Source organism: Anabrus simplex, chromosome 1 (genome assembly GCF_040414725.1).
Source record: "Anabrus simplex isolate iqAnaSimp1 chromosome 1, ASM4041472v1, whole genome shotgun sequence".
Taxonomy (NCBI): Eukaryota; Metazoa; Arthropoda; class Insecta; order Orthoptera; family Tettigoniidae; genus Anabrus; species Anabrus simplex.
The window spans coordinates 1492384683-1493538115 of record NC_090265.1 but is presented as its reverse complement, the minus strand read 5'-3'; the positions used below and the strand labels follow the sequence as shown (position 1 = coordinate 1493538115).

The 1153433-nt window shown below is 39.8% G+C and overlaps 3 protein-coding genes and 1 long non-coding RNA gene across 4 annotated transcripts; 2 read left to right on the top strand and 2 right to left on the bottom strand.

Annotated features, from left to right (window-relative positions):
* Positions 1–445853: 445853 nt before the first annotated feature.
* Positions 445854–804808, bottom strand: Smg5 (Smg5 nonsense mediated mRNA decay factor). The gene is made up of 15 exons (XM_067137979.2): positions 804640–804808; positions 782905–783127; positions 782339–782504; positions 765265–765422; positions 741626–741729; positions 733809–734028; positions 721609–721828; positions 700348–700743; positions 693907–694440; positions 685484–685650; positions 685265–685405; positions 471509–471770; positions 456293–456464; positions 451087–451253; positions 445854–447456 (listed from the first exon to the last, which is right to left on the bottom strand). The coding sequence occupies exons 1-15, from the start codon at positions 804708–804710 to the stop codon at positions 447389–447391; spliced, it is 3069 nt and encodes a 1022-aa protein (XP_066994080.2). The 5' UTR covers positions 804711–804808; the 3' UTR covers positions 445854–447388.
* On the top strand, positions 794508–795743 carry LOC137502042 (uncharacterized). Its single transcript, XR_011018692.1, has 3 exons — positions 794508–794849; positions 795165–795323; positions 795611–795743. It is a non-coding gene; the product is annotated as an uncharacterized lncRNA (long non-coding RNA).
* An 80-nt stretch (positions 804809–804888) lies between the features above and the next one.
* Cbp80 (Nuclear cap-binding protein subunit 1) lies at positions 804889–996823 on the top strand. The gene is made up of 16 exons (XM_067137981.2): positions 804889–805105; positions 805373–805461; positions 822857–823042; positions 832742–832921; positions 843886–844077; positions 855875–856090; positions 868622–868719; positions 872789–872960; positions 877756–877823; positions 877946–878083; positions 890968–891071; positions 962198–962436; positions 962522–962700; positions 977892–978171; positions 995623–995736; positions 995825–996823. The coding sequence occupies exons 1-16, from the start codon at positions 805066–805068 to the stop codon at positions 995936–995938; spliced, it is 2409 nt and encodes an 802-aa protein (XP_066994082.1). The 5' UTR covers positions 804889–805065; the 3' UTR covers positions 995939–996823.
* Positions 996824–1037804: 40981 nt separating this feature from the next.
* On the bottom strand, positions 1037805–1152574 carry fbp (fructose-1,6-bisphosphatase). The gene is made up of 7 exons (XM_067137978.2): positions 1152328–1152574; positions 1083642–1083786; positions 1077419–1077525; positions 1071452–1071602; positions 1061389–1061526; positions 1043779–1043895; positions 1037805–1038122 (listed from the first exon to the last, which is right to left on the bottom strand). The coding sequence occupies exons 1-7, from the start codon at positions 1152501–1152503 to the stop codon at positions 1037934–1037936; spliced, it is 1023 nt and encodes a 340-aa protein (XP_066994079.1). The 5' UTR covers positions 1152504–1152574; the 3' UTR covers positions 1037805–1037933.
* Between the last annotated feature and the right edge of the window lie 859 nt (positions 1152575–1153433).

Genomic DNA, 1153433 nt, shown 5'->3' with positions numbered 1-1153433 from the left:
CCCATTTCTTGTGAACTCGATGAATTAACATACATTTTCAATCCTAGGGAACTTGCTCAGTATGTTAGATGTCCTATCAAATTTCTTGAATATTTTGGGTCAGTCTGTCACTAATTATTTTCAACATTTTGGCAATTATTCCATCTTCTCCTGGTGTTTTGTCTTTCAGTTCATTTAATATGTGTTTGAATTCTTCTAATGTGGGGGGTTCTGAGTCTGGATTTGGTGTGAGGTTTTCAAAGGTAGGTTGTCTTTTTCTGGCATTCACAGTTTAGAAGATCCTTGAAATAATTTGCTAGGAGTTTATAATTTTCCTTATTATTTGTTTCCAGAGTCCCATCCTGACGTTTCAAACAGAGACTAGGTGCTTGGTAATGTGACAATTCCTCTCTGAATGTCCTGTAGAAGTTCTTAACGTTGTTTTTCTTAAAACAAGGTTCAATTTATGCCAGACTGTTTTGATCATGTTTTCGATTTTTGGATCTGATGATTTTTGAAATTCGTTTCTAGATTTTGATGGATTCATGTCGATTTTCATCAGTTCGACGGGAATTCCAGTTTTTCTAGTCTCTTAATTCTAAGCTATGTGTCCTTGTCACAGGTGCAATTCCACTATATGTGTTTGTGTTTCCTGGGGGTGGGGTATTTGATATTTTGGAAATCTTTCAAGAATGTGTCTTTTGGTTCTATCTAGCTGGAAGGGGAATCGTTGGGGATGTTCGCAAGAAAAGTGTCTGAGTTTTGTTTAAGAAATTCCAGGTCAGCCCGTGGATTTCTTGTTGTGTGGGATTTGTGCCTATTGGGTGGAAACTTTACATAGGTGGTGATCGGAGTCAATGATTCCCTCTTTTGACTTTAACCTAAAATCGTAATTTACTTTTCGTTTAAATTAATGTTTTCATGATGACATTATTTTTATTATTATTATTATTATTATTATTATTATTATTATTATTATTATTAACGATCCTAGGAGTTAAATTGTGCAGATTGGGGTGGAACAACTTATTTAGCGCGAGAGTGTGATTTTAAGCCACTTCTTTACCGTTTATGAGACTCAGTGCGCCCTCACATCTGGAATTACATTTGGCGCAGACTCCTAGACCAAGGCGGTAACAAAGACTACTTTAGTTAGATGGAATACGAGATTCAGTATCCAGTAGTTGCAACTGTTTAACAATTAAGCCCTACTTTGCTAGGAGGTCCCTAATTGATTTATCCAGATATGAACATGATTTTGCGAGCGAGTGATTTCCTAGAGGTTTTGGTTGCTCCAGGTAAAGTTCACTCATCTGGAGGACTCAATCCTCCGTAGGTAACTCGGCCACAAAGAGTACTTCAGAGAATTATGTTTAGGCCCATTGCTTGTACCGAATATTGATTCCAAAATTAAGGCATAACCACTTCGTGGATGGCTGAGGTTTGAATCGAATGACCTCCTGAGGCTGAGTAAAACATGTTCCAGCCCTCATATCCACTTTAAATTTCGTGGCAGAGCCGGAAATCGATCCCAGGCATCCCGGGATGGCAGCTAATCACACTAACCACTACCCCACAGATGCGGTTCGACATGATTATTCATTTCAAAGATCCCACATGCACTAGCCGAGATTCAAACTACGAGTGCCTTAGTGAGAAGCCAGTGACTAAATTACTCGGCTTAGACGCACCCCCCACCCCCCACCCCACGTCCATCTTTACAATATTTTTCGATATTTCTTCCAATGCACGGTATAGACTTCGGATTGCAGACCGGTTATCTCCAGCGAATACAAGATTAACCGGTCATTACAGGAAGTTTCAAGGCACCTCGTGAATTTGGAAACTCGTTAGGACAAACTTACTGGGCTACTTCTCTTTGACACGCAAAGTTCTTCACGTCAATGAACCTTTAACACAGATAAAGCTAATAAATATATGAAATATTACATCAATTGATAGAGCGAGAGCGCTCACGGTCTTAAAACGTCCATTAATCATGTCCGTGTTTCCAATAAGTGTAGCCATTAAAGGCTGGACGCTGACGGAATATAAAACACTGCAATATGTTTCGGGAAGTGCCTACTTAGCAGTACTATGGTATGAACAGTAAAAGGGGAGTAGTTTCCCTTCCTTTTTAATATTCGCCGCTATGGCCAGCACGCAATAAACTCGGCATGCACCTCTCTAATCGTGACCGAGCCAAATGCCAACTCATCGTTGTAACTGGGAGGGAGGAATAAAAATATCAGGGAAATAACGGACTCTTTAACACAGGCCGAGAGGAAAAATAAAAGACATAACGACTTTCTTTCTACAGTTTGAGGGAACCTCGGTTAACATTACACTACGTGACTGTACGTAGGTTGAGGCTCAGTCCGAAGAATGATTCGGCAATCAAAAGTTCCTCCGTCGGCTGTCACTGAAGAACTGTCCTACGAAAACCATTCGTGAGATAATTTAGATTGTATTAAACATTAATAATAATAATAATAATAATAATAATAATAATAATAATAATAATAATACAATTGAGAGTGCGGTTAGGGGCGCGCAGCTGTGAGCTTGCATTCAGGAGATAGTGGGTTCGAACCCCCACTGTCGGCAGCCCAGAAGATGGTTTCCCGTGGTTTCCCATTTTCACACCAGGGAAATGCTAGGGATGTACCGCTTCCTTCCCACTCCTAGCCCTTTCCTATCCCATCGTCGCCATAAGACCTATCTGTGTCGGTGCGATGTAAAGTCAATTGTAAAACAAGAAGAAAAACTTATAATGTTCGACTCCATGGCTGAATGGTTAGCGTATTGACTTTTCATCCACTTGGACGGAGTTCGATTCCCGGCCTGGTCGGAGATTTTAACATTCATTGGTTAATTCCTATGGCAGAATTCATCACAGGCAAGGCCACATCCCCACAGGCGAGTAGACCGCCTATAAGGCGTCAACTCGAAAGACCTGTATCAGAGCCTTTCAGGAGGCAACACGCCATTTATAATAATAAGAAGAAGAAGAAGAAGAAGAAAAAAAGAAAATCATACTATTTTTAAACTGCACATCGACATTGATTCTTAATATACAATATTTCACAATTTTACAATCGGTGTTGATTACCTCTTCAGAACCAGAAGTTGTATATACCTATACAGTATAATGCAAATACAGTAGTTGCGTAAGTTTCCTGGCTGTGCGGAGTGCGTAGGTTAAGTCTGTAACCCTCAACAGATCCAGAGTGACAGAGAGAAACATCTCGCTGCGCTGCATGAGACTTTACTCAATGTTTTTTTTTTCTTTTTTTTTTTTTTTTTTTTTTTTTACTTATTGTCGCTATAACTTAGAAAGTCATATCGCGACATTCATAATTATACATACAGGATTGTTACATTGATTACATAGAGTTACAATTGTAAAAATAACAACAGTACATATTGATCAGATAGTTATTATATGTCATTGAATAGATTTGTTTGTCTAAAAAACTTAATGATGTTTTTACTCTATCTTTGTTGAAGATGTCACATACTCTATTATTCTGGTTTAAATTACACACCTGTCTTTGTTGATCGTATAGATGACATTCTAGTAAAATGTGGTCAACAGTCTTTCTTTTTTGTCAGGTGTCACATATTGGTGGAGGTTTCTTAGAGAAGATATGAGCATGAGTCAGTTTGCTATGGCCTATACGTATTCTAGTAATGAGCACTTGTTCTCGACGCTGAAGGAATGAAACATCAAATTTATCTGTAGATCCACGCCTGATGTCATGGAGTCTTGTGGGTTGTTCCCTTGTCCACTCAGTTAACCACTGTTTTCGGATCTTTGTAGTAAGAAAAGGAGCAACGTCGGTGCAGGGGATTAGAATGTTTGGATCATGTACAGGAAGACGAGTTGCTTCTTTAGCTGATATGTCAGCTTGTTCATTGCCTTTTATTCCCTTATGTGAGGGAATCCATATTTTGGTAACTTGCTGTCCTTTATTTTTCACGGTATTGTAAGTTTGCAGTATGTCTTGTGCTAATGTATTTGAGGATGATGCATTTTGAATGAGTTTTACTGTTGATAAAGAATCACTAAGGATTAGAAAAGGTTCTTTTTTGGGGGGAACTCTTTATGGATTCCATAGCTTTTAGGATAGCATACAGTTCACATGTGAATATGGAGCATGTACCTGGTAGTGCATACTTCATTGTATGATCGGGATGGACAACAGCACAGCCGCTACCATATTCGGTTTTTGAGCCATCAATGTATATAGGAGTGTGTCTGGGCAGACTTTCACACTTTTCAGATAGCATTTGTTTAAATACGGTACTGTCTGTTGTTTCTTTACTTAATTCACTTAAATCTAATATTATTGGTGATGGTTCAGCTTTCCATGGAGGGAATGTGATGTCTTTTTTAGTTCATGAAGCAATCGGGGGAAGTGAAGAATTAATTTCCTGTAAGTATTGCGTAAACCTAATGTGGAAGGATATATGTCTCTTTTGTTGCGAGGAATAGCGTTGAGGCTGATAGCGTGGGAAAACATACTCGTATGCTCTGGAGTGAGGAGAGGCCGCTATCTTCACTGCGTAGTTGATAGTCAGTTGTTTTCTGCGAGTCCGAAGCGGGGGTTCATTAGCTTCTATAAACTTGAGATCGGGCTAGTTTTGAATGCTCCCAGGACAATCCTGAGAGACGTGTTTTGAATCGGGTCAAGCATTTTCAATGAAGATGCTGTAGTTGAATTATATATATTAGAGCCATAATCCAGTTTGGTGCGAATTATAGATTTGTAAGTGCACATTAATACATGAAGATCTGCTCCCCAGTTGTTAGCTGTCAATGATTTGAGTACATTAATTCGATGTAGGCAATCTTTTTTTTTTTTTTTTTACAGTTTTTAGATGGGAGTTCCATGTTAATTTTCTGTCAAAGGTCATTCCTAGTATTTTTATTTCATTTACTATCTCAATTTTATTTCTCTTGAGGAACAATTCTGGGCAGTTACTATCACTCTTTTGTTTGGAAAATAAGATGTATTTGGTTTTGGTTGAAGAAAAGGTAAAGCCTATGTGTTTTCCCCACTTGGCAATATCTTCAAGAGAATTTTGTATAATTGTTTGGGTGGTTGACAGGTTGCGACCTCTGCAAAAAATAGTCATGTCATCAGCAAAGAGGCAAGTTTTTACAGGAGGGTTAACGCATGACGTGATGCCATTTATAGCTACTAAGAATAGTGTTACACTCAGAACTGAGCCTTGTGGGACACCATTTTCTAAACTGACTTCTTGGGACAGGACACCATTAGCTCGAACTTGAATGCGTCGGTCTTGCAGGAAGTTATAGATAAAACTGATCATGTTTCCCTTGATATTATGTTGCAGTAGAGTTTTAATAACGTGAGTTTTCCACACCATATCATATGCTTTATGAATATCTAGGCAGACAGCAAGGAGATGTTGTCCATAATGAAAGGCATCCAGGATTTCTGACTTTAATACTACTAAGGTGTCAGCTGTTGAGTCAAACTGTCGGAAGCCACACTGTTCTGCAGTGAAGAAATTCTGTTGTTCTAGAACCCATTTTAGTCTTTTATTTATTATTTTTTCCATTAATTTGCACATAGTGCAGGTTAAAGCTATTGGTCGATAGTTATCGGGTAACATGTGGTCGCAGCCAGGCTTAGGTATTGGAATTACTATAGCTTTCCTCCAAGCTACAGGAAAGACTTTCTGTGTCCAAATGAAATTAAATATTTCAGTGAGGAATGCTAGGCCGAAGTTCTTTCAAGAAGTCATATATAATATCGTCAGGACCTGGGCTTGTACTTAGACAGCTACTAAGTTCAAATAGTACTTCAGTAATACTGATATTATCGTTGTAGCATTGGTCAGCACTTAGGTGGATGTGTGACTGTAAATCAGGACAATCTTCACGAGAGGATAAAAATTCTTGTTCATAGTTAGAATCACTTGAAATTTTTGCAAAGTTCTCTGCTAATGCATTTGCAATATCGTGATGTGTAGTTGTAGGCTACAATACGTGAGGGTTTTTTAAGCCCTCTGATTTTTCGTAGGTGTTCCCAAATTGTGTTTTGTGGGGTCTGATGAGAAAGAGATGACACATACTTCAGCCAAGATGCTCGTTTACTCTCTTTTATGACTTTTTGGGCTGCAGCACGACTTTCTTGGAACCGTAATTTGTTTTGCAAAGTGGAATGGCGTTTATACTTGTAGAATACTTGGTTTTTCTTTTTAATTGCAACTTTACAAGAATCATTCCACCAAGGAACTGATTTTCTGTAAGTTGTATTGTTGGTCCTTGGAACAGAATTTTCTGCGGCTTTAAGTATGATATTGGTGAATTCTCTACCAATATAGTCAATGTTGTAATTTTTGAAATGGGTAGGTGGTGGTAATCTATATAACTCTACCTTAATATTTTCTTTATATTCTTGCCAATTAGCATGTTTAGTATTCCATTTATTTGGGCATACCCTTGGGTGGGGCTTGTTGTTTCCATCTATTATGATAGGAAAGTGATCACTTCCGAAAAGGAGTTTTGCTAGCTGATGATGTATATATCGTTGCTGCATCTGGAGTGCCCAGACACAGATCTATAGTACTAAAAGTTCCGTGCTGGATATCATAATGAGTAGGACCATTCGAGTCTATTAGGATCAAATTTTCAGAATCTAGCAACGATTCAATTATTCTTCCTCTTATGTTAGTGTAGAGACAATTCCATAGGGTGTTATGGGAGTTGAAATCTCCTAAGAGGAGGAATGGTTTAGGAAGTTGATTTATGAGATCTACTAATTCATTTAAATCCATGTTCTGGCTGCTGGGCAAATAAATATTACAGATGCATAGGGAAAATGTTAGATAGACGGTAACTGCTACTGCTTCCAAATTGGTTTTCAGTGGTATTTCTTTTCGAGGAACATTGTTACGAATGTAAGTAGCAACTCCTCCACTTGCATGAATGGGATTGTTGCGGTTTTTGTGATATGCTGTGAATTGTCTCGTATTAGCATCGTATTTATCTCGAAAATGAATTTCTTGTAAGCAAATTATTTCGGGTTGGTGTTCATTAATAAGTTGTTGTAGATATTCGTATTGCGGGTAAAATCCGTTCATATTGCACTGCAGTATCCAAGAATTCATGATGGCTTTTTAAAGATGTATTTACCAGATTTGATCCTTATCAGTTATTGGGATTGTCTGATCTGGGGCAGGTCTATTGCTTTCTCCGTTTATGGCAGTAAGTAGTTTCTTAACAAGTCTGGTACTCTGGTTTTTAATTTCTTTGTCCTGATAGTAGGGGTATAGTTTATGCAGGGTCTCGATAAGATCTTCAACATGGGAAGTGTAAGATAATGCAATGGGTAAGATTTTTGTTGCTGATGTTTCTTTAGTATTTTCAAATAAACTTTTGAGTTGTGTGAAATTAAGAATAAAATTTGAGGGATTAGCTTCTATTACTTCCTTAACATGAAGTAGTTGTTCTTCAAGACTGAGGGGATTTAATACCATTAGCTTCTTTAATGTCTTGGGTTTTATGTGATCCTAGAACAGGAAATTCATCATCTGTTTTATCATCTCCCGATATAGAAGAATTATCTAAGAAGGAATTATTATCAGCCTTGGAAGTGTTATTTGAAGAGTCACTTGAAAGGAAGGGTCGTTTTATTCCTTGAGGTTTAGTTATGAGTGATTTTGTTTGTTTGTTCTGGGGTTTCAGGATTTCGGTACGGGGTCATAAACCGTGGTGCAATACCATAACCTGCATCCCCAAAGAGAAGGGAATTTGTACGATTGCCTGCCATTACTCTCCAAACATCAGAGTTTCTCCAGATGAGGGAATCGTGCAGTGAACCAGGTCAAGTGACATCGACACTAGTAAACCCTTCACTCGCGTTGTGGCTTGCACATTTATGCCGGGTACCCCTTTCCTATTAATATTCATCACCCTGCTGTTGTGGCTTTTTTTTTATAAGAACATAGGTACAGTCAACAGCCCTTATAGCATGAGGGAAATTATACCTGTCCTGCCACTGAATTTTGGCAGTCTGTAGAGCTTGGGTTGTCACTGGAAAATTTATCCAGAAATTAACTTTCAATCGCAATCGAAACTTCAGAAACTGTACGGGATACTGTACTTTGATTAACACATATGCCTTCAGCCACGCCACTCTGAAAACTAGGATCGTTAACGTAGCGCCAAAAAAAAAAAAACCTATATTTTCTTCATTGCTAAGAGCACGGCCTCTTGATTCATCATTTTCTTGCAGAAAATACTACGCCATCCAATGCACGTTTTCCATTGCAAACGTATAAATTTCTTTATAATACTAAGGATGTCAGAGTCTCGGCGAGGTTTATAGGTCTTCCTTCTTCCTGGAACATCTATATAACACTCCATTACTGTGCGCGTAGCCCTTATAATTACTCGTCAACTGCAAAGGTAACTCGCTGATTTCTGAGTATAAACTATGGCCATTCAATTTTATGCATACCACTCTGGAGCAAGCAGTGATTCTTTATTTACTTCATATATTGGGCCTGAAGTGTTCAAGTTCAAGGAGACTCCCTGTTGAGGGAGGTTTCCAGAGGAAGATGATGTGTCATTAGAATGTTCAATAATTTGCTGAGGGTCAGTAGTTGACTGAGGATTCATAGTTGCATTTGCTGGGTTGGAGGTGTCCTCCTTGAAGGAAGTTGAATGTTGATCAGGTGGCTGGTTGTTTTCTTCTAGAGTCTCAGATAGTGAGGGACATACTCGGGCCAGGTGGCCTTCTTCTTTGCAAATAAAACTCTGTACCTGAAAGCCTCCTAGAGAAGAAAAATGCTGCTGATAGCCTGTATTTTGAAGTCACACCAGAAATTTAAAAAACGGAGAAGTTTATTGACCAGGGTAATTTGATTTCTACTTTCGTTTGTATGACAGTCACCTTGAGTGGTTTTTATTCTCTCAACATGGAATGAAGCGTTTTTCTGTTTAAAGAAGATGTCGAGTATCTTGTCATATAAAATCTGCTGTTCGATGGATTGCAAATCAATGCAATCTCTCTGTTTCATTTAGGCCTTGACTTTCTGCTAAGAGGCCCTCCTTTACTAAGAGTGTTATTCCAGTTTCAGAGTTTATATTTCCTACGTAGCGTGAATGTGTGGATTTACTCGGTGTGGCGAACATGTAGTTCGATGATCTCGAATTTAAATTCGACGAAAAATCCTTTCTTGAAATAACATTTAGCCATTCTTGGCGTTGTTGTTCTTTCAAAGGAAATTCATGAAATGAAATCCCATTGCCCGATCTGCTTTTGCTCTTAAAATAAAGGCACACAGCAGTGAACCATACTATGTACATAAACACTAAAACAGTTCACGACTAAGGAAACAAACCGAATAAGAAAAATACTGGCTCAAAGTACACCAGCAATCTTAGCATTGATCACTGAACGTGTCTCGTCAAGCAGACTAATGGCAGCTTCTCAGCGCTCCAAGCGCCTAAACTGGTAACTACGCCGTGTTCGCTCGTTTACATGTGGGACCGGGCTAATGAGAAGGCGTATTAGCGCAGTCATAGAAGAGGGCGATGGTACTACAAACTCAGCAGAGAGGATATCTCCGCCGGGAGATAAAGAGGCGGGGTTTCGGCATCATGACATCATAATAACAATGCATGGCAGTCTATTTTATTAAGTGAACTACAGAGTGTGAAGCTAGGGAATATTTCTACGTCCCTCTTAGTATGTAAGTGCTAGGTCACCAACTCCAAATTAAATTTAGGGCTTTCTCTTTCAAGAACAAACGTAATCTTTCTTTTTTATTTTCTATACTTTCATTTTCCCTGGGGAAATTGTTGAAATGCAAGGAAGCACGAGTGTTTACCCTCGTTAACCTTCCTCTAAATTTGTGTAGGGTGACTAAGCTTCCAACTATCTAAATTTTCTTTCGGTTTTTCAACTTAAAATTTCAAATACTTCATCATCCGGTAGCATGGAATTAGCCTGTGTGTCACTGAGCCGGATGCCCTCTTAGGGATCTTGCTTCTTAAATTATTTTTGAGTGCTTGAACTTCGCCTCCATTTCACTGTGTACTTTCTGCCTTGTAAATTTCAACCGTATTTTCTCTTTCTTCGGCCGAGTAGCGTGGCCCTTATGCCTCTGTAAATCTTTTCTATTTTTCGGGGGTAACTTTCATATTAGTCGTGTAGGGGGTAATTGTACAGCAAAGTGCTACTGCTTTTTAGTGTGATGATGAGTGAGGCGGCCATGGTTGAAGATTCATAGCCCACAAGGGGCAAACTGTAATCTGATGTAAAACAAGCCCTCGGGGTTAGAAACCCTGCGTATTGTAAACATTGGGGAAGCTAAAACTTCTGTTGTGTGTGTGTGTGTGTATGTATGTGTGTGTGTCAATTCCAGAAGGGGTTACCTCCCCCTTGCTAGTTTCTGAAGACCTGCGGTTCAACGATTTTAACTGTGCTACTCAAGGCGAGTTGTATTTAATTCATTACACTATTGTAAAAATTTTGAGCCTTCGAGCTCCTCATGTGTAATTTTTCCGGATAAATCTATGTAAATTCTAGAGTGGCTGAGTTCTTTTGTGAATGACTGAAGGTACCTTCTCAACTGCAATTATTGTTAATTTTGTTCAGAATGGTGAAAGAAGAGAAATAAACTTCAAATGTGATTTTGTTAGCTATAGTATATGGGGGAAAATTCCGTTCCCGCACCTAATTTCGTCCCCCTGGAAATTTCCAGTCTGCATAGTTAGTACTTAATGTTCAGCCGCGCGCACACCCCTAGCCTCATTCCGTTGTCTTGTAGTAAGAGTTGGTTGTGAGCACCACATTTAGTTTCCGTGTACAAGGAGGATTCATTCTTCATGCTGAGCTGAGTTAATGCAGCATTCAAATTAAGAACTCGTTATTCCTGGAGTGAGCACTGATATGTGTATGAAATACCGGACTGCATTTCAGTCATGTGGTATAGTTCCTGGCATGTGAATGCTGCAGTGAGGTGATTGGCGTTATTGTAGTGGCCATTATAATAAATCAGGGAATGTTCCTAATTTCGTCCCGGGGACGAAATTTGGAACTGTTATTAAAGTTTCGTTTTTGTTTGCTACTTATGAAGTTTATTATTGTTTTCAGATGAGAAAACGCAAGCAGTGGGATAAGGAGTCTTACGAGAAAGGCTATTAAGGCACTGAGAGACAAGTTAATGGGTTACAAACGTGAAAGTAAAACGTTTAACATCCCACGAGCAACACTGAAGGACTATGATAAAAAGAATACCAAGAACACATTTTTCATAAATCGCCTTGAACTAATTCACTATAGGGAAAGTGTTTGGTAAGTACAGAAAGGAAAAATATATTAACATTAATTGTACTTTTCATAAATTTAATACGGGACGAAATTACGTATACATTTTTGGTAGTTTAGTTTTTGCAGTGTTTATGTTTGTTTAATATTGATTGCCTTGCGTTATAACAGTTTCATTGTAACTTTCCCGTGAGTGGAGAATATATACAGTAACATATATACCAATTTTAGCCTTGTCCATAATATTCCTGATTTTCTACGAGTCCAAATCTGCTAAGGGGACGAAATACGGGCCTTACTTAAACTCTGGATAGTCCTTGTCCATAAATTTACCCCTCACGCTTCTTTCCCCTCTGTCATCCGAGGAAATACGTATGTATCAATAATAATAATAATAATAATAATAATAATAATAATAATAATAATAATAATAATAATTAGACTTCGGATTTTTAGGTGGTAATAGGTTAGAATTCAAACGGATTAGGTTAATAAGAAGTGTCGCACAACCCGCTCTTCCATACTGTAGCAAGAGTAACATAAATTCTAGGAGTTCTATAGGCCGTTCTCCTAATGTCTATGCAAACCTCATAGCATGACTGTCGTACACGGTAGGGTACACTTCTTATTGGCTTAAATAAGTTTGTAGTCTAACCGATCAGCACCTAAAAATCCGGGCTCTAATAATAATACAGTATCAAATAACTGCCAAAATATAGACACTAGCATACAGGAGATAATTTCATCACATTTAAGCTTGATTCCATTTCTTGAGAGCCATGTGGCATTGCCATTGGATTATAACCAAGCCGGTTGTTCTTCGAATCTTGGCCAGTAAATATGAGATTTTTGAAATTACAGTCGCGAACCTGTAGTTCGGATTCCATGCAAAACGAGTGATCCTGTTCCTATGATCACAATATTAGAAGTCATATTCAACTACAAGCTAGTTCATCATTGCCATCATATAATAATAATAATAATAATAATAATAATAATAATAATAATAATAATAATAATAATAATAATAATAATAATAATAATAATAATAATAATAATAATAATAATAATAATAATAATAATAATAATAACTAGCATTTGTGCCCGTTCTTCACTCGGGAATTTGCAGTGGATTACACGTTACATTCAGGAATTTATGCGAAGTAACGTGACTCTATTCGCACGTTTAAAGCGACATGTTAAAATGGTATTTTCGTACGAAAGCACGTGAAAGTAACGTGAAGTACGATGAAGGTGAACAAAGTCGAGAGAGAGAATGATGAACATTTCCGAATTTATTTTTCGGTACAGTTCCTGGTCCGAAGTTGTGCGAAATTCTCAGTGGTTCTCAGGTTGCATATTGTACTGTGTACTGGGCGAGTTGGCCGTGCGGTTAGGAGCGCGCAGCTGTGAGCTCGCATCCGGGAGATAGTGGGTTCGAACCCCACTGTCGGCAGCCCTGAAGATGGTTTTCCGTGGTTTCCCATTTTCACACCAGGCTGTACCTTAATTAAGGCTACGGTCGCTTCCTTCCCCTTCCTAGGCCTTTCCTGTCCCATTGTCGCCATAAGACCTATCTATGCCGGTGCGACGTAAAGCAACTAGCAAAAAAAAAAAAAAAAAAAAGTGTACTGTATTTCTGACCACTGGCGTGGCGCTCTGACATTGATGAAATGAAATGTCGTATGGCTTTTAGTGCCGGGATATCCCAGGACGGGTTCGGCTCGCCAGGTGCAGGTTTTTCTATTTGACACCCGTAGGTGACCTGCGCGTCGTGATGAGGATGAAATGATTATGAAGACAACATATACACCCAGTCCCCGTGCCATCGGAATTAACCAATTAAGGTTGAAATCCCCGACCAGGCCGGGAATCGAACCCGGGACTCTCTGAACCGAAGGCTAGTACGCTGGCCGTTCAGCCAACGAGTCGGACTCTGACATTGATGATACCTCCCTTAATATCTGTCCTGTCGAAAAGAATTAAATGGCTCTTAAGTTTTTCCCGTTACCCACCTTGAAGTGACATACACGACATGTTCCACGGGACTTGGGCTAAAATCCAATTTTTCGTAATCATCTGCGTTATCCGTCGTTCGATATATACGCACATGATAAAGGAACGGAAATAACATACTGTATTCTTAAACGTATGTTTTATAAAGTCTTTTGATAGACCTAATGTTGACGTAAACATTTGAGAATAATCTTCCTATAAATACCAACTCAACATGATTTTTTTTTACAATTGGCTTCACGTTGCACCGACACGGATAGGTCTTACCGCGACGAAGGCATGGGGAAGGGCTAGGAGTAAGAAAGAAGCGGCCGTGGCCTTAATTAAGGTACAGCCCCAGCATTTTCCTGGTGCGAAAATGGGAAACCACGGAAAACCATCTTTAGGGCTGCCGATAGTGGGGTTCGAACCCACTATCTCCCGCATGCAAGCTCACAGCCGCGCGCTCCTAACCACTCGGCCAACTCGCCCGGTTCCACATGATTACCATTATTATTATTATTCATACACTTCTCCACAAGGAAATATGGGTAGTAATGGGGCACGGGATGCACCAAGTGCCTTACATAATTAAAGTATTTACACATTATAATACAAACGTTGATGTACAGGTATATACAAAACTGTAGATCACGGGATCTTCATTCTTGCGAGAGGAACGATCGCATAATGTTGCATGTTGACAGGAGGACAGAATGTTGCATAATTCTGTAGATGTTCGGTGGAAGACCCAGTTCTCGCAGACTCTTGTGAAGTGTATGTGGAATGAGGCCGTTGACTGACAGAATCACAGGAACTATTCGTACCAGTTTCATCTTCCAGATCCTCTTTATCTCTTCTGCAAGTTCTTTGTACTTGGAGATTTTTTCACTGTACTTCCTGTCAATATTGGTGTCATTGGGGATAGCGATGTCAATAATGAAAGTCGTCCCAGTTTTCTTGTTTACCAGTATTATGTCTGGCCTGTTATGGTTGACTGTTTTATCTGTCACTACAGCAGTGTCCCAATAAAGCTTAATCGACTCGTTCTCCAGGAATGGTGTTGGATGGTACTTGTAATAAGGGATACGCTCCTGAATTAATTGGTTTTCCTGAGCAAGTGCCTGGTGTATGATTCCCGAGACAAGATTGTGTCGTCTCGTGTATTCTACGGGGGCAAGTATTGGGCAGCCCGCAGTGATATGGTCGATGGTCTCGAGATGAACGGAGCATCGTCTGCATTTGTCGGAGAGTACGCTGGTGTCTTTGATGATGTACTTTTTGTAATTGTTTGTAGCTATTACTTGGTCTTGTATAGCAACTGCAAATCCCTCTGTCTCCCCAAATAAGCGCCCACTTTGTAACCACATACACGACGCATTCTTGTCTATGCTCTGTTGGTTTAGATTGCTGTAGTATTTTCCGTGGAGGGTCTTCTCTCGCCATGTCCTTTCTTTCTCCTGCAGGGATACTTGGTGATTTGCATGTGGGTCAGAGGCATTGTATGGATACAGAACAGTGTACTTGTCAGCAAGTACTACAGCTTTATGGAGAAGGCTGTTTTCTTGCTTTTTATGGAAGTATCTCCGTAGGTTCTTTATCTGATTCAGGAGCATGACTTGAAGATTCAGTACTCCTCGGCCTCCCAATTTTCGTGGGAGAGTGACCCTTTCCATGCATGAATTGGGATGATGTAATCTATAGGTGGTGAGCAAAGTTCTCGTTTTTCTTTCTATGCTGTCTATTTCTGTAGCAGACCATTTCAGAATTCCGAATGAATAAACAAGTGTTGGAATAGCGTACGTGTTTATTGCTTTAATTTTGTTCTTGGCATTTAGGTAGCTGCGCAAAATCTGATGCAACCTCGATGTATATTTATCAGTGAGTTCCTGTTTGATTTTCTTGTGCTCCAGAGTTGTATTCTGAGCAAATCCAAGGTACTTGTATGTCTCTGTTTGTGTCATTCCCTCAATTAAAGATCCGGTATGGAGCTCATATGGTTGGGAGTTTGTGTACCGACCACGTTCAATTGTTAGCAGCTTACATTTCTTTACTCCCAACGTCATTCCCACATCAGATGAGTAAGAGTCTATTAAATTCAGTAGGGCGTTCATTTGTGTTTCATTGTGGGCATACACTTTCAGATCATCCATATAAAACAAATGAGATATTCTGTGTTTCCCATTGTTATATTTAATATCAAATCCAAAACCAGTAGCTTTTAGAAGATTGGATAGTGGATTCATTGCAAGGCAAAACCACAGAGGACTTAATGAATCTCCTTGAAATATACCACGTTCAATTTTAATTGTGTCGGACATGATACATTTATTTTCTGTCTTAGTGCAGAGCATTGTCTTCCAATTGTTCATAGTAACTTCAAGAAAATGAATTATGGCAGGACTGATCTTGTACACATGAAGTACCTCTTTTAACCATGAGTGGGGAACTGAGTCAAATGCTTTCTGATAATCTATATACGCTGTGTACAGGTTTCTTTGTGAGTGCATTGCCTGTTGTGTTACAACGGAGTTTATGATTATCTGTTCTTTGCACCCTAGTGATGACTTTTTGCATCCTTTCTGCTCCTCAGTGAGAATGTTATGGTTGCTGATATGTTTATACATTTCTTCTGTGAGTATGGATGTAAAAAGTTTGTAGATCGTTTGTAGACAAGTTATTGGTCTGTAAGATGATGGATCTTTAGCATTTCCACCTTCCTTAGGTAGGAGGTATGTAATTCCTGATGTAAGAAATTCAGGACACTCTTCAGGATGATGCATTAGATAAGTGAATTGTTGGGCTATTTTCTTGTGGACGCAAGTGAAATGTTTATACCAAAAATTTTGTATTTTGTCTGTACCTGGTGCTTTCCAACTTTGAGTTCTCCTGACAGCATTACTCACATGGCTTTCTTTTATGGTATCAAAACTCATTTCTGCATAACCATTGTTGTTTTTCTCTTCCTTAATCCATGTTTTGTTTGTATTGTGGACTGTTTTGGTACACCAAATACGTTTCCAAAAGTCCTCCGTGTCCTGCATACTTGGAGGTTCTTCTGCCTTAGTTTGCCGATTTTTCTTGAGCGTTCTGTAGAATTGGCCCTCATTCTTGGAGAAAAGTTTGTTTTGCATTTTCCTAGCTCGAGACTCTTTGTACCTCCTGAGCCTTGCTGCTTTTGCACACAACTTTTGTTTTTGGGTGTCAATGTATTCTTTGACCTTTTCTCTGTGCTCGGGTTCATTTGTGTGGGTGTTGATTTTCCTGAACACATTCCTCAAGTTTCTGTTAGTTTTTGTTTTAGTTTTGTTACAGAGGTATGCGGAAAGTTGACCAATGGTTTTTCTTAGCTCTTGGATATCAATTTGTAATCGACGTTGCCATGGTGGAATGTATTCTGAATCTGCATTCTTACAAGAGCTTCTGGAGATGGGTATTAGATTTTGGTTGTTCATCCTAACCACAGTTACTGCTGCGCAATAAACGAGGGTGTTTGTTTCCTCTATGCTACTGGATTCTTCTATATACTGCTGTAGGATGTTATTTACAGTACTTACAAGGTTTTTGCTCAGTGGTGTTTCTCGAATTTTGGGCAGTTTTGGTCTATAGTTCACTTTGAGACCCACGAACTCCGCCATCGCCTCTTTAAACATGTCTTCAGCACGACGTGCTTCATCAGCACCTGAGAAATCACCAGTTTCTCTTATTTCCACAGATTTGTCTTCCTGTGGTTCTTTTCTTCCAGAATCATCCTGACGAATTTGAGGCATTGAGATAGAGTTGCCTTCACTGCTCGGCCTCGTAGCTAGAATTTTAGCAGCTTCTTCCTTAAGGTTTTGAATTATTGTGGCAGGAAGTCTGTTGTTGGTTACTATTGCACGTCTTTGGTCTGCAACTCTTTGTTCTGTGACAAAAGAGTACTGGGGGAATTTGTCTACAAACAACCTGTGCATATCTTTCCTGTACGTTGTAAGGTCTTTCTCTAAGTTCGTAGTTATAAAGTAGGAGCGCATTATGAATTTATTCATATCATCTGTCCATTTCAAGCGCTGCCTCGGTTTACCTGCCTTGGTGGTCAGCTGAACTTCTGAAACATCTTCGGCAGGAGGAGTAGGTAGCTGTTGAGTTCTCCTAGCTGAATTGTCGGCTGTAGAATTTTCGGGTGACCCGACATGTGCCCGCCTGATCAGCATCATGTCACTGGTGGCTTGCCTGCTGTCACGCTCAGCACCAGCTCCAAGCGTGCCCCGACGACCCTCGGGTAGCGTCCTTTTCCGAGGCTCATTTCTATTATTCATTTCCTCCATCAATGATGGGTTGCATTTTATACCTACTGCCAGGATTTTAATGAGGCCGCCCCTAACATGGGGTACAGACGCCTTTCACAGCCGCCTCTAACATGAGGTACAGACGCTGCTAGATGGTTTGTGTTCAGTAAGTTCATCCGCCCTCTCTGCCATTGGGATATATCCTCTTCTGCCGTCGAGGCCGTTGACCATATTCGCATTCCCTCAGTTGATCCGCGGGTGCTTATTTGGCTAGGCCTTATTCACACCTGTCCTGCATATCTGCAGGAACTTTCCCTATCAGCCATTGGGACGCGCCGTGTCGGGGTTGAGGGCCCCCGCCCCAGTGTCTCGCGTAGGGTTATGCCTAACCCCTACTCAATTCAGGGCTAGACCCCTACGCAAGCATATTATTATTATTATTATTATTATTATTATTATTACCATGACATCATGTACACGTGATAACACAATCCTTCCAAATACGTAGTTTGGTTGAAATAAGTCCAGCAGTTTTTCACTTTTAGGAATATACAGAGAGGCAGACAGACAGACAGACAGACACCAAAGGGAAAAGTTCTACCTCATGTTACCTCGGTGTTCAGATACATTAGGTGGGGTTAATTCTAAAGCCGAAAGAAATATGATGCATCCTCTAATTTTCTCTTGTTATGGATCCTTCAAATAACTGTAGGTCTGCCAGAATGTCCGCCACTGGCTGCAGAGTATGAAGCCTGTAGGAAATAGTAATTTTCTCGTCATTTGAAGAGTAAGCGAAACTATGTACATAACAAAAGTTATTTACAATGAAGTGGTGTTTCCCATATAGTCTACAGATTTTACATATAATCAATAGTGTAAGAGAAAATTGAAAAATCTCTTCTGGTCTTCCTTCAAATCCCCAGTCTATGTAGTAATTTTTTAATGATATGCATATTGAATCCTGATCCTGGATGAGTACACTCCAAATATGAAGTTTGGTCAAGATATAATTAATCCGTAGTGTAAGAGAAAACGAAAAAACTGTTCTTGTCTTCATATAAACCCCCAGTCTACTTAGTGATTTGTAAGTGGTATGCATAACTGCGCTCGGTTGAGTAGAATCTAAATATGAATTTTGGTCGAGATCTATTCAGCCGTTTACCCGTGATAGTGGAACAAACAAACAGACAGACACTAAAGCTAAAAACTACTGATACGCTCTTGAATCGACCTGAAATGGATAAATGATCAAAATTTGGCGAAATAATGACATTACAGACAACGGACCCCTAAGAACTTTATAAGATAATAATTACCAGTCGGGAGACAGTGGGTTCGAACCCCACTTTCGGTAGCCCTGAAGATGGTTTTCCGTGGTTTCCCCATTTTGACACAAGACAAGTGCTGGTGGCACTGTACCTTACTTAAGGTCACGGTCGCTTCCTTCCCACTCTTAGCGCTTTCTTATCCCATCGTCACCATAAGACCTATGCGTGATGGTGCGACGTAAAGCAGATTATAAATAATAATAATAATAATAATAATAATAATAATAATAATAATAATAATAATAATAATGTCGCCCGAGTCCTTGGTTGAAGCACAGAGGCCTTCGGTTCAGAGGGTCCCGCGTTCGATTCCTAGCCAGGTCGGGGATTTTAATCGCGTGTGATTATTTCGTCTGGCTCGGGGACTGAGTGTTTGTGTTCATCCTAATACTTTCCTATTCCTATTCAGACAACACCCTACGCTACCAACCACTACAGAAACACGCAATAGTGATTACATCCCTCCACATAAGGTTGGCGTCAGGAAGGGCCAAATCCACATGTGCAAAGTATGAAGTTTGGTCGAGATCAATAGTGTATAGAAAACTGAAAAAAGCTCTCACAGTCTTCCTAGAAACCCCCACAGGTGTGGGAAAAACGGTATAATAATAATAATAATAATAATAATAATAATAATAATAATAATAATAATAATAATAATAATAATAATAATAATTTTGCATGGCATTAACTATTTTATGGTATTCAGAGACGCCGAGGTGCCGGAATATTCTTCCACAGGAGTTATTTGATTTGCCAGAAAATCTACCGTCACGAGTCTAACGTATTTGAGCACCTTTAATTAACGCCGGATTGAGTCAGGATCGAACCCATTAACTTGAACTCAGAATGCCAACGCTCTACCTCTTAATCCACTGTAGATACTGGTTAACTTCATCAACATCACACTGAAATGCAGTGGTGTAATCTTATTAGTGAACAGAATTGGCATGTCATGTAAGCGCTGACCCTTGTCTGCAAATATATAATATTGTTTTCTAGAAGGTTGGACAGACACAAAGGAAAGACGTTTTCGTGGCGCGACGCTGTAGTGACGACGCTACATTAATATCTATTAGCTTAATGTGTCCGTCGTCTGGCAGACCTCGTCATTAGTACTAAACATGCGGACAGGAGAGCGAATGACAAGTCATTTGTAGCGGTTCTGGACATTAACGAGAGCAGCTACTAATGGTCTGGAACGGTTCTTGTCCACTTGCTAGATCCTGCAATTAATTAGGATTTTATCGCTTCAGAAGGAAAGCACTCTGCAGACATTACATTAAGAATATCTAAACTGAGATACCTTGACATCTTACTTGCTTGTTTTTCAGGCCTCCTTGAAGAGACCACTAAGCGATAACACAGCGGACTGTAATTATCCGTATCAAGGAAAGTGATCACGTACAATCAGAGAACATCCTATTATGAGGTCTGTGGCTACTTTAATACATGTTATGTTATTACCTATGTATCATTAGTGGATGTTGGCTATTTGTTTCCAAGATCGCGCGTTCTAACCTGGCAGAAGATGGAAGGAAGTCCATTCTACACTCCATGTGGTACGACGTCGGCAACTAAAAGATATATGGTGACACACTTCGTGTTTACTGGATAAAATTAAAACTAGCGATGGGTCCTCGATACTTTCGACCGAGCTCGATAGCTGAAGTCGCTTAAGTGCGGCCAGTATCCAGTATTCGGGAGATAGTAGGTTCGAACCCCACTGTCGGCAGCCCTGAAAATGGTTCTCCGCGGTTTCCCATTTTCACACCAGGCAAATGCTGGGGCTGTACCTTAATTAAGGCAACGGCCGCTTCCCTCCCACTCCTAGCCCTTTCCCGTCCCATCGTCGCCATAAGACCTATCTGTATCGGTGCGACGTAAAGCAACTAGCAAAAAAAAGAAAAAAAAGATACTTTCGATACCTCGATACTCACGACACTTGCATGGTATCGACATCGAACGGTACAAGACCATCTACACTATATCAGACCTTATCGATTTTAGCTGAAATGGCGACGCGATCGGTTTGTTCAAATGTAAACATGAGCATGTGCGAAGTGTCAGTTTAGTTCTTTCTGTTTGTTTGGTTTGATTGGGAAACGTTAGTGTAGTGATGTATTTATTGAAATTTGGTTTTAAAACTATTTTGATATATTAGGACGTGTCGATCGTATTATGTGCAGATGCACTCACATTCGGATCTAGTGTATTAATGCATCGTGATGATTTCGTAGTTACAAATAATTTATTAAGGTGCATCAAAACATTCGAGGATAAATTTGTCAATAGGGAAGATGTTTTCCGTGTACTTGATGAGCTATTTTTTTTTCGGATACGGCCAAATGTCTGTGTTGGTGCCTATCCTAGTGCATTTCTCAATTACTATTCCTTTTGAGGTTTTTAAGGTGAGGTTATAAAAAGTGATAAAGCTATTTATTTTATCTGTGAATGAAGATCATATTCTCTTTGTTAGAGAACAAGGTATCAACTGATATACTGCCACTTATAGTACGTATTTACGTTGCCAACGATTTCTGTGTTAAAGTGCTTTATACAAAAATGCATATGCCACCAGAGAACTTCTAATAGATTCTCCTATTCATTATCTGAAGTGAAGGAGATGTAGTGTATCAATGTGGTGAGTCATTATAATAATCATTGTTATGAGATAATTGAAATTCGTGATAAGGCTAACACATTTCTTGAACGAGGTAGGCTATTGTATTTAAAATCGTATGGTAATATAAAGGCCATTCAAATAAATGTATTTCTAAAACAAGTATTGATTTATAGGGAGAAGAATTACGATCTGGAATAATTTACCAATATTGCCCCCTACTATATCTACATCAATTTGATAAATTTCCAACTTCTTTGAAATTATTTAAGAAAATTCGAGGTAAACAATTGATACGTAATCTGCCACTAGGACGACAACCCTAAATTCAGGTCATTGATTGATAGATTGAATTGAAACTGCCACACTTTAAAACGCATCAGATATTCCCCCCAGGACTGATATTTTAGAATGCAAGCCTATATTACCTATTTCCTGGACCATCCTAGTTCATAGGAAAGACTTATATTTTGAATTTTCCACATATGCTTATCTAAATATAGGCTATTTCTAGATGATACTGGTCTATTGCCCAAAGTAAAATATTTTTTTTCGTACTTATTGACAATTTAGCAATTCAATATAACAATCATAAGGTTACGTTTATGTATCACAGGCTTGTTTACATTCAACCGATGCGTCGGCCATGTTGATTTTGTATTAAGGTCTGATTATATTGTAGATGGTCTTGAACGATACTTCAGAAAATTCGCTCGATACGTTTTCGATACTTCGGTGGTATTTCTGCAATTTTTATTTTATTTTAAAATCACAAAATATAATTGCCGCCAGTAGAACATTTTAAATTGGTCGCAACGACCGCGTAAACAGTAGAGACGAAGACGGAGATACGGTCAGGAAGACCCTTATTTCAATTTCTGCTTATTCATTGCAAACCCAAACATTTAATTACCTCACTGCAAGTCAAGCAAGAACCTGACTAATTACATGTTGAGGTGAATTTTCTAGGAAGTGCTTCTTTGTGATTTTCTAACAATAGATAAATTACCTTCGTTTTCTTGTGGAAGAAATTAAACTTCTCCTAAAAGACATATTTGATGTTACAGTTAGAGCTTTCTGGTGAAAGCACGTCACTTGATTATATTATCGAATCATAAAGCCGTCTATTTCGGTATGATCTTAATTGTTATGTTTGAATGCCAGCGCTGACAGTTGTGGGGGAGCATCACCTGCAGGAGCTCTGCTGAAGCTGCTAGGAATTTCCCCGCGGCAAGGGTTGGTTCTCATTACCTTAATTTCTGGATTTTCTCATTTGCTTGTCTTGAGATAACTAGAAATGTCAATGCAGGTAAACAGACAACTTCTTCGGGAAAACTAAATTTAAGGTAAGGCCTAATGAGGCTGACCGCCTGCTGTGAGCATTAGTTTTTCCCCCTCCCTCAAAAACTCACCAAACTGAACATTCGTGGGCTTTAGTACGGCAGAGATAGCGGATATGGCAACCATCAGTCGTAGCGCCCATCCCAGTGTTGCCAACTTAGCGGATTTTGCGCTAAATTTGGCGGAATTAGAAGACAGTCGGCGGAGAAATATATAATTTAGCGGACAGCGGATATTTTGGTGGAATTCTAGATATAATAGCGGAATTATCCATTTTACTTTTTTAAAAAAAATTGTGCTCCAGTCTGTCTCTGAGCTATTCCGTATTTCTTGTCAGGAGCTAGCAGTCACATGAGGAAAACTTGCTATTTGGATTTGATGTTATGATATCATGGTATCATAAATTTGTAATGCGTGGGGAAAGGGGACTTATCTCTTCGTTGACGAATGACGACAGATAATGAAACTGATAGAGTAGCATTTATATTTACGCTATGAAGGAAGACCGTTTGAACTGGCCTGTTCTGTGTTTGGCCCTTGAGGTAGGGGATTCACCTAGTTTGCATCCGGCAGTAAAACGCCTACAAGTTTTAGCTCACCGGCTCACGGGCAGGGGGTTAATCCCAGTGAAACTCACAGATCAGGTGAATTCAGACATTTACTTTTGTTATTATTATTATTATTATTATTATTATTATTATTATTATTATTATTATTATTCCTCGTTTTTATTGCTCATTATTTGAAATCGGATTTCTTGGCGGAATTTTAGCGGATTTTTAGTAGTATCTAGCGGATCTTGAAAATATAAGTTGGCAACACTGGTCTGTCCTCCAATGGAGTGGCTACAGAAGGCGTCTGCTCACCATGTTAAAAACGGCTTGAATAATCGCTGGCAGTAGCTCTAAAATGCCTTTGGAAGTGGCAACCCGTTCGTAAACTCCTCACACCAAAGCGGGACGCGGAAAGCGGAAGCAACAGTAAAACCTACAATCCCGCGGTCACGACGAATTTCGTCTCTGTCTTCACATCATTTCGGGAAACAGTAGTTGAAATGCATTCGTCTGATGAGGAAGTACTTCTGCTGAAGATGATGATCACAGGTTCGTATTATCATTAATTGTTACTACTTTCCTCTGCTCCCTGCTGTCATTTCTTGATGGATACAGTACTTTTGTATCCATCTCTTGGCATAGGCCAGAGTAAAGTGTAGCTTCCACCGAAATCCCAGTCAACATCCATGGCTGTGACAATATGGAAGTTGCTGGGGTATGGGTGGTGCTGAGTAATGACATTCAGAGCATGACCAGTGCATCTGAGTGTTATGAAAGGTGCTGCTCATAGGGTCAGTCGTGCTGCAATAGTACATTCTGACCCAGTGAGGAAAGCAATGGCAAACTACCTCACTCCTCACCTTGCCTAGTACACCTCATTTTGGTGCTGCCATTGGTTTTTGAGGTTTCCTTATAACAGCATAACCTTTGGTGGTGCTATTTGAGGATCCAACCAGCCTCTGGGCTGATGACCTAACAGACAGACTTTCCTCTGGATATCCTAGTTATTTCTGAGGTCACTGAAGCCAGGTAGGTTCATATTAGTATTATGTATTTTTAATATTATGATATTGCGATGGAGCACTAGATAGCTCAGTGACATAGATGCAGGCATCCGGCCCTCAAGGCCCCGTCAAAACTCAAACTGATCCGGGTTCCCACGATCACACAAATGGCATAAGTGGATATGTTTCGCAGTAATAGTAGTAGTAGTCGTAGTAGTAGTATGTTTCTTACCACACTCTATCAACAGCTCAGCCACCATTAACATAATGAACACGGGACGCGGGAGAACGCTTCATGCAGGGAACTGAACATGTTTCGCTGCAGTCTCACCTTGGCGTGAACAGACCATTAAGAGAGTAAAATCTGAGTACATTTGTATCAGTATTGGTGACTGAAAGAAATCTGTATCTTAAAATTGGATTTATTTTATTTTACTTTAAAGTGAATAAAATTCACTATAATAAAACTTGAAACACTTATGATGGGGAAAAAACACTGAGAACCGCCTTTCTATATGTTCATAAAATTCAACTTCTGAAATTGTAGGCAACTTCTAAAAGCTGTTTATTTTGTTTAACTTGCAGCAAATAGTCCTTGCAAGAATCAGTTAAGTACAGTGATTTCACTCCAGCCAAGGTAACTTATAATAATAATAATAATAATAATAATAATAATAATAATAATAATAATAATAATAATAATAATAATAATAATAATAATAATAATAATAATAATTGTACCAGGTGGTACACCTCCACGCCGCTAATTCAAACTTTGCGCCAGTTGAAACTCCTCTACTGGAGGAAGCCTGAACTTTGTCTACAGTGTTAATTCTCAAGTTTCTCAGGAGATGTCCCTACTTGTAAATTTTGAAGTTTCTGAACTGGGTCGTTACGATGTATTTTTGTTTTGCCTGTAGTAAGAAGTGTGGACATTCTCTTCTAGATGGCACTACTGAAGGACTACAATTATGCACCCTAGTGCGAAGTGAAAGAACTGTGTTTTTGGAGAAATTTTGGGTTCATAAGTTTGTTCTTTGTTAAATTTCTTTCAGACATTGTTTAAGTTGGCAATATTAACCCTTTCTTTCCGCCAGTTTTGAATTTGACCAATAAGGAATTTCTGTAATTAATTTTCCACCAATAAGGTGTTTCTTCTTCGTTTAGTGTAGTAGTTTTTGCCATTATCCAATAAAAGGCTTGTGGGCGGGTGTTCTCATTCCTGAAACGCCTCGAACTTTCCACGAGGGTATATAAACTGCTGATTTTCGGATCTCCGCGCCACTTCAGTAACATCTATCATTGTGTAAATTATGTAGCAGGGGGCGGGAAGCGCCTCTTTCTTCGGGCAGCAGTTCAACCACCAGGTAATGGCCTTTTAATAACTTCGTTTCTTGCTAGCTCAGCAGTTTAACTCTCGGGGCAGGTCCGAAGCCTTTTACCATGTAACTTTCCTTTAAAATGTAAAGACACTTGGTATCTATTCTATCTTTTTAAACTACAAATTGGAATAGGGAGTGCTTAACCCTCTCGAGCTCCCACTCATATTACTTTGAGGTGAACTTATTTTCACAACCGTTCCTTCCCTTCTAATGTAATGTAAATCGTTTTCTTATATAAGTCACTAGTATGGGATTAGCCCTGGCATTAGCGGCCTAGTGCCAAGTAGGTTTTAGTAAAGTATATTAGGAGTGCAGTTTCGCCTCCTCTCAAGTTAGTATTTTGGAGGCCACATAATTGTCCTGTTTCTTCACTGAATAGGCCTCAGTAGGTTGGGTATTTTTACCCCTGTGTTATTTGTGTTTGGAGGTCAACTTGAAAGTGGAGTTTGGTGTGGCCTTTGATAGGCTTGAACTTAAGAGCGGGTCGCTCTTTCTTAAAATTTGTTTCTGCGTGCCTCGAGGAGGCTTTACTGTGTAATTGGGAGCAAGAGCTCCTGGGCATGATTGGGGTCTTCTGCCCCTTTGTTGAATCTTGTATATAGTAAAGTTGGGCTCATTGCTCAAGAATTATGTGTCTGGCTCTCGGAGCCCAAATCCTGTAACACTGTAATTGTACATTCTCGATTGGTTGCTTTGCTACTCTGTACCTGCCACTCTTGTTATTTCTTGATTTTGCAAAGAAAATATAACCTTGTTAAATTAACTTTAATTTCGTATTTTGAGACCTGTTCACCCCAGCACCTTCTTTCACCTCTGCACATCCACAATACTCCGTAACAATAATAATAATAATAATAATAATAATAATAATAATAATAATAATAATCGTATGGCCTCAGCTGCCGTGTGCAGATATTTCAATTTTACGCCGTCTGGCTGTCTGCTCGGCAATTTTGACGTTCCCTTTTACTCTAGGCCCGCTAGATGGCAGACCGAGTAAGCCGAAACTATCTTGAGCGTCTATGGCTGAGATTTAATGAATTTTGTCGGGTAAACACCAAATGTGTCACCAGAGATCTTTTACATGCCGACATCGTACGACATGGAGTGACGAATGGACTTTTTTCCGCCCTTCAAAAATCTGACTACCTCTGTCTTGGGATCTGAAGGCCGATACTCTACCACTGATCCACAGAGACAGCTACTTAGAATAATTAGTGATAAATCCAACAAATACGGTAGATCGCATAAACAGGTTACAGAGGTTGTTCAAATTACCAATTTCATCGAATCACAACGACATACGTCATCATAGCGTAATTTAACCAATGAGACCACCCCGTCCGCCTCCGTGGTGTAGTGGTTAGTGTGATTAGCTGCCACCCCCGGAGGCCCGGGTTCGATTCATGGCTCTGCCACGAAATTCGAAAAGTGGTACGAGGGCTGGAATGGGGTCCACTCAGCCTCGGGAGGTCAACAGAGTAGAAGTGGGTTCGATTCCCACCTCAGCCATCCTGGAAGTGGTTTTCCGTGGTTTCCCACTTCTCCTCCAGGCAAATGTCGGGATGGTACTTAACTTAAGGCCACGGCCGCTTCCTTCCCTCTTCCTTGTCTAACCCTTCCAAACTTCCCATCCCCCCACAAGACCCCTGTTCAGCAAGACAGGTGAGCCCACCTGGGCGAGACACTGTTCATCCTCCCCAGTTTTATTCTCGACCCAGGGTCTGAAGCTCCAAGACACTGCCCATGGGGCGGTAGGGGTGTGATCCCTCGCTGAGTCCGAGGGAAAAGCCAACCCTGGAGTGTAAGCAGATTAAGAAGAAAGAAGAAGTGAGACCACCCCAATTCACAAGTAATATTTTTGCACGACACACTTTATGGATACAAATGTATATGTGAATGTTGCTGACAGGTCCAGAATTTCTTTCACACCATTGTAAGTATTTGGGATAATTGGACTTTTCGCCATATGGGTGTAGTAGAGTTCGTAATTAAGCCACATGTAAAATCGGATCAGGCGGCAGGTTTACTTCCTTGTGGGGTGCAGAGTAGTGTAGAGTATTCCACTGATAACAATGATGTTTGTTCCGAGTACACAGTTGTGCCAGCAATAACGTACAAGCCCTTAACGGTATTACGCTCTCAAATTACAGTGGTGGGCGTGGTGAGGAAGAAGCACGCAGCCTCAATTTGCCACAAGTCGCGTGCTATCCATCCAATTAGCACCACTCAGCGCCTTTGTGCCGGCTCCAACACGAGTCGGAGATAAATCTGTGAGAGGTCGAGATGCCGCCATAAGGACAGTTCAAAAGTAGCGCTATCAGCTGTTGCTTTTTGTTACCACTGTCTTCGTTCATTGGTTCTTAAAGCCGATGACATGTAACTAGCAGACCTACAACACATGTTCATTTCTTACAACAACAACAACAACTACTACTACTACTACTACTACTACTATAAATAATAATAATAATAATAATAATAATAATAATAATAGTAATAATACCGAGCAAATTGGCTGTATGGGCTGGATATCTGTAAGCTTGAATTTGTGAGATAGTGAGTTCGAATTCCGTCATCGGCAGCCCTGAATATAGTTTTCCGTAGTTTCCCATTTTCACTCATTAATGAAGGCCATGGCTTCTCCATTCTGTCCATCATCGTATTATTATTTTAATAATAATAATAATAATAATAATAATAATAATAATAATACATCATTATGCCTTTCAGCGTGCAGTCTGCAAGCCTCTGTAAATTTACTAAACGCCGCCACAATCATCTATTTGCAACTAGTGCTGTGGCCTAATTTTGTTCTATACCTCTTATCTTTAAGTCGTTAGAAACTGACTCTAACCATCGTCGTCTTGGTCTCCCTCTACATCTCTTACCCTCTATAACAGAGTCCATTTTTCTCTTAGCTAACTTATCCTCCCCCATTCGCCTCACATATGAATCCACCACCGAAGCCGGTTTATGCGTACAGCTTCATCCATCGAGTTCATTCCTAACTTTTCCTTTATCCCCTCATTCCGAGTACCCTCGTGCCATTCTTCCCACCTATTAGTACCAGAAAACATTCTCGCTACTTTTATGTCCGTTACTTCTAACTTATTTATTTCATTCCAAGTACCCTCCTGCCATTCTTCCCACCTGTGTGTACCAGCGAACATTCTCGCTATTTTTATGTCTGTTGATTCTAACTTACCTATTTAGTTATTTATTTGATAGTACTAAGGTACACAGGCTGAGCAAAATTACGTTCCTTCATGACATATGACATATGGGATTTAAACTTAAAAATAAAAATATAATAAAATAAATAAAATAAAATGATAAAAATAATAAAATAAAAAGTAATAACAATAGTAACAATAATAGCAAGAAGAAGGAAACTAATAAGCAGAACACAATATAAAATTATTACTACAAATGAATAATATAATAATACAGGTCATTCATCAGCCATAGAAAATTACTGAACAAGTCAGAAAAAAAGAACACAAACCAAACCAAAACTTATGAGTACCTAGCATTCCATCAAAAAGGAATTTAATAATGATTATGATTTAGTAAAAATTGCCTTTATTTGCTTATTGAACAACCTAGCGCCAGCAAATACATCAACATGTGCACTAATTGAATTATAAAACGATAATGTTTTAACGAGTGGAGAATTAGAGGGATGAACGCTTCAAGATCTTGGGATGTGAAATAGTACTTGCTGTCGTGATGTGACTTGTGGTACATGAAATGGGATGAAGGTAAGTAATTCATGACAGTAAATTTTTCCATTCAAAATTTTTCCGTTCAACATTTTTCTCAATATCTGTAATGAAAATGTTCTCCTGTTTTCAAATTCGTGAAACTGAACACATTTCTTAAATACTGGATTGAAATGTCAATTGGATAAAATACATTTAAAGTTTTATGATACAAATATCTTAGAAATTTATTTTGTACAGTCTCAATGTGACGTGTTTGGTCCTTATAATGGGTCTGCCAGATTACCGATGAATGTTCCAACTTGCTTTATGCTAAACTTATATACAACTTAATAATTACTTCCGGTTGAGTAAGTAATTTATAATTTCTAATAAAAAAAAAACAAGTATATTGTTAGATAGACTGATTACTTTTGCAATATGGCCATTAAAAGTTAATTTGCTGTCGAAAATAATTAATATACGTACAATTTCAAGTGTTGTTTCGCCAATATAATATGTCGGGTTTACACATTTCTTTTTTCGAACCAAGGACTATCTACTGAAGCACACTACGGTTAGTTCTATCAATAATGTTAATGGTTTTGCGCCCCACCAACTACTTACGGATTTCGGAGACGTCAAAGCGCCAGAATTCTGTCCAGCTGGAGTGCTTTTATGTGCCAGTAAATCTGCTGACACCAGGCTAGCTTAACTGGGAACCTTCAAATATCACAGGACTGATCTGGAATCGAAAATACAAACTTGGCTCAGAAGGCCAGCGATCTACCGTCTGGGCCCGGCTATCAACTTGTTCTGTTGAAACTCTTCTCTTTAAAACTAGAATGTTCTGCCTTCACATGAGTAAAATACTTGTTGCAATGTTATTAAAGCTAGAGTCAGACCTGTGTAAATTGGTCACCCCTAGTGACGCTTTCTCCCACTTGTGCAACAATAATTAAACATGACTTACTGAAAGCTGCCGGACAGCTCGTGTTCCTGTTATTTCTATTCGCTTGGCTGGTACTTCAAATGCGTAGCCCCACTTCATAATATCCATCTGTCACGAAGTCCCGTTTATCAGGTATAATGAAGTGCCTTCTGTTTCTCGGTGCCAAAACAAACTCGTCTAACGCCAGGACTTTTCGTCAACTAGTGTGAACCGCCATCAAAATGATATATCTCTTTGCTACACTGGACGTTGCAGCAACATAAACTTTCTTCTCATAGAGATTCATACTTCACGAGTCTCGACTCTTATTCATCATCATCATCATCTGTTTACCCTCCAGGGTCGGCTTTTACCTCGGACTTAGCGAGGGATCCCACCTCTACCGCCTCAAGGGCAGTGTCCTGGAGCTTCAGACTCTTGGTCGGGGATACAACTGGGGAGAATGACCAGTACCTCGCCCAGGCGGCCTCACCTGTTATGCTGAACAGGGGCCTTGTGGAGGGATGGGAAGATTGGAAGGGATAGGCAAGGAAGAGGGAAGGAAGCGGCCGTGGCCTTAAGTTAGGTACCATCCCGGCATTCGCCTGGAGGAGAAGTGGGAAACCACGGAAAACCACTTCCAGGATGGCTGAGGTGGGAATCGAACCCACCTCTACTCAGTTGACCTCCCGAGGCTGAGTGGACCCCGTTCCAGCCCTCATACTACTTTTCAAATTACGTGGCAGAGCCGGGAATCGAACCCGGGCCTCCGGGGGTGGCAGCTAATCACGCTAACCACTACACCACCTCGACTCTTATTACTATGTTTAAAAAGGACCAAATGTGCACTTTAACGAGTAAATAGTTAACTGCTAAAAATACGTAACAAATGGGTCACTATTCTGCGTGAAATGGGAAGCGTTTTCCGTTGCGGTCGATTTTATGAAGTAAACATATTTTAGAAGCTCCAGCACACTGCCCTTGAGGCGCTAGAGGTGGGATCCCTCGCTGTGTCCGAGGGAAAAGCCGACCGTGGAGGGTAGACAGATGATGATGATGATGATGATGATGAAACATATTTTAGCCTGTCGCAAGTGATATTTAAATCAGTGAAATTATCCCGTGGAGGCAGCACACAGAGTGGGTGCGATAACGCAAAAACATAGCGCACCCGCTTATTTGGACAATTCCAGGTAGTCTGTCGAGTACACAGCGCTTTCCAAAGACTATAACATTTTCAGTCAGCGTGTGCTTGGAATCTTATTCAAGTAGGATTTCATCGTTGTATTAGCTGCCTCTGTGGATCGGTGGTAGAGTGTCGGCCTCCGGATCCCAAGACAGCGGGTTCAAACACGGCATAGGTAGTCGGATTTTTGAAGGGCGTAAACAAGTCCATTCGACACTCCATGTCGTACGATGTCGGCATGTAAAAGATCTCTGGTGACAAATTTCGTGTTTACCCGACAAAATTCATTAAATATCAGCCATAGGCGCCCAAGAGAGTTTCGGGTTACTCGGTCTGGCATCTAGGGTGCCTAGAGTAAAACGGAACGTCAAAATTGACGAGCAGACAGCCAGATGGCGTCAAATTGAAATGTCTGCACACGGTAGCTGAGGCCATACGATTATTATTATTATTATTATTATTATTATTATTATTATTATTATTATTATTATCATCATCATCATTGCATTGGCGCCCTGATGTTAAGATACAAAACATAACTTGGGTGAACTCAGTTTTCAGTTAGACGCTTTTACAAAGTTTGGAAGGAGAGAATATGAAATGAAGTATTTCAATTATTTTGACATGGGCGAAGACACTGTCGTCCGCCTCTGTGGTGTAGTGGTTAGTGTGATTAACTGCCACCCCCGGAGGCCCGGGTTCGATTCCTGGCTCCACCACGACATTTGAAAAGTGGTACGGGGGCTGGAACGGGGTCCGCTCAGCCTCGGGAGGTCAACTGAGTAGAGGTGAGTTTCCCAGTTCCCCTCCAGGCAGATGCCGGGATGGTACATAACTTAAGGCCACGGCCGCTTCCTTCCCTCTTCCTTGTCTATCCCTTCCAATCTTCCCATCCCCCTGCAAGACCCCTGTTCAGCGTAGCAGGTGAGGCCGTCTGGGCGAGGTACTGGTCATCCGCCCCAGTTGTATCCCCGACCCTAAGTCTCACGCTCCAGGACACTGCCCTTGAGGCGGTAGAGGTGGGATCTCTCGCTGAGTCCGAGGGAAAAACCGACCCTGGAGGATAAACAGATTAAGAAAGAAAGAAAGAAAGAAAGAAAGAAAGAAAGAAAGAAAGAAAGAAAAGACACTGTCAATCAAGTCGAGTTTCAAAATCAGCCGAACTGACACACTACGCATTCCCAAACAGGGAAAGGCTGACTGTAATATGAAGAGAATAACTGTCAAGGAAAAATATGAATTGGCGTGTGGTTTTCAAGTACCGCGAGTGTCCGAGGGCAAGTTCGGCTTGGCAAGTGCAGGTCTTTTGATCTTAAGCTCGTAGGCGACCCGTGCTTTGTAATGAAGATGACACATACAGCTGGCTCGTGCCAGCGGAATTAACCCATTATGGTTAAAATTCCCGTCATTGCCAGGAATCGAATCGAACTCGGGACCCCTGTGGCCAATGAGCAAACCATTTAGCCATGGAGCTGGACAATGTCAAGGAAGACCCGTCACCAACGAAGAGGTACTCTGTCATGCCGGGAAATCACACCAAGTGGCAAAAATGGAGGAAAGCCGCCTATTTCGGAATGGTTAATACTGCCTGATAAATCAGGATTGCCGGAGTACGATTTTACTCGGAACGTTACAGGTTTTTATATCTTCTTGTACCGCGCACAACGTGCCCTCTAAGCCATGCGCTGAATGTTCCGTTTTTCAGAAAACAAGTTCTCTACTTTAAAATCTCTCCCTTTAGTTAGACCATGCTCCCGTTACTGAAAAGTGCGTGGTTTCGAACAATGAGTACAAAATATTTTGTATAACGACTATCGATTCCAATCACAAAGACTGTGTTGTTTACGTCACACCCGTTGAGGGTAGCGTCTCTGGCAGCGTACTAGCGTGGATCTCGTTCATTTTGTTATCGGGTAACTTGGAGGAATGAAAGAAACAGACGCGTAGGCCTAATTTAAAAATGAATTGTTTGTGTACTTCAACTATGACGAGAACTGTAATGAATTTCAAAAAAGTGATTTGTTGAACAAGAAACTGTTAAATGCGGCATGTTCTAGTGAAAAGTACTTGTGAAATGTAATTTTTCACTAATCAACTGATTAATAGTTTGTAATAAATATTTTATTCTGGTATATTACTTTATGCCGGCCCGGTGGTGCAGGGGTAGCGTGCCTGCCTCTTACCCGGATGTCCCGGGTTCGATTCCTGGCCAGGTCACGGATTTTTACCTGGACCTGAGGGCTGGTTCGAGGTCCACTCAGCCTACGTGATTAGAATTGAGGAGATATCTGACGGTGAGATAGCGGCCCCGGTCCAGAAAGCCAAGAATAACGGCCGAGAGGTTTCGTCGTGCTGACCATACAACACCTCGTAATCTGCAGGCCTTCGGGCTGAGCAGCGGTCGCTTGGTAGGCCAAGGCCCTTCAAGGGCTGTAGTGCCATGGGGTTTGGTTTATATTCGTTTGTATTAGCTAATATACATCAGGGTCTGCCTGGCCGAGGCGGTAAAGGCGTGCTTGGTTCACCCGGAAGGAAGTGGGTTCGATTTCCCGTCAGGAAGTCTAAAAGTTTAAGAAACGTGATTTCCACTTTCGGAGGAGCGTAAGGTTCACTCAGGCTACACCAAAAAATGAGTACCAGGATAATTCCTGGGGACAAAGGCAGCCGGGTGTAGAGCTAACCACTCTACCCTATCAAGTGCCGAGGTTACGGATAGTGGATACCTTTACTTACCACCCCTCCAAGGGCCTCCATGGCCTGTATGGAGATTACTTTACTTTGCTTTGCTAATATACAGGTTTATTCACCTAACATGTTATATGAAAATAACTTCTAAACCATTAAAGATATCGGCATTCTAGTGATTTAGACCCCGGACTCTCAAACTGAGTGTCCCAGTTTCCCGGCGATTACGAATGAGGTTTTAACCAGGACGAGCGTGCGGCAGCAAGAAGGACATATGGCCTTAAACCCCCAGCCAAGTCCTAATTGATCCTGGGTGCTAAAGTCACACCACATAAATGTAGGAAGGTGGTGTGAAATGTTATTTAAAATTCATAATCCACGATTTCCTCCACTGCCATAGTAATCATTAAAACGAAACTGGATTATGTGTCCTTACTTTACGGTGGGGGGTATTACTTTCGTTGGCAAGAATTTAGTAAAATTATTTCTTTTATATCTAAGATAGAAAAAATAAAAATATTTCATGCTTCACATACATTCATCACCATGAAATAGTAAATTTTGAAAATGTCTGGGAATTACCTGTGTTTGAAAACAAATCAGATTTGCATATCGTCACTGTTACTCCAAAATCTCGCAACTTCAGTATCTTTCGAGAGTGCACTGAATGAAAAATATCGATCGGCAGATGTCGATGTAATCTCACGATGCCATAAATATTAATTATCATGTTAATGGCAAGAAAAAAAAACCATCAATGGTGTAATGCTCATATTTCTGTTACTTCAAATCCTCGTAAATTGGGCATACAACAAGGTTTAGATGTTTTAAATTAACACAGAAACGTCGTAAACTGGACACTCAAGGTGTTGATGTTTTAATGCGTTTAATCTGTAAATTCACGACTTGGGCATGAAGCTAGTCGCAAAGCCCCGTGTCTGTAAATGACCTGATAATGAGTTAATACCAATACCTCGTATATCTATGTTATATTTTATATTTTTAATTATTTGCATCACAATAGTGTACGCTATGTTCATTAACACGACATTTATGAACATTTTTCTAATTCCTACAGAAAACTTGGGTTTTATCAGTATTTTTGTCCTTCCTGAAAACTTTAGCTTTCCGGAGATAAGAGATTTTAGATTGATAGCTACGATATTATTGTATGGCTCCTTGGTTGAAGATGTGCCACATTGTTGTTAACAACTGCGAGACCTTATCCCTCAACCGTTCATGCTGGAGATCATTAGTTCATCGCGACACACTACTTTTTGAAGAAAACCTCCAATTCTGAAGGTTCATTGTACGAGTTCTGGCCTGGCCGGACACTTCAAATGTTGTTAATTCCTCTAACTCAAGAGTTGGATGTTCATGATTTTCTCTGTAAAAATCTTCATCTATATACTGTACAGCGTATCACTCTACCAAGCACAAAAGAAACACGACACAGTGAATACATCCCTTCACTTAGGTTGGCGTCAGCAAGGGCATCCAGCCGTAAAACTGCGCTCAGTTTGCATTGCATTGCATTGCAATGCAATGCAATACAATGCAATACAATACAACACAATACAGTACACTAAAAAACGAGTAGGTTGGCCTACCAAGGGGAAGAGTCCGTAGGTAAGGGAGGCACACAATTTGCCACAGATATGGCAGATAGTCCCTGGTGGAGCAGCCACTGTTCTCCTATTTCGTTCTTTTTCTTTTCTAGGTTGGCTCTTACCGTTCGCTATTCGCCTACGGTTTTCTTCAAAATGTAGTGTGTGGTGATAAATTAATGATCTCCAGGATGAACCGTTGAGGGATAAGGTCTCGCAGTTGTTAATAACAATGTGGCACATCTTCATGTTAGCGTTCATTACATCCTTAAATCGCTTTCTTTGACGTCCCAAACAACTTTTATCCGCTGTTAATCCAGAGTAAAACACTTGCTTGGGATGCGATTATCGGACATGCGAATTACATGTTCTGTCCGTCGTAGCTGACGTCTTAAGACCCTAGCTTCTATACCGGTGGCCTGTGCCTCTGTACATTGACATTAGTGTGTTGGTCTTGCCAGATTGTATGCAGAATTCTCCTTAAACCTCGCTGGTGATATTCTTCCAGCTTTTTAAAATGTCATCTGTAGCATGCCCAGAATTCAAATCCATATAGTAAGCTGAGAACTATAACTGAATTGTATACGAGGATCTTCGTTACGACATTGACATCCTGACTGTCAAATAGTCGAGATCTTAGTTTAGCAAAGAATACTCCAGCATGGTTGATTCTAAATTAGATTTCCGAATCTATTTTTGCTCTTGATGAGAGGATGCTGCCAAGGTAAGAAAAGGTGTTTACTACTTGAAGGCTTACTTCGTCGATGGAGACTATGATCTATGTCCTTCTCCAGGGTCTGGTTGATAGAGAATCTGTATCTATCTGTATGCAATTGAAAAGGCATCAAGTTTAAGACTATTTTTTCTCCAAACTGAGCTATAACTGCATTATCGTCAGCATACTGTAACTCGAGTAATACCACAGAAAGTGTATGAGTACTTGCCCTTAGACGGCTCAAATTATACAGTTTCCCATCAATTCTTTCCATCTATATTCCTGGAGAAAGAACGTCCTTGAAAAGCTGCGTGATAGAGGATACATATGATGAGACGCCAGATAATTGGGAAAAGGTCAGGAAAGAAGAAGGTAAGTGCATATTCATGTTTTGTTGCTAAATAGGTTTGCTCTGCAATATGAATATTTGCATAATTATTTCTCCCAAACGATTTAAAGATATCAGCAACATACTTTAGATTTAGAACATCTAAATACTGTGACCGTTCATTACCATGCCGTACACATGTTAGGAGGTTTAGTCAATCATATATGCCGTTTTCCGCAACATTCTGCGACATATAATGTCGTAATTAGCAGTCTACATGCCGAACCGGGATGTGAGCTGCGATACGCCAGCCCAAGGGGAGCAGTTTCCTGCGCTGTATCGAGAAAAGGATAGCGCATTACTGCTGAACCTTGAAATCGCGCTCTCTTTTCGTGCGAGCGAGGAGGAGAGATGACGCTACGCGTGGAAATATAGGTTGTCGGAGTGTGGGCTGAATTAAGGTGTGTTAACCCCGAAGAAATAAATATCTTTTACTAATTCAACACCGCATTCATTGGTGCCACTTTACCATAATTAACTAAAAAGAGGAAGAAGAAGAACACCTTCATCTGAGATAATCTATGGACATTTATGAGTCAGGTCGCATTCCAACCGATGTATTTAATGCTAATTGTTGATGCATATAAATGCAGTAGTGGATCGGTAATGACGCCTGTCATATAGTGGTACGCAGACTAAAGATGACTACCGAGATCCGGCAACATGTGGAAAAAAGTGGGAGGTCTTGCGAGATCAACCATTACGCATGAATTTATAAAAGGACGCTTTTGAGATAGTGAACGACCCGCTTATCGTATGGATTTTAAACAAGATCAGTATAAAATAGAGGTCACGAGCTATAATTTGATCGCTTTCACGTCACTGTAAGATTCCGTTTACCGGAGCTCCATTTCGACCAGAGGCGTGGTTTACCTCCTCCACAATCACTCAGCCCAGATACTATAAATAAGACCCGGACTTAGATGCTGGATCCCATTGTAATTTGTGTAGCCGCAGTACTCACGTGTTGGTAGTGAATTATGGATATCAGTGTATGAAGTGCTGTGTTGAGGAAGAAAAACACATCAATGCGGTGTAAAATATCGCGAAATAAGCCGTATGGTACAAGATAAAGTACATTGGTGATGAACAGAAGTCTTATCTCAACATTTAATCTTTTAAATATCGACGACAGTCAGTCGCGGCTCATGATGCAATCATCAGTGAAAGGGCAAACGCATCAGGTTGTTTAGAAGTAGTGAGACAACTAATTACGTTCAGTAATTAACAGTGACCGATCTAAAGCATTTTCAGAGTGAGTGACGTTCAGTAAAATTAAAGAACGGTATTCCTGATAAAATTAGCTTTCGCATACTCCATGGACACTCGTGGTGATAGTCAGACTGTGTGATCAATGGGGAAATGAATAGAAATTTATACAAACTTGCCACTATTTGGATTAATCTATTTAAAGTTATTAGTGGATCTAATCACTAGTAGATTCTTTGAAAGCACATAAACAGTGTTTAGTAACTGATTTTCCCATTTTCCTGTATGTTCGTGAGTGATCATCGAACCCGAGGACTGGAGCCTACGAGAAACGCGCCTAAGTGCCTGCAGTCATTTCTTCAGGGAACGTCTGGAGACTCCAATAAGAAGACCACAGTTCGAGACATGGATCGTGTCAGGATGAAGAGGAACCAAGGACTATCAAAGGAGCAGTCATCATGATGGTTTAAAGTGTACCTCGAGATGACAGCAAACCATATCCAGCATTCGATGAGTACATTTAATTTGAAAATATTAAACCACGAGATTTGCATGCCAGTAGCAATTTTATTTTGTAAATATTAAAATGTTATAATTAATGATATTAAATGTAGTAAACACTAAACGCGTGTGACTGGGAAAATATTATTTATTATTTTAATTAGGATTCAAGAATAATCATTAATATTTTAGTGGACTTATTTGCATGAATTAGTATGTAGATCCCATAAATTCTTAGTGCATATGAAGCACATATTTTGAGAAGAATAGCGCTATAGCTAAATTTATAATTTCTTCGTAATGTTATTATCTGGTAAAGATTTTCATAGTAATTTGAAAATACACTATAGTTTGCTTCAAGGTGATTCAGGTATTTATAAATACCATATAATAATAAATGATCATTGACGATGTTCAAACCGAGGTAATACGTGAATTATATAGATACGCGAGTGAAATTTAATTAGTTAAATAACCTGTGAGAATGGAGTCTTCTCTGTAAATTAATGGAACGGATTTGAGATGCAGTGGTATGATGTGGGAACGTGAGGCTTGTGAAATGTTTGAGATGTTGGAATGATAAAGAATTATCATAATTATGGCTGTCGTGATGGATTGAATTAGGCTGAATATATAACCAGATAATAAATAATAAGTGGTGGCTCTCAAATGAATGCGTACTTGAGAACGAGCCCAGATGACAGAAAGAAAAGAAAAGAAAGAAAGAAAGAAGGAAAGAAAGAAAGAAGGAAGTAATATAAGGCGTCTTTGTAGCCGCAGAGCCGGACACACAGCTATTGTCATAGAATGACGGATTTACGATGTAATGATTTGCACGGTCTGAAGGGAGACTGTGAAGTTCCCAAGAGTCTTAACATCTACCTGCAAGCCTTCTTTCATTCGCCAGTGCAATGATTTGGCGAAGGATGGATTCCTTCCCATTTTTATGTACTAAATTAGCTCGTGATAGGAGTTTCAGATTTTTACCTCGGAAGCTGAACTACATGGGTTCGACTCACTTTGGAACCATGGATTTAACCTGATACCATGGCTTGATTAGGCCATATCTTCAAGATGTATTGTGTGCTATATGTTTGATATTTTTCTATGTAATGTGTATATGTGTTTTATTATTCCCAAGTGTTTTATGGTGATGGGTTCGATACCAGCGTTGGTTTATTTTACTTTGAATGTAATAGGAATAGGTTAACCCAGGATACGCGTATATGTTCAGTGTAATATGTAATTGTTGTGGTCAAATAGACCATGTGTTTGATATACGGCGATGTAATCTCGTGCGTTAAAAAGAAAATGTACTAATAAGATGCATAAATTCCACAACCATGATAGTTAATTAACGATATGATTTAACGAGAAAGTGCCATCTTCGATCAGCCCATTTAAATAATAAATATCATCGAGTATCACTGTTATAGATAAATAAATCTGCGTATGTGAAATATGTATATAATATCAGTGCGTATTAATAAAATGATTTAAGGTATGCCAAGCAACAACTACAACTTTGGATAAACTGAACGGACGTTAAGGCATACTATATATATGTATAATTATTGCTTCAGTTTTGATTATTTCTTTGTTTATGTGTTGTAATATGGCATCATCTCGTGTACTTACCGAGTGATTTTATCAGTATAATAAAATGTTTAGCAAAATATTCTCAACAAAGATTCTTCTCATTTAGTAATATTAGTTTATTCCTCTTACATTATAAAGAACCCTACTTTCGTTATATTTTATGTAGTGCCCATTTTTCTCTTACGAACATTCCATTGCCCATATGCTTTTGAGCTCTAGCCGTTGACGCAATGAATGTAGGGAGGATGAGACTTCGACCCTGGAAAATACTTCCGAAGGTTCGCATCCAACAATTCCATTTATACATCTGTTTGTGAATCCGAATTATGTAATTGTTACCCTGATATGCCCGGGATGGGTACAATACCTTATTCTATACTTTTCATATGAATATTTAGAATATAATTTTCGTGTTATTAATTATTTGTGGAGAATTTCTTGTGTCAAATAAATGTGCGTTCTTTGCATACAAAAATAAATTTTAATTCAAAATATGAATAAATTCAATATATTTTGAAAATCACGTGTAAAAATATGTTTTTCTAAAAGAGCAAAGAGCAAAGTGTGACATATACGTGGGCACTTACAAACATATGTTTTGAAGAATTACAGAACATTCCTTTCACCAGATTTAAAAAGTAAAGTAAAACACTGTATATTCTATGAATTAAAAGATAAATTTAACAATGCAATTTTGGAATCATAAAGGTGTGCCTCATACTATTTGTCCGTTCGGAAGTTCGTAAAACCCGTGTAGAAGATTTTCTGTGCGAATGAAAACGTATTTAATATATTTTTCGCATATACTCGTATTTGGGTATCCTAATACAACAGAGAAGCGCTACTAAAGAACAGTGATTATCACTTAATTTAATAATAATAATAATAATAATAATACCGGCCGAGTTGGCCGTGCGCGTAGAAGCGCGCGGCTGTGAGCTTGCATCCGGGAGATAGTAGGTTCGAATCCCACTATCGGCAGCCCTGAAAATGGTTTTCCGTGGTTTCCCATTTTCACGCCAGGCAAATGCTGGGGCTGTACCTTAATTAAGGCCACGGCCGCTTCCTTCCAACTCCTAAGCCTTTCCTATCCCATCGTCGCCATAAGACCTATCCGTGTCGGTGCGACGTAAAGCCCCTAGTAAAAAAAATAATAATCGTTTGGCGTCAGCATCCGCGTGCAGACATTTTAATTTGACGCCATCTGGTTGTCTCCTCGTCAATCGATGTTCAGTTTTACTCTAGGCATACCAGATGAGAGGGTAAGCTGAATCTCTCTTGGCGTCTATGGCTGAGTTTGAATTAACTTTGACGGGTAAACACCAAATGTGTCACTAGAGATCCTTTACATTCTGACGTCGTACGACATAATGTGTCGAATGGCCACCCGCTGTATATATTCCCCCATTGTCACTATTATCAGACTGTACCCCAGCGCCTATTTGCGTTCCACGCATGTTCCTAGTATTACGACAAGCGGAGTCTATACGAACCTAACTTGAACTTACCCTACTTCCTTCCCGTCCTCTCCTCCTTTCTGTACCTGCTTCTTCATCGTCATCAGAGCATATCAACCCAGATAATTACAACAATGTCAATATTTACATGGTACGAAAGCAGAGCTTGAGCACAGAATACTCTGTGTGCAAGGGAAGCCTCAAAGTGACAACGCGATGTATGCGCGCAGTAGTTGAAGCAACACATACATTGCATGGAAGACACACAGTATTAATTCTGAAAGTTCAATATGTTTAGAGGGATTTACTACCAATCGTATAATCACGGTGGTTCGAAGGAATCATATTCCCAACTGGAAACATTCAAGGTCAAAGTTGATTCCACTTTTTTTAAAATTTGCTTTACGTCGCACCGACACAGATGCGATAATCTACGCAGAAACGTAGTACCGTAAAGTGAAAAGCAGTGGAATCAACTTTGACCTTAAGGCGACGATGGGTTAGGAAAGGCCTAGGAATGAGAAGGAAGTGGCCATGGCCTTAATTAAGGTAAAGCCCCATCATTTGCCTGGTGTGAAAATGGGAAACCACGGAAAACCGCTTTCAGGGCTGCCGACAGTGGGGTTCGAACCCACTATCTCACGGATACAAGCTCACAGCTGCGGGCCCCTAGCCGCACGGCCAACTTGCCGCTGGCAGTTTTTTAAACTGCTTTTCACTTTACGGTACTACGTTTCTGCGTAGATTATCGCAGCTGGTCACCTTGGTGACCGTGGTTCAATTCCCAGCCAACGTATGAAGGTCTTTTGAAATGAAATGCCATGTTCTTGTGGTTAGGATTCAACGTAAACAACAGTATAAATAGATACGTGAAACCACTCGCTTCCATTTCTTTTTTTCTTCTTCTCATGCTAAAGTCTGGTCGAAACGAAAGAAAAACATGAAAGGAAAGGACAGAAAGTTTTTCAGCTTATATTTTAGAGGCTTGTAAACACATGAGGCATACGAATATCCTCAAACGTCTCAAACCTCTTAAATCTCACGACCTTATCAATAGTATTTGTTTCTCCTTTTTCCGGATACGGACTGGATAGTCCGTAACAGCCCGGCTGATCGCAAGTTCGGATAGCTCGTATCCAGATCAGGTGTCCTTTTCAGGTGGACTTCTACCGAATGGTTTTGTGATGTTAAAGAAACCAGGTATCACATAGTACATACTTTATAACGTTATAACTCTGTCGTTGTACAACGTCGCTAGTTCCCCAAAGAGAGTGCAGAGGGTATAACATTCTATTAGCCTCTACAAAGACGTTTCTCAAATTCTTAAAGATGGCTTTCTGTGTTTCACCAGTTTCACACCAGGCTAATATCAGGGCTTTCTCAAACACATCTTATTCTTGATAGGTGGAGAGGGGAGGGGGTATATGCCTTGTGTCACTATTTCTACTGTACCTTCAATTTACAAGACGGAACCAAACAATAATTAAAAATAATAGCAATGTCTTAAATCATCACAGTAGTACTTTTATTGCTTCTCTTAATTTCGCACAACTGTTCTCATCAAATTCATTAATTATTTGTTTAATACAATTTGTTACAAATATTATCATTTAGTCCAGAACCAGCTTTCAAAAACTATGTTTCATCTTCAGTAGATCTAGTTAAAATTACAATGTTTCAAAATACTAAAATCACATAAGTTTGTCGTCGAGATTTTTAAAATGTTAAGGACAATTGTGCTTGTAATAATAATAATAATAATAATAATAATAATAATAATAATAATAATAATAATAATAATAATAATAGTAATAATGCCGTGTAGACTCCGAAGAGGCCTGGTGAAGGTCTTTTAGGATGGAGCCCTACCCTTGATGAATCCTAATGCTGAAGACGGGACACACACCCAGCCGCCGAGCCACTGGAATTAACCAATTAAGGTCACAATCCCGACCAGGCCTGAAATCGAACGCGGGGTCCTCTGGTCGGAAGGCCAGCACGATAACGATTTAACTATGGAGCCGAACGTGACAGGAACGGCTGTACATGTTACATAAGCTGAGCAGCTGAAATGTTTAAATAAACAGTTACTAGATCTACCGCACGGATGCCTGAAGGTTTCCTGATACATTAGGTTTATTCAGGTAACCTAACAAAGGTGCTTTACTTCATAATTGTTTACAACAACAAATTCATTTGCTTTACTCTTTTAATGACCTTCTCATACATTTCCAGTTCAAGGAATATTCAGTATTCCTGCTCCAAGACATATGACTTCGCCTTGATTCAGTGTTCAAGTTTCGGAGTTATATAAAGCAAACATCCAAATAAAAGCGAATAACATCCTAACTGGAATAATGAAACTAATCTTATACTTGCAAAATAAATTGTTCAGTCTAGCTTAGGCGAGCGAAGGGAACAGGCGTGCTGTGTGGAGTGTGCCAGGTGAGTGGAGGAAGAGTGAGAAGCGGGCAGGTCGAACCGAGTCTGACAATGAAGATGATTGGCGTAGAATAATATAGGGCCAGTATAGGTAGATGGCAGGGAAGTAAGAAAAATGAAACAGCCAAAAGTAAGGAAGGTAGACTGGAGATGAGATTGAAAGGTGAGATGCTGATGGCGGCAGCGGTGGTCACTGTCCTGCTGGTTATTTGGGGGTGTTGAAGTAAATCCAGGCCCCGCAGAGCAGTGGCAACATGTATTGGGTGTACGTAGAAGTAATAAGGAAAGTGGTTAAGGAGGTAGTGGAGGAACTCTGTCCGTTTGATCAGTTAAAAAGGATGATACAAGAGCAAGGTAAGGAGCACGCAAAGACGAGACGGTGGATCCAGAAAAACACTAATGAAGCTAAAGGAAAAATGGAAAGCAGTGAGGGAGATACAGTTTTTCTAAAGGAGAAAATAAAAATATGAAAGAGAAGGTGATGAATTTGAAGAACGATGTAGAAGTCCACAGAAGAGAAAGCACGAAGAAAGCCATACATTTTATGTTTACAAGAAGAGAAGGCAGAGACTAAAGTGTACATTATCTACAAGGGGGTAGATATCATACCAAAAAAAATCAACTTCAGTGAGGTCGATATAGAAGACGTTAAGAGGATAGGCAGGACAAGGGGGCGCAGACCTACAAAAGTCCCGTTGCTATCCTCACAAATGGCAGATATAGTAATCAGAAACGCCGGAAACCTGCATACAGAAAAAATGTGGATTAAGAGAGACTTGGGAAGAGATGACAGCAGAAAAATCAAAATTTTGAAGAAACATATGATCAGGGTAAGGCTGCAAGGATTGAGAGCTCATATCAAGGGCCAAATACTGGTGGTGTCCAACGGGAAATGGACTCGAAATTGGGGAGTGTAGAAACTTTTGTCCATGGAGGAGTGTTTAAATCAGAACGAAATGGGTAGGGCCGCCGAGGACATGCTTGGTGGAGCACCGAGTGCGGGATACAGCGGCGGAGACGACGGGCATGATGAAAATGGCAGAAAGAAGGGAAGCAGTGAGTTGTGTGATATTAATGTGGCATCGACTTTGGAGGAAAGAAAGGGAAGCGAACAAAGTTTCGATGAGTTTTGGTCTGACAGTGGGAAAACGAAAATGTGGGCCAGGCAATTAGGCAGAGAAATACGTATGGAATGTGATCGTGAAGGGCAGAGAGAAGTGATTACTGAATTAAGAGGGGAGACTGGTGTGGAGGGCTGTTCAAGCCCCGGTATGAGTGAATGTGTAGTTCAGAGTGATAAAGTTTATAAAAGTGATGCTCTACATAAAGGGAGAAGTAGGAGCTTAAATGATTTATGGGGGAAGAGAGATAAAAGTGAAGAAGGTATAGTAAGCAGGAATCATAAGTTAAGTAAAGTTAGTAAGTAATTTAGGGCTAAAGTTGGTTGAGGGTGGTGTGGGTTTGATACGTGCAATGGAGATAAAAGTGTTGAAGTAGTGAAAATGGTGTATTGGGAATGTGCTCATTTATAGCTGTTATTGTATTTAAAATTGTTCAGTAGTCTTGTTGGTGTTATTAGAATTGAATGATGGGTAGAGAGATGATGAACGTGATTATGAGTGGTATATGCCTGGTAAGATGTTATAGTACCTGAAATTTCTAGTGTTTTGTATATATAGTCTAACGATGGGTATGGTAATTTAGGTGAATGTGATGATTAGAGAGAGGATGAGAGATAATTGATTGTGATGATCGATGGTTGAAGAGAGTGGCTAGAGTTATTGTGCTGATTGGTGTATGGAGGTTGGTCACTAGGATGATCAAAGTTTGTGAGCTTGGTGATATAATAAGAGAGCGATCAGAGTTATTGTGGTTGAATGAAAAGAGAGATGTGATGGTTTAAGTATTATGGAGAATGGTGAGGTGAAAGTTCGGAGGATGATGAGAGTGGTAATATAATGGTAAAATGAAATGGCGTATGGCTTTTAGTGCCGGGAGATCCCAGGACGGGTTCGGCTCGCCAGATGCAGTTCTTTTTATTTTACTCCCATAGGCGACCTGCGCGTCGTGAATATAATGTTGATATAATAAGAGAATGATTAGAGTTATTTTGGTTGATAATTTTTATGGGATTCGGTTATGATGAGGTAAATGGTAAAATATGATGGCATAGTTATAGTTGTTATAAGTAGGAATAGAAAGATGAGTAATGCTATTTTATTGTATGTATAATGTGCGGAGTGAAGGAGTTCATACAGGAACTGATAAACGAGGAGATTACGGCACACTAACGCAGCAGATTGTATAATGCTTCGTCTGAATCAGCGAACCGGAGTAGGTCAGCGAGTGTGGAAGGCAGTAGTTACGGAACGTGCGAGGTTCGCGAGTTCAGCCAGAAGGCAGGTGGAGGTCAATAAACCTCCATGTGCCATATTGCCATTCTTATATTTTACCTTTGTATATGTTATTTTCCAGTTCATGTATTGCCAGGTCTAACAGGTCTCCATATAGGAGTCGCTGGTGGGCCACTTAATTTAGTTTATTGTTTTGGTTATACAATTATTCTTATTTATTATTATGCTTATTATTATTATTTCATTGTTATTTTATTTAGGAGAGTAAAAGTTGAAGGTGTTTGCCTAGGTTGGGCAATTTTATTTTTCTCCATTAGGGATCACTAAGGTAGAAAATACTGTAGATCTGGAGGGAAATAATAATAATAATGAATAATTAAGAATAAAATAAATTGTTCTTATTCATAGATTATGTTTTCAATCGTATTACTCGGCATTTGTGTTCCGTGGTACATCTCGCGGCCTTAGCTATTAAGTAATGCCTTTGTCAGTTGTTACCTCGTTCGGTGGAAATTGGTCACTGAAGTGCATCTGAATATTTTTTCAGAATAAATATAACACGTTAGCTATTTGTATTTTTATAGGGATTTTTGTAAAGTAAGCCTAAGAGTACTTGCTAATTAAGATACTTAAATATGGTAGATGCACTCATGAATTCACCCAATTGTAAGTTGGGCGCTATACAAATTACACAACCGACACTAGATAAAATGGAATGCAAACTCAACAAATTAGTAACATTAAAAGCTTGAGAGTACTTGGATTAATATTCCTTTGCGAAACTTAAGCCTTCCTTACCATTCTAGAAATAGGGAAGGAAATATTTCCTATTGCATTAATATCATCATCAGTGTCACAAGGCAATGTCTTGCCCATCCAACCATTTTTTTTCTGTCCTCAGCTTCTCGTTTCATAATGGAGACCTGGAAAGGCTTGTTCAAGTGGCAGAGAATATTTTCTGGACTGTAATCGACAGTTTTAGAAAGAGAAGGAAATAAATAGTGTTATTGGTAGATCAGGTGAATTCATTTTATAATTCCCATACCATCACTGGACAGATGTAAGGAATTTATCAACATAAAAGGAAATCTTTCTGTTGGAGCCCTGAAGAATGGAGTTCTTTGGAACGATAACAATGATGGTAGTGGAATTACGCAGGGGAAAATTGAAAGGATGGTAAATAAACTACATCATCTGACCATCTTGTGAAAGTTGTGACATTAAGTGCCTGAGAATGCGAAACAAGAATATGAGCGTTGTACTCCTTTCTGAGAAGCGGAAATCTAAGCAGAAAATTAAAACTGACTTTATGAAGAAGAAACTAAATATCTGGGAAAGGAAAGTGCTGAGGGAGATATTCGACGCCGTGAAAAAGGGAGACACATGGATGATTGGAACCAACGAAAACATAAGGCCCTTATATAAAAAGCCTGACATGGTAGCCTCTATCAAAATGGAAAGATGATCATGGTTACGGCATGTGAAACGGATGGAAGCAGAAAGGTCCCCAAAATATCTCTGACACGGTAGAACAACAGCCCCGTATGAGATGGCTGGACGTTGCGAAGACCGAGTCAATTATCAATCTGTGTTCAAGGAGGCCGAGGTTCTCAGAGGACCGGAGCGACATGGAGTAAGTACGTAAATAGGAAAGCGATATGGATAGAAATAACACGAGATGTCAGTCCCATATACTCACTGCATTTACTCAGAATATACGTCTTTGTGTTAACAGTTACAGTGGGTGTGAAATGCGTTCGTTGGGGCTAACTGGACATGGATTCAAGGGTCATCTTAACATTTTCATTGATTCAGCTGGAGAAAACTACACTCAGAATGCAAAAAATGTCGTAAGATAAACCATTACGCTCAATACAGCAGTATGATAAAGGAGTAATATAGTCATCGATGACTCACCAAGGTGGCTGTGGTTCGAATTCAGTACATGCTGTTTTGGATTTATAAGCTAAAGCAATAATTTCGAATTTCGCGCAAATATGGCTATGTTCTTGACAGAGTTACAGAATGGCTTTCTCGTCTCACCAAATGTTCTGCCTCTAAGCAGAGACATAGTTCTTCAACAAAATAATAATGTAAGGTGTTCTGCATATTGATAAGATCACTAGTCCTTGTTGTGTATCGGCGTAGTATGCAATCACAGCATTAAACCGGTTATTCAGTGTTAACAGGAACACACGACCTTCGCGAGCTCTACAGCATTGCCACGTTATTATTAGTAATCTTCAATAACAGAATATACGTACTCGTGTTCTTAAAAAACAGAACATCCTGAAAGAGTAGAGATAGGAAGTTCATATTCACAGGACATGTTCATTAGTATTTTCTGCAGAAACGATTAGCGTCTCAGTAACCTAGGATCAGCATGAGTCCTCTTGCCTAGTAGGCACTGGGTCCTCCAAAGGGCACTGATAACTTGTTCCATGCGTGATTGCATCGACGCGTATAAGGCGCGAATGGCGTCCTGGAGAATAGCCATCCATGCTGCATTCACCTGGTTTCACAGTTCATCTTTGGCGGTTGGCACTGGGTCACAGCGCGCAGCCGTCGTACCATATCGCACACATTTTCGATTGTCAAAAGGTCCGGTAATCGGGCGGGCCAGAACAACAGTCTGACATCCTATGACAACAAGAAGACACGTGTTCGTGCAGCAACATCTGGTCGCGCATTGTCCTGCTCAAATATGGCGTCTGAGGTGTCGTTTGGAAAGGGTATGGCTACGGGTCGCAGGATGTCATTCACGTAGGTCAAAGTGGTCACAGTGCCCTGGACACGCATCAACTGTGATTTGTGGTTGTACCCAATAGCACCCCGCAGCATAAGGCCTTGAGTTGGCGCTGTATGTCTTGTGCGAATTCAGTCAATGTGATTCCTCTCCCCCTGTCTGCGGCGAACCAAAATATGGCCATATTTCAAACAAACAGAACCTGGATTCGTCCGAAAACTCTATCTGCTGCCATTCCTATCCCCAGTGACGTCGTTCCATACACCATTGCAGTGTAGCATGTTTATGCACATTAGTCAAAGGTAGGCGGAGAAGTGGGCGACGCGCCGGTAACCCAGACCGTAATAAACGGTGACGGACTGTCACTGCTGGTAGTGTACGATGTGTTACACTGTTCCACTGTTGCGCCAGAGCCGAGGAGGACGCAGATCTGTCCTGCAATGCCATTCGGATGAGGTGTCGATCTTCTCGGGGAGTGGTTTGGGTAGTGACACCAGACCCAACTCGTCGTATTCTACGGCCTTCTGTGAACCATTCTGTACACACCCGCTGCACTGCCGACACTCTTCGTCCAGCACAAGCAACAATTTCCCGGATGGATGCATCACGTTCTCTCATGCCAATAATGCGCCCTCTTTCAAACTCACTCATTTGAGGGTACGGTTCTCGCATACGTCTGCGAGGCATCCTGAACGTATGTTCAACTCACACTGATCCATTACCTTCGATTTTTAGCGACAACGAGAGCCACAACCACATTTTACCAGTCGGTGGTGGTGCTCCGATATATCGATGTGGACCTTGAACCTGAGGGCCGACATCGTTCAAATGCTAATGATTTTTTCAAACATACTAATGCACATGTACTGCGAATATGAACTTCCTATCCCTAGTCTTTCAATTTGTTCTGGTTTTTATGAACATGGGTGTAGTTCGTGGTTTGAATAGTAAGGTGCGTTGCATATTGATAAGACTACTATGTTTTTGTGGTGTATTGACGTAGCATGTAACCGATTATGAAATGTAAACAGGAAAACACGACATTTGTAAGACATGCAGCATTACTACAATATTTGTTTATTGATAACAGAATATGCGTACTTACAGGTGTGCCAACTACTGTTACAAAATAACATCGCCCCCTTCCCTTCTTAGGAATACTGCCTCTATTTTAATTTATTGGCTACAGTTGCAGCGTGAGCCAGCTTGTACATTTCGTGTGCGTGGAAGTTATATTCCAAAGTTAAATCACTCAGAAGACACAGTATTGTACTACTTCGAGGAGGGTCTGTTGGCAGCCTATAAAGAAGGAGATTACATTTCCCGGAAAGTAGCAAGGAGAAGTGTTAAATTACCTACTGTGTTAAATACAAGTCTTTCGGTCAGACTGTACGAAAGCCACAGAAACAGTCTGAAGACCACCTTTTACAAGTTGCAGAGGATATTGGCACAGAGTCCTGGGCGTTCCTACAAGACAAAGCATCAACATATCGTGCATATCAGTTTGCCTAGCCCACTGAGCACCAATCGATCCTATTAGCGACACTTCCACATTGTAACAGGGACTGGCTGTATAAAGCACAATATTACTAGCATTGCTCACACGCCAGTCACTTTCACATTTTCAAAACAAAGGGTGAGACTGAAACAGGCCAGTGAAGGACACATTTTTTCTAGCCCATATCAATGCACATAGTGCACAGTAGACACAATGAATATAAATTGATGTGTGCAACGGTAGATATACCGGGACGTAAAAGCAATCTTCTGGGTCAAAATACAGAACTTCGGCGTCTTGAAAACCGTAAAAGTTTTAACGGGACGTAACACCTATAACATTATTATTATTATTATTATTATTATTATTATTATTATTATTATTATTATTATTATTATTATTATTATTATTATTCAGTGAATTTCCATGGTCAGGAGAGGTAAAGAAGTGTGTGGGGTAAATGGCTGAACAAAGATGAACCGAAGATTTCATTCTGACATATTCATTTATCAATTATTTATTATTTTCTTTCCTGTCCTTAGCGGAAGGAAAATGTTTTCAGAAAACAACAACAACAGTGATAGAGATTTAACCACATATAACAGAACGGACAAGCTTAGAAGCTTAATTCACAACCAGGGGAAAGGGGTTCCCATTTCCAAACAAGACTTAAGAGACGAAAGTAGACCAATAGGTCTACAGATCTTTGGAACAACTTAGTGAGGCCCTATCCTTTACAATAGAAGTCCCTCAGCAGAGGGAATCTACCCAGGCAGAACCATTCTTTGTTAAAAATGAGAAGCCGTATCTTCTACAACAAAATTACCAAGAGGGGAATCGAGCCCTCAAATTTATACTAGACCGCCTTTGCTCCCGAGAATAAACCTGGTACTCATTTCTATTGCAGACAAGTAAATTGCAGGACTATGATCCTGTCTGAAGTGTCAGTCCCGTTTATAAATTTGACGACTTCGTAAACTCACGTCCTCCCGGAAGAACCAAATTTGCCTTTACCGCTGTTATAATACACTGACTGACAGAGCAAATGCAACACCTAGAAGGAGTGGTCAGAAATTTATGCCAATTGCAGGGTAGACTTACGTCACTGAGGTATGCTCATGATGTAAAATGCGCCGCTGTGCTGCGCACGTAGCGAACGATAAATGGGACACGGCGTTGGCGAATGGCCCACTTCGTACCGTGATTTCTCAGCCGACAGTCATTGTAGAACGTGTTGTCGTGTGCCACAGGACACGTGTATAGCTAAGAATGCCAGGCCGCCGTCAACGGAGGCATTTCCAGCAGACAGACGACTTTACGAGGGGTATGATGATCGGGCTGAGAAGGGCAGGTTGGTCGCTTCGTCAAATCACAGCCGATACCCATAGGGATGTGTCCACGGTGCAGCGCCTGTGGCGAAGATGGTTGGCGCAGGGACATGTGGCACGTGCCAGGGGTCCAGGCGCAGCCCGAGTGACGTCAGCACGTGAGGATCGACGCATCCGCCGCCAAGCGGTGGCAGCCCCGCACGCCACATCAACCGCCATTCTTCAGCATGTGCAAGACACCCTGGCTGTTCCAATATCGACCAGAACAATTTCCCGTCGATTGGTTGAAGGAGGCCTGCACTCCCGTCGTCCGCTCAGAGGACTACCATTGACTCCACAGCATAGACGTGCACGCCTGGCATGGTGCCGGCTAGAGCGACTTGGATGAGGGAATGGCGGAACGTCGTGTTCTCCGATGAGTCACGCTTCTGTTCTGTCAGTGATAGTCACCGCAGACGAGTGTGGCGTCGGCGTGGAGAAAGGTCAAATCCGGCAGTAACTATGGAGCGCCCTACCGCTAGGTAACGCGGCATCATGGTTTGGGGCGCTATTGCGTATGATTCCACGTCACCTCTAGTGCGTATTCAAGGCACGGTAAATGCCCACCGCTACGTGCAGCATGTGCTGCGGCCGGTGGCACTCCCGTACCTTCAGGGGCTGCCCAATGCTCTGTTTCAGCAGGATAATGCCCGCCCACACACTGCTCGCATCTCCCAACAGGCTCTACGAGGTGTACAGATGCTTCCGTGGCCAGCGTACTCTCCGGATCTCTCACCAATCGAACACGTGTGGGATCTCATTGGACGCCGTTTGCAAACTCTGCCCCAGCCTCGTACGGACGACCAACTGTGGCAAATGGTTGACAGAGAATGGAGAACCATTCCTCAGGACACCATCCGCACTCTTATTGACTCTGTACCTCGACGTGTTTCTGCGTGCATCGCCGCTCGCGGTGGTCCTACATCCTACTGAGTCGATGCCGTGCGCATTGTGTAACCTGCATATCGGTTTGAAATAAACATCAATTATTCGTCCGTGCCGTCTCTGTTTTTTCCCCAACTTTCATCCCTTTCGAACCACTCCTTCTTGGTGTTGCATTTGCTCTGTCAGTCAGTGTATAATCTTGCACAATCTCACGAAGAACCACCCTAAATTTAAATACGGGCCAATAACTCTAGGGGCACGGGGGTAAACATGAAAGATTGCTACATTGGAAAACTATTGCTATAATACCAATAACCGACATCCTATAGAAAATAATGAGTGCAAAAGGAGTGGTTTTATTATTTGTCTTATCTCGTTAGTGCGATGTTAATATGTCACAATTCAATAAATCATTCAATCAGTCAATCACCACCCGATCTGCATTTAGGGCTGTCACCAACGTGGCAGATTCCCTATCGTTTGTTCACCTAGTTTTTTTTTTTAAATAATATCAAAGAAATAGGAAATTGATCAAACATCTCCCTTGGTAAATTATTCGAATCCCTAACTCCTCTTCATATAAACAAGCATTTTCTCCAATTTGTCCTCTTAACTTTCAACCGACACGTAGAATATCTCCACTTAAGATTATTCGTTTACAAATGTCATCCTAAGCCATCTCTCCACTGACAGTTTGGAACATTCCGCTTAGTCGAACTGTTCGCCTCCTTACTTCAAAGTCTTCCCAGTTTGCAATATTTTTGTCAAACCACTCGTTTGACAGAAAACCAACCTTAACAAACAGTGCTGCTTTCCTTTAGATCCTTTCCGGTTTTCGAATCAACTAATCCTGGTGAGGGTCCCATACACTGGATCCATACTCGAATAAGAGTCTTGGTCACTTCAATACAGAACGGTGAATGGAGCTTCAATCACGCTGGCACAACTTTAGATTAAGTGTCCAAATTTGATGGTATTGCACCTCCCAGTTTTCATCAATTATTTTTTGTTAATTATGAGATTTATATTTTTGATAACGAGGCTAGTACTAATAATAATGTTATTTCTTCAAGGTTCTTTCGAATACTACAGTCTTCTATCATTGAGGGAAATACACAAAATTATCAGATAGGTTTCATAGATAGTAATTGTGTCTGGTTAATAGCTTGAGGATGCCTAGTTTCTACATAAAATAACAAAAAATCTGTAAGAATATTCGCATAATATACGAAACTGGAAATAAAAGCATGGAAGTTGGCCTCATAACATCGGGAAAATCCGTCAGAGCGGAAGATAACATTTTCAAAATCTAAAATGGGTGGTACCTAATCTATTAATTCCTCATTGTTGTTGATTAAGAACTATGAGGTGAATTTACTTCTCAGAAGACCGAGTGACTTGGCTATGCAATTCGGGTCACATAGCTCGAAGCTTGCTTTCGGGAGATGGTGGTTCCACCTTCACCGTTGGCAGCAATGAATATAGTTTTCCGTGGTTTTCAATATTCACTATAGGGAAATGCTGGTGCTAAACCTTAATTATGGCAAGGTACGCTTCCTTCCCAGTCCTAGCCTTTTCTTACCCCACCGTCGCCAAAAGACCTAACTGAAAACGAGAAAAATATCTCTAGTCGATCGAGTAAAATATATTACACAGAATATTGAGTCTCAAGAGCTGTAATAAAGGACGTTATTAACCATAGAATGATATCTTATGGCTATTCAAGTGGACATCGTAAAAGCCCTCGTATTAGAAAAGATTATGAGGTGTAAATAATAATTTTGTAAATACTTTTATATCTTCAAGACCTTTTTTTCAGTTAGTTGGAATGGAATACACACTAAGTATAGATCTGACCCAGTATGATGGTCGGATGAGCTTCCTGATACCAACCCTGTGATGTACGTTTAGTAGTTAGCCCGGAGGTTGGCTGGAACCTCAACAGCTCCGCTATCAGTGGTCATAAATGGCTTAGGCGTCACTGAACGAGTGTGCAAGGGAAATGAACAGTGAGGTAGTTCCCCGTTGCTTTCATCACCTGGCCAGAATTTGATTGTACATATCCGTTTGCCAAGCCCACGGATATTTACGCATTAACTGACCCTATGAGCAACACTTTCACACCATTCATAACAGGGGCTGGCTGCATAAGGAAATACACTGACTGACAGAGCAAATGCAACACCAAGAAGGAGTGGTTCGAAAGGGATGAAAGTTGGGAAAAAAACAGAGACGGCACGGACGAATAATTGATGTTTATTTCAAACCGATATACAGGTTACACAATGCGCACGGCATCGACTCAGTAGGATGTAGGACCACCGCGAGCGGCGATGCACGCAGAAACACGTCGAGGTACAGAGTCAATAAGAGTGCGGATGGTGTCCTGAGGGATGGTTCTCCATTCTCTGTCAACCATTTGCCACAGTTGGTCGTCCGTACGAGGCTGGGGCAGAGTTTGCAAACGGCGTCCAATGAGATCCCACACGTGTTCGATTGGTGAGAGATCCGGAGAGTACGCTGGCCACGGAAGCATCTGTACACCTCGTAGAGCCTGTTGGGAGATGCGAGCAGTGTGTGGGCGGGCATTATCCTGCTGAAACAGAGCATTGGGCAGCCCCTGAAGGTACGGGAGTGCCACCGGCCGCAGCACATGCTGCACGTAGCGGTGGGCATTTAACGTGCCTTGAATACGCACTAGAGGTGACGTGGAATCATACGCAATAGCGCCCCAAACCATGATGCCGCGTTGTCTAGCGGTAGGGCGCTCCACAGTTACTGCCGGATTTGACCTTTCTCCACGCCGACGCCACACTCGTCTGCGGTGACTATCACTGACAGAACAGAAACGTGACTCATCGGAGAACACGACGTTCCGCCATTCCCTCATCCAAGTCGCTCTAGCCGGCACCATGCCAGGCGTGCACGTCTATGCTGTGGAGTCAATGGTAGTCTTCTGAGCGGACGCCGGGAGTGCAGGCCTCCTTCAACCAATCGACGGGAAATTGTTCTGGTCGATATTGGAACAGCCAGGGTGCCTTGCACATGCTGAAGAATGGCGGTTGACGTGGCGTGCGGGACTGCCACCGCTTGGCGGCGGATGCGCAGATCCTCGCGTGCTGACGTCACTCGGGCTGCGCCTGGACCCCTCGCACGTGCCACATGTCCCTGCGCCAACCATCTTCGCCACAGGCGCTGCACCGTGGACACATCCCTATGGGTATCGGCTGCGATTTGACGAAGCGACCAACCTGCCCTTCTCAGCCCGATCACCATACCCCTCGTAAAGTCGTCTGTCTGCCTGAAATGCCTCCGTTGACGGCGGCCTGGCATTCTTAGCTATACACGTGTCCTGTGGCACACAACACGTTCTACAATGACTATCGGCTGAGTAATCACGGTACGAAGTGGGCCATTCGCCAACGCCGTGTCCCATTTATCGTTCGCTACGTGCGCAGCACAGCGGCGCATTTCACATCATGAGCATACCTCAGTGACGTCAGTCTACCCTGCAATTGGCATAAAGTTCTGACCACTCCTTCTTGGTGTTATATTTGCTCTGTCAGTCAGTGTACATTATTAGCATCGCTCATACCTCAGTCACTTTCATGTTGTCAAAGCAAAGAGCGAGAATGAGACAGGGCAATGAAAGTAACAAGGTTGTTCTAGTCCATACCAGAGGACGCAGTCCACTGTAAACACGAGGTCTCGCCAGCAAAGGCGAGGAGGGAGGTGTGCACTATTGTGTGTTCCTGTGGTGATTGGTAGTGTGGTGTTTTGTGTGTATGTAAATAGGTGTTAACTAAGGCGAGCACAAACACGCCTTACCCGAGCCAGTGAAATTAACACAGTCCTCAGGCCGCTACGCTGTCCATTCGGCCATGGAGGGAATCTTTTCTAATAAAACGTGAATATAGTTCTCAATAACTGCAGTGCAAAATGGAGTAATAGAGGAAGTCATTCATGATTAAGAGCAAGCAGACAGGTTCAAGGACAGTGGCTGCTTGCTAAGATGTGTGCGTGTGAGGAGGAAGTGAACAGGGGAGTGTTGCTGACAGGTTATGTACCCCACAGAGTGCGGATGTGTTTTTATTCATTCTTATATATATATATATATTCTTATATTGCCGAATGGCATTTATTTTCCTTATACAGTGTTGTATTGCCAAGGTCTCCCAGTAGGAGCTGAATTTTTTCTCTGTTTTTAAGAGTTTTATATTTCTTGGGGTAGATGTAAATTAGTAATTATATATGGTAGAAGGCGTTAGGAGGAATGGTTCATTTTGCTTTATGGGTATTGTGAACATATATTTGGGTGAAAGCCTGCAATGTTCAATGTGCAATAAATAAATAAAACTAACTGCACTACCCGTGGTTGGCGGGACAATCATATAGCAAGTGCGAAGTTATCTAACTCCCCAGCTACATTCAGGCATGCAGCAGTAATCCCATGTATCGGAGATGAGTGGCAGCTGCAAAGACAAATCGCATCACAACAATGGTCAATGTAATGTTATTGCTGATCACTTTTATGCGCTGTCGATATGGTAGGCCTTCATATTTAGTTTTCTTCCGACTGTACGATATTAGGACATCTAATGTGAAGGGAGTCCTTCTCCCTTCTTTCTAGACTCCCTCGTTCCTCAATCGTTCCTTTACTTTTTTTTACTATTTTTACAAACAACTTCACAATTTTTCCTTGCCGATACGGACCGATGACCACTAGCTTTTACACCTATCGCCAGTGAACACGACTAAACAATATCTCTATGTCAGCAATGCTCGGCATTGATATGGACTAAACACCAACAGTCTAAATTCATCAAATCTATTATCATAGTCGGTATGGTAACACTGTATAAGACATAAATTATCGGAAATTGTATTCTCTATAACTTCTGGTATCTAGTACTTTTCGATGGGGCCAATAACATACGTATTTAAAAATTAAATTTTTGACGCCTTCGCCTAAACTACCATTTTATCCAGAGTGAATAAAATTATTTATAGCCAAGACTATAGGGCCTTGGACTTAGCAATAAAAATCCAAATTCATGAATATCTCTGTTATCATAGCTGGTAAACCTTTATAAGACATATATGATCGGAAATGTAATTCTATATAACATAGATATTTGAGAATGAAATTTTAGGCCTTCTCCTAAACTACCATTTCACTCAGCGTGAATATAATTATTTATAGCCTAGATCATAGTGCCTCATTCCCCGACTTTACATACCGAATTTCATTAAATATTCTTCAGCCATTTCCTCGTGATGCGTGTATATACATACATATTTATAGACGAGATTTTATGTTTTTATTGTAATTTGAAGTAAGTACCCGAGGAAGTCCACTTGATTGGATAAAATATGTCATTCTGTTAATAACACATTTCTCTTATTTCAGTTCTTATAGCTTAATATCTTTGTTATAACACAAACTAAATTCGAACCCCTGGAAGAAATTTTTCACATCATCATATTAATTTTACTACGAATACTTCACTCAATCGCGGTTTATAATAATGTTGTGGAAGGTAAATCTTCATTATGTTAAGAGTCTGGTGACAGAACACAAAGAGAGCTCTGGTTGTCTGTCACTGTTTCCCTGGGTGATCTCAGGACCTTGCTACTTGTTGAGCAATAATCCAGTTAGTCCATATTCCCCAGTTCCCTTGTGTCCTTAGTGTGTGCCGTGCCGCATCATCACAAGGCTCACAGAGAAGAGAGAGGAATTAGTCTATGGATAAAATCTATTTGTGTGCAAAACAGACATCATAAAAAGAACAAATAAGGCAAAGGAAAAAAAATGGAATAAACTGGAGCACTCACAATGCGAACAGAACACAAGAGAGAGAGAGATAGAGAGAAGCGTTATGGGATGGCGCTGGAAGCCTATCAGGATATGCATTCATTTCTGTTGCGTGCGACCAACTGTGAATTTATATGCCTCCTTTCCACTACGTTTTTACAAATTAATCTCTACGCTAGAATGATCACAACCTCGGCTGTTTTTATTTTTTATTATTAATTTAAAAAGTACAGACAGAACCGAATGCTAATTAATAGTATTACGCTCCTGACGCTAGCAGTCTCCAACCGGTCACGTTTTGTTTCATTTATACACAAAAAACGAATAAATCTGCGAGTACTTGATGTTTGGGGGAATATTTATTAGGCCTATCTGCAGCACTACAAATATACATAGCCTTTATCGGAAAATATAGAAGTGTAAATGATTCATAAATATAAACACGATTCAGTTATCCTATAATGCGATCAAAAATTATTTATTCGGACGTTTCAAAAGCGAGATTGATTTATCCCCAGCAATATGAATTCCATAGAGGTGAACAAAAAATATAGTTACCATTTGTAAACGGAAAACATAGGGTGGGGTGAGAGGATGAAATGGGATGGGAGATAGATTCGTCTGGACAAGAGACACACAATGGACGACCTAGATAGAGCACATTATTTTTACACCAGGTGGAGTCCATGTTTCAAGTCTCTTCCAGTACACACACATTAATGAATCGGGAATAAGATACACTTCCATACGTTGGCTCAATTTCTTATGGTACAAGAATTGAACCCAAGAACTCGCTGGTACCATCCTGTATATGATGTTTTCCCAAACCTGTTCACTCTCATACTCCAGGAAAACACTACGATTATGTATTCGTTTGAAGCCAAGGGCCCAGACTTCAATTAAATGATATATGTCTTGGTGATAGCGATTATTGTTGTATGGGGACAACCTCTCTTCTTATAGTAATAATAACAAGTGTGACGTCTGAACCTTTGAAGAATGACGATATCAACGGGCTTGAAAACTAGAGATCCCTAGGCCTTGCAAATCTAATACCGTTGGCGTCAGAAGAGAACAAGAGTAGACCAAGTGAGGTCAGACAGGAAAGATAGAGTGGACTGGCATAAGTAAGTTTAAGCAACGTCAGACTGAACTAGGTGTCCTGTGGTCGCCAATCCACGCTCGTTAGTCGAGAGGCTTTGATCGCACCGTTCTTTACAAAATGCCAGTAAACATCGTGCCTGGTATAGTATTCAATGATACTAGCTGTAGTACCCGGCGTTGCCCAGATAGCTTTTGAAAGTTTACCTTTAAGATGTGTAATACCAGTTAGTTATGTGTGAACTGAATGTTTATAGAATTCCATTTTGAGATGCTGATTGACATTTTGCGACCTATTATGTAGTTTTAGAGTTATTTAGATGTGTTTGATTTCAAGTTTTATATTACTTAATTTTCGAGTAAAACTTTGTCCTTGCGGAAGCTCGAATGTACTGGGAAGTATCTGATCCTTAAATAAAAAAATATAACTACGTGTATTTACCCGTCGCACTGTAGATACGATGTTCACGATTTCAACTGTCTTTGAGACTGTCACTAATCAGCCTTGCAATTCCATAATCAGTGGATTCAACTCTCATCTCGGTCACTTTATACTACACACTTTTAAGCCCTTCTCTGCCCCCCGGATCAACGGAGGCTGAACGTGGATTTAAATGGTATCCATAGCGTCACAATTCGTCTCAGTGACACCTAAACAATGGATTTCACATTAATATCTGTTATTTTCAATTATTGGGTTGGGTATCTTTTATCTCCATTGTATTCTTTTCTAGTTGGTAAGTTTTGTTGAGAGCTATTCTGGAACATACCGACATACATCCGTAATCTCGGTTATGTTTACATTCATTTTCACCCCTTCTCAACCTGCATACTGATTGCGGCTGAAGTATGACGTATCGCAGTTCTAGTCAGTGATCTCGTATACAATGCATTCCACATTTACTGTATATCAGCCATTTTCGTTTAATCTTATACTTCACCCGCACCCCTAGGAGTGCTACGGGTATTTTACCCCAACAGTATGTTTTCAGATAGTAAGTTATATGTGTACCTATTTTGTATGAGGGTTATGCTGGAAGAAACACACATACATCCGTAATTTCGGTTGGTTTGGTCATTTTCTTTTCCACCGTTTCTCATCTCCATGCCGATGGGGGAATGTCATTATTCACCTTAGCGAACCCGAAAAATATGGACTGTTAATTAATATTTGTCGTTGTCTACGTCACTCCTCTTGTATAATTCACCCCCGCCTCTAGGAGTTCTAGGGGTATCCTACCCACATATAAATTTCTTCGAGATAGTACAGGTAAGTCATACGTGTACAAGTTTGGCTAAGAGGTATGTGTATACACATACGTCCTTAAACTCGGACATATTGGACATTTTCTTTTCTTCACCCGTTCTCCCTTCCCCCCCCCCCCCCCCCACTCACTCCTCAGCCGATGAGAACTGAAATTCACCTTAAACGGCATTTTTGGTTGATAGCTACTGGAACACATATACATTCATAATCTAGGTCATTTGGGCATTTGATTTTTTCACCCTTTCTCTCCTTTATGCCAAACGGGGCTGAACGTGGACTTTAAAAAATCCGGAGTGTCACTATTCATCTCAGCAACCCCAAAAATTTTGGATTCGACACTATTTTAGATTTTTTATCTCACCCCCACCCCAAAGGGATAAAAATCCGGAGTGTCGCTATTCATCTCAGGGACCCCGAAAACTAAGGATTCGACACTTTTTTCGGATTATTTTGTACCTCACTTGTCCCTCGCTCTCCACCCCAAAGGGGGCTGAAATTGTACTTTTAAAAAATCCGCCGTGTCACTATTCATATCAGCGACCCCGAAAACTATGGTTTCGACACTAATTTCGATTTTTATATCTCTCTGCCCCCTCGCCCTCCACCCCAAAAAGGAGCTAAGTTTGGATTTTTAAAAAATCCGGAGTAGCACCATTCATCTCAGAGACCCAGAAGACTATAGATTCAATAATATTTTCCACTTTTTTATCTCACACCCCCGTCGCCCCCCTGCCCCCAAAGAAAGCTGAACTGGACTTTAAAAAAATCCGGATTATCACTATTCATCTCAGTGACCCCTCAAAGTATGGCTCCGACGTCATATTCGATTAATTTTATATCTCATTCCCCCCTCGCCCTCCGCCCCAAAGGGGGCTGAACTTGGCATTAAAAAATCCGGTTTGTCAATATTCATCTCAGTGACCCCGGAAACTGTGGATTTCACACTATTTTCGATTATTTTATATTCCACTCCCCACTCGGCGCCTCAAATCCCTCTCGCCCTCTACCGCAAAAGGCACCGAACAATCCGGGTTGTCACTATTCATGTCAGTGTCCCCAAAAGTATGGATTCGACCCCATTTTCGATTATTTTCATATCTCATTCCCCCGCCCCAAAGGTGGCTGAACTTGGACCTTAAAAAGCCGGATTGTCAGTATTCATCTCAGCGACCCCGAAAACTATGGATTCGACACTATTTCCGATTACTTTTAAAATTAATTCCCCCATGCCCCCAACTCCTCCTCAACCACCGAACTCCCCCTCGCCAACCATCCCAGAGCGGGGTGAACATGAGCTTTAAAAATCCGAATTATCACTATTCATCTCAGCCACCTCGAAGGGTATGGATTCGACACTCTTTTCGATTATTTTTATATCTTACTAATCCATTCCCCCACCCCAAACGGGGCTGAACTAGGACTTTTAGAAGACCCTGAGTGTCACTATTCATCTCACCGACCCCGAAAAGTATGGATTCGACACTATTTTCGATTATTTCTATATCTGACCCCCTTGTCCCCGCCCCTAAGGGTGTTTGGGGTGTCTTACACCCACACGGTTTGTTTCCTGTCATAAATGTACCAAATTTGATTGAAATCGCTCCAGTGGTTTAGGAAGAGATGTGGTACAAACCCACCTACCCACATACATACATACATACATACTATAACCTTCCAATGTATGTCAGGATGAGTTTGGTGAACACATTGGAAGTTTATGTTGAGAAATAATGTCAATGAAATCTTATGTCCGGTTATCACACCTCCAGGTGAATTTGAGTTCAGTTGACTTGTCTAATTATGTGAACGGCATCGCTGAATTGAAGATAGCGGCGGATTGATATCAAGCTCTAAACCCCGTGGTGCCTTGGAAATATTGGTAGACGATTAAACATCGTGGAAGATAGGGCAGGATTAAATGAATAATACACATTTCTCAAGTAAAGTTTCTGAAATGCATGAACGGCAGAATATCAATGATAGAATGTTACTGAGGGCCATGAAATGTGCGAATAATAAGTTTATATGAGAGGGCCATACCTTGTACATCTAGTCTCGCACGTTTCGACGATCGAGATGAAGAAATGAAACTGTCGATTACTAACCTAAATACGAGGCGGCAATTATTAAATAAGTTCCTTTGCTAGTACAGCTGATTTATACGAGATCATTACACATTATGTGTCAAATGTTTCCAATTGTCAAGAACATATGGGAGCTGGAAGCAGAGAAGAATTCTAAAAGCAAACCGTCTGCGATTATTATGTTGTTGTAGAATTTGTTTTTGTCTCTGAGGAAGTTGACTTTCAATCTGTATCCTAGAAGGATCGGAAGCAAAAATTCGTAGCGAAAAGATTGTGTTGAAGAGATATATTAGCGTGATATTGGCATATTATAAACACTTATTATATTGTAAAACAAGATATCTTGTTATTGAAAGTGCCAAGGCAAGTGTATCAATTGAACTGTAAAATTGTATCAAGCTGTATAACTCTGTCCTAATTGATATCTCTGAGTTTCAGGTAACATGGAACCGTCAGTTATTGGTTATACATATGAGATGACTGCACGTATTAACATGAACAACTAAAATAGAGGGACCTCGAAGGATCTGGCCAGGAATGTGATGGATATTAATGAATAATATTTATGGTCGAGAGCTGAACACGGAAGGTGACACTGTCGTGGAGCAACAACCCAGGATGAGTACTTGAATATCATCTATATATTCCGCCACTTAGTTGCTTATTTTAGATGTAGAGTAGTATTTATTTTGAATGTCGATTTAAGACATGTTCAATTTTCAACTTGAAGGCGACCGTTATTTGTTAATCATTGCGTTATATTAATTATGATCGTTGCGTTTAGTGCAGTGAGTCAATCTACGTTGTGATAATATGCGATGGGTCGTTTAAGTTTTCTTTTAATATCTGCTAGCAAGGTTTTACGGAATGGTTTTTCGGCATCGATGTTATTGGTACCGTAATGGTGTTATGGTGATGAGCATTATCCTAACTCATGGCTCAAAATATCCCGGAGGAGCTTAGTATTTGCGACGTGCGATTCTGTGGTCTTCAAATATTATGTGCTTGTGCAGAAATGCGGTGTTTGATAATGGAAGTGTGATATTCTTGTGGTGATATGGTGTTAATGCGGCAATGTATTTAGTAGTTTGACGTAATTGCCTGAATAGATTATTCCTAAGTATTGTGAATTCACTGTGCATGACGATTTGTGCGACGTGATAAGGTGTTTGATACGGTAGGATCTTTGAAAATATGTACGTGGATAGTGAGATGTGGATGGTTATAGACGTGTCATTAGGATTGCGTATTTTATGATGATGTAATGTGAAGGTCCTGATGATGGCATTGGCGTTAGGAATTGTGTTGGTCATGCGTGAATTTTGATGTTGTTGTGATGAATGATTTATTTAGGCACGAGGCCGTATTTTAGAATAATGTTATAGAATTTTTGCACTCACGAACACTAATAGATGGTCGTCACATTTATCCTATTTAAATACAAGATTGACCAGAGCGCACGGTATTAAAGGGATGTTTAGGATCTTCACAAAATAAACGATAACGTATAGATATTCGGTCATGTCGCAAAGGGAATATGATCTCCTATGGTAAGTAAATCATTTCTTTGCTAGTTGGATATTTTGTAGATCATTTGAGTTGACGCCTAGTGCTGATGTAGTTATTTCAGGCCAAACGTCGCAGCGGAATACGGAAGCGCAGAATCAAGGTAGTTAGAGAAGGTTATCGTAGATATTGCAATGTCTATTGATGTTCTTTATCTAGGTGCAGTCTTCGATGAATGTTCGAGAGGATCGAGTCTGTCTTTTAAATGCATGATTTTGGTGGATGATATATTATGTTACGATCCTGTCTTTCAAACATTTCTCTTGCATTCATGATGATTTATGAATTTAGAATAACGGTGTTTTCAAGTTGCTAGGTAGACAGTTTACCGATAAATAATGCGATGATTTAAATTAGAATGACGGAATATTATGAGATATTTGAGTAGGAACAGCATTCTGTAGTGGACGATTCTATAATTCCCAGTTATTTATTTCGAAATGCGTGATGGATAATAGATCTTTCACTGTAAGCCTTCAGCAGTGGGACACTTTGTCTCTTTTTTTTTTTTTTTCGATTTTCTCTTGATTGACGATATTATAATTTCTTTGTAACAAGAGCAAGAAGTTAGGTGTTTATTTCAATTTAAACGTAACATTTTTTTTTCTCTTTTATATCCGTTTGTGTTGCTAATAATTTGCTCATTATGTAACTGGCATTCGAAGTTATTTGAAGTCATTAAACGGAAAATCCTTCCATAAATGAAACATTTTACAGAGTTCTCATTTGATGTAGCGTAGGAATACTAGGATAGTTATTTAATTTAGGATAAAATGAAATGATGGTCAATGTATCTTGATGAATATACCAATATCCTAGATCTCTTAATATTCTGTTGCGGAATAATTCACGTAATTTTGGGCAGAAAATGATGATTACTTTCTACGTTTAAACCATACTGATAACAGTCCACTATATGAACCTGTGACCCGACTCGTCGGACTTGCACGTCCCTAGAGTGGAGGCTTCATGGATCTCCGACTGCTTTGCTTTGCCGCGGCGCTACCCAACACTGAGATATAGAATTGAAACGTGCAAAAAGGTCACAGGGATGCTGTCAGGGCTCAATACATACATACATACATACATACATACATACATACATACATACATGCATGCATACATACATACATACATACATACATACATGCATACTGTACATAGGTACAAATAAGTTTTTATATATATCCGGATTGTCACTATTCATCTCAGCGGCCCCGAAAGTAGGGATTCGACCCCATTTTAGATTAGTTTTATATCTCATTCTCCCGCACCAAAGGTGGCTGAACTTGGACTTTAAAAATATATATATATATATATATACATGAAGCCATTCCATCCCAGCCCTCCCAATAAATTTCACTACTTCAGGTGTTATATAATTTATTCGTGCTGCTTTATACATATCAGTTTATTTACTATTCTTTCCACTTCCTCAAGCATAATTTCACATGAGCTTGGTTGTTCGTTACGTCGACAGAAATATTTCATTTTACATTGAGAAGATTTTTATAATATTCCCCTCACCTGTCCTGTGATTCCCAGGGATCTCCTATTGAGTTCAACTTATTCATTTCCTTTCTTTCTCTCCTTCTAAGCGGCAGGGAAACCTTTCTGACAGTAATAAAGTTGTCCAGAAAGGTTACCCTGCCGTTTGACCTATTCCTCCCGGGTTTTCTTCTTGGATTCGACAAATATTAGTTTTCCTTTCTTTCTTTCTTTCTTTCTTTCTTTCTTTCTTTCTTTCTTTCTTTCTTTCTTTCAAGTACGTACAGTTCCCATTCCTTCCATATCCTCCCCACATTTACCAACCACATTCTTAATCTTTGTTTGGAGCCATTTCTGACATGCCTTCTTTTTACGTTTATAAGCTGCCCTCACTTTATCATTCACCAAGAAGTTCGCTTTTTCCCATCTTTACACACAACCGTTCCTACGCATTCCCTTGCTGTTTCCATTACAAAGTCCTCTACCCCACTCGTCTCTTTCTATATCCTGAACTTTCCTACTGTCTACTCTTTGGAATCCTTTACTAATCCTGTCCATGTACTTCTGTCTAATTTCCTCATCCCAAAGATTTTCTACTCGTATTCGTCTGCATACAGATTTCAGTTTCTGTATCCTAAACCTACAGGTACTTAGTTCACTACAGATCTGATATTGTTCTGTATCAACGAAGCATCTTCGGTATACCCACACATTAATAATAAAAACGGCGTGTGGCCTCTGTAGAGGACTGGTGCAGGTCTTTCGAGCTGGCACCTATAGGCGACCTGACCGTTTATACTGATGGGGCCCTACCTAGGATGAATTCTAATGCTAAATACGATTGACACACTCAGCTCCCAGTCCATCGGAATTAACCAGTGAAGGTTAAAATACTGGCCTGGCCTGGAATCGAAACCGGGACCCCTTGGACCAAATGCCAGCACTCGAACAATTTAGCCATCTAGCACACTAATCATTTAGTACAATACAGCAAGTTAGATTTGGTTTGTCACTTCCATATACAGTAGAAACACTTTAGTTGGATAGAGACATGCAAGTTATCTTGGACCTCGTATTTATAATACTTTACCCTACTCACGTTAATAAGGAATTGAAATAAAGGTCCACCTATTCAGTACCAGTTCAATTCAATAAATATTGAATAGGTGGACCTTCATTTTTAATTAATGTTTGTCAATACGTATCATGACGAAATTTATATCGTACGATTACCCCACTCAGTTACAAATGTCAGAAACAATCCCTGAGTAGCAAAAATTTTGATTACCTGGCTCCTGCAGACATATGTAACAAAAAGAGTACATTTTCCTAAGATGATTTTGTTTTTGGAACTTAACTGAAGGGCAATGGAAAAGCTGACAGAGAGGATTAACTTACTTTTTTAATGTTAATATAAATATGTATCTAATTTACTGTTATAGACAATTCATGTTAAATATTGCCAACACTCATTGCTTACTGTCTATGTAATTGAGCATTTATACATCTCTGGGTGGCGGGAAAAAGCACATACGTCAGTCTGGTTTCTTATAAAAATATATAACTGATAAACACTATCACCTGTTTCAGAACTGTACATATATGGTAGAGGAAGGAGAACCGCTTAAGTCAATTTGTGTATTTTTTTTTTTTTTTTGCTTCTCTGTTGCTCCAATTTTGTGTGACAAGTGATTTTCCGCATTTGCATAGGAGCTATAACCTACTTCGTTGTAATATTGCAAGTAGGCTGAGATTACTGAATTATACCTAAGCATACAATTTTATAAGCTTAGTTTACACAGTGACTAAATTTACAATCATAAAATTATTCATGGTCTAACAGTTGTCAGTACAGAGTAACATTCCTATTAATTTTATTCCCTTAGTGTGAATTTGTCTTTGTAAGCATCAGTTTGCAAAAGGTGTTTAAGACACTATAAACTGATGGAACTAGCATTAGATAAGCTGAAAGGTCGGGGTGCCAATCAGGTGCGTCTTGTTTTGTCGTAAGTACGCCATCGTATGCATAACCTAACTCTCGTAAAACCTTCAATTATAATGTATAATATATTTTAATTATATTTTATTAAATGCTAAGTAAGACTATACTCTATAAATATCTATTGTACATTTGTATAACCTCAAATACACGTATTGTGAATACGTCTAACCTCGAAACCTGTATAGTCGAAAACTGTAGGAAGGCCTGTAATACTGGGTATAATCGACTATCATTCTGATACACATGGAGGTTTCAGGAAACTTACTGTAACGGTTATGATTTATTATCCAGATACATGTAGAAACACTAGGAATTGTATAGATGTCTTCGTGTTTGTTTATAAACTGTAAAGAACATTCGAGTTTGATTTACTCCAATCGAGAGGCCGATCGATCGATTGTTCCTTGTATGTTCGTATGTGTTCCATTTAGAGTGTTACAAGAACATTTCCAGAAGTCGATATTTCTAGATTTTTTGTCGAACGTTCGCCAACCCCCTACCCATACAGTCTCGGACGAAAAATCTACGGGGTTGATAATTGGGTATAAATCAAATGGACATCAAAAATATATAAATAACTTAGCGGCATAAAGGGCAGGAGTATACGGGCGTCATATAACTACAATCGAATGAGAATGATATTTTAAAATTTTAAATCAGAGAGTTTATTATACTCCTGATAATGATGGAAAATGACGCAAATATACATGGTGAATACATGATCGAATTTCAAAAAATTGAAATTTGGATACGTTGAGTAATGTTCAAGCTTTGGAAATAAGGCCGAGTATAACCATTCAAGAAGAATCTATTTCATGAGTTCACGTGTACGGAATATTAAGTATTAATCACCGAAGCTACTCCCAATTTTACTGGGCAAACAAAACTATGGTACTCAAATAGAAACAAATCTGAGTGACACCTAATCTTACATCAACAAAATTTCCCACTGAAATAACCTTAATAATATAACATAAACATACACAAACTTCAGATGCTTTGGGTCCAAATCGAACCCCACCCATATATACACGAACACGTCGCACCTTTGGTTGACACCAATGTCGACGCTGAATGACATCACAATACAATCAACACATAAACACTCAAGAGAAAAGAAATTACATACACAACACAGATGAACGCTAACCACCAATCCCAACATTTGTGGGTCTGCCAGTTGCTCACCTAGTTGCTCACCTAGAACCAAACCAAGGATCTTCGACGTTTGCAGAGGGCCTGAAATTCCTACTACTAATTTTAGATGCATGAAAACAACTAAAAAAGGAACCAGGTTATTGATTTTTGACATTCATTTAAGTCATCTGAATACATGGATCAATTAGCACTCCACATGGGAACAATACTAGAAACCTTTCACCCGTCACAATGCGGACCACGATTTGACGGTGTGGGGTCGCAAACAAAAAATACACAAAACACACTCTTAACGACGAGACTCCGTTCACTCACACTCTCGACCGTAGGCGTCGTAAACGGGACATAATTTGACGCTGTCAAAGGAAGACCATTTCGTCCCTTTAAATATCACTTTCAATTATCAATTCGCTTCATATACTAACAAACTCATTGCAGCTAGGTGATTCTTAATTCATTTCTTGTTTCTCAATTCAAAAAGCATTCACATGTGTCCACCCAAAATATGACTTCAGAAATTCGCACCGTGAGTCCCGATGCCGCCAGACGCATTTTTCAGCAGATTATTTACTTTCCTCCGCACAATCTATCACACAGCTGGAACAATAGTAAACCAGAAGACACAGAAATCTAAATAACAAAACACCGGCTTCTATTATTATCATTATTATTATTATTATTATTATTAATAATAATAATCTTTAAAAATGGGCATAATCTCTACCTGGTGGACCTGCGTCACTAATTCCTTACTTTACACTTGCTTCAGGACGATAGAAACTCACACGTTAATTACAAACAAGCACAATTGTAACTCCACACAACTCAAAGTGTAATTAGGATCCTACTGTTTTCGAAAACACACGTTATAGTCGTTCACAACCAAAAATGTAACCTAGCTATACATTTCATTGGAGTCGCCGATTTGGCTCGCTAGGTGACTCACTGCAACATTCCTTCTTTCACACAGGATTATCTACACTAATATTACTTGGCGTTCATGATAGGTTTGCCGGTTAAGTACCAGCCCCCCTACACAACCAATCCCAAGAACTAATGATACTCACAATTATATCCAAATAAACTACACAGAAATGAAACCCCAAGGGATGCTAACAGTATTCGTCCAAATAAAATGAAATAGGAAAACCTTCCCAAAAACAATTCCCATATCTACAAATTGTCACTCAGACTTATTACTAGAGTAAATTTTGTGCCATGTCTTTGCACATTTACAATTTAACAAACTAAGAATCCCTATTAATTATTAGCTACAGCATTATAAAATGAATTCCCCGTACCCCTCACGTCATGCATAATAGAATGGTATTGCTCAGCCTTAATGTCCCTCGATGATACCTCGGTTAGCTATGGGGCGTCCATCCTGGTTTTGGTTTTGACTCATGTCCATGTTGCTAGCAGGAGATTCCATCTGCTGGCTGCGACTGCTCATAGTCCTAGTCACTGGAAATCTTCAGTATCTATGGCAAATATACACATACGGTTAGTATCCGTTCCGTTCGTCCGCGTCACCGCGCACTAATCGACCCGACCTTTGATTAATGTCCCGAATCAAATATATTAATATATTAATCGTATCATACAGCCTATTGATAACACGATTCCGATTCCGAATTATAGTCATTATAGTGGTGCTTATATTATTACCCGTCTCCCTTCTTTGTCTCGGGTGACGGAGGTAATATTAATAGTCCTGAGTTAAACTTACTGTTCAAAAATCGTCAAAATAATTCCAACGCGCACTTAATTATACCCATTGTTAGTTCTACTTATACACCACTTGAATTAAGTCGTTTCGACTATTCTCTGGATTAAAAGTTCGCACAGAAAGGGAACTTTATCCTGATACCGACACAAATCTGTCCCTCGCGACATAAAAGCACAGACTGCCCCGGAGTGACGCTTCCCAAACCTTATATTAGCTGAGAAGTTTCCCCCTCTCAAATTTCCTATACACCCTATTCTCGGTGTATTTGAGGCACAATAGTGTGATAATCAGGTGACCAGTGATTTTATAATGTGGTTAAGAGTCGCCCGGACGAAATCTGATCTCAAAATCCCTGTAATGAATAAATAACTGTCTTCATTTTTCGGCTGGCTCACGGGAGTCCCTCTGTCAAGTGGGCGTCAAGACATTTGACACATGGCCTCTACAACATTCCGCTGTTATGTAATCACATATTCCTTCTATTACCAGAAGATTATCATCATAAAGGACGTCACACACTCTAAATAAAATCACAAAGCAGAAAAGCTCTTTTGAATCGTTGTACAATGTATTATTATTAAAATCGTTAATTCCTTTAATGTATACAAAAGGAAGTTGGCGAAGCTGTTTTAAAAATGGTTCCAAGATTACGATGCTAAAACGTGTACCTCTCCCACTCACCAACGACTTGTGGTGGGGATAACGTTTTCCTCCATTCCATCCAGGGATTCCCTAGCTCTACTTCAGGGAATTACATTCTAGCCTCACCCGTGGCGTTCCCAGCTTCGAGATCCCGCCTGCTCGCTCCCAGACAAAGACATGCGCGTCCACGTGATCACTAGTCCTTGGTTCATGTCCCTGTCGGGTACAATACATAGAGCTGACAGGCCGAGAAACCAGTGCAGTAGGAGAATGTAGAGTCTGGATTAGAGTGAGTGTTACAGTGAGCTGAGGAGTTGGTTGATATATGAACTTGTCAGAATCGACTTGAGTGAGAGGATAATCACTCCTGGCTTGTAATGGTAAAGTGAATAATCAGTGTGTGAACTTGTAAGAGGGTAATCATCAGTCCTGTCTTGTAAAGTGAATAATCAGTGTGTGAACTTGTGAGAGGGTAATCACTCCTGCCTTGTAATGGTAAAGTGAATAATCAGTGTGTAAAATTGTGAGAGGGTAATCATCAGTCCTGTCTTGTAATGGTAAAGTGAATAATCAGTGTGTGAACTTGTGAGAGGGTAATAACTCCTGCCTTGTAATGGTAAAGTGAATAATCAGCGTGTGAACTTGTGAGAGGGTAATCACTCCTGCCTTGTAATGGTAAAGTGAATAATCAGTGTGTAAAATTGTGAGAGGGTAATCATCAGTCCTGTCTTGTAATGGTAAAGTGAATAATCAGTGTGTGAACTTGTGAGAGGGTAATAACTCCTGCCTTGTAATGGTAAAGTGAATAATCAGCGTGTGAACTTGTGAGAGGGTAATCACTCCTGCCTTGTAATGGTAAAGTGAATAATCAGTGTGTGAACTTGTGAGAGGGTAATCGTCAGTCCAGTCTTGTAATGGTAAAGTGAATAATCAGTGTGAGAACTTGTGAGAGGGTAATAACTCCTGCCTTGTAATGGTAAAGTGAATAATCAGCGAGTGAACTTGTGAGAAGGTAATCATCAGTCCTATTTTTTAAGGGTAAAGTGAATAATCAGTGTGTGAACTTGTTGATATATCTACTTTCCAGAATTGATTGTGTTATGGTGAAATGAACCATCAGTCTGAGGACTTGTTGATATCTGTACTTTTCATAATCGAGTATGTGATGGTGAAGTAACTGTTCAGTATGAGAGTCGAACTAGCCGCCAGCGTCTTGGGAAGGTGTAGCAATACAACTGATGAACCCACTGCTACACTGGGGGCGAAACGCTGGTAATTTCACGATTGAAAAGACCTAAATAGATTAAAGGTTTTTAGCCTTTGCAGTGAATGAAATTAAATTATGGATTCCTTCTAGGAACCTGATTTTTGATATTGTCCCCTTCAAAAGTGGTAATAATTTAGTAAAAAGGAAAATTATTTATTTCATCAGCGTGTTGGAACATTATTTAATCGCCAAGAGGGTGAGATTCTGTACTTCCGTGCTAGTGCGAGCCAGCCACTTGCGGACCGGTTTTTCCCGACCTACCAAGAGAACGAGGAAGCAGGGTGAAATTCCTGTTATGTGGCCTTCAAACACATGTGTGCGTACCACGTGACCCGGCGAGCAGCCTGATCTCAATCGATCAATAAATGGAAAGTCAAGTGACGTGAAACTGGAGCAGCCAATAAAAATGACAAACTTCACAGGAATGCAACAAATCCACCAATTAGATGTAATTAAGGGGCGCACCTACGTCTTAAAATAGGAAATTAATGGTAATTCCAGAGGAAAATTTTATAGAGACTTTTGTACTTCGGGACGCTAAATTTGAGCATTACTCTGACTGCAGCTACGGAAGAGACTGGACGTCGTTTGCTTCATTGGAAGACTTTACATTAGAGAAAGCATCGAGGACTGTATAAACAGCAATTCAGACACTCGGAAAATTTAGCTACGATTTTATTTAGGGTTATCCTAGGATAAGTGTCTACATCCAAATTATAAAGCATCGTGTGTGTATCCTGGGCTATTGCTAAGACTTTTGTTAGTTTCAGCTTTCTACGAGAACTTGGAAGAAGGAAGGTCCTTGGTTCGAGTTCACTGCAAGATGGTTATCCAGTTCCGCGAAGAATACTACAAGTTCCTGTGTATCTTCAGCTCCTCCATGAGTCACTAAACATGTAAGGCGTCGGACATGGGCGAGACTTTGTTCGATGGAAGGTGATGTGACCACGTGCTAGGTCATCAGCCAGAATCCAGTTCACACCAGCCACATGAGTATTCTTTAAGAATTCAATTTCTTTCTATCTTTGTAAAATGTTTGTAAACGTAGCCTTACCTTATTCATTTAGATTTCTGTTAGTTTTGCAGTAGTTAGACCTTTCATTCTTCTTTCTTTGGTGAGAGGTAGTTAGTGCTCTGGAATGAGTGTGTATTTGTTCTATTAGTTAGAAATGAGTGTATGTCATCGAGAGAGACCTCAACTGTCCTAAGAATTTAGAAGGCAGGAGAGATAAAAAATAAATGAACCCCGCGTTAATTTTGATTGGTTTTGAAATAATTTGAAAATTAATTGAGACAAATTAGGACAGTGTTCTAGTGTTTTTCTTAGTGTAGAATTTCATTCTACGATTGTACGACATGTTTGTGGGTTCGAGTTTGTTTAGAGTCATCCGAGTAACTTCATACGACAGCTTGGCGAGTGAGATTATGCACGGTCAGGAATATAATAATAATAATAATAATGAGTAAAAATAATTAAACCTAATTACGGGCTAAAATGATTTAATAAGGTCATGGGTTTAATGTTAGTTATTCTTGGAAAGTATTATCGTGTGCTCACTTTATGTAAAGTAAGCCTGGGACATGGCAATTCTCCAGACGGAGTAATGACGAATTATATGTATGTTTTCTGCGCTATAAATTTGAGTATGACTTGCAGATGGGCATTATATTTTGAGTAATAATTTATGCATCCATTAGAGTCAAATTTGGGAAGAGATGTGTCACTGGACATGATTTCTTCGAACTTCAGTGCAGAGTAATCGAGAGCCACAACATCATACGTGAATAAAAATAAATGCCGCAACCCATGTACCGTAAGCGCGTATTCTAATATTTTGACCTGTGTTGTAGTTATTCTACTTGCTTAATTGGGATGATTTCTGTTTAAAATATTCCTTGAACATCGTTGTATAGTTAATTTCTACGTTTAAGTGATAACCTTAATTCCATCACATTCTAAATTGATACCTGGGATGTGCGTGATAGTGTCATCTAGAGAATGGTTTCCCTAATTTGCAGTAAATCCTGAATTTAATAATAATGGGTTAGTGTTCGTGTAAATAGTATTATAATAATGCCGTGTACCCATGTGTGAATGTGTGATGTGTGATTTGATCCTATTCTGTGTTTTTTTGAATATTTCTTGTATGATTTTGTGACGATATTCTCCATTATGTGCGTCAAATTTTTGACCGATTTGTATTATTTCGCGTGTCCGTGATTGGATCAATTTTGAATCTTTAGAAGATTTTATTGTAATTTAAGGTAGATTAGGGCCCAATTCACTAAGTTAAAGTGAATAAGAGAAGGCAACATCCGTGGACTGATGTCACGAGATTTAATTATTAGTTATTGTACAGTCACTTTCTGCATAAAATTGAGTAAAATTTAGGTTGATATAAGTTCAAGTAAAAATTTTTTACAAGACGTTTATTCAATTAATAATTATAAAAATGAAGTAATTGTTAAAGGGAAAGTCTAAGGAAGACTTGCTAACCATAAATGGATGAATTAAATAATTTTCAATAATTTAAATAAGGAAGAGAAAATAATCATTTTCTTGTAAAAATAAGCGAAATCCAGATGGAATATTTTAATTTAAACAATTTGATTATCATTATAGGAGAATGATATCAGATATTATTTTGTTTTTCAATCAATTTTTCAGTAAATTAATGATTCCTATATTTATTATTACAGAAACGAACAGTCGTTGAACTTTAATTTGAGCGAGATCCCTCATAAGTGATAGCACGAGGAGAAGATATTTCAAGAATCAAACCCAGATTTTGTGAATTTAATTGTTTTATTTAAAAGAGTGTCAGTTTTAATAAATGTGTAAACCTATTTTAGTCTCCTTTCATTTGTCGCTAGTCCTTCATCTATCCCTGCCTTTAAAAATTTCTGTACAGCCGATAGCGAACGGTCCACCACTGAGACCCTCGCTCTCCGGCGAGCTGAGCCCGGCATGATGGGGGCAATATAAAGGCCAAATGCAGGCATTTATACAAGTGGAAGCACATGCTTCCCCTAATGCACCGTCACTGTATTGTCCTACATAAGAGGCTTGCAGTGGTGTCTCATCGGCGCACTAGCCGCCAGCGTCTTGGAAAGGTGTAGCAAACCACCTGATGAGCCTACTGCTACACTGGGATGAAACGCTGGTAATTTCAAGATTGATAAACCCTAAAGAGCTTAAGTGTTTTAGTATGACGACTTGTTGATATCTGTACTTGACAGAATCTACAGTAAATTGATTCAGTGTGTTTCCATAAATAGTGTAGTGTTGCATGTGTGTTGTTAATGAATAGACGTAGCGACAATAAAGTGATTTTATGCAAGGAAGTGAACGTATATCGTGTGGTATTTATTTATACCCAAATAAAGTCGCACTGGGTACGATAGTTTACACCAGTTAGCTCTCCAGTTCCGTACTTTCTACTTACAAGTGTCTCGCATGCACTAATGACTAATCGGATGCCCAGTAGCTGGTTTACAAAGGAGCGCTGCAACGTGCTGTATTTCTCTTCTCTTCTTATGACGCCGTCTCCCTCCGAAGGTTTACGATCTAATTGATTATGATTACACGCTAAACGGCAGCACAGAAGATTTCTATCGACGTATGCCCATACCACCGCCGCAAGTCTTTCAGCCAGGAATTTCTCCGTCTTCCCACATATCTTTTCCCATCAATCTTCCCTTGAATGATCAGTCGGAGAGGTTCATATCGTTCACCTCTCATGATGTGCCCGAGGTAGCTCAGATTACGCTCCTTGATGGTTATGAGAAGCTCTTACTTCTTGTTCAAGATGTTGAGGAATTCATCATTTGTCTTCTTTTCTACCCAAGATATTCGGAGCATTCTTCTTTATAAGTACATTTCAAAAGATTCAATTCACTTCTCCAACAAGGGGCTGAGCGTCCACCCTTCGAAACCATACAGAAGGACAGGATATACATAACAACGTTGCATTCGAACGCTGAGCTGGAGGTTGAGTTCTCGGCTGTTGAATAAGGTCATCATGGTACTGAACATAATTTTAGCTTGTCCAATCCGGATAAGATTTCACATTTTGTATCACAATGCTGGTTCACTAGAGTTCCAAGGCATTTGATGGAAGATACTTGTTGGATGATGTTCTTGTTGATGTAACGGGAGGCCTGTTTCGGTGTTTTCGAGAATACAATCAGCAAACGTGCTGTATACTGTAGGTGAATGTGAAACAAATACCAGCCATTTTACTACACACTTTCCGTAACCGAATGTATTTGTAAACACGTCAAAAATGCAGAAGATAAAGTTTAATAACTCAATAATTTATACACGTACAGACATTCCACTCTACCAAAAAGTATCTTCTATGTGGTATGTGCGTTTACGGATCCAGTAGCTCTTAACTGTAAGTCTTTTCGGCAAAATACGAGTAAAGAAGGCAGGCGGCTATTTGGAAACTCCTGCGCAGACCGTCTGCGAGCTTCGGCTCTATCGAAACCAGATTTTCAGTACATAGAAATTATATCCGAAGATTCGTTGTTTCTGAACTCACCAGCCATTGTTGTAGCAGTAACTGTACTACTACTCTACCAAATACCAGGCTACTACAAGCGTTCTAACTCTGATCTTTCCTATCGCGACCTATGCAGCAGAAACTTGGACGATGAAGACGGTTGATCGCCGCAGGATTGATGCTCTAGAAATGTAATGCTATAGGAGATTACTGCGAATACCATGGACAGCACACCGTACTAACGAATCGATCCTGCAACAGCTCGGCATCAGAACAAGACTGTCGACCCTTATCAACCAAAAACAACTCAGATATTTTGGTCATATTGCCAGAAGACAGGAGGCAATAGAAATATATATCATAGAGGGAAAAGTCGATGGCCGGAAAACCTAGAGGACCTGCACCGTTACGATGGATGAATCAGATCAAGAGCTTGACCAGGATGAGCTTACAGCAAGCAAGTCACCATGCCCAAAGCAGAGACTCCTGGAGGAAGATCACCAAACAGATTGTCGCGTGATGCCACTACACCCTTACGAAGGATTGGATTAAAAGAGAGAGATAAACGTTCAATAACTAGCCTTACTAACGCAAGAGGGCACATTTGTCGGGTATCACGATCGGCCGTTCGGTTGTTATGTACTCATATTCTGACGTAAGTAATCTATAGGAAGTAATACCCCTGTGAAAATGAGTTACTTGATATTCCGTTCATCACTAGTGCATGTGAGACACTTATAAGTAAAAAGTACGGCGCTGGCAGGCCGTCTGGTACAAACATCATAAAGGACTTCTATTATGATACATGTATAAGCTATGTTTACCGAAGTATTGCAAGAAGTCCAAACATCCTCACTACAAGCACAAATTTATGGTACATAGTTAAAGCCACCTGGAGTTAAATTCATAGCATTCTGTAATTTAGAAGAAGATAGTAGAGCAATAAATATATCATGTACATGGCTGGTACCAAATGGTTCGGTCTAATAGTACTTGTAGCAAACAACAGGATACAGTCACTGACGTGGTAGAAGTTTTTAATTAGAATTGCATAGGCCTATTACTAGTAGGCTGAAATTACTGAACTGTCCCTGGGAATATCATTTTTATATGCTTAGTTTACACAGTGACTAAACTTGCAATCATAAAATCAGTGATGTTCATATTCACTTTTGAAGTTATTTTATGTTACATCACAACATTGAACCTGAGCTATAATGAGGGAACGATTACTTACTGTGAGTCAGTGCTAACGCTTGAAAAAAATCACCTTAGCAACCCATTTCTGTGCAAACCCTAACATTCCTTTCCGATCATGCGTTTAAATAAATTTGCTGTACCTGAAGAAGATATCTATATACCTTTGCAATCTACATTCCTTGTAGTCATTAGAAAAATATGTATCCTGAAAAGTTGCACGTTTTGACTTATGTACCTTTAATTAAGATCATTAAATTAGTTTACTAGTCCATCTAAAAATTCATCTCACTTTACAAGTGAAAATACACTTATTCTTGGTTCCATTTTTCTCCAACATCCAAAGCTACAGCTCGACTTTCAACTTTTAATCAGCACACTGAAGCTAAACCAAACTTCAACATTTTTATAAAGAAGGATTATATTTGTATGTTCTTTTTAACATGTAATTTTGAAATTATTCCACGAAAGTCGTAGAACAGAACTGCAACAAAGCGACTTGTACAGGGAAAACTGTCTTAAGATATCCTTGAGAGGACATGTATTCAGTAGTATTAAGTCATTGAACAGTGATATTGGATATTGTATTGAGACTCTACGGCTGGGGAGTTTTTCAAAAGAACACAAAATCTGTATCAAATGATGTGTAAATAATTCAAGAATCAATGTATTTTCAGTTGTAAAGTGAGGTTTATTGATTATATGGACTAGTAAACTAAATTAATATTCCTAATTAAGTTGTATCAATACGGACCAATGAAATTGAAATATGTTAATTGTAATAATTATGTGCCTTTTCCCGCCACACAGAGTTCCAGTAGATTGTCACCATTGTACTGTTAATTCATTCAAGGCCATGCACAAGCATTGCTTCGGGTTCAACGTTGCTTATTATCATGTAAAGAAGAAACATGTACACAAAGCTGTGAATAAAATGTAGTGTAGTGCTACTACTAAAGCATAACTTGTCTGACGAAGATTGCTTATCGTGAAGATTCACAGAGGCCACAGCTGATCGGGTACACTATGGTGGGGTCGCGGGTGTCATACATGTGGACTTGGTCTTGTTTTACGGCCGGATGCCCTTCCTAACCAGGCATATTCACTATTGCGTGTTTCTGTGACAGTAATAGTATGGTGTGTTCTGTGTGCGTGTGAAGAAGTGCGTATTGAGGCACAGCATTGAATCGGTTGTGCCTAAAATCTCGGACCCGACCGGCTAATGAAAGCGCGATCTACCTAACTGCGTTGCTGATCATTCAACCAAAGGGCTGGACTGACGGGTACTAATTACCTAAGTAAAGATAAGTTCCTGTTTGTTCACTATCACCTCTTTGCCCACTTCCCATTTCAGCTCAACTTCAACTGTGTTTAAATGTCCTACACACTAGGCAAAGTGGTATAGTTTGTCATTGCTTTCCAGGAAACGTCATAATATATACATCAAGTGACTTCACAAGTAACACCATAATGCAGTTTCTCAGCACCACTCGTACCTCATTATCACATATTATCACAAGCATACATGATGTTCATACACCAGAGAAAGCTACAATTTGCTCTAGCTAGTACTATTGGCTAAGTGCAAGAATGTTACTTTTATAAAGAGATGAAGCAGACATTGAATATACAATGAATTAATTATATTTCGCCGCATCATGTTTAAGCTTCACTTGAGCATATAAAGATGATCCAGAACACTGCCCCTCAGCCATTCGAGCTCATTTCACCGTAATTCATAACCTCAATAATTAGCTATAACCGCAGGCATGTTACGTGCCATTCTATTTTCATACATGTCACAGAAAGCCTCTGAGTGCTCGTGAAAGGCAGGCGTAAGAGAAATGCGGTTTACTCTTTTCATCCCACTCAAATAACTGGCATGATCCCCCCCAACGTACGTAAAAGATAAAAAGCACGTGTGTCATTTCCACAGCCAAGCCCTAAGGCTCTAGCTTTTAAAAAACTTTCCACTTTTATGAACTCTTGTTGCATACCCTCATATTCGTCTCTCTAAGGCTCTTCAATATTATATATTCCACATACACAAAATCTATTATTGCTTTTTTGCGTAGTATTTAATAATGATCCCTCCCTGTCTGCTTGTAACTAGACAGAGATATACGTATATTGCCCGCTAAAAATGTATGTACTCACATCACACACTAACAAAAAATAATTAAACGAAATGATATAGAGGTAGGTTCGAACCCATCACAAAAAATACCAGCATAATACACTGTAAACACATTGTTTCATGTTATCACGAAAGAGCTAGAAATGCATAAAACAATTATTTTGGAACGGGGTTTGAATGCAGTGTAGCATCGCATCGCCCGTCTGATTATTTGTTTGTGTGCTGTTTTATGCATTCATTCCTCCAGTGATAACTGTTTGCACCAAGAGCCTGATCACAATCAAATGTTGGATAACGGTAAACAGTGATCGACAAACATAGCTACTGAGCTTTTAATTTGCTCTAGTTGCAACCACCATCACCAGCAACCACAGCCGTGTTTTACAAGCAACCAGGGTGCAATAGCGTACACGTGCTGTCAAAACTCATTTTAATTGCGTTCAAGATCTATGTTTACTGAAATTCTATGCGGACCAGATTTATCGGAAAATTAATTTTAAATACTCTAATAATTAGTCATAGAAATGGAAGCTTCAATCGGTACTCAGATATTAACTATTAAATCGTCGATTCGTATTTCTAGGAGAGAGTATTGTGTTCAATATCCTATAATTCGACATTACCGAATTTTTCATTGGTGGTGCTGATTCTTTTTTTTTTTTTTTTTTTTTTTTGTTACTTGCTTTACGTCGCACCGACACAGATAGGTCTTATGGCGACGATGGGATGGGAAAGGCCTAGGAGTTGGAAGGAAGCGGCCGTGGCCTTAATTAATGTACAGCCCCAACATTTGCCTGGTGTGAAAATGGGAAACCAAGGAAAACCATCTTCAGGGCTGCCGACAGTGGGATTCGAACCCACTATCTCCCGGATGCGAGCTCACAGCTGCGCGCTCCTAACCGCACGGCCAACTCGCCAGGTGATTGTTGTTTTCAAAGAGAATTAGAGTATAGGGTGCGGCAGAAACAATCTGCAACTTTCAGTGGTTGATAGAACGTAAAGATCCCCAATGATGATGAAACCGTGCAGGGCAGGTTGTTGCAGAATGGATGCCATTAGTAACAATGGAGCGTTGGACTTCTTTTGTGCTTGAGGCAAATTTCAAAAGTAATGATAGTGTACTTGCCAAGCAGTGGAAGTTTCACATTGAGATATGGAGAAGTGCCAGAACGACCTAAAATATTATTATTATTATTATTATTATTATTATTATTATTATTATTATTATTATTTTACCATTTGATTTACGTCGCACCGACACACACAGATAGGGCTTATGGTGACGATGGGATAAAGGCCTAGGAGTGGGAAGGAAGCGACCGTGGCCTTAATTAAGGTACAGCCCCAGCATTTGCCTGGTGTAAAAATGGGAAACCACGGACAATCATCTTCAGGGCTGCCGACTGTGGGGGTTCGAACTCACTATCTCCCGAATGGAAGCTCACAACTGCGCGCCACTAACTGCACGGCTAACCGTGATTAACTATTTGCGAGACGTTGTATAAGCATGTATTACTGTTGTACTTATAACCGAATCGAAACGGAAAGAGATGGATTCGGTATGATAATTAGCTGCAAGAAATATTTATTAGTATTAATAAAAATGAGATGATGTTTGTCTGCTTGTTTATTTGTTTGTTCCGGATAAGCTCGAAAACTGCTGGACCGATCGAACTGAAATTTGGTAAGAATATGGCTTGAAATACCGTTTCGCGCAAGGGATAAATTAGATTTTGATATATTTCACCGTTTCAAACTAGTGGGGAATTTTACAGGGGTATGTCCTAACTAGGCACCACGATAAGTTTAATTTTACATTCTGGCGTTTACTCACTTTTTGATAGATCCAGTAGGTTTTCATGAACTAGCTGTATCGGACATGACGTTCATCCGACCACTTTGCACCAGTTGTCCACTTCGCATCCCGGAAGGTCCCAAACGTCACGATGCTTGTTCTGAAAAGGTCTCGTTTATGCGAATCTTCTGGTCGTAGGCCCATTTCTTCGAGGTCTTTCTTGACGTTAACGTACCAGAGATTTTTTTTTGTTTTGAGTCAAAACTATTAAAAATACCTTTTGTCCATCGAGAGTCGTCCATCCACCGTAGGTGACCGTAGAAGCAAGCCCTGCGTTTGCGCACTGTGTCCGCGATCTTCTCTATCTTAGAGTAGATTTCTTGTCTGGATTTTCTCATGTACCAGTACATACCGTTTTTGTATTTTGGGCCAAGAATGCTGTGGAGAATCTTTCTCTCCTTTTGCTCTAACTTAGCGAGTGCCTATTTCTGAGAGATGATAAGGAATTCTGACGCATAGAAAGATACCAGCTTGACGAAAGTGTTATAATGGTGAATTTTGGTATTTATAGAAAAGCACCTTTTGTTATGTTCCGGGTGGTTTGGAAAGTTGGGGAGATTTAATTATGTTCGAGAAATGCAGCTCTATCTAAGATATAAAGGATTGAGATACGACAAAATGTCATATGACCAAACTTGTAGATCTCTACAAATCGAGCGGAGATTGTGCGAGTTGTTTTGTGATATGACTCACTGTTTAGCCACCAATTACCCTGAAATGAAGGTCTGCACCTTCATAAAATTGCCTCCATATTTCGATATCTTTCGGGGCCAAAATATTATGCAATTGAACAGCTAGGAATTTTTCCTCAAAGGAAAAAGAGTCCAGTTTTCCCGATTAGCACTCGCATACATACGGATAAATTAGGGAAGAAAGTAATACAGTTAAGAAAGTTGACATAAATTGAAGAGAGGATATTAACTGAAGTCAGCCAGATAAGACAAATACGTAAATACCAAGTGGATGTATTGGAAGAAAAAATGTCCCTCACTAAATTGTAATGATATGAGAAACGAATTTAAGAAAGCAGTAACAGAGGAGAAATTTAGGCGCTGGGATTCTTAGGTAAACAGATAAGAAGATGATTTATGTTATTATTACTTAAGCCAAACGAAGTAAAGCAGTGTCAAGAAATTAAAGCAGAAAATGGAGGTAGAAGAGAAATACAGTAAAATTACAGCAGATGCCATAAAAGAAATAATGGGCTACACTAAGCGCTACTGTTGATATGTTAACAGCCACCCTTAGTGCTATTCGAAGGCAATTGTAACCTCTAATGATATTTCGCAAATATCTCGCAGAATAGCAGCTTGACGTCTCTCTCTCATTCTACCCAAGGAACAACCACGAGTTTACAGGAATGATGACGAAAATGACAATACGATGCTTCCCTGCTGACAATTAGCTTGAGACGTTGCCATGGAAAATGGTAGGTTCGTTGTCGGTCTGCGAAGGTGTCCGGCATCCAACGCAGAGCACAAAACCTGCAGAAAATAGTAAATGTCTCCGTCTCTAACCATTCCCAGTTTCAAAATATATTCAGTAGGTGGCAGAGCGTTCCTCATAACTTTAATAACCTAACATTGTGCTAAGAGAAAAATGTCTACGTACAAACAGACCCCATCATGACATACGCTTTAGACATTAGAGTAAGCGAAATTGTGTACATAAAAAGTAGTTTAAAATGAAGAGATGCTTTGCATACAGGTTACGGATTGTACAGAAAAACAATAGTATAAGAGAAAATTGAAATACTGTATCCTGTTCTGGTTTTCCTATAAACGCCCAGTCTGTTCACTGTTCCTGGATGAGTAAACTCTAAATATGAAGTTTGGTCGACATCTATCCGGCCGTTTCGCCGTGATGATGGAACAGACGGACAAATAAACACAAGAGCTCAAAACCACTGCTATGGTCTTGAGTTAACCTAAAACGGATAAGTATATGAAAAATTGGCAAATCAGATGAAATTGCAGACAGTGAACACCTAGCAACTTCATTTGTATAGATATGTGATTTATTTGATTTTCTAACCATTCCCAGTTTCAAAATATATTCAGTAGGTGGCAGAGCGTTCCTCATAACTTTAATAACGTAATATTGTGCTAATAGAAAAATGTCTACGTACAAACAGACCCCATCATGACATACGCTTTAGACATTATCTGGGAACACCTATCGAAGGATAACCTAGTTACATTAGAAGGAGTGAAGGGCATATTTCTTTTAAAAGCTTTCTGCCTGGCAATAAACGCTCATTCGAAACTAATCTATGAGCTCAAAAAACAACCGTTTTCTGTAGAAGAACTGCGATTAAAAATGCAATTGTTTTCTGCGACACAATATCAAGCTTTACATTAAGAACTGCAGAATAAAAAAGCGAATATATGGATAAATTTTTACCAACATGATAACGTCAGAATGGATGAATTCTGACTACGAACTACGGTGTATTATAACGCGCTTCTTATTAAATGTTCACAAAACCATTGAAAAGGGCGGGAAAAACAATATGACTACGACAGGCATATTATAACCTTCCAATGTATATCAGGATGAGATTGGTGAACACATTGGAAGTTTATGTTGAGAAATAATGTCAATGAAGTCGTATGTCCGGTTATCACACCTCCAGGTGAATTTGAGTTCAGTTGACTTGTCTAATTACGTGAACGGCATCGCTGAATTGAAGATATCGGTGGATTGATAACAAGCTCTAAGCCCCGTGGTGCCTTGGAAATATTGGTAGACAACTAAACATCGTGGAATATAGGGCAGGATTAAATGAATAATACACATTCCTCAAGTAAAGTTTCTGAAATGCATGAACGGCAGAATATCAATGATAGAATATTACTGAGGGCCATGAAATGTGTGAATAATAAGTTTATATGAGAGGGCCATACCTTGTACATCTAGTCTCGCGCGATTCGACGATCGAGATGAAGAATGAAACAGTCGATTACTAACCTAAATACGAGGCAGCAATTATTAAATAAGTTCCTTTGCTAGTACAGCTGATTTATACGAGATCGTTACGCATTATGTGTCAAATGTTTCCAATTGTCAAGAACATATGGGAGCTAGAAGCATAGAAGAATTCTAAAAAGCAAACCGTCTGCGATTATTATGTTGTTGTAGAATTTGTTTTGTCTCTGAGGAAGTTGACTTTCAATCTGTATCTTAGAAGGATCGGAAGCAAAAATTCGTAGGGAAAAGATTGTGTTGAAGAGATATATTAGCGTGATATTAGCATATTATAAACACTTATTATATTGTAAAACAAGATATCTTGTTATCGAAAGTGCAAAGGCAAGTGTATCAATTGAACTGTAAAATTGTATCAAGGTGTATAACATTGTCCTAATTGATATCTCTGAGTTTCAGGTAACATGGAACCGTCAGTTATTGGTTATACATATGAGATGACTGCACGTATTAACATGAACAACTAAAAATAGAGGGACCTCGAAGGATCTGGCCAGGAATGTGATGGACACTAATGGATAATGTTAATAAGTGAGAGCTGAACACGGAAGGTGACACCGTCGTGGAGCAACAACCCAGGATGAGTACTTGAATATCCTCCATATATTCCGCCATGTAGTTGCTTATTTTAGATGTAGAGTAGTATTTATTTTTAATGTCGATTTAAGACATGTTCAATTTTCAACTTGAAGGCGACCGTTATTTGTTAATCATTGCGTTGTATTAATTATGATCGTTGCGTCTAGTGCGGTGAGTCAATCTACGTTGTGATAATATGCGATGGGTCGTGTAAGTTTTCTTTTAATGTCTGCTAGCAAGGTTTTACGGAATGGTTTTTCGGCATCGATGTTATTGGTACCGTAATGGTGTTATGGTGATGAGCGTTAACCTAACTCATGGCTCAAAATACCCCGGAGGAGCTTAGTATTTGCGACGTGCGATTCTGTGGTCTTCAAATATTATGTGCTTGTGCAGAAATACGGTGTTTGATAATGGAAGTGTGATATTCTTGTGGTGATATGGTGTTAATGCGGCAACGTATTTAGTAGTTTTGACGTAATTGTCTGAATAGATTATTCCTAGGTATTGTGAATTCACTGTGCATGGCGATTTGTGCGACGTGATAAGGTGCTTGATACGGTAGGATCTTTGAAAATATGTACGTGGATAGTGAGATGTGGATGGTTATAAACGTGTCATTAGGATTGCGTATTTTATGATGATGTAATGTGAAGGTCCTGATGATGGCATTGGCGTTAGGAATTGTGTTGGTCATGCGTGAATTTTGATGTTGTTGTGATGAATGATTTATTTAGGCACGAGGCCGTATTTTAGAATAATGTTATAGGATTTTGCACTCACGAACACTAATAGATGGTCGTCACATTTATCCTATTTAAATACAAGATTGACCAGAGCGCACGGTATTAAAGGGATGTTTAGGATCTTCGCAAAATAATCGGTAACGTAAAGATATTGGGTCATGTCGTAAAGGAAATGTGATCTCCTATGGTAAGTAAATCATTTCTTTGCTAGTTGGATATTTTGTAGATCATTTGAGTTGACGCCTAGTGCTGATGTAGTTATTTCAGGCCAAACGTCGCAGTGGAATCCGGAGGCGCAGAATCAACGTAGTTAGAGAAGGTTATTGTAGATGCTGCAATGTCTATTGATGTCCTTTATCTAGGTGCAGTCTTCGATGAATGTTCGAGAGGATCGAGTCTGTCTTTTAAATGCATGATTTTGATGGATGACATATTATGTTACGATCCTGTGTCTTTCAAACATTTCTCTTGCATTTATGATGATTTTATGAATTTAGAATAACGGTGTTTTCAAGTTGCTAGGTAGACAGTTTACCGATAAATAATGCGATGATTTAAATTAAAATGACGGAATATTATGAGATATTTGAGTAGGAACTGCATTCTGAAGTGGACGATTCTATAATTCCCAGTTATTTATTTCGAAATGCGTGTTGGATAATAGATCTTTCACTGTAAGGCTTCAGCAGTGGGACACTTTGTCTCTTTTGTTTTTTTCGATTTTCTCTTGATTGACGATGTTATAATTTCTTTGTAACAAGAGCATGAAGTTAGGTGTTTATTCCAATTTTAACGTAACATTTTTTTTTCTTTCTATATCCGTTTGTGTTGCTAATAATTTGATCATTATATAACTGACATACGAAGTTATTTGAAGTCATTAAACGGAAAATCCTTCCATAAATGAAACATTTTACAGAGTTCTCATTTGATGTAGCGTAGGAATACTAGGATAGTTATCTAATTTAGGATAAAATGAAATGATGGTCAATGTATCTTGATGAATATGCCAATATCCAAGATCTCTTAACATTCTGTTGCGGAATATTCACGTAATTTTAGGCAGGAAATGATGATTACTTTCTACGTTTAAACCACACTGATAAAAGTCCACTATATAAACCTGTGACCCGACTCGTCGGACTTGCACGTCCCTAGAGTGGAGGCTTCATGGATCTCCGACTGCTTTGCTTTGCCGCGGCATAACCCAACACTGAGATACAGAATTAAGATGTGCAAAATGGTCACAGGGATTGCTGTCAGGGCTCATATAGGGTATAATTTTATTTGTCACCCAACTGTGGGGCTAGAGTTGAATTATTTTATTACCCAACGGCTAGAGTCGAATTATTTATCGCCTGGCAGTGGACTTGAGCTGTATACATCATCGTTTAATGCTTATGAGTGGAATCCAAGATGAAGAGAACAGAGCAGAGATTATTTCACTAAAAAAAAAAGAAAACTTGAGACGACATTGGTAATCAGAGAGAACATTGAATTTATGACGTCGTTGGTGAAGGATGTTTGAAATATTTATTTAATCGTATATTTTATGAGTAATATTGGAAGGATTTGGCCGTTAATCAGTACTACGATTTTACTTAATTTTATTTTATGACATTATGGAAGGATATTCCGTAAAACTTCAGCTCTTGTTAATCGGGATAGTGAGTCATTTAACTTGGATAGCACGATATGTTGTTCCGTGTCACTTATTGTTGGATGTCCGTCATATTTCGGGTCAGATCCGGAGAGACCCATACGTTCAATTTATTGAATTTAATTCGTGAGGTGTTAGGCAAGTATAAGTGTTGTGGGAACACTGGCTAAGGACTGTATAGAGAGATTGAGAGTTATATATTCTTAATAAGGAACGATATAGGAAGTTTGGATGGCGTCTCTTGCACAAGTAAAGTTATTATTGGAGGAGCTCGCTGGGAAAATGAATAAAATGCAAGAATCGCAAGAAAGTACAGAAAAGAGAATTCAAGAAGTACGAGAATCGCAAGAAAGTACAGAAAAGAGAATTCAGGAAGCACAAGAGAGTACAGAAAAGAGAATACTGGAAGTACGCGAGTCACAAGAAAATACTGAGAAAAGGATTCAGGAAGTACGTGAGTCGCAAGAAAATACTGAGAAAAAGATTCAGGAGGCACAAGAAAATACGGAGAAGAAAATCCAGGAATCACAGGATACTACTAGAGCAGAAATCCACGAATCACAGGAGAAAATGCAAGGAACTTTTGACAGAATCACTGATATGGTGCAAGAAAACATGAAGGTAATGCAAGAAGAGATTGTATCGTTAGGATCGAAAGTCGCTGAAGTACAAGGAGAAGTATTAAATTTAAAAGAAGAAGTGAATGCGGCAATGAATGAGAATAAGAGAAATTTTCAAGAAAAATTTGAAGAATTGAAGGATGATTTTAAGTCGAGCATCCGAGAGTTGCAAGTCCAAGTTGACTATGACCTTAAAGAGCTCAAAGAAGAAGTAGATGTGATGCAGGAGAAGATGAGAGAGTCTGATAATAATTGGGACGGAAAACTCAAGAAAGTAACGGATGAAGTCAATATCACCAATGAGAATATACGGAAGGAGGTAGCCCAAGCAAGAGAACAAATCAATGACAGATTCAATTTGATAACGGAAGAATCCGACGAGAATAAAGCCTCGATGAATCAGCAAATAAAAGGATTAAAAGACGATTTAAATGCTATTCAAAAGGACGTACAGAACTTGAGGATTGAAAGTGAAACAAACAGAAATTTGGTATCATCTTTGACCGACCGACAGACAATAATTGAGGATGGAAGGAAGACTGAAGTAAACAGTCAATTTGAGATACCGCAGCTTAGCGTTGATATTAACGACAACGGGACAGTTCATACAGGAAGCGGAACCCAGATTGTTAACATTATACGTACTTATGAGGATAGACCTAAGAAATTTAACGGGAACATAGGATCCAGTATGACTCCTCGTGGTTTCCTCAGAGAGATAGAAGAGTACTTTAGGGAAGCGAAGGTATCTACGGAGCGTCAGTTAAAGACAGTGGAGAAACACCTAGAAGGAGCACCACTTTTTGGTTTAAGGCTTTCCGCTACGTTTTTGAGGACTATGCAGGCTTCAAACAAGCTTTCTTGGACAAATTCTGGGGGGTCGATGTTCAACAAGGAATCAGACTCGAACTATACTCAAAGAAATATTCTCTATCGGGGCCGAGTAGATTTGCAGAGTACTTCACGATGCAATTTCATCGGTTGAAAGAGCTTGATTCTCCACCTACAGAGACAGAAATGGTACGGGCAATAATCAAACAATTTCCCGCGGATATACAGAGATTATTGACGGCGGCAAACATTCAATCAGCCGTGCAAGCGGAGTCAATACTTAGACAAATTGACAGCACGACAACGCATACTAATAGCCGCATAGTAAGACACGTCGATCCGACGGTAAATGTTGTAACACCAGCAGGAGATGGAGGTGTAGAAAGAAACGAGAGATATAACAGTCATGGTCAAGGAGATAGACCTGTGGCGAATGAAGGCTACAGAAGAATGGAACATAGGGATGAGAAGAGTGATAAGACACGCCAGAAGTGGACACCGTTTCGAAACGAAGAACGAAGATATCCTAGGTACTACAGAAATACAAGGTGGAATCGGAACAGAGACAAATGGCCGTATCGCAGAAAAAGGTATCGAGAAAATTCGAGACAGTCAGATATTCGACAGGACGAGGAGATAAATAAAGAAAGGGAAAGGTACCTTAGCGAATTAAGAAAACAGCAGGAAGGCAAACAATGGGAACGAGCAATATTAAATCAAGATATGAATGCTGATTGCGTGGGCGCGACTAGTCTGTTGTATCAGCAGGAGCAAAGAAAAGAAAGCGCCGAAAAAATGTTAAATCCCACAGCCACACCATTTGACAAGAATAATCAAGGCAATGACGGGGTGAAAAAAAACAAAACTTCATTTTGGAATCAGCAATAGGTGATAGAATTAGTAAATTAAATCCAAATTATAAGCAACACGAATGGGTTATAGCTGGAATCGAATCGTGGGAATTTGAATCGGAGGAATTGCTGCACGAAGACGGTCAACCTGAAGGAACGAAATTAAAGAGAGGACTACCCGTTATTTATGTCACAATATTGGGTATTCGAGTGTTGTCATTATTGGACACTGGAGCGAGTATTAGTATCATCTCCAAGCTATTATTCTCAGAGTTACAAGACAAAACACACTTACCTGTAATTCCGATAGCCAATATGAAAATCAAGGGCATAATCCCAGACAAGGTTACGAAATGCAAGATACAAACTTATTTGCCAATAGAGATTGGAGGAAATTTAATGGAACACCCATTTGTAGTCATGGATAAAATCCAATACAACTTAATTATTGGATCCGACTTCATCAGGGAAAACAACATAATAATTGATTTAAATAAAGAAGAAATAAGGATCAGATGTGACAGTGAAGGAGGACAGGATATTACAACTAGAATAGAGAACAAGGAAACGAGTGAGCTACAGAAAACCATGAACATTTCAATAAATGAAGCTGCACACGTTGCCGAGAAGATAATGGAAAGATATGACACAGAAGATGCTGTATGTGGACACACAGTTGACAGTGGAATAGGAGGAAGTCCTGAGGGTGAAATACAACTCCGTATTATTGTATCAACCACCGATAGCTGTAATACCAGACCGTCCTAGGGAAGTATACGCCATGGACTTGTATGGGAGTTTACCCGTAGGTAAACGTGGAAACCGTTTTGTATTGGTAGTCCTTGACGTAATGCCAAAATTCGTATCACTTCAACCCATTAGGAAGGCCAACTCTAAGTCCATTATTAGGAGTTTAGAAAGAGTAACGATACCAAAAATGGGTAAACCGAAATGCATAATAACGGACCATGGAACGCAGTTTACGTCAAACGAATTTGCGGAAGCTTTAAGGAAAATGAACATTCAGCACCGGTTTAGTTCCATAAGACACCCTGAATCCAATGCGGCTGAGAGGGTCATGAAGGAAATTGCGAAATATTGTAGAATTTTCTGCCATGAACGTCATTGGACATGGACTTCATGTTTACCGACAATAGCCGATTGTATAAATTTTACATGGCACGAGTCTATCGGCAATATTCCAAGCATTCTTCACATGAATGAACAACCAAGACGCCCTTGGAACGAGATCATTGCTAGACCCGTCGAAGAAAGTCCTAGCATCGAAGAGAACATAAAGCAAGCTCAGGCGTGTATGAAAAGGCAGGCCGAAAAACGTCTCAAGAAGTTAAGGCATAAGAAATTTCGAGAACCTTTGGAGGTTGGAACCTATGTTCTCGTAAGAAAACCAGCCGTATCCTGTCCTACGGAAAAATTCTATTCCAAATTTGCACATTTGTACATCGGGCCATTCAAGGTTATTGAAGCGTTGGGCAATAATGCATATAAAATACAGAGTTTGGATTCCAACAACGTTTCTATTTTCAATGCTTCGAGTCTTAAGCAGTACAGTTTCCCTATCGTTAACGAGGAGGAAGTTAATGTCATTGTGGAAGACGAAGGAAACGGAGATGCTTGGGATGTTTATTGGCTGACCGACGGATCAGATGACGAATGATGAAGTTTAAACAAGACTGGAAAGCAGGATATTGTATAACAGTATCTCAAGAACAGAGTTATTTTCGATCGTTTCAGACGTGATAAAAGACGATTTCATTGAAGAAGAATTATGATTGGATCTTGCATAAACATGAAATTTCTCCTTTCATACGAAATTTCATTTTTGAGTAGAGGGGGAATATAACCTTCCAATGTATATCAGGATGAGATTGGTGAACACATTGGAAGTTTATGTTGAGAAATAATGTCAATGAAGTCGTATGTCCGGTTATCACACCTCCAGGTGAATTTGAGTTCAGTTGACTTGTCTAATTACGTGAACGGCATCGCTGAATTGAAGATATCGGTGGATTGATAACAAGCTCTAAGCCCCGTGGTGCCTTGGAAATATTGGTAGACAATTAAACATCGTGGAATATAGGGCAGGATTAAATGAATAATACACATTCCTCAAGTAAAGTTTCTGAAATGCATGAACGGCAGAATATCAATGATAGAATATTACTGAGGGCCATGAAATGTGTGAATAATAAGTTTATATGAGAGGGCCATACCTTGTACATCTAGTCTCGCGCGATTCGACGATCGAGATGAAGAATGAAACAGTCGATTACTAACCTAAATACGAGGCAGCAATTATTAAATAAGTTCCTTTGCTAGTACAGCTGATTTATACGAGATCGTTACGCATTATGTGTCAAATGTTTCCAATTGTCAAGAACATATGGGAGCTAGAAGCATAGAAGAATTCTAAAAAGCAAACCGTCTGCGATTATTATGTTGTTGTAGAATTTGTTTTGTCTCTGAGGAAGTTGACTTTCAATCTGTATCTTAGAAGGATCGGAAGCAAAAATTCGTAGGGAAAAGATTGTGTTGAAGAGATATATTAGCGTGATATTAGCATATTATAAACACTTATTATATTGTAAAACAAGATATCTTGTTATCGAAAGTGCAAAGGCAAGTGTATCAATTGAATTGTAAAATTGTATCAAGGTGTATAACATTGTCCTAATTGATATCTCTGAGTTTCAGGTAACATGGAACCGTCAGTTATTGGTTATACATATGAGATGACTGCACGTATTAACATGAACAACTAAAAATAGAGGGACCTCGAAGGATCTGGCCAGGAATGTGATGGACACTAATGGATAATGTTAATAAGTGAGAGCTGAACACGGAAGGTGACACCGTCGTGGAGCAACAACCCAGGATGAGTACTTGAATATCCTCCATATATTCCGCCATGTAGTTGCTTATTTTAGATGTAGAGTAGTATTTATTTTTAATGTCGATTTAAGACATGTTCAATTTTCAACTTGAAGGCGACCGTTATTTGTTAATCATTGCGTTGTATTAATTATGATCGTTGCGTCTAGTGCGGTGAGTCAATCTACGTTGTGATAATATGCGATGGGTCGTGTAAGTTTTCTTTTAATGTCTGCTAGCAAGGTTTTACGGAATGGTTTTTCGGCATCGATGTTATTGGTACCGTAATAGTGTTATGGTGATGAGCGTTAACCTAACTCATGGCTCAAAATACCCCGGAGGAGCTTAGTATTTGCGACGTGCGATTCTGTGGTCTTCAAATATTATGTGCTTGTGCAGAAATACGGTGTTTGATAATGGAAGTGTGATATTCTTGTGGTGATATGGTGTTAATGCGGCAACGTATTTAGTAGTTTTGACGTAATTGTCTGAATAGATTATTCCTAGGTATTGTGAATTCACTGTGCATGGCGATTTGTGCGACGTGATAAGGTGCTTGATACGGTAGGATCTTTGAAAATATGTACGTGGATAGTGAGATGTGGATGGTTATAAACGTGTCATTAGGATTGCGTATTTTATGATGATGTAATGTGAAGGTCCTGATGATGGCATTGGCGTTAGGAATTGTGTTGGTCATGCGTGAATTTTGATGTTGTTGTGATGAATGATTTATTTAGGCACGAGGCCGTATTTTAGAATAATGTTATAGGATTTTGCACTCACGAACACTAATAGATGGTCGTCACATTTATCCTATTTAAATACAAGATTGACCAGAGCGCACGGTATTAAAGGGATGTTTAGGATCTTCGCAAAATAATCGGTAACGTAAAGATATTGGGTCATGTCGTAAAGGAAATGTGATCTCCTATGGTAAGTAAATCATTTCTTTGCTAGTTGGATATTTTGTAGATCATTTGAGTTGACGCCTAGTGCTGATGTAGTTATTTCAGGCCAAACGTCGCAGTGGAATCCGGAGGCGCAGAATCAACGTAGTTAGAGAAGGTTATTGTAGATGCTGCAATGTCTATTGATGTCCTTTATCTAGGTGCAGTCTTCGATGAATGTTCGAGAGGATCGAGTCTGTCTTTTAAATGCATGATTTTGATGGATGACATATTATGTTACGATCCTGTGTCTTTCAAACATTTCTCTTGCATTTATGATGATTTTATGAATTTAGAATAACGGTGTTTTCAAGTTGCTAGGTAGACAGTTTACCGATAAATAATGCGATGATTTAAATTAAAATGACGGAATATTATGAGATATTTGAGTAGGAACTGCATTCTGAAGTGGACGATTCTATAATTCCCAGTTATTTATTTCGAAATGCGTGTTGGATAATAGATCTTTCACTGTAAGGCTTCAGCAGTGGGACACTTTGTCTCTTTTGTTTTTTTCGATTTTCTCTTGATTGACGATGTTATAATTTCTTTGTAACAAGAGCATGAAGTTAGGTGTTTATTCCAATTTTAACGTAACATTTTTTTTTCTTTCTATATCCGTTTGTGTTGCTAATAATTTGATCATTATGTAACTGACATTCGAAGTTATTTGAAGTCATTAAACGGAAAATCCTTCCATAAATGAAACATTTTACAGAGTTCTCATTTGATGTAGCGTAGGAATACTAGGATAGTTATCTAATTTAGGATAAAATGAAATGATGGTCAATGTATCTTGATGAATATGCCAATATCCAAGATCTCTTAACATTCTGTTGCGGAATATTCACGTAATTTTAGGCAGGAAATGATGATTACTTTCTACGTTTAAACCACACTGATAACAGTCCACTATATAAACCTGTGACCCGACTCGTCGGACTTGCACGTCCCTAGAGTGGAGGCTTCATGGATCTCCGACTGCTTTGCTTTGCCGCGGCATAACCCAACACTGAGATACAGAATTAAGATGTGCAAAATGGTCACAGGGATTGCTGTCAGGGCTCAATATCAAGACGAGTTATCTGACCTATTTATAACGAATGCTGCTCTATTATTATTATTATTATTATTATTATTATTATTATTATTAATATTATTATTATTATTAACAGTTATTTTGTTCCTTACCCTGAGGTAAATACCCTCTAGGACGGTGCCTCCATTCCTGTATGAACATCCGACTAACTCAGGGTTGGGCAGAGAGTGGGTTGGTCGTCATTGGGTCAGGCTAAAAGTCGAAGTTCCTCAATAAAATATAAGTAAATGGCAGGAAAATGGAGGTACAACTCGAATGAGAAACACTAATAAGGGGTATGATGAGTTTATTCACAAATATCCCCGAATCATACTAATAAAAATCCAAATAAATCCAAGTAAAATGTCATTAACAAAATCTCAAAATTAAAGAAAGAAATGTACATGAAAAACGTTTATTGATCAAAGAATCAAATGTGTAATTAAGTATCAAGCACAACAATGAATACTTGAATACTTTTAGAATTAATCTTCTTCTTATTGTCCATTGTTCATGTCATATGATAACATATGTACCCATATACTAATACGTATTTAGTTCGGATGGAGTCACACTTGAAAATATCACATTGATACGGATTTGTAATTTAATTTAGATTAGAGTCGTTGCAAGATTAAACGTTAAAGGAAAATTACAATATAAAAAGTTACGATGAAAAGAAAAACTAAGACGCAATGGGACATGATATGAATTAGGAAAAATACTAGTGGCATTTCCCTACGCTATATTTACTATGAACAAAATAAGCAAAATATCACATCTATTTACATCGGATAAAGAGAAAAGGATCTTACATACTACACTGATTCTGTGTGAATCATGGTTCACCACAAAGGATCTAGTGAGAACTAGATTGACCATCAATATAACTCAGCACTCGGGCTGTTCCCCATTAAACAACAAGACAGCATATTCAAACAACAATAAACATCACAAAACACCATCCTGTAAGAGAAAAACATATAATTATCCATCAATATGCATGTGTAAAGCAATGGGCAACATTGCCTTCTTCTGCTGCATTTGCGCACTCAACAGCGCGATCATCCGTCATGTATTTCCTGCTATGCTGTGAGCTGAAAGGAAATGTTGGAATTCAACACTGTACTAAGGCTTGGATTCTGTCCGCCATGATTGTAACACGGAAATACCATCTCAATCACGCCGTCTAAGTAAACACGGCAAATATAGCCGCTTGCAATGCGATTACATCTTTCTTCGGCTATACGGAAAATCACGTACAATCATACTCCTTCCTAGCATGCTTCGACAATTTATTATACACATCAGACTCATTGGTCTGGAATCAATTCCGTCAATTCTGATAATTTATATTCTCTCAGAAGACAATAGCAGGTACATATCCACTGCACATAGTTCTTTCAGTTATCAGGCATGCAATCGGCCTGCATAATCACTTTATAACTCCGCATGCATTATAACATCTCATATCTCTTAAAAATCACATCAGCCTTTTACATTATGAGACCGGGTTCGTTTCCTGTGCAAATCATTGGGCAAAAACAGATTCCAACCTAAATTCGAAGATCCTAATCTTTCAACGTTGCTATGCAGCTTCTTACGTACAGCTTCTGAAATACCATGCGTCATGCAATTTCAACTATTACTAACACTCTAAATGACCGAAATTGAATAACGTAGCAAGTGTTTAACTTTGAAATTAGAGGAACTTGTCAATCTAATCCTCCTAGCACTAATATACAAGGAAATATCGGAATAATACTAAACTAAATTATCATGCATAAATTCACAACAAATAATCCTAACAATTCCCTCATTATCCCAACTAGCTAGTCATAAATCAAAATGAAAATATAGAGAACATGCATTTCTCTCTTATCCGTATATACAACAATATAAAAATGAAATAAACGCATGCCGTCAGGCTTACTTTACGTTAAATAAAATCCCTATTCTAAACTGCACTAGTATTTTAACATAACCCATATAACATGCTATAATTAACACATGTGCCGTATCTTGGACGACTCTCTGGATACATGGCAGCGGCTCACATCCCCGCCTCGTTGGGTGTCTACTCCATGTCGATCACAGCTTCAACACATAGAAATACACTTCCTTCTTCCATAAGCGAAGCCATCTTCTTGCTGAAAGTTATTGAACACTGCAACACAGAAGGCTTTGGATGAATATCTCTTCACCGCTCAATTCTGCACGTGCTGAACAACCCTTTCTTGGCTATAAACTCAGCCAACACACTGACATATAAATACACTGTAAATTTTACATTTGAGGGTTTATGTACACAGTTATTGACGGCGGCGCGCGGTACGTATCGAGAGTTTCTCGCGAAACGCGACCGACACGAAATTATGAGACCACGGAACGTTTCTCCTGCACTTTCCAAACGGCGGCTAATTATCACCGTCTATATATTGGTAAAGAACTTTGCGATAATATGATCTTCAATTAACTCTGCATCAGTTAATCTATTCAACTGCACGACTGAAACACTGTTTATTGGTCTTAAAGACCATATACTGGTACTGATATATTCACGTGGCAACTTTCAGATACAATTCTCGGAGCACATCAAACAACGTCCACCTTACGTCAGTATCCGCGATCAGCGCGATCAGAGAGATGCTCTTCTTCACTATCCAAACTGCGCGATCAGAGTGACGCTCTCCAGAGCTTGGGGTGCCAAGGAAGTGTGGCTAACGCCGTTCGTAACTATGGGATTCCCGCTTGTCTAGACAAACCACCAATTAGAATGCTTGCCATTCATAATGACACAATAGTAATTATTACATATCAATAAAACACAGTTCAAATAATATCAAATCTCTTCCTATAAATTTTTATATCGTGTTCCTGATTATATTTCATTTATAGACCTGTGGAAATCCGTCAAATGCAATTGTTTTCTGCGACACAATATCAAGCTTTACATCAAGAACTGCAAAATAAAAAAGCGAATATATGGATAAATATTTACCAACATGATAACGTTAGAATGGATGAATTCTGACTACGAACTACGGTGTATTATAACGCGCTTCTTATTAAATGTTCATAAAACCACTGAAAAGGGCGGGAAAAACAATATGACTACGGCAGGCAAATCAAGACGAGTTATCTGACCTATTTATAACGAATACTGCTCTATTATTATTATTATTATTATTATTATTATTATTATTATTATTATTATTATTATTATTATTATTATTATTATTAACAGTTATTTTGTTAATAACGGGCGTTGGTGGTAAGTTGTTATAATGAAATGTCCCATAATCTTCCCATCTGGTGGTCGGTTCCTGCTGCATGGTAGTAGCAACCCACGCACTACTCTAGTGGTGTGAAACTTCTTTGCTAATCTCTAAATAACAAGCACTTCCATGTTCATTCATTATCTGACTGCGCAAAGTGAATTTTTTTAAAAAAAATCAAAAGAGAACAACAAAGGAACTTACAACGAGCGTATCAAATGTAATTTACTTTCACTGCTTCTAAAGACCCCAGGCCGGGTCATTACCGGTGTTAGTCACTCGCCATTTGCTCAAGAATGCGGTATCGAATTCTAGCATAACTGCTTGTCATTTGAGTGTTTACATGTGAGAGACCAAAATCAGAGCGTGTGTAAAACATTTCTCAAGTCTTTGATTTTTGACGGTCCTTTCGACACGCTTTCTTATTAATCAATGTCACACAGCACAAGAGAAAGAAAGAAAGAAAGAAAGAAAGAAAGAAAGAAAGAAAGAAAGAAAGAAAGAAAGAAAGAAAGATATATTTTTGTTTATTGATGAGTCTAACAGCCACCGTACAGTTGTAAGCTGGATTAGAGCATTGGTAGTTGGTTCGAACCCCACTGTCGGCAGCCCTGAAGATGGCTCTCCGTGGTTTTCCATTTTCACACCAGGCAAATGCTAGGGCTGTACCTTAAAAGGCCACGGCCGCTTCCTTCCCACTCCTAACCCCTTCCTGTCCCATCGTCGCCGCAAGATCTATCTGTGTCGGTGCGACGTAAAGCAACTTGCAAAAAAAAAAAAAAAAAAAAAAAAAAAAAGCATTGGTACAGTCAATGGTAACACATTTTTACGCTAGTTTACTTTCGAAGAATTGAGACTGTAAGGCGTAAATATTAGCACAGGAAGTTGAATTAATTTCTTGTTATGTGGCAGCTTCCTAAGCGCTGTGAAATACATCTGTGAGTAACATTTTCTACCTTTAATACAGCTTTAAAGTTGGCCAGTAAGTGCGGAGGCAAAATGTTTAAACGGAATATTTACTAGAATATGTAGGTCTAGTTATTTGTTTTTAATTCGAAATAAAAGGATATCACGTGAACGAATCGTATCCATGAAGTTCTATTATAGTTTTTGTCCTGAATGGAAGGCAATAATTGCTTTTACACAAATCAAGAGTGAAATTAGCCGTAAATTAATAAATACCATTAAGACTTAGAGAAATATATGCATACATACTTTGGTACATTACGATTATAAATTCTACTACGTCACAGTGCTTCAGTAAGTCTTTTGTTCACGTAACACTTTTGTGTGTGAAGTCTTTGATCACTTCACTTCTTTGAACTTCTTTGCTTTGCTTGATTTTAAAAGGTGGAAGGAGTTGTTGATTTGTGCCCGTAACTCATTTATTAATATAATTATTGGTCCAGAGATCATGCTATTTTTCTTTCAACAAAAATCATTCTTGTGTTACTTTTCACCTACATTTTGCCATTTGAACTGCCCGCGCTACTTATGATGGACAAACGTATTGAGAATTCACAGATATAGCAGTCGCATTCGTCCGTGACGACTCATTAATTAATATAATTTTTGGTCCATATTTATCTAACATCTCCCTGGGTAAGTTATTCCATTCCCTAAGTCCTCTTCCTATAAACGAATGTTTGACCCAATTTGTCCCCTTGAATTCCAACTTTATCTTCATATTGTTCAACTTCTTCTGTTTACCCTCCAGGGTCGGTTTTTCCCTCGGACTCAGCGAGGGATCCCACCTCTACCGCCTCAAGAGCAGTGTCCTGGAGCGTGAGACATTGGGTCGGGACCCAGGCGGCCTCACCTGCTTTGATGAACAGGGGCCTTGCGGGGGGATGGGAAGATTGGAAGGGACAGACAAGGAAAAGGGAAGGAAGCGGCCGTAGCCTTAAGTTAGGTACCATCCCGGCATTTGCCTGGAGGAGAACTGAGAAACCACGGAAAACCACTTCGAGCATGCCTGAGGTGGGAATCGAACCCACCTCTAATCAGTTGACCTCCCTAGGCTGAGTGAACCCCGTTCCAGACCTCGTACCACTTTTCAAATTTCGTGGCAGAGTCGGGAATCGAACCCGGGCCTCCGGGGGTGGCAGCTAATCCCACTAACCACTACACCACAGAGGCGGACATGCAAATAATTACAAATTGAAAATAAGTACTACTAACTACTAAACGTTTTCATTCCTTCCCTGAAGGGGGAGGCGGGCCCCTTAGACGGTGACGCCGTCTCTCAGGCCGGGAGATTGGTTACGGTGAAGGAGATGTGCGGAGAAGGCGAGGGGGTAGGCGGCCGTGGCCTATACTACGAACTGTCCCGGCATTGAAAATAAAGATGTGCCGGTATTAATGATGCTTGATAATACTTACTGTTTAAAGGGCCTAACTGTATCGATATTAATTCATTATCAAGTCATTTGGAGACACGAGTGTTTGCAGCTAGCTTCACGTCCAAGTCGTGAATTTACGGGCTTTTGTGTTAACACATTAAAACATGTAAATCTCTTTGTGTGTCCAATTCATGAGGTTTTGTAGTACCAGAAGTATTGGTGATTTTACTTTTTGTCATTAGCATGAAAATCGATATTTATGGCATTATGAGATTCCATAGACATCTGAGAATCGATATGCTTCATTCAGCACACTCAAAACCTCGATTTCGATGATCTTGTTAGAAAGTTTCTAGGAAACAGCGACGATTTACATGCATATATTCCACACAACATTTCTAGAAGTATCTTGCAAATATTAATTACAATATTAATTGCAGATTTTAATGAAGTATTCCCATACTGCATCTGTCCGACCCGTTAGCTGGATGGTCGGGGTATTGGCCTTTGGCTCACAGAGTCCCGGGTTCGATTCCCGGCCGGGTCGGGGCTTTTAATCGCTTCTGATTAATTCTTCTGTCTCGGGGACTGGGTATATTTGGCTGTGCCAACACTCTTCTCTTCATATTCAGACAACATATCACACCGACAACCAGCACAGAAACACGCAATAGTATTACATCCCTCCATATGGGGTTGGCGTCAGGAAGGGCATCCGGCCGCCAAACAGGGCCAAATCCACATGTGCGACGCATTTCGCACCCGCGACCCCAAACGTGTGGGGGGGGGGGGAAGCGGTAGCAAAAGAAGAGAAGAAGAAGAAGATTCCTCTACTGTATCTGTGTCGCGGAGTCTAGGATACCTCTTACGACAGGCTGAGCAGCTCAGACAATAATAATAATAATAATAATAATAATAATAATAATAATAATAATAATAATAATAATAATAATAATAATATGGTCAGCATCCACACCAGTTGACCATCGAGCCGGACAACATTTAACTAATATACTGTAGGTAAATAACATGTGCTTGTAAATGAGGAAGTCACCCCTATAATTGAGTTTTCCACGCACCAAAGTGTTCTGTGAAGTACAGAACATCTATGTGGATGGGACATTCAGTACTGTCCTAAATACTTCAATCAACTCTTCATCACAGATTGTATATTTTTTAATTGTAATAGCCGTTGGCCAGATGGGGCGGTTCCCTTGTGGAAGAAACTCCGTAACGCAGAATGGTCACCTAGATACTGTATTTGGACGGCACTGATTCCCACACAACGTGGTCCCATCAGACAGCGCTCTTTCAGGATATGAAAGCGATATGTCAATTCTTATGGTGCTGCCAGTAATGGGTGACATTTCCCATTGCAGTCCCATAACTCGTCATCACTGTGGGCGAAAAGTGACATAGCGCTTTTTTCTAAATTGAAATACTGTCGTGTGAAAACATTTCACATTATTACTGTGAAAGAGAGAGGGAGAAAGAGAGAGAGAGAGACTTCACGTAAAGTTGTCAATAATATTTGTCGTGTCCACTGCATGTACTCGGCACAGTACATACACATATTTTTGTATCCCGGCCTGTAATGTCAGTTTGTCCGTTAACAGCAGTTTTAAACAGGCCCAAATGATGCTGAATGTCCTCACACGCCTCTGGGCGGTTCACACGACATGCCGTGTCTCTCATCTCCCGGATATTACTGTAACAAAACATCCATTTCGAAATAGAATGTGTCGGACACGGAAAACAACAAAAATATATACACTTTTTTAACTCCGCCCTATACTACCACCCCTTGTACGCCGCCACTCCTCTACATGCTATTTTCAAGTGGAATGGGAGGTGTCTGTATCCATATTTGTAGGCAATTGTCGGTAGAGTGGACATGTTGAACATTGTATGTACATGATAGAGGTAGGGGTGGGGGATGGACGTGCTAGAGAGAGTATTTCATAAATGAAGTGTCTGTCTGTCTAGTTGTCTCCTCGTGCGCATGCGCCGTGCTATATACTGTAATAATAACAGCGGTAGCAGCATATTGCCTGTGTGTTAGACGGAGAGCGAGTATAAGTGCATGCAATCCGCATCAATTAACATGCTTGTCACGCGGTGAGTTTAATAGTGAGTTCAATTCATGTTTTACCACCACACACTCCCTCTATCTCGCTACCTCATTATCGTCCCCCTCCCACCTCCCTTTCTCCTCTGTCCGCAGCCACATCATTATCCTACCTAGCTAGCTCCCTCTCTCCATACTCCGCATTACCCCATCCCCTCCTCCTCCTCTATAGCCGCTTCGTTAGCGCTATTATACCGTCCCTGGGCCGTATCTCCAAATGTTCTCCCACTATATATTATAATTGCATAAACTGCATGTCATAGTGGTGTAATATATAGACGCTCTACTGTTTTTCCACTCAAGTTGATATACTGGAAATGACGTATACAATTCTATCGCCCTTTCCCTCTTTACACACGTTTAATAATTGCTTGCTGTCTCATTACATTCAACTTGTGATTGCGTGGATAAACCGTCCATCTGTTTGCCTACCTCCAGCTAGGGTACATACACACACTGCTCACTTGCAGATAAGTCTGAAAGAAACTACGAAATAACTTAAAGACGTATTTAATTTAGAGATTTTTTCTTCCGTATTGACGTCCATTAAACAATAGTGATACAGTCTGGCAAAGACCGGTAATTTCACTGCTGTTTTAATGACAAACTATTTCGTTAGCCAGTCCCAGGGCGTAAGAGCACCAGGCTTGCCTTTTGCTAGAGGCTCCGGGTTCGATTCCCAGCCCATCCATGTGTTTTAATTCTACAGTGAGGACTGTAATGTGGGTCATTCAGCGAAATCAAGCCAACCAAGGAGCTCTTGATATGAAAGGCAGTGAATCCGGTTACGAAAACCAAGCAATACGCCTGAGAATATCATCCAAGTCCAAATCCAATACTCAGACCACAATGCAAAAAAAACATGGCTGCCGTACCGGGCCAAAGCTGACATGGCGACGAATAACCTAATAATAGTCGTAAGAAATTTGTAGTACGAAAATGTTTGTCCATGGTTATCAAACACGCAATATTTGAAACATAAAATAACAGTGGTAATTTAAATTGTACTTTTTCTATGAGAGTATGTCACATAGAGCGGACTTTGAAAGCTTTACAACAAAGAGTAAGTTATAAGTACGACTTAATTTAAATGTAAACACATATTCAAGAAAATTACAGACTAGGCTAAGTAACACTACACCAACAAAAAAATCAGTTTTCCTTCTCTTAACACTAGCACAACATACCTATTAGGTCATCATTCACCCTTCACCAAAATATTGCTGTCGAACAAAACTAGTAGTGCACACATCCAACATACAAATTAGGCCTACAGACTAAGCAACATAACACCAAGCAAAGAAAAAATCAGTTTTCCTCCTAACTTCCTAACTTAATAACACTAACACAACATACCCATCAGCTCATAATACACCCTTCACCAAAATATTGCAGTAGAACAAAACTATGTTATTTGTTTTACGTCCCACTAACTACTTTTACGGTCTTCGGAGACGCCGAGGTGCCGGAATTTAGTCCCGCGGGAGTTCTTTTAACTGCCAGTAAATCTACCGACACGAGGCTGTCGTATTTGAGCACCTTCAAATACCACCGGACTGAGCCAGGATCGAACCTGTCAAGTTGGGGCTATAAGGCCAGCGCCTTAACCGTCTGAGCCACTCAGCCCGGCAGAACAAAACTAGCACTGTGCATATCCAACAAACAATTTTAAAGACAGTTTCTACAACAACAAAAAATAAACATTAGTTAATGACTCAAAATTAATTAATTTATTACCTTGAAGTTACTTGCTCCTGAGTTTTAATTCTTTCCTAATGTGCTCTTTCTTCCAGAGAGTTGTTTCATCAGTCTTTCTCTTGGCACCCTGCTTTTCAAGTTTCTTGCCAATTTATTGGGAGATTGTCTTTTCATTTAAGAACTTTGTGTAATTGTTAATAAAATATTGGCCAGAATTTTCACACACACTTCATAATTCTGGTCAAAGGAACACCACACTCGCATACAACACTCGCATTATCAACACTACTTTCAAAGGCTTCAACTACTAAAGCAACTACTGCATCACTTTGGTTTTCTAATTTTGAAAATTCTGCTTCATAAGCACTACTTACGAAGCAGACCTGAAAGAGCATGAATATTTTACAACACATGGAAACCATGATCGGAGATGGGTACTTCAAGCCACCTCTGTTTAACTGCCTAAAATATGAGAGCATTTGGTCAACATCACAGTGTATCACTATTTCTTCTTCGTACTGTAGCATCTCAACACAATCAGCACAGTTGTTATACTTCTCAAGCTTCTCAATAACCCATACATACATACATTATCATTATAGACTGTTATGTCTTTCAGCGTTCAGTCTGCAAGCCTCTGAGAATTTACTAAACGTCGCCACAATCCTCGATTTGCAACTAGTGCTGTGGCCTCATTTAGTTCTATAACTCTTATCTTTAAATCGTTAGAAACCGAGTCTAAACATCGTCGTCTTGGTCTACCTCTACTTATCTTACCCTCCATAACAGAGTCCATTATTCTCCTAGGTAACCTATCCTCCTCCATTCGCCTCACATGACCTCACCACCGAAGCCGGTTTATGCGTACAGCTTCGTCCATCGAGTTCATTCCTAAATTAGCCTTTATCTCCTCATTCCGAATACCCTCATGCCATTGTTCCCACCTGTTTGTACCAGCAATCATTCTTGCTACTTTCATGTGTGTTACTTCTAACGTATGAATAAGATACCCTGAGTCCACCCAGCTTTCGCTCCCGTAAAGCAAAGTTGGTCTGAAAACAGACCGATGTAAAGATAGTTTCGTCTGGGAGCTGACTTCCTTCTTACAGAATACTGTTGATCGCAACTGCGAGCTAACTGCATTAGCTTTACGACACCTTGATTCAATCTCACTTACTATATTACAATCCAGGGAGAACACACAACCTACTTTAAATTATCTACCTGTTCTAGCGTTATATCACCAATCTGACATTCAATTCTGTTGAATTTCTTACCTACTGACATCAATTTAGTCTTCGAGAGGCTAATTTTCATACCATATTCATTGCACCTATTTTCAAGTTCCAAGATATTAGACTGTAGGCTTTCGGCACAATCTGCCATTAAGACCAAGTCGTCAGCATAGGCCAGACTGCTTACTACATTTCCACCTAACTGAATCCCTCCCTGACATTTTATATCTTTCAGCAGATGATCCATGTAAACTGCGAACAGCAAAGGTGAAAGATTGCAACCTTTTTTAACCCCTGTAAGTACCCTGAACCAAGAACTCATTCTACCATCAATTATCACTGAAGCCTAATTGTCAACATAAATGCCTTTGATTGATTTTAATAATCTATCTTTAATTCCATAGTCCCCCAGTATAGCGAACATCTTTTCCCTCGGTTCCCTGTCATTTGCTTTCTCTAATTTTTCAATTACCTGGCGCATACTGAAAATCTGATCCTGACAGCCTCTCTGTGGTCTGAAACCACACTGGTTTTCATCCAACTTCCTCTCACCGACTGATCGCACCTTCCCTTCCAAGATGCCAGTGAATACTTTGCTTGGTATACTAATCAATGAGATACCTCGATAGTTGTTGCAATCCTTCCTGTTCCCTTGCTTATAGATAGGTGCAATTACTGCTTTTGTCCAATCTGAAGATACCTTACCAACACTCCATGCTAATTTTACTACTCTATGAAGCCATTTCATCCCTGCCTTCCCACTATACTTCACCATTTCAGGTCTAATTTCATCTATTCCTGCTGCTTTATGACAATGGAGTTTACTTACCATCCTTTCCACTTCCTCAAGCGTAATTTCACCAACATCATTTTCCTCCTCCCCATGATCTTGGCTGTTCGCAACACCACCAAGATGATTTCCTTTTACATTGAGAAGATGTTCAAAATATTCCCTCCACCTCTCCAGTGATTCCATGGGATCTATTATGAGTTCACCTGAATTACTCAAAACACTGTTCATTTCCTTTTTCCCTCCCTTCCTAATATTCTTTATTACTGTCCAGAAAGGTTTCCCTGCTGCTTGACCTAGCCTTTCCAGGTTATTAACAAAATGTTCCCACGATTTCCTTTTGGATTCAACAACTATTTGTTTCGCTCTGTTTCTTTCATCTACGTACAAATCCCTGTCTGCCTCGGCCCTTGTTTGGAGCCATTTCTGATAAGCCTTCTTTTTACGCTTACAAGCTGCTCTCACTTCATCATTTCACTAAAATGTTCGCCTTTTCCCATCTTTACACATAGTTGTTCCTAGGCATTCCCTTGCTGTTTCTACTACAGCATCCCTGTATGCCACCCATTCACTTTCTATATCCCGAACCTGCATAATGCCCACTGTTCGAAATTTCTCACTAATCATATCCATGGACGTCTGTCTAATTTCCTCGTCCTGGAGATTTTCTACCCTCATTCATTTGCAGACAGATTTCACTTTCTCTACCCTAGGCCTAGAGATACTTAGTTCACTACAGATCAGATATTGGTCTGTATCATCGAAAAATCCCCGGAAAAGTCGTACATTCCTAACAGATTTTCTGAATTCAAAGTCAGTTAAGATATAGTCTATTATGGATCTGGTACCTCTAACCTCCCATGTGTAGCGGTGAATAGCCTTATGCTTGAAGAATGTACTCGTAACTGCTAAACCCATACTAGCACAGAAGTCCAGCAAGCGCTTCCCATTCCCATTAGCTTCCATATCCTCCCCACATTTATCAATCACCCTTTCGTATTCTTCAGTTCTATTCCCAACTCTCGCATTGAAATCGCCCATTAGCACTATTCTATCTTTGCTGTTGACCCTGACCACGATGTCACTCAATGCTTCATAAAACTTGTCAACTTCATCCTCATCTGCACCCTAACAGGGTGAATACAAGGAGATAATTCTAGTCCTAATTCCTCCAACTGCCAAATCTACCCACATCATTCGCTCATTTGCCTGCCTAACATAAACTATGTTGCGTGCAATGGTATTCCTGATAAAGAGCCCTACCCCAGACTCTGCCCTTCCCTTTCTAACACCCGTCAAGTACACTTTATAATCTCCTATCTCTTCCTCATTATCTCCTCTTACCCGAATATCACTTACTCCTAGCACATCCAGATGCATCCACTATGCTGACTGAGCCAGTTCTACTTTCTTTCTTCCATAAGCCCCATTAATATTGATAGCTCCCCATCGAATTCCATTTCGTTCGCCAAGTTGTTTCCAAGGAGTCCCTCGCCTATCAAATGGGAGTGGGACTTCATTACTCCCATAGGTCCGAGTCTTGCTTAAAATGTTCTGAGCTCGGTAAATTCATGAAGCAGGATGCCACCCTACTTACACATAGTCCAAGTGAGGATCCCTCCTCTAACGGGTTATGGACGACCGGTGTATTGTATAGTCCTAGCCGCCTGAGCACAAGGAGGGCCATGACTCAGAATATGTCCGAGATGCCCACTCCCATTCCATAGCAACTGGTATCCCGACTCTCAGGACCACTTACTAGGCCACTCAGCCGTTGCCCATGGTTCACGAACTAGGACGTGACTACAGTAACTCACACCATGAACCACCTCAATAACCCATGTTAATCTAAAATATGTACATTACATTACATTCTAAAACGACACTAATAATATTAACAATAACACACGAACACAAAGATACACAAACACATAACCTATACGAGACCACGTGTAAACAGGAAATAACCTATACTTAGTATATTAAACCTCCAGGAAAAAATAACCGGACGACTCCTATACTTCCTTGTCACTATTGAAAGCTATTAAATGCAGCCTCAAAAGCAGACCCGAAATACTTCAGCCTTTCCAGGTTATTACCGAAACCTTCCCATGACTTCTTCTTGGATTTAACCATATTTGTTTCGCTGTATTACTTTCATCAAAGTACAATTGCCTGTCTGCATCAGTCCTTGTTTTGAGCCATTTCTGATACGCAATCCTTTTTACGTTTACAGGCTGCTCTCATGTCATCATTTCACCACGATGTTCGCTTTTATCCATCTTTACACACAGCTGTTCCTGGCATTTCCTTGCTGTTTCTACTACAGCATCCCTGTATTTCATCCATTGTATTTCTATATCCTGAACCCGCTTACTGCTCGTTGTTTCGAACTTTTCACTAATTATATACATGTACTTCTGTGTAATTTCCTCGTCCTGCAGATGTTCTACCCTTATTCGTCAGCAGACAGATTTCACTTTCTCTATCCTAGGCCTAGGGATACTTAGTTCACTGAAGATCAGATAGCGACCTGTATCAAAAAAATATCCCCGGAAAACCCGCATATTCCTAACATACTGCCTGAATTCAATGTCGGTTAAGATATAGTCTATTATGGATCTGGTGCCCCTACCCTCCCATGTGTAGCGATGAATGTGCCTTATGCTTGAAGAATGTATTCGTAACCGCTAATCCCATACTAGCACAGACGTAGCTCAGTAACCCACACCACAAACCACAAGGAAAGTTCAGGAAAGAAACATTAAAGAAGATAGGGATGAATACCACGATAAGCTACTGAGAGGTCACGTTCTGGCCTGTACGGTGTGATAAGAAATAGAGCATGTTTGACAAGGACTAGGAAAGTAGATGTCATAGTCTGTGAGGTACATCCCCACTCAGCGGGATCGGCAGTTGTACAGGTTAGAGAAGGATTTGAAAGAAAGTCAGCGTAGTCCGTGGGAAAGGTATATTCCTGCTCATTGGGATCAGAAGTATGATAGATTAAGCAAGGAACTGGAAAGGAGTCCAGCGTAGTCTGTACCAAAACTCTACTTAATAGAATGTGCTGAACGGTATGTTACACAGCGAACTGGAAAAACACCACAGCCTGAGGAAAATGGTTCATCCCTGCTCACTAGGATCACTAGATTGGGCAAGAAATTGAAAAGAAGTCCACCATAGCCTGTGGAAAAGGTACATTCATACTTACGCCAATGGACTGTAGGGTATATTGGATAAGGAATAGGAAAGTAGAACCATAGTCTGTGGAAAATATACATATCTGCTCAGAAGTAGGATATGCTGGGTAAAGTATTTGAAAGTGTATACCACAGTCTGTGGAAAAGGCACATTCCTGCTCATTGGGGTCAGAAATAGGATAGGCTGAGCAAGGTATTGGAAAATTCTGTGGGAAATGTATGTTTTTTCTCATCGGGGTCATTAGTAGGTTAGGCTGGACGAGGCATTGGCAAGCAGATACTATAGTCTGTGGGAATGGTGCATATCTATTCACTAGGGTCAGAAGTAGGATACGATAAGCAAAGTATTGGAGAGTAGATACCATAGCCTTTGGGAAAGGTACATTCCAGTTCAATGCGATCAGGAATAGGATGGGAGGATGGGATAGGCAAATGATTGGAGAGTAGATATAATAGTCTGTCCCTGTTCATTGGGGTCAGAATTTCGGTAGGTAAGACAGAGTATTCGAAAGGAGCTCAACTACTCTATTCGCAGGTACATCCCTGCTCGCTGGAATCGGACGTAGGACACGTTACACCTTAAATTGGAAAATGGTAACTGTAGTATGTTGAAAAGGTACATATCTGCACACTGGGATCAAACGTAGGATAGACTGGACAAGGAATTGAAAGAAAAGGCACCTTGGTCTGTGGAAGAAGCGCATGTTGGAAAGAATTCGCTTTAGTATGTGAAAAAACTTTACATCACTGCTCAAAGAAATCGGAAGGAGGATACATTTAACAAAGAATTAGAAAGCTGATCACCGTAGTCTGCTGGACTTCTCAGTGGAATCAGAAGAAGGACAGGTTGGGCTAGGAACTGGAAAGAAGACCGGCGTAGTCTTTGCATTTTTCTGGAGTTTTATGTTTTTGTGAAGAATAGCGTAAAACTCTTCAAACGATGCTCCTCCGAAACGCAAACGTTGCAGGCAGGGTCTCTGCACTAAGGTAACCTGACGAGTTCATTTGCGCATATGCAGCATAATGAGTTTCTCTGTGCATTCAATTATATTTGCAATAAATAGGAGCTGGAATGGTTGGCGTCGAACATTTGGATATTAATTTAAGGTTTTATTAAATGAGCTAGGCTTCTATATTGATATTAAACTGCACGAGCAGATAATGCAGTTGGATTCAGCGTTAATCAGCTCACTGATGGATTACAGTTAATAATGTAAATACACACTACACATTTTAAATCAATTTTATTTAATGGCACGCATGATTAGAAATATAATGTCATTCGGGGATATCAACTAAGAGCAATGGGTGGAAACTAAACTGCCATGAGATCACCCCTCGCTGAAAATATCCGTCCAATTTTCTAAAAGATGATTCGATCAGGGTCGTTCAGCGTATTCACACACTGGCCAGCGTTATGGGTAGGGGGTTGAGTGGTTCAGACGGTTAAAGCGCTGACTTTCTGATCCTGGTTCGATCCTGGATCAGTTCGGAGGTATTTGAAGGTGCTCAAATACAGTACGTCAGCCTCGTGTCGGTATAATTTACTGGCACGAAGATGAACTCCTGTGGGGAAAAATTCAGGCACCTCAGCATCTCCGAAAACCGTAATAGTAGTTAGTTAGACGTAAAACCAGTAACATTGTCGTTATGATTGGTAGCCTTGTGCAGAAGGACTCGAACCTGCCAAACTTGAAATCCATAGGAACTGCTACGATGGTGCTTTTGCCAGGGCTAACGTAGCTTTATTACTCATTATTGTCTCCGAAAATATCAAATATCTCACTAGAAACAAATAGGAAACAAGATAGTAAAGAGATAACCCCGATGTGGCGGTGATTATTTTTTGAAAGGGAAGTGCAGCTAAAAGCCATTTCCTTTTAACATTCATCAGAGTAAGAATTGGAAGAGTTCAAACACTTGGAAGAGTTGTGTGTCGGCAATAGAAAGGGAAAGACTGCGAAGGGTGTCAGAGTAAAAATATTCTTCAGGTCCCGCAAACTTAATACCACTGGGCTCAGAAAAGAACAAGAGTTGACCAAGGGATGTCGTATAGAAAAGTTGAAGGTAAGGAACCTGGCATATGTAAGTAGACACAATGCTAGATTTTACTAGGAGACCCGTAGCGGCCAACTCACACTTTGAATTTGTGAGCCCCTGAAGTTAAACTTTATAGTCGACTCTTACACCAGGCCGCACATACTACGGATATATTTTTTTCATCCTCAACCACAGGGCGGCAAGACCACAGTGTTTTAAACTGAGTATGCTATTACTGAAAGTGTAACACGACATAGCCATCGTGAAATACTGAAATTAGTGAAATTCCGGAAGTTACGTCAATCTGACATGGTCGACTCTTAGACCGCGGACTACCGTGCTATTGGCTGGAGAAAGAGAGAAAAATACCCTGACTATTCTACTCCAAATACCCGTCTCAGTGTTTCCTGGATGGACTGAGGGCATCATATGTATGCTGGTCTGTATTACTGTAATGTCTCAATTTGTATTTAACGGACGTAATGAACCCATAATTCTACGATGAGAATTTTTTTAAAATTTCAAATATTTATTTTTTGAGAGTAGCCATGTTTTTATTTCAAGAGTCTGGCTCTCTCGTGGGAACAGAACTCTCCGTGACGAGCGAGCCACGAGCTCGTGAAATGCCGGGACACTTCGGTGGACCTCGAGTATTGGATAATTTGTCAAATTCAAGAAATCCTTCATAACGAGAGATTTTGACGACATGGTAAATCGAGGAATAAAGGATCTAAATTATTCATAAAACGTATGTAAAGATATAACCCCCAGGGTAAATATAAATGCAGTTAAGCCTGGAGAAAAGTTTGCGTCCGGTTCCCGAATTAGCGGTACGTGGCAAGGCCAATGGATGACGAAAAACCCGCGAAACGCCAAGGCAGAAATAATTCATTTCGCCCGTTGCAAGTATGGGACAAAATATGAAATTAACACCGTAATGAATCGTAAGTCTGTCCGAAGTTATGGAGCAAATTTCAAGAAATTTGGTCCATTGGATGTGGAATTAGCAGATGGTGCAATCAAGCCTCGTGGAGAGGGTGGCGTCCCTCCCAGAGAGTATAAAAGGAACCTCCCTCCGTCTGTTTTACACTCTATGTCTGGTTGTCTGAACGGCGAAGCTCACGTCACTCGCCTGGAAGAAAGTGCGGAGTTTTGTTCTCCAAGTAACTTGTTACATGTTGCTGTCAAGGGTTCAGTAAGATTAGGAAAATTTATGACGCGCTTGTTGGAGAATTATTGTTCATAATTACAGTCAGTATGCACGTTGAACGTCGATGTGATATGGACCAAACCCAAGTTCTCCTAAGACGTTAGTGAATACGTATAACTATCGAAGTCGAAAACAATTTCTTTCTATACTATAATATGATTGATATGGTCGAGAAGAGGGAAAGGGTGCTTTTCTATAGTATAGTCACTCGTCTTTCAATCCAAGTGTCTTGGGCTCGAATTCCGGCACTTTAGGGCATTATATCTCATTAGTACGAGCGTATGTAAGCAAAAGCTGGCATCTGCGGTTAAACGTGGCCAACTGCTAAACTGACCTCTTTGCTACATCGACCCCATATTTTAAAAACTGGCAAGTCACACTCATGGAATGTAACGTTTATGGTTGGTTAGAAGAAAATTACGGGAAAATACAAATGTTCTACTGAAGACTTCAATTCACATTCACAATTATAATGTCGACGTATCCCGTCTCTGTAAGTGTTAGTCTTTTATCCCATCTAGGGTTGAAGGTGTTAAAGATCCATGACACCGCATTGTACTGGTGGTGGTGACTGCTTCTTTAAGGGGAATCAACATCTAGGTCAGGGATGGCGAACCTATGCCACGCGTGTCACTAGGTGACACGTGAGCAGGATTTCGGTGGCACGCCACATGAACATATTAAAGTTTTTATATACGTCTTGTGTTACAGACTATACAAGATCATATGGATCGTATAGTCATAGTGTTTCACGTGTAAGAAATAAATATCGAAAACCTGGCCGTCAGTCAGTCGGTGAGCGAGGTTTGACGTGTGTGTGGTAGCCAGTAGCGCGTAGTTATTCGTTGTGTCTTACTGTTTATTGAATGTCGTTTGTATACGAACCTCACAAATATGTTTTCGGTGCCGAAAAAACAGAAACTTAACAAAAGTAGTAACCGGATTCTTCAAGAACAGTGGACACGGAATTCAGAGTGATGGAAATAAGCAATAACGCTTTGTGTTGCCTGTGACTGAAAACCGTCGTGTCCCGCACATTTAATGGAGGCCAAAAGCACCATTTCAGGGACGAATCATTTAAATGTTCATTCCATGTCAAATGAAGAAAGAAGAGAGCTCGTTTCACAGAAAAACGAACAATACACAAAGCAAACTACCTTTTGTATCATCTTTCAGTCCAAGGAATAATATCATTTCGAATGTTTTCCATCTGTCTCACTGCATATTAGAGCATGGGAAGGCGATTTTTGACGGTGAGTTCTTGAAAGAGACTTTTTTATCGACGTCCGATACATTAATTGAAGACTTTCCTAACAAACAGCAAATAATTAACAGAAGTGAAGAAGTGCCAGCCAGCCGAAATACTGTCAAGGGTAGAATAATAAGAATGAGTGAAGATGTTTCGGAGCATTTGAAAGCTGATTCGGATAACTCCCAGATGTATTCAGTATGTCTTGATGAAAACACGTATGTGACCTTACAAGAAAGGATTGCTGTTTTGTGTGATTTCCTGGTGAAAATATGATGAGGGGAGGGAGGAATTAGTAAAATTGTTGAGTTTACGAAATACGACAATAGGTAAGGATATAATAAAGGATGTGAAGCAAGAACTTGTATTAAAAATAGGCTTTGACTTACAGAATAGCCTCAAGTATGGTGGGTATTCGTAATGGGTTTGTGCAATTTCTTAAAGAAAACGTTAAACACCCTACAATGAACGTTGTGAAGTCAACAGTTAGAATCCGTCTTGGTTCAGACCCATGTGTTACTGAAGACAAGAAGTTATGAACCTAATATAAATGACATGGGTACTAAATGTGAGAACGATATTGCACTCGAAGTTCATTAGCAATATTAGTATTTAATTGTTATATCTAATAATATTTAATGACGAGGTGTGTTACAATGGGAGCTTATTATATATTTTTACAAGTAATGTTAGGTATTTTCTAAATATTTAAAAATGTATTTTTGATGTTTTTGCAAAATACAACAACGAAACGTGCAGTCAAATATACTTACAAGATATATATTAAATAAGTAAATAAATCACTAAATGAATAACTAACATATTATGAAACATAATTGGGAATTAAGAAAGGAAGTCGTCCGGGAGGGAGGTGTATAGCCATTCCTTAAAAGAAAATAACAAGTGGCACAGTAAACAGTTGAGAATAATAATAGACTTAAAATGGCACACTAGCTGGAAAAGGTTCGCCATCCCTGATCTAGGTATTCTGCCTTATGGCAGGTCTTGTCATGGGATAAACCTCTTCCACTGTTGCCTGTCCTGCGCCAAGTTTTTCATGTCCGAATATTTATTTCCTTTGATATTTCCCAACATTTGATATTTTTTCCTCCCTCTTCCTCGTTTTCCTTTCACCATTCCTTCTATTTCTTTTTTTAGTAAACAGTCCCTCCTCAAACAATGTCCGATCCAATTCATTTTTCTCCTTCTAATGATTTGCAACATCCTTTGTTTTCTACAACTCTTCTTAATACCTCCTCATTCCTTACCCGGTCTTCCCATTTCTCTTGTTCTATTCTCCTCCATACCCACATCTCTAGTGCCTCCAATCTTCTCTCATCTTCCTTTCGCAATGTCCAATTCTCTGCGCCATACAGCGCTACGCTCCAAATATAACACTTAGCAAGTCTTTTCCTCAAATCTTTGTTTAGTGGTCCACAAAGTAATTTTGATTTTTTTATTATTTTGCTATGGCAATTCTTTTCTTAATTTCTGTCGTGTATTACATATCACCTCTGATCATACTTTCCAAATACTTAAAATTACTGACTTGCTCTATTTCTACTCCCACTATAGTAAAACGACCTACCTTTTCCTGTAATTATCATTCTTTCGGTCTTCTTCTTATTCATTCTCATTCCATATTCTTCTAGTTTCATGTTGAGTTTATCTAACATTTGTATCATTTCACGTTCGCTTTTTCCCATCACAACCATATTATCCACAAATCTTATACATTCTACTCTCCTACCTCCAACACAAACTCCACGTTTTTCATTAAAACATTCATTGATTATTTCTTCGAGATAGATGTTGAACAGTGTCGGTGATAAAGAGCAGCCCTGTCTTGCACCTCCTCCCAACACTGTGTACGAAAAGAATTGTTAGTTCTCAAATGCTGATAATTTGAAAATCGTATCTCATTGCTCGTGAAAAAATTTCCACACATACCCGATGCGAAGTCGCACTCCCTGGAACTGAAAACAGGAGTATCTATAACATGGTTATTTGGACATGACATGGCCCTCCTCTACTGATGTTGCACAGATTTGCCTTTCGAGGTCAACAAACACAGTTAGTGCATATGAAGTTGGTCTGTGTGGTTGTGAGAATCCGTGGAGGTGTAAACCCTTTTCACCACGCGATATTTTGCACAGATAATTACTGTATAGTCGATGGTCCGACTCCTTGGCTGAATGGTCAGTGTTGAGGCCTTCAGTTCAGAGGGTCCCAGGTTCTATAATAGGCCGGGTCGGGGAATTTAATCACATCTGTTTGATTATTCTGGCTTGGGGACTGGGTATTTGTGTTTGTCTCAACATTCTCTTCTTCATATTTCCCCAACACAGCACACTACCAACCACCGCAATAGTGATTATACATCCCTCCACATAGGGTTGGCGTCAGGAAGGGTATCCGGCCAAATCCACATGTGTGACACTGTTCGCACGTGCGACCGCACACGTGTGGGAAAAGCGGAAGGAGAAGAAGAAGTCGATGGCAGGAAAATTTAATACATACATATATACAAGAAGAAGAAACGTAAATCTCTCCATGAGTGGCACATCTTATTGTAGTTGAATATCGAGCTATTTAAGCCACTGTATTGCTTCATCTGTTGGTCTGAGAAAGTTTCCCCAGCTACCTGGATAGGCAGAATTATTTGTCGTGGGGTGCCACAGCCACACACTGCTGTTGAAACACACTTCCACTTGTAAAGTGAGTCCTTACGTCTTGCATACTTCGTACTGCCTCTGTTTAGAGTGGTCCAATTCTTACGCGGTAGATGGAAACCGTACGGACTGAGCAGCTCAGACGGTAGAGCGCTGGACTTCTGAGCCCATCTTGACAGGTTGAATCCTGGCTTAGTTCGGTGGTTTTTGTAGGTGCTCAGATACGTCACCGATCTCGATAGCTGCAGTCGCTTAAGTGCGGTCAGTATCCAGTATTCGGGAGATAGTGGATTCGAACCCTACTGTCGGCAGCCCTGTAGATGGTTTTCCGTGGTTTCCCATTTTCACACCAGGCAATTGCTGGGGCTGTACCTTAATTAAGGCCACGGCCGCTTCCTTCCCACTTCTAGCCCTTTCCTGTCCCATCGTCGCCATAAGACCTAACTGTGCCGCTGCGACGTAAAGTAACTTGTAAAAAAAAAATCAGATACGTCAACCTCGTGTCGGTCGATGTACGGGCATGCAAAAGAACTCCTGCGAGACAAAATTCGGGCACCCAGGCAACTGGAAATCATCAGAAGTAGTTAGAATAGAATACTCCCATCCCCCAGTTTCGGATCACCTCAAACGAGGGAGGAAGTGATCATTTATTGTAATCCAAAGTGTGTTTTGATGCATGCACTCTCTTCGCTATTACTATTTATCTATACTACATTAAACTTATTAACTAGTTTAATCCAGGCCCTAAATTGTAGTTTATGATTTAAAGTTTATTTATTTATTTTATCCTAGACGTTAACAGAGCTATATAATCCAGGACACACACGTATCTTACTCTCCCTAAGTTGTATTCGTGCTTACTCTTGTGTCATCGGTCTTTATAGAATTATCCTAGAATTGCAACATACATTTTGAATTAATTGAATGAATGAATGAAAGAATGAATGAGTGACTGTATGAATTGATGAGAGAATGATCTCATGATTGACAAAAGAATTAGTTGGACGTAAAGCAATGCCATTATTAAATCATTCTTCATGGAGATCTTGAGTCTCATGAAATCATCAACCTGCTCCTTTTAACAGCCATTGTCGCCTACGAAGTAGCTCGCAGCAGAGTGTAAAAAGTTCAAAATACACATAAAGTGTTCTATGTTTATTCGAACAGACCTCATAATTCATTCTGTTTCAGGTCATGTGTAATTGTGACAGAGGTTTGATATATATTACTTTGCTTGTAACATCAACATCTGGCTTCATCTCCTCACGGGAATTGTAAACAACTGCGGGCGAGTTTTGTACAAACAAATTAATAAACAATGAAAATAAGCACAGGACAAAATAATAATCATTGTTATTGATTAAAATTATATTTTCATTTTAAAACAAAACACTGCATTTCCATTTAATACAGTCAGTTCTATAAGTAAGTAAACTAAATCGGTGTATCCGTCTCTTCATTCTGCGAAAGAATGCCAATGTTCTACTGTGCTCAACGTTGTAGGTTTGAATTCCACCTTCAGGCAGTATGTTCGAATAATTATTGAGATACACATTTTAGAAGAATCCCTGACATGTCAAGGCAGCACTTTCAAAGTATGATATCGTCACTTGCTTCTCACCAAGAAACTCCCGGTTCGAAACCCAGCTAATGACTGCACACGTCCGTGTGGCTTAAGATTCCTGAAGGTCCCGTGGCTGGAATTATAATATCAAACCCCACGGTACTGCAGCCCTGATGGGCCTTGGCATATCAAGCGACCACTGTGCAGTTGTCTCGGCCATTATTCTTGGCTTTCTATACTATCGCAGCTATCTCACAATCAGTTAGCTTCTCAATTGTTCTTACATACAGTAGGCTGAATGGACCTCGAACTACCCGTCAGATATAGATGTTGATTCCCATATGACAGGGCTTCTCAGGGTACATGCACTGTGCACGGTGCAAAAGACGACTTCTCCTGGTTTGACTAGAGTGCAGACCCCCACTCCTCGATTTGGAGCAACAGCGATGTCTCTCTCTTTCCACACGCCTGTTTCGCTCGCTCCCCCTGTCTCCCTCTTCCTCACTTTCTCCGTAGCGCTCCAAATCCGAGATGAGTTGAGCCGAGTTGAGCCGAGCTTAGCCGAGTAGCCCAGAGACGAAGCGTTGGTCCGAGCCGAGCCGAGCGGGACCGATGCACAGTGCACGGAGCTCTTGCGCCTCGATTTGCACGCGTGAGATTTTGGGCGTTTGAGAGACCCTGCCATACGAGAATCATATCATATGATGGCCAAGCAGGCATCAATTTTTGGTAAAGAGACAAAGTCTCTCATAGTGCATTGGACTGCCGGTAGCTCAAGTAGCCTACGCAGTGGCCACCACGGTATGCACTAGCCATGCGTCTTGGTAGATGTGCTAAGTTCCAACTGATGAGCCCAACTTGGCACACGGGGGCGAAACGCTGGCAACCAGGAATGAGTTAGCTGGAAAATTCATAATGTCCAATAACGGACCATTTATATTGGTATTTTACCCGTCAGATGGCAGGGAACTAAACGCAAGACCTCTGAAAGAGGCAGACTCACTGACATAATGACGATATCAAGTCAAGTAAAACTGCAGACTTCCTCTACCACGTTGAAGGCAATACCATGAAGGAACATGAATACATATGATTATTATTATTATTATTATTATTATTATTATTATTATTATTATTATTATTATTATTATTATTATTATTATGCCTTTGCTCGCGAGACGTAGTGTTTACTGTGCACTGTGTATTCTGGTATAGGCTAGAGCAATTTTGTTGCTTTCATTGATCTGTCTCTGTCTTATCCTTGGCTTTGACAATATGAAAGTGACTGAGGTATGAGTGATGCTAGTACTGCCATTCCTCATGCAGCCAGTCCCTGCTATGAATGGTGTAAAAATATTGCTCATAGGGTCGGTTGGTGCACGCATTTCAGTGGGCTTGGCAGACTGATATATAATAGCAACCCCTGGCTCGGTGAGGAAAGCAATGGGAAACTACCTCACTCCTCATTTCCCTAGTATGCCTCTTCAGTGATGCCTAGGCCATCTATGACAGCTGATGGCGGAGCTGTGGAGGATCCAACCAGCCTTAGGGCTGAGGATTGAACATACATTATTATTATTATTATTATTATTATTATTATTATTATTATTATTATTATTATTATTATTGGCTCTACGTTTTTCGGAGACGCCGAGGTGCCGGAATTTAGTCACGCAGGAGTTATTTTACTTGCCAGTAATTTGGACATAATTTGATCACCTTCAAATACCACCGAACTGAGCCAGGATTGAACCTGCCAAGTTGGGGTGAGAAGGTCAGCGCCTCAACCCTCTGAGCCACTCAGCCCAGCACTATTATTATTATTATTATTATTATTATTATTATTATTATTATTATTGTTGTTGTTGTTGTTGTCGGGATATTCTGTACGAAACAAGTAAGTTCTAGGACTAAACTATCTTTACATCAGTCTGTTTTCAGACCGGCTTTCCTGTGCTGAAATGAGGCTAGGAACATTCTCGTTGATTCTCCAAGAAACTCACACCTAAGCCAGTCGACGAGAACAATACACGGAAATGCCAGCCATGCCCTCCAGGCCGGCTGGAAGCTCGCCGGTCGGCTGACTCACTAGTCTCTTCCAAAGTGTTGGGCACAGTTTTTATTTGCAGGGTTATTAATCCAAAGTGCCATCTGAAATAAGTGCCTAAAGCCTTATAGGCCTAACATTTTCCTCAACAGAAGAAAAAGAGGAAAGACAGATCTAAAGTTATAACAGAATATGATTCTCCGAGAAACATTCCATTCCTCCATTCCTAGTAGCATGAGAGATATAAACGGATATCGTCTATACAGGCATGTCAGAGATGACAGGAGAGGAGGAGGAATAGCTTTATCATGTAGAGACGATATCAGTTGTAAATTAGTTTACACATCTGACCACTCCGCTGAGCCGAGACCTGAGTTCATGTTCGCGGAGGCAATTATTTCCCCAGTAAAGGTATTAATTAATTAAGGCACTTATTTCAGATAGCACTCTGGAATAATAACCCTGCAAATAAAAACTGTAGGGCATATGACTGACTTTGAAAACATTCTACATCAACTATTACCAACTTATGAACACGTATTAATATTCGGAGACTTCAATACCGACATATTACAGCAGACAAGTGAAACGAAGCAACTGCTAAACAATATTCCAGCCGTGTAACATGACATTGTTACCACTACAACCGACTAACCACACTATCGAAACCATCTCATCATCACATGCCCTTCTTGATTTAATGGTTACGAATAATCCTCATAAAATTTTGTCTCATGGTCAGATTCCTGTTCCATGCATTTCTAAGCATGACTTGATTTGCCTGTCATATTATCATAAAGTATCAGAATATAAAACGAAATATATCACTTACAGAAACATTAAACATATAAATATGAGTGACACTAGACTGGATACTTCTAATCCTTGGGATGACATAATTATCATAGATGATATTGATATGAAACTACAAAATTCCCTCTTACTTGGTCTCCTCGATAAGCATGCTCCGAAGCAGAGTTTAAGTATCTAAACCTTTCTTTCCATGGCTAACTGATGACATTAAACGCATGATGTCCCATCGAGATTCATTACATCGGCTGTGTAGACGAACCATCTCTCCTGATGTGTTTGAACAGTATAGGTCTCTGCGCAATAAAATTAAGGTAGTGATCCGAAATAAGAAATTATTTCACGACCAACGGCTAGCCAATAATAATATTAATGCACGAAGCACATGGCGAGAGCTTCGCTCAGTGGGAATAGGGAAACTTGAATCTAACCCTTGTTACCCAGATATATCACTTGACGACTAAAATAAGCACATCTGTGACGTTAAAATTAAGCACCCACTACAAATTATAACTCATACAATTAACAAATCACTGACAAAACCGTCACCAAATAGACCAATGTTCAAATTCCTTACTGTTAATGAAACTGAGGTGAAGCGTGAACTGCTTTCGGTGAAGTCAAATGCCACTGGAGTTAATGATCTCCCTATCATCATGATTAAACGCATTCTAGATAGTATTTGCGCAGTAATTGCCCACGTATATAATTTCTTTCTCAGTTCTGGAACATATGCAAGGATATGAAAAGATGCAATCATAAATCCGGTACCAAAAGAGTCTCCAGATGTTTCCCTTTCACACTATCGACCTGTGTGTATACTTTCATCTCTCCCCAAACCCTTAGAACGGATAAACCATCGGCAACTAACCGAGTATCTTAACAAATATTCCTTGTTTGACCCATTACAGTCAGGCTTTAAAAAGGGACACAGGACGACCACTGCTCTATTGAATATTACAGATGACATTAGATACGCAATGAGTGAACAGAAAGTCACACTACTTAGGCCTACTCCTCTTGAGTTTTATAGTGTATTTGACACTGTAAACATCGACATACTTCTGGCCAAATTAAAATCCCTTCATCTAAATCAGACCTCTTTACATCTCTTTAGCTCTTACCTTACAATCCGCAGGCAACAAGTCGTTATAATGAATAAGATTTCTCAATGGGCAATGAAACACACAGGAGTATCCCAAGGTTCTGTACTTGGACCATTGCTTTTTACTTTGTGCATATACGACATATCATCTCGACTGAAATATTGCAAATATCTTATATATGCAGATGACCTCTAAATATATTATCATACAAAACCGGGAGATATTCGTATACCAACTGACAGAATGAATGCTGACTTACAAAATATATCATCATATGCTTGCGAAAACTCTATATTAATAAATCTCTCCAAGACAAAAGCTATTATAGTTGGACAATTGAAATTAATAAACATGACAAAAACTTTAGACATCCCTCAATCACTTTATCTGGTGCCAAAATTCCGTATAAAAGTTCGGTAAATAATCTAGGTGTTGTTATAAATGAAAACCTAAATTGGACTGAACACGTCACACGTATCTGTAACAGAGTATATGTCTCACTCCATCCTCTGAAATACTACCATAACATTTTACCGGTAAATATGAAAGTCAGGCTTATAAAAACAATTCTCCCATTTTTATATTATTGTGATGCCGTATTCATAGATGAAACGAAGTAACAAATTAGAAAGAAACAAAGGACCATGAATTCCTGCATCAGATTTATATTTTCGTTACACTGTGGAACTCATGCCACACCTTATTACAAGCAACTTTCCCTCCAGAAACTTGAAGAACTCAGAAATCTTCATATAGCCGTGCTGGTGTTGAGATCACTAACTGAGAGAACTCCCCATCACCTGTCATCATACTTTACACACCTTTCCTCTTTTCACCAGCATAATACACGCTCTGTTACTACATTTTCCATTCCATTTAGCAGGCCAGCTGCCTAATAATCGCTCATTTATTGCGAAGGGAAGTAGATTATGGAACTCTGCTCCAAATAACATCCGAAGCAGTAACTCACTAGAGACTTTCATGTCTTCCTGCAGATAGTACCTCTTAAATGCATAAACCAATGGTATGGATCTTGATGGGTGAATTGGTGTGTGTGTGTGTGAGTGTGCGCGTATAATTTAGTTAACTTAAAACTTAATTTTCATTAAATTTCATTTAGTAGTTTGACAAATTATATGTACATATTGGTATAATTATTACGTTGCATTTATTTTGAACTAGTTGTAGTACCGGCGTGCCGGGATAGTTTTTGAATGTTTACCTTTAGTATTTGTATTACCAGTTAGTTAAGTGAAGTGAATGCGTATTGAATTCTTTTTGAGATGTTGATATTACGACCTATTTTGTAGTTTTAGAGTTATTTAGATGTATCTGATTTCAAGTTAGAGATTATTTAATTTTCGAGTAAAACTTTGTCTTTGTGCAAGCTAGAATTGACTGGGAGGTATTTGATTCTTTCCAATAAAATCAAAGTAAACATAGTATGTATTTACACTTCTCACCATACACAATGATGCACACGATTTCGGCTGTCAATGAGAAGGTCACAATCAGCCTAGTGACCCCAAAAGCAGTGTATTCAACAATAATCCCGGTCATTTTATGTTGTTGTTGTTGTCGTTGTTTGAGTCATCAGTCCGTAGACTAGTTTGATGCAGCGCTCCATGCCACCCTATTCTGTGCTAACCTTTTCACTTCTACTTAACTACGTCATCCTACATCTGCTCTAATCTGCTTCTCATATTCACACCTTGGTCTAACCCTACCGTTCTTACCACCTACACTTCCTTCAAAAACCAACTGAACAAGTCCTGGGTGTCTTAAGATGTGTCCTATCATTCTATCCCTTTTTCTCCTCAAATTTAGCCAAATTGATCTCCTCTCACCAATTCGATTCAGTATGTCTTCATTTGTGATTCGATCTATCCATCTCACCTTCAACATTCTTCTGTAACATCACATTTCAAAAGCTTCTATTCTCTTTCTTTCTGAGCTAGTTATCGTCCATGTTTCACTTCCATACAATGCCACGCTCCACACGAAAGTCTTCAAAAACATCTTTCTAATTACTATATCAATGTTTGAAGTAAGCAGATTTATTTTCTTAAGAAAGCTCTTCCTTGCTTGTGCTAATCTGCATTTTATGTCCTCCTTACTTCTGCCATCGTTAGATATTTCACTACCCAAGTAACAATATGCATCTACTTCCTTTAAGACTTCATTTCCTAATTTAATATTTCCTTCATCACCAACCATCGTTCGACTGCACTCCATTACTTTTGTTTTGGACATATTTATTTTCATCTTGTACTCCTTACCCAAGACTTCGTCCATACCATTCAGCAGCTTCTCTAGATCTTCTGCACTCTCAGATAAAATAACAATATCATTGGCAAATCTCAAGGTTTTGATTTCCTGTCCTTGGATAGTGATTCCCTTTCCAAATTCCTCTTTGATTTCCTTTACTGCCTGTTCTATGTAAACATTGAAAAGGAGCGGGGACAAACTGCAGCCTTGCCTCACTCCTTTCTGGATTGCTGCTTCTTTTTCAAAGCCCTCGATTCTTATCACTGCAGACTGACTTTTATACAGATTGTAGATAATTCTTCGTTCTTGGTATCTGATCCCAATCACCTTCAGAATCTTAAATAGCTTGGTCCAATTCACATTATCGAATGCCTTTTCTAGATCTACGAACGCCATGTACATGGGCTTGTCCTTCTTGATTCGATCCTAAATTTCTTCTGAAGCCAAATTGATGTTCTCCCAACTCAGCTTGTTTTTCCATTCTTCTGTAAATAATACGGGTTTAAATTTTGCATGCATGAGATACTAAACTAATGCTGCGATAGTTTTCACACCTGTCAATACCGGCTTTCTTGGGAATAGGTATAACAACATTCTGCCGAAAATCGGATGGGACTTCTCCTGTCTCATACATCTTACACACTAAATGGAATAACCTTGCCATGCTGGTTATCCTAAGGTAGTCAGTAATTCAGGCGGAATGTCATCAATTCGAGGTGCCTTGTTCCTATTTAGGTCGCTCACAGCTCTGTCAAACTCTGACCTCAAAATTGGGTCTCCCATTTCATCAGCGTCAACAGCCTCTTCTTGTTCCAGAACCAAATTCTCTACATCTTCACCTTGATACAACTGCTGGATACGTTCCTGCCATCTTTCTACTTTGTCTTCTTCCCCTAGAAGTGGTTTTCCATCTGAGCTCTTAATATTCATACACCTAGATTTCCTTTCTCCAATGATTTCCTTGATTTTCCTGTATGCAGCATCTACCTTTCCTAGGACCATACAACCTTCGACATCCTTGCACTTCTCCTTCAGCCATTCTTCCTTAGCTACCTTGCACTTTCTATCCACTTCATTCTTTAATCGCCTGCATTCTTTTCTGCCCTCTTCATTTCTAGCATTATTGTATTTTCGTCGTTCATCAATCAGGTCTAGTATCTGCTGAGTCATCCACTGATTCTTAGTTGATCTTTTCTTCCTTCCTACCATTTCTTCAGCAGCCCTGCGGACTTCATTTTTCATGACTATCCACTCTTCCTTTATTGTGTTTCCTTCAGCCTTTTCATTTAGTCCTTTTGCAACATGTTCCTTGAAACAATCCCTCACACTCTTTTCTTTCAACTTGTCTAGATCCCATTTTTTTGCATTCTTTCCTTTCTTCAATTTCTTCAGCTTCAGATGGCATTTCATGACCAACAAGTTGTGGTCAGAGTCCACGTCTGCTCCTGGGAAAGTTTTGCAATCCAACACCTGCTTTCTGAATCTCTTCCTAATCATAATGAAGTCTATTTGAAACCTTCCAGTGTCTCCAGGTCTCGTCCACGTATAAAGCCGTCGTTTGTGGTGTTTGAACCAAGTATTGGCAAGGACTAAATTATGATCAGTGCAGAATTCAACCAGTCGACTTCCTCTTTCGTTCCTTTGTCCCAATCCGAATTCTCCTACTGCATTACCTTCTCTTTCTTGGCCTACCACTGCATTCCAGTCTCCCATGACAATTAGATTCTCGTCACCTTTTACATATTGTATTATATCTTCTATCTCTTCATATATTCTTTCGATTTCCTCGTCATCCGCTGAGCTAGTAGGCATATAGACCTGCACTATTGTGGTGGGCATTGGTTTGGTGTCTATCTTGACGACAATAATTATTTCACTATGCTGGTCGTAGTAGTATTTATACTAAATGCCTTTAAGCCCTTCTCAGCTCCTGTATCAATTGAGACTGAACGTGGACTTAAACGGTATCGAGAGCGTCACAGTTCGTATGAGACACATAAACAATGGATTTCGATATTAATATCGGTTATTTTCCATCATTTTTGCACGTCAGCCCCTCTCATTCCCCACCCCCAGCTGAGGCTGTGATTTTTCATCTCCATAGCATTTTTTCTAAGATGGTAAGTCATATGTGTACCAAGTTTCGTTGAGAGCAATTCTGGAACATAGCCACATACAGTACATCCGTAATACCCGTTATATTTAAATCATCTTCACCCCCTCTCAACCTCCATACTGATTGCGGCTGAAGTACGACTTAACCATCCAAGGTGTCACAGATCAACTCTGTGACATCGTAAAGAACATATTCTACATTATCAGTAAAAAATCGTTTATTTTTATATTTCACCATCTCCCCTAGGTGTGCTGGGGGTGTTTTACCCCAACAGTATTTTTTTCAGATAGGACGTCATACGTGTACCAATTTTATATGAGGGCTATGCTGGATGAAGAATACATCCATATTTTTGGTCATGTTGAACATTTTCCTTTCCACACCTTGTAATATCCATGCCGATAGGGGCTGAACAACGACAACCGGAGTGTCATTATTCACCTCAGCGACATCGAAAAGCATGGTTTGTACACGAATATTTGTCGTTATCTATTATTATTATATTTCACCCGTCTTTCTGTGTTTTTTATAATTCACCCTCGCCCCTAGGGGAGCTAGGTGTATCTGACCCCCACACTAATGTTTATTATATAGTAAGTCATGTGTATACCAAGTTTGGTTGAGAGGTATGCTAGAGCATACACACATACGTCTTTAAACTCTGTCCCTTTGGGCATTTTCTTTTCTTTACCGGTTCTAATTCACTTGCCGATTAGGACTAAATTTAACCTTAAACGGCATCCAGAGTGTCTCAGTTCATCTCAGCGATCCTCAAAACTATGGATTGGGCACAGATATCGGTCGTTTTCGTTTAATGTTAACATTTCAGCTCCACTTTAGAGGCTAGGGTCCTCTTACCCCAAAGGTATTTTTTTTCCAGACAGTAGGTCCAATTTTGGTTGAGAGTTATGCTGGAATATACAAATATACGTCCATTATCTCGGTCATTTTGGAAATTTTGTTTTTCACTTCTTCTCACCGCTATGCGAAAGGAGGCAGAACTTGGACTTCTAAAAAATTCGGAGCGTTACTATTCATCTCAGCGACCCCGAAAGATTGGATTCGACACTATTTTCGATTATTTCTACATCTCACCCCCTCGTGGGTGTGCTAGCGTTGTCATACCTCCACGCACTTTGTCTCCTGATAATAAGTCATAAGTGACTAAGTTTGCTTGAAATCGCTCCCGCAGTCCCCAAAAGTATGGATTCGACACTAATATTGTTACATTTCGTCCCCTTTTCTAAGGCTTCTAGGGGTGTCTTTCCCCCACAGTATTGTTTTCTAGACAGTAGGTAATATTTGTACCAAGTTCAGCTGACAATTATACTGGAACGTACACACAAACATCCTTAAACTCGATCATTTGAATATTTTCTTTTCTTCACTTATTCTCACCCGCCTACCAATTGGGGATCAACTTGGACTTAAACGACAACCGGAGTGTCACTATTCATTTCAGCGCCCCGAAAACAATTTTGATGTGACCCTATTTTCGATTATTTTTATATCTTACCCTTTCCAACACCTACCCCTGGGGGTGCTAAATTGTCATAACCCCACGCAGTTTATTTTTGAATCGCTCCAGTGGTCCGGAAAAGTATTATTGTTCGCTTTAAGTTACGTATATAAATCACCCCTCCTATAGAGGTTCCAGGGGTGTCTTATCGTAAACAGTACTTTCTCCAGATAGTAAGTCATACTTGTATCAATTTTGGTTGAAAGCTACGCCGTAACATACATAGGCTACGGTAGTCCATTAATTCGGTCATTTTAGAAAGTTTCTGTTTTACCCCTTCTCCCCCTATGCCAAAGGGGGATGAAATATGATTTATAAAAAATCTGGGGTGTCATTATTAATCTCAGGGACCCCAAGATTATGGATTCGAAACTATTTTCGTTCATTTATACTCTACACTTCCCCCGCGCCCCAAACCCCAAAGGGGACTGGACTTGGACTTGAAAATATTCGGAGTGAGACGAATTATCTCAGCGCCCATGAAAACTACCGATTCGACACTATTTTAGATTACTTTGTATATCACTCTCCCCTCTTCCCCTCCTCGAAGGGGATGAACTTGGACTTTAAAAAATCCGTAGTGTCACTATCCACCTCAGTGACACCAAAACCTATGGATTCGACACTATTTTCGATCATATTTATATCTCACTCCCCCATAGTCCCCACCATATGAGGGGATAAACATGGACTCATAAAAAATCCGGAGTGCCACAATTCACCTCAGCGACCCCGAAAACTATGGATTCGATACTATTTTCGATTAATATTTATATCTCAAATCCCCTCACCCCCCACAATAAAGGGGCCTGAATTTGGACTTTAAAAAATTTCGGAGTGCCACTAATCATCTGAGCGACCACGAAAACTGTGGATTCGACACTATTTTCGGTATTTTGTGTAACTCTCCTCCCTCGTCCCTCCCCGCCCCCCCCCCCCGAAGGGGCTGAACTTGGTTTATAAAATTCTGGAATGTCACTGTTCATATCTGCGACCCTGAAAAGTATGGATTCAACAATACTTTCGATGATTTTTATATCTCACCCCTTCTCCACACCCACCCGTAAGGATGCCTGGGGTGTCTTACCCCCACGTGATTTGTCTCATGATACTAAAAATCCGGAGTGTCGCTATTCATCTCAGCGACACCGAAAAGTGTGGATTCAACATCTCACGTCCCCCCTCGCCCCACCCCCCCTAAAGTGAACCTGGGATGTCTTAATCCCACGTGGTTTGTCTCATTACACCAAAAATCCTGAGTGCCGCTATTCATCTCAGCGACCACGAAAAGTATGGAATCGACACTTTTTCCGAATATTTGATATGTCGCCCCCTTGCCCCCCCCCCCCCACCGCCACAGTGGGTACGTAGGATGTCCCACCTCCACATGGTTTGTCAAAAGAAATCCGGAGGGTCAATATTTATCTCAGCGACCCCGAAAAGGATGGATTCGTCACCATTTTCGGTTATTTTGATATATCAATCCCCATCGCCCCCACCCCAATAGATGCAGAACTTGGACTTTAAAAAATTCCGGAATGTCACCATTCATCTCAGCGACCATAAAAATTATGGATTCGACACTACTCTCCAATATTTTATATGTCACCACCACCTTGCGCCCCCCCCCCACCCCCACGCAGTTTATCAAAAGAAATCCGGAGTGTCACTATCATCTCAGCGACCCCGAAAAGAATGGATTCGACACTATTTCCTATTACTTTGATATATCAATCCGCCCTCTCCCCCTACCCCGAAAAGGATAGATTCGACACCATTTTCGGTTGTTTTGATATATCACTCCCCCCTCGCCCCCACCGCAAAGGGGGCAGAAATTGGACTTTAAAAAATTCCGGAATGTCACCATTCATCTCAGCGACCATAAAAAGTATGGATTCGACACTACTTTCGAATGTTTTATATGTCACCACCTTGCGCCCCCCGCTCCTATGGGTACATGGGGGTCTTACCCCCACGCGGTTTATCAAAAGAAATCCGGAGTGTCACTATTCATCTCAGCGACCCCGAAAAGGATGGATTCGACACTATTTCCTATTACTTTGATATAGTCTATCACTACCCCTCTCCCCCCACCCAAAATGGGGCTGAATTTGGACTTAGAAAAATTACGGAATATCACTATTCATCTGAGCGGATCCGAATATCACTCCCCCCCCCTCGCCCCGCATCCCAGAGAGGATGAACTTGGACTTTTGAAAAATCCGGAGTGTCACTATTAATCTTAACGACCCCGAAAAGTATGGATTCGACACTGTTTTCGATAATTTTCTTGTATCACTCCCCCCTCGCTCCCACCCCAAAGAACTTGGACTTTGAAAAATCCGCAGTGTCACTATTACCATCTTGGCGACCCCGAAAAGTATGGATTCGACATTATTTTAGAATATTTTCTTATACTATGTCACTCCCCCCTCGCCCCCACCCAAAGGGGGCTGAATTTGGATTTTAAAAACTTCCAGAGTGTCATTATTCATCTCAGCGACCACAAAAAGTATGACTTGGACACTTTTTTCGAATATCTTTTATGTCACTCCCTCGCCCCCCCCCCCCCCGCCTCAGTGGGTACGTGGTGTGTCTTACCTCCACGCGGTTTGTCAAAAGAACTCCAGAGTGTCAATATTCATCTCAGCGACCCCGAAAAGGATGGATTCGACACCATTTTCGGTTATTTTGATATATCACTCCCCCCTCGCCCCCCACCGCAAAGGGGGCAGAAATTGGACTTTAAAAAATTCCGGAATGTCACCATTCATCTCATCGACCATAAAAAGTATGGATTCGACACTACTTTCGAATATTTTTAATGTCACCCCGCTTTGCGCCCCCACCCCTATGGGTACATGGGGTGTCTTACCCCCACGCGGTTTATCAAAAGAAATCCGGAGTGTCAATATTCATCTCAGCGAACTCGAAAAGGATGGATTCGACACTATTTCCTATTACTTTGATATATCACTCCCCCTCACCCCCCAGACAGAAGGGAGCTGAATTTAGACTTGGAAAATTTCCAGAGTATCACTATTCATCTCAACGAATCCGAAAACGATGGATTCGATACTAATTTCGTATATTTTTATATGTGACCCCCTCGGCCCCCCGCCCCTAAGGGTATTTCAGGTGTCTTACCCCCACGCGGTTTGTCTCCTGACACTAAGTCATAAGTGCTCCAAGTTTGGTTGAAATCGCTGTAGTGGTTTAGTAGGAGATGTAGGAGAAGTTCGATTCTTGATAGCACGGAACTGACACGTGGCGAGAGGGTGGTTGCCTTCTGTCCCACGCTCTGGGATACGTGACGTCATTCGCACGTGTCGACGGCGGAAGAATCCAAGTCATTTTGTGAACTATTTCAGAGGAGCGCGGGTGTATGGCGTGCCCAAGCCTAGTCGAAAAAATAGTGCCTATTAATTGAGGTCATTTATCCAGCTAATTGAACATGTATAAATTTTAAATGTCCATGAACACTACCGCCGGAAATGTAGCAAGTATGTAGTCACCTTCAAAACTCTTGTAATTACGGTTTAGTTAAGTCAGAAAAGTTACAGAAAAATCCTTGGCGGCAAGGGGAGATGCCCAGAGAGAGGGGGTAGTGTCTATAAATATGAAGGGACGCCATGACAAAGCCCTGCATTTTGTATCACGAGGCTGAAGACAAGAGGGTTGAGCTGCTCTGTAAAAATCGAACGACAAAAGTAGACTAAGTCCAACCAACAGATTTTAGCCGTTGTGGCTGGGGTCTTGACTCCATGTGGAGACAGTTTTCTTGAGTGAAAATAATTGTACCAAATAGGACGGTCAAGGTACCGAATAAATTTGTAGGTGATAAAGTAATTCGTGTGCGGAAATAATTACAGTCCATCGTGTGCGCTCAACAAGAACAAGTGAAGGGCATTTTCTTTTTTTAATGCTTTATTTCCAGGAAACCGGAAGAATAAATTAACTGTACAGCCAAAAATGTAAAAATGGCTAAATAAAAATGCCAGGGTCACAGGTGAGCCCAATGATGAACGATGGCGTAACTTAAGGTATGCGAGTTACCATCTTACCACCTATTATATCTTGTTTCATGATGTCTAAAATATGTGTAATTGAAGGGAGTATATACGACGCAGTTGGTCGTCCCTATGTGCTTTTTTTAAATGTTAGAACTTGGATAAATTTTTGAAGTCTTGCGAGTGCCATATGATGTTTGAAAAAGATATTTAATAGGGTTTCGAAGTGATATCACGTCCAATGTAGATCGTCATTTCCGTATGTTTATTGCCTATATTTTGTGATGTCAAATTAAGATGGTCATTCGACGTAAAATTTTTCTGTCTGAATTTTGACGTAAATAATATAAGAAATCCATAGTTACCCATTTTCAATCGAGTGGAAGCGCGCTATCGGGTGAGAGTATAGAGTGATGAATTTGGTCACGGAGTGAAACGTTTTTCTAGGCCCATTTAAACTTTGTCTGACTGACAATAAAAAAAGATTTAGTAGAATTTTACAGTCATTTGCGTGAAAATCCAGTTATTAAAATACGATATCATTTTATGCAAAGTTGTTCATTATTAAAGCACGGTGCGTTATTAGACGTCGTGGATTCTAGTAATGATTTTATTCCAGTCCTTTTGTCAGTGATAATAGTGAGTTTGGAAAACAGAGGTTAGTTTTGTCGTGTGAGTCGAGATGAGATTTTTGAATCAGGTGTTGGAGACTTGTCAATGAAGCCGGGACTTGTGGAAGCCCGAGGAGGATTTTATAATGTTGGGAATGGAAAGCAGTATACAAGAATCCGCGCCGGTATTAATTTGCGATGTGTACAATTATTGTGGGCATTTTGAAGTATAATCTATGTGCATTTTGTTGGTTAGATTAACGTATTTTTTGCAATTATGTCGGCAGAGTTTAAAGGTTGCATTCTGAGAGGCCAGTCAGGTAGAACGACCAGATGTCTCATATCACTGCCAAGCAGGGTTGGAGCGAAATGCCGTCAGCTGATAGGGGTTCGCCGATCGGATAACGGGACATGCAGAGTGTGTTACGCATGGAATTGAGATTGCATTTCTCGGCAGAGGATAACGTTAAATGTTGGATTTAGTTGAAATTTTCATCTGGGAATAACGTGTGTGTTATTAGATACTGTAAATTTGTTTAATTGGGAACGTAATGTTCATTTGAGACCACGAACTTAGAGTATAATGAACAAGATTAGCCAAATTCAGGGTTGTCCAAAATATAGAGCGATGGTAGTGATTATTGTTTGTCTGTGAGGGGTGCGCAAACTTTATAAAATGTTATGACGAGATATGACATCGTAATTGGCTTACATTATACGGTGAATTACTTTGGTTTGTACGTAGATTATTAGGGTTATCCAAGTGTTAATAATGGCTAGGGTTAGATTAGATTTAAAGTGTGAGGTCATGAAACAAGATATAAACTGGACATGAATGATGTAATAGTTCTTTTCCAGCTATCGGAATCAACAGCTTAACATCACAGGATTAAAAGTTTTACGTCACAATTGCGTAGGAATTTGTAAAGAAACCATTAGTCCGCGGAGATAGAATTCGTTGTTCATTAAGTTTTCATTAAAACATTTAAATTTATTTAATTACTAAATTCAGTGAAAAGCGTATTTTGAAATTACTTTAAATCAAGCGAATAACTTGGAGATGCATTCTGGAAATCTTAGTTTATTTTCTGGGGAATATGTAAATGTTAACGTAACGATTAAGGGGACATATCCGAAGGTAATGGATTTTACTGCCACAAAGTATTGTGAGCATTGCTATTGTTGTATTATTTAACTTTGATTGATTGAGCAGTGAATGTGCTGGGGATAGTAAAGTGGAAACTTTGGTCATCAACCGATGTAGCTTAAGTGTTTAGCCTTCAGCTTAGAAACTCCGATGGTCAGGGGGTCATCAACCCCAGTGACTTAGATTAGGGCCTTATGCCACTGTAGCATCATATTTCTTGCGGTCATCATCCGCAATGACTTTAAAGTAACTTAGAAGTTTAGATGTCGGTCCATGACATAGTCGTAGGTCACATCGATTCAATTAAGGGTCCATGCCGTATAACCACTGTGTGGCACACACCGATTGGACTGCCTTAATTATACCCAGAGTCCAGAGTTCGTGTTACGAGGTCTGGACCATAAAGAATCACCATGATGGTACATGTAGTCTCACATGGGAGCCGAATTGAAGGATTTCCAGACTTTCCTTTCTTTAATTAATAATTGAGACAATGGTTTCGAGTAAGGATGCCCATCAGGCAGTTACGTCAAAGGCTCACACCAGTGTTCTGACCCTCTATGTAAAATAATTGTGGTGTCCAGTGGACACGATTAAGTAAAATGATACCGTTGATATAGCAGAAATGCTTCATGAAATACTTGAATGAATAGGAACATTTTTAAACAAACCTTTCATTTGAGTAGATAGATTAGAATTACTGAACCCTACCTTTACCTCAGCAAGTGACGAAGAACCCGATACGACCCAAGAGACAGATCTCATGAACATTGCTGATAGGTAAGAAAGGTAGGTATCCTTCGGTATGGACCAAAAGGGTTCAATACATACATACATACATACATACATACATACATACATACATACATACATACATACATACATACATACGTACGTACGTACATACAAACATACATACAGTGACATTTATATAGAGAGAGATTTATGGTACAAATTAGTTTCTATTAAAATATTTACTATTCTCCACAGTTTTTCTGTACAATGGCGTGGTTAACTGTGGGAGAGGATCATGAGTCCTAACTTCACCAATATTAAAGACAAAAAATAAAATTAATTCCTCTGCAGAAACGTACTGTTACTAATTATTTATTGAATTCATTTTGTTTTAGTAAATTTTGTCTGATGATTACGAACTGTTGAGTCGATATTAGCGCAAGCATTGCACTTCTGTTGATCATTATTTCCCATTAGTGCTGAAATACATAAGACTCTCACATTTCCTACGACTTCTGGTTTCCTTGGAGACCGTCTAAATGAATATTGTTTCTAATATGGCAGTTTTTTTTTCAACATAGTATTTTTATATTTGAATATCGTAACCAATTTTGTAAATGCATTTTCCTCTAATATACATTTTGTTGTAGAATCTGAAGCCTTTTCTCTAAAGCTACAAATTCCATAGCTATGATTTTTCAGTAGTTGTTCATTAGACATCGTAGAACATACGAAACTACAGAATAATTGCAATTATTACTTATTTACATTTTTATTGATAAGATATTATGTGATGAAAACATGTCTTATTTTTGCAGTGATAAGTTCAAAAAATGGAATTAAAAACTAATATGCATATGTATTTTATTATAGTTCAGCATTCATATTGCATACAGTAAAAATTTAAAATGAATTGCATAATTAAAATTCATCTTATTGCTTTCATTCCGGAAGGGCATAACTGTTAAATATTTTATAATATTTGCATAAATGCCTGACATGTAGGTCTCTCATTATATTTTTTCACGTACTACATTATTTTATCCATACACACACAAAATAACATGTCTCTAATTCAATAACTATGCTTGTACTGATTTTGTAAAGAAAAGATTGCTTTTCCTATAACACCCCCACCCCCCATTAAAGAGGCAAGCACTTCAGCTTTGCCCACTTTGAAGCACCACGGCAGCGTGTCGCCAGTCATTTACATGCTAAACGAAGCGAGTGTCCATACTGGCGTTGTATAGTATCAGTTACAGAGAGAAAACATGAAAAAAAGCCTTAATCTTCACTTACTACAGTTATTGTTTACCTTAAATAGGAGCGTAAGAGGGTACAAAGAGAGAATGAGAATGCAATCTCTATCCACCTCTTCCCATAGACAAGATTTATTTATTTATTTATTTATTTATTTATTTATTTATTTATTTATTTATTTATTTTATTTATTTATTTATTTATTTATTTATTTATTTATTTATTTATTTATTTATTTATTTATTTATTTATTTATTTATTTATTTATTTATTTATTTATTTATTTATTTATTTATTTGACTCTCCTTCATTTCTCAGTATTTCTGCGTTGACACGCCGTGAAACAGGTCATATAAAATTCATTTTCTCACATAGCTTTGTATACGTTTGTTGAATTTCTTTAGGGTCTCTGATAATCTTGCAGTTATGCTCCTTAAAACAACAATCACCACTCTCATCACTATCAATTATCTTTGGATGACCTTAGTCAACCATATTTACTTTTCCTATTTCCTATGGGTTAATGTGGGACAGTTGCAGGTTTAGCTACATAGTTCACTTTCGGTGGTTTACATTTTCTAGTGGCATTTTCGAAAATACTTTAGAATATTGTCCACTCTCTAAAAACTTTGCTACATTGTTTCATTACAACACAGTAACGTGTAGTATAACGTTACGTGTAAGACAGTCTGAGACTATACTTCTATACTGTTTTCAGAATGAATATAGGCTACTGGATTGTATATTTCAATAAATATTCAGCATTTAATCACCCTTTCCTCTCCTTACATGTGGGTTTAAATCTCCAATTTTAACAAAACGAATTCATGAGTTTCATTTCTTCAACACGAATTATCAACATCTTCAGAGCATTTCCAGTAAACAGTCCAATTTACACACAGAGATTTCGAAAACAATATAATTTACCAGAAATTGAATGACACATTCATTGGAGGATCGTCAGCTGGCAACCTATCCTCATTACCATAAAGTATTGAATGTAACATGTTGGTTTATTTTCTACAAAACCTTCCTAATGAGAAGCAAAACAATATGCGAATGTGGCGCCTTCGTTACTTTGTCGGTCGTCAAAAGTGTACTGTACAATTAGAAGTAAAAACACGAAGTTACAAATATAACTTGTTCGCTACTTTACCACGGTCACTTCAAGCAATCCTCATGTTCGTCAAAGGGCAAGATTCATTACGGCTCTTCAGCTACGGCAAGTTCACAGACGAATATAAAGTGATATTATAATAAATAGACTGACCCCGTCGAAGTAAGACGGATGATACCACTTGATGTGTGACCCACAACAACACTGAAAAAATGCATTTTTGCACATCTTTGCAGATCTTTGCAGACGATGTTTGTGCATTCTGCACACCGAACTCTCTATCTTGCACCATAATGTTTCCATCTACTGTATTAATCTAGCTTTATTAACTGTTCTCTTCCATAGACTTGCAATATTAAAAGCTAGCAGTGTAAAATGGGTTTCCTACTATCTTGAATTAGTCCTTGTGCAAAACATTCCTTGAAAGTTTCGTCATATCCTTTTCCTTCAGCTTATCTACTTCCCATATTTTTTGTTCCTTTCTTTCTTGATATCTGTTTGCATTTCATGACCATGAAGTTGTAATAAATGTCCATATCTGCTCCTGGTAATGGTTTATATTCCATGGTCTGATTTTTTTAATCTTTGCCTAACTCTTATGAAGTCTACAACTAAAGACATAAGAGCCGAGTGATGTTGTCATTGGCTTCACTCCAAGGCGGCCTCCGTTTGATTTCCATTCAATACATGTGGGTAATTTCAAATGAAAATTTGTGTCCTAATTGTTAGGATTCCACATAAAACGGGAGATACCCTGACTATGATCATGATATCAACAGTGACGTAGAATTATATCTGCTCACTTTTCTTAACCAGTGCAAGAAAGGACTGATTGTAATCAGAGCAAAACGCTGTTAGACTTCTCCGACAGTCATTTTTTGCAGTTCGTATTTTCCTACCATATTATCTTCGCTTCCTTGAGACCCCAACCACGTTTTTGTTTACTATTTTTCTTTAAGTCACATCGACACAGAAAGTTCTTACGGCGACGATGGGATAAGAGTGGGAAGGAAGCGACCGTGACCTTAATATTTGCCTGGTGTGAAAATAGGAAACCATGGAACCAGGGGTGCCGATAGTGGGGATCGAACCCACTCTCTTCCGAATGCAAAATGACAGCTAATTAATTAAGCCGCTCGCTCGATCTTTCTTGAACCAACACTATTATAGAATTCCTCACCAATTATTTCACTTCATCATCATAGTCGGGTAGATATGCGCTGTTGTGGTGAGCTAAGTTGGCAACAATCAGTTCATATTGATCATAGCAACTTAACATTATGTATGTCTATTTATTATTCGTTGTTATATACACGACATTGGCAGGTATTTTTTTAAATTACAGCAGAAATGCCTGCTTGTGGAGATGAGTGGTGGTAGAAGAGACAGAGCTCGACTCAACTGACATTAGTCACTTAGTGCAATGTTATTGCTGTTAAGCTCTTCAATATTAAGACAATGACCTAGTTAGTGCAACCCCACCCCCACCCAATTTACAATTCATTTTCCCCTAATTATCTTCTTCAACAATAGGGGCTAGTGACCACATGATTTTCCACCTCACAGTCGGGCTCCATGGCTAAAGGTTAGCGTGCTGGCCTTTGGTCACAGGGGGTCTCAGGTTCAATTCCCGCCAAGGTCGGGCATTTGAACCATTATTGGTTAAATTCCGCTGGCACAGGGGCTGGGTGTATGTGTCATCTTCATCATCATTTCATCCTCATCACGGCGTGCAAGTCATCTAGTGGTGTCAAATTATAAGACCTGCATCTGGCGAGCCGAACTTTTCCTCGGACACTCCCGGCACTAAAAACCACACGTCATTTCATTTTCCCTACTACATACAAACAATCACCACCAGCCCCATTGCTAGTTAGTTCTTAACCACGGCGACTGTACAACAGCTCCATTCAGCGCTGTTTGCCTATGATTAACTTTTAAGTTAATGAATATCCCCCTCATCTTAAGAAAAATGCTATTTGTTCGGGGCGTCGACCTATAGAGATCTTTTGCCCCTAGTTGCATCATATGATATGAACCTGTGTGTAACTGGAATTGCGGAAGTGTAGAGTGTTGAATGTGAGGAAAGGGACGTTAAGGACGAAATAAACACCCAGTCCCTACGCTACGGATATTAAATATTTACAATTAAAAACCCTTGACCCGGCCGGGAATCAATCCCGGGGCCGCCAGGTGACAGGCGGACGCGTTGCCCCCTCGCCCTCATCATAACTCGCACGGTAAGTACGTAGGATATCAGACATAAAAGATTGGTGAGTTCAGTTTCTGCAACACTTGTCACGTGCATATTTTAGATAGTAAAAATCTCTTATTTGCGGAGATATTTGCAAGTGTGAAAAAATATATTCGGGAATATATCAGTATTATTCCACGGACGGTAAAAACGTATCGAAGCTAAAAGATCGAACATTTTTCACAATTATTAATATGAACAGTTATTCAATATTGCTAATATGAACGGCATTATATTTCCAATAAAACATCTGTAAACAAATACATAATCTAAAATGTTGCGATTACACAGCAACTCTATAAGAAGCAAGGAATATGGAGAAGTTCAATGGGAGAAACACCAGTCAATCTGTCTTCTTTGAGTAAGGAGAGGAACTCGTTGCTGGTCACCTTAGTGACATAGTGTAACCTCTCCACCAGTTGGTGAACTAAGTAAACATGTACCGAGCGTTTATATAATAAATGGCAATTAATGTAAAAATCATCAGTTAAAACATGTTCCGATTGAGTATCTGTAGGTAGAAGGTTTTAATGTTTTAAAATAATTGCATATATCGATTCAGCAGAAACCGCAGAAGGAAAAAACCCCTCCGCCCCCCAAACAAAGTCGCCATATGTTTGAAATATGTAGATGGCATGATGCTTGGTGAATGTATTTCTAGTTGACGCACATGGGTGCACTGCGCGTTTGTGAGGATGAGATTCTGCCTACGATGAATTGTAACGTTAAAGAAAGCACACACACAGCCGCCGATTAAGAGGAATTAATTAAAGTTAAAATGACCGACCCGGTCGGGAATCGTCCCGAGACGCCTTAGATCAAATACCAGAGCATGGAAACCAGTTATCCACGGAGCCTCACAGATGGTATTATGGAAGACTCCCGGTCTAACTAGCTGTCTTTGCAAGAATTTCGAAAAAAAGCCTGTCTAAAGACCAGAAATATTCAATAACGTTACATGCTGAATCCTCAAACCGAAGACTGGTAACAGCTCCATCATCAACTGCCATATACATCATAGGCGTCTAAGGAGAGGCGTATTAGAGAAATGAAGAGTGAAGCAGTTTCCCGTTGCTTTCTTCACCGTTCAGAAGATGCTAGTACATATCAGTATACCAACACCATTGATATGAACGTACCAACAGACACCACGTGCGAAACGGTTGCAACATTGATAATAGAGACCGGGTGTATAAGAACATACTGTAGTTCATACGTCAGTCATTTTCGCATGGTCAAAGACAAGGATGACCGAGCGAGTTGGCCATGAGTGGTCGCGCAACTGTGACCATGCATTCGGCACTGTCGGTAGCCTTGAAGATGGTTTTCCATTATTTCCTATTTTCACAGCAGGCAAATTAAGACCACGACCGCTTCCTTCCCACTCCTATCCCTTTCCTACCCCATTGTCGCCATAAGACCTCTCTGTGTCAGTGCGACGTAAAGGAAATGATAAAGAAAAAAGAAAGACAAGGATGAGATTGATTCAGGTGGTAGAGAATTTGTTCTAATCCACAGCAGAAGACATAGTGCACTATAAACGCTATGTATCACTAGAAATAGAACCAGGCAAATTGCAGATGGATCAGGGTGGAGAAGCTTCAGGTCGAGGAATAGTACATAGACGAAAGACAGAGTTACGCAACTGATCTAATGGAAATTATGGAAAGACATTCGAAATAATCCAGAAGGCTAAATCACAAGGCAGAGAAACTTTCTGGTGTGTATTAGAGAATCATAGAGGAAAGGAGAATGACTAGCATTTCGGGTAAATCAGGTGAACTCATCTCGCTGTATAAAAGTGAAAGCCCTGACTCCGTCATTCTCACATTTCTCAAAAATCTACAGGGCTAACATTTGGTACAGGTGTCCCTTGTAAGATAATTAGGAAACATAAATATGTTTTATTCCGAAGATTTGTGACAAAGGGGGTTGAAATTGTGCTAGTTACCGTAAATACAATACCGGGTCAGTCAGCCGCGCCTGACTTTTCTGCTTTTAGGCATCCCAACGAACGTCAGTGTGGTGATGGTCGAATTTCCTTTGCCGTATACTAAGCTACAGTAAAGCACTTACTGCGTCATCACTGCATGCCTTTTGCAAAATCATGTATGTGACAGGTATTTACACAATACATCAAAATGTCATACGATTATGTAAAATATACGTGCCAATTATAAGCATACGTTTGGTTATAAAATTATCGCTAAAAGCGATGGCATACTGATAGTAAACGTGTGTGTGTGTGTGTGTGTGTGTGTTTGTGAAGCGGGACGTAGTCTTACACCAAACTGGAGGCAAAAATCACCGTGGTGTAGTGGACTAACCACAGACGTGTTGACGCATGTTGCGTTGGTACATGGGTTCGAATTCCACGAGCGATAAATACTTTTATTTACATTTTTCACTTTGAGGATCAAATAAGAGGCCATCCGTGCCACAGTCGACCAATAGCATGCATGCTGAATGTGACACTTGGTGTAGCCTAGCAGTCGTGGTCATCTCTTCGCTATGTATTCAGCAGGTGAGTATGTTGACATGCTCCTTACCTACGGTGAAGCAAGGCAGAACGCACAGGAAGCACAGAGCCTGTACCAGGAAAGATTTCCACACAGACAACCAAACGCAAATATGTTTAAGAGGGTGGAGCGACGTTTGCGTATAACTTCGTCACTTTCCCGAACAGGTCCTGTTAGAGAGGCACCGGTCACGTCCGGTGAAACTACTGAGATGGTTTTGTACATTTTCCTGGAGAATCCTCACACGAGTACCTGGGCAGTAGCACAACAGACCAACAACAGCCAGTCGTCTGTTGTAAGAATATTGCATACCAGATTTTTTCGTCCTTATCACCTGCAACTACATCAAGAACTCCACGGACGAGATTTCGAAACTCGTGTTGATTTATGTGCGTGGATAATGACGCAAGTGGCAAATGGTACAACGTTTGTATCTCACATTTTATTTTCGGACGAGGCAAGATATCATAATAATGGCTCTGTGAATCGTCACAATATGCACTACTGGAGTGTTGAAAATCCCCACTGGGTAAGGCAGGCAGCATTTCAGGCACGATGGGGAGTAAATGTCTGGTGTGGTATACTGGGCGATCACCTAATTTGATCATATTTCTTTGAGGATCATTTGACAGGAGCCCGGTACCTACAGTTTCTTCAAGACCAACTACCATTGCTGCTAGAGGATGTGCCCCTGGGTGGGCGTGTAACCATGTGGTATCAACACGACGGAGCTCCCCCTCACATATCAGCAGATGTTCCCAACTACCTGAATGTTACACATCCCGGTCGATGGATAGGAAAGAGATGGCCCTGTCACCTGGCCTGCTAGATCGCCCGTATTGACGCCACTGGACTTTTTCTTATGGGGCTATTTGAAGGATGTAGTGTACGCTCAACAACCGGAAAATCCTCAAAGCCTTCGATACCTTATTACGGAAGCCTGTAAATTCGTAACATCTACAATGCTACAAAGAGACCGAATGGCAGTTTCAACGGCGCGCTGAAACGTGCATTACTGCAGTAGGCCATCGATTCGAACGCTAACAGGCTGTTGCTCAGTCAAGCGGATTCAAACACCCACCCCTGCTTTCCTCGTGCAGCCCTGTTTATAAAACATCCACATAAGCAACCTTAATGGCCTAGAACAATGCCAAAATTATTTAATTAATTAATTCATCATTAAATAACCCACGACGTGAGGGCATTCGGATACATTGGCTCTGTGGATGATTCTCTCAGTACAATAAGAGAATAAAATTTACAGGCTCAAGTGTGATTCGAACTCACCTACCGAGCGCCGCTGTATTAACAGCACAACAAACAACAACAATAATCAGCACCGCACGTAACCTATTACACCACGGCGACTCCAGCGAGCAAGTTTGCAGAAAGCTACTAGATGGACTACTACTTCCTCTTCACAAATGCACACACGTTTTCTATCAGTATGCCATCGCTTTTAGCGTTCATTTCATACCCTACTGAAAGCTCATCACGGGCGCGTAGCTTTTACATAACTGTATGACAGTTTTATGCATTGTGTAAATGCCTGTCGCATGCGGTACATTTATTTGCGAAGGTAATGGTGCAGTGAGTGATTAAAGACGATTGTTGCTTGGTAAACGCCAAAGGAGAATAGGCCATAACGACACCACTTTCGGTGGGATTTCTAACAGCATAAAACGTCAGGCACGGCTGACTCACCCGGTGTGTCTAAATCAATTACTTCCCACGAAGCCAGAGAGCTGCAATTTGATACATTTTTTCTTATAAGATATTTAAGGCAATTTGTGATTGAAGGGATAAAATATGCTTAACTCACCTAGGCTAATTACAATATTTAATTCTCGTACTTCCCACAAAGCTAGTGACCTAAAATTTGGCACCAGATATTTCTCATAAGCTAGTTAAAAAAAGAGAAGATGTTTCACTCCGATGCTTTGTGAAAAAAGGGTTAAATTGTCGTAATTACCTTAATTACAATAATTAATTCTCACACCACTCACAAAGATAGAGGGTTGAAATTTGGCACATGTATTCCTTATAAAACAATTAGGAAGACTAAAGATGTTTTATTTCTATGTTTTGTAATAAATGGAGTGAAAGTGGAGTAAATACCACAAACACGAGAATGTAAGTATGTTTTATCCCGATATTTTTTATTAAGGGGATGGAATAATGTTAAATTTCTTAATTACAATATTTAATTCCAACACTTCACACGAAACTAGACAACCATAATAGGGCACATCTTTTCCATAAACAAACTTTATTGGGAAAAGTGGACATTTTTCATTTCGTTTCTTTTTTTGTGACTGATGGGGTTTAATTAGGGTAAGTACCCTAATAATATTAATCATTAATTCTTACACTTCTCGCGAAGCTAGAGGGCTGAAATTTGGCGCAGATGATCCTTGTAAGTTAGTTAAGAAAACTAAATATGTTTGATTCCTATATATTGTGATAAATGGGGTGAAATTGGGGTAACTACCTTAAACACAATATCATTAAATCGCACATTTCACAAAAAGGTAGAGGACCGAAATATGGAACAAGAGATTCTTACATGGTAATTAAAGAAAGTAAGGATATTTTGTGATTATGAACTATAAGATTACACATTATCCCGTGCGAAGAACGGGTATTCAGCTAGCTCAATAATATAGGACAAAGAGGGCAATAACTTTTGAAATTACGTATTCACGTTGCTTTTTTGTGCAAAATACAATAATCTCAATTTATTAAGGTATATTAAGGTATTCTATGGTCTATTACATGGTCATACTTTCCAATTTAGTACTAAAATTACAAAACTAACACCTTTCACTATAAGAAACTTGCACGAAGGAGTAAATCACTAAAAGAAATAGAACACGAATCCCTGTATTGTTCCATACCATATTTTGCTGCCATATTACCATGTTCTTATATACATAACGTCACACAACAGTTTCTCGAAGTTTCCAAACACGTACTCCCTTCTCACAATCATTTAGCTTTACAAGTCGTTCAACGTAAGGGCTCTTTTAAGGGAGACCCACCAAGCCTCCTTGAAAATATACAAGCCCGCTTGCCAAATCAAGATGTACGCTTGACGGGTAGTCTATACAGCCGTCACTCGACATTTTGGTCTGTCTTCGATCCCCATGTCTGGTTGTGTAAACTTATGGCTGAAGTAAATTTAAAAACTCATTCGGTGTGCTGTTTGGTCCTTTGGTGTATTTTCCTCAAAATGAGGAAAACTACAACCTAAGATCGTTTCAACCTGCTGTGGGTTACGATTACACAACTTCCTTGACTGTTGATGTTCTTTCTTTTTACGCCAATACTCCTTCATTCTCTGGCTCGCTTTTGCTCGTTCCTCAACCGAGAACCGAGCTCGATAGCTGCAGTCGATTAAGTGCGGCCAGTATCCAGTATTCGGGAGATAGTAGGTTCGAACCCCACTGTCGGCAGCTCTGAAGATGGTTTTCCGTGGTTTCCCGTTTGCACACCAGGCAAATGCTGGGGCTGTACCTTAATTAAGGCCACGGCCGCTCCTGCCCAGTCCTAGCCTTTTCCTCTCCCATCGTCGCATAAGATATATCTGTGTCGGTGCGACGTAAAGCCAATAGCCAAAAAAAAAAAAAACCTCATCCGAGAACACCCTTCTTGTTCCCTTGAGTTTCTCTACGCACAGATCCTTCACCTCCACAATCTTCCTTCTGAACACTGTTCTGTTTGCAACATCTCCCTCCTCAATGCCACATTTTTTAACATCGTGATGGACTTCTTTCAGCCATGGTACTTGGGTCTTTCTTCATTCCTGGAAGATGAGGATCTTGTTTGCTAAGCGTTATGGTCCCATTCTTCTCAGGTGTCCATAGAAAGTCAGTCGCCTCTTCCTTATCAAGGTTTAAATGTTTTCACATTTTCATGCAGCTTTTGATTTGATCTCAAATGGAAGGTACACTCTTTCTTGGGTCCCAGAATTTTCCTCAGAAATTTACGCTCTTTCTTTTATATTTCGGTAATCCCCTTTCCGGCAATTGTCTCTGCTGCATCGAGGCATTCGGGTTTCACCACGGTATTATAGTGTCTGAGTTTGGTTTGATAGGAAAGGGATTTGGACTTACAAGTTTCCTGGCATAGTCTGAATGCAATCTCCATCTTCTTTGCTCTTACTTCGAAAGCTGGCTTCTCGTTGTTGTTAGGAGTCAGAATCTCCCCTAGAAATTTGAATTTGTGGACTCTCTTTATGTCACCATACTTGGTCTTCGTTGCCCATGTTCTTTGGGATCTATGTCCATGTACTTGGTTTTCTCAAAGGATATTTGAAGTCCTGCCTTTTCTGCTGTTTCTTGCAAAACCTCCATCTGTGCAGTGGCAGTCTCTAGATTTTCAGCAAAGAACATTAAGTCGTCTGCAAATGCAAGATATTCGAATTTAAATCCAAACTTTTTGTGTCCTATCTTGGTTCATTCGGGCTATTTTACTGACTTATTTCTTTTCGCGATTCCCTTATCACCTTCTCCAAGACACAGTTGAAAATGACTAGGGAAAGACCATCTCCTTGCCTCACACCTGTCTTGATTTCAAACAGTTCTGATAGCTATCCAAGGAATTTTACTTGTGACCGTGTGTTTATTAATGTATGTTGTATTATATTAGCTGTATTGTCATCATTTCCAAATTCTTTTACCAATTTTATTAATGTGTCCCTATCAACAGAGTCATATGACTTATTTAAATCTGCAAATGCCATAATTACCTTCTTGTCTGCTGCTAAATGTTTACTTTTGATAAAAGTCCTGATGGTAAATATCTGCTTCGCACAGGACCGTCCTTTCCTGAATCCTGCTTGGTAATCCCCCAACTCTTGATCTACGTGATTCTCTATTCTGTTCTTGAGCGCTTTAGACAATATCTTGTATGCGACTGACAGAAGTGATATGCCTCTATAGTTGTTACCATTAGTTTTTCTCCTTTTTTTATGTAATGGGTATCTGGTATCTTTTCCGTTTCAAAATCTCTTACAAAAGTCTCACTAACTGTTCTAATACTTTGTTCCCTGAGTATTTTAGAAGTTCCGCCACGATTGAATCTTTACCGGACGTTTTGTTGTTTTTGAGGTTCTTAATGATTTGTTATACTTCCTCTTTGTCTGGTGGGGCTGAGTCGAAAAGTTTGGATTCGGGTTCTTGGAAGGACATCTCTTTCTTTGGAAGTTCACAGTTCAGTACTTCTTTAAAGTATTTGGCCAAATGTTCACAATTTTGTTTGTTGTTCAGAATCAGTTTACCAGAATCATTCTTGAAGCAGATAGTGGGTGGAGAATATTTTCTAAGTGTTAATTTGAAGGTCTTATAGAAGTTTCTTGTGTTGTTCTTCTTAAAATTTTCTTCAATATCCCTTAAGTGGTCTCTTTCAAGTTTTCCTTTGGCGTTTCTGAAAACTTTCGCCGTCAATTTCCTTTGAGTTCTGAACCCATCAGAATTCTCTTTGGTGGAGTTCTATATATTCCATGCCTCAGAACGTTTCTTTAGAGAAGCTTCACACTCATAATTCCACCATGGATGCTTTTCCCTTTTAGCGAGAAATATTGTATGTTTTGCAGCTTTTTGGATTTTTCGAGCCATTTAACCCCATTTATATGTGTTCAATAAATCCAGGTTTTTCTCTTAGTTTTCTATTATATCTTGGTTTATATTCATTTCTTCAATTCTGTATTTTTGTATCCTGAAAGATTTTTTCTTGATGTTGTTAGTTTTAATTTCATTTTGATCCTAGTCAGGTAGTGGTCTGAATCGAAGTTTGCTCCTTGTTGTACTCTAACATTATTATTATTATTATTATTATTATTATTATTATTATTATTATTATTATTATTATTATTATTATTATTATTATTATTATTATTATTAATTATGAATTATTATTACATTCCTCCTTATCTGAATGGTCAACGTAGAACCTGTGGCTCAGAGGACCCTGGTTCGATTCCTCGATGGCCCAGGGGTTGAGTGTTTGTGTACATATTATTATTATTATTATTATTATTATTATTATTATTATTATTATTATTATTATTATTACGGAAGAACAACGACAACAGTAAGCAGAAGAAAAAGAATCACCATGATGATTGTTATCATAATAATCATTACAAGAAAAAGAATAAGAAATGGAAACCACCGTACAAAGAAAACTATAATATAACCTGAAATACGGGTATAGAAATACCATTGTCTAGCTATGACAAGGACGTTATTTGTTCAACCTATTATCAGAAGTTTTTGGGTTGTAAATAAGCTCTTGACGAGTATAATGTTGTCAAACAGAAAAACATTGCTGCAATCGGAATACGTTGTCATTTTAGCACTACGGCTGATATTCATAAATCAATAGTATTTTCTTATTTGTTTGCATAAGTGCATTTCAGTGAAATATCATAGCTGCTGTGAAAAAATACCTTCCGTTGACAATGATTTATTGCTTTGTGTATGGCAATAATCGTTGAACTGCTACATTTGTTTGGATTCACTGTTGTCAATGTGTTGAGAAATTGAGTATACATTGGATTATAATCCCATACATGCGGAACAAATTCGTATACATGAGGGATAAATGTTCACCCATATTTACTAAACAAACCAAGGGTTTTGGATGGCTCTCGTTTACCGTCTGCATTATTGTTTAATCAATATGGAAATTATTATCATTTACACAGCATCACATTAAGGAGATATCGGAGATATTCGAGTTCAAGGTGATGTTCATACAGATGAGAGTATAATAGTAAGCAAATCGTAGAATTGAACACCCTGACTTTTCTAGTTTCGGATGTCCACAAACTGAGAAAGGAGGATTAGTTTAGTGTAACCCAAATTTTAGTTACTGTATGATGACGATCGCTTTTCGTATCAATGCAGATACATACACTATCTGATCAAATGTACCCTTATACCCATGTGTTATAATAAACTAAAGGCTAGATGTCACTATGGCTCAAATTCATTTGTATTTACAATGTGAAGCTAGTAGTAAATTATTGTAACACTCAATCTATAGTATAGTTAAGGCATTGTAAATATTTTTGTGTGAATTTAAATGTATGTTTAATGGAAAATTTTGTGAATTTTGGGTGAATTTCTAATTGTCTACGTCGTTAATTATGTTACGCTATATGCAAAGGAATAGTTTGAGTTATATTCCGCAATGTTCATATTAATTTCTTTGTGATTACTTGCAATAATTATGTTACACTACTCCTATGTCTTTAATTGTAAGTCTTCTTTGTTTCTTGTTTCAAATACTTCCTTTTTTACTATTCTTTTGTAATTGTGACATTCCGGTTTCGAAATCATTTCTTGTAATATTTTGTTTTCATGGAATTATTGATGTTGTTGTTCTCAGGTAGTTCATGTTTCAATTTCACCTCGTTGTCATGCTTTTCTAAACAACTACTACAACAAATAACGGGAATAATTCTATCAGAATAATGACCGAAAAATGCATTCATGATTGAAGGTTAAAAATTAATCTGTTTCAATCATAAACCATGACGAGTGGCTGATTCATTTTTAGTTTTAATCCATATTCTTCTTCCGTTTCGTTTTCTTTCACGGCTTTACGGAAATGTTGATGGGCTTGAGGGTGCAAACTAAATCATTCGTGTGAACATGGCCATGTTTAAGAACCGGATGCCATTCCTGATGGCCAATCTACGTGACGGGATATAATCTCTGTTGCGTTTTTCTATGTGCTATGTGTAGATAAAGAGATATACACTTCAACAAAAAAATACTCAGCCGCCGATCCTGAGGAATTAATCAGAAGCAGCTAAATCACGCATTAAGACTAGAATTGAACCTAGGACTCTGAACCAAAGGCCACGACGATGATCATTCAAATAACCGGACAGTTTTAAACGATCAATAAATCAATCACCATTGATCTGTATTTAGAGCTGTCACCCAGGTGTTAAATTTGCTATCAATTGTTTACCTACGTGTTTTATTAAATGATTTCAAAGAACTTAGATATCTATCGAACATCTCCCTTGGTAAATTATTCCAATCTGTAATTCCACTTCTTTAAACTGAATATTTTCCCACATTTGTCCTTTTGAATTCCAACATCCTATGGTCTTTACTACCTTTAAAAGCTCCACTGACATCTCTGAACATATCGCTTAGTCGACCGAACTCCCAAGTCTTCCCAGGACGAAGTTCGCAACAATACTATTTTATCTGAAATCACCCAGAACAAATCGTGCTGCTTTCCTTTAGGTCTTTTCCAGGTCTCGCATCAAGTAATCATGGTGAGTATCCCACAGACTGTAAACATACTCTAATTGGGGTCTTACCGGAGATTTATATCTTTACTAAAACCCCTAAATACTCTCATAACCTTATGAAGAGTTCTATGATCTTTACTTACAACCTCAGTAATGTGATTACTCCAATGAAGATCTCTCTTAGTATTAAAACTTACCAGGTGTATGCATAAGTTTCTGCCGGGTTTTGTGGTAAAGAGATCATGTAATTTTCAAGGGAAATTCCTTTTTTTAAATTCAAAATATTGACTATCAACTTATGCACACATCGCCCATCTTTCAGGTAATTTATGAATACCATGCCAGAAAAACTGCTTGTCTTTTGCTGCAAAACATTTGTCAAGCCATTTTCCAACTTCATCGAAATTTCTGAAGTAGTGCTCTGCGAGTGCGTGCCCCGTTGATGCGAAGAGGCGATAGTCGGGGCAGTACGGCGGGTGCGGAAGGATGTCCCATCCAAGCGATTTCAAGGTGTCTTTCACTGGTTTTGCTATGGGAGATGGCGCAATGTCGTGTAACAAAATCACTTTGCCATGCCTTCTGGCCCATTCCGGTCGTCTTTCGATCAACGCGTGATTTAATCATTTGTTAGCGATAGCGTTGCGCATTAACGGTTTTACCGGTCGTCAAGGGTTCATAATACACAATACCGTCTGGTCCCACCAGACAGAAAGCATGGTCTTCTTGCCGAAGCGATTTGGCCTTGGCGTTGAAGGACCGACTTCTCCAGATGACAGCCGCTATACAGAATGGGAAGAACGTGGCAGTGAAGCAATGTCAGATATCATCTTGGCGATTTAACCCTCGGAATTAAAACAGGTAAATGTTTGCGTCACTTCGCGCGAACTGTGGCTAAAACTAGAGTCGATTTACCAATCGAAGGGACCAGCGCGGAAAGCAACATTATTCAAGCAGATCGTGCTTCAAGGAATGAGTGAAGATGGGGAAGTACGCGATCATTTGCGGAGATTTTTCGACGTCGTGGATAAGCTTAGTGGTATGGAAGTGGCAATCAACGATGATTTGTTATCCGTATTACTTCTGTATAGCTTGCCAGTCAGTTTCGAATACTTTCGGTGCGCGATAGAATCTCGCGACCAACTTCCAAAGCCCGAGGTATTATGCATAAAAATTGTCGAAGAAAGTGACGCGAGGAGCAGTGTTGAAACAACATGATGCAAAACTGTATGACTGTTGAACGAAAATATAAGAACAAGAATTATAAAAAGCCCACACGCTAAGTCGATAAAGGCGAGAAAGGAGGATCCACATCTCTTCGTTGCTATCGTTGCAAAAAGATAGGTCATAAGGCGAAGGAGTGCACATCGAGTAAAAATGACCATGACAATGCTCACAAGGCCGAAGGAAGTCCCTCGCAATATATTACATCAGAACTGAACTCGTGCAAATTCGTGACGGACCGCGGCGCAGATACAGTGTGGTGCCTCGACAGCAGCTGTAAATCGCACGTGTGTAAAAAGTCTGGACTATTTTTCACAAGTAGAATCCGATGTTTCTGACGATTTAAAGTTAGCGAACAGCTCTACAACGAAAATAAGTGCAAAAGATGTTGTGACAATGTCAATGAACGTTGATGGTTGTGATAAAAGTTTCAACCTATGCGGTACATTATACGTGCCTGACATGCGTACTAATCTACTCTCAGTCGGGATGATCTTAGACAGGGGTCACCGCGTAGTGTTTGACAAAACATCCGCTCGAGTTACAGATGCGAACGACAGTACCTTATTCATTGCACATACAAAAGACGGAATATATTACTTTAATGGGTCGTACACCGAAGAAGACGGAAAAATTGCCCGAGCTGAAGATACGCGCAAAGGGTCTATTATGGACTGGCACATTCGATTGGGACGTCTAAACATAATGGATCTACGAGAGGCAGTGAAGAATAAAATGATAGAGGGAATCGAAGTCATCGACACTGTAGAGGATTTTGAATGTGAGATCTGTCTCCAAAGAAAGATGACACGTACCCCTTTTCCGAAGAAGTCCGATAGGAGAATGGAACCAGAGGAATTGATTCATTCCGATATTTTTGGCCCAATGAGGGTTTCCTAGAATGGAAGCGCGGTTACTTCGTCACATTCGTCGACGACGCGACTGGATGGTGCGAAGTGAAGTTTCTTCGTCAGAAAAATGAAGTCGTTAATGAGTTTCAGGACGGAGTACGTGAATTCCCAATTCGACGCATTGTTGAAAAGCTGCGGGTTCCTACGACGCCTGACGATTCCCCGTAATCCGGAACAAAATGGAGTAGCGGAAAGGAAAAACCGTACACTCGTCGAGATGGCCAGATGTTTATTAGTGCAGTCCGGACTTCCTCCTTCTTTCTGGGCAGAGGCTGTTTCAACAGCGAATTACATTAAGAACATATGACCTACAAGTAAACCGGGTGGACGAACTCCTTACGAAGCCTGGACTGGAAAGGTTCCAAATGTTTGTAAATTCGAAAAAATTGGATGTGAAACCTACTGCCTAAATCGATCGCCGAACATAGGAAAATTCGACCCTCGGGGACAAAAGGGCATATTCCTCGGATATGCAGAGCAGTTCAAAGGTTTCAGAATTTGGATACCACAGGAACGAAAAGTGGAAATCTCACGTGATGTCAAGTTTTTGAAAGGAGACAGAAAAGAGCAAAAATACGATCTTGATATTTTTCCCAGTCAGCGCCCAAATGTAGAGCACTTTGTTGAAGATCATCCCAGGATAGAGCCAGAGCAGGTTGATCCTTTCATCAATGTAAACATAACTCCTAGAGACACAGAACGTACAGAAAGCACCAGAGATCCATTTAGTTCTGAAGAAGAATTTCTTGGTTTTGAAAATGAACCAGAACCAGAAATACGACAATCTCGACATGCTTCAGGAAGCTCAGAAATGATTCGTTCGGGAACACGAGGCAGACCTCGAAAGCTTTACCGGGAACACGGTGGAGGACAAATTGATTCGGTATGTCTGGCTGAGGTTCCAATTCAGATGGCATTTTCAGATCCAAAGAAAAATGAGTGGATGCTGGCGATGGCAAATGAATTAGTCTCTATTCTAAGAAACAAGACCTGGGATGTCGTAGACCGCCCAGAAAATAGGACGACAATTGGAAGTCGTGTAGTCCTTAGGAATAAGTACGGAGCAAATGGCGATATCACAAGAAGGAAGGCTAGAGTCGTGGCAAGGAGATTTTCCCAGATGCCATGTATAGATTATACTGAAACGTTCGCAACAGTAGCACGACTCAGCTCAATACGAATGGCTTTTGCGCTCGCTGCTCATCATGGAATGTATGTCCAACAATTCGATGTAGCAACTGCATACTTAGATGGAATTGTTGAAGAGGAAATCTTTATGGAAGTATCAAACTACACCAGAGAAATACTCGAATTCATCGTAGAGGAAAACAATGCAACATCCGAGATCATAGCTGAAACCAAGAGGATGCTGAAGATGTTGAAGAAGGATTGTGTGTGCCGTATTAAAAAGGCTCTGTATGTCTTGAAGCAGGCTGGCCGCTGTTGGCACCAACGCTTGAACGAGCAACTACGAGGTTCTAAAGCTTAGTGTCAAACCAACGTCCGGTGATTCGAGCGTCTATGTGAAGGGTTCTGATGCTGATGCTCTCCTAATCATAGTTTATGTTGATGACATTTTATTTTTGTCACGGAACTCGAGAGAAATTGACGAGGTAGACAAATTTCTACAAAATTCGTTTGAGGTCAAAGACCTAGGAGACATTAAGTACTGTCTCGGGATTGAGTTTTCTCGAGATGAAACCGGTATCACCTTGAAACAGAAAGGTTACGTTATGGACAACTTCCGTCGCTTTCGAATGTCTGATTGCAGGCCCGTGGCCACACCAATTGAAGCTGGAATTAAACTGTCAAGATCAAGTACTTGGTTCAAGGATGATGGCGAGAGGCCCCTCTACAGAGGGCTCATAGGTGATCTTATGTACCTATCAACTGCAACGCGTCCAGACATAGCTCATGCAGCGAGTGTCTTAAGCCAATACAATGATTCTTTTGGCGAAGAACACTGACAAGTGACAAAGAGGGTACTGAGGTACCTGAAGGGTTCATCTGATGTGGGAATCACCTTTGGAAGCGATACCAGTAATTTAACTGGCTATGTAGATGCTGATTGGGCTGCATGCATCAACGATCGCAGGTCATACACTGGCTTTGTCTTTACAATATATTGCGGAGTCGTATCTCGGGAATCCAGGAAACAACGGACAGTGGTATTGTCCTCAACGGAGGCTGAATATATGGCCTTGAGTGAGGCTTCAAAGGAGGCAGTGCACGTATTACGACTAGCAAGGGGGATAGGAATTAACAGCGTGTCGACTGTACAGCTATATAACGACAACATAGGAGCTCAGAAGCTTGCTGGAAATCCTGTTTTCTACTCTCGGACTAAGCACATTAATGTGCGACATCATTTTGTACGAGAAGTTCTTTCATCTGGGGACATTCACCTCGAATACTTGTCAACTGAGAAGATGCCTGCAGATATATTAACCAAGGGACTATCGAAAGATAAGCACTGGAAATGTTTAGAGTGTCTGGATGTCAGAAGACTGAAACGTTGAAGTAGGTTCAGCCTTCGAGAGGGGGTGTTGAGAATATTTATATATATTCCTATGACTCTGGCTGAGGTACAATCAAGTAGCGCCACCTGCACACTACGTTTTCTTTGTCCATTCAGACATGTCACGATTGCAATCCCCATGTCTATTGTTTTCACTGCATCCATCTATGATACACGTATGTAATAAATAGTGTCATTCTAATATAAACCGTGCTGATCTCATTACTTTCCAAAACATCGTGCCTTTTCAACACCCAAAATAAATATGGAAGACTTACCAACTAACAAAAGCCAACAATAAATACGGAATGCTTACATAATAACAAAATCCCGCAATAAATATGGAATACATACATACTAACAAAATCCCACAATAAATATGGAATATTTACATACTAACAAAAGCCCACAATATATGGAACACTTACATACTAACAAAAACCCACAATAAATATGGAATACTTACCAACTAACAAAAACCCAAAATAAATATAGAATACTTACATACTAACAAAAACTCACAATAAATACGGAATACTTACATGATAACAAAAGCCCACAATAAATATGGAATACTTGCATACTAACAAAAGTCCACAATAAATATGGAATACTTACCAACTAACAAAAACCCACAATAAATATGGAATACTTACATACTAATAAAAGCCGACAATAAATATGGAATCCCTACATACTAATAAAAACACACAATAAATATGGAATACTTACCAACTAACAAAAGCCCACAATAAATATGGAATACTTACATACTAATAAAAGCCGACAATAAATATGGAATCCGTACATACTAATAAAAGCACACAATAAATATGGAATACTTATCAACTAACAAAAGCCCACAATAAATATGGAATACTTACATATTAACAAAAGCCCACAATAAATATGAAATACTTACATACTAATAAAAGCCGACAATATATATGGAATCCTTACATACTAATAAAAGCACACAATAAATATGGAATACTTATCAACTAACAAAAGCCCACAATAAATATGGAATACTTACATACTAATGAAAGCCGACAATAAATATGGAATTCTTACATACTAATAAAAGCACACAATAAATATGGAATACTTATCAACTAACAAAAGCCCACAATAAATATGGAATACTTACATACTAGCGAAAGCCCACAATAAATATGGAATACTTACATACTAATAAAAGCCGACAATATATATGGAATCCTTACATACTAATAAAAGCACACAATAAATATGGAATACTTATCAACTAACAAAAGCCCACATTAAATATGGAATACTTACATACTAACAAGAATCCACAAGGATTACGCTTTACTTTCATTATAACAACAGAACACAATGAAGGGGCCGATGACCTAGATGTTAGGCCCCTTTCAACAACGATCATCTTTATCCAAAGCCCACAGTGATTATGCAATACTTGCATACTAATGAAAGTACATTATAGTTATCCAGTCTTTACATACTAATGAAAGTCAGCAATGAATATATAATACCTACATCCTCACAAAAACCCACAATAACGCAAGTCATCAATGTCATTACAACTACACGTAGCTGATGTACGAAATATATGTTAATCTCTTAACAAGTAAAATATTTAAAATATTTAAGCTCTTTAGGCTTTTTCAATCGTGAAATTTTGAAATTTTGAAGTAAAATATTGTTCATGACCTGGGTTAAGAGTGACAAATACAATACACAGTTTATCTTTTGACTTTAATTTGCACCTCAAACGAACTAAAGGCAATTAAACTATATGTCTGTGTTGTATGTAGCACACAGTGTGTACATTCAAGTTTGTGATTATATTTTGCTTATTTTATGCAATTCCTTGTTTTAACAACAGCGCTCAAGTCTTTGTTCTATTGTACAGCAGCGGAGTTAGGAATAATATTGCACATTTGTATTGCTTTACATTATATTATAGTCTGGAAAGTATTTGGTGGTTTGCTTCTATTACTTCCAGTCCAGCCTTTTGACGATAGCAACGGAAATATCGTGTATAAATTTATATATATATATATATATATCTATAATAAAACATAATATGAATATCATAAACTCTTGTTCGGGTATCGGCAAATTTCGTTCAGATTCCAGCGTAAGTTATTAGAAATGTCGTGGGAAATATTCCGTGTCTATGAATAATAAAAATAAGCGTCATAAATTTTGTGCGGGTATTGGGCGAACACACAAGTCTTCTCGACTTCATCTCGGAATAAGACACTATTCTTCTCTGTTCGACTTCAGTGATGATAAGACGCTCTTCTTGTTGATTGCAACCTGTTTATTATTTTTCATTGCAGCCTTTCGAATGCTCACTTGGGCCTGAGTTTGGTTTATAAACCAATCACTGTTTAATTATTTAACTGACGCTACCATTCATTGCATTTTAGGTAAGCATTTTCCCTATTTGTGTTCAAATTTATTTTTCAAGGGTTTAGTACTTATTTTAGAGAACAATGCACTTTATCGACAACGGCTTGTTTTACGATTTCTTAGTAATATTTCTACTTCTTCCAACCTCCATTTTATTTAATAACAATCGCACTTTAGTTACAATTTATTGAGGACGTGACTATGACCAATGAGCTATTCTGGAAAGTTAACCCATAATCTCGCACATTTTGGACATTTTCTTCCCCACTCCATCTCGTCGCATACCGATTGGGACTGAACTTGTACTAAAATGGCATCTAGAGTGTCACGATTCATCCCAGTGACCTCCAAAGCTATAAATTTGACAATAATACTGTGTGTTTTTGATTATTGTTACATGCCAACCCCTCCCCATCTCCAGTCCTAGGGTCGTTAGGATGTCTTACCTGCTGGAACAAACATCCATAATCTCTGATATTTTAGAAATTTTCTTTTTCACCTCTTATCGCCCTCCATGCCGATGGGGGCTGAACATGGACTTAAATGGCGTCAATATATCACAATTCATCTCAGCGACCCCAAAAATTATGGATTCGATACTAATTTCGGTCGTTTCGGATTAATTTTACGTATCAGACTCTCCCCACTCACACCCCTAGGGGTGTGTTACCCCACAGTATTTTTTCTAGATAGTAAGCAATTTGTGTGACAGCCATGCTGGAACATACATGCATATATCCATAAACTTGGTTATTTGGGACACATTTTTCACCACTTTTCATCACTCATGATCATGGCTGCTGAAATTAGACTTAAACTGCATCCGGAGTGTCACTATTCATCTGAAAGTCCGTGAAAACTGTGTATTCAACATTAATTTTAGTCCTTTTCGATTGTTTTTACATGTCAACCCTCTTAACCCACTTTAATCACACGGAACTTTTTTTCAGGTAGTAGGTTGTATGTTTACCAAGGTTCGTTGAAGGAGAGAGCTATGCAGGAACATACATACACACACACACACACACACACACACACACACACACACACACACACACACACACACACACACACACACACACACACACACACACACATGCACACTGTTTGGAAGAACGGTAACCTCTCACGAAAAACCCAGATCATACTTTTCAATACGAACGTGAAACCCGTTGTCCTTTACGGCTGTGAAACATGGGAGGTCACTAAACAAGTCACACACCAACTCCAGGTGTTCGTAATTCGCTGTCTGGGCCGTGCCATCACTATCAGATGGCCTTAAGTGATCGCAAATAAAACTTGCGAAAGAAAACCAACCGGAAACCTACTGGTGTAGAAATAAGGAAAATAAAGTGGAGACATGCATTAAGAAAACAGGGCGGAGCGGTTAAAAATTCGGTTTTAGAATGGAATCCAATAGGAAAGAGTAAGCTTGTAAGACCTATGAACACTTGGAGGCGAACAGTTAGAGAAAAACTGATTGGAATAGGGAAAACATGGCACGACGTAAAAGAGCTGGCTGCAGTACGTAACGAATGGAGAGCTTTCCTGGGTGCCTTTTGCTCCACAAGGAGAAATAGGAAGTAGATTAGATTAGAAAGATATAATGATGAAATATTTTTCAAATTTCTTCTGATGATCCCTACTTTACCAACACGATGGCTACTTCGGCGCTTTATGAAGAAAACGCAAGAAATTAAAACAATTTTTCCTTAACTTTTGCACTGTATGTTTATAAATACATCGTTATCATTATTATTACTATTATGACGTTACTGAGGAAAAGATGCCTGACCTTTTATAGAAACATTACAAGGATGAATCTACATAGAGAGGCTGGCCAACAGAATATTACTCATGCAAGAAAAATTGGGAAACGTAATCTGAGTGGCAAACACAGCAGCAGAATGACCTAGCAGAATTAAGTGACAAGGAGGAAGAGATACAGGACAGGACAACATTATTAGGAAAACGTTTGCTGGAATGGGAGATGCACCCGGAAATCCACCGACCAAGCCACGGAACATCTCGGCGGAAGATAGAGAAGGAGAAGCCAAAGATTTTAGGATTTTTGGCAAGAGTGCAGACAGAAGTACAGTAGTCTGCGTGTGAAACATGGACCACAAATCGTCTTATCGATGAATGAATGAATTAATAAATGAATGAATGAATGAATGAATGAATATAATAATAATAATAATAATAATAATAATAATAATAATAATAATAATAATAATAATAATAATAATAATATACCGGGTGAGTTGGCCGTGCTATTAGGGCCGCGCAGCTGTGAGTTTGCATCCGATAGATACGGGGTTCGAACCCCACTGTAAGCAGCCCTGAAGATGGTTTTCCGCGTTTCCCATTTTCACACCAGGAAAATGCTGGGGCTGTACCTTAATTAAGGCCACGGCCGCTTCCTTCCCATTCCTAGACCTTTCCTATCCCATCGTCGCCATAAGACCTATCTGTGCCGGTGCGACGTAAAGCCAATTGTAAATATAATAATAATAATAATAATAATAATAATAATAATAATAGTAATAATGTATTTACGTCCCAGAAGTTACATTTACGCTGAGGAGGTGGAAGTCTGTCCCATACGAGTTCTTCCACGTGCCTGTAAATCTGACTACAAGAGACTGACGTAATTGAGCAGCTTCAATTACCACTGCACTGAGCCGGGATCGAACCCACCAACTTGGGTCCAGAACGACAGCACTCTATCGCCAGAGCCACTCCAACCGTGGAAGTTCCAAGGCTATGATTCTCACTTACTGTAAAACATTATAAAAGTTTTTAGTAACCAGAATTAACGACAGAGATTTGTCGGGTGTTTAATTCTTTAAAAACCGAGCTCGATAGCTGCAGTCGCTTAATTGCGGCCAGTATCCAGTATTCGGGAGATAGTAGGTTCGAACCCCACTGTCGCCAGCCCTGAAGATGGTTTTCCGTGGTTTCCCATTTTCACACCAGGCAAATGCTGGGGCTGTACCTTAATTAAGGCCACGGCCGCTTCCTTCCCACTCCTAGACCCTTCCCGTCCCATCGTCGCAATAAGACCTATCTGTGTCGGTGCGACGTAAAGCAACTAGCAAAAAAAAAAAAAATCTTTAAAACATAAATAGAGAAAATTAGGAATGCGGGTACGAATAGGTGGGAACAGTGGCGATAGGGTATTCGTAATTAATTAAATGTAACTAATTTAAAATAGATTTCGGTAATTAGGTCAATATGGGATAAACCATGGTGCCTAAAGTTGCGTATGAACCGCCTTTAGTGTCAAAACAATGTGATGTAAATGAACAGTGTCTTGCAGTGGAAATGCTTCGTTCTTTCACAGAGATTTGCATACTAAATACTGAAAGACATAACATTTTTAAAGATCCCATTTAAAAGAATTAAGAAACTAAGTTAAGACTATGACGAAGCGAAACGTAGCTACAGCAGAATAGCTTCAGAGCTAACAGTAGTTCGAAGCGAAACCGCGTTTGTGCATGTAGCCGTACAGCCGCCCATCATCATAATCATCCATTGATTACATGTGCGGCGCACTCGTCTGTATACACAGCCAAGCGCACATGATGTGATGACGTGTGTATACTGTGGTTTTGCGGCCCGCGTAATGGGGAAGGCGCGGTTAACCAGCGCTCCCACCGCAATGTTATACAATTCGGCCCCTCACTCGCCTGCTTTGTTTACGCTAACGCACGGATTCCAATGCCAATAATGTATGATAAAGGCTATGTAATATTCCACTGGCATGGAACAATAATTATTATTGACGTGATGAGCTTAAAACTGGTGGGGACTGGCGGTGTGTGTGTGTCTGTGTGTCCTGGATATAGACGTGTACATTAACGCCAGGGATAAATAGATGGCTCGAGCCAGGTCAGATACCCAGTAAGAGTTCAACAAGTATATTCTAATTACTTTGTAACTAATTTTAATTTCAAAGAACAGACGAAGAAGCTTGAACGACACAAGATGTACTGTACCAGGAATCCGTCCAGTCGATATTTTGCTGTTGTTGATGTTTTTGTTGTTGTTGTTGTTGTTGTTGATGTTGTTGATGTTGTTCGAAGCTAAGGATATGTACAGCTTGATGATGATGATGATGGTGATGCTTGTTGTTTGAATGGGCCTAACATCGAGGTCATCGGCCCGATATGTACAGCATCAACCGCATTTACCTCTATGAGAACTATACAGAAGCTTGTATTACTGCTATCCCTGTACTTGTCTATTATTTTTAATGTTCATTTATTTGGCTTTGGGCTCCGTGGAGCCATGCAGCCAGCGATCCACAATCATTATATAATTACATAACAGCTGATATAACAAAACTGAAGAGGACTCAAAACACACAAAAGACAACAATACCTTTGGAAAAAAAAACATCTTGTGAACTACTGATCAAACTAAAATCTTCTGTCAAAATTAGTCCTTGCGACGTTCTGATAATAGTAAATAAAAAATATGATAATAGTAAATAAAAAATAGACATTCCTCACAAAATTGATTTACAAATGTATAATAAAACATAACCATATACAATTACTCACTTATATTACAGTATGTTTCATAATAATGTTATTAGTTTTATGTCCCACTGACTACTTTTACAGAGTTTAGAGACGCCAAGGTGTTGAAATTTTGCCCCACAGGATAAGTGCCGGTAAATCTACCGACACGAGGCTGACCTATTTGATCACCTTCAAATACCACCGGATTGAACCGGGATCGAACCAGCGAAGTTGGGCTCTAACAACTGAGCTACTCATCCCGGCTCTTTATTTCTGTAATTGAGGTTACAAATGGGGAAAAAAGCCGCCATCACTTCAAAATAAGATCTTAGCAAAAGTCATCTGCGCGTTAAAATAGGAACGAACCATTTTACGGGTGACCAACATCTGTGCTCCAGTCCATCTGCAGTATTTTAACACTGATCTACACTATGCCAGCTCCGTGGTGTAGACTGAGGGCTGGAAAGGTGGTTCACTCAGACTTGTGACACCAACTGTACGATACGAGAGGCAGCGGACCCAGTCGTGAAAGCCAAGAACTACAGCTGAGTATGTCATCACGCTGACCACGAAACACTCCAGGACTGTTGTACTGCGGGTGTTTTCTTTGGCTTGTTTTGTTTTTATTTATTCATTTAATCTTCCAGGGTTGGATTTTTCCCCGGTCTCAGCAGGGGATCCCACCTGTACCACCGCAAGAGCAGCGTTCTGGAGCATGAGACATTTGGTCGTGGATACAACTCGAGCGAAGGATTAGTACCTCGCCCAGGTGGCCTCATCTGCTATTGTGAGCCTTGCGGGGGATGGTAAGATTGGAATGGATTGGCAAGAAAGCAGCCGTGGCCTTAAGTTAGGTACCAACCCGGCATTTGTCTGGAGAAGGGTAGGAAACCACGGGAAACCACTTCGAGGTTGGCTGAGGTGGGAATCGAACCCCCTGTACTCAATTGACCTCCCGAGGCTGAGTGGACCCCGTTCCAATATTTCATATTTCGTGGCAGATCCAGGAATCGAACTCGGGCATCCGGGAATGTCAACTAATCACACTAACCACTACACCACAGAGGCGGACACTGTTTTGTTTTTGTTGTACAATCGATTAAGCAAAAACAAACTTGTATTTTTATGTGACTGTGCCATAAAAAGAATGGAAATGGCGTGTGGCTTTCAGTGCCGGGAGTGTCCGAGGACATGTTCGGCTCGCCAGGTGCAGATCTTTTGATTTGACACTCATAGGTGACCTGCGCTTCGTGACGAGGATGAAATGATGAAGACGACATATACACCCAGCCCCCGTGCCAGCTAATTTCACCAATGATGGTTAAAATTCCCGACCCTATCGGCAATCGAACCCAGGACCCCTGTGACTAAAGGCCAGCATGCTAACCATTTGCCCATGGAGCCCGACATTGCTGATATCGTGGTTATAGACATACGAAATCAAGTTTTACGTGGACAACGAATCACAAGGATGTGGTTATCCAACACAAGATTCTCACATGCATTGGCAGGATTCGAACCACAGCCGTCTTCGTGAGAGAAATAAATGATTGTACCATTCGGATGTTACGCCCCTTTAATATTAAACAACGAAGACATAGGTATTGTTTAAAATGATCAACAGACAAGTTTTACATCTTAGCTCATCATTAAATGAAATATCCGACTCCATGGCTAAGTGGTTAGCATGCTGGCCTTGGTTTCAAAGGGTACCGAGTTCGATTCCCCATCGGGAATATATATATTGTATGTATGTATGTATGTATGTATGTATGTTTTTTGTTACTTGTTTAACGTTACACTAACACATCGAAGGTTTTCGGCGACGGAAGGATGGGAAAGGGAAGGTACAGCCCCAGCATTTGCCTGGTGTGGAAACGAGAAAACGCGGAAATCCGTATTGAGGGCTCACGATAGTGCTGTTCGAACCCTCGATATCCCGAATACAAGCTCACAGCCGTGCGCGCACCTAACCGTACAGCCAACTCGCTTGGTGGAATAGTAATTGTGCCTCTGTTTGCGGCTGCCAATGTGAGATATTTAAAGTGAGGTTGGTTCGTCCAGAAGGACGTGGCCTCAGCTCCTCGTCAGGAAGTCAAGCAATTTAGAAACATAACTGAAGAAAGATCAGCCTCTGTGGTGTAGTGGTTAGTGTGATTAGCTGCCACACCCAGAGGTCCGGTTCGATTCCCTGCTCTGCCACGAAATTTAAAAAGTGGTACGAGGGCTGTAACGGGATCGACTTACCCTCTGGAGGTCAACTGAGTAGAGGGGGGTTCGATTCCCACCTCAGCCATCCTCGAAGTGGTTTTCCGTGGTTTCGCACTTCTCCTCCATGCAAATGCCGCGATGGTACCTAACTTAAGGCCACGGTCGCTTTCTTCCCTCTTCCTTGTCTATCCCTTCCAAACTTCCCATCCCCCTACAAGACCCTGTTCAGCATAGCAGGTGAGGCCGCCTGGGCGAGGTACTGGCCCTCTTTCCCAGTTTTATCCCCGACCCAATGTCTCATGCTCCACGACACTGCCCTTGAGGCAGTAGAGGTGGGATCTCTCGCTGAGTCCGAGGAAAAATACAACCATGTAGGGTTAAAGGATTCCCTCTCATGCACAAATTTGGAAATAGAAGTTTTAAAAAATTAATTCTCATGTTATCCTTTCGGTGCTGCAATCTGTCCCACGCTCATGAAACTATAAAGTGACCTCACCTAAAGTCTATGTGTAGTAATGGAAACGTAACAGAAAACATCTGTTGTCATGGAGACTTAGTATGACAATTCAAATATCAATTAATTTCAGGCCTCATATGAGACTATGATGAACCAGTGTGTTACTTACCAGCAGCATCAGAAAGTGTATGAACCAGACGAATGGCATGCTAAAGAAGAAAGTTGTCTAACTTCGCAGCTATTTCCCGCCAATATATATTGCCAATATATATATTCAGGCAGACTGTTATACTCGGCAAGCAGCAGTAATTCCATCTATCGGAGATGAGTGGCAATATTAGAGACAACGAATATCACATCAAACAATGGTCAATATAATGTTACTGTTGATCAATTTTATGAGCTTTCGATATTGTAGGCCTTCACACTTCCGACTCTGAAATAGCACTCTTATCATAGTCGGTACGGTAAAACTGGATGAAACATAAATGATTGGATATTGCATTCTCTATAACGTTTATAGTTTTCGATAGGACCAATAACACAGGTATTCAAAAATTAAATTTTCGGCGCCTTCCCCTAAACTATCATCTCATCCAGGGTGAATAAAATTGTTTACATCTTAGACTGTAGTTTTATTATTCCCTGACTCTATTTATCGATTTTCATTAAATTCTTTTTACTCATTTTCTCGTGGCTTGGCGTTGATATGGGCTTAGCAACAAAAACACAAAACCATGAATATACCTGTTATCAAAGCCGGGACGGTAAATATGTATAAGACATAAATGATCGGAAATTTCATTCTATATAACTTTAGTCATGTAGTACTTATCGAGAGGATCACTAATAAAATAAATATTTGAGAATTAAATTGTAGGCCATCCCCTAAACTACCATTTCACTCAGCGTGAATAAAATTATGTATAGCCTAGATTGTAGAGGCTCATTCCTCGACTTTACATACCGATTTTTATTAAATTCACTTCAGCCGTTTTCTCGTGATGCGCGTACATACATACAGACAGACAGACAGACAGACAGACAGACAGACAGACAGACAGACAGACAGACAGACAGACAGACAGACAGACCTTACGGAAATAAAAAAGTGCATTTTCTGTTAATGTGAACATGACCGCTACAGAAATACCATTATTTTTAAATTATGAGCAATGTACAGACAAAACTCTTATTTGATATAAATAGATGTGCCACTTTATGATACATGGGGAGTTGAAACGCGGAAACCTCGGATAAATATTTTTGTGAAGGGTCGGGAATGAGATATTAGCCTACTCCTCTTCTCAGTCACATTCCCGTTCAGGGGTGGATTTAGAGTGGAGGGACAATAGCACCCTCCGTCTACCTCCCTTTGAGCTGACTACAATTTGTATGTTTCTATCTGTTTTATGAAAATGCAGCTATTTTGGTGAAGAAGAGATATTTCGATATAATAAATATTAACAGTATTTTTGTCGCTTATAGGCAGGTATTCTCCTATTGCAAATACAATAATATTCTTAGTAAATTACCGAGCGAGTTGGCTACGCGGTTTGGTCATATAGCTGTCAGCTTGCATTCAAAAAATAGCGGGTTCAAATCTCATTGAGTGCCGATGACCTAGATGTTAGGGTCCTTTAAAGAACAAGCATCATCTTCATCAAACATCGCTTACGGCAAACCTGAAGATTGTTTCCCATAGTTTTCTATTTTCACACGAGGCAAATGCTGTGGCACTGCTTTAATTAAGGCCACAGTCAATTCCTTCTCACTCCTAACCCTTTCCTTATCCTATTGTCACCATAATGTGAATCTGTGTCGGTGCAACGTAAAACAAATTATTGTAGTCTTAGCAATTCTTTTTTTACCGGGCGAGTTGACCGTGCGGTTAGGGGCGCGCAGCTGTGAGCGCGCATCCGGGAGATAGTGGATTCGAATCCCACTATCGGCAGCCCTAAAGATGGTTTTCCGTGGTTTCCCATTTTTCTCACCAGGCAAATGCTGGGGCTGTACCTTAGTTAAGGCCACGGCCGCTTCCTTCCCATTCCTAGGCCTTTCCTGTCCCATCGTCGCCATAAGACCTATCTGTGTCGGTGCGACGTAAAGCAAATAGCAAATTATTTTCTGCAGAAGCCTACGTTACCGCGGATCAGACGACTTGCCATGTACTGTTGTCCATTGTAATGGATGGTTCAGCCTACCTGCTTAACTTTGGGTTATCCGGCTCGTCACCACCTGCAGTTGAATTACTACGTCACACGACTCAGCGTCACCAGACGCGAACGAAATATTAATAGGGTTAATGACTGACAGATGAATTGAAATGATATTGAAGTGTTGCTGGAATGAAAGATGACAGGGAAAACCGGAGTACCCGGAGAAAAAACTGTCGCATCTCCGCTTTGTCCAGCAAAATTCTCACATCGATTTACCGGGATTTGAACCACGGAACCCAGCGGTGAAGAGGCCGGCGCTCTGACGCCTGAGCCACGGAGGCTCTTGCGGCACTAAATACATGATTCCTAAAGATTGTACACTCAATTCTTTCATTCCTTTGCCCTTTTTCATCCCTGAAATACCTCTGCTTAGCCCACTAAGTGCGCATTCGTCATCATAATGTTATTGGCTTTACGTCGCACAAACTACTTTTACGGTTTTCGGAGACGTCGTGGTGCCGGAATTCAGTCCCACAGGAGTTCTCTTACGTGCCAGTAAATCTACCTAGCGTACATCACTACGCTGTTAAATTGTTTGCGTCCTCTCAATTAATTGGACTCTTAATTGCGAGGATGGCGATGAAGTATTTACCTTTGAGTACATCATATTTCCGACCTTGTAATCACATCAACACACCATATATTTCTTTTATACCCTCGTTCCATTTTTGTGCTTCCGTGCTACATGGTAATCACTCCACACCAACGAGACTTTATACAATAATGGCGCGAGACTCTCCGTTAATTTTTCACGTTGCTCTTAGAAAATATCCGTATGCAACAAGATGATTTAATATAAAATTAAAGTCATTTTTGTTAACAGTGTGATTTTCTAAGAAGTAAGAACAAATGTTTGTTTTGCTGTCTTGCACAAGCTTATTATTTGAAATGAGTCGTTGATATTGCAAGAGGTTTAAAGGCAGCAGTGAAACACGTGGGTGACTTACCTGGCATGGTTACTGTACTGAGAGGAGAAATCTATTCATGCTAGTCATACCGGAGAACTACGTCGTATAGTGAGAAACCCAAAACAGCTGCCGATGGGTTTTCATTCACTGGGAATGGTTGTTACCCTAATCTAATGTCTCTTATATAAATAATTGTGATTTCTCCAGTAACTACATGTTCACCAAAAGTCTTTTTCTTCTCTTATAAGTTTGAAAACTACGACTGAAGAGAGAATCAATGGTTTGACACTTTTTCACATACACGAGGACATTGACGTTACTCCAAGAGAAATAATTGAAAGTCTTTGCACTGAAACACCATCGCCGGTTGTAATTCGTACATAATTATGTAAATGTGTAGTTAGTATTACCAGTAATGAGACGTGTTCTAATTCTATTGTTAATCTCTAGTGTTGTAGAGTATATGTTCCTTTTAGACGCCTTATTAATATTATGGTGACATACTGAAACACTGTTACAGAAGTCCCTGGACAAAAGCAAGAGTCGTTGTAGTGGGAGGAGAACTAACAAAGACCATAAAATACGCAGATGATGTGGCGGTATTAGCGGAATCAGAAGAAGATCTGCAAGTCATATTGGAAAATATTGAGAGAGTGAGCAAAGAGTTCGGAGTAAAGATAATCATTGGGAAGACTAACGTGATGAGAATAGGAAAGGAGGAGATTGCTGTTAATATAACAGTAGAGGGAAAGAAATTGGAACAAGTGAAGTCATTCAGATACTTGGGAAGTTGGTTGACATGGAATGGAAGCTGCACAGAAGAAATAAGAAGCATAATATATATGGGAAAAGATGCTTTCGAAAAGGCGAGAGGGCTTTTGACATCTAAGGCAATCCTTATTGATTTAAGAAAGGGGTTCGCAAAGTGTTTTGTGTGAAGTGTAGTGTCGTATGGAACTGAAACATGGACATTAAGGAAGAAAGAAACAAAGTATTTGGAAAGTTTTGAAATATGATTGTGGAGAAGAATGGAAAAAGTGAAGCGGACAGATAAAGTCAGAAATGATGAAGTGCTAAGAAACGTAGGAGAGAAGAGACACGTGATAAGGAAGAGGAAAATATCCTGCTTGGGTCACATATTACGTAGAAATTGTCTTCAACAGAGGGTGATGGAGGGAAAAATAGATGGAAGAAAAGAAAGAGGAAGGAGGGGTTTTGGAATGTTAACAGATCTCAAACAAGGGAGAAGCTATGAACAACTGAAGCAAGATGCTCAAGACAGAGAATCATGCAGGATGTCCAGTTGATACCTGTCTCAAGAAGAAGAAATGTATTGGTTTTACGATTGGCTTTAAGTCGCACCTGCACAGATGGTCTAATGGCGGCGATATGGCCGGATACTGTATATTTATATGACTAGTTCTTGTGTGAAAGAAGTGTCTGCTGAAATTGAGATTGGCATTGGGCGAGCAGAAATCTACAGCATACCATATTTATCACTTCTACAATCATAAATTATGTTTTTGAATGTGTTGTTGTTTGGATCAGCAGTCCATAGCCTGGTTTGATGAGCCCTCCGTGCCACCCGATCCTGTGCTAAACTTTTTATTTCTACTGCATCCTACATCTACTCTAATCTGTTTGTTATATTCCGGCCATTTTACCGTCTACACTTCCCTCAAAACCTAACTGAACAAGACCTGGGTGTCTTAAAATGTGCCGTATTATTTTTACTCTTCTTCTGGCCAAATTTCACCAAATCGTTCTCCACTCGCCAGTTCGATTCATTACCTCTTCATTTGTGATCCGTCTCACCTTCAGCATTCTTCTGTAACACTACATTAAAAAATCATCTATTATCTTTCTTTATGTCCATGTTTCACTTCCATACAATGCCACGCTCCAGATGACATTTTTTGAACATGTGCAGTAAAGCGTATAAGACCCTCGTATCCTGGCCCTGCATCGTAATTCCTCTCCTCAACATGTTTACGGATCCACCTCTGTTTCCATTCCTGAGTGCACCATTAAATCAGAGCCAGGAATCAAAGTCGAGTAAACTGCACAGGAATATGCCATGTTCATTTGGCTATGGTGGAGGACTCAATTGCGTACTACGTACTCTATCATTCCTGTACATTGGCTTAAGTTTACATTTTTCATCGCCTTGAAATTAGTCAGCTTTACTATCATTTGATAGTTTGATCGGGGCCTTATTGAGGGTTTTTGTGGATCCTGGGGAACGTGTCGTGCAATTGCCAGCCATATGAGGCATTTAGATATCACAGTGGCTCGATACTCGAATGAATGAATGTATCCGTGAGGGTACACAAAGGCGTTTGAAAGGTCCCGGTAGACAAATACAGTACATACACCAAGGGAAGATCGCTGTATTGTGCGCCGAGCATAGCCCAACCCCACGATCAGACATCGGAACAAAGTTATTGAACCCACTAAAACACCCCGTCTCATCCCTTACCATATCTCGACGACTTGCATCAATTGCACTGTGAATTCACCGTACAGTGTTAGGCTAGCTTTACCACCAGAGCTGATTTGTGTACCCTCACGTATACATTCGTGCGTAGTAACGACTCTAGATTCTGCAATACCGCGGATGTCCCTCTTGTGTGAGCATATCAGCACGTGGGGAGTGTTGAAGAGGTATACATCATATTACACATTGCATCATGGTGTTGGGAGCCTTAAGGTAAGTTAGCCCATCTCTGCCAGATTTCACTCTGGGCATTGTACAACCTGGCGTGTATCGTTCACCTAGCATTCGCCACACCCATCTCTGGTATTGCTTAAGAGAACCCTGACTGCTCGTCCGCTTCTTCAAATATTAACCATCATGAAGCAGTAACCTGGTACAATCTATCAAAAAGGCAATGCTCGTCTATACACGGTATACGTCTCCACGGACAGCCTGCGTCATGCAGAAGTACTCCTGTGAACAGCAAGTTTCTTCGATCTGTCTGCAATAGAACAAGTGTGGGGGTTATCTCGGACGTCAACTCTGACCCAGTGCTGAACTGCAGGATATCGAGGGTCAGTGACAACAGTTGTGGCCTGACAACTCCCTACCGATGTTGCTGTCAGTAAAGTATAGCACGTCCTTCTGGTCTTATTATTTGGTTCGAAGGAGAATTGTACAGCCGTTGTATTGTATCCTGAGAGAAGTCAACCCAAAGCTGCTCGTAATGCCAACTCGATTATCCGTTTCATCCGATATTATAATCTTGCAACACAGCCATACAATCTTTCAAATTGTGAAGCTGCATTTCATTTCCACCTATGTTTATAGGTGATTACATTTTTTATCAGTAAATGTATTTTATTTATGCGACTGAGGAGGAGAACTGAAGAAGTAAAACTGAATATTGAAGATAATTTCGTTGCATCCTGATGGAGAAAAGGAAATTCTAAATTATGGGAATTGCAATAAAACTCAAGCAGACCCCACTCTGTGTAAAATACACTACACTATGCGATCCAAGGTATCGAACACCTACACGAAACTGCCCTCTAAGTGTTCCTGGGATATACTAACAAGTAGTAGACATTAAAATAGGGTGGGTGTAGGCCCATATTACTGGTTGAACTCTGCGAGACTATACCGAGTGTCAGAACGACTCCGGGCGAATGGCAAATCATTCTTCCTGCAGTGTTGTAGCAAGTGTAATTCGTAATGTGGGTCGTTATGGTACGTGATGAAGTCGCCGTTCAAGTTCATCCCAGAGTTGTTAGATTGGAGTGGATTGAGGTCGGCGCTTTGGGTTGACTAGTTCATTTCTGGAGCCTTCCTGCCCGCAAAACACTCACGAATAGAACCCACTTTATGAAGGGAGCGTTACCATACCGAAACACTCAGCGATCATCTCCGAACTGTTCTTCTTCCGTAAACAATAAGCAGCTGGTCAAAATATTCTTATGTCCTCTCACCTTTGATGTGCACTGTAGTGCTAGGAGAAGACAAATACCTTGCATGAAAAATACCCCCCACACTGTCACCCTGCATAAACCCTCCTATATGACTGCTATATGGTATCGCGCGATTCATCACTCCAAATCACGCGTGTCTAGTTGACCACGGACCAGCGGCGGCGCTTTGTAACACCACTGATCGACGCGCTCAACGAACACCGGCGAAATACTCGTAGGCCCTACGTAGTTCATGGACGGGTGCCTGAGTCTTCTGCCCCAGTCGTCATATCTCGCAGCGCACATTTACAGTGACACAGGTTGTAAACGGTATTGCTTGTACACCAAACGCCGTCGCGAAACACGCCATACAGTTGTTTAGGATTATGGTTTCACATGACGTTACGCTATTTTCCCGTGCCACCTTCTTCGATGCTTAACGATTCGTGTCGGTCAACACACGAGACCTACCCGTCCATGGTTTTGTTTTGGTTATGCTTTCCCGTTTCCACTTCCTACTCACAAGCCAGATGGCTCACATCGGAAATTTCACAAGGGTGGAAATAGCTGTGATTGCTGTTTTACTGATGTGGTAACCAAATAACCAGGAAATTTAGAAGTACTAAGTTCTCTTGCTCCACTCATTCTGCAGGTATCTCGCAGCAATGAACAACATCGAGCACTCAACCGCCTTTTCTAGCAGTAGCGATGGTCGTGATGACACCTAGTCTCTAGTCCACGTGTAAAGATTGCCATTCAGAAACTTTTTTCAGACAGTGCATGTTCCAATGTCGAGTATTACATTCTAAACCCAGGAGTAATAAATATCCTTATCTGGTACATTTTCACAAATATATTCACAAACGTGGTGAAAGTGACTATTGTTTTAAAGAGGAAGTACAACTAGGCAACCATCCTTTATTAACACTATGCAGATGTGAAAATATGGAAGGGGTCTAAAACTTCGAAAAATGAAGGAATCAGACAAAGAAACTCTTGGGCCACGAAGGGTGTAAAAATGAAAACTCCCTAGGACTCGACACCTAATTCCGTCGGGGTCAAAAAGGAACAAGAGTTGACAATCAATCAATCAATCAATCAATCAATCAATCAATCAATCAATCAATCAATCAATCAATCAATCAATCAATCAATCAATCAATCAATCCATCCATCAATCAATCAATAAACCAATCAATCAGCCAATCAATCAATCAATCGATCGATCGATCGATCAATCAATCCATCAATCAATCACCACTGATCTGCATTTAGGGCAGTCACCTAGGTGGCAGATTCCCTCTCTGTTGTTTACTTAGTCTTCTTAAATAATTGCAAAAATTTGAAATTTTATTGAACATATCCCTTGGTAAATTATTTCATTCCCTAGATGAATATTTGCAAAAATTTGTCCTCTTTAATTCCAACTATATCATATCTTTCCTATTTTTAAAAACACCAATCAAACTTATTCATCTACTAATGTCGGTACACGCCAAGGAAGGTCGGACAGAATTGATGAAAGCAAAGAGCCTGACACAAGTAAGTGGAGGCATTGCCAGGACTCAGCTAAAGGTCCCGTAGTCACCAACCCACGCTCCCAATTTAAGAGGCCCTGAGGCCCCTTTTAGTCGCCTCTCACGACACGCAGGGGATACCGTGGACGTTATTCTACTGCCTCCACCAGCTGGAAGATATCTTCACATATCGTAACCAGACAAAACTTTTCACACCCATACTTTGAGGCGACAAGCCGTAAGTACATTGTGTTTCCCACACTGGCACAGTGATAGGCTTACATGCACTGCACACAGTTAGACCTAAAACATATCTAGATGTTTACAGATTGCATAAATCATTGTGTCGCTATTACATCCAGTACAGACTATGATTATTCGTAGACTGGACCATCATCATTTGACACGTATTCATTAACTGTCGATAAATTCCGAGTAATTTAATAACCGTCCCATGGTTTATAACATCAGTAGTTCCAAGAGACATAGCGTGATTACATTTTGTTCTGACTGTTACAGCTGTGACAAGGTAAACCTGTTTGATAGCTCTTCAGTTTAACGCGTTAACCATTTCAATCTCATTCTCATCATGCACTGCACATCAGATTAGGATCATACAAAATACTGTACATTCAGTTAATATTGGTTTTTGCACAGAGGAGGGTTTGTACGAGACCTACATTATGATGAATAATATTCTCGGACTAGATAAATCATGTAAATTAAATGTACGCTGATAACATTAAATAAAAGTCATTGCCCTGGAAGAATGGTGCTTTCACCACTCGTACCCACGTACTAAGGTAGGATAGAGCTGTAAGACCAGTCGCCTTTGCCTTCAAGTATGGTATCATTTCTGATGCCGGATGAGTTATGTCCAGAAGACGCCTCTCAGAAGTGAAATATTCCTTCGTAAATTTATCGACTTCCTGATGGTGCATTCAACCCGCGTCCCTCCATGTGAACCACCATACTATTATTATTATTAGTAGTAGTAGTAGTAATATTAGTAGTATCATCGGTTTTTGGCCATTTAAGGACGGGTAAAGTAACCCTATGCATTCGACATCTCGTGCTTATTTTCTTGCTTTCCAAGAGTTCTGCATCATTTCACTTTGTTGTTTCCTTCTCTTTTCTTCTTCTCCGGAAAACCCTTGAAGTTTTGCATCAATCTTCGCAAATTTGATAATGATAATAATAATAATAATAATAATAATAATAATAATAATAATAATAATAATAATAATAATGTTATTTTCTTTACGTCCCACTAACTACTTTTACAGTTTTCGGAGACACGGAGGTGCCGGAATTTTGTCCCGCAGGAATTCTTTTACGTGCAAGTAAATCTGTCGACACGAGGCTGACACCTTCAAATACAACCTGCTAAGTCGGAGTCAGAAGGCCAGTGCCTCAACCGTTTGAGCCACTCAGCCTGGCGGAAAATTTTATCCCTTTTGTATTACATCATCCGTTATCCAGATTATGCCATACCTTTCCTTATTTCTTGGGTCCACCATTGCCACCCTTGCTCGTGTTTCGTAAGTCTGCTGTTATCCGTTCTCATCATGTGACCAAGAAACCTGATTCTCCTTCTTCTTATTGTGCCTTGACACCCTTTCGTTTTCTTCGCACTCATAATACTTCTTTATGCCCCCTGTGCCTAAACATTCCTTTCTCCGTTTTCAAAGATCTCCAGACTTTTCTCAGAATTTTTCTTTCCTTTCTCTCTCTCTCTCCCTCTCTCTCTCTATTTATCTCTCTCTCTCTCTCTCTCTCTCTCTCTCTCTTCTATTTCTCCTTTTTTCATGGACAAAATTCTATGGTGTGGATACTCTCTGGCTTGATGACTGTGCTATAGTGTTGGAGGTTCAGATTTTTGAGAGATTATTATTAATGATATCCTTAGTAATTTGGTATGCTAGTTCCAGTTTTTTGCTCTTAGTTTGCTTGCTTCCTTGCCTAGACCATTGATCAGAATTATTTCAACTAGGTGTTAAAATGTAGCGCCGGCCCTGTGGTGTATGTGTAGCTTGCCTTCCTCTTACCCGGAGGTACCGGGTTCGATTCCCAGCCAGGTCAAGCATTTTTACCTGATTCTCAGGGCTGATACGTGATTAGAATTGAGGAGCTATCTCACGGTGAGATAGAGCCGCAGTCTAGAAAGCCAAGAATAACAGCCGAGAGGATTCGTCGTGCTGACCACACGACACCTCGTAATCTGCAGACCTTCGGGCTGAGCAGCTGTCCGTTGGTAGGCTAAGGCCCTTCAGGGCTGTAGTGCCATGCGGTTAGGGTTAGTTAGTTAAAATGTAGCAATTTTATTGATTTTTTCGTTCTGTTTTTAGTTTTATTGTTCATGAACTTAGTCTTCACGAGAGATGTCTGAAGTCAAACTTTTAAAAGTGTTTCTTTCAGAGGGTTGATTTGTTGTTTTATTCTGCATCTATACATCCAAAGAAGATTCCAGTCAGATCTCATCAGCGAAGGACAAATAGTTTACATAAATATCTCTGTGTTTCGACAATAATTTTACCTGGTGACGAAGTCACCTTTCTTTTAGTTTTCCTTGACATACTCTCGTTACCTTCTCCAGAGCATGTTTGAAGACTATCGGGGAAAGTCTTTCTCCCTGTCTGACACCAACTTTAATTTCCTCTGAGACATCTCCCAAAATTTCACTCTGGTCATTACGTCAGTAAGGGAATGCCAGATTATGTTGATTGACTTTGTATCGACTTCAAATTTCTTTAACGTATATTATTATTATTATATATATATATAATTCGCTCGGGCCATCAAGGACCACGTTAAGTCTTGTTGAATTTGACACTGAACTTGGCCTTCTTTAGAGCCCAAATTTCCCTCATTCTTTGTGAGTGGGCCTGCTTACGCTCCTCTGTCCAAGGGGCACCGTGTCTTCTCTTCGGTTGCTCGCCTCGGTTTAGCCCGTTCATCAATATTTTCTTGCGGAAGAGATCTCTGTTAAGGGCGTCTTCAGCTGAGATATGTAGCATTTGAAGGTCTTCTTTGGTATTTCTAAACCAGGGAATTGTGGTTTTGGGGTTTGAATCAAAAAAGTGAAAGATTTCTTTAGTTAACTTTCTTCCGTCCATTCTTTTCAGATGACCGTAAAATCGTGCCCGTCTTTTTCTGATTGTGTCGGTAATTTTCTCTATTTTGCTGTAGACTTCCTTGTTGGATCTCTTTTGATGGACTCCATTTCTGTACTTTGATCCCAAGATTCCCCTCACAATTTTGCGTTCTCTTTTCTCCAGTTCTACAAGGAGTCCTTTGTTGGCATTTAGAGACAGGGTTTCGGCTGCATATAGAACTACTGGCTTCAGAACTGTTTCATAGTGACGTATCTTGGTGTTTTGGGAAAGGCATTTTTGTTGTAGATTGTGCGGGATGTTTGGTAGGCTATTTCCAGTTTGCGTACTCGCTCCTGAAGTGCTTCTTTGTCCAGTCCATTTTTCATGATGATCTCACCCAGGTATTTGAATTTGTCTACTCGGGTGATGCCCCCGTATTTTGTATGGAGTTTTGGTGGAGCCTCTTTCATGTTAGTCATTACTTCTGTTTTCTCAAACGATATCTGCAAACCAGTTTGTTCGGCAATTTCCTTTAAAATTTCAACTTGAGCTCTAGCGGTTTCTATGTCGTTTGAAAGAACAGCAATATCATCGGCAAATGCTAAGCAGTCTGTTGCGATCCCCTCAGATTTGGTTCCTATTCTCAATGGACTGTAGTTGGTTTCCTGTAATCTCACCCGCCAGGTTCTGATGATCTTTTCAAGAACACAGTTGAAGAGTATCGGGGATAGCCCATCACCTTGTCGGACTCCTGTTTTGATGGCAAAGGAATGCGAGAGACATCCGTGGAACTTCACCTGGGATTTTGTATCGGTCAGGGTGGCTCTAATTAATGCCAGCAGTTTCAAATCAACTCCAAATTAATTTAAGATGTTTAGCAGGACTTCCCGGTCAATGGAGTCGTACGCTTTCTTAAAGTCCACAAAGACAGACACATACTGCTTGGACCTTAGTGTACAATATCTGATGATCGTTTTGAGATTTTGGATCTGTTCAGCTGTTGAGCGACCTTTTCTGAACTCTCCCTGGTATTCACCTATTTGATGATCGACTTGTGCTTCCAAACGCTCCAGGATGGCAAGTGATAGAATTTTGTAAGTCACGGGTCGCAAAGATATTCCTCTGTAGTTGTTGATGTTCTTCATGCTGCCTTTTTATGTAATGGATGGATCAAAGCTATTTTCCAATCTTCGGGTAGGGTCTCCTTGTTCCAAATTTCTTCTATTTGCCTTTGCAAGATATCAAGTGATTCCTCTGGGGCATATTTCCATAATTCTGCTACTACTGAGTCTTTTCCCCCGGCGCTTTGTTATTTTTTTTGAGACGGGCAATGTGGCGCTTGATTTCATCTCTGTCGGGTGGTCTGGAATCTGGGTACCTGAGTAGGAGTTCCTTGGTTTCAATGGGGCTTTGCGGTTTAGGGCAATTAAGTAAATTCTTGAAGTAGTCTGCAAGAATGCTGCCATTTTCTTCATTTGACGTCGCCAGTGAGCCGTCCTTTCGCTCAAAGCATAGAGATGGTGGTTTATAGCCAGTGAGTTTGCGTTTGAAGGCTCTTTAGTACTCTCTGCTTTCATTCTTCCTAAAGTTTTGTTCTATCTTTTCAATGAGAGATTTTTCGTATTTACGTTTCTCAGTTCTGAATACCCTAGCTGCTTGGGCACGTTGGGTTTTGTAGGTTTCCCAATCATTTTCTGATTTCGTAGAGTAGTACTGTTTCCACGCATTCAGTCTTTCTTGGAGGACTGATTCGCAGGCACCATTCCACCAGGCATGCTTTTTGCTTCTCTTGATTTCTGCAACGTCTTTGGCGGCCTCAACAAGGAGACTTTTGGCGTTGTTAAAGTCACAGGCATTTGGTCTAGCCTTCTCCTGGAACTTCTCGACCCTTTGCCGAAGTTTATCATTGTCGAAGCGTGTGATCTGTTTGGTTGTCTTCCTTGTGTTTGCGGGAATTGGTTTGAATTTGATAAGAGACATATAATGATCTGAGGCCACATTGATGCCTTTCTTTACCTTGACATTCATAATCTCAGGGCTGTTTTTCCTGGAGATTGCAACATGATCAATTTGGAACTCTCCGAGAGCTTGGACGGGAGAACGCCAAGTCATTTGCTTCCTGGGTAGATGGCGAAAGTGGGTCGACATGACCTGCAGGTTGTGATTTTCGCAAATGGACACCAGTCTTTTGCCGTTTGGATTGGTTCTTTTGTGAGCAGGGTAATTTCCTATAACTTTCTTGTACTTCTGTTCACGACCTAGTTGGACATTGAAGTCACCCAAAAGAAGCCTGACATGGTGTTTATTATTATTATTATTATTATTATTATTATTATTATTATTATTATTATTATTATTATTATTATTATTATTATTATGTAATGTCTTGTTCGACAATTGTATATATGAATTATAGATTTACAAACGTTCCTACATTCAATACAAACATTCTTTTCCGGCAAGTATGTATAACTCTACTTTTTGATGGGTGGGTGTAATTTTGCTCGTATAACTTAATTATTAAGTTAGCTTACAATCAGTACACCTCCAAGTGAAATATCACAATCAAATTTTCAGACTATTTACATTTTAAATTTGAATTTAAGAAGTTTGTTCTTTGTTTCATATACTGGATTTAAATAATTTTAAAGAATCTTGTTCATAAACCTTGTATTACCTATTAATGAAAACAATCCAATCACTGCTCACATAGACCATCATAGTAAAACAAAAACAGATGAGTATGAGATTTTACGAGTCATTTAATGATAAAATACTTAGGATTAACAGTGAAGATATGACAGTATACTGACAGTAGAAGATTTCGGCGCAAGAATTGGGTGCCCAACTTAACAATATGGGAAGTAGCGAAGGAATAAATAATACCAACATGAGATTGGTCTACCCAATTCGTTCTTTAGGTAGAGGGCAATTTTGCACATTGTGTACATGGTTGTATTTTAGGCACTCTGAATAATGGACATAAATGTAGACAAAGTAGCTTATTTTAACCCATAAGTGCCCAAGGTATCTCCCCGTTGCGAATGTCGGCGCATCTTAATACACCCTGTCTTAAAACTTCAGTTCAAGTGTGATATAGCGACTTTTTTGCTCCTTAAGCATTGGATGTACTTGGGGACTTGTTCGCACAATTTATTACCGTCTTCATTTTTATAATATCAAAATATCCCTTTCAAGATTCCATTTATTAAGGCTGTATAGCATGCCGATATTAGGCTTGATTCGTTTTCAACATAAAAGTCATGTATAGTAGCCAAGTTGCGTGTCCTGTGTGCATACGACTGCATGCATTCAGAGGAAGGAAGTTGCCTATAGTCTAGACATTCGACGACTTCATGAGTACCAAATAAATGCATGAACAATGACAATGTCTATGACACTAGCTATGAACTCAGGCAGAAACTCAGGAGAGAGTATTTCTTCATTGTAACATAAATGTTTGTTGATACATACATTTTAATAATTTTTTATAATTACGGTATTACCAGGCGAGTTGGCCGCGTGGATAGGGGCACGCAGCTGTGAGCTTGCATCCGCGAGATAGTGAGTTCGACTCCCACTGTCGGCTGCCCTGAAGATGGTTTTCCTTGGTTTCCCATTTTCACAACAGGCAAATACTGGGGATATACCTTAATTAAGGCCATGGCTGCTTTCTTCCCACTCCTAGCCCTTTCATATCCCATCCTCGCCATAAGACCTATATGTGTCGGTGCGGCGTTAACCTAATTATTTTTTTTAAATTACGGTATTTGTGTCTATTATCAGATTAATCTTATGATTACTTTTAAATAGTGCTTTTATACTCATTCTACACAATATAAGACTGTTTTAAGCCGTAGATGTTCATCAAGGAATTGATAACTGCTGCATCATAACTAGCGTGAACATTTTAGGCACTGATCTTTCTTATGTCTACGTTTACTCTAAGTATAGGACTATTACTCTATGGGTGATTAAGCGCACTGAGTTGCACTGTTTGGAATATTTTAAGTCTTATTTAGTCTCGATTTGAAATCCGACTCCTTAGCTGAATGGTAAGCGTTGAGATCTTCGGTTCAGAGGGTTATTCTGGGTTCGATCCCCGGCCGTCTCGGGGATTTTAATCGCCTCTGATTAATTCTTCTGACTCGGGGACTGGGGATTTATATTTGTCCCAACACCATTCTCTTCATATTCAGACAACACACCACACTACCAACCACCACAGAAGTACGCAATAGTGATTGCATACCTCAATATAGGGTTGGCGTCAGGAAGGGCATCAGGCCGTAAAACAGGTTGAAATTCACATATGTGTGACACAGTTCGCACCCGCAACTTCATGGTTGTGGGAAAAGCAGCAGTAGAAGAATAATAAGTGTCGATTTAAAATAGGTGCCACACACAAAAACATGGTATAATGAACATTTGCAAACATTGTCCACTGATTGAAGTTATGTGTAGTTATACTAATTTATATACGAATATTCGCTATGAGCAAAAGGGTCCCATTCACAATTTAATATGCACCGCTCTCAGTACTTTTGGGCCCAGCATTGAGCATTTTTTTTTTCAGCTTACTCTCGTCGAGCAAGCTTTTTTGCTGCCAGTAATTTTATACAAAATCAAATTGAATTGAGGCTTAGGTGTCATTGTGGCCGTATTGTCATTATTAGAGAAATGTGCTCATGTCCTGGCTTGGGGATTGTGACTATATAATCTACCTCTAACAATAGTGCATTCTGCTTATTGCATGGTCAACAGATGTGACACAATGTCGCCATGTGCAAGTGCTAGCTCATGGTGGATAGGCAGGGTTTAAATCGAGTGCAACCTGTTACATGGCGTATGCGTGTGCTTTCACTGGCCTTCAACTGATGTGCTCTGTGTTACATACGCTGAGTAATTCTAACCCTACGAGCTCTGGCACTGTAAAAATAATCCGTATACATAATTCTTAATTCGTCTTATTTTCGAATAACCCAACATAACCTTCACAAAATCTGCAAACAGTTAAAAGACGAATTTATATCAATTATTCAAATGTAATGTAATTCATGTTATTTTTCTTAACTCGTCAAGCCACACAATAGTTTTATCCTCAAATGGCACATGGAACATGGAAAGGAGTAGTGTAATAAAAATGAAAGTAATAATAATCATTTAATATACCAATTCAAGACTCGCGAATTTGGGCATCTTCGGACTGATTCGGGGTTAGAACACGCCAACTTGGACTCGGAAGACCAGCACTTTTTCCGTATGAGCTTCTATGTGCAAATATTTATATATATATATGGTCAAGAATAAGGTCCTTATTACGCATCACCGATGTTTTCTACATTTCCTCCAATGATTAGTTGGCCGTGGCCCACGATATAATTCCAAATTCTGCGCGGCAAAATAAGTTTCTATGGAGATTGACCCTAATTTAATAATTTTTTGCTTAGTGGGTTGTAGTAATGAAGTATAGTAAATAAATAAATAAATGATACAACAGAATACTTATTCTTTGATAGGCATTCGTAATTAGTCTAATACAGAACAAGGTTAGGTTAACATAATTAAATGACATCAACTATGTCATCTTTCATTCTACCGTCAGAGGTAGTACTGGACCCATGACCTTTGTGTCATAAGGAACCAGAGTCTTAAAGTAATTACATGAGGTCCCATATAAATTACAAGTCATTAGATCTAGCTACATTTTTATCTCTGACCAGAAACGGCACGTGGAGGAACATGTGGTGGTGCTCATTGTCACGCTAAAGAAATTACGTCATCCGCACGTGTAGAAGGTGCATGGATATGTCGGACTACTTTTTCTAATAAAGAGTGGATTTTAAGGAGTTGGCGATGAAACTGCCGTAGTAAACGTTAGAAAATTGTAAGTGAAACAATTTGGTCATTAATGGTAAAGATTTTAAACCGCTAAATAGCTCCAGAAGGAAATTCATCAAATGACGCGCCTGTTCGTTCAAACTCTGTTACATCGACCAAATATAGGGCCTATCTTATGAGGTAATTTAACAATTTAGTTGGTTAAGAGAAATTTTTAAATGTTTATCATCAACACCGCTACTAAACTAATCAACTATGTGTTACATCGTGATCTGCCATCAGTACATTTTTATGGGGTAGAAAAAGTGTCTGCAAAAATTTTGGCGGTAAATGCAAATGGCATGAGAGTGGGAGTAAATGGTATAAAAGAACGGTGCGCCATTTGCAACCTCGCATTGTGTCCAGTGAATTCGAGGCGACTCCACGCATTTCAGAGAATAACTTTGCAAACCAGCGTTTGGAAGACTAACTCCCAAAAGGGAAGATAGGTTTTGTGCGAAGGTGGCTGTAACATCATTTCCAAGTGGAGATAGTTTTAAAAGGTACGAAATCGCAAACATTCTATGAAATGCGATTTAAACTGTTGTGTTGTAGGGTTGAGGTCGGCAGTTGCCGAAAGTTGCGTAACGTAAATCAGTCGAAGTATTCTTCCGATAAAGGTAATCGACGGTATTCCAAATGTGGAATCATTTTTAAAATTACTTCGGGATGTCCATAGCATGTTATGATGAGTTATTAAGTAGTCTTCAAAATCACATCACAAGGCAAGACACACGTATTAGGAACAGTATCACTGCAGAAGAAAGGATTGTAATAACTCTAAGGTAAGTAAAGGCACTATTTTTCCAGTAGGATTTAATATGAGGCAACCATTACAAATTTATGGCATAAAAGGTATAAAATAAGTGTCTTTGGCAGTTCTAAAAAAATCTTAATACAGCCATGTATTTGATTCCTGAGAATCCACTGAAACTGGTGACGACATAGGAAAACGTGTTTATAAGTCTTTTTGCGTTGAGTACCCATATTATGCCAAAGGAAAGTTTTGAGAAGGCTGGAACCTCATAGTTGTAGATAGGGCAGGAATAGTTGTATTCACGGGAGTTGAAGTAATCGGGTTCAAACGAGCTGAATAATTTGCATGACTGCTATACTGTCCTGTAACTATCTGATAGATCGTTTCTTTTGTATTTCTTCTGCACATTTATGATTTCCCATTTAGCATCCAGTTTGTGATGTTCGGGAACAGACTTGAGTTCTGGCAGTAGAGATAACAAAAAATGTATTTCAGCTTCATCATTTTGGTTAACTTTTTCTTTTTGTTCTCGATGCTTCTTGTGAAGGCATGTAATACTATTTGGTCTTCGGTTAGTTTCCGTTTTTTACCACTATACGCCTGTGAAGAACCAACCCGTGAATCATCTTGTAACTGGTTAGTATCTGTTTCCTCTCTGGGTGTTTTGACAGAGGGTTTTGTGTCACATACAGGAGACAAGAAGGAAAGCTGTTTAAAAATATGTATTGCTTTCTGCTCTTTGCCTCCGAATTACTTTTATTTCTCTTTCTGCTTACTAAGCTCCCTAGTGTAGAAATCTTAATACGCTTTTATGCGACTACAATGCTGAAAATAAAAATAAAACGTCATTTTCAGGTACCTTGTATCCGGCTGTACATTTACAGACCTCCATTATGCGTACAAATATGGAATTTCAACAATATCAAGTGTAGTAAGAGATAGATGTCATTTGTTTCGTTCTTGAAGCCACGTGCTATGCCAAACATGGCATGCTTGGGAGCTATTGATGGGAAGTACATCTGAACAACTTTTCAACTTCATTGTAAAAAAGAGGCACTACCGCAATACAATGTTTGAAAACCCTACAGTTACAGAAATTGCTTAAGAATTGTATATAATAATATTCCTACCTTCTTCCAGTCTTCAACACTCCAATCTTTTAAGGAATTTGCCCACTGAAGTCTCTTAGCTGCTATTTTTGGGGTGATCTTGGCTTTTCTTCTTGGTCTCCTTGCCTTTAAACCTGAAAGGCAAAGTTGTCTTCTGACTGTTGAAGGAGATATCTGTACCCCACACTCTTCCATCTTCACAGACAGATCCCTGCTAGTTGCTTTCCGGTTAGATATTTCAAGATTATTGAGTTTCCTTTTGGATCTTGGTGTTAGTTTTGGCTTTCTGCCACATTTCCCAACACGTCTTTGGTGGTATACACAACCAGCGTCATCACTTTTCTTAATATTACTCATGGCCTGTTGAGAAATACAGAGTCTTTCAGCTATCTGCTGCTGTGTATAACACCCCTCTTGCAGTAAGGTCCTTGCAATACCTATTTTTCTTGGTGAGAGGTCCTTCTTACGCGCCATAACCTATAAATTCAGTTCACTTCAAAGAATCCACGTTCCTGCAAAAGAAATACCATAAACTATAACAAAACAGTCTAACAAAACCAAATAACATCATATTATACATGCCTCAACTTAACCTCGACAATAAAAGATCATATAACTTCACAAACTTTATGTAAGCAACACATTGTAAAATGGAAGCTCGACAGATGAAGGTCAATAATTGCAGTTCAAGTCAGTGTTGCCACCATTTGCACCCAATATGTTATAATAAGTAATATATTTGCTGCATAGTATCCCTGCATACATATTATGTGTCATGACTAATTTGTCAACCAAGAAATTGTGCTTAAGAGTTACTAGTGAGAAGAAAGAGTAGACCAAAGTGTTTCACCATAACAATTTGCACACCTCTGTATGTGCGCCTAATTAAACCCCATCAGATTGGATCTCTCTATTACATCTACAAACATTATTGTTCAATAATTCTGTTATCAGCGTGTGATTCAAATTATAGGTTTGCACTTTTTGTTGCTGGGTCTTACGGAAAAGCTATGATTCAAAAATTTACAAAAAGTTATTTATTTGGAAAGTTCGCGGGAAACAATTTGAACATTCCAAGTCCAAAGCCAATATCTAGTTCTGGAAAACTCTAAATTCGTGGATATTTTCTCTACCATTAATCATACGATAAAAATGTATGAGACATAAAGATCGGAAATTGTGATTTCTATAACTTTTAATCGTTTACAGTTTTCTGATATAGCTAATATTAGCGGAGAAATGTATCATTATCAACAGCAAATGCTGCGATCATAAATGCATCACACTGCACTTTCCCTGAAAAGGAAATCAATAGAAGTTGCAAGTATTCTGTTAAGTGTTCCTCAAACTAAAACTGGAAAGAGTGTTGTTTGAACGAGAACATAGATCATTATTAAATCGTAACACACAATTTATTTTGAAGAGAATGATTCTCCCTTACTTGCAAATGTTAAAGCTTCAGTCTGACTTTCATAGACCTTAGCATCGTATTATTCCAATAAATTACTTTTCTACGGATATAAAGTACACTCGAAGTACATGCCCATGCCAGCGGAGCCGGCTTTCCCTCATCTTTTCAGTGACTGGTGCCACTCCATGTCGCTTGCGAACTTCATTGTTGCTAACATGATCATGAAGTGTCAAAGCAGATGTCCATCTGAACAGCTTTGTTTCGACCACACCAAGTCGCTATTCCCTCTCCTTATTCTGCACCATACAGAGCAACTGGATGCACTACAGATCGATAACATTTATTTAGACTTTGGTCGGCCTGGAATTTTTGTATCATATAGGACACCAGCCAATGAGCGCCACTTCAGCCTTGCGCTCCTCACACGATTTGATATTTCAGGATTGAGAGTACCATCTGCAGTAATTGTCGAGCCAAGATATTTAAGTGGCATAGTACCTGTAAAGTCAACTCCATTCATTTGAATCGTATCCAGATCATTTACATCTGTTAAAAATATTCAATTTTCTTAACGTTGAGCCGTATTCCAAATTCTGCGAGGCAGCTAGTCCATGCCTGGACTTTTGGCTGGAGGTGTCTTATCCTCAGAGGCCAAAAGCACATCATCAGCATAGAGCAAAATCCAAGGCACAGCCTTCTGTAGATTTCTTGTAACAATAATAATAATATTATTGGCTTTACGTTCCACTAACTACTTTTATGGTTTTCGGAGACGGCGAGGTGCCGGAATTTAGTCCCGCAAGCGTTACAGTATTTTACGTGGTAGTAAATCTACCGACACGAGGCTGACGTATTTGAGCACCTTCAAACACCACCGAACTGAGCTGACAGGTCGGGGTCAGAAGGCCAGCGTCTCAGCCGTCTGTGCCACTGAGCTCGACTCTTATAACAGTATCCATGACTGTAATGAAGAGGAGATGTGTGAGAACAAATCCCTGATGGACACCAACGTAAACAGGAAAATCTCCAGATAATCCACCCACTGATTGTACTTGGCTCCTTGGGATGTGATAGAGCAGTTTGACTCAATCCATCAGCTCTTAAGGGACAGCACGACCATGGAAGGCATGTCAGGTCAAATCCTATAGCACACGATCAAACGCTTTTTCGAAGTTAAGGAAAGGAAAGGAAAGTGTAGGCAGCCTCTATTTCTCACGGTGCTCCTTGATGAACAAGCGAGCAGCATGTATAGCATCTATTACACCACATTCTTTGATGCAACCGGACTGGTTGATGGTGTGGTGGACAATTTGTCTGATTCTGCGTACTGGGCGATAATTGGAACAGTCAGTTAGCCTACCCTTCTGCTTCCAAATTGGGATTGTTTTACTAGACATCCACTCGGTTGGTATCCGTCTATCTTCAGTTATCTTACTGAAGAAACATGCGAGCAATTGTGGAGAGTCCCACTGCTTTGATTTCCAGAGTTCTGCAGGAATATCATCTGTTCCATTTGGCTTCCAAGACCTCATCTTGCCAGTAGCTTCAACGACTTCTATCTTGGTAATCGGGCTAACGGGTCCCTGTGTTGGTTGATAATTTAATTAAAGTACTGCCTCCAACGCTCTGATACTTTCTTTCGGTCGGTGCAAAGTTTACCCGTTTTGTCATTTATAAAGCAAAATGTCTCAATATCAGCTGGCTGTCTGTGGCGCTGCTCAGCAAAGCGGTAAATTTCTCATTCGCCACATGGTGTGTCAAGTTTGTTGTGATATGACTTTGCTATTGCAACGGCTTTCTTTGCTTCACTTGTGACATATCGATAAGAAATCCAATTTTCTGCTGTCTTTGAAGCAAGGAACTGATGATGGAGTTTCTTTTCCATCTGTATCTTGCTCTTGATTTCATTTGTCCAGTGCCACGTACGACGGTCGATTTTGTGACGTGCGGGCTTTGTAATGCCTAGATGTTCATGAGCAGTTGCGATGAAGCACTTCTTCAGAACATTCCACGTTGTTTCAACATCAGTAATAGGTAGAAGGGTGATGTCCGAAATTATGCTGGTTTCCTTCTCCTTATATCGTAACCATTTTATTCCTATATTTAGTATACTATTTATTTTATGTATATTAAACGGTATAGTAGGGTATGAGTTAGATTCAAATGTTATGGCACATATATATGAACTGATTAATTTAAAGATTGACCGAGCGAGTGGCTGAGTGATTTGGGTCACGTAGCTGTCAGCTCGCATTCGGGAGCCCTGAAGATAGTCTTCCACGGTTTCCAATGTTCACATCAGGCAAATGCTTAGGCTGTACCTCAATCAAGACAACGATCGCTTCTTTCCCACTCTTGGCCCTTTCCTATCCCATTGTTGCCATAAGTCCTATCTGAGTCGGTGTGACGTAGAGCAAATTGATGTTTAGAAAATTGGGACAAGTATCCCTAAATTTGCCAGGTAAAATAAATCAACTCTATATCTACAAAAACCGTATTCATTTATATAATCATCTACAATCTTTATAACAAAACAATGGAGTATCAATACGATCAAGTTTGAAATCACAGATAGAAGACCATATCTGTTCAGTTATAAAGTATCACGTTGAGTGTATTTCAACTTTCCAAATATCAACATTATCATCATCATCATCCTAAACCATCTCCAATTTCCCGGGTGTGGTATATGAGCCTCCTCCATCTCATCCTGTCCCTGTACCGTTCCTCCTCCACCAACTTGTCCCAATCATGACCTCTCAGCAGTACATGGTTCTTAACTAAATCTATCCATTTCCTTCGTGGCCTTCCCACGGGTCGTCTTCCTTCTACTTTTCTGTCAAATTCCTTCCTTGCAATTCTGTTAACTGCCATCCTGTTCATGTGACCAAATATAGTCATGTTAATTCTACATTTCTATCATTCTAACTCCGCCTTTGCTGGCAGAACCTAGTGTTTACAGTGCACTATGTCTTCTGGTATAGGCTAGAGCAATTTTGTTACTTTCATAGATCTGTCTCTGTCTTATCCTTGGCTTTGACAATATGAAAGTGACTGAGGTATGAGCGATGCTAGTAATGCCAATCCTTATGCAGCCATTCCCTGCTATGAATGGTGTGAAAATGTTGCTCATGAGGTCGGTTGGCGTATGCATTTCAGTGAGCTTGGCAGACTGATATGTAATAGCAACTCTGGCTCGGTGAGGAAAGCAACGGGAAACTACCTCATTCCTCATTTCCCTAGTACGCCTCTTCAGTGATGCCTAGGCCATCTATGACAGCTGATGGCAGAGCTGTTGAGGATCCCACCAGCGGCATCGCTGACGGACTGAACATACATACATTATTCTAACTGTATAAATTGTCGGTCTGTGGTTCAGGTCAAGAATATAATTAAATCTTGTATATATATTTCTGACGACCACGTGGTGTAGGGGTAGCGTGCCTGCCTCTTAACCGGAGGCCCCGGGTTCGATTGCCGGCCAGGTCAGGGAATTTTACCTGGGCATGAGGGCTGGTTCGAGGTCCACTCAGCCTACGTGATTAGAATTAAGGAGCTATCTGACGGTGAGATAGCGGCCCCGGTCTAGAAAGCCACGAATAACGGCCGAGAGGATTCGTCTTGCTGACCACACGACACCTCGTGATCTGCAGACCTTCGGGCTGAGCAGCGGTCGCTTGGTAGGCCAAGGCCCTTCAAGGGCTGTAGTGTCATGGGGTTTGGTTTGGTTTTATATAGGTATTTCTAACAGTAAATGTGTAGAATATCTGAACCCCAGATTCAAAGCTACAACTTCATCGCTAGTGTTTCTTCCCGGCAATAAAATATTTGTCAGAAATTACATGAAAATTATCTGCGGTAGTTTGTACAGCGTGTGATTTGTTGGTAATATTCGAGTACTGTGAGTGTCGCACACTGGCGTGTTTCTCACTCACGTTCAACTTAACTCGTAATAGCGGCTTATCGCAGACCGTATCTGATCGTCATGCGCTAAAGTTGCTTGAACAAACTCATGTGTTCCGTGAACAGTTCTGGGACAAAGTGCAGCTGTTATGTAATGGCGCAGGAAAATTTTGAGAATTATAAAAAACTTCGAAATAAAACCACGCAGATGATAAGAAACGCTAAAATACGCTACTCGTACGAAATTTTAAATACACATGACTCTGCTGTTGCATGGAAGACTCTCCGAGATATGGGTCTAAGTAAAACGAAGACAAAGGACAGTAACTGTAATGTACCTTTGGATGATCTGAATGAGTATTTTAGCTCAAGAAACGTCCAGACGAACGGAAATACCAAGAGAGCCACTATTGACAGAATATTTTCAAAGGGAAAGCATGGTGGTGAAACATTCTACTTCTCTCACGTGACTCCAGGTGATGTAAAGAGCGCCCTTAATGACATAAAATCAAAGTCTACTGGACACGATGGAATAAACCTGTCCCTTTTAAGAAGAATTCTAGACATCATTCTTCCTACAATAACGCATATTATTAACACCTCTCTTATGACGGGAATCTTTCCTGGGAACTGGAAAAATGCCATCATCCGACCCTTGCAGAAAAACAGTACCCCCACAACCCTTGACGATTACCGCCCTATTAGTATTCTCCCTGTACTAGGAAAAGTACTGGAGAAACTAGTACACAAACAAATGACAGCCTATCTCTTACATCATAACTTACTCGACAGATATCAATCAGGGTTTAGATCGAACTACAGTACCAGCACAGCATTAGTAAAAGTAACTAACGACATTCAGCTAGCAATGGATAACGGACAAATGACAATTCTTACTCTTCTCGACCTTACAAAGGCATTTGATTGCGTAGATAAAGACATTTTACTAGCTAAATTAGAAATGATGAAATTTTCTAATAATGTATTATGCTGGGTACGTTCCTATCTCAGTGGACGTAAACAATGTGTGTCAGCGGGAGACAATGTGTCTAGGTGGCGAAATACTGAGATGGGGGTAGCACAGGGTGGGGTGTTATCACCACTTCTGTTCTCCCTATACATGAATGACCTATCAGAACAACTGACGAACTGTAAATATCACTTATACGCTGACGATATCCAATTGTTTATTCATACCAAGCCGAATGACATACAAGAAGCAACCATGAAATTAAACGAAGACTTATTTAACATTAACGAATGGACTAGTAGCCACTGCCTGAAAGTAAACCCATTAAAATCGCAAGCCATCATAATAGGATCTAGAAAAGCGCATGCCAAGTTAGAAAGCATCAACGTACCGGTTGTCAAGATCAATGAAACACCTATAGCACTGAAAGACTCTGTTAAGAACCTTGGAATAATTTTTGATAAGTATTTAAGTTGGTCAGAGCACGTAACAAAAATTTGTCAACGTGTATTCGGTTCATTACACTCACTATACAAACTGAGAGATTTTCTACCTGTCAAAACCAGGAAACTGCTCATTCAAGGACTAATACTACCAATATTTGATTATGGTGATGTAGTCTATAATAACATAAGTTGTTCACTTGGTTCTAAACTTCAACGGGCGCATAATGCCTGCATTCGATTCATTCTAAATGTTCCGCTCCATTCCCACATCAGCCCATTCCTCCATCAGCTGTCCTGGTTAAGATTATGTGATAGACGTAAATACCATGCTGTTTCTCTTCTTCACAAAATACTGCGAACAGGTAAACCACATTATCTGAGAACAGATTTCAACTACCTCTCTCCCTCAAGCAGAACACCCTCAAGGTCATCAGTACAAACCCTGCTGTCCATCCCCACTCATCACAGTAGTACGTTTAACAAGTCATTTGTACCGGGGACCATACGTTCCTGGAATTCTCTCCCGGCTGAAATTAGAGACATAAGCAACCTAAAGCTATTCAGAAGAATGTGCTGGAAATTTTACCTACACTCAGATTGATTTACTCTTAGAAGTACCCTTAAATTTTAGATTATTAAGTTAAATGAATAAAATGTCAATGTAAGGTTAGAAACATTATAGTTTATATTTTTCGAGATATAGCTCTAATAATAGTAATTATTATAAATTAATTTTAAAATGTTAAAATGATTTTTATGATGCTTTACATTTCATACAAATTACATTTCACATTAACTTTAAATTATAATTAACTTATTTTTTAAGTAGTTATAATGTTCAGTATATTATGTTTATACAGGTGCATAATTATATGGTTTGGCATAATAGCAGGCTTCATAGCCTGAGCCCCGCCATGTACAGAAAGACATTAATAATAATAATAATAATAAATACAGACATTAATGTAGACATTATACAACTAGAGAACATTCAAATAACATATTTATCCTTCATAAAAGAGCAATACCAGTTTGTTTGGTTAGCACCCCTTAACAATAAACATTATTATGTACATTAAAGGAGAAATGCTAGTTGAGAATATCACCGGGCAGAATAGCTTCGGCTAACAGTGGCTACGGCTTTACTGTGGCTTTAAAAGTCTGCATCCGAGAAGTGGTGGGCTGGTCTCAAATCACTGCAGCACATCCCCTGGCCTAGGAGGCCAGCCATACCCCATCAAGATACGAAAGGAAAGTTTTAAGTAGTAGTATTTTAGGGAGTGGGCGTGGCCCTCCTCATCCCTTGGTTGAGGAATGGAATCAGATAGATAGATAGATAGATAGATAGATAGTGTTTCACTGTAACTATCCCACTGCGACGTTGTGAGGTGTGGCAATCCAAGAGACGAACCCACTGTCACCCACACTAAGGCGAAACGCGGCTAAATTCATGACCGAAAAATTCTAAAGACCCAATTCTTGTTGACATACTTAAACAATTTAGACAATACCCGAATGTAGTCAGTATAGTACACAAATGGGAAAATAAGAAATGGATTAATAACATTCCATATACGCCGAATCTCTTGACTTCGAACCAACTCAAGAATAACTATTGAATTGACGTTCTTATGTAACTCGTGGTGGTTGATACAAATAAACATTGCAGTTACGCCTTGTGGTAAGGTGTAACACAGAAGTTCTTAGGATAAAATCAAACACATTTCAAGATGGTCCAGTTAAGTACTTCCTTACTATTGTGTTACAAACCATAATGCCAAAACCTTTCTATGTTGGCTCCAAGAGATGATTAGTGCAAATACCATATTGTAATACAAGAGAATGAAAACAGCGTTGCTGAGTTGCTCAGACGGAAGAGCAAAGGAGGTCTTTAATCATTGTTTTAGTTCCCCTACGTTAATTGCCTGTCTGTAACTAGCTAGGCCTGCTAGGTGAGATGTAATATCAGTAACGATCACCAGCTATCAAATATGTCTGTTATAAAAACTTATTACCACTCTGTATCATTACGAATGATAAGCGCCGATATAACTCCGATATTCTCGCTCACTGATGAAACTTACTGTACAACAAACACTTTACAATTTGTACCCTCATACAGAGGAGGTACCTAAAAATGTTCATTTGATATACCTTTTGACTTATTCAAGTTGGGCCACAACATGTGGTTTTCTTGAATGGCAAACCACTAACGACGAAAGATAAATTCAAGTATCTAGAATTTGTCGTCACTGTTTATGTTGCATCAGATGCTGACGTCAATCAACCCAGTAACGTCGGTTGTATGAAATTGAATGGAATGGAATGACAGATGCCGGTCAAATGAAGAGCAAGGCGTATAATGTATCATCCGTCCTGCTCAGGTATGGCTCTGAATATTGGACCAGGAAAAGAACCCTGATCAACAAATGCATGTGACGGAGATTCGAATACGGCGGTTGTCATATGGCATCGCTTTGAAGGATCGGCTCCAAATTGAACACCTGCGAGGAACGTTTAAGGTCAGCGATACGTTTCAAGGGAACCAGTTTCGTTGGCATGGTTATATTTATTTTATTCATTTATTATATTGTTTCAGATATCCCATGAGCTAATGCTCGTTTTGGGACAGTACATTAAATAGCTTGTACAGTTAAAATATTAAAGATAAACTAAATTACTGATAATACAGAACTGATCAACATTTATATTAATTTAAATCGTACCAAAGAGTATACAATAGATAACCCAATCGGAGGACTCTCTCTAGGACGCACTCAGATGCCTTTCTTCAGAGGACAGCACCCAGTAACGAAACCGTGCTTGAGCCGTGGACTTAGAAAAGGAAGTTCCCTGGCAATAACTATGAACATAGCAACGAGAGGGAATGTTTAAACAACATGGAAATACTGAAAATGTAAATAAAATCTGGGAGCTCAGGCAACTGCGGTGTAATAAATCAGTGTATTATTTTAAGTTTATGGGTGTTTAGTGGCAGTAAAGGGCCTATCCCATCATTTAGTCATCTCCTGGCAGGATATCTGTTAATGCGCTGCCAGTGAAACTACACTATGTTCAGTAATGTGCGTACGTGTCGTTCGATAGTTACTGAAAGGTGAAGAGTTCATACAGCTTATGTCTGTGAACTGCCAGTCCCTGGATAAGACGTACATTACTCACGCCATAGGAAATGAAGACACAACGACAACACTAGGTTCGAGTCTCCGCAGGTCAGCCAGACAAATCATATTTCAGGTTTATATTTTATTTCCTGTTTCTAATTGAACACACAATGAAGGAAACTCAGCGTAAATTGTTAGTTAAGCAAAGAAACTCGGCTAAGGCCAGCTTAAAACGAATTGAAAACTTCGTTAAAACTTTCCAAGACAGTCAAAATCTAGAGCACATTCGTAGCCGTCTAGATCAAATGACAGATATATGGCAAAAGTATGAAAAATTTCAGTCTGAGCTTGAACTATACGATGAAGGTCAAGATCATGGCGTGGACAGGGATGATTTTGAAAAGTCTTTATATGAACTTAAGGTTAAGATGATTGCACATCATTTGATTCCAGTTCAAGTACAGACTGTCATTCGGCACCCGCTACTGCTGCTTCTAGTAACAACAGCGTACGCTTGCCTACTATCAATCTCCCCTGTTTTTACGGTAACTACCGGACATGGGTTCATTTCCGTGATACGTTTGACAGCTTGAGAGTTTCCAATGAATATTTATCAGATGTACAGAAGTTTCATTATTTACTGTCTTCATTCAAAGCAGAACCTCATGAGTTGTTACAAAATCTCACAATAAGTAATCTCAATTTTTCTGTAGGCGAGGTTTAGTAAACCATCAATACAACGATCCTAGATTAATAGTTGTCAAATACGCGGCTAAATTAATGTCACCTCCTAGTGACAGCAAAGATTCCCCTTCAGAATTGCGCCAGCTTGTCAATCATGTGAGGCGTAATCGCAATGCGGTAGAAACCTTTTGCCCTAAGACTCAACTTCATGAAGTACTGCTAGCACAGGTGACGCTAAACAGTGTCGACTCCACTACTAGGAAGGCGTGGACGAATTCACAAGATATTCCAAACATAGGGTAGATGAGTCCCTAACATTTCTCGCAACCGACTTTCTCCACTGATGTATGTTGATCCAAGAAGCTCAGCAGTCACAAAGCGAGAAGTGTCGTCTGCGGTCACATCTGTTTTAGATCCATTGGGGCTTGTGAGTCCTGTAGTCATCAATTACAAAGTCTTTCTAGAACAACTACGATTACATAACATCGCCTGGGATGAGAAACTTGGTACAGACCTATATACACGTTGGCACAAAGTGAATTCGCAACAGTCAATACTCAAAGATATTAATGTTGACAGACATGTATTAGTCAATGGAACACCATCTCAAATACAAATTCACGGCTTCTCTGATGCTAGCGAGAAGGCGTATGGAGCTTGTCTTTAAATACGTTCTATATCGCAACAAGGGGAGGTGGAAGTAAGGTTACTTTTTTCTAAATCCCGCGTAACGCCGTTCAAACAGTGAACACTTCCAAGACCGGAGCTTTGTGGAGCTCTGTTACTTGCTCGACTTGTACACAAAACTAAGCAGATCTTGGAATTAGAAATCTCTGAAACTATATTGTTGACTGATTCAGCTATCGTACTTTCATGCTTATCATTACCAGCTAGCAGGTGGAAAACATTTCTTGCTAACCGAGTATCACAAATTCAAGATCTCACTGAAGGAAGCACATGGATGCATGTACCATCTTCATTGGACTGGCCAACATATACTAATGTAACAGACGTAGACGCACCAGAACAACGAACGTCAATCATTGTCGCTTTATCCGTGCAATATGACAAGGACAGCATACTGTTAAAATACTAATCGCTAAGTCGTCTACAGACAGTCGTCAGTTACTGCTTCCAATTTATCCATAATACGCAACATCTAACCAACAAGAGAACTGCCAAAGAAATGCAAAATATATTGCAGTGGTGCATCAGAAAGACACAGCAGGAAGCCTTTGGAAAGGATATAGATTATCTTCAAAGGCACAAGGAGAATTCACCCAAGAGCGAACTTCGGTATCTCCATCCCTTTTTGGGCAATCATGGATTTCTTCGCTTAAGTGGACGGCTTCGCCAATCTCAGCTTTCTTACGACAACAAGTATCAGCTTATTTTACCACCAACCCACCACTTTACTACATTGATCATCACAGCTGAGTATAAACGTCTCCTGCATGCTGGGTTACAACTGCTTATTCCTTCACTACGACAAGGGTATTGGATCCTACGCATTCGGCAAGTGACCCGCCCAGTCATCCACAAGTATCTGCCTTGTTTCAGGACGGAGTCAGCCACTATCCAACAACTCATGGGTCAACTGACTGCAGCAAGAGTTAAAACTTCTCACGCCTTTCTTCACAAGGGCATTGACTACTCAGGTCCTCTACATATCAAGACTGATCCTGCCAGGAGCCGGACAACTATGAAGTGCTATGTAGCATTATTTGTCTGCTTAACCGCGAAGGCAATTCATCTTGAATTAGTCAGCTCGCTAACTTCAGATTCATTAGCTACTCTCAAACGGCTCATTGCTAGAAAAGGCAAAGTTATCGATTTGTACAGCGATAATGGTACCAACTTTATTGGAGCTAATAAGGAACTACAAGAGCGCCGAAAGCTACTCCTCGCAGATGAAAACGAGAAAGAAATTCAGTCATTTGTAGCTGCGGAAGTAATCAGTTGGCATTTCATTTCCCCCCAAGTCTCCTCATTTCGGCAGATTGTGGAAAGCCCAAGTGAAATCAATGAAGTACCATCTCAGAAGAGTGGCTGGAAACTCCCTTCTTACACAGGAAGAAATGTGTACAATTCTAACTCAGATAGAATCCTGTTTGAATTCCAGACACATCACCGTTCTCTCCAACGAACCTAGTGATCTAAGCCCTGGCCACTTATTGACTGGTGGTTCCCTCATGATCTTTCCTGAGCCTGATCTGTCTGACTTGTCCATGAATGCTGTTTCTAGGTGGCAAAGAGTTCAGCAGCTTAACTAGCAGTTGTGGGTTCGATGGTATACATACTACCTCAACTCACTCCAACAGCGGAGGAAGTGGTATTCTGCCTATGCTAATCCTCAGTCAGGATAAGTGGTATTGATGAAGGAAGACAACATGCTTCCACTGTCTTGGAGGCTAGCAACGATCAGTGAGGTGTTTCCAGGGAAGGATGGTCTCGTTCGTGTGTGATAAGTGTCCGAACCTCAACGGGAAATATTGCAAAAATACCATTAATTAAACTTGTTTCCCTCCCTTATGAATAATTTTATGGTATTTAGTTTCCTTTTTTGATGGATATGCTTCATTTCTGTACTATTTGTGTATTACATTTATACATAATTGTGTTATTTGTGTGCTATTTTGAAACTAATTGTTTTAAAGGGGGAGCATGTTCACAATCAGCAGCTCTTCTCTCTCTAGGACGCACTGAGATACCTTTCTTCAGACGGAAGCACACTTACTGTAGTATCAAGGCCGAACCTAGGTAACTAAACCGTGCTTGGGCCATGGACGTAGCAAAGGAAGTTCTTTGGCCGTAACTATGGATTTAGCAACCAGAGGTTATGTATTCTACCCGTCCGTGGTTCGTTTCTGAAGGGATTCGAAGATAATGTGAATACGCCTCGTATGGAGTCAGCGGAGATACACGAGTCTCCACTCATGGCATGGACATTCAACGATCACCGGTTAGATCCCATTTTCTACTTAACGCTAGGCTCTTATTGTCATAGCAAGGAATTGTTCAGTTAATCATGTAAGGCTAAGATAATTCCTAATTAAATAAATGAGGATATCGAGAATGTTAGTTTCTTGGGAGGATTTTCCCAATTTAATTAAATCAAAGTAAGTATAACTAGACGACAATAATCTTACATCACAACATGACTGGAAAATGTGAAAAAGTAAAATCGAGATTGAATTCTTTATTGGGTGATACTATTACATAACCAATCACACATTAGTAAACATTAATTTAAACTCAACATTAACTTATTATAATAAAATCAAACATGGAACTTGCTGAAGGCTTAGTATCACAATCCATAAAATTATCCCGTTATCATTAATTTTCCGCCAATCATAGAATTAAAATGAGAAAGTCAATTATCTCACTTGTCTTTATCACTCACTGATCCAAGATTTCATCTTTCTACATTCCATCATTATTGTTTCTCGCATAAACTTGAGTTTCCTAATAACCTGTATCCAACGTAGCCGTTCTTAAATAAGTGATCATATATCATTCAAATACATTGCAACTAGATTTAATAATAAATTCAGTCGAATGGGAACAGCATCTCCCAGTAACTCATATCCGCCACCTAAAATGCACAATATCTAGCTAATACCATCATAATAAACAAAAGATCTGGAAATAATTTAACAGCATCTGTCTCGCCTGAATTATCCACCTGAAAATTGTGAAGATCTACCATTACTACGAAAAATCCACACTACAAAGCAACTACTCAAATGAATACAACTTATGCACTGCGTCAGGTGACAACAACTTGCTTAAGTATGATGCTTCACTACATCCATGTCAACATTATTTATTGTCGAAGACCACCTATCAGTGATTATCCATTCAAATATTTAATATCCGCATCGTGTCGCGCCACAAATTAATATTATGATGACTGCATACATGTCAACACTTATAACCTTCGGAAACATTACATGAAAACATTAACATCAAACCTTATTGCGTGTCTACCTCTGGAGTCTTTTCACTTTGCATGATGAACACTTTAATCAATCACTCTCAACCCTAGATTCATTAAAAATCTCGAAGATTATATATTGCACTCTCGCAATACCTATTTTCAACAAATCATGCACAATAACAACCTTATTTTTTACCATATAAACACTTTATCGACGAACTTATCATTTATAATTCACAATACCTTCAAGCGCACCATGCTTATTCATAATTATCCATTCCAAAGAAATACAGAAGCATCTTTAGTCGAAGAACCATTTCATCATTACAAAACATGGTATAATCATCATGGTATTAATCTGAAGAAACACTCGCATCTGTACAACGTAAAATAATCACGTAAGAAGACTTTTAAAATCGACATTAAAATCACATCACCTCACAAGATTATCTGCGCAGTATTAATATATGATTTAAATTATAAAGAAAACATCTCTTTATATTCACGACAGTTACAAAGAAATCCCGGGATAATTTATAACGAAATACGTTTCTACAAGTTGAACATTGCACGGGACAAATGACTCTAATATCTCCACATTAAGCTTAGCTGCGATTACGGATATCACTGAACGTTTGCGACGATCGCATTAGGTTACTCAAGTTGTCTCAATTATGTCACCTCATGACAAAATGAAAGAAATGAATCTCCGTCCTCGTTTTGTATCCATCCAATTTCTCATTTAAATGACCGAGTAATCTCGGCTATCAGACACAATTAGACGTATAACAACTGGACATATAACTGCTGGACGTATTTTTCCGAGTAATTTTCTTTGATCTCTTCTTTAGCATAACCTTCAATGGCTCTACAACTGATCCACATGCCATTGAACGGTTATAGTATAAACAACACGAAAATCCTGAAAATGTAAATAAAATCTGGGAGCTCAGGCAACTGCAGTGTAATAAATTAGTGTATTCTTTTAAGTGTATGAATGTTTAATAACAACATCAAGGGGCCTACCCATCTATGAGTACATTATTTGCCTGGACATTAACAATGGAAAACTACAAAGGGTTCTGAGTGCGTTATCTATATATATAAAATAAGAGTTTTGCCTGTACATTGCTCAAAATTTTAAAAGGATGGTATTTCTGTATCAGTCATGTCCATAGTAACAAGGAAATGCATTTCTTAATTTTCCGTAATGTCTGTCTGTCTGTCTGTCTGTCTGTCTGTCTGTCTGTCTGTCTGTCTGTCTGTCTGTCTGTCTGTCTGTCTGTCTGTCTGTCTGTCTGTCTGTACACGCATCACGAGAAAACGGCTGAAGAGAACTTAATGAAAATCGGTATGTAAAGTTGTGGAATAAGTCGCTACAATCTAGGCCATAAACAATCCTTTTGACGCTGAGAGAAATGGTAGTTTAGGGGAAGACCTGAAATATAATTCTCAAATGTTTATGTTATTAGTGGTCCTATCTTAATGAAAACCGGTATGTAAAGTTATAAAATAAGTTGCTACAATATAAACTATAAATAATCTTATTCACTCTGAAAGAAATGGTAGTTTAAGGGAAGGCCTAAAATTTTATTCGCAAATATTTATGTTATTAGAGGTCCCATCTTAATTAAAATAGGTATGCAAAGTCGGCGAATAAGTCGTTACAATATACGCCATAAATAATATTATTCACGCTGAGAGAAATGGTAGTTTAGGGGAAGGCCTAAAATTGAATTCTCAAATATTTATTAGTTGTCCCATCGTAAATAAAATCGGTATGCAAAGTCGGGGAATAAGTCGTTACAATGTAGGCCATAAATAACTTTATTCACGCTGAGCGAAATGATAGTTTAGGGGAAGGCCCAAAATTTAATTCTCGAATATTTGTGTTAATAGTGGTCTTATTGACAATTACTATATCAATAAAGTTACATAGTATTAAATTTCCGATCATTTATGTCTCATTCATTCTGACGGTACCGGCTATGATAACGGAGATATTCATGAATATGGATTTTTGTTGCTAAGATCATATCAGCACCGTCACGAGAAAATGGGTAAACATAATTTAATGAAAATCGGTATGTAAAGTCGGGGAATAAGGAACTACAGTCTACGCTATACTTATAAGACGGCCTTATATTACAGAGTCGAAGGAAAACTGAATGTGAAGGCCTACAATACAGAAAGGTCATAACATTGATCAACAATAACATTGTTTGTTGTGTTTTGCTTTGTATCTCTGTTGCCATTCATCTCCGATAGATGAGATTATTGCTGTATACCGAGTTTTTTTTTAATTTGCTCTACGTCGCGCCGACACAGATAGGACTCATGGCGACGATGGGATACGAAAGGGCTAGGAGTGGGAAGGAAGCAGCCCCTACGTTAATTACGTTATAGCCCCAGCATTTTCCTGGTGTGAAAATTGGAGACCACAGAAAACCATTTTCAGGGCTGTCGACAGTGGAGTTCAAATCCACTACCTCCCGGATTCAAGCTCACAGCTATGCGCCCCTAACCACACAGCCAACTCACCTGGTCGTACCGCGTATAACAGCCTGCCTGAAAATTGGCGGGAAGTAGCTGGGGAGTTAGATAAATTTCTGATACTACTGATACGTAACAAACTGGTTCATCATAGCATTCGAGCTATTCAGTTCCTACTCTGAGGCACTGATTGGAATGAGCAGTGTGCATATATAACGGAATAATGGCAGAGAAGTGTTCACGTCTGTCTGCGGTCTGGTCATTGCAGCACTGGAACTTTGGACTGTTAGATCGGCACCGTAGTACTGTTCGTTAAAAGTGAGAAAATGTGCGTTTTTATTAATTTGATCGAATATTTTATATAACATTGCTTTTAATCACTACAGTCCTGACGACTTCAGGTAGGAAAACCACAAAGACAGCCTTTCTGAGAATCCCCTAGCGAAGCACGGATACATAAGCTAGTTTTGAATAATTTGAAGTTCTGCTATTTGAACTGGGGTGCAGCAACTCCATACAAGTGTGTTGTAGATGGCTATGAATTAACGCATAGTGAATGAGACGAGATGCATCCCACCCTGTACTTCATTCCTTGGACATGGAGGAACTGAGCAGAGGCACAGGAATAACCTGGAAAACCCCTATTGAATCTGCTTTACAGAAAATATGGTACCAACAGATCTATTTTTATCCATGGTTGAACATATCCTTTCCATGGTAGCATAACAACTGGCACACTACAAACTCCCTACAGCTAGAGCAGCACACATTGTCTCTTCTTCTCTATGTTGTGCCATGTCCTGGAAGTTATTGTCATCCATTGCAGTGCGATACTTACAAGGGACGGTTGCGGAATTGTCCACGAGAATCTCGACGACAATTCCGCAACTGTGCTCAGAATACATGGCGTGAACAGAAGAGGGAAAGTGTCCACCGTCTAACCCTCCTGTTAACATTCCGCAACTGACTGAAGCTGCTATCCAAGAATGGGATAATCCACCTCAAATCAAGTTGTATTCGTTGGTGATGAGTATGCCTCGCCTTGTTGAAGCATATTTTAAGGTCCATCTGCTACATAATGACCGATATTTTTATGTTCAAACTCTTACATTACCAACTTTGAACATTTGTTTTGTTTCTGTTGTTATTGTATAGCTAACTGCATGTTGTTTTTCTCTATATATGCCCTTCGTAATGTGTAATGTACAGTAAAATAGAAATTGGTCTAAATCAGTTTTGGATAGTATGCTCTTCTGCAGTACCATATTGGGGGCGACGCAATCGTAGTGGAAGAACAGACATTGTGATGTGATGGTGATGTAACCTGCGACGAAGAATCTGATGATAGTGAGACAACAGGCTTATCGGCACCGGGTGTTTCGGAGCACAATGTACAAAGTACCCCATGTTCTTACAAATCTTCCTCTCTCAAAATATAACGGGTCAGATTTCTGAACGAGCCATGCAGCAAATCTACAATAGTGAAAAGAATGAAAAGGAAACGATTTCTGCAACTGCTAAACACACAAAATAACACCGGGAAAACTTCTTCAAGTTGGACGGGCTGTAGGAAAATGTGGTACCATCCAAAACAAAATGGCACAAGTTCACCAGTGCATGTACTGAAAGTTTCAGGAGGTACGTAAAATGGGAAGTTTAATTCACTGCTGGAATTTGAGGACGTGGGCGAAAGAACCGGCAATATCCAAGGATATGTGCCTACTCAGTTTTAAAGACGGTTATTAGTTTCTGTAACCCTTCACACCCCGCTATAAAATATCGTCATGGAATATTACAAGGTTTTTCTCCAGAAGGGTTACAACACTACAGTAGATTCTCGAGAAACTCGCACGCAACATGCAATATATACGATTTCAATAAATACATACATTTCCATTTTCGACTCTGTAGTGAAGAATCAGTGTACAAGTCTCCGTGAATGAAATAAGCGTCTCTATTATCGCCAGCACTGCAGTCTCCTATGTAATCACGTTTCTTACTTCCAATTAATTTAGCACAAGGCACAGTTATCGTTTCATCGGACTGTGTAGGTAGGTTGAATCCTCAGCACGAAGGCTGGTTGGATCTTAACGATTTCACCACAATCTGACTTAGCAGGCATCCATTGAAACGAGTACTGGTGTATTTTGCCGTTGCCTTACTTATTGAACCGAAAGATACTATTAAACTTCAGTTTTCGAAGCCTACTGAATGGTGTATACCATAGATGGCAAATATTTCCGAACTAGTATAGCATTTAAAATCTGGCTCATTATTTTCACGACTAAGTGGCGATTCCTGACGGCCTCTTGTGAAAATACAGTGAGATTGCTCGCAACAATAAGGCAACAAAAAGTTTACAATTGGCTTTACGACGCACCGACACAGATAGATCTTATGGCGACGATGCGATAGGAAAAGGCTAGCAGCGGGAAGGAAGCGGGAAGGAATCGTTTCCTTTTCATTCTTTTCACTATTAAGGTACAGCTCCAGCATTTGCCTGGTGTGCAGATGGGAAACCACGGAAAACCGTCTTCAGGGGTGCCTAAAGCGGGGGTTTCAATCCATTATCTCCCGAATGCAAGCTCGCAGCTTCGCGCATTTAACTGCACAGCCAACTCGCTCGGTAACAATTAAAGAGATGACTCAAGAAGGGAGATGGGACAAGACAATCCATGGCCGATACAGAGGCACTTAACAAGGAATAGAATGCAGATATCTCTACTGCGATATGATATAATGTTTGCCGTGCCGGAGAAACAAATGTGTTGGTTTAAATCAATATTTAGTGAAGCAGAAATTTCATATACTGTCCTATGTAATCACTGATTCAGCTGATGATATTCTCATTCGTGTGGATATCTTGAATGATGTTTAGGTTTTAGTAAACTAATAACTAGAACTATGACCACAGGCTTGGTCCTTTCCAGTCCACTTTCAAAAATCCTGCCATGTTAGGCGTACACCAGGCTCTTGCTTTAAATTAAAATCGTCCGAAATGTGCAATCCCAGTTATGTTAATTTTTACTGATGAAGGACCGCAATGCATTAATAAATCAAATGAGCTAAGTTGCAATATCAGTACGTATTCTGTAGTAAAGATTCTTCAAAGTCACAACGAAAGCAATTCACACGTTATCTTCTGCTATTTATTATCAAAATTCGAAAATAACTACTTTTCTTCTATTTTCTAGTCATATATTTTACAAGTTACAAACTAACAGGTAGGGGCATTTTCATACATTTTCAGGATATCATCAGCCTACATTTTCTGAAAAATGAAAATGGTGTACGAGTAGCATGACCCCTCCTTATCAGAAGATCCTAGTTCGATTGCTAACCAGTCCAGGAATTTTTGCACTTGGACTGAAACGAGAATCACTCAGCTGTATGATATAAGAAGCAGAGGACCTGGTCATCAAAATCAAGCAATAGACTGAGGATGTCATAACGCTGACCCATGTCACTCCAATAGCAGTAGTGGTACGAGCACCTAAATTTCATAAGAAGATTCCGTCTATGGAGATTGTGTCTGTCAAAGTCACGTTTACATGATAAGGAAATTCTATATGTTACTTTTTTCATCCCCTTTTGGCCCGTTCACAGACTTTGCCAGTCAAATGTAACAGAACGTTATTGGAAATGGGAAAACGTATTTCTATGAACGTCAACACAAAGATTAGGATTTTACTATTTTCTCTACGTCACACCGTCACACCGACACAGATAGATCTTATTGCGACAATGGGATAGGAAATGGCTAGAAGTGGGAAGGAAGAGGCCGTGGCCGTAATTAAGGTACATTTGCCTGGTGTGAAAATGGAAAGCCACGGAAAACCATCTTCACACTGCCGACAGTGGGGTTCGGGTCCACTATCTCTCGGGTGCAAGCTCACAGCTGCGCGCCCTAACTCCATGGCCAGCTCGCGCAATAGACGAAGCTTTCAATGAACATACGTCTAATATTCTAAACTGAAAGAGTGGACAACGAGATTGCGGAATAGCTGTTTGTATTTTCCGCATAATTATGTGTACTTCACATTTTTTTTTGTGTGTGTGTGTGTGTGTGTGTGTGTGTGTGTGTGTGTGTGTGTGTGTGTGTGTAATAGCAACGAGCGAAAGACACGAGTGCTGATTTATTATTAATATATACGTATTGCCAGATAAAAAGAAACGTATTACAAGGAAAAGGTTAAAGTACGTATTTTATACGATGATTAAGTCTTATTTTTATTGCTTGATGTATGAGATGTGATAACTACAGAAATATACTTTTCGCTCATATAGTATTCGTTATAATCGTCTGCTTTTGATTAAAAAGTAAAAAGAAGTATTTGTAGATACTAAAGAGGAAATATTTGCAGACCCTAAGATTAACACGATTTAAAATCGATGCCTTGAATGAACTAGTAGTACTAATATTCTTCCACACGAGAAAGAGAATAATAAAAATCAAGCTGTCAAATTTTTGATACATGAGTTGCTAATTGCGTATTAGAGCCAAATCTTGACGATACAGCTCATGATCAAATAAATGGCCCATCAAGACATTTCAGGGTTGCAAGAGATTTATAAAGGTGAAAGTACTTCAATGCCTTTCCATTCGTCTTATGTGTAATTATTCGAACGATAATGGCTCGGTATTAGAAAAAAGTGCATGTTCAGCGTGTGTAAATTTCTCAGAAAGTTTCACACAGAATGACCGTTCGCACCTCAGACCTCTTGTATGTGGAGCTCTGACCACCAGGTCTTTCTGCTCTCTTCTTTAATAGATGACCAAATAATGATGGTTCTATAGATATGGGAATATGGTCAGAGGCGGACATAACGCAATCACCCTCCGTGGTCAAGGGAGTCCCCGAGCATGGTGTGAGCAGCTCATTAAGCATGTACCATCTGCGAGGTGAGTGGCTCTTCCCTAGGGGATTCCCCTGCGCTATATCCTCATGCAATATGAGGTAAGCTTCGCTCTAGATCCATTTTGTACCTTTAAGTGCACCATTATCATGTTGCGATTTACAGCTCATGCTACACTGGCCGAAACATTATTAGAATATTAGATTGTCCTATCGTCGCCATAAGACGGTGTGTGTCGGTGCGACGTAAACCAACTAGCAAAAAAAAAAAAAAAAAAAAGAAGATTAGATTAGGAAGGAGGAGGTTCATTAGTTTCCATGAATCTCCCATAGCAAACTATGTATTGGGGAATTAGTGCGTCGCATCCATCGTGTGACAGAGTCCTGAGTTTCCTTCCAGATTTAATTTTGGAGATAATTTTTAAATATCTCTCGGGCACGGATGTTGGAGGACTGTTCTACTTAAGACATTTTCAAATTTCAACACAAATCTTATCTTAATAATGAATAACAAAATAGGACAGCGGGTAAGCTACTATGACCAGCATTGTGGTCAAAATAGACACGAAGCCAATGCCCACTACAATAGTACAGGACTATATGCCTACTAGTTCAGCGAATGATGAAGAAATTGAAAGAATATATGAAAGGAAAGAAGATTTAATGCACTATGTAAAAGGTGATGAGAATCTAATTGTGATGGGAGACTGGAATGCAGTGGTAGGCCAAGGAAGAGAAGGTAATACAGTAGGAAATTTCGGATTGGGACAAAGGAATGACAGAGGGAGCCAACTGGTTGAATTCTGCACCGATTACAATTTAGTTCAGACTAAAACTTGGTTCAAACACCAAAAACGATGGCTGTATACATGGACGAGACCTGGAGACACTGGAAGGTATCAAATATACTTCATTATGATTAGGCAGAGATGTGTTTTTGCTATCTGTTTTACGTCGCACCGAAACAGATAAGTCTTATGGCAACGATGGGATAGCAAAGGAATAGGAATAGGAATAGGAAGGAAGCGGCCGTGACCTTAATTAAGGTACAGGCCCAGCATTTGCTTGGTGTGAAAATGAGAAACTACGGGAAACCATCTTCAGGACTGCCGACAGTGGGGTTCGAACGCATTATCTCCTGGATGCAAGCTCAAAGCTGCGCGCCCCTAACTGCACGGCCAACTCGCCCGGTACAGAGATTTACAAACCAGGTGTTGGATTGAAAGACTTTCCCAGGAGCAAACGTGGACTCTGACCACAACCTGTTGGTCATGAAATGACATTTGAAGTAGAAGAAATAGAAGAAAGGAAGGAATGCAAGGAGATGGGATCTAGACAAGTTGAAATAAAATAGTGTGGGGGATTGTTTCAAGCAACATTTAACATAGGGCCTAATGAAAAAGTTTGAAGGAAACACAGTAGGGGAAGAATAGACAGTCATGAAGAATGAGATCAGTAAGGCTGTTGAAGAAAAGTTAGGAAGAAAGAAAAGATCACCTAAGAAACAAAGGATAACTCAAGAGATACTATACCTGATTGACGAACGAAGAAACTACAAGAATGAAAAAATGAGGAGGGTAGAAAATAATACAGGCGAATAAAGAATGAAACAGATAGAAAGTGCAGGACAGCTAAGGAAGAATGGCTGGCAGAGAAGTGCAAGGATGCTGAAGGTTGTATGGCCCTAGGAAAGGTAGATGCTGCATACAGGAAAATCAAGGCAACCTTTGGAGAAAGGAAAAGTAGGTGTATGAATATTAAAAGCTCAGATGGAAAATCACTTCTAGGGCAAGAATACAAGTCAGAAAGATGGTAGGAACATATCCAACAGTTGTATCAGGGTAAAGAAGTAGATGAAAGTGTTCTGGAGCAAGAAGAGGCTGTTAATGCTGATGATATGGGAGACCCAATTTTGAGGTCAGAATTGGACAGAGCTTTGAGAGACCTAAGTAGGAACAAGCCACCGGGAATTGATAACATACAATCAGAATTACTGACTGCCTTAGGAGAAACCAGCATGGATAGGTTATTCCGTTTAGTGTGTAAGATGTACGATACAGGAGAAATACCATCTGATTTTCGGCGAATGTTGTTATACCGGTGCTGACAAGTGTAAAAACTACCGCACCATTAGTTTAGTATCTCATGCCTGCAAAATTTTAAGACGTATTATTTACAGAAGAATGGAAAGACAAGTTGAAACCGAGTTGGGAGAAGATCAATTTGGCTTCAGAAGAAATGTGGGAACACGTGAAGCAATCCTGACTTTACGTCTGATCTTAGAGGAGCGAATTAAGAAAGACAAGCCCACGTACATGGCGTTGGTAGATCTAGAAAAGGCGTTCGATAATGTTGATTGGACCAAGCTGTTTGAGATTCTGAATGTGATCGGGATTAGATACCGAGAAAGAAGAATTATCTACAATCTGTATAAAAATCAGTCTGCAGTGATAAGAATCGAGGGCTTTGAAATGAGGCAGCAATGCAGAAAGGAGTGAAGCAAGGTTGCAGTTTAACCCCTCTCTTTTTCAATGTTTACATACAACAGGCAATAAAGGATATCAAAGAGGAATTTGGAAAGGGTATGAAAGTTCAAGGAGAGGAAATCAAAACCCGGTGATTTGCCGATGATATTGTTATTTTATCTGACTCTTCAAAAGATCTGGAGAAATTGCTGAATGATATGGACAGAGTCTTGGGTAAGGAATACAAGATGAAAATAAATAAGTCCAAAACAAAGGTAATGGAGTGTGGTCGAACAAAGTCAGGTGATGTAGGAAATATTAGATTAGGAAATGAAGTCTTAAAGGAAGTAGATAACTATTGTTACTTGGGTAGTAAACTAACTAATGATGGTAGAAGTAAGGAGGACATAAAATGCAGACTAGCACAAGCTCGAACACTGATATAGGAATTAGAAGGATGTTTCTGAAGACTTTCGTCTGGAGTGTTGCATTATACGGAACTGAAATATGGATTATATCCGGCTCAGAAAGGAAGAGAGTACAAGCTTTTGAAATGTGGAGTTACAGAATAGTGGTGAAGGTGAGATGAGAAGATCGAGTCACGAACGTAGAGGTACTGAATCGAATTGGTGAGAGGAGATCGATTTGGCTAAATTTGACCAGAAGAAGGGATAGAATGGTAGGGCACATCTTAAGACACCCAGGTCTTGTACAGTTGGTTTTTGAGGGAAATGTAGGTGGTAAGAACGGTAGGGGTAGACCAAGATATGAATAGGACAAACAGATTAGAGCAGATGTAGGATGTAGTAGTTATGTAGAAATGAAAATGTTAGCACAGGATAGTGTGGCGTATCAAACCAGTCTATGGACTGATGACTCAAACAGCAACATCTTATTATAAAGATTACAAAGTGAGATTTAAAAACAGATTAAGTAAAAAATAAAGAGGATATGACTATGTGTTTCTTTCACTATTAAACATTTCAAATTACACATAAATTAACATTAAACTATTTCCAGTGAATATTACAAATATTACTATTAACACGTTATTTTAAAAATATGAAAAGTTGGTATGGTATTTTCATTTTCTGCGAGAAGTAGGCCGCCCGACTTAGTTGAAAATATAAGTTCACAACAAAAGATAGCACGTATAATAATGCTAGACGCTACAACGATTGAAATGAACAAGTTAGTTATTCGAAGAAATATCTTCATCTAATCACTCACTCATTTGAGCTATGTATGAAATTAAAAGTAGAGGAACAAGACGAAATCATATATTTCATAAATAATAAGAAGAAAATGGATTCCCAGTTGTAATTCCTCTTCAAACGGTATTCACCACCACCTGTGTTTAAGCAGACCTCACCCATCTCCGTACGAGGTTCTGCTTTACAAGCGCTGCACCAGGGTGCGAGAGTCACAATTATTATTATTATTATTATTATTATTATTATTATTATTATTATTATTATTATTATTATTATTATTATTATTATTATGCGTATCGAGATGCGCCTTTATACATTACGTGATAACCAATTTCATTTCAGTGTCTAGATCTTGTACTTCTTTCGACTTTGACTCCTCCCAGTATTTCTTGAGTACATCATCCAGCGCCTCCTTGTGCTCTTCGGGTTGAGGATCTCTCCGTCTTCGGGGTTTTGATTCCTTCTTAACGCATTGATAGCCCTTCATCGTCTGTCTAAATTTGAGCCTGTCATTAATTTTATGTTCTGGAATACTGATCTGTCCCAGAACCATTTCACATTCCAAACCACCTCGGCCTTGTTTACTTTGGTTTGATGAAACTCCATTTTGTTTTTGTTAGTCGGTCATCTGACATCCTGAAAATGCGTTCGTAGAATAGCAATCACTTCTTAATCCTTGCTGTGATTGGTTCTATCTTGTTGTACACCTCTTTATTAGGTCTCAATTGAATCTGCCCAGGAACCCATATGTTACCTAGGATCTTTCTTAATATCCTGGGTTCCCTTTTCTTCATTTGACTGTCTTGTCCCTGCCTCACGATCAAAATTTCTGATACATATAATCCCTTCGTTTTAACAACTGTATTGTAGTGCCGGGAACCTGGCTCCTATACTCATTGTTTTTTGTTGTTGTACGTGTTCTTCGTAAGATGGTCTAACCTACACATCCTGAAGTTATTAGCTTCCTCGTCTAACCATTCTGCTAGATCACTTCACCAAAATATCTTAAATTTTGACTCGTCTAATCTTCCCATACTTAGTGATCATCCAGTTCGGTCCACCACTGATGTTTGTCTATATTTTGTCTTCACATATGAAATCTGAAATCTCGGCTATATCTGCCAACCTCTTGATCTTACTGATTGCTGAATCAATATCGTTATCAAAAATGACGAAGTCATACGCATTGACCTGCAGTCTGGTGCCAAGTCCGAACCAATCTTCGTTTGTTTCTTATTGGCTCAACATTTTCCTCAACTCTCGAATGACCTTTTCCAGAACACAGGTAGAAAGGAGTGGAAATAGTCCGTCACTTTGAAAGGCATGTTTTGATCGTAAATGGTTCCCAGGTATCACCCATGAAATTCACTTTCGACATTGTGTCGTTGAGCGTCAGTTTGATCAGGTTTCTGGACCCCAAATTCTTTCCGAACTTTTATTAGTGAGTCGCAGTCGATAAAGTCGTATGCCTTCCCGAGATCAATAAACATGACCAATTGTACCTTCCTGTCGTCTTGTATTTGATGACATTCTTCAGGTTGAAAATCTGTTCTCGGCAGGAATGGTCTTTCTGGAAGCCAGCCTACTATTCTCCAACCTGTCTATCTAGGTGATCTTCGACTTTGTTCTGGAACGCCTCGGAGATAATCTTATACGCAACGGCCACTGTTGAAACGCCCCTGTTGTTATTGGCATCTTCTCGTCGCCTTTCTCAGGTAGAGGATGGATCAGTGCCGACGTTCATTCGGATGGTATCCTCCCGTTCTCCAGATCTCCTCGAAGACCTCGACTGCTTTGTCTAGAGTTTCCTCATTCGCCAGTTTAAGTTCTGCCACAATTGAGTCCTCTCCGGTTGTTTATTATTCTTCAGGCTGATTAAAAATTCTTTAATTTCCGTTTTACTGGGTGGGCTTGTGTTCGATGGTCCATGGATCGGCTGGACCTCGGTAATCATTCTTTGGTTCGTCACAGTTGAGTAACTTCTCAAAGTACCGAGCCACAATAGTATAGTTTTCTTTGTCGGTCAGACCCAGATTTCTTTTTTTATTATTATTATTATTATTATTATTATTATTATTATTATTATTATTATTAATTCAAAAAACATGTCGATTTCGTAATATTATGAGTAAAATACTGAATTAGGAATTACGTTTTCAACAGAGGGCTCAAAAATAACGTCATTTCATATATATATATTCATCTCCCTGTAGCTTGAACAGCAACAAAAGTGAGAGAAAGGCAATTTTTGGCCTCCCCGGTTCATTACTAACAGCATGATATTCATAGCCAGTACTAATAAAAATTATGAAAAATAACAATGCTCTCCCAGTGATTGAAGCGAAGCGTTAAACCCGGCCGGCAATGTTCGCCATAGTATTCATAAAGCGGTGATGCTTCTCTGTGTTAACATTTTGTATTACAGCAAGTAAATAATATTTCCATAGCTACCATGTTGTTACATATTAAACAGTCTTTACTCGACGCGTTGGAATTTTGCAATCACGGTTTTCAAATATTTACATAACAGGATATTAGGTCGCTCTGACCATAAAACTAATTGCATGTACATCCCTTTGCCTTTAATATCTCATAGAAAGGATAAACTACTATTTTTAACATAATCAGGTGTATATTTACAAACCGCGACAAAATAGTAAATTAGGTAATTATGAATCTGTGATCATCTAATTCCTATTAGAAGTTTAATTTGTGCAAGTTTTAAAACATAAGGGATTTGAATGTTATTTATAGAAATTAAAATATTAAAACTCAGAATATTAATAAGCAGTTCGGTAATCCTAAAATTGTTTATTTACGAACAGAGCTAGATTATATATTCATTCTGCATTGTTATTCTCCCTATTGGTGAAGGAAGGATGAGGTGAGTGATTTTATTTATCTTTTATATATACATAAAATGAAAATAAAACTGCCCGTCCATTCACTACCTTGCATTCTATTTAATTTGTAAATAATCTGATAATTTATACTTGCTACCCTGAAGTTTAATCACGAAAACTAATAACATGAAGTAAATAATAACAGAGCTAAACGATATAATTACAGTTACGACGATGTCGTTCTGATTTATGATTAACAGGATTTTCACTCTGGCCTACAAATCCGATGGGAGTCTGCTTAAAATATTTATTTATTTATTTATTTATTTATTTATTTATTTATTTATTTATTTATTTATTTATTTATTTACTAGCGAATGTACCCGTGCTTCGCTACGGTATTCTACATTGTATTCGAATATCGAAGTAAATAGTGTACATGCAGTAAATAAGATTGTTTTAAAATTGCATGTCCCTTAGCGTTATCCGAGAAAGAGCATGGGGAGGTCCCCGTACGTTGTTTCCAATGTAAAGTGTTTGTTACGGATTTGTGATATAACGGCAGGCTCACTTGCCTACTGCCATTCACAATCGAGTTGGGAAGTTTACATTATAATTGCAGGCCCCATTGCGTACTACGCGGACAGAATCGATTTGGGGAGTTTTCGTTAAAATGGCACCCCCCTTTCCTACTTCCAGACAGATTACAGTTGAGGAGTTCTTATTATAATGGCAGGCAATTACCCTACTATCACTCGGAATTGAGTTGTGCAGTTATCATTATAATGCCAGGCCCATTTTCCTACTGCCAGCCAGCTTACTGCCAGTCACACCAAGTTGGTGAGTTTCCATCAAAATAGCAGGCCACTATGCCTAATGCCAGTCACATTTTAGATGAGGACATTTCTTTATAATGGCGGGCACCCTTGCCTACTGCCAAACACAATCGGGTTGGGGAGTTTTACACAAAACTGCATGCTCACTTGCCTGCTGCAAGTCAAATCGAGAAGTGAACTATTCATTACAATTTTAGGCCTTCCTTACTAATGACAGTTACACAGGAGTTGGAGAAGGAACCCTTTCCTACTGCCAGTCAAAGTCGGTGTGGGGAGTACAGATTACAGACCCTTACTCGATCGCTACAAATCGACATCAGTGAATATATATAGACCGACATACGAAAGTATATGCGTGTTTACAATATTGAAGACCTTCATTTACAGATTAAGTGCTACTAAACGTACGTCATATCGACAAAGGATTATACTATAAGACACGCCGGATTTAGTGGCCTAAATGGCTGGTCCTATGATATGTCATCTATTCTTGGGTCAGATTGAGTTAGAAACGTGGAACAGGGTAAAGGTTTTGTAAGATTATCTCACATTACATTACTTTTCGGATAATTATCTGACAGCTACATACATAGCATTTGGCTCACATACGGCTACTGGGTGGGCCAATTTTCGTGAAGAGTTTGATGATTCTGTATTTCATATAAGTAATTGAAAGTATGAATTATGCATGTGAAAATTCCTAATTGACTTAACATCGATTAATAAATCAAACGTAAAAGGGATACAGATACGGCAAAAAGTCATAAGACCAAGGTTGTAGATCATTCCAAATTGAACGGAGATTGTGCAATCCGTTATGTGATAGGAATTTCCGAAGGTCTGCACCATCATTAAAATTGCCTGCATATTTCTATATTCTTCGGGGATAAAAAGTAAAAAATTTAATGATCTAGGATGTTTTCCGTTCGTTACAGGCTAAAACGTATAATTTTGTCAAATTTCAATTATCTTCTTTTTCTTCTGGCAGATTATGCCGCAATCTGGATTTTGGGCGAGGCGGGTAAAAATTAGGACTTTCAGGAAACTAAGCCAAAAATTATGGAGGTGGTCATTATTACCCTTTAAACGGAAAACTGTACGAAAATTTCGCCAAAATAGTCAGTGCAGAGGCACACAGTCATTACGATTTGATTTATATAGATAAGGAATCTGCTCCATGTAAAACACCTTTTGGGCTATGTCCGCTGGACTTAACCTGCAAAAGTGACCATTCATGGTATCTCCCTTATTAATCCTCCTGACAAAAAATGCACATGAAAAAAAGGTTTAGAGGTGGAATTCCATCACGTTTGGTCGATTTCCAGTCAGGTTGGTCTTGTTCTGTATATATTGTGAAAGAGTAAAATCACCATTTGTGTTCCCTATAAACCGCCAGTCCATTCCGGAGCATGAAATGTTATTTACGTTTAAAACCTACCTTTGGACAGGTGGATGCTAAATATAAATTTTGGTTCGAATGTCTTCAGTAGTTTTCAAGTTGTAAGGAATACGCTTTACACGCACCCGCTCGTGAGTTAAGTCTCCCTTATTAATCCTCGTATCGAAATGATGCACATGAGAAAAAAGGTTTAGAAATTAATTTCTACCAAGGTAGGTAGATTTCCATTAAGTTTGGTTGTGTATATTTTGTGGAAGTGCAAAATCACTGTTTCGGTTTCGTATAAACCCCCAGTCAGTTCAGGGATTTAGAAATAATATTTGCCCTAAAACCTATCAAGGACAGGTGTATTTTAAATATGAGTCTTGGTGGAAATACATCCAGTAGTTTCTAGCACTCGCGTACATACGGCGTAATTAAGGAAGAAATAATACAGTTAAGAAAGTTGAAAGTAATAGAAAATGGATTATAACTGAGGATAGCCGGATAACGACAAATATGTAAATGCCAAGTGAATGTATTGGAAAATCAAATGCCCCTCAATAAATTATGCTAGTGTGAGTTATGGATATAATAAAGCAGTAACAGAGGAGAAATTTAGGTCCAGTGATTCTTAGGTAAACAAATAATAAGATGACTAATGGTGTTATTACTTAATCTATTCGAGGGCGGTTATAACATCCAACGATATTCCGCCAACATCCCGCAGATAGGCCGTTTGACACCTCTCTTACCTTCTACCCAAGGAAAAACCACGAATTTAAAAGCATGATGAGGAAAATGACAATACGTTACTTCCCTTCTGGCATGCAGTCAGAGACGTTGCCATGGTAACCTGTAGGTATGTTGTCGGTCTGTCGGTCACTGAATGCAGAGCATGATACCAGCGGAAAATTGTAAATTTCTCCGTCGTGTGAAGAGTAAGGTAAATTACGAACATAACGAAAGTTGTTTATAATGAAGAGACGTTTCACGTACGGTAAACGAAGTTTACAGAAAATCAATAGTATAAGAGAAAATGGAGTTCCTATAAACCCCCGTCTATTCAAAGATTTTAAAATGATATGCATATCGAAACCTTCCCCGGGATGAGTATACTCTAAATATGAAGTTTGGTTGAGATCTATCCAGCCGTTTCGAAGTGATTGTGGTAAAACCATTCTGGTTTTCGTATAAACCCCCGGTCTATTCAAATATTTTAAAATAATATGCATATCGAAACCTTCTCCGGGATGAGTATACTTTAAATATGAAGTTTGGTTGAGATCTATCCAGCCGTTTCGACGTAAGGGTGGAAAAACCATTCAGGTTTTTCTATAAACGCCCCGTCTATTCAAATATTTTAAAATGATATGCATATCGAAACCTTCCCTGGGATGAGTATACTCTAAATATGAAGTTTGGTTGAAATATATCCAGCCGTTTTGACGTGATGGTGGAAAAACCATTCTGGTTTTCCTATAAACCCCCCGTGTATTCAGAGCTTTTAAAACGATATGCATATCGAAACCTTCCCCGGGATGAGTATACTCTAAATATGAAGTTTGGTTTAGATCTATCCAGCCGTTTCGACGTGATGGTGGAAAAACCATTCTGGTTTTCCTATAAACCCCCCGTGTATTCAGAGATTTTAAAACGATATGCATATCGAAACCTTCCCCGGGATGAGTATACTCTAAATATGAAGTTTGGTTGAGATCTATCCAGCCGTTTAGACGTGATGGTGGAACAGACAAACAGACAGACAGACAGACAAACAGACACGAAACGTAAAAACCACCGATTCGGTCTTGAGTTGACCTAAAACGGATAAATATCTGAAAAATTGGCAAAACAAAAGAAATTACAGACAGCGGACCCCCTACAATTTTATTTATATAGATTTATTTATTTATTTATTTATTTATTTACTAGCAAATGTACCCGTGCTTCGCTACGGTACTCTACATTGTATACGGATTCCTCCGTAAATTACTGTAAAGGCAGTGAGTAGGCCCGTAACTTGGCAGGGTGGGCTCGCGACCACGGACCCTTAGGTGAGTCTCCAAAGCGACTTCAATTTATTAATATATGTATTATATTTCACCCCCCTACCGAGGGGTTCTAGGGGCGTCTTGCTGCCACAGTACTTTTTCCACATAGTAGGTTATATTTGTACGCCCCCACCGCAAAGGGGGCTGAAGTTGAACTTTAAAAAATCCGAAGTGTCAGTATTCATGTCAGCGACCCCGAAATCTATGGATTCGACACTATTTTCGATTATTTGTATATATCACTCCCCCCCTCGCCACAAAGGGCGTGAAAATGAAAGGCCTCCACACGTAATACCGTGCGAGTTGAAATAGAACGAAAGTTGACCAAGGGAGGTCGAAAAGGATAGATGAAAGTGAGAAGCCTAGCACAAGGAAACAGAAGCAATGTCAGGACTCAGCTAAGGCCCCGCGATCGCCAACCCATACTCCCTACTTAACAGCCCCTGAGGTTGCTTGTAGTCGCCTCTTATGACACGGCATCATGATAGCACTCGAATTCGACTGCGACTGACAGTAGTAAAGGGAACGTGCCATTATAATGAAAATACCTTCCCTATTTCCAGTCATAGTGTAGTTGGGGAAGTATCATGAAATCGCAGGTGGCCTTGGGTGTTAGCAATCAAAAACGTGATGGAGTTTTTCCGTTTTAATGCCAGGCCACCGTGTGTACTTCCAGTCGCTGTCGAGTTGGAGAGTTCCCATTACAATGGGATATCTTGTTTCCTATTTCCAATGATAATCAGTTGGGGAGTTTTAACTATAATGGCAAGCGGACTTGTCTACCGACAGTATTAGTCCAATTGGGGAGTTCGAGTAGAAGTCAGAGTCGAGTTGGGAGTTTTAATTATAATGACAGTTCTGCTTACTTATTTTTTTGCTATTTGCTTTAGGTCGCACCGACACAGATATGTCTTATGGCGATGAAGGGATAGGAAAGGCCTAGGAAGTGAAAGGAAGCGGCCGTGGCCTTAATTAAGGTACAGCCCCGGCTTTTGCCTGGTGTGAAAATGGGAAACCACGGAAAACCATCTTCAGGGCTGCCGACAGTGAGGCTCGAACCCACTATCCCCCGATTACTGGATACTGGCCGCACCTAAGCGACTGCAGCTATCGAGCTCGGTTGCTTACTTAGTGCCGGTCACAGTCGAGGTGGAGGGTTTCCGTTATTACGGTAGATCATTTTTGCTATTCCCAGTCAGATGAGTTGGAAAGTTTCGGTTAGAAAAGAAGGCCCATTTGTCTACTGTTAGCGAAATGTATTTAGGGTTCTTCAATATAATGGCAGGCCCACTGGTGGGCAGGCGGTCACAATCGAATTTCAAGGTTCCCATTATCATTATAGGTCGTCTTTGCTATCCCCAGTCACTGTTGATTTGCGAAGTTTTCATTGAAATGGCTTTTCCGCTTGCCTATGGCCAGTTAGTATCAAGTTGGCGACTTTTCATGACAATGTCAAGCCTTCTTGCCTATTACCAATCAAAAATGTGTTCGGGCGTGTGGGTTATAAAAGTAGGTCCCCTTGCTACTGCCAAACCCAGTCAATTTGGGGGTTCCCATGATAACGGCAGATCTTCTTTCCTATTTCCGGTTATCGTGTTTTGATTATATTGCCAGGCCCCCTTGCGTATTGGCAGTCACAACGAAGTTGGACAGTTTTCATTGTAATATTATTCCAGTTTGTCTACTGCGAAAAACATTGAGTTGAGGAGTTAAAATTATATTGGCAGGCCCCCTTACCTTCTGCCAGTCACAACCGACGTGGGGTATTTTCATTACAGTGGCAGATCCTCTTGCCTATTGCCAGTCACAGTCGAGGTGGAAGGTTCCCTACCGCTACAGACAGTAGATTTGAGCAGCTTTGGTTATGATGACAGCCAACGGCCGTAGCCGTGTTGAAGCACCGGATCCTGTGAGATCTCCGAAGTTAAGCAACACTGGACGTGGTCAAGATTTGGATGGGTTGCCACGCGCTGTTGGGTGGGGTTAAGGGAATGGAGGAGCGGAAAGGGACTGGCCACCCTACCGTACGTAAACTCCGGCTCAGGCACACCTCTACGGAGGTTCGGACCTGCCTTCGGGCAGAATACACCCTTTAGTTATGATGTCAGGCATACTTTCTCTTATTGCCTGTCACAATGGACTTGCGCAGGTTTCATTATAATGGCCGGCCCACTTGCCTATCGATAGCCACAGCCCTCTTTCCTATATTCAGTCATAGTGTAATTGGCGAGGTTTGGTTATAATGGTAGTCCCGCTTGCCTACTGCGAGTCAGAATCGAGTTGAGGAGTTTTAATTATAGTAGCAGTTCCCCTTGCCTACTACCAGTCACATTCAAAATGGGGAGTTTTCATCATCAATGCTGGTAGAGTTTACCAGTGCTAGTCACAGTCGAGTTTGAAGTTGCTATTATAACGGCCGATCTCCTTTCCTATTTCCAGTCATAGTCGAATTGGGAAGGATTTTTATAATAGCAAGCCCCTTACCTACTGCAATTCACAATCGAGTTGAGGAGTTTTAATTATAATAGTACTCCCCCTTGCCTACCACCAGTGTCAATCAAGCTCGAGAGTTTTCATTTTAAGGGCAGACCCCCTTACCTAGGGCCAATCGCAGTCAATTCGGAGAATTCCCATTTTAACGTAGGTCTTCTTCCCTATTCCCAGTCAGTGTCGATTTGGCCAGTTTTCATTATGTTGGCATGCCCCCATTTCTATTTCCAGATAATCAACAGTGTGCTTGGAAAAATTAAGTAACACTGATGATCTTCCCATAATTAGGAGTCTATTCGTTTATGGGATCAATTTCATTTAATTTGTCACCAGTACACGTACTGAAGCGAAGGAAGAACAGAGTCATTGAAGAACCTCTTGATAAACAATGTTTCGTGTTTTATTTTCTGGTGCACATATAAACAGGGACTTGCTGCTGCTGACTCGGGAACATGCGACGTACAGTTGCCCGTGGGAAAAGCAGGGTGATCTGAGGTCAAGTCCAGCAATACTCAACGTCTGGCCCTGGGATTTATTAATAGTCATCGCAAAGCAGAGGCTGACTGGAAATTGCAGACGCTTGAACTCAAACGGGTAGTTGGTTGGGATTAGTGGTATCCGCGGGATAAGAACTGACTCTCCTTCACCGCATCCAGTCATGATAGTTGCCTCTATCACATGTTTGTGGAGGGCGTTTACCTGAAGTCTTGTCCCATTGCACAAATTAGGTGGGCTGAGATTGCGCATGAGTATGATTGGTGCGCCGATCTTTAAGGTAATTTTGTGCGATGGAAGCCCCGGAGCCGTTATAGAATTCAGGAACTCAGGAGGATAGTGAACTGCGTCGTCAGAGTTGATTACTTCATTGACAGACGTATAAACTGTCTCCTCGCCGTGGAACATTGTGAGGATAGTCGAATTAATGTACGCCGCTTGTTCATTAGTTGGAGTTAAGATCGCTCTGCAGCAGAGCCATGAGATGGGTTTGCTCCTAATATTTTCTACGTCCGGGTACACCGATGAAATGAGAGCTTCAAGGTTAGAAAGCGACAAACAAAATTCATCAGAAAGAGTAATGATCCCGTTACTGTCTCCCAGTGAGCCGTTCCCAATCGACAACAATATTTCAGTGAATGTATGTATGTTTTCATCACCACCTAGATGTACCCTCATATTCTGTGTCAGAGACAGTTTTTTGATATTTGGCCAAAGTGATGATCTCCTTAATGAAGCGTTCACTTCATCTGCTCTGCTCCCTCTTGGAACAACCGGTAACGTTTGACGAAAATCACCAGAAAAGAGGATAGGGACACCTCCAAAGAAGTTATCACTGTTTCGGATGTCCCGCAGCGTTCGGTCAACTGCTTCAATCGCCTTTCTGTGAGCCATAGTGCATTCATCCCAAATTATAAGACTGCAGTCTTGCAGAACCTTGGATATGTTACTTTGTTTTGTGATGTTACATATTGGTGACTCTGTGCAGTCAAGATCTATAGGCACTTTAAACATCGAGTGAGCAGTTTTGCCACCGGGTAAAAGAGTGGCTGCGATCCCCGAAGAGGCTACTGCTACAGCAATCTTACTATCCTGTCTGATCTTAGACAACAGTAAGTTAATCAGGAATGTTTTTCCAGTTCCGCCCGGAGCGTCTAAGAAAAACATTCTACTTTCCTTATTTCTAACACAGTTTAATATTTCCCGATATACTACAGTCTGTTCATCTGTAAGTTTTGGTTCATTTAATAGAACAAAAGACCTTAACGCTTCTTTATTGTAATTTGTTTCCCTGAGATAGTCAGCATTTAACGTTTGTAAGATCTGAGGGGAAGGAAGGCCGTAAATGTTCAAAGGCTGACCGCCAATCGATAGAACGTATTCTTCGAGGTCTTGAAGACATCTGTCTTCCACATGGGCGATCATTTCATGAGCAGTACCGTCGTTACAGGGGGAAAGTTGTCGTAAGAAATCTTCTGCTAGGCTCTCCTTATATTTGTTCCACAGATCCAACGGATCAGAGAGACTGCAAAAGACTAACAATATGCCAAAAAGCCGGCGAAGTTTTGCTGGGCTTTGTGAAACTATCGCCTCCTTCAGTGTCTCTTCCCATTGAGAGTCATCCAGGAGTAATCCATGGGCTTTGCATGCACTCCGATATGTAGGGTGAAGTATGCCATTGACGGTGCGAAGGTCAGTGAAGGATGTTGGTCCCCTGACAGTGAACAGAAGCATGCGTAAATAGAAGCACTCGGAATTATTAGGATGGACTGCATACACTCGGCTAATTACGTGCTGCTTTCTAACGCCCGAAAATGCTACCACAGGTACTCCTTTCTTTCTTCTTACAAATGTACCTTGCTGTTTGTTATACGTATAGTAAGAGGGAACGTCTTCATACAACAGTGTCTTAGCAAAATCATCTGTCTGACATAAGTTAAAGAATGCCATTAAGGTGGTGTTACGTGGATTTTCTACTATGTCATGAGCCGTTTCTGCAGTAAAGACAATTCTTTGAAAATTTTGTAGATGAACATCTAAATGCATTACTGGAGGATACCTTTCATGGATAGGAAATGAAAGAATTCGCCAAACTGCTTCTGAGCTGGATATGTACCTTCCGCTCTGATACTGGCACACTTCATCATTTTTGTCTTGCAAACCTAAGACTGCCTGATCGCTTCCTTTGTTGATGTACTTACAGATGTATTTGATGGACTTAACACTGCTACAGTATTCAACATTGATGTGTGTTTTGAATACCCTAGACAAAACAGGACAGTATGGCACTATCCATCTATTATCCACTTCCATATCCTGTCCATTTATCATAAGGCGTGCAGTGAAGCCACCCATAGAAGGAATCCTGCGCTTGTAGGATGGGTACCCATCGTTCCCTGTGACAGTTTCATTGACGAATGCTCGTGGGTATCGTTTTGAGCATCGTCCACCTTTCATACATGGTGAGCCTACGTTGAAAGATCCGCATGGTCCATGGACCATGTGACATTTAACTATGTTAAAAAGCTGTGGATCTTTATCAGGATCTGGAAATTCAGCACTAATAACCTTATCAATATCGACGGGTCGTATCTTGTCCTCAAGCCATAATAATATGTGGGCGTGAGGCAAGCCACGCTTTTGCCATTCAACAGAGTACATAAAACAAAGAGTTGGCCCAAATATTTGTTCTCTGGTTAGTAAGTCCATGAGAGATTTTAATTTCATGTGAAATACACGTGTAATAATGTCGTGACGATCATTCGCTGACTGACCATTATATACGGCATTACCAATTTCTTCCCATTTTGGATTAGTTGTAGCTGTAATAAAAAGATCTGGACATGAGTATTTTCGCACATAACAGAGTGCATCTTGAGATCGCTCGTGCATATATCGGGGTCCTCCAGTGAAAGTGGACGGTAAAATGACTAACCGTCCCAAATCTGCCATGTTACCCTCGTCCTTCCTCAGGGCGTCTTTAAGGTGAATGTAGCTCTCAGCCCTTAATTCCCTTTGGTGTGTTCTGATATAGACTAACCTTTCAGTCTCTATTTTAGCATACATGTCTACCCAGAACTGATTGGACAGTTGACGGTAACAATGTAAGTAGTTTACCTCGCCTTGTCTTATCATTATACGATAAGAATAAAACTGAAGAGAAGATGTTTTCTTGAGAGGGGTCTTTAGTTCTCCGGTTCGTGGGTCTACGTGGTACAGTAGGAAGTGGTAGCCATCATCTCCACGAGGGAACATCAGGGGATATTGAAGAGCGTCGTATGATCGGTGGGTTTCAGATATTCGTCTCAGGCCCTGGTCTCTTGTCCGAAGCACGATGTCTCGCTTATCACATTCGTGTCCAACCAATATGACAGCTATCTCGTTTGTTGTCGGCTGATTATAACAGCCTCTGTGCTCACCAGCAGGAACTCGGTCGGCGTGGATCACAATCTTGTGGGTGTCACCGTCCGGCATTGTCTCTAGAGTTGTCTTCAGTTCCTTGACATATGGGTTCACATCATGTAACATGCCCTGCAAATCATTAACTAAATGGGTTTTTAAATTTGGTATTATTGCTGTTCTTTGATCTACCTGTGCTTTGTGGTCTGCAATGAAATATATTTGAAGATATTTAGAATTTTCATTGTTTGCAGGGAGAAGTGAACCTATTAAGTGGTATACTTGTCCTTGAATTTTGAATGTTGGCATAAAATTTCCTTCCACTACTTTAGTAGCTCCGAAGCTTGTCATTTGGAATGCGCTGTTGTAGGCTCGCACAAATTGAAGAAAATGGCGAGAGTCAGTATGCGTCCCATTTAACAGAGAAATAAGAAGTTCCGGTAGAGGAGTTAGATGATTTAATTTAATTTTTCCGGAAGAGCAGCACATTCCCTCTGGCTCTTGCTTCCATTTGAGAGCCCTACAGAAAGGGCACACTTTACTCAAAGACCCTATATGGGCTCTTGGATGGTAGTCGATAAGAGGGTTATAAGCAAATGCACTTCGCTGCTTTTCATGCCATGGAATCATATTAGGACACCTAGATTCAATTGACGTTGAATGTAATTCTCTAACATTGGCATGTCTCACTCTATCTTCATCTAACCGTCTGAGATATTCATCAGTGGTCTCTGATGAACGTCTTTCTGCTGCACGTTGTCTTTTCTCTTCCTGCTGGACATTTTGCATTTCGTTTAACGATGCGTAGGTACTTCGTCGTTGTGTTAACGCCTGAGAATATTCCTCCGCAGCTAGATTTTCGCGTGTGAGGGAATGGTGCTCTCTGTCATGCTCCATTCGAGCCATCCGCTGATCCTCTGATTCTGTTTCTCTTAAACGCATCTGTCTAAATCTTTGCGATCTGAGTATTGCCTCGCGGTCTGAAGCAGTCTCAGAAGCCCTAGATGTGGACTGGCGTGCTCTCTGTGAGCGAAGCCTGGCCTCGCGCTCAGAAGCAGTCTCCGAATCACGGTCAGTGCTCTTCCTCAGTCTGTCTGCATTGAGTCTGGCTTCGCGGTCTGAAGCAGTCTCTGACGCCCTAGATGTGGATTGGCGTGTTCTCTGTGAGCTAAGCCTGGCCTCGCGCTCAGAAGCACTCTCCGAATCACGGTGAGTGCTCTTCCTCAGTCTGTCTGCACTGAGTCTGGCCTCGCGGTCTGAAGCACTCTCAGACGCCCTAGATGTGGACTGGCGTGTTCTCTGTGAGCTAAGCCTGGCCTCGCGCTCAGAAGCACTCTCCGAATCACGGTGAGTGCTCTTCCTCAGTCTGTCTGCACTGAGTCTGGCCTCGCGGTCTGAAGCACTCTCAGACGCCCTAGATGTGGACTGGCGTGTTCTCTGTGAGCTAAGCCTGGCCTCGCGCTCAGAAGCACTCTCCGAATCACGGTGAGTGATCTTCCTCAGTCTGTCTGCATTGAGTCTGGCCTCGCGCTCAGAAGCACTCTCCGAATCACGGTGAGTGCTCTTCCTCAGTCTGTCTGCACTGAGTCTGGCCTCGCGGTCTGAAGCAGTCTCAGACGCCCTAGATGTGGACTGGCGTGCTCTCTGTGAGCTAAGCCTGGCCTCGCGCTCAGAAGCACTCTCCGAATCACGGTGAGTGCTCTTCCTCAGTCTGTCTGCATTGAGTCTGGCCTCGCGGTCTGAAGCAGTCTCGGAAGCCCTCAATATCTTAACTTTTTTAGCTTTTGATATGGACCGTCCAATGTTAATTCGCTTCCTAGCAGGCATGGTCAAAGGAACAGTCACAAAAGTGTCGAAACCCAATCAGTAACTCTGTAATGGGCAGCAAAGTGCATGTGGTGGTGATTATTTTCTGTTGGTGACGGTGGTGTTGGTGATTATTGTTTTAACAGGACGTACAACGGGGCAACTATCCTCTATTAACACTAATCAGAAGAAAACTGAAAGAGATCCGATACTTCGAAGAATGAAGTTATCGGCAAAATAAAGGGAAGGGCCGCAATGAGCTCGAAAATATCAAAAACAGAAACCCCTCCCAGAGCAGAAACTGGGAAGGCAGGAAGTACTAAGGGGTAATAGTCAACAAAATAGAGGTAGTTGTGATTATTGTTTCGAGAGGTAGTACAAATGCGCAACAATCTTCTGTTAACACTAATCAGAACGAAATATGAAGAGATGCGATACTTCGAAGAATGAAGATATCGGAAAAGGAAGATAAAGTCCACAAAGGGGTTAAAAATCGCAATCAGCAACAGAATTGAAATGGCCGTATTGGTGATTGTTTCAAAAGGGACAACTCCTCAACAATCCTGCCTTATCACTAATCAGAACGAAATTGAAAGAGATCCGATACTTCGAAGAATGAAGATATCGGCAAAAGAAAGGGAAAGGCCGCAAAATGCTTCCAAATAACAACCACAAACCCCGCCCAGAAAAGAATTTCAGATGCAGTGGTTCCCAATGAAATTAGAGTATCCGAAAATTTCTAAAGTGGAAATAAATTAACGTACCGTCGCAACACTTCTGAAACAGGAAACAATATTTCAGATATTTTTAAACGCAATAACTGACATGAACACTCACATAGATATGTTAACAATCTCAGTTAGAAAGTAACAATGTAATACAGAGAAGAACTAAGCGCCACCAGTGTGAATACCATTAAGCAGTCAAGTTCAATTTGCTCAGAGCAATATTGATTTCGGTTACGCTTATCGACATGGATGATATAGACTGCTGAAGCTGACCGAAGTAGCTGTTGCCTGTGACTCACGGGTGGCCCAGATTGGTTGCGCAGTAGTGTCGTAGGACAGGTATCCTAATTAGGATAAAACCTTCAATACTGGTATTTTGAAGGTTAATGATGAGCCGAAATTATTATGTTATTATATTTATGTTTCGTGTCCATGGACGTATAACGTGCGGACGTACGGCACACAGATTTCCAATATGGCGTCAAGGAACAGCACCATTAGATCTCTGATGTAAAACATGTATAAATTCTATGTAGATTGTTTTAGAGAGCGATTGTTTTCTTTTTTGTATTCCGAGAGAGGCACTGAATGTTTTCTTCTATCTGACAGGATAAGTTCGTAGCGATAATAAAGTTGCTTTTAGAATACGTAAAAGTGTTCTCGTGTGATATTTTTATTGCGTAAAATAGAAAATCGCATATAGAGAACGACAGTAGATGTTGGTTTTCCCCACAGGAGCACCGTGACTGTGTAGCACACAACCGCACGTGTATCTTATTTCTTTGTTTATAGCTGTCTCTCTTATAAAGGAAAGATTTCCATGTAACATCTGTACGTAATTTCTTTCCTTATATTGCTGTTGGTGTATATAGTGACCTACTGTATTTTGCGTAGCGTGTGCATCGTAGTTCGTTTCTGTGAACCGCCTGTTGCGTGGTGAAGGTGGGAGGGGGGGGGGAGGAATACATCCGGGTTATTCCCTGCCTGTCGTAACAGGTGACTGAAATCGCCCCAGGGGTCCTTAACTTGGCAGGGTGGGCTCGCGACCACGGACCCTTTTAGGTGCACTTACTTATGCCACGCTCCTCACTTTAGCTATATTATCCGAACTTCCGTGGTCTATTCTTGTTCTTTGCAGACTCCGACGGCATAAGAACATTCGAGGCCTCATTTCCACGCCCTTCGCGGATAACTTAATTTCGGAAGAGTCGGATTCCTCCATTTTTGTCACTGATTACTGTTAATATAGGATGGTTGCCCCGTTGTAGTTCCTCTTGAAACAAAAATCAGCACCATCACCACTCTCTTCTCTCATCCGACTTGTGTTCTTATGTTTGAGAGATCTCGGGAGTTGGCCCAATTTTAAGATCGTATGCCGTTCCTGAGGCCAACCGAATGTGGAGGATTGTATTGAACAATTACGCCTTTCTGCTGGGATTCAATCAATCAATCAATCAATCGATCAATCAATCAATCAATCAATCAATCAATCAATCAATCAATCAATCAATCAACATACATACGGAGTAATTAAGGAAGAAAATAATAGTTAAGAAATCTGACATTAATGGAAAATAGATTATAATAACTGAGGAGAGCCGGATGACGACAAATATGTAAATACCAAGTGAATGTATTGCTCTTACTTATGCCCCTCAATAAATTATGCTGGTGTGAGTTATGGATATAAGAAAGCCGTAACAGAGGAGCAAATTAGGCGCAGGGATTCTTAGGTAAACATATAAGATGACTAATGGTGTTATTACTGAAGCTGTTCGAGAAAGGTTATAGGCCTAACCTCCAACGATATTCCGCCATTATCCCGCAGAATGGCCGATTGACACCTCTCTTGTTATTCTACCGCCCCCACCCACAGGGGGACGTTGTCGGTCTGTCGGTCACTCAATGCAGAGCATGGTACCAGCAGAAAATTGTAAATTTCTCCGTCATGTGAAGAGTAAGGTAAATTATGAACATAACGAAAGTTGTTTATAATGAAGAGACGTTTCACGTACGGTAAACGAAGTTTACAGAAAATCAATAGTATAAGAGAAAAAGGAGGAAAACCATTCTGGTTTTCCTATAAACCCCCCATCTATTGTAATATTTTAAAATGATATGCACATAGAAACCTTCCCCGGGATGAGCATACTCTAAATATGAAGTTTGGTTGAGATCTATTTAGCCGTTTCGACGTGATGGCTTTCGTATAAACACCCCGTGTATTGAAAGATTTTAAAATGATATGCATATCGAAACCTTCCCCGGGATAAGTATACTGTAAATATGAAGTTTGGTTGAACAGACAAACAGACAGACAAACAGACAAACAGACAAACAAACAAACAGACACGAAACGTAAAAACCACCGATTCGGTCTTGAGTTGACCTAAAACGGATAAATATCTGAAAAATTGGCAAAACAAAAGAAATTACAGACAGCGGACCCCCTACAATTTTATTTATATAGATAATTTCGCTACTGTAGAATCCTGGAGCTGACGTTGCCATGGTACGGTATTCTACATTGTATTCGAATATCGAAGTAAATAGTGTACATGCAGTAAATAAGATAGTTTTAAAATTGCATGTCTCTTAGCGTTATCCGAGAAAGAGCATGGGGAGGTCCCCGTACGTTTCCAATGTAAAGTGTTTGTTACGGATTTGTGATATAACGGCAGGCTCACTTGCCTACTGGCATTCACAATCAGGTTGGGAAGTTTACATTATAATTGCAGGCCCCATTGCCTACTATGCGGACAGAATCGACTTGGGGAGTTTTCGTTAAAATGGCAGCCCCCCTTTCCTACCTCCAGACAGATTACAGTTTTTATTATAATGGCAGGCAATTACCCTACTATCACTCGAAATTGAGTTGTGCAGTTATCATTATAATGACAGGCCCCTTTTCCTACTGCCAGCCAGCGTACTGCCAGTCACACCAAGTTGGTGAGTTTCCATCAAAATAGCAGGCCACTATGCCTAATGCCAGTCACATTTTAGATGAGTACATTTCTTTATAATGGCGGGCACCCTTGCCTACTGCCAAACACAATCGGGTAGGGGAGTTTTAAACAAAACTGCATGCTCACTTACCTTCTGCAAGTCAAATCGAGAAGGGAACTATTCATTACAATTGTAGGCCTTCCTTACTAATGACAGTTACACAGGAGTTGGAGAAGGAACCCTTTCCTACTGCCAGTCAAAGTCGGTGTGGGGAGTACTGATTACAATAGCAGACCGACCCTTTCTCGATCGCTAAATCGACATCAGTGAATATATATAGATCGACATACGAAAGTATATGCGTGTTTACAATATTGAAGACCTTCATTTACAGATTAACTGCTACTAAACGTACGTCATATCGACAAAGGATTATACCATAAGACACGCCGGATTTAGTGGCCTAAATGGCTGGTCCAATGATATGTCATCTATTCTTGGGTCAGATTTAGAAACGTGGAACAGGGTAAAGGTTTTGTAAGATCATCTCACATTACATTACTTTTCGGATAATAATGTGACAGCTACATACGTAGCATTTGGCTCACATATGGCTACTGAGTGGGCCAATTTTCGTGAAGAGTTTGATGATTCTGTATTTCATATAAGTAATTGAAAGTATGAATAATGCATGTGAAAATTCCAAATTGACTTAACATCGATTAATAGAGAAAAATCAAACGTAAAAGGGATACAGATACGGCATGAAGTCATAAGACCAAGGTTGTAGATGATTCCAAATTGAACGGAGATTGTGCAATCCGTTACGTGATAGGAATTTCCGAAGGTCTGCACCATCATTAAAATTGCCTGCATATTTCGATATTCTTCGGGGATAAAAAATGAAAAATTTAATGATATAGGATTTTTCATTCGTTACAGGCTAAAACGTATAATTTTGTCAAATTTCAATTATCTTCTTATTCTTCTGGCAGATTATGCCACAATGTGGATTTTGGGCGAGGCGGGTAAAAATTAGGACTTTCAGGAAATCAAAAATTATGGAGATTGTTATTATTACCCCTTAAACGGAAAGCTGTAGGAAAATTTCGCCAAAATAGTCAGTGTAGAGGTACACAGTCGTTACGATTTGATTTATATAGATAAGGAATCTGCTCCATGTAAAACACCTTTTGGGCTATGTCCGCTGGACTTAACCTGCAAAAGTGACCATTCATGATATCTCCCTTATTAATACTCCTGACGAAAAAATGCACATGAAGAAAAAGGTTTAGAGGTGGAATTCCATCAGGTTTGGTCGATTTCCAGTCAGGCTGGTCTTGTTCTGTATATATTGTGGAAGAGTAAAATCACCATTTCGGTTCCTTATAAACCGCCAGTCCATTCCGGAACATGAAATGTTATTTACGTTTAAAACCTACCTTTGGACAGGTGGATGCTAAATATAAATTTTGTTTCGAATGTCTTCAGTAGTTTTCAAGTTGTAAGGAATACGCTTTACACGCACCCGCTCGTGAGTTAAGTCCGATGGGACTTGTACAGAAAAACGGTCCTTTAATGATATCTCCCTTATTGATCCTCGTATCGAAATGATGCACATGAGAAAAAAAGGTTTAGACATTAATTTCTACCAAGGTAGGTAGACTTCCATAAACTTTTGTTGTGTATATTTTTTGGAAGTGCAAAATCACTGTTTCGGTTTCGTATAAACCCCCAGTTAGTTCAGGGATTTAGAAACAATATTTGCCCTGAAACCTATCAAGGACAGGTGTATTCTAAATACGAATCTTGGTGGAAATGCATCCAGTAGTTTCTAGCATTCACGTACATACGGCGTAATTAAGGAAGAAAATAATACAGTTAAGAATGTTGAAACTAATAGAAAATGGATTATAACTGAGGACAGCCGGATAACGACAAATAAATAAATGCCGTGAGTTATGGATATAATAAAGCGCTAACAGAGGAGAAATTTAGGTTCAGTGATTCTTAGGTAAACAAATATGAAGATGACTAATGGTGTTATTACTTAATCTATTCGAGGGCGGTTATAACCTCCAACGATATTCCGCCAATATCCCGCAGATGAGCCGATTGATGCCTCTCTTGCCATCTACCCAAGGAACAACCACGAATTTAAAAGCATGATGAGGAAAATGGCAATACGTTACTTCCCTACTGGCATGCAGTCAGAGACGTTGCCATGGTAACCTGTAGGTTCGTTGTCGGTCTGTCGGTCACTAAATGCAGAGCATGATACCAGCAGAAAATTGTAAATTTCTCCGTCATGTGAAGAGTAAGGTAAATTATGAACATAACGAAAGTTGTTTATAATGAAGAGACGTTTCACGTACGGTAAACGAAGTTTACAGAAAATCAATAGTATAAGAGAAAATAGAGGAAAACCACTGTGGTTTTCCTATAAACACCCCGTCTATTCAAAGATTTCAAAATTATATGCATATCGGAACCTTTCCTGGGATGAGTATACTCTAAATATGAAGTTTGGCTGAGATCTATCCAGCCGTTTCGACGTGATGGTGGGAAAACCACTCTGGTTTTCCTATAAACCCCCCGTCTATTAAAGGATTTTAAAATGATATGCATATCTAAACCTTCCCCGGGATTAGTATACTCTAAATACAATGTTTGGTTGAGATCCATCCAGCCGTTTCGACGTGATGGTGGAAAAACCATTCTGATTTTCCTATAAACCCCCCATATATTCAAGGATTTTAAAATGATATGCATATCAAAACCTTCTCCGGGATGAGTATACCCTAAATATGAAGTTTGGTTGAGATCTATCCAGCCGTTTCGACGTGATGGTGGAACAGACAAACAGACAGACAAACAGAAACAATTTTATTTATATAGATTTTTACACTCGTTCTTCACCCCCTTTCCATCCCCGCCCAAAGGAGTCCTATGAGTGCCTTACACAACAGTATATTTTTTTCCCAGATATTAAGTCTTATTTGTACCTATTTTGGTTGACAGCTATGCCCAAACGTACATGCATAATCTCACTGCTCTAGAATCCTGGAGCTGACGTTGCCATGGTTACGGCAGTTCATTTCTTTATCCGATTCCTAGAGCAGGGGTAGTGTGGTGCCAATATCTCCGTAACGGTTGGTTTTAGGGCCTTAAAACATGGTTTTCGGGCCCGTAGGGCTTACCGAGTTTTGTTCTTTGCGTCAAGAGGATTAAATTGAGCTTTGTCTCGTCCTTATACGACAAATTCGATATTTTGCCTATAATAGTATAAGAGAAAATGGAGGAAAACCGTTTTTCCTATAAAACCCCCGTCTTTTCAAAGATTTTAAAATGATATGCATATCGAAACCTTCCCCGGGGTCAGTATACTCTAAATATGAAGTTTGGTTGAGATCTATCCAGCCGTTTCGACGTGATGGTGGAACAGACAAACAGACAGACAAACAGAAACAATTTTATTTATATAGATTTATTTATTTATTTATTTATTTATTTATTTATTTATTTATTGTCAATATAATAGGTCATGAGTCCCAATTACAATGTAAACGATAATATTGTTAAATAATTAAGTAAACTTATTCGTTTAATTAATTTTCAGTAACCCACAACTAAGTATAACTTCAATATCACATCGCAATATAAGGTGCTATTTTTATCTCTAACAAGAAAAGCGAAAACATATTTTTTAAATACTAAAACAGGATGTTTAATTTAGGATATTATTGAAGGAAGTTATTTTCAAAGTTAATGCTGGATTATTGTATCCCTTTCTCACATGACCTGCATGATCTTGCGGATTAGATTTCAAACATTCTGGCGCGTTGAAGAGTCGCTTTTACGGCATTAATTCGGACTGCAATGAGTGTGCAGGCTTATTTAAATTGTTTCTTTGCTGTGATTTACCATCACGTGGCAGGCCTAGATTTTTTCGATTGAAAAGTAGAAGAAAAATCGCTGTGTGAAGTGTGATGTTCACCTGTGCTTCTTCAAGGAAAGCAACTCTTTTTGTACAGTAGTGGTTTAACGTTGCACGAATACATATACACTAATATTATAAAGAGGAAAAATTTGTTTGTTTGTAACGAATAGACTCAAAAACTACTGAACAGATTTTAAAAAATACTTCACCTATAGAAAGCTACATTGCAAGTGAGTAACATGGGCTGTATTTTATTTTCAAAACAGTTCGAGGTGGAGGGTGCTGGGGGGAGATATAAAAATAATAAGCTAATATAGGCAAAATATCGAATTTGTCTATAAGGACGAGACAAAGCTCAATTTAATCCTCTTGACGCAAAGAACAAAACTCGGTAAGCCCTACCATGCTTTAAGGCCCTAAGACCAACCGTTACGGAGATATTGGCACCACACTACCCTTCCTCTAGGAATCCGATAAAGTAATGAACTGCCGTAACCATGGCAACGTCAGCTCTAGGATTCTACAGCAGCGAAATTATCTATATAAATAAAATCGTAACGACCGTGTGTCTGTACATTTATTATTTTGGCGAAATTTCCGTACAGTTATCCGTTTCAGATGTAATAATGACCATCTGCATAATTTTTAGCTTTGGTGTCTGTTTGTCTGTCCTTCTATAACTTGAAAACTACTGGATATATTTCCACCAAACTTCATATTTAGAATCCACCTGTCCTTGGGTAGGTTTTAGCGCAAATATCGTTTCTAAATCCCTGAACTGAGTGGAGAATTTTACGATACCGAAACCGTGATTTTGCACTCCCTCAAAATATACACAACCGAACTTAATGGAAATCTACCTGCCTCAATGAAAATTAATTTCTAAACCTTTTTTTTCATGTGCATCATTTCGATAACAGGATTTAATAAGGGAGATATCATTAACGGACCGTTTTTCGGTACAAATCCCAGCGGACTTTACGCAAGAGCGGGTGCGTGTAAAGCGTATTTCTTACAACTTGAAAACTACTGAAGATATTTGAACCAAAATATATAGCATCCATCTGTCGAAGGGTAGGTTTCCTTGGTGTTTGTTTGTTTGTTTGTTTGTCTGTTTGTCTGTTTGTCTTTCTATAACTTGAAAACTACTGGATATATTTCCACCAAACTTCATATTTAGAATCCACCTGTCCTTGGGTAGGTTTTAGGGCAAATATTGTTTCTAAATGCCTGAATTAATTGGGGGTTTATACGAAACCGAAACCGTGATTTCGCACTCCCTCACAATATACACAACGAAACTTAATGGAAATCTACCTGCCTTAATGGAAATTAATTTCTAAACCTTTTTTTTCATGTGCATCATTTTCATACCAGGATTAATAAGGGAGATATCATTAACGGACCGTTTTTCGGTACAAGTCCCACCGGACTTAACGCAAGAGCGGGTGCGTGTAAAGCGTATTTCTTACAACTTGAAAACTACTGAAGATATTTGAACCAAACTTTATATTTAGCATCCACCCCTCCAAGGGTATGTTTTAAGATTTATACCATTTCAAATTCCCGGAATGGACTGGGATTTTATAGGGGACCGAAATGGTGATTTTTACTCTTCAACAATATATAAAATATCTATATAAATAAAATCGTAACGACCGTGTGTCTGTACATTGATTATTTTGGCGAAATTTCCGTACAGTTATCGGTTTCAGGTGTAATAATGACCATCTGCATAATTTTTAGCTTTGGTGTCTGTTTGTCTGTTTGTTTGTCTGTTTGTCTGTTTGTCTGTTTGTCTGTCCTTCTATAACTTGAAAACTACTGGATATATTTCCATCAAACTTCATATTTAGAATCCACCTGTCCTTGGGTAGGTTTTAGCACAAATATCGTTTCTAAATCCGTGAACTGAGTGGGGATTTTTACGAAACCGAAACCGTGATTTTGCTCTCCCTCAAAGTATACACAACCGAACTTAATGGAAATCTACTTGCCTCAATGAAAATTAATTTCTAAACATTTTTTTTTCATGTGCATCATTTCGATAACAGGATTTAATAAGGGAGATATCATTAACGGACCGTTTTTCGGTACAAATCCCAGCGGACTTTACGCAAGAGCGGGTGCGTGTAAAGCGTATTTCTTACAACTTGAAAACTACTGAAGATATTTGAACCAAACTTTATATATAGCATCCATCTGTCGAAGGGTAGGTTTCCTTGGTGTTTGTTTGTTTGTTTGTTTGTCTGTCTGTTTGTCTGTTTGTCTTTCTGTAACTTGAAAACTACTGGATATATTTCCACCAAACTTCATATTTAGAATCCACCTGTCCTTGGGTAGGTTTTAGGGCAAATATTGTTTCTAAATCCCTGAACTAATTGGGGGTTTATACGAAACCGAAACCATGATTTCGCACTCCCTCAAAATATACACAACGAAACTTAATGGAAATCTACCTGCCTTAATGGAAATTAATTTCTAAACCTTTTCTTTCATGTGCATCATTTTGACACCAGGATTAATAACGGAGATATCATTAAAAGACCGTTTTTCGGTACAAGTCCCACCGGACTTTACGCAAGAGTGGGTGCGCGTAAAGCGTATTTCTTACAACTTGAAAACTACTGAGATATTTGAACCAAACTTTATATTTAGCATCCACCCCTCCTAGGGTATGTTTTAAGGTTTATACCATTTCAAATTCCCGGAATGGACTGGGATTTTATAGGGGACCGAAATGGTGATTTTTACTCTTCAACAATATATAAAATATCTATATAAATAAAATCGTAACGACCGTGTGTCTGTACATTGATTATTTTGGCGAAATTTCCGTACAGTTATCGGTTTCAGGTGTAATAATGACCATCTGCATAATTTTTAGCTTTGGTGTCTGTTTGTCTGTTTGTTTGTCTGTTTGTCTGTTTGTCTGTTTGTCTGTTTGTCTGTTTGTCTGTCTGTTTGTCTGTTTGTCTGTCCTTCTATAACTTGAAAACTACTGGATATATTTCCATCAAACTTCATATTTAGAATCCACCTGTCCTTGGGTAGGTTTTAGCACAAATATCGTTTCTAAATCCGTGAACTGAGTGGGGATTTTTACGAAACCGAAACCGTGATTTTGCTCTCCCTCAAAGTATACACAACCGAACTTAATGGAAATCTACTTGCCTCAATGAAAATTAATTTCTAAACATTTTTTTTTCATGTGCATCATTTCGATAACAGGATTTAATAAGGGAGATATCATTAACGGACCGTTTTTCGGTACAAATCCCAGCGGACTTTACGCAAGAGCGGGTGCGTGTAAAGCGTATTTCTTACAACTTGAAAACTACTGAAGATATTTGAACCAAACTTTATATATAGCATCCATCTGTCGAAGGGTAGGTTTCCTTGGTGTTTGTTTGTTTGTTTGTTTGTCTGTCTGTTTGTCTGTTTGTCTTTCTGTAACTTGAAAACTACTGGATATATTTCCACCAAACTTCATATTTAGAATCCACCTGTCCTTGGGTAGGTTTTAGGGCAAATATTGTTTCTAAATCCCTGAACTAATTGGGGGTTTATACGAAACCGAAACCATGATTTCGCACTCCCTCAAAATATACACAACGAAACTTAATGGAAATCTACCTGCCTTAATGGAAATTAATTTCTAAACCTTTTCTTTCATGTGCATCATTTTGATACCAGGATTAATAACGGAGATATCATTAAAAGACCGTTTTTCGGTACAAGTCCCACCGGACTTTTCGCAAGAGTGGGTGCGCGTAAAGCGTATTTCTTACAACTTGAAAACTACTGAGATATTTGAACCAAACTTTATATTTAGCATCCACCCCTCCTAGGGTATGTTTTAAGGTTTATACCATTTCAAATTCCCGGAATGGACTGGGATTTTATAGGGGACCGAAATGGTGATTTTTACTCTTCAACAATATATAAAATACAAGACCAACCTGACTGGAAATCGATCAAACTGTTTGGAAATCCAATTCTAATTTCTTTTTCCCATGTGCATTTTTCAACGGGAGGATTAATAAGGGAGATAACATGAAAGGTAGGTTTTCAGGTTAAGTCTAGCGGACATAGCCCAAAAGGTGTTATACCCGTTTGAGGGGTAATAATGATAGTCTGCATATTCTTTGGTTTAATTTCCTGAAAGTCATAATTTTTACCCCCTCACCCAAATTCCAGATTGCAGCATAATCTGCCAGACAAGCAAGAAAATTGAAATTTGGCAAAATTATACGTTTCAGTCTGTAACGAACGAAAAACTTCACAGATCTTTAATTTTTTCATTTTTTATCCCCGAAGAATATCGAAATATGGAGGCAATTTTAATGACGGTGCAGACCTTCGTTTCGAGGCATTTCGTGGGATAAACGGGAAGTCCTATCACATTTCAGATGGCACAACCTTCGTTGAATTAAGATTGACCTTCAACCTTGGTCTTATGACTTTTTGTCGTATCTTGAGAACTTCCTAACTGTCTGACTAACTTTACAACATATGTAAATCTGGATTAAATTGAAAAATCTGAATATCTGCATTTAAAATGGAAAATCTGAAAATTAACATTCATTAAATAAAATACACACTCGTCTGACCTTGTACTCACACTTACTTGTTACCTGCTTACTTACACATACGTTATTTGAAGGGCGCCAGCTGTCACTCAGTACAGCAATAATAGAATGAGACTCTTGACCATCTCTAGGGTGTGGGGTAATAAGCTTACTTTTGACAACATACCATATAAGTTCTGGGAAAAGGAGATTGGCGTTCGGTTTCCCCATTAATTTTGAGGTTAAGATATTTTACTGTTAATGAAATAAAACCATGAATTCGTTTGATAGAACAATATATATTCTTTAAATAATATATCAAAAAAATAGTGAGTCTTGTTGCGATAAAACAGATGAGAATATGAAATTATGACATTGCAATTGAAAGAAACTAGGCATGAATTTGAATTCTTCTTGACCGGACATTTAACAATTTATACGAAATATTTCCCTCACTGATTCACTTGACTGTACCTTCAACACTTTTAGTGTAATTACGACGTATTCCTTTGCTCTGGTGTTTACTGTAGATGTGTCACGCCTAACGTGGTGATACATCCTTGCGACTGCTTCTTCTCCATATCATCTGACTTCTTTGTAAGTCACTATGGTATGACCTCTTGGCAGGTCCAGGGTTGCCCTCTCTGACTCCTTGGTAAGCCTTGCGTCCGCGTCTTCCACTAAGTGACGGACCAACCATTTGGTCTCACTCTCTCAATGACCAATAATGGCTCACTGAGTCTTCACCATCTCTCGTTCACTGGCCAACTAAGGCCTCTTGATCTAGTAGACTTGTTCACTGTACTGCATCCGTATAACTAATGACTGACGCTACAATATGGAGCTACCTTATATAGACTTTGGTTGACACAACTACGTAATCTCCAGAAATAACAATGACATACTCCCACCTACGCGACAGATATTACATCCAGTGGTGAAATAGCCCCGCGGCTATGACACCGTGCGCGCATATTCTAAATAAATACAATGACGTAGCCATGGCGCGGCGATGACTTGGCAGAATCGCCATATCTTGCACAAGGTACCAACGTCACATCCCATCTCTGATATATACAACAATTCTCACTGTACAGGTATTGAGTGTTATACTACACATACGTATATATGCATACATCTAAGTGCAATCTTGCAAGCAACAGGCAATTGCAAAATTGAATAAAACGGATAATTACAATAATAGTACAATATCACAGATAACATAATAATAATACTGACATAATAATAATAATAATAATAATAATAATAATAATAATAATAATAAAATACAGATAAAATCATACAATAATAAAAATACAGATATCATCTTGTAACGGGATTTGAACCGTTACAATTCGCCTCCCTCATAAATAAATCGAAGAACAAAGAATCGATTGATTTATGAACAACATAATAGAAATATAACACTGACACATATAAACACTTTAAATGAGTATACAACAATAATTTTCTTTTTCAACATCCATACATTTTATAATACATCACATATATGAGAATTTTTCTCGCACATTGTCATCGTAGATAACTGTTCAGTGTCCCATTCTCATACAATTCACAAGAGCATAGCCCTTAATTTAACACACACAAATAATTTTCAATCAATATACAACATTCTTCTCCCTTTTTTAACATATCCAAATATTTTGTGAAAATTCACTTATATGAGAACTTTTCTCGCATATTGTTATCGTAGATAACTGTCCAATGTCCTGTTCTCCATTTTTTTTGTCACACAGTACATGACAATGTAGCACTTATTCTTCCAATACACCAATACGACACTTGGTTCACACGCCAATCGCAGATGTTAGTTTTATTTTGCCAGTTTCTTACAAAAATTAATCATCTTATTATTATCTCAACAAATCTCGCGTGAAATACTTCTTTAAGTTCTTAATGTTGTAAGTACCGACAATCTTCCCTTCCTGATCTTTTAAGGAATATGCACACTTCCCGATACGGCTCACAATAGTGAAATACCCCTGATACAAAAGAAAGAATTTAGACATATTTCCCGCCTCTGCAGATGATGGGAATGGAACTCTGAGTAGCACCTTGTCACCCAAACTGAATTCGTCCAATTTTGCCCTTTTCTGCTGGCGAATACGTTTATTGCCTGCTTTGATTAAATTTTCCCTGGCCAGCTGGATGTAATAATCCTTAGATTTTCCCTCTCCCAAGTCTAAGCCTAACATACTTGCAATATGATCGGTTGGCTTCCTACCAAAATGAATTTCATACGGCGTACATCCCGTAGACTCGTGTAACGTAGTGTTACACCATCGTTCTACATCACCCAGTCGTGAAAACCACGAACTGTGCTTATCATGTACGTATGCTCTGAATATTCTCCCGATCTCTCTCATGACCCGCTCGACCATATTACCTTGTGGGTATCGAATAGACGAATATATGGCCTTAACACCCAGTTCATTCAACTTGGTAGTCCATATCTTTGAACTGAACTGACTGCCGTGATCTGATAATATTCTGAGTGGACATCCAAACTCAGGAATATATCTGTCAATAACCTGCTTTAGGCAACCCCTTCCCGTAGCTTTTCTCAGGGGATACATTTTGACATATTTGCTGAAGGCATCAATCAAAACGAACACATATCGGTATCCATACCGAGATTTTACTAGTTGCCCGAACAGATCTACGCATATAAGTTGGCCTGGCTTGTCTACAATGACTGCTTGCCGTGGACCCTCTAACGTCCTGTTAGGATGCTTACTACGTTGACATAGATCACAGGTCGCAAGTAATTTCCTAATACTCCTTCCCATATTCTTCCACACAAAATTCCCTTGAATAGCATAAAGAACCTTGTTTGCCCCAAAATGACCGAGTTCTTTGTGATAATACCAAATCATGTCTTCCTGTAGTGCCTTTGGTACACAAACTTTAAATTCTCCAGAATGACACTTCCTTGACAGGAAACCACTACTTAGTTTGTATTCATGTTTACCTTTCTTCACAAGAACATCTGCCTCCTTATCTCTTAACCAGGTCAAGATAACATTCATCTCATCGTCCCTCTCCTGTTCCACCATGAGATGACGTAATCGATCTCGTTCTGTCATGTTGTCCGTCACATCACCCACACATACCAGTATTCCTTCTCGTATATCTACATACCTTGACTCAGTATTGCCTGATAAATTCCTACTGAGGAAATCGGCTAAGACATTATCTTTACCTTTAATATGTCTAATAGTGAAGTCATATTCACTGATAGCTAAAATCCACCTTGTCATTCTATTACTTGTTAACTTACATGTCTTAATAAATACTAATGCCTGATGATCTGTCCATATCTCAAACTTATTTCCTAATACATACATCCTAAATTTGCTTAATGAATAAATAATAGCCAAGAACTCAATTTCTGTGATGGTATACCTTTTCTCAGTCAAGCTGAGTCCCCGACTCGCCAAAGAAACAATACCCAAATTTCCTTCGTCATCCCTCTGACACAAACATCCGGAAATGCCCTTTTCTGACGCATCGGTCATGAGTACGAACTCGCGATCAGGCATAGGGTATTTTAACATGACGGCATCATTAAAACCTTTCTTCAGCCTAAGAAATGCCTCATCATGTTCAACTGTCCACTTCCATTTAGCTCCACCTTTCAATAAGCCTCTGAATGGCTCTAACAACGCTGCATATTGGATGACAAAACGTCTAAAATAATTACAAACCCCTAAAAATGATTTTAACTGTTTACTATTACGTGGAGTACTCGTGTTGTTAATCTTCTCTAATCTCGTTTGTTCTGGTTTTACTCCCTGTGCAGATACAGTGTGCCCCAAAAATGTAATCTGTTGTGTGCAAAATGTTGATTTATCCAGTTTTAATGTGAAGCCTCCCTCTCTAACTTTCTGTAAGACTATGTTCAAATGTTCCATGCGTTCTTCAAAAGTGTGAGATGCTATTACTACGTCATCAATGTACATGGTAACAAAATCCCCTGTATCCCGACCTAAAACTCTAGACATAGCACGAATCAACGCTGCCGAAGACGTTTTTGTACCAAACGGGACTCTTGCAAATTGATACAAACAATTCTTATATGCGAAAGCTGTGAGAGGTCTGTCCTCTCTTCTGAGGGGAATTTGCCAAAATGACGAAGACAAATCCATGATGGAAAACCATGTTTTTCCTTCAAAACGCTGAATGAGTTCTTCCACTGTTTCAGGCCTCTGTTGGTCTGCCTCAATCCTCTGATTCATAAGCCTGGCGTCAATACACAGCCTGACTGACCCGTCCTTCTTGGCAACGATAATTAAAGGATTAATACTATGGCTACAAGATGGTTCAATTATTCCGTAATCCAGCATAACGTTTATCTGTTCTTCGACAGCACTAGCATATTTAAGTGGAATGGGGTACTTAGGTCCCACAAATGATGAATGGTCATGTACAACAAATTTGTGTTCATATACATGTGTTCTTCCTGGCTTATCACTAAATACATCTCGATGCTCACCTAACATCGAACACAACTGCTCCTCCTGTAATTCACTCAAATTACTTCTCGCCACTGTCTCATACAGACCATCCCTTGGATCCTGTCGTATACACACGTGACACACGTCAAAGCATCTCCTCTCACTAGGAACACCTTCACTCACCTCCCTAATACCTTTACCAGAACACACGTTATCAACACTTACCTCAGACCCTTCATAATTCACACATACTTGTTTGCTAGTTTTCCCCCAGGACAAACACACACTACCCGAATCAAAGTCTAATCTAGCTCCATGATTTGTAAACCAGTCAGCTCCTAAAATAACTGAATACACCAGATTTGGCACAACAAGGCATGGTTGAAAGTTACATTCATTTTCAATCGTAATTGGTACTGCTATCATTTTATTTACTCTCTGTGACTTGCTACCCACCGCTGTTATAATGAAGGTTTGCCTCACAGGAATCTCTGTTATATTCTGACTTTCTTTCAGAATTTCCTCGTAAAGCTTGGAGCTAATACATGACCTTTCACTACCAGAGTCTAATAATACCTTTACTTTTCTTCTCCATATCATAATTTCTATCGTCGGAGTCACTACCTCACTACTTATATCCTCAGTATTATAACTACTTACATCACTTAATAAATCACTCCTTATATCTAGATTAATACTACTATTTCTTACTTTATTATCTATGACTACGTCATCACTTAAAACATTTGACTTATCACTACTTAGGTCACAATCACGTTGTTCTCTTAAATCTACTTTCACTACACAATTATCTACACTACTTACCTGTTTTTGACAACTTTTACCTTCGGACTGTTCACGTGACCTGTTTATGCAGTCCGCTGAGAGTTTAAAGTGCGCTGGCTCAATGATGGATCCTGAATAATACTCGTGTTAGGCCTATTTTCATCTCTATGACTCAAATCCCCACGCCTCCCATTGTCGGATTGTCTCGGGTAACTCTGCTGGCCTCTATCACTATTAAAATTCCTATTAGCCCTCGTCTGATCATAATTGTTTACTCTCCTCTGATAATTATCTGACCTGTTTCCCGCTCCCTCTACATTTCTACTTTGTGGTCGATTGCCACCTATGCTACTATTCAGAGCCTCAAAACTATCTAGCAATACCTCCATTTCTTTGATAGTACTGACTTTCTGCATACACGCAGCTTCCCTAATCCTATCAGAATAATGTTTTAACATGATCCTTACAATATCAACTTCTGAACCAATACTATTAAGATTTTTCCAGATAAGCACGTGTGCCAGAAAGTATTCTGTCATAGACACCCCCTCCTGTTGTCTATATTTACCAAACATAATCCGTTCTCTTTCACGACCCTGGACATTCTCATCCCAAAACTTATTAATAAACTTCTCTTTAAATTCTTCCAAATTCGACATATTATTACGGTACACTTGAAACCAGGTTTTACTTTCACCGATGAAGGAATTAGACAAGATCTCTAACACGCATTCCCATTCGATAATATTATCCCTCAACTTATTTGCAAATCTTTTCTCAACTAATGTTAGAAATTCCATAGGATTAAATTGTTTTCCAGTAAACTTAGGCAAATCTTGGTCCCTATTGTATAAACCACTCGTTACTACTATTTCTCTTGTAATCTGGCCTTCTCTCATTTCTTGCCGTAGTACTCTCTGGCAATTCAAAACTTTTTCTTCCGCCACTTTCTCCGCATTCTCTTTCATTATTCTCAATTCTTCCTGTAATTTTTCCTCTTTCTCGGTAACCTTCTGCGACAAAGTTTCTTGTTTATTCTTTAGTTCTCTGACCTGCCCAAGCTCTTTTTCAAACGTTTCTACCTTACTGACACATTCCTTCATATCTTGCCCCACTGCATTATGGATCTTGTCTAGTCTTTTATCTATGATCTCGTGAATTTCTTCCCGATTACTAGAAATCTTATTACTTAACTCTTTGATATTCTCTGTACAAGTTCCTTTGACATGTTCAATTTGAGTATGAAGATCGCTCCGATTCAACTCCATTTCACCTCTAAGGTCAACACACTCTTTATTTACCTTATTTTCTAACTTAGATATTTGATTAGTTACCTCTACTATCTTAGTATCTATTTTATAATTTAGTGATTCACTTAGAGCATCTATTTTCTCATTGGTCACATTAAAATTTTCTTTATTACTGCCAATTAATTCTTCCATCTGTTTCTTATTATTTTCATTACTAATACCAATTAATTCTTTCATCTCTTTCTTATTATTTTCACTAATGATCTCGGTAAATCTGGCCATCATTAAATTGATAGAATCTTGGTTCATTCCCCCCGCGATTTCTTTTTGGGTTTCAGCGTGCTTCTCAATTTCTACACTTTCCTGAATTATCTCAGAACCTTCCATCGTGCTCACCTGCTCCCTATTTTCAATCTCACCTTGGATGTCCGCAGAAGCAATGACCTCGTCCTCACATGACTTGTTATTGTCTTCCTTGTCCATCTTTGGTTCACTAGTGATAGTACGCGATCTCAAATTAATTTCCCTCTTCAAATCCCTTGACATATCCCCAAAATACAAATATATATCACAAAATTACACTCTTGACATTTACCGGTAATAATTCCGTTAGCTTAAATGTGCATATTCTTCCCAAATGAACCTATGATATGCTGTCATTCAGAACAAATTCTGAATTTATTCGAGTCCCACGTTGCGTCGACACTTTGAGAACTTCCTAACTGTCTGACTAACTTTACAACATATGTAAATCTGGATTAAATTGAAAAATCTGAATATCTGCATTTAAAATGGAAAATCTGAAAATTAACATTCATTAAATAAAATACACACTCGTCTGACCTTGTACTCACACTTACTTGTTACCTGCTTACTTACACATACGTTATTTGAAGGGCGCCAGCTGTCACTCAGTACAGCAATAATAGAATGAGACTCTTGACCATCTCTAGGGTGTGGGGTAATAAGCTTACTTTTGACAACATACCATATAAGTTCTGGGAAAAGGAGATTGGCGTTCGGTTTCCCCATTAATTTTGAGGTTAAGATATTTTACTGTTAATGAAATAAAACCATGAATTCGTTTGATAGAACAATATATATTCTTTAAATAATATATCAAAAAAATAGTGAGTCTTGTTGCGATAAAACAGATGAGAATATGAAATTATGACATTGCAATTGAAAGAAACTAGGCATGAATTTGAATTCTTCTTGACCGGACATTTAACAATTTATACGAAATATTTCCCTCACTGATTCACTTGACTGTACCTTCAACACTTTTAGTGTAATTACGACGTATTCCTTTGCTCTGGTGTTTACTGTAGATGTGTCACGCCTAACGTGGTGATACATCCTTGCGACTGCTTCTTCTCCATATCATCTGACTTCTTTGTAAGTCACTATGGTATGACCTCTTGGCAGGTCCAGGGTTGCCCTCTCTGACTCCTTGGTAAGCCTTGCGTCCGCGTCTTCCACTAAGTGACGGACCAACCATTTGGTCTCACTCTCTCAATGACCAATAATGGCTCACTGAGTCTTCACCATCTCTCGTTCACTGGCCAACTAAGGCCTCTTGATCTAGTAGACTTGTTCACTGTACTGCATCCGTATAACTAATGACTGACGCTACAATATGGAGCTACCTTATATAGACTTTGGTTGACACAACTACGTAATCTCCAGAAATAACAATGACATACTCCCACCTACGCGACAGATATTACATCCAGTGGTGAAATAGCCCCGCGGCTATGACACCGTGCGCGCATATTCTAAATAAATACAATGACGTAGCCATGGCGCGGCGATGACTTGGCAGAATCGCCATATCTTGCACAAGGTACCAACGTCACATCCCATCTCTGATATATACAACAATTCTCACTGTACAGGTATTGAGTGTTATACTACACATACGTATATATGCATACATCTAAGTGCAATCTTGCAAGCAACAGGCAATTGCAAAATTGAATAAAACGGATAATTACAATAATAGTACAATATCACAGATAACATAATAATAATACTGACATAATAATAATAATAATAATAATAATAATAATAATAATAATAATAATAATAATAATAAAATACAGATAAAATCATACAATAATAAAAATACAGATATCATCTTGTAACGGGATTTGAACCGTTACAATCTGTATCGCTTATACGTTAGATCCGTCTCTATTTCTCGATTTTAAGTAAATTTGGATTCTTTACCTATATAATTCATAATTTCAATCACTTCCAGGAAATATAGTATGACCAAACTCTACACGAACATTGGCCCACCCAGTACCCATATGTGAGCCAAATGCTATATCACATAATTATCCGAAAAGTAATGCAATGTAAGATAATCTTACACAAATTTGCACCTATTCAACGTTTCTGACTCAATCTGGCCCATGAATAGATGAGATGGGAGAAAATATTGTAGGACCAGCCATTTAGATCGCTAAATACTGCGCCTTACGGTACAATCCTTTGTCAATATGACGTACCGTTTAGCAGCAGTTAATCTGTAAATGAAGGTCTGCAATATTGTAAACATGCATATACTTTCGTATGTCCATCTATATATATTCATTGATGTCGATTTGTAGCGATCGAGAAAGGGTGTGTCTGCTATTGTAATCAGTACTCCCTACACCGACTTTGACTGCTGGCAGTAGGAATGTGGTCCTTCTCCAACTCCTGTGTAACTGGCATTAGTAAGGAGGGCCTACCATTTTAATGAATAATTCGCTTCCCGATTTGTCTTGCAGAAGGCAAGGGATCATGCAGTTTTGTTCGAAAGTCCCCTATTCTATTGTGTTTGGCTCTAGGCCAGGGTGCCCGCCATTATAAACAAATGTTCCAATCTAAATTTGACTAGCATTAGGCATAGTGCCTGCTATGTTCATGGAAACTCACTAATTCCGTGTGAGTGGCAATAAGCTGGCTGGCAACAGTAAAAAGGGCCTGTCATTATAATGATAACTGCACAACTCAATTTTGACTGGTGGTAGGGAAGTTGCCTGCTATTATAATAAAAACTCCTCAACTGTAATCTGTCTGAAAGTAGGAAATGGGTCTGCCATTGTAAATAAAACTCCCCAAATCGATTGTGACCGCGCACTAGGCAATGGGGCCTGCAATTATAATGTAAACTTGCCAACTCGATTGTGAATGGCAGTAGGCAAGTGAGCCTGCCTTTATCATCACAACTCCGCAACCCTCACTTTACATTGGAAACAACGTATGGGGACCTCCCGATGCTATTTCTCGGATAAGGCTAAGGGACATGCAGTTTTAAAACAATCTCATTTACTGCACGCACAGTCTTTACGTCGATATCCGTATACAATGTAGAATACCGTAGCGAAGCACGGGTACATTTGCTAGTCTACAATAAATCACAAAAACCTAAAATGTTACAGACATGAAAATTGATATTTGGAATCTCCTTTAAAAATAAAAGAACACAAATATTCGTTTTCAGAAAATCCGGTTAAGAGGGAGGGGTGTGAAAAGAAGTGAGGAAGGAGTTGAATTATTCATATCAGGATGCATATATCTCAAAAAATATATTACAGACTTTAAAATTGGTACATGGAATCTCCTTTAAAAATGAACACACTTTCTTGGAAAAGCCACTTAAGGGGGTGAAAAGAATAAATAAAGTGGGTAAATTTTTAAAATGAGTATCTTCTTCTTCTATCGCTTTACCCACACCTGTGGGGTTGCGGGTGCGAACTGCGTAGCACATGTGGATTTGACCCTGTTTTACGGCTGTATGCCCTTCCTGACGTCAACCGTATGTGTAGGGATGTAATTTATACTTCTGTACTAATATTATAAAGAGGAATGTTTTAATATTTGTTTGTAACGGATAGACTTAAAAAAATACTGAACCGATTTTAAAAATTACCTCACCTATAGAAAGCTACATTGCCAGTGAGTAACATGGGCTGTATTTTATTTTCAAAACAATTCGAGGGGGGCAATGGGGGGAGATATAAAAATATTAAAATAATAGGCTAATATGGGCGAAATCGAATTTGTCGTACAAGGACAAGACAAAGCTCATTTTAAGCTTCTTGACGCAAAGAACAAAACTCGGTAATCCCTACGGGTCCGTAAACAATGTTTCATGGCCCTAAAACCAACCGTTGTGGAGGTGTTGGAACCACACTACCCCTGCTCTAGGAATCGGATAAAGAAGCGAACGGCCGTAACCATGGCAACGTCAGCTCCAGGATTCTACAGCACCTAGATTATGCTTGTACGTTTGGGCATAGCTGTCAAACAAAATTGATACACATATGACTTACTATCTGGAAAAAATAAACTATTGGGTTAGACGCTCATAGCACTCCTTTTGGTGGGGATGGATAGGAAGTGAAGTATAAAAATAATAGCCCCGGAGATCTCCGTAGTACGGCGACCAGCGGTTGCCGACGGGCCTCCGTTTTTACAAACTGGGTTAGGTTTCAGCATTTTGCGGAGTCTGTTACCTATAGTTTAAACTACACTGTTGTTTGTAGAAAGTGAAACACCAAGACCGAGTGCTGTGATCACAATACAATTTATTCCACATATTAGGGACATGACAAGACACAAATGATTACAATTACAGAACTGTACATGCACGGTAACCGTGGAAATTCAGTACGGCGTAGTGCCACCACGCGCTGCAATCAAAGCCGCTAGACGTCGTGGCATGGAATCAAAGAGCTCCTCAATATGTTGCTGGGGAATACTTTGCCACGGGGTTTGTAGGCACGACCATAAATCATCAAAAGTGGCTGTAGGAGGACCTGAACGACCAAGGTGCCGACTGACCATATCCCAGACATGTTCAATGGGTGACATATCCGGCGAACGTGCAGGCCAGGGAAGCAGTGGTATCCGTTGTTGTTCAAGGAAGGCTTGCACATTCCTCGCCACATGCGGCCGGGCATTGTCCTGCTGGAATATGACGTCTGGAACGGCCTGCAAGAGGTTCAGTGCCTCGACCTGTAAAACCTCCCTGATGTAGCGGTAGCTGTTCAGATTGCCCTCAAGACGTAGGAGGCGAGATCGCATGTTATAGGCAATTGCGCCCCAAACCATCACACTTGACGTTAGTCCGCTATGCCGCTCAACAGTACAGTATGCCCGATGGCGTTCACCACGGTGGCTTCTAACGCGTATGCGGCCATCACTGTAGGACAAGTTGAAGCGGGACTCGTCCGAAAACACTACATTTTGCCACTCAGCACGCCAGTGTCGGTGTTCACGTGCCCATTGCAGTCTAAGGCGTTGGTGGTTGCTGGTCAATGGAAGCTGGCGCAATTGCATGCTTGCCACCAGTCCGGCCCTCAGAAGACGGCGTCGAACCGTCGATGCAGACATCCTCACCCCCGTTGCAGTGCCCTAATATCGAGCCAACACCGTGGACGAAGCTGTTCTGTCCGTTACGGCGAAGAGGACAAGATGGCGGCCATCTCGCGCTGTGGTCAAATTGTGTCGTCCAGTACCCTGTCGGCATTGTGTATGGCCCTCTTCTCTACACTGGTTCCATATACGCCTCACTGTTGAAGCAGCGTACCCTGTGCGAGCCGCAATGTCACGTAACGACAGATCCATCTCCCGGAGCCCTATCATTTTGCCCCGTTCGAACCCACTCATATGCAGATATTCCCTCCTGAGATGTCGGCGAGGCATACTGGCACTTACTAGGTACACGTTTCCACTTCGTATGACGGCTCCGCACTGACTGAGTGCTGCGTAACACTGCCCTGGCCGGTCACACACAGAAGGGCACTGCTGGGCCTACGTGCACACCATCTCTCTGCAATTTAAAACACTTATTATGGTTCCACTGTTCTACACGTCCCTTGATTTTGGCGTGTTTGAGACCATTGCTTTTGAGTGTTTCACTTTCTACAAACAGCAGTGTATTTTCTATCAAATTATGGAGTAGTAGGATCACTGATGTTATTAGTGCCGATATTTTGGTCCTGACTTGAATAAATTTCTCAACATTTATACTCAGATTCATTATATGATGTGCGACATGAGTGACAAGCACTGAGTATTATAATTCTCGACAATTATAGTAGATTATACGCATCGCGTATTTCCTTGATAATTTGTAATAGTTACGAAATATCGGCTCAAACAAATACATTCAATAATATATATATTTGTGGTACTATCTAGCGGAAGTATACTTACACTAAAGCTGCAGCTTTGTGAAGGGAGCATGTATATCTAGGTGGGAATGAAGGAAAATCATGGTAGCAAAAGATCCTAGAGGTCGACGCTAATTAAGAACTAATATTTAGAGGTTCCCATGAAGAAAAGAAGAAGAAGATACTTAAACTATAATTCCAAACATGGCAAATAATTTCTACGCACCGTACTTAAGTAAATACACCAGTGATATACATATCTAAAAAAGTCAGCCACACCGATAGTATGAGTAACTAAAGCCAGGTTCTGATAACCCGTACGAAGAACGGGTACTTCTGCTAGTCTAAAATAAAATGGCGTATGGCTTTTAGTGCCGGGAGTGTCCGAGGACAAGTTCGGCTCGCCAGGTGCAGGTCTTTTGTTGTGACTCCCGTAGGCGACCTGCGCGTCGTGATGAGGATGAAATGATAATGAAGACCACGACAATACATCTAAGATTTCCAGTGATGCAAGGATTGGGAACGTAGCGTCCGTGGCCTTAATTTAGGTACAACCTGGTGTGTCTGGTGTGAAAATGGGAAAACCATGGAAGGCAACACTTTTTTTTGCTATTTTCTTTACGTCGCACCGACACAGGTATGTCTTGTGGCGACGATGGGAGAGGAAAGGCCTAGGAATGGGAAGGAAGCGACCGTGGTCATAAGTAAGGTACAGCCCCAGCATTTGCCTGGTGTGAAAATGGGAAACCACGAAAAACCATCTTCAGGGCTGCCGACAGTGGGATTCGAACCCACTATCTCCCGATTACTGAATACTGGCCGCACTTAAGCGAGTGCAACTATCGAGCTCGTTGGCAACACATTTAAAATGTTCCTCACACCCCATTAATGTTTAGAAACGACCTGCTAGAAAAAAATGAAATTGGACATCTTACAATCTATCTGTGTATGTTAAGTGGTCAGCCCGGAGGCTGGTTTGATCCTCAAAAGTTCCATCATCAGCTGTTATAGGTGGCCTAGGTGTCACTGAAGAGGAGTACTAGGGAAATGAGAAGTGAGGTAGTTTCCTGTTGCTTTCCTCACTGAGCCAGAAGTTGCTATTACACAACAGTCTACCAAGCCCAGTAAAATGAACGCACCAACTGACCCTATGAGCAATATTTTCACGCTATCCGTAACAAGGACTGGCTGCGTAAGGAATGGCATTACTAGCTTCACTCATACCTCGGCCACTTTCATGTTCCCAAAGCTAAGGATAAGACTGAGACAGGTTAATGAAAGTAACAATCTATCTACCTATATATTACAACGGGAATATTTTGTCGACATTCGTCCTTAAAGTATTTCTTACGCTACTCGCGCTAACACCCGTCTACTAACATTTGGAAAGACCGCTGAGCGCCGGCAACGAATGTGACAGCGGGGCAGGTGATCGCTCGCTGCAGGGAAACAGCCAAGGCAAGTGACGTCACGATCGAACATTCCATCGCTTCTATTTCATTATTTTCATAATGGAATTTACGATCGAAATTTTAACCTCGTCATCATGTAGACCCTTACAACAGATAATAATGTACCAAATTTGAAGGAAATCGGCGAAAGAATAGCCGAGTTATTGAAGGTTCAAGAATCTTGTATTTGAAACATCGCAGTCTGACGCGTATAAAAGAAGCGTGCTGGCTCTGTAAAATTCAGCAGGACGAGCTTGACTGTGGAAGTGAAAGGACGTACGTGCGTCTCGCTCCGCTCTCCCTCTCCTCGCCAGGCGATCTGTGCTTTCTAAGTACAAGTTAGGCAGCTGTACTTGTTAGTACACTTCCGAAAGAGCTTTTGTCAGAGCTGAGCACTTCTCAGTGCTCGCTTTCTCTCTCTTTCAGGATTTCTTTTTCAGGAGGACCAGGATGGAGAAGCCAACCATCCCAGAGAGACCGGCCGACTGCGACTGCAAGGGAGACATCGAGAAACTACAAGGGGTACTGAGCTCGATGGTTGTCCCCATCCCCGATGTTAGACTCCCGGCGCTGATGGTGTACAACCGCATACTCAATGTCCTTAATGCGATCGCGGAGTCCATGGGAGAGGAGTCGATTGTTGAGCTCATCGACCCGGTGATCCTTGGCTGGGCGGTCATCATCCGCCCTAAGGACGCAAACCTCTTCATGATCTACAAGAAGCTGGCGTCCGAACTATTCCAGGTTGTCCGGCTACCAGGACTCAGGGAGCAGCTGGGCGACACAGGCAGCCAGGAGGCAGTCACCCGGACGGAGCCAAGGACCGAAGACGACGGCGGTGCTCCCGAACGCCGCGACGGCGCGACCCCAGCTGGAAAGTTGTCCTTTACGAAGTACACGCAGACCAAAAAGGCCGCCAACCAGGAACGTTGACCACCTGCAAGGGCGAAGTGGACGCAGACCCAGGCCTACCAGGAAGGGCCTATAACCCGGGCGCAATCAAGGAAAGCGCCCGCGACGGCGGACGGCACCACAGCAGTGGAGGACGCCCCCTGGCGTACAGAGGCTGCTGTCCAGGCCCAGCCTGCCAGTGTGACTGTCGAGCTGCAGACATCGATGTGCCCCACAGGACAGAGAACGCAGCCGAGTGTTAGCACCGACCGACGCCACCGCCTCCAGCCAGCAGTAGGAAGAAGATGGCGACGCAGCGGAACCACCCGCTACCCCGGGGTCACCAGGCCTGGAGGAGGGCCACCAGGAAGAGGCCTCTTCCCCTGCCGAGAAGAGATCCCCGGGAAGAAGACGCCGCCCCCGGACCAGGAGGAAAAAGAAGACGCCGGCCCACCAGGAGAGGGCCGCCCATCCGCAACCCAGGACTGCTCCCAGGGCAGCAGCCGAACGAGGAGCCAATCAGGAGAGGATCTCAGCGGGTAGCGGCAATCAGGTGAGATCGAAACATCCTCCTCAATAGCTCTTGCAGTGTTTCCGCTGTTTGAGATGGGGCCACCGGCAGGAGAGGTGTGGGCTCTAAGTGAGGTGCAACCGTTTTGGGGGTGATCACCATTACACGGCCTGCGAAACACTTAAGGAGGCGCCGGTGTGCGCCAACTGCGCAGGGGGCCACCCGGCCTCCCATCGCAGCTGCCCAGTTTACCGGGCCATGGCGCGGGCAGAGAGAAAGGAGGCCCGGCGTCATGACCCACCCCATTCCAGGAGGCCCCCGCCCGGCGGGCTTGGCCTCATTCTCCGCGATCGGAGACTGGGTACGAGGGACCCCAAGGAGGTGGCGCTGTGTGGCGGGCGCTAGTAATACTAGACGCATGGATCCGCAACTGGCAAGGCCCGCGCTAGTCACGGCAGTGCCCAGACGGACTGATCCCCTGGCAGATGGAATGGCAAGACTATGGTTCATGGCTGGTGCATGATACCTCTTCTCAACTAACACAACCACCGGACCTTTCTAGCCCACATCCTTGCATGTGCTATCACAAGATGTCAGGTTTTATATGTAGTCTCTTTCTCTTTTCTGCCTATATGGATTTCCACCTTCAATACCACACCTTAACACTTACTTACGAACACAAACCTTGCCTGGTAATGCGTCTAACGTACAAACAAGCTTGCCGTAGTAGCGAGTTAACTCGGAAACCGGCAGATACCCCTTGTATCACTTCCTACTCTTCCCTGCTATCTCTTTCTTCTTAGAAATTTATAGCATGTCGGAGGCCATGTAGACTGAGTCGATGGTCACGCGGGGAAGCGGACTTCGGCTCCCCCCCCCCCTGAAAAAGCCCTGTAGAATTCAGTGTAGTATGAGTTGCAGTTGTGTGTGTCCCAGCTGCCACGTCGCGCAGGTCAGCTGTGGAAGTTGTACTTGGGATCGTTACTATGTCCGGCCGAGTCCCGTTGACCAGACGTGAGTGATACAGTAAAATTTTCTAAGTGTTAAAAGTGCGATCTTCGAACTTTGTAACTTCGTGCGAGATTGAAGGAAGTGAATTATTTCGAGTTATTGACGGTGACTAATTTTACAAACAGTAATAAAGAGTGATAGAATCGGCTTCGTAATGTGTCGAACGGGAAATGCTTAGATGAATGATGTTTTAAACCATCACGAAGTGACTTCGGAATTTCATTTCGCAAAGATTGTACTTATTTTACGGGACTGTTCCCCACGGAATTTTCTATAAGACTGTGTTCTTCCTAAGACTGTGCTTAACTCATTTCATAAAGACTGTGCCTCAACGAAACCTTGTTTTCTTCATAGAACTTTACTTAACTCATTTCATAAAGACTGTGCCTCAGCGAAACTTAGTTTTTTTCTACAAGACTGTGCTCAAATAAGACTGTGCATTCGTGCAAGGACTGAATTTCTTTACATTCAATTGTGAGTGCTCTAGCTTGTAATCCTAGAACTGTATATTTATTATCGCGCTGTGTCCTAGCGACTTAATTTATTTCTTTTCATCGGACTGTGCCAAAGTGATGGTGTTTATTTCATTTCGTGAGACTAAATCTTAAAGTCATAGAAAGATCCAGAATAATTTCGAGTTCGTCGACGAGTGCATCAGATGAGTATTCTTTCATATTTTGAACTGTGCTAATTTTCCTGTTTTTCTTCAACGTATTCGTGCCCAGCCCTACTAATTGTGGAACTTGTGATTTTTCGAACAGTGACATATAACAATCTTTAGTGCAGTGCGGTGGAGAAGTGTCGTATCAGATTCTATTGACATTCTGTGCGAAGTTCATACATTTATCTACTTTCTTCATGGGATTTCGGTGGAATAAAGCTAATTAAATATTCCATGCTGCACGCAGACATCACCGGACGTCAGACTCCCAGGTTCGAGTCTCAGCCGAACTTCGAAGGTCGTCAAACACCGTGGGATAACGTGGTGCCATGGTGCTGAGAGTAGTTCTATGGTGAGGGGACAACGTGGGACGTCACCGACACCGACGCTGAAGGACGACGTCTCTCCCTATTTCTACCTGGACATTCAAAACCTTCACTGCTAGTCTGTAAAAGGTGATATAATTTGTCGTCTTTTTAATAAATACAAGTTCAAACTTAATAGGAACTTATTATACTACCCATCTCTCTCTGACTCTCTGAACATGGACCGTACACGCCCTGGCGTGAATCCATGCTCTCCACTGATCTCAAGTACGGGCATTACTCTTACAATATATATAATAAGAGTTTTGTCTGTACATTGCTCAGAATTAAAAAATAATATTATTTCTTTATCGGTTGAGTCCACAGTAACACGTAAATGCACTTTTATTAATTTTTCATCATTCTGTCTGTCTGTCTGTCTGTCTGTCTGTCTGTCTGTCTGTCTGTCTGTCTGTCTGTCTGTCTGTCTGTCTGTCTGTCTGTCTGTCTGTCTGTCTGTCTGTCTGTCTGTCTGTCTGTCTGTCTGTCTGTCTGTCTGTCTGTCTGTCTGTCTGTCTGTCTGTCTGTCTGTCTGTCTAACCGAATAACTAAAGGTAGAAGATTCGTGAATTTGAAACCACATGGTCCGGCCTACAGATATTAAAAGGAGCCCGCTGGGCTAGCAGAAATCAGTGTCTTCTTGTATTCCCAGCTGCCACCGTGTGCGGGCCAGCTGTGGAAAGTTATATTCGAGGTCGTTACCTTGTCCGGCTGAGTGCCGATCACAGACGTATTATAAAGTACGAGTGTTCCAGTTTAAATTTCTAAGTGTCACAGGAGAGAACCTATGTCTCTAACTTCGTGTGAGATAGGTGATAAATTACCTCAAGTTGTTAATAGTGATTGACTTGTATAAACTGTGACACAAGAGTAATATAATTCGTTTCGTAAATGGTCGAACTGAAAGGGCTTAAATAACTGACATTCTTTCTACAAGTAAACGATCGCGAAATGACTTGCATAATTCGTTTCAGTTCGTAAAGACTGAGCATTAAATTATTTCGCAGGACTGTTTCGCATGAACAGCACTTTAACTTATTTCACAAGACTGTGCCTTCGTGAAAGAACTGAATTCCTCTTCGTAAGACAGTGCTTTAGAATATTTCACAAGGCTATGCCTCTGTGAAAGAACATAATTCCTCTTCGTAAGACAGTGCTTTAGAATATTTCACCAAGACTGTGCCTTCGTGAAAGAACTTAATTCCTCTTCGTAATACAGTGCTTTAGAATATTTCACAAGGCTATGCCTCTGTGAAAGAACTTAATTCCTTTTCGTAAGACTGTGCTTTAGAATATTTCACAAGGCTATGCCTCTGTGAAAGAACTTAATTCCTCTTCGTAAGACAATGCTTTAGAATATTTCACAAGACTGTGCCTTCGTGAAAGAACTTAATTCCTCTTCGTAAGACAGTGCTTTAGAATATTTCACAAGGCTATGCCTCTGTGAAAGAACTTAATTCCTTTTCGTAACACTGTGCTTTAGAATATTTCACAAGGCTATGCCTCTGTGAAAGAATTTAATTTCTCTTCGTAAGACTGTGCTTTATAATATTTCACAAGACTGTGCTTCGTGAAAGAACTTAATTCCTCTTCGTAAGACAGTGCTTTAGAATATTTCACAAGACTGTGCTTTCGTGAAATAACTTAATTCTTCTTCGTAAGGCTGTGCTTTAGAATATTTCACAAGGCTATGCCTCTTTGAAATAATTCCTCTTCGTAAGACTGTGCTTTATAATATTTCACAAGACTGTGCCTTCGTGAAAGAACTTAATTCCTCTTCGTAAGACAGTGCTTTAGAATATTTCACAAGGCTATGCCTTCGTGAAAGAACTTAATTCCTCTTCGTAAGACAGTGCTTTAGAATATTTCACAAGACTGTGCCTTCGTGAAAGAACTTAATTCCTCTTCGTAAGACAGTGCTTTAGAATATTTCACAAGGCTATGCCTTCGTGAAAGAACTGTAACGATTGCTTACATTCTTTACCCGATACCTCCATTTCGAACTCGTAGTTGGACTGCCTAATCAGATGAAATGGGGTCGCTCAGCGGATACCTCAGGGTGTTCAGATGCCAAGTAAGACATGAAATCTTACTTCAAGTTACGCTTTACGTGAGTATGAAAAGATTAACAACGCACGGGAGACGCCTATAGAATCTCATGACATAATAGTAATAATCATCAACCAATTTCTTAAATAAAAGTATTCAACGACGTGATAACTGGTCATGACTAAATGGAGTACTTAATTAATCAACAATTCACTTAGCTAAGCAACTAACTTACCAACTAGGCTATAATGAAAGAATTCATGACACATAAAATTGTAGAATAATAAACAAGATATTTATTGACTAAATATTGGACTATTAAATTGGAATTTATCCATGGCATTACTTGTCATTGCGTATTTACAAGTGTGGATTGTGAGTCAGCGCTGGCTCGTAGAAAGAGAAATAATATCTAGTATTAAACTATGCAGATCAGTTCCATCATGAAATCGAAATTGAGTATGTACATATTTACAATTGATCACTGGACATCTAAGGTCCATTCTGAAGTTAAGTCATAGATACAACACCAATATAATTAAGTTGTTACGAGAGCTCATTTGCTTTAATACTAATTAAACAAGTCTGAATAAAACACCCGGTAAAGCTGAAGTGTATATAAAGTCCACTAATAAGCTCAAATTTGAAATTAAACCAAATTATAACTTTAAATTGCAGGACTGAACTGTATATCACAGTTATATTTAGTCACCAATCATATTAGAATTGAGCGTTGAGAATATTAAATAGTAAATCGTAGCTGATACTCAGTAAATGACGAGTCACTAATAAGTAAATCCACGTAAGTAAACACGAATAAGTAAATCTGGATGCGTAAATTTGAATGCATAAATCCATATGAATAAATCCGAACTCATGCTTTATTACTTCTTTCACGTTGTGCATGGACAACTACTTACGGACTAAGGCATTTTTTCCTAGTGCCTGTTAAATTTGGCTCCTACTCTAACATTTCCCTAGGTGTTGTTCGTTGAGAAACTGTAAGTTCAAACAGAGTATATGTTAATCTATTCAGCTATCTATCTAACTTCAACATAATCTTTGGCTGTCATACACATGTCTTTTAGGCTCAATGTCCCTTTGCTTCGTTATATTCCATAACATTCTACTTCAATGCAAGCTATTTTATTCATACGCGCAGGTACAATGCAAGTGCTATGTCGTTGTATTCAGAAACATAATATCATATTTATCGGTGTCGTGAATGCATTTGGTGAAAACACAGCTATAAAACGTATCGTAGTATTCCGATATTCATTACAGCACATCTAAAGTTGACATACGATCCCGTCACAAGCATAATTCTACAATAGTAAATTCTATTCATACCTTGACTTAGGTCAATCCTGCGGTGTGGGCAATCTCACGTATACGAATCTAAAGAATGTAGCGTGGCATATCTTAAACTGCAGGCACTCAATGGCCCCTACGTAGTGCGTATAAATCTCCTCATATCACTATACAACTCATACTTTTCCTCAAGTTAGCACAATTGTAACCTTATTTCAACATTCATATAATATCTTAACATCATAGCCTCAATATTAACTCGTCGCGTTCCCATATACATGACCATGTCAAAACTACCACACTATGTTTCTTACAACAACATTTTAAAGTTGCTATATATCATGACCTGTGATTGAGTTCAATGCCCTTATTGCGAAGCAAAATAATGCGTGATGCCATATGTTTATTTTACACCGCGCGCAACCAAACGTGACGTCGACTTGTAGCATTACCAATACGAAATCTCTGTAATCTGCCAGTATGTCATTACTATCAGCTGTTTCCAAAACTTTTTTCAAACCCCTCGCTACATACGTGTATTTTGACCGATATACGATGACGTATATATCCAACACATTAGAATCTTATGCTATATTGCTAGTTCATGAAACTACGGACTTAAGTATCTCACACTTCACTGGTAACACTCACTTGCATTTCTTATATATCGGTATTATATTCAACCTATCGGCACATGCTTAAGGCACATGTGTAGGCAAACCAAAAATTATGCGATTAAGTATTGTAAATTAGCTCGCTCATGGTTGGTCCTGGTCCAGCTGTTCTGCTTCCCAAATGGATGTAGTTGGGTCTGCGGTCAGGTCATGCGTTGGACATCTGGTACATCATCTGCTTCCTCATCACGGAATTGCGTCTGGTTTCTCATTCCCTTCCTCATCATGGGTTGGTCGAATGGTTTCCCGTCGCCTTCCTCATCATGGCTCGGTCGTATGGCAAGATGTACTGGTCCCCAGCTTGGTCCAGCATGTATATTTAGCACATCATCTTCATGGTATTCTTGTCAGCAACTAAAATATGGATTATAGCGCAGTGAACAGCCATTGTATAATCCTTTTTGAAGTTTGTAATCCTTGAATTATTATTTCTTTTGTTGGTCTCCGCCGAATATCTTCGGTCTCGTTGGTGTTAATTCCAGTGAATCTATCTCTGTCGGCTGCTTCTTTTGGATCTTGGAAACTTATTTTTATTCTGTTTCAATAAATCGAGATGTATCTCTTCTTGTATGAGATCCTTTTCTTTTAGATGCTGGCTTGGTCTTCCTTTGCAGGGTATATATCAAGTGCGCTCCGTATCCGCCGACGCGTATTTCGTGGTACTAGCTGATTTCTTTTTTTTTAATACCTCTAATCAACTCTGCTTATTTTCCGGTGAATTGACTTGTTTTCTTCCCTTTTTCCGACGCTTTTTCCTTTAGTATAGCCTCAGATCGCTTCTTCTTCCTTTAAAATTATAGCGCGGTCGGCAGTTCCGTCTTCACTCTCCGTTGAAAAAATTAAGATGGAGTTTTCTTAACAATCGTAGTTTTCTACTTTTTCCGTAAAACAATACAGTAGACAGTCCACTGTCCGTTTCGCTCTCAATACCCGACCGTTCCATGACGTGTATGGCCTTCTATGTCACCGCAACTGGTGTCTATTCTTTGCTTCCTATAGATCAAATGGGCCATACCTTCACTCGGCGCCATTTTGAAAGCTGTCGCGGATGTGTGAACGGGCACAGAACTTAATTCCTCTTCGTAAGACAGTGCTTTAGAATATTTCACAAGACTATGCCTCTGTGAAAGAACTTAATTTCTCTTCGTAAGACAATGCTTTATAATATTTCACAAGGCTATGCCTTCGTAAAAGAACTTAATTCCTCTTCGTAAGACAGTGCTTTAGAATATTTCACAAGACTATGCCTCTGTGAAAGAACTTAATTTCTCTTCGTAAGACAATGCTTTATAATATTTCACAAGGCTATGCCTTCGTAAAAGAACTTAATTCCTCTTCGTAAGACAGTGCTTTAGAATATTTCTCAAGGCTATGCCTCTGTGAAAGAACTTAATTCCTCTTCGTAAGACAGTGCTTTAGAATATTTCACAAGGCTATGCCTCTGTGAAAGAACTTACTTCCTCTTCGTAAGACAGTGCTTTAGAATATTTCGCAAGGCAGTGCCTTCGTGAAAGAACTTAATTCCTCTTCGTAAGACAGTGCTTTAGAATATTTCACAAGACTGTGCCTTCGTGAAAGAACTTAATTCCTCTTCGTAAGACAGTGCTTTAGAATATTTCACAAGACTCTGCCTTCGTGAAAGAACTTAATTCCTCTTCGTAAGACTGTGCGTTCTTAACTGTGTTCATTTCACAAACTGTGCCTTAATTTGTATTCATAAGACTGTGTCTCAGTAACATAATTTGCTTCTTTGCATTAGACTGTGCCAAAGTAAGCGTTCATTTCATTTCGTAAGGCTGAGCCTTAGTGTCAGAGAAGGTTCCGGACTTCGTAAATTGTGTTGCCCCATTAACTTAAATTTCGTCGACGAGTTTATGGGAGGACAAATTATTTCATATTTTGGACTGTGCTAATCCTTCTTTTCATCATAAGCTGTGGTACTAAATTAATTTGAATTTCTTCAATCGAATGACTAACATATTATTTGCGTTGAACCTTACGAACTGTGGAACTTGTAGGATATACGAACAGTCTCGTGTATAATCTTCAGTGCAGTGCGGCAGAGAAGTGTCGTATCAGATCCTATTGTCATTATGTGCGAAGTCTACACACTTCTTTACTCGCTTCATGGGATCTCAGTGGAATAAAGTCTAAATTAATTATTCCACGCTGCACGCTGACATCACCAGACGTCAGACTACCGGGTTCGAGTCTCAACAGAACTTCAAGGGCCGTCAACCTCCGTGGGATAACGTGGCGCCATGGTGCTGAGAGGAGTTCCATGGTGAGAGGGAAGGAGTACGACAACGTGGGACATCACCGACGCCGACGCCGAGGGACAGCGTCTGTCCCTACATCTGCCTGGACATTCTAAACCCCTACTGCGCGTCTGTAAAAGGTGATATAATTTGTCTAACTTGAATAAACGCAAGGTTCAACTTAAAGGAACTTATTATACTACCCTTCCCTATCTGTTTTTCCTGGCATGGACCGTACACGCCCTGGTGTCAACCCATGCTCTCCGCTGAATTAAGGCACGGGCGTTCCGGTTACAATGTATATGTATGTATGTAAGAATGTATGTATGTACGCGCATCACGAGGAAATGGCTGAAGAGAATATAATGAAAATTGGTAAGTAAAGTTGGGAAATAATGCAATAAAATCTAGGCTATAAATCATTTTCTTCACCCTGAGCTTAGGGTCTTCTTCTTCTACCGCTTTTCCCACGCCTGCGGGGTCGCGGGTGCGAACTGTGTCACACATATGTGGCTTTGGTCCTGTTTTACGGACGGATGCCCTTCCTGACGCCAACCTTATATGGAAGGATGTAATCACTATTGCGTGTTTATGTGGTGGCTGGTAGTGTAGTGTGTTGTCTGAATATGATGAGGAAAGTGTTGGAACAAACACAAACACCCAGTCCCCGAGCCAGAAGAATTAGTCAAACACGATTAAAATCCCCGTCACGGCCGGGAATCGAACCCGGGACCCTCTGAACCGAAGGCCAGTACGCTGATCGTTCAGCCAACAAGTCAGACTCACCCTGAGCTTAGGGTAAGGCCTAAAATCGAGGCCGAAGAGAAAGACAGGCCGCGGCGCGCACGTCACACACTGAATGTCACGTGACTTGGCCGGTCTTGCTGTAGAGAATGCATCCCCAGGTTCACGCGAGAGACTATCGTAGCGTGCTAAAAAAAAAGTACATTTCAGCGTACTTCAACCTACTAAAATAACACTACTGAACTACAGATCAAATGAAACATAGTGTCTCTTACTATCCTTGGTTGAACAAACACTAAAAATCTTACTCAGGTACAGATATGCACACTCAATAATGTTAATGGTTAATGTACAAGTAATCCTATATTCGCAGTAACATTCATGTTCGAAATATCTTATTGAATCCAGGGTGAAACGTAGGCCTACTCTAAGCTATTTACAAGCCTTACATTTGTTCCACTCCATACCTGGCTTCAGCATCATATCTAATACGTAAATTTTGCTACCTTCGTGGAAGTTACCTTGGAACCACCCTATTCTTTTAGAAATTAAATAAAATACAGTGTATCTTAGTAGCCTTGGTTGACAAAATCTAAAAATCTTAATGATGTAAAGAGATGTACACTCAGATAAGTCAAATGTTGCTAATGAAAGTGGTTAATGTACAATGAAGCCTATATTTACAATAACATTCATGTAAGGAATATCTTATTGAATCCAATGTGAAAGGTAGGCCTATTGTAAGCTATTTACAAATCTTATATTTTTTCCAGTCCATACCTGGCTTGAGCATCATACCTAATACTTAAATTTTGCTACCTTCCTAGAAGTTATCTAGGCCTATTTTAAGCTATTTACAAGTCTTGAATTTGTTCCACTCCATACCTGGCTTCAGCATCATATCTAATACTTAAATTTTGCTACCTTCCTGGAAGTTGTCTTGGAACCACCCTATTCAATAAGAAATTAAATGAAATGGAGTGTATCTTACTAGCCTTGGTTGACAACATCTAAAAATCTTACCGCTGTAAAGAGAAGCACACTCAGATAAGTCAAATGTTGCTAATGAAAGTGATCAATGTACAATTAAGCCTATATTTACAATAACATTCATGCAGGCCTAAGAAATATCTTATTGAATCCAAGGTGAAAGGTAGGCCTATTATAAGCTATTTTCAAGTCTTATATTTGTTCCATTCCATACCTGGCTTGAGCATCATATCTAATACTTAAATTTTGCAACCTTCCTGGAAGCTGAATTTGTTCTACTCCATACCTGGCTCCAGCATCATATCTAATACGTAAATTTTGTTACCTTCCTGGAAGTTGTCTTGGAACCACCCTATTCAATTAGAAATTAAATTAAATAGAGTGTATCTTACTAGCCTTGGTTGACAAAATCTAAAAATCTTAATGATGTAAAGATATGCACACTCAGATACGTTAAATGTTGCTAATGAAAGTGGTTTATGTACAATTAAGCCTATGTTTACAATAATATTCATGTAAGGAATATCTTATTGCATCCAGGGTGAAAGGTAGGCCTATTGTAAGCTATTTACAACTCTTACATTTTTTACACTCCATACCTGGCTTCAGAATCATATCTAATAATTAAATTTTGTTATCTTCCTGGAATTTTTGTCTTGGAACCACCCTATTCAATTAGAAATTAAATGAAATGGAGTGTATCTTACTAGCCTTGGTTGTCAAAATCTAAAAATCTTACTGCAGTAAAGAGATGCTCACTCAGATGAGTCAAATGTTGCTAATGAAAGTGGTTAATGTACAATTAAGCCTATATTTACAATAACATTCATGTAAGGAATATCTTATTGAATCCGGAATCAAAGATAGGCCTATTGTAAGCTATTTACAATCTGGTTTCAGCATCATATTTAATACTTAAATTATGCTCCCTTCCTGAAAGTTATCTTGGAACCACCCTTTTCAGTTCGAAATTGTGTCTCCTACTAGCCTTGGATGACAAAAACTGAAAATCTTACTGCAGTAATGATATGCACACTCAGATAAATCAAATGTTGCTAATGAAACTGGCTAATGCACAATTAAGCCTATCTTTAAAATAACATTCATGTAAGGAATATCTTATTGAATCCAGGGTGAAAGGTAGGCCTATTGTAAGCCATTTACAAGTCTTACATTTGTTCCACTCCGTACCTGGCTTCAGCATCATATAAATTTTCATTTTCATATATCTGTAATTAAATAGGATATGAACGCATTACCTCTAAATCGTCAGCACTGGTGTTGTAATTTATCCAACTCGTGTACTGCAGCCCAACATTGCTGAATGATGTGAACAACGTTGAGGTTATATACACATTTTTGTAAATTAATACTTACACTTCCGCACACAACACTATGAATGTAAGGAACTGTTGCACAACACCAACATATTCACATAAACACAAAATCTCCGTTATTTCCTTCCATAATCCACAACAAACTAGCAATAACACCGCAAGAACACATGTAATAAACGGATTCACCCTACCATTGCTGGGACTGGACTTGTCACGTGAATTTAACGGGCCGCGGCCTGTCTCTCTCGTTGGCCTCGCCTAAAATGTAATCCTCAAAAATCTGTGTTATTAGTGGTCCAATTGTTAAATACTACATAAGTTATACAGAATTAAATTTTCGATCACTTATGCCTTATACATTTTTACCGTACCAGTTATGATAACAGAGATACACATGAATTTTGATTTTTGCTGCTAAGTCCACATCAGCTCCAAGCCACGAAAAAATGAGTGAACAGAATTTAAGGAATAAGTCACTACAGTTTACGCTACAAATAATTTTATTCATGCAGGATGAAATGGTAGTTTAGTGGAAGGCACCTAAAATGAAATGTTTAAATACCTATGAAAGTCCCAAGAACAGGTAACTAACTCCATAAACTGTAAAGAGAGTTGTCGTGGAGATCATTTTGGCGACGGTTAAAAGGATTTGTACACCTGTGAGTATTTGTGTAATATTAACCCGATACTTGGCTCCTTTATACGTGAAGGAGGAGATGAAAAGAAATTTGAAATTGCAAAAAGCCCGAGAGAGCAATGAAGCGAGTACGTCACGACAAACCATTGGCAGGGAGAAGCATGCCCACCTATGTGCCTTAGAATACGCGGAACAGTTTGAGGAATGGGCAAAAATGTATTCATGCACATACTATGTGATTGGCCATCAACGACGAGAACTACAGCTAGTTTCATAGAAATTGTTAAAAATGTTTAAAATGTTAGCAGTGTAATTTGTTTTTATTAGTTTTTCCTCCCCAAAGAATTAGTTACAAACCATTTTATAGTGTCAAGTATAGGGTAAACTTCTTAAAGAAACACGCAGCCCTCCAAAGAACACGTAGTAATGGCAGTAATGTCAGCTCCATGGCTAAATGGTTAGCGTGCTGGCCTTTGGTCACAGAGGTCCCGAATTCGATTCCCGGCAGGGTCGGGAATTTTAACCATCATTGGTTAATTTCGCTGCCACGGGGGCTGGGTGTATGTGTTGTCTTCATCATAATTTCATCCTCATCACGACGCGCAGGTCACATCGAAAGACCTGCACCTGATGAGCCGAACATGTCCTCGGACACTCCCGGCACTAAAAGCAATACGTCATTTCATTTCCAATGGCAGTAATGGTGTTCTCCAAATCTCGTACCTATCCCAAAAATATATATTTAAAGAAATTCAACAAAAAAGAGCGTTGTGTTTCCTCGACACTACATGAGCTCACTGCTGTCAACTTCGGGAGTAGATTGTCAATTTTTTAGTGTTATTGGGAAATAACTCCAAAAGGTGTATATGTGCGAGAAAAAGTGTCGAATGTTAAACTCGCATAGTATCCGCTAGTTAGCATTTATTTTTTGTCGGTTTATCTTTGTTCACATTGCAAATAAGATCATGGGGAAGACCATCACAAGTCAGTTGTGTCTTTACTATCGTTGTGGCTGCACCGCATTTTTCCAGAAGAGTGTCGCAATAAGGCAAGGGCAGTTTCTTGGATTATTTTTTCTCTCTAATGTATCATTTGGAGATGTTCCAGGTTTTTTCTCAAAGTTATTTCAAACCGATTGAACTCCACATGTTATATTTAGAGATATGCCGTATTTGATTGTTAAACATAATCATGTAATGTAACAGTATTCTGGAACAAAAATCCAAAGAATTAGCTATACTGGGTATCACGTGGATGAGGGGCAAGTACACAGAGTCTGTTCTTGCGTGTGAAAATACTTGAATAAGTTGCAACGGGTCAACAGAAGAGAAATCAATGATAGATGTGATATTCCACATTGACAACTGTGCAGGACAAAGTAAGAATAGGGTTATTGTTGCCTTTTACATCCATGTCATTTCAAAACTGAGTCTATACGATCAATTTTTAGTAACACGACACACACAGAATGAAGGTGACAGCACCCTTTCAATTACTGAGAGACATATCAGCAGATGTAAGAAATCTGGACCTATCTGTGTGCCAGAGCAATAACGCGACCCTATAAGAAAAGCAAAGAAGACGGAAAAACTTTATTCTGTAGAGGAAATTCGTCACGAATATTTATTTGATCTCAAATATCTTGCACGCAGCTTGGTATCAAGAACTTAAGCAAACACACGGAAGATGAACAGGTTAGATTGTCAGACGTAAAAGTGCTGATGGTATTAGGAGGGGCACTCCAGGACACCAGTTTAAAAAATTCCACTGTGCATCTCCTATCTTCAAGGGACCAACAAGCCGATATCCCTTCTGTGAACCTCAATAAAACTTACAGACACAAAAAAGGAATTACAGTGGGCAAAAAGCAGGGATTACTCTCCTTGTTTAAAAAGAACGCTGTAACAAGATGCTGCTATGACTTTTATAAAAATTGTGTACTTAATGTGGCCTTGTGGTTATTACATCTGGTTCATTTCTGATGTATTTTTCACAAAATAAACTGGATATTACAGTTTCTTGTGATTATGTTCTGTTTGCTCCATATTATTAACTGACAAAACATAATATCCACTTTTTGGAAAGACTATCACAGACCGAAATTAGAGGTTTTATGGGGAATCATGAGGTTGGGTACAAAAGCTAATATAACTAAATATTGAGGATAATACATAATTTTTCTCATCAAGTCCCTTGGCTCTTGAACGTAAAACCTTTGAGATATCTAGATTTTAAATATACACTAATTTCAAATGCTTCTCCTGAATATTAACATTTTTGAGTTGAGACGGTCTTCTTCCAAGCCAGCGATAAGTACATGGACATGATCAAAGAAACGTCCCAAACAATACACAGTAAGTAGGTTCAGGATATAGAAATAAAATGGGTGATATACAGGAATGCAGAAGTAGAAAGAGCAAGGGTATGCCTAAGAACAACTGCGTGTAAGGATGGGAAAATGCGAACATCTTGGTAGAGTTATGAAGTGACAGGAGTTTGTAGACGTGTATGTTTACCTTTTACGTCTACAAACTCCTGTCTTGTATGTTTACAAGAAATGGCCCCAAACAAGAGAGATACGCACAGAGAATTCTACGTAGATGAACAAAACAGAACGAAACAAGTAATTGCTGAATCTAAGAAGCCGCGGGAAGATTTCGGTAATACCCTGGAAAGGCTAGGTCAAGCGGCAGAATCGTAGAAAGGGAGGGAAAAAGAAATGAACAGCATTTTGAACAAATCAGGTGAACTCATAACAGATCGCAGGAAATCCCAAGAAAGGTGGAAGGAATATTTTGAAAAAACTCTTCAACAAAGAAAGAAATCTTACAGTTGACGTAACCAATAATCAAGCTCATGAGGAAGAAGACAATGATATTCGTTAAATTATGCTTGAGGAAGTGGACAAGATGGTAAAGAAACTCCATTATCATAAAGCAGCAGGAATTGATTAAATGTGACGTAAATTGGTGAAATATAACGGAAAAGCAGGGATGAAATGGCTTCGTAGAATGATAAGATTAGTATGGAACATTAGCTAGGTAACTTCTGATTGGACTAAAGCAGTATTTGCATCTATTTTTAAGCAACAGGAAAGATTGCAACAATTATTGAGGCATTTCATTAATCAGTATACCAGACAACGTGTTCACTGGCATTTTGGAAGAAAGGGCAAGAATAAGTTTAACGAAAACAAGTGTGGTTTCAGACCACAGAAAGCCTGCCAGGATCAGATTTTCAGTATGCGCTAGAAAATTGAAAAATGCTACGAGAGAATTTCGTAGATCTACAGAAGGCATGTAACTGAGTTCCAGGGGAAAAGAGATTCGCCATTCTGCGGGGCTGTGGAATTAAGAGTAGATTACTAAAAACAATCAAGGGCATGTATGTTGACAATTGGGCTGCGGTGAGAACTGATGATAGAATGATTCGTGGTTAGATACTTACAGGGGTAAGACAAGGCTGTAATCTTTCACTTTTGTTGCTGAAAGCTATATAGTGGCAGGGATGGATTCAGTTAGGTAGAAATGTAATAAGCGGTTTGGCCTATGCCGATGGCTTGTAACGACGACTTGCCATTAAGGCACATTATTCCGAAAACCTGCAGTCTAATATCGTGGAAGTTGAAAATAGATGCAACGAGTATGATATGAAAATTAGTCTTTCCAAGACTAAAATGATGACAAGAAGTAAGAAACCTAAGAAAATTGATTATCAGGTTCGGAATACAAAGCTGGAACAGGTATTGCCGGACTGAGTGGCTCAGACGGTTGAGGCGCTGGCCTTCTGACCCCAACTTGGCAGGTTCGATCCTGGCTCAGTCCGGTGGTATTTGAAGGTGCTCAAATACGTCAGCATCGTTCGGTAGATTTACTGGCACGTAAAAAGAACTCCTGCGGGACTAAATTTCGGCAACTCGGCGTCCGAAGACCGAAGAAGTAGTTAGTGGGACGAAAAGCAAATAGCATTATTATTATTATTGGAACGGGTATTTCAAGTATTTCGGATGTGTATTCCCATGACGGTAGTATTGTAAGCGAGATTGAATCAAGCTGCAGTAAAGCTAATGCAGTGAGTTCGCAGTTGTGATCAGCAGTATTCTGTAGAAAGGAAGTTAGCTCCCGGACGAAGCCACACGGTCTGTTTTCAGACCAAATTTGCTTTACGGGAGTGAAAGCAGGTTTGACTCAGAATATTCTTATTCCGAAGTTAGAAGTACCAGTCATGAAAGTAGCGAGAGTGATCCCTAGTACGAACAGGTGAGAACAATGGCAGGAGAGTACTAGGAATGAGGAGATAAAGGCGAAGTTCGGAGTGAACTCAATTGATGGAGCCACTCAAACCAGCTTCGTAGGTGGAGTCATATAGAGCGAATGGAGGAGGCGAACTTTCCTAGCAGAATAATGGTCTCTTTCACGGAAGGTAACAAAAGTAGAGGGAGTCCAAGACAACAACGGTTCAGTTTATAACGATTTAAGGATAAGAGGTATAGAAGTGAACGTGGTCACAGAGCTTGTTACAAGTAGAGGATTGTGGCAGCGTTTAGTAAATTCACAGAGGATTGCAGACTGAACGCTGAAAAGCATACCAGACCATTATTATTATTATTATTATTATTATTATTATTATTATTATTATTATTATTATTATTATTATTCCGGATATATCGTGGAGCAGAAAGAGGTGAAAGAAGGTGCGGGTGTTGAATGGGTCTAACAACGATATAAGAAATTGAGTTAAAACTTTAAATGAAGGTTATATTTCTTTCAGAATTTCAAACTTAACAAATTTTTTCACTCAGTGAAATAATGAGGTTACAGGTACAATGACAATTCCAAAAACTGGAAAATCAAGATTCAGAACTTTAACAATTCTGGGCTTCAAGCCCCTAGTTTACAAATTTACAATTTCAAAGTGATATTGTTTAGGCAAGGGCAGAAATCCCCCAATTCCAGAGCACTTTGCTCCAACAGGCACTCCTCAATATTACAGTGAACTAGAAAAGAGCTTATACGCTCTCTAACATTCATCCAGTTTTAACCGCCCGCTTAAGGCAACATTCCACAAAACTTTATGATCTCTAGCCTCTCAAGGCACAATTTACAAAATTTGTTTTACACAGGGGTATCAATTACCCAACCTACTGGGACTTTGTGGGAAAAGAACAGATTAAATAAATGTCCCGAACACAAGCTGAATGGAGGCGTACACTTGCGCTCCTAGATAATGAAGTATTAAAACCCTAACAGGGCTTTCGGTCCGATGATACAGGGGCTAATCCCAAGCTACTGAGGTGACTCGAATGAAAGTTAATTTAATACATTACAGGAAAGAAAAACAGCACTAAATCGTAGTCACCTCAAACCAAGTTGAAGGGGAACTCGAGAGGGTAACGCACTCTCTATCCCCGATTTACAGTTTTAAGAACTGGAATTTTACATGAAAAGGAAGAAGTTTACATCGAACGGTTACATAGTTAGAAATTCGGACCTTCCCCTCGTGTGAGTCGGCGGAGGGGACTACAGAGAGATAAAACTGATGGCAATTACCTGGACTGATGAACTGTCTGGCGAAGAATGAGGCGCCCCGCCTCCTGTCTTAACACACACTCCTAGAAATTCGGCGATCAAAATGACAAGGTAGCCAGAGCAGCCGCAGTTTATATACCCGAAGGGAAGGTTCGAGAGGATTCTGGACTAATCCGGACACACCCTCTCAATTTTATTGGCAAATTCAAAGTTACACCCAAAGAACCAACAGGAAGCCTGTGATAGGCTGAAAAATAATTACAGAAAATTCCCATTGGCCAGATTCAAAACTGGCGGAATGAGAAAGAAGTGTTGCAAACTTTGATATATATGATAAAAACAAATGAAAATTGATTTACTAGGGAAAACCCATGAACACAAAATTTCTTTCAATAACAGCTTCTTTTACCTTGCACCAGATTGCATGACCATAGTTTTTGGTAGTTACATCTATGGAGAAATGTCCAAACTTCTTGAAGTAAACAAGCACAAAGCAAATAAATCCAGTCAGTTTAGGCAACTTCACAACAACACCATTACTCAATACTTCAGTAGTGACATCTTCTGATTAAAGTCCCAACTTCTTATAATAGCAGTTTCACATTTTGTTGGATAGATAGAGTTCACTAAGGCGCTTCTTTTGAATGTGCGGTGTTGAGGTGTACCTCCCAGTACAATTATTATTATTATTATTATTATTATTATTATTATTATTATTATTATTATTATTATATTAGAAGACACTTATTAATTGTAGTCACTCCATTACGAGTTAAAGGGAATGGGAGACAATGCACATATCTACTATTTTGGGTAAATATATATTTTCTCCTTCATATTCTTGGATAATTTTCTCGATCATTTCAAGTCATATTTTTTTAGTATTTTTAGACCATTTTAAGGTATTTTTCGGCATTTATTAGGTCATAAAATCCGATCCCTAATAACAGCAGTTTCAATCAGCGTTTTTTAGTTCCGCCTGGTCACAATATAACAAAATGAAGGTAGAATGAGAGCAATGCTGTTCCACTCCACATCTTCCCTGAACAGTTCATAGCTATTAAATTATAATATGATCACAGTGGTCGACAAAACATCGGCGAGTTAATAAAATTGGACACGAGAGGCAAATAGATCTACATTGTTTTTCCCAGTTAATTTTTCAGCATACTTATGAAGTTCATGGATAACTGAAACAATTTCCAGATGCCAATGGAAATTACAGTGCATATATGTATGACGATTTGAATTACGTTTGGTTGTAACACATTGCACTGACATGACAATCACCACCTCTGACCTTTTATTTAGTTACTAAGCATCACAATGGCCATCAAGTTCGCAAAATATGAAGTTCGTTTCTAATTACAATAGTCTGCATATACTGGAGTTTTGAAAATAGTTAGTTGATAGTGGAACACAACAATTTTCCACAGTTGGAAAGGCTTTGCAACCTCTGCACATATTCACTTTGCGATTCAGATCATATTGAGCCGGAAATTTAGTTTTGTTATCAAAAATAGAAACAAAAATATGTTTCGCTCAGCAGCAGAGGATACCATTACATTCTCGTCCGGTCATAAAAGTTGAAGCCCCACATATAATCGACTGCCTGCCTGCTAGATAGACAGCCCATGCTGTGGAACCAACAGACTGTTCTAGATTACAAAGCTCAGGGAAGCCTAGTTTTCGTTAGGTCAGGCAGATTTACAACAGAAACAATGTGTAATACTAAAATTATCTGTACAGGTCTTCCGGTAAATTGTAGGCTGAATCCACTTCAGGTTCATGTGCTTCTCCAGGTTTGCAAGTCCCTATTCTTAATGTTTCTAGGAATCGAACCTACGTTCTTCAAGGTGAACACAGCTACCTCCTATGTGTAAGATAAACAGGTCACTGCATATACTGGAGTTTTGAAAATAGTTGACAGTGAGACACAACAATTTTCCACAGTTGGAAAGGCTTTGCAACCTCTGCACATATTCAGGTCACTAATAAATACGAGTGAAAAGACAAGCAAAATAGACATTTTCCAATCCAAGAAGTTGCTTTAAGTCCCACCGACACAGATAGGTCTTACGGTGACGATGGAACAGGAAAAGGCTAGGGGTGGAAAGGAAGCAGCCGTGGCCTTAGTTGAGGTACAGCATTTGCCTAGTGTGAAGATGGGAAAATGGGAAACCACGGAAAACCATCTTCAGGACTGCCGACAGTGGGGTTCGAACCCACTATCTCCCGAATACTGGATACTGTCCGCACTTAAGCGATTGCAGCTATCGAGCTTGGTAAATAGACATTTTTTTGCTATGTTGCTTTACGTCGCACCGACACAGATAGGTCTTATGGCGACGATGGGACAGGAAAGGCCTAGGAATGGGAAGGAAGCGGCCATGGCCTTAATTAAGGTACAGCCCCAGCATTTGCCTGGTGTGAAAATGGGAAACCACGACAAACCATCTTCAGGGCTACTGACAGTGGGGTTCGAACCCACTATCTCCTGGATGGGAGCTTACAGCTGCGCGCTCCTAACCGCACGGCCAACTCGCCCGGTAATATACGTTTTAGTGCTATTATTTACTGAAACATGGTTTGAATACAAAGAAACAGTTGAACGTTCTTGGTGTAAATTAATCGTTTCCAACAGAAACAATGTGTAATATTAAAATGAAAGCTATATCTGTACAGATATTCCGGGCTGAATACACTTCAGGTTCATGTGCTTCTCCAGATCTGGAAGTGCGGATTCTAAATGTTTCGGGGAATCGAACCTACGTTCTTTCAAGTGAACATAGCACCCTCCTTCGTGTAACATAAACAGGTCTCAAGGAATATTTCACTAATAATTACAAATGAAAAGACGTAATAAATAGACATTTTAGTGTTTTTATTTGCTGAAACACGGTTTGAATACAAAGAAACAATTTAACACTCTTTGTGTAAATTAAGAATCAAGAAGAGTGTAAAATCCTACGAAAATGTGATTGTACTAACTGTTAACATATGACTAGAAATACAGTAAATAAAGTCAGGTCTGCTCGGGCTCGCGTCACGGTGGCGGAGAAATGTGTACGTACAATATATAGAGTGGAAAGGATGCCGCATTTTGGCAGTGACAGCCGTTGATTATTCTGTTGATGGTGCCAGAAAATTTAAAAATTGGAAGTAAATCTTTCAAAGTTGCAAGTACAGACAGTCCATATTTACCAATGCTGTAATTACATTATTTACCTGTGGTGTTGTACACGACCGTTCTGTTAATGAAGTATCAATTGAAACGAATTTAGACGTTAACAAGCTAATATAAGTATTTACTTTAATCCACATGCATTTTTCTTAACATTAATGTTTTAAGGAAATGATTGATAAAATTTACAAACTGTCAGAAAAATGGCGAAGAAAGCATATTTAGGGCTTACTCGCCAAAAGTATTTGTTCCGAAACGTCATCTTCAGATGAACTAATAAGAACGGTACTGAAAGTAACACATGTTTGCCCCACTTAGGAATAAATAAACCTGGGTTTGGAAAGTTGCCGATGTCCGGGACAAATGAATCATTAACACAACAACCCCTCAGTATTCACATACACCATGGTGCCATTGAACACAGTCCTTGAGGATGTGGCATGTTTTGTTCGCGGAAGTGTATTACTAGAACAGTTCATGTGCACTGCCTTAACTCAGGTTACCTCAGCCCGGAGCGCTGATACGTGGTGGTGGTGTTGGTGGTGGTGATTATTGTTTTAAGAGGAAGTACAACTAGGCAACCATCCTCTATATAACACTAATCGGATACAAAAATGGAAGGGATCCGACACTTCTAAAAATGAAGGTATCGGCCAAAGGAACACAAGGGCCACAAAGGGTGTGAAAATGAAAGACACCCTAGGTCTCGAGTACTCTGGTAACGTCGGGGTGGAAAAGAAGAAGAGTTGACTAAGGAAGGGCGGATAGGATAGTTGAAAGTGAGGAGCCTGGCACAAGTAAGTGGAAACAATGGCAGGACTCAGCTAAGGGCCCCATGGTCGCCAATCCCCGCTCCAAAGTTCAGAGCCTCTGGAGCCCCTATTAGTCGTCTCTTACGACAGGCGGGGGATACCGTGGGTGTTATTCTACCGCCCCCACCCACACAGGGGGTGATACGTGGGTGCTTGCCACCCTATATACCTTTGACTAGCTCGTCGGCTCGGGCTCAGAGTTACATGTTATCGTCGGAATAAGATCAGACTCGGGCCTCAATGAATCTTTCGTGATCTTTCTTTCTTTCTTTCTTTCTTTCTTTCTTTCTTTCCTTCTTTCTTTCTTCTGTTGATAAATTGTAGAAATAAACCGCAGATGATAACCAAAGATATCATCTTACCTTCAAAGTTACCATTTGTGTGTTCCCCTATTGGGGTGACATTCGGTTATTAGCTTGGCAGTGGGGAGTATTTTTCTTTGTTGTTGTGGTACATTGTCGTCTATGTTGAGCGGTTTGTTTACGCGCCATTCTAAGATTTTTCACTTTCTAAAGTGATGTAACAACAGTATGTAGCAAGAAAGTAATAATATACTCCAATTCACATTATATTCCTTACCACTAATAATTGAATTCTGATGGTTGCATAAAGGGGGTGTGGGTGATAAATGTCAGTGAAATTCCATCGTCTGTTGTGCAGAGGCGGGAATGATCACTGCACTCTATGAACACCTTTCGAGAACACACAATACAATGCAACACGACGGCCTAGTTCTAATACTACGTATCTGACAATGCTGTCCCTATGCATTATTATCATTAATCACGCCTTCCAGCCACAAATGGCTATGCAGTCCGTCACAACAATTTTCGTTGGTGTTCATTTTCCTATGCTGTTGTGTAAAGGAAAATTAAAAATTTATGTCGTGCCGTACTCTAGGAATGTTGATTGTATGATGTATTTACGAACTCCTGCAGAATGATGTATTTGAGTTTCATTTTCCTTTACATATGAGCATAGGAAAGTGAACACAAAGACAATTGTTCTTAAGGAAAACAATAGATAGAAACAGTATTGTCAGATACATTGTATTAGAAGTAGGCCGTCGAACAGCATATGGTAGCGGCAGTTTCACGTGAAGCCCGGACACAGTACCGTGTCACCCCATGAGGTGTATGAACGTCCGTCACCTCACAAGGAATGACATCGTCCTCAACGTATTATAGTTATGTCAAGTGTGTTAGTGTATTTCTTCATTTGATGTGTGATTTGAGATCCAGTGTAAAGATATGCAGATTTTGTAGAGAGGATCTCGATTTAAAACCAGGTCGTATATGTGACATGCGGTAACTTTCATAAATTCTTCGCAAGTGGCAATCCAGTGATAATTAGGAGGATTAATTTCAGATGATCATTACATAATTAGTAATTGATATTCCACCATAAAAGATATGTTTGTGTCTTTAAAAATTAATAGGGATAATTAGGACGTGTTGAGTTAGTAAATGTCACTGTTTGTTTCGCGTCAAATTAGTGGGAGTTGTAACTTAAATAAGTTTAAGTAGTACTTCAGTAGGGAGTTTCAATTTAGACTTGTCGTAAATTGTAGACGTGAATTTTGTTCGGTGAAATAGAGCACCGACGATACAAATAGGGCTCTTCAATTAAGGCCAAGTGATAGTGTGTTATTGTGGTTTACTGTAGTTCGACAGACCTTGGTAAAAGTTAGGAATTATTGGCGGACTAATGTCCAGTTTGTATAATTGTACCCCATACTACGACCTAAATGGATTAGGCTAGTAATTTGTGTGATGTTTGACTACTGATAGTAGTATAATTGGACAGTTCTAGCGCCACCTCCACCTCAGGCTCCCAGATGCCTCCTCCACCTCCTCCGCCGCCGCCTCCGCCTCCGCCGCCGCCGCCCGCGGGAAATTTGAATTTTGGCGGGAAATTTGAATTTTGGCGCGAGATTTGAATTTGTAAACAAAGCCACGTGCTTTTTGACAGCTGTCATCGACAACAACGCATCGCTAACCTCACTGCTGCCATCTTGACGGGCCTAAACCTCACTAGTGCCAACTTAACCTAACTAGCGCGAGGTAAACAAAGCCACGTGTTTTTTGACAGCCACGTGCTTTTTGACAGACAACAACGCATCGCTAACCTCAGTACTGCCATCTTGACGGACCTAAACCTCAGTAGTGCCAACTTAACCTAACTAGCGCGAGGTAAACAAAGCCACGTGCTTTTTGACAGCCACGTGCTTTTTGACAGATTTGTAAACAAAGCCACGTGCTTTTTGACAGACAACAACGCATCGCTAACCTCAGTACTGCCATCTTGACGGGCCTAAACCTCAGTAGTACCAACTTAACCTAACTAGCGCGAGATAAACAAAGCCACGTGTTTTTTGACAGCCACGTGCTTTTTTGACAGCTGTCATCCGCCATCTTTGAGCACTGTGCTGCCCTCTATATCGCAGTAGCTGCAAAATTCATCACCTGTCATCGGCAGTGCTGCCATCTTGACGGGTCTAAACCTTAGTGCTACCAACTTAACCTAACTAGCGCGAGGTAAACAAAGCTACGTGTTTTTTTGACAGCTGTCATCCACCATCTTTAATCTATAGAGCACAGTGCTACCCTCTTTAGCTACTTACCTTTGAAATGTGGTGGCGGATAATTTGAAAAATGCTTTTTTGACAGCAGCCATCTTGCATCGCAAACCTCAGTGCTGCCCTCTTTAGCTAGATACCTGTGGTGGCAGACAATTCCACGTGACAGCAGCCATCTTTAATCAAGAGAGCACCGTGCTGCCCTCTATGTGGTGGTGGTAAATTCCACGTGGTCTTGTTTGGAAACAAACTCACGTGCTTTTTGGACAGCCGTCATCCACCATCTTTAATCAACAGAGCACAGTGCTGCACTCTATGTGGTGGCGGCAATTTGAAAAAATCTATGTGCTCTTGTTGGGAAACAAAGCCACGTGCTTTTTTGACAGCTGTCATTCGCCATCTTTGAGCACTGTGCTGCGGGCAATTTCGTCAGCTGTCATCCGCCATCTTTGAGAACAGTGCTGCACTCTATGTGGTGGTGGCAAATTCCAAGTGCTTTACAAACCTATGCGCTTTTCTGACAGCCGTCATCCGCCATCTTTGAGAACAGTGCTACCCTCTATGTAGCGGTGGCAAATTCCAAGTGCTTTACAAACCTATGCGCTTTTCTGACAGCCGTCATCCGCCATCTTTGAGAACAGTGCTGCCCTCTATGTGGTGGTGGTAAATTCCACGTGCTTTACAAACCTATGTGCTTTTCTGACAGCTGTCATCCGCCATCTTTGAGAACAGTGCTGCCCTCTATGTAGCGGTGGCAAATTCCAAGTGCTTTACAAACCTATGTGCTTTTCTGACAGCTGTCATCCGCCATCTTTGAGAACAGTGCTGACCTCTATGTAGCGGTGGCAAATTCCAAGTGCTTTACAAACCTATGTGCTTTTCTGACAGCTGTCATCCGCCATCTTTAATCACCATGCTGCCGGGTGACGGCAAATTCCACGTGCTCTTGTTTGAAAACAAAGCTTTTAATCCAGAGAGAACAGTGCTGCCCCGGTGGCGGTAAATTCCACGTGCTTTACAAAGCTATGTGCTTTTTGGACAAAAAAAAATTCTGCTCTCGAGATACTTACCGAACAAGACGATACTATACTTACGAAACTGCTCATCACCTTCTTTCTTCTTCTATGAGTAATAAACAAAAACTCTATCTTGCAAATAAGGAGTGGGAGGAAGGTAATACCTAACCTAAAATAAAAGAATATGCCAATTCTACATTATTTATTTACATCTTGTATGTAAAAGTTTTATCTCGAATCATTTTACCCTAGTGATGTTTTGCGTACTTCTCGATGCAATTCTTGAATGTACAAGTTTAGACTTGCCGTACTACACTCTCAGCGTACCTCTTTGTAATGTAAGACAGCGTAACGTAAGTACACACACCTCTAGCATAATGTTTATGTAAAGTAGTACTTATCAATACTACTATGCCCCCAGGCTAGCGTGTTGGTAGAATTTGGAATGACAAACCGTTTACAATCATCGCTATTAAGGGCTACCTTACTAATTAAATGTGTGTACAACTGGTGCTTCTTGCTTCTAATGACAGACATTTGCTTATGCAAAACAGGTGGATTACTTTTAATGCAATTGTTATAGTTTTCAAAACTTAGCTGATTCTGAACGACATTCTTTTTAACCCCCTTCAATCTCTTTATTTGTAATTCATTTAAGAGTTTTATGCAATATGACTTGGATTTAGTACCTACAAATGAATCGATAATATTCCCAGCACATTCATCTTTCATTTTACCTAGAACCTTTTTGTTCACTAGCGGTAGATGATATTGATTATCTGCAGGATAGTTACTTGTATCAAACCTACCCAAGTCAGGCTTTATATCATTGTAATAGTCATCAGTTTTGATTTGATAAATAAACGAATCGGTATCTGTGTAGAGCAATTGCGCATTATGCGCGTACTTCTTCATCATATAATCGTAATGGAATTCATACATGAGTGTTTTAGCCAATTCAAGTACTGCAAAGCCGACGTAGGTAGGTTTGTCATACTTAACCTTGACACGATTCATCTGTATAATAACTAAATTCTCATGTATGATGGTGCAGCTGTGGAAATTTGGTTTACTTATTAAATAGTTAGCACCATACCTTTTCTTAATATTATCCCAGTTTGTAATCAATTTTACATCAACGCGTTTGTCAACATTCTCCATAGTCTTACCAAACACACTGTTATTCATGAGCTTGTAGAAATCTTTTTCAAACTCGTTAACCGCATTCGTTCTTAAATTATTGTTCAGATCGATATATGGCTTTAGCCACGGTGACTGATTAAATTCTAGTACACGATGAATTTTGGATAACTTCAAACCATGCTGCAAACACTGTTTTAAATTTCGGTAATGAATGATATACTTAGATTTATCGCATAAATTAGCAATGAGCATTTTCGTCGTTGATGCAATGTACGGGGACTTCATATTTTCAGGGCAGAACGGTAGGTCATTATGAGAAGTGTGTAACTCTTTAGGATACTGTAAGTCAACTTCGAGGAAATAACCTTTATCAGCTTCATCGCCTAGGGCGTGTAGCTGTAAAGCATCAATTTCGCACTGCGTCAGCCAGCGGAAACCACTCACCGGTAGATGCTGACTCATCGCCCACCCATACTGATTATTAGCATCCAGATAAACGATATACTGGGATTCCTGACTAGAATCGAAACTCGGCATGTACTTATTATTAGCCCTCGAATATCGTCCGCTGCACTGACTCAGACCGCCTCGAATGGATGCTTTTATAAAGTGCACCATATTGATATCGGTTAGCAGTTCCAAATTCACATGCGTGTATTTTAACATCGCGTCCCAACTTAACCCAGGTGCAGTAAAATACTGACATGGGTCAAGGCTGTAGGTGTTCATGCAAACACAGCGAAAATTTTCAAAAACATCAGCTAACAAAAGTACATCTGTCTTTAAATATAAATCGGAGTATTCACCCAGCGTTTGAATGTGGAACTGCTCCCAGATATGTTGTGCATGTAAATAGTCATCATCACTAATATCTGCTGAATTCAGCGAGCTGTAAAAGGATTGTTTCGATGGTAAGGCACGTTCTTCGAGGCGGTCTAAGCAGTCGAGATATTCGTAACAAAAAACACCCTTACGCCGAAGTAAATTAAACTGCGCTTCTTCGGGGAAAACGCGTCGAATTTCTGTAAATTGTTCAGGCTGTAAATGACTAGAAAGTTTATCGAGGCTACTCGCCATAAAGCGAAACGAGTCAAGGAATCTCAGTTTTATAGAATGCTCAGCATCTACTTTTACAGACTTTGCAAACGCAATGTACCGCTCTTTATTCTGAGGGATTATATCTACTTTTTCATCTGAAGCTCCAAATTGTGAAATGATGAAATGAGAGTCGTAACCAGATAAGTTATGAAAAATTACAGGGATGAATTTAGGAACTCTATACTTAAGATTACAGCTATAATGAGCGGCACATCTGTAGAAACCAGTTAAATGATCATGATCAAAAACTTTAGGGTCATTTTCGGAAAATTCCCCATCACAAATGCTACACTTTGTAGCACGTTCATGATCATTTAACTGAATGTCGGTGAGTGGCTTCATAGGAATATTACTATTCAGAATACGACCGAGACGAACTGCATCACTTTCAAGTCTTTCTAAAAATACTTTAGCAGCATCATGTCCTCGATACAGCTCTAACTTGTTAAGCGTACTATCGTAACTACACTTGATGTAATACGCGAAGCTATACGGGACATGCATGTGCGTAGTATTAGTGAAAGAGTTGTCAGGATTAGGTGAGCATGTGTTGCATGGCGTGAGGATGGCTTCAAAGTCTGCATAAATCACGAACGGTACCCACATCTGCTTGTGAAAATTTGTAAATTTTAAAACATTATTGCCTGTAGTAGGTATCTCTGTACGTACATGATTGCAGTCATTCTTGGAATGCTTCGTTAACTGATCTTCAGTTCTAAAATACTGCAAGCATCCATCACATAGCCACTTTTTACCATCATGTTTTGACAACTGACTGCCAACAAGTCTACTCAGATTTTTAATCCAGCAAAAGTGGCTATTCTCACTGTTTTCAATATAGAGTAAATTAACGTGAGTACTCTTCTTATGATATGTATAATACAGAGGACCTACTACAGACTTTTTCTCTACACTATACACATTAATACTAATGTTATTTAGTTCCTCAAAGCGCTTAATATCCTTTATCTGCACAGGAAATTCTATACTATCGAAATTTAGTTGCGTTGAATAGTGTAGATATGATGATGTTCTATTCGCTACATTCGATTTAGCAGGATTTAAAGCCGACATCACCGCCCATGCAAAACATGCTTCGTCATTGTTTTGGATGTTTACAACAGCTTTTCTTTGCTGAATCCATGTCGGCAGCTCGATGTGCGAAGATCCACGCATAGGATTGTACTTATTGATGTTAACTTCTAGATACATTATTTCAACTAAAGCCCAGCCTGATTCCTTTTCCTGAAATTCCTCGCTCTTAGTTGAAATAATGTTAGAGACATCCCTAAGTACATCACCAAAATTAGTCGACTCACTTATGACAAAATTCTTCGTATTAAATGATTTAATGTCCGTTATTTCGGATTCATCCGTGCTTTTAATGTACAAGGCGAAAAGTTCAAAATTAACTTTAAATAAACTATGATTGGACAAAGATTTAGCAAGAAGCTGTTGTACATCCGGTTGAACGCGATTTAAAAAGTTTGAAGTGCTCTGAAACTTTTGACTGGTGCGAATTCGGTAACTAGCAATCCTACTTTTAAATGCTGTATTAATTTCCTCGATGTTTGCGTTACTACCACTTCTACACGCATTATTTTTATGCGCATTACTCCGTAAGTGCCCCTGAAAATGCGAAGATGGTACATCAGTGTTACAGTGCTCGCAGTGAATAGTTTGAAGTTCATTTTCCTAGGTTTTTTACTACTAGTACTTTCTACAGCTACATCAGTAGCTGCACGCTTTTTCCCTACTACTACCTGAGGGCAAGTAGATATTTGATGTACCTCTGCTAAGTGAGCCTGGTATTGCTCTACATTAGCGAAGTACAGCCCGCAAACATCACATAAAGCAGATGTTATGCTAGGGTGTTTTGATTTTATATGGCGCATGAAGTTATCTCGCCTTGTAAACGATGCCTCACACTGCTCGCAGGTGAACGTAGACGCTTCTCCATGTTTGATTTGTAAATGCCGTGTAAGAGCATCTCTACTTGTAAAAGTTATATCACACTGCGAGCAGGGAAACATCTGAAAAGAGAACAACCAATAGAGATTAGCCTAAAGTTGCGATGTTCAACCTATAGAGGTCGGACATGACTGTGAGTTTGAAATTATACGATTAACCTCTCCTATGGCATGCGGATTAAAGAAAATAACTATTTATCAATAGACTAAAGTTACGATGTTTTAGAAGAAACCAAGTTTCAGCCTGCTGAGGTCAGACATAGCTATGTGTGTGTTTGAAATTATAAAATTAACCTCGTCTATAGCATGAGGATTAAAGAAAATGACTATTTATCAATAGACTAAAGTTACGATGTTTTAGAAGAAACCAAGTTTCAACGAATAGAGGTCAGACATTGCTGTGAGTTTTAAATTATAAGATTAACCTCTTCTATGACATGCAGATTAATGAAAATAACTATTTGTCAATAGACTGAAGTTACGATGTTTTAGAAGAAACCAAGTTTCAGCCTGCTGAGGTCAGACATAGCTATGCGTGCGTGTTTGAAATTATAAGATTAACCTCTTCTATGACATGCAGATTAAAGAAAATAACTATTTGTCAATAGACTAAAGTTACGATGTTTTAGAAGAAACCAAGTTTCAGCCTGCTGAGGTCAGACATAGCTATGTGTGTGTACGTGTTTTAAATTATAAAATTAACCTCTCTATAGCATGAGGATTGAAGAGAACGACTAAAGTTACGATGTTTTAGTGAAACCAAGTTTCAGCCTGCTGAGGTCAGACATAGCTATGTGTGCGTGTTTGAAATTATAAATTTAACCTCGTCTATAGCATGAGGATTAAAGAAAATGACTATTTATCAATAGACTAAAGTTACGATGTTTTAGAAGAAACCAAGTTTCAACGAATAGAGGTCAAACATTGCTGTGAGTTTTAAATTATAAGATTAACCTCTTCTATGACATGCAGATTAAAGAAAATAACTATTTGTCAATAGACTGAAGTTACGATGTTTTAGAAGAAACCAAGTTTCAGCCTGCTGAGGTCAGACATAGCTATGCGTGCGTGTTTGAAATTATAAGATTAACCTCTTCTATGACATGCAGATTAAAGAAAATAACTATTTGTCAATAGACTAAAGTTACGATGTTTTAGAAGAAACCAAGTTTCAGCCTGCTGAGGTCAGACATAGCTATGTGTGTGTACGTGTTTTAAATTATAAAATTAACCTCTCTATAGCATGAGGATTGAAGAGAACGACTAAAGTTACGATGTTTTAGTGAAACCAAGTTTCAGCCTGCTGAGGTCAGACATAGCTATGTGTGCGTGTTTGAAATTATAAATTTAACCTCGTCTATAGCATGAGGATTAAAGAAAATGACTATTTATCAATAGACTAAAGTTACGATGTTTTAGAAGAAACCAAGTTTCAACGAATAGAGGTCAAACATTGCTGTGAGTTTTAAATTATAAGATTAACCTCTTCTATGACATGCAGATTAAAGAAAATAACTATTTGTCAATAGACTGAAGTTACGGTGTTTTAGAAGAAACCAAGTTTCAGCCTGCTGAGGTCAGACATAGCTATGCGTGCGTGTTTGAAATTTTAAGATTAACCTCGTCTATAGCATGAGGATTGAAGAGAACGACTATTTATCAATAGACTAAAGTTACGATGTTTTAGAAGAAACCAAGTTTCAGCTTGCTGAGGTCAGACATTGCTGTGAGTTTGAAATTATAAATTTAACCTCATCTATAGCATGAGGATTACAGAAAATGACTATTTATCAATAGACTAAAGTTACGATGTTTTAGAAGAAACCAAGTTTCAGCCTGCTGAGGTCGGACATTGCTGTGAGTTTGAAATTATAAGATTAACCTCTTCTATGACATGCAGATTAAAGAAAATAACTATTTGTCAATAGACTAAAGTTACGATGTTTTAGAAGAAACCAAGTTTCAGCCTGCTGAGGTCAGACATAGCTATGTGTGTGTGTGTGTGTGTTTTAAATTATAAAATTAACCTCTCTATAGCATGAGGATTGAAGAGAACGACTAAAGTTACGATGTTTTAGAAGAAACCAAATTTCAGCCTGCTGAGGTCAGACATAGCTATGCGCGTGTTTGAAATTATAAAATTAACCTCGTCTATAGCATGAGGATTGAAGAGAACGACTAAAGTTACGATGTTTTAGAAGAAACCAAGTTTCAACGAATAGAGGTCAGACATACCTTAAAATCTTCGCGCTGCAAACTGTTACTCGGATGAATAAAATGCGTGCGTTCAAGCCTGAAACTCGAATGATAATATTCTGGTCGAATCTAAAAAGAAAAGAACAAACATATATGAATGCAGTGTAGGGTGTATCAGCTAGCCTAGTTATCTTTACAACTCAAAGTTCGAAAACATACCTTAAAAATGAATGTGCTGCAGACTGTTACTCGGATAAATAAAATGCGTACTTTCAAGCCTGAAACTCGAATGATAATATTCTGGTCGAATCTAAAAGAAAAGAACAAACATATATGAATGTAGTGTAGGGTGTATCAGCTAGCCTAGTTATCTTTACAACTCAAAGTTCGAAAACATACCTTAAAAATGCATGTGCTGCAGACTGTTACTCGGATGAATAAAATGCGTACTTTCAAGCCTGTAACTCGAACGGTACCTAAAAAGAAAAGAACAAACATATATGAATGTAGATGTCTATTACCTAGCGTAGAAGTTGCTTTGCAGACAGTAACTAACAGTTCTAGCTTACCTTAAGATAAAGGCTGAAGAATAATATTCACAGCAGACAGTACTTAGACGGGAGATGTGTACGTGATAAACGCATACAGAGAACTGTGAGCACTTCACGCAGACTGCAGCGAGTAAATATGCTGCTTGTTACCAAGCGGATGTAAAAATCGCTGACAACTGCAGTACAGTCGGAACGAAGTGTTTATGCAACAAGAGCACTCCTGTAGTCCCGCAGGCTGACGTATTTAAGCCGGAATCGAACCTCCTGTTGATGCCGAGGTGTCAGAATTTAAGAGTTCTGCAGTGGATCGAGCCTTGGAAAGTTAGCGCGCGATCCTCGACTTCTGGACTTAAACGGGAGGGTACTAAGCTACATCCGCGGTATTCCTTACCTGTAGGCACTTAAAGGTATTGGGCTAAAACTACATTTAGCTAGATCATGTAATGACGATCGCGCAGGCCCCTCGCCTAGCATTTACGGCTTCTAGTTCGAACCCGCTATCTTCCGAAGTAGCGAGAATGATTGAAGAGTGTTTGAGGGTGATTCATTTGTTGGATGGAGGTGTTAAGCTGGCTTCTTCGGTAGGAGTAGGCTATGTCGGGATATCGATTTAAAATCCTAGTCAGGAGGGGCAACCGGTCGTATAAAACTATGGTGTGAGGCGGGGTGTGCAAAAAAAGCTAGCAATAAGTAAGGGCTGTTGATGGGGACGTTAAACCTTGTGCAGACTCCTTCGAAAATGATTTTTTGAGTACAAGACGTTGAGGGTGATTCATTTGTCGGATGGAGGTAATAAGCCTTGTGCAGGCTTCTTTGGTAGGAGTAGGCTATGTGTCGGTACCGGGATATCTAGTTATAAAACCCGCTACAACAAATTTATCGCGTATACTGCGATTTAAAATCCTAGTCAGGAAGGGCAGCCGGTCGTAAAACTATGGTGTGAGGCGGGGTGTGCAAGAAAGCCAGCATTAAGTAAGGGCTGTTGATGGGGGCGTTAAACCTTGTGCAGACTCCTTCGAAAATGATTTTTTGAGTACAAGACTTGACGGTGATTCATTTGTCGGATGGAGGCAATAAGCCTTGTGCAGGCTTCTTCAGCGGGAGTAGGCTATGTGTCGGTACCGGGATATCTAGTTATAAAACCCGCTACAACAAATTTATCGCGTATACTGCGATTTAAAATCCTAGTCAGGAAGGGCAGCCGGTCGTAAAACTATGGTGTGAGGCGGGGTGTGCAAGAAAGCCAGCATTAAGTAAGGGCTGTTGATGTGTTTTAACCTCTCCGTACAATCATAATAGTTTACGTTAGGAACTTACATAGGCTAAATGCTACACATTCCGTAGCAGAGCCGGGAATCGAACTCGGACCTCCGAGGGTAGCAGCTAATCACACTAACTACTACACCACAGAGGAGGACTATTTCAGAATATTTTACAACCTTAATTAGTACTGTGTTTTAAGAGCTTGAATGGTACTCAGCTAAGAAGACCTTCGCGAGTTACAAGCCGCTTATCAGCATACAGTGTCCTCGTTCAAGGTTACTACTACAGCAGGAAGATACGTGTACAATTTCAGCTAACACACGCATTCCGCGGCTCGCTCTGATACAACTTCAAGGACTGTAGAACAAACCCATAGCCTACAGTATGCATGCCTCTCACCCGGTAGTCACGGGTTCGATTCTCTTGGGAATAAAAATGTGTTTAAATCGCAAGAATTTGTTGAGTTGCCCTTCCTAACGTAAAACTAGCAGTATCTAACCTCATACACTATAGTTTTCAACCGGTTGCCCTTCCTGACGTCAAAGAACTCGGATTAAGAATCTGTCGAGAATCGGGGGTTTTACAGCTAGATTTTAAATCGCTGTATCACGAACTATTGTTTTACTACCGGTTGCCCTTCCTGACTAGGATTTTAAATCGCAAGAATTTGTTTTAAGACTAGTTGCCCTTCCTAACACAAAACTAGCAGTATCTAGCCTCTTACATCATACACTATTGTTTTCAACCGGTTGCCCTTCCTGACGTCAAAGAACTCGGATTAAGAATCTGTTTTACAACTTCTAACACGAGAATCGGGGATTTACAGCTAGATGGTCTTCTTAGATTTTAAATCACTGTATCACGAACTATTGTGTTACAGCCGGATGCCCTTCCTGACGCAAAACTAAGATTTTAAATCGCAAGAATTTGTTGAGTTACCCTTCCTGACGCAAAACTAGTAGTATCTAGCCTCTTACATCATACACTATTGTTTTCGAACGGTTGCCCTTCCTGACGTCAAAGAACTAGGATTAAGAATCTGTTTTACAACTTCTAACATGAGTATCGGGGGTTTTACAGCTAGATTTTAAATCACTGTATCACGAACTATTGTTTTACAGCCGGATGCCCTTCCTGACGCAAAACTGGCAGTATCTAGCCTCTTACATCATACACTATTGTTTTCGACCGGTTGCCCTTCCTGACGTCAAAGAACTCGGATTAAGAATCTGTTTTACAACTTCTAACATGAGAATCGGGGATTTACAGCTTAAAGATGGCGGATGACAGCTGTCAGAAAAGCATATAGGTTTGTAAATCATGTAGAATTTACCGCCACCACATAGAGGGCAGCACGGTGATTAAAGATGGCGGTTGACAGCTGTCAAAAAAGCACATGGCTTTGTTTCCAAACAAGAGCACGTAGAATTTGCCGTCACCACATAGAGGGCAGCACGGTGATTAAAGATGGCGGATGACAGCTGTCAAAAAAGCACATGGCTTTGTTTCCAAACAAGAGCACGTGGAATTTGCCGTCACCCGGCAGCACGGTGATTAAAGATGGCGGATGACAGCTGTCAGAAAAGCACATAGGTTTGTAAAGCACTTGGAATTTGCCACCGCTACATAGAGGGCAGCACTGTTCTCAAAGATGGCGGATGACAGCTGTCAGAAAAACACATAGGTTTGTAAAGCACGTGGAATTTACCACCACCACATAGAGGGCAGCACTGTTCTCAAAGATGGCGGATGACGGCTGTCAGAAAAGCGCATAGGTTTGTAAAGCACTTGGAATTTGCCACCGCTACATAGAGGGTAGCACTGTTCTCAAAGATGGCGGATGACGGCTGTCAGAAAAGCGCATAGGTTTGTAAAGCACTTGGAATTTGCCACCACCACATAGAGTGCAGCACTGTTCTCAAAGATGGCGGATGACAGCTGACGAAATTGCCCGCAGCACAGTGCTCAAAGATGGCGAATGACAGCTGTCAAAAAAGCACGTGGCTTTGTTTCCCAACAAGAGCACATAGATTTTTCAAATTGCCGCCACCACATAGAGTGCAGCACTGTGCTCTGTTGATTAAAGATGGTGGATGACGGCTGTCAAAAAAGCACGTGAGTTTGTTTCCAAACAAGACCACGTGGAATTTACCACCACCACATAGAGGGCAGCACGGTGCTCTCTTGATTAAAGATGGCTGCTGTCACGTGGAATTGTCTGCCACCACAGGTATCTAGCTAAAGAGGGCAGCACTGAGGTTTGCGATGCAAGATGGCTGCTGTCAAAAAAGCATTTTTCAAATTATCCGCCACCACATTTCAAAGGTAAGTAGCTAAAGAGGGTAGCACTGTGCTCTATAGATTAAAGATGGTGGATGACAGCTGTCAAAAAAACACGTAGCTTTGTTTACCTCGCGCTAGTTAGGTTAAGTTGGTAGCACTAAGGTTTAGACCCGTCAAGATGGCAGCACTGCCGATGACAGGTGATGAATTTTGCAGCTACTGCGATATAGAGGGCAGCACAGTGCTCAAAGATGGCGGATGACAGCTGTCAAAAAAGCACGTGGCTGTCAAAAAACACGTGGCTTTGTTTATCTCGCGCTAGTTAGGTTAAGTTGGTACTACTGAGGTTTAGGCCCGTCAAGATGGCAGTACTGAGGTTAGCGATGCGTTGTTGTCTGTCAAAAAGCACGTGGCTTTGTTTACAAATCTGTCAAAAAGCACGTGGCTGTCAAAAAGCACGTGGCTTTGTTTACCTCGCGCTAGTTAGGTTAAGTTGGCACTACTGAGGTTTAGGTCCGTCAAGATGGCAGTACTGAGGTTAGCGATGCGTTGTTGTCTGTCAAAAAGCACGTGGCTGTCAAAAAACACGTGGCTTTGTTTACCTCGCGCTAGTTAGGTTAAGTTGGCACTAGTGAGGTTTAGGCCCGTCAAGATGGCAGCAGTGAGGTTAGCGATGCGTTGTTGTCGATGACAGCTGTCAAAAAGCACGTGGCTTTGTTTACAAATTCAAATCTCGCGCCAAAATTCAAATTTCCCGCCAAAATTCAAATTTCCCGCGGGCGGCGGCGGCGGAGGAGGTGGAGGAGGCATCTGGGAGCCTGAGGTGGAGGTGGCGCTAGAACTGTCCAATTATACTACTACTGATCTTTTGTAGGGTATAGGATTCCCTTGTTATGTATGCGTTTAGTCGAGAATTTTTCTGACTTGATGATTATTTTATGCTACCAAGGAAATATTTGGTCTGTATTAGTGTGGTGCGTTTAGTTGTATCCACTTGTCCATGAAAACCTGATTGTGATAATGATTATTTCTTACTACAGTGATTCTATTTTTTTGTGTTGTATTTGCATGTCGTAGATGATTTAATATTTTGGAAGAGATGTTCATGATTGGTTTGTTGACGTGCTCAGGATTACAACGTTGACATTCATTTTGGATAATTTGTTGTTGTTTATTTTGGGGTGTCGTGAATTCATTTGAAATATGCCATTGCCAGCAGTGTTACGTTCTGGTGACCGTTGGTCAGGTTTGGTTCGTCGTCGAGATCACACTCATTAACAGGAGGGTTGATTATCCCAGTAATGTACAGACTGACTGAGGATGGTTGCCTAGTTGCACTTCCCCTTAAAACTAAAATCACCACCACCACCACCACCACGTACAGACTGCCAACATGTTTCAGATTATCCCAGTAATGTACAGACTGGCTGAGGATGGTTGCCTAGTTGTACTTCCCCTTAAAACTATAAAATTTGCCGGGCTGAGTGGCTCAGACGGTTAAAGCGCTGGCCTTCTAACCCCAACTTGGCAGGTTCGATCCTGGCTCAGTCCGGTGGTATTTGAAAGTGCTCAAATACGACAGCCCCGTGTCGGTAGATTTACCGGCACGTAAAAGAACTCCTGCGGGACTAAATTCCGGCACCTCAGCGTCTCCGAAGACCGTAAAAGTAGTTAGTGGGACGTAAATCAAATAACATTATTATTATTATTATTATTATTATTATTATTATTATTATTATTGTTAAAACTATAATCACCACCACCACTACGTACAGACTGCCAACATGTTTCAGCAAGTGTTTATATATTTGTAATTGTGTGACATAAATGAATTTGTGTTTTGTTGGTGTCTGAATTTACCAATCAGTTGTGTGATGTAAGATTACATAAAGTTTAGTGAACATCTCCGTTAGTGTAAACACTAGTAAAATTAGATAGTTACAAGGTGAAAACTCACGCATAGGTTAGAATCTACCCGTGGTGTGTCACGGGTATGAAAGTGAACATTTTCTCTTCCAAATTTAAGTGGCAATAACGATCATGCTACCAGCCATCAAAGTCCTTTAGACGCTCGTATAGTTTTATCAAAGTTTATTTAGTGTAATAAATTTGTGTTCTGTCTTTTAAAATTAATCACGCTTGTTTCCTTGTAGCTGTTGTTTCACCCTGCCGTAGGGTTTCCCTTATCCGAAAATATGTTCCCCGTATACAGAAAACCCCGCTAAATTTAAATATAATTAAAAACCAGGCACGCTTGGGTTCAGAGTCTCATCCGGTACACTATAAATTGACATAGACGGGGTCAGGGTGTCCACTCTCCCCTTATCTGTTTAAAATTTTCACAGAGGAAGCAATAAAAATCAGTAAATTGAGAACAACTAGGATCAAAATTAACGGAAAACAGATACACTGTATAAGGTTTCGCGACGACATTGCTATATTGGCAAAAACAGAAAAACGAATGGACAAAATGTTTAACTCAAAAAAAGTAAGGCAAATGAAATCTGGAAATTAATATCCAAGAAAACTAAAAGCATGATAGTATGTAGGCCCAGTCAAAAACACGCATCAGATATCAGAATAAGCAAAGAATACATTAAGCAAGTAAACCAGTTTTGCTACCTTGGAAGTCTGACCACGGGATAGGATAGTAATGGCTAAGAATGCTATCCTAAAGAAGAAGTATTTACGGACCAAACAGCAGATATATAAAGAAACACGAAAGCTTTTCGTAAAAAACGCTTCTTGGAGCGTTCTTCTCTATGGAAGTGGAAGCTGGGCATTGAGAAAGCAAGAAAAAGGCAGACTAAAGCAGTAGATGTGTGGATATGGAGGAGAGTGGACCGTATAAGCCAGACAGAAAAGAAAATCAATAATTAAATACTGCAAGAAGTAGGATAAAGAAGAATCGAACCTATGTTCTTCCAGATGAACACAGTTGAGTGACTTCCTCTGCAACATCATTGAGGGAAGAGTGGCTGGGGAGAGAGGAAGAAGACGATCAAGAGAGAGCTATTTTAGCAAGTTACTCTTCGAGATGAGTTGTAGATCTTTACTGTGAGCTCAAACGACTAGCTCAGGACAGAAACCTATGGCTGGAGCAACAAGGCTTTACAATTTGATTAATGAAGATATGGCTGTAAAACTTTCCACTCGAATTTCTACATAGCCCAATTAGTACAGAGAAATATTTTATCTAAATATCAGCAATAAGAAATACAAAACATTGCGCATGTACCAGGCATATGTACTCTTATGTTCGCTGCCAACAAGTTAACCTCCAGCAGTAAATCACGCATACACACACACAAAAGGAAAGGGCTGACTTGCAACCTAAAACATGGAATATTTCCAAATTCCGCTTAATTGTATTCAGCTGCGATGCCATGGCTCATACTTATTCGCTCTCTAGATAGCGATGAACACAATACACACTGATTTAATTTCCTCCCTCAAGCCGTAGGCTGCGTTATGAATGAATAACTCCAATAATATTTTACCGACATCCCCATTACAAAAACATCACTGTACTTTGTCTTTCTGTTCTTATATTAGACTTAACACTACTCAGTGCCGAACAAGATAACAAAGCATGAGAGAAGAGAGAAAACCGTATTTCAAAAGAAGACTTTCAAGACAATATTATATCACTACAATCGAGCAAAGTCCCTACAGGGTACTTCTTTATCCGGTAGACAAATTCTGACACATGAAGTTGACTTTGTTGATCACATAATTTCGGGGAGTAAACGATTTTGCGAAGAACTACTTAATCCATTCTGACCTAGTGTCTATTATTCTGTACACTTGCATTCAGAAACTCTGGCTCCACCCAGCCCTCACTGCGTCTCTCTACTTCCAGCTGGAAATAAATCCGGCGAAACAAATATGAACCAATGAACGATGTCGTATTCAGTGTAAACTGAATAGTGGGTCAGAAATAGCCTCCCTCTATGAAACTTGCTTTGATTAGGGAAAAGTAAAAGTTAATATGATTGGAGACGCCACCTTGTAGAGCAGGGCCTCTCAGGGTGCATGTGCGCACGGTGCAAAAGACGACTTCGCTTGATTGACCAGAGCGCAGACCATCACTCCTCGATTTGGAGCAATAGCGCTGTCTCTCTCTTTCCCCACGCCTGTCTCGCTCGCTCCGCCTGTCTCCCACTTCCTCACTTGCTCCGTAGCGCTCCAAATCCGAGCCGAGTTGAGCCGAGCTTAGCCGAGTAGCCCAGAGACGAAGCGTTGGTCCGAGTCGAGCCGAGTGGGACCGATGCACTGCGCACAGGAACTCTGCACCTCAGTTTGCACGTGTGAGATTTTGAGCGTTTGAGAAGCCCTGTTTTATTTATTTATTTATTTATTTATTTATTTATTTATTTATTTATTTATTTATTTATTTATTTATTTATTTATTTACTTATTTATTTATTTACTTATTTATTTATTTATTTATTTATTTATTTATTTATTTATTTTTTTATTTATTTATTTATTTATTTATTTATTTATTTATTTATCTATTTATTTATTTATTCATAAATTATCTTCGACAGAGTGAAGAACCTAACAATTATAAAGAAAAGTATCTAATGAAAGTGCTAGCAATTTGCTTTACGTCGTACCGACACAGATAGGTCTTATGGCAACATGGGATAGGGAAGGGCAGTGAGTAGGAAGGAAGTGGCCGTGGCCTTAATTGAGGTACAGCCCCAGCATTTGCCTAATGTGACAATGGAAAACCATCTTCAAGGCTGCCGGCAGTGGGGTTCGAACCCACTATCTTTCGAATGCAAGCACACAGCTGCGCGACTCTAACCGCACGGCCACCTGCTCGGTAAAATGAAGATGTATATTATTATTATTATTATTATTATTATTATTATTATTATTATTATTATTATTATTATTATTAGCTTTGAATGTAATCTTTGTGAACAAAACGTGCGGTATGATGGTGATGTTTCTTTTACAGGAATATGTCAACATGACTAATACCGCCAATTAAATCAACAGAAATCAAATACACCGTGCGCATTTCTAGAATTCGTTTTTTCAGGTATCCTCTTTTCATCCGGTAGAGGATCAGTCAACGCATTTCCCTCTTCATTACAACATAATCGTGATGGAACACGCTCATATAGCTCCATGAATGTGAAATACGGATCTCCGATTAATTAAAAAATGTAATCGAGGACGGAACTGGCACATTCAACTTCCAGATGATTAGTGCTCTGATTAAAAACATTCCGCGAGCATTTTCTAATCGTTTAGGATTGGAAATATCAACAAATTGGATTGTGACGTCACGTTATACGTATTTTTTAATGCATAGCAGTGAAGCACTTTGGATTCATCGAACAGAAATGTGTTTTTTGCCAGCCCTGCCTTTTAGAAGTATCTCTGCCTCATACACAAAAACCGAAGTTCGATCCACGGCCAGTCCAGGGATTTAAATTGTAGATTGAGGGCTGGAACGCAGTTCACTCAGCCCCGTTAAACAAACCGAAGAGCTTAAGTACCAGTGAAGGTTGGCGTCACGCTGATCACGTAAAACTCCAGTAACTGCAGGCCATATTGTTGGAAAGCAATCGTACTGACAGGCCAAGGCCCTGTTAGGCAGTGGCTCCATTTTCTGAGTTGTTCCATTCATATCCTTCAAAGCCTCGGCATGTTGATCTTTACAGTTCCGTGTCACTCGGTAGATCTTATAAAACCGTCTGTGGATCAGCAGTAAAATATCGGCCTCCGGATCCCAGGATCGCAGGTTCTTATCCGACAGAGATGACCGGATGTTTGCACGGCAGAAAGTAGTCCACCCGGCACTCTATGTCGTACAAAGTCGGGATATAAGAGATCTTGGGCGACACATTCGGTGTTTACAGGACGAAATTAATTAAAAGCTAGTCACAGAACCCTCAACCGGGTTCTGTTTTCTTTGTTAAAATTGACATGGAAGCGGTCTGAATGCCATCAAATCAAAATATCTACACTCAGCAACTAAGTTCTTATTCTTATTCTTATTCTTATTCTTATTCTTATTCTTATTCTTATTCTTATTCTTATTCTTATTCTTATTCTTATTATTATTATTATTATTATTATTATTATTATTATTATTATTATTATTAATTCATTAATTTTATAAGCTGTACGTCCCGCTAACTACTTTTAAGGTTTTACGAGACGCTGCGATGCCAGAATTTGGCCCGCAGGAGTTCTTTTACGTGCCAGTAAATCTACCGACACGAGGCTGACGTATTTGATTACCTCCAAATACCACCTGTCTGAGCCAGGATCTAACCTGCCAAGTTGGGGTCAGAAGATCAGCGCCTCAACCGTCTGAACTTCTCAGCCCGGCATTATTATTATTATTATTATTATTATTATTCCTAAGGGAAAAGAACTGGTCCTCAAACATCGGAGTAAGTAAACGAACTTGCAGATTTACGAGACTGTTAATTTCTTCATCATAAGTTCAGAGGAAGTAAAACTACAGATTTACGTAGAATCTGATATCATTGGGAAGGGGAAGCCTATTGAAGATAAATTATGACTTGAATGAATTTCTCTGTGAATTACGGTATTACTTATACATTCATCTGGACCTGAATTAGCAGTTTTCATCCGGGTTAAAACCCGTCGTCGTTTTATCGAATTTATGTACCTTACTGGTCGCCGATATTTCGAGTACATTGCAGTAATCATTAGGAAGATGTCTGAATTAAACCTGCTCGATCCGAGATAATCAGTGACTACCGACTACGATAATTTCCTAATATCAGTAGCCTGAGAATAATGTCCATAAAACTGGGACGTACTCCAGTCTGAACGGTGAATGTAATTAACCTGAAATGAACTTCCAGCTTATTAGGTCGTGCCTAGTGCGTGCAGTACATGTGAGAGAGATGTTAATATAGTGTAATCGTGTGTGGTCTCCGGAAGGGCCAGGTGCAGGTTCTCCGAGTTGACGCCTATAGGACGACCTGGTGCTCTACCTAGGATAAAATACACTGACTGACAGAGCAAATGCAACACCAAGAAGGAGTGGTCAGAACTTTATGCCAATTGCAGGGTAGACTGACGTCACTGAGGTATGCTCATGATGTGAAATGCGCCGCTGTGCTGCGCACGTAGCGAACGATAAATGGGACACGGCGTTGGCGAATGGCCCACTTCGTACCGTGATTTCTCAGCCGACAGTCATTGTAGAACGTGTTGTCGTGTGCCACAGGACACGTGTATAGCTAAGAATGCCAGGCCGCCGTCAACGGAGGCATTTCCAGCAGACAGACGACTTTACGAGGGGTATGGTGATCGGGCTGAGAAGGGCAGGTTGGTCGCTTCGTCAAATCGCAGCCGATACCCATAGGGATGTGTCCACGGTGCAGCGCCTGTGGCGAAGATGGTTGGCGCAGAGACATGTGGCACGTGCGAGGGGTCCAGGCGCAGCCCGAGTGACGTCAGCACGCGAGGATCGGCGCATCCGCCGCCAAGCGGTGGCAGCCCCGCACGCCACGTCAACCGCCATTCTTCAGCATGTGCAAGACACCCTGGCTGTTCCAATATCGACCAGAACAATTTCCCGTCGATTGGTTGAAGGAGGCCTGCACTCCCGGCGTCCGCTCAGAAGACTACCATTGACTCCACAGCATAGACGTGCACGCCTGGCGTGGTGCCGGGCTAGAGCGACTTGGATGAGGGAATGGCAGAACGTCGTGTTCTCCGATGAGTCACGCTTCTGTTCTGTCAGTGATAGTCACCGCAGACGAGTGTGGTGTCGGCGTGGAGAAAGGTCAAATACGGCAGTAACTGTGGAGCGCCCTACCGCTAGACAACGCGGCATCATGGTTTGGGGCGCTATTGCGTATGATTCCACGTCACCTCTAGTGCGTATTCAAGGCACGTTAAATGCCCACCGCTACGTGCAGCATGTGCTGCGGCCGGTGGCACTCCCGTACCTTCAGGGCCTGCCCAATGCTCTGTTTCAGCAGGATAATGCCCGCCCACACACTGCTCGCATCTCCCAACAGGCTCTACGAGGTGTACAGATGCTTCCGTGGCCAGCGTACTCTCCGGATCTCTCACCAATCGAACACGTGTGGGATCTCATTGGACGCCGTTTGCAAACTCTGCCCCAGCCTCGTACGGACGACCAACTGTGGCAAATGGTTGACAGAGAATGGAGAACCATCTCTCAGGACACCATCCGCACTCTTATTGACTCTGTACCTCGACGTGTTTCTGCGTGCATCGCCGCTCGCGGTGGTCCTACATCCTACTGAGTCGATGCCGTGCGCATTGTGTAACCTGCATATCGGTTTGAAATAAACATCAATTATTCGTCCGTGCCGTCTCTGTTTTTTCCCCAACTTTCATCCCTTTCGAACCACTCCTTCTTGGTGTTGCATTTGCTCTGTCAGTCAGTGTATTTGAGTCATTGGGTGTTCCAATTTTAATTATAAATACTGTAAAACTGTTTATTAAATGATAAATCCTCATTATTGTCAACATAATTGCATCAATTACATCGGAGTTTAAACGTTTAGCTGGACTATGATGCAGCGTGCGCGAGCGGTGCCTGGATTAGCGAGTACTCGCATGACGTCGCAAACTCGTATGGCACTCCACAGCAAGCCAGTAGTAAGGCCCAGTGTTCCATGACAGTAAACGAGAAATAGAACACTAGAAGCTGTTCTTTTTATTTGTTTACTATGCAGTTCGCACCAATATTTTGATGATTCGTGAGAATGAATTGCAGAGAGCGAACCGAAATATGATCACACGCTACAAGCTAGTCTACAAACTGTGGGAGGACATATTTCACACTTGCTGTAATCAAACATCTAGAGCACAAAATAATTCGCTGTTAAAGACAATTCAGAAGCCACAAATCTCACTAACTCGATTATTACTGTTGTATAAGAAACAATCTTGCTCTACGCTGTGCGGAACTTATCGCAGACTAGCTAAGACCATGACATCATTGGACGAGCTGCATGGATCAGGCGGCCAGACACGGGACAGGGAATAACCAGCAACTCGACTGAGGTTTGCTCTGTACATGTATCAGCGGCATGACAGTATACGATCTGTATTCTCCATTCCCAGCTCTTCAGCTTCGCAAGCGACGCCGGCGCCTCTGCTGCAGAGGTATAAAAAAAGGGGAGACGGGCAACGCTTATCCATCGGCACTCAAACAGTTCGGCAAACATCTGATCTCTCGGCCACTTGCTTGCCCGTTAGGGGGTGATTTATGACGGTAGTGGGCTTTGAAACAGAATTTCTCATTCCCCAACAGAAATCCTTACAATTCTGTTGCCAGTGCACCTCTTATTAAATAGAACTCAGTCTCTTCTTTTTCAGCTCAGACAATTTTCACGTGCCAGTGCACAAAAACGATCCTCAACCGAGCATCAGTAGCACTGATACTCGACCAAATAGTACTGGTTCGGTACCCATGAATGATACTCGACAGAGTAGCAATGGTTCCGTGCCTACGAGTGATACTCAACCAAGTAGTAATAGTAGTTCTGCGAAGAAAAGAAAGGGGACTAAAACTTTAAGTAAGCAAAGTCAACGGCTCATATGTAATGCGCACGAATACGTTTCGAAGAACAACGTAGGCTATTATTATTATTATTATTATTATTATTATTATTATTATTATTATTATTATTATTATTATTATTATTATTATTATTATTATTATTACATCGTTTTGCCCAACTGAGGAGCACGCTTGAACTTCTTTAGCTGATTATTTTTCTTTCTTCTCTTCTCAAAATCTCTTCATCTCACTGAAATTCTTCTTACGTTCTTCTGTTCAGGTTTTATTAGTTCTAGAATTTGGCTCCGCGAAACAATTAATATTAATCAGTGTTCTGAAAGTAGGTCGGTTCTACCAACTTTTCTGGTTGATGTTGATTTCCTGAATATCTGATTCTATCTCATTTAGCCAGTTGTTCTTGACTTTCAGTGTGAGGGCAAGATTTAGAATTTTTTGATCAGTCTATCATTGTTCAATCTGAGAATGTGACCATAGAATTTCAACCTCCTTTTTCTGAGATTTTTTCAGTACGGCAATATATTTCATAAGATTTCCTTTTCATCTATACTCCGTCTGTGCAGACTGGGCCGAAAATTTTCCGTAAATTTTTTCTTTCTTGCTTTTTTATTGCTTTCTTTTATTTTATGAGTGATCCACCGCCAATGATTAAGGTTTCGGATGCGTATAATGCTTCAGGTTTTCTTACTGTATTATAACGTCTTAGTTTTGTTTTCCGAGATAATGATTGTCTGTTATATGTGTTCTTTGTGATTCGATATGCTTTCTGTAATTTAGTAATTATTATTATTTTTTTTGCTAAGGGCTTTACGTCGCACCGACACAGATAGGTCTTATGGCGACGATGGGATAGGAAAGGCCTAGGAGTTGGAAGGAAGCGGCCGTGGCCTTAATATTTTATTATTATTTATTATTATTATTATTATTATTATTATTATTTATTATTATTATTATTATTATTATTATTATTATTATTATTATTATTATTATTATTATTATTATTATTCCAGTCCATAATTCGTGCTTTTACTTTTCATTTCTTTAGTCAAAGCGTGACACTAATATTAGATGCATTAAAGTAATATTTTAATAGGTTTATTTTCTTTGATATGAATTCAAGATAGTGTTTACGGAGACCTGCTATTTGTATTTAAAATAGTTCATGGCGATCATTTACGGCTACTTGAAAGTTCTTTGTTGAGTTTATTTGCCAATTCCTTCTGTTTTCTTTCTTTCTTTCTTTCTTTCTTTCTTTCTTTCTTTCTTTCTTTCTTTCTTTCTTTCTTTCTTCTAACATCTGCGACCACTGCACTGGTTTTCCACGAAACAAAATATTCTGCGATATTGGTTTGTGCTTTGGTTCGTGATCGGGTTTTTATATTTATTTTATCTTAAGAATAAATTAAATGCTAACACGTTAAAATAATCGACGTAAAATATGACAACCTTACTCTTGACAGTACTCACTTATCTCTTAAACGATACACCCCCCTTGTCTCCAGAGGAGAGAAACCGCCTGACAGCCCTCGTTATCACTAGGGCGGGCCAAGTTTTGGGATCAGAAGCTGCAGCATGGGTATGCGTTCAGCGTCAGGAGTATACACAAACGTCAGCGCATTCACTCACTAGTGCTAATAGAATAATATCTACTGCGCTCATATGCAAATATTAAGGATAGTGAAGGTCTTTTATATTTCTGCAGACGAGGTAGGCCTATAACAACAAGATATCCTAATTTAATACAACAGCATATACAAAGATATTCATTATAGCACGTTGTCCATAAGGGCCGTCTGGTGATAAGAGATCGCATGACGTCCCACTCGGCCCAAGATATACCATCGCCATAATATGACGACACGTAGAATACAACGGACTCGATGCTGAGAATAAAATTTCCCAGTTAGTATTCGGGTATGGAGTTTTAAGATACTCATCCTATATTGGCGTTCCTGTCTATCTACACTGCCGGTGAAGGGAAATGTTTTCTATAAAGATGAAAATGATGTTTCTACTCCGATATTAATTAAAACGCCTCTAAACTAGAATGTATGATAGTAACATAGAGCTGGACAAATAGCACCATGCATTAATTACATATTCCATGTGAGATGTGTGTTGGACAAAACGGAACCGAGACAGGTTTTTCTCCGGGTACTCCGGTTTTCACTGTCATATTTCATTACAACAACACTCTCCAGTATCATTTCATTTCATCTGTCAGTCATTAATCATTGCCCCAGAAGAGTACGACAGGCTTCCGCAGCCGGCACAATTCCTATCTTCGCCGCTAGATGGGGGCTTCATTCATTCCATTCCTGACCCGGTCGGATGACTGGAAACAGGCTGTGGATTTTCATTTTTCATTTTTCATTAATTACATGTGTAATGAGACCGACAGGAGTAGATAACTATGAGGTTTTAATTTCAAAATCTCAACTCTAGAGCGTGGACTATCAACCGTAGCTGAGTCTGTTTTCTCTTTTCCTTATGCCGGCCTGTTCGGATCCATATTTCCTACATTCCTATTTGGTCAACCCCGATAGTGCCCGTATAAGGTTTGTGTGGGAGTATTTTATTTTCCCGCTCTTTCTTTCACCATACATTCATCGAATGGTCACACCTCTTTCATGTTTTCGTCGGGTTGGAGTTAAGAGAGGATTATTGCCTAGCTGCGCTTCCCACCACCATCTTTAAGTTCACTCATGTTTGGGCTCATAATGTGATTGCAAACTTTGTTTTGGGAACTGAAATATGAAGGTCTGTAATACTAGAAATCTAATATGTAAATCAGTTCCTAAAGTGAAAGATGGTGACAAATACAGATACTTTTATGAGATTTCTAGAATTCTAAAATTTAATTCATTTTTGCTTGATTCATCTTTGTATGTTTTCCTTGGATTTATCTGTTTTTCCTTCTTTCCGTTTATGCTCTGCAAATATCATTTATTTGTACTGCTATTTTTCCTCAGAAATGTCTTGATCAAACTCGTGTATTTCTCTAAACATCTATTTGATTTCGTGTTAATTCCGTAATCATCTGACCAAACTAGACAATGTACCTCACTTAAACCTAATAATTCGAATCTTAGCCTATCTATTTCTTTCCTATTTTCTTAATAATTATACCAGTTTCTTCAGCTTTTTAACAATCCATTCTCTGACTTGTAGAACATTCATCTTTGTGATGATGTCTGCCCCTTGGGCAGAGTATTTTGACTCCAGAATTATTATTATTAATTTTTTTTTTTTTTGCTAGTTGCTTTACGTCGCACCGACACAGATAGGTCTTATGGCGACGATGGGACAGGAAAAGGCTAGGGGTGGGAAGGAAGCGGCCGTGGCCTTAATTAAGGTACAGCCCCAGCATTTGCCTGGTGTTAAAATGGGAAGCCACGAAAAACCATTTTCAGGGCTGCCGACAGTGGGGTTCGAACCTACTATCTCCCGAATACTGAATACTGGCCGCACTTAAATGACTGCAGCTATCGAGCACGGTCCAGAATATTTTACCTGAGGGGAAGTTATCACCACTATATTCTACAATCAGAGAGGTATATGTTTAAGACGGTAGATTCCCTCCACCCCCACCCCCTGATTTTAGTTATGCAGCAATATTAACAAAGCTAAGACACGTCAATCTTACAAAGCAGTCAAAATCGAGACTGCCGGATTTTCAAATTGTGGAATGAAAATTTTGCTCCTTCGATGAAACATTCGTTAATATGACCCTCATACAGAGCCTATGCCTGATATAGATTCAACTAGGACTTGCTTCGTGGAGATTACAGGGCTCTCCACATAGCAAGATTTGACAATTTACAGAGCAGCCTCATTCCGTTTAAACTGCAAAATTCCTGCGGGGCAAGATTCTGCACCTCGGCGTCTCCGGAAACCGTAAAAGTAATTGGTGGGATGTAACACCAATAATATTGTTAATATTATACCATTATTATTGAATAGGCAACGGTATATAAAGAGATGAAAATGGTGATATCATCAAGGAAGTTTTGGGTTTGAGTACGGACAATTTCCGTTATTCTTATTTCAACCCATGCGCCAAGTTGGAGTAAAAATATCCTCGGGGTCCTTTCACACATTCGATAGCTGCAGTCGCTTAAGTGCGGCCAGTATCCAGTAATCGGGAGACAGTGGGTTCGAATCCCACTGTCGGCAGCCCTGAAGATGGTTTTCCGTGGTTTTCCATTTTCACACCAGGCAAATGCTGGGGCAGTACCTTAATTAAGGCCACGGCCACTTCCTTCCCATTCCTAGGCCTTCCCTATCCCATCGTCGCCATAAGACCTATCTGTGTCGGTGCGACGTAAAGCAAATAGCAAAAAAAAAACCTTTCACACATGTCACTTATCCTAAACTGGATGATTGAGAACTACTGGCCTATTTGATCCGTTCACAGGAATATTCTACAAAGACAACAATTGTTTGAAAACCTCGTGTGTTCACAAGCCGAGGTAATGTAACTACATTTCTAAACAGGAATCGACACCGAGCCCTGGGGAGAGGTTCGTAATGAGAAGCACCAATTACACGTATCATTGGTTATGTGGCTCCATGATTAGACGAATGAAGAGGTGGACCTGGCGTAGATAACATGGTTTGACGGCTTCGGCTAATCATGGGTTATGTGAATCGTTGATTAAATGAATGGTCATGTGACAATCAAATAATGTGATTCGGCGATAACTGTATCACATCACATCACAGATTATTGGTGGTCGACCGGCCGGCTTGTGCTAGGGTGCCAGCGGTCATGCAACGCTAATCAGCTTTGCACTATGAATCGCACGTGGACAGTTAAACCACTTCCCAGTTATACAAGTCTCGGTTAAACAAACCACATAGCGGGTTAGTTGTCCACCTAAATCACATGTTAGTTTGATATTATAATTTATCGAATGCTAAATTGGTTTCAAATGAGCTACTATTACAAACGGTGCAGCAGTTCTGCATTCCTAATTCTACTATACATTCACTGTAATCGATAGATATTAAGGCTATAAACAGATGTATCTCTATAATAAACTACACCGCAAATCTGAAGAAGTATTTCAGTGATAAAATGTTTATTCCAACCGTTCAAGATTAAAAATTCAATCAGAGACAGGAGTGCAGATGAACACAGAAAGAGTTAGTGGATAGCGAGTTCTTTACTTCGGCTGCTACGTCTGAATCGACAAAAACATGTGCATCTTTTGCGGAGAGACGTCCATAATACTGATGTAAAAATTGAATTTGCTGTGAGCTTGCATCCGGGATATAGTAGGTTCGAATCCCACTATCGGCAGCCCTGAAGATGGTTTTCCGTGGTTTCCCATTTTCGCACCAGGCAAATGCTGGGGCTGTACCTTAATTAAGGCCACGGCCGCTTCCTTCCAACTCCTAGGCCTTTCCTATCCCATTGTCACCATAAGACCTATCTGTGTCGGTGCGACGTAAAGCCCCTAGCAAAAAAAATTGAATTTTATAGACATTTTTAAAAATTTTAAAAATTTTATAATTAAGTGTACCATCTAAATTCTCATCTTTCGTTAAATTTACTACTCATCGCAAAGTAATAATGCAAAGCCATCTCCTTGCAAGTCCTCTGGAGAAGAAGGTCAAAACCTCGTCACTGAACGGGGAAGGGTGATAAGCTCTATACTGAACCACCTCTACCTGGCACTAATTTGTGGGGTGGGCTGAATGAATCTAAGGGCCATGAACCTAGCCAGAAGTGAAAATCTTCATTCTAAACATTTCCACTTCCTTACGGGAAACTGGACTCACGTTCTTCTGAGTGAACCGAGTTCGACTTTACCGCCTTAGGTACGCTTCCCCTAAATTAATTGACAAATGGGTAAGCGAAAGAAACTGGCGCACAGCATCCACCCCTGTCAGTCATAAGGTGTTATGAGCTCATTGATCCACAGTATTTCAAACAAATATTATTATTAAACTTTAAAGTCAGGCGTTGGAGTGGTTATTGTTTTAAGAGGAATAACAACTGGACAGCCATCCTCTCTCAGCACTACACGTCAAAGAATGAAGGTATCGGTAAAAGAAAGCGAAGGACCACGAAGGGCGTGAAAATGAAAGGTTTCTTAGGTCTTGCTAACCTTATACCGTCAGGTTTGGAAGAGAACAAGATTTGTCTAAGGGTGGTCGCATAGGAAAAATGAAACAAGGAAGTGGAAGCAATGTCAGACTCGGCTAATGGTACCGTAATCGCCAACACATGCTCGCAATTTGAGAGCCCCTGTTTCCCCTTTTAGTCGCCTCTTACGATAGGCCGGGGATGCCGAGGATGTATTCTACCACCCCCACCCACAATCATCACTTAAAGATCATCAACATCATCATCATGTCCGACTCATTGGCAGAATGGTCAGCACACTGGCTTTCGGTTCAGAGGGTCCCGAGTTCGATTTCCGGCCGGGTCGGAGATTTTAACCTTCATTGGTTAATTACAGTGTCTCGAGGGCTGGATTATTGTGCTGTCCCCAACATTCCCGCAACTCACACACCACACATAACACTATCCTCTACCACAAAAACACGTAGTTACCTACACATATCAGATGCCACCCACCCTCATCCGAGGGTCTGCCTTACAAGGGATGCACTCGGCTAGAAATAGCCACACGAAATTAGTATTAATCATCACCATCATCACTTAAAAGTGGAAACTTTAAAATCAGTGTGCCTCTCCACGCTGCAGCATGTGAAGGAACTCTCCAGTGAAATTTATATGTATACTGTCAGAATTTGAACCCCTTGTGGGTAGGGGTGGTAGAATAACAACCATGGTATCTCCTGCCTGTCAAAAGAGGCGATGAAAAGACCCCAGATGCTCCTAACTTTGGAGCATGGGTTGGTGACCACGGGGCCCTTAGTATGTCCTGGCATTGCTTCCACCTGTGCCAGGCTTCTCACTTTCGTCTATCCTGTCCGACTTCCCTTAGTTAACTCCTGTTAATTTCCGACCCCGACCGTATTAGGTCACAGGACCTAAGGATTCTTCACTTTCACGCCCTTCGTCGCTCTTGTCTTTCTTCATTTTTTCTAAGTGTCGTATCCCTTCCAATTTTTCCCTGTGTTAATGTTAATACAAGATGGCTGTCCAGTTGTATTTCCTCTGAAAACAATAACCACCACCAGTGTCAAAATGTGAGAACGTTCCTGGCAGTACAACACAATTCATGAAATAAAAGTTAACCAATCTTAAAGAACGAACCTTAACAGAATCAAATGGAGATATTTAGATTCATCAATACACATTTTCCTTGCTTCATGTTTTCTTTCTAATTTTCATATGAAATTATATCCGACTGACTAGAAAGATTTCATATTTTCCTTATTCGCAAGTCAAATCTGAAAATCATGGGTACTGTTCAAACAAGTGTTTCACAACTGTAACAACTTCACGGATAAAGGGGCCAGCCACAATCTTGTCTCCAATTCGAGTCGCAGTCGCTCTTTATACTAACGAAGGTACCATAATGACAGATGTTCCAGGACAAAATAACATAATAACAGTACAGTAGGGACGCAATGTTCATGAAGAGAATGGCACAAAATTTCACCCGCGATTATTAACCTTGTATCACTCTGTGCCTGGAATCGTCTGCCCCTTAACCTAGTATCCTCCCTCCACTTTTCTAGAAGTATGAGGTAAATACATGTGTAAGTACACAGGAGTAACAGCAAACTGCCTCGTAAGTGAAGTCCGATAATCTTCCTACGCTTCACTGTCCCTCCCGCTAGAATTGTCTTGTTGGTTGCGTATTATAAGGGGCAGTCAAATGAAAACCCATCACCCGCCACAACACACATTACGCGCGAAATTTGGCAACAGTGTTCTTACGTATCGATACTGCCATTGCTGTGGTAAGAGAACTGTGTCCAGCTATAGAATTGGAAGCAAGCAAACAAGAACTGAGAAGTGTGGTTCGTTTTCTGGTGGCTGAGGGTTCAGAAGTACGCGAAACTCGTCGTCGCATGCCCACTGAGTATAGCGGACACTACATGTCCATGACGAGTGTGCAAGAGCGAGCGAGAAGGGTGCACATCACTGCAAGACGATTCGGACGGGGAAATGCAAGAGTGGGTGCGGTTGTGTATCCCTCAGTGACTTACCTCTTTCTATAAAACTGGAATTGATTGTCCCGTGTCCCAGTGGGATAAAGGTATTAACGCGTTTGGTAACTACTTTTGAATAAAAACATTAAAAGGTCAAGTTGTAGCGCGTGTTCGGTTTTCATCTGACTGCCCCTTATGCAAGATCGCACCATCCAGACCAAACCTTACGCTTAACCTCACAAAGTAATACGAACACTTACTACGGATGCGAAACTTGGGCTACTTACACAAGACATTTAAAATGTCTGAGATAATGCTACCAACTCTGCCTTAACAAGAATCTTCTCCTTCTCCTTCTTTTTTCTACCGCTTTTCCCACATCTGTGGGGTCGCGTGTGCAAACTGTGGTGCACATATGGATTTGTCCCTCTTTTACGGCTGGATGCCCTTCCTGACGCCAACCCCATCCATCCATCCATCTATCTATCTATCTATATCACTGTTGCGTGTTTTGTGGTGGTTTTTAGTGCAGTGTGTTGTCTAAATGAAAAACCTACAACCTTTTTCCAGTCAGTGGCCGGGTCAGAGATGGAATGAATGAAGCCCCATCTTGCGGCGAGGATAGGAATTGTGCCGTCCACCGAAACCTGTCGCACTCCTCTGGGGAAATGACAGATGGAATGAAATGATAGTGGAGAGTGTTGCTGGAATTAAAGATGACAGGGAAAACCAGAGTACCCGGAGTAAAACCTTTCCCACCTCCGCTTTGTCCAGCACAAATCTCACCCAGCGGTAAGAGGCCGACGCGCTGCCACCTGAGCCACGGAGGCTGTTGTGTTATCTAAATATGAAGGGATTCGACCTCGCAAGAAAAAGATTGGGTCGCCTGAACAAACTGAGAACTGGGCATGGACGCTGCAATTTCTTACGCCATAAGTGGGGTTGGATGGATTCTCCAATGTGTGAATGCAATGAAGAGGAGCAGACCATGGACCATGTCATCCTGCGCTGCCCCCTTCATGCCTACTCCGGAAGCCCCAGCGACCTGTTTAATCTTTCAGAAGGTACTATAGAGTGGCTGAAACACTTGGACCTGGACTTATAAATTTGTAGTTATAATCACCATACGATTAAATAAATAAATGAAAGTGTTGAAACAAACACCCTGTCCCCGGGTCAGAAAAATTAATCTGATGCGATTAAAAAAAACCGACCCTGGACTCTATGAACCGAAGGCCTCAACGCTGACTATGAATCACACCGCTGCTATAAGAATAATACTGAGAGTAAAATGAACGGAACGTCCAACGAACATCAGTACCTTGGAAGAGGTCAGTACCAAGAGCATTGAGGCGATCATCATCAAACCTTAACTTCGTCGATTCGGCAATGTCGTCCGCATTCCAAACCAAATGGTATATTTTCAATTTAAGAATGGACAACATAATCAGGAAGATCAATACATGGATATTCTCAAGTCTGTGCCATATTGACGTCGGCATCTGGGAGGATGCATTATCTGATCAGCTGATGTGGTGACGTATTGTCTATAAGGACACACAGCATTTTGAACAACAGCGACGAAGGCAGGAATCCGGCAAAGGACCTTGACGCACTCAAAAGAAATCATTATACATGCCAGCGAATGCATGCCTATGATGATAGTGATGACAAAAGCAATTGGTAGAAGAAAAGAAATGAGTCTTATGCTGAATACAAACCAATAACTCCATTCCAGTCGAAGTCAGAATTACAGGCTTAATTCAAATACTTTACTCAGCATACAGCAAGACCAATTACCATAGAGGGATCGAAAAATATCTGCCTAGAACTACGCAAAGGCAAAAGCAATGTATGTGGCTATGAAATTCATAATGGATATTTAACATGATCACAGTGAAAATGTCGTTAGATATTTGAGTGCAATAGCAGTCATCCATACTTCCCGCCTGGTGGCCATGATCGTTAAGGCGATAAGTCTATATGGCCTGACACTGTGCTTAGCCGGTTCGAGTCCCGTTGGTCGAAAAATGTTCACCATCGAATTTTGGTCGGCAGGGTAGGAGAGATGGTGGTATACAATTTCTAATCACTCGATTGCGTGCCAAAAGCCTGGTTCATATACAAACATCTCCACAGTATCCATATGGAGTGAGGGCATATGGCGCTGTTGATGGTGAATCGTCCATCAAATGGGGACATAAAGCTTTGTGCAGACCACTTGGTGATATTCAACAGGAGTAGGCAACGTGCCGACACCGAACTTCACCCTCTCCCTACATCATCATCATCCTACATCCATACGCGCAGGTTACACATGGGTGTCAAATAGAAAGGCCTGCACCAGACGAGCCGAACATGTCGGACTCTCGCGGTACTAAAAGCCATACGATAAGTAAGTGCACTCGAAAACCCCAAATTGTTGTCTTGTCAAATTATCTGAGCCACAACGTTGCCAGATATGGAATTTTAAATTCTGCCTTGTGTCCGCCTCTGCGGTGTAGTGGTTAGTGTGATTACCTGCAACCCCCGGAGGCCTAGGTTCGATTCCCGACTCTGCCACGAATTTTGAAAAGTGGCACGAGGGGTCCACTCAGCCTCGGGAGGTCAAACGTGTATAGGTGGGTTCGATTCCCACCTCAGCCATCCTGGAAGTGGTTTTCCGTGGTTTCCAACTTCTCCTCTAGGTAAATGCCGGGATGGTACGTAACTTAAGGCCACGACCGCTTCCTTGTCTATCCCTTCCAATCTTCCCATTCCCCTGCAGGCCCCTGTTCAGCATAGCGGGTGAGGCCGCCTGAGGTAGGTACTGGTCATTCTCCCCAGTTGTATCCCCCGGCCCAGAGTCTGAAGCTCCAGCACACTGCCCTTTAGGCGGTAGAGGTGGGATCCCTCATTGAGTCCGAGGGAAAAACCAATCCTGGAGGGTACACGGATTAAGAAGAAGAAGAAGGAGAAGAAGAAATTCTGCCTTGCAGATATTTTAGATAGTCTTATGTATGCTATCAATATATTTATTCATAAAGGTATTCTCCAGTGTTCTTTATGACGTTACTCCATCAATCTGGAAATATCAAAATTCCGTTCAGATAGAAATGGGCTAGCATGCAGGTGAAGAAATTACCTGGATGCTTTGTCGAAATCGCCGAATGTGGCGAGATACACCACCCAGCTTTCATAGGAAGGCCTGAGATACATAACGCTTCCCGTTGTCTTGGTAGAACCGACCATTCTCCATGTTGACTCATTCTATTCCCCATGCCACCTTTTGAGCAGACTAAACCGGAAGAGAGGGTATAGGCCAGGAGAAGACGCGGGTGAGAAGGGCTGTGCCTACGGTGTTGTCACATGGTAGTAGAGGGGAAAGGGGGCGCGCGTTTCATGCCACCTGTCAGCACGAGTTACGGCAATGATGTTCCCAATGCGGAGGTGCCATACTTACTCAGTAGATGTCTTGACCACGTGGGTGCAGTTACTGTCATAGTCCGTTCAAAACAGCAGTGTGGGTATGGGACTCGACTGATACTAATACGTCGACGCATTAATTCTTTCAGATGTGCTCAAGTTACAACCGGTGAGCTGTGCTGTGTTATAGTGTTGGAATACGTCTTTCAATCGCGAGCCGGTTCACTTGGCAACTAAGGCGAGTCTGACGAAGCAATGACGTTAGTCTGTTCAAAAGGCGGCCAAAAGTATAGCGTCTACTAAATCTTTTGGTTTTACTTCTCCAACTGATTGCATTAAACATGGGAGTAGCTCATAATAAAGGATATCGAAAACTCACCAGGTACAGAACACAACCGTATTAACATGAACATTACGCAAGCTACATCCGTAAGACTCTTTTCTCATACCCTTCACATTCCTTCTACATGTTGACGTCGATGACGCAGTCGGCTAGTCGCTTGCCTTTCTGTTTCTATGATCGTGGATTCACCCCCAGTTGAGGTCGGTGTCTTTTGAAGCTGATTACATCTGACAACACTGTTCGTTGATTTGTGGGACGTTGGGGAATAATTCTTCCTTCGAACAAAATTACGACATCCCAGCTCCTCCTAAAATCTACAGCAACTAAAGGGACATTGAATATTTATTATTATCATTATTATTATATATATATAATTCGCTGGGGCCATCAAGGACCACGTTAAGTCTTGTTGCATTTGACACTGAACTTGGCCTTCTTTAGAGCCCAAATTTCCCTCATTCTTTGTGAGTGAGCCTGCTTACGCTCCTCTGTCCAAGGAGCACAGTGTCTTCTCTTCGGTTGCTGGTCTCGGTTTAGCCCGTTCGTAAATATTTTCTTGCGGAAGAGATCTCTGTTAAGGGCGTCTTCAGCTGAGATATGTAGCATTTGCAGGTCTTCTTTGGTATTTCTAAACCAGGGAATTGTGGTTTTGGGGTTTGAATCAAAAAAGTGAAAGATTTCCTTAGTTAACTTTATTCCGTCCATTTTTTTCAGATGACCGTAAAATCGTGCCCGTCTTTTTCTGATTGTGTCGGTAATTTTCTCTATTTTGCTGTAGACTTCCTTGTTGGATCTCTTTTGATGGATTCCATTTCTGTACTTTGATCCCAAGATTCCTCTCACAATTTTGCGTTCTCTTTTCTCCAGTTCTTTAAGGAGTCCTTTGTTGGCATTTAGAGACAGGGTTTCGGCTGCATATAGAACTACTGGCTTCAGAACTGTTTCATAGTGACGTATCTTGGTGTTTTGGGAAAGGCATTTTTGTTGTAGATTGTGCGTACTCGCTCCTGAAGTGCTTCTTTGTCCAGTCCATTTTTCATGATGATTTCACCCAGGTATTTGAATTTGTCTACTCGGGTGATGTCCCCGTATTTTGTATGGAGTTTTGGTGGAGCCTCTTTGATGTTAGTCATTACTTCTGTTTTCTCAAACGATATCTGCAAACCAGTTTGTTCGGCAATTTCCTTTAAAATTTCAACTTGAGCTCTAGGGGTTTCTATGTCGTTTGAGATAACAGCAATATTATCGGCAAATGCTAAGCAGTCTGTTGCGATCCCCTTGGATTTGGTTCTTATTCTCAATGGACTGTAGTTGGTTTCCTGTAATCTCACCCGCCAGGTTCTGTTGATCTTTTCAAGAACACAGTTGAAGAGTATCGGGGATAGCCCATCACCTTTTCGGACTCCTGTTTTGATGGCAAAGGAATGCGAGAGACATCCGTGGAACTTCACCTTGGATTTTGTATCGGTCAGGGTGGCTCTAATTAATGCCAGCAGTTTCAAATCAACTCCAAATTCATTTAAGATCTTTAGCAGGACTTCCCGGTCAATGGAGTCGTACGCTTTCTTAAAGTCCACAAAGACAGACACATACTGCTTGGACCTTATTGTACAATATCTGATGATCGTTTTGAGATTTTGGATCTGTTCAGCTGTTGAGCGACCTTTTCTGAACCCTCCGTGGTATTCACCTATTTGATGTTCGACTTGTGCTTCCAAACGCTCCAGGATGGCAAGTGATAGAATTTTGTAAGTCACGGGTAGCAAAGATATTCCTTTGTAGTTGTTGATGTTCTTCATGCTGCCTTTTCTGTGTAATGGATGGATCGAAGCTATTGTCCAGTCTTCGGATAGGGTCTCCTTGTTCCAAATTTCTTCTATTTGCTTTTGCAATATATCAAGTGATTCCTCTGGGGCATATTTCCATAGTTCTGCTACTACTGAGTCTTCCCCCGGCGCTTTGTTATTTTTGAGACGGGCAATGTGGCGCTTGATTTCATCTCTGTCGGGTGGTCTGGAATCTGGGTACCTGAGTAAGGATTCCTTGGTTTCAATGGGGATTTGCGGTTTAGAGCAATTAAGTAAATTCTTGAAGTAATCTGCCAGAATGCTGCAATTTTCTTCATTTGACGTCACCAGTGTGCCGTCCTTTCGCTCAAAGCATAGAGATGGTGGTTTATAGCCAGTGAGTTTGCGTTTGAAGGCTCTGTAGTACTCTCTGCTTTCATTCTTCCTAAAGTTTTGTTCTATCTTTTCAATTAGAGATTTTTCGTATTTACGTTTCTCAGTTCTGAATACCCTAGCTGCTTGGGCACGTTGGGTTTTGTAGGTTTCCCAATCATTTTCTGATTTCGTAGAGTAGTACTGTTTCCACGCACTGAGTCTTTCTTGGAGGACTGATTCGCAGGTACTATTCCACCAGGCATGCTTTTTGCTTCTCTTGATTTCTGCAACGTCTCTGGCGGCCTCAACAAGGAGACTTTTGGCGTTGTTAAAGTCACAGTCATTTGGTCTAGCCTTCTTCTGAAACTCCTCGACCCTTTGCCGAAGTTTATCATTGTCGAAGCGTGTGATCTGTTTGGTTGTCTTCCTTGTGTTTGCGGGAATTGGTTTGAATTTGATAAGAGACATATAATGATCTGAGGCCACATTGATGCCTTTCTTTACCTTGACATTCATAATCTCAGGGCTGTTTCTCCTGGAGATTGCAACATGATCAATTTGGAACTCTCAGAGAGCTTGGACGGGAGAACGCCAAGTCATTTGCTTTCTGGGTAGATGGCGAAAGTGGGTCGACATGACCTGCAGGTTGTGATTTTCGCAAATGGACACCAGTCTTTTGCCGTTGGGATTGGTTCTTTTGTGAGCAGGGTAATTTCCTATAACTTTCTTGTACTTCTGTTCACGACCTAGTTGGGCATTGAAGTCACCCAAAAGAAGCTTGACATGGTGTTTGGGATTTTGTTTAATTTTTCATCCAGTAGGTCCCAGAAATTATCAACTTCGTCTGGATAAGACTTGTTCTTATCGTTTGTAGGAGCATGTGCGTTAACTAGGGCGTAGGTTTTGTTCGGCATTTAATTGTGAGTATTGACAATCTGTCATTCACAGGTTCGAAATTTGCAACCGATTTAAGGATCTTGGTTGTAACAGCAAACGCGGTTCCAAGCATCACAGCTCCATTGAGGATTCCTCTTTGCGCTTTGCTCTTGAAGAATCGGTAGCCTTCGGATTCAAATCTCTTCATCTGGGTACCTTGTTTCCTGGAGGGCCTTTATGGATATCTGATTTTCGTGAAGAGCTTTGGTGAGGGTTTTCAGCTTGCCAGTGTAAGTAAATTTATGTTGAAAGTTGCTAGAAAGGTTTTAGATTTTGGCCTGAGGTTTTGACTCTTCGGGGTACACCGAGACGCTCCGACTCGTCTCTTGCATGATGTCGAGTCTCCCCCAGAATCCGAACGAGACTCGTGCGCCGTGGCATTCACGACGAGGGATTTATCCGAAGATTTACCCCCTGGGGTATATTTCTTGAAATGTTGTGCCATCATGCTTTTTGACTTGACTTTGCTTTGGACGGGTACCCATCCTTTTACAACTAGGGTTGTTAGCCCTAGAGGTTGCCTCAAGATGTTTTCTGGCTTCTGGTCATTTACCAGTCTTCGCCGTAACCCTGGCAAGGGACCAGGTTTTTTTCACGGTGGTATTTTATTTCCCTACTACCCTCTGACTCTGCTGGCGGCAGACCCAGCGAGCTTCCCCAATTCCAATGGGACGCGCCCGATGGAGGTAACCGGTAAATCCCCACACGGGCATTATTATTATTATTATTATTATTATTATTATTATTATTATTATTATTATTATTATTATTATTATTATTATTATGATTATTATTACAGTATTATTCATAATTCTCGACGTAAAGGTTGCGTAAAATCACGTCACGGGACGAAAAGCCGAAGTGAAGACTTCTTATTATTCTTATTCCCCTTCTTATTGTTCTCCTTCATCTTCTTCTTGGCCCTTTCCCAACTATGTGAAGTAGGCACTATGTGAGGATTTAGCCATGTTTTACGACCGGATGCTTTTCCTGACGTCAATCCTATGTGGAGGAATGTATTCACTATTGCTTGTTTCTGTGGTGGTCTCCAGTGTGATGTGTGTATGTAAATGGGGATGTGTATTACGACGAACAAAAACACCCAGTCCTCAAGATGGTGGAATTAACGAGATAGAGTGAAATCCCCGAACCGGCCGGGTTCGAACCCGAAGCCCTCTTAACCGAAGGCCACTACGCTGACTATTCAACCAAGGATCCGATGCCCAAGGAAACACTGATTCTACTTTATTCACTTACTCTAGGAAATACACAATTCTATGGTACAAGTGGAGAAGAATACTGATTTTTCATTTTAATGTAAGTATTCTTCAGCAGGCCACGTTCTGCGAGATTTTTCACCAGCTTTTTGACAACAATTCCTGTTGAAGATGATGCGAGGGGGGATGATTCAAACCTTCCTGATCTTTCAATTTCTTTAGGCCAATCCGACATATTTTCTCCTTTTCCTTCGAATGTCTTAGGATGTTCTTTGTGGTTGTCACAGTCGAGTTTTACTGGCTTCTCACCAAAGCGTTCACGGTTAGAATTCCGGTAAATGCATGTTTTTGCGATTTGAATTTCTCTAAAGGTGGAGAATCTTGCCGGTATGATCGTCATATCTACAGTCATGTACACTACAAACTTGCTGGTTTTTTGCATATGAAAACCAGTTATAGTCACGGCGCCGGTCCTTACTCAGTATTTTGGTGGTTAGGTCGACCAGCATCCGCCTCTCACAATAAAGGTTGTGCTGTTGGTTTCCAAATGTTAATTCGGGATTGTACGAATAGTACGGAGTTATATTGTTTATGATTTTCAAGCTCTTGGCAAGTTTCTGTTGTGTGATGTTTGCAGCTATGTTGTGACGCTATGTATCATCTGACTGAATCAGAATAGTGCAGCCATCTGTGGTACGATCTATAGTCACTGACCATTGATTAGTATTTGCTCCAATTATATGTTATAACAGAGGAATACAAAAATATACTTAAATAATAATGTTACTAGCTTTACGTACCACTAACTACTTTTACGGTTTTCGGAGACGCCGAGGTGCCGGAATTGAGTCCCGCAGGAGTTCTTTTACCTGCTAGTAAATCTACCGACATAAGCCTGACGTATTTGAACACCTTAAAATACCGCCGGATTGAGCCAGGTTCGAACCTGCCAAGTTGGGGTCAGAAGGCCAGGCCACTCGGCTCAGCAAAATATGCTTCTGATAAGTTTTGTGTACATTATTTGGTCCCATATTACAAGCATGAATCCATTGGTATCACGCAATGGATTCACTGAGCTCAGTCTTTAGTTGGTTTTGTTGTTGTTTTCACAGGTCTATGCAGTGTTACTATCTTTTCAGAAGAAGACCATCACGTCACAGTAAGAACACACAGCTTTTGCTCTCTCTCTCTCTCTCTCTCTCTCCCTCTGTCTTTCTTTCTTATCGTTCCCTCAGTTCTGAGAATCGTGATTTCCGACGAGGCTATTGGTCAATTGTCTCCGTCCGTTGCGGTCCTCGGCCAAAGATGTTCAACCCAGTTATAATCTTGATAATAATCGACCATCCACAATATCTCTTGCCGGGAATATATCCAAGAATGTGAAGTTTTCTGTGCTGTCATTCCAACGTCGCATAGCATGTCCAAAGAATTATAAAACTCTTTGTTTATATATTTATGATAACCTTATTCTGAAGTTGATCTGGTTTATAATGGAATCATTGATGCGAAATGTTGTCCAAGGTATGCTTAGCATTCTTCGCCAACACCACATTTCAAAAGAATCGACTTTCTTCAGGTCTGTAGCACGAAGAGACCACATCTTGACTCTACAGAAGAAAACTGAAAGTACCAGACTGGATGCTACTCTAATTTTCCGAGGTACCATAAACGGAGCCGCCTCTGTTGTGTAGTGGTTAGCGTGATTAGCTGCCACCCCCGGAGGTGCGGGTTCGATTCCCGGCTCTGCCACGAAATTTGAAAAGTGGTACGAGGGCTGGAACGGGGTCCACTCAGCCTCGGGAGGTCAACTGAGTAGAGGTGGGTTCGATTCCCACCTCAGCCATCCTCGAAGTGGTTTTCCGTGGTTTCCCATTTCACCTCCAGGCGAATGCCGGGATGGTACCTAACTTAAGGCCACGGCCGCTTCCTTCCCTCATCCTTGCCTATCCCTTCCAATCTTCCCATCCTCCTCCAAGGCCCCTGTTCAGCATAGCAGGTGAGGCCGCCTGGGCGAGGTACTGGTCATACTCCCCAGTTGTATCCCCGACCAAGAGTCTGAAGCTCCAGGACACTGCCCTTGAGGCGGGAGAGGTGGGAACCCTCGCTGAGTCCGAGGGAAAAGCCGAACCTGGAGGGTAAACAGATGATGATGATGATGATGATGATGACCATAAACGGAATAAATTCTTAATTGCATTATTGGCCATAGCTGTTCTCTCAATCTCGGGAGCGCAGCTACCTGAACTGGAAATGACTGAACTAAGATACAGAATTTCTGAGACGTTCTCCAATTCCTTGAAGAGGTCTGTGCTCGCTAGTTTCTCGGCTCTATCAACAATAATTATTTTCCTCTTCTTTATGTTTCTTTGTAGTCCCATTTGAGCACTGACATTTTTGATGTGAGAAATGAGTTTCGTCATTTCCTTCTCATCGCTAGCAGTGAGTACAGTATCACCTGCATAACGGAGGCTGGATATTTTCTTACCGTCAACAGGAAACCCGCCATCCCATATCTCAATTGTAGCTCCCATTACGTACTCGCCATAGATATTGAAGAGCACAGGAGACAGACATTTCTGAATCTTAAAATTCTCAGACATTTTGCCATTTATTTTAACCATAACTGAGTTGGCTTCATTCAAATTCTTTATCAACCAAACCAGATGTGCAGGTACACCTATTTACAACAAAACTTGCTACATTTTCTCCCACTGAACACAGTCAAAAGCCTTCCGGTAGTCTAAAAGGCAGATGATGAGAGGAAGTTGAAATGCTTTCCATTTTTGAATCAACTGACGGATGTTTAATATCTTTTCTCTTGTGCCTTTACTTCGGACAAATCTAGCTTGTTCAGGAGGGATCTTTGAAGCAAGGAAAGCTTAAAGGCTCTCTTTAAAGTATATATAGTAAAATCTTACTTGCATGGAAAATGTCTGTAAAACTCTTCATATGCAGAGGGTCAAAAATGGATGCAACCCAGTCAGCTGGCCAAATGCCATGACTCAAAATCTTGTTGAAAATATCTGTGATGATCTGCACGCCTATGTCAGCTGTCTCCTTCAGGAACGCACCTGCTGCGTCATCTGGGCCAAGTGCCTCACCCAGTTTTAATAACGCAATTGCCCGTTTCATCTCTTGAGGTAGGATGTCTGCTTTCATTTCAAATCTGTGCCCAGAGGATCATGTAATGCTTCTCCCTTGTAGAGTTCCTCCCATTATTCCTTCCATTTATTTCATATATTCTCGAAGTCTTGGATTTTAATACAACTGACATCTTCTATTGGCCGTATTCCGGGTTTATATTTATTTTATAATAGCCTAATTTAGCGGTAAAGGTGGTGGTGGTTGTGATTATTGTTTAAGACGAAGTACAACTAGGCAACCATCCTCTTGCGGTAAAGGTCACGTGTTTCGTTACGATCATTGTGTGCCATTATTTCTTAACAAAGGCTTGTTATGTATTTAAGTCTGTCTTGACAATTTTGTTGAATTTCACGACACAGTTTAGCATGTCTTTGCCGATTGTATAACCCAGACCATTTGAGGTTTTGCTGAGGAGTCCAACGAAATATCTTCTTGGAAGTGGTTTCAATATATCAAGAGCTTATTTTAACAGAACAGAATGACAATGAACAGAAGACTGAATCTTATACCTCTTAAAATCAATCGGAATATTAAGAACAACCTAAACTTTTACCTGCTTATATTGGAAGAATCATACACCAGGTTGAAATTTACAGAGGAAAGTAGTGTAGTAGAATTTAATAAACGTCATGGAGGCTGTGGCTATCATACCACGTTTCACGAAAACCCTCCCTAACCATAGCTATGTAGTGACCACACACCATGTTTTATTGGATTCTCTCTCATACAGCGGATGTGTGTCTATTGCTAATTGTGATAGCGTAACCGATAATTACTGTGCTGTCTGTCTTTATTTTATGTAAATACAATTACTCACTTTTATATGAGGTTAATGAAGTTCGGATTAGTCGTCATCATCATCATCATTATCATCATGATATTTAATGTCAAATTATGCTCAATTTAAAAATTAGTTTATGTAATTTGGTAATGCCAGCTGTGAACTTTAATTGCCTCATAAGCCGTAGTATCAATTGATTGGTGAGATTAGTGTTAATTGTACGCTGATCGGAGTGATTACTGCAGTAAGGGCCACTCTAAATGCATACACCCTTCGGATTATTAGTCCTCTAGGTTAATCCTACTCGTAGTTCACGCGTCCGCTGCCTGTGCACATTCGTTTAGAAGGAATGGTGTTTTAAGGTTTACAACTTAAATTTCCAAACCTCACTATAAACTGTAGGCCTGTTTCTACAGCAACGTACAGGAACCAGCCAAACGTTCCTGTGCTATCAGACTAACAAATGCTGTGGTGAAGGAAGAAGCTGAGGATATGTGAAAGCGTAAATATTATTACATTTCAACAAAGTCGTATAAGTATCATCATGTTAAAATGACGTTCTTCGTCCGGATTGGAGTGTGTCAATAATACATATTATGAGCAGGTTACTGATATTCCAAATTCTTTACCAAGGCGACTAACAAACACCTACTCGATCCCAAAGTAATTAGGCAGCTAATGCCTTGTATCCGAAATGTAACGCGCTACGATGAGGTACACCTGTGGTGTCGTGTGAGAGTACTCTTCCGAAGTATTGCACTGTGAGGCTCGTAGTGCAGGGGATATTGTGTAAGTGTTCGGGATATATAGTGCAGTAACTGTGAATCAGTATTGATAACAATATGGAAACAAGATGTATACAAAATAAGACTCTAAAAGATGCGTTCGAGAAGGAAAACAGACCGAATGCATGGGATATTCATGACTGGATCCAGACCTTCATGAAGTCGCCCGTTGAGGGCTAAGTCAATGAAGATTGAATTTTCACGACCGCATTGTAATCGAAGCCGATTTTCAACCTATTAGGTCGTGTTACGTACATTTAGTACGTGTTGACGATATATTACGTGGCTAACCGGACACCAGTGCGATCCGAACCCACAACCTCCCGAGTTCTCGTCGGTTGCTCTACTAATTTGCTCTACCAAAGTAGCGTTACAAAAGTGTTGCAAAGTTTGGGCTGGGTAGACTTGGGAGAAAGGAGACGAGCTGCTCGATTAAGTTGTATGTTCCGAGCTGCCAGTGGAGAGATGGCGTGGGAGGACATCAGTAGACGAATAAGTTTGAGTGGTGTCTTTAAAAGTAGGAAAGATCACAATATGAATATAAAGTTGGAATTCAAAAGGACAAATTGGGGCAAATATTCGTTTATAGGAAGGGGAGTTAGGGATTGGAATAACTTACCAAGGGAGATGTTCAATAAATTTCCGATTTCTTTGCAATCATTCAAGAAAAGGTTAAGAAAACAACAGATAGGGAATCTGCCACCTGGGCGACTGCCCTAAATGCAGATCAGTAGTGATTGATTAATTGATTGAACTCAACCAGGACCAAATACAGATAATACAGTTCGATAACATCGAAACGACAGCAAACATTAAGGTAATCTCCCCTGTTTTGTATGAAATACAACTATTAAATTATTATGGATTTCTTGAAAGATGGGAAAATCTGAAAGCTAGACATTACTGCAGCGGATACCATACTGAAAACGATTCGTGTTCTGAACTTACCCCCAGGAGTTCCAAATGAATTTATTAATATTGTTATTTGCAGGTATGGGAAAGTAGTGGAACATAGTAAAGAAGAATGGTATAAGCAGGAGGTTTCCTTTTTGGTTTCAAAATAGTACTGTATACGCGTGTTGCGAATGGAAATTAAAGTGGCAATTCCTTCCTTTATTCATATATGAGGTTATCGTAATTTTCTTCATGAGTGTTGGTGGTGGTGATTAGTGTTTTAAGAGGAAGCACAACTAGGCAACCATCTTCTACATAACACTAATCAGAGAGAAAATTTGAAGGGATCCGACACTTCGAAAAATGAAGGTATAGACCAAAGAAAGACAAAGGCCACGAAGGGTGTTAAAAAGGAAAAACTTCATAGGATTCGCAACCAGGGGAGGTCGGATAGGATAGATTAAAGTGAGGAGCCTGACACAAGTAAGTGGAGGCAATTTCAGAACTCAGTTATGGGCCCCGTGTTCACCAACCCACGCTCCAAAGTTCAGGGCCCTGGGGCATTTTATGTCATGAGTGACCCTTGTGACAGCAACATATAGCGGAGTGGAACATTACTGGTACAATATAAGAAAACATCACGTAGGCCTCGGTTAGTGGGGAAGCAAGGAATAACAAACGCCACCTAGATTACAAAACTTCCCAGCTCTGTACTATAAAGCTGGCGAACGTATGTTCCGTCGTCGTATTGTCAAAAATACTCAACTACACGTGGCATTTATTTTATCAATGGAAATGTTGTTATTATTTTATAATTTTATTGAAGTGTATAATAATGATTTTTAAGTTGTGCGTCCCTAATTGCAGAGAGAATTACGGCAATACAAACAAAGTGCATATTTTTAAATTTCCGCAAAATGAACATTGGAGGAGCAAATGGTCAAGATGCATCAAGAAGAATGATTTTGAACCTACAAAGCGTTCCGTGCTGAGTACAGTCATCGACTTTATTTATCATTATTTATTTTATAGTGTTCGGGACAAAAAGTGCCTCTCTCTCCCAGACATGAGCAGGTTCGTATCACATACAATCATTGATAAGAGAAGATATTCAGCGTTGAGGTTATATCTAGATGATACAGGCCAGGCGTCTGCATTACCTGCCGCAAAGTGTAGTCAAACTGGCTCATATAGACAAAAACTGACGTTCTACCATTCCCTGAGTTATTTTATTACATAACAGGAATTTATTTGGTTATCGTAATGTGCCTATCTAAAGCCATTTTATTAGTCTTCCACATATGTGTCACTTACATTTCATAGAAAATGGCATATTATAGAAATCCAAATCTGTAGATTCAAAGACTGGGAAGACATTAACTGTGCTATTAAGTAAACTATTAAGTTAAATAAAACAGCTGCACCATGTAAACTTCCAAACTGTCCATCATATTTGAACAAGACATCCATATTCCACCGAGATGCACTATCATAAAAGGAAGAAAAGCTAGAAGCAAAAGGATTACAGTCGAGGTTTTGCTGGCTTCTCGTCAAAGCGTTCACAGTTAGTATCCAGGTAAATTCATGTTCTTGTGATTTGAATTTCTCTAAAGGTGGAGAATCTCGCCGGTATGATCACCATATCAACAATAATGTAATCATACAAAGTTGCTTGCTTTTTGCGTATGAAAATCCGTTATAGTCACGAAGCGCCGGTTCTTGTTCAGTATTTTGATGGTTAGGTCGACCAGCAACCGCCTCTCACAATAAGGATTGTGCTGTTGGTTTCCCATGCATTTGGTCTGTTTTCCTTCGTTTGAAATCGATTTTGCGACTGATTTCATAGCAGGTTTCGCTTTATCTGTCCACCAATCCATAACGTTCCGAAAAGGGTTCTGTAAACCTTTGCACTGTTGGTAGGCTGATATACAGTAAATCGCTCGATATCCTCTTTCTCTCGATAACTGGTTTATCCTATTCCATAACCCTCTTCCCGGGATATATCTAGGTCATCTTGCTGCCCTGAGTACGGAATTACTTTACGGATTACAATGTTACTAGCTCTCGTTCGGGAACGTTTAAACTTGGCAATGGCTGTTAGAAGGTTCGTCTTGGCTGTATATTCCCATACTGGGGCTGCATACACGATAATTGGCCTGATTAAGGCTTTATACATGTTGATGGCTATCTCTCTGTTTATACTGGATCTACTAATCAGTATCGAGTACAGTTTGACAAGTCTTACGTGTTCTTTCCGTATGACATATCTGACGTCATGTAGCATTGTAAGTTTCTTGTTTAGGATTACCCCTAGGTACTTAGCATTTTCATGCCCTGTGTTCCTTTGTTAAATACCGTCAGAGGTTTGATGCTAGCAGGTCTGTGTATACGTCGGTTTTTCCTTGTGAACACTGCTTGGCGCTAGTCTACGTTGACTTAATGCGCCATTTAGTAAGCCAGGGTTCTAGCGTGTGTAGCGCTACCTATAATCTCCTTCTTCGGGGTCCTCATAAGTTGATGGTGCTGGACTGATATGGAAATACTGTATAATCCACATAGAGGTATGTGTTAATCAGCTCCGCTGTCAGCATATCGTTTGTGCAGAGGACAAACAGGATTGGGCCGATAAGTGATCCTTGGGCTTCGCCTGCTCTGATATGTCGTGTACTTGACAGCGTGTTGTGCTAGTCTGTTTGAAGTTTCCTGTCTGACACATATTACTTTATAAGTCTTACGTGACACGGATGGAACTCGTAGTCTATCAGTTTTGCCAGCAGGCCTTCATGCCAAGCCTCTCCAGAGGCAACACACCAATAGCGTCAAGGGGGAACAGCGCTACTCAGCATAGCAGTAGAAATTACTCCTTAAGTCAAAAACCTACAGCCCCTACAGTTGCAGCGCGAACAGTTTGTTGGTTCTGAATACAACGTTTTAATCTCAAAGTGATGTAAACACTACGGTGAGCTATTCGAATTTCCTAGGGTCCAGATCTATAAGCTCGAATAGTTAAAATCAGAAATTGTGTCTACCAGACACTAGAAACAGAGCATTACGCATCAGCTCAGAAGCTAGCGCAGTTCACTCCACGTTTGCTCAGCTCCGTGTCCCTAACGTAGCCCTCCAGAGTTACATCCATATAAACAATGCATACGTATATGCCCTTGAGCCAGTTCCCTACTTATCAAAGCAATGTATAGCCGCTATCTTATTCAAAATTCCCAGCTCAGCTCCGAGACCCCAAGCTGGCCCTTCAAAGTTAGTCATATGTAAGCAATGAATACATATTAGTCCTTACACCACCTCTCTAGTCCCATAAGATCAATGTATAGCCACCATCATGTTCAAAAGTAGTGCCACAGCTCCGAGACCCTGAGGTAGCCCTTCAGAGTTAGTCCTCAATAAGTAATGCATACGTATTAGCCTTTCCCTAGTCCCATACGAACAATGTATAGCAGCCACCTTACCTAGTTATGTTAAACCTGTAAGGTTAAGCTTACACTCTTACGTGATTAGCTTCTTCGTGAATCGAACTGTGATCTGTTAAGTTAAGGCCCTTGTAGAGTTAAATCTGGAGTCGAATCTCAGCCTGTAAGGTTAAGCTTGCACTCTTTTCCATACTAACATTCGCTGTTAGGTTAAGCTTGCATTATTGGGCATCGAAATTGGGTCTGTAAGGTTGTCGTCCCTGTGAGATTAAGGCTGGGGTCGAACCAGGAGCCTCAAGGTCAAGCCTTCACACGTAGCCACCGTTAGGTTATGACATCATGTAAGGTTAAGCATGCACTCGTAGCCAGCAGCCCAAATTTTAAATCGCCTGCAATGTGATATCGGAGTGTGGGGAAGGGCAGCCGGTGAGGACTCAGGAAGCTGCCAAAACTTTCAAAAGACACTACGGTACTTGAGGAGATATCAGGATCAGATTTTCAGTATGCGCTGGGTAGTCGAAGAATCCTACAATAGGGATAGACAGTTATGCCGATATTTCGTTGATCTAGAGAAGTCATATGACAGAGTACCAGGGGAAAAGTTGTTTGCCGTACTGGGGGACTATGGGATTAAGGGTAGATTATTAAAAGCAATCAAAGGCATTTATGTTGAAAATTGGGCTACAGTGAGAATTGATGGTAGAATGAATTCGTGTTTCAGATACTGACAGGGGTTGACAAGGCTGTAATCTTTCACTTTTGCTTCTCACAGTTTACATGGATCATCTGCTGAAAGGTATAAACTGGCAGGGATGGATTCAGTTAGGTAGAAATGTAAGAAGCGGATTGGCCTATGCCGATGACTTGGAACGACGACTTGTCATTAAGGCAGATTATTCCAAAAGCCTGCAGTCTAATATCCTGGAACTTGAAAATAGATGCAATGATATAAAAATTAGTCTTTCCAAGACTAAAATGATGTCAGTAAGAAACCTAAGAGAACTGAAGATCAGGTTCGGAAGACAAAGCTGGAACAGGTAAATAATTTCAAGTATTTCGTATGTGTATTTTCCATGACGGTGGTATTGTAAGCGAAATTGATTCAAGGTGCAGCAAGTTGTGATCAACGGTATTCTGTAAAGATGGAGTCAGTTTCCGAGCAAAACACTATCTTTACACCGGTTTGTTTTCGGACGAGCTTTGCCTTACGGGAGTGAAAGTTGTTGGCCTGGGGATGTCCTATCCATAAGGTAGAAGTAACAGATATGAAATTAGGGAGAATGTTCGCGGGTACAAGTAGGTGGAAACAATGGTAGGAGGGCACTTGGAATGAAAACATAAGGCTAATTTAGAAATGAACTCGATTGATGAAGTTGTACTCAAAAAACCGGCTTCGGTGGTGGGGTCATGTGAGGCGAATTGTGGAGGATAGGTTAACTAGGAGAATAATGGACTCGATCGTTGAGGGTAAGAGAAGTAGAGAGAGACCAAGACGACGATCCTTAGACTCTTTTTTAATGAATTAAAGAAAAGAGGTATGGAATTAAACGAGGGCACAGAGCTAATTACAAATAGAGGATTCTAGCGGCGTTTAGTATATTCACAGAGGCTTGCAGACTGAATGCTGTAAGGCATAAGGCAAGTTCAGTGTGTTAGTGAGAGCGTCACAAAATGGAAGTCAAGAAGCAGGAGCAACGATCGTATGTTAAAATAACAGTTTCCACGGTAGAAATTCACGCCAATGTGATGCAGAGCTGCGGGAAGCATTAGGTGTGCAAGCCACGCCCTATAGAACAGTGGCGAGATGGGTGGGGACATTCAAACAGGGTAGAGTATCAACTGCCGATTTGCCTCTCCCAGGCCGTCCAGTGCCCATGAACAAAGTGGACACCTTGGGTGATTATTTCGAAGGTCTGTAACCAGTGGAGACCTGTCCTTTGTACGTAGTATTGTGTACTTGCTGTCTATACCATAATAAAACAATGTTTACCAATGGCCTTTGTTCTGTCACTTTCCTATGAGAATCTCCTGAACTCAGAATTTGTCTTCATGTACTATGCATAAGTTTATGCCCTATATTTCCAAATGCATATCTTAGATGTTCCGTGTTGTCTCCTGTTCGCGAGAAAAAAAAATAGTTGCCATGACTCATGACTCAACCCTCGTATGTATGTATGTATGTATGTATGTATGTATGTATGTATGTATGTATGTATGTATGTATGTATGTATGTATGTGTGTATGTATGTATGTATGTATGTATGTATGTATGTATGTATGTATGTATGTATGTATGTATGTACTGGTTTAACGTCGCACTAACACACTGAAGATTTTCGGCGACACAGGGATGGAAAGGACTCGGATTGGGATGGAAGCGATCATGCCCTGAATTAAGGTACAGCTACAGCATTTTCCGGGTGTGAAAATGGGAAACCACGGAGAAACATATTCAGAACTCTCGAACGTGGGATTTGAACTCACCATCTCCCGAATGCAAGCTCACAGCTATGCGATCCTAACTGTACGGTGAACTCGCTCTGTAACGTTCAGTTTAAAACCGTAGCAAAGCACGGGTATCTTGCTGGATATCCAAAAGTTAATCATGAAGCAGCAAAATCAATGCAGTTCTGCATCAAAAAAAGAAAAAAGGCGATTAGCTCTTTCTTCAAGAAACTGAGATTCACATAAGGAATGCACATCATCTATTTATTGTGATTTTGAAAGATTATTCTTCCAGTCTGTATTCGTATTGGATTGTTCATTTCTAACAGTTTTAAATGTATATTTTAATAGTTTAGGTTTAGTAGCCTCTCATCATTGCAGGAAATATGATTGGATAGGATTTTCTTCCGGACCCAAATATTCAGTGTAGAGGTGGATTTTTCTCTCACAGAATTTTGCAAGTTCATTGATGAAACGCACACTTTTTTTACACAACCTCGAGCACGCTCTTATGCGGAAGAATCTGCTTTAAACTTAGTATACCTCGCTCGTCCAGTCCTTCGTACTAAAATATTTCTTGGCTTTCAATTTAACATACACTTACCCAGTACGCGCTTAGCCAATGGCCCTGAGTAGATATACCTACATTATAATAATGATGACAAGGAGCACTCGAATGAGTATTGAGTTTAGTGAATTCACTCATTGCTGTATTCAGTCAATGTTTTTGTCTATTTTTTGTTACATTTTTCATTGGATTGTAGTTTTTTTCACATATTTCGTGGTGGAAGCCATGTATCGTATATCTAGTTATAATAATTTATTTAACGCGCACAATGTGCAAAGAATTAATATACAAAACATTAATCTTCGTTACAAAATTTCACCAGTCATTCCGATCGCTGTTTACAACTTAAAACATGGTACCTAGTACAGTGTGCACCGCATCTTGAACATACACAGTTCAAACCTTGCTGGAAGTAACAGTTGTAACCTTAGCTCCTCCACATAAAATCCCTCTCTGGATAGCTCATACACGAGCCGGGAAGGGGAATATTTGGAGGGGCACAGAGCCCGTTTCAAGTAGATTGCCTTCAACGCCTCGATTTTTTCTAACTGTTTCATACTCAAATGTTCCCAAATGTTTTCCAAGCCATATGTTGCTATAGGGCTGATTTTTAGATGAAAGAGTTTTATGGCTGTTTCTAAAGACAAGTTCCCCAGGTGCTTAATGTCAGATATTGCTGATATATGCATTTAGACGGTCCATGAGATGCAGGGTAAAAACATTACCTTGGGTTTGAAAAATTACACCCAAGTATTTAAAATGCTTTACGGACTAAAGTTCTTGGTCTCCATAAAAGATTTCATGAGGCCCCCCTCTTCTAAACGTCATGGAAACTTGTTCTTTCTACATTCAGTTTGAGATCATTTTTATTCATCTAGCCTACTATTTGGTTGAATGATTCCTGGAGTTCCTTCTCTGACGTTGATGTTAAGACCATATCGTCAGCATACATTAATAGTTTGACGCTTTCCTGGTTTACCAAATCTACTATGTCTGCTGTCCCAATGATGCATAGTAGTGGACTTAAATGGGTTTCCCTGTAATACCCCGGTTGTTTGTTCCAAAATATTAGATTTGGTAATGCCATCATCTACTTCTCTTGAATTGTTGAGCAATAGGTTCCTAATCAGCGGTATAAGGTAGTTCGTACTACCAATGATACTCTCCAATTTTTCTAACACTATAGTTCTGCTTATGGTGTCAAAAGCTTTCGAATAATCTATAAAGATGGCATGCATTTTACCCCCTGGTTTCTTTAAGGCTTCTTCTGTGTCAGCCTGGAGACGACGGACAGCTAAAGTCGTTGATTTTCCTTTTCTAAATCCGAATTGCGACTCCGGTAGTTTATTTTCAACGAGTTTAATGAGACGTTTACCTACTAGTGAAGTTAAAGTCTTTAGTAGAGTACATTCTAGCGCTATTCCTCTATGTGAGTTGGGATCTGCGGTATCACCTTTGCCTTTATATAGCATTTTAATAGTAGTTTTCTCCAGTTGTCTGGTATCCTACCTTGCTGCAAGCATTCATTCATTAGGTGAGTGATGGATTCACCCAATTTTGGAAGAGCAGCTTCAAGATGTTCATTAAAAATGTGATCTGGGCAAAATGCCTTGTAATTTTTAAATGCTGTAATAGTTGATACAACCTCATTAATTGAAAATTCATCAATTTCAGGGATTATTTGAAAAGCTGGTACGAAATAATTAGTAGGTCGTGTGTCTCTCTCTTGAAGCACTGCACTCAAGTGCTTTTCCCAAACTTCCATTGGTAAGTTCCTGGAGAACTTCGGTTGTCGAGGATTCAGAGCCAGATAAGGATCTAGACTGGCACGTTCTATAAGTTTCTTCTCTTCTTCCTCTCTATAATGATTTTTGGCTTCTTTTAGCAGAAGTTTGTATGCTCTCCTTTTACTGGCATATATTTCAATTAATTCTTTAATTCTTTTGTTTTCTCTCTTCTGGCTGTATGTAATGCTTCCAGTATATCTCTACGACATTTATAGCATTCCTTGGTGAACCAGGGTTGAGATTTCCTGACCACAGATAATGATGGTAGAGTAGCATTCTGGAGCAGCATTTCTAGATAAAATGCAGCCTAATTAAGATTACCCTCTCGTAATAGGTTAAGTATCGTTTGATTATCTTCTCACCGCTCACCACCATCTAGGAACCCGATACCACCTAGGGGTGATGAGGTGAAAAACCTTATCCACCAGGGAGAGAGAAAAGAGAGAGAGAAAAAAAAGGACGGAGAGAGAGAGAGAGAGAGAGAGAGAGGGAGAGAGATAGAGACCCTGGTGAGAAGGTTGTTAGCGTGTCCGCCCCAGAATGGGAGTAATAGCGAACACGAGGAAGAAGATGGGCACAAGAAGAAGAATAACAAGTACAGTCACAATATTAAAAAACAAGAAACCATGGAAAAACTTACCGGAAACAGCGAGGAAGACAACTTAAGGCCGTGGAACTCAATGCACAAGAACAACGGTGGCAGTGCTCCACCGAACGTGGCGAATGAAAATCAGGATTTACATAAAGTTAAAAAATTTAATGGAAGGGCAAATAGTAGGTAACAAACCAAGTCATTAAGATGATAAAGCCTAAGTTTATTTTTAAAACGTAATGGCAAAATGTAAATAAAATCAACATAAGGTTGAAAAATGGAAAAGGAAGTTAACAATAAATTAAATAAATAAGAATATACCCAGGTAGGGTTTAAAAGAAAATTAATTCATTACTAATTGACAATTAATGGAAAATAAATACACTTTAACAGATAATAAATGGGAGCTTTATGAAAACAACAAAGAAAGGAAAGGGGTGACCTCCGTACCAAATAAAATGTGATCAGAAAACAACGGAAAACCAATAGACTCTCTTACATAAGTACAACTTGAAATAAAATGTGATCGATCACGGATAGTTATTTAATAAAAAAACTAAGTTAACAATTATTCAATAAACTGGATCTTCAACGCGGTCCCTTCACCTAATTACCAAATTTGAAAACGTTCAGTTTACACCAAGGACAGTTTCCAAGGCAAACAGAATTTTACGTAAAAAATACCTCCTCACGCGGGGCAAGGAAATGGTAACACAATATTAAAAGAGGAGAAAATAAATAAATTAATTTAAACAGTAAACGATGCACACAACCCCGAAATATATAAATCAAGATCCACACAGGCACAACACGCCAGACAACAATTCACCCGACAACAATCCACACCAACCGTTGCCAAGGTCACCACAAAAACACAAGCAAGGCCTCCTAATACACGGAGGAAAAACAGGCCAGAGAAAATGATAAAATTCACCCAAACCCCAGAAGGGGGGGGGGGGAGAAGAAAACATACCAAACGAATTAGAAAACAAAACACAGGAAAGCAAACAGAAAGCCGAAAGAGGTAAGGTTCGGTACCTTGGAGACTGTACCTTGGTTTACAAGGAAAGTTACAATTTAAATGCCCAAAGTAGATCAGTAAAATTTTAAATTAATAATTCCAATTTAGTTCATGGTGAACCTTCCACATTACTGTGATTAGTTGCCGAAACTGTTTTTCAGATTTTCGATACCACACACGCAAATAGGAATTAATTTAACGGCGAAGTCCAAATATTTATTATTATTATTATTATTATTTTTCCAGAAATTTCCGAAAATATCAAAATCCTCTTCAGGACGACGTTTAAAGTGTGTCAAACACTGGTACGTACCTTAGGTGATGAAGAAATGAGAAGAATTTTTAACCTGACATTGTTGACGAAGAAATACAGTCAAGCCACCGGGATCCAGACCTCGTTGTGAAGTATCCAGACGAAAAATAAAACCAAAACAAAATCAGAAGGAATGGCAGGAGGTCTCCAATTAGTTCATCTGGGGCAAATCCCCGTTATCGTGGAGATTACGGTGGTTTCCAGCTACTCCACGACTCCATGACGCCGGACACAAAACCACACGAGCTCGCCATCATGTCTGACTAAAGCGAACTGACTCTCGCGTCGGCAAGCAAGCGAGGAGGAGGCTAGTTTTGCCTGGTCGTAGGCCTGCGCATGCGCGGCCAAACAGAGCTAGGAGAAAGGCGCGCGGCTTACGTTAGCTTAAAACGGGAAGTCGAGCATTCAATTGACACAGACATTCTAGGGCTCACAGGCCAGTTCAAAATTTTTATAAGGGGGAGGCTCACATTATTTAATACTGTCTCAGCCCTCCCGCCCCGAATCGACGACAAAATCTCATGCACATGCCATCAATGATGAGGTGGTCACACATACACTAAATTTGGGCGGAGTTGTCCAACAGAAAACGACCACCAAGATTAACTCGTTTTAGTCAGGAGTTCACATGACCAGGTTAATAGTCCAAGACACAGTTCCATATCACATAGTTTTTAGAAATAATAGGCGGGGTGCGATCAACATCAGTGTCCAGAAACGTTAACCGAGCACACGGTAAATCACCAGAATAATGTTTGTCATCAAATAGAGAGCACAATGACCAGAGTTCGCCAAATATTCAGTTTCACCCAATACACATTGTTTCAATGCATCACACTATGATACAGTTTATGACACATGACACAGTTCACCTTGAGGTTTGGCAACTCCCACACTAATCACAGATATACTGACCAAAATTAAACAAAACCACATGATTATAAGTCCACGCATCCAGGTTATTTTCTCAAGCACGGTGGTAAATTGATTTTAATGCACGAATACCTTTACAAGTCTCCTTTGATATTAAGGAAACGCATGATCTTGTGTTGCAAAGGGAGACTACAGGGGAAATGAAACGCACCGGAAAACCCGAATGGGGGCAAAACCACAAGAAGAGGGAGGAACAAAAACCAAATAAGGAAATTAAAGTAGGTGAGTATTCAGTTACAGGATCCATAGATCCGCCAATTAACTTTACATAGGCTAGTTACCAACAAACTAGCTGAAGCCCAGAGCTCTCCACTTGGTCCAATATAGTACCAACGACAATTAAGAAATCAAAGGGAAACTACATAAAATACACCATGTTACACTGCCACGAAGGACACTTAGCCATGACATGTAGAGAAACAATGAACAAGAACACATAGAAATATAGGGTACAATCCAGCACATAATACCAACTAGGACAAAGACAAATATCCCTAAGGATCAAGAACATAACGAAAGGGAAATCAGTAATATTACTCAAGCACAAATCACCCACAAGAAAAATATATAAGTAAAGGTACAGGACCACTCCAAAGAATAGACGTCCTTGGAACATATGGTTTAGAATACCAGACGTTAAACTAAGAGGACACATGAATGACCTATCAAATTACACTTTTAGATATTGGAGTGACACACACACAACCACAGAGTGGCGAACTCGTCAATCAGTCCAAGGGTCAAGAACGAGGGGTTGAGCAAAATACCAACCACACTGGGATCGGCAACTTATCCAGGATCACCAACAAAACACAGGTAAGGACTCAAGCATAGAAAACTAATTTTTGAACAGACCAACGGAAAACCATCAGAGAGAAGAGACGCAGAAACCACTCGAGTTACCGAGAGGTAAGACAGGCAAGAGTAGCATCGATGGGCAATCGGGAGACTCCTATAGGTTACCAGATGGAAAAATCGCGATCAGTCAGTCATCCACAACGGCCACATCAAGATACAACTACCCAAAATAAATGCACCGGGCAACGTGGTACAGAATAGTAACCACGAACCTAATTCTGCGTGAGGAAGAACAAGTCGAAAATCCCAGAGCCAAGAGATAACTAAGAATGGCCCACCCTAAGGTGTGCTTCTTCGGAGTAGTGGATACCAAACCAACAACCAGATCTACCGTGACACAGAGGTAAATTAAAGGACGAATCGCATCCCAACCAAGGTGTCTTGACAGCCAAACAACGTAATCCAAACACGATTACCTAAATAATGACAAGCTAGCAGCACGGGTTATAAATAGAGAGGTAAAGGATAACTATCCTCAACGCGTGCTCACAGACCACAACCTAACAGCACAATACAAAGCAGAAATTACAACAGCAAACCAGGTACAGATTAAGGACTAGGTCCATCCCACAGAAGCACAAAAGGAGAAATATCCTCAGGAAGGAAGTCCGACAGTACCACCGAAAACTCCACACGCCAACCGGTAGATAAGGAAAATTACACAACGTTACTAACGGTCCACATTTCAAAAGGATCCAAACAACTCACAACAACATTACCAAGTTACAACACAGGAGATACAACCATAATGCTGGCAGGAGTGCACCAACCGAACGCCCACAGGAAAAATCGGAGACAGATTTTCTACATAACCCCAAAACCAAAAGGTTAGGAAGATAAATTCAGCCCAAAAACCCATTACAGGAAAAATAATATAGAGGGTTCACGCACAGAAAACCACCTTTAGAACAGCCGCGAAGAGTGCCCAAAAGTAGGAGGGTCAGATCTCTCAATCATGGATGAATACAAACATCAGTATCCGGAACAGAAACACCTTTAAGACACGGAGTCCATGCAGAAGGCAAGCAGGGAACTTTTCCGACACCAATAGATCGAAACACACCACAATCAGAAATCGTACAATACTAAAATGGCACAAATAGCAACCCAATCATGACTAAGCACCACACATCATCAGACACGCGCACACAATGAAAGGATGACAAAATGGTAAACACTCAGGCACCAGACACACTCCCTTACATTCCATCCCAGGCACACCATAGCTCAGCAATGATTAAGTCACAAGATGATCGAAGGGTTCAGCGGAAGGAATCCGATGCGGAGCCACAGAAGAATCAAAACTTTGAAATTACATAAGCCTAGAGAAAACAGAGGGACAACAAAGCACAATTTAAGTTAGATGTCATCAGATTTCCCCAACGGAACTTCGTTAGCGCACTACATAAGCATAAGGTTAGATAACGAGGATATCAATTCCAAGGTATTAATTAATACCACCATCACAAGACAATTAAGGAAAGACAATTTCTAATTACAAGAATCCACACCTAGAAACAGTAACATACAAGAAGTACTAAATTAGAGTCACCAACACGAGGCACAGAAAGGACCAGATTGACTCGCTCGCCATCCCACAGTATGCGTGCTAAATTCACTAACGATACAGGTCAGCTACCAAAGGTGCATCCATCCAGCGGAAGATGCAGTACAATTTGCCAGATCAACCTGGTTTAATTTGAGAAACATGAACGCGCCTAATACGTTTTGCTACAGGGTCACTTACTAAAATAGAAACGGGAGACAAGAACTCCAATACCGTGCACGGGCCTTGGTACCTAGGGGCAAGTTTTGCCGAAAACTTATTCACAGCTTTACTCATTGGGTAGCACTTAACATACACGAGATCACCAACATTGAATTTTGACGGTTTCCTACCTTTATCGTGCTGCCTTTTGACCTTTTCGTATGACACAGCTAGATTCCTTTTTGCTTCGTTCCAGATCTTTTGAACATCATTAGGCCTAGATAGGTCTGGGAGAAGATCCTCAATACATAGCAGGTTAGACATAGGGGAGTACGGAGTATAGCCAAACATTAAAGACATAGGCGTCTTACCATGGGACTCATGAGTAGCGGAATTGAAAGCATGTGCCAACCAATGCAGACAGGAGTCCCACTTGGACTGGTTGTCATGATGATACGCTATCAACGCAGATTTTAAGTTCCGATTCAACCTCTCTGCATAAGAAGGATTTGGATAGTATGGAATAGTGGTGACATGTGAAATGCCCAACTCAAACAGATACCTTTTGAAGGAGTTACTGGTGAAAGAACTAGCGTTGTCAGATACTAAGAACTTAGGTGGGCCAAATGATGCAAAGATGGAATTTAGACAGGAGATAGAGGTACGTGAATTAGTGGACCTGGTGGGAAAGATCCAACAGAACCGGGAGAAGGCATCAATACAGACAAAAATGTGGGTGTTTCCCAAGGAAGATCGGGGGAGGGGTCCTACGAAATCTATGAACAGTCGTTCCATGGGGCGCGAAGCTTGTGATGAAGACAATAATCCCACCCGGTTATTCAAATTAGGTTTGCTGATGGCGCAAGATTTACAAGATTTGACCATGTTCCTGATATCACTATCCATTTTCTTCCAAACAAAGAATTGCCTGATTTTCAAACGAGTTTTGAAATTTCCTAGATGACCGCCAAGGGGTGAACAGTGGTAATACTTGAAAATGACCGGTACCAGAACCTTAGGAACGACAATTTTGGAATTATGGTCCTTGCGACCCTTACAACAGAGAACACCCTTAGATAAGGAGTAAGGTTTCACTTCGATCCCGCTACTGATTGTATCAATGATCCTTTTCAGATCCGGATCAGTTTTTTGATGATCTCCAATTTCTTGATATAGCAATGGGGAGTCGGTGAGGATGGCACTAACTCCAACGGTATTGACAGCAAGCTCATCGACACATGGGTTGGCTTCCGCACAAGGATGACCTTCAAACATCCTGCTCAAGCCATCGGCGATGACGTTCTCAGACCCACTAATGTGGCGAACATTAAAATTAAAGGATGAGATCCGTAATGCCCATCTAGTTATCCTACCGGTCCTTTTTGGTCGGTTCAACACCCAAGAAAGAGCCTGATTATCCGTTTCCAGATCGAAGTTGACGTGTTCAATGAAAGATCGAAATTTCTCCAGTGCAAACAGCACTGCTAGACACTCTAATTCATAAATGGAGTACTTAGACTCCAGATCATTGAGGACCCTAGATACGTAGGCCACGGCCCTACGCCCATCTTCATGTTCTTGTAACAGAACGCCAGCAATAGCACGCCCAGAGGCATCAGTTTGGACAATGAAACGTTTCTCAAAATCAGGAATAGCTAACAAAGGTGCATTAACCAGTGCGACCTTCAATGAATTGAAAGCTTCCTCCTGGGCTTTACCCCAAGTAAATTTTACATTCTTTTTCCTAAGGTCGTTCAACGGGGCAGCCACTTCAGCAAAGTTAGGGATGAATTTTCTAAAGAAATTGACCATACCAATGAATCGAGCAACGCCCTTGACATCTTTGGGAGGTGGAAAATCCCTAATGGCTTGAGTTCTGGAATGATCTATGGAAACGCCTTCAGAAGAAACTACATGTCCCAAGAAAGACATGCTGGGTCTGGCGAAAGCTACCTTTGATAACTTCACTGTAAGGCCGGCTTTCCTTAACCGTAGCAATACTTCCCTAACGTGCACCATATGTTCCTCGAAGGTCTTCGAATAAATTAATAAATCGTCCAGGTAATTAAAGACATAGCTGAACTTAATGTCAGAGAGGATGGAATTTAACAACCTTGACAACACAGCTGCTCCACAGCTTAGCCCGAACGGGAGTCTGAGGAACTCATACAAGTTCCAGTCGGTGATGAAGGCAGTGAGGGGAATTGATCTCTTCGATAAAGGCACTTGGTAATAAGCCTGGTTCAAATCCAGGACAGTGAAAAATTTCGCACCTGAGAACCATCCAAAACAAGTATGAAGGTCGGGTAGGGGAATAGATTGGAGTACAATCTTACTATTTAGAGACCTATAGTCAATCACAGCACGATAACCACCAGAAGGTTTGGGTACCAAGAACACAGGGGACGCATACGGGGAAGTTGAAGGTCTGATCACTCCGTCTCTCTCCATTTGATCAATGATTTTCTTTAATTCCAACATACGGGGTGGGGAAAGGCGATAAGGAGGGGATCGAACAGGCTGCAGGTCCGACAACTCAATGTCATACTCGAGTACGTTGGTCAAGCCTAACCTGCTAGTGAACACATCGGGAAATTCCCTGCAAAGATCACGAACTTGCTGTGCTTCGGCATCTCCTAAATGATTCAGGTCAAGCCGATCGATGTCACTAGACTCATCTGACTCAGGGTAACCCACACACAAAACTTTAGGCATTTTCAAGGGAACGTTAATCAATTCAAATTTCAGGTCAGGAGAAAATTTAAAAAAGAAATTTCGACACTGAGGATCCAAAACGACACCAGCCCAAGATAGAAAATTGGTACCCAGAATAATGTTACATGATAAATTGGATGTCACCAAACACTTAATCTTCCAAGTGAAATTCCCAATCCTCAACTTGACCTTCACAGTCCCCAAAATATTTAAGAACTGACAATTAGCCGAAACGCATCTTAAGTTAGTGGGTTTTATTTCCGGAAGTTTACACGAGGATTTCTTTTGACAATACCAGGCATAATTCATCAAGCATACTACGCTTCCAGTATCAAGAAGGGCATCTACAGGTTCATTGTTGACTTCGACAAATGTGCACGTGCCAGAGGAGGGGGCATGAGCAGAAATACTATTGCACCTAGGGGGACACACCGGTTTCTTACGAGATTCAGGGTTTACAAACTTAGAATTGGCAGACTTTGCCCTTTCCCTTTCTAGTCATTGAGTACCATTTCTGTCTACCAAGGGGCAATTTCTTTTAACATGCTGCCTAGAGCCACAGGAATAGCAAGCGCCTGGACCACGTCTAACGTCAGGGCAGGAATTTCTTAGATGATTTCGGGACCCACAGTTGTAACATTTACGGGCATTCACTACCTTAGGTGTTGACGGAAGGACGGGACAATTGGTAGTAGTAGGGGGAGGGAAATTCACAGGTCTGGAGGCATCCCCATGTTTGACATCTTCAGCAAAGGAACAGGCCTCTTCCAATTCTTGAAAGGTAGTAGGGCAACGGGTTAAGGAAAGATAGGAGCGGTACGCAGGAGATATTCCTTTTAAAATTCTAGAGACCATTTCACATTCTGGCACAGAAATTCTAAAAACCTTGCAAAAGAATCGCAGATCCAGCACATAAGTTAGCAAGTTCTCATGCAGGAACTGGGTCCGAAAACAGTGTTGGGGCACAAGACTTTGGAGAGCAAGAGAGGGAATAAATTTGGAAAGGACAAGTTCATGAAAGGTACTAATCGATAAATTCTTAGAGATAGCTTCAGAAATTTCTCTCTTTAGAATCCCTTCACAATGAGGGAAGAGGGCGCGGAAAATCCCCAAATCGTCAACTGAGTACACATTACCAGTCTCGGTCAACTCCACCAGAAACCGTAGGAATCGAATACACTCATCGATAGAATTTACAGAAAAGGACTTCACTCCCCGAAAAACTTCCTTTAAACAGTTAGGCGATGACGCCGAATTTAGCTTAGAGGCTAAGGTTTCCAGTAAAGGAGCAGTCACACAACACGGACCTTGGACATGGGTCGAGGACGCAATTTGGTGGGAAGAGACACTCTGGGTAGGTACAGAAGGGTTAAGTGCAGTAGAAATAGAACAATTCTCCATATCTCTGTTAATCAACAGCAAATCTAAATCAGAGGTGATCCCAGAAACCACCGTTAACAATCTAGCACATTCTGACACAAAAACAGAATCAGGCTTAATAGATAATATATCCTGAATTCGGCCCGAGTAGTGGTCAGCTCTGGCCCTCAGCCGGTTTACTTGGGCTTTGGACGGAGGCAATTCAATAAACTCTTCGCGAATAATATTAATTTCGTTAAGATTGTCACAGATCAGGTTAAGGTACTCACCCACTCGACTCCTGTCAATAGAAAATACATTAATGGGGACCTGGGAGTTGGCTGATAGCAAGGCAGCGCACTCAGCAACAGTACGGGCAGGTTCAAGGCCACGAATGGATAACTCGTACTCCAATTCGGCACGACGCAGGAAGGAGGGGTTCGTAACGGCACGCGCCATGGTAGCAAACATGGAACAAAATAATCAAAAAATTACACAAGATCCTTGCACTCCCTTTTACAATAGTTATTGACAATAACACTTTTAGTTTTTCAATTTTTGGTTTCCATCCACCAACATTCGCCACAGCACTGCACCAAGCAAGGGTAGGAGGGGAGGAAAGTTAGGTTGCGCAAGGCAGAAACAACAGAGATTAGGCAGCAGAGCAACAACAGTGGAACAACAAACAACCACGCTCTGATACCACTCTCACCGCTCACCACCATCTAGGAACCCGATACCACCTAGGGGTGATGAGGTGAAAAACCTTATCCACCAGGGAGAGAGAAAAGAGAGAGAGAAAAAAAAGGACGGAGAGAGAGAGAGAGAGAGAGAGAGAGGGAGAGAGATAGAGACCCTGGTGAGAAGGTTGTTAGCGTGTCCGCCCCAGAATGGGAGTAATAGCGAACACGAGGAAGAAGATGGGCACAAGAAGAAGAATAACAAGTACAGTCACAATATTAAAAAACAAGAAACCATGGAAAAACTTACCGGAAACAGCGAGGAAGACAACTTAAGGCCGTGGAACTCAATGCACAAGAACAACGGTGGCAGTGCTCCACCGAACGTGGCGAATGAAAATCAGGATTTACATAAAGTTAAAAAATTTAATGGAAGGGCAAATAGTAGGTAACAAACCAAGTCATTAAGATGATAAAGCCTAAGTTTATTTTTAAAACGTAATGGCAAAATGTAAATAAAATCAACATAAGGTTGAAAAATGGAAAAGGAAGTTAACAATAAATTAAATAAATAAGAATATACCCAGGTAGGGTTTAAAAGAAAATTAATTCATTACTAATTGACAATTAATGGAAAATAAATACACTTTAACAGATAATAAATGGGAGCTTTATGAAAACAACAAAGAAAGGAAAGGGGTGACCTCCGTACCAAATAAAATGTGATCAGAAAACAACGGAAAACCAATAGACTCTCTTACATAAGTACAACTTGAAATAAAATGTGATCGATCACGGATAGTTATTTAATAAAAAAACTAAGTTAACAATTATTCAATAAACTGGATCTTCAACGCGGTCCCTTCACCTAATTACCAAATTTGAAAACGTTCAGTTTACACCAAGGACAGTTTCCAAGGCAAACAGAATTTTACGTAAAAAATACCTCCTCACGCGGGGCAAGGAAATGGTAACACAATATTAAAAGAGGAGAAAATAAATAAATTAATTTAAACAGTAAACGATGCACACAACCCCGAAATATATAAATCAAGATCCACACAGGCACAACACGCCAGACAACAATTCACCCGACAACAATCCACACCAACCGTTGCCAAGGTCACCACAAAAACACAAGCAAGGCCTCCTAATACACGGAGGAAAAACAGGCCAGAGAAAATGATAAAATTCACCCAAACCCCAGAAGGGGGGGGGGAGAAGAAAACATACCAAACGAATTAGAAAACAAAACACAGGAAAGCAAACAGAAAGCCGAAAGAGGTAAGGTTCGGTACCTTGGAGACTGTACCTTGGTTTACAAGGAAAGTTACAATTTAAATGCCCAAAGTAGATCAGTAAAATTTTAAATTAATAATTCCAATTTAGTTCATGGTGAACCTTCCACATTACTGTGATTAGTTGCCGAAACTGTTTTTCAGATTTTCGATACCACACACGCAAATAGGAATTAATTTAACGGCGAAGTCCAAATATTTATTATTATTATTATTATTATTTTTCCAGAAATTTCCGAAAATATCAAAATCCTCTTCAGGACGACGTTTAAAGTGTGTCAAACACTGGTACGTACCTTAGGTGATGAAGAAATGAGAAGAATTTTTAACCTGACATTGTTGACGAAGAAATACAGTCAAGCCACCGGGATCCAGACCTCGTTGTGAAGTATCCAGACGAAAAATAAAACCAAAACAAAATCAGAAGGAATGGCAGGAGGTCTCCAATTAGTTCATCTGGGGCAAATCCCCGTTATCGTGGAGATTACGGTGGTTTCCAGCTACTCCACGACTCCATGACGCCGGACACAAAACCACACGAGCTCGCCATCATGTCTGACTAAAGCGAACTGACTCTCGCGTCGGCAAGCAAGCGAGGAGGAGGCTAGTTTTGCCTGGTCGTAGGCCTGCGCATGCGCGGCCAAACAGAGCTAGGAGAAAGGCGCGCGGCTTACGTTAGCTTAAAACGGGAAGTCGAGCATTCAATTGACACAGACATTCTAGGGCTCACAGGCCAGTTCAAAATTTTTATAAGGGGGAGGCTCACATTATTTAATACTGTCTCAATCTTCACCACAGATAAGAGACGGATTTATTTTTCTACTTATTTTTGCACGGTCTCTAACTGTATCAAGCATACTAGGTCTATTCTCCATCTGTAAGGAAGTTGCAACTGGTAGGTGTTTCCATTGCGCCTCGAAAATGACATCCTGCTTGATCGCCACAAACTTGGAGTTTGTAAACATTAGATCTATTGTGCTAGCACCATTATGAGACATGTAAGTATTCATGTCAGAGGCATTAACCAACCGAAGACCTCCCTCTTCAAAGAAGTCCAAAACTTCTGTTGATTTTCGATGTTCTGTATCAATGCGACAATTTAGGCCTCCGGCAAGGATAATGGCATCATCTCTAGTAGTGACAGTTAAAGCTGTCCGACTCGTTGGCTGAATGGTCGGCGTACTGGCCTTCGGTTCAGAGGGTTCCGGGTTCGATTCCCGGGCAGTTCGGGGACTTTAACCTTCATTGGCTAATTCCAATGGCCGGGGGCTGGGTGTTTGTGCTGTCTCCAACATCCCTGCGACCCACACACCACACATAACACTATCCACCACCACAATAACATGCAGTTCTCTACACATGGTAGATGCCGCCCACCGTCATCGGAGGGTCTGCCTTACAAGGGCTGCACACGGCTAGAAATAGCCAAACGATATTTCTTACAGTTAACTTCCTCAATAATCTCAGTTGATGAGAAATTTGGATGTAAATATACACATACACAAACACACGGCTTGGTTCGAACTACTAAACCGTTCGTAGACCTGTATTGTACACTAAATGGTGAGAATTGATCAGTGAACAGACATGCAATGCCTCCTTTGGGTCTCCCTACTGGAGATTATTTTGTCATGACCAATGTTGAATACTGTCTACTAGTTTGCCACGCATGCGTTAAAAACTTTTCCACTAGGATTATTACATCAAATTCCTGCATCATCTCTTCTAGTGTGTTTGTCATGCTAAGCAGTCTTTCAATATTCCATTATAGTAGCTTAATCTTGATGTAGGCAAAACGTTGTCGCCCTTATCAGAATTTCGTTGAGAGCATTGTACCCGAGCCGTTATGGGGTCGAAAATTATACCTCCTGACCAACATCCTTCCTGGCCAGAATTCTGGGTTATTTACTTTTTTCTAGGTGGTCAAAACCAATACCAATTCGAAACGCCTTCTTTATACCTTTTGTGTCTAATTGGTCACAAATAATGTCATCAGATATATTGTTATCTCGAAAGAATTTAATAATATCCTCTCTCTCCGTGTTCTGATGAAGTTTGCCTATGTACAATCAGGCTGTTCTCTTAGTCGCTCTTACGTTGCTAGTTTCATCAGCCTTTCTCAAATCTATGATTACTTGTCTACGATGCCGGTTTCGCTTCACAGCCTCCGTCCAAGTGCCCTCTTCGGTGTTATCAAATGACGGTTCTTTGTCTTCACTTACTTGAATGTTCTGTTCGTGACTACTTGACTCCACTTGTGGGAGTTTCGTGGCCGACAGCCCCTGTATATAAAGGAAAGGGTGATAGGCATAAAGATGAAAATTACAGGCAAGTCAGTTTGACATGCATTGTATGTAAGCTTTGGGAAAACATTCTTTCTGATTATATAAGGCAAGTTTGCAAAATTAATAATTGGTTTCACAGAAGGCAGTTTGGGTTTAGGACAGGTTATTCCACTGAAGCCCAACTTGTAGGATTCCAGCAAGATATAGCAGATATCCTGGATTCAGGAGGTCAGTTGGACTGAATTGCGATTGACTTATCTAAGGCATTTGATAGGGTAGATCATGGGAAACTACTGGCCAAAATGAGTGCAATTGGACTTGACAAAAGAGTGACTGAATGGGTGGCTCTGTTTCTAGAAAACAGAACTCAGAGAATTAGAGTAGGTGAAGCTTTATCTGTCCCTGCAAAATTAAGAGGGGAATTCCTCAAGGCAGTATTATTGGACCTTTATGTTTTCTTATATATATATATCAATGATATGTGTAAAGAAGTGGAATCAGAGATAAGGCTTTTCGCAGATGATGTTATTCTGTACAGAGTAATAAATAAGTTATAAGATTGTGAACAACTGCAAAATGACCTCAATAATGTTGTGAGATGGACAGTAGGCAATGGTATGATGATAAATGGGGATAAAAGTCAGGTTGTGAGTTTCACAAATAGGAAAAGTCCTCTCAGTTTTAATTACTGCGTTGATGGGGTGAAAGTTCCCTTTGGGGATCATTATAAATACCTACGTATAAATATAAGGAAAGATCTTCATTGGGGTAATAACATAAATATGATTGTAAATAAAGGGTACAGATCTCTGCAAATGGTTATGAGAGTATTTAGGGGTTATAGTAAGGTTGTAAAGGAGAGAGCATATTTATCTCTGGTGAGACCTCAACTTGAGTATGGTTCCAGTGTATGGGACCCTTACCAGGATTACTTGATTCAGGAACTGGAAAAATCCAAAGAAAAGCAGCTCGATTTATTCTGGGCGATTTTCGACAAAAGAGTAGCGTTACAAAAATGTTGCAAAGTTTGTGCTGGGAAGACTTGGGAGAAAGGAGACGAGCTGCTCGACTAAGTGGTATGTTCCGAGCTGTCAGTGGAGAGATGGCATGGGAGGACATCAGTAGAGGAAAAAATTTGGATGGTGTCTTTAAAAGTAGGAAAGATCACAATATGAAGATAAAGTTGGAATTCAAGAGGACAAATTGTGGCAAATATTCGTTTATAGGAAGGGGAGTTAGGGATTGGAATAACTTACCAAGGGAGATGTTCAATAAATTTCCAATTTCTTTGCAATTATTTAAGAAAAGGCTAGGAAAACAACAGATATGGAATCTGCCACCTGTGCGACTGCCCTAAATGCAGATCAGTAGTGATTGATTGATTGATTGATTGATTGATTGATTGATTGATTGATTGATTGATTGATTGATTGATTGATTGATTGATTGATTGATTGATTGATTGATTGATTGATTGATTGATTGATTGATTGATTGATTGATTGATTGATTGATTGATTGATTGATCCTTTCTTGGAAATGATTCGAGGATGCTGAACTATAACAGAAGTACTGGTTCCTTTAGAACTGTTCTTATGTTCTTCATTTTGTCTAGGCAGCGTTTTATTTATCTCCTCCGCAACCGCTAGTTTGATACTTTCCTTAAGACTTCTTATTTCTTCCTGTATTGATTTTAATTCCTCCTGTCGACGTTTTTATCAAATCATCTTTGCATATCTTGCACATCCATAGTAATGCAGTGCTAGTCTTTTTGAGAGTCGCGAAGTCACCCGCATTAACTCCGAAACACTCCTTGTGAAACCACTTACGGCAGCTTCCATCACAGCCCACGAGCACTGGCATCTGTTATCTGTTTTCCACATTCTCCGCACGCGGTGCTGTCTCCTGTACTCTCGGTATCGTCCTTCCGTGGCATTAGGAACACAGCTTCAAAGACGTTGCAGAACAGAGCTATATGGCTACCCCACTAAAAGAATCGTGAAGTGCTCGTTTGGCTGATATTTACTCCACTACACAATGAAACTCGAAGATAGCACTTATTCAGATAGAAATTCACTCTAGAAAATAAACTTTACCGTAACTGGATACACTGGATCTAAGTAACAAGCAGCGTTTAAGACAATTTATACCTAATGTTATCATATTATTATTATTATTATTATTATTTATTTTCCACTAATTGTAGTTACAATTTAGGGATGGTGAATGGAGAAAGGGCATAGCCCCATATACACAAAAGTGCCTCCATCACCACTTAAAATTATAATATACAAATATACAATTACATTCTACATGATGTTCTTATATACAGTTAAAATATTTACATAGGCATATTTACATACAGTAATACTCACAAGACCTGTTCAACATTCAAGTCATTCGACATTCGGGAACGCCGCTACGGAAGCGAAGTTCGAAGTATGTTTATTAAACTTCGCACAAGGCGGAAGATACGCAGCCCGACGAACTCAATGACGTACGCAGCGAGTGACGTAGCCGCCTCAGGTGTCCTCTACATGACCATATATGGTCGTGTTCCAGCCTACCTGCAAAAGTCTATTTTGCGTTAAAATATTGCTATTTTGACACTGCCATCATACAAACCATGATAATGGACGCAACCTGTCAACATTTCAGGGAAATCCACCGTACACTTTAAGAGTTATAAGGGTAGATAATACCCACGTTCTAGATACTTCCACACAATCGGGTATAAAAGGAGGACGACTCGGACTACAAAATCAGTATCTGTCACTCCACCGTCTCTGCAGCACGGGTGACGGGAGGAGCGCTGTGAGTGCAGACCGAACCTATAGTTGGAAAATCCTTTGAAATCCGAGTGTTGGAACTAAGTTATTTTCTTAAAGTGCCGCGTTGGGACTTTGTTATTTTCTTCAAGTATCACAGTGGAATTTTGTTATTTTCTTAAAGTGCCGCGTCGGGACTTTGTTATTTTCTTAAAGTATTGCGTTGGAACTGTTATTTTCTTCAAGTGCCATATTGGAACTTTGTTATTTTCTTCAAGTGTCGCGTTTGGACTTTGTTATAGGGTGACTATTGAAGGAACATAGAATTCTCGTGAGTGTCGTGACTTCTGCAAGTACCACGTTGAACTTATATTTCGAACTTGTGCTTTCGTGGATCAATTTCAGGAACATAGAAATTCTCCGAGTGTGTAAGTTGGACTTGTGTTCTATGGCAAGCTGTGTTAACGTAAACTTTCGTGTGAATGGTATGTTTTTCTTCCAAGTACCACATTGAACTTATGTCTTATGACAAACTGTGGAACATAAGGTATGTTTTATCATTGCGTTCGATTGTGAAAATATGAAATACTTTCCGAGTACTGCATCAGAACTTGTGCTTAGGCTCGTGTCAACATAATAGACTTTGATAACTTAGAATACACATGCCATGTTCCGAGGGTACATAGAACTCTCTAGCGTTATAAGTGAACTCACAATTTGCGGAGTTAGACTTTTTCCAAGTACCATTTTTTCTTTAATGATTATTTACTTTGTTTATCGATGGAATAAGACATTTTCCGAGTATTATTTCATTTACTAAGTTTATTGCAAATGAGCCAATGTGTTCCGAACCTTCATAAACTGTGCATTAAGAACTGTGGTGACTATAAACGGCAATCCTATAGAACATTCTAGTTGACCGTGTCTGTGTTAGTAAGCTCACGTCACGAACTTAACATTTTGCATATTAATTCCACCAGTACAAGGACAAATATTTAATGCAATCATCCTGTTTTTCAAGTGACTGTTTAGGAACATTTTCGATTCAATGAAGTGTCTGAATTAAGGATTTAGTAACACTTGTCACATTTCATTGTACGAGTGGATGCAATCATTGAAAGGTCCTATCTATTTAACAGTGCCACAAATAAATGGAGTGCCGTACAGGGACTTGCACGTGAATCACGTCTTAAAAAATCGAACCCCGGAACGTGTACGTCCAGAACTTCAAGAAATTCCAGACCTTCGAGAAATTCCAGAACTCCACATCCAGGCGGGCGTGATTCCAACCCAGGCCGTATCCAGCGCCATCGCAGGACCCGGAGTTGCCAACCGGCCACGACACTTCAATTCTACTGTATGAAGGTGATATTAACTTGTTTTCAATGATCAATTAACTCAGATTATCCAACAAAATTCTAAGTTCGATGAACTATACCCCTCTCTGTACCAACTCCAATGTTTAAGCCACACCCTAAGATATAGTCCATGCTCATCAACTTAGTGTCAAGCGCCTCTAAGATAAACATCATTTTCTGGTACAGAGAGGAGGTAGAATACGTGGCGCCCAAGCTTCAAGGGCTCGATTCCATTGGAGTGTTAACATAAGACATTAACCTACAGCCCAAGCTAAGGTGACCAGTTTCAATCAGAATAGGAGTGCTTACAAATTTTAGTGGACGCCATCCTAACTGAAAGTGTATAATTTAAGTGACTTGGTAGGAGAGATTTTCATTAACTTCAAAAGACTTGGTTTAAATAATTTAAGCTGAAACATTGGCACTAGGACTTAAGAACTTTTTGAACATTTGACAATGCAAGTTCCGAAAAATCTTTAATTATTTTTTTGTTCTGCACTTGGTACTAGCGTTATATATTTTAATAAAATGGAGGAGATTATGGCAGCGATAGAAGCTCTTAGGCTCAGTATGAGATAACAACTTAATGAGTCTAGTTTTAATATTGAACATCGACTGAATGAGTCTAGTTCTAATCTTGAACGGTCTTTGAGAGAACAACTTAATGAGTCTGGTTCTAATCTTGAACGGCAACTTAAGGAATCCGTAGTTCAGATCAATGCCGAAGAAATTTGTGGAAGCGAATGCCACCTTAGAACAAAGACTTACTCAGGCTGGTGCTCGCATTGAACAAAAATTTAAAAAGTCCAACGCTAGGGTAGATGCAAAAACTTCCGAAATAAATTACCAATTGGAAAATAACATGGAGGTCATGAAAGAAGAAATTAAAACCCAGGTTGTAGTCCTTCTCAAAGATGATATCAAAGCTATTCTTCCAAGTTCTCAGGAAATTACTAAAGAGGTAGAAGACTTAAGAACTCAGTTTCAAGAATCACACTCACAATTATCCTTAGCCCAGGTTAAGATAGCCTCCAGTCAGGAGAATCTTAGAGACACGCTTAAAACTGACATTCAAAGAGTAAATAATGAAGTCAGTCTTATAAAGAGTAAACACGGAGAGTTTGATAAAAAGTTTTCATCTCAATTAGATACTACGCATACTCAGGTTACGCGTATATGCCGAGATGTATCTGAACTAAAAAGGGACCTTCAAGAAGAAGTTAAGGTGGTAGAATGCACTATTAAACAACAAGTGGAAGACGTTAAAACAGAACTACAGGGACAAATAGAAACCCTTGGTAGTAAGGTCTCTAATTTAGAACTAAAAGATATTCCCTCATTTTCATCAAGTTTACTGGAAACTAGCGACAACACAAATATTACCACTATCATCCGAATGGCAGATGAAAAGCCTGCTAAATTCTCGTTAAGGAGGAATACACCGCTAGGGAATTTTTACTCAACACTGAAGAATATTTTCAGGAGAACAAAATCGGTCCTGATCGACAGCTCCGTGTCGTTTCCAAGTTACTAGAGGGACGCGCCCTATCATGGTATTCCGCTTTTAAATCTTGCTTTAACACTTATTCCGAGTTCAAAGAAGCTCTACTGAAGCGTTTTTGGAATTCAGAGACGCAACATTTAATTAAGTTGCAGTTATATGCTAAGAAATATAATACTTCTATAAATACGTCCCGTTACTCAGATTATTTCATCGGGCAACTTAAGAAGATGCAATTTTTGGATCCACCTTTGTCTGAACGAGAACTGATCCAAGCGATCATATTACAATTCCCAACCCAAGTCCAGGAGATTTTGGTAGCTGCTAATATACAATCTTTAGAACAAATGGATGGGATACTTCGTAGATTAGACACAGCCCATGCTCAATCTTTACCCAAAGAGGGTAAGGCTAAAGAAATGACTACCAGTCCTGTCGCTATTGTGACACAAGGACGTCCAGATCTAGAAATACCAGAGGAACGGCCTACACAACGACACACACCTATCCGATATCGAGGGTATAAAGGATGGCCGGACCGAGGGAAAGTGCCATACCAAAATAAATAAACATCGAAGAAGCCAACAGAGGCCCAACAAGTAGAGGACAGGGTTTCTTATCGGGAAGAATTGAACAAACGATGCCGAGATACTCAAGAGTACTTGAAAGAACAGCGAAAAGGCGAGGATCAAGGAGGAGCCGCCTCGTTAGAGTATCAGGAATCTGCTGGTAAAATAAACGAAACACCTGCCCCGAACCCTAACGCAACGGGTGCAAAAAACTCCAATGTCCTCTTAGGAAGATTGCCTGAAAAAGGAAGGAGGGAAGAGCCGCTCTGCGTGACTCAGGTACATTATTGGCACGTAGAGGACTCGGAACTACTCCATGAAAACATGACACCATCTAGGCTAAGAATCCAACGTAGCCTGCCAGCAATCGCCATTAGGATTGGCAACATCAAAGTTATGTCGTTGGTAGATTCAGGAGCACAAGCCTCCCTCATTTCAGCTAGACTATTGGAAGCCATAAAGGAAAGACATGATGTACTTGTGATGCCTGTTTCCCAGCTTAGGATTAAAGGAATTGTTCCAGATAAGTGCATTAAATGTAAATTACAGACTTTTGTGGAATTCATCATGGTACATGTTCAATTTGAGCACGTTTTTCTAGTGATTTCTCAGAAGAAATTCAATGTTATCCTTTGTTCGGATTTCTTTATCAAATATGGAGGAGTGATTGATTATACTGCAAACGTCATTACGTTTTATAATGTTGACCCTGTAGAATTACAGCTGATCGAAGGAGACGATGGCCGGATACAAGGGATAGACACCCCACAAGAAGAATTCGATGGTGGGAATAGCGATGCCGCACTAGTCGAAAGTGAAGAGGGTGATCCCGATGAAGTGGGATCCGTCGAAGATGTACCCCTGAAAGATGAGATGTACGACGACGGTCCAGACTATGTCAGCTCCATAGTCAGTGTAATTGAAGACCCAGAGGCCAACAAAGACGTTGCAGATTCAGTCGAGGAAGTCTTCAAAACTTATCCAGACGTGCTCAATGACAAGCCCGGAGAGATCCGAGATTTTAGATATCATCTGAATGTCAAGGATACTTCCACATATAAGAAACGGCCCTATACCATACCAGAGAAGTATAGAGCCGAAGCAAGAGCGCTCATCCAAGAGATGGAGCAAGATGGGATAATATCAAAGTGCGTCACACCATACGTCAACCCTTTGGCTATAGTCCGAAAACCCAACGGTAGTTTGCGGGTATGTTTGGACGCTAGGACCTTAAATGAGAGACCCACCTTTACTTAGAGACATTATCCGAAAATTTTATGGAGAAAATACTTCACTCTATTGGATATGACTTCCTCTTACTTTCACATCGTGCTGGACGATGAGAGTTAAGTGTTTACAGATTTCATTTTTGACAATATCACGTACGCCTTTAATCGCCTTCCATTAGGAATTCGAAATTCAGGAGCCGTATTAATAAGGGCGTTAGAAAACCAACTATCTGATGAGGTGAAGTCTATTACCACCATTTATGTTGATGACATCCTGATCGCCTCTGAAACATTAGAGCAACATCGAGAAGACGTCCATAAAGTATTGCAAGAACTAGAAGCCAAGAAATTCAAAATAAACGTGAAGAAGGGTCAGTTTTTAAAAAACAAAAGTTCTGTTCCTTGGCCACGTAATTAGTGGAGATGGCATCAAGCTCAACCCAGCAAAAATTGAATGTATTTTAAACTTTCCAAAACCGATTCGGATTAAGCAGGTCCGACAATTTTTGGGTCTATGTCAGTTATTTTCCCAGCACTGCCCGAAGTATACAGAAACGGTAGCTGCGTTGCAACAGTTGTTGCGAAAGAATAATCGATGGAAGTGGACAGAAGACTGTGAACAATCATTCCTAGCCACCAAGGAAATGCTTAGCAATTGTGTCAAATTGTCCTATCCGAACTTTGAATGGTCCTTCAATATCGAATGTGATGCTAGTACGATTGGAATTGGGGCGGTGCTGTATCAAATTGACCCAGCCGATCCCAATTCCAGATTCTTCATTTCTTTCATGAGTACAAAACTCAAGCCTCATGAGAAGGCATACACCGTGACAGAACTGGAGGCATTAGCAATTCCTTATTCATTGCAGTACTGGCGAAAGATTGTTTTCAGATACCCGGTCACAATTCATACCGACCATAAGGCCCTCACATTTATAACGTCATCAGACCTTACCAGTGAGAAGGTGACCAGGTGGGCGCTATTCATCCACTGTTGTACACCGGCCTGGAAGAAAGAACACACTCGCGGACTCCTTGAGTCGCAATCCCATGGAAGAAATAACGGTCCAGCCCATTGAAGTACTGAATGATGATGATGAGGAATTTCTAAGGAAACTTCGCTACCTTGCCCAGATGCAAGGAAGGGATAGGAATACCCATGAGCTCATCAGATACTTTAAAGGATCTATTCCTGCTGACGATGACGAATACCCTCGCATCCGTCAACTAGCTAAGTCATTTTGCTACTACGGTGGACTTATATGCAAATATGTAGATCGGGCAAAAACTAAAGGTAGGATCTATGCCCCACCTAAATTGCACTCTGCAATAATTTGGCACTGGCATTCTATTACAGGATATGCCGGCACAGATAAAGTCACCAGCGTTATCCAGGAGAAATTCACTTGGGAATATATGAGAAGCGATGTCCGCAAGGTCATCAGAACTTGCAACCTATGTCAGAGGATTAAGCCTAACAACCGGCTACTGCGAGAGATTCCTAGACCGATCATCCCAGAGCAACCGCGAAAGGTGTCGGCGTTAGATATCTACGGTCCCTTGCCTAAGGCAACTCGAGGCAATAGGCACATAGTCGTAGTGATTGATGTGTTCTCTAAATAACGATGCTTTTGCCTATACAAAGATCCACCGCCGCCAATAGCCTGCGGCGGCTCAAGAGAAACATTATACCAGAGATCGGGAAGCCTGAGTCCCTCTTGACCGATCACGGGACTCAGTTCACATCCGAAGATTTTCGAGTAGCATTGGAAGACATGCAAATACGACATATCATGAATTCGATACGACACCCCGAGGCCAACCCTGCCGAGAGGGTAATGCGAGAAATCGCTAAGTTCTGCCGGATCTACTGTGGATCCCAACATTGGAAATGGATAGAGGTACTTCCAATCATGCAGGAAATCATAAACTCTACGACCCATGAATCAGCTCAGGACATTCCACTAAGACTTCACAGAGGTATAAAACCCGACCGACCATGGGACCAATGGTTTCACGCTCCCTCTGAGGTGGACGTTAACCAACAAACAAGGATAGGAAATGCCTTAGACAGGCTGAGATATGCAGCACAGCTCAGGGAGAGAAGACAACAACGTCGTGCTTTCAGACAACCACTGCAGGTCGGTGACCTAGTACTCATCCGCAAACCAGCCGTATCGCATCCTGAAAGAAGAGTCTATGCAAAGTTTTGCCTAATGTTTACAGGACCTTATAAAATTGGAGAAAACCTCGCCAATGGCGCGTACAGAGTGGATAAACTAGATGGAACCACCGAAGGCATATACAACGCTTGCAGCTTAAAAACATACTACGAAAGAGAAGCATAAAGAAAATCCTGATCGAATTTTCTTTGCCCTGAGAGGGAGGGGACATGTACCGGGAACGCCGCTACGGAAACGAAGTTCGAAGTATGTTTATTAAACTTCGCGCGAAGCGGAAGATATGCAGCCCGACGAAATCAATGACGTACGCAGCGAGTGACGTAGCCGCCTCGGGTGTCCTCTACATGACCATATATGGTCGTGTTCCAGCCTACCTGCAAAAGTCTATTTTGCGTTAAAATATTGCTATTTTGACACCGCCATCGTAAAGACCATTATAATGGACGCAACCTGTCAACATTTCAGGGAAATCCACCGTACACTTTAAGAGTTATAAGGGTAGATAATACCCATGTTCTACAGTAGATTCTTCCACACAATCGGGTATAAAAGGAGGACGACCCGGACTACAAAATCAGTATCTGTCACTCGACCGTCTCTGCAGCATGGGTGACGGGAGGAGCGCTGTGAGAGAAGACCGAACCTATAGTTGGAAAATCCTTTGAAATCCGAGTGTTGGAACTAACTTATTTTCTTAAAGTGCCGCGTTGGGACTTTGTATATTTTCTTAATGTGCCGCGTCGGGACTTTGTTATTTTCTTAAAGTATCGCGTTGGAACTTTGTGATTTTCTTCAAGTGCCATATTGGAACTTTGTTATTTTCTTCAAGTGTCGCGTTGGGACTTTGTTATCCGGTGACTATTGAAGGAACTTAGAATTCTCGTGAGTGTCGTGACTTCTGCAAGTACCACGTTGAACTTATGTTTTGAACTTGTGCTTTCGTGGATCAATTTCAGGAACATAGAAATTCTCCGAGTGTGTAAGTTGGACTTGTGTTCTATGGCAAGCTGTGTCAACGTAAACTTTCGTGTGAATGGTATGATTTTTCTTCCAAGTACCACATTGAACTTATGTCTTATGACAAACTGTGGAATTTAAGGTATTTTTTAACATTGAGTTCGATTGTGAAAATATGAAATACTTTCCGAGTACTGCATCAGAACTTGTGCTTAGGCTCGTGTCAACATAATAGACTATGACAACTTAGAATACACATGCCATGTTCCGAGGGAACATAGAACTTTCTAGCGTTATAAGTGAACTCACAATTTGCGGAGTTAGACTTTTTCCAAATACCATTTTAGTTTTTAATGATTATTTACTTTGCTTATCGACGGAATAAGACATTTTCCGAGTATTATTTCATTTACTAAGTTTATGCAAATGAGCCAATGTGTTCCGAACCTTCATAAACTGTGCATTAAAAACTGTGGTGACTATAAACGGCAATCCTATAGAACATTCTAGTTGACCGTGCCTGTGTTAGTAAGCTCACGTCAAGAACTTAACACTTTACACATTAATTCCACCAGTACAAGGTCAAATATTTAATGCAATCATCCTGTTTTTCTAGTGACTGTTTAGGAACATTTTCGATTCAGTGAAGTGTCTGAATTAAGAATTTAGTAACACTTGTCACATTTCATTGTATCAGTGGATGCAATCATTGAAAGGTCATATCTATTTAACAGTGCCACAAATAAATGGATGCCGTACAGGGACTTGCACGTGAATAACGTCTTAAAAAATAGAACCCCGGAACGTGTGCGTCCAGAACTTCAAGAAATTCCAGAACTTCGAGAAATTCCAGAACTTCATATCCAGGCGGGCGTGGTTCCGACCCAGGCCGTATCCAGTGCCATCCCAGGACCCGGAGTTACCAACCGCCACGACGCTTCAATTCTACTAACTTGTTTTCAATGGTCAATAAACTCAGATTATCCAAAAAAAACTCTAAGTTCGATGAACGATACCCCTCTCTGTACCAACTCCAATGTTTAAGCCACACCCTAAGATATAGTCCATGCTCATCAATTTAGTGTCAAGCGCCTCTAAGATAAACATCTTTTTCTGGTACAGTATGTATGTATGTATGTATGTATGTATGTATGTATGTATGTATGTATGTATGTATGTAAGTATGTATGTATGTATGTATGTATGTATGTATGTATGTATGTATGTATGTATGTATGTATGTATGTATGTATGTATGTATGTATGTATGTATGTATGTATGTATGTACTAGCAGAAGTACCCGTTCTTCGTACGGGTTATCAGAAACTCACTTTAGTTACTCATACTATAGGTGTGCCTGACTTCATTAGATATTTATATCACTGTGTATTTACTTAAGTACGTAGAAATTATTTGTCATGTTTGGAATTAGGGTGTATCTTCTTCTTCTTCTCTTCTTCATGGGGGCTCTAAATATTAGTTCCTAATTAGCGTCGACATCTAAGATCTTTTGCTACCATGTTTTTCCTTCATTCCCACCTAGATATAACTGCTCCCTTAACAAAGCTGCAGGTTTAGTGTAAGTATACTTCCGCTAGATAGTACCACATACATAAATATTACTGAATGTATTTGTTTGATCCGACATTTCGTAACTATTACAAATGATCAAAGAAATACGCGATGCATAAAAGAAACTACTATAATTATCGAGAATTATAATTCTCAGGGCTTGTCACTCATGTGACAAATGGCACATCCAACAAATGGCCAACAAATGGCAAATAAGTTAATATGGGAAGGACAGCTGATTCAGAAAGTGATGGAACCAACCAGAGGGAAAAATATCCTGGATGTCGTGCTGATAATACCAGGTGAGCTCTATAGGGAAACTGAAGTAATAGATGGTATTAGTGATCATGAAGCTGTTTTTGTCGTAGTTCAAAATAAATGTGATAGAAAGGAAGGTCTTAAAAGTAGGACTGTTAGGCAGTACCATATGGCTGATAAAGCAGGCATGAGGCAGTTTCTAAAAAGTAACTATGATCGGTGGAAAACGGTAAATAAAAATGTAAACAGACTCTGGGATGTGTTTAAAGAAATTGTTGAGGAATGCGAAAACAGGTTTGTACCTTTAAGGGTGCTAAGGGATGGTAAAGACCCACCTTATTATAATAGAGAAATAAAGAGACTAAGAAGGAGGTGCAGACTGGAAAGAAATAGAGTTAGAAATGGCTGTGGAAGTAAGGAGAAATTGAAGGAACTTACTAGAAAATTGAATCTAGCAAAGAAGGCAGCTAAGGAAAACATGATGGCAAGCATAATTGGCAGTCATTCAAATTTTAGTAAAAAATGGAAGGGTATGTATAGGTATTTTAAGGCAGAAACTGGTTCCAAGAAGGACATTCCAGGAATAATTAATGAACAAGGGGAGTGTGTATGTGAGGATCTTCAAAAGACAGAAGTATTCAGTCAGCAGTATGTAAAGATTGTTGGTTACAAGGATGCTGTCGAGATAGAGGAGGAGACTACGGCCAAAGAAGTAATAAAATTTACATATGATAACAATGACATTTACAATAAGATACAAAAGTTGAAAACTAGAAAAGCGGCTGGAATTGATCAGATTTCTGGGGATATACTAAAGACAAAGGGTTGGGATATAGTATTATATCTGAAGTACATATTTGATTATTGTTGGGTCGAAGGAGCTATACCAGATGAATGGAGAGTTGCTATAGTAGCCGCTGTGTATAAAGGAAAGGGTGATAGACATAAAGCTGAAAATTACAGGCCAGTAAGTTTGACATGCATTGTATGTAAGCTTTGGGAAGGCATTCTTTCTGATTATATTAGACATGTTTGTGAAATTAATAACTGGTTCGATAGAAGGCAATTCGGTTCTAGGAAAGGTTATTCCACTGAAGCTCAACTTGTAGGATTCCAGCAAGATATAGCAGTTATCTTGGATTCTGGAGGTCAAATGGACTGTATCGCCATTGACGTGTCTAAAGCATTTTATAGGGTGGATCATGGGAGACTACTGGCAAAAATGCGTGCAATTGGACTAGACAAAAGAGTGACTGAATGGGTTGCTATATTTCTAGAAAATAGATCTCAGAGAATTAGAGTAGGTGAAGCTTTATCTGACCCTGTAATTATTAAGAGGGGAATTCCTCAAGGCAGTATTATCGGACCTTTATGTTTTCTTATATATATAAATGGTATGAGTAAAGGAGGGGAATCGGAGGTAAGGCTTTTTGCGGACGATGTTATTCTCTATAGAGTGATAAATTACAAGATTGTGAGCAACTGCAACGTGACCTCGAAAATATTGTGAGATGGACAGCAGGCAATGGTATGTTGATAAACGGAGTTAAAAGTCAGGTTGTGAGTTTCACAAATAGGAAAAGTCCTCTCAGTTTTAATTACTGCGTTGATGGGGTGAAAGTTCCTTTTGGGGATCATTGTAAGTATCTAGGTGTTAATATAAGGAAAGATCTTCATTGGGGTAATCACATAAATGGGATTGTAAATAAAGGGTACAGACCTCTGCACATGGTTATGAGGGTGTTTAGGGGTTGTAGTAAGGATGTAAAGGAGAGTGCATATAAGTGTCTGGTAAGACCCCAACTAGAGTATGGTTCCAGTGTATGGGACCCTCACCAGGATTACCTGATTCAAGAACTGGAAAAAATCCAAAGAAAAGCAGCTCGATTTGTTCTGGATGATTTCCGACAAAAGAGTAGCGTCACAAAACTGTTGCAATGTTTGGGTTGGGAAGAATTGAGAGAAAGAAGAAGAGCTGCTCGACTAAGGGGTATGTTCCGAGCTATCAGCGGAGAGATGGCGTGGAATGACATTAGTAGACGAATAAGTTTGAATGGCGTTTATAAAAGTAGGAATGATCACAATATGAAGATAAAGTTGGAATTCAAGAGGACAAACTGGGGCAAATATTCATTTATAGGAAGGGGAGTTAGTGATTGGAATAACTTACCAAGGGAGACGTTCAATAAATTTCCAATTTCTTTGAAATCATTTAGGAAAAGGCTAGGAAAGCAACAGATAGGGAATCTGCCATCTGGGCGACTGCCCGAAATGCAGATCAGTATTGATTGATTGATTGATTGATTGATTGATTGATTGATTGATTGATTGATTGATTGATTGATTGATTGATTGATTGATTGATTGATTGATTGATTGATTGATTGATGTCGCACATCATATAATAAATCTGAGTATAAATGTCAAGAAATTTGTTCAAGTCATGGGTGCACCATCTTGACAATTCTGTACAGTATATAGGTTGTTTTCATAGTTACAATGATCGTATAAGTGGACCAAAATATCGGCACTAATAACATCAGTGATCCTACTACTCCATGATTTGATAGAAAATAGTTTAAACTATAGGTAACAGACCCCGCAAAATGCTGAAACCTAAGCTAACACGTAAAAACGGAGGCCCGTCGGCAACCGCTGGTCGCTGTACTACGGAGATCTCCGGGGCTATTATTTTTATACTTCACTCCCTTTCCATACCCGCCCAAAGGAGTGCTATGAGCGTCTTACACAACAGTTTATTTTTTCCAGATAGTAAGTCATACGTGTATCAGTTTTGGTTGGCAGCTATGCCCAAACTTTCATGCATAATCTAGCTGCTGTAGAATCCTGGATCTAACGTTGCCATGGTTACGGCCGTTCGTTTCTTTATCCGATTCCTAGAGCAGGGGTAGTGTGGTTCCAATATCTCCATAACGGTTGGTTTTAGGGCCTTAAAACATGGTTTTCGGGCCAGGAGGGTTTACCGAGTTTTCTTTTTTGCGTCAATGGGCTTAAAATGAGCTTTGTCTCGTCCTTGTACGACACATTCGATTTCGCCTGTATTAGCCTATTATTTTAATATTTTTATTTTTATATCTCCTCGAATTGTTTTGAAAATAAAATACAGCCCTGTTACTCACTGGCAATGTAGCTTTCTATAGGTGAAGTAATTTTTGAAATCGGTTCAGTAGTTTTTGAGTCTATCCGTTACAAACAAATATACAATTTTTTCCTCTTTATAATATTAGTATAGAAGTATAGATTAAATCCCTACACATACGGTTGCCGCCAGGAAGGGCATCCAGTCGTAAAACAGGGTCAAATCCACATGTGCGACAGAGTTCGCACCCGAAACCCCACGGGTGTGGGTAAAACGATAGAAGAAGAAGAAGATACTCATTTTAAAAATTCTCCTGCTTTTTTATTCTTTTCACCCCCTTAAGTGGATTTTCCAAAACGAATGTGTTCATTTTGAAGGAGATTCCAAGTACCAATTTTAAAGTCTGCAACATCTTCAGTTTTTGAGATATATGTATCCTCATATAAATAATTCAACTCCTTCCTCACTTCTTTTCACCACCCCCCCCCCCCCTTCTTTAAGTGAATTTTCTGAAAACGAATATTTGTGTTCTTTTATTTTTTTAAAGGATTCCAAATATCAATTTTTATGTCTGTAACATGTTAGGTTTTTTTTAATTTATTGCAGATAATTTCGCTGCTGTAGAATCCTGGAGCTGACGTTGCCATGGTTACGGCAATTCATTACTTTATCCAATTCCTAGAGCAGGGGTGGTGTGGTGCCAATATCTGCGTAACGGTTTGTTTTAGGGCCTTAAAACATAGTTTTCGGGCCCAAAGGGTTTACCGAGTTTTGTTCTTTGCGTCAAGAGGATTAAATTGAGCTTTGACTCGCCCTTATACGACAAATTCGATATTTTGCCTATATTAGCCTATTATTTTTATATCCGCCCCCGTGCCCCCCCACCTCGAATTGTTTTGAAAATAAAATACATCCCATGTTACTCACTGGCAATGTAGCTTTCCATAGGTGAAGTAATTTTTAAAATTGGTTCAGTAGTTTTTGAGTCTATTCGTTACAAACAAACAAATTTTTCCTCTTTATAATATTAGTGGGTGGACGGACGAAAGAAGACAGGCTGCCAGAGAGAGGATGCTGAAGTTCTGGGCTGTGAGGAAGGCTTCCAGAAACATGTAATTGTTATCTAACGTGGTCTCTAATGGCCGTAAACGAATATATATATATATATATATTAGTATAGATAGTATATATATATATGTAATCGCTTATGAGGGAAGGATATGGTACACGTTTAAATTAAATAATTAGATACGAAATACGTAATTATATCTGTCTTGCGACATTCTTCCATACATTTTGTTTAATGAACTCTTTTGATTATATTTCTCTTATGTGAGAGGTTTGATTGAGAGTGTCTTAAACTCGTAAACTCATACATTGTTGTTAATCTGCATATGAGTTTTATTAAACCGTAACCATGAAAAATAATACACTATATCAGTTATGCATGTTGTGAGGGGATACGAGGATCGATCATTCTCTGACAACAGTTTAGTGTGTATGGTAATATAAATGAAATGAGTATAATATTTGCGTAAATATTTACCCGTTTCCGGAATAAGCGCACAAATATTAAATTAGTATTAATGTGAAATTATATTGCTACATTATTTTGCTTGCAATTCATGTTGAGTAAACAATCATTTCATAAACATCACTTACAGCATAACTCACAACAAACGTCATAATTGCGACATGTCTATTTCCATATCATACTAACCTTATTTATAAAAAGGGTGGCTCTCTGTTCTTTGATACATAGTAAATTCATCATTGCTATGGACGTCAAAATTTGAATTATGTGCTGGGTGAGAGATTCGAAGATGTGTATGTAAAGTAATTGTGGTAGAGTTTAAGAATATTCAACTAGCGACGGACACAAATTCCAGACGACAAGAAGATTACAAAAATGAGATGTTCAGTGATCAATTTTCAACAAATTGCACAGAACCTTGTTTCTGAGAGTCTTTATTATATACTAAATTTACTTATATATTTCTCCTAAACATTTTCCGTAAGTTTCGGGTTAGTGGACGATGAGATATAAAATTTCCGAGCTCCTTTCAAGAAATAACGTCTGTCTGTCTGTCTGTCTGTCTGTCTGTCTGTCTGTCTGTCTGTCTGTCTGTCTGTCTGTCTGTCTGTCTGTCTGTCTGTCTGTCTGTCTGTCTGTCTGTCTGTCTGTCTGTCTGTCTGTCTGTCTGTCTGTCTGTCTGTCTGTCTGTTCATTAGTCCTGAGAACGGTATTGGATCCCCGAGAGCTCTAATTGATAATTCAACGTTGTAATATGGCTTCATGGCTTCACAATCTCGACGTAAATCGGAGACACAGGAAATTTTCAAGTTAAGATGATTGTGCATTCTGAATCCGCTATTGTAAGATAAGAATATACTGGGGAGAAAATATTTCATTTTGAACTTTCTGAGTATTGACTTTAAAAATTTAAGTTACTATCGACGGAAATAAAACTCAATAGCCATACTATCAAAATAATGGCGAGGAAGTAAGGGATAAACATAGCGTATCTGTTATGGTATGCGTATAATATTTGCGTAAATATTTCTGTTTTTTTTTTTTTTTTTTTTTTTTTTTTTTGTTAGTTGCTTTACGTCACACCGACACAGATATGTCTTATGGCGACGATGGGATAGGAAATGGCTAGGTGTGGGAAGGAAGCGACCGCGGCCTTAATTGAGGTACAGCCCCAGCATTTGCCTGGTGTGAAAATGGGAAACCACGGAAAACCATCTTCAGGGCTGCCGATAGTGGAGTTCGAACCTACTATCTCCCGAATACTGGATACTGGCCGCACTTAAGCGACTGCAGCTATCGAGCTCGGTTATTATTATTATTATTATTATTATTATTATTATTATTATTATTATTATTATTATTATTATTATTATTATTGGTGTATTAAAGTAAAAATATTTGAAGCTGGAAGGTCTCCATGTCAGATCCTAATAGTTTATTTTGTACAGGCAGTTTGGAAAAACACAGCTATTTCCAGGTTTGGTAAACATCCAGGGAAAGTTTGGTGAATCATACGAAAAATCCAAATCTGAGACATGGATATCCTGAAGTCTTCCCTCGCTCATTATTGGACAGAGACGACTGAACGTGCTGGACACATCGAGAAGGAGTGGGGATGAGGAAGTCGGGAGGACGCGATCCAGCGAACATAACTAGGAATTATTGACTATTAACGATTGATTATTGATGAACGGAGCATTGTTGTAGTTTACCGAGTAACACTTAAACAACTCTTGTGCTACTGTACTGAACTAGTTACTGGTCTTCTATGTCTCATGGCAACTTTCACTAATCTGCGGCCTTCTTTCGAAGCATAGACCAACAGCGTGTGTTTGTGCGAGCGAAAGTATCTCTAAAATCAAGTGTTCGTGTCGGTGCTTAAAGAGGTATAGTATTAAAGTCGTGTTGATGGTGAGAGCCGGCAATTTGTTTTGATACACAACATATATATGCTTTATAACTATTGGTTATCGGGCTCAAATGGTAGTGCAGTCCTGACTGTCGTTTCCCACTGATTTTTGGTCTAGGATTGTTGAATGTACATGGGGAATCTTCCAGAAGTTGTAAATGAAGTGTATATTTTGTGTACTGATGTGCTCTTCTTTCTTTCTTTCTTTCTTTCTTTCTTGCTTTCTTGCTTTCTTTCTTTCTTTCTTAATCTGCTTACCCTCCAGGGTTGGCTTTTCCCTCGAACTCAGCGAGGGATCCCACCTCTACCGCCTCAAGGGCAGTGTCCTGGAGCTTCAGACTCTAGGTCGGGGATACAACTGGGGAGGATGACCAGTACCTCGCCCAGGCGGCTTCACCTGCTATGCTGAACAGGGGCCTTGTGGGGGATGGGAAGATAGGAAGGGATAGACAAGGAAGAGGGAAGGAAGCGGCCGTGGCCTTAAGTTAGATACCAGCCCGGCATTTGCCTGGAAGAGAAGTAAGAAACCACGGAAAACCACTTCCAGGATGGCTGAGGTGGGAATCGAACCCACCTCTACTCAGTTGACATCCCGAGGCTGAGTGGACCCCTTTCAGTCCTCGTACCACTTTTCAAATTTCTTGGCAGAGCCGGGAATCGAACCTGGGCCTCTGGGGGTGGCAGCTAATCACACTAACCACTACACCACAGATGCGGACATTGATGTGCTCATGCACTGGTATTTTCAGAATCCATGGAGAAGTTATTGGGGAACCTACCTGGTTAATCATTTTCAGAGTGTTAATTAAGGCCCGAAGCAGACGTACCAGTACACAACTTTATGTGCACGCCCTGGGAGAAAGAATGAATATGCTCTATCAAAATTCGAGAAATCCATTTTGGTGAACTCCGGCAGCAAAATGTCTTACACTTCAGTTAAATATTCCATTCATCTGATGTTTATTATATGTAATAGCAGCCTCTGTGGATCAGTGGTAGAGTGTCGGGCCTCCGGACCCCAAGATAGCGGGTTCAAACCCGGCGGAGATAGTCGGATTTTTGAAGGGCGGAAAAATGTCCATTCGACACACCATGTCGTAGGATGTCGGCATGTAAAATATCTCTGGTGAAACATTTGGTGTTTACCCGACAAAATTCATTAAATCTCAGCCACAAACACCCAAAAGAGTTTCGGTTTACTCTGTCCGCCATCTAGTAGGCCTAGAGTAACACGGATCGTCAACATTGACGAGCAGACAGCCAGATGGCGTCAAAATAAAATGTCCGCACACGGTAGCTGAAGCCTTACGATTATTATTATTATTATTATTAATATTATATTAAGAATTCAATTAACGCCCAAGCATGAGGCGAGTATTCTATTTTATTTATATTACTAATGTCGCCCAACAGAGGGCATATTTTATTTATTTATTTATTTATTTATTTATTTATTTATTTATTTATTTATTTATTTATTTATTTATTTATTTATTTATTTATTTATTTATATTTAATATTTTGTACCAAGTAAGAAAATTAAACATATTCCAAGTGCTTTTCTAGAATTTAATTCATATTTCCAGCATTGCTTACTGATGAACTGGATATATTTTTTAGTACTTTGAATAATCCTTCTTAAGCACGCTAAATGACCCAATAACCTTCTTTCTGCATAGTCGTCAAATAATGAAATTAGCCGGAAAAGTATCAAGAAGTTTGCATTTCATACACTGGTTATAAACTCAAAATATCGACGAACTATTCAGTCGATAGTCCTAGACATTCGTACGTTTCGTTCACTACAAAGCAAACGTAAAACCAATGCTTTCTGAACATACGTAGCCTATATATGATAAATTAAAGAAGGAATAATAGGACTGTTGCGTGAGAAACAAGTCGTCCTTTGTGATTCATTAATCATTTTTGAGCCAATTCTTAAATCTGAATTCCCACTGTTGTAGCTTAATAAGTCAAGAGTGATTACGTTACTTGAAAGTAACTATCATACATTTTGCGGGTTAATTAATTCTAATTCCCCGAGCTGAGTAGCTCGGGCGATAGGGCGCTGGGCTTCTGAACCGAAGTTGGCGGGTTCGATCCTGCCTTAGTCTGGTGGTGTTCGAAGGTGCTGAAATATTCCAGCCTCGAGTCGGTAGACTTATTGGTACGTAAACGAACTGCGGGACAAAATTCCGCCAACTCAGTGTGTCACAAAACCATAAAGGAGTGATTAGATGTATGGTGGACGGTTACAGGCGTGTTGTGTGTTCCTGATAATCATCGTGCTTCTTGTGGTCCAAGTGCTTTGATCGCGGTTACGTGTGAATGAAATTGAACCGACTAGCGTATCCTTTGATGTTAAGTGCGGTATACCTTGTTGGAAAGATATACTCTTCAGTAATAAGCTGCAAATAAGTGCCCACGTGTTGTGTATTAACGGCAAGCAGCAGCGAATGGAGTCCAGTCAGCATCAAACCCTTTGACCAGTGACACATCTACTTCCATCCTGACGCTGAGTATTCTACTACTAGCAGTTACCGGCGATGTCCAGCTGAACCCAGGACCGGAGGTAAATACTAGCCTTAGCATCTACTGCCAGAATGTCTGTAGTCTTAAGAAATCACTCGAGGACTTTAACGTCGCTCTGAGTGACATGCATTACGACTGCGTGTGTTTAGCGGAGTCCTGGCTCGACTCTTCAATCGATAATAGTGAAATACTGCACGACAGTTATGTTATTTTCCGCCAGGTTAGACAAAAATATCATAACTAGTAAGAACAAGGGAGGTGGGGTTTCAACAGCAGTGAACTCTGCTTACGGCCCAGTGCAACGACCCGACCTAGCGAGAAACTGGGAATGTGTTGTTGTAAAAGCCACCCCTTCCCCTGGCCGAGCCCTGTACATAGTCTGCTCTTACCCGCCCCCGGACGAGGTAAAAATACGGCTCACAGATTTCCGAAAAACCCTGGCTCGAATCAATCGCGTAGCAAAACAAAATGACACTATTACCGTGTGCGGTGATTTCGATATAAGTCAATTAGCCTGGGCCTCAGACGGTTCGGGATCTATTAATCCTATCCTCGCCCATGTCAACGAGGAAGCCTGCTTTCTATTAGAGATCACCAATGAATTTAACCTTCGCCGAGCTTGCGGTTTTCCAACACGAGAAAATAACTTCCTGGACCTTGCTTTCGTGTCTGAAAAAGTCACTAATAATAACCTGTGTGAAACAACTGAACAGTTACATTCTGCGCTTGAGCTCAGACTTCATATTTCTCGGGTTCCTCGTTTACCACAGGCTACAAAATCATCGTTCGTATGGACAAAAGCAGACTTTCCTCATCTACGAAATATCTTATCCCGCTGTCCGTGAAACTTGCTCGAATCCTGTCCATCTCTTGATGCCGCAGTTGACTTGTTTTATGACTTACTGCACAGCGCTCTCAAGGACATCGTACCTTCACGCATAATGAAGACTAGGCATCTTCCCTCTTGGTATGATTCCGAACTTACAGACAAAATGCGGGCAAAGGAAAGAGCAAGGAAACGAACTGCAAGATCTTCACTTCCCTCAGATTACATCGAATTCGCGACGCTAAGAAAGGAATACAAACAAATGCAGCGGAGCAAGTACAGGGATTATGTCGGGTCTGTTGAAGAGGATATTATCAGACATCCACAAAGATTTTTGAAATTTACTAATAATCAAATCAAAATCTAGGCGGCTACCCTCTAAGACAAGGAAATTGGCTCACTGAGAGAAATTCTGGATAATTTTGCTGACACTGTCAAAAAATTCCATCCACCCATTGTACGCTGTAATTCTTACACCGAACAATTCGGGGAAATTATCATCAGTGGTAACTTCAGCATCGGAAGTCGATGGATACAAAGAAGTCATATGGCCCAGATCACATTCCAGGAATTGTGTTACGTGAGTGGGCTGAGGATCTGGCAACGCCACTAGCCACGATAATCGACTGGTCTCTTTGTACAGATAATTTCCCATCCGAATGGAAGAAAGGATATGTTAATCCAGTCTTTAAGAAAGTGACAGGCCTTTATTTGTCAATTGCAGACCAGTAGTTCTTCTTTCACTCATTTCCAAAGTAGCGGAAGGAGTCGTGTACAAAGCCTTGTACAGTAGAGTCAATGGTTTAATTTATATTAACTAGCATGGTTTTGTCCAGAAACGCTCAACTACCACCAATCATGCTGTGTACTCCCACTATATATCTAACGTTCTGGACCATTGCAAGCAGATTGATGCCCTGTTCACGGACTTTTCCAAGGCTTTCGACACTGTGAAGCATAATGCTCTTCTGACTAAGTTGTCAGCATTAGGCATTCATGGAAGCTTGCTTGAATGGTTTGAATGCTATCTTTAAGCCAGGAGGTATTCAGTAAAATGCGAGGGTATCATTTCTCGTCCTTATCAGCCCATTAGTGATGGGACATTCGATTCATTTTACTGAATCGATTCATTTGATTCCGTTCACGTTACTGAATCGATGCAGTGATCCGATTCACGGCTCATTGGTCACCGCTCCTACTGCATCTGTGTAGTATGTGCTGGTAAGACAGCAGCAACAGCATTCAGTGCTCGCAGCTGCCATCTGATCTTCATACTATGAACTCCTTTCTTAGAAAAAATGCTAGTTACTCTAATACATCGAAAGTTTCCGGCGACGCAGGGTGGGAAAGGTTAGGAAGGTAGCAGCCATGGCCTGAATTAAGGTACAGTCCCAGCATTTCCTGGTGTAAAAATGGGGAAACTACGGAAAAACCATCTTAACGGCTGCCGACGGTGGGATTCGAACCCACCATCCCCCGAATGCAAGTGCATAGCCACGCGATATTAACCGCACGACAACTCGCTCAGTCATTTTCTTAAAAAAAGTATTTTTCTATCAGCTGAGGATTTTTTTAAATCGTCATATTTTGTATAGGCTACCCGAGATGTACAGTAGCCCGCTGGTTTTCTGATTCAACATACTGTTATTGCGTCTGTCCACATATGATTGAAGTCTTGTTCAACGATGTGACATATGAACTGAGAGAATACTGAGCCGTTCTTCCCAATATAAAACAGGTACTTTTGAGTGGTCATGACTCATGAGCGTGACTCATAGTCATAGGGCAGGCTAGAGTCGAGTTTAACTGTCAAATGTCAACTAAGTTATAATACTAAGATTCATTAAACTAATAAATAGTATAACCTAATAGCCTACCTACTTACGAGCTACTTCAGAATTATGTTGTGACTACCTTTTTAACACTGCAAATAAATCCATCTATTATTTAAACCTCCCTGTAAGAAGAGGACAGTGAATGCAAATGGGTATTATTTTCAAATGAGCTGAGCTCGAGAGTCCATTATAGCATACGATTCTTTCAGTCTAGCATGGCTCACTGTATGTCTCGCTGCAGCGGAAGCTCGGCTCTCCGCGTGTCCAGTGAGCCGATAAGGAGCCGTGTGTATCATGTGTCTCACTGAGCCTCGCTCGTTCACGATTCTTTCGATGTGCCATGATTCATTGTATGCCTCGCTGCAGCGGAAGCTCGGCTCTCCGCGTGTCCAGTGAGCCGATAAGGAGCCGTGTTTATCATGCGTCTCACTGAGCCGCGCTCGTTCACGATTCTTTCGATGTGCCATGATACACTGTCTCGCTGCAGCGGAAGCTCGGCTCCCCGTCAACGTCCAGTGAGTGCGCCACTCAGCACTGTCCGCTGGGAGTAAGCTGAATCGTGTGCCGTGAGCTCGCCTTTCCTGTGAATCGATTCACTCGGACACTTGAATGAATCGATACACTGCTTCGAATCATGCATTCAGTAGCCAACACTACAGCCCATGTCTGGCGTTCCACAAGGTTCACTACTGGGACCTTTGTGTTTCCTTCTATTTGTGATCTGACATCACAAATCCATTCGAGTAACTACCTCCTCTATGCTGATGACCTTAAACTCTACATGGTAATTGAAAAGATGAGTGACTGTGAATTGTTACAGTATGATATAAACCATATTAGTGATTGGTGCAAAAAGTGGCATTTAAACCTAAATATTTCAAAGTGCAGTGCAATATCCTTCAAGAGAAAATCGCAAGTCAATATATTCAATCATCATATAAAGGATCAATAAGTGAAGCGTGTTAATAAAATTAACGATCTTGGTATTTTTTTAGCAATTAAAATGGTCTATCTTTCAATGATCATGTGTCAAATATCGTCAACAGGGCATTTAAAACGTTTGACTTCAACAAAAGAAATGGCAAGAGTTTTAAATCTGTTGTCCCATTGAAAACCCTGTATTTCTCGCTTATACGATTTAGTCTAGAATACTGCTCTGAAGTGTGGATCCCCTCACAGCAATACTTAGTTAATGCCTTAGAGCAAGTACAGATGAGATTCTCAAAATGGATCAGTAGAAAGTGTTTGGGTATCAAGCTGTCATCGATAGATTGTGATTTGTTTTGTACAATAATAATAATAATAATAATAATAATAATAATAATAATAATAATAATAATAATAATAGTAATAGTAATAATAATAATAATAATAATAATAATAATAATAATAATAATAATAATAATAATAATAATCGTATGGCCTCAGCTACCGTGTGCAGACATTTCGATTTGACCCTCGTCAATTTCGACGTTCCGTTTTACTCTATGCCCACTATATGGCAGACCGAGTAAACTGAAACTCTCTTGGGCGTCTATGGCTGAGATTTAATTCATTCATTCATTCATTAATCATTATTATTATGTGTTGTACAAATTATGTGTACTGAGTCGCTTAGGACTAGGCGCAGGTATGTCAACGTACGTCTCATACACAAATGTATCGGTAATTTCCTTGACTGTCCCAATTTATTCCAGTTGCTACCAATTCATGTTCCTTCCCGCAATACCCGACAGGCTGTCACCTTTCACTTACCCAGGTGCAAAACGGAATCACACAGGAACTCTTGGTTTATGCAGGCCCTAAGTTCCCTGTACGAAATTAGCGGGATGGTGGATATATTTCACTCGTCAGCTAGTGAAATTCGCAGACATGGAAGTTTCATAGACAGTGTGTTCCTTGTATCTTGTTCTGTGCATTTGGTAACTGAAAGTTATACTTCTTCCTTCGGTCCTTTCCAATGTATGAACACTTTTCTGTTTTCATTTCTTCCTTACGTGTTTTGTAAATGTGTATATATTATACAATGCTTAGTTATAATTAGTAGTAGTAGTAAGTGTTGTTAATATTGTTATTATTTGAATGTATCATATCATCTGTAATTAGAGAATTAATAACTCTGTTGATGATTAAGTAAACAAATCAAATCAAATATTCTTCTTGACCAAAATATGGCTTCCGATTGAGATAGCTAAAAATAAAATTCAGGAAACTCAATCGTCAAAAATTACCAGTGTTTCGCCCAGAGTGCGGCATGGGCTCATCAGTTGGATACCGCACCTTTTCCAAGACACTGGCCGGCTACCACGCCGGTAGCGACACCACTGCAAGCCATACATGTGATAAGCACAATGCAGTGCCGACGTACTAGGGGATAATTCCATCTCCACTTGCTAATAGCGGCGACGAAGGCCCAGACTCGTAGACGTCGTTGTCCCAGCGTCAGTTGAAGTAGCGCCTCTTTCACGACAGGGATGGTGTCTCCTGAAGCCACTCACAGCACGTAGGGGTGGTTGGGTTCCCTTTCTAGCTGTCCCTCTATGATGTCAGACCTGGCGATGGATAATGGGACCCCCGTGTCTATCATGATCCACCACGGCCTGTCTCCGAGCCACCCGTCAGTGATCAAGCTGTCGTCACTCCACTCGGTGTCCACATTTACCGTTAAGCAAGGGGATGGTAGAGATGGCGCCGACGAGCCCCTCTCCTTGTTGGCCCTTATTCATTTTCCTGATCAGGTGCCGCCTCCACACGGCAGTTCCTTCGCAGGTGGCCACGCTCACCGCAGTTCGAACAGGTGATATAAGAGCGCCGGCGTCTCGGCGGTGGCGTGCGTCGTTCTCCTGTCACGGGGTGGGTCTCCGCCGCTTCCTCGCTTCTTACGGCTCGTATCCTTAGCGACGACACCGCTGTTACCTTCCTGCTCCATCCACAGGGCTAGCGTCAGGGCCTCCTTCAGGTTATGCTCCCCGCTGAACATCAGCCTTTGGCGGACCTCAGTGTCGTGAAACCCATCGATGCAAGTACCCTGTCACCTTGTGCGGACCCATCTGGTCGTGCCGTCACCATCATCTCGCTGTCGACTGGTATCACTTCGTCGCTGGCCAGCGTTAATCGCGCTACTTGAGGTTGCGTCCCTGGACGTCGGAGCATTACCTCTTGTCTACCGAGCCACAACACACGTCGTCCCTTCCGCTAAATGTGTTCCTGAGGCAGCCCGTCTAGAGCCTTATGGGCTAGCTGCTCCACAACTTGTGCTAACTCCTGCTGCGTCTCGTTAGCGTGCTGGGTCCCCTTTCTCATCTGGACTCGGTATGTGGCTGCCAGGTGGTGATCACCGTATCGGTTATCAAGCGCTCCCACAATCACTTCGTAAGTGGCACGCAGTTGGAGCTGTATAACACTTCCGTTGCTAATCCATGCAGTCCGCGATTAGGTGTACGGCCCTTTCCTCCGATGTCCAACCTTTGTACACGCACACGGTCTCGAATTGGGTCCGGAAGGTCCTCCATGAAGTAGTCACATCGATGCGAGAGGCTTTACCTTCGTGGCATTTGAGCCACAGTGGCTGCTGGTGGGCCTAGCACAAGTCTTCATAGCCATCACTCTCGTACGCAGGGCACTCACTTCCTCTTTTAGGCCTCGAACCCCACACTCCACAACCTGCGTTATTTCTTTAACCTGTTTTTCTACGAGTTCCCGAACATCCTATATATTGCCACTCTTTACTTTTATTTCAAGAGAGTGCATTTCCCGTTCTAATTTACATTGTCCACCTTTAAGTTCATTTAATTCTGGTTTCAGTTCGCACTTGTTTTCGTCCTGTGCGGATGAAAGTTCGCTGAACTTATTAAGAGGAGCCTGAAACTGTTCGCTATCCATTTTACCATTCACTAGAAGTTATTAGCTACAAGTCCGATCCCCATTCTGAAACCGATTGTCGCGTGTTAACTGGTTAAGTAAATGAGAAGTATCTGGTACCGTTTTTCACGTTTAAGATTTATTAATTAATTCTAGTAATCATTTACACCTCGGTACACTGTCACTATTTCCGTGTACACACTTGCGGTAAATGTACTTCTTGACGCAATTACACAGTCCACGCTCACGTCACCTTATACTGTTTTCTTTTCTCTCTTTCCCGATCACCGAGTCTTCCACAGAGTCGAAGAGTAAACGGGCGGGCCAAATGATGACGTCACCAGTCCCTCTCAAATTGGCATGGCGGACGCTGCAACCATTAAATTATAATGGGAGTTTGTAATTTTAGATGATCACTGCAAGCACTCCTTCATCTAATTAGAGTTACACAGGCATACTCTAATCTACCATTCACCAAGTAAAGATCTGCTACAAATTAACATAAAATATTATATCTGTGAAGAATATCATACTACATTCTACTGAAATTGAAGGAGTATGATAAAATTTGGTACTTATTTATAGCAGACGGGAGTCGATGCTCTGTCCGTTCTTCCTGGTGTTAGTTTGGTTACATTATGGCTCATGGTCGGTCCGCTTTACGGTCTCGGCTGCGTATTTATATTCAGACGGTCTTCGTTGAGACAATATCTCTCGAGGTAGGCTCCAATTGTACTATGAATGCTCGAGTGGATCGGAAAAAGGTATTCCCTCTATGGTGTTGATTACAGCAAACAGCGTTCACAAAGATTAGCACGTCCATAGCTGAAACTAACAAATAACTTCAATATTTGCACACAACTAGGTTATAATACGATATTGAGTGGTTTTCAGGGTTAATACTCAACTTATAACTTCCAAATCGGATGTCAAGTTGTATAAATTTTCTACACAGTCCTATTGCACTTTAGAAGATATCCTTCTCGCCTAACACATGTTTAAAATTGCATGATGTCTTCATGAGTTAAAGTCTTTACTCGTAGAAATATTACGAACCTGTTGGCTTCGTAACTTGGAGAATGTTCTCCAACATCTTTCTTGAAAGCATTTCCAAGTAAAAGTAGGCTTCCAACACAGCAAAAGTCCGTAAGATGATGTACATGTTCAAATAGTAGAGAGCTGCAGTGTAGTAGAGTAGATTAGAGTGGCATAGAGAACGATTCTGGTCTACATTCGTTTTTTATTAATTACAGTACTGGGAGGCGTGTATGCTAGTTTACTTTATTATTGGTTGTTAAATTAATTTCCAAATATCATTGTTTCGTTCCAAGACCCTGCAGATGTTTCGAGAATAGTAGAGTTGATTTTCATGTGCACACGCTCGGGATGGTCACATAGTTTACATCTCACTCGCTTGTCTGACGCACAGCTATCCTATTTGAAATCGATATCGCTCGTCACATCCAATAATAACCTTACAACATATTTCATCACCAAGTAATTATCGCTTTGCGAATACTGAATGAGAAAATTAGACCGCTCTATAAACTTACGTTAGCACGCGCGCTCGATAGAAATTACCTGACACTGAAATCAACATACAAACACATCAACAGCTCGAATAACACAGACTCAAGGAAAATATCAAGACACCAGTCTTGAGCGGACATATGTTACCTTGCCGTTTACTCGGTCAAGGACAAGCGTCCAGCTGTTCTCCTTCTCGCCTCGTTAACAGACGAAAGAATGAATCACGCGTACAATAATTAATTGGCTGAATAGCTCAGGCGAGAGCGCACTACCCTTGAGTTCAAGTTGGCGCGTTCGATTCCGACTCACTCCGATGATATATGTCAACTTGGTGTCGTAAAATATCACTTTTGTGGAGCAAAATTCCGGCATTTCGGCTTTCCGAAAACCGTAAAAGTAGATCTGAGACGTAATACTATAGTCCAAATACTTAGTTAACGTCCTTCTGTGTGATCATCGCGGCGTCGTCATGTAGATAGGGTGGAAGGTCTGCTTAGCGCTCTCTCTCCTCCCGGTTCGTTATCACTTAACTTTCTTGTTGACACGTTGTGTTTAGGCACTGCGTACACATCTTGTAAGCAACGTTTCAGCTGACATTGGCTACTGTCCTGTTACCCCTAATAACTATAGACATGATACTGTATGGGCAAATAAGGTGAAATTCTTTACGTTTTGAAGAGAACAATTGTTTAAACAATGGTTTAAGAAGCCTTTCTCGTGGACAGTCGAGATTTTCTTCTAATGGCGCAGAGCACAGATTCACAATCCATTTTGCCGAGGGTAAAAAGTAAAGAATATCCGCGTTCTGATGTGCTTGGAACAAGATATTACCTTTCCTGCTTTTAAAAAATTTAAGATGAAGAAACAAACAAAGAAATGAATGCACATATGTTCTTGTTGTTTTATGAAAGGGGCTTGGGACATCAAGGTCAACAACCCCATGTATTCTGTAAGTGTGAAGATTTGTCTGATCACCTGTGTGACTGTGATGACTGTACTAATGTGTGTGTTTGTAACTGGGGAGAGGATTGGGAGGGAGGCTGACACCATATGCTTCCCTCAGTGATAAGATATTTCGGATATGAAGGGGTATCACAGTTTCGTTATAACTAAACTAACAAAAATAAACATAAGGCGTACTTCTGCTAAAACAGAAACAAACGGACAATACGTTTTACCGGTATACAAGAATATTATTGTATATTGTCCTGCCCTCGCAGAGGCCTCACTGGTTTTTAGAAGGACTTTGAAGTCCTGTCCACTACGTTTTACAATAGATTCGAACAACTAACCAGTCTGAAGTCTATATCACAACAAAATATTACCTTACATCATTACAAAACCAAGCTATAGAACTAAAGATGCTTATTGAAACTGTGCGAACTGTGTGATGTAGGAGCGAGCAAGGAGCCTGTCAATCATCCATCGTAACACATTCGAATGTCAGCTCAACACGATGTGAATACGAAGACTGAGCAGCAGGAGGACTGGGAGACAAGGCAGCCCCCCTCGATTGCCCCCCGCCACAATGTGCGGTCGATTCCCGCGCAGGACGTTACTAAGTATTTGAACTATTATTATTATTATTATTATTATTATTATTATTATTATTATTATTATTATTATTATGTGCGAATATTCAGTCATCAGTCCAAAGGCTGGTTGGCTCCTCAACAGCTCAACCATTAGCTGCCATAGATGGCCTAGGCATCAAATGAAGAGGCGTACTAGGAAAAGTGAGGTAGTTTCCCGTTCCTTTCCTCACTGAGACAGAAGTTGATATTACATAAATCAGTCTGCCAAGTCCACTGAAATGTATGAACCAACGGACCCTATGAGCAACATTTCCACTCCATGTACAGCAGGGAATGACTGTATAAGGAATGGCAATACTAGCATCGCTTATACCTTGGTCACTTTAATATTGTCAAAGCCAAGGATGAGACTAAGACACAGTGCACTGTAAATACTAGGTCTCGCCAGCAAAGGCATATTATTATTATTATTATTATTATTATTATTATTATTATTATTATTATTATTATTATTATTATTATTATTATTATTATTATTATTATTATTATACAAGGTCGGAATCGAAAAATGTAAGCAACAAGATTTCCACTTTCGGAGATATAAATGGCCCTGAGGTTCACTCAGCCTACACCCAAAATGAGTACCAGGTTAATTCCTGGAGGATACCGGGAGAGTTGACCGTGCGGTTAGAGGCGCACAGCTGTGAGCTTGCATCCGGGATAAAGTGGGTTTGAATCCCACTGTCGGCAGCCCTGAAGATGGTTTTCCGTGGTTTCCCATTTTCACACCTTGCAAATGCTGGGGCTGTACCTTAATTAAAGCCACGGCCGCTTCCTTCCAACTCCTAGGCCTTTTCTATCCCATCGTTGCCATCAGACCTATCTGTGTCGGTGCGACGTAAAACCACTAGCAAAAACAAACAAATTCCTGGAGGCAAAGGCGGCCGTACTTAGAGCTAACCACTCTACCCCACAAAGTACCTACGTTACGTATAATGGAAGTCTTTACCTTCCACCCCTCCAAGGGCCTTCGTGACTTGTACGGAGATGGCTTTACTTCGCTGTACATACATGCATACAACCCGACGGGGTATTCTAGAAGTTCGTTACAAACAATAAGTAACAATAAATCTCACTAGAAATGAACTTATCTTTCGCTGTTCATTGGTGGTTCCCTCTTTACGAAACGAAAAGGTCGTACATTCGTAAAGTTCGGTGTCACTTGAAGTATTTTGGTATTAATAACCGTCTGCTTGCATAATTAAATAAATACACAAAGAAAGAAATACATGCAGTGACTGTATAAAGCACATGTTTCACTTCACCATATATGCCATATCCCAGTAGAGAAATTGTCGAGAACATCCCCTTGTTAACAACTTGTCAACGACTCTGGCCTAATTTCTGCAGGCTGTAAACACCAAATCTTTACCCAAGTTATTTTCGTGTTCATTACCGGCGCAGTCTTAATGAGTTTACGAAGCGCCGCTGTCTATACTTCTGCACCGTGACTCAATCGCGCCATAATTACATCTTAATAACGTACTAACGCCCCGGAATTTTATGAATCCATTACTAACACGTGGAAGTTTCTCGGAAGAGTACGGTAGGTAGTAAAATATCACGTTAAATGTAATGGTAATATCAAGTTAATGGATTTAATTATCCTCATGGGTCACTACAATATGACCACAGCGCCTGACAACAAATTGATAAGCACAAGTCTTTCACAACAGCGACCATTTTAAAACCAAAAAAACGTTTTAGCCTCACCCATGAATCTTCTATCTGGAGCTTATTCAGTTCCTCTTGCTCCCTGAAGATCCTATCTACTTCATCTCTCTGGAGTAGTCTTCTTCTTCTTATTATTATTCTTCAGTTTCGGACGTAGGCTTTCCATCATAGCTGTGTCTATCTTGCCAGTCACTACGCGGAATGGCTGTGTGGTTGTTTTCCGTGATCAATTTTTTAACCCGGAGGTGCGTATGGCGCTGAGGTTCACTCAGCCTACACCAAAAATGAGTACCAGGTTAATTCCTGGGGGCAAAGGCGGCCGGGTGTAGAGCTAACTACTCTACCCCATCACGTGTCAAGGTTAACAATGGTGGAAGCCTTTACCTTCCACTCCTCCAATGGTCTTCAAGGCCTGTACGGAGGTGACTTTGCTTTAAATTTTTTAACCAGGAGATCCTCCTTCACCTAACCCTTATCTTTTCTAGTACCTTCTCTTGCAGAATGGATTACACTATCTGCTTATGTTCCTCATAACGTGATCGAGCTTCATTGTTTTCACAGTGGTCAGTACTTCCCTGTTTCTCCCCATACTCCGTAGAATTTCGTTACTGTCACGTGATCAGTCCTCGGTACACCAAACATCCTTCCATACAGCCACATCTCAAAAGCCACCAACTAGCTAATTGTCTTCGTTTCTACGCGGTCTGTTTCTATTAAGTTGTCCATTTAGGGCTTGATGATTAAGCCCTCGTTCCACAAAATATGGTGAAATCATCTCAATAGCCTGCTTCAAATCACAGCAATTACAGCTGGTTTATTATATAAAATAGTTGTAATCTCATTAACCATGAAACCTCCAGGTGTTATCACAGGGCCTAAATATCGCACAGAACTTCGTTTTATAATGCATTGTGTATTTCTTAAGGTAGGGCCTTGCGGCATCATGTCTATATATGATTTGCAAACAGTTTACGATATCGGTTGTAGGCTCAGGCTAGAGAAAAATCACTTGCACAGACTACCTCAAGCAATTCTGAGAAAACTACGTAACGAGAATTGCCACTCCTAACGACTTTCCAACGATATATTCATAATTGTGGTGCTCATAATTGAATATGGCGCCACCCACCAGCGTGAGATGCTGTGAGATTTCACCGTATGTCGGAAGATCTTATCCTATAAGGAAGAAGCTACTACAAGCCAGGACACCGAGAAAGGAGAAGAGAAGAAGAAGAAGAGGAACAAGCAGAGAGAGAACAGACACGAGATGTTACTGGAACACGTGACAACGTCAGAAAGTGGGAGTAATCCTATCCTATAAACAAGGTCTCTCACATAAACTAAGACCGAACGACTGTGTCTGTACTCTGCGCTACGGCAGCTGCTTCAGCCGAACTTATGTCGCGCGCATAAGCGTGTATACAACCTTATATGAAATCATACCTTATAAAGGCCAGGCTCCATTGCTAAATGGTATGCGTGCTGGCCTCTGGTCACAGGGGCCCCGGGTTCGATTCTCGGCAGGGTCGGGATATTTAACCACCATTTTTTAATTTCTCTGACACGGGGCCAGTGTTGCCAACTTAGCGGATTTTTCGCTAAATTTGGCGGAATTAGAAGACTGTCGGCGGGAAAATATTTCATTTAGCGGACAGCGGATTTTTTGGCGGAATTCTAGATTTATTACAGCGGAATTTAGTGTTTTATTCATTTTACGTTTTTTTTTAAATTTGTACTCCAGTCTGTCTCCGAGCTATTCCGTATTTCTTGTTAGGATCTAGCAGTCACATGAGGAAAACATGTTATTTGAATTTGATATTATGAGATCATGGTATCATAGAGTGGTAATGCGTGGGAATGACGAATGACGACAGATAATGAAACTGTGAGAGAGTAGCATTTATATTTATGCCATGAAGGTAGACCGTTTAATGAACTGGCCTGTTTTGTGTGTGGCAATTGAAGTAGGGGATTCACCTAGTTTGCATCCGGCACTAAAACGCCTACAAGTTCTTTTTTTTTTTTTCGTCACACCGACACATATATGTCTTATGGCGACGATGGTATAGGAAAGGTCTAGGAAGTGGAAGGAAGCCTTAATTAAGGTGCAGCCCCGGCATTTGCCTGGTGTGAAAATGGGAAACCACGGAAAACCATCTTCAGGACTGCCGACAGTGGGGTTCGAACCCACTATCTCCCGAATACTGGATACTGGCCGCACTAAAGCGACTGCAGCTAACGAGCTCGGTGCCTACAAGTTTTAGCTCACCGGCTCGCAGGTAGGTGTTAATGCCAGTGAAACTCACAGATCAGGTGAGTGCAGACATTTACTTCTATTGTTGTTATTATTATCATTATTATTATTATTATTATTATTATTGCTCATTTTTATTGCTCATTATTCGAGATCGGATTTCTTGGCGGAATTGTAGGGGATTTTTAGTAGTATTTAGCGTATCTTGAAAATATAATTTGGCAACACTGCACGGGGCTGGATGTATGTGTAGTCTTCATCATCATGTCATCCTCATCTTGACGCGCAGGTCGCCTACGGGAGTCAAATCGAAAGACCTGCACCTGGCGAACCGAACTTGTCCTCGGACACTCCCTGCACTAAAAAGCCATACGCCATTTCATTTTTACCTTATAAAAGATGCCGGAATTGTCGTCCTTCCTGGGTTATACAGGCATTGTATCAGATAACCACATTCTGGCTGACGTAAGTAAGTTCTGCCACTGTAATATTCCTATTCTTTTTACAAGTTGATATACGTCGCGTCGCACCGACACAGGTCTTATGGCGACGATGGGATAGGAAAGGGCTAGGAAAGGGAAAGAAGCAGTCGTTGCCTTAATTAAGATACAGCCCCAGCATTTGCCTGGCGTGAAAATGGGAAACCGCGGAAAACCATCTTCAGGGCTGCTGACAGCGGGGTTCGAACCCACTATCTCCCGAATGCAAGGTCACAGCTACGCGCCCTTAACCGCATGGCCAACTTGCTCGGTGTGTAATGTTCCTGATTTTATTCGTAAAGTTTTCTTTCATTTCCTCCAATGTGTGAGGATTTTTTCGCGGGTTCACTAGGCTAATTGATGACAGTCCCAATAACAGGTGGAATCGTGTGCATCATTCTATTACGCGACGCGTAAATACAAACAACCATCACTTGAGATATTTTATTATTATTATTATTATTATTATTATTATTATTATTATTATTATTATTATTATTATTATTATTATTATTACGGGCTGCAACAAGGACAAATCGCCCCTCGAAAAAATCTAAAACTTTAAGAACTTAAAAAAAGAAATAAGACTTTAAATTAAACACACAACAATAATTCTTAAACTACAAAAATTTCGTAAAATATCTGAACCAAGGGTACACATTCCCCGGCCAGTTAAACTGCGCGTCTTCTCTGAGGCCACCTATGTAAACAAACTTGAACTGGTGTACTACAAGAAACTTTGGTCTTCAACTGTTACATGTCTCTACCATCGGCTTAATAGCTCCCCCTAGCGGGCTAAACTCTAATTAGTTCACAAAGAAATCTTTATTTTTGAAGTTTATTAACCAGGTTCTTGGGATTGTTTTTTATGTACCGCAATTGTCAACGCTTCAGCTGGTTCCTCCTTGATTGTAATCAACCCTATGAAAACTTGGAAAGATTTTCTCTAGCCAATTAAAACCGGGGGTGCGTATAGTAATCCAGCCTATCAGTAAAGAGTTCTGGAAGCTTCCCCTTAAAGTACTACTGTATAAAAGCAAGGCGCTTTAGGGCCGTATGGTCTGAATTGCTCCAGTGATTGTGAGTGTGGCGTGTCCGAAGAGAGGCAGGGGTGCGGCCTGCGTTAAGAAGACCCAGCGACTCAAGGTGTGACTACTATTCACTGATTTAAAAATATGAAATAGAATTAAAAATGAAAAATATTAAAATAATCATGAAATAAAATACTCTATCGTCGGACTATGTACTCAAAACTCACACTTAGTTCTCACCTGATTACTTACACATACAATTGTTGATGAGCGCCAGCTACAAATAGATGTCGCGATAATAGAATGAGAGTCTTGAATATCTCCAGGGTGTGAGGTTCTGAGAAAAGGAGATTGGCGTTCAGTTTCCCCATTAAAATTTGAGGTTATCTGAGCTACTATAGAAATGAAACAATGAATTCTATTTGGTAATGAACAAAATATATTCTTTAAAATTGACTTTAACGAGTGAGATTTATTGCGATAATACAAAATAAAATATAAAACTCTGACATTGTAACTGAAGGAAACTGTAGGCATTAAATTTGAAATCTTCTTAACCGGACATTTAAAAGTTGTACAAGAAATGTATTCCTCACTGGTTCACTTTACTGTACCTCAAACACTTTGAGTGTTATTACGACGTATTCCTTTGAGTTGGTGTCTGCTGTAGGTATCTCAAGCCTAATTTGGTGATGTATCCTTTTAGTTTTACTAACGAGATATGTCCTGGTTTGAAATTATATTCACACTTCACAATCAAATTTACAAGTAACTCACTGATAACTGTTAGTCTGCATAACGACGACTCAATATTCGGCTGTCACGAACTGACACAACAACTCGACCTAACAGATGCACGAAACACACTCCGAACATATAATCCATTTGGTCACTGACGATTACGTATCCATATCACTATCTCCATCCAAATGACTGACCACTACCATCTCAGTAGTACTCCGTATGGCAAGGCTCTGTATCTAGCTGACTTCACTGACCATCTGTGGCCGCACTCTCCAAATGACTAACTGCCGCTATAAGATCCGACCAGCTTACAGTATATAACCACCAGTTGACACCCACACTTAATCTCTAAAAATAGCAATGATGTCACGCCCACCCAACTCAAAGTGTTACAGGTTGTTGTGAAAAAGCCTAAGGCGATCTAGGTGTTTCCTAAAAATGATGTCATCGCTAAATGCATACAATGACAGAGCGATGACTCGACAGTTACGGTAGCAGTATTGAACAATATTATAATGTTTTAAAAGGTAGTATCACAAATAACATATCCATATCTGATATTAGGAATTAAGTCTCACTCTTACATTATCTTGATGCTAATACATACACACACACACACATACACATATATATAATAAATTAAATACTATAAAATAAGCGATAATTAATTCATATATAGCGAAATTAGAATATAAAATTGAATCAAACAATAATATAATGATAATACAGACACAATAATAATAATAATAATAATAATAATAATAATAATAATAATAATAATAATAATATAATAATACAGATGACTGCTTGTAACGGGATTTGAACCGTTACAAAGGTAATGGCAGACTTTTCTTAGACATGTGATAGCTCCTGCGGATAGTTTGAAGGGAAGGTTTCAACCTCTTTTATTTGATGTAAAATTCTAAATCTGGTGGTTTAAATGCAGAATTTCAGCAAGTCTGAGGACCCTGTTCTATTCCCTACTGGGAAATTATGTAATGTAACGGAAAAACGGGTGATGATCCTCTCTCCGTTCCCATTCAACCTTGCATGGTGTGACTAAAGATTTTAAAACCTCTAAATTTTTTAAATCTTGTTTCGCATTAATGTTTCTCATTTAGTCATCCCGGTGTAGTATAGCATTAGCCTCTGTATCTTTGGGCCAAAAGCCTATTAAGGGTTTTAACTATTTCTATAAGGAGGGCAAGTGCTTCGCCTCCTAGGTTTTTTTGTTTATGGCCTGTCATGTGCAACTCTTTCTTTTTACACTAAGGCCATTTAGTATGAGCAATTATGCCCCTGTACATTAATTTCGGTGTGTAAGATTTTTTCTGGTGTTAGTTCCCTTTGGGAACAGTGAACCCTATGACTGTTGAGCAATAGATAAGCCCACATCGGGGCAACTGTATGTAAATACTTTAATAATTGAGGACAGCCGATAGGTTGTCAGGTGGAACTTAAGTGCACTATAAGAAAAGGATGCCTCTGCGAGGCTGGCCTATGGTACTTTTGGAGCATAGACTCCCAAGTAGTGTAAATGATCGCAGCAATAACGCTCTTTTCTATGTAAACCAACCAATCTGTTAATTATCGAAAATTGTGTACCTGATTTTCGGACTTATAAGTCAATGTTCATTGATATTGTTGTTATTCATTCAGGTTTTCTATTTCTCAGTTTTTAACTAGAGAAAAAAAGGAAAGAAATATAATTTCAAAAATGTTGTGTCAAGTTCTGTTCTAGTTAATTCCTTGTCCAGCCATTCAACCCAGATGCTTCTCATCCCTCTGTGAGCCACGGTATGCCCATAACAACGTCACAATAAAAACTCCGCAAAAATTCACTAGACACATTAACAGATAATACAAGTCGTGAAAAGAACTTTTCAAAAAGAACCAGAGAAAGGCACGAAGCAATTTCATATCAAAACACGTTATTTGTGGAGCAACACGCGTCCTCTCGTAGAAAGCCCTATTTGCGCTAATTTTGTGAGTGATTTATTCGGTGACCAATGTCATCTAGCTTTTAATAATAATGTTATTGGCTTTACGTCCCTCTAACTACTTTTGTTGTTTCCTGAGACGCCGAGGTGCCGGAATTTAGTCCCATAGGAGTTCTTTTACGTGCTAATAAATTTACCGTCTCGAGGCTGACGTATTTGAGCACCTTCAAATACAACCGGACTGAGCCAGGATCGGACCTGTCAAGTTGGTGTCAGAAGGCCAGCGCCTCAACCGTCAGAGCCACTCAGCCCGGCCCATCTAGCTTTCTCTCTGTTAAAACTTTTCCTGAGCGCGCATGTTTTTTATTGACCACTGAGCCAGTAATTTCAAATATATTTAAGTACGTGAATCTGTGCTCATAAAGATGGCACTTGACCAGGAAATTGCTGAACAATTGCATCGCGTACCCGTCAAGACGACTCGTACTTAAAATAACTTTTACACGTTAAAATACGGTGTTGCAATGATAGCTGTCTCACCATGTTAACAGCTGAGATTCAGACTTGCGACTGATGCTTGCGCGGTCAAACATGTGCTCGCTGCTTGCAAGGTCAAAAGCTCTGAGCGCGCGTCCAAGGCTGCTGCTTACGTATCGGAGAGTTAAAACGCCGCTTGGGCGGTCGTGGTTTATATGAGAGGCCCTGTTTATTCGGACTCGGTCAAGAAAATTTATATTATCACCTACTGGACTAGTCCACGGAAGCATTTCGTGCCATTAGTAAAAGTTCTTGTTATGATCAACATGGTCATTCGACGATGTTGTAAGGCAGATACTGCAATTTTACTCTCCATCTTCTGTTACAATACCAACTAGGCATTCTTTCCGCAAATTCATGGTGGTATTTTTCTGACGAGGGAAGACATTAATTTTAGAATATTGGCATAATAGCTGGTGTTAAGTTAGAGAAAGTCATCGTTTCAGTTAATGATCTGATGCACGCTGTGAATGTGGGAATGGACGGCGGTTGCTGAGTTCACCTAGGTGAGTTCAGATGACTATGATGATGTCCAGGACTACTGATGGAAGCCCAGCTTTGATAACTACAATTGGCGAGCCACTAACGTAAAATTGATGCAAGTCGCCACGCGAGTAACATTTATTTGATGTTAAATTCGAATTTCAACGTTCAATCCGATTCTGTTTTCATCTTCCTAACTTCACTTTATTTATTTAATAAACATATTTTCTTAAATAAGTTATTTTTTAATATGTCTACTAAATTTTTTTCCTTGCAACGCAAAGAATCATTTAATTATTTGCGTTCCGTCACCTCACCCTGCGCGTAATTAAGTCTTTTATAATAAATTTTATCTTTGAGCCTTCAGCTCGTTATTGCGCCCACCCATAATAAAGATTAATTACCTTAATGGTTTATTAATGATAGCGCACCATGACAACAAGACCTGTCCAAGTTGTTGTTGGTGTTGTTGTTGTTGTTTGAGTCATCATTCCACAAAATGATTTGTTGTAGCCCTCGATGCCACCCTATCCTGTGCTAACCATTTCATTTCTACGTAATAGCTACATCCTGCATATGCTCTAATCTGATCGTCATATTCATACCTCGGTCTACCCCTACCGTTCTTAACGCTTACACTTCCCTCAAAAACCAACTGTACAAGTCCTGGGTGTCTTTAGACGTGTCTATCATTCTATCTGTTATTCTGTTCAAATTTAACCAGATCGATCTCCTCTCACCAATTCGATTCAGTCTCTCTTCATTCGTGATTCGATCTATGCATCTCACCTTCAGCATTCTTCTGTACCACCACATTTCAACAGCCTCTATTCCCTTTATTTCTCAGCTTGTTATCGTCCATGAATCACTTCCATACAATGTCATGCACCAGACGAAACTCTAAAAAATATCCTTCTAATCCCTATATCAATGTTCGAAGATAACAAATTTATTTTCTTAAGAAAGGTCTTCCGTGCTTGTGCTATTCTGCATTTTATCCCCTCCTTACTTCTTCCACCGATGGTTATTTTACTACCCAAGTAGCAATATTCATAGGCCTAAGGCAGGCATTTATACAAGTAGAGGCACATGCTTCCCCTAGTGCACCGTCACTGCATTGTCGGATATAGGAGCCTTGCAGTCTCAACGGCGCACTAGAGCCAGCATCTTGGAAAGGTGTAGCATTCCAACTGATGAGCCCACTGCTACACTGGGGCGAGACGCTGGTAATTTCACAATTGAAAAAGCCTAAAGACTTAAAGAAGTTAAATGTTTTTAACATGTATTGCAATCGATGAAATTAAATTACGGTTTCCTTCTAGGAATCGTATGTGTTGATACAGGCCTAAGGCAGGCATATCCCCGCCTGAGTAAACGATCCGTCTGGTTTCTCCAGTGTCCCCACCTGATTTATATGGGTTGCTTTAAGAACTTTCTGGAGCCTTGCTATTTCAGTGTGTGATTCCACTTTCTCACAGAACAGTCTCCAAGATTTTATTTTTGCTTTCCGTATCTCTAGGTTATACTCAGTGAGTTTCCTATGATATACGTCCCACATGCCATTTCTAGATGATATTCTATACAACATCCTATTCTCTTTTTTAATTTTGGCTTGTTTGTTGTTCCACCACCTGACTTTTTTGGTGTTTTTTCTTTTCTTTGAGAGGACACTTGTCATGGAATGAGTCTATAATGGCCTCATCTAATAGTTCCACTGCCTCATTCAATTATCTCTGTCCTCTCACGTTAGTTGGAAATTTTGTACAGCCTTCCCTAGAACTTCTCTGTATCTATCCCAGTTAGTTCGTTTTGGGTCTCTGTACATCTCAATCCCACATAGTCTCGCATCTGTTGCAAATTGGATGTGATGGTGGTCTGCCAATGATGGTTCCTCCAGCACCTTCCAGTCTTTAATAAAGTTTGCAATATGCGTAGTGTTTAGTGTAATTCTTGTATAAGCCACATGGATAGCCTCGGACTACCTGACGAAATTGGCCACAGCTGATTTTTTATGTTGTAGGTTGGCCTTTAGAACTTTCAGTACCATCCTTGCCAACGCTAGGTTTTGTTTTTCCCTTAATTATTTGAAATTTGATCTGCCCAAGTTCAATCTTGGCCTTAAGGCCTCTCTTCTTGAGTTCTTCAAAACCTCTTTCATTAAGGGCCTAACAATTGTCCTTCCTGTATCATCAGTAGTTGTTGCATTCAGTACTCTCCACTCTCTCGTCGGAAGTTTGGTGTCATGCTGACAAGCACATCAACCACCTACATCTTGTCAAATGGAGGATGAAACTTGGTGATGACCTTTGTAGTATTCAGCACCTTCTTGGCTTCTGCCACATCCAAATTCTCCCCTGTCCAAGGGTTGCAATTGGCCACTGTCTGTTCCAAGCAGCTTTTAGTTTCTGGATTTGCACAGATCAGTACCATTGCCCCACTTTCCAGCCTTGAGGACTCGAGGAAGCCTGGAAGGCATCCGTCCGGCAGCGGTTTCATTTGCGCTATCAGAGCAGATGAAAGTTCCTTCACGTCTTCCTCCTTCAGTTTCCCGTCTGGAAAGGTTTTAGGTATTATTGATACCTTGATTTAAGTTAGTCTTTCCGTAAAGGATATGGCCGTCTCTTCTTTCTGTTTCTTGGCGGGCGGTTTTGTAGCCGGACATGATGGCGTACTATCCCCCGACATTGGCTGTTTGGGCGTTGTCGGAGGGGTAGCCTCTCGCCGATCCCTGTTCCTCAGCTTCTTCTCCGTCCAAGTTCCAGCTGCTATTTTTGCTTCCTTCCTCGCTCTCTTCCTTTCCTTGTAATATGCACTGTTGCGAGGTGGTCTGTCGATATGAAATCTGTTGATTTTCGATGCATAAATCTTCAGTTCTGTCTCTACAGACGTTCCTGGTTTGCTTGGGGTAGAAATCTGCTCTACTGGAGCTTCTGTTGCCATTTCTTGTTTTGAGTCGACGACAGCCTGTCCAATTGGTATTTCTGTCTCCATTTTTTCATCTTGCGCTTGCTCCCGGATATGCTCTACTGGAGCTTCCATGGCTTCCCTTGATGTTGAAGTTTTTGAAATTAGTTCTTTATAAGTATCCATACTTCAATCAAGCATAGGGTTTTTGCTAACTCTAGGGTCCTGAGCGTCGTTCTCACCGTCCGTGGTGAGGCATACAGCCAGACATTGACCTCCCGCAACTCAGGCTCTTCGTAGCAGAGACCACGCCCCTCAGTCGTCCATCCAGCGGTCCGCCCCTGGCCCGTACCTAACCAGGTTTGTTCCCCCTTCAGTAGAGCTACTCACGTGGTCTCTCCCTAGGTTGGGATTGCCCCTTTCCCAACCCGCGGCTCGCCCAGGCTACGTAGAGCAAAGTAATGTGTTGGTTCCAGCACCCCACAGTGAAACCTTCACCTCGATCACCAGCCCCACGTCACCTGAACCACCGTATCACCCATGTGGAGGAACCATGGATGCCTCTCCAGCATGTGTGGGCGAGGCCTCCACTTCCAAGCCTTGACTTGGGCTAGTAACAAACACAATGCCTCCAGGCGTTTTCTGGCAATACCTGTTTTTGGTCCGCGAGAGGGTATTTTATTTCCCTCAGACCCTCCAGACAAGTCCGGAGGGCCCCACTATCCGCCACCTGGGACGCGCCCGATAGGGGAACAGGTAAGAAAACCCCCACGGGAAGAATGAATATATTTAGTTAAGGAGATAGCGAGAGAAAATGCAGCTATGTGTATCACGTCAAGGGAGTTTTGAAAGATAAACGTTTACTCTCAAGTAGCTGAGCTTCCTTGCGACCGTGTCTGACTGAGAAAGATTACGTCTTGTTGAGACAGGGCCATCGAAGAATATTAAGTACGTTACTTTCATAAATATTTCCAATTGAATAAGTAGGACCACAGCACAAGTTTATTTAGTTAAGTATCCGACTCGTTGGCCGAATGGTCAGCGTACTGGCCTTCGGTTCTGAGGGTCCCGGGTTCGATTCCCGGCCGGGTACCACACATAACACTATCCTCCGCCACAATAACACGCAGTTACCTACACGTGGCAGATGCCGCCCACCCTCATCGGAGGGTCTGCCTTGCAAGGGCTGCACTCGGTTAGAAATAGCCACACGAAATTAATAATAACTTAATTAAGTAACGTCATCTGAACATCATTTCTGGTTTGAAGCCATAGCATTTCAGATATGCCGTAATTGGATATCTTGAGGGACATCGCTTCGACTCTCGACCGGGTCACTGGACTTGGGTTTTCACTGATGGTTGTGTGGTTTACATTTCTTGTATTTGTATTTTGACAACACAGATTCCACTTTGCGGTTGTGGTAACTTTGTTGATTATGGACTCAGTCCCGTGTGGTTGCCATGTCTTTGAGGCAGGGGTTCCATTCCTACTGCAGTAAAGCCAGTTCAGTTATAAGTTTTTAGGGAATGTATTTGTTTATATCACGTTGGATCCTTCGGTACAAATTTATTATCAGTGTGATTTTGTTAACGTAGATTTTTCTTGTTGGTGAAATAGAGTTATTAGGCAGCTAGTTGTGTTTGTTAATGTGTTCGAATTTTTAGTTAGATCTACTCATGTCAGTGAATAAGATCAGATATACTCGTTCAGTCCGTGTTCTGTTCGCATTAGTAAATGTAAGGAATGATTCGGTAAAATGGTGATTTAATTTTAAAAAGATAACACAGGTCAATTATATTTCGGATTAATAATGTTAATAATTTCAATAATGAAGCTCAATTAGAGGGCAAACAAACTGTGATGGTTTGTAATGATTCATGTCGGTATTTATTTCTTTTGTAAAGCAGAACGTGAAAATGTATTTGAAAGTAATGTAAACCAACCTTAAACCACTCGATGAATATTTCTCTTTAGGATTTCAATATATTTAGGGAGTGTTGTATTGTGTTAAAGAAGTAATGAGTGGAAATGAGATTAATGTAAAACCGATTTTAACATATTCAAACAAGTGATGCATTTGTGCTTAATAGAACAATAAGACTCCGAAGATGTAACAGAACGATTCAATATTCGAATGGATGTATTTGTGTAACTTTCATGTGAACCTGTGAATTTTAGCAATGATTTTATTATTTCTGTCGTACTGCCAAACTTACATAAACTTAAGTTTACCAAAGGTTTTCCTGCCGGCTTGACCTAGATTTTCCATGTTATTACAGAAATCTTCCCATGACTTCCTCTTGGATTCTGTTATGGAAATATCGTGGGTCACAAAGGTGTAAGAAGCGGCTGGGGTGAATGGATGGACAAGGAATTAACTAAAACATATGTTAACACAACATATTTTGAAATATTGTATTTCTTTCCTTTTTAAATTTAAAATTGATAAATAGAAAATCTGTAAAAACAATAATAATTTGAGTTCGTCATCTCAAAAACATTGACTTAATAGTCCAAAAAATCAGGTACAAAACTTGAGTGAATTAGAAATGCTAATTTACACAGAAAAGAGCTGAATATATTGCTCTTGGCAGGTACCAAATTCATTATTATTTTTCCTTGGCTATTAATTTAAGTTTTTGTTTTATTTTAATTTCGAAATATCACCTAGGATCACCTGTATTCGACCCTGGGACGAGCAGCCGCCGCCCAATATATAGCCTGGAAGGGTAGAATATATATAAGAAAACATAAAGTTCCAATAATACTGCCTTGAGGAATTCTCCTCTTAATTATTACAGGGTCGGATAAAGCTTCCCTTACTCTAATTCTCTGAGTTATATTTTCTAGAAATATATCTACCCATTCAGTCACTCTTTTGTCTAGTCCAATTGCACTCATTTTTGCCAGCAGTATCCCATGATTGAACCTATCAAATGCCTTAGATAGGTCAATCGCGATACAGACCAGTTGACCTCCTGATCCAAGATATCTGCTATATCTTGCTGGAACCTTACAAGTTCAGCTTCAGTGGAAAAACCTTTCCTAAATCCGAACTGCCTTCTATCGAACCGGTTATTACTTTCGCAAACACGTCTAATATAATCAGAAAGAATGCTTTCCCAAAGATTACATGCAATTCATGTCAAACTGACTGGCCTATAATTTTTAGCTTTATGTCTATCACCCTTTCCTTTGTACACAGGGGGTACTATAGCAACTCTCCATTCATTTGGTATAGTTCCTTCATGCAAACAATAATCAAATAAGTACTTCAGATATGCTAATATATCCCAGCCCACTGTCTTTAGCATTCCTCAACAACTGCTTTAAACCAATCCCAGAGTCTGTTCATATTTTTATTTAGCGTTTTCCGGATCTACTATGAGTTCACCTGATTTACCCAGAACACTTTTCATTTCTTACTTTTCTAGGATTCTTTGTTACTGTCCAGAAAGGTTTCCCTGCCGGATTGACCTAGATTTTCCATGTTATTACAGAAATCTTCCCATGACGTCCTCTTGGATTCTGCTATAGAAATATCGTGGGTCACAGATGTGTAAGAAGCGGCTGGGGTGAATGGATGAACAAGGAATTAACTAAAACATATGTTAACACAACAAATTTTGAAATATTGCATTTCTTTCCTTTTAAAATTTAAAATTGATAAATAGAAAATCTGATAAAACAATAACAATTTGAGTTCGTCATCTCAACAATATTGACTTGTCTGTCTGTTAGGTCATCAGCCCAGAGGCTGGTTGGATCCTCAAATAGCACCACCAAAGGTTATGCGGTTATGAGGAAACCCCAAAAACCAATGGCAGCACTAAAATGAGGCGTACTAGGCAAGATGAGGAGTGAGGTAGCTTGCCATTGCTTTCCTCACTGGGTCAGAAAGTACTATTACAGCACAACTGACCCTATGAGCAGCACCTTTCATAACACTCAGATGAACTAGTCATGCTCTGAATGTCATTACTCAGCACTACCCATACCCCAGCAACTTCCACATTGTCACAGCCATGGATGTTGACTGGGACTTCGGTGGAAGCTGCACTTTACTCTGGCCTGTGCCAAGAGATGGATGAAAAATTACTGTATCCATCAAGAAATGACAGCAGGCAGAAACATTGACTTATAGTCCAAAAATTCAGGTATAAAACCTGAGTGAATTAGAAATGCTAATTTACACAGAAAAGAGCTGAATATATTGCTCTTGGTAGGTACCAAATTTACAAGAGCACTATTTGCTCCTATCCTTCACACAACAGAGGAGTCTGCGCTCCAACTATATCATTGTCCAGCCTCTCAGAGGCATCAGTTTCTAATTGCGCACTTCTAACCTATCGGTTGCTCTTAATTAACGAATTTACACAAGGTAGCCTCGAGGTGGGCTTGTCTATTGCTCAACAGTTTATAACTTACTCTCACTGAAGGGAACTTCACACCAGAGTCATTTCTACGCACCACAATCAATTTACATGAGCAAGAGAGCCCATACTAAATGACCTTAATGTAAAAAATAAAAGTTGGTTGTACTCAGCCATAAAAGAAATGCAAAGAAGGCGAAACACTTGCATTCCATCTAGAAAAAGTTAAAACCCTAAGTGGGCTTTTGGCCCGACGATACAGAGGATAAGCCTATTCTACAGCGGGGTGATTAAATGAGAAGCATTAAAAGAGGGTTAAGAATTTTAAAGGTTTAGAAACTTTAGTCACCCCTTACCAAGTTGAATGGGAATCAACAGAGAGAAATCACTCTATGTGTCCTTACATCACATATTTCCCAGTAGGGAATAGAACAGAGTCCTCAGACTGGCCAAAAATTCTACATTTAAACCACCATATTTAGAAATTTACATGAAATAAAAGATGTTGACAGTTTCTCCTCAAGCTATCTGGAGGATCTTTCACATGCTTATAAAAATTCTGTCATTACCTTGATTTCTGAGCCTTACGAACGCCGCCCGCTTCTTCCGCGTCCCTTAGGACACGCCGCACTCAATTAACTGGAGCAAGAAGAAGATAATACGGCCCTAAAGCGCCCAGCTTTTATGGTACTTTTGAGGGGAAGTTTCCAGAACTCTTTACTGATAGACCGGATTCCTGTACACACCTCCGATTATAATTGGTTAGAGAAAATATTAACAAAATTCTGATAGGTTGATTGATACTGGAGAAGGAACCAGCAGAATTATTGACAACTTTGAAATATGAACAAAACAATCTTCAAAATCTAAGGTTAGCCAACTGTGGAAATACACATTTCTTAATATAATTAAGAGTTCGACCCGCTAGGGGAGCAATTAAACCGTTGATAAAGACATCTAGCGGTTGAAAAAACAAGTATCTTATAGAAGGCGCGCAGTTTAACTGACCGGAGATGGTGCACCCCCGGTACAGATTTAATAGTTATTTGTTTCGCTCTGTCTCTTTCATCTACGTACAATTACCTGTCTGCATCCGTCCTTGTTTGGAGCCATTTCTGATACGCCTTGTTTCTACGTTTACAAGCTTCCCTCACATCATTCCACCAGGATATTCGCTTTTCCCCACTATTATACACAGTTGTTCCTGGACATCCCCTTGCTATTTCTACTGCAGTATCCCTGTATGCCACCCATTCTCGTTCTATGTCCTTGACCTGCTTACATTCTATTGTTTGGAGCTTTTCACTAAACGTATCCATGTGCTTCTGTCTAATTTCCTCGTCCTGGAGCTTAGCTACCGTTATCCGTCTGCAGATAGATTCACTTTCTATATCCTAGGCCTAGAGATACTTACTTCCCTACAAATCAGATTGTGGTGCGTATCATAAAAGTATTACCGGATTATCCGCAAATTCCTACCAGATTTCCTGGATTCAAATTCGGTTACGATATAGTCTATTATGGATCTGATGCTCCTACACTTCCATGTGTAGTGGTGAATAGTCTTATGTTTGAAGAACATATGTGTCACTTCTAATCCCAAACTGGCACAGAAGTCCAGTAAACGCTTCCGATTCCTATTAACTTCATATCTTCTCCATATTTACCCATCACCTTCTCATATCCTTCAGTTTTATTCCCTATCCTTGCAGTTGACCCTGACTACGATGTCACTCAGTGCTTCATAAAAATTGTCAACATCCTCATCTGCACTCTCACATGGTGTCTAGACTGAAACAGTTCTCGTCCTAATTCCTCCAACAGATAAATGTGCCCACATCATTCGCTCAGTTACGTGCCTAACTCCTGTTAAGAACACTTTATAATCTCCTATCTCGTTATCTACCCTCATCCGAATATTATTGACATCTAACACATCCACACGCATCCTCTTTGCTGACTCAAGCAATTCTACTTTCTTTCTTCCGTAAGCCCGATTAATAATGATACAAAGGGCACTAGGAAAGTTTTGCAATGTGAGTGAAAGCATTAGACTTTTTCCAAGCCAGAAGCTTCTCATCGGATGCAAAACGCCGCCCTTTCAGCTTCATCTTCACTTCTGGGAAGAGTGTGAAGTCACATGGGGCATGATCAGGACTGTATGGAGGGTGATCAAGCACAGTCAACCCTGATCTGGCAAGAAAATCCATTGTTACATTAGCACGATGTGCTGGAGCATTGTTGTGTTGCAAGAGCCAAGTGTTGTGACCTTAGACGGTGCTGTTTGAGAGCCTGGATGACCTGAGGTAGACAAGTCTCACTGTACCACTTCGCAGTAACTGTCCTTTGTGTTTCTAGCACAACCCGAGTCAGAACGCCCCGTTTAGTGAAGAATACTGCAATCATCCTTTTCTTCACTGACCTTGACTTTCGCACAGTCACAGGAGTACCCTCATCTTCAAATAGCCACACCTTGTTCTGGGATTTTGTTGGGACATCGTAATGATAAAGCCAAGTTTCGTCACCTGTAACGATGCTATTGATGTTACGCGAAGTCCCATTTTCAAACTGTTTTAGCATTTTTCGGCACCATTTCACTCGATATGCCCTTCCTTCCTCTGGAAGTGAATGGGGCACCCAAAGGGAACAAACCTTTCTAACATGTAGATGGTCATGTAGAATTGAATGAATAGCTGGTGCAAGGATGTGGAGGGTCTCTTCTACCTGCCAATATGTCAACCGCCTCTCTTGCTGCAACATTTTCCTCACAGCTTCAATGTTTTCCTCAGTCACTGATTCAGCCGGTCGCCCAGAACGGGGATCGTCTTCAACCTTCCCCTCTGGAACTCTTTGTACCAGCGGAAAATTGTTGTCCGATATGGACAGTCTTTCCCCAGCAAAGGAGTCATTTCCTCCAGGCACTGGTCAACAGTTAATCCACGAGCAAAATTGTAGCGGATAATTGCGCGATATTCACCTTTAGACCACACTGACATCTTAACTTGCTTTCAATCCCACTGCTTGGTAACAACTGGTGTGAAGGTAGCGCCTTGCTGTCTTCTAGATAGGTTTCCACCCCTCTTTTCATCCCTCACCATAACAGGGGTGTCCAGCCAACCGTTTTTGCGTATTGAAAAACTTTCCTAGTGCCCTTTGTAGCTCCCCATCGAATTCCACTTCGTTCGCCAAGGTTTTTTTTTCCAAGCATTCCCTCGTCTGTCAAACTGATGTGGGGCTCCGTCTCTCCCATAGGTCCGACGCTTGATTAAAACGTTCAGCGAATACTCGATAAAGATTCTGTGAACAGGATGCTGCCCTACTTACACATAGTCCCAGGGAGAATCTCTCCTGTAACGGGTTAAGGATCACCGGTGGATTGTATAGTCCTAGGCGGCTGAACACAAGTACGGCTATGACTCAGAATATGCCCTAGTTGCCCACTCATATTCCATAGCAACTCTGTTTCCCGACTCTACGACCACTTAAGCCGCTCAGCCGTTGGCCATGGTTCACGAACTATGACGTGACTATAGTATCCCCAACCATGAACCACTACAACAATCTGTGACAGGATTTTGCAACAAGGTATTAAATACCATCGATGGAAACCGTCGCTTTTGTAGTAAAAATAGCGCATGCATTAGTAAAATTTCGCAACGTGAGAACAGCAATATTGCAAAAATCCTCTACCGTACTTGAGCAACAAAAAAAAAAAATGTTCTCTTTAAAAAGTGCACAGAAAATGACCGTTTGTTTTAAAAACGCATCATTATCCACCAATGCGTTCCACTAATTCTACGCAATAGAATTGTGATACAAAGCAATCGTACTCCATTTAAATGCTAATTAAAGCATAAATTATTTTTGTGAACAGTTGTTATTATTAGTAATACGATGAATTACCTACAATTCAACATAAATTTCAACTCTGCGAAATATTGTGACAATTATACAACTATCCATTCTGAAAATATCACATTATAGAACAGTGACAGACTAATAAATGTGCATCCATATATGATACAATTGATGAGAGCAATATTGTTAAGCATCTCATATAAAAACATGGAGTGGAATGGGAGGGGGGAATTTATTCCAAATAGTTCACTGTGTAAACAAAATATGGACGAATGGACAGCTTAAATCCTATTTACCTGATGCAGTGGTGTCGACCATGTCAGCCATGTTAATGCAGCCCAAGAAAAAAAAGAATATAGAGTTGAATTTAAATAGGCCCTCCTTAAAACATAAATACTTCGTAGAGTTGTAAAGGAGTCTATATTCTAATTAAAAATTAAATGTACAAAGCAAAGCAAAGCAAAGCAAATTCGCCTCCGTACAGGCCATGAAGGCCCTTGGAGGAGTGGAAGGTAAAAGGCTTCCACCATTGTTAACCTCGGCACGTGATGGGGTAGAGTGGTTAGCACTACGCCCGGCCTTCTTTGCCCTCAGGAATTAACCTGGTACTCATTTATGGTGTAGGCTGAGTGAACCTCAGGGCCATATGCACCTCCGGAAGTGGAAATCTCATTTCTTAAATTTTGCGACTTCCTGGCGGGGATTCGAACCCACGTCCTTCCGGGAGAACCGAGCACGCCTATACCGCCTCGGTCAGGCAGCCCCTGAAATTAAATGTACAATATTTTATAAAGTCCGCCTCTGTGGTGTAGTGGTTAGCGTGATTAGCTGCCACCCCCGGAGGCCCGGGTTCGATTCCCGGCTCCGCCACGAAATTTGAAAAGTGGTACGAGGGCTGGAACGGGGTCCACTCAGCCTCGGGAGGTCAACTGAGTAGGGGTGGGTTCGATTCCCACCTCAGCCATCCTGGAAGTGGTTTTCCGTGGTTTCCCACTTCTCCTCCAGGCGAATGCCGGGATGGTACCTAACTTAAGGCCACGGCCGCTTCCTTCCCTCTTCCTTGCCTATCCCTTCCAATCTTCCCATCCCTCCACAAGGCCCCTGTTCAGCATAGCAGGTGAGGCCGCCTGGGCGAGGTACTGGTCTGCCCTTGAGGCAGTAGAGGTGGGATCCCTCGCAGAGTCCGAGGGAAAAACCGAACCTGGAGGGTAAACAGATGATGATGATGATGATGATATTTTATAAAAATTAAATTGATTTCACGATAATATTTTACTGGTAAAATCTTACCCCCATCGGAGAGGCTTCAACAGTGTACATACTCAGTAACTGTCCATTTATACAGCGTGTTTCTAAATTCATATTACACACTTTGAGAGCTTGTGGCAAGGACCAAATAAATGACACTTTCAATAGGAACCTATGTCCACGAACTTACCGTTTCCCCGCGACGAGTAAACCACCAACACGCATTTAAATGTTCCACGTCATTGAGCGGAGGAGAGTACGTACGATACTGTTGCGTCCCCTTACAAGAATGGCTCAATGTGATGACCACTCACTTCGATACAAACATTGCATCTGCGTATCATGTTCCAGAACACTTGCTCACAACCACTTGACCGACGACACACTACGCAGTGAATGGCGTGCTAAGAAGCAAACAGGACGTATAGCAGGCATGCCGTAACATCAGGTGATCATCGTCGAATGACTTCAGTATTCTTTTCTACTCACTGAAGCAGTGGATGCGGGCCATTTAAACAATTGTTGGTGTTTTACTTGTAGTGAGGAAACGCTACATTTCCAGACGTGGATTCCTAGTCAAACTGTTATCTACTCGATCCCCCTGACAACCCCTTAAATTTTGTAATAGCAATTTAGATACACCCTATATGATGTAGTGTGAGTGGTGGTGGTGGTGATTTTTGTTTTAAGAGACATTACAACTAGGTAATTATCCTCTCTGAACAAATAAAGTGCAAAAGAAATTTACAATAAAACAAAATTATTTATTCAAAGAAGAAACGTTGAAATGAATTGCAAAACAAAACAAAAATTATTGTAGATTTGACTAGGTGTGTGCGGGGTGAGGCCTGATGACAAAAATATTCATTTCTCTCAAACCGTTTGACATACGAGTTTGAAGTTTTACATGATGGTTGCTCCTCTATGCCTTAGATTTTAAATAAGAATTGGTCTTAAAACAATGCTAACTTAAAGGGTTTTGACTGGGAGGTTATATCTGATGACAAAAATATTCATTTCTCTGAAACCATTCACTCAACCTTTTACATGACGGCTGCTCTACTATGTCTTAGAATTTAAATAAGGTCTTAAAACAAATCAACCCTAAGGGGGTTTGACTTGGGAGGGCTTAGGCCTGAAAACAAAAATATTCGTTTTATCTGAAACCCTTTCCCTGACAAAGTTAAAATTTCACATGTATGTTGCTCATCTATGTCTTGGATTTTTATTAAGAAGTAACCTTAAAACGATACGCCCATAAGTAGGTTTTACTGGGAGGGGGGTATGGAGGAATGAGGCCTGGTGAAAAAATACTCATTTCTCTGAAACCATTTGACGTACGAAGTTAAAATTTCAAATGATATCCTAAGTGTTAAATAAGGGAAAGTTTGAAAAACTGCCCCTTAAACTCGCATTCAATGAGTTCTATTTTAACATGTTTGTCAAGGGGAAACTCATGATCTTTATCTTCAAGTTCGACTGAAATACTCTTTCTTATAGCACAGAAAATGAGTTATTTTTTATTCTTGTGTTGGTCTTCAAAAAGTTTCAATTTGTTTTCAAACGCCCTTACATAAGAGTACACGTCGCTTAAAAAATTTACCAATTTCCGATGGTTCTAAATTTAAGTCGTTCAAGTGACGAGTCATATCTACCAAGCAGGCAAGACACATACCCAATCCAAGTCTGCAAGTTCTTCCAAGGGCTTACATTTTTTCAGTAAAAAGGATTCTATTTCCAAACGCAAGTTAAAATTCCTTTCGAGGACCTTTCCATGGCTAAGCCAGCGCACCTGAGAATAATAAATAATATCTCCATATTCACTATCTAGTTCTTCCAAACACTCCTGAAATTGCCGATGATTAATTAATTCTCAAAAGATGCCTTGTCACGGACTGTAGTTTCCTCTCAGCAGTGGCGCGATTGTCAGTAAGCTCCGGATGTCTTTTCTTCCATGACAAGTGCATTTCTTGCCCCTTCTCTTCATTAACAAATAACCGTAATAATTGTGAGACCATCTCGTCTTTCTGCACCTTGAATTTGGGTTTCGATTCCACCGGATCTCGAATTCTTAGCCTGCCTAATTCCCACAGGTCCTCCAAACTGAAATTCACATCAGTGAGCCCAACCGTAACAGGCTATGGCCCAACAATTTAACCACCATTTGTATTCTTTCTGCATCCCATGATGGTCTAATCTAATCGCGACTCATTTGGCATGGTATCATCATGGTAACACCAGTCTATAGTTTACCAACGATGTCAGGGGATCTCAATGTCTCGTACGGCTACCCTGATCTGTGAGGAAGTATCGTCTGCGTTTCCAGTCGAGGAACAAAATTCCATACTTTTTTGTGGTTTAATAGCGTCAAAGTCGAATGAAACTCCCTCTTTAAACTTTGCAACCTGACCTCAGGTTAAATGGTAATTTATGAGTTACTGGCGATGTTACGAGGTATAACTGCTGAGAATATATACAGTAATACTGGATACATGTTCTGATTGGTTAGTACATACTGGATGCCAGACTGATTTAAGGTTGACATTATTGAATGTCCTATATTTTTATTGACCTGGTTGATAGATATCAGCATTATCATCACACCTGTATGTGTTGATTTGGTCATGGTGTGAATGATTTACAATTTAAATCGAGTAGATTTCTTATGCAAAGTATTAGCTATCTTACTCAGATGGAATTGTCGGTATTCCTACCCGCCGACCTTATTGTTAAAATATTTTGTCACACGAGTCATTATTTGTCCTTTCATTCAAGTTCACATTCTTTTAATGAGATAAACAGAGAAGCCTCCCTCTCATTAATAAAAGTTGATTGTTACTTAGTAGTTTGATGACCTGTCACTTGATTATTAAGGCTATACTTAGGTGTCAGCACTTTTCTTAGAATTGTATATTCCAATTATGTGCTAATTATCTGAGAAATGCTATAATCTATTGCTAAGAAACCTACTCCCTGGAAATGGAATCTTTTCTCTCGTATCTGACTGTATTAAACCTACGGTATCCGATGAGTAGTCGAGGGTGACATGTGCTCACATTGAAGCGATACGGTCGCTTCAACATTGCTTTCCACTATTACATTCATATATGTGATGGAGTATTTTCGACCCCCTCCCATTGATCTTCTTTGACAAAGTGATTCGGTGGAGAAATGCTACCAAATACCAGGGCGTTACCCTAGACAGAGTACTCACCTTCAAAGAACATATAAATTCGATTTGTTCCAAGCGAACCGACGCTTATCTGAAATTATACCTCGTATGAAAACTGATCAAGACCTCAATCTACGAAACAGGCTCGCGCTGTAAAAAAAATAAAAACCTCCCTCAGACCAATCCTACTGTAGAATATGCCAGTCCAGTCTTGGGAAGGCAGCCAAAACTCACCTGGATAATGTGCAGCGCATACAAAATCGTGCGCTGCGTCTCATCTAAGGTGCACGCTGGTATGAACGGAATCAGGACATCCATCCGATTGATGAGATTAGCACCAGAAAAAAATAAGACGTCCCAGAAATTCTATTTTTGACTAATTCATAAGCTTAACATACCCCATCTCCACGTTGGGAAACTACGACACCAGTGGTCTTCGCTATAAGCGCCCCAAGATCATACTCTGACTAGTTCGATCAGAGTCGTGCACAGCGGCCCAGAGACCGCGATGAGTTTTGAAAGGCTCGAACGTACGAAGCGCGTGACGTCATCGCACAGGCCGGTCTGGGCAGCGCTGCCATTCGTACGCTGTGAGCCAATGACAGCGCTATGGTAGTTCTATGGGCTGACTGCTTCAGTGTGTACAGTGCACTGCGTGTCAGCTGAGTGGGTTGCATTTCGGTCGAGAGGAGTCGATCAGGTATACTGTCGTTTTCTGTTTGACTACCCTCGTCTATCCTGTTATCGGAAATGAATGCCGACTGTGGTTCCAAAGAAAAGGAAACGTGAAGTAAAAGAAAAGCTAGAAACGGGACAATACAAGACTTATGAACCGGATCCTAACCTTAAAGTCGTATTTGGTCGGTGATGGTTAATCTTGTGTGCTGTACGATCTGCGGTGAACTTTATGTACACACTAAAGGGGTATTTTCTACTGACTACAAATGGCGTAAGGTCTCGGACGACAATGCGGCCAGTATTTACAGAGTGAGCACACATTTATGAAACATACATTTTGTGGTTTAAGAAAGAGAAGCATATCTCATATATTAATACTTCAGTCTGATAAATAATGGTAAATTGCAGCGCATAATTGTGGAGTTAGGTTTGATAACAGGATGGCAACTGAAGTTGTTAGTGGGGTATTAGACTTCACTAAAGAAGAGTACAGATGGTTCTGTTGTTGGGAGTACTTCTTACGTGACAGTATGATGTGGTTCAAGTCGCCTATTGCTCCAGGGTCTTCTGGACAGTGAGGGTGGTCGAAGACCTTGATCCTGTGTTGATGACTCGGATAGCATCCATGCCCCAGACGCAATCTTATTAAAGATGAAAGGTGCCTGCGAGTTAGTTTCAAATCCTTGAACCATATTTGCGTCGGTATGGTGGACTGAATTTTAGCATAGTGCTTTCTTCTTTTAAGATGTGACATTTCCCTGTTATTTGATTATGGGCAGGAAATCAGAACATGGTAACTGTTTGTAAAGGCGGAGTTCACAAGTTGTAGTTTCTTTAGCTACCTGGTCTACTATCTCGTTAATCGCTACACCAGCGTGGACCTTAATCCATAGCAGATGTACTTCCTGAGCTGATTTCTGGGCGGTATAGGCTAAGTTCAAAATGTCTAACACACAGTTGAAAAAAAATAGGGGAACATGCATTTGGACGTACGCCATGCTCCACAAAACAATACCTCACACCCAGGTATGTTACCAACTAAACCTTTATTCTTTACCGTCGAAATATACAAAAGAACATCGATGGATTCGCGTTCATTTTCAGAACACAAACGGAAATGTCCACATAGGGGCAAAAACAAAGTGATAGCACCCTCCAGGGTGGATTTTTATCACAGTTGGAGAACTTCAGTATGGTGTAAGTCCTCCACGAGCATTTACTACAGCTTGGAACCTACGTGGCATGCTTCGTATAAGTCAACGGAGGTCACGTTGCAGTATCAGGTCCCATTCTTCAATGAGAGCCTGTTCGAGGTCTTGGAGAGTCTGTAGTGGAACATGATGCCCACGAATGCTTCTGTCAAGCCTAACCCACACATTCTCGACGGGATTAAGGTCGGGACTCACTACTGGCCATTCTACATTAGCCCTAGCATTGTCGTGCATGAGTACGAATTCAGGGCCAACGGCGTATGCAGCAACCAACACATACTGTAGCAGTATCTGTTCGATGTACCCCGCATCGGTAAGATTACCACTGACGACGACAAGATCCGTACGGCCATCGATACCAATGTCACCCTACACCATCACAGAACCTTGTCCGAATCGGTCGCCTTCCTGGACAACTTTTGGCATGTTCTGCTCACGACGGCGTCTCCATACACGTTGACGTCCATCACACTGTTTCAGAGGAAATGTGGACTCGTCTTGAACAACACAGGTCTCCATTGGCGAAGTTGCCAGTTGACGTGGATACGGGCAAACAGAAGGCGACCTGCGCGATTATGCTGCGTTAAACGGGGCACTCGAACAGGACATCTGGGTCGTGAGGACACTTCTCTTAACCTGTTCCTAACTGTCCGGTTAGACATCGTGACTCCAGAGACCCTCCTGAGGTCTTGTTTCAGTTCTCTTGCAGTTGCTAAACGACGCCGCAACGCACAGATGGTCAGATACCGGTCATGCTGTAGGGTTGTCATACATCCACGACCTAATCCAACCCTCCTTGTGAACTGGCCGGTCTCACTGTAGTGATTCCACAAGCGTTGAATAACTGACGAAGAGACATTGAGATCCACAGCAAAACGACGAAAAGTCCATCCTTCCATCTTCCCTTGAGACCTAAACCTCGTTAAGGTGACTCATGGGATGTGCTGGTTGACGTACAACGTGCTCAAATGACCGCAGTAGTCTGTGCACCTCGTACCCCCTGTGGGTGGGGGCGGTAGAATAACACCCACGGTATCCCCTGCCTGTCGTAAGAGGTGACTAAAAGGGGCCTCAGGGGCTCTAAACTTTGGAGCGTGGGTTGGCGACCACGAGGTCCTAAGCTGAGTCCTGGCATTGCTTCCACTTACTTGTGTCAGGCTCCTCACTTTCATCTATCCTATCCGACCTCCCTTGGTCAACTCTTGTTATTTTCTGACCCCGACGCTATTAGGTTTGCGAGGGCTAGGGAGTCTTTCACTTTCACGCCCTTCGTGGCCCTTGTCTTCCTTTGGCCGATATCTTCATTTTTCGAAGTGTCGGATCCCTTCCATTTTTTCCCTCTGATTAGTGTTATATAGAGGATGGTTGCCTAGTTGTACTTCCTCTTAAAACAATAATCACCACCACCACCACCATCTGTGCACCTCGCAACGGCACACGAACGTGTCGCTATTCACTTTGTTTTGAGGGGTCACGTGACAGTTTAATGCATGACTTCGCCTACTGATGGAGTATAACTTCGATTTGACATACCGTGAGTAGTTCAAGTCTCGAGGTATGCTTTACGACCGTTGTAACCACATCTACCAAATTAATGTCCACATATCAAACGTTACAAAATATTTTCCCCTAATTTTTGAACCGTGCATATACCGAAGTGTAAACAGGTCGCAACGGGAATTTTGTAGCTTTTTAAGGGCACATTGTGAGTCAGAAATATTAGAATTTTGCGGAAGTGATGAATTCCATCGCTAATGGCTGAGTGGATAGCTAATATTTCTGCAGTAATAACAGACGTCTGTGGTGTAGTGGTTAGCGTGATTAGCTGCCACCCCCGGAGGTCCGGGTTCGATTCCCGGCTCTGCCACGAAATTTGAAAAGTGGTACGAGGGCTGGAACGGGGTTCACTCAGCCTCGGGAGGTCAACTGAGTAGAGGTGGGTTCGATTCCCACCTCAGCCATCCTGGAAGTGGTTTTCCGTGGTTTCCCACTTCTCCTCCAGGCGAATGCCGGGATGGTACCTAAGTTAAGGCCACGGCCGCTTCCTTCCCTCCTCCTTGCCTATCCTTTCCAATCTTCCCATCCCTCCACAAGGCCCCTGTTCAGCTTAGCAGGTGAGGCCGCCTGGGCGAGGTACTGGTCATTCTCCCCAGTTGTATCCCCCGACCAAGAGTCTGAAGCTCCGGGACACTGCCCTTGAGGCGGTAGAGATGGGATCCCTCGCTGAGTCCGAGGGAAAAGCCGAACCTGGAGGGTAAACAGATGATGATGATGATGATGAATAACAGACGTCTCTTGAGGTTAGGGGCACCTTCTTGACACCTGATATGCAACACAGAAGAATACATAAACCACGCATATTGGTGTCTTGGATGCGTCATTATAAATATGAAAAATTTCGTCCATGTGGTATTGAGAAAAGCTGATAAACTTTCATTGATGGAAACACTGTTAGTAATGCAGCATGGTAAGAAGAATATGGAAGGTGTAAATATAAGAAGTTCATACTTTTATTGAAATTGTGCCGCACCAAGCCTACCTTCGTGATGCACTTCCTTTACTTTTACTTCTCCTTGACTGTTGTTGTCGCCATTAGTGATAACATTACAAAAACGTGACGCGAAACTTATAGTTTCTCCTTGAAGACGGCGCTCTAGTCATCTGTGTTGTGATTCAGTCTGTCTCTTGCTCCCCGAGTGTTAAGTTCGTCTGCCCGTGAAACCAACAATGGAGGGATCGAAAATGATGAGCAAGCAAACTGGGATTTAAAATGTGCATCTTGATCTACTTCTTGATCTGCTCCCAGGTATTTCATTTTATTTCTCGTGCCATAGTTACAAGAATTCTATGTGATTGCATTTCTGTAGTCTTTTATTGCCTGTCTTTCCGGGCTCTTAGTTAATTTATTTTGTGTGTATTTTAAATTTTTTCCTTTGTTTGTGTGCACACGCGCGAGAACGGAGAGTGGTATTTACCTATCCGTTTGTTTGAATCTGTGTGTTTATGGGTTTTGAGACCATGCACTTCTGTTTTCTCGTCGTTTTGAATCATCTTTGACCATTGGTATATTGTATGAATTGCCGGACTGAGTGGCTTAGACGGTTAAGGCGCTGGCCTTCTGACCCCAACTTGGCAGGTTCGATCCTGGCTCAGTCCGGTGGTATTTGAAGGTGCTCAAATACGTCAGCCACGTGTCGGTAGATTTACTGGCACGTAAAAGAACTCCTGAGGGACTAAATTCCGGCATCTCGGCGTCTCCGGACACCGTAAAAGAGTAGATAGTGGGACGTAAAGCAAATAACATTAATTATTATTGTATGAATTGACGCTAAAGGGTTTAATCCATTTTTGTCCATGTGAGGCTATTTAGATGTCCTGGGTAGATGGTCGACGAAAGTTATGACTGCTACGATTATATTTGGATCAGCCTTGCCTATTTTTGCGCCGGTCCAGCATTGCACCTGTGGTGTTCGAACCAAGCTCGTGAGTCCATGATATCCGTCGCTATCCTGTGCGAACGTATACGTCGCGTACCTTGACGCGCCGACCTAGTCTGGGTCGATTTTTATACTGGGTCTCTGTTCTTACCCGTATGTATGTGTGCGTGCCTGTGCTGCCTGCCTGAGTGCGGTTTATAGTACTCTCCGTATCTCGTAATTTCAATTTTAATTTGTCTTTCCTTTTTCTTTTCTGCTTTCGTTTTACTTGGCCGGTTTGGGCCTGTGTGATGTGTTATTTTATATTTCTATTCCGTTATATGCCCTATTGTCGGCGCTTGTGTTTTTGTAACAGTGGCAACATCTTTTTGAATACTGATTCTGCTCCTTTGGGAGGCTGTGCTTTTGGCATTCTTGTTGTGACGCGCTAGCATCGAGTTGACGCTCGTTTGGAGTACGGGAATACTAACTTTTGATTAGTGCGTGATTCGTTTTTATACGATTATATTATCCCATGGTGATTCCATTTTCTGGTTCCTTTGGTAACGTGTTCCACGTCAAATTTCCATGCATTTTCGGAGTAAGTCTGTATTCGTATGTGGTTGTACTGAATGGAATTGGGCGACTCTGTGCACTCTCGCCGAGAAATACAGAAACCTACTATGTTGTTGAACATGGTCCTATTCAACATGCATTTTGCCCGCAGTTATGCCGTTGAAGAGCTGTCATTCAACCTTACATTCTCTCAGTATTACAATGTGAACGATGTTTACGGTTCAACCATTCTACGTCACAATGTCGTAGTAATCAACGTTGCAGTCGTCCTAGTGGCCCTCACGACAACCTGCTCTGCCGGCTGTACACTGTAGACTGACACTAAAGAGTTGACCGGCACGTCGCATATTTCCCATCATCCGTGCTCATCTAACAGAAAATTATCTCCCGTAAAAGAAAATTATCTTCCTAAATCTGCTCAGGACTTGATTGTTGCTAAATTTGTTGGTATTTGTGCTCGAGACTTAAGGTCATATGAGACATTTCGATGTGATGGCTTTCTAGTTCACGTTCAGACATTGGTTGAGACTGGATCGATGTATGGAAAGGTATCCGCAACAGTTATCATTTTCAACCAACAACCGTGTCCCTACACATAGCAGAAAGTGCTAGAACTCTACGAGATTCAATTACGCCGGAGGTACTTGACCTTATGAGTAGAAGGGAATTCGCAGCGGCCACGGATATGTGGATATTTAGCGCAAACGGGAACCATTATGTAACGTGCACGATTTCTTATTTTGTTGAATAGGAACTCAAGTCTCGTGTCTTGTTCACGACCAGGTTTCGAAACGAGCCTTAAACAGGTGATAATATTAAAGGAGAATCGCTGAGACGATGTATTGTTCTCGGTGTCACCGAGACTGTAACAAAAGATATGCCTATTACAACTGGTCAAGGCGCGAACATAATCGCAGCACTGCGTGATTTTATGGTGATCTCGATACACAGTTTAACTAAGCCTATTTTACAGCCCTTCAAGGAAGCATCAAAAGAATTTGAATGCGAGAAGTCACCCACACTTCATCTTGTCTTATCATGGAAAATACGCTCCTGTAGCATCTGTCTCAGAAACCTCATACGGAGGAGGCATCTAAAGTAGACCTTTTGCGGAGTCGCATCAAATTGTATATGGAAGAAACGTCCATCATTCATAAGTACGATTTTAATTTTTAATTTCGTGTGGCTATTACTAGCCGAGTGCAGCCCTTGTAAGGCAGACCCTCCGATGAGGGTGGGCGGCATCTGCCCTGTGTAGGTAACTGCGTGTTATTGTGGTGGAGGATAGTGTTATGTGTTGTGTGTGAGTTGCAGGGATGTTGGGGACAGCACAAACACCCAGCCCCCGGGCCAATGGAATTAACCAATTAAGGTTAAAATCCCCGACCCGGCCGGGAATCGAACCCGGGACCCTCTGAACCGAAGGCCAGTACGCTGACCATTCAGCCAACGAGTCGGACATAAGTACGATAAGGTGGCGACATTCCTGTGGGCACCATTTCGCCATCAGAAGATGACATCTGACAATGAAAGATGTGAAGTAACAGCAGAGGTAAGGCACGAAATACACTCATTTGAATACTGACCTATGAGTTCTTCAGGATAGTAGTTTATTCAGGAATCAGATGTCTAAGTACTTTCATTCATACTGATTAATTCCAAGTTTCTTGTGTGGAAGCAGAGTAGGAGTTGATGAAATATGTACTAATTTCTACACCTCTCTGTCCTGTTAGCAGCCGCTGTTTTCGTCACTGCAGGACTCTGGTTCCAATTCCGTTTCAACAGCCGCTCATCCTCCCACATCAGTGCAGTTCCTGACTTAAATGATTCAGAAATAGCACCCAATACCCAATTCTGGTCCAAGGGATAAAATCCTTAACAGAAAACGGTTTGTCCGTATTCTGCTTTGTGACTTGACACGTAACTTCGGTGCACCCTAGTAGCAATCACTACTGATCTGTATTTAGGGCAGGCGCCCACGTGGCAGATTCTCTATCTGTTGTTTTCCTGGCCTTTTCTTAAATGATTGGAAAGAAATTGGAAATTTATTGAACATATCCATTTGTTATTCCCAGCTCAAACTTTGCAACATGTTTGTAACGCTACTCCTTTGTCGGAAATCACCCAGAAAAAATCGAGCTGCTTTTCTTTGGATTTTTCCAGTTCTTGAATCAAATAATACTGGTGAGGGTCCCATACACTGGAACCATACTCTAGTTGGGATCTTACGAGAGACTTATATGCCCTCTCCTTTACATCCTTACTACAACCCCTAAATACCCTCATAACCACGTGCAGAAATCTGTACCCTTTATTTAAATCATATTTACGTGATTACTCCATCGAAGATCCTTCCTTATATTAGCACCTAGGTACTTACAATGATGATAGAACTGTACATATGAGAAACAGTCTTCTCTCAAACCGAAAAAAAAGTTTTATTTTTAAAAGAGGTTCCAAATACCTATTTACACGTCTGTAACATCTTTAATTTTTGAGATATAAGTATCCTCAAAAAAAATTCAACCCCTTTATAAGTCCTTCCCCCATTCACACGCCACCCCCATCTAAGTGCATTTTCAGAAAATAAAAAGTACATGTTTGTTTATTTTTAAAGGAGAGTCCAAGTAACAATGTTCACGTCTGTAACATCTTCAGTTTTGAGATATAAGTATCCTTATGAACTCCGATCCTTGGGCACGTGTTTATATATAGGGGCGCCCGATAAGTTACAGTATATAATATATTCACGGTCAGCTGACATTAAGGAGTTCTGAAGCTGATAATCCACCATACAAATGGAAGTTTTATTTGCTTGCCAAGTTCTTATATCTTGGTGTAGATTCCATGCACATAATTAAAGTGGTCCGTAGTAGAATCAAAAATTACAACAGATAAACTATTAATGAAGCATCATTAATTTTCAAATATATCACTGACAGAAGACTCTAGTGAAGAGTATAGTACAATTTCAACTCGTACTTCTATTTAACTGAATTAATAAATTCACCCTTCCCGAGAAGAAGCACATATAAAGCGAGGTTTTATTTTATAATAAGACATTTGATTCACATTTTATCAGGTGAAATACACTCCATGTTACTTCAAAACGTGTTATATTATTGAAAAGGTAGTTACATAAAATATGGCTGCGGTTTTTTTTTTTTTTTTTGGAGACAAGCATTGGCCATTATCAGACAAGTAGTGCTTTTCAGAGAATTTGGGGAGGGGAGCTGTCTGCCGAGAGCAGCATTAATGATGCAATAATATTTGTGCATTAGTAAAGCATCTGGCTGGACGCTTGCCTCTCAGTCCAACAGGAAAATAAAACACTATCCACGAACGACATTCGTCCGAAGTAATTGGAGTCCTTTACAGCCTCTTCGTTTATTTTTAACCAGAAACGTCATATCTTTTTACCTCACAATAATGTTTTATCATTTATGTTTTATAATTTACATACTGTACATATGAGATAAAACATGTTTATTGTCAAGTTCAGAAATTATGTAGGATCTGAAAAAAGTCAGAAATATCATATGTTGCCAACACTTAAGAACATTTTCATTTTAAAAAACTTACTAGATATGATCTTTTTTGCAAAATTCAATTGTTTTTTAAAATTATCAAATTGAATTACATGTGTAAAATCCATTACTTTCATTACTTTCATATAAATCTCCTTTGATGTGAAGGACTATTAGCAATAAGTAAACTAAATCTTTAATAAATTGTAACGATATAGGGACTCAAACTTAATTTTGCTATTATACCTTCATTATTTGTGCACATATATAAGCATATTTTGTTTCAATTTTACCGCTCCATCAGAAACAGTATAAAAGCCTCTCAAGATGTGCATATGTTTTCGCTAGAAAGTGGGGACATCCATACGTTACTGCAACAGTGACTTTAGTACTTAGATACATTCACATCAAATATAAGGTGAAAAACTGACTGTTCCATGAAGCTAAAAATGTTATATCATGAACCGAAACGAAAGCATTGCTGCATACAGGAATTTCAATTATTTCACTATCTCTCTCTCTCTTCAGCTGGACCTTAGAGCCAAGAAAGTTGTCATGATATTTAATATTTACCTCACACACTCTAGATCTCCTGCGTTGTACTGATGCAAACAAACAGACATCAATGATATGCATTTAGGGCACTCGCCCAGGAGGCAGATACCCTACAAATTGTTTACCTAGCCGTTTCCCAAATGTTTTCGAACTTGTAAATTTATCGAACATTTCCCTTGATAAATTATTCCAGTCCCTTATCTAGCCCTATAAATTGATATTTCCCCAATTTTCCCTCTTGGATTCCAGCATTATTTTATATCATGACCTTTCCTACTTTTAAAAGAACTTATCACGCTTGTTCGTCTACAAATGTTATACCACGCCATCTCTCCGCTGACAGCTCGGTCGGAACATATCGCTTAGTCAAGCAGTTCGTCTCCTTGCTCCCTAGTCATCCTACGGAATAGGTAATACGTCCACATAGATAGAAAGTTTGTTCTTTACAAGTTAACTGGTTAAAATGTCGTATGACCTATTTTCTATCAGAATTTGTTTACACTTGGACACTTGTATCTTAGCATTTTATGGGTTAACTGGTTAACATTTCGTATGATCTAGTTTCTATAACATTTTTTTGAAACTTAGACACTCTTGTATCTTCAGCATTTGCAGTCTTCGCCAGTGACAATGCTTTATGTCAAGGTTTTTTCTTAAAACCTCTTAATCTGCCTAGTTTAGCTCATTTCTTCCCCCTTAAAGAGTTAATCTGGTTTCCTCACTGCTGGAAGGCATTCCTTTTAAACTTACAGTTACCTCCTTTTAACCAGGATTTATGTTGAAGAACTCTGGTTTATAAACTCATCGCCTAACTAAACATTTGAAAGAAAATAACAGTCTATATATTCTTGAAACATTAACTTGATTAACTTTTAAGATTGCCAACTTCAATATCAACTGCTCAAAACATGCCCCTTGTTTCGTATAATCACTGGGGCAATCCCCGTTCTTTGAATAAACAGCAAAACAAAACGAGGTGATATCTCTGTAACAATGCCAGCTTCTGCAGAGAAAGCAACAGATGAAATTTAAAATCGCATTTTCCGACTGAAGTGGACAATCCTCAATCAGTCACTGCTGATCTGCATTTAGGGCAGTCGCCAAGGAGGCAGATTCCCTTTCTGTTGTTTTTCCTGGCCGTTTCTTAAATGATTTCAAAGAAATTGGAAATTTATTGAACATCTCCTTTGGTAAGTTATTCCAATCCCTAACTACCCTTCCTATAAACGAATATTTGCCTAGTTTGTCCTCCTGAATTCTAACTTTATCTTCATATTGTGATCTTTCCTACTTTTCAAGACACCACTCAACCTTATTCGTCTACTGATGTCATTCCACGCCATCTCTCCACAGACAGCTCGGAACATACCCCGTAATCGAGCAGGTCGTCTCATTTATTCCAAGTCTTCCCAGCCTAAAATTCACAACATTTTTGTAACGCTACTCTTTTGTCGGAAATCACCCAGAACAAATCGAGATGCTTTTCTTTGGATGTGTCCAATTCTTTAATCAAGTAATCCTGGTGAGCATCCCATACACTGGAACCATAATCTAGTTGGGGTCTCACCAGAGACTTATATGCCCGCTTCTTCACATCCTTACTACAGCCCCTAAACACCCTCATAACCATGTGCAGAGATCTGTACCCTTTATTTACAATCCCATTTATGGCATTACCCCAATGAAGATCTCTCCTATTATTAACACATTGGTACTTACAATAATTCCCATAAGGAACTTTCATCCTATCAACGCAGTAATTAAATCTGACAGGACTTTTCCTATTTGTGAAACTCACAACCTGACTATTAACCCTGTTTATCATCATACCATTGCGTACTGTCAATCTCAGAACATTATCGAGGTCATTTTGCAATTGATCACAATTGTTTAACTTATTTATTACTCTATACAGAATAACATCATCCGCAAAAAGCTTTACGTCTGATTACACTTCTTTACTCATATCATTTATATATATATAAGAAAACATAAAGGCCCAATAATACTGCCTTGAGGTATTCCCCTCTTAATTATTACAGGGTCAGATAAAGATTCGCCTACTCTAATTCTTCTGAGATCTCTTTTCTAGAAATATAGCAACCCGTTCAGTCACTCTTTTGCCTAGTCATGTTGCACCGCTTTTTCCAGTAGTCTCCCATGATCCACCCTATTAAATGCCTTAGACATCTCAGTCAGATACAACACATTTGACCTTCTGAATCCCAGATATCTGCTGTATCTTGCTGGAATCCTACAAGTTGAGGTTCAGTGGAATAACCTTTCCTAAATCCGAACTGCCTTCTATCGAACCATTTATTACTTTCGCAAACACGTCTAATATAATCAGAAAGAATGCTTTCCCAAAGCTTACATGCAATGCATGTCAAACTGACTGGCCTTTAATTTTCAGCTTTATGTCTATCACCCTTTCCTTTATACACAGGGGCTACTATAGCAACTCTCCATTCATTTGGTATAGCTCCTTCATGAAAAAAAATAATCAAATAAGTACTTCAGATATGGTTCTATATCCCAACCCATTGTCGTTAGTATATTCCCCGGTATCTTATCAATTCCAGTCGCTTTTCTAGTTTTCAACTTTTGTATATTATTGTAAATATCATTGTTTTCATAGGTAAATTTTATTACTTCTTTAGTATTAGTCACCTTCTCTAACTGGACATTATCCCTCTAATCAGCAATCTTTACATACTGATGACTCACATACACACTCCCCTTGTTCATTAATGATTCATGGAATAGCCTTCTTGAAACCTGTTTCTGTCTTGAAGTACCTATACGTGCTCTTCCATTTTTCACTAAAATTTGTATGACTGCCAAATTATGCTTGCCATCATGTTACCCTTAGCTGATTTCTTTGCTAGATTCAATTTCCTAGTATGTTCCTTCAATTTCTCCTTACTTCCACAGCCATTTCTAACCCTATTCCTTTCCAATCTGCGCCGCCTTCTTAATCTCTTTACTTGTCTGTTATAATATAGTGGGTCTTTACTATTCCTTACAATCTTTAAAGGTACAAACCTATTTTCCTATTCCTGAATAATTGCTTTAAATCCATCCCAGAGCCTGTTTCTTTTTCTTTATTGACCGTTTTCCATCGATCTTAGTTACTTTTTAAAACCTCCCTCATGCCTGTTTTATCATCCTTATTGCTTATAGTTCTTTAAGTACTGATTATAGTAGAATTGTTTATTTGTTCAATTACTTTCAATGTGGTAAAGGAAGTGAAATGATATGCTCCGATTTGCCAAAAGACTTGGAAAGGCTTTTACATACCCAAGATAATTTCAGTTGTAAGGTGGTCATCCTGTCTCTCAGCTCCTCATTTAAAGGCGACGTAGGTAGGTTATCCAAGTACTCAAATGAAACTTTGATTTATCATCCCACGGTGTCACATGTGCTTCAGGAATATTCACCGAAGGTATTACGATCCTCTCCGGACCGTAGTTTGGACAGTTGTTCGATAACTGTGACCAGAGGTGTTTGGCTAGAACTGTCTGACCGAAGGAGTAGTGTCGTAACGCTTGTTCATATCGGAGTCACATTAAATTCGGGTGGAACCGGACGAATATACCAAGTAAATTATCCGAAAGTACTATCGCAAATATTTCCCAAAGGGGATGTGAAACTGATGGAAGTACAGACAGGGACTCACAAATATAGCACACACAGAACTTCCAGCGATGATTAGGTAGTGTTTTATAGCACATAGTGTGAGCTTCTTAAATGGTGGTGATGGTGATTATTGTTTTAAGAGGAAGTACAACTAGGCAACCCTCCTCTATACAACACTAATCAGAGAGAAAAATGGAAGGTGTCAGACAGTTCGAATAATGAAGATAGTGGCCAAAGAAGGACAAGGGCCAAGAAAAATGAAAGACACCCTAGCCCTCGAATACTCTAATAGCGTCGGGGTCGGAAAAGAACAAGAGTTGACTAAGGGAGGTCAGACAGGATAGATGAAAGTGGGGAGCCTGGCACAAGTAAGTGGAAGCAATATCAGTACTCAGCTAAGGGCCCCGTAATTGCTAACCCACGCTCCAATGTTCAGAGCCCCTGGGGCCCGTTTTAGCCTCTTACGACAGGCGGGGGATACCGTTGGTGTTATGCTACCACCCCCCACCCACAGGGTGTCTTCTTAAATGGAGCATTGCCTATTGACACAGAATAAAACCTGCGCAAATAGTTAATGAATTATTGTCACCTGAATCTGCTTCATTAGAGCTGCCATTAACAGAATGTGCACTCCTATTTCGATAATAATGGTGGTGGTTTTTGTTTTAAGAGTACTACTATGTAACCATCCTCTCTGAACAAATTTAGTGGAAACAAGAATTGAAATAAAATAAAACTATTCATTCAACGGAGGAATTTCAAAATAAACTTTAAGAAAAGTACTTTATTAAGCCGAAAAGGACCAGAACACTTGAAATGCATACGCCCTTGATTAATCCACCTTTACACATAAAGCGAATGTCGAGATCAGCCACGGTGAATTCGGCACCACATGAACACACTGGGGGTCTTCTCTCTTTAGTACTTTGAGAGCCAGATTTTCGAAGCATTGACGTACTCCACAATTTAGGTTTATGAAAATTATTAAAAATCAACAAATCTCAAAATGTTCATAGTTAATAACGTTTTTTGAGTCGTATTTCTCGAAATATGGTGCTGGAGACATAGTTTTGTTACAGTAATTGCCGTGGTAAACTGTCTTATTGGTATCTTGTTTTTTTTATAGGCTGAATTTGTTGAGTTTGTCATCTTGAAGTTGGGAACTGTTTTCAATGAAGCGAGAGAACTACATAATTGCTGCTCACATTCATGCTGAAGTAGTAAAGCGATTAAAGATCATGAGCCGTGAAAATATAGGAGTGTGGATGAGTGAATCAGTAGGCAAGTATTATTGTTCTTCCATGTATAACGGGCGAGTTGGGCGTGCGTTTACGAGCGCGCAGCTGTGAGCTCGGATCCGGGAAATAGCAGGTTGGAACCCCACTGTCGGCAGCCCTGAAGATGGTTTTCCGTGGTTTCACATTTTCACACCAGGCAAATGCTGGGGCTGTATGAAAGGAATAATTAAGGCCATGTCCGCTTCCCGCACACTCCTAGGTCTTTCCTATCCCATCGTCGCCATAAGACCTGTCGGTGCGACGTAAAGCAAATTGTAAGGAATCTTCCATGTACGTTTGTTTACATTACCTATTTCCATAATAATTCCTAAAAATAAATGCATTACTTTCATAGTTATATCAGTCAATTTCTGTACTCGGACTGAGGGAGGAATTCGTGGATATTTATTTTCCACGAAATGTGCACGATACTAGGTTTTAACCTCTTTGCATGTTGTGGTTATAATTCTTCTTTGTCACTATCACTTATTCCTTCATACTTGATTACGATATTTTCAGGAAGGAAGTAGTCATCACCTTCTTCATTCGTATGAGCAAAATACGAGGCTCGCTTCCATCGTTCGTCAACATTTCAAACACTTTCTCACTATCTAGTACTACTTCAACACGAATGTGAGCAGCCATGTTCGTCAGCCAGCAGCTGATTCTTGAAAAGAGAACACATTCAAAAACTAAGCGCAAGCTTCAGTAATGTGGCCAATAGATGGCAGATACCGTAGGTTTTTGAATCATTGCTGACAGATATAGAGAAGCAAAAATATGACGCTCGGAAGTTCGACACTCAGTATTATTGTGTCGTAACCGAAGAGACATTTACCGCGGGACGCACTTTATTGGGCCGTGGCTCTCAGTCGATTACGAGGTAAGAAGAGTACGTATATCTTCCATGGCATATCTCAGCGTACACAAAACCACGACGTCTCTCCGTGAAAGCCGGAAAGAGGACCTCCACACAGCAGTTGTCTTCTCACTTGCTCTCAGCTTGTTGGGAGAATGTATAGCTAGCCACTCCGACTCTCAAGACGCCAAGATGGTTCCACGTAGCTGAGAACAAATATCCCTAGCAGGTACCGGTACATTCGTTGGTCTAGGTGGTAAAAGTTCTGCTTCCTTTGCACCTTGATCTGCAAGCTCCTTTCCCGCAAATCCAACGTGGCTTGGAAGCCACGCGAATGTGAGATTGGTATCAGTGGGTGTTTCGGGAAACAGATATCGATAGACTGCAGAGAACTTAGCGAGTCTGGACGTACGAGAAAGTGGCCTCCTTCTTCACAAACTGCAGAGTTTCCAAGATGGCGAAGAACTCCGCAGTATACACGCTACAGACACTAGGAAGCGAGATCTTCGTGCGAACCGTCCGTGGAGACGTGTCACGCATCCGGATATTGGTAAATGAAGTCCTGGAAATAGCTCCGATGAACATAGAGGCATCCGTATTAATTTTGGATCCACGGAGTATATTTAGCCATTTATCCAGCCGCGGAACTAGTCACGGAAGTACCTCGCTAGGGGTCCACTCAAAGCAACCACTGATAGCCACATCCAACTCACGACACAAGCTATCAGTTCGAATCCCAACCGGTCGTGCGGCATTCGGTCGGTGTTCATATCTCTGGTAATGTTGGGTACTAGCATTTGTACCCATCCTTTTCACGGGGATTTGCAATGGGTTACATGTTTATATTTCGTGAATTTATGCGAAGTTACATGCCTCTATTCACACGTTTAATATGTCATGGTAAACTGACATTTTTCTTCGAAAACAGGTGGCAATAACGTGAAGTACGATAAACCTGAACAAAGTCGGGACAGAATCACGACGATTTCAGAACTTATTGTACGGTACGGTTCCTGGTTGGAAGTTGAGCGAAATTCTCCCACTTTCTCAGCTGACTAGTGGCGTGGCGCTGTGAGTGAAGACTCACGAAACACGTCGTTGATGATACCTCCTCTTTTATCTATTCTATCGAGAAGAGTAAAATGGTTCCTTAGTTCTTCCCATTAACCCACCTTGAAGCGATATGCACCAAGCGATCTACGGGACTTGGACTAAAAATACAATGTTTCGTAAACATCCCCGTTATATTCCGTCGTACGATAAATGGGTATACGGCATAAACTAGCGAAAATGACATATTCTTAAACGTTTGTTGTATACAGTCTTTTGATAGACCTAATTTAACAAAGATATTTGGGAATAATATTCCTATAAAGCCTAACTCCAAATGATACCTTGACGTCATAACACAATCCTGGATGAGAAGATTCCAAATACGTAGTTTGGTTGAAATATGCCCAGCAGTTTTCCAGTTTTAGGAATACAAGCAGATAGATAACCAGACAGACAGGCTGACACCAAAGGGAAAAACCATTTAGATGATCAGTATCACGTAGGAAGCAAATAATTATAAGGAAATGTTGCCTTTTGATTATGTGCATTACAGTCTTTCATAAATGAGAATTGATGGTGGGCATCTTCCTAGTCTATATTCTGTGAGTCTTGAGATGAAATTTCAATGCAATCAGATGTAATGCAATAAGATGTGTGTTCCTATGCTGGAATTGTCATGTCATTGTCTTCCTATTAAGACTGATATTTAAAAATGAACTCCAACATATTTAAAAAGCATTGAATTATTAATACTATGCTTCATTTTATTAATATAAATGAATCTACAGTCACGAAACCATTGAAAAATTACAATAATAGAACCCAAGCCGCGTCTGATAGTAACAAGCCATTGCCATTCTTATAAAGCGATTCTTCCTTTGAAGTTCCATGCTGTGTCTACCCGAGACAACAATGATAGCTGATGTGTTTTATATTATAACTAGGTGATGTACCCGTGCTTCGCTACGGAATCCTACACTGTATACAGAATTCTAAATGAAGTAGTGTACACGTTGTGAATAAGAATTTATTACATTACATAGCTCTTAGTTTTACCGAAGAAAAAAACACGGCGGGAAGATCGCCATACGTCATTTCTCATGTGGAGACCGTTTTAGGGAGTTTTCATTGTACTGGCAGGCCCTCCTGCATGCTACCAGTCACAATTGAGTTGGACGTTTTTCATTACAATGGCGTAAAGATAATACTTAGAGAGTCAAGAGAATCGAAGAAGAGTACAAAAGAAGACAATACACCAAGGCTAATTCTAACTAAAATAAGACAATGACTTCAGTATTAATGTTAGATACAACATTAACCGAGTGAAATGTCGTGGTTAAAAACAATGCTCTCATACCAAATGTTCGATCGAGTTAAAAACGGCACAGTTTCGTGCTTTTCACGAGCAACACTGTACTACGCTGCCGTTCAAACCATGCCAAGTTTCAGAAATGGAAGGATCCAGCCACAACCAGCGCTGAACACTGCTCTACTGCTGTCGATTAAGTGAGCGACCTCCTCATTCCTATAACATATAACATAGCAGAGATAATAGCTGAAATACTGTGATGAACCGGTGTGTCGCATACCAGTAATATATCAGACCATGTATGAACCGGAGGAAAGCCATGCTATAAAAAGAAAGTTACCTAACTCCCCAGTCACTTTCCGCTAATAGTTAGGCAGGTCATTCTACTCGGGTAGCTAACTCCCTTCGCTCACGCGGCCCGCAGAAATAATGTCATCTATTGGACACGAGCGGCAGCAGAAGAGACAATGCACTTCACAACAAACAATAGCCAATCTAATGTTATTGTTGACCAATTCTACAGGCTTTCGATATTCTAGGCTTTCTCGCTTTCACATTTAGTTTTCTTCCTTTTCTTCCGACTCTCTGATATAAGAGCATCCAATATAAAGGGAGTCCTTCTTCCATTCATGTATTCCTCTTGTCTTATTCTTCAAGGGAGCATTCCTTTACGACTTTTTTCTCATCATGATAGTCATCTTCACAATTACCCTTCTCGATATGGGTTGATGACCATGCGGCTTTTACCTTCAGACAATCACGACAAAAACCACAACCATCGCCAGTTAACATGATTGGACAACATTTCCATGTTAACTGTGCTCATTGTTGATATGGACTAAGCATTAAATGTTAGGCCTTCCCCTAAACTACCATTTCACCCGTTTATAGCCTAGATTGTAGTGCCTTATTCCCGACTTTACATAACGATTTTCATTAAAATTCTTTCGAGTCATTTTCTCGTAGCTCGGCGTTGGTATGGACTACGCAACAGAAGTTAAAATCTATCCATATATTGAACCGTATCGTTCACGGTCAGATAAATGCAATATTTAATACATCAGTAATTATGCTGTGAGTCAAGAGCAAAAAGGCGCCAACGGTAGTCAAAGTGCGCGAGGGAGAGTCGGAGCGTCCGTTTGGGCGTGGTGCTCTGTGTGAGAGAGTTAAGAAGGACAAAAAGAAATGAAACGACTCAAATGCTGTCTGGGGATTTACTTATACCAATCCACTAGCAAGAAAAGTGGTAGAATGCAGGGCTGACGAGATAAGAAACTTGAAGTGTATATTCACCCAGAGACTGAATCTAGAAAATGTAAAATGACGGAAAAATCAGGAATAATTCTCTGGGTATCATTATTTGTTACTCTAATTATCATTACATGCAATTATAATGTATTCGCGGTAAACCCGTGGGAACCGACTCTGCTCCTCACAAAGAAGTCAAGTGGACTTCAAGTGTGTATCTTGGGGATTTACACGGCATGGCTTGGCTTGAAGATCTAATAAATAATGATCTCCGAGAGAAGAAGGGCCACTCGACTCTACTCTTTGGAACTGCGTGACGTGTGTCGGCTGCGCCGAGGCTTAATCGTGAAGTGAATTTTATTCATTGAACAGTCTTTGATAGTTGAGAACCATTCTATTGTTTGAACGTGTAGGACACAGATCAGCTACAGTGAGGCTGAATCGCGGAGCGAATAGCAACTATAAACCCATGTTTATAGATAAATACATTCTCTATCTAGCTAGAATCGTACGCTCTGTAGGCTCTATCACGGAGAATCTAGACCGCAAACTCTTCGCTCTATAAGAACGGTGCTCACACGAGTTATAAGTCTCATCGTTTGTGCTATCTTAAATTGGACAGGAATTAAAATACCGAAAGGTAGAGCTATGGAACTAGCCGAAGCTTGGACTGTGTTTAATGAATAACACCAGCGTCCATAAACATAGCTGCAGGTGGATAGAACTAGCACTAATCTTTGCCTAATAACGCTCCATGATAGGCGAGTGTGTGCAGTGGTGCACTAAACATTGCCAAATAACTTTCCTTGAGAAGAGAGATAGGAGCAATAACGTTATGTTCTAGTAAGGGGAGATAATTATAGACGAGAATAGACGTTAATTCTGTGTCTCCTTACAGTCAATGCTAAATCTGTATAGGAGTGACCCTCATAAGCGTGCTGATGTCCAACTGCGCATCCAGGTAGTGCGAAAGGGCGTAAAGAAGACAACAGGTGCCGCCAGCAGCAGAATATCAACGGGTCAACACGATCAAGTAGTAGCCAGACGATGGTGCGACCACAGGTGCTGAACTGAGGACTGTGTGCCTATGACGACTGCAGTGTAATGGAGGGCTTAGGCACATCCGGTGTCCGAAATGGAGGATCGCTGAAGGTCATATAACCAGATAAGTTTGGGCAGTCTCTATATTGCATGGGTTAGAGACAGGATTAGCTTTGCATATGTTTGTAAATAATTAGCTTAAGCCCGTCAGGCCAGTATGTTTTTTCACACAGGACGTGGCATGCTTAGGAAGTGTATAGTTTTGTTTCAGGTATTGTTTTGTTTGTTTCTTATGAGGGATTTAGGTTAGACGTAGTGTTGTATTATGGTTGATCGATTATGTGTCTTACATAGAAGTATATGTTATGTCTTGCAGTAATAGATCATTAAAAGGAAGGGACCGGTACGGTCCTATAACATCGAAAGGGTGACCTTATGGATTAAGTCGGCAACATAAGCACAGCTTTGCATGTCATTTGGGATGCATGAATTTCAGGTGCAGTTATGAAAAAGGCAGATGTCCTCAACGTTGTGATATTGAGGGTCATCCCAATTGTTATACCGAGTTTCTCTTAAACATGAGCGTGACACGAACCATGGACGGTAGAGTCCAGAAATAAAGGTATACAGACGAGATGTCGTAATATTTGAATGGCCTTATAGATGGCCCGGCAGAGAAGCCCATACATTTGGTGAGTGCGCAAGGAAATAAGTGAGAGAATGTATATGATTTGTATTTTTTTGCTATTTGCTTTACATCGCACCGACACAGATAGGTCTTATGGCGACGATGGGATAGGAAAGGCCTAGGAATGGGAAGACCTTAATTAAGGTACAGCCCAAGAATTTGCAGGTGCAAAAATGGGGAAACCACGGAAAACCATCGTCAGGGCTGTCGACAGTGCGGTTCGAAGCAACTATCTCCCGGATGCAATATGATTAGTAAAGAGCCAAGATGCGCTCATGAAGTGTCTGTGTTTACGGAAGACTGCTCTCAGCTGTTGTGAAGGCAAGAGCTTATTAGAAGCTGTAATGTGTTGAGAACTCGAGAAGAGGGGAAACTCGGATGACGTAGTGTTTTGTTTTCACTAGCAAGGGTAACGGTCTTGACTCACCCCTCACGGCAAGGTCGACTGCCAACCCCGTCCAGAGGCTGCGGGAAGAATGTTTACTTTCCCCATGCTGCAAGATGACCACATTTATTGTATATTTGTTACAGGTTCTATTGAAGCCGTGTGCATTTGTATGTGGTATGTACTGGTATTATTTTATTTGTCTTGGTTTGTGTTGCATTAAGAGGTGTCGCACGTATGCGAAACGGGGTCTTGAGTTCGCACCTGAGCTGTGCGCGATTGTTTAACTTCTGTGTGTGAATTTTCCTTTCCTTTAGGGTGTGGCGGCATCAGGAAGAATGAACTCGCCCCACATACAGAACGCACCCTTGTGCACGATGCAACATTGCATCAGGGTATAGCTTGCTAAACTAGCGTCATTCGGCTGCGTGGAGTGAGCATGAGCATCACGCCTGTTTGTGTCTTGTTGGTGTAATCAGTGTAACCTATCTCACATGCAAAGGTGTACTAAAACTGTGTGTGGTGTAAATAAATCTTATTATCCATGAGGACTGGTTTATTTATGAACGATGTGGAGCTGTCTACAACCAAGACTCCATAAATGGTGACCCCGAGTATGGAGAACACGCTCATACCATAACCTATCTTGGACCACGTGCTTCACCACAGATCACGGTATGTTACCACACTCTATTTCAAAGAGGCATTAGACTGTTTACTTCATTGGAACTACCACCTCTTCCGAGTATTAAACCAAATCGACAAACGACAAAAACAGTCGCCAGAATCCTAACGGCCGTCGGTGATACGCATCGCTTCAGTCCGCACGCGGCAACTTTACGCCACTTCTCTCTGTTACGCCGCATCTGCTAATCTTCAAGAACGCAACACATCATCTAAAAACTTGTATGTATATAACCTACGTTTTACTTGTTACGGAATATTGCAAATTATTCACAACATAAATTCGTTGTGAAGTTGTACGAACATCACAAAGAAATGTATAGGCCTACAATGGACAGTACCTAGTTTTCTAACCATAGTTACAATCTTGGTGTTAAATTGATGTACGTAATCCAGCAATCTTCTGTGCAATTTTCTTTCTCTTTTTGCTAATTAAGGCCTAAGATACAGACTACTCCACAACATAGGCCTACCCTATTTGCTGTTCAAACAAGTAAAATTACTTTAAAATAACCTACTTCTCATGCATTACTACTGCTTGAATTGTTGTACTATATATATATAAATCGTAATCGTGCCTTTTAGTGGTTTCTAAGTTGTTACATTACAGGTATAACATACAATTGCATTATATGGACATTCCTCAAGACTTAAAATGGACATTGGAACTCACGGTTTATGCTTAATATTTTCATTTATAACCAAAATCAGTGTGTAACATCTGCAAGATTATTTTGTTAACTTATAGTTTATATGTTTGTGAATCTCTTATCATATGCTAGGCCTACCTGCATAATATTTTGTCTCCAGCTAACCTATAAGATTGTTTCAAACCATTTGTAAATTTGTGCTTGTGTTGGTCATCCTCACATCTTCATTCACTTACACACACAACTACACATCGTACCTCTGACTACTTCTTTGTCACCTTGTCCGGTATTTTCAGAATTCTTTTTCTCCTTGCCCTTGTGTTGTGTACCCATCTTGATTATGGCGGAGGATCGATTAAAAGCTTTGGAGGTACAAAATAACAACTTGCAGAACCAACTCCAACAACTTATTGCTTTGACGAAGCCTTTGCAAGAGCAGAACGAAGCATTACTAGCCAGGCTCCAGGAGCATGAGTCTACTGGTACCGATGCTACATCTAGCAATGTTGGCCAAGTTGCCAAAATCTCTGCAAAGCTACCACCGTTTTGGTATGACAGACCAACTGTTTGGTTCGCCCAGGTTGAGACTCAATTCAGGCTCGCAGGCATCACGGCCGACCAGACTAAATTTGATAATGTAATTTCACAGCTTGACACCAAGGTCATAGCCGAGGTAGAAGACATTGTCATTAACCCTCCTACCACAGGACGTTACGAAAAACTAAAATCTGAACTAGTCCGTCGTCTTTCCGTATCCGAAGAGCAACGAGTTCGCCAACTCCTTGGTGACGAAGAACTCGGCGATAGGAAACCATCACAATTTTTACGTCACTTAAAGTCATTAGCCGGTAGCTCACTTCATGACGAAAGTATATTAAAACAACTTTTCATGCGTCGACTACCCCAGCACTTGCAGGCTATATTAGCGGCCCAGTTAATGCCTCTAGCTGATATAGCAGAGCTTGCAGACAAGATCTTGGAACTTTCACCTACTGTCACACCACCATATAGCCACTTGGCCGTACATGCTACAGCTGCGCCGAACACTTTAGCTGCCCAGATGGAGGAATTGACACGTAAAGTCGATGCCCTGGCCCGTAACCAGCCCCGAGGCAGGAGTCACAGTAAAAGGAGATCTAAAAGCCGTGACCGTTCCCTTACTCCACAGAGCCGGCTTTGTTGGTACCACAAAAAGTTCCAAGATAAAGCTGTAAAATGTACTAGTCCCTGTTCCTGGCAGGCGGAAAACGGAACGAACAGCCAGTGAAGACGGCAACTGTCTGTTCTACATCGGGCCGCCGTCTATTTATTTTTGATCAGAATACCAAAGCAAAATTTCTGATTGACACCGGATCTGACCTTTGCTGTTTCCCGCGTAAGCTTCTGGGAAGCACTTGCAAAGCTTCTGGGTATGAGCTGAGTGCTGCAAACGGTAGTACAATCAGGACATACGGTAGCGTTTCCATGAACCTCAACCTTGGTTTACGTCGTGACTTTCGTTGGCAATTTGTCATTGCTGATGTTAGCACAGCCATCATTGGTTCTGATTTTCTGGCTTACTATAACTTACTCCCTGACTGCCGTAACAGATGCCTCCTCGACGGCACCACCGGCCTACACGTTAAGGCATCTGTAGCCTCTATCGAACAGGCCAGCGTAAAGACTGCTGCAGTATCCACCGACTCACCTTTCAGCATGTTGCTCGCTGAGTTTCAGTCCATTACTCGCCCACCTGGGATCCAACGTGATATTAAACACAATACTGTACATCACATTAGGACAACCGAAGGCCCACCAGTCTCTTGTCGACCTCGTCGTTTAGGACCCCAAAAATTGCAGATAGCGAAGAAAGAATTCGAGGACATGGTAAGGTGTGGTACAGCGAGACCTTCTAATAGTCCCTGGTCCTCACCCTTGCACCTTGCACCTAAGCGGGACAACTCATGGCGTCCATGTGGCGATTACCGGGCATTGAATGCAAGAACAATACCCGACCGCTACCCGGTACGACACATAGGAGATTTTTGCCATAAGATTGCTGGGTCAACCATTTTCAGTACATTTGACCTTATCAAGGCCTACCAACAGATTCCAATTCACCCCAGTGACATTTGCAAAACAGCCATAACAACCCCTTTTGGGCTGTTTGAATTTCCCTATATGTCGTTTGGGTTACGAAATGCTGGACAAACCTTCCAGCGTTTTATGGATGAGGTCACTAGAGATTTAAACTTCTGTTTCCCGTATATCGACGATATCCTGGTGTTCTCACGGATGCTGAAGAGCATATGCACCATCTCCGCATACTTTTCCAGAGATTAGCTGATTACGGTGTAGTCATAAATCCATCCAAGTGCGTATTAGGTGCAAGTGAGGTAACCTTCTTGGGCTATCGGCTCTCAAAGGACGGTACAAAACCTCCACCAGAGAGAATCCAGTCTCTCTTGGAATACCCTCTACCGAAGACTGTCCAGGGCCTCCGCCGGTTCCTGGGCATGGTCAACTTCTACAGACGTTTCCTACCACATGCGGCTGAATTGCAGGCGCCGTCCTAGCCAATTCTAAGCTTAAGGGTTCTAAACCTGTCCCCTGGACTCCAGAATTGCAACGTGCTTTCCACGAATGCAAAGAAAGCCTAGCGCAAACCACTCAACTCGCTCATCCATTGCCAGATGCGCCTCTAGGTCTCTTTACCGATGCATCAAATACTCAAGTTGGAGCGTGTTTGCAACAGAAAGTTGGACACCATTGGCAGCCCCTAGCGTTTTTCAGTAAGAAGCTTTCAGCGCGTCAAACAACGTGGCCGGCCTATTACAGGGAACTGTTAGCTGTGTACGAGGCTGTCCAGCATTTCCGCTATATACTGGAAGCACAACAATGCACCATATATACGGACCACAAGCCTCTGCTTTATGCATTTTCTCAACGCAGAAAAAAACTACCCCCAGCCCAACTAAATCAGCTGTCCTTCATATCCCAGTTCACAACTGATATTCAGCATATAAAGGGAGCAGATAACGTTGTCGCCGATACAATGTCTCGTGTTGAAGCCATCTCACTAGAAGATGACTACGCTGCGCTGGCTCGATCCCAAGCGGACGATGATGAACTCGAAGCCTTATTGCATGGTGGTACGTCGCTGACATTAGAAAAAGTAACCCTTCCGGGCACCACGACTACCATTGTATGCGATACATCAACAGGAAAACCTCGTCCGTTCCTGACACTTCCTTTTCGACGCAAGTTCTTTGACAAGCTCCATAACTTAAGCCACCCAGGTATTCGAGCCACCTCTCGTCTAGTCTCAGATAGATTTGTTTGGCCATCTATTCAGAAAGACACTCGTGCCTGGACTCGTGCTTGTTTGTCCTGTCAACGCAATAAAGTGACGAGGCATAATATATCTCCTTTGGGGAATTTCGGAGCACCCACAGGCCGTTTCAGCCACATTCACTTGGATATTGTTGGTCCACTGCCTGTCTGCGAAGGCTATAATTATATCCCCACTGCTGTTGACAGATTTACTCGCTGGCCAGAGGCATGGCCGATGCGCAGCATCACTGCTGAAGAAACAGCCGATACGCTAATAAGTGGTTGGATCTCCCGATTTGGTCTCCCAACTCGTATAACTACTGACCAAGGAAGACAATTCGAGTCTACACTCTTTCGCAGACTTATGACACAATTTGGTACAACAAAAATCCGTACAACCAGCTACCACCCATCCGCTAACGGTATGGTGGAGCGTCTTCATAGACAGCTAAAAGCTTCTCTGATGTGTCATAGTGCAACGTGGATAAAAGCCTTACCCCTAGTGTTACTTGGCATGCGTGCGGTTCTTAAGGAAGATCTGAAAGCTTCCCCCGCCGAACTAGTTTTTGGGGAGCCTCTACGCCTCCCTGGGGAAATGGTTACTTCTTCGACCAGTCCCCCTACTCCACTTGACCCTGCGGATTTTGTAAATCACCTAAGGAAGGTAATGGCCGAACTAAGACCTGTTCCTGCCTCCCGCCATAGTCAAGAGAAAATATTCGTCTTCAAAGACTTGGCAACTGCCTCCCATGTTTTCCTGAGAGTTGATCATGTGAAGCCTCCCTTGCAACCCCCATACTCTGGTCCTTACCCTGTAGTCAGCCGTAATGAGAAGACTTTGACGCTAATGATCGGAAACAAAGAAGTAGTAGTGAGTACAGACCGTGTTAAACCTGCATACATAGAAACAAACCTTGCTCTTCCTACCCGCACCAACACACCTGACACATCTGCTACCCCCATTTCATCCGGTCAACCTAGCACTTCTTTTACACCTGACTTACCTGATGCGTCATCACCACCCAGAAAGTACACAACACGATCAGGACGCAGAGTTCGCTTTGCCCGTCCATTCGATTTGTGAACTTTCCTTCTCCGTGGGGGGTGATGTGGCGGCATCAGGAAGAATGAACTCGCCCCACATACAGAACGCACCCTTGTGCACGATGCAACATTGCATCAGGGTATAGCTTGCTAAACTAGCGTCATTCGGCTGCGTGGAGTGAGCATGAGCATCACGCCTGTTTGTGTCTTGTTGGTGTAATCAGTGTAACCTATCTCACATGCAAAGGTGTACTAAAACTGTGTGTGGTGTAAATAAATCTTATTATCCATGAGGACTGGTTTATTTATGAACGATGTGGAGCTGTCTACAACCAAGACTCCATAAGGGGAAAGCCGTCGGTCCTGTAGTACATTGTATATATTTTTCCAATATATGGGAATTGTTAGTGTAAGTGTAAGTTCATGCACTTTCTGTGTTTAAGCGGTTATATATAATGAAATTTGAGGCGAAGCCTGCTCAAACTTACTGCCATCTCCAGCACTCACCAACTTCTCCGGCGGAATTAGTAAGAAGATAGATGTTGCCACTTCATGGGTGTACAGATTGTTTTTATAATTATTGTTGTTCGGGGGTTTATTATCCAAACTTATATTTATATTAAAATATAGTTTGTAATGTGATTCCTCTTTCACTCACACAACGACGAGTCCTGTCCTGTTTAATTTCATTTTATTTCGTCACCGAACCGAACACGAATCTCTCCGCTGTGCAGCTTGGGGCAGAAGAGGACAGGAATTAATGATAAGATGTGCCACTATATTAGCGAACCACGCAGGTAGGTATTTCTACGTTAATGCAGTACTTCCGATACATTTTCAGCATTTGACGCGTATTGGAGTCTGTAGGGCACAATATATAAAATAAGAGTTTTGTCTGCACATTGCTCAGAATTTGAAAAGGATGGTATTTCTGTATCGGTCATGTCGACAGTAACAAGGAAATGCACTTTTCACTTTTCCGTAATTTCTGTCTGTCTGTCTGTCTGTTGGTATGTATGTACACGCATCACGGTAAAAAAAGGCTGAAGATAATTTAATAAAAATCGGTATGTCAAGTCGGGGGATGGGCCACTACAATCTAGGCTACAAACAATTTTATTCACGCTCAGTGAAATATTAGTTTAGGGGAAGGCCTAAAATGTAATTCTCAAATATTTATATTATTAGTAGTCCTATCGATAGATACTACATGACTAAAGTGATATAGAATTACATTTCTGATCATTTATGTCATACACTGTTACCGTACCGGCTATGATAAAACGGATATTGATGAATTTGTATTTTTGTTGCTAAGTCCATATCAACGTCGAGCCACGAGAAAAATGGGTTAACAGAATTTAATGAAAATCGCTATATACTGTAGAGTCGGGGAATAAGAAACTAGTCTAAGTTATAAACAATTTTATACACCCCTGGATGAAATTGCAGTTTAGAGGAAGGCGTCTAAAATGTAATTTTAAAATACCTATGTTATTGGTCCTATCGAAAAGTATTACATAACAAAAGTTGTAGAGAATACAATTTCCGATCATTTATGTTTTATTCACTTTTACAGTACCGACTATGATAAGAGTGGTATTTCAGAGTCAGAAGAAAACTAAATGTGAAGGCCTACAATTTCGAAAGCGGATAACATTGATGAACAAGAACATTACATTGACCATTGTTTGTTGTGATGTTCTTTGTCTCTTATGCTGTCGTTCAACTACGATAGATGGGATTACTGCTGTATACCGACTATAACAGCCTGACTGAATATTGCCGGGAAATAGCTGGGGAGTTAGAAAACTTTCTTATTTAGCATGCCATTTCTCTGGTTCATACATTTTCTGATACTACTGGTACGTAACGCACTGCTTCATCATAGTATTCCAACTATACGATCCTTACTCTGACGCGCTGTTTTGAATGAGCAGTGTGCACACTTAATAGTAGTTGTATGACCTGGTCTAGAATTACAATTACCGGGCGAGTTGGCCGTGCGGTTAGGGGCGCGCAGCTGTGAGCTCTCAACCGGGAGATAGTGGGTTCGAATCCCACTGTCGGCAGCTCTGAAGATTGTTTTCCGTTGTTTCCCATTTTCACACCAGGCAAATGCTGGGACTGTACCTTAATTAAGGCCACGGCCGCATCCTTCCCATTCCTAGGCCTTTCCAATCCCATTGTCGCCATAAGACCTAACTGTGTCGGTGCGACGTAAAACAAATACAAAAAAAAAATTACAATTTAGGCCTGTTCCAAATTATAGCACCACAATTCACTAAATAACTCAAAATTCAACCCTGAAAAAGAGCCGTTTTTTAAGAAGAGCTTCTTCCTCTTCACTTTAAATTCTACATTCATTTTATTCCAAATTGGCAGCGAAGAGGGGGTTTCTCCTCCGTCTTGGAGGATAAATTTGCCTCCAAGTCAGATAGATTTTTCTGCCGCCAGTATAGTGAATTGAGATTTTCCAACTCATCGGGTACTCCTAGGAAACAGATTAATAAAAGGGCATAGTTTTTACCCTGGAACTCTCTACTATACGACTCCCACCCCCCGAAAAAAGACGAAGAGCGTTCACGGGTCACGGCTGTCTGCGGTCTGGTCATTCCAGCTCTGGAACTTTTTCTGTTAGATCGGCAGCGTAGTACTGTTCGTTAAAAGTGAGAAAATATGTGGTTTTTCATTTGATCGAGTATTTCATATGAAAGTATTGCTTTTACTTTTTTTACTATTTGCTTTATGTCGCACCAGCACAGATGGGTCTTATGGCGACAATGGGATAGGAAAGGTCTAGGAGTGGGAAGGAAGCGGTCGTGGCGCTTAATTAAGGTACAGCCCAGCATTTGCCTGTTGTGAAAATGGGAAACCACGGAAAACCATCATCAGGCTGCCGACAGTGGGATTCGAACCCATTATCCCCCGGATGCAAGCTCACAGCTGCACACCCCTAACCGCACGACCATTCCTTTTACTCGCGCCATTCTTACTGACGTCATTGTAATGACGTATGTTCATTTCAGTTGGGAAAACCACTAAGACAGTCTTTCTGAGGATGTAAACAGGCAGGTGGAGAGTGAGTGTCTGCCATTATAATGAAATTCCCCAACCTGATTGTGACTGATGGTAGGCAAGCGGGCCTACCATTGCAATGAAACTTCCCTAAGCCAGTCTTCATATGAGAAAAGACGTTTGATGACTTCCCCATCGCGTTTCTTGGGTAACGTTAAGAGCTATGCAATTTAATAGTCTTGTTCACAACGTGTACACTACCTAAACTAGAATTCTGTATACAACGTAGAATTCCGTAGCGAAGCCCGGGTACATCGGCTAGTCATGAAGATATTGGTTATCTAGGCCGGTACGGCAAAACTGTATAAGACATAAATGATCGGAAGTTCACTCAGTTAAACGATACAATGAGGGCTATATCAGGAACCATCCAATCCACACCTTTGGAGTGGTTACCAGTTCTTTCAAATATTCCACCTCCTCATCTCCGAAGACAAATGGCACTGAAGAAAGAATGGGTTAAATGCTGTGACAATCCTCTTCTACCAATACATCAAGACTGCCTACGTGAAGATCTCAGGCTGAAATCTAGGAAACCTTCTTGGTTACTAGGAAAGAGGCTAGTCCAAGATGAATTTCATACTAACACTGCCTGGCGCTATGGGTGGGCAGCTTCAAACCCTGACAGATTAGGTCTAATTTCGGATCCAGTTATGCAACCTCCTGGTTTCAACTTACCCAGAAAAATCTGGTCATCACTTAATCGGATCAGAACTCAACATGGCAGATGCAACTTCTGGAAACACAAGTGGAAGATTACCAGCGATCCTTATTGCGACTGCTCTGATGTGCCTCAGACCGTTCAACATATCGTCACAGAGTGCCCACTCCGAAGATTCAGTGGGACAATAAAGGATATCCACGAGGCCAGTGATGAAGCTGTGAGTTGGCTAACAAAACTGGACATTCAGCTTTAGCAGCAATGCAGATATTGATGAGCTCAAATGTATAAATATAGTTAATAACCAAATTGTAACAATGTATCCTCATGTCATACGAAATAAATAAATAAAATCGGAAGTTTAATACTATACAAATTTAGTTATGTAGTATTTATCGACAGGACCACTAACAGCACAAATATAATATAAAACGTCCTGCTATATAATAAGATGGAGTGTGGAGATTCTGAGGATCATAGTTGAGAAACCATCCATCATGTGCAGGCTCATTCGGCAAAGGTAAGTGGTCTCCATTCTTCTATTAAGCAGTCATTTGTGTGCAGATTCCTTTCATTTCTAAGTGTTATTTTTATGTAAATAATATTTATTTAAGCAAACTATGAGCCAAAAAAGGAACTAATTTGAAGGACACTATAAATTAATTATTTCAGCTACTTGGTATTGAGGCAGTGATATTTTGATCAATTGGATGCGCTTGTGAATTGTGGACTGTTGAGAGTGCTCTTGCATTATCGTAGTTATAAAATAATTAAAAACTATTTAAATAGTTTAATTTTGTGTGTGTGTGATCCATTTATTAGTGTTTAGTGTCTGTTGGGAGAAATTGGGAGTAGTTATATTTATTTTAATTTTATATCAAGTAGTTCAGTTGGTGTTCAGCAGACTATGTTTTCTAGGTTAAGTAGGCTAGCTAGGTATACTTTGTTTCGAATTTAGTTTTTGGAAATAATTTAGGTAATAATATTAACATTTAAATATCTGTAGATTCGTTAGTATAATATTTACAAAGACAGATTATGATGATGATGATGATGCTTGTTTAAAGTATTTTACAGTGCTAATATATTTCATATTCTTCAGTCTACACATTCACACGTTCGTTTTAGAGTTTGTGAATACAGTTACATTGATGGTCTTATACGCAATTCTTTTTCAAGAAGAGGGAGTGTGATTGTGCTTTTGGAGTTTACGAGAATATCATCCATTAAATGAAATTATGTATGTTACTTGTGCTCCAATTCTAGCTGCCCGTAGTGAGCTCCTCTCTAACACGCCCCACTAACCCCGACCTTCGAGCACGTTGTTCACTCACGACCAGCATTCGGGGGTGCGACTGCGTAGTTGTTTCTGACATTCTCTCGTTCATACTCGTAATGCTATCTCTGTTTTGGTTCCTGCTAATATCCAGCTGCATACACATGAATCTGCACATTACTGAACAATATTTACAGGGACGTTATCACTTCCCTGTATTGGACTAATTACTGAAGATTCTGTAAATCAGACTGCAGAACTAAAAACGTACAGCGAAAGAAAACAACATATCTAATGTACATTCTACGAGTGCAACTTGTAGCCGGACTGAGTAGCTCGGTCTTCTGAGTCCAACTTGGCTGGTTCGATCGAGGCTCAGTCCAGTGGTATTTGAAGGTGCTCAAATACGTCAGGCTCGTGTCGGTAGATTTACTGGCACGGTAACGAACCCCTGCGGCACAACTTTCCGGCATCCCGTCGTCTTTGAAAACCGTAATGGTAGGTAGTGGGGCAAAATCAGTAACATTATTTATTACTGCACCTTGTAAACCATCATCTACCTTCAATTTATATAAATAATCTAAGATAAGAATATTTTTGAACAACCAAATTTTAAACCTAATGTGTTGTGTACACTAATATTTTATAATAAAGGAATTTACCTACATTTACATAGTTTTTACCTGGAGGAATGCGGAGTAAAAGATTTCGATAGCTTACAAGGAAGGTTCAAAGTTACTGCAGCCAAAAACAGCACAAACCTTGCAAGAGACGGTTCAGTGCTTGTCTGTTCGTATTTTCAAAATTTTCTGTCCGCGCATAAATTACATTTTCACGAAAAGCTTCGCGTTAACGCAAATCCAAGAACAAAATTTCGCACACCATTAGCTGATCGGTATCACTACAACACTCCGCCTTCCCAATGCAAGGCCTGACCGCTAGGCGCGCTGGCTATCAATGTCTTCCGATATCTCGCTAAGTGGCACGTATCCTCTGTAGCAAGACCAACAACAATATATCAGACCAAGACCGACTACAATATCTCAGACCTTAATGTTACTATCGATTGACGGGAAAATGGTGGAATTCGTAGTTGTCGTAAGGGATGTGTGGTTCGTACATTATTGTTTGTTTTCAATGTTTTTAAGTATAAAGTATATACGCAGTCATTAACGAGTAATTCATATTGTGTAGGCCTAGTGTTAGATGTGTAAATAATTATTGTGCATAACAGAGTCTACTGTTGTACTGTAACGGCTGTAGCATTTGCTCGCATGGATCGTTCGTGGTGCGTACTAGGTTGTAGATTAAATTAAATTATACTGTTGCAGATACCTCAGTTTTAAATTTCCTGAATATAAATATTTAAGGGAGAAATATATCCACCGGAAAAGCTAAGTCAAAGGCCAAACCGTTTAACGTACTGAACCAAGATTTGTGGTTAGGAAGTACCTCTTTCCAACAGAAAATGGTAGTAATCTAGTGAGACGAGGTGAATTTTGCTAAGATTTGATCTACTTTTGATGACCTCAGAACAGAATCCTGGTTCCACTTAACGTGAATGATAGTGCTTCTTTTATTAAGGTACACGATGATGGTAGATTTCACGATACTGTATCTGTTAAGAAATGCCTGTTTCGAAGTGTCGAGTACCTTGAATGTAAAGGTCTTTTATATATAATATAATTTGGTGTGCTATTTCTAGCCGAGTGCAGCCCTTGTAAGGCAGACCCTCCGATGAGGGTGGGCGGCATCTGCCATGTGTAGGTAACTGCGTGTTATTGTGGTGGAGGATAGTGTTAAGTGTGGTGTGTGAGTTGCAGGGACGTTGAGGACAGCACAAACATCCAGCCTCCGAGCCATTGGAATTAACCAATGAAGGTTAAAATCCTCGAACCGGCAGGGAATCGAATCCGGGACCCTCTGAACCAAAGAAAGTGGTAGTAATCTAGTGAGACGAGGTGAATTTTGCTAAGATATGATCTACTTTTGATGACCTCAGAACAGACTCCTGGTTCCACGTTAAGTGACCATTCAGCCAAAGAGTCGGACAGGTCTTTTATAAGAAAATAGGTGTGTGTCAACGAAGAATTTCTGTATGACAGCTGGGATAAGTTGTACAGTTTGATGAGTCAGTTTACAATTACGAACATCTTTTCTCCTCCAATAGGATTTATAACCTAGTGAGTATTGTAGAGGATGCCTTCGTTCGTGATAGTGATATGGATATAGTAAGATGTAGGAAAATAACATTTGCTTTGGAATGATATTGCAGTTATTAGTTTCAACTTAGGGCACAGTTTCCACCAGAGCTTAGATATGGACTCCTATAATTTCTCACACATATCCAGGAGCCTATCCGTTGATACAAAGAACTAACATCATGGTTCTGTCTCATCATGTACCTACATCTTTGATGGAATAGGTTCGTAAGAATACTATTAAAGCTTGCTCTAAATTTGACCAGGAACCCCTTGTATCCTACACCTACCGGGGGGCAGCTCTATGAGAATATCTTAACGTATCATAAGATTTTATATAATGAGTATACTGTTATTTCTGAGGGCACTATCCAATTTATGATAATAATGTTATTTGCTTTACGTCCCACTAACTACTTTTACGGTCTTCGGAGACGCTGAGCTGCCGGAATTTAGTCCTGCGGGAGTTCTTTTACGTGCCAGTAAATCTACCGACACGAGGCTGTCGTATTTGAGCACCTTCAAATACCTCTGGACTGAGCCAGGATCGAACCTGCCAAGTTGGGGTTAGAAAGCCAGCGCCTTAACCGTCTGAGCCACTCAGCCCAGCATCCAATTTATGAATGTAATGTCTAAATAGTGGATCAACACAGGTGTGCCCAGCCTATAAGCTCACATTAACTTACTTTGAATTTCCTACCGTAGAAAATCTGTCTTAATATTTCTGTAAATGCTCAGTCAGGATTGCATTGATGGATATCGTCATATTTACCGCCATCGTGTACCTTAATAAAAGGAACGCTATTGTCCTTTATTACTATGTTAAGTGGAACCAGCTGTTTGTTAGATAAAATTGATCTATTGCATGTCATATTTACTTACATGTTTCATTATATCAGTGTTGTGTTTTTTATATTTTAAACGATGCTAATGTAATGCATTAACCTAACTAATGCAATGGAAATTCTAAGTTTCCAAGGAGGGAATTAGATATTTTTCCACCAATAGAGCATGTCAAAAACAGATCAGATGTAAGGCTTTTCAGGCGTTTGCTCTATTAACCAGCGTTTCGTCTTAGGTCTGACACTAGACTCATCAGAGTGGGATGTGTCAGACCCTACCCACTGACAATAGAGCAAACGGAGAAAATAATGGAAGAGGAAGGTGGACAGGTGCTATAAATGCCCCGCCCTGGCAGAAGCTGGATAAGGGGAAAGGAGGAGGAGGAGAGAGTCATAATTTCAAGAGGAACAAAAAATAAAACTTTCACCATACAGCCTTTTATACACCGCACATAAAGTACTAAAGTACCACTTCTTCAACAGAAGCTTCATCTGTTGGCACATTCAACAAACATAGTTATGTTTGTAAAGTTCTCTAGTTAATCCTTTTCTTAGCACATGACAAATTCAGCACATCCTTTGTTGTTTCCAAACTCATTTTTCATTTCAACACCTAGTTTGCCTGACAATGCAAGCAAACCTTTAACCCTACAAGTGCCATGCAATATAGTCTGTAGTGCCAGGTGAATAATGTAGAAAATTACTTGTTGGAATAATAATTAATTTGAATCACTTTTAATGGGCACATTTTTATGAATGATACAGCATTTTAAAGAAGGTTTGTGAATTATTTGCAACATCAATACAATATATATATTCCAAAACATTTTGACAGAAGTCTTCTTTTAAAATTATTTTTAGATTCAAAGTTTGAGGTGTTTTTGTGAAAAAAATTGCCTAGTAAGTAAATACTTTTGGAATATACAATTTGTTGAAAATATCATGAACTAACATCACACAATGTTTCAGGCTTGTAAGTCTGTACCTGTGTCCTGAACACTGAAGAAGATTCGAATTGAACACTACATAGAGATTCAACAATTTTTAGGTCCCTAGCCTTTAGTCACATGGCAACTTCCTTTTAAGTCCTTTTGGTCTGTGATAGTGCTCTAATTGCCCCAACACTTCTCATGGATTCCCACATTGCACCCTGGGCACCAGTGTGATGATCTTCCCCTCCTTTTTTGTTGGACCACCTACCGCACACGTTTGCATAGTAATGGCTACTGTCTCCAGACGGTTCAGGTGATGGCTTCAGAGGAATATTAGGCATAGCTGGGATTGGTTTCTTTGCCACTCTCTCCACTACTTCAACAATGTAGTCATGATGATTCATTTGGAGGCAGATGTCAGTATTGTCACAGTAAGCAATGTACGAATGTAGCATTGTCATGTAAAGCAAATTTTGAAGTATTTTTCTCCAGTATCTCCTTGTGGCATGTTTTGCAGCAACATGATGCACCTTCTGGTCCTTCAGGTCTAGTCCACCCATGTGTTTATTGTAGTGTTTGGCATTATGCAATGGTTTGGATACCTCCTTACCATTTGTTTGTCTTCACCAACACAGTTTCAGCATGACATGAAGTGGAAAGGCTATATACAGGCTTTCTGGATTTCTTCTCTTTGAATCCACAAGCTAGCCCCTCCCCCTTTCTATAAGAGAGGACATCACCAGCTTGCAGTTTTGTTTTCATGAGCTTTTTAGGAAGGCCCTTAGAATTTGCTTGGACTGTTCCCGTGAGCATGACCCCTTTCCGATGGAGAACATCTGCCAACTGACAATTTGTATAGAAAATGTCAGTAAACAAATGGTACCCCTTATTATATTATATTACCAACAGTTTCGGTAACTACTTTCCATGCCATGCATTCTGGGTCACCTGAGGCAAAAAAGTACTTGCCATTGTACAGCTCAGTATGCAACACATATCCAGTTTTGCTTTCACACAGTTCAAACTTTTTCATGCCAAATCGAGCATGTTTCTTGTTTGGCATGTACTGTATGAAAGCAACTCTATTTTTCATTCCAATCAAAGATTCATCTAGTGAGACTTCCTGTGCTGGGATATACAATTTCTTACACAAAGAATTTAAGAAGTCTAGCAATGGTCTCACCTTGTGCTGAGAATCATACCCAGGTTCATCCTTTGGAACTGCTGTGGCATTTGAATTCAAATGTACCACTCTGTTAGTTAATTGGAAATCATTCCTGGACACTGCATTTGAAAAGAATGGCATATACTCGGAAAACCTAGTGTCCCATTGTTTCTTCTTATCCTTTTTGGGATTTAAACCCATATTCATAATAATGCCTAACCACTATTTTAGTTTTTCCTTATCTACAGATTTGAACATTTTCAGTCTGCTGTGAGGATATGTCTCCAGATAATCCGAATGCTGTTCTAACAATTCAGCAGCATAATGGTTTGTTTCACTAGCTATCATCCCCCACAATCCTTCAGGAAAAAGAGAGATCAAAATAAGACATAGCATTTGAATTTCTCGCGATGTTAGCTTGGAAGCCAGTTTTTTCTAGGCATAAAATCAATACCATTTTTTACAGACTCTGGTCCGCTAACTTTCTGCCACGAGACATCTGAATGACTGACTGTATCACTGATGGGATCAACTGGCTTACAATTAATAATACGATTGAGGCGTACCTGCAGTGGTACATCATCTTCATCATCAGGGTGTTCAAATGTTTAGACATCCCTAAATCCACTTCCTTGGGCATCCCTAGAATCATGTATGCTGTTATCTTCTTCAGAATCATTGCTATTAATTTCACCGTCTTGCACATCACTAAAATCACTCTCATGTTCCAATAAACTACTTATTCTCTCAAGATCTCCTGCAATGTTTCCAATTTGGTCAGCCATATCTGTTTACAATGACTACATGGCCCATGCATCTTCAATGAGTAAATAAAACAGAAATACATATCCTATTAGAGTACACACACATGTAGTCAGAATCGATTTTTTTTCGGCCCTGGCACTACAAAGCAAAATGGAAGAGTTGAAAAAATTGACTCTTGGCACTAGTATGGTTAAAGTCAGAGAATGGCTTGTTATTCTCAGATATGCTGTTATGCCAAGATAAAGTATATTTTTCAAGTATTCTTACATCTTTTCATTAATTTTCTTTGCACACACTGCCAAAGAAGTGGATTCTGCCAAATTTGCTGCCATGCCTGCAGTAGCACGCTTTTGATGTTGAAGCTATTTATCATGCTGTTTGAAGGAGAAGAATGGAGTTTCTACTCTATAGATATGAGTTCAATCAGATACAAGATAAGAGTTTGGAAGGGAGGGAAATTCCAAACCTTATAAATTAATATCAGCAGCTTAGCTACAAAAGGTAGATATACAGATGGTACAAATTTCATAAGTTTTGTAATGTTATCATACTTAAGCCTTCTTTAGCTTCCTGCCGTTGAGGTACTTTGTGTTCAACACATCGTGTAGTACAGCTGGTTTCCCCTTCCCTTTTCGTAGCTTATAGTGTCTTCTGAAGCTCAGTTACTAAAACAAAATTTTATACACATCCACAGGTTTGCTCTACTAACCAAAACTGACATGTACCTACTATACTTCGTGTTTGTCCACAGTCACATTTCTCTTAATGAACATTTTAAGTTTGTAAGATCTTTAAAATCTTCACTCCCCATTTTGATAACAGTGAACAGTAGTGAACAGTTTCTTCACTCATATCTTCCAAATAAGATCACACCACGCGGAAGGTAAGTGTGACCTGGCACAAGAAATTCATGTTCAATTTCCTCAAACAATTCACAATCATTCATACTAGTATATAGCCAGAGCCCCATTATTGCAAAATTCTTGTTCTGATTAACACAAATCACTATACACAAGTTTCATTTTGCCAACCCTTTCCTCATTCAATGGTATAGCTTTCAATGAACAACTTGCAATTTCATCTGTACCTCTGGAAGCAGCAGACTCAGACACATGACTGCAATATCACTGTTGCAAACGTGAATGTTAATATTGTAATGCACGAGTTGTTGCTTATAGAATGCAAATTTGGTCAACAATTGAGTAGTTCGAAGTGCATGCTGAAGTCCATTGGCATCATTGTCTGTGGCTTTACTTGCTATAGCTGATTCCACATTACAAAAACAGTATTGCTCTTATGGACCTACAAGGAGTGAACACACCCCCTCTCAGACACCCCCAAAACCGAGCTCGATAGCTGCAGTCGCTTAAGTGCAGCCAGTATCCAGTAATCGGGAGATAGTGGGTTTGAGCCCCACTGTTGGCAGCCTGAAGATGGTTTTCCATGGTTTCCCATTTTCACACTAGGCAAATGCCGGGGCTGTACCTTAATTAAGGCCACGGCCGCTTCCTTCCAACTCCCAGGCCTTTCCTATCCCATCATCGCCGTAAGATATATCTGTGTCGGTGCGATGTAAAGCAAAATAGCAAAAAAGAAAAAAAAAAGACACCCATAATTCCTCGTGAATAAAGGATATTATACTGTACTTTGTAATGAATTCCGAAAGATGGATAAAAAAGGATGAGGCATTTTTGCCCGTGAGTTATTGAAATGACTACATAACATTTTATTTTTCATAAATTTATTCGTAGGGAGGAAGCACAATGGCAGGAACAGCCATCACTTCATTGCCTTTTTTCATGTTCCTTCTTATGTGTTGCTTTGTACAAGAATCGTGTAGTCCCTCACTCTGAAATGCCGCCAGCTCCTTCAGTAGTGAAGTCATCTACAGTATTAATTGTCACGTGTGTTTTTAGGCTTTAAATCAGTACGAACTTGTCTTGTTTTGAGTGAGAGTTGGTTGTATATGGCTTAGTATTTGTGGGTATTCTATTATTTTCGTACTGTACAGAAGTTGTTACTGAAGAATTTGGGTGTTGTGGTGTGCAGAAATACTTGTACTCATAAAATATTTCCATGTGTTGTATTTGTGCTTGGTTTTGTTATTTATCTCGTCTTGTCTTTGTGAGTGATATGGCAGCACAGTAGTACACACGTTGCCTGGGGAAATTTATTAAAAACAGTAGGAGTCCGTTATAGCGAGAATTCATAATCGCGAAAAATTTACTCGCTATAACGGATTGTCGTTATATCCCATTTTTGTATAAAAGTCGGAAAACCCTTCATGCACTTTAAAATCGGTATGAAACGGCAATCAGTTTGTTCAAAACTTGAGTTTCCGCAGATGATATCCACACTACGGCTTACCTGTTTGTTATTTTTCGTAATCCGATACTACGTGAAAGCGTATGTTTAATTTCAGTCTGAAAAAAATACAGTTCTGTATTTCTCCGAATCCAAGATGAACCCCACTTTTTCCTTCAAAAAAATGTAATCAGGCTCAAAAAGAAGTTTGTAAAATCATACCGCATATTTAGACGCCGAACATTGACTTTCGTCACGCCGTATTTCATTTTTTTTTTTTGCGGCTGCAAATTATTCTTTATTTCCGCGGGTTTAAGGACCATTAACTTAACATTGGCATCATAATACCGAAGAGAACTCGTTGAAAATTTTCCAGCAATACCTATTCTATGCGTCTCTACAATACAACGATCCATCAGAAAATTATTCGTGCTGTCTATAAAACTGTCACTTTTACGCAGCGTAGGATATAACCGGCTACCGCTATACGCACGTCTCGCTTGTTGGGTGCGGCCAAATTCAACGGCTAGCGATGTATAGGCCTAATCGCGAACGTTGAAAGTCAACGAACGAGTTTATTGCGCCCTTTTGTTTTTCGTGCACATACCTCACAATTTCATCATGGACTTCTTTAAAGCGTCCTTGCTGCGGACCACTGAATCCAATTTTTGCACAGTACGCATTTTTTAAATTCATATTTTCATTTTTTTTTGTCTTCACATAACGCCAAATATTGGCTTTAGTTAGGCCTATGCCGTATTTTCTTCCGGCTGTACAATTATTCTACATTTCCGAGTGTTTAATAATAATCATAATATCGACTAGAACCCGTTGAAGATTTGCCGGCAATACCTTTTCCACGTATCTTTACAATACGACTATCCATCACGCAAATATTCCTGCTGTCTATAAACCTTAATTTTACCAAGCGTCAAGTGCAATAGACGCGTTATGACTCTGCCACTGAGTAGCCATGGCTTTTCTAAGAATTCGAAGGGTCGCATGTTTTGATGCCATTCTGCAGATTCGCGAAACACACAGGCACTGTACACTACAACCGGTAGCGATGTGTAGTAAAGAGGCGGTCGTTTATTGTCATCGAGTTCTGTGCGCGTGTGAAAAGAAGCAGCGTGGTTACCGCGGTAGTTGCCAGTGGTATCCATTAACTTACTGTTAGGCCGCGAATGCAACAACCCTTGAGTTTTCGCATGAGATTCGGAGAAAAAAAAGTCTTGGATTCGGAGAAATACGGTATCACTCCAGAGATTTCTGTGGCAAACACCTCAGCTTTCTTCTTCAAACAGCGTCACCTAACCTAACCGTATATGTAGCCTATCATCAAAACATATTTGAAACGCATGTAGAGAAATAACCTCCTCGCGAAAAATTTACATGTAAATAGCCGTAACTAGACGCGAGAAGATATGAAATATCCTCTGAAATCAGTGATGTACTTTGCCATATCTTGAGGTGTATGACATTCTTACGTAATTTCCGCATATAACATTAAAATTAAGATATCGTTTATTCAGTCTTTATTTTTACGAGTTAACAACTGCTATCGGCCACGTCATTTACGCATTTAATACGAAAACGTGTTATCCTCTTTCATTTCGAATTTTCTTTCGAGAACAGCAGTCGATTGGTATTACTAATCAACTACAACATCGCCTTTGAATGTCAACGAGAGAGCTCGCAAATGTACAAAGTGAGAAAACTATACCGTACCGGTACCGAAGATGATCGATCGCATTTTGTTGCAAACGTTTCAGTTTTCTTATTCAAACCGTACTATACGTATGATGAAAACACACTTCAAGCGCCGGTAGAGAAATTATACTTTTCTCGCTATAAATTTTCATAAAAGCCTTTCCGTAATTTAACCAGACGCGACAAAATAAAATCTAACCTATGAAATCAATTAAGCACTCTGCCATATCTCCAGGTGTATCCCATTCTTAATTGCAGTATTTAGCCTCAAAATTAAGCGGTCGTTTAGTCAGCCTTAATTTTTAACGAATTAACAACCGTTATCGGACACGTTATGTACGCATTTATTACGAAAATATGTTCTCTTTAATTTCGAATTTTCTTTACGGAACAGCTGTCGACGGATATTACTAATCGACTCCGACATCGCCTTCGAATGTCGACGAGAGAAATCGCTAGTGCACATAGCGAGGAAACGATGCCGAAGGTAATCGATCGCATGCAATATCATCGCTGCGGTGCATACATATTGGTAACGGAAAAAATCGCGCTTAATAGCTCGTAATAACGGATGCGCCAGTGATAGGGTTCTAGCTGTAACCGAAGGACGATACACAGTTTAATATAGGAATTTTGAAGGGACAGAAAAAAAGTCGCCGCTATAACGGAGTTCTCGTTATATGCAGTACTCGCTATGACGGACTGCTACTTACAATTAAATGCATCCATCACCCCTCGAGCTCATAAAAATAGATGTTTTTCTATTTTCTCCCCCAGTTTGCCTTACATTTTAATGTTGAGGTATTTTATGTGCCGTAGTTTACCTCTGATTCTATACAAACCAAAAATAGCTCCTGTAAAACCACGTTCCCTTTAATTCATAAAAATAATTTCTTCTGCTTTTCATCTTGAACTTACATACTGAATTTCACAAATGTATGTGTGCCGCCGTTTCCCCGTGATGGTGTTGCCATTCGATATGGCAACCCTGTTATCATAAGAGCAATACTGTTTTCTTAACATTGAATGGACTATAGTTGTCTCAGTCAGAGACTTTAAAAGCTGCTTCACCCTTCCGTAGATGCACTTCATATTCTGGTGGTTTTGGCTGCCTTTGCTGTGCCTTCTCACACATTTAACAGGTATCTGTTGAGGGGAGCTTAAATCAAATGTTAAATTCAGTATTGAAGATATCACAAAAAATATGCTCCTTCACAAACTCTTCATTATTATTTTCACATTTCTCCAGATATAGTTTCGAGAGCTGTGATATGGAGTGTACTGATGTTTTGTATAATTTATTGGGGTTAGATTTCTGGCTGTAATGTGAAGTATATCTGGGAAAATTCTCTATTGCCTTTCTCCCGAAGACTTTTCTTTCTTCAATTATACAGTAGTGCATGGTTTGATTTTATGGGTGCCACACTGGTAAATGAGAGGGTGTTCGAACCTATTTTTGAAGAATTCTCTGCATTTTGGTTGCTTGTAATCATAAAAAGGAAGTACATAAAAAATATATAATAAAATTAGGCCTATACAATATATTAGCATTTATAAAAATAAAGTACTATTTACATACCTCTCACAGATGTATGCCAGATATGCCATGTGCTGTACACAATATTGTCCTGCATAACTGATGTTTACATCCAGTTTTTAGGTCCTTGACATAGTACGAGGGCCATCCGGAAAGTAGTACCCGTTAGCGCCGCATGAAGCGCTGACGACGTGGGTAGCCGCTGGGCAAGGTCAGACCGCGTCAGTGGCTTGTCTGCCTGCTCTGTGCGAGGTTGTGTGATGCTAGCATTGCCAGTGTTGTGTCTGTGATCGTTTAAAATGTTTAAACAAATTGAGAACCCCGCGAGTTGTGAAGTGAGGTCCGTGATTAAATTTCTTAATGCACGAAACGTTCGACCTTGTGATATTCATCGCCAATTAACGGAGGTATATGGAGACAATGTGATGGACGAGTCATCTGTTCGGCGCTGGTGTCGCAACTTCAACCTGGGGAGGGTGAATACACACGACGAGGAGCGTTCAGGGAGACCATCTGTCATTACAGGCCAACTGATGAGCGCAGTAGACAAATGCGTGAGGAACGATCGGCACGTCACAATTGATGAACTCTGAGAACATTTTCCTAATGTGTCTCGAACAATTGTTCATGAAATTGTCAAAGACCATCTGCATTATTAAAAAAATCTGTGCAAGGTGGGTCCCTCGCATGCTTACAGAGGAGCACAAAACCAAGCGTATGGCTGCAGCACTGACGTTTCTGGGACGTTATTCCGATGAAGGACACTCTTTCCTGACTCGCATCATTACTGGGGACGAAACATGGGTTTGTTATGCATCAGCTGAGAGTAAACGACAGTCAATGGAGTGGCATCATGCTCATTCACCAACCAAACCAAAATAATTCAAGACAGTTCTGTCCACCAGGAAAGACATGGCAGCCGTTTTCTGGGATCGCCGAGGTGTACTGCTCATTGATTTTATGGCCCGTGGAGACACAATTAATGCTAATGCGTATTGTGAAACATTAAAGAAATTACGGCGGGCAACACAAAATCGACGGCGAGGTCTATTGTCTACAGGCATCATTCTCCTTCATGACAATGCCAGGCCTCATGCAGCTGTGATAACACAACTTTTGCGGCAATTCAAGTGGGAAACCTTCGACCATCCCCCGTATAGCCCAGACTTGGCCCCTTCGGATTTTCATCTCTTTACGAAGTTTAAAGATTTTCTGGTGGGAAAAAGATTTGACAGCGACGAAGAACTTAAACGAGCTGTGACTACGTATCTCAATGCGCTGGCGGCGGAGGACTATGATGCTGGAATACAAAAACTCGTCCCACGTTATAACAAATGCCTAAATTTGCTTGGAGATTATGTGGAGAAGTAGTGTAAAGTATGCTCTTTCCAATAAAAATGTGTATGGCTCCTGTGTCTTTATTGCGCAAACGAGTTCAACTTTCCGGATGGCTTTCATATTTATAAGTTGCATTCTGTTGCAAAAAATCAGGATGTAACCTATCTTTCTCATATGGTTTTCTAAAGTTATGTTTTGCTATAGGACCAAATACTTAGACATGCAACTTACATACTGCAGTTTGGTAAATTTGAAAAAGAAAAATCCTATACTTTCCTGAGAAAGTGTGCCATAAACACAGTAATGCTTTTACCAGGAATAACTTTCCCACATACCGAAACATACTCTTCTCCACTGTTTCGTTGAATCATTTTTATTTAATCCACTCCTGCACTATTGTTTTCCATTTTTTTTAGGCTTTGTAGCATTTTTCCGCATACTGCAGATGCCAGCGATATGCTTCACACTGCTGCAGCAACGTACGGTCACATAGTGGGAGCAGGGATGGGTCTTTATTCCACTTGTGCGAGGTACAGTTCAAAACATAATGTTACAAAGAATATGACAAACACCACCTATTGAGTAACGATTGAAGTTTTTAGCTTGTGAACACTGACAGCAGAATGATGGCTCCAAAAACTGAAATTTGACTGTTGGGAGAGAGGCCCTTATCCACTGAGTCCCTCAATTTTATTACTACACTGAATATTGTCATCTAAATTTATACTCTTTGATGACATATAAAAAATACAGTAGAACCTTGATAATTCAAAATCGGTTTAATTAAAAAACTTTCCTAATTCGAAGAAACTCTCGTTCCCGGAAACATGAGGTACGGTTTTGTAAGATATTTAAATTGCTTAATTAAAAATACGGATAGTTCATAATTCAAAGAACAGTGTTGGTCCCATTATCGAAATTCAGACTTTTAAATCAAAACTGCCTTTACATTAAAAACAGAAAGTATTTTAGGGAGTAATTTAAATTTGAAATTTCTCCGCATCATGAAAGAACGCATCTTCCGAAATGTGCAGGGGTAGCTTCCGCACTTTCACTCACTTCGGTGTGTCTAAAGTGTGCTTCATATTTGCTAAGTTCGAGTGAAATCCTAATTCTTTTGCATTCAGCATTTTAAGGAATGCCACAATATCACGTAGCAGGCAGTGTGCAGAGAAGCAGAATCCGCGAACACTAGCAATGCTGACAGTTGGTGAAAAAGCGTGGCTCATACATCATACGCACCAAACAATATTGTCAATGCTGAGCCCAAATGGACTTTTGGTTTTAAAGGAGAGAAGTGCCAGCCGGGAAATCGTACAAGGGTGGGGGTTACTGTACTGTGTTGAAAATTGCAATGCACATGGAAGCGAGAGACTTCTTCCCCTCTTCATATGGAAGTTCGATAAGCCACGATGTTGTAAGGGCGTCGGGCACTTCTCGTGCAAGTACAAGGCATCTAAAAATGCAAACAGTACAGTAATCCAAGCGATAAAGCATTTCCGCAGGGGAGCCAGCATAATTTATCCTCATCTCTGAATTGTGTTTTTTTGTCTTTCGTTACATGAGGTTATATTTACCAGTGCATTATTTGAATAATGTAAATGCATCCTGCTGTTGAATACATTTTGGATATAGTGTTTTCCATGGCATTTGAAAGGTTTAAACTGAGAATCAAGGTGACTGCATACATTAATGGGTCTTAGACTATTTTGTGATGCGGCGTGGGTTGGCATTTCTGAATTATGAGAGAACAGAGAAGTGCCATGACCGGAAATCATACAATGATAGTCACTGTACTATGTTGTAATGCAGACGGAAGCAAGACTTTCTCCCCTCGTAATACGAAAGTTCGATAAGCCACGATGTTTTAAAGGCATCGTGTACTTTCCGTGCAAGTACGAGGCATCTAAAATGCATACAGTACAGTAATCCAATGAATAAAACACTTGTACAGGGGAGCCAGTATAGATTTCTCCTCGTCTTTGAATCGGTTTCTTTCTCTTTTTATTCATTGTGTGAGGTTATGTTTGCCAGTGAGTTATCCAAGTGCATTATTTGAATACTGTAAATGCACCTTGTTGAATGGATACATTATGGATATAGTTTTTTCCATGGTATTTGAAAGGTTTAAACTGTGAATCGAGGTTAACTGCATGCAGTAACGGGTCTTAGAACATTTTGTGATGCCGCAAGGGTTGGCATTTCTGAATTGCGATTTGGCAATTAATTTGAAATCACATAATTCGAAGTCTGATTTTTGCGTCCCAACGACTTCAAATTAAAGACGTTTTACTGTAAAGGGTGTTTCAAAGATGAAGTAGTGGATATATGGAACTGCTGCATTTTGATGCTACTGGTAACCGGCATAAATAAATTCCATATGAAAAATGACTTGTGTTCCTCATATTCCTCTAGGCGGTGCAGCTCTCTTCAGGCAAACCTCCCATGAAGGTGAGCTGCAAGTACATTTTAACCACATACCAGCCCTCCTGCCAATCCTAAATCTCTGACAGTACCAGGAAATGAAATCGGGCCTCCCAGGATGGTATGTAATTGCACTAGGCATCATATTACAGAGGTGAACGCCTCAAACATAAGGGAGAGGTAGGGAACATGATGTTTATTTCAAAATTAAACACTCATAATTGAAATACATTCTTCATTGTACCTTGGATTTTCACAATACAGAAGTGAACTGCAGTATTACAGAGGTATTAAACCATCCTTCATACAAACATTGTACAAGCAGTACACAATTTTATCTATCATGTTGATGATCTAATAAACAAGGATAGCCCCTGAAGTAAACATAATGCTAATGAAAAATAAAGTAGCAAGGTATTTTTAAGAAAAATATATTTTTGAAAGCACTCAGACCAAGAAAGAAAGAAAAAAGGAAATAATATTTCTAAAACTAGACTGCAGTTAATAAATTGAATCCGATGTATAGATGTATGGCTGTAACTTAAGAAGATTTACCTAGTTTACTATTAATAAGCAAGTGTCCCATTGACTAAAATATGAGGTAAAAGTCAACTCTCATACAATGTAGTTGCCAATATAAGTTACAGGTCAATCAATCAACAACTGCTCCTATTTCATTCCACATAGTTTACTGAAAGACAAATTACCATTAGTAACAAATTTACTTTCGACTTAGGAATGAGCTTTGAACAATAGCAATTTTTCTACAATGTGTCCCAAAAAAAAAAAAAAAAAAAAAAAGCAGAGATGAAAATGACTCACTCACAAGGAATGTGAGCAGGCAAGATGCAGGCTCCTTGGTAAACATTGGAAAATAAAGATTCAACAAACAAGAATAATTTAAATTCACAGGAATTTTACTAGTTATAGCAATCAGCAGATACAGTAACAGAATGGACTTGACCTTCTTAGTGCTCTGTACCTATCACAGCATATTTTTATAGGATTCTTTTGGTAATATAATGTTCATTTTAATTATGCAAATTCTGATGGACTTCCTACAGAAAAGGAGCAATAATATTACTGAACAGAATTTCCAAAGTCTGGACAGTAACCAAATATGGAAAGTTCATGTTAAAGATACAATTTTCTTTGTTACTGTCTCACTTGTACATGCAATTTAAGAAATGAAATTTTGAAAGACTGAAGCAGAAAAATTGTAATAAGAAGTACAATAGATATGGATAACCATGACCAAAAAACATTATGCAAATAAAAGATCTGGTAACAATGAGGGTTTGAGTCACAAGCACTTTACATTTTTAAAACCAATCACATTGCAGAAGGAGAAAACTGACAATGACTAATTGACGTCAAAGCAGATCATAGGCAATTTTAAGTCCAAGTATTAATGATGAACAGCTACAGCAGAGAACTTGCATTTTCTCAGAGATGTATGTGAGTTCTTTACCTAAATGGAATATTTTGATAAGGGAAACTTGATTAAAATACAAATAAAAATAAACAATATTTTCATCAGCAACGCTCCACCCTTCCTGTTCCGTAGACTTACTGTCCTGCAACCTGTGGAACGGCTGAATGCGTTTGCTTGTTTGTCTTCTCGCTCGTACTATCATCCCATCACCCCACTGCTTTGCTTTACTCTCCATGACTTCTCCTCAAGGGTGGATGGGGATGGTTGATCATTTGTATTGGTTCCATGTCATGGATAGGCCCAGGTAGTTCAATTCTCTATCATCCATGACTCTTACTTGATGTTTTCCATTTGGCATGAAACACTTCAATGTGCTCCAAATTGATCCCTACAAAAAATATACTACATTTTATTATCTTGAGAAACAAAAGTACAGTGAGAGAGAGAACAATGGAAGCCTGTTTTTTCACATAAAATTAATTTTCACAGTATATGTCAATTAGGGCTGACAATTTAGAAAGAGAAAAGAATGGTAAAAACTAGAAGATTTTAACATTTTAAAGAAGGAAGAAAGAGAAAAGAAAATGTATGTATCCGCAAGTAACCTCACACCATAAATATGAGTCCATGTAGAAGTGATTATTGTTTAAAGGGAAAAACTACAAGATTACTGACTCCTCTAGACACTTTACAGCAAATTATTAAAAGGTTTACAATTTCTATTAAATCATTAATTTAAAAGGAAAACCAATTCAATTTTACACGAAAAACATTTATGAAAATGTAAAAAAAACTTTAACTTTCAGTTATACCAGTATACCTTTCTGCCTGCTTAATTTTCCATAAGTAATGGAACATCAATTTAATATAAATTAATCATAGTTCAGAATTTCATACAATGGATTACAATATACTTTCACAGAAATTACAAAATAATATGATTCTGATGTTCTGTTGATTGTGCATCAGCAATATAAAAATTTCCAAAACAATAAAATTGGTACAACACTTTAGACTACTACAGAAAGACACTGACAGTGTTACAAAGGAATGGAATAAATCATTTATACTTCAATATTAACAAATACTTTGTTACAGGTTAGTTCAGTGTGTTGCAGCATGGGCAATTATGGCTGCAAACTCTGTACTTGGGAGGACAGGTGGGTTTAGAAACCCCAACCGCCCATCCTTGAAATGGTTTTCTGTGGTTTCCCATTTGAATTCCAGGTAAATGCTGGAAAGGTACCTTTCACAAGGTCATGGCTGCTTCCTTCCCATTTCCAGCCCATTACAATTACACCTACACCAACAGACAACACCCTCACAGAGAGTGGTGTTCAACTCATTTGTACCAAGCAGGTTAGAATACGGTACTACCATTTGAAATCACTGGTATTCCAAATATAATCTTACAAGTGAAATAGAATAGAGTAACACAGTTACAACACTACCACAAAAATTTATATAGAAGTAACTAAAATGACTGAAGTATGTCATTTATAAGTGTAGAAATGCTGTATTTATTCACACACTGGATGCCACCACATAATGGACACACCTCAATCTTTCCCTTAAACTTCTGGAAAAAAGTAATCTCTACTTAAGGAATGAATTTAATTTTCAACAAATATTTAAAATCAGATGGATTGCAGTATGAAACTAGTAAATTGTGAGTTTGCCACACAGTTAGGGTTGTGTAGCTGTGAGTTTGAACTTGGGAGATAGTGGTTTTGATTCCCATTGTTGGCAGCCCTGAAAATGGTTTTCTGTGGTTTCCCATTTTCAAAGCAGTTAAATGCAGGGCTGCTACCTTTCTATCCTTATGTTGCTGAAATCCTTCACAAAAAAATAAGAAGAAGATTCAAGCTATATTGTGTACAGGCCGCAAGCAGTAAGTAGGCCAGAGGAAGGCGAGGTGTAGCGGGGTACTGAACATTACGTTGCTACTTGGTTACTACTGTCGGCCAGGAGATGGTCTAGTGGGTAGTGGGGGGGAGGCTGTGGGATGAAATGGAGTAACACCTAGTTTCCTGAACACATGTTAGCGGAGCCAGGTTGCCAGCCAGCCATTTAGTTTGCCATTACAAACATAGCAGAGTGTGTATTTGTTTCAATGTTTCATACGAGTGTATTTATTTATTTATTTATTTATTTATTTATTTATTTATTTATTTATTTAGGGCATTAGTTAGCCCTGTAATCGACATGCCAACCAACACAAGTTCACCAGAATGCTTCATGAAGAAAAGAAAGACTTTGTTGAGTCGTGAAAAACAAATGGCCGTTCATGTACAGTATATTACACCCTGTGTAAAACAAAGGATGATAGTAATGGCAGGTCTGTCAGACTGAGCCGTGCAGAGATTGCTAGCCTTATAGATGTGTCAGTCGTCATGTTTGCTACGGATGAGATGGAAAAAAAAAAACCACAGCAAAATAATTACCCCACAAAAAGATGAGTCCTAATGACCAAAGGAAGCAATGTCTTGATATTTATTTTGAATGTATCACTGTTGAAGCAATCAGGCATATCATACACACATGGTTGCTGCAGAAAAACAAAAACAAAACAAAATAAAAGAATTGCCAGCATAATTTATTGCCTTATTAATGAGGACCCAGACATTTCTAACTTTTTAAACTACTTTATGGGTCACTTGTTGCTCTGTATTGGATTTAGGTTTGTAAAACATCACCAAAAGTCACTATTGATTGACAGAGAGGACATTATTGGCTGGAGATATAAATACTGGAGAAATATTTGAGTTTAGAGAAAGAGAAACCAGGCCTGCAATATGGTTTATTTGGATGAAACTTCGTGTAATGCAGGCTACACTAAATCCTGATTGTGGACAGATACCACTGTTAAGTCATCAGGCTTGGCAGAAAGGACTTTCAGTGGGGGCTGAAAAAAAAAAATCTGATTTTTGATATGCTCTATTGGTGGAAAAATATCTAATGCCCTCCATGGGAACTTAGAATTTCCATTCGGAATTGCTAGGCGGGCATTAATTCCATTGTGGAGTTTTATCTCCCGTATGAGTTATCGGATTGTGCCTGTTAAATAGGCTTCTGATAAGTTCACCTGCATACACCCCATTGTCAGTGGGTAGGGTCTGACACATCCCACTCTGAAGAGTCTAGTGTCAGACCTAAGACGAAACGCTGGTTAATAGAGCAAACACCTGAAAAGCCATACATCTAATTTTTTAATCTGATTTTTGATATGCTCTATTGGTGGAAAAATATATAATTCCATCCATGGGAACTTAGAATTTCCATCTGTGAAGGATGTCGACAGTGCTGCTGGAACTTACGAGCAAGTGAGGTTAGGTCAACGAGTTAATAGTAGGAATAATAGTAAAGTTTTGTTTCACCAATAATTACTGTTCAAAGTTTTGAAGGAATTTGGAACAGATAGGAAGACGAGTAATTATACAGCAAACACTGACAGGAACTATTTCTCCAAGTTAAATTTCTAGGTGAAATTTCGGACCCTTCCAAAATTCAGACAGGTGTTACACTGAAGATGGTCTGTGACTGATGTATTTTAACAGCATTTTGGAAAAAATAAAGAGAAGAAGACTGAAGTAAAAGAAAAAGGAACAGAAGGGATATATTTGGGCCCAAACTAGCAGAGTCTCCACATCTCATATGAAAAACAAGAGAATGTACAGTAGAATAAACACAAGATAATGAAAAGAATTTAAAAACAAAATTTGGAAAACTTGAGTTGACAAATTTATATGAATCCAACCAAATGGACTTCATAAGGAAACAAATAACTCAAGTTACTTCAGTTAAAAAAAAAATACAAGGGGAGCAATGATAATCATTTGCCTCACCAGGAGTAGATTCAGCCTGTACTTTGCGTGGAAACTGAACAGCAACTGGAGATTTTCCACAACTGAACTACATATTTTTTAAAGCTTGTATCAAATATGATATATTTAAACAGGCATAATGGAACATAATTTACAAAAGAATTCCAATGTTGCATAAAATCTATAATGCTTACCTGCAGACTTAGCTACTCCCAGAGGACTGAAAGATTTACTGGCATCATCTTTGGTAGCACGCTGTCCAGTTAGTAAAGTCACTACTGGAACATTCAGTTGCATATCACGCAAGTTATTGCTGCTCTGACTGAAATAGTAGCAGCATTCAACAATGTTGAAGAATAACCTAAAGAAAAATTAAAAGGAAAATAATGACTGAATTATACCAATGAGTGCAACATTTAAAATGATTTCAAACTCCCTATTATTAAACAGCTAACATGCAGAAGAAATAGAAAACATGCAAAATAAAAATATCCAACTAATCAACTATTAAAATACATAAATAGAACTCAACAAAATATAAAAATTTCACACTTTAGTAACAATTATATACTGTATATTTAGATAATAGTGATCCTTACTTATAAGATATACTTTATTAAACCACCATATAAAATACTTTCAATTGACACATTATTAATATTAGCACAATGCCATTATTAATGATAGCTTAATTAGGAAGTTTCATAGTGTGTGTTGTTCTAGTCACATTCTAGTTCACGAACTGTGGAGAACAGCTGAGTAACCTAGCAAGTGGTTCCGAGAGTCAGAATACCAGTAGCTATGGAATAGGGACTATATAATCCACCGAAGAGCTCTAAACTGTTAGGGGAGAAATTCTGACTAGGACTACCTATCCTACTTCACAGGAATTTAGCAAGTATGCTCAGAATGCTTTAAGTAGACACTGAACCTATGGAAGTGATAAGAATCTCACTTTCATTTGACAGGGCAGGGACTTCTAGGTAACATCTTGGTGAATGTAATGGAATTCGATAGGGTGCTACTGATATTAACTAGGCTTGTGAAACAAATAAAACAGAACTAGCTGAGTCAGCAAAAAAGGATGCATCTGGATGTGTTAAGAGGAATATTCAGGTAAGGTGAGATAACAAGATAAACATAGGAGATAATGAGGTGTTAAAAGGAGAATAATAGAGTGTGGGGCAGACTGTTAATTAGGAAAACCACCATATTTTCTGTCAGGCATGAAAATGAGTGAAGGATGTGGACAGATTTAGCAGCTGGAGGAAATAGGACACAAATCATCTCAGTGTATCATCAAGTGAGGGAGTAGATGAAAATGAAGAAGACAACTTTTAAGTGATATCGCAGTCTTGGTCAACAGTAACGGCCAGATAGTGCTAATGGGCAAAAATTCAATGCGAGAATTGAAAATACAACAGAAGAATATGAGAAGGTGATGGGTAAATGTGGAGAAAATATGGAAGCTAAGTAATGAGAAGTGTTTACTGCACTTCTATGCTAGTAGGGGATTAGCAACTGCAAACTCATTTTTCAAGCATAAGGCTATCCACTGTTACATTTGGGAGGGTAAGGGCACCAGCTTCATAATAAATTACAGTATATTGAAACTAACTTCAAATTCAGAAAACCTATTAGGAATGTGTGGATATTCCCGAGATTTTTTGACAACACAGACCACTATCTCAACTGCAGGGAACTATATATTACTTAGCCTAGGCTACAAAAAGTCTGTCAGTATTCAGACACTGTCGGCAGCCCTGAAGATGGTTTTCCGTGGTTTCCCATTTTCACACCAGGCAAATGCCGGGGCTGTACCTTAATTAAGGCCACGGCCGCATCCTTCCACTTCCTAGGCATTTCCCATCCCATTGTTGCCATAAGACCTATCTGTGTCAATGCGACGTAAAGCAAAAAAAAAAAAAGTATTCAGACAAAGGTAAAAATTCTTCAGAACAAGGAAATCAGTATATGGATAAGATTAGTGAAAAATTCCACCAAAGAATAGACAGTCAGCAGGTTCAGGACACAGAAAAAGAATGGGTGGCATATACAGATACCGTAGCAGAAATGGCAAGGGAATGTTCAGGTACAATGATGTGCAAAGACGTCCAGGTGACCCTTGAAATCTACTGTTTTGTACTCTGTCTCATGCTTTGTATATTATCCTTTGCAGGTTTTTGCATACATCTGCATCACATATGCTGAAAAGGCACTCTTTACTCCATGTGAAATACTATTTATAAATATAGCATGATAGGCTTACTCCTTCAGAAAAGCTGTTGTCTGTCTCCTGGTTCTGCTGCGACTGCGCCTGTGCTTTCTGTTACACGCGGACCCATCTAAAGTATATAAGATGGGCCTCTGGAGAGCATAGGAACAGTCGTTGCAAGGCATATGCTATATAGCTTGACTCAGCATTAGGGGATACACTGATATACCTGCTGTCTGGAATTCAGTTTCAAGAGCTTACCTCTGTCAGTCACAGCAATGCCTGCTGAGGAAGAGGTCACAGTGCATGAGGAGCCAGAGGGGACCCAGCAGTAAGCAGTAGGAGCAACAAAGCCCAAATGACCCAGCAGACTCTTCCCCACTGAACCATTCTATGTGTCCGGCTCAGCTTTCAATCCACCAGCCTATCCAAGAGATGAGCTGCTACCAGGTGATCCACTAAATCTACTGTTTTGTATTCTATCTTGTGCTTTGTATGTTACCCTCTGTATCATGTATGCCAATAAAGTACTCTTTGCTCCATAAAATATTATTTATAAATAAATCACAAAAGGTTTTCTACTTCATAAAAGCCTGTCTGTCTTCTGGCTCTGCTACTGCTGCACCTATTCTTTTTATTACACACGGATCCATCTAAAGTATAAATGGGCCTCTGCAGAGCACAGGAACAGTTGTTGCAGGATGAGGAGACCGATAGCAGACAGGAATAGACAGTCATGTCTGGGTATATTTTGTCTTGGTGGAATGATGAGGTCAGAACAGTTTGTTAACATTTACAATACGTGTTTCAAAATTGTCTTGAAACAAGAACTGACGTAAATAAAGCATGAATGTAGAAAAATGAAATAGAGCAGAACAAATATTTTCAGAGTTCAAAAAGAAATCATAGGTTTATGATTTTAAAAAAACCTGAAAAGGTTAGTATCAAAGGGCAGAGAAAGGTCCACCTATTCAATACCATTATCTTAATATAGTGTCCTATATAATTGGTACTAGTTTCGACCCTACAGTACATACAGTACAATGGGTCATCTTCAGCTCTGATCTAATTGGAAACATATGTTTATGTACAACCAATAATAAAGAATACAATATGGTATGTCTTAATTAAAATCTAAGTTTTAAACATTGATGAAGTCAGACTACACGTTTAAAATTGAAACTAAAATGACATATTAAAATTGTTGTGGTAGTTGTTGAACTATTCAATGTCCTTATAGTAACCAAGTGTTCTTGAGTTGGTATTCCTTATCTGTATTAGTTGAACCGTTTGATTTATAAATTATTTCTTGCTGAATAGTAATAGTTTATATGTAGGTTGAACGGGACATTCACAACTTGAATAAGTGTTACCTTTCATCAGATGTAGTGATCTACTGTTTAATTCGGTTTGAAGGGAATGTCTGAAAAAGAAAATATTTGAATTATTTAGAAAAGAAGGGAAGCTAGAAGATTGAGATTAACATACAGCTATATGAGACTTACCCTATGTTCCTCGTAAACTGTATGCACTTGGCATGGATACCAACACCAGACTAACTGTTAAGAGGGAGCAGGCATACAGCTTATGATGGCAGAGGTTGGAGGAGGGATGTGTGAGGCTAGGCGGGTGCGGGCGGATAGGTAGGGATGAACTGATTGGTGGACTTAAACGCGTCTTTTTTATGTTTATTCTTTGTGTATATAGGAATGATATATCAAACAAAATATTAGGTTTTTCATTGATTTCATTAATATTAGGGTTAAAGTACTGTTCTAAATGAATGTAACAGTTCTCCAATATGTTCAGCAAAGTACCCTTCTTATCCACTTTAAGCATATTTTAAATTAAGACATACCAAACTGTATTCATTATTACTGGTTGTACGTAAACATACGTTTCCAATTAGATCATGGCTGAAGATGACCCATTGTAATGTATGTACTGTAGGGTCGAAGCCAGTACCAATTATATAGGACACTATATTAAGCTAATGGTATTGAATAGGTGGACCTTTCTCTGCCCTTTGATAGTGATCATTGTCAATACGGACCATAATGAAAATCATAACTTATGAAAAGGTTAGCTCAAGCAGCAGAGAAACTCTCCTGGACTGTAATTTAAAAAATTAGAAAAGGAGGAATAAGGAAATTTATAGCAATTTGGGTAAATCAGGTGAACTCATTGTAGATCCCAGGGAATCATGTGACAGACGGAAGGAATATTTTAAAAATCTTCTCAATGTTACATGAAATTTTTCTATTAAGCACATACAACTAATTTTAAGGAGAGGAGAAGAATGAATGCAATGAATTTACTCTTGAAGAAGAGGAAAGGATAGTGAATAAACAACAGTGTCATAGAGAAGCAGGAATAGGTTAACTGAAATATAGTGAAAAGGCAAGAATAAAATGGTTTCACAGAGCAATAGGTTTGAACTGAGTTTGAGCACGGTACCTTCAGATTGGACGAAAACAGTAATTGCACACAACTATAAACATGGGAACAGGAAGAATTGTAACAACTACCGAGATATTTCTTTGATTAGTATACCAGCCAATGCTCATAGGCATTTAGCAATGATGGTACAATCAATGGAAAATAAATTGGATGAAAACCAATGCAATTTCAGACAACAGAAGGACTGCTACAATCACATTTTCAGTATGCGTCAAGTAAATGATAAATGCTCTAGAGGAATTGAAAGTTACATGTGGATATGTTTCGAGATCTAGAGAAAGCATATGACAGAGTGCCAAGAGAAGAGATGTTGGGCATACTGAGGGATTATGGGATCAAGGGCAGGTTATTATTACGGGCAATATAAGGCACATATGTTTATAATCAAGCTGCTGTGATAAATTATAAGTTCATAGTTTGAAGTAGTTACCTGGGTTAGAGAAGACTTAATCATTCACCCTTATTATTCATAGTTTGTAGTGTATGTATCATTTAGATATTCTGTGTCACTAACTGCTAGAAGTCGGTTATAACCATAAAAGAGGCTTGGAAAAGAACTAATTAGTAGAAAATTATTCAAACAAAATAGCACACCCTTACTACACAGGGTGAAGTGGCTAAAATTACTTCTAAATACACTGACGAACAGTAGAATTTTACACATTAACTGCAATTTTTCAATACTTAACAAACAATTTATCACCCACAAAATTAACAAATCATACCATGCAGCTTCCTCCTTCTTCTTAGGGTATTTGATCAGTGGAAGAGGCAGTCGTTCATGTGGCCTCTGGGCTCGCAGAAAGCGGTTCCCATGCCGGAACTGAGCATCTAGCCAACGAATTGATTCACGCACACGGCCAACTTCGTTCTTTTTACTATCAAAGAAAGTCATCACTGCAAAATAAGAAGAAATATTTTTAGTTTACATTATTAACCATGGTAGTTTATGAATCTAAACTATCCCATTCCTAAACAAATTAGGGCCAAATTTATTAAAAATATTTAAATTCTAAACTGAACCTGTGATAAATACAACACATTCTGGTGATGCTTCTAATGGTGTGAAGATTTTATTGTTTAAATTAATCAATGAAAGCTTGATATACAGTGGTAGATCCATCAAAATTTATCTTGTAATCATTCATGTCTACAAAATTCCCATCATTAAATCTCCCTGAATGAATCTTCTCAGTACCACACAGTTGCAGGATATGAGGTTGAGGTAAAGAATAAACAAAGGTTAATTTAAAGATATGTAAGGTCTAACAACAGTACTAAGCTAATTAAGAGAAAGGGTCACATCAAAAACTAAAGAGTAAACAAAGGTTAATTTAAAGGTGGTAATAATGATGATGATTCTTGTTGTTTAAAGGGGCCTAACATCTAAGGTCATCGGCCCCTAATGGTATGAGATGTACAACATGAGAAAATAATTAAAAAAGTAAAATATTAAGATGTATCCACTGACTAGAGTTCAAAATAAATGGTGATGAAAAATGATTATGAGATTAAAACAATCAGTGGATCTAATTCGCAATGCCTTATTTTCTAATGAAAGAACAGAAAATAGAGGTGATGATGAAATAAGGCATTGCCTGGACAGTCAGATATATATATATATATATATATATATAATTCAAGTTATGAGTTAAAATAACACATTAAAATACGCAACACGAACTAAAATAGAGTCAATGGGATAAAAGTGCAGTTCACAGAAATATACTAAGATAAGAACAATATTACACACGAAAAAAACCACTAACCCCCATAAAACGGATGACGAAGTCTGCTGAATGTTCGTCATCGTGCAGGATGAGGGAGATGGTACGTGGGAGTTTTAGACTATGGTGCAGACCGATCAGGTCCAAGCACTCTGTAAGGATGTGTACCACGGTAAGAAGATCGCAAGTACACACCAGAGGGGTTCTCCTTTCAATAAATGGGAGTGCGTTAGTATACCGTGGCCGATCCGAAGACGACATAATACCACTACTTCCCTCCGAGAAGCCCAAAGGAAAGTCCCCCATACCTACGTTGTACCATTTATCGCCCTCAGCTTATTTGGAAGTGGAGTGGCCTGTCACTCCATCTCCCAATGGGACATAACCAAATGTCTCAGCCGAGAGCGAATATCACTTGCTGGAACCTTGTAAGGTAATGGGGGCAGTGTAGCTGCCTCCTTGGCAGCCCTATCTGCTAACTCATCTCCCTCTACACTCATGTGGCTAGGGAGCCACATAAACGTGATTCTCGTGCCGGCATGCGAACACCCGGTCAGCAGGTCCTGGATCAGCTGCACCAGAGGGTGCCGAGGGAAACAGGTATCAATGGACTGTAGCGAGCTCAAGGAGTCAGTATACAGAAGAAAGTGTCGGCGCTCATCAGACAGTGCGCACCGCAGAGCTTCACAGATAGCATAGAGTTCTGCTGTGTACACACTACAGGTTTCCGGGAGAGCACAAAGAAACCTATCATTGTCGACAATAAACGCACAGCCCACGTTCCTTTCTGTCCTTGAACCATCCATGTAAACGACGACAGAACATGGATACTGGTCAACAATGGACAGAAAGAGCCTCCGATAAATCGAAGAGTTCGTATTTTCCTTCAGGCCAGTGTGCAGATCCAGAATTATTTCAGGTCGTCGTACTACCCATGGAGGAACCCCACTTGGTTGTCTGACAAGGCAAGGAACCGAAGGTACGTGAAACAATCTATGACTCCTATCCAAGCGAATTCCAACCAGCCGTGTTGCTCGAGGACAAGCAGCGTACAGCTGACAGTGTCCATTGTTGAATACACAAGGTTAGCTTGGGTGAAATGATATCTGTCGCAAATTTGTAGCATATGACAGAAGGAGCTGCTGGCGCTCAGGTGTAAAGGTGGCACACCCGATTCAGAGAGCAGGCCAGCTATGGGGCTTGTACAAAAAGCCCCCGTCACCAACCTAACCGCGCTGTGGTGGATGCTGTCCTGTTTCGCAAGGACGCTTGGTCTTGCTGAGCCATATGCTGCCCTGCCGTAGTCTAACCTGAATAAAATATGTGCCATATAGAATCGTAGGAGCACCGTGCGGTCAGCTCCCCAATTAGTGCTGCTAAGAAATGTCAAGAGATGGAGCTTCTTGGTGCAATGCACTTTTAGCTGCCACACGTGTGGCTCTCACAATAATGTACTATCGAAAAGGAGCCCAAGAAATTGGTAAGTATCAACTACAGAAATAGCAAAATTTCCTAAATAAAGTTCAGGAGAAGGGTGAAGAGTACGTTGGCAACAAAAGTGGACAATAGAAGTCTTTGTGGTGGAAAACCGAAAGCCATGTTCTAAGGTCCACTGCTCCACTCTCCTAACAGCTTGCTGTAATTGTCGCTCTGTAACTGCCATATTACGCAAGCTATAGCGCAGAGCAAAATCGTCCACATATAGCGACGGTATTACTGCTGAAACGGGAGGAGCAACAATATTGTTTATGGCAATCGCGAACAGAGTGACACTAAGAACCGATCCCTGTGGGACTCAATTTTCCTGAAGGTGATATTGCGAATAAGTCCTCCCTACTCGGACACGGAATAGACGGAGGGACAAAAAAATTTGCAATAAATACTGGCAAGTGACCTCGCAATTTCCACTGATGCAGGACTGAAGGAATACCATATCGCCATGTGGTGTCATAGGCTTTTTCTAAGTCAAAGTGAACAGCTACCAAATGCTATTTGCGGAGAAATGCATCCTGGATAGAGCTCTCCAGGTGTACCAAGTGGTCACTAGTCGAGCGAGCGGCTCGAAAACCACACTGGTACTCAGGAGTCGGCGATTGACCATCCTCTCAAATAGCTTACACAGGCAGTTTTTAAGACAAATCGGTCTGTAACTTCCTGCATACTTAGGATATTTGTCAGGCTTGAGGACAGGAATGACTATACCCTCCCACCACTGAGATGGAAAATCACCCTCTATCCAGATTCAGTTGAACCCACGAAGGATATATAGTAGACTATCCTCACTAAGGTGTTTCAACATCTGGTTATGTATATTGTCTGGTCCAGGAGACGTGTCCTTGCAAAGCACTAAGGCACTGCGGAGTTCCCACTCCGTAAAGGGCACGTTGTAGTCCTCTGGAACTTGAGTGGCAAAACTAAGGTGATGGCGTTCTGCCCCCCGCTTCAGAGCGAGGAAATCACGATGGTAATTCCCGGAGCCAGATGAAAATCCACAGCCTGTTTCCAGTCATTCGACCGGGTCAGGAATGGAATGAATGAAGCCCCCTTCTAGCGGCGAGGATAGGAATTGTGTCGGCTGCCGAAGCCTGTCGCACTCCTCTGGGGCAATGCTTAATGAATAACAGATGCAATGAAATGATATTGGAGAGTGTTGCTGGAATGAATTATGACCGACAAACCGGAGTACCTGGAGAAAAACCTGTCCCGCCTCCACTTTGTCCAGCACAAATCTCACCTGGAGTGACCGGCATTTGAGCCACGGAATCCAGCGGTGAGAGGCCGGCGCGCTGCCGCCTGAGCCACGGAGGCTCCTCCCGAAGCCAGATACATCCGCGAAATGACTAGCTAGATGGTTAGCAATCGAGAGTGTTTCAGTGACGACAATGCCTGCAATGGAAATTCCCGGTACAAAAGATGAAGACGCTGCGCGGACCAACCCTCCCGTCTCACACACTCTCAGTGGTGGTGTCGACCGGTCCAGCTCCACCGGGGTGAAGCTCTTTTCAGGAGACGCGGCGGAGTTTTTTAAATGCTACCAAATTGATCAAAATAGGCTGCCTACGATAACGTTTATGAGCGCGACGGCGTTCTTGGATAGCTGCGGCAATTTCGGCGTTCCACTAAGGAACCAGTTTTCGGCGAGGAGCCCCTGATAAGGAGGAAATGGACTAATCATCAGCAGCAAGAATAACTTGTATGATGTAAGTTATTTCCTCGCCGACGGTCCGCCTGGTATCGTCGTTAAAGACAGCTAGTGATGTGTACTTTGGCCAATCAGCATGTTTAAGAATCTATCGAGGAGGAGCCTCGACGGATTTTTGTTTCAACAAAGTAAGGATGATGGAAAAATGGTCACTGTCACAGAGATCATCGTGTGTATTCCACCGAAACAGCGGGACCAACGTTCGGCTGCATAGACTTACACCTGTGCGGGAATATGTGCCGTAACGTACACTACACTGAGCTGGTTCCCCTGTGTTCAAAATACATAAATCTAGCTCTGTTACTAATGTTTCCAGCTCTCTTCCCCGGGGGTAAGGCATCTCAGAGCCCCATATGGGGCGATGGGCGTTAAAATCGCCGAATAAGAGGAAGGGAGGTGGAAGCTGATCTATAAGATCAGTGACATCATTTATGTTAAGAGGCTGGCCTGGTGAAAAATAAACGTTACACACTGTTGCTATGACAGGCAGCGGTACCCGTACCGCAACTGCTCCCAGTGGGGTCCTCAGAGGAACCTCTTAGCTATAGGTATTAGAACGAACAAAAATACCCAAGCCACAAGACGCCCGGTGAGCATAATATCGTTCTGTCGAGTATAGTCTGAAATTTCTCAAGACCGTACGATGACCTGGTCTGAAGTTTGTCTCCTGAATACAGACTATACTCGCCGCGTACTCACTAATGAGCTGACGCAGCTCAGCAAAATGTCTGTCATAACCGTTACAATTCCACTGTAACAGTACCACAGTGCGGACTATGAAAGGAGTGTTAGGTTATGAGGGACAAGATGCTCGTGAACCTAAACAATATCAACATCTACATCCGTAGATGTAGATGACAGCTCGACGTCCATCGCGCCATCGACAGAGGCGGGGTTGACGCCCAGAACATCGACGCTTTCCGGGGGCGGAAAGTTCTCCTACGAGGGGAGCGCGCAGGTTTTGGAGCAGGAGTACCTGCTGGCGCAGACTCATACCCTCCAGATGGAGGGCATGATTTCCTTTTCGCAGGAGAAGGGCAGGAGCGCCCGGTAGGGGCGTTCCTCTTCGCCGCCTTCTTTTCGAGTTTAGACGGGCCGGGAGATAATTTCCCAGCCCTGGTCTACGATACCTCCTCCGCCGGCTAGGGCACGGCTTTCGCCGACCTCTTAGTGGGGAGGGGGGGCGGGTGGAGACTTAGCCTTCCCCCTACTGTGCCGGCTCAAGACTGCCAGCCAGCACAGACTTCTGGTTGGTCGAAGGTGGGGTGGGCCTTCCCTTCGAGCTTTTACTCTTTACGACTTTGCTCTGAGGAGCAACAGTCACCTTGGGCGCAGCGATCATCGCCGGTAACGATGTCGTGAAAGACGAACCCGGGAGACTCTGAGCTATCATGCTGTAGTCGAGTGTACGGGCAGGTGTATTCGTGGAATGAAACTTACGGCGCGCTTCCTGGTAGGAAAGACCATCCAGGGTCTTGATCTCCTGGATCTTCTTCTCACTCAGATATGTCGGGCAGTTCAGAACCCGAGGAGAATGCAGACCAGAGCAGTTAGTGCACTTGTACGGAGTTGTGCATTCATCCGCGCCGTGAGTTACTCTTCCACATGTACCACACACAGACTGATTCGAACAACGAGATACCATATGTCCGAATCTCTGGCATTGATAGCATCGCATAGGAGGCGGGATGTACGGCCTCACATCGCAACGATGTTGTGACCTTGACTTTCTCTGGTAACACTGACAATTTGAAAGAGAGAATGAAGGCACCAGGGGCAACTTCTTCACCGTTGACCTTGCGCGTAATGGGCCGGACGTTTGTCACACCACGGTTCTTTGTCTTCTATCAACTTTTCGTCAGTGTTCAAAATAAGGTTGCGGTGAAAGATAACTCCGCGAATCAGATTCAAGGATTTGCGGTCCTCCACTTTAATGGGGATTTCGCCAAAGTGGTCGCACTTAAGCAACTGATCGGCTTGCAGTGCTATACGAGTCTTCAAAAGCAAACTACCGTTGCGCATTTTCTTGAGATCCTCAAGTTCGCCGTACACGCCTTCAACGTGTCTACTAAAAAGGATCGACTTTACCAGCTTAAAATCGTGCTCTGCCCCTACCGGGCGAGTTAGCCGTGCGGTTAGCGGCGCGCGGCTATGAGCTTGCATCCAGAAGATATTGGGTTCGAATCCCGCTGTCGGCAGCCCTGAAGATGGTTTTCTGTGGTTTCTCATTTTTACACCAGGCAAATGCTGGGACTGTGCCTTAATTAACGCCACGGCCGCTTCCTTCCAACTCCTAGGCCTTTCCTATCCCATCGTCGCCATAAGACCTATCTGTGCCAGTGCGACGTAAAGACAACAGCAAAAAAAAAAATCGTGCCCATCGGTTCTGGTAGCAACCAGAAACCTAGGGAAGCTGGATCCCATTCCTTCACGCTGCGCATGTTCCCAGGGAGTTGAACCTCTCAGGTCCGGTTTCATCAACACATATTAGTTCTTAACAAGGTGTTAAATCATCTTAACAAACGATTTAAGGAAATTTGCGTTTCATCAACAACTGTTAACGTTAACATATGTTAAACTGCGTATTAAAGTTAACATCAGCCATTTCCCATATTAAATGGCTAACATTAGCATTTAGCAACTTGTTCCAAAATGGCTGCTGTGAATCTCCCTTTGGATGCGGAATTGCTCTATTTAGATCTTTTACACAATAATCCTGATCGAAGAAGAGTTCAGCGACGTAATGACTTTTGAAAATTTGACGGATGCAGAATTTCTTTATAGATACAGGTTATCGAAAATAGTCGTTTGTAAGGTTGTTGACGAAATTCGAGTGAGGTTGGAATATCCTACGAAGATAAACTTACCTCTTTCTCCAATGTTGCAGGTACGATTTTTTGCTACTGATTCTTTTCACATAATGGTCGGAGACAATGCTGGAATTTCTAAAGCCACTGTTAGTAGAGTTGTTTGTCGAGTGTCTGCATCAACAGCATCCATGAGAAGGAGGTATATAACATTCCCTTCAGTAGAAGAGCGTCAGCAAATTATCCGCGACGTCTATGAAATAAGCCGTTTTCCTGGTGTTCGTTCTAGGTGCAATACATTGCACACATGTAAGAATCCAATCACCTGGAGGCAATTGGGCCGAAATATATCGTAATCGGAAGGGATATTTCTCTGTTAATGTTCAGGTGATTAGTAAGCCTAACCTCCAAATCAGCGATATACTTGCTAGGTGGTCTGGTTCTGCACACGACAATACAATATTTAATAAACCGGGCGAGTTGGCCGTGCGCGTAGAGGCGCGCGGCTGTGAGCTTGCATCCGGGAGATAGTAGGTTCGAATCCCACTATCGGCAGCCCTGAAAATGGTTTTCCGTGGTTTCCCATTTTCACACCAGGCAAATGCTGGGGCTGTACCTTAATTAAGGCCACGGCCGCTTCCTTCCAACTCCTAAGCCTTTCCTCTCCTATCGTCGCCATAAGACCTATCTGTGTCGGTGCGACGTAAAGCCCCTAGCAAAAAAAAAAATATTTAATAACTCCCATATCGGAGCAGAGTTTGAAGTGGGGAGTTAGAGCCTGAAGGGGCAATACTGTGAGTATGGCGATTGATCAAAATTCCTGTGTGATCACTAGAGACGGGAATTTGCTTATTTGACTGTTTTATTCCTGTGTTCAGAAACGTAGGCTTTTGAGATATGAATCCGTTTTAGGGTCTTTTTAGCTAAATTTCGTTGGTTCTATTGTGCCTATAAATGCCTATTTCAGTGGGTTTGTGCCTATTTGGAGTATAAATGCCTATTTGATGCCTTCTGACTGTATTCTCAAAAAACCGATTTTCTTCCAGTGCATTATATTGTAGCTAGTGTGCTCGACAGAACATTCTTCTCTTTTTTTAATATCTGTTTACCCCACGAACAAAAATGGGAATTCTCAGAAGTCACCAGAAATAGTTCTAGGGAAATTTCCATCAGGAGAAACAAGGAACAATGTGACCTCGAAGCCTTCAACCCCTCCTCCTCCTCCTAGGCATACGCGAGAACCAGCCAACGTCGAACTATGTTGCACAACCCATATGCCCTGTACCCCCCTTTCGATGCGAACTGTTGTACGCGTACGCTTTTTGTTCAGAACGTGTTGTGATTATTTTATTGCGATGTGGAAAAGAAAAAGAAGTGTGTTTGCGGCAATGCCCCGAGAAAAATCGTCCGAAGTCCTACTGGCTGAAGTAGTGGATCACAGGGGATCCCAATTTCACTACGGGTGGAAGGGTAGTCTGTGAAGTTTGCAGTAACGAGGTAAGTTTGTTTGTTCCTTATATATATATATATTGTAACCGTACAACAGGGTTACAGACTCCATTCTGTATTTATTATTATTATTATTATTATTATTATTATTATTAACCTGATTCATTAGATTTTATATATTCTGTTTCTCATCATTTAGACTGTAATAATTAGGTATCGCGTATATTATTGTATTTAATCATAGGTTAAGTGAATATGTTTGTAATTATTCTGTATTGTAGTAAGTGAGATTTGTTGGTTTTATATTGTCATGATGTGGCTTGTAACTTTGGCTAGATGAGCTGGCATAGTATTTTGCAATCGAGGCTATGTTTAACTGTGCAAGGAGATTTCCCGGTGACGCATTCGGCATAGTCATTCTCGGACCGCTTGGGTACGCTTAGACGACACATGACTGATGACATCAGTGCGTGGACACGTGATTGCGACCAAGTGTCAGTATTCGCCAGCTACTGTATGTGGAAGTGGAAGGGATGAACAGTGAGTGGGGAGATGAGTCGTCATCGCGAGGTGATATAAGGTGATGCTACGGTAGGGAGAGGTACTCAGTTCATCAGATCTACTCAGTTCATAAGCAGTTGATATCGTGCAGATCATATGTAACAGTCAGATGTATCAAATGGAAGAAGTGGTCTTAGTGTGATGGTCAGAGCTAAGAGTTGTGTTTGAAGAAGTAATAATCGAGGAGGTCTACAAGTGGTGGTTGTATCCGAGCAGAGACGGGTACTATGCTGATAAAGAAACATCATCTTCTTGTGAGGATGGACTTCACAAGGTGCTTCAAGAATATTTTACAATTTCTTATAATATATTGAGTGGACGTAATTACATTGGAGCTCCCTACACGCGTACATGGTATGTAGGCCAACTCCTTGTTATATAAGAAGATTACAACAGACGGCTCCCGACTTCAGCTCACAGGTTTTCCCAAGAATTTCAAGTTCAACAGCGGTGTATGCAGACAACAGGTAATTAAAGCATCAGACATGTTATGCATTCATAACATGAAGAAGAATGTAATCAGTAGCGAGATCACATCTCACTTCAAGTTCATGCCAATAGTTTTTTTTGTTTAGATTAAATTTTCCTTTTATTAGTACCGCAAATCTCACGATATATTTCTTTTGTTAAATTAAAAGACGTCAATGATTGTTCATTGTGACGTAAATTTAGTCATAAACTCAGTTTTATTTTTTAATTATAATAAGTGATTCAAGTTCCATGTACAATCCTCAATTGTGGAAATGCAACAGTAATTTAATATTGTCCTGATCCATATCCCTGTATATTGCCAAATATGTGAGTTTATCACCTCACGCCTTGAGATAATTGATATAAGAGGTATGCTCTACCGAATTTTGTTGTTTTTCTTAAAAAAGCAACTGGCGCTCAAACAAATTTTATTTATATTGTGTGGAAGATATGAAGGTATAAGAGTAGTGGTCAGAGTAGCCACAATATATATATATATACTGTGATTGAGAACTATCATCGTATTTCATTGTAGCATATATAGGCCTCTTAATTTATGTATTGTGGCAGGTTGTTTTGTTGCATGCTGTATTTTATATTGATAAAATTGTTACGTGAAAATGGGAACTAATATTTATTGGACATAACTGAATTATAACATCAAAAAATTTACGAGATTTTTTTATTTATCTGGCATGTCTGCTTGCGTATCGAGCCGTTATCTACATTATCGGCCATTGTTGGAACTGCTGCCTAACTGTGGAATTTACCATCAGCATTTAATTCAAAACTATATCCCTAATTGTTACGTATTTGCTGGACATTTGGCTGGACTAATGTGATTCGCTGAATTGCCGTTTGATTTCTGCGCGCCTTCGTGGTGCGGGCTTTGAATCATGGGAATTCTGCCACTTCCGCCTTCTCTGTGAGAGAGACCAGTCGGACTCTGGTGGTTGAGTATTCAACATGGCTACGTTAAGCCGAGCTGCTGAAATGACATCGTTGCGGGATCGCAGCGCTTTAATAATGGAGCTTGACTCTGAAGGATAACGTCGACAACCTCAGGGCTATGCCCTTTAATTTTTTAAAAATATTTATCAGTGTGCTCCAGCCTTAATTCCTTGTTATTGGTGTAAGAAGAAAATTTCATATGAGTGTTTACCGTTAACTAGATGGGATGTGCAAAATGTGTTGTAAGTTGGATATCTTAACCCTACCCAAGTAAGTACTGTAAAGCATAGTTTATTCAAGTGAGCTTGTACAGCCAAGGAGCACATCTTCGAAATGTCTGTTGGTTAATCAAAAGCTGTAAACGTCTGGTAACAAAATTTACCGTAACGGATAGGATTTAAATTTGTAAAAGTATGTAACAAAATTTTACGGGAACTTGGAATCGCTAGGTATGCGTGTATGAGGCTGTAGTTCGTGGGTGTTGTTTAAACTTACTGTGTTGTGGTTCGTATCTTGTTTGCCTACTCATTCTTGGTGGTGTTTATTATCATTATTATTGTCGACTTTATTATTATTATTATTCTGTTCATTTAATTATATTTACCTCCCTAATTTTCTACGTTGTTCGTATTTACCTTCTACCTGTTACTATTGCCTCAACTTGGTTATTATTTAGATGTGATCGTTATTTGCATTGTTGGGACTTACATTAAATGACACCTCATATATGCATCTTGGCGTGATCAAAAGCCCCCTCCATTCTAAATTATTTAGGCAGTTGGCATACTGTTTAACAGAAGTAAATGTAATTTCGTATTGTAACCCATGGGAGTAATGAAAAAATTTATTATGATTTTAATAAGTTTGAGTCTGTAAAAGATTGAAATTTGCTGGTCGATATTGAACTTTAAATATGCCAAATTCCTTACGTTTGCCTGTCTCATTCTGCTCTTTGTTTGCGGCTTCTTGCCATTGTTATTATTGCATGATGGTCACCGCTTTCTTATCTTATCTGATGACACGTTATTTATTTTGGTGGCTTTGATGATTATGATGAGAGGATGGCTTGGCGTCTGTAAATGTCAGTCCTGGGGTGTGCTCCGAGTTCTATTATTATGTGGGAACGCATTATGTATCTTTTCCATTGATATTTTCTAATTTGGTTGGGATAGTTACCCACCTTGTTTTATTATTATTTAATCTGGTTTCCTTTAATTATGTAGTTTTTTAATTCGCGGTTGGAGCCACTGATTTTTAATTGTACGCTATTGTGTGTGTTTTTCTTGTCCGTGTATCCTCTTTCCTGTTTGTAGTGTAGCAAATTTCAATTTTAAACAGAATTTATATCGCGGGCCCGCATATCGGTTGCAACCAAATTTTAAATAAATTTTTAATATTTCTGTACGTCAGGTAACAAGTTAGTTATGAATTTTCAAACCTTAATTTTGGTGGAAGCCTATGTTTAATGTGATATTCATTTCACCTTGATTTCCATATTATTTTAAAATCCTGTTTCTCTCTTAGTTTAATTGATTTTAATTTTTCTAAGAAAAAGAATATATCTATTTCTAACTGTTCTTATATTATACCGATTTTCAAATTTTATTTACTAAGTAAATTTTTCTTATTTTAAAATTTAATCTGATCTCTCATTTGGTAGTTAGCAATATATACCTGGCAACAACCCTGGCCTTTTTCCTTTATGCTTATGTCCTCTACGCTTCATATTTTGTACTACTGCCCTTACGGTAAGTATTGTGCTGGTTTTCATTTTGATGTTTAGTGTTCTTCTGGAATGGTTGCAGTAGTGTTTGGTAGCAGACGCTTTCAGACATTGTCGTAATATGTTGAGATACTCCCTGTGATCCATTATGCCATCAATAAAAACCAAATTCCCCACCCCAGCCGCCGCCATTGATCCCCATACCATCACAGAACCTCCACCATGTTTGACGGTTGGTAAAAGATTTTCAGTTTTCATGGCTTCATTTGCTTTACGCCATACTTTGCCACTGCCATCTGCTCTAAATACTTTGTATGGACTTTCATCCGTAACGAGAACTCGTTTCCAAAACGTAACATCATTCCCAAGATGCTCTATGGCAAAATCTCTCCTCTTCCTCCGATTCTGCTCCGTAATTAGAGGTTTACGTCTTGCATTTCGTCCTCGATATCCGTTTGTCCGTAAAATCCTTCTTACAGTTTCGAGTTGTACAGACTTACGTGTAGTGTTTGCAATATCTGTCACTACTTTAGGGGCACTTGTTCGTGGATTGGACTTCACTGTCTTCAAGACTGACCGAACATCACGGTCATTTAATATGCGTGGACGGCCAGAACATGATTTATTCATCGCATTACCATCCAAATTGAAATTGCGCACAATTGTTTGAACAGTTGCACGAGTCTTCCCCACAATATCCGCTATATTCCCGTAAGATCTACCTTCATAATATCAATTCACTATTAAATTACGAATATCCATGGATATTTCTTTTCTAGGCATAGTTACTCAATTTACCACCGCATTGTCACAAGTGCACACCTCGATGGTTGGAGCTAGACTGACTCATGGCCCTCCTTAACCCTCGCAAGATGTAAACAGTGTATTAATTCACAGGTGTATGTTGACTTTTATGAGATGCTCTTTTGCTATTTCTTTATGTCTTCCAGGAAGTATTTTGTTGAACAGGACATGCATGGGTAAAATAGACTATTAAATTGTCTAGAATTAGTTTACGAGTGTTAAACAGGCAAATATCCTTACAATATCCTATATTTTGAAATTGTAGGAGGTGTATGTAGACTTTTGTGACTATCTGTAGTTAGAAGTGAACTTGATGGATGAAGTTTTACGTTTAAACCGGCTTCGGTGGTGGGGTCATGTGAAGTGAACGGTAGAGGGTAGATTACCTAGGAGAATAATGCACTGGGTTATCGAGAATAAGAGAATTAGAGGGCGACCATGGCGACGATGGCTAGCCTCCATTTCTAAAGATTTAAAGATACCAGGTATAGAACTAAACGAGGACACCAAACTAGCTACAAACAGAGGATTGTGGCGGCGTTTAGTACATTAACAGTGGCTTGCAGACTGAACGGTGAAAGGTATAACAGTCTACAATGAAGATGTATGGAAATTAGTCAGACAAAAAAAAGAAGACAATGGGGATCTTTAGCTAAAGAGAGTATATACCTGAAGTACTCTGGAGTAAGCAGAGATCAGTTAGCCAAAGAAAGAAGTTTATATCGTGTCAGAAGCATACATAAGTTTTAAATTAAATGTGAGGAAAGGACATAAACCATAAATCATTATATAAATTCTCCAGTGATGAAGAGCTACATTAAACTATGTGAGCCCAAAACTTGCGACATCAAGTGCATTTGGCTTCGCTTTAACCAGTCTTCTGTTGTGCAACTGAATGGGCATAAACTACATTGCAGCTGTGGTCTGCTAATCTCCAAATACACACAAGGTACTGTCCACTTCGAAACCCAAATTCTTCTGGTTGACCCTGCCCCGCGTAACACCACAACGCAGTCTATTCAGTGCTCTCCAATTCTGTAACATGGCCAGGAGGGAGTTCCTCTTTCGGGGTCATCCATTGACTGACACTAATCAATCTTAAAGAAAGAGGTGATATCATCTTAATTGAAGCACTGAGCACTAAAGTAACATTCTAGAAAGCTTAAATATAAGCTCCGACTGAGGATCAGAAAGAATTTGAGAAGGATAACTTCTACTGCACTTTGCAGAAAACCATAGACAAACCAAAAGACAATAATGACCATATCATGATAATGGGAGATTGGAATGCTCAGACTGGTAATAATGCAGCAAACCTGATTCAGCAATGGAAACGATATCGTACGGCATAGTTCTGGACGTCAGAGGTAAACTATAGTAAGTGGAAAAACGACGTTTATGAGGTTTTTTGTCGTATGTGACTTGTTTAGGTCGTGCCTTTTTATGGGCACAATATTGCATGTGTATGTTTCGCAGGAATGAAGTTAAGCTCTTTAATACTATCGTATCCCCAAGGAGAAAGCAGCAATAAACAATAGTAAATGATCAGTATTGGCTCTTGTGATAGTTAGCCTCCTTGTGGAATACACAAATGGAACTATTCTCGCTCATGGCAGTCGAATAATGGAAATGTCAACACCGAGAGGTTTTTTTTTTACATGATAGGGGCTTTACGTCGCACCGACACAGATAGGTCTTATGGCGACGATGGGATAGGAAAGGCTTAGGAGTTGGAAGGAAGCGGCCGTGGCCTTAATTAAGGTACAGCCCCAGCATTTGCCTGGTGTGAAAATGGGAAACCACGGAAAACCATTTTCAGGGCTGCCGATAGTGGGATTCGAACCTACTATCTCCCGGATGCAAGCTCACAGCCGTGCGCCTCTACGCGCACGGCCAACTCGCCCGGTGAGAGGTTTTTACGCTTCTTAATTATAGTACTCTCTCGTGGCATAGTTCTCTCCTTGAAATGTCTTCCTTTACATCTGAGTACTCTATTATTAATAAGTCAATGATCATCTGAAATGAGCAGCTCAATCCACTTCTAGCTCGAATCCTAAATAATCCCAAACGCCCTGATAACTATGATTTTAAGTGAACATGCAGCCCTAAGTTTACATTATAATTATTTTCAAATATCGTAAACCTAAGACACCTTCAAAATACGTACAGTAAGTGCACTAATATCAATGAACAAAATGTTTATATCACTGAAGTGTCTAAATAACTAAATAACATTAAATACCTACCAACATGAGGAATTAGTATGATGAATTTACGAGCGCCCACTAGTTGTTTGACTAGGTGAAGATGGTACGTAAGAGCTTCTGCATCCACAGCAAGATACGGAGAAAATCTGGGGCGACGTGACCGCCGAGACTCCAGACTGCTGACTTCAGCTCTCAACCATAGTTCACCCATGTGTTTTTGAAGAGGATCTGCCCGGACGGGTACCCCACCAACAATCACCAATTTGCTGTTAAATTCAGCCGGGTTTTCATCACTTTTCACCTTCAGAGAAAGAAAAACAAAAGTTAGCACTCCATTCAATTACAACAGCGAAACTTAAAATTAGCAATAAACAAGTACCGCAGTTACAAAACACACGATATGCCATATCTAATTAATTCAGCTTTATTCTATTTAATGTCTGCCAAACACACCTCCTATTTTGACATTTATTAAGAGCAGAATCACACAATTTGAAAAATAATTATTCGATGGACATTCTTGATAGGGCCATAATATAGAATCATATCAGAAAGTAATTAATCTTGTAATGGAATTCAATGGCGCGGTTGATATATTCTACAAAAGGTCGTTCGGGATCTCTGTTGACGAGTTTGAAGGCCGCTGGCGGCGCTGTTATCAATTTGGGCACGTCGAAACTGGGAGCGATGACTCACGCCAGTACTTAGAACGTGTGTTTAGAGTTGCGTGACATTAGCTGCAACGATTACGAAGCGGATTGACCCTTACTGTGAGGGCTACATAACAGCTCTTTCCGATGTTAAATATAGCGGATTGACCTTTACTGGGAGGGCTACATAACAGCCCTTTCCGATGTTAAATATAGCGGATTGACCCTTCCTGGGAGGACTACATAACAGCCCTTTCCGATGTTAAATATAGCTACTCTGTAATCCAAGTAATGTGCAAGTAGCGTGCTTTCTTGATACCAAAGAACGGGATCCGTGCTGTATTGAATAAAAAGGCAAAGGCCGACTGGGCTTAATTCCAGAGGGGAAAAGCGACCAGCCGTACACCAGAGGCGGTGAGGAAAGTGAAGGCCCTTGTGTCGGGTGGTACCCTGCCCCGCAAAAGACTATCGCGCGTAAGTTGGGAATGTCTGAACAGTTAACACGACAATCGACAAGAACCTGCAATTAGAAAAGCGGCATAAGCGCCGAGTTCACAAGTTCATGTCTCGTCACATTTCGGAACGTCGCACTAACGCAATGAAGCAGTATGAGTGCTACCTGGCAGGGGATAGATGGAAAAATGTGGTGACATTATACGAAGCATATGTGTACCTTAGCGACTGTAACAAACCCCGCTCAATTTACCACAGCCCTAGAGACAAAACAAATATCAAACATTGTACAACGAATGCCAGGAAATTTTTCCAAGGCGTTTCATGATCATCATTGGATACGGCTACAATGGCAAATTAATAATTCGCTGTGTCGCTAATAATGTGAAGGTGAACTCTACATACTATCAGCAAGAGGTTTTAATACCTATTTACAACACAGATATCCCAGCAATGCATGGGAGGGCGAAAAATCAGGTATGGGTACATCAAGATAAAGCATCCAGCCACACCTCTCGTTCGACTCGTCTGTTCTTAGAGAGAATGGATGGAAACTGGAATCCGTGCAATTCCTTTTACTGACATTCTGCTAAAAGCACCCTAAGGGTGACCCATGGACTTTTGTGCATTAGGGCCTTAGGAAATAGACATACTATGAAAGGTCTCTAGAAAGCCTGTCCGGAGGAGTGGGATAAGGTAGAAAATGTTTTCTGCAACGGAAACTGCGTTGTCGGACTACAGCTAGAAATGCTGGCTTTCCAACTGAGCATGAGCGTTGATGGAGACACGGCTTTTCATAAGCTAATTACTAATTATCATTCAAACATCGCCCTAGAGATCCCGAACGACTTAAAACCCCTTTCATCATCAGCTCTCTTTCATTGTTAGGAGTTTTCCGATAAACATTTGTAATGAAGGGTTTGCATCTATTACTAACTGAACCTGAGATTGGGAAACACCACACCAATCCAGCATTTTTTCTAGAACAGAGTGAAAAGACCCAATGCTAAGCCATACAAAGAGTGCTGTATATATAGCTAAAATGATAAGTTTTACCAACCAGTATTACAATATAATGAATTATACTGTACGGATGATCATACATACTCCTCAACCTTCTCTCGCCGGCCCTTCACTATGCACTTACAGAACAATAGCTTCTGAGGTTTTCACTGAGCAAAACTAAGCGGGTCTATGTTGAATGTTAGAAACGTATCTGCAAGACAATATAAATATTGTTTAACTTCCCCTCAATTGCTATAGATTATAAAAGAGTCCTGGGTACAGGCGTTTTGTCCTACAGGAGTTCTTTAATGTGCAGAGAGCCAACAACTCGGAGTTGTTACATTCAAACACATCAGACGCTATCGACCCCAGCCGAAATTGAAACTGCCCCCTCAGAAACAGAAGGACGACTATTTGATTGTACCCCAGAAGTCAACCCTGCTGAACTTTCTCACCAAGGGCACTATAATAGTAATAACAATTATAATTATAATAATATTTAAAATCGTTAAATATTATAGGTCAGAGAGGGGTCGGAATACTGAAATTTACTTTTACGCCTCCGTATGGTGTTCTTTAGGGAGCTAATAACTCTACTGTCAAAGACTCTCACATTTAAGCATTCTAGAATGTTAAATGACTAGAAGACGAGAAATTCGCTCCCGCAACCTTCCGGACAGGAAGAGAACATATAACCAACTGCACTACAACTAGCAAGAAGAAGAAAAAAATGCGAAAAGCAAGCAAGCTTGTAGTTTTCAGTAACTGCTCATACTGTGATCATAGCCTAGGAACCTCCAGCTCTATACGAAACCCGATCCATAGAGACACGATCTCCCAATTAAAAATCCCACGTGCATTGGCCGGTAATTGAACTGTGGCCGCCTTGGCGAGAAGTAAGGTGATGATCTCTCTCTTCCCATCCAAAATGCAAAAATAAGTGCACGATCAAGATCACAACAAACTTCAACAGGAAAGTCAATAATAAATATACTCAAATTACAAGTACGAAATATAAAAATATTTATTACCGAACTCGATAGCTGCAGTCACTTAAGTGCGGCCAGTATCCAGTAATCGGGAGATAGTGGGTTCGAACCCCACTGTCGGCAGCCCTGAAGATGGTTTTCCGTGGTTTCCCATTTTCACACCAGGCAAATGCTGGGGCTGTACCTTAAGGCCACGGCCGCTTCCTTCTTATTCCTTGATCTTTCCCATCCCATCGTCGCCATAAGACATATCTGTGTCGGTGCGACGTAAAGCAAATAGAAAAAAAAAAAAAAAAATTATCAGGAACATTCTCGTCGTCCATCCCCAAGCAACAAACTAGTGCATACGCCGCGCAGCAGCGAGGAGAAGTGTAATATTAAGAGGTTGCTATAGAGACCCAGGGGCTTGATGACGTGTTTGACACACTCAAGAGCTCTGGACTGCAATTTGTACGAGCTAAAAAGACACAGCTGTAAACTCCTCGCTTCAGACCAGGCGAGGGAGAAGATAGGAGGGAGAGGCACTTCCTGCAAAATGCATGCAAACCAGGCACAGGCAACAGACAGAAAGAAGTTTTATCCACTTTCTTTTCAATTGCCTGGGCGGAGTTGTTCCGTATTCTTTATTGTCCGTCCCTACTTCATCCCCAGCAGCCTCATGGACCATTTCTCGCACTAAGGGAGGGGGAAAGGAAAGAAAGAACTTCCGTTTCCTTTAACTTCGCGCAGTAGATGGAAGATTGCCAGAGAATGAGAGAGAGAGAGAAAAAAAAGAGGCATAGTGGAAGGAGAAGGGTCGTCTCTATTCATAAAGGGGTGGGATGTGACGATCGTAAAATAAAATCTAGAGCGCGCGTTCACTGCCTTTTACTACTAACACACAGACAACACACACACGCGCCCTCTTCCTAAACGGCAGTCATTAACTGACGTTATTCAACTAAATAGTACTTTTTATCCAGTTGCACCGAAATACTGAGGGCACATTTCGGTGCCAAATAGCACGAGACTCACTCTACTGTAATATACCTCCATTAGCTAAATAAACGACTAACACATGAAGCATGCATACGACTAAGAATTACTACGAAGTCTATTATTGGTATACACGTAAATCACACCACGTGATAGGAACAAACAAGACACAAGAGATTACAGTGTAAGGTATCCGAACTAATTAGTATTCATTGCATGCTTGACATCTATGCACAGTCGCTAATTATACCTTCAAATCTTTCCTTGAACATACACTAGTGTCCAAAAGTTCAGCATAATCACTAAACGAGGCCATACCGCCTGATAGGAATGTTAGGAATGTCAGACGGATTGCTGAACAAAGGGAAGCTGACTCACACACCATATGTCACACGACTTGTATAAAAAAACAGTGTCAGAAAGGTTCTGCTAAGGTACACCTTTGAAAACAACTAACAAAACTTGGCAATGGCTTCCACAACAAAATATGCTGTCAATAGGGTGTATGGTTAGCCCTATAGGCCACACATACTTCGCAGAGACATGGCATGCTCTCTATCAGATGGTCCAAGAGCTCTTGTGGCAGTCGATCCCATTCCTCCGAAAGGGCAATGCGAAGGTCTTGGAAGGTCCTTGGTGGAGGCTGACGGGATGCAATTCGCCTCCCCAATGCATCCCAGGCATGTTCTATAGGATTCAGATCCGCAGACCTCGCTGGCCAGTCCATGCGACGAATGTTTCCCCAGCCAGAAATTCATCCACCAGAGCAACGCGGTGCGGTCGGGCATTATCGTCCATTAAGAGGAAATCTGGACCAACCGCAGCTCTGAAGAGTCGAATATGTGGTCTCAGTACCTCATCCCTGTATCTCCGAGCGTTAACAGTGTTCCTCGGACAACCTATGAAGATGTGCAGGTCCGCACGGCCATTGAACATGATGGCGCCCCACACCATAACGTCACCACCGCCATACTGGTCCCGTTCCACAATGTTCCAGTGGTTGTATCGGCTACCCGGTTCTCTCCAGATTAATGCGCGACGGGAATTCGGTCTCTGTCTGGCCTGCTTCCAAGCGGCCGAGTATTCTGCCCTGCAAAACGGGGTCCAAATGGCGGTGTGCCATTATGTTGTCACGCACACCATGAGGCTAAACTCCGCACACTATGACAGGGCAAACACGACTGAGGGAATAAGGGGCGCAGGCACTGGCTGTGTTTACCTTGCGGTTACGCCACTAGACAAAGCAGGGAACACTCCTTTCCTATACAGAGCGAACACGTAAGGGGCATATTTCGTGCGATTTTCGGTCTATTTCCTGTTGCCCTGCTTACTCGTAACTTATGTTTAACTTTTGGACACTGGTGTACATAGCTTTCATTAGAATTATCCGTCCCTCTAAAATGCGAAACATGAAATGAAATACCTAAAATATTTATGTATGGGAACTCGCCTTATGAAGAATATCGCTTCTTTCTCGGCATCGGACTGGGTTATGTTGGCTGATGAATCAAACAATAATTTCGCCGAGTAAATGTTCTTATCTACTTGAATCAAAAAGCTATTTTCTTGGAGACTCTTCACATCATTTTACTTGTAGCATCTCCTTTCTGATTCTTTTGTACACAACTCCAGTGACAGCGGGAAAGTATACTTGAAGTGAGAATTACAGAAAACTGCCTGATGATTTCGTTCTCGAGACATTGACGTCAAAAATTTATCACCAACATGTATGAAGAAATAGGAGTTTCGCCTCGCTAAAGAAAGACGATATTTAATAAAGCCGTAATTCTCAATAAAGTTTGTTTTCTCGTTGACTTGACAATCGCAACGTTCTACGGCTAAATATCACCATTTGGCAACCGCCATAGTCTCTGTTGGAAGAGTATGGGGCTATAAAGGTCCGTTATAATTCACAATGCTAAAAAGAGAGAGATGTTCACCTAAGCAACTAGGGTAACAATTCTTAACTTGGCACGTCCAAACGCTTCCTGTCAACTAGTCGCAGAAAATAAAAAATAAAAAAAGTCGTTATAATAATCTTACCCACAATGCCGAGGTATTTTCTATTTCTAACCCAGTAAATATGCAGTCAGATGTACGATAACAAACGTTTCACACACTGCAGATGCAGCTTATTATTTGAAATATTCTGCCTAAAATAATAGCAATCAATGATCGTAAAATGAAAAAGTGTTGAAGTGTAACTACGAAATTCAGTGTCTTGAAAAATATCCCTGTAAAAAGAAGAGATCACAAAAAGATGATATCGATAATAATGCCCTCAGCCCGAAGGCTGGTTGGATCCCCAACAGTTACAGCATCAACTGAATAATAATAATAATAATAATAATAATAATAATAATAATAATAATAATAATAATAATAATATCTCAACTATCGCGTGTTCTACTCCTTGGATGAATAGTCAGCGTAGTCGCCCTCGGTTCAGAGTGCCTCGGGTTCGATTCCCAATCGGGTCGAAGATTTAACCTTCAATGGTTAATTCCCAGATGAGGGCCTGGGTGTTTGTACTGTCCCCAACACCCTGCAACTCGCACACCACACGTAACGCTGTCCTCCACTACAATAACACGCAGAGTTCCCCACACATGGCAGATGTCACCCATCCTCGTCAGAGGGTCTGCCTTACAAAGGCTGCACCAGGCTAGCGATAACCACACTAAATTATTAACTATCGTGTGCAGCTATTTTAATGTGACGCCATCTAGGATGCCTGTCCATCGATTTCAATGTTCCGTTTTTCCCTACCAAACGGCAAATTAAACCGGATCTTTCTTGGGCGATCTATGGCCGAGTTTTAATTGATTTTGGCGGGTAATCAACAAATGTGTCGACAGAGTGGTGGTGATGGTGATTTTTGTTGTAAGAGGAAGTACATCTTCTCTGAACAAATTACGTGGAAAAGAAATTTAAAATAAAACAAAATTATTTATTCAACGAAGGAAATGAACTACAAAATAAAACAAAAATGATGGTATCGAACCGAAATGGTCACTAACGAATCAAAAGGGAACGTCAAGAGTTCTTTCACATGCCGATATCGCCTGACATGGTTCAAATCCCGGTCACTCCATGTGAGATTTGTGCTGGACAAAGCGGAGGCAGGAGAAGTTTTTCTTCGGGTACTCCGTTTTTCCCTGTAATCTTTCATTCCAGCCATACTCTCCGAATTCATTTCATTAATCATTGCCCCAGAGGAGTGCGACAGGCTTCGGCAGCCGGCACATTTCCTATCCTCGCCGCTAGATGGGGGCTTCATTCATTCCATTCCTGACCCGGTCGAATGACTGGAAACAGGCTGTGGATTTTCATTTTTTTAAATAATAATAATAATAATAATAATAATAATAATAATAATAATAATAATAATAATGTTAACGTTCTCTCCATTGGGAACAATATAATAACCAAGGGAGGGGCTGTGGTAGTTATCAGCTTGCATTCCGGAGATAATGGGTTCGAACCCCACTAAAGAAAGTTTTCCGTGGTTTCCCATTGTCACTCCACGCACATGCTGGGGCTACCTTAATTAAGGCTTCCTCCAGCTCCTAGCCCTTTCCTATTCCATCGTCACCGTAAGACCTATCTGTGTCATTGCGACGTAAAGCAGATTGTAAAAAAAATGAAGGAATGTCGGACTTTTGCCTTTAAAAAAATAAGGTCGTTAATTTGTCATTGGATCTGATGATAGGGGTGTCTCGCTTTTAAAATATTCTTAAATAACAACAAACTGCACCGGGATTCACAACCTTAAACATAGAAGGCTAAACACCTCAACCAACAACGCTACATAATCGGTATAACTTCGAACTAAATGAGAGTACTGTATTTTAATAGTGTTGAGGATATCACGGAGGCAGGGCTAGGATTGTTCACCCCTATGGAGAATGTCAGTTTGTGTGTACGGCTTCAATACGCATGTGGTGACATTCTGTACAGCAAGCTAGCTCTCCCGCGAGGACGTCATATGGGCATTTTACCAACCGGATAACAACCTATTAGCCGACTTCTCTCCCCGCAGACATGAAGGGATTATATTGCATGCAAGTATTAAACCATAATAATAACCGGCGTCGAAAATATACCAACAATTTCCATCTCATTTCCATGTAAATGAACTCGCCATTTTCTCTCCTCCTCGGCTAGACTCGACGTCGTCTGCAGTGCTGGGGACAGGAGGACAGGATAGGGTCGGGTTTATGACGGGCAGCGCGCGCTGGCATGCCAGCAATACGACAGACACTAAAACGCCAACACATACGAGGTCGCAACAGCTGTGAATACAGTGTGGTACCAAGATAGGGACTACTTACACATCTAAAAATTGTGATTAAATAAGAGTAATATTTTTCGACCGACAACTACTTATGGCTTTGTCCGACTCCTTGGCTGAATGGTCACCGTTGAAGTCTTCGGTTCGGAAGATCCCGGGTTCGATTTCCGACCAGGTCGCGGATTTAATCGCTCGGGGACTGGGTGTTTGTGTTTGTCCTAACACTCTCCTCTTTATATTCAGACAACACACGACACTACCAACTACTACAGGAACACGCAATAGTGATTACACCGCGTCAGGAGGAGCATCCGACCATAAAACAGGGCCAAATCCACATGTGCGACACTGTTCGCACCCGCGAACCCACAGGTGTGGGAAAAGCGGAAGAAGAATCACATAGCTTTATCAATTTGCAAACGTCAAAAGGATATTCCTTGGACTAAGTGAAGCTATAAAAAACTATAGCTTAATTTGACAGGTAAGTGATAACTATAATTTACCATAAGCAATATCCGAAATAATCTCTTTATATGTCTACTGCACAAATTGTCTGGAGATACTGTAATACACAGACCGACGACAATTCTCTCTGAAAGGTGATGCGCCCCAATAAATTCTCTAAATCTAATTTATTTCATATAATTATAGCTTAGCAAGACTATAGCCCGTGTCAAACACAGAAACGCAGGTAAAAATCCGCAGTGTTGACACTTTGCCACACTACAACGCGACACACTCCCCTCGGAGACACATTCTATGAGAGACGTGTAGAGATCACGGAATCCCAACGGAGTTTGGCATTGCTTTCACTTTCTTGGACTACATTCTTTTTTCATTCATCGCCCTTCCCGTTTGTATCTTTTTTTTTACAATTTGCTTTACGTCGCACCGACACAAGTAGATCTTATGGCGATGATAGGATAGAAAAAGGATAAACGTGAGAAGGAAGCGACCATAGCCTTAAGGTACAGCCTGGTGTGAAAATAGAAAATCACGGAAAACCATCTTCAGGGCTGCGGACAGTGGTGTTCGAAACCACTATCTCTCGAATGCCAGCTCACAGCTGCGCGACCCTAATCGCATATCGGTCATATCACAGGGCCAGCCATGTAGACCGTTCAGCACCAATTAATCTCGAAATGATCTGCGATTATATAATTGCATATACTTCCGTATACATGCATAGCAGTCGATAGGGACTTTCAGTAGGAGAAGTGTCTGCAATTGTAATCAAAACTCCCTTCATCGACTGTGACTGGCGGTAGGAAAGTTACTCCACGGTAACTGGCATTAGTAAAATTGTAATGAAATATCCCCTTCTCGACTTCATGGCTAGTAGGCAAGGGAGCCTGCAATTTTGGTAAAAACTCCCTTACCCAGTAGGCACAGCTGCCCGCCATTATAAAACAAATTCCCCAACTAGATTGTGAATGGCATTAGGAAAAGTGGCCTTATCATCATAATGACAACTTCCAACTCCACTGTGAATGGCAGTAGGCAAGTGAGCCTGCCATTAAAGTGGAAACTTCCACACTCGATTGGGAACGGCAGTAGGAAACGTGGCCTGCCATCATAATTAAAACTCTTCAACGCGCAGCTTACATCGGAAAGAGCAAATGAAGACCACCTCGTGATGTTTCTCGGATAACGCTAAGAGACATACAATTTAATACAATCTCATTCTCTGCGTGTACAGTAATTTACGTAGAAATCCGTATACAATGTACACAGTAGAATACCGTAGCGAAGCATGGGTACATTTGCTAGTAATATTAATAAAATTAAAAAAAAATAGAAATGTTACAAGTGGGGACCAACGTAGCCGCAAAGTGAATTACATCGCAAACAACTATATATTTACTGTAGAATGCTCTCTACCTTTGCAATTTCCCCTAATAACGCAAATTTAAACTGCCAATAAAAATGTCGCAATAGTTTTTTCTCTCTTTGTAACTATCGAGGCATTTCATTGATCAGTATGCCAGGCGGGATGTTCGTTGGCATACGGAAGGGAGGGTGCGACCAGTCGTTGAGAGTAAGTTGGATGAAAACCAGTGTGGTTTGAGAACACAAAGAGGCGTCAGGATCGATTTTCAGTATGCGCCAGGTAACTGAAAAATACTGCGAGAGGAATAGACAGTTATGTTTCATACAGTAGATCTAGAGAAGGCATATACCAGAGTACCGTGAGAAAATATGTTCGCCTACTGGGGGACCATGGGATTAAGGGTAGATTATTACAAGCAATCAAAGGCGTTTATGTTGACAACTGGGTTGCAATGAAAATTGATGGCAGAACGAGTTCTTGGTTCAATGTACTTACAGGGATTAGACATGGCTGTAATCTTTCACAGTTATTGTTCACAGTTTACATAAATGGGATTCAGTTAGGTGAAAATACAGTAAGCAGTTCGGCCTATGGCGAAGACCTTGTCTTATTGACAGATTGTGTTGAAAACCTGCAGTCTAATACATCGGAACTCCAAAATAGGTGCAATGAGTATGGTAGAAAAATAAATTAGCCTTCCCAAGCCTAAATTAATATCGGTAGGCAAGAAATATGATCATTTAAGGTCAGTTTGAGAATAAAAAGCTAGAACGGGTAGATAATTTCAAGTATTCAGGATGTGTGTTCTCTCAGGATGGTAGTATAGTCATCAAGATGCAGCAACACTAATACAATGAATTCACAGTAGCGACAACAGCATTCTGTAAGAAAGAAGTCAGTTTCAAAACGAAACTACACCGCCTGTTTTCGGACCAACTTTGCTTTACGGGAGTGAAAGCTGGGTGGACTCTGTAAATCTTATTCATTCATCAGAAGTAACAGGCATGAAAGTAGCGAGAATGACTGCTAGTACAACCATTGGAAACAATGGCAGGAGGGTACTCGAAATGAGGAGATAAAGGCTAAGCTGGGAATGAACTCGATGGATGAAGCTCTATGCATAAGCCGCCTTCGGCAGTGGGGTCATGTGAGGTGAACGGAGGAGAATAGGTTACCTAGGAAAATAGGAACTCTGTTATGGAGGGTAAGAGACGTAGAGGGAGACCAAGACAACGATGGTTAGACTCAGTTTCTAACTATCTAAATATAAGAGGTATACTGTAGAACTAAACGATGCCACATAACTAGTTAGAAATAGGGGACTGCGGCGGCGGTTAGTCATTTCACAGGCTTGCATACTGAACAATGAAAGGCATAACAATCTATAATGAAGATGAATGTATGATATATTTAAATGTAAATGCAAAATATTTGGCTATGTGTTTGCCATGTAATTTTGTATTATGATGCACTATTAAACAAGTAACAAGGGATTCACATTCTCAAGAAGGGGCTGCCTAGACGAGGCGACAAAGGCGTGCTCGTTTCACCTCGAAGGACACACGTTCGATTCCCCGTCAGGAAGTCGAAAAATTTAAGAAACAAGATTTCTGTAATACTTCTGGAGCGGTATATGGTTCTGAGGTTCACTCAGTCTCTATCTAAAGTGAGTACCCGGTTAATTCCTGGGAGCACCGGCGACCGAGCATTAAGCTAGCCGCTCTATTCCATCCAGTGCCGAGGTTACGGAAAGTACATGCCTTTACATTCCACTCCTCCAAGGGTCTACATGGCCTGTACGGAGAGGATTTTGCATAGTCTCAACTACATTGAAAATCACTGCTTTATTGATGATGATGATGATGATGATGATGATGCTTGTTTTAAGGGGCCTAACATCGGAGGTCATCGGCCCACACTGCTTTATTGTAACCATTGTATTGTAGACGTATTTTCCTACGATGACCTCAAAGAAGCGGGGGCTGGGTATGAAACTAGGACTTGGTTCAGGGCTGGGTATGAAACTAGGACTTGGTTCAGAAAATAGATGGACGACTTTGCTTAGTCATCCATTTCTGACAAGGTGAGGTGATAACACAATGTAACGTTTTTTTCCCTCTTTCGGAGATACGCAGTTGTCTCAGAACACTTACAGACTTATTGTGTATCTGAACACAGGTCATTGTTGACATAAACGTAAGAGAAACTTGTTGTTTTACCGTGTTTCTTTTTTCTTTTTTTTCTTTTTGCACTGTTTTCGTTGTATTATTCAGAAATGGTGTTTAGTCAACTTTCCAAACGAAATGACCAAGTTGTAAACTCAAATCTGGCGGTTGTAAAACGGATCACCAGAAAACACTTTCGGGACGTGTATATTCTATTTCTAGCCATAACAGAATGGTTTGGAGTCTTCATTCTCTACTGCTAACAATGTCTTTTTCCTGACACTTCGTAAAGAGAATAGTATACCTTACCTTGATGACTTACTTGTTCCAATCCAGCTCCTTGCGTTTCTTGCTAGTAACGGCTGGCGAGGGAGTAGCTCAATGTTGCTGAACTTCGGTAGGCTTAGAATTATGGTGTTTCAATAAAGCCAATTTATTGGCTTAGGAGTAGAGATCGTAATCATCAACCGTGTGTATTTATCTGTGTTACAGAGATATAATAACGCGTGCATTCGTACTTTACTACGCTAGATCTGGAGAAAATGCCTAGGTGTTGATATCAGGAAAGATCTTCATTGGGGTAATCACGTAAATATAATTGTAAATAAAGGTTACTGATCTCTGCACATGGTTATGAGGGTATTTAGGCGTTGAAGTATGGATGTAAAGGAGAGGGCATATTAGTCTCTGGTAAGACCCAAACTAGAATATGGTTCCAGTGTATGGGACCCTCGCCAGGATTACTTGATTCAAAAACTGGAAAAAATCCAAAGAAAATCAGCTCGTTTTGTTCTGGGTGATTTCCGACAAAAGAGTAGCGTTACAAAAATGTTGCAAAGTTTGGGCTGGGAAGACTTGGGAGAAAAGAGACAAGCTGCTCGACTAAGTGGGATGTTCCGAGCTGTCAGTGGAGAGACGGCGTGGAATGACATCAGTAGACGAATAAATTTGAGTGGTGCCTTTAAAAGTAGGAAAGCTCACAATATGAAGATAAAGCTGGAATTGAAGAGGACAAATTGGGGCAAATATTATTTTATAGGAAGGGAAGTTAGGGATTGGAATAACTTACCAAAGGAGATGTTCAATAAATGTCCAATTTCTTTGCAATCATTTAAGAAAAAGCTAGGAAAACAACAGATAGGGAATCTGCCACCTGGGCGACTGCCCAAAATGCAGATCAGTAGTGATTGAAAATGGCGTATCATAGCAGCACTTACTTGAAGGAATAATAATAATAATAATAATAATAATAATAATAATAATAATAATAAAGGCACAAAACACACGGCATATTCCCAGTGTCCGAGCAATCGAACTATACTGCACTTGGTCACAGAGTTTTTTTTTTTTTTTTTTTTTGCAAGTTGATTTACATCGCACTGACACAGTGAACCCTTGAACTTACCATTCCATCGTTGGTCGGCCACGGCTGCTATAGTAGAACAATTCAGAACTCTTAAATCTTGGGTCGTTGCGGGAATAAATTCGGTCACGATCTTAACCAAACGATGGGGTTCAGAAGAAAGCCTAACTACTTGAAATGAGGAGCAAAAATGTGCTTACTAACTTTTATTAAACTGAAAGAGCACGATAACATCGTTAATTTAATATGCATTCTTGCCACAAAAATATAAAAAAATTTAATTATTGATTTTTGAAAAGTTCCAAACACAGTCACATTACATATCGTCACTTCGTTTCTTCAAATGTCGAAGAGTTGCTTCGGAGAAGCTAATATTTTAGTGGACAGCGAAACTGAAAAACTGAAAAAGGGAAGACCTGAAAAACCGGGCACCTATTATTCCAAACAAGAACTGAGAGTTAATCCACACGATCCGTGGAAAATCTGACTTTCAACAAGTAGAACGCCTGATTTTCTCTTAATTAAGGTTATCCACCAGTCAAATACCCTTCACGGATACGGAACATCCGCCGAATGGACCCTTAATCGAACCAAACTGACTATCAGTTGCTTTGGATAGGTTGCGAAATATTATGGGAAAGCATGGTGTTCACTACAAGTTAATAGCATCATTCACAATTGACATAAAATTCCACCATGTATTTGTCATTCATGACACCCTTAAGTGATAAGTTAATCCCGATGCTAACTGTGCATCACCCCAGCTGTTCGGAAGGAACCAACAATACCAGGATCCGAGAGGACCTTACGTTAAGTCGTTCTAAAGGAACAAAACTGCGAAATGCAGGAAACACTTACTAATCACGCATTTAGAAGAAATGCCAAACACTGAAGTTAATCAAAAAGTGAAAAGTCACTTGAAAATATTATTATTGAACCGATTTTCAGGTTAAAAATGGGTTTATTATGCTTAATAAATTTACCAGTCCACGCTAAAATTTACTACAAATTTAAGGAATTCTTTCCCTTGACAACAATGCTACCAGTACAGATCTCTCTATTTACTGTCTGTCCCAACACACTACTGGTAAAGTGATTACTTACTTATTCTAACTATGACTACGAATGAAAATACGACAAGGTGAAAATAAAATAAAATACTGGCTGACGAACCGAAACCGCATTCGCAACTCAAGTCTCATTCTAAAACACTGAGTGTCAATATGCACACCATCAAACGAAAAACGGACGTTAAAACGAGAAACAATGAAGTTCGTAAAAATAAATTAACATCTCACAGTCATACAGCTTAACACGCACGAAGAAACACAGTAAAAATATTTAATCTAGATCGGGTCGGTGTCCCACACTTGGACAGCCCTCGTTTATCAACAACAGTCCCGTTATCTCAATGAGAGCTTCGCATAGACCCTCTACAATAAATCATATCGTACTGTAACTGCTACCTTCCCCCAGGCCACTTCACAAAAGAAACAAAAGAAACACATCTTAACCGAGACTTGAGTGTGTACAGCTACCATCCCAGACCTATCGTCGGGCTCACTTGAAATCTGTACACCCTAAACCTAATCAGTATATACATGATGCCTTCCAAATCCTATCGTCGGGCGTGACCTAGGACGTCTCATCATCAGTGACTCCAAGAATAAACACGTGACGTCCTAAATCTATCGTCGGGCGTCAAAGTGGGTCGTACTACGTCTCCCTTAACATATCAGGCGAAATGCAATTCTCAAACAACTCTGATATTTAACACTAGATTTCGTCAAACAAATACGCACGACGGAACCCACGTCTCTATTATCAAATGAATGCAAGTCGAAATACAGCAAGTGTCTACCTCTCGAAAAATACAGTAAGTGTCTACCTCATTATAATATGTGAACTCAAAAAAATAAATAAACGTGACGAACGGTTCTCCACCTCGAACACAATCTCAGCCTGTGCACTGAAGTATTAGGGAAGCAAATTAAAATTCCCCACACACGTGTACCCTTTTAGTGGACGCCTTCAAAATAATAATCATCACCATCGCATTCGAAATTCTCAGATCGCCTATCATCAATTCCAACCATCTTATCCATGACCTCCCCAATGAACAAATTAAATATAACCCAACCGTGTGTCAAAATTTCTCTTCAATCCGTGAGGCCGTACCTTATCTTAACAAAAATCACTGGATGTTTACTACCAAGACCTTTACATTTTACTGGAGTCGTTTTCACTTGGAATCGTTCTATAAATTTACAATGCTTCACATCATAGTCATCTCAAATTCGGATTGATTGCGGAAAACAATACAGCCTGCCTCACACAGCCTGTTCCTAAATACTTCCTCTACAAAAATACAACACTCTTTCTCATCGCTTGATTCCAGCGGTAACGCTTCTCTCTCATCTCCACGTACATATAAATCCATCGCTCTCAATCCCTTTTCCTTCAAGACCCTTTTCCATACTTCGATCCCCTGGTGAAAACGACAACCATTATTAAGCACATCTCTGACTTTACTATTATTACGACTTTCGAACCTCAAAAATCCAAGAGCACACATCGACCTTTCGCAATTCAAGTATACACGATGTCTCAAAATTTTCTTTCCCATTAACGACTGTGACTCTAACAAATTTTCTTGACATTATCTAAATATACTTACGATCCTTGTAAAAATAACTGGTTAAATGCAATTTGACATAGAAGAATTTCCTTATCCCGCGGTAGACATTATTATTATTATTATTATTATTATTATTATTATTATTATCATCGACCAGCATTTCTGAATGCAACTGACACCTGAAATTACAATATTCGCCACGACAAATTTACACTTATAACGTTCACAAATCCGCACTTTGAATGATATCTCATCTCAACACAAAATTTTAAGCGTCGCATTTTACCGTTTCTGACATGAACTTTACATACTGAAAATTTCACACGCTGACCAAAATTTACAACGCCTTTCGCCTGATAATTACGAATATCACCCGACAATCATCTGGAAATTTTGTTTAGGACAGACAGTAACTAAATAACTAACTACAACATAATATAAAATAGACAGACCTGCACAATGGTGACATTCTCAGCATTCTGATTGCATCATCCCAGCAACCTCGTACTTAGCCACTCATTTTTACAGATAACATTTTCATTTTTAAAATCTCACTCATCCAAAACACTACCCTTCACACACACACGAGATTAAAAATTACCATAAATAATGCACTTTCTTTGTAACTTGCACCACGAACTTCCCTCGTTCTGCAGTCGGCTATAACTGTCTGATGCGTCTCCCAGAGTGGTTTCTCTCCCCGTTGTTTCAACAAGAACAGGTGTTCGGCCGATAAGGGAGTCGAACTATTTTGAATCGCTTCCCCCAGACCTTCTTCACTTACAAGAGTACAGGAAATGATAAAAATAAAATCTGCTGTGTATTTTTCAACCAGCCTACACCTTCCCAGTTCGTCTGCAAACGTTCACAGCTTCTCCAATTCACTTTTCTTCTTACTAAATATATGGACTTTAGCCACGAACATGTATTTGATTATTGTCGGTCAATCTGGCGCGAAATTCTAATGACGACGGGCACGAGCTCCCGCGGCTTCAAGTTCCAGATCGACACTGCAAAATCTACGGTGGGGGGTTTCTTTTATAATTTCCGGAAGGACGCTATCCCCTCTATGAGTCTCGGTGGTGTAATCTGCCAAATTTGCTTCTAATAAACCGATTTTGATAAGACTTGTCCCAGAACTCCGGACAGACTTGCACTTATGTTAGGTGTTAATTTTATAATTTTTCTACACTCACAACATGAGAAATAAATTGTTTCTGCCCGTGCGTTTCGCGCGTTTTTCTTCTGCCCACGACCTTGGCACGTGGAACTAGCTCACTGTTCTCACGCTAACACACACTTGGGCTTAACTGCATCTAAAATTTTCCCTGGTGTCACTACCTCCACAAAGGGTATATGAATAATTTTGCTTATTTATTTCTTCCTTTACTATCTTGTCAAAATCCCTCGTTGTGCAGAATTCATTAATTTAGAAAATTGTCGGGCACTCGAGTTCCACCGAAGTGTCCCGGCAATCCACGAGCTCGCCTTGCGGGAACCTTCCCACGCAACATCGGGCTCTTGGGAGCGCAAAAATGGCTGCCCTCAAACATACAGTAGTTTCTGAATACCAAATAAATATTTGAGAAAAATAAAAAATTTCTCACCGTAGAATTATGGGTTCATAATCCACCTACAACAACGAAATGTTTACCCAGAAAGGGGAAATATTTAAACAAATATATTCCTTCAAAATTCTAAAGTATACATGGGAATTTTGATACAGATGAACCATGATTCTACGTAAAATTTCCCAGCCGATCTCACTCTTGACGTAGGGCTCTGTTATTTTCACGTATTTCCCTGTTTTCTTCTTCCAACAATAGGATTGCGTTACAGATGTCATCAACAAAGTCTTCTCTTAAGAATGAACATTGTAAACATTCAGCGTCTTCCCCTTCTTTACTCCCACTGCTTGCCTGTCCTTGGAGTGGTGCCTCGACCTGTCTTCCTCTCGATGTGACGATCATATTTACTGGTTGTACCTCTTCTTCTTCTTCTTCTTCTTCGGTGACCATTTCCCCAGCTGGTAAGGCTGCGTCATCCTGTAGTGGAATTCTTTCTTCGGCTCTATGATAAACCTTTAAGTTGGCTGCATTGAATATAGCTTCGCTGCTGCCATCCAGACTCTGAATTCTGTAGGAATTGTTCCTGAAACTTTTGACCACCTTGAAAGGCCCAACATATAAGGGAGCAAATTTAGCATAGATGTTTTCCTGCGGTTTTGACATCATGGGTCTCCTAACAAGCACCAATTCGCCTTCCTCTAAGGGACGGTGGAATCTCCGGTTCCTCACCCTGCGCAACCTGCGGTCTGCCTGCCGACGTAGATGTTCTGCCGTACTTTGAATGCATAATTCCTGTGACGGGCGGGGATCGATGGGACACTGGATGACACTATGCCAGGATCTCACAGGATACCTATTGAAGTGCACTATAGATGGAATCCTCCCAATAGATTCGTGTATGGTGTTGTTTACACAAGTTACTATCAGGGGTAACACATCCACCCACTTGAAATGTTCTTGGGCGCAATAAATTCTACAGAATTTTGCAATTACTTGCATTACCCTTTCACTAGGATTTCCCTCAGGATGTCTCACGCTGCTCAGGATGTGGTGAATTTCCATATTCTGAAGGGCAGCTTTGAACTGTGCAGAGGTGAACTGGGGACCATGATCTGTTAGAAGGAATTTCGGTATGCCCATTTCCGGAATGATATTTCGGGAAATACACCTCAAGACTAGCTTGGTGTTAGCTTTTTGCATGGGAAATAGAGTCGTATACTTGGAGAAAACATCGATGGTTACCAGCACGAACTTGTTCCCACGCTTTCCCTTCACGAGCGGCCCATAGATATCCATCGCGAACAGCTCTTTAGGTTGTGAAGGTAAGAGAGGAATAGGCGCCTGCCTGATCAGATAAGGGTTTGCCTTGACCCGTTGACATGTATCGCAGGTGATGATGATGTCTCTGACATTTTCCCTCAGATTTACCCAGGTGAACGTTTCTTGGATGGTTGACACAACCTTATCAATCCCTCCATGACCAATAACCCTGTGTACGTGCCAGATTAATCCCTTTCGAAGCTGCGGTGGTACCAAAATTCGGGATTTCACGTGATCGCTGTCCACGAATTTTACCAACATGTTATTCACGTACAAGTAGTTATTTGACAATTTCTGGATGGCAAAGTACCGTGGATCGTCAGCCGGAAGTGTCCCTCGGAGGAAAGAAATCATTTTTCCGCAGAAAGGATCTCTCAATTGCAAGTCTCCCAATTGTCTCAACTCTGATAGGAAATCGTGGTCTTCCTGAACTAAGTCCAAATGATTTACGGCGTGTTCTTCCTCATTAGGGTTTCGGCTTAACAGGTCTGCCAAGATGTTCGATTTTCCCGAACAGTGCTCAATTTCGAAGTCAAATTGTTGTATGAACAGGGCCCACCTAGCCACTCGTTCACTAGCGACTGCTGTTTTCATTATAAAGGTCAGCGCCTTGTGGTCGGTTTTAATGATTATGTGAAAACCATAAATCATTTTCCTCCAATGTTGCAATGCCTGAACAATAGCTAACATTTCCAATTCGGTCACGCTGTATTTGACTTCGTGGGATCTCAACTTTCGGCTATAGAAGGATAAGTAATTCCTATTATGAGGCTGGTCCAAACATTCCTGATATAGGAGTGCCCCGATTCCTACGGTCGATGCATCAGTCTGTACGATAAAGGGTTTCTCGAAATCCGGATACCCTAGCTTAACGCTGTTTAGCAAGAGCTCTTTGGTCTTCCTGAAGGCCTCTTCGTGCTCGTGGCTCCATTTCCACCTGTTATTCTTATGAAGCAAGCTCTGCAGTGGGGCTACAACCTCCGTGTAATTCATGCAGTGGTCCGAAAAAAAATTGCACATTCCAAGGAATTGCCTGACATTCTTAATTTTGAGCGGTCTTGGGAACTTGTCTATGGCTTGGAGCTTCACCGGGTTCGGGCGAACTCCTTCACCATCAATGACATGGCCGAGAAATAGGACTTCCTTTTGACAAAAATGTGATTTCTTCAAGTTGATTTTGAAACCTGATGCCCTTAAATTCTCCAGTAGTTTCCTCAAATCCCTGATATTTTCCTCAAAACTGGATGAAGCTAGCAAGATGTCATCGACATACCGAGTTGTAGCGGCTTTAACTTCATCAGTTAGACATCGATCTAGGGCGCGTATGAGAGCTGCACCGGCGGTTTTCAACCCGAATGGGAGACGATTGAAGACATACGTCTGTTGGTCAAAAAGGAAGCCAGTAAACAATTTAGACTTGAGTTCCAAACCGATGTGATGATACGAGGATGTCAAATCTACGCTAATAAAACGTGATTTTCCTCTAAAACGTTTAATAACCTCTTTAATAGGAGGGGCATGATCATGCTCGGGGACTAGGCGTTCGTTGAGGGCACGAGCGTCCAAACACACGCGCAGAGACCCGTCCGGTTTTTGAACCCCGACCAACGGATTCAAATATGGAGTGGGCTGCTTGGAAATTAGCCCGTTCTCCTCCATTTCCTTAATAATTTTTGCAGCTTGCGCATAATACTTGTCCGGTATAGGATACGGTCTCCTCTTAAACGGTGTCCAATCCGTAACAGCTAGTGCATATGTGAAATTAGGGATTAGACCCGGTTTGGAATCGAACACAGATATATATTCCATTAAGAGATCTCTAAGTTTTTCCTTCTCTTCTACAGTACCAGGGCATTCCGCGACCTTTAACCCAATTAAGGCCTCGTAATCAGTGTCAACCTCAGCTTCCAAGACGTCATGTAACTCTTCATGATGAATCCCTTCGTCATCTACACTGTCAATTTCACCAGCGACTCCCTCTAATGAATTTACAAAGTCTACACATTGGGCCTCCTCTTCGCCATATTCTAATGTTCTATCTTCTCCCAATTCCTCGTTTAGTGTGATGACTTCTGCTCCCTCTTCTTTCCTGAACTTTATCTGGTTCCTGCTCAAATCAATGACTGCGTTGGTCTCACGGATAAAATCAGCCCCTAAAATTACATTGTAGTGCATTTTGGACATGACTACGAATGCATGAGCGAAAGTTGAATTTCCAATTTGTACGTCCAAATACGTTTGTACCTTACAAACAGCAATTTTGTCAGGAATGACCCCTCGAATTTTTACATTTGACACCGGAATAATTGGCAATTTATTTCGTTGTCTCAAATCGTCGAAAAGAGCTTGGGAGATGATGCTGATACTGGCCCCGGTATCTACCAAACTTTTGACATGAAAATTACAGATGCGGACATTTATTAAAGGTAGTTTCTTTACTTGATTGCTCTCCTGTTTCAAGTGGTCTTCCACCAAGTCATCAGAGGTGATGATCCACGAATCTATCTGTGCGACCACCCACTCTTCTGACGTCTCTCCTTCAGAATCTGGGATGAGAGACTCTGAAAAATCTCCTACTGGGAATTTGAAGTTTTTTTTTTTCTATCAAGAGTCGACATTGACTCTTGCTCAAAGTTCGGCGCAAACGGGTTCAGACCGGAGTTTCGCTGGTCTTGCCTATGTGCCTTCTGGAATTCCAGACTTTCAGCCCCGAAACAATCGGTGTTGACGTCCTGGCGCTGTATAGCCCCCTGCCATTTCTTCCTTTCGTGGTCCTTCCTTAACCCGTCGGTGTACTGAACACGTTCACGGTACCGTTCATCCTCATCACGGCGGAAGTTCTGGGTTCGATTATTTCCCCAGTCCCTGCGGTTATTAAGTCCATTCCTGAAATTCCTCTGGTTTTCTCTGTCCCCATCGTATCGCCTCCAGTAAGGGTTCCTCCTTTGTGGATAATTCCAATTACCCCTACGCCTTTTCCAATCCTCATTTCGTGGATGCGAGGGTTCCCAGTTATTCCGAAACTCACGCCTCCGCTCAGTCGGCTGTGGTTTCCCCTGCTCAGGTGCCTCTGGACTTCCCTCTGGGACCTGGCTAACAGTGTTTACATGTTGCTCGTGCGATCGTCCCCCTCTGGGTGCTATTTGATTATGGGTATGATCCAATTGCCTAAGGATCATTTCTGCCTGCATGGGGGTCTCTACCTTTGATGCAATGAGCATCCTTTGTACTTCAGGAGGTAGCTGCTTCTGGATGGCCTGTACCAACTCTTGCTCCGAGGGCGGCGCCTCAAGTTCTCTGAACTTTACCATTTGTGCAATAAAGTATTCACTGAACTTAGTAGGGCCTATTGCATTATACCGACGTGAGTATAGCTCTAATCTAAGACTCTGCTGAATTTCCGTACTCCAAAATTTATTGAGAAACGCCCTCTGGAATTCATCAAAGGTATCAAAGTGGTATCGGAAGCCTTTAAACCATAAAAGTGGTGCCCCCTCTAAATATCTTTCAGCTACCCTCAACTGACGTTCCTCAGGAATCTTGGCGTCCCGGATGTACTCCCTGAGATCCTTAAGGAACCCCTTTGGCGTGGTATGTGGACCTCCATTAAATTTCTTAGGCTGGTCCTCATGTAACTTGATCATGTTAATAACGTTGGTGACCCCTGAGCTTTGAGATCGACTGGTATCTACATTTGAGCTCTGACCGTTGTTATTCACATGACTGATATTTGGTAATTGACCACTGAGGTCAGAGTTAACAGCTGTCGAGGTTTGACTTAATACTTTGTCCACCTTGGACTGCGTATCTACCACGCTGCTAATCCAACTGCTCACTTCGCTCTTAATGAACCCAACTTTCTTGTCTGTCTCTTCCTGGGCTGACGTGATTTCCCTTAAATCCTGTTCTATACTAATCTGCCTGTCATTGAATTCCCTGGTATGTTCATTTTTCATTTCAACTAACTCCTCTTGAATTTCTTTAATTAAAATTTCGGAGTCCTCATTAGCCGCTTGGAGTTTACTAATTGCTTCCTCATTAACTTGCAACAATTTCTTCTCCATGATTTCGGTTTTTGACAATACCTGACTCTCCAATTCCACACTAATTTTATCTACCTTGTTATTCAGTGACTGAATGTCCGCAGATAATATTTGACGTTGTTCCTCTATTATGGTTAGCGTTTTCCCCTTTTCCTTATCACTGGAGATCCGCATCTCTACGACCTGTTGTGTAATGTCGTCCTTAAATTCAACCTGACTGTCAATCAGCTGTTTATGCGCCGCCTGGCTCTCCAGTAAATGCTTGTCAAGTTCCTTTCTCATCTCATCCTGACTATCGCATAACCTACTGTACATGTCGTGGCTTTCGTCAAAACGCTTGTCCATATCGGTTTTTAAACTGTCATGGATTTTAGAAAACTGTTTGTCGAAATCGTTCTTTAAACTGACCTGCACTTCCGCAAATTGTTTATCAATCTCATTCCTAATTTCCACTCGGCTATCATCAAAACGCTGGTTGAGTTTACCTATCTCACCCCTAACTTCCTCTTTAAGTTCGGTGCACATAGTGTATGTCTCACGAACTACGTTCTTCAATCCAGCCTTCAACTCATCACTAGACTCTTTACACCTAGCCTGGGTATCCTCGATACTACTCTGTAACTCCTCACGAGTGTCTTTCAAACTCGACTGCAACTCCTCAATCTTACCATCCAAACTTTCATTATGAGCCTTCATGTCCTCTCTCAAATTCTCACTCTGGACTTTCGCGTCCTCCATCTTACTATCCAAACTATCTATCTTACTATCCAAACTATCTAACATTTGCCCTTTCGTATCCTCCATCTTACTACTCAAATTCTCATTCTGGACTTTCATGTCCTCTCTCAACTTATTACTCATTTCTTCCATCACCTGCCTTAGCAGATCCATGGTCACCTGACCTTCCATCTCACAATATCACAAAGAATACAATAATGAGTACGCTGGCTGTTGATGCAACCAGAATACTCCAAACTACTAGGGAAAGAATTCACTACCCACTGCGTTTTCACATACAAACGCTGTTATAATTTAATACCGAAACTGACAACATTCCAACAGTTGTCTCATAAAATTTTGTTTAGGTGGCTGGTATCACAAACTTGTTTAATAAAAAGAAAATTCTAAAGTTAATAAGTTACTCTGGATAAATATCCCAAATAGTTTCGCTTCCGTAAATTAAGTAAATAAAGAACATGTTAACGCATAAACTTTGAATGTAATTCAGCATTACCACTTCCAAATTTTATATTGGCAACATGACATAAGCTTCAATAAAGCTTTAAGTATTGATTTCCTAAAATGCATTGTGACTGTTATTATTATTATTATCTACCAAGAAGTTACGCTCCTCATTAAACGTGTTAATATCTAGCACTCTCATTGGGCATAATTCGTTTAACTGTGGCTCAGCCATAATTTTCACCCGCTTGTATTATTTATAATGTGGCTTAGGCCTCAACATTATTTTATATTTTCCTAACATTTATTTTCAGTATATAATTTCATTATCGTTATCGTGGCATCGTATCGTTATCGTGACTTCGGGCTCCTCATCGTTATCGTGACTTTAAGGCCCCAAAGTTGATGGCGCCACTTCTACTGAACCCTTGAACTTACCATTCCATCGTTGGTCGGCCACGGCTGCTATAGTAGAACAATTCAGAACTCTTAAATCTTGGGTCGTTGCGGGAATAAATTCGGTCACGATCTTAACCAAACGATGGGGTTCAGAAGAAAGCCTAACTACTTGAAATGAGGAGCAAAAATGTGCTTACTAACTTTTATTAAACTGAAAGAGCACGATAACATCGTTAATTTAATATGCATTCTTGCCACAAAAATATAAAAAAATTTAATTATTGATTTTTGAAAAGTTCCAAACACAGTCACATTACATATCGTCACTTCGTTTCTTCAAATGTCGAAGAGTTGCTTCGGAGAAGCTAATATTTTAGTGGACAGCGAAACTGAAAAACTGAAAAAGGGAAGACCTGAAAAACCGGGCACCTATTATTCCAAACAAGAACTGAGAGTTAATCCACACGATCCGTGGAAAATCTGACTTTCAACAAGTAGAACGCCTGATTTTCTCTTAATTAAGGTTATCCACCAGTCAAATACCCTTCACGGATACGGAACATCCGCCGAATGGACCCTTAATCGAACCAAACTGACTATCAGTTGCTTTGGATAGGTTGCGAAATATTATGGGAAAGCATGGTGTTCACTACAAGTTAATAGCATCATTCACAATTGACATAAAATTCCACCATGTATTTGTCATTCATGACACCCTTAAGTGATAAGTTAATCCCGATGCTAACTGTGCATCACCCCAGCTGTTCGGAAGGAACCAACAATACCAGGATCCGAGAGGACCTTACGTTAAGTCGTTCTAAAGGAACAAAACTGCGAAATGCAGGAAACACTTACTAATCACGCATTTAGAAGAAATGCCAAACACTGAAGTTAATCAAAAAGTGAAAAGTCACTTGAAAATATTATTATTGAACCGATTTTCAGGTTAAAAATGGGTTTATTATGCTTAATAAATTTACCAGTCCACGCTAAAATTTACTACAAATTTAAGGAATTCTTTCCCTTGACAACAATGCTACCAGTACAGATCTCTCTATTTACTGTCTGTCCCAACACACTACTGGTAAAGTGATTACTTACTTATTCTAACTATGACTACGAATGAAAATACGACAAGGTGAAAATAAAATAAAATACTGGCTGACGAACCGAAACCGCATTCGCAACTCAAGTCTCATTCTAAAACACTGAGTGTCAATATGCACACCATCAAACGAAAAACGGACGTTAAAACGAGAAACAATGAAGTTCGTAAAAATAAATTAACATCTCACAGTCATACAGCTTAACACGCACGAAGAAACACAGTAAAAATATTTAATCTAGATCGGGTCGGTGTCCCACACTTGGACAGCCCTCGTTTATCAACAACAGTCCCGTTATCTCAATGAGAGCTTCGCATAGACCCTCTACAATAAATCATATCGTACTGTAACTGCTACCTTCCCCCAGGCCACTTCACAAAAGAAACAAAAGAAACACATCTTAACCGAGACTTGAGTGTGTACAGCTACCATCCCAGACCTATCGTCGGGCTCACTTGAAATCTGTACACCCTAAACCTAATCAGTATATACATGATGCCTTCCAAATCCTATCGTCGGGCGTGACCTAGGACGTCTCATCATCAGTGACTCCAAGAATAAACACGTGACGTCCTAAATCTATCGTCGGGCGTCAAAGTGGGTCGTACTACGTCTCCCTTAACATATCAGGCGAAATGCAATTCTCAAACAACTCTGATATTTAACACTAGATTTCGTCAAACAAATACGCACGACGGAACCCACGTCTCTATTATCAAATGAATGCAAGTCGAAATACAGCAAGTGTCTACCTCTCGAAAAATACAGTAAGTGTCTACCTCATTATAATATGTGAACTCAAAAAAATAAATAAACGTGACGAACGGTTCTCCACCTCGAACACAATCTCAGCCTGTGCACTGAAGTATTAGGGAAGCAAATTAAAATTCCCCACACACGTGTACCCTTTTAGTGGACGCCTTCAAAATAATAATCATCACCATCGCATTCGAAATTCTCAGATCGCCTATCATCAATTCCAACCATCTTATCCATGACCTCCCCAATGAACAAATTAAATATAACCCAACCGTGTGTCAAAATTTCTCTTCAATCCGTGAGGCCGTACCTTATCTTAACAAAAATCACTGGATGTTTACTACCAAGACCTTTACATTTTACTGGAGTCGTTTTCACTTGGAATCGTTCTATAAATTTACAATGCTTCACATCATAGTCATCTCAAATTCGGATTGATTGCGGAAAACAATACAGCCTGCCTCACACAGCCTGTTCCTAAATACTTCCTCTACAAAAATACAACACTCTTTCTCATCGCTTGATTCCAGCGGTAACGCTTCTCTCTCATCTCCACGTACATATAAATCCATCGCTCTCAATCCCTTTTCCTTCAAGACCCTTTTCCATACTTCGATCCCCTGGTGAAAACGACAACCATTATTAAGCACATCTCTGACTTTACTATTATTACGACTTTCGAACCTCAAAAATCCAAGAGCACACATCGACCTTTCGCAATTCAAGTATACACGATGTCTCAAAATTTTCTTTCCCATTAACGACTGTGACTCTAACAAATTTTCTTGACATTATCTAAATATACTTACGATCCTTGTAAAAATAACTGGTTAAATGCAATTTGACATAGAAGAATTTCCTTATCCCGCGGTAGACATTATTATTATTATTATTATTATTATTATTATTATTATTATTATTATTATTATCATCGACCAGCATTTCTGAATGCAACTGACACCTGAAATTACAATATTCGCCACGACAAATTTACACTTATAACGTTCACAAATCCGCACTTTGAATGATATCTCATCTCAACACAAAATTTTAAGCGTCGCATTTTACCGTTTCTGACATGAACTTTACATACTGAAAATTTCACACGCTGACCAAAATTTACAACGCCTTTCGCCTGATAATTACGAATATCACCCGACAATCATCTGGAAATTTTGTTTAGGACAGACAGTAACTAAATAACTAACTACAACATAATATAAAATAGACAGACCTGCACAATGGTGACATTCTCAGCATTCTGATTGCATCATCCCAGCAACCTCGTACTTAGCCACTCATTTTTACAGATAACATTTTCATTTTTAAAATCTCACTCATCCAAAACACTACCCTTCACACACACACGAGATTAAAAATTACCATAAATAATGCACTTTCTTTGTAACTTGCACCACGAACTTCCCTCGTTCTGCAGTCGGCTATAACTGTCTGATGCGTCTCCCAGAGTGGTTTCTCTCCCCGTTGTTTCAACAAGAACAGGTGTTCGGCCGATAAGGGAGTCGAACTATTTTGAATCGCTTCCCCCAGACCTTCTTCACTTACAAGAGTACAGGAAATGATAAAAATAAAATCTGCTGTGTATTTTTCAACCAGCCTACACCTTCCCAGTTCGTCTGCAAACGTTCACAGCTTCTCCAATTCACTTTTCTTCTTACTAAATATATGGACTTTAGCCACGAACATGTATTTGATTATTGTCGGTCAATCTGGCGCGAAATTCTAATGACGACGGGCACGAGCTCCCGCGGCTTCAAGTTCCAGATCGACACTGCAAAATCTACGGTGGGGGGTTTCTTTTATAATTTCCGGAAGGACGCTATCCCCTCTATGAGTCTCGGTGGTGTAATCTGCCAAATTTGCTTCTAATAAACCGATTTTGATAAGACTTGTCCCAGAACTCCGGACAGACTTGCACTTATGTTAGGTGTTAATTTTATAATTTTTCTACACTCACAACATGAGAAATAAATTGTTTCTGCCCGTGCGTTTCGCGCGTTTTTCTTCTGCCCACGACCTTGGCACGTGGAACTAGCTCACTGTTCTCACGCTAACACACACTTGGGCTTAACTGCATCTAAAATTTTCCCTGGTGTCACTACCTCCACAAAGGGTATATGAATAATTTTGCTTATTTATTTCTTCCTTTACTATCTTGTCAAAATCCCTCGTTGTGCAGAATTCATTAATTTAGAAAATTGTCGGGCACTCGAGTTCCACCGAAGTGTCCCGGCAATCCACGAGCTCGCCTTGCGGGAACCTTCCCACGCAACATCGGGCTCTTGGGAGCGCAAAAATGGCTGCCCTCAAACATACAGTAGTTTCTGAATACCAAATAAATATTTGAGAAAAATAAAAAATTTCTCACCGTAGAATTATGGGTTCAACAGATAGGTCTTATTTTTTTCTTTTTTTCTATTTGCTTTACGTCGCACCGACACAGATAGGTCTTGTGGCGACGATGGGATAGGAAAGGCCTAGGAATGGAAAGGAAGCGGCCGTGGCCTTAAATAAGGTTCAGCACCAGGATTTGCCTGGTGTGAAAATGGGAAACCACGGAAAACCATCTTCAGGGCTGCCGACAGTGGGGTTCGAACCCACTATCTCCCGATTACTGGATACTGGCCGCACTTAAGCGACTGCAGCTATCGAGCTCGGTGGTCACAGACTTCTCTCAGTACAGAAGTTCACATTCGCGGAAACGGAAGTTGGGAAAATAATTATTTTCGACCACAGCTTTCCCTTAAGCAAAATAACGTGCCTATTTTGGGATAACGTTTTTTCTCCCAACACCATGCTTAAGGGCACCTAAGAAAGCTTATGTTATTTCAAGATTTTAGAGTCTTGGAGCAACCGTGATGTACAGCAGGCCTATACGCACATATTATTATTATTATTATTATTATTATTATTATTATTATTATTATTATTATTATTATTATGAATGCCACGGCTATCGCGTACAAGCATTTTCATTTGACGCCATCGAGGCTGCTTGCGTACCAATTTTGACGTTCTGTTTGACGATAAATTGCAACGAAAGCTATGAATCACTAATTTTAGATTGATGGACCAAACTGCTACCACTACAGTACTACTACTACTACTACCACCGATATAATTAATCGTGGATCGAAAAACGAAGACAAATCGTTCAGAGGAGAAGGAGAATACAAAAAGCCTTCACATTCCATCCAAATTTACATAAGCAGGTTTGACCATTTCCAATTTATTAGCTTGGTGTGCAGTCAATGATCATCAGAAACCATCACAACATGAATGATGCGGATATGTTCAGTACATTTTACGGAAGATACGGACGCGTCGTATCACATTGATAGCTCTGGGACTAATCTTGCTATAAAGTCCTCCCTCCCACCACAGTTTCTCTGTCATGATGACCAAACAGGCAAATATAGACACAGCCAAACTAGCTGCAGCTTACAATGGGGATGCAAACTGTTGACATTCAGATGCTCGGCAAACAGACGCAGACTATTAGGCACGTGACAATGCGAGGTGTGTGCCGTTCCTCTCCTGCCACCCGCAGGTCACATACACATACAACGACTATCAATATTTGTAAATCATGATCAGAACAAGTCGAACGTCTAAATACAACGGCTGAGTTGCGTCAAACTGAAACACTCAGAGATTGAGTAAGAGAAATGCGTTCTTAATATTAAATTAAACTTCAAGCCATTGCGCTTGATACGGCATCCTGGTTGTATTTTCCACACATCTCGGAATAATATTCTTCCCACTTCATTCCCTACCTACATTCTTCTTCTTCCGCCTTTCCCACACCCTAGTAAGGTAGCGGGCGCTAACTTCGTCGCACATGTGAATCTGGTCCCGTTTTACGGCCGGATACCTTTCCAATAGACTAAAAAATCTCAGTGTTATAGATTATGCAGCAGAACCTCATTAATAATACATAAATGCAATTACAGTATAAAGCTGAGTTAAGGATGCAATATTGTAAACTACGCAGAGGAGGAGATCGTTGAAAGTGTGATCGCTGCAAAAAGCTCTGAAACGGATAACATGACCAGGATGAAACAGATGATATTATTACTCTTCTTGCTAATTGTTTTACGTCGCACCGATACAGATAGGTCTTATGGCGACGATGGGACAGGAAAGGCTAGAAGTGGGAAGGAAGCGGCCGTGGCCTTAATTAAGGTACAGCCTGGTGTGAAAATGGGAAACCAACGAAAACCATTTTCAGGACTGCCGACAGTGGGGTTCGAACCTACTATCTCCCGAATACTGGATACTGGCCGCACATAAGCGACTGCAACTATCGAGCTCGGTATTATGAACTCTAAGCCAAAACTTAGTAAAATTAAAGACCATCAAAACATCAAAACAAATACGTTGCAGATAACAACGACGAAAAGATGAAATGGAATGGAGTGTCCGATGACATGTTTGGCTCACCAGGTGCAGTTCTTTTGACTTGACGCCCGTAGACGATCTGCGCGTCGTGATGAGGATGAAATGATGATGAAGACGACACATACACCCAGCCCCCGTGCCAGCGAAATTAATCAATGGTGGTTATAAACTCCCGACCCTGCCGGGAATCAAACCCGCGACCGCTCTGAACAAAAGCCAGCACGCTAACCATTTAACCATGGAGCTGGACGACGAAAACATGTCTGCATATTAGGAATATTTGAGGCATCTGCGTGAGTTAATTATCAAACAAATTAATGCCAAAGGAAGATAACGTGCTATTGGTTTACGTCGCACCGACACAGATAGGTCTTTTGGCGACGATGGGAAAGGAAAGGGCTAGGACTGGGAAGGAAGCGGCCGTGGCCTTAATTAAGGTACAGCTCCAGCATTTTCCTGGTGTGATAATGGGAAACCACGGAAAACCATTTTCAGGGCTGCCGACAGTGGGGTTCGAACCCACTAATCTCCCGAATACTGGATACTGGCCGCACTTACGCGACTGCAGCTATCGAGCTCGGTAAAGAAAGATAACAAAAGATCAGCAGTTTCTTCAAACCAAGAAGCGTGTCAAGTGAGGTCCATGAAGGTATGCCTTGATTGCCATGTTCTAATTCTGTATTTTGTAGGGCCTAATAATGTAATGCATTGTACCTTGTATGTGTTGTTGTTTGAGTCATCAGTCCATAGACTGGTTTGATGCAGTTCTCCATGCCACCCTATCCTGTGCTAACCTTTTCATTTCTACGTAACTATTGCATCCTACATCTGCTCTAATCTGCTTGTCATATTCATATCTTGGTCTACCCCTACCGTTCTTACCTCCTACACTTCCTTCAAAAACCAACTGAACAAGTCCTGGGTGTCTTAAGATATGTCCTATCATTCTATCTCTTCTTCTCGTCAAATTTAGCCAAATCGATCTCTTCTCACCAATTCGATTCAGTATCTCTTCATTCGTGATTCGATCTATCCATCTCACCTTCAGCATTCTTCTGTAACACCACATTTCAAAAGCTTCTATTCTCTTTCTTTCTGAGCCAGTTATAGTCCATGTTTCACTTCCATACAATGCCATGCTCCACACGAAAGTCTTCAAAAACATCTTTCTAATTCCGATATCAATGTTTGAAGTGAGCAAATTTCTTTTCTTAAGAAAGCTCTTCCTTGCTTGTGCTAGTCTGCATTTTATGTCCTCCTTACTTCTGCCATCGTTAGTTATTTTACTACCCAAGTAACAATATTCATCTACTTCCTTTAAGACTTCATTTCCTAATCTAATATTTCCTGCATCACCTGCCTTCGTTCGACTGCAGTCCATTACTTTTGTTTTGGACTTATTTATTTTCATCTTGTACTCCTTACCCAAGACTTCATCCATACCATTCAGCAACTTCTCGAGATCTTCTGCAGTCTCAGATAAAATAACAATATCATCGGCAAATCTCAAGGTTTTGATTTCCTCTCCTTGGACTGTGATTCCCTTTCCAAATTTCTCTTTGATTTCTTTTACTGCCTGTTCTATGTAAACATTGAAAAGGAGAGGGGACAAACTGCAGCCTTGCCTCACTCCTTTCTGGATTGCTGCTTCTTTTTCAAAGCCCTCGATTCTTATCACTGCAGACTGATTTTTATACAGATTGTAGATAATTCTTCGTTCTCGGTATCTGATCCCTATCATCTTCAGAATCATAAATAGCTTGGTCCAATCAACATTATCGAATGCCTTTTCTAGATCTACAAATGCCATGTACGTGGGCTTGTCCTTCTTGATTCGATCCTCTAAGATCAGACGTAAAGTCAGGATAGCTTCACGTGTTCCTACATTTCTTCTGAAGCCAAATTGATCTTCTCCCAACTCAGCTTCAACTTGTTTTTTCCATTCTTCTGTAAATAATACGTGTTAAAATTTTGCAGGCATGAGATACTAAACTAATGGTGCGGTAGTTTTCACACCTGTCAGCACCGGCTTTCTTGGGAATAGGTATAACAACATTCTGCTGAAAATCGGATGGGACTTCTCCTGTCTCATACATCTTGCAGACTAAATGAAATAACCTTGCCATGCTGGTTTCTCCTAAGGCAGTCAGTAATTCAGAGGGAATGTCATCAATTCCAGGTGCCTTGTTCCTATTGAGGTCACTCACAGCTCTGTCAAACTCTGACCTCAAAATTGGGTCTCCCTTTTCATCAGCATCAACAGCCTCTTCATGTTCCAGAACCAAATTATCTACATCTTTACCTTGATACAACTGTTGGATATGCTCCTGCCATCTTTCTGCTTTGTCTTCTTTCCCTACGAGTGGTTTTCCATCTGAGCTCTTAATATTCATACACCTAGATTTCCTTTCTCCAAAGGTTTCCTTGATTTTCCTGTATGCAGCATTTACCTTTCCCAGGACCATACAGCCTTCGACATCCTTGCATTTCTCCTTCAGCCATTCTTCCTTAGCTGCCTTGCACTTTCTATCCACTTCATTCTTTAATCGCCTGTATTCTTTTCTGCCCTCTTCATTTCTAGCATTCTTGTATTTTCGTCGTTCATCAATCAGGTCTAGTATCTCCTGAGTTATCCACTGATTCTTAGTTGATCTTTTCTTCCTTCCTAACATTTCTTCAGCAGCCCTACTGACTTCATTTTTCATGACTCTCCACTCTTCCTCTATAGTGTTTCCTTCAGCCTTTTCATTTAGTCCTTGTGCAACATGTTCCTTGAAACAATCCCTCACATTCTTTTCTTTCAACTTGTCTAGATTCCAACTTTTTGCGATCTTTCCTTTCTTCAATTTCTTCAACTTCAGATGGCATTTCATGACCAACAAGTTGTGGTCAGAGTCCACGTCTGCTCCTGGGAAAGTTTTGCAATCCAACACCTGGTTTCTGAATCTATGCCTAATCATAATGAAGTCTATTTGATACCTTCCAGTGTCTCCAGGTCTCGTCCACGTATACAGCCGTCGTTTGTGGTGTTTGAACCAAGTATTGGCAAGGACTAAATTATGATCAGTGCAGAATTCAACCAGACGACTTCCTCTTTCGTTCCTTCGTCCCAATCCAAATTCTCCTACTGTGCTACCTTCTCTTCCTTGGCCTACCACTGCGTTCCAGTCTCCCATCACAATTAGATTCTCGTCACCTTTTACATATTGTATTAAATCTTCTATATCCTCATATATTCTTTCAATTTCTTCATCATCCGCTGAACTAGTAGGCATATAGACCTGCACTATTGTGGTGGGCATTGGTTTGGTATCTATCTTGACGACAATAATTCTTTCACTATGCTGGTCGTAGTAGCTTACCCGCTGTCCTATTTTCTTATTCATTATTAAACCAACTCCTGCATTTCCTCTGTTTGATTTTGTGTTGATAATTCGGTAGTCGCCTGACCAAAAATCTTGTTCTTCCTGCCAACGTACTTCACTTATGCCAACTACATCTAACTTTAGCCTATCCATCTCCCTTTTCAGATTCTCTAACCTACCACAACGATTCAAACTTCTAACATTCCACGCTCCGACTCGCAGAATGTCAGTATCCATCTTCCTGATGATCGCCCCCTCTCATGTAGTCCCCACCCGGAGATCCGAATGGGGGACTAGTTTACCTCCGGAATATTTTACCCGGGAGGAAGCCATCATCAGTACATCATTCATACAGAGAGAGCTGCATGTCCTCAGGAGTTAGTTACGGCTGTAGTTTCCCGTTGCTTTCAGCCGCGTAGCAGTATCAACACAGCTAAGCCATGTTGAGTATTATTACAAGGCCGTATCAGTCAATCATCCAGACTGCCGCCCTTGCAACTACCGAAACGCTGCTACCGCCCTTTCGATGAACCATTCGTTAGTCTGGTCTCTCAACAGATACCCATCCGATATGGTTGCACCTGCGGCTCGGCTATCTGCATCATTGGGACACGCAAGCCTCCCCACCGCAGCAAGGTCACATGGTTCGCAGAGGAGGGTACCTTGTATACTAAATAATATTTCTTAAATTTAAAATACTCCAGGCCTACTGTACTCGTTCTTTTTATTGAACAGAGTGTTAAAATATGTACCTTGGCTCATTTCATAAGTTATTTTGTTTAATCTGGACTTTCATTAATTCGGACAACCTAGAGCCACAGTTAGTCTGGATTAACGAAGTTCTACTGTATCTGAAACAACGGCCGTAGCCGTGTTGAAACACCGGATCCTGTGAGATCTCCGAAGTTAAGCAAGATTGGGTGTGGTCAAGATCTGGATGGGTTGCCACGCGCTGTTGGTGGAGGGTAAGGGAATAGAGGTGCGGGAAGAAACTGGCCACCCTACCGTACGTAAACTCCAGCTCAGGCACATCTCAGCGGAGGTTCGGACCTGCCTTCGGGCAGAATACACCCTTACCTTTACTGTATCTGAAACTTAGGCAATAACTATTACTTCTTGTTTCTGCGCCACCAGTTGCCTTTGTGGATCAGTGGTAGAGTGTCGAACGTCAAATATTTTATCCTGATATTATGTCAACAGATGTACATTTAGAATGCTCTTAATCCCCTGACCAGTGCTTGGGTATCAATTCTTCCACGCTGTACAAGCCGTCTCATGCCACTGTAAAATGTCTTAATTGTGTTTAACCTCTACGACACCGTACATATAACAGTACGACACAAACGCCGTAATTAGGGCAAATCATTTTCCGTTAGAGTGGCTAAACTCAATGAGCGTCTTCAACTGCATCGTTGTGTTTGACCTTTTCATATTATACTTACACAGTTGTCACAGAACCATGGAAATTAAAATCTACAGCTTTAATGCAGTCATTCGACCGGGTCAGGAATGGAATGAAGCCCCATCTAGCGGCGAGGATAGGAATTGTGCCAGCTGCCGAAGCTTGTCACACTCCTCTGGGGCAATGATTCATGAGTGACAGATGAAATGAAAATGATATTGAGAGTTTCACTGGAATGAAATATGACAGGGAAACCCGGAGTACCCAGAGAAAAACCTGCCCCACCTTCGCTTTGTCCAGCACAAATTTCACATAGAGTAATCAAGATTTGAACTACGGAACTCAGCGGTGAGAGGCCGGTGCGCTGTCGCCTGAGGTATGGAGGTTCACAGTTGTCAAAGAGCCATATTAAACCCCAAAAAGAAGGAAGAGAAGCAAGCTTCTGATCTACCGGTATGTAACAGTTCGTGATCATAGCCACGAAACTTCCAGTTATAAGTGGAATTCGTACCAGAGGAACGCGACTTTTCGTTTCAACAATGTCAACACATTGCCTGGGATCTGAACCACGGTCTTCTTCGCAAGAAGCCAGCGACGACAACAGTTTTCTATAATGCTTCTCTTAAATTAAATCCTAATATGAAAATAAATCTTTTAGAAAATTAATTAGCGCGATGTTACGACGTAATAGATTTTATTACGGATATCACATGCAATCGATTCACGGTGCATAACCCTATCTTTTATCTAGTATTTTCAATTGTATATTTATCGAACCACCCAAGTGGAATAATTTCCAGAAATTAATATTTTTCAAGCAATATAAATCATCTTGCCAGTTGGCACAGCTAAGTGTTATGGTCGAGTTCACAACACATAACAATCTCTAGTATTCTAGGGAGTGTATGTCATTACATTCGCCCTAAAGCAGCAGTGCTCTGGAGGAGGATTACATCCAGATGTTCTGGATTAATACTCGCAAGTCTCTCATTTTAAATTAATCTTTATACTCAGCCGCATTTTCTCTCACTAACAGTAGAGAGACAAAAGTGAAGGCCGAAATGATGTTGGTAGCAAGATGTAAGAGCGCGGTGAGGTTTAATGATCGCGCTTGGCCACTAGGGTAGGCAGGCAGGCAGGCTGCCAGCGCAGCGGTCTAGTAATATAGCAACACTTACCACAATAGTGCGGCTTCCGTGGTCACGTCGGGGCGACTCGCTCGGGCTTTTGACCGGGGGCCGCATTCACAGCGTGTACGGCATAGGCCACATTCCGCGGCCAACCACTACACACCCTGTTTACCCTATGACCTACCGGGCGGCGACTAAGACAAGCTAAACTGCACGACCTACCACGCACCACTATAGTACACACTGTTTTTAAACACTTTGTTACTACCAAGAGAAAAATATATTTGATAATATTTTTACGTGACTGTTGATTTCGTGATTATAGCCGTGGGACCTTCAATTTTATGAGGAATCGAACTACTGAAATGTGAATGTTCTTTTCAAACATCACACATGCACTGGCCGAGATTCGAGGTGCGGTGATGAGGTCACTTGGCTATCACACCCACTTCATTAAAATGTTAATTGGGAACATGCATCATTTTCAAAAATATTTTTTTTGAAAAGTACACCAATGAAATAGTACGTAAACGTATTACATTGTGGTATGTTGCCTTGTTTTCTACCATTAAAAAAATATTTAATAGTGCCTTTCCGCAAGGCGAGTGAAACGGCCTCTGACGTAAGCGGCGCGCTGTGACGTCACGATCCAGTACCGCATGGAGCTCTATCAGCCGTTGTGCATAGCCGTTGCTAAAAGCCGATTGTTTATTATTCACGATCGCGAATAACTTCGAAATGACAGAAGAAAGGTTCGAAACAGCACAGTCAGACAATCTACCATGTGTAGATGTCATCATTCTTGAAAAATGTGACTTTTGTCCCCGCAGAAATTCGCGGATAACAAGCAAGTTTGTAAGTGGCGTCTTTTATATACGTGCAATGTACTGTAACCCATAGTATTAGGATAACAACGAACGTGGATAGATATCACATCACTTTCAACATTTCCTTCTAGACTGATTCCCCTATTAAAGAACAACATTACATTTTCGGGCTTTCAGCATTAGTAAAGTAAGAAATCGGATTTCAGCACTAACATAAACATATAGGTAGCATTATAGTACTAGTCCGCTTCTGTGGTGTAGTGGTTAATGTGTGCCACTCCCGGAGGCCCGGTTTCGATTCTCGGCTCTGCCATGAAAGTTGAAAACAAATAGTACGAGGACTGGAACGGGGTCTACTCAGCCTCGGGAGGTCAACTGAGTAGAAGGGTTTCGAATCCCACCTCAGCCATCCTCGAAGTGGTTTTTCGTATTTTCCTACTTCTCCTCCAGGCACCTAAGGCCACGGACGTTTCCTTCCCTCTTCCTTGTCTATCCCTTCCGATCCTCCCATCCTCCAACAAGGCCCCTGTTGAGCATAACAGGTAAGGCCGCCTGGGCGAGGTAATGGCCCTCCTCACCAGTTTCATCCCATACTCAAAGTCTCACGTTCCAGGACACTGCCCTTGAAGTGGTAGAGGTGAAATCCCTCGCTGAGTCCGAGAGAAAACCAACCCTGAAGGATACGCTGATTAAGAAAGAAAGAAAGAAGGAAAGAAAGATCATAGTACTATAGGGCTATAATCTATCATTCCCAAAAATATATATATATATTTATGGTTGGGACAACTGGCCTACCCACTTCCAGGGCCCATGAAAGAGAATTAAATATCTTTGTGGAGGGAAAAAGTTAAACATGATAAAGATAAATATGACTTCATCTAGTTTTCACAAGTCGGGCTGAGTGGTTCAGACTGTTGAGGTGCTGGCCTTCTGACCCCAACTTGGCAGGTTCGATCCTGGTTCAGTCCGGTGGTAGTTGAAGGTGCTCAAATACGTCAGCCTCGTGTCGGTAGATTTACTGGCACGTAAAAGAACTCCTGCAGGACTAAATTCCTGCACATCGGCGTCTCCGAAAATCGTAGAAGTAGTTAGCGGGGCGTGAAGCCAATAACATTAATTACATTTGGCTTTTAACAAGCTGAGCATATCAGGAAAGAAAAGTGTCCCGGTGACATTTTAGTCGCTCAATACAGGAATGTCTTTGGTTGCTGTGACTTTTTTTTTTGCTTTACGTCACACCGTCACATATAGGTCTTATGGCGACGATGGGACAGGAAAGGCCTAGGAATGGGAACAAAGCGGCCGTGGCCTTAGGTACAGCCTCAGCACTTGCCTGGTGTGAAAATGGGAAACCACGGAAAACCATCTTCAGGGCTGCCGGCAGTGGGGTTCAAAACCCACTATCTCCTGGATGCGAGCTCACAGCTGCGCGCTCCTAACCGCACGGCCAACTCGCGCGGTATTTTTACCCTTCGGTTTATTGACTTTGCTTGTATAACCTAAAACTTAGGCTAAGTTGGATAATATTTTAAACACCTACATCACTGTTTTCACCTGTGTGCAATTATGTTATTTATTTAATTAATATTATGATAATTATTATAATTGAGCATTGTTAACTTATAAGACCCCAACAGACAAGCATTGGTTTTGTGTAGAGTTATACATTTGTTAAATTCACGTTGTTTCCTTTCATGATGTACACGCCTATTCTTTGTTACATTATAGAGTATTTAGATATAGCCTAAATTTCTTTACCAATTAAGCTCTTCAATAAAGACATACATAACTGTCCCATGCCAAGATATATTGGTAGAATTAGAGCTGTCAAAATGGTTCATAACCCCTTTGATTTATTATCTTGACATGGATCACCCAAAACATAGGTTAGGTTTGGAGAATACTTTAATAATCAGCATTATTTAATGCACTGTTTTTTACTTTCATATTCCAAGATGTAATTGAAGCATTTAAATAAAGCATCATACATTAAAATTTAAAGTTTTACCACTAGAACAGCTGACATGGAAAAGTGATTTGAAAATTCAAACAAATTCATCTTACGTTAAAATCTTAAAAAAAAATAAACTGTAGACTTTTCCGATATATCACCAGCATTTCTCCGGCTCGCCAAAATCCATTTCTCCCTAGTTTTAGCGTCTTTGGAACATTTATAAACAATTTGTTTGGTATGGTATGCGATGTGCTATTGCACATCGGAACTCTACACCATTCATAAGTTTTCTGCCTCACTGTCTGCGCAGGATTCATTTTAAGTCTAAAATATACCACTCAGATTATTATCCAATGTATAGACCCCGAATTTAACCATACTAGACACTAACGTAAAGTAGAAATACGCGAAGTGTATCCTGCTTCTCACAGCACACTATGTGTTACTTCGTCTGCTAATTCAGTCAACCTGTACGATGACGTCAGACCAATGAGATCGCGTGCTTGCGTGACGTGACATTTTCGTAGATTTTTATCACGTTTGGAGTTATTATTTGTACATTCTGATCACATTTTTGAATTCTGCATGAAATTTTGAATCAGATTAGCATATTTTTAATTAAAACCCCGGATCATGCATGTTCCCTATTAGCTTTAAATTCACAACTTAGTTTCATAAATGACATCCTTACTGAATAACAGAATAATATACCCTTTATCACGATGTTTGGCAAGTTTAAGATGCCACGTTCAATAGCAGGTGGTGGTAAAATGGGAAAGCCAGGGAGTTATAAAACTCCATCTCGACCAGGGAAAGCAAAAACAATGTTAATAGATGTCTTCGACGTGTGCTGAAGTCAAACTGGCAAGCTTCGGTAGAAACCGCGGCCTCATATTTTCGATTGGCAATTGGAAGCGATGCTAGTAATCGTACCATTTGTCGGGAGATATTTGCAATTAGAATCAACGGGCGAGCTGCGGCACATAAACCAAGGATCACTAAACTGAACGCCCGCCACCGACAGTCTGTGGACTCTGTAGAACAACGGAAGAGCATCATGTGGAGCGACGAAAGCTACACGCTGTGACAGTCCGATGAACGTGTATGGATCTGGCGTTACCGAAGTGCAGTGCTACCGCTGTGAAATGTGGCGAAGGAGGCGTTATAATATGGACCTGCTTCTAACCCAGAAAGCCGAAATCTATCAGGCAATATTGCACAATTTTATGCTATCCATCCTGTGGCAATAATTTGATACTGGCCCCTTTACATTTTCATTATGACAATGTGCCCGTTCATTACGCGAAGATCACTACCGAGTGGTTTGTCGAAGTCAGAGTGAATGAAATCGAATGAGCGGCCCAAAGCCCTGATGACCTAAACCCAGAGGATGTTGCAGGAGGAATGGAAGAAAATATCTGCAGATACACCCATACATAGTGGGAAGTCTTTCTAGAAGGCTAGACAGAGGCTGTGATAGCGGCGAAGAGCTGACCTACGTCAGACACCATAGGAGCTCCAGTTAAGCCAGTACTACCTATGGTTGTTCGGTCATTAATGGTAATGCAGTTTAAATGTTGAGTTTGTGGACATCTTGAGTACAAGCCATTTTGAAGTCACTTGACTGAGCTGTAAGAGCAATGTCATCAGTGTATTAGAACTTTCTAGAATTGAAAGGTGATCGGCAAAATACAGTAGGTGTTGACGACAAGTGGAGCAATAACTGAACCTTGTGAGAACTCATTTTTTCAGATAGTACGATATATTGACACTGTCGTTTAAACGTACTTCGATAAGAGTGTTGTAAAGCTTACTATTGAGAAAGGAAGGTATGGTCTTACAAAAATTAATATCCAGAAATTTACAATTGAGGGGTTGCCGGCAAGAACCCCACTAGTAAAAAAAAAAAAAAAAAAAAAAAATCGAAAAACGAGTTATAGGCGCCATCTTGTAGTGTTCAGCATTACGCACGTGATTACACAACCGATTCTGTCAAAACCACCTCTAGTCGTACTGTATTAGCCTCTAAACATACGGCGATTCGGCAAAAAACCCACAGTCTAGAGTGTTGGTAGCGAGAACACCACTAGTCAGTGGGGCTTCAGGCAGGTGCTGCGAGAGCGCTCTGCTCAACTCCCGATAAAGCACTGATAAGCTACACTTCCGTTTACAACTGCCCGTGTTCCTCTAGGTTGTACTCCTGTTCTCCAAGGTTTTACGTTAATATGGACACGAATGGTGCAATGAGGTTATCTCAATGCTGCTACATTTCATAAATAGCATCCCACACTCCGAGTTAACGGATAAGTGACAGCTGTCTGGGCAAAACAAAAATAAAACAATGGTTTACTTCCTCTTCTATGTAGGGCACATTCTCAAACTTTTTAAAAGGGTTACATACTTTTTTCCCGTTCGTGGTCATAGCTACCTACCAAACGACCAGGACTTTTCACTTATTTCTGCTCAAAGTAGGAAGACTACCATCGCCGAACTTCCTGAAGACTGGGATGAAAGGATTCTGAAGGCCCGAACGCGTTTGGTTTGAAGATATTCACCCACCATGATTGCAAGGATTTTAAAAAAGCAACTGACAGTTCGTTTTGTAAAAATCTAAAGCCAGCATTCAGGCTTCAGAGTGTTTGATCTATGCGGTGTGACTTCATACATAAAGCTGTATATTTGCGACAAACGTACCGTGGTCCTTGGAGCCGTCACATCATCAGAGATCCGAAGTTCAAAACTCCTGATACAATCAACTTACCAGGAGCTTTCACATCCCCTCCTGCAGTGAAACCTGCGAAGGCCAAGGACATATTAAAACTTGCCGATTACCTCGCAAATCCTGCAAGCAAAGAGTACTACTCAAGCCTCTTTGGCATAGCTGTATTAGTGGATATACCTACAACCAGTTGTGACTATTAAACAATGATGACAATAGTGATGGATGTGAAGATTAATGTTTTGAGTTGTCATTGTACGCTGTATATCACATTTTCCTCCTCTTTATTTAATAAATAATCATTTATATTTAGATGGTACATAAATATAATATTATTAGGCATTATCTTAGTGGTGTTGTATTGAATTCTGCAAAAACCCCACTACTCCAATTCATTTTCCTTCTTCACGCCCAGAGAATATAATTTGGTATCATTCAATGAGTTCTGATAACATCCCTGATACCTACAGAGTATTTAGACAAAACAAAAACAAATTAGCTATTTATGGGACGAAGATATGCGGTTTTTCCCGTTTTCCCACAATTGTGATTTTCTGACTAGTGGGCTTCTTACCGACAACCCCTCAATGGTACCTTGTCACCAGACTGTGTCATATGGTAATGCAAGTTTCACAAATACCGAACAACCTTTTTGCCCTGAAACTCCTCAATATGGTTGGATATGTTATAATTTGATTGTTCGACTTCTTTACTTTCGGTTCAGAAGGTTCCAGGTTCGATTCCAGGCCGCGTCGGAGATTCAAGCCACGCCTGTTCAATTTATCTGAATCGAAGTTAGAATACACTAACAACCAACACAGAAACATTCAGTAGTGAATACCAGGTTGGTGTCAGGAAGGGTATCTGTTCGTAAAACAATAATAATAATGCTATTTGCTTTACGTCCCACTAACTACTCTTTTACGGTTTTCGGAGACGCCGTGGTGCCGGAATTTAGTCCCGTAAGAGTTCTTTTACGTGTCAGTAAATCTACCGACACGAAGCTGACGTATTTCAGCAGCTTCAAATACCACCGGACTGAGCCAGGTTCGAACCTGCCAAGTTGGGGTCAGTAGGCCAGCGCCTCAACCGTCGGAGCCACTCAGCCCGGCGATCGTAAAACAGGACCAAGTCCACGTGTGAGACAAAAGGCGTGAAAACGGTATCGTTTATCTTACTTGCGTGATTCCTTTTCATACATTCAAAATCAAATGGTTAGCGTGCTGGCCCTTGGTCAAAGGGGTCTCGGGTTCGATTACCAGCAGGGTCGGGAATTTTAACCACCATTGGTTAATTTCGCTGGCACGGTGGCTGGGTGTATGTGTCGTCTTCATCATCATGTCATCCTCATCACGACGCACAGGTCGCCTACGGGAGTCAAATCAAAAGACTTGCACCTGGCGAGCCGAACATGTCCTCGGACACTCCCGCCACTAAAAGCCATTTCAGCACATACTACAAATTCCTTTTTGGCGTTGCAATTTTCATTTTGAGTAGTAAACTTTCTTCAATAACATCACATTAGTATCGACCAATAAATCATTAACGCAGCCAAGTATAATACGGATATGTGTACCAGGTGTATCCATAAGCCTTTTCCGATTTCACTAAGAGACGGCGCCAGCGAACAATATGCAGCGCATGAATTTGAAACATACGTCAGTTTGGCCGTCTGACATTAACCTACCAACACACACAAGTTGAGTCCGCCAAACACTAGCGTCTGTGATGTATCGTTCAGTGATCATTTCCACGTTTGAAGGAGCATTTGCAGCACGCATTGCTTTTCTTATTTAATCAAAAGTAAAAGGCTGTGGAAAGTCATCGTTTGCTGGTAGAAACATATGGTGAACACGCTCCATCTATTAGAACACCAAGGCCAAATCGCTTCATCAAGAAGACCATGCTTTGTGTCTGGTGGGACCAGAGCGGTATTGTGTATTATGAAGTCTTGAAGCCCAGCGAAACCGTTAATGCACAACGCTATCGCCAACATACGATTAATTTAAATCATGCATTGATCGAAAGACGACCGGAATGGACCAGAAGACATGGCAAAGTGATTTTGTTACACGACAATGCGCCGTCTCCCACAGTAAAATCAGTGAACGACACCTCGAAATCGCTTGGATGGGACATCCTTCCGCACCCGCCGTACTGCCCCGAACTGATGCCATCTATCACCTCTTCGCATCAACGGGGCACGCGCTCGCAGAGCAGTACTTCAAGCAATTTCGAGGAAGTTGGAAAATGGCTCGACCACGGCGGTGTGCTCGACGAATGATTTGCCGCAAAAGACAAGCAGTTTTTCTGGCACTGTATTCATAACTTACGTGAAAGATGGGCGAAGTGTGTAGAAGCCGATGGCCAATATTTTGAATTAAAAACTGAATTTCCCTTGAAAATTAAGAGGTTTTTTTTACCACAAAACCGGCAAAAACTTATGCATACACCTGGTATATGTAATAAATACATTTCAGTGTTCAGCCTACAAGCCTCTGAATAATTAAACGCATCTACAAGCTTCCATTTACAACATAACTGATCTCTTCTGATTCCCCACGAAATCATCTGAATCAAGGAGTTTATTTTCCTCCATTCGCCACACAGGATCTCAAAAATGAAATTAGTTCATACGTTCAGCTTCATCCAACATATTCTCTACTCTCTATCGCCCAATTATGACCACTTTTCTGTCTTCAGCTGTTCACAAAAACAATATTCTCGCTGTATTCCATGTTTCTTGCCTTTAATATGACTACAATACCCGGCGAATACGTTGAAACAATATTAGAAAGGTAGGAACTGAGTGCATATTTTGTGAAACAAGTATTGATTTCAAATTAAATGTTTTCTAAGCATGCTAACGAAGGTAACCCGCTAAGTGTAACAACCCGATTTCCCCGAAATTTCGTTCAGTGAAAGAGCGGTCGAAATAAGCGAACACATGTTTCGGCTTTTCCGTAGACACTCGACCGTTTCTAGAAAATGACAGTCGAAGTTTCCGACGAGCTTTACATACCTTTTAGAGCGTAACAAGTTCAACTGACGCGACGGCGTAGCGGTTATCGCAGCGGCTCGACACTTTTGCGCCCCGTGTTTGCGTTTTGTTCGTTTCATTTTTCTACTTATATCCATAGACGATTACTACACGAATGTTTCTTATCAAGTCAGTGTATAAACGGGCGTTATGTTAATTGTAAAATTACAAATGGATTTCACCAATAAGTGTTATTTATTATATATATGGTATTTTTTTTGGGATTACAATGTTTTGTAAATCCATTCTTATATTAACACTTCAGGGAGACACAGTGCATTCCCTTGGATGAAACCGATCGTAGAAACATTACAAACAGAAATTTCACACACCACGAGCGTCGCACGAAGGTAGGTTTGCCAGAATTATTTTTCTGGGTGGGAATGTCACTCGGGAAAGAAACGTCGTTAACATTACTTAAGATTTTACGAGTTGGCAATATGTTTGCAATAAACCACACACAACAGAACATTTTTCCAAAAATTGGCGCTTGCAACTGATTATGAATCAATGCGTGGATTTGTATTGCGTCGCGTCTAGCCGCGATATCCCTTTGCTGCGCAATGAGTGTAAAACAACTGATGTTTTAAAATTACCAGGCAGAACATTAGTAGACGAAAAGGGACAAAACTATTTCAAAATGCACTGAACAAAACTATTCGTGTAGTAATCGTCAATGGAAAAAAGTAAATAAATTATCAAACAAAAAACACACAATCCATCGAGATTTAAACAACGGGCGCAAATGTGTAAAGCCGCGGGGAAAGCCATTGCGCCACCGCGTCGGTTGAACTTCCTCCTCGCTAATAGGCACGTAAAGCACGTCGAAAACTTCGACCGTCATTTTCTCGGAAACGGTCGAGAGTCTACGGATAAGCAGAAACATGTGTTCGCTTCTTTCGACACCTGTTTCACTGAGCAAAGTTTCTGGCAAATCAGGTTACTACATTTGGCGGGTTATTCCTCAATTTGTATATAGTAGTTTAATTTGTGGAGATTCCTCTCGTAAGATTTTGTAGAATTGTATATATATATATATATATTGTACCAGGAATGCCTAGGCCCTAGCGGACTAAAAATTTTATTTCAGCATACAATTCCCTTCCGATATGTGAACAGCTGAGCGAAGGAATATTCCAGTAACTACCAGACTCCACGAGCAAGCCAGGCAAGGCCAAGTGACGTCACCTGCCGCCTGTAACTTGCCTCCCCTAGAGACGTTTCTCGAAGTATTTTTCTTTCATGCCTTAACCGATTGCAACAGGACCAACGCTAAATTGTAGCTGACGTTATAAAAGTAAAACCCAGCAAATTTCAAGTCAATCTGTCAAGTAGTTTTTGAATTATTACAAATTAAAGTTTGAGAAAAATCTGCACTGTAAGTCACCTGATTCATAGCGCCACCGCTCCTGGCAGGGATATATATGCCACTATGTCAAGGCCGGCAAGCAGAGAGTGTGTGTGTGTGTGTGTGTGTGTGTGTGTGTGTGTGAGAGAGAGAGAGACAGAGAGAGAGAGAGAGAGAGAGAGAGCCGTCTGACCCTCGTACAGTCTGTCAATGGAGTCTCGTTCGCGAAGAAAAGTACACTCTGTCGCGTTTCGTGAGTCCGTAATTATGGTCATAATCGATCGCCGGTGAACTTGTAAAAGACGTTGTGCACCGTACTTATTCTATCGTGCCGCGGTTCGGGACATTTCGGAAGATCACACTTGTGAACTTATTGGAGAAGTCAAGTATTTGATATTCACAGACTAGTGCATGACATGTGAACTTTGTTAATTTCGCATAATAGTGAACTACTACGATATCTCAAACTGTCGTGTGTGATAAACAGAAACCATCAGTTACGATAACCCTAATTATTCTAGGACTCATTTCTTTTAAAACAGTACATCCTTGAACTGTGTCTCTTTATTTACTCAGTGTTCGTGCCATATCAGGACACGACAGTAATAAACTTGGTGAATATTAAGAACTTTTTATTAGACAATTCATGCTAATATAATATAATCAAGATCAGAAAATCAGCTTTATCAGCTTTATCTGCGATCAGAGACTGTGATAAAAAATTATTACACGTTGCATTTTCAAGTGTTTGAACTGTGCATTTATAGACGTTATCAATGACGATTTTAAATAGTGTCTTACGCAGCAAGGACTGTAATTATTCACTTAGCATCATAAAATTAGAATACGAGCTAAACTGTGTTTTAGGACATTGAATTATAATATCTGTGATTACTAATCGCGCCAATTGAACTTTCCGTGTTCAAATATCACCTCCCAGAGCAGCGGAAGTCTTGGTGAAATACTTCAAGATCCAGTTACATCAGACATCATTTCGTCTATGGTACCCATCGAGGGACGTCAACGTGGTCTCTCCATGGAACATCGCCGAGTTTGAGTCTCCGTCCGCACTCCGCGGAATGTTCCAGACTCCCATTCAACATTTGTAAGCAAAATCTTCTCTTCTAAGTGAGTAGTCACAAACTGACTGACTTTCTTTTCATTAATCCCGAGCAGTGATATTCTCAGTGCTACGTGTGAACCCGGGACCCGCTGAACCGAAGGCCATTACGCTGACCATTCAGCCAACGAGTCGGACACTCACAGAATGGCAGTACACAGTAGTCGGTGAAATCGAATCAGGGTGTAACAACGCTATACAGTAAGCGCACAGTATTCTGTAAGAAAGAAGTCAGCACTCGGACGAAACTATCTTTATATCGGTCTGTTTTCAGATCGACTTTGCTGTAGGGAAGTGAAAGCTGCATGAACTCACGATATCTTTTCGTAAGTCAGAAGTAACAGACATAAAAGTAGCGAGAATGACTGCTGGTAGAAAAAAATGGGAGCCTCTGTTGCCCCATGCAGACGTAAGATATTGGAAAGACCCCAAACTACTCGTAGAACGTCTGCAACTGCTAAGGACCTATCAAGATGCTTGTCACACAGAATACAAAGCAGATATTTAGAAATTTAAAAAAATTACATCATGCGAGTATTATTGACTAACAGCTCTTCAAAGTGAAGATCTAAACACCTTCCTATACTGTTACCCCTACACCTAAGCCTCTTTCTGTAGCATACAGTACACTATAATGTTGCAGACTAATAACTTTCTCCCCTTAGGGTGTTAACTCCACCTCTAGCTGCAGAGCTGGTCTCAAGCCCGGATCAGGGAAGAGACATCCTAAATAGCAGACTAGCAGAAATTTAAATATCTAGGGGAATGGATAGAACCTAATGGATTGGATAAAGAGGCGATTAGGGCAAGAATTAGAAAACTAGAATTGGCTTACAGGTTAACCCAGAACAGATACAACAAAAGAGCAATATCTTACAAGGCGAAACTTAGACACTACAGCTCAGTGGTAAAGCCAAAGGGTCTCTACGCTTCAGAGAGCCTGACAATGAATAAAAAGGGTGAGCTTCAAGATCTCGAAAAAAAGGAGAGGAGAATCTTAAGGAAAATTTTAGGACCACAGAAAAATGCTGATGGGGAGTGGGGGAATAGGAAAAATGATGACCTCTATAAATACACCGAACATTATAAATAAATTGTTAACAAAAGTATAACCATCTATTATTCGCCCTGCGGTTCTATCCTGCTCTGTATCGGCTCCAAAATTACCTTCCACTACCGGACGTCCTTCTCATGCCCAATACCCACGAACTTTTCCTGGTACAAAAAACACACACACACACACACACACTCATTAATATTTGAGGCTAAAATATGCCTACATGACCAGATATGCTATTTCCAGTCATTCCATAATGTGTTTCCCCAGATGTACATATTATGTCTTGTTAATAGGGTTATAATTAGGTCTACGCATAGTCTGATCATCGTCCTTTTAAATTTCTTTTTCTATTGCCAACATAATTTGGAGAATTTTTGTTACAATCTCAAAATCTACTTTCCCTTGTGGAGTTCCATGTAAACTTTCCAATTCTTGCTTACGCACCTAAACGTTGTAATTACTGTTATTTATGTTTCATATTTATCAAAGGTGTTCTTGATTGTAAAAATCTTTCCTTCTGGTGCTCTTGCAATACATCTTGTGATTTAAACCTTGTTGTTTGGGCAGTTTTTGCTATCCCTGCTTCCCCTCCCCTTTTTTCTTTTATGCACTTACCACGGCATACCTCCTGGGTAAAGGTCCAAAAAATAATCTCTGCGCTATTCTGCTGACACCTTGGAATTTACTTTGATTGTTATACTTGCGAGTACTGTCTACGTGCTGCGAAAGACTTGGCTGGTGTTTTCATTTGCGCGTGACCTTGGGCTTAGTGCTTTGGTTTCTATATATACACAGACTTATAACTTGGATTTTTTGCATTTTGTCTCATACTAAAAACATAAAATTGACCCTAACATGCGCAACCATAGGCTGCTGCACGAATAGGTGCCTTCTTGTTGTCACAGGATATCAGACTGTTGCTCTGGCCCGCCCCACCACCGGACTTGTCGCCAATCAAAATGTGTGGGATATAGTGAAACGACGGGTGCGGCGCTGTGAGCCTATGCCAACCACCAAAGATGAACTGTGGAACCAGGTGAATGCAGTATGGATGGCTATACCCCAGAACGCCATTCGCGCCTTATACGGGTCGATGCTACCACGCATAGAACAAGTTATCAGTGCCCATGGAGGACCCAGTGCCTACTAGGTAACAGGGCACAAGCTGAACCTAGGTGACTGAAATGCTAATCGTTTCTGCAGAACATACTAATGAACATGTCCTGTGAATATGAACTTCCTATCTCTAGTCATTCAAGGTGTTTTGTTTATGAACATAAGTGTATATCACCTTTAAATTATGAGTTTTGATACATTTTAAACTATCAGATGAGGAGCGGCTGTCACTTGATTAAGGTATAGCCCCAGGATTTTCCTTGTATGAAAATGGGAAACCACGGAAATCCCTTAAGGATGCCAACAGTGGGGTTCAAACCCCATATCACGCATGCAAGCTCAAAACTGGGCGACCGTAACCCATTTTTTACTCTAAACGTAAACTGAAACAGCATCCGGGATTGAAGTTTAAATTTGGAGGTATTTTTACTCCGAAATTTCGAAAAGAAACATCACGTGTTAAATATAATTTTAAATGATTTTAGGCTCAAAAACTTTCTAGGAACATCGGTTTAGGAGATAATACATGTTTAAGTTACGGGATGTTTTCACCCTAATCTATTTTTTACTCTAAATATATTTTCAGGGGCGTAGCCAGAGGGGGGGGGAGGGGTTACTGGGGGTTAGACCCCCCAATGGAACTTTCACAAAAAGAAAATAAATAGAAACTGACAGTAAACAATAAACTAAATAAACATTGCTTAAAATAGATAATGACGCTTTCCGACAGGTCTATTAACTGTTGGAATATGCAAAGTCAGTATGGAGGTGATTCAGTGTCTGGATGACTTCTACGCCGGCTTTGGTCGTAGTGTGTGTATGCTTCGAAACACTGCCGGCTCAATCAGCTGTCTCGATGCCTCGACACCACAACGCTTCGTGTGTCGTGTGTCGCGTGAACAGAAGCTCAGCCCTTCCGTACATGTCAACTACATCGATGCTTTGAAACAGAAAAGATTTTTGAAACGGTGACGGTGGTTTATCTTCTCGCCTCAATAGAAACACTCCGCTTGACATTGCCCTGAAGTTGAACCGACACTCGTTAATAGACGCTTCATATTCCGAACCGCAAATCAAGTTACTAAAAGAACAATGTACTCCGCATTGTAAGGTATTTGTAGTACACAGAAAAAGGACATTATTGTTCTCAAAGCAGGGTCATACTATGGCAGGAAGACGCTCCCGTTTGTCAAGTGCAAACGTTTCGAAAATTATGTTTTTAAACTTCAAATTGAACTAGATTTTAAAGCTCGATTAGGTCAAATCTGTTACTGTACGACCAACCAGATGAAGTAGACAGAGAAAAGAAGTATATCTACCTGCCTACAGAGCCGTATTACAACAATAAATACGAGCTTGATGACGTAGAAGTGAGGGGTCTCATGATCGGTGCAAGAGGGACAATCCCTAAGAAGACGAGCTTCAACATCAGTACCAAGGAGCTCAAAGCGCTCAGGGGATCTCTTCTGATGCTCATTCAGACACCACTTATATTCGCCAGACAAAGATCATGGATTTATCATTTACAAACGAAATTCCTTATATTTAACGATGTCGTTATAGTGTATTCTTTGTCTTTAGGCAGCCACCAAATGGATTTTGAAAATAAAATAATATCGATATTCGACTCTTCTTAGATTACTCATTTTATAATAATTTAAATTAGTTTACCTGGTTTGTTAACTATCTTATTGTGCTTTCGTAACTACATAGTTACATGTACGTAAATCCGAGCGAGTTGGCCGTGCGGTTAGCTGTGATCTTGCATTCGGGAGATAGTGGGTTCGAACCCCACTGTCGGCAGCTCTGAAAAGGGTTTTCCGTAGTTTCCCATTTTCACACCAGGCAAATACTGAGTCTGTACCTTAATTAAGGCCATGGTTGCTTCCTTCCCACGCTTCCCTGTCCCATCTACGTATCTACCTATCTACGTCGGTGCGACGAAGAGTAAATTGTAAGAAGAACCCGTACAATTCCTATTTCGGACTCTTCTTAGATTTGGTTACTTATTTTATAATTCTTAAAGTTAGTTCACTTACTTAGACTACTATGCTTTTGTAACTGGATTAGACTGTGTTACTGTACATAGAATACGGTATTTTGTATTCTTCCGAAATGCAATTAATCATTTCATAATTATTCAAATGAGTTACTGTTATGGTGTGCTTTTTACTGTAAACCGGATCCCATCTAGTATCATTGTAAGCGCTTTGTGAAGAATAATGGTTCATATTTCACCACGTCATCGCGAAACACTGCTTTTCTTGCAGTCCGAGACGGAAGAGCGCCGTGTGTCGACATCAGAGCCGAGAAGTGAAATATTCGATACCTCAAGGTTACACCCGTCTCCATGACAACGAACAAACCCTTCGTCCATGCTCTGTTTTCACTTATCAGCTCTGATGTCGCAAGCCCCTTCAGTTTGGAGTAGAAACGTAACTGGTTACTGGACGACAGTATTAGGTCTTAGCGAGTGACTCAAAGTGCATCAAAGTAGTAACGTGTTGTGTTTGGTGTTAGGTATTGTTTTAACACATCAGATTAACAAAATACGATTATGGATCCACCGGTACGCAAAAGGCAATCTAGTTTAGTCACGTTTTTCCAAAAGAAATCCAAAATGGAGGAAATTGAACAGAATATTTCAACGGAATGTATACAACCTGAATCATCTGCTGAAGCTGAAACAGAACCGATTAAAAATCTGTGCTCACCAACTAAAGTCCATCAAAGCTTGGACTTACCATCTGCATCCACTCCTAGTGCCAGTGAATTGTATGCAAATGCAAGGGACATAGCAAACTTTGTGGGAAAATCTGCTAAGGTAAGACATCACACACCCGATGTGCGAAAATGAGGTTAGACATCCAACATGGCGTGACTCGGGCGACGTCACGTAACACTCGGGAGGCTTGCCAACTTACGCATTATTAGTGACAAGACCAGAGCTTGGCCTGGATTTGTAAAGATAGGTTAGAGCTGCTAAATTACATTTTTTTTTCTTGCCGTGCATGACAGAGCTTGGCCAGGATTTGCAAAGATAGGTTACAGCGAGTTAGGAATTCTGGGAATGACGTCATGTCGGCGAATGAAGTCTTTCATTACGTTATAAAAGTAAATGTGCCGTTTTGGGCGGCCTGGGTGGGTCCCTGGCATTGGTAATGAACACATCCCTCTTCTGCAAGCATTTTAAGGTATAATTCATATATATCTCTTAGCAAAGTTGTGTGTTACAGACTGGAGTGAATACACTGGATTTCCACAGTCTGGTATGTTTGAAATTCATGGTTCTCTTACTTTTAGCGAATATGTCAGCCCTGTACTTGCACACGATGCGAGCTTTGTAGGAGACATTAGAAAGCTTCTCCGGCGAATAGGAACTCATCGCGAACATTAGGCGGCCAATAGGATCACAGCACATGGTCGCTATTAGCTCATTTACACAGTCTCAGTTTTAATTCTTCTATATAAGAATACTTTTTGGGGCGGGATGGTGGGTTTCTGGCAAGCATGAAGGAAGGATCTCTCCTTTCTACTACTTAAGGTATCGTTGCACATCATTCTTATATGATTTTTATCATCCTTAAGTCTGCACACCGGGTACGGAAGCGGCACCATTAGTACTATTATCAAAATAGTGCAGCAGGTCGAACTACAACCCTGAAATGCTAGTGGGTACATTTTTAGACGTTCGGAAGTGGTTATTATTATCAGTTGTTACACTTTGATGATTAATTCCATAATTATAAGTATTTTATCATTATCGGATAGTTACAAATAAAGTAGAAAAATTTACATTCACTTATGTAAATTTTTCAGATGGACGTTGAAACTAGGCACAATGTTCTGACTGATGTTTGGGTGCCAGATTACAACTTCAAGTTTCCAGGTAGTGGCAAGAGGAACTTAAAATTTCAACTCCATTGGTTAAATAGATGGAAGTGGCTAACAAATTCTCAAGTCGACGATGGTGCTTATTGTAGATATTATGTACTCTTAGGGCATCAGCCCTTGGGAAGACTTGTTAAAGCTCAATATGTGGAAAGATGCTCTTGAAGAGTTCAATAGGCATGAAAAAATCCAGTACCGCAAGAATTGTGTATTACGGGCGAGCCAATTCAAACTTGTCGCTGAGAATAAGCAAGACCCAATCGACATACAAATCGACAAGAACGTGAAAAAGGAAATTGAAGACAACAGAAAGAAGATTATTCCTATTATCGAAACTATAATTTTCTGTGGCCGCCAAGGTTTACCCCTTAGAGGACACAGAGACGATGGACCCATTTTATTGAATGATGAAGAGCCTACTGAAAATGATGAAAATTTTAGGACTTTTCTTCGTTTTCGTGCAAGAAATGGGGATGAGGATTTAAAAACTCATTTGCTTACAAGCAGCCGCAATGCTTTGTACATTAGCCCACAAACTCAAAACGAGATTATTCACGTATGCAATTACTTTATTGTTGAAAACATCGTGCGCAGAGTGAACAGATCACAGTGCTTCACTACACTGGCCGATGAGACAAGTGACATTTCTGGAATGGAATAAATGTCACTTTGTGTTTGGTATGTCGACCCTGACTCTCAGACACTCAGGGAGGACTTCCTTCAGTTTGTACCGATCACTGACGCCACTGGAAGAGGTTTGGCTGCCAAAATAATTGATGTGCTTAAGAAGATAGGAGTCAACTTAAATTATTTAATAGGACAAGGATATGATGGAGCTAACGCTATGAGTGGGCAGTTTAATGGCGTCCAAGCGATAATAAGGGAGACCTACCCATTAGCTTTGTACGTGCACTGCAGCTCACATGTTCTCAATCTTGCTATAACTCATGCATGCTCAATCCAAGGAATCAGAAACTGTTTGGGTACTGTGGGGAATATTTGTTCATTTCTTAGGTTTCCTAAAAGGTTAAATGCATTTAAAGAATCGACAGATGCCACTGTTCCTGAAAGTGACAAAACGAGGCTTAAAGCATTGTGTCGAACAAGATGGGTGGGGCGCCATGACTCAATTGCAGTTTTTTTAGAACTGTTTGATGCCGTCATTGCAGTTCTTGAAAATATAGTACAATGGAATAATAAAGAAGCCTCTACTAATGCTCAACAATTGTTGTGTGCTGTGCAGAACTCAGAATTCCTTGTATCCATACATATACTAAATAAAGTATTTAGTATAAGTGCTCCTCTTAGCAGATTTTTTTTCAAAGTGAAGAGTTGGACATTGCAAAAGCATTTTCATATGCCAATGTTGTGGAGGACAGAATTATCAAGATCAGAGGAAAGGCAGAAGAGGAGTTCATAAACATATTTATGCAAGCAAGAAAGCTTCTCAATTGGGCACACAAATTACCATTCCTCCTATAGCAAAGCGCCAGAGGCAGAGGTGCAATATAGAAACATTTGGTAGTCCAGAAGAATATTTTCGCATATCCATACCTTTTCGGACAATTTCTTAGCAGAACTGAGAGAACGTTTCACATCTCAAAAAATGACTTTGCAGTCTTTTATGTGCCTTCTACCCCCAAGTGACAAGGAAACACCTACTAAGGAAGATGAAGAGGCAATTAAAGTCTCAAGACAAAAGTATTCTGTGGATCTCCAATGCGGTGAAGATAGTACTCTAGGAGAGATGAGTGTGCGGTACGGCTTGCTTTCATCTCTAGAGAAGAAACCCAAAAGTGCTTTAGAAGCCCTTCTTTTATGTGATCAAGATAAACCCCCTCCAATCTACTGATTTTTGAGAGTGTTTGCCACGCTACCTGTCACCACTGCAGCCAGTGAGAGATCATTTTCAACATTAAGACGCCTGAAAATCTACCTCAGAAATATCAAAGTGAAAGTCGGCTCTTGAACATTCACAGAGACATAGTTGTAAAACCAACAATGTGTTAAATTTATTTTCTAGGAAGCCTCAAAAAATGGATTTTAGATTGTAAACTGAACATACCGTTCGAGATAAAACTGCTGACCTCGATCATATTGTTCTTATTCTGTATTTTAAAGTAAGAATTTTGTAGTGTATTGCAATCTGAATATCACATACAGTAATTCACTCTTGTATCAGTATCCTTATGACAGTCATGCATGCGCGTACCAGACACGCACACGCACTTTCATTATGTTTTATCTTAATTTTGTAACTGTAAACCCCCCCCCCAATTGGCCGATCCTGGCTACGCTACTGTATAATTTTAAGCATAATTCGAGACTGAATGTTAATGTTGCAGGTTATTTTTTGCCCGAAATTTTGAAAAGAAAGAGTTAGGAGGTGAAATGAAATATATAATCTGTAAAGGATAATTTTTCACACATTTTAAGCCAAAAGCAGTTTTCTACGACCACCGGTTTGAAAAATAGTACATTTTTAAATTAAGAGAAGTTTTCACCCTCTCCCTGACACTAGTGCATTTACACACTACTACAGTTACTACAGTAATACATATTTTCAAGCAAATTCTACATATAAGTACACAAAGTAGATGATCTCGATGTTATGAAGATGTAATAAATAATAATAATAATAATAATAATAATAATAATAATAATAATAATAATAATAATAATAATAAACGTCTACTCTCTAAGGTTAGCAGTCCTGTGAGGTTAAGCTGCACAAGTAGCCAGCCGCCCTACTTTTCAAATCGCCCGCCAGGTAGTCATACCCAACTGGCGCGCACACTTTTCAAATCTACCGCATTGTGACGTCACACGCTCAACAGCGCTTCATCAACCTTCGATCCTTGACGTTTTCCAACTTTTCGACACCAGACTCGAATTCGAAATAATGCTGGGTCTAGATTAGTTGACAAGTAGATGCGTGGTTGCTTAACTACATATTTTTTCAAGTCAGGAATGAAAAATTTCAAACTGCAAAGGTAGCCTAATGAAACGCAATCACTAACAGGAAATAACTATAACCAGAGGATGACTCAACGCGCACGTAAAGAAGGATCGCGATGCAACTCAGGTGCCCCAGGATTACGAACTCCCGCAGCACTCACCTCCATGGGAACGTGAGAAGCATCTTGAAAGTCACTTCACACGATAGCTGAAAGAGCTAAACCACGCCACTCGCCGTGGACCCTTTAAGCTACCAGTAAATGCATTCTTTACATAAAAGACTGCCGACATTCATTCAGCAACCATAATGAAATAAGAATAGCTCTAATCACACCGAAACAATCAGCAAAAATGGTCGAAAATACTAGCAGCAGAATATTTCATTAATGATAATGCTTTTCCAGGGAGGGAAAAAATATTGGTAGAGAAACCTGCATGGTTGCATACTGAAGAGTTCCCGAAGTACCGGCAGTTGATCTATACAAATCCCTCACATTTTGTCAACAGAGTTAAATAAGGACAGAGGATTCATTTCAAGTCACTAGACGAAGTGACGTGAGCTAAATAAGGAATACCGTCACCCAATGCTGACGAGGTAATTACACTGTACGATGCACCTCAGTATGGCGGATTAACATATAAATCAGTAACAGAGTAAAAAGCGGGTATAGAGTGTGTCCGCTTCGAAATGCAACCCGCTGCGGATATCAGCAAGAGGGAACTATTCGCAGCAAACAAGGCGCCAGCTTCACACGAAATTTAGCCGTCAGCCGCGATAATACTTTGTAATAATTGCGTCAGAACACTTCAATCTATACACGGTATAAGTAAAGTTGTAGGGGTCCGCTGTCTGTAATTTCGCTTGAATGACCAATCTTTCAGATTTCTATCCGTTCTGGGTCAACTCAAGAGCATACCATGGTGTTCAGCTTTCATGTATGTTTGTCTCTCCGTCTGTTCCACCATCACGACGAAACAGCTGGATAAATCTCGATCAAACTTCATATTTAGAGTATAATTATCCAGAAACAGGTTTAGATAAGCATATAATTTAAAAACCACTGAACGAACTGGGGGTTTATATGATAATCAGAACAGGTTTTTTCAACTTCCTTTTATACTATTGATTTTTTGTAAAATCCGTAGACCGTATGTGAAAATTCTCTTCATTTAAAACAACGTTTGTTATGTACATAATTTCGCTTACTCTTCAAACGACGAAGAAAATTCCTATTTTCTGCGGGTTTCATGCTCTGATTTGAGTGACCCACAACGAACCTATCGGTTACCATGGTATCCTCTCTGACTGCTTGCCCGCAGGGAAGTAACGAAATGCTATTTTCGTAATTATTCCTGTAAACTCGTGGTTGTTCGTTGAGTAAAAGGCGAAAGGGACATCAAGTTGCCATTCTGCGGGATATATGCGGAATACCGTTGGAGGTTACAATCGTCCTCGAATAGCACGAAGGAGCGCTGTTAATACACTGGTGTCCAAAAGTTAAACATAAGTTTCGAGTAAGCAGAGCAATATGAAATAAACCGCAAATCGCACAACATATGCACCTACGAACCTTACGTGTTCGCTCTGCGTAGAAAAGGAGTGTTCCCTGCTTTGACTAGCGGCGTAACCGCAAGGTAAACACAGCCAGTGCCTGCGCCCCACATTCCCTTAGTCGTGTTTGTCCTGTTATAGCGTGCGGAGTGTAGCCTCGTGGCGAACGTGACAACATAATAGCACAACGACGCCATTTGGACCCCGTTCTTCAGAATAGAATACTCGGCCGCCTGGAAGCAGGGCAGACACAGACCGAAGTCGCCGTATCCTTGAATGTGCCACAAAGTGTCAATTCCAGGCTTTGGAGACGATTTCGAGACACAGGAGATGTTAGTCGTAGGCCAGTACCAGCTCGACCAAGGGTAACCACTCCACAGCAGGACCGATATTTGGCCTTAACCGTCCGACGAAATCGGAGTGCACCTGCAAGACTATTGTCGGCGTAGCTTGCAGCCGTCTCAGGGATTGCCGTTTCCCAGCAAACTGTGTACCGGAGGCTCAAAACAGCAGGGCTGTTTGCCCGACGTCCAGCGGTGTGCGTCCCGCTCACTCCAGCACAGAGCCGGGCCCGTTTACTGTGCAGCCGTCAACATCGAAACTGGACCATGAATGAATGGAGGCATGTGCTCTTCACAGATGAATCCCGCTTCAGTTTGCAGAACGATTCCCGTCGCACATTAATCTGGAGAGAACCGGGTAGCCGTTACCACCACAGGAACGTCGTGGAACGGTACCAGTATGGTGGTAGTGGCGTCGTGGTGTGGGGCGGCATCATGTTGAATGGCCGTACGGACCTGCACATCCTCATGGGTGGTCCGAGAAACACTGTTAACGCTCGGAGATACAGGGATGAGGTACTGAGACCACATGTTCGACTCTTCAGAGGTGCGGTTGGTCCAGACTTCCTCTTAATGGACGATAATGCCCGACCGTACCGCACTGCTCTGGTGGATGAATTTCTGACTGGGAAAGACATTCATCGCATGGACTGGCCAACGAGGTCTGCGGATCTGGACCCTATAGAACATGCCTCGGATGCATTGGGGAGGCGAACTGCATCCCATCAGCCTCCACAAAGGACCTTCCAAGACCATCGTATTGCCCTTTCGAAGGAATGGGATCGACTGCCACAAGAGCTCTTGGACCATCTGATAGAGAGTATGCCACGTCGATACGAAGCATGTGTGGCCGTTAGGGGTAACCGTACACCCTATTAACAGCATATTTTGTTGTGGAAGACATTGCCGAGTTTTGTTAATTGTTAAAAGTGTACTGTAGCTATCATAACCTTTCTGACACTGTTTTTTTGTACAAGTTGTGTGAGATATATAATTCAGCTTCCGTTTGTTCAGCAATCCATCTGACATTCCTATCAGACGGTATGACCTCGTTTAGTGATTATGCTTAACTTTTGTATACTAGTGTATTTGAACAGTACCGCGAAGTGTAGCCCATTATTTCACGCTGTAAGTATTTTTTAATGGTATTTACTATTTTACTGTATTTCATTTCTACTTCTGTGCATTCCATGTATTTTGCCTCTTTGGGCTTAAGTATTAACACCGTAAGTCATGTTCTTTTCTGTTGAGCTCAGAATCCCCGCACCAAAATTTCTCCTCTATTACTATTTTCTAAAATCCGTTACTCATATCATTACCATTTAGTGAGGGACATTTCTTTCTCCAATATATCCACTTGGTATTTACATATTTGTCCTATCCGGTCGTCGTCAGTTATTATCCTATCTTCAATTAATGTCAACTTTCTTGCTCAATTATTCCGTATGTATGCGAGTGCTAATCCCGGAAACTGGACTTTCCTTCCTTTGAAGAAAAATTCCAACATGTTCAAATGTGTAACATTTTGGCCCCGGAAAACATCGAGGTATGGAGGCAATTTTAATGACGGTGCAGACCTCCGTTTCGGGTCATTGGTGGCTGAACGGTAAGTCGTACCACAGAACAGATACCACAATCGTTGCTGAATTTTTAGAGATATACAATTTTGGTCCTATGACTTCTTGTTGTATAACGATCCCTTGTACGTTCTATAGTGCTGCATTTCTTGATTATAACCAAATCTCTCCAACTCGATTGTGCACGGCATTAGGAAAAGGGACCTCTCTTTATAAAGAAAACTCACGATCTCTATTGAAATGGCAGAAGGCAAGTGAGCCTGCCGTTATAGTAGAAACTCCCGAACTCGACTGAAAATGGCAGTAGGAAGCATGGGCTGGCATTATCACCAAACTCCCCAACGCGCACCTCACGTTGGACACAAAGTCTGCGGACCACCTTGTGGTGTTTCTCGGATAGCGCTAAGAGACATGCAATTTAATATAATCTTAATAATTGCGTATACAGTTATTTACGTAAAAATCTGTATACACGGTAGAATAACGTTGCGAAGCGCGGGTACATTTGCTTGTCTATCTATATAAATAAAGTTGTAGGGGGTCCGCAGTCTGTAATTTCGTTTATTTTGCTACTTTTTCAGGCATTTATCCGTTTTTAGTTAACTCAACACCCTATCAGTTGGATTTAGCTTTCGTGTCTGTCTGTCTGTCTGTCTATCTATCCGTCTGTTCCGCCATCACGGCGAAACGGCTGGATAGATCTCAATCACACTTCACATTTAGAGGATACTCATCCAGGAGCAGGTTTACATATGCATGCATGTATGTTCAGTCTTCAGCCCTAAGGCTGGTTGGATCCTCAACAGCTCCGCCATTAGCTGTCATACATGGCCCAGGCATCACTGAAGAGGCGTACTAGGTAAATGAGGAGCGAGGTAGTTTCCCGTTGCTTTCCTCACTCAGCCAGAAGTTGCTATTACATATCAGTCTGCCAAGCCCACTGAAATGCATGCCCGACCGACTCTATGAGCAACATTTTCACACCATTCATAGCAGGGACTGGGTGCAGATGGAATGGCATTACTAGCATTGCTCATACCTCAGTCACTTTCATATTGTCAAAGCCAAGGATAAGACTGAGACAGATCAATGAAAGTAACAAAATTGCTCTAGCCCACACCAGGAGACACAGTGCAATGTAAACACTAGGTCCTGCCATCAAAGGCATTAGATATGCATATGATTAAAAATATACTGGGAGTTTATAGGAAAACCAGAACATGTATGGTAAACCTACCTAACTTCGTGATATTAAGGATTGTAAGTAATATATCAGGACAAATACTCGATCTAGGAATTTTATATTTTACATGCTGAGTAACTATACATTATTCTACAAACACATGATAAAGAACGTTCAAAAAATGCAAAACATTTGTAGTTATAACATGTAATAAGCGAAGTGGGCATGCTACCTAATTTCGTGATAGCATACCTAATTCCGTGACACAGTATACCTAACTTCGTGATAACTTATCCGAGCATTGTTACAGTTCACTTCACGCTCTTTTCGCTCATTTTCTTATCGGTATTCACAAATACTACACATAAACACAATAGCACCAAATGAATCAATGGACTGACAACTTTCATGGAACCATAGCAAACAGAAGCAACACATAATCCAAGGACTTTTATTCTTCCCATTACTGTAGCTGTCGTTACAGGTGGCGCAAATGTCATCATTTTTCTGGTTTTACTTCTTTTTTTCCCCGTAGATACCGGTTTCACTGGAGTGATATGTGTAGTGGATTTTCCGGCTTGATCAGAAACAGGTGTAGTTCGATGTGTGTTGGCAGCTCTGGCCTGAGCAGGAACGTGTGGCTGGTATGCGGTGGAATAGTCACAACGATAATTTCATTCTTGGATGCAATTTCCAGTACTTCTGGTGTCACGTGACAGACATGGGAATTCATTATCGGTATCACAGGTCTTTCTGCACCAAGGCCTCGAACAAATTCCTTGAACCACTTTAAGAAAAGTTCACTGTTAATCCATTCACTCTGTGACAGGGCTACTGAGGCGTTAGGAAGGCACCATTCGTCAATGAATCTGACATTCTCACTCCTTTAAAAATGATTAGAAGTGGACCGAATTCACCTGCAGCATTTCCAGCTTGCACAGTTTTTCACTTCACTGAATGGAAACTTTGTCATTGTTAGCATACTGTTGGCCATAGCATACCCAACATATCTTATTCGGTTAACGTTCAGACCGATCCCTATTTCCTGCATTTTTACTATGAAATTAACTAACTTAATCTGCAGTTCACTCGCAAGGGCAAATGGTCTACCCATTTTTAAAATACAGTAGACATATTTTCTTTTAGAGTACTCCACGGAACGGTGAAATGTTTAACAGCCTTGTATATAGACCACTTTTCCTCCAAAACCTTCTGAAGCGCTCCCCGAAGGTCAACTGATGAATAGGCTTGTCTTCTTTGGTCACAAGACCCGTTTTTTGAGTTTGTTGCTGTTTTCCTTCTTCACACATTTGCTTAACGCTGGAACCATTATGTCTGAAATGGACACAAAACGTAAGAATCGTAGTAATTTTCCTAAGCAATTATTTAATTAATAACGCACATAAATCCAACTCTGACTACTGATATTATAAGCGAGTTCTTTGGAGAATATAAGTGCATATATTTGTCTGAATGATTACTTGATCAACTTACCTTAATAACGTTTTACTACAGGAACAGACCAACAAGTAGCGTGTTTCCATGCACACAACATACAATCAACTGCCTGTCCTTCACCCAGCGGCAATTCCCGCTCAAAATATTTTCTCCGTGTAAAGGCACTCCTGCTATATATTGAGGACTGGTGGAACTCAGTGTAAAACGCCTACCTTACTTCAGGATCAATAATATGTCGCGTATCACGAAATAAAATGTCACGAAATAAGGTAGGTTTACCCTATTCTTCAATTTTCTCTTATACCATTGATTTTCTGTAATGTCCATATGTGAAACATCCATCATTTTAAACAACTTTTGTTATGTGCTGTACATAATTTCACTTACTCTTCAAATTATTTTACTTTAATTTTTTAGCCAACATAGTACTACTTTAGTAAGGTTTATGGAGGTTTTTCTTTTTTTTTTTTCAACCCAATACTGTTTCATCCTTTCTGAAACTATTTTTTTTTCTGCTTCTAGAATCACTCTTCCTATTCCCTGCTTGTTGATGTTCGCTTGTAGTCTAATGTGTTTCTGCATTTCTCGATTATAAGCAAAACTCTCCAACTCGATTGTGCATAACATTAGGTAAAGGGGTCTTATAAAGAAAACTCTCAATCTCGACGCAGAAAATTACTATTTTGTAATTTTCTGCGGGTTTCGTGCTCTGCGTTCGATGACCGACATCCTCGCAGACCGACAACGAACCTACTGGTCAACATGTCAACGTCTCTGGCTACTTGCCAGCTATTTTATGTCATTTTCGTCATCATTCCTGTAAACTTCATATTATCACAATTTAGTGAGGGATATTTCATTCTTCCAATACATCCACTATGTATTTTTATATTTGTCCTATCCGTCTGTCCTCAGTTATTATCTTGTTTTCAATTAATGTCGACTTTCTTAACTGTATTATTTTCTTGCTTAATTTCTCCACGCGTATGCGAGTGCTAAATCCGAAACCTGGGCACTCTTTGCTTGGAGGAAAAAATCCAAGTTGTTCAAATGTGTAACTTTCTGGCTCCGAAAAGTTTTGAAATATGGAGGCAATTTTAATGACGGTGCAGACCTCCGTTTCGGGATAATTGGTGGCTAAACGGTAAGTCGTAGCACAAAACAGATAGCACAATCGTCGTTCAATTTGGAAATATACACAACTTTGGTCCTATGAATTTTTGTAGTATCTCGATCCCTTGTACGTTAGAAAGAACTGCATTTCTCGATTTTGCGTTGATTTTGCACTTTTTACACGTAACTGATATGCTATAGTTTTACACACTTATAGGAAAGATAGAATCACCAAATTGGGCGCGCACATTGACACGACCAGTGGCCATATGTTAGCCAAATTTTATGAGAGATGCCACATAAGTTTGCGACAAATACAGTAATGTGTGAAAACTGTACCCAAATTTCAACCAATTCAATGTGTTTTTCTTTTTTTTTTTTTTGCTAGTGGCTTTACGTCGCACCGACACAGATAGGTCTTATGGCGACGAAGGGATAGGAAAGGCCTAGGAGTTGGAAGGAAGCGGCCGTGGCCTTAATTAAAGCACAACCCCAGCATCTGCTTGATATGAAAATGAGAAACCACGGAAACCATCTTCAGGGCTGCCGACAGTGGGATTCGAACCCACTATCTCCCGGATGCAAGCTCACAGCCACGCGCATCTAACCGCACGGCCAACTCGCCCGGTCTATTCAATGTTTCTAACTCAATCTAAATCATAAATATCGGAGATACGAGCAATGTCATAGGACCAACCATATTGAACATTAAAAGAGGCGTCCAATAGCGCAATCCGTTTTTCGATAATGACGTACAGTTTAAAACCAGTAAATCTCGAAATGAAGGTCTGCACATATAAGCGTGCCCGTGCTTATCTATATAAATAAAATTGTAGGGGGTCTGCTATCTGTAATTTTGTATATTTTGCCAATTTTTCAGATATTTATCCGTTTTAGGTCAACTCATCACCATATTAGTGCTTTAGCTTTCGTGTCTGTCTATCCGTCCGTCCGTTTGTTCCACCATCACGGCGAAACGGCTGGTAGTTCTCGACCAAACTTCATATTAAGAGGATACTCATCCAGGAGCAGGCTAGGATATGCACATGATTACAAAATCACTGAATAGACTGGGGATTTATAGTGAATCAGAACAAGATTTCTTTCAATTTTCTCTTATACTATTGGTTTTCTGTAAAATCCGTAGACTATATGTGAAGCATCCCTTCATTTTAAACAACTTTTGTAAATACTTCTGCTTACTCTTCAAATGACGGAGAAAATTACTATTTTCTGCGGGTTCCGTGCTCTGTATTATAAATGACGAACAACCTGGCAGACCGACAACGTACCTACCGGTCACCATTGCAACGTCTCTGGCTGCTTGCTAGCAGGAAAGTAACGTAATGCCATTTTCGTGATCATTCCTGTAAACTCGTGGTTGTTCGTTGGGTAGAAGACGAGAGAGACATCAAGCTGCCATTCTGTGGGATATTTGCGGGAATATCGTTGGAGGTTACAATCGTCTCCGAATAGCACAAAGGGTAGCCGTTAATTTTTCAACAACACCGCATAATGTAGTCAATTATTGAACACCGTAAGGTGTCTAGTGGTATTTACTAAAATATTTACTGTATTTCTCTTCTAATTCCGTTTCCTGCCTTAATTTCTTGCCTCTGCCTTGCCTCTTTAGGTTGAATTAATAACACCATCAGTCAACTTGTTAACTGTTTATCCAACAATCCCTGCGCCTAAATATCTCCTCTGTTACCGCTTTCTTAAATCCGAAACTCATATCATCACAATTTAGTGAGGGACATTTCTCTTTTTCAATGCATCCACTTGGTATTTACATATTTGTCCTATCCGGCCGTTCTCAGTTAATATCCTACCTTCAATTAATGTCAACTTTCTTAACTGTAGGCCTATTGCTTTCTTCCTTAATTTCTCCGTATGTACACGAGTGCTAATCCCGAAATTGGGCTGTCTTTCCTTTGAGAAAAAATTCCAAGATGCTCGACTGTATAACTTTGGAGACAATTTTAATGGCGATGCAGACCTTCGTTTCGGGATAATTTGAGGGCTAAAGGGTAAGTCGTATAACAAAACGGGAAGCACAATCGCTGCTTAATTTGGAGAGATCTACAACTTTTGTCCTAATATTTTTTGTCATATCTCGATCCCTTGCACGTTAGATAGAGCTGCATTTCTCGACTATAATCAAATCTCCCCAACTAGACTGTGACTGGAATTAGACAAAGGGTCTGTGTTTATAATAAACTCCCCATCTCCATTGTGAACGGCAGTAGGCAAGTGAGACTGCCGTTATAGTAGACACTCCCGAATTCGATTTGATGGCAGCAGAAAACGCTGCCTGCCATTATCATCAAAACTCCCCAACGCGCCCCTTACATCGGAAAAATCATACGGGGACCTCCTCGTGGTGTTTCTCGGATAACGCTAAGAGACATGCAATTTAATATAATCTTACTCACTGCGTGTTACGTAGAAATCCGTATACAATTCAGAATGCCGTAGCGAAGCACGGGCACATTTGGTGGTATACAAATGTAAATGAAAATGATAATGTAAATATCAGGATACATTAGTTTACCTCACAAAATATGTCGCAGACAATTTAAAAGGAATTGTGTATTTCGTTTCTCATGTGTATGCATTTACGAGAGAGAGTTATCGGGCCGCTGAAAGACCTATAATCCATGAGGCCTGCATTAAGGGACACTTGGAGTGAAATTTTGGCAAAATATATGAAAAATTATTATTTTAGTTTCTTTCCATAATAATACACCCCTCACTCCTGCGGATCAGATAGCAGTGTTTTTATCCGAATTCCGCCATTTTTAAAGCTCTAGCGTGCAGTCCTTTAAACGCCCACCTTCGTTCGACTCACGATTAGCGCACATTAGTGGTGTATTCAAGCAGATTTTTCGATTTCATTTCATAGGAATAATTCAAAAAGGCCTCCTACATCTGTCGTTCTGCAATGTGCTGTTTTCTAGTGGAGGAAATAGGCATTTTACTACGTAAACTCCAAGAACTACAAATGTTTGAAAAACTGAATGAAAATTACAGGTGGTGTTGTGACCTTGCATAATACATTGAGTATAATTTTTATACCCATTTTCGAAGATAATGATTACTTATTAAAGAAATATTTATTGGTTTCAACATTATGTATGACTATTTCCGTACTTACACAATTAGAAATAGGAAAGGACTTCCACCTATCAATAATTTATTGCACTTATTATGCTACAGGACCGGTTTCGACCCCCTACATAGGATCATCTTCAGCTGAACAATACATTCACATATAGATCATGAAGCTATGATTAAGATTACATTGTCTGGGGAATGCCATATGATAACAAATATTTGGTCACGTCCAAATGGGGCATGTCAAAACGGAAACTGGTGTGTATGTCACTGTGTGTGACAATGCAGTTGTATGTCTATAATTATATGCTTTAGGTCTTAAAATTAGTTTATAAAACATTATCTCCACTTAAACCTAACTTATAAGTATATAAGATAAAAACAATATATGTAGGAACACTTGATGCACATGAACGTTCGTGTCTTGCGTGTTATTCAGTTCATCGGTTGACTTCTGCGTTCAAGTCTTATTTTCGTAGTTTTACATTTGGTTGATGTTTTTGGAGCTTGAGTGATATGATTTGCTTGTAAAATTATCACGTTATATGTATAAAAGATTTTGTCTTCAAGTAGGCCTATATACATAGAAACTTTCCAAGTTTAAAAAGAGTGCCAGGCGTATGGATACAATTAGGATAAAATATGTATAGTCAGCTCTGCTGTTGGTTGAATCTTGCTGTTTTATGTTAAAATTGAATCATGTTGTCCTGTGATATCCGTAAAATTTGAGTGGCATTGGATTCAAAGTGATGGCTCCTTTCCCATCTGTAGCTGTGCAGTGATGTTATGATTATTGTTATTGGTGTGGGTGAGTTGCATTTGATATGTGAGCTCGTTGTGTTTTTCGGTGGGGTACCGGTAAGCCAAAATACAAAAGTAAGAGAAAACAAGAAATTTCTTTGAGATTATCAGCTGCTCGGTGGAAATCAGCGGGCAATGCAGGTTATGAGCATGACGATGCTCAGAATGAGAACGTAGTTGAAAGCCCTGTCAGATGGTGATTTCAAAACCATCAATCATTTGGTCTCTAAAAGTGTGTATGGTAGCAGTACCAGTACAGTATTAAAGAAGGAAGAATGTGTCAACCATGTAGCAAAGAGAATGGGAACAGGCTTGCAACAGGTAGTCTTACTAATGCCGCGATAACAAAACTTACAGATTATTATAGGAATGCAATAGTACAAAACGGTCTTACTAATGCCGCGATAACAAAACTTACAGATTATTATAGGAATGCAATGGTACAAAACATAACTAATATTGCAGATATGAAGAAATCAGTGTATTCCACTCTATGCCATTACATATCAACTGACAGTAAGCCCCAGCACAGGAAGTGTCCTGAAGGTTCTGAGTCTTGGTGCTTTTACAATCAAAGTATCGCAGCAGGTAAAACACCACAGAGCCATGACAAAATGGCTGTAAAGCTTTCAGAACCCTTAGTTGTAAAGATTATGCCTGTTTATCAAAGGGTGGCATCAGATGAGCTACTATCCAGATGCATCCGGGGTGCTACTCAAAATCAGAATGAGTCCCTGCATTCTGTTGTCTGGAGGAAGTGCCCAAAAGAGATTTTTATTTCACGAAGGAGACTCGAAATTGCTGTAACAGAATTCAACGTGGGGTGTAGTTGAAATCAGGAATAATACAAACTTCAGTGTCTCATGTTACACCACAAGCACTTAAAAGATGTGACAGTCGCAGGAAGTATGAAAGTCTGCGGTCATCAATGGAGAAACGAAAGGCATGTCGACGGAAGGCAAAACTGACCAAAATGAAGGAGGAGGCTGCAAAACACAAGGAGGGTGTCACCTATGCTGCAGGACAGTTCTAACGTCTTCGGTAAGCTGAAACCTTGTCCATTTTTTTTTAATTCGTTAGGGCCATCTATGGACCACGGTGCTTGTGTTTTAGCTGTTTCTTGAAGTCATCGTCGTTGTTTGCCACAATTGGTGTTCTTAGCGGCTGGTTTGGCAGCTGTTTTCTTGTTGGTACCTCGAGCTTTCCTGATGGCCCAGTAGTCCTTCATTTTCCGGCTAAATTCAATCTTACGTTCCTCAGACCATTTCCTGGTCTCGTCTTTTGGTCTGTGGGTAACTTCTGTGAGGGATGTTACAAAGGATTTAGTTTTAAGAGTTGTATGATAGTTACTCCGATCAGCTATGTCGTTTTGATTTATGTGGAGTTCCGAAAGGTCCTTCTCCACTTGCTTCATCCACACGAACCCAGTAGCTTTGCCCTTGTTAGCAGCCTTGAAGATCCTATGAGATAATCTATTTGAGTCCATTCTGGATAGGTGTCCGTAAAAAGCCAGTCGCCTTCTTCTGATGGCATCTATGAGATTTTCTTGGTGTTTATATAGCTCACGATTTGGTTGATACCATCGGCTTCCATCTGGTAAAATTCTTGGTCCCACTATCCGTCTCAGGAACTTTCTTTCTTGTACCTCGAGGGCTCTTAGTGGGGTCTTCTTAGTTAAATATAGACACTCTGCTGCATAGAGGACTGACGGTCTGATTACTGCATTGTAGTGTCTTAGTTTGACATTCATCGACAGATTTTTTGAAGCATACAGCTTTCTACAGGCATGGTAAGCCTTATCTAGTTTGAGTCTCCTGTGTTCAAGAGCCATTGTTTCGCTGAGGTCCTCTGAGAACCATTCCCCAAGGTACTTTACACTTTTGACTCTCTTGATGTAGATATTATCACTGACTCTCATCTTTCCAGGGGCATCTTTGATGTTAGTAACAAACTCGGTCTTTCCTATGTTGATCAAAAGACCCGTTTTAGCCGCTATTGAGTGCAGTGTTTGGAGCTGAGTAGTAGCCTCCTGTATGTCATTTGCCAATAAAGTCAGATCGTCTGCAAAGGCTAGGCATGGTATCCTCAGGTTGTCTGCTTTAATCCCCATCCGTAATCCAGTGTTCTCTGGAAGGAATCTCATCCACTCTCTAATTATCTTTTCCAGAACGCAGTTAAATAATATACATGAGATGCCATCTCCTTGTCTCACCCCTGTTTTAATGGCGAAACTCTCCGAGAGTTGTCCTCTAAACTTTACTCTGGCTGTGGTATTGTGCAAGGTTGCTTGCACCAGCCTGTTGATCTTGTCGTTAAGTCCTAGTTCTCTTAATGTATTGTAAAGAGTAATTCTATCTACTGAGTCGTATGCTTTCTGGAAGTCGACAAATATAGCTACCCATTGTCGAGCTCTTGATTTGCTGTATTGAAGGATGGTCTTCAGATTTTGTATCTGCTCGGTACAGGACCTCGATGCTCTGAACCCTGCTTGATATTCTCCTAACTCTTTATCCAACTGTCTTGTGACATGGCGTTCCAGAATCTTGGAAAATATCTTATAGGTAACAGCAAGGAGTGATATTCCTCTGTAGTTACTGGGATCTGTTTTGCTTCCCTTCTTGTGGATTGGATGGATAATGGCTGACGTCCAATCATCTGGGACCTCTCACTAGTCCATATGTCCAGAATTACTTTATGTATGCTCCTGAAGGTGTGTTCTCCGGCATGTTTTAGCATTTCTGCTACTATCCCGTCTTCTCCAGAAGCTTTATTGTTCTTGAGTAATTTAATTACATCTCTGACTTCTTCATACGTTGGAGGAGGGATAAACTCAGTATTGGGGTTAGTTGGTTCTGTAACTTGGAGACGTTCAATAGGTTCTTCTGCATTTAAGAGTCCTTTGAAGTAGTTAGCTAGGGTCTTGGTACAATCGCTGTCATTAAGACACAGCGATCCATCTGGTCTCTGGAGATGTAAAGCAGGGGAAGCGAATTGGGTTGTTTGTTGCTTGAGGCCCTTGTATAGATCTCTAGAGAAAATTGCTTTTTTTTTCTTTCTCTCTCTCTCTCTCTCTCTCTCTGATTCACTTTTTCAGGCATTCTAAATGTTTCACGCATCATAAATCTTATGATATTGCCTTCAAAATGTGCATGTATTATCTTCATTGCAATGACTGCGGATCGATTTTTGGATTGCACTTTTGGTCTGGTTGCAAAAAAAAAAAAAAAAAAATCTAACTTAAAAAATTGAAGATTTTTTGTAGAATAAAACTCGGATATGAAAAAAAAACGTATTTCTTCATACTCATTAATGCAATTCAAAAACGAATCCGTAAGTTTCTTCCAATTGTTTTAGTGCAATAAAATATTATCTAAAAGTTACACTATCTTGATTGGTTTAATGCAGCAGACCTTTATAAATCTTGAATAATTTGCACATGAAAATGTACAAAATAATTAATATCTCAAGAACTAATCAACTTGCAACGTCCAAATTTCCCACAGTGGTTTATATTATGACTATTCATAAGCATATACAATTTCAAAGATGTACCTCAGCTTCTATAGAATTTGGAAATTTCAGTCCCAGTGTTGAAACATCTGAGAATACATCCTGAAGGTACCCTCTGTTTTTTTTAAACGCGAAAACAATACAAAGTATTTCTTGAGAGTTCTACACCGCTAATGGCGCTATTGTCACTAAAATCATTGATCAAACGGCTCAAGTCCCTTACATAAAACCACTAAAATACACTGCATGCATCAAGTTCACGCAACGTCATACTTGGGGCTATGATTTTATCTTTCTGCTTCGTGACAGCAAACTCAATGTGGATTTTTTATTTACTCTTTGTGGAAGTGAAACATATGCTGTCTTTATTTCCCAGAACTACGCTATTTACAGAAAGAAAATTAAAGTATAGAATTGTGTAGACCAAACTATGCCCCTTCGAATCTATCACTCTCCAAATAATTACACGAGGCCTTACTGTGGCTCAAACGATAAGAAATGCGTAGGCCTATCTTTATTTCAAACCACAATCGCAGTAGATTAAACTCGTGCTGAACAAACTGGACATGGGATAATTGTTATCTATAATCGGGTACCTACTTCAACACCTTCATCCCATTATTACGCCAAAATTTTCTGTGGGACGTTCATTCGTAACCTAGCACTTGGCTGGTATTCTCATCATAACAGTTTGTGGAACATGGCTTCTGTAAAAGGTTGTTCTTTATGCTGCTTGTAGCGATTGTTTTCCACTTAGGGACAAGGAACATGGTGTAATCAAGTTCCCATAAATATAACACGCTCTATGCGAACGAATATCATCAGATAGGGTGCATTCCTGAGGTGTCTGAACTGGTGAGTTTATACTTGAGGCTAGAATTGAACGGGAAACAGCTAAAGGATTTAATATAACTTTACACAATATTTCTAGAATCTCTAAGAGTGTGACTCGACTGTACTACTATCTTAAGTCCACAGATAGTCGCCTCATTCCTCGAGTGTCTTAGTGGAGCCAATGTAAGGTAGGAGGTTATCGGCTCCGAACTCGTGTAAACAAGATGTTTTAATGAAAACAGCGGGAACAAAGAACAGGTACTAAATTATAGATATAATTCCACAGAACTCGTTACAGAAAACAATGTCCATATTATTTTATAAGGTTGGAATATCGTGTTCAACAGCTAAATGAACTTAATATTGTGTGGTTGGTTTAATTACTTAGGGCTAGGATGAGAAAATAATGTGACCGCAACCTTGAGAATGGTATCATCGTAGTATCAGCGTTTAGTTAAAACGAAGAACACCAAACGAAACGTTCTACGATGCGTCCGTTTAGGGACGTTCATAGATATCTATCGACAGTGTACTTCAGGTTTACATTTCTTGGTCGCGTGGTACGCTTCGAATTTCCCTATTTCAATTACAACGACTTCACAACTGCACTTCGCAGATTCCTTGATAAGAACTTAGGGTACATACATACTTCAGTCGGACATGAAACGAAAAGAAGTTTACTTCTTGTAGTTGTGAAATACAGCAGATTTTTAAAATGTCATTATGCAAGCTACTAGGAACTGAAAACCCAACATGCAGTGATACGATACACGAGTTCTTGCATAAACGTCTATTTGTCTAGAATCGGGATTTACCGGTATTAATATTTTAGTTTCTTGTCTCATACCAGACGATTGTAAGTTGACAGCACAGATTGCAAGTAACACTAGTTCAGATACTAAGTTATACTTCATACCTTACCTCTCAATGCTCATTTTATTTGACTATGTTCTATAATATGACTAGATCTCCATTTCTCAATGTAAATATTCCCACACATGTGGTTCTAATCGAGTTTGAGACCTGCTTTAAATCAGATAAAAATGTATAATTTGGGCCAAATTGTAACTAATCACAGATATCACAGCGAAATACATAACTGTTCATTGATGGGCTAATACTTCCAGCAAGAACCTATTTTAGTGTTTAATATCCCTCTCTTATCACAGTCGTGTCGTGTATTAGAGGCCTACAAGGGTATTACAGAATACATGTATAGAGCGCGAGGCTGAATATTCAAGAAAGGGACACACTGGTGGATTGTGCGCTGATATTATACAATGGAAGGTGACCGCTTGTGGCCAAGGTCTATATAGGGAGGTCTGGTCACGCTACCACAATCCTTTGCGGTGGCGGCCATATTGGGTCTCAAATATCGTTGTTATGTGGGCGTGCCCGATGTAATGATGTGAGTTGTTACTTGTATTTTGAAGGAAAACGGGGTACTTCGCCGCACCAAATTGTCAAAATAAGACAGCTGACGGAATTAGAGTGTTTCGCTTCCCGAGAGATAAGCAAAGGAGAGCTCAGTGGGTACAAAACTGTAGGCGTGACAAATGGCAACCTACAGATAATTGTTTCTTGTGCGAGGTTAGTGAAGTTATACATTCGTATTATTCCTGAATAATAGTATGTTCATATGAACGATGTTTTGTATTTATAGGTCTTATTATGTGTTTTCTTCTAGCATCATTTTGAAGAATCGCAGTTTGAACTAAAGGGGGCAGATGGACGGAAACTACTCAAGTGGAATTCCATGCCAATAATTTCCAACGTCCCTAATCCACCTAAGTCTTTAACATATAATAGGAAACATCCAAAAGGAAGAGAATTGTCTTTCAAAACAAGCAGGAAAAGTAATAGGAAATGTGTAATAGTAGTATTGATGTTTATGAAAATTTCCTTTTCATGTGTCCGGCTCCATGGCTAAATGGTTAGTGTGCTGGCCTTTGGTCACAGGGGTCCCAGGTTCGATTCCCGGCAGGTTTAGGAATTTTAACCATAATTGGTCAATTTTGCTGGCACGGGGGCTGGGTGTATGTGTCGTCATCTTCATTTCATCCTCATCACGACGCTCAGGTCGCCTACGGGAGTCAGATCAAAAGACCTGTACCTTGAGAGCCGAACTTGTCCTCAGACGTTCCTGGCACGAAAAGCCAAACGCCATTTCATTCCATTCCTTTTGATGTAAACTACAGACAGTACCATTCTAACCCTACACGGAACGTAGAAATGTTTCACAGATATTTGAAATGCTTGTTCCTGTTCATTTACCAATTATAATCACAACAAACAATAGGCCTATCACTTCAAACCAACAATTTATGTCCAGCTGGCCATCATTACAACAATTTTATTAATAATAGCAGTCCTATACTGTACTGTAGTTATTATTTACAGTTAAATTTCATTCATCTTAAATGCTCTATAGAGTACATCATATGGCTGGACAAATACTTAAAGATCGCAACACTCGCTTCACTCGCACTAACAAGTACTGTAATTTAATGTACCGTAGCCTAACATAATATCCTAATGTAATCCCTAAAATAGCCCAACTTAGATTAACTCAGTTTAATAGTGACTGCATTTCTATTTCTTATGGAATCGTGTCTACCAATGGCTTTAATTTTCTTTATTATTATTATTATTATTATTATTATTATTATTATTATTATTATTATTATTATTATTATTATTATTATTATTATTTGCATGAATATTAGGACTCAGCTAAGAACCCCGTGGTCGCCAACCCACGCTCCCTAGTTAGGAGCGCCTGACGCCCCTTTCAGTCGCCTCTTATGACAGGCAGGGGAGACCGTGGGTGTTGTTCTATTGGCCCCACCCACGAGGGGAAATCTATTTTGGGTTGCTTTCACTATTCTAGTCCATCAGACCTTGTCTGGTTAACACTTGTTCTTTTCCGACCGCGACGGCATTAGCGCATTCGAGGCCTAGGAAGTTTTTCATTTCCACGCACTTTGCGGCCTTCATCTTTCTTTTGCCGATACCTTCATTTTTCGAAGTGTTGGTCCCCTTCCATTTGTTTTCTTCTGATTAGTGTTTATAGAGGATGGTTGTCCAGTTGTACTTCCTCCTAAAACTATAATCACCACCACCACTTTGTACTATACAGCTGCATGGGTTATCAATAGTCTAGTTAAGAGTAGCTAAGAATATCATACTTGTTGCATATGTGCAGAATATTTTTGCCTTACAACCCAAATAAATGCCACATTAATGGATAACAACAGTTACCAAAGATAACTTAATGCACTCAATTCAAGAGGCATTCAGTTTGTGCCAACATACTTGGGTAACCTTTTAGAAACGCAGTATCGGTAGTTACTTTCCTAATAAAGAAAACGCTGAAGGTAATTTATTACAACTGTCGTTTAGTACTTTGAATACAGTACTTCAAGTTCAGTATTTCATGTACCGGTAATCATAATATGACATAGGTACTGTACAGATTTCTATGTTTCTGTCTATAAGATTTCGTATTTGACAGATGATATTAATAAGAAACACAGTAAAACCAAGTTGTAAGGAAGTAAAAGAGAAGAACATAAGCTTTTCTGTTGATTCTTGTTTCTCAAAAAAGAAAAAAAAAAAAGAATTTCAGCGTCTGTTAATTATCTTCCTATTCAAATAGCTGTGAATGTTTTCATATAATGTAAGTGTTATACAGTTATATATACATGACTAGTCGATGCCCAATTAAATTCTTTATGAAAAATAGTTGGTATTTTGTTTTTATTTCAATGTACGGTACCGAAATCCTCTAAATTCGAATACACTTGCCTTTGGTTACGCTCGCTTACAGACCCAATATGGCGGCTCCATAAGTAGCATTCGTGACTTGACCTCCCTAAGGTGCCCCGCAGGCGGTGCATACGAATGGCCGTGGGATCATGCAATATCTAAGACCAACACAGCTATGTGTATGCGGATGGGCGGATGGCGCCGGCGTCCCCAAGGGGTCTATTGAGTCGCTCGCTCGCAGCGTAGCGTAGCCTGGCCTGGCCTGGCTTAGCTTAGTTATGTTATGGGATAAAATAAAATGAAGCTATGTAAAGAGATTGCATATGTGATGGGGAGGATGGTCTAGTTGTATGAGTGGAAGAGGTGGAAAGGACTAGCAGCAAACCTGTATGTTCATGCACGACAGACCTTTAACCTTCTTCGTGCGCGAACATTGCTGCTTACTAGTCATAGTGTTCTATCGACTTCGATGTTACTGTATATATTCCCTTGTTTGCAGTTTGATGTTCAACAAAAGTGATCGTCTTCATACAGTTGATCACATTACTTGCCAAATGTAGTCTACTAATTTTCAGAAAATGTAGCGCATTAATTTGATTATGCAAATTAATAGAGAAGAAATAACTGGTTAAATAATGGTGAGGTTTATTAGTATTAATATAAGATTCAATGAAAAACACACGATAGTATTAATGAAATAATATTCTGCTGTCGTTGATTATGTTTACGATAGCACTAAATAATAATAATAATAATAATAATAATAATAATAATAATAATAATAATAATAATTTCTTCCCCTTTTTTAATCCGTTAACCCTCCAGGGTTGGTTTACCCCTCGGACTCAGTGAGGGCATTGCCTCAAGGGCAGTGTCCTGGAGCGCAAGCCTTTGGGTCGGGGGGATATAACTGAGGAGGAAAACCAGTACCTCGCCCAGGCGGCCTCACCTGCTATGCAGAACAGGGGCCTTGTGAGGGAATAGGAAGATTGGAAGGGATAGGGAAGGAAGAGGGAAGGAAGCAGCCGTGGCCTTACGTTAGAAACAATCCCGGCATTTGCTGGAGGAGAAGTGGGAAACCACGGAAAACCACTCCGATGATGGCTGAGGAGCGAATCGAACACCCCTCTACTTAGTTGACCTCCCATCCCGAGGCTGATTGGGCACCGTTCCAGTCCTCGTACCACTTTCCAAATTTCGTGGCAGAGCCGGAAATCGAACAGGGGCCTCCGGGGCGGATTAATAATAATAATAATAATAATAATAATAATAATAATAATAATAATAATAATAATAATAATACTAATAATAATCTGCTCATCACCTGCATTTGCATTGTAACACATTCTGGAAGATCATCAAGCAATAATTTTTTTTTAGAAAAAGTAAAAGGAAAAGACAAGTTCATCTCAGACCCTCGGTGTCGCCAACCACCACACGCCTTACGAGTACTAAGTAATAATGTATTAAAGTATAACGTCGGGAGATACTTCAGAAGAGGAACAATAAGCAATGAACTCTGTAAAAATCCATACCAAAGTTATACATCTAGCAGTGTCCTTATTATACAGCAGGCCTACTGAAGAAATAATTAATCGTAAACTATCATACGAACAGGATGTGCAGATTAAATCAGTAAGTGGTACGGCTCTCCGTGGCTCATAGGCCTAAGCCCCGAACTACCCGTTCGGGCACTGAATCGAATAACGCTTTAATGGCACCTAAGGAATAGTTATCCATGTCCATAGTCCACCAAAGTTTGTTAAAACATGTTTTAATGATTCAGCCGTCCTTTTATCGTGCCGTACACATTTCGATTAAGTACAAATCTGGCAATCTAGCGCGGCACGACTACTGTTCGTTTCAACCCTTAAGAAGGCACAATGATTATTATTATTATTTTTTTTTTTGCTATTGGCTTTACGTCGCACCGACACAGATATGTCTTACGGCGACGATGGGACAGGAAAGGGCTAGGACTGGGAAGGAAACGGCTGTGGCCTTAATTAAGGTACAGCCCCAGCATTTACCTGGTGTGAAAATCGGAAACCACAGAAAACCATCTTCAGGGCTGCCGACAGTGGGATTCGAACCCACTATCTCCCGAACACTGGATACTGGCCGCACTTAAGCGACTGCAGCTATCGAGCTCGGTGAGAAGGCACAAAAGCTCATACGCAACCTAGCAGTGTCTTACAAGCATATGGTCACAGGGTTGCACTGCAAGATGTGCTACCGGTCACTGACATAATAAGCATTTCTGTTGGTGGTCCAGATACACTCTAAAGTAATTTTCCGTCATGCCCAATAACACAATAACAACAGAGACCATAATGACTGGCCCTGCTGAGAGTTTGCGTTGTGTGAATATAGTTCCGATTGCCTTGCATACTAAATCGTCCTTTGTCAAGGATGCATTTGGATTTGCTTATGCCTTCTATATTTAGATGAAGGACTTTAAGTGTAGGCCCGAAAGTCTTTGCCTGTCGGTTCTGAAAAGAACCGTTTGAATGATATTTCATTTTCATGTAAAATAGCCAGGAGATCACTAGGATAGTCTGGCAGCCTGATCGCTGTTGCTCGCTTAGCACCACCTAGGGAGCACGTGTAGGGTACTTTTAGGTTAAAACCTTAGGACGTGAGCAACTCCACTAAAGACTTCAGTAGCATTTATTGACTTAAAGGCAGCTTACGACACAGTATGGAGAGAAGGTGTAATCAGCAAACTCCTTAAAGTGATTCCATGCAGGAGTCTGGCTCATCTTATAAATAACATGCTGAGTGACAGAACATTTCGTGTAGTCTTGGGGGATGAAATCAGCAAACCCAGCAAACTAAATAATGGACTCCCGCAAGGTTCGGTGCTTGCCCCACTCTTGTTTAGTTTATATATCTCAGATATACCATCCACAAGATCCAGAAAATTTGGGTATGCAGATGACTGGGCTCTTGCCACTAAAGACCTATGCTTCGAGCAGACAGAGGAGACATTGACAAAAGATCTCTCTGTTTTAGGAAAATACTTTCGAAAATGGAGACTTCAACCATGTATTAGTAAAACAGAAGTTTCTTGTTTTCATCTGAACAACCAAATGGCTTCAAGAGACCTCAAAGTATACTTCGATAACACTCTCCTCCGCCACAATAGACACCCCAGATATCTAGGTGTTACACTCGAGAGAACATTGTCATTCCAAGAACATCTGAGAAAGAGCGCTGCCAAGATTCAGACATGTAACAACATAATTCGAAAACTGTGTGGTTCTTCTTGGGGTGCAAGTGCAACTACTCTACGCTGCTCAGCTCTAAGTCTAGTTTACTATACTGCGGAGTATTGTGCCCCCGTCTGGATGAACAGTCCTCATGTGAAGAGAATAGACGTTAAGTTAAATGACACAATGAGAATGATCACTGGCACGATCAGATCAACTCCAATTCAATGGTTGCCCGTACTAAGCCATATTCCTCCACCCCACCTCCGTAGAAACATTGCTCTGATGAATGAATACAATAAGATCCAGAATAATCCAAGTTGACTGAAAGTAGTTTTTTCTTATTCTTTTCGCTGTACGTGATGAAGCTGGCACGAGAAGATGTGTTTGAGATTAGCGATCGCTTGGTGGCCACAGGAAATGTAAGGCGAATCCAGGAATCCTATCCGGAGATGGCTTGTAAAACTTCCGTGATTGAAACCTAATATGAATACAGTCGACTCTCGATAATTTGACACTCGTTAATTTGAATCTCTCGATAATTTGACGTTTTCTCCTTGTGCCTTGAAACATACTCGATAATTGAAAAAATCAATGTTATTTGGTCCCCTCGGTAATTTGAAGTTGTAAGAATGGCATCTTGCTTGCCGACATTCTATAATTTGAAGTCGGGCTTCCCTACTCTCCATAATTTGAAGTCGGTGATTACAGTATGTACTGTTATCGTGCACAGACCTGTCGTTTGTTTACATCAATAATGAGATGTATGAGTGAGTTTGCAGTCGTGAGTCTTCTTTCAAACGTTAAAGTGTGGTACAGTTTGTTAACGTTTGATTTGTGTAATTTTTAAGCAGCACAATGAGTTCAAGAAAGAACAAGTGTCTTTCCATAAGTGAAAAAAAGCGTGTGATTCAAGCTCTGGAGGATGGACAATTAAAAAACATGTCGCCAAACAGTTCGGTATTTTACCATCAACATCGTCGACGATTTTGAAAAATAAAGATCGCGTCACCGAAAGTGCCTTAAGTGCGAGTAGAAAAAGGTCACGTCAGGGTGAATTTCCCCATCTTGAAGAGTGCTTGCTTAAGTGGATTCGTCAGTGTAGAGGACAAAACGTTCCCCTGGGCGGTTTCATGTTGAAGGAAAAAGCGCAGTCTCTCGGGATTAAAGGATTTGCAGCAAGTGAGGGGTAGCTTTCAAATTTCAAAAACCGACACGCCATTCATTATTTATTTACCATAAACCTTTACAGTATCTATGGAAAGCCAGGGGGAAAGGACAAGCCCCCTACAAGATCTGCGGAGAGAGCGCCAGCGTGGATAGTTCCATTTGTTCCGAATGGATTGACGAACTAAATGAACTTTTGAATGGCTATGACCCAAGGAAGATACTCAACACAGATGAATAGCATCGAAAAAGGTGAGAAGGCGAACATAGCAGTTTTGACCGCTCTAATCATGATTGATAAGGTCTGGAAAATTGTCAACCCTATCACCATTTATAATTGCTTCAAAAAGTGCGGGTTTAAGCAAACCGAAAACGTGGAACAGTCATCAGAGCCGCCAAAATTTACGAATTTTGACTCAGGATGGGGACTTCTACCTAACTGTGGAGAGTTAACGTTTGAGGATTACGTTCAAGTTGACGATGACACCGGTGTCCACGGTGCCCTAACCGATGCTGAACTGTTGGATTTAGCCTCTCTGGATGAGGACGAGGAAGAATACGAAGAACAAGGCAAGGACAGCTCTTACTACCCTACGCTCCTACGCCCTCAGAACGGACACAAGTGACGATTTCTTCTCAGCTCTATCGAAAATTCATTGGACCATGATAGATGGAAGTCGCTCACTCAAAAGAAAATTACGGACTTTTTTCAAAATGAACATTTCTGTATGAACATTCAAATGAACATTTCTCTATGAACATTCAAATGAACATTTCTGTATGAACATTTCATAATTGTACAAATGTTGTGAAAGAAATGAGTAAGTAAAAGTGAAACTCTTGTTTATTTGAATTTTTCCCTCCCTCCCTCTTGGTTACTTGAACTCCTATTATTTTGAACCCTCGGTATATTGAACTCTTACTCTGGTCCCTTGAGTTTCAAATTATCGAGAGTCGACTGTAATAGAAGTGACGCAACGGCGACAAGAACCAAGGTCAGTATGGAGGGTAAGGCCGTACAACATCGTATTATTTTCCCCGCAGCAGTTGTGTATTGTTTCAGTCTTCTTCGATGTGTATTTGGAAACGCTGATTGATACGTGGCTTATGGTCTCTAATTGGCACTGGTGAATCTAGGCGTTGACCTAAATGCATTGCTGTTCAAGCAAAACGTTCAACATATTCGTTCTGCAACATTCGTTCTATGGCTAGGTATCCCGAGTAAGTAAACCTCAATATTGAGACGCGAGAAGTTGTCAAAATCTCTGGATGATCTGGATTTGATGGACTGTCAATTTGGACGTAGTAGGTGACTGTAGTGCCTTCAAGACGCTGAAAGAGTCAGTAATTATACGAAATACTGAAGGTTTAACACTTAAACTGTATGCTAGAGCTTTGAAAACAGCGAAAGCTTTTGCTGTAGTCATGTGGTAAATAGATGAGCTTGTTCAGTTGCAGGACGGTATGAAGCGCATCCCACTGCATGCGGTGAGGATGTTTTTGAGTCATCGGTGAAGATCTCAAGACCACTGGGTCAATAGCTTTGAGTTCTACAGACTGACCTCTGGTCAGAGGAAGTAAGTCCGTTGTAAGAAGGTGTACTGGAGTGGCAAACAATAAATAGGAGTACGGAATCTCAATGCAGGGCAAGACTTCCGGGGTGTTGACGATGGAAGTATGGGGCGTAGAAATTGAAAACTGTTCAGAAGGCATGTGTTAACCATCCATTTTTGGTTTCCGTGTTCTCCCATGATGGTTTCTAAATCTGCCAAATTAATGCATCATTGTTGTACATCCTGGCTAATACAAATTTATCTATTAAATACTCGTACTATCGACGAACAGTGAGAGGAGGTTCGGCGCACTCTAGAAGCAACGCATTTATTGGAGTCGAAACCATTGTTCCCATGCAGGTTCTGACACAACTACATTGTATTCTGTCCAACTTGAGCAGAGTGACTATGCTTCCGTTATGACGAAACATACTCCCATAATCCAGTTTGAATCAAATCAAAGTATGATATATAAGATAGGGAGAACACAAGGATCAGCTCTCCACCATATTCGGATGAGGACACGAAGAATATTCAGAGTTCGTTCCAGATTTGGTATAAGCTCATATATATGCGGTGACCATGTCAGACGAGTATCATATGCGAGACCTAAAATCCTTGTCTGATGTTTGAATCTAACGCTGTAAGGTCCCATGTTCAAGGAGTTTCTATTAGGCGTTTTCGAGTAAATAGCACTCCTTGAGACCTGGAAGGCGAAAGGGTTAAATTATCTTCTTTGAGTCACATGATCTAATTGAGATACAGTTGAAACCACTGGAGCTTCGACAGTGTATAGACACATTGTACACGTATATACACACATCGTCAACATATTGTAACGTTTTAATCCTGGGTGAACGTATGTGTTCTAGATTACTGGTGTAAATGGTGTAGAGCAGTGGACTGAGCACTGCATCGCAAGGCAATCCTTGTGAAACTTTGTGTGGTCCAAATAGTGTCCTTGCTTGCTTAAATATTGGGCTGATGATGGCATTATATAATGCCGAAACCGGTACCCACCAAATGGAATAATAAAATGTGATATTTTAATGATAACACATTGTAGTTTATTTATATACATGTGATGTGCAAACGTTTACGAGTATAAATTCCCTTGATGAACAGATGGGTAAAGCAGGGGTCAATCAATTTGACACTAATTCTGAGATATCAAAATTGTCGTATGCAGCAGAGATATCCTGAAAGAAGACAAACATGTAACTTTTCTTAGCAAATATCACGTACGTCCTTAGTCAGCAGTCCATGACTGTCCTAGGTGCTTCTTCCTTTCCGGAAACCATTCTGAGTTCGTGGTAGTAGGTTATGAATTTCTAACCAACATTTGAGTCGATGTTTAATCATTCTCTCCGGTGTTCTCAATATACAGGAAGACAAGGCGATAGGACGATATGAGTTCGGATCCTCCGGTTTCTTTCCGAGTTTCAGGATGGGTATCACAATCCGTGTGAGCCAAGATATAGGAAATTCTCCTTGAGCCCATACATTTATGATCCAAATTGCCACTGTAGAGATTGGATTGACAGATGTGTCAGCATCGAGTAACAGATATTAGACCTATCAAATCCTGGTGCAGTAATTGAGAATTATTTTATGGAATTTATAACCAGGTAATGTAAAGGGAGAACATGAAAAATGATTACTCGGGTTGGTGCTAAACTGAAGTGTTGTGATTCTACGAAAGGTGGAGCTATTATGTCATAGTATCCCTCTATACATGCAGTAAAATATTCTTTGGTAGTTGGTTGATAGCTGAAGTCTGGTCTGGTGGTGATATTACTCTTACCACATCGTCTGGGCTTGAACTCATTCTTTTGGAAGGGGGAGAATCAGTAATCACAAGATTCATCTAAAAACTTGCAACTGTGATACAAGGGTATGTAATATTTACAAGGGAACTGTCTATACTGTCATATCGAAATCGACAATGAAATTTCGCAGAGACCATGAGGAGACCCATAAAATAGCTATGCACAAAAATTTACCTGCCATTTCGAACTGGAAGGTTTCAAAATATTGATACAAAATCCGTTACGCAGGCTTACTGGGCAACCCTTGTTTCTTGTTGGCACGCGCGGCGCACAGTGGTGTGGCGTTGCAGTTGTGAGAGAGAGAGAGAGAGAGAGAAAAAAGAGAAAGAGAAAGAGAGAGAGAGAGAGAGAGAGAGAGAACGAACTAGCAGGCTGCCACGCACCAAGGTCAATTTATTGTTACAGAACGAATGTGAAACATAAAGGTACGCAGCTTACTGGACAACCCTTGCTTCTTGTTGGCTCGCGCGGCGCACAGCGGAGTGGAGTTGCAGTTGTGCTGGAGAGAGAGAGAAGGAACTGGCAGGCTGCCACGCACCAAGGTCACTTTATTGTTACAGAACGAATGTGAAACATAAATGAGGTGCGCTAATCGCATGATAAAAACACAAATATTGTTGGCACCATGCAGAGCGAATATGCCCTTTGAGGCCACATTGTTCTTCATAGTTTTCTTTACTTGTTTGAAGGCAATATTTCGCAGGCACTTCGAACTCGGGAGATCTCTCCGTTGTATTATTGGTTGCAAACCACGAATATTTAATCATGTCCTTGAACCGTGGGGAAGAAAATTGGAAATGAATGAAGTACTGCATTTTCAGTATGGTGTACCTCTGATAAACATCAAACTGAAAGTCTTCACAAGTCGGCACAATGTCTCTTAAGCGGCGATACAAAGACTTCCACTGCCGGAAGGAAAACGTGTCCAAGGGCTGTATTTTCCTTGTAGTGCCGGGAAGAATGTGGAGAATTTCTATACAGTTGCCTGGAGGAATATATTCAAGACAGCTCTAATCACTCACTGTAAGTAGTCCAGAAATCTAGCAGGAGCAATCACTTCTCTTCCGCAAATGGGAAAGATTCTTTAAACCAATACTTTAATTCCTTTTCCCCCATTTTCCCTGATTTTGTGGATGTTACAATTATATTTCCGGCATGAAACATTTCTTTGGAAACCCTCGGACCGAAAGTTCCAGTTGCCTCCTGTAGTACAATGAATAATTTCGGGAAAAGAGTACCGGCCGTACGAAATGTAGGCATAATTGTGTACGAATGGATGAATGCACTAACTGATTGAGGAACTGTTTCTGTGTTTTTCTCACCAACAAACGATAGAGTAGTGTTCGCTTTCATTTCGCGCATGAAACCACTCTGATCAGTATTGCATATTGAAGAAGGGGTGTGCCGGGCTGAGTGGCTCAGACAGTTAAGGCACTGGCCTTCTAACCCCAACTTGGCAGGTTCGATCCTGGCTCAGTCCGGTGGTATTTGAAGGTGCTCAAATACGACAACCCCGTGTCGGTAGATTTACTGGCACGTAAAAGAACTCCTGCGGGACAAAATTCCGGCACCTCGGCGTCTCCGAAGACCGTAGAAGTAGTTAGTGGGACGTAAAGCAAATAACATTATTATTATTTATTGAAGGGGTGTAGTCTAAAAATCGCTCTGTAGCTGCTTCCAGAAATTTCTTTGTGACTTTATCTTTTTCATCTTTTTCTTGCAGATACGTACGTCCCCCTTATTTAACCATAAATTTACAGCTTTTCTGTGCCAGGTCTACGAGTGTGGGTACCTTCATTTGACCACTGTTGCCATACACGTTGTACCGTAGATGCCTGTCGGCCAACACGTGCAGTGACAGTCCTTAGCGATAATCCAGCCTCACACAGCCCAAGACCCGAGACCTCTCAAACGGCGACAGTTGTTGATAGCGTGCTCTTCTCTGTCGTCGAGGCATGTTTGACGGGGAACACTTCACTGCACAAATTGCAAGTCAACTACGCTACACCAGAGTCCGTATACTGGAGTTGATTCCTCCGCGACTAATCGCGTGGGGAGACCTGTAGCAACAATCCAATGGGTCTGAAACATTGATCGTTTACATACCTACATGGCATCGTTCCATATCTTGAAAATCAACATAAACGACCAATGCCTTCATGGTGTTGCAATTTCCATTATCTTAAGTGTCTATACATACATACTATATATGCCAGTTCGTAGCCGCGACTCCATACGGGGAAAAGCGGCAGAAACTGAAGATGATACCGGGTAGACTTTGAACCATTCTGTTATACACACGATGATGATGCTTGTTGTTTAAAGGGGCCTAACATCGAGGTCATCGGCCCCTAATGGTACGAAATGAAATGACAACAAAATATTCAAAGTCATAAACTGACCAAAAGAAAGAAAATCGTCATGAAGAAGGAATGGATGGACATGTAGCAAAAAAAAAAAAAAAAAAAAAAAAAACGAACAAACAAAAGAATTAGTGGATTCAACTCAAAAAAAAAGATTTTATATATATATATATATAGTTTATTACTGACCAAGGGACCACTCATAAAGCAGAATCCTGAATCGAGGATGCTTGATGTCGAAAGGGGTGCAAAATCCACGTCTAAGGCCCCACAGAATGGTACATGTCGCGAGTAAAGTAGAACCATGCTATCTGTCATGTTGGGGTACTAATCAAAAGTAGCGAAGACTCACAGTGTTCCACACAAGATGGTACTAATCACAAGTATTGTACTTCGTACAGGTAACGCAGACCTATGGTGTTTCTCACACAATGGCGCCACTCATAGCCAACGCAAACCGATGAGTTTCCTCACCTAGGTGTACTAGTCACGGGTGCCGGTTCCACGGGCCCCGTGGTGTTCCTCACATAGGGGGTACTAATCACAGGCAACGCAGACCCACGGTGTCGCTCATATAGTGGTACAATTCACAGGCTGCGCCCAGACCCATGGTGTTGCTCACATGGGTACGACGCACGGGTACTGGAAACCCACAGGGGAACCACTCTCTGCTTCTACTAATCACAAACCTATTGTGTACCAAATATAGTGGTACTACTCGTAAGTAAAGGCGACCCAAGGTGTTACCCGCGTGATGGTACTAATCAATAGTAGTTTCATGGTTCTAATACCAGCATCCCTTGGTCGCCCTTTGTAGTCGCCTCTTACGACAGGCAGGGGATACCGCGGGTGTATTCTACATGTGCGTCCCCCCTGCGGGGGTAGTGTGTTTGGTCCGCGAGAGGTATTTTATTTCCCTCAAGTCCGCCGGCAAGCCGGTTAGGACCCCCCTATCCGCCACCTGGGACGCGCCACGTGGGAGTATCACCTCTCCCCCTGCTACGCCAGCGTAGAAGGTTCGTGGCACAAGTAACGAATGAAGAGGATTTTTTCCCCCTAGATGGTCGTTTGAAATGCAGGTATGCTGTCTGCAAATGCATAGCTATCGCAATGTTCATGTAAATTAACCCTTACACAGAGCTCCGCATACTCGTGCTCTGGCGCGCCAAAGGCATTTGAGAAGGATGTTTGTCGGGAAGAGGTTGGGGGAGAAATGGAGATTCGAAAGTTTGGAACACTCTTTTAGTCTAGCAACTCTCAGCATAGGGCAACTGTCTATAGTCACTTACAAACATTCACATCTATGTTCTTCTCCAGGATACTGTATTCCCCATGCAGTACTGCGATTGTTGCATTGTTGGATGCGCTTGAGAACGGCTGGCTGTTGAGAGAGCTCTTGCATTATTGTAGTGATAAAGTAGTGAAAACCTATTGAAATAGCTTAATTTTGTGTATATCTGATTCATTTAGTGCTGTTTATATAGTGGTGTTTAGTGCTTGTTGGTAGAAATTGGGAGTAGTAATAATTATTTAAATTTTGTAACAAGTAATTCAGTTGGTCTTCAGTAAATTACGTTTTCTAGGTTAAGTAGGCTAGCTAGGTGCACCTTGTTTCGAATTTAGGTTTAGGTAATACTTTAGGTAACAATATTAACTTTAAAAATATTTGTAAATATCTGTAGATTCGTTGGTTGTACTTACAAAGGCAGATTATCATAAGGAATAGTACCGTAACTTCTGCAGCAACTTCTCCGGTATTTCGTATAGATATACGTTCAAACTATCGCGAAGGTAATAATTTACTACATTAAAAAACACGATACGCCTGTAAACTTCCATTTAAAAAGAAGTTAAAGAGATTACACGGTAATAGTTAACAGTCGTATTGTTATTGATTATTGTCGCTCCTCATATTCAAATATTGCATTGTTGGCTACAGTCGTGAACAAAGGGTGTAGTGTAGTCAAGTAAATATAAATAAAAATCAGCTGACCTTGTATTCCATTCATTTGTACTTCTGAGTAGGTAGTTAGTATCCGTAATTTATATTTCGCTCCCTCGATCTTTCAGTATTTATGAGCGGTTAGCTAATAATAATAAAGTTCATATATCCCAGTAATTGCAGTTCAAGTCCCTGGAGTAGTAGTAGTAGTTTTGATAGAAATATTTGAGAAATTATTGTAGACAACCTCGTATTTTTCAGTAGGCCTAATTAAGGACACTTTTTTTTTCTCCGTCCCGTGGAGTAGGGAAAATAATAGTAATCCACCAGCTGTAATAATCACATAACCACATTTCAGTAGAATTGTAGTGAAGATAAGGTATAATATATTAGATAGTATCTTGCCAGTTATATTCGTGTTTTTCTTCGTGTACGGCAATCCTTTTGATACTTAAGCATTTAACCAAACGCAGTGTAGTGTAGTGTAGTGTAGATACATTGTAGTATAGATACAGTACATTCAGATAGTGCCGTATCTTGCGTGCTATATTCGTGTGTTATCTTTCGTGTATATCTATTAGACCGTAATACTAATAATAATTTGTCTAAGCATTTAGCTTCGTTGGTAATCTTTGAGTACAGTAGTTCTTGCAAATTTCATTTCTGTTGTGCTTAGTAGTGACATACGGTACGGTACCGGTATCGTAATTAGGATACGTCTGAAAGTAGTTTAAAAATTACTGTAGTGTACTGTACAGTAGTATACGAGTAATATCCTATTAGAATTTAGTGTGCTTATTTTATTATTGTAAAATATTTGTGTAGTACTGGTGTGGTAGAGGTATCCGTAGAAACTCTTACTAAAATATTGTTGAAATTAGGATAGGCTTAATTGCAGTTTGGAATTGTGTAATTCTTGTGTATTACTTTCGATATTCAGTAATTAACAGCAGCTTTTATCCTGTTATGGGTTGTAGGATAATAAAAAAATAATAGAGCACGACTAAGTAGTATTGTAGTGTAGTCGTATATTAATTACTTTATTGTTGTGTACTATCCCAGAAAATATATCCCTCCGTTCATTTATTTTTTTGCAAATAAGTTATTTTATTTTTTAATTTAAAAATTTCCCCCGTAAAGAATGGCTAAGGAGCGCGAGTGTACTTATTGTCGGTGTGGTGAGGCATTGAGGGGTATGAGGGAGGAGTTGGAAAGTTTGAGGGAGATAATTAGGATTCTCACAGAAGACGGGAAGAAAGATAGGACTCCCTCAAACAATGTACAGGTTACAGTAGGTGTACAAGAGGGAGGGGAAGGAAAGGGAGGAGTTGTAGAAGACAGGTGGTCTAATGTTCTAAGGGGAAGGAGATTGCAGGCCATGGCTCTATTCAGGATCAGAATTCAGGACAGGTGTCTGTGCGAAATCGGTACGAGTCACTCCAGGTAGAACAACAGAGGGAAGATGAGGGACAGGGAACTGTTGCTGAGATGCGTGGAAGTAGGAGGAAGGGAAAAGGTAGGAAAGGGAAATGTAGAGTAGAGGATAGGAAAAGACAGGTGGAACAGGGTCATGGGAAGGAGACAAGGGAGGAGGAAGTAGCTTCTGCAGCTATCAGGAAAGATAGGGCTGACCAGGAGGGAAGGGGATCAAATGAGGTGGGTAGGGTTGAGGCTCTGGTCATGGGGGATTCCGTCGTTAGACACGTGGGGAAAGTGTGTGGAGGAAAGGGAACCAGGGTAGAATGTTATCCAGGAATTAGGTTGAGGCAGATGTTGAGGAAAGTAGAAGAGAGGGAGGAGGGGAAGGAGAAGGTGGTAGTGTTTCACGTTGGTACCAACAACGTAAGGCAAGCTGATATAAGTACCAACATAGTTGGAGATGTGTGGGATCTGGTAAATGCAGCACGGGTGAAGTTTAAGAAAGCGGAGATTGTTATTAGTGGAATACTGTGTAGGAGGGATACTGACTGGAGGGTGATTGGGGATTTAAATGAGACTATGGAGTGGGTATGTGGGAAACTGGGAGTGAAATTTCTAGATCCTAATGGGTGGGTAGGAGAAAGGGATCTGCGCTCGGATAGCCTTCATTTAAACCGCAGTGGTACGTATAAGTTAGGAAATTTGTTTGGAAGGGTAATAGGGAGGTACATTCAGGGAAACGGGATGGCCTAGGGAGCGGTGATAAGGGAACAGGGAACTGGAAATCAAGTAGGGATGACATAAAATTGTTAGTGTTGAACTGTAGAAGTATTGTAAAGAAAGGAATAGAATTAAGTAATTTAATAGATATATATTTACCAGATATTGTAATAGGAGTTGAATCATGGCTGAGAAATGATATAATGGATGCAGAAATTTTCTCACGGCACTGGAGTGTGTATCGTAGAGATAGGATAGGAAAGGTGGGAGGGGGAGTTTTCATTCTGGTGAAAGAAGAATTTGTAAGCTATGAAAAAGTTAAAGATGAGACACATGAAATTCTAGGTGTAAGGCTCATTTCTAAAGGTAATAGGCAACTTGATATATTTGGAGTGTACAGATCGTGAAAGGGTAGCACTGATGCGGATTCGGAATTATTTGATAGGATAGTCAGCTATGTGGGAAACGACATGGAAAGAAATGTGATTGTAGCGGGAGATCTGAATTTGCCAGATGTCAATTGGGAAGGAAATGCGAACGACAGGAAGCATGACCAACAAATGGCAAATAAGTTAATATGGGAAGGACAGCTGATTCAGAAAGTGATGGAACCAACCAGAGGGAAAAATATTTTGGATGTAGTGCTGATAAAACCAGATGAGCTCTATAGGGAAACTGAAGTAATAGATGGTATTAGTGATCATGAAGCTGTTTTTGTGGTAGTTAAAAATAAATGTGATAGAAAGGAAGGTCTTAAAAGTAGGACTGTTAGGCAGTACCATATGGCTGATAAAGCAGGTATGAGGCAGTTTCTAAAAAGTAACTATGATCGGTGGAAAACGGTAAATAAAAATGTAAACAGACTCTGGGATGGGTTTAAAGAAATTGTTGAGGAATGCGAAAACAGGTTTGTACCTTTAAGGGTGCTAAGGAATGGTAAAGACCCACCTTATTATAATAGAGAAATAAAGAGACTAAGAAGGAGGTGCAGACTGGAAAGAAATAGAGTTGGAAATGGCTGTGGAAGTAAGGAGAAATTGAAGGAACTTACTAGAAAATTGAATCTAGCAAAGAAGGCAGCTAAGGATAACATGATGGCAAGCATAATTGTCAGTCATACAAATTTTAGTGAAAAATGGAAGGGTATGTATAAGTATTTTAAGGCAGAAACAGGTTCCAAGAAGGACATTCCAGGAATAATTAATGAACAAGGGGAGTGTGTATGTGAGGATCTTCAAAAGGCAGAAGTAATTGTCAGCAGTATGTAAAGATTGTTGGTTACAAGGATAATGTCGAGATAGAGGAAGAGACTAAGGCCAAAGAAGTAATAAAATTTACGTATGATAACAATGACATTTACAATAAGATACAAAAGTTGAAAACTAGAAAAGCGGCTGGAATTGATCAGATTTCTGGGGATATACTAAAGACAATGGGTTGGGATATAGTACCATATCTGAAGTACTTATTTGATTATTGTTTGGCCGAAGGAGCTATACCAGATGAATGGAGAGTTGCTATAGTAGCCCCTGTGTATAAAGGAAAGGGTGATAGACATAAAGCTGAAAATTACAGGCCAGTAAGTTTGACATGCATTGTATGTAAGCTTTGGGAAGGCATTCTTTCTGATTATATTAGACATGTTTGTGAAATTAATAACTGGTTCGATAGAAGGCAATTCGGTTTTAGGAAAGGTTATTCCACTGAAGCTCAACTTGTAGGATTCCAGCAAGATATAGCAGATATCTTGGATTCTGGAGGTCAAATGGACTGTATTGCGATTGACATGTCTAAAGCATTTGATAGGGTGGATCATGGGAGACTACTGGCAAAAATGAGTGCAATTGGACTAGACAAAAGAGTGACTGAATGGGTTGCTATATTTCTAGAAAATAGATCTCAGAGAGTTAGAGTAGGTGAAGCTTTGTTTGACCCTGTAATAGTTGAGAGGGGAGTTCCTCAGGGCAGTGTTATCGGACCTTTATGTTTTCTTATATATATAAATGATATGAGTAAAGGAGTGGAATCGGAGGTAAGGCTTTTTGCGGATGATGTTATTCTCTATAGAGTGATAAATAAGTTACAAGATAGTGAGCAACTGCAACGTGACCTCGAAAATATTGCGAGATGGATAGCAGGCAATGGTATGTTGATAAACGGGGCTAAAAGTCAGGTTGTGAGTTTCACAAATAGGAAAAGTCCTCTCAGTTTTAATTACTGCGTTGATGGGGTGAAAGTTCCTTTTGGGGATCATTGTAAGTATCTAGGTGGTAATATAAGGAAAGATCTTCACTGGGGTAATCACATAAATGGGATTGTAAATAAAGGGTACCGATCTCTGCACATGGTTATGAGGGTGTTTAGGGGTTGTAGTAAGGATGTAAAGGAGAGTGCATATAAGTCTCTGGTAAGACCCCAACTAGAGTATGGTTCCAGTGTATGGGACCCTCACCAGGATTACCTGATTCAAGAACTGGAAAAAATCCAAAGAAAAGCAGCTCGATTTGTTCTGGGTGATTTCCGACAAAAGAGTAGCGTTACAAAAATGTTGCAATGTTTGGGTTGGGAAGAATTGAGAGAAAGAAGAAGAGCTGCTCGACTAAGTGGTATGTTCCGAGCTGTCAGCGGAGAGATGGCGTGGAATGACATTAGTAGACGAATAGGTTTGAATGGCGTCTATAAAATTAGGAAAGATCACAATATGAAGATAAAGTTGGAATTCAAGAGGACAAACTGGGGCAAATTTCCATTTATAGGAATGGGAGTTAGGGATTGGAATAACTTACCAAGGGAGATGTTCAATAAATTTCCAATTTCTTTAAATCATTTCGGAAAAGGCTAGGAAAGCAACAGATAGGGAATCTGCCACCTGGGCGACTGCCCTAAATGCAGATCAGTATTGATTGATTGATTGATTGATTGATCTGCTACATACCAGATGGCACATGACATAAGAAATTTATTCTCGCTGAACATACGAGTATGTCATAACAAGAAAGCTGAGATGGCTAGTTCTGATCGGCAACCACCAGAAGCTCTGCATTTTATAGTGTCCGCAACTGAAAGAATACCTGATGACCCCAAACATCTTCAACATTAACCCTGAAAGTGGCATAAGTGTCGGGAAAATCAAACAAACATTGATCTAAAGATTGGAGATCGAAGAGAGCAGCCCAGTTGAAGTAAGTGTGTAATTAAGGAGCATGAGCTCATCTCACATAACGCTTCCTTTTTATTTGTGAATTTATTTACGACTTTTAAGGAATTGTATCACAGAGAAGTTTTGATTTTGGTAGATGAACTCAATGATCCACTCATATACATTATGAAATGAGAAGTCCGAATATGCAGGCCTGCCAGAATTTCAATCATATTACATTTGTGGAAGAAAACATCAGGAATTTCAATATTTAGTCCAGAAAGAGGTAGCTAGTTTCTATGGGTGGGGGTCTGTCTCAGAGTGGAAAGCTTGACGCCTCTGGACAAGTCATTAAAGCACATACTGTATTTAAATAGAATAAAGCTAATATAACAAGAACAAGTATTGGTATCTACAGGCTCTTTCAGCTGGGGCTATAATATTTCGAATCCTCTTTCATCACCAATCTAATCCTACGCTTGATTCACGCTTTACGCTAGTGGATGGACAGCCCCGCTCGAGCAGCAATCCTATCACGGCGCGGTCTTCCCCCGAGAGCTGTTTGTGTCTCGCGGGTCACCAGGTGCGGGGCAGGGCGGGAACGGGGAGTAGGATAAGCCTCCCGGGGGAGAAGATCAACACGGCCGTCCCAGGAGCCACCCTCGGGAAAATAACTTTACAACTGAAGCCAACCGGAATGCTAATGCCACCAGCCTACGAATGCTGGACCTCTGTTCTCTCTCTCTCTCACACACACACACCCACACGCACACATACTTGTCTATTAAAAATCGATGCCATCGTAACCGATAAAAAAAAAAAACCTGTCAGCTGTTACGCCTCAGCCCATCAAATTAATCGAAATGTGAGTTATTTCAATCATATTATTGTGTATAAAAAATATCCGTTCAAAAATCGCGATATCGTTGACCGTAACAGGTAAAAACGAGGAAACGAAAGTCCCAAGACACAATGAGTTTACACTCTTGTTATTGCTGAAGTGGCCTAAGAACATTTTATTCGGAAGTCCCGCGTGTTTATGACTGCGACTCATGTGGTAAGACGCTAACTATGCTATATGTTGCGGGTTTGGCTACAGACACATTTGTTTGGCATCAATAGGTGCTTAAATGTTAGAAACCACAGTCACATTTACAAACACATTAAAGAACCCCTTTCAGTAAATCTCTCCAGTTATTTAGCAGTTAAAGGGATGTTGAACTCATTACATTATCACTTCTAAGAAAGAAAGAAAGAAAGAAAGAAAGAAAGAAAGAAAGAAAGAAAGAAAGAAAGAAACGACATTTGATCATTTCCTCAAAACTAAGGAAACGCTTAATACATTCTATTTTATGACACTGAAGAAGAAATTTGAACTTGGCACAAAAGCCTGATTTACCCATTCGTGATATTTTCAACTATTGGCGTTAGTCTTACACCTTCAAAAGATTTTGCGCCATACAATAAATCGAACAAAAACGCACTCTCCAAAAGTAGATCATATTTATATGCTATTAAATACGATTACTTTCCCCGCCACATCAATAATAATAATAATAATAATAATAATAATAATAATAATAATAATAATAATAATAATAATAATAATAATAATAACTCCGCTATTACCGGTCCCAAGCCCGGGGCCTCGTCTATCAAGAGACGGGGAAGTGAGGAGGGGGAGGAGTAACAACCTCGTTAAAAAACCTGGGTCCATCTGGCTCCGGGTGGTAGCACCCAGTAAGGGCCCCTGCCTAGGGTTACAGGTGAAATCTGGCCAACGGTCTTGAAGGCGGAAGAGGAACTCTGCTTTAGTTCCGAACGGTGGAGTGAGCGGAAGAGCCTAGTGGAGTGAACCACGAACAAAAATCAAATTTCGGACTAACAATCCGATCTTATCCTGGAATCTAATTCATCACTTTGTATTTTATACAATTTCAATTGCAGTATGGAAAGTCCGCTGAATGAAGGCACTACCCCAGGTGGTAAATCGAAAGAGAAATCCAGCATTGCGTCACGCAATGCATTGGGACTAAAGGTTCTGGAGAGTCCCAACAACTGCAATCAGAAGGTTGAGTCGGAGCAACCTTGGAATCCTTCTTAAATAACATTCAAAAAGGAATTCTTTTTTGGCACTTTAAATGGAAATTCTCTACTCAAGACTGGTAAACAAAAAGAACTAGAAATACTTCTAGAGAAAAACAAAATTCAAATTTTGGCAGTTCAAGAAACTAGATTCCTAAATGAAAATGTAATAGACACTTGTAACTACAGGATCTTTAAAGGCAAACCAGCAATCAAAATTATGAAGGGGATGCCACTACTTGGTACAGCTTTCTACATTCATAAAAGTATAATAGGAAATGTAACAGAATTTAAATCCAACTCAGAAAGAATATGTCTCCTATCAATTAAATGCAAACACAAAACGTACACACTTGTTAATTGCCATGCACCAATAAATGAAGACAATAGGAAAAAACCCTCAAAAAACAGAGGAATTCTGGGTTCGTTTGGAAAATGAAATATCCAAAATTCCGAAAATGAACGCCATATTACTATTAGGTGACTTCAATGCACAAATAGGTAGAGAAAAGAACTTTAGAAATGTAGTAGGACATTACCCAGCCCACAGAAGAACAAATACAAATGGTATTAGGCTAATCAGTTTGTGTCAAAGCTATCACCTGAAACTAATGTCAACCTTCTTTAGAAAACTCCCCAGAAAAGCTAAAACGTAGATATCTCCAAACCCAATGTTAGGAGAATTTCAGTTAGATCATGTGGCTGTTTAAAAAAAAAAGTACAAAAGAAATTATGAATGTGAAAGTAGTAAGGAATGGTGAATTTGATTCTGACCATTATTTCTCTAAAATTAAAGCCAAACTCCTATCTAATAAAGAACAAAGAAAGCCACAGAGGTTAATAAAATATAATGTAGATAGACTTACTATAACAAAAGAATCAATTAAAAACTACCAAGACGAAATTAAAGTGGCTAAACAAGGCAACTGACAAGAACTATCCAAAGCAATTAATTATGCAGCACAGAAAATATTTGGGCCAATAAAAAATAAAAGGAAAATATGGTGGAATGAAATATGTGAAGAAGCTTTAGCAGAGAGAGCTAAAACATGGAAAAAATGGAAATTCTCAAAGAAAATTGAAGATTTTGATCAGTTTAAACAACAAAGGAAGGAAACAGCAAGGATAATCAGTACTAAACGAGCCTTTCAAAAGGAGAAACTTATAGAAATGGACAAAAACTTTATAAAAAATAACACCCGTGACTTTTATCAGACTTTTAAGAATGAATTAAAGGGGTACCAAACTACAAATGTTAGTTTCAAGGATGAAAACGGCAGAAGTGGACTAAGCAATACTGAAAATTGTGAGATATTAGCAAGATATTTTGATCACTTTTGAACTGTCCTGAATCAATTCATAAATTAGAATTTCAAGATATTGATGAAAATTTGGAAGAAGACATACCACCAACTATAAAAGAAATTGAAGAATTAAAACCCTCAAAAACAACAAAGCTAGCGGAGAAGATTCTATTACAGCGGAACTTTTGAAGTGGTCCTTGCCAAATATAGCAAATGAGCTACAATTACTCTTTGAAGAAATCTGGAAAACTGAAAAAATTCCTGAGGAATGGAAAGTAGCCTTGATACATCCACTCCACAAAAAAGGTAATAAACAGGACGTTAATAACTACAGAGGAATATCTTTATTAGCAGTGGCATATAAAATATTTTCCAAGATTTTATTAAACAGAGTAGAAACAACACTAGACAATCATTTAGGTGAATATCAAGGTGGTTTCAGGAAAGGAAGATCATGCTCAGAACAAATATTTAATCTTAAGTCAATAATTCGTCACAGGTTACTTAATTCAAAGGACATTGTAGTCATGTTTGTAGATTTCAAAAAGGCTTTTGATTCTGTTGACAGAGAAACTATACATAAAATAATTCGACAATTTGGCATAAAGTCTAAACTGGCAAATCTAATCCGTGAAACACTTACAGACACAGTCTCTAAAGTGAAATTTCTGGGAGAGATATCACAGCCTTTCAAAATAAAAACTGGTGTACGACAAGGCGACGGACTATCCCCAATTCTTTTTAATTGTGTCCTAGAGAAAATAGTGAGAATTTGGAACGAAAAACTTGTTGAACTCAACATTTCACCGATAAGGTTAGGAAGAGGAAACAAAAGGATCGAAATAAATTGTCTTGCATTTGCAGATGACTTTGCAATACTTTCTGAAAATGTGACATCTGCTATAACCCAAGTAAATGTCTTGGAAAGAATCGCCAGCAGAACTGGCTTAAGAATTTCTGCAGAAAAAACAAAATTTTTAACAAATATTTGGGATGCACCAAAATTTCTGAAAACAGATATTGGCCAAATAGAGAGGGTAAAAAAATTCAAATATCTAGGGGAAATAATCCTAGAAAATGGTTTAGAAAAATCTGCAGTAGAGGAGAGGGTACATAAAATGGAGAGAGCTTATGGTGTCACCAAAGATATCTACAATAAAAGATGCCTATCCAAAAATGCAAAAATAAGGCATTACAACACAGTAGTGAAGCCAGAATGCCTATATGCAAGCGAATGTCTGGCATTAAACTATAATTTAGATAAACTAGAAATACTAGAAAGGCGAATCATGAGGAAAATATTAGGCCCACAAAACACAGCAGAAGGTTGGAAATTACGAAGTAATGCTGAAATATATCAAAAAATAGAAAATATATAAGATGTAATGAGGAAAAGGAGACTTATGTTTTTTGGACATTTATATCGAATGCAAGATAGTAGATTAACCAGTAAGATTTTCAGATATTTGTGGGGTAAGAAATCAACGACAAGCTGGGTCAATGAAGTAAGAAAGGATTTAGAAAAAAACAATATAACAACAGAAGAAATAAATAATAGAGAAGGCTTTCGGGAAAAAGTATTGAAAACAGAAGGATTCCAAGGTAGGAAAGTAAAAAAGACTGGTTCAAAGAGGTCTGAAGACAGAAAGAAGAAACATAGTGAACAGATGAAAGCGTACTGGAAGAAAAGGAAAGAACAAAGAAGAAGGAATTGAAATTGGCACGTGGTCCTCTGGTGGCCCATTCGAAAGAATAATAATAATAATAATAATAATAATAATAATAATAATTTTATATCTTTCAATTGTTACAAATTTTAAGGAACTCTGGGATGTCGGAACTTGTCCCACAGCAGTTGTCCCACGGGAGTTCTTTAGTGTGACAGAAGCCAACAACATCCTGAAATGCCACCGTCCTTATCTACATCGAACTCGCTATCTAGAGAACAGAAGGACAAAATAACTAACAGACTACACCACAGGGGAATTATTAAATCCCTGTACTTTTTCAATTAAAGAAGATTCTCAACATTTGGCGTTGTTTGTGTCAAGAGATGAAACAAGCCGCTTAATCAATTGTATACAAAATAAACGCATTCTTTCGAAAAAGGTAAAAATTCACAATTTTATTAGTTTACATCGATCACGAAATCTTATCATCTTCCATATTACTTCTGAATCCACCTTAGCACGTCGATTATTCGATGGTATATTTGTATTAAGTATATTTGTTATTTAAAACTTCAGTTGTAAACTTTTTTAAATTTTATTTTTCTTACCTTAACCGGTGCTTTACCAACACTAAACTCTCGGTGACACTTTCAAATGTATTCTACTCTCGTCTAAAGTAGGCTATGAAACATATTTAATTTTCGGAGCTGCTTTGTAAAATTACCAGAGTAGGTTCTATTCTGTGTACTAGAGTAGGTCCAGTAACGCGAGAGCAACAAATAGTCTACCTGTCCGTCAAGAGATATAATAGATTCACCAGAATGTATTTTTTTGAAATTCTTAAAAGAGAAAATTCAAAACATTTGGAATTAAATAAATTTTACTTTCGTATTTTTAGTTTTTAAAGCATGTAAAAGTCATTTACTTCAATTAACTTTTCAAATACAAGTTTATTATGAATGAAATAATTTTCACATTATTGTACTAAGTTCCCCTTAATCTATTTTCGGGTCACGGATTGTTCGCGCTCGAAGGGAAGTAGGCCTATTGATAAATTTTTAGTTGTGATTAGAGTAGCACGTGAAGTCAAGTTTTATGGCCCACTAGTCACAGCAAGAGTTCTTTGAGTTAGTAAATAACATTTCAAGTGAGCCAGTCATACAGGTAGCAGGATATTAAAAGTAGGCTTTGCAGTAATAACTAGTGACCTTGGCACTTCATCGCGCCAAATCCTGGAAAAAGTAGGGTTCAAATCCCACCGTCGGCCTTTCTTGAAATGACTTCTTTGTGGTTTTGCGTAACTCCCTTAAATGCAGGGGTTAGATCTTATTTAAGTTCATAACAGTTTCCTTCCTAACATTAACACCCGTAAATTATAAATGCATATACCGGCAAAACCATGGAAACACATATTATCAGCAGAATCTACGCACATGGTGAGTATCTGAGATTTCTGACCATTATATCGCAAGTCCATAAATGAAGCAAATTTTGTAACTGTGTTTTATGCCAGTGAACGATGTATGTTACGTATCACAGGCATAACAGTGCTTTTCGTCAGAAGATTTGAAGCTAATAGGAGAAAAAAACCTATGTTCCTTCTTACGGGTGAGAAAAATATAGGCTATGTATTGTAAAGGAAAGTGATTCTGTGCAGGTTCTGCACATGCAAGTTACAAACGGAAATATGTCTATATTTTGAAAATTGCCTTAAATAGGAACACCAAGGGGAAAAGTAAACAAATACAAATAAAAACTCAAACTGTTTTTATTTTCTTACCAAAGGCAGGCCTAGATACGGCTTGGTACTAGTCCAGGATGACAACCCCACTACAATGGAATGAGAGGAAGTGTGCACACTTTACTATAAACTCGATCCCCAAGAGCTCCAATGATTAAGTGTAAATAAAATTTCTTTCTTAATCCTTGGAATGCATACAAGGCGTTTGAAATGGTCTTAATAGTCGCATTTATTAGAGCTCAATTTCCCAACGAATGACTCATGCATGATTAAAACGAATAAAATAAACAAAACGTACACTACCACGTCTGTACACGGTCATTAAACACACAATTATACATCATGAAGTAATGGAATAAAACATACTGCTATCACAATATTTAACGTATAAAACAAAACAGTGCATTATTATGAAATACGTTGCATGGACAGTTAACATTCAAAATCTGTCTTTCTCGTATTTTCACTTTGAGTTGCAGTTTTGTATTTGCATATGTGTAAATCGAAAACGAGGTAATTGAGCTAAGGTAACACAGATGTGTATTTCTTAATATTCCCAACTCACGAGTTCTAATCCATCGTATAGACCCAAGTAGCCTTCGAAGTAATATTTAACAATCGTAAAAGTATCACAGGTAACACTAGAATACGAGTGACACAAGAGACCACTTGGGCGGATAATAAACAATGCTGTGTATGAGTACCCTTGAGGTGGTTCGTGGCCGACCTGTCAACAGCAAGCGGGGATCGATCGGGAAGGATGGGGATGAGGGCTTCATTAATAGCCGGTGGCCGCGTCCAAACACGTGTCTAGCCCCACCTAATTAGCCCACAGAACAGGCCGGCTTACTGCCGCCATCTCGCCCCCGCCACCTGTTAGCAAACACGCTGTAATTGCCCATTGTTTGTTCGGAAGTCACAGACGTTTCAAGGAGCCTGCCTAACTTTCCCTGGGAGTGTATTAGAAGAAACGAATGGCTTTCAAAAAATTACAAAATAATCAGGTTTGCTATACCCCCACTCCCAAAACGAAATAAAGCATCATCGCGTATAATACGTGCTAAGCTTTCCTAAAAACCATTGCAAATAACCCCTTAATGCTTCTCGTATCCTGGGATCTCAGAGAAGGAAACTTTACCCATGAATGAAATCAGTACAATGAAGTCCCTATTATTCGTATTCAGGTTATTAGTGATTTAAGCCCACTAGGGAGCGCTTATGACCAGTTATTTTTGGATGCTCGCTTTCGTTCCTAATACCTCTTGAGTCCTGATATTACTTTTTCACCGGGCGAGTTGGCCGTGCGCGTAGAGGCGCGCGGCTGTGAGCTTGCATCCGGGAGATAGTAGGTTCGAATCCCACTATCGGCAGCTCTGAAGATGGTTTTCCGTGGTTTCCCATTTTCACACCAGGCAAATGCTGGGGCTGTACCTTAATTAAGGCCACGGCCGCTTCCTTCCAACTCCTAGGCCTTTCCTATCCCATCGTCGCCATGAGACCTATCTGTGTCGGTGCGACGTAAAGCCCCTAGCAAAAAAAAATAAAATTACTTTTTCCTTTCTTTCCTGTGAAAGAGGCTTGCGAGATTTAACAACTTTTGGTAGAGGAGACCACGAATTTACCAATTTACAACATTTAGGGCGGTCTGAGACATTAGTATAAGAAATCCCAGCGGAAGCTAAGTCCTTTCTGACTTCATTGAGCCACATGCTTCCAGTCTTGTAGCTTTGGATGAGTGAGATCTTCGTGTGCCTGCCGCTGTCCACTCTCGGAAGGTGCCCGTAAAACTTCAGCCGCCTTCGTCGCATGCTAGTGTTAGCCGTTTCCAACCATTGGTGCAGTTCAGAGTTCGCTTTCAGTCCGTTGGTTCCATCCGGGAGCAGTCTTGGCCCATGAATTTTCCGAGTATACGTCTTTCAGTTTTTTCCAGGTCGTCCATAGTGCCTTTCCTGTTCATCAGTAAGGTCTCCGTAGCATATAAGAACTGGGGTCTGACAACAGTTTTGTAATGGCATATTTTGGCGTTCTTTGAAATGCACTTCTTGTTGTGACTGTTTTGCGACAATTGGTAAGGTGCGTTGTGTTTGGCACATCTGTGCAAGATGGAGGTTCCATCTCTACCATTGGGGTGGACCCATTCGCCAAGATACCGGAATTGACTGACTTTCCCTATTTTTCCACAGATGGTCCTCAAAAGGGCTCTCCTGGAGTGCTTACTCTCGAATTACTTGGTCTGATATTTGCAGTCCTGTCTTCACTGCTGTCTCGTGTAGGGACTGAACAGCAACTGCAGCATCCATGGAGGTATTGGTTAGGATCGCGATGTCATCTGCGAAGGCCAGGCTCCTGAACTCGATATTCCTTGTTCCAGCTCCAATGGTAACTGGTTTGATTCTGAGATTGCTCAGTATAAGTTCCCAGGCCTTTATGACTTTGTCCAGCACCAAATTGAAGAGAATATGCGAGAGGCCATCTCCTTGTCTTACACCAGTTGTGATCATGAAACTCCGAGAAAGTTCTCCTCTGAATTTTATCTTCGAGGAGGTGTCAGTGAGAGTCTGTTCCATGAGGGTGCGTCTGTTGTAATCCACTTCTCGTTTTCGCAGCACTGAGAAGAGTGTCTGGCGGTCAATAGAGTCATAAGCCTTTGTGAAGTCGACGAATACCCCGGCGATGTTCAGGCCCCTCACATGTTTTAACTGGAGAATAGTTCTCAAGTTGAAGATCTGCTCGGTGCAGGACCGTCCTCGCCGAAATCCTCCCCGACATTCACCAATTGTGTGACCACAATGGCTCTCCACATTGTCCTGTAGAATCCTAGACAGAACTTTGTAGGCTATTGGCAAAAGCGATATTCCCCGGTAGTTGTTGACATCACTTCGGTCGCCTTTCTTGTGCAATGGGTGTATTAAAGCTGTCTTCCAGTCATCAGGTATCCCACCAGTCTTCCAACAGTCAACCAGGATCCGGTGTATGACCTCAGCGATCGTAGTTCCGCCTGCTTTGAGTGCTTCCGCTTTGATGCCATCTTCCGCGGGTGCCTTATTACTCTTGAGGCAGTTGATGGTGATAGTTATTTGCTTAAGTGTAGGTGGTTCAAATGGGAGGCAGACATCTACTGTGTCTACTCCAGGTAGTCTTTCCTTGAGCTCTTGGAAGTTGAGTAATTAGTCGAAGTAATCTGCCAAAAGTTGTACGTTCCTACGGTTACAAATTGTGATGTGAAAATGGGAACTAATATTTACTGGACATAACTCAATTATAACATCAAAGCATCTAAGAGTATTTATTTATTCATCTGTCGTGTCGACTTGGGTATCGAGCCGTTATCAATATTATCGGCCATTGTTGGAACTGTTACCTAACTGTGGAGGTTACCAGACAAATTTAATTCAAGTTACTTATCCATTATTGTCACGCATTTGACTGGACTATGTGATGCGCTGAATTATCATTTGTGACTTCTGCGCACCTTCGCGGTGCACGCGTTGAATCATGGGACTGGCTACTTTTCCAGATCAGTGTGAGCTCTGTAGTCTGGTCGCCGCTACACTCCAAGATGGCTGTGTCGTGTGAAGCTCCCTAGTGGACGGCTTGGCAAGAAGGGAAAGCGATTACAATGGAGCCTGACTCCGGTGGTTAAATGATGATGTTAGGGCTAGGCCCTGTTATTCATTGAAAGTTATCCAGTGTGCTCCAACCTTAATATTTTCTTAATGTAACATGTAAACTTGGTGCTGTGAGTTAACCGTTATCGGTATGAAAAGTTTTAAGTGTCTTGTAAGTTGGATATCTTAACTCCAAGTAAGTACTGAAAATTATAATTTATTGAAGGGATTCCGTTCATTCAGACACTAGAGTGAGTAATTTCATCGTGGACATGACCAACATCATAAACGCAACTTTTGGTATAGTGTAACCTTGTAAGCAAAATTTGATATATATTTGAACTGAATCCGTTGGAAAAAGAAAATTAATGTAATGTAGGGAGATCGGGATCACTAGTTATGCGTCTATGAGGTGGTATTTTGTGTAAGTGATTTTATCTTATGGTTTTGTCGCTGTGCATTATTGCCAACTGTTCTTCTTGATGTTCATAAGGATGATGAATATTATTATTATTATTATTACTTTTTTTCTTTTAGTAATTCATTTCGGTGCGTGTTTTCTCCCTTAATTTTTCCCTGGTTGGTGGTATTTGCTGTCTGATTTTAGTCCTATTGCCTTCGTGGCTGATTATTTGTACGTGATTATTATTGCATTGTTACGGGCGTTAATTAATGACACCTCATATTCGCATCGTAGCGCAATCCAGGGCCCCCTCTGTTCTAAAGTATGTAAGCCGCAGGGGAATTGATTAACTAAAGCTAATGTAAACTGGTACTATCACCTCTTGGATAAATAATAATAATAATTATTATTTTTAATAACTTAAAATCTTAAAATTGAAATTTGCTGGTCGAAATTAAGTTTAATAATAGGGGTCTTCTTTCGTTGTCTTATAACATTTCTCCCATTGTTTGTGTTCCTTGCTTTTGTCCTTATTGCGTCATATCATCCCTTCTTATCTAATCTGATGATACGTTATTTTTTGGGTGGCTTTGATGAATATATGGGACCTTGGCTTCGCGTCGGTAACTGGTAGCTCCTGTTGTGTGCTTCAGTGTTCTATTATTATTATTATTATTATTATTATTATTATTATGTGCGCACCGTTAATTGTAAATATCCTTTAATATACTTCATTTTGTTGGGGTTGCTGTGCGCTATTATTTTATTGTGTTTTTCTTCTAGCTCGTTTCTTGGTGTAATGTTAATTCGCGGTTGGAGCCACTATTTTTTTTCCTTTTTTGTGTGTCCTTGTGTGAGTCTTGTAATTTAGCTTTTTAGTAGTGTAGCAAATTTCAATTTTAAAGAGATTTTATATCGCGGGCCCGCATATCGGTTGCAACCAAATTTTAAAATAAATTTTAATCTTTCTGTATGTAAGGTAATGAGTTAGTAATGAATTTTCAAACCTTAATTTTGGTGGAAGCCTATGTTAATGTGAGCTTCATTTCATCTTAATTTCAACTTTATTTTAAAATACTGTTTCTCTCATTTAGTTTCATTGCTTTTTAAATTTTTGGAAAAAGATATATATATTTATTTATTGTTCTTATTTTATACTATTTTCAAATTACATTTACTTAGTAAATTTTCTTCATTTTAAATTTATCTCGTGTGCCATTTAGTAGCTAGCAATATTTACCTGGCAACCGGTCAAAGTTATGTAAGACCCTGGCCTTTTAATTCTCGCCTTTGCCCTCCACGCTTCATATTTTATGCTACTGCCCTTACGGTAAGTATTGTGCTTGTTTTCTTCTTGATGTTTGTGCTTTTCATTTGGATGTTTTGTTTACTAATTGGTAAGGTTCCACGAATAACCAACTTCCCTTCTGGGTTCTTGAAGTGAAGGCATGGTGGATTATACCCTGAGAGCTCCTCTTTGAAAGCCCCATAGACATTTCTGGTTTTGAACCGTCTGAATGCAGGTTATTGGTGCATATGAAAGAAAATAAAACTGTAAGTTAAATAAAAAAGAAATGCACTACAGTGACATAATTTCTTCCCAACTTTGAACTAAGCTTTCTGTAAGTTGAATTGTTGCCTACGTGATTAATAATAAGGCATCCACATGGCAGCTTTCGCAGCGCAAAATACGTTCCAGTTCTATAGTCGCCGCTGGACTTCGTGTTAACCCTCTACTGTTTAACAAAGACGTACAGTATATGGAAACTGTGAAGCAAGAAATGAAGGTAAGTTTTAGGTGAAATAGGTCTTAAAATTAATTGTAGAAGGCGTTGATTTGTGTATTCAGTTTGTGGTGAGTATATATGTTCTATTCAAACATAAGATTAAGAAAATGTTTGGTGCATACTGATTTTGAAACCCCGTGCTTTAGCATCTCTACTAAAACTAGCCGCATTCGATTCCAACACTCTTTTCAGGGTATCCATTGTATTTACATGACAAGAGTAAGCTTAATAAAGCGCGTAAGCTACTCAAGAAACGAAGATATGAAAATGCATTCTCATAGCCAAATACAAATTTTTCAGACGACGTACAATTAGAGGGAGGAGAGAGGTGGTGGTGGTGGTGGTGGAGGTGGTGGTGATCATTGTTTTAAGAGGAAGTACAACTGATTCAGCATACTTTAATCAGAGAGAAAAAGTGGAACGGATCGAACACTTCGATAAATGAAGGTATCGGCCAAAGAAAGATAAGGGCCACGAAGAACATGAAAATGAAACACTCCCTAGGCCTCAAATGTTCTAATACCGTCGGGCTCGGAGAAAACAAGAGCTGACCAAGGGAAGTCGGATAGAATAGATGAAAGTGAGGAGCCTGGCACAAGTGAGTGCAAGCAATGTCGGGACTAAGCTAAGGTTCTCGTAGTTGCCAACCCACGCTCTTACTTTCAGAGACCCTGGGGCCCCTTTTTAGTCACCTCTTATGACAGGCAGCAGTTACCGTGGGTGTTATTCTACCAACCCCACCCGGAGGAGGTACTACCCGAGGCAGAGAGGTTGTCTAGACACTAAGGGAAATACAATTTAAGAAGGTGAAAATAGAAAGGTAGATAAAGACCTGAAGAGTAAAGAGCACAGACACCTCTCAGGGGACACCTCGTTAGTTTGGCCCTATTTTCCGGTCGCAATTATACGATCTGACTCGTACGAGCTCTTCTTGAATTACTGTCCGATACATTTATTTTTCTTCATTAAACGTCATAGAAATATCACTTTTCTTCTCAAAACGCAATGTTTTATATTTGTAATGTACTTTTGTATGCAAGTTATTATCGTAATGCCATGCTGAGGAATGAAGGGATAACCAGTAAGATTGATAGTCAGAGTAAGGAGTTAATTCAGTAAGTGTTGAATTGTCTAGTAAAACTGATAGTATAAGCAGTGCTGTGAATGGTAGAACAGATGAATTAAACCAGAAGTTTGACCATTAAAGCAGGGAAATTCAGGAAGTCAACAGTAAGGTGGAAGTTCAATGCTTGGAACTGACTGAGAAAATTGAATGCCGATTTACTGTAGTTAGGAAGGAATTTGTTGAAAACAGCAAGGAATGTGATAAGAGAATACAAACAGTGGAAGATAAAGTCGAAGAACTAGGTAGAATTAAAACCAATCAGAATGTTTTCGCGAAGCGAATAGATGAGAAGACTGAGAAATTGGAGAAAGTCAGTAGAAGGAAATTCCAAAATGGTAGTGGAAGAAGGAATTAAAGCTTGTCATGTGAAGTTAAGGCAATAAATCAGTCAAATCCAAGCAGGCAGCAGTATATGTAGTAGGTACGTATCTGGTACGAAGGACTCTGAATTACCCAAATTTAATGGTCGGTAGTTTAATTCGATGGAATTCTTGAAAACGGTGGAGGAACGGTTTTCCAGGAATCTTGACGATGGTTTGATTGAATGGAGTATGGTTGATGAGATATTGGATGTTTCATTTGTTGGAGAAGCAAGATCTTGGTTTCAATTTTATAGACAGGGTATTTCGAGTTTGAAGGAATTTAGGGAGAAATTTAGTTCTAAATTTTGGAGTGAAGCTATTCAGGGAAGGGAAAGAGATCGCGTGCTATTTGGCAAATATAGACCTCAGGAAGGCGTGTCTATGGCGGAGTATTTCTTGGCACATGTTCTGATCAGCCAGAATATTGGAGGTCTAGCATCAGAGAGAGAGAGAGAGAGAGAGAGAGAGATACGGTCCTCCAGATGTTGAGGTATTTTCCTGAGAAGGTCGGATTAGCTGCATGTATGCAGAATATCGTTACAATTAAGGAATTAAAGCAGCTTGTAGAGAGGTTTGATGCTTTGGAACGGCAGGGGAGGACTAGGCAAAGTAAAGGTAGGAATTATGGGGATGATGGGAGACAAGGTAATCAGCTAGGGGGAGATGGGAATAATCATAATTTCAGTCATTCTAGGCAAGGGAATCAGGGCGGTAATTCCGGAAGGGGAAACAGACACTCTAATCAGGGAGTTAATCACCAGGAATATTATGGCAGAAGACCTAATCAAGGGGAATCAAAAAAGTAGAGGGCGTACGGATCAAATACCTCCAGATCAAGTGCAGAGACATGATAACAATGAACACGCCACGTCAAGTACTTTAAACCGGAATCGGACTTCTTAGTTGGGTCAGATAGGGAGTCCGATACCGGAATTCCTATTCAAGCGATGAAAGAGATAAGCTACGATGTAGACGTGAAAGAATAATTATTGAATGACCATGTGTTTCGTAATCAGGAAGATTTTGAGTATAGGGGGCGTGATGAAAGTAAAGAAGACGTGTCGGATGACTTACTTTGTGCTAGTGGTGATGGTAATAGCAGTATTGCGATCGATGATCTTGTGGAAGTTTCTGAAATTGAAAGTGAAGTTTGTCGTGAAGTTGATGAAGGTTGTTTAGTGAGTGATGAGTTTTTACAGAGTATACATCAGAGGATGTTTTTATTGATTTAAGTGTACGTGATGAGATGAAGGTTAGGTCGATTATGTGTGAAAATGGTGACTTTGAGATTAATTAAACTTCTGGTATGAGAGTCGAGGGTAGCAGTGTTGTTGGCATCAAAGTGGTGAAAGTAGGAGCTGATATAAAAGGTGGTGAAGATGGACTAATTGTTGGGACATTAAATTGTAATGATAGCGATTTCATAGTGAATTATGGCAAGAATTTCAGTAATCGACTGATCGTGAGTGAGAATGGAAGTGTGCTTGAGATGAAAGAAAGTCTGTTCAAGCGAATGTGTAATGTTTTATTTAATGCTGAGAGTTGTGTGAATGATTTGAATGACGTGCTGAATGATATCGATGTGGAATGTGTGAAAAGGTATGCGATCTGTTTGTCTGCATTAATTATGAGTTTGTGGAAGAGAAAACATTGTGAGATTCTTTCGCATTTCATAAATAGGGATTTCTTTGTTATGAATGTTCGGAATGAAAGCTTGTATGATTCTTGTGTGACTGGATGCTTATCAGTTTCTAACCTCTGACAACAAGGTCCTTGGGACATTTAATATATGCAGTCTTCGCAGATATAAGAGATAGGATCTGCACCTTGGATGTAAATATTATCAATTTTGAATTAAGAGTAGAGTAGTAAGAATGGATTGTGTTCAAGGATGTATGAAACAATCAGAGTTGTTTGTATATAGCCATATTGTTATTATTGTCTGGACAAATTGAATATCGCGTGTGCGAATAAAATGAAGTAGACGCAATGTATATATCTTTATCACAGTAATTTAAGTGTACAGTCATGTAATTCTTGGATTATTTATGAAGTTCTGTTTTGTGGTGAATCAAAATATGTGATATCATCGATTCACCATGAGGGCGTTATGTGATAGGACATATATCACACTTCGCACTTTATTCAGAAGTGAGAGATATTATTGTCAGTATTCGATTTATTATTATTATTATTATTTTACATCGTTATGCCCTACTCAGGAGCACGGTTGAACTTGCTTAGCTGATGTGTTGGCCTTCTTTTCCTCCCAAAATCTCTTCATCCTCTCGCTGAGCTTTTTCCTTCGTTCTTCTGTCCAAGTTATAGTAGTTCTGGTGTTGGGCTTGTCTTCAAAGTGGTGATTGTCGATTTTGGTTCTGAATTTGCATCTGTCCTGTACAATGTCTTCTGAGATGTTGATTTCCTGGAGATCTGTTTCAATTTCACGAAGCCAGCTGTTCTTGGTTTTTAATGAAAAGGCCAGGTTGATAATTCTTTTAGTTAGCCTGTTAGTGTTCATGATGATTTTTTTCTCCATATTCAATCTATACAAACTGGGCCAAAAAAATTTCGTAAAATTGTCCTTTCTTGTTTCTCAATGTCTTTGGTTAAAGATCTGCCACCAATGATTAAGGTTTCTGAGGCATATAATGCTCCAGATTTGATCACTGTATTATAGTGTCTAAGTTTTGCATTCCAAGATATTGATTTTTTATTATACCTGTTCCAAGTGATCCTGTATGCTTTCTGTAATGTGGAAATTCTTTCTTTATTTGCTTCGCGGTTTAAACCAGAGGGCTGAATAATTTCTTCCAAATATTTAAATTGGTTCACTTGAACAATTTTGCCGAATTTAGTTATCATAGGTTGTCCATCTAAGTGTCGTGAGGCTCCTTCCATGTACTGAGTTTTCTCATACGAAATTTGAAGTCCCGTTTTGATGGCAATTTCATGTAGTTTTTCAATGGAATAAATTGCTTCATGCCTATTATTGGAAAGGATTGCTATATCATCAGCAAAGGCCAGACACTGCACGTGAATTCTGTCTTTACGTAGTATTCCAAGGGTTATTCCTTTAGTTTCCTTTTCCCAGGTCCTGATTACTTTCTCAAGTACCAAGTTAAACAGTAACGGCTATAAACCAATCCCCTTGACGGACCCCGGTGTTAACAGCAAAAGGCTCAGATATTTCGCCTAGGAATTTAACTTTTGAAGTAGTGCCAGTTAATCCACTTGAAATTCCTCTAGAGGATTGAAAAGTGTTTGACGGTCTATAAAGTCATATGCTTTTCTGAAATCTACAAAAGTAATGACTGTTTGTCTGGTTTTGCGCATTTGGAGGATAGTTTTGTTTTTAAGGATTTGTTCTGTACAAGATCTTCCTTTTCGGAAACCTGCCTGGTATTCACCAATTAGACGGCCTGTTTATTATTATTATTATTATTATTATTATTATTATTATTATTATTATTATTATATGCCTTTGCTGGCAGGATGTAGTGTTTACAGTGCACTATGTCTTCTGGTATGGGCTAGAATAAATTTGTTACTTCATTGGCCTGTCTCAGTCTCATCCTTGGCTTTGACAATATGAAAGTGACTGAGGTATGAGCGATGCCAGTAATGCCATTCCTTGTATTGTACAGCCAGTTCCTGTTATGAATGGTGTGAAAATATCGCTCATAGGGTCGGTTGGTGCATGCATTTCAGTGGGCTTGGCAGACTGATATGCAATAGCAACTTCTGGCTCAGTGAGGAAAGCAACGGAAAACTACCTCACTCCTCACTTCCCTAGTATGCCTCTTCAGTGACAACTAGGCTATCTATGACAGCTGTTGGTGGAGCTGTAGAGGATCAAACCAGCCTTCGGGCTGAATACCCAACATACAACATACATTATTATTATTATTATTACTATTATTATTATTATTATTAGTAGTAGTAGTAGTAGTATTTCAGTCGTATATTTTGTCATTATTTGTAACCTGGAAGGTCTCCATATGTGGTATGAGTAATTTGTTTTGTACGACAACTGGGAAAATCATTGCTATCATAACTCAGGAAATTCGTATGACTCATGCGGGCATCCCAGTCTGATGAGATGGACTTGTTGATGTAGTCGGAAAGTTCCGATGACTCATGTGAAACACCCTAGAGTCCGTTGATCTTGTGATTGCTTTGTGACACTGGAAGAGATTCAGGGCGTGGTCTTGACAGGATCTTGACGTACCTTTTTGAGAGGAAGGGGGAAGCGGAGCTCTATATATGCATGAGATCAAACGGCGACAAGGACACAGGATACGGCGAGTGAGAGACGACAATGTACGGGAATGAAGTAGCACTGGTACACTTACAATTGGATATACGGTACTGGAGTGACACTGCTGCACTATACTGGACTAGACTTCAAACGTTTGTGGAAAGTAGTCCTATTATGTTTGTGGAACGTGACTGACCTACAACTGTGGAGTGCTTAGGCACTGAGTATTGGAGCACTTGTGGCGGCCTGGTATAATATGCTGGTGAAAGCTATATCTCAGACTTTCCATTATTTATGTTCAGGAACGACAAGCGTGTGTTGCTTAAGTGAATATATCTTTAAAACAAGTGTTAGAGTCAGTGAACACAGTATTATGAGGTACAGTATCTGTATGATATAATAAGTGCCGATTATGAGAATCGGCAAGTCGTGTTGACACAGAGACGGTGAAGGGTACTTATCTACATATATGTCATTGTTCAACGGACTAACTACAAATGGTAGCTTAGTTCTCGCTTTCGTTTTCCCACTGTTTTCATTGTTGTTATTGTTTTTGTTGTAAATATGGAGTCTTCCAGTAATCTTGTGTGTGTGTGTGTGTGTGTGTATTATATGCATATTTTGGTATATTGATGAGGTGTTCACGCACGGAGAATATAGTTCGTAATTTTAGAATAAGTGGAGTTATTGACGAACCTAGGTGCAGTTCCTACTTATTTAGTCGTTTTCAGAAGGTTAGATAAGGCCTGAAGCAGATGTACTAATACGCAGTTTTTATGTACACGCCCTGGGAGAGAAAAAAATTATTATCATGCTCTATTAAAATTCGAGGGATCCATTCTGGTGAACTTTGGCGCCCATACTACGGACATTTCGATTGATTAATTTTATTAATTTAATTTATTTCAATAATTTTATTTTTTGAGTAATTTTATTTATTCAGTTCTTTATGATTATTAATAATAACAGTAAAGCTACAAGGTCACTCATATTACAACAATGCAGGCGATAAATGCTATGCATCACTCCATGAAAATACGGCATGTGATCGTGTTCTGTTTTGCTTGTGGTTCTGGCAACTGCTACCAAGGTGATACTGTTGTAAACATTTGTGTTATAGTGGCGAATAGAAGCAGATTTACAATAACGAAGAATGTCTTCTTCTCTAGCGTATGGGCGCATGAAAAGGAACGAACGGGTGAGACATATGATGCAATGAAATGAAATTGCGTATGGCTTTTTGCGCCGGGAGTGTCCGAGGGCATGTTCGGCTTCCTAGGTGCAACTCTTTCGATCTGACGCCAGTAGACAACCAGCGCGTCGTGATGAGGATAAAATGATGATGAAGACAACACATACATCCAGCCCCCGTGCCACCGAAATTAACCAATGATGGTTAAAATTCCCGACCCTGCCGGGAATAGAACCGGGACCACCGTAACCAAAGGCCAACATGCTAACCATTTAGCCGTGGAGCCGGATGAAACATATGATGAAATTAAGGAAACTCTTCTTAATTGCTTCAATAAAGAAGCCGCAACGGACGCTAATATTCGGAAACTGGAAAGAAAGATCTTTGCATCGGGGTCTGTGTTATATGCACCACGCAATGGAAGACGCAAGAAATATGACTGGTGTAAGAGAGGGCCTCGAGCCCTAACTTCGCCACTGTAAAAAAGGCACTAATAAATAAATAAATAAATAAATATGAAAGCTTAAATGAATCATTCCTTTCTTCACCAGCAAAATCGAACAAGGAAGCGGTCGGCGGAGATGAGCATTCTCAGAACCTCCATGCGTCGTTGGATGAAGAATGGATTGGACGTGGAGAGCCTCTTATATGGACCCCCAGAAACCCGGACTTGGCAACGTGCGATAATTGGCTGCTGCCCTTCTTAAAGGAAAATATTTCCGCAACTCGTATGACTTCCGCCGAGGAGCTGAAATAAGAGATTACCTATACCCCGAGAATGATCACTCCCAAATGCTGTGCCGGGCAAGCAGACGCACATGACAATGAATCCAATTCTGCGCCGAGAATGATGGTCAGCATACCGAGGGAGTTTGAAATATGTAAGAACATTCATTTCTGTCTTATTCCATCCTTGCATTTTTTCTGTTAAATACAACTGTTTGCCTTTTATGTTGCTTCTTGTTTCAATACAATAACATTAAACATTTCAGATCGTGACTTCTGGCCCACCCTGTACAGTAGACCAAACAATACTGACAGAAATACCTTCTCCAGGTGCCGTTAACCAAGGCGAACACAAAGCTCATATTCCAATTCCCAAGTCTCATTTCAAGTATTCAAGCCAACGGCATTTTCATCCCAACTACGAAATAAAGATGAATAGGTCTATTTTACGTCCTGGGAATGAAATATTCCTCGAGTTGTAGAAATATTCTAGTAATGGAACTTTGAATCACAAAAAGAATATAGCCTAACATAAAATAGATACGATACCACCAGGAAATTAAAATACAGGCCTAAATCATATTTATTTTTTGTTTCGGCACCTACACAGATAGATCTTATGGCGACGATGGGATAGGGACGGACTATGAGCGGAAAGGAAGCGACCATAACCTTAAATGTGGTAAACCCCAGCATTTGTCTGGTGTGAAAATGGGAAACCACGGGAAATCATCTTCAGGGCTGCCGACAGTGCGGTTCGAACCCACTATCTCCGGGATGCAAGCTGACAGCTAAGTGACCCAAACCACGCAGCACTCGCTCGGTATTTAAAATTACATCGAGATATTCAATATAGAAATTCGACTGTAATATAATAAATCTGATTTTTTGTATTCCTTAACCAGTGATGAAGGGGTTTCTTCTCTGACATGGGCGACTAATTATCACCAAGAGAAATCGCTTTTCCCCCGCCTAGAAATTTTTCCGAACATGAGGTATTCTCGAAAACAGATGAGTCCTGGAGCTTCCATTTACTCGCGCTCAACAAACAAACAAACAAACAAACAAACAAACAAACAAACAAACAAACAAAAAGGTAATGCTACTATAGGTCAGATGAGAAAAAGAAGAGAACGGAGGCGACGGTATCCGTTGTTATTTTAACTACGATTTTGGGTTCATGTTTAAGGACTAATATATTTTTCAGAAATATTAACCTTCACAATATCCTAAAGGCAACTGCCTAATCAATGGGAAATGAAATAATCGCCCTTTCCATTACTCGGCATGCTCTCGACTACAGTCAACAAAACAGCCGCAGGCGTAATTTTATCCACAGGGTTTGTTTAGTACGTGTTTGACAATGTGCTGAAAATTGGACCAATTACTCTTGGCGAGCGGGTCAGCTACAGGCAAGCACTCCAGATCTCCAAACTACTGAACCAGTTAAAAACATCAAAATGTGTGTGCAAATACACAACTCGGTGATCTTAAAAACGTATAACTATTTGTATAAAAAATCGTAACCTAACAACAGCAATTGTGATAAACGATGTAATCTCTTTTACAAAAAGAAGAACCGAAGTTTCAATCACGGATCCATTTGATCTTAGAATTTACAGTATTTAAAAAATCCAACTACGCAGACATCTTGACAAGGTGCTGTCCTATACATGCTACAGAAAACACTAAACTAATGTTATAATAAAATTCTTCCGGGCTGTTATGCCGTGGTCCACTCTCCTCCACCACGGCATAACAGCCCGGAAGAATTTTATTATATTGACACTGGCCGTGAAAGCCTTCATACTTTAATAATGTTATAGATACTGTCGAGGCATGAAATGCCTTCGTAGCCCTTGCCTTTCTTCGTCCGTCACTTCAGTTTCGAAGTGACGGATCCCTTCTTTTTTCTCTCTGTCTACCCCCTCTGGGTGGATGACGCAGACGAAGAATACACCCACGGTACACCTGTCGTAAGAGGCGACTAAAAGGGGCGACCAAGGGATGATTGTATTAGAACCATGAAACTACTTGTGATTAGTGCCATCACGCGAGGAACACCATGGATCGCCTTTACTTGCGAGTAGTACCACTATGTTAGGTACACAATAGGTTTGTGATTAGTAGCAACAGAAGGTGGGTTTTTCGGTACCCGTGATTAGTACCATTGTCAGAAATACCACGGGTCTGGGCGTTGCCTGTGATTAGTACCACTATATCAGCGAAACCGTGGACCTGCGTTGCCTGTAATTAGTACCCACTATATGAGGAACACCACGGGAATACCGGCGCCCGTGATTAGTACACCTAGGTGAGGAACACCATGGGTTTGCGTTACCTATGCGAAGTACAATACTCGTAGTAGTACCATGTGTGGAACACCGTGAGTCTACGCTACTTTTGATTAATACAGCAACATTACAAATACCATGGTTCTACTTTACAGGCGATAAGTACCATTATGAGGGGCCGCTGTCCTTTATTTTGGACCCCTTTAGACAACAATCCTCGATTCAGGATTGTGCTTTAGAAGCAGTCCCTTGGTCAGTAATACTATTGTTTATGATAGTTTCTGGGTCGGATCCACTAATTGTTATAAATTCATATCCATTCATTAATAAATTCATTCATTCATTCATTCATTCTTCATCACGTTTTTTATTCTGGTCAGTGGGTGATTTTGAACTTTTAAATTGTCACTACATTTTGTCTCATTTCGCACCATTAGGGGCCGATGACCTAGATGTTAGGCCCCTTTAAAACAAGCATCATCATTATATCAGTACCACTATAGGAAGAACACAATGGTTCTGGTTTAACAGTGATAAGTAACATTATGAGGGGCCGGTGACCTGGATTTTGGACCCTTTTAGATAATAAGTATCATCCCAGTAATTAAGGCTTTGTGAATAGGATCTACTGATTGATTTTGTTTCACGATCATTTTTTCATCATCATTCGTTTTAGATTATAGTCTGTGGATACATTTTGAAGTTTTATTTTCATTTCGTTCACCTCGTACCATTAGGGGCCAATGACCTAGCTGTTAGGCCTCTTTAAATAACAAACATTATCATCAACATTTCGTCAAAAGAAAACATTTGGACTTAGGATAAAAAGTCCTCACCTACATATTTCTTGAAACGATAATTAGTGACAGACAGACTTGAACAATAAAGTGTTGACCAAGGGTGGTGGGATAGGAAAGATGAAAGTGAGGAGGCTGACACATGTAAGTGGAAGCAATGCCAGACTTAGCTACGAGAACCATGCTTGCCAACCCCGTTCTCAAATTGGGAGCCATAGGCCCCCCTTTTAGTCACGTCTTACGACAGGCGGAGGAGACCATGGGTTTATTCTACCACCAACAACCACAGGGTATTTTATTGCTCTAATAGCCTTTATTTTTGAAGCCCCCCTCACCCCCAGCCCCCGACAGATCCTACCACCCACCTCCCTGAAAAATATTCCTGGGTACGGCCTTGGTCCGAACTGATATGTCACGTGCAGTACCCACTGCATGGACGTGGACAAAAGATGGGCAGTACTTGAGTTACAAAGCGAACAGGCACTAAAATGGGAACCATTCATAGAATTGTATCCTGGTGGGTGCCAGTGCATTCACTGGCGTGCAAAAATGGACACGGCATGCCATATGCTCTCACCACTTGGTACGCTATCGGCATTGGCAGGAAGGCGAACAAGTGCTGGAGAGAATAGTGATCGTGGATGTATTCCGGGGTAGGGCGTACGAACCAGCAGGTATATAGAAGCTCAAGCGCCAGTCAGCATAATGGCGACGCAGGATCACCACGAAGATACACAGTTCAAAAAAATTAGGGGAACATGTTTCTTAACATCTGGTATGTGAACGTTAATTTGGTAGAAGGGGTTCCAATGGTCGTACAGCATACCTTGAGACCTTAGCTACTCAGGCAGCGTATGTCAAATCGAAGTTATACTCCATCTGTAGGCGTCGCCATGCATTTAACAGTCAGATGGCCCCCCAAACCAAAGTGAATAGCGGTGCGCCGTGTGTCGTTGTGAGGTACACAGACTACTGCGGTCATATGAGCATGTTGTACCTAAACCAGCACATCCCATGAGACATCTTAACGAGGTTCAAGTCGCAAGGGCCACCACTTTGATACAGGAAGGATGAAATTTTCGTAGTGTTGCTGTGGATCTCAATATCTCTCCGTCAGTTATTCAACGCTTGTGGAATAGCTACAATGAGACAGGCTAGCTCACAAGAAGGGTTGGACAAGGTCGTGGACGCATGACAACCCCACAGGATGACCGATATCTGACCATCTGTGCGTTGCGGCATCGTTCAGCAACTGCCAGAGAACTGCAACAAGACTTCAGGATGGTCACTGGAGTCAGCGTGTGTGACCAGACAATAAGGGGCAGGTTAAGAGAAGTGCCCTTACGACCCAGACGTCCTGTTCGAGTGCCCCGTTTAACGTAGCAACATCGCGCAGGTCACCTTCTGTTTGCCCGTACCCATGTCAACTCGCAACTTCGCCAGTAGAGACCTGTGTTGTTCACAGAGGAGTCCAGATTTCTCCTGACACAGCGTGATGGACGTCAACGTGTATGACGACACCATGGTGAGCAATACATGCCAAATGTTGTACAGGAAGGCGACCGATTAGGACAAGGTTCTGTGATGGTGTGAGGTGGCATCAGTATTGATGGCCGTACGGATCTTGTTGTCGTCCGTGGTAATCTTACCGCTGCGGGGTACGTCGAGCAGATACTGCTACAGCATGTGATGTTTGCTGCATACGGTGTTGGCCCTGAATTCGTACTCTTGCCTGCCAAGACTCATGTAGCGCACATCACCAAAGCTGTCTTGCGAGAACTGGACGTTCAAGAGATGGAATGGCCGGCAGTGAGTCTCGACCTAAATCCTATCGAGCATGTGTGGGATACGCTTGACAGAAGTGTTCATGGGCGCCCTGTTCCACCACAGACTCTCCAAGACCTCGAACAGGCTCTCATTGAAGAATGGGATCTGATACTGCAACGTGGCCTCCGTCAACTTATACGGAGCATGCCACGTAGGTGACAAGCTGTGATAAATGCTCGTGGAGGACATACACCATATTGAAGCTCTTCAACTGTGATAAAAATCCACCCTGGAGGACGGTTATCACGTTGTTTTCGCCCCTATTCGGACATTTCCATTTGTGTTCTGAAAATGAACGCGAATCCATCGATGTTATTTTGTATACTTCAACGGTAAAAACTAAAGGTTCAGTTGGTCATATACCTGGGTGTGAGGTATTGTTCTGCGAAGCATGGAATACGTTCAAAAGCATGTTGCCCTAATTTTTTGAACTGTGTAGAAGTTCCGTGCAGCTGACAGTTACTGTGGCTTTTGTCGTCAGATGAGTGATTGCATGTCACTTCCTCCCAAACGGCACAACGGCGACAGCAATGTACTACAGAACATTCCTGCAGAAACAGTTACGTTGCATCGTGCCCTTAAGGACAAACGCCCGAATCTTCTCAGCAGTGCCATCCTTCTCCATGACTAGGCCAAACCATATGCAGCAGAGGTTGTACGACGGCAACTTCAGCGCTGAGGGTGGGAGGAACTGGAACTCCCGTCATTTTCACCACATCTGTCCTCCGTGCGATTTTGGCCTCATTCCAAAAGTGAAAGAACCATTGCGTGGGGAACGGTTTGGGGCACGAGAGGACATTGCCAATGCTGTGAAACATGAAATTGCAAAATTTCAACGTGGTGGGGCGACTGGTATCCGACGTCTTCCGAATCACTGGCAACGTGTTGTGGACAGTATTGCGAACTACTCTGAGATTTTACCGTAAAGGTTACTGCATTCTATGAGAATATTATGTAGCAAAAGTATTTCATGGCTGACGGTGTACTCGCTTTATATCCTACACTTTGTAAACCTACTCTGCATTACTCATACGTTCCCTAGCACCACATGCTCCCCACTCCCATCTGCACATTTCCATATGTCTGGTAGATTCCGGATTCGTGTGACAAAAAATCAAGGTATATAGAGACAAAAAATAGCTGCCATGACTTTTATGTCATTAAGGAAAATTAAAGAGAGTTGGGAGACGTATTCGAAGGAATTGTTGGAGTATGGTAAGCTCAGTGTGGGAAATGTGGAGAGAAGTATTTAACTCTGATGGAGCGGGAAGGAACACCAAGAGAGGACAGTGAGACAAATTCCGAGCATAGCTGCTAACCCCGGAGGCCCGGATTCGATTCCCGGCTCTGCCACGAAATTTTAAAAGTGGTATGAGAGGTGGAACGGGGTCCACTCAGCCTCGGGAGGTCAAATGAGTAGAGGGGGGAGGGGTTAGATTCCCTCCTCAGCCATCCTCGAAATGGTTTCCCGTGGTTTCAAACTTCTCCTCCAGACAAATGCTGGAATGGTACCTAACGTAAAGCCACGGCAACTTCCTTCCCTCTTCTCACCCCCCCCCCCCCCAACAAGGCCCCTGTTCAGCATAGCAAGTGAGGTCGCCTGGGCGAGGTATTGGTCCTTCTCCCCAGCTGTATCCCAGACCAACTGGCGAGTTGGCCGTGCAGTTAAGGGCGCACAGCTGTGAGCTTGCATCTGGAAGATAGTGGGTTTGAGCACCACTGTTGGCAGCCTTTAAGGTGGTTTTCCCATTTTCACACCAGGCAAATGCTGGAGCTGTACCCTAATTAAGGACACGGCCGCCTCCTTCCCACTCCCACGCTTTTCGTATCCCATCGTCGCCACCATAAGACCTATCTGTGTTGGTGTGACGTAAAACAAATTGTAAAAAAAAAATATATCCCCGACTCAAAGTCTCGCGCTTCAGCTCACTGGCCTTGAGGCGGTAGAGATGTGATCCCTCGCTGAGTCCGAAGGTAAAACCAACCCTGGAGGGTAAAAGAAAAAATATATATATATTGTACGTTCCACTAACCACTTCTGTGGTTTCCTGCGACCTGAAACCTAAATAGTAATTCCATCCAAGATCACTGTTACAACATTGCCCACATTAAAGCATTTGAATTTTCCGCCAGTGAATTCAATCGGAGGACTACCGGAGGTCCCCGCAGAAAGAGCGAGAACAACTGCTCCGCTCCGCTCCTTCCGTTCCTACTCTATGCAGAACACTTGAAGAGAAGTGGAATACCGATTAGATGTCTGTCGCGCCACTAATGGTGCGCATATCGAGGTTTATTAGGCATGTAAACAAACATTTTGAGTTACCCTACTTGCAGAAATAAACCGCAAGTAAATATCTCCACTACTTCTCAAGTTATTAAATTTGATATTATTATACCTTTAACACAGACACCTTGTATTTTCATGGCACAACGAGGGATGTAAAAGTTAAGTCCACTATTTTTATATGTAAAATTACGACACGTATTTCTTAAAGCGCAATTTAACGCCAGTGCTATATGACGTTAATTCCGATCGTTTCTATTACTCACTATTTCTCTGAGTAGCGATATTTTTTCTCCATTCATTTCCACGCTTTGCGGTGTGGAGAAGAATCTCTATTAGAGTAGATTTCGTTCGAATATGGTGAGGTGTGGTGGCATTCGACTATAACCTCGTGTTGGTAGTGTATGAAATCAATAATAATAATAATAATAATAATAATAATAATAATAATAATAATAATAATAATAATAATAATAATAATAAGTCCGTCGAGTGGAAATTAGTGGATGAACTGTACCTAGCGGTTACGTCAGTCATTTCTGTGATGAATTTGACACAGCTGAATAATGGTGTTAGATTTTCAATAGCCATACCTCATGAAAGAAGATACCAGAAACTCTTCTAAAGTGGAATTTGCATATCGTCGACATGGGAAGGTAATTTCAAATTGATAATCATGATATAAATCGTGTGAATTTATCGCATATTAATAATCAGGAAATAATTGCCTGGGCGCGCTTTGTGTAGGCCTATCCATTTTTGCTTCTATTTCATGTAATTTGAGGTAAGTATTTTCGCGATGTGAACTGCCATGTTATGATAGAAATATTTTATTGCAGTCACTGTGTGTTAAGCTGAAGTTGAAATTAGCTATATTCTGTGAACTCGCATGCGTCGGTGGATATATTACTGCTCTGTTGTGCAACGGGATGTACAATTTGTGAATGTTAGTGACCGTGAAGCTTTCTTATTTATCCTGATCCATTATATGATGATAGCTGAAATTTTCTCATTAATATTAATATTTCTGAGTACGTGACATTCTGCATTAATCATGCAATTTTATTGACATTAATACCAGCGTATGTTTAGATATTTTCGATTTAAATAATTCAGAACCGCTTAATAGCTCAAGCGAGTGGTGGCCAATATTTAATTCTGTCGCGACGCACTAACATTTGTTGCGAAATAATCAACAACGAAGGATAAAGTCGACTGTCTTCAGTGTAAATGAATCCGTTTGTTTAACTCGTGTTAGAGAGAGAGAGAGAGAGAGAGAGAGAGAGAGAGAGAGAGAGAGAGAGAGAAAATTAACTAGGAATAGCTGCCTCAACAACTTTTAGTGCCGGGAGTGCCCGAGGACAAGTTCGGCTCGCCAGGCGCAGGTCTTTTGATTTCACGACCGTAGACGACCTGCGCGTCGTGATGAGGATGAAATGATGATGAAGACGACACATACACCCAGCCCTTGTGCCAGCGGAATTAATAGTAGCTACCAGGATGATCAATTTTGATAATTTTTGTTTTTTATTATAATTTAATTTATCTATCAAGTATTTTTTCGATTAACCTCGTTGAATCCAGTGTTCGCAAATTTTGATGCTAGTACTAACGGGTAGAATATATAGACATAAGCTAAAGCGAATATATTTTGCAAGTACGTTTCTCCATTTTTGTACACATCTTCCATATTTTCACATTAACTTAGTGAAAAATCTCTACGTGGTGGAGGAAAATGGTCCCAATTAAAATCAGCACACCAAGTTCTGTATACATCAGTTAAAATATTTCATACAATTTTCAACGACCTCAATTTTGTAGGCCTGTGTGATTGTTCACGCCAATTATGGCAACGATAATAATGCTATTTGCTTTACGTCCCACTAACTACTTTTACGGTTTTCAGAGTATGACAATGGTATTCCGCTCGAGGAAGTAAAGGGGATGGTAAATAAACTACACTCATTAGACAGCAGGAACAGACGAAATCCGACCTGAAACTGTTAAATATAACGGGAAGGTAGGGATGAAACGGTTCCAAAGAGTCACAGAATTAGCATAGAAGGTAACTTTTAGTTGGACGAAAGCAGCAATTGTACCAATCTGCAAGGAAACAGGAAGCACTGAAAATAAAATCTGGAGCTATTTCTTTGATCAGTATACGTAAGGCAAGGTTTTCGAAGGCAATTTAGAAAACAGTGCGACCAATGGTGGAGAGTAAGTTGGATGAACAGTGCGGTTTCAGGACCAAATTTTCAATATGCGTCAAGTTAGTGAAGAATACCACGAGCAGAATAAAAAGATCTTAAAAAATATGGCATTGAGGAGGGAGATATTACAAACAGAACAACGGATGTGTTCGTAGAGAAACCCTGGAGAACAAGAAGGGTGTTCCCGGATGAGAAACGAGCAAAAGCGAGCCAGAGAATGAAGGAGTATTTGAGTAAAAAGAAAGAACATCAACAGTCAAGGAAGTTGTGTAATCGTAACCCATAGGAGGTTGAATCGACCCTAAATAATAATAATAATAATAATAATAATAATAATAATAATAATAATAATAATAATAATAATAATAATAATAATAATAATAATAATAATAATAAATTTGCCCATTTAGCAGTGTTACTCTTTCACGATGTCAATCCAGAGGAAACATCGAATCAGGCTGTAACGAAGTTAACAGAGTTCGCGGGAGAGATCGAAGAACGATATTTTACCATTTTGCTTTACGTCGCACCGAGACACATGTCTTATGGCGGCGATGGGATAAGAAAGGACTGCGATTGGGAAGAAAGCGGCCGTGGTTAAGATACAGCCCGAGCATGTGCCTGGTGTTAAAATGGGAAACCACGGAAAACAATCTTCAGGGCTGCCAACAGTGGGGTTCGAAAGTAATTCGTAATGTCAGAAATGGATACTCTGGATGAAGTACATATAAATTGGTTGAGATGGCAGAGTTATGAGAAATGAAGAAATATGTTACTTTTGAGTGTAACAGACTTTGCTATATAAAACAAAGAAGGGCTACATGCATTTTATAGGAGACTACAGTATGTTTACAAAATGATTTTCCGTTCAGAGAATTCTGTAGACCGAAATCCTCCGGGCTTCACATCTTGTGATCGCAGAATGGTGCCATCAAGACCCCAGCTTAAACAACAATGCTTGAACCAGGCTCCTCTCATATTTCCTGTTCGACCTCTCTGGTAGAAAATGATGATGTTCCCGTCGTTGATGGGACAATCACTTAGCATGAGCATGATTACATTTTAGTCTACTCCTCATACTGTTCCCCAGATGTTGAGGCACATACGTGAATATGCGTTTCCCTGTCAGCGGCATGACGCGACGTAATAGTTTTCTTGCTCCGTGCCCCTTTGCAGTTGAATACTTTTTTTCATAATTGCTGATCTTGAATTTATCTCTTCCTTCCAGGATAAACGAAACGCAAGTATTGGGTCGATATTTAAAAAATGACAGATGTACAAAGCCTTTAAAACATTGCTGACCGAGCTCGATAGCTGCAGTCGCTTAAGTGCGGCCAGTATCCAGTATTCGGGAGATAGTGGGTTCGAACCCCACTGTCGGCAGCCCTGAAGATGGTTTTCCGTTGTTTCCCATTTTCACACTAGGCAAATGCTGAGGCTGTACCTTAATTAAGGCCACGGCCGCTTCCTTCCCATTCCTAGACACTTCCTCTCCCATCGTCGCCATAAGATCTATCTGTGTCGGTGCGACGAAAAGCAAATTGAAAAAAAAAAAAATTGCTGAAGCGATCTCCACAGCAAATCCCTTTACAGTCTATAGAGTTCTACAGGATTAGTTACCCGCTCTATTTCACACGACTGCCACTGATATTTACCTCATTTTTCACTGTATCAGAAAAACGTATAGAAAAAACTCGCGATGTGCTATTTCTGCGTAAAACCGACTGTAAGAGGGATACATCAAGTTTTATGCTTTAGGCCCCTTCTGAAGCACCCCTTCCTACTGAAATTTGTTGAAGTTAAAGCTAAGATCCTCATTCTCAACTGAAATACCAAGTTTCATTAAAATCCACCCATCCATTTTCCCGTAATGCTATAACAAACTTAGACAAATATTAAACTGAACTGGATATAAATCATTACAATAACGTCGGTATTCTTGTCAGAATACAATATTAACCGATTGAACTGCCGCGGTTAAAAGCAATGTTATATGAAATGCTCGATCAAATGAAAAAGGCACAGTTTCTCACTTTTCACGAACAGTAGGCTACTACGCTGGCGTTCTAACAATGTCAAGTTCCAGAGCTGGAAAGACTCGGCCACAGACCAAGAAGAACACTGCTCTGCCATTTTCCGCGAAGCGTGCACACTCGCATTAGCACCTCATAGCAGGGAACGAACAGCTGAAATACTATGATGAACCAGTGTGTCACGTACCAGTAGTTATCAGAACATGTATAAACCAGAGGATAGGCATGTAAATAAATAAATAAATAAAAATAAATAAATAAATAAATAAATAAATAAATTGTTACCTGCGGGTAACCACCCTAAACTTTTTTCTTAACTCTCGCAACATGGAGAAAACGACCAACGGAAAAAACTACCCCAGGTGGTATAAAATCCACCCCCCAGTTTTGATGGGGCAAGCAAGCCTTTGGATTCTGGGGAGCTTGCACCTTCATGTGAGATGAAGAAACATTTTAAGTTCTTGGCGACCATCAACATCAACTCCCTCCTAGAGACAGGAAAACTAAAACATACGCTAGATGTTTTAACTGAACACAACATCCTGATAACAGCTGTGCAAGAGACCAGATTCCTCGATCAAAAAGTGATAGAATCACAAGGTTATCGGATCTACAAAGGGCAACCCGGTGAAAGAGTGATGAAGAATGTGCCTCACTTGGGGACAGGCTTCATAGTCAGCAGCAAAATGATCAACTCCATCATCTCCTTTTCATCTCCAAATGGAAGAACGTCCACTATAGCTTTTAAAACTCTCAACAAAGCATACTCAGTTGTTAACTTCCATGCACCTACTAATGACACCAACAGGAAAGATATTGAAAATGTGGAAACCTTTTGGAGGGTACTTGAAGAGATAATGGACCGGATCCTAAAGCACCACATAATTATCTTAATGGGAGACTTTAACGCCCAGATTGGCAAAGAGAGAAAATTCAAGAGCATAGTCGGAGATTACCCAGCCCACAAGAGGACCAACAGGAATGGAGAAAGGCTGACTGACCTGTGCAGAAATTACAACTTAGTCCTCAAATCTACAGCTTTCAAACGCCTTCCTAGGAAAGCCATGACTTGGAGATGCCCTAACCCAATGCTTGGGGAATTCCAGCTGGACCACGTAGCCATCAGTAGAAGCAACAGCAAAGAAGTGCTGAATGTCAAAGTATTGAGAAGTGCAAACATTGATTCAGACCACTATCTTTCTTTGATCAAAACCAATTTCATCCCTCTTAAAAGAAGCGGAGAAAACCACTGCATCAAGTCACGAATTCCAAGGTTCACCCCAGCCAAGCTGAAAGATAACAATAACTTCACCGAGACCCTGGCTAAAAACAAAGACAAAAAAGATTGGCCCCAACTACAGAAGGCACTAACAGATGCAGCGACAACCACCATCCCGGCGGTCAGAAGGAACAAACATCCATGGTGGACAACTACTTGTGACAAAGCAATAGAAGAGAAAAAGCAAGCATGGCTAAAATGGAACTGTAACAAAAGTCTGGATAACCATAAAAACTTCTCAGAAGTTAGGAAAACTGCTACTAAAATTATCAGGAACACCAAGAGGCAGTACAATAAAAATATCATTGAACAAGCAGAGAGGGATTTTCAAAGAAACAACACTAGAGACTTCTACCAAACTTTTAAATCTCAAATAACACCCTACTCAGCCCCTACACTTCACCTTCGAGGAGCTGACGGAAAGCTGAAAATGAACAATGAAGAGTGCACCACAGTTCTAGCAGAGTATTTCAACAACCTTCTAAATTCAAGGAAACCCAAGGAGAAACTGCATTTCGAAACTCAGAATGTTACTAAGTCGGACTCTCTCCCACCAACAAAGGGGGAGATCCAGAAAGCCATTTCAGAATTGAAATGTAACGAAGCAGCAGGCGAGGATGGAATCATAGCAGAGCTCTGGAAATACGCTGATGAGGAGTCAATCCAAAGTATCCATGAAATCATATCTAACATCTGGGTGACAGAAACGTTACCTAGCGACTGGACCTCAGCTATCATCCACCCGTTACACAAAAAAGGCGACAAATCAGATCTCAACAACTACAGAGGGATTTCCCTTGTATCAGTGACGTACAAGATACTGTACAAAGTATTGCTCACAAGAGTAGAGGCTCAACTAGACTTCTGCATCGGAGAGTACCAGGCTGGGTTTCGCAAGTCAAGGTCATGCGCCGAACAAATCCTGAACCTCAAAACCATCATTACTTACAAAAACCTAAGCGCCCTAAGCGCCTCGCCCTACGTGGCAACATTTGTTGACTTTCAGAAGGCCTACGACTCAGTAGATAGCGAGTCACTCTTCCAGGCACTTGCTGAACTGGGACTAGATAAGAAAACCTTGGATCTAGTGAAAGCAACTCTTACCAACACTACAGCCAGAATCAAATTCAGAGGGGAACTGTCCCAGAGCTTTGAGATCAAAACAGGTGTTAGACAAGGGGATGGCCTATCTCCAATCCTCTTTAACTGCCTACTTGAAAAAGTCATTCGTGAGTGGACGAAAATTCTAAAGGATGACTCTGGATTGAGAACAGGCTACAAGAAAGACAAGTTAACAGTGAACTGTTTAGCCTTCGCAGACGACCTTACACTCCTGGCATCCAGTGTGGAGGAAGCTATCCATCAAATATCCTCTCTCGACCACATAGCAGCTAAAGTAGTGTTGAAGATCGCCGTCAACAAAACACAGTTTATCACCAACATCAAAGATGCACCCAAATCAATCCCACTGGGGGGCAAAACAGTACAAAGGACTAACTCCTTCAAATACCTAGGAGAATGGATAACCCCAAACATGAATGAAGATCAGGCCATGAACAGCAGATGCATCAAATTGGAAAATGCCTACCACCTATGTAAGAGTATGTACAAATCCAAATCCCTCTCCCTTAACCTCAAAATCAGGCATTACACTACTGTAGTGAGACCGTCAGTACTATACGCCTCAGAATGCCTAAACATGGTAAGAAAAGGGCAACTTAGAAAACTGGAGCTGAAGGAAAGGAAGATCCTGAGAAAACTCATGGGCCCTATTAAAGAAGAAGGCAAGTACAGAATCAGGCACAACAACGAACTGTACCAACAATTGGAGAGCATTACGACATCTATGAGGAAGAGGAGATTGAACTTCTACGGTCATGTCATGAGAATGGACAATCAGAGGCTCACCTCCAGAATCTTCCACACCATATCTAGAGGGAAAGCGACTAATGCCAAGTGGGCAAGACTCGTCAGAAAAGACCTTCAAGAATTGGACATTGCTCCCAGTGAAATTTATGACAGGAATAGGTACAGAACGTCGATCAGAACATCAAAATCTCTCCAGTCACTAAGAGAAAAAACAGTACGTCCGGGAGGAGGTGTGAAATGAACTCAGGAGCGAAAAGACATTAACAGTGCAAGAATGAAGGAGTACTGGTCAAAGAAGAAAGCTGCTAGAGATAAGAACCACGTGGTCCATAGCAGGCCCAAACGGAACTTAAAAATAAATAAATAAATAAATAAATAAATAAATAAATAAATAAATAAATAAATAAATAAATAAATAAATAAATAAATCTAACACCCCAGCTAGTTCTCACCAATATTCAGGCAGACTGTTCTACGACGGTGGGTAACTCCCTTGGGTCACGCGGCACGCAACTGCAATGCCATCTATCGGAGATGAGTGGCAGTAGAAGAGACAAAGAGCATCACAACAAACAATTCAATGTAATGATTGTGATATTAGGGCACCAATGTAAAAGGAGTCCTGCCTCCTTTCATGACCTCGTCTTATTCTTTTAGCGATCGTTCATTCACAATTTTTCTCCTTTTAATAGATTTCACCACTTTTTTCACCTTAAGACAATCACGACAAAAACTACCATCATCGCCAGTTAACAAGACTGAACAATATTTACATGTTAGCAATGCTCGGCGTTGATATGAACTAAGCAACAGAAGTCTAAATTCATTAATATCTCAGTTATTATAAATGATCGGAAATGTTTTCTCTATAACTTCTGTTATGTAGTACTCATCGACAGGACCATTCATCATACAGATATTTGAGAATTAAGTTTCAGGCATTCCTCTAACTACCATTTCACCCAGCGCGAATACAACTATTTATAGCCTAGACTGTAGTGCCTTATTCTCCGACTTTACATACCGATTTTCATTATATTCTGTTCAGCCATTTTATCTTCGTGTGTTATATATAAAAACGGTTACTTTTAAAATTAATATAATATTTCAAAGCCATCAACATACAGACATGACAGAAAATTAAAAATTGCATTTCATTCTTACTGTAGACACGACCGATACATAAATGCCATTCTTTTTAAATTCTGAGCAATGTACAGACAACTCACCTACACGCACGTGCATTATTTCTCCCTTTAAACAATAAGAGAGCCAAATTTGCAGTATTATATTTGAAACTCAGTATGGACATTCAGAAAAACTGTAAAGTACAACGGAACTTTGAGAAGAGTTAAACCTAACTTAAAATTCGTTACAATATATTTCGTATTTTCTGACTATACGATTACGCACGGAAGTTTCAAACGTATAGGCTAAGAAGTTTCCGGACTTCCTAATAAGCCATTAATTAGACTGTTATAAAAAAAAGTTACTTTTAAAATGAATATAATATTTCAAAGCCATCAATCAAAAAAGTTATGAGGTTCATGTAGAGTTTTATAAACGAAAAGAGTAGGGAGCGATGATGCATTCTACATATAAGGCAATCGTGCTAACAAATAAATGTCATGCTGTACCCAAATAACACTCTCCAAATCTGACAGTGGTAACTATTTAGGGGTATTCAACTTTTAGAACAATGCTTATTATGAAAATGTTTTTAAACTGCACGTAAGGAAGGAAAATCGCGATATATTCGGTCAAAATATTTCAAATTGTTACGTAAATTCGTCTGGAGATACAGCTGCTTATTTATTATTACTATTGACCTGGAATACGCCGACATACGTATGTTTAAAAATAAGAACGAATGAGAGCAAATGATCAATAATATGACAATAGTGCGAGGTTGGAAACTTTATTACAAGAAGAAAGACGAAGATAGAAATGAAGGAAGATTAAGCGGATGGACAATATATTATACGAGGCGCCGCTATCCGGCGAGGACAAATAGAGGCATGGCTTAATTCAACGAAGGCGTTCTACCGTGATTGCCAATCAGCAGGCAATTTCCTGCCTCCTGCAAAGTCACCGTCTGGGTCTCGCCATTATCGGGGCAAGCGTATTCGAAATATCCTCATCTCTTCTCCCCAACGCTCTACTCAATAAGTCTCGATACTCTTCGTCGATTAGTATCAGTCAGAGTAGAATGTCCAAATCTGCTAAGAATCTCTCTCTCTCCACCCCCCCCCTTTTTTTTTTTTTTTTTTTTTTGCCGACGACGACACTGATGAAGAGGGCCGGTAATGTACTATTATGTAATTACTGTTGTGGTGTGGTAGTGCGCACATACGAGACCCCGTTTTATTCTTGACTTTGACGCAGTGAAGTAATGTCTTGTTAGGACAGACGTTTGACTCGATCTTTTGAGAACAACTCAGAGGTTCTCATACCTAACTACAAAGAGTGACAGCAGTACAATTCACTGCGAGACAACGAATATTAATACCAGAAGGGCAGCTCTCTTAATACATGGTCGATGTGTACACTCTGCGATGAAGAATATTTTAAAAATGATTGTTTACAGAAATTTGTCTCCAATAAGTACACTCGCTATATATTCACCTCAAATAGGTTCTTCCTTCAACCTCCTGAAAAGTTACTGTAGCTAAATTACCCTTTGGTATTGGCAATAGTAGTAGTAGTAGTAGTAGTAGTAGTAGTAGTAGTAGTAAAGGAAAAAAGATAATACAGTACCCACGATTGATAAGGACATGTTAGTTATACCGGTACAGTTCAAACTTAAGTCAGTTATACTGTAAGGCTTTGTGATAAAAATGTATGAGGAAAGATTATGCTATGCTATATTATGCATACTTACAGTTTTAAGCGATCTTGAAATAATCTGCCATGTATTTCAGTTTTACATACACCGAGCTCGATAGCTGCAGTCGCTTAAGTGCAGCCAGTATCCAGTATTCGGGAGATCGTGGGTTCGAGCCCCACTGTCGGCAGCCCTAAAAATGGTTTTCCGTGGTTTCCCATTTTCACACCAGGAAAAAGCTGGGGCTGTACTTTAGTTAAGGCCACGGCCGCTTCCTTCCCACTCCTAGCCCCTCCCTGCCTCATCGTCGCCATAAGACCTATCTGTGTCGGCGCGACGTAAAGCAAATAACAAAAAAAAAAAGTTTTACATACAAAGAGATCTACATGATTTCTATTCGTGTATTTTTATAAAGCCATCACCGCACAAATGTATCAGGGCCATATTACCAGTTCTACACTTTCTCTATTTTTTGAATAGACATTTCACAGCTCTCACCATGGATCAGATGTAGAGTGTGGGCCTCTGGAACTCAAGACTGATGGTCACGAGTTACCCAACAGAATTCTGCTTGCTTTAGCTGAATAATACAGAAGCGTCAAAACTGAAGAGCAGGCTGCTTAAATGGGGCCAAACATGGTACCAACACAGTAACTGAGGTATTACTATTAACCGCTTAAAATGAGATGTCCATTAATTAACTAAATTTCCTTATTTTCGTTACTGCTTCATTCAAGGCCTGGGGATATATATCTTCATCGGTTCCGCGTATTTGTCCATAATTTTTATCTCATCTGATAAACTGTGGATCTGTAACTGACCCACGTGACCTGGAGCCTGAAGACACACAAAATAATGTACTCGGAGACAACTTATTCTGTATAGATCACAAAATTAGTGATAGTTCTCCGTCAGATAAAAAGGGCCCGGATTCTGATGACATTTCATCTTTTAAATCATTCACCACATAAATTGCTAACTTATGTAAAAATCCTATTCATAGCCCCCCATATTACAGAAATGCACATGTATTACGTCATTTTTCTGAGTATTTTATTTTTAGGTTATTTTCTCGCTTTTCGCGTTATTATGTCATTTTATGGGATTCATTAGAATATTTTATAGGTCTTAAGATTTTCTCACATCCTTAATGGTTTATGATGCTTTTTTTTATGGTACTGGATATGAACCGAAATGAAAGGGAGGATGAATGCGAAGACATGAGAATCTTCCCAACTTTGTTCAACCCTTATTTCTTGGAATATTCACATTCCAGCAGACACACCTGCGCTTGCAGATAATCCGGAAGCGATGTTGAAATCGAGGAGGTAGGAAGACGGACAACAGTAGGCCCAGAAATACCAGTCTAGTTAAGTATCTCAGTGCAACCATACGTGTCCTAAGTGGATTTGTGTTATCGGCCGAGATTGCTTTTCGATTGTATTTAAAATGCCGAAGTTAGTCATCTAGGGCTGTTCATTTCAAACAAATAACTTCGGAATTCAGCGAGGATATTTTTACCACCGATCGTGAAATTCTTTTCTGCAAAATACGTGAAGTGAAAGTGGCAGGAGATAGGAGATTTACCTTCCAGCAACAAGTCGGTCAAAAGAAGCACATACATGGAGTCCAAAATAGTAGCAAACGAAAAGTTTCTCAACTGTTACTCTCACAGTCATCCTCCGATGGCGGTATGTCAGCTGCGCTTTGTAAAGACTTGTGTGAAGCTTTGGTTTCTTCGAACATTCCACTCTGGAAATTGAACAATATTTAACTGACAGATGTCTTAGAAAGGTATACGGGCCGTGTATTATCGGCACACTTTATCTGGATGCATTTACACCCTAGTGCTGAATCGGTCGACCTCGACAATCTTCGAGATTCGTACTGGCAACCTTTGAAACACAAACTATGAATCGCTTAAGCATCGTTGTGCGACATCTGACGTACAATTTACGTACTAGTACTGTTGTTGTTTACACAGCAAAGCCAAACTATAGAATTCATGCTAGGAACAAGATTCGTGTCGAGAAATGTCATATAATGTTATATAATGTGTATGTGACACAGTTGTTGGCTTAAGATAATAACGGTTTAGAAACTTCATATCGATCGATCATATTCTCGATTCAATTTAGACTTCATTTTCATTCAGTTGGCAGCACTACCGGAACCGGGACAACTCCCTCCTTACTCCTCACCCCCGTACACCCAGATAAAGTGTGCCGATAATAATTCCGGATGAGTCTACTCTGAGAAAGAACTATGTATCCCACTGCTATGACGACACAATAAGGAATATCAGAGTAGTCTGTGGAAACAAAATATTCGTTCCAATCGACGAAACCAGTGATGTAGAAGGCCGTTACATTGCCAACAGTATCGTGGGTACGTTAGAAGTAGATAGACCGAAGTTTTACAATCTGTGAACCATTCTACAATATGTCGCCTCTTCGATAAATCGATGGGACTACTATGGGCTGAGGGTGTAAGGTATGATGATGTTCTGCTCTTTGTGACTAATGCAGCGACTTACATAGTTAAAATCGCCAAAGCAATCAAAGCATTTTACTTAAAAATGATATTTGTAACCTGCCTAGCTCACGCTTTTCACAGACTGGCCGAAGAAGTCAGATCAAATTTCCCTAAAGTTGACAAGCTTGTGTCCTAAACTAAAAAGGTATTTACTAAGGCTCCATCACGCAGGGAACTTTTCAGATCCCAAGCACCCGGCATTTCATTATTTAGTCCAGTCAAGATGCACATCCGTGCTTGCAAAAGGTCCGGTCGTTTTGCAATTTGTATATGTTGTTAGGACCTAAACCAATATTTAAAAAACAGATTTGCAATTTCCAAAGTGCTGTGCGAGCGGCGGTGTACCCAAAAAACCATGAAATTTTCGGTCTTATTTCAGGTTATTCCAAATATCTCAGTGAAGGAAGGGTTTGACCGGTATCATCACTCTATATACTTTTAAAGTTGACTAAATTTGCTACAATTTGAGACCAGGGGGCGCTTTATGCAGTCGTTGATTCCCAAGATACAGTTCTTCGAAAATAGGCAATTTTTCCAAAAAGTGAAATTTTTCGAAATGGTCACTTATTTTGTGAAATATCTTCTAAAATACGCATCCCATGACAAATATTATATGATATGACGTTGTAGTAAATTTAATTAGCTTTTATTTGAGACCAGACTGGTACCTATAGGCACAGCGGTTCTCTCAAAAATGGCAGATAATCAAAAACAGTCATAAGTGGGTTTTGGGGGCAAATGCAAATAAACTGTTCTCAGATCTTTTTATGGTTTTATTGATCAGTTACATTTTTTACTGTTGAAAAATTGTTTGATGAAAAAGAAAAAGATAATATACCTATCGAAAATTACATCATCATCAAACATTGTTTTATATACCTACATACTAAAATGCTTGTACAAACATCATGGTAAATTACATTTACACAAAAAAGAAAACAAATATAAATCTTGTAGGTATTGTGTTTTGGTTGCCAAATCATGCCTTTCTTTTTATCTTAGATGGCCCGGGCTTGGGCTCGCACGAAGATGGTGTCTCGATGGCTGTGATGGACGCTGGGAGAGGCGCCCAGTCTATAGTCGGGTCATCATCGTCCGAGCATTTCAGCTCCACATCCGGGACGTTAATGCACAATTTGCCACCGCATGACTGGCAGAGGACTGAGCAGTGGAGCTCAGCCTTTCTGCACGAGCAGCTGCCAGAGCACTCTTTCTTGCATTTACATGAAAGTTTTTGCAGAAGGGCGGAAGGTGCGGGATCCATAGTGGTGGGGATGGGGGAGAGTCCCTGAGAAGACAGCTTCCACCCCCAATCAGTGGGATTCAAGTTGACTCCCCGCCACTTCTCCACTTTGAGGTAGCACCTTGCTGCATGGTGGCCTGCGGCATCTTTCGTCGGTGGCAAACGGGCGAGGTTTATGCTCGTTGAAGTGACAAACGTCTCATACCTCAGGAAATTCAAAGTATCCCTCGCGATGTCACCCCCATATAGAGCCACAAAGCACTTGATGCCTGCTTCTCTCATGGCTTGTGGGGAGGAGTCTGGCCAAAGGAAGACCTCCACTTGCTCAGCAAGTGGTTCACTCTTGCTCAGGAGTGTGAAGATTTTCGTCTTTCCTTGTCCAAACGGTCCTGAGGGGGTATCGCACCCGGTAAACGCGTGCGTGAATAGTACCGTCCCTGGTGATCGCTGGGAGTCCTAGTGGTTGTAGGAGGTCGTAGTGACAGCAACCAGCTTCGCCCTTCGTGCTCTTCTGAAGGTAGACGTTTTTCTCTTCAGCGCCTAAACCATTGAGAAGAACGAGCAGGTCGACGTCTTCTCCAACTATGACGACCCGATCGGCTACTGTTCTTTTCGAAAGCGCCATCATGATGATCTCTCGATCCGCATCTTCTTCGGCAACAGCCACTTCTACTCCCTCTTTCTGAAAGGCGTCTCTTGTTGTTCTCATTGCCCAATACAAGCTCTTGAGCAATTTGAATCACTGTAGATTGATCGAACGTCAATTCGTAGCTGGAATGAGTTGCGTATCACCGGAGTCGTTCCGCTGTTCTGGTGGGGTTTTTTGGTAGCATCTTCGGGGTAGCCGCCAGAAACGATGGAGAGGTTCTTCCCAAAGTGGTTACGGACGTAGGTGGTATAACGCGCCAAAAGTGCTCGAACTGTGCTCTTCCGCTGCCACACTACCTTGTGCAAGAGGTAGTCAGCATCCAAAACGACGTGAGTGCTGGCACCTATCGGCGTGTTGCTGGAAAGAGGAGTGAAGGCAGAGTACAGAGTGGATTTTGTACCCTTGCACATCCCCTGTTCATTGAACAGAGACATCGGGAACGGGGCCAACTCATACTTGAAGCCATCCTTTAAATCCTCAGGACCAGTCAGTAAACCACTACTCATAGAAAGCAAACTGTCCGTTTTGGGAAATGGAGGGTGGAGAGCAAACCAGTTTTTAAGTTTATCTAGATCACTGTTATCTCGGACGATTCGAGAAGGTCTCATGTCTACATGCTGCTCTCCACTAGGATATGAGATGCTGCAAAAACTTTCAAGTTCTTCACATATGTTCACCATAAACATCATTCTGGTTATCCACCTTGCCAGCACACTGTCGGAGATTCCCCTTCTTTGGGTCAACCCAACGTAGGTCTTCGTGGATCGCCTCAGCTTCTGTTCAATTGTTAGGTCTGACCACAACCCAGACCAAAACTTGTCAGACCGGCGAATGGTGAACGATCCTTTCGTGAAGATGTTGTACTGTATTTACTTTTATCCATCCGATCTTGTAGAGCCATCATATCCTGATGGTAGAGGTGCACGCTCTTAGCGTACAAAAATGTCCAGCTGCGTGGACAAAAGGGAGCATCTTGTGGACAGTGTACAAATGAAGGTTCAAATTTAAAAAAAACATACAACCATAAAATGACGTGAGAACAGTTTATTTGCAAAGCCCACTTAGGACCGTTTTTGGTTATCTGCCATTTTTGAGAGAACCGCTGGGCCTACAGGTACCACACTGGTCTCAAATGAAAGCTAATTAAATTTACTACAACTTCATATCATATAATATTTGTCCTACCGGGCGAGTTGGCCGTGCGCGTAGAGGCGCGCGGCTGTGAGCTTGCATCCGGGAGATAGTAGGTTCGAATCCCACTATCGGCAGCCATGAAAAAGTTTTCCGTGGTTTCCCACTTTCACACCAGGCAAATGCTGGGGATGTACCTTAATTAAGGCCACGGCCGCTTCCTTCCAACTCCTAGGCCTTTCCTATCCCATCGTCGCCATAAGACCCATCTGTGTCGGCGCAACGTAAAGCCCCTAGCAAAATATATATATATATATTTGTCCTGGGATGCGTATTTTAGAGGATATTTCACAAAATAAGTGACCATTTCGAAAAAATTCACTTTTTGGAAAAAATTGCCTATTTTCGAAGAACTGTATCTTGGGAACCAATGGCTGTACAGAGCTCGCGCTGGTCTTAAATTGTAGCAAATTTAGTATACTGTAAACGTATATAGAGTAACTATACCAGTCAGACGCTTCCTTCACTGAGATATTGAGCAAAACCTGAAAAAAGTCCGAAAATTTCATGATTTTTTGGGTACACCGCCGCTCGCACAGCACTTTGAAAATTGCAAATCTGTGTTTTTAATATTGGTTTAGGTCCTAACAACATATACAAAATTCAGAACGACCGGACATTTTGCAAGCACGACCCCCTTTTCATGTTTTACTTGACTGGACTATTACCACCGCAGCCTTGCATCACACGGTGGGGTACGTGGATCGACGCTCGTCTTTACTACCACTGCGACCACTTTGAGACAGTGAAGCATGTAATAGATTATTTCGACGTACAAGGTGCCAAGGCCATTCAGATGGCTCAAGAATAGTTTTCGGATACGCAAATGGAGGTAAAACTAGCGTGCATCAAAGCAGATTTCAGCTCCATGTCATCAACTATTACACGTCTCTAGAAAACATTATCAATTTAGTCACAACAGCCACAGACGAATTAAAATGCATTCGTGGGGATTCTGATGTGGCAGTGTCAAACAAACTTAAACGTGTTCTTGACAAAAATTCAGGTTTTTATATTTTGTGCTCCATCTCTCGGATTTTGACGGGTGAAGATTTCAGCATTATTGGCACTGAACAAGAACTTATATCCAGTGATTTAGTACACTTAAAGTATGCTCCAGTAGCATCCGTAAATGTTGAACGGAGCTTTTCAAAGTACTGGTCGACAATCGTCGTTCTTTTTCCTGTGAGAATCTACGAATGGTCACAGTCATCTACTCGAACGCGGAGTGAGTTAAGCCTGTATAGCCTGACATGTATTTAAAGTGCACATTTTTCTTATCAGCTCTAATCCGATAAAGAATTCAGTACCTAACGGCCAAATTCTCTTTTTTTTTTCTTTTCAGATGTTGCAGCCTTAAAGTTCCACATAGCACGAAGTGTTATTTTACTTGAAGAAAAGAACCTGAACTTGGAGTGCCAAACAATATACTGAAATAACCAGTATTTGTGTGCAAATAATTCGTATTTGTTAAATAATAATACAATTATATCAGGTACCAATTGAAATAATTTCAACATACAATGACGTAGTTTGTTAGCATTTTTTGTGTGATGAAATTGTCAGTTTCATTTAAATTTTCAGGTCACTTTTTTAAGTTCTCGGGTCATTTTATGGAATATTTTCAGTCAATTTAAGGTCATGCTTTAAAAGTTTTTAGGTCATCAGAATCCGGGCCCTGCTGGTAAGTAATTTAATTTCTATTTTAGCCCCACTCGACCTTCCAGAGAAAGTCTGCATTCATAGCTATTTCATTCTCTATTTTTAAAACGAATGGCGACTGGACATGAATTGAGGATTGCCAATGTTATATTCCGATGTCAAGGTGTTAAATCAACAGAACAAAATATCGAAGAGGATTATTCACGCACAAAAGTGTACTGATAAAATTTCGAAGGCATTGTGTAGGCCTACTATCAACTATTTCTATACGATTACACGATAACTACCACTACGTACTGCAGACTATTCGGGAAATGATAAAAGAGTGAATAGAAGAGGTTCGAACTAACAGAAAGGAGATTGAGTTTTATCAAGCGTATTTAGTCAGAGACATGAAGTTCAAGAGATTAGCTGCGATCTCTCCGAACATCCACCATGTGTATATTAACAGGCAAACTGCTCCTCTCTGTAGCTCAAACCCCTACCTAAACAAATATTTGAAGAAGGGTTTAAATTTCCTCACAAAATACATTATTAAAACAAAATGTAATACAAAATATTTTGAACCTAAACCTACAGAGTTGTGCACGATAATTTCAATAATTCCTTCCACCTTCCATTCTACATATTCGTATTAACCAACATAAATAATATCTAGACAAGTTCCTCTTATCGTGCAGAGCCAGTAAAATTGTATCATATATAACAAGATAACATTCATATAATACTGTACGCAGATCAGTTTTAATTGCAACGAAGTCGGACAAATCTGACTAAACAAATGCAGACTTCACAGGGAAAGGCGCCGTGTACTGCAACATGCTCAGTTAAGGCAGTGGTCGAAGTTGATGATAATGGTGTTTGTTGTTTAAAAAGGGGCTAACAGCTAGGTCATCGGCCGCTAATGGTACGAGATGTAACGAAAAAACGTGATAATTAAAATGTTAAAATACACTGACTGACAGAGCAAATGCAACACCAAGAAGGAGTGGTTCGAAAGGGATGAAAGTTGGGGGAAAAACAGAGACGGCACGGACGAATAATTGATGTTTATTTCAAACCGATATGCAGGTTACACAATGCGCACGGCATCGACTCAGCAGGATGTAGGACCACCGCGAGCGGTGATGCACGCAGAAACACGTCGAGGTACAGAGTCAATAAGAGTGCGGATGGTGTCCTGAGGGATGGTTCTCCATTCTCTGTCAACCATTTGCCACAGTTGGTCGTCCGTACGAGGCTGGGGCAGAGTTTGCAAACGGCGTCCAATGAGATCCCACACGTGTTCGATTGGTGAGAGATCCGGAGAGTACGCTGGCCACAGAAGCATCTGTACACCTCGTAGAGCCTGTTGGGAGATGCGAGCAGTGTGTGGGCGGGCATTATCCTGCTGAAACAGAGCATTGGGCAGCCCCTGAAGGTACGGGAGTGCCACCGGCCGCAGCACATGCTGCACGTAGCGGTGGGCATTTAACGTGCCTTGAATACGCACTAGAGGTGACGTGGAATCATACGCAATAGCGCCCCAAACCATGATGCCGCGTTGTCTAGCGGTAGGGCGCTCCACAGTTACTGCCGGATTTGACCTTTCTCCACGCCGACGCCACACTCGTCTGCGGTGACTATCACTGACAGAACAGAAGCGTGACTCATCGGAGAACACGACGTTCCGCCATTCCCTCATCCAAGTCGCTCTAGCCCGGCACCATGCCAGGCGTGCACGTCTATGCTGTGGAGTCAATGGTAGTCTTCTGAGCGGACGCCGGGAGTGCAGGCCTCCTTCAACCAATCGACGGGAAATTGTTCTAGTCGATATTGGAACAGCCAGGGTGTCTTGCACACGCTGAAGAATGGCGGTTGACGTGGCGTGCGGGGCTGCCACCGCTTGGCGGCGGATGCGCCGATCCTCGCGTGCTGACGTCACTCGGGCTGCGCCTGGACCCCTCGCACGTGCCACATGTCCCTGCGCCAACCATCTTCGCCACAGGCGCTGCACCGTGGACACATCCCTATGGGTATCGGCTGCGATTTGACGAAGCGACCAACCTGCCCTTCTCAGCCCGATCACCATACCCCTCGTAAAGTCGTCTGTCTGCTGGAAATGCCTCCGTTGACGGCGGCCTGGCATTCTTAGCTATACACGTGTCCTGTGGCACACGACAACACGTTCTACAATGACTGTCGGCTGAGAAATCACGGTACGAAGTGGGCCATTCGCCAACGCCGTGTCCCATTTATCGTTCGCTACGTGCGCAGCACAGCGGCGCATTTCACATCATGAGCATACCTCAGTGACGTCAGTCTACCCTGCAATTGGCATAAAGTTCTGACCACTCCTTCTTGGTGTTGCATTTGCTCTGTCAGTCAGTGTAAATCTATTGACTAGAATTTAAAATGATAATGAAAAATGATTATGAGATTAATATAATCAGTGGATTTAATTCGCAATGCCTTATTTTCTATTAAAATTATAGAAAATATTGATTACAATGGAATAAGGCATTGCCTTGAAGTGCAGAGATGTATATCATTCAAGTTAGAAGTTAAAATAACACATTAAAATACGCAAACACGAACAAAATAGATCAAGTGAGATAAAAGCGTAGTTAACAAAAATACACGAATACAAAATACATTATTACACACGATAAAAAAGGGCCACTATCCCTCATAAAACGGACGACGAAACTGCTGACTGCTCGTCATCTCGAAGGATGAGGGAAATGGCACTCGGGAGTTTTAGACTACGGCGAAGATCGACCAGGATCCCGCACTCCGTAAGGATGTGTACCACGGTTAGATGACTACCGCAAATACACACCGGGGGCCGAGATGCCCAAAGCGAAGTCCTCCATACCTTCGTATTCCTTTTGTAGCTCTCAACTTATTTGGGAGAGGGGTGGCCTGCCACTCCATCTACCAATGGGACATAACCAGATGTCTCTGGTGATAGCGAATGTCACTGGCAGGAACCCTGTAAGGCAACGAGGGCAAGGTAACAGCCTCCTTAGCAGCCTTATCAGTTAACTCGTTTCCCTCTACACCCACGTGGCTGGGGAGTCACCCAGCTAGCAGGTCCTGGATCCGCTGCACCAGAGGGAGCAGAGGAAAACCTGTATCTGTAGATTGTAGTGCACTCAAGGGATCGGTACACAGCAGAAATTGCCGGCGCCCATCGGACAGTGTGTACCGCAGGACTTCACAAGACAGCACAGAGCGATGCTGTGTACACATTACAGACTTCCGGTAGAGAAAAAGAAACCTGTTATTGTCAACAACGAACGCGGAGCCTACTATCGCTCCTGCCCTCGAACCATCTGTGAAAACAACGACCGAATCGAGATACCGGCCAACAACTCACAGGAAGAGTCTCCGATAAATGCAGGGGAAGGTGTTCTCCTTCAGGCTGGTGTGCAAATCTAGAATGACTTCGGGTCGTCATATTATTCAAAGAGGCACCCTACTTGGTCGTCTGATAAGACAAGGAACCGAAGGCACATCAAATAATCTGTGACTGCTATCCTAGCGTATTCCAACGGCCGCGTTGCTCGAGGGTAAGCAGCGTACAGCCGACGGTTTCCATTGTGGAATACCCAAGGATAGCTCGGGTGAAGTGGCATCTGTCGCAAATTTGCAGCATAGGACAGAAGCATTTGCTTGCGCCTCAAGTGTAAAGGAGGAAAACCAGATTCAGTGAGCAGGCTAGCACTGGAGATTGTATGAAAAGCTCCCGTTTATTACCTAACTCCGCTGTGGTGGATGCTATTCAATTTAGCTAGGACGGTTTGCCTGGCTCATCCAAATGCTGCACTGCCATAGTCTAACCTGGATAAAATACGTGCCCTATAATATCGTAGGAGCACCGTGCGGTCCGCCCCCCAAGTAGTGTCGCTAAGAAACTTCAAGATATTAAGCTTCTTAGCGCATTTCGCTTTTAACTGCTGCACGTGTGGCTCTCACGATAATTTGCTATCGAAAAGGAGCCCAAGAAAACGGTGTCAACTACAGGAAGAGCGACATTCCCTAAATAAAGCTCAGGTTGGGAGTGAAGAGTGCGCTTCCGGCAGAAGTGGACAACAGAGGTCTTTGCGGTTGAAAACCGAAAGCCATGTTCTATAGTCCCCTGTTCCACTCTTCTAACAGCTTGCTGTAATGGTCGCTCAGCGACGGCCATATTTTGTGAGCTATAATGCAGGGCAAACCGTCTATATATAGCCACGGTATTACTGCTGAACCTGCAGCAGCGACAATACCGTTTATGGCAACCGCGAACAGAGCGACAATACGAACCGATCCCTGTGGGGCTCCATTTGCCTGAACGTGGTGTTGCGAATATACCTTACCTACTCAGACACGGAAGAGACGGGACAAAAAAATTCGCAATAAATACCGGCAAGTTATCTCGGAAATTCCACTGATGCAGGACTGAAAGGATGCCGTATCGCCATGTGGTGTCACATGCCTTTTCTAAGTCAAAGAAAACAGCCAGCAAATGTTGTTTTGGAGAAAAGCGTCATGGACAGAAATCTCCAGGAGTACCAAGTGGTCAGTTGTCGAGCAAGCGGCTCGAAAACCACACTGGTAGTTGGACAAATGTTCTCTTTTCTCCAGGCACCACACAAGTCGAAGATTCAAGCGTACACAAGCTGTTTGTAAGACAAATACGTAGGTCTGTAACTTCCTGCATACTTAGGAGTTTCGTCAGGCTTGAGGACAGGAATTACTAAGCCCAAAGTGTTTCTGCATCTGGTTATGGACATTATCTGGTCCGGGAGAAGTGTCCTTGCAAGGCGCCAAGGAGCTGCGGAGTTCCAACTCCGTAAAGGACACGTTATAGTCCTCTGAAAATCGAGTGGCAAAACTGAGTTGTTGACGTTCTGCCTCCCGCTTCTGAGCTAAGAAATCACTATGGTAATTCCCGGAACAGGACACATCCGCAAAAACACTGGCTAGGGTGAGTATGTGACGATACTGCCTGCAACGGAAATTCCCAGTACTAAACATGATCCTTGTATACCCGAAATATACCGAAGCTTAGTCCACACTTGAGATGACGGTGTATGTGACGTCATAGACGACACACTTCTCTCTCATGAAGCTTTCTCACTCCGTCGAATAAGAACGCGCCTCAGCGCGGAGTTTTTTAAATGTTACCAAGTTGACGACAGTAGGCTGCCTACGATAGCGTTCTTGAGCTCGACGGCGTTCTTTTATAGCTGCTGCAATTTCTTTGCTCCACCAAGGAACGAGTTTTCGACAAGGAGTCCCTGAAAAGGATGGAATTGACTCCTCAGCAGCAGCAATAATAACTTATGTAATTTACATCGTCGTCTACGCTCCGGGCAGTTGCGTCGGTAAAGGTAGCTAGTGCTGTGAACTTTGGCCAATCAGCACGTTTAAGAATCCATCGAGGAGGAGCCTCGATAGATTTTTGTTTCAAAAAAGTAAGAATAATAGGGAAATGGTCACTGTCACAGAGATCAGCGTGTACATTCCTTCGAAGCAGGAGAACCAGCGCTCGGCTGCATACGCTAAGGTCTATGCGAGAGTATGTGCCGTAACGTACGCTGAAATGAGTGGCTTTACCTGTATTCAAAATACATAAATCCAGCTTTCTTAGTAATATTTCCTACTCCCTTCCCCTGGGGCAAGGCGTATCAGAGCCCCATACAAGGTGATGGGCGTTAAAGTCGCCCAATAAGATGAATGGAGGTGGAAGCTGATCTATAAGATCAGTTACATCATTTATATTAAGAGGCTGACCCGGTGGAAAATAAACATTACACACTGTTGCTATGACAGGCAGCGGTACCCGTACCGCAACTGCTTCCAGCGGGGTTCTTAGAGGAACCTCCCCGCTTTAAGTATCAGAACGAACAAAATACCAACGCCACCGAACGCCCGGTGAGCATAATATCGTTTCGTCGAGTACAGTCTGAAATTTCTCCAGACCGTATGATGACCTGGTCTGAGACTACACTCGCCGCGAACTCACTAATGAGCTAGCGCAGCCCAGCAAGATGCCTGTCATAACCGTTACATTCCACTGTAACAGTGCCATAGTGTGGACTAAAAGAGGGAGTATTAGGTTATGAGCGACAAGATGATCTTAAACCTAAACAATATCAACATCGACATCCGTAGATGTAGATTACAACCCTACGTCCATCCCTTCATCAACGGACGGTGGGACTAACGTCCAAAACTTCAACGCACCTTGGGGGCGGGATTTCTTCCTACGAGGGGAGCGCTCGGGTTTAAGGGCAAGAGTACCTGCTGGCACTGATTCGGTCGACGATGCCACCTCCGCCGGCTTGGGTACGGCTTTCGCCGACCTCTTTGTAGGGGGGGGGGGGGAGTCTTGACTTGGCTTAGGACTCCCAGCCGGCACAGACTTCTTGATGGTCGAAGATTGGGTGGTCCCTCCCGTCGAGCTTTTACTCTTTGCGACTTCGCTCTCAAGAGCAACAGCCACCTTGGGCGCAGCGATCTTCACGTGTAAACATGTCGTGATGGCAAACCTGGGAGACTCTGAGTTATCATGCTGTAGTCTAGTGTATTGTCAGGTATATTCGTGGAATTCAATTAACGGTGCATTTCGTGGCAGAAAAGACCATCCAGAGTCTTGATCTCCTGGATTTTCTTCTCACTTAGACATGTCGGACAGTACCGATCTCGAGGAGAATGAAGACCAGAGCAGTTAGTGCACCTGTACGGAGTTGTGCACTCATCCGCGCCGTAAGCTACTCTTCCACATGTACCACACACAGACTGATTCGAACAACGAGATACCATATGTCCGAATCTCTGGTATTGATAGCATCGCATAGGAGGCGGGATGTACGGCCTCACATCGCAACGATAAGTTGTTACCTTGACTTTTTCTGGTAAAACTGACAACTGGAAGGAGACAATGACGCACCAGTGGCAACGTCATCGCCGTTGACTTTGCGCGTAATGCGTCCGACGTGTGTTACGCCACGGTTTTTCATATCTTCTATCAACTCATCGTCAGGGTTCAAAATAAAGTCGCGGTGGAAGATGACTCAGCGAACCAGATTCAAGGATTTGTGCTCCTCCACTTTGACGGAGATTTCGCCAAAGTGATCACACTTAAGCAACTGATCGGCTTGGACTGCTGTGCGAGTCTTCAAAAGCAAACTATCGTTGCGCATTTTCCCGAGATCCTCAAGTTCGCCGTAGACGCCTTCAATGTGCCTACTAAAAAGGATCGATTTGATCAGCTTAAAATCGTGTCCACTGGTTCTGGCAGCAACAAGAAACCTAGGGAAACTGTATCCCATTCCTTCACGCTGCGCATGTTTCCAAGAGATGGAACCCCGCAAGGAATCAAAAGTTAAAGACCGGTGGGAGATCACCTTGGGCAGGTTGAAGACGTTTCGAAGCCATGCCCGAAATGTGTCCGATATGAGGTGGAATTCCCATTTCCTCTAGAACACACCACAACTTCGGCCACAAAACACAATCAAAGGAATTTTGAATTCATGTGCCTTTTCACCTCATTCCCGCATTTCCTTGTTGATCCCTTTTTGTGAAGTGGAATGAAGATGGAAATGAACCAGCCTTGTGGCCATACACCACTGTCCCATATCTTTTTACAGATGAAGTGCATTGAACGTACTCCTCCCATGTCCTTAATTATTTCCCCATTGATGCAGAACAAGGCTAAATAATGACCTACCACAAACATCAGAAACTGCCTCCTCATATTGCACGAGTGCCTTGGGACGGTGATGAGGTAGCACTGGCACTGCGTACATCGGTGCCTGCGAAAAGCGAGGTTTTTCACCACTAGTGTTTTAGAATCTATATTAACATTACTACTACTGCTTGCAATTGAAATTACGCCTCATTTTTATCGACTATTGTCTTCCATGTGAAACGGTGTCTTGCTTCAAACTTACCTTACCGTTTGAAACAGCCTTCGGAAATCCAGTTTGGACTTAAATATGTGGTAGTTGGTACGTTACGTACTGCTCTGGTCCATAACAGGTCTAATTATGTTGCGTCATAGTGGGTTTATTTAGTATATTTCAACATCCTTTTATCCCTAAATTGTATCTCGTTATACGAATCTTGAGTTAGTTGAGATATACTGCAGACGATCTATCTGCTTGTAGTAATCACATATTTTACCTTTTTTGATTTTTGGTACACATGGGTTTAATACATTACCAGCTTTTAACTTCAGTTTGTTGTTACGTCCATGTTTCTGACGAAGTCCCTTGTTATGGGCTAATAATAATAATATTGCTTTCACGTTCCACTAACTACTTTTACGGTTTTCGGAAACGCGGAGGTGCCGGAATTTTATTCCGCAGGATTTTTTACGTGCCATTAAATCTACCGACACGAAACTGGCGTTTTTTTAGTACCTTCAAATACCAACGGACTGAGCCAGGATCGAACCTGCCAAGTTGGTCTCAGAAGGCCAGCGTTCTACCGTCCCAGCTACTCAGCCCGGATTTTTAATGGTCTCACGGCACTGTAATACGTTCTCTTTTTTAACATTCTGTTTTATTTTATTTTTCAGAAATGTCAACATGGTTTAATGTTTAATTCTTGCTCCGTTCGCCATGTCAGACTTACAAACCTTTGTCAGTTGTCTTACGTCTGTGGTCTAGACTGCTGTATGTTCAGCCGAACTCCTTTGATTACCTCGGCGACCTCTATAATTTTTGTCTCTTTGTTTCATCTCATGATTGACCCACTTCGTAAATCTGTTATCATATGAATTATAACGTAGAATGTACTGTATGAACTGAGCTACTCTGTTGAAGTAGGGCTGTTAGCGGAAGAGGTTTGATGTCATTTCGTATCCTCTATCAGAGTGCTGTCTCTGCGCTATGCATATTTATATTGAATACGGAAAGAAAGTTGACAGAAGGAAGAAGGGATGGGGGTTAACGGAAGCTCCTACAGTTCCAGTTGCCTAGAAGAAAAAGATGGAATAAATAAAATGTTCAACGTTTCTGTTGGTAGAAAAGAATGATTTGACTGACGAAAAATCATTCTTCACGTACTCGTAGAAGTTATAACGATAGTAAGTTTGGAATTTGCAAATAGTAACTATTGGAATCTCTTTAGAACGAAGTAAACCAGTTCCAAACTCATTTCTAATAACAAATCAGTCGTATATGACATGTATAGCGAGTCTGTTTAGAATTGACGTTCCACTGAAAAAGGACTACGCTATGGCAGAGTTGATACAGAACATATTTTGTCACGGAAACTATGAGGATTTTTTAAGATGGTGGCTTATGTTTTCCGATAATTTTTAACTAGCAGTATTTCAGTAGAAACTCGCGCTATAGGATAAACTGTCGGAAGATTGCAGAGGTTGAATTCAATTTAATTCTGAACTTATTAGAACTGAAAAAGATCTGAAAATAGTAAAGAATATTACTTACATGCATATGTGCCTGTCAGCGTTCAGTCTACAAGTCTCTGTGAATATACTAAACGCCACCACTTGTAACTAGTTTTGTGGCAGAGATTCGCTGGCACAGCACCTGAACAATCTCCAAAGAGTCTGTCATTTTCCTTATCTTGGTATTGCTCTGCACTATAGCTCACAAAATATGGCCGCTTGTGTTCTCGATCTGCCTTACATTCACCCAAGGTACGTAGACTACAAGGTAGGGATCACGGGAAAGATGCGCAGTAGCAAAGTAGACCTGTGACGTCACACAGAACCCTCGCGTTGAAGCTGCTCTGAATGAGGTAGAGGTGCTTTGAATAAAAATCGCTGTGAACGCAAAGCTAGGAGCTAATAATGCACGATAGTAACATGTCTGTGGTTTATAAGAAACCGTGTGTGTTTATTGTATGTGATAAAACGTAAAAAGCCGTAATAGTGTACACTTTTCAGTATGGTTTGTTGTGCCATTGCAGGCCGCACAAATCATACCAGGCACGCGAAGGAACGAAACATACACTTTCATGTATTCCCTAAAGCCGCTGACCTAAATAGGCTGTGGCAATAAGAAGTAATCAAGTCATTCTTGAAAGCTATCTTTCTCAGCTTCAAGGGTTCGAAAGATTTTATGACCATCTTCTTCCGACAGCTGTGACGCAAAGGGTAAAACCATTGCTTCTCAGCCTCAGTGCTTCCGAGGCGATAAGAAATTCCAACTGTTCTCCGGAAGATATGAAACATTACATCCAAATGTTATATGCTACTGATGAAGTCAATCAAACTCGGATATCGTGTGCCAGTTTAAGGACAGCGTTGAGCCTACAACATCCTATTCTTTACCGCAGGAAGGGCAAGGGTTCGTTAAAGCCCTTGAAGAGGTAGTGGAACAGCTCGAGGACAGTCGCGAAACCAAGGATCGTGATGAGCTGCTTGAAGACATCACTGCTATATAGCTCTTAGGGTAAAGAAGAATAACCTCGATATAGAAAGCGATTATGGAGAGAAAACAGGTCAACCTACAAGGGGTGGAAATTAGATTTCAAAGACGTCTAAGGACAGTTTGATGCAGCCTACAGAGAGACGCTACACCACGGCAGTGCAGATGGAAAAAGAGTTCAAATTTTACCACGGTAAAGAACTGAAAGAGGGTTCTAACATCATCACAAACCTTACGTATATCCTGAAGAAGAAATTCCCCTAAATTTATGAGTTTCCAAGCTGCTTCGTGAGAAGCCGTTCTTTTATTCGAATCAACGCTTTAAACAAAAGGAAGACATTCAAGAGACCGGGTTTCAGCTAACGCAATACTGATAAAGAAAGAAGAAACGAAAAGAAAAGAAATTGCACTGATGCTATAGATAATCATGATTGATAATATGTTTTTAAAAAAATATCAGTATTATTTTTGCACACCTTTTATTTTTTATGAAGGCAGTTTATTATGTTGTATATAAAACCAGTGCTAAGAATGTTAACATACAGGCTCATTAATTTATATAGCCTATCTAATGTTAACGGGGAATTTGTCAGTTCCTGGCACTTGGAGAACATTTGCTGTACTGTTTGTGTACAGTTTGAGGACAGTTATAGTTTCCTAACATTTGCTGTTTGCGTTGTTGACAGTTGTATATAGTTTCCGAATATTGTTTGTAACAGCGGACATACTTCTTGCAGCCATCAAGCTTTAATGTTCGAGTCTGTAACAATTAGAGCCCCCTTGTTATTGTTATCATAGGTGCTGAGAACATGAATATATGGAATGGCCATTCCACTGCGATCACAGACTTAGCATTGTTACAACCTTTTATACAGGTCGAAAAACTTCAGAAACGCTGCTTGATTCACACTGTATTTGATCTCCTATTATAACTCTAATGTAATAGTGAAGTGGAATGCCTTTTCTGGGGTGATGTTAAAATATCAATGAAGTTCTCTTATCTCTAAGTTGTGGCTAACACAGAATAGTTCACACCTCATATAGAAGACAAGGCGCTGAGGGTGCTCGATGACGTCACCGACGGCCAAGCGTGGTGGGGAGACCTGCGCGTGATCCCTACCTCTTACTCTAACTACCTAGACATTCACCATGAGCTCCTCAAATAATGCGAAGCCCTACTCGTCGGAAAGGATAATGAAGCTCTCTATTCCGCTCTGTCCATACCATTCAACATTCCAAACCTTCTGCAGTCTCAGATAAAATAACAGCGTTATGGTTCCTACTCGTTGGATTGTGATTCTCTTTCCAAATTCCTATTTGATTTCCTTTACCGCCTGTTCTATATAAACATTAAAAAGGAGAGGGGATAAACTGCAGACTTGCCCCACTCCTATATGGATTGCTGCTTCTTTTTCAAAGCCCTCGATTTTTATCACTGCAGACTGGTTTTTGTACAGATTGTAGATAAGTCTTCCTTCTCGGTATCTGATCCCGATCATCCTCAGAATTTCAAATAGCTTGGTCCAATCAACATTATCGAATGCCTTTTCCAGACCCCGAACGCCATGTACGTGGGCTTGCCCTTGTTAATTCGGTAATCCAAGATTAGACGTAAAGTCAGGATTGCTTCATGTGTTCCTACATTCCTTCTGAAGCCAAACTGATCTTCTCCCAACTCCGTTTCAACTCGTCTTTCCAGTCTTCTGTACATAATACTAAACTAACGGTGCGATAATTTTCACAATTGTCAGCACCACCTTTCTTGGGAATATGAATAACAACAATCTACTGAGGTCTCTCAAAGCTCTGTCGAATTCTGACCTCACAATTGGGTGTCCCATTTCATCAGCATCGACAGCCTCTTCTAGTTCCAGAACTCTTATCATCCACTTCTTTTCCTTGATACAACTGTTGGATATGTTCCTGTCATCTTTCTGCCTGGTCTTCTTTCCCTACAAGTGGTTTTCCATCTAAGCTCTTAATTTCCATAGACCTTGTTTTCCCTTCTCCAAAGGTGTCCTTGATTTTCCTGCATGCAGCAACTACCTTTCATAGGACCATCCAACCTTCAACAACCTTGAATTTCTCTTTCAGCCATTCTTCCTAAGCTGTCCTGCACTTTTTGTCTACTTAATGAATACAGACGATAAGTCTGTATTCATTTCTGCCCTCATTTTCTTTTTTGCATTCTCGTACTTTTGTTGTTCGTCAATCAAGTCTAGTATCCCCTGAGTTATTATCCACTGATTCTTAGTTGACTTTTCCTTTCTTCCTAACCATTTTTTAGCTGTTTTAATGATACCATTCTTCACGACTGTCCATTCTTCCTCTACTGTGTTCTCTTCAGCATTTTCATTTAGTCCTTGTGCAACATGTTTCTTGAAACAATCCCTCACACACTTTTCTTTCAACCTGTCTAGATCCCATCTTCTTGCATTCCTTCAATTTCTTCAACTTCAGATGGCATTTCGTGACCAACAGGTTATGACCAGAGTTCACGTCTGCTCCTGGGAGAGTCTTGCAATCCAACACCTGGTTTCTGAATCTCTGCCTAATCATAATGAAGTTACTTAATACCTTCCGGTGTCCTCAAGTCTCGTCCACGTACATATAGCCGTTGTTTATGGTGTTTGAACCAAGTGTTAGCAAGGGCTAAATTACGACCTGTGCAGAATTCCACAAGCCGGCTTACTCTTTCATTCCTATGTCCCAATCCGAATTCCCCGACTGCATTACCTTATCTTCCTTGGCCTACCACTGCATTCGAGTCTCCAATCACAATTAGATTCTCGTCACCTTTTACATACTGTATTAAATCTTCTACCTCTTCATATATTTTTTCGGTTTCTTTATCACCCGCTGAACTATTAGGCATACAGACCTGTACTATTGTGGTGGGCATTGGTTTGGTTTCTAACTTGAAAACAATAATCCTTTCACTATGCTGGTTTAGTAACTTACCCGCTGCCCTATTTTCTTATTCATTATTAAACCAACTCCTGCATCTCCCCGTTTGATTTTGTGTTAATAATTCTGTAGTTGCCTGACCAAAAATCCTGCTCTTCCTGCCAACGTACTTCGCTTATACCAACTACATCTAAATTTAGTCTCTTCTCGTGTAGTCCCAACTTGAAGATCCGAGTGGGGGACTATTTTATCTCCGGGATATTTTACCCGGGAGGAAGCCATCATTAGTACATATCCTCGGGAGTTAGTTACGGCTGTTGTTTCCCGTTGCTTTCAGTCGTGTAGCAACACAGCTAAACCATGTTAAATACTATTACAAGGTCATACCAGTCAATCATCCAGACTGCCACGCTTGCAACTTCCGAAAGTCTGCTACCCCCCTTTCAATGAACCATTCGTTGGTCGGGTCACTCGACAGATACTCATCCGATATGGTTGCACCTACTTCACTGGAACATGCACGCCTCCCCACCGCGGCAAGGTCACATGGTTAAGATTGCCACTGCCAGTGGTTATCTACGCTCAGCCATATTTTACCACCACACCCAAAGATGAAGCAAGCGCTGCTGTGAGGAGCAAAGAAGATCTGGCTCCATGACACCCCATCATTACTTTAACCCACTACCATAGTGACTTAGATTCATAAGAACAGCATATGTAACTGCAGATAAGCCCACAGGGATAGCTTCAGCCTGAACGGTCTTGTCACCGACAAAATTCTGAAAATCTGGAGGCGCAAATCTATTTATTCGTGAGTTTATCATCAACATAAGGAACACAACAGTCAGTTTACCCAGCCAAGAAAATAAGCACAAATGAACTGTGTGACTTGGAGTATGAAAAATAGAATCAATTCCCGAAACGAAAGCAAATGTATCTATTTAAAGGATTATGTTTTGTAAATGCGCGGCTTTCATACGTTCACCAACTTGTGTAGTTAAAAGGAAGAAATCATGCCATGGAAGATAGATGCTATTCTAGTAAAAGTGTTCAAAAGTAGATTAAGGATAGGTGAATGAGAAAATACCGACGTTAGACAATACCAACAAAGGACGCACAATTACACCGAAATTATGACTAGTAAATCACAAGAATGTGGAAATAATGTTCAGTTCAAATTTAGAATATCCTGGATGCTCGATGGTATGTATGATACACGCGCGCTCTGTGTTATATTCGAACTCCGCAGTGGGCACTCGGAGGAAGGGATAAACACTTCAGTACAAAGAGATATCATTTTACTCCTACAACCTAAGGTTTTTGTAACATTAAATTCCTGATTGTAAAGCCTGTATAAAAGTGGCAAGATACCGGCCTTCCTGCCAATCTAGTATGAGGCATTGTGTGGCATGTTTAGATGCACACATTCACCGACTCATTCATCTATGCACAATACACAACGGCCGTTTGCATTGATTTTTTCCCCTCTGGATGCGATGCCATCCCCGCAGACGGAGACTGGGTGGACTGGGATGGATTCACCTAACACGCCGCTTTGCGTTGTTCGGTTTTATGCCAAAAGCATGCCTCGGGAAACATCACCGAACGAACGAGAAGTTGTTTTGCTGTCATGTTGTAATCGTTATAACTCTAAACAAACATGTTATGTTGATTATTGAGGAACACCACTACAATCAATAACTACCTGTCACTGTGAATAGGACGAGCAAGTTAACCACAACAAACCTAACAAAAGGGATGTCACAGAAGTTGGTATCGGCGACATGCTTCATTTCCAGATATATTATTAGTGTAAGTGAAGGGGACACGTACAGAAACAGTTGGATTTATAGCAGAGGTTTCCACACACAGATCAATACTGAAGAAAAATACAATGAAATATTTTAAAGGGAAGAAATCATGCAATGGAAGACAGACGCTGCTCTAGTAAAAGTGTTTAAAAGGACATTAAGGATAGGTGAATGAGAAAATAACGACGTTAGACAGTATCAATAAAGGACGTACAATTACACCGAAATTGTGATTTTAAATAATATTTTCTTCAGATTATCCCAGTTATATTTGGGGTAACTGGAGCCAGCCAGCATCATTCTGGTTTTGGTAGGAGGTTTAAAGCCAGAAGCTACGTGGTTTTTCAGAACATGGCATTCGTAGATCTAGAAAAGGCATTCGATAATGTTGATTGGACCAAGCTATTTATGATTCTGAAGATGATGGGGATCAGATACCGAGAACGAAGAATTATCTACAATCTGTATAAAAATCAGTCCGCAGTGATAAGAATCGAGGGCTTTGAAAAAGAAGCAGCAATCCAGAAAGGAGTGAGGTAAGGCTGCAGTTTGTCCCCTCTCCTTTTCAATGTTTACATAGAACAGGCAGTAAGGGAAATCAAAGAGAAATTTGGAAAGAGAATCACAGTCCAAGGAGAAGAAATCAAAACCTTGAGATTTGCCGATGATATTATTTTATCTGAGACTGCAGAAGATCTCGAGAAGTTGCTGAATGGTATGGATGAAGTCTTGGGTAAGGAGTACAAGATGAAAATAAATAAGTCCAAAACAAAAGTAATGGAGTGCAGTCGAACGAAGGCAGGCGATGCAGGAAATATTAGATTAGGAAATGAAGTCTTAAAGGAAGTAGATGAATATTGTTACTTGGGTAGTAAAATAACTAACGATGGCAGAAGTAAGGAGGACATAAAATGCAGACTAGCACAAGCAAGGAAGAGCTTTCTTAAGAAAAGAAATTTACTCACTTCAAACATTGATATCGGAATTAGAAAGATGTTTTTGAAGACGTTCGTGTGGAGCGTGGCATTGTATGGAAGTGAAACATGGACAATAACTGGCTCAGAAAGAAAGAGAATAGAAGCTTTTGAAATGTGGTGTTACAGAAGAATGCTGAAGGTGAGATGGATAGATCGAATCACGAATGAAGAGATACTGAATCGAATTGGTGAGAGGAGATCAATTTGGCTAAATTTGACGAGAAGAAGAGTTAGAATGATAGGACACATCTTAAGACACCCAGGACTTGTTCAGTTGGCTTTTGAAGGAAGTGTAGGGGGTAAGAACGGTAGGGGTAGGCCAAGGTATGAATATGACAAGCAGATTAGAGCAGACGTAGGATGCAATAGTTACGTAGAAATGAAAAGGTTAGCACAGGATAGGGTGGCATGGAGAGCTGCATCAAAACAGTCTATGGACTGATGACTCAAACAACAACAATTCCATCCCGAGATCGATCGGGATTCCAACCACAACCATCCGAGTGGAAGGACAGTAGCTATCCATTAGGGTAATCACGCCCTTCCCCACGTCCATATTATGATCCATGTTTTAAAATGATTATACTGTATATATGCGATTTATTTACATTATAGCACCCAGCCTCAAGACAATTATCTTTTTCAACGATCATCACAAGATTCTTCTTGCCATTTACGTCATCCTGATGTCATTCTTCCGAGTTTTCCTAAAGGATGTTTTTCCTAACTCACCGTAGAAGAAACCAATAAAACATTTTACCAACGGTCTTCATTTATATGTCGACGTGTGCGTATCATCTTAATCTCATTGCTATTACGGTGTCGTTAATGGCGGTGACAATAACCTTTTGGCATGGGCTTTCTTAATCTACATCGAAGTGATGTCCGGCTCCATGGCTAAATGGTTAGCGTGCTGGCCTTTGGCCAGAGGGGTCCCGGGTTCGATTCCCGGCAGTGTCGGGAATTTGAACCTTAATTGGTTAATTTCGCTGGCACGGGGGCTGGGTGTATGTGTCGTCTTCATCATCATTTCATCCTCATCACGACGTGCAGGTCTCCTACGAGAGTCAAATCAAAAGATCTGCATCTGGCGAGCCGAACTTTTCCTCGGACACTCCCGGCACTAAAAGCCATACGCCATTTCATTTCATCGAAGTGATTAGCAGCTAATACATCTCATCTCCCAGATTTCGGCACCTTTTCGATAGTTTTATGTAGTCTAATTTTTCATCTTTCGTTATACTGGAGTACTCCGCAGTACAGAATGCAAGTGGCAAGTTCTTTGTTTTCCTTCCTTTCTTATGTCTGTCTTACTGGCACCACGGAAACCATCACTATGGTATATGAAGAAAACTATTTTCGATTCAGTTCCTATCTGAAAATGAAGGTGGTCTTTTACACCACAACCCATTTTACGTACAGTATCCCTGAACTAACATCTGCGGAATATATCGAATGTCATTCTCACTAATTGCCTTTCATCGTCAGCAAAACGTAAGGCAAACAATTTTTGGCCCTTAATTCGAATCCGCACATTCCAACAAAAACGTTGTCAATATTGTTTAATGCAGATCTTAAGTAAATTTTGAGAAGTGTTGGTGTGATATTACTACAATTCTGTTGTAAACCATTGTGCTAGATAGGTTGTAGCACTCTGCTTTCTCAACTTCTAATAATAAGTGAATGCCACTAATAACATATCTTATTAGCACAAACGAGGAAACTGCCGGATTCCTGTCCAGAATCGCTCATTTCATCATGCTACGGTCAACCTATGTAACTATCGCAGGCGTGCAGCGATGTTCTGATATGTTAGTTGATCATCCTACCAAGCTTCACAGTCATTGATGCCTTCAATATACCACGTTCCATTTAAAACTGCTACAATAAATTACTATTTAAAACTATTTTTTTCAGTTCGTAAATACTACTTTACGGAAGAATGACTGTTTCCATTAAGTTTATGTTGCTTTAATCGATCACCAAAGTTTCACCGCAATCGGTTTGGTCCAATCCAAACATTCCCCTTCCAGCTGTGTTTCAAGGGTCGTTGCTATACAATAGAATGATATCGCGCTGGGCCACGAAGGTCGGTAAACGCTGTTATTTATTGCTGAGGAAACAATGCTATCAAGTACTATTTATACAAATATAAGAACGCATTTATATTTGGAAGTTAGTTGCTTCAACCCTAGTCGCTCATACGAAAGTTAGTCTAATTAAAAATTAGTTCAACGAACCTGAGTGCAATAATTCCAGAACGCAGGATTGTACTGAAGGTAAAATTAACTGTGAATCGGTGAGTTCTAAAAACGCTAAACTAACCTTCATCGATTAAAAATACGTATGATGATACGCATCGTGAGACGACTGAAAACCAAGATGGATCCTAACCCACGCTGACTTCCAACAATTCCGCGCGTAATAACCCCAGGACTTCTCTTCATATTTGAATTATCAAGGAGAATAGTTTACCTCAGGTCTCCACGTTATAATCCAAAATCAAGGCCGAAATACAACCTCTGCTATACGGTTTCAGTGCTAACAGAATTAAGAAATATATTCAACTTCCTCTAGTCTAATGATTGATGGCTCTTAAAAGAAAACACTCTTGCAGTTTTATTGTCACTCTGAATATCGTGATTAGAGACACGGAATCTGGTTTACGTGAAATCAGAATCACAGTCATGACTTTGCCACATACAACCGCCAGGATTCGAACCGCGCCTACATTCGTGAGAAGCCAGTGACAACTCACTTGGCTATCGCGCCCCTTCCTAACGGCCCTTGTCCCCATCGAACCAGCCCCATTCACAGTTGATTCACTTCACAAAAACCTCGGAAGCACATGAAAACTGCTTCTGGTATACTCTTCACTTCATCAAAAACTGACTAAATTACAATCACGGGACGACAGCCTTTGAAAGCTCTGCGGTACTACTTGGGGTTCCACAAAGTTTCATCTTCATCTCTTGGCACTTAGTTGAACCATACTACGTGCCTTATCTCGGATACAATGAGGTCTTCTACTACCTTTCTCACTACTAGCCTTGTGCCATATACCACCATCTCACTTTCGAAGAAAAACGTTCTGGTTAGTTGTTTATTATTTTTAAAAATACAACCTGCTTTACGTCGCACCGACACAGATAGGTCTTATGGCGACAATTGGACAGGGAAAGGCTAGAAGTGGGAAGGAAGCGGCCGTGGCCTTAAGGTACAGCCCCAGCATTTCCCTGGTGTTAAAATAGGAAACCACGGAAAACCATCTTCAAGACTGCCGACAGTGGGATTTCAACACACACTCTCCCGAATGCAAGCTCATAGCTGCGCGACCCTAACAGCACGGCCAACTCACTCGGTGTTCTAATTAGTGATCACCTGTCATTGAACGAAGATCCAATGGTGGAAATTAGTATAAAAGCATTTGGTTTGTGTGGGGAAGAAAGATGAGTTACTTATTTAGTATTGCACGCATTTCCCCCCGTACAGTTTACAAAATACATTTTCATTTTACCTTTTGGCCTTAGTACTTAATACAAGAAGAACGACGGTCGAAGGAGTGGAAGTTGGTATAAAGGAAGGTTCACTGTTTGACATGCATCAGTGAAAAATGTAAACAGTTATAGCTTGGAGGTGTGTCTGCAAACGTCGCACAGTTCACATGCATACTCGAGATCTTTAGTATCTCGTGGCCAGAAATATTCATTTCATGCACGAAATCAGTACAGCCCTCAGAACCACCCACTACCTGCTTACACATTCTCTCTCATAGGTCACATCCATTAGACACGTAACACACGCACACACCTGTAGAGTGAAGGGGAGGTGGAGAGAGTGAAGTACGGGATATCTAGCATGAACGAAACACGCAGAGGGGAAGGTACTTGCTCCCCACCTGCCCGCACGGCCCCGTGGCTTGACAACGATGAGAGAGGGGAATGAGAGAGCCCTTGAAGGCAACAGACGTACTATGTGTATCAACTAATTGAGGGTCAAATTCTCCAGTTACTTTGTAATTCTTGTGTGCGAGGAATGGCTGAAATGATTGCGGTCTCGACCATGAATTCATTATCATCGCGCTCAACCCCCGTAAGAAAGAATGACCCATATTTTCGTCAATATTGGCCCTATTCAATTAAACTACCTTAATACTCATGCAGACACTGTCAAAAGAAGAATTAATATACTCTGCACTAAAATATACACGGATATCAAATTTGGACGCAAGAAATTAAGATGAAAGAATGTAACTGTTTCATATAAAGATTTCGGGCCTACCCTTTTGCTGAAATATTATACCATTCGTTTTTTTTAACAAACAATTATGGGAAATGTGATAGAAGTTAAATGGGATAAAATGACGTATACAAATACAAGACAGAAACTATGCTTACATTTAAAAGACATGTACATGAAGAATATTATTCACAATCCAAAAAAATAATGGTAGGTAATAATAAAAATGAAATATTCTCATATCACATCCTCTGCATATTCGCACAACGCACTACACTACCAACCACCACAGGAACACGCAACAGTGATTACATCCCTCCATATAGGGTTTGCGTCAGGAGGGCATCCGGCCGCAAAATAGGGCCAAATACACACGTGCAACACAGTTCGCACCCGCGACCCCAGGGGTGTGGGAAAAGCGGTAGAGAAGAAGATTCTCATATCACAGTAAAATGTCTTAAAAGATACAAAGGAGTGCATTTTGTAAGAAAATGTAAATAAATAAAATGAACGCTTCCTGCACACGAAAATAATTGTATTTGTATAATCTTAAACAGTGTACTAGTTTTCCATAAATAAATAACGATTTCCTATACGGGAAAAAGAACTTTCTAGGTCGACGTCCCGAACAAATAGCATTAAATCTATAAGTTCAAATGATTGGAGGAAACTAATTAGGGAAAAACGGAAAGAATGGTTCTTCATTACTTTATTAATAGCTAGGTTCTTTTGGAAAACCGTTCCTATGGAGTTATTGTCAGCGCTGATCAGACAATTGAATGGCACACGTATTGGGGCGGGATTACATCGTGTACACTTCTTCACAAGTAAATTACAGTTAATTAATTGTTTTCCTTGATTAGGAGAAGCCAGTATAGCCAGAGTATTTAACCACAGAAATATCTTAAACAGTTCCCGAGAAAATGGTGTTGGGAGTGACCTCTGAGTGCGTAACGGGACAGGCCACACATAGGAACAACTGTGTGTAAAGATGGGAAAAGGCGAACATCCTGGTTGAATGATGAAATGAGAGCAGCCCGTAAACGTAAAAAGAAGGCTTATCACAAATGGCTCCAAACAAGGGCCGAGGCAGACAGGGATTTGTACGTAGATGAAATAAACAGAGCGAAACAAATAGTTGTTGAATCCAAAAAGAAGTCTTGGGAAGATTTTGGTAATAACTTGGAAAGGCTAGGTCAAGCAGCAAGGAAACCTTTCTGGACAGTAATAAAGAATCTTAGGAAGGGAGGGAAAAAGGAAATGAACTGTGTTTTGAGTAATTCAGGTGAACTCATAATAGATCCCAGGGAATCACTGGAGAGGTGGAGGGAATAGTTTGAACATCTTCTCAATGTAAAAGGAAATCATCATGGTGGTGTTGCAAACAGTCAAGCTCATGGGGAGGAGGAAAATGATGTTGGTGAAATTATGCTTGAGGAAGTGGAAAGGATAGTAAATAAACTCCATTGTCATAAGGCAGCAGGAATAGATGAAATTAGACCTGAAATGGTGAAGTATAGTGGGAAGGCAGGGATGAAATGGCTTCATAGAGTAGTAAAATTAGCGTGGAGTGTTGGTAAGGTACCTTCAGATTGGACAAAAGCAGTAATTGCACCTATCTATAAGCAAGGGAACAGGAAGGATTGCAACAACTATTGAGGTATCTCATTGATTAGTATACCAGGCAAAGTATTCACTGGCATCTTGGAAGGGAGGGTGCGATCAGTCGTTGAGAGGAAGTTGGATGAAAACTAGTGTGGTTTCAGACCACAGAGAGGCTGTCAGGATCAGATTTTCAGTATGCGCCAGGTAACTGAAAAATGCTACGAGAGGAATAGGCAGTTGTGTTTATGTTTCATAGATCTAGAAAAAGCATATGACAGTGTTCCGAGGAAAAATATGCTCACTATACTGGGGGACTATGGAATTAAAGGTAGATTATTAAAATCAATCAAAGGCATTTATGTTGATAATTGGGCTTCAGTGAGAATTGATGGTAGAATGAGTTCTTGATTCAGGGTACTTACAGGGGTTAGACAAGGCTGTAATCTTTCACCTTTGCTGTTCGTAGTTTACATGGATCATCTGCTGAAAGGTATAAAATGGCAGTTAGGTGGGAATGTAGTAAGCAGTTTGGCCTATGCTGACGACTTGGTCTTAATGGCAGACTGTGCCGAAAGCCTGCAGTCTAATATCTTGGAACTTGAAAATAGGTGCAATGAGTATGGTATGAAAATTAGCCTCTCGAAGACTAAATTGATGTCAGTAGGTAAGAAATTCAACAGAATTGAATGTCAGATTGGTGATACAAAGCTAGAAAAGGTCGATAATTACAAGTATTTAGGTTGTTCTTCCAGGATGGTAATATAGTAAGTGAGATTGAATCAAGGTGGCGTACAGCTAATGCAGTGAGCTCGCAGTTGCGATCAGCAGTATTCTGTAAGAAGGAAGTCAGCTCTCAGACGAAACTATCTTTACATCGGTCTGTTTTCAGACCAACTTTGCTTTACGGGAGCGAAAGCTGGGTGGACTCAGGATATCTTATTCATAAGTTAGAAGTAACATACATGAAAGTAGCAAGAATGATTGCTGGTACAAACAGGTGGGAACAATGGCAGGAGGGTACTCCGAATGAGGAGATAAAGGCTAATTTAGGAATGAACTCGACGGATGAAGCTGTACGCATAAACCGGCTTCGGTGGTGGGGTCATGTGAGGCGAATGGAGGAGGATAGGTTACCTAGGAGAATAATGGACTCTGCTATGGAGGGTAAGAGAAGTAGAGGGAGACCAAGACGGCGATGGTTAGACTCGGTTTCTAACGATTTAAAGATAAGGGGTATAGAACTAAATGAGGCCACAGCACTAGTTGGAAATCGAGGATTGTGGCGACGTTTAGTAAATTCTCAGAGGCTTGCAGACTGAACGCTGAAAGGCATAACAGTCTATAATGATAATGTATATGTATGTATGTATGTATGTATGTATGTATGTATGTATGTATGTATGTACTCAAAATTATTCGTCTACTGATGTCATTCCACGCCAACTCTGCAATGACAACTCGGAACACACCACTTAGTCGAGCAGCTCATCTTCTTTCTCCCAAGTCTTCCCAGCCCAAACTTTCCAACATTTTTGTAACGCTACTCTTCTGTCGCAAATCACCCAGAACAAATCTAGCTGTTTTTCTTTGGATTTTTCCAGTTCTTGAATCAAGTAATCCTGGTGAGGGTCCCATACACTGGAACCATACTCTACTTGGGGGAGACCTATATGCCCTCTCCTTTACATTCTTACTACAACCCCTAAACACCTTCATAACCATGTGCACAGACCTGCACTCTTTATTTACAATAATATTTATGTGATTACCCCAATGAAGATCTTTCCTTAAATTAACTCCTAGGTACTTAAAATGATCCCCAAAAGGAACGTTCACCCCATCAACGCAGTAATTAAAACTGACAGGACTTTTCCTATTTGTGAAACTCACAACCCGATTTTTAACCCCGTTTATCACCATACCATTGCCTTCTGTCCATCTCACAACATTATCGATGTAATTTTGCAGTTGCTCACAATCTTCTAATTTATTTAATACTCTGTACAGAATAACATCATCTGCAAAAACCTTATCTCTGATTCCACTTCTTTACTCGTATCATTGATATATATATATATATAAGAAAACATAAAGGCCCAATAATACTGGCTTGAGGAATTCCCCTCTCCTTCTTTCTCCTACTCTAATTCTCTGAGATCTATTTTCTAGAAATATAGCAACCCATTCAGTCACTCTTTTGTTTAGTCCAATTGCACTCATTTTTGCCACCAGTCTCCCATGATCTACCCTATCAAATGCTTTAGATAGGTCAATCGCGATACAGTCCATTTGACCTCCTGAATCCCGGATATCTTGCTGGAATCCTACAAGTTGAGCTTCAGTGGAATAACCTTTCCTAAAACCGAACTGCCTTCTATCGAACCAACTATTAATTTTACAAACATGTCTAATATAATCAGAAAGAATGCCTTCCGAAAGCTTGCATGCAACGCATGTCAAACTTACTGGCCTGTAATTTTCAGTTTTATGTCTATCACCCTTTCCTTTATACACAGGGGCAAATATAGCAACTCTCCATTCATTTGGTATAGCTCCTTCATGCAAACAATAATCAAATAAATACTTCAGATATGGTACTATATCGTAACCCATTGTATTTAGTATACCCCCCGAAACCCTATCAATTCTAGCTCCTTTTCTAGTTTTCAACTTTTGTATCTTACTGTAAATGACATCGTTATCATAGGTAAATTTTAATACTTCTTAAGTATTAGTCACCTCCTCCATATGGACATTATTCTTGTAACCAACAATCTTTACATACTACTGGTTGAATACTTCTGGCTTTTGTAGATCCTCGCATACACACTCCCATTGTTCATTAATGATTCCTGGAATGTCCTTCTTGGGACCTGTTTCTGCCTTTAAGTACCTATACATACTCTTCCATTTTTCACTAAAATTTGTATGACTGCCAATTATGCTTGCTATCATGTTATCCTTAGAGGACTTCTTTGCTAGATTCAATTTCCTAGTAAGTACCTTCAATTTCTCCTCACTTCCACAACCATTTCTAAGTTTATTTCGTTTCATCTGCACCTCCTTCTTAGTCTCTTTACTTCTCTGTTATAATATATAGTGGATCTTTACTATTCTTTACCACCTTTAAAGTTACAAACCTGTTTTCATATTCTTCAAAGATTGCTTTAAATCCATCCCATAATATGTTTACATTTTTATTTACCGTTTCCCACCGATCATATTTACTTGTTTTAAACTCCCTCATGCCTGTTTTATCAGCCATATGGTACCGCCTAATAGTCCTAATTTTAATACCTTCCTTTCTATGACATTTATTTTTAACTACGACAAAAACAGCTTCGTGATCACTAGTACTATCTATTAGTTCGGTTTCTCTATAGAGCTCATCTGGTTTTACTAGCAACACATCCAGAATATCCCTCCCTGTAGTTGGTTTCATCACTTTCTGAATCACCTGCTCTCCCCATATTAACTTGTTTGCCATTTGTTGGTCATGCTTCCTGTCGTTCGCATTACCTTCCCAATTGGCATTTAGTAAATTCCGATCACCCGCTATATTCACGTTCCTTTCCATATCGTTTCCCACACAGCTGATTATCTTATCAAATGATTCTGAATCAGCGTCAGCGCTACCCTTTCCCGGTCTGTACACTCCAAAGACATAAAGTTGCCTATTATCGTTTGAGATGAGCCTTACATCTAGAATTTAATGTTTGTCATCTTTAACTTTTTCGTAGCTTACAAATTCTTCTTTCACCAGAATGAGTACTGCCCCACCTACCATTCCTATCTCTACGATACACACTCCAGTTCCGTGAGAATATTTCTGCATCCATTATATAATTTCTCAGCCATGATTCAACTCCTATTACAATATCTGATAAGTATATATCTATTAAATTACTTAATTGTATTCCTTTCTTTACAATACTTCTACAGTTCAGCACTACCGTTTTTATTTCATCCCTGCTGGACTTCCAGATCTCTGGACCCTTATCACCGCTTCCTAGACCACCCCGTTTCCCTGAATGTACCTCCCTATAACCCTGCATTATGGCCTAGGCAATAAATGTTCATCATTGTTCTTGATTTTTAAAAAAGATAATTTTGATCGCTGAACATATTCACTAATATAATTTATACTTAAAATGGTTCATTATTATTTTATTAACATACAAATAAAATGGCTAGACTTACGTTTATATGGCCCTAAGTTTCATAAAATGTGACTTACGTTGGTTTAGCTCTCAGGTAAGAAATGTTGTGCAATTCCTTTAACTTTTAATGATGCTTAGGATAGATCGGTCTGAATGATAGTGCCTGATTTAGTGTGCAATTTTGTAAGCTGTTAGGACACTTTCTCAATAGTAGTTGTTTTGTTCCTTCTCCATGGTCGAAAAAAGGTCTAGTTTATAGAATTCTTTGTAAATTAGGTCCTATTTAAGCTTTTCTCTTCGTAATTCAATAATTTATGTAATCTGATCATCCTTGTAACTTTTCTCAAGTACCTGATATTCGTTGAAAATAATTTATTAAATGTAGTATTGCGTAGGTAAGCAATTCTCTGCGATCATCGTTTATAAGGTTGTAATGTTCGAAAGTCGAACTTTATCCTGTTTAATGTTTCATCTTGTTCTATTGTTCGCTATTTTGAGTAATGCTTTATCAATATACGCACTAGTTTAACGGTTATGGTATTTCCCCTAAGTGGAATTACCGCACTGAAAAGGGCCGGTGTAGGCGTCCAGATTCGAAACCCAGGCCTCCAAAAAGTACGGTGAATAAAGGCATCAACCAAAAAGGTAAGGAAAAATACTCGATAGTTTTCCAGTTATAACAAAATATTATTACGCGCACTCGCTTCTGGGCAATATCCGCTAGAAATTAAGGGAGATATTATTAGCGGAATGTTTTACAGCCTTAATATTCCACCTGTCGAAAAAGTGTACAGAAGAAGAATGTTTTAGAAACAGATTGCTATTTCGGTTCTTGGGTATTTTGTGCGAGAGTAAATTCACTGGTCGACATTCCTTTAAACCTCCAGTCCATTCAGGGATTTTGAAAACTACTTTGGATAGGTGGATTCTAAGTTTCGTTGAAATATCTCTAGTATTCCAGTTATAAAAAATCATCACTACGCGTATCAACTGCCGAGCTATGTCCGCTAGGACTTAGAATGTGAACCTTCCGTTAATAATATCTTAGTATAGTTTTGTAGCTATAAGAAATCAGCACCATGTGCACCCACTGGGGGGGGGGGGGGGGGCTATGCCCGCTAGGACTCAAGATAGTGAAACATTCCGTAATTATTATACCTCCTAACGAACAAGTGTACACGAGAATGTTTTCGAAATAGATTTTCATAAGGTTGGTAGATTTCCTTTAAGTTTTATCGTGGATATTTTGTGGGAGAGTAAAATCACTGTTTCTGCCTTCCTATAAAACCCCAGCCGATTCAAAGATTTCGAAATGAAATGGACCCCTAACACCTACCCTTGGATGGGTGGATTCTAAACATGAAGTTTGGTTTAAATATGTCCAGTGGTTTTTCAGTTATAAAAACTCAAGCTATACAGGGTCAGTATTACACCTAAGACGGTTAACAATAAGACAATTTTCCCGAAATAATCAATGTACAGATACACGGTCATTATGATTTTATTTATATAGATTAAATCTAATGTTATTGTAATTCATTAAGAGTTTTTGTCAAATATTATGCATAGAATGAGTATACAGATTAATCACTCGGTAAATAAATAAATAAATAAATAAATAAATAAATAAATAAATAAATAAATAAAAGTGTACATGGCCTCGTTTGCTATCCAGTGATTCTAGTGCTAACGTATCCGGACTGCTTGTTACTTCTCCCAGTAGTACTATTTTTACTGAGCAAGTTGGCTACGCGGTATGGATCGTGTAGTTCTAAGCTTGCATTCAGAATATAGCGGTTCGAATCCTACAATCGAACGTACAGAAGATGGCTTTTCATGGTTTCTCATTTTCACAGCTCGCAAATGCTGGAGAGGTTAATTTCCCCCACATTCCCAGTCAGTTTCCTATTATATCGTCGCTGAAAATGTAATGTAGATGTTGTAAGTACGGAGTTAATCAGATGGAAAAAATAATTATTTCCGGTTCTTTCTTACTTATGCTCGTAAGAATTGTACAGTATCGAGCCGAGTCAAAGTAAACATCTATATTTTATAACTAAGTGTGAATCAATTATTTTTCAAATACGACAGAGCACCAATCAATTTCCATATAATATTCACCCCTCTGTTTTAATTTCTGACACACACAACAAGCAAACACATAAAAGCTACGTGGTTATTCAAAAATGAAAATATGATTGTACTTCTGTTTGCTGTGTCATCACATTTTAATATTTACACAGCCTGTACAATACACAGTTACAATTTTTCCCAGAGTCTGTATCCTATATACACACGCTGCACCTGAATCCGTAAATAAAAATATAAATTAAAATAGCATGTTCATATACTGTCTCAAATGACATTTAATGCAATTGTACTAGCTAGTAATAAAGCTCAAATGAAATTTAGATGAACTGCAACCTCCCGTGAGGCCTTAATAAACAGCAAAAAATATAAAGCATTTTTTACTACAATAAAAAAAGAACTCAATGGTTCTATTCATCCAGAGGGACACGATATTCACAGACCGACATGGTAACAATTACCAGTGATGCGGGAATCGTCTCATAGCCAATTTGAATCTCCCAGGAATGAAATACTCACGTGGGCATTCAAATTAGAGGAGCCACGCGAAACATGGTGGTGGTGGTGATTAAAAGAGATCCTCGGCCCACATCAAAATTCTGAGAGCGGATATCGCCTGAGGTCAAATGCAAAGCCGTACCCTATATCTGAAAATGTCTCACTTGTTAAGAGGAAGCGCCGTCTTATGTTTTACGGCCAATGTTCGAACTTCTCGGGTTGGAAACGTACCACTCCGTGGGCAACTACAGTGAAAGAAGATCTGGCTGTTGTCTCTGAGCCAGTGGTTCAACAAAGAAGTTAAGTTCAGGACCTGGGCGCACTAGTTAAGGGATCTTCCGGAAAGAGTGAGAAGACGACCTGGTGCACGCGATCCGAAAAGCGAAGAGCTGCTTTCTCAATTAAGATGGAGTACTGGAAATCCCGAAAGGCTGACAAGTGTTAACCGTGATCCTTAGAGGTCGAAACAATATGTTTTAAAAAATGTATAGCCTCAGCTACCGTGCACAGGCATTCCAATTTGATGTCATTTAGGCTGTCTGCGTGTCGATTCTCTTTTACTCCAGTAGATGACAGAGAAACGGATCTCTGTTGCAGGATATGTGGCTGAGTATTTAATTAATGTTGTCGGGTAAACTCTAAATGCATTACCAGAGATATTTAACATGCCGACATAGACTGCCGAATGGACTCTTTTCCGACTTTCAAAAATCAGACTACCACTGGCAGGTTTGAACCCGCGATCTCCGCCATTCCTGTTGTTTCTTGAAATAAATGCCTGAAAGAGGTGGTGATGGTGGTGGTGATTATTGTTTTAAAAGGAAGTGCAACTAGGCAACCATCCTCTAAATAACACTAATCAGAGAGAAAAAAGAAAGGGATCAGACACCTGGAAAAATGAAGGTATCGGCCAAAGAAACAAAAGGGCCACGAAGGGCGTGAAAATGGAAGACTCTCTAGGCCTTGAGTACTCTAATACCGTCGGGGTCGGAAAGGAAAAAGAAATGACCAAGGGAGGTCGTACAGGATAGATGAAAGCGAGGAGCCTGGCACAAGTAAGTGAAAGCAATGCCAGGACTTGGCTAAAGACCCCGTGGTCGCCAACCCACGCTCCTAAGTTTAGTCGCCTCTTACGACCGGCAGGGGATACCGTGGGTGTTATTCTGCCGCCCCCACCCACAGGGGAATGCCTGGAAGAGAGCTAACACTGAGAAATGTTACCTGACAATGAATGCTCTTAGTATGTACTGAAACGTACACACTGTACATAATACTCTCTTAGAAATGTACTAAGAAGTACAGTTGCCTGACTAATAGTAATACGGTACTGATAAGCACAAATAGTCTGGCGAGGAAGTGACTCAGCGGAAAGCACGTGCGTCCGCTCCCCGTAATTGCCAAACTCGTCCTCACAATGCCTTCACATGTGTACACGATAGATGAAAGGGTATTTATGTACGATAATAATTATGTGAAAACAGAGTCTTGCAGGGAAGTCGTTAGGCGATTTGTGACATAATTTCCAGCTGTACGCTCTGCACATAGCGAGACCGTGCGGAAACTCGTAAACAAATTGAAACGAACTGGTTCTTTACTCGATTAGAAGCGAAGTGCTAAAAAAACATGTACTTAAAAAGTAAATGAAATCGCAGAAAGATTAGAACATACGCCTACAAAATCCCTAAGAGAGCTTGGACAAGAAGCTGGGGTTTCGAAGAGCTCAGTATGCTCACTATGAAACCATACAAGGTAACTAGTCATTCTTCGGATCCGGAGGCCAAGGCCCATACAACAGATTCACAGAAGGAACTAACCGGATGGTGGTACTACCGGAAAGTAATCAACTTCAGACAATAATTTAAACAACAATGAATTAAAATGAAGCTGTGAGGAAAAATTTCTTAGTGGTTGGGAACGTACTTTATGTCTATAAGTAGTTTCATTTCCAGCAAAACATATCAATAACATTACACAATAGTAATTACAGTGAGTATTACTGCGTAATTACGATGTCGGCATAAAGAAAGAATCCGAGAAACTTGACAGAAACAAACACACATACATATACAGTATATACTTCAAACCATTCAACTTTAGTTTCCAAGTTCTCTCATGGTTGTTGTCATGGTCTGCATGGCCATGAAAAATTACGGCACGTGTTTTAAAAGTCCATGGCGAATGACTCACCTTTAACAGGGGTGAAATTAGTATCAATGATTATGAATAACAATTTAACTGAGGTGATCATTCTGATAAACAGAAAAGTTATGGCTCTGGTACACACTTCAATGATTTGTGAGATACATAACCCAGTTAAATTAAGAGACCCGCGGTTACTCGCATGGTGAGCGCGGCGCTCACCTTCGTAGTATATTGCTTCTTGTTGGAATGTTACAAAACCTCCACCTTTGTAAGTCCCTGTACCTTTGTAACAGATTATTATGAAGAGGATGTGTCAGTCATTTTCATTATCTTTGAAAATATACACCCGAAATTCATTATTAGGCACGGCAGTGTATGTTTGGTGAGCGGTGCGCTCAGTAGCGAGGAACTGTGCTACTTATATTTCGCTCATGTAATAAGTCAGTTTTTGTTTTATGCTTGTGTTTAGTGCGAAATGTTTATACTGTGGGTGTTGTTAGACAATATTTACAACTTATTGTGGCATCCAGTGATCAGATACTTTCGTGGTTGTGTGAAACGAAGGAGGGAAGGTCTTGAACATCGAGACTGGTGGTATGAAATAGATGAGGTTTACGAAGTGATCATAACTCTGTTTCAGAGTGTCTGCAAGTTCTGGGGAAGGAGAGAAACTTTAGTTTATAGCAAACTGTGATATCAATGTACATAGCTTGTTTTACGACCGGATGCCCTTCCTGACGCCAACCTCAGTTGAAGAGCTAATAAAGATGATGGTGAACGAAGTTGGCTAAATAGGTGTAAGGAATCGGGTGTAGTCTATGAATAGAAACTGCCCCGGTATTTGCCTGGAAGCGTAAACAGAAAACCATTCTCAGGACAGCTAACGGTGGGGATCGAACTCACGCGTCTCTCGAATGTTGAGCTTGCCTCCATAGCCACTCCACTCGGCCGTGTTCCTAAATAAATAACTATCTCAAATGGACATATTAAAAATACCTCCATATTTATATGAACATATTATAGCCTTTAAACATAAAGGTGAGCGCTGCGCTCACCAGCGAGTAACGGCGCACGTAAAGACCTAGCGAGTAATGCCGGGTTAAGAGAGGACCAGCATACGGTCCCTACTGTTTCCAAACCAATTCCTACACTTGACAATGTACGAGGCTTGTTATAAAAATAACTGAATTTTGAAAATACCGCCCAAATGCGAAAGTCATTGGAGTTTGCTGTTTGCAGCAAGTGCCGCTTTATAGGTTGTTCTAATTCCTAAGTAACTAGCCATTTGCTGCGTACTCAAGAAACAATTATCGCTCACAGTAGAGTGTGGATTTCCGGGTCCCAAGATCACGGCAGAGATAGTTGGGTTCTTGACGGGCAGAAAAAAGTATACTCGACACTGAACCTTGGTGTTCTTCGACTGTCAATGGAAAACTGCTGGAGGGCAGCTGAGCATCATACACGACTGCTGGTGTTCTTGTACAGCATTTTGACCAATGTTACCAACCGTAGCAGATTTTTCCTGTGCATAGCGGAATTGAGGTCTAGGAGCAGAGAGCAGACTGTATGTAACAGAATGCTAAAACGTAGCAGAATTTCGTATCTAAGACATAATCGTCGAAAATAATGTGTTCAGTCACTCTTTTCTTTACATCCTAGAGAGTAAACGTTCCCTTTAGACTGAATCAACAAGTCGATTTTAAAGGAAAGGAAAGCGTTGGACTCTCGACTCTCTGTCAGTTAATTATTCCTCGAGCGGAAACTATCCCTGCATAGTCTATATGCTATTAATTGTTTTCCTTTTATATTACTAAAGTTGTCCAGTTCTATGAGTAGACCTTTACTGCACGAACGGAAAATAGTGTGCGGTATACGGAGGAACGACTGGAAATCTTGCATCTACGTTGCGCTAATCAATGAATACAGGTGGTGGTGGTGGTGGTGGTGGTGGTGGTGGTGGGGATTATTGTTTTAAGAGGAAGTACAAGTTGGCAACCATCCTCTATATCACACTAATCAGAGAGGAAAATGGAAGGGATCTGACACTTCGAAAAATGAAGGTATCGGCCAAAGAAAGACAAGGGCCACAGAGGGCGTGAAAATGAAAGACTCCCTAGCCCTCGGAAACCTAAGAACGTCGGGGTCGGAAAAGAACAAGAGTTGACCAAGGGAGGTCGGATAGGATAGATGAAAGTGAGGAGCCTGGCACAAGTAAGTGGAAGCAACGCCAGAACTCAGCTGAGACCCCCGTCGTCGCCAACCCACGCTCCCAAGTTAAGCGTCCCTGGGGCTCAGTGAATACATGTGATTATCCTACTCCTATAGCATTTAAAGGCAAACAAGTACTAAAGGTAACCGAATTCATTACTCTCATAAATTGTTATTTATCACACTTCTAATAAACTAATAGGAAGTAGCAACATAGTGCGGTAATAAAGCAGAATTATGTTATGACTACTATGAAAGGCTGTATTCGACTGTTTTGACCGTATACAACTGACATTATATAACATGGAAAGTGCAACTGATTTTGACCCATCAACGACTGGTTCGGATACACTATGGTCTAGGGGGGCGTATAGATGAACTAGTGCGGTCAAACACCATCCGCATGTCTAAGAATGCCATGTGCAATGGTTTGTCCTTCTCCCGGTGATTCTCTATTGGCTGACGAGCCGCGAAAGATGGAATTAGTCGTTATACAGTCTTTAACAAAACCACACTGGTTAATGGTGAGTTGTATGATACTGTGTATACTCTGGTCCAGGATTATTTCAAAAATCTTCATGGTGTGTGATAGAAGGTGGACTGAACGGCAGTTGGCACATTCGACTGGGTCCCCTTAATTCTTGAAGATGAGGACTGCACTGCTTGTTGACCAATCAACATGGCCGATGTTCGTTATGGCATTGAAGAAATCAGTCGGCCAGGGCATTCACGTGGTGCAGATTTCTTTCAGTTTAGCTAGGAGATCGTCAAAACCACGTGCTTTCATGTTCTTCATGCTGTCGACTGCTATGTGCACTTCAGCGATAGTGGGTGGGATTGACCCATAGGCCAGGGATAGGCGAGTGTGTGAATTCACGTTAGAGATCCCATTATAGTGATCTCGCCATCTCTGCAGGATTTTGCACTTATCCTGGAGTCTTCTACCATCCTTATCCTTTATGCACATGTAACGTTTGATGTCTTGGGAAAACTTCTGCCGAGGCTTGACCCACCGGTAAACTTCCTTTTCCCCTTCCCGCGTTTCCAGGTGATCGCAGAGATCTTGTAATTAAACGTCCTGGCTTCAGCAATCACTCTATAGGCTGCTCATTTAGCAACCAATCCACATGCAATTCCTTGAAGGCTTGTTTTTTTTCTTTTCTTTTTTGCTATTTGTTTTAAGTCACACGGGCAGGGCAGGTCTTACCAGACGATGGGATAGAACTAGGAAGGAAGCAACCGTGACCTGAATTAAAATGGGAAACCATCTTCAGGAATGTCGACAGTGGGGTTCGAACCCACTACTCCCGAATGCACGCTAAATACTGCGTGGCCTAAACTGTGTAGCAGACTCGCTCGGTACAGGGTCGTTTCTTGTCATGCACTTACTCTTGTGGATGTTCAGTCCAGGCCCCAAACCCATGCCGAAAACGAATCTTCATTCGAGGAAGATACTGGCAGCGGGTGGTGTGCAGTGGATATTACTCACTATTTATTTTTGAAATATAACGAAACCGATAATGCCGAGAAGTATTGCACCCCCCCCCCCCCCCCCCCTGGATGAAAGGAATCTGAAATTATGCGTTAAGCAGCCTAGATTGGTCAACGAGATGGAATAATACTACTATAAGACAATGCGCGACAAAATAACCCAAGAACACATTAAAAAGCTATGCAATTTGTTCTATGAGATTACTGCTTTTCTACCACATTCACCAAGCACCTTGCCCATTGATTACTACTATTTACTCTTCTTTCCTGGAGGGGACACGGATCAATGGTGAAGCATCCGTCAAAAATATTAAAAAGTAAAATCAAATTTAAAACTTTACCTAACAGTTAAAAAGTAAAAAAAGACGTGGTAGGCTGTACTACGTACAGTCATTTGAATTATCGCGTATTGTACTTGAAAACAATAAACAATTTAAATTTTCACATAGCTTTATTTATTCACTTAAAAATTTTATTTGTATAATTTTTAGCAGTAGCCATAATTTTATTGAACAGTGGTGAATGACGTGCAAGTAAGAGATGAATGATTACCAATGCATTTTGTTTTTACAAGAGTCCAGCTCAACAGGCTCAAGTTTGTGACGCTCCCATAGCGCGCCATTCGTTCTGGGCATTTATATTTGGTTTTATTCGATCCCTTAAGGAGTCTATATTCTTCGTGATTACGTCTTCCATAGGCTTTTATCCGCTTATTAGTCTTATACTTCGACATTTCCATAAAATATGCCGAAATTCGCAAATTTTCAGTCACAAAATCTTCAATATTTTTATATACAGTCATATTTTCTTTTTTCTTGTGTTTTCTGAGACCCCGTTGAGAAGAATAAAATTACACTTCACTCGTCTCTGCACGCCAAACTACGCCGCACGGTGGCCAACCTTCGACCGCCAAAAACATACCTTGATTGGGCGACCATTTTGTGACGTCACGCGCAATACATCAGTTACCGCGGCCACATTCTGTGTACTCATCCTTTTACTTTAAAATAATATACAGATCATTCCCGTATATTTAATACTTATTGAGGTATGCCCGGCTCCATGGCTAAATGGTTAGCGTGCTGGCCTTTGGTCACAGAGGTCCCGGGTTCGATTCTCGGCAGGGTCGGGACTTAACCATACTTGGTTACATCCTCTGGCACCGGGCGAGTTGGCCGTGCGCGTAGAGGCGCGCGGCTGTGAGCTTGCATCCGGGAGATCGTGGGTTCGAGCCCCACTGTCGGCAGCCCTGAAGATGGTTTTCCGTGGTTTCCCATTTTCACACCAGGCAAATGCTGGGGCTGTACCTTAATTAAGGCCACGGCCGCTTCCTTCCAACTCCTAGGCCTTTCCCATCCCATCGTCGCCAAAAGACCTATCTGTGTCGGTGCGACGTAAAGCAACTAGCAAAAAAAAACATCCTCTGGCACGGGGACTGGGTGTATGTGTAGTCTTCATAATCTCTTCATCCTCATCACGACGCGCAGGTCGCCTACGGGAGTCAAATCAAAAGACCTGCTCCTAGCGAGCCTAAGTCCTCGAACACATCCCGGCACTTTTTTAGGTATGATCACTTTTTGTGTTACACCAAGTGTTACGTCGATTTTTCGCCAGGGACCCAGAACCCCAATTTAAATGACGTTTCACGTCAAATCGCCTCCAAGAAATTTCTACGTCCAACAGTTCAACTTCCACGAAACGGGCAGGAATACAAGGAATACATCTGGATCTCACTGGGGAAAATGCATTGCATGCGACTGCCTGAAGTTCGTTGTCACTGGATTCCTGTTGTTTCAAATCCTACATTTCACGTGTAATAATCTAACTGTTCTTTAGAGATCGTGAAGGTTCTTAATACTGTTTCTCCTGCCAGATTTTCTGTTTGTTGCTGTATATATTTCAAGAACATAGCGCAAGAATCCTGTTGTTGAAACCTTTCAGTCTGAATAGTGTCATCCTTATGGGCAATGGCAAATACTGTTCTTGCCATAGCTGTCCAATTACACGATCTACTATTTCAAATATTCTCTTCGGACACGCGTGTCAAATTCTGTAAACAGGCGATGTATTTAGTCTTCTTCCTCTTCTGCTTCCTGGCCTTAAACCCCATTTATTGCGGCCATATCTCGAGATCAAATTGGCCCAGTTTTACGCCTGGATGCCCTTCCTGACACCAAGCCTACGTGAAGGTATTTATTCGCTATCGCGTTTTTCTGTGGCAGACGGTAGTGAAGTGTACGGCCAGTACATCAAGAGAAGTAAGAGAAGTGTATTGAGACGAGCACAAACACCCAGCCCTCGAACCAGAGGAATTAATCGTACGCAGTATCTGTAAAATCCTCGGCCCGGCCTGGAATCGAACCCGGGCCCCACTGAATCGAAGACCAGTACGCTGACCATTCAGCCAAGGAGCTGGACAGACAATTTATATAGTAGTGTATCGAATCTTTCCAACAGTATTTATTCTCAATCAGATTATTCAGGGGGCGCCAACGAATTATACGAGCTCTAGAGCAGAGAAGATGCCGCTCGGTATACCAGCCTGATACAAATACAAGGGCTCCGCAGTGCAGCTCCATGGATGCATCGCGTAAGGAATTATGTTTCGGATAATTAAAAAATAATAAATACTGTTATTGGCTTTAAGTCCCGCCAACTACTTTTACGGTTTTCGGAGACGCAGAGGTGCCGGAATTTAGTCCGGCAGGAGTTCTTCTTCGTGCCAGTAAATTTACCGACACGAGGCTGACATATTTGAGCACCTTCAAATACCACCGGACTGAGCCAGGATCGAACCTGCCAAGTTGGGGTCAAATGGCCAGTGCCTCAACAGTCTAATTTTTTTTTAAAATCCGAAGACTGTATCGCTCTTGCTCTAAGGCATAATTATTGATCTACTGGAAACAAGATGTTTCCCAAAGACGACAAAAAGCACCAACGCTGGCCCCTCTTACGCAGTGTGGTCTGGGAAGAAGCCTTTCGTTCTAGCAAACAGCAATTAGCTAATGGTAATGCTGTTAATGTTTCGAGAGGGCGAGCCCAACGCTACAAAGCCAGCGGCCGTTAGTAAACCTTGTTATGGCAGCAGCGTGTTCCACGCTGATTTACGTTATGTGCGTTATTTACTTCTCCGGTTAACCTCTTTGCTGGCCCGACTCGTGCCGATCATAATAAACTGATAACTATTGTAGCCTGTTTTGAAAGATTCCTTTCTCTCAACTCAAAGGAATTTCACATCGTTTATACAGAATGTCTCAAGTTATTGTTTACACTCTTTGAACATTAATCACTAGAACACAAATAACAAGAAGCAGGAACATTTGTATGTTACAAACTTTAGAGTTACGAACGTTCAAAATGACCGCCATCAGCATTAGGGTCTGCAATGCCGTAAAACACAGTGACAAACAGCAGATAAGGTTTCCAAAGGAGTGGATTCACTGGCAGTCACAATCATGCCTCTCGTGGCATCTTGGGATATTTGGGGTAACAGAACTTGTAGACGATGAAGTAGAATTTTTTTAAATATTTTAAAATGTGTACCTCGTCGCGTTTTGAATACGTCCATGCTCTTTAAATCTATGTCGCGCAGATTATACCTTGCGTAATCTCTCTATTTGATGTTGACATGATATTGGTTTCCGATCAAATGCAGTCTATAACCGCTATGTTGATGCTTATAAAATGATCAAAGCCCACGCGATACCGTCCGTGATGAACACCACTTTCTTTATCAATACGGTAACTAAGAAGCCGTAACGTTGTGATAACCAAAATGTAGCACGCAGACGTTGAAAGTCACTGAAGGACATATCAGTGTTAACACGATCGTCAAACACATGTCGCAAGTTGAGCACATATTGTCGAGAAAAAAAAAAGCACAATGACATTGGCATATCAACATATCGACTGCTTAGGCTGCTAAAGTATGCACGAATAACGTATTTCTGGAATGTAGCAATATCATCTAAGATCATAAGAGAATATGGAAACACATCATCGGGTGGCAGTACTTGCTCACGCGCATTAAATTGAAAATATCTCACACCAGCTTTAACCAGATCCTGAATGATAAGTTGTAGAATCGCATACAGCGGTTGATAAGAGTGTCTTTGCGAAAATGTAAATATTCTTGAAGCGTATGCCATTTGAAGAGGTAATGAGTATGAGCAAAGGATTTGTCTTGCCGCATCCCATGGCCCGGTATGGTACAGTACATCAAACTGTAGAGGGAAACAATATTCCATAGCGATCTTGCGTAGTTGTAGCAGAACTAGGTAGGAGCTGTGACATTATGTCACAGACAAGAATATATAAAGAATACGACAACTGATAACTATCAGTTCGTAAACTGCTGTTGATGAGAGAAGTCGTGTACAGAATGATGAAACAACTGTATGGCAACGTTATGAAGAAAACTAAGACTGTTTAATGGAAAGATGTTGTCAAGGCCGCACGAAAAGCTATTCGAACAGAATGCAATCCACGAGTAGCAATCACTAAGGCACTATAGACAGCAAGAGCGAGAATTTCTCCTAAGAATAAAACTATGTTTAGCGATCGTGCTCGAATTATTCCTGTACCGAAACGAGGCGGATGGCTTTCGGATCTCTGCTGGGTGACGCTAGTGCTGTAGCAAGAACTGTCAAGGCTATAGAAGAGACAAAGCAGCAGCTGAATAAGACGATAGAGGCAATTGCATTGCGAGGTAAAGGCGTACACATGAAGCTAGCGCCATACAAAAAGGGGCTTGGTATCTATACTAGTGTCCAAAAGTTAAGCAAAAGTTACGAGTAAGCAGGGCAACAGGAAATAGACCGCAAATCGCACGACATACGCACCTACCAACCTTACGTGTTCGCTATGTACAGGAAAGGTGTGTTCCCTGCTTTGACTAGCGGCGTAACCGCAAGGTAAACACAGCTAGTGCCTGCGCCCCATATTCCCTCCGTCGTGTTTGGCCTGTTGTAGTGTGCGGAGTGTAGCCTCGTGGTGAACGTGACAACATAATAGCACAACGACGCCATTTGAACCCCGTTTTGCAGGGTACAATACTCGGCCGCCTGGAAGCAGGCCAGACACAGACCGAAGTCGCCGTATCCTTGAATGTGCCACAAAGTGTCAATTCCAGGCTTTGGAGACGATTTCGGGACACAGGAGATGTTAGTCGTAAGCCAGTAGCAGCAGGTCGACCAAGGGTAACCACCCCACAGTAGGACAGATAACTGGCCTTAACCGCCCGACGAAATCGGAGTGCACCTGCAAGACTATATTGGCGGCGAAGCTTGCAACCGTCTCAAGGGTTGCTGTTTCCCGGCAAACTGTGTACCGAAGGCTCAGAACAGCAGGGTTGTTTGCCCGACGTCCAGCGGTGTGCGTCCCTCTCACTCCAGCACAGAGACGGGCCCGTTTACTGTGCAGCCGTCAACATCGAAACTGGACCATGAATGAATGGATGCACGTGCTCTTCACAGATGAATCCCGCTTCAGTTTGCAGAACGATTCCCGCCATACATTAATCTGGAAAGAACCGGGTAGCCGATACAACCACAGGAACGTCGTGGAACGGTACCAGTATGGTGGTGAAGGCGTCTTGGTGTGGGGCGGCATCATGTTGAATGGCCGTACGGACCTGCACATCTTCATGAGTGCTCCGAGAAACACTGTTAACGCTGAGACCACATGTTCGACTCTTCAGAGGTGCGGTTGGTCCAGACTTCCTCTTAATGGACGATAAACCGAGCTCGATAGCTGCAGTCGCTTAAGTGCGGCCAGTATCCAGTATTCGGTATTTTCTTTTGCTAGTTGTTTTACGTCGCACCGACACAGATAGGTCTTACGGCGACGATGGGACCGGAAAGGGCTAGGAGTGGGAAGGAAGCGGCCGTGGCCTTAATTAAGGTACAGCCCCAGCATTTGCCTGGTGTGAAAATGGGAAACCACGGAAAACCATTTTCAGGGCTGCCGACAGTGGGATTCGAACCTACTATCTCCCGAATACTGGATACTGGCCGCACTTAAGCGACTGCAGCTATTGAGCTCGGTTCGCGAGTGTGTTGTAATGAACTTTGACGACAGTCAAGGACCTGGAACTCATTACGTTGCGTACTTAAAACGTAAATTTAAAGTATGATATTTCGATAGTTATGGAGACTTACCTCCTCCATTTGAGTCCACACGCTATTTCGGAAGCAGTGCAGACACTGCTTATAATAAAAACCGCGCGAAAAAATTAATACCCGCATGTGTGGTTGATTATGTCTAACGTTAAAGATGTAGACAAAGAGCATCAGTGTGAACGTATCGTCGCCATAAGACCTATCTGTGTTGGTGCGATGTAAAGCAAGCAGCACAAAAAAAAGTGCACGTGATGCCCAACGTTGCAAGAACGTGCAACGTACGCGGAGAAGGACCTGAAACAACTGTTTAATCCACCGATCGAAATCATCGGCCACATGGTCTTGGAATAGTATCGTTTGAAAGCTACAATAACATCTATAATATGCAACATGGAATAAACAAGTTCTATTACAATGAGTATATGCTAATGCTACCGTCAGGTATTTATTCAGTAGACTATATTCATGAACACATTGAAAGTGTATTGATTGAACAGTTTGGTGATGAGAGTTTTGGTAATAATAATTATAGATTCTCTCTAAGCAACACCACGCATAAATGTGCCGTTGACACTTCTTTCAAGACTGATTTTAATCACAAGCTGATTCGATTGGACAGTTGCTGAAATTTTCATCAAGAGAACTAACACCGAACGTACGTCATGAGTGTGATCAACTTAACTCTTCGATGACTATCGTGTAAATATCACTTGCCATATCATTACAGACTTGTACAGTAATCAACAACCTTCTCACGTCCTGCACTTTATCGTTATGGATGAAGGTGCTTATAGCATTCACGAGAAACTGCCAGTAATGCTTTCTCATCCTTTGACTGTAAAACACATCAGTAACATCACCCTCAGGCTTGTGAATAAACATAATCAGCTGATTAATTTAGACCGTCACACGTACTTAATTAACACACTTCAGCTTAAATCGGTATGAAACAAATCTACTAAATACTGTGTACAACGAGGAGACATACCACATATTTAGAGGAGTGCATAGACAGATTCTCGTACACTTAGGTTATACACTACTAAAACAATACGGAGGTGATACTAGACATCGCGAGCACAGTAGCAACTGAAGAAGGTGTAGTACGAAGCCAGCTCCATTGTTATCAACCTTTTACATTTGGACTCAATGGCAATGATGAGATTCCATCATCATCAACCAGCAAGATGTATACACCCTACCTCATGAAAGCCACCTGTACCGGGTGAGTCAGCCGCGCCTGACGTTTTATGCTGTTAAGCATCCCACCGAACGACACTGATGTCGTTATGGTCTGTTCTCCTTGGCCTCATACCAAGCAACAATGGCCTTTAATCACTAGCTGCACCATTACCGTTGCAAAAACATGTACCGTTTGCGACAGGAATTTACACAATGCATCAAACTGTTATACGCTTATGTAAAAAGTACGGGTCAATTATGAGCTTTCAGTAGGGTATGAAATGAACGCTAAAGGCGATGGCATACTGATAGAAAACCTGGTGTGCATTTGTGAAGCGGAAGTAGTAGTCCATCCAGTAGGCTTTTTGGAAACCTACTCGCTGAAGTCGCCGCGGTGTCGTAGGTTAGGTGCAGTGCTCTTAATACAGCTGTGTTTGGTAGGTGGGTTCGAATCCCACTTGAGCCTGTACATTTTATTCGCATTTTGTACTTCGAAAATCATCCACAGAGCCAATGTATCCGAATGCCCTCACGTCGTGGGTTTATTTATTTATTTATTTATTTATTTATTTATTTATTTATTTATTTATTTTGGCACTATTCTAGGCCATTAGGGCTGCTTATGTGGATATTTTTAAGCAGGGCTCGACGAGGATAGAATGGTTGGGAGTTTGAATCCGCTTGACTGAGCAACAGCCTCTTAGTGCAGTAAGTGTTCGAATAGATAGCCTTCCTTCTGCAGTAATGCACGTTTCAGCACGCCGTTGAACTGCTATTCGGGCTCTTTGTAGCATTGTAGGTGTTATGGATTCACAGGCTTCCGTAATAAGGTTTCGAAGGCTTTCAGGATTTTCCGGCTGCTGAGCGTACACTTCATCCTTCAAATAGCCCCATAGGAAGAAGTCCAGTGGCGTCAAATCGGCTGATCTAGCAGACCACGTGACAAGTTCTCCCCTTCCTATCCATCGACCGGAATGTGTAATATTCAGGTAGTTGCGAATATCTGCTGACATGTGAGGGGGAGCTCCGTCATGCTGTTACCACATGGTTACACGCTTACCCAGGGGTACATCCTCTAGCAACAATGGTAGTTGGTCTTGAAGAAACTGTAGGTACCGGGCTCCTCTCAAATGATCCTCAAAGAAATATGGCCCAATTAGGTGATCACCCAGTATACCACACCAGACATTTACTCCCCATCGTGCCTGAAATGCTGCCTGCCTTACCCAGTGGGGATTTTCAACACTCCAGTAGTGCATATTGTGACGATTCACAGAGCCATTATTATGAAATCGTGCCTCGTCCGAAAATAAAATGTGAAATACAAACGTTGGATCATTTGCCACTTGCGTCAGTATCCACGCACATAAATCAACTCGAGTTTCGAAATCTCGTCCACCGGGCGAGTTGGCCATGCCGTTAGGGCCGCGCAGCTGTGAGTTTGCATCCGGGAGATAGTTGGTTCGAACCCCACTGTCGGCAGCCCAGGATAGTTTTCCGTGGTTTCCCATTTTCAAACCAAGCAAATGGTGAGGGTATACCTTAATTAAGGCCACAGCAGCTTCCTTCCTACTCCTAGACCTTTCCTATCCCATCGTCGCCATAAGACCTATCTGTGTCGGTGCGACGTAAAGCCAATTATAAAAAAAATCTCGTCCGTGGAGTTCTTGACGTAGTTGCAGGTGATACGGACGAAAAAACTGGAATGCAATATTCTTATAACATACGACTGGCTGGTGTTGGCCTGTTGTGCTACTGCCGGGTACTCGTGCGAGGATTCTCCCGGAAAGTGTCCAAACTATATGAGCAGCTTCACCGGACGCAACTGGTGCCTCTCTCGCAGGACCTGTTCGGGAAAGTGACGAAGTTATACGCAAACGTCGCTCCACCCTCCTAAACGTATTTGCGTTTGGTTGTTGCCTGTGTGGAAATCTTTCCTGGTTCAAACGCTGTGCTTCCTGTGCGTTCTGTCTTGCTTCACCGCAGATGAGGAGCATGTCAACGTACGAAGAAATGACCAGGACCGTTAGGCTACACCAAATGTCAGGCCACTACACATTCAACATGCACGCTATTAGTCGAATGTGGTACGAATGACCTCTTATTTGAACATAAAAGTTTAAAATTGTGAATAAAAATATGTATCGGCCGTGGGATTCGAACTCACCTATCAACGCAACATGCATCAACACATCTGTGGTTAGTCCACTACACCACGATGATTGTTACCTCCAGTTTATCAGAAAGCGTACTTTGTGTAAAACTACGTCCCGCTTCATAAGGTCACACACGTTTTCTATCAGCATGCCACCGCTTTTAGCGATAACTTCATAACCAATCGAAATCTTATAATTGGCACGAACATTTTACATGACCGTATAACAGTTTGATGTATTGTGTAAATACCAATCGCATACAGGTTTATGCAAAAGTCGTGTAGTGATGACGCAGTAAGTGCTTTAAAGGCGACCGTAACTCGGTCGACGGCAAAGGAAAATCGACCATCACCCCATTGACGTTCGGTGGGAAGCCTATCAGCATAAAACGTCAGGCGCGGCCGACTCACCCGGTATATCGAAGGACGCATAGATAAGGCTGATGGGAGTGTACCGAGCACATCTCAACTAACAAACATGGTCTAGCCTCTCTCTTTTCTGAGGCGCCTTATGAAGTTAGTAATGATGAATATATAGGTCGAAGAAGGTTGGTATCACAACCGCAACGAAACACTACCCTTCTTTTAGTGTTATCTCTTATGGATGGCAGGATGGTGCCAAAAAGGTACTAACAACTGGATGATGAATGAGGATGGTACTTTCACAGGTATGTTATCATTAAAACATATTCTTCGCTTCGTTGAAGACTACAAGTATTATATTGAACGCAAAACAAGAGCTAATTCTGATCCGTGATCGAAGTAATTACAATGCTCTTAATGCAGCAGCAGCGTTTGTAGGCTCGAAAATTAACATGGCTGATGTCATCTACCATCCACTATCGTTACAAGACTACAAATAAGAATTTTACATCATTATCATTAATATATGCTTCTACATCGAAGATCCTATACGGGAAAGATGAGAGCAGAGACGACACAGTAGAAACTTGTATGTGTAAATCTTACATTGAGCCTAAAGATACAGTAGTAAGTAAAGCTATTACAGCTTTCTATTAAAAAATATTACGCCTTACGTAGCGCATTTGATTATGTATTTACCACCTAGTTTTCTATCAACGTACGCCGATGACGAAATGCTACTTCTCCACAGTAAAATGTGACAAATAAGCAATGCATTTTAAAGGTATGCTTTAAAGCGGTATCTGAGTTGTGTTCATAAGTTAATAAGCTAAAAAATCGTTATTGGATTTATTTCTTTGTTACAATAGACTTACTTCTTTATTACAATAAGCCTACCCCTTTAATCACCACACCTAATCAGTTCTACTTTCATCAGCGAACATATGTATAGCTATCCGCTACATCTTTTTCTTTCATCGTGTTACAGATAAGTATTATTTCATGCATACGTCTTAAAAGATCAGTTACATGTCAGGGGAATGTCTTAAGTATATCAGGTAAGTCTTAACCTCTTTCATTAGGCAAGTAGCGCGAGCAGTTTTAGGATATGAACACAAGCGTTTGAACTCGTGAGTGATCTAAACATTTCTGTAAGCTGCTATCAGTCTCTAGCGTTCAAATATATAAGCTCTAAATTTAAAATCAGAAACTGAGTGCCCCAGACACCAAAAAACATGAAGATTAATTCGGAGGCTAGCGCAGCAGGTTACGTAATCACAGCAACAGTTTTTCTTGGAGGATAGTAAACGCGTGCGAAGACAAGTCACAAGCTATTACTCACTTCGAAACACACATATCAAGTATTTCCTTAATAATACAAGTCTATAAGCAGGAGGAGGAGGTAGCGGAGGAGAAGGAGGAAGAGGCTGAGGAGGAGGAAGAGGTCTTACGCTACTAAGTCTATGAGGAGGTTATACACTACTAAGACTATGAGGAGAAGGTCATATGCTGCCAAGTCTATAAGAAGGAGGAGCAAGCGGAGGAAGAGGTTATACGCTACTAAGTCTATGAGGAGGAGAGGGAGGGAGGAGGAGGAGGAGCAGAAGGGCAGAGCCCCTTCCAGTAGCAAAAATTAGCTGAAGTCTACAGAAATTGAATCCTTCAACTCAAGCTCATAAGCGCAAACAACTACACTACTCCAGCTGATGTCAAACTTCAAATTGTTACGTTCAGGTTAACCTAGGAGTCGAAGTCTAGTCTGCGAGGTTACGCTACGAAGAGCATGTAAGATTAGGGTTAGCCAAATAGTCGAACTCGAAGTTACAAGTTGTAAACCTGTCCAAAAAGGTTTCCCTGCTGCTTGACCTAGCCTTTCCAAGTTATTACCAAAATCGTACCACACTCCTTGGATTCAACTACTATTTGTTTCGTTCTGTTTCTTTCATCTATGTACAACTCCCTATCGGCATCAGTCCTTGTTTGGAGTCATTTCTGATACGCCTTAATTTAACATTTACAAGCTACTCTCACTTCATCATTCTAGCAAAATGTTCACTTTTCCCATCCTTACACACGGTTGTTCCTAGGCATTCCATTGCTGTTTCTACTATAGCATCCCTGCATGCCAGCCACTCTCTTTCTATATCCTGCACCTGCTTACTGCCCATTGTTTGGATCTTTTCACTAGTAATAATTTCTAATTTCCTCATCCGGGAGATTTGCTACTCTTATTCGATGAAGACAAGATTTCACTTTCTCTAGAGATACTTAGTTCACTACAGATAAGACAGCGGTCCGTATCATCGAAAAATCACCGAAATGCACGCACATTCCCAACAGATTTCCTAAATTTAAAGTCGTTAAGATAAAGTCTATTATGAATCTGGTGCCCCAACCCTCACATGCGTAGCGGTGAATAGCCTTATGCTTGAAGTCTGTATTTGTAACTGTTAATCCAATACTAGCACAGAAGTCCAATAAACGATTCACATTCCTATTAACTTCAAAATATTCCCCACATTTACTAATCACTAGGGCTCGGATGTTTAAGATCTAAAAATAGTCCAAATAAGCAAGCAAATATGACCTCAAGAGTGACTAAATATGGCATAAAAATTACAAAATATGACCCGAAAATGATTAAGCTAAATATGGCCATTTTTAAAACAAGTTATAAATCGAAACGGCAATTCCTTTGATACGTATCGGTTAACTAAATTATGTATTCTTACTTTCATATTAATTTTCTGAATATTCATATTCAGCAGTTATTCACAGTCTATTGTCCTCGATTCATGTATCAAACATTTGTGAATACATACCTATAAATTACTAAGTTCGCTAAGATTATCGGATCACACCACATTTTAAAAGTCAAAACATGTTTGCACCCTGAATTGGTTGTTTGAAATACGAGAAAATTAGAAATCAATCTATTTTTTAAAATATTTTGGAACGTTTAAGCCCAGCTTACATTAATATTACTCAAATGGGTTAAAGTTTACATTGAGCACCATGAAACAAATTAAGTATATGCCTTTCGATACATTATGGTAGGGCGGATGGGTATATAGTGCAAACTCACATAACTTTTTCATTCTTCTCCGCGGGTGGAATTGAAGTGTATAACAAGATTCATCTTCAAAACATCAGGCGCGAAAGACCTCTGATTATCACTTAACACATTCTTGTAAGAAGAGAAGCTCCTTTCTACGTCACAAAACTTTATTGCTGTATATTTACATAATGGAAATAAGGGAAAACCGCCATTTCGAATAAGCACGTTTTGAAGTTTCCGTTTTACACTGATCCAACTATTCCATGTGATTGTTGTACTGAAAGGTCAACACTTCTTACGATTTCAATACTTGCATGAATTTCTAAAATAGATTCTAAACGAGTAATTGCACTCGATATAATTCCAATGTTCGGCTTAATATATGCCAGGCTTTCTGACAAACTGTTGGAAAACAATTCCTGTGCAATCTTGATAGAAGAGGCAGAGTATTGCACTTGTATTAACTACAGATGTGATACGGAAAAACAGTTTTGTGAATACTAGTTCTCATTCGGAAAGTTGACGATGATTTTGCACAGATACATCTGTCGCCAAAATGACCGAAATACGATATTTCTACAAAAAAAAAAAAAAAAGAGCTCAAAACATAACCCTATGACAAAAAATAGCCAAAATATGCATTTATATGACAAATAAAAATCACGTAATTGTGACGATAATTACCTGATTTGCACCAAAATCCAACCAGACAAGAAAATAGAGAGAAAGAAAAAATATGACTTTTCCTAAACATCTGAGCCCTACTAATCACTCTTTTGTAACCTTCAGTTTCGCATTGAAATCGCCCAATTAGCATCGAAAACATTCTGATGGTAGGGCCTACCATCCTTGCTGTTGGCTCTGACTATGATGCCACTCAATGCTTCATAAAACTTGACAGCTTCATTCTCATCTGCACCCTCACATGCTCAATACACTGAAACTGTTCTCGTCCTAATTCCTCCAACTGCCAAATCTACCCAAATCATTCACTATTTTACGTGTCTAAAAGAAACTATGTTGCGTGTAATAGTATTCCTGATGAACAGTGAAACCCCACACACTGCCCTTCACATTTTTAACACCCGTCAAGTACACTTTATAATATCCTATCTCTTCCTCGTTATCTCTCGTTACCCGAATATCATTAATTCCTAACATATTCCAGATGCTTCCTCTTTGCTGACTCAGCCAGTTCTACTCTCTTTCTTCCACAATCCTCATTAATACTTATAGCATCCTATCAAATTCCATTTCGTTCGCCAAGTTGTTTCCAAGGAGTCCCTCGCCTTTCAAATGGGAGTGGGACTCCATTACTCCCATAGGTCCGAGGACTGCTTAAAACATTCTGAGCTTGCTCGATGAATTCTGTGAAGCAGGATGCTACCCTTACTTCCACATAGTTCCAGGGAGAATCACTCCTCTAACGGGTTCAGGGCCACCGGTGGATTGTATAGTCCTAGCCGCCTGAACGCAAGGAAGGCCATGACTCAGAATATGTCCGGGTTGCCCACTATCATTCCGTAGCAACTAATATCCTGACCCTCAGGACCACTTATAAGGCTACTCAGCCGTAGCCCATGATTCACGAACAAAGACGTGACTACAGTAACCCACACCACGAGCCAGTAATAAATCAATGAACAAATAATAATAATAATAATAATAATAATAATAATAATAATAATAATAATAATAATAATAATAATAATAATAATAATAATAAAAGAAGAGAGGAACGTCATTAGGAAAACCTTAAAAGCAACATACACCCAAGGTTACAATCAATCAAAATAACAGAAACGTCAATCATAGAAATTGGCATTAGGAAAAGATGAATTTATTCGGTCATCTCACTAGATTACCAGAAAATCGACTGACAAAAACGGGTAATAGATTATGTAACTTCGCTTAAGAACTCAACACCCCGGCTTAATGAATTTCGAAAGCACCTAAAAATCGCAAACATAAGTTCAACAGACATTCTAGAAAGATACATCTTTAGACACAAAGTAAACAGTTGGGAAGCTACATCAGAGCAACCACAACAAAAGCAGTACAGACCAAAGTGGTCGGCAGAACGCAAACAAGCCTTCTCGGAAAGAATGAAAGCCTATCGAAACAACAAGAACAACTCACAGAAGAATTTATTTATTTATTTATTCACGAAGCACAAGATACAGCTACACTGAGCAAATTTCACTTGCACTGTCAATAGACTATTTAACAAACGTAAACTTTCATAATAAAATATAACAAACATAACAAAATATAACAAGATCAGGTACACATCCTACTAATACCTGTCCAAATCGAAAACCATGAGAATGTCCATGTTCATGGCCAAGTCGTCGTGGGTCAAGATGGCGGTATAATCCCTTCACATCAACTTATCTTTAAGATACTATTTACACACCTCTCGAATACACTTTTATTTGATGCTATATCAAGCTCTTGTCTCCTATTAATATTGTTAAAGAGTGTTGGGAGGCGGATTAGGAAAGATCGTTGAAGTATTGAGTGCTGAGTGTGGGAAATGTGGAGAAGGTCTTTGGTTCTGGTGGAGCGGGAAGGAACGCGGAGAGAGAAGAGAGAAACAAGATGTTCCGAGCGGTAATGTCCATTTAAGATCTCGTGGAGGAAACTCAGGTCAGCTACCTGTCGCCTGATGTGCAGCGGTGACACATTAATTGCCATTAATACCTGCTGCGTAGACAGATTTCTGAGCTTGGGGTTTCTGTTCCTTACAATTGCAGCAAAGGAGGACACTGCTCTGCCTAACTGCTTAGTATTGGAGGGGGCGGCTGTTGTCCAAATCGGAGAGCAGTAGTTTAAGAGAGGTTGAACGATCGTGAGGAAGAAGTGACAAAGAGCAATGGGGTCAGAATTGAGTTATTTGCTTAACGTCTTCCAATATAGGAAGAATTCACCACTACTACTACTACTACTACTACTACTACTAACAACAACAACAACAACAACAACAACAACAACAACAACAACAACAAGAATTGTATGGCCTCGGCTACCGTGTGTAAGCTTTTAATCTGACTGCTTGCTCGAAGATTTCAATGTTCCGTTTTACTCTAAACCTACTAAATGGCAGAGTACTTCGAATCTTCCCTGATGTGGTAGATGTTGTAAAAAGGTAGAAGATTTTCCTGTACAGAAAAAACCGGAAACGAGATATCATTTTCTTTTTCTTGTGGAAGAGTCATCATGACGCACTCGGACTCTCTTCTGAAAAGTTGAGACGAAGATGAAATACATGGATAGATTCGTTCGTCCAAACACCACGACATGCACCAGCCAGGCGAGCATCTGAAGTGCCAATCATCGACCAACAGAGCTGTAGAGAAGCTACTCAGCAGTCATCCATAACCCGCTACACTCTGATCTAGACTATAACTTTACTAGCTTAACTCTCTTTTCGTGTAGTATTATCAGCTTAGATGCTAACAGCAACTTGTAATTCTGGGAATTCATAACTTGCTTCACTCAACATGGGCCTAATGTCTTCTTATTTGTTCTCTCTTGCGTGTTAACCTGGCCTTGGTTTCGATTTTGGCCCTTTAATCTGAAAATGTTTAGAGATATTTCTCCTTCCTCCTCAGCTGTGAAGTACTTCAAAATCATACATGAGATGTAAAAGAGTTCCGACAATATCGAGACATTTCCTGTAAACCGCCAATTAATTCAGCGAACTCCATAATATACGTTTTAAAAATGATTTAAAACCATCAACGAATGTCTGGCTATAGTGCCGATATTCTATGGTTTGAACCCCATCTAAAGTACAGAAGTATTTCTGTAAGGTGAACTTGTATGATTGTCAGCATCGTCAATAAATAGGTAGCTACTAGAGCGATGAAGACCATTGGTTAAATGAAATAGTCTGACCGCCCGACAGTATCGGCAAGCCACCAAACACGCTTGTGAAGCAGTCTAGTATACTACAATCGAGCAATAATGTGGATTAGGCCTGGCTGAACGGCCGAATACCCTTCTTGATGCCAACCCTATGTGGAGAGATGTATTCACTATTGTATACTGTATTTCTATGGTAGTTCGTAAAGTGAGATATGTTGTGTGCAAATGAAGATGTGTATTAAAACGACCACAAACACACACCCCCGACCTAGAGGAATTAACCAAACGTGGTTAAAACTCCATCCCAACCGGGAATCGAACCCGGCGTCCTTTGAACCGAATATCACTAAGCTAACCACATACCCAAGGAGGCAGTGTGTTCGGTCCTCTCTGTATCAATTGCCCCTTCAGTTAATTCCTTTGTTTTCCGTAGTATCGTACCACCACCACCACCACCACCACCACCACCACCACCACCACCACCACCACCACCACCACCAACAACAACAACAACAACAACAACAACAACTTCGTACGGCAAGGAGTTTTTGTTTTATTTCCTGTTATAATTGAGAAAATTTTTAATTATCATATTATACATTAGTCATTAATTCATTAATATAATCATTTTTGTTTACATAGTGAGAATACAAGAAGTGCATTAGTTTAATTATTCAAAACAAAAAACATCCCCCAGGGTATAAAATCAGTAGCAGAGTGACAAGTTACGAATAGCAAATTCCTGTGGAACACAATCCATATCGTCATTAAAACCAGTACCGGTACCTACCATGTAAGGACAAAATTATAATTTTACACCAGATGGAAAGAAATACATAAAACTGTAAAAGTAGTCCAGAAGTCTTTGGAATTGGTCTCTTACAAAGAAATAGCTACTCTGATTTGTAAGTGGTGGTAGTGATTGTTGTTTTAAGAGGAAGTACAACCAGGCAACCATCCTCTATTAACACCAATCAGAGAGGAAAAATTGAAGGGATCCGGCACTTCGAAAAATGAAGGTATCGGCCAAAGAAAGCCAAGGGCCACGAAGGGCGTGAAAATCAAAGACCGCCGGGATCGGAAAAGAACAAGAGTTGACCAACTGAGGTCGGATAGAATAGTTGAAAGTGAGGAGCCAGGCACAAGTGGAAGCAATGCCAGGGCTCAGCTAAGGGCCCCGTGGTCACCAACTCAACTCTTAAGTGCCCCTGGGGGCCCTTTTAGTCGCCTCTTACGACAGGCAGCAGATACCGTGGACGTATTCTACCACCCCTACCCACAGGGGAAATTTGTAAGTAAGTGTTTGTTCACATTAGTTATGCGATATTGAACCGTTGCAGTTGACTGTATTGTGTTAGCTACGCGGTGTTGTTTCTTAAGCGATGGTATAACTTACTCAGGGGCAAGACTGGTCGGCTGTTATATGTTTGGACGACATGATGTTCTCTGCCCGGTCGAAGTCGAACCAAGTCTAAATCAGTGTGTGTAGGCCTCTAGCAGCACTTCATCATACAAGTATGATTTGGAAAATACAGATTGTGGGACTTTATTGCAGGTAGACTGAATTATTGGGAAGTAGTCATGAGAATGATTTTCCTTCACCAGACCTAGACATTTAGCCTGACACTTGCTGCTTTCTCCAACAAGCACGGTTTTTCCCTCATTACTAGGTGGCTATTCGCGTGATAGGCATAGAAATGTCCATAAAATGACCAGACCTCGGAGCCTGATACACATTGTCAGCTCCATAGGTATCCGCCATTCATTTCTAATACTTTTTATTCAAACATCCGCGCCAACACACGCACACTCTATGTTAACACTATAAGCTGTTTTAGTGCGCAGAGCCTGTTTATGTAGCTCACAGTTTCCCTCTCGACGAAACGTATGCTCGTAACACGGGAAGTCCAAATAAAGCAAGCAGCTTCCATTGGAAGCAGAGTACTATTTATCGTGGTCGATACAAATGTGTGTACACTTGACGGCACTTGCCCCCACCACCACACCCGCGTGAGTGCGAGGGAGAGGCAAAAAATCCATACAGACAGCAATAATGAAGCTCAGCTCCCAGACGTATGCAAATATTTGTTGTAGTGCTTGGCAAACTCAAACATTCCGCTCCTGGCTAACGGTCGCACGTTCTCTCTCCCGCAAGCACATTGTCTCCCTCACTCACTCTCATGCACAGCCTCCTGTAACATCGTCTACTATACATCATGTTTTCTTTTAATCATGGGTGTGGCTTTGATTTAACCATTGAGGTGGTGTCAAGAGGAAAAATAGAAGGCACGCTTTCAGAACACACGTACGTGGAGAAGAGACAAAAAAGAAGCACACGAGGGTTTTTTCTCCCTCGGTGAATACCAAGAGTGCTTTGAGTTTTCAATGGCAGTCTTTGAATGCTGTGTAGCTACCCCTATATATCTGTACACCCAAGAGAAGTCTTATTTTAAATGAAAGAACAGTAGGAGTGAGAACAAACAATAATGGAATGGTTCGGAAAAGAAGGATACAAAAGATATGTGACCCAAAACACTCAACGAGCAAAAACCTCGACGCCCTTTAAAACAAAAATGATTACTACCGATAGTAAAAATATGTATATTCGCGCGCTCTTGATTAGCAGATTCTATGAAAATCTAATTAAGGTCTTTGAAACACAGTCTTAAACAAGACTACTACTACTACTACTACTACTACTACTTCTTTCAACAAAGTTACTGCTGTCCACCTTTCATCTGCCACAGTCCTACTTCTTATAATTAAGCATCTTACCAACTGACCCCACGAAATTGGGTTAACATGTCATTCTTATACCCTGGCCAAGATCATAATTGACCTTAGGATCACTAACCACTCAGTCCCAGTGACCGACACATTGTATTATCTGCCAATACATATAGAAGTATATACATATCTTCATTATAGACTATTATGTCCTTTCAGCGTTCAGTCTGCAAGTCCCTGTGTATCAGCTAAACGCCTCCACAATCCTTAATTTGCACCTACCTGTGTGACACGTTAAGGAACATACCTCTTATCTTCAAATCATTCGAAACGGAATCTATAGTAAGCAACATCGTCTCGGGACTCCATCTGCATCTCTCCCCCTCCAATGACCGAATCCATTATTTTGGCACGTAATCTAACCTCCTCCATTCGCCTTACATGACCTCACCACCAAAGCCGGTTTATGCGCACCGCCAGGAAACACCGCTTAGCCTTCATCTAAGTCTTGCCATTGTTCCCATTTGTTTGTACCAACGACCTTTCTCGCTGCTTTCATGTTACTTCCAACTTATGAGTAAGATTTCCTGAGTCATCCAGCTTCCATTGTCGTACAGCAATGTTGGTCTGAAAACAGACCGGTGTAAACATCTGTAGTTTTGTACGGGAGCTGACTTCTTTCTTACAGAATACTGCTGATCGCAACTGCGAGCTCAGTATATTAGCTTAGCTCCACCTTAATTCAATCTCACTACCATCCTGGGAGAACAGATATCCTAAATACTTTACATTTTCTACCCGTTCCAAACCTGACACTCAATTCTCTTAGGTTTCTTCCCAACTGACATCACCTTAGTCCTGAAAATGCTCATTTTCATGATTACTCACTGCATCTATTTTTAAGCTTCACGATATTACATCCCAGGCTTTCAGCCCAGTCTACTATTAAGACCAAGCAGTCGGCGTAGGCCAAACTGTTACCCACATATCCACCTAACTAAATCCCTCCCCGCCCCTTTGTACATTTCAGTAAAGAATTCACGTAAACTATTGACAACAACAAAGAAAGGTTACAGCCTTGCCTAATTCCTGAAAGTACCCTGAACAAAGAACTCGTTCTAACATCAACTCTCACTGCAGCCCAGTTCCCAACATAAATGCCTTTGACTACTATTAATAATCTACCCTTAATGCCACAGTCCCCCAGAAAAGCGAACATATTTTCCCTCGGTACTCTGTCATATACTTTATCTAGATCTACGAAACATAAACATACTGTCTATTCCACTCGCAGCATTTTATCAATGACCTGGTACATACTGAATATCTCATCCTGACAGCCCCTCTGAGATATGAAACCACACTTGTTTACACCCAACTTACTCTCAAGTAATGATCGCACCCTCCCTCCCAAAATGGCAGTGTACAGCTTGCCTAGTATACTAATCAATGAAATATTTCTTTAGTTGTTGCAATCTCTCCTGTTCTCTTGTTTATAGATAGGTGGAATTGCCGGTTTCGTCCAATTTGTTTGCGAGGACACTCCTCTTGGCAATATAAATAATCCCGAACTGGAAATTTCTTAACAAAATACCTTAATTTTGAGCCTTCAGACGAACCCACACTAGGAAAAACTAAGTGTAACGAAGAAAATTTACAAAGCATTCGGACAGTATGTGATAGCGAAACCTGTAGGCGAGCACTGACAAACCATTGATTCAAGTCGCAGAAAAGTAAGAAATGTCCTAGTTAGTGTGTTGAAGAGTGACAAAACTGCTTGTGAACATCTTTATTTGCTAGCATATAAAAAATGCCTGCTGCAAACCATGTCACTGTAGCTAGGTTGTTTAATGAAGCCGTGCAGTTACTTTGGCCAAAAGGTGTAAAATACGATAGTGCTGATAGTGCAGTTAACATGAAAATGAAAAAAAAAAAAAAGCAAACCGAAAGCCTTTCTGTAAGCTTTCCGAAAATGATACGCGTAACTTGCGTAGTTCATGCTCTACACAGGTTATGTGAAACTCTACGAGCTCAGTATCCTAAAGTGGATAAATTAATGCATAATGGTAAAACAAAGTCTTTGAAAAAGCACCCTCAAGAATCAACATCTTCTGCTTCCTCTTCTGCCTATTGTCAGGCAGTGGGGTACCTGTCACAGAACTGTGGTATACTCTGCAGACAACTTCGAAAGTTTCGTATCCTTTATGAATGCACTTGATAAAAACGAAGATAATCGTCAATTGAGATCTTCAAGAGTTACTGAAAGACAGCTCTTTGAAAAATGACTTGGCGTTTATATCTGCCAATCTAAGTTACTTGTGTAAAACCAAAGACATACCTGAGAAATCCACTAACCTAATGACCGAAACAGTGAAGTGCGTGCTGTTAAAAATAAAACTACACTCACTCTCGGTCTCGCAAGTACAGGGACTGTCAAGTACCAATTTTTTTCTGGAAAAATAGAGGGTTTAAAAATGTGCGAAGCTGCTAAAGTACTGGAGGATGCTCATGTTGGTGAAATTGGAATTGATGTTGATGACATTCCTCTCTTTACATATGCGTGTCTGACGTCCTGTGATGTGGAGCGATCGTTCACAGTATACGTTTACACTAGCCAATTATTGCAGCAATTTACTTGCAGGGAGCAACTTGCTGCGCCAATTGCTAGTCTAAATTCCTCAGCAGCTGACTTGCGGCGGTTAGCAATTTCTTGGGCAAGACGTTTGCAGCCAGTCTCGTGCTATGCTAATACAGTAGAATTCCATTAGTCCGGCATCCAACAGTCCGGAACGCCCGATGGTCCGGCACCATTTCAGGATTTTTAAATGTTTTAATAATGATCTCTCCTGAACAATTTGATGCATTATTTGTCGAAACCACTGGAACTGAATTTTTTATTATTTCAAAGTTAATAATGCAAATGTATCTGATACAATCCAGTTGATATGCATTGATTTACTTAAATATCTCTATCTATGAAAATCTTGTCTAGAAGGCGTGTGCTAAACTGAGTACTGGAATGCCAACCATATGATTAAAAAAAAAAAAAGATTTCAAAAATTGAATGTATGGGCCACGTTTAAAAACAGATGGGAACATGCCTTCAAAAATTCAAGCAGACAGAAGGAAAAGAGAAGTTGTAGATGGAAAGACTCTAAATGGTAAAGGTAGACTTACAGAAAAAAACATCTATGAACTTCGGCATTATTATGGAATGGCAATAAGAAACAATACGATTGAAAACAGGAGTGTGTTATTAAACTAATGATTCTGCCGAACAACATTTTACTGCAAAACGCCATGTTTTAGCTGTTTTCGCTGTACGCCTTAACCTATATCGTAGTAAGAGGTACTGCCCGATAGTCCGGTATTTTCAGTAATCCGGCACCAGGCCGGTCCCGAACGTGCCGGACTATCGGACTTCTACTGCACAAGTGGAAGGCGCAAGTTGGTAAGTAGGTGATCACATTTCACACATTTATTTCTCTCTATATTTTAATTTAATTTAGAACCTAATTCAATTCATGCAAGCACCAGGAAGGACATTGGTGAACTAATACAACATATCCAGAGCTTCCCAGAAATTTGGGACGTTTACAGCAGTCAATTCAACGACAGAAAAGACACCCAATGCTTTCAGTACCAATGCAGAGGACTTTAACACGCCACCGAAGGAAATACTGAGACAATGGCACAACCTGTAAACACAGTTTCCCCAGCATGTGAAGAAACTTGTAAAAATAAAAAGTGGCTCCTTAGGAATACCAGCCGAGTTTCAGCTATGAAATTCATAGAGACTAGAATAGCAACGATTTCGGACACAAAGTATATTCCTTAGCAAATAAGGGTATAATTCATGATGAAATAATTGATCCATGCTTAATATTTGTCTCTGGCAAGCATGGTTCCATTTACACGGGTATGTTTCGACGCAGAATAACAGATATTGGAGTGCAGAAAGCCCCCATTTCATATATGAAATTCCTCTACATGACGAACGGATGCCTTTGCTGGCAAGATCTAGTGTTTACAGTGCACTATGTCTTCAGGCGTGGGCTAGAACAATTTTGTTACTTTCATTAACCTGTCTTAGTCTCATCCTTGGCTTTGATAACATGAAAGTGATCGAGGTATGAGCAATGCTAGTAGTGACAATCCTTCTGCAGCAAGTCTCTGTTATGAATCGTGTGAAAATGTTGCTCATAGGGTCAGTTGGTGCGGGCATTTCAGTGGGCTTGGCAGACTGATATGTAATAGCAACTACTGGGTCAGTGAGGAAAGCAACGGGAAACTACCTCACTCCTCATTTCCCTAGTACGCCTCTTCAGTGACGCCTGGGCTGATGGCAGAGCTGTTGAGGTCCAAACCAGCCTTCAGGTTGAGCACTCAACATACATGACGAACGGATCGGAGTATGGTGCGCAGTGAATGGATACAGAATTATAAGACCTATCTTTTTCCAGAGCACAATTAATGCAGAAAGATACAGGGATAATATACTCAAACCATTTTTTGTAGAACTGACTGACACCGACTGTTGAAATGGATATTTGTAAGTAAGTGTTTGTGCTCTGGAAAAAGATAGGTCTTATAATTCTGTATCCATTCACTGCGCACCATACTCCGATCCGTTCGTCATGTATGTTGAGTGCTCAACCTGAAGGCTGGTTTGGCGCATACAGCTGACACATTAAACTCAATTGAGGAAATTATTGAAGACCCGTGTTATTAGTACGGAATTATGGCCGCCACGGCCCCCAAATTTAACTGTTTGTGACTTATATTTATGGGGGGGGGGGGCTTAAGAAATAAAGTGTATGCAAGAAACCCTCACACGTTTCGTAAGACGAAGCCAGAAATGTGTGGATGCAGGAGAACATTTCCAACATCTCCTGTCATAAGGTACGGTACGAGTTTAATTCTTAATTACAAATTGTCTTACTTCTTATTTTCTTAATTTTAATTCTTATCTGACGTCATGCACGGTAAAGTGAGCGAAGTTGTCATGCCGCGGAGCATGAGTCAACGGGAAGCAGATAAGCTGGGCGCGCCTGCCGGCCAACTGATGAGAGAAACTCACTGTACTACACAGACGTCTGACGCAGAGCCTACATGGCACAGCATGACCTGGCATGAAAAACCTGACAAAGTTAGCGTGGTCATCAAAATTCACTATTTCACTGAACAAAGCTATTTTACGTGCATTTTTCTGATTAACAATACTGATAGGAACATTCATTATATTCTACTTCTCTGTTCAAAACATTATGTAGGTTTTTGCGGGGTGAGGGTGGGCGAAGAAGACAATTAGTGATATGAATTGTTAGCCTTACTTACACAAAACTTCAGCAGTTATTCGTCTGCCAGAACACTGGATAGTCCTAACTTCCTAAAACATGTGGGCATAAAAAGGGCCATAATGAACCGCGTGCTTTAACTAGGCTGGCTATCCTAAAGTATCAGAAACTTCGGTGAGTAGATTTTTCAGTCCCAACTCCCGTAAGTGTCAGCAAGCCATCTGCTTTGTGCAGCGGGACGGTCTACTCTAACCAAATGCTGCAGGTTCATATTAGAAGGAAATAAGTATTTTTACGACTTGAATATCACAATTTCCAACAAAATTCAAAGTGACTTACTGAATCATCTAAATACAGTTGCTCCAATGATATTGGTGTTGGCCCGTCCAATGCCAGTTGATATGTTGGAGTATTTCCGAATTCATGTGGCAAATAGAAACGAGACTCACTAGATGGGGGATGAAGGAGATAGGTATTTGTTGACTCCGTGACATGACTTCGCTCGAAGTGGAGCATTCGTTGAACTTCCGGTTGCATTATTTTGTTACTGAATGGAGCAGTGGCGTTATAGCAACAACGAGATGGTGGTGGTGAGAAGTTTTCTGATCCTTCAAAGAATTAATTAATGTTATTGGCTTTATGTCCCACTAACTACTTTTTTCGGCTTTCGAAGACGCCGAGGTGCCGGGATTTTGTCCCGTGGAGTTCTTTTACGAGCCAGAAAATCTACCAACACGAGGCTGACGTATCTGAACACCTTCAAATACCACCGGACTGAGCCAGGACTGAACCTGCCAAGTTGGGGTCAAAAGGCCAGCGCCTCAACCGTCTGAGCCACTCAGCCTGGCCTTCGAAGAACTAAGGCATCGGCAAAAGAAAGGGATGGGACACGAAGAACGTGAAAATGAAAGACTCCCTAGGACTCGCAAACCTAATATCATCGTGGTAACAAGAGAACAAGAATCGATCAAGAGAAATCGGATAGGAAAGGTAAAAGTGAGGAGCCTGATACAAGTAAACGGAAGCAATAACAGACTCAGCTAAGGGGACCGTGGTCACCAAACCACGCTCCCAAACTGACAGCTCCTGGCCTGTAGGTCGCCTCTTACGACAAAATGTATTTACTTTGCGGGGTTATATGCGTATCATTATTTATGCAACATTACCTCATAATAGGACGAACTTGTGTGAAGAAGCAAGCGAAAATGGCACATCCCTAATACTGTTTAGGGTGCAAAAAAGCATTGTAAGGAACTAAAGGATGGATATCTTGAACAAATTTTGTCAATAAAATCGTACTAGGTGTACACGGTAACGAAACTGCACAGCTTATTTACGTTTTTCTTCATTCAAGCCGGGCTGAGTAGCATATTAGGTAGAGCGCTGGCCTCCTGAGCTCAAGCTGGCAGGTTTGATCCCAAGTACTAAAATACGCCAACTTCGTGTCGGTAGATTAACCCGCTACTTCTCCGAAGCTCCTGTTATTTTAGGCCACCCACTCAGCAGTAGTATAAAACACATGGTGTATGACCAAGATAATGTGGATACGAAACATGAAGTAAAACGTTTGGCACAAGTAAGTGGAAGCAATGTCACGCTCAGCTGTGGGCGGTGTGGTCGCTACTTATTTCAATAATAATAATAATAATAATAATAATAATAATAATAATAATAATAATAATAATAATAATAACAAAAAACACAACAACAATTGCATACGAGATATTCAACGTCTCACCAAAAGCCACCGGTCTGCTAAGACTGAAGGGGTGCATGATACCTGTCTCAGAAGTTTACCTTCGTGTGCCGACAAATCTAATCAAAGTATGCTCTCACTCACTCTTAAATACCACCGACCAGAGTGTGGATAAAACTCACGACCTTGGGCATTTCTACAGTATATGCCATTCACGCTAGACAAGGATAGAGTTGAGGCTTAAGCTTAATTCATAAAGAGACTACCACAGTATACTTTGAATATTATTACAGGAATAAAATAACAGGAGCACTCCCTCCTTTGAAATCAAACGAACTCCGAGCTTCAGAACGTTAAAAAGAAATAGTTCAATTAATTTCCACATAATCGTGCCCATATTAATACGTTATGATTTCATATTATGAGCAGGTCAGAGCCATGTTCGACACATGTCCACAGAATATGTACGATCCTATTTACCCACCCCTGATTGAGTCTAATTAAAATCGAATTTACGGTAATTGAACTGCTTTCACTACCGGTGTAACTAATGAATAATTACGATGTTAAAAGGTATTGCATTACATAACATCACAAATTATTTTGTATCAGTCATACAATCACATCTACCGACCTCGATAGCTGCAGTCGCTTAAGTGCGGCCAGTATCCAGTGATCGGGAGATAGTGGGTTCGAGTCCCACTGTCGGCAGCCTTGAAGATGGTTTTTCGTGGTTTCCCATTTTCACACCAGGCAAATGCCGGGGCTGTACCATAATTAAGGCCACGGCCGCTTCCTTCCAACTCCTAGGCCTTTCCTATCCCATCGTCGCCATAAGACCTATCTGTGACAGTGCGATGTAAAGCAAAAAAGAAAAAAGAAAAACCCAATCACATCTACGCAATTCCGTGTTACAAACCTAATACTGAATCTTGATGCATAGTGAATGAATAGATAGTGGAAGTACTAGCAATGCTACACCGAGAGGATACAAGCCCGCACAACAATTCTGATACAATTCTAGCGTCGCTAAGACTTTCTAAATCTACTAGTGAACTAACACTGCATATTACAGTACCTACATGCGCATAACCATTTTCAGCATCTAATAGATGAGTATTCCACCTAGATGACCATCTACAGCAGGGTCTCTCAGGGTGCATGTGCCTGGTGCATGCACTGTGCACGGTGCAAAAGACGACTTCGCTTGGTTGACCAGAGTGCAGACCCCCACTCCTCGATTTGGAGCAATAGCACTTTCTCTCTCTTTCCCCACGCCTTTCTCGCTCGCTCCCCGTCTCCCTCTTCCTCACTTGCTCCGTAGTGCTCCAAATCCGAGCTGAGTTAAGCCGAGTTGAGCCGAGCCTAGCCGAGTAGGCCAGAGGCGAAGCGTTGGTCCGAGCCGAGCCGAGCGGGACCGATGCACTGTGCACAGGAACTCAGCACCGCTGTTTGCACGCGTGAGGTTTTGGGCGTTTGAGAGGCCCTGATCTACAGTGACTCACATAATTATTCGGACACGTTAATTTATAGCCTTTGCTACACACTGGCCCTATGGTTCAGAGACAATATTGTACACGCAAAGTAGTTTCTGACAGAACCCAATTTGACAGATTCAACACGGCGTTGAAATGTGTACTTTTGGTAAACAGGAGAAAACCAGTGACCCTGGAACCTCAGAACTCAGTTAACGTGCTTCAACAAAATTATTCGGACACAAGTCAGTTGCCATGCAGAGGTCGTGTGTAGAAGAGCCACGGACAGTATAAACGTAAACATTCAGTGAGTTAGAGTACTCTGTACAACTTAAGAGAAAGTGGCTTGCAGAGGAAGAGAGTACAATCGAACAGTGGCAGCTAGTAATTTTTTCCACCATGACAAAGGTAACAGTTGTCGTAAAATTGCTGAAATGTTACAAATGAAGAAAAGTACAGAGGAAGATAGGATTGAACATCTACCGCATACGGGACGTCCAAGAACTTTTTCTGCGAGAGAAGAGTTATATCACCAGAAAGACATAAAAGGAACCCAAGTTAAGTGCTCCAAAACTCGTTACGGAGATTGCCGCAGACATCGGAAAGAAAGTGCATCCCAAAACAATACGGAGAGTGCTCAGAAGAGGTAACATTCACGTTCACGACCATATTGCAAGAAGGAAGCTCTTCATAAATCAAATGAATCGAAGAAAGAGAATGCCGTTTGCCAAAGAGAATGTTAGAGAGGACAATTAGTGGAGGAATGACGTTATAATTCCTGATAAGAGTAAATTAAACATATTTCAGTCTGGAGAGGATAACAGTTTGTGCGGCGTCCTAATACTGAGCTTCAAGAGAAAAATCTGAAAGCAAACTGTGAAGGATGGCGGTGGACATCTAATAGTCTCGGGGTGCAAGTCGACGAATGGAGTTGGTGAATTGGTTTTTTTAATGAGGGTAAAATTGACCACTTTCAATACCTTAGAATACTGAGGGACAATATGAAAAGGAGTGCCGAAAATATGGGGATTGGTGAACATTTTAAGTTTTATCAAGATAACGACCCAAAGCATATGGCCTGGAATGTAAGGATATGGTTATTGTTTAATTGCCCAAAGGTGCTTCATCCTCCCCTTTAATCACCAGATTTGAATGTGATTGAGAACCTTTGGGACAAACTTCATAAAGAAATAAGAAAAACAACAATCACATCTAGAGAACATCTGAAAAACCCACTTCAAGAAGAGTGGCAGAAGATATCTCCCAATTACACCCGGAAATTAGTGAAGAGCATGCCAAGTCAACTCAGGGAAGTAATTAAAATGAAAGGAAGGACAACCAGACACTGAAACTTTAGGATCATAAGTAAAAAAGAAAGTGTTTGAATAATTTTGTGCAATATTGGTTTTGTTTTTATTTTGTTTTTTAATTATTATATTTTCATTGACAGTGTTCATTAGAAGAATGATGGTCGTTTAGTTTTTATATTCCTTACAGAAACTTGTATTTAATTTATATCAGTGATTTATTATTATTATTGAAATCACTTATACAAAGGAAAATGTAATAAACCATGTCTGTGCAAGTCACTGTAGATAATAGTACATTATGCAACAAGCCTATAACGGCAATAATTAAGACACGAGTATGTTTATAAAACCATTATAGGCAAGTTGCATACGACTGTTTATGCTCGATGATATTATAACTCTATTTTTTTAAATATTCATAAATTTCTGTCTAGATGTCGCTTGAAAGTTGAGTTTACTGAACAGGCGCAGAGCGCATGCGCTGGGTTATTTGATTTTCCGTGACTGGATCGCAATGTCACATGTTTTCAAAGCTTTGATAGACGGTTATCATAACCAAGCTTTATTTCAAATACAAATTGTTTATTGTACAGTTGCTGTTGGTGAAGTGAATTTGCGGGAATGTGCCGTGTGGTTGTGGAATATTGGAAGTAGAAGGTGCCTTGATGTTAATATGTGTGTCCGACATGTTTGATTTTGCTATCCTTACCTAATTGGTCAAACAGTTGTATCATAATGAAAATCTGAACTCTGATTGGTGGAGAACCTGTATCATAATGAAAATATGAACTCTGATTGGTGGGGAACCAGTATCATAATGAAACTTGAATTATAATGAGCCTCATTAAGATTCAGTTTTCTGGCATATAATGCTTATATTTCGGCATCGTCGAGCATAAATAAAATTATCATTTTGTGTGCACACTTCAATTTTTTTTGCATCATACTTTGATTTTACATCTGATAAGGTACATAAAAGTCAAAGTTGGTTCAGTTCAATTTTTGTCTGTCTGTCATGACATTACGGGAAGTAACTTATCATAATTTCACAAAAGTCAGTAGTTTTCAGGGATAGCCAGGCTGTGTACCAGGTCGTATATAGAATGTAATTAACAAAGTTCAGTACTCGAACTTCTAGGAATGATACAAAAGACTGCTCAGATTGCAATTCAGTTGAATCTTTTAAGAGAACAGTGCTGCCAAACACGTGCTGCCTGTCATACGTGTTCAAAGACTCCAGGCATGTACTGTAGAGCAGAGGTGCTCAGCTTGGTGCCCATTGAGGCTAGCCCAAGGCGACCGAGCTGGCCTGACGTAGATGTGGGCAGCTTACGTAGCAAGCATACGTCAAAGTGAAGCAAGAGCACGAACACAAATAGCCGGGAAGTGGAGCAGTGACGTTCGATTTGTGACTACGAAGCTATCCTCTACTTCTCAGCGAAATCTTGATTGGGGTATAGTTTATTATTATTATTTTCTTTTTCAAGAAGCTATAATCACAAGAAAACTGACCTTTTCAAGATGTTCCGGTTTGATTTATATTGTGCTCAATATAAACAGTCTGTTTAATTTTATATTTATACCAGTAGGCCTACATTCAAAGAAAACTTGACATGTCATAATTTTTTTGTTACAATGTACAAAGACACAGGGTTAGGCCATGGGTGTCAAAGCATGCCTGCTGTAAGTGCAGTGCTCGTGATAGATACCTGTGCACGAGGGCACAAGTCACTTTGCCTCTGTCGGCTTGTACTTACCTACATTGCTGACTCAGGACTGTGCACGCCTACCAGTGACAGGTTCCAGTTACCCGTTTTGGTCTACAAGTAATGGTTGAAACATTCAACTGTATAGGCTGTGGCATAAAGAATGATACATTAATTTGTTAGTGTGTGTTTGTGTACTTCTGTATCAGAATGGTTACTTAAAGAAAGGCTACTTTTATCACAGCCTGTTTTATTTTGTTGAAGTTTATAAAAATGACGTTTTGCTACAGAAGTGATATGGTAGCGGCATAGTATTCGGTATTATTCTGCTTCATAATTGTTCATAGGAGAGTTGAGCATGTTAAGCCCCTAAAAAAATAATCGCCTTTTATTTTGTACTTCATTGCTTACGGCAATCTTTATTTATTTTTCTGGCACACGATGATTACAAAGCACATTTCATGCAAACACCGTCTTGAACACATTTAATTATGTATGTCCTTCTATGAAACAGTATATGCATGTAATGCACGGAGTACCATAGTTATGAATGTGTAATGTACATCTCTCTGCGCTTGCACAATCGAATAACGTCCTGGATAACGTTCAATAGCTGTTTCTCGTGGAAGCAGAGTTGTCAGCCCATGATCTTGACATGCCTCGTTCAAGCGTACAAGCTACGATTACAGTTCCTTGGATGGGAATGACAGTAGATCCATAAAAAAGGTAAAATTCCGGTTATTTATTCAACAAAACATAACATATTTACATAATTCAACGAGTTTACTGCTTGATTTTGCACAGTGTTGTAGTGTTATGTGACTACACCTGTTCACTGAATTTCTAAAAAAGTATTTAAAACTTATCAGGCGTCCGATGATAACATTCTCTAAATGACGAGGGAGATTCATCACGAGTGATGACATAGATATTTACTATCCAAGATTTAAGTACAAGAACAGTGTAAATGCACCTACCAAATAGATTTACAGTATGCCTACAAATTAATAACCTAACTTATGTTATCCTCGATCAGCATGATTGGCTCGTTGGTGAGTTTACCAGATAATTTAAACCCAAGCAACCACAAGCCACAGTTTATCTACATTAACTTCGTATTGGATAAGAAATGTTTCTAAAGCATCTCCTAAAATATAATAGTGAAAACTGTAATTCATTACTTACAGTACAAAGATATTTGAGCTTGTAAGCCTAACTCTTTATTGTATCCCATCAAAATACATAAACTGCAATGAAGATAAATAACTTGTTTCGTATAACGTAACTTGAAAATGACGTTGATTTTGGCCCTCTTTCTTTCATTAATTTCTGCCTCCATTTCAAACTCTGTATTGCCGCAGTGATCGAGAGTGAGTGGGAAAACATTGTTCGACCTTCACAGCCTATGACGTAACCACAACGTCACTGTGACTGATACTGATCGCCTGCCTGCCCGCCTGTTTGCAGTGCTGTGTGTCCAAGGGACGAAATGCTAAACGAAGTATTAAAAACCAAGCCTTTTATTGGCAACACAGTTATCAGTTGTTCAATAACCCGTCAGTGACAGGTATTATGTTAGCCAGTTAGTTACAAAGAAGTATTGTTGATAAACAACATGGACTAGAGTAAGTCTAAGGGCAGACTAGCCGTTACTTCATTTGGTGGCGTTAGTAATAATCCGAATATGACTTATGAAGGCTGTTAGGAAAGAAGTCTTCGTTATAGAATACAGTAAATGAAATGCGTCTGCCACCATAGTTTTGGCGTTAGTGTAGCAGTTCTGCACCCAGTGGTCAGAGTATGATGTCAAACATTGCTGTGAATTTAAGAATTGATTGAGGAACTGGACGGGTATTACAGCTAGCACCGGTACTTGTATAAAAGTGTTGTTGATAAACAGCATGGATTAAAGTCAGTCTAACTAGGCAAATGTCAGGATGGTCTCTAAACCATGAACCATGACCACAACGTTCCCAATCCAACCCTCAAGTACAGCAACATGGATTAACACACACACTTCACAACTAGAATACAGACCTAGATGTCTCAAATCCATTACGTGAAGCAAACAACAGTTTAAAAGCGAACAAATGCTAAGAGGAGAGAATTGCTGATATTTCAAGAATAATTTGTGCAAGACATTCAGTAATTTCGCAAAAGTGTTCACGTTCCTACACTTGCCAAAATCTATCCTCAAATCTATAAGTGAGATGGCTGAATCTTACAGAAATGTGCTAACTAGCGACTATGAAGAGTGGAAGAGATTAATGTAGAGTCATAGCAGAAGGATTTCCATCCAGAGGAGCGAGGTTGGAATCCTAAGGTGGAAATTCCACCTGAAAAATCACGTGACTTCAGAAAGGGTGTCCGACAAAACCCAAAATGGGTCAGGCTGGTTCCATCGATCACAGATATAACTGAGATCACTATTTGCTTTACGTCACACCGACACAGATAGGACTTATAGCGACGATGGGATAGGAAAGGCCTAGGAAGTGGAAGGAAGCGGCCGTGGCCTTAATTAAGGTACAGCCCCAGCATTTGCCTAGTGTGAAAATGGGAAACCACGGAAAACCATCTTCAGGGCTGCCGGCAGTGGGGCTCGAACCCACTATCTCCCGATTACTGGATACTGGCCGCACTTAAGCGACTGCAGCTATCCAGCTTGGTATAACTGAGATCAGATGAAGAAAATTCAATTTTAACTAATATACATAATACCAATAGTTGTTCATCAGTTATATCCTGAGTCCTCGAATAAAATCTGGCTCTTGCAAATACAGGAATTACGTCACTAAAATGATATGGCTCGCAATTTTGCACCAAGTACAGTAGAGTCTCGGTAATCCGAACTAATTGGGACTGGAGTCTGTTCGGATTACGAAATTTTCAGATTAACTGGAAAATATTTTCTAATAATAATGTTATTGGTTTTACTTCCCGCTAACTACTTTTACGGTTTCCGGAGATTTTCTCCCGCAGGAGTACTTTTACATGCCAGTAAATCTACTTACACAAGGCTGACGTATTTGAGCACATTCAAATACCACCGGACTGAGCCAGGATTGAACCTGCCAAGTTGAGGTCGGAAGGCCAGCGCCTCAACCATCTGAGGAAAATAGTTTCTGCAATACAGTACATACTGTAATTTGAAATGTCCATTCTTTTGCAGTTACATTAATAAAATACTGTATAAATTACAGTAGGGTAGTTAAGAACCCGTAGATGAGAAAATGACAATGAAAATGACATTAGCGAGTGGATGGAAGCTGACTGTCATCAATTACAAACAGACCAAAAATTGTAGCTATGATGGAGAAAGAATCTGGAGTTGATGAGGAACAGAGTGACGACGCCCGCCTTAGAAGTTGCCGCACGCTACGTCGAGAAACCTCCTCTGCTACGCCCACTGACGTGATGTTTATGAGATGCTGGTTTAACACTGCATCTTCAAGTAGGTTCCAATCACTATGGCAAAAGGATCTAACAGACTTTGTATAGATAAACAACCAGTGACTGATGGTTTATGACGTCTAATTATGTTTACATTAAGTTATTCTAGTAAAATATGACTAATAAAATGCAAGTAAATCTTCATTCTATAATATGTTCTTTCATTTCAATAAGGAGATTTTTTTTAAAAAAATTGAATATTTCAGTTTGGATTAACCGGACTTTCGGATTAACGGGGTTCGGATTAATGGGACTCTGGTGTACTTACATGATTGATTCAGTCGCATAACTGCTGGCTTTCTACCATGGTCCGAGGTTCAGTGACTGCACAGAGAGGAATTTTCACCCGAAAAGCCACAAAATGTCAGGAATGGGGTATGGCATACTCTCGATCAAAACCTAAACTGAGCAAGGGTGCCTTCAACGAGCCTGCAAATAACTGGGAGCTGAAAATCTTTTTTTTATTTCGTACTGGCTCCGCAATAAATAAATTCACCTTGGAAAGCTCATTTGTTTACAGCAAGTTGCACCGACACAGATAGGACATATGGCGATGATGGGATAGGAAAGGGCTAGGAGTGGGGAGGAAGTGGCCGTGGCCTTAAGTAAGGTGCAGCCCCAGCATTTGCATGGTGTGAAATTGGGAAACAACAGAAAACCATTTTCAGGGCTGCTGCCAGTGAGGTTCAATCCAACTATCTCCCGAATGCAAGCTATTAGCTACGTGATCCAAACCGCGTGGCCACTTGCTCAGTCTCATTTGTTTATGTGAACGGTATAGAGAGAAATGATGTGGTAGTTGTAAGGGGCTAAACTACACAATGATCAATCTGTTTTGAAGAAATACCAAGAGGAAGAGATCTGAACTAATGAGGGTTACGGTGCCGCAGAATGTAATGGAAAACACGAGATTTGTGAAAACAGACTCCCTAGGTCATCCAAATCATATATCGGTGGAGTCACAAGAAAACAAAAGCTGGTCAAGGAATGTTGGATATGAATACTTACCAGAGGTGACGACAAAAGTAGAAATAAGAGCAGGCTCACAGGGTGTTTGTTCTAAGGGTGGAAAAGCGAGAGCTAAAAAAATTAAGTTCAATTCAAATTTAAAGCAGAGAGGTTAGAGAATAAAGCTGACCATATTTTTGTGTCCGCCGCCACGGCCAAAGGATTAAAATGAAAGTTAAAATGAAAGCTCCACCTTGACCATGTCGTTACGCTAACCACATGCCTCTCCAGTATCAACAGGTCATCTGTTGAGCAGCAGCCGTCTTGATAGATCAAGGCTCTAATGGCAGTAATGCCATGGATTTTTTATTTCACCCTGATCATCTTAGTATCAGTTTCTTACAACTGACAATCTGCTACAAACCCTAAAAAAAAAGTGGGTGCTCCATGCTTTTCCTTCCCGACTCTATAGAAGTATGCAGAAATGGAATCTAATATACCTATAGACCCGCATAATTTCTGTAGATAGTAGACTTCAATCAGTTTGTCTGTTAAATAGCCAATGCAAGCATTGTCATGAAGATGTCACAAAAGGAAAAGACAGGGATTATTATTAATTTAAGCCCACTAAGGAGCGCTGATGACTAGTTCTTCCTCGATGCTCTTCTTTGTTCCCAATATCTCTTGAGCCCCGCTGATAATTTCTCCTTTCTCTCCTGTGAAAGGGGGTTCCGACTTCTAGGAACTCTAGGTGGTGGGGTCCAAGACTGTACCATAGCACAAAATTTGGAACGTTCTTCTATATCAATGTCTGAAATCCCAGCCGAATCCAAGTCCTTCTGTACTTCATTAAGCCACAAGCTTCCAGTCTTGTAGCTTTTAACCAAAGAGAAGATCTTCTTGGTAAGCCTGTTGCTGTCCATTCGTTGTAGGTGTCCGTAGAACTTAAGCCTCCTACGTCGCATGCTGGTATTGGCTGATTCTAACTGTCGATACAGCTCAGAGTTCGATTTAAGGCTGTAGGTTCCATCTGGGAGCAATCTCGGTCCAAGAATTTTCCTGAGGATACGTCCTTCGGCTTTCTCTAGATCATCCATGGTACCTTTTTGTTCATCAGGAGGGTCTCTGAGGCGTACAAAAACTGTGGTCTAACAACAGTTTTGTAATGACAGATCTTAGCATTTTTCGAAACGCACCTCTTATTATAATGGTTGTAGGATAGTTGGTATGCTGCATTGAGCTTGTTACACCTTTCTAGGATTGATGCACCGTCTCTACCATTGGGGTGGACCCATTCACCAACATATCAAAAACAAATGACTCTCCCAATCGTTCCATGTATGGTCGTCAAAGGGGGGTTTCCGGGATGCCGAGTCTCAAAGTACCTAGTTTTGTCGTACGATATGTGTAATCCTGCCTTCACCGCTATCTCGTGCAGGGCTTCGATAGCAATGACAGCATCCTTAGAGTTGTTGGTTAGGATTGCAATGTCATCTGCGAATGCTAGGCACCTGATCTCAATCTTTCGGGTCCCGGCTCCAATGGCAACTGGTTTGATTTCTAGATTCCTCAGTGTACATTCCCAGTTCTTGATGACTTTATCAAGCATTAGATTAAACAGAATGGGTGAGAGGCCATCACCCTGTCGTACTCCAGTTTTTATCTTGAAACTCCAAGATAGTTCTCCCCTGAACTTCATCTTAGATGTTGTATCCATAAGAGTCTGTTGGATGAGGGTGCGTGTGTTGTAATCAACACCTCGTTCTTGCAGTACGGAGAAGAGTGTCTGGCGGTCGATGGAATCATAAGCTTTTTTAAAGTCGACAAAAACCACAGCGATGTTCATACTCCTTACTTGTTTTAGTTGGAGAATGGTTTTTAGGCTGAAGATCTGCTCGGTACAGGACTGTCCCTGCCGAAATCCTCCTTGATATTCACCAATCGTTCGATCACATTGGCTTTCTACATTGTCCAGTAAAATCCTTGACAGCACTTTGTATACTACTGACAGCAGAGATATCCCTCGGTAGTTGTTGACATCACTGCGGTCACCTTTTTTTATGTGAAGGGTGTATGATAGCTGATTTCCAGTCATCGGGGATCCTGCCAGTCTCCCAGCAGTCGATCAAGATCTGGTGTATGCCCTCTGTGATTGTATTTCCACCTGCTTTTAGAGCTTCCGCAATGATGCCATCTTCCCCGGGTGCCCTGCAGTTTTTAAGATGTCCGATGGCATTAGCAACTTGCTGCATTGTTGGTGGGTTAGATGGGAGGTGTATCTCTGGAGGATCTTCAACAGGTAATCTTTCCGTGGGCTCTTCGCAATTGAGCAGCTGCTCAAAGTAGTTTGCCAAAAGTTCCACGTTCCAGCGGTTAGAGGTGACCAACTCCCCGTCTGTATTCTTAAAGTGAAGACATTGTGGTTTATAACCCGAGAGTTCCTCTTTGAAGGCCCAATAAAAGTTTCTGGTGTTGTACATTTTGAATTCTTCATCTAACTTCTCCAGTCTTGACCGATCTTACACGGAAGCAGGTCCTATTATATACCCTGTCTCGCCTTCGCATAATTTATATAATTCCATTCCGAAACGCGATCATTTTCTTGTTATGTAAACTTTACATACCAAGAGGTTCTTATCAATTGACATTTTGCCATCAGGGGTACAAGCTTCCAAAAATTTTGCCAACAGGTGGTCAAATACTGGAATTTATCTCGTATATTTTGGAAGGAATTTGTGCATTATTCACCTCATTGTCAGAGATATGTAATAAGCTGTAAATATAATAATAATAATAATAATAATAATAATAATAATAATAATAATAATAATAATAATAATAATAATAATAATCATATGTTATTTGCTTCACGTTCCACTAACTACTTTTACGGTTTTCAGAGACACTGAGGTGCTGGAATTTAGTACCGCAGGAGTTCTTTTGCATGCTAGTAAATCTACTGACAACAGGCCGACGTATTTGAGCACCTTCAAATACCACCAATCTGAGCAAGAATCAAACCTGCCAAGTTGGGGTCAGGAGGCCGGCCAGGCCACTCAGTCTGGCGAGAAAAGAAATCTCCTCTGTGTCATCAGTTCATAGGAAATAGGCATAGTGAACAAGCGATTGCGAGAAATAGTGTCCTAATTTAGGTTTCTATACAATCCCCTGCAGCAACAGAATGGCCATAAGAAGCTTTATTTCGTCCTTATTTGCCCGAACACGGTCTTGATCTTGATTCCTTCCTTTCGTCTTACTAAACTGGGTTTTATATGCGATTTCCCGCTCTGCATCTTTTTTTTTTTTTTCTACTTGCTTTACGTCGCACCAACACAGATAGGTTTTATGGCGACGATGGGACAGGAAAGGCCTGGGAGTGGGAAGGAAGCGGCCGTGGCCTTAATTAAGGTACAGCCCCAGCATTTGCCTGGTGTGAAAATGGGAAACCACGGAAATCTGCATCTATTGTCTGTTCAGCTATGTTCTGGCATATCTCGTCATAAAAAGTTATTAAAATATTTCGCTCAGCTTTGTTTTCCCTAAAAACAATCTCTTTACATCACGGTGGAAATTTGGATCAAAGCAGGAATTTCTTTGTCCATTTTCAGTATAAGTTGAGCAAGAACTTGCAATGGTTGGATTGTAATCAGTACTATTGTCACAATTGTCACTGTCATGATCGCTACTTGAACTGGAATCGAACACGTGCTGTCTCTATTGCGACTGCTGAACACTCGAATCAGCTACGCCCAAACCCTGTATATTCGAGCTTGCAGTACTTATTCAAGGTAATTTCTTGTCACTTACGAATTCCCCTTCAGCAGAAATTACTTCACTAATATCACAATTCTCACCACTAAATTCCAACATTTCGTTTACCATGACCCGTAAATCACCTTCCTCTAACAGTGGGGGCCGGTAATTCGTTATAGATAATTTAGCTGGAAAAAAATGTAAGAAAAAGGACCGAATAGAACCCTGGTCACAGTAGTTTGGATGGAAATCATGAAATATGACTATTACGGATGCGTACGATAATAAAATGTTGTGTAACTCGCGATAAACACACACTCCAGTCGTGAAAGAAGAACTCAAGACTGGGGATAATAAATCAGGTCACAGTTCTAAAATGTCATCAGAGAGGTCTGTTCAGTGTCATAATCTCTAGAAATCCCTTCTACAGCAATATTATTACATCCAAGGGACGGTTAGGCGATGAGCTAAAGCTTCAGCGTGGAGCTATTAGGCCTTAGGTCGTTCTTGCCAGGACTCAGCTGCGTTCTTTATGTTGCAACTCATGGATGACACATTGGTATTGGGCGAACATAGTTGAAAATATTCACATCAGAGGGCAGACTCATCCAGAATATGCTGCTGAAAAGGAAATGAACCTCTGCAGGCAGGCAACTGAGAAAAAAATATAATTTGAATCGGCGGATATATCCGCGTTCCCCACCAAGCAAGCGACTTGCAGCCGCGGATCTCGCCACATCGCCCACCGAACGGGTTAAACAACAACAGATTGTATGTAGCGTATAACATTAAAAACTTTTCCTTTTGTTCCAGATTATTAAGCACTTGAAATAACTATGCTGCAGTACATCATAGCAGACAATGTCTCAGCTGTGGAACATTATTTTTGCAACTATGGTATGCTGGACCAATGCTGAAAATTATATTGGAGGGAATCTGAAAAACCACCAACAATGAACAAGACAATTCTTCAATGGGTGAAGTAGTAGGAAGAAAAGTTCCTTTGAGAATCATAACAAAGGGAAGCATGGAAGGCCGACAACCACAATACTGGACAAATGCTGCAAAATCCTCTCTTCTCCAAAGAAAAGTGACCTTGGACATCACAGGAACTCGGTATCATGTGGAGTAGTGTACAATGTATGGCTGGAGATGTTGGGAGTGCACTCATGTAGAATTCAGGTATTCCATGAACTGAAGGAGCCAGATTGATCATGGAAATGGGAGACAACTTTAACAGCTGCCTCCTGGCTGGCTGATTTCAAGACACAATGATTTTCCATATACTTCACAAAGTCCTAATTTGTTGTGTAATGAGCTTTTGTGGAGGATACTGGAAGAAAAGTGCTTCACATCCAGACTGCTATAGTTAGTAGGATTATGAGCCACATAGAACATGTTGTATACAATGGTGAAAAACTTGTAGAACACATAGTTATACGATAGGTAATGGTTGTATCCAAAATGTTACTAAAGTATTTTGAGTAACTGTATAACAGCATGCAATACAAGTATAAAAGTTGACTCACCTCAGATGAGGTTCCTTCATTTTCCTTGGTATTGGGTGCAACAGAAAAGAGTCTTGACACTTCATTATATGTAACCCCAGTTTCTTCTATTGTTGCAAGAAAACGACCGAAGTCTACCAATTTGCACACTCGCAAAAGGGCCTGTAAGATAAGTTGAATTATTAAGTCTCATGAATCAGTTCAAAAACATCATTTCACATTTTTTGAGACGTGACATACCTCTTCCTTTGAATGGAGACAATGGTGCCTCAGAAATTCCCAGTCAATAAAATCATGCGAGATTTTTAGAAATGGTAAACCCTTCAACTCAATATCTTCAGGCATTGGAACTTTCTGAAATATATCTTGAATATTTTTCAGTTTATAAAACTTAGCACCATCATTTTCTGAAAATATTTTAGAAAAAATTCAACATGAATGTTTTAAATTTTAAAATATCGTATAGCAACACTTAAGAAGCACTATCAAATAAATAATAAGTGGTGAGGTACAGACATTCTGCCCTTACTTGATAAGATAGTTAACTACTATTATGATCTATTTTCTCTTCTCAGAAACTTTCAATGTTCCTATAGACATGATACTGTATAGGCTTTTGGGCTTATGCCGTGTCAAGAAAAGGTGAAATTCTTTACACTTCGCAGAGAACTGTGCTCTGCGTCATCAGAAGAAAATCTCGACTGTCCATGAGAAAGGCTTCTTAAACAATGACTTTTTAAAATGTAGACGTTAAAATAGAAGTGGAAATTGTACATTCATTCGTCACCACATGGCTGCCTGAACATGGAACAGCGCTAGCGTTCAAAGCGGAAGCTGACCGAACCTTCAGAAATCAGTCTAAGGGGGTCACATAACATGTGTACGTAACATATGACATTGACAGGTGTACGACGTTGACATAAGCCTGGAATGAAACATCTGGCGATGAGGAAAACTCATTTGGGAAACACCACGATGAAATAACAGTAGTGAAGGGACAGAGAAGGGAACTACCTACGTAAATCCCTAATGGCTGGCAACCAGGTATTACTTAATTGATAGCCAGTGTCCCTGTTGAAACTGTTAGGATTTCTACGTATTTCCACAGTTTGCCGTATAATCCTGGACCTGTAGTGTCTAGTGTGGGTAAGAGCTCGAGCATCTTGGAACATGACATCATGACCCGACGACAGAGCGTGCTCAGCTATTGCCGATTTGTCTGGCTGGTTGAGACGAATATTACATTCATGTTCCTTGATACGGGTACCAATGGACCGGCATGTTTGGCCAATGTATACCTTAGCGCAAGTACAGGGAATTTCATATACCGCAGGATGTAAAATATCAATAGAATAGAATATATCAATGTGCTAGCAAGGCTCTTGTGATCGAGAGAGTGCATTACACTTGTAGGGAACTGGATTCAGTCTCCCGAGAGTTGTTTCGTTTACACCTGCTGTTAAGCAACACTCTCTCATAGGAATTGTGGTTGACTTTCGATCGCATTACTGCTATACAGGCTGAACGAAAATTCAACCAGGTGTCATTCAGACAGAAATCAAAGTTCCTCCGACTAGCTTAGAAACAGGCGGTCTCTCGCACGAACCTGGATTCTAGTAAAACTGTCGTCAATCTTTCCCAGAAATCCTTAGCCAAGAACCAAATGGCAGTTCTAGCTAGGGATCTTAATTTCGCTGTCGCGTCCTCTAAAGTTCCCACTGAGGAGTTAATTACTTCCGTTGACGCAACCATCCACAAACTACCTACGGATGAGGCTGAGGAGTTAAGACAGAAATGTGTGAGACTCATAAGGTCCATTGTTGTAATGTACCCAATTTAACAAGAGGCGAAAGGAGAGCTCTGAAGGCACTTAGAGATGATTCTGAACTGACCATTCTTTCACCTGATAAGGGTAATGTGACAGTGGTTATGGACACTGACAAGTATAAGATTTCGGCTATATTGTCAGAGCCTGCTTACAGACTGAGCTCATGAGACCCCACCACTCATGTGTCCAACACCATCGTGAAGTTCTTAAGGCAATCTTCAGTTCCAAAAGAGGAGGCTAGACATCTGACCCCAGGGGATGCAGTGCCACCTAGATTACATGGACTGCTTAACCCCTCAGCGTCGCAGCCATTTAAATAGCTTCCTACCCCGCAGCCGGATGAGATTTCAACTACGCGCGACTGAAATACATCGATTCACTTAAAGCGTTACTACAAGTATAAGAGTAGCCTGATTTTCATGAAATTTGGAAATCCTTATGACAGAACTATGTACATGCAGATAATTACATAATAGTTTCACATTTCCTTAGTAATTTAGTTCCGTGTGATAGAGTTCGAAGCACTCTTTGAGACAGGGACTCAAGTCACACTCCTGGCAGCAGTACACTGACGTCTTCTTTTCACCGTGTTTTGAACACAGGATACAATGTCTCTGTGGTTTGGATTTCCAACTCTTGGGTGCTAATTTTCTGATAAAATGTCTTTCCTGCAACCTTGGAACTGTATTATCTGATGCGCGCCGGCCTTGAATATTTCGTTCCCCTCCCTCCCAAGCGTATTTTGTAAACAAACCTTTCACCAACTGAACCCGATAAGGTAACTGCTCAATATTTGTCTCTGTGACCTGTGTGAGTATTATTAGAGAATTTAGCAATCAGAATTCACCGTTGAAAACTTCTCTTTGACCTGTATAATTATCTATAGTCTCTTACACGAAATTTCCAAGTACTGTTTCCTCCTCGTCGTCATTCTCATCATTTACCACTGCTACATCATCTATTTCATTATCACTGCTGCTTATACTGTCATTACTACTTCCGACTAAACTTTCATCTGAATTATACAATATTTCAAGCACGTTACTGTCAGTCATACCACGGCTGAGCGCGGCGCGTCACACAGACTGGTGAAGATGCAGCGAGACCGAAAGCAACAGGACGAAACTGAATGAGGGGAATAACATTTATGACGGAACAAACCAACTCGATACATATTTCAGATAAAAGGTCGAGACAACGTCTTTCAAACGAGATATATACCATGAACAACTGGTTCTCGTATCGTATGACAGAAAGCAGCACTAACTGATGCCTACACAGAGCGCTCGTGGAGAGTTACGAAAATATTACAAGCTGAGAAATAAAGACAAATATAATAAATAAATCGCACTCCCAATGTACAAATAGAGCAAAGAACATCACACGAAAAGACAAACTTCTCAGATCATCATTTCCTTATTTTATTCTGTGGGAAAGAATGAAGCAAACAGACTTTTAAAAAAGCAAGAGATTAGTGCTCAGACTTATTTGACAAATAATTATCCTTGCAAAAACAACTACATTATAACGATTTTTCAATTCCTATTTACAACACTGATAAACCCGAAAATGTCTTCTTGGAAACAAAACAATTTGCATATCAGTAACTCCAAAATTCTTCGCGCTATAGCCGTAAATGTGAAACCATGTATTGGTCTATACCACGTATAGAGGTCGGCGGCTACGGAAGAAAAGAGGGTCTATACCACGTATAGAGGTCGGCGCTGAGGGGTTAAGATCCATAAAAAAGATGTTCCCCTCAGACCTATTGTTAGTGCAATAGGTTCTCCTATGTATGCTCTGGCTAAATACCTAAGCGAATTGCTTCAGCCACACATACGACGTACTGAACTATACGTCAGGGACTCTTGTTATTTACTCACACGCTGTCAACAATAACCCTTCAACCTAATGCACTTTTGGTGAGTTTCGATGTGGAGTCCTTGTTCACTAAAGTGCCGATTGACTTAGTTATATCTCTCATTGAACACCTGTTCCCTGAGGACATTACTAAGCTATTTTACCACTGCATGACTTCCAGCTAATTTTTGTGCGGTGGGAACTTTTACAAACAGATGGAAGGAGTGGCCAGGGGAAGTCCACTTTTGCCCATAGTGGCTAATTTCTTTATGGAGCATTTTGAGGAGGAGGCAGTTGCTTCGGAGCCCGTCAAACCTATGATATGGTGGAGGTATGTTGATGATGCATTAGAGGTCTGGACAGAAGGTCCTGAGGAACTTTACCTATTTCTAAAGCACTTAAATCAGCAACATCCTTCAATTAAATTCACTATGGAGATGGAGTCAGACGGATGCCTTCCTTTCTTGGATGTTCTAGTAAGAAAGAAACCGCACGGCTCCTTAGGACATACCGTCTATCGTAAGCCTACCCACACAAATTGCTATCTCCATGCAGACTCTCACCACCATCCAGCACAAAAACAAGGCATTCTCAAGACACTCGCCAAGAGGGCGAAATGAGTTTGTGAGCCATCAAATATCCAGGTGGAGATGGACACCCTCAAAGTCAGGTTCAAGGGTAATGGTTACAGCTAATAATTGCTCTTGCACAATTGAAGTCTAAAATCTGCGGTAAATTAAGAAATATTTCATTTTTGGTGAATATTATGTATACCTACTGTACTTTACTACTTTACAAGTACTTTTGGTGCTAGGCTCACAGTAACACACGTATGTCTTTTGTTTGTCTTACACTTTCAGCAATTTCGTGTGTGATGTCTGTGTTCACTGAAGTTCTTTGCTTTCGTTTCATTGCTTCAGGCGTCAATGACATTTCCTGAATTGTATTGCGATATGCAAGATTTAATAGGCGACAAAAAGCTATGACCATGTACATAAGAAGAATTCTGTGGACTAGTGATTTATTGGTCCAGGGATAGGGGTCCTATTTTTGTTCGGAAAAAACTTACTGGTCCAGGGATCATGCTATTTTTCTTATTGTGAATCCATTTTGCTGTTTCAACTGGCCGCTCTAGTCATATGGACAAAGATAATGAGAGTCCACAGACATAGCACTCCCATTTCTCAGTGCTAGCCCTGGACCTCAAGAAATTAACAAAAGACGGCACCAGCAGCGAAATACGGCATATAGGAGTCGTGTAAGTATGTATTCATATTTCTCTAATAACGACGGTATTTCTTAATTTACTGCAGATTTTTCACTTCATTTAAATAAAATTATTACGTTCCATTTGTGACAAATTTTACAGTGACATTTCGTAGATAGGAATGCGCGATGTAACCCAATTAAGTAATACCTGGTTGCCAGCCATTAAGCATTTACGTAGGTAGTTCCCTTCCCTATCCCTTCACTATTGTTCTTTCGTTTCGGTGTTTTGTAAATTCGTACGTTCCTCATTGCCAGATGTTTCATTCCAGGCTTGTGTCAATGTCATATGTTATGTACACATGTTATATGACCCTCTTAGACTGATTTCTGATGGTTTGATCAGCTTCCGCTTCGAACGCTAGCGCTGTGCCACGTCCTGGGAGCCATCTGGTGACGAGTGAATGTACCATTTCCACTGCTATTTTAACGTCTACATTTCAAAAAGTCATTGTTTAAGAAGCCTTTCTCATGGAAAGACGAGATTTTCTTCTGATGACGCAGAGCACAGTTCTCACAGTTCTCTGCGAAACATAGAATTTCACCTTATTTTCTTGATACGGCATAAGCCCAAAAGCCTATACAGTATCATGTCTATAAGTACAGGCTGTGAAAGCATCAATGGCAGCATTTCAATGTTCCTGTCTGCTGCTGTTGTTAGTAATCACAGTAATATGCCAATATGTTGATCATAAGTAATTTGGATTCATTCTTTTTTCTCCTTTAAGGATTCTGATATAGTCTAGGCAACAAAGACCCTGCAGGGACCTTTACCTGGAAAACTTCATGGCAGTTCTGGAAATTGGCTTATTTTATGTTTTTTGGGTGGCTGAATCCGAATTTTTAACTTCCCACAAAAAATTCCTATTGCAACCCACAAAATTTTGAGAAAACAGCCAAGAATGTGGATTATTAAAAAAGCTTTTTTGTGTGTGTAACCTCAAAATAAGGAAAGTAGAGAAAATTTGCAATGAAAAACGTCCTATGACATTTGATGTAAGACAAACGGGGGGGGGGGGTATGAGCCTCGGCGCTGAGGAGCTTCATGCACAAAGTTACATAGCTTCACTGAACTGCTCATGTTGTTCACGTACGCTCTCCACCTTCCATTTTTTACTTCAAAATTCTCTTCCCCCTCCTCATTCCTCTTTTCATTATCTGGAAATCCCCAAAAACCTACCTCTTTCTGAAAATGACATAAGAAGATGAAGAATGGAGAATACTTTCCATTTTAAAAACTTGGACATAGGACATTTTTCAGTCAAAGTTAATGGTTCAAAGTCTGAAATTTATGATAAAAACCAAGAAAATGCATACGTGAAATAATGTACAGTACAAGGCAGTTGAAACATGATTTAATAATACAAAGAATAGGTTTTTATCTCAAGTCTAGCCAAAAAGGAGAAAAATGGAGAACAGAGATTTGATGTTCATATTATTGTTTCATTTGTACAGGTCAACACACTATTTTCATGGAAACTGAAATTTTGCTCTTGAAATTATGCATGTGACATCACGTGACGGGCTGGAAAAAATCCATTTCCCCATACTAATGAAAAGTTTTTAAAACAAAAGAAAAACTAAAAAATTACTACAAATCTGAGTCTGTTTTCCGGGATAAGTTTAAATGATTATTAACAGCTTGATTGTAGCCGACGACTCAGGTTTATTTTTTCCAGTCCAACATGTAATGTTGTAAGTTCCGTATTTCAAGGGAAAAGAAATCAGTTTCCATATGGATCTGTACAAATGAATTAAATAATACAAACATCAAATGCATCACAGTTCTCTACTTTTCTGCATTTCAGCTAGACTTGAGCAAAAACCTAAGCTCTATACTATTAAATCATGCTTCCAACTGCCGTGTAACATTACTGCATGTATGTATTTTCTTGATTTTCATTGTAAATTTCAAACTTTCAACCATTAACTTTGAATAAAGAAGTCCTATTTCCCAAGTTTATAATGGAAAATACTCACCCCTTCTTCGGCTTCTTTTTTTAGATAGAGGTAGGGTGTCCGGAACTTTCAGATGCTAAAAAGAAGAAATTTGAGGGCATGGCGGGAGAAGAGTTTTGAAGTAAAAGGTGGAGGGCGGGGACAGGAGAGTGAACGTAAATAAGTTAAAGGAAACTATAAAATGGTTCAATCTTTCAATACTATTAAAATAAGAAATGTAGGTTTACATTCCTATTTCATTAAAATTGGTACCGGTTTCGACCAGTATTTTTGGTCATCATCAGCCGATCATAAATAAGTGTAAAACATTGCACAGATAAATAAATTGCGAAGTATAAAGAATTCTGTACGTTGCTGATAGTGAAGCACTAAAATCTTTGGGGAGTACTGTGCGTTGAAAAATAGTCAATCACATGCAGTTTATAACACAATGTTATGAAAAAAGTCTAAAATCAAATACGTATTTATCAGCTGCAGTTTATAAGGCACTGTATAATTTTAAGGATCAGCACTGCGTGTCAATCATGAAGAAATCATGGATCAAGAACGTTAGTAAGACATAAGCGTTAGAGCGCACTGTATGGGAAGAAGTCCAGAATCAAATACGTATCCAAATATAGTACTGAGCAAATTCTTGAAGAGTTCAATTGCAGTTTATGAGGCACTGTATAATTTTAGGGAATAGCACTGCTCGTTGATAGATCCAAAAATTATGAAGAAGTCGCTGATCAAATATGCAAATGTACTACGTAGCAAGTTCCTGAAGAGTAGATCGGCACTGTGCTTCCAAAAGTCTCTTAAGTTAGATGTGTTAGAGAGAACTGTGTGTGAATAAGTCCAGAATCAAATACATATCCAAATGTAGCACAGAGTAAATTCTTGAAGAGTGAGTGGTTAAGCAGAGTTGCATAACTTAGTGCATGCAGCCTCGCAGCGCCAAGACCCATATTCCGAGGCGCGCACATACCTTGTCATATGTTAGAATCTCATAGTACCTTTTCTTTTTTGCTAGGGGCTTTACGTCGCACCGACACAGATAGGTCTTATGGCGACGATGGGATAGGAAAGGCCTAGGAGTTGGAAGGAAGCGGCCGTGGCCTTAATTAAGGTACAGCCCCAGCATTTGCCTGGTGTGAAAATGGGAAACCACGGAAAACCATCTTCAGGGCTACCGATAGTGGGATTCGAACCTACTATCGCCCGGATGCAAGCTCACAGCCGCACGCCTCTACACGCACGGCCAACTCGCCCGGTGGTAGTAGTACCTTTTCTGCTGCAAATCTTGTCTACTTTCTGTACTTCCAGGTATTAGTTTCCAAACAAACACTCAAAAAAAGCTTTTAAAAAAATCCACATATTTAGGGAGTTCTGTCAAAAGTTTGGGGAATTGCAGGAGGAATTTTTGGTGGGAAATTAAAAATTTGGTTTTAGCGACACAAAAAATATTAAGTTAGCCGATTTCTAGAACTACCCTGAATCTTTCCAGGTAAAATCCCCTATTGCCTGGATTAATAATACAATTCTTTAAATTTTATTTATAATTCATTAATTTAGTTTCCTGTAAATGGAGCTTTAACTTAAGGTGTTCAAAACCGATTACATGAAACAGACAATCCAGGAATCTGATAAAGATGATATGAGGGAAAGTGAAAATTTGCTCTTATATGCTAGCGAGGTTGGATTTTTTAAACAACATTAAGAATGGATAGCAATCAAAAATAATTACACTACAAGCTATTAAATAACTTACGCTTCATGAGAACATGGGCATCCACGTTGATAAGGTTAAGTAGGTTTATCACCCGAGTGAGAAGGGTCTGTGAACTTCGTCCACAGGCCTTAATGATGTTGCTGTCACCACGCAGCCAGTCAGCGCATACTTTAATGACATCTAACAGCCCTTCATCAGCCACTAACTCAATCACATCAGCTGGATCTAATGGCTTTTCAGAAGACGAAGTCTCTTGCAAACTTGATACACTTGCACTAGCATCCAAAGTACCATTTACAACGGGCTGGTCTTTACCATTTCCATTAGGAATGCAATCCTTCTTCTCTACTCCATCTGCATGGTTAGAAGTTTCACCATTGCACAAAGTTATGTTGTCTTGGGATTCCTGCTTTTTTGGGTCAATCTGCAAGCTGCTAGAAGTTTCAGAATCATCAGATTCAACATCATCTTCATCTTCATCGTCATCAGAACGAATAATACAAGGCTCTTCGGTTTCACTTATGTCAGAATTTCCATCACTTGAGCTTGAACTGGCACCATACGGAAAGTCTCCTAGAAAAATATGCCAGTTTAAAAATTAATCAAATGCCTAGTGAGAGAGAGAAAATTCCAGAAATAGAATGACAACTGGGTAAATGATATTCATGTGAAAATCTAAATTAAAACAAGGAAAATGTCTAAAATGTGTAAAAGCTTTCTTGTCAAGAAAAGCAAATGTGATTACATCTATACTAAATATTTCAAGAACTTAAACTATTCTGGATGCATACAATACTGCTTTTACAACTGGAAAATATGCTGAGAAAATGAAGCAAGCACTAAGTGGAAGTAATGCACAAACCTCCATAGAAACACCTTCTAATAGGAGAAATGTGCATGAAAAATCATTTGTGGGCAACAGAACACTGAAAGCAAGATCTTTCCTCTACTGTAAATCACTTCGTAGCAGGGTTGGCTGGTTTAAACCAAGTGTTTTTCTTTTTAATAAACTATCCTGATTTGTTTTTAACAACATGTAATTATAATTACTACTAGAAAATTCCTATTTTTTTATATTACCATAAAATTAACCCAATTAAATCATTCAACAAATAATTCATATTAGCTTAATGAGTAATGAACCATAACCACACCCAGGCAACTGGAGTGGGACATTGATGATGATGATGATGATGATGATTATTAAAGAACCATACCCTGGGAAATCCCTTTGCAAATGGGAATTCCCATTCCAAGGGAAACTCCTTCCAAGTGTGGGTAATCCCCATCCTAAAGCCATTTCCCAATCCAATGCAGATGTATTACATGTTGGGTTTTGGCTTTTGAGAATTTTAAGTTCAACAATTATACAACTAGTAGAAAACATTATATTGTTTGGCTTTCATTTGATGAAGTTAAAAAGGAATCAAGAAAGGCTGCAATGGTCAAATGCAAAGAATGTGATTATGAAGTAGAAGGCCAAGTCATCAGAATAAGAAATAATTTAATAAAATGAGAAGACATGGAAGCTGAAGACAGTGAAGATGTTGCAGGTACAATATTTAGGTAATTAATTTTCAACTATTGTTTAACTCTTATACTGCCAGACGGCCAATCTAACGGCCATGTGAGCTGCTGCCAAAATTGCCGGGAGCCAACCTATCGGCCATGGTTTTTTTTCTCCTGTACCTTCATTCCCTGCTGCACGATGGCAGCATAAGTAATACCAACGGAAAGATAGAAGTTTTTACTCTCCGGAAATATCAATAACATGCGATATCAGTATCAGTAAAGTTTTATAAAAGCTTTCTTTCGACGCATTGCAAGTTTTGCGCGCGGTAGCCCTACACTATGCCGCTTCGTGTCACTTGCTTGTTATCTCGCTTGTTTATACGTTTGTTTATTTATCTCTGATACTGTAAAGATGGCTAAGTATATGAAAGAGTTATCGCCCGATGACAGCGACGACTTTGCATCTTCTGACAACAGTGATATTTTTGTAAGTACGCTGCCTAGGCAATGCCATGTGATGAATTTATCACGAACGCAAGTAGGAATAATCCCAAGTAGCTCTGATATTGAATGTGAACTGACAGATCTTTCTTCAGATTCTGTCGATAGTTTGAACAGTGAATTGGAGGAAGTTACAAGTAACACAGATAATCCACCTAATACCAGCTTTGGTTTATCATGAACTTCAAGGTCCAAAACATATGCCCCCTCAAAATTCTACACCATTGGTTTATTTCTACATTTCTACATGTTTTTTTACCATCTCCCTTCTGAAATCATTTATACCTGAAACCAATCGATATGCAAATAATTTTCTCCAGTCCCATACCAACCTGTCACTTTCTCGTAAAGCTAAAGATTAGAAAAATGTCACTCTCAGTGAAATGAAATGATTTATTGCCTGCCTGCTAAACATGGGTCTCATCAGACGACCCATAATAGCATCATACTGGTTTACTACCCCGTCGCAGCTACTGGCATCGTTTTATGATATGTTCCCCAGAAATCATTTCCAACTGATCCTCAAATTTTTTCATCTAGTTGACAATAAAGATCACCCTACTCCTAGACAACCTGGCTATGATCCAAGCTCCAAAATTCCAACCCCTGACAGACAACACTAATAATGTATTTAGACTACATTATAATGGTTCATGGTGTGGGTTACTGTAGTCACGCCCTAGTTCGTGAACCATGGGCAACGGCTGAATGGCCTAGTAAGTGGTCCTGAGAGTCGGGATACAAGTTGCTATGGAATGGAAGTGGGGATCTCGGACATATTCTGAGTCATGGCCTTCCTTGTGCTCAGGCGGCTAGGACTATACAATTCACCGGTGGTCAATAACCCGTTAGAGGAGAGATCCTCCTTTGGACTATGTGCAAGTAGGGTAGCATTCTGCTTCATGAGTTTACCGAGCTCAGAACATCTTAAGCAAGCCTCAGACCTATGGGAGTAACGGACTGCGTATGTTATCTACCCACATCATTCGCTCATTTACGTGCCTAACAGAAACTATGTTGCGTGCAATGGTATTCCTGATAAAGAGCCCTACCCCAGACTCTGCCCTTCCCTTTCTAACACCCATCAAGTACACTTTATAATCTCCTATCTCTTCCTCGTTATCTCCCTTTAATCGAATATCACTTACTCCTAGCACATCCAGATGCATCCTCTTTGCTGACTCAGCCAATTCTACTGTTTCTACTTTCTTTCTTCCATAAGCCCCATTAATATTGATAGCTCCCCATCGAATTCCATTTCGTTCGCCAAGTTGTTTCCAAGGAGTCCCTCGCCTGTTCCTATACACATAGAAGTAAATTCTAGGACATAAAAAAAAATTTAGGTTGGATTTATTTCAAGTTATAATTTTAAAATGTAATACTTTCAAGAAATTGTTCATTTAACATATATTATTTGTGGGGTTTTAGGCAATTCCTTAATGGAGGGTTTTCTAACGTTCGCTATCCTTATTTTAACTTCACATTGTTGTATTATCTTAACGCTGCCATACCCAATTACATAATTGTGTCATTGTTGTTCTTATCTTTGGGATTCTTCTTTTGTTCTTGCATGGCGTCGTTAATGTGATTATTATTGTTTTGATCTTGGTGTGAGATCGTGTTCGACTCTCCATGTGTATTGATACCTTGGGTTACTGGACCTGCCTTGTTCTCTAGCTTATTGACTATGGGTAGGGGCATGATTTTTTCGCATTAATTTATGTTCGATTTCACGAAAAGGAAACAATTTTTCACATTATTTTGCAAATTTCATTATTTTCGTTTTAATTTTACGCTAATAATTTCCTAAAATTATTATTCGTGAGATTTGTGAATTATTTATGTGAAAGATAAATAAAGAGAAAAAATGTTGATAATTATTTATTGTTACTTAATAATATAACCCTAATCAAGATTATGTAACAAATTACCCTTTCAGCCTATAAGGCCATAGCTTTCACCCTATATGGCCATACCAATAAGGGATTTCCTACAATACTATATTAATACAAAAATATACTTCTGTCAACATGAGAAATCCTTATTCTGTCTTCTGTTTCCTTCACACATGTGATATTGGAATTCAATTTCAATACTGTTATTTTCCATGATTTCGCTGCAGATTCACACTTATCGCAAAATAAGTAAATTTTGCTTTAAATTGGCCTTGTCACTTTAATTTGCTGTAATTTGCGAAATCAAAATCACTTATTTCTTAACCAGAATCATATGATTCGTTAAGATATCTCAAAATCGCTTCAAAATATTTTTTGTTGCATTTTTCGTTAATGCAAAAATATCATGCCCCTAACTATGGGTTTTAATTTTGTTGATTTTCTTATCTGTTGGATTCTATTTGGGATTTGAGTTTAATTTATTTGTGTCAACATTTTTTCTAATTTTGAACTGGCTTATGTGTTAAAATATTTTTCACTGGGATATATTTCTGTTTTAATTTCACATGATGATTTATGGATCTATGTCTCTGTCCATATTTCGGGTGTGTGATTCCTCAACTAGGGATTGTCCTAAGCCACTCATGGTTACTCAACCTTACTATTCGTCCCAATGTTTCAAAATCTGATTTAATGTTTTAAAAAACGGATTTAAATAGTAAAATGAATATATTTATTTTAAAACTGCCATATTTATTCTAATTTCATCGGTTAATTTATTTAGTTGGCAAAGATTTTATTATATTATTAAGGACCTGTTTACTTATATTTTAAAATTTTTCTTTTACTTTACAAAGCAACTGAAAAACTTTCAAATTTCCCTTTATTTACCAAACTACTACTGTATGTTATCTCTTCCATAAAATTTAATTATAGTGTGTTTATAAAGAAAACTGGTGTTATTTTTTGATGCCTGGCTCAGTAGTTTCTGAAGATCTCAGACCTTTTTTTAAAAAATGGGGTGGGTTTTCAGTTCAGTTTTCTCGCTTCCACTTATGTCCTGGTAAGTTATATACCTTGAGTTGCTGTATGTTATTATTGTTTTGTCCTTCCATCTTTGTTATGTACGTTACCCTATGGCATTTGTTGAATGTAACGTCATTCTTTGTCACCTCGGGGTGGCGTTGCAATCTAACAGACCAAGAAATAGTGGATTCTGGGTTAATGCCAAGGTTTTAAGCAGACGACTCCAACCTTGACAACAGCAGTTCTGGGAATCAAGGTACAGCAGATGATGGATTTAATGCATTGGAGGTAAGATTGATTTTGAATTTTTATTAAGATAGAGTACCACACGCTTTAATTACCGTACTGTAATAAAATGACTATATACAGTATTCAGTTCAGTAGTAACAAAAGAAATTGTTTCTTTATTTCAGATTGCTTTGCGCTTTGTTGAACAAAGCAATGAATCTACACCAGCTGATCTATTGTTAAATAAACTGTGGCGTGACATACCTGCACGACAGTGCTGCACCAAGCAAATTCAGAAGAAAATCACTGATTTTATACAACGAGTAACATTATGTAAACATTTTAATGTTGATATACAGTATACACCTTTGCTTAACAGAATTTATGCATTTATATTTCGACATTTAACTTCCGAAAATATTTACCGTATGTCATCTGAAAAAACGCGTCAACTGAAGTGGCTCCTCCCCCTTTATTTTGGATAAATAGGGTTCTACTGTAAATAAATAAATAAATAAATAAATAAATGAATGAATGAATGAATGAATGAATGAATGAATGAATGAATAAATAAATAAATAAATAAATAAATAAATAAATAAATAAATAAATAAATAAATAAATAAATCAATCAATCAATCAATAAATAAATAAATAAATAAATACATGTATGTACTCGTTATGTTTATGATATTGTCATGTTCTGATTAATTTGCATGGGATTGTATAACAACTGACTGCACCAGAATTCAACCCAGGAACCTTGAACATAGAAGTGAATACCCCAACTAGTTATGCTGCTCAGCCATTTGGTTATAATAAACTCATCTTTTTAGGGCACAACAAAACTTACTACAAGACATATTGTACATGTGCACTGTGTTATCAGACTCATGTCTTCATGAGCTATGTCTGTTGAACAGCAAACTGAACAAAAATCAGGGCCTACAATTTGAGGTTGTGTTTTCAGAGATCTGATTACTACTACAATTTATTACAAAATCCTAAAACTTAATCACACACGATAGCTGCCAACAACAGTAAAAGACTGAACCACTCTACTTAGCTCACTGGCCATTTCATATCCTGCCTTAGTAAAAATGACTAAGAATGAAAGATATACAATAGAATAACATAACACTTCTGGTCACCTTATTTAAATTTGATGTGAATGATAGGCATGAGTATTAACAACTTCAATGATTATGTATTTCATAATGCCCTTTAACAATACAGCAACCAACACAGGAATACAATACACAAGAATAAACTGTTCAATCAAGGAGTCCTTACCAAAGCAATAAAAGAAAAATCTCACCTTCACTGTAATCAGAATCCTCTGAGCTAATGACATTAGAACTATTTCTCCTTCTTCTCCGCCTTCTCCTTCGCAACTTCTTCAGAAGACTCGTCGCTTTCTTCTCACTCTTTTTTGTTCTTGCATTATCTCCATTTTCTACATGACCATTCATTTGTTCCTCCTCCTTTTCTAGTTTAGCACATTCAGATTTCTTTTCACATGCTGTGTCAGGGGAAGAGATGATGCAGACAGTAGAACTGCAATTGTTCAGGACTGGAGAAGCTGCTTTAGTGGGAGGAGGCGAATTAAGTGACATATTAAAAACAGAGTCCTGAATATGAAGAATCACCTGTTGCACCAGTTGAGAAAACACTGCCAGTGTGAAGGCTACAACAGCAGACAACTGCTGAGAACCTACAAGGGAAAAAATGTGTCTGTTAGTACAAGACTGCAATAAAACAGAAATATTTGTAAAACCAACTCTGTCTGTTGAAAGTAATTTGCCTTGAAAATGTAAATAAAGTGTAAAGGAAGGGTTAGAGGGGAAAAACAACAAATGCCACAAAATCACAAAACAAAACAAAAAAGTTGAATTCTTTACAACATTCCCTAGTATTGCAGAGGAAAAATTGGCTAAAAGTGTATGAAGTTACATACTATAAAATGAAGTGTACAGGGTAAAAATGATGAACATCCATAGCTTCAGTTCCTGAAGATAAACGGAAGTTGATTTCACACTGAAAACAGCTCAACATAGAACAACACTAACATATTTGTGGAAAAAAAGGACAGGCTCGCCTATCTAGTCAGACTAGCTATTTTGATATTCAAAAGAATCTACTACCGAATGTTAGCAGAAATTATGTTCATTACAAATGTCAGATTCCATTTTACCTATTTCAAGTCTAATTTCTGCCATATAACACTTGCATATTTGCAAACGCACACACACACCCAGCTTTTCAGGACAAGGAAAATAACAAAAATTTTAAAAATTGTAAAAGTATGAGGATTCCACTTTGTAGTGCTACAATAACAGCATGAACTCGCAATCGCATTTCAAAGGTTAATGAACTAGCGACAACAATGTCATAACAACTTACTTTTAACAGTTTTTAAAAAATTATTATTATTGTGTTGTGTGTTTCAGTCATCAGTCCATAGACTGGTTTGATGCAGCTCTCCATGCCACCCTATCCTGTGCTCACCTTTTCATTTCTACGTAACTACTGCATCCTACATCTGCTTGTCATATTCAAACCTTGGTCTACCCCTACTGTTCTTACCAGATACACTTCCTTCAAAAACCAACTGCACAAGTCCTGGGTGTCTTAAGATGTGTCCTATCATTCTAGCGCTTCTTCTTTTCAAACTTAGCCAAATCGATCTCCTTTCACCAATTCGAATTCAGTATCTCTTCATTTGTGATTCGATCTATCCATCTCACCTTCAGCATTCTTCTGTAACACCACATTTCAAAAGCTTCAATTCTCTTTCTTTCTGAGCTAGTTATCGTCCATGTTTCACTTCTATACAATGCCACGCTCCACAAGAAAGTCTTCAAAAACATCTTTCTAATTCCTATATCAATGTTTGAAGTGAGCAGATTTATTTTCTTAAGAAAGCTCTTCCTTGCTTTTGCTAGACTGTATTGTATGTCCTCCTTACTTCTGCCATCGTTAGTTATTTTACTACCCAAGTAACAATATTCATCTACTTCCTTTAAGACTTCATTTCCTAATCCTAGTCGAATGAAGGCAGGTGATGCAGGAAATATTAGATGGAGTTGAATAACACGAAAAACAAGAAGTGTAGTTTTTTCAGTTTGCTTTATGTCGCACCTACGCAGGAAGGTCTTGTGACAACGATGGTACAAGAAAAGAGGGAAGTGGGAAGGAAGCGACCATGGCCTTAATTAAGGTACAGCCCCACGAATTGTCTGGTGTGAAAACGGGAAACCACAGAAAACCATCTTCAGAGCTGCCGACAGTGGGATTTGAGCCCACTATCTCCCAAATGCAAGGCGATAGCGACACGACCCAAACTGCACAGCCACTTGCTTGGTAAGTGTAGTTCTACCATCATCATCATCATCATCATATTCTAAAGGCTAAGCCTTGTTGCCATAGCCATACATGTCTATTTTGAGCCAGTCTTTTCAACTCAGCGTAGGTCTTGCAGTTCTTGAAATAAGAAACTCGGGCTCATCCTCTTCCTCTTTTTCCAGCAATTCTTCCTTCAATGATGTTAAAAAGGAACTCCTCATGCCGCAGAATGTGACCAATCAATTTTATATTCGGTTTGTCAATTTCAGTTTTCAGATTCCGTTATTATCCTATCTCCCTAAGGACTTCGGGATAGTTCTTCAATTCAGCCCAACTTATCCTCTGCATTCTTCTTCAGATCCACATTTCAACTGCCTCTACTCTTCCCCCCCCCCTGCATTCCTAATGTCCAGCTTTCACAACCATACAGAAGCACGCTCCATACAAAAATTTTGCAAAGGCCTTCCAAGTTTGAATATCTATATGTTTGTAGGCCAGCAGATGCTTTTTATCTTGGAAGACTCTCTTTGCCATTGCTATTCTATTACAGCTTTCAAATTTAAAACTTTGTCTTTTACAGAAAAACATGCTGTGAAGCAACCAACAAAAGAATTTAACATGCATGAACTGATATTGGTGCAACCAAAATGAGAAACTGAAAGTGGTAAATAAAAGTGCATGGTTTGCTCATGGTACCAAAAAGGTCAATATTGGAGATCAACACCGAAGTGCTACAGTATATAACTAAGTTGCAAAATGATGGATTTCCGTAACACATTAATTTATTGAAAAAAGAATATTGACAATACCATAAGTTGTGTTACATTTCCGTTTGGTATTGGTATTGACACTTTTTCCTTAGTTATCGTATCGCGTTGTAAGACTGTTGATACATTTCTTTATTATTGAAAAGGTTTCGGCTAGGACTAAACAATCCACCGGTGGTCCATAATCCGTTATAGGAGAAATCCTCACTTGGACTATGTGTAAGTAGGGTAGCATCGTGCTTCATGAATTTACCAAGCTCAGAATATTTTAAGCAAACCTCGGACCTATGGGAGTAATGGAGTCCCGCTCCCATTTCACAGGCAAGAGACTCCTTGGAAAAAACTTGGCGAACGAAATGGAATTCAATGGGGAGCTATCAATATTAATGGGGCTTATGGAAGAAAGAAAGTAAAACTGGCTGAGTCAGCAAAGAGGATGCATCTGGATGTGCTAGGAGTAAGTGATATTTAGGTAAGGGGAGATAACGAGGAAGAGATAGGAGATTATAAAGTGTACTTGACGGGTGTTAGAAAGGGAAGGGCAGAGTATGAGGTAGGGCTGTTTATCCCATTGCACGCAACAAATATAACTTCTGTAAGGCACGTAAATGAGCGAATGATGTGGGTAGATTTGGCAGTTGGAGGAATTAGGACGAGAATTGTCTCAGTATATTCACCATGTGAGGGTGCAGATGAGGATGAAGTTGACAAGTTTTATGAAGCATTGAGTGACATCATGATCAGGGTCAACAGCAAGGATAGAATAGTGCTAACGGGCGATATCAATGCGAGAGCTGGAAATGGAACTGAAGGATACGAAAGGGTGATTGGTAAATATGGGGAAGATGTGGAAGCTAATAGGAATGGGAAGCGTTTGCTGGACTTCTGCGCTAGTATGGGTTTAGCAGTTACAAATACATTTTTCAAGCATAAAGCTATTCACCGCTACACGTGGGAGGATAGGGGTACCAGATCCATAATAGACTATTTCTTAACCAACTTCGAATTCAGGAAATCTGTTAGGAATGTACAAGTTTTCCGGGGATTTTTCAATGATACAGACCACTATCTGATCTGTAGTGAACTAAGTATCTCTAGGCCTAGGATAAAGAAAGTTAAATCTGTCTGCAAACGAATAAGGGTAGAAAATCTCCAGGACGAGGAAATTAGACAGAAGTACATGGATATGATTAGTGAGAAGTTTTAAACAGTAGACAGTAAGCAGGTTCAAGATGTAGAAAGAGAATGGGTGGCATACAGGGATGCTGTAGTAGAAACAGCAAGGGAATGCCTAGGAACAACTGTGTGTAAAGATGGAAAAAGGCGAACATCTTGGTGGAATGATGAAGTGAAAGCAGCTTGTAAACGTAAAAAGAAGGCTTATCACAAATGGCTCCAAACAAGGGCCGAGGCAGACAGGGAACTGTACGTAGGTGAAAGAAACAAAGCTAAACAAACAGTTGTTGAATCCAAAACGAAGTCTTGGGAAGATTTTGGTAATAACTTGGAAAAGCTAGGTCAAGCAGCAGGCAAACCTTTCTGGACAGTAATAAAGAATCATAGGAAGGGAGGGAAAAAGGAAATGATCACTGTTTTGAGTAATTCAGGTGAACTCATAATAGATCCCAGGGAATCACTGGAGAGGTGGAGGGAATATTTTGAACATCTTCTCAATGTAAAAAGAAATCTTCCTGGTGGTGTTGCGAACAGCCAAGCTCATGGGGAGTAGGAAAATGATGTTGATGAAATTACGCTTGAGGAAGTGGAAAGGATGGTAAATAAACTCCATTATCACGAAGCAGCAGGAATAGATGAAATTAGACCTGAAATGGTGAAGTATAGTGGGAAGGCAGGGATGAAATGGCTTCAAAGAGTAGTAAGATTAGCATGGAGTGTTGGTATGGTACCCTTAGATTGGATAAAAGCAGTAATTGCACCCATCTATAAGCAAGAGAACAGGAAGGATTGCAACAACTATTGAGGTATCTCATTGTTAGTGTAGCAGGCAAAGTATTCACTGGCATCTTGGAAGGGAGGGTGCAATCTGTCGTTGAGAGGAAGTTGGATGAAAACCAGTGTGGTTTCAGACCACACAGAGGCTGTCAGGATCAGATTTTCAGTATGCGCCAGGTAACTGAAAAATGCTACGAGATGAATAGGCAGTTGTGTTTATGTTTTGTAGATCTAGAGAAGGCATATGACAGGGTACTGAGGGAGAAGATGTTTGCCATGTTTGGAATTAAAAGTAGATTATTAAAATCAATCAAAGGCATTTATGTTGACAATTGGGCTTCAGTGAGAATTGATGGTAGAATGAGTTCTTGGTTCAGGGTACTTACAGGGGTTAGACAAGGCTGTAATCTTTCACCTTTGCTGTTCGTAGTTTTCATGGATCATCTGCTGAAAGATATAAAATTGCAGGGAGGGATTCAGTTAGGTGGAAATGTAGTAAGCAGTCTGGCCTATGCTGACGACTTGGTCTTAATGGCAGATTGTGCCGAAAGCCTGCAGTCTAATATCTTGGAACTTGAAAATAGGTGGAATGAGTATGGCATGAAAATTAGCCTCTCGAAGACTAAATTGATGTCAGTAGGTAAGAAATTCAACAGAATTGAATGTCAGATTGGTGATACAAAGCTAGAACAGGTAGATAATTTCAAGTATTTAGGTTGTGTGTTCTCCCAGGATGGTAATATAGTAAGTGAGATTGAATCAAGGTGTAGTAAAGCTAATGCAGTGAGCTCGCAGTTGCGATCAGCAGTATTTTGTAAGAAGGAAGTCAGCTCCCAGACAAAAACTATCTTTACCTCAGAAAAGTTTAACAATTCAGGAAAAAATTGCAATGAAGAGCATTATGTCTTCAATTGTTCCACAATTTGATAAGCCAAAGCATAGTTTGTTATCTAAGTATCTAAACTGAAGTTTTTATCTTTACCATCTTCTTCCTCACTGTCACTACACTCATCAGCTTTCAGTTGTGTTGCTTGCATATTCTTCACCATTTCAGTAATATCCAATGATTTTTCCTCAACCTGTACACTCCTGTCAAACAAGGTGTATTCACCGGCATCAACATTTTCATACCCTACCAGATTCAAAAGATCCTGGATTGAATCTTCATTTTATTTTTATTTTGCTACTTGTTTAACATTGTCCTAACACATTGAAGGATTCTGGCAACAGAAGGATGGGAAAGGGCTAGAACTGGGAAGGTTGTGGGCATGGCCTTAATTAAGGTACAGCCTTGTGTGAAAATGAGAAACCATGGGAAACCATCTTCAGGGCTGCCAACGGTGGATTTTGAACCCATTGTCTTCCAAATGCAAGCTCACAGATGTGCAACCCTAACTGCACGGCCAACTCGCTCGGAGGGACTGAATCTTGTAGCTGTTCTTTTTCCTCTTGATTTTCCAAATTCCCTTTAATCATGTTAGCACAAACTCCTGCCTTGAAGAAACAATTCTGAGTCATGTCCTCTGTTACAGCTTTCCAACCTAAGTCAATTCATCCCAATGCATCCAGTACAGCGACATATTTGGTTGGATCAGAGGAAGAAGATGCAGCGTCAAGGTTTGCTATGAGCAGTTTCAGTATTAGCTGCCTTACTGGCCTTTGAAAACTTGAATGATGCCTTAATCAAGAGGTTGACAGACAGAAGTAGTGTTCAGGGAAATAACTGGACATTTTTCAAGATTAATTCAGGATGAGGGTCCCATTGTCTAGAAAAATAAAATTTTCCTGTTTGGGTTCTTCATTATCTTATTGAAAAGAATAAGTCAGTCATAATTTCTTGCATCATTCAAACTTTTCCATTAGCTCCCTATTCCAGTTGTAACTTCCTTACATCCAGTCTTTTAAAATGTTCTTAGTCATCCCTTGTGAATGGAATATGATTTCCAACACAAATAAGAGCCCTCGCCATAGAAGTCAGAGAAGGGAAAGTGGCATGACAACGGGAAAACATCTTGAAATCCTAAATTTCACAGGGTAAATTTCAGCTTTGGGGAGCAAGCTGTTAGCCTCAGGGAAGTTCAGTTTTGTTTGCTGGTTAGCAGTTAGATTGCTGAACAACCCAGTGAACCTGTTTGGCTTGTATTTTGCATTCCAGCCAGAAATCTATTCTCTATTGAATAGTACAGTGAAGGGTAGTGAATATTATTTTGTCCTGTGATAGCCTACGAACGGATTAAGAACATAATCATGAGAAGTTGAGAGGCATAGCGATAGCCTAGTTATGGATACAGAAAAGGTCGTGAAACTCCTTACTAATGAAGACAAAATTAAAATCTTTCGGGAAGCGGTCAAGCATCGGACACTTAAAAACATGGAGTTGACGTGAATGTTAAATCTTGCTCCTTCGATTCGAGTCTGTCTGAACCAATGTCCGGGTATTGCCTAAGTGGTGGTGTGTTCAAGATGGCAACCTAAATGCTTAATTACCCACTGATCTGAAATGTAAGGCTTCAACTAGCAGTTGAACATTACATTTGTTTTAGAAAGAGTGTGACCTATGATAATATGTAGATACTTTTATGGGCTCTAGTGTAAATGTTTTCAAACTTGTTGTCTCATGCATTTCACACCTTTTAATACATTGTTATTCCATAAACCGCAGAGGAAGAGGTTTTCATACATTACCCATTTATACATGACGTAAAATGCACCCATGTCAAACAAAGTGTGTTTCCATATCCCTGTTGGATTTTAAAAATTTACTTATTCAATAGTATGTTTTCTCTTTCAGCGCGTTCTCTTTCTTTGTCCCCTGCAGAAATGTCTTTGGAAGGGATAAATTTTGCCAAGTAAGCACCCACTCCTATAAACAGACACCTCACAGACATGGACAAAAATTTTTATGCCTGATCAGTGTCTGTATTAAAGACGTTTCACAGTAATAATACAGTAGTAGTAGCAACAACAGCAATAATAATAATAATAATAATAATAATCATCATCATCATACCGGGCGGTACACCCTTATGCCGCAATTTTAAATCTTGCGCCAATAAATCCTCTACAGGAGAAACCCTGAACTTTAAAAACTGGATCCATTTATTAGTTTTCTCAGAAAATGTCACTACCGTGAATTTTGTGATCACAAAGTTGTCAGTACTATGTGAATTTCATCCTGTTTTGTTTTCCATTGATCAAGAAGTGTGGACATTCTCTTATAGATGTCTCTACTAAAAAACTATGACCATGCACCCTGGTGCGAAGTGGAAGAACTTTATTTGAAGAAATTTTGTATTCATAAGTTTGTTCTTTCATTTGTGGGTTGGCAATATTAATATGTTCTTTCCCCTAGTTTTGAAGGTAACCAATCAATAATTTCTGCAATTAATTTTCAGCCAATCCTGTGTTTCTTCTTCGATTTTGTGTGTAACTGTGAACATTAACCAATAAAATCCCGTGGGTGTCTCTTCATTATTCATGAAAGGTCTCGAAACTTCCCCGAGGGTATATAAACTGATTTTCTTGCCTCTCGGCCACTCGAACAACATCTAGCCTCGTGTATGGAAGTGTAGCAGGAGGCGGGAAGCGCCTCTTTCATCCGGCAGCAGCTCTTCAATAAGGTAATGGCCGCTTAACATCTTTACTTCTTGCTAGCTTAGCAGTTTAACCCGCGGGGAAGGTCCGAAACCTTTACCATGTAACCTATCTCATGTAGGATTCTGTAAAAACTTCATATATCTGTAACTGTAAATTGGGGATAGAGAGTGCTTTACCCTCTCGAACTCCCCTTCATTTTGGATTTGAGGTGACTATGTTTTCGTAACCGTTTTTCTACTCTTCCTTAATGTGTTAAATTTATTCTGTATACGAGTCACCTCCATAGCTTGGGAATAGCCCCTGTTTCATCGGCCTAGTGCATTTTAGGTTTTAAAATGTATACTTAGGAGTGCAAGTTCTCGCCTCCATTCATTTTGTATTTTGGGTCATTAACTTAACCTATTCTTTTTCTACTAAGGCCCAGTAGATTGGGTACAAGATACCCCTGTTTCTTTGTAAGTGTGCCTTGAGGGCTGTTAATGGTAAAGTCCGTTGTGGCCTTTGGTAGGCTCAGAATATCGAGAGCGGGTCAGCTCTTTTATTTGTGGTAAATGTGCCTCTAGGAGGCTTGACATTGCTAGGTGGGAGCAAGTGCTCCATGTAATTAGGGGATTTCTGCCCTTTGGTAATAGGTGTTTGTGAGCTGAGAGCTCAGAAATTGTAAAAATTAGGGCTTGTGGCCCAGATTGTTAAATTGTCTCTAAATCTTGGCTTTCCTGGTCTTGTACCTGATTTGACTTGTTGTTATTTGTTAGTCTGAAGTTTCATGTGGAAATTGTTAAGTTTCGCTATTTTCGAAAATATAACCTTTAATGCAATTTTAATCCATATCTCAGCTTTGTAGTTAGACCCATTCCAGCCCACACCTTCTTTCACCTCTGCATTCCCCGGGTATCCCCATAAAAATAACAGTAATAATAATAATAATAATAATAATAATAATAATAATAATAATAATAATAATAATAATAATACCCCTTTTAAAGGTCCTAGGAATTAACCTGGGCAAATGGGAGTGAAATGCATCGCTGCTTGTCATCTGCAACTATAACCTATTGGGTTCAGCAAGAGAACCCAACTTAGCCTCTTTCACTCCAACTCCAGCATGTAACCTACAAGAGGTGTCCCTGTTAAACCGAGCAACCCAGTGGAAGGTTGAGTAACCAATCCCAGCGGGAAACTGGGTCGGTAAGCCGATCAGTGCTGGTGGCTTCAAGGCTTACAACCTTGATAGTTAAAAACCCATTACCTTTTAGTTAACCACCATTACGACTCTCGTAATACTCGAAACATGGAGACAACAAATATTCAGAAATGTACCCCAGGTGGTAAACAATTCACCCTCATACAGTCTGGGGCAAGCAGGTCATCGGATTCTGGGGAACCTGCACCTTCATGCTTCCCACTTCTATTTAATTCTGCTAAATGACAACCAAAGAGAAACATCGAGTACTTCGCTACAATAAACATTAATTCCCTACTGAAGGTAGGCAAGCTCAAACAAACGCTTGACGTGCTGGAAAAGTACAAGGTTATGATAGCAGCGCTACAAGAGACTCGGTTTACCGATGAGGATACAATAGAGTCCGGAGTGTACAGAATCTACAAGGGGAAACCTGGTAAAAGAGTTATCAAGACACTTCCACAGTTTGGTACTGGGTTTGCGGTACACCACAAGATGGTTGACCATATTTTAGATTTCACTTCACCTAACAGAAGGACCTCCTCGTTATCTTTCAGGTCTCATAATAGACCATACACAATCGTAAATTTCCACTTACCTACAAATGACACAAACCGTTCAAACCTGGAAAATGTAGAACAATGCTAGGCCACCTTAGACGAAACTCTAGATAAGATCCCTTCTCACCATTCCATCATACTCATGGGAGACTTCAATGCACATGTCGGTAAGGAGTGGAAGTACCGGAAGATAGTAGGCCATTATCCAGCCCATAAGAGAACAAACAGAAATGGAGAATGTCTCATTGAACTCTGTGACAAGTACAACTTAGTCCTGAAATCAACAGCCTTCAAACGTCTACCTAGAAAGGCCAAAACCTGGAAGAGTCCAAATCCTATGCTTGGTGAATTCCATGTTGCTATAGCACGGCAACATCATACAGAACATCAAGGTATTATGAGGAGCCAACATACCGTAGACTCTGATCACTACCTTTCACTTGTCAAGATTAATATGCAACTCTTTAGGAAAACACCAAATCTCCAAAGTACCGAGCTCGATAGCTGCAGTCGCTTAAGTGCGGCCAGTATTCAGTATTCGGGAGATAGTAGGTTCGAACCCCACTGTCGGCAGCCCTGAAAATGGTTTTCCGTGGTTTCCCATTTTCATACCAGGCAAATGCTGGGGCTGTACCTTAATTAAGGCCACGGCCGCTTCCTTCCCACTCCTAACCCTTCCCTGTCCTATCGTCGCCGTAAGACCTATCTGTGTCGGTGTGACGTAAAGCAACTAGCAAAAAAAAATCTCCAAAGTAGTCAACACTCTGTGACTGCGCGATGAGGATTGTGATTTTCAGGATACCCTCAGGAAGAATACAGAGAAAGAAGGATGGCCTGCCTTACAAAAGGCCTTGCTGGATGCCGCTCAAGAAACTATCCCTGCCTCGTCAACCAAAGGCAAACACCCATGGTGGAGTACAAAGTGTGATGAGTTTATAGAAGAAAGGTGAAAAGCCTGGACTAGGTGGAACCAACATGAAATTGAAGCCAACTATGAAGCCTTCCTCATGCAAAGAAAAGCTACAGCTAACACCATCCACAGTGCCAAGAGAAATTACCTCAGGAGCCTAATGCAACAGGCTGAAAATAATTTTCAGAGAAACAACTGAAGAGACCTGTACAAAGGACTTACAAAGCAAACAATCCAGTACACAGCTCCTACCCTCATCCTCCACGGGCCAGATGGAAAACTTCAACTGAACAATAAAGACTGCACCAAAACTCTTGCAGATTATTTCCAGAAGCTACTAAACACGGAGGAACCAGAAGAAAAGCTTATTTTCCCTGAACCTTCACAGAGGAACCCTGATTCTCAACCACCTACGAGAGAAGAAATAATGGACATCATCGGTGGTCTCAAGAACAACAAGGCCGAGATGTGGAAACATGCAGATGACCAATCTTTGCAGAGCATCCATCAAATCATAAAGGATATATGGACAACAGAGTCCCTACCCGAAGGATGGACGTCTGTTGTGATTCGTCCCCTCCACAAGAAGGGAAGTAAGACAGACCTCAACAATTATAGAGGTATTTCCTTGTTACAAATTACCTACAAGATCCTCTCTGTAGCCCTGCTCAATAGTCACCACACAGCTAGACTCACAGTTAGGTGAATACCAAGCTGGTTTCTGTAAGACTAGATCTTGTCCAGAACAGATACACAATCTTAAGACAGTTCCCAATTACAAAAGCCAAGGTGAACATCCGTGGGTGGTGGTCCTAGTAGATTCTCTGTGGACAGAGACACCCTTTTCTCCATACTATGGGAACTTGGTCTGGATGGGAAGACCCTACGATTAGTTCAAGCCACTCTGAGGAACACGACGTCCAAGGTCAGATTCAGAGGTGAACTATCCGAAAGCTTTCCAGTCAGAACAAGAGTTAGACAAGGTGATGGCTTCTCCTGCATTCTCTTCAACTGTGTCCTGGAAAAGATCATTAGGGAATGGAGAACGATGCTACCACCAAGAGCTGGACTGAAGCTTGGGTACAAAAGAGACAACCTCACTGTCCTGTGCCTAGCCTTTGCCGATGACCTCATTCTACTGGCAAACAATATAGAGGAGGCTTCCTACAACTTACAGGTTCTTTATAGTGCAACAGTTAAGACTGGTCTGAAGATCAGCATCCAGAAGACTGAATTTATGACCAATATCAAGTAGGCCCCTTCTACAATTCTTCTCACAGATGCTACCATACGAAAAGTACCTGCAGTTAAGTACTTGGGAGAATGGATCTCTGCAAATCAGAGCGAGAACCTAGCCATACATGCCGGATGTACCAAGTTTGAAAGAGCTTATCACTCGTATTGTAGTATCTATTCATCTAAGTGCCTCTCCAAGAACCTCAAACTCAGACACTACAACTCGATCGTCAAACCATCTGTTCTGTATGCTTCCAAGTGCCTTGTCATGGCCAGGAAGGGCCCACTCAGAAAACTGGAGTTAAAAGAGAGGAAGATCCTGAGGAGGATATTAGGACCAATCAGAGAGGAAGGAGGCATTTACAGAATCCGCCATAATGATGAACTGTATGAACACCAGGAGGACATCGTCACGTGTATAAGGAAAAGGCGCCTGACCTTTTATGGACACTTGGCCCGCCTGAATTCCGAAAGACTCAAGAACAGGATATTCACAGTAACAAGAAGAGGCAACGCTTCTAAGAATAAATGGATCACGTCAGTTAAGTTGGATATGGAACAACTAGGTATCCCACTGGGACAAACTCATGACCGAATACTGTTCCGTCAAGCCATCCGACACGGCGTTTTCTCAACGTCCCTTACAAGTAAGAAGATTACAGGAACTAAGTGGACAGAAGAGAGAAAGCTGGCTCATAGTCAGCAAATGAAGGAGTATAGGAAGAAGAAGAAAGCAACAACTTTACCAAAGAGTAGATACGAGCCCCGTAGTCCTCAGTAGGCCTAAACAACAAAAAAAGAAGAAGAATACCCCTTTTAAAAACGGCGCCCTTAAAGTTTAAGAGATGTGTCTGTCTGTTAGGTCATCAGCCCAGAGGCTGGTTGGATCCTCAAATAGCACCACCAAAGGTTATGTGGTTATAAGGAAACCGCAAAAACCAATGGCAACACTACAATGAGGCGTACTAGGCAAGACGAGGAGTGAGGTAGTTTGCCATTGCTTTACTCACTGGGTCAGAAAGTGCTATTTCAGCACGACTGACCCTATGAGCAACACCTTTCATAACACTCAGATGCACTAGTCGTGTTCTGAATGTCATTACTCAGGACCACCCATACCCCAGCACCTTCCATATTGTCACAGCCATGGATGAGACAGGGACTTTGGTGAAAGCTACACTTTACTCTGGCCTGTGCCAAGGGATGGATACAAAAGTACTGTATCCATCAAGAAATGGCAGCAGGCAAGTTTAAGAGATAATGAAAATAATTTCTTTCTCTAAGTAAATTATGTTCTTTCCCTTCATTTCAGTCAAAGAAACTGAACTGAAAAGTATTGCAACATTACTGGATAACTGATTTCTTTATTTCTTTTTTTTTTTTTTCTGAAACTTTGTGAGCAATGCCAACTGAAGAAAATGGCACTAAAACAGTGATTAGTACATTCAATCACTTCACATTACATGAACTTAAACTGAACTTGATTGATTTACAGTTAGAACCATGTGGAAATTACCGATTCATTATGAACTATTAAGACCACTTGATTTCAAGTTCACTATTCCTTCTTCTCTCAAAATCAAAACAGCCTTAGCGGTAGCTTATCAGTTATATGACATACATTTGATGCTCCATTCATACAGCAGAGGAACAAAAGCCAGGAATTTGCAAATAATATAAAATCTAACAGAAAAGTGGCCATGAATGAAGCTCAAACATGAAAACCAAGGCATTTGCAAAGTCAAGGATAAGCAGAAAGAGCCAACCAAGAGGTTTGAGACATGCTGATATCCTGGCTGTCCAACAACACAAAAAGCTGGAATGAATGACTCCAACTTATCTAGAATAAGAAAACCTGAGCACTGTGTGCTAGCATGAAGGAACGAAAAATGACTGAGAAACGGAAGAAGCTGATCAACAATCCAAAAAAGAGAAAGATGGAAATCAAACCAACCAGACTGCAGAAGAAACAGACAAGAAGATGACAAAAGTGTTTATTATGTCATTTGTGAAAAGGAGTAATCGGATGCTCGCAAGTGTTAAGTGACCAGTTTGTTCATACTGTTCATGGTCAATACAATGAACTCTGTGAAGGTTTAAGACACAATGTCACTTGTTAACTCTATTTTATTTTATTTTTTACAACTTGCTTTACGTCGTACCGACACAGATAGGTCTTATGACGACAATGGGATAGGAAAGGGCTAGGAGTGGGAAGGCATTGGCTGTGGCCTTAATTAAGGCCAATTTGCCCGATAAACTCTAGGTTTAAGACACAGTCACTTGTTAACTCACTGTAAGAAAGAATCAAATCAACATTGACCAACAACAAGTAAATTAAGTCAGAAACAAGAAGCTCAAAAAATGATTTCACCTTCCAAAACTTCTTGCCGTTAATATTGGGACAAACGTTGTGGTACGGGTACCTGATATTGATCCAGGGTATGTAACTCCCAAAATATTCTGGTGGTCATCGTGGGTGTAAATACTTCAGGGTCCATCAATTGAGCACCAAGTTAGGCATACCTGAGCAGCTCAATGCTATTTATGAATTTGTAATAACAATAAATTCCATGAAATGTAACTTAAAACTTTCCAGTCTGTCAAACACACAACACACATTTTTTTATTTACAGGTATGTTATAGTGTTATAATTTTTATTTTGAAATTGTGTGTTTGACAGACTGAAAAGCTTTAAGTTATAAGGGGCAGTCAAATGAAAACACCCGCTACAACGCGGCTATGGAATGATTTTATTCAAAAGTGATTACCAAAAGCATTAATACATTTATCCCACTAGGAGACGAGATGATCAATTCCAGTTTTGTAGACAGAGGTAGGTCACAGACGAATCCTCAACCAAACTCACCCGTGCACCTCCTCATCCAAATGAAACCGACATCCACAAATATCTTCCTTCAGGTCACTAAAAATGTGAAAATCTCAAGTTGAAAGATCTGAGCTGTACAGATGATGAAGTGTTTCCCAATCAAATCGCTGAAGCATAGCCTTTGCCAGATTGGATGCATGGGGGCAAACATTACCATGCAACAGGATGACTCTGTCTGACAGCACTCCAGGGCGTTTTGACTTTATGGCGCATCGCAGTTTCTGCGAAGTGTCTTCATAGCGCTGCAAATTGATTGTGTTTCTACGGTCAAGGAAGTCGACAAGCAGAGGGCCCCTGCAGTCAAAGAAGAAAGTCATTAAGGCTTTACTGGAACTTGTGTGAACAGCTTCGGGTTTCTTTCGCAGGGAGAAATACCATGTTTCCATTGTTGGCTTTGCCATTTCCTCTCGGGCTCGAAATAGTGGCACCACGTTTCATCCCCAGGGGCGATACTCTTCCTCACAGTACCGCTGCAGATGACTCAGATATGACGTCATTCTGACAATCTTTTGTCCCACCGTCAGTTGATGCGGAACCCATACTCAGTAGACATGTGACAATGAGTTTTGTGTTCACCAGCCCCCATCAGCCACCAGAAAATGAACCACACTTCTCTGCTCTTCTTTGCTTGCTTCCATTTCTACAGCTGGACAAACACACTAGACCAGTCTGCACACCGACAAAGACATAATCCAACAACTGTGTGCACCTGTGAGTTGTCACTATGCAGTTTTCCTATAACAGCGATAGCAGTATCGATATGTAACAACGGTGTAGCCATCTTTCACGCAGATAGTGTGTTATGGCAGGTGTTCCGTTTGCATTTGATTGCCCCTTATACGTTTAACATGGCTTCCTGATGCACATAATGTGCACTTGGATTAAGTATCTCTTTGGTCACCCTCAATGATTCATCTGGAAGTAAGCATGAGTTTTTAAGCTGCAAACTGTAAGAGGTACTGAATTCATAAGAATATCAACTGTCAGTTTAAGTATCATTCTAATAATGTCTGCACAAAAGTGCTGTTCTTTTAATTAAGCCTGTGTTGCATGCATTTATGGTCCATAAATCAGGTTAAAAGGAGTTTTATTTACAGTTACCTTTCCCAAAAATTAGCTGAAAGTGGTTTCATATCATGCCAAGTCCATAAAAAGTGAAGGCCACGTTGTTTTGTCATACTGAGCAATGATAATATGCACTGTGGTCGCTTTTTTTAACAACCACAACACAAAACTTGCATTATGGAATTTTTCAACTACCACAACATGTTGTGGCTATTTAAAAGCAGTCAGGACCCAAAATTTTATATTGTGGCTTTTACTGAAGAGTCACTACGCATTCTTGTCATTTTCTTTCTGCTCATTGAAGGTTTTCGATCTTTAAGTACAGCAGAGACAAGAGAAAGAAAACTTTTAACACATACACTACGAGTAATTAGCTCTATCAAACAATTTACTTCTTACAGGCATATATCAACCTCAGAGTTAAGCAACACATTACAGTCTGCTCCATTCTGTCAATGCATTAAGGGTGCTGGAATATTTGTCAGACCTGCTTATTGTCTCTGACAAGGTGCACATTCATACATTCATTTGTAACATGATCCATGCAGCCAACTAAACTGCTGAGGTTCAAGTCTTCTTCTTCTTCTTCTTGCGTTACGGCCTCTGTAGGACCACGGACAGCTCCTTCATGGATTGCATTTTCTTCTTCTCCTCCCAGAACCTCTTCATCCTTTCTCTTCTTCTCTCCCGCTCTTCTTCCGAGATATTCAGTATCCTCTTCTCTTGTCTACTCCACTGGTGACTCTCAATCCTTTTCCTGTATCCATCCCTATCGTTGATCTCTGGCATATTAGTCGGTATGTACTTCCTTTTCCAATTTTCCTTTTCTTCCACCTTGATCCCCAATTCTGACCAATCTTTCCGGAGTTCAACTACCCACTTGGTTCCTGTCTTTCCTCGTGTCCTCGCTGTTGTTTCCCATACTCTTTTCGTCATTCTATCCATATTCATCCTGATTACATGTCCCGCAAACCGTGCTCTTTTCAGTCTGATTTCTTCTGAGATTGTCCTCATGTTCCGGTATAGTTCTTCCCTGGGTCTCCTCATCCATCTCTCACCTCCTCTCTTAGGGCCTAGTATTTTCCTCAATATTTTTCTCTCTTCTTTCTCTAGTTGTTCCGCACCATTTCTTCCTAGTGCTATAGTCTCAGCAGCATATAATACAGCATTTCTCACCGTTGCCTTGTAATGTCTGATCTTTGCGTCCGTAGATATATTCTTTTTATTGTATATATCTCTGGTCATACAGAAGGCTGATCGCATCTTTTTTATCCTCTCTGTTATTCCTTCATTGCTCCTATTCCTTCCTGTTATAAATTCTCCTAGGTACTTGAATTTGTCCACCTTCTGCACGGTGCCTTCCGGTGTTGTCCAATCCTCAGTGGTATTCAATGTCTTTGTCTTGTTGTAGGCGATCCTCAGTCCTACCCTTCCGGCTATATTGCTTAAGTTGTTGAGTTGTGTCTTTGCATCTTCTTCTGTCTCACTTACTATAACTATGTCGTCCGCAAAGGCTAGACAATCTACTTGGGCCCTATTGTCCTTTTTGTCCCCAACATGCGTCTTTGGTATTCCCATTGTCTCATTCATTGTTCTCCACTGTCTGATGACTTCATCCAGAGCTATGTTGAACAACATTGGTGATAATCCATCTCCTTGTTTTACACCAGTGTTGATATCAAATTCTTCAGAGAGTACTCCTCTGAATCTCACCCTTGCCTTTGTGTCTGATAGAATTTCCATTATGAGTTCATGTGTAGTGCCATCTAATCCTCTGTTCTTCAGGATTCTTCCAAGAGTTTGTCTGTCGATGGAGTCATATGCCTTAGTGAAATCTACAAAGGTTACCACCGTTTTTTTGTTCTTTAAGGCCCTATGTTCTATCAGTTGTTTCAGTATAAATATCTGTTCTATGCATCCTCTTCCCTTCCTAAATCCTGCTTGGTAGTCTCCAATTGTACTTTCTAACTCTTCTTCCAGTCTATTGAGTAGGACTTTCGACAACACCTTATAGCCAATCTCTAGTAGCGAAATTCCTCTATAGTTGTTTGCATCCCTCTTGTCTCCCTTCTTATGTATTGGTATTATGATCGCATTCTTCCATCCTTCTGGTAACTTCTTTGTTCTCCAAATCTGGCCGATGATGTTGGTCATGTTGTCTACTGCCTTGTCACCTCCCCACTTAATCATCTCAGCTGATATTCCATCTTCTCCGGTTGCTTTGTTATTCTTTAGATCGCTTATGGCCTGCGCGACCTCATCTCTAGTTGGAGGACATGACTCTCTCTCTTCTGTGTTTGTCCCCAGCTCCAGCTCTTCTTCAGGTGGTTCACAGTTTAACAGGTCATGAAAGTATTCTGCAAGTATCCTACAGTTCTCCTTCGCACTAACTGCCAGATCCCCATTCTTATCTCTTATAAAGAGTTCTCTGCCTTTATATCCACTCAGGCTCTTTTTGAATTTCCCAAAAAAGTCTCTACTATTGTTTTTCCTGAAGTTGTTTTCAATTTCATCCAATTCCTGCTTCATCCTCTGTCTTTTGGTCCATCTTATGGTTCTGGCTGTTTCCTTCCTTACTCGTAGGAAAACTTCCCATTTTTCCAGGTTCAAGTGATGGACTAAATACATTTGCTCTTCATTTGTAATATGAACCATGATCTAGCATAACCTTCCAGAGTCAGATTCAACTGAACTGCTGAAACACTGCCCTACTATGTTTTATTGAATTTCTATGTAATAATGTCGAAGTCCAATGATATAAGTTCAAAGTCTTGCGGAACATAATATGGATCAAATAATCTTTGCCAATGTGGAGCTGCACCTGCCCACTGAAGTTTCCATTCCTCACGTACACTGCAAACTATGTTTTGGCCCTTTGATGATAGTAATCAGTGATAAAGAATCTACCACTGCAGATGTTCTTATTGCCGTTGGGGTGTTTTGGAAGATATTTTGAACTCTAAAAGTGCCGTTTTTAAATTACTGAATAACTTTGACAGTGCCTGAGTTGAATCACAAAGGAATTATAAATACTGTGATCTTTTGGTATTGAATATTTGTTTCTTCTTACATTAACTAGAAATTATATGACAACAATAATTAAATTATCTCTGAGATATACACCAAATATTCAGTGATTTATCATACCAGACAAATTCCAGAAAATTATGAAGTGTATTCAATGTAACTGAAGGACGGTACTGAGGTCACTGAACTAGCAAGAAGATGCTTAAAATGTCTGGAAAAGTATGACCATTTATTATTTGAAAATTAATACCAGTGTCCTAGAAGCAAAAGTATAAAGTACATAAGGAGAAGAAAAATTATGACACTGACAAAGGATTGACGCAGGGAAAGCAAGATGGCCTTTGACACACAAACTCAAACTAGTGATTAGGTCGTGCTGCTAGCCAACAGAGAACAGCCTGTAGACATGCAGCATTAAGTTCATATGCATCCGATGAATAAACCATGAACCAGCACTAGGGCACTAGGGGCATGTGACTTATTTTCAAAGTGATAAGCACTCGCAGTAAATTTTTAAGTATTGGAGCAAGCAGAACAACTTGACCTCATCGAAGAAAAAATATGGCACGAAATATAGAACTCTATCAAAATATGGATGATGATAATGAAACCATCAGCAAAAAATACAATTACACATACCTTGGATGACCAAGAAAATGATTGTGCTTCAAGAAGTGGAAGGAACACAAGGTACAAGGGTGGCTGGCACTGAGATGGATAGACTTCATCACAGATACAATGAATATGTCACCTGAAGAACTGAAAGGATTTGAGGAAATCAGAAACTTCTGGAGACAAATTCCACGCAATCACGAGGAGTCGGAGTCGTCGTCGTCATCGACTTGATGGCACCTAGTATGTGTGTGTGTGTGTATATATATACACAATCTTTACATATATATACATACCTCAGGTTTGTATTAATAAAAAAACTGTCTTCATTTAAAATATTGGACATTCCATATTTTATGAGCAGGTGAAATGATTGTGTGTTTGTGGAGAACTGTGAAAATTAAGATCTAAAGCACATACACAGTCATTTATCAACATATATGCTGTGGGGTATTTCTGCTACACTAATTATGTTTATATCTTTAGTTACTGAACATAATTTCTCTACCTAAAACAGTAACCTACACAAAAATAAAAACAAGAATCAGTGTACACCCAACTTATACAATCCTCCTGAGGGCTGCAGGTATATAATCCACAGGGGAAGAGAACCGTGGTGTTAAAGGTTTGGGAACCACCGAGTCACCTATCTTGACTTAGTTCCTATGTCTTTCTCAGGTGCAAAACATGGAAGTGAATGTTCTCAATTCTTGGCCAGTTGTTTCCTTTCTCTCTCCAAGATTTTCCCAATCATTGTGAATTGTTAACCACAGAAAACTGAACTTCTGTGATCAATGCAGTGATTCATTCTTCAATTTACTGTTCATGGTCCAACTTAAAAGTCTATTATGATCATTTTGTGAAACTCCAATAATAATCACATTTTGAAATGTAACTCCCCAATAAATCATCTTAGTGTTCAGAGGCCAATCATTTTTGCACCATTCACAGATAAACTTTCCATAATTCTCAGCTACAATTTACCAAGCAACGTTACTTGGTTTTCTTCACCAGGTTCGTTGGCTCTCATTATCACGTGGCATCACCGCATACTACATGAGGCTAAGTGGATCCTATTCCAAACATCAGAACAAGATAAAAATCCTTACACAAGCTTAGAACCAAAACCCACGATTCCCAGATAAGAGGCATAGATGACCCCTACACCAAAGGGCTGATTTATTAGTTATGTTGCTCTGAGATTTATTTATGGTTGACTGCGTCTGACACTGAACACACGGGGAGAGAAATTAAGAGAATATTTCAGTTTTAAAATCACCCAATCCCAACAAGCCTGCAGTACTTCTCACCATTTAAAATTAATTAATTTCAATCTACTTCTGAATTTTGCATTATATCTCTATACTTTCAATAGCAATATTCATGCTGAAATAAAGAATAAGAATACTATTTCATTTCAACAGAAAGCTTACTTCGTCCCTGAAGTCGAGACACACATAACAGAAGCATGACAACCATCTTAAACACCATGTCATCTTTCAGATATTCAGGCTTCTCATTATTCTCCTCAGCAGATTGCAGCAGAGACAGATCTTCCAAATCCAACTGTTCATTTTTTGAGGTGTCATCAGCAGGGAATGGCTTAGCAAATCCCAAGCATATGTGTAAGTCCAAAAGTGTTTGATGACACAACTGAAAGAAAAATCAACATAAAAATTACTTCACAATCAAATCAAACATCATTTACCTGTATTTAGGGTTGCTCAAGTGGCAGGTTCCCTATCAATTGCTTACCTCATTCTTTCTTACATGATTTCACAGAATGTGGAAATTTATCGAACATTTCCCTTGATCAATTATTACAATCTCTAAATCCTGTTAATGAATATTTGCCAATCTGTCCCCTTGAATTCCAATTTTCTCTTTATTTTATGATCTTTCCTACCTTTAAAAGCTCCACTCATCTTATGGGTCTACTACTGTCATTCCACGCCATCTCTCCACTGAGAGCTTGGAACATACCGCTTGGTCAAGCAGCTCGTCTCCTTATCCCCAAGTCTTCCCAGACCAAAGTTTGCAAATTTTTGTAACGCTACTCTTCTGATGGAAATCACCCACAACAAATCGCGTTGTTTTCCTTTAGGTCTTTTCCCGTTCATGTATCAAGTAATCGTGGCATGAGTCCTACACAATGAACCATACTAATTGGGATCTTACCAGAGACTTATAAGCTCTCTCCTTTATATCCTTACTACAACCCCTAAATTTCCTCACAACTATATGAAGAGATCTATAACCTTTATTTACAATTTCAAATGAAGATCTTTCCTTATATTAACACGGACATACTTACAGTGATTCCCATGATATATCTGGTGGTTCAAGTTACAGTTACAGTTCAAGTGAAAGCCATTTAAGCACAAATCCTTATCTCCTACCAACCCATTAGGATTTAAAAATCTCACTCCCAATTTCCCACATATCCATTCGACAGTCTCATTTATATTCCTGCTCACTCTCTATTCAGTATCCCTCCTGCAGAATATCCCATTAATACTCTAATATATCTGCTCTCTTAAACTACTCCCATGCTGCTGTGACCAGATCCCACATCTCTAATTATGTTAGCACCTACTCCTGTTGTTGGTACCAACATGGAAAATTACCACCTTCTCTTCACCCCATACCCGACAACCTTACAAGACGAGGTGGGGAGGAAGAAGGGGTTGCGGTGATGACAGCTTTGATATATCAGTTACGTGAAAACATCTAGATTTTACTTAGCAATGTACACAGGCTTAGACATTACTACAAAATATATACATATAAAATTAAAATGTACATGACTAACATGTTATGACATACCAGTTTACATATGCAGCAAGTTACAATGAGTAAAATTAAATTCTAACTATCAACTGATCATACCTTTCTTTTGAAAATATTCAACCATACAATTAGTAGCTTATAAAAGATCACGTTATTGGTCACTGTTGCAGTTGAATGACTAATTTTGCCCGTTTCAAAAAGGTCTTGCTATATTCTTGCTTAAAAAACTTGCCTCTCTGAATCAACTTCAAAGTTATAAGTTTATCTAAGGACTTGTTGGAGAGAGATAACCTGAACTGTGTTCTTGTTTTTCTGACTAGAGTGCCTCCTCTCACACTCTGCATTATTATGCAAACTGGTCAGAATGGGAAGCATAATTTTAGACAATTCATCATATTTGTGTATCTCATTTGGCCTACCAGTAATCTTTCACCCTTGTTGTTCGTAGTTTACATGGATCGTCTGCTGAAAGGTATAAAGTGGCAGGGAGGGATTCAGTTACGTGAAAATGTAGTAAACAGTCTGGCCTATGATGACGACTTGGTCTTAATGGCAGATTGTGCCAAAAGCCCGCAGTCTAATATCCTGCAACTTGAAAATAGGTGGAATGAGTATGGTATGAAAATTAGCCTTTCAAAGACTAAATTGATGTCAGTATGTAAGAAATTCAACAGAACTGAATGTCAGATTGGTGTACAAAGCTGGAACAGGTAGATGATTTCAAGTATTTAGGATGTGTGTTCTCCCAGAATGGTAATATAGTAAGTGAGATTGAATCAAGCTGCAGTAAAGCTAAAGCAGTGAGCTTGCAGTTGCGATCAACAGTATTTTGTAAGAAGGAAGTCAGCTCCCAGACAAAACTATTTTTACATCGGTCTATTTTCAGACCAACTTTGCTTTATGGGAGCGAAAGCTGGGTGGACTCAGGATATCTTCTTCATAAGTTAGAAGTAACAGACATGAAAGTAGCGAGAATGATTGCTCGTACAAACATGTGGTAACAATGGCAGGAGGGTACTTGGAATGAGGAGATAAAGGCTAAGTTAGGAATGAACTTGATGGATGGAGCTGTATACATAAACCGGCTTCAATGGTGGGGTCATGTGCAGCAAATGGAGGAGGATAGGTTACCTTGGAGAATAATGGAGTCTGTTTTTGCTATTTGCTTTTACATCGCACCAACACAGATAGGTCTTACGGTGACGATGGGATAGGAAAGGCCTAGGAATGGGAAGGAAGCGGTCGTGGCCTTAATTAAGGTACAGCCCCGGCATTTGCCTGGTGTGAAAATGGGAAACCATGGAAAACCATCTTCAGAGCTGCCGACAGTGGGGATCGAACCCACTATCTCCCGATTACTGGATAATGGCCGCACTTAAGCGACTACAGCTATCGAGCTCGGTAATGGAGTTGTTACGGAGGGTAAGAGAAGTAGAGGGAGACGACGATGGTTAGACTCAGTTTCTAACGATTTAAAAATAAGAAGTATAGAAGTAAATGAGGCCACAACACTAGTTGCAAATAAGAGGATTGTGGCAACATTTAGTAAATTCACAGAGGCTTGCAGACTGAATACTGAAATGCATAACGGTCTATAATGATTATGAATGTATGTATGTATGTATGTATGTATGTATGTATGTATGTATGTATGTATGTATGTATGTTATGTATGTATGTTATGTATTATGTATGTACTAGTGCTCACGGCACATCAATTCTCACTCATACCTGAATAGATGTCACATTCTCAAGTTGGAAGTTACAGAACTGGGAATGTGGAACATCCATATTCTCATTAAAATTGTCTTATGTGTTGGTTAGAATTCTAGGAAATTAAAAAAAAAAAAAAAAAAAAACTTTAGGAAAATGATGCTTCACTGATATGGTTGATGTTCACCACTTCATAACTCAATAAAATATTACTGTTGAAGAGGAATTTGTGGATCATATAGTCAAAGAACTAAAGAAGAATAGTAGAAAGATCACTAGTTAATTGCTGGGGTGAAAGAAGAACAAAAACAGTTAATGTTGAGAAAATAAATCATAAACAGTTAATGGATGTAACAACACTAATTACCAGGCGAGGCATTTGATGGAGACCACAGAGTAATGGTAGCAAAGAAGAAAATAAAAGTATGGAAATTAAAGGATAAAAAAAGTCAGGAGGAATTAAAACAGTACATCCCTATACAGTATAACAAATAGTGTGTATGAAGAAGAATGGACTATATAACCACATTTGTAAGCTGTACAGAGAAGATTTGTGGCAGAACTTCGGCAAGAGTGAAAGAAAAGATAACTTGATGGAATGAAAAGGTGAAGAAGGTTGTTAAACAAAAGAAGAAAGCATGGCAAGAATGGAATTGAGATAGGAAAGAAGGAAGTAAGATTAAGTATCACGAAATTAAAAGTAAGTGTAAAAAAAGTGGAAAAGAAAAAGTGGGAAAGATAATGCTGGTAGAGAATCACACAAGTTTTGGAAAAGGATGTAAATGGTGGAAAAAGGATGTTGTGTGGATTGATAAATAAAAAAGTAAAAAATAAGAGAAAAGAAAAAATATGCACAAAACAAGTGAAGGAAGAGAGTGGAAATGTAATAACAGATCCAAAGGAGATAAAGAATAGGTGGAATGATTAAACTCCTGAATGTGAGAAATGATGGAGAAGAGAGTGTAGTGGTAAATGAGGATGATCCAGAAATGTAGAGTGATATTGCAATGGCAGAAGTGAAAATGGCTGTTAAGCAAATGAAGACAGGAAAAGAATCAGGGATGCATGAAATATATGTGGAAATGATAAAGGCGGCAGGGCCTATTGTTCTACTTTGGTTATGTAGGCTGCTAAGGTGTATATGGATGAAAAAAGCAAGTACCTGATGATTGGTGTAAAGGTGTAATAATACCAATATTTAAGAAACGTGACAATTATTGAGGAATTAAATTCTCACAAGTAGCCAAAATATTGGAGAGAATAATAGAGAGGAGGATAAAAGAAAGGGTGGAAAGGAATTTAGAAGAAAAGTATGGATTTCAACAGAGCAGGTCAACAATAGACACTATATTTACCATGAGATTACTGATGGAAAAACAGAGGGAATATGGAAAAGATCTGGTGATGGTATTCCTTGATCTAGAGAAGGCACACAATAGTGTTAATAGAGAAAATGTGGGAAACCCTGGAATGACCACACACAATTTGCTTTATGGTGCACCGACACAGGTAGGTCTCATGGCGACTATGGGATAGGAAAGGCCTAGTAGTGGGAAGGAAGCGAAAATGGCCTTAATTAGGGTACAGCCCCAGCATTTGCTTGGTGTGAAATTGGGAAACCATGGAAAACCATCCTCAGAGCTGCCGACAATGGGGTTCGAACCTACTATCTCCCAGATGCAAGCACACAGCTGTACGCCCCTAACCACACGGCCAACTCACTTGGTCCCTGAAAAGAAAAGGATATGGAAGGCAATCAAGGGAACTGGTGAAAGCAATGTATAAGAATTGTTCCAGTTGTGTCCAGACTCCAGTGGGGAGAAGAGATTGGTTTAGAAACCAAACTGGGCCTACGACAGGGAAGTGTCAAGTGGATAGTCTGTAATAAGGGAAGTGTATCGTCCCCACTAAATTCTAAAGGAAACAAAGGCAAGATATGGAAGGGATATGAAAATATTGTTGTTTGCAGACAACAAAGTGATCTGGGGAGTCAACAATACAGTAGTGCAAACCCAACTAGAGGCTTTAAATAACAATATTGAGAAGTATGGAATAAAAATCAGTGTGGAGAAGAGCAAAATAGTGGTGATGACAAGAGGAGAAAGAGATAGAAAAGGGATTGTTGGTATCAAGGGACAAAACCTTGAGGTTGTTAAATACTTCAAATATTTGGGAAGTAAAATAATGCAAGATGCCAGTTTGGATAAGGAGATCAGCAGGAGGGTACAAGTGGGAAATACGTTCTACCATAATGGAAGGAACTTGGTGTGGAGCAGAGAAGTTCCTATGTAATGTAAAGAGATAATGTACAAGTGGTACTGTACTATACCCCTCTATTAACGCATGCATCAGAGACTTGGACTTTGACAGCAAAAAATGAGAGTAAAATTCAGGCCAGTGAGATGAAGTTCCTAAAGAGTATGGTTGAGAAGACAAGGAGATATAGAGTAAGCAATGTTGAGATCAAAAGAGATAGGAGTAGAAAAACTGAGTGAAGATCGTTTGGACATGTTATGAGGATGGAGGAAGGAAGGATACCAAAACAAGTGTAAGAGGCTAAGATAAAAGGAAAGAGGGCATGAACAAGATGGAGGGACTCTGTCAAGAACAGTATAAGAAAAGAAGACTGAAATACAATTACTGAAGAGGAGTGATGGAAGGAGAGGCAACGGTGGAGAACTGCCATCAACACCCCGACCTGGTACGAGCTGGACAAGGGGAAATGAAAATGATGATGATCTATTAAATGTTCAATTACTCTAACAGGCAGACATGTCGATCCCTTCCAGCAGCTAAATTTATTAAATGACAAAGGCATCATAGAATTTTAAAAAGACAATTCCCTTCTTAACAGACCTGCCACATCCATTTTTAATCCTACTATCACTGGCGCATTATCCGTACCAAATACCGTAGAGACAATACGCGACACTTCCGGATTTAGCCTTGTTAAAATGGGAGACAAGCTGCAAGTGGCGCTCCTAGTGGCGTGACCTGAAAATTTGCGCTAAATTCAAATATCAATGGAAATGTATATACAGAAATGGATAAATAAATTACGTCTAGAAAGAAAGTGTTACTACTGCAAAGTTGCTAAAGCAATTCTGGATAAATGAATGAAGAATTATTTACCAGGTTATTATTTAAAGGCTGAAATTAGACATATAAACAAGATGTGAAATGGACTGCTGTGAATGGGCTTGATCTTTCATTTATGCATTGCTTTTTTAGCTTTAGCATTCCTACCTGAACGTTCACGGCTAGATTTGTCTTTTTTCTCATTTAAAAGAATTGTATCATCACATTAAAACACTTGTCAACAAAAATATTGGCACAATCCTTACACACATGATTCAATGAATTTACATTTAAGAGCTGGACAATTTTCCTTTTAACTTGAAGCCTACTAACAGAAAGAAAATCTACAAATTTAGCTTCAAAAACATTCCAACTTTCCCTATAAGCAATACTTGCCATAATGCCATTACATTACGGCAAACAAATTTGCATCATCATATTGTTTCAACAAATTATGTACATTTCTTAAATCACGCATATTTTCTTCAGTGCTTGACAATGCATTATGGTATTCCAAATGGGGTAACTTGGAACACAACCAGCCACACACATATGCATATGTATTTTCCTGAATTAAATCAAACCCACAGATCACACCTACAACAACATATTGGTATTGAAGATTAACTGCTGCACTATACAATAAAATAAGCTTATTATATTTTAACCAGTTAAAATGTGGGTCGTGCAGGTCAGAAGTTTTGTAAGTACTATAAAAATATCTTTGTAACTGGAAGAATATATATGCGAACACAGTATTTACTTACATTTTCTTGTCACGAGGGAAATGGCAGAAAGATTGCAAATCCTTCGGCACTTCATAGTTATTGCAGCCAAACACAGCACATATCTTTCCACTCATACTGAGAGGAGATATAAAGGAATGACACACGCTACTATTTACTTTGTCAACTTAATGCAAATGCATAAATAACGCCAAAAACTTCACAAACAAAGACACGTACTCTTATGACAGAATCAATAACTCCCCTAGATCTATGTTATACACAAATCATATAATTTCACGTTGGGGCCCGTGGTGTAGGTGTAGCGTGCCTGCCTCTTACCACGAGGCCCCGGGTTCGATTCCCGGCCAGGTCAGGGATTTCCAACTGGTTCTGGAGGCTGGTTCGAGGTCCACTCAGCATACATAATTACAATTATCTGACCGTGAGATAGTGGCCCCGGTCTGGAAAGCCAAGAATAATGGCCGAGAGGATTCGTCGTGCTGACCAGATGACACCTCGGCATCTGCAGGCCTTTGGGCTGAACAGCGGTCGCTTGGTAGGCCAAGACCCTTTGGGGCTGTTGCGCCAAGGGGTTTGGTTTTTAAAATATAATTTCATGTGTGAAACAGATGATACAATATTCCACAGGCTATAACATCTCACCCATAGGCTATTATGTAAAACTTCCAACACAAGCTAAATTAACCACCGACGATTTCAAGATGCTGGACACCAACTAAGTATGATCCAGGAGATAGTAAATATACTGTTATAGAGAATTATCAATAAATTATCGATACAATGCACAACTGCAGTATCAAAACACACTACAAAATACGTTCGATGAACGACTGGAGTTTGTCACCTCGCACTTTTAGTCCAAAATTACATGCTGGACTTTTGAAAAATCAGGGGAATTAATACGTTAAACGGGAGGGCGGGAGAAATGGTGTAAAATCAGAAATCTCCCGCCTAAATCAGGAGAGTTAGGTATGTTACTCTCCTCCTTCCCCCACTTTCCTCAATGGGTGGTGTAAATGAAAATGAGCACGCACTCTTTACTCGCAAATTTAGAGCAGGCACTCGCAATGAGGTGAATAAAAACCGCCTGTCGGAAGCATCACTCACAGCAGACCTGTGACCTTGAGCACACACTCCAGTCACTCGAGTAGCAGAGTGGGCGCTCCAGATTTCTGGTGAATAAAGATAAAGCAGGCACTCTTTCCGGTAAGCGCCTGCTCATGTTTCCTTGAGCTAACTCAGTAGGTGACTCCAAATGATAGTGTCAAGTTCTATAGCATGGCAGAGGTAATGGTGGTGGTTAATCGGAAAAGAAAATTATATAAACTTCGCAGAGAATCATCTCAACTTGATTACAGTGTTATAAAGATCCCGTAAGGAGCATGCTGAAGAGCCTACGTGGCTCAAACGGCAGCGCGCCGGCCTTTCACCTTTGGGTTCCGTGCTTCAAATCTCGGCCACTCCATGTGGGATTTGTGCTGGACAAAGCAGAGGCAGGGCAGGATTTTCTCCGGGTACTCCTGTTTTTCCTGTCATCTTTCATTCCAGCAGCACTCTCCAATATCATATATTTCACATATCTGCCAACTTTCAGAAATCAGAAATAGGAAGATTTTTAAGTCTTGGATTTCGTTGCAAATATTGCACCACGGTCTCGATGATAAAAGGACAACATAAAATGCATCCATATCTAGAGTTACAAGGCAAATTGACCATTAATTTTAAAATCTTATACTAAGAAAAAAATGGTTACAAGAAAATGCAACAAGCACGGGAAAAAAATGTATAATAATTTTCTTTATTTGTAACAGGAAAATTCAAAATTAAATTTTATAGGTATCTCTGAACACATGGAGATAATGTGTGTTATGTTCTGTGTCCACAAAGTGAAGAGAAAATACCAGAAACTGTAACCGACACATCTCTCTGAAATACACTCAACTCGTTAAAATTATGAACTAAGAATGGACACAAATGTACTCAAATACGAGAAACTACAACATACGAAACATCAATATGTCCCATACATTATTAACACGTGACTTCAACAGGGGGAAAAGCACATAACCACAAAAAAAATAAAAACACACGCGGCCTACAATACCAACGAAACTACGCACAAAAATTATGTTAACAGCGCGCAAACCCCACAATAAGAAACTCAATCTTTCGTCCCGATTTACGGAGTCATTAGCGCGTAGAACGCTTGTAACACGATTGTAGGACGATTGCCGTCCCAAATTCCCAGCTGTAAATACACACGATGCTGTAGTGACTGGGAAATACGATACCCGAAGGCGACGGACGATACACTCGCCAAATAAAGCATCAAATAAGTACGCTTGAAATTGAGGTTGCGTAAATTACTCAAGCACACAATTTATCCTAGGGGAGGAGTATTGACCGTACTGGAGATTATATTGCTCAAAAATAGGAAGAAGTAAAAATAAATCGGAAAACGAGTTAAAAAACGGAAACTTTCCGGGCAAATCGGAAGGGTTGGCAGGTATGATTTCATCTGTCAGTCTTTAATCATTGCCCCAGAGGAGCGCGACAGGCTTTGGCAGCCGGCACGATTCCTATCCTCACCGCTTCATTCATTCCATTCCTGACCCGGTCAGATGACTGGAAACAGGCTATGGATTTTCAAGGAGCATGCTGAATGGTTAGCGGAGCATTTTCTTGGGCACTCCAAAGTAAACAAGAGGTGATGCACTAACAAATGAAGAAAAAATGTAAATCTTCTTGTGTTATGTTGGAGACCCTAGGTTTCAGAGTGGAGTTGGTGAAGACATCTCTGAAAACTGTGTCAAAAATATTTTTGCAGGTTTTAACATGAACAGAAATGAAAGCAGATTATTAGATACAATTCCAACAAATGTTGCTTAGATGCAGGAAGCATGGGCTAAGTGGCAAGAACGTTTGAGCTTCTCTTATGATGTTGGAACTGTAGACTGTACTCATGTACAAATTCAGAAGCAACATGTTCATGAGAATGACTACATTTACAGAAAAGGCGTCCCTAGCATTAATGTACATGCCACTTGCAATGGAAAAGAAGAATTCAACCAGTGTAGATGTATCACGGCCTGACTCTGTCTATGACTCCCCAATTTGGAGGAACTCTGATATTTGCAGAGTTATGACGTCTCTGTAGGAAGTCGAAGGGATGACAACTTCTGCAGATCTTACGAGTTGCTTACGTCACGCCGACACAGATAGGTCTTATGGCGGCGATGGGATAGGAATGGCGTAGGAGCAGGAAGGGAGCGGCCGTGGCCTTAATTAAGGTACAGCCCCAGCATTTGCCTAGTGTGAAAATGGGAAACCACGGAAAAACATCTTCAAGGCTGCTGACAGTGGGGATCGAACCCACTATTTCCCAGATGCAAGCTTACAGCTGCGCGTCCTTAACCGCACGGCCAACTCATCCGGTCCTGCAGATCTGGCTCCTTAAAAATTTCATTCAATTGTCAATATATTATTTTTATCATAATTAATGTTTGTTATTTACGTTATAGGCCTACCGTTTTCCTCAATTTATTAATGCCATAATATTCAGGCTATGATATCCTACCTTTCAGACGGCCGATGGTAGGGTTATTCTCCCCCTGCATCAGATTCAAAGCCGCTTTTCCCAATATTTTAACGATATGCATTTGTTTCCCGTACGCTTTAATTCTACTTTATATTTCAGTCTTATTTTCATGTTTTGTAATGTTTACCAACAGTTGTTGGACGGAAATTCTTCTTCTCCTACTGATTTTCCCTACTTTGTGGGGTCCTGGATGCGAATTGTGTCACACATGTGGATTTGGCTCTGTTTTACGGCCGGCTGCTCTTCCTGACGCCAACCCTAGATGGAGGGATGTAATCACTATTGCGTGTTTCTGTGATGGTTGGTAGCGTAGTATGTTGTGCGAATATGAAGAGGAAAGTGTTGGGACAAACACAAATACCCAGTCTCCGGGCCATAAGAATTAATCAGAGGCGATTAAAATCCCCGACCCAGCCGGGACCCTCTGAACCGAAGGCCTCAATGTTGACCATTCAGCCAATCAGACAGTTGTTGGACGGAAATGTTTAAGTTAAATTTAGCGAGTAGTTCACACTGAACTGCATTTATTGCACTTGTTTTCTTGTGCTTCTTATCCGGTAACTGTGACTTTGAGAACATAATTGTATGTTCCTTTAAAATGGAGATAAAAGCGGACTGGAATTCCACATTGTTGTCTGCCATGTTAAGCATTGAACTACCCAGAAGTCATCGAAGTGTTATCACAGCCTAAGGTGTTATATACATTGCACGTGCACGACCTTGATCAGTGACACTGAGTGATGGTTCCAGACACTCGAGTGTATGCTATGTTTCCGCTCTATGTGGAGTGGAAGCTCATCGGCAGGGAGACACTCAGGCACTCAGCGACCACATGCTCACTCGCTTAGACTCATTTTTATTCACACCACCCCAATGTCTGCCTCAACTTAACTCCTGGGTAACACTCTACTCCAACCACCTTATTAGATTCCCTCCACTCCTGGTCTCCCTTAACTTCCCTGACGGCTGTAAAATCTACTTCCTCCTCCCTTCTCTCCCTCTCACGACCCTTCCTATCCTGTATTCCATGTTTCTCTTTCCTACCGTTCCCTTTCCTCTTGTCCTACTCCTCTGTAACACTTCCCTGTTCTCCATCTTCCCTCTGCTGTTTTACCTGCGGTGACTCATACAAATTCCAGACCAAGATTTCTCCTGAATTCACTTTCTGACAAGTACCCTTCCTCTTAAAATATTAGCCCAACTGTCTTCTACAACTTTGCCCCTTCCTTCCCCTCCCTCTTGCCTACCAACCATACCCTGTACTTTGATTGAGGGAGATCTACTTTCATTCCTGTCCTCCATTAAAAGCCTTATTATCTTCCCCAAACTCAGTATCTCTTAGCCCATTCTCCTTTAATTCCCCCTCACACCTACAGTACCTAAACATGCCTTCCTCAGCCATTCTTTCATCTTCTTCATAGAAATACATAGTAATTCCAAAATATTAACAGATATTAAACAGTGTATTCTATGAACAAATACCGAATTTACTCGCATATTGACCGCAATTTTTACGCCTATTTTAAGATATCAAAAAAAGGGAGTGTGGCTATTATACGGAAAATTTTCAGATAAAATATTGCTGATATCAATAACACATAAAATGAACCAATACACAATTAATAAATATACATTTATTATTTCACAACTAACACCAACATTATAAAACATGACAGAAAATAATGTGTGTCTACTAAGCACCCACCTGGTGTATATTACCAACAGAGGTCTTATCAAAAAACCACACATCAATCAGTAACAGGAATCTTGAGACAAAAGAATGAATCTTTTCAGTTGGAGTCATATTCTCAATTTTATCTTCGACACTGTCATTGGTACAATTCACTTCCAACCACTTAGAATTCTTATTAAAAATTCGTTGCAGATTGCCCTCTGCACCTTCAAAAGGCTCTGGGCATGTCAAGCTGAAAATAATATTTGAATATTCAAAATTATGGCTACAGCTAACAAGATAGTGTAAAAAAAAAAAAAAAAAAAAAGAAGCAGCTTAATTATATATCATTATCTCAATAAATAAATAAATAAATAAATAAATAAATAAATAAATAAATAAATAAATAAATAAATAAATAAATAAATAAATAAATAAATAAAGTGTACTGAATACATTAAAAATCACTTCTCTCATCAAGCACAACATATTGAAATAGGTTATTTTTTGTAATTGCAGCAGTAATGCAATACAGAGGAGATGAGTGACAGTGAGAGAGACAGATCACATCTCAACTAACAACAACTGTCATTCACTCGAAATAAACTTTCATACAGTACATATTGACCAGATATTAAGTACAAAACAAAAATGACCAACCGAGCACCAGTGGGATCCGAACCCACAACAGTCATTCAGTTCCTACAATGTTTATAAGTTTCAGAGGCTTACAACATAGTAGATCATCATATTATGTTTCCTTCTGGATTTTGCAATATTAAAGCATGCAAGGCCTACAATTTCAAACATCTCTCGTTCCTTCAAATTTTTTCCCCCTCATTTTGACTGTCATCATCTTCGTTATCTTCTTGATCAATACGGATTAAAGACAATGAAGCTTATTATAATATACCAACAATCATGACTATAGCCAGTTGGTTCATTACCACAACATCCAACCATATTTCCAAATTAGCACGGCTCACTGTTGATGGCCTCCGCAACGAAAATCTAAATCCATGGATATTTGCATTTAACTCATTCAGTAAACAGGTATTAGGCATAAAAAATGGCCAGCAAAGAAAGAGTTTTGTACATTCTCAAAACACAAGGATATTTGTAAACTGTGGATAGCTGGTGACTGAAAAGATGATATTGAATCCTACCACCTACACAATATCTTCACACTATTTCAAACAAGAGGATTTTGAAACAATGTCATTTTCTGTAATAGCCACCTTTTGGTTTATGGTGTGAGTTACTGTAGTCACGTTCTAGTTCGTGAACCATGGGCAAAGGCTGAGTGGCCTAGTAAGTGGCCCGGAGAGTTGGGATACCAGTTGCTATGGAATACGAGTGGGCATCTCGGACATACCTTGGGCTGAGTCAGCAAAGAGGATGATGATAATAATAATAATAATAATAATAATAATAATAATAATAATAATAATGTTATTTGCTTTACGTCCCACTAACTACTTATTAAGGTCTTCGGAGACGCTGAGGTGCCGAAATTTAGTCCCGCAGGAGTTCTTTTACATGCCAGTAAATTTACCGACACGAGGCTGTCGTATTTGAGCACCTTCAAATACCACCGGACTGAGCCAGGATCGAACCTGCCAAGTTGGGGTTAGAAGGCCAGCGCCTTAACCGTCTGAGCCACTCAGCCCAGCCAAAGAGGATGTGTCTGGATGAGCTGCACATAGGAGGGTAGAGGCACCAAATCCATAATAGATTATTTCAAAACCAAAAAGAAGGCGTATCAGAATCCAGATACTTTTTGATGATACAGGTTACTATCTGATCTGTAGTGAGCTAAGTTTCTCTAGTCCTAGGATAGAGAAAGTGACATCTGCCTGAAGGTGAACAAGGGGAGAAAATCTCCACAATAAGAAAATTAGACAAAAGTACATGGATGATTTGTGAAAAGTTCCAAACAACAGATAGTCAGAAGGTTGAGGTTATAGAAAGAGAATGGGTGGCATAAAGGGATGCTGTAGTACTAGCAACAAGGGAATGCTTAGGAACAACTGTATGCAAAACTGGGTGGAAATTTTGGTCGAACGGTGAAGTGAGAACAACTCATAAAAAGAAGGCATATCAGGATCCAAACAATGACTGATACAGGTAGGCAATTGAATGGAAATGAAAGAAACAGAGCAAAACAAATAACGGTTCAATCTAAGAAGTTGCCATGGGACGGTTTTCGTAATAACCTGAAAAGGCTTGATCAAGTGGCAGGGAAACCTTTCTGGACAGGAATAAAAAATCTTAGGAAGGGAGGGGAAAAAATGAAATGAATAGCAATTTGGGTAAATCAGGTAAACTCAAAGTAGATCCCAGGGAATGATGGAACAGGTGGAAGGAATGTTTAGAATATCTTCTCAACGTAAAAGGAAATCTCTCTCATGACATCGCAAACAACGAAGCTCATGGGGAGGAGGACAATGATGTCAGTGAAATTACACTAGAAGGAGTGAGAGGGCTGGTAAATAAACTCCACTGTCAGAAAGCAACAGAAACAGACGAAATTAGACCTGAAATGGTGAAATATAGTAGGAAGGCATAGACGACATGGCTTTATGGAATGGTAGTAAGATACCTTCTGATTGGACTAAAGCAGTAATTTCTCCTATATATAAGGAAAGGAACAACTACTGAGCTATTTCACTAAACAGTTTACCAGGCAAGGTTTTCACTGGCATTTTGGAAGGGAGGATGCGATCAATGGTTGAGAGTAAGATGGATAAAAACCTGTATGGTCTCAGATCACAGAGGGGCTGTCACGAATCAGATATTCAGTATGCACCAGGTGATTGAAAAATAGGAATAGATAGTTATGTTTATGTTTTGTAGATCTAGAGAAGGCATATGACAGAGTACCAAGGGAAAAAATGTTAGCTGTACTGGGGGATTATGGTAGATTGTTAAAATTTACCAAAGGCATTATGTTGATCAATAGTAGAATGAGTCTTTGATCAAGGTACTTACAGGGGTTAGACACAGCTGTCATCTTTTACATTTGTTGTTCATAGTTTACATGGATCATCTACTGAAAGATATAAAGCGGTAGGAAGGGATTTAGTATGATGGAAATGTAATAAGCAGTTTGGCATATGCTGATGACTTGTTCCTAATTGCAGGCTGTGCTAAAAGCCTGCAATATAACATATTTTAACTTAAAATTAGATGCAGTGAGTATGATATGAAAATTAACAAGTCCAAACCTGAGAGAATTGAATATCACGTTGGAAATACAAAATTGGAACAGGTAGATCATTTTTAGTATTTAGGATAATTTAGTGGCGCCCTGCACGGGCGGGATACCAGACACCATGCACGGCACCACCGCTAATTAAATCTACTGAGCCGCCTCTAACATGGTCGGATAACCTAACCGCATGTTAGGGCACCCCCTGTATCTACTCTAATGTAACTATTTATTCTACTACCTACATCTAATTAAAAGAAGAATTGGCTGGTCATGGTACCGCTCTGGTAAGGAAACTGCCCATCCAGCCCGTGATACCACTGCCCGCCACGCCTCGAGGGTCAGATGTCTGCCCCCACCTACACCTAGTTGGCAATGTGCTTCCCTTCCATTCTTTGCGTGGCGAATCACGAGGCGGAAACCATTCCATCATGTGACCCGTCATGCTCTTATCTACTGTCCCGCCTGCTGAATCCGAGCCACCTTTCTTACACATTGCCAGCACCCATCATTGACTCTCCTTTTTCACCACGTGCGGACATGCTTATTCTTTTCACCTTGGGGTGAGTCAGTCCCACCCCACCCTTCCATCTCTTATACCTCCCACTCCCTATCCCATATCTTTCAGTTTTCTCTTTCTCTCTTACACTCTACCTTTTGTCTACCTTATTTGCATCTTATTCTCTACATTTTATACACTGATTGGTCATTTTCTTCCACTATGTCCTACAGTTAATATTTGAACACTTTTTACAACACCGAACTTGCCAGCAATTCAACAGTTTCCTTACTTCTCACAGCAGTTCTTCCAGCTTATTTACATCTCTTAGTCTAAAAACCACTCACTAATTGCACATTTCTTTTAACATTACCAACTCAATGATTATCCATCTCTTTACAGTTTCCTTTCTCAACTTACTTTCACCTAATTTCTTTATAACAAGGTTTTCCTTCCTCATCCTTATCTAACAATTACCAACTCATCTCTTAATACAATCTTTTAACAATATCTACAAGCTTCTTCTTATTATGTCTACATTATCTATAATATAACACATTTTTCTAACTCTTCCTCATCCATATAAATCTCTACATTATCTGTAACATAATACATTCGACTACATCTTATTCACCCCTATCTAGCTATTACCTATTCGTCTCTTAATACAATCTTCTACCAATATCTACAATTTTCTTCTTATAATACATTCTTTTACCAGTATATACAGATCTCTTCTTATTATATATAAACTAACATTTTTGTCTAAATCTTACTTCCCATTTCTCCAAAACACCATTCAACCTGTTATTCCCTTAATTTCTCTAAAAATCTAGCTCTAACCGCATTTAAATATTTTGATATATTTCTACCTCTTATCCACTCTCTGCACAGCCATGATGTCATCTTATAACACTTTTCTACTTTTTCTATCTCTTTCTTATTCAACACTTTCTTTTTGATCTACTCTAACGCACTACACTGGTTAAATATATGCAGGTTCGAACCTCCCTCCCCACATAAAATACATCTATCCTTATTTTCTCGACCTACCCATCCCCTGTTTTTCGGAACTCCCATTACCCACCAGTATAAACCTATTTTACCCCTTCTGCCCTCAAATTCGATTCTCGGGTTCGATGTTTCCACCAATTTGTTTAATACTGATAGCGAGTCTCTTTCCCTACATTCCATTATTAAACTCTGTCTTTATATATCTGCTACTCTCCTATTACCCTTTTCCATACCCATTCAGGGTGTCCACCAAATCCAGATTTTAAAATTCCCTGACATTTCCCTGTATTCCAGACATAAAAACCAGTTTTTTCCCTGACACATGATAACAAAAAAAATAATTATAAAGGAAGTGTCAGTAATATTCAAACACATTTTTAAAACTTAACATCCAAAAAAATAAATGAGCAAGTAATGTGCATATTAAAACTTGGAAGTTTAATTTAGTCTGATTAAATTCACTTTATGGTTTTTTTAAATGTATTACCATTACTGCTTCAGCGAAGAAACTTCTTTGTAGCCACCAACGACTCGAGCTTCTGCCATCACCCTCCACTTCTTTTCTACTTCTTTCAGCAACAAAGCGGCCTCTTATTTTTCTGCAAAGAATCTTCTAATTCCAATATTTCACGTTTCTCCTTTAGATTTTGAATGTACAAAGCATGAGCACTCCTTGCAGCATGGAGCATGTTCTTATTAATGGAGACCTTTTCAATTCCACCAGGGTTTGGGATGGAATCATATATTATTCTTTGTGCTACAAGGGATACTTGTAGCATGTTCTCTACTATAATTTTTTTATTAACTGGAAAACCACATTCAAGTGAAGCATTTCCATGAAACAATATTAGTATCATTTTGAGAAATGAAGCCAACTTTTCTGTTTACAAATTTACTATTGAAAGAACAGTGCAAAGCCAAAAGTGATCTAACCTCTCGTCTTTAGAATACAAAGAATTCACTTCTTTCAAAGTATCATTCTCACAAACAGAAGTGAACTCCCTTTGTACATGAATGGCTTCATTACCCGAGATCCATTTGTTTTCAACAAAGGCATTTAAAGCTATCCTTAGCAGTCTGCTGCTTAGAGGCTACTTGGCTACACTTGGATCGAAACAAGAAATTAATTCAGTCAGTTTATATGCTAGCGGTGAGCAGATGTGGCCAACAGCTGGAAACTGCAGATGATGATGATGATGATGATGATGATGATGATATGCCAGCGGTGACCTTTCCAGTAACTATTTGCACAAAGCTACCATTCCTCTTAGACAATCTGTGCAAAACACTAATATATCTCTATCATTTCATCCAGGATTGCCACGAAGTGCTGCTTTAGCAGCATAACCTATGTCAATTTTAAATGCAGGCAGAAGATTTTCTTTACTGTCTAAATACATTTTAGGAGAATTTCTGAAGACTGCAGTGACTCAGACTTAACAAACCTTGTCATGATATTTATCATCAATGAAAGATTCATACAGGAGTGATGCAAATGGGAAATCTGTCTGAAACTTTTAGGAATGGTTCCAAATCTCCAACAAGTGATAATAAAAATGACAACTTAGCCTTAAGAACCTTATCTTTAAGTGAAGTTGATACTATTTTGAAGCTGTTACAGCTTGGGATTTTCTTGTCTCTGTTTGTTCCTTCCACATATGTTTCGACATTAGGTAGGATATCTATAGCATGTTCAATGACTTGAAAATTTTCAAGCCATCTTATAGCACAATATTTCGAAGGAAATACGTCTGAACCTGAATAATGTATATAATCAGCACGACTTGCAGGAGCGTAGCAAAACAAGAAATGAAGAGCACGAAGAAACTCTGCAATATTCCACTGGGTTTCTTTTACTGCCATTTTATATGAATTGTGCACAGTATGCAAGCCACAAGATCAAATGTTCAACAAAATAGGAGCATCTAGATCATCTAATAAATTACCAAAATCCTGACGGAACTTTTTATTAACATTTGGACCATCCACTGAAATTTGTAATTTTTTTAGATAGTCCTTGCTGTGCTTGCAAAAAACCATTTAACAAATCTGAGGAGGTAGAGTGACCAAGAAACATGGAATCAAAATAAGAAGTGCATACTTCATTAGTATCAGGATTGAAACAATGAACTACAAGATCCATTTGGCCTATCTGAGAAACTTTATTCAGTGACTCATCAAACCCAACTTACTACCCATCTCAAGAACTTGTTTATGGAAATAGAGAGCCAAACCATAAGTGATTGTATATGCAACTTTTGTTCTGTGCAGTTGAACTTTCGAAGCTGTTTCAGAGTCTGGAAACATTACTGGAAAAAACTGAGAACGCAATATAGCTCTAATTCATCGAGCTCACCATTCCCCAACAACACAGAATATTCAATAGCAAGCAGATCAAAACATTGAAAATTCGATCGATCAATCATATAGCTATTGATATTATTGATTACTTCACATTCGAGATCACACTTTAACTTTTCATTAAAATTTATTCCTGGCATAAAAGACATGCCCTAGATTAATGTTATAAAAACTGAAAAATGTGTTTGTATTACACGGATAAATACGGTATGTCAATTTTATCTGGCAGAAGAATGAATTTCCAGATTTTTTCCTGAATTCCCTGACATTTCCAGGTTTTCCCGTTAATTATCGAATTCCCTGACATTTCCGTGTTTCCCAGGTTTTCCATACGGGTGGACACCCTGCCATTCTTTCCTCTCCCCCATCCTGCAACACCCTAGATCCCCTAACCCTAAATTTTGTAATTTATTTTTACACTTATTCACCCAGTAGCCTTCGTTTTCCATACTTTTCTGGAACCTATATACCTCTTGTATTCCACATGCACCGACTGAGATTTGAAACTGGGATGCAGTATTGAAAGGCCGATGTCTAACCATGTCATCAATCCCTTAAACTCTCAGAACATTGAGAAGCTTAAGGATACTTTCTCTCAAAGCAACATATGTATTTTTCATCTAACCAGTGTTATGTGGCTGGAGATGTCAATAATATACGAAACATGTACCACTTTTAACCAATAAGTTGCCTTAAGCAACTAATGTATCGACAAAGTGGAAAATAAAAAATACTTAGTTGTGAACTTATGAAGTTTGATCTTACCATCGCATGTAATGATAAGCAGCATCCACGCTATAGTTTTGGTTTCCAGATAATGTTCCAAGTTGATTGTGAGGCATACCAATTTCCGAATTCATGTTCAATGCCTGTAAATAGAAAATATTACATGGAAAAGATATAAAAACAAATAAAGTCAATATATATAAATTACAAAATTTGTCTGCCTTTTGTAAATTACAGCATATTGCATTTTCTGTCAATGAGTTTCAGACAGTTTGATAATGACCGGTAAACAAAATTGACATTCTTCTAGCATTGTTGGCTTTAGCACAAGTATGGCTATGTGAACTGAAATTAAAGTCAGTATTTGTACATATTATACATACACTTCAAACCATTGCTATACTACATCACCGTAACACTCATTAAAAATGGCTACGGCATTAATATGATACCATGACAAACAGAAATGAATAGTGTGATGACTCCCTCTGAATCACATGTTAACAAGACGGTGTACATGCCTTCACTGCCTGCAGCGTTCCTTTCAATATAAAGGCAAAGTAGGTGCGCTTTTTGTCAGCTTAGACCGGAAGTGCGTAAACAGTTTCTGGTCTTTTTCGATAATTTTATACTCGCAAAATATTTGGTGTTAACTTTTTGTGAACTGAAAAGTGAAAAATATTAAGTATTTGAAAAGTAGGACATATACTTCGGTATACACATCAATTTACTGCTGCATAAGAATATGCCAACAACTTGCTATGTCCCGGGTTACAAGTCGGGTTGTGATAAACAGTCGAATGAAAAGCTTTTTTTTTTTTTTTTTTGTTTTTTGTTTTTTAAATATCCCAAAGGATCCCAATCTGTTCTCCAAGTGGTCGAAGGCTACTCCACGACAAGATCAGCGTTTTGAGTGATAAAGTTGTGTCTGTGATCTGAATTTTACTGCCGAACTTATCCAAAACAATGACAGTTTCATTATTAAGGTGAAAAAGTGGAAATTCCAAGATGCAAACTGGATCCCACAGCAGTCCCTGACTTTCCAAATCTTCCATTATATTTATCCTGAAATATCCTAGTAAAAAGATGTCCTCATTAAAGCCAATTTTCTAAATCAGACGTTCCTTCCACTCATGATTATTCCATACTGAACTCCTCTAGTATTAGCTCTGTATACTCTAGTGCTGGTGATAACACAAAGTTAGTGCTGATAATCAGCAGGAATTCATCTTAAAAAAGAGAATTATGGATCTCCAGAGGAAGTTAGTAGTAAGATTCATGATTAAGCTGAGCATGTTAACATAAATTAAGTAGCTATGAAAGAATTACGTGTGTATGACATGCATATTTATAAGAATAATATGGCAAGCTTGCAGAGGTTTAATATGTTTACTGTGATATATTTCGCAGCATGTACACTAAACAGATGACTTTTTTTTTTTAAGATTTTAACTGATAGTTGCTACAGAGTTACAAATGCAGTCGTTTTCGCGGCGAATTACTGAAAGAACACTTCGTGCAACAAAGCACAAATGTTTGAGATATTGATTAAGTTACTGACGAACCAATTTCTGAAGTAATGTTCTTATGTCATTATTATCTGTAAAATATATCCTATGTATTTTGCACAGATTACTTTCAAAACATGAAACACTATATCTTAATTTGCATCAGACATATATAGCACATAAATACAGTCATCAGTCAGTAAACACACGTACAGTCCTGAAGCATGACAGTAATGAATACATGGTTTCAAATCATTTATTTCAACTGTAAATTCCAAATTGAATCACATCAATTCCCATTTAGAAACACATGTTCAGAGACAGCTGATCCCCTTCTATCTAGACCAGCGCCGCGTAGTGAAGGAACATATCAACCAGCACAAGTCGTCACACTATACATTTCTATTCGTTCTGATGATACAAATGATTGTGAACCTCTTTGTCCTATTGAAGCACGATTTGTTGGGAATAGTTATTTGGGAAAATGTTGGTTTCCATAGTCAACCCTTGATTGTACCTTATGTACATTTCCCTTCTCCTAAAATTAAATAAAGTGAGACTTCCATAATAGTGGATTGTCATCATGTGATTAACTCATAAACCCAATAGTGGCCAATTATTTTACTGCTAGATACTTCTCACCTTCACTGTTTCAGACAACAGTATTTACACGTTGTATAGCCTATCGGTGCGTACTGGCTCCACCCTATATTCAAGATGATAAATTCTCGGACAAAAAAAAGTTTCTTGGAATTTCACATGATGATGAAAGCAGATTTAGTCTGGCTAGGTCATCCTCATTACAATAACGGAATGGACCGTGGAGTCAGCGACTCAACACCGAGTGTCAAGTGGCAGTAAATTGACTCCCTAACCGCCAACAGCTTTGGGCTAATGATTCCTTTTAGATGGGGTGATGGTCCCTTAGGTGGAGAGAATGCCATCAGAACCCATCATGCAGCATCTGTTCTTCATGTTAAGGTTGATTGCAAAACATGTCTGTCATGACAGGAGCGGCCTAGCTTAAACCTGGTAGTAGGTTTAAAATACCTTTGGGAGAGGTGATCCCATTGTAATAAGAGCCTACTACAATAAATTGATGAATTTTATCTTATTCTAATATCTGTGTTGACAAAATATCCAATTGTCAAGTGAAAAGATCCAATTATTCAACACCTTTTTTTAAATATTACATTTAATTATGCATTACTTTCATTGAATACATGATTCGTCTCCTATAGGAGACATCTTCAGTTTCTTTGAAAACTTGACTTAAAATTGCAAAGATAATAATCACATTAAGAACACACAAATCATTATTTGCAAATATAGTTTTTAAAATTATTAAAGTCTTTATTCTTGCAATGAATTGTTGGAGTTAATAGTCTGATACATCCCGTTACCATATGCAACAGTAAACGGTACTACCTGTGACTATCTGGCCAAGGGTTGGGGGGGCTGTTACCAAACCTGACAAACTACGGGATAACCAATAATCATGGACAGAGGAGTTCACCCTTAGGGGGCTTGTGGAAGCCTGTGTGTAGGAAATGACACATAAATTCAACAGAAAGCTGCTGCCTCTTTGCATTATTGAAGCAAGATTTATTGGGAATAGGTATTTGGAAAAATGTTGGTTTCCATAGTCAAGCCTTGATTGTACCTTATGTACCTTTCCCTACTCCTAAAATTAAATAAAGTGAGACTTCCATAATTGTGGATTGTCATAAAGTGACTTGCCGATGTGGCAGGGGACTGATAAAGGCTAAAGGAGATAACATTAACAGAAAATCTTCTCCAACATTAGGCCTAGCAAGTCAGTTGGAGAGTAAATGCAATTACTTTCAACACTTATACGAGCAAACAAAGAACTCGGAGCAGACAACAGCACCCGCAGACCCACGCCAGGTATGATGGCTTACAACCTGATGACAGGCCAGGCCTTGTGATAGTGCAGCAACCCTGGAGAAGACAACACACCCGAATAAGAACAATCAATGTACTGAGTTTGACTGGGAAATGTGAAAGTTAGTGGACATCATGGAGATAAGGAAAATAACAATCCTAGGACTGAATGAAACTAAATGGAAAGGTAAAGGGAAGAAAGAGTTGAAGACGAACTATACTCTCTAGTGGAATGGTAACAATAGAGAGATGAGAAATGAATTAGGATCGATATTGGCAAAAGAGTTAGATGGTATTACAGAAATTCAGTACATTAATGAGAGGATTATGCAACAGTTCACCCTAGGGAAGGAGAAACTGACACTGGTGCAAGAGTGTGCCCCTCAGACAGGTTGCAGTCAAAATGAAAAGAACAAGTTTCTGGAGACCTAGAAGCGACCATCAGTGAAAAGAGGTCAATCATAATCGGGGACCTCAACGCACAGCTTCGGACAGATAGGAATGGCTATGAGAAGATGGTGAAACCATATGGCTGTGGGAAAAGGAATTGAGAAGGGTAACATCTCCTAGACTTCTGCATAAGAAACTGTTTGGTAGTAAAAATCAGTTGGTTCGACAAAGGAGACAGTCACAAGATTACTCAATACAGCTGGGATAGATACAGCATGATGGTAATTGACTATGTCATTACAGATAAAGAAAAATGTAGACTAGTAACTGATGTCAAGGTGATTCCAAGCGAGAACCTCAATAGCAACCACCGGCTACCAGGAGCAGATATGAAAGACATTAATGTACCAAAGATTACCTAAGGTGTGGGAACTATAACAAATTGGAAAGACTGTCAGGACTGTATAACAGGACAAATGCCTACAGAAGAAGTGGAGAGTGGTAAGGTAGAATGGACAAGATTTAAAAAGACTTTAATAAAAAATGTGCCGGCCCCATGGTGTAGAGGTAGCATGCCTGTCTCTTACCCGGAGGCCCAGGGGTCGATTCCCGGCCAGGTCAGGGATTTTAACTAGGACCTGAGGGCTGGTTCGAGGTCCACTCAGCCTATGTGATTAGAATTCACGAGCTATCTGGCGGTGAGATAGTGGCCCCGGCCTAGAAAGCCAAGAATAACGGCCGAGAGGATTTGTCGTGCTGACCACCGACACATCGCTTGGTAGACCAAGGCCCTTCAAGGGCTGTAGTGCCATGGGGTTTGGTTTGGTTTTAATCAAAAATTTAAAAAATGCAATAAAGGTTTGCAGGAAGACAAGTGCAAGAGTAAGGGAAAAAGAGGCACCCTGGTGGAATAAAAGGGTAAGATCCTCAATAAAGGAAAGGAACACAGCACAAAAATGAGACAGAGAGAAATCCAAGCCAGAACAGGTAAGGGAGGAAGGGAAGATCAGAGACCTCAAGCAAGTTTACCAGAAGAAGAAAATGAGTTAAAAGAGGAGAAGATAAAGTGCTGGAAGAAATTTAATCAAGAACTGGAGGAAGACAGCAGAGACAATATAAAACTATTGTTCAGAGTGATCAAAAACAAAAGGAATTCAATTGAAACCATCAAAGCAATTGATGACCCCAATGGAAACCTTGCCAGGAAAGAAGAGGACATCAGAGAGGTTCTGAGGTATCATTTTGATGACCTGTTGAACATGGCAGTCATAGCTGCTCACCGTACATCGGACCACGAGGATCTGACATCAATGACAGTTACGTGTACAGTGAATAACTTTGTGCCATGCTTCATGAGTGAATTGCAGCACACACATCATATTGATATAAAATTATTCAGAATTTAATGTTCTTTCAGGTCTAAGAGTAAAGAAGAAAGACGTAACAGTGTCTGATCTTTCTGTCATTTAAAATTATAATTTAAAAAAAAAAAATATTTTCAAAGTTTAATTCTTTTCTTGGGCTGTACCAATATCAATCAATCAATCAATCAATCAATCAATCAATCAATCAATCAATCAATCAATCAATCAATCAATCAATCAATCAATCAATCAATCAATATACTAGAGGCTAATGCCTTGTCGATGCAGCCACTCCCTTCTTTCATTGGCTGTTCATTTCAGTTCCATGTGATTGTCACAACAATACGTCCAAGGTAAATTAATTTCTGAAATGCTCATAGTTTCCTGTATTAGTGTGATGTGTTAAACTGTTTACGTGTTGATTTTTTGTAATTTGGTTTGGAAAATCACAGAAATTAGTTTCAGCTTTTTCAAGCAAACCCTTGCAAATAGGCTGAGTGCGAAAGGGTTAAAATGTTTGTATGAATTTAGCAATCACATATATGTTTGGCTATTTCTAAAATTCACTATTGGTCTTATGCGCATATTTGTTTATGAACTTTCAGTAATGTTCTCAATGTGAGTAAACCTGCATTAATATTGATCGAGCTATGCGTGTCTTTGGAATCGAGTAAAAAGCCTATATTGTTTAACATTTCTTTTAGTTTCTTCTGTATGACATTTGTGGAATCTTTCTTGTCTTAACCCGTGGAGTAGCATTTGTGGAATCTTTCTTGTCTTAACCCGTGGAGTAGCATTTGTGGAATCTTTCTTGTCTTAACCCGTGGAGTAGGGCTCACTTCAGGTGACGCGGCCAGAGCGAGGCTGCTGGTGGGTGCACGTCATGTGAAGCGCTGAAAGTTTTTATTTTTAATCTCCGTTACAAAACAAGCAGTAGGTTTGAAATTTTTTCCATATGTTCCGAGAGGTGCTGCCATCTGACAGAAAATTTTTTCACCTTCATATATCTAAGCGGTTCTCATCTGGGAATACCCTTGTTATTTGCTACATAACTGCGTAGCGCAAGAACAACCTATGTGGCGCTTGGCGAGAAGCTCAGTCAGTGTGCTGCGTGGAGTGTAGTATTGCGTGTCTCAGTGTGAATGTTTTCAGCTCTCATAAGTTGTTTTGTAGTTATATAAATACCTCTCGTGATTTTTTGTTTTAATTCTACATGTAGCATTTCCTATATGTTATGAACATGTCCAAAAGAATTGTAGATCTACCAAGTGATGATATATGGGATATTCTCAAACTCAGTGAGGAAAATAGTTGCAGTGATTCTAGTTTAGATAGTAATGGTGAAACTATCCCGCTATTAGATGCACCAAGCATGAGTGCTTCTGTCGGAGTAGGCCTGCTGCCTAGATGACGCGGACAGGTGTCGAGTTCGAGCTCCGATGAGAGTAGCGAGTCAGAAAGTAAGAGCGATTTGCTTCCTACTCCGCCTAGTGACTAAGTTGTAAGGGAATGTACAAGAGCCCGATTTCCAGCTACATACCAAAGTGGAATTAGGGCGAACTTTTAAATAAAAAAGAACCGGACGAAATATTTTGAGCATTTCATTGATGATGAACTGCGCAAACTTATTGTAGAGCAAACTAATCTGTATGCTCAGCAGTCAATACAAGCTAGTATAGGAACAGCAAAAATGAAAAGAAGCAGGGAGAGGGATTGGGTTCTTACTAACAAGAAATCTTTTTTCTTCAGGGTATAATTCAAAAGCCAAAGCTATCTCATTATTTTTCACGTTATAGATTGCTACACCCATGTTTTATGAGACCATGTCCGAGAAACGTTTTTTCCTTCTCCTGAAATGTTTACATTTCTTAGATAATGAGGCTTACGATTGGCAAGTATCCCCAAAACTCAACAAAGTGAAGCCAGTTTTAGACATTTAAAAAAAAAAAATATTTAAATTCAAAATGCTATTTGTTTGGGGCATCGAGCTATAGAGATCTTTTGCCTTTACTTCCACCATGTGATATGAACCTGCGTGTAATTGGAATGGAGGAAGTGTAGATTGTTGAATGTGAGGAAAGGAACGTTAAGGATGACACAAACACCCAGTCCCCAGGCCAGGAATATTAATCATTTACAACTAAAAAACCCTGACCCAGCCGGGAATCAAACCTGGGGCCGCCGGGTGACAGGCAGACGCGTTGCCCTCTACACCACGGAGCCAGACAGTTTTAGACATTCTTGTACAAGAATTTAAAATTTCCTATTTGCCAGATGATAGTCTATCAACTGACGAAAGTTTACTCCTTTGGAAAGGTCGCTCGGGATGGATAATGTACATTCCGAAGAAGAAAGCTCGTTTCAGAATGGAATATTTTAAATTATATGAGGCTAAAACAGGATATATGTGGAATATCCTGTAGTACACAGGCAAGGAAAATGAGCTAGTAAATGAGGTTTGTGGGGTAAATATTTCTCAGTATACCAAGTCCTCGAAAGTTGTGTTTGCTCTAGCCGAACCTCTTCGATCAGTTCAACGAGCTTCAGACAGACGCTGTCAGTGCTGTAAAATCTAACAGAAAAAATCTTCCGAAGGACGTCATGGGGAAAAAGTTGAAAAAAGGGGAGGTGGCTTTTGCCTATAAAAACAAACACATGGCCTTGAAGTGGAAAGACAAGAGAGATGTCTACATGCCGAGTAGTATTCACGACGCGGAAATGCGCACTGTTCTAAACAAGAAAGGAGAAACCAAAGAGAAGCTGGTCGTATGTACTGAGTACAACGACGAGAAAAAGAATGAAGAAATATTACCACAAGATTTTTAGACACCTACTGGACATAACAGCGTTCAATGCTTTCAAGATATACAATAAGCACGGCGGTAAATTCACTCAACTGAAGTTTCGTATTCAAATTGTGCAGAAACTATTTCAGAAGTATGCGAATGCTACCCATAACACAGCTTGCAAATTCGGTCAGTGATACCCGCACCCACTGACTTGTCAACTCGATTCTCGGGAAGGCATTTTCCAGATTTCAATCCAGCTTCAAAATCAAGACTGCATGCAAATAAGAGATGCGTTGTTTGCATGGTGAAAGGCCAGCAGCGGGACACTCAATATTGGTGTGTAGTTTGCAATGTCGCTTTATGCCACTCTCCTTGCTTCAGGCTATACCATACAGCTGAAGTATGAGCATTGCAAATATGCCAGTGAGTCTCAATTCCATGCTCGGGGAATTTGAGAAGCTCGTAGTCTACACTCGGTGACCGTTGTACAATCTGTGTGCCGGCAACTATCACTGACCATCCTGAAATAGCTTTTTCAATTTTTTCTCCAGTCATTTGTTATAGCTATTGAGCTTAAATAATTAGTGTAAATAGTGTTGAAAAATGTAGTGTAATTTCGTATAATGTGGTGACAAAATTATGATGAATGAACTCATGGATTACTCGCTGCCCTCTACAATGGCAAGTTATAGGCCTACGTGGTGAGTATATTTATCTATTTTATTTCAAGAAAATGTGATATTTGAGTGAATGTGTCTCTATTATTTGGAATATTTGATAATTTTTCATTTGTTACGCATTTCAACAATGAATTAATATAAGCAACACAAATAATACTCCGAATCGGAGTAAATATGAAATGCCACATATGCAATTTTTGCACTGACACTGGATGAATTGAAAAATTTTAATTGTAAATAATAACGCCATTTACACTGCAACATATAATTTTATGATAAGTTTAACATAATATAATATTTAAGCAGGTGTAAGTTGGCAAAAACTTTCTTTTTTAAAGAAAAATTTTACTGAAAATGATTCCCCACTATGCAGGAATTCCTCGTTTATGACCTCCCCACTTAACGGATTAAACTTCTTGCTTCTTAGGAACTCCTCTGTCTTCTAGTTGATTTTACAACAGAAAGTCCAATCGTAATCAGCTAGAAAGTTGTTAGTCATTTTAGAGGCATTTTCAATAAACAAAAGGAGCTGCTATACAAAATTTTAAATTGTACACACACATATTGTTTTTAAAGACATTCTCAGAATGTTAAGAAGAAGAGATGCTTATTTTATGTAAATTTTGTTTTTTTAATTTTAAATATTTTATTTAGATGACAATTTTTTGTATTTTAATTATAACTTATTTATTTTTATTTATTTTATTACTGATGTCTTTATTTGTGGCGATGTTAGGGCTCTTGGCCCTCTCTTACACTTAACCACATTATGCGGCTTGATACTGAATACAAAGTTAATAATATAACATAAAATAGACTAAAACAAAAATATCTACATCCTGGAACTATTTACTCAAGACATTCACTCACACATTCACACATAACTACATGATATAGCCTACGTATTCAAGAGGAAATCTTTAGACTATCTTTTGAAGGTAATTAATCAGGAACAATTTCTAATTTCAGGGGTAAAACATTCCATATTCTAGCACCCGACACAAGGAAAGAATTACTGAAGGCAGATGTATGATGTGAAGGTATTGCAATTGTTGACCCAGATCGCGTGTCACGGTCATGAAAGGAAGATAGAAAGCAGAAATTACTGGACAGATATTCAGGTACAGTAGAAGTCCGCTATAGCGAGTACGGCATATAACGAGAACTCTGTTATAAAGATCGCTTTTGTGCGTCCCTTCAAAATTCCTATATTAAACTGCGTATTATCCTTCGGTTACAGCGAGAGCCCTTTCACTGACGCATCCGTTATTATGAGCGATTATGTGCGCTCGATTTTTCCGTTGCCGATATTTATGCACCCAGATTTATGCATTAGATCGATCATCTTCGATACCGTATCGTTTCTCGCTATGCACACCAGCGAGCTCTCTCGTCGACATTCGAAGGCAATGTCGGAGTCGATTAGTAATACCCGTCGACTGCTCTTCCGCAAGGAAAATGAAAGAGAACATGTTTTCGTAATAAATGCATAAATAACGTGTCCGATAACCGTTGTTATCTCGTTAAATATAATCGCTTAATTTTAATGCTAAATACCGAAATTAAGTAAGAATGAGATAGGCCTACACCACAAGATATGGCAGAGTGCGTCATTGATTACGAGGTTAGTTTATATTTTCTCGCGTCCGTTAAATTACGGAAAGGCTATTACCATGTAAATTTATGACGAGTAGGTTCTCTACTAATGGAAACAAGAGAGGTCCACCTATTCAATACCATATAATGTTATAAGAAAAATTATAACATAATATTATACTCGGTACCGGTTTCGGTGCTGGTGTGCATCATCATCAGCCAAAAATAAGAAAAATATACATAGACAAAGTTACAACAAACAATGCATAAAGTACATAAAATTTTACAGAACTGGCAACACCTAATTAAAAATGGGATCCATAAACATTAACCTATGACTTAAACTTAAAAAATAGCACCAACTGTCTTAAAACTATGAATATACGTCCTCTTGATAAAAGTCCTCTGAATCTTAAAACATTAAACCATGTGCGAACAAAAACCAATGTTTCACTATCATGAAAGTCCAAGAGCATAATTTTTAACATTGTAAGAACATATGTGTAAAAGGTTTACTTGCTAAACATTCACCGAGTATTAGAGTAACCAGTAGCTTAAAAATGCGTACTGCACAAAAAATGCATTCAGTGGCCCGCAACAAGGATGCTTTAAAGAAGCCAAAGATGAAATTGTGAGGTATGTGCACAAAAATGCAAGGGCGGAATTGCCATTCCGCGGCGCAATAAACTCGTTCGTTGACTTTCAAAGTCCGCGATTAAGACCTATACATCGCTAGCCACTGAAGTTGGCCAAATCCGGCAAGGATGACGTGCGTGTAGCGGCAGCCAGTTATATCTGACGCTGAGTGAAAGTAACAGTTTTCTTCTTCTTCTTCTTCTTTTATGACCACATAGGATCACTTTAGTCAGTCCGTCGTTCAGGTCTCTTTGAAGGGATTGTTCGGGCTTTGCGGTCCTCCCAGTACTTCTTCAGACGCTCCGATCTTCGTGCCCTTTCCTCAGTTGAAAATGTGCGTGTTGTTGGTTTGTTTTGTGTAAGGGTAAAGCGGAGGTTTGTATTCTTGAGTTTTGTATTCAATTTTATCTTATTTTTGGTGTCTTCTGTTGTAAGGCCTATTTCCTTCAGATCCTCTCTTACTTCTCTGATCCATTTACATCCTGTTGTGGTATTTTTTGAGACGAGATTGTGTTGTACTAGTTGTTTCAGAAGTCTCGAGTCCTGCATCCTCATGATATGTCCAAAGAATCCCAGTCTCCTCTTACGCATAGTATCTGTAATGGGTTCTAGCTCTTTGTACACGACTTTGTTAGGTATTAACCGCCACTGTCCATCTTTCTGATATTTTTTGTTGATACAGGTTCTTCCAATCCTCCTTTCAATTTTCTGAAGTCTGTCAGTCTTTGATTGTTTATTCAGGTAAAAGAGTGTTTCTGCTGCATATGTAGCTTCCGGTTTTATAACTGTGTTGTAGTGTTTTATTTTTGTATTTATTGATAGACATTTCTTTTTGTAGATATCCCATGTTAATTTTTGTGCTTTAGCTAATCTATTTGTTCTTACTTGGATTGAGATTTTTTCATTTAAGTTATGTGTTATTACTTCTCCAAGATATTTAAACTGAGTTACTATTTTGATTTTATTACCATTTATGGTGACTTCTTTTAGCTGTGTTGGTTTTTGGGGCATAATTTCTGTTTTTTCAAATGATATTTTGAGGCCAATTTTATTTGCAATGTTTTGAAGTTCTGATATCTGGGTTTTTGCTTCTTTTATGTCCACTGCTAGTAATGCTAAATCGTCAGCAAAACCCAGGCAATTTGTTTTGATTTTTCAGCCAATCTTTATTTTGGGGGGACATTTTCTAAACCATTCCCTCATTACCATTTCTAGAGCACAGTTAAATAATAGTGGTGAGAGCCCATCTCCCTGCCGTAGTCCAGTTTTAATTTCAAATGTCCCTGATGTTTCACCCCTAAACTTCACTTTTGACTTGGTATTGGTGAGAGTCAATTTTATCATGTTTATTAATTTGGGGTGTAGTCCAAGGTGTCTTAAAATTTTAAACAGAGATTCTCTATGGATGCAATCATAAGCTTTCTTGAAATCTACAAATGTTATCACCATATCTCTGTTTCTTCTCCTGTTATAGTCCATTATCAACTTAAGACTCATGATCTGATCAGGACAGCTCCTCCAGGGTCTGAAACCTCCTTGATATTCTCCTAGTTCTTTCTCAAGTTGTAAACTTATCCTATTAAGGATGATTATTGAAAATATTTTGTATGTTATGTCTAGGAGAGAGATTCCCCTGTAGTTATTAGGGTCGGTTTTGTCCCCTTTTTTGTGCAGAGGATGAATGAGGGCTGTTGTCCAGTGTTCTGGTAGTTCTTCTTTAATCCAGATAGAGACAAGTTGTTGATGGAGGGCAACTTTTGCTGAGGTTCCTGCATATTTCCAGATTTCCGCAAAGGTCTGATCTTCTCCTGGCGCTTTGTAGTTTTTTAATTTATTCAGAGCTTGGTAGACTTCCTTTATTGTGGGGGGATTGATGTTTTCTGGTGATGTTTTTATCGGGGTGTTGGTGTCCAAATGAAGGAGTTCTGTAGGTTCCTCACAATTTAAAAGCTTGTTGAAATGTTTAGCCAGAATTTCTGCATTGTCTTTATTGTTATGAGCCAGCTTACCATCTTCATCCTTCATCAGTAGGGTCGGGGGTTCATATTTTTGGAGCTGCTTTCTGAAGGTTTTGTAGTAGTCCCTTGATTTAGTTTTACTGAACTGTTCTTCAATTAACTGCAGGGTGTCCTTATGATGTTGTCTTTTTATTCTTCTTAAGACTTGGGTAGTTTCTTTTCTCTGTTTTACTAGCTTTTGATAGGATATTTCTGTCTTTTGGGACTGATGTAATAGCCATGCCTGATGTCTTTTCTCCACTGTTTCATCACATTCACTGTTCCACCATTGGTGTTTTTTACGTGGTTTAATTGGAGCTAGGTCTTCTGCAATTTGTTTAAGGTTGTGTACTAAGTCTTCAAGTTTGTCTGTGATTTTTATTTTTTCAGTTGCTTTCTGGTAATTTTTGTTGTTGATTAGCTGGGTAGGATCTATTTTTCTTTTAGTTTTAAGGGCTTGCTTTTGTTGTCTCCTCTGGGGAGTGAGTTTAATTTTAATTTTAACTACGTAGTGATCAGAACCTGTGTCTGTTCCTCGGAGGACTTTGACGTTATAGATCTCTTTGTGGTGGTATTTGTCCATGCAGACGTGGTCCAGTTGCCATTCTCCTTTAGTGTAGTCAGGGTGTTTCCATGTTTTGAGTTTTCGAGGTTTCCTCTTAAAACATGTAGATTTTGAGATTAAATTATGGTTTCTACACAGGTCAACTAGTCTCTCTCCATTTTTATTTGTTTTCTTGTGTGCTGGCCATTTTCCGATGATGTCACGGTATTTTCTTTCTCTGCCTAGTTGAGCGTTGAAGTCGCCTATTAATAATTTTATATGGTGTTTGGGGATGTTATCTATGGTCTGGTCCAATAGGTCCCAAAATTCTCCTGTTTCCTCCTGGTCTTTTGAGGAGTTGTTTTTATCATTAGTGGGAGCATGGGCATTTATTATAGTATAGATTTTATTAGATGCCTTTAAGGTGAGCGTTGAGAGTCGTGGAGACTGTGATCTGAATTCTTGAACCGAGTTTATTATTTTAAGGCTGACCAAAAATCCTGTTCCAAATTGTGGGACATTCTTCATCACTCTCTTCCCGGGTATACCTTTATAAAGTCTGTACCCTTGAGATTCCAAGGCATCCTGGTCAGTGTTTCTAATTTCCTGTAATCCCATGATAAGAATTTTGTGTTGGTCCATTATGTCGGTGATCACTTTTAGTTTACCGGTTTGCATGAGTGAGTTTATGTTGTGTGTAGAGAAGTATGTTATCTGCTTTGGTTTGATTCTTGATTTTGTCTCATTCGTGTATGTAGTACTGGGGTATTTCCGTGCCTCCGACTTCACGGTATCTTTCAGGTGGCAGCCCACCGTATCCGAATGCTGCCTTCTCTGAACTCTTGGTTCAGCCGGTGGAGTATTCCTTAAAAGACCTTCCATGGTTGACTGTCAAGGTGTCACCTGTGTGGGACTAGGTCCCGAATTACAACTCTGGATGTGATCCAGTGAGGTGATAATGAGGCCGCTCCTCTGGAGTACAGACGCCTTGTGCAGCCGCCCCTAACCTGGAGAACAGACGCTGCATAATGGATTCCAGTGGCATTTCCTCCACTGTGGGGACCATCACCCCACCCAAAGGGGCTCATTCGCCCGAAGCCGTTGGCCCCCTTAGGGAGTCAGGTTATTTCCCGCCGCCCAACACTCGGCGAGTAACAGTTTTATAGTAATCAAGAATATTTTCCTGATGGATCGTTGTAGTGCAGAGACGCGTGGAATCTGTATTTGCCGGCAAATTTTCAGCGAGATCCCTTCGATTTTATGATGCCAATTTTAAGTTAATGGTTATTAAACCTGCTGAAATAAAGCATAATTGTACAGCCGCAAAAAATATGGCATAACTAAAGCCAATGTTCAACGTCTACAAATAGTCTAAAAATACGTACTCTATAAGAAAGACATTCGTATGATTTTACAAAGCACTTTTAAGCCTTATTAAAAAATTTTGAAGGAAAAAGTGGGGGTCGTTTTAGATTTGGAGAAATACCGAAATTCCGAATGAAATTAAACACACGCTTTCACGTAGAATCAGATTTCGAAAACAACAAACAAGTAAGCCGTATTGTGGATATTATCCATGAAAACGCAAGTTTTTAACAAACTGATTGCCACTTCATACCGATTTTAATGTGATTGGGGGTTTTCCCAATTTTTACAAAAAATCGGCTATAACGACAATCCGCTATAGCGAGTAAATTTTTTGCCGCTGTGAATTCTCGCTATAACGGACTTCTACTGTATATTTATAGTATATTGTTAGTAGGTTTTGCATCAAGTCCACAAATTATTTGGTGGGATGTCTGCTCGCTGATGAAGAGAATACTGAGATTCTCGAAACATGTTAAACACTTTATTAATAAACAGGGCGAGTCAGAAATACGACTATATGTTTGATCCATTGTTTATGCTTAATTATAACGCTTACAGATAAAAGAATGACCCTGTTAGAATCTCAAGGCCTGACACCATCAACACACAACAATGCAAGAAAAAAATTACAGACACATAATTGCCTCAAACTGTTCGCCGTTAACATCACAGCAAAGTCGAGAGTGCTTTGGAAAATCACTCATTGCTTTATGATACATGAACAAAGGTATACCACAATTTATTTTTCAATTACTGTTTTCAGCGTGTCGAAGTTTCGTGGTTTTCGAGCATAATCTTTCTCCTTCACAACTAATGAACACAGGCTGTGAGATTGGGAGAGGGAGCTGGCCATTCTGTCGGTCCTCTCCTTTTCATCCACCTGTTTGGTAATTTGTGATTCAAAATTTCCCTTGCTGCAACAGCATAGTGAGGGAGTGCACAATCCTGCTGGAATACGTAATGTTGATGCTAAACACTTTGCATCACTGGCACCACAACTTCATTGAGGATTTCACAATACTGTTCACCGTTAACTGTGTCTTCCAAAATTCGCATGCCTAGCAATCATTCCTATTCAATCATTGCCCAAACTGTCACTGATCTGCATTTCATTTATTTTTCTTCAATAATTTTACGACTTTCTCTCACATAAGAATTAAAGTTGTGTTGATGAACATTGCCATTCACCTGAAACACAGCTTCATCTGAAAAAGTAATTTTTTGTACCAAGATTTGCCAGTTTCACAATCCCTTAACACAAATTCACACAGTTGCAACTGCCTGTCAGGGTCATCTTCACTCAGTTCATGAACACAAATTGGTATGAAAGTCCTGTACTTCTCACATCTCAAAGCACAAGACACACTGGACTGACTAATGTCATGTTCACATGCACCTTGGTGAGCTGATTTCTGTTGTTACTGCAACAGTGCTACTGCAAAGTCTTCCAGGAGGTTTTCCATTCTGAATGTTTCCCTGTTGTCAGAAGTCGTCATCTCCACTTTCTCACTGTCAATGGTAGCAATGTTAAGTTGAAGTCACGTCTCGCGCGTCTCTCAGCCTCACGATCATTCTGAAAAGCAATTACCCATGCAGCTACAGTAACTTCCTGCTGCATATTCAGCACCATTTTGGTTAAAAAAGTAACCAATTTTGTTGTTGCATTGTTGTGCCGAGGGTAAGGATCCTTGACTCTCTGATGGTGCCATTCTTCGATCTGAACGAGTTATAATCATCAGCAATCGATCAAAGATACAGCAGAATTTCTGATCACCCTGTACTGACGAGGTAGACATAAATCTCTGCCAGTGATTTTTCAGTGTTATTATTATACGTAAGTCAATACAGACCAAACCATAATGGTTAAAATAATAAACTACTGTATATACAGAGCACACAGCACATGTTACTGTCCAAACATGCTGATAGCAGTTGGTTCCCTGCATTTCTGTCCCAGGTATACAGAATCAAGTCTAGTTTTGACAAGATATTCATAACATTTTTATCAACCACAAGACTAGAACACAAACGACGACCACCACCTCCTCCTCCTCTCCACATGCTCTTAAAAAATGTTGTTTAAGCCTGACAAACAGCAATTATTATTGTCACACTCAGCATAGTAGTCAAATTCTTCAAACTCTTCAGTAACTTCAACATAAATTTTCAGCACTATCAACAGTTCTGTTTCCCACTAGAAATCCTGCCTTATGGAAACAGTTGGTAATCATAGCTTGGTTGACAAGAGTCCCAAGAACATTTTGAAAAGTGCATAGATCTAGGATCATGATCATCTGCATGGTTGATGTTTTCTGTTTTTTTATACTGGCATTTTCCAGTACTTCATTTTAAGCAGTGATCGAGAGGTTAGAGTAAACGTGTGCAGTTTGCAGGGAGAAAAAGCACCTTTACATTCCTGGTAAGTACAGTAGAACCTCGATTATATATTCACAGAAACTATGTCTTCCCGTATTATTTGTTCAAATTACATGGTCCCGCGAGCATCCTAATTAAATCCCGTTGTAAAACTCCTGTATTATCCGTTCCGAAGAAGAAACAATTTCCCGGATCAACCGTCCAGAAAGTTCAGTCCCATCAACGCTAAATCCTCGATCACATGGTTTTCAAGAACTTATATCTCACGAAAGGACAGCTACGGCATACTTACGGATCTTGGTGTTAACGTCCCATCATTGCGGTAATATGAGGAAGTACTGTACCGAACTGGAAAAGCGATCGCGGTGAACTTGCATAAGGGACCCTCTTAGCAACACATTCGGGTGGTATTGTTTAGAGAATCCTCGGAAATCATAAAGCAGAGAGTGTCCACAACTGGAAGGAGACAGAGCGCATTTCGACAGCTCTACCTGAAGACAGAATGAGTTTCGTCAAATGTTCGTACCGGTACTTGCAAAACGTCTACATTATATCCAGGGATACATGTGTACTTTTTAAAAAAAAATTCGAGTGTATCGCCGAACAGGTTTTCGGCACTTCGCTCAGGGCACTGGGCTTTCAGGCAGGAATCGAAACTGTACCTTCTTAAGTAACACAAATTTACTATATTAATATTATCGTATATGATTATGTTATCGAGACCAGAACAGATGTTGCACCTTACATCCTGTACATAAAGCCACGGAAATTTTGGGATTGCCTATTACTGTTTTGGTCCTAATATAAGACTGGGAATTTCATGTTTTTGTGTTACAATGTTATGAAAACTGCAGTCTTTTTTTTATGCACGTTACATTTAAAAAATTTGTATCATTTCGCAGTTGTATCGGTACCAAACTGTTATCAGACTGTGCCTCTTATAAGGGCTTCTGATAAGTTCACCTGCATACACCCCAGCGTCAGTGAGTAGGGTCTGACACATCCCACTCTGATAAATCTAGTGTCAGACCTAAGACAAAACGCTGGTTAATAGAGCAAACGCCTGAAAAGCCTTACATCTGATCTGTTTTGACATTTTTGACATGCTCTATTGGTGAAAAATATCTAATTCCCTCCATGGGAATTTAGAATTTTCCATTCGGAATTGCTAGCGGGCAATAATTCCATTGTGGAGATTTATCTCCCGTATGCAGTTATCAGACTGTGCCCCTTATAAGGGCTTCTGATAAGTTCAACTGCATACACCCCAGCATCAGTGGGTAGGGTCTGACACATCCCACTCTGATGTGTCTAGTGTCAGACCTAAGACAAAACGCTGGTTAATAGAGCAAACACCTGAAAAGCCTTACATCTGATCTGTTTTGACATTTTTGAAATGCTCTGTTGGTGAAAACTATTTAATTCCCTCTATGGGAATTTAAAATTTTCCATTCGGAATTGCTGGGCGGGCAATAATTCCATTGTGGAGATTTATCTCCCGTATGCAGTTATCAGACTGTGCCTCTTATAAGAGCTTCTGATAAGTTCACCTGCATACATCCCAGCATCAGTGGGTAGGGTCTGACACATCCCGTGATGTGAATATAATGGTGTGTCAGTACGAGAGACAAAAACGCGTTGCTTCTGCACAGGTGACGTCACGCGGGGAGCACTGCGATAAACTGTCTCTGCGGTTACATGGCTTATCGCTGTTGTATTTTTAATGTATTAAACACGCGTTATGTATTAAATATGTGCCGTACATAATTTGAAGCTCTTTTGTTCGTTTCATTAATATGCACGGATCACACTTTTGAAAAATCCGGGCTGTGCAGTAGCAGGCTGTTTAAGCTACTACAGGAAAACCAAAGGATCATACACAAAGTATTTTTCATTCCCGAAAAATGAAAAACTTGCCAGACTGTGGGAAAACGCTTGTCGGCGCATGATAAATTTAGTGTGAAACACGGTACGTATTTATAATTGACGATAAATTATTATTGTCTTTATTCGATAAATGCTGTGTTAATTTAATACAAAGTTTGTTAATACGTTATTACTTTAGGTCGAGTTTGCTCGCTTTATTTCGCTGTGACGTGCTTTGAAATCCCTTTAAATCCCTTCTAAATTATCGGAACAAAAGCAGCTGTGAATTAAAACCAGATGTATGAGTCTATACCACTAGGAGGAAATATATTAACTCCTAATAGTGGCAGAGGGTTGAGAGGGAAAAACAGAAAAATCGACATAAGGATGTAGCTGAACTTCTAAGATCGCCGGCTGCTGATTTCAACAGGGCTGGTGAGTGAAGAAACACAATAAATACATGTTTAAATGTTATATGTCATTTTTTTCAACTGAAAGAATAAATAACTTGTCTATGTTAATTTTAGGGAAGATAAAACTGAAGAAATGGTGGACTATAACAGATAAAATGGAACTAACGAGTTGGATGATTTGAGAAGAAAGATCCTACTGTTGGAAAGAGAAAATAGTGACTCAAGGATAAATATGAACAGCTATTGAAGAATGAATGGGAATTACTACAACTAAAACAGGCAAATGGCATTTCTGAGATAATTACTTCAATGTTCGGACATATTTTTTCTCCAGGGCAAATAACATTTTAATGAACCGTGAAAATAAAATCAAGTCCGCCTCTGTGGTGTAGCGGTTAGTGTGATTAGCTCCCCCCACGGAGGTTCGGGTTCGATTCCCGGCTCTGCCACGAAATTTGAAAAATGGTATGAGGGCTGGAAACGGGTCCACTCAGCCTCGGGAGATCAACTGAGTAGAGGTGGGTTCGATTCCCACCTCAGCCATCCTGGAAGTGGTTTTCTGTGGTTTCCCACTACTTCTCCAGGCAAATGCCGGGATGGTACCTAACTTAAGGCCACGGCCGCATCCTTCTGTCTCCCTTGTGTGTCCCTTCCAATCTTTCCATCCCCCACAAGGGCCCTGTTCAGCATAGCAGGTGAGGCCACCTGGGCGAGGTACTGATCATCCTCCCCAGTTGTATCTCCGACCCAATGTCTCACGCTCCAGGACACTGCCCTTGGGGCGGTAGAGGTGGGATCCATCGCTGAGTCCGAGGGAAAAGCCAACCCTGGAGGGTAAACAGATTAAGAAAGAAAGAAAGAAAGAAAGAAAGAAAGGTACAACTGTTCGGCAACCACAAACAAACTGGCTCCAATGTGTCTCAAGAGGAAATTTAATGAGACCCAGTTACGAGTTACTGAAAGTTACAAATATACTGGAGAAGGATTTTAATGACGTTCACGGTAACTACCTTTGCGGGGAACCGTACATATTTAACAAACTAACAGAGAGAACCATGAAGCTATTACCGCCAACAGTGAAAATTCCTCGAGAAGTAGGTTTAACCTTAGCGTGCAAAAGATCTTGTATTCGCTTGAAACAGTTAAACAGGAAGAACATTTTATAAATGTCCAAGAAAACGTCGAACATTACAAACTGCTAGAGCTGCCATATAACGCTTATGCGTAAGGCATTCATTGCATAAATGCAAGAGTAAAATACTTATAATATTAATGACATAATAATAAAATGACTGTAATAACATATTAGTGGTCTTTTGATTGTAAACGAATACATTTTGAACGATGCGCTCTCTTCACAGAGCGGGAAATGTTACCGCCTTCCTTGCTTTGCTACCAGCGTGACGTCACTGCGGTAGGCTGGATGCGCACTGACACACCATTATACTTACATCGTGGACACATCCCACTCTGATGAGTCTAGTGTCAGACCTAAGACAAAACGCTGGTGAATAGAGCAAACGCCTGAAAAGCCTTACATCTGATCTGTTCTGACACCGAACTGTACAGCGAGCACGCTTTCCAGCTGAGTCAAGGTCGCGAATAACCGTAATTTCGGAAGTGTTAATAATATTTTTTCTCTTTTCAATTTGATTGTGATTAGTGACGGGCAGAACTGAATATAAAGCATTCGAGAAATTGAGGATCGATACTTACATTCAAAACCATATTCTCGAGTTCAACATAACCGTTAAAAGTCGATGTAGACCTAATTTATGTGGTACAAGATTTCCATAAACTGACTATGAACAGCATACCAGTGACCAAATTAAATGGAAGATTAAAAAACAGGTATTTTGCCACCATGTTGGGCACTTTTGTATCTAATGTGCTTTATTTTATTAGATTAGAGAATTAAAAACTACTTGTGGTCCATTTTTGTTTGGCTTGGCGTTACAGGTATTAGATTTTTCGAAGAGTTTGGCTGATTAATGTTTCTGAATAGAAAGAAGTTTTCAGAGGAAACTGACGAAGTTTTCCCGGTAAAACTGAATGTAAAGTTTTGAGATTTTTAAGTCGTGTACCGGTAATTAATGTTAGAAGCTGGCCCCGTGGTCTAACATGCCCGTCTCTCACCCGTAGGGCCCGTGCTCGATTCCCGGCCAGGTCAGGCATTTTCCCCTGGATATGAGGGCTGGTTCCAGGTTCACTCATTCTACGATTACCTTTAATCGAGGAGATATTTAATGGTGAGATGGCGACCCCGGTCTAGAGAGCCAGGAATAATGGCCGAAAGGATTCATCACACTGACCATGCATCACTTCATAATCTGCAGGCCTTCGGACCGAGCAGCGGTCGCTTGGTAGGCCCATTGGGGTTGTAGATCAGTTTGGTTTAGGGGTATTTGTAAGATTATAAGTACTGTATACATATTCCATTTTTGTGGTATTTAGCTAAATATTGTTGATGGTTCATTCATTCAGGGATTTTCCGTTTTCCCGTGTTGTACGGTTTTCTTTTTCTTTTTTTTTCTTTTTTTGTGGTCCCTCCAAAAACGGAGTATCAAGGTTCCAATGTACATTTAAGGAATGTGCAGCAGACCAGTCAATTAACAATAATATTTTGCAGACTGTTATCTTCCATTTTGTCACTGAGTGCACAGAAAATATATTAAAATATGGACATCATCATGCCTTGCCGTTGGCTTTATATTGACACACCAAGCTCCTAACATTTTCAAAACATCGAGGCTTCATTGCTTTGCCAATGACAAGTGGTAACAAATTTTCTGTGCCGCTCTCCTTGTAGCATAGGACAACAATTATCTCTCCTGCTTAGTTTCCCACAAAGACAAGTCCCTCCTCTACACGCTAGAGTCCTGTCAGGAAGCAAGCTAAAAACAGAGTCCCATTTCGTCACCAGTGAAGATGACATTGGACTCTATAGTCTTTCAGCAGTGACTGTAGTGTAACAGTAGTCCATTTTCTGACAATCTCATTGTCTATGGTGGTTGCTTCTCCTCGTACACATGTGTAAACTATGTCTGTTTTTAAAACACTCAATCCACTCCCCGGAAACAGCAATGTTTGTCAATCCCATTTGCTTGCAGGGAAAGTTGGTTTCTCACAAACTATATTTCCATTTACTGGGATGTTTGCAGCACCAGCTTGGTTGAACTATTTTGAAAGCATTTGAGGTCGATGACCCAACAGTTAGGCCCCTTTAAACAACAATCATCATCATAATCATCATCATCATAAGCATTTTTTTATAATTCTGGAAAATTTCCTTCATGCACTCGTTTCTTTTGCCTTTTCTGTTTTCCCATTAGGCACTTTTAATTTTGTCATAATTACTTACTACAGTGTTCAGAATCAAAGGTGAGAGTATTAACATTCCTGCCACTTGACACTCTTAAGATGAGTATGGCTATCCGCTTCTTAAGGATATAACTTTGTCTTCATTAGCAAGTGATTTCATTACTTTTTCCTTATCCATAACTAGGCTATCACGAGACAAATAATGTACCATGCTACTGAACTTCTCAAGATTAACTTCCTAATCCGTAAGTAAGCCATCACACAACAAAATAATATTCACTACCTTTCACTATACGACTCAACACAGAATAAATTTCTGACTGGAAAGTGAAATATTATACAAGCACAAACAGGCTCACTGCGTTATACAGCATCGTCACTGCTAACGGTCAAGCATATCTGAACTTTCCTGAAGCTACCACCTAGCTCCCTGACACCGCAATTAACATTGTGAAGTTCAGGAATTCAAAGTCCTTTCCTCTTATCGTGCAATCTTCCCCAACCTAACCCGATGGTGAAGGCTCTTATCTGTGCTGGAAATCAGATTCCATACACAAGGGATGACAAAGAACATTTTCAGGTCTGGAGAAAATGTGATAACACTAAGCAGTAAGAGCAAAAATCGTGACACAATAAACAGGGTAATTATATACAGGTTTAATATGGTGGGGATCAGGACTATGAATTTATGACATGCTAAGCAAGAAAATGGCTTAACAAGGAACACACTAGCAAGAATTCACTGTACCATAGGTTAAAAAAAAAAAAAAACAGTAAAAGACTCTGCAGACTGCTGCCTTAGAAACAAAATAAAGTGCTGTTAAAGGCTTAATCAATAACATTCTCAAACATCAGCCTACAGCCCTCTAATACTTCTACAAAAGTACATCTTTAATTTACTTGCACGAACATACCCAAGACTTACCTGCAAATAATAACGTAAAGGTAATCCTGTATCCCAACGGGGATGTAGATCCAGAAAGTATCGACTCAGATCTCCCAAATATACTAAGCAACGATGTAAAGCTTCACGAGCCCATTCAACACAAGCTGGATCAGTGCTTCTTCGGGAAGACGTTTTACCTGCATCAAACAGCAAGATCATAAGAAAACAAGTACCCTAAAGCTAAGGACAGAGAAATTTTTCTTATTATAATTATAAAGACATCACTTAAAAATGTAAATCTTAATATGGTATGCAGCTAAACAAACAATGAAATTATTGTTCAGCTGCTGTTTCCCCAGCAACAAAGTACTTATGGAGTGGGGCATCGGAATGGGCCGAGTTTGCCTCACGTTAAAGACCAGTGGGAGGAGCAATTTAATAAGGGGGAAACAGAAAACAAAGTAGCAGTCACTGACAAGTTCCATCATACGGGATCAGTCTTATGTCAACAAAAGGGGACAATAGGTCATCCAAGAATCGTCATCACCAACGAGAATCACAGACAACTTCTCCAACAGGTGTTAATGACTCTGGTCATTACTGGTGAATTTTAAATCAAAATTTTATGTATATCCATTCCTTATGTTGGTTATATCGACATGAAAACTATACTTGTATTCAGCATTAACATTTCGTAAATACCTCACTGGGAATCTTTCATAACAGTTAGGACAAAATTCTTCTCCTATTAACATTATTTCTTTGTAAAATTTTGAAAGTATGTTATGATTCCAATTATTGGTTAACGTTTCTTTAAATTCTTACGAAGTTTACTATACGACAGGTTAGGCCTGAGAGTATATCTTCGGATTCATTTCTACAGTACTTATTGATATAAACAAAACCTTTAAATTATTCGCTGACTTAATGCTAGTTAACCGTACATTGTAAGATGCATTGTGTATTGTTCACGTTTGTTGCCTGATACTTTTTATTTAATTTTTTATATTTTATGAATTGTCTTTCCTTTTTCATGTTTAAAAAAGAGAGATTTAGTTGGTTGGTTATGAATGATCATTAGCCTATGACTAGGGACATGTAATCTTGAAAAATATAAAATTTGTGGTTGTATCCTGAATTGCGAGTGAATTGATTCTTGTTCATCCATTAATTATTTGTCATTTCAGTACATAATTTTTAAGAATAGTTGAGATTTTATTTCTCCACATCTTGCTCGACTTACATATCAAGCAGTTATAATTTTGGGGTTCCAGAATTAAAGAGTTTTAATCCTTTTAACAGTTTAAACCATTTTCCTTGCAAGAAATATTAATTAATTAACTATTTATTTCCAAGAACTAAGTGTGTTTAAGTTAAGTAAATTGAGGTACATCATTCTAATTTTCTTACCCTAATTTTACCATCCTAATTTTCTCATCTAATTTATCAATGTTACTTGTTATTTCAGAGGATATTTATTAAATCATCTTCGTTCTAAATTGTGTTCGTGAAGCACTGGTAAGAGAGCTTAAGTCTAATTTTTTTTTTTAAGTCTTGACCTTTTGATGTTACCCACAGAATGGGAGGTTTAGTAATGCTTCCACATGTGATTATTGTCACTAGAATTATTGTGACAAACTAAAATACACTAAAAAAATGTAACATTCCCTAAAACGTGAGAAGTATCGCGCCGCAAAAGGAAAGCCCTGAATAAGACAGGTACTCAATTTTTAGAACCAATATTTTTGAAAAAAAAGTGTGGGTGGTATTCCGGATTATATGGTATATAGCGAGTGAGAAAAAATCAGTAGGCCTTATGTTAAATTTGGTGGTTTTTTTATGTGTGTTTAGTGGCTTCGTTCACATTGGTATTGGCAACACAGCACCCCACTTCTTTCAATTTCCTTGACATTGACCTGAACCTGCAGAATGGGAGAATCAGCAATGCTATATACATCAAACCCACCAAGCATCAGCAGAAAATCCCTACAACAGTTTTCTCCCACGTCGCATGTAAAGATCTCTACCACTCAGCCTTACCATCCGGGACAGATAAGATACGGTATGGCCACTGATGCTTTCACGGCTCGTACTTATAGACATGATATAGGCTTTTGAAATTAAGCATGTCAAGAAAGTAAGGTGAAATTCTTTACGTTTCATTCCATATTTTCATATGTATGTACACCTGTTATATTATGTGACTCCCTCTCAGACTGATTCTGATGGTTCCGTGAGCTTCCGCTTTGAACGCTAGTGCTGTACCACATCCGGATGAGCCATTTGGAGACTAATTAACGTATCACTTCCACTTCTATTATAACTTCTAAATTCAAACCTCATTCTTTGAGAAGCCTTGCCCGTGAATGGACGAGATTTTCTTCTGAAGACGCAGAGCAAAGTTCTCTGCGAAACGTAAAGAAGATCACCTTATTTTCTTGACACGGCATAAGCCCAAAAGCCTATATCATGTCAATACAATAGGGTATGTTCAAACCCCAACAGCTCATGCCTCCTAGAGTGACAACTTGAGGAAGGCCGTTACAGCTAGGGTCTGCCAGATCGCCTGAGCAATAAACTCTGTTCTCAGACTCCCTAAGCAACCTAATTGCATTCCTTTCATAACCATCTATCATCACATTTTAAAACAAATATTCAATCATCTTTCATCCTCACCTTACTCCCATAATCATCTTCCAAAAAGACCCACAGTTACATTTAGGTACCCACCTAACCTGAAAAACAATCTCACTATAAACAACACCAACCCCCACCCCTCTCTGCATCTTTCCCAGATGAACAAAGCCGCTGTAAGACCTACCGTCTGTATATAACAAGCACCCTTTAACCAGCAGCATCACCAAAGTCTCACCCCATACAAAGTCATCATGACAGCACTACATCCAACATCATCTGTCAGCTTCAGTACAGATTCTGTCGAACTTTCTATACTGGGTTAACTTTCAACACTATAGCCAAACTAATATGAAACCACCTTAGTACCTGCAAAACCCCTAACGGGGATCTTCCCATTCCCATCAGCAACATCCAACCATATTTGATGATTGTTTCATAGTTATGAGTCCTTAAACATTTACTACCAACTACTCATTCTCTCGTTCTTGGAAATTCCGAAGTTGGACGTCAACCAGTGCTGAGGTCTAGGAAGCATTCAACCTTAGATAACCACTTTTTTTTTGGTCTGTCTGTCTGTTTCCACACTCCCCTTACCTTGCAACAGCATCTATACAGCTGAATCACATTATTATGACCACCTACACTATCCAAAGTAACCGTGCTTTGCAGCACGGGCAGCAGCTAGACGTGCTGGCAGTAACACACTTAGGTGTTGATAGGTCTCCACAGGTATCTGGAGCCATGCTGTTTGCAGTGCATCCCACAACTGTACAAGGGTACAGGCAGAGGAGACAGACTGTGAACATGCTAGAAGATCGTATAGAAAGACAGTCATCACGTATGAGAGGATATGATCGCCGAGAATGGATTCATAATCAAATCGATCAAGAGTGCCTTCCACATGGATTCTGGGACCTAGAGAAAACCATGAGAACATTCCCCAGGCTATAACAATGACCCCATTGCCTAGTGTTCATCCAGCAATGGTTACAGGGTATTGGTTCTCTGATGTTTCTCAAAGGACATGCCGACGTCCATCTGTTCTATGCAGCTAAGAAGGCTACCTGTCGCCAATCGGTAGCAGTTTGCTTGCCATACTATTGAGCAAATTCCAGTCGCTTCCACTGATGCACCTGTGTTAACATGTGTACAGTCACCCTATGTCTATTACAGACCCCCATTTGTAGAAGGGTTCGCTGAACACTGTTATAATAGAAACATATATGGCTGCCCCTGGTTCATTTGGAAGGCAAGGTGTTCCACTGCTGTCTCTTGGTTGACCTTCACGCGCCATCGTATTCAACGGTCATCTTGGATATCAATGGCACATGGAGCTATGCAGTTTTCACGGCAGTTATTCCCAATGGTGCCATCATCCACTCATGATACACCTTTACCATAGAGATAAATGCACTGTTTCTGAAAAGCTGCTTCCCTTGGCCCAAAAGCTGATGATCATTTCTTTTTGCAACTCAGTTAACCAATAAAAGCATGAAGTGTGATGTGTAGTACAGCCAGCCTGTCAGCCAAATTACAATATATACACGCCCACTTCACCAACCCACATCACGGGGCATATGTCATGGGCAATGTGCTGAAGATGGCACTACTAGCAGGTGGTCATAATAATGTGATTCGACAGTATACTTGTCAAAATGACCACTATCTTTATTAATCTAAACTCAACTGATGAAGGCTGCAGCCAAATATTTTGGTCCCATGTTTTTCTGTTGTGTGTACTCCATTTACGCGTTCTTACATAGTAAGATGCTGCTCTCCATCTGTTTACTATATATATATATATATATATATATATATATATGCACACACACACAGTAGCACCTCGATAATTCAAAATCTCGCCTAATTCGAAGAAGCTCTTGTTCCCGAAAACATGAGGTATGGTTTTGCATGTTATTTAAATTGTTTAATTCAAAATACGGATGATTCGTAATTCGAAGAACAATTTTGGTCCCATTACCAAAATCCAGACTTTTAATTCGAAACTGCCTTTACATTTTACAAAAATTGTATTTTACAGAGTAATGTGAATTCAAAATATCTACGCATTATGAACAAACGCGTCTTCTGTGCAGGGGTAGCTTTTCCCACATTCACTCACTTCGGTGTGTCTACAGTGTGCTTCATACGTGCTAAGTTCAAGGGAAATAGTAATTCTTTTGTATTCAGCATTTTAAGGAATGCTACAATATCACGTAGCAGGCAGTGTGCGGAGAAATGTGGCTCATATAATCAATTTGTACGCACCGAAGGATATTGTCAGTGCCGATGAAACTGCATTCTTTATTTTTTTTAATGCTGACCCCAAACGGACTTACGGTTTTTAAGGAGAGAAGTGCCAGCCGCGAAATTGTACAAGGGTAAGGGCCACTGTCTCAATGCACACGAAAGCGAGAGACTTCCTTCCCTCGTCGTATGAAAGTTCGATAAGCCACGATGTTTTAAGGGCGTCGGGCACTTTCCGTGCAAGTACTAAAAATGCAAATGGTACAGTAATCCAAGAAATAAAGCATTGTTGGATACTTGTCGGAAATACCGTATTTACTCGCGTATTAGACCCCTTTTTTCCCCACTTTTACAAGCAAAACTAATAAAGGGGTGTCCAATATGCGATAACCTCAAAATTTTGTGCAGCAGACACATGACTTCTAGAGCTATAAATTGTACGTGTAAACATTCTATACTGTTATTTAACAAACTTAGAATGTATTTAAGTTATACTGGCTATTTTCGTCGGAAGGCAGTATTTCTAAAACATAAAAAGACAAAAAATGGTGAATATGCCTTTTAGGCCTACGGTACATATAAAAGTCTGTTTTAGTTACTCATATCACGTCATTCATTACGTCTCATTAATTCCTCTGGTGAGATTGACGTCAGGAAGGGCATATGGCCGTAAAAACTCGATACGAAGATTCGCGTCACTTCATACTCGATCCCGTAGAAGAAAGGGATACGGGTATCGTGTTTTCATATAATTAAATATTGATACAAAAGAACTTAATGGCCAGTCATTTGTCTCTGTCAGTTCAGCAGTAGGCCTACCACACAGTAAACCTGATCACTGCTTTCATTTGAATTATCGCCTTGCGCCACCAACTTCCCTGCCTTGCTACCGGCGTGTCGGCATTCTAAGTGACGTCATCTTCATTGCTATCTCTCGTCAGTCACGTCAGCCATGCTTCATTCTCTTTGAGCCACGCACTGCAATCAAGAGCACACGAGGTCCCGTCTTTTTTAACCTTTTAAAAAGAATTTTGTTCTAAACAGTGTAAATCTATTCCCAGATGGTCTCTGATATTCCCAGTTGGTGTATATGTACCAGAAGCCACTCCTTCCGAATAAAGTCGTGCTGTAGAAGGCATGCCAAACCATCAGCTGATAACTAGCATATGTTACGAGTTGTACTTCCAAATGTCATACATAGTAACTGGAAACATTCTTTTGATAACTGCGGCTATTGAAACACAGACCCTTATTCTTAAGTATATTTCATGCTTGTTCTCTACATTTATCACATCAGGATTTGCGTAAACAGCTGTCCATGAGATAAGACAGACCACATTGTTTAGGTTAGGTATATTATCACCCTGATAGTGCCAAAAGTTCAACGGAAAAAATAAAAATAAATAACAGGAAAATATATCACATTTATGGATATCTACAGGTGTGGCGGTAATGCGTTTTATTATCATGATGTTTAATTTTGTACGTTCGTTGTCTCTTCTTTTATTAACGCATACCCTAGAATGTTTTGTTTGGCGTCTCCAAAAATCGGTTAAAGTATGTGGGGACATAAAATTATTATTATTATTATTATTATTTGTTAGGTACATTGGGGAGTAAAACAATCGTTTTAATTGGATAGCTTTTATCACGTTTTAAACTTACTTCTCTCCAAATATATACCTATATTGGCCCGAGTTACGAGGTATTAATGTAATAGACAAGAAAAATGTTCCACCGATCAATACTATTTATTGTGAATGAATTATTGCACTAGTACCGGTTTCGGACTTTCTTGGCCATCATCAGCTAGCACACAAATTTACAGTCATTAGACAAAATTACAAAGATGTTACGTTACAGCATCCGGATGTCTAATGAAAAATGGAAGTAAAATATATTGCAGTATGTTGCGTTAAAATATCTCCGATTAAAAGTGGTGATGGTTATAATAAACTAAAACCTATTGACTGAGCTTGGACATGAGTACATAAACACATTAAAATATATAGGCCACATCATAAAACACTAAAAAATATAGCACATTAAACACATTAAAACATGGTATATTTTAAAAACATCTATTAATATTTGAGTTCATGTTGCGTTGCATTCATTCTTCAATCCTCTTGTAGTTCTTGTGTTGATTAAGTTGTATTAGGTGATCATCGAGAATGTTCTATGGCTGATATACTTTGTATTGGTATGTCATTAAAATTTGAAAATTGAGTACTGTGCAATTCAACTGTTGATGTAGTCCAGTAAGATTTATATATACAGCGAGATAGGGTTTGATTTTAGAGCAGTTGGTGGTGACACCTCTCTCGTCTATGCACGTTATAAATAATAATAATAAATAATAAATAAATAAATAAATAAATAAATAATAAATAATAAATAATAATAATGAGGTATTAAACGACCACTTTGTTAATGATCTCGCCTACTGTATAAATAGCAACAACCGCGAATATTTCTCAACTAAATAAACTCATTTCCTCATCCCGAGGTGGTATAGCTCTTTTTTAGACACGCCCCCAGTGGAGGGGAGTTACACGTACCGCTTTTACCACATATCAACTTCCTGCCATTCGTAAATCTCTGGCAGTACGGTACCGGGAATCGAAGTCAGACCACAGCAACTAAAACAGCAACTAATTGTGCTAACCATTACGCTGGCGGACATTATTAACTACAAAACACAGACATATAGCATGAGCGATGCATGCTTGCAATGCGCGGGTTGGACACGAAGCTAGGCCTATTCATCTATTTGTGTGACGTCATCAGAGCTGCAGTAGACCTATGCTCAGAGGCGGACGTTTCTTAACTACAAAACACAGATGTACCGTACCACATGGATTCGACGAGTTTTTCATTGCGTAGGTCGTACAGACGAAACTATTCACAAATTTGTGCGATGTCATCAGAGTTGCAATAAGACTTGTACCCGCTTCAAAGTGGAATCGTCATCATTCTCTGACGAATTACATTGGGGGGTCTTATAGGCGAGATTTTTTTTTTTCTTTTCAATTTCTTCGTCTGGAAAAGCCAGGGGGGTCTAATTCGCGAGGTGGTCTAATATACGAGTAAATACGGTAGTGTTTTCAATGGTATTTGAAAGGTTTAAACTGAGAATCAAGGTGATTGCATGCATTAATGGGTCTTAAAATACTTCGTGACGTGGCAAGAGTTGCCATTTCTAAACTACGAGACAAGACGGCATGGACAAGTGCCATGACGGGAAATCATACAAGGATAGTCACTGTACTGTGTTGTAATGCAGATGGAAGCGAGAGACTTTCTCCCGATTCACAATTAAGTATTTATTATTTTCCACCTAGTCAATACAGTGATTGCTTAAGGCAATTTAATGGTTAAAAGTGGTACATGTTTCGTATATTATCAACATCTTCAGTCACATAACACTGTTTAGATGAAAAATATATAAAATGACCAAGTCCAAGGACACTTCCTCTTAAGCATTACTTTGTCAATTTATATATTTTTCATCTAAACAGTGTTATGTGGCTGAAGATGTTGAAAATATACGAAACATGTACCACTTTTAACCATTAAATTGCCTTAAGCAATCATTGTATTGACTAAGTGGAAAATAATAAATACTTAATTGTGAATCTATTGAACTGCGATACGGACCATGAAGCTGATTTTATGTAAGACTTTCTCCCCTCGTCATAGGAAAGTTCGATAAGCCACAATGTTTTAAGGGCATTGGGTACTTTCCATGCAAGTACAAGGCATCTAAAATGCATCCAGTACAGTAATCCAATGAATAGAGCACTTGCGCAGGGGAGCCAGTATAGATTTCTCTTCGTCTTTGAATCATTTTTTCTTTTCTTTTTTAATTTCATTGCGTGAGATTATGTTTGCCGGTGAGTTATCCAAGTGCATTATTTGAATACTGTAAATGGACCTTGTTGGATGGATACATTTTGGAAATTGTTCTTTTTATTTTCCATGGCATTTAAAAGGTTTAAACTGTGAATCAAGGTTAATTGCATGCAGTAACGGGTCTTAGGATACTTTGTGACGCCGCGAGGGTTGGCATTTCTGAATTACGAGTTAATCACAAAGTTTATACAAGAAGTAATTTTAATACCACCTATTCAATACAATTTATTCCACTATTGTGTGGTACACATGGAAATTACCAGAAATTTGAAGGGTACATGTTTCGCCCACTGTTTATTGGACATCATCAGCCTCAATCAATCTTAAAACACACATGGTCTAAGGAGTCATAATAATTTACATAAAACGTATTGAAGAATATTTGCAAGTGTTAATACTGTGGATGCAAAATGTTTACAGTACAAAAATATTGAATAAAACAGAACTTATGCTAAAATCACTTTGAAAAATTGAATTGAAACGTTCGTCAAAAAGTAACTGTCACACATTGTTTTAAAAAAATAATCTATGTCTGACACTGAAATGGATCTTTTTGATAAAAAGCTTGAACAATATATATTACATTTGGAAAACAGAATATCAAAAATAAGGCGTCACAGGACAAAAACAAGACAGTTAAAAGATACAGTATTTGCTCATGTTTGAGGTCAAAATTCAAAATAAGGATGAAAATATGTAGTCGAATTGGAGGTGGTATAGATTAATACGTCTTGGAAAGTTGGATAAAAATCATAGTATGTCGTGAAGTGCTAAAAAACATCGAAGAATTACCCGTAAACGCTGCTAAGAATATCCAATTAAAAGAAGGTCGGTTGGACGACAATTTTGTGTAACCAGAAAATGCCTCATGTAGACGTGGATGTCCATAGTAAACAATGTTGACAATTTATTCTCAAGATGTAACTTATGTTCTAATGTATCTGCAGCATTAGTCTGCTTCTGGTAATTTCCATGTGTATTTAACCACACAATAGTGGAATAAATTGCATTGAATAGGTGGTATTAAAATTACTCCTTGTATAAACTTTGTGATTAGCTATTCTTCAATACAGAATAATGACGAGAATTACGAAATGGCGGTTAATTCGAGATCACGTAATTCGAAGTCCTATTTTTGTGTCCCTACGACTTCTAATTAACAAGGTTTTACTGTATATATATACACACACACACACACATATTTCACTCTAGTTAGCTTTCTTACCAGAGTAATAAATAATTTACTGGATTGTAAGACACTGCAAAACAACCTTGAAAATATTGAGATCGACAACAAACAATATGAAGGTAACGGGGTGAAAAATCAGGCTGTAAGTTTCAACAAGAGGAAATGTCCTCTCAGTTTTAATTACTGTATTAATGGGGTGAAAACCCCTCATGGGGATTGATTTAAGTATCTAAGTGTTAATAATATAAGGCTGCTATTCGTTTCCGAGCATTTTTACTCCTACAATTCTTCTTAAAGTCTGTTGGCTCTGTGGAGATGTCGCTGGTAACTGATCAGGCCAATCTTCACATGAAATATGACGGCCACACAGATCACATCTAAAGGTGGGTGGAGGAAATGGTTGGATCCGACGTAGTTTCTGCTTTTCATGGGTTTCAATTTTTTGTCTGCAACACGCCTGCTCAAACAGTGAGACACTTTCTGCAGTAGCTTTGCGCCACAGAACACTGTTTCGTGCAGTTGTTGCCCAGGTGTTAGCATTTATGTTTTTGCTATTCATAATCTTCTTAAGCTGGCCTTAATAACATTTCAAAGAAGCACCTTGAGGCCTCTTGCCATGACGACTCTCACCGTAGAGAAGTTGTTTAGGCAGCCTACTGTAATTCATACGCTGGATGTGACCAACCCAAGTCGATGAGTGACGATGAAGGCTTCTATGCTGGTCAAGAACTGCCACATTGCTTATGTAGTCATCCCATTTGATGTTCAAGATGGGTCTAAGTTTCTGCTGATGGAAGCGTTCCAGTTTCTTTGTGTCATGACAGTAAAGTGTCCAGGTTTCACAACCATATAGTAATGTTGTTATGACTACAGCTTGGTGCAGCTTTAGTTTGGTATATATTTTGAGATCCTTATTCAAGAAAACACAGAGGGAGAGGTGGCCGTAAGCTGCATGGGCAGAGCGTATTCTATTTTCCACATCCTTTTCTGAGTTGCAGTGAGTAGTTACAATACTACCAAGGTAGGTGAATTGGTCTACCTGGTTCAAGAGGTGTCCCTGCTATGGTGACATTTAGTTCAGGAACGGTACCACCTGATGCTGGCTGTGAAAGTACTTTAGTCTTATGGGTGTTGATGATCAGACCATATCGTTCATAAGCTTCCTTAAAACAGTTGATGGATGTTTGAAGCTCCTCAGCTGTATGGGCAGGTGCTGCATTGTCATCAGCATACTGAGCTCCATTATGCGAGTATTACGAGACAATCTCTGAGAACGGAGCCTGGTTTGTTGAACAGTTCGCCGTAATACCAAAACTTAATTTCCTCACTGACATGGTCGATAGTAGAAGTCATGTGAAGCATGGCTGCCAAGTACAGGACGAAAAGAGTGGTGGCAGGCATACAGCCTTGCTTAAGCCCATTTGTGATAGAGAATTCTTCTGACAGCTCATTCAGGTGAAGAATTCTATCATTGCATCATGAAGAGCCTGGATCAAGCCTACAAAACTTTCAGGACAGCCAAAGCACCGTGATATCATCCCCAAAGCTTCTCTAAGAACAGAGTCAAAGGCCTTTTCCAGATCGTAAAATACTAAAAGAAGCGGAGTTTGTTGTTCTCTGCATTTCTCCTAGATTTGTTTAGTACAAAATATCATGTCAATGGTACCTCTTGAATCACGAAACCCACATTGAGACTCAAGCAGTACCATTTCAGAGACAGTCTGAAGACGGTTCAACAAAATCCTTGCCAGAACTTTGCCTGCTGTGGATAGTAGGGAACTGCCACGATAAATGCCACAGATATCTTGATGACCTTTCTTGAAAATGGTTACTATGGTGGCTTTCTTCACGTCAGCAGGCACCTTCTGTAGTTTCACAAATTACAAGAATTAGGGAGAAAATACTGGTCTTCAAAGATAGTCCTCCACTATCTTCATAACCCCATAGTCGGCAGCCCTGAAGATGTTTCTCCGTGGTTTCCCATTTTCACACCAGGCAAATGCTGGGGTTGTACCTTAATTACAGCCACAGCCACTTCCTTCCCACTCCTAGGCCTTTCCTATCCCGTGGTCGCCACAAGACCTATCTGTGTCTTGTGACCTTTGGTGAATTCATGAAAGATTGGTTGGACTCATCCACAGTTGCAGACGATGTTGTGGCACATGTTGGAGGAAGTCTTCAGCAGCAGTAGAGCTTCGAATTAAAAGTAGGCTGAAGTGTTCTTTCCAGCATATTAATATGTCTTGACTGTCTGTAAGGATGGTGTTATTGTCAATGACTTTCAGCGCACCTGATGAAGAGAAAGAGAGCCCAAAATGTTCCTTTAGTTTTTCATAGAAATTCCAAAGGTCCCTTGTATCAGACAAATTCTGGAATACCTTGGCTTTCTGCTGCCACCAATCGTTTTTCATCTGTCTTATATCAGCCTGACATTTCATTTTTCTTTTCTTTTTTAATCGGCTTTATGTTTCAATGACACAGATAGGTCTTCTGGCGACCACGGGATAGGAAAGGCCTAGGAGTGGGAAGGAAGTGGCTGTGGCTGTAATTAAGGTACAACCCCAGCATTTGCCTGGTGTGAAAATGGGAAACCACGGAGAAACATCTTCAGGGCTGCCGACAATGGGGTTCGAACCCATTAATCTCCTGGACGCAAGCTCACAGCCGTTAAATTAATAAATTTCATTGTCCGTATTGAACCGAGATTACAACTTTCATTATAATTTGGATCCACCTTATTCAATACATAAAAATCTGTTGTTTAGATGAAATTACAACATATATTTCAATCAGAACTAGTTTCGACGCCCTTTCTGCGTCATCATAAGCTGATTTTTTTTTTTTTTTTTGCTATTTGCTTTACGTCGCTCCGACACAGATATGTCTTACGGCGACGATGGGATAGGAAAGGCCTAGGAAGGGGAAGGAAGAGGCCGTGGCCTTAATTAAGGTACAGTCCCGGCATTTGCCTGGTGTGAAAATGGGAAACCACGGAAAACCATCTTCAGGGCTGCCGACAGTGGGGCTCGAACCCACTATCACCCGACTACTGGATACCGGCCGCACTTAAGCGACTGCAGCTATCGAGCTCGGTCAGCTGATATAGGTTCTTGGAAAAATTGGCAATCACATAAGTTTATCTACGTGAAATTGAACACAATTTAAAACCATATTAACAACCTAAAACTGTGTTACCATTATACTGTCTCAAAGTCCGTATTTTCTGCAAGTCCAAAGTGTGTTAAGAAGTGTGTTAAATTAAGCTAATGTTTCTTCAAGACTATTTTATTTTTAAGTTGTTGTTCTTTTAAATCCACGTTATTTTATTAGTGAGCAAACCAGTTTACATATGTTTTCACCAATTTAAGGCTTAAACCTTTCGCAATCAGCGCGCTGATCTATCGGCGTGAGAGATTATGGCGAGAAAGCTCATGGCGCCGATACATCGGCTCTGTCCTATTTAGGGATTTTGGTCATTTACGTGGCTGTTAAATCGTAACAGTTGATCGTGACAGTACCTTAAAGCGTTGAATTTGTGTTTTACTCTACAGATATATCCACCAGCCCTACAAAATATTTTTATTTTCGACAAATGAAATCTGTTGACCGTGAATGTTTATGTTGTGGTTATTTGAAGTTGTTATTGCATGGATCTGTTTTGGTTGGCTTATGAATACAACAATTTTGATCTTGATATGAGTTTAATTTAGAGTATATTTCGTTTCTTTGGTATATCGTGTGTTCGTTGTACTTTGCAAATTTAATTTTACTCCTTTTCATAACTCATTTGTTGCACGTGCTTGCATCATCTTTTTATCGTAATGGCTAGGTCATATTCAAGGCCGAATGAGGCCGATATCCTTGAATTTTCACATGATTTAGACAGTAATAATGTCCTTCTTTTGCCGAAAGTGATTCGCATTATATGGGAAATGACACAGTCACAGCTGCTCATCGTGCATTGGACTACAAGGACCTGACATCGATGACCATTACATGTACAGTGAATAACTTTGTGCCATGCTTCATGAATAAATTGCAGCACACACATCATATTGATATCAAATTATTCAGAATTAAATGTTCTTTCTTTCACGTCTAAGAGTAAAGAAGGAAGACGAAATAATGTCTGATTTTTCAGTCATTGAAAACCAAAAATTATTTTTTTAAATTTATTTTCAAAATTTAATAATTTTTTCGGCTTTACCAATAACAATTACGTCCTAGGTATATTCATTTCTGAAAAGATCATAGTTTCCTGTATTAGTGTGATTTATTTTATTATAATGTGTGTTAAACTATTTACATGTTGATTTTTTGTAATTTGGTTTGGAAAATGACAGAAATTAGTCTGAGTGTCTTCGAGCAAACCCTTGCATATAGGCTGAGTGCCAAAGGGTTAAGACTCGCAAGTCTCGGACTTGTAGAAAATACGGACTTTGAGACAGTATAATGGTAACACAGTTTTAGGTTGTTAATATGGTTTTAAATTGTGTTCAATTTGACGTAGATAAACTTACGTGATTGCCAATTTTTCCAAGAAGCTATATCAGCTGATGATGACGCAAAAAGGGCATCGAAACTAGTTCTGATTGAAATATATGTTGTAATTTCATCTAAACAACAGTTTTTATGTATTGAATAAGGTGGATCCAAATTATAATAAAAGTTGTAAGCTCACAGCCGCACGCCCCTAACCGCATGGCCAACTTGCCCGGTGACATTTCATCTTAAGCTCTTAAAAGGTGCTTTCTTCACTACAGAGGAAGGGTCTTGTCTAAGTGATAAGTATGCTTATATTCTTTTACTAATTACTTTCAGAATGTTATTATTATTATCATGAAACCAGTCATTTCCCTCTTTTTTTTTCTTTCTCATAGCCAATTGTTTTTTCTGCCAAATCTTTGAGGATAGTTTGAAGAGGGCCATTTCAGCTCTACATTCTTGGTATTGATTGGATTGGAAGTCAGTTGCTCTGTTATGGCATTTTGGAATTCTTTAGCAACAGTTTCATTTTGAAGTTTGGAGGTATTAAATTTCTTCCTTGAAGGGTTTGTGAAACAAGTATGTGGTTTCTGGCACACTAAAATTCTGAGTCGGATGATAAGAAGTCTATGATCCATACAACAGTCACCAATGTTTCTAGCTGTCTTTGTGATGAGGACGTCTTTCTTGTTGTGGTGTCGAATTATGACGTAATCAATGAGATGCCAGTGTTTTGAACGTGGGTGCATCCATGTAGTCTTATACTTGGATAGTAATGGAATTGTGTGTTGGTGATGAACAGTTCATGCTCAGCACAGAGGCCAAGAAGAAGTAATCCATTTGCATTACAGTTTCCTACACCTTGACTGCCCATGACATTACCCGATAGCCGATTATCTGTATCCACTCTAGCGTTGAAGTCACCAATAATAATTTTTCCATGGTGGGCACTTTAGAAAGTATTGTATTATATTGATGGTAGAATTGATTCTTAGAATTTTCAGAGCTGTCCAAAGTAGCGTAAGCAGAGATGAGAGTGATGAATTTATCACCAGAGAGTGGTATGCGGAGGGTCATGAGTCTTTCATTAACTGCAGTAGAACTTAAACTAAGCATGTGTAGCCACTTAGTTTTCACTGAAAATCCAACACCACGAATTCAATGTTCACCTTCATTTTTCCCTTTCCAGAAGATGGTATAGTCTGAACTAGATTCAGTAAGTTTTCCCTCATTCAGCAATCTAGTTTCACTTAATGCGGCATGTGTGACAAGAGCCATTTGCCTTTCAGGTCTGGTATTACTGTCTAGTAAAGTTCTGATATTCCACGACCCTATAAGCAAAGTTTGTTTACGACCGCAAAATTGGGATGTCCCACTGGGTGCAGTTTCCCAGCTGGGATCTGAGTGTGGCTACCGATGTTAAGCCCACATTTTCTAGGGCCTTCTCCATTTGGGCTAGACAGTGATGATCCTAAATAGGCCTGCCCAGACACAGATGCAGGACCGGATCCCTGAATAGGCACCAAGTCTCAGGAAGATGACCATTACACATCTGCCGCCAACGTGCAGGTCCAGACTAGAAGCTCACGATTTCACTTTAAATCTACTCCCACCATTCTTATCCCATCACTTTGTAGGAGTAGCAGGAGAAAATGGCACAAGCATGGCTGGGGTGATCACATTAACAAGATTGTAAATAAAGGTTACAGACCGCTTCATATGGTTATTAGGGTATTTAGGGGTCGTGGTAAGGATGTAAAGGAGAAGGAGTATAAGTTGCTGGTAAGATTTCAATTAGGGCATGGTTACAGTATATGGGTCCCTTATCAGGATTATTTGATTCAAGAATTGGAAAAGATTCAAAAGAAAGCAACACGATTTGTTCTGGGTGATTTTCAATTTAAAAAGGTAGTGTTACAAAAATGTTGCAAACTTTGGGTTGGGAAGACCTGCGAGTAAGAAGACAAGCTACTCGACTAAGCGGCATGTCTTCAGTTGTAGTGGTGTGGAATGACATTAGTGGATGTATAAGTTGAATTGAGTTTTTAAAAGTAAGGAGGTTCATGATATGAAGATAAAGTTGGAATTTGAAGGGAATAAAAATAAGAAGAGGAATTTGAGATTGGAATAATTTACCAAGGAAGATTATTGATAGATTTCCAACACCTTTGAGATCTCGCCATTGATGCTTTGACAGCCCGTACTTATAGACATTATACTGTATAGGCTTTTGGGCTTATGTCGTGTCAAGAAAATTAGGTGAAATTCTTTACGTTTCGCAGAGAACTGTTCTGTCAAGAAAATTTACTAAGGAAGATTATTGGTAGATTTTCAACATCTATGAAATCTTGCCATCATCTTAAGTTTGGGGGCAACATAATCATGTGTGACAAGATGGCTGGATACAGTAATAACTGTTCTCTGCGAAACTTAAAGAATTTCACCTTATTTTCTTGACACGGCATAAGCCCAAAAGCCTATACAGTATCTTTGAAATCATTTAAGATAATACCAAGTAAACAACTGAAATGGAGTTTGCCACCTGGGTGACAGCCCTAAATACGGGTCAGTGGTGACTGATTGCCTGATAAATATTATATTAATGATCACAGTAACTTCACAACTTGAACAAAATCTTACCTTTCAATAAACCATCATCATTTACTAACAATGGAAAATCAATAACTCCTCTAAGGTCTAACTTAAATTCTATCTGAAGTCGAAACACCAGGTGATGATAATGTCCCACTCCAGCAGATAGGTGGTTCTGCATGTATGCCACCTCAACAGGATTCCAAGCATTATTCTGATAGACAAAAATCAGCAACATTAAGTCAAATATACACAGTAACAATAGATTTCTTATTGTAAGGCAACATGGAATAAGAATAATAATATATACAAGGCGTATCACAAACCAACAGCAAAACTCCAGGAAGGGATTCCTTATACAGAGAAAAGAAAACAAAGGTATATAAAAAAAAAGGGCAATGTAAAGTTATCTAGAAACCGATCTGATGCACAATGTGAAAGTGTATTTCAGAGGTCTTGTAAAAAAAAATATTAATAGTGTAAACATTTTTCATAATAATATCAATATGTCAATATGAAATGGTTTAACAAACTTTGAGGAAAGGTAAATTGATAAATATTAAAATTCCATACGAAACAAGTATTATGAGTCCATAAGCTAAACAGCATATCACCTTTCTCAGACGCTTAGCTGTTGTTACAACCTCATAGTAGCCTTTTCTCCACAGCAACTCCTCTCCTTTCTGGCCATAGCCGACAGGGTCTAAGAACATAAGCTTTTCACAGCTGTCTCTCAACTTCAACCGCTGAGCTTCTAAGCTTGGAGCAAAGAGATCTCGGCATGTTTTGGCTCGCCCTCTTCGCTCATCCAGATGTCTGACAACATCTGATATGGCCCTGGAAAACATACAACAAGAACATTAACAACATCACAATGTACTCTACATTAATGTGTTTATACCAACATGAAACATGAACTTTCAAGATGGCGGCCGATAAACAGCCACACGCTAATGTTGCTCTGTTACTTTTTCGTCTCTTCTCAGTATTAGTGTTGTTTGCAGTGATCATTTTGCTTCAGACTGTATCCTTTTGTACATCATCTATTAATGTGAGTGAGTGGTGTTTGAAGCTTGTGCTCGACGAACTTACCCCACGCCAGGCGAGCCGAACATGTCCTAGGACACTCTCGGCACTGAAAGGCATACGATAAGTAAGCAAGCAGTCATTGAAAGAATTTTACACTCCAGACTGATGTATTTCACAGCCCCTTTGTCAGACCAACAACACTGTTTTATGGAGGGTAACATCATGTCTAACAAATCTATCTGTCTTCAATCAATATGCTACCTCTGCCATCCCTAACAAGACAACTGGATGTAATTTAGATTGACCTAGTAAGAGCATTTGACTCCATAAACAACAATTTGCTCATATACATACTGATCCACAGGTACAATATTAACTCTCATTAAAAAAACTTCCTCAATCGTCAACAGCAAGTCATACTTCTTGGCTCTATCTTCTCATGGCTGAATGTTTGGCGTCCCACTAGGAGGAATTCTATCATCTATACTGTGTTCTCTCTTTACAGATGACCTCACAGATGATGAAGAGGACCCCATGTTCCATATTACTATACACTGATGATTTAAAATATTTCAGGAACATAGTGAACTCCCATTATTGTGATAGCATTCAAAATGCTTTGGACTTGTGCTACGACTGGGTAACTAAATGGAAGCTGAAAATTAATGCTGAACAATGTGTTAAAATGCCAATCTGCCTAAATGAATGTGAGCAGGTATGAATTAAACGGCATTTCACTGAAGGCTGTTACTCAGATCAAAGATCTTGGAATAATTCACGATAGCAAATTAAATTTCTGTTTTCATATAGAACAAGTTAAATCCCGTGCCATAAGGTCTCTTGGACTTTTGTTCAGATTTACTGAAATTCACAACTTCTTGTTGTTGGGTCATCAGTCCATAGACTGGTTTGATGCAGCTCTCCATGCCAGCCTATCCTGTGCTAACCTTTTCATTTCTACACAACTATTACATCCTGCATCTGATCTAATCTGCCTGTCATATTTATACAGTGGTCTACACCAACCGATTTTACAACCTACACCTTCCTCAAAAACTAAATGAACAAGACCTGGGTGTTTTAAGATGTGCCCTAACATTCTGTCTCTTCTTCTCGTCAAATTTAGCTAAATCGATCTCCTCTCTCAATTCAGTATACCTTCATTTGTGACTCAATCTAACCATCTCACATTCAGCATTCCTCTACCACCATGTTTTTTCTTTTTTCCCTCTCGCCGGGCTGAGTAGCTCAAACGGTTGAGGAACTGGCCTTCTGACTCCAACTTGACAGGTTCGTTCCTGGCTCAATCCTGTAGTTTTTGAAGGTGCTCAAATACGTCAGCCTCATGTCGGTAGATTTACTGGCACATAAAACTCGCCCGGTTTGAACAGGTTTACCGACAGGAAGCAGCATATCTCGTTTTTGGTGGACAAATGAGTGCTGCGTATTAATACGCTTATGGCTATAGAGCCCTTTACCTCGTCAGCGTACTGGTATGCTTAAGGATGGAGTTGGGTTTATGCACGAAAATATGCTAGATACTCTGTCATGTGTGAACACAAGTATGATAACAACCACCAGTTCACGAATATCGAACGAGACATGGTCCTGCTACACACTTTAAATAGAGGTAAAAAATGGAGTATTCTCAAGAAATTAGAACATAGTTATAGAAACTTGACAAGGAAAATAGTCTAAACGAACACATGGCAGAGGGTAAGCAGTTATTCATAGTAGCTATCCAATATTCTAGAAAGAGAAAGAAAGGAAAAGGGGAACAAGAGGGGGTCAATGAAGAAAACTGCAAGTGGGCAGTAAAAAGTCAACTCCCTTCCTGTGCTGCAGACTCCTCCCACTCCATCCCTCCAGATGTTCAACTCACTAGCTCAACAGTCCCACAGTCTGCCAACTGAGCTTCAAGTGCTAACACATCACCTTTGCATCCAATGTAAGTCACTTTTAATTTTAAGCATTGGCTTCTTACTTCGTTAAGTTGCATCAGTTAGTTAGTTTTGTTTTTGTTTTTTCCCCTTTTCTTACATACAATGAAAGTTCAATTTAACCTGGCAGGTTAATCCTTTAACATGAATATATTTATTTACGTTGGATGCGCCACGACAACTGTTTATGGTATAAGCAGACACATACTGCTTCAACTTTATCAAGAAGAAAAACATGAGACCCATGAAGGGCGTTTTGTGTATGAAGGTAACATAGATCCACACCACAACATTTGGTAATTGCAAATCAGCTTAATATTAATACCATAATCGAACTCTCACACGATACTGTTACAGGACAAGGCTGGACATAACATGAATTATATTCATGTTTGAACCTTAAATATGTTTCATAGTTGCTTTTTTTTTTTTTTTTTTTAACACCAAGTAAATAGTAAATAGCAGTAAATAGCCTGACCTACTATAAGGACAAACGGCTAAGGGCGGAGGAGTCCTTATAGGAGGGGAAACGGGCCCTCAGTGGAGGAAATGCCACTGAAACCCTGTATCAAATGTAGCGTCTGAACTCCAGAGGAGCAGCTACAAAAGGTGTCTGTTCTCCATGTTAGGAGCGGCCTACAAGTTTCGGCTGGCAGTAGCTCTAAAATTCCTTTGGGAGTGGCGAACCCATCGTAATAACAGCCTATATGATGACAAGTGTACTGAAGCCTCAGAAAATGCTAGGGCATTCCCCACAAGTGACATGCAGTTCTTGTGATGCTGGGAGAAACATGATAAATGGGTGACCAGCAACCAAATACATCAAGATAGCGACCATCAATGTAGTGACACAAACGGGGAAAGTGGAAAGAAATTGTAAATTTTATGGTTGACAAAGATATAGCATTGCTGGGAATCAGTGAGACCAAATGGAAAGTAAAAGGTGAGAGGAAACTAAAGAAAGGATACACCTTATACTATAGTGGAGGAAGAGAAGCCAAAAATGGTGTAGGTCCCATAATTAGAAAAGACCTAAAGGAATACCTAGAATTGGTGGAAAACATAAATGACAGGTTGATTAAGGTCAGACTGAGACTTGAAACTGGTGTTACAGATATAATTCAAGGGTATGCTCCACAAACAGCAAATACAGATATGGATCTAGAGAAATACTTTGAATATCTGGAAGGCCATATATAGGACAAACAAGTTGTGATCATAGGAAAGATGAATGCCCAAGTAGGTCAGGAAAGAAAAGGAGATGAAGAAATTATAGGTCCATTTGGATATGGGAAGACAAACAAGGCTGGAGATATTTTGGTAGACCTTTTGTAGAAGAAATGAGCCGATCATTGGTAACACATGGTTTTGAAAGAAAGACAGTCAGAAGATAACAAGATATAGTTGGGATATCAAAATCAAAACTCTGATAGATTACATTTTAGTCGAGAAAGGTAAGAGGAAAATGTTCTAATATAACAGCCCTCCCGAGTGAATCTTTCGAAGGAGATCACAGAGTTGTGATAGCTAAGTTAAAGATGGGAAAGATACAAAAGATGACTGAGATTAGGCAGAGAAAGCTAAGGGTGTGCAAATTGCAGATGGAAACAAATGAAGAGTTCCAGACACACATCAACACAAGTATATCTAAGGAAGACATCAGAAGGGTCGAAGAAGAATGGGCATACTTTAAAACCGTCATGGTGGAATCTGCAGAAAAGACCAGTGGAAGAGTATCACAGGAAGGAAGAAAGATCAAGAAACGCCCTGGTGGAATGACAGCGTAAAAGATATAGTTGAAAGGAAGAAACAAGCTTGGAAAAATGGCTGAGAAACAGAACAACAGAATGCAAAACAGAATACAGGCACTGCAAAAAGGAGTGCTCCAAGGTGATTCAAGAAGAGAAAAAGAAATGCTGGCAAAAATTCACTGAATCTCTGCAAGAAGATACAAATGGAAGCAAAAAGATCTTATTCCAGTGGGTTAAAAAGAAGAAAAACCCAGGTAAACTTCATTAAAAATGAGCACGCGGAAGTGATGACTCAGAAGCAGGATATATTGCAGAGGTGGGGAAAATATTTTGAGCAGCTTTACAACATGCAAAATACCTCGGTTCAAGGAGAAATCGAAGAACCATGGCAGAGACTGAGTGGACTACTAAAATGATGAAACGAGGCAAGGCAGCTGGAATTGACAGGGTCACCATAGAAATGATAATAGCAGCAGGAGCAGTTGGTCTACAGTGTTGTACAGACTCTTCAGAGTGATATGGAGAGAAAAGAATGTTCCAAAAGAGTGGACAAAAGGAGTCATTATACCAATTTCCAAGACAGGAGACAGGAAGCAATGTGAAAATTACAGAGGAGTGACACTGATACCTCATTCAGCTAAGATCCTTGAAAGAATCTTGGATTAATGAATAAGAGACAGAGTAGAGGCAAAATTGGCAGAACACCTGTATGGATTCAGAAGAGGCAAGTCCACATTTGAACCAATATTTCTTCTTCTTATGACGCCGTCTTCCTCCGAAGGTTGGCGATCCAACTGATTATGATTACACGCGAAACGGCAGCACAGAAGATTTATATCGACGTATGTCCATACCACTGCCACAAGTCTTTCAGCCAGGAATTTCTCCGTCCTCCCACAGATCTTTTCCCATCAATCTTCCCTTGAATGATCAGTTGGAGTTCATATCGTTCACCTCTCATGATGTGCCCGAGGTAGCTGTGCTTACACTCCTTGATGGTTATGAGAAGCTCTTTCTTCCTGTTCAAGATGTTGAGGACTTCTTCATTTGTCTTCCTTTCTACCCAAGATATTTGGAGTATTCTTCTGTATAAGTACATATCAAAAGATTCAATCCGCTTCTCCAATATAGGGCTGAGTGTCCACCCTTCGAAACCATACAGGACAGGAAATACATAACAATGTAGTATTCGAACTCTGAGCTGGAGGTTGAGTTCTCGGCTGGTGAATAAGGTCCTCAGTGTATTGAACATATTTTTTGCTTGTCCAATCCTGGATAAGATTTCACATTTTGAATCACAATGCTGGTTCACAAGAGTTCCAAGATATTTGACGGAAGATACTTGTTGGACGATGTTGTTGTTGATGTAAAGGGAGTCCCGTTTTGGTGTTTTCGAGAATACAATCAGCTTGGTCTTGTTAATATTCAAGGATAAACCATAGGTTTCACTGGTCCTCACTATGTTGTTTATAATGATTTTAAGATCACTAGGGTTCTTGGCGAAGACAATCGTGTCATCAGCAAATCGGATGTTATTAATGACATAGCCACTGATCTTGATACCTAGATTAACATCTTTCATAGCCTCTCTGAACACAGCTTCAGAGTAGATGTTGAAAAGGAGTGGGGAGAAGGCACATTCCTGGTGGATGCCTCTTCGTATAATTATGTCCTCAATAGTAGTTCCTTCTATTTTGACCTCTGCCGTTTGATTCCAGTACAAATGGATAATGATACGAGAATCACCACCATCTACACAAATAGATTTTAAAATCTCAACAAGTTTTGCATGAGATACGCAATCGAAAGCTTTTCGGTAGTCGGTGCAACAAGCATGCACATTTACATTCATATCTAGGCATCTCTGGGTCAAAACATTCAAGGAAAAAAAGAGCCTCGCGAGTACCCAGTCCATTCCTAAAGCCAAACTGAGTATGTCCAACTTGGCGTTCACATTTGAGGTAGATTCGAGTATGGATGATACACAGAAATACCTTTAGCACATGGGACATTAGGATGATCATACGATAATCATCACAATGTGATGCACTAGCATTTTTAGGTATGGTGACAAAAGTAGATCTTAGCCAGTCAGATGGAATTCTACCAGATTTATATATTGCGTTGAATAATGTAGTTAGCAGCTCTAGTCCTCTGCCATGGCCTTCAGCAATGAGTTTCTGTATGAATCTTGTCCGGACCTACAGCTTTTCCATTCTTCTGGAGTTTGATTGCATACAGTACTTCCTTGTGGGTTATATTTGGACTTGTTTCGCTGTCTTCGCCAATAAAAGGTGGTTTGTCTGGCCTTACATCGCTAAATAGGTTTTCAACATATTCTTTCCAACACTTCAACTTGTCTTCGACTCCTACCAAAATGGTGTCATTGGCATCCCTCAGTATAGCTTTACATGGCCTGTGATATTTCCCTACAAGTTCCCTGATCTTCTTGTGGAGATTAAACAAGTCGTGTTTCTCTTGTAGAAGTTCTATTTTTCTCCATCTCTCTACGAGCCCTAGTTCTTTTGCTTCCCTACACTTCCTCCTCACTGTCCTGTTTAGTTCTTGGTATTGGATTTTACTTACATTTTTCACTTTCTGTCTTTGGTCCATAAGCTGTAGAATATCTTCTGTCATCCATGGCTGTTTTTTTGAACTGTTCGAATGTCCTATGTCATTCTCTTGAGTATCAGTGAGTATGTTCTTTAGTGTAGTCCATTGTGATTCAATATCCTCTGTTTCCAAGTTGTTTATTGTTCTCATACATTCTTCGAGCTTCAAGGTTGTTTGAGCTCGAAATACAGGGTTGTCAAGGCTCTTTGTATTGATGCACTTAGGACTGTCAGAGTGTATTTACATTGCGCCAAATGATGGAAGGTATTGTTAAAATTAAAAGATATAAATTTCATTATGATAGATCCGTACTGAACTGTGATTACAATGGTATTTAAATATTTTATTATTAAGGTCCACCTTTTCAATACAAACTGTACAATGTTTTACATTACATTTACGTTCAGGGACTAGTTTCGACCTAATTGTACGTCATCATCAGCCTTAAAGCAAATCAACACAAATACATCGAAGAAATTAAACAATGTATAGACACAAAGGTCTTAAAAACTGTACGCGCAACTCATAGAATTGAAGTTAAGATTGGTTACATAAAATAAAATTTTGTTGAAAGTTCAAGCAAATTTAAGACACAGTGCAGTGTCAATGACATAAAAAATGAAAATATACATACCATGTAAGAAATTAAGGTAAGGTTTAAGAGATGCGCTGCACTACATTAAAAAGTTGCTCTTTGATAGAGATTCATAAAAAATCTGGTGCGCCGCACTATATTAAAAAGTTGTTTACGACAGAGATCCTTAAATTGCTGGTCAAAGATGATGCGTAGAAGTTCAATAAAGGCTGGCTCCTTAAATATGCTGCTTTCTATTCAAAGTTCAACTGAGTCGAAGTCATGCTGACCTCTCAAGATATTCATATATTCAGTATACATGAATGCGATGCATGATGTTAGAAAAGCTCTTCAAGTTTAAGAATCTTGAAAGATGATGATTGCTGCGCATGGAGGTCTAAATACATAATAGTAATTAAAGGTGGTTGGATTTTGCAGTTCAATACGAACTGTACAGTTGACCTGGATAACAACAGCTACCATAAAAAGAGTTATGTTAGGGGGAAGAATATACTTAAATGACATATGTCATATGGGAATCACCTCGTGTAGCAACAAGTTGAGCGAAGCTGGAAATGAAGCATGAATGAGGAGTGGAGTGGATGAGGATTAAACGAAGCCTTGAGAAGGAAGTGCGAGGAGGGCGGAAGGAAGTGAAGCAAAAAGAAAGGGGGAGGGGGGGTCAAAGCGTGGCTGAGGGATTCGGGAATACAGACGCGATTGCCTAAGTAAAGTACTGTAAATACAATGAAAAATCGGACCTTGACTATTTGATTTTGTGTTTCCGAAAATATGAATGAGCAGGTCAAATAGAATATTCGGTTTTTTGGAAATGTCATTAAGATTGTAATTTGGATTAAAATATTGGTCCAAATGTATAAAGCAGTTTTCTGCTACGGTAAGGCATAATTTTGAGAATTTCCATATCCTGTTTAATGTCAGTAAACTTGTGATTGTAATCATGCATTTGTTATCCTACTGCTGAAAATTTATTGTATTTTAGGGCATTGACATGTTCCAAGTATCTTATCTTGAAGCTCCTTCCAGTCTGTCCAACATAAGAAAAATTACAGTTGTTGCATTTTATCCTATATACTCCTGATTTACAAAAACTATTAGTCATAAATAGAAGTAGAGTTGTGTAAGATTGTTGCGTTATTATTGATAGTTTTAAAGGCTATTTTAACATGATGTTTTTTAAAACCGTTAGTGACTTCATAAATTTCTTTATTGAACGTGAAGGTAGAAAATAAAGTAACATTGGGTTTTTCTTTTTTCAAAGTGGTTAAAGGGCGATGTTTGTATTTACTGATAATTCTTTCAATGAAATAACTATTGTACCCATTAAGTTTTGCAATCATATAAATATTGTTTAATTCTTTTTTAAGATAACTTTTGGGCATTGGTTCAGTAAAGACTTGACTATCATTAGACAGTCAGACTTCTTAATATACAATATTTTCAGAAAACCTACCTAAACAGCTTCTACAATTCGTCAAGTTTCTTCAGATCCCCAAATCCATAAACGAGCGGCATATAATAGCATGGTTTATTGAGCCTTTACTGTGCCAATGCTATACGAAGCTACAAGGTTAAAAATTACACATCTCTAGTCCCTCACAGGAAGTATGAAAGTGAGATGATGGGTCTCTGAAAAGTCTTCCGGAAATAGTATGAACCCATGCTCCACATGAGTGAATCAGTCATGCATTTACTGTAGATGCCATTACTTAGCAAGTGCATAGAATATATTGCATCATGCACCCGTGCAATTATGCGAATTGCAATACTATTTTTTTTTTCAAGTAATAAATTTAAATTCGCCACAATTGTCTCCGAATGGCTCTTAAAATCTCTAGAAAAGTCACTAGCCGTTATCTTTGAAATTCTGCCACTAATTTATTTAAAAACTCCAAACCGAGCGACTAGTCTCTAGAATCGACTAGACTGATGTGAACAAACACGAACATAGCACACGAGAACGAGAGATTGATGATCGAAATATGTGTCGTGATATACAGGTTTCAATAAACATCGCATATTTGCATGCATTTCTTGTATTAATAAACGTTGATATTTAATTTGAAAGCGGCAATGAGCAAAGGACTTCCCGCCACTTGCATACAATGCTGAAATGGCGGGATTTGAAAAACAATGTTTGAAGTTCACACAAAAAAATAAGCTAAAATCGGGAGGCGGGAAACCACTGTCGAAAATCAGGAGTCTCATACCTAAATCAGGAAAGTTGGCAGGTATGTGTATGTGATTTTAAACTGTAAGCTGAAGAAGAGAATATTAATGGATTCTCGAAACATGCAGGCCTGCCTATAGATATTTATTTATTTATTTATTTATTTATTTGAAGTATTAATAAATATACTAGGCTTAGAACTGCACTGCATGGTGGATCTTTAAATAATAACTAATAATAATGAATTAAGTCAACAGAGACCATTCAGTGGCCATTATGGTCAAAATTATAGATATGTCATCAGCATACAGGGACATTTCAGTGTCGGTCTTTTCCTTTATCTCTGACACTACACCTGAGGTGAAAACACTAAATAATATAGGGCTGAGTGGATCACCCTGAAGTATTCTATAGTCTGTGGCATCCAGTCTGACATCCCAATCCCACTGTCCACCTGTATATAATCATGAGTCAGCAGGTTTGTTATGAGTGTTGTGACTTTAGATGTTCCGATTAACTTCTCCAACTTATCTATGTGCAGCCTTCTGTTTACTCAATCAAATGCCTTGGAATAGTCCATGAATGCCAAAAATAATTTGCCTCTTGGCATTTCTAGGGTAAGACGAATGTGATTCAGTAAATTCTCTAGTGGCAAAATTGCAGATCTTTTCCGTCTGAACCTAAATTGCTCCTCTGGTAACAATGGATCCAATTTATTCATCACTCTCTTTGTTAAGATCCTTGTTAGGAGTTTCAAACCTGTTTGTTCCATCGCGATACCTCCACATGCATTCGGGTCATCTGCGTCTCCTTTTTCCTTATACAGTATTTTGATTGTTGCTTTCCTCCAGTCTAATGCGACCCTTCCAGTTTCAAGACATTTGTTTAGTAGGACACTCCACACTGGTAACATTTCCTTCACTGTCTTTTTTAGATGCTTATTTCTGACTCCATCTGGTCCTGGTGTTCTATTGCTTCTTCCTTCGTTGATTGACTGTACAATTTCACCTTCCATTATGACATCTGATGGTTCTCTGTGTTCTGGATATCTGAGTGTTGATGTAGTGTATCTCAAAGCAATTGTTTTGCTGAGATGTGTTTTCCATGTTTCCATGTTAATATTTGACTGTATTCTGCTAGTTTATGGTCGTAGAGCCTGTATGGGTGCATTTTTGCTTCTTCTATGATCCTTCTTTTTGTTCGTCCATGTACTGCATATTTTTCCTCTTCAAGAGCTCTTTGTAGTGTGTTCTCTGTTGCTGGTACTCTTCCAGGTCTTCTATGTTCCTTCGTTCTCTTGCATTGTTAAATTATTCCTAAGGTATTTCTCCTTGCCTCATAACACTGTTAGTCAAATCCGGGTTTTGACTTTCTTGTCCCGAAGCTTAAAGGGGCCACTTCTTCATAGCAATTTGCTATCTACCATGCTGCGGAATCTATTTGCACATAACAATAGCGGTATTTATAAACGATTGTTTACAACCATTACATCACTAAGCCAAATTCAAGCAAAAAAAAAAATAAAAATTAAAAGGTTTATGTAAAGACAAGCATAAATTAAGTCTATTTCACAGAAAAGGCAAAGCTTATAGCAACTAGAAAAATTAAGAATTTCGTTCATATTTCTCATACAGTCGTATTTCATAACACTTCAATTAGCTCTACAAATTTCTATCTCTACATTCTTGACAAATCACTGATGGATGGTCCTGGCACAGGACGGTCGTAAGTACAGCAGAACTGGTTAGACTTCTTCTCCTGTGATCTTGGGCATAAGCCATACATCTTTCACTTTCAGGATCCTGCGCTGGCTTCTGTTAGGCCTACAGTCTTTGGGATAGTTTTTTGCAAAATTCAAGACACAGTCAACCGTAGTTCCCTTGGGAGTTGAGTATTCTGAAGTTTTTCAGAAAGATATGGCTTTGTCAGTTGATTTGCTAGAGTTTTCAAGAAGCCGAACCATCACATATCTTTAGTCTTTGAATGAAGTGTGCAATAAATGAGCATTCACTTTAACAATATTCAGAATCGTGTAGAAAATTGACATAGGCCATTTTCATGTGCGTCTGCTCATGTCGAATGTAACGCATTTCTGATCCAATGTGTCAATGCCACCTTTAGGGGGCTGTCACACAGGCTCGATCGAACGACTGCGATCAACCGACTAAGAAAACAAACCTACAGAGGGCAGTGGCACCAGTCACACAGCATCGATCGTCAGCGATCAACTACGAGCGATGAAGATCGACTGGTTTGTGAAAACAAACGTGTCCGTTTTTCAGTCGCAGTCGTTCGATGATGGCGGACGCAACATAGTCATCTGTTGATGAAATCGAAACATTAATTTGCTTAGTGTATGAAAACAAAGTGGTGTATAATCCTAGACTCCCTGGATATAGTAATAGCGAGACCGTGAATTTTGTATGGCATTCTATAGCGTCAAGAACTGGGACAAAAACTGGTAAGTAATTATTATATTTTTACGATCATCTTATGAATAGTGTTATCTTAGATTATTTATTGATAAAATATATTATACGGAATAGATTGGTAAAAAAAGTTACACTAGGAGAACTAGTAATTATCATTCTTGTAACTTAATTGAAGAAATGTTTGGAAAACATAAGCAGTGCTTTCCTAACCTCCATCTCGTACCTAATGAAATGAATAGGCCTACCATTGTTCGCTTTAATGACAAATAAGTGTAGGCCTATGCCATAGTAGGCCTACTACATGTATATTTTCTTTGTCACAATATTCTGATTCATTGTTTCAGGAAAAAGTTGTGCCAAAACAAGGCAAATTCTGAAGGCTGGATATCGAACTTGGAGAGATAACATCCTCCCTCTCCTCCCAGGTTCTGCTGTGCAGAAAACATAAAATGGGTCTACTTCAATGCCCTCAACTTTCTGGAACTCTTCATTGCTGGAAAAAGGTACAATTCTGTAATATTTATTTTTAAAAGTAGGCCTACGCTACAGACTAGTGTTCTAGTTGTGAAAGAGTGAGGGGAAGATTCAGTCTGTAGGCCATAAGTTCCACCCATCTGTTCATTAATTTATCAGATATAACTGAAAGTAATATAATATAATCCAACCTAACAATCATCTTACTAAAATAATTATTGAAATTAACAATTTCTTAAGCAGAAGGCTTGTGTCCAGACTAAAATATAGCTCCAATTTAGAAGAATTGCATTAATATGTTGTTCATTTTTTTCAGTTCTGTAACAAACACATCTATGGAAGTGGCACCTGATGTGTGAGAGCCTTTTCATCAAGCTGAAATAGAGGAGGAGGAAGCAGAAATAATTTGTGTTGGAGGGGTCTAACTCCTACAGATCAGAAATTATTGAAGGGACTTAAACTTCCAGTCCAGTGGCTTCTGCTTCCACAAACAGCTCCGCCAGCAGTTAAAAATAAAAGAAACAGAAATGTGAAAGTGACAGTGATGTGTTAAGTGAATATTTAGAAAAGATACTGAAAACTGAAAAGAAAATGTAATCAGTGTTATTTTTTGTGTCTTTGTGATGACATGGAAAGAATGAGTGTACTAGGTCGAAGGGTTTTCAAAGTTAAAATTCAGGAACTGTTGTATACAGTGTTAGATCAAGAAAGAATCGAATAAAATTTATGTTCTTGAGAAATGTTCTACTTTTTTAATTAAATCAGTTTTTGTTATACTTATCTATCAATATTTATTTGAATCCTCAGTGAGTTATGTGTATTAGCACCTGATGGGAAAGAACCTTAACTCCAATTTTTTTAAAATTATTAGCATTATTACAACATCTTAATTTGTATATTTTATGTGGTAGAACATGTATGGTTTACAAGGAAAGGAGTATTTTGAAATACATGTAGTAGGTCCCTTCTGTGTGTATGTAGTAAGCAGTTGTACAGCACAGGTGGTCTGAAACCAGACCAGCGTATTGATAGTTCTGTCCAAGAGCTGACTTCCTTCTTACGGTAGGCCTACCTATACTGTTGATCACAACTGCAAACTCATTGCATTAGGTATGTACAGCACAGGTGGTCTGAAACCAGACCAGTGTAAAGACATGAGTAGTTTTGTCCAGGAGCTGACTGTCTTCTTACAGAATACTGTTGAACACAACTGCAAGCTCATTGCATTGGGTTTACTGCATCTATATTTAATGTTGCTTACTATACTGCCATCCTGGAAGAATACACATCCTAAATACCTATTTGAAATTATCTACCTGTTCCAATTTTGTATTCTCAACCTGACATTCAGTTCTATTTTAGGTGTCTTCCCTACTGCCATCACTTTAGAATTGAAACGACTAATTTTCATGTCATATTCATTGCATCCTTTTTGAAGTTGCAAGATATTAGATTGCACAGTTTCAATAGACCAAGTTGTTTGCATAGGACAAAATTCTTACTAGAGTTATACCTGACAGAATCCCTCCCTGCCACCTTATACCTTTGTAACTTAGGTAGCCTTTATCTCCTCATTCCAAGTACTCTCCTGCCATTGGTACCTGTCTGCACCAGCAATCACTACTTTCATATCTGTTACCGTACTTATAATTTATTAATAACATATAGGCCTACAGGGGGCATCAAGGTAGACAGATTATTTTATTTCTTGTGCTGTAGATCCATATGAACAATGAACAACAAAGATGAAAAATTCATTTGTAAGTATTTTGACAGGTGTTTCTACCAAAGTTTTGTAGATTTTAATCTACAACATTAAAAAAATGTATTTTGTGGGATGTGATATTAAGGGGATATGATGGCAGAACATGTACATATTTATAAAAAATATATCCATATGACAGTTACATGCTTGTAATAAAAGGTTGAGTAGATTAATTACCCTGTAAGTCAATCCAAGATCTTAAAAGACCCATACACCCTACTCTGTCAAACATTAATTTATATAATTGGTATTTACAAACAGTTTTGACAGGCAATTTAAGATATAGCAAAATTAAATCATTTACCACCTGAGCAACAGGCCTAAATAACATTTTACTGTAGATGGCAATAGTATTTAGTTGTTAGAAAGGCACACTCTTCACTTCTAAAAATAGAAGGCAAGGTGCTTGTTATTAGCACCTATTATTTTTTGCAGTGTTTGGTTCTCATTTTGGGTTAAATTGAAGGCAAAGTTTTCATTTTCCTTGAACTGATTCATAAGGAAAGTATTTCAGGATGGATAGATAGGCTTGGTAGTGTTCATATCAGTAAAGTGTATGAACAATACACAGAAAGGCAAAATCAACATTGAGGTAAGGAAGAGAGTCCTACCAGACCTTTGCAGAAAAAGTTGTTACTCTGTACCAAGGAGTTTACCAGTAACTTGGATGGAAGTGCAGGATTTATATTAATTGGTTTATTATTGTCAAGTGAGCAATTAGAGCAGCTTCCCAGTGCGAAGTTTGGGGAGACAGTACTTTATGCTTAGTGATGAGGGTAATAAACAAGACCTTGTGTGTAATTTACATGTAGTTGTGACAAGTATCAGTCTATTACACTGCCAACATACTTATTAGAACAATATTCCAGAAGCTTTTCCTATAGTTATTAAGCTAGTGTAGAGCACTAGCCTCACCTGAACTCCTCAAGAAATGTACACATATGTGAATACACAGAACCCTAAAGAGAATTTACTTTGGAAGAGATGTCCATAGACAACCTTTCTTCACAGCCATTTGGTAAAATTAGCTGCTTTTGAAGCTGCTGTAGTCTTCAATGATATAAATTAAGACAGGATTGTTATTCTTGCAAAGTTTGGATATGGACCTGGATTCTTTGCACAAAACACAGTAGGGCCTACAGAAATTCAGCAACATCTTTGTCATGAAAGCAATATGATACTATTCTGAACATGGCACAATAACAAAGAAGAGGAGAGGCAACAAGAGATTTGCAGACGATCATGAGGGAGAGAAACAGTGTAAGGAACTCCAATACTTTTATCATTTTCACAATATTCAGAGCATATGTGCATTTTTCTTTCTTTCAAAATTATTTACAGGATTGTAATGAAACTTGACACACTATTTCTGCATTAGGTAATGTAAATTTTGACTCGAAGCATTTCTTGATATGTCTATTATTTTGGTAGGTGGGATCTCACCAAGTGGTATGGAAAAAAAAAAAAAAGCTGTTAACCTCCATCTAATAAACACCTCAAAATATCATTTGAAAAGACAGTAATTATGCTCCAAGATCCAGCATCATTAAAACAAATAAGCATAAATGGTATTAGTCTTATATTTGAAGTACAACGAGCCACTGTTGTGAGGCTTTTGTTGGAACTTTCACCCTGTCAAGAATTCTGGCTGTAGTGCTCTATGAATGGCATCACATATAATAGGAACAAATCCACTGATGTATTGTGAGCAATCCTAAATCTGTATGAGTCACCAAAGTCCAGAAACCTGTAGGCCTAAATAAATATATTTCCACTGTTCATTGTAGCACCTTCAAATTATGAATTCAAACTGATGTAGGCTATATAACAGTTTTCAGTCCTTTTTTATCAATACTTTATTAGAATCCTACAGAATGCAAAGAAATGTACCTGCCACTAATCCTTTATTTGATATATTTTGCCACGGACATACAGTAGTTGTTTCGGAGGTGAACATCACTTCTGACTTTAAACCTAAAAAAATCGTTGTGAATATTGAATTTAACGATAGTCAGCCTTTCATCAGAACTTATACTTTTCCTGTAATTTGTTTGCCTGATATTTATTAGTGACTACATTTTTTCCTCTAATTCCTTATACCGTAATTATTGATGAACATTCGGTACTAGTTCCTGAATTTTTCTTCGTCATTCCACAACGAAGGCACACTTTGGTGGAATTCTCCATGGCTCTTTACCTTGTCCACTGCGATCGTCTGGTTCTTTCCTTTCTCCTAATATATTCATAGGTTAGAATCATATTTCCACCCGAATTATCGCTTTCACAACACATTCTTTTTCTCTCGTGAATATGAATACATCTGTACGGTACTGGGCGGGAGTATCAGCTGTTTCCGTGCAGTCGATCCCTCTCGATCGATGAGCAGTGTGACAAGGTAAATTAATTTAGTCGTTAGTACTCGATGCCAGTTGGTCGCTCTTGATCGTTCGATGCCCTGTGTGACAGCGGGCTTAGTGTTATTGTAAAATGATATCATCTCTCCTTTGCCCAATTCAGGGTCCTTGTTTATTGCACGATTATTACTTGATACCATAGTTACGGCCTTGCCCTTTTGCAGCACGTGGGAGAGCAATGGGATGTGTTTGGTGAATCCAAATTTGATGAACCAACCGGTTGACTCCTGTTGGGAAGAAATTCTGGCATTATCTCTTTTTTTGTTTTCTTGATTGTTCCAACGTAGGTTAGTTTCATTTTGTTCAGTTCTGAAACTAACTCTGCTGAACTGAAATAATTGTCTAGTTATGTTATGGTTTGATCTGGTGATTACCTTTGCAAGATGAATGACACATTGCGTCGGCTTTTGCAGCTTTTTCTCCTCTGAGCTCAATCAAAACCCCACCGCTGTCCTTCCCCACATATATGTACCCATTTAGGAAATAGTTGGTGCATAACACAAGATCATAATTTTGAGTCCATATTTTGCTCGAAACCTCGAAAACCTCGAAAACTGACCAATATCTCATCCACACAGGCATGAGATCCCACGTTATAGCATTCCTGGGAATTGTTCACCATTTTGTCAAATAACCTGGGTGCTGTCAGTTGCAAAAATATGCATGACTTAAAAATAGCTGCAAGGTAAAGCAGGCCAAACAATGCTTTTCTTTCAGTACTGTTTGTATCTCTCATTTCCATTCTTTTTGTATTAGAGTATCTCAGTCTGTAAGTTGTAAGCTTCTCTTTTATCCACAACACGACCTCTTCTACCATTTCTTCTGAAAATAAACAACCCCATATATCAAGCGGTGAACAAGAATCGCCCAGCTGTTTAGCTCTTCCCTTTATTGTTCGTACTTTAATTACAATATTATGTGCAGGCGATCACACGTTACAATATGATTCAACAGTAGACCATTTAGGCCTATACCTGCCATATACAGCTAATGACTCACCACAGAGTGATTGCAAAGTTTCTAGTGTATTTGGTGTACTCTCCTCATTTGAGTCAAACTCTTCCTCAGATGCAGAATCACGTATAGAATTAAAATAAGGATCTTCATCATCGCGATCACTATTATCACTATTTTCGAGGACAATATTTAATTCATTTTCAATAATTTCCAAAACTTCGGGTCCAGAACTGAAACAAGGGCTTATCTGACAGACGCCATCGCATAACCTCCCCACACACTCCTTCAGTCATTCACAAAAGTTATTGCAATGAATAAACACGCACGACAACATTTAGAACATAAATTGCGTCATGGGGTCGAATGTGGCACCACTCATGATTATCACACTGTTAGAAAACAAACTAAACTGAGCAGAACCTTGCTAGCCTGGCAATAGTTAAACGACACAAAGGCAGGAAGGTACAGCGACTACCAACAAAACTACTTCCTGTTATAAGAGCAAGTTAGTCCAGCGGTATCATAAATGACCCCACAACACAGTTTAAGGGTTAAACTGAGTAATGGCCAATGATTTGTACATGTTGCTTTATCTCATGTTCTTAATGCAGCTGATGATGATCGATATAGATCAAAACTGGTAATGAAAATAGTGTGTTTTTAAGCATAAATAAATTGAACTTTTAATAAGCAGTATTGATTAGGTGAAATTATCCCCATTTTACAATCGTGAACTTTACCAATATGGACATGAAATAATAAAATATAATGTAACGGGACATTGTAAGGCGAAAAGCTTCAACACAGTCCCATCTATAATGCATAGGTCCCCCAGGTTTAAATGTCTTGATTTGTGTACACATGCCCAATACATAAGACCAATCGTAGCCTTTATTTTTTTTTCTATAATCTTTGTGGTAGCAGCATCACGTTATCAGTCATAGCTACTCATGCGTGGAAGAAAAGACTGTAACATCTGTACAGTTCAGAATTTCCTTGTTAAAACAACAATGGACACTAAATTTAAATTAACTGCTGCAGGACTAGTGTTGTCAAAAGTACAATAAAGGATAAAAGGGAAAAGAGCATAGCGAGATTTAAGCCCGTTGCAAGTTACGGAGGAAAAAGTCAATGTGCAGTCGAGCACAGATTGCAAAGTAAATGATATTTATTTCTAAATTATTCCTATTTCACTTTATCTCATTAATTTTTCTCCTATTGTTTTTCTAATAAATAATTAATGTTATTTGTTTTACGCCCCACTAACTACTTTTTAAGGTCTTCGGAGACGCCGAGGTGCCGGAATTTAGTCCCGCAGGAGTTCTTTTACATGCCAGTAAATCTACCGACACGGGGCTGTCGTATTTGAGCACCTTCAAATACCACCGGACTGAGCAAGGATCGAACCTGCCAAGTTGGGGTTAGAAGGCCAGCGCCTTAACCGTCTGAGCCACTCAGCCCGGCAATATTGTTTTTCTTAAAGATGTAATCATGATATTCACAACTTACAAAATAGGCAGAAATCATTAGACAAAAATCACCACCACCACAAAAACTGCCTCAGGAGCCTATACCAATGACCTAGATGTAGAGACAACAAGCACCATCAACATCATCATCATCAAAACTGCCTTCGTACACCTCCAATTAAAGATTTGCAGGTTTTCTCTCCAGTTCACACTATTATTTTAATTGTTCACATGCAGACATACCTATGTCACAATGGTGGGAGTGCAATTGATTTAGTGCTAATACGAGGATTTGAAGCAAAGACACAAAACTTACTAAAAGTATACAGACGGCTCGGTAATGCGGAAACATATACCAGTGATTACAGAATTAAGATGTAAAAACTTACAAGATGATACAGAATGAACAAAAAGGGGCTAAGAGAACAATAGACACTAATATCTTGGAGGATCATATTGGAGTAATACAAGAAATACTGAGGGAAATCAGAGAAGGAGAAATAGATGCGGCATTACCCCTAATAGAGAACTACATCAAACGAGCGACAGTGAATGTACAACAATCACAGTTAGTGCGAAAAAATGGTTTGACAGAGATTGTTACCAAACACAGACAGCTAACTTTGGAGAAACTAAGAAAAGCAAGGCAGACTAGGGAGATAACTGACCTAGCAGACTGTCAGAATGCTAGAAAGGAATATAAATTTCTAATAAAACAAAATAGAGTTGAATACGAGGAAAGGCAAAATCTTGAACTAATAGAGCAAATTGAAGAAGATCTGTATAAAGCACTCCGCACAAGACAATCACGCTTTCCAACCACATACCGATGGAGGTTTGGGACACTATTCTACAATAACACAACACCTACAACCATTACAAATGATGAAATAGAACAGTGCACACCCTTCTCAATAGCTAAAGTAAAGAAGGTTATTGAGGCACCAAAAAAGCATAGAGCTGCAGGTCCAGATGGAATTTTTAATGAACATCTGAAAGCCTCAGCACCATACCTAGTGCTAGTATGGACAGTGCCTAGCTAGGCTGATGATGGTCCTTATAGGAGCGAAACTACTACCTTGTAATAGCACATTGTAATGTTTTTGTAAACATCGCATGTTTGTCAAGTATTGACAAGGTGGATTAAAAAATTTTGTATTTATTTTATGTGTAATCTTAACCCAATATGGAACCAACTATGAAATGTATAACCTTGAAAGGAAACATCAATGACATCAAGAAGCTACCAGGCCTGTCCCTGGAGACAGCCATGCAACTTTTCATAATAAAGGTTATGCCTATAGGCACATATGGTCTGGAGTTAATATGGGAGTTCCTCACGAAGAAACAACTACAAGAATTGGAAAGTCTGAAAGCGAGGTTCCTCAAGCGAGTTCTAAGCGTCTCGAAATACACTCCATCTCAACTCGTCTATGTATTGGCGAGGGAAACGTTTTTAGTGCACGATATAAGACTTCACCTACTGCTATCATCCACAAAAAGTTATTGGGAACTCTTACAAGAAGTGAAAGAAAAAATAACAGATATTGGGATGGATTTCTACCGGACAGACGCCACGATCAACCGTGCATGGACACGCACAGGATATGACTTACGGCATACAGTCACAAGGTTTGATATACATGGGTTTCATCATAAAGTATGCCAGACCTTGAATTACCATGAACCAGGCCCGGATTGCGTGTGCAGACTCTGTGACCAACACTACGAGAAATATCATGCCTTACAGTGCAAGCGTAGGCAACAAACGATCACCCAGCTTGCCAATGACTAATGGACATGACAATTAAAAGTGCAAACAAACTTGGTGACAATAAGTAGAAAGAGATTGTATTTACTTATATGGCCATTGGCTGCAATAAAATTCTTATTAATTGTTAACATGTGAAAAGGAACAGAAGTGCGAAAGTCAAGTACAGAACTGCATGTGGCATGGACAGTCCTTAAATACAGAAAAGAACTTAACAATGAAGAATATAGCAATAATTTTCCTCAATTTGTTAATTTAGTCATGTAGGCCTAACATGCGTTTCCTTTTTCATGCTGGGTCCACAGTTATTGAGAAATGTATGTTATTGTATTTACCGTACAGAGTTCCACATCAAGTAATATGATACTCGTTCCACCTCAACACAACAGAATCTGGTAAATTATAAGGCCTATGCTTAACTTTTTTGATGAGTGTATATAGTCAAACTCGACAGTATTCTCTATATAAAATATAATTATAAATTATCACTAGTAGTGACAGAAGGAGTACGGTTACTGAAGTATAAAAATGAGTAAAGAGTATGATAGAGACTGAAGTAAACCCAGTAACTTAATATTAAATATGTACTCTGAGCCAACGTTACATAGGACTTCATCAATAATTGTACACAGACATGGTACTTGTAAAACTTACCTAGAAATAAGGTTAATGCACACTATTTCACCGTACACTGAAGAAAATAATCACACATTTCGGTCACATATGCTAGAGAAACTGAAAAATGAACACCTGTTATTTTCAAGATGAAATTGTGAAATGTGTTAGGTAGTGAATTTAAAAAAAAAAAAAAAAACGAATTGCACAACATGCACTCATATTTACAATTTTCTGCTATATTTTTCAACAGTGTTCAGAATCTCCAAAATTATACAGATGGGATAAGGCACCAAATAACCATCTTTCAAGCACCTAACCAAAAGTCAGGTGTATAACCTTATCAAAGAATACCTGAAAAGTCGTCTTGCTCCTTCGACGCTTTCGTTTCTCACATCTGAAATCTGATTATACGACTTCTTCATAGTGTCAACTCATTTTTACTCTTAAAAGTCTTGATGAATTCCGCTCATTTCCCACAAAAACTTGGCAACAAAATAAGTTTCTCATGGTACCATTTTCCTCGGAGCTTCATTGTGTCACTTAAAGATAGCGCTAAAAGCAAAAAGCCTGAATACCGCCATCCGTCAGACAGAAACGCTGAGGGATAGCGCAGGGAGCAGGAGAATCCTTCACGTTACTTGTTTGGTTATGATGGAAAATCGCCGATAGTTGACGTGGTTGACGTATAGGATCGGCGGTGTAGCTTAACTATCTCGTGTGGGTGCACGTAGACGTGTTGATAAGTTTGTTAACTCGAGGTTTGTGTTTTTGTTTACAATGAGCAGAAGAAGGGTGCATGATGATGACGATGGCTATGGTAAGTAAGGTTAAGTAATCTCGCTTACCAACTACTAAATATATTCATTTTGTGATGTGCATTAGTATCCTTCCTCACATCCATTCCTTGTAATATTAATGCTATCGTAATATCATTTTATTGCGGCGATTCGGTATATTTTCCTTCATAATGCAAAAGGTTCGGAAAGTAGTGAGAATTTTTGTTTGTTTGTAAATTTATGTATGTCAGATGATTTATATCTCATTATTTGAACTGTGTGACTATCATCTTGTGTTTCTCTTATAGAACGAGCCTACAGAAAAAGACGCCGTGTTTCAGAAAATCAGGAGATTGAAGATAGATTAGAATCTCTGATATTAAGGGTTGGTGAAAAGGTATGTAGATAAAAATTATTAGCTGTACCCCAGCCAACAAGTTAACTTTTTTATCACCTCAAGTATGCTATGTAGTTAAACTAGTAAACAATTCATATTATTGAGGGTTATGCAGTGTATCCTCCCTAGTAACATTCTTCTTGGCTGGTTCTCATAATACTGTGAAAGTCCCCTGTTCAAACTTGCTAATTGAACCTTCAAGATGTTCAGTTGAACTGAATTCGGCTACATCGTACTTTCTTTAGTGAAACTGACCAAACCACGACTTTAAGAGGGCATCTCACTGGTATTCATAGGAGTGCAACAGTTTGACACCAAGTTCGAACATTGGAAAGCTAACCAGAACATCAGCAAAGAGCAGATTTTCTTATGTATAAAATACTAATTCCCTTATGTTGACTGATATTTTTTCCTTTTTGGAATGAAATGCAAATGAATTATACTTTTTCATGTTATTGTTTTGTCTCTTAAATGCATATTTGTTTAGGAAATGTTGCAATTTTTGCCTGTGTTTCCATTAAGGAAATCTGCTTAGACCTACACCTGTTCCATTTTTCAGTACAAATTAATATATTGAGCTCCTGTGCAAGGTGTAACCTTAAAATTTAACAGAGCAAGTTGTGAACTATATGCAGCCTAGCAGCAAAACGCGAACTTAACTAGGCTGGCTTGGTCTGGTTACTTTGAACCGAGCATGTGATAGCTGTTCATTTACCTGTCTTCCTCATTTAACCTAGAGAGACCAAGTTGGGGATTCCACTGTTGCTTGGCCAGTGCTGTGGCAGCTGGAGAAGGACTGGGTAAAGGCCACTATCATAGGCAACCCTGGTTTGGATTGCACATTAAACTGGGTATGATCACAACACTAAGTTACACAGAATTACAGGACTGCTTGCTATTTCGTAGATATGAAGCCAGTTGGTAAGAAATTGTGAGGAAGTTGAATGGTAAAGTACGCTGTATTATAACTGACCTTGAATTTAGGATACATTAGGAATTGTATGGATATTCTTGGGATTTTCCATGATACTAACTGGTATCTGATATGCAGTGAATTATTACTATATCATTGTCATCATTGTAGGCCTACAGTTCCAGTTTCCCGGCTGGGCCTACTGTTAATGAGTCTCTATCGTAAGTTCAGCCCGTGGGCCCCATTCACACAGACGCGAAATGACTGTCGTTTGTTTACTCGCTCGCGGCCTTCTCGGAAAGGATGTTCTGCAGTAGTGCTCAAGGCTGCCAACCTATGTACTTAGAAACTATGCTTCGATTGTTCCCCATTTTTGCGGAGTGGACGGTTAGGATTAGGATAGGATGTGGACAAGACGATTGATCGGGACGGTTAGGATTCTTACTATGGAGAAGACCAATGGTCTGGGCAGTTAGGATTCTTGCCGTGGACAAGACCATTGGTCTGGGCGGTTAGAAGCGGCCTTAGGCCCCTAGTTTCGTATGCGGTTAGGATAGGATCTAGACAAGACGATTGATCTGGACGGTTAGGATTCTGGCCGTGGAGGAGACCATTGTTCTGGGCGGTTAGAAGCCGCAAAGCAGCCTTAGGCCCCTAGATTCGTATTGCTACACTTACTTGTGCTTTTATTGTGCTGCGGTTGGTCAGAGATTGTGGCAACATTCTTGACGGGAAGGAGATCATGTGCCACTTTACATTGGCCAATAGGAATGCAAGTAGCTACTTCAAAACTGAAAATGGCGTGTAATAATCTTAATTAGGTTATAAAAGTAAATGTGCTTCTAGGGGTGGGGAGGTGGGTTCCTGGACATTGCAACGAACACATCTCTCCTCTGAGACGCTCTCCAAGTAAGATTTCACTAATTCCGCCTACTTCTAACATTACAAATATGGTGGCCCACGGGCTGAACTAATACCGAGTCTCTTCCACTTCTTCCTGTCCACATACAACTGGTCATGGAGAACATCGTCCACTGTCCATCCTCTGGTAACTAGATGAACCTTGATCATGTACATCCATCGGGTTTTAGGTCTTCCTGCAGGTCTTTTCCCCTCCACTTGTCTTTCCAAGTTTATTCTGGCTGTTCTTGTAGGCTCCATCCTCATCACATGCCCGTACCACCGTAGTCTGGATGTGCCGTTTTGGTCTAAGAGGGATGTCTTTATTCCGGCTCCTTTCCTCACCTCCTCATTTCTTAACTTGACCATCTGGGTCTTCTGGATGGTGGATCTAAGAAATTTTATCTTTGATGCTTGCAGTCGTGATGAATCTTTTCTTGTGAGGGTGCATGCTTCAATACCTTAGGTCAATGTTGGTATTGGCCGGTTTTGGAATCATGTCATCCCATAAAAGTGTTCTTACTTGTTGGTAGAATTCTGATCCCTCTTGCACTGTGTTTGTAATTTCCTTTAGGGAGATTACTCTTCCAAGGTGAGGAAAACTGTCCACACATTCTAGCTGGTGGTCCGCTAGTGAATTATTACTATATCTGACACAAAAATTGAAGTTTTTGTGCAAATGGATAAGGGTGGAAAGGAAAGCCTTCAGAATCAAAAAATTACATAGAAGTGTGTGGTTATAATCAGTGAAAAGTTATGAAGAATGTTATGGATATTGAAAAAATTGGTTGACATACAGAATACCTAAAAAATATTAAATTGGAACAACATTTTATACCTAAAAATGGGAAAAAAACATACCCATGATGAATGATGTAACGAGGATAGCTTGTAAGTGTAAAAAAGAAGGCATATAAAAAATGGCAGATAAGAGAAAGAATTTGATATCAAGGAATGGACCTAATAAAACAGTTACTTCAAGCTCGAGGGTTTGAGTGATTAAAAATCCTGGCAGAAAATATCTAGGATACCTGAATCTAAAGGGGAGAGCCTTCATTTACTGCACCTGGACAATTCAGTCACTTTGTGATGACTAGAGCCTGGATTTCCGTGTGCTATCAAATCTCAAAATACGCATTCATGCACTATCATATGGCAAAACATGCACAATAAACTGGAAAATATGCCCTATCAAATTTCAGTTCCTTTTAAAACATTGTACAACAACTACCATAATATCTCCATATTGTCTTGATATAAGCTCATCAGTTTATCCGCAGCATATTCTTAAACACAGAAAATGATCTTTCTACATCACAAGAAGTGACAGTTGCATATTTAAATGAAGATACTTGGGAAAAAGTGAGGTCAAAGTATACGTCTTCTGCATTTGCACCACAATACGGCTTATATAAGCTTGAATTCAAAGTTAGGGTTTGAATGGATCACTTTGTTCGACCTATCTCTAGCTATAATACCAATATAAATAGTCGGTTATTGGACATTCTAAATTTTCCAGCTAACTCATTCCTGATTGCCAGCGTTTTGCCCCCCCGTGTGCTCAGTTGGGCTCATCAGTTGGTACCTAGCACACGGGGGCGAAACGCTGGCAACCAGGAATGATTTAGCTAGAAAATTTATAATGTCCAATAACGGACCATTTTTATTGGTATTATAAATTTGCTCATTCAGGAGAAATATTTGAGATTCCCTATGGGAATCAACATCTATATCATCTATCTCAAGCTGCTGCAGCTACTTCTCCGTGCGATGATTGCAGATACTTTTGAATGTCCTCTACAAAGACGTGTGATGAGTGAGAGTTCTGGGTAGGAAATTTCAGGATAACAACGGAAGAGGGTTCAGTGCATAACCAAGGTTTCTAAGCTTCTATCTCAGTAACGCGGCATCACAGAAGTGTGACACAAGCTTTGTTTCGTTCGTCTCACATAGAAGAAAAAATTAACCGTTGATGAGTAATGCACAATTTAAGGTTCAATTTATAGCAATGTATAAATAGGACAACTTATTCGTAAGAATTACAGAAATCTACCTGGGGCCTTCCAGCTTACACTCAAGCAACACATAAGAAAATGTTGGCTTAATTGAATTATAGGACCTCTACTGTAAATACTAACTTTGGTTGTAACATAGGATGTCAGGAATATATTCCCTCTGTCTCTCAGCAATAGACATATTGTATAACGTGGAAAAACGTTTCCAAATTCTGCACACCAACATTCACAAAGGACACTATCATGCAAGTTAACATTATGTATGGGTCGAAGTCAGAAGAAAAGTCATATTATGCTATATTAAACATCCAAATATTCACTATTAAATCCAAACTCTTTCAAAATATGCATTATGCGTTAATTTTCTCCTAAAAAGGCCAAAACATACAAACATGCATGGTAAAAGAACGGTTATTTGGAATCGTTTATCCATAAAACGAATATTTGCGAAGTTTGAGAAGTGTAACTAGCTTAATTAAAAACATGCTCTACGATGACAATATTGACCTAAAATGATTATTAACAAGAATTGATTTATATGGTGATGGTACTGGTGATTATGGTTTTAAAAGGAGGTGGAACTAGGCAGTCATCTTTGAAAAAGTTCGAGATAGCAGAGAGTGAGATCGATAGCTGCAGTCTCTTAAGTGTGGTCAGTATTCAGGAGATAATGGGTTCGAGCCCAACTGTCGGCAGCCCTGAAGATGGTTTCCCGTGGTTTCCCATTTTCACACCAGGCAAATGCTGGGGCTGTAAGTTAATTAAGGCCACGGTCATTTCCTTCCTACTCCTACGCCTTTCCAGTTCAATGCCGAATTGGTGAATGAACTAAACAAAAAACTCGAGTGCCATGAAAGATAAATAAAACATCTCAAGGAAGAAGTTGAGGCAAAGTGTGACTCCCTGGAACAGTACCAAAGGAGGTCAAGTTTACGTTTGTTTGGTATTGCTGAAAGTGAGGGTGTGAACACAGATGACATTGTTGTGAGCCTCTGCAATGAATTGGAGGCCAAGGTAACCAAAACTAACATTGGCTGGCCACGAACCTACTGCGCTGACGTAGCAGGGGAAGAGGTGATACTCCCACGTGGCGCGTCCCAGGTGGCGGATAGAGGGTCCTAACCGGCTTGCAAGTGGACTTGAGGGAAATAAAATACATCTTGCAGACCAAACACGCACACCACCCCTGTGGGTGGGGGACGCAGACAAAGAATTCACCCACGATATCCCCTGCCTGTCGTAAGAGGCGACTAAATGGGACCACCAAGGGATGATCCAATTAGAACCATGAGACTACTTGTAATTAGTACCATCACGCGGGGAACACCATGGGTCACATTTAGTTGCGCGTACTACCACTATGTTAGGTACGCAATACGTTTGTTATTAGTAGCAACAGCGTGTGAATCAGGAGGTGGGTCCTACAGTACCTGTGATTCGTACGCCTATATGAGCGACACCATGGTTCTGCCTTACCTATGCTCAGTTCCCACTATGTGAGGAATTTCACGGGATAGTACAAGTCCCTGTGGTTAGTCCACTTACGTGAAGAACGCCATAGGTTTGCGTTGCCTGTAAATAGCGCCACAATGTGCGAAGCACCATAGGTGTGTGTTACATGTGTGCATTACACTACCTGTGAATAGTACCATAATGTGTGGAATACCGCGAGTCTTCACTACTTTTGATTAGTACCGCAACATTACACATAGCATGGTTCTACTTTCCTAATGATAATACCATTATGAGGGGCCGATGACATGGATTTTGGACCTGATTCGACTATAAGCATAATCGATTCAGCATCGTGCTATAGAAGCAGTCCCTTGGTCAGTAATACTATTGTTTTGTGCCAACTTCTGTGCGTGTGATGCACTGTGGGTGGGATCCACTGATCGTTTTAAATTCATATCCGTCCATTCATTCTTCATCCTCACGCTTTGAATTCTGGCCACTGGAGGATTTTGGACTTTTAAGTTATCACTTCATTTCGTACCATTAGGGGCCGATTACCTCGATGTTAGACATCTTTAAACAACAAACATCAATCAACATTGGCAGGAGCCACAGGGTAGGACCAAAGGTGCTTGGAAAACCTAGGCCCATCGTTGTGAAGTTGACGTCCTTCCGTTCCAGACAAGAGGTTTTCACACGGAAGCGCCAACTAAAAGGAACATCTACTACACTACGGGAAGACATGACTGCAACTCATCTAGCAATTCATGGGCTGAGGAACACTTGGACTGATCACGGGGATGTCTTAATTAAGTTGGCAGATGGTACAGGGCGTCGTATCAACTCCATGTGTGATGTTCCTAGATTGTAATTTGCAAACATCGCTACCCATCACCACATCAATACAGAACTACATTCGCTTTTAATGCGAGTACCGAAATATTTTCTTCCCTTGCTTTCATAGTAGGAATACACTACAGTTAACTTTCACTTTTTCTTTCTTCTCTCTCACATATAACACACTTCCTATCACATCTTTTACTACATCAGGTATCTGTTTTCCAAGTATAACATTCCTAGTTAGAACGCTCTAATTTAATATTAGACTCGTTTGTGCGATTTACCTTATATAATTTGTCTGTAGTGTGTTCTGTTATTGTTATTAGTTTCGCATTGTATTTTATTTGTACAGTAATCACTATTGCTTGAACTGTATTTAACCGTAGTCCTGTCGTTAGTTCTGTTTTAGTTTTAATTTTCTGTTCCGAAGTTGGCATAACTTTTAACACAAGGACATGCTTCTGACGACAGCAGGCCTAAGCGCATTCCTTAAATTCTATCCCCTTATGCCCCTGTTCCGTTAACCGCACCCTTCACACACATAGCTGCTAGAGCAAACCCAGGTCCTCTTTCAGCCACTACTATCGTGAAGTAAACCGTGAAACAATTTCCAAGAACTCGTAATGTTTGTCGCTGTAATGTGCAGTCTTTGCTCTCCCAAACGCGCATAGATAAAATGCATAACCTATTTTCTTTGTGCCAGTTCCATGCAGTTCTTACGTCTCAAATATGGCTGAGCAGCAAATGCCCAAGCTCAGCTGTTGACATGGATGGGTACGTCCTTCTACGAAATGACCGCAAGGGTAAAGGCGGTGGAGGGGTGGCTGTTTATATTGCCAGGGACCTCAAGTAATTAGCCATTCACCTTCACAGTATGAACTTAAACTGGAGTTTTTGTTTGTAGAGATAACACTGTTTATAACAAAATGCTTGCTGGGAGTGGTTTACAAGCCTCCAGAAGTAGGATATTTGACTGACCTTGAGACTGAAATTTTAAACCTTCTGTCATACTATGCACACATTATTATAATGGGAGACTTTATCACAAATTTGTTAGACAGTACCGCAGCTTTAAATTGACAGTTTTGTAATATTTGCGAAGCATGCAACATGACAGTTTTACCCCTCGGATCAACCCACCACACTAATTGCAGTCACGCACTTCTCGATCTAATAATAACAAACAATTCAACGAACATAGACAACAAACATCAGCCCTGGGACTATCTGGACATGACATAATCTACCTGTCCTACCATTTACAAAGCCCGAAACCAAGGACGAAAATATTGCCATTCAGGGACCTCAGACGAATTGACGCAGATAAATTAGATGATGTTCTTTCCGGCCATGGATATAGATAAATCGTGCCGATAATGTAGAGGAAGTGGTCTCAACATTTTTAAAATTTTTATTTGCTAGGGGCTTTACGTCGCACTGACACAGATAGGTCTTATGGCGACGATGGGATAGGAAAGGCCTAGGAGTTGGAAGGAAGCGACCCTGGCCGTATTTAAGGCACAGCCCCAGCATTTGCCTGGTGTGAAAATGGGAAACTACGGGTCTCAACATTTAATAACCTAGTAACGCAAATCTACGATTGGCACGCCCCAGTGCGTAGGGGAGAAGGTTCCAGAGCTCCTAAACCATGGATAGATGATGAAATTTGCCTCTTAATGGCTAAACGAGACAACACAACATGAGACTTAAAGACTTACGTACATATGTAAACTGAAGATACAAAAGGCTCCCAAACTCGAAAGACGTACTGGAGGTGAAAGACCAAAAGACACTCTCTTACCTTACATTAGAGTTTATTAATTCACATTCTCTCATCTCAGCCTCGATTGGGGCACCAAGTCCCCCCCATTGCAGTTATCTATAAACATTATGATGATGCTATCATTGCATTGGATTGGTATAGCTTATTTTAATATTGCCCATGGCGCCGGCTGTCTGGAAGGAACGCTAAGCAAGGGTCTTTCTGTTTTGAGAGAAAGGAATGGCAGTCATTGTTTCAAGCCAGGAGGGATGACCTCGACAAAGTTACATTTGAATATTGTAATAATACTTGAGACATTGGTATAGCTTGTCGATTTCATTCACTTGAAAATGTAGGCACTCATTGTCTGCACCAATCGGCTTAGGTTCATCCCACACTAACCTCACACCGGGTGTCAGGTAGTGTGCCCGGTATTGTTTCTATTGTCTTTCCCCATTTCTCTTAGGCTTCAAATGTAACTTTGTCGAGGTCATCCCTCCTGGCTTGAAACAATGACTGCCATTCCTTTCTCTCAAAACAGAAAGACCCTTGCTTAGCGTTCCTTCCAGACAGCCGGCGCCATGGGCATTTGGTCAGATTGCCATATGTGTCACATAATGAAATAAAAATTATGAGGGCAATTATTTAAATGTTTCATGTTGTGTGTTACTGTAGTCTGTCCTAGTTCGTGAACCATGAGCAATGGCTACATGGCATAGTAAGTGGTCCTGAAAGACGGAATACCAGTTGCTATGGAATGGGAGTGGGCATCTCAGACATATTCTGAGTCGTGGCCCTCCATGTGCTCAGGTGGCTAGGACTACATTCCACAGTGGTCCCTAAGCCATTAGAGGAGAGATCATCACTTGGTCTATGTGTAAGATTTGTAGCATCCTGCATCATAAATTTACCGAGCTCAGTACATTTTAAGCAAGCCTCGGATCTATGTGAGTAATGGAGTCCTATTCTCATTTGACAGGCAAGGGCTCCTTGAAACAACTTGGTGAAGGAAATGGAATTTGATGGGCAGTTATCAATATTAATGGGGCTTATGGAAGAAAGAAAGTAGAACTGGCTGAGTCAACAAAGAGGATACATCTGGATGTACTAGGAGTCAGTGATATTCGGGTAAGGGGAGATAACGAGGAAGAGATAGATTATAAAGTGTACTTGACAGGTGTTAAAAAAGGGAAGGGCAGAGTATGGGGTAGGACTGTTCATCAGGTTATACTATTGCACACAGCATAGCTTCTGTTAGGCACATAAGTCAGCGGATGATGTTGGTAGATTTGGTGGTTGGAGAAATTAGGGCGAGAATTGTCTCAGTGTATTCACCATGTGAGGGTGCAGATGAGGATGAAGTTGACAAGTTTTATGTTGCATTCAGTGGCATACTCATTCAACAGCAGGGATAGGATAGTGTTAATGGGCGATTTCAATGCAAGAGTTGAAAATAGAATTGAAGGATACGAAAGGGGGATTGGTAAATGTGGGGAAGATATGGAAACTAATGAAAATGGCAAGAGTTTGCTGGACTTCTGTGCTAGTATGGGTTTAGCAGTTACAAATACATTCTTCAAGCATAAGGCTATTCACTGCTATACATGGGAGGCTAGGAGTACCAGATCCATAATAGACTATATCTTAACCGCCTCACATATAAGGATCCTTAGTTCAATGACTGCTACATTAATGCATTTGCCTGCCACCACATTTGAAGACCCTATTCTACTTCCAACATTGAAAACTCTCCCATTACGTCTCCTCACAACTGAAAATTCATGCGTCATGCATAGAAACATCCTAACCTATGCTGTCTGTTGTCTAATCCGTTCAATATCGAGACGTTGATGGCGTACAGCCCATTAGGTATTGATGAAGAATCTGCCTAACAACTCTCTAAAATCAACTCGTACAGGAATAAAATCCTAATAACTGATGCACACACCTATATCTAACCTATTTTGGCCCTTATTCCCATCTAATTGATATACAACACTTAGCTTGACATGCATGCAGCCCTGGGGCCTGTTCCACAAACGCACTTTGCAACTTTGCACTTTTCAATTCTTGCAAAGTGCAAAGTCTTTCTGTTCCACCATAATGTAGGTATTACTTTTCAATTTCTTTGCAAAGTGAAAAGTCTTTGCGTATGAGTAAACCGATCATGTTTATTCCATGGTCAAACTGTATAATACTCCATGATTTTAATACTTTATTTTTCACAGTGAATTAGACGATAATTGTGGTATTGGCAGTTTTAAAGTTTTGATCATGGGAAAGAAAGAAAATTACAAGAAGCTAGCAGTGTTAGAAGTTGTCAAGAAGAAACGGGACATTCTTTTTGGCATGTTCAAAAATAACCTATCACATGATGACAAGCGATCCGCTTGGACTGAAGTTCTAAAGAAAGATCAGTCTTTGCAATTAGCTGGAGCCAAAAAATCTTGGACGTACTCGAGGGATAATCTATTTGGATTATGGAAATGTCGTGCACTAGTAAGTAAATGTTTACATTTTCATTAAATGCATTAATCGAGAATATATCGCTTAAATTAATTTGTATAAACTCACATATGTCGATGCAGCATGTTACATAAAATTGTAATGTAGAAGTGATTGAAGAATATATGTAATGATTTCCTCTTACCTATATATCACGTCTGAAGCATTAAATTCTTACTTTTAGGCAAAAATAGATAATGCCAAGAAAACTGGAAGTGAACGAGCGAAAGATAAGCAATTGGATGAGGTGGATGCTGCTATCTTTGACTTCCTACAGAAAGATTCGGCCGTTTTAGATGGGTCGAATCTTCCAAAAAGCTACATGGAAGATCAAGCGACCGTGGAGCCAATACCAACTCCTGCTGAACTTCCCAGTAGCGAAAACCTACAAAATACACCGAGGAGAAAGAAAAGGAAGCTGTCGAATTAATAAATAATAATGTTATTTGCTTTACATCCTACTAACTACTTTTTAACGGTTTTCGGAGACGCTGAGGTGCCGGAATTTAGTCCCGCAGAAGATCTCTTACGTGCCAGTAAATCTACCGACATGAGGCTGACGTATTTGAGCACCTTCAAATACCACAGGACTGAGCCAGGATCAAACCTGCCACGTTAGGGTCAGAAGGCCAGCGCTTCAACCGTCTGAGAGCTGTCAAATTCCCCATGTCCTATTGCTAACATTGAAGAAGATACGGTGACAAAAAAACTAAGGCAGGAACTTCTCCATGTGGAAATTTACCACAGGAAGTTTGCAAACTCTGAAGTTGGAAAGGAAATTGGAGATACCACCTTCAGAATTTACTAGTGATATTGCAGCTTCTGCTTCGCAGAATTTTGTCTATACTACAGATGAATGCATAGAATACATAGCCATTGAAAGTACCGAGTGATTGATTTGAACTTAAATTTCATAGTAACATGTTTATTGTATGTAGATTAGTAGAAATATAGTATAGTAAATAAAAATGAACGTTATTAACTTAGAAACAGATAGTATTGTTCAGTTCAGTTAATGAAATATCTCAACAACGAATTGAGTTTAGCAACGGCGTCTAAATCGGGTGCCTCATCGTTTCCAGGATTGGGGTCTCCATTTTCATCCATTAAGGTAAGTAAGTCTTCTTCATTTTCTCTTCCAACCTTACGTGCAATATTATGCAATGCAATACACGCTAAAACCATCTTTCCCACTTTTCTTGAACATATTCGTAAGTGGTTTAAGCAGGGAAAACGTTCCTTTAAAACTGTTCTCAACAATACGCCATGTCAATTTATGTGTGTTGTTAAATCGTTGCTCAGCAGCATCGTCTGGATTTCTATTAAGAGGGGATATCAGCCACTCCTTTAGTCCATAGGCACTGTCACCTAATATAACTGCTCCTGGGAACGGCCTCCAACCGGAGTCAAAACGTCTACATACGCACTGTTTCTTAAGAACCTGGAATCGTGCATACTACCCGGCTAACTAGCATTAGCACTGTAGAAGGTCAAGTCTGCGCCACTAATCACCATAATATTGAGAGAATGATGCCCATGTCTATTAACATAAATCTACTTGTGCTCAGTAGGAGCATTAATATTAACAAGAGTACCGTCAACACATCCACACACAGAAGGAAAGCCACCCTTCATTAGAAATTCCGTCGCTATATTATGTGGATTATCAGGCCAACGTACTATGTTAGGAAATATTACATTTACTATAGCATCTACGACTTCACTAACAGTTCTGCAAACAGTTGATTTTGATGTCCCTTGCATTGCTGCCACAGCGTGCAGCTGGGCACCATTTCCTAACTAATGTAAGCATATCAGAATTTGTTCCTTTTCGGAAAGGGATTGGCTTCTTTTTGTTGCAGGTTTCAATAAATGACCAATCATTCCAAGAATATAGTCAGTCTGTAATGGGATAACACGAAAACACTTGTGAAATTCCGTCAAAGTGAGGTTATGAAAATTAATCCTGTCTTTGTATGTTCTCTTGTTGGATTCTTCATCACTGTCCTCACTTAATGATAACAAAAGCTCTCCTTATAACATGTTTATATCCTAAACCAAATTCTAGGCCGAGAAACTAGTGTACATACTTGTTAATTAACAACTGAGAAGAGAATCATCTCTTTGCAAAATTTCTGAAAACTTTTCACTTCATTACTTGCACTTTGCATTTCTGTACCAATGGAGGAACATAACAGGCTTCAAACGTGAAAAGATTCCTAACTTTTCACTTTGCAAGCTAAATCTGAAAAGTGATGGTGGAACAAAATCAGAACTGAAAATTGCAAAGTGAAAAGTTGCAAAGTTCGTTGGTGGAACAGGCCCCTGAACGTATTTAATTTTATTACAATCAACAAAACAAATGCCACTCTGGTTTACATTTAAAAATTAACTTGCTTGTACGAGAGTGACCTGACTAGTGCGTCAAAATATTACTTCAGATGCTTAAACAAAATAACTCAACTTAGCAGCAACTTCACCACTGGCGACAAATCACACGACCACTATGTCATGCGTGCCTAGCCCGTGATGACGGCACACAGCACAGGGCTGAAGGTCCACTGCTCGATGCCTGGATAGTTCATGGTTGTCGTCTGCTTGATCCTGGTCGTATCTGGAATTGTGAAGTTACGTCAGAACATCTACTTCACCGCTTAGCGTGATCATACACACGACTACAGCCTTAGTGTTCGCCTGCTATTGACTATAGCCTCCGTGCAGAAATTAGTCCCATCTGTGCGGCACTAATTAAAGGGAACCAGCCTTGTTGTAATCAGTCCTTGACATGGGTTATATCTTATACAACTCACACACGTTATCACCACAATTACATACTATCCACTTCATTCCGTATCGATATTGTAATCAAGATAACAATTAAGTAAAACGTTCCACCTGATCGATACTTTTCAGCAGTGGGCGAACATATGAAAGAGACAGGCCACAAATTTACAAATATCAACCAGGATCTTGCCATCATCAAAAGACTAAATAAAGGAAGTCTAATGAATAATTTGGAAAGTATACATATATTTCTGGATAAGTTGTTTAATGAGGAAAAAAATTTAAATGAAACAAACGAACAAAGAAATCCCTTGTTTGAACACATATTGAGATACATGGAATTATTAGAAGCAATCGAATACGCCCAGCGAAAGTAGGAAGCAATCGCAAAGCAGCTACGTCACAAATAGAAGCCAACCCCCTGCACATGACAACAAATGACAACCCGCCGTCACTTCCCCTTCCCCCTCCAAACCAAGCCAGCAAAACGTCCTCGTCACACAGCTACTACACAAGGTCAAGGACGGCAGAGACAAATACAAACACGTAAGCATCGGAACAAGACCAAATAGGACAGGGGTAAGTTTAAATAAGTTTTTCACAGCATAAATAATTCCTTTAGAAAACACATTTTCAGGTTTTCTCAATTAACAAACAAGTTTCCCTACCGGTTTCAGGTAGTACACCAAACTTCCCGACTGAATAATTCCGAATAAAATTCGTACAATGAATAATTGGGTAGGGGTAAGTTTTTAATCTTTACAGTGCGAACAATTTCTTTAGGCAACACACCCTCAAAGAATTTTGAATTAATAGTTACATTTTCCTGCTGGTTACAGATCGTACTCCAAACTATCCAACTAAATGAAAACTGAACAATTCGACCAACAATCTACATAATATTCTCCACTGGACAGTAAGAAAGGTCTAGAAAAAGAAGGAACACTGTACCATCAAGACAAGTGTGCAAGAACATTAACGGAAAACTGTCGAACTTAATAATGAACCAGTACAAGTGACAACGAATGAAATCAAAGATGTTTTTAGTTTAGAATAGTTTTTAATTTGTATAATTTTAATCTTAATTAACAAACACAACCCCCCCATCCATCCATCCTCCCTTGCCACTTAAACGTTCCTTTCTAACACATTTTAATTATGAAACATTTTATGCTTTTTCACCTAAGCTTTCAGCGAAACAGCTGATGATGATTGCTAAGCAATCGAAACATGTTCTGTAAGTTTTTAATGACATAAATTTAGCTGAAGGCTAAATAATAAAAAAGTATCGATCACGTGGAACGTTTTACTTAATTGTTATCTTGATTACCACAATTCACGTACACCTTATAAATATTTTATATCATCACTAGCTCTTGTAAGTAAACTCACGGTGATTGTACATTAGTCTGACATCAGTTTCACCAATAAATATGTCTAATAAGCTCGCGAATTATGCCACGCCACACTTGGCGTTTCAAAACAGCGGGTTAATAAGACAATGAGGTGTTAAGTGCATGACTGACTGAGACTCGATGAGCAAACGTCAAGTGAGTATCAATTGAATAAACAAACTGAGACACAAGTGAGCAATCAAGTGAGTGAATGAGAGCACTTCCTTTTTTGCCGCAGAATTTATAGCCTCAAGAGGACGCTAGCTTCGAGGGAAAGCCTCGTCTATCAAACCTTTTTCCTTTGTAACAGCCATACAGATGTCAACGGCCGCTGCTGTAAATACGCACCACTCTCAATCCAGCACAAGTAAATAGTGGTAGATTCACAATTAAGTATTTATTTATTTTCCACCTAGTCGATACAATGATTGCTTAAGGCAATTTTTAATGGTCAAAAGTGGTACATGTTTCGTATATTATCAACATCTTCAGCCACATAACATTGTTTAGATGAAAAATATATAAAATTGACAAAGTAATGCTTTAGAGGAAGTGACCTTTAAAAGGTTTACTTTACTTTGTCAATTTTATATATTTTTCATCTAAACAATGTTATGTGGCTGAAGATGTTGATAATATACGAAACATGTACCACTTTTGACCATTAAAAATTGCCTTAAGCAATCATTGTATCGACTAGGTGGAAAATAAATACTTAATTGTGAATCTATTGAAGTGCGATACGGACCATGAAGCTGATTTTATGTAAATAGTGGTACTCGATAATTCTGATCTTAATTATGTGTGATGTCAGATTGTGCAAATTAGCATAGTGACAAATTAATTGATTGAAATTCAGATGATTCCAGCCCTGGGAAAGAGAAATTGGTCAACCTGTGACAATTGTTCTGTACATCCCCTTGTTTAAATCTCACCCCTCCAGGTTGCTGCGCTTGGGTTTGGCGGTATAGTAGGGATCTGCGTTATTGAAATCACAGCGTGCTGCTCAGTTCCAACTCAAGGAATTTGTTCCTTCTGGAGCAATACGGGGTTCTCACGGCCATCCAGGGTTCCTTCCTTCACGTCCCGTGACTATATGGCACGCTAAATACAATTATGCCACAGTGTTGTTATAAATAAATTGAAGCATATTATGATATGGTTCAGTATACCAGGCAACGTATTCACTGGCAACTTGGAAGGGAGGATGCGATCAGTGGTTGAGAGGAAGTTGGATGAAAACCAGTTTGGTTTCAGACCATACAGGGGCTGTCAGAATCAGATTTTTAGTAAATGCCAGGTAATTGTAAAATGTTACGAAAGGAATAGACAGTTGTGTTTATGTCTAGAGAAAGTATATGACAGGGTACTGAGGGAAAAGATGTTCACAGTACTGGGGGACTATGGGATTAAGTGTAGATTATTAAAATCAAAGGGATTTATGTTGACAATTGGGCTGCAGTGAGGGTACTTACATGGGTTAGACAAGGCTGTAATCTTTCACCTTTGCTGTTCGTAGTTTACATGGATCATCTGCTGAAAGGTATAAAGTGGCAGGGAGGGATTCAGTTAGGTGGAAAAATAGTAAGCAGTCTGGACTATGCCGACTACTTGGTCTTAATGACATATTGTGCCGATGCTTGCAGTCTAATATCTTGGAACTTGAAAATAGGTGCAATGGGTATGGTATGAAAATTAGCCTTTCGAAGACTAAATTGGTGTCAATAGGTAAGAAATTCGACAGAATTGAATGTCAGATTTGTGATACAAAGCTGGAACAGGTTGATCATTTTAAGTACAGTATTTAGGTTGTGTGTTCTCCCAGGATGGTAATATAGTAAGTGAGATTGAATCAAGGTTTGGTAAATCTAATGCAGTGAGCTCACAGTTGCAATCAACAGTGTTTTGTAAGAAAGAAGTCAGCTCTCGGAAACTATAATGAGAGTTGTTACTTGTAACTATCTTTTCATCGGTTGGTTTTCAGACCAACTTTTCTTTACGGGAGCAAAAGCTGGGTGGACTCAGGATATCTTGTTCATAAGTTAGAAATAACAGACATGAAAGTAGCGAGAAATGATTGCTGGTACAAACAGGAGGAGACTACTTGGAAAGAGGAGATAAAACCTAAGTTAGGAACAAACTCGATGGATGAAGCTGTACACATAAACCGGCTTCGGTGGTGGGGTCATGTAAGACGAATGGAGGAGGATAGGTTACCTAGGAGAATAATGGACTCTGTTAAGACCAAGACGACGATAGTTGGGCTCAGTTTCTAATGATTTAAGAGGTATAGAACTAAATGAAGCCACAGCGTTAATTGTTAATGGAGGATTGTGGCGACGTTTAGTAAGTTCACAGAGGCTTGCAGACTAACGCTGAAAGGCGTAACGGTCTATAATGATAATGTATATATGTTATTTCATTGTATCTGTAATTTATCCTTCAATTTTGCCATATTAATCGGCCTGAGCACTGAATAATGTCTCAGTACTTCCCAGTCAAGTCTGTCACAAAAAGCAGCCCCTTCCCTCCGCACCCCTCTTCTGCATTCCACTAGTTTACTAGCTGTCAGTCAATATGAGGTAGGTTTGCCAGCAGGCTTTGCTATATCTTTTAAGTGCCAAATTGATTTAAGGCAGTTAAAAAGACCACAAATCACAACTGTTGATTACTTCATGAAATTTGGAAACTCTTAAGACATATTAATAGTAAAGAGAGAAAATGAATATTTGGGTTTTTATTGTGATTGTTTATCATTGTATAATTTTCAATTTCATATGAACATATTGTTAATGACTCATACTAATTTACCTGTTTAATTTTCTAGAGTATATCATCTTTGGAGAGCAACTTGGAAGGTTTGGCCAGTGTTTTAGAAGCTGACCTTGCAACATTTCGTAACAAAATTCTTCGCATTCTTACTGATTGTGCAATTAAAATGCCAGAGAAATGCACTATATACACCACACTGGTTGGACTTCTCAATGCAAAGAACTATAACTTTGGAGGAGAGGTAAAGTAATCTTTAATTTCTTATTTGACTTCCAAGCAAAAGTGAGTATGAAATACAATAGTGATCTGCCAGCTGTATTAATCTTTCTAAATATTTAGTTTTAACCACTTATCTATTATTTCCATTTTCTTGATGAAATTAACATTCCTTTACTGTTGGAGCACCTTCAGATTTCATTTGACAGTTCACGGGAAGTCGGAACAGTGTCGCCAAGTTGTTAACGAGAACAATCAGCTAATACACTACACAGCACTAGGACAGAACTGCACTAAGCCGTCCTCATGTTCAGAATAAAATTTGTGTTATACAAAATAATACAGTTATCGCAAATAATAACATAATTTGGATGAGAATAATGTTAGATAAAACAGACACATGGTAATTAAGTTAAATACTCAGAGAATAAAATGCATGTTATAAAACTGGAATAATACAACTGTTGAGTGTAATTATGCACATAGGACAAGAATAACAAGGTTCAGTATAAAAAAGAACTCAAACAGGTAAAGGAGAGGCAAATTCTAACATGAATAACAATTTACTTCAGATAAAAATGTGAGATACAGGATAAATAAACACTCAGGTAAATGAAATATCAGTGAAATTTCCGCTCACTGTTAGTAGCTCTTGCGGTTCTGGTAGCTGTATCCTTGTAGTCCATACACGGAATAAATCCTTTATAAAGTGAACATACAGTACTACTTATATTCAAGTCGCTACTGCCCAGGTCATTGTCAGTTGAACTCTCACTCCCACTTGAGTTTAATGAAATGATAAAATTTTCAATATATCCTTCCACAATATCCTCTTTCTCCCAAACGTCATTAATTTTGTTTTTGGTGCTGTTCACAACTTTTTCCAGTTTTCCACACTTACACGGTTCACAGCTTTACAAGTTATAAATCTCATTTTCCAACCGTATTGGAGTTCAGAGTATCAAATTATTATAATTAATGAACCACCTTTCCAATACACAAAATCCCTATATTTAGGATGAAACCATTTAATCACAAATTGGACATGTCTCATTCAACTTTGTGAGCATCATCAGCAATAGTTAACATAAATCATTGGTGGGTCAGGGCCCTGATCCTGGTGTATATCACAAAGAATGTCTAATATACATTGATAAAAATATATAAATTTAACACTTTAAAAATAATCAATAAGATTATTTATGTCTATTAAAACAAAAATTTTAATCATTCATGGGAGACTACTGTCAAAAATGAGTGCAATTGGACTAGACAAAAGAGTGACTGAATGGGTTGCTATATTTCTAGAAAAAGGATCTCAGAGAATTAGAGTAGGCAAAGGTTTATCTGACCCTGTAATAATTAAGAGGGGAATTCCTCAAGGCAGTATTATTGGACCTTTATGTTTTCTTATGTATATAAATGATATGAGTAAAGGAGTGGAATCGGAGGTAAGGCTTTTTGCGGATGATGTTATTCTCTATAGAGTGATAAATAAGTTACAAGATTGTGAGGAACTGCAACGTGACCTCGAAAATGTTGTGAGATGGACAGCAGGCAATGGTATGTTGATAAACAGGGTTAAAAGTCAGATTGTGAGTTTCACAAATAGGAAAAGTCCTCTCAGTTTTAATTACTGCGTTGATGGGGTGAAAGTTCCTTTTGGGGATCATTGTAAGTATCTAGGTGTTAATATAAGGAAAGATCTTCATTGGGGTAATCACATAAATGAGATTGTAAATAAAGGGTACAGATCTCTGCACCTGGTTGTGAGGGTGTTTAGGGGCTGTAGTAAGGATGTGAAGGAGAGTGCATATAAGTCTCTGGTAAGACCCCAACTAGAGTATGGTTCCAGTGTATGGGACCCTCACCAGGATTACCTGATTCAAGAACTGGAAAAAATCCAAAGAAAAGCAGCTCGATTTGTTCTGGGTGATTTCCGACAAAAGAGTAGCGTTACAAAAATGTTGCAATGTTTGGGTTGGGAAGAATTGAGAGAAAGAAGAAGAGCTGCTCGACTAAGTGGTATGTCAGATCAAAAATTAGATGGATGGCTTTTCCGGCGTTTGCTCTATTAACCAGCGTTTCGTCTTAGGTCTGACACTAGACTCTTCAGAATGGGATGTGTCAGACCCTACCCACTGACGCTGGGGTGTATGCAGGTGAACTTATCAGAAGCTTATTTATGAAGCACAGTCTGATAACTGCATACGGGAGATAAAACTCCACAATGGAATTAATGCCCACCTAGCAATTCCATTAAGTGGTATGTTCCGAGCTGTCAGCGGAGAGATGGCGTGGAATGACATTAGTAAACGAATAAGTTTGAATGGCGTTTATAAAAGTAGGAAAGATCACAATATGAAGATAAAGTTGGAATTCAAGAGGACAAACTGGGGCAAATATTCATTTATAGGAAGGGGAGTTAGGGATTGGAATAACTTGCCAAGGGAGATGTTCAATAAATTTCCAATTTCTTTGAAATCATTTAGGAAAAGGCTAGGAAAGCAACAGATAGGGAATCTGCCACCTGGGTGACTGTCCTAAATGCAGATCAGTATTGATTGATTGATTCCAAATCTGATCCATCCACTTTCTTCTCAGTCTTCCAACTGGTCTGTTTCCCTTAACTTCTCTTCTCTTTCCAATTCCCTTCTGCTACCCATTCCTTTCCCATTCTTTTTACATTTCCGAATCATCTCAGTCTTGCTTTCTGTATCTTCTGTACTAACAGTTATATATTTAGCTCTTCTCTGATTTTAATATTTTTAATTCTATCTCATCTTGTCTTTTTAACCAATGTTCTTAAAAATTTCATTTTTGCTGCTTGGATCTTACTATCCTGTCTCTTATTAGTTACCAGCATTTCTAGTCCGTATGTTACTATTGGTATGAATGACTGTTAATTTCGTTCTCTTGGGTACTTTATCATCCCATAAAAGCTCTCTGACTTGATAAAATGTTGTAGGTACCTTTACTTAGTCTGTTATTAATTTCAGGGTTGATTTCATTACTTCCGTTAATAATGCTACTCAGATATGTTAACTGTTCTACATTCTCTAACCGTTCTCCATCTATGTTCACTTGGCTTCTCTTTCTCTCTTTTCTACAATGCATGACTACAGTTTCAGTCCACGGAGGGGCTGTCAGGATCAGATTTTCAGTATGCGCCAGGTAATTGAAAAATGCTACGAGAGGAATAGGCAGTTGTGTTTGTTTCGTAGATCTAGAGAAAGCATATGACAGGGTACCGAAGGAAAAGATGTTTGCCATACTGGGGGACTATGGAATTAAAGGTAGATTATTAAAATCAATCAAAGGCATTTATGTTGACAACTGGGCTTCAGTGAGAATTGATGGTAGAATGAGTTCTTGGTTCAGGGTACTTACAGGGGTTAGACAAGGCTGTAATCTTTCGTAGTTTACATGGATCATCTGCTGAAAGGTATAAAATGGTAGGGAGGGGTTCTGCTGGGTGGAAATGTAATAAGCAGTCTGGCCTATGCTGACTACTTGGTCTTAATGGCAGATTGTGCCGAAAGCCTGCAGTCTAATATATTGGAACTTGAAAATCGATGCAATGAGTATGATATGAAAATTACCCTTTCAAAGACTAAATTGATGTCGGTAGGTAAGAAACTGAACAGAATTGAATGTCAGATTGGTGATACAAAGCTAGAACAGGTCAATAATTTAGGTTGTGTGTTCTCCCAGGATGGTAATATAGTAAGTGAAATTGAATCAAGGTGTAGTAAAGCTAATGCAGTGAGCTCGCAGTTGCGATCAACAGTATTCTGTAAGAAGGAAGTCAGCTCCCAGACGAAACTATCTTTACCTCGGTCTGTTTTCAGACCAACTTTGCTTTACGGGAGCGAAAGCTGGGTGGACTCAGAATATCTTATTCATAAGTTAGAAGTAACAGACATGTAAGTATCAAGAATGATTGCTGGTACAAACAGGTGGGAACAATGGCAGGAGGGTACTCAGAATGAAGAGATAAAGGCTAATTTAGGAATGAACTCGATGGATGATGCTGTACGCATAAACCAGCTTCGGTGGTGGGGTCATGTGAGGCAAATGGAGGAGGATAGGTTACCTAGGAGAATAATGGACTCTGTTATGGAGGGTAAGAGAAGTAGTGGGAGACCAAGGCGACGATGGTTAGACTCAGTTTCCAATGATTTAAAGATAAGAGGTATAGAACTAAATGAGGCCACAGCACTAGTTGCAAACAGAGGATTGTGGTGACGTTTCGTAAATTCACAGAGGCTTGCAGACTGAATGCTGAAAGACATAACAGTCTATAATGATAATGTATGTATATATGTTAATTACCGGTAATTATTTTGGTACATTCATTTTCAGTAGGCATTCCCATATGTTCTCTCTTAACTCTATCATAAGCATTTTCCAAATCCAAAAATACAAAGATGATTTCCTTGTTCTTTTGTAATTTTTTTTCCATTATCATTCGCACTGTAAATATCAAGTCTATTGTTGATCTCTTTGGTCTAATGTCATATTGTTCTTCCTCTGTGTTTCTATTATATCCCTCAGTCTTTTGTCTTATCACTTTCTCCATTACTTTTAGCCCAGGTGATAATGGGGTTATACCTGTATAATTTTCACATTTCTTCCTATTTCCTTCTTTGAACAATGGTACAATGCTTCCATGTTGCCAATCTTCAGGTATCCTTTCAACCTTCCATATGGCGTTGATGGCTTGGAATTGCCACTGTAGTCCAATGCTTCCTGCTGCCTTAATCATATCAGCATTGAACTTGCCTCTTCCACTTGCTGTAACTTTTATCATTGCTTTCACTGCCCTTTCAAGTTCCAGCCATGTTATCGAGTTCTCTTCTTTTTCTCCATCCAGTATTTCCCTTTTCTTATCTCCTTCTTCCTCCAAGCAGTCATCCTCATAAAGTTTTTCAAAATACTTTGCCATCACCTTCTGAAGACCCTTTTCGTCATGTACAATGGATCCATCTTCTCTCTCTAATGCCTTGATTTTTTCTTGATTTATTCTTCTCGAATTTATTACTCTGTATAATATTTTGTGATTTCCTTGACTATCTTGCTCAATTTTGTTGGTAAACTCTCCCCAACATTTCTCCTTTTCTTCCTTGATACTCCTCTTTACTTGTAGCTTCTATCTTTTGTATTCCACATGTAACCTTTCTATCTTATTCTCATAACTCTGATACGTTTTTTTATTTTCCTTATCCATTTCTTTCTTCACCTTGTTCCTTTCATTTCTTTTTTATTTTGTCTGTCCATCACCATGTCTCCTTTCCCTGAAACCTTTGCTTTCGTTTTCCCACATACCTCAGTTGTTGCTTCCACAAATGTCTGTTTTAAATTGTCCCACTCTTCTTCTTCACTTCGTATTTCCATGTTAGGCAACTTCTTTTTTATCCAATGTTGGAATGCCATTCTTTTATCCTCCTCCTCGAATTCCCAAATCTTGATCTTTGGTTTCTTCTTCAGTATAATTTTAGGGATTTTTACTTGTTTTAATTCCACAGTTAATATAATCTATGACCACCTTCCATACTTTCACTGGGGATTATCTTTATATTCATAACTATTTTCCTATTCTCTGTCTGTTAATACAAAATCGATGAGTGTTCCATACTGTCCATGCCAACTATATCTGCTGATCTTATGGCTGTTCCTCTTCATAAACCATGTGTTCTTTATTATCAGGTTATTTCTGATACAAAAGTCCAACAATTTTCCTCCATCTTCATTTCTAACGCCATACCCATGTGGGCCCAAAACATTCTCATATCCTATTCTATCAGTTCCCACATGAGCATTTTGATCTCCCATTGTCATGATCCCATCTCCAACAATATGTGTTTCCAGTTCATTGAGGAAATTTTCTTTTTCTTCCACACTACATCCTGTCTGTGGAGCATTCACCTGTACTATCTTCAGTAGTTCCTTGTTTACATGTATGTGGATTATTTTAATTCTTTCATTTACATACTCAACTTTAGCTATTGGTTCAACATTCTGATTGACTATAAATCCCACTCCATTTCTTTTCTCTTTACCTTTCCATTTTACTTCACTTAATGCCAGGATGTCAAGTTTTCATCTCTCCATTAGGCCAATCAATTCATTTTCCTTCCCATTCATTGTTAAAATATATATTGTTCCAAATCGGGTTTTCTTCTCTGATCTAATACTTGCACGAACAGCATTACCATCATATTGTGAAACTGTAGCCAGAGACTTGTCAGTTCCATTTCCATTTTTAAACTTCCATCCAAGGCTTGTACTATAGTTGAAAGCAAACACAACTTCACTCATCTTTTGACCTGCTAAGCCTAACACATCGATGAGGATTTTCTTTCAGGGTTTACTCTCTTAGTCTTTGAAGATCCCTCTTCTCCACAAAGCAGAGGTTTCCTCTTCTAATTTTCCCCAGAGAGGATGGATTGCCTCATCTACCATCTTCACCTTTCCGAAGGTCTACTTCTCTGCCTAAGATGCTTTTAAGGTCTTCACTCGTAACCCTGGGCATGGGTTCCACGTTATACCCTGTAAGACTGGGTCCCCGCCTGAATTTAGCTCTCCTTCACATTGGCCTACTAATGTGGAGGATACCCACCCCCGCAACGTGGATGCGCCAGACAAGAATTACTCAAGTGGAGGATAGGGAAGGAGATCCTATCTCCCTTGAGCCGGGTTAATGGTTGTGTATGATGCCACAACCATCTTCTGTGGTAATAGGACCGAGCTCGATAGCTGCAGTCGCTTAAGTGCGACCAGTATCCAGTATTCGGGAGATAGTAGGTTCGAACCCCACTGTCGGCAGCCCTGAAGATGGTTTTCCGTGGTTTCCCATTTTCACACCAGGCAAATGCTGGGGCTGTACCTTAATTAAGGCCACGGCCGCTTCCTTCCCACTCCTAGCCCTTCCCTGTCCCATCGTCGCCGTAAGACCTATCTGTGTCGGTGCGACGTAAAGCAATTAGCACTGTGGTAATAGGAGTAAATATGTCTACGGATATCTTTTTACAGAAAATAAACTGATTCCGTAACTATCTTAGGCCTATTTTCATTCATTCCGGGAGTTTCAAATCTGGATGATCCCGCTTCTTGTTAATCTAGTATCAAAAATTTCATTTTTAAGGTCCATGTTCAATCAAGATTTACATTTGAAATTGTTAGGTATAAGGATCCGCCTATTCAATACAAGAAATAGTGATAATTATAAAGTCATCACATATTCATTTATTTGGGACCAGTTTCGGCAAAGTATTTTTGTTTCCATACATTAATTACGGTATTCCTGATGACTTTTGTGGCTTCAGCTGTCCTCTGAACCACTAAAGCAACAGGCAAGAGCGGTGCCGTGTTATGTTTTCCCCGCCCCAAATCCTACACTTTACACAACATTTCACAAGATTGGCTCCTGAGCACGACTGAAAGCCTTCTTTTTTCTTGCGAACTACATTCTTTGCATTGGGTATCGACATGATAAAATACCATATTTTTCAAATCTAGGATGACCCTGAATGATACACGACCCCCATTTTTTACTTCAAAAAAATTAAATCAGGCTTAAAAAGTGCCTTGTGAAATCATAATTTTATTTATAATGAATTTAAAATGTAATTTGAGAAAATAAACACATACAAGTATCATGTAAATTTTCATTAGAGATATGTGATACTGCCTTTGAAATTTCAGGGTATTAAAAGTTGGCCAAGTTTTACCTTCCAGCTGTAATAAATTTTAGAAAAATATCACAATTATACATGCTGTCACAACCATGGCTATAATTTCTAAACGACTTGTCTGATTTTGTTTAAAATAAGTGGATATGCAGTTCATATCATGCGGATGTTGCGTCTACATACAAAAGGCGGCATTCAAAGTAACAAAATTCCTAATTACCTTCTCATTGGAATGAAATTAGAATCAACAGGTGTCCATGACCACTCGGGTGAGCATTCACTTATATTACTGCATTATTTACATCACACTTATTTTCTTGCCGTGCATAATCATCATCACTAACACTTTCATTATCACTCAGATTATTCTCATCACTACTTTCACCTAATATGCATTCGAAAGCTGCATAAGATAAATACAGTCCATGCGAGGGCGCTGTCATGTTGTTTACAACGATCGGCGTTGATGAAACAAATCTTTTACGCCAACACAATGCCGCATTACAGTAGAAGATACTCCCCTGCATAGAATGATACCCTGTGCTGCGAGCCATGCTAAAAGTTCACATTGACAACCAACAGATGGCACACATATGTACATCTAAAACATTGCTAGCCTAGTCCGTACAGGTACACGTCAAACCGCTCCTGGCTAATGTATGGTAGGTCCGCACACGTCGAACCAGCTTGAGCGGTTAATGGCAGATTGTGCCGATAGCCTGCAGTCTAATATCTTGGAACTTGAAAATACGTGCATTGAGTATGGTATAAAAATTAGTGTTTCTAAGACTAAATTGATGTCAGTTGGTAAGAAATCCAAGAGAATTGAATGTTAGATTGGTGGTACAAAGCAGGAACAGTTAGATAATTTCAAGTATTAAGGATGTGTGTTCTCCCATCATGGTAATACAGTAAGTGAGAGGTAAAGTAAAACTAATGCAGTGAGCTCACAGTTACGATCAACAGTATTCTGTAAGAAGAAAGTCAGCTCCCGATCTAAACTATCTTTACATCGGTCTGTTTTCAGACCAACTTTGCCTTATGGGAGTGAAAGCTGGGTGGACTCAGGATATCTTATTCATAAGTTAGGGGTAACAGACATGAAAGTAGCAAGAACGATTGCTTGTACAAACAGATGGAAACAATGGCAGGAGGGTGCTCGAAATGAGGAGATAAATGCTAAGTTAGGAATGAACTCAATGGATTAGCTGTATGCATAAACTGGCTTCAGTGATGGGGTCATGTGACGCGAATGGTTGAGGATAGGTTACCTAAGATAATAATGGACTCTGTTATGGAGGGTATGAGAAGTAGAGGGAGACCAAGACGACGATGGTTAGACTCAGTTTCTAACGTTTTAAAGATAAGTGGTATAGAATTAAAGGAGGCCACAGCACTAGTTGCAAATAGAGGATAGTAGCGACGTTTAGTAAATTCACATAGGCTCACACACTGAACACTGAAAGGCACTGAAATGATGGTGGTTAGGTGGATGGGTATTTATAATAATATACTAATATGAATTTTATTGGGCTTTATTCATACACTGTTTCTATTTCCATAGTCACTACAATTTAGATCAGAATGTATTCAAATGATTGCTGTATTTATATCAGTTGGTTTTGAATAGGAGTATATCTGTACATCACTTGGTATTTGCAAAATTTCATTGATGTGGATTGCACAGTATGTATCATGATGTTTAGGCCAGCTTATGTGTGTGATAGAAGATAGTTAAATTTGTTTATGATTTGAAAAATGTATGTATATTACTTGTACATATTTTCTATGTGTTGTTTATAAAGTGTAAAATTTTGATTAGTGGAATCTGAGGATGTTCAGCTCTAATGCCTTAACATTTTCTTGAAGATGTAGAGATTGTCCTGGTCCTTATTTGTCTTTTTGTCCTTGTCTTCTTGTTCTGATGCTTCCTATTCTGTTACAGACCTGTCTTTGTGTTTACCTTATTAAGTGTCATTTTTTACTGAAAATATTGTGTACCAAGTACAAAAAAATTATTTCTTCCATAGTTTGTGGAATACATGGTCCGTAATTTCAAGGACTCCCTGAAGGCATGCAAATGGGATGCTGCACGTTACTCTCTTCGATTCTTGGCTGACTTGGTGAATTGTCATGTGATTGCTGCTGCATCATTATTACAGTTGTTGGATAATATGGTAGATGCAGCCAAAGAAGATGGTGTACCACAGGTAGAGAATAATTAGTATTACATTGTGCTCCTGCTCATATTTTTCTGCTATCAATTAACATCTGAAATATAATTGTGTAATATATCCAAAATCTTTTTGAAATGATGAACCTGACATTAGCTAATAAATTATTATCTTTATGCTTATGGGGGAAGCACATCTTCATTCTTTAATTTTTCCATTTATATATTTTCTTTTTATAGAATATGCAGTGAGTTTCTCTCATCAGTTGGCCAGCAGGCACGCCCAACTTATCTGCCTCCCATGACTTATCACTCCCCGCTCCGCAGCATAGAAACAAGGACAGAGCTTCGCTCACTTTATCCCAGCATGACATGAGAAAACAAATAAAATTTTAAAAATTATTAACTAAGAAATAAGAAAATAAGCTCATACCTTATGATAGGAGATGTTGGAAATGTTTTCTTCCTGCATTCACAGATTTCTGGCATCGTCTCAAGAAACTCCGATTCAAGTTTGTCTTCCGTAATTGAGGCTATTTCTCTTTGGATATGTTCCTCTAGTTCGTCCAATGTGTGAGGGCCCTTGCATACAATTCATTTTTTATTTTTTCGTAGCCCACCATGCTGTGCTCTTCAAAACAGCAGCTTCTTGTCCGAATTTTCTTAGGGATTTATTAGGTGTATGTTCTAAACTTTCTGCGATTTCATTTACCTTTCCTCTTTTAAGTACAATTTTTTAAACACTACACTCCTTATCAAGTAAAGGACCAGTTCCTCTCAATTTTTTTACGAGTTTCCGCACAGTATCTCTATGTGGAGGGCGTACACCTGGAATTTGTATTACAAATCACCTGTCGACTTCCCTGCAAGACTGTTTTCACATAATTATCATACATAATTATCCTTTCCTTCACCGTGTACACATGTGGAGGCATTATGGGTATTATACCCCAAAGTAACACTTCACAACTCGAGAACACTTGGAGTGACAGACCAACACTTAATACACTTTCTAAGCACGAACCTGAACTGTGAAGTGAGGGCATTCCCGTGCTGTTGCTGCGCTGTGTAACAGGAAGTGATGTGTCAACGGGAGGCAGATAAGCTGGACACACTTGCCAGCGAACCAATGAGAGAAACTTGCTGTACTTTACTTGGTAGTTGTTGTTGTAGCAACATAGACGTTGCACCCTCTCATTCTCGCTTAACTCCGCTGTTCTCCACTCAGCATTGCTGGATGACCATTTTACATTGCTGCAAATATAATTACTACTCTTCTCCCTGCTCTGATGGATGATCATTTTATATGGCTGCCAGTGTAATAAGTGCATAGTACACTAACCGCAGAGTGGACACGCAATAGGATGCCTGTTTGGAGAAGTAAAGACAGCACGTGACAGTGTTGTTACTGCTCCGTTTACACTTTCCCCTTTAAATTTGTATAAAAATTCATTATCTCCACTGCTTCAAAATGTTTACTTGCACATATTCACTTTGTACATCCTATTCTGCCATGTGTGTTGCTTATTATGGTTTTCTTCATAGTTCATAAACTATTGAAAATAAGTGCATAAAATTTTGTGTTGTAATGTTTTAGGCACAGGAATGTGATAAGAATAAAATATAAATAATTTAACTTGTGCAAAAATTAGAAATATTGATAATTTTGAGGAAGAATCCCGTAACACCGGCCTGCGAAAAAAAAAAATTTTCTCCGGTGAAATGTTGAAGAGATGATTTATCCTAATTTAGGTGTGCTGATTTCAAATATGTAAACAGTTTTTGCCTATCACGTACAGTTTTTTTGCTATTTGAAATCCAAATTTGACATATTGTAATTTCGACAGAAAACACAATAATGGAGAATATATGTAATTTTAATGGGACATGTGCGCCTTTTTATTAAATTTTTCAGTCGCATTAATGTGTACCGGCAGCTATACCTTTCTTCTTTAACCCGACAAAATTAAACTTTCTTCCGCTGATATATTCTTGACTAGGATGAAAATCTCCTTCCCACGATTCACTGTTGGTGTCAAATAAGTTTCTGGCTAGCTGCACGATACCTCTCAGGGATAAATATTATTCATAAAAAAAATGTTTCTTACGTGTGTTCGACTGGGAAACCGGTTATCCCTTTCTCTAGTACATCCGAAAAATCTGTTTTTTTAAATGCAATTAAAAATCAACTCTCAAGTTCATCCAACTGTCATCTTCCAAGAATTCAACTTAAACTAATCTTCTATAATAATGAAATAAAATAGCAATAATAATAATTTAAATTCTTGAGTTCTAGTTTTATTTATGAGCATCAAGTAACTTAGGATGATTAATTTATCGTAACGTTCAATTACATGCTTCATAATCTCATTCGAAAAATTAATAAAATCCTTGACCAAAGTCAAATCATCATCTGACTAAAAGAAAATGCTGTACTTATTAACAGAAATGTCAAAATAGCAAAATATCAGACAACATATTTCTCAATTATCCTGAATAACAATATTGTCGAATGTCAAAAATGCTTGATTATATATTTTTTTATAACCTTTGATTCTTAATTTCATATTATTTCATTAATTTCATTCGTAACGTAAGCAGAATAAGAAAAGTTCCAGTTATCATAGCTTCCAATGGCTATTTTTAGAATATATGCCAACAAATAAATATATTCTTATATAAGAAATATCTATTATTGGATGTATATATCCGCAATCTTTCCTGAAAATTATGCAGGAATTCTCTAACATAGCGTAGTCATTTATATAAATAGGTCATACATCTACCAAGGTCAAATTCTTTTTTAAATTCTATCACCTAATCGCGAAAAATTTTAAGAAATACCGTAGATGAAATTTTTTTTTTAAAATGGTAGTAACACAAAATTATGAAGATACATTCTCCAATCAATTATAGCTTCAACATAAATCAGTTAAAACTCCATACAACATGTGAAATTCTCCCAGAAAATACCAAGACTATACCTTGGTATCATTTATTTTGAAATAATCTTTTGATGACCGTACAACGTTATTAGCCTGCAAATTCCATAAACATATATCACCTTATATATATCACATCTACCCAACATTATACGCCTCTACGTAATTCACAACGCTATCAGGACAGCTATAACCTAGCATCAGAATTATGTCGCGAAATTACCATGAATTACCCATAAGTAAATATCTTTCATCATATTCTTGTTGTAAACAACCTAATTCCACATCGATTGTATCAACAAATATACCAATCTTAATATTCACAACTTTAATCTCATCATTTCGTCGCATTATATTCTCAACCACATATAAAAATATCAATTAATCCTTTCTTTGTAGCGTATACTTCGATATTTCACTATCACATTACAATGATGCTGCTTTATGGGTCTGATTAATATTTAAAACACAAGTAATTACACTCGACATGTCAAAGAAATGAATATATAAAGGTAATATTTACTTACTTTTGGTGACAATTTGACATTGAACCAAGTCTCAATTTCCTTTAAGAAGATCTATTTCCATTTCTCAAATCAACTAGATAAGTTCACATTATGTATAGTACATTTCTTTAGTAATAAGTCGAAGAAATATTTCAAAGTTCTCCACTAATTGAATATTATCTTCACTATATGTGAATGAACACTTACGTAATCGAGGACTACCTAAATCCATTGTGTTAAAACAACTTTATGCATTCTTTCGCGAAGACACTACACATTGAAATCATTTCTCGAAGATATAAATATCGACCTTCTTTATAATAACACCACAATTATCAACACACTACAATTTTAAGTTAAATGTGGATAATCTACATATTATTTACATGGAACTTAGCTTATTTTGCCCGCGTTACTGGACTGGGATTGTTTCATCTGGCTCATCGTCCCCAAGTCATGACTGTGTCATCTCCGATCAGTGGTTATCAGTCTCGGGTTTGCCAAGTCAGCTGGCTGGTCTCCATCAGACGTCAATCCCATTCTTCGGCTTAGTTACTCATCATGATGCTGCCGTAAATTTGCATTAGAAACAGATTTAACAACATCATTTGTTTCACAACTCAACTATAATGAATTATCTGGATTCTTATTTCTATTATCCAAGCAGATTATTACACCGTAGACAATATTATTTCCAATTATATGACGTATAAAGTTCTTTAAATGACTTCTAGTTTGACGTGAATATACTTTAAACTAACGATATCTAATTTTCTGCTTTAAGTAATCCTTGTTAATTTCCGATTTAATCTTCGGCTTCCGACAATTAAACTTTTTCTTCTCCTCTCAGTTGTTGCGCTTGATAATCCCGTTATGTATACGAGAATTGGCGTAATATTTCTACGTTATTATACGTTGTTTCAATCTTTCGTGAAATCTTCTTTCATAAACAAGTTCCTTTTTCTTTGCGTGTCAATCCTCGCATGCAACATCGTTCTGCTGCTCAACGTAAAAAATATAATTGTTCACTTTACCGATTTAACAATTTAACAGATCTGCATTTTTTTTCCTTAATCACGGCCAAATGGATTCTGTATGTCTGAACATTTTACTTCCTGACCATGGCTTACTTGATTCGTTATGTCTGTATATCCTTTCGACATATTCCGTATATCTATATTTTCTTATAACACATTTTTCTACTGCATGATCTCTGTCATTATACCGCAATGCATGGCAAAACTTGGTATTGTGAAATCTCGTTTTAACGTTATCAGGGCAATGAAATGGTACACATGATCAAATTGCAATGAATATACAAAAAAGTAACATGCTCATTGCTAAAATGTATGAATCTCACTAAAAGAACACTATTGTTTGCTACACTTTGATGTGAATGAACACTGTGTTGATTTGCGTTTGTGTTACTTAGTAGTGTTATCTTGCACTAGACACCAACAGTAATCTGACATCATGGAGACGTCCCATTGCCCCTGATACCTTCGTTCCATTTCTTTTAGGTCCTGATGGAACGGCTCGCCATGTTCCTCGCTGAATTCTCCTAAATTTGCAGGAAAATAATCCAGATGACTGTGCAGGAAATGTAATTTTAAGCTCATGCGGCAGCCCAATTTCTGGAAGTTGTACAGCATGGGGTCCACAATCTGGTGGTAGTTGACATCTTCAACATTACCCAGGAATTTGCTACAAACATCCTTGAATGATTCCCATGCCTGAAGCTGTGCTTCGTTCATCATCGTCCTGAATGTCGGATCCTTCATGAGCTTCCGAATTTGGGGGCCGTAAAAAAACACCTTCCTCAATTTTGGCATCCGACAGTCCTGGGAATTTCTGTCAGAGGTACCAGAAGCAGGGACTGCCTCTATCCAAACTCCTCAAGTACTGCTTCATAATTCCCAATTTAATATGTAAAGGGGGCAATAACACACTTTGAGGATCAATTAATGGACGATTTACAATGTTTTTTCTCCAGGCATAAACTGTTTGCTCTTGGACCACTCAAACACTAACCAGTGACGATCCCTGTCCCAAGAGTCTTACTCATACAGAAAACACTGGAACTTTGTATATCCTCCTTGCTGCCCTAATATGATACCGCACACTTTTAAATCACAGCACAGGAACTATCTGTGTACATTGTGATAGTTTTCATTAAGAGATCTTGAATGGGTGACTGGCACTGAAGCAAGTTTATTTCCATTGTGCAGAAGAACGGCCTTGAGACTTCTTTTACTGATATTAATAAATAGACACCAGTCCATTGCTTGGTAAATAGTTCCGAGACGGCGAATCAAGCCCAATTTCTGCAACAATATGAATTTGTCCCAGGAAGTAAGAAATTTCTCTTTTTTAATCTTTATCCTAAAAGTTCACTCTTTCCTTTACTGAGGTGTAGGTCACGCACCAAATCATTTAAGTCACACTGATAATAAAGACGTGGAGTTTTATCCTCAACATCTGGTACAAAAGTATCACCATCCTCCACACTTGAAGATGACGACACACTCTTTGGTAACTGTATTGGTGGTTTTGGGACAAGAATGTCGGGTCCATGTCTTACGAGGGTTATTGCAGATGGAAGGCAGGGATACACAATGTTCTTTTTGTTTTTCATATCGAACCCTGACACTCTACATACTCAAAAATAACATTCGTTTACATTATTTCTTTGTTCCCGCCGAGCCATTGGGATTCTAAATGGCATTGACAGCAACAACGCATTGTACCATTGATGCAGGTTTTCTACACATGTTTTACATTCACTATGGGGTTCAAAATTCTTGTCCTTATCACCTAACTTCATGTTAAAATATGCCAAGTACAGGCTCTTTATAAATGGCATAATATTTCGCTTTTAGCCTTCAATTGTATACTGGCTACATATATAACAGAAAGAGTTGGGATTGTTCACACATTTTTGCCTCCAAACATCACTGCCACTTGCTATTTTAACTCACTTATTCACTCAATTGACTTCAAGTGCACATTGTAACTTGTAGACAAAGGCGTGACACATATTCTCAGATTCTCCTCTCAGACTAAGAAAATGGAAATAACAGATGGAGAAAAAGAAGAGAACCAAATAACGTGGTTGGAACTTGAAAGGGCAGTGAAAGCAATGACCAAAGGTAAAGCAAGTGGAAAAGACGAATTCAATGCTGATATGATTAAGGCAGCAGGAAGCATTGGACTACAGTGGGTATACCGAGCCCTCAGTGCGATATGGAAGGATACCTGAAGATTGGCAACAAGGAAGCATTGTGCAACGCGGGCCCCGACATGAATAAGAATGGCGTTACGCTGACAACGCCATAGGGTAACGTGCACGACAATGAAAGAAGGACAAAACAATAATACAATACAGCACTTAACATGAGTAACTTACCATACATCAGTGGAAGCAAGAATGCGTTGTGAGCCCATCCCATTAAAAAAAAAGAGGCTAAGATCCCCGGGAAACGCTGAGTCAGGCATCCAAAAAGTTAACACTAGTTTTCAAAGGAATAAAGTTATAATTAAGATAAAATATTACATGAAATGAAAATTTTAAAAATCTATTTTGGTAAATAAATGGATATTTGAAAATCTTTCAGTTTCATTGTAAAATAAAAGAAAAATTTTAAAATATAAGTAAACAGATCTGTAATAATATAATAAAATCTTTGCAAAATGAACCAATAAATCAATGAAATTTAAATAAACATAGTCGTTTAAAAAAATATATTATTTTGATTACTAAACAAACTATTCAAGGAGCTCCTTAAACTAATGTAAACTTTTACCCATTCAAATCCTTTCATTTTTTTAATTATTAAATCAGATTTTGGAAACATAAAATGAGGGACAAATAGTAGGCTGAGTAACTGTGAGTGGCTTAGGACAATCTTAAGTGAAGGAATCACACACCAGAAATATGGTTCGAAACATAGTTCCATAAATTATCACACAAAATTAACGTACTCAAAATATTTAACACATAACCAGCCCAATATTATAAAAACAAAGATCAGACACAAACAATTAAAACTAAAATCCCCCAAAAATTCCAACGGATTAGAAAAGGAACAAATTTAAAACCCAGTCCAGTAACCCAAGGCGTCAACACACACGGAGAGTCAAACACGATCTTCCATCAAAATCAAAACTGACACAAGAACTTGACCAAACAGGTACATGAAACACACTCCAAACATATAATCCATTTGGTCACTGACGACTCGTATCCATGTCGCTATACTATCTTCATCTGACTGACCAACTGTGGCCTTGCTCTCCAAATGACTATCCATCGACCAAGGTTCCATCCAATTGACTGTTCACCATCCGACTCACTGAGAGTCCACCTCCATCTGACTGGTTCGACTAAAGCTCAGTATCCAACTGAACTGCCGCTATAGGATACTCCTCTATATATAGACACTAGTTGTCACACCCATGTCATCTCTAAAGGAGTAAATGACATCACTCCCAGCCAGCTCCAAAGTGTTACAGGCTGTGATGAAATAGCCTCAGGCAAAGTAGGAACTCCCTGAATGATCGCATGCTGCTAAATGCACACAATGACAGAGCAATGACTAAACAGTTACTGTAACAGTATTGCACCATATGTTGTAATGTTTTAAAAGTAGTTTCACAAATATTATATACATATCTGATATTAAGCAGCAACTCTCACTCTACATTAATGCTAACACACATACATAATAAATTAAATAATAATAAATTAAATACAATGAAGCAAACAATAATTAATCAGTACATTGGAAAATCAGATTATAGAATTGAATCAAATAATATTATTAATAATAATGATGATGAAAATTGTATAGGTAAAATAATAATAATAATAATAATAATAATACAAATAATGATAATACAAATAAAATAATAATACAGATTAATGCTTGTAATGGGATTTGAACCGTTACAATATAATTTATATGTTATCTCAGTTCAATACAGACCAACAACATGAAGTTCATTACCCTTGATGTTACAATATCTACATTAACCATACGTGTTTCTGCCAATTTTAGAGTCATCTTGAATGGAAATTAAATCTTAGAACATAAGTTACAGTAAAACGCTATTTCTGAATAAACTAATTAATATGTGGCATATTAAAATCTTGCAGTAGTGTCCTGATGACATATTATTGACACATTTAAAATCTCTGTCTTGATATGTGAATCTATTGTCTTCTATAATATAAGACTTCATTCCCACTGAAGATGACTCTAAAATTGTTGGTTAATGTAGATATGTCATCTTTATAGACGTAGTGTATTACAATGAATTGAATAGGAGGATTTTTTACATTTAAATTGATGTAATTTTAACAACTGCTATCGACCACATTATTTACGTATTTATTACAAAAACATGTTCTCTTTCATTTCTAATTTTCTTTACGGAATAGCGGTTACAGTTACTATGATACAGAAAAAGGCCCTGGTTCAAATCTACAAATGACTACTCATGCATAAAATCAGCTCAACTTATCTGGAATATCCTGTCTACCTTAGCTCCCCATTCAGGCTGCCATTGGTGATTTAGCACATTATTGTGCTACAGGCTGTCTGGCTGGAAGTCTCCTTATTCGGTCTTCCAATCTCCATTTTCTGATGCCTTCTGCTTCTAGTCTGCTAGGCGCCTCCTGCGACTCGTGGTGAATTAAAACGCCGTTCTCTTCACCGCTAACTCCGCCATAGCCAGTCCCGAGCCCAGTTGAGAAAGGATGAGGTACTCTGGGTACACCCTGTAGAGATCTAAATTGACAACAGTATGAGGAGGGAGTGGTGACAAACACCAAATCATGAAGTAATCAGAATGCGGGTAGAGACGCTAAAGGGGCAGACCCCCACTGTGCTTTGGGGACTGTAGGCCTATAACCCACATCTCTGAGAAAACATTATTACTGAAACTGCAACAAAGAGAAACTGGATGGAAAAATAGATGATGAGGGAGGACAGAGCTGTTTGCCTGGAGACAGAACCAATGGAGGACTTTTGTTGCAGCCCTTTGCTCAGAAAGGGGACACAGGTTATAAGTCAAGTAAGTCAAAGTCTCTTCAACGCTAGTATTTTGTACTCGTGTACTACGTGATGTAACCCTTGGCTAGGATACCAATGACAGTATCCACTATCTCAGCAGTTAGTCCGGCCAGATATAGTGGATACCCAGTCTCATGCAAGACCTTCTTAGCGGTCTCCCAACTCTTCCTGCACTTTAATTTGTTTCACTGCTTGACCCTGTCTATCAAGACAGTTACTGATACTGTAAATTGCTCAGGTGAGCTCATCTAAGCACTTGCTAACTTTGACTAAACACTTCATATAAATTTGCCTTTGTCTCTGATATTGATTCTGAATATACGCATTAATCGCTTGCCGATCTGATACTGTCGTGAGCGGTTACCGGCACGCCTACAGTTTTTCCCCGAGAAGCAACAGCTCCTCCTCTGTGAACAACAAGCGACCCCATTAACGGTCATTCGAATAAATTGGAAATTCACAGAACAGGTACAGTTATACGGTTTAGAGGGCTCATGACACTAAGTAAATATATCTAAGATCTACCACAGTTCCAGATATGCAGGAATTAGTTCTTAGGCTGAAATATGGGCTTGTATTTACATGATTCCAGGCCTGTCTTTCTCATATTTCTCTTCGCATTGGTGGTAATATATGATTCACCTGACACTATCTAGTAGTTTTGTCTCACTTCCACAAACATCTTTCTCTGTCTGTACGTTAGCGTACCCAAGCTCCTACGGGGCTTACATAAGTAATAACAAAACACTGTGCTCTGTTGGGTTGACATAACTATGAACATGGGCATCTGGCACTCCTACATTCAAATCTCTGCATTAGCTCGTAAATATATGATCAATGTTAGATTTTATTAATTGGACTGTGATATGATATGATTCAGTATCTTCAATTATTTTACTTTATCTCTAAAATACATATCATGGTAATCAAATTTAAATATGAGGCTCTCCTTTTAGCAGCCTTAGGTTATTTATATATATATTTGTTTATTTTGGCATCATTGACAAGCAAGTAAATCTGCAGGCTGTGGGTTTCACGTGCATTTCAGGGCATTACCCCTTTTAGGAAGTCTCCTGCTTGAAAAGGGATTTTCTGTTTTTAGAGTTCCCTTGAAAAACTTCTAAACTGAGTTTTACTGGTGTATCTGCTTCTCTGATTATGTTCATGTTGTGTTAGTTCCATAATGTGACTTTTTAATTTAGCCTTAGACATAAGTTATGAACAATTTTGAGAATCCTAGATTTAATATTTTTCTGATTTGACAGGGGTAGACTCAGAGATAACCTAGAAATAACCAGAGATAACCTGTCTCATGCAACAGAACTTTGCCAAATACAGTTAGATAGGTCAGTTTTGTTGGTATTTGACATCTTAATAGTTCTAAGCCTTAGCTATGTGAATTGAAGTGAGAGCAGTGTGTCAGACAAAGTAATATTGATGTAATACTTCCCCTGTTTTCATGATCTGATTTTCTTGTAGGTTCGTAAAGACTGGTATGTCTTTGCTGTGTTGTCAACTCTCCCATGGGTTGGCAGAGAACTTTATGAGAAGAAAGAGCAGGCACTAGAGCACTTGCTGGTTTCTATTGAAGTATTTCTGGGGAAACGAAGCAAGAAACATCATGCTGCCTTGAGAGTGTGGGCTTCTGATACACCTCACCCTCAAGAAGAAGTAAGTTGATTTTATTGGTCATTTTAACCTACTTCTTGCTAAATGCTCAAAGCTAACCACATAGATTGTTGCTTTTTATGAGGCATGTTATTAAAGTAGGTATGATTGTTAGTGGATCATACATATTGACAAATGATGGAAACCTGAATTTTATCAAGGAATAATTAGAATATGCCTTTTTTAATATGGCAATCCATTTTGGAGTGCATTGTAAGTTTTGCTCATGAAAACTGAAGAAAGAAAAAAAAAATAGCATTGGCATGCACTGAACCCCCATCTACAGCATTTCACACTTGTATTTTCACTTTATTCGTTAGAATAAGTCAATAGTCAAGTTTAAAAAACTGTGAACAGCTAAGTCAAGTTGTTTCAATGATCCACTCTGCCAAAACCAGCTTTCTGCTGTGAGCTGGGTTTCCTGGCAGGCATGAAAGATAGCTTCCATAGCAAAATGTAAGTTACAGAGTTGACACGTATGTTTTAAGTCACTTTCCTTTTGTGTGCAGGGTTGTCTGCTGTGGGCCTAAAGCACAACCTGAACATAATATATTTATATGACTAGGATGCTAATTCATGGTGTGATACACATTCAGTTTCAAACTTATATGTTAACCCATTCCCTGCTGATGGTACTTTAAAGTACAAAGGTCTAATATAACACCAGGAATGTAACTCAGGTTTTGAAGTCTGATGGCACTTGTTAGTACTGCTTCTCTAGAGTTCCTACAGTAGCCAGAAGACAGCATGTGTGTTGTGCAAGCCTAGTTTTTTATTCCGTGAAGGTTTGAACACAGCTGTGTATCTTGATTACAGTTGATTATAAGACAACAGATTCACATGTTGTGTGCAAATGAATGTCCATATCGCCTCATACATGCCCAGCATATTTTTTCTTGGTTGTTAAAAGTCCAGAGATTAGTTGTGTACAGTATTATAGCATTTATAGTTGACAGTTGATCATCTCCAGATACAAATTGTAGTCTGGTACTTAGAAGTACCGACAGGTTGTTATTCTAAAATATTTAAAATTGAAAACCATCTATTCATGCTTTGCATTTATATATGCAATTTAGGTTTCGTTTAATTATATGAGGAGGTTGACAGATTGCCTTTGTGGATTGGGTAATATATATTTAAAAGAATAGAGGAGATTAAATTCCTTTGTGTATTAATCGATGAGCAAAACTGAAGGCAACAGGAACACCAAGCTAGAATTAGGAATGCAAGTAAGGCATTTTACTATATGAGCCTTATATCAGGAATGTTTTCACTATTGCTCAGTTAGCACCACCCAGTAGGCACGTGTAGGGCAATTAGAGGTTAAACCTACGGATGTGAGCAATGCTACCTCCATTTAAATAATCGTTTGGCGAACGTGAAACTGAATGTTAGTTCGGAGGGAGAATTCTTCATCATAACTGGAATGCAAAAATGATTATCTACAATACAATCATTCGACCAGTACTTCTGTATGGTTCCGAGACAAGGAGTATAACCAAGAAAGAGCAGCAGCAGTTGCAAGTTTTTGAGAATAAAGTTTATAGAAAAATATTTGGCCCATGGTTTGATCCTCTCTCTCAACAACACACTATAATGGGTGTAATAGAATCCAACAGACTGCGCTGGACTGGATATGTGCTGAGGATGCAGGATAACAGAGCACTGGTAGATTTATACAAGGGATCTCTTGATGGGAGAAGACCTTCAGAAAGACCCCAAAGCACCTGGAAGAAGGAGATCAACAAGGTTTGCCAGACCCTCCAAATTGATATCTGGGAAGAGTGGGCTCAAGATTGAAAAGGGTGAAAGAGGATTGTGAGATCAGCACGGGAACTTCATGTCCCTCAGAAGTCTACGGAGTGAGTGAGTACCGGTATATCAGCATCAGTGTTCTCCCAGTTAATGAGTTCTGAGAAGAACTGTTTCTATTATTTCGTCGAAAATATGTCATTGCCAGGAGATCCTGTGGATAGTCTGGCAGCCTGTTTTCACTATTGCTCAGTTAGCACCACCCAGGAGCCACGTGTAGGGCAATTAGAGGTTAAATCTACGGACGTGAGCAACGCTACCTCCATTTAAATAATCGTTTGGCGAACGTGAAACTGAATGTTAGTTTCAGAGGGAGAATTCTTCATCATAACTGGAACCCGAAATACCTTGATGTCATCTTGCATCGTACACTATCCTTCAATCAACACCTCCTGAACTTAGCACAAAGCTTGAAGTCTCGAAATAACTTCCTTCATAAACTGTGTGGAACTACCTGGGGATCTTGAGCAACCACTTTGCGATCTTCAGCCTTGGGTTTGGTGTATTCAAGTGCTGAGTATTGTGCACCTGTTTGGATGAACAGTCATCATACAAGGCTTGTTGACACCCAGCTTAATACCACAATGCGCATCATATCTGGCGCAATCATATCTACTCCAGCTCATTGGCTTCCACTGCTAACTGGTATAATGCCACCTGATCTACGCCGATCTAATGCCCTTATGCAGGAATTCCATAAGATCTCGAGTAATCCTAGTCTACCCGTCAATAGTGACCTGCCACTTCTGAATCTAATAGACTAAAATCACGCCATCCAACTCTGCGTGATGCTGCTAACATAGATGCTAAGGATTTTAAATCTCCTGATGAGTGGGAAAGTAGATGGGAAGCGGCAACGGATGTGCGCCTTCATACCTTCTTCTCAGGTCCCAGACTGGATCACACCTACCACGCAAGACCTGGACTGCCCTGAATAGAATCAGAACAGGACATGGCCGGTGCTGAGCCGCTCTCCATAAGTGGAAAAAGCTACCTAATCCAGACTGTGACTGCAGAGCTCCACACCAGACTATTCCTCATATCGTCAGGGAATGTAAGATTCGAGCCTATCACGGTGATGAAAATGACTTCCTGCTGGTATCTCCAGATGCTGTACGTTGGATTGAAAAACTTGATATTCAATTGTGAAGCAAAAATTACTTTGTTTCTCAGCTGTAAATATATATATATTTATTGCTGATATTGTCTGTATAAGCCATATGCTAAATAATAATAAATAATAGTGTTCTCTCCAGAAATTGTTGTCAGCTGGGTGGCAGGAATGAGTAGCCGGGCGGGGAATACTACTTAAAAAGTTAATAACTTATAATAAAATTTCAACCTTTTCCCCTCAGGCTATTAACAATGATATTAAGACAGGTAAATATCAAATGCAAATAAATGGACTGTTTTAGTGTTATCACGAAGAAGACATAACAGAGTATTTTGAACTTCTCATCTTGTACTGCTCGTTCATGATCACTCGGTTGCTGTAGAGAGCCAGACGGGCTTGTTACATCCCGTAGAATTGAGTGCTCGCATGTGATTCGATGCTAATCCAGACACCGCTCCCGCACGACACTACGTGATAAGCTGAACATTAAATTCTGGTGTAACCCATGCAATTATTCTGACAATAATGAAGATTTTTCATTTAAGTAAACTGTTTTACAACATTTACATTTTGATTTGGAACACACATTGACTCAAATATGTATTAATATGTCGTGAACTGAGCGAGTTGGCCGTGCGGTTTCAAGCATGAAGCTGTGGCTTGCATTTGGGAGATAATGGCTGCGAACCCCACTGCCAGCAGCCGAAAATGGCTTTCTGTGGTTACCCATTTTCCGATGTAACTTGTGCAATTATGCTGACAATAATGAAGATTTTTCAATTTAAATAAACAGTTTTACAACATTTACATGTTAATTTGGAACACACATTGACTCAAATATGTAGTAATATGTCGTGAATCGAGCGAGTTGGCCGTCCGGTTACGAGCATGAAGCTGTGGCTTGCATTCGGGAGGTAGTGGCTTCGCACCCCACTTCCGGCAGCCGAAAATGGCTTTCTGTGGTTACCCATTTTCACACCAGGTAAATGCTGGGGCTGTACCTTAATTAAGGCTCCTAGGCCTTTCCTATCCCATCATCGCCAAAAGATCTATCTGTCTCAGTGTGACGTAAAGCAACTTGAAATATTATGTAACTGCACATGTCTAGGTTATAACATCCAGGTGGTCAGTGAAAACGGCTGGGCAGTGTGCCCACGTAAAGCAACTTGAAATATTATGTAACTGCACATGTCTAGGTTATAACAGCCAGGTGGTCAGTGAAAACGGCTGGGCAGTGTGCCCATTAGAAAGGTCCTAGGGAGAGCACTGAGCAATAGTGTGTTGTGAAAATTGTCATCCACAGAAAGCCATCTTCAGGGCTGCTGACTGCGTGGTTTGAACCTACTATCTCACAAAAGCAAACTAACAGTTACTTGACCTGAAATGCGTAGCCATCTTGCTTGGTACTAAAAAGATATCCAGCTAAATAATGATAAAAATGAGGTTGTTTGTCTATCCCTTAGTCCCATTTCTTGCTATTGGGCCGGGGATGAAGGGAGATTAATTCATATGGCATATTTTTATGTCCGATTGGCCTTCCTTATTCCATCCACAGTTTAGGAGCGCTAATGAAGATTAAGTGGATGATAAAAATAAATGTTTCTTGTTTTAGGTCTTACAATACATTTATGGGTTTCGGAGATGCTGGAACTTTGTCCCACAGGAGTTTTTTATGTGCCAGTAAATTTACAGATATGGCCCTAACATATTCGCGCACCTTCAGATATACCACGGACTGAGCCAGGATCGAACCTGCGAACTTGGGCCCAGAAAGCCAGCGTCAGTGTTGTTAGATTCTTACCTACAGGCCTGACGGTACTTCTAAGTACCAAGAGTATTTTGCTCTATAATGTCTTATTTTTTAAACTTTCTGAGTTCAAAAACTGTTGTCACTTATTATTTTTTAAACTTTCTGAGTTCAAAAACTGTTGTCACTTATTCATGATAACTAACACAACCTACCAAATATGTTTGATATACAGTATTAGGATTATCATTAATTTGTAGTGGTTGATTAATTGTAGTTTGAGGTTGATCTTAACTCTCCAGAAACTTAGGTGTCAAGTACTTGATTCCTTCTCTTTGTATTGAACTCATACTCACATTGAATTATGCCAGTGTTTTGGTATAGCACTACATACTGTAGGGTATAACATTTAGTGTAGATTCATTTAATGCTCTCTAATCCTGCGGTGCTTTTTAGCCGGACATACATAGAGGAGACCAACTCCAATGGTCATACTCCAGCATACAACCTGGCCGAGCAACACACACTTCAAGCAGGACAACCCGATATCGACACTCCCACTACTCAACACCAACTACAGTTTACCTCTCTTCCATCAACCCAGCGATAAGGAAAAACTTCTACAAATCACATAATATCTCTGTACTAGCTTATTCCAATATTCCATGTTTATCACAAGTGGGACACCGTTTGAAATTATGCCACAAGTTTGGCGCGCTGAGGCCTTGCAAACTGTTTGGAAACCCACTTCATTTTCAGGCACCAAAATCTTGCACGACTCTCTATATTTAATTTGCTTGTTTTACAAAGATTTTCCACTTCTTTTTTTTTAACAGAACATCAGCAGTCCAACATAGAGTTCTCACAACATGCAAAAAATGACTCCCCGACATTAACAAATACTCACAGTATGCTGACAATGTAATACGTGATTCTGGCAGTACAAAACAATACCTTACCTATAACTAGCCGTTAATATTAACATAAACACAAGAACTGGCTTGACGTGGGCTTGAGATTTTGTCCCATTACAAAGCGTTGGTGGCAGGAGGCTCGCAGTGATGTTGCACATGAATAACCTGCGCACACCACTCCATCCAATGAGATCGTTGCTCAAGACTAGCAACTCTTAATTGCTTGTACATTCTTGCAAAACTGAGTGCCGCTATTATATGCTAGAATATTCAGCTGTCAGCTTAAATTCAAAAAACTTTTGCATATATTTTTCTTACGTACATTCGATCCATGTGGGTAAATTGTGGCCGAGGACAAATATTTTTTTTAGATTGATCTGATAAAATGATAGTTCGAGAAACGATAGATGTGGGAGAATTTAACATTGGTTTATATGTTACATTTTCGGGACCGAATAAATTGAACAGTGGATACTGGAAAATAACAGTTTCAGGAACGATGCATCGAGGTTCTACTGTATTTAGAAATAACCGAATATTCAGCGCTTGAGTAGCCTATAATTTGAATGAAAGCTTGTTCAGAAAAAATACATAATGAAAAAAAAATTTGTTCGTTCTACTTCTGGTATGGACTCATCTAAATACCATTTCCCACGAGTAAAATGAGGCACCGGTAATTTTCTTTCGATTTCACTTTCATTTAAAAAGCACTCGCCATTCGTCAGTGGTTCAGAAAACAGTTTAGGTCCGTTGTTGCGCTTATGAAAATTGGTTATAAAATAAACATCACTTTCAGTTATGGTACAAACTTAATACTTGGAATGTTTCTTGCAATGTGACGTACATGAATCGTTTCTGTTGTTTTAATTTTTCCCCAGAACCATCCTTTATGGTGATAAAATCTCTTGCTCGAGGATATGCCCAACTGATATCATCCCGAATGAGAAATTCAAGAACTTCCTGATTTAGAAGTGAGGACTTCTGCGCTTGCCAGAGGTAGATGAACTTCCGCCAAATTTTGCACTCAGCGCAGAAATAACTTCCTGTTTCTTCCGCGGACTGATTGGTAAAGCTTTCTCCAAAGTTTGTTTGCATTTATAAGCAGACGTTGGCGTTCTCGGTTCTGTAATCGATGTTGATCGTTGTATTGTTGGACTTGTAGTACAGGAAGTAACTGTTGATAAGCCCTGAAGTTTCTTCTGAGTTCTGTGTTTCTTAACAGATTCTCATAACTGTCGGCAGCGCACGCATAACTGGGCAGGTGTCATCTTCTCCTTTCATCCCTTTCCTTTCTTTTAAAATCCTGATCGTTATTTTTCTTCTCGCGATACCGTTTACAACGTTCCTTCTGAGTACGCGGCATTATTAAAAATCACCTTAGTTGAAATACGTCCTTTACAAGTGAGTGTGATGCAAAACTGAATCCTGGGGGCAGTGTGTTGCGTCACATGATGCATTCCTGTACACAAGACTTCATGCGACGGGGAACGTGCTCGTGATAACGTGTTATACACGCAACGTATTTTACTATCAGCTTCGCATGAATCCATTTGACATTTTAAATGAATGATACAGCAGCTTGAATGGGTGTACAGTATTAGCTTTGCATACCAAATTTTATTCAAATTGAGCCACACACTTTATGTCTACAGAAACATGTATACCTTTTCTTCACTTGTTTACATGACCTACAGCAAATAAATTTGTCGCCTTATTACACCTTATATAGACTGTTAATAACCTAAATAAGTACTTTACTATGAAGAGAAAGAGCATTAGAATTAACATTTACCATAGTAATTTTGATACCTTTTCATCATTATAAACAGTAATTCCTAAAACCATTGAGAAATATCAGATGAATTTAGACTGCACATAAAGATTCAATTAACCACACAATTAAAAACTGAAAGACTTCAGTAAATGAATACATATAAAATTAAGAAAATTTCACGTTTTATCTATCATAGAAACAAATTGTTCAGTTTTATTTTCAATTTTAATTTTTTCCTTCTTTGTTGGACTATTTTCTGGAATCAGCCCTTTCAGCATTATTCGAGTTCATCTACAGTCATTTATACTGGTTCCTGCTATAAGGTGTCGCCCTTGCAAATAATTCTGTTGGGCCATTGACCTAGATGTTAGGCCCCTTTAAACAACAAGCATCATCAATAATTCCGTTTGAGCAGTTGAATCTTCCTGAACACCTCTTATGTCCATATGGACATTGACTTCTCCCTTGCTGATACTCAGTCCTGATTTTCCCTGCTCTTTCCAATGTTGAGGTCTTGAGCTTGAGTTTTTCCCCATATAATACCCTCTCTCATTCTGTTGATTTCTTCCTGATGTTGTGGGAGTCATTAGATGAATAACTTGTTCTTTCGGCCTGGTTAGTTATTATTGCATCATAATTTCATCTAAACTCATTGTAGTCCTCGAATATATAGTTTTCTCTCTGGTGCAATTTTAACTTCTCTGAAATATTCTTCAGTTTCCCTGGATAATAGTCCTTGGGAGTTAAACAAGGTCTTGCATTGAATTTCTTGTATATCTTCTTTTGTTTCGATAATATTAATAATGGGCAGGTTACTTCCTGCTTGTGATATTCCCATTTCACTGAATCCATTATTAATGTCCTGTATTGTGGCGTGGTTTCTAACGTGAGTCTATAGTTGGTTCTCTAGGTTTCCCTGATGTTCTCCGACTACTGACAATGATTTCGTAGACTCGCCATTCATTTTTAAATTCTGAATCTCTCTCTGTAGTGGATTCACATTATCAGTTAGGCCTTATGTTTGAGTTACTATTTGAGTGTGGTATGTCTCTGTTTCTTCAGTTTATACCACAGATTTGTTACTTATTACAGCCGTAGCCGTGTTGAAACACCGGATCCCGTGACATCTCCAAAGTTAAACAACATTGGGCGTGGTCAAGACTTGAATGGGTTCCCATGCGCTGATGATGGGAGGTAAGGGAATGGAGGAGCGGAAAGGAACTAGCCACCCTACCGTACATAAACTCCGGCTCAGGCACACCTCTGCAGAGATTCGGACCTGCCTTCGGGCAGAATACACCCTTATCTTACCTTACCTTACCTTCATGAGCTGGAGCAATGTCGGTTCGAATTTCTTGACTGGTCTTTTCCCATTCATTTGTGTCCTACATTGTTTTTCCTTTCTGCCTGCGAGCTGTTTACCTCATTCTTTAATATCATGATATCCTCTTACGGCCCCTTGGCATATTCATTCAACTGTCCTTACTTTCCGCCCCTATTAAGTTTTAACTCTTGCTTCAACTCTAATACTTTATTTTGAATTCCATCATTGTTACTAGTAATACAGTAAAAGCCCATTATAGTGAGAATTCATAACAGCGAAAAATTTACTCGCTATAGTAGATTGTCATTATATCAGATTTTTCGTAAAAGTTGGGAAAAACTACACACACATTAAAATCAGTAATAAACTGCAATCAGTTTGTCTGTAACTTGTGTTTTTGCAGATAATGTCCACTCTGCGGTTTATTTGTTTATTATTTTTTGAATTCCGATACTACGTGAAAGTTTGTTTAATTTCATTCCGAAAAAAAATTAGTGTCACTCCAGAGGCTTCTGTCACACAGTTTCAGCTTTCTTCTTGCAAACTGCGTCACCTAACCTAACCGTATATGTATCATGAAAACATATTTCAAGCGCATGTAGAGAAATGATAACCTGCTCGCTAAAAATTTACGAGGGAATAGCCTTTCCGAAATTTAACTAGATGCGAGAAAATATAAACTATCCTCTGAAATCAGTGACCTACCCTGCCGTATCTTGAGGGGTATCACATTCTTACTTAATTTCAGTAAAATATATAACTTTAAAATTAGGCAAATGTTTACTTCAGCTTTTATTTCTAATGAGTTAACAACTGCTATCAGTCACGTTCATCAAGGACTGTAGAAATGACCCTCTACAGGAAAGGAACAAACTCAAACCTATTTTTGGAAGGAACAAAATTAGAATCAATTTCTCATTTCAAGTACCTCAGAAGCACAATCTCCAAAGACAACACTGTCAAGCAGGAAATACTCAGCAGGGCACAGAAAGCATCAGACTTTTACAGTCAAGTCAGAAATCTCCTCTGGGACTGCAAAATACCACAAATAGCAGAAACAACCCTGTACTGCACCTGTTTCATACTGATTCTCACATGTGGTTTATAGGCATGTACTTCGCTAAAACAATGAATACAACAGAAATGAGGTTCGTTAGAACTGGCATGGAGGTCACTATTACCAGTGTAATAAAGAAGCTTAGACTGCAGTGGTTATGGCACATGAGAATGAAAAGCAAGAGATGTGCTAGAAAGTACTTTAAAATTACTGTCCAAAGAAAAAGACCAAATGGAAGGCCACGGAAACGCTTTATAGACACAGTGAAATCGAATGTGGAGGAAAGAGGTCTCAGATGGGAAGATATCGTGGAACAGAAGATGTAGACAAGGAACAGATGGCAAGAACTTGTACACCACACCCGGGAAACTGGAGTTGAAAATGATGGTGCTGATGAAGATTTACTGCTTACTAACTTCAGCAGTCAGAACTCTTATCAAAGAGACACATTTCTAGTGTTTTAGCACACATGTTGCAAATCTCAAATGCAGAGTACCAGCGACTGCCGAGCTCACCTCCACAAATCGTTTGAGTTAAAATTATGTAAGTTCATTACACCTGAATTATGTCTTAGTTTTTTTCCGTAATTATTTGGTCTGTTTGCTTGCTTTATTACCACTTAGTTATTAAATGAGTTCTATAATATAGTAATATTCAGTTTAGAGAGAATGGTGGAGGTGTGATTGTTTTATTTTTCTGCAGCTGAGGTAATGAATGTGGTCCCCTCTCCTGAAAAAATGCTGTGTTTCTGCCATAACTTTGAAATGAAAATCTACAGCCTGTTTCCAGTCATTCGACCAGGTCAGGAATGGAATGAATGAAGCCCCTATCTAGCGGCGAGGATAGGAATTGTGCCGGCTGCTGAAGCCTGTCGCTCACCTCTGGGGCAATGATTAATGAATGACAGATGAAATGAAATGATATTGGAGAGTGTTGCTGGAATGGAATATGACAGAGAAAACCAAAGTACCCAGAGAAAAACTGGTCCCGCCTCCGCTTTGTTCAGCACAAATCTCACATGGAGTGACCGGGTTTTGAACCATGGAACCCAGCGGTGAGAGGCCAGTGCGCTGCCACCTGAGCCATGGAGGCTTGCCATAACTTTGATCTAGATAAATTGTGCAGTAAAAGCTAAAGCAAAGTAAGACTGCATATTATCCCATTTGAAATATTTATTCTCATAGTTATGGAAGAGAATATCAGTATACTTACTTATTGATGCTATGAATTTTGTGATATTTTTGGTTTATGAGGTAGGCAACTTCTTTCAAGCACTTCATTTCTGTAATCTGAATGTTGTGGTGATCATTTGGAGGATTCATTAGTTGGTAAATGTTGAATTGATGTGCACAGATATTTCTCCACTGTGTAGTAGACCATTTTTCTTTTGTGGTTATGGAATCCTAACATGTAATGAAATTATATATGCCAAGTCTCTAATAAGTCCACTCTATAATTATTAAGATATAAAATAATGTGATCACTGTATTCGTTAGTCATGATGGTTAAGGCATTAAGTCTGTATGGTCAGACACCATGATCAGTTGGTTATAGTCCTGGTGGCAGAAGGAAATGATCATCATCTGAATGTTGGCCAGCAGGGTAGGAAAGGTGTTGGTATACAGTTTCTAATAACTAGGTTGCTTGACAAAAGCCTGATTTCATTTCCAATCCTCTCCTCAATGTCCGTATTGAGTGAGATCCTATGATGCTGTGATGGTGATTCGCTTACCGGATAGGCACATAAAGCCTTGAACAGACCCCCTTGGTGTTATTCGACAGGGGTAGGTTATGTGCCAACACTGGGTTTCACTATCACAGTCAGATCTGCTGATCATCCATGGGCATCAGCTACTAAATCCTGCACCAAGCTTTTCCAGAGGCCACATGACATTAATCAAAATCAACTGTATTTGTTGCCCTAGTTGTGTTTAATATGATCTTGTTTTGGTGACATATTTTTTGATTGAATGTTTGAATTGAAGTTGGACTATCCATTGAACCTGTTGTATTTATTTGGTGTTATATATTAGCTTAATTGATGGCTGTGTGTTTCAGTACCTTGACTGTCTGTGGGCTCAGATCCGTAAACTGAGACAGGACAACTGGGCAGAGAAGCACATACCTCGCCCATACTTGGCTTTTGACAGCATTCTGTGTGAAGCATTGCAGCATAACCTTCCCACCATCTTACCTCCACCACATCATGACAGTTATGAATATCCAATGCCAAGTGTAGTTTTTAGGATGTTTGACTATACAGACTGTCCAGAGGTAAGTAGTAACAGTACTGAGGTACATTTTCCATATCTGCACTTTCATATGTTCACTGACAGATACATACTCCACCCTCTATAAATACACTGCACTGGTTTAGAAATATTTCCACTTCATTTAGGATTCTGTCTTCAGTTAATTCTGAAGTACATTAAAACTCCTATGTAACACATTTCAAGGGATTGCATGTTAAACAGGACCACATATTAAGCAGAAGGCAATGAACTGTTCATACAACGTAGCAGATATACAAAATATTGTTGAGTTCCAGGACAAATGAAACCAGTCATATAAAATCTTCTCCAAATCCTCGTATTTCCCACATTTTACTTTCCTCTGCTTACATCCTCCCTACGACACATTTGTAGTGATTGAATCATGATCATTGATTATCATGGGCTATGAAAGCATCGATGGTAACATCATTGATTATTGTTCTCAAAATTAAGGATGGGGTACCTAATAAATCTTAAGAGTTGTCCCAAATTTGGGCAAGTTGTGCCCTATATAAACTACTGTAAAATAATACTAACCTGCAGATCACTTTTTTCTTTTTCTCTCTCGTAAAAGGTTTAATAGGTGATCTTACCTAACTTCCATGTGCTGAGTTGAAATCTGCTTTCTGTTTTTTCTGTATCACGTAAGAAGTTTTCACAGTAGCCTAATCCTTTCTTGTAATATCATGATTTTGTTCACATTTCACTAAATTTTGCCACCCCTTAATGATTTTCAAAAAAAGTTATTTAATAGGAGACCATGAATGACTTGCCAGCAAAATTAACTTTTCTCATAGGTCTGAGATCTCTATAGGTGGTTGTAAATAATTTTAACACACTGAATTCAGTGCCAGAGTCCAGTTTTCTTACAGAATACAAAACTAATATCATAAAAGTTAGTTTTTACCTAATAAAGTGCACTGTAAAATAGAGGTAAAACCTTGTACAACATAAAACAGGCTACCTACATCCCTTTACAAGGCACTGCTTGAAGAAAAACTTGTTTTCTTTGCCTGGAAAGAGGTTTGTGTTGACAGTTTTATAGCTGAGATGTATCCCTCTTCGAGCACCAGCTGTAGTCAGTCAGTATTGCTATGTTCCAACGTCCCTGGTGTCTTCTTTCAATTTCCTTTATTTATTGTTTGAATCTTTCACCCTACTCCTCACTTTGGGCTCTCAAATTGTCTGGGAAATAGTCCAGATGATTGTTCAAGAAATTGAGTTTTAAACTCATGTTGCAGCTAAGAGCTTGAAATTGTTTCAATATATTCATTCATTCATTCATTTATTTAGCTTCCATAGACTGTACAATTACATATTTTGAAATATGCCAACAGTATAGGAGTTGTCAAGTGATTTCCTAATACTAACAATAATATATGCACAATGAACATTTTGAAAAAGAAGAAAAACAGAAACACCAAATACCTCAATGTTAGGACAGCACATCTTAATTTTTTTTAAATAATATTAATAACCAATATTTACAAGACAAAATAAAAATATATTGGTGTGGTGTTAATAATATGAACATAGTCAATGTGACATTAACATATTTTTTAAGGCTATATACTAGATTACAAGTTAATAAGTAGTAGCATCATTACCAGCACTTCATCATGTATTCTTCTGTACTGTAGAAGCAGCTACTCAGCAGGAGATTTTTTAAAGCTGTGGTAAATGAACTGACAGGACTAATAACTTTAATTGTATTTGGAAGCTTATTATACAATCTGATTCCAACAGAGTCTACATGTCTCAAGGCAATGGTTTTACTCTTGTGCTCGATAAAAATATTATTTCTTGTTCACGTCTGGTAATTGTGATTGTCAAAATTCTTTCTGAAGTGATCAATATTTTTTTTCACGTGTAGAATGCATTGCATGATGTATATGCTTGGTACTGGGAGTATCCTTAGTCTCTTAAATAATGGTCTGCAATGATCTAACCTGTTACGTCTCAATATAATTTTGATAGCTCGTTTCTGTATTCAAAAAATAACATCAAGATTTGATTTGTAGCAGCCCCAGAGACCAATAGCATAAGTGATGACTGAATGGAAATATCCAAAATATGCTATTCTAACATATTTTTCACTACAACTATTAGACAAAATCCTTAAGGCAAAACAAACAGAACTCAGAGACTTCCCTATTTTTTTTTAATATAACAATCCCATCTTCATTTTTCATCTATATGGACACCTAAAAATTTTGTGGTCAACGTATTTTCAATTGCATTTAATATAAGGTTGTGTTTTTTTGCAGTTTTGTCATGGTAGTTAGATGCCTTGAATTCCATGTATTGGGTCTTTTTAAAGTTCAGTGTTAATTTTGTTTTTCCTGAACCATGATTCTAACCTAGACAGGACTGTATTTGCTGTAGTTTCTATAGACGTAGGGTCAGGATTATTAATAATTATGTTTGTATCATCAGCATACAGAACTGCTGTTTCTACTTGATTATTGTGAGGAAGATCATTCACATAGATCAAGAAAAGAACAGGCCCCAAAATACTACCCTGCGGAATACCTAAGTCTATGCTTTTTACTTGAGAGTGATATGTCTCATTATGCCCTTTACTGTTACAATGTGTAATTTCAACAAACTGGGATCGTTTAACCAGGTATGATCTAAACCAGTCATTAACAATTCCTCTAACTCCAATCTGATATAATTTGTGCAACAATATTTCATGATCAACAGTATCAAATGCCTTTGAAAGGTCAAGAAATAGACCTATCACAGTTTCATCATTATCAAGAGCATTTACGACCAACTGTGTAAAATGTGATAAAGCAGACAAAGTACTTCTGCCAGCTACCCATGTTGTGCATTATTTAACATGTAATATTTGATTAAAAATTTAGTAAGCCGATCTTTCATAGCACATTCAAATATTTTTGAAATAACAGTAAGTATTGATATTGGTCTGTAGTTATGTAAAAAAAAATTCCACTTTTAAAGACTGGGATAACTTTAGCTATTTTTAGGAGATTAGGAAACTGACCACTAGAAAATGATTCATTGATGAGGTAAGTTAAAGGCTGTACCAGATAGGGAGCACATTTTTTAATGAGTTTTGTGGGAACTTCATCTACACCTGTAGAAGTTTTGTTCTTCAAAGATGGTATGATTTTAAAAACTTCCAGTTCTGTTACTGGAGTTAACTGCATAGAGTTTTGCACAAAGGTTGGGAGTTCTGGTAATACATCTGATTTATTTGCATTTTCAAGTTTGTATGGTAGGGATAGAAAGAAATCATTTATATAATTAGCCAAATGATGAGGGTCATTCATTTGTATTCCCTTATCATTTTTTATGGCAGCAACTTTATTTGCAACTGCGTGTCTGTTGGTTTCTCCCTTGATTATCTTCCATATGGTTCGTGATTTATTGCACGACTCTTTAACTTTCTTGTTATTGTGCATTATCTTAGCTACCCTAAGAACTCTTCGATAGACTGATTTGTAGTTTTTAACATACTTACAAAAAACCTGGTCACAACTCTGCTGTGCTAATCTACTTAGTAATTTACATTTTTGACTTGAAATCCATATACCCTTCGTGATCCATGGCTTTTTTGAAGATTCATTAATTACTGCAAGTTTTTTGGAAAATGTAATTCAAATTCCATTAAAAAAATGCTTAAAAAGGTTCTATACTTTTGGTCAATGCTATGACCGAATGTTATTGGAGTCCAGGTCTGAAGTTTAAGGCTTTCAATGAAACTGCCACATGCAGCTGCAGAGAAAAAAACGAGTTAATTGTGCTTGCTTCATTTTGGTTGAATGCTTGCTAGCATTCTCAAATTCTAGTTGTAAAATTTGAGCATGATGATCTGATAATCCAAAATTTATATTGGACGCTTGCATTTTAGAACAATGGAAATTAATACAAATGTTGTCTATCGTTGTAGCTGAGGTGGCAGTTACCCGAGTGGGTGTAAAAATTAAGTGTTTTAGATTACAGTTTTGAAGAACATGCAGTAGTTGTGATGTTGATGGAAGGTTTTCTTCAGCAAAATCTATGTTAAAATCACCACAAAGTATTACTTCTGCGCTGCTATTCCTACCGAAAATGTTATGAAGGACTTGATCTAATTTTCCTAAGAAAATCTCCACATCAGCATCCGGTGAACGGTACACGGTCAACAGAATTACCCTCTTACCATAGGGAAGCTTAAATTCCACTGAAGTTAGTTCAAATTCTAATTCAGAATTATGCACTTCAAGATCCTTCCTTTCTTTACATTCAGTTCCTGACTTAGCAAAAATACAAACTCCCCCATGCTCTTTATTAACCCGACTGTAATTACTTGCCAGATAATAACCTTCAATATTAATGCGTTCAAGTTCATCGTTATTACACCAATGTTCATCCAAACAGGTAAACATAACATCCTGTATTGAATTTAAAATTACTTGTAATTCTAAAATTTTATTTTTAAGACATTGAATGTGCTGATGAAATATTTTGAACCGCCTATTCCCACCCTTCAAGTCATTATCGGTATTTAATTCTGGACCCACATTTTCGATTGAAATGTTATTGGGTCCAGAATCTAACACACATTTCCCGGACTAGGTAGTTCTAGGACAGTCTTTTCCTGATCTTTACTTGTAATGATGTTACTTATTAACTTGCTTACATATTGCTTCCCAAGTCTATTCAAGTGCATGCCATGCCTCGTATGAGAAGTTCGGTTTAATTTACTGATGTCTAACAGTGTAACATTTTTGAAATGACTACATATTTGCCTGAATTTCTCATTTGTGTCCTTGACAGCTTTATTCACAATTGACCAGTCTGTTAAATCATGTCTATGGGGTACGTTTGTCACTATCACATTTGTATGGGTCAGCTTACCTAGAGTCCTTTTCAGAATACTTGCAGCCTTATGGCCTTCATTTCTTTCTACGTCGTTGGTTCCACCGACAATAACTATAACGTTGTTTGACGAGAGTTTATCAGCATTTCTCAAGAGGGGTTTCACTACTTCTGAAAGGGGGGCACCTGGTTGAATAACACCTGTCACTTCACTGTTGGCTCGCAACTCTGCTATATTTGCTGAAAGGCCTCGACCGTGACTATCACCAAACAGTTTCACTTTCTTCTCCTTCCTTACTTTCTTGATCACGTTATCGGCGTGAATTCGGCGTTTTTTTCGTCGGTGAACTCGCATCTCGGGAGAAAGAAGTGCTTCCTTGCTCTTCCCGAACTTCGTGTAAAACGCTGAATCTGTTCGTTACTGTAGGTTGATTTCCAGGTGAATTAGGCCTTGTTAGCGACACTTTCCTGTGCCGCGACGTAACCTCACTCCACGACGCGCCAACACCATCGCATTTTTTTAGTTTTTCCACCTTTTCAATCAGATTTGTCTTTTCAGATCGTAACTTTTTAATTACAAGGTTTGCTTCTACCAAATCCTTATGTAGCACTTCTATTATCTTGTGTAGTGATTCAACAGTTTCATGGACAGATGAAGGCGCCATTTTAGTCCTACACACGCACTCGCGTTCGTAGATATTACCGGTACAAATGTCCTTTTCTGGAGATAAAGGGTGATTACTTTCACTACTGAGAATACCTTGACTGTTCTTCTCACCATCTGTAACATTTTCTGTACATCTTACAGCACATTTCACTTCGTTTTCTGACAAAAACCGGGAACACTCATTACTAGCTTGCACTGCCGACGCCATTTTACACAGTGGTCTTATAGTTCACGTCTATTACATTTCCCAAAAATGTATCAATTACTTCTCTGAAAACGTTCAGCATCATTCATAGTGCCCAAAAATGCAGTGTCCTCCTTAAGGAGCCTAATCTGCAGTCCATTCAATACAACCATTTTTGTCCAGTGCTTTTACAAATTGCTTAATGATCCTAAGTTTGATATGCAAAGGAGGGAAGTAGTATTATTTTAGGATCAACCATACTAACAAGAATTACCTTTTACTCTCCAGGGGTTAAACTTTCCCTCTTAGGCCACTTACTCTTTCATTGTCCAATGTTTATCTCTATATCTACTATCCCAATGACACAGGAAGTAAGGAAATTTTATGTAACCTGCTTGTTGGCCTAGCAAGATAGCATTTACCTTTAGGTCTCCACACAATAGTCACTAATGTTCCTTGTAGTTTTTTTTTTTTTTTTTTTTTCCTAGAATCAACTGAAAATTTTCCTCTTTGAGAGAAACAGAATACCCAACCGGAATCAAAGGAAATTTGCTTCTATTGTGTTGTAACACTGCTTTCAGGCTTCTCTTTGATGCATCGATAAATAAACACCAGACATTACTATCATAATTTTCACCACCAAACTGAAGAATTAAACCTGGTATGTCACAGCAATAACCTACCGGGTTTTCCATTTTGAAATACTTCTGGAATTCTTCCTCTCAGTTCCTGCACCAACTAAAAACCATCCTTATACCAGCATTTCCTTTTATTTCAATCTTACTCTTTTCCTTGGTAAGACCTAAGTCCTGCTCAAAATTGTTCAGCTCTGTCGGAGTAAAAAGCTGTGGTTTGTCTTCTGAAGTGAGTGGGAAGAAATCCTCATCCACTTCAAAATGTTCTATAGACTCAGATGAACTTGACTGCTCCACGTCCTCTAGTTGCTTTGGTGTTACTGGAACAGGAATATTTGTACTCTGTGGCACAGATCTATTAGCTGATTCTTAGCTTTCGAGATATTTTATTTTTGATTTATTAACTTAGTTGTACCCCGATACATTGCAAAGACAGAAGTAGCAATAATCATAGCAATTTTTTGGTTCATGCCAAATGGCATAGATTTCTGTTTTCCACGAAACCATTGTCTTAGTCCTCCAAAACATGTCCTACATATATTATGTGGCACCCACTGTTTGTCTTCATCTCCAAGCTTAAGTTTGAAATATGCAAGGTACACTTTCTTAATAAAGGGCGTACCAGTAATATTTTCTTCCTCCATAACAAGTATAAACGACGTACATTACAGAAATTGTTTGGGTTGTTCACACACTGCCTTCTTGGTGCTGCAGAGACTAAAGCCATATTATATCCATATCACTATACACAACACTAAGAAACACTTAAACATCAGCGAATATTACATTCCCATAGTAAACGAGAAAAAAAAAGCCTACTGAAGACTATGGTGGTACTTTGCTTTGATACATTTATCTAAGGGCTGTGTTTGTCTTAACTTTTCTTTTCTTTGGATATTTTTATGAGCTTTGCACCCGTCCACCTCCCGAGTCCCAGACTAGCATTTATCTCAGGGGTGTCGGTTCATTATTTTAAGTCCATGAATATATAAATATAGAGGCATAATAGCTCACGGGAATGAACGGAGCAATTTAAAATTAAAATAGGGAAAGCTCGATTGTAAACTTGAATTTAAGGACTCCATGATAGGACTAGGAAGTGACTGTTTATAAAGGGTATCATCGAACTGCAATAAAAAGATTATGAGAATGGTTTCCTTTGAAATAATTGCCAGAAGGAGCAGTTTATTACGCCATCCGACGTACGAAACTTTGATACATTTGGCAATGATATTTAAATTTCCACACATGTTACATAAATAAATCACTTGCTATACCGCAAGTGGTATCAATATGTTGCTGGGTTGCTTCTGGAAGAAATTACAATTGGAGTATAACTTATGGGTCGATTCCATTTGAATCGAACCGTTGTTCAAGGATATAGCTTCCTCCTATCGGGAGCCCGAGCATAACCCATGTTACGGTCGGCTTCTCGATTTAACTAAGGTGACGTACCCCGGCTATATACATTTTTCCGAGATCGGTACTCGGACTGGGTAATGTTTCTCGTGAATTACGAAAAATGGATTACACGGACAGTTCCTATCTTACGATGTCCAGCTGATGCCATACCACTGAATTAGCATTTATATTTTATTTACACATGATCTGAAATGTTACAAAGTAGCCTCAGTAGACTACTGCCACAGATGAGATAACGAGAAGCGGTGGGAAATACCGTGCCGATGACCTCCCCTCGCATCACAAGCGAAGTAAACAAACACACCAAGTATTACTGTCACCTGTCCCATGCGGAAACCGTACAATAATGAGGTAACAAATGACTATAATATTTATTATTCATATTATTCAAACTACTCGAATAGAGGGATGTTGTCACCACTTATTTAATCCACTATCGTCAGAATATTTATTTATCCACGAAATTATCATCCTTGAAATTATTATTATTATTATTATTATTATTATTATTATTATTATTATTATTACTCAACGGTTCCCGGCACTGTCATGTTTGGTTAATATCGTCATTATTATGCGGGACGCAAACACAAATGGTTATTACTGTTATTATTATTATATCCCTCTTGTGGTTATTATTATTATTAATGAATAGGTGACTCAAGATATTATCATTATTATTAATGTCACTCAAGATATTATTATTAATGTCACTCAAGATTATTATTATTATTATTAATGAACCGGTCACTTCCGCCAAAAATGCATTAGGATATCGTTCGCGATTACAATTATTTTACTGATCCACCAACGACATCATTACTGTTATTATTATGACAATTATTATTAATCTGACCGCGACGATTTGACTTCGTCCTAACATTGTTACTATTATTATCAGTTGCATATTCTCATTTAGATTCCCGTTTAACATCTTTATCAACGCTCATTTAATTAAGGCGGTCCAATCCTTTATCTGCAATATTTATTATTATTATTATTATCACGGCATCATGATTGTCATCACTCGTCATTACAGTGATTACAATATCCGATCACATTTATGTGGAATCTGAACTCTCATTATCCTTAGATCCGTAGTATCTCGACGAATAGCGGTGCAGTCTATTTATTTCGTACATGCTGTCACGGGTTCGAATTCTACCCGCTACGTAACTCAGTATTTCTCTGTGACACTGCCCGTACATTTTACACTCATTTCAATATCCTAAGTGTCTCTCGTACGGAATTTATATCCCTTTCTATCTCAATATTCCTTGATTCATTTATTTCTCACAGAATTATCAACTGACTTATTTATTCACTTCTGACATCGTACGACCTTTTATTATCTGATTGTAGATTCTTTAATATTTTTCTATCTCATTTTGATCTACGCCTTAATTCATTCTCCACAAATAATCGTAACATTTTGAAATTATTTTTACCAAAATTTGACAATCATGGTTTCGTAACATTAGTCCTACGTGTTCCGGCTACTGAATTGCAAATTTAAGACACGACATTTATTCGTAAAGAAAAATATTGGACCGTAATTTAAACCACACGTTCACTAACATGTACGGATTGTTAGCACCGATCTTAAATTTCAATATTATTAATTTATCAAGTTAAATTACCACACACTTTAATTCCGAATTAAAAACGACCTCCCGTCATTAAATGATTCCCGATAAACTCAACACCTGATCACTTAAATTTTATTATTATGCACGGCTCACTAAAATTCCCAATATCATGAATTATTATTATTATTAATATCGCTTCTCACAAATTTAACAACTTCACTTTGAAAATATGAACACACTAATCAACAACAAAACCCCACTGGTATGACAAGGCTGGACTTTCCTTCAATGTCATTACATAACTCGTTAAAATGACAAACAGAAAAGCACATATCGGGTCTATTTGACTATGATAACAAAATCAAATGTAAAGAAAATTATTCTTGACTACAAAGAAAATATGAATGCATGCATGACTTAACATACTACCCTATATCTACAAAATTTACATCTACAACAAACTGAATACATAAAAAAGACCCGATTATTTACATTGTTATTATTTAATACTGTCCGTGCTACAAATTTAGGATGGGGTCGTTAAGCGACTCATCCTGCGATAACCTAGGCTAGCGAATGTCCTCGCAACCACTGTACTTTTCCATGACGTCACGGAAATTTCCGTCCGCCAAAAATATCCCAGCGGACTACTCATGTTGCAAGATTCCTTTGTGTCAAACTACCCCCTTCTCTTTCTGACCAAGACTTATTTGTGGACTTGTATTTTTCCTGGTCGCCAACTAATGGGGTCCCCTGCTGTGAAGCAGCTAAATGTTGTTGTGTCGAGCTAATCCGTCAGGCTCCAGTCTGTCGTGTTCCTTAGCTCATATTTCAACACTACACAGATGAAATATTTTCAACTACACTTCTGTATTTCAATAAATGTACTATTTCCCTTCATAAATCAAATCATGATTGACTTTGGGCCTAAGTCACTCGGGTTCAGTATTGCATTGTTAAATCACCCAACCTTGCGAGAATTTTAAACACATGGCCAGCCAAAGAACTGAGGATGAAACGGGTGTTTTGTTTCATGAAAATATTCTCTGCTTACGTTCGCTTTTTCTTTTTTTATTATGTAATCAGGGTACCTGCCATCTGGAAAAACAGGGAAATAGAAATACAGAAAATATATAGGGAAAACACAGGGAAATCGCTTGTCATGTCAAGGTATATATTTGGAGAGAAGTAAGTTTAAAACGTGATAAAAGCTATCCAATTAAAACGATTGTTTTACTCGCCAACATACCTAACAAATAATAATAATTTTATGTCCCCACGTACTTTAAACGATTTTTGGAGACGCCAAACAAAACATACTAGGGTATGCGTTAATAAAAAAAAGAGACAATGAATGTACGAAATTAAACATTATGATAATAAAACGGATTACCGCCACACCTGTAGATATCCATAAATGCGGTATGTTTTCCTGTTATTTATTTTTATTTTTTCCGTCAAACTTTTGACACTATCAGGGCGATAATATACCTAACCCAAACAGTGTGGTCTGTCTTTTCTCACAGACAGCTGTTTACGCAAATCCTGGTGTGATAAATGTAGAGAACAAGCATGAAATGTACTTAAAAATAAGGGTCTGTATTTCAACAGCCGCAGTTATCAAAAGAATGTTTCCAGTTACTATGTATGACATTCGGAAGTACAACTTGTATCATACGCTAGTTATCAGCTGATGATTTGGCATGCCTTCTCCAGCTCGGCTTTATTCGGAAGGAGTGGCTTCTGCTACATATACACCAACTGGGAATATCAGAGACCATCTGGGAATAGATTTACACTGTTTAGACTCTATAGTCAGGAATGCTGACGCGATTGGAGAGTGATAGCAGGGAAGTTGGCGCCGCAAGGTGATAATTCAAATGAATGCAGTGATAAGATTTACTGTGTGCTAGGCCTACTGCTGAACTGACTGAGACAAATGACTGGCCATTTTCTTTTGTACCAATATTTAATTATATGATAACTCGATACCCTTATCCCTTTCTTCTACTGGATTGAGTATGAAGTGAGACGAATCTTTGTAGCTAGTTTTACGGCCGTATGCTCTTCCTGACGTCAGCCTCACCAGAGGAATTAATGAGATGTAACAAATGACGTGATATGAGTATCTAAAACAGACTTTTATATGTACAGTAGGCCTAAAAGTCATGTTCACCTTTTATTGTCTTTCTACGTTTAGAAAAACTGCCTTCTGACGAAAATAGCCAGTATAACTTAAATACATTCTAAGTTTGTTAAATAATAGTACGTATAGAATGTTTACACGTACAATTTATAGCTCTTTATAACCTAGAAGTCGTGTGTTCACTGCACAAAATATTGAGGTTATTGGATATTGGACCCCCCTTTACTATTTTTGGCTGTAAAAGTGGGGGGAAAAGGGGTCAAATACGTGAGTAAATACTGTAATCCTGGTTTTAAACAGTTGTTCGATATTCGAGACATTTTCGGAGGAAAACCGTCTGTCACACCAAGAGACTTGCCTCTTTCTGTGGAGCAGTTATCATCATTTAAATATGCCCCAATAACATCTTGTGATGTGGAAAGAAGTTTTTCACGTTACAAAAGTGTTTTGTGAGACAACAGACGATGTTTTTCAGTTGAAAATTTGTGCAAAGTGATGGTTATGAACTGCAATGCATCACTCAGCATTGACAGCGGGACCATTTCTGCTTCAACCTTCAAGGAATAAATATAAGTTTATTATTATCAATACTAACCTGACTTGTCTACTGTCCTTTTTTCATTTTAATAGTGCATATTTATTGGCATATTTTCTAACTTTTAAGAGCATATTTGCATGCATATTTCTTAGTTTTTTTGGGCATGAACTTCCGAGGCTTATTTATAATCATGTGAGAAAACTATTCCTTATTTTTCTCTCAGTTCTAGATTGCCTGTGATTGATGACTGTGATATTCATGGTTGTAGTGGTTATTGTTTTAGTAGGAAGTAGAATTGAGCACCCATCCTCTATGCAATATTCATGACAGCAAGTGCTTGGACAAGATCATTTATTTACCAAAATTAGTATAATGGAGGCTGTATAGTTAATTTTGTTATTATTTTTATCACCACTCTGTAATAGAGACCAATATTCAGGTATTTCCTTTATTGTACCTAAGTTCTATGAATCTCCTGCTTTGTTATGATGGTACTTTGATGGAAATGATTTTGCCGTCAGGGACCCATACTTCCAGGTGCACATTCTATAGAGCGTTTCTTGATTGAAGAACATCTACATCAAATCGTTGAGATGCATCACATGGAAAGGAAAGACTGGTAAGTAGATTTAATTAAATTGATATTAAAATTACTATTGTTGTTGTTGCCTCATCTGTTGACAGTCTTTTGTCGTTTTACAGTGTGTAGTTAAATGTCAAGGTCTCCTTTTGCTACGTAGTTTTCATCCTTTTTTTAGCTTCTCAAACCATGATACCCTCTTGTGTTCAACTCTGTGATATTGAGATGACATGCTTGTTGTGTTTCTGAAACCCCAGCATTTCAAAGTGTAGGGCAGTAGATGTTTCATACTCATGCAGACTGCAAGATATTTAGGGAGATCAGGACTCCAGCAGATGCAGCTCTTCTACAGTCCTCACGTAATGTCCCCTCGAACTGGTGCCGTACATGAAAATTTATCCCCAATCCAATGCTGCCATATGACCGTAAACCTATGTAAATCTTAAATCTCCTCTACCAACAGAAAGTAAAAAACAAAATAGCAGTTAAACCGTTCAACATTCTTATGGAAGAATGAGAAAGCTCTTATGAGAAAGCCACATTTTGATTTTACTTTCACCTCCATGCAGCAAACAGATGACTCTGTATAAGTCATACTTCGTGCCCATTCTCACATACAGTCTAGAAACATGTACACTGAAACAGAGAGAAGTTAGTAAATTGCAAGCATGTGAAATGAAGTTTCTACGAACTACCCTCCAAAATTCACGGAAGGACCCTGTAAGGAACGATGACATCAGAATGGACCTGGAAATGGACTCGATATAAGAGAAGCTAAGGACTTTGAGACTAACATGATAAGGACATGTAAAGCGAATGCCTGGCACAAGAACACCACATGCATGCCTAGAAAGAATGGTTAAAGGAAGAAGGTCGGTGTGAAGACCTAGGAAGAGATGGCAACACCAACTGAGAGAGGATGTGGAGAGAAGAGGTGGAAATTGGGAGTCAGTTGTGAGAGATAGAAGGCATTTCTGAACAGGCAACGATGACGAAGACTCATTCAACACCATCCTTCCTGGCATGCTGGAGGAGTTCTGTAATGATGATGATGGTGATGATGAAATGAAATGGCTTTTAGTGCCGGAAGTGTCCGAGGACAAGTTCGGCTCGCCAGTTGCTGGTCTTTTGATTTGACGCCCGTAGGTGATCTGCATGTCATGATGGGAATGAAGTGATGATGAATACTACACATACACCCAGCCCCCGTGCCAGCGAAATTAACCAATGATAGTTAAAATTCCCGACCCTGCCGGGAATCGAACCCGGGACCCCTGTGGCCGAAGCCCAGGCATGCTAACCATTTAGCCATGGAGCCGGACATGGTGGTGATAGTGATAATAGAGTAAATGGTGGAATCATATACAAGTCCCTAGCTAATTTTATGTCTCTCTATCAATTGAAGCTGCTCAGTTATGTTTTGAACTCTAATGCCAGAACTCTTGATCTCATTGTAACTAATGTAAGTAGTGTAACTGTAAGCATGCATTGGTTTCAGAAGATATGCACCACCCTGCACTAACACTTCATTTAGAAACAAGAATAAAGCAAGTTAGTACAATAGTTTATGGTTTTCAGATTTTTAAAATATATAATAAAACTGTGTCAAAACTGAAAAGAGATCATATAACAACAACAAATTTTCAGAAAGTAAATGTTCTTGGTACAGTATATACATCAAGTTTCGAGAAACATACTGGTTTGAGTTGGAGAATATCAGAGATGTAGATGAAGCAGTGGAACATTTTTGTGTGAAAGTAGATTCTGTCTTTAAAGCCATGCTTTGTGAAAACCCAGTACCCGGTTTGGTTTACTATAGAAATAATTTATTATATTAAGTTGAAAAAATTGCAGAAAAGTCAGAAAGTTTCTGACCACAGCAAACATTTATATAAACAACTCAGGAAATATGTTAGAACCCTAATCAACAAAGCTTATACTGTAACTGTTACATCTCTGAAATTCAAAACATCATCACGATTGATACTAAATCATTCTGGAATTATATAAAAAGTAAGCAAGCTCAGAAAGATCCACACTTGCAGATTATGAAGTTTATTAATATTACATTTGATAATAGTCTAAGTATTTCCAATGGTTTTGCAATTGTAAAAAAATCAGTATATTCCTCTTCTCCACCATCTTACGATGTTCCAGATACACCACATTTACTTTTAAATGATTCTCTAGGAGTAGAATTCATAACTGCAAGTGAATATAAAGAAGCTATTATGCAATTAAACTCCTAAAGATCTTATGGTTCTGATAGGATACCATCCTACATCTTAAAAGCATGTTCTGATGTGTTCTGCATTCCTCTTATGAGAGAGTGTACTATTTAATACTTAAGAAACAAATATTTGACTGCCTTGGTCAGGATGATTAGTTTCTTGCCTTCTTTGCTCTGGGTAGCATGATCAAATGCTGGTACAGTTGGTTGCATTGTAAGAGTAATCCATCGATTCAGTAGATTTACTGTTACATTAAATTGGCTTTAATATTATATATCTCCATCTTCATTTAGTATAGTAGGTTTGGTTGTTTTTTGGCACTTTTGGATCTTTGTAAGATCTGTTGTATCATTTAGGAATAATTTTTATTCTTGATTTTTTTTAAAAAATAAAGTTTGTGAAGAATGAAATATTATGTGTCCTAAGCCTTAATTTATGCATTGTATAATTTATGTCATTGCAATGCTACTTGCAGTACAAAGCACACATCCTTCCTTCTCATGTTAGACCAACCTTCAGTAACTATCTTTGCTGGTGAGCATATAGTAATTTGGTTTGTATCAGTATTGGTGCATTTGATTCATTTTAGTTATAGGTTATCTTTTGTGGTGTTGTGCAATATTTTTCAGATTCTTGTAAGCATTGTTTTAATTGATTTTCTTTGAAATAGGTTTCCTCGTAATAATAAGAATACACTCACTCCATAGGCTTCTGAGGGACGTGAAGTTTAAGAGCTTTTGTATGCTTAAGAAACTTGTCACGATTGTGTAAAGGATAACATACACATTTGCCCCCGACCATTTAGGAACCTTCAGATATTGGTGTGCACAAGATCAGCATATTGCCTCCGCTGCTATACATCTCACAATCCTCTTTCATCCTTTTCGATCTTGAGCCCACCCTTCCCAGTTATCAATTTGGAGAGTCCGGTATACCTTGTTGATCTCTTTCTTCCAGGTGCTTCAGGGTCTTCCTGAAGGTTTTTGCCCATTAAGAGATCCCTTGTATAAATCTACTGGTGCTCTGTTATCCTCCATCCTCAGTACCTGTCCAGCCCAGCGCAGTCTGTTGGATTCTATCACACCCATTATAGTGTGTTGTTGAGAGAGGGTGTAAATCTCATAATTAGATCTTTTCTGCCAGCTTTGAGAGATAGGATCGAACAATGGGCCAAATATTTTTCTATAAACTTTCATTTTCAAAGCTTGCAACTGCTGCTGCTCTTTCTTGGTTATACTTCGTCTTGGAACCATACAGAAGTACTGGTCGAATGATTGTATTGTAGATAATCATTTTTGCATTCCTTGTTAAAAACTTGGAACCTAAAATGGGGCTCATAGAGTAAAATGCCCTATTTGCATTCTTAATTCTAGCTTGATGTTTCTATTGCCTTAAGTTTTGCTCATCGATTAATACACCAAGGAATATAAACTCCTCTACTCTTTTAAATATATATTTCCCTATCTTCAAAGGAAATCTCTCAACCTCCTCATGATTCGATCTCTGTACAACCATGTAATGTGTCTTTTTATCATTTACCCTTAAGCCCATTTTTGCTGCCATTTCCTCTCGTTCCACAAATAACTGCCTAATTTCTAATTCATTGCGGCCAATAAGAACAATATCATCTGCATGTGCAAGGACTTTATGTTGTCTCCCCAACATGATGCCAACAGGATAATAATAACAATAATAATAATAATAATAATAATATAGGAACATTTTATCATTCACCCCTGACCAGTTAGAAACCTTCAGGTATTGGTATTCACAGGGTCAGCATGATGACTCCGCTGTTGTATAGCATGGTCTTTAAATCTGTTCAAAAACTTTTAACTATTCAGTAATTATCCTCCTTTTAATGTGCCTTGTTCTAGTGCTGCCCATCTTCTTAATTTTCCGTACAAGTTAAAAATTCCTCTGGACTATGCAATAGTGGAAGTGATATTTGCTGAGCTGTTTCACATGCCAAACCCACGGTACTTGGAGATTTGTTATGGATCAATTCTTATAGAATTGTGTAAGCTGCAGCCAAGCACTATGCCTCAGGTGAGTCAATTATTAATGGAATTAAAAGTACAAAGTTACAGATCCACTGACTATTTTATATTTGACATTGTAAAGCTATATACATATTCATTATTAGCTCTGTAGCTGAACTATATTGGCATAAGTTGAAGACCATGCTTGATTTGTACTTAAAAAGCTCTGTCAAAATATTTATTCATCTTACATGTACTTCGTTTCTTTCTTTTTGTTAAAAATGCAGATTATTGTTGGGTTTTCCAGAAAGGAGGGAGTGTTTTGTTAGATGAAGTTTAAGAGCTTTTGTATGCTTAAGAAACTTGTCACGATTGTGTAAAGGATAACATACACATTTGCCCCTAACCATTTAGGAACCTTCAGATATTGACTCCGCTGCTGTACAGCTTGGCCTTCTTGGCCAGATTTGCTGCCTCCTATTTCAAACAAATCCTTAGAAAATGCATTTTCTCTGGGAACTTTTTTGTTTCTTTGATAGATTTGATTTTGTTCTTATGTTAATAATACTTAAAGTTCTAGTTTTCAGTTGAAACTGAAAATTTGCTCCAACACTTGCAATTTGATATTCACAGAATTTCTCTTCAGTTTGTCAAAACTTGGCATTATGAAGATGAAAATATGTTTTCTAACCTAGCTCAAAAGTACCCTTCTCAAGTTATCTACTTGAAATAAAATAACTGGGTTTACATTTCCTTTGTATATTCTATGTTGTTGGCATTTCATTTCAAATGATTCTTTCTTGATTAAGATGACCAAACATCCTGATTTATGGAGGACAGTTCGGTTTTCAGAGTCATGTCCTCTTGTCTTGTCAGGTACACCCAAGATGCTCGGCTGTTCCAGTTTTCTCAAATCAGATCAAATCAAATGAACAATCTCATCCATGCAAATACTTTATTGTGATATTTTTACTCTCATAGAATTTGTTTTATGCTTGGTTTGTATAAATGCAGCAGTAGAACCTGTTTTTTTCTGTATTGAATGGAAAAACTCAAATCAAGGTAGATTGGCTACTCTAGAAGCACTTCTGATGGTTAAGATGAATACATTTCAAATTTCATTATTTTTAAATGGATACAAATCACTTCTGAAAAAATTGTTCTTCACAAAAGTATGAGAGAATTAGGGATTAACTTACTCTAAATCACATAGATTACATACAATTTGCAGTACAGAAACACAATAAAAGTAATTGTTATAATGGTTGTACAGATCTGTATGAACTGAACTGCAGTAGTTGCATAGTCACTGCTACAGTCTATTTTATGCCTAGTCCTTGTTTTAACACTGTGTTTACTTCTATTGAGTTAACATCTGCTATCGGCCACATTATTTATGCATTTATTGCGAAAACATGCTCTCCTCTTTCATTTTGAATTTTGTATACAGTACACCAGTCAATAGGTATTACTAATCGATTCTGACATTGGCTTCAAATATAGTGCTTGGTAGTGCACATAGCGAGAAAATGATACTGAAGGCAATGGATCGCATTTAATATAATTGCTAGAGTGCATAAATACAGTGAAACCTGGATTCTCCGTTTTTGGAGGGACCTGGGGATAAAAACGTACGATACGGGAAATCGGAAAATCCGGGAACGAATTAAAACCGTCAACAGTTTGTCTGTACTTCACAGTAATGAAATATATATATCATTTTATTTGTACAAAAACGCCTGCATTAAATACATTAGTTTAAAAACTTTATATTTTAAATTCAGTTTTACCGAGAAACTTCGTCACGTTCCCGTGAAAACGTCTTTCAGGCCAGGAACTTTCATCAGTCAAGCTCATCGAAAAATATTCTACTAAATAAGTTATCAGAATTATATTGATATCTAAGAAATTTAAAAACACATCTGAGACTCCAGTTTCACTATTGCTGCAAGGAGAGTGTATCGGAGTTATTATGCCGATCGGGAAAACATTATAATACAGTCACTTAAAACGTCTAGAATAAATCTAACTGGAACAGGTACAGTTATTTACAGTAATCGTTATCTGACGACAGTCTCATGTAAATTATTGACTTTGTTTTAATAACCTAAAAAAGAACAATGTAACTTATTTATCAGTAAAGGTTTTCATGCTGTATTACGAACTTACGGCGCGAAATTTAACTTCGAGTTCACCCATGTTTTAGGCCTCGGTACTTTCCATTAATGATTTTTTTTTTTTACTGATAAACAGGCGAGAAATGTGGATTGCATGATAGGCATAATTACTGGTGCAGTTCACATGAACATACCTGTGGTATTATAGTTAGGAAAGATTGCTGAAAACATGTAAATAAGCATAGGTTGTAACACGTCCAGTCACATAGTCAAGTAAGCTAATCACAACGCACAAATACAAAAATGATACCAAAATACATTAAATCCCAGAAGATGTAATGAAACACTCTCGCACTCACAAAAATAAAGTGTCACATCGCATACATATAGGTTACGCACTGCACACACAACACTTAAATTGTCATTTCTTCAGTCACAGAACACAGTAGTCACTTTGTAGTGAAAAAGTCTTTAATCGTCAGTTGTTTTTTGTTTTGTCGTGCCTTAACACGGTACAGTGCTCCCTCAATATTTAAAACTTTCTGTAGTTCGCTGCCGTCTGTGTCATACGCAGTAATATAGTCGCGAATTTTGTTAAAGGCGGCTAATGCTTCTGCAAACGTTGGCAGGGGTTCAATTTCGTCTTCGTCTTCCTCCTCGCTCGCGATCTCATGCACGGCGCTTGCACTGGCTGTGGCAGTAGCATCATCACACAGCTGTTCTATGCTCTTTACACCACAAGTGGCGAGCTCACTATCGACTGTAGCATACGTCTCGAAGTTAACATCTCTCGGCGCGAGCTTCTCCCAGTCCTCACTGAAAAGTTGTTCTTCGCTGCCGGTGTTGGTGTCGTTCGTGTCTCTGCTTTCGCCAAAGCCACATTTATGAAAACAATTTTGAATGGTGGAGGGCGAAACGTGGAACCATGCTGACACAACAAAGTGGATTGCCTGTAGAATACTGAACTTCGTCTTCACTTCTTTCCCGGCGTCCAACATACACACAGCCCTTTCCACCAGCTGCTTGCGGTAGTACCCTTTAAAGCACTTTATTACCCCCGCATCCAGAGGCTGAAGGACACTGGTACAGTTCGGGGGATAGAAAATAACTTTCACATTTCGTAAGAAAGAAAGTTCCTGCGGGTGGGCGGCACAGTTATCTACAAACAAAACTATTTTTCTCGCTTGAGCACCCATAGAAGCATCCAGTCCATGAAGAAAATCCAAAAAAATGTCTGTGGTCATCCAAGCTTTACCGTTCGCGTAGTATCGCACTGGTAACTTCTTCACGTTCTTAAAGCATCTCGGTTTCGCTGCTTTGCCTATAACGATAGGGATACGTTTGTCTGACCCGTCACTGTTACAGCACAACAAAACAGTTATGCGATCCTTCGCATTTTTGCCTCCATGACAAGATTCTCCTTTAAGAGCCAGCGTGCGATCCGGTAAACAGTTGAAAAATAGGCCGGTTTCATCCGCGTTATAGATGTTCTTCGGTTCGTATCCTTCAAACAGCTCTGGGAGATTTTTCCCCCAATCTTCCACAGCCGAAGCGTCAACTGCAGCACTCTCGCCGGCGAGCTTTTTATACACCAGCCCGTGACACTCCTTAAACCGGGAAATCCATCCATTCGAAGCTGAAAAATTGTTGATACCCATTCTTGCAGCGATGCTTCGAGCTTTTACGCACAAAATGTTACCATCCACAGGAATTCTCGACGCCCGAGCTTGCTGATACCAAGAAAAGAGAACTGCTTCCATTTTAGAATATCTCGATTCCTTCCCCGTTTTTCTATTCTTTGCGGAGGATCCACATTTTTTTACTTGTTCACGTATCTCTTGTTTTTTTCCCTATTATTGTATTCAGTGTCGAAGCAGGTAAGCCTAAACGTTTCGCGATGTCAACTTTTTTTTCTGTTGGATTTCTTTCAACTTCCTCTATAATCTGAAGTTTTTCTTGCAGGGTTTTCACATGCTTTACAGGTCACGCCATTTCAATACTGTACTGTGTAAGCAAACCGAAACTCGTCTGCGTAAATTGTTGGTTTTCACCAGCTAGTAACACAGCCAACTGAAGGAAACATTCAACAGAAAGCTCTTAACAAAGCGCAAGTTGGCGGAGGCCTTCATTGTTAGCCTGGTACAGAATGTTCCGTAAGTATGATCACGCAAGATATCCGACGAAATTAAAATACGCTAGACTCGCAAATTCGATTCCTGCCGTCCATTCTCGAAATCTTGAAAAACGCTTGATCGAGGATTTAGCGTTGATGGGACTGAAATTTCTGGACGGTTGATGCGGGAAATCGTTTCTTCGAGGAACGGATAACGCGGGATTTTTAATACAGGTTTTAAATGAGATGCTCGCGGGACCACATAATTTGAACGAATATTACGGGAAAACGTAGTTTCGGGGAACGGATAATCGAGGTTTCACTGTATCAATAACAGAAAAAATAACATAATAATGGATGCGTCAGTGATAGGGTTCCCTTTGTAACCGAAAGATAATATACAGTTTAATATAAGAATTTTTGTGGGACAGAAAAAAAAAACCTGTTGTTACATTGGGATTCTTGCTATGTGCTATACTTGCTATAGCAGACTTATGCTGTATTATTTCATGGACTGATTTTCTGAAGAGAAATGACAAGTCTTCGTCCTGGATTGGCCTTCAGAAAAGTTGGTCATCCTATCTTGGTTGAAATTATCATAACAAGGTTTTCTTCTTTTTTTTATATTCAAGGTCTTGGCCCAAGCAACAGAAATTCTCTTTCTAAGGATTGATACCATGAACACCACTTGTTTTGACAGGTAAGTGTTTACTCATTACTTAGTAGGGCATTAATGTATATGCAGTATGTTATATTTTTTTTTCTATTCACTTTGTTTGTAATGATTTAAGGTTTAGAAAATGAAATTGTTTTCTATTGCAGGTTTGTTAGCTGGTTTGCTTATCACCTGAGCAATTTTCAATTTCGGTGGAGCTGGGAAGATTGGGAAAGCTGCTTACAACTGGACCCCGAACATCCTCGCCCAAAATTTGTTCGGGAGGTTCTTCTAAAGTGCCTAAGGTCAGTATTGGTACTTGTTAATACAGTATACGGTGGCTTTCATTTCTTATGATGTCACTGTGCAGACATCGGATACAGGTGGCATACTATAAAGAGAAAATATAATTTATCATTGCATATGTATGGGTATGAAGCTAGAAACAATACTGCAATTGAGAAAGACCAGGAAGAGAATTTAGTTAGTGTTTGTAGAAGTTATTACCTAAGTAGTTAAAAGTGTGAAAAATTGTAGAGTTAAAGTGTGGTTGTTTTATGTAACATATTGGGTTCACATTTTCTTGGTTGTAATTTGGAGTGATTTGTGAAGGAATTGTAGTGATTATTGAATATACAGTACTATATATTGAGAAACAACAATTCTGTGGACAGCAAGTTGAAATGGCATTGGCTGATAGCTTAGTTAAGAATTTACTGCCTGCAGTGAGGTGGTTGACTTGCTGGTTGTCCATCCAGGCACCAAGACAAGAATTTCAAGTATCTGAACAAAAATCTACATAAGGTTTATACAAGCAAATGGCAACCCCGTGAGGCAACATAGTTATAATGGTTGTATGAGCAACTCATATTTATAAAATGGAGAAGATGCAGCAGCAGACTGTCCAAGATAGGCAAACTTGCATGGTTTTTATGATTGCCTGGAAGGTAAACATATTAACTACTATGTCCCTATCAATGTTCATCTGGAGTTTCTTACCTTGAGATAAGGATTTAGCCAGAAGAGAAATAGTGCTGTCCATTTATGATATTATGTACATATTTTCTTTCTTTTACAGTGGCCGACTTAAACCTTTCACCGCAGATATATCTGGAACAACAAGAGATATTGAAATATGACTTTCGCGGGCATGAAGACAGGGAAAGGGCTAATTAAAGTAAATACTATGAGCCAGTCCAAAACATAGGAAAACAGTATACATATTCCATTTTTGTGCTGTTTAGCCAAATTGTTCATGGTTTTCATTCATTCCCAGATTTTCCTTTTTCCCATGTTGTACGTTTTATTTTCATGGTTCCTCCAAAAACGGAGTATCGAGGTTCCACTGTATGTAATACGGGTTTTAATCTTTTACATAAAGCTGTGTTCCATTACAAATGACAGATGTCCATTTAATTTTACATAAAGAAATATGTATTGAGATAATATTGGTACATAAACTGCCCTGCCACTATTCCCCCTGCATAAAACTCGTATAGTAAAACCACACTTGGAGGCATGTTCAATTACATCGATGAGGGTCAAGAAATGAACAATACCATGGTGGCAGTGAGAACGGGTCGTATACTGCCATGTTGAACATAAGCCACTTGTGTGATGTCACAGTCCAAGCCTTGTGGCCTGTATGTTTAGTGTGGCCTTGCTTCAGCAGTCATCACCAGCAATCTAATTATAGAACCAACAATAACACGAGAGAGGCACTAATGAGTTAAGTAGAAAGTAATGACATTTCCCGTGTTTTGGACACTAAGGATCGCATTACTTTAGAGTAATACAGATATAAATGGTCCGTTATTGGACATTAGAAATCTTCCAGCTATCTCATTCCCGGCTGCCAGCGTTTCGCCCCAGTGTGCTAAGTTGGGCTCATCAGTTGGTAAATACAAAGGGCACTAGGAAAGTTTTGCAATATGCAAAAACGGTTGGCTGGACACCCCTTATGGTGAGAGATGAAAATAGGGTGAACACCGGTCTAGAAGAGAGCAAGGTGCGACCTTCACACCAGTTGTTACCAAGCAGTGTGATTGAAAGCAAGTTAAGATGTCATTGTGTTCTAAAGGTGAATATCGCGCAATTATCCGCTACAATTTTGCTCGTGGATTAACTGTAGACCAGTGCCTGGAGGAAATTACTCCTATGCTGGGGAAATACTGTCCACATCGGACAACAATTTTCCGCTGGTGCAAAGAGTTCTAGAGGGGAAATTTTGGGGTTGCAGACGATCCTCGTTCTGGGCGACCGTCTGAATCAGTGACTGAGGAAAACATTGAAGTTGTGAGAAAAATGTTGCAGCAAGAGAGGCGGTTGACATATCGGCAGGTAGAAGAGACCCTCCACATCCCTGCACCAGCTATTCATTCAATTCTACATGACCATCTCCATGTTAGAAAGGTTTGTTCCCTTTGGGTGCCCCATTCACTTTCAGAGGAACAAAGGCACATCGAGTGAGATGGTGCCGAAAAATGCTAAACCAGTTTGAAAATGGGACTTCGCGTGACATCAATAGCATCGTTACAGGTGACGAAACTTGGCTTTATTATTACAATGTCCCAACAAAATCCTAGAACAAGGTGTGGCTGTTTGAAGATGAGGGTACTCCTGTGACTGTGCGAAAGTCGAGGTCAGTGAAGAAAAGGATGATTGCAGTATTCTTCACTAAGCGGGGCATCCTGGCTCGAGTGGTGGTAGAAACACAAAGGACAGTTACTGCGAAGTAGTACAGTGAGACTTGTCTGCCTCAGGTCATCCAGGCTCTCAAGCAGCTCCATCCAAGGTCACGGCTCAACACTTGGCTCTTGCATCACAACAATGCTCCAGCACATCATGCTAATGTAACAATGGATTTTCTTGCCAGATCAGGGTTGACTGTGCTTGATCACCCTCCATACAGTCCTGATCTTGCCGCATATGACTTCGCAGTCTTCCCAGAAGTGAAGATGAAGCTGAAAGGGCTTCATTTTGAATCCGACGAGGAGCTTCTGGCAGCATGGGATCAAGAGTGTGAAAATGTAACCGAAGGAAAGTGGCAGAGTTGGTTCGGTGTCTGGTTTAGACGTATGGAGAAGTATATTGAGTGTGGTGGAGATAATTTTGAATAAGTCTGAAGCGTTCACTCACATTGCAAAACTTTCCTAGTGCCCTTTGTAGCACACCCACCAAGACGCATGGCTAGTGCATACCAACCATGGAGGCCACTGTGTAGGCTACTTGGAGCCACCGGCAGTGCCAATGCAGTATGAGAGACTCTGTCTCGTTACCAGAAATTGATGCCTGCCTGGCCATCAGGTGATATAGATGTTGATTCGGCAGTGCCAATGCAGTATGAGAGACTCTGTCTCGTTACCAGAAATTGATGCCTGCCTGGCCATCAGGTGATATAGATGTTGATTCCCTTAGGGAACCTGAAATATTTGTCCCAAATGAGTAAATTTATAATACCAATATAAATGGCCCATTATTGGACATTATAAATTTTCCAGCTAACTCATTCCTGGTTGCCAGCGTTTCGCCCCAGTGTGCTAAGTTGGCTTCATCAGTTGGTAAATAGCACACCCACCAAGACGTATGGCTAGTGCATACCGTGGAGGCCACTGTGTAGGCTTCTTGGAGCCACGGGCAGTGCCAATGCACTATGCAGTATATCATCTGATGGCCAGGCAGGCATCAGTTTTTGGTAATGAGACAAAGTCTCCCATAGTGCATTGCCACTGCCAGTGGCTCCAAGTAACCTATGCAGTGGCCTCCATGGTATGAACTAGCCATGTGTCTTGGTGGATGTGCTATTTATCAACTGATGTGCCCAACTTAGCACACTGGGGCGAAACACTGGCAACCAGGAATGAGTTAGCTGGAAAATTTATAATGTCCAATAATGGACCATTTATATTGGTATTATATACAGTAAAATACCAGTATAACAAAATTTTGGGGACCTCTGAAATTAATTTGTTATACTGAAATTTTGTTATACTGAAATGTCAATTCTTAAGAGCTCACCTAGTATTATATCCGTTTGTTGTTGTTTTTAGGGGCGGAGCTACGAGGTCATCTGCCCTGTTATGTCAGCTGCAGGATCTATATAACTTCAAAATACCGTTATAATAATATTTACAGTACTGACAGATGTTTTCAGAAAATCTATTTTTACATTGTACCAGCAAGTCTACACATTGTTCCAGAACATCATTTTTTGAAAAAGTCTTTGTGATTTTCTTCTGAACAGATCCAGACACAAAAGCTCGTTCCAAATAGTCGCCAACCACTGCACATGAATTTAAAACAGATTCTGGCACATCAGTTCGTGACACAAGAAAATCTTGAAGGCTACGTGCCATGTTCGTTGCCTGCTGAAGAGTCAAGCTCTGTTGATCACAGTCATTTTGGGGGTTGTCATCCTCTTCCTCCTCATCGCATGGATCTCTGTTATTCATAATGTCCTCCACAATTTCCTCATTGGTGATTTCTTTGTGGACTATTACATCACTATCTACATTGATGTAGTCGGTAAGACTTCGTAGATGGCACATCCAACATTGTACACAAACGCTTCCAATTCTCCTCGGTTTCCACATCATCCAACACTTCACTTTCTGCAACGTCTTCTGTAAATACCACTCCAGCTTTTCAAAAGCAGTTTGTGATGATGTCTGCATTCGAGGATTCCCATGGAGCATTAAACATCTGCATTGCTTCCAATATGTTGATGTTAATGTCTCTATTCGTGGCAGCGTTACACAGCATTCAACGGACTACACGAGCTCGGTAATGCCGCTTTACTGCATGAATTATACCCTGATCCAGCGGCTGCAGAATTGAAGTTGTATTTGGAGGCAAAAATAAAACTCTTACATGCTCCAATTGGCGAGGAACACAATTATGAGAAGACCAATCGTCCAGTAATAGAAAAATTCTCCTCTTTTCGGCCTTTATCCGATGTTCCAAGTCCAACAACCACTCTTTGAATAGCACAGATGTCATCCCTGCCTTAGAGTTGTGCCTGTATTCACAGGGCAGATATTGCACCCCCTTGAAGCTCCTTGGCTTCCCAAACTTCCCAATTATGAGAGGCTTCAGTTCGTCCGTCCCTGTGGAATTGGTGCACAAAAGAGCCATGATAGTTCTTTTGAACGTTTGCCCCCAAAACACTTATTTCCCTTAAAATCAAGGGTTTTGCTCGGCATTAGTTTATAAAATAACGCAGTTTCGTCTGCATTATAAATGTCTGCCAGCAAATGTTCTTTCAAGGCATCCTTTAGAGTCTCCAGCCGCCATGAAGACGCAACTTCCTTCGGAGCATCGTTAGCTTCACCATTTATAATTTTGTGGGATATGCCATATCTCTCCCGGAACGTATGAAGCCAACCAGCACTACCCATAAATTCAGGTGACCCAAGCGAACATGCAAAAGATCGCGCACTCTCACGTAACAGTGGGTCATTTGTTGGAATGTTTTTACTCCACATTTCCACAAACCACGTATAGACAGTTTGGTCCACCTCCTTGTAGTCGGCTGTCCTGATTTTACACTGTGGACCTAGGGCATCAGCATCAATATTTTCCTCTTTCTTACTTTTCTTTTTTTTTTAAAGTAGAAAGTGGTGACGGGTTAATGCCATACTTCTTTGCTACATCTCCTTTCTTTCCGCCTTTCTCTACTTCCGCAATTATTTTACGTTTTTCACTCAACGAAAACTGCTGTTGCTTCTGCTTATCCATTTGCGATGATATGAACTTCTTTATTTAACGAAATGCACACGAACTTTGCAAGTTTAATGATATAACCTTAACAGCAAGAAGTAGTTCTCCAAGAGAGAAAGAGAAAACAAGCAGAAATCAGCCTGGATTTTTATTCAGCTGATGCTATGATTGACCGCAACTGGACCGGTCCAAATAATGACATTAGAAGTCAAAGAGAATGTGAGAAGTGCTTTGAATAGGCTTTGCGAATTAAATACGAAGAAGAAACATGCAATGCATGATGCGACGAAACCGTCGCGTTCATTGATGGATTACAAACATCGCGATCCTACTCAGTCAATAGTGTGACGTCTTACATTGGTTGATGGGCGAAGCCTATTGGTTGTGCAAAGCGTAGCGTTCATTGGTGGATTGCAAACTTGGCACTCCTACTCAGCTAATAGAGTGACGTCTTACACTGGATGATGGGCGAAGCATATTTATTTATTTAATAGCACACAAATGTGCATTAAAAGAAAAATACATTAATCTTTCGCATATTCTAGTGAAGATTTTGTTCTCTTGTTGCACTTGCTGAAATGATAGCGATCGCAGTGTTTATCATACACCGTACACACACAATATAGGGACGGTTCATGAAAGCCTGATCGTCAGCATAGACGATGGTGAAACCCATGTACCGCCAGCCTATTCAAAGCACTTCTCATGTCATTATTTGGACCGGTCCAGCTGCAGTCAATCATAGCATCAGCTGAATAAAAATCCAAGCTGATTTCTACTTGTTTTCTCTCTCTCTTGGAGAACTACTTCTTCTTGCTGCGTATGTGAAAGCTGCATTCTTATTTTCAAATCTTCCAGTAAAAAAGTTTCTTTGGATAATTCGTATGGAAGTCGTGATGGTGACATCTTGGAGATGCCTAGTGTTCGTTTCAGAAATCTGGCCTTTACATTTTCAATAGTTCGAATGTCGGACACCGTTAGTCTTTCCCAAATAAGTTCCATACCATATGTGAGAACTGGGCAAAGCGTATTGGTTACACAAAAGCGATTGCCTTCTCGATCGCGTACGGTGCATATATGGAAAATGGCGATCATATCGTCTGAATAACGAAATAATGTAACAAGAAAAATGTTTGTCATAAAACAGGATGAAGTTTGGTTTTAATTTGAGAAAATATGATCGAACTGGTAAAGAAAAGAGCTCAGTTTGAATTTGTTAAAATGAAATATTTTAACATACAACAAATAAGGAAAAAGGAAGGGACAAAAAAAATAAATTCATTATTCTGAAAATTTCTTTATACTGGTGTTCGTTACAGCAGAATTTTACTGTATTTACTCATTCGGGACAAATATTTCAGGTTCCCAGGGAATCAACATCTATATCATTACTTTAGAGTTGCAACGTGAGATTAGAGTATTGCTTTGACCTATACTTTGTGTCTAGAAACCAAAAAAGGTAAATCCTTACCAATCATCTGGAAAATGCTCACTGACTTTCCTCATAGCCAACACCAGCCAGTCCTTTACAAGCTTGGCATCCATTTTCCTCTAGTTTCAGCTATGTCACTGCCATACTGGAACTTCAATAAACTCTTCACAGAGGACCTCGACAAATGTTTACAAAGGATATCACCAATAAGTACAGGATAGCCTACAAGAAATTTGTGGGATCTACAGCAAAAATACACATCCCTGGGGGTTTCCATAGAGAGTATATCCCTGGATAGAGCGATACATTAATAGTGTTCACCAAATTGCACATCAACTTTTACATAGCTTAGATTCTGAAAGAAGACAAAAGTGGATTTTGAAAGTTTAATCTGTTGACTTTACAAAATCCAGTATGAAGCTTGGTCCCTTCTCAGAAAGCTGAGAGATGGTAAACCCATTACATGAATGAGTTCAGAAATTCACATAAACAAAATTGCCTCTCACATAGTCATGACTTCCAAAATTAGCAGGGGTAAAGTATTCACAAAACACATGAAGAAGAATCTGAAAATTCTAAAAGATAGTGTCCCAGATATATCAGAGTACTCCAGACCTTTTACTACGAGTGAGATAACTACTGCAGTTGCTGATATCAAATCAGGCAAAACACCAGGTGTGGATGGTATTCATTGTGAAGATAAGAGTATGGTTGTCCCACTTTTTCACAACATCCTATAGAGGGGGCAATTGCCAAAGTTATTCAAACAAAGATCATAGCCATCTTGAAGAAAGGCAAAGCTAGCAATAAACCAGAGAGCTATTGCCCTGCTTAGTTTGACAAATAAATTACTAGAAATTCTCCTCAGTAGAATTGGCCCAGAGATACTCAAGAAAATCCCAATGTAGGCAGGATTCAGACTTTACAGAAGCACAGAAGTCTTTTACGAAGCAGGCTATCAGAGGAAGCTTAAGACATTGGTAGCTTTTATTGATCTGACAGCAGCCTATGACACAATCTGGAAAAATGGCCTACCTTAAGTTTCTGAAAGTGATAGGTACCCTGTAAGACAACTGCTGGGTTCTTGAATAATATGCTAAGTCAAAGACTTTTCCAAGCATATATTGGGAATACTGTGAGCACCAAAAGGTCACTAAGTAATGGACTTCCTCAGGATTCTGTTCTTACTCCAATCTTATTTAGATTATATATTGAAAATATGCTTGGCACACTTTCAAGAAAATTTGGTTATGCTAATGATTGGGCACTTGCTACTAGAGATACAACATTCAAGAAATCCAAGATGATCCCCAATAGCCTTAAAGATTTGATGCAGTACTTTAAGTTGTGTCAATGCAGGTTCGATCCCGGCTCAGTCCGGTGGTATTTGAAGGTGCTCAAATACGACAGCCTCGTGTCGGTAGATTTACTGGCACATAAAAGAACTCCTGCAGGACTAAATTCTGGCACCTCGGCATCTCCGAAGACCGTAAAAGTAGTTAGTGGGACGTAAAGCAAATAATAATATTATTATTATTATTATTATTATTATTATTATTATTATTATTATTAAGTTGTGTCAACAAAACAGAAGTATGTTGCATCCATCCAAACAGCGAGATGGCTAATAAAGAATTGCAGGTGTACATTGGAAATAAAATATTGGGACATAATAGATTCTCTAAATATCTAGGAGTCACCTTAAATAGAACACGCTCCTTTAGACAACACCTTTGCAACATCCAGTCCAAAGTAAGAATTCGCAACAATGTAATCCAAAAATTATGTGGTACAACTTGGGGTTCAATGGCAACTTTACTTCAGTGCACAGATTTGGGATTTGTGTTTTCAGCTGCCGAGTACTGTGCTTCCGTTTGGTTGAATAGCCCACACACCAACCTCATAGATATGCAGCTCAAAACCATGATGCTTCTCATCACCAGCACACCCACATATGACCATATCTTGCCAATATATCTTCGACGTAAAAACGCTTTCCTCAGAGAGTTCAGGAAAGAATAATCCTGAATTACCGATACATGGCAGCATCACTAACGTCCATTTGAATCATCTACAGTCTCGAAATCCATCAATAAGAACTTCAGTAGAATTAAAGAATACCAACTTCATTATAAGTAAGAAACGGCAAGGAAGACAAGATACTAGGCCTGAGTCAACTCTGCCACACATTGGATTGTCGCTGCCACCTGGATTTGAGCTTCCTCAGAAATTATGGTGTACTCTGAAGAGGATACGAACAGGCCATGGTAACGGCACAGATTTCCACTACAAATGGAAAAGAATTTCTACACCTAACTGTAATTCTGGCACCTCTAAGCAGACCTCTCAGGCTGTTATCACCGAGTGTCCAAAAAGGAAACTACAGTGGCAACATAATTTATTTTGCTCTTGCGTTTCCAGAGACAATTAGTTATATAAACAACCTAGATATAAAGATATAGTTTGTTTTCCTAAATCACTTAGCATGAATGTATTGTATCTGGAAAACCATATGATAAATAAATCGGAGAAACTTGCAGGGGTAACCAAACTACGAGCAGAAATGAAACATCCTGTGTCATCTGAGGCAAATGACTTGAAAGCCTGTAATATTACTTGCACAGTCTCACAGTAACATAAAATTTAATCATTTTGTAAGTACTTCATTCTCAGTCTCTTTGCAAACTTTTTGGGGATTTTCAGTGTTTGTTCAAAGCTCTATGTGTGATTTCTTCCTCTTATACGCAAGAAAGGTTTTCTTTCAAATTCAAGGTGTCCCGAGTGTCTAACTTGTATATTACCATACCTTACCAATCTCTCTCTTCCTTGCCATGCTTCTGTATGTGATCACATAGCTTATGATTCTTCCCTACTGTGGAATACAACTTCAAGTATGTGCAACCAAGTTGTTTAGTACCAGTACTAGCAGTCTCCTTTTCTTATCCTTCAAGGAAAAATAAGATCACTCTTCCGATTTTTACTTTCCATGGTACTGACAAAATTGATGAGATTTCCAGAGAGACAAGGAAGCCTGTACTCCTAACCTTCTATGAGATGATGAAGGGAGGTGAGGACACTATGGTTGAATTGAAAGAACTTATTCACTTTCAAGTACTAGCTGTTGCTGGCCACTCACTGTTTTGTATGGACTACTGCATGTTGTTGGGATAAACACGATCATCGTTTTAAGGGAAAATGTGCAGGAAACTATCATTTAGGGATGATTTCTGAGGAAGCTCTCCTAACAACTGTGTGTTTAATACGTACGATACGATAAACAACTGCTTATCCATGGACAGGAACATGAAGATATGAAGCATCCTAACAGAATGCAATGAGCAGGAAGCACCTAACGTGGAATGTCAAGAGCCCACACTATTGAGGCAGGAAAAAGGACTTTGCCATTGTGCCTACTGTGATTGGCACAAACACCGAAAAAACAAAAACCTTGTCCTGCATATGTCGGTCATACATTTTCATAGAACATACAGTTTCAGTTTGCATTGTGTGTACTAGGGGAATTGGTCCCGAAAGTAAATAAGTAGACCGATGTGTGCATGAAGTGTGTTATAATTGTTAAAGTTATTGGTATATTATTGTTACAATTTGTAGCTGATAAAATGTACTCTTTATAATTAGTTCTTTGACTGAACTGATATTTTAAGCTAATCTTGTAAGGTGTGAAAGAAATTGTTAAAGGTTTGCCAGAAAACACATCTTTTCTCTGCAAAATAGAATAACAATAAAAACAATTCCTGAAATACAAAAAAATATTCATAACAAACAATACGGATCGGTTGAAAAAACAGTACATTACAGTAATCTGTCATTTGAAACATTGTAGTCTAAAGCACCCAGCAAGACCTGTCATGTTCAAGGAGTGAATGTGACCTATCTGAGGGTAACTGATAGATTTCCATCCTTTGATTTTGTTTTCCTTAGGGATGGTTAGACTATTTCCAGGTTTATTTACATTTTCAGCCAGTTTAAGGTATGATATTGGCATAACACATCCATTCAACATTCAATAGTGATCAGGTTATCAACAGTCCCATAAAACTACAAGCTTGCTTGTAACATTCAAGACTGCTGACAAGACTTAGGGCTGAGGCAAAACTTATTTTGTATATGTGAAGGGAATAAATTTCAAGTTACTCATTATCATCCTCCTCCTTTCCCCCTATCCAGCACCTGCCGGGTTGGGGCATTTATGGCACTTCTCCACCTTCTTCTCTCCTTCCACCATTCCTTTTCCAACATTTTGTCCCAGTCCACGTTTCTTCTTCTTGCACTCCTTTTTATTGAATCGATCCACCTTGTTCTAGGTCTTCCTCTCGCTCTCTTTCCCTTGAACTTCATCTCCATCATCTGTTTTGGTATTCTTTCCTCCTCCATCCTCTTTACATGTCCAGACCATCTTAGTTTACTCCTATCAGTTCTCTCATTTATGTTTTCCATTCCAACCTCCTTTCTCACACCTTCATTTCTTAATCTGTCTGTCTTTTGTCTTTGCCATCATACTTCTTAGGTAGGCCTGTTTCATTTCACTTGTTTGAATTCTACTCTCCTTCCTACTTATCATTGTCCTGGTCTCAGCCGCATAGATCAATATGCGTGCATAATACATTTTGTACATTATCTCTTTACTCTTCTTTGGTGCTTCCTTATTTCAGGATCTTGCACTCTGGTAGAATGCATTGCCCTGTTGCACCCTGTTGGTAATCTCCATGTATAGCCTTGTATTCTGCATTAATTCACTCCCTACGTATTTGAAACTGTGTACAATTTCAAGGCTTTGGCAACCAATTTTCATACTGCCTTTCCCTTGTCTTTTTCCTTTTGATATCACCATTTTCAAGTTTGGTAATGGCCGCTTGACCATCAGCCAGAGTCGCATGTAGTCTACTGTCACATACGGGAGCAGGATGATCCTGCCCTATGAATGCCATCATCATCAGCCAATTCTGTCATTACATGATGTGGCCTCTTTAAGTCGTGAACTCAGGTTAAGTCTTTAGCACAGCTCTCCAGGTAGAACGGTCTCAAGCAGTTCTCTGCCAGGTAGCACCAGCTATTCTCTCGATGTTTTTTGTCCCATCTGTCTGGCGGTCTTCCTCTGTGCCTTTGACGATCTCTTGGACTCCATTCTAACACTAGCTTCGTCCATGTGTCATCTTCCCTTTGATCAATATGTCCAGCCCATTGCCATTTTAAGGTGGCTATTCTCTCAAGAATGTCATTAACTTTAGTGATTGATCTGATGTCATCTGCTCTCTTTGTATCTTTCCTTGTAAAACCCAGCATTGACCTTTCCATGCCTCTCTGCGCTGTCTTAAGTTTCCCTTTCGTAAATTCGTTCAGTATCCAGGTCTCACAGCCATAAGTCAGCACATGTAGAATGCACTGATCATAAACTATTTTCTTCAGATTTACTGGCATATTTGATCTGAAGACAGTTGAGTTTCTTCCATACGCCCGCCATCCCAGCTTAATGCGTCGAAAAATTTCTGGTCTTATATCACCTTTCATATTCATCAACTGGCCCAGATTTATATATTCATTGACCTTCTCTAACAGCATGTTGTTGATGTTCACAATTCCTGCTGTGATCCACTTGTTGGACATTACTTTTGTTTTGAAAAGGTTCATCTTTAAGCCGACTGACTCACTTTCCATGGCAAGATCAGTAATGTCTGGAGGTCGTCATTGTCGTTTGCCAGTGATGCAATGTCATCAGCAAAATCTCAAGTTGTTGAGCCTTCTGCCATTGATCCTTATACCCTTTCCTTCCCAATTTAACTTCGACAGTGCCATCTCCAAAACAGCTGAGAATAGCTTTGGAGAGATTGGATCACCTTGTTTAACACATCTTCCGATAGGTGTTCCCTTTATTCCCTTTAAGTCCTATGTATGTAAAATTGTATTAATCCATGAAAGTGATACTTCCAGTAACTATCCTATGGGTTGATAAAATGAAAGTCGACACCCACCCTCCTCTTCCTTTCAAAAATTAATTAAACTATTTATTATTTTAATTAGGTTATCATATCATCAGAGAATAAAGGATATGATGCCCGAGTCATATGAGGCGCTGATTCCTGCCAAACCAGATCCAAATTTCAAGTATGCAGCTGAAGGTGCAGGTAGGTTGGAAGTTTCAATTTTGATAGACTCTTTAACAACCTGGAGTACTAAGTGTTATTACCTTGTAGATGTTTGCCATGTGAAATACTAAAGTACATTATGCTATAAGTAGCAAGTTATTCTAGATTGATATTAAATAGAATTAGTTACATGCATTGTTTACGAGCATTGCATTACTTTTGTTAGAAATTTGGTGAAATATGATTTATTGACATTACATTATGTTCTGATTAAGTTTCTAATATTTCCAGTTTCCACGATCTTAAACATGTTGTGTTTACATGGCAGAAATGCACATTCCAATTCTATATTAGGTATAAGTCTGTTGACAGAGAGGGCAAATTTAAATTAAAAATTAATGTTACTAGTTTTGTGCGGTTTTCAACTGTTCTAGTTGTACAGACTTGAATTTGTGTTGATCTTTACACTCCAGATTATCTGAGGGTCAGACTGAAACTAGTGATCAAGTTTTTTATGTACCAGTACCTAGATTTGTTATTATTGAAAAAAATACACACACACCATCTTAATCTTTTTTTCTTCACTTTTCAACATAATTTTCATTTCTTTACTCATGTTTTCCTCTGCATTCATCAAGCTTGAAAATACACTTGCCCTAGAACTCCATTCTCATAGCTCACGGACACTGGCAGGCTGCTTTATGTATGCCTTCTATCATCATTGGTCTTGCATCTGTTCCTTCATAAAACCTAAATAGATCAGTTGGAGCTATTATGGGACTGGAGGCAGGGTATGGAGTAACTTCCTGCTCCATTTAACCATTTTTCTCATTGTGAACTGAGCAAAATGAGGTTTGCATCCAAGTGCTCCAATTGCACACGAATGTCATTCAAGGCTCCAGAGCACTTTGGCTGTTGTTTCCTTCTCTCAGGATATCGCTTGGCATACGAGTGTTGCAATTGTGATAGACGAATAGCATGTCAACGTACTTGTCACTGTAATACATCCCAAGTATAGATAAGCTTCTACTAGATGCGTAAATGTACAAGCTTTTTGTCTTGAACTTTTTTTGCACTATTCCGGAGTTCAGGGAGCATACATTTTTAATAAAACATTGTGTTATAGTTTTAAAGGAGACACTCTGCTGTACATAGATGAAATGCATCTGTAGGCCTAATAACTTCAAAAACCGGGTGAGTTGGCCATGCGGTTAAGGGTACGCAGCTGTGTGCTTGCATCTGGGAGATAGTGGGTTCAAACTCCACTGTCTGCAGCATTGAAGTTGGTCTTCCGTGGTTTTCCATTTTCACACCAGGCAAATGCTGGGACTGTACTTTAATTATGCAACGGCCTCTCCCTTCCCACTCCTAGGTCTTTCCTGTCCTATCGTCGCCATAAGACCTATCTGTGTCAATGCGACATAAAGGCAATTGTAAAAAAGAAAAAAACTTAAAAACTATCTGCATGGAGTAGGATTCAAACTATGGACCCATTTTCAGACCTCAAAGATGACTGATACCTTACCAGTTCATCCACAATGATAACATAATAGCTGCTCACTGGAAACACCCTCCCAATGAATGTCTCTTCCATCTTGACATTTAATTTCAAAACTCATATCTTTGTTCATATTTTTAAGCATTCATTTAACATACTATCACAACAGATCACTTCACAAACTTATTAACTAGTTTGTATCAGTAGTAAGTATATTATAAAAGCATGCAATAAAGAGCATGTTCATGGAATGGTCCTTCCGTCTTGGCGCATATGTTGCATCTGGTCATTTTGCCTATGCATGTCTACTTCGTTTTCCGTTGCTAATATACAGGTAGCAAGCGGAGAAATATCGTCTTAACCGAAGCCAAGCTTTACACATGTTTATACGGAACTTGTCTGCTCCCATGAGAGCAAAAGATATCTTATCCGGAATTTTAAATTGCATGCTTTTGCAACCGTATATTTTAGATTATGTTTGTAATATTAGCCAAAAAATGTCAGGAGCATATACACAGGGCCCTTATTTAGGCTTACCACAGGGATTTGGAATGAAAAAGAAGAAAACTTTAGGTGCTAAGCTCGATTTCCATGATGTTGTTCTTTTCAGAAGTTTGTTGACATTGTGAATATTCTTGTTTTAACTCCTGTAGACATTACATCCCAAAAAGTATTAAAGCAAGTGTAAAATAGAGTCATAATTACTAAGTAGTGTTGATGAATACCAAAAAAAAAAAAATAGTGATAATAGGTGAAAAAGTGAAAAAAGTTAAATTGATGCAAGTGTGAGAACAACATAAGCGACAGGGCAAATTCAGGCGATGAAATACCTAGGTATTGTCGGTGGGATTAATCATTAGAATTTGACAGAAAGTCAATGAGAGTGGTGGGGAAAGCAACGAATGGTACAAATTTGCAAATTAGGATTCAGGACATAAACAATTTTAGTTTACAACATAAATAAAAGTTTCAGTTTGCTTCCCTTTTTAACACATACGCTGTACTGTGCATATCGATTAAGGAATTTCTCAACCTCAATAATTATACTGTAGTACTAGTGATAATCCCCGTCCGGTAAGCCAAGAATAACGGCCGAGAGGACTCGTCGTGGTGACCACACTGCACCTCATCTGTAGGCCCTCGGACTGAACAACGGTCGCTTGGTAGGCTATGGCACTTCGGGGCTGTTACACCATGGGGTATTATATTAGTGATAATAAATTATGAAGTACGCAAGAAAGTGAATTACAACCAAGTTTTGTGGATGTAAAATAAATATAGTTGTTTTTTGATGTTAGTATGAATGACTTATTTATGTTTAACTACTTATGTTTTCGCCAGCCCACGGTGTAGGAGAAGCGTGCCTGCCTCTTACCCGGAGGTCCCGGGTTCGATTCCCGGCCAGGTCAGGTATTTTTACCAGTACCTGAGGGCTGGTTCGAGGTCCACTCAGCCTACGTGATTACAATTGAGGAGCTATCTGACAGTGAGATGGCAGCCCCAGGCTAGAAAGCTAAGAATAACGGTCGAGAGGATTCGTCGTGCTGACCACACGACACCTCGTAATCTGGTGCAGACCTTCGTGCTGAGTAACGGTCGCTTGGTAGGCCATGGCCCTTCGGGGCTGTTGAAGCATAGGGTTTGGTTTTTTACTTATGTTTCCGGAGCGTTTGCGTGTATTAACAATAAAAATAATAACACAAAAATTAATTACGCTCACAAGCAAAAACGTAATCCGCTCAACAGGGGTTGATACGTGGGTGACGGAAATTCTTGTTTTTATGCACCTCGTGTTCTTGATCGTTGCTACAATCTGGTAGCGAGTTTCAGTCGATGTAGTCATTGAATGTAGAGTATAAGGTAGCTATTGGTGCATTTTTCTGTACTCTTTTATGTAGTTAACAGAATAATATCGGAAATGTAGAGCTTTAATGTAGCATGCAGCTGACATGGTGCGATGCATGCAGTTGCTAACAGATACTGATATTCCTGATGAATTATGTGCAGACCGGTTATCAGATGTACAGAGTGACAGTGAATTGGATATTTCTCATGATGTGAGTGATCCGGAAAGTGGTCTTGGTTCTTCTACATCAAATCGTGGACATCAGTCTTGTGTGTTGGTACAGTATACCACAGTGACTCAGATACGGCTGGTGAAGATGTAAACATAGGTTATGTAGTAAGCATACATACTGTGAGGAAAATACGTAGGTGAAATACTGTGAAAGTTATCACAGCATACAGAAGTACTAAGCAGCGTGGATTTTCTATGTTTGAGGTAGATAGTTTGAATAATTTTTCGAGTTGATGTAGTTTGAGTGCAGCAGTGTTAATGGGAAATTTTGAGGCTCTTTTCTCTCTCAGAGATGCCTGGATATGAATTTCAATGTTTATGCATACTTCATCTCCTACCAAAAAGCTTTTGATTGTGTATCTCATGCAAAACTTGCTGAGATTTTAAAAACTACTGGTGTTAATGCTGATGATCTACGTATCATCACTCATCTCTTCTGGAACCGAAAAACAGAGGTCAAAATAGAGGGAGACAACTGAGGACATACATATGCATATGCTGTGTCCTGTCCCCTGTCCTTTTTAAAATCTACTTTGAGGCTGTGTTCGGAGAAGATGTCATGGGTGTTAACTTAGGCATCAGGATAAAGGACAGTGTCATTAATAACATCCGCTTTGCTGATGATTCATCTGTTTTAGCCAGTAATCTTGCTGATCTTCAAATTATTACAGTCAAACCTGCATAACGGACACCCATATTCAGAGGACACCTTCTTATATGGACATTCTTCCTCAGAACTAATTTTATTTTACGAAAGACACGTGTTGAAGTCCGGACAGCGGGCATCACCGTCAGTCCTGTCCACTTGTCGTAAGTGGACTCTCTACACATTGCAGGACACTTTTTACACCTAACCATGCCATCCTTTCTTTTAAAACCATTCTGCAGACATATGGCAATTCCTTTTGAATGTTTGTACTATTTTTAGACTAAGGAAAGAGAGAATGAAATGTAGGCTACATAGGAATGCTGTAGTAGCCATGGAGTTAATTATTCTGTACATTTGTCTTTCCTAACCTTTCGTAATGATTTTTGTGCATCCTAACTACTGGTTTATATTCTGAGAAATCTAATTGCCCAGGAATGCTGCCAGTGACTGTTTACTTACAATTTACCTACAAATTTTGTACCCAGCTTGCATCATTCTATTCATAACACAGATTGTTGCTGATAAGGCCAAGGTCAGGTAGTCAACTTGACAAAGAAATGACTTACAGTACATGCGCTAATTAGTGAGACAGAAATACCATCGCATTTCATTCATCCAGTAAACATGAGTAACAAGGGACTAGCATATTTAGATCTTGAGAAGAAGAAATGTTATTATAGAAAGTGGCAAAGGACCTTCAGCAAGAAAGCTTGTTGAAAAATTCAAATACAAGAAAACTCAAATAAACAGAATTTTGAAGAATAGAACTTAAATTTTAAATGAGTGGGAGGAAAAAAGGAATCAAGGAGTGAAAAGTAAGTGGGAGTTAGTTTTTGCAGAAGTGAAATTGGCAGTATATGAGTGGTTCAAGTGTGATTGAGCGAAGAAACTGTGTGTGAGCGGGCCAGTGTTACTAGAAAAAGCACAAGAAATCGCAAATAATCGGAAAGTTGAGAATTTTGTAGCTAGCCATTAGTGGCTGGATTGTTTTGGAAAAGGTCATATCGTTACTTTCAAAACAGTCTGTTGAGAAGGTGGTGATGTGACTGAAGTAGCGGATTGGAAAGATAAGTTAACAGATATCTGGAAGAGTTATGAACTGAAAGACACTTTGAGTGTTGATGACACTGGTCTGTTACTAACTTTGCCAAATGAAAGTTGCAAGGGTGGAAAAATGTCAAAAGAACGAATCACCATCTTGTTCTGTTGTTATGCACTCGGTGAAAAGGAAGTTCCTCTAATAACTGTTAAATTCTTGAGACTCAGGTGCTTTAAAAGCATGGACTTAAATATTCTTGGTGTTGAATGGCATGCATATAAAAAGGCATGTATGATTTCAGCAGTATTCAAGAACTGGCTCCTAGCTTTAAATTCCAAGATGAAGGCCAGGAACCGTAACATGATCTTGATGCTAGATAATGCTACGTGTCATCCAGAAATATGGCTTTCAGATGTACAACTCCTGTTCCTTCCACCCATTACCACTTCTCATCTTTAGCCATTGGATCAAGGAATTCCTTCCACCCAATACCATTTCTCATCTTCAGCCATTGGATCAAGGAATCGTTCAACCATTCAAATTAGGCTAGCTCAGGAGGATTTTACGGTCTTTAGTGGCACGCATGGATGAAGCAGACTCGGCTTTCGATTTAATGAAGAAGATCAATGTTGGTGATCCAGTTTTGTGGACAAAGGCAGCCTGGAACGAAATCTGTGAAACCACGATCAGGAAATGCTTTGCAGAATGCAGTGTTAAGGGTTATAAATTTCATTCTGGTTGGTCCGTATTGAACTGAGATCACATATGATTTATTCAGGTAAAATTTTTCCACCTATTAATACAGGTGCAGTGCAGATTTTACATTACATTAAAGTTCGGTACTAGTTTCAACCCTACTCGGGTTAAACAATTACACAATTTAGTCAAAGTATCCTAAAACAATACATTTTAGTTAAAATGAGCTATATTACATTATCCAGCTTAAAAGTTAACGGTGAAGAAATACAAAGATAATTAAATAAATATAAACTAATATGTCGTTGTAAAATGGCTACATCTGGAACCAAGTACTATGGTTCTAAAGGTATATCTCTCATGTGAGTTCTAAAAGTATTGTTTTTACGTAGCACTTAATAAACAGCACGATTATGATGAAAGGTCATAAAATAAATGCTTCAGAATGTGCTTTATAACTAAGTACTAATAGTCTAAAAGTGAGTCTTTCTGGTAGATTCTATGGATAGTATGGCCTATGTTATGGCCATACTACAATACTACACTATTTCAAAATATTGGTATTTATATGTCATTGGAGTAAAATTTGACACTTTGGTATTGAAAGTTTTTCATTAGAGTTCTAATAGTAAAATGGCTTTGCTGAAATTGAAGTGAGGAGAATGATTCATGCGCTTAATGTAAACGAATAAACCATATCTTTGAATAAACTTCCAGTAGTATTCTGAGAAACTGAAAGCAAGCGCGTGTCGGTTGAATAATTGTGGGAAGACGGAAGTCTCAGTTCATTGCGGAGCAATTGGACGTAATAAACATAAGAAAAAGCCAAAGTTAGTGCAAAGAATTAAGGAAGAAAGGGAGAGGAAAGAAAAACAAAGTGAAGGTTACTCGCCTTGCGCAACAGTGTGTGAAGCGTGGCTGTTAGTGTATAACGTGTGTAAGAACGTGAGTGAGGGCAGTATGAAATGTAGGGGAGGGGCGGAGAAGGGCTCACAGATAACTGGCATACCTATTTAAAAAAGTTCCATCAAGTTTTTCCATATCTTATCTTGTAGCATTATTCACTATAAATAAATTAGATCCACTGGTTTTAGCCAGGGCTTGTAGGTAAGGTAACACTTTGAGGTGATAGGTTCTCTTTAAACTTTCCACATTGCTCATTTTAGTTGTGCTTGGTATGTGGGGATCCTGGAGATTTTTGGCTAAATTCAGGTTTTTACTGAAAGATTTTGAAATGAATCACTACAGTGTGAATCTATTTATGTTAATGAACCATCTTTCCAACGAGGGAACCTTTTCAAAATATTTTTTGAAAAAGCGTACTTTTTGAAAATAAATGTTTTTATGATTGCTTGCTTAGGAAAATTGATGACACAAATGAAAGGTAGGAAAAAATAAACTATATGACATCATTACAATATATCATAGGCATGAACAAGGTCAAAAAATTTCAGGTACAGTGCCATTCCTAGCTTTTATTTTGAGTAATCCTGTCTGGAAAGGAATTTTCAGAAGCATTTGGAAAGACACAGACCAGCATCACACATGTCACACATCCACCTGCTATCTTTTTGTGTTCTTTTTTTTCCCTGCATCTGAACAGACCTTGCACGCTCTGGTTGGGCTTTTCTTCTTCTCTGTGGTGGGTATCATGAATGGGAAATGCTTCGTTGTCACCCTTGTGGCAAAAGATGGTTGCGGTAAAGTACTCTCTCGTTCCGCTGCAGCACTCACTGCAAGAGAAACTGACATCTCCTTTATGAAGTCTGCACATACCTGCATTCCATTTTAAATTTATAATTTTCTGCTTCTGAATCACTATCTTCTATTACTGATCCAGAGTTGATTAAAATCCCCACAATGTTGTAGCTGGAAAACTCACTAGTAGCCATTTTACTCACAGAGTTAAGCCTGACAGCGACCAGTTTTGTCCAGGTGACACAAGTAGTTTCCAGTAGGTGCTGTGACTTGGTGTATTTTTTGTAAGTACAGTAGAAGTCCGCTATAGCGAGTACGGCATATAACGAGAACTCCCGTTATAGCGACGACATTTTTCTGTCCCTTCAAAATTCCTATATTAAACTGTGTATCGTCCTTCGGTTACAGCGAGAACACTGTCACTGGTGCATCCGTTATTACGAGCGATTAAGCGCGCACGATTTTTTCCGCTACCGATATTTACGCACCCCAGCGATGATATTGCATGCAATCGATTACCTTCGGCATCGTTTCCTCGCTATATGCACTAGCGATTTCTCTCGTCGACATTCGTAGGCGATGTCGGAGTCGATTAGTAATATCCATCGACGGTTGTTCTGTAAAGAAAATTTGAAATGAAAGAGAACATATTTTGTAATAAATGCGTAAATAACGTGTCCGATAACGGTTGTTAACTCGTTAAAATTAAGGCTGACTAAACGACCGCTTAATTTTGAGGCTATAAATACTGCAATTAAGTAAGAATGGGATACACCTTGAGATATGGCAGAGTACTTAATTGATTTCAGAGGTTAGTTTATATTTCGTCGCGTCTGGTTAAATTACGGAAAGGCTATTATAAACATTTATAGCGACAACGGTATAATTTCTCTAATGGCGCTTGAAGTGTGTTTTCATCATACGTATTGTACGGTTAAGTTAGGATACGTGACGCTGTTTGGATAAGAAAACTGAAACGTTTGCAACAAAATGCTATCGATGATCTTCGGTACGGTATAGTTTTCTCACTTTGTGCATTTGCAAGCTCTCTCGTTGACATTCAAAGGCGATGTTGGAGTTTCTTAGTAATACCCACTGACTGCTGTTCTCTAAAGAAAATTCGAAATGAAAGAGGAAAACACGTTTTCGTAATAAATGCGTAAATAACGTGACCGATAGCAGTTGTTAACTCGTTAAAAATAAAGACTGAAGTAAACGATATCTTAATGTTATATACGGAAATTAAGTAAGAATGTGATACACCTCAACATATGGCAGAGTACATCACTGATTTCAGAGGATATTTCATATCTTCTCGCATCTAGTTACGGCTATTTACATGTAAATTTTTCGCGAGGAGGTTATTTCTCTACATGCGTTTCAAATGTTTTCATGATAGGTTACATATATGGTTAGGTTAGGTGACGCTGGTTGAAGAAGAAAGCTGAGGTGTTTGCCACAGAAATCTCTGTAGTGATACCGTATTTCTCCGAATCCAAGACTTTTTTCCTCAGAATCTCATGCGAAAACTCAAGGGTTGTTGCAATCGCGGCCTAACAGTAAGTTAATGGATACCACTGGCAACTACCGCGGTAACCACGCTGCTTCTTTTCACACGCACACAGAACTCGTTGACAATAAACAACCGCCTCTTTACTACACATCGCTAGCCGCGACTCGTTGGACATCCTCTTCGAACATTGCATGTCCACGCTTTTTTCGGCTGGGTGGCGCTCATCTCTACTGTTACCCAGTCGGCCCAAGGAAAATCAAACGGGCAGACGCCTAGTTGGCTGTCGCCTCCCCTCTCCCCTATGTACTCGTGCCTAATCGAGGGCGTGGACACCTCTTATTCTCCAACCTCCATCCATGATGAAATACGCCGCAGCGGAATCTTTGTTGAAGCGGTTCTTCGCCTCCAGGATGGCTTATCAGGACAAACTTCTCCAGACGTCGTCGCCTTCTTCCGCTTTCCAGGCCCACCGATTGGCATAATCGAAAGCGGTATACGTCTCTATGATGCTGACTATGCTGCGGTCCCTACTCCGGAGCATCTACTACGGCAAATGATTTCCCTTCCTGACTTCCCCATCTCTCCGACCATCCCTCCCACCGTTACTCACTCCTCACCCACGTTTACTACTACTACTACCACCACCACCATCACCACTTCTGTCCATTCTGCTCAGTCTACTTCCACCTGCACTGTTACGTCCATTCACCCCTCTTCTATCATGTCTGCACCCATTATCTCCCTACCTGCTAGTTCCCAGTCGCCCCCTGCCCCCTTCACTGATGCCACCGCCGCAGCACCGCCACTCTCCCCCAACACTGAAGACACCTCCGTACCAGCTCACCACCGGCTTTCGTCACCGAGCTGTGCCTGGACCCTGCCTTCACCGAGCAAGACATCCTGGCTGAACTGACCTTCGCAGGCGTCCCTGCCCGTCGAGTGCTACGCATCTTTAACTCCAGCGGCCCGACCTTCGTGGTCGTCTCCAACTCCCCTCTGCAGCCGAAGTCGACCATCTCATCACCACCGGCGTCCGTTTTCGCGGGCGAACATATCGAGTGGAGCCTTCTCGCTCCCCACCCTGCCCCGAACGTTCCCCTCCTCTTATCTCTTCTCGTAGTCCGCTGCCTGCCCTGCCACCCACTACACCACCGCAAGCGATCCCCCTACCCGCTCCACAACCTAACTTGTTCATACCGCCCCTCCCGACCCTAGACCTTCTCCGCCTTCTTACCACTTCCATTACCAACGTTACCGCCACCCTTTCCTACCTTCTCTCACAATATTACCCTACACCTTACACCCAATTTCTACCAGCACCATTTTTGTAATACGCTTATGTACATATCTGTAAATAAATGTCACTTTCTGTAATGCGCGCCCGAGATACATCAGTCTTCAATAAAGTCAATTGTCCCCTCTTCCCCTGCTGTTCGTAGGGGTTTGCCTGCGCGGGATGCTTTGGGGGCTTTGCCTTGGGTCTCGGCTTGTTGTGACGGTGCCCTTACGCCAGATTCATTCACTCTTTTCCCCCTCGGGTGTGTACGACACACACCCCCTAGATTATAACTTCTCCACCACTTCTTTCCTCCACAAGGCCGAAGAGCTCCTTAGTTGAGCTGATGGCCCGCCCCTCCTTGTTTGAGGAGAGGAATGAAATAACTTGTTTTCGCTTCGCTTTCGACTCGTTGGAATTCTTAGAAAAGCCATGGCTATTCAGTGGCAGTATCATAACACGTCTATTGTACTTGACGCTTAGTAAAATTAAGGTTTATAGACAGCAGGAATATTTTCGTGATGGATAGTCGTATTGTAAAGATACGTGGAAAAGGTATTGCCGGCCAATTTTCAACGGGTTCTAGTCTATATTATGATGCCAATTATAAGTTAATGTTTATTAAACACACGGAAATGTAGAATAATTGTGCAACCGCAAGAAAATACGGCATAGGCCTAACTAAAGCCAATATTTGGTGTTAGCGTGAAGACAAAGAGCTAAAACAATGCGTACTGTACAAAAAATGCATTCAGTGGTCTGCAACAAGGACGCTTTAAAGAAGTCGAAGATGACATTGTGAGGTATGTGCACGAAAAATGCAAGGGCGGAATGGCCATACCGTGGCGCAATAAACTCGTTCGTTGACTTTCAACGTTTGTGATTAGGCCAATACATCGCTAGCCGCTGAATTTGGCCGAACCCGGCAAGCGAGACGTGCGTGTAGCGGCAGCCGGTTATATCTGACGCTGCGTAAAAGTAACAGTTTTATAGACAGCGAGAATAATTTCCTGATGGTTCGTTGTATTGTAGAGACGCATGGAATAGGTACTGCCGGAAAATTTGCAACAAGTTCCCTTCGGTATTATGATGCCAATGTTGAGTTAATGGTCCTTAAACCGCGGAAATAAATAATTGTGCAGCCGCCAAAAATAAAGACATATGACGTGAAGAAAGTCAATGTTCGGCATCTAAAAATAGTCTAAAAATGCGTATGCCTACTGTAAGACAAGGCATTCATATGATTTTACAAACTTCTTTTTGAGCCTGATTTAAATTTTTTAAAGGAAAAAATGGGGTTCATCTTGGATTCGGAGATATACGGTACTATATTTTTTTTTCAGAATGAAATTAAACATACACTTTCACGTACCATCGGATTACGAAAAATAACAAACAAGTAAGCCGTAGTGTTGATATCATCTACGGAAACGCAAGTTTTGAACAAACTGATTGCAGTTTCATACCGATTTTAAAGTGCATGAAGAGTTTTCCGACTTTTATACAAAAATTGGATATAACGACAATCCGTTATAGCGAGTAAATGTTTTGCTCTTATGAATTCTCGCTATAACGGACTTCTACTGTACTTAAAACATTACTCTACATGATGAAGAAATGGTGTTCATTTAAACTAAAAACCTGCCATGGTAGACACACTTAAATGTGAAAGCAAATGGAGCTTGGGCTTCGTACACATATGGGAGTGTTACCTGACCTGAGTTGTTTTCGGGCATGGAAGGGGAAAGTGTTGAGGTTTTAGGTTTCCTGTTAAGTAAATTAAGGAATCATTGAATGTTAGTAAATAAATCTTCAACAACAAAAGTATTTAATTTATTCATCCCTATAATTTGCTTTATTTTTTAAAATAAGCTACCAAATTTTGTGGAACACTTCATTGAACAAGAATTCATCATCTATATAAATAAAGTTGTAGGGGGTCCACTGTCTGTAATTTCTTTTGTTTTGCCAATTTTTCATATATTTATCCGTTTTAGGTCAACTCAAGACCGAATCGGTGGTTTTTAGTTTTCATGTCTGTTTGTCTGTTCCACCATCACGTCGAAACGGTTGGATAGATCTCAACTAAACTTCATATTTAGAGTATACTCATCCCAGGGAAGGTTTTGATATGCATTTCAGAACGGTTTTCCTCCATTTTCTCTTATACTGTTGATTTTCTGTAAACTCCGTGGACTGTACATGAAGCGGCTCATCATTATGAACAACTTTGGTTATGTTCATAATTTACCTTACTCTTCACATGACGGAGAAATTTACTATTTTCTGTGGGTATCATGCTCTGCATTGAGTGACCGACAGACTGACAACAAACCTACAGGTTATCATGGTAACATCTCTGACTGCTTGCTAGCAGGGAAGTAACGTAATGCCATTTTCTTCATCATGCTTTTAAATTCGTGGTTGTTCCTTGGATGGAAGGCAAGAGAGGCGTCAATCGGCCTATCTGCGGGATATTGGCGGAATATCTTTGGAGGTTATAACCACCCTTGAATGGATTAAGTAATAAAACCATTAGTCATCTTCTTATCTGTTTACCTAAGAATCACTGCGCCTAAATTTCTCCTCTGTTACCGCTTTATATTATATCCATAACTCACACCAGCATAATTTATTGAGGGGCATTTGATTTTCCAATACTTTCACTTGGCATTTACGTATTTGTCATTATCCAGCTGTCCTCAGTTATAATCCAGTTTCTATTAATTTCAACTTTCTTAACTGTGTTATTTTCTTCCTTAATTACTCCATATGTACACGAGTGCTAGAATCTACTGGATATATTTCCACCAAACTTCATATTTAGAATCCACCTGTCCTTGGGTAGGTTTTAGGGCAAATATTGTTTCTAAATCCCTGAACTGATTGGGGGTTTTGTACGAAACCAAAACCGTGATTTTGCACTCCCACAAAATATGCACAACCAAACTTAATGGAAATCTACCTGCCTTAATGGAAATTAATTTCTGAACCTTTTTTCTCAATATGCATCATTTCGATATGAGGATTAATAAGGGAGATATCCTTAACGGACCTTTTTCGGTACAAGTCCCATCGGACTTAACTCAAGAGCGGGTGCATGTAAAGCGTATTTCTTACAACTTGAAAACTACTGAAGATATTCGAACCAAACTTTATATTTAGCATCCACCTGTCCAAAGGTAGGTTTTAAATGTCCTAATTTTTACCCTCCTCGCCCAAAATCCAGATTGCGGCATAATCTGCCAGACAAAAAAGGAAATGGAAATTTGACAAAAATATACGTTTTAGCCTGTAACGGATGGAAAACTTCCAAGATCTTTAAATTTTTCACTTTTTATCCCCGAAGAATATCAAAATATGGAGGCAATTTAAATGATGGTGCAGACCTTCGGGGAGTCCTATCACGTAAAGGATTGCACAATCTCCGTTCAATTTGGAATGATCTACAACCTTGGTCTTATGACTTTTTGTCACATCTGTATCCTTATTACGTTTGATTTTTCTCTGTTAATCGATGTTAAGTAAATTTGGACTTTTCACATGCATAATTCATACTTTCTATTACTTATAGGAAATACAGAATCATCAAACTCTTCACGAAAATTGGCCCACCCAGTAGCCATATGTGAGCCAAATGCTATGTATGTAGCTGTCACATAATTGTCCACAAAGTAATGCAATATGAGATAATCTTACAAAAACTATACCCTATTCTACGTTTCTAACTCAATCTGACCCATGGATAGATGAGATATCATAGAACCAGCCATTTAAGCTACTAAATCCGGCGTTTTATGGTACAATCCTTTGTCGATAAACGTACGTTCAGCAGCAGTTAATCTGTAAATGAAGGTCTGCAATATTGTAAACACGCATATACTTTCGTATGTCGATCTATATATATTCACTGATGTCGATTTGTAGCGATCGGGAAAGGGTGTGTATGCTATTGTAATCAGTACTCCCCACACCGACTTTGACTGGCAGTAGGAATGGGGGTCCTTTTCCAACTCCTGTGTAACTGGCATTAGTAAGGAAAACCTACCATTGTAATGAATAGTTCACTTCTCGATTTGATTTGCAGAAGGCAAGGGAGCATGCAGTTTTGTTTACAACTCCCCTACCCAATTGTGTTTGGCAGTAGGCAAGGGTGCCCGCATTTATAAACAAATGTCCTCATCTAAAATGTGACTGGCATTAGGCATAGTTGCCTGCTATTTTGATGGAAACTCACCAAGTTGGTGTGACTGGTCGATAAAAGTATGTTCAGCAGCAGTTAATCTGTAAAAGAAGGTCTGCAATATTGTAAACACGCATATACTTTCGTATATGGTAGTAAGCTGGCTGGCAGTAGGAAAAGGGACCTGACATTATAATGATAACTGCACAACTCAATTTCGACTGATAGTAGGGTAGTTGTCTGCCATTATAATAAAAACTCCTCAACTGTTATCTGTCTGGAAGTAGGAAAGGGGGGCTGTCATTGTAACGAAAACTCCCCATATCAATTGTGACCGCGCAGTAGGCAATGGGGCCTGCAAATATAATGTAAACTTCCCAACTCGATTGTTAATGGCAGTAGGCAAGTGAGCCTGCCGTTATATCACAAATCCGTAACAAACACTTTACATTGGAAACAGCGTATGGGGACCTACCTATGCTGTTTCTTGGGTAATGCTAAGAGACATGCAATTTTAAAACAATCTTATGTACTGCATGTACAGTATTTACTTCGATATTCGAATACAATGTAGAGTACTGTAGCGAAGCACTGGTACATTTGCTAGTTTTTAATGTATATACAGGACCCCAAATTATTTTGAATACAAGTATTTGATAGAAAGATTGGAAGATAAATAGGAACTAATAACAGGATACACAAAAAATAGGTTGGGGTCTGGAGAAGGAGCAACAGAAAGAGGAGGGCAGAATAAACATGAAATTACAAAAGGACAAGAACTATCTCCACTTCTTCTTATACTGCCATTTTTAAATAGGTAGGCTCTCTCCTCATCAATCCCTGTTCTTTTCATCCATTTTTTCTCAGTGCCCAACAAGTTTATTTCAGCTTCCCATGTTCTTCTGGAATACGTGCTTCAGCATTCACCGGGGGCATTCTTGATGCACATTAAATCTTGATGTAGTAAGGGTAGGGTAAGAGCCTCCGTGGCTCAGGTGGCAGTGCGCTGGCTTCTTGCCACTGGGTTCCTTGGTTTAAATCCTGGTCATTCCATGTGATATTTGTGCTGGAAAAACTGGAGGCAGGACAAATTTTTCTCCCAGGTACTCCAGTTTTCCCTGTCATCTTTCATTCCAGGAACACTCTCCAATATCATTTCATCTGTCAGTCATTAATCATTGCCCCAGAGGACTGCAACAGGCTTTAGCAGCCGGCACAATTCCTATCCTCGCCGCTAGATGGGGGGCTTCATTCATTCCATTCCTGACCCGGTCAAATGACTGGAAACTGACTGTAGCAAGGGTAGGATAAGAACAACACCAGATAACACAGAAACAAGAAAGACTCAAAAATATAAATACAGACTAAAAACAAAGGACAAACACAAAAGTAGAAAAGAAACACATTCCATTACTGTAAATACAAGTTTTGCTGTAGCTGAATACATTTCACCAGTTTATTACATAGATTTTACAGTTATATTTGATAAATTAAATTAAATAAATCATATAACTTTGTATAAGTAAGTGAGTATTTAAACATTTCATGTAAGTTCTTTTGCTACCAGTCAAGTCACAGATAACTAAAATACCAATTTTGTAAATAGTACTTAAATCACTAATGCAATATTTAACTTTTAACTTCTATCATGCTAGAGCTTGAAGAAATTATTAGAATAATGACACTTCTCAAAGAGCAGGTTCATCACAGTTCTTGAAAAGAAATGTGATATCTTTGTTTTATCTCTCTCTCTCTCGGCAAGTACGGCATTGGTAATCCTATGGATCATATTTCCAGGCACCTTTTTTCAGTTCAGCAATCATCATGCCAGCATTTCTTTTGATGCCTTCTAACCAACTTAATCTTGGCCTTTTAGTTCCTCTTTTCCTACTTATTCTTGCAAGCATGACATCCTTTTCCAAGGTGGTATTTCTCATTATGTGGTCAAAGTATGTGAGCTATAGTTCAATACTGAGACATGTTCAGAATTGCTGCTTTCAGATAGAAACCTGTAAACATTTAGTTTCTATGCTGAAATTTAGGAAATGTATTAAGGAAACACTAGGATGTCATTCTTAGATTGTGAACAAATTGAAATTCAAGTATTGTAGTTTAGAACTAAATGAGCAAGAACTATGCTGTTTGTCCTTTTTTATATATCAAAATCTCATTTTTTTAAAGATGTCTTAACATATCTGTAGAACAAGCAGGTTTTGTCAAGGGTAAATGGGCATGAGAACAGATCCTCAATATGAGACAGGTAATAGGAAAAAACTGAGAGTTCTTAGCACCTTTATTCATATGCTGTCTGAATTATCAGAAAGCCTTCATTTGTGCTGCTTGGGAGAAGTTGTTACCAGTCAAGGCTGTACCTAGGGGGTGGTTAGTGGGGTTCAAACCCCCTCCAAAATAAAAGGGAACTTGACAAATTTAAACAGCAGATACAGGTTTTGAAATTAGAAATATTATCGAAACAAGCATTTGCAAAATAAACAATTGAATTTAAGGTATAAAATCTGTGCCATCTTTAAATGTTTGTCTATGAATATAGTTAGCAAATTTACTGAAAACATAAATGGAAATTAATTTTGGTGAGATATACAGATTGTTTGCTTTTTTATGTTCTTAATACATTTTGCACCATAAAAATTAATTTCAATAAATATATAGAAATATTTTCATGTTATCAAGCCGCTAGAAGATTGTTTTAAATGAATCAAACCTCTAAATATTTTTAATACTTACAGTGAAACGTATTGTTATCTCCATTTTTTTTTTTTTAATGGCAGAAATCTTTGTGTGGCACTGCATGCACGTGTTAAAGCGTGTTCTGCACACCAGACCGCAATGAATTTACTTTTCTACTTCACCCGTTGAATTGTAAAGGGTACAGCTCTGAAGCTATTTTCAACTTTTCCTTCTGTAAAGTCTATTTGAAAGTAAAAAACAATTGTTACTATATTTTTTGTTTTCCAAAGCCCCCTCCGCTCCAAATCCTAACCCCTCCGAAAAGAATTCGTGGGTACGGCCTTGCGACCAGTGATAAACAGTTCGGTGGCCCACAGCATCTGATATCACTGATACAAAGTCTGTACCTGTACTGTAGCTGTATGAGTAGACAACACTGTCTCAGATTTCGTCAGTATGTTCCGAGGTGTTAGGCAAGGATGCCCCCTTTCTCTTCAATTTTTACAACATCTATGCTGAGTACATCCTCCTTTGGAGGCATCTCAATTGGTGGAAGAAATGTTAATCACTTGCGTTTCCCTGATGGCACAACTCTCCTTGCCAACAGGGAAGAAGTGTTTGCAGAAATGCTTGAAGGAGTGAAGAATGTTATCTTAGAGTTTGGTCTATTAATCAATCTTAATAAGTCCAAAGAAGCAGACCCAGCCAGCAGCTGGAAACTGCAAATGATGATGATGATGATGATGATGATGATGATGAATAAGTCCAAAGGTGAACCTTAAGCAGCTGATGTGTTTCACAAAGACGATAGCATAATTGTAATTCCAGCTGACAAGGGTTAATGTTTCAGTCATCATGAATACAATTGATTGTGAAACAGAAATGAACCACCTGCTAGAAGAAGAAACGTATAAGAAAGTAAGGAACCCCACTAAAGAATACACAGGTCACTCGACTTGTTAAGATCTCAAGACTTCTAGAACAATTGCAGAAGACCTTACTGAATTCAGACCTGGTACTTCCAGTCATTTATGGCCTCCCAAAGATACACAAGAATGACGTGTCACTAAGACCAACCGTGAATGCCATTGGTTGTGCGACCCATGAGTTAGCCTGCTATATTTCATCACTGTTACAACCAGAAACAGGGAAGACAGAACATCACGTTAAAGATTCTAAATACTTCTTGGAGATTGTTGAGCTACAGGTAGATGAAGGGGACATCCTGGTAAGATTTGATGTTAAGTCACATTTTACTAATATACCAATAGAAGATAAGCTTGCCCTTTTTTTTTTTTTTTGAAATGCTATTTGTTCGGTGTGTCAACCTATGTGGATCTTTTGCCCTACTGGGACCATATTGTATGAACCTGTGTGTAATTGGAATGGTGGTAGTGTGGAATGTTGTGTGTGAGGAAAGGAAATTAAGGACGTCACAAACACCCAGTTCCCAGGCCAGGGATATTAATCATTACAATTTAAAACACCTGACCCGGCCAGGAATCGAACCCAGGGCCGCTGGGTGACAGGTGGACGCGTTAACCCCTACACCGCAGGCTGGACAAACGCTTGCTTACATCAGACAATACCTGTCTGAGGACTTGGTCAATCTGGCCGCAGTTTGTCTAAAATCTGCTATTCTTATTGCAGAGGAGATAGTTCCGAACAGACAGAAGGAGCAGCAATTGGGTCACCTCTGTCACCAGTAGCTGCTAACATTTTTTATGGAACACTTTCAGTCTGCTGCATTAAGTTCAGTGCCACTGAAACCTAAGTTCTTCTATCGTTACATAGATTCCACATTTTTGGTCTGGCCACATGGAAGAGAAGCTGTAAAAGAATTTTTGGAGCACCTAAATTCCATTAACAGGAGGATCAGGTTCACAATGGAAATAGAAAATGAAGGTAAATTGCCTTGTTTTGATGTGCTAGTGTACAAGAAGATGATGGTACACTAGGCCATGCATTGTACAAGAAACCTGCACATTCAGAAAGATACCTTCACAAGTCCTCACACCACCACTCCTGCCAAAAACATCTCTCCTTCAAACGTTATTTACTAGGGTGAATAACGTTGCAGATGCTGATAACTGCTTTCTCTATGGCTTCCTTCACAGTTCGAGCACAGAAGTATTTTACAGGCGCGTGACCCTCGCCTGGTGAAAGAGGGCTTGATGGTCTGTACAGCAGAAGTTTCTGCTTTGGCAGACTGGCTTATAGCATTTTCTGTGGATGATGAAAGAGAGACATTCTCAACGACCTGATGTGTTCATTCACCCTGCTGCTGACAAGCCTTTTTTTCATGCAAATATTAATTACCATCATCCATAACATTGTATTAGAAGGTGTGAAAAAGAGCATTGTATGAACTTGATGCCAATATTATCGAGCAATATATACTTTGTAGAAATAGTCTTCAGATAAAACTGTGGCCCAAAAATATGCTAATGCTTTCTCTGAACATAATATTAATCTCAAGAATCACAATTGAAATAAGTCAGTATTCACTATACTCTGTTTCAAGTTTAAATACAGAAAACAATGTATCCATCATTGTAAGGGAATGGGTAAAAAATCCTTAACTCTGATGACTCTCTTTAGAAAAAGAATGGTTTTAGGAGCATTTAGAAGCACTGTTATTGGTAACGTCTAACTAATCTGAGATATATGCACCTGTTGCTAAAATAATGTTATATAGTATTCCATATTATCAACCATTCCTAATATTTTTATTGAAAAGTTATCACAGATTATTCAGAATGATTCTCAGACATAGAGTAGTGTTAAATAATGTTAAATCTTCTGGTGTAACTTTGATTGACTGTGAGAAATCCAGGATCTAGTTCGGTCGCCTATTTGTGTAGACTATCAGCCGTCCTGCATAAGCAGTCAGTTGCCCAAGGTACACCACGAGGAGGTTATCTACATGTCGCATATCTTGGGAAGCATGGGAAAACCTGGCTCAAGAACTTCTTCAGTGACGTATTGGAGACTGGAATCATTCCCCCAGAGTTCAAGATGGCTCACACCATTGCAATCCCCAAACCAGGAAAACCAGCAGATGATCCCTCAAGCTACTGTGCTATTGCACTACTGAGTGTTTGCTACAAATTGTTGGAACTCCTCATCCTCAACTGAATCCAAGAAATAATAAATAACATAACACCAACATAACAGGCGGAATTCAACTTCATACAAAGCTGCTGTGAACAAGTATTAGCATTAAACCATATATTGAGGCAGGATCCCAGAAGAAGCTAAAGATATATGTTGCTTTTTTTGACCTGACAGTGGCATATGATACAGTTTGGCTGGATGGACTACTATTCAAAATTGAAAAGCATACACTCTGCCGAAAACTTACAGCCCTTCTGAAGAACATGCTGACAAATTGGTACTTCAGGGTCACCATATGGCAAAAGACAAGCAAGTCTTTCGCAGTAAAAACTGAACTACCTCAAGGGTCTGTATTAGCACCACTACTTTTCAACTTCTTCACCTGTGACATGCCTGACACCATCAGCAAGAAATTCTGCTATGCTGACGACTTTGCCATTGCTTGGAAACCTTGAATGCATACTACACAAAGGGGAGACTTCGCCCAAATCTGGCCATTCCATCCGTGTAACCAAATACCGTATAATCCCGAATACCACCCCGCACATTTTTCCTCAAAATATTGGTTGTAAATCTTGGGTGCGGGTCATATTAAAGCCGCTCATTCTCATAAATATTTACTATGTTTACATGGAGTTTTGAAATAGATTTGAATACGGTTACCGTACTCAGTATACCAACGGGCATTCAAGTCTTATTGTGTTTTAGTTGAATTCTAGAAAACAAGATCGATTTTTTCTCAATACAGTTACAGTGGCATGTAAACGCAAAATGTAAGGTAATGAAACATGGTAAATCAAAGAGTATGGGTAAATATGTGGTATATATGAAAGCCGCTGCTGCGGATGCTCGATCGTCATTTGTTTCACAAGTGTTGCTGGCATGTTGGGTGCGCGAATAGCTGATTTCGCGGGATATAGTACTTTGCGAGAGTCGAGACTGTTGGTTACAGATGTCTACCTCGCTCATATTCCAGTTCCGTATCTGTCCCATGAAAGTGCTGTCTCGATAGTAAGCGATGAATTCAAAACGGCGTTTGCGGTCATTTACTGTGCGTGAGAAACTTAGTTGTAAAGGAAGCTGAAATATATGGAAATCGTGCCTTTGGCAGAAAGTACGACATTAATGAATCGTGTATTCATGATTGGCGGAAAGAACTTCTAAAAAGTAACGGCGATCGCTGAGCGTTCTGCGGGCAGAGTGCTGTGTTTTCGGAAATTGAAGAACAACTCCTCAAATTTGTGATAGAAAAACGTGAGCTAGAATATGGTGTTTCTAGTGAAATGTGTCAATTGAAAGCACTAGAGATCTCAAAAGAACTCAAAACACAGGATTTTACTGCAAGCCGCGGATGGATTCAAAACTTTTATGGGATAAAGGGATTGTGCATTCGGAGACGTACGTCTATTTCACAACGTCTCCCTGGGGTGTATGAACAAAAATTAACCGCCTTTAAGCATCACATTATTAATTTGAGGAAGCAAAATTCTTATTTGCTGTCGCGAATTGGGAATGCTGACCAGACACCTATCTATTTTGAAATGCCGTTGGAAAATACAACGGATACGAAGGGTTTTAAAAGTGTAACCATCAGAACAGGTGGTAACGAAAAGCAACGATGCACGGTAATGTTGTGCGTATTAGCAGATGGAACCAAACTCCCTCCATATGTGGTTCTGAAAAGGAAAACACTTCCGCAAGGAAACTTGCCGTCCGGTGTTATCGTTAGAACACATGAGTCCGGCTGGATGGACAGTGCGTTAGTTGAGGACTGGGTGAAGTGTGTTTGGCAACATCACCCGGGAGCTTTTTTACTAAAACGAAACATGTTTGTGTTGGAGAGTTACTGAGGACATAAAACTGACGCCGTACAAGATATGATGAGGGAAGGAAATACCGATCTTGCGATAATTCCCGGAGGAGTCACTTCTATTCTACAGTCGTTGGATGTTTGCGTGAACCGGCCTTTCAAAACTGCAATGAAACAGTTGTACACTGAATGGATGTCGGATGGTGATCGCGCGTTAACACCAACCGGACAAGTGAAGAGCCCTGAAGTGGGACTAATATGCAGCTGGATCAAGACCGCATGGGCATGCATTCCCGATGATCTAGTGTCCAAAAGCTTCAAGACATGTGAAATTTCAAATTCAGTGGACGGTAGTGAGGACGACTATTTGTGGAAAGATGCCAGCGACGAAATTTCCTATGGTGAAACTTCAGGTGACAACGTTGATTTGTGAATGGTCTGAGTATTGGACCGATTTTATTTACGATTTTTGTGATTATTTTATTAATTGTAAGCTGTTTGAATTTATATTTGTGGTATATTTGAAGAAAATTAAATAGGTATGTAAGTTATTTGATTTTTTCCGTATTTTGCCGTCTCAAATTTAGGGTGCGAGTCTTATTCGGTGGCGGGTGGTATTCTGGATTATATGGCAGCTCACCAAACACTCCACATTGTGTTCTGCCAACAAAAATTAAACATTATTTCAACCCCAAGTATCTTGGCATTGCCTTAGACCATTCTTTAACATACAAAAAGCACCTGGAAAATACAACTCAGAAACTTAAGTTTACCGAGCTCGATAGCTGCAGTCGCTTAAGTGCGACCAGTGTCCAGTATTCGGGAGATAGTTGCTTCGAACCCCACCGTCGGCAGCCCTAAAGATGGTTTTCCATAGTTTCCCATTTTCACACCAGGCAAATACTGTGGCTGTACCTTAATTAAGGCTATGGCCGCTTCCTTCCCACTCCTAGGGCCTTCCTGTCCCATCATCGCCATAAGACCTATCTGTGTCAGTGCGGCGTAAAGCAACTTGAAAAAAAAACCCGTAAGTCACGAAACAACATCATGAAGAAACTACCTGGGGCTACATGGGGAGCTGATGCATCCTCGCTAAACACTACTGCCCTCACCATGGTTTATCCAGTGGCTGAATATTTTGCCCCAGTGTGGCAACGTAACGGTCATCCTAGGAAGATTGATGCCCATTTGAACGAATGTATGAGAACCATAACAGGCACACTAAAATCCACCCCAATCTCGTGGCTACATACTATCAGTAACATACCGCCTCCGGAACTGAGACGACAGGAAGCAGCTATACACGAGTGGAAAAAGTTACAGTATCCTGATCATCCACAGAATCTCCCAATCCATGAGGTCTTTATTGACGTACCCCCTTCCTGTCTTAAATCAAGGAACCCAATATGGCATGACATAACTGGCTTCAATATCCAGGAAAAATGGCATCAAAGCTGGAGCTCTACACGTGTGAAACACCTAGGCATCCATGACCCCACTTATGGGCTCCCAAGATTTCACCTGAAGAGACACCAGTGGTCTGAACTCAACCGTTTAAGAACAGGCCATGCTAGATGTAATGCCATGCTACGTAAGTGGGGACTTCGAGAATCCCCTGCCTGTAACTGCGGAGCCCCTTTCCAGTCAGTGCAGCATTGAGGAGTACCCTCTGAGGAAGTAAGATGACCAGCCTGAGATGTCATCAGTGCTACACCTCCCTTCTTAGAATGGCTGCAGCAACTGGACATTAATTTGTAAATGTGAACACTACCAACATTCTTGTCCTTGTATATATTGTAAACTAGCAAATGTACCCGTGCTTCGCTACGGTATTCTACATTGTATACGGATATCGACGTAAATACTGTGCGTGCAGCAAATGAGATTGTTTTAAAATTGCATGTCTCTTAGCCTTATCCGAGAAATAGCATGGGGAGGTCCACATACGTTGTTTCCAATGTAAAGTGAGGGTTGCGGAGTTGTGAAGATAACGCCAGGCTCACTTGCCTACTGCCATTCACAATCGAGTTGGCAAGTTTACATTATAATTGCAGGCCCCAATGCCTACTGCGCGGTCACAATCGATTTGGGGAGTTTTAGTTACAATGGCAGACCCATTTCCTACTTTCAGACAGGTTACAGTTGAGGAGTTTTTATTATAATACCAGGCAACTTCCCTACCACCAGTCAAAATTGAGTTGTGCAGTTATCATTATAATGACAGTCCCTTTTTACTGCTGCTAGGCAGCTTACTGCCAGTCACACAGAATTAGTGAGTTTCCATGAAAATAGCAGGCCACTATGCCTAATGCTAGTCAAATTTTAGATTGGAACATTTGTTTATAATGGCGGGCACCCTGGCCTAGAGCCAAACACAATAGAGTAGGGGACTTTCGAACAAAACTGCATGATCCCTTGCCTTCTGCAAGACAAATCGAAAAGTGAATTATTCATTAAAATGGTAGGCCCTCCTTGCTAATGCCAGTTACACAGGAGTTGGAGAAGGACCCCATTCCTACTGCCAGCAGTCAAAGTCGGTGTAGGGAGTACTGATTACAATAGCAGACACATCCTTTCTCGATCGCTACAAATCGACATCAATGAATATATACAGATGGACATACGAAAGTATATGAATGTTTACAATATTGCAGACCTTTATTTACAGATTAACTGCTGCTAAACGGTACGTCATATCAACAAAGGATTGTACCGTAAGGCGCAGTATTTAGCGATCTAAATGACTGGTCCTATGATATTTTCTCGCATCTTATCTATTCATGGGTCAGATTGAATCAGAAACGTTGAATAGGTTGAAATTTGTGTAAGAATATCTTACATTGCATTACTTTTCGGATAATTATGTGACATAGCATTTGGCTCACATATGGGTACGGATTGGGCCAATGTTCGTGTAGAGTTTGATCATACTATCTTTCCTGTAAGTGATTGAAATGATGCACATGAGAAGAAAAGGTTTAGAAATTAATTTCCATTAAGGCAGGTAGAATTCCATTAAGTTTGGTTGTGTGTATTTTGAGGGAGTGCAAAAACACGGTTTCGGTTTCGTATAAACCCCCAATTAGTTCAGGGATTTAGAAACAATATTTGCCCTAAAACTTCCCCAAAGGATAGGTGGATTCTAAATATGAAGTTTGGTGGAAATATATCCAGTAGTTTTCAAGTTAGAGAAAGACAAACAGACCAAACAAAAAATCAAACAAAGAAACAAACAAACAAACTAACTAACTAAATAACTAACAGACACCAAGGAAACCTACCCTTGGACAGATGGATGCTATATATAAAATTTGGTTCAAATATCTTCTTAGTTTTCAAGTTTGTAAGAAGTACGCTTTACACGCACCCGCTCTTGCGTTAAGTCCGCTGGGATTTGTACCGAAAAACGGTCCGTTAATGATATCTCCCTTACTAAATCCTGTTATCGAAATGATGCACATGAGAAAAAAAGGTTTAGAAATTAATTTTCATTAAGGCAGGTTGATTTCCATTAAGTTCGGTTGTGTATGCTTTGAGGGAGTGCAAAATCACCGTTTCGGTTTCGTAAAAATCCCCACTCAGTTCACGGATTTAGAAACGATATTTGCGCTAAAACCTACCCAAGGAGAGGTGGATTCTAAATATGAAGTTTGGTGGAAATATATATTTAGTAGTTTTCAAGTTATAGAAGGACAGACAAACAGACAAACAGACAAAGAGACTAACAGACAAACAAACAGACAAACAGACACAAAAGCTAAAAATGATGCAGATGGTCATTATTACACCTGAAACGGATAACTGTACGGAAATTTCGCCAAAATAATCAATGTACAGATGTACGAAAATTTTTAAGCCCACGAAACCTATAGGTTATCGTTTTGGATATACTATACGACTGTGTTCTTATGCTGAGCCCAAAATTTGAGCCCCCCAGCGTGCCCCCTTCAGGGAATTTTGAGAATTTCCGATTTTTCTAGGGATCTTGGGGTCATCAGTTTCCCTCGTACCAAGTTTCAAATTTCTGAGATTTCTGGAAGTGCCTCATTAATTCACGTCTTTTTTCATTTTTAAATATTTATATATACATCGCTCCAGCCCGACTTGCTTTTATATATATAGATGACGGATAAGCATGAGCACGTTGAAAAGTGCAGACTTCCACTTCGAGATTCATATCTTCTAAACGGTTTATGATATTAAGAAACGGTTTGCGCCCTCAGACGCCTCATTTATCGCTCTACATGTTTGTTTCTAAACCATTTCCTCGTATCTCCCATATTAAGGGGGTAAATTGAGTTCAAATTTTGAATAGGGTGAAATTTGGGTGCAATTTAAACATTTGACATTACATTTTGCCTACTTATGTATAAGCTAGAATCATGAAATTTGGTACACATATGTCCCTTAATCGTGCCAATGTGTGCACACAACGTGATGATCCTATCATTGTTATAAGTGTGTCAAACAATAAAATATACTTGTAAAACTCACCAAATTTACGAACAATCCAGAAATACGGCCAAATTTAACGTATAAGGGAGAGAGATACGACAAAATGTCACAGGACCAAAGTTGTAGATCACTCCGAATTGAAGGGACATTGTGCCATCCGTTTTGTGATACGACTTACCGTTTAGCCAAAAAATAGCTCAAAAGGAATGTCTGCACAGTCATTAAAATTGCCTCAATATGTCGATATCTTTGGGGGTAAAAGGTGAAAAATTTGAACATCTCGGAATTTTCCCGTCGGTTAGGGACCAAAAGCTATAATTTCACCAAATTTCAATTGTCTACCTCGTCTCGCAGGTTGTGCCGCCATCTTGATTTGGGGGGATGCGGGATAAAAATGGGGAAATTCCCGAAAATTTTTAAGCCCACGAAACCTATAGGTTATCGTTTTGGATATACTATACGACTGTGTTCTTATGCTGAGCCCAAAATTTGAGCCCCCCCAGCGTGCCCCCTTCAGGGAATTTTGAGAATTTCCGATTTTTCTAGGGATCTTGGGGTCATCAGTTTCCCTCGTACCAAGTTTCAAATTTCTGAGATTTCTGGAAGTGCCTCATTAATTCACGTCTTTTTTCATTTTTAAATATTTATATATACATCGCTCCAGCCCGACTTGCTTTTATATATATAGATGACGGATAAGCATGAGCACGTTGAAAAGTGCAGACTTCCACTTCGAGATTCATATCTCCTAAACGGTTTATGATATTAAGAAACGGTTTAAGCCCTCAGACGCCTCATTTATCGCTCTACATGTTTGTTTCTAAACCATTTCCTCGTATCTCCCATATTAAGGGGGTAAATTGAGTTCAAATTTTGAATAGGGTGAAATTTGGGTGCATTTTAAACATTTGACATTACATTTTGCCTACTTATGTATAAGCTAGAATCATGAAATTTGGTACACATATGTCCCTTAATCGTGCCAATGTGCGCACACAACGTGATGATCCTATCATTGTTATAAGTGTGTCAAACAATAAAATATACTTGTAAAACTCACCAAATTTACGAACAATCCAGAAATACGGCCAAATTTAACGTATAAGGGAGAGAGATACGACAAAATGTCACAGGACCAAAGTTGTAGATCACTCCGAATTGAAGGGACATTGTGCCATCCGTTTTGTGATACGACTTACCGTTTAGCCAAAAAATAGCTCAAAAGGAATGTCTGCACAGTCATTAAAATTGCCTCAATATGTCGATATCTTTGGGGGTAAAAGGTGAAAAATTTGAACATCTTGGAATTTTCCCGTCGGTTAGGGACCAAAAGCTATAATTTCACCAAATTTCAATTGTCTACCTCGTCTCGCAGGTTGTGCCGCCATCTTGATTTGGGGGGATGCGGGATAAAAATGAGGAAATTCCCGAAAATTTTTAAGCCCACGAAACCTATAGGTTATCGTTTTGGATATACTATACGACTGTGTTCTTATGCTGAGCCCAAAATTTGAGCCCCCCCACCGTGCCCCCTTCAGGGAATTTTGAGAATTTCCGATTTTTCTAGGGATCTTGGGGTCATCAGTTTCCCTCGTACCAAGTTTCAAATTTCTGAGATTTCTGGAAGTGCCTCATTAATTCACGTCTTTTTTCATTTTTAAATATTTATATATACATCGCTCCAGCCCGACTTGCTTTTATATATATAGATGACGGATAAGCATGAGCACGTTGAAAAGTGCAGACTTCCACTTCGAGATTCATATCTCCTAAACGGTTTATGATATTAAGAAACGGTTTGCGCTCTCAGACGCCTCATTTATCGCTCTACATGTTTGTTTCTAAACCATTTCCTCGTATCTCCCATATTAAGGGGGTAAATTGAGTTCAAATTTTGAATAGGGTGAAATTTGGGTGCATTTTAAACATTTGACATTACATTTTGCCTACTTATGTATAAGCTAGAATCATGAAATTTGGTACACATATGTCCCTTAATCGTGCCAATGTGCGCACGCAACGTGATGATCCTATCATTGTTATAAGTGTGTCAAACAATAAAATATACTTGTAAAACTCACCAAATTTACGAACAATCCAGAAATACGGCCAAATTTAACGTATAAGGGAGAGAGATACGACAAAATGTCACAGGACCAAAGTTGTAGATCACTCCGAATTGAAGGGACATTGTGCCATCCGTTTTGTGATACGACTTACCGTTTAGCCAAAAAATAGCTCAAAAGGAATGTCTGCACAGTCATTAAAATTGCCTCAATATGTCGATATCTTTGGGGGTAAAAGGTGAAAAATTTGAACATCTTGGAATTTTCCCGTCGGTTAGGGACCAAAAGCTATAATTTCACCAAATTTCAATTGTCTACCTCGTCTCGCAGGTTGTGCCGCCATCTTGATTTGGGGGGATGCGGGATAAAAATGGGGAAATTCCCGAAAATTTTTAAGCCCACGAAACCTATAGGTTATCGTTTTGGATATACTATACGACTGTGTTCTTATGCTGAGCCCAAAATTTGAGCCCCCCCAGCGTGCCCCCTTCAGGGAATTTTGAGAATTTCCGATTTTTCTAGGGATCTTGGGGTCATCAGTTTCCCTCGTACCAAGTTTCAAATTTCTGAGATTTCTGGAAGTGCCTCATTAATTCACGTCTTTTTTCATTTTTAAATATTTATATATACACATCGCTCCAGCCCGACTTGCTTTTATATATATAGATGACGGATAAGCATGAGCACGTTGAAAAGTGCAGACTTCCACTTCGAGATTCATATCTCCTAAACGGTTTATGATATTAAGAAACGGTTTGCGCCCTCAGACGCCTCATTTATCGCTCTACATGTTTGTTTCTAAACCATTTCCTCGTATCTCCCATATTAAGGGGGTAAATTGAGTTCAAATTTTGAATAGGGTGAAATTTGGGTGCATTTTTAACATTTGACATTACATTTTGTCTACTTATGTATAACCTAGAATCATGAAATTTGGTACACATATGTCCCTTAATCGTGCCAATGTGCGCACACAACGTGATGATCCTATCATTGTTATAAGTGTGTCAAACAATAAAATATACTTGTAAAAATCACCAAATTTACGAACAATCCAGAAATACGGCCAAATTTAACGTATAAGGGAGAGAGATACGACAAAATGTCACAGAACCAAAGTTGTAGATCACTCCGAATTGAAGGGATATTGTGCCATCCGTTTTGTGATACGACTTACCGTTTAGCCAAAAAATAGCTCAAAAGGAATGTCTGCACAGTCATTAAAATTGCCTCAATATTTCGATATCTTTGGGGGTAAAAGGTGAAAAATTTGAACATCTTGGAATTTTCCCGTCGGTTAGGGACCAAAAGCTATAATTTCACCAAATTTCAATTGTCTACCTCGTCTCGCAGGTTGTGCCGCCATCTTGATTTGGGGGGATGCGGGATAAAAATGAGGAAATTCCCGAAAATTTTTAAGCCCACGAAACCTATAGGTTATCGTTTTGGATATACTATACGACTGTGTTCTTATGCTGAGCCCAAAATTTGAGCCCCCCCAGCGTGCCCCCTTCAGGGAATTTTGAGAATTTCCGATTTTTCTAGGGATCTTGGGGTCATCAGTTTCCCTCGTACCAAGTTTCAAATTTCTGAGATTTCTGGAAGTGCCTCATTAATTCACGTCTTTTTTCATTTTTAAATATTTATATATACATCGCTCCAGCCCGACTTGCTTTTATATATATAGATGACAGGTAAGCATGAGCACGTTGAAAAGTGGAGACTTCCACTTCGAGATTCATATCTCCTAAACGGTTTATGATATTAAGAAACGGTTTGCGGCATCAGACGCCTCATTTATCGCTCTACATGTTTGTTTCTAAACCATTTCCTCGTATCTCCCATATTAAGGGGGTAAATTGAGATCACATTTTGAATAGGGTGAAATTTTGGTGCATTTTTAACATTTTACATTACTTTTTGCCTACTTATGTATAAGCTAGAATCATGAAATTTGGTACACATATGTCCCTTAATCGTGCCAATGTGCGCACACAACGTGATGATCCTATCATTCTTATAAGTGTGTCAAACAATGAAATATACTTGTAAAAATCACCCAATTTACGAACAATCCAGAAATACGGCCAAATTTAACGTATAAGGGAGAGAGATACGACAAAATGTCACAGGACCAAAGTTGTAGATCACTCCGAATTGAAGGGACATTGTGCCATCCGTTTTGTGATACGACTTACCGTTTAGCCAAAAAATAGCTCAAAAGGAATGTCTGCACAGTCATTAAAATTGCCTCCATATTTCGATATCTTTGGGGGGTAAAAAGTGAAAAATTTGAACATCTTGGAATTTTCCCGTCGGTTAGGGACCAAAAGCTATAATTTCACCAAATTTCAATTGTCTACTTCGTCTGGCAGGTTGTACCGCCATTTTGATTTGGGGGGATAGGGGATAAAAATGAGGAAATTCTCGAAAATTTTTAAGCCCACGAAACCTATAGGTTATCGTTTTGGATATACTATACGACTGTGTTCTTATGCTGAGCCCAAAATTTGAGCCCCCCCAGCGTGCCCCCTTCAGGGAATTTTGAGAATTTCCGATTTTTCTAGGGATCCTGGGGGCATCAGTTTCCTCCGTACCAAGTTTCAAATTTCTGAGATTTCTGGAAGTGCCTCATTAATTCACGTCTTTTTTCATTTTTAAATATTTATATATACATCGCTCCAGCCCGACTTGCTTTTATATATATAATAATAGATGACAGGTAAGCATGAGCACGTTGAAAAGTGGAGACTTCCACTTCGAGATTCATATCTCCTAAACGGTTTATGATATTAAGAAACGGTTTGCGCCATCAGACGCCTCATTTATCGGTCCACATGTTTGTTTCTAAACCATTTCCTCGTATCTCCCATATTAAGGGGGTAAATTGAGATCAAATTTTGAATAGGGTGAAATTTGGGTGCATTTTTAACATTTTACATTACTTTTTGCCTACTTATGTATAAGCTAGAATCATGAAATTTGGTACACATATGTCCCTTAATCGTGCCAATGTGCGCACACAACGTGATGATCCTATCATTCTTATAAGTGTGTCAAACAATGAAATATACTTGTAAAAATCACCCAATTTACGAACAATCCAGAAATACGGCCAAATTTAACGTATAAGGGAGAGAGATACGACAAAATGTCACAGGACCAAAGTTGTAGATCACTCCGAATTGAAGCGACATTGTGCCATCCGTTTTGTGATACGACTTACCGTTTAGCCAAAAAATAGCTCAAAAGGAATGTCTGCACAGTCATTAAAATTGCCTCCATATTTCGATATCTTTGGGGGGTAAAAAGTGAAAAATTTGAACATCTTGGAATTTTCCCGTCGGTTAGGGACCAAAAGCTATAATTTCACCAAATTTCAATTGTCTACTTCGTCTGGCAGGTTGTACCGCCATTTTGATTTGGGGGGATAGGGGATAAAAATGAGGAAATTCTCGAAAATTTTTAAGCCCACGAAACCTATAGGTTATCGTTTTGGATATACTATACGACTGTGTTCTTATGCTGAGCCCAAAATTTGAGCCCCCCCAGCGTGCCCCCTTCAGGGAATTTTGAGAATTTCCGATTTTTCTAGGGATCCTGGGGGCATCAGTTTCCACCGTACCAAGTTTCAAATTTCTGAGATTTCTGGAAGTGCCTCATTAATTCACGTCTTTTTTCATTTTTAAATATTTATATATACATCGCTCCAGCCCGACTTGCTTTTATATATATAGATGACAGGTAAGCATGAGCACGTTGAAAAGTGCAGACTTCCACTTCGAGATTCATATCTCCTAAACGGTTTATGATATTAAGAAACGGTTTGCGCCATCAGACGCCTCATTTATCGCTCTACATGTTTGTTTCTAAACCATTTCCTCGTATCTCCCATATTAAGGGGGTAAATTGAGATCAAATTTTGAATAGGGTGAAATTTGGGTGCATTTTTAACATTTTACAATACTTTTTGCCTACTTATGTATAAGCGAGAATCATGAAATTTGGTACACATATGTCCCTTAATCGTGCCAATGTGCGCACACAACGTGATGTTCCTATCATTCTTATAAGTGTGTCAAACAATGAAATATACTTGTAAAAATCACCCAATTTACGAACAATCCAGAAATACGGCCAAATTTAACGTATAAGGGAGAGAGATACGACAAAATGTCACAGGACCAAAGTTGTAGATCACTCCGAATTGAAGCGACATTGTGCCATCCGTTTTGTGATACGACTTACCGTTTAGCCAAAAAATAGCTCAAAAGGAATGTCTGCACAGTCATTAAAATTGCCTCCATATTTCGATATCTTTGGGGGGTAAAAAGTGAAAAATTTGAACATCTTGGAATTTTCCCGTCGGTTAGGGACCAAAAGCTATAATTTCACCAAATTTCAATTGTCTACTTCGTCTGGCAGGTTGTACCGCCATTTTGATTTGGGGGGATAGGGGATAAAAATGAGGAAATTCTCGAAAATTTTTAAGCCCACGAAACCTATAGGTTATCGTTTTGGATATACTATACGACTGTGTTCTTATGCTGAGCCCAAAATTTGAGCCCCCCCAGCGTGCCCCCTTCAGGGAATTTTGAGAATTTCCGATTTTTCTAGGGATCCTGGGGGCATCAGTTTCCTCCGTACCAAGTTTCAAATTTCTGAGATTTCTGGAAGTGCCTCATTAATTCACGTCTTTTTTCATTTTTAAATATTTATATATACATCGCTCCAGCCCGACTTGCTTTTATATATATAATAGATGACAGGTAAGCATGAGCACGTTGAAAAGTGGAGACTTCCACTTCGAGATTCATATCTCCTAAACGGTTTATGATATTAAGAAACGGTTTGCGCCATCAGACGCCTCATTTATCGGTCCACATGTTTGTTTCTAAACCATTTCCTCGTATCTCCCATATTAAGGGGGTAAATTGAGATCAAATTTTGAATAGGGTGAAATTTGGGTGCATTTTTAACATTTTACATTACTTTTTGCCTACTTATGTATAAGCTAGAATCATGAAATTTGGTACACATATGTCCCTTAATCGTGCCAATGTGCGCACACAACGTGATGATCCTATCATTCTTATAAGTGTGTCAAACAATGAAATATACTTGTAAAAATCACCCAATTTACGAACAATCCAGAAATACGGCCAAATTTAACGTATAAGGGAGAGAGATACGACAAAATGTCACAGGACCAAAGTTGTAGATCACTCCGAATTGAAGCGACATTGTGCCATCCGTTTTGTGATACGACTTACCGTTTAGCCAAAAAATAGCTCAAAAGGAATGTCTGCACAGTCATTAAAATTGCCTCCATATTTCGATATCTTTGGGGGGTAAAAAGTGAAAAATTTGAACATCTTGGAATTTTCCCGTCGGTTAGGGACCAAAAGCTATAATTTCACCAAATTTCAATTGTCTACTTCGTCTGGCAGGTTGTACCGCCATTTTGATTTGGGGGGATAGGGGATAAAAATGAGGAAATTCTCGAAAATTTTTAAGCCCACGAAACCTATAGGTTATCGTTTTGGATATACTATACGACTGTGTTCTTATGCTGAGCCCAAAATTTGAGCCCCCCCAGCGTGCCCCCTTCAGGGAATTTTGAGAATTTCCGATTTTTCTAGGGATCCTGGGGGCATCAGTTTCCACCGTACCAAGTTTCAAATTTCTGAGATTTCTGGAAGTGCCTCATTAATTCACGTCTTTTTTCATTTTTAAATATTTATATATACATCGCTCCAGCCCGACTTGCTTTTATATATATAGATGACAGGTAAGCATGAGCACGTTGAAAAGTGCAGACTTCCACTTCGAGATTCATATCTCCTAAACGGTTTATGATATTAAGAAACGGTTTGCGCCATCAGACGCCTCATTTATCGCTCTACATGTTTGTTTCTAAACCATTTCCTCGTATCTCCCATATTAAGGGGGTAAATTGAGATCAAATTTTGAATAGGGTGAAATTTGGGTGCATTTTTAACATTTTACAATACTTTTTGCCTACTTATGTATAAGCGAGAATCATGAAATTTGGTACACATATGTCCCTTAATCGTGCCAATGTGCGCACACAACGTGATGTTCCTATCATTCTTATAAGTGTGTCAAACAATGAAATATACTTGTAAAAATCACCCAATTTACGAACAATCCAGAAATACGGCCAAATTTAACGTATAAGGGAGAGAGATACGACAAAATGTCACAGGACCAAAGTTGTAGATCACTCCGAATTGAAGCGACATTGTGCCATCCGTTTTGTGATACGACTTACCGTTTAGCCAAAAAATAGCTCAAAAGGAATGTCTGCACAGTCATTAAAATTGCCTCCATATTTCGATATCTTTGGGGGGTAAAAAGTGAAAAATTTGAACATCTTGGAATTTTCCCGTCGGTTAGGGACCAAAAGCTATAATTTCACCAAATTTCAATTGTCTACTTCGTCTGGCAGGTTGTACCGCCATTTTGATTTGGGGGGATAGGGGATAAAAATGAGGAAATTCTCGATAATTTTTAAGCCCACGAAACCTATAGGTTATCGTTTTGGATATACTATACGACTGTGTTCTTATGCTGAGCCCAAAATTTGAGCCCCCCCAGCGTGCCCCCTTCAGGGAATTTTGAGAATTTCCGATTTTTCTATGGATCCTGGGGGCATCAGTTTCCTCCGTACCAAGTTTCAAATTTCTGAGATTTCTGGAAGTGCCTCATTAATTCACGTCTTTTTTCATTTTTAAATATTTATATATACATCGCTCCAGCCCGACTTGCTTTTATATATATAGATGACAGGTAAGCATGAGCACGTTGAAAAGTGGAGACTTCCACTTCGAGATTCATATCTCCTAAACGGTTTATGATATTAAGAAACGGTTTGCGGCATCAGACGCCTCATTTATCGCTCTACATGTTTGTTTCTAAACCATTTCCTCGTATCTCCCATATTAAGGGGGTAAATTGAGATCAAATTTTGAATAGGGTGAAATTTGGGTGCATTTTTAACATTTTACATTACTTTTTGCCTACTTATGTATAAGCTAGAATCATGAAATTTGGTACACATATGTCCCTTAATCGTGCCAATGTGCGCACACAACGTGATGATCCTATCATTCTTATAAGTGTGTCAAACAATGAAATATACTTGTAAAAATCACCCAATTTACGAACAATCCAGAAATACGGCCAAATTTAACGTATAAGGGAGAGAGATACGACAAAATGTCACAGGACCAAAGTTGTAGATCACTCCGAATTGAAGCGACATTGTGCCATCCGTTTTGTGATACGACTTACCGTTTAGCCAAAAAATAGCTCAAAAGGAATGTCTGCACAGTCATTAAAATTGCCTCCATATTTCGATATCTTTGGGGGGTAAAAAGTGAAAAATTTGAACATCTTGGAATTTTCCCGTCGGTTAGGGACCAAAAGCTATAATTTCACCAAATTTCAATTGTCTACTTCGTCTGGCAGGTTGTACCGCCATTTTGATTTGGGGGGATAGGGGATAAAAATGAGGAAATTCTCGAAAATTTTTAAGCCCACGAAACCTATAGGTTATCGTTTTGGATATACTATACGACTGTGTTCTTATGCTGAGCCCAAAATTTGAGCCCCCCCAGCGTGCCCCCTTCAGGGAATTTTGAGAATTTCCGATTTTTCTAGGGATCCTGGGGGCATCAGTTTCCTCCGTACCAAGTTTCAAATTTCTGAGATTTCTGGAAGTGCCTCATTAATTCACGTCTTTTTTCATTTTTAAATATTTATATATACATCGCTCCAGCCCGACTTGCTTTTATATATATAGATGACAGGTAAGCATGAGCACGTTGAAAAGTGCAGACTTCCACTTCGAGATTCATATCTCCTAAACGGTTTATGATATTAAGAAACGGTTTGCGGCATCAGACGCCTCATTTATCGCTCTACATGTTTGTTTCTAAACCATTTCCTCGTATCTCCCATATTAAGGGGGTAAATTGAGATCAAATTTTGAATAGGGTGAAATTTGGGTGCATTTTTAACATTTTACATTACTTTTTGCCTACTTATGTATAAGCTAGAATCATGAAATTTGGTACACATATGTCCCTTAATCGTGCCAATGTGCGCACACAACGTGATGATCCTATCATTCTTATAAGTGTGTCAAACAATGAAATATACTTGTAAAAATCACCCAATTTACGAACAATCCAGAAATACGGCCAAATTTAACGTATAAGGGAGAGAGATACGACAAAATGTCACAGGACCAAAGTTGTAGATCACTCCGAATTGAAGCGACATTGTGCCATCCGTTTTGTGATACGACTTACCGTTTAGCCAAAAAATAGCTCAAAAGGAATGTCTGCACAGTCATTAAAATTGCCTCCATATTTCGATATCTTTGGGGGGTAAAAAGTGAAAAATTTGAACATCTTGGAATTTTCCCGTCGGTTAGGGACCAAAAGCTATAATTTCACCAAATTTCAATTGTCTACTTCGTCTGGCAGGTTGTACCGCCATTTTGATTTGGGGGGATAGGGGATAAAAATGAGGAAATTCTCGAAAATTTTTAAGCCCACGAAACCTATAGGTTATCGTTTTGGATATACTATACGACTGTGTTCTTATGCTGAGCCCAAAATTTGAGCCCCCCCAGCGTGCCCCCTTCAGGGAATTTTGAGAATTTCCGATTTTTCTAGGGATCCTGGGGGCATCAGTTTCCTCCGTACCAAGTTTCAAATTTCTGAGATTTCTGGAAGTGCCTCATTAATTCACGTCTTTTTTCATTTTTAAATATTTATATATACATCGCTCCAGCCCGACTTGCTTTTATATATATAGATGACAGGTAAGCATGAGCACGTTGAAAAGTGCAGACTTCCACTTCGAGATTCATATCTCCTAAACGGTTTATGATATTAAGAAACGGTTTGCGGCATCAGACGCCTCATTTATCGCTCTACATGTTTGTTTCTAAACCATTTCCTCGTATCTCCCATATTAAGGGGGTAAATTGAGATCAAATTTTGAATAGGGTGAAATTTGGGTGCATTTTTAACATTTTACATTACTTTTTGCCTACTTATGTATAAGCTAGAATCATGAAATTTGGTACACATATGTCCCTTAATCGTGCCAATGTGCGCACACAACGTGATGATCCTATCATTCTTATAAGTGTGTCAAACAATGAAATATACTTGTAAAAATCACCCAATTTACGAACAATCCAGAAATACGGCCAAATTTAACGTATAAGGGAGAGAGATACGACAAAATGTCACAGGACCAAAGTTGTAGATCACTCCGAATTGAAGCGACATTGTGCCATCCGTTTTGTGATACGACTTACCGTTTAGCCAAAAAATAGCTCAAAAGGAATGTCTGCACAGTCATTAAAATTGCCTCCATATTTCGATATCTTTGGGGGGTAAAAAGTGAAAAATTTGAACATCTTGGAATTTTCCCGTCGGTTAGGGACCAAAAGCTATAATTTCACCAAATTTCAATTGTCTACTTCGTCTGGCAGGTTGTACCGCCATTTTGATTTGGGGGGATAGGGGATAAAAATGAGGAAATTCTCGAAAATTTTTAAGCCCACGAAACCTATAGGTTATCGTTTTGGATATACTATACGACTGTGTTCTTATGCTGAGCCCAAAATTTGAGCCCCCCCAGCGTGCCCCCTTCAGGGAATTTTGAGAATTTCCGATTTTTCTAGGGATCCTGGGGGCATCAGTTTCCTCCGTACCAAGTTTCAAATTTCTGAGATTTCTGGAAGTGCCTCATTAATTCACGTCTTTTTTCATTTTTAAATATTTATATATACATCGCTCCAGCCCGACTTGCTTTTATATATATAGATTTTCTTTTTCTTTAGTATACTTGCCATACGATAAATAATAATAAATGTTAAATAATTCTGGGAACCATCTTTGGGGGAAGGAATCGTTGGGGATTCCTCACAGTCATTTCAGGCAAATACATATCCAGTGCAAAATCCTTGGGCACTTTTACCATTTCCAGTGCAAGATATCATATCTTTTCTGTTTTCCTGGAAGTAAACCCTTCTCCTCCTTCCTGTATCCATATACAGCCTTTACCAGTTAAAACCAGTTGAAGAAGGTGGACATCTCCTTGACTTTTGCATGAGGAATGGGTTGGTGGTGAAAAATAGTTGGTTCAAGAAGAGACAGAGCCATAAGATAACACGATACAGTTGGGATGGACTACAAAAGACTGTAATTGATTATGTCATCTCAGATGAAAAAAGGAGCAGAATGGTAACAGATGTCAGAGTAATACCCAGCGAGAGTCTTGACATTGACCACCGTCTATTAGTAGCAGACCTGAGAAACTTCTGTATGCCAAAAGCACAGAATAGGAAAATGCCAAAAATCAAAGTATGGGAACTCCAGAAAACGAATAAGAGAACTGAGTATCAGAACCAGATAAAAATCCTGTTACCAAGAGATGAAAGTAAAAATGGAGAGGCAGAATGGACCATACTAAGGGACACATTGGTTAAGGAAGGAACTGAAGTTTGTGGGAACACGAGTATGAAAAGAAGGGAGAAGGAAACACCTTCATGGAATGAAAGAGTGAGAGTAGCAGTCAGGGAAATATATCTCTTGTGGAAAGAAATTGATCTTGAGAAAAATAAACCAGATCTTACTAGAGACTAGGCGAAGATCGGAAACCTCGAACAATTCTACCGAAACAAGAAACTGGACGTTAAAGGAACAGTTACGGAAGAAGAGACGAAGGCATGGAATATATTCACTCAGAAGCTGGAGGAAGACAGCAGAGCCCATAAGAAACTACTGTATAGTTATATGAGAGGTAAAAGGAAGCTAAAGAATACCATAAAGGTACTTGAAGATGAAAATGGAAATCTGGTTAGGACAGAAAGTGCCATGAGAGAAGTCCTGAAGAAACATTTCGACCACCTACTGAATAGAAGATGGGAAACTTAAAAGCGGTAGGTGAAGGGCCCCGAGAAATCTCAGTTTTATTCACAACATTGTTTTCGGTCTTCCTGTTGACATCTCTTGACCATATATTGAACTATTTCGACCTACTGAATAGACCAGTTCAAGAACAAAATACAGAACCAGAAATCCAAGCCTACAATGAGGAACCTCCCATTATCTGGACAGAAACTGATGACTGCACAGAGTACTAAATGCCGTATGAACAATCAACAAAATACCTGCATATTGGAGCAAGGACGTTATAATTCCCCTGTTTAAGAAAGGCAGCAGACGGAAACCCACCAGCTATAGAGGAATAACACTGCTGTCTCATGGGCTAAAAATTCTAAAGCAGATCATAGAAAGGAGATTGAAAACCATCATTGAACCACAGTTAGAGGAGGAGCAATATGGATTCAGAAGTAACAGATCAACAATGGATCTAATTTTTAGCACCCGCATGCTGATGGAAATGTATTGGGAGAAAGGCAAGAACCTGGTCATTGTATTCCTGGTTACAGAAAAGGCCTATGATAGTGTTATAAGAGATAAAATCTGGAAGTGCCTGAAAAAAAGATATGTGCCTGAAGGACTGGAAAGGAAAATTCAGATGTTGTACGAAGACTGTACTAGCTGTATACAAATTGGGGAAGGTCGATCATCATGGTTTGAGATCAATAGTGGAGTTCAGCAAGGAAGTGCACTGTTCCCACTACTGTTCATCACTGTTATGGACAATATAATGAAGAACGTCAAGGAAAAGTTAGGTGAACTGAATGCAGTGGTCTTTGCTGATGATATCATGATTGGGGGTGAAACAGAAGAGGAAGTACAGACCAGACTCAACGTATGGAAATCCCAGTTACAGGAATATAACCTCAACATCAGTTAGATCAAGACAGTGGTGATGGCAGTCAATAGAGAAGGGCATCCAGCAAGTGTAAAACTAGGAGACCACCAGCTAGAGTGTGTGGATAGTTTTCCTTACCTTAGAAGTGTAATCTCCAGTGATAATTTGGTCAGAAAGGAAATTACAAACAGAGTGCAAAAGGGATCAGAATTCTACCAACAAGTAAAAATATTTTTATGGGATGACATGATTCCAAAACTGGCCAAACTTATGATGTTTAACAGCTATTTCATACCAATATTGACCTATGGTATTGAAGCATGCACCCTCACAAAAAGAGATTCATCAAGACTGCAAGCATCAGAGATGAAATTTCTTAGATCCACCATCCAGAAGAACAAGATGGACAAGTTAAGAAATGAGGAGATGAGGAAAGAAGCCGGAATAAAGACAGAATTGACACATCCAGACTACGGTGGTAGGGCATGTGTTGAGGATGGAGCCTACAGGAACAGCCAGAATAAATTTGGAAATGCAGGTGAAGAAGAAAACACCTGCAGGAAGACCTAAAACCCGGTGGATGGACACGATCAAGGTTGATCTAGTTGCCAGAGGCTGGACAATGGATGATGTTCTCCATGACAAGTTGTATTTGGACAGAAAGAAGTGGAAGAGGCTCATTACACAGCATCCAGGAAACTGGAACTGTACAATGTTGATGATAACCAGTTGAAAGAAGCTTGGAGATTTACATACATTGAATTAAACCACAAGTGCATGTCTTTCTGTTTTAAAAGTCTCCTGATCTCATAAATGAATATTACCTTCGTGGAAAACTAGACAAAATCAAGGAGCCATCGTGCTCACTTCTATCAGCACGTTCCCTGCCTTGAAATGCTAGGAATATGTTGGCCTTTTATTGAGTGATATTGATCTTGCTGCTTGGAATAGTTTCCTTTTGTATGGAGGGCCTCAGGTTCAGTTCCAGGACAGTCCAAGGATTTTAATTGCATTTGGTTAATCCCTTTGGCTTGGGAATTGGATATTTGTATTCATCTTAACACATGGGTGATGGGCCCCGAGAAATCTTGTAGTACGCTCACCAGCGGTAGGTGAAGGGCCCCGAGAAATCTCGGTTTTATTCACAACATTGTTTTCGGTCTTCCTGTGACATCTCTTGACCATATATTGAACTATTTCAAACTTGCACATTGAGTAGAATAAATCGTAGATGTATATCTGCCACTTTTCTTTTATTCACGGCCTCTTTTATTCTTTGATTTAGTTTCGAAACGTCGACTTTCTTTCTGCCGGTTCAGTCAATGACAAGATGGGGCGCCCGCGGAATACGGTGTTAGCTGACGACGATAAGAATTATATGCTGATGATCGTTCAAATGGATATAGTGATAATGAATTAGTGGAAACTGAATGTGAGAGTGATAGTGGAAGTGATATTCAAGCCTCTACACGCCGTAATTTACCTAGTGTGCTTATTTATTCAAGTGACTCTGACGATGACAACGATGTAAACATTAATGATGTATTGTTGAATTAACACGCATTTGCTTGCTTATCATAGATATGTTGAAGTACTACTAGGGGCATTGGTTGAGTACTCATACCAACTTTAAAGATAAAATCTTGACTGGTTTAATATTTACGTACATTTTTATAATCAAGTGCACCCTAGTATGCTTAGTAGAAAGATGTCCGGTCCACAGGGTATGTGACAAGCTCAAGCATCCGGTCAGCAATGTGTTAATACACAAAATACACTATACTACATACCACCTCAGAAATACTCAGTAGTGATTGCATCCCTCCAAATAGGGTTGGCGTCAGGAGGGGCATCCAGTTGTAAAACTGGGACAAATCAATACTAAGTGCTGACCCCAAGAAATTGGTAGAATAGTTGGAAGAACATGATGAAGGTGATGTTGATACTTATAAGATATTGGAATCTGTGAAACATTCTTGTTAGGTTTATGCTTGTATATCTTATTAATTTTTAGTAGTTCCTCCTTTTCCATTACTTTTCACCTTCCTTAAAACTTTCTGATGATTTTGGGCCTATCTGATTGTGAAGTGCCATTATTCTTTGCAGCAAATATACACTAGTTTACATGGTACATTAAACCAAATAAAATTCCATATGCTCCCATTTAAAAGAGGAACATAATAAAACTGTGGATAGCGCTTTAAGACAATATACAGTATAAAGAACATGTTTTGTATTTGAATTTTTCATGTTCAGTCTTTGGACCAGGAATTCACAGGTTTGGCTTAAAGAAACCTGATACCTGCTTATATTTTATTTAGTTGGAAAAATGTCAATAAATTAGACAGTAACGTACCAACAAATTTTGTTAGTGAACTCATTATAAATTATTTTAGTGCAGTTCCACTAAAATGGCCCCTTAAAATCCCATTACTTATTTTACAAATGTTTGTACTAAGTATCCCTCAGATTTTCTTCTAGAAGTACTATGAATCCAAAATTCTTATTCTAATGAAATTTTAAAGCTCAGCGGGATCTTCTGTACATGTGCTCACATTCAATTTTGTAGTAAAATATTTTGCACAGTTTTCATAAGACTTCTGGTACTATATTATATCAGAATAGATTGAGACTTTGGAGAGAAAAACATGTGGACAAGCAGTTTCACATGGAGTATGCTATTTTTTTCACAGTTCAGAAAATTCTGTTCTGAATTAAGCCATCTTCTTATCAAGACATATAACTCTCATGTATGTATTGGACTAACAAGGTGTTCCATCCAAAGATTAAATTCTGGTGCTGGGATTGACTGCTTTTACTACAAAAATATACATGTGGGTTCAAACCCCACCGTCGACTATCGTGAGAATGGTTTTCTGTGATTTCCCATTTTCATTTCCAGACAAATGCCAGCACAGTTCCATTTCATAGTCCACAGCCGATTCCATCCTCATCCTCCTTATCCAGTGAATGAAAATTCACCATCATTCATGTCGTCTTCATTAGCTCCTCAACTGAGGTTGGCGTCAGGGAGGGAATCTGGCCAGTAAAACATGCCATATAAATTCATCACACCTCATCCCTGACTCTGTATCAACAAACCTTAAGAAGTGAAGCTCCTAAAATGATTAATCAACAGCTGGAAAATTATTTTGTTGGAAGGAGACAATACCTAACAAATTACCTAGAAATGAATTAGGAACTGTGCAAGTTGCACAGAATTCTTAAGTTCAGGCTTGTAAATGGCTCTCATGAAAGATTAGGTCATTTTCAACTACCATCTTACAAATACTTTATATACCCAAGAGTTTGATGCAAGTTTGAAGAATAAATGATCTAAATGATAAAATGCATAATAAGAATAAATTGACAAGAGGGTGGACAAGTAGTTTCACATGGAGTATGCTATTTTTTCACAGTTCAGAAAATTCTGTTCTGTCTTAAGCCATCTTTTTATCAAGACATATAACTCTCATGCATATATTGGACTAACAAGGTGTAGCGTCCAAAGATTCAAAGTTCAAATTCTGGTGCTGGGATTGACTGCTTTTACTCCAAAAAAATACATGTGGGTTCGAACCCCACCGTCGACTGTCTGGAGCATGGTTTTCTGTGGTTTCCCATTTTCATTTCCAGACAAATGCCGGCACAGTTCCATTTCATAGTCCACAGCCAATTCCTTCCTCGTCCTCCTTACCTATTGAATGAATCTTGGAAAGTTGAAGATCATTGGTTTGTAATCGATGTACAGAATGATCACATAGGAGATTATTGGAAAATAAATACACTAAACGGTTCACTTCCAGTATCACTTTAATTTGAACTATAATATGAAACGTCATGCTCTCTGATAAGAGAATTGGTAAAAACATGTCTTCATAGAAATTTCTCTGTGTGTCCAATCTTCTATTTTGTTATCTTGGAAATATCCTCTCTCACCAGAGTACTTGAATAACTGGATTCTTCATTTGAACCAACATCTTCCTCAGATGACTTCTCATCCTGCCTGCCTGATGATACTTCTGGAGGAGTTGAAATATGTTTCATGAGTTGTAGCATATTATTCCCTCCAAAGGTTGTGGTGCTATTGTTTTCATGTCCTGTGGCTGTGTCTGAACTTTCGACACTTGACTCTTGTTCAGGGAAGGAATTCATGTTGCTCATTGTTGGACCCATTTCATATTTCATAAATGAATTTGTATTTTGTTCTTGTGAAAATGGCACAGCCTGGTTATTGTTAGGCGTGCTCTGTATGCTGCCAAAAATTGTGGTTGTCTCTTGATTTGTATTGATTTCTGTTTCCTGTTCCTGGGGTGCCATGATGAATTTGTTATCTGAATCTCCTTGTGAAGAAATAGTTACTTCATCTTGACTTTGAGTCATAATGGTTGTGGTTGTTTCAAATGTATCATTGATGACAGTTGACACGTCATATATTGAACTGTGTGTTATATTGTTATCCATATTAGAGATGTCTTCTGTGGCCGATAAGTTTTCTGAACGTAATGAAGTTCCATATGTTGATTTTGGAACTGTTATTGTATGTCCAAGATGTGGAGTTTCTTCTGTGAAAATAGTTGGTTGGAAATATGAACTATTTTGCATTAAAGCTATTTTCTCAGATCCAGGTGTTGTATATCCACTAGTTGAAGTTGCAGCTGTATTCTCAACAGGCATTTCATTTGGAATATTTCTCTCTGGACTTGATGGTGTTAAAGGCTTAGTAGTAGTGACTTCTTCCACTGTTATGAATATTACTGAAGCATTTAAAAGTGGTACTTCATGGCTTACCGTAATTTTTGGTATAATAAGTTGTGAAATGCCATTGGAGTACTTTTGAAAAATTAATGAAGTGTTTTCCTTAGGTGTTATTTTATTGGAAGTAGTAGAAAGTATAGGCTGAATTGTAGTCAATACAGAGTGTACATTTCGATGTATATCTGTTACCATATCCATTGGTGTAGTCTGATCGTTAGTTGCCGTTCGAGGTGTTACCACTGTTGCTGCTACATACGGTATTCTGGTATCTTCATCATCACCTGGAGGTGGCAGTTGGGCATTTATAGAATCTGGAAATTTAATTACCTTCTCAGTGGAAGGTGGGACAGTTGTTGTTGTCGATCTTGATGGAGCAGTTGGTTTACTTATCTCAGTTGTTCCTAGGAGAGCTGGATTGTGTGTTTGGAGTGGAGAATGATTAGGGTGATAGAGAGGATCTGGTTCAGAATATCTGTAGAAAGGAGGGGAAGGTCGAAATCTTTCAGTTTTGTCCCCAAAAGGGGGTGATCTGTAACTTGGCTCTTTTACATGTCCAAGAATAAGACCATTGTGTGGTAATTGTTCCTCAAGTTGAGTTGAAATTGCTGCGTTGAGATTTTTGTATTTTTCTATGAAATTCTGGAAAACATTGTCTTCACTATCTGGAATATTTTTCTTAGGTTGGTAGTTGTTTGATTTCTGAAGAAAATTTTCTTCATTTTCTGGTGAATCTTGAATTTGCTTTTTATAAGCTTCTACTATACTTTTATATATTGCTAAAAATCTTGGATCATATTCTTTTCCTCCAAGATTTTTTTGCTCAAACACAGGTACTCCTTTATAGAAATGTTGATGGTATTCCTGATATGTTGGTGCTCTGTTGCCTGTGGAGAATCGATGTTCACCTTTATACGTGACTAGAGGTTTGCGATCTCTTGTGAATTGTGCTCTTGTCATATACTTGTGCTCTTGCAGCTGTGTATCCTGATCTGTAAGTGGTGGAACCCTGATGACATGTCTGTGGCTTCCTGGTCCAGTAGCTACAAATGTCTCAAAATTATTTGTCAGATCAGGCCTGAATTGTAATCCCAAAGCTTGATCGTAGAAATTGTTTAAAGGGACGTGAAAGCCATTATCACTATTAAAGTAGTCATAGTGAAATCTATCTAGGTAATCATTTATACCATTAGGAGTTCTTTCTTGTCGATACCTATATTGCTGTATGCTACTATCTGTGTTATAATTCTCAGGGTGACCTTTCCCTGTCCTCCTTTCAATGTATTTTCTCTCAGGTTCAGTTCCAAATCTTTTTCTGTTAGGGCTGTATCTTGATCCATGGTCATTTCTCTCTTGGATATATCTGATGACATTCCTGCTGTCATGTGAATATCTTCGAGAGGGATGGGTGTCTCTTAATAGAGAAGCTTCTGGAGTAGGATATCTGGTAGAGCCTGTTGTTCGATACAGGATTACCCTGCCTAGGCGCCGCTCACCTCTGTTGTAATACCTCGGTTGGAGTCCATCGTAGGTATCTCCAGAGACCATTTGCAGTAGAACCTAATAACACAGATAACAAATTAATAGGGAAAATATGTTTATCACATTCACAAAAGAAACATTTCAAAATACACATGTGCACGCTCCCATGTTCGTCAGCAGTCTCCATTGTTAAATGGGTTTTTTGAGTATTGTTGTAAGTGGATTCAAACCCATGCAAAACCTGACAAAACAAAACCAGAATTTGACAGCAAAATTTCAGCTGGTATGAAGATGTGCTTTCAGGAAAATTCTGTGCCAAGAAGGCCATCATCGATAATGATCACAACTGTAAAGTTGCTTCACAGTAGAAAGGCCTATTAATGAGATGTAGTTGACAAATACAGTATTCTGTACAAGTGAATCAAAATTATAGTGATGTGATTTGGAAATGGAACCATTACACGAATAGAGGTGGTTTTGTGAACTTGTCGTGCACTGGCTGTCCACGAATTACAACTACACCTAATGGCCACTTCTAAAACTTTTAACCCTTAAGAACCTTGATATCAATATTGGTGATTTCTTGGCAGCCTCAGGACATTGTGTATCTGTATGAAACGGGTTGTATAATGCCAGTCCTTACAATTGATGGCCATTATAAAGCACAGTTGATACTAGAATTTACATCTCAGTAAAAAGCAAAGGTGACCATTGTAAACCTAATTACACCAAATTATAGCTACATTCTTTCTGCATTTTGTTATTAGTTTAATAGTGTAGAAGTTTCTCAGGACCATGAAGTCAGATGAAATTGTGCCTATTATCGTTATGATTGTCACAGTTTCTGTTTTCATAATCAATATTTTTGCAAAACTAGCTCATGTCTGTTGATTTTTATATGTATTATTATTTGACAGAGAAATGGAAGAATTGCTAAGCAGAAAACACAGTGACACTCAGGCCATCTCAGAGTGGTATTAAGAGCATTGTGTTACCTCATTCACACACTCCCTTGCACTCTGCATTATCAAAATATTTTACCATTTTTACGTTAACTTGTCATTGGAGGTCCAAAGCTTAAATATAAAATGGTGATGGGAAATGTTAAGAGTTTGCAAAATATTATCTACATTTTTTAAGTTTAAAAATGGTAAGCTACTTTATGATTTAAGGCATTATCAGTAACTTTCCTAGTTTTTTTTTACATAATATTTATATCCCAGGTTTGTCATCATTCTTCTTTACAAATTTGCAGAAAAATTCTGTTAACAATATTCCTCAGCTTTCTCCTGATTAGTCCAGAGTCTAGATGCATGCTAATTACAACAGACTGTATCAAAAGGGAGTTCACATTTATCTCAGTTATGATTTTTAATTTTCTGGTAGAGGCTGATGACCTAGTTGTTAGGCCCCTTTAAACAGTCATCATAGTCATAAATTTTCTAGGCTTGCTAAACACATTTTTCCATAATTCAGGTGTTATAGGTAACAAAGCTTCACTGCATAGACTTTTAATATTATTTTCAAGACTATGATACTTTCTTTTAAACTGGATTCCCTTCTTCATTTTCTTTTCCATTTATGCTTTGAAAAAAGGGAGGAAGACAATGGATCCGTGAAATTCAGCAAGATCTCAAAGCAGTTGGACTCGAGATAGCAGATACAGAGAACAAAAATAAAATTAACACCCTTCTTAAGACTCGCAAGTTTTCAGCAGAAATGACACGTAGAAGGGCTATAGCAATTTTGGACGAATTGAGAAAATTACGTTTGAAATAAATGAAAAAGTACTGGGCAGATTGCAAGAACCAAACAGTACCCCTTCATAGAGAAACCAAGCATGGAACAACTCAAGTGGTCCAATGTGGCCAATAAATTAATAATAATAATAATAATTATAATTATAATAGAAAGCAAATTGCATTTAAAATCACTGTGATCTCCCCTTCTGTCCTCTGAGTGAGAATATCATAGATCGCTATGTGACTATCACGTTTCACATGGTTACAAAGAAAAAGAAAGTGATGCGCCACTCACTGTGATGTAGAGAACATGCTGCGTGACTCGTGCCTTGTTGATAAATACACATACCTCGCCCTTATCTTGAGCAGGCTTGGAGAAACAACCATATGATGTACGGCATGTCAGAGATTTTAAAAAAACTTTGGTATCATTGACGCTGAATTGGAAAGGGATGAGATAACACAGTGAAACTGTAATACTTCAAGTGCTTTATTGTCTTTCTCATGAGTACACAGTATATGAAATGAAATCAGCAACTTCAAAATCCAATGAATGACATGATTAAGGGGCAGATTTAATGACGTCATATTTTTGCTTGAAAAGTTGTATTACCGTTAATAAAGTATTAATTAATTAATTTTGGACAAATTTAAGATATTGGTCATATTTCTGCTTGGCGTGCAATAAAGTTGTTTTTCCTGTCATATTCTAAGGATTTTCATATTGAGTGCATTTTTTCTGGCAAGCTACTCATCAAGGAAATCTTGCTGTAATAGTTAGGGAGTCTATTTGTGGACTGAATATTTCTCTGTATGCGGGAATGGGCAGGTAGCAGGTAACCGGAATTATGAACAAGGGATCTTATGGGAATTTCCTAATGAGGAACACAAAGTTATTGACAATACTCAGGAGAAAGGCATCCTGGGATGCATACATAGGTAATGAACTGGTATTTCTGTTTCCTAGAAAATAGAGGACTGTCTGGCTTGTTGTTTTGAGACCACTTCTTCAGTGTAGTTTCAACATGCCTAAACCAATGTGTTCAGAGTGTGTGAAATTAAGGCAGTTTGTTAAGGAATTTGGACAGCAGAATTTTAGTAGTGATTGTGTTATTTTATATTGTAACTGTGTGAAGTGAAAGTATGTGCTCAGAAATGTTTTAATATGCAACAACACTGTGCTACAACTAAACTAAACATCAGAAATGCTTAATAAAATCTGCTGCAGAGAAGAGGCAGTGTTTGCATTTTGAAAGGGCCTCATGTGCAGCTACTACTCCGTCAGACAACAGATCGGAATTCTGTAAGGATCTCTGCAGGATGATGGTTACTTCAAATATTCCCTTGAAAAAACTGAACAGTACTAATAAATAATAATGTTTTTGGCTTTACATCCCACTAACTGCTTTTACGGTTTTCAGAGACACCGAGGTGCCGGAATTTAGTCCCGCAGGAATTCTTTTACGTGTCAGTAAATCTATCGACGCGAGGCTGACATATTTAAGCACCTTCAAATACCATCAGACTGAGCCAGGATTGAACCTGCCAAGTTGGGTTCAGAAGGCCAGTGCCTCAACCGTCTCAGCCACTCAGCCCGGCTGAACAGTACTAGCTTCAGGTCCTCCTTAGAGAAGTATATCACTCAACCTATTCCCAATGAATCAACTTCGAGAAAATTTTATATCTCGAATCTCTATGAAGATGTTTTTAAGACGATAAGATCTGAAGTTCTCAACCACAAGATATGGGTATCATTGGATGAAACAACTGATGTAAATGGGAGGTATGTAGCTAATGTAATTATTGTATTGTGAAAGATGACAAGCCCGGTAATGAGTTTTTCCTGACGTGTGCAGTATTAGAGAAAGTAAATTATTCATCCATTGCAGTGCTGTTTGCTAATGCTATGAAGTTACTGTGGCCAGATGGGGTGAAAAGAAACAACATACTACTTCTTGTAACTAATGCCGCCCCGTACATGAAGAAGGCAGCCAAAGGACTAAGTCTACTTTATCCGAAAAAGGTCCATGTAACGTGCCTTGCCTATGCTTTGCATAGAGTGACCGGAGAGGTTCAGATCAACTACCCAGAAGTAGATAAGTTAATTGCAAATGCCAACAAAATATTCCTGAAGGCTCCCTTTCAAGTTCAAAACTTGAAAGAAACTGCTCCTACTCTGCCTCTTCCACCTCAGCCTATCCTTACTCATTGGGAACTTGGCTTGATGCTGTTCAGTATTACTGCAGCAATTATGATTCCTTCAGGATGGTTGTTTAGGAATTTGATCCTTGTGATTCATCATCTGTCAGGATTGTGCAAAATTTGTTTACTTCTGCCAGCTTGGTCGGAAATATGACGTTCATGTCATCGAATTTCGGTGTGATACCAAGAGCAATCACTCGTCTTGAAACTGTGGGGCTTCCACTAAGTGACACGTTGGATATTGTGAGGAACATTGAGTGTGATTTAAAGAAAAGGAAAGGTGAAGTGGCTGAAAAAATTTCTGAAAAACTGCAGAGAGTGCTTTTTTCCAAATGAAGATTAATCTATGCTTTGTAAAATAATTGACATTCTCTGTGAACACCATACAACATTTGGGGATTTTCAGCAGCAGTTTTCTCCGGAAGACGTAACCTTGTTCAAATTTGCCCCCATAATATTGTGTGACATCCAGGTACAGAAACATTCTGTCTGACTACCAAAGAGGGTTACAAGTCATTAATCTCATTTTTTGGTCCGTATTGACAACAGTGATCACATTCAATTTTACAAAGTATACATGGGTTGGGATATAGTACCATATCTGAAGTACTTATTTGATTATTGTTTGGTCGGAGGAGCTATACCAGATGAATGGAGAGTTGCTATAGTAGCCCCTGTGTATAAAGGAAAGGGTGATGGACATAAAGCTGAAAATTACAGGCCAGTAAGTTTGACATGCATTGTATGTAAGATTTGGGAAGGCATTCTTTCTGATTATATTAGACATGTTTGTGAAATTAATAACTGGTTCGATAGAAGGCAATTCGGTTTTAGGAAAGGTTATTCCACTGAAGCTCAACTTGTGGGATTCCAGCAAGATATGGCAGATATCTTGGATTCTGGAGGTCAAATGGACTGTATCGCGATTGACCTGTCTAAAGCATTTGATAGGGTGGATCATGGGAGACTACTGGCAAAAATGAGTGCAATTGGACTAGACAAAAAAGTGACTGAATGGGTTGCTATATTTCTAGAAAATAGATCTCAGAGAATTAGAGTAGGTGAAGCTTTATCTGACCCTGTAATAATTAAGAGGGGAATTCCTCAAGGCAGTATTATCGGACCTTTATGTTTTCTTATATATATAAATGATATGAGTAAAGGAGTGGAATCGGAGGTAAGGCTTTTTGCGGATGATGTTATTCTCTATAGAGTGATAAATAAGTTACAAGATTGTGAGCAACTGCAACGTGACCTTGAAAATGTTGTGAGATGGACAGCAGGCAATGGTATGTTGATAAACGGGGTTAAAAGTCAGGTTGTGAGTTTCACAAATAGGAAAAGTCCTCTCAGTTTTAATTACTGCGTTGATGGGGTGAAAGTTCCTTTTGGGGATCATTGTAAGTATCTAGGTGTTAATATAAGGAAAGATCTTCATTGGGGTAATCACATAAATGGGATTGTAAATAAAGGGTACAGATCTCTGCACATGGTTATGAGGGTGTTTAGGGGTTGTAGTAAGGATGTAAATTTAATATAACAAACAAAACTGACTAATGGTTCATTTATAGGCCTAAATAATCAATTATAATGTGAGGTCGTATTTCTTCCTTTTTCAATCATATATTAAAGATTTTTGGGTAACATTTACTTGCATATCTCAAAGCTTTTAGGTCATTAAAATCCGCCCCTTAGACATGATCATTGAAAAGAATGGGTGGAAAAATTAATGGAGAACGTTGGGATCTTAGGTCCTCCTTAACCCTTTGTTACCCATACCTACCATATGGCAACAATTACTTTTATCCTTTACAGAAACAATATTATACTGAACACCGTGCTATTTTAGCCCATATTAGCCACTTGGATATATATTCTTCGAAATAATTGCATTTCTGAAGTCGGTAACACTGTTAGAGCTCCATGTCTTCTGTTTAAGTCTCAACAGCTGCTTCAAACATGAAATGTGAGTGGCGGGCTTCCTTTTCAACTGTGAATAAAAGTTTATTTGAAGCATAAGTCATTAAATAATATTAGATGAACGTCATTAAAAGACTCTAAATTATATTTTTACTATAAATGAAGTCATATCCCGAATGTATTTTACTGTAATTGGTTACTAAAATAATTATTGCCATATGGCAACTATAGTCATTGGAGGTTAGGTAGTACACATTTGTTTACTGCTACATTTTCATACCCTTATCTCATACGATTCAAGTTTCTTGATGAATGTACTGTGTACTGTACTATATTGTTATTTCTTTATTAGTATATATAGGTAATTCATATTAAAACTAAGGTTACGAGTTATTTTTTGACGTAGTCACATAACCTAACAAGAGATGTTTTCTAGGTAGAACCCCAACTTCCCACCGTCACATGAAGATTTGGACTTTATCCTGAATGAGGCAGTAAGTCCTGATGGGGATTTATCAGATGTTGATACAGATGACGATGACCCTGAAAGAGTGGAACAGAATATTGTTCGCAGGAGCGTTACAACTGATGAACCATCAAATTCAGTAGATATGACTACACTGACTCATAGGCCCAATCTTCCTGTAGTAGATAATTCTGCTGTAATAGACATTTATGATACCAACGGTTCACCTACACAACTGCAGCAAACGTCCAGAGATACAGCATCAACATCAATTGACAAAATTGAAGTTTATCCAAAGTGGAGAAAAGTCGATATTGATTCTCCTTGCATTTTCATTGTTGAAATTTCAGGCTGTGATTGAAAATTCACTCACAACTGCAGGAAAGTCACAAATGAGGAAAAGAGGTCAATCGAGCTCAGAGTTGCAGCCTGCTGTGAAAAGAGGGCCAAAAGTAGCCATGCCACTTTCTGATGTGAGGTTTGATGGGCTGTGCCACTGGCCAGTTTATATTCCAAAAACAAAAAACAAAACAGAAGTGTAGGAGCTGTAAAGTGGGTTTCACCACTGTGATGTGTAAGAAGTGCAAGGTTGGCTTATGCTTGAATGGGAATAATGACTGCTTCTTGCCATTTCACAATCATTAGTTAAAATTCAGAAGAACGAGGCCCACATCGTATTTAGTATTCAACTGTAATTGTAAATTTTTCACTGTTTTACTATATTAATTGATGTGTTTATTGTGATGTATTCAACTGTAATTTGAATTTTAACTTTCTCACTGTTTTACTGTATTAACTGATGTGTTTATTCTGATGTATACCAATTGTGCAATGAGAATATGAAATTTGGTGAGTGCCTATTACTTTGACACCATGTCCCAAAGTTGCCATATGGCTACAATAATTACTTCAATAATTACAATGGGAATGTCTTTAAAAATGGTTATAATATCTTATTTGAAAGCCAAATAACACAGTAAGAACAGTGAAATAGTTTTTTTGTTAAGAAAAATAATTCAGGATAGAAAGGGTTAAAGCACACGTAAGATCGATGTACCTTCACATCAAACAGGGGTAGAGTCGAGAATAAATTACCGCTGGTGTGCTACACCGCTGTTTAAACAAAATAGTTTAGCTGTTCTTAGGAGCATTGTTTCATTCTCCTGCCTTTTCAGACACTTCCATCGCGCAGGGAAATGTACAGTCGCTCAAAAAGTAGTTCAATACATGGTATTATTTAAGTCTCTCCCAGGCACAAACTATCTCGCTTTGGTTACATGTTCCTGAAAAATAACGCATGTTCGAATAAACCAAGCGAGATGGTTTAACACAAGCACAGTTATGCAGGGAATTATAAAATACCATGCACTCAACCACTTTTTTTGAGCAACTGTACATGCTCCTAAAAATACCTGAACCATTTTGTTTTAACAGCGGTATATGCTAGCATACCGGCAGTAATTTATTCTCAACTTGTCCACTACTTGTTGCGAAGGTAGATCGATCTTATATGTTAGCTTTAAGGAGCACCAAAATGCTCAACAATAACGTTCTCCATTATTAATTTTTGCACCCATTCTTTCTAATTACCATGTCATTCATTGGATTTCGAAGTTGTTGATTTCATTTCACATATTGTATACTCATGAAAAGAACAAAGCACCTGAAGTATTACAATTCCACGGTGTTATTTTGTATGTTATAAATTCAACTTTAATGTAACAAAACTTAACTCCTAAATGCTGTACATCATACTGTTGTTTCTCCAGACCCACTTGAGATAAGGGCGAGGTGTTTATCAACAAAGCGTGAGTCACACAGTATGCCCTTTACATCACAGCGAGTGGCGCATCGCTCTCTGTCTTAATGCCTACACATTTAAAATTCTTTAACGTCTCTAAAAGAACTTGTCGGATTTGCAGAATAAGCACATCATTGAACTTGTTGCTTGATTTTTGGTTCTATTGGGTGAAATTAGGATAGACCCATTTAAAAAACAATGTTTCTACTGGTTTCTCAATAATTTTGTATGTGATGAAGACGAATTTGATAGTGTTTTATGAGCCCCTTAATACAATTTTAGAATTTGAAAACAGATTGTCTATATATTTAATAGATCAGAAGATATGTTTTTGACATTTTAGCTGACTAACCCATTATATACAGATACAATTTTATTCAACCTGAATGACTACACTCACTAATTGCTGCCTATTTACAAGTCTTTGTCCTCTTCACACAGCAGGGAGTCCAGCTTGTTGGTATTACCTGAGATGTTTCTGATCCTTATTGACAAGCTGGCCTTACTTTCACTTTTGCTCACAAGTCCAGTGCGCTCACAATCACAGCGGTATGCAGAGGTTTGAACACAGGGCTACTGACCTCCACAATACACGATGACTGTTCCTTGGTTCAACTCCAGAGAAAGTCCAGTAATTCACACAGTCAAACACAGTGAACAACTAAACACTAACAATCAAACAGCAACAGCTCAACAGTGTTAAGCACTGTTCCAATTACACTCATGACAGCTGTTCCACATACTGACCCCTTGGCATTCCACCATCCATGGTGTACACACACAGTATTCCAAGGCACTACACAGCTATTACTCTGCTCAGTATGCGACAGTACTCTGCCTCCAGAGGGCCACATATGATAACCAGCACTTCTGCCATCAAACTCCAATTTTATTTATTTTTTATTTTTTTAATATCTGAATCAATTTTGTTTGAGTTTTGACTCAGTTAATTTATAACTGTTAGGTTCTTCAATCTGCCGAAACTAATTTTGAGTTAAAAATTTATAAACTACCTGAACAAGAAAATGTATGGTAACAATAGTATTCAGTATTTTAATTAAGTTGGTTTTCTTTCAAGTGTAAGCTGTTACCATTTGTTTTATTTTTCAGGTGATTTGTAAATGTATTGTACTCAAAATTAGTTTCGGCAGACTGAAGACCCTAACAGTTTTTTTTCTTTTTTAATTTTAAAAAAGCTCATCTCTTGTTACACATTGATACAATATTCCAATTAGTACTCCAAGGCACAATGCACGTACCGTACTCAGTTCAGATACTTTGACACTGCCGGGGCACTGGTGGCAGCCTGGTCTACTCTTGCCCCAGTCCGACTGCCGAACTCCAACACTTACTGGTGGAACCCTCACTGCACACACAACCCTCCAACACTACTACTCCCCTCGTTCGCAGTAATCTTGTATTTGTATCTCAAAGATGGTTTACTAAAATATTCGTGGCTTGGCTAGAAATGGAACATTACTGTTTTGTGTTCCAGAAGGTGCAGGGTAAAACCAGACAAAGAGAACAATACACAGAAAGGCTGGCCATGTCTTTCAGGGTGGCTGGAAGCTCCCCAGTTATCTGACTCACCAGTCGCTTCCAGGACGTACCAAAAGGGGTGGCAACATGGTTGGCATGTAACATTAGCCCCCCTCTGAGAGCTTATTGTCCGATCCATTATCTTCTCAGCTGTTCCACGGTATGGCCCCAGTCTGTCCAGATGTCCACCTTCATCTTGCATCTTGGCCTCCATCATACTCGATAGCCAACTTCATTTATTCCCCTCAGAACATGGTAAGGGCCTTTTCACAATTTCTGGAGCTTTAGAGACGGATATCCTAAGTTGTTCTCATGATTTCTGCGTGGTGTCCATTCATTGGTCATACCACACCTTCAATAAGTCACTCTCTATGCTCAAACTCTTCTGGACAGCAGCGTGTACCACCTCCGGTCTCCTTGTCAGATCCAGGCTGTACCATTCGGTCGGGGCAGGATGGTTCTCAGGTCAGCCGAACACTAAATTCCGCTGAAGTCTCGGCTCTCTTTTAATTGGCGTCTTCGCTGGTGCAGATCCCATAGTTTCATGCAGGGAACTTTGTGCTCGGCCTCCCTCCTGGAACAGAACTTACTATCATCTGGACAAGGTCTTCGGGACAGAGCATTGACCTGCAGAACATGCTTTATCTCGTGAAGACCCTCGTCGACCTATCTCTGTCCAATATAATGGTCCGTTATTGGACATTATAAATTTTCCAGCTAACTCATTCTTGGTTGCCTGCGTTTCGCCCTCGTGTGCTAAGTTAGGCTCGTCAGTTGGGACTTAGCACACCACCCAAGACGCAAGGCTAGTGCATACCGTGGAGGCCACTGCATAGGCTATTTGAAGCCACCAGCAGTGCCAATGCACTATGAGAGCTATGTCTCATTTCCAAAAATAGATGCCTGCCTGGCCATCAAATGATGTAGATGTCGGTTCCCATAGGGAACCTAAAATATTTGTCCCGAATGAGTAAATTTATAATACCAATATAATGGTCCGTTATTGGACATTATAAATTTTCCAGCTAATTCATTCTTGGTTGCCTGCGTTTCGCCCTCGTGTGCTAAGTTAGGCTCGTCAGTTGGGACTTAGCACACCACCCAAGACGCAAGGCTAGTGCATACCGTGGAGGCCACTGCATAGGCTATTTGAAGCCACCAGCAGTGCCAATGCACTATGAGAGCTATGTCTCATTTCCAAAAATAGATGCCTGCCTGGCCATCAAATGATGTAGATGTTGGTTCCCATAGGGAACCTAAAATATTTGTCCCGAATGAGTAAATTTATAATACCAATATAATGGTCCATTATTGGACATTATAAATTTTCCAGGTATTATGGTATTATAAATTTACTCATTCGGGACAAATATTTTAGGTTCCCTATGGGAACCGACATCTACATCATTTGATGGCCAGGCAGGCATCTATTTTTGGAAATGAGACATAGCTCTCATAGTGCATTGGCACTGCTGGTGGCTTCAAATAGCCTATGCAGTGGCCTCCATGGTATGCACTAGCCTTGCGTCTTGGGTGGTGTGCTAAGTCCCAACTGACGAGCCTAACTTAGCACACGAGGGTGAAACGCAGGCAACCAAGAATGAGTTAGCTGGAAAATTTATAATGTCCAATAACGGACCATTATATTGGTATTATAAATTTACTCATTCGGCACAAATATTTTAGGTTCCCTATGGGAACCAACATCTACATCACTATCTCTGTCCATCATCCGTCTTTTTCTGGCAATTCTACCATCTTCTTCTAGTCCATTTTCTTCGATCTTCTTATAGCCTTCTTCCAAATTGTTCATTGTAATTTCCTGGCCTTCTTCTGGCTTACTTCCATCATCTTCTGGCCATCTTGCATCTTCTTCTAGCTGTCTCTCGTCTCCTTTATGATCTTCTCCTGGCATTCTGCTTTCCCCTCCTGGCTTTCTTCCAACTTCTCTCATTGTCAACGTCTGGCCTTCTGCCTTCTTCAGGCTTCCTTCTGTTATCTTCTGGTCATTTTTATCTCCTTTTGGCCTTTTTCCATCTTTGCTATCATCTTGAAAAGTGCATTTAACTCAGCCTCCATTTTCATGTGGCTTCTGGTCTCAACTGGCATGCATTAATTAACTTTTCAAGTGGTACATTTCTTTTGAGTACCTACTAACACAGTGGCATAAGGTACTGCGAAGTAACATTTAGTGAGAAACTCTTGTATAGTATAGTATTTTTATGAGGTTCAAAAAGTACAGAATATGTATTAAGCTGTCATAAATGATCATAGTACGAAGGACAAGGCGTCTGGCTCGCTGAGGAAAGCAACGGGAACTTACAGTGAGATACTTTTAATTGGTCTGGTATTTTCATCGGGTTTAAAATAACAAAGTCTCGCTATCAAGCTATTAAAATGATTACAGTGCCAAGGGCAAGGAAAGAGAATCTGTCTCAGTGAGCAAAGCAACGGAAAACAACTTTCAATCCATATGGTTCATTTTCCAGAGAGTCATCAAACTGGGTGTCTTTTCCTATGTACACCACAGTGTTCTCCCCAGAAATTTTCATCAGCTGGGTGGTAGGAATGAATAGTTGGGTGGGGAATACTATGAAAGAAATTAATATGATAAATTTATTCCCCTTGCCGGTCCCGTGGTGTAGGGGTAGCATGCCTGCCTCTTACCCGGAAGCCCCGGGTTCGATTCCCGGCCAGGTCAGGGATTTTTACCTGGACCTGAGGGCTGTTTCGAGGTGCACTCAGCCTACGTGATAAGAATTGAGGAGTTATCTGACGGTGAGGTAGCAGCCCCGGTCTAGAAAGCCAATAATAACGGCCGAGAGGATTCGTCGTGCTGACCACATGACACCTCGTAATCTGCAGGCCTTCGGGCTGAGCAGCGGTCGCTTGGTAGGCCAAGGCCCTTCAAGGGCTGTAGTGCCATGTTTTTTTTTTTATTATTCCCCTCAGGGCATTGATAATAATATCAGACCAAAATTGAACTGTTTTGGTATTATTATCACGAACAAGACATAACAAAATATCTTGAACTTGTAATGTTCTACTGTTCCTTCATAATTATGTAGTCCGGCTCCATGGCTAAATGGTTAGCGTGTTGGCCTTTGGTCCAGAGGGTCCCGGGTTTGATTCCCGGTCGGGTCGGGGATTTTAACCTTCATTTGTTAATTCCAATGGCTTGGGGGCTGGGTGTGTGTGACGTATTCACCATCAGAAATCGTAAATCGTCCTAGGTAGGGCCCTCATCTTCACAGACATGCAGGTCACCTAAAAGGCAGTCTACGAGAAAAAGACCAGCATCAGGCCTCACTGGAGGCCATATGCCATTATTATTATTATTATTATTATTATTATTATTTTAAAAATTCACTTTTCTTGAACACCAGTCATATGTCAGTTTACAGGAACTGGGTTACACAAGAGCTTGTAGAGAAGAGGTATGAGAATTGTTCAGCATGGTTACCCCAGCAGAACAAAGCCCAAGCATGCAAAACGCAGCACATCTTCACACTGACATGCACACACACACAATACAGCAATCAGTGCATGCATCAGATGTCACACTTCAAGTTCATACTTCATTTACAGCTGAGCACAATAAAACTTTCTTCATTGTTAACATCATAATACTAATAAAAAGTTAATTTATGCATATTTCCAACATTCTCTTCTTCAGGAAAAAGAAAGGAGCATTAAACAAGTAATATAAATTATTATAGTACTAGTTGTAAGAACTAAAAATATAATTCCAAGGCATAACACATCTGCTTTCTCTGAATTAACATGTGTACTATAACAAGATATGAGGATCATTCCATATTGACGGTTTTCACTTTACAAAAGTAAAAAATTAAGTGTATCCTCCTAATTCAATACATCATATAATTCCATCATTTAATGAAACATAATGTTGTACTTCTCATTTTAATATGAACTTTGAAGAACACACAATCTTTTATTCTCTGTTAGCAAAACAATGGATTGCAAAATGTTCTTTTAAGTGTTGGAAAATGAATCATCTTCTATTGTGTCTGAGGACAGATTTATATTGACTGAAACTGTGTTCAACATCAGAAGAAGTAATGGAGGCATGTTTGAACTTCACAGTGTTTGCTGGGGTTAAGTCCAACATTAACTTACACTTAAATCTCCACACAGCATTGCAGCAACCTTCCCATTTCTTTATATCCAGGCTTCTTTGAAAATACAATGTCCATCTTCATTTTTGCTATGTCTACAACTGTACCTCTACCACGATTCAGTTGTTCCACAGTATTATTTACAGTTTCAAAACTTTCAAACAGTGATAGATGCAAGTTTGGAGCCTTTTGAGTGCTTTTGTGATGCATGAAAATTATGCTGAATGTAACTTAAGTCATTCCTCACACTTGTGTCAGAGACAACAGTTTTTGCAGCTTCAGCTGAGCCTGCATCTTCAGAATCCATGGGATGCAGAAGTTCTTAATAGAATCTATATATTCAGTATAATATTCAACCAACTGCACCCACGTACCCCACCCAGTTAGAATTGATGACAATGGAATTTGTAGACATATTATTGTCGTCATAAGACCTATCTGTGTCGGTGCGACGTAAAGCTTGTAGCAAAAAAAAAAAAAATCTAGATATATTTCTTTCAAAAGCTGAACTCTTCTATTATCTTTGAGAAAAACTTTTTCCACTGAGGAAATCAAGCAATTTACTTTGGGATAAATGCCTCTTACCACTTCTGCCACATAATGAACAGCATGTGCTACACAAGTTAAATGAGTCCTCTTAGGATATACAACAGATAATGCTTCTCAAGCCTGTATCATATAAAGTGCAGCATCGCTAATAAAAAGTAAAATGTTATCATACTTAACGCCCTCTGACCGCAGGATACCAATAGCTTCATTGAACAGTTTTGCTATAGTTTTGTTATTGCACTTTTCTGGAATATCACAGAGGAAAAGAATCCATAATACTTAACAAACTTAACAAACCCATGATTATGTTGCCAGTTAGCCTGCCTTCATCTGTAGTCTCATCTGTGGAAACCCATATTGGACCATCTTTAATTTCTTGTCCTATTTTCTGAACAGTTTCATCATATATGGCTGAACAATAGGTTTTCCTGAACTTTAACTTATCCAGGGATGTCAGCAGAGATGAGAGCAGGCAGAAAACGGTGTTGAACTTGGATGTTACACTCGAAGTTGTTGGTTGTGTAGGAAACAATGGTCTCTGCTATGAATTTTGTTGTTTGTTAGCTTGATGTTTACTGGTTGAAATGTGTTGTTGCACCAGAAACCTTTGAGCAGATGTCACTGTACACTGGCACAAATTACAAAATAATATCTTACTTTCAGTTGATAAACTATCATCTTTAAATTCTGATACATAATTTTAAACTGGTTGACTGTGCTACTTTATATATATTTCCATTTATTAAGTAACCAACCTTCTATATTTACAGGCTGCCATAAAACAATGTAATACATATTAAATAGTATAAATGAAGTTCTATTAATTAAGGAAATCTCTAATATGTAATGGAAGACATGGTATTACACAATAATTAGTGCAGTATTTCCGTGCTGTAGAGGTGGTGTCTCAGGATCTTGATGGAGCCTCGGAAGACGAAAGTCATGATTTCGGGGATGCGCTTCGTTGGAAGTTTGAAGCTCTTCCACGTCAGGGTAAAGTGATGAGGTACAGTACCACGAGCTCCGATCATTATCCCTATTACTTTGATTTCCCGGTGGTATTTAGATTTGTAGTTAGGGATAGTGGGTTCATATATTTTACTTTATTTTTCATATTTTCCGATTGACCTCCTCTGACTGACCGCTATGGTGCTCAAACCGGCCTGTCAGATCTAAAATGAATCCCTGAGAACTGTTGTCTTTAAAGGCTATGATATCAGTTCTCTGTGAACTGCCATTTTTGGTAATTGTAACAGTGTTAATGTCTTCAATGAATGTCAGTATATAACTGAACACACTGTACTTGTAGACTTAGTGGTACATACAAAAACACTACAATCCATCTCACTGCTATTCAAACTGTGAATAACTGGTAGTGAACTAGATGGAGGTATGAAGCTATGAAAGGGAATGCCCGAGTTACGAAAATAATTGGGGAACCACTGGCACACTGTCGATGAATTGAATTTACCAAGTTGCAAAATTATGGTATAGATGCAGTCGGTGTTGTTAGGTAATGCAGCATAGCAGCTGCATAGTGTGATTCATATGCTCAGTGTACTGTCTGGCTAACCTCACCTCTCCTCCGGCTTCCCGCTTCTTTCTTTCTCCACACTGCTTATGAGCGTATCTTATCAGTTCAGATAGGGACAGACATGATTGTTGAGCTGCATACCAATTAAAACATTATATATATAAATTCTTAATTTGTTTCTTGATTATTGACAGGGCTGTTAATTTAATAGAATTAGCCTAAATATGGACTATATTGATTTTAATGACTAAGAATATGGAACATACAGCATGTGCTAAACTCAAAAATATGGAAAAATAAGGAAAATAAACAATGTATATTGTAACAATGTTAATGTCTTCAACGAATATCAGTATACAACTGAACACACTGTACTTGTAGACATAGTGGTGCATACAAGAACGCTACTATCTGTCTCGCTGCTAATTCAAACTCTGAATGATTGATAGTGAACTAGATGGAGGTATGAAGCAATGAAAGGGAATGTCCGAATTACAGAATAATCGGGGAACCACTGGCACATTGTCGATGAATGGGATTTCCTGAGTTGCAGAGTTATGGGACAGACACAGTCAATGTTGTTATGTAATGCAAGATAGTAGATCTACACGTTATGATTCATAAAGATAATACAAAACATAATTGATTTTGGTTTCCTAAATAGAAATGTATTTACATACAAATCTGTTCCCTGGTCATTATAAATCTTTTACTGTTATAAATACTCATGAATTTAACAGTATCAAGTCCTTAGAAAGGGTTTTTAGTGAAATACTCCATGAATCCCTTCAACATTGTTTTAAACTGAGTAACTCATTCAGACTAATTCACTTGTGCACTTCCATATTACTTATAATTGGAATAATTTTAAAATATGTTTATTCTTTATGTTCGCAAACTACCTGGCTCTATTTAATGGCATTTATAATATCCAATGAAGTAAAATTAAGTATACTTCTTTCTAATCAAATAAGTGTGTACTCTAATTAGTAACACTGGAAGATATTTTCAAATTCTCTGTTGAATTGTTATTATGTTTCATTTTGAGGGAATGCATATATTCCTTTTGGTGACTTTGAAACTGTTGAGTTTGAGTTAAATTATGTTGGCCAAATATTATTGTACATTTTTAAATGTGAGTGTATCTGAAGACTAGTTGTTAAGGAATACTGAACCTTTACCAGTATGGTAATTTTTTGTGGAAAAACTTCTCTTAGGGCCTTGTGTTATAATTATTGGTTCTTTTTATTAAATTATCAGACAATTCATTGAAACTCCCAAGTTGTCTATCAAAACATTAAAATACAATAGTAATTATTTTAAAACTTACCAGCAGTAGGAAATATGTTACTCTTGTGTCCATGTGTACAGAAATTGCCTTCACTGTCAGAATATAGATGTAGGCATTCCTCTGCAGAGCCTTATTATGAACACTCTTGCTTGATGTTAAAGTGTGATATGAGCATATGCCATAGTTGACCAAGTTGGTTTCCCTGCCCTCCCCACTCCATGTCCTCATAACTAGGAAACCGTGACCACTCCCTCCTCTCCAACACCTTGCACCTTCAAAACAACTGCTGTTAATTTGGCCAAGGACACTGACCTCATCATTTCTAAACAAAAATTCTGTGTTATTTAGATTTTCATTCTTCTTGAACATTTAATGCTTTGATGTTTGAACAAAGTAAAAACATATTTCACAAATATACTCAATCAGTAATGTGCATTTCAGATAATTCAGATAATTGCATTTCCTGTGAATTTTTCCTGTGATAGGCAGTATGGTAATTGGATAATGATACAACAGTGACTATTATGAATCATTATCACTTATCAGCTTTGCATATTGTTGTCCACTTGAATGCTTGAGTTTGGATTTGGTGGTAATTTAATAAAATTTATTATTATTTTTCTACAAATTTGTGTTTGTAACTGCCCATGTAAGAATTAAATGAGTTGATTTAGTTTTTATTAAAGACATCAAAGAGTCTACTGATATAAAAGCATGGAAATGGTACAGAACTACATTGCTACATTATATGTATAGCAGTATTTAATCAACAGTAGCACTTGAAGAACTGATCGTTGCTATGGGAGTTAATATATTCTTGTGGGAAATTAAGTTCATTGGTTATATTTTGTAAAAGTAGCTGTTGGTCTTTATTTGCTATCCAGAAATTTTGTACTGCACTTCACTTTCTCTGAGTATAGTTTACGTATATTTTAAAACTATGTATAATGCAACTTGGGAAAACAATGATTTATCAAATTGATCTAAAACATTAAACACAATGTGGGATCTGAAAATTAAATTGAATCTTTGTATATTGCCAAGCTGAGTGGTTCAGTTGGTAAAGCCCAAATTGACAGATTCGCTTCTGACTCAGACTGATGGTATTTGAAGGTTTTGAATTATGCCAGCCTCTTGTTGGTAGATTGGTACATAAAAAAATTCTTGAGGAACAAATATTCCAGCCCCTTGGCATCTCTCAAAACTGTTGGAAGTAGTGAGAGGGACATATAACCAAATACAGTACATCATTATGTAATATTATTGATCATTTCCAGACATTAAGAACTTCTTAGTTGTTTTTTAAACTTACCACTTCTTAAAATGATTATAAATTAAAACCCTTCCCTTGATGACTTCTGTACTGAGAGAGAAGAGACCATTATTTGATAGATTTTATCACCTTTAGGTAGTTTACTAGGTCTGGCTGAAACACCGAACTGGTTCCACTGTACTCCATATTAAATCCCGATTCAGTGCATATGAAATTTGAACTGGGTTAATTGTTAGTGATATCAGGTCATGCTCATTTCAGTCTGTTTTGATGTAGAAATGTAGAATTTCTACTTACTATGAGAAAAGATAGTCTTTGTGTAATGGAGTGAAATGAGCTTGACAAATGTGCTAATATGTGGTAAAAGCCATTGAAATATTTTTACTTACTTCTGTCCCCTTAACTTTATGCAATGTTAGTATTATTATATATTATTTAGTTAGCGTATGGCTTTTAATGCTGGGACCCATGAGCGACCTGCATGGCTAGATGTAAGATGATGTAGATAATGAGGTAGAGAGTGGATGAAAGCTGGTGTCAGCACATAGCCTACTCCAGTCAAATAACACCAGAGGGTCTGGTCAAGACCTAACATCTCCATCAGACAGACGAATCACCATCAATAGCGTCATATTCCCCCACTCCATATGAACACTGCAGAGGATTGGAATTGAACCTAGTGATTAGAAATTGTATACCACCACATTTCCTACCCTACCAGCCAACATTCTGATGGTGAAAATTTTTCTCATCAGTGGGACTCAAACCAGTTAACCTCAGTGTCAGACAATAGAAACTTGACACATTAGTTATGATGATGGCCACCAGATGGGCTACAGTATTAGTGATAGACTCCCTTAAAATCCCAATCCATAGGTATATAGGTCTTCAGTTCTCTTTGTTTCAAGAAACAAACCGTCACATGGGCTTTGGGCACACATTTTTAGATAAATAATAAAAAAACTGTACATTATTATTCATTGAATCATCATTGGAGAGAGAGAGAGAGAGAGATATTATTACAGAATTATTTTGAACATCTCCAAAAACTATAGAGTGGAAATCATTCTTATTTCTTAGTCACACCAGCAGGGGACATTCTGTTCAATGATAGAATAATTCAGTCACCAGCCTTGACAACCATTTCTCTCTCCATAGCACAGGATACTTCTGTTGTCTTGCATATATACAATCTCTCTCTAATATGACATATGGTAGATAAGCATGAGTGAGCTGTGTCCAAATTGGCAAGGCCATATGTTTTGACCTCATTGTGTTGAGAAAGCTTAGGATGTTGCATCTTCCTTTTGCTACAGGAATTACAACTGCTGTTCTTATGTAATTACAGGTCATGCTCCTTGTTAAGATTGTGTAATCTTCAGGATGAAACTGATTAGTGTTATTCTCTGCTGGTGTAAAATGTTTTGATTGGAATTTGTGGAAGATAATGATGTGGAATGCACACCTTCTCTGATTGAGTTTGGTTGTTTCAGAGTTAACATGCAAATACAGTGCATAGAGAAAATACAAGTTCAATGAAGTATGATCATGATCATCATCATCATCATCATCATCATAATTTCTTACCTATGTTCATAAAATCCTGAAAATATCTGTGAGGATTTCATATTTAGCTGTTAATAGAGTCTTTAAATGTGATTATAGAAAAGTAGGCTTACAATTGATAATCATTCATAAAATCAGTGATTAATGATTTCAAGTTAATGGTAAGCAGCTATGCTGTACTATGCATTGAGTATTCAGCCCAAGTGTAACAAAGCTTTCCACTTTGTCAACACATTACATACATTCATACATCTTAATTCCTCTGTGAATTAAACACCTTCACAATCCCCTGTTAGTAATTAGCTCTGTGGCCTCTTTTAGTTCCTCTACTATTATCAGTAAATTATTACAAGCTGAATAATTGTAGTCATCTTGGTCTTCATCTGCTTATCTTACCCTTCATGGCCGAATCTATAACAGTCCTAGGTAACCTGTCCTCCTGCATTCACATCACATGACCACACCATCAAAACTGGTTTATGCATACAGCTTCATCCATTAAGTCCATTTCTAACTTTCCCTTTATCTCCTCATTCCAGGTACCCTCCTGTTATTCCCACCTGTTTGTATCTTCAATCATTCTTGCTACTTTCATATCTGTTACTTTCAACTTATGAATAAGATATCCTGAGTCCACCCAACTTTCACTTCCGTACTGTGAAGTTGTCTGACCGGGCGAGTTGACCGTGCGATTAGGGGCGCGCAGCTGTGAGCTTGCATCCGGGAGATAGTGGGTTCGAATCCCACTGTCGGCAGCCCTGAAGATGGTTTTCCGTGGTTTCCCATTTTCACACCAGGCAAATGCTGGGTCTGTACCTTAATAAAGGCCACAGCCGCTTCCTTCTCACTCCTAGCCCTTTCCTATCCCATCGTCGCTATAAGAACTATCTGTGTCGGTGCGACGTAAAGCAAATAGAAGAAGAAGAAGTTGTCTGAAAACAGACTGATCTAAGTTAATTTCATCCAGGAGTTGAATTTTTATCTTACAGAATACCAGTAATATGAACTGCAAGCTCACTACATTACCTTTGCTGTACTTTGATTCAGTTTCACTCATTTTACTACCATCCTTGGGGAATACATCCAACACATTAAGTGAACTGAAAAATATTTGTTATTCCTTACTGATACCTTGTTTTTATTAGCATTGTTTGCTCAAGCCAGTGGGACTCTCTGAATTAACATGTGGACAGCAAAAAAGCTTTTGTACATTTAGTTTGATTATGTTTGAAAGTATGACTTCAAAACATTCCATATTCATATCCCTTCTCTTAAAATGACTAGCTGTACTGTAGTAATAAAGATAAACATAATATTGCTGTATAGGCTGCCTGAATGGCTGGTTCAATTTGTAAGCTGGGGTCATGTAAGCCATATGCATGTACTATACTGGGTATATTGACAGTATACTCTGCTTGTTATAGAGCATAATGCCCTCCCCATGTTGTATTTCTGAACCATCACAAAGCAGATTATCACCTCATGGACTCATGCCTAGGATTCCTGAGATAGCTTTTTCCAATGATTTTGGATATCCTGTAACTTAATTCTGAGTAAAGCAAGAAGGTGGGTAAATACTTTGAATTTAGAAGGTAACTGAATTTTGTGTTGCCCATAAAGTATATGTTATAAATTTCAGTAAGGTTCATTACACTGAGGTGTATAAATAATAATTTGGCAAAGTCTTTGCTACAGTAACTTTTTGTATTCTCATACTCAGAAAGGTGAAAGTAAAACAATCCTGTTTCTCTTTCCATATACTGTACTTGTGAGCACTCAATACATCCATTGCAAACCCACTGCTCAAGCTTCCTTTATAATCTCCACTTCCAGCTCATCTAATGCAACAGCATTCCCCACTTTCATCTTCTTAACTACCATTTCAACTAATTTCATTGTGATTTCTTCCCCCAGTTTTTCTCCTGTTTGTTGTTTCTTACCTCTGTGGTTTGATTCTTATCAGTTCTGACATTCAGTATCTTCTGAAAATATCCTTCTCACCTGTTCCTTATTTCTTGTGGTTTTCTTATTATTACTCCATCTTCATTCTCCACTGCTTCACACGTGTTCCAAAGTTGCATTAAACAATAATATTCACACTATTCTGTCAAAATTATATTAACTTTGTATGTAGTTAATTACACTGCTAGTTCTATTTATTGTGATCCGTTGCTATTAGAGCTTGTTCAGTGAGTTGAACGTCTGTAGGTCTGTTGGTATAACCTTAAGTTGCCCTACACATTATTCTTAGGTGGTGGTAAGCAACCAATGGTGATCAGGCAGCCAGACTATCCTTGTGATCTCCTGGCTACCGAACGTGAAAATGCAAGACAATCTTGCAAAATGTTCTGTTCAGAACCAACAAGCTAATAGAAAGTGTATTGGGCCTACATTCAGAACATATCAACTGAACGTAGAAGGTATAAGTAAATTCAAGTGCCAATATTTATCGAAATTCTTATGTGAAAAGATCAACGTGATTTGTCATTCCGGAAACTCACATTGCAGATGAAGACCATATATCATGTGGCAAACCTATACTACTTTGGCTATCCAAGCTAGTAACTATTGTTGTTCTGACTGGGAAGCTACCTCGCTTATTTAAACTAATGGGTATTGGTGCCATCTTGAACAAAGACAACAAATACCAGGATATTTTATCGGCACAACATACCATCATGAATATGGTGTAGCAACCTATGTGCAGAGTACCATTCATAATGTTTCACTGTTAACGACTAACATTGATGACAACATTTATAGAGGATGATTGCCTAGTTGTACTTGCTCTTAAAACAATAACCACCATCACAACATTCATACAGTTGTTACAAACCTCCATGGCTATATCATGTCCTTCAAGTGCAAGACCATCCTGCAATCTATGCTGGAGGTTTTTAACAACCACCACGAGGAATGGAAGTATGCTACCATTAGCATCAGTGAAGAAGAGTTGGGACTGAGGAACATAACATCCATCTTGTATTTGATGATAAAGATAGGACACATTTAAATCAGCTGCATGGGAACAGGAATACAACTGGGACCTGAGCTTTTCATCCAGTGACAAGAACTATCAGCCTTTGTGTGTTTCGCGGTAAGTTCTTCCAGATTTTCTGCTCAGTCAGTTAATCTTGAGGTTTGAATGCAGATCCTCTTGTAACTGTATCCTCACCCACATAGAAACTTTAGAAAAGCAGTCAGGCCCCATAAGAACTTGATGAATGTGTCCGATGAATACCTCTAACAAGAGACAATTGTGGGAGATGCCACGGCCAGAAAAAGCATATTCCAAGAGGTTTCAGGAAGGAATGTGTTCCCCGATGCACTGATACAAGTGGAAAGCTATACCTGTACAGGCGGAGGAAAAGACCTTCACCATGTTGCGACTGTGGCGCTGAAAGGCAGACTGTCACGCACATGGCTCAAGAATGCCCACTAAGATTGTACAGTGGTGAACTAAGAGACTTTTTTTTCTTCGGACACCACAGGCACTCCAGTACATTTCTTACAACTGAGCAAGTTAGCTGTGTGTCTAAAGTCACGTAGCTGTGAGCTTACATTCAGGAGATGGTGGGTTTGAATCCCACCATCGGCAGCCCTGATTGTAGTACCTTTGCTACATGTTTGATGTGTTCAAAGAAAATAGATGTAACACTGATTTTAGGATAAGCAAACTTGATCCTTTGTGGGTTTTCTCACTGTTTTGTGTATGATTTCTGCTTGTATTATTTACTTACTATACAATATTACATTAACTTTTATAAAAACATTTCTTTTAATATTTTTCTTACTTCTGTTGAAATGTTTTGTAAAGCACTGTCTGTATCCATGGAATTTTGGAGTCTTCATCTTTATAAATTATACGAATTGTTGCCGACATAAAGGGTATAATCATTCAAAATTGTGTTTGTTCAAGATCTAGAGAATACTAATACATTTATTCTAAATTTTAAAATATTATTGTTTCATTAAGCAACACTTGAGCACAGTCTCTGGGACCACACATTAACACAACAGAAATACCACATCAGTAGTTAAGGAAAGCACCTGATTTTATGTTGTTCAGGAAAGTGAAGTATTAATTCTATACTCCTGAGCTCTAAATTTTCTAGTTATTTAGTTCTTTGAAATTATTGCTAGTAGAGCTTGAGTATTGAATGCATGTCTTATTTGGTCACTAAGTTACTACAGTATTCTTCTTCTTCTTCTTCTTCTTTGTTTCTTTGTAAGTACTGTATATGAATTTTTTGTATATACCTTCCATTTTAATGCTAAATTATTACTCTCCTTTTTTTCACCCCCTTAGGATCACTGCCAGGAACAACATCAGCTCATCAGCTGGTGGTGTCCATTCGGCAAAAGTGCACTCCTGAAGAAGTACTTAATGTTCTTAAGGATCTCCCCAATCCTAGAACCGATGATGATGCAGACTCCAGGTTTAATCCTTTGAAAATTGATGTTTTTGTGCAGACATTATTGAACTTGGGAGCAAAGAGCTTCTCACATTCCTTTGCTGCTATATCAAAATTCCATTATGTTTTTAAAGTAAGTATTTTGAGAATGTTGTAATGTTTATTGTGTATGTGTAAAGCTTTCTGCACAATTGAAAATGTCTTCTCTATTTATATAGATACTTGCCGAATCAGAGGAAGCACAGATCTGTATTTTGCGTAACATGTTTGAACTATGGCAAAATCATCAACAGATGATGGTTGTCCTTATAGACAAAATGCTGAAAACTCAAATAATTGAGTGCTCTGCTGTGGCAAACTGGATTTTCTCCAAAGAGATGACTGGAGAATTTACAAAGTAAGTTCATATTTCTTATATGAAGGTATTACTTAATTTATAAATCTAAAGAGCTTATTTAAAGTGTTATAAGAAGTTCCGTATAGCGTGCCTGTTGGAGTGATGCAATCCTACTTTCATTTGACAAGCACAGGAACAACTCTGCAAGCAAGAGGGAATTTAATGGGATGCTATTGATATTGATGGGACTTATGGGAGAAGGAAAGTAGAACTGACTGAGTCAGCAAAGAGGATGCATCGGGACTTGTTGAGAATGAATTAAATTTGGGTAAAAGGAAATATCAAGAAAGAGGTAAGAGATTATAAAGTGTTCTTAACAGGTGTTTTATGGGGAAGGGCAATGTGTGGAATGGTTTTGTTCATAAGGAAAACAGTAGCGTGCAACATAGTTTCTGTTAGGCATGCTGGTGAAAGAATGGTATGAGTAAATTTAGTAGTTGCAGGATTGTTGGTGATTGTGAGTGAGCAGATAAAGATGAAGTAGACAAGTTTTATGAGGCACTGACTGATGTAATAGTATTCAGGGTCAGTAGCAAGGATGATATAGTGTTAATGGGTAATTTCAGTGGAAACATCCAAAATAAAACTGAAAAGTATGAGAAGGTAATGGGACAGTATAGAGAATAAATGGAAACTAACTGGAGCAGGAAACATTTACTGAACTTCTTAGAAGTGAAGCTTCCACGGTGTGAAGAATTATTTAATTTATTTTCCGGGTTGAACCGTGTTGTACTTGTACGCATATCACGTACAGTTTGCCGACGTTTCGAATACATTGCAGTATTCATTGTCAAGGCGACTGAAATACCCCTACTCGATCCGAGGTAATCAGTCTCCCAGGCAGAGTTACACTACTAGAGTGGCCTTGATCTTGGCCTTTTATATCCTAGCCTATCTGGCTGGCGTAAGCCCTGGCTGTCTCGCGAGGTTTCTGGAAAGTTTATGTCACAGCCAGGTAGCGGGGGCTTGCCCGCGCTGTTGTGTAATGGGGTTGCGGCCCGTGTGTTTATGTTGTGGTCTGTATGTCTTAAACTATGAATGATGGGCATCCAAGAATTACTGATTTTGTATCCTTCTTCTAAATTAATGTTATTCGGATGTTTCTTGATTTCGATAGCCTCGCGGATTTTTCTTTCCAGATTCCAAGGGATAGCTGCTAGGATCTTGGTCTTGTCAAATGATATTCCGTGCCTAGTTTCGTAGGAATGCTTGGCTACTGCTGAAATATCTGTGTTATGGTTCTTGGTGTGACGGATATGTTCTTTTAGGCGGGTGGAGATCAGACGTTTTGTCTCACCTACATAACAAGCTCCGCAGCTACATTCAATGTGATACACTCCAGGGGCCTGTAATTCTATTGTGTCTTTTACTGGTGGTAGATAGCGGGCTAGCTTACGGTGAGGTTTATAGATAGTTTTTATGTTGTATTTGTCCAGTATCTTGCCGATCCTGTCTGTAGTGTTTTTAATGTATGGCAGTATCGCTGTTTTCTGGCGGGTCAGTTCTTCTTTCCCGTTGTTTTCTCCTGCGGCGGTCTTTTCTTTCTTCTCTTCTGATTTTTTAGTGTAACTCTGCCTGGGAGACTGATTACCTCGGATCGAGTAGGGGTATTTCAGTCGCCTTGACAATGAATACTGCAATGTATTCGAAACGTCGGCAAACTGTACGTGATATGCGTACAAGTACAACACGGTTCAACCCGGAAAATAAATTAAATAATTTACTGAACTTCTATGTTAGTAAGAGATTAACAGTTGTGAATTCATTTTTTTAGGATGTTCATCTCCACAGATGGGGAGGTACCAAAACTGTAATAGACTACCTAATAACTGACTTTAAATTCAAGAAACCTGTGAGGAATGTACAGGTATTTCAGAGAGTAGTAGATTATATGCTTTGAATTATCACCAGGCATTAAGTTAAGTACATTTGCTGATTCATAAGGGTAGAAAATCTCCAGGAAGAGTATGTGGATATCATTAGCAAAGAGTTACAAACAATAGGCAGAAAGCAGGTTCAAGATGTCAGTAGAGAATGAATAGCAAGCAGGGATGCTGTAGTACAAACACTACAGAAATTAGAATTAGAATTTATTAATGAACATAACAGGCGTTCAGCCCCGTATACATGTTCACAATAATAATAAATAAATACTAACTACTGCTACTGTACACCTTGGCCGTGCCATGAAGCCTGTCAGATACTCCGGAAACGTGACCTCAAAAGTTAGGTCACCACGGTAGTCATCCTCCGTCTCTTCATGCCACGTCCAGCTACTCCCCTGTCTAATTCTAAATTCACACTTAAGCCACCCTACTCCTCCAACAGAAATTTACAAACAAAAATAATAAAACATCAATAACTAATAAAATTAATAAACGTCCTAACAACCAACTGGCCCACGGTTAAATCCCTCGAGGAACCGTTAGCCCCAGCACATAATTTAATATATAAATATTTCTTACTCTATTCCTTATTGCTGAGCCCAGCATACCTTACCTCCTCCGCTGTGACTATGTTTACATTATTTCGCTGGTGTTGCAACTTTATCCTTGCTTTCGCTCTTACGTCCACCAATCATCACGTAACCTTATGCACTCAGCATTTTTATTGTTCCCTGACCTAATCTTGATCAAACTACTGCAACAACATTCCACAATTGCATACCAACCCGCCATAACACTACGTTTGCCAACCTGCATTCCTCTTTCAAACTCCACCTACTATACAGAAAAGGAAAAGAAAAATAATACACTTGCACCTCCACACTGATCTCTCTCAACACTTACTTTAAATGCCATTTCTCCTTCAGTCATTACATAAATCCCTCTCAACACCACATTTCAATAGATCTCTCTCAACACCAAAAACCAAGCCCTATTAAAATCACCTCTCCGACTCCAAAAATTCAGCAATAAATAATCCATTTAACAACCAAACCATCTTCACTTACAAATATCAAAACTCTCTCTTACCATCACTTCTTCTTCACCACATTTCAACCTCCACCTTCATAATTCTCCTCCCTCTCAGCACTCACATATTATAGCAATAAATAAACATCCACCATCCACGTTTAATACCCCCAAATACCACTTCCGCCCCATCTCATATATCACCTCTCCATCTCCAAATTTCACCAATCAAGCTATCTTCAACTACAAATACCACACACTCATATACCATCGCATCCTTCAAAATACCACTTCATCTTCACCTACAAATACCAAACACTCATATACCATCGCCTCTCCAACACCACCTTTCACATCTCCAGTATTCATAATTAAATGATCACATTTACCTACCAAGCCATCTTCCACATTACGCCACCAAACCAAAATTTCACCTATAAATACCAAACACTCATATCTACCGCCTCTTCAACACCACCTTTCACATATTATAACAATAACAACTTCATCCACACACAAATACTATTGCATCCACAATATAATACCAACACATCACCTCATATACCACCTCTCTATCTCATACCAAACACCACTGCAATCATAAATACCAAGCCCTCAATAACTTCCAACACCACATTTCAGCAATATAACACCAACTCCACCTCATATACCACCTCTACTTCTTCGACCATTACACTCACCTTTTGCCATCCACCATCTTATACCACCACTTCTCCAACACCACATTTCAGCCCTATAACACATCATAACTTACATACCACTTCTCCATCACCACATTTCAGCTTCCACAAATAAATACCATCATAACTTCCAACTCCACCAACACCACCTCCATCTCTTACTTCTTCGACAATCCTGCTCTTAATTACTTACTTACTCACTTTATTATTGTTTTTGCTTCTTGTTACAATACCCTCATTACTATTTCTCCCTCCGCTCAAACTCTGCTCGTTTGCTATCCTTCTGCCCAAGCCTCTATCCCAACTCAGATAGCGCCACCCCCTGGTTGCCTCTGACGTCACCTTTTTACCCTGCGCTTCTCTTACTTCACTGCTTTCACTCCCCTGCCTTTCTTCTTCACTGCTTATGGTTACCTTTACACTTGGCACCTCTCCCTGGGCTTCCTCACTGTTTATGATCACCTTTTCACTTGGCACCTCTCCCTGACCTTCTTCACACTGCACACTGTTACTAATATCTCGCCTCACTTCCCCACCTTACGTTGGACTACTCACTTTTTCTTCGTCTTCTTTTATCCTCCTGTCCAAGTCAATCTATTTACAGACCAGTTTCTCTTCCAATTTCTGCCTGCTACCACTAATTCTTGCCCTTTAATAGTCGCTCTCAGCCCTTGATTTATTTATTGCACGAATCTTGTGTTTTCTGAGTATTTTCTCGTTCCTAATTGCCTCCCATCCCACGTCTCTCTTGATCCATATTTTCTCTCTCTGCACATTACTCGCATTTCTTATCACTGCATCAGCCATCAACGTAGAAAACAGTTCTAGTTTTATAGGCCTGTTGCCCCTAATTTTTCCCACTCTCTGCACATCGTCTATATCCACTTCACTAAAGTTAAGTTTCAATATCTCCTGTATTAAGTCCACTACTTTATAAGTCATAAGTACTTTGTCTTCTCTCAACTCCTCAGTCACACCATATATAAATAAGCACTTCTTTCTTCGATATAAAGTATTGGCTTCTACTTCTGCTTTCAGCTTCAAATTCTCCTCTTCTAATCGTCCTATTTTTTCCCTTAATGTTCCAACTTCTTCGGTGTTATGTCTCACTTGTGCTGTTATATCTTCCGTTTTTCCTCTTAACCATACCTCCATTTTTCCAAACTCCCTGGTTTGTTCTTTAATCATATTTTTAATTTGCTCAAAAGGGCAAACTTCTTCCACCACCTCTTTTACGGCTCTTTTGAGTGCGTCCATATTTTCCCTTTTCCTCATTTCTACTAGGTGCCGGGCCTGGGTTCAGCTCGACCCCCCCGATGCATAGCAAAATTATAATCACCGCCGCTGATAGCAATAGTTCTCCTTTTCTCTCCAAATCCATTTTACACCCTCCTAATTTCATTTCTTCTTTCTTCATTCTTCCCTGCCATCTTCCTACCGTCGCCCTGTACTGCTCTACACCAATCATTGTCGGCTCACTTCTCCACAACCTTCCTGCACTCCGCACTTTCACACACACCTCCCACTCCCGGGACCCTCCACTCAATGCAACCTCACTCGTCCGTGGCTTAGGCAAGACTGCACTACAGAAATATCTTGAAACAACAGTGTGTAAAGATGGAAAAAAAAAATATGCATCCTATTGGAATGCTGCATTAAGGGCAGCTTGTAAACATAAAAAGAAGTCATATCAAAAATGGTTCTAAACAAGAACTGGTGTAGATAAGGTACAGTATACTGAGGAAGGAAATAGAGCTAAAATAATCCTAGAATCCAAGAAGGAATCATGGGAAGATTTTGGAAATAACCTGAAAAAGCTTGCTGGGGAAACATTTCTAGATTATTAAAAAAAAGGAATTTTACAAAGGAATGGGAAAAGGAAATTAATAACATTTTGGGTAAATCATATAAACTTATTATATATCCTTGGAAATCACTGGCAAGATGGAAGATATGTTTTTTAAAATCTTTAAATTTGAAAGAGAAATTTATGTTGAAGTTACAAATAGTTCAGTGGGAGGAGGATAATGTTAGCAAATAAATTAGCCTATGCTTTAGAAGGTGGACAGGATGGTAAATAATCTACAGTCTCATAAAGCAGCAGAAATAAATGAAATAGACATAAAATGGTGAAATGTAGTGGGAAGGCAGGGATGAAATGGTTTTGTAAGTACGGTAATGAGATTAGCGTGACTGAGTAAGATACCTTCTAATTGGATGAAACAAAAATTGCACAAGAATAAACAAGGGAACAGGAAGGTCGCCAACAACGATCAAGGTACTGTATATTTCTTTGATCAGCTTACCAAATATTATCAACTATAACCAAATTTCTGTGTTGACCCAGGACAAGTAACATGAAGCAAAATGTTAAACATCCTGAGAGGATTTTAGATACACCCAAAATAAGTATCAGTTCTGGCTGAAGACAGACTGTGTTATATAATCATTGTATCACTATTCTACCATTCACTTGTGATAAAAGAAAGGGCTTGTATGATACATGGGCCAAAAGTGGGATCGTTATAGTGAAGTTTTTAAACTTGAATAGTTAGTTAAAACAGAAATATGAGTGGGTAGTTTGATCTGACCATCTTTGAGGTCTAGTTTAACAGAATTTGATTGCCCTATGTGAAAATATTGCAGAAGCCCAGTGTCATGATTGGCAGTATGCCCTGTCATTTGTAGATTTATGTCGTCAAAATTGGCCAGGAACTGCTTTCTCTCATGTTTCAACATAATTTGGACATTACAGAAATAGAAAAGCAACAAATTGAGAAAAAATTCAAACCGAGCTGTCTCGTGGTCACGGCTGAAATTTTTTACTTACAGTAGTACCGTATTATAATTGTCGTCAAAATGAAGTATATAGTCAGTATAAGTGTGAAATGTTATTGTTGACATTTTATTTCTTAATTCCAAACAAATTTACACATGTTCAAGACGAAGTCAGTGTACGATGGATCTGTGATGTGAAAAATAACGTGTATATAACAAGAGATAGATGTCAGTCTTATGTGAATAAGGTAAATCTATATTTGAACTACCCAGAGTTGTGTGGGATCCTCATTGGGCAGATTATGTAGAATGAAATGCATTTTCATGAAGTTTAGAGCATGTTAGTTTATTTTGGCATCAATATTGAAATTTCCAACTAGTATAAGGGGCACTTATCAGCTATCATGTCTTCACTGATCTCCATTGTAGTCCCAGAGTAGGCCATCATTGCTCACTCCATACAGCAACATTTCCAAATCAGAGATTGAAATGTTGTGATGAATATTCATACAGTCCAATTACCTTGGTCCCTCTTGAGTGGTTCCACTCCATGGGTGTTCGTCATTCATCATGTTATTTTGGTTTACGTCCTACTAACTACTTTTATGGCTTTTGGATAGGCAGAGGTGCCGGAATTTAGTCCAACAGGAGTTCTTTTACATGCTTGTAAATCTGGAACATGAAGCTGACATATTAAAGCCCCTTCAAATACCACCAGACTGAGCCAAGATCAAACCTGCCAAGTTGGGGTTAGAAGGCCAGTACCTCAACCGTCCGAGCCACTCAGCCCAGTCGTGGGTGTTAGTTAATGGGATGCCAGATGTTTCTCACTTGATACCCACCATCTCTGTTCATGTTGAACAGATTGTAATGAATCACCATTGCTTCCATCATGAGCCCTGATGGGTTGTTGTTTTCGATCTTAACCTCAGTGATGTGGTGTCCTGTACAGATGGCGAGCTCCCTTAATCATGACAGAGATTTCTCATCTTGGATGTATTTAATATGTCCTGCAAGCCTAGATTTTATAGTCCTGCCGGTTTGACCGATTTAGACTCGGTCACACTGATGACATGGGACATTATAAACTCCAGGTTTATCAGTGGTAGGCAGACTCGTTGGCTGAATGGTCAGCGTACTGGCGTTCAGTTCAGAGGGTTCCAGGTTTGATTCCCGGTCGGGTCGGGGATTTTAACCTTCATTGGTTAATTCCACTGGTCCGGGGGCTGGGTGTTTGTGCTGTCCCCAACATCCCTGCAATTCACACACCACACATAACACTATCCTCCATCACGATAACACGCAGTTACCTGCACATGGCAGATGCCGCCCACCCTCATCGGAGGGTCTGCCTTACAAGGGCTGCACTCGGCTAGAAATAGCCACATGAAATTATTATTATAGTGGTAGGCAATAGATCTTTCACATTGCACATCAACTGTCCTATATACTCTATAACAGTTATTCAATATTATTAATTTCTTAAGTGATTTAGAAATTGGGGAAGTGCTCCATTTTGTGTATTGTTTGTTAATATTGTGAAAATTCTGATAAAACTTTTTTTTTTTACAAGTTGCGACTCCCCTCCCCCTTTTTTTTACGAGTTGCTTTACGTCGCACCAACATAGATAGGTCTTATGACAATGATGGGGCAGGAAAGGGCTAGGAGTGAGAAGGAAGCGGCCGTGGCCTTACTTAAGGTACAGCCCCACATCATTTGCCTGGTGTGAAAATGGGAAACCACAGAAACCCATCTTCAGGGCTGCCGATAGTGGGGTTTGAACCCACTATTTCCCAAATATTGGCCACACTTAAGTGATTGCAACTATCGAGCTCTGTGGGGATACATTTATATTGTGGAACTCTGTAAGAAGTATGTATTAGCCACTGCTTACTTTGTGCATTAAGACAGTGGCGTGGTGAATATAGCTGGGAGTGGCTACTTTTTCGGAAGAGTTTGAATGACATCTGAAGACTGAAGTTGAGAGGAAATGAAATGAGAGCAAAATGAGACTCTCCATTGTTATTACTGCACTTGTCATTATGAGAGAGTATTTGTCACCACTCTTTGCATCTCTGTTGTTGGAACAGTAAACTGCTCTAACTGGCTGGCTGTGGTACTGCTGTACGCCAGTTGACAACATTTGTTACTCGTTTATTGACCTGGTGTCAAGGTCTAGACAGTACTCATAATTATGGCATGTGTTTGGAAAAAGTTAATGGTATATTTTCAGCTAGTGTTCAGATCAGTGTAATTTTATTAGCGTAATGTACTGTAAGAACAAAACCCTGTATCAGTAGTGCAATTTGTGTATATCTACGCAACCAAAGTGAAGGGTCATTTTTTTGTGCACTGTTGTTCCAAGTGATAACTACAAATGGTAGTTTATCAGCAAATTATTTTCTCATACACTTTATTTCGAGTTATATTTCTTGTATTAAATTCGAGGAGAATGTCTCGGTTTGTTTCGTATTAGGGTTCAGTTTATGTGTATAATGCTGAATCGTGCCTGTGTAAATTTTTCACAGAATGTAGCTAGTTATTTCATAGTCAGACTGGAGTTATTTTGGGTAGCTAACCTAGGTACTGTTGCTAACATTCTAGTCATTTTCAGGGTTAATTAGGTAAGGCGCAAAGCAAATGTTCCAAAACACAGCATCATATACATGCTCTGCGAGAAGAGAAATTCATTCATCAAGGGATCCACTTTGGTGAACTCTGGCACCTATTTGTGGACATTTGTTTTTGTTTTTTTGGTAGAATCAGTAAAATATAAAGTGATGCCCAACTGTGAGGCAAGTGTTTTAACTATAAAATTACAAATGGCAACCAACATGGTTGCAGTTATATTAAAGAACTTCCGAATGGAGAATTCCAGGAGAATATCTCGCGGCCTGGTAGAATTGGTACCAGAGCCTGGTGATTGAGAAACACAGATTCAATATGATTTACTTCAATTTTATATTCTGTCATGGTTTATGGTGGGTTACTGTAGTCACGTCTTAGTTCGTGAACCATGGGCAACGGCTAAGTGGCCTAGTAAGTGGTCCTGAGAGTCGGGATACCAGTTGCTATGGAATGGGAGTGGGCATCTCGGACATATTCTGAATCATGGCCCTCCTTGTGCTCAGGTGGCGAGGACTCTGCAATCAACCATTGGTCCCTGACCCCTTAGAGGAGAGATCCTCACTTGGACTATCTGCAAGTGAGGGTAGCTTCCTGCTTCACAGAATTTTCATCCAACACGCTCAGAACGTTTTAAGCAAGCCTCGGACCTATGGAAGTAACGTAGTCCCACTCCATTTTGACAGGCGAGGGACTCCTCCTTGGGAACAACTAGGTGAACGAAATGGAATCAGACAGGGAGCTATCAATATTACTGGGGCTTATGGAAGGAAGAAAGTAGAACTGGTTGAGTCAGCAAAGAGGATGCATCTAAATGTGTTAGGAGTTATTGATATTCGGGTAAGGGGAGATAACAAGGAAGAGATAGGAGATTATCAGGTTTGGTTGACGGTTGTTAAAAAGGGAAGGGCAGATTTTTGGGGTAGGACTGTTCATCAGGAATACTATTGCACGCAAAATAGTTTCTATTAGGCATGTAAATGATCAAATGATGTGGGTAGCTTTGGCAGTTGGAGGAATTAGGATGAGAATAGTCTCAGTGTATTCACCATGTGAGGGTGCAGATGAGGATGAAGTTGACAAGTTTTATGAATCATTGAGTGATATCGTAGTCAGGGTCAACAGGAAGTGCTAATGGACGACTTCAATGTGAGAGTTGGAAATCAAACTGAAAGATAGGAGAGAGTGATTGGTAAATGTGGGGAAGATATGGAAGCTAATTAGAATGGGAAGTGTTTGCTGGACTTCTATGCTAGTACGGGATAGCAGTTACAAATACATTCTTCAAGCATAAGGCTATTCATCGCTACACATGGGAGGGTAGGGTCACCAGATCCCTTATAGACTATATCATAACCGATTTGGAATTCAGGAAATCTGTCAGGAATGTGAGGGTATTCCAGGGATGTTTTGATGATATAGACCACCATCTGATATGTAGTGAACTAAGTATTTCTAGGCCTAGGATAAAGTGAAATCTGTCTGTAGACAGGTAAGGGTACGAGGAAATTAGACAGAAGTACATGGATATCATTAGTGAAAACTTCCAAACAGTGGACAGTAAAGAGGTTCAGGATATAGAAAGAGAATGGGCAGCATACAGGAATGCTGCAATAGAAACAGCAAGGAAATGTCTAGGAACAACTGAGTGCGAAGATGGGAAAAAGCAAACATCTTGGTGGAATGATGAAGTGAGAGCAGCTTGTAAACATAAAAAGAAGGCATTTCAGAATTGGCTCCAAACTGGGACTAATGCAGACAGGGAATTGTATGTAGAGGAAAAAAACAGAGCGAAACAAATAATTGTCTCTGTTGGTGGTATGAAATAAAAATAAATAAAAAGAAGTCACGGGAAGATTTTGGTAATAACTTGGAAAGGATAGGTCAGGCAGGAAGGAAACCTTTCTGGATAGTAATAAAGAATCTTAGGCAAGGAGGGGGGGAAAAAAAGAAATAAATAGTGGTTTGGATAAATCAGGTGAACTCATAACAATGGAGAGATGGAAGGAATATTTTTAATATCTTCTCAACGTAAAAGGGTATCTTCCTTGTGATGTCACAAACAACCAAGCTCATGGGGAGGAGGACAATGATGTTGGAGAAATTATACTTGATGCAGGGAAAGGATAGTAAATAAACTCCATTGTCATAAAGCAACAGGAATAGATGAAATTAGAACTGAACTGGTGAAGTATAGTGGGAAGGCAAAGATAGAATGGCTTCGTACAGTAATAAGATTAACATGAAGTGTACGAAAATTCTTATAAACTTGGAATTTATAAGGGAGACAGTGATATATTGTTAAAAAGGCTAGTAATTTTGAACATTTTAAAATATTATAATTATTAGAATTTTGATATTATTGAAGTTGCATCTGGTTGCCAGGAAGCATGCCAATACTGGGATATGTGCAGCAATTTGACAATTGTAGCATATTTAACAATCGAATGAATATTAACCTTCCTTTTTCCTTTGTTAAGCTGGGTCTTAACTTACATGGTTGGGTCCCTGGGACCCAAGACTATTTTCTTTCGTGAATAAATTTTCATACGTTGGCCGCACTGCGCTTAGCATCTCTGTACTTTCCTCCCTCTCAGTCCTCTGTCTGACCTTGACAGATGCTGACACGTTTACAGTTTCCTTGTGTGCGCAATTAAAGTGTTCGAGTCCCTAGGATCCATCTGTGTAAGTTACGGAAAATTCCGTAAATCTGCGTCTCTTAAATTCTTGCGTGTGTTTTGGGGCACATAATGGCACTAACTAACGAAGTTCGTGTTTCATTAGAGGAGGATATAAGTGACATTTCAGACTGTGAGAGTGAGTTTGAATTCAGTGAACATAATTTCAACAGTTGTGAAAGTGAGGATGAGGTTAATATGGAAAGCGATCAAAACACACCGTCAAGTTCATTTTATGGTTGAAATGCTCATGTAATTTACAATGGTATTCTGCCAAGAGAGAGGGATACACAATGCAGGTCATTTTTGCTGCAGTTGGGAAAGCAGCTGATCTCTCCACTCCTGGAAGAGAGAGCCACGAACCTGAGTCTCCCACGGAATTTACGAGGTATGGTATTCCACTGTTTGGGTAAAGAGGAGCCGCAAGGGATCTGTTTGGTGCCACCCAAGCCAGAAAAATCAAAGAGAAAAAGATGTTCCCAATGTCCAGTAAAGAAATACAGAAAAGCCTGCCGAGCATGTGACAAGTGCGAAACTCCACTCTGCGGGTCTTGTGGAACTGTGATATGTTCAAAGTGCGCTGAAATGTGAAGATATTTTCAAATTGGTTTTGTTATTTGATATTCCAATGTCACTACTTTCATGTTTATTTGTTTGGCTTTTCCCATTGGTTGTCTGTATATCAGCACTGTTGTGAGAACACTTCAAGCATACATTGAAATGTAATAATTTCTAGTATGAAGAAAACGTTTGTGATTTTTTTTTTCTTGAGATATACTGGGTTATTTCAAAGACGATCTAAAACTTGTGTTATTTTGTGACAAAAATTTGTAAATAATATGAAATTCAATCAACAAATGACTCCAGGAAGTGAATTTTTTATGGGCACGGTTCTCAAAATTAATATGTAATGTAAAAATTGATTAAATAAAAAATGTGAAAAGAGAAGGAAATGTAAAATCTATATTTTCATTCCAGATGAGGTTTATAACTCCTGAAATTGTATAAAGTATCTGGAAAGTTATGCTTTACGAGAAAAAAAGATAAATTTGCCGTTGGGTCCCTGGGACCCATCGGTGTAAGTTGTGTAATTTTATTTCACTGTGCAAGCTACAGGTTAAAAGATCTCTCATCATGTAATATCACTTTGTCAAAAAATGGCACTCGTAACTGTTTGTTTGAGATACTTTTTTGTGGAAATAATTTTTCCAGTTGCCCACAACACACTTATTAATACCATAAGAACATTTCATACCCTTCAGTTAAGATCTTAAATGAACTTCTGAAGGATTGAGTGTGTTGGCTACGCGATTTGAATTGTGTAACTGTTAGCTTGCATTCAGAGATAGTGGGTCAAATCCCACTGTCTGTAGTCCTGAAGATGGTTTTCCATGGTTTGCCATTTTCACACCAGGCAAATGCTAGGGCTATACCTTAATTGAGACCATGGTCACTTCCTTCCCAGTCCTATCCCAGCATCACAATAAGACCTGTTTGTATCAATACAATGTAAGCAAATAACCAACTTCTGAAGATTTATAACCTTCAGGAGATTTAATCATCATTACAGTGAATTCATTGTCGTACTGCATTCCCTTCAAACCCTTTACTTCACATTTCTTAATTTTATCTACTATCAGTTTCTTTCTGCTGAGGTATTTTGCTTGGAACTCTTGTTACTCCTATTTACTGTATGTTCCTGACTCCTCTCCAGCTCATTTATTCTGGCCTTGGCTACAGACATCTTACTCTTTGTTCTTGTTATATTCCTGTTCAAAAGCTTATGTTTTCCAAATGATGTTAATCAAATCTTTGTGTTTATTAAATGAATAAGAAGTGGAAGTGAAATTAAGACTGGCATTACTTATTGAGAGTGACGGTTGTGGTAGTGATTATTGTTTTAAGAGGCAACTGGGCAACCAACCTTTATTAACATTATGTAGGATGCTAAAGGGTTTATTGTGTCACCTATTCAATACATATAAAATTTAAACATATAGGAATTTATTATTAATTCCATTTGAGACATGTTTCGCCCTTCATTGAGGGCATCATCAGTCAATTTTTATCACTTTATTAACATTAATCGGGGAAAAAGAATGGAAGGGGTCTAACGCTTCAAAAAATGAAGGTATTGGCCAAAACAAAGACAAGGGCCACCAAGGGCTTGATAATGAAAGGCTCCCTAGGCCGTCTGGATCACAAAAGAACAAGACTTCACCAAGAGAGGTCGGATAGGATAGATTAAAGTGTTACTCATTGTGAGGGATGAACGAAAGGTTTCAGGGTTAGACCATCAACTTTTGTAGCTGGCAGTGCAAATATGCTGTTATTTGCTGAGCATTACTCTCTTCTTGGGGGTTTACTTTTCCTAACCTTAGTATTAAATATATCAGTAGATTTTGGAAAATGTGTGGTACTGCATTCGATGGTAAATACCATCTCAGCCATGGAAATTCTGTCTCCTTGCTCTTAATCACAAATTTATCAGCCTTAATAATATACAGTATTTATAATATAAATAAATATCAAACACGTAGAACTTTGCAGTGAGATTTCTGTCCTTCCTAGGAATAGCATTTGTCTATTTCAAAAACCTCATTCTAGGCAGAACTGAAGATGGTTTTCCAAGTTTTCCATTTTTGCACTAGATAGTTAGAGCTGTATCTTAAGGCCACAGTCGCTTCCTTCGCAATCCTACCTGTCCTATCCTATCATTACCATTAGACCTCTCTGTGTTGGTACAATGTAAAACCCATAGAAAAAATAATTTGGGTGGTAAAAAGAAATGTCTTGCCTCATTATTGCCCTTGTAGCCCGACCCACAGCCCATTATTAGAAAGCAACAAGGCATGTCTCCATCACAGCAATAAGAATGTACTCTCAGAAATACACTTTAAAATTTCACTCGACCGGGCGAGTTGGCCATGTGGTTAGGGGCGCGCAGCTGTAAGCTTGCATCCAGGAGATAGTGGGTTGAACCCCTCTGTCGACAGCCCTGAAGATGGTTTCCCGTGGTTTCCCGTTTTCACACGAGGCAAATGCTGGGGCTGTACCTAAATTAAGGCCACGGCGGCTTCCTTCCCACTCCTAGGCCTTTCCTCTCCCATCATAGCCAGAAGACCTATCTGTGTCAATGCGACGTAGAGCCAGTTATAAAAAAAAGAGTCACTTGAACACTCACACATCCACGAACATTAAAATTAACTCAAACTTTCCTACATGACACGAGGTACTGCATTAGCAATTAAAGCCACTAGCAATTGTCACACCACAGTTTCAGCCAGACATACAATACCTACGGCAGACAATGGCAAGGTACAGGTGCACAGAAAAGTGATCACACTCTCTCTTCTATATATTATGCTAATATATTTAATTTCATAATTATAACTTCAGTATAATAGTAATATCCTGGAGGAAACATTATAAAATTATTAGTATTTTCTCATATGACATTGCTTGTTATTTAACAACTTTGGTTATTTTTCAGACTGTACCTGTGGGAAATTTTACATTTGACCATCCGCAAGATGAATAAACATGTCAGCCGCTTGACTCGTGAACTGGGAGAAGCTCGGGAACGCCTGAGGCATGCTGAGAGTGAGAGTGAAGATTCAGACGAAGCAGAAGGAGCAGAAGGAGGAAACAGTAATTCGGCACGGAAAGGCGATGACAGAGAAAAACCATCAGAAGAAATGGTTGAGAGAATGGAAGAGAGGTTAGAGGCTGCACAAGCAGACCAAAAGAATCTCTTCCTCATTATATTCCAGGTGAGGTTATTGGGTTTTTATATTTGTAAACTATGATTTACCTTAGCTGCTTTGTAAAAAAAATTTTAATCTTCAATTGAAGGGTCAGGGCAAAAAAGCAGGAGAGTCAATATTTGTGCAACTTGAGAAAAAGCAACTTTTGTGCTCGACTTCCCTAGTTCTTTCCCCTAACAGCGAAACTTTAGTGCTAATTTCTCCTGACTCGCCTGCTTTTTTTTCCATTTCCGACCCCTCAATAGATGCGCATGATCACTCTGAAGCGGACAGTAACAATATCTCAATTTCGATAAAAAAATGACTTACCTGGTTTTTTCCCCCGACCCTTCAATTATGAAACCATAGATTTAGTTTCAAATATAAAATAACATTCAAAGAAGATTAAAATAATATTCAAAGAAGATTAATTATGTCTTTGTTATAAAAGTGCCATTGATTCCTGAATGGTGAAGTCTGATATTTATTTATTATTTATTTATGTATTTATTTACTTATCTATCTGTCTTTCTTTCTTTCTTTCTTTCTTTCTTTCTTTCTTTTCTTTTCTTCTTCTTCTTAGCATTTATCCCTCTTAATTGCAGGGTCTCTGCTGTTCTGCACTTTCTTTTCCACTTGTTGCGGTCTTGTGCATCTTCAGGAGAGACTTTCACCACATGCATGTCCTTCTGCAGAGTATAGAGCCAGCGCTTCTTTGGTCTCCCTCATGAGTGGTCCTCAGGACTTGCAACTGAAGAATCTTTTCTGTGTAGCACGTTGCCATACCATTGCAAACGATTCTCTCGCATTTTCTCAGGGATTGGGCAGCACCAAATGCCAACTGAACATCCTCATTTCTGATGTAGTCCAGTCTGGTGAGTCCCATTGGCCACCGAAGCATCTTCATCTCCACGAGATGCAGCTGTTGTTCGTGTCTCTTTGTGACTGGCCAACACTCAGTTCTATATAGTGCCACTGGTCTAATTATGGTTCTATAGATTTGGGATTTCTGATACATTGACCCTCCGATCAAAAAGGACTCCTGTGACTTGGCGCCACTTCATCGGGGCAGTGTTGATTCTTCTTCGAACATCTGGGAGCATGTTGCCATCCGATTGGATAAGTGATCCCAGATATTTAAATAGAGTTGTTTTAAGAATCTCAACGCCTTCAATGCTAATTGACCTATCACTTTGTACCCGACACACTAGGTACTCACTGCCCGATGTTAAATCACAGGCCATGTCCAGCGAGTTTTTCCAACCTTGGACTAGTTGTTGTAAATCTTAGCGGGATTCACAGGTGACCATAACATCATCAGCATAGAGTAGAGTCCAGGGATGTGATGTTAATACTTCTGTGCTGATGTTGTTGAGACAGAGGATGAATAGAAGTGGAGATAGAGCTGATCCCTGATGAACGCCTACTTGAATGCGAGATGGTACAGACATTCCAGCAGGACATTGGATAGAGCTGGTGGCATTCAGATACAGAAGCTGCATCCACCAAATATATACTTCTGGTACACCATGGAGCCTGAGTGCATGCCAAATAAGATCACGAGACACCCTGTCAAAGGCCTTTTCGAGATCCAAGAAAGCGATGTGGTATGGTTTCTTCTTTTCATTGTGATGTTCTATCAATCAAAAGACGTGTTGCATGTATAGTGTCGATCATTCCTGTTCCTTTTACAAAGCTACATTGATTTGGGACAGTGTGAACTATGTTGCGAAGGCGTGCTTCTAGGACACACTCGAAGATCTTCATTGTATGACAGAGCAAACAAATTGGTCGATAGTTGGAGCAGTCTCTGACATCTCCTTTCTTTTTCCAGATGGGAATCATAACCCTGGTAAGCCACTATAAGTGGCATAGTCTTCATCAATGACCTTGTTGAATAGGTTTGCCAGGAACGTTGCTACTTGTGGTCCAAGCATCTTCCACACCTCCGATGGAAGGTCATCCAGTCCAATTACCTTCCCATTTTTCATTTTCTTAATGGCGACCTGTACTTCAGCAACCGTGATGGGTGCAGCTGGACCCTACACAGAATTTACTGTTGGTATTGACGGATGTAGCAATTCTTCATTGGAGATTTTTCCTAATTGTTTCTTCCAGCAGTCAAGGATCTCAGTTGATCTTTGTAGTAGTTTATCGTGTTCATCTATTATGGTCGTGACATGTCCAATATCCTCTGTGGAATGGTGACGATTTTTCACTAGTTGGTAAACATATTTTGCTCCCTCTGGGGTGTTGAGTTTATCATACGTGTTTCTATTATGTTTTGCTTTTGCCACTTCCTGTTTTGCTAGTGACTTCAGTCATCTGTATTGTTGATGATCAGCATCAACTTCCGAATTGAGCCAGGTCTTATAGGTTAATTTCTTTGCTTTAATGGCCTCTTGTACATGTTTGCCCCACCACCAAACCTCCTTGTTGATGAAGCGACATCCATGTTTTGTTGTACCCACGATGGTCATGGCACAGGTCTTTATGTGTTCGGTGATTGTTGTCCAGGCCTCGCTCGACATGTTTTCTATGTTGTATAACTAATGGACTGAGAGAGATTTTGAGCTGGTTGTAATGCAGGTTTATTTTCCACCACTTAATTTTCTCAGATGTAGATTTCAGGGTTTTTCCATTGAGATCGAGGTACATTCTAAAACTAAGGAGGAGCAGATGATGCTGGGATGCAATATTATCAAGATGGAACCTTAGTGTCAATGACTGACTTCAGGTCACACCTTAGTACTGACCAGTAATCAGTTTGTACTTCTTCCACCACTGCTAAAAGTAATGCGGGGCGATGGGCGCTTTCTAAAAAATGTGTTGGCTACCACCAAGTCAAATGCCTCAGCACAATCCAGGATTCTGTTCCCATCCCCATTTCTCTCTCTGAAGCCGCGACCTCTATGTATTCTATCATATCCATCCCTATTTTCCCCAACTTGTCCATTTAGGTCACAACCAATGAAGAAGAGCTCGTTTTCCTCAAGAGATTGTAGGTGGGTTTCAAAGCTGGTCCAGAATTCATCTTTTTCATCGTTGGCACATCCAGTGTGTGGGACATAGCAGCAGATTACGCGCAACGATTTCGTTCCACTATTTATTTATTTTTTGCTAGTTGTTTTACGTTGCACCGACACAGATAGGTCTTACGGCGACAATGGAACAGGAAAGGGCTAGGAGTAGGAAGGAAGCAGCCGTGGCCTTAATTAAGGTACAGCCCCAGCATTTGCCTGGTGTGAAAATGGGAAACCACGGAAAACCATTTTCAGGGCTGCCGACAGTGAGGTTCGAACCTACTATCTCCCGAATACTGGATACTGGCCGCACTTAAGCGACTGCAGCTATCAAGCTCTCGTTCCACTATTAATCTTAATGGACATCAGTCTGTCGGATGAACAGCTGACATCGATGACATGATCTCTTGGGTGCTAGGGCTCACAGCAGTAACTACGCCATTGCAGTTAGGTTATAAACTATAAATTTCATTTTTGTTCCGTATTGAAGTACAATTATAAGAATAAATTGACAAGAGGTTCCACTTTTTCAAGACAATATATCAAGTAAAAGTCTTGGGACTAGTTTCCGCCACTTAGTGGCCATCTTCAGCCAAATAAAAATTAAACATATTATTTGATAACTGAAACATATGCATACCAAAGACAATGTTGTAGGAATAATTATAACATTTATTTATTTATTTATTTATTTATTTATTTATTTATTTATTTATTTATTTATTTATTTATTTATTTATTTATTTATTATCATATGGCATATATATACAGAAACAGGAAAGCAAGTGCATTTTATTGTAACGTGTTGGCAGGGTAAATAAGCAAATAAATGCATACAGAACCTGGTAGCAACCTATTTCTAAGATTTATTAACTAAGCGCTACAATTACAGATCTACACACACACAGACGATAGCCGAGCCACAACTTACACAAGCCCACGGTTACACACTTTCACGGTTCGCACTCTCTCTCTTAGTTTCTCGTGTCCCATCTACAATGACAGACACACACACACACACACACACACACACACACACACACACACACGAGTCCCCGATTATTTACACAACACTCACTCAGCCACTCAGTCACACTCATTAGCGCAGTCACGGTCCACAGCCTACACGTCAGTCTCGCAGGTCGGGATAGTATCTGCTGTTCACTCAATCCGTCGAACTCTGCAGTCTTTGCACGTCGGCACCCAGTGTTACCTTCGCGCTACTCCAGCAGGTTGTTCTCCAGCAGCCAGCCCCAAGAGATACACACGCACGACGTCAACGAAACAGGAACGAGTCCTCGGCTCCAACAGGCAGATACTCCATCAGGAGTGGATGGGCAAGTCAGGGTTCTCATTTATCTTGGAGTATTCTCTCACCTTACACCTGAAATAATCCTTGTTGTGTTGTTGAGTTGAGTGTCCACAAGTTTCACATGGCAGCTGTTGATCCACACAGGAACACAACATTCTGCCGCAGAGAAAATTAAACCAAGGGCAGAACATCTCAAGGTAGTTGCAGAAGCACCCCATGTTGTACCACACAACTTCTGTAGAATGTTGTTTCGACTCCTAATCTTTGCTGCTGTATTTACTAGATGTTGCTTGAAGGAGAGTGTCCAATCTAATGTTATACCTAAGTACTTTGGGTAGTTATTGTGTCTGAGGACCTTACCGTTTAAAGACACTTGGAGAGTACAGCTTGCCATTTTGTTATTTAGATGAAAGCAGGACACGTCAGTTTTGCTGGTGTTTGGTTGGAGTCTCCATTTCCAGAAATAGTCGCTAAGAATGGAAAGGTCATCATTTAAAAATTTTCTCAGTTTCTTTCAGGTTACTATGACTTGTAGCTAAAGCTATATCATCAGCATAGCAAAATTTTCTAGATTTCGTTGGTGGCAAATCTGATACATACAGATTGAACAGGAGAGGAGCCAAGACTGATCCTTGAGGGAGACCATTATTCAATCTTCTCAGCTTGTTAGTCCTATTCCTTAGAACAACCTAAAAGAGTCTATTATTAAGCACGTTTCCAATTAATTGTACTGTGGTTTTGCATGGTAATACCTGAAGAAGTTTATACAGTAGCCCTTCTCCCCAAACCGTGTCATAAGCAGCAGGAAGATCAAAAAAACAGCAGAGGTTTTCATCTGTTGCTAAGAGCCTGCTTCAATGCATGTTGTGAGTGCAAGGACTTGGTCACAACAGCTACAATTCCGCCTAAAACAAGCTTGGTCAATAGGAATGTGTTGATTAATTACAATGCTAATTCTATTGTATAGTAGTCTTTCAAGGAGTTTATAGCAACAACTGAGGAGAGCGATTGTTCTGTATACTGTTGCTTCACGTCCGTAGGTTAAACCTTAAAAAGCCCTACACGTTACCCCTGGGTGGTGCTAAGGAAGCAACAACATTGGCTGCTGGACCTATCTTCTAAAGATCTCCCAACAAATATGCAAACTGTACGAAGTAAAATATATATAATAACAAAAATTAAGGTTATGATCTTCTTGTCACAATATGATGTCTTTAAGTTGACTAGAGGACCTCAGGCAAAGAAGTAAATCTGGAAATAATAGCCAGAATTAGGAATGAATAACTATACAGAAAATAAATTTAAAAGGAGAAAAATGATTTATGAGACTCACCTCTAATGTCTGATGTAGGACAAGCACTGACTTGCTGGAGGTAGCAGGCAGTCCAGGTAAACAAAGGAGTGGATAGGGAGCAGGCAATGTAAACAAAGGAGTAGATAGGGAGGGGAGGGGATAAAGAAGTAAGGGGTGGTAGGAGGGAGGGGAGGTGGGGCTGAAGGATGAGGAAAAAACAGCTGCTGCTGAGAGGGAAATTTAAAGAGATTATAAAAGAAATAATTATTTTTATCTAAGGCATGATTACTAAAGATAGGAATTAAAAGGTCAAATAAAATGTTTGAATTCTCTGAAATTTTATTTAGAATAAGGGAGCAAGCTGGTGTGTACCCATCCCTGAATGAAAAAGTGACAAGGGCCCGTTTGAAATGGTTTGGCCATGTCAAACGAATGGACGATGGAAGGACAGCAAAACAATGGCTACACACAGTCGTGGCCGGAAAACGACCGGTAGGAAGACCTAGGAAGAGGTGGCTGGACCAAGTGAAAGAGGACATAGGAACAAGAGGAATCAGCTGGGATGTCGTCTTGAGAGAAGAGTGGTACATGGACAGACAGAAGTGGAGAGTGCTCGTAAACCACACCCGGGCAACTGGAGTGGAAAACTGATGATGATGATGATGATGATTGAGCAGGGGGCCTTTTCTATAACTTTGAGAATGTTCATGTCTTAATTGATATTAGTGAACTTATGGTTAGTATTATATTACCCATGTGCTGTCCCATGGCTCCATACAAGATACTTAGAGCATGTTAATGCCCTGAGATATAACAGATTTTTGGCCTTTTTAATTTATTTTCATGTTTGTGGGTTACTGTAGTCACGTCCTAGTTCGTGAACCATGGGCAACGGCTGAGTGGCCTAGTAAGTGGTCCTGAGAGTCGGGATACCAGTTGCTATGGAATGGGAGTGGGCATCTCGGACATATTCTGAGTCGTGGCCCTCCTTGTGCTCAGGCGGCTAGGACTATACAATTCACCGGTGGTCCATAACCCGTTAGAGGAGAGATCCTCACTTGGACTATGTGCAAGTAGGGCAGCATCCTTCTTCATGAATTAACCGAGCTCAGAACACTTTAAGCAAGCCTCGGACCTATGGGAGTAATGGAGTCCCATTTGACAGGCGAGGGACTCCTTGGAAACAACTTGGCGAACGAAATGGAATTCGATGGGGAGCTATCAATATTAATGGGGCTTATGGAAGAAAGAAGGTAGAACTGGCTGAGTCAGCAAAGAGGATGCATCTGGATGTGCTAGGAGTAAGTGATATTCGGGTAAGGGGAGATAATGAGGAAGAGATAGGAGATTATAAAGCGTACTTGACGGGTGTTAGAAAGGGAAGGGCAGAGTCTGGGGTAGGGCTCTTTATCAGGAATACCATTGCACGCAACATAGTTTCTGTTAGGCACGTAAATGAGCGAATTATGTGGGTAGATTTGTCAGTGGGAGGAATCAGGACAAGAATTGTGTCCGTGTATTCACCATGTGAGGGTGCAGATGAGGATGAAGTTGACAAGTTTTATGAAGCATTGAGTGACATCGTGGTCAGGGTGAACAGCAAGGATAGAATAGTGCTAATGGGCGATTTCAATGCGAGAGTTGGGAATAGAACTGAAGGATACGAAAGGGTGATTGGTAAATGTGGGGAAGATATGGAAGCTAATGGGAATGGGAAGCGTTTGCTGGACTTCTGTGCTAGAATGGGTTTAGCTGTTACGAATACATTCTTCAAGCATAAGGCTATTCACCGCTACACATGGGAGGCTAGGGGCACCAGATCCATAATAGACTATATCTTAACGGACTTTGAATTCAGGAAATCTGTTAGGAATGTACGAGTTTTTTGCGGATTTTTCGATGATACAGACCACTGTCTGATCTGCAGTGAACTAAGTATCTCTAGGCCTAGGGTAGAGAAAGTGAAATCTGTCTGCAAACGAATAAGAGTAGAAAATCTCCAGGACGAGGAAATTAGACAGAAGTACATGGATATGATTAGTGAGAAGTTTCAAACAGTAGACAGTAAGCAGGTTCAGGATATAGAAAGTGAATGGGTGGCATACAGGGATGCTGTAGTAGAAACAGCAAGGGAATGCCTAGGAACAACTGTGAGTAAAGATGGGAAAAGGCGAACATCTTGGTGGAATGATGAAGTGAGAGCAGCCTGTAAACGTAAAAAGAACGCTTATCAGAAATGGCTCCAAACAAGGGCCGAGGCATACAGGGATTTGTACGTAGATGAAAGAAACAGAGCGAAACAAATAGTTGTTGAATCCAAAAAGAAGTCATGGGAAGATTTTGGTAATAACCTGGAAAGGCTAGGTCAAGCAGCAGGGAAACCTTTCTGGACAGTAATAAAGAATCTTAGGAAGGGGGGGAAAAAGGAAATGAACAGTGTTTTGAGTAATTCAGGTGAACTCATAATAGATCCTAGGGAATCACTGGAGAGGTGGAGGGAATATTTTGAACATTTTCTCAATGTAAAAGGAAATCATCCTGGTGGTGTTGCAAACAGCCAAGCTCATGGGGAGGAGGAAAATGATGTTGGTGAAATTATGCTTGAGGAAGTGGAAAGGATAGTAAATAAACTCCATTGTCATAAGGCAGCAGGAATAGATGAAATTAGACCTGAAATGGTGAAGTATAGTGGGAAAGCAGGGATGAAATGGCTTCATAGAGTAGTAAAATTAGCGTGGAGTGTTGGTAAGGTACCTTCAGATTGGACAAAAGCAGTAATAGCACCTATCTATAAGCAAGGGAACAGGAAGGATTGTAACAACTATCGAGGTATCTCATTGATTAGTATACCAGGCAAAGTATTCACTGGCATCTTGGAAGGGAGGGTGCGATCAGTCGTTGAGAGGAAGTTGGATGAAAACCAGTGTGGTTTCAGACCACGGAGAGGCTGTCAGGATCAGATTTTCAGTATGCGCCAGGTAATTGAAAAATGCTACGAGAGGAATAGGAAGTTGTGTTTATGTTCCGTAGATCTAGAGAAAGCATATGAGTGTTTATGTTCCGTAGATCTAGAGAAAGCATATGACAGGGTACCGAGGGAAGAGATGTTCGCCATACTGGGGGACTATGGAATTAAAGGTAGATTATTAAAATCAATCAAAGGCATTTATGTTGAGAATTGGGCTTCAGTGAGAATTGATGGTAGAATGAGTTCTTGGTTCAGGGTACTTACAGGAGTTAGACAAGGCTGTAATCTTTCACCTTTGCTGTTCGTAGTTTACATGGATCATCTGCTGAAAGGTATAAAATGGCAGGGAGGGATTCAGTTAGGTGGAAATGTAGTAAGCAGTTTGGCCTATGCTGACGACTTGGTCTTAATGGCAGACTGTGCCGAAAGCCTGCAATCTAATATCTTGGAACTTGAAAATAGGTGCAATGAGTATGGTATGAAAATTAGCCTCTCGAAGACTAAATTGATGTCAGTAGGTAAGAAATTCAACAGAATTGAATGTCAGATTGGTGATACAAAGCTAGAACAGGTAGATAATTTCAAGTATTTAGGTTGTGTGTTCTCCTAGGATGGTAATATAGTAAGTGAGATTGAATCAAGGTGTAGTAAAGCTAATGCAGTGAGCTCGCAGTTGCGATCAGCAATATTCTGTAAGAAGGAAGTCAGCTCCCAGACGAAACTATCTTTACATCGGTCTGTTTTCAGACCAACTTTGCTTTACGGAAGCGAAAGCTGGGTGGACTCAGGATATCTTATTCATAAGTTAGAAGTAACAGACATGAAAGTAGCAAGAATGATTGTTGGTACAAACAGGTGGGAACAATGGCAGGAGGGTACTCGGAATGAGGAGATAAAGGCTAATTTAGGAATGAACTCGATGGATGAAGCTGTACACATAAACCGGCTTCAGTGGTGGGGTCATGTGAGGCGAATGGAGGAGGATAGGTTACCTAGGAGTATAATGGACTCTGTTATGGAAGGTAAGATAAGTAGAGGGAGACCAAGACGACGATGGTTAGACTCGGTTTCTAACGATTTAAAGATAAGAGGTATAAAACTAAATGAGGCCACAACACTAGTTGCAAATCGAGGATTGTGGCGACGTTTAGTAAATTCTCAGAGGCTTGCAGACTGAACGCTGAAAGGCATAACAGTCTATAATGATAATGTATGTATGTATGTATGTATGTATGTATGTATGTATGTATGTATGTATGTATGTATGTATGTATGTATGTATGTATATTCATTCCTAATTCTGGCTGTCATTTCCAGATTTACTTCTTTGCCTAAGGTCCTCTAGTCAACTTAAAGACATCATATTATGACAAGATGATCATAACCTTAATTTTTGTTATTACTGTGTATATATTTTAATGTTATTCCTACAACATTGTCTTTGTCTGGTATACATATGTTTTAGTTATCACATAATCTGTTTAATTTTTTATTTGGCTGAAGATGTCTACTAAGTGGCTGAAGCTAGTCCCAAGACTTATGTAATATCATTTACTTGATATATTGTATTGAAAAGGTGGAACCTCTTTGTCATTTTATTCCTATAGTTGCAGTTAGGTGTTTTCCCATGGTAGAACAACTTTTATCCTTCAATATATTTAGCCGTGGAACCAGTCCACTTCGTTTCTTGGATGCAGGCAACGTCTATGTGCTTGTTATTTAGTACATCAGCAAGTTTTCTACTTCAGCTCTTCAGAGAACTAATGTTGATGGATGCCATCCTGGTTTGTTGGACTTGCTTCTTTAGCCCACTCCATCCTTGAGTGTGTAGCCCTTGCCCATTTCTCACACCATTCATGCGATAATGATGTGCGTCTCCTACAGTGGTGAATGCCCTAGCAGTTTGTGTCCGAGTATTTCTTGTAGCCAGTTTATTTAGATGCAACAGATGTTTCTACCAACTGGCTTGTTACTGTAAGCAACTAAATCACAGGCCCTCTTAGTGAAAATAACTTATTAATATGGAAATTAATGTGCTTATTTAAAAAAAAACATGGTTTGCCATAATATATACATATTTTTTGTAAGTAGGTTTACATTGTAATGATAAAATTACAGTTAAATATTAATAACTTCAGCATCTATGAGTGACACTTCATAAATGCATTTATTTCTGCTAAGCAATCTACCCATTACCTTTATTCCTTACTGTAAGCTCGCCAATATTTCCAATTCAAATATGTTTATGATCCTACTAATGTACAGCCAACTATGTAATGTAATCTAATGTAGAGTTTTCAGTCCAAAGGCTAGTCATATCTGCGAACAGTTCAACCATCAGCTGTCACTGTGTAATGTAGTGTACAGTTTTTCAGTCCAAAGGCTAGTCAGATCTGCAAACAGTTCAACTTTCAGCATGTCTCAGGACATGCAGGTGTCACTGAAAAGCTATACCATACTAGAAGAAATTAAGAGTAAGGTAGTTTTACATCACATTGCTCACTTCACAGTATACTGTAGATTCCACTTATTCAGTTCTCTTCTTGCTAAACTTAGTAATCAGGATAAGAAGTGGACGCCACATACCATTTGTAAATTTATATTGAAAGACTGGTATAACAGAAAACAATCCATGCTATTTGAGATTCTCATTATCTAGAACAAATAAAAATATCACTATAATGATTGTCGAGTTATTTTTTCTTTATAAATTGGGAACCTTGAGTAAACAGTTTTACAAAGGAATCCAATAAACAGGGACGTAAGTTTTTAATTCAAAAATGTCACATGCGTTGACCAGAATTTGAACTGCAACTGCCTTGGTAAGAGGTCGGTGACTTCACTCAACTGTCACACATTTGGAAACAATTTTTTTTTTTTTTTTTTGCTAGGGGCTTTACGTCGCACCGACACAGATAGGTCTTATGGCGACGAGGAAACCTTAAATGATAATCAGGTTGAGAATATTGGAAATCCTAAGAAGAAGCAGCCCCGATGATGGTTTTCTGTGGTTTCCCATTTTCACACCATGTAAAGGCTGTACCTTAATTAAGGCCATGACTGCTTCCTTCCCACTCCTAGCCCTTACCTATCCCATCATCGCCATAAGATAATCTGTGTCAGTGCAACGTAAAGTAACTTGTAAAAAAGAAAAAAAGAAAAACTTACAAATGGGTCTGCTTGAGACCATGCTTTTTCAAATGTTGGGCTTTAATCTTTCTCCCAGTTTTTTCCTTCTCCCTGTGCATCTCCTTTCATTCCTCCAACCAAAGGATACCCTTCTTCTTCAGTGGTTTTTCCTGAAAACCACATACTTTCTTCAGGATCTATCTCACAGCCTGACACTTTTGAAAGTCTGTCACTCCCAGTTCCTTTATGTCTTTCTCAGTCTCCATCAGCCATGTGGTAAGACTTTTTTTGTTTTAAATATGAACATATGGTTGGTCAATCTGTTGGAAGATAATCTAGCCACATGACTATAGAAAGCTACACTCCTTTTCCTGGCACAAACAGAATTCCTCTCTGTTTGGAAGTAGAGCTCTGAATTGTGACATCTATGGTATTCCAGATCTTCCAGGACCAGGCCTAGGATCTTTTTAAAAATGATTTTCCCTCTGACTTCCAGGTTTTCAAACAAGGTAGTGATTATTGTTTTAACCTTTCAAGCGGTAATGACAGAATAAATCGCCATAGCCACATGGCTTCCTAAGTGGCCATGACGGAATATTCTGTCATTACATTGTAATTGTCTTTTGACGATGGGTATGATGACTTATTCCATCGTAGGATCTGAGATTGTTTTTGTGCGTGTATGTTAGTTTCGAGCTTTGCCTACAGCAACACTCTCCTAAAACCACGTGTCCGAGCGAAATGCTTTCATTCCACGCCCAGCTGGCAGCCAACCAGTACCGGCCGCCAGGCTGCTGAGAGTGGTAGATAGTGCATTATGGCAGGTGCAAGCGGAACTCGGAAATGTCTGCGGGAAGAAGAACTGTTTGATTTATTACACTGTGACAATTCGGAGAGTGGTGTGTCATCAGATAGTGGGACTAGTGTTGAAATGTCAAGAGATAGCGAGTGCAATGGTGAAAGCGACTCGAGTGAACGTGACGGTAACACTAGCGGTGATCTTCAGCTCTGTGTATGGACAAAGGTAGGATCCGAACGGCCCAGATTTACATTTACGGCGCACCCTGGACTAAATGTACAAATTCAAGACGTAAATAATCCTCTAGAATATTTTGAAATGTTTATCACTCCTGAATTAGTGGAACTAATAAGTAGGGAAACCAACCGGTATGCTCAACAGCTTTTAGAAAGCACACCAACCTTGAATCTATATTCGAGAGTGAACCAGTGGACTGACACGAATAAAGCTGAAATTATGACTTTACTTGCATTCTTTCTCTTGCAAGGCATTCATCAGCTACCTGACAACAAGAGTTACTTTTCTCATAGATAGGTATTAGAGACCGCAATATTTTTGGAGCTGTTCTCTGAAAGATTTCATCTCCTTCTCAAATTCTTACACTTTGTTGATAACAAAGCCTACGACGAAGCCACATGTGGTCCGAAGAAACTCTACAAATTGAAACCTATTCTGGACCACATGAATAGCAGATTCCGAAGTGTTTACACACACGAAAGCGATGTGTCTGTAGATGAGTCTCTTATGTTATTGTAGGTTTCCCATTGCTTTCGTCACTGAGCCAGATTCTCTTTCCTTGCCCTTGGTACTGTAATCATTTTAATAGCTTGAAAGCGAGACTTTTTTTTTTTTTTAACCTGATGAAAATACCTTACCAATGAAAAGTATCTCACTGCAAGCTCCTGTTGCTTTCCTCAGTGAGCTAAATGCCTTGCCCTTTGTACTATGATCATTTTTGACAGTTTAAAAATATTCTATGCTTTTTGAACCTGATAAAAATACTATACTACTCAAGAGTATCTCACTGTATGTTACTTCCCAGTACCTTATGGAAAATGCGCCACTGTGTTAGTAGCTACTCAAAAAAAATGTACCACTTGAAAGGTTAAGAGGAAGTACAACTGGGCAATCATTCTCTATTAAGACTAATCAGAGTGAAAAAATGGAAGGGGTCCGACACTTCAAAAATCGAAGGGATTGGCCAAAGAAAGACAAGAGCCACGAAGGGCGTGAAAATGAAAGACAAACCTAATACCATTGGTGATAGATGAAAGTGAGCTTGGCACAACTGGAAGCAATGCTAGGACTTAGCTAAGGATCCCATGGTTGCCAACTCACACTCCCAAGTTAAGGGAGGGAATACTATGGATGATATTCTACCACCCCCATCATTCTCTCACAACTTTTTCAAAGACGCAGTTGAACAGGAGTGGGGGAAGTCCATTACCTTGTCTGAGCCCTGTCTTGATCTCAAACGTTCCGAGATTTCTCCTCTGAATTTAACCTTCCTATGTATGTCAGTCTGGGTTCATAGAATGAGCAGATTTCATTGTCTTGTCTTAGTTTTTCAAGAATTTTACTGGGAGTTTGTGTGTCCACAGAATCTAGACCTTCCTAAAATCAGCAAAGGTGACCTAGCACCTTGCGGCTTCTAATATTGGAATACTGTTCTGAGGTTAAGGAATTGCTCATCTTAGGATCTGCTCTTCCTGAAGCCTCCCTGGTCCCCAGTTAATAACTGGCCAGTAATAACTTTGAAGACGGTGAACAAATTCTGACGGAGTATCTTAAGATGATGTCAACTTTTTAAGACCTGGAGATTGATCCCCAGCACAACAAAAACTGAAGTCTCTTGTTTCCATCTAGCGAATCGTGCTGCAAACTACAAACAAAGAGTTCTGCTCAACGGACGAAAGCTGAGGTACAACCCTTTCCCAAAATATCTTGGAGTCACTTTAGATAGAACCCTGAGCTACAAAGAGCACATCACAGCTTTCTCATAAAGTCACCGCAAGAAACAACATACTTCATAAGCTCTGTGGTACCTCCTGGGGTGCCTCTGCTGATTGTCTACATTTAACTGGCATTAGCCTTGTCTACTCGGCTGCCGAGTACTGTGCTCCTGTCTGGTCGGAAAGTGTACATGTGAAGAAGGTAGACACAAAATTGAATGATACAATGCGTTGCATTACTGGTACCATCAAATCAACTCCATGTCATTGGTTACCTGTGCTGAGTCACATCCCTCCACCTCACTTAAGACGGAAGCAACCTCTACTAAGGGAAGCTACGAAAATCTTTGCATCACCCTCTTTGCCACCGCACCAGGAATTCTGCCATCCGTCACAGCACAGCGACTTCAATCAAGAAGACCAGCAAGTGTCACTGCAGGGCAATTCATTGCAGATGGGTTTGACCTAACTGAAAGCTGGAAACATGAGTGGTCAACAAAAACATTGGGAACAAGTGCCCACCATCTTGATCCCACAAAGAAGCCAAACGGTTTTGACCTACCGAGGAACCTCTGGTGCCGTATCAACAGGTTAAGGACTGGACATGGTTGTTGCAATTATTTCAGGTACAAGTGGGGTTGGATCAGTTTACCAATGTGTGATTGTAACCTAGAAGAACAGACGATTGAGCACCTGGTCCAACGATGTCCTCTTTATTCGTACCCTGGCACTCCTGATGATTTGTTCGCTCTCACATCTGATTTATCTGAATGGCTGAGAAGGATGGACAAAGTTTGATTCTGCCTTGTGTATATATATTGTATAAAATCACCATACAATTAAATAAATAAACCCCAGTTTACTGTGCAGTTGATTTTCTGCCATTGTTAGTAAGGCCTTAAACAGGACCTGGTATGTTATTGGGAGGAGAGAGATCCCTCAGTAGTTGTTCGCGTCTGTAAAATAACCTTTCTTGTGTAGTGGGTGGATTAAAGCTTAGGTCCATTCAGATGGCAACATCTTCATTTCCCAGTTTTCTGAATGATCTTGGTGAGCTGTTCCCTGTCTTGCTATCAGCGCACTTCCAGAGTTCGGCCACAGTATAGTCCTGTCCAGCTGCCTTGTTCTTGAGTAACTGGATAATTTGGCCAACTTCTTTCACTGAAGGGGGTTTTAAGTCTGGGTTTGGTGTAATATGCTGGCAGTCAAAAGTCTTCACTGGATGGGTCACAATTGAGGTACTCGGTTCAGAGCTAGCAGTTGTCCATGTTGTAAGCCACCTTCCTCTGTGCGTCTCTGAAACTAAGGCCCAGTGGAGTGTATTTACTAAGGTTCTATTTGGAAGTTCTGTAAAAATCTCTGGAGTTATTTTTGCAAGTTCAACCAGTTTTCCTTGGTGTTCTGGGAGTTCCATCTCAGCTGTGCTGTTTGTCTTTGGGCTATTGTGTAGTTACTGTCTTCAGTCCACCACATGTGTTTTCTTCTTGTTAGGGGAACAAGTTCACTGTCCATTCTGACTAGGGCCTTCTTCAGTTTGTCCCAGTTATTCAGACCTGCATTATTCAGCCTCTGACTTACTTCTTGGTTGTTCTTGAGTCATTTTGTGTTGAATCTGATTGTCTTGGGGGCTTTCTGTTGCTTTCTGTCATCTCTGGACAGGAGTCTCGATTTGATGTTTGAGAAGTAGTGATCCGAATCCAGGTTGGTGCTCTCGGTACTTTTGTGTTTTGTATTTCTCTTTGGAACTTTTTAGAGATAGCCACATGGTCTATCTGGATTTCACCCAGGTTGTTTTTGTGAGAGATCAAGGTCTTCTGTTTCCTAGGTAGGTGTTTGAAGGCTGCGGACTTCATGACCAAGCCGAAAGTCCTGCACAGTTTTGCCTGTCATGCTCCAGCATGGTTAGTTCTCTTGTGTTCCAGTTGGTTGCCCACTATATTTCTGTATTTTCTCTCCCTTTCCAACTGGACATTGAAGTTGCCTAGCATTATGGTGGTATATCTCTCTGGGATTTTAGAGAGAATATCCTCCAGATCTTTCCTGAATTTGTCCATTGTTTTCTGGTTTGTCTTGTTGTCCTGGTTGATTGGGGCATGCACAATGACTAAGGTGTAGCTTTTGTTAGCTCACTTGAGGGAGAGGATGGATACTAGACTGCTTGGGGAGTCAGGTCCATTCAGATGATTTGCTTAGTGCTGGAAAAATTTATAATGAACCAGGTTGTAGATTAAGTGAATGAAGCTTCCTATCCTTGTTCTTGTATAATTGACTCACTATAACAACATTTTTCATTAAAATGAGTACGATTGTAAATTTGGATTTGTGGTTTTTCCATTATATAGCGTTTTGTCATGATCCTGAGATGCAGAGTCAAGTATATTGTAGCTGACTATGAATCCCGTTCCTAACTGTGCTGTGTCCTACATTACTCACGGGCCCACTTTTCCTTGAAGGATTCTGTAATCTTGTGGCTCAATTCTTTTCTTTTTCGTTTAACGTCGCTCTAACACATCAAAGTTTTCCGGCAAAACAGGGATTGGAAAGGGCTAGAATGGAGAAGGTAGCGTCCATCGCCTTAATTAAGGCACCCAGCATTTTCTTGGTGTGAAAATGGGAAATCACAGAAACAGTGAGATTCAAATCCACCATCTCTTGAATGCAGGCTCACAGCTACATGACCTTAACTGCACAGGCAATTAGCTCAGTTTTTTACTCAAAAACATAATCAGCGAACCCAGTTTCCTGTACTGCTGTTGGTAAAGTGTTGTGTCGTGTCGTGTCGTGTTAGCATGTCAATCAGATGTTTCAGCTTTTAAATGTGTTTCATACTGACTAGTAATGATTTGCTTAGTGCTGAAAAAGTTTATAATGAACTAGGTTATAGATTAAGGGAATGAAGCTTCTTATCCTTGTTCTTGTATAAATTGACTCACTATAACAACATTTTTCATTAAAATGAGTACGATTGTTAATTTGGATTGGTATTTTTTCCATTATATAGCGTTTCATCATGATCCTGTCTGAACACTTAGTCAGAAGTGACACTGATGGAAAAGATTTCAACACTCATTGGTATAAGTGGACTATAGGCAGGCTTCAGCAGGTCTTTTTAGCGGTAAGAATTAAGCAGGATTCTATACTTAAATCCATTACTCCTTTAACTTTGAATGTCGGTTCTTATTCAAGAATTTTTATGTTTGCAGCACCACGAACAAGTACAGAAGTACAGTTCAACCCTTGAGACACTGCTTTTCACTCAAGATCTTGATCCACATGTTTTAGATGTGTTCCATCAGTTTACTTCACTACGAGCATGAAGAAACAGTGATCTCGAACAACAAGACTGATTGAAATGTAGGGCAGCATTCATTAGCCTTGAGTGGTCTTAACTGTATGAGAGAAGAAATTGGTTTCTTAATGCCACTTATGGCATGGTATTTCAGGGAAATACTTTCTGGTGCAAAGTATTAATAGATTAACTTGCCTCTTCAGAAGGTTAAAATTGTAGTCAGCGTTATAATATAAATATGAATTCATATTTGAGTGTTTTAAGAATTTCTGTTTTCTTTTATAATCTCTTGGTTGTGTGTGCAAAGGGGACAGTATTTGTACTTTGTGATATAAACTGGTTTCTTTTTTAACTTGACTAATATGAAACCCCTTTATCTGAATAAGCATTCCAATCATATAATTTTTTCTAAATTATTCTTTCAAAGAGATATATTGTTGGAAATGCTTTGAAAATCTGGGATTATTTCCTTTAAGTTTTGTTGAAAAGAAAAATTTTAGGGACCTGAATACCCTTAGAATTGTATCATATACTGATATGAGAATCATGAATCATAGGTACTATGGAAAATACAAGTGGCTGATGGCAACCAGAGATGCTAAAGACTCATTCAGCAACCATTAAGTGTAAGCTGGATGGAAAATCTTTGTAAAAATCCTTAGTGAATCTACCAATAAACTGTACCAAGCTGTCTTCAGTGACAGTAACAGAAGGACTCTGAATTAGAATGTGACTGCAGGTTTAGCTGCTCTTGTGTAGATAAATGACTTACTTTCTGTCTTAGTTTCCTATAAGCTTTTATCATATTAAAATACTTTTGAACATAGTCTATTATATGTCAACTGAATATGTTAATTGTAATGTATCAAGCAATTCAAAACTATATTATACAGCTTCAGTTTGTTAAGAAAAATAGTTGTGATGACTTGACCTTATCACTTTAATTTTTCTTTTGACGTTAGAGAATTTTCTTTCAGGTCTACCTGGGATGAGTTCTGAGCCTGGCCTTGCAGCTAAGCTGAAAGACAACTACATGATCTGTATCTAAGTGAAAGGGAAGAAACAACAACTAGTAGGAGAGTAACCACATGAATCTTGCAAATGAGACATAATTGTAAATATTGTCATAATTCCCATTACATATCTATAAAATGGTTTCAACTTATTTAATGAATATGAAAGATTACTTTTGTGACCATGAATGGAACTGGGTAGAGTAGCCATGGCCTATTATGCCTGGCTAGTTATGGATCATAATGTTCAGGTGGTGATCATTATTTTCAAAAGTCAAAGAACTAACCTTGCAAAGAGGATTCAGATAATGGAAGAGTGAAGGCTGGAGTGTCCTTCATTCAAGAGAAGTTCCATTGGTTTCCTCACCTGAAGTTCTCCTATATCAGTCCCACACTTGATTGACATTGCTTAAAACAAAGTTCTTATCTTTTCCAGCGCTCTGTACAGGTTTGTGTAATTTTACTGCCAGCTTCTGCAATAACAAGGAGCTTCAGCAGATTTGATGTGCAGTACAGTTTGTGGTTCTTGAGTTAGTTTTTCCAGCCATCTGAAAACCCGTAATCGATAACCTTGTTACACTCAGAAAACATCCTTATGCTCATGAGCAAGTATACTACCGTATTTTCTCGCATATAACTCACACTTTTTTTGACAAAAAGTAAATGTGAACATTTGCGGTGCATGATATATGTGGGGATTTGTGTGCAAAGGATCGTGTTCAAAAAAAAAATTTTTTTTAAATGTAAACTTTGCATTAGGCTATTGAAACAAGACAACTGACACACTTACCCTATTCATTGTCACTGCCTTCAGTCTTCGAGTTATTCTCGCATGCACCATTCTGGTCACCATCCCATACTGCATCATCCTGACTTCCGTCCAACACATGTGCGATGCCCATCTTCAAGAAACTCTTCACGAGGGCTGTAGACAATGTGTTAGTCCACCAGGAATTACAAGATCAATTTTCATTTCCTGAAGAAGTTTCTTTATGTCTTCCACCAAGTGCCCACGGAAACTGTCCCACACTAGCATTGCTGGGCGTCGAAGAAGTGCCCCTGGCCGTGCTCCCCACACCGTACGGACCCAGTCCTGGACAAGAGCTGTTTCCATCCATCCTTTCTCTTGAACCTGTACATGAATGCTTTTGGGAAACTTCGCTTTAGGCACTGCATTTGTTTTGAAAATAACGTATGGTGCCAATTTTCTTCTGTCTGCGGTTATTGCTAGCATGACAGTGCAACGCTGTTTTTCACACCCAGTTGTACTTGCAAGCACGCTAGATTCTTCTTTCTTGTTGATGGTGGTGTTGCATGGCATGTTGAAGTTTACCGGGGTTTGATCTGCATTGCCAATTTGAGATAAGAGGTAATTGTTTTTCTTCTGCATTGCTATCATATGGCGATGAAAATCTATGATTTTGTTGCTGAAATCACTTGGCATTCTCTGGCAGAGAGACGTTCGCCTTCGCAGACACAGTCCCTTTCATGTCATTAATCTATGGATCCAACCCGGGCTCACTTTCAGATCCGAACAGCTGATTCCTCCTTTAATCGCTAGTTCGCGCGCTTTTAAATGTAGCGTCTCATGCGAGATACTAAAACCATCATTTCGCAACTCTATAACGTAATAAAGCAACTCGTCTTCCAGCTCAGGAAATTTCCCAGTTTTCGGCCCTCTGAATGCCTTGGTGGTTTCTAGCGCAGCTTTCTGTTTACGCCAGTAGAAAACATAAATTCAGTCACTCTGAATTCTCGACTGACAGCTCTGTTACTATGTTCTTCGGCATATTTTCTCACTTTGAGTTTAAACCCAGCCATATAACTCCCATGTTTCTCCATAACTTAAAGATCAACCTACTCAAGAAAACTTAACTGAGAAACAACGATGAAACGTGAAGACAGAATACTGGTATTTGTCAGCACTACAACAGATGGACGATACCTAATATTGTGATCTCTTGACTGACTGGACAGGGAAACACTCCCAGTTCATGTGATCAGCTCTGCCGGACAGGTAGCAATAAGTATATTGACAAAGACGGAAGAGTGAGAGGGGTGGTTGAGTGTGACTGACTGTCTAGGAATGCGGCCTTGGGGCGGGGGTTTGCGAGTTAGGTATTTTTGTTACAACAGCTAGCCTCAACCGTTCTGCAGGTAGAAAGAAATGCAGCTTCTTCTTGTACTGTCACGTACAAAGTACCGTAACAGCAATTGGTACAGTCTCGATATTTAATGTAGACACGTCCACGGATTACCCAAACTTTATTTCGTGTACTTCTTTACGACGTCAGAAATTAATGCGAGTTATGTGCAGAGATTTTTTCCTGCAATTTCAAATGTTAAAAATGGGGTGCAAGATATACGCGGTGTGACGTGGTAGGTTATAATGGTACACATGGACACAGTGATGAGGCAGTTATTGATATAAAAGAGACGGTGCCAGTAATTAAATAGAACACAGTAACTTAAGGGGTGACAGAAAATATGAACACAATAATAGAAACATGTTACCAAGTACCAAGATCAGTACACTTATACAGCAAGATAAAATAAATAAGAACAGAAATATATTAACACATGCAAGGACGAGCAATGACAACTTACCTCAATAATTTACAACTTAAAATGCAACAGAATTAAATGGTGGATGATACTAATAATCATCCAATGAAGTGGTAAATAAAATGGGAAATCAGTAAATATCACCACCGACACTTCTAGGCCAAAGTCGAGCCAAATCAATCACCAGCGTTCAGCTGATCTCTATGTAATCAGACTCTAGTATCAATTCTCAAAAAAACAAAACGTGTGACAAATCAGCATAATAATAGTGGTGGTTTCATTTTTCTCAATACATACTTCATGACAATGATTGCCACCACAAAGTGAGTTATGTTTAAGGTTAGCCTTCAGAACAGATAGGCATAATAAAACGGCCTCCGGTATTTAAAATCAAGGTTAAATAATACAATTTAGGAAAATGGCCCATAAAGAAAATACTACACAAATAGTATCAGACACATTAGATGGTTAATAAAGGAGACGCTGGAAGGTTCCAACGGATACATAGTTACAAATGGAAAGGTACAAGTTTGAAAGCCTTCAAAACAGAAGGACTGAATCAGAAAGGTCAGTAATGAATTAATGAAACAAAATCAGCTTGTAATATAATATATACTAACAAGAATGCCAGTAATCCATGGGAAGGTTGGAGTGGAAGTCCAGATCAGAACAAATAAGATACAAGGATAATTTATGTACCAAACGCGATCAATAAGTAAAAGAAGTAGTAAATAAAACAGCATTTACAAAACTCCCCCTCCAAAAAGGATAGGGACCGGGATGAATCCCGGAAATATATCGCAGCCTACATGACGTGTCTGTCTCGTACAAAGAACGGAACTCAATTGCAAAATTGCCACCCCAACATTCGACAAGGCCATCCAGACTCCTGTTAGTAATAGGAAGAGGGGGGGAGATAGACCAATCACGTGCGGAGCACAACATGGGACTATACAGAGAAGGGTCCGTACAGTTCTGCTTACATGTTAAGAGGGGGATATGGTTAAAGAAATTCCAATGTTAAAATATCATTACAGCAGTGGCAAGTTATATGCGAGCAAATACAGTAATTATGATATGTCATAAACTTCTAAATACTATCTGGGTACTCTAACGTTGCATTAAGATGATCTCCGTGATAACCAGTGACTAAAAAGCAAACTCAAACTCAAAAGTAGTGTAATCCTTGCATCAGAAAGAATTGTAAGGAGCTTTCAGAAATCAACCTGAATAAAGTTCCGTCAAGCTTCTTTTTCCAAAGATTTATAATTGGCATTGTCAGTGAGTGGTCGATAAAAACATAGTCATTCAAAGTGATTTTCCCATCAACAACTGGAACACCAGCTTGCATACTTATTCAAGAAACGCTCTAAGAAAGAGTTTCCAAATACCTTATTTTCTTGCATAATTAACACACTTTTTTGATGTAAAATACAGGTGAAAACTTTGGATGCATAAATTATTCAAGGAATTCAGATATTTAAAAAATTATTCATAATTTATTTGCATTTAAAAGATACATCAAATAAAATATACATTACAGTTGATTTAACTCATTTGCAGTTATCATCATTTGGTGTAAAATTGTACAATATGCATTTTTTTTCTGAAAAGTCAAGTGAGGTAAGTTGGACATGTGGGTTTGAAGTCCTGACATTGGGAAATATTCTTCCCATTATGAGCTGACAATATGACATGAAATAAATATGAATTAATAAAAGTACAGTTCATGTATCTAAGTACATAATAATGACATACCAGCGAAAAAGAAAGGTCTTACCTTTTATAGGCTACCATCTTAGAGTTCACTACCAGCACTGCAGGAAGAATTGCTGCTACTGCTATTGCTGCTCACATCTCTCCATAAGTCATCTTCACTCTTGTCTAACAAATTCAAGATTCCTGTTTCCTTGAAGCTCTTTTCAATCACCTTCGAAGATATCCTGTCCTAAGCACACACTATCCACTCACAAAGGAGTTCCACCGGTGGTTTCCAAATCTTGCCTGTTGGAGTAAGTTCATGTACGGTACACTTTCCACCATCCAGATCTGAAAGATTTTTTGCACAATGTCCTTGAATGGTTTATTTATCAAAACGTCCACTGGGGATCACTGCCAAATCGGTTTTCATGGTTTCCTATAATTTCTTAGTGTTTTCCATCAGGTGGTCCAGAAAACTGTCCAACAATAGAAGGGTCAGGCATCGAAGGAGGGACCCTGCTTTATTTCCCCAAACCACTTGTATCCAATATTGTATGAGTGACGTATCCATGTACACTTTTCCTTGGATGTGAATATGGATCCCTCACAGAAATTTTACTACTTTGGGTATTGTTTTTCATTTTAGAACAACATAAGATGCAAGCTTTCTGCCATCAGATGTTACAGCAAGCATTACAGTACATTGTTGTTTTTTGCTTCTGGTAGCGCGTATGATAACACTTGATATCCCTTTCTTATTGATTGTCTTTGTGGCATATCAAAAGTGATTGGCATGTGATCTGCATTTCCTGCTCAGTCACAAAGCGATGAAAATCAGTTACTTTTTGGTTGAAATCATTTGGCATTCTTTCGCATAGTATTGTTCTTCATCGAAAAGAAAGTCCATTTCTCTTAATAAAATTAATCATCCAGCCTTTGCTGCCCTTAAAATCCAAGACACTGACTGATTCCATGTGCAGCAGCTATTTCTCATCCTTTAAAAATACAAAATTTCATGAGAAACAGCATATCCATCATTGCCTAACAACATCACATATTTAAACAGATCCTCCTCTACTTGCAGAAACTTGCCACTTTTTGGTCCGCAAATTGCTTTGCGAGACTTGTTGATCGCTTGAAGTGCATTTTTTTGTTTCCACCATTAGTGCACGTTGCATTTGGACACTGAATACTATTCTGAATTCTATTTAGTATTATACTCAGAGATTAAGCTGGATTATGCATACCTGCCAACTTTCTTGATTTAGGTGGGAGACTCCCAATTTTCAACAGTTTTTCCCGCCTCTTGATTATTCTATTATTTCTCCTGATTTTACCTATTATTTTGCTGAACATCAAACATTTGTTTTCATATCCTGCCATTTCAGCTTTTTTACGCCAGTGGCCGGAAGTCCTTCGCTCATTGGCCGCTTTCAAGCAAAATATCGACGTTTCTTAATGTGAGAAATGTGCGCAAATGTGCGATGTTTATTCAAACCTGTATATCGCGACACGTATATCGATTTTTAATCTCTCGTTCTCACGTGCTATGTTCGTGTTCGTTCACATCAGTCTAGTCGATTCTAGAGACGAGTCGCTAGATATGGAGTCCTTTTAGTAATTTAGTGACAGAATTTCAATGATAACGACTAGTGACTTTTCTAGAGATTTTAGGAGCAATTTGGAGATAATTCTGACTAATTTTAATTTATCTCAATATAAATAAAATAAGAGTGTCTGTCTATTGCTCATAATTTAAAAGGAATGATATTTCTCTACCGGTCGTAACCACAGTAACAAGGAGAAATGCACGTTTTAATTTTCCGTGATGTATGTATGTATGTGTGCATGTATGTATTGCGCCGTTCCCGCTGAAGATGTTCCTAACTCGCTTACTTACTTTAAAAACATATAAATCTGAATTAAAATGAAAAATATGAAAATTAATATTCATTAAATAAAATACACAATCGTCGGAGCTTGTACTCACACTTAGTTCTTACCTGATTACTTACACATACGTTATTTGATGGGCGCCAGCTACAACTCAATGCAGCAATAAGAGAATGAGATTCTTGAATATCTCTAGGGTGTGGGGTTATAAGCTTACTTTTGACAAAATACCATATAGGTTCTGGGAAAAGGAGATTGTCGTTTTGTTTCTCCATTAAATTTGATGTTATGTAATTCTACTCTTGAAAAAAAATGATAAATTAATTTGATACAACAAAATATATTCTTTAAATTGTATAGAAAAAATAGTAAGTCTTGCTGCGATAAAACAGATGAGAATATGAAATTATGACATTACAACTGAAAGAAACAAGGCATTAATTTGAATTCTTCTTGACCGGCCATTTAACAATTTATACAAGAAATTTATCCCTCACTGATTCACTTGACTGTAACTTCAACACTTTGAGTGTAATTATGACTTATTCCTTTGAGTTGGATTTTGCTGTAGATGTATCGAGCCTAATTTGGTGATGTATCCTTTTTGTTTCACTGACGACTAAGTATCCATGTGACTGCTTCTTCTCCATCCAGATGACTGACTGCTATCATCTCAGTACAACATTTCTTGGCAAGTGTCTCCATCCATATGATTTCTTGGCAAGTCTCTCCATCCATATGTCTTCTTGGCAAGTCTCTCCGTCCATATGACTTCACGGCAAGTCTATCCTATGACTTCATGGCAAGCCTTTTCATTCGTATCCTCAATTAACTGACCAACTGAGGTCTCTCGTTCCTATTGACTCACTCACTGTTCACCATCCATTTTTACTGATGCTACAAGATACGATGAGCTTATATAGCCATTAGCTGACACACCTACGCAATCTCCACAAATAACTATATTACCCCCACCCAGCTCAAATTGTTACATACATTGGTGAAATTGCCTGGGGCACTCTGGGTTACTCCAACAAAGTGAGCTCACCGCTAAATGTACACAATGACGGAGCGATGACTCGGCAGTTACGCTAGCCGTATTGCAACATGTGCGTTGCAATGTCAAAACTTATTACAAAGCATATCCATATATGATATTATGTAGCAAGTCTTACTTTACATGGTTAAATGCTAATATTCACACACACACACACACATATATACACAATAAATTAAATACAATCACGCAACCAACAATCATTGAATTGAACAATAATAATATCACAGATGAAATAATAAGAATAATAATAAAAATACAGATATCACCTTGTAACAAGATTTGAACCATTACAATTCGCCTCCCTCATAAATAAATCGAAGAACAAAGAATCGATTGATTTATGAACAACATGATATATATAACACTAACCGTGACCCTCGACACATGTAAACACTTTAAATGAGTATACAACAATAATACTTTTTTTTACATCAATACATTTTATAAAATATCACAGGTATGAGAATTCTCCTTGCACATTGTCATCATAGATAACTGTCCAGTGTCCCATTCTCTCCTTCTCATACAATTCACAAGAGTATAGCACTTAATTTAACACATACAAATAATTTTAAATGAATCTACATTACTTTTTTTTTTTTTACATATCAAAACATTTGATGAAATATCACTTACTAGCAAGATACCCGTGCTTCACTATGGTATTATACTGAAATTTATAATTGAATGCTTATCGTTTTATATATAACCCGCCGATATTCACGATCTGACTCGTTTTCTGAGGGAATCTGCCAAAATTCGCGATCTGACTCGTTTTCTGAGATATTACGGCAACGTTCCTCCCATTTTTCAATCTTTCTTCCAGCAATCGATTTCATACTTCCCGGGCTAGGTCCAGGTATTCCACCCAGTCAGTTGGGTTCCTAAATCTTTGCCATGTTTTCCTATAAGCATTTTTAATGTGGATCAAATCCTTGAGGAGATCCGGCGTGGTGTCGTCTTGGGTGCCTTGGCGGTACTGAACCGGCGGCCAGACTGCAATCGTAGTCATTACCCGTCCAGGACCCGTTTCCAGCATGGTCGGCACATTTTGAAGACGGTCCAGAACATTATTATTATTATTATTATTATTATTATTAGTATTATTAGGGTGGGTGAAATTAATTAAATTTAGGTATTATTATTATTATTATTATTATTGATGTTCTGGACCCCACAGCAAGATGCAAGACCTCTACTTGGCGGTAAATTGCCATTGATGACAGTATGACCAGCACCATTGTCGCCCGTAGGTAAGTGCGCAGGACTTCTGGCGATACGAATGACATACTTCCGTGTATTATTGACCTTATTATAGAAGTGAACAATTGCACGGTCAATCTTATACCTATTTTTTATTTCAAATGTGTTTAAAGTTTTCCGAGAATACCTGTTTCTTTACTTTAATAAGAGATTCCAAATACCAGTTTTTACGTCTGTAACATTTTACGTTTCTGAGATATACTGTACATGTAGTCTTTCTAAAAATTCACCTCAATTGTCACTCCTGTTTGACCCCCATTAATTAGATTTTCCAAAAACAAAAAAATAAATGTTTCTGTATTTTTAAAGGAGATTCCATATACTAACTGTCTGGTCTGTAATATCTTCAGTTTCTGAGATATAAGTATCCTCATTAAAGACATTCAACCCCTTATTCACACTTTTCACCCCTCCTATTGGGATTTACAGAAAACAAAAAAATACATGTTATTTTATTTTTAAAGGAGATTCTAAATATCAATTTTTACATCTGCAAACTTTTGAGGTTTTGAGATATAGATATGCTAATTTTTAAAATACACCCCCCCCCCCCCACTATTTGTATTTTCTAAAAACAAAAAATACACGTTTCTTTATTTATAAAGGAGATCCCAAATAACGATTTTCAGGTCTGTAACATCTTCAGTTTCTGAGATATAAGGATCCTTATTAAAGGCATTCAACCATTTTTCACCCCTTTTCACCCCACCTATTGGATTTTCCGAAAACAAAAAAATACATGTTTCTTCATTTTGAAAGTAGATTCTAAGTACCAATTTTTACATCGGTAAACTTTGAAAGTTTTGAGATATAGATACACTCATTTTAAAAATTCACCTCCCTTTCAACCCTCCACTATTTGGATTTTCAAAAACAAAAAGTACATGTTTCTTTATTTTTAACACTAGAACGGCCGAACTTTCCTCATACCTATAAAGGCCACAGGCGGTCATTTTGACCGCTGCCACTTACTGACATAAATCTAGCATCCAGGATCTGGGAAACATGCGAATGTTCAATTATTAATTTTAAAGCAACATAGTTAACAATTAGGATGTATTGTATATATCAATCCATTGTTAAGTATTAATAATTGTTCATATTCTCTCACTTCTAATAGGTAACAATGAAATATTTTGATGGACTTGCTATTGAATTCCTTTATGAAAAATGATAAAAATAAGAGTCTCAATTTGTTTACAAGCCTATTTAGGCACTTGACAAGCAATTTATGCAAGTTATATAAGGGACAATATCGGTGTTCCCTTATCAACTACGGATGTAATTTTTGGCGTAAATGTACATAACCCTAAAAGATTAAAAGTCACAAAAGCACAACTTCGTGCATTAAAAAGTACGAGCGTGGAAATACCTTGAAATTCGCTAACGGTCAAAATGACCGCTCTGGCCGTTCTAGTGTTAAAGGAGATCCCAAATACCTTTTTTCAGGTCTGTAATATCTTCAGTTTCTGAGATATAAGTATCCTCATTAAAGGCATTCAACCCATTTTTCACTCCTTTTAACCCCTCCTATTGGGATCTTCCGAAAACAAAAAAATATGCGTTTCTTTATTTTGAAATGAGATTCTAAATACCAATTTCTACGTCTGTTAACTTTTACAGTTTCGAGATATAGATACACTCATTTTAAAATTTCATTTTGATTTTCCAAAAACAAAAATATGTGCGTTCCTTTATTTTTCAAGGAGGTTCCAAATTTAAATTTTCATGACTGTAACCTCTTCAGTTTTTGAGATATAAGTCTCCTCATAAAAGGTGTTCAACCCATTTTCACCCACCTTCATGGGATTTTTCGAAAATAAAAAATTACGATGTTTTTTTTTTTTTTGAAAGGAGATTCTATGTACCAATTTTTACATCTGTAAACTTTTAAAGTTTTGAGATATAGATACACTCATTTTTAAAATTCACCCCCCTGCCTTTCAACCCCTCACTATTTGGATTTTCTATAAACAAAAAAATACATGTTTCTTTATTTATAAAGGAGATCCCAAATACCGATTTTCAGATCTGTAACATCTTCAGTTTCTGAGATATAAGGATCCTTATTAAAGGCATTCAACCATTTTTCACCCCTTTTCACCCCACCTATTGGATTTTCCGAAAACAAAAAAATACGTGTTTCTTTATTTTGAAAGTAGATCCTAAGTACCAATTTTCACATCTGTAAAGTTTGAAAGTTTTGAGATATAGATACACTGATTTTTAAAATTCCCCCCTTTCAACCCTCTACTCTTTGGATTTTCCAATAACAAAAAGTGCATGTTTGTTTATTTTTAAAGGAGATCCCAAATACCAGTACCTTTTTTCAAGTCTGTAATATCTTCAGTTTCTGAGATATAAGTATCCTCATTAAAGGCATTCAACCCATTTTTCACTCCTTTTCACCCCTCTTATTGGGATTTTCCTAAAACAAAAAAATACTTGTTTCTTTATTTTTGAAAGGAGATTCTAAATACCAATTTCTACATCTGAAAACTTTTACAGTTTCGAGATATAGATACACTCATTTTAAAAATTCACCCCCTTTTCACCCCCTATTATTTGGATTTTCCAAAAACAAAAAAATACGTGTTCCTTTAGTTTTAAAGGAAGTTCCAAATTTAAATGTTTATGACTATAACATCTTCAGTTTTTGAGATATAAGTCTCCTCATAAAAGGTGTTCAACCACTTTCCCCCCCCCCCTTTTTCACCCCTTCATGGGATTTTCCAAAAACAAAAAAATACGTGTTTCTTAATTTTTAAAGGAGATTCCAAATGCCAATTGTTATTACTCTAAACCTTTAAGTTTTTGAGATATAGATATTCTCATTTTAAAAATTAACCCCCCTTTTCACCCCCTTAGCGAAGGAATATCCAAAAATCCACCCTTAGTGAGCACCTCCATGTTGATATGAATGTATCCCCAAAATTTAATTTCTCTATGTCCAGTAGTTTCGGCTCGGCGATGATGAATCAGTCAGTCAGGACAAGTTATTTTATATATATAGACTAGCAAGATACCCATGCTTCGCTACGGTATTATACTGAAATTTATAATTGAATGCTTAACGTTTTATATATAATCCTCCGAAATTCGCAATCTTAATCGTTTTCTGAGAGATTACGGCATAGTTCCTCACATTTTTCAATCTTTCTTGCCAGCAATCAATTTCGTACTTCCCGGGCTAGGTCCAGGTATTCCACGCGGTCAGTTGGGTCCCTGAATCTTTGCCATCTTTTCCTATAAGCATTTTTAGTATGGATCAAATCCTGAAGGAGATCCGGCGTGGTGCCATCTTGGGTGCCTTGGCGGTACTGAACCCGCAGCCGGACTGTATTCGTAGACATTACCGGGCCAGGACCCGTTTCTAGCGCGGTCCGCACAAGTGGACGACGGTCCAGAACATTATTATTATTATTATATGTTCTGGACCCCACAGCAAGATGCCAGACTGCTATTTGGCGGTAAATTACATCTGCTGCCATTGTCATTGTTGACAATGTGACCAGCACCATTGTCGCGCATAGGCAAGTTTGTGGGATTTCTGGTGATACGAATATTGACCTTACTATACAGGTGAACAATTTGACGGTTAATTTCATTCCTATCGCTTATTTCAAATGTGTATTTTCATTTATATGCCAGGAGAGTCTACTGTAATCCAAGAACGTTTTCCGAAGGAAAAGATGGCTGTTGAAATCGAACCCAGGAAAAATTAAAAATGATCGGTTTATGATCAGAACAAGTACATCGAAAATCTACAGCCGGTTTCCAGTCATTCGACAGGGTCAGGAATGGAATGAATAAAGCCCCATATAGTGGCGATAATAGAAATTGTGCCAGCTGCCGAAGCACTCCTCTGGGACAATGATCGATGAATGACAAATGAAATGAAATATTGGACAGTGTTGCTGGAATGAATGATGATAGGGAAAAGCGGAGTATCCGGAGAAAAACCTGTCCCGCCTCTGTTTTGTCCAGCACGAATGTCACATGGAGTGACCGGGATTTGAACCACGGAACCCAGCTGTGAGAGGCCGGCGCGTTGCCGCCTGAGCAACGGAGGCTCCTTATAAGTACATTATGAACAGTAAAATCAATTGGTCTCACCTCCTTTTACACCCCACCGCCGTTAGGTTTATTTACCCCCCCCCCCAAAAAAAAGAAATTAAAAGAAGCCGTGTTTCTTCAAGTTTAAAGGAGATTTTAAACACAAATGTTCACGTCTATTACCTTCAGTTTTGAGATATAAGTATCCCCATAAAAAAATTCACTTTTTTTCATTTCCTTTCACACTCCTCCCCCACCCCAAAGAATTTTCCAGCAAAAAAATTACTTGTTTCTTTAATAGTAAAGGATCTTCTAAATACCAATTATCATGACTCTAACTTCTTCAGTTTTTGATTTATGTGTCCTCGTGTAAAGAATTCAACTCCTTTCCACTCCTGCCCTGCAAGAAGCCCCCCCCCCCCCCAAAAAAAGCGTTTTTCTTTGTTTTTAAAGGAAATCCAAATAGCAATTTTCATGTCTGTAACAACTTTATTTTTATTACATGTATGTATTCTCATACAATTAAGTCAATTAATTTTTCAATTCTTTCACCCCCCCCCCCCCCCCCCTTCATTGGATTTTTTCAGAATACGTGTTTTTTTACTTTTAAAGCTGATTCCAAATATCAATAACGTCTGTAACATCATTTTTGAGATATCAGTAGCCTAATTAAAAGAAAACAGCACCATTTTCAGTCACTTTTACCACCCCTCCACCCAAGTGGTATTTCCGAAAAATAAAAATACACGTTTCTTTATTTTTAACAGCGGTAAAAAATACCATTTTTCACTTTTGTAACATGTTAAGTTTTCGAGATATACTGTAGAAATTCTCATTTTAAAATTTCACTCCTTTTTTTTCCTTTAAGGGGAGTTTCGAAAAAAATCACATGTTTCTTTACATTTACAGGAAATTCTAAATACCCACTTTTTACGTCTGTAACATTTTACGTTTCTCAGATATTCTGTAGATATAGTCTTTCGAAAAATTCACCCCAATTTGTCACTCCTGTTTAACCGCCATTAATTGGATTTTCCAAAAACAAAAAATACGTGTTTCTTTATTTTTAAAGAAGATCCCATATACAAATTTTCAGTTCTGTAATATCTTTATTTTCTGAGATATATGTATCCTCATTAAAGGCATTCAACCCATTATTCGCCCTTTTACACCCCTCCTGCTGGGATTTACAGAAAACAAAAAATATGTGTTTCTTTATTTTTAAAGGAGATTCTAAATACCAATTTTTACATCTGTATACTTTTAAAGTTTTAAGATGTAGACACACTCATTTTAAAAATTCACCCCCTTTTCACCCCCCATTAATTGGATTTTCCAAAAACAAAAAATACATGTTTCTTTAAAGGAGATCTCAAACACCAATTTTCAGGTCTGTAATATCTTCAGGTTCTGAAATATAAGTAGCCTCATTATAGGCATTCAATCCCCTTTTCACCCTTTTCCACCCTTCCTATTGGGATTTTCCGAAAACAAAAAATAAGTGTTTCTTTATTTTTAAAACAGATTATAATACCAATTTTTACATCTATAAACTTTAAAAGTTTTGGGATATAGATACACTCATTTTAAAAATTCACCCCTTTTCACCCCCCCTCCCAAAAAAATATGCGTTTCTTTATTTTTAAAGGAGATCCCAAACACCAATTTTCAGGTCTGTATTCTCTTCAGTTTCTGAGATATAAGTATCCTCATTAAAGGCATTCAACCCATTTTTCACCCCTGCTATTGGGATTTTCCAAAAACAAAAAAAAATACGTGTTTCTTTATTTTTAAAAGAGATCAAAAGTACCAATTTTCAGGTCTGTAATATCTTCAGTTTCTGAGATATAGGTACCGGTATCCTGATTAAAGGCATTCAACTCCTTTTTCACTGTTTTTCACCCCTCCTATTGGGATTTTCTGAAAAGAAAAAAAAAAGTGTTTCCTTATTTTTAAAGAAGATTCTAAATACCAATTTTTACATCTGTAAACTTTTATTAAAGTTTTGAGATATTGATACACTCATTTTAAAATTTCAACCCCCTTTTCACCCCCTTAGCGAAGGAATATCCAATAATCATCTCTTAGCGAGCACCTACATCTTAATATGAATCTATGTTCAAAATTTAATTTCTTTATGTCCAGTAGTTTAGGCTCGGCGATGATGAATCAGTCAGTCAGTCAGTCAGGACAAGTTATTTTATACATATAGATATGAGAACTTTTCTTGCATATTGTTATCACAGATAACTGCCCAATGTCTCGTTCTCTCTTTGTCATACAATACATGACAATGTAGCACTTATTCTTCCATTTACTGGAGTACAATGCACCAATACGACACTTGGTTCAAACGCAAATTCACAGATGTTAGTTTTATTTTGCCAGTTTTTTACACAAATAAATCATCTTATTATTATCTCAACAAATCTCACATGACCTACTTCTTTACATTATTAATGTTATAAGTACCGACAATATCTCCTTCCTGATTTTTTAAAGTTATGCACACTTCCCAATACGGTTCACAATAGTGAAATACCCCTAATACAAAAGAAATAATTTAGACATATTTCCCACTTCTGCAGATGATAAAAATGGAACTCTGAGTAGCACCTTGTCACCCAAACTGAATCAATTTTGCGCTTATTAACTTACATACTTCAATAAATCCATCCTTCTTGGCAACAAGAATTAAAATATCAATACTATGACTACAAGATGGTTCAGTTATTCTGTAATCCAGCAAAGTGTTTATTTGTTCTACGACAGCACTTGCATATTTAAGTTGAATGGGGTACTTACCTCCCACAAATGATGAATGGTCATGCACAAAATATTTATGTTCATATACGTGTTCTTCCTGATTTACCACTAAATACATCTCGATGCTCACCTAACATCGAACACAATTGCTCCTCCTTCAATTCACTCAAATTAACTCACGTCACTGCCTCATACAGATTATCCTTTGGATCCTGGTCGTATGGACACGTGACACCCAACAAAACATTTCCTCTCACGAGGAACACCTTCACGTACCTCTCATATCTTTAATAGAACACACGTTACAAACACTTCCCTCAAACCATCATAATTAACACGTACTTCTTTGCTAGTTTTCTCCCAGAACAAACACACACTACCTAAATCAAGGTCTATTCTACCCCCATGATTTGTAACCCAGTCAGCTCCTAAAATAACTGAATACACAAGATTTTGTACAACAAGGCATGGTTGAAAGTTACATTTATCTTCAATTGATTGGTACCGCTATCATTTTATTTACTCTTTGTGACTTATTTGCAACAGGTGTTATAATATCTAGTAGTACCTTCACTTACCTTCTTCATATCATAATTTCTATCGTCGGAGTTATTACCTCACTACTTATATCCTCAGTATTATAAGTACTTACATCACTTAACAGAACACTTCTTATGTCTAACTTACTGCTACTATTAATTACTTCATTATCTACGACTATGTCATTACATAAACATCTCACTTAACATTACTTAGGTCACAATCACACTATACTCTTAAATCTACTTTCACTACATAACTACTTATACTACATACCTGTTCATCTTCTACCTTCAACCTGTCCACTTAACTTACTTATCTGATTCCCTGTTTGAAATACTCTGGCTCGATAACGACACCTTGATAACCTTCATATTAAGCCTAACATAATCTCTTTGCTATCTCAAATCCGTACGCCTCCCATTTTCGAATTTTCTCTGGTTATTCATCTGATCCATATCACCATTGACATAACTATTACTCCTCTGCTGATCATGATTACTACCTCTCCTCTGATACTTGGCTAACATTTCCCCCCCTTTCTCTACTGTACTACTTTCACTACACATCATGCGTTCTCTCTCACGTCCTTGTACACATTCCTCCCAAAACCTGTCAATGAACTTCTCTTTAAATTCTCCTAAATCTGACATATTATTCCAGTATACTTGAAACCATATTTTACTTTCACCGATAAAAACATTCGACAAAATCTCCAACACATATTCCCATTCAGTAATATTATTCCTCAACTTACTTGCAAATCTTTTCTCAACCAATTTTACAAATTCCATAGGATTAAACTGTTTTCCAGAAAACATAAGTAAATCACGATCCCTACTGAACAAACCACTCCCTACTATCACCTCTCCCACCGTCTCGCCTCTAAATTCTTGCTGTACCACTCTCTGGCAACTCAAAATTTCTTCTTCCGCTACTCTCTCAGCATTTCCTTCCACTAATCTCACTTCCTCCTGCAATTCTTCATCTCTCTCTCTCACTTGCTGTGATAGTGTTTCCTGTTCGTTCCGTAGTTCAGTGACCACCACAAGTTTGCTTTCAATTTGTTCAATTCTTCTAACCTGTTCCCTCGTATCTTCCCCAACTGTATTGCAAATCTTGTCCAGTCTTTTCTCAACTACCTGATGAATTTCTTCCAGATTGCTAGAAATGTTATTACTTAACGGTAAGATGTTGTTACTGTCTTCTGTATCTTTTTCCTTGACGTGCTCGGTTTGAGTATGAAGATCGCTCCGACTCAACTCCATTTCACCTTCAATTTCAACACACTTTTCATTTGACTTACTTTCTAACTTAGATGTTTGATTATTTATCTCTAATATCTTAGTATCTATATTGCTAATGATCGCATTGTTACTATCAATTAATTTTTCCATGTTACTGTTAATCTGTTTACTAAAATTTTTGTTATTACTACTAATTACTTGTTCCATTTTGCTACTCAGAGGGTTAATATGTTCATTAAAATTTTTGTTTCTACTCACAATTATTTCTTCCATCTGTTTATTCCTATTTTCATTACTCTTTTTAAAGAACTTGGTCATTCTGGCCATGAACAAATTAATATAATTTTGGTTCATCCCCCCCTCCCCCGCGACTTCCTTTTGAGTTTCAGTGTGCTTCTCAATTTCTGCACTTTCCTGAATTATCTCAGAACCTTCTATCATGTTCATCTGCTCACTACCGAGCTCGATAGCTACAGCCGCTTAAGTGCGGCCAGTATCCAGTATTCGGGAGATCGTAGGTTCGAACCCCACTGTCGGCAGCCCTGAAGATGGTTTTCCGTGGTTTCCCATTTTCACACCAGGCAAATGCTGGGGCTGTACCTTACTTAAGGCCACGGCCGCTTCCTTCCCACTCCCAGCCTTTCCCTGTCCCATCATCGCCATAAGACCCATCTGTGTTGGTGCGACGTAAAGCAACTAGCAAAAAAAAAAAAAAAAAAAAAAAGCATCTACTCGCTACTCTGAACCTCATCTTGGATGTTCTTAGAAGCAATGATCTCCTCGTCACATAACTTGACATTGTCTTCCTTGTCCATCATTGGTTCATTAGTAATAATACGCAATCTCAAATTAATTTCCCTCTTCAAATCCCTTGACATGCCACCAAAATACAAATACTGTATGTATATAAAAATTACACTCCTGACATTTACCGGTAATAATTCCGTTGGCTTAAATGTGCATACTCTTCCCAAAATGAACCCATGATATGCTGCCATTCAAAATAAGTTCTGAATTTATTCAAGTGCCACGTTTCAGCGACAAAATGAAGACTTTAAAATTAAAAGGGTGTGGGGTAATAAGCTTACTTTTGACAACATACCATATGATTCTAGGAAAAGGAGATTGTCGTTTTGTTTCTCCATTAAATTTGAGGTTATGTAATTCTACTGTTGAAATAAAACGATAAATCAATTTGATACAACAAAATATATTCTTTAAATTGTATAGAAAAAATAGTAAGTCTTGCTGCGATATAACAGATGAGAATATGAAATTATGACATTACAACTGAAAGAAACTAGGCATTAATTTGAATTCCTCTCGACCGGACATTTAACAATGTATACAAGAAATTTATCCCTCACTGGTTCCACTTGACTGTACCTTCAACACTTTGAGTGTAATTACGATGTATTCCTTTGAGTTGGATTTTGCTGTAGATGTATCAAGCCTAATTTGGTGATGTAGCCTTTGTGTTTCACTAACGACTAAGTATCCGTGTGACTGCTTCTTCTCCATTCAGATGACTACTATCATCTCAGTACAACATTTCTTGACAAGTGTCTCCATCCATATGACTTCTTGGCAAGTCTCTCCGTCCTTTGACTTCATGGCAAGTCTATCCTTCTATGACTTCATGGCAAGCCTTTTCGTCCGTATCTTCAACTAACTGACCGACCGAGTCCTTCTCAAAAACAAGTTCAACCACTTTCGACCTGCGATTTTGGTTCTTCTAGAGAAGGGATGAGGAAGTTTGTACCTTAAGGCAAGTTGGAAGGCCATCTGCTTCACGTCATTTCGAGTCAAACCAAAAAACTTCTTTCCATTTCCATGCAGTACTCAACCAGTTCCTTTTCTAAATCGGGCGTCAGCACAGGTTTCCTTCCAGGTTTCCTTCTTACCACAGCAAATTCTTCGTTTTTCCCTTTTGCACTTTTTTTAATGTAGTCTTGAATCGTTGATCTTGGTACTCCAAATGCTTTTGATGCTCTCAGCGTTCCCATTTCTTTGTTCTAAACAGCCCGACGTGCAGTCTCAAGACTCGACGTGCTCCTCGTCTGCCTTTTCTTCTCTTCTCTTGGCATCTTATGTACGAGCCCTACAACAACAACTATAACAACAACAAAGCAAAGAATTGGGTTAAAGTCTAGAGTAGACTGATTAAGTGGAGTTGATAGGTGAATGACAGTAGGTGTTCCAAATATTGCCTAGGGGCGATATTAGGATCGAGTTGCTAGGCGATATTAGGAACACAGCTCAGTCAGCACAAACGTACACATGACGGAGGTTAAAAAAGGTTTTTAAAAGTAATAATAACATCTTTGGAATCCTCATTTAATGCACTTTCAAGTGATATGAAGAAAATTATGATTTGGGAACAGTTAGCTGGTCATTCCCTGGAGTGATTGGAGACAAAAAATACGTTCATCACAGGCTCAAACACATCAGACGCCATACTGCTGTTGTTATCACTCAGAGGAATAATAATAATAATAATAATAATAATTAGGTGCTTTGGTATATGACAGTGCAATGTGTAATTGTGTCTAGTTGTACGCAACAACATGAAGACGATGTCCGAAATACAACGTAAGTCGTGGATGTCGGTTATTTTGAAGAGATGCCACATAGCACAGCCCGCTGTGTTGTCTATTCAAAAGAAGTAAAATACGTCATCAGAAATACTTCTGGGATGATCTGACACTTAAAAACACATAATATACATGAAGAGGAATAGTCACAGAACACCTCCAGCCCGGCCTACATCACAGGAAGCTACCCTGTTGACAACGATTGCGAGGCATCGAGGTAGATTTACATCCTAATAACAGTTATTAACAAATTATACGGGTTATTTAGCTAAGAAGTCCACCTGAAATAACTCGTGAACCGTTTAAGATACTGGCATTCTGTCTTCACTTTCGTTAATGCTATTTTAAGGAGCTCATCTTTCAACATGCAATGCTTTCCTAGGCTTTTGACAAAATTTATTGTCACACATGTTTCTATATGAGAAATGCTGATGATAACTATCAAGCTCACACTAGTAGTAACTGGGACATCGCACAGCTCGCAGCACACGAGAATCCGTCTCGAGAGTGTTGCCCATCACCCGCGGTGGAACTGAAGGCAGCCATTGATAGTTGTAAGAGTGATAAGGCAGCAGGAGTAGATGACATCAGATTAGAGCAAATTAAATACTTCATTGTTCAAGTAAGAGAATGGATCTTGAAACTCTTAACAACTGTGTAAAACCTAGTCATTTTCCAAAAATCTGGAGGAAATCACAGGTCATACCTATTTTAAAACTTGGTAAAATGTCAAATGAACCCAAAAACTACAGGCCAATATCCTCATTGTGTTACTTGCATATGATCTTTGAGCGAATGTTGCCGAATCGTTTAATTGTAGAACATTGTAGAACCATTTCTTATACAACAAGCAGGCTCCAGACCAGGGAAAAACTGTACATCCCAGATTCTCAACCTCACACAATTCATTGAGAATGGCTTTGAAATCCAGAAAATTACAGAAGTAGCTTTCATATATGTGACTGCTGCCTATGATACTGTCAACTACTGTGCATTGTCACAGAAGATCTATGGGATCACTAAAGATTACGGTTTCATCAAAGTTCACTTCAAAACAGGAGATTTTATGTGGATTTCCAGGGACAACATAGTTGAAGGAGATGTCAAAGAAATGGCTTACCACAAGGAAGTGTTCTGTCACCAATGTTATTTAACACCTATACCAGAGACCAACCACTTCTGGTGAACACAAGAAGTTTCCTGTATGCAGATGATCTGACATTAGCAAGTGAAGGGAAATTTTTCGTACAGATGCATTGAGAGAATTGGATGCCGATTACTATAAGAATCAACTTCATCCAAACCTAGCAAAACCCCAACTGTGTACATTCATCTTAACCCTGGAACCGGCCGTCGTCGCGATCGCGATGCATTACGCCAGCGCCGACTAATTTCGAGATAGCGCCTTGACGCTCAACATCTTTATGACATATCTTGCATCATATTGAAGAGGAAACTGTACTCTATAAATACAGCATAATTCTGAAGTAGTTTAGTGTGACAGAGTGTGCAGTATACACGTGGAAAAATGAAAACGCTTTGCAGACGATCATTCCGTTGTGCTTGCTTTGGTTGTCCGATGTGCATTAGCTTTCGTGGCACAAAATGAGTGAATTGTGAGGAAGTAGTGAAATTCGTAATTGTTTGTTTGATCTGGACGATGAAGGTGATAGTGACGTATTTTTAGAAGGAATTGATGATGATTTTGATAATAGTTCGTCAGGTAGTGGCGAGTTATATGAGCCTAGGCTATGTGATTTCGACACTGATATTGATGATGATGTGGAACACAATGAACCAGCCACTGATGATTATAATGATAATGATGATGCAGTTGACTAAACAGAACCGAAGTGGACAAGAGTTTATCCTCCAGAGACAGAAATAAAAGTGGAAAAGAAGTTCAAGGTTCGAAACGCAGATATACGAAATTGCCCTCCGAGAAACAGTCCTCCTCTAACATATTTCTATTTGTTTTTCTCCAGTGCTATCTGGAATCTTATAGTGACTGGAACTAATAAATATGCACAGGAAATTATTCGAAAGAAAAAGAATTCCGGAAATACGGGTCCGTATTCTCGTCTGCAAAGATGGGTTGACGTTACAATATCAGAAGCGAAAAAAAATCATTTCTCTAGTTATAAATATGGGTCTGAACCCTAATAACAACATAGAAAAATAGTGGTGCATTTCAAAATCGCAAATATTTCCATATTTTCCTAAAGTCATATCACAAAAACGTTTCAACTGGAAAGAAATAATTTATAAGCTGTTGGTAATGGTAATTTTGATGCCACCGAGCTCGATAGCTGCAGTCGCTTAAGTGCGGCCAATATCCAGTATTCGGGAGTAGGTTCGAATCCCACTGTCGGCAGCCCTGAAAATGGTTTTTCGTGGTTTCCCATTTTCACACCAGGCAAATGGTGGGGCTGTACCTCAATTAAGGCCACGGCCGCTTCCTTCCCACTCCTGGCCCTTTATTGTCTCATCGACACCATAAGACCTATCTGTGTCGGTGCGACGTAAAGCAACTAGCAAAAAAAAAAAAAAAAAAAAATTGATGCCTACATACTCTATAGTTTGAACACTGGCAAACCCCTTGAACATGAGGAATTTATGGTTAGTTTTGTTGAAGGTCTTGTAGATGAAGAAACTCTTCAAAACATTCCACCTGGACCTTCAGGAGAAATGGGACATCAACTGGTACACTTCCCAGGAAAGAAACTGTGGTTGTGCCCTGTCTGTTCGACTGCAGAAAAAAAAGTCATGCACCCACTTCTGGTGCCCAGGATGTAATTGTGATGTCCATCAACATTACTACCATAAATTAGAACATTTTTGGAGGCCTATGAAAGCAGGAAGAAAGAGGAGCCACCCCGAAGGTAGCGAGGATAAGTAGACTCACATGTTGGTGCGATGTGCTTGTGTTATTTCAGTTCTATTTTACTTTACAATACTTCAATGTAGTGAAACTTTTCTTCATATTTTTAATCAGCATAAAATTGTGCAAATTTTGTATATAGTAAAATTGTCATATAATATTACGTTTTACTTACACGTTGCCCAGAACTTTCGGATTATTTTGGTATACTTAGCGTGTGTTGGATACTTCGCCCATACTGCTTTAGGATACTAAATATGTAAATTTAATTTCCTACTATAGTATTCCTCGTCATTTTCTGAATAAAATGATTGTTATACATAAAAATAAATTGAAAAACAACATTTTTATGTAGTTTTTAATAGTTGCTTGCAAAATTCGCCTAAATACTTGCCGCTTGAAGGTAAACCGCTTGCCGGTTCCAGGGTTAAGCACTATCAGGCACTTCGCAAACTTAACATCTCATGGCAAGGATTACGTTTAGTAAACACACCTCATCCAAAATATCCGGGAGTTACTCTCGATCGTACTCTGACTTAGTAGTGGCATTGCCAGAATACGAGGCTGAAGGTGGAACATCCTTCGTAGAATCACTGGTAGCACATGGGGCTCTCAACCAAAATCCCTAAGAATGACAGCTCTTCCATTATATTACAGTACTGCAGTGTATGCCTGCCCAGTTTGGTACAAATCTACCCATGCAAACAAAGTTGACAAAGAGCTCAATGAAACATGTAGACTTGTTACAGGTTGTCTGAGGCCTACGTATCTTGTAAAACTACCAGCTTGCAGGGATGGCGCCACCAGATATTCGTTGTAAGGTAACTGAACAGGTCTATCAGCAATCCCACCCACTATATAGTTATGTACAAGTTACCCTAGATTAAGATCCATGAGAAGCTTCCTGAAAACCACTGCATTCTTCGATTGTATGGACATCACTCACTCGTCTTCATTGTAGAGATGGAAGATCCAGAAGCAATCTCCAGAAATGGCACTTCCCTATCGACAATGTTAACTGCGACTGCAGAGAACCCCAGACCATGGAACATCTACTGGACTGCATGCTGTGCCCTGCATCTTGTAGAGTTGAAGATCCTCTCCTTGAGAAAGCAAACACTGTTAAGATTGCACATCACTGGTCTGCCGTGGTGTGAATAAATTTTTGTCCTTTGTGTATGTACATATTTTGTTTGTTTCTGATTCAAAGCCGAAGACAACCTAACAAAGGTTGAAACATGTTCTAATAATGTTGTTTATACCTTCGAACACTTCTCTGAAATTCTCTGTTTGGTCTAATAATGAAGTCATAATTTGTATTGAATAGGTGGACCATATAAATACACTGACTGACAGAGCAAATGCAACACCAAGAAGGAGTGGTCAGAACTTTATGCCAATTGCAGGGTAGACTGACGTCACTGAGGTATGCTCATGATGTGAAATGCGCCGCTGTGCTGCGCACGTAGCGAACGATAAATGGGACACGGCGTTGGCGAATGGCCCACTTCGTACCGTGATTTCTCAGCCGACAGTCATTGTAGAACGTGTTGTCGTGTGCCACAGGACACGTGTATAGCTAAGAATGCCAGGCCGCCGTCAACGGAGGCATTTCCAGCAGACAGACGACTTTACGAGGGGTATGGTGATCGGGCTGAGAAGGGCAGGTTGGTCGCTTCGTCAAATCGCAGCCGATACCCATAGGGATGTGTCCACGGTGCAGCGCCTGTGGCGAAGATGGTTGGCGCAGGGACATGTGGCACGTGCGAGGGGTCCAGGCGCAGCCCGAGTGACGTAAGCACGCGAGGATCGGCGCATCCGCCGCCAAGCGGTGGCAGCCCCACACGCCACGTCAACCGCCATTCTTCAGCATGTGCAAGACACCCTGGCTGTTCCAATATCGACCAGAACAATTTCCCGCCGATTGGTTGAAGGAGGCCTGCACTCCTGGCGTTCGCTCAGAAGACTACCATTGACTCCACAGAATAGATGTGCACGCCTGGCATGGTGCCGGGCTAGAGCGACTTGGATGAGGGAACGTCGTGTTCTCCGATGAGTCATGCTTCTGTTCTGTCAGTGATAGTCACCGCAGACGAGTGTGGCGTCGGCGTGGAGAAAGGTCAAATCCGGCAGTAACTGTGGAGCGCCCTACCGCTAGACAACGCGGCATCATGGTTTGGGGCGCTATTGCGTATGATTCCACGTCACCTCTAGTGCGTATTCAAGGCACGTTAAATGCCCACCGCTACGTGCAGCATGTGCTGCGGCCGGTGGCACTCCCGTACCTTCAGGGGCTGCCCAATGCTCTGTTTCAGCAGGATAATGTCCGCCCACACACTGCTCGCATCTCCCAACAGGCTCTACGAGGTGTACAGATGCTTCCGTGGCCAGCGTACTCTCCGGATCTCTCACCAATCGAACACGTGTGGGATCTCATTGGACGCCGTTTGCAAACTCTGCCCCAGCCTCGTACGGACGACCAACTGTGGCAAATGGTTGACAGAGAATGGAGAACCATCCCTCAGGACACCATCCGCACTCTTATTGACTCTGTACCTCGACGTGTTTCTGCGTGCATCGCCGCTCACGGTGGTCCTACATCCTACTGTGTCGATGCCGTGCGCATTGTGTAACCTGCATATCGGTTTGAAATAAACATCAATTATTCATCCGTGCCGTCTCTGTTTTTTCCCCAACTTTCATCCCTTTCGAACCACTCCTCCTTGGTGTTGCATTGTCACTGTCAGTCAGTGTAAATTCTTATAATTATTGTCATAAATCATTGAACATTTCATGCTTCAGATTAGGCTCTGATCTTTGCTGTTTGATCTCTAGCATCACCTTACTAACATGTGATATTAGTGCTATTGTACAATAGTTTGTACAATCCATCGGATTTCCTTTCTTTGGTATTAGAATATACCATAGATTGATAGTTACCAATCAGCAGGCTATTTTGCTGTTTCCCAAATCTGTTGGCATACTGTTGTGAAAACTTTGATAGATTCTTTTTCTGCCATATTTCTGATGGAATTCCGTCACTCCCTGAGACCTTTCGTTGGGCTAGTGACTCCAAAGCGTATTGAACTTCATTTTACCACCACAGAGGTTCCAGATCAAATTTAACTTCTTCTTAGTCGTCAATGTGTGCATCTTGGTTTTACAAATCCTTGTTATTCCATCTTTATTTCATCCTTTCTCTATCACATTCCATTTGTCCATTTGCGCCCTTGACTATTCGGTTCTATGCCAAGGAGATTGAAGACTTTAAAACTATTCGTACTGATATATTAAAACCTGCTAGAATGTTTTCTAGGTTGTATCTCGTAAACTGGATACCCTTGGTATTCCATCTGAATTTGACTAGTAATTTGCACATCAACACTTAATGATCTGATCCACAGTTTGCACCTAGCCCAGTTTATGCTGCTTGAATGGCACTTCTCCATCTTCTGGAACCAATAATATAATCCAATTTGGCTGCTTGAAATGGTGATCAGAATCACAGAAACTGAGGTAATTTTTCTGCTTTAGTTCAGATGCCTAATTCATACAGACCAGCTACTACTCACCTTCTTTACCATTTTTAGCTTTGGCATTTCAGTCTCCAATCAGAAGAAACATACCTTATCTGCATGTTTTACCCATTGCTGTTTGCAACTGATTACAAAATTCATCAGCTTATACATCTTCATCCTCAGTTGTTGGAGCGTATACCTGTATTATAGTAAAAGTTTGGCCCCTAATGTTCTGTTCTGAGTAGAATAGAAAATTGGTGTATACCAGCTTAAAATTATTGAGACCTTAAACAAGGAACAAGGTTATAGGGATTCTGTGTAATGAAGGGTTTCTGTATATTGCATCAATCCAGTGAATAGGTTGTTACAAATGGAAGTAATCCTTTTACTTTTGGTTTCTTTCCTCAGGATACTGTTATTACGCTCATAGGTAAACTCTGGTATATGTTTATCATAAAATATTGATCCCTTTGTGTCCAGTCCATATAGACAGGTTGATTATGTTGGGGAATTTCAAGATTTTCCTGTCTGAATATATTGTTGCCTCAAGATAGGATTAGCCTGTCTGGCTCCTTGGTTGAATGGTCATTGTAGCAGTCTTCAGTTCAGGAGATCCCAGGATTTGATTTTCAGCCTGGTTCTGGGACTAGGTGTTTATGTTTGCCTTACTATATACCTCTTAATTACACCACGCTGCCAATCACAACTGAAATATACAATAGTCTAATACATTACTCCACATAAGATTAGTGTCAGAAAAGGCATCCGACCATAAAACTGGGCCTAATCCACATGTTTGCCACATATCGCACCTGAGACTCCACTAGAATGTGGAGAACATGGCAGAAGAAGGTGTTATCTTATGGTACAAAGTAAGTGAGGAGCATCATTTCAAATCGTATTAAGTGCACAGATTATAATTAAATTTTAAAAAGTTTTACTTCCTAACCAAATAGGACATGTCAAAATTCTAAACGGCAAAATCTAGGTATTGAGGTTATGTTCGTAAATCAGTCATGATTAAAATCATTTCCCAATACATGAAGGCATCATTAATTATAAAATTTCACTTAATACATTTTGAACTAATTCACTGAACAAAATATATTTTGATACAACCTTTAATCACATAATACAATTTGAAACGTTAATTTGATTCCAAAGATTTTTATTGACTTTATTGTTAGCTACAGCGCATCATATACAGTAAATTACGTTATTATTAACACATTGTTAATGCTATATGGATGTTTACAGTTTTGCAAGTAATCCTTCTTCCTCATGCAAACAGTCACAGTCGTCGTCATGAGTCGGCCTACGAGTATCTGACATTGAACCGATGTTTAGTGCTGAAACATAAAATTGCAAACTGTCGAACTCCTTCCAGTTGTCTCCAAATCTGTCTCTCAGCAGGTTCTCGACATTCAGTCTTCTAGCGTCAGGTAATGCTCTCGGTTTATCGATTATGGGAGGTTCATGTACCTGGCCCAGCCTTATGCCTCGTTTCAGAAGTGTTACAAATTGCTTTGAGGGGTCATTAAACCTATATGTTGGTTCCATCCTAACTGTAACATGGTACTGACCACTTTTCTCGCTTTTCTTCAGAATCACCCTCTTCATTTCTTTAATCCCATCTAATTTCTTAAAATGCTTGGCAAGGATCTTGTAGTCCCTTATAACCCATTCTTTTCCTAGATGTTTTACAGTCCCCACAGACTGATAGATCTCTCAGTATTCCTCAGTATTCCTTACCAAGAAAATTTTCTACAACACCAAAAACCCTGTCTGCGGGTAAAAAGGAATGTCCTCTGACAGGAAAGATGACAACAGTCATGGAAATGTTAGCAGGTGCTTTGGTTTGTAGCCAGCAAACTAGAACATGGATAACATGCATGTTCTTGTTTTGGCCTCCACATCTGTCTGCGAACAGCCTGTTACAGGTGATCGATTTATTGAAATGTACCTCACCTAAAAATGAAGTAACAGCTGATGACACCTCGTTTGGCTCTCTTCCAGCCTCAGTCTCATTCCATACATAAAATTTTGGATTCTGAATACTGACATCGGTAACACACAGTGCGTAAAATGATATTTGGCGCGAATAGAACACTTCGCCAATTGATAATTTAGGCAGTGGTAGTACCTGTTGCAAATCAAAGCAGAAGGACATTGTGTCAGCAGGTCGTTCCCTCATAAGTTTGTGAAAAGCCTGTGAGCGAATTTTATGTGCTCCCAAATCAGCCAGTAAACTGATCTTTTTAGCACTATCTTTCTCAGATTTAATCTGAAAGAGCATTCGAGCGCAGTAACTACGAGCATCCGTGGACGGTGTTCCAAACCCAATGTTGAACTGTGTGTGGAAAATATTCTGGAAGAACCACTTTTTCACTTTCAGGTCCGCGGAAACACTCGCATTATACATTTTGTGGAGACTGTTTATGTTCAACTCTGCTGGTTTTATTCCTGTAGTAATGTGATTCTCTTCCTCTTCCCGCCTCTCTTCTCTCGAACACCTTCACCATTCTTAACAGCTTTGGATATATTATTAATCCTGGTTTGGCTTATCCCAAACAATTTCTGAAAGAATTTTGAGCTAATCACTTTTGCTTGATCACCATTATACACCTAGAAAAGAAGAATAAACGACTAGTATAGCTACGCTCATAAGCTGTATTCCGTTCTTGTAAGTTCAGTTGTACTGTGCAATTATATCAACTTTTTCCTTGCAACAGAAGGAAGATGAAAATAAAGCACCCCCCCATTATTTATTGCAGTTGACTGTTTACTGAATTACTCAGCTGTTCACTAGAGATAATGACGTCCTAATAATAACATGGCATTGTAGCACTTTCTCCTGTAGCAGTATTATAAAGAAAAATATAACCTACCTCATACGACACAACAATGGAATTCCGATTGCACTCTCCTGCATATTGTTTTCCAGTTCTTCGTGGTTTCGGAGATGTAACTTTTATCATATGGCTCAGTCGACGATTTTGTTCCACTTTCTTTGGTACGCTGTAAACTATATTATTTGCTTTTGCCAGGTAGAATACTGGGATGCCCCCACACTTGAATCTGCCTGCCTTGTGATTGCATGGTGCCTTGAAATGAGTTAAATGTGGATCGCGATTCAAGTACCTAAAATAAAAAGACGCCCATGTAATCATTCATGTTGCTGTAGGACTAGCAGTAAATATGGTAAGAAAAACTTATGCAATGTACAAAAACATGCGTTTATGCAATCTTTCCCATGCAAAAAGCACATCTAATACACCGACATAACCAATTTCAATAATAACGATCATTTGTAACTTACAACAGGAGTGTTTACTTACCGAGCTTCCTGACCACATTGTCTTTTGGTTTTTGCAACTCTTATTCGCTTTCTACTTCCTTTCGAATGCTCTCCTACGGGTAAGTAGCCCTCCATGGTGATCGAAAGTGAACAGGCATGCAAGCAATACCAGGCTGTCAAGTACGATAAAAAAATAGTGGGAACAGCCAACAAAAGGGCGGGATAAATGCAGGCTGGGAAACATTATCGTGAACATAATACATTTTGAACCGTTCACCGTGGTGCACATGATATGATTTGTTCTGAATCATGTTTTCCAGCACTGAATTCCTAAGGGAAAGAATACAAAATGACCTGATCTAACTCAACAGCGTTAAAGAGCACATCGCAATTGGCGGGAAACTGCATCAAAACGTATTCTGACGTCGACTGCATTTAGTACGTTTTGAAACGCGATTGCTCCTCAAGTGGTACTATTTAAAAATACAGCATACTGGTCAATGAAGCATCTTCACTTTCCTTATTTTCCACAGATTAATTTATCTAAAGACCTTTGAACTGTTTCTCCTGTTAAGCTGCCATGTAGCACACTTTGAACCACCACTAAAGTAGACTATAAAAAGTATAGCATTTTGTGTAACTGAATGCACAACAAATTTCAAGACTAGGCTTAAAGATCAGACTACTGCAGGACATCTCAAACTAAAAGTATTTTGTTTGCTTCAAGCACTAAATATCGTATTTACTTGCATACTTACCTCCATCTCATATTTTCCTTCCCCGCTCTGTTGTTTTTTTTTGTGACTAAAAACCAAACTTTATTTCTCCCCATGCAATTTCCTCACCCTCTGTTAACTCAACTAGGCCAATCAGCTGACCAGCCGTCTCGAGTTGCTGCCGGATTTATAGGGCGACTGTTGTCCCGAGTTCCCAGCCAACTGCCAAAGCAAGAAATGATGGCAAAAATAACATTTGCAAGATAAAGCAAGAAGTTTAACTTAAACTCGAAACTAAGGTTGCGCAAATTACCAAAGCAATTACAATATTCTTCTAGAGAATGGGAATTATTTGCATTGCTTTCTCTTTAACAAATATATCACTGGAGATCAAAATGGTTAAAATTCAGAATAAATAATAGGAATTAAGAAGATTAGAAGAAAAGGTGAAAATTCGGAAAGTTTCTTCATAAATCAGAAGGGTTAATAGGTATGTTCTAACCTACAACACCTGCTTTCCAAGCAGTCAAGGTTGCACCCCTTCCCATGCGCTCCTTTTAAAACTCGCAGTAGGTACAGCGGTGTCGCAACTTCCGCATTCAGGAATCCGTGTTGAGCAAGCTTCCAGGTCGTACAGCAGTTACCTCGGTCGCAAGCAGATTGTGAAAACTTTTAGTGCAATAAAAGAGTTCAACTTTCTGGTGAGTGAAACTAACAAACATGGGCAAACATAATAGTTATACGGCAGAGTTAAAGATGCGTGTACTTTCTTCCGCGGAAATGAACAGAGTAAGAGCTGCAGGCTGAGAATTTTCAGTTGAACTGAAGTTAATACGTTACTGGCAAAACCAGAGGGAAATATTATTAACGGCTAAGAAAACATTGCTGTCTTTTCATGGTCCAAAATGTGGAAAATATAGGCAAATTGATGAGGAAGTGCTACAGTATGTTACGTAACAGAAACGGTGGTTACGGAATGTTTCAGATTAAAGTGTGCAAAGTGGCGAGAAGGAACGACACCGGTGTGCATCAAGTCATGTCGGACAAACTGGTAGGAATTTCCTCATAAGATATACAGAACATCACAATGCTTTAAAATGTAATCGTTTCTCTGCCATGAGTAACAGTCACAAAGACTATAATCACAATTATACTACAATAGATCAAAATTTTAAAATTCTACACCGTGAACAAAAACGTCCACTACTCAACATTTTAGAGTATTTTTATATCAGTATGGATCAATATAAGAACCCAGCCCAGAACAAATGAAAAAAGAACATAATATGGGAAATTTTTATTCCGATCATTTGTAGTAACATAAGAACTCACGATTATTACACTCGGTTTCAGTCACCGCCCCCATTATTCCGCAAACTCCCATTCTTCTGCAAGCCTCGCCCCACTTCCCCACTACAATTCCTTGCAGCAACACGTCTTGATAGTTGATAGATTATAGTAAAATGTTGTGCGTCTCAACTGCGGGAGCAAGTCAATCAAGAGCTGGATTCCGTAATCAGAGAACACTGGTGATACAAGCGAGCCACGCAACGTAAGTTAAGTTTCCTTCTTCATAACTTAATCTAAATTTTGTTCCTGTTGGTCACCACTTTTCAACCTTAATTCGATTTGTATTATCCATTTTACTGACTAAAATCAGATGCTTCAACTTCAATAATGCTTATGTATATCAGCCCAGGTCGGAACACAAAAACTAAGCCAACAGTATACAGATACCAGTTGAACCACACCAAAGGACAACAAAAAGCATTGAAACAGAAAGACTTCCAGCTCAAGACTATTTTAACGATCAACATTTCACAGTTTTTTAATTTTCATTGTGCTTTTTAAAAAACTTTTAAACTAACTTTTCATTTTGTGCGTTTCCTACGTTTTTAATGCATCATACATGTCTTACTGAGGATGACCCAATCATCACCATTTCCCATTATCCAACTGTAACTGGGTAGGTGCAGATATGTTTCCTCTCTCCACTTTCTTCGGTCTTTCCACCACTCCTCCTCCCAACACTGTGTCCCAGTCCAGGTTTGTTTCTTTCTTTAATACTGCATTGGATTGTGTCCTTCCATCTCAATCATGGTCTTTAGCCTTTCCTTCCTTGCATTTGCATTTCCATCACCTTTTTTTGGTATTCTTTCATCACTCATTCGCTTTATGTGTCCAAACCATCTTAATCGGCTCTTTTCTATTCTATCATTCATTTTTTCACTCCAATTTCTTCCTGGATTTTCTCATTCCTTATTTTGTCTCTTCTACTCTTCTGTATCATACTCCTCAAGAACTGAATTTCAGCTGCCTGTATTCGACACTCATCCTTCTTTGTTATTGTTCAAGTTTCTGCTTCGTAAGTTGTTATGGGTACGTAACAGTTAATTGTGTCCAGGTTCCGCCTAGTCAATATAATTCAGAATGTATCGTTATTTAAACTATCATTTACTTATATACACACTTCTATACAAACACTAGTACATGTTTTGAGAAAAATTCTCTTTTTCAGCTTGTTAGTAAAATCACATGTATCAAAGACCTTATTTATAATAAAATATGTGCCGACAAATTGCGGACAAATGACAATACAGCAATGTTTAAAAATTCAAACATGAAAAATCCTTTCATATTATATCCCAATTCTTATTTAAAATGAAATGTGTGCCAACAGTTTGCGGATGAAATGACAATATAACCAGTGGTTTAGTTGGACCGGAACGGGCCAGAACGCCGTTCCGGAAAATATTTTCCCACTTTAGAATGACGTAACATTTTTACGTTCACTAAGAAAATCTTATAATCTATACATAGTGCTGAAACGTCGTGGGTGTACTCTAGCAGACTAATATCGAACCTTATGGTTTTATGTTCATACTCTCTTTTACACGCTTTTACACCCTTGGGCGGTTTTCTGGTTCTCTAAAGTTGGCTACACTGCTATTGGATTCGGAGAGTGGGAAGTGAGCACAACAACTTTCTTCCACTCGTTATGTTTGTGTGAATCCAAGTTTTATTTTATGTTTTGCTCAATGTGTTGCTGTGAAGCAGATATTATGGAATCTGATGCTGTAACTGATGCAGTTAATGAACATCAGTAGCCCCGTAGTACCTTCCAAGTTTTCCAGTGGCTGTGAAAGTGAGTTGTGTGTGTGACCATGAGTTTACTGAGCTGGCTGGGTTCAAACAAACGTGCTGGGGATGAAGTTGAAGAATCAAAGAATACTAAAAAGGTGTGAGATGGCTCAAGTGAAAACGAAACTAAATGGCGCTCCGAGAACATTAGTTTCATTAAAGACGTGAGTATAAAGACAGAGCCTGTGTTAAATGTTTCTGAAACGTGTGATGCAGATTCAAGGGAGAATGTAAGTTATGTTTCTACAACTTCTACCATCGACTGTGAAATTCAAGGACCCAGCTACCGAAAACAAGATTTTCCAGACTGTTGGAACGAGTCTCAGTACCGTTACTTTTTTTTTTTTTGTCAGGGAACAAGTGGTTATTTGCAAAAAATAAAAATTTAGGCTGCAATATATGTAAAGGGGAAAGTAAATTAGGATTAGGAGTTTCTAAAGGGACAGGACTTAAGCTACCGGTCAAAAATGACCACCAGATAGACTCCAAAGAAAGGGCAAAATTCCAAGGTCTAGAAAATATGTTAACATTTGTAGAATTTCTAGAAAATATTGCAATTATGTATGATGCTCTTTTTGAGTTAACTGATTTGTCATTAGAGTTGCAGAAAAGAAAGACAAGTCTGACAGAGGCTCAAAATGCAGTCATGGGTAGAATGCAAGGTTCATCCCAAGGGAAATAACATTAATCAACAACAAACAAGCCTTCGGAAAAAAGTATTTGAGCACAAAATTTCAGAATCTCACACAAAAGCTATGTTACAAAAATCAGAATCTAATAAAAATATATTTGAAAGTTGCTTGAACACTATGAATATCAAACACATAGAAAAAACCGTTCAAGTATTTTGAACAGCATACTCAATTGCAAAAAGAAATAGACCCTTCGTAGACCTACAGGCTTATATTGAACTTCAACAATTAAATGGTTTAGATATGGGACGAGTTCTTCATGCAAATTTTAGTTGTGCCAATATTATTGAACACATTTCATAGGAAATGAGAAATAAAATAGCAAAACCTATAACAAAAAATCAGAGGAGAATCAGTATTATGATTGATGAATCAACAACAGTTTGTGTAAAATCTGTTTTAGTATTATGTTTGAGATGTGCTCTTTCAGATAATTCTGAAGTTTTCCTTTTTCTGGAATTTGATAGAACTTGAATCAACTACAGCAGATGTTATTACTCGAGAGATATTGAAGAATCTTTCTTCATATATGATGAATGAAAACTTTCTGGCAGAACATTTAGTTGGTCTAGCATGTGATGAGGTCTCTGTAATGTTAGGTAGAAAAAATGGAGTTGGAGCACAGTTTTTAGAGTTATTTCCAGATATAGTAATCTGGGACTGTTTAAACCATCACTTTGAATTGGCCGTTTCTGATACAAGAAATGAAGTTACAGGTGTTAACCATTTCCATTCTTTCTTTGACAAATTGTATTCCATATACAGCACGTCTCCCAAAAATCAAAGGGAACTCAACATTTGTGCTGCTTCACTGGAACAAAGAGTTAAGAAGATTGGGAAAATATTTACAATAAGATGGGTAGCATCAAGCCAGAGAACTGTAACAGCTGTTTGGGAAAACTATAGTGCACGGGTAAAACATTTTAGTGAGGCCAAAAATGACCACCAGAGAGGCTCCAAAGAAAGGGCAAAATTCCAAGGTCTAGAAAATATGTTAACATGTGTAGAATTTCTAGAAAATATTGAGTTAACTGATTTGTCATTAGAGTTGCAGAAAAGAAAGATAAGTCTGACAGAGGCTCAAAATGCAGTCAAGCGCACTATAAAAGTGTTTGAATCCATGTGTAACTCAGCTTCTGGAGAATACTGCAGAACAGTTCTTAAAGCAGCAGAAAACAGAACGTTTAGAAATATAGGATTACATGATTCGAAAAAGTTGTAAAAATTGACAGAAAGCAGTTTTTCAGAAGTCTTGTGAACAATTTAAATAAGAGGCTTATGGAAAATGTGTCCACATCATCTCATCTTGGTTCCGGCTCTAGTCATCAGAGACTTGAGAGAATGACAAAAGTTATCACTGATTCAAAGGTTCTATACAAAAATAATTGGCCCTCCACTTCTACTTTGGTATCTGCTATAATGATGAGAGTGTTGGCAATCTTTGTGACTTTTTCCACATGTCAGACAAGAGGAGGTACATTAATGCTTTTAGAAAGTATGTCAAGACCAAGGAAATTCCAGGGGAGCTGATGCCTTTAATCATGACTGTACAGACCATTCCCATCTCTTCAGCAGAAGCTGAAAGAGCTTTCAGTACCATGAATGAGATCCACACCGAAAAGAGAAATAAGCCGCTGGTTACAAGATCAAGCAGACTTATTTTCATAAGCAGCGTTGGACCTCCTGTGCATATATTTAACCCACAACCATATGTCAAGTCATGGCTACGAAAGGGGAGACGTTCAGCTGATGAAACAACTTGTCAGAAACATGAGGCCGCTGATTTTGACACCCAATATGAGTCCATTTGGAAATTGCTGAATTAATAAGGTGAGTTCCAGTAAATATTTTGTTCCAACTAAATCACTGAATATAACAACGTTAAAAATTCAAATATGAGAATCTTTCATTTTATGTCCCAAATCTATGAAATATCAGTATATGATATATTAAAATACAGCTGGTTGACTCTTGATCCATTGTATTTAAATGGGACTATGAAAGACCACCATAATAATGCCACATTATTAGAATTTCAACATCCAACCAAATCATTCTCTACACTCTTTTGACATCGTCAATATGTACCCCAGTATTCAAACCTCAAAATTATTCCCCATCATTGAAAATAAATAAATACAGTTACCTAAGTAAATTAGAAATTCAGGACTTCAGTTCTATTTTAAAATTGGACATTAATAATAACTTTTTCATCTTTGACAACACTATATATCAACAAGATGGTTTAGCAATGGGCTCACCGGCCTCAGGCACCTTGGCAGAGATCTACCTACGCTTCTTAGAATACACAAAAATTGATAATATTAATAGGAGGTTTACCAATATCCTCTTTTGGGCCAGATATGTTGATGATACGCTTGTTATTATGAATGAGGAAATTAACACCGCAGTTTCTACAGTTCTACTTCTCAACAACATTGACTCTCATATTCAGTTTACTCTCAAATCCAAAACTAACAAAGCTATAATTTTTTTAGATTTAACTATCAACAGACATCCTTCCTCTTTATCCTACAAAATATTTAGAAAACCAACACAAACAGCAACTACTATCCGACACGATTCTACGCACTCACAAGAACATAACTGTGCATCTTACAATAGCTTAATTTTTCGTACCTTTAATATACCAATGTCTAAGAATGATTTAAAAAATGAAGTGAATACTATCCGTGCTATTGCTAAATCTAATGGCTATAACAATTTTTTCATAGATCAAATAAATAATATATTCAAACACCGTCCTAAGATCACCTTAACAAAAGAAAAACTTAACGCCTCGGCATTTTCCACCTTTACTTTTAATAAAGATGTTTATAAAGTTACCAACATCTTCAAATAACACATAACTCTACCTCGGTCAACAAATCTAGTGGTTTTTCAAAATCAGGCGTTTACAGATTTAAATGCAACAACTGCAATTCCTCATATATAGGCCAAACCGGATGTAACTTTAATATTAGATATTTAGAACATATTAACGCTTTAAAATATAACAGATTCTCTGCTGTAGGACAGCATATACATGATTCTAAACACACTTTCACTAACATAAATCAAGACATACAAATAATTGAAATAATAAATAAAGGCCCTCTTCTTTCCACAACCGAAAATAGTTTCATCCATCTCGACCAATACTTCAATCCCAGTTTCAATTTAAACAACATTTCAGAGGAACCAAATATTCTTTTCAACTTTCTCATTTTTAAAACATTTCTTCTTTAAGCCCAAATACAATTTTCCATGCTTTACATAGTTCCTATCCATGTCTTTTGCCCCAATTACCTCAACCACCTGACCCAACTTAGATCCACTCCCCTTACCTCCTTTCTTTTATCTCTCTTTCAAATCTACTCTTCTTTTTTCCCCTCCTTTTTTCTTACTCATTTCCAAATATTATCCCACACTGCATGTCATAAACTCTTCACTCTTTACAATATGAAATTTTATATTATATTTTCTCATGCCTTTTTACTCCTTATCCACCTCATGAATTGATTTTCACTCTCTATAAATGCTTCTATTTCCACATTGAACTGAGAATTATTCTCAAGTATGGTTCAGAACGACTTGACCTTCAGATTGACCACTTCACTGCCATATGAACTCTTTGAGCATTCATTTAATGATACTTTCAGTCGTCTTCTGTGATACTCAATTGTTCCAACTCTGCACTTATTTCTCTTCTCACTGGTGCTTAACTTCAACTTTTCTACATAAAAACAATAACAACCAGCTATTTGTTTCTTAATCTATAAAACATACGACTACAAGATCCAACATCGAGATAATTATTTATCTCCACATCAAGATTTACAAGACCTTTGAATACCCAGTGCATCATTTTTATGTGATATTGAACTTTCATCTTAAGAAAAAGTTTATGTTTTCTATGTCTTTTATTTGCTAATGAGTTGTTTACCTTGCACCTTTTGAAATATTTGAAAGTCCTTTGAATACCCAGCGCATCTTTCTTATATGATTTTGAACTTGCATCATGTGAAAACAGCATGTTTTCTACGCACACTTGTTATTTGCCAATGAAGTTTTACCTTGTATATTTTGAACGACAGGCTGAAGACGACCCTGACTAAAGGTCGAAAACCGCTCCCAATTGTGATTGACTTATAATGTAACCTTGCATTAATAAGTTTTCTTATATTGAATAGGTGGAACCACAATACATTTTAAATTTAATTGTATTGACTGGGCGAACCTGGACACAATTAACTGTTATAATTGAGTCAATACAGACCAATTAGTGGCCTCCTTTGCTTCCATTGGCACATCTTTGTCCCATAATATGTTTCTTACACTATGATAGAAACAGCTTCCAGCTTGAATCCTGTTACTAATTTCAGCATCCAGTTGAGCATTCTCCATTAATTCACTCCCCAGGAGTTTGAACATCTCCACTACTTCTAGGGGCTTGTCTGCAAGTCTAATCTGACCTTTCCCTTCCTTCTCCCCTCTAGGCATAACAAGAGTTTTACTTTTCTCAATCCACAATCTTCTATATTCACCACATCCAACTGTTCTTGAACCTTCATGTCATCTTCTCCCCAAATCTCAATATCATCTGCAAATAACATGTTCATTTCTCTTCCTCCATATGCTGCTTTTGCTGTTTTCATGATGTCATCCATTACTACTGTAAACAGGATTGGTGAGAGAACACTTCCCTATCTCAGCCCACTAGTGATTTTGAACCAATTTGTCCTGCCAATTTATGTTTGCTTGCAACAACAGCATTCCTTGTACATTGCCATGATCATTTTTATTAATCCCTGTCCAATTCCTTTTTGCACCAGACTGTCCCAGACTTTAGTCCTGGGGACACTGTCATATGCCTTTTCAATGTCAATGAATGTCATCACCATATCATTCCCATGACCCAATGCTGGGTTGAAACATGTCTATTTATGTGTGAACTTTCATCTTAATTGGACGTATAAATATATAGTTATTGACTAGGAGGATTAAAATAGTTTTGTACAATTTTGTAAGAAACTCTGAAGACATAGCATAATTTCCCCTACCCTCAATTCCCTGCCTCAAAATTGTGAGGAAAAAAAGTCAGGCAAATATGCAAGTAAATATGGTAAGTATGAGTTTTCAGGATTAGATTTGAACAGAATCTAAAGTAAATTTTACGTGCCTAATGCCAGGAAGAAATGTTTAACTAGTAAAACAAATTAATTTTGAGATTTCACATCAGCAGCAGTCCAATTAAGAATCAATTATTTCCTAAAAGTACAATATAATGAAATAATGAAACAGGAATGTCCCCGCGACATTCACTATCAAAGTATTTCTAGTGCAACTCGTAACAACATCTTCATGAGAGGTTTGAAAAGACCGCTGTGCGTGCGGCTGACGGATGTAGCATTATGCACGCAACTCGATCACTGCCAGAGAGCCAGCCAAGGACAGATGATGTAGCCTTCGAACATTCCATTCCTTCCATTTCATTATCTCCAGAACGGAATATGATATAAAAATTCTGATCACATCATCGTGTAGCCCTTAATAACAAAGGATAGTATACCAAGTTTCATCGAAATTTGCAGTAGGATAGCCGAGTAATTGAAGGCAGGTTGAATTTGAAACCACCCTGCCCGGCCTACGGATATAAAAGGTGCTCGTTAAGCTAGCATAAGTCAGTATCTGCGTGTACTCCCAGCTGTCATGGTGTGCGGGTCAGCTGTGGATATCTATTTGAGGCTGTTACTCTGTCTGGCAGATTGCCGATGATAGTCGTGTTAAACAGTACAAGTGTTTGTGTTTAAATTTCTAAGTGTCAAAAGTGAAAACTTTGGACTCTAATTTTGTGTGAGGTAGAAGATGATTGACTATCTCGAGTGTTGAACTGGAAAAGCTCGAGTAATTAACATTATTTATTTGGGCGAATAATCGTGAATTGTTATTGACTTTCATAAACTGTGCTTTAATTCACTTTTGTAAGACTGTGCCTTAGTAACAGCGTTTCCACAAAAACTGTGCTTTAATTTATTTCACAAGACTATGTCTCAATGACAGATTTATTTTGCAAGAACTGTGCTTTAATTTATTTTTTAAAGACTGTGCCTTAGTGTCAGAAAAGGTTCAAGATTTTGTGAACTGTGATACTTCATTAATATGAGTGACGTCGACAAGTGTACCGAACGACCATTATTTAATTTTTTGAACTGTTTTAATCTTCTTTTCCATTACAAACTGTGATACTCTACTAAATTGAATTACATCGTCAAGTGCATCGAACGACTATCATATTATTTACGTTGAACTTTTTAATCTCTTTCCTTCATGTTGAATAGTGGAACTTGTCATTTCTATGAAGTGCGTCGTGTAATAATATTCAGTCCAGTGCGGTAAAGAAGTGTCGTATCAAATCTCATTGACATTCTGTGTGATGCCTATACACTTCCCTACTCCCTTCGTGGGATCTCAGTGGAAATAAATTATAATTTAATTATTCCATGCTGCATTCGAACTATCACCAGGCATCAAGACTCCCGAGTTCAATCCCGATCCTCACTGGTACTTCAAGATCCGTCAACCGCCATGGAATAACGTGGTGCCATGGTGCTGAGAGGAGATCCATAGTGAAGGGGAAGGAGTCTGATGACTCTGGACATCGCCGACATCGAGGGACAACATATCTTCCAACCACGGCTTGGACTTTCTAAAATCCTACACATCTGTAAAAGGTGATATACTTTGTCTAACTTGAATAAACCAGACATTTAATTTAAAAAGAACTTATTCAAATACCCTTCTCTCTGTAGTTCCTAGCATGAACTGTACATGCCCTGGCATCAACCCATGCTCTCCGCTGCAGTTAAAGTACGGGCGTTCTGGTTACAATACCAAATGACTGGGAGGTTGGGAGGTAAGGACAGTAATGAGATTCATGTAACTCTACATTGTATTTAAACAAGTGTAAATATATTTTATATGTATGAAGGTAAATATTTTTACATCATTTTAATCAGTCTCAATTGAAGTTCAGACCTACAAATACTGCAATACCAAGAGTCCTTTTCTTTCATATGTTAGGCTTTGTGCTTCTTGATGACTGCCAGGACATCTTCAACATCCTCTCGGGAGCCTAGAAAAATTGGTGCTCTCTGATGTATTGATTCTGGACAGATGTCAAGGATTGGAATTTCGCCATTGGAAGCTAAACCACCAGCTTTGGTTAAGATGTAAGCCATGGGATTGCACTCATACATAAGACGGAGCTGAAAAGAAACAAGATTTCCAGCATGAAGTAGTGGACATTGCAAGGTCTTTCATAATGGGGAAAATAAAATGAAATGTGATCTCAATAACAAATAAACATATAATTACCCAAATTAAAATGCAAATATAGAGGTTGTTGTTCTCTCAAAGATTATTATCCCATATGAATTTGAAAGATGTATGACTTCATATGGATCATTTCCATTTTCGAAGACTACAACAAACACAACCAAATTTCACGGCTGGCATCTCGAATATAGAATAAATTATTTTCCAGATTGTGGTTGCAATGGATGTGTAACTTCCAATGTTTCAGTGAAAACTGCATCCAGTATTTTCAAGTGGTCTGCTCTCTCCAAGGTTTGGTAATGGATTACAGCTATGGCTAATGTACTCTCAAGAAATATATGACAGTAGTGCACTGTTTTATGCGTCGTCCAGACGTATTGCTGTGCTGAGGGGGTCACTGCTGGTTGGTTTACATCTCCTAGCTATTCCTGCTCTTATGTCCCCTTAGCTTCTTTATTTTGGCTGATTTGAGTATGAGTGTCCAGGCTCTGTTTACTAGTTCAGTTTCTTCCTTCCTGTTAAAATTTTAGTATGTTTGAAAATTTCTGTGGCTTTTGGTAACTAAGCCTTGTAGTGTACTGTGGTTGAGAGTTTACCTGTGTCCCTGTAATGTATGGGATGGCAGCCAAAGAAGAAAAGCTACTGGAAACAGCCGTCCTATTGTACGTGAGCAAAGTAACTGACGACATAGGGAAACTGCTTAAGGTACATAGAATCAGAACAATACATGGACCCACAACAAAGATTCAGGACCTCCTGAGATCTGCTAACAACCATCCTGAAACACCTGCAGGAGTCAGTAAGATCTCATGCTGAGGTAAGTCTACATAGATACAATGCAATACAGTATTGTCAGCAGTATTCAATAGAAAGTGAGGTAAGAAGAACTGTTAGATGAACCTTGACCTGTTTGTGTAGAAATCAGTGCCGATAGTTGTTCATAGTTGTTATAGATCTCAAAGCAGATCCACTCACACCTGGATATACTACAATAAATGGCAGCATGGTCAAGGTGATTAGCTACAGTATAAAATAAAAATTAAAAAAAACAATCATTTGACTATACAGTCCCAATATACCGGGCGAGTTGGCTGTGCGGTTAAGAGCACGCAGCTGTGAGCTTGCATCCGGGAAATAGTGGGTTTGAATCCCACTGTCAGCAGCCCTGAAGATGGTTTTCCATGGTTTCCTATTTTCACACCAGGCAAATGCTGGGGTTGTACCTTAATTAAGGCCACAGCCACTTCCTTCCCATTCCCTGGCCTTTCCTATCCCACCATCGCCATAAGACCTAAATCTGTCTCGGTGCGACGTAAAGCAAAAAAAAAAAAAAAAACAGTCCCAGTAACTCATCTCCCTTCAGGTGGGTGTAAATGGTGACATTCAACTGAAATGTGATATCATTATATCGATGGTATATTTCAGAAAGACAATTTTGGCTAAAATAAGTTTAATACATCAACATTTTCAGAATATTGTCAAGAATCAAATAGAACTCAAGATAATTTTTTAAAACGGGGCGTTACCAGTGGGTGAACGAAACCCTTAAGTGTGAAATGGGCATTATTCTCATAATATCAATTATGATGGAGTACTGTAGCACCTCATCTGCCCTATTATTATACTTAATTTTGTGTTCCTTGCTAGTCATTGTTGTTAGTGGAGAGAAAGTGTATTCTTGTTGACACTGAGATTGAGCAATGATGTTTAAATTTAATTCTTACAATAACAAATCATATATTAGTGGCTGTTGACAGATTTTATTGAGTGCTTCCTGTATCTCAGTGTTATGTTAGATGATTGATTGTCCTGTTCATTTAAAAGTTACTAGTTCTTAGAATTGCAGTTTCACCACTGTAATCATGTTCAGAGGTAAAAGATTTATAGAAATGTATGTAAAGATGAAGGTGGATGAAAGAGAAAAGGTAAACCATAGTAGAACTGAAACTCATTATGTAGACTTTCACCCGGCAACTTCCGATGTTGAAGTTCGTTGTCCAGAAGGTGAAAAGAATTACTTGAATCTTTCTTACATCTGAACCTGAAACAAGATTTGACAGTGTGTTCAGAGCAATGTTAGAAAGTGATGCCACTGAATCTGATAAACATAGTGAGGCTTTCAACAAGTCTGTAAGTAGTGGAAGCACTTCGAATGTAAATAACAAGGCTGTTTTTCAGGAAGAAATAGACACTCTCCATCCTGATATTTATAGCATTACCAATGCAGACAGTGTCAATAATATCCCAGTTATTGGGGGATGTTCTACAGCTGACTGGAGCGGAAATACCAGGCAAAGTTCTTTATGTTTCCAGGCATTTTGTTGACTATTCTAATGATAGCAATAATGATCCTGATTTTGAGCTGAATGATGATGGTTCTGATAGAAGTTATGAAGTGGACAAATATGTATAGCCAAATGAAGAAAATGCTGACACGGAAGTAAGAGGAAGAGAGCAGCACTTAGTAGATCAGAGAGGAAGAAACTAAAGGACTGTGGAAAGCATTATGTAAGTCACAAAGGAAAAGTAAGAAATGAGAACTAACCCCTGTGTAGCTAAACAATGTCCAAACCGCTATAATAAACTATCAGAAGAGGGCAGATTATCACTGTCTAATGAGTACTGGTCTTCAGGAGATCCTACAAGACAGAGAGACTGGTTGCTGCATTGCTTAAAAATTGTACCAAGTAAAAGAATGTGGACAGATGTAAAAGAACAAAGGAGTACTGTACTTTGTGATGGTTATTGAATATAAAATGTAAATTAATCTAAAATTTTTACTGCAAACTTTAGATATATCTGAAAAACCTGTCTGATATATGTGGGATAACAAGTCTTCCATCGAAACTACTATAACTGATGAGATAGGGAAGAAATCTGTGAATTTGTATGTTGCAATACAAAAAAATGATCAGTGATCAGAAATCTAGTGGGGATGGCTTTCTGTGTTGCTCATTTGACCAACAGAAAGTTTTGAACACTCCTTATAGAAACAAATCAGTTGTTATACGTAGCACTATGCCAGAAAATATGCAGTTTATAATTTCACTACCCATATGAGAACAGCACACAAAATGAGTTTTATTATATTTCAGGTGAATGCGATGCTAAAAAAAATGGGAAATGAAACAGCCACCCATCTCTATGATTATCTTCTGAAAATTGAAGAAAAAATAATATAATAATGTTATTTGTTTTACGTCCCACTAACTACTTTTTAAGGTCTTCGGAGACGCCGAGGTGCCAGAATTTAGTCCCGCAGGAGTTCTTTTACGTGCCTGTAAATCTACCGACACGGGGCTGTCGTATTTGAGCACCTTCAAATACCACCGGACTGAGCCAGGATCGAACCTGCCAAGTTGGGGTTAGAAGGCCAGCGCCTTAACCGTCTGAGCCACTCAGCCCGGCAATTGAAGAAAAAAAGGAATATAGTTTCATTAGCTTTATATTATGATAACTGTCCAGGCCAGAATAAGAATCACCTTATTCTCTTTATGATCAAGCATTTTCTAAGCACTGATGTTTGTGTGAAAAACATAACAATTATCAGGGCACTCATATGCCTGTAGACTCTGTGCATTCCATTATTTACAAGTATGTGAGAAATAAAGTTAGGGTTCCTGAATGGCCTACTTGGATAGAAAATTCAAGAATGGTACCTGGGCCATATAAAGTTGAGGTAAAAATTCACAATGTTAAAGAAGACACTTTTCCCAAAACAACTATACTTTGTGAAGATGGCTCAGAATTGTATGTTACTAATATAAGAAGTATGAGTTTTAAACATGGTGATGATACTATGCTACTAAAGTTTCCTATGCCTCCAAACACTCAAAACCACAAGATTTCTACTAGGAAAAACAAAGGCTGACCTTGGCTGTCCTCCCAACTAGTTGGCCCAACAAACCTTTACACATCTGGTTACCAATTACCTCTGAAAAATATAAGGATCTGAAAGGATTACGTGTGGAACGAATTATACCACAGAGATGCCATTCGGAGTATCTGCGGATGGTCCTACCAAATAAGTCAACAGTCAAAGACATTTTACCCGAAACTGATGATGAAGATAGTGTTGAATAAACATTGTACGAACTCATATAATATAACCTGCATAATTATTATAAATGGTTATTTAAAATTTTATTGGGCACTTTGCCTTTGTTTTTCATTTTTTTTCTTTAGAATTGGGCTCACAACGTCTATTTTGACCTAAGGAATCCATTGCTTCTTAAAAGTACTTGGTCTCATTTCAATGTGTTTAACATAATAATTCCAACTAATAGATTTACTTTATCATTTACCTGTTAAAAACTTAACCTGCAAAAATGGCAATATCAACAATTGTTAACTGGTAAAGATGCCACATAGAAACGGTAACCTAGAAAAATTGGTGGTGGTGGTGATTATTGTTTGAAGAGGAAGGACAACTAGGCAACCATCCTCTATATAACACTAATCAGGGAGAAAAAATGGAAGGGATCCAACACTTTGAAAATGAAGACATTGACCAAAGAAGGACAAGGGCCACGAAGGGCGTGAAAATGAAAGTCTCCCTAGGCCTTGGATGCTCTAATACCGTTGGGGTCAAAAAGGACAAGAGTTGACCAAAGTAGGTCGGATAGGATAGATGAAAGTGAGGAGCCTGGCCCAAGTAGATGGAAGCAATGCCAGGAATCAGCTAAGGGCCCCATGGTCGCCAAACCACGCTTCCAAATTAAGGAGCCCCTGGGGCTTTTTAGTCACCTCCTACGACAGGTAGGGGATACTGTGGTTGTTATTCCACCGCCTCCACCCAGACGGGGATAACCTAGGAAAAATGGTAGTATCAACAAAAACTTGCAGTTATCAGAATATTACTCATTTGTTATTTAATTTATCCTTGTAATGTTAATAGGAATGGACTTCCAGAAACCTTCTACAAATACTGACGTACAGAAAGTTGGTGAAATATCAAAAACTAATTTCTTAAAAACTTTTTTTCTCTTCCTGATAAGTTGAAATTTTGTTGATAACGCTCTTTTTGCAAAACACCATCAATATATTAATGACGTGTGCCCTCCGAAGAGGCCTGGTGCAGGTCTTTCGAGCTGACACTATATAGGTGACCTGCGCGGCTATGAGAATGGGGCCCTGCCTATGATGAATTCTAATGCTGAAGACGTCACACACACCCAGCCCCCGAACCATCGGAATTAACCAATGAAGGTTAAAATCCCTGACCTGACCGGGAATTGAACCCAGGACCCTCTGGACCAAAGACCAGCACACTAACCATTTAGCCATGGAGCCGGACATCGACATATTGATCATCTGTCTCTGTCGGTTGTATCCAGTTTATTACACACAAAAATTTGGTAACTAACTTCAACAGTACATGTTAGAACAAGTTTTCTGAAATGTAATTTTTATAATTTATATATCACTGTTAGACTTCATGTTAGAATGTTACAGGTCACTGAGTGTAATTCACAAGCATTCATTCATTCATTCATTCATTCATTCATTCATTCATTCATTCATTCATTTCCTCTTAAAACAAAAATCACCACCATCCTGATCTCCTCCGTTAACTCCTGGACCAACCTTGCCCTTTGGAGAATCTTTTGTTGCTGGGTACATGAAAATTCCTCCATACTTCAAAGTCCTGTGAACATCTGCAACCATAGACCCAATATAACGAGCTCCATATGGCTTGCCAACCTGCAGAAAGAGAGAGAGAGAGAGAATGTATTTATTTTGACTGAAGGCATACCTGTCACAGAGAAAAGCAAAAAATTACCTATTTTAGTGTTCCTTTATACTGTATGAACATTTTCAAGAGTTTTCTATTGGTAATAAATATTATTATTATTATTATTATTATTATTATTATTATTATTATTATTATTATTATTATTATTATTATTATTATTATTATTAACAACAACAACAACAAGAGTCTTTACATCATAATATTATTACAAATGGGACAAAGGATTTAGGACGACTTGGTCTTGATGGCAGATTGTGCCAAAAGCCTGCAGTCTCATATCTTGGAACTTGAAAATAGGTGGAATGAGTATGGTATGAAAATTAGCCTTTTGAAGACTAAATTGATGTCAGTAGGTAAGAAATTCAACAGAACTGAATGTCAGATTGGTGATACAAAGCTAGAATAGGTCGATAATTTCAAGTATTTTGGCTGTGTGTTCTCCCAGGATGGTAATATAGTAAGTGAGATTGAATCAAAGTGTAGTAAAGCTAATGCAGTGAGCTCGCAGTTGCGATCAACAGTATTCTGTAAGAAGGAAGTCAGCTCCCAGATGAAACTATCTGTACATCGATCTGTTTTCAGACCAACTTTGTTTTACGGGAGCAAAAGCTGGGTGGACTCAGGATATCTTATTCATAAGCTAGAAGTAACAGGCATGAAAGTAGTGAGAATGATTGCTGGTACAAACCAGTGGGAACAATGGCAGGAGAGTAATCAGAATGAGGTGATAAAGGCTAATTTAGGAATGAAGTCGATGGATGAAGCTGTATGCATAAACCGGTTTTGGTGGTAGGGTCATGTGAGGCAAATGGAGGAGGATAGGTTATCTAGGAGAATAATGGACTCTAAAATGGAGCGTAAGAGAAGTAGAGGTAGACCAAGACGACGATGGTTAAACTCAGTTTCTAACGATTGAAAGATAAAGAGGTATAGAACTAAATGAGGCCACAGCACTAGTTGCAAATAGAGGATTGTGGCGATTTTTAGTAAATTCACAGAGGCTTGCAGACTGATCACTGAAAGGCATAACAGTCTATAATGATAATGTACTGTATGTATGTATGTATGTATGTATGTATGTATGTATGTATGTATGAGGACCTCAATGTAAGAAAGAGCACTGGATGAAAAATAATTGTATTCAATTTGTGTAATAATATTATAGTAGTAAATAACATCCAAAATTAAGGAAGAGCTGTATAATGTAGCAAAAACAAGAGAGAGTATGGTTGGAAAACCAAAGAAAAGTACAGTAGAGTCTCGATTATCCGACCTAAACGGGACCTGGAGTACGTCGGATCACCGAAAATGTCGGATAATACAGAATTACTTTGAAAATGAACTGAAACAAAGAGGAAGGCTATACTCTAGTACTAACACAATGACATGTTTTACGGTACTCTATTTATTGAATTATAAATTCAATTGTACAGTATTGAACGAAAACATTCCAGATGTCTTACGAAAAGAAACTTTTCTCCACAGATATTATGCTGCATAATGCCGTACAATTTTTCCACCAATCAAGCCACCCAGCATTGGCAGGAAAATTAGGGTCCCCTTAATTAAACTTCTTCTGGAAATACACAGCCTTTTCCTGCAGAATGGGGCCAGATATTGGCAGGCCCTTTTCCCGGTGTTGAGATAACCAAAGAAATAGTGCTTCACTTACTTTTTCGTATTCACATTTTTTCAATGTTTTTCTCTGCTCTGGTAGAGCACCACTTTTGAAATTCTTCCCTCTGTTTTTTTCCAGTCTCCCACTGTAACACATCCGACACCATAATCTGAAGCAACATTTTGAAGAATTTTTGCCCAGTGACTTAAATGCACTCAACTTGTCTTCCAGAGAAACAATCAGTTTCTTCCATGTACTCGCTATACTCACAGAGGATATGAAAATTATAACATCCGCACCCAACCAATACTACAATGAACAATGACTGAAGACTCACTGCACCTGTCCTTGAGAGAAAAAAAAACTGTCCTACCGCCAGCGGTCAGGCCAGTGCTTGTCCCATGGACGCGCCCTCCACACCGGGTCTGCCTGAATTTAATCTCCACCAAAAGTTCCAATTAAGTCTACCTGTGTCGGATAACACGAAATGTCGGATAAGCGAAAGTCGGATGAGCGAGACTCTACTGTAATGAGAAAGATGGCTAAAAAAAACTAGAAGTACGCTGATGAGTAATTAAATAAGAGATACCTAGCTAGTAGATTATAATGTCCCCTTTTGCCCTGTCGATTACAGTGATATGGTGTGACATGGACTCCACAAGGTATCGAAGGTGTCAGGGAGTCATACTAACCCATGACAGTAGATTATCAAGGAGGAGTCTGGACTACCGCTGCCTCTGCTCATGCGCTGAGGCCAGATGCTGGGCGCTCACACCCCCCGCGGGGGCCCCCGCAAATCCATGCATTGGCAGAAGGAATACGCTACATCTATTATGTTTTGTTTTGTTTTGTATTGTATCTTTTACTGAAGGTTAATGTGATCATAAGTTATGAATTTCATTATGGTCCATATTGACAAATGATTACTATCAAAGGGTAGGAAGGGTCCACCTATTCAATATTATTAGTTTGTATATTGTCTTATAAAACTGGGACTAGTTTCGACCCCATATGTATTGGGTCTTCTTCAGCCACGCCTCAACTAGAAGACATAAGAATACATATAACCAATAATGATATAAACACCGATATGACACTGATATGAGAGCGAGTGGGTTTGAACTCTATTGTCCATAAATGAGTGGTTAATTCTTACAATTCTTATTTACAGATTTTTTCTACCTATCTGCTATCATTTGCCACCATTTATTTTATCTTTATTAGCTCTCAAATTGTTGATGTTTGTGTCAGGAAGGGCATCCAGCCGCAAAACATCACGTTGGACGATGCATGCAAGGTAGGTAGTATTATCATGTGCCTCAGGGGCTCACAACTTGTAACTTATGACGTATTACTTTTATCAGCCTGACATTTGAGAATGAGGCAACGGCTGCTAGACAAGACGGCTCTATTTGTATAGACCTATGTAGAGAGCTACCTCAGGGGCTCACAACTTGTAGCTTATGACCTATTAATCTTATCAGCCTGACGTTCAGGAACTGAGACAACGGCTGGTATGCAAGATGGCTGGTATACTCTATTCATAGACATAACTAGAGAGCTGCTCAGGGGCTCACAACTTGTTGTAACTTATGATCCATTAGTTTTATCAGCCTAACATTCGAGGGCTGCTATGCAAGAGAGTTGCTGTACTCTATTCGTATAGACCTAACTAGAGAGCTACCTCACTAGAACTTTAAGTGTAATAACCATTTATATAAATTCGGCTCTGAGCATTCTAAATCTGCAATAAAAATACTATGTTTTGAAGGTGGTCAGCAGATTTACTGCTAGCTTCAGTTTTAAGCTCGCTACCCTCCTTGACTACATTCAACCAACCATTTTCGAGATATTGTCCATTTAAACCCAGAATTTTGACAAATTCAAGTCAGAACTCAATATATCAGCTTATTGTTACATTCTGAGACAGAAAATAGTGGAAATGTCAAAGGGCCTACCTAAATGGTTTCTTTGATGAGATGGCATGAAATTTGGGAGATACAACTAAGGCAATTCTCTTCCGTTAATAACAGGGGATCAGGAGGTCTGAGATGGCTAAGATGGCTTGCTGTCTTACCTTAAGCTGAAACAGAGGCAAAGTCTTGACACATTCAGAGTAAGGGAGTTGTAATGTGTTTATGAATACAGCACATCTCCAGAGGAATCTCGGGAACATGGTGGCTTAGGACCATGCTGTAGATAACACTCAGAGTTCGGTGGCTGTGTAGCTGTTAGTCTATATTCGAGAGATGATAGGTCGATAACTCATGCTTGGTGGCTACGCCAAGATGCTGTGCTAATAACTTTAAACTAATAAATAACATGTTGTAAACATCTTATACGACATACTTAGTATTGAATAGATTGAACTTTTCCTCAATTCCAATTGTGAAGATGCTGTGCTTTAACCTGGGTGTAATGTGGTAGGGTACATATAGGTCTCTTGAACTGACTAAGCGACCGCTGCTCATTTAGGGTTAGCCCTAGTTCCAGGAAAGACAGAAAATATTTCTGCTCCATAGACCCGTTCTCTTATGCGGGATCGGGGAAGAGATGAATTTGAGTGTTTAACGCTAACCTCAGATGAGGATGAATTGAATGATGGCGAATGAAAATGGGAAGAGAAAGGGTGCTGACACATAGCCTGCTCCTTTTGAATAAGACCCAGGGTTGACTGCTAGATACTTTATGTCCCTCTCCGAGGTTACCGTTACATTGTTGTATACCCCCCACGAAAAGGCTTGGAATTTAATCGAGGCTTGAAATTGTGTACTACTACCGCTCTTAGCTTGCCGACTAACATTCCGATAATGAACTACGTTTTCTAGTATTGGGACTCAAACCAGCTAACTTAGGTAGTACGACAATAGATGAATGAATTTTCACGGTTTTATTATTACCGTTTCTATGGGGTCGGAGATGAGGTGTCGTGCATTAGAACGGATCCGAACCCAGTCACAAGAGCTAAACAACAATTGGTTTACAGATCTGATAGTGGTGATACAAGGGGGAATTAAGAATTGTTAGGAACAGGAGAGCAGGAGGTGTGAGACGGCTTGCTTGTTTACTTACAGTTGACCATATGACTTCTATGCACATTCTGCTGTTCTAATACATGCTCGCAGTGCTCTTGAGTTTAGTGTTTGCGTAAATCAAGTTTATAACTGCTAATGACTTTTGACCATGTCTGTGCGTCTAGGTTTGCCCTAGGTGGAGGAAAGAAAGAAAATATTCCTGTTCATTGGTAGTGTTTTCTTATACAGGATCGGGAATGAAGTGCAATGAATTTGAATGTTTGATGCAAACCTCAGATGAAGGTGAAATAAATGATGGTGAGTGAAACTGGGATCCTACCCCTGTCGAATACTAAGCCGATGCTAGTGCTCGACACTTTATCTTGCTATCGGAAGTTACTCGTACATTGTCCTGTACCCGCCATGAAAAGGTTCGGAATTTAATCCAGACTTGAAATTACTCTGCCGACTAACATTCTGATAATTAAGATTTCTTTTACTACCGGGACTCGAACTGCCTAACTTCGGCGTTAGATCGAAAAAGAAAAGAAAAAATCTCTTGATGAATGGGTTATTTTTCTCCCTTAACATTCCCATTTCTATAGGGTCTGAGATGAGGTGACATCAATTCGAATGGATTTGAACTCAGTCTCAAGAACTAAAACTGCTTCATTTGCAGACCCACCTGAATTATTATTATTATTATTATTATTATTATTATTATTATTATTATTATTATTATTATTATTATTATTATTAAAAAGTGCATCGCAATTAGGAAATATCACGGTAGTAATGGTCACTTACAGTAGTGTGATAATAAGGTAAAGTTAAAACATAATTACCCAACAACAACAACAACAAAACAAAAGTACAAGTAATTCCATTTGAAAGAAAATATTACAATAAATATTACTAGTTTAACATTCTTAAGTATATTCAGTGCTTAACATACTATACGTTGAGCTTACTTCTAGCTTAACATTACAAGTAATAATAAAGTAAAGTTAAAACCTAACTACCTACAAACACAACTACAACAACTAGAGTACTGGTATAACAAGCAATTCTATGGAAAAAAAATACAACGAGAAATATTACTAGTTTAACATTCTAAATCCCACATCATCATATACAATTTAAGTATTTCCAGTGCTTAACACTACAGCTTACAATAATACTATAGGTTGAGCTTACTAGCTTAGCATAACAAGTTATAATAAAGTAAAGTTGAAACTTAACTATAGAACAACAACAACAACAACAACAAGAGTACAACAAGAAATTCAATAGAAAGACAATGTTACAAGAAATACTACTAGTTTAAAATTCCAAATCCAGCATAAATATGAATTCTGGAGGTGATATAAGAGGGAACCAAGGCTCGTTAGGAACAGGAGAGCAGGATGTGTGAAATGTCTTGGTCGCTCACCTACAGGTGTAAGGTCGAACCGTATGACTTCTATACACATTTTGCTAATGAGTGGTCTTGAGCTGTTTGTCTCATAACTGATATTCTTTCCCAAATGGCTTTGAATCTTACTTGTATTACTTCTGGGCTGAATGGCTCAGACGGTTGAGGCACCGGCCTTCTGACCCCAACATGGCAGGTTCGATCCTGACTCAGTTCGATGGTGTTTGCAGGTGCTCAAATTTGACAGCCCCAGGCTGAGTGGCTCAGACGGTTGAGCCACTGACCGTCTGACCCCCCAAATTGGCAGGTTCGGTCCTGGCTCAGTCCGGTGGTATTGGAAGGTGCTCAAATGCGAAAGCCTTGTGTCTGTAGATTTACTGGCACGTAAAAGAACTCCTTTTGACTAACTTACTGCACCTCGTCATTTCCAAAAACTGTCGAGAAGTAGTTAGTGGGACATAAAACTTAAAGAACTATGCAATCTGATGATGACACAACGTCCTTTATCCGAGGTGCTCCGTCTTTGTTTACTCTCAGTCCACTATGAAGAGGTATGGAATTTAATCTAGGTTTGAAATTGTATACTACCACCTCTCTTCTGGCCAAGTAATTGAAAAATGCTGTGAGATAATAAGTTATGTTAAGGTCCTGGGTGTTGACATCAATGATGGTACCAACATTTTAATAATGAACCTTATTTTTTCCTACCACCAGGACTCGAACTGGCTAGCTTTAGTGATAGATCAAAAAGACAACGCTTAACGACCATGACTAAATAAATTATTGAATGAATGAATTTTTGCTCTATAATTCCCGTTTCTATGGGGTTGAAGATGAGTTTCTAAGTGGATGAAGATTTTACAGCCAGATGTTCTTCCCAACGCCAAACTTTAGAGAAGTTAATATGAGAGGAAATTAATGAAAATGGTTAAAGAAGTGGAAGGAGGCGACTGTCACCTATGAGAAGGTACACAGCCTCCCAGCAATTGCCTGGTGTGAAAGTAGGAAAGCACTGAAAACTACCTTTAGGGCTGGGGCTTGAATGCAAGTTAACGGCTATGTGACACAAGCGGCGTAACCAACTCACTAATAACATACATATTATACATTCAATTATACCTATCTATAAGCAAGGGAACATACAACAACTATACTTCACTGATCAGGAAATGTGTTTACTGACTTGGAAAGGAGGGTGCAGGAGTACTGGTAAGTTGGATGAAAACCAGTGTGGTTTCAGACCACAGAGGAATTGTCAGGATCAGATATTCAGTAAGCCAAGTAATTGAAAAATGCTATGAGATAATAAGTTATGGTAAGGTTCTGGGGATTGACATCAATGATGGTACTTGTACTCGACCAGTCTACGCAAGACCTGTTACAGGTGGGTTATTGGCTTCAAGGGGACAGATGTTTTACCCCTGGATGAGGTTATGTCCTCAGACCATTGACTCCAATCAGTAACATTTATGTTGACAATTGGGGTACAGTGAGAATTGATGGTAGATTGAATCCCTGGTTCAAGTTACTTACAGGCTATAATCTTTCACTTTTGTTGTCCGTCAACTTCTGGCTCGGTGAGGAAAACAACGCGAAGCTACGTCACTCCTCATTTCCCTAGTACGCCTCTTCAGTGATGCCTAGTCTATCTGTGACAACTAATCGCGGAATTGTTGAGGAACCAACCAGCCTTCAGGCTGAAGACTGAACATACATACATTACATACATACATAGTTTACATGGATCATATACTGAAAGATATAAAGTAGCAGGGAGGGCTACAATTCGGTGGAGCAGTTTGGCCTTTGTCGATGATTTGGTCCTAATAGCAGATTGTGCTGAAAGCCTGTAATCTAATCTAATCTAAAATCGAATATCTTGGAATGGTTTTTGGAGATGAAGAGGTGCCAGAATTTAGTCCCGCAGGAGTTCCTTTACGTGCCAGTAAATCTACCAACACAAGGCTTTCATATTTAAGCACCTTTTTTCTTCCACTATGTTGAAAAGAAAATTAATGTAGTCAATCAATCAATCAATCAATCAATCAATCAATCAATCAATCAATCAATCAATCAATCAATCAATCAATCAATCAATCAATCAATCAGTACTGATCTGCATTTAGAGCAGTCGCCCAGGTGGCAGATTCCCTATCTGTTGATTTCCTAGCCTTTTCTTAAATGATTGCAAAGAAATTGGAAATTTATTGAACATCTGCCTTGGTAAGTTATTCCAATTGCTAACTCCCCTTCCTAAAAAGGAATATTTGCCCCAATTTGTCCTCTTGAATTCCAACTTTATCTTCATATTGTGATCTTTCCTACTTTTAAAGACACCACCCAAATTTATTCGTCTACTGATGTCCTCCCACGCCATCTCTCCACTGAGAGCCGGAACATACCACTTACAGGTCATAAAATTGACAGTACATAAAACAATAAAGGTGTTTTATAATCCACCTATTCAATACTTTTATTTTCACTTATAGTGGTTATATAAACAGACTATCAGTTAAATGGGACATGTTTCGCCCTCAATTTGGGGCATCTTCAGCCTAAAACAATCTTCAAGAGTACATCTAATATTAAATATGGAAGCTAAAAGTTTAGCCAGTTATTAAAATTCGGAATATAAAAATGTGAAAAATGATACATTATACAAACATGTTCATGGAAACACAGTCAATGATTAAAACTATGATCTTGTCAGAGACTAAAACTTCTTCCATTAAAATTCCAATTAAAATAGTTCACGCCCTCCTGTCGTTGGCATTATGTTATTATCACTCTGATATTCCATTAACATTTTTAAATGAACCATTTTAATTGGAATTTTAATGGAAGAAGTTTTAGTCTCCGACAAGATCATAGTTTAATCATTGACTGTGTTTTCATGAACATGTTTGTATAATGTATCATTTTTTACATTTTTATATCCCGAAGTTTAATAACTGGCTAAACTTTTAGCTTCCATATTTAATATTAGATGTATTCTTGAAGATTGTTTTTAGGCTGAAGATGCCCTAAATTGAGGGCGAAACATGTCCCATTTAACTGATAATCTGTTTATGTAACCACTATAAGTGAAAATAAAAGTATTGAATAGGTGGATTATAAAACACCTTTATTGTTTTAAGAACTGTAAATTTTCAATACGGACCAAAAATGAGATTTATAACATGTAATATGTAACATACCACTTAGTCGAGAGCTCGTCTCCTTTCTCCCAAGTATTCCCAGCCCAAACTTTGCAACATTTTTGTAACGCTACTTTTTTGTCGGAAATCGCTCAGAACAAATCGAGCTGCTTTTCTTTGGATTTTTTCCAGTTCCTGAATCAAGTAATCCATACACTGGAACATACTCTAGTTGGGGTCTCACCAGAGACAAATATGCTCTCTCCTTTACATCCTTACTACAACCCCTAAATACCCTCATAACCATGTGCAAAGATCTGTACCCTTTATTTACAATCATATTTATGTGATTACCCCAATGAAGATCGTTCCTTATATTAATACCTAGGTGTTTACAATAATCCCCAAAGGGAACTTTCACCCCATCAACACAGTAATTAAAACTGAGAGGACTTTTCCTATTCGTGAAACTCACAACCTGACTTTTATCCCCGTTTATCATCATACCATTGCCTACTGTCCATTTCACAACATTATCGAGGTCATTTTGCAGTTGCTCACAATCTTCTAACTTATTTATTACTCTGTACAAAATAACATCTGCGAAAAGCCTTATCTCTGATTCAACTTCTTTACACATATCATTGATATATATAAGAAAACATAAAGGTCCAATAATACTGCCTTGAGGAATTCCCCTCTTAATTATTACAGGGACAGATAAAGCTTCACCTACTCTAATTCTCTGAGTTCTATTTTCTAGAAACAGAGCCACCCATTCAGTCACTCTTTTGTCAAGTCCAATTGCACTCTTTTTTGCCAGTAGTCTCCCATAAATAATAATAATAATAATAATAATAATAATAATAATAATAATAATAATAATAATAATAATAATAATAATAATAATAATAATAATAATAATCGTATGGCCTCAGCTACCATGTGCAGACATTTCGATTTGATGCCATCTGGCTGTCTGCTCGTCAATTTCGACGTTCCGTTTTACTCTAGGTCCGCTAGATGGCAGACAGAGTAAACCGGATCTCTCTTGGGCGTCTATGGCTGAGATTTAATTAATTTTGTTGGGTAAATACCAAATGTATCACCAGAGATTTTTTACATGCTGACATCGTACGACATGGAGTGTCGAATGGACTTTATTCCGCCCTTCAAAAATCCGACTACCTCTGCTGGGTTTGAACCCACTATCTTGGGATCTGGAGGCCGACACTCTACCACGGATCCATAATCTACCCTATCAAATGTCTTAGACAGGTCAATCACGATACAGTCCAATTGACCTCCTGAATCCAGGATATCTGCTATATCTTGCTGGAATCCTACAAGTTGGGCTTCAGTGGAATAACCTTTCCTAAACCCAAACTGCCTTCTATCAAACCAGTTATTAATTTTTCAAACATGTCTTATATAATCAGAAATAATGCTTTTCCAAAGCTTACATACAATGCATGTCAAACTGACTGGCCTGTAATTTTCTCCTTTATGTCTATCACCCTTTCCTTTATATACAGGGGCTACTATAGCAACTCTCCATTCATTTGGTAAAGTTCCTTCATGCAAACAATAATCAAACAAGTACTTCAGATATGGTACTATATCCCAACCCATTGTCTTTAGTGTATCCCCCAAAATCTTATCAATTCCAGCTGCTTTTCTAGTTTTCAAATTTTGTATCTTACTGTAAATGTCATTGCTGTCATAGGTAAATTTTAATACTTCTTTATTATTAGTCACCTCTTCTATCTGGACATTATCCTTGTAACCAACAATCTTTACCTACTGCTGACTGAATACTTCTGCCTTTTGAAAATCCTCACATACACACTCCCCTTGTTCATTAATGATTCCTGGAATGTCCTTCTTGGAACCTGTTTCTGCCTTAAAGTACCTATACATACTCTTCCATTTTCACTAAAATTTGTATGGCCACCAATTATGCTTGCCATCGTGTTATCCTTAGCTGACTTCTTTGCTAGATTCAATTTCCTAGTAAGTTCCTTCAATTTCTCCTTACTTCCACAGCCATTTCTACCTCTGTTTCTTTCCAACCTGCACCTCCTTCTTAGTCTCCTTACTTCCCTGTTATAATATAGTGGATCTTTACCATTCCTTACCACCTTTAAAGGTACAAACCTATTTTTGCATTCCTCAACAATTTCTTTAAACCCATCCCAGAGTCTGTTTACATTTTTATTTACCGTTTTTTACCGATCATAATTACTTATTAAAAACTCCCTCATGCCTGTTTTATCAGCCATATGGTACTGCCTAATAGTCCTAATTTTAATCTCTTTCTTTCTTTCACATTTATTTTTAATTACCACAAAAACAGCTTCATGATCACTAATACCTAATACCTGAGAACGTGAGTTACATTCCTCCCCCACTAACCGTGGAAAAAAAAGAAGATAACAGCATTAACATTTAAATGTTCATCTTTTGATATTTTTAAACCATTGAAATTGAAAATGTATTCCGGATCCAAATGGTCACCCTCATTGGAGGACGGATGATTTATTTCTTTAATAAATCTCTCCCCCTTCAGTTTCTCTATAGAGCTCATCTGGTTTTACCAGCACCACATCCAGAATATTCTTCCCTCTAGTTGGTTCCATCACTTTCTGAATCAGGTGCCCTTCCCATATTAACTTATTTGCCATTTGTTAGTCATGCTTCCTGTCATTCACATTACCTTCCCAATTAAAATTTGGTAAATTGAGATCACCCGCTACAATCACGTTCCTTTCCTTATTGTTTCCCACATAGCTGATTATCTTATCAAATAATTCTGAATCAGCATCTGCGCTACCCTTTCCTGGTCTGTACACTCCAAAGACATCAAGTTGTCTATTATCTTTAGAGATAAGCCTTGCCCCTAGAATTTCGTGTTTGTCATCTTTAACTTTTTTGTAGCTTACAAATTCTTCTTTCATGAGAATGAATACTCCCCCTCCTACCATTTCTATCCTATCTCTACAATACACCCTCCAGTTCCATGAGAAAATTTCTGCATCCATTATATCATTTCGTATTAAATAAAGTGTTGAGCAGTCAACCCTTGGTCTTATTCGAAAGGAGCAGGCTATGTATTGGCACCCTTTCTCTTCCTAGTTTCATTCGCCATCATTCAATTCATCCTCATCTGAGGTTAGCGTCAAACACTCATATTCATCTCTTCCCCGATCCCGCATAAGAGAACGGGTCTATGGAGCAGAAATATTTTCTGTCTTTCCTGGAACTAGGGCCAACCCTAGACGAGCAGCGGTCGCTTGGTCAGTTCAAGAGACCTACATATACCCTACTGCATTACACCCAGGTTAAAGCACAGCATCTTCACAATTGGAATTCAGGAAAAGTTCAACCTATTCAATACTATGTATGTCGTATAACATGTTTACAACATGTTATTTATTAGTTTAAAGTTATTAGCTCAGCATCTTGGCGTGGCCACCAAGCAAGAGTTATCTACCGAATATAGACTAACAGCTACGAATAGAACGTGGACCAATACAAACCTGGATCTCCAACATTGTATCAATTCTATGGCAATTCATGGATACCACTACAAACTCTGCAAAACTGGGATCTTTCATGAACCTGACGATAGTTGTGTGTGTGCACTGTGTGATATGACTTGTCCTCGTTACCATGTTGTGGAATGCTCTAAGAGAAATAGGCCTGTAATAGATTTATGCTTAAATGATATGTAATTGCTTTATATAAACAAATTGTGTGCTCTCTTAAATTAATTAAATAAACTCTTCTTTTCTTATCCCAGAATAGATGTTTTCTTGAAATAAAAATTTTAAAGACCTTATTTACGCGCACCATGCAATTCTAAATTTCTTTCTTCTTACACTTCTTCTCCTCCTTCTAAACTCTGAATGGTCTAAGATTAAACTACAGGAGAAGTAATTACATTTTTGCAGAGGAAAGAGAGATAAGTATGGACCATCTCGGTCTGAAATTATATAAGAGTAATATCTAACGAAGAGCTGAAACTCTAACTTCTTGAACAGAGAAATATGTGCCACCATAGTCTACTAAATGTGAAACACTGACTTGTAATCTCAACAAGCAAACGCACGCTTTATATATGTGTTTAATGGGGACAAGTATTTTCAAACTACTTTCTAAAACCTAGCAGGCCAACATCTCAATTTCCAGGTTCACAGCTCGCTAACATTTTGGCAACAAGTTCATATTTTGCAGGCCCGGGGATAGGCTGGTCAACCTTCGGCCATGCGTGTTAACCTATATTCCCCGTGAGACTCATTGACCTCTAAAGGCTTGGTAGAAACTTGCGCTGCCAACATCTGTCTGGCTTCCTGACTGGAACACTTTCACGACAAAGTGAGCTAACTGTCTGGCATATTTTCCATACAGATGTGTAGTAGTAATTTTTTACACACATCTAACTCGCATCTGCTAATATAATAAAATAATATAATGTCACACCTAGCCAAAAAGAAAAAATATATAACAAAGCAAATTTGCTCACACCTTTCATTACGTACCATTGGGCATTCGAAAAGTACTGTAGTAGGTTTGAACCAGTGGTGTATGTTGGGTTCAAGCTGTGGGCTACCACTAGACTTAGGTTACCACTTTTTGATGGTTGGTTTAGTGAACCTCAAGCCTTAAGTGTTTTGAGCTGCAGCCAATAGCCAATGGAGTAGCCTGCTGTGTTGACAAGGCTGCTTCACAAGCTATTGCCCTGGCCTCTGCCACTGCCAATAATCAACACATGATCAGTGGAGATGGCAGCCTAAGGCTTAGCAAATTAAAGTCTGGTTTTCTGGCTATATGTTTGCCTTTGGCCCGATGGCCCCAGTTCAATTCTCGTACTCTTAATTCCCCTGACTTGGAGATTGTGTGTTTATGACGTCTTTGATATTTATTTCATCCTCATTAGGTCACTGCCAAGCCTATACAAATACCATGCACCATTATTATTATTATTATTAAATTAAAATGTTGAATTTCACAGCATTACTACCGGTGGTATCCATCGTTCACTGGTTTATTAGCTTCCCTGGGTAATCAGTGGTGGTATCCGACCTATGACCACGGGTTCAAGACAGACTGACCGACAAACTAACTTCCTGGCATAAAGTTTTTTGTTCCTGGTTGAGGAGGTGAGGAACCCACCTGACAGAAAATTTTGTGAAATGGGGTTCATCCCAGATGATGGTTTGAACACTTTCGTAATTTATTCCTCCAATTTTCAAAGTGTTTATTTGCCGATCTTCACCGATAATGTCATGAATGGCAACAATGTTGTTTGAAAACATGCTTGTCCATGATCTTCTTTCATGACGTTCATTTTCCACACCTTCTCTTCCTGCCACTCATACACTCAAGTCTCCAAACTGTGTGCAGAGCAGTCTCAAAATTTTGGAAGTTTTGGTGCCCTCTTTTGCGTGAAATTTGAAAATTACTGAGGGAGTTGTCCTGCGGTTAATATCGCGTGGCTATGCGCTTGCATTCGGGGGATGGTGGGTTCGAATCCCACCGTCAGCAGCCGTTAAGATGGTTTTTCTGTAGTTTCCCCATTTTCACACCAGGAAATGCTGGGACTGTACCTTAATTCAGGCCATGGCTGCTACCTTCCTAATCCTAACCTTTCCCACCCTGCGTCGCTGGAAACCTTCGATGTATTAGAGTAACTAGCATTTTTTCTAAGAAAGGAGTTCATAGTATGAAGACCAGATGGCAGCTGCGAGCACTGAATGCTGTTGCTGCTGTCTTACCAGCACATACTACACAGATGCAGTAGGAGCGGTGACCAATGAGCTGTGAATCGGATCACTGTATCGATTCAGTAAAATGAATTGAATGTCCCATCACTACTCCAGGCACCTCCACCAACATCCTGGCAAAGCCCCGCCTCAGAATTATTTTTTTTTTTGCTACTTGCTTTACGTCGCACCGACACAGATAGGTCTTATGATGACGATGGGACAAGGAAGGGCTAGGAGTGGGAAGGAAGCGGCCATAGCCTTAATTAAGGTGTGAAAATGGGAAACCACGGAAAACTATTTTCAGGGCTGCCGATAGTGGGGTTCGAACCTACTATCTCCCGAATACTGGATACTGGCCGCACTTAAGCGACTGCAGCTATCGAGGTCGGTTCAGAATTATTACTAACAGCAGTGGTACATTCAATTTCCCATTTATATTTGATCTACTTTCGTAGCATTAGTGCCACTTAGTCAGAGCACTGTACTGTCAACAGACCAACTTCAAGAGGTCGTCCCTTTCTTAAGAAGGACCACATAAGGTACGGTCTGTGTCCACTGTATTGCTTTGTCAAAGAACATTTCTTTACGAGGGCTATGTGCTGACTGAAGAAACTGTCAGTTTACCCCCTGTGAGTGAGGGACGCAGACAAAGAATACACCCACAGTATCCCCTGCCGTAATAAGACGCAACTAAAACAGGCAACCTAGGAATGATGAAATTGGAACCTTGAGATTACTTGTGATTAGTACCAGTATGTGAGGAACACCATGGGCCGACTTGTGATTAGTACCACTCTAGAAGGAACACCATGGTTTTGTTTTACCAGTGATTAGTACTACTATGAGGGGCCAGTGACCTTGGATTTTGGACTCCTTTGAACAAGTATCATCTCAGAGAACACAGCATCTTGAATTGGATCCACTGATTGTTTTGGATTCATGGTCATTTTTTCATCATCATTTGTTTTAGATTCTAGTCAGTGGATACATTTTGAAGTTTTAATTTTTGTTTCATTTCATTGCACCTTGTACCATTAGGAACTAATGACCTTTAAACAATAAACATCATCATCATCATCATCATCATCATCATCATCATCAAACTGTCAGTTTGCACATTCCTGTATTTATAGTAGGAGAAAGTACAAGTGAATATTATCCTATTGGCTATTTTCATAAATGCACCCTCTCCCAGAACTATAGGATTGGCACCACCACATCTGCTGTACGTGTAGTAACCAGGATGCAATCAAGGAGAGAGGAGAAGTTTGAGTAACTTCCATATTTGTTGGGGTTTCAGATAAACTTGTCAGGGATCTCTGAGATCTCTTTAGTAGAACCAGTGTTTGCTTTCCATTTTTTGTAACATCTGCTTAACCCCTCAGCGACGGGGAACATTCGAGTGCCGCTTTACCCAGCGGACAGAGGCGATTCAGATATGAGCTGTAAGAGAATGTAGCAATCTCTTTAAATGTTCTATGTTACTACAGTTTGGCTCAGATTGTTTTCAAATGTTTACAGTAGAGACTCAAAAGAATGTAATTTACATTAATTAACTTTATATTCACCTTGTAGAGTGTAGTAATGGAGATGAGACCTTTCACATTTTGTACGGAATGAAAGTAAGGTTCTTGTATCTGCCTCGGTTAATTCACAATAGAATGAAAACTAAGGTAATCTTTGCCTCGGAAACGATGAGCAGAAGAACCAGTAACAATAGTTCAAAGATTCATTTAGCAAAAATCCCAGGTTAATAGAATAATTAGTTCATGAGAAACAGGGCATATGCTTTGGCGTGTTTTCTCATCCATTACTTGGCCATGCAAACTATGCCCTCCCATTCCTTATGTTATGCATTCACTTCACTTTCCTCAGTTCAGTCTGGTGTAGTGCTGTTATCGTATGATTTATTAAAATTCAATCACTTCTCTTTCATTCAAACTACACCATGCCACCTTTCTGCGCCACGCAACATTGTATTTTAAACTGACAGAGAGTCAAGTATTATGAATCTTAAGAGGTTTCAAGGCATTGAATGAATTATAGGAATTCTCACCAGATGATGTCAACAATCATGTCAGTGAAGAGATGGCAATTCATACTATCAATCTACATAAGGAAACATCCTGTAATGAAGTAAACACCTGCTAGAATGCAGCAGAAATGTAAATCTATATGCTCGCAAGCGGTAAGAGATCAGACTAATTCAAAGACTTTAGAAAGGAAAAGAGAAACACTGATTTGGGCTGATTCATACATACAACAAAGGCAGAGATCCCCACCTTCAAAGATATACCATTTCCATCTCGACAACTTTAAAACTTCACAAGCTAGAGCAAAATGAATTTGGCCTACAGGGGTCTATACCACACATGGAGGTAGGCAGCGTGTGAAGAACAGGAGGTCTATACAATGTATGGATGTCGGCATTAAGTGGTTAGAAATTAAGTTGTGAACATTTATATGGTAATTGTTGGGGTCAATGCATACCTGAGGGTTTTTTTTGCTCTCAACATACTCTTTGATTGCTTCATCCCACATGTATGAATATCCTTCGTTGATACTGTAAATCTTGCCTCGTTGAGGAATTTTCATGTCAATGTCTGTTAGAATGAATTCACCAATTGCCTGTAAAATAAAACATTCTATTAAGTATTTATAAGGACAGAAGGGAATAAATTGGCTGGTTAGAATGCAGTTTGGTATAAATCATGAAAGTAGACTGACTTGGTAGTACAGTAGACAATTATTCATGTGCAAGTTATCCATGAATTCTAAAAATAAAATACAAAAATAAATCGATGTAGTGCATATTATTTTTCCTGCCTTTGAACTAGGCTTTCTCTAAAAAATGTAGCATTCATGACAGCAATAAATCCTGTGCCACTTGACAATAGAATACCATATCCATTGTTTTTGAACCAGTATCCTTGAAAAAATTTAAAATTTCTATTATTAATCAGTCTGTTGCAGGGCCTATGCTCTTCAGTTTTATTTCATCATAGTAAAAATGTAAAGAAATATAGTTTAAACAATACATTTAAAAATTATAATTTATAGGGGGAAAAAGAAAAAAATGGAGAGAGAGAACTAGCTGCTAAGCTGGCAGCAGATTACAGAATAGGAGTACAAAGGGTCTGTAATTTTAAGAAAAGAGAAGCTGGAGGATTTGGGGCAAAACAGTGATAGTAGTGGTGAGACTCCAAATTTAAAAAGTTTTAAAATGTCTACACATAATAGATGTCACTCTTCTAAAATGAATCAGCTAAAACATGGGAGAAGAATTAGTTATGACCAGTTAAATGTGTGCAGAGAAAGTAAAGTTATTCCATGAATTTTCACTGAATTGAATTATCTATGGTTTACAATTTTTCATGTATGTTCTTCCCTCCACTAGTCCAAATAACCGGAAGTTTACTTTAGTTGTAATGAAAGCCCCTATTGAAAGCATCTTCCTTGCTTGGGCTAGTCTAGGTCACTCTTACTTCTGCCGTCACTGGTTACTTTACTACCCAAATAAAAGTCATCTACCCTTAAGATTTAATTTTCGAATCAGATGTTTTTAGCATCATCTAACATCATTTGATTACAATCCATTACTTTTTATTTTTAATGCAATATTATTTCTCCAAGACATACAGGGTGATTCAGGAGGTTTTACCACAACTTACGTAGCTGGACTGCTGAAGACATTTTGAACAAAATCTGTCCTATGAACGGTTATTCTATTCCCAATGCTTACAGAGTTACAATAATCTGAAAGTTGTTTGTAAACACAATTTTCTTGATTTCCTTTTACTAAAAGAGTAAAATAAAATTACAGTAACTCCTCACAAATAATATTTTATTTAATTGGCTTGTGTTCTGAAGTTTGATAAGCATTTTGAATTCCTTAATTGCTTCATGAAGAAATGTTAAATTTGAGAATAGGACTCAGGTTCATAAGACTTTTTTTTTTTACCCAAAATATCTTCAGAAATTAGTTCCGTAAGTGGCAGTTAGTCCTCATGAACCACCCTGTATGTTCTTTGGGTTAATCTTTTACCATTCCCTCACATACCTGCCAACTTTTAGAAACCAAAAATAGGAAGATTTTTTAATTCCTGGATTTCAGCACATATATTCCTCCACAGTCTAGGTGAAAAAAGGTCAAGTTAAAAGGCATACAAATCTACAGTTAAAATACGAATTGACCATTAAATTTAAAATCTTAAGCTACCAAAACATAAAAATGGTTACAAGAAAATGTACATAATCATTCTCATTTATGGCACTTAGGGGAATAATAATATTTATGTCACACCGACACACGCAACAAAATGCATAATACCGTATTTTCTCGCGTAATTAACGCACTTTTTTGACGAAAAATACAGGCGAAAACTTCGGATGCGTAAATTATTCAAGGAATTCAGATATTTACAATTCATTTAACTCGTTTGCGGTTATCGTCGTTTGGCGTAAAATTCCGGCGTGAGATTTTTTCTGAAAATTCAAATAGGGCACATCAGGTAAGTTAGACACGTGGGATTGAAGTACCGACACTGGAAAATATTCTTCCCATTACGAGCTGACAATACGACCTGAAGTGAAATAAACATGAACTAATAAAAGTACAATTCATGTAAAATCATAACAATGACATACCGGCAAAAGAAAAAAAAAAAAAAAAAGAAAACGGGCCGATGACCTTAGATGTTAGGCACCTTTAAACAAGCACATTATTGAGGAGTGCCCTCTGAGGAAGTATGGTGGACCAGCCCAAGATGTCATCAGTGCAACACCCTCCTTCTTAGAATGGCTACAGCAACTGGACATTGATTTGTAAATGTGAACGCTACCAACATTCTTGTCCTTCTATATAGTGTAAATTTTCTTTTTCCTTTATATACTTGCCATACGATAAATAAATAAATAAATAAATAATCATCAAAAAAAGAAAACTGTCCAACATGAAAAGAGCCGGGCATCGAAGAAGGGACCCTGCTACATTACCCCAAACCGTTCGTAACCAATCTTGTACGAGTGACATGTCAATCCACCCTTCTTCTTGAATACGAACGTGGATCACTTGCGGAAATTTTGCTTTAGGCATTGTTTTACGTTTTAGAACAATGTAAGGTGCAAGCTTTCTGCCATCAGCTGTTACAGCAAGCCTTGCAGTACATCGTCGTTTTTTGCTTCCGGTAGCGCGTACGATAACACTGTATGCTCCTTTGGTTACGTGCCAGATGCGATCGTGCCGGATGCGGCCCGGCCGTTATCGTGCCGCATGCGACCCATCAATCACTTACAGTTGATCTGCATTAAGGGCTGTCGCCAGGTGGCAGATTGCTTATAAGTAGCTAACTTGGTCTTTTCTAAAATAAATGTCTGACACCGTTGTTAGCAGGTTCGAGTGCCGTTGGTCGAAAGAAAAATATAATAATGTTGCTGGCATTACGTCTTAGTAACTACTTTTATGGTTTAAGGAGACGCCGAGGTGCCGGAATTTAGTCCCGCAGGTCTTATTTTGCGTGCCAGTAAATCCACCTACACAAAGCTGACGTGTTTGAGCATGTTCAAATACCACCGGACTGAGCCAGGATCGAACCTGCCAAGTTGGAGTCGGAAGACCAGCATCTCAACCGTCTGAACGGTATGAGCCACTTAGCCTGGACGAAAAAAAATCACCATCAGAATGTTGGCCGGCAGGGTAGGAAAGTTGGTGGTAGACAGTTTCTAATCACTAGATTGCATGCCAAAAGCCGGGATTCAAATCCAAACCTTTTCGCAGTGTTCAAATGGAGTGAGGGGATATGATGCTGTTGATGGTGATTCGGCCGTCAGATGGCGACGTAAAGCATTGAGCAGACCCTTGGTATTATTCGAGAGGAGTAGGCTACGTGCCGAAACCGGGTTTCATCTCTCCCTACTTCATTATCATAATCCCACATCCAGATGCGCAGGCCGCCCAAGGGAGTCAGATAGAAAGACCTGAACCAGGCAAGCCGAACACGTCCTCAGACACTCCTGGTACTAATAGGACACGATAAGTAAGTAGGCCTAAGTCGTAAATAATTTCAGAGAATTGGGATCTTTTTTTGCTAGTTGCATTACGTTGCGCCGACACAGACATGTCTTAAGGCGACGATGGGATAGGAAAGGGCTAGGAATGGGAAGGAAGCGGCCCTGGTCTTAATTAAAGTACAGCCCCAGCATTTGCCTGTTGTGAAAATGGAAAAAAAAGGAAAGCCATCTTCAGGGCTGCCGACAATGGGATTCGAACCCACTATCCCCCGGATGCAAGCTCAGGGCCGCGCGCCTCTAACCGCATGACCAAGTCACCCGGTGGGAAAAGATATAAATGCATCACCATGTTTCGTGTTGTAAAACGAGTTTCCCCCAGAAGTGTTATGTAAAGTAGGGGCAGTAGCTGCTTATAGGACTTATTGAAATGGCATTGCACTTCGCTTAGCTTACCTTATCTTGGGTGATGACACAACTTATCAAGTGGCAATTTGCTTGTCAACGCCGGTCGCATCCGGCACGGTTACAGATTATGCGGTCACTAGTGGCACGGGTCGCATCTGGCACGCCACCGTTCCTTTCTTGCGGTTCCTAAAAGGGAGATCAAATATTCCTTCTCTTTACGCTTCTCAATCACAAATCAATGAAAATGGTTTAAATGATTCGTAATTTTTTGGCATGATGATGTTCTTCGCCGAAGAGGAAGTCCATTTCTCTTCATAAAATTAATCAAGCCTCGGCTAACCTTCAAATCCGAGACACTGATTCCATGTGCAGCGGTTATTTCACATTCTTTAAAATACTGCATTTCGTAAAAATGGCTTATCCAACGTTGCGTAACGAAATCATATATTTAAGCAGATCCTCCTCTACTTGCGGAAACTTGCCGCTTTTTGGTCCGCGAAATGCTTTGCGAGACTTGTTGGTCGCTTGAAGTGCACGCCTGTTACCGCGGAAGCGCAAGTTTTTCATTTGGGCATCGAATACTTGTTGCCCGCTGCCCTATTCCCGTATGTTTCGGCGTAACTGATCACCGCGAGTTAGTAGGATGCAGTATTACTCGAATACTGTGAACTGACAAACAATTCTGAGATCACAGAATGTCCCGTACCCGAAACACTCGTAAAACTAGTGCAGTGGGATTTCCTGCCCGCTAATAACAGCACGTTACCCTGTATTTAGAATGCCCGTTTTTGCAATAGGAGGGCTGCTACTTGAGTAGTTGACATCTTTATTTCGAAACGCATCCGGAGCTGCGTAATGGATGTTCGAAGTTGTGGGTGCGTCAAATACGTGAACATTTATTTTTCTCCACTTTGGACCCAAAAATATTGGGATGCGTAAATTATGCAAGGGCGTTAATTACGCGAGAGAATACGGTACTTTCCTTATCAGACGGTAAAATAAACGGAAATGTATAGGTTTGTCTGATCACTTGGAGATAAGGTTTGTTATATTTTTTGGCCATAACAAAAAAACAAAGTATCTGTCACCGACACAACCCCCTTAAAAACATTCAACTTATTAAAATTATGCACTTAAATACGCGAAACCTACCACATACAAAACAATTCAATATGTCCCATACGTTATTGACATACGACTTTGGCAGTGGGGGAAAGCATAGAAATGCAAGAAAAAACAATTGACCTACAACTCCAACGAAACTACGCACATAAACGATGTTAACAGCGCGCGAGCAACAATAACAAACTCATTCTTTCATCTCGATTGAGTCGCTAGCGCGCGCCAGCCTGTCTTGCTTGCAGGACGACTGCCGCCCCGAATCCCCAGCTGTATTAAAGCGCACACGCTGCTGTGGTGAGAGGGAAACACGATACACGAAGGCGCCGGACGAAACACTCACGAAATAAAGCATCAAATAAATACGCTTGAAAATGAGATTTCGTAAATTACACAAGCGCATAAGAATTTATTCTAGGGGAAGAGTATTGGCCGTACTAAAAGTTATATTGGTCGAAAATAGGAAGAATTTAAAATAAATCGGAAAGTCGGAAGACGAGTTAAAAACCGGAAAGTTTCCGGGTAAATCGGAAGGGTTGGCAGGTATGCCTCATTATATATTCCAAGGCTCAGTTGAACAGCAGTGGTGACAAGCAATCCCCTTGTCTTAAGCCTGTTTTTATGATGAATGGCTCAGAGAATTCCACTCTGAAATATACTGAACTTTCAGTTTGCCCCTTTCTGGAGCCAAACGGATTAAGGAGATACAATATATACTTAACTATAGCCAAGCTTAATGGGTTCAGTACAGATTTTGCCAATAAAATTATAAACAATTTTCTAAGTTATCTCCTGAAACACACACAAAAAATAGCAAAGTTTGCAATCTTTACTTATAATAGGGCCAGCCAAATTTATTTGAAAAAAAAAAGATATTCAAGTAGCATATTCAACTCACAGTAAGAACTGTAATTTTTTTAAAATTACAATAGCATTAATTTCATGGACAGCAATCACATGGGTTCATGCATCTACGGGCTTAATTGTGCTCATTGCCAAGCTTTGTACGTTGGACAGACGGGACAAAGCTTCACAACCAGGTATATCTCTTTCCTGCACATTGCAGAAGGCACACCTCTGCACCCTTGCTGTATAGCAAACGTACATTGGTAACACAACACGGCACATTCATACCTCGGTTATTTGCCTCTAAGCACACATATGGGATTAAGGACGTTAATTGCATCTGTTAGTGAACATGAGAACTATTACGAATAAGTTATTCACGTGTTGCATCACTGTGACGGTAATGCCGAACCATTAAGCTGGGTGATGTGGGTGGTGCATTGCAAGAATACCCATATGAACGAAGTAAGGCACTCGTATACATCCATAGAGCAGGATTTACAAATATTAAAAAGAATGAACAATGGTAGTCTCATAAACACAACAGAAAATTTGTTAACTTTTTGAGATCAATTTAATAATAATATCAACAACAACAACAACAACAACAACAACAATAATAATAATAATAATAATAATAATAATAATAATAATAATAATAATAATAATAATAATAATAATAATAATAATAATAATAATAATAATAATCATCATCATCATCATACCATCATCATCATCATCATCATCTAAATGATGTTTTAGACAATAAGAACTCCCCTCTATTTTAAAAAAATCCCTTTCAACACTGTTAGGCATCTATAATGAAACTTTACTGAGAAAAAGAAACTTCCCCTGGTTAACAGACAGAGCATCCCTCCTCCACCTCTCTATATCCCCTAGTATCCCTCTAACCCGTACTAGGCAAACAGGTCCCGTAGCCACGCACAGATACAACACCAGATATAGAGTAACTGTCAATACAACAGATAGCCATGAGTGAGTCACCTTTGGGAAGGAAGCAAGGGGTGAGTACGCTTAAAAATCCAGCCACAACACAACAATTTTACTGCTATCACATTATGCTTTTTCATACTTCTTTTTCTCCTTCTTCCAGATTTCAGACAATACTGTCGTGCGCAGTATTTCTTAACTTTATTCAAGAAATGCATGGTCTAAATCTGTCGAATGACAACATAAGAAATCCCCTTCGCTGCACAGCAAATAAGACTGTTGATAAATCCCACATTTTTATAACAGTTTTTACACAAAAACAAAAATACGTTGTTTGACAGAATACATTCTAATGTTCAAGACTAGCTATCTATGAAGGAGGCAAGATAGATGTTTTTGCAGTCGCCGAGTCTTGGCTTCACAACTCTTTACCTTCGACTCTAGTTTCGCAATGAGTTCCGATTGTGGAGGAACAATAGGGATGGCTAAGGACATTAAGAATACGTTCCCCAGTAAATTAATTTATAAATCTCCTCCTTCTGAACGTCCAGAAGAAAGGAAAACTAGGTGTATGAATATTAAGAGCTGAAATGTATCAAGATAAAAACATAGATGACATTGTTCCCACTATGGCAAACAAGCAAAAGTGACGATTAAGAGAACCTGTAATTCTAAAGTTTTGGTCTAGATTTTATTATTTACATAATGTCTACTCTGTGACAAAGTCTCACATCTGCAGCTCATTCTGTATGGCTAACACATAAAACCAATCATTAAATATAAAAATTGATTTGACATGAGTACTCACAACTTCTTTCAGCTCTCCTAATTTTTTGACAATTCGCAGATTTGTTAGTTTGCCAGAGGAGGGACAATATGGTTCTGGAACAAGAAGAGGCTGTTGATGTTGATGAAGTGGGAGATCAGATTTTGAGATCAGAATTTAACAGAGCTTTGACTTTGAGAGACCTAAATAGGAACAGGGCACCTGGAATTGATGACATTCCCTCTGAATTACCAACTGCCTTAGGAGAAACCAGCATGACGAGATTATTCCATCCAGAGTGTAAGGTGTATGAGACAGGAGAAGTGCCATCAGTATTTCAGCAGAATGTTGTTATACCTATTCCCAAGAAAGCCGGTGCTGACAAGTGTGAAAACTACTGCACCATTAGTTTAGTATCTCATGCCTCCAAAATTTTAACATGTATTATTTACAGAATAATGGAAAGACAAGTTGAAACTGAGTTAGGAGAAGATCAATTTGGCTTCAGAAGAAATGTTGCAACACATGAAGCAATCCCGATTTGACGTCTGATCGCAAAGGATCGAATTAAGAAGGACAAGCCCACAATCATGGCGTTCGTAGATCTTGAAAATGCATTTGATAATGTTGATTGGATGAAGCTATTTGAAATTCTGAAGGTGATCAGGATCAGATACCAAGAACGAAGAATGATCTACAATCTGTATAAAAATCAGTCTGCAGTGATAACAATTGAGGGCTTTGAAAAAGAGGCAGAAATCTGTAAAAGAGTGAGGCAAGGTTGCAGTTTATCCCCCCCTCCTTTTCAATGTTTATATAGAACAGGCAGTAAAGGAAATCAAAGAGGAATTTGGGGAAGGAATCACAATCCAAGGAGAGAAAATGAAAACCCTGAGATTTGCTGATGATATTATTTTATCTGAGACTGCAGAAGATCTGGAGAAATAGCTGAATTGTATGGTCCGAGTCTTGGGTAAGGAGTACAAGATGAAAATAAGTAAGTCCAAAACAAAAATAATGGAGAGCAGTCAAAATGAAGTAAGGTGATACAGGAAATATTAGATTAGAAAATGAGGTCTTAAAGGAAGTAGACGAATATTGTTACTTGGGTAATAAAATTACTAATGATGGCAGAAGTAAGGAGGACATAACATGCAGACTAACACAAGCAAAGAAGGCCTTTCTAAGAAAAGAAATTTGCTCACCTCGAACATTGATATAGGAATTAGAAAGATGTTTTTGAAGACTTTCGGCTAGAGCGTGGCATTGTATGGAAGTGAAACAAGGACGATAACTAGCTCAAAGAGAATAGAAGCTTTTGAAATGTGGTGTTACAAAAGAATGCTGAAGGTGAGATGGTAGATCAAATCATAATTGAAGAGATACCGAATCGAATTGGTGCGAGGAGATCGATTTGGCTAAATTTGACCAGAAGAAGAGATAGAATGATAGGACACATCTTAAGAGACCCAGGACTTGTGCAGTTGGTTTTTGAGGGAAGTGGAGGTGGAAAGAACGGTAGGGGTAGACCAAGGTATGAATATGACAAGCAGATTAGAGCAGAAAAAATCCAAAGAAAAGCAGCTCGATTTGTTCTGGGTGATTTCCAACAAAAGAGTAGCGTTACCAAAATGTTGCAAAGTTTGGGCTGGGAAGACTTGGGAAAAAGGACACAAGCTGCTCGATTAAGTGGTATGTTCCGAGCTGTCAGTGGAGAGATGGCGTGGGAGGACATCAGTAGACAAATAAGTTTGAGTGGTGTCCTTACAAGTAGGAAAGATCACAATATGAAGATAAAGTTGGAATTCAAGAGGACAAATTGGGGCAAATATTCATTTACAGGAAGGGGAATTAGGGATTGGAATAACTTACCAAGGGAAATGTTCAATAATTTTCCAATTTCTTTGCGATCATTTAAGAAAAGGCTAGGAAACCAACTGATAGGGAATCTGCCACCTGGGCGACTGCCCTAAATGCAGATCAGTAGTGATTGGGAGGGAACTGAGTCACCTATTTGAGTGAGATGTAAGATGCAGCAGTTACATAGAAATGAAAAGGTTAGCACAGGATAGGGTGGCATGGAAGCTGCATCAGAACAGTCTGTGGACTGATGACTCAAAACAACAACAACAACAACAACAACACATATAGATATACTTAGTTTAAATGAATTGAGTTGCACTTGTAATGTAAGATTATTACCGTAGTTAGGTTAAGATTTTTGTTTGTAACATATTATGACCATCTTTTTTCTTTTGCGGTTAAGTGTGATCGAGGGCCAGGAGCCCTATTGATAAAGATATTAAAAATATCTTTGGTATGTACTATATTTATTGCACATGATCTAGTACACTGAAACTCTATTTCGAGAATGAGGTAATTAATTTACTGTTACAAGACATTAGTGAAGTTATCACAGTTCTCCATACCAACGTTTTAATTTTTAAATATACTTACTGGGTCAAGCATAAAGCCATTAACTCCTTGTCCAATGGAAAGGACCATCATGGTGGCACTACCATAGAGAGCATATCCAGCAGCCACCATGTTCTTGCCTGGCTGCAGAGCATCCTTCAAAGTTGGTTTTGACTTTTCTGGATCCAGTTTCCTAGAAAGATACCAAACATGCTGTTAATTATGGAGTCTATTTTATGTTAGTTAAAAATTACAGCATGAAAAAGCTTAGATATCCCTACATCATCACCATCAAATAGGATTTCTTTTAGACACATACCTATTACTTTTTGATCAGCCATCATTTACACCTTTCTTAATGACCATATAATACTGTTTAGTAGACCTACTTTTACAACCTTCCTTTCTTAAACATTTAATTTTAACTAGGACTAAGTCAGCTTCATAATAATTTACATGGAAGTCGCATAACTGCAGTTTATAAATCTAGGAACAACTTTTCAGCTTTTGCCTTATTTGCTGAACAAAAGAAATTAAATCATTGAACTCCTCCGAAAAAAGTAGTAGTAGTAGTAGTAGTAGTAGTAGTAGTAGTAGTAGTAGTAGTAGTAGTAGTAGTAGTAGTAGTAGTAGTAGTAGTAGTAGTAGTAGTAGTAGTAGTAGTAGTAGTAGTAGTAGTAGTTTTTTTTTGTTGTGGCAGGGGAAAATCTTTTAAAGACACCATTCTGTGTGGAAGTTGGATTTCCACCAACTAAAAACCCCTGCCCTCTTCACTCAGGCCATTCTGGAACTGCAGAAATGTTAGGAAGAAAGGGAAGATCAACTAAGACTCAATGGATAACTCAGGAGATACCAGACCTGAGTGATGAACGACGAGAGTACAAGAATGCAAAAAATTAAGAGGGCAAAAAGGAATGATTACAATGGAATGTGAAAGTAGTAGTAGTAGTAGTAGTAGTAGTAGTAGTAGATCTAAAAAAAATTACACATCGAAAATAAAAGTAAATCTTTGAATATAAAGGAAGCAATAGAAATTTACATTGCAAAAATGCTAATGTAACTAACCTAAATGACCATACACCCTTAAAAAATTCCTCTCTCTTTGCTCTTCTCACATAACATCTGCACAACACTTACTCATTAAATTAGCTTTTATCATAATAATTACATTACAGTCTCTATTTCAATTCCTTACTTTATTCACCAAAAACAATTAATTTGCAATCATCCATATTACATAAAAGTAAATTTTATCATGAAGTAGGTCAATAACCTTCTTTCCCCTCTTCAGTGTTGATAGAAGGTTCCACAGCGCTCCACTCGCTCCCCCCCCCTACTTCCCCCTCCCCTCTCCACAGTACAGTATACTCGATTTTATCATCCAATAGGAGAGATCCACAACGCTCCACAAGGCCCCTCCCCTCTCAGTGAGCAGTGTGCTTTACCCAAAACTTTCCATGACGACAGTCCTGGAATAGTGTTTGGTGACAATGGACTTAGCATTGATAGTCTAGATATGTATGTAAGTTTTTCATTATACTAATACTTGTAAATTTATTTTTTATCATTACTGGTTCATGTTATCACTAAACTCTCTATCATTGACAAGTTTATGCAATGTAAACAATACTGAACATATATAAACATATTTTAAGTGATTTGATAGAATCTGAGGATGTTCTTGTAGAACAAAACATGTCATTCTTCGTATAATAGTGTGTATTTTTACAGGTATGGTTACAGTGTTATAATTTATATTGTAATTGCTGTGTGTTTAACAGACTGAAAAGCTTTTGTTACATTCAACTATCTTTATCAGCTTTCACTTTAGTGTTTTCATACATAATAAAGTTGGTGCAGGTTAATTTTAAATCCATGTTCTTAATTATATATTGTGAATTTCATTATAAAACAAACAAAACATAATGCTGTTGCTGTTGTGTATGTGAAGTTAGTGGCACAGAAAGTATGCGAACACCAGTTTGAGGCTGAATATCTGGAGAATGGATGGGGTTACCTTAATCACTTAAACATTAAAATTACGGCATTTTCATATTGCTAAAATGGAAATATGCATTTTAATCAGTCATACCTTGGGCTCAAGAACAAACAGAAAATGATTTTCTTTTTACCTGTTACGAGCAATTTTTAAGTTTAGGGGCAAGTTGAGTGGCTTGTCGTATTGTCACCAAATTTTAATAGCATATACCTGCAACTTTTCTGAATGTCATAGTAGGAGTTATCACTAATACCATAAATTTCTAGGGAGCTGTTGTAGATGAAACATCAGAGAGTATTGTGATAAATCTTGATAGTAATAGTTAATTTTGTGCAGTTCTGGTCTCCTCACTTAGTGATCTGAGAAAGAAATGCTAAACACCATTGGCATAGTGAGATTTTGTTATTGTGATTAGACTATTCTTTAAAACGTGGAGATAACATTTGTCTACATCAGTAGCTTCTTCTCCGCCCTACCAGTTAAACTGCGGCTGTTTGTGACATTCTGACAGTGAGCCAGTGAGACCCGAGTGCTCCTTTGGTCTGTGCAGCACTTGTGGCAAGCTCACTCTGTACCACCTTTATCTCCCCTCCTTCTCCGTGACACTTCCCTGTTCCCCATCTTTCCTCTCCTGCTCTACCAGCCGCGACTTACACACCGTTTCATTACCTATATCTCTCCTGAAATAAATTTCCCTCGACTAGATCCCTTAGCCCTCACTTTCCTTCCCCTTAAAACATTAGGCCAGCTGTCTTCCACAACTTTCCCCTTCCTTCCCCTCCCTCATGTCTACCTACTGTCCGGTGCCATACTGAAGGCCGAGCTGGTGTGTCCCCTCCACTTGTCCAGCTTTTGACTAGTACTTGCTCACAATCACTCCTACTGTCTGTTGTAAAATATTGGCTTACTAGTTTAACAAGCTGAATAATCATCATCTCCTCCTCCTCCTCCTCCTCCTCCTCCTCCTCCTCCGGTGTCCACATGGATAATAAGACTTTCCATTGCATTTTCAGCAGTCCACCCCACTCCCAATATTCTTCTATCTTCCTAATGTGACTGCTGTAATTCCTCCAAACTTCATTCATGATATGACTTGTGCCATCAAAGACTATCTCATGAAGTTTTGTTGCATTAATTCGGCCCACTACATTCCTGCATCTGACAATGTTTTTCAATTTATCCCACACCAACTCTGTGGCGGTGAGTTCACAAATGTATGGTGGTTATCTTAGAACACTATATCCTTGTGCATTGAACAACTAGCTTTCTCTTACTCATTGAATGTTTTCATATGAATCCCATGTCTCATAATACATTCCTGAGAATGTCCTTTTGCCACGGGAAACTGATTTTCTCCTTGATTGCAGGCATTCTAACACTTAATTGGTGCCAAAAGTCCTCATAGTATGGCGAATCACACCTCTATCAAACCAGTATACTCCTGCTTTCTTTTTACTCTTCTTCTTCTTCTTATTTGTCTTGAGAATGGTAAAGTACCATTGCGCCTGTCCAATAAATGCTTTTGTATTCGTCCAATTGTTCTGAGACTTGCACCTATGTACATACATGCCCTTTTATTAAGGCAAGTTATAGGTGCTAATAGTGTACTTAAGGCAGCCTACCTGGTGGTCATGATCATTAAGGTATTGAAGTCTAAACGGTCTGACACCATGGTTAGCCGGTTTGGAGTCCCGCTGGTCAAAAAAAATTTCACCATCAGAATGTTGGCCAGCAGATTAGGAGAGGTGGTGGTATACAATTTCTAATCACTAGATTGCATGCCAAAAGCCTAGATTAAATTCCAAACCTTTCCGCAGTGCTCATATGGAGTGAGGGCTTTATGACACTGTTGATGGTGATTTGTCCATCGGATGGGGGACTTTAAGACTTGAGCAGACCCCTTGGTGCTATTCGACAGGAGTAGTCAATGTGCTAGCACCGGGTTTCACCCTCTCCCTTCCTACTATCATACATCATGTCACTCATTTAATCTCATTAATTCCTCTGATAAGGTTGATGTCAGAAAGGGCATCTGGTCATAAAAACTTGCCACGACAGATTCAACTCACCTCATACCCGACCTCGTAGAGAAACGGGACAAGGGTTGGACAAACAAACAACAAACAAACCAAGTATACTTAAGACACACACAACTCTGTATCACATTGTTAATAACTCCAAATTAAATGGCGCGATAATATTTCTCGTGAGCGTCCAGCAACTTCATCCATGTAAAGCCAATGCAGATAGACACTGGATAATTGTGGAGAGACATTTAACACTGAATAAAATACCACTTTATAATAATTATTACTTCTAAATATGCATGCGTTAGCTATACTTGCAAACGACATACTCATACTGAACATGTGGTTATAGGTTTGCCACTTTTGTAGTACTGGCACGCTTTCTATCTGTTGTAGTCTTCCCCCACCAAATGACAAGTTCAGCCTTTGCTATGCCGCCAGACAGCACCATATCCTGTGCACTGTTTGAGGGAGATCTACCTTCATTCTTGTCCTCTGTTAGAAGCCTAATTATCTCCCACAAACTCTCTCTTTCCTCATACTCCTTAATGCCTACTCACACTGGCCGTGCCTACATCTGCATTCCTCAGCCATTCTTTAATCTTGTTCACAGAAATATGAAATTATATGAAAATATCAACACAAAACAAAATAACGTATTCTGGAAATAAAACAAACTAACTAATAAAACCACTGCACTACATAACAGGTTAACAAACTGTAGAAATTTAGTTTAAATGAAATACCGTACATAAATATGTAGACAGGTTATTATTATTGTATTCTCTATTACATGCTAACAGAAATTAAAACTGCTGTTAATTGCTGAAATATCAGAAGGATTACACAAGGATTATATAGAAATAAAGCAAGCAAGATAATATCTAATTAAATAACTACACTCCAACACTAAACTAGGTTAAACAATTGATAGGGAATCTGTCACCTGGGCAATAGCCCTAAATGCAGATGATTGATTGATTGATTGATTGATTGATTGATTGATTGATTCATTGATTCATTCATTCATTCATTCATTTGAGTCTTCTACTTACAACAGGTTATAAAGAGAGCTTATTGCAAGCAAATCATAAGGGCTGCAAGTCATGCTCTTGGGAACAACATGGCAGCCCCAAGTTGAAATATGCATGATGCAATAAGAGCTATAGCCACAGCAAGAGAATCTATCTCATCGCAGCACATACAGAACTGCTTTAAGAGAGGCTGGAGACGTAGGGACACTACTTATATCTAGGAGTTAGATGGTGACATTGATACCACTTCACTTGATGAATGGGATATTCTAGAAGACATTGCGAACCCTGGTGTTAGTTTTGAGGAATTCATTAGCAGATGACGATGTTGCCATCTGTGCTTCAGTAGAAACTGGTGTACAAGCAGGTGCATGTGAGGTGCATGAAATGTTATCTGAAGAAGACAATGAGGATGATTTAATTCTGCCTAACTGCCAGAAAATTTTAAAGGTCTTGAGTATTTTAGAACATTTTGCTGCAACATCTGAAGTCAATGCTGAGTTTACAGCATAATGCCGTGAAGTGACAAGGCACTTTCACTTTCATGAGGGCAACAAACCATACTTTAAATTTTCCCCGAAAATGACTTGCGAGTACATTGACAGTTACTTATTTAGCATCATATACAGTACTAGGCACCAGAACTCTATAATACTGTAAGGTGATTGACATTGATACCACTTCACCTGATGAATGGGATATTCTAGAAGACATTGTGAACATTGGGTGTTCATTAACATAAATTTCTTAAACACAAACTCTTGATTTTCCGGTCCCTTCAAAATGAGATTTTACTGTAGTTGTCCAAATTCAGAGTCCTTCAGGATGAGATGGAAGGTCAGTAGTAAGCATTTCAGGACTGATCTAGGAGGAAAGTGTATTATCAAATTATTTTTATCTATCATGACAGATTCATGCACAGAAATGTCATTAAATTTATTTTTCCTACTTGTAAATTCCAAATATTGAGCCGATTGAACCTAAGCAGTCTATGTTTGAAGATCCATCCAGAGGATCAAAGCATACAATGTACTTTCCCTGTTTCTCAGTCTCAATCTGAAAAGAAAAATGAAAAAGAGGTTGTTAGTAAAATAAATTAGTTACATCCATATGGCTCTAAAAAGTAAGTGACTGAAAGAATCAAGATTAGCTTCAGTTGTATTAGATACTAGAGTATTTAAAGGTGGATTAGTTATTATTTAATTCAATTTGGACATACTTCAAGAATAGATTATATAAATGTCAGTCTAATGAACATTAACTTGGGCAAAGTACAACTGAGAATTTGAGAACTTACGTCAAATAATTACATGCATATATGCATACATACATATTACTCGTGCAACTTTTAGTGATACCTGGGCTCCCTAGTGCTGAACCGGAAGACCTCGGTTATGTTTGAGATTCGTATTGGCAACCTTTGAAACACAAACTATGAATCGCTTATGCATCGCCATGAGACATCTAGCGTACACTTTACGTACTAGTACTGTTGTTGTTTACACAGCAAAGCCAAACTATAGAATTCATGCAAGAAACAAGATTCGCATTGAGAAATGTTATATAATGTTATATAATGTGTGTGTGACACAGTTGTTGGCTTAAGATAATAAAGGTTTAGAAAATTCATATTGATCGATCATACTGTATTATCGATTCAATTCAGATTTCATTTCCATTCAGTTAGCAGTATTACCAGAACTGGGAGAGCTCCCTCCTTACTCCTCACCCCCCCATAACACCAGATATCACTAAAAGTTGTGTGAGTAATAAATACATACATACATACATACATAAATACATCTTCATTATAGACTGTTATGTCTTTAAGCATTCAGTCTGCAAGCTTCTGTGAATTTATTAAACTCCACCACAATCCTCTATTTGTAACTAGCTCTGTGGCCTCGTTTAGTTCCATACCTCTCATCTTTAAAACATTAGAAACGGAATCTATCCATGGTCGTCTTGGTCTCCCTCTATTTCTCTTACCCTCTATGATCGAGTCCATTATTCCTACTCCTCCATTCACCAAAGAATTAATTTTGACGATTTTCAAAAGACTTTTGACAGAATTCATCACAAGTCATTGTGGGCAATCCTGAAACTTCACAGGGTACTGTAAATGTTCATAATATCTTTAGGAACATATATCTCAGTATCTCTTGTTGTGTGAGGACATACAACCTTCTTCAAAATCACCACCAGAGAGTGACAAGGATGCATTTTCTCACCAATTTTAATCATCACAGCTTTAGACTTCATAATTAGGAAGGCCATATCATCTAGGAGATTGATTATTTCAAGATTGCACACATAGGGCTATAAGCCCCATTTAGTGTGGGTACATAATCTGCTCTTGATTAACCCTCAAACACACGCGTATGGGGTGGAATCCACCCCAGGTCATTTTATTTCCTAGTGAAATGTACAAATAACTTTTCTGTGCTCTCCCCGCTCTTGTACATTTCTGGCTGGATCTCCGCAGAAAGAGTCATTCTTACATAATCTATCTTAAAATCTCCAATTAATACAGTAATTCATATTTTACAATACAATGATATGTGGGGTGGAAAGCAGCCCCACGCGCGTGTCTGTGTCCTAAGATCTGGCGCGTGTGCTTGAGGGTTAATAGGTGACAAGATTATACAGCACAGTGCAATAGAGTTTAACAAACAATATAACATAACATAATTTACATTCTGGAGTAGAATAAAAAGACAAAGAGAGTATGATGGACTCCACAGTGTTCTCATATCCCTTTAAAGCATTATTTTTTCTAAAATTTTCTAATATTTTTCCATTTCAAAGCACGTAACAACCCTATAAACATGAGAAAACTCTCAAAAAAATGATTCATTACCTCTGTTGGTAAAGATACCAACACAATCATGCTGGTGAGGTTTTTATTGATAAGGTAAACAAAGAATTTACATAAACATACAGGTTGCATAATGCTTTACTCCTTCACATGAAAATATTTAATAGAACATTGGTTTTCATGGCTCATTGTATTAAATTAAAGGAATAAATATGTGAACTAGATTAAAGCCACTTATATATATATATTTAACAAAGCCGAGCTTTCCGCCAAATTACATTGGCCTTCATCAGGGCATGTGAAGGTTTGCCTCGAGCAAAGAAATTCTCTGAAGGAACGTGGAAGTCAGGACAATATTATCCATGGCCCTCTGCTAACTGGACTTAGGGGTTGTCGCGCTGTGCTGTGGTGGTTGCAAGGTAAGTCTCCGATTCACCGGCCTCTGTCAACAGTTTCTTGACTGCGTCGCAATGTGTCATGGTGGTCTTATGCATGCATTTCTGGAGTACAGGTCTCCATGTATTTGATAACTTGAAGCCGTCTTCCCTCTTGATATTATTTGGGCACAGATCTATCTCTATGGCTTCCCTTACAAGTCGAGCATAGAAGTCTTTTACAGGCATGATGACCTTCGCCTGGTCAAAGAGGATTTCATAGTCTGTACTGTAGAAATGTTCTGCTAATGCAGACTGGCTTATAGAATCGTCTGCGGAGGATGAAAGAGTGACATTCTTAACTGACCTGATATGTTCTTTCACCCTGATGCTAACAAGCCTTTTTGTCATGCCAATATATGAGCAACCTCAACCACATGAAACTTCATAGACACTCTGGTGTTTCAAGAGGTGGTTTTTCTTTGACTGCTCGAAACAGGGATTTGAGCTTCTGGTCTGTGATGAAAACTGGAATTATATTGTAGTTCCTGAGAATGTACCCTATTTTGTCAGTTATATCTGCCACGCAAGGAATACGTTTTCTTTTTTTCTGTAGTTTTGGTTTGTACTATCTGTGTTAGGCTCCCTGATCTTCACAGCTTGTGCTATGTCTCCTGTCGTGTAGCAGTTTTTCTTTATGGATGTTATCAGTTCCCTTAATGCACTCGAGCAATTATCAGCATCTACAACATTCACCCTAGTAAATAACATTTGAAAAAGGGCTGCTTTTTGGTAGGGGTGATGATGTGAGGACTTAAGAAGGTTTTTTCAGAATGTGTAGGTTTCTTGTACATTGCATGGCCTAGCATACCATCATTCTTCTTGTATACTAACACACATCGAGAAAAGGTAATTTTCCTTCATTTTCTACTTACATTGTGAACTTGATCTTTCTGTTAATGGAATTTAGGTGCTCTAAAAATTTGTTTAATGTTTCTCTTCCACGTGGCCAGACCGAAAATGTGTCATGTACGTAACGATAGAAGCACTTAGGTTTCAGTGGCGCCGTAGTTTATGCAGCAGATTCAAAGTGTTCCATAAAAATATTTGCAGCCAGTGGTTTAAAGTCTACTTACTTCTACTGCAAAGGGGTTTACTACGAATAGACAGAAGGAGCACCAATGGACGAAGACAATGAATAGAATCCCCCTCCCCCCAGTCACAGATGACCATCAACTGTTGATGTATCCACAAACACGCACACAAAATACTGTCAATTGTATACACTGCTTTATTTACAAGTTATTTACACATATTCTGTACACACGCACTAATGAACTGCCATCTTGAACAAAAATCTGACTGTTACAGTAGCATGTCGCATCCAACTACCAACATAACCAATTCACATACTTGACTTCAAACACTTGGCTAACACGACTTCCACACAAGTTTCATTAAAACAATTCCACTCTACTCCCAAGACTGCCTCGTTATATATGTTGCCTGGCCAGGCTTCTAGAAGAATATGACGTAACATGTTTCCTCGTAAATTTGAGAGTCTCCAATGATGATACTTGTTGTTTAAAGGGGCCTAACATCTAAGGTCATTGGCCCCATGAGAGTCTCCAATAGCCTATTTACAGTGTAAGGAGGTTTCTACACATTTCTAGTCACACATTGCATTGTTCTGGACTTATTACAGGATGTTGCACCATATTGCAGTGGATTATACATCATATATACCGGTAATAATAAATTATATACTACCGTATTAATTACATGTTTTTCCATTAAATAAACTTATATTCATATATATATATACATACAGCAGATGTTTCATGACATATCCTCAAAAATAATATGATCATGATTATACCAAATAAAGTTCATACACAACTACGTAAATATTGGTAATAATACTAATACTAAACAGATGTAGACAACTTCATAGCCCACCTCACAAGTAATAATAATAATAATAATAATAATAATAATAATAATAATAATAATAATAATAATAATAATAATCATCATCATCATCATCATCATCATCATCATCATAATCGATATTTGCATTATTTACCCATGGGTTAAAAATATTGTTTCCAAGTTATATTAGTCTATTACACTTGCATCACTGTGGTTGAACATCTGCCAATTGCAATCATCACAACCACATGCAACTAGTTTTGTTAATATTAAGAAGTATCAAATTTATTCCAACATAAAAACTGTCACAACATATGATTAAATTATAATTTACTGCTACAGTACCTATTCTATGAACATTATTTAGACAGCTTTGGAGTTAGACAACTTTCTGAGGTATTTCATGGACTTTCACTAAGAATATAACCCTAGCTGATGATATCCCCCAGGGGACAAAACATGTAGTAGTTTAAGGTAACAACACGTACTGAACAGGCGAATCCTTGAATAGAATATTTGAGTGTATTAACTTTCAATACTTAACTATTCGTTTCACAATATCTACCCATATACTCGTCCCTTTACACATCATTCTCACTCTAGTAGTTGTAGTACAGCTTGCCAATCCCAAAATTATTTTGGAAAATTTATTAATGACTGCATCTAAAGCTACAATATCATTATCTACTCCCCAAATTCCAGCTCTATACAATACCTTTGCTTTAACTACTGAATGAAATACATTTTTCTGTACTGTGTAATCTATGTTAGGCAACTTTTTATCCAGTATTTTAATATTAGCCAAGGCACTTACTCCCTTCATTTTTGCTCTTTTTATCTGTTCTGAACATCCACCATTGCTGCTTGTACCGTCCCTAAGTATTCAATTTTTTAAACTACTTCTAGCTTTATCTTACCCATCCACCACTGTTCATTCCTTGAAAAGTTGTCACCCTACTTACAAACAATTACTCTTGTTTTCTGCGTATTAATCTATAGATTCCACTCTTTACAATAGTTTTCTATCTTATTAATATTGTTATCCATTTATCTTTACAACAATATGGCAAATGTTTACTGGGCTTGAGAATTGGATAATAGAACATTTTAACGTTTTACTAGACTGGAGCCATAAGAAAGCTTTTGGAACAGCTTGATAAGTATCTACCTAAGAAATGAAATAAGACAGGTAACAGAGTTATAAAAAAGAAGGATCACATAATATTCTACAGCTACCACGCAAAGGAACACATATTTGGGACTGGTTTTGTTGTGGGTAAGAAAAGAAAAAACCTTATTTTGGATTTTCAAGATAAATCCCACAGATTGTGCAGGTTAAGAGTTTGAGGAAAGTTTTTGAACTATATACACTGTACTATGTAACTGTATACACTGTCCAACTAAAGGTAAAAGCGAAGAAGAGAAAGACTTGTTTTACGATGAGTTGGAAGAGCTATATAGCGAGTGCCCAAAAGGCGACTGCAAAATCATTTTCGGTGATTTGAATGTCAAGATAGGATAAGAAGCCTGCAATTGGTAAACACAGCCTGCATAGTGAGTCTAATGACACAGAATCAGGAAAATAAATTTTGGCTTTTCAAGGAACATGATAATGGGAAGTACCATTTTTTTATCATAAAGACACAAATAAAATTAATAGTGTGGAAATCTCTGGGTGGCAATACTTTTAATCAACTTGATGGATATAAGTTACAGAGAGGTAAATGTTAACTCTGATCATTACATTGTTATTGCAAAAATTAGAAGCAGTATATCTAATACAAGGATAGTACATGGATCCCAAGCAGAGAAATTTAACATGCTAGACTAAAAGAACCGTAAAGTGCTCTCATGTACACTAATTTAATCATGTTTCCAAACTGTCCTATCTACTTCCTATTTTTTGAAACATAGGACAACTGTTAAATCATAAATTTTCCATCATTACATTGATTTATAACTTATATTTCTAATCTCTATAACTCAATAAAGCACTATAATATCCTAGCAAAAAGGATATAAGCGTATAGGCTAATTGCCCTCCTTACCTCTATCATGTTTTCATTCTCTTCACTAATAAGTAAACACGATGTGAATGAAGATGATATCATGTTGATAAAAAGTTCATTTGCCAAAACATCCAGTTTTTTCTGATCTTCACCTTGGACATTTGTTTCCCCAGCCAAACCATACCTAAAACAACACAAATGAATTAAATATGTGTCTCAGTTGAATGAGGGAAAATTGAAAACACAAATATATTCTTGATAATAATAATAATAATAATAATAATAATAATAATAATAATAATAATAATAATAATAATAATAATAATAATAATAACAACAACAACAACATTATAAACATCCCACTAACTACTTTTATGGTTTTCTGAGACACCAAGGTGGCGGAATTTAGTCCCACAGGAGTTCTTTTACGTGCCAGGAAATCTACCGACATGAGGCTGACGTATTCGAGCACCTTCAAATACCACAGGATTGAGCGAGGATCAAACCTGCCAAGTTGGGACCAGAAGGCCTCAACCGTCTTGAGACACTCAGCCCTGCAGAATTAGCCAAAGAAGAATTGAGAAATGATGGAATAGCAAGACCAGGATTAAATGGATTGCATAAATTAAGGATGACATTAAAGAACTCCAAATAACAATAGATGATCTTAAAAACAAATCAGACAAAATTAAGATACTTCAAGACACACACACACCAGGCTACAGACCAAGATTAATGAAATGTCTAATGGAAGGGTGTTTCCAGTTGAAGAAAGGAAGGCAGCATCTCTCAGATTGAAGAAATAACAGGTAGGGGATACCGTGTTTGTTACTCTGCCCCCCCCCCCTCCCCCAGTAGTGTAGCCAGGACTGGCCGATGGGAGAGGTATAATAATACTTTATTAACAGTAATACCATTTTACACAACAATAGAGACAAATAAACAAAACAAAACAAAAAAGAAAGTTCAGTGGAGTATAAGTAGAAAAAGATGTACAGATATATACACAGGTTATATTACAAGTAAGCACAGGAAAGTAATAGTTAATTTTGGAGATTATGTAAGTGATTTCTAAATTTTGACAATGAGCATTTAAATAAATCAATATCCACTTTGTTTAGAGATCTTGACATTCGTTCAATTGGCCCATTGAGTGGATAGTTAGTTCTAAGCCAATCTGTAGACAATATATTCTTAAACCTCGTGCATCTGTCTGGTACATGTAGGTTAATTTTTTCAAGGAGTTGTGGACAATTCACCAAGGATTGAACCAATTTAAAAATGAAAAGTGTATCCAGGAATTCACGGCATTATGACAGACTATGCAGATTTAAGGACTGTTGTAGGGCTGTATAATCAATATTTTCATATGAGAATCCTGCTCTAGATGAATATAAATGAAGAAATTTATGTTGTACTGAATCTAATCTATGGATACAGGTGTACAGTTTTCTAGTATAGGGCATACCATGGATACATACAGCAATCGATAGGTAGCTAAGTTTGAAAATTCTCTGGAATGTTTAGTAATGCGACCCAATCTTTGTAATGATTTCGTACAAATATTTTCAATATGTTCATTAAATGATAGGTTATAACAATAAAACACCAAGGTCATTAACTTGTGCAACAGGAGTTAGAATGGTGTTATTACCGGTACTAAATTTGTGGTCAAATGATATTTTCTTCTTGTTTTTAAAATCAATATCATTTTACATTTTCCATGATTAAGTTTCAACCCATTTTGAATACAGTACTTTTCTAGATGATGTAAATCCTCTTGAAGTTTTAAACAATCAAGTGGACAATTAATTTGTATAAATTTTTTTGCATCATGAGCAAACAAAAGCAATTCAGAATTCTTAAGTATATTTTTTATGTCATTTATGTAGAGAGTAAAAAGTAAGGGCACAAGGTGAGACCCTTGAGGAACTCCACTGGTAACAATAATAGGCACAGAAAAATTATTCCTTATTTTAACAATCTGCAGGCGATTTATAAGATATGATTCAAACCAGGAGGGGAGAGGCCCATTAATTCCAGCAAGATATCATTGTCAACAATGTCAAAAGCTTTTGAGAAGTCTGTATAAATGCAGTCCACCTGTGAGTGGTTTTCTTTTGCATCCAAGAGGAACTTATAAAATAAAAGAAGATTGCTACAGGTTGACCGTCCTGAAAAGAACCCATGTGCTCATCAACGATGATATTTTTAAAGAAAGGTGTGATCTTGTCAAGAAAATTAAGTCAAAAATTTTGGAAATATGAGAAGAAATTGTAACTGGTCTATATTGTTTTATGTCAATTTTATCACCATTTTTGAAAACTGGACTAACAAATCCTTCCTTCCATTCCACTGGGAAAACACCTTGGTTTAATGATAAGTTGAACAGATAAAAGAATGCTTCTCATAAAATAAATGAGCAGTACTTGAGCAGGTAAGCTGGAACACCACCAGGTCCTACAGTTTTCTTCAATTCCAGGGATATCAGTTTGTTGTAAATTTCTGCCTTACTTAAGGTTTATAATTGACAGATTGACAGAAAAAGGATAATCATATGAAAAGTGTTTAGCAAAAAGACTGACAATATTTTCTCCAGTATCTGCTGTAACTTCATTAAGATGCATTGTTGAAGGAATATTATTACATGACCTTTTAGAACTTAGATATCGCCAGAATTTCTGTGGATTTGAAGTAATACTTTGTTCACAGTTGGAGACATAGTTTGTATAGCAAGATTTGGATTCAGACTTACATCCATTTCTTAATTTTGAGAAATGTGGATAATCGCTATTGAGACCTGATATTCTGTACCACTTGTGTGCTTTCTTCTTTTCAATAATCAGTGACTTAAATTTATGATTAAATCACTTTGGAAATTTGGGAGTCTTAAAATTCTGTATAGGGATGTAAAATTCCATGCCATAATATAGTACTGGATAGGTTTCTACTGCTTTATCAATTGATACATTTTGAAACATCACCTTCCAGCTGAACTGTGACAGGTAATAATTTAGTCCATTATAGTCACCATTTAAAAAGTCAAAATAAAAACTATCGTCAGGTAAGGAATTGTATAGCTCATTTATAGGTAAAGGAATCTCTAATGCTGGGTGATGTCTACAGAGGGAAACAATACTTTCATTACTAGATTTTATTTCAGTGGAACTGGAGTTACTGAAATCTAAATCAACAAAGTGATTCAGAAAATTTGGGATATCATTAAACTGATTTAAACAGAGATAAGAAAATGTGTCTATAACTAAACCAGACTGCACCGTGTGGTTACCTACTTACATAAGGCCAGAAAATGTTTCTTCATTTACTGTCCAATTAAGATGTTGTAGATTGTAGTCACCACAAATGGTTGTTGAGATCTGACATAATTTTTTCAACTGTAATGCAGAGTTTGATTTATTTTTGGACAGGAGACCTGGGGAATGTATACAGCACCAATGATTAATTTTGTGGTGTTAAGAGTCAGGGACACAAACAAATGTTCAACTGTGCTCATGCATGGTATCAGAGTACGTTTAAATCTCTCGCCAATACAGATACACCTCCATGGGATGCCTTCATACTCATTAAAGAAGACCTATCACATCTGAAAATTGAATACCGGTATGTTTCGAGTCCAAGTGCCTCATCACTAATTTCATCATTTAAGATAATTTCAGTTATCATCATGAAGTCATAGTCAGCTAAACATGAAGAAATTCTACGTTCAGTTAGTTTGCTCCGAAATCCATTTACATTTTGATAGTATCCTCTAAAGCAGGGCCTCTCAAACGCCTAAAATCTCACGCGTGCAAATCGAGGCACAGAGACTCCGTGCACTGTGCATCGGTCTGACTCGGCTCAACTCGGCTTGACGCGGATGGTGTAGTGTGCTGAGAGCGATGAAGCGTTCGGTGTTTATCAGTGAAATAGATAAGTGCAAGACAACAACATAATAATTAAGCAACCTGTTTCGAAGAAAGCAAAGACTTCCGAAAATCCATTTTAATCAAATGGGGAACTTTCGTATTTTTTTGTCAGTCGTGACGATAAAGCCAAATGCTTAATCCGTGCAACAATAATTATGTGATAAGTTAATCAAAAAGATCTATTTTCCAATACAAAGGCTTTGCTCAAATTCTATGAGAATTTGTCGAGGGAAGATTTTCCTAAGCTGCTTCGAGAAGCAGCTAAGATTATTTCTGTTTGGTTCCACATGCATACAACCCCATGTGGGTGGGGGCAGTAGAATAACACACACGGTATCCCCTGCCTGTCGTAAGAGGTGACTAAAAGGGGCCCCAGGCGCTCTGAACTTTGGAGCGTGGGTTGGCGACCACGGGGCCCTTAGCTGAGTCCTGGCATTGCTTCCACTTACTTGTGCCAGGCTCCTCACTTTCATCTATCCTATCCGACCTCCCTTGGTCAACTCTTGTTCTTTTCCGACCCCGACGCTATTAGGTTTGCGAGGGCTAGGGAGTCTTTCATTTTCACGCCCTTCGTGGCCCTTGTCTTTCTCTGACTGATATCTTCATTTTTCGAAGTGTCGGATCTCTTCTATTTTTCCCTCTGATTAGTGTTTTATAGAGGATGGTTGCCTAGTTGTACTTCCTCTTAAAACAATAATCACCGGGTGAGTTGGCCGTGCGCGTAGAGGCGCGCGGCTGTGAGCTTGCATCCGGGAGATAGTAGGTTCGAATCCCACTATCGGCAGCCCTGAAAATGGTTTTCCGTGGTTTCCCATTTTCACACCAGGCAAATGCTGGGGCTGTACCTTAATTAAGGCCACGGCCGCTTCCTTCCAACTCCTAGGCCTTTCCTATCCCATCGTCGTCATAAGACCTATCTGTGTCGGCGTGACGTAAAGCCCCTAGCAAAAAAAAAAAAAAAACAATAATCACCACCACCACCACCACATGCATACGTGAAAGGTATTTTTTCCTGGTTTGACCTGTATGAAAACTAGATTGCGTGTGAATAAGCCTATTTCTGATTGTAATTTAAAGAAGCCTCTCAGAATTGCTGTCAGCCAGGCATAACTAGTATCATTGCAAAGATAAAGGAAAAGAAGAGCTAGAGAAGGTAAATTGTCTGCTCAAACCAAATTGAAAGAAGAGTCTTTCAACACCGGTAATATTGTCCCATACAACACTGTCACCGCTCCCCGCACATAAACATTTCGCAGTGAGGGGAGAATCAGCGAGAAAGGTGGAGAAGGTGAAGACAGGCCGAACAGGTGAGACAGGTGTACGGGAAGTGGAGTGGGGGATTGCACTCTGGTTAACTTAGTGAAGCCGTCTCCTGCACCTTGCACCGTGCAGTGCATGGATGCACCCTGAGAGGCCCTGCTCTAAAGTGTTCATACAAAATGCTCATAGGACACAATGAAGGTGCTTGTGCATGTGTGGAGCACGTATGCAGGATGCTGATACAAGTGAATTATATTGATATTCAGACTGCAGTACACTACAAAATCTTACATTAAAATACAGAACAAGAACAACACAATCAAGGTCAACAGTTTTACAGTGAATGGTATGTTCAGTTTACAATCTAAAATCAAACTTTCGAGGCTTGTTAGAAAATAGATTCAACAGATCTGTTGGTCCTACATTTATGTCTCTGAATCTTTATTTAGTTTATTGTCAGTTTCTGTTTATTTTATTTTGGTAAAATTTCCTTGGGGGAGGGTTCTAAACCCCAATAACCCCCTTGGCTACACTCATGCTCCATCCACAGGTGGAGTAGGCCATAAAATATAAAATAAAATAAATACATAATTATTTTAACAACATTTTGAGCTATAATTGTATTTTTCTATTATCAGTTTATTGTAAAATGATAACCGCTCATGTTGTAATTAAAATCCTGTAGGCTACACGTTTGAAATTTATTTGCAAGCTGCGTTAATTTTGGTCAGCCTGGCTGAGTTGAAAATCTAGTCGTCGCAGGTGAATCTGCTAGTAAAAGTTGATTCAATATAGAAATTAAACTATTATTTTGCAATCTGTTATGTTTAAAATCATGCCCATGGTAATGTTTTATTGTCTCCAGCGCGTGCACGGGCCTACCAATTATGAAGATGGGCAAGGAAAAGTAATACCAGTACTGAAAGACAACAAATGAGGTCTCAAGTAACACAATCAAGGAAGGAAGTGGGTTAAAATCGTAGCCTCTAATATTTTAAAAGCTGCTATGTTCAGAACGGCTTCAAAAGCCTGGATATATATAATTTCGTGTGGCTATTTCTAGCCGAGTGCAGCCCTTGTTAGGCAGACCCTCCGATGAGGGTGGGCGGCATCTGCCATTTGTAGGTAACTGCGAGTTATTGTTGTGGAGGATAGTGTTATGTGTGGTGTGTGAGTTGCAGGGATGTTAAGCACAGCACAAATACCCAGCCCCTGGACCATTGGAATTAACCGATTAAGGTTAAAATCCCCGACCCGGCCGGGAATAGAACCCGGGACCCTCTGAACCGAAGGCCAGTACGCTGACCATTCGGCCAACGAGTCGGACAAATGCCTGGATGATTTCTGACATATAACCCACAGGTGCTTGCTTCCCAACCATTGCCCCTGTCAAATATCAAAATGCACACGACTACATACTAGGGATGGGACAAATGGTTACTTTCCAGTATCATGTTCCTGTGTATCCGTTACACTGTAGTATTAGGTTGGAGTATTAGGATATAAAAGTAACATAATACAAGTTTGAGGTCAACTTCTGGAAGGAACATTCCTTATATCTGTTGTCTCTTGTAGCCCTTAACCACACCTTAGTAAGTACTTATAAATAGCAATACAATATCTTCATCTCGCTTCCTTCTCTCCCACTGTCTCTTTCACATTCTTAACTATTCCTGGAAAAATGTTTGCAGTGAACCATTTACATTCCGAGAACTAATACTAATACTTCGAAACCTTCATGAATAAGAAGCGCCGTGGCTGCTATGTGCATTCATAGATGTGGAAGGATCTGTAGTTAAACAGACATTAGGACCAGACTTTATAAAATATGTTGATGAACGAGTGTCATATTCATTTCAGATGCCGCTGGAATGGGTCATGAGAAAATATCCCTACCAGGCAAGACGTAAGCAGAGTTTAATCCAGTACTTTATTTTGTTATTTGTTATTTTACATTGCACCAACACAGACTGATCTTAAGGTGACAATGGGATAGGATAGGACAGGACTAGGTCAGAGTCAACCGTGGCCTTAACTGAGGAACAGTCCCAGCATTTGCTTGATGTGAAAATGGGAAACCACCGAAAACCATCTTGAGGACTGCCGGCAGTGGAGTTCGAATCCACCATCTCTCGAATACAAGCTAACAGCTACGTAACACAAACCGTGCAGCCCACTCGCCCCGTAAATCCAGTACAAAATTCTCCAAAATCGTCTTTTGTCATTTACAGAAGGTTGTGGATATGTGGTAAACAACAGTGTAGGTGGGTTGTCCAGTGTCTTTTTTTCTGTATACCACTATACCACTCCTTCTCTTTTGTACTGGTGAAAATTACGATAGCAGCTTTTGCTGCACTGCCTCACAGGTTCAGTCGATGATGAAATTTCAGGACGCACAGATTCACGTGATGGGACTTGCGATAGCTTTTCAGGACCTGATATTTGAGTACCATGTACATTATCAGAACTATATGAACCGGTAGAAATTTTAATTTTTTAAAATAATAATAGGGTACCTTATTTCAACGCGTTTCTAAGAAACCATTTTCCTGTAATTGAGTTTTTGTCCACATAAATCGTATCGGATGTAATACCTCCACTCACTCATTGTCCAGAACACGGAGTGAAACTCGAGATGCAAGGTGGGAACACCACGCGTAACTGTTTCGAGGAACTACGCTACTGTATGTACTACCACCAGTAAGCCAAATACAAAACACTTCGAATAACTAGAGAATATCTGTAACCGACCAGCAAGCAACAGGATAGGAATATCAGTACTGCCACTAAACTGTTACAAAAGTATCACTCACGCCTGCGCAAGAGCGCATGCTTAAAGCGAGCTGCTATGCTTCCTAACTGCCTGCTGTCATTTCTTGATGGATACAGTACTTTTGCATCCATCTCTTGGCACAGGCCAGAGTAAAGTGTAGCTTCCACCGAAGTCCCAGTCTCATCCATGGCTGTGACAATATGGAAGTTGCTGGGGTATGGGTAGTGCTGAGTAATGACATTCAGAGCACGACTAGTGCATCTGAGTGTTATGAAAGGTGCTGCTCATAGGGTCAGTCGTGCTCCAATAGTACTTTCTGACCCAGTGAGGAAAGCAATGGCAAACTACCTCACTCCTCATCTTGCCTAGTACGCCTCATTTTGGTGCTGCCATTGGTTTTTGGGGTTTCCTTATAACCGCATAAGCTTTGGTGGTGCTATTTGAGGATCCAACCAGCCTCTGGGCTGATGACCTAACAGACATGCTTCCTAATACCCGTTAGCCAATCAGAAACTCCCTAACTTTCCCTTGGCTTCGCTGAGACAGTTACTTTTGTATTAGGGTCTCCGGAGGAACATAATATTTCTGGAACAGCTTACTGTTACGGATTAGGATACAGTATCATGTTACGATATGTAACTCCCATCTCTACTACATACCCTACACCACTAGGTTATGACTATAGGACAAGACTTCACATCCACCAACTGCACGGGAATCAGACCGAGTTTAACAGACGGCAGAAACGCAGGGCTCTCTAAGCCAAAGTTGGCAGAGTCGTGTCGGTAGAATATTACCGCCGCGTAAAGGGAATCCTACCGGATTAAATTCTATGCCGGTACCTCGGCGTTCCCAAAAACAGTAAAAGCAGTTAAAAAGACGTAAAGCCAACATAATAATAATAATAATAATAATAATAATAATAATAATAATAATAATAATAATAATAATAATAATAATAATAATAATAATAATAATAATAATAATTGCATGATATTGTTTACCACGATGTTCTAAGCCTTGCATGAAGTCTTAACAAAAGCAAAACAAATGTCTTTTCCCTTCGAAGAATTAGGACTTCGTGGCTTGGAATAAAGTGGACCGGAAAGAGTCACTCTAAACAGTCTATCTCCAAAGTCAATCAATAGATGAAGAGAGCACTCAAAGGTCAGAAAAATGAAAGTTTTCTTATAAATCGGGTAAATTTAAAAGGAAATTTAAAGGGAAATTTAAAAAGGAAACAACTGATCAAAGGAGGTCAAACACTAAACACGGAATGAGATCAGAATAAGGCATACTAAATGGAAGCACTATAAACGTCTAATTCAGATAATACACCGTGATCTCTAAAACTGTATCAAATGGGAAGCTGTTTCCATTGCGGTGAGTTTTATAAAGCAAAGATATTTTGTCCTGACTTAAGTGATGTTTAACGCACTGACATTTTTTCGGGGAACGCAGCGTACTGAGTGGATGGGATAACGCGACAACTTACGGCCGCTTGGTTGAACTATATTATTCTGAGTCCTCTCCTAAAACCAACACACTTCCCATCTGATACTGACTATAGTCACGCATCTGCAGTGAGACGGAATTTATGATCTAATTCTTTCCCAACACAACACAACACTGATTCTCAGATTTTAGAACTTGTGCATTTCAAAACTCAATCTGTCAAAGAGTGGATTAGTTTGACCAAACATCAAACACGGCCAACATGCAGAAATATGAAAACGCTTTAACTCATTTTGTAATACCCTACGTCCTTTAGCAACGTATTAACTTATTAGGATTTCAGTCCAAACATTTTATAACAATCTGAATTTACCATTTTGACTACATGGGCCAGTTTTTCCAAGAGAATAATGTTTCTTCACGACAGTTCGCGGAAGACGTGAATGATGTACGAGAAATAAGAGAACCGTTTCCGATCGTGTGGAAAACAGAAGCCCGTACCCGGTATCTAATTCGTTAAGACGCTACGCAGTTAGAGAGACTCGGTAGGTAGGCCTACCAGTATTACAAATTCTGTCAGCTACTTTTAACAACTGTTATCAGCTAAAGGCAAAGAAGCAAAGTCATCCCTGTACAGGCCATGAAGGCCCATGGAGGGGTGGAAGGTAAAGGCTTCCACTATCCGTAACCTCGGCATTTGGAAGAGTTAGAGTGGTTAGCTCTATGCCCAGCCGCATTTGCCCCAGGAATTAACCTGGTACTTACTTTTGGTTTAGGTTGAGTGAACCTCAGGGCCATTTGCACCTCCGGAAGTTGAAATCTCGTTTCTTAAAATTTTCGACTTTCTGACGGAGAATCGAACCCACGTCCTTCCGAGTGTACCGGTGCTCGCCTTTACCGCCTCGGCCAGGCAGCCCCTAACTGTTATCAGCTACCGATCAAAATTCTGCATTTCGGCTTATGTAATTAGTGGCAGTCAGGTGTGAGGTCAAAGTCTCAGTGGCAGCAGCCCAACATTCTACAACATGTATGGGTTCGGTCTATATATATCTTGTCATGCATTGTTACGAGTCGGACTTGTGAACAGCACTAGGTCCTTCTGCATATCCAGTATGTAGTCTATGTGTCCTTCACTTCCTCATTCTATCCGACTGAGGGGAAATGGGGGTCGTTCATTACTAATAAAAGGCCAATCAATCAATCAATCAATCAATCAATCAATCAATCAATCAATCAATCAATCAATCAATCAATCAATCAATCAATCAATCAATCTTTATTCTGTCATTAAGCATAGAATATGTAATAGACATCCTCACATACATAAATCTTCTAAGAATATGCCCTAAATTGACTTAGACACAAGTGAATCCTAAAATTCCAGGCGAAAAACGGAGAATAGCATGGGCTATAGTATATTACAATCATTTTAGTAATTCAACTGCCAGTGGGTTTATATTTTATTCAAGACGACGACTGAGACAATCGCTTTATTTACTTTGGAAATGAACAATTTCTTCGACACTTTAAACGAAAATTTTAACTCAGAAGCAATAAGAAAATATAGCACAGATTTTGAAGCAACTGAAGGATTAAAATGGCTGATTATTTTCGGAAAAATCATAAGAACTGGTTCTTAACTAGTAACATAGTAGAGGGAAACCTTAAAATCCACTTTAAATATGTCAAAATATTTGCTAGTAGGCTATAGTGCGGCATTGAAGTACTGTATGTTCAACCAGGATTCTTCAGAATTGTAAGATGTGGTCTCCAGAATTATTCAGCAATGCCCACATCTTTACGCTTGTGTAAATTGCTTTCTGCGTAAATTATCTTAAAGCCACAAAATTCGGAAATTGTGAGGCATTGCAGAATAAAGATAATCCTTATATTACCGAGCGGGTTGGCTACGTGGTCATGGCGTGAAGCTGTTTGCTTGCATTTGGGAAATAGTGGGTTCTAGTCCCACTGTCGGTTGCCCTAAAGATGGTTTTCTTTTCATTGTTTTCTTACTTTCACAGCAGTCAAATGCTGGGACTGTACCTCAATTAAGGCCACGGTCGTTTCCTATCCAGTCCTGGTTCTATCACATCGTCGCCATAAGGACTGTCTGAGGTGTGACATAAACCAAATACCAAAAATTGATTTATATTCATTTCGACGACTTTACAAGTGTTTCTCGAACTCAAAGTCTCGTCACCAATAAATAATACAAAGAGTAAACTGAACAGTCAGCATTTATGGACTATGATGAAATAGTTGAACATGATTATTGTATATCTGAAGCAGTTGCATGATATTTGTTTATGTAAAGAGATTTGTCTCGAAAGGCTCTTCGAAATTTTTAGAGTGCTCTGTGTGTATAGATGGCCTCTGTTATCAGGAAAATGCTGGGACTGTACATCCCTACATATGATACAATTTTAGAAACAGAAAAACTCTACAATGGAATTAAGACCAAAGAAAAGTGGAAACTTTCCAAATTATATGCTGTTTAACATAAGGTAAGCTGCCCATTATATTGTTAAATTCAGTGGTAGCAGTCAGGTAGCAGAACCTTACTTAAGGTATCTATGTCATAGCTTTGCTTACGTTCACAGGCCCACAGTTTGAAGCGCCGCAGCGGCAGTTGAGGGAACTAGATGACATTAAAGCACCGCCATCTCTATCCTCTTAAGGCGCTGCCTGCTCTATGCCACTAGTTTAACACAGGTAGGCGCGAATTCCAATATTTCTTCAAGTCGCCGTAAGAGTGCAGTCAGAGACGCACAATTTTCACGGTCAGTGTGGGACCGTGGGTATAGATAGCATTGTGTTATGACCAGTGCTGGATTAAGGTGTTTGGGGGCCCTGGGCTATTTAAAAATGTGGGGCCCCTTCTTCGTAACATCATGTAAGACTAGCATACTGAAGTCGTTATAGAACTACTTCCACTTAAATTGATGAATAGGGAAGTGTTGAAATAGACTACACTTTTTCTCTATTTTTCATGTTAATATTTCATAATGCCAAAACATATTTTACATTTGTCTCATGATCACTATCAAAGTGACATACAAAACAGAACTTACGTTTTTGGCACCACTAGGATATTTTCTATCCATTTTACAAAAACATTACAGTTGTAACTTATGAATGGTTCAATAATCAGAGGTGAACTGGAAGTTCTCTTCCTGAAGCAAAGATATAGTATAGCATGCGCATTCCACTGTGTTTCCCCTGTCCCCTCCCGCTCACTTCCTAAACCTCTTCCCCCTTCCCCCTTTGCCGTACTCGCAAGCTGCCAGATTTAAATTTTCATCAACAATAACCTTTAGAATAATTACAACCGGGCGAGTTGGCCGTGCGGTTAGGAGCGCGCAGCTGTGAGCTCGCATCCGGGAGATAGAGGGGTTCAAACCCCACTTTCGGTAGCCCTGAAGATGGTTTTCCATTGTTTCCCCATTTTCACACCAGGCAAATGCTGGGGCTGTACCTTAATTAAGGCCACGGCCGCTTCCTTCCCATTCCTAGGCTTTTCCCGTCTCATAGTCGCCATAAGACCTATCTGTGTCGGTGCGACGTAAAGCAAAATAGCAAAAAAGAAATAATAATTACAGTGCGTAAGTAGCGAGGATTCGTGTCTCCGGATGGTAATTGATTCTAGCAGTGATGAAATACTAACGCGGACAGCTGATAAGAAGGAAGGAAGGAAGGAAGAGTGCGTGTTCGATATTTTGCGAGCGTAAATATTCATATACATGCACGGAGGTAGAGCAGCAGGCCTTTTTATACAATTTTAAGTTCGGCCAAGGGCCGGGGCCCCTTGGCACGCGGGGCCCGGGGCTGCAGCCCCTTTAGCCCCCCCCCCCCTTAATCCGGCCCTGGTTATGACGTTATGATGCAAGCATGCGTGTGAAAAGCTGAATTATTTCGTACAATGAATAAACGTGACTGTTTACTTCCATTTGTACAAGTGATATTTTGTATAGAATTGTGTAATGAATTAATCACGTTATGCTTATAGATAATCTAAAAGCAAGTTACACTTTTTTGTAGGACTGAAACTTCAGATTTCCCCCGAAATATTCAACTGGTGTATGCCATTTTGCTAATCTCGGCAAGGTGGTTCGCAGCCAGAAGGAATACGACGCCATGATATACGGTACCTTCTAGAAGAGAATTAAGAGAAAATTGGCTGTCGGCTACATCTAGGCAAGGTCCTAATATCCTCAGATTACTCTCGCGTCTGTAGTCTTCATTTTCGCAATACGGACTACAAGGAGAACGCAGAATTAAATATTTTAAAGCCTGGTGTCATACAAAGTACTTTCCCTCAATATCCGAGTTATCTACAGTCTCAGAAGGTTAAACCTCATGAGGAACGTGCTTCTTGCACAACAATTAGCGAAGCGATCGTCAGCGATTGATAAGCATTTTTCGCATTATATTAATAATAGCCTAAAATGGGCATGTGAGTCTATGACTCTTACTTTGTAATCAAAGAAGCTTCTACTTCCTTCCCCCCCCCCCCCTCCTCCGCCTTCACCGGTGGGGTGGTAATGATTAACTCTAGGCGACTAGTCAGTGAACTTCAAAGTGAAATTGGTATTCCGGTGGATATCCTTAATGAAAGTAGTTCCACTCACCACAGAGGACAAATTAACAAGAAAATTAAGTTTATAAGTCAGTTCAAAAAGATGTTTATGAAGTAATATTTTAACATGCTGAACAGACACGACTTTCAGGTGTACAAACAATAAAAGGAGCTCAGCCAGTGGTACCATATTTCTGTTTGGCAAAAACTACTGCATGCAATCAAGTGGACTGCTGCTGCTGCTGCTGCTGCTGCTGCTGCTGCTGCTGCTGCTGCTGCTGCTGCTGCTGATGATGATGATGAGTGACGCTCAACTGTGTATCCCAGTGTCCCTTAGTCTTGTTCATCTGCCCTACTTGGAATAATCGATTTAGAGCTTTGCCATCTTAGAAATGACCCTGTATAATGAAAACTGAAGTTGCCTGATCCCGGAATTGAAAATCGTATACTACAAGTATGCTGTAATGCGGAAACCGATGGCGGCGCTATAATCAGACGTACTACGCACGATGAGGAGTGAGGTAGTTCGTCATTGCTCTTCTCACTGAGCCAGAAAGTGTTATTGAGGGATAAATGACCCTATGAGTAACAGCTTTCACAGTCGTGCTCTGTAACACTACTCACAATAAGCACCACCTCAAACCTCAGCAACTTCCACTCTGTTACAGCCATAGATTAGACCTAATTTTTAATCGTAAGTTACGATCTTCCTCTAATTTTTAATGGAAGCAACATTTTGTTCTGGCCTCAATGAATGAACGTATGGAGTCTTGGTTGTAGGCAGCTCCACATCGTTCATAAATAAACCAGCCCTCATGGATAATAAGATTTATTTACACCACACACAGTTTTAGTACACCTTTGCATGTGAGATAGGTTACACTGATTACACCAACAAGACACAAACAGGCGTGATGCTCATGCTCACTCCACGCAGCCGAATGACGCTAGTTTAGCAAGCTATACCCTGATGCAATGTTGCATCGTGCACAAGGGTGCGTTCTGTATGTGGGGCGAGTTCATTCTTCCTGATGCCGCCACATCACCCCCCCACGGAGAAGGAAAGTTCACAAATCGAATGGACGGGCAAAGCGAACTCTGCGTCCTGATCGTGTTGTGTACTTTCTGGGTGGTGATGACGCATCAGGTAAGTCAGGTGTAAAAGAAGTGCTAGGTTGACCGGATGAAATGGGGGTAGCAGATGTGTCAGGTGGGTTGGTGCGGGTAGGAAGAGCAAGGTTTGTTTCTATGTATGCAGGTTTAACACGGTCTGTACTCACTACTACTTATTTGTTTCCGATCATTAGCGTCAAAGTCTTCTCATTACGGCTGACTACAGGGTAAGGACCAGAGTATGGGGGTTGCAAGGGAGGCTTCACATGATCAACTCTCAGGAAAACATGGGAGGCAGTTGCCAAGTCTTTGAAGACGAATATTTTCTCTTGACTATGGCGGGAGGCAGGAACAGGTCTTAGTTCGGCCATTACCTTCCTTAGGTGATTTACAAAATCCGCAGGGTCAAGTGGAGTAGGGGGACTGGGCGAAGAAGTAACCATTTCCCCAGGGAGGCGTAGAGGCTCCCCAAAAACTAGTTCGGCGGGGGAAGCTTTCAGATCTTCCTTAAGAACCGCACGCATGCCAAGTAATACTAGGGGTAAGGCTTTTATCCACGTTGCACTATGACACATCAGAGAAGCTTTTAGCTGTCTATGAAGACGCTCCACCATACCGTTAGCGGATGGGTGGTAGCTGGTTGTACGGATTTTTGTTGTACCAAATTGTGTCATACGTCTGCGAAAGAGTGTAGACTCGAATTGTCTTCCTTGGTCAGTAGTTATACGAGTTGGGAGACCAAATCGGGAGATCCAACCACTTATTAGCGTATCGGCTGTTTCTTCAGCAGTGATGCTGCGCATCGGCCATGCCTCTGGCCAGCGAGTAAATCTGTCAACAGCAGTGAGGATATAATTATAGCCTTCGCAGACAGGCAGTGGACCAACAATATCCAAGTGAATGTAGCTGAAACGGCCTGTGGGTGCTCCGAAATTCCCCAAAGGAGATATATTATGCCTCGTCACTTTATTGCGTTGACAGGACAAACAAGCACGAGTGTCTTTCTGAATAGATGGCCAAACAAATCTATCTGAGACTAGACGAGAGGTGGCTCGAATACCTGGGTGGCTTAAGTTATGGAGCTTGTCAAAGAACTTGCGTCGAAAAGGAAGTGTCAGGAACGGACGAGGTTTTCCTGTTGATGTATCGCATACAATGGTAGTCGTGGTGCCCGGAAGGGTTACTTTTTCTAATGTCAGCGACGTACCACCATGCAATAAGGCTTTGAGTTCGTCATCGTCCGCTTGGGATCGAGCCAGCGCAGCGTAGTCATCTAGTGAGATGGCTTCAACACGAGACATTGTATCAGCGACAACGTTATCTGCTCCCTTTATATGCTGAATATCAGTTGTGAACTGGGATATGAAGGACAGCTGATTTAGTTGGGCTGGGGGTAGTTTTTCTCTGCGTTGAGAAAATGCATAAAGCAGAGGCTTGTGGTCCGTATATATGGTGCAGTGTTGTGCTTCCAGTATATAGCGGAAATGCTGGACAGCCTCGTACACAGCTAACAGTTCCCTGTAATAGGCCGGCCACGTTGTTTGACGCGCTGAAAGCTTCTTACTGAAAAATGCTAGGGGCTGCCAATGGTGTCCAACTTTCTGTTGCAAACACGCTCCAACTTGAGTATTTGATGCATCGGTAAAGAGACCTAGAGGCGCATCTGGCAATGGATGAGCGAGTTGAGTGGTTTGCGCTAGGCTTTCTTTGCATTCGTGGAAAGCACGTTGCAATTCTGGAGTCCAGGGGACAGGTTTAGAACCCTTAAGCTTAGAATTGGCTAGGACGTTCACCAACGGCGCCTGCAATTCAGCCGCATGTGGTAGGAAACGTCTGTAGAAGTTGACCATGCCCAGGAACCGGCGGAGGCCCTGGACAGTCTTCGGTAGAGGGTATTCCAAGAGAGACTGGATTCTCTCTGGTGGAGGTTTTGTACCGTCCTTTGAGAGCCGATAGCCCAAGAAGGTTACCTCACTTGCACCTAATACGCACTTGGATGGATTTATGACTACACCGTAATCAGCTAATCTCTGGAAAAGTATGCGGAGATGGTGCATATGCTCTTCAGCATCCCGTGAGAACACCAGGATATCGTCGATATACGGGAAACAGAAGTTTAAATCTCTAGTGACCTCATCCATAAAACGCTGGAAAGTTTGTCCAGCATTTCGTAACCCAAACGACATATAGGGAAATTCAAACAGCCCAAAAGGGGTTGTTATGGCTGTTTTGCAAATGTCACTGGGGTGAATTGGAATCTGTCGGTAGGCCTTGGTAAGGTCAAATGTACTGAAAATGGTTGACCCAGCAATGTTATGGCAAAAATCTCCTATGTGTCGTACCGGGTAGCAGTCGGGTATTGTTCTTGCATTCAATGCCCGGTAATCGCCACATGGACGCCATGAGTTGTCCCGCTTAGGTGCAAGGTGCAAGGGTGAGGACCAGGGACTATTAGAAGGTCTCGCTGTACCACACCTTACCATGTCCTCGAATTCTTTCTTCGCTATCTGCAATTTTTGGGGTCCTAGACGACGAGGTCGACAAGAGACTGGTGGGCCTTCGGTTGTCCTAATGTGATGTACAGTATTGTGTTTAATATCACGTTGGATGCCAGGTGGGCGAGTAATGGACTGAAACTCAGCGAGCAACATGCTGAAAAGTGAGTCGGTGGATACTGCAGCAGTCTTTACGCTGGCCTGTTCGATAGAGGCTACAGATGCCTTAACGTGTAGGCCGGTGGTGCCGTCGAGGAGGCATCTGTTACGGCAGTCAGGGAGTAAGTTATAGTAAGCCAGAAAATCAGAACCAATGATGGCTGTGCTAACATCAGCAATGACAAATTGCCAACGAAAGTCACGACGTAAACCAAGGTTGAGGTTCATGGAAAGGCTACCATATGTCCTGATTGTACTACCGTTTGCAGCGCTCAGCTCATACCCAGAAGCTTTGCAAGTGCTTACCAGAAGCTTACGCGGGAAACAGCAAAGGTCAGATCCGATGTCAATCAGAAATTTTGCTTTGGTATTCTGATCAAAAATAAATAGACGGCGGCCCGATGTAGAACAGACAGTTGCCGCCTTCACTGGCTGTTCGTTCCGTTTTCCGCCTGCCAGGAACAGGGACTAGTACATTTTACAGCTTTATCTTGGAACTTTTTGTGGTACCAACAAAGCCGGCTCTGTGGAGTAAGGGAACGGTCACGGCTTTTAGATCTCCTTTTACTGTGACTCCTGCCTCGGGGCTGGTTACGGGCCAGGGCATCGACTTTACGTGTCAATTCCTCCATCTGGGCAGCTAAAGTGTTCGGCGCAGCTGTAGCATGTACGGCCAAGTGGCTATATGGTGGCGTGACAGTAGGTGAAAGTTCCAAGATCTTGTCTGCAAGCTCTGCTGTATCAGCTAGAGGCATTAACTGGGCCGCTAATATAGCCTGCAAGTGCTGGGGTAGTCGACGCATGAAAAGTTGTTTTAATATACTTTCGTCATGAAGTGAGCTACCGGCTAATGACTTTAAGTGACGTAAAAATTGTGATGGTTTCCTATCACCGAATTCTTCGTCGCCAAGAAGTTGGCGAACTCGTTGCTCTTCGGATACGGAAAGACGACGGACTAGTTCAGATTTTAGTTTTTCGTAACGTCCTGTGGTAGGAGGGTTAATGACAATGTCTTCTACCTCGGCTATGACCTTGGTGTCAAGCTGTGAAATTACATTATCAAATTTAGTCTGGTCGGCCGTGATGCCTGCGAGCCTGAATTGAGTCTCAACCTGGGCGAACCAAACAGTTGGTCTGTCATACCAAAACGGTGGTAGCTTTGCAGAGATTTTGGCAACTTGGCCAACATTGCTAGATGTAGCATCGGTACCAGTAGACTCATGCTCCTGGAGCCGGGCTAGTAATGCTTCGTTCTGCTCTTGCAAAGGCTTCGTCAAAGCAATAAGTTGTTGGAGTTGGTTCTGCAAGTTGTTATTTTGTTCCTCCAAAGCTTTTAATCGATCCTCCGCCATAATCAAGATGGGTACACAACACAAGGGCAAGGAGAAAAAGAATTCTGAAAATACCGGACAAGGTGACAAAGAAGTAGTCAGAGATACGATGTGTAGTTGTGTGTGTAAGTGAATGAAGATGTGAGGATGAGCAACACAAGCACAAATTTACAAATGGTTTGAAACAATCTTATAGGTTAGCTGGAAAAGAAATATTATGCAGGTAGGCCTAGCATATGATAAGAGATTCACAAACATATAAACTATAAGTTAACAAAATAATCTTGCAGATGTTACACACTGATTTTGGTTATAAATGAAAATATTAAGCATAAACCGTGGGTTCCAATGTCCATTTTAAGTCTTGAGGAATGTCCATATAATGCAACTGTATGTTATACCTGTAATGTAACAACTTAGAAACCACTAAAAGGCACGATTACGATTTATATATATAGTACAACAATTCAAGCAGTAGTAATGCATGAGAAGTAGGTTATTTTAAAGTAATTTTACTTGTTTGAACAGCAAATAGGGTAGGCCTATGTTGTGGAGTAGTCTGTATCTTAGGCCTCAACTCGCAAAAAGAGAACAAGAAAATTGCACAGAAGATTGCTGGATTACGTACATCAATTTAACACCAAGATTGTAACTATGGTTAGAAAACTAGGTACTGTCCACTGTAGGCCTATACATTTCTTTGTGATGTCCGTACAACTTCACAACGAATTTATGTTGTGAATAATTTGCAATATTCCGTAACAAGTAAAACGTAGGTTATATACATACAAGTTTTTAGATGATGTGTTGCGTTCTTGAAGATTAGCAGATGCGGCGTAACAGAGAGAAGTGGCGTAAAGTTGCCGCGTGCGGACTGAAGCGATGCGTATCACCGACGGCCGTTAGGATTCTGGCGACTGTTTTTGTCGTTTGTCGAATTGGTTTCATACTCGGAAGAGGTGGTAGTTCCAATGAAGTAAACAGTCTAATGCCTCTTTGAAATAAAGTGTGGTAACATACCGTGATCTGTGGTGAAGCACGTGGTCCAAGATAGGTTATGGTATGAGCGTGTTCTCCATACTCGGGGTCACCATTTATGGGGTCTTGGTTGTAGGCAGCTCCACATCGTTCATAAATAAACCAGCCCTCATGGATAATAAGATTTATTTACACCACACACAGTTTTAGTACACCTTTGCATGTGAGATAGGTTACACTGATTACACCAACAAGACACAAACAGGCGTGATGCTCATGCTCACTCCACGCAGCCGAATGACGCTAGTTTAGCAAGCTATACCCTGATGCAATGTTGCATCGTGCACAAGGGTGCGTTCTGTATGTGGGGCGAGTTCATTCTTCCTGATGCCGCCACAAACGAATGACCTGCATTTAGGTCTGACGCCCAAGTGGCAAATTCTCTATCAATTGTTTACCTAGCTTTGTACTGCCGTAATCGTTTTCAGAGAACTTAGAATTTATCGAATATTTCCCTGGATTATTCCAGTCCTCAGAATTATATCAGTCATCAGGGTTGAAAATCTTAACTTCACCGGCCTATGTCCCTTGTTCCTTCCTACTCTCTATATATAATCTATATCCACTTCAGAGAAGTTTATCTTCATTTTATTCGAAACTATGTCCACCACTTTGAATACTAACTCCACTTTTGATTCTGTTCCTTCCTCTGGTACACCATACGCAAACACGTTTTTTCTTGCTGATTCGTTCCTCGCTAGCCTCACTTCTCTCTTCATTGCTGTCAGTTCCTCTTCCAGTACCAACACTTCTTTTTCAAGCTCCCTACCTCATCTTCTATCTCCGCTAACTTGTCATTTACCCCTCCAATTTCTTCTTTTATAAAAATGTTTAAGTCCTTCATCTCCTTCATTTGAGTTGCCCGGTGTTCCAGCATCATTTCCTTTATTTCTTCTCCTTTGCTCGCTTCCTTCACCACTCTCTTGATCTCTTCAAGTTCCTCCCAACCGAACGGTCCCTGATTTGGAGCCGGGTTCTTTTTTATACCTCCTACCACCAGCAACGTCGAAATAACCGTCGCACACAACATAATCTCCAACAGTCTTTTATAACTAATTTCTCTCCCTCTCTCTGCTCCACCTTTCTTCCAACACCACCTTACACCATGCCATCTTCCAATTCTTAGCCTGTATTGCTGTAGCGTTACTCCCATCTTGCACTCCTCAGCTCACTCACACTTCCGCACTTCCCGATGTCTCGTTCGTGACTGTTATTCCAGTCCCTTACTCTTCGTCCTATAAATTAACATTTGTCACAATCAATCCTCTTGAATTTCAACTTTATCTTCATATTGAGATCTTTCCTACTTTTAAAAGCTACATTCAAGTTTATTCGTCTACTAATGTCATTCCACACCATCTCTCCACTGACAGCTCCAAACATACCACTTAGTAGAGCATCTCGTCTCCTTACTCCCAAGTCTTCCCAGCCCAAAGTTTGCAAAATTTCCGTAACATAACTTTGTCAGAAATCATTCAGAACGAATCGTGCTGCTTTCCTTTGGATCTACAGTTCGCTTATCAAGTAGTCCATACTCTGGAAGCACACTCTAATTAGCAGAGACTTATACGTCCTTTCCTTTACATCCTTACTACAACCCCTAAATAATATTCTCATAACGGTCATAACCATGTGAAGAAATCTGTAACCTTTCTTAAAATCCTCGTTCAGTAGGTTTACCTCAATGAAGCTAATGTCTTATATTAACACCTTGGTACTCACTGTGTTCCCCATGAGATATCACCCCATCAACACAGTAATGAAAACTGACAGGAGCATCCATTAAGAAGTTGGCATTCAAGAGGACACATTGGGGCAAATTTTCATTTAAAGGAAGGGGAGTTAGGGATTGGAATAACTTACCAAGGGAGATGTTCAATAAATTTCCAATTTCTCTGAAATCATTTAAGTAAAGGCTAGGAAAACAACAGATAGGGAATCTGCCACTTGGGCGACTGCCCTAAATGCAGATCAGTATTGATTGATTGATTGATTGATTGATTGAAATAGCGACAGGTGGGCCATAAATTTTTAATGTACCAGTGCAGCCAAAAGCTACCCGTAAATGTGTAGAAACAGTTTTATTATAGAGAACTTTGGAACTTTTACACAACTTCCCTTGGGCAGTAACACAATTCTGCCAGCGTCCGTACCACTTTTCGAAACAGTCCTGCAGTCCATCTTGGGACACTTCCCGAAGAGCCCGTCGTATTCGTCTTCAACTTTTCGGCCGACACGAAGCAAGATCAGAAGATTACGGAGGATAAGAGAGGATAGCTACACATGCGCTTCAAAAAATAATATAAGAAGAGCTCGAGCGGAGAAACTTGATGATATAGGCAGATGTAAGGATACACGGTAGTAGGGCATCGATACGCATTGCTATTCAACATAGTCACCATTCTTCTCCAAATACTTGTTCCAACGGTACACCAAGGCATCGATCCCGGCATGGAAGAAATCTGCATCCAGTACCAGAAGCCAATGACGACTTGCTGAACGGCCGTATCGTCGTTGAATAGCTTCCCACCTTCATTGTTTTCAACGGTCTGAAGAGATGGAAATCACTGGGTACCATCGGGTGCCATAGCGGGGATAAAGGAAGGATTGTACAGTACCTCTCACCAGAAGCGCCGTAACAATTCACAAGTGTTAGCTGCGTGTGATCCGGAGTCATACATCAACACGACGCCTGTTGAAAGAAGTACAGGTCGTTTTCTGCGAATTGCTACCCGCAGACGCTCAATTGTGTCACATTAACTGGCGGCATTCACTGTCGCTCCCCTGGTGAGGAAATCAACTATATCATCCTCCCTACAATCCTGATCGGACAGTCCTCACTTCGTGATTTTCATTCAGTGGCGTTTGTCAACCATTCTGGTTGTGATGCCGATCTGTATAATTATTGAAAATATATCTAACACACACAAGTATATGCCGGGCGAGTTGGCCGTGCGGTTAGGGGCGCGCAGCTGAGAGCTTGCATCCGGGAATAGTGGGTTCGAATCCCACTGTCGGCAGCACTGAAGATGGTTTTCCGTGGTTTCCCATTTTCACACCAGGCAAATGCTGGGGCTGTACCTTAATTAAGGCCACGGCCGCTTCCTTCCCAAGTCTAACCCTTTCCTATCCCATCGTCGCCATAAGACCTGTCTGTGTTGGTAGGTCGTAAAGCCACTAGCAATATATATATATATCGTGTTACCTATGTGGAACATTCATTCAAGGATCAATTAAAACATTTTTACTCGAATAATTATATTTCTTATTTAGGACACTTAGGCCCTTTTATATTTCAAGGCTTCATTTATTATAGACATGAGCATGGTTTTACCCAAGTCACTTGCACGAGATTGGAGCTTAATTATATTTCTTATTTTGGACACTTAGCCCCTTTGATATTTCAAGACTTCATTTATTATAGACATGAGCATGGTTTTACCCAAGTCACCTGCACGAGATTGGAGCTCTCGAAACGTCAATTTGCGCAACAGACCCTGATAAGGTACCAGCTGAAATCACCTTCTACTTAATTGTAGTAAGTTCACTCGGCATGAGTCGAAGTTTTATGGAACACTCCTTGAGCTAAACAACTCCCTACCAACTAGAACAACAATTTTATTAGTGTACCGTGATGACCGAATAGATTTAGCCATCATCTACTTTCTATCCGCAACCAATAAAATAGTGTGAACATATTTGCTCTGTTCGTCATTTTGAAGGTCCCTCACCTCACCCAGTTTTTCCCACCGAGAGCTATCAACCAGTAGAAAACACTTTTACAAACATGCTGCAAGTTCTCAAAGTGGCAAAATAAAGCACCCAAGTTCCTCTGAACTCCACAGACAATGGACGGAAATGAGAATTAGGTATATGATTATACATTCCTATCATTGCTACGTAATGAATAGCATCATCCGAGGTGTTGGAATAGTAATTGCATGCAAGTACAACTTGCGTTTCAAAACAAGTGACAATGTTAAAAATTATAATGATCTCAAGAGGAATGAGTTAGGAGAGACAGTTTGTTTTATCTCTCTCAACATGCCAATGTCACTAGTAAATACGAACAGTCTAGAGAGAATGGAATCTATCTTCATTAAAACATAAAAATTAATCCCATGTGGGTTTACTTGTTCCCCTATCGGGCGCGTCCCAGGTGGCAGATAGAGGCTCGCCGGACATGTCCGAAGGGTCTGAGGAATTTATGTGCTAATTAATTAATTAATTAATTCATTCATTCATTCATAGTATGGATTTTAGTGCCGGGAGTGTCCGAGGACATGTTCGGCTCACCCGGTGCACCCGGGAGTGAGTAACGTTCGGTGTCGGCACATAGTCTACCCCTGTCTCAGAGCTTTACGTCTCCATCCGACGGACGAATCGCCATCAACACCATCATAATATGCCCTCACTCCATACAAACATTGCGGAGAGAGTTTGGTATTGAATCTAGACTTTCGGCACGCAATCTAGTGATTAGAACTTTTATACCACCACCTCCCCTACCCTGCCGGCCAACATTCTAATGAACAGGTTTTCGACCAACGGTACTCGAATCGGCTAACCACGGTGTCAGACCATATAGACTTGATACTTTAACGATCATGGCCACCAGGGGGACTGGTCTGAGGGAAATAAAATAACTCTCGCGGACCAAAAAAACAGGCCCAGCCAGAAAACATCTTGAGGAAACCTCTAAGGCTCAGTACCTTAGTTGTAACACTGAGCTCGATGACGACGTCCCTATTCTCTTCAACTTACTAGCATGATGACGATAGGTAACAAAGCAAAGCAAAGCTTCACAATTAATCTCTTCGCCAAAGTGCAAATATTTCATTGCCACTTCAAACATCAATACACTTATTACAAGTAATGAAGTCCGGCCCATGGCTAAATGGTTAGCGTGCTGGCCTTTCGTCACGGGGGCCCCGGGTTCAATTCCCGGCAGAGTCGGGAATTTTAACAATAATTGGTTAATTTCGCCGACACGGGGGCTGGGTGTAGGCCTATGTGTAGTCTTCCTCATCATTTCATCCTCATCACGACGCACAGGTCGTCTACAGGAGTCAAATCGAAAGCGAGCCAAACTTGTTCTCGGACACTCCCGGCACTAAAAGCCATACGCCATTTTATTTACAAGTAATGAAAATCATTGCGAATCCATATTGAAAGTGACCTTATGATAAATGTAAGTAATTTATTTCTTTTCCACGTAATCAATACAACTCAGTATGTTAGAGTTAAATCCTCATTAAAATAAGAATCGGTACATGTTTCGCCCTTTACTATGGGGCATTATCAGCCGTAACATTACCTCAAACCATATCAGGTCCCTACCTGGTTAAAATTGATCTGAAATCTATTACAAAATTGAATACATTTAAAAACTTCCAAACCATATCAGGTACCTGGTTAAAATTGGTCTACTGGTCAATGTTGAATATTCATATGAAGGCCATCAATATTGTAATTTTCACTTGTACCTAAATCAAGGTACTCATATAATGACGGCCTTTTTAAGTGAAGTTTTTTAATGTATTCAATTTTGTAGTAGATTTTGGATCAATTTTAACCAGGTAGCCTACCTGATATGGTTTCGAAGTTTTTTAATGTATTTAATTTTGTAGTAGATTTTAGATAATTTAAACCATGTACCTGATATGGTTTGAGGTAATGATACGGCTGATGATGCCCCATAGGAAAGGGCGCGAAACATGTAAATTATTATTTTAATGAGGATTTAACTCTAACTTTAACATATTGAGTTGTATTGAATAGGTGGAAAAGAAAGAAATTTCCTACATAGCAAGCCTCGGACCTATGGGAGTAATGATAGAACTAAATGAGGCCACAACACTAGTTGCAAATCGAGGATTGTGGCGACGTTTAGTAAATTCTCAGAGGCTTGCAGACTGAACGCTGAAAGGCATAACAGTCTATAATGATAATGTATGTATGTATGTATGTATGTATGTACTGTATGTATGTATGTATGTATGTATGTATGTATGTATGTATGTATGTATGTATGTATGTATGTATGTATGTATGTATGTATGTATGTATGTATGTATGTATGTATCATATCAATACATTTCTCAAGATTGGCAAGCTAAAGCACCAAAAGGGCACATTAGATAAACTCAACATCCAAATTTTATCACTCTAAGAAACCAGGTACACTGGTGGAAATTATTTTGAATCAGAAAGCTATAGAATAAAGGCAAATCAACAATCCTCCTACCAAACAAACTATTACTATTCGGCACCGGATTTACAGTCAGAAGAAATATCACAAACTCAGTATTAAACTTTGCCTCTCCTGAGCGAATGTCACTGCGATATATCAAATCAGGAAACAAAACTTAAACAATAATCAATGCACATGCACCAACAATAAAATGTGCCGCCACTGAAATATATTGTAGGTTTGATAAATATAAATTATATAAATGCTGAATACTAACATAAATAATAATAGTATTAATTCCTAGCGTTTTTTCAGGGACACTCTAGGGCTCGCTACTTTGCATGTCATTCCCATTTGGTCCTGTTAAGACATCATCAGGTCGGATACCCACGATCCCCATGTCTTTCTTCAGACGAATAGCCACCGTTCCTTGGGACGGCCGCGTGGTAGATATCATCCTAGGTTGTACTGGACAGTTGTCTTAGTAAATGATGGACCTTCTCTTCTCATGACGTGTCCATACTATCTGAGGCGAGCTTCTTGCATCTTCTCCGAAATTGATTCAACTCCCATTCGTCATCTGACACGATCATTTCTGATGTGGTCAACTTTCGTAAGTCCTAACGACCAACGAGCATGTTCGTTTTTCTTATTAGTATTATTTCGTAACGCTTTTTTTGCTAGTTGCTTTACGTCGCACCGACACAGATAGGTCTTATGGAGACGATGGGACAGGAAAGGGCTAGGAGTGGGAAGGAAGCGGCCGTGGCCTTAATTAAGGTACAGCCCCAGCATTTGCCTGGTGTAAAATGGAAAACCACGGAAAACCATTTTCAGGGCTGCCGACAGTGGGGTTCGAACCTACTATATCCCAATACTGGATACTGGCCGCATTTAAGTTACTGCAGCTACCGAGCTCGGTTTAGTAACCTTAATGGTATTCACTCCATTACGAGTAATAGGTAATGTATATTGTTACCGTGGTTGGTGGATCAGCAGAGGTGAAAGAAGGTGCCAGGGTGAATGGGTCTAACTACCAAATCAAAGTTAATTTAAAACTATAACAAGGTTATATTTTTTCTCTCTTAAAAAAACAAGTAACAAGGTAAAAAAACGAGTCTAGGAAAGACAAGATTGGTGGTATAAACAGAACTTGGGCTTCAAGCCCTCACTTTACACTTCGTGAGCTACACGCTCAACCTAATAACCTTACTTAAGGGCAGAAAGCCCCTAATGCCTGGAGCACATGCTCCCAAAATGTCAATGTCAAGCCTCCCAGAGGCACCTTTACAACACTTGAAAAGAGCTGACACGCTCTCAGTTTTTCAAGCCTTTTAAAGGCAATACCAAACTTTACAATTAATTGCCATCAAGGCATAACTTACAAAAATGAACGGGGGTATCTTGTACCCAACCTACTGGGCCTCAGCAGAAAAAGAACAGGTTAAGTAAATGGCCCGAAATACCAAAATTAATGGAGGCGTGTACTTGCACTCCTAAATACTCATTCTAAAACCTAAAAGGCACTAGGCCGATGACACAGGGGCTATTCCCAAACTATGGAGCTGAATCGTATAAGAATAATTTAAGACATTACGGAAAAGGAAAAGACCAGTTACAAACGTAGTCACCTCAAACCAATCTGAAGGGGAGCTCGAGAGGGTACAGCACTCTCTATCCCCGATTTACAGTTAAAGATATTTACATAAGCCGGCAGAAAATTACATTACAGATAAGTAGGTTACATCGTTAAAGTTTCGGACCTATCCCTCGGGTTAAACTGCGGAGCTAGCAAGAAATAAAGATGTTAAACTGCCATTACCTTTCCGAAGACCTGCTGCCTAATGAAAAAGGCACCTCCCGCCTCCTGCTTCACATACCCACACTTAGATGTTCATCAAGTGGCCAAGAGCCGTCAAAATCCGCAGTTTATAAACCTTCGGGGAAAGTTCGAGACCTTTCATGAATAATCAAGACACACCAACAGAATTTTATTGGAGGATACAAAGTTTACATTCAAAATCGAAGAAGAAAGACGTGATTGGTTGGAAATTAATTACAAAAATTCTTGATTGATTAAATTCAAAACAGGCGGAAAGCAAGGATAAATATTGCCAACCCAAAAATGAATGAACGCAATTTAGTAAAAAGAAAACTTATGAATACAACATTTCTTCAAATAAAGTTCCTTCACTTCGCACCAGGGTGCATGATCATAGTTTTTTGTAGTGACCTCTCTGAGAGAATGTCCAAATTTCTTCATGAACGGAAAACAAAAACAAGTTGAAATTCACACAGGACTGGCAACTTCATACTCACAAAATTACGGCAGTGACCTCTTCTGAGGAAAAGTTTAAGTAAGTCAAGTTCCAAGTTCAGTGTTTCTCCTGTAGAGGAGTTCTAATTGGCGCAATATTTAAATGTACGGCGTAGAGGTGTACCTCCCGGTACAAATATAATACACTTATTTACTTTTTTGCTAAATGTATACCTAGATATTTTCAGGTCATTTTCTCGCTCATTTTAAGCTTCTTTTTTTTTTTTTGCGATTTTAGGTCATTGCATAGGTCATTTTCGGCATTTAATAGGTCATCAGAATCCGAACCCTGGTATTCATTATATCACTCGACTAGAGTGGCGGCCGTGTTCCCGTACATGAACCCTATCGAACATGTCCCGGATAAACAACGAAGACTGTTGTTTATGGACATCAGCAACAATATAGCAAGCTGCGAGATCTACGCCGAATCACCATTGAGGAGTGGGACAATTTGGATAAACATTACCTAAATAAACTAGTGGACAGTATGTAAAGACGAATTCGAGCATGCAACACTGCAAGGGGACTTCTTACCCGGAAGTGTAATAGTGTTTGCTATATTCTGTAAGTCAAATTGAGAAAGCAAAGCTGCTGTTGTACGGGATCTCATTTGTTGTTTTTCTGGGCAATAAATAAGCTCATGTGGTACTCTGTATGTCTCCTTCTCGATTTTGTCTTCTAATATTCGGGAACTCTTTGGTCCGAGGTGATACGAAACTATTTCTGATGTGTGTATTACGAGCTTCACAGAAGTTTTCACGAGAGGGTGGTAGTGATGATTATTGTTTTAAGAGGAAGTGCAACTAGGCAACCATCTTCTATAACACTCATCGGAGAGAAAAATAGAAGGGATCCGACACTTCAAAAAACGAAGGTATCGGCCAACGAAGGGTGTGAAAATGAAAGACTCCGTAGGCATCGCAAACCTAATACGGACGGGGTCGGAAAATAACAAGAGTTGACCAAGAAAGGTTGGATAGGAAAGATGAAACGGACGAGCCTAGCACAAGTACGTGGAAGCAATGCCAGGACTCAGCTAAGGGCCCAACCCTCGCTCCCATGTTGAGAGCTCTTGGAGCCCCTTTTAGTTGTCTCGTACGATAGGCAGCGGACACCTTGCGTGTTATTCAACCGCCCCCACCCACAGGGGGTTTTCACGAGATAAACAAGCAAACAAGCACATCGAAATTGCATCAATGGTCTCTATATCAATCAATATCAATGAATCACCAATGGTGTGCATTTAGGGCTCTCCCCCAGATGGCAGATTCCCTATCAATTGTTTACCTAGCTTTTTCTTAGACGTTTTCGATCGAACATTTCCTTTGATGAATACTTACCCCAATTTGCCCTTTTTAATTGAAACTTTCATCACATTATGAACTTTCCTACTTTTAAAAGTTCCACTCAAGCTTATTCGTCTACTAATATCATACCAAGCCATCTCTCCACTGACAGTACGGAACATACCACTTAGTCGAACATCTCTTTTCCTTACTCCCAAGTCTTCCCAGCCCAAAGTTTGCAACATTTTAGTAACACTACTCCTTTGTCGGAAATCACCCAGAATATATCGTGCTGCATTCCTTCGAATTTATTACAGTTCTCGTATCAAGTAGTCCTGGTGAGGGTCCCATACACTGGAACCATACTCTAACAGGGATCTTACCAGAAACTTATACCCCCTCTTCTTTACATACTTTTTTTTTTTTTTTTTACAATTTGCTTTACGTCGCACCGACACAGGTAGGTCTTATAGCGAAGATGAGATAGGAAAGGCCTATGAGTGAGAAGAAATCGGCCGTGGCCTTAATTAAGGCACACCCCCAGCATTTGCCTGATGTGAAAATAGGAAACCACGGAAAACCATCTTCAAGGCTGCCGACAGTGGGGTTCGAACCCACTATCTCCTGCGCGACCCTAACCGCATAGCCAACTCGCCCGGTCTTTACATCCTTACTACAACCTCTCAATGCTCTCATGAACATGTGAAGAGATCTGTAACCTTTAACAACTTCATTATATGTTTACCCCAATGAAGATCAGGCCTTATATTAACACCTAGGTACTTACAGTGATTCCCATGAAGTACTAATCACCCCATTACCACAGTAATTAAAACTAAGAAGACTTTTCCTCTTGGTGAAACTTATAACCTGACCGTTAATCCCTTTTAATGGGGAGGGTTTCTTTTGTTAAAGAAAGTGATCATTATGGAGATGTACAGACAAAACTTATTTTCATACAGAGGAGGACAGACTTATTTAAATCTATGGATATGCAGCTTTAAATCTTGAATTAATCGATACAGAAGGCGAAATTATGTATTATTTCGTGATTCCACCGATGCGTTATCCTGGGTTTCAAACACATACACAGTACACGGTTGATAAGAATACGTGTGTATTATCGTTGCCTGCGTGATACACAAGGCTTGGAAATGCTGGCCAGCTGATAGTGTCGCGGAGAGTTTCAAAATACGCCGCTAGATATCATCTTTATGGGCTGACCTACACAATGCTCACCAATGGGAAATAACACAAATCCGTTGATTTTCACCTGATAAACTCAGAAAAAGGCTAAAAGGAAAGGAAAATTCACAAAAACTGAATCGGTTTAAATCACATAATACTTTCCGTACTTGGCAGTCTATAATATTTTGAAGAGTCGTTTAAATATTCAAGATGTTCCCGTCTCTCCAGTAGTGTAGCCAATGTAAATTTGTAATACACTGAAGAAACTGGAAATTGCAACACCCAGAAGGAGTGGTGCTACATTGCTGCAATTGAACATGCAGGACGAGTGTTCGGTTGTGATTCGATGATTACACTTTCAGGTCCCTCTGACCGCAAGTTTGGACAACAATCAATACAGGATGTGCCCACCACGAGCTGCAATGCATTGATGAATTCGTCGAGGCATGGAGTCAATAAGGCCCTGGATCGCTTCCTGAGGAATTGTGGCCCATGCTTGCTGCACTGCACGGGTCAGTTGTTCCCGAGTTGTGGGTGGCTGAGGACGGTTGGCCAGTTGTCGACCCATCATGTCCCACACATGCTCAATAGGACTGAGGTCCGGGGATCTGGCGGGCCATTCTAAGATTGTGATGTCGTGGAGAGCTTCTCTGGAGATGCGTGCAGTGTGAACCCGGGCACTGTCCTGCTGAAACATCCCATTAGCAATGTTCGCCATCATAGGGGCAACCACCCTATCAACGTACTGTCGAGCAGCCATAGTGCCCTCAACAACCACTAATTGTGATTTCACATTAAAGCCAATAGTTCCCCAGTCCATAATGCTTGGTGTTGGCCCTGTGTGCCTCTCGACAATAAGATCTGGGCGGCCCTTCTCCCCGGTACGTCGGCGCACACGATTCCGACGATCACTGTGGGCAAGACAGAAGCGCGATTCATCACTAAAGACGACCCTATGCCATTCGTCAACCCACGTCGATCTTTCTCGACACCAGGCCAGCCTTACACGTCGCTGTTGTGGGGTCAATGTAACACCTTCTGCAGGGACACGGGCTCGTAAGCCAGCTGCACGCTGGCGATTACCAACTATTTGTTGTGTAACGTGGGGTGCCACAACTGCTCGAAATTTGCGCTGTTGTTGCATGGGGTTCCATCCGGGCCATCCGAATGATGCGGCGATCCTCTCTCACAGTTGTCTGTCGCGCTGGGCCTTTGCCAGGTCTACGAGTGTGGGTACCTTCATTTGACTACTGCTGCCATACTCGTTGTACCGTAGATGCCTGTCGGCCAACACGTGCAGCGACAGTCTTTAGCGATAATCCAGCCTCACACAGCCCAATTATCCGAGCCCTCTCAAACGGCGACAGCTGTTGATAGCGTGCTCTTCTCTGTCGTCGAGGCATGTTTGACGGGGAACACTTCACTGCACAGACTGCAAGTCAACTACGCTATAAAATACACCAGAGTCCGTATACTGGAGTTGATTCCTCCGCGACCAATCACGTGGGGAGGCCTGTAGCAACAATCCAATGGGTCTGAATCTTTGATCGTTTACACACCTACATGGCATCGTTCCATATCATGAAAATCAACACAAACGACCAATGCCTTCATGGTGTTGCAATTTCCATTTTCTTAAGTGTACAAGAAGCTCTAGGCAACCCACTGATCTGATTAAACTGTAACCATTAGATGCTTCTCTATGCCACAAAACAGATACTTTCAAAGTAGTCTCACCAATTTTAATGTTTTTCCTTTCGTAACGGGTCTAACTGCCCTACAAGAAATAATTAAATCACCATTGCTGGCATTTAATCAAAATTTCATTTACTTTCTTGTGTACTCTTGTTACTTTCACCTTCTTCTCAGATTATAACTTCCAGTTTGTGTCAAAGCTTATACATTTATTATTTCCTTATATCTATCAATTAACTTCTTAACAAGATAGATTTACTTCTGTTTCTATTGTATTTAGCTCTTTGGGATGATTCTGTAGTTGGGGTGGATACTAGAATTGCTACTTTTGTCGTAGGAGGTTGAGGAGTTTCTCCGTATGTGAAGTTGTCATTGATTGAATTCTTTCTGGTTTAGATGAATCTAATCTGGGGTAGGATCACTTCTTTTTGGCAATATTTTATGAGTGGGTAACCACTAAATACGGATAGGATTTTATCTGAAAGAAGTCTCTTCTTTGTGGGGCTAACACTAAAATCAGATTCAACGAAATGCTTGCTATACACTTTCGACGGTTGCTGGTAACCATAAAAAAATCTAGTTATTTGCCTTACCTCGAAACGGCAATTTTCCACTTCTCTAGTAAGGGTGGATTAGTAAGAAACAGATAGAACGTCATATTTTTTCTTTCTTTGCACTGTTTGAAGTACATCTTGGAACAAAGCAATGCACCTTTTTTTAACATTTTACTCACATTATCATATTGTGCACGAAATGTACATACAATGACTTCAGAAAACAGGCTGCCCAGAACTGGGGTTTCTGCGTTCGGAGGGCTTCGGCTACGCTCGGTTATGATGTCAGCCAGTTACCCACCGCAAAGATTAGTAACCTTGACAGCCAGTCTCGCTAAAAGTCTCTGCAATAATACTGTATGTGAGTAGTGTGTGAGTTTCTTTAATATGTGCAAGTGAGTTGCAGTTCTGATATAGTTTCATAGTGCTTTCTATGACTAGTCTTGTGGTGAATAGCTGCTTTCTTATGCCAGTGTTATTTTGTGTTTAACTTGAATTGATTTGTCTCGTTCGGGTTGCATATAAACATGCCTGGTACGATTGCTGGATTGCTGGATTGTGTACGGTTGCTGTGTGCAATAACAGCTGGGTGAAAAGATCCCTCCAAAAGTCATATCAAATACTTCAGTTTCAAAAAAAAAAAAAAAAAAAAAATTGAGGAACTAAGGAAGAAGTGGATCCAAAGATGTAGGCGTGCCTTCATTACCTGAGACTCTATAACGCGATAATAAAATTATGCCACAGTGTTCTAATAAATAAATTGAAGCATATTATGATATGGCTTAAGGTGTTATGTTAACAGATATAGCCCTTTCAATACCTTGGTGTAATATACTGTAGTTAAATATTTAAATTACCCGCGGATAATCATTTTGCGGATGCGGATAACCATTCGGGTGCGGATGTGGGGCGGATGCGGATATTATTTTGTAATTTGAGGTGAATAAGGATGTTGCTGAAAGTACGCTTGAGGAAGTGGGAAGGATGAGAGAATGACAAAAGCAGTAATTGCAGCTATCTATGAGCAAGGGAACAGGAAGGATTGCAACATTTATCGAGATGTCTCATTCATCAGTATACCAGGCAAGGGGTCCACTGGCATCTTGGAAGGGAGGGTGAGATCAATGGTTGATAGTAAAGTGGATGGAAATCGTTGTGGTTTCAGAACACAGAGGGGCTGTCAGGATCACATTTTCAGTATGCACCAGGTAATTTTAAAATACTACGAGAGGAATAGACAGTTATGTTTATGTTTCGTAGATCTAGAGAAGGTTTATGGCAGAGTACCGAGGGAAAATACTTCCGCCGTACTGAGGGACTATGGGATTAAGGGTAGATTATTAAAATCAATCAAAGGCGATTATGTTGATAATTGGGCTGCAGTGAAAATTGATTAGTAGAATGAGATCTTAGTTCAAGGTACTTACAGGGGTTAGACAAGGCTGTCATCTTTCATATTTGTTGTTCATAGTTTACATGGATCATTGCTGAAAGGTATTAAGTGGCAGGGAGAGATTCGGTTGGGTGAATATGTAGCAAACAGTCTGGCCTATGCTGACGACTTGGTCTTAATGGCAGATGAGCCGAAAGCCTGCAGTCTACTATGTTGGAACTTGAAAATAGGTGCAATGAGTATGGTATGAAAATTAGCCTTTATAAGACTAAATTGATGTCAGTAGGAAGAAATCCAAGAGAATTGAATATCAGATTGGGGATACAAAGCTGTAACAGGTAGATAATTTCAAGTATTTAGGGCATATGTTCTCCCAGGATGGTAGTATATAGTACGTGGGATTGAATCAAGGTGCAGTAAAGCTAATGCAGTGAGTTCGCAGTTGCGATCAACAGCATTCTGTAAGAAGGAAGTCAACTCTCGGACGAAACTGTCTTTACCTCGGTCTGTTTACAGACCAACTTTGCTTTACGGGAGCGGAAGTTGGGTGGATTCAATATATCTTATTCGTAAGCTAGAAGTAGCAGACATGAAAGTGGCGAGAATGATTACTGGTACAAACAGGTGGGAACAATGACAGGAGGGTACTCGGAATTAGGAAATAAAGGCTATGTTAGGAATGAACTCGATGGATGAAGCTGTACTCATAAACCGGTTTTGGTGGTGGGATCCTGTGAGGCGAATGGAAGACGATAAGTTACATAGGAGAATAATGAACTCTGTAGTGGAGGGTAAGAGGTGCAGAGCTAAAGGGAGACCAAGACGACGATGGTTAGATTCTGTTTCTAACGTTTTAAAGATATAGAATGAAACGAGGCCACAGAACTAGTTACAAACAGAGGATTGTGGCGACAAATGCACTTTCACAGAAGCTTGCAGACTGAACGCTGAAATGTATGTATATATGTATGTATGTATGTATGTATGTATGTATGTATGTATGTATGTATGTATATATGTATATATGTATGTATGTATGTATGTATGTATGTATGTATGTATGTATGTATGTATGTATGTATGTATGTATGTATGTATGTATAAAACTGCCACTGATCTCAGATAATATCCTCATACCAGTGGCGTGCGGTGAACATATTCATTACCCCAGCTGCAAAAAAGTTTTTTAAAATATAAACAATCGTAGCCCCACTACACTCTCTAAAGTCAACATTACCATTTTATAAGGCTGCGTTTTTCGTGGAAAGGTCTACCTAAGAAAGATCCTTCAAGAATATTTTTCAACCACACGCTCGTACATACTTTCAAATTGATATCCACGGCAGTGACGACACATGCATAACTTAATCTATAGCAGATTTTAAACAATGTACTTACAGTTTTATCCGGTGACGCTTCGTGATAGTACAGTCATGGTTTTCACAAAAATAAACTGGGACTAACTATTGTTTTTTTACTTAAAAAGCCTAATCTAAACTAATCAGCAATTTTTTTTTTTTTTTGCTATTTGTTTTACGTCGCGCCGACACAGATACGTCTTATGGCGACAATGGGATAGGAAAGGCCTAGGAAGTGGAAGGAAGCGGCCGTGGCCTTAATTAAGGTACAGCCCCGGCATTTGCCTGGTGTGAAAATGGGAAACCACGGAAAACCATCTTCAGGGCTGCCGACAGTGGGGCTCGAACCCACGATCTCCCGATTACTGGATACTGGCCGCACTTACGCGACTGCAGCTATCGAGCTCGGTAGCAAAATTTAACTGGTATTTTACCGTCGCTGAAGTTTTATAGTTTCACTCGCATAATACCGAGTATGCGTAAGAGCCTCCGTGGCGCAGGCGGCAGCGCCCCGGCTTCTCACCGCTGGGTTCCGTAGTTCAAATCCCGGTCACTCCATGTGAGATTTGTGCTGGACAAAGCTGAGGCGGGATAGGTTTTTCTCCGGGTACTCCGGTTTTCCCTGTCATATTTCATTCCAGCAACACTCTCCAATATCATTTCATTTCATCTGTCATTCATTAATCATTGACCCAGATGAGTGCGACAGGCTTCGGCAGCCGGCACGATTCCTATCCTCGCCGCTAGATCGGGGCTTCATTCATTCATTCCATACCTGACCCGGTCGAATTACTGGAAACAGGCTGTGTATTTTCACTGAGTGTACGTGAATCAACGAAAAACGAGGGAAAATATTTGTCACGACGTATAACACACGTTATATTCAGGAAGAATGCCACAGAACTCACGAAACCTTCACCCATAATCCATGAGGAACACTACAAAAATTCACTATATACCACCGTCACAGACAACCAAATACAAAATTCTTTATGCCGAAACCCATACACTGGCTCTATTTTTATTAGCAAGACGATGTGCAAGTGGCTATTCTGTTAAGATGTTGATATTTTTTCTTGCAGTCTCTAGTGTGTGGTGCTGAAGACTTCGAGTGTCAAATATTAAAACTAACATTACCTTACCTAAGCTAGCTGGCCTGTCGCCGTAAATTGCAGTCGGGGGAGGGCCTACAGCTCCGCCCAGATCGCAGGACAAGAAAGCTTCAAGTGCATGCGTCACCCAAGCGACCTTAAATTTCGCTGGGGTAGCTCTCTTTTGCGCCGGCAAGGAAACCCAGCTCGCTGGTGAAGCTGAACTGCGGTAGTGCGAGCAGATTGTCGAGACAGCTGTACTTGGCATGGCTTAGATGTTCACAATTTTTTATACATTATAAAAAGCGTTCAAAGGAACAATTAGAAAATGTTAATACAAAGTTCTTTAGCCCAGCGCTGCTGGGGTAGATGGGGTTCAGTGCACGCCACTGCCTCATACTAAGAATAACATCTCCAACCATCTTTTGAAATGTACAAACTTGTTTCAGGTTCACCATACGTATAATTTCGAATGTAGTTTATCTGATACAGAGGCCTGTTCACACGAAAATTACATGTCACAGATCGCAGGATTTCCGGGACACGATTAAAATTAAGAAAAGTTGGGTTCTGGGAAGTCATTTCAGGGTTCAGTACCTATCTATTTCTTCATGATACTCCCATCCTGAGATGGAAGAGATTTTAAACGAGCGTCGTGGTCGGGATCACGCAAGACAGTACCCTCCCTGAAGCTGCTGTGGCGACCTTCATACAAGGTCGGCGAGATCTTCCGCTTTCTAAAGCTATTACGGAGGAACTCATGTCTTTCTCCATTGCCGGAAGCACAACTTTGATAGTAATTCAGTAGAGTCAAGTGCACGAAAATGCAGTGTAAAGAAATACAGTAGCGGCGACTGGGAGTTAGAAGTGGGGAGGGGGGCAAAAAATGTACAGACAACAAAAAGTAGCCGGATATGCAGGATATAGTGGCGCGGTGGAGTAGGAGGTGTATATACATCGAAATTGGAAAAGTGCTCTCTGAGCGAATTTCGACAGAGAGGTAAAGGTTGACAGTCTACCAACTTAAGTGCGGTAATAATAGCTTTTTGATATTTTGATTCAATACTGTACAATAAAACTTTCACAAAAGAAAGAATATTACACACGTTTTACAATGCGATTATGCAATTAAAATTCATTTAGTATTTGACTACGCACTAAGAAACTAACAGACATTACAGAGACTGCCAGACTGACGAATTCTGGCGGCAAGCGGGTGAATCATACCTATGTCCATGACCTTGGCAAAACAATATATACCCCTGCTACCCTTCCTCACAGCACATGCAAAGTCCCCACTACTTGGTGTAGCGCTACACAAATCGGTTACCGCGACTCAGGACATTTTGTACGTACTTCAGCTAATAATTTTGTTATTAATTAAAGAAAATAAAGGAAAGAATTAGCTAATGAGACAACAGAGCTTGTACAAATTATTTTCTTTTTCAATAATTCCTAGTTTGAGTCCGCTAAAATGCAATAAAAAAGTAATGTTTTCTCCACAAAGTGGGGGGGGGGGCGAGTGGGGCAGTTGCCCCCCACCCCTAATCGCCGCTACTGAAGAAGTAACTGTAAATGTAGCGAAATGTACCATATACGATGTATCTTACAATTAAGCTCCTTTAGTTCAACCATTAAAATTGTGCCAACTTCCAATCGCACAAATGTTTCTTTAACATTTTATTATTTGACTTTCGCCTATATATTAACCATATAGCCAGTAGACAAGGAACACGGCATATACTTGAAAAATATAATAATAATAATAATAATAATAATAATAATAATAATAATAATAATAATAATAATAATAATAATAATAATAATAATAATTTGTTCTACGCCCCACTAATTACTGTACTTTTACGGCTTTCGGCGACGCCAAGAAGCCGGAATTTTGTCCCACAGGAGTTCTTTTAAGTGCCGATAACGTTAAAAAGTAAAGGACAGTATAATAACATTGTTAGAAGAAATGCATTAACTTTTTTTTTCCTTTTTTGCAAGTTGCTTTACGTCGCACCGACACAGATAGGTCTTATGGCGACGATGGGAGAGGGCTAGAAGTGGGAAGGAAGCATCCGTGGCCTTAATTAAGATACAGCCCCAGCATTTTCTTGGTGTAAAATGGGAAACCACGGAAAACCATCTTCAGGGCTGCCGACAGTAGGGTTCGAACCCACTATCTCCCTACTGGATGCTGGCCGCACTTAAGCGACTGCAACTATCGAGCTCGGTAAAATGCGTTAACAAAGGAGGGCACTTGCACAAATCGTTTTAAAACAAATTTCTTCACCGGAGACTCTAATGTTCCTAAGTTCACTCTTTGAGATCGTCTAGTATTAGAAACTATGTGATTAAAAATAAATTGATAAATAAAAACTGTAAACAAGATAAATTATACTTCAAGTCGTCTTTTCCGAAAAAAAGTTAAAGTTATATATATTGAATGGAAAAGTAAACCAGGAACGCGTCTAGTAGGTCGAGTTCTGATTCGCATCAGTTTTGTGAACAACACTGATCGTGCTATACTGTGCTTTGTACAAATAAATCTATTACTCATGGGGCTCATATTTACATGTGAGGGAGTCCAGCATCTTAATCCGATAAAGATGACTGACAAAACATTTTTGACCGGGCGAGTTGGCCGTGCGGTTAGGGGCACGCAGTTGTGAGCGTGCATACTGGAGAGAGTGGGTTCGAACTCCATTGTCGGCAGACCTTGAAGATGGTTTTCCGTGGTTTCCCATTTTCACACAAGGCAAATATGTGGCTGTACCTTAATTAAAGCCACGAACACTTCCTTCCCACTCCTAGCCCTTTCCTATCTCATCGTCGTCACAAGACCTATCTGTGTCGGTGCGACGTAAAACAAATTGTACAAAAAATGTCTGAATTTCATTTTATTTTAGGAAAAAATGGAAGGTGTGTACAAGTAGACTACTTTAAGGCAAACAGGGCATTCCACGCATTAATAAACAATGAGAGTGCACTGAATATGTGAGGACTTACAAGAAGGCAGAAGCATTCAGTCAGCAGTACCGTATGTAAATATAGTTTAAACTAAGGAAAATATCCAGGTGGTTACAAATAATACTGGCGAAGTACTGAAACTTACCTATGATAATAAAGTTATTTTTTTTAAAGCTGAACACTAGGAAAACAGCTGGGACTGAAGAGATATCTGGGGACTAAAGGCAATGGGGTGGGATCTAGTGCCGTATCTGAAATATTTTAATATCGTTTGCATGAACGAGCTATACAAACGAATGGAGAGTTGATTTAGATTATGGTTCCAGTGTATGGGCCCCTCGCCAGGATTACTGTCCGGCTCCATGGCTAAATGGTTAGCGTGCTGACCTTTGGTCACAGGAGTCCCGGGTTCGATTCCCGGCGGGGCCGGGAATTTTAACCATGATTGGTTAATTTCGCTGACACGGGGGCTGGGTGTATGTGTTGTCTTCATCATTATTTCATCCTCATTACGACGCGCAAGTCGCCTACGGGTGTCAAATGAAAAGACCTGCATCTGGCGAGCCGAACTTGTCCTCGGACACTCCCGGCACTAAAAGCCATACGCAAATTCAAATTCAACCAGGATTACTTGATTTGAGAACTGGAAAATATCCTAAGAAAAGCAGCTCGATTTGTCCTGGGTGATTTCCGACAAAAGAGTAGCGTTACATAAAAGGTTGCAAAAGGTTGGCAATATTAATCCTTTCTTTCCGCCAGTTTTGAATTCAGCCAATCCCGAATTTCTGTAATTAATTTTCCACGAATCATAGCTTTCTTCTTCAAATTTCCATGTGTAATGCTTAGTCTACCAATAAAGTCGGGTGGGTGTGTCTACTCATTCTTGAAAGGTCTCGAATTTTCCACGAGGGTATAAAAACTGCTGATTCTCTTGCCTCGGGGCCACTAGTATAACATCTACTCTGTGTGTGTGAATATGTAGCAGGGGGCGGGAAGCGCCTCGTTCTTCGGGCAGCGACCCTTCTACAAGGTAATGGCCTTTTAACTTCTTTATTTTCTTTTTCGCTAGCTCAGCAGTTTAACTCTCGGAGAAGGTTCGAAACCTTTAATATGTAATCCATCTCCTTAAAATGTAAATCCCTTTTTCTGTCTATGTAAAAACTACTATTTCTTGAACTGTAATTCGGGGATAGAGAGTGCTTCACCCTCTCGAACTCCCCTTCATTTTGAAATTGAGGTGACTACGCTTTTCTAACCGTTTCTACTCTCCCTTAAAGTGTTTAAAATCTTTCAGACGAGTCCCCTCCTTAGCTTGGGACTAGCCCCTGTATATCGGCCTAGAGCCACCTAGGTTTTAATATGTAGAGTTAGGAGTGCAAATTTACGCCTCCATCCCCTTTGCTTTGGGCCAGTAACTTAACTTGATGTTTTGTTTTCTTCATGCGAAGGCCCCGTAGGTTGGGTATTAATTACCCCTGTTTCCTTGTGTGCCTTAAGGGCAAATAGAAGTGAAGTTTGTTGTAGCCTTTGATAGGCTTGTAAAATTGAGAGCGGGTCTGCTCTTTTCCTTAACATTGTAATTAGGAGCAAGTGCTCCTTGGAATGATGGGGTTTTCTGCCCCTTTGTTCATTTTTGTACCTTGGTAAAGTTGGGCTAATCGCTCAAGGATTGTGATTGTGGGGATCGAAGCCCAAAACCTGGTAAAAAAAAACCTGAACGGGAAAAATTATTTTGTACCTGCCTTTCGTTGTTATTTCACCTAGTGGAAATTGTTGAATGTTGTTATCTGTTATTTGTTGATTTTGAAAAGAAAATATAACCTTTGTTAAAGTTTTAAATTAACTTTAATTCTGTAGTTGAGACCTATTCCAGCCCGCACCTTCTTTCACCTCTGCTGTTCCACAGAGACCTCGGAACAATAATAATAATAATAATAATAATAATAATAATAATAATAATAATAATAATAATAATAATAATAACTAGTGGACCCGTACTACTCCGCAACATTCCTTATAAATAGGTCAGATAACTCGTCTCGATCGGCAGCGCGTCGGCCTCTCACCGCTGGATACCGTGGTTCAAATCCCGGTCACTCCATGTGAGATTTGTGCTGGACACAGCGGAGGCGGGACAGATTTTTCTCCGGGTACTCCGGTTTTCCCTGTCATCTTTCATTCCAGCAACACTACATTAACATTTCATAGCATTTATCAGTCATTTTTAATCACCATGGGAGTGGCGACCCCACTGTAATAATAGCATATACCTATATGGTTCATTCATTTCATCCCTGACCCGGTCAAAGACTGGAAAACAGGTTGTAGGTTTTCATTTTCATTTTCATTTTCAACTCGTCTCGATATGCCTGTCACATTCATAGTGTTTTGCTGCCCTTTTCAATAGTTTTATGAACATTTAATAGCGGTAATGTAGTCTGTAACACTTCTTTCGATACAATATTATCTGTGCTTCGACCATTCGGCCGTATCTGGATCTCAACATTTTCAAACGATCTTGCCCGAGATAGTGCAACGTTGGCCGTGGCTGAATACTGCTTCGGGTAAGGAGACTACCCACTTTTTCTAGAGTTTGACCCTGCGCTTTATTATTGGTCATGTCCGACTCGTTGGTTGTATGGTCGGCGTACTGGCCTTCGGTTCAGAGGGTTCGATTCCCGGTCGGGTCGGGGATTTTAACTTCTTTGGTTAATTCCAATGGCTTGGGGGCTGGGTGTTTGTGCTGCCCTAACATCCCTGTAACCCACACACCACACATCACACTATCCTCCACCACAATAACACGCAGTTACCTACACATGGCAGATGCCGCCCACCCTCATCGGAAGATCTGCCTTACAAGGGCTGGACTCGGCTAGAAATAGCCACATACCGGGCGAGTTGGCCGTGCGTGTAGAGGCGCGCGGCTGTGAGCTTGCATCCGGGAGATAGTAGGTTCGAATCCCACTATCGGCAGCCCTGAAAATGGTTTTCCGTGGTTTCCCATTTTCACACCCGGCAAATGCTGGGGCTGTACCTTAATTAAGGCCACGGCCGCTTCCTTCCAACTCCTAGGCCTTTCCTATCCCATCGTCGCCATAAGACCTATCTGTGTCGGTGCGACGTAAAGCCCATAGCAAAAAAAAAAAAAAAAAAAAAAGAAAGAAAAAAAAGAAATAGCCACACGAAATTAAAATTATTATTGGTCATACAGAAGGCTAGTCGCCTTGATACGTTCCTGTCTGTACATACGTAGACTGTTTTATCTTAGTAACATGTAAGTTATTAGGAACGTTCTGCCATCTGTGGAGTATATTCAGAAGTTGGGGAAGGTCAGAGAATCAAAGAGTATCTAGCACAGAGTAGTATTCTTCCCATCATCAGAGGAAGTAATCATACATGACATTAATGAGGATGAAAATCACATATCAGAATATATTAATAAAAGTGTTAGTCGCTTAGCTACCTGCTAAGTACAGAATGTATTGCGAGTTAGGGTAAGCCTTCACCTGCAATTACTGGAGTGATCATTTAATGATTTGATTTTATGATTACTCAAAGTTGGCTGAACGTAGAGATCTATCAATGTCTCATGATTCACCGCCAGGTAATTCTGGAGGGATTAAAACAGAAATGAAGCAAATAGGTCCAGTAGAACGGACGGACGAATTTGCCACGGTTATTTTAGTAAACTCTTTTACTATATATAGATAATAATAATAGCCTAGTCATAATAATAATAATAATAATAATAATAATAATAATAATAATAATAATAATAATAATAATTTGCTAACACTAGGTAAGGTTGAACGGACTACAAGATATTGGATTCTCGATCGGACGCGAAACTCTTGTCTGCGAAAACGGATGTCGCTAAGACAAGGCTTTTCACCAACCATTGACCTGTCTAAAGCATTTGATAGGGTGAATCATGGGAGATACTGGCAAAAATGAGTGCAATTGGACTAGACAAAAAAGTGACTGAATGGGTTGCTATATTTCTAGAAAATAGATCTCAGATAATTAGAGTAGGTGAAGCTTTATCTGACCCTGTAATAATTAAGAGGGGAATTCCTCAAGGCAGTATTATCGGACCTTTATGTTTTCTTATATATATAAATGATATGAGTAAAGGAGTGGAATCGGAGGTAAGGCTTTTTGCGGATGATGTTATTCTCTATAGAGTGATAAATAAGTTACAAGATTGTGAGCAACTGCAACGTGACCTCGAAAATGTTGTGAGATGGACAGCAGGCAATGGTATGTTGATAAACGGGGTTAAAAGTCAGGTTGTGAGTTCCACAAATAGGAAAAGTCCTCTCAGTTTTGATTAGTGCGATGATGGGGTGAAGGTTCCTTTTGGGGATCATTGTAAGTATCTAGGTGTTAATATAAGGAAAGATCTTCATTGGGGTAATCGCATAAATGGGATTGTAAATAAAGGGTACAGATCTCTGCACATGGTTATGAGGATGTTTAGGGGTTGTAGTAAGGATGTAAAGGAGAGGGCATATAAGTCTCTGGTAAGACCCCAACTAGAGTATGGTTCCAGTGTATGGGACCCTCACCAGGATTACCTAATTCAAGAACTGGAAAAAATCCAAAGAAAAGCAGCTCGATTTGTTCTGGGTGATTTCCGACAAAAGAGTAGCGTTACAAAAATGTTGCAAAGTTTGGGTTGGGAAGAATTGAGAGAAAGAAGAAGAGCTGCTCGACTAAGTGGTATGTTCCGAGCTGTCACCGGAGAGATTGCGTGGAGTGACATTAGTAGACGAATAAGTTTGAGTGGCGTTTATAAAAGTAGAAAAGATCACAATATGAAGATGAAGTTGGAATTCAAGAGGACAAACTGGGGCAAATATTCATTTATAGGAAGGGGAGTTAGGGATTGGAATAACTTACCAAGGGAGACGTTCAATAAATTTCCAATTTCTCTGGAATCATTTAGGAAAAGGCTAGGAAAGCAACAGATAGGGAATCTGCCACCTGGGCGACTGCCCTAAATGCAGATCAGTATTGATTGATTGATTGAACATATGTCGTGTAAGTTTAGGCTCTATTCCCAGTTCGATGAGCTGATATTTTATCTAGTTTCTTCTTTTGTCTGCGAAAACGGATGTCGCTAAGACAAGACTTTTCACCAACCATTTAGGATCAACCTAGCGAGCATCTTCGCACTTATTTCAGCCTTCAGCGGCCTGTGTTATGCGAGATGGATTTAGAAGAGGGTAGAATATCATCCTTATTTTCTCTTCCATACTGTGCACTAGTATTTACTAGATCTTGGGACATCTCACGAAAGACATCACCCAACACATAAATCAGAAGTGCACATTTTTACGCTTTTCTGCCTAAGCAATTTTTAACAGTACTCTGTGTTCTGTCGACACGTACTTTACAGACGACCGGGCGAGTTGGCCTTCGGTTAGGGGCGCGCGGCTGTGAGCTTGCATCCGGGAGATAGTGGGTTTGAATCCCACTGTCGGCAGCCCTGAAGATGATTTTCCGTGGTTTCCCATTTTCACACCAGGCAAATGCTGGGGCTGTACCTTAATTAAGGCCACGGCCGCTTCCTTCCAACTCCTAGGCCTTTCCTATCCCATCGTCGCCATAACACCTATCTGTGTCGGTGCGACGTAAAGCCACTAGCAAAAAAAAAAAACAGACGTGTGACCTCGATGATAATGTTATTGAGTGTACGTCCCTCTAACGTGTAATTTCCCCCTGTGGCTGGGGGCGGTAGAATAACACCCACGGTATCCCCTGCCCCTGGAGCTCTGAACTTTGGAGCGTCGGTTGGCGACCACGGGGCCCTTAGCCGAGTCCTGGCATTGCTTCCACTTACTTGTGCCAGGCTCCTCACTTTCATTTATCCTATCCGATCTCCCTTGGTCAACTCTTGTTCTTTTCAGACCCCGACGGTATTACGTATGGAGTCCTAGGGAGTCTTTCATTTTCATGCCCTTCGTGGCCCTTGTCTTCCTTTGGCCGATACCTTCATTTGTCGAAGTGTCGAACCCCTTCCATTTTTCCTCTCTGATTAGTGTTATATATAGAGGATGGTTACCCAGTTGCACTTCCTCTTAAAATAATAATCACCACCACCACCACTCTAACGTGTGACCTCAGATGTGGTGTTGTAGCCTTATACTGTATGTTCACAATGAAGAACACTGTTTACGGGATACAAAGTCTGCCTGCTTACCTTCATGATTAACTGCTATAGAAAACGTTTCCCACACATCACTTTTGAAGCCTATTGGCTTCCTTAAACTGTATTCGTGACTTACAAGTTTATCCTTCATCACTTTAGTTTCCCGATCCATATTGCCTAGGCAACTATCACCACGAGGGTTGCTTGCTCGTCACGAGCATCACTTGCTCCTAGTTCGCTGGCGGGTGAAAAAGCCTCGCACACTCACTCTATCTAGCGGTGTACTAGCCAACAAACTGATCTCTTGTTCACCCTCGAGCGAAACACGACAATGCACGGCTCTAGTGCGAAGCACACGGAATACTGACACTGTTTCCAGGTCTTGTCCCTCTGTTTCCATCTACCACGTCCAAGTTTTCTTAATGCATTCTGACTCTGCCCGTGTACTATATTCGAGGTGAAGACGGTGGTGGTTGTATTTTAAAGGGGCAAAACAACGTGATTATCAGCTCCTGTATTTGAGGCCTAAGGGGTCTAATATTCCTTCCTTCCTTCCTTCCTTCCTTCCTTCCTTCCTTCCTTCCTTCCTTCCTTCCTTCCTGCCCTCTTTCCTTCTTTCCTTCCTTCCTTCCTTCCTTCCTTCCTTGGAGGCTACCTACTATATTTAGCCGACACCTTCAGTCCTAGAGTGATTGGAATTCTTCCTACTACTTCAGTCTTGAGACTGATAGCTTTTGAATGCGTATTAAATTGAACCATCAGTCATCAAAGTAAGGTTTATATATATGTATCATCGACACCCCCGTAAAGGTTAGTTGCCGTCCTCGGAGGCCCGAGTTCTTTTCGCGGTGCTGCCAGAGATCTAAGAATGGCAAGAGGGCCGGTATGTGGTTAGAATGGCACATGTAGCTCACCTTCATTGGGGGTTTGCCTGGAAAGAGCTGTACCACGTCGGGGCGAGGACATGAAATTACATTTTCTACCCATACTACATACACAAAAAACGACTGCGCTCCGCCATGCCAGAAATACTGCTTGTTTACGTCTGACTCTGTCGCCACGTATAGTAGCGCGCTGTATCTATGATTACCCAGTCGATTAATCCTTGGTGATGCAGTACCTTTCGCTCTAACATTCCGTGGATTTACTGTATACATTTATTGCATTGTTCGTTTGTTCATTTTATGCCATTTTTAACCCCACTGTTCTTGCAAATTATTCTCCACATTCATCTTGTCCTGTCGATAATGCGAGACTGTACCAAATAGCTTAATTAAGCTATTTGACTGTACTCGGTCCACTGAAGAGCCCGCTGCTCGCCCCGCTGTCCTCTAACCCAATGCAATAAACAACCATTAGAGACACCTTAGCCAAGTTAGAAAAAAAAATTACCATTACAAGAATACTGGTAGAGAACTCCACAGAGTCGAGACCTGCGTTATGCATAGCCTCTATGATGGCACAATTGTAATAAACTACTTTCAAAAAGAATAAGTTAATGTTCATCCACTAGTTTGTGTGCCTAACGCTGAGAGCAGATGTTCATGGTATCTGGTTGGCATTTTAGTTTCCTCACTGTTATGCCATTCTCGTTCTATTAGATAAGGCAGGTCTAGCAGCTGGCAGCTCCTTACTGAAGTATTTAATCTTCAGACTTTGTGACGCAGCCTGACATGCTATTGACAAATCGTTATGTAAATATTACAAAATTTATATGTACAGATTTGCTCAACCGTTTACTTTTTACATGGGTAGAAGCTTGCCTGGTGACCTTGATCGTAAAGGCCTCACAAGTTTATAGTCGAATCTCGTTGGTGGAAAAATGATTTCACAATCGGGATGTTGGCACGGTAGGGAAGGTGGTGTTATACGATTTCTACTTACCAGATTGCCTACCAAAAGCCTCTCTTATGATATTCTAGCTCGTTGGTGCCAAACCAAATAATTGAGAAAATGGTCAGGAAAAGAAAAGTAGTAGTAGTAGTAGTAGTAGTAGTAGTAGTAGTAGTAGTAGTAGTAGTAGAAGAAGAAGAAGAAGAAGAAGAAGAAGAATGTCTTCGATGAAACTATGAATCTTTTAAAATGAGAACCATAGACTGGCTGGGTTTGGAGGGATTTTCCAGGAGCATATAATGAAACGTCAGTACTTAATGCTACCGTCAGGACTGTGAATGACGTTCAAAAATGTTGAGTCCAGAGCGTTAAGGTGAAAATGGCACTGTCTAGGACTGCGCGAATTCGGTAAATTTTGTTTTAAGTCTACGTCTCATCACAGGCACGCAGAATTGAGTTGGCTGCATTGCTTTCCCAGCGACACTTGCGCGGTAGCTCAAAATGTAATGGGTGCAAGAAACGTTTGCAATATTGTACTCCCTGTAACCCTTGCACGTTAGCTCAAAATTTAACTCGTGCAAGGAATGTTGACGACATTGTATTCCCGGTAACCCTTGCGCGGCGGCTCAAAATGTAATTGGCGCCAAGGTACGTAGAACAGAAGTTAGGGGTCACGAGAGAGATGCGCAGTAGCAGAGCTGTGACGTCACGCAGGACCCTCGCGCTGAAGCTGCCCTCCTGCTCTGAATGAGGTAGAGGCAGTTTGAATAAGAATCGTTGAGCATGCAGAAGCTAGGAGCTGATAATACACTATAGTAACATATCTGCGGTGTATAAGAAACCATGTGTGTTTATTTTATGTGGTAAAAAGTAAAAATCAGTAATCGTGTACACTTTTCAGTATGGATTGTTGTGCCATTTCAGGCTGCACAGACCATAGCAGGCACGCAAAGGAACGAAACATACACTTTCATATATTCCCTAAAGTCACCGACCTAAATGAACGGTGGCAGCAAGAACTAATTAAAGCATTATTGAAAGCTATTTTTCTCAGCTTCGAGGGTTAGGAAAATGTTATGACCATCCTCTTCCGACAGCTGTGATGCAAAGGGTGAAATCATTGCATCTCGGCTTCAATGCTTCCGAGGTGATAAGAAAATCCAACTGTTATCATATGCTACTGATGAAGTCGATCAAAACTCGCATATCGTGTGCCAATCTAAGGCCAACTTTGTAATGATGGGATATTCGATTCATTTTACTGAATCGATTCATTTGATTCCGTTCACGTTACTGAATCGATACAGCGATCCGATTCACGGCACATTAGAGTCACCGCTCCTACTGCATCTGTGTCTGTATGTACTGGTAAGACAGCAGCAACAGCATTTAGTGCTCGCTGCTGCCATCTGGTCTTCATACTATGAACTCCTTTCTTAGAAAAAAAAATGGTAGTCACTCCAATACATCGAAGGTTTCCGGCGACGCAGGATGGGAAAGGTCTGGATTAGGAAGGTAGCAGCCATGGCCTTAATTAAGGTACAGCCCCAGCATTTCCTGGTGTGAAAATGGGGAAACTACGGAAAACCATCTTAACGGCTGCTGACGGAGGGATTCGAACCCACCATCCCCCGAATGCAAGCGCATAGCTACGCAATACTAACAGCACGTCCAACTCGCTCAGTCATTTTTGAAAATATGTATTTTTCTATCAGCAGAGGATTTTTTAAATCGCCATATTTTGTAAAGGCTACCCGAGATGTACAGTAGCCCACTGGTTTTCTGATTCAACATACTGTTGATTAAGTTATTACGTCAGTCGGCTCACTTACTGTCCACATATGATTGAAGTCTTGTTCAACGTTGTGACATACGAACTGAGAGAATACTGAGCCGTTGTTCCCAATATAAAACAGGCACTTTTGAGTGGTCATGAGCATGACTCATAGTCAAAGGGCAGGCTAGAGTCGAGTTTAATTAATTGTCAAATGTTAACTAAGTTATAATACTAAGATTCATTAAACAAATAAATAGTATATTCTAATACCCTACCTACTTACTAGCTACTTTAGAATGATGTTTTTACTACCTTTCTAACACTGCACATAAATCCATCTATTATTTAAACCTCCCTGTAAGAAGAGGACAGTGAATGCAAGTGGGTATTATTTTCAAATGAGCGGAGCTCGAGAGTCCATTATATCATACGATTCTTTCAGTGTACCATGGCTCTGTAAGTGTTGCTTCAGAGGAAGTTCGGCTACCCGACAACATCCAGTATACCGATAATGGACCGTGTGTGTGTGTTGTCTCACTGATCCGTGACTGCGTACGATTCTTTCGGTGTGCCATGGCTCACTGTATGTCTCGCTGCAGCGGAAGCTCGGCTCTCCGCCAGTGTCCAGTGTGCCGATAAGGAGCCGTGTGTATCTTTGTCTCATTGAGCCGTGCTTGCGCACGATTCTTTCGGTGTGCCATGATTCACTGTCTCGCTGCAGCGGAAGCTCGGCGCTCCCCGCCAACGTCCAGTGTCCCGCCAGTGAGCCGTGAGTGCGCCACTCAGCACTGTCGTGACCACCGATCGGTGGTCACGCACTGTCCGCTGGGAGTAAGCTGAATCGTGTGCCGTGAGCTCGCCGTTCCTGTGAATCGATTCACTCGACACTTGAATGAATCGATACACTGCTTCGAATCATGCATTCAGTAGCCAACACTACAGCTTTGAGCCCACAACATCCTATTCTTTACCGGAGGATGAACAAAGGTTCGTTAAAGCCCTTAAAGAGCTAGTGGAACAGCTCGAGGACAGTCGCGAAACCAAGGACCGTGATGAGCTATTTGAAGACCACTGACTATATAGCTTTCAGGGTAAAGAAGAAGAATCTCGGCATAGACAGCGATTACGGAGAGAAATTAAGTCAACCTACAACAAGGGATGGAAACTGGATTTCAAAGACGTTGTTTCGTTAAGGGACTAACTCACCGAACTAGTGTTAACCACAAAGATAGGAAATACTATTTACTGCACAACGACATAAACATACATACACATGGCTACAGCCATTACACACCACTGTCACAGAACAGCCATACCCCACCCTCTGTCTTTTCCTTTTTAACCCCCGTCAAGTACACTGTATAATCTCTATCTCTTCCTCGTTATCTCCCCTTACCTGAATATCATTTACTCCTAGCACATCCAGATGCACCCCCTTTGCTGACTCAGCCAGTTCTACTTTCTTCCACAAGCCGCATTTATATTGATAGCTCCCCACCAAATTCCATTTTGTTCGCCAAGTTGTTTCCAAGGAGTCCCTTGCCTGTCAAATGGGAGTGGGACTCCCGTTATTCCCATAGGTCTGAGGCTGGTTAAAATATTCTGAGCTCGGTAAATTCGTGAAGCAGGATGCTACCCTACTGCACATAGTCCAGGTGAGGATTGTCTAGTCCTAGCCACCTGAGCACAAGGAGGGCCATAGCTCAGAATATGTCCGAGACGCCCACTCCCATTCCGTAGCAGCTGGTATCCCGACTCTCAGTGCCAATTACTAGGCCACTCTGCCGTTTTGCATGGTTCACGAACTAGGATGTGACTACAGTAACCCACACCATGAACCAATATCATATCATATCATATCATATCATATCATATCATATATCATATCATATATCATATCATATATCATATCATATATCATATCATATCATATATCATATCATATCATATCATATCATATCATATCATATCATATCATATCATATCATATCATATATCATATCATATATCATATCATATCATATCATATCATATCATATCATATCATATATCATATCATATCATATAGGGTGCTTTCCAGTCATTTCCAACGTTGGGACTAAACGTCATAGCATAGTGTTACTCACCGCAACTACTAGAAATTACTCTTTTAAACGAATGCTTCATTTTACATGGAAAAGAACCCTACAGCCGTTTTCTGCCACTACATTTGAGCATTCCTACCAATTTTCATGCAATTTGGAGCTTTCGAACATAAATACTTCCGTTCTTAGTTCCACGTTTTACAACCTTATTGTCTCTTGCTACATTTGATCAGTACAGACGTTAATATTACGACGGTTGAGCTCCGCTCACTCTCTCTCACCAGCACCGTTTTAAGGGGACACAAAATCAATTTCGCTTAGGGCCTAGTGAATCCTAGAGACGCTTCTGAATTTGACTCCGGCGTGCCCTCAATAAAATAAAACTATGAGCTTAAAAGATACTAAATACCGTACTTTCGATTCCCCGCCCATAACAAGAACGAAGGTTCTTGAGTTCTTGAAATATCAGAGTATCAGTTAGAAACCAGGCATATCAAAAAAGGTGGGACAATCGTCGGGGACAAGTGGAGTAGCCTACATGAGGTTGGGTAGAAAAGAGAAGAAACGGACCTTGGTAGACGTTAGTGAAACAGAACTCCGATTACCTACATACACTATTCACATAGTTCACGAATTAAGCTCGCGATGTGGAATAATATATATACATTTTTTTTTTTTTTGCTAGTTGCTTTACGTCGCACCGACACAGATAGGTCTTATGGCGACGATGGGACAGGGAAGGGCTAGGACTGGGAAGGAAGCGGCCGTGGCCTTAATTAAGGTACAGCCCCAGCATTTGCCTGGTGTGAAAATGGGAAAACACGGAAAACTATTTTCAGGGCTGCCGACAGTGGGGTTCGAACCTACTATCTCCCGAATACTGGATACTGGCCGCACTTAAGCGATTGCAGCTATCGAGCTCGGTGGAATAATAATAATAATAATAATAATAATAATAATAATAATAATAATAATAATAATAATAATAATAATAATAATAATAGGGTTCACGACTTTATCCACTGTTTCCAATCGAGGGGTGATCCCCTACAGTTCGCATGCCATCTTTGATACAATCGAACTATCGTTTCTCGGGACGACCACGAGATCAGTTTCCTCTAGGATCAGGGAGCCATGTATTATTATTAATAATGCTGGCTGGGCAATAAGGCAACAAGCTTAGCTCCAATAACGCAAACCAGTTTTTATATCACCTATATTCGTAGCCGAGCAAGCAAATGTTGATCAAAATCCGAAATTCTAACAGGTTTCTAATCCCCGTGGCGATAGTAAATATCCCGAGATTACAGCAGTATTACTGAAACACCCCCTCCTGCCACAGAACGAGAGAGAGAGAGAGAGAGAGAGAGAGAGTAAGTGAGTAGCTGGAGGGATTGCACATTAAGTAGCCTACATCTAATGTGAGAGCACTTGTCCCAATCCTAGACGCAAATAACTAGCTATACTGCGACACACCTACAATAAGGTTACAGTAATTAAATTAATACAGTTCCTACGCTCCCAAGACATGCCTAGAACCAATAACTAAGATCAATTATTGTTTCAAGGCTTTATTATCTCGAGGTCGCCTGGTTTGTTGCTCAGTGGCAATTTCTGTTTATGGAATAATTCAAGACTGTCGAACAAGGATCGAGAAGGCAGTGATTGATGATGTTCGCGAGTAATTTTCTTGCTCAAGTTTTGCTATATAATAGAGGTTCGTAATCGTTACATTAGTGTAAGAGTGATCAGAAGTAAATATTTAGATCACCTACTACATTCTCGTAAGTAAGATACCTGACATTATATCCGTGGTCTTTGTGAGAAGTGAAGAACTATACAGATAACCTAAAACCCTTTGTTGACCCACTCAAAATGGCCACCTCTGTTGATAGAGGTCGGCATCTATCGAATTCAATGAATGAAAAAATCAATGATACTTTTCCTCAACAGACACCAAGTAAGCCAACAAAAAATAACACCGTAAATAACCATCCACATCCTAATAGTGCATCAGGTAACCAAATGACAACCGTCACAAGTAGGCCTAGTAACGAACGTAATTCAAACTTAAACTATTCTTCTGCAATACAGTCGTACCCCTCCAAAGAACAAGCTATTGTAATCGAATCTTATGATGGGCGATACTTCTAGCTCTCTCCCAAAAGATAGGCCTATTCAAGAAGCCACTTCACTGACCAACCCTGACTTAGCACTAAGCCAAGTCTGTAATGATCCTCCCTCCTCCAGAATTCAAATTGAGAGAGAAACTGTAGCACCTATGGAAACACACGCCACCCCTACAACAGTGAATTTTCCTGGATGTAAAAGGCCAATTTCACTAGCTAGTAGTGAAACAACTAATCCAAAGCCTCCTGATAGCAACAAATCCATACTGGCCTCTCCTGAACAAATCGAAAACCGTAAGACAAATCACACTTCCAAGAAACCCAAGACAGACACGCAAAAAAACAATTAGTGATATGCTGCTGCTAGTAAAACAAGTTCTGGAAGCCGACCCATCAATATTCCCCCTCAGCTACCTACAGCTCCAATCCTTCCTTGAAAATACAGTTGATGCCAAGGACATATCAGCAATTGCTTCAAACTACACACAAGACATAGAAGGTCTTGCTAAAGCCCTTCAAAAACTTTATCCTTACTATACCGATAAAAGCATAAAAAACAAAAGCACTCGAATAGTAAAAAAAAGCTACTGAAATCCGCCAGTCAAAGTGAAGACCCAACGCATATCAATGTAAGGCCAGACTATTCCAGTGACGACAATTCCTTCCCAGTATAACAACGGAGATAAACCTCGTTCTGCTTTTGATCATTATTATGACAACATTACTCCAATGGAATCTTAACAGTTAACGATCACAGTTAGAATATCTACAACTCCTAATAAATAAACACCAACCATCTGTTATCTGCATCCAAGAAACAAACTTTCAGAACGACTTTGCTGCTAATCTAAGACTCTACAGTGTCTATCACAAAAATAGAACTAATGTGAATCATGCGAGTGGAGGTGTAGCTACTTATATCAAAAACAATATCTATGCCAAAGAAATTACTGTTAACACTAATTTGGAAGCTGTAGCAATTTCAGTCCATCTACCACCTTCTCTATGTATCTGCAATGTTTATATTCCAAACAGTTATTTGTTTCAAGGTGACGATCTACGAAACCTTATCCACCAACTACCTAAACCATTCATCCTATTAGGTGACTTCAACAGCCACAACACGTATGGGGTAGCCATAGTTCTGATGCAAGAGGAAAAGAGATAGAAAAGATACTTGATGAATTTGATTTAATTCTAATGAACTCTACTGTTCTAACTCGCTTTGACATAGCCCACGGCATATGTAGTAGTATAGACCTAACCATCTGCACATCGGACGTAGCAACCCTTTTCAACTGGTCTGTTTATTCAACACTCCAAGGAAATAGTGACCACTTCCCGATACTAATCAATAATGAAAATTCTTCTGTCAACTCCTCATTTATTAACAACTCTAAATGGAACTTAAATAAGGAAGATTGGATGAAATTTAGGCAGACAGTCAATAATCTAAGCACATAAATACCATTGTTCAAGATTTCACAGAAGTTCTTGTTAAATCTGCGGACATGAGTGTTCCAAAAGTAATTTCAAATTCCTTTAAGAAAACAGTAAGTTACCTTGGTGGAACGGCACTTGTAAGGAGGCTATTAAGAATAAGAATCACGCTTTCTACCTCTACAAAAGAAAACCCACACCTGAAAATAAGGCCCAATTTCAGAAATGTAGAGCAATCGCTCGAAAAGAAATTAAACTCAGCAAAAAGAATTCATGGCTATCATTTGTCTCCTCGCTAAGTTCCCAAACCCCACAAAAGGAAATGTGGAATAAACTTCAAAGAATAAATGGCAAATATAGTCACTTCTACATTACTTCCCTCAGAAACTCAGTTGATGGAACCTTCATAAACAAACCTCAAAACATCGCTGATAAATTAGCTGACACATTTGCCGAGATTTCTAGTGACAAAAATTATGATCCCGAATTTCTCCCTACAAAGAAATCCAGTGAATCCGTTGATCTAAGGAAAGCTATCGCTGACCCCAACTATAATCTAAACGATGCTTTCCAACTACAGGAAATAATTATTGAACTTGACAAATGTGGCAAATCTAGTCCTGGCCCAGATACGGTCCCTTATGAATTTCTAAAACAGCTTCCACTAAATGCAATAAATTATCTTCTGGCCAATTTCAACCACATATGGAGCTCTAAGACTTCTCTGATCAATGATGAAATGTCATTGTAGTTCCAATACCCAAACCAGGGAAAGAACTCAATTGCAGAAAATTATCGCCCTATTGCTTTAACTAATGCGATGTGTAAACTCATGGAGAAAATAGTCAACAAAAGATTACGCTGGTATCTCGAGCACATAAATTTCTTCAGTAATGTGCAAAACGGGTTCCATAAAGCACACTCCACAACAGACACTTTGATAAGTCTGGAATCTGAAATACAGGAAGCGTTCCTCAATAACCAACACCTAATAGCAGTCAGTTTAGATATTAATAAGGTATATGACATGGTATGGAAAGACTATGTAATCGAAGTACTAATGACACATAATATATCTACCGAGCTCGATAGCTGCAGTCCCTTAAGTGCGGCCAGTATCCAGTAATCGGGAGATAGTGGGTTCGAGTCCCACTGTCGGCAGCCTTGAACATGGTTTTCCGTGGTTTCCCATTTTCACACCAGGCAAATGCCGGGGCTGTACCATAATTAAGGCCACGGCCGCTTCCTTCCAACTCCTAGGCCTTTCCTATCCCATCGTCGCCATAAGACCTATCTGTGTCAGTGCGACGTAAAGCAAATAGCATAATATATCTGGAAATATCCTATATTTCATTTATAATTTTCTCTAAATGCGCCGAATTCAAGTTAGAGTAAATGGAATGCTGTCAAAGGAAGTAGTAATCAACAATGGAGTCCCACAAGGATCAGTTATCAGTGTAACACTGTTTCTTGTGGCAATTAATGGTATAGTCTCTAACATCCACTCACCAGTTAAGTGTTGCCTTTTTGCTGACGATTTGATAATCTGCCCAGGGAAAAACATTACGACGACTCAACTTCTATTACAAGAATCAATTGTAAATATTCAAAACTGGACTAAAACCATAGGGTTCAAATTTTCTAAAACTAAAACCAAATGTATTCTCTTCTCCAAAAATAAACATATCATCCCTAACCCTGAATTATATATGGAAGACCATAAAATTGAATCAGTTAAAACTATTAAAATTCTAGGACTTTTATTTGATAACAAGCTCACCTGGACCCCATACCTTAAAAATCTTAAAGACGAGTGTCAAAGAAGAATGAATATCATGAAAATTCTCTCAGCAAAAAACTGGGGAGCAGACTACCATGTCCTAATGAACACATACAGAGCCACAATCAGAGCCAAACTGGATTATGGCAATATAGTATATTGTTCTGCCAGACCATCTACTCTTAAGATCCTTGATACCATCCAATCTTCAGCTCTTCGAATTGCCCTAGGAGCCCCTCGCATCAGCCCCATAGCTACTATAGAGATTGAAGCCAACGAACCACCACTTGAAATCAGACGTAAACAGCTGAGTTTGACATACGCACTCAAGATAGCTGGCTCAAGTAACCAATACTTGAAAAAACACCTACTTTCAAAGAAACATAAAGGAAAACTAACTGGATCTCAACCCCGACCTTTGAACATCAGAATATACAATCTTCTCAAAGAACTAAACGTCAGCCTTCCACATAACTCACTAGATACCCCTCCATGGAAAGCTCATTTGCCTCCAGTCAACTGGGAATTGAACAACAGTCTTAAAGCTCAAACTGACACAGCGAACTCCCAACAGTTATTTAATGAAATTTTTAATAGATACTCATCATATAGTGCAATTTATACTAATGGATCAAAATTCAATGAGAGAAATGGTTATGCAGTGAAATATAAAGACTATAGTAAGCTACACAAATTACCAGATCTTTTCACAGTTTTTACAAGTGAACTATATGCTCTTAAACAGGCCACGATTCATATTTCTAAAGCAAGCTACAATAACTCATTCATAATATTCTCTGTTGTCTGCTGCCATTTCTTGATGGATACAGTACTTTTGTCTTGGCACAGGCCAGAGTAAAGTGTAGCTTTCACCGAAGTCTCAGTCTCATCCATGGCTGTGACAATTTGGAAGTTATGGGTGGTATTGAGTAATGGCATTCAGAGCACGACTAGTGCATCTGCGTGTTATGAAAGGTGTTGCTCATAGGATCAGTCGTGCTGCAATAGCACTTTCTGACCCAGTGAGGAAAGCAATGGCAAACTACCTCACTCCTCGTCTTGCCTAGTACGCCTTATTTTGGTGCTGCCATTGGTTTTTGCGGTTTCCTTATAATCGCATAACCTGTAGTGGTTCTATTTGAGGATCCAACCAGCCTCTGGGCTGATGACCTAAGACAGCCAATATTCTCTGATTCCAAAAGTGCATTAACAATACATAATCCATCAACAACACACTTCCTTGTTAAAGAAATTCAAATGCTATACCACAAGACCAAGATTGCAGGAAAACATGTTATTTTTATGTGGATACCATCTCACAGAGGAATACCAGGCAACGAATCAGCTGATCAAGCAGCAAAAGAGGCTACTAGCCTTCCAATCCACGACTGTCAAATTGCCACGCCACATTCTGATATCGTCGCTTACATCAAAATCAAACTACACGAACAATGGAAAATGAACTGGCTTAAAACTTCCACAAGCAACCTCCAAAAAATTAAAATGATATCTACGAGAACATATCCTCTCTAAAACCTCACCAGACATGAACAAGTCTTAATCCCCCGACTAAGGATAGGACACACGAAGATCACCCACAACTATCTCCTAGAAAAGAAACAACCTCCCACCTGCAGTAAATGCAACTGTTTTCTCACTGTCAAGCATATCATCTCAGAATGTCAACTGTATGACCATTGGCACCAACACCACAACATACCTCAGGAAATGGAACTGACACTGGCTTTTCCAGCACTGAGTCATCAAGTCATCAACTTCCTCAAGGACACTGGCTTGCACTCCAAAATCTAATTATATTATACTTATTTATTTTTTCTTTACATTTTTATAATTACAATATTATTATTATTATTATTATTATTATTATTATTATTACTATTATTCTGTAATCATATGTAAGAGTCGCGATAAGACCTTGGAGTTAAAGCGACTATAAACAACCGTAAAAAAAAAAGACTGTCGAAGAGCAAAAACGTTAAATGTCTGGATAACTTCAGACAATGTCACCACTTCTTTTCTTTAGATATTTTTCTACGAGACGCAACATTTTAAAGTTCGAAACATAAAGCATTCTTCAGGCAGTATTAACTTATATTTCCTGATGCTATAGGACTATTCAGGTATTTGAACCTCGGCCGACTGGGTGGAAAGCCAACAATTAAGTTGTTAAGCTGACAATGCGCCATGCATGTGGTAGGAAAATGCAACATTTTGGAAAGGAGGCAAGGAAGAATATGTAAGAGTTAAGAAGTGTTCTTAACAGGGTTGAAAATACTTATGATTGAGTGCAGAGTAAGGATTGTTCTTCAAGTTGCTCTTAGAGAGACGAGTTATGAATGCGAAAATTTTAGTTGCAGGAAATTAGATTGGGAATAAATCAGTGGATTCACTATATGAAACCGAACTGAGTAGTCAGATGGCTTAAGCCCATAGACCCCCTTTGCTTGATCACAGTCCAATGGTTTTTGTTTCTAATCGGACCTAACTAATCCAGACCAATGGCTTTTTCACTAGCCGACATGATAAATTATTTCAGTTTTTCACTGCTGTCCAACATAGAATGCGCTGCTATCGCCCTAGGAATACTAGAGGCCTAACAGACGCTTTGAGGCCCTAATTTGCTTGATCATAGTCCAATGAATTTGTCAATAACCGAACGTAACCAATCCGCTTCGCGTCCCTAACCTTTGTACCAGTAGTTCGTAAATTCAAAAGTTGCGCTGTCGCACCTAACATTGTACGACTAGTTCTTAAGTTCAGAAGTTATGCCACGTCCCCATCCGACGGCCGAAATCACTGTGAACAGCGTCATGGCCTCACTCCATATTAACACTTGAGGAGAGTTTTGGTATTGAATCCAGGCTTTTGGCACACAATCTAGTTCTTCAGGATCTAACTACAGTACATCGTTATAAAAGACAAGGTACCCAACGTCTGAATGATACTCGGGCTGCATTATCTCGCAGGTTGGAAGAGCAGTGAGAAAAACAAACGAAGGTCTTAAGGAAGTTCATCGCAGTGAGTTTACAGTTACGATCGACGGAACTTTGGTAGGAAAGGAGTAAAATTCAGATCATTTATTCTGTTATTATCCTAACATCACTCTGCTTTCAGGAAGAGAACGGTGGACTAAGAGTGTCGTATCATGGACTGAAAGTATAAACAAACATTGGAGTATCGTAGGGAGAATTATTGCGGCTACGGTCAAGTGGGAACTGAGATACGGGGTTGTTCGCAATGGAGAGATAACGGCACCTAAACTCTACTGTAATCAGTGAGGGTCATTTATAACCAAACCATCAGGCGAAATATTTCTTAATTTTACATATTTACCGAGTGGTGCTTTGTGGTATTAGATGTTTGAATGAATGCTTTATATTATTAGATGTTTGAAGTGTTTCGTAAGTGCATCGTTCATTGTTCCTAATTATTAGGTTATAGGTTCTAAAATCTCCCGTTCCAACACCCATCGGGAACAAAGCTGCAATGTATCGTTTATATTAGAGGAATAAGCCACTAAGTTATATTACATTTACAATGACAGATGATAGGGTATAAGGGGCCTGACTTCGATATCATCAGGTCGTGGCAGAATTAGGCACTTATTTACTTGTTCACTACATACATACATACATACATACATACATACATACATACATACATACATACATAATTATAGACAGTTATGCCTTTAAGTGTTCAGTCTGCAAGTCTCAGAATTTACTAAACGCCTCCACAATCCTCTGTAACTACTGTAGCTCTGTGACCTTGTTTAGTTGCCTCCATACCTCATCTTCAAATCATTAAAACTCGAGTTTAACCATCGTCGTATTTTTACTCCTCTACTTTATACTCCATGATACTGCCCATATTCTCCTAGACAACCTATCCTCCTGCATTTGCCTCACATGACCCCACACTCGAAATCTTTTTGCCGAGTTCATTCCTAACGGCCTTGCTGGGCTGAGTGGCTCAGAGGGTTGAGGTGCTGGCCTTCTGACCCCAATTTGGCAGGCTCGATGCTGGCTCAGTCCAGTGGTATTTGAATGCGCTCAAATACGTCAGCCTCCTGTCGGTAGATTTACTGGCACGTAAGAGATCTCCTGCGGGACAAAATTCTGGCACCCCGGCGTCTCCGAAAACAGTAAAATACGTTAGTGGGACGTAAAGCCAATGGCATTATCATTATTTATTATTCCTAACGGCCTTTATCCACTCATTTCGAGTACCCTCCTGACATCGTTCCCACACGTTTGTACCCATTTTCGCTACATTCATGTCTGTTATTTCTAATTTATGTATAAGATATCCTGAGTACACCCAGCTTTCACTACAGTGTAGACAACAGACCGATGTAAAGCTCACTTCTTATTTACAGGATACTGTTGATCGCTACTGCGAGCTCACTACATTAGATTTGCTGCACCGTGATTCAATCTCGGAATAATGTCCATTCTAAATACTTCAACTGATTTGCCTGCTCTAGTTTTGTATGCCCAACCTGAAATTCAATTATCTTAGGTTTCTTCCCTACTGATATCCCTTTAGTCTTGGAAATGCTAATTGTCACCTATTTTCAAATTCAATATATTAGGTTGCAAGCTTTTAGCAGTCTGCCATTAAGACTAAGTAGTCGGCATTGGCCAAACTGCTTACTACATTTCCACCTAACCGAATCCCTCCCTGCCACTTTATATCTTTCAGTAGGTGATCTGTGTAAACTATGAACAGCAAGGATTACAGCATTTGTCTAAACCCTGTAAGTACCTTGAACCAATTGTCAACATAAATGCCCCTGATTACCTTTAATAATCTACCCTTACCTAACGTATAGTGAAAATCTTGTTCACGTTGTCCCAATTTTTATTTTATAAAATGTTCTTTTTTCTTGCTAATTGGTTTTACGTCGCACCGACACAGATAGGTCTTACGGCGACGATGGGACAGGAAAGGGCTAGGACTGGGAAGGAAGCGGCCGTGGCCTTAATTAAGGTACAGCCCCAGCATTTACCTGGTGTGAAAATGGGAAACCACGGAAAACCATCTTCAGGGCTGCCGACAGTGGGGTTCGAACCCACTATCTCCCGAATACTTGATACTGGCCGCACTTAGCGACTGCAGCTATCGAGCTCGGTGTAAAATGTTCTGGTAATATTATTATTCATTTCAGGCAATTTAACTTTGGCTGCAAAGCTCCCCTGCACTTGAAACTTAACGATACCGTAATTTCATGATTGGATTCAAATCATATGAAGTTAATAAACAAAGTTGCTATAACTTCCTGGGCAAGTGGTCGGTGCTGCAGGCTGCTGGCCATGAAACTCACGAATTTGAGAATAGGTAATTAGTAGAGCCCGGAAGTTCAGACATTTATTTTGGCTAAAACAGGCAGGCAAATAAGCACTTAAAATTTACAAAACAGGTAGTAAAATAATTAAAATAGGCATTTATGACAAAAATGGACACTAATGTATTTAATGTAAGCTACGTAATGCACATCTGCATCACATTTTACTGCTTAATCTTACTTCCTCCTGTGGGTAGGGGTGATAGAATAACATCAACGGTATCCCCTGTCGTAACAGGCGACTAAAAGGGGGACCAGGGGTTCTCAATTTAGGAGTGTGGGTTGGCGACCACGGTTCCCCTAGCTGAGTCGGGCGTTGCTTCACTTGCTTATGTCCGGTTCCTCGCTGTTATCTTTCATACCCGAACTCCCTTGATCAACTCTTGTTCTTTTCCAACCCCGGCGGTATTACGTTTCCGAGGCCTAGGGAGTTTTTTACTTTCACACCCTTCGTGGCCCCTGTCTTTCTTTGACCGATACCTTCATTTTCAAAGACCGGGCAAGTTGGCCGTGCGGTTAGGGGCGCGCAGCTGTGAGCTCGCATCCGGGAGATAGTGGGTTCGAACCCCACTGTCGGCAGCCCTGAAGATGGTTTTCCGTGGTTTCCCATTTTCACACCAGGCAAATGCTGGGGCTGTACCTTAATTAAGGTCATGGCCGCTTCCTTCCCATGCCTAGGCCCTTTCTGTCCCGTCGTCGCCATAAGACCTATCTGTGTCGGTGCGACGTAAAGCAAATAGCTGGAAAAAAAAAAAAGAAAAAACTTCGAAGTGTCAGACCCCTTCCTTTTTCCTTGCGATTAGTGTTAATGGAAGATGGTTACCAAGTTGTTCTTCGTCTTAAAACAATGATCACCACCACCACCACCACCAGGAACGGGACCTGGCAACCCTCTCGACCATTTGGCTTATGGAATGAGTTTTCAATAGAAATATGTTTAATATTAAAATATTGCTTGTGTTAATGTTATTTTTTACCTATTAAGTTAAAATGAAACTGTCTTCTTTATTAACACACCACACTGGAATCATATTTTCTTTCCACTGATTAATTTTAATATACTGTATAATGTTCCCTTTAAATTCGTAGAATTATGGGTACAATAAATAACAGCAGAAAATATTCACAACAACTCAAAAGGAGGCCAAAAAAAATTAAACTATCAAACAGGCGATGGAAACTAACACAGGCAAAAAAAGGCAAAATAAAAACTGGTCCTACCGTTCCCAAACGTACGGAAACATGTTTGTCTCTATTTGACACTCCGATATAAACACCCAAATACAAAAGGCATTAGATAGAAACCTGAAAAGAGCTTCGCTCAACCTCGGGAGGGCTATTAATCAGAGGCTGATCCCAGAAGATAGCTATCACCTTGGCACGTGACAGCAGAATCTTCCTCTCCTTCGTACTGTCTTTCGCTCCTTAAGACTTAGTTTTGAAAGTGTTCAGTTAAAGCCGTAAGTCTACACGAAGTGCAAGGATCTTCTTCCTGTTCTTCAACCGCTTTTCCTACACGTATGATAGGGTAGCGGGGGCCAACTGTGGTGCACATGTAGACTTGACCCTGTGTCCTTCCTGACACCCACCCAATTTTGATGTAGGCTTATCAGACGTGGGTGTTTATCCGGGCATGACCCATTTTGTGTGTGTGTCCGAGGTATTTTCTAAATTGCCGAAGTACCGTATTAATATGGCATTTTAAAACGCACCCACTTCCGAGAATCGCTACAATCGTAAATGCTTTCAGGATAAAGACTGATTTTTACAGATGGAGAAATTGGTGTCATTGAAATGTTTACAACGATTCTAGTTTCCCACGAGTTAAATATACAGAAACGATCGATCGAATGATTTATGAGATCCTGAGTGGTTAGGGGCGCGCAGCTGTGAGCTTGCATCCGGTAGATAGTGGGCCTGGACCCTACTGTCGGCAGCCCTGAAGATGGTTTTTCCGTGTTTTCCTATTTTCACACCAGGAAAATGCTAGGGCTGTACCTTAATTAAGGTCAGGGCCGCTTTCTTCCCACTCCTAGCGCTTTCCTATCCCATCGTCGCCGTTAAGACCTATCTGTGTCGGTGCAATGTAGAGCAAATTGTAAAGAGAGAGAGAGAGAGAGAGAGAGAGAGAGAGAGAGAGAGAGAGAGAGATCTCGTTACATGATACCGTTTCTTGTACGGTCTTTGTTTTATAGGCGCCGCGGTGGAAAACGTCCATGGGATTTTTATTCATTATAACTGACAGTAATAGGTCTTAAATACATGCAGGATATTATTTTTTACTATTTTTACTACAGGAATTACTAAAGTGTGAATTTCAGTTATATTTAGATTTCAAGATACCGAAGCGAAAACGGAGCTTTACAAATTAACTGAAAAGTAAATACCCCAACATGATGATGAGGCCTGTGCAATGCCTGTATAACTTTCAGAACATAGAATGTAAGGATTTGCATAAATATGGTACCTTCAAGGAAACGCAAAACTGATTGAAATGGTAGGCAAGTCAAAAAAGTACAGCAACAATTTACATATTAAATTTACTCTCTTTTCATTTTTTTTCAATGAGCTGTACGTCGCACCGATACAGACAGGTCTTATGGCGACGATGGGAGAAAATGGATGTGAGTGGAAAGGAAGCGACAGTGGCCTTAATTAAGGTACAGCCCCAGCATTTGCTTGGTATGAAAATGGGGAAACCACGGAAAACTATCTTCCTTGCATTATTTTTACTACAATGTGTTAGTTTTATTAAATGTGGACAACGTTTCAGTTATTTATGTTTTATGCCGTGCGACATTATTTAGCCTTGGTGTCCTAATTTGTCTCAATTTCAGTCTGAGATATGCTCGGTCCTAAGAATTCCATCTGGTAACCCTAATTTGGAGGAATAAATTCAGTATAACACGTTTCTCTGGCGGTTGGTAGAGTGATGTGTTGTATAAACACGAAGAGGAATGACAAATACAAACACCCAGTCCTCGAGCCAGAGGAATCATTGAAAGTGGCCAAAATTTCCGGTCCAGGTGGGAACCGAAACCGGGACCCTATGAATCGAAGCCCGCGACACTGACCAATCAGCCAAGGAGCCGGCTGAACGAAGTGCAACGATAAGAACAATAAAATGGGAAATCATGAGGCAAATCTCGGAAAGGCATGACATGTCATGATATAGGGCTGGCCCAACTGAGGCTAGTTCGATTTTTGGCTCTGCAATGAATTTAAGACATTTCATGGGCTGGACCACCCAAAACAATACAAATGAGTAGAGATGTGGGTTAAAAATCCCTCCCTCGACTATCCTAGGAGTGGTTTGCCATGGTGCTTCCCCCCCCCCCCCCACCTCCCCATACTCAATTCCGGGTAAATGTCGGTATGGTAGGCCTGTCTAACATTAGATAACGGCTGTTTTCTTTCCCAATCCCAGTTACTTTATTACAAATACACTTGAACAGACACTACAGCGATTCAAGATATCAGACTGAACACTAAGTGTGCACGGCTCGTGGTCAAGATGTCTCTTACCGTACCTGAAAAAAAACGCACACACACACACTGCCTTCCCGCGGTTATGCCTTAGAGAGTTCGCTGATTTTGCGTCATCTTAAGTACACAACCGTAACATGTGCCTAAATTAACCTGTCTGAAATATCATGGTGGGGCGCGTAAATGCGGAATACGTTCCGATGTAGGAGAGGTAGAACGATTAAGCCACTCTCTTCCATGCTTGGAAAATGCAAGTACACAACGTGTAATGTCTTATCACATCACTGGCGACGCTTCTTATTCAAGTAAACTTGGCTATCTGAGGTATGCATCTGTTCCCTATGTACCTTGGCATTTAATGTCGAACAACTTCCTTCATCGTCGCCAGTGGCGGTTCGCCTTTTTAAAAACACCTAACATATTTCATTCTATAACTGATTATATTCTACAGAAATGAACAAATGTAGCTAAGTCGAACTAATGGTGACATGGTATTCAATTATACAGCATTATGATTATTCTTTTGGTTGTTAACATCTCGCTTTTCTACTTTCAAGATGTTTTTTTCCTGTTTTCTTTTCTTCCAGCAAGTGGTTCCTCCGTTCCTGTCCAATAAGCCCGATGTTTTTTTCTTTTGTCTTGAATAGAGGCGCTCGGGTTATGGCAGTGGATACCACGTGATAAGGACTTCTCAGGGATATGAGGGAGTGCGCGCAGGTGTGAGAGTGGTCCGGCGGAGCTCGCAGCGACATCGCCAACTGCACCTAGGACTTTTCCCCTACGTCTAACATTAATTACTATTAGAGATAAATTCCAACACAGTTTACAAAATAACGAATTCCATTATTCTGATCATTTAAACAACTCAGTACTCTGAAAAAGCTAAAATAAGTATTTAAAATTTACAGCACCATTGGTAGGTTGGTGAAATTGTTAAATACGTATTTATGGTTCGAAATTTAAAATTGATTTCACATTTCAGACCATCTGAAGACATAACATTAGTGCATTGTTTGTTTTCGTCAATGTCGTTTGTGATCAGTGAAACGGTGCAGTGCCACTACAGTAGTCGTGATTGCAGTAGACTGTTAATGTGTGAGTATAAAGTGTCATTGTAATGCAGTTGCTTAATTACTGTAGCAGTGCAAGCTTTCAGTGGATAAAACTACCATACCTGCTATTTTCAACAGCAGTGTAAATTCTACTTTCAGTTTGCACAAGTCTCGTCTTAATTTCGTCATTCGTGTGCTTAATGTTTATCAGTGTAGTTGCAAACTAAATGCTTTCTTAATCTGCTCACCCTCCAGGGTTGGCTTTTCCCTCGGACTCAGCGAGGGATCGCACCTCTACCGCCTCAAGAGCAGTGTCCTGGAGCGTGAGACATTGGGTCGAGGATACAATTGGGGAGGATGACCAGTACCTCGCCCAGGCGGCCCCACCTGCTATGCTGAACAGGGGCCTTGGTGGGGAATGGGATGATTGGAAGGGACATACAAGGAAGAGGGAAGGAAGTGGCCAGGCATTTGCCAGGAGGAGAAGTGGGAAACCACGGAAAACCACTTTCAGGATGACTGAGGTGGGAATCGAACCCATTCTATTCAGTTGATCTCCCGAGGCTGAGTGGATCCTCTTCCAGCCCTCGCACCACTTTTCAAATTTCGTGGCAGAACTGGGAATCGAACCCGGGCCTCCGGGTGTAGCAGCTCATCACAATAACCACTACACCACAGAGACGGACTTGCAAACTAAATATTAGTCTTAATTTAAGTAGACAAGGAAGATTAATTCCGTAAATAGTATTTTAAGTAGTGGTGGCAATTTAAGTTTTGTACATAGGCAGGAATGCAAACATTTCATAAGAACAGAAGGACTATAACAACAAAAATGCATACACTAGGAAATTCAGCCCGTCACTTGCTACGTGCTCCATCGAGAGACAGCTGTTGGCCGTCCATGACTTGAACGAGGGTGTCAACAACCACTTCATGGAGCAGATGAGACCGGATTTTGTCTACAAGCAAGACAGCAAAAGTATCGCTACGGTAAAACCCGCCAATTATGCAGGATAAAGATCTGATTTTATAGAAACACAATAATTTGTCAATTAGGCTTATTTACAAATTTCGGAGTTGCTGTATTCAAAAGTGAAAGTCGGTGCTGTAAATAAACATAGAAACAAGGTACAAGGAACTGAGAACATAAAAAAGGGTATAAAGGGAAGTGTTATTATGAGGAGAATAAAGGGCATATACCTTCAAATATTAACATTCTTACCTTAGTAATAGTAGGTAGAAAGTTGTAATATAGCATTTAAAACAATGTTTACCATACCAAATTGACCAGAAAGTTGTAATACCGAACATACTTAAAACAATGTTATCACACTAAACTGACCAGATCCAGGTTTTACAGTGAAGCCCTTTAATGCTATACTCATTTGATTTTCATTAGCATCTACTAACGATCAGCCACAAAGGCTTAACACGTGTTTACTCACATCTTGGCAATGCCGGCCTTGCGCACAGCTGAGCTGACTGCTTTCACAGCCGTCTGGATGCTGTTGAGAAGTTGTGTCAAGTCCCCGGTAGCTGTTGGCACTTTCCTCTGTTCCGCCAGGACGAACCTGGTCAGCGTCATGCAGTTCGAGTCGAAGGCTGGACCCCGTGATGTCATCTTGGCAGCAGAGAACACACACCCTCAATAGTAACGCTCGACCTTGTCTCGACTGACGCTCTACAGCACTGATCTTACTACATATACTGAGCTGGCAGTCAGGCTTACCAACGCATGCAGGCCTGCTCTTAGTATCCAAGCAGACCAGAACATTATTCAACATCATTCCATTGTTATAGTGATCAGAGGTAAAGAATTAGAAAAATAAAGTTGCCAGCAAGTTGTCGCCGGATTTCTTCTTATCAGTGAGTTGATTAACATACTCTTCGAATGCACCCGACAAACAGTTGACACTCAAAGAAGACCCAAGCACGAAATTAGGTAGTTGTCTTTGTTCAGGCTCGAAATACTGGTGATTTATCTTTTTAGAACCGATTATTATTATTATTATTATTATTATTATTATTATTATTATTATTATTATTATTATTATTATTGTCCGCCTCTGTGGTGTAGTGGTTAGCGTGATTAGCTGCCACCCCCGGAGGTCCGGGTTCGATTCCCGGCTCTGCCACAAAAATTTGAAACGTGGTACGAGGGCTGGAACGGGGTCCACTAAGCCTCGGGAGGTCAACTGAGTAGAGGTGGGTTCGATTCCCACCTCAGCCATCCTGGAAGTGGTTTTCCGTGGTTTCCCACTTCTCCTCCAGGCAAATGCCGGGATGGTACCTAACTTAAGGCCACGGCCGCTTCCTTCCCTCTTCCTTGTCTATCCCTTCCAATCTTCCCATCCCTCCACAAGGCCTCGCAAGCCTAATACAGTAAAGAAGTAGGATCAAGGGGGGGTCAGATAGAAAAGATGAAAGTGAGGAGTCTAGCACAAGTTAGTAGCAGTAAATCCAGATTCAGCTATGGGCTTGTGGTCACCAGTACATACTCCCAAGTTGAGAACCTCTGCGTTCCTCTTTTAGTCACTTGGTACCGAGTGAG

Bases quoted from the DNA above. Each gene is read 5' to 3' on its own strand.
- fbp (XM_067137978.2), bottom strand. From the start codon at position 1,152,503: ATGACATCACGGGGTCCAGCCTTCGACTCGAACTGCATGACGCTGACC. The intron at 1,083,787-1,152,327 runs GTGAGTAAACAC...GTGTTGTTTTAG, and splicing joins AAGGCCGGCATTGCCAAGAT to GTATGGTTTGGCTGGGGAAA. The intron at 1,043,896-1,061,388 runs GTATGCATTGAC...CTCTTTCTGCAG, and splicing joins AGAGCAAAAAAAACCCTCAG to GTTGGCAAGCCATATGGAGC.
- Cbp80 (XM_067137981.2), top strand. From the start codon at position 805,066: ATGAGCAGAAGAAGGGTGCATGATGATGACGATGGCTATG. The intron at 877,824-877,945 runs GTAAGTGTTTAC...TTTCTATTGCAG, and splicing joins AACACCACTTGTTTTGACAG to GTTTGTTAGCTGGTTTGCTT. The intron at 878,084-890,967 runs GTCAGTATTGGT...TATTTTAATTAG, and splicing joins GTTCTTCTAAAGTGCCTAAG to GTTATCATATCATCAGAGAA.
- Smg5 (XM_067137979.2), bottom strand. From the start codon at position 804,710: ATGAAGAAGTCGTATAATCAGATTTCAGATGTGAGAAACGAAAGCGTC. The intron at 685,406-685,483 runs GTATGTCACGTC...CTTATCTTACAG, and splicing joins GTCTCCATTCAAAGGAAGAG to GCCCTTTTGCGAGTGTGCAA. The intron at 456,465-471,508 runs GTAGGTATTTAA...CTTATTTTGCAG, and splicing joins CATACTAATTCCTCATGTTG to TGATGACTTTCTTTGATAGT.